Below are 1,150,545 nucleotides of genomic sequence, written 5' to 3' on the forward strand. Positions count from 1 at the left end.
GGTGAAGGTGCAGAATTCGCACTGTGAGTCCCTCACTGACTCTTGGGAGATAAAAGTGAGGTTCAATTTTTTAAAAAAATATTTTTATTTATTCATTTGACAGACAGAGATCACAAGTAGGCAAGAGGCAGGCAGAGAGAGAGAGAAGGAAGCAGGCTCCCCGCTGAGCAGAGAGCCCGATGCGGGGCTCGATCCCAGGACCCTGAGATCATGACCTGAGCCGAAGGCAGAGACTTTAACCCACTGAGCCACCCAGGCGCCCCAGTTAGGTTCAATTTTTAAACATTGCAAGACTTTCTGATTTTCTTTTCATTATGACTATGGTTCAATTCCCCTGTGGTCTAAGACTATAATCTATAGGATTTCAGGTTTTTAAAATTTGTAGACTTCCTTCATGGCCCAGCAGACCGTGTATTTTGGTTAATGTTCTTGAATCGCACTGGAATGCATTCTGTGCGTATTACGTAATGTTCTGTATAGGTCAGTTTGGTCGTATTTGTCACCAATGTTTTGTCTATGGTTTCTACCAAATATTGAGAAAGGTGTGTTAGAACCTTCATACATCACTATTCTGTTCAAATTGTACTAGAGAATCTGCCCAGTGTTATGAGGCAAGAAAAAAAAAGTGTGAGACTTGAGGAGGGAAGATATGACTATGCAGAGATAATAGAGTTGTACATAGAAAATCCAAAATAAGCTACAAATAACTTATTAGCATTAAACATGGAATTTAGAAATTTGAGATGGATCACAGCCTTAATCTATGAAATTCCTGGGAAAAAATGTAGAAAATATCAATCTCGGGGTAGGACACGAAACGCACTAAGAACTTAAAGGGTTGAATCAGATCCATAAAAATGGGCCATTTCTGCTTCTCTCATGACCATTAAGACAATGAGAAGCTCAGCACAGACTGGGAGTGAGGGTCCGCACACAAACTAAAGGACTTGCCAAGGAAGAGTTCCTACAAACCAATAAGAAAAAGTGTATTTAAAAACAAACACTTCACCAAAGATTCCCTGATGGCCAATTAGAACAGGAAAGGGTGCTCAGCAGTAGAATTTCCAGGACGATCCAAATGAAGCCCACAATGAGATACCATCACACGCATACAAGAAAGGCTAAAATTAGACTGACCCCAGCAAGAGATAATGAGGCTGTTGAGCAGCAGGAACCAGTGTACGAGCCAGGGTCCTCCACGGACAGAGAACCCAACAGACACCTGTGCAGACGTAGAGGTTCAGCTCCCCCCGAGAGTGCCACAGCCCCCCCAGCGCTTTCTGACTCCCAGCCATCCCCGGCACCCCACCAACCAAGCCCCTGCTTGAAATGCTGTGATGGGAGGATCCCAGCCAGTGCCTCGCAGCCAAGGACCGCCATGAAGCCTGGGGGCGGCAGACGTGGCCCCAGGAAGGTTTCAGAATGGACAGCAGCTCAGAGCCCACGGCGCTGGGTTAAGGAAAGCTCCCCCGGATGCCCCGGGCTGTATGAGACCACTTAGCGGTCTCAGCCCCCAGTGTTCTCGTGTATCTGGCTCTTCCACCGTGGGTCTGAGCCATGGGGGTCTCCACCTTCCTCTGAGCCTCTCCCTCCCCTCTACCCCTTCCCAGTGCCCATCCCTGAGGACGGAGTCAAAGATGCACACTGGGGCGGAGCCGTACAGTTCACTTCCCCGGGGGGCCTCCTTGCCAATCAATGGATCATTTTGTGTCTTGACAAAGTTCTCAGATAAAAACAAACACAAGCAACTAGGTTAACACGGACGCCATTCAAGAATCCACCAGTGGGATGCCTGGGTGGCTCAGTGGGTTAAGCCTCTGCCTTCAGCTCAGGTCATGATCTGAGAGTCCTGGGATCGAGTCCCGCATCGGGCTTTCTGCTCGGCAGGGAGCCTGCTTCCCCCTCTCTCTCTCTGCCTCCCTCTCTGCCTGCTTGTGATCTCTCTTTGTCAAATAAATAAATACAATCTTAAAAAAAAAAAAAAAGAATCCGCCAGGAGGGTCTTCTGATGGGGCAGGTGGTCCTCAGTGGAGGAGGGTCATCGCACTCACTCTCTGAACCGTGCTGGTGGTCACACGTGTGCGCAGACGTCCACACTTAAGTCCGCACGGCTCCTCGTACGTCAGTGGTATCTCGACAAAGCAGTCTGGAATGACTCAGAGAAGGTGTGAGCAGCCTGGGCCCGGACAACACAACCGGCCCTGAAACCACAGGCGAGCCCCCTGGGGTCCAGCCTCCCCGCAGACCAGGCCCTCCTCTCCTGGTGCTCAGGGCTCTGCTCCGGGGAGCTCGTTTACATGCACACGTGTTGGACAGAGCTGGGTTTCAAGGTCAGGCGGTTACAGACAGCTTCCTACTTAGAGCGGCCCAGTGGGCCCCTGGTGGGTGGTGTGGCTGTGGACAAAGACGGCCTGCAGGACAGGCCGGGAGTCGTGAATTGCCGGGTGTCAAGCCCCCCCACACCCCATCTCCAGCCGCCAAACGCCCCAGAGGGACAGCGGGACACAGACGACCGGAGGAGATGGTCTGGCTGCCTTAGCTCAGCCCAGATCGCATCCACCGGACTGGAATGTGTGTGTGTCGCTCAGCGGAAAGCGACAGGCAGGAAGGCGGTGAGAGGGCGATCACGCGGGTGTCCTAAGTGCGGAGGCCGCGTTCTCTCCCTGTGCCCTGTCCCTGCTCACCTCAAACATGCGCCTGTCCCCTTGGAGGGATGGCAGGCTGCGTGGACAACCGCTGTGGGGAGGGGAAGAAGGCATAGGAACCGGAGCGGAGCGTGGGGGGGCCTGGGGGAGATCAGGGGTTAACACCGCCCTCGGTTCTGGTGGGAGAAGGAAGCATTGTTCCAGGCGGGAAACAGGGATGTTTTTGTTCCCAGAGCACTTGCAACAACGGCTAAGCTGTTTTCTTGCTTTGCTCTGTGTCCAGTGGAAGGAGAGGCCGAGGGGGCAGCTCTAGGACGGCAAGAAGCTTCCCACGGAAGCACCTGCGGTACGAGGGGGGAGGGGACGGGGCTCCTTGAGGCCGGCAGGCTGAGACCTGGGGCTCTGAGAGCCATCGAAGGGCTGCACCCTCCTTACATGGGCAGGGACAGCACCGCCTCCTCCTCCCCCACTGCCTCCCCCTCCCCTCCCCCACACTCTCCCCCCCCCCCCCCCGCCCCGTCCCCTCCCCCGCCCCAGACCAAGCTTCTGGCAGAGCAGTTCCAAATTTGAGGAGCTGGAGCTGGGAAACATTGTTAAAGAAGGGACAAAGGAAGAAGACTCCTACGGATGATCTAGAAGGTTCCTTTCTATTCCGAGAGCCTTTGTTCTACCCGCAACAAGCTGCAGTTCTCAGTGCTGACAAGGACAGGTGTCACCCATGCCTAGCAAGACACACAGGCCAGAGCAGGCCACGACTCGGGGAGCACCTGCCCCCCAAACCTGTTCTCCGTTAGTGAGAAGTGGGGCGTCTGCGCCCCCGCCACATGTCAGAGTAGAGCACTTGTTCTGACTCCGTCGTCAACCACGGCCCCCGTCCTCTGAGGACCACTAGGAGAAGCCCAGAGAGAGAGTCGTGAAGTGGACCGGAGCACCCCAGGGATTGTGGCACTTCGGGTGCCCGAGGCTGCAGGGCTGCGGCTTCCAGCTGCCCGGGGGTGGGGGGCGGTGAGCGCTGGGAGCTGCACCAGCCGCGGACACAGAGCACATTCGGGTCTTCCAGTTCACGGATGTTCCTCGCACGAGGATTCCAACCTCGAGCAGCCCCGTGGGGCTGACCACCCACGCCTTCCCTCTCCCGCATCTTAGCTAAGTCCTGAGCCTGGGGGGCACCTCCCTCCGGCCGCTCCCTAGCTGCACGCACACGGACCTGTCGTCCTCAGCTCTTACCAGGGACAGGGTGTCCCTGCTCCAGCTCAGCCCCATCTCCGAAACTTTCTTCCCCAGACCTCAGCCTCCTAGTGCCGCTTTATCTCAAAGCACCAGCAGGCCGATCCTCCTGACCCCAACAGACCCCCACCCAAACGGGCAGACACTCACACAGAGGGTGGCAGAGGCTCCAGCTCTGTTCCCCGGAACCCCCCAGGGAAGGCGGGGCCCCCCCAAGACGCTCACATGTTCTAATTCCCCACTGCCAGGTCTGCCTCTCCACGTTCTACAACCGGTTCTCATCACACCTTTGTGATAAAATACAAAGCCTCCATTTCTCTGCTCCCAGTTCCTGACGCGGAGCCCGGACCCCCTTGCAATTTCCTGGGGGGCAGGAGCACATGTGATCGAATGAGGCGAGGCATAGCTTCAGGCCGGGGCGGCTGGAGCCGGCATCAGAGGCGGGCCCCTCCAGCCGCACCCCACGTCCTCCGAGGAGCAGACGGGGCTGGAGATGGATTTCGTGCTCCATCACGCCCACGTGAGGATTCCCACGAAATTCCCAGCAGTGGGAACTCGGGGAGCCCCGGGTGGGTGAACATGCAGAGTGTAGAGGGGGTGATGCCCCCCAGCCCCGCGAGAGTCCTCCCAGACCTCGTCCTCTGTGCGTCTCCATCTGGCTGCTCATCTGCATCCCTTACCCTATGCTGGGTTCTGGAATAAGCCGGCGCGTGTCGGTGTTTCCCTGAGCTCTGAGCCCCCGGAGCGAGTTCCCGAGCCTGAGGACGGGGCCGTGGGAACTCGGGTGTAGAGCCAAGCGGCCCGGAGCACCTGCGGCTGGTGTGGGGGCGGAGGCGGCCTGCGGGACGGAGCCCCCGGCCGGGCGGCCATGACGCTACCTGCGACACACAGTAGGACGCACAGTAGGACACACAGTAGGATGCCCAGGGCTGCCCGGAGAACCGGCCAGTGCAGGAAATTCCCACACGTGCCATGTCAGCAGTGCTGGGAGTGGCCCTTAACCTCACTCGGGGGACACATCTCGCTAAGGACACCAAGGAGTCTGGCCGCTTGCACCACCAAGGGCAGCGGGCAGGGCTGGTCTCCCTCTCGCTGCTCGGAACCGCTGCTCCCTCGGCCGTGGCCGCGTGCCTTCCTGCTGAAAGCCTTCGGGCATCTGCCCGCCTCTGCCGGGGCCTCTCCTGCCCCCTGCGGAGCTTCCCTGGGTGCCAGCCCCCGTGTTCTCCAGCAGCTTCCTTCCTCCAGGATGGGGTCCGCCCCACTCTCCGCCACCTACAGGGCTTCTGGGTGGCCTCCGGCAGGACCGAGGCTGGGCTCTGCCCTGTAGAAAGCTGAGGTCACCGGAGGAACAGAGGCCAAAGCAGGAGGGAGGCAGCCTGGGCTGTTACCCTGTCCCCGGTTGTCATCTACAGGCTTCAGAGACCAAGGGAAACACAGCTGTGGTGGCCCATCCCATGACACTGTAAGCACTACAGTTACTCAAAAGCTTGTCCATGAAAGAGGTGGTTCTCTCCGATTTCTAGGATGTGGGTCACTGCGGAGCAGAACGACCAGCCGTTGATTCGATGAAGCCAAACCATCCCAAGGGACATCGCTTTTGAGCTGCTCAAACAAACGGTCTCCTCTGGGCCCTGGCTCCCCCTCGGTGCACTTGCTCCCAGGAAGTCCAGCTCCCAGGCCAGCTGTCTATCCCGCTGAGCAGGGAGCCCAATGTGGGGCTCCATCCCGGGACCCCGGATCATGAGCTGAGACGAAGGCAGATGCTTAACTGACTGAGCCCCCAGGTGCCCCCCCCAATTATTTCTGGCTGTGTTGTTTAACAAGCAGACCACCTGGTAAACGAAGAGCCCCACCCTTTCTAGCTCTAAGAAGCTGGCCCTTGCTGGGTTAGAACAAGCCAGGACTTGAAGCCGCGGTAGAAGGCCTATGACTCAGTGTATGTTCACAATGTTGTTGTTTTAATTCCTTTTTTTCTTAGTCCCTTCCCAGAGTAGGAGGATTCCCCTTTCTCCGCATCCTCGCCAACAACTATCATTTCCTGACTTCTTAATTTTAGCCATTCTGACTGGTGTGAGGTGGGATCTCATTGTGGTTTTGATTTGTATTTTCCTGATCATGAGTGATGTGGAGCACTTTTTCATGTGTCTGTTGGCCATCTGGATGTCTTCTTCACAGAAATATCTGTTCATGTCTTCTGCCCATTTCTTGATTGGATTATTTGTTCTTTGGTTGTTGAGTTTGGTAAGTTCTTTCTAGATTTTGGATACTAGCCCTTTATCTGATATGTCGCTTGCAAATATCTCCTCCCATTCTGTCAGTTGTCTTTTGGTTTTATTGACTGTTCCTTTGCTGTGCAAAAACTTTTGATCTTGATGAAGTCCCAATAGTTCATTTTTGCCCTTGCTTCCCTTGCCTTTGGTGATGTCTCTAGGAAGAAGCCACTGTGGCTGAGGTTGAAGAGGTTGCTGCCTGTGTTCCCCCCAAGGATTTTGATGGATTCCTGTCTCACATTGAGGTCTTTCATCGATTTTTTAAATTTTTATTTATTTTTATTTTTTTATTAGAGATCACAAGTAGGCATAGAGGCAGGCAGAGAGAGAGAGAGAGAGGAGGAATCAGGCTCCCCGCAGAGCAGAGAGCCCAACGTGGGGCTCGATCCCAGAACCCTGGGATCATGACCTGAGCCGAAGGCAGAGGCCTTAACCCACTGAGCCACCCAGGTGCCCCTCTTTCATCGATTTTAAGTCTATTTTTTTGTGTGTGGTGTAAGGAAATGGTCCAGTTTCATTCTTCTGCATGTGGCTGTCCAGTTTTCCCAACACCATTTGTTGAAGAGACTGTCTTTTTTCCATTGGACATTCTTTCCTGCTTTGTCAAAGATTAGTTGACCATAAAGTTGAGCATCCATTTCTGGGCTCTCTATTCTGTTCCATTTATCTATCTGTCTGCTTTTGTGCCAGTACCATGCTGTCTTGATGATGACAGCTTTGTAATAGAGCTTGAAGTCTGGAATTGTGATGCCACCAACTTTGGTTTTCTTTTCAACATTCCTCTGGCTATTCAGGATCTTTTCTGGTTCCACATAAATTTTAGGATTATTTGTTCCATTTCTTTGAAAAAAGTTGATGGTCTTTTACAGAGATTGCATTAAACATGTAGATTGCTTTAGGTAGTGTAGATATTTTCACAATATTTGTTCTTCCAGTCCATGAGCATGGAACATTTTTCCATTTCTTTGTGTCTTTCTCAATTTCTTTCATGATTACTTCATAGTTTTCTGAGTACAGATTCTTTGCCGCTTTGGTTAGGTTTATTCCTAGGTATCTTACGGTTTTGGGTGCAACTGTAAATGGGATTGACTCCTTAATTTCTCTTTCTTCTGTCTTGTTGTTGGTGTATAGAATGCAACTGATTTCTGTGCATTGATTGTATATCTTGACACTTTCCAGAATTCCTGTATGAGTTCTAGGATTTTTGGAGTAGAGTCCTCTGGGTTTTCCATATAAAATATGCTATCATCGGCAAAGAGTGATAGTTTGACTTTTTCTTTGCCGATTCAGATGCCTTTTATTTCTTTTTGTTGTCTGATTGCTGAGGCTAGGACTTCTAGTACTATGTTGAATAGCAATGGTGATAGTGGACATCCCTACCGTGTTCCTGACCTTAGGGGAAAAGCTCTTAGTTTTTCCCCATTGAGAATGATATTTGGTGTGGGTTTTTCATAGATGGCTTTGTTGAGGTATATACCCTCTATCCCTACACTTTGAAGAATTTTGATAAAGAAAGAATGCTGTATTTTGTCAAGTGCTTTTTCAGCATCTGTTGAGAGTATCCTATGGTTCTTTTATTTATTTATTTATTTATTTAGAACGATTTTATTTATTTCTTTGACAGAAATCACAAGTAGGCAGAGAGGCAAGCAGAGAGAGAGATAGAGGGAAGCAGGCTCCCCGCTGAGCAGAGAGCCCGATGCGGGACTCGATCCAAGGACCCTGAGATCATGACCCAAGCCGAAGGCAGCGGCTCAACCCACTGCGCCACCCAGGCGCCCTGTTCTTTCTTTTATTAATGTGTTGTATCACATGGATTGATTTGCAGATGTTGAGCCAAACTTGCAGCCCTGGAATAAATCCCACTTGGCCATGGTGAATAATCCTTTCAATGTACTGTTGTATCCTATTGGCTAGTATTTTGGTGAGAATTTTTGCATCTGTGTTCATCAAAGATATTGGTCTGTAATTCTTCTTTTTGGTGGGGTCTTTGTCTGGTTTTGGGATCAAGGTAATGCTGGCTTCATAAAATGAGTTTGGAAGTTTTCCTTCCATTTCTATTTTTTTTTTTTTTTGGAACAGTTTCAGGAGAATAGGTATTAATTCTTCTTTAAATGATTGGTAGAATTCCCCTGGGAAGCTGTCTCGCCCTGGGCTCTTGTTTGTTGGTAGATTTTGACGACTGCTTCAATCCCCTTATTGGTTATGGGTCTGTTCCAGTTTTTTATTTCTTCCTGGTTCAGTTTGGGTAATTTACATATCTCCAAGAATGCATCCATTTTTTCCAGATTGTCTAATGTGCTGGTGTATAGTTGCTCATAATATGTTCTTATTTCTTTGGTGTCAGTTGTAATCTCATCTTTCTTTCATGATTTTATTAATTTGGGTTCTTTCTATTTTCTTTCGGATAAGTCTAGCCAGGGGTTTGTCAATCTTCCTAATTCTTTCAAAGAACCAGTTCCTAGTTTTGTTGATTTGTTCTACTTTTCTTTTGGTTTCTATTTCAGTGATTTCTGCTCTGATCTTTAGGATTTCACTTCTCCTGCTGGGTTTAGGCTTTCTTTGCTGTTCTTTCTCCAGCTCCTTTAGGTGTAGAGTTAGGTTGTGTATGATACCTTTCTTGTTTCTTGAGAAAGGCTTGTATCACTATATACTTTCCTCTCAGGGCCACCTTTGCTGTGTCCCACAGATTTTGAACAGTTGTGTTTTCATTTTCATGAATATTTTCAATTCTTTAATTTCCTGGTTGACACATTCATTCTTTAGTAGGATGCTCTTTAGCCTCCATGTATTTGAGTTCTTTCCAACTTTCCTCTTGTGACTGAGTTCTAGATTCAGAACATTGACATCTGAAAATATGCAGGGAATGATCACAATCTTTTGGTAATGGTTGAAACCTGATTTGTGACCCAGGATGTGATCTATTCTGGAGAATGTTCCATGTGCACTAGAGAAGAATGTGTATTCTGTTGCTTTGGGATGGAATGTTCTGAACATATCTGTGATGTCCATCTGGTCCAGTGTGTCATTTAAGGCCTTTATTTCCACCCAGGTGTCCCATAACTTTTTTTATTTTAACTTGGTTAGATTTTAGTTGTTTTATTTCTCCAGAAGGGTATTTTATTTCTCCAGAAAGAGATTTTATTTCTCTAGAAAGGGATTGTCTGATACCTTCCATACCTTTTTTGAGCCCAGCTAGCACCTTGAGAATTGTTGTTCTGAACTCTAGAGCTGACATGTTACCAATGTCCATATTGATTAGGCCCCTGGCCCTCAGTACTGCCTCCTAATCTTTTTTTGTGGTGAGTTTTTCTGCCTTGTCATTTTATTCAGATGAGAATATATGAAAGAGAGAATAAAATACTAAAGGCATGGCAAAGACTCCAGAAAAATACATGCTAACCAAATCAGAAGAGACCCCAAACTGGGGAGAGAATAAAGGGAGGAAAATACACACACATACATATATATATATACGCACACATATATATGTATACAAAGGGGGGAAATATATATGTATATATGTATACAAAATACATATTTTATATATATATATATATATATATATATATATATATATATATATGAATGACTGGTGAATAGAACAGAGCCACCCACTTGATTTTTGGTGCATTCCGATCTCTTAGAAGAAAGTAACTCCCAAAATTTTGAAGAAAGGAAAACCTGTATATATACAAGAATAAGGGTAAACACGATGAAGGGATGGGATATGTCTGTAAAGATGAAAAATTTTAAAAGTTTCTAAAAAAGGAATTGATACAATAAGTTGGTTGAAAAAAAGAAAAAAAAAGACAAAAGAAGAGAATGTGATCAGACTGAAGACTAGAACAAAGCCATGTGCTAGATTTAGGGTATATTTTGATCTATTCAAAATTTTAAAGAAAAAAGTATATGTATACAAAAAATAAGGTTAAATACAATGAAGGGATAAAATATGACTTTAACAATGAAAATTTAAAAAGATTTTTTAAAAAGTCATTGTTAAGATAAAATAGTTTAAAGATGTTAAAAGAGGAAAAAGAGGAAAGTGGAAAAGTTAAAAAAGTAGGGTAAGAAGAAAAGTAAACTTAGGGGCACCTGGGTGGCTCAGTGGGTTAAGTGTCTGCCTTCGGCCCAGTTCATGATCTCAGGGTCCTGGGATTGAGCCCGCATCCAGGTCTCTGCTCAGTGGGGAGCCTGCTTCCCCACCCCCTCTCTCTGCCTGCCTGCTTGTGATCTCTCTCTCTCTCTCTCTCTGCTCGGTGGGTTGAGCCTCTGCCTTCGGCTCGGGTCGTGGTCTCAGGGTCCTGGGATCGGGTCCCGCATCGGGCTCTCTGCTCAGCAGGGAGCCTGCTTCCCTCTCTCTCTCTCTGCCTGCCTCTCCATCTACTTGTGATTTCTTTGTGTCAAATAAATACATAAAATCTTAAAAAAAAAAGAGAGAAAAAAAGTACGTGTGGGTTGCTTCCATTTCTTGACATTGTGAACAGTACTACAATAAGCAAGGAGTGCAGTATCTTTTCAAATTAGTATTTTCATTTTCCTTGGGAAATACCAAGTAGTGGAATTGCTAAATCATATGGTATCTCTATTTTTAGTTCTTTGAGAATATTCTACAGTGTTTTCCAGGGCGGCCGCACCAATGTGCATTCCCACCAACAGTGCACAAGGGTTCCTTTTTCTCCATATCATTGCCAACACTTGTATTTTCTTATAAAATAAGATGTGCCAGGTGATCTCTCATTATGTTGAAGAATATTCTTTATTTTTTATTCTTTTTTTATAAGATTTTTATTTGAAAGAGAAATCACAAGTAGGCAGAGAGGCAGGCAGAGAGAGGAGGAAACAGGCTCCCCATTGACCAGAGAGCCCGATGCGGGGCTCGATTCCAGGACCCTGAGATCATGACCTGAGCCGAAGGCAGAGGCTTTAACCCACGGAGCCCCCCAGGGGCCCCTTCTTTATTCTTTTTGATAGTGAGGTTGAGCATCTTTTCATGTATGTTAGCCATGTTATGTCTTCTCCAGAAGAATGCTCAGGACCTCAACCCACCTTTAATTAGATGGTTGGTTGGTTGTTGAGTTGTGTAAGTGCTTAATATATTCTGGATTAATCCCTTTTCATATATATTATTTGCAAATATATTCTCCCACTTAGTATGTTGCCTTTTCGTTTTGTTGGTTTTCTTTGCTGTGCAAAAGCTTTGGTGGGAGTGTGGTCCCCGTACTGTGCTTGTGCCTTTGCTTACCTTGCCTGAGGAGAAATAGCTAGAAAAATGCTGCTTAGGCTAATGTCAGAAATTACTTTTTTTTTTAACTAGGATATTTATGGATTTTGTCTAACATATATCTGAGCTAATGTGTGTCTAATGTAAGAAACTGATCGTTTTACTCTTTTGCACACACCCACTGGTTTTCCCAGCACCATTCATGACTGCCTGCCCCCACTGTATACTCTTTCTTCCTTTGGTGTCCGTGGAGTGACCACACAAATGTCGATTTCTTCCTGGACTTTCTAGTCTGATCTGTTGTTCTGTGAGTCTGTTTTTGTGCCAGGACCATACTGTTTGGGTTATTACAACTTTGTAATAGAACTTAAATCTGGGATTGTGTTACCTCCAGTTTTATTCTTCCTTCTCAAGAATGCTTTGGCTACTGGGGAGCTTTGGTGGTTCCATGCAAATTTTAGGATTATTTGTTCTCATTTTGTGAAGAAATGCTGTTGGGATTTTGACGGGGCTTGCACTGAATCTGTGGGTTGCTCTGAGTAGTGTGGACGCTCTGACAATATTCAGTCTCCAGTCTAGGAAGACTGAATACATTTCCGTCCAGCTCTGTCATCTTCTATTTCTTTAATGAATGTTTTGTTGTTTTCAGAGGACAGTCTTTTAACTTTTTGGTTAAGTCTACCTTATTCTTTTTGGTGCAACTGCAAAGGAAATTTTTTTTTTTTAAGGTTTTATTTATCTGACAGAGATCACAAGTAGGCAGAGAGAGAGGAGGAAGCAGGCTCCCTCCTGAGCAGAGAGCCCGATGCGGAACTCGATCCCAGGACCCTGGGATCATGACCTGAGCCGAAGGCAGGCGCCCAACCCACTGAGCCCCCCAGGCGCCCCGCCACTAACATTTATCGAGAGGGAGAAACAGCAAATGGCACCTGTGACCGCCCAGGGGGTCTGGGTTTCTCCCGGGAAGTTGGAGGAGCAGGGGGCAGCTCTCTGCTGCTTCTCGGCGAGGTGACGTCTGCACACCACTGCCCTGGCCGCCAGGCGATGCGGAGAAGGCAGCTGCGGGGCCCCCCACCTTTCAGGCAGACATCGGACTCTAACCCCAGGGAACTGGGAAGCGCTGGGGCCCAGCGTCCCCTCGCGTCAGTGACAGACCAGCGCAGGCGATGGGGACTGGACGGCGGGCTCTCCTGCACCTGGCTCTGCCCAGGGCTCCCTTGAACTCTCGGGACCCTTCCCTGTCGTTCCATTGTTGGGTTTGCCGGAGGCCTGCAGAGTCCGCGGAGCCACAGTCCCCCCCTCCCCACCCCCAGGCATGGTCTCGTGGCCTGGCCGGCCCTCAGCAACCTTCCTTTACCTTAGCGGGGTGCCGCTGCTCGGCTCTGTCCTGTGGACCCCCCAGAATCCGGATGTTTAATCCTGACCCCGCAGTGTGCTCGTGTCAGGGTGGAGGGCCTTTGGCAGGGGGCTCCTAGCCCCTCCTCCACTAGAGGACACGGGGAGGAGGCCTTCACTGCGCAGCACGTCAAGTCCCGAGAAGCCCTAGCCGCGTGCGCGACAGCAGCCCAGACGCACTAGAAGGGCCCGAGTCCCGACGGCCCCTCTCGGTAACTCGACCTGTGACCCACCTGCCCCGGGCAGTGCCCCCAGTCATCCCCGCTGGATCACCCCGTCCCGCCGGTGCTCCTGCTGGGGAAGGCCTGTGTACCATCCTCAGCAGGTGCCCCAAGTCCCTCCCGGCCCAGTGGCAGGTGGCGAGGGTGGGACGCGGCCCGGCTCGGGGCTTGGCTCCCGGGACCCTCGCTGTTCGCGACCCTGGGCTGGAGGACGCTCTGCCACGCTGACTGGGCTACGAAGCCAACGTGAGGCTACTTGAAAGCATTAATTCGTTAAAAATAACATCCGTCACACGTTAACAGTTTATTTCACGAAAAATAACTTTTCTAAAACCACAGCTTCGTGAGCAAACTGCCGTCACCTCCGCCACTCTGTCACCGTCCTGCGGCTCCTGCTGTCCCTGCGCCGGCCCGGCCCGGCAGCGGCAGTCCCCGGAACACCAGACCGCGAGGGCCCACGTGCAGACGGCGCACAACGCCCGAGTCTCTCGGGGACGGAGCTGCGGTCGTGCGAAGCTGGGATGTGTTCAAGATCCCACAGGGGACGTCAGAGGCCGGCAGCACTCTGGGCTGGGCTGCCGGTGAGCACAGATGTGGCTGGAACCCGAGGGACAGGTGAGCTCGTCCACGGACAGAACAGGACAGCGGAGAGGTTCTGAGGATCAAGAGGCCGACAGAAAAGAGGGAGAAAGGCAGGGCTCCCTGTAGGAGGCGGCTCTGGAAGTGCTTACTCAGCCCTGGCTGGGTAGGGGATGGGGGAGGTTGGGGGCCTGGTGGTGGGGTGAACAGGGGAGGGGCGGCTGGCGCGGGCCTGGCTGGCACGGGGCTGAGCAGAACAGGACAGGAGGAAGCAGAGGAACCTTCTCCTGAAGGTTTTCCTGCAAAGAGGAAGTGGCCGCTGCGAAGGGACAGGCCACGTAAGGACACTTGGAGGACAGGAGCCGTCACTGCCCGCTGGCTGCTGACTGGTGTCCTCCGGTGGGGAGGGAAGATGGCCCTGCGCGACCCCGTGTGCGGCGGGAACGGGTGAACGCAGCGGCTGCAGGTTCAAGGCCAGCATGAGCGGCCCCTCCGATGGTGAGAGCTGGACGTTCCCTGTGGAGGCCTTTGGGTATCTGTTGTCCCCAAACTCCAAAGGCAGCGTGGCCCCAGGAAAGGCCTGGATCACCAGGCGGCGGGCCAGCGAGGGTGTGACCGGGCGTTAGGGAAGACACGCCGGCAAGCGTGAGGGCCGCACATAGCTGGGACCCCTCCCTGGGCTCAGCCCCTGGCTCTCCCTGCACGTGCTCTTACGGTGTCACCCAGATCTGCCAAACCTGTCCTCCCCAAAAACGCTACGTTCCCAGCACCTGGTAATACTTGTTGGGCTACGTACTCTGTGCCCGTTACGCGAGGTCAGGTGGGATCCGTAGCCACGAGGTACGTGGACCGCCGGCATGTGTACACACGCGCACATGCAGACAGGCTTCCAGTTGTGGGGCTCCCGTCCCGTGCTCCGGAGAGACCACACGACACGCACCACTAGGCCCTGCCGGGGGAATGGCCAGCACGTACCCACCCCCCAGGGGTCGTGATCTCCCAGTGGCACTCTGGATGTCTCGGGCGGCCTCATGCCTAGGCTGGGGGACTGAGGCGCAGGGCCAGGCCATCCGCAGGTGCATCCGGGGGAGTCGGCCCGGGTCCCCACCGGCCTCACGGAGCTTCCGGACAGTTCGAGGGGGGTTTGCGCCGTGTGCCCCTTGTGGTGCAGCCTGCTGCGCTGTGGCTGGGGGTCACCCGTGGACCACACAGAAGTCCCCGAGGTCTGTGATGGCTTCACACGGCCACAGACTACGTTTACGGGTTTATGAATTGCAGGAATTTAGTCCTATTGCTTTTTCTTGCAGAATTCTGCAGTAAGAGCAAAATCAAGGCAAACAGTAACTGCAGCCGCCGACTGCTAGTACTGGCTTTAACCGAGGTGAAACACACGTGACGTGAAACGTACTCTTGTAGCCATTTTCAGGTGGACAGGCCAGCGGCACGGAGCAGGCACTCCGGGGCCCACGGTTGCCACCGCCCACCCCGGGACGCGGTCCTCTTCCAGCCCAGCCGTCTGTGCCCGTGAGTCCCTGACTCTCCCTCCCCTGCCCTGTGCCCAGGGCACAGGGAGCTGGGCTCCACTGGGCTGAGCTGCACTGGGCTATACTGGGCTCCAGTGGGCTGGGTTATACTGGGCTGGGCTGTACGGAACTGGGCCCTCTTGGGTTGTACTGGTCTGAAGTCCCTGGGTCTGGCACTCGCCGCGCCTGCACACGACCTCACAGATGGCTCCCTTGGGCTTTCCACAGCTCGGTGGGGCCGGCAGTTGGCGTGGAGGAAAGGCCCCAGCAAGCTCCACAGGGAGAGGAAGTGAGACCACCTCCAGGGGCGCAGCACCGAGGCACCAGGAGCCCACATGCACCCGTCCAGAGACACCGTCCCTCCCAGGAACAGAGCCAGACGGAGCCCCTGTCCCTAACACCAGGCCACAGTGCAGCTGGGAAGCTGGAGACGTTCCAGGCAGGTGGGTATCTCCTGCGCTGGTTCCGGGAACAGGTATGCTAAGGGGCCACAATGGCCCCCGAACTGGGGTCTCAAACTGAGGGAGGAAGAAGACCACGCTGGGGGACGGGGACCGGAGTGGGAGGAAGCCATGGGCCATGGCGTGCCCGATACCTGGTGCCGGTGACCTGTGTCCCCCCGCCCCCCGTGGGAGCGGGGAGGTGCACCTGCAGCGGGGGCCAGGAGCACAGCCCCGGGCTTCAGCTGAGGAACTAAGAAGACGGTAGAGAGAATCCAGACAGCTGGAGAACGGCCGAAGGCTCTGCCACGTTTGGGGGTGAAGAGAAGGCGTCCTCCGACGGACGAACGTGAGGCCGAGAACACCGGGCCGGGGGGACCGTCAGGAACACGCAGGTACCACACGGCACTTGGGAACGGCAGTTTTCTTGTTTTCTGCACTTTGAACAGGCAAAACCTGACAACTGTACAGAGAAAAACACAAGCTGGCAGCTGCGGCTGGAGGAAACATCGCAGGGAAACGAAGTTGTAAACACATGTGTAAGGCTAAGCTGTCAGACCTACGTGGACTCCGCATCCAGCAGAGACGACGGCTCCGATTCTTAAAGATGTACGCGGGCTGTCTGTAAACCGGACCACGTGTCGAGAAGCCTGTATTTAGCAATGAAGGAAACCCGGTAAACGCGAAGCAGCCAAGGGATCACATCCTCGCTTGCGCAGGACGGTGATTTCCAACATAAACACCAACAGGACATTGCTGTAAAAACACCACATCTGGGGAAAAAATACTATTACTAAATGACACTGGGGCCTCAAAGTAAAAACCTTACAGGGTTAAAAAATATTTAGAATTGAATGAAAATGAAAACAGAAATGTCAACACAAAGAAAGATAAAGCAGTTCTTCAAGGAAATTCTGTAATTTCAAAGTGCAGAAAACAAGAAAACTGCAAAAAAAACCCCACAAATATTCAATACAAACATTTAGAAAAAGGAAACTGAATTAAGTCAAAGTCACAGGAAACAGTAACAGAAATGTTATTGAGAAAGTGAACGGGTTAGCAACAGAAAACTCCTACTTCTTGGAAGCTCTACTAATGTAAACAGACCCTGAGCAACACTGTCAACACCAGAAAACAGGGCGCCGGGGGCTTAAGTGTCCACCTTTGGCTCAAGTCATGATCCCCGGGTCCTGGGAAGGGTCCTTCCCCTGCTCCGTGGGGAGCCTGCTTCTCCCTCTGCCTCTGCTTGTGTTCCTCTCTCTCCCTCTCAAATAAAAATCTTTATTTTTTATTATTTTAAGATTTTACTTATTTATCTGACAGAGAAAGAAACAGCGAGAGCAGAACACAGCAGGGGCAGAGGGGGAAGCAGGCCTCCTGCCGCGCAGAGAGCCCGAGGCAGGACTCAGTTCCAGGGCCCTGAGATCATGACCTGAGGCAAAGGCAGATGCCTAAGGACTGAGCCACCCCGGCGCCCTCAAATAAAAATCTTAAAAAAACAAAACAACAACCAGACAAGAAAATGCAAATAAAATATACAACACCCCTGACACTACAGATGCTAGATTTGCCAAAACAAGAACAAAGTATTTTAAAGTTACAAACTGATGAGAAAATGCAGATGAAAGGCATTTTTTTTGAAAACACGACGCCACAGCTGCAGCGAGAACGAGACCGAGAAGCTGCAGCCACTGCACGGGGCAGCGCACGGGGCGGCGCACGGGGCGGCGCACGGGGCGGCGCACGGGGCGGCGCACGGGGCAGCCACTGCACGGGGCAGCCACTGCACGGGGCAGCCACTGCACGGGGCAGCCACTGCACGGGGCAGCCACTGCACGGGGCAGCGCACGGGGCAGCCACTGCACGGGGCGGCGCACAGGGCAGCGCACGGGGCAGCCACTGCACGGGGCAGCGCACGGGGCGGCGCACGGGGCAGCGCACGGGGCAGCCACTGCACGGGGCAGCGCACGGGGCGGCGCACGGGGCGGCGCACGGGGCGGCGCACGGGGCGGCGCACGGGGCAGCGCACGGGGCAGCGCACGGGGCAGCGCACGGGGCAGCGCACGGGGCAGCCACTGCACGGGGCAGCGCACGGGGCGGCGCACGGGGCAGCGCACGGGGCGCGAGCTGGCCCTTTCCCGAGGGGCGACGCACCGTGACGGCGCAGGGGGAGGGCCTGCCGCGCAGGAACGCAGGGGAGGCGTCTGCTTCAGAGCGGCCAGAAAATGGAGTAAGAGCAGGGACAGACTCGGAGGGAGGCAGGGGCCGCGTGGGACAGACAGGCAGACGGGAGACGGACGCACCCACGCCGCCCACACCAGCAGTCTCCGTGAAGTCAGACGCACCAGGGCTGCCTGGGCCCACGTGCTCCTTAGGCCGGAAGAGAGCACGACCCTGTGCTCACTGCGCCAGGGACACACCCGGGAAGGCGCCCGATGTGAAGTTACCCGAGCTCGGAGGCGGCAGCGGCCCCAGCCCAGCCCGAGGCTGGGTTGGTGGCTGCCAAGGAACGGGAGGCCGATCCGAGGGAGACCGGGCAGTGACGTGGCCACGTCTCGGTGGTCACCCAGCAGCCGGGGACCACGAGAACACAGAGGACTGGCCACACCGCCGCCAACCTTGCCTCCGTGGTGACTGCCCTGCGCAAGGATGGATTTTTACCGTAAGTTAAGCTCCCACCAATCCCTACGAGTCCCCCTGCAGCGTTTACCTGGGAGAACCGGCAGGTGCACACGGAGGGGCTGTCGTGGCGGCTGCGTGACCGAGAGCCGGAAACTGCCTATGACCCAGCACCTGCGAGCGGCAGCCAGCATGCAGGCCGAGCGAGGCACACGCCACAGCGGGGTGCAGAGACCCAGCGCTCTGCGCTCCTGAGACCCGGTCTGTGCACAGAGCCCACACACGGGCTGGAGGAGCCAGGCCCCAGGGACAGAGCCTGCAGTGCGGCTGCGGGATGTTCTAGAACAGGCAAAGCCGGTCTGAGCTGGAAGGTGCAGCGCTTGATGCACTGGCCTCTGGGGACACAGGAAGCAGGGCCGACAGGGACGAGTCTAGGAGACTCACCATGAGGCGTGGACAGGGCACTCGAGGGCAGGACCTGTGGTGTTCAAGCTCAGTGACGGCCCGTGGGAGGGCCGCGGCCTTTCTCTACACAGACTGGGCATCAGAAAGGAAGTGGGACCTGATGACGACCTTGGGTGCCCGGGCTCTGCGCTGCGGTATGGGCTGGCCAAGGCGCAAAGCAAACTCACGAAAATAGCAAGGACGGAGGGTTGGCGGGACAGGGCGGAACTCTGCAGAGAGATGGTCCGTGGACACCAGATCCGCAGACCAGACTGACCGACAGGGCCCCGTGGACACGTCCGGACACACAAGCACAAGTGAACGCTGTCCGTGTTCCCGGAGACGTTACTAACCGGCTGCTCAGGGAGGGCAGGGGGAGCTCCCCTCTCCGTGGGGACAGACTCAGAGCTGGCCAGTGTCCCACCCCGGGGTACACGTGGAAAAGCTTCTGGAGAATTCTAGCTCCCACCACTGCAGAGCGGAAACAGGCCCCGTCTGCATCCCTGATCCAAGAAGCTACGCACACAGGAAAGAGCTGCTTACCCCGCCAAGTTTTGGGGTGGTTTGCGGCCCTGAAATACCAGAAGACCCACTCGCACCACAAACAAGGGTGAGTCCCAGGGCACGGGGAAGAGAAAACTACAGGACGAACAGCCGATGACACAGGGTGGCGTCTCTGGAACACAGGATGGGGAAACCCCCCCAGTCGCCAGCAGCATAACCCATGAGATCCGTTAACTGGATTACACCGTGTGAACGTTTATGCTAAATGAGGCAAACCGTGAAATGAACAAGGAAAAGACTGAACGAGGAGATGCGCAGTTAAAAAACTCAGTACCTCAGAGAGACCAGAAACTTCAGCAAATCAACGTTCAAAAAAGGGACAGGAATTCTAGCTGAAAACCAGGCAAATAACATTATGATAGGCACAAACAACGGACCCCCAAAATGTCCCCATCCTAACCCCCTGGGGCTTACACAGGTGTCCCCATCGTGGGGAAGGGGCTCTGCCGCGGTGTCCAGCGACCTGGCCCCGAGCACCCGGTGGATCCAAGGTGCACACACACCTTTGGAGGTGGGAGGCCTGCCCCTGTGGATTCTGGGAAGAGGGCCCGGGACTGGGGGAGGACTGAGCGGGGCAAGGGCCATGCAGCGCGCCCTGTGGGCAGGGGACGAGCCAGCCCGATGGTCGGCAGCAAGGGGGTCTCTGTCCCACCATGGCAAGCAGCTGACTTCGCCAGCAACTCAAGGGTCCTCCCCCACGGCCACCACGGATGACCCTGGCTCTGCCAACACCAGGTTTTGGCCCCTCGAGACCCGCCCTGGACAGCAGAGCTTCGGGACCATGGAGAGCAGGCCTGTGCTGCTCGACACGCGGAGGAACAGCAGCAACAGGACCCCGACACTGGTCCGGAGCTACCGGCCCGGCAGACTCACTCTGTCGTTAGGAGTCCGAGAAGTAGCGGCAGCACGCGACACGGGTCCCCGGCCTCCCGCGCGCTGGGCAAGAGTTCGACATCTCAACCGCGCCAACCCTTCTTGTGAGCTGTCAGGCAGAAAGCAGCCAAATCCAGAGTTTGCTACCACCGACCCAGGCTTCCCGCCCCTGCAGACCCCTGGACGCCATCCCCGCTCTGGGGTCCGGAACAGGCGGAGAGACCTGGGGGCCCCCGTGAGGATCGCACGCTGGATGCCAGGCGGGGCTCAGGACCAGTGGAACGTCCTCACGGCTACTCGGATGCATCGTGAAACAGGTCCCGAGGGGAAAAAACACCCAGTATCTGCACCCACCACCACGGACACGATCTGACCAACACCCGTCTTTGCGAGTACCTGTTCTGTGAGGCTCGCGGCTGCCAAGGCAGGCGTCCTGAGCACTGCCCCGGGCAGCACGACCCAGTGCCCGGGCCAGTCCCCAGGCCCACTGTCTGCATCCCTTAGTCTGGAGAAACCACCCACACCCGGAGCAGGACGGGGCGGGCCGGGACCCCACCGCCGCCTCCAGCAGGTGCGGAGCCGGCCTCCACCGCAGCAACACGGTGGGAAGCCCGTGCTCCCCGCAGTCTGTGCTTCTGGCGGGGCCCTCCGCCTGCCGTGCTGGCCGTGGACTGCGGACACCCTCGTGGCTGTTCTCCTGCCTCTCGCTGCCCCCACCCCGCCCCACCTCCTGTGTTGGCCACAAGGACTCCTGCCCCCACGTCCTGTCTCGGAGGCTGCCTGTCTCGGAGGCTGTCTCACTTGGGACAGAAGCAACTCGCTGGGAGACCGGGGAGCGGCAGTGACAGGGGGACTCTGACGGGGGCCACCAGGGACGTGGCACCCACGGCCCGAGAGTGTGACGGGCTCTACCCCTCACCGGACGTCTGAGAACAGAGACAAACCTCTAGCTGTCCTCCCTCAGGAAGGGGCCCAGGAGGAGGCCGCTGGCTTCAGTGTGAACTTTTAACGGAGAATGAGGACTTTGTAAAGCGCGTGCGTTAACTCTGTCCCCAGAGCCCCTCCGAGGCAGCCCGCCCAGCCTGCGGTGAACAACCAGCCCACGGGGCCGGGGGTCACACGGCCACTCGTTTCAGTCTCCTGCTGACGCAGAGGCACGAGGCCTGGGCCGGGAACCATGTGGCCTGGATGCTGAAGGCGACAGAGCCGGTATTATCCCCAGGACGGTCAGAACCCCCACCCACGAGGTGACCGTGTTGAGACAGCTAGCACGTCACGGACTGGGTCTGGTTTCCCAGATCCTGCATTTCACGCCAGACGCCTCAGAACACCTTGCTGCCCCGGCGCCGAGAACGACAAGGACGACTACCGGCTCCGGGTCTGTGCTCAGCCGGGCGGACCCCGAAGCCCTCTTGGAAAATCAGAAATCTGATTGAGTCACTTCAGAAACATGTGAGCCCTCTACACACACACACATACACAAAATCTAAAAAAACTGGTAGCTTAGATGAAATGAGTAATTTTCTAGGAAAAAAAAATTTTTCTAGGAAAACAAAAAAAAAAACAACCAAGATCAACCCCAACAGAGACCAATTTCCAGAGAAGAAAGTAGGAAATTCATCAGGGAGCTCCCCACCACACGATGGTTTCATGAAAGACCTACCACATTTGCACAGGCTGTAGAGAGCAGAGTTCAGTTTGCTTTTAGCAAACACGTAAGCACGTACAGCATACCTAGAACTGACACAGAGGGCGTGCCGGGGGCTCCGTTGGTGAAGCGACTGCCTTCAACTGAGGTCATGATCTCTGGGTCCAGGGATCGAGTCCCACATCCGGCTCCTTGCTTGGCAGGGAGCCTGCTGGGCCCTCTCCGTCTGCCTCTCCCCCTGCTGTGCTCTCTTGCACTGTCAAATAAATAAAATCTTTAAAAACACACACACACAAAAAACAAAAAACCGATACAGACAAACATCCATACGTAGAAGAGAATTTTAGACCAGTATCGCTTATGAACATTAATGTAAGTTTCAAAATACTGGCCAAGAGATCCCAGCAGTCAGAGAATCATGACCAACAACACGTGAGATTTTTACAGGAAAACAAGGATGGTTCGATCCTGGGAAATCTCTCATTATCCCATGATGAGTCTAAAATGAAAAACTATGCAATGACCTCCACAGACGCGCCAGAGAAAAAGGAGAACCTAACAAAATCCAGCACCGTTGTGATGACAAGTGCTTCGGGTGACCGAGGGGCATGAACGCTCTCCAGTGTGGGGTCGGCCCCGACAGAGGCCGGCATGTCCGGACGGGGCCCTCCTGAGGGATGCCCGCGGCTTCCCCGTGGTCTCTGCTCCTGCTGCATGTCGGTCAGCGTCACTACACAAGGGAAACACAACCACAGGCCTGAATGTTAGAAACAAAGTGAAAGTACCTCTGTGTGCAGCCGACAGCAGAGTACTACGCTGGGGAAATCCAGATGATCTACGAGAAACGAACTCAAAACAAATCCGCAAGTTCGGACAGAAGCTAACCTGCGAACAGCAGTCACCGTCACGTGCGGACACAGTGACCCCGTGGCGGGGGAGAGGAGGGAGAGCACACGGACGACATGAAGGAGAGTCAGCAGCAGCAAGCAGACGTACCCAGACGGGTCTGACACCTGTGTGAGGACACACAGAAAAGTCCCGGGCGCACGGACACGCAGACAGGGTCACTGTCCTCCAACCGCCTCTCAGGGAGCAAGGGCTCTCCGGGCCGGCCACTCCTGGCGTGAAGCTGAGTCCGGTGAATCTGGGCTCACAAACGGGGTTTTAACGTGCCACGTCTCAGGCGGTCAGCTACGCAGCCACAAGTAACCGGACAGTGGACGCGAGTACACGGGCAGGCTCCCACGGTCACTGGGTGTGGCTTTGGAGTCACCAGATGTCAGGGCTCCAAGCTGCCGTGCGACATTCACGGGGTCTCCGTAAAGGACCAGTGAACACGCGACACACTCCAGCCGAAGCACGTTGCTCAGCTCACCAGCCAGACGGCGCAGAGCGCAGAAGCAGCCCAGTGTGGACAGACACATGTCCTCTCCAGTCGGTACACAAGACGGACACTGTAGCACACGGTGCCGGGCCGGCCGGCGCGCTGTGTGGAGAGGAGATCAGATCCTTCTCAACACTCCGTGCGGGAGCGAACTCTCCACGGCCCGAGACTGCGGCGGGAAACGAGGAGGCCGGCTCTTCCACGGCCCGGTGGACCGGACGCTCGTCCCACCACGGGTCCGGACGCGACGGGAGCCTGAGCCTTGCAACTCAGAAACACGCGCACGGCCAAGCAGGACACCCTCTCTCCACGGAAAGACGAATGACAGACCGAGCGAAGGGACCACGTCGCGGAGGCAAAGGCTAGACCAGGTCCCTGATGCACGACGGACTTTAAAGCCGCAAACCGGTTAATGATCCTGTGGAAAACAAACAGGCAAAAGACCCGAACAGACGACTTAGACCGCATGTAAATAAACACGCATTACACACAGGGGGACGTTCAGCCTCATTCACACGTGAGAGGTGCTGATGACGCCGTGTCTGAGACACCGTTCACCGGTCAGAAAGCTGCCGGGACGCCGTGGGGACGGTCGCACGCGGCTCGGCTTGGGGACGGGGATCTGGGCCGCCCACTCTGCACAGGCACGTGCGGCCACCTCCCACCCAGCGGACCTCCGAAGGCCTCCCAGACTACGATCAGGCACGTTACTCACGGACACGTCGTCTACCGTTGTGACAGACGGCAGCCGTGGAAGGCCCGGTGCGAGCAGCCGAGAAACTCCGTGATCGTGGCTGGGCCAATGGGTATCCGCCACCCCCGAACGGAGGGGACAGATCCGGGAAAGGAGCGAGGGTCCGTGGGGCAGGGCAGGACGGTCAGCAAGCAAAGGAAGGCACCTGCCGGCTTCTGACGAACACGTAGAGACGCTCTCTGTTCCCAGGTGGAAACACTGGTCCAGCTGTACAGCGCTGGAAAAAGCTACAGTAAGACAGTGGGACTGATGTACGGATAACAGAACCGAGAATCCAGAACGAACCTTGCAACTGAAGTCTGTTCACTTTTGACAAAGGTGCCAAAATCGTTCAACAAGGAAAGAATCATCTTTCCAACAAAGCGGGGAACACGCGTCTGCAGGAGGCAGGCGGGCCCTGCCTCACTCCTCACACACGGGTTAACTCAAAATGGACCGAACACCTCAGCGTAAGAGCCGACACTATAAACCTCCCGGAAGGAAATAAACAGACGGAAACTGTGACCTTGGGTTTGGCAAAGCCTTCCTAAACACCGAGAGTACACGACGAGAAAAATAAAGGCTTTTGTGCTTCAAAGGGCACCGTCATAACCCAAAGACAGGAGGAAATATTTACGAATCTTACGTCTGGGAAGGGCACGTACGCAGAGCATGTAGACTGCCGAGAGCCCGAGGACAGGACTAAGAATGCAAGAACACAGTCAGAGAAGAACAGAGAAGGGTGCCTGGCTGGCTCGGTCAGGGAACTGTGCGACTCTTGACAGCTCGGGTCACGATCTCAGGGGCTTGAGTTCAAGCCCCAAGTTGGGCTCGGCCCGGGCATAGAGCCCACTTAAAAAAACAAAAAATGAAAAAGACCATAAGTAGGCACTTCTCCAGGGCAGATATACAAATGTCAATGAGCCAATGAAGGATGATTAACCGCCTGGGAAAGGAAAGTGACGGGCATCACGAGATCACTGGGCGCCCACCAGAATGGCTCCAGCGAGACAGGACGACGAGGCCCAGGCCAGGGGGAGCCTGGAGCCTCGCCGCTGCTGGGGGGGCACAGCTGGTGTGCCCGCTCCCAGGAGCCGTCCTGGACTTCTGCACAGAGACACCGTGTCCCAGCAGGTCCGTCCCCCGCTCACACCTGAGAGAAAGGAGACCACGTGTCCACGCGAGAATGTGCGCAGGAAGATCGCGGTGGTGTCGTCCACTATGGCTGGAAGGTGGGCCACCCCCGAAGGGCGGAAACGTGCTCTACCCACAGAAGACAAGCTTCCTGGCCATAACAGGGACGCCGCGTGGCCACATGGACGAGTCCAGAAGCCTCGCGCCCTGTGAAGGACGCCGCTCACAGAACACCACCGGCCGCGTCCAGAACTGGCCCACCCACCTGCGGACAGAAGTAGATTCTTGGTTGCTGTGGCCGGGGGCCCACCAGTGGTCACAGGCAGCAGCTCCTGACGGTGTGGGGTTGTTCTTGGTGAGGACGGCGCTCGAATGCAGACATGGTGATGGCCGCACGGTCCTGTGAACACGACAACCCCGAGACTCACACTTGAAATGTGTGCGTTGAACGGGATGTGAGCTGTGGCTCAAGACAGCTGGGAACACAAATGGAATCCGTTCCCGACGAGGAGGGGAGGGCGCAGGGCGCGGGGGGGGGGGGGGAGGGCGCAGGGTGCGGGGGGGGGGGGGAGGGGAGGGCGGCGGGAGGCCACTGCTCAGCACAGGGCTGGCACCGGAGCCAGGACCGTGTTCTACTGACCCGAGCAGCAGAATCAAACCCAAGGACTCGAGGAGACTCACAGACCGAGAGCAAACACGCGAACCGTCCGTTCCCTTCCGAGGCCGTGTTAGCCCCACACAGCCCGTCACCAGTTTCTGACGTCATCCGTGTCCCGGGACGCAGCGTGTGGTAGAACACCCGCGGCTCCGCGCCGTCCTAGGCACCAGCACAGCTCACCCAGCCCCCCCCGACTCCGCAGTCTCTCACGGTTCAGCCCCCCCACCCCCGACTCCGCAGTCTCTCACGGTTCAGCCCCTCCGACCCCCTCCCCTGTGGTCCTCCACGGTGCTCCTCATGCCCCACGAGTGAGTGGCACCGTGTGGGCACGGACTGCTCCTGCTTGACTTACTCCACCAGGCCCGTCCGTGTCGACGCAAACACAGGCGTTCATCCTGACGGCGGAGCCCCCCACTGCGTTCACGGACCACATCTTCTCGGTCCGCGTCTGCCGAAGGGCGTCTTGGCTCTCCACAGCTCGGCTAGACACGAAACGACAGGTGCCGGCGAGGACGCGGCGCAAGGGGAGCCTCCCGCACGGCTGGTGGGGATGCGAGCTGCTGCGGCCGCTCTGCAAAACAGCACGGAGGGTCCTCGGGAAGTTGAACGTAGAGCCACTCTACGACCCAGCATCGCACTACTGGGTATTCGTCCTAAAGATACAAACGTACTGATCCGAAGGGGCACGTGCTCCCGAATGTTCACAGCAGCAATGGCCAGTGGCCAACTGTTCTCCAGAGAAGGACCCGACCGTGGCGTGGGGAGGGGGACTGGATCTGGCCGCTCTCGGGGAGACGCCCTCAGGCTGAGGCGCAGAACGCAAGCTGCCACCCTGCTGCAGGGGTGCTCGGGCAGCCCCATAGATGAAGCGATCCCGAGCCTGGTTCGTACACACGGAAGGTTGGAGCGCGTGTCACTGCCCATGCCCGAGATGGGGCAGGGCCGGCTGCAGGCAGGAGGGTCCGACGTCGGGACGGTCCGCGCACAACCAGCGCATCTCAACGGCTCGTTTCCACGCACCAGCCCTCACTTAGAAGGAGCACGTCCTTGAAGGGACGGCGGAGGCCAGCGCAGGGGCAGTACACAGAGGGGACACTGGGGAAGTACAGCAGTGGTCGGAAGCAAGGAGAGGGGCCGGCGTGAGCTGCGGCCGCCTCACAGATCGGGGGCACCCTGAGCCTCGGACGTACCACGACGTTCAGTCGTTCTGGCTCTTGTGACCACGGTCAGAGCACAAAGACTCTAGGACCTCGCACTAGTCACTAACATGAATGGGGGCGGGGAGGCTCGTCCTGACAATGGACGCAGAAGGAGAGATGGCGTGTGAGGAGGGCCGGCTGGCCGGCGGCACAAGCGGGCCCCGGAGAGCAGGTTCCGCGAGCATCGGCGGCCTGTGCTGTGCAGACACGGGCTTACACGCCCCCCATCCCTCCCCACACGACCCACCGTGGCGGACAACACAGCAGACTCATCCCCGCTGAGGGGCGGTCTGAGCACAGGGGGCTGTCATCCCTCACGGTGTCACCTATCAGCTCAGGGGAAAGCGACGTGTAGGGACTCGGGCAGGAGGGAGGAGAGAGGCTCTTTCCCGGCTCTTCTCTGGTCTGACCTCAGCGCGAAGAGTGTGGAGTCCGGGGTCCCCGCGGAGCCCCCTCCCATCAAGAGACGTAATTTTGAAAAAGTTCTAGTCCCGCGTCGGAAACGTCCTCCCCCAAGGGCTAAATACACCTGTTCCCTTGAGCCCCAGACAGAAGACCATGAACACACAGTGGGCTGAACACGGTGTCCCTCTAGCGGACCCTCCGTCACGACGGTGGCTCTAGGGCTCACCCGGTCTGTCTCACCTGAGAAGCCGTCCGGATGCAGGTGGCCTGGACTGTGTGGGAGGGCCGCGTGCCCCGCCGTCCCTGGCCCTTGTGCTGTGCCCTCTGTGACGAGGACCACGACGGCCCCCCCCGGCCAGCAGGAGGCGGGATGGGTGTGAAGGGCGTCTGCTCTCAGGCGTCTTCATCTGCGGAGGAAACGCACTGACTGAAGCCCGTGGTCGACCACCGTCCCCGTTAACTGGCTCCAAACTAAAATGCGGAAAATCAGGGGCGCCTGGGGGGCTCAGAGGGTTAAAGCCTCTGCCTTCGGCTCAGGTCATGGTCTCGGGGCAGGGAGCCTGCTCCCCCTGCGCACGCCACCCTCTCTGCTCATTTGTGATCTCCGTCTCGTAAATAAATAAAACCTTAAAAAAAAATCACTTTGGTGAGAAGCTATCTTTCTGAACTTTCCGTGTTTTAACTGACGACACGTCTCACGTCGGAGACACATGCAACTAGGAAAGATATAAAACAGGGTCCTGGCACAGGCTGCCTCCCGCCGCCAAACCCTGGCTCCGCACGCAGACGGCTTCTGTGGCCCCAGGGGCCTGCACTCGCGGAAATAAAATCTCCGGGGTGGACCGAACGGACTCGGAAATTTCTCGGGCAAGAACTGAGTTATTTTAACACAAACCAAAGACACGGCTGACGTGTGGCCTCTCGCTCTGGTGGTTCCGCCTTCTACTGTCTCTGTGACTGGGAGAGTTACAAGGTACAGGAAACGTTTTCCCAGGCGAATGTCCACAGGGAATTTGGAGACTGAAGAGGTGGACGTTTAAAAACGGGGGTTCTACCTCCGGGTTAAAGTCTGGGGTCCTCCAGCTGCTCTGGGACTGCAGGCATAAAACACCGAAAGAACGCGAAACCCAAGGGCCCGTGTCGGCGCCGGCTGCCCGAACAGGTGACCGAACAGGTGACCAGGGAGGCCAAGGTCACGGTGCTGGCTGACCCTGAGTCTGCGGACCCCCGCTTCCGTCCCCCCCACCAACACTGCCCAGTACGTCACTACCCCCTTCCGGATGCTAAAGGCGAGCCGTACGCCAAGTGACAGAAGACCTGCGCTCCCCTCGCTGGGCGTGCGGCCCGGGGGTGAGGACCGTCCCCTCCGCGGAGAGGCGTCGGCAGCTCCAGAGGGTGTGGATCCCCACCCACACCCCCCGACGTGGCGCTCCGGCCGTCCTGAAAGGCTCTGGACGCCCTGGAGTCGATTCCAGAACATTCTACGTTCCGGGTCATCAGGTTCCGGATCCCTCCCACCGCCGTAGTCTGGACGAGACCCAGGAAGACAACACGTGTGTCACACTCGAGCCACTGACAAAGACGAGCGGTCTCAAACCCGTAAGCTCCCCCGCCGGAGCGAAGCAAACGGTCACACGGGCTGAGCCACAGTCCGGGCGTCGTCCGCGTAGGCAGGAGGCCGGAGCCCTGGCTCTGGCCTCAGTCTGGCGGCAGCGGGCACCGGCTCGCGCGTGGGCTCCGGGGTCCTACAGACGCGGCTGCTGTAGGGGGACCCCCCGCCCATCCCGCAAGCTCACGGGAACTCCACTGGGAAGGGGCAGCAGGGTGCGGGCGGGAAACAACGCGCACCTGGTTCGGGGGCCCCAAGCATGGAGGTGCTCTGATCGCGGCACGGGGGGCGGCCCTCAGGCTCAAGGCCAACCCCGCTCACCCCTGCACCTCATCCTGGGGGTCGGGCTCTGTGTCCCTCCTGCCGAAGCCTGGGGTCGAGGGACCCACGCACCTGTCAGGACCTCTGGCTGGTGCCGAGCCTGGGCCGGCCCGAGCAGGAGGCTACAGCACGGTTACAGGGTCAGGAAAGGATCCTCCGCCAGCCGGGAGCCGTGGCAGGTGACGTCTCCACCGTCCGATGGCACGAATGCAGAATGAGGCGGGCTTCTCCACTTTGCTGCTGTCCGCACGCGTGTTCACTGGACGGAACAAAGGGCAGGTGGGTTCCTGGGAGGACAGAGACATACAACGACACCTTACGTGGTGTCGCGCCATCCGACGACACGGACGTCGGCACCCACAGGGCAGAGGCCTGAAGACTGTCCCGAGCCCTGCCAGCAGCCCAGCTTCCAGGTACTCCGGTTCCCCACCAAGAACACCCCCCACGGCCACCCGCACTGAGCCCCATCTGGAAGGATCTATTCGCACATGTTGGCGAGTACCAGCTCTCTGAAGGGACCTTCCCCACGGCCGGCTCCGGGCTCTGCGTCTGCTCGTCCCTCACCTGCTGTCCCACGCCGCGCAGTGCGGTGACGTGGACGGACGGACACAGACCCCACCCTCAGCAACGCGGTCGTCCGGGAGCCCGGGCTGTGGCTCTGTCAGCGGGCAAGCACCTGCCGGTGGTCGTCCTGCGTCCTGAGTGGACCATTGGCAACCTCAGCTCCGACACCAGAGGAGAAAGCCCCCGGGGACGCGTGGCTGTCCCACATCTCCCAGCGGCAGGTCAGGTTCTGGATGTCCATCTGTGAAAACAGACCTGCAGGGTCCCCGGCACGGCGCCCAGCAGAGCCCCATGGCCCAGAGCTGCAGGCGTCAGCAGTATACGGGGCACTCGGAGGGGCCCGGGGTCTACGGAGAGAGACGGGCATGGCCCCCCTGCCCGCAGGGCGCTCAGGAACAGGGGAGCAGGGGCAGGGCAGGGAAAACGCGCTCCGCCCCCTCGGGCAGGTTTGTGTCCCCACCTTGAACACCGCAGCCTGGCGACCAGGAGAAAGTGCAGGACCGCACGCTCACCGGGGACGCGTGACCTCCACGTGAGGCCCGGCCGGAGAGCCCATGTCCTCGCTAGGGGCACACCCGGGCCAGGACAGTCTAGCTGACGCTGCCAGGCCCTCCCGACTCCCGAGACTCCAGCGCCTCCGGCTGCCGTGCGCGCCCACCCGCGGGGGATGCGCGAGTCGCCCACGCCCGGGCCACAGGGGCCTCTCCCCTCGCAGTAGCTAGCGCAGAGCCCGGGACGGGCCGCAGCCCCGGGAAGGCACGGCCAGTCCCTGCGCAGTGAAGGCACGCGGTCCTCCATCCGCTGGGTTCAGACGCCTCTTTCTACACAGACAGGCGCTTCTGTGCCCCTCACAGCGTCCCCGGCCGGAGGGAGCACTGACGTGGTGGTGGGGGCGCGCTGCTGAGCTCCCTGGCCTCGCCCTGCGCGAGAACGGCACCTCTGCGAAGACGCAGGGCGTCAAGGCGAACCGGGCAGGTCCGAGTCCTCATGCGGGTCAGACAGAAACGAAGGGGCCCCGGGGCGCTCAGTGGGTGATGCATCTGCCTCCGGCTCCGGTCAGGATCTCGGGCTCCCTGCTCGGCGGGGACCCTACTTCTTCTCCCTCTGCCCTCCCCTGCTCATGTGAGCTCTCGGTCAAATAAATAAAATCTTTTTAAGAAAAAAAGCTAAATTCTTCGAACCATAACCCAAATTTTGAGCCGAGATGGAGCATCAGTCTGCATCCCCCGACACAGGAGACCTGCGCAGATGCGGACGGTATCGAGAGACAAGAACGGACATCCTTTCGAGTCTATAAACTTAAGTTACTTTATTACACCTCCGTCCCGTCAGGAAACACCAGTGACACCAGCTCCGCGTGACCGCGGGCAGCAGGAGCGCGGGCCTTCCCGGCAGTCTCTGCGGGGATGTGGCGCGCCGGGCACTGCTGAGCCCCACGGCACTCTTACAAGAGATAAATAGATATTGCACATCTTGACCGAAGCCTGGTCCGAGACTCGAGGCAGCAGCACTGAGGTCACGGCCCTGTGAGCTGTGGGTCCCGGGTGAGCGCAGGTCGGGCATCCCCACGACCAATAAACATGTGGTTTTTGCAAACTTGTCTAAGGGACTTTTGATAAAAAATAAATTTTTAATTACACAGTCATGGCCAGAACGAGATGCGTGTGTGGGTGTCAGGAGCTGCAGTGGCCCCACCTTCCTAACGTCTGCACTGTGGCTTCGCAGACCTACTCTGTGCCTGTTCATGGCCTGACGGACACCCACTAGGGGCCGCCCCCCCAGAAGGAGGCGCTGCCGCGGGGACACAGGTGTCTGGGAAAGGCAGAGAGGCTGGCAAGCTCTAGAAGTGGGGTGCCCATGTCTCCCCGCACGGGTGCCAAGGTGCTGTAACTACCACCGGGCATGGACAAGGCGACAGCCTCGGGACCCACACCTCCATAGGGAGCCGGGCCGCCAGCCTTGCCGTCCGGCCCTCAGTGCACAGCAGAAGGCGATGGCTGCCGGCCTAGACACCCCCAGAAACACCAGCCACAGAACCCACCGGCAACTCGGTCTATTTAAGACGGTCCTCCGGTCCAGACAGACCTGATGACCGCACACCTCCCTTGCTTTGCCAAGTGAGCCACAGAGCGTGAACACGCACTTCCTGTGCTCCTACAGATGGCCTGACCTGCAGGCCTCGCAGTCACCCACGCACGCCATCGGGCTGGATCCGGTCCCAGGCGGAGGGCCCTGCCCGTGGTCTCTGCGTGCTCTCACCCCGACACGCGTGTGCACGGCGGGCCGCACGCTTCACGCAGGGCGCACTGACGAGAGGCACCAACAGGACACCCTACTGGCCCGGGGCAGGTCTCTCCAGCTAGGAGGGACACCGTGACTGGACAGGACCTATGACACGCTGACCGTGGGACCAGAAAGACCACACTGGCGGCCACAGCACCACGGACGGGAGCCGTGGCCCGGGCTTCACCCCCACCCCTCCGCAGTGCTGCTCAGGGCCCCGCCACGGCAGGCGTGCAGGAACAGACCACAGCAGACAACCGAGTTGTAACAGCAAAATCCCGCCCCCAGAGGCAAACCGTGGCTTCCAGAACACGCGGTGGCCGCGTGGAAATTTACACGCACGCCACAGTGGCTCGGACCTGGAAACCGTGCTGGGCTCGGAGTGTGTGTCTGGGGGACCGTGTGGGGGGCGCCGGCGGGCCTGGGGGCAGGAGCTGCAGCGCGCTGCCGTCTGGGCCCTGAGGCTACTGCCCCTTCTTGGGTGGCACCTGGCCATTGGCCCCGGCAGGCCGGCCACTCCTCGGTGCGGGCTGCGCGAAGTTCCAGTCCACGGGGTGCAGCAGCTGCTGAGTCTTCTTGTGGGTCCAGTAGGGGTTGATGACGAGCGTGAGCAGACTGAGCCCGGCCAGGAAGAGCGCCAAGTGCGGCCGGTGGAGGCTGCCGAGCAGCCCGTCCCAGTGGCGCAGGCACACCCACCACATGTGGTAGGTCAGCACCATGCGGCAGTGGAACATGTGCACCATCAGCCACTGGTTCAGCCTCCAGAGCAGCGAGTCCGACCAGCCGGCCTGTGGACAGAGCACACGCCGGTCAGCGGTCCCTGCGGCCCTGCACGTCCCCGCGCATGCGTGCCCTCCTCTCCCGGGGGTTCCCGGAGGACAGAGCCGCCCGCGTGGATGCACGGATGGTGGAGCCTTTCCACTCCCTTCCGCTGTCCCTCGCATGAGCAGCGTCCAATCTTCTCTCCAGTCTCCCCGCAGAGTCCACGTGTAACCCTGACCATGCACACCGACCAATGAGCTCCCACAGCACCGCAGCCGGGGAGGAAGACACATGTGTCCGAGTTTCCACACTTTCTCCCCAGGGGCCCATGGACAAAGGCAGACACAGACTTTCCCTGAAACAATTAAATTTACACTCAACTAGTTTCCAAGAGTCGTAGTCAAAACTGAACAGAGAACTTGACGATGGCTCATAAGATAGCGGATACCAAGGTGGGACCTCACCAGCACCAGGACAGCCGGGCACCGGGACAGTCGGCACCGGGACAGCCGGGCACCGGGACGGCCACGCCCGGTGCCATGCAGCACACTCCAGCACCCCTCAGACCTCCCACAAAGCAGCCTCTCCAGCCTAGTCTCTGCTGAACCCAAAGTACAAAACCTCCCCCAGGAGCTCCGTGCTGCAGGTGGCCCCCAGGGGGGGCGGGCAGCGTCTTTTTTGCAGAAGGAGCTCTGAGCGGCCGCAGGGCAGGGCCTCGGGAAAGGTGCATCTGCCAAGTCTGAAGGGGCGCAGATAAAGGAGGCCCGAAGAGGCGGTTTTTGAACAACGAGGACGGCGTCCTGACCTCTCACGGCATGAAAATGCGTCCACGCAGCCCTGACCCGGGAAAACTAGAATCCATGGGCCTGATGACTCGGGAAAAATAAACTAATAAAAACAGAAACTCCCCTGTTGTCTGAAATACAGTGAACTTACCCAAAAATAACTGCACAAAACCTGCGAGCGTCCACTACGTCAGAGCAGACGTGCCTGTGCGTGTTTTCCAGCCGGCGGACGCCTCGTCCGTGCAACACCCCAGAGGCACCCTGCCCGCGCCGGCAGAGCGTGAACACCAGGACGGGAAGCGAGGACGGGCGGACACCCAGAAAGGCCCGCGGAGGCTCCAACAGTGCGCTCCCTCTCCGGGCACGGGTTCTCGGGCCCCCGCGGGCAGCCCGCCGCGGAGTCCGCATCGATGGACACTGCTGCGCTCACAGCCGCCACCTTCAGAGCCTGCGGACGGCGTTTCCCATGATCACCAAGTACTTCGTTTGCTCCAACCCCGTGTGTGGTGCCACTTAAGGGGGACCAGAGCCACGCGCTTCCCGCGGACCCTGCTCTGCGGGAGCGATAAACATGCAGGAGTCAGGGCCAAGGCACACATCCAGAACAAGTGCGGCCCCGCCACAACGAAGGGACAGGGAAGAAGCTGAGACCCGGAGATCTGTGTTCATCAGTCCTGACGGCCACGGGACAGGAGGACTAAACCAAATGTGTCTGCCGACTGGTCTGTAAGATCAGAGGGCGCGGCTACGGTTCTCCGGGGCTCCTGTCTGAAGGAGAAGCCACGACGGCCGTCAGCCCCTCAGCAGCAGGAACCAGGTGCCCCAGCACTCCAGCGTGCCCCAGTCTGGTGACAAACAGTGCGGGCGGAACCTGCCAAGTGGCCCCACCCCAGGTCCACAGGCGGCGACGGACAGCACCCGGCACTGGCAGGAGCGCACTGTGCACGTGCCCTCCTCTGGCACCCACGGGTGGCACCGGCTGTAGCCTGGATGCACACAGGTGGGGCTCCAAGCGCGTGCACGGGCTCTGCTCACCCGTGTGAGCTCCACTGGACTTGGCTGCACTGTTTCCCACAGGAACAAAGCACACGTTGGCCCCGCACGGACCGCACCTGCAGAGCTCGGTCCATCGCCCGCACCTCCCCTGTGCCCGCCGCGGGCACAGCACTTGCTTCCTACCGGTGAGACTGTATCCTCTGTGCGACTGGACAAGGAGACCAGAGGTACACGCTGCTCTAGCACAGAGATGCAGAAGGTTTGACGTTTCCCAGGTCAGACCGCTCCGTGGGAGAGAGGAGGCCTCACGTATGCAAACTCTGGGGGACCAGGACAGAGCGCGCCTCGAGGCCGCCTCCCATCATCCGTGGGAGACAAACTCTGGGGGACCAGGACAGAGACGCCTCGAGGCCGCCTCCCATCATCCGTGGGAGACAAACTCTGGGGGACCAGGACAGAGACGCCTCGAGGCCGCCTCCCATCATCCGTGGGAGACAAACTCTGGGGGACCAGGACAGAGACGCCTCGAGGCTGCCTCTCATCACTCCTCCTTCACACTGAGCAGCGCCGACTCCGTCCCACGCCGCCATTCCCCCCAGATTCACAGAACAAAGGCCTCTTCTCCGTTACCCCCGTCACTGCTGAAGTGGCCTTCTTAAATCACCAACGTTCATACTGCAAATGCAAACTTGTCCGCATACAGCAATGAAGTTCCGAAAGGTCAGAGCTTGAAAACTGAGCCTTCTTCAGCGTAACTCGGGCATCGTCAGCTCGTGCCCCGTGTTACCGCGCGCTCTGAGCAGGGACAGGGACACGGAGCTGTCACCGGTGACGGCCCATACAGAGCCTGCTGGGTGCAGCTCTGGCTCCCGGGGCTAGCGTCCCCTAGCACATGTGCCCAGACACCGACTCGACCCCACTCACAGCACGGCCGTCCTCTGTGGGCGAATGTTACCCTGAGGTTCGAGTCCTGGGCCCTTCGTTCATTGACTCGAACCTTCCAGAATCAGTCAAGAAGGAAACGCGGAGAACAAACCCCCGCTGGAGGAACCGGTGGTGTTTGCTGTCTCCACGTGGGCCTGCCCTTTCCTATCTCAGCAAATCAGACCTGACGGTCCGGAGACTCCTGAACCTGGGAGCCTGACTGTGCACGACTCTGGCAGCTTCAGAAAAAGCTTAAAATGATTTCAATGCTGTCGGCCCCACTTATTTACATGTAACAGGAGGGAAACCTCAACAAGAAGCAGCACATCTAGAAACCTGCCTTAAGCTGCCCCAACTTGGGGTGCAGCTCTGGGGCTGGGGTCCGCTGGCTAGGCAGAGTCAGTACCGTGAGGGGGTTGGGAAGCGGGCGCGGAGATCCCTTCGCCCACCCTGCACAGACAGCACCCGGCAAGCTGTGCAGACAGCAGACAAACCCAAAACCAAGTCTCTCTCCCGTGCCCACCCGCCACTGGAGTCTGCCTTTATCCCGGGGATGCCGAGGACCAGAGGCTGGTGGCCATGCGTCCTAGGCAGAGTACGTACAAGTCTGGAGAGGTATCTGTGAAACCATTCAATGCTGATCACCACTAGGGACCGGCAAAAGACACGGAGATTTTTTTCTTTCTCTTTTAAGACGTTCCTTCCAAAAATGACAAGAATTCCATATAACTAATCGTCCATTTTCTTGTACATGCGCGTTACATCGCAGGCCCGTCTAAGACGCAGGTCCCTGCTGACCACGACGGTCCAGCCCACCCCTGCGAGCGGGCCGTACGGGGGCAGATGGGCCAGGACCGAAGGACACACAGACTGTCTGTCCGGCACGGCCCCCGACCACAGCCGACCACAGCGCTGGTGCTGTGCTCATGGCCAGAGAACACAGGGAAGTCACAACCCCTGCTCTCCGTCCTCGGGAAGCCCCTCTCCGTGGGGACGACACCCACAGAGAGAGAACTGAAAGCCGCAGGGCATGGGCAGGACACGCTAGAGGTTCCCGAGTCCCACTGCTGGACCGGTAGCCTCCACGGTCACTCAGAGGTTGGCTGGCTTGGCTTCCACTCCATTTATGATTTCCAACCTTCCCCCAACCTTCACAGCCTGAGGGCCTCAACCATCCCCAAACCCCACATTCTGACGCTCTCTGCAGGGGCTCCACGGAGCGGCGGCTGCAGCTCCCAGGACGCGTGCGGGCGAGCCCCGGCACCCCCTGCTGCCCGTGCTGCCCGGCCCGCCCACTCGCCGCGGTCCCTGTGCTCGCACATCCTCTTGCGGCACCGGGCAGAGCCCGGGGAGGCCAGACACCAGCCCTGTGCCCTGCAAGCGTCTGCCGCGTGGGAGGGGTCCACCCGCAGACATGGTAATTCACTCCGACGGTCCCGAACCGTCTACCCCAGGGGACCTGAAGGCTCCAAGGAGTCTTCCCGCTTCTTGGTTTTCTCCTGAAGCTCATCATGGCATTACGGACTGCTCAGGGACCTGACCCATCTGTGGTGCCGGCATCAGACATCTGCTCAAGGAAAAGCAGTATTTCACGTTTCATACAAAACGCCCTGTGAACAGTGAGCCGAGAAAGACGGCAAGAAACTGTGCTGAAGAACGAACGCTCGAGTCTTGCCTGGGCGTTCTGATATCAAAACAGGATCAAGACTGGACGCAGGACCCACACAGGTTCTGAGAATACGCTTTCAGAAACAAACAGGCCACAGATGCCGCACAGCGGAGGGTGTGAGGGCCCGACGCCTGGGGTCGTAACACAACACCGCATCCGGAGACACAGCGCCACGTGGCACACGAGCAGGGACAGACGCCGGGAGACGCTCCGGCTCGGCACAAAACCCTCCCGCACCCCAACTTTCCTGGGGGCTTGCGGAGGACTGGCTTCGGTCCGGCCGGTCCTGGAGTTCTGACGGGTCTGGCAGGGTCCAGCTGCCCCAGCCCACGGGAAAGGAGGCAGTGGCTGGGCTGGCAGACCCTGCGGCCTCCACCCCCCACTCCAGCTGCACACGGAGGGGGCACACGGCCCAGTGGCCCACAGTCCCCCAGGAGGGACAGAGCCAGTAGAGCACCCAGGACTTCCAGCCGGGCTGAGCAGCGGGGTCGGGTCTGCATGAGGACAGTATGCGGAGCCTGAGCGACAGGCCGGCTTTGTCTGATCCACAGACAGCAACGGCCTCGGGCAAGCGCAGACTCGGGCCAAGGTCCACCTCCAATACCTGACCCCAAGGGACTGGGCGTAAACGTATCTGACGGAGAAGGACGTGCAACTGTCAGGAAGATACAGGTCACTGAAGTCACGAGAATGGCGCAGGAACAAAACGAGTTCAGCAGAGACAGAAGATGCTTTAAAAAAATTATAAAAAAAAGTCCCAAAAGGAAATCAAGAAGCTGAGAACACAGGAACTGAAAATTTTACTAAAAGGCTCACCGACACGAGCCCAGGTTCAACGCCGTGTACCAAAGTCACAATGGTGCTCTCTGCGGAAACAGGAGAAACCATTCTGAATTCACAGGAAGCTGCAGAAAACCACAAACGGTCACCTGAGCCTTGAGAGAGAGCACATGGAGGCAGCACATGTCCTGAGTTCGAACTGTACGACACAGCTGCTCCAATGGCACGGCGCTGGCAGGAACGCGGGCACCGAGGCCGGAGCCCAGGAGAAAGTCCACTACGGACACGCAGCTCGTCCACCACGAAGGGGCCAAGAACCTACAACAGGGAAAGGACCGTCCCTCCGACGGGTGGTGCTGGGAGCCCTGGGCCTGTGCCGCACCAGACGCTCCAGTCAGGACAGGCCGAAAGCTCACGCGAAGCCCGAACACTAGCAGTCCCGAAGGAAACAGGGACAGAGCTCCACGACGCTGGTCTGGGCAACGACTGCCCGGGCACGACCCCAAGGGCACGGGCGAGAGAGATGAGTAAACTCGGACCTTGTGGAGCTGAAAGGCACCCGCAGACCACGTGAGCAGAACATGCGCTCTCCATCGCAGGAAAAGGACTAGAGGGCGCGAGGGCACAGAAACCTCTGGTTCGAACACGGCGCGAGGCCGCGGACAGTTTGGAGGAGACACATGCACGGCCCACAGCCGCATGGAAGTGTCCAAGGGCACCGATCACCAGGGAGAAGCAAACAGAAGCCACCAGGGGCCGAATCCATGACATGCAGGAGACCAGGGCGGGCGAGCGCGCACCGGGACCGGCCGGCATCGCGGGCAGGGAGGGGCAGCCAGGGGCAGGACACACGCAGGTCAGCATCTCAGAACCACCCGGTCATCACACTTCCGAGCGCTCTCCCCAAACAACACCCGCCCCCAGGACCTCGAGGAGCGGCGAATGCTCCGCATCTCACAGCAGTACTATTCGCCACGGCTAAGACGCGCCCCCAACCCGGGTCCCCGCAGCAGATGCACGGACACACCACATGGCTGCCCGGGCCGGGTGCGAGGGAGGCGGGGACACTGACCCCCGGGCAGGGCTGGGAGCCTGTGAGATCCACAGCGATCACAGCGAGGGACACAGAGTTCAGCCGGGAGGAGCTCCCCACGGACTCCGACACCGCGGCTCAGTCTGGGGTGACCGCGGAGCGCAGCGCCCACGGAACTATCGTCCAGGCACGCCACGGCCAGACCCCGCGAACCGCGGGAATGCTCACCTTTAAGAGCATCCAGGACACGCAGGTGAAGGGGGTGCTGGCCTCCAGCAGCAGCGTGATCATGGCCAGGTAGTGGCCGGCTCCCAGGTTCACCACGGAGCCCAGAAAGCCAAGGAAGGCGAAGAGATGGTGGACGGCCAGAAACAAGTCAAACGTGCGGAAGAGCGCGTTGGACAGGTGAACCGCCACGTTCTCGAAGAAGAAGAAGCCGGTGGCCGTGGCGATGTGGAACCAGCACCAGTTCTGCTGGCCGCGGGCCTTGTCGGCGTGCAGCACGGGGTCCACCAGCAGGGCCCACAGGCCCGCCGCCGTGCTCTGAACGCCAAACACGGCGCGCGTGGCCGCCAGGTCCCAGAAGACCTTCTCTCTGGCCGCGAGAGCGCGGTACGTGGCATTCAGCGAGAATGACAGCTGGTGACAGACCACAAAGACACCCAGGTAGAAGGCGAAGCCGGCGACCGCCAGTGTGGCGCGGACCTTCCAGGAGGTGTAGTCCAGGTCGAAGACGCTCTCTGCCGCTCCCCCCTCGCTCCCAGGAGTCATCGTGCTCGCGGAGTCTACCGTGGGCGTCGCAGGAACACAGTGTCAGCGTGGGGGCCTCGGCGGTCCGCATGAACTCACGGACACCTGCGAAAAGGACAGGTCACCGCACACGGACGAGGCAGGAGCGAGCCCACAGCCCCCTCCAGCGTGACCGACATGCTGCTGTCGTGAAGACTTCCACACCCTCCTCCCCGTGACTGAAGGCACACAGACCCCACAAGAGAACCCTGCCGGGGGCCCTGCACGAGGCCGGAAGCGGAGCCAACAGCAGGCACCATCCCGGACCCGACCGCGGGCCTACCCAGGGTCATGCCACACTCCCGGGGGTGACACGCATTCAGTCACGTGGCTGCTGTTTCCGCAGCAGCTTCCCGGCCGGGGTCATCGGCAGTCTGGAGGGCTGCTAGCGCCTATGGTGCCGGCGGGGGCATGGCCATGCGCCACAGCCCCGCGTCCCACGGGCTGGCCTCCTATGCCCGGGGACCGTGGCAGGTGCTCAGAGACGCTCCATCACGAGCACAGCCCTTACCATAACCCCAGGAGAGCCTGCGTCCCTGCTCTCGTCTGCTGACCTGCCACCCAGCACCAAGTCCACCCTTGGTCCCCCGTGGGAAGCACGCGGGGCCCAGATCAGAGGGGCGAGGGCGGCCGCGCACGCCCATTCGTGGACCGCAGGAAGGACCGCAGAAACTGCTCTCCCCAGGGCTTGGAGCCGGGTTCCCACCCTGGACCACATCACCGCCAGGGCCACGCGCAGCTCTCCAATTCAAGTAACTCCACTTCATCCGTAAAAACACGAATGGGGCACGTGACTCAAGGGCTGTGGGTAGAGATTATCACTGCCCTGTTTCCAGACTCCTACTCTCCGACCAATGGCTGCCTACGGGAAGAGAAAACATCACAGACACGCTTACTCATCAAGAAATATGTTCAACGGGGACGCCTGGGTGGCTCAGTTGGTTAAGCCGCTGCCTTCGGCTCAGGTCATGATCCCAGCGTCCTGGGATCCAGTCCCACATCGGGCGCCTTGCTCGGCAGGGAGCCTGCTTCTCCCTCTGACTCTGCCTGCCTCTCTGCCTGCCTGTGCTTGCTCTCTCTCTCTCTCTAATAAATAAATAAAATCTTTAAAAAAAAAAATATGTTCAACGGAAAATGCTGCTGACTATTCTAACAACGTAAAAACAAAAGTTCATTCTTTCAATGCCCAGAAACACGAACTATTTCCTCTCACAACCGTCTTCCCATCCCCACGCAGGTTTGACCAAACTTGCAGATAACGTGAAAAGGAACCTCAAATCCGATGTCCGGGAGCGTTAAGAAGTGTCCTGCCTCCGTGTTAGAAGACAGCTGTCGTACGGGTGACACTAGTTACGAAGACAGAACGGACCCCAAGGTGCCCCTGGAAGAACATCACGCAGGTCTGTGTTCCCGGCGCTTTCAGGACCCCACGCTGCACCCCGCTCCCCGCTCCTGCCCTACTGAGGCTTCTGCTTCCTTGGAAGCCCATCTCCCTTACTACTTCTGGGCTTCTGCTCCTCCTGGGTCCCTACCGCAGAGTCCATCACCTGCCCCACCCGTCAGCCCCTTGCAGATCTCAGTATCCGGGCCGTTTCTCCAGAAGCCCTCTCAGACCAGAGCAAGTGCCACAGACCACCCACCCTCCGGCCCCCCGCCACTGTATCTAGACACGTGCCCTGACCACTGCTGCTGGGACCCCAACCTCCCCCAGACCAGCAGCTCTCAGAGCCCAGAGCCGTGCCCACCTGTCCATCTCTGCACCCGCACCGCCTGAGCCAGCACTCAGCACACAGGACGAGCTCAAGAAGCACTCACTGAACATGGGCACAGATTTCAAATTACGCTTACCAGTCAAATTTACCTAAGTTTGGACATGTTTTGTTCATACAAGTGCGAACGCCAGAGTCTCGAGTCTTCCAAACAAGCTCCCTATGTCAGACTTTCAGAGAGGGGACCCCAGGATCAGGGGCTCACCAAGGGGCCTCAGAGGCCTGGTCTGCAGGCTCCCCCTGGGACCCCCAGCTCTGCAGGGGCTTGCCGCATGGGGCATTTCCCCGGGGAGCCGAGGGCTGTCCCCCACATGTGGTGAATGATAAGCAGGCTTGCAGGGGAATCGGGCTGCCCACAGCGCAGCCATGACTCTGACCTCGAGAGACACCATGCTGAGCAGAGCCTAGAGCCACAAGCATTAGACCAGCTGTCGATCTGTGACTATTCAGCAAAAAGCAACAAAACGGCTCTTCTGCCCACATGGTCACCATGACGAGTCAGGATGCAGAGAGTACTAGCTCATTTAACCCAAACTACAAAGGAACCATTTCTAACCACTGAACGCCTGGATTTGATAATGCTCCTAGATTCAAAGGCCAAAGTCAAGGAAGTGTTTGTTTTCCTATTTCTCAGTGAACGCGACCTCTGAAGTAGGCTCTCCGGGAGCAGGAGTCTGATTCGGGAAGAAAAGACGAGACCACACTCATTCGCTGACTCTGCACAGGCTGGCGAGAGCCCTTGGCTCTGGGTACCTGTGCACAGGTGCGTGCACGTCTCTCCCCATGGATGTTCTGACATCTCAAAACCTCCCTGCTGGGGACACTGCCCGCCCAGGCCCAGCCCACTCTTAAGGAACAGCAAAGCAGGGAACGGACCCTCCCGAGCCTGGCCTCCCCACCCTCACCACGCCAGGCGCAGCACCCTCTGCCCAGCCTCCCACCGTCCGTGCCAGGAGCAGCGTTCCTCTGCCTAGATCAGCCCAGGCTGCCACCCCCATCGCCCGAAGCCACCGAAAATGCTCAAAGCAGCCCGTCCCGAATCATTCGCCTTGTCCTGCCTGCCCATCCCGTGGAAACCCCACCGAAGGTCATGGTCTCGGTCCTCCCCTGCCTCCGGACCCAGTGCTTCCCCTGGCGGGGCCCAGCATGGGGGTGGCCTGGCGAGCCTTCCTCTCTAGGACCCACGAGCATGCTGACCGTGGTTTTCCGGAGCCTCTGCTCCGTGCCCTCCTGCAGCTGCACCTGCCCCCTAGGAGCACCCAGAACAATCTGGTTCTGCAGTATATCGCCGGCTCACCCACGAGAGTGCGGACTATGACATTTACAGGCGCCGTCCCGCTTCTGGCCAACCATCTCCAGGGCTCAGGAGCACAGTGACCAGCATAAAGCTGCCCTGGCAGAACCGTCAACTGCGAAAATACGGACTCTGCCCACGACTGCTTCGTGCACTTTTTCCCAAGTCAGTCACAAGATCTGGGCTACAGTTCCTACTTTGCCACGATTGCATCAATGTGCTTTTAGCCAAGTCATCGAACTCCTGGGGCGCCTCGGCCTTGAAAGCAGAGGGGCCCCGTGACTCCAGGACTCAGTCTTGCCCCAGCGGAAGCGGCCAGGACAGGCGTTATTCAGGGAGCTCCGGGTCGGGATGAGGGACTCAGGGGGGCCAGGGCCCGAGGAACATAAACAGTGGGTTCCGATCTTGGTTCCCCTACTAAGGCACTAAGAAAACAAGTTTCACAACCGTCGTGGGCCCCGGTTTCTGATGAGAACAAGAAGTGTACACAGGAATGCAGGACAGCGGGACGGGGCTCACTAACACAAGGCGCCTGTCACATGCCGGGCACACCGCACTAGGTCATTGAGTCTTTGTTTCCGGTTTCCACAGCGAGCCCAGGCCCAGCCCCCTTGTTCTGGACTGGATCGGCCCCTGTCAGGGACCTCGGAGCTCCGGTCCCTGCGGCACGCAGATCACCAGCATAGGCTCTGCCAAGGGCCGGAGTCTCCCCTGCCTGTGCCACACGCCTGGGATGGGGCCCACCTCCAGACTCTGCCTCCACTGCCCTGGAGTGACGGTCTGCGTGGCCGGGTGCCTGCGGCAGACGCAGAGCCACTGTGCTGGCATGGTCTCTGGTCCCCATCCGGTCACAGAAACCGTGGACTCGGCAGTGGGATGGGTTAGTATCTTCCTTCTCCCAAACCTGGCCAGCGGAACCTGTGTCCCATGTGCCTGAGCGGTTTGACATGTGAGCAGATACGATTAAATCGCATTATCCTGCTGGAGAGAAACCCTGGAAGCAGGCCCGTGAGTCCCCGTCTCCTGCTGCCCCTCCTTCCGTCCCCGCCCCCCACCCAGCAGCACAGGGACAGGAGGGGACCCGATGCTCAGGGAGGGAGCCCCTGTGCACCATCCTGGGCGGCTACGGGGCAGGTGGCCGCCAGCCACCCCCGAAGGCTCCTGAGTGCTTAGGACGAGGCTGGAGCACAGGCTCGTTCCTGTGGCCACACGTGCTCGAGTCCCTAACAGTGTGACCCTGAGGGGAGGACGGGAGGCACAGGGCTCGGGGTGAGGCGCACAGAAAGCAGGCCCCGGGCGGCGCAAGCACGGCTCTGGGCAACGGGGACTGGCGGCAAGGGCTCGGGAACCCAGGAAAAGCCTCGCTCCGAAGGGCACACGGCGCACCTGCGGCTGGCGGCCAGGTCTGCGGGCCTCCTGGACAGCGTTCTGGGACGGTCTCGGGTGTAAGCACAGAGCCGCAGACAGGCCAGAGCTGGCACAGACACAGCAGGGAGAGAAAGAGCGACAGCTCACCAACACCCCCGTTCTCAGTTCTCATCCCCACGCCGGCTCCAAAGCTGACCTCACGGGCTCCGACACAGCTGCCACAGGGTGTCTCCCAGCAGCGGGTGCTGGAGTAGCCTCACCCGGCACCACGGGTGTCTCGGGGCCTGCCGAGCCGGGCCGGGAGGCTCCAGCGAGGGGAGCCACCAAGTGACCATGGCCAGGCCGAGGGTCACAGGCACCTGCAGGGACCCAGTTGGGGCAGCAAGTCGGCCTCCCCGAGCCGTGGGGAGGTACTGCCATCCCTGCCACAGCGCCGCAACGCTACCCGAATCCCTGCACCTGCCAAACCGGCCAAGCTCTGCTCCAGAAAGGCGGCGCGGACAGGGTGGGACAGAGAGGCATCCCTCCTCTTATCTCCTATTGGCCTGCCAGGCAGACCACAACCCCGACGGCATCCCCCAGATGGCACAGGGCACACCGGGTTACCGCTGTACTGCTGCTGCACGCCCACCCCCGAGGTCAGAGGGCTTCTCACGTGGCCTGGAGTGCAGGCGTCGTCACAGCTCGGAGTCACTGCTCCCTCCCGGGCACCCCAGGAGGCCCAGGGGCTCACACTCAGCCCTTCTTCTCCGTGAAGGGCTCCGGGGCCCGGGCACTCCCGCTCTGCCTCTCCGTGGTGGGCGAGCGGCAGCCGGAGGCCCTGGCTCCTGGAGGGCCGCGAGTCCCACTCCCGGCTCTCTGCGGGCCTTCGCCGTCTTTGTGAAAAATCTACCCACAAACCACGTCAGTGGATCAAGCTGACGCATTGCATGGAACCAGGAATTTTACAGAAGAATTCCCGAGTGGGAGTTCCAGGGCTGTGGCGACCCGGCGGCCGCGACCAGGACCCCAGCAGCTCCATCGGACACCCACAGACAAGGTCAGGGAGGACCAAAGCTACTGCCACGGACAGCAGCGTTTTCGTATGTGACTGCGGTAACTAAAACTTGGGAATGAAGTAAAAAGGATGGAAGAAGTTGCACGCTCTCCTGTCCACCCGAGGATCACCGGACTTCGCGAGAGGGGACGGTCACTGCCCCCTGCGGGCCGGCCATGTCAGCCCGCAGGTCGGGGTGGTAGTCGGCGAGGACACCAAGGGGCTGTCATCTCCCTCTCCCCGGGAGCAGGAGCCCGTGCAAAGGCTGCGGTTTCACCGGCACCTGCGAACCCCACGAGCTGACCCCGGCCTCCCTCCCTTCACCCGCCGGACTGGCCTGGTCTCCCCGCGGGGTCCACCTTCCGGAGACCCACGTAATGACGCGGGCTCCCCGTCCGCGCGACCGTCAGGTCTGCAACGTGTGCAGCTGTGCCTGGCCGCGGGCAGAAGCAGAGACAGAGACTCCAGGAACCGAACTGGGGACCCGGCAGGGCCGTGGAAGCACACACAAAACTCTGGAACCCTAGGGCAGCTCGGGGCGCGCGCCCGCTCGGGGCTCCACCCGTGGCTGGAGCACGCGGGTCCACACCAACCCCCACTCTGCCCACGGAAGGGTCAGGCGCGCACCGCCTCGCCCCTGCGGCGCTCCTTCCCGCCGTCGGGGCTCAGTTTCCCCCGCGAATCAGCCCGACCGCACGCAGCCTTTGCTCTGGCCCCAGACCCGGCCCCGCCCGGCGGCTCCGCTCCCCCGCACCGCCCAGGCCCAGGCGCGGCCTTCAGGGTCGGCGGGGCCCAGCCGGACCCCGCACGGGAAGGGCCGGAACCGCCCAGAGGGCGCCTCCCGACCCCAGCGCGGGCCGCACGGAGCGCCCCTCCACCGAGGCAGGCGCTCCCCCGCACGGGCCTCCTGCACGCGGGGCTCCTCCCTGCGCGGGACTCACTCGCGACCCGCGCGGCCGGAGCTCGGCCCGCCGCGTCCCCGCCTCCCAGGCCAAGCCGGGGCCGGGCTCGGGCCGCGCACCCACAGCGCAGCACCGGAGGGCAGCACCGGCCCGGCCCGGCGGAGAGGAGGCCCGTCCGCCCCGCCCCGCGACCCGCTCCGCCCCGCGACCCGCTCCGCCCCGCGACCCGCTCGGCCCCGCACTCACCCGCCGCCGCCGCCGCCGTCACGACCCGGCCGCAAGCAAGACTGCGCAGGCGCAGCTCCGCTGGGCGGGGCCTCTGGCGGGACCGGGCGGAACCACGCGCGCGGGGGGGCGGGGCCGGGCGGAACCACGCACGGGGGGGCGGGGCCGGGCGGAACCACGCGCGCGGGGGGGCGGGGCCGGGCGGAACCACGCGCGGCGGGGGCGGGGCGGACCGGACGGAACCACGCGCGCGGGGGAGGGCGCCCCGGGAGAAGGTCGCGGACCGGAAGTGCGGCCCCCGCCGGGCCTCCCGCCCTCTCTGGCGTGCGCTGGTCCCGGGTGACCCGGGGAGGGGGAGTCGGTAGGGAGGAGGGGAGTCCGAGCGGACCGCGCGGAGCCCCGGCGAGACTCTGGAAGCGCCGGATGCGGCCAGGGGAGGGGAGGGGAGGGGAGGGCTGCGCGGGAAGCCCCGCCGGAGCCCGCAACGAGGAGCTGAGGCCGCGGGTTGCCGCCCCGGCTGCCCTGTGCGTGCCGATGGCCGACCGCGCCGACCGTCCGTCCGTCCGTCCGGCGGGGAGCGCCCGCGGCGTGCGGCCCGGGAGGGGTCTCTGCGGCGCGTGTGCGCCCCCCGTGTGCGCCCCCGCGTCGCGTCCTCTGCGGGGTCGTGTCCCCGGACCCTGCACAAGGGACGAAGTTGTCTGTACCCGCGCGGGGTTTGCACAGCTTTGCGGGGCGCACGGTCTCAGAGTCCGCATCCGCGAAGCGGGAAGCCGGCGTGTCCGCCCCGAACGCGGCCGGCGGTAGACGCGGGGACACGAACCGCAGCGGCGTGCGCGCCGGGCACCTGCTCCTTACGGACAGAGAACCGTGAGACGCGGCGGGGAAACGGTCCGCTGGCTGCAAAGCTCAGGGGTCCGGCGTCCACCTCCCAGGTCAGGAGACTCCAGACGGAGACTTCGAGGGAAAGGGCAAAGTGTGCGGCCCTGGCCTGCCCCGATTTCTCTCACGGTTCGCTGTACAAGGACGAGCCCCCAGAAGACGGTCCGGGGCTTCCAACTGGGGACGTGGCTTCGAGCGCGGACGGCCAGGCTTCGGAGAGCCGGGAGCAGCCGCGCCGTGTGAAAGTCCCGGCTCTGCAGCGAGACAGACCTGCGCTCCAGAACCCCCGCTTCCAGAAGTTGGTGTGCACCCTCTGAACCTCAGAGCCCTGACCTCCGTACAGAAACGTGGCCGCGGCTGGTGGGGGCTCTGGGGTCTCCCTGGGGCTCTGAGTCATGGGGCGCAGGGGCTCCCTGTACCTTACAGCAGGGCCCTCACCCCTGAAAACCCCCCACTGAAACCTTTTCTCTCTTTACTGGCTTAACTCCCCAGATATTTTGTATTTTTATATGCTTATCTTAGTTCTTTGTTATTTTCTGTGTCTTCTGACCAACATGAAGGGCGACTTGGTTCTGCCCCCTGCTATCCCCGGCACTTGAGGAAGCACAAGGAACAAGCATGGTGCGTTCCACTCTGCAGTCCTTAAAGCGTAGCGCTGCAGTGCCGAGGTCGGTGCTAAACACCAGCCGCAGGCGGGGCTCAGTCAGCGGAGCATCTGCTTTCAGCTCGGGTCAGGGCCCCAGAGTCTTGGGATGGAGCCCGCACCGGGCTCTGCTCCGCAGGAAGCCTGCCTCCCCCTCTCCCCGCCATTCCCCCTGCTTGTGCTCTCTCTCCCTCCCTGACAAATAAATAAAATCTTTTAAAAAAAATTGAAAAGAGGCAGGTAAAGCTGGTAATAAACAACCAGGTGGAACCAAGAGACTGAATAAGATGCAGCCTGATTTCTGCACAGGCACAACCCACGGGACTCTCCTCCCACGGGGCCCCCCATGTGTCCAGCGGGTCCGTCACCTCCTCCCTCCCACGGAGATGACAACAGATGTACACCTGTGAGGCACCGGGCAAGGGCTTTCCGAAATGGTTGACCTGGGCCCCGTGAGTCTGGCGCATTCTCAGGGGCTCGTAGGCGGACCGGCATGTCTCCTCGGTAAGAAAACCAGGGCTCAGCACGGGTGAGGCCGAGGAACTTGTCTAACTACCCTCCGCAGCGAAACAAGAACGCTGCGTTTTAAAACATGAGGCAATGAAGTGTTTGGAAGCGACAGAAATGTGCTCTTTGGGGGAGGGGCTACGGTTGCAACGTTCCCTTTCTGTTCGGGTCGTATAAGCAATACAGGCTTGGTTAAGGAAAAGACAGATTTTTAAAAGACATCAGCAGACGGCTGCTGAGCTCTCCTCCTGCCCATCAGCAGCAGCTGGGATGGCCGCGTTCTCGCGGGGAGAAGTTCCCTGCTTTAGATCCAAGGGCTTCTCACTGGAGAACTCGGTTAGCTGCGTGGGAGACAGATTCCAAATAGGAATTAAAACGTCGGAACCTGGTTCATGATCTGCAGACAACAGACCCCCCCCCCCAACAGGAGTCTCACAACATCAGTCCTTCCAGGGGTAGGTGCCCGCCCCAGCTCCGTGGAGCTGCTCCCAGCGGGCTCTCCTGGGGGTCCTCTAACCCCGAGTCTCGGATCTAGGGCTCTGCCCTCGATGGTCAGTCCTGCGGAGCATCCCCCCGCCTGGCTGCTGTCACCCTGGCCTGCTTCTGCAAGAATGCTGTTGGGCGGGTCCGGCAAGAGAGGCCTGGCCTTGGTGTTGCCCAGCAGCCAGCGCCTGGACACACAGGCGCTTGTGCCCGCCCCCCGCAAAGCCCACCACAGGGACACCCTACTTACAGTGCTAGTTTCCTGAATAAAATCCATGTCAGCATTTTTAAACAAGTGTTATGGATAATATTTTCTAATAAATATGGCAAAATGAAAGCATTTTAGAAAGAAAAACCGTTTGTCCAAGAAAACTGCATCTTGCTGGAATCACTCCTGCTTCAGTGAGTACTTGCTATGTCCGCCTCTTTGTTCTGAGAAGCGTGATTTTGAACCACAAGCCACGGTGCCTGAGGCTCACGTCCAGGGTTTTCCGAGGGCTCGGAACCTGGCTCCCCTGCCTCCGCTGCTGGTGTGACCTTGGAAGGTCCGAGTAATGTCTCTGAGCCACCGATGTAAAAAGCTGAGACTGGTCTCAAGTCTCTTGGAACATCAAGGCACTCTGCCGAGTGCCTGTTGGCTAAGCCAGGGCAAGGCTCTCTGTGGAAAATGATGACCTGTGACCTAACGACGGTCATCCCGGGGCACAAGAATCTTTCCGTCTCAGTTGGCCAAACAGATGACCAGAACAGTCAATGTTTTAAAAAAAGAAAATACCTTGATAAAGATTATGTTTGTTCAAGGGCCAGGAGGCTAGGTTGTGCTTGAGGGCCTATCCAAGCAGGCCACTGTCTGCCCCACCTCTCCTGGGGGACATCGGGCAAGGTGGGCACCTTCAGTGTTCACAGCTGGTGAGGTGGGGGGAGGGGGCCTGGAGACGCTGCCACCGTCCCACGCGCACGGATCGGCAACAAGGAACAGGACAGCGCCATAGTGCAGCCCCACAGAGAGCCTAGTCCAGCCCAGGGCACCGCCTCTAGTCACACGCTCAGTCCCGAGGCAGAGAGGCTGCCTTCTCGCCCAAGCCGGTCTGGCCGGTTCTGGCGTGGCTTCAGAACGTCCTCCGGGACCTGGAGAATGTGGGGAGCTCTGAGAAATGTGTAAGTCCCGTCCGCGGAGATGTAGAAGCCCTTGGATTTCGTTACGCTCAGATACTAGTTACGGGACAAATTTACGTGCTCAAAACTTGCCCCCTCTACCCCCTACACAAAGTGTAATGTGACGCGGAAATCAAATTCAGGGGACACCTGGGCGGCCCGGTTGGCTGAGCAGCGTCTGAGTCTTGATTTCAGCACAGGTCATGATCCCAGGGTCATGAAATTGAGCCCCACACCTGCTCCCGCTCTCTCTTCCCCAAATAAGTAAATCTTAAAAAATGAAATCATGTATCGAGGCATATAAAAGAAAATAGAGATTCAGTGTGTTTAAAAAGGCGGGTAGAGGGCCCCTGCGTGGCTCAGTCCGTGAGGCGTCTGTCTTCAGCTCAGGCCATGATCCCAGGATCCTGGGACTGTCCTGGGATGGAGGCCCGCACTGGACTCTCTGCTCAGCAGGGATCCTGCCTCTCCCTCTCCCTCTGCCTCTCCCCCTGCTTTTGCTCTGTTTCTCTCAGATAAAATCTTTAAAAAACAAAATTAAATTAAAAACAAAAGCGCAAGTAGAACGTTAGGAGGTTGGCGAACCCACCAAGGGGGCTGGTGGGTGAACTTGTCGGACGAGGAGAACTTACCCGAGAGTTTCCCTTCCAGTCTAGCTCCCCGGCAGCTGCGCCGAGCCCAGATGAAGAGGCAGGAGGGACGCCCGGCAGAAACCTCCAGCGGCGATCAGGGAACACCCCTCTGGCTGCGGTTTCTTCCCTCCTTGGAAGGAACTGAACCAAGGCCAAGGCGACGGAGCCAGCCCCAGCACTGCCCTGCTCTGCCCTGCTCTGCCCTGCTCACGGTGGAGCCGCAGGGGCCAGGGGACTTCCTGCTCGCTGGTCAGGGCGCTGAGTCCTCACCGGACCAAAACAGAGCCTCTCTCATCGTCCTAGTGACCTGGCAGGCACGCACAGGACAAAGCAGGCCTGAGTCACCCAACACGAAGAGGGCGGAGCGGAGGACCGTGGGCTCCCGCCGGCTCAGGAAGCCCATCCTCACAGCCCCCGGCGGCTGGGCGGGTCTCTGACCTGGGCTGGGCGGGTCTCTGACCTGAGAGAGGCCTTACCAGCCGCAGGTGCCCCCGCACGCTGACCTGCCCCTCCCCCCACGCCGGTCAGCTGGTCACAAGTGCAAACGAGGTTGCTTTATTCTGTTTCGCTCAGAGAAGACCTTCTGCTCATTCCTGCCAATAAAGGTCAGCCACAAGGTCAGTTAGCTCGGCTCGCCCGCGTCTGAGAGCGGAGGTCTCGTTAGGACAGGATCCACTCGAAGAGATCACAGACGCCCAGACACCGGGGACTGACCTCGGGACAGCCGCCCTGCTAGAGAACCCCGAGTCCCGCATACAAGCGTCTGTCGGGGCGCAGGTGTCCGGAGCCCGCTGGCGAGTGAGCGTGACCGCTCCTGTCGCACTGGACACAGCCCCAAAGGGGCAGGGACGCCGTCTACACCGCACCGCGTTCTCAAGGGAGCCAGGGAGCTCGCGAGGCGGCCGCTCCCTCCGAGTCACGTGTGCGTCCGGTCCGGGTCGCGCTGTCCAGTCCCGGGACAGGACGCGGTGGCTGGGAGGCCTCGCTGGCTCCGGGGGCGGACCGCAGCCCCACCCGCCACGGCCCCGCGCGGCTCCCCGCTGGGCTCGAACCCCGCTCAGGGCGACGCCAACCTCCGACAGCCGCGCCGCCGCCCGCCCAGGGCCCCCGAAACGACCCGAACCCGCTGGTCCCGCGTGGGCTCGCCGTTCCCCGCACCCCCCCGCCCGCCCTCCGCCCACGGTCCCCGCTGCGGCCCCGGGACGGGGGCCTCCTGGGCCCAGACCTGCGGCTCCGGGCTCCCCCCGCACGACCGTCGTCGCGGGGCCGCGCGTCTCCGACCGGGGCGTCTTGGAGCAGAGTCCGTCGGCTACACCGGCCCTTTCCGAGGAGCGACCCGGGGTTCGTGCCGGCGCAGGCCTGACCCGCAGAGAAACGGACGCCGAACGCCGCGCGGGAGCGAGCGGTCCGGGCGGCGCCATCGCAGAAGGGCCGCGGCCGCTGTCCGGGGCCGCCGCTCGGCCGAAGGCAGGACGTCCGGGGGTCGCGCGTCCTTCGCGACGGGTGGTCCGCGCCACGTCACGCGCCGCCGCGGGGGGCCGAGACCGCGCGCCGCAGCCTCCGCCGCCCCGCGCCCTCCTGGGCGTCCCTGGCCCGGCCCGCGGCCCGCAGGGCGGAGAAGGACCTGGGCAGCTGCCCGCGACGCGCGGCCCCGAGTCCCCGCCGCGCTTCCCGCTCGCGGCCCAGGCCTGGCTCAGGCGCTGCGCGAGGACCGGGCGGAGCTGCGCGCCCAGAGCGAGCCCTTCCCGGGCGCCCGCGTCCGTTTTCCCGCGTCGCTGCGCCTCCGCGTCCTCCCGCCTCCCGCGCCGCAGCCGCGCCGGCCGACGCGCCCGAACTCACGCGCCCGAGAGCCGAGCGAGGCCGGGGGCGGGGCCGTCGGAGTCCCCGCGCCGGGACGGTCTCTTCCCGGCCCCGCAGGCGCCCACGCTGTCCCCGCGACGCTCGGGCGGCCGGGGCGGCGTCTGCGGCCACGCGGAGCCGCTGGCGGGTCCGGAAGGCGGGACACCGGGGGGCGCCGGCGGCCCGTCTCCGCAGTCGCGGCTGGGGGTGGCGGGAAGCCGGGGTCCCGCGAGCTGACCTCAGCCCGACGTGCGGCCTGACCCCCGGTCGAGGCGGTTTCCCTGTCGGCGCGCGCTCGGCTCCTCGGGGAATCCGAGTGGACCCGCCTCGGAGGACCGCGGGCCCCACGGGCGCGACCAGCCGCGAGAGGAGGCTGCGGGGCTGCGGGGCTGCGGGGCTGCGGGGCTGCGGGGCTGCGGGCGGGAGTCGGCGCCTCCGGCCTTCGCTCTGAAAGCGCCCAGCCACGTGCGGGAGCGCGTCTGCGGGAGTGCGTGAGGGCGTGGGCGCGTGAGAACGTGCGTGTGGGCGTGGGCGCGTGAGAACGTGCGTGAGGGCGTGGGCGCGTGAGAACGTGCGTGAGGGCGTGGGCGCGTGAGCGTGAGGACGCGCGCGTGGCGCGGGAAGGGGTCGCGCCCAGGCCCGGGGGAGTCTGCGGCGCGCGCTCCGCGTGACGAGGGCGCAGAGTGTCCCCCGAGGGCGCCGGCCCGAGTCCGCCGACCCCCGACTCTGGATCGCGCCCGAGCTCGAGCCCGCGCTGGTCGGGGCCGGGCGGCGCCCACTGCGGCCATCGCAGTGAGGACGAAGCCGAGGACCCAGTCCCGCCAACAGCTTCCAGCGCCGGGGACCGGGGACCGGGGAGCCGAGACCCCGCGCGGGGCGTGTCCAGGTCCCGACGGAAGACGAGGCCGCGCACCGGGCCGCAGACCCGCTTCTCCGTCGGGAGGGCCCGGGGCTGCGGGCTCCGGAGCTCCCGGCTGGGGGCGGCGCGGCCCCTCCTGCCCGAGCCCGAGTGCGGTGTGACCGCGGGCGGCCGCTGTCCGGGCGCCCCAGCCGGCCCCAGGGCCGCTTCCCACGCGCGAGGCACCGCACCGCAGCCCCGCGCGCTGCCCCGTGGGTCTCCCGCGACTCGGGGGGGACGGTCAGGCTCGCACGCGGAGCGCGGCCCTCGGGACGGCCCGGCCCTAACAGGCGCCGCCAGGGGCGGGAAGGGTCTTCGTTTCCCCGAAGGTCGCGCGGTGTCCGCGTGTCTCCGCCGCGGGCCAGCGCGGGAGCCGGTCAGCGACAACCGGGAGCGCGGTGAGCGTCGGCCGGACGCGCCGGTCCTCCCGGCCCAGACAGACTCGGAGCACCCGGTCCCCAACGAAGCCTGGCTGCGGGGAGCCCCGAGGCCCGTCCTGTGGGGCTGGGCATGTCGCCGCCCGTCTCCGTCCGGCACTCGGGGTGTCCACGGCGATTTGGGGAAGAGACGTCACATCCTGTCCGGCATTAGCGGGGACGCAGAAGAGATGCGGGGAGCATGCAGGCTGCCCTTTAGGTGGGCACGGGGCTGGCCCACGTGGCTGGTCGGTGCAGCTCGGGGGTCTGGGGGTTGTGGGGGCAGGACGAGAGGTTCTCCTTCAGCGGGTCAGTCTGCGCTCCAGCTGTGGGGTCAGCCTCAGGAGCTTAAACATCAGGTTGCAGTTCTGCGACAGGACGTCCGCAGGGCCTGAGAAGCAGCACTGTGGGCATGGGGGTCCCTAAGGCACCGCGCGTCCCCCTCACCCAACGCCCACTGTGCGCCCAGGTTAGGCTGTCAGCCGCATGGAGGTGAGCGCCATGCCGCCCCCGGCTGCCCCCGTCCGAGCTCCCAGCCCACGAGGAGGAGAAGAGTCCGCTTGGCCGGGTTATCCCAGGCTGAACGCGTCCCGCCCGGACTGGAGGAGGTGGTGCAGGGGGTGGCCCTGGGAGGTGACCAGAGCCCGGGAGGGGGAGTCTTGCGATGGCACCAGCGTCCTTCTAAAGGGCAGGACAGACCGTGCTTCCTCTGTCCAGGCTGTCTGCCCTGGGAGGGCACACACCAGCCAGACACAGGCCCTGGTGGCCTCTGGAACAATGACGGCCGCCCGTCGTCCTGTCCGTGTCGCGCGCGTAGGGCAGGCGCCTTTCCTCGGGGAATAGGCTCAGAGGATTCCCGCGTGCACCCTGCTTGCAAGCGTCAGCGCTGGAATGTGTTTTCAGGGGTGGGGGGCGCAGTTCAACCCCTAGGGGGGCGTCAGGAAATCCCTCCTAGGCCCCACGGTCTCTCCTGGGGCTGCTTCCACCACTGGCCACTGGGTGGTGCCAGCGCGGAGGCTCCTGGTCCAGCTGCCCGGCCGTGGAGACGCTCTGGTCCCCGTGGTTCAAAGCGTCCTTCCGCCTCTCGGGTTGTGATTTCAGCGTCAGGACGTTTAGCTAAAGACACTAGGTGGGGAGCCCAGCCACAGCTGTGGGGGACAGCCAGGCAGGGAGCGCGTGGTCCTCCCCACGCCACAAGACGGAGGCTCACAGGTCACAAGCCTGGGGGTGGCGTGGAGGGGGACCCGCAGCCGCCTGCTCGCCGCTGTCCCCACCGTGATTCACGGCGCTTGTGTGGATGGTGGGGTCGGGGGGCGATGTCGGAGAACTCCTACAGATCCGGGCACAGAAAACAAGACAGGTAACAACTTCAGGGACCGCAGGCGGGTCTTGCACTGTCCTCCTGCCCTCCGCACCGGCCGTGGCAGCCTTATTCCCGTCTTGCTTCTCTTCTGGGGCGGGGGGCGGGGGAGCTAAAACGAGGGGAGAAGGTGCACGGAGGCTGAGAACTCGTGGGTCAGGAGGCATCATCCCGGGAGGTCCCTCCGCCGGGGACACGGAGGGAGACTGCGGACCCCCGCGGTAGGAATGCCGCAGAGGAGCTCGGGGGTGGGGGTTGGCTGCTCCGGTTGGTGGGGCTGACATTCTGGGGGCGGCAGTCTCGCCCGCACAGGCGTGTGGCCGTGACAAGCCCCACAGGGACGGCCAGGCACCTTCTGTGGCCGGCAGGGCCGGGTCATGCTCAGGCTGACAGCACGCCCAGAGTTGTGGCAACGGCGTGGAACGGCAACACGGGAAGTCTCCGCCACGGGCGACCCCTGGCCAGCACCTCCGAGGGACGCTCAGGGAACAGACTTCCGGCTGCAACAGTGTCCAGCCGGGGATGCGGGCAGGGTATGCGGGGCCGGCAGGACTCGCGGTCTGAACCTTGGGCGTGGGACGGAGAGCCCGGTGCGTGTACCCTCAAGCACTTAGCGGCTGACACCCGGTTTTCCGGCCAGTGTCTGTTTTTCAGGAAACCCGTAAGGCCGGCATTTTCTTAAACGGCGCGGATTGGGGCCGTCTCACCAATAAGCTGAACGGAGCTTGGTTACGTGGGCTCGGGCGGCATCTGCTCTGGCCTGCCTTTGCTCTGATGTCAACACTCGGATGAACTGTCCTCTCCTGACCCCGGCCCGTGCGCGGCCCCGAGCCCCCTGCGGCCCCGCTGCCCGCACACAGACTGGCTCTTCCTCAGTGGCGATTCGTCTCGTGGCCTGATTCAACTCCTCTTTTTGACGGTTTTGATCTCGACTCTGTTTACCTTCTTTTTGAGGTCAGTGACTGACTATCTCTCGCGATACTCTCTTGTACACTTGGAAGTCAGGGGGAGTTACGACCTTCAGTGTTTCTTGTCACAGAGGCCACACGTGTCACTGCGTGTGGTGACACAGAGTAACAAAGCCGACCGTGGAGGTCATGCCTCAGTCCATGCGGCACCTGATCCTTAGCCAGTACCAAAGCCACCGTATCATGCGTCCTACGAGAGGAAGCAAAGTCACCCGCGGTCTTTCTTGACCGTGGTGCATCTCCGTGCTTGAGTCTCTGCCTGTGCGGCCTCGGGGCTGGACCGTTTCCGTCACCCGCTGCCCACCTCAGGACGTGTGTCTTTATGGGGAAGACGTTTTCCGTCCTGGAAGGAGCTGAGAGACGCTGAGAGACGCTGCCGGACTCATGTTGGGATCCTTCCTTCCTAACACGTGAGGCGGATGTCTCTGAGCTCAGGGGTCTCTTCTGTTTATGGTGCTCGTTCTGTGCCGGGTCACGCGCTGGATGCTGAGGGTAATGACAGAGTGTCACCTGCATACAATCTAGTGCCCCTCCCCATGGCCCTGAGGGGCCAGCGGTCATCCAGTGTCCCGCTCCTGCCACGCCACCTGGGCCATGGCTTCCCTGTCCCAGTGGTGACCGTCACCCCCGTGGGCTGGCTCACGTTACTGCCTTTCCTGGGGCCCTGCCGCCACCAGGACCCAGCCCAGGGGCTGCCTTCTCCTGACCTTGTGGATCTGTCGTAATCTGAACTAGCACTACGCCCCCCATCCGGCCCGGCGCAGACCCTGCCTGGGGGTCCTCCGTGTCTCCTGAGTTACTCCTCACGATTCTTTATCACCATTACTCGTCGATGTTTTCTCCGGGGTGGCCGTGTTGTGTCGGCTTAGCTAAGCCAGAGCTGCATCTCTCAGACTTCCCTTCACGCCGGACCCGGACTCCCACTGGGGGTGTGGGGCACTCCCCTGCCATCTGGAAGGCAGAAGCTGGAGCAGCCACTTTGGACAGACTGATCTCATGACGCTGCTCGAGAAGCACGTGGGGAGGCCCGTGTGTCGCCTTCCACCAGGCAGCCCTCCCTGGGCCCATCACGGCCTTGGGAGCCTTTCTATCCACCCATCAACCCACCCATCCGTCCACCCGTCTACTCATCCGTCTGTCCGTCCGTCCATCCGTCTGTCCATCCGTCCGTCCATCCACACATTCACTCATCCACCCGTCCATCCATCTGTCCACCCATCCGTCCGTCCGTCCATCCACACATTCACTCATCCGTCCGTCCATCCATCTGTCCACCCATCCGTCCGTCTGTCCATCCACACATTCACTCATCCACCCGCCCATCCATCTGTCCACCCATCCGTCCGTCCGTCCATCCACACATTCACTCATCCACCCGCCCATCCATCTGTCCACCCATCCGTCCGTCCGTCCATCCACACATTCACTCATCCGTCCGTCCGTCCATCCATCTGTCCACCCATCCGTCCGTCTGTCCATCCACACATTCACTCATCCACCCGCCCATCCGTCCAGCTCTCTCTACCGTCTCTCTCCGTCCGTTCATCCGACCCAGCATCCACGCTCCGTCCAGTCTATCACCGCCATCACCGTCACGCACCTGCAGTGCCTGGCGTCCGGCGCGCATCTTCAGCGCCGTGTACCGAGCCACGCGAGCCCACACCGACTTCCTCCGCTTCAGCCCAACAGTGTGGCTGGTATTCCGGTCTTCCCCACGTTTGTGGTTCTCTCCTCAACAGTGACGAGACTCACGTACGTGAACCTCAGTGTATTATTTCATTGTGGTAAATAACATATAGTTTACCACTTTAGCCATTGTTAAGTGTCAAAGTCAGTGGCATTAAGCATTCCCCGTGCTGTGCAATAACCCCCAGCCACGCTCTGAACCCCTCACCTTCTCGGACGGGCGCTCTGCCCCCTTGGACGCTAACTCCCTGTCCCCTTCCCAGTTCCTGGGAGCTGAGCGAACTTGGTGGACGTTTGCGCAGTCCCCTCCATGAAACCGGGCCACGGGCTGCCCTCCCGGCCCCACGGCCGCAGCCGGAGCGCGGAGGAGGAGCCCCAGATCCCTGCCCCAGCAGGGAGAGAGAGGAGCGAAGCAAAGAGCAGGTGCCCGGAGAGCGTCCGCAGACCAAACCCGGCTCCCCCAGCTCCGGCCCAGGAGGCGGAGGAAGGGGTGGAGGAGCTGGGGCGCCCGCTGGGGCCGCTCGTCCCTCCCGCGCCATCTCCCGGCCGCAGCACACGCAGAATGGCCCTCCGGGTGTGGGGACAGAGGGAGAGCGCACGGCCGCGTAGCTGTGGTGTCGTGTGCTCCTGCTAGCGGGCCTTCCCCTGGAGCTGCTCCCTGCACACAGCGGCCTTCTCCGGCCCCTCGCTGCCCCGGCTGTCAGCAGCGTCCCCAGCCCCCCCGCGGCTCTGGGGTTCCTCCCCTCGGGTCCTCTGCTGGGCCCTGACAGCCGTCGCTCGCTCTTCCCTCCTCCAGCAGTTCTTCTGTCCCACTTCCTCCTTCTCCTCCTCTGGGACGGCAGTCACATGCATCTTCGAAGTTTCTATGGACTTATCACTGGGTCGTCTCCACACCCCACGGGGGCTCAAACGCGCGACCCCGAGATCCAGATCCGCGCGCTGCACCGACGGAGCGCGCAGGTGACACCCGCCGTCCGTCCCCGTGCCCGAGGCGCGCGTGCTCTTTGCTTGTCGCATGTCCTGTTTCCTGGAGTCTCCGGCCGGCTCTGCGCCCCCACCCGATCCCTCCCTTCACGGTGGGTTTCAGCTTCACTTTTCCTTTCTAGAACGTCCGCTTGCGTTCACGCACATGGAGGTGTCGCTCCTCCAGCGACACCTGCCCCCCACGCCCTGCTCACTTCAGTCACACACACGTGCAGGGGACACACATCCTAACTCCAACTCCGGAATTCCCACGAGCTCTTCCTGCGGTCTGTTTTCTCTCTTGGTTTTGTGTGTGTGTGTGTGTGTGTGTGAGAGAGAGAGAGAGACAGAGAGATCTCGGCCTGACAATCCCTGACTGCTGCGTATGGAAAAATGCAGACACAATTTGCGGATGTGGATGTATTATCCGTGGGAAAAGCCTTTTCCTTCTCTCCTGGCAGGTGCGTGGGTGGAGCCGATTCTGCTAACCCGGTCAGGAACGGAGCGGACCGGGAGCTGGAGTTCTGGTTTGGTTTGGTTTTGCTTTGGTTTGTTTGGGAAATTGCCGTGAAATCACATAGTGAATTTTTTTGTGTTGAAAATCATGACCTAGAAGTTACTTCGCACCACGTGGCTCAGCCTGCCTAGAGACCTGTGAGCTCAAAGCATAATGTTCTCAAATCGTGGCCGCAAAGAAGTCATGAAAAACAGCACCCCCCCCCACCCCCGTCCTGCGGCGACCAGGGCCAACCTGTGGCCGCCGCCTGGTCCTGCGGCAAGAGCTGCTGGGTCCATAGATGGAGAGGTCTGGGTGAGGAAGGGGCAGGGCAGGCGGCCTGCAAGGGGACAGGGTGAGGCCAATGTGGGGAGAACTGAGTCCCTCGGGGGCGATGGGAAGTTGAGGCTGTATGGGGGGAGCTGAGCCCCATGGAGCAGAGCTGAAGCCTGTGGGGCAGGGAGCGGAGTCCTGTTGGGGGGGGGGGAGCTGAGCCCTCTGCAGGGAGAGACAGGAGCCCTCATAGTGGGTTCGTGCTGAGCACTATGGAGGTTGGACTTAATCCCCTGTGGGCGACTGAACGGAGTCCAGTGGGTGTGAGAGCCGAGCCCCTGGGGGGTTGGTCAGAGCCGGCCTGAGGTGAGGTCGAGGCTCACGCAGCTTTGGCAAGTACAATTCCCTATGAGTTTTACTTTTTCCCTTTTATAAGAACAAAGCAACTGAGTTAAACCTGAGATGCTCTTTGCTGATCTCCGGCCTTGGGACCAGGCAGAGGCTGCGGCCACGGGAACGGGATGATATTCGCCGTTTCCGCTCTGCACCCGGCGCCCGGCTGCCTGGGCCCTCGCACTGCGCTCCCTCGTCCCTTTGTTCCTCTCGTGTGCAGGTCGAGGTGTGTGAGACACGTAGCGTGAAGTTGTCTGTGCCTTAAAACCAGCATCAGATCTGCAATCCGCGGAGTCCGGAGCTAGTGCGGAGAACCTCCCGCCCGCACGGGACCCCATTCTGCCTGATGGGTGAATCCTCATGGTCTACACTAGCAGACGCCCAGCTTCCTGGCGGGGATGCTCGTCGTTTCTTGCTGGGGCGCTGGGCTGCAGTGGGGTGGAGGAGTCTGGGGGTCCGCGGCTGGAAGCGTGCGGGTGACCCCTCGTCCAGGCTCCCGCGTCAGCTGCTATTTTCACACAAACTCTAGCTGGTTAGACGCAGTGACTGGTCGATTTTAACTAAGGATTAAAATGGGAGATCTGTCCCTCCTCCGTGTACGACGTTCACTTTCTTGGTAGAGTTTATAGTCCGAGCCGTACCCCGCCGGCCAGGTGAAGGGAGCCGACAGTACACGATCCCAGAGACCTGGTTTTGTCAGCTTGTGCCAAGCCGGGTGTAGAGTTGTCTTACCGATCCTGTGCACTTAAATTCCTGAGCGAAAATCAATACGCGGAAACAACATCGACTCGATGTTCGTTACCTCAAAACTCGGTGTTTCGTGGTGCTTTTCACCCTCGTCACGGGCAGTCGGAGCGGCGGCTTCACGGCCTGGGCGCCCTCCGCCTGCGTCCGATGGGGGGGGTGGGGGGTCTAATTCCATTTTCCCGGAAGCGTAAAGGTCCCAGGCAGCTCCAATTAAAGACGTTTCACTTGGCAAGTCTGCCGGCCCGGGCCGCCGCTTGTTCATGCCTGAATCCGCAGACGGGTTTGCCGGTGTCCGTTCCGGCCTCAGACGAGCGCTCGTGTTCCGCGTCTTCACGGGCGTCCCGGTGAGAACGGGCTGTCGCTTCCGAATCCGGTGTCCGCGGATCGTGGGCCTTGGAACCCGGGTCTGTGTCTCACCTCCGGAAGCTTCCCTCAGTCTTGATTCCAGTGGGGGATGGGCTCTTTCTCAGGGAAACTGGTCACTCGAGATGAAGGATCCAAAAGCCGCTAGCATTTTGATGTGTTCAGAGCTTCTCAGGAAAGCACCTTTTTCTTCGAATAGAATGGAAACAAGCTCTTACTGAGAATCAACCATCTGACGCGTTTTGCAAATTTTTACGGAATTACAGACCAAATATGCTCAGTAGGTACAAGACGGCTGAGAAAGGCTGGGCGGGGAGAATGTGGCGGTGCCGGAGAAGGCCGAGGAGTCATCAGGATTCAGACCCAGCGTCTTCGAGCAGAGGGCCTGTGCCGGGCGCCTCCGTCCTGGTGCGGACTGGCCAGCCCCGTGTCCGCCGGCCCGGCCCGAAGTCCCCCGTCCCCCCTCCACGTGGCTCAGCTCCCAGGGGCACTAACAGACCCCCGCTGACAGCGACTGCAGTGAGGGAATTGTGGGAATCATGGAGAGCACAGGACTTGGAGGCAGAAAGAGCGATGTCGACAGAGAGCTTAAGAAAACCCTGCCCCACCGGGACCTCCCGGCACGTAGAATCTCTGCTGTTCAGGGCAGAAGCTTACAGCTGCTGGGGAAAGCCGTCCTCTGGGATCCTTCCTACGCCTGGTCTCGTCCAGTGTCCTGAGAAGGCAGTGTCATGCCTGTGACTTCCCCGGCCACCTCTCAGGCGGGCGCTTGCTGAACCCTGAGGAGAAAGGTCATGTCTCCCTCTGGGACCGAGATCAGGCCTCCTTACTGTTATCTGTACGGATGCGAGCCCCCCGCCCCACCCATGCTGAGACCCCCAGCTGTGCCACCCAACACGTGCCACTGGCATCCGTCCCGGCTCCGGCTCCCGGGCGCTGGCAAGTCGGGGTAAGATTTTCTGATGTCCCAGTTTCCGCTCTTTGGCCAGCAGCCTCCTAACAGTAACACACCGGCTTGTGGGCTTGACAGTAAAACAGGAGCATCTGTGATTCTTCGCAGACCAAGAATGCTACTGGTAGTTAACACAGTGCACGGTCAAGACTCTCTCCAGCACAGCGCCCTGTACCTAAATGGTGTCCAATAATTACATCGTGACCCCGCGAATGACCGATGGGGACACAGAAGAGTTAGACGCGTGGGTTCACCCGATGGTCACCCTCAAGTGTATGTAAGAGTATCGTGTGTGTTTACTGCCACGTGCTTCACTGGCAGTCGGAGACCAGAGAGCGATCCCATATTGTCCCCGCGCTCGGGAGGCTCACGGTTGGGTCCCAGGCCCTAGTATGACCCAGGACGACAGCTACAAGGAGGAACATCATTTCAGGGGAAGAAAGACGAAAGCAATCATGTCGCTTGGGAAGGAGAAGGGCGACACTCCAAGGTCATGGCTGAGGTCACGCGAAAGCTCCGCAGGATGAGTCCACGGGGCCCGGAGCGGGACAGGGGCCACGGCACAGCTGTGATGCTGAATGAGGCAGAAATTCGCAGCCGCTGGTGACTGTCATAGCAGGGACGCTGGTGCATGGTTGGTGGCGGGAGAGGGTTCAGAGAACGCACGGCCTGGGCGCTTGAACCCGGAACAGCCTTTTGGGGATTGGGATTGTAGAAACAGCGTTTTGGCAGTGGTGGGGGTCAGCTCAGTGGAACACGGTGCCGGGGCTGGCAGGGAGCAAGGGCCGCAGAGGACCGCGTGACTGGTCTGAGCAGGGTCTCAGTTCCTGAGGAAATGTGCTTCAGGCCAAGGACCTGCATGTGGAGAGAGGAGGGAAGGACCATGGGAGAGGCCGGGGGAACGGGCCGCGGGAGCACGGGGCCCTCTGAGAGGCCACCGGGCTTCACAGCCCAGCGGGTGTCTGTCCCAGGAGCTTGGAAAGAGGACGTGCCCGTGGGGACGCTCACAAAGGTGCGTGTGTTTTGAACGTGGCCCTCACGGTCACTGAACCTCTTCTTTGCAAAATATGTTGTTGGTAGAAAATAGGATTTTTCACACTCTAAGTTGCAAAAGACCATAAGAGTGTAATGAGATCACCTGGAAGTGGATTTCACCGGCACTACTGGTTTGGAGAACATCCCTCTTGTCCATTTTAAACCACAGCAAGGGCTGCACGAGGTGCGCCTGGGAATGCGAGGTGGTGCTACGGGGCGGGAGGCAAGGCCCGGAGTCGCGTCTGCGGAGTCGTGGCTTCCTTCCGTGTCTGAAGTCGCGGCTCCTTCCTCGATACGGCGTCCGCGGATGGCCCTTCGCCATAACGAAGAATCAAGTGACACTGGTCTGAACACATTAAGTGTCGCCGACTTCCGAGCCACAGAGTAAACGTGGACAAAGATAAACAGCAGAAATCTTTCCAGTGTCCGAGTTTTCAAAAGGAACTCACGTCCAGTGCCGGATGGACGGAGAGCGAGCTGCGGGCAGGCAGACAGCGGAACTCACGTCCAGTGCCGGAGGACGGACAGCGAGCTGCGGACAGGCAGACAGCGGAACTCACGTCCAGTGCCGGAGGACGGACAGCGAGCTGCGGACAGGCAGACAGCGGAACTCACGTCCAGTGCCGGAGGACGGAGAGCGAGCTGCGGGCAGGCAGACAGCGGAACTCACGTCCAGTGCCGGAGGACAGACAGCGAGCTGCGGACAGGCAGACAGCGGAACTCACGTCCAGTGCCGGAGGACGGACAGCGAGCTGCAGACAGGCAGACAGCGGAACTCACGTCCAGTGCCGGAGGACGGACAGCGAGCTGCGGGCAGGCAGACAGCTGCGCCGGACTCTTGCGGATCGTGTTCCTCGCTTCGCTGCGGCTGCTGCTCTTAACTGACAGGTCATTTCAGGGGAGCCTCTGGTTGACAGGACAGGGCCCTGTATACACCCCCCCGCCCCCGTCTTCCCTGGCACCAACACCGTACACCGGCCCAGTAAGTCTGTCACAGCGGACAAGCCAGAAGTCACACATTTAAAATGAAAATCACTTTCCTTGACGTGATTGTCTGTTTTGTGTGTGTTGAGTTTGAGGAGTTCTTTGTAGATCCTGGATATCAACCTTTTGTCTGTACTGTCATTTGCAAATATCTTCTCCCATTCCGTGGGTTGCCTCTTTGTTTTCTTGACTGTTTCCTTTGCTGTGCAGAAGCTTTGTATCTTGATGAAGTCCTGAAAGTTCATTTTCGCTTCTGTTTCCTTTGCCTTTGGAGACGTGTCTTGAAAGAAGTTGCTGCGGCCGATGTCGATGATGCCCATGGTCTCCTCTAGGATTTTGGTAGATTGCTGCCTCACGTTGAGGTCTTTCATCCACTTTGAGCTTATCTCTGTGCGCGGTGTCAGAGAACGGTCAGTGTCATTCTTCTGCCTGTGGTTGCTCCGTTTCCCCAGCACTGTTTGTTAGAATGCGATCTGCTGCAGCCGCTCTGGAAAACAGCGTGGGGGTTCCTCAAGACATTAAAACTAGAGCTTCCCTATGACCCAGCAACTGCACTACTGGGCATTTACCCTGAAGATACAGACGTGGTGAAAAGAAGGGCACCTGCGTCCCAATGTTCATAGCAGCAATGGCCACGGTCGCCAAACTGTGGAAGGAGCTGAGACGCCCTTCAACGGACGAATGGATAAGGAAGATGTGGCCCCTATGCAGAGTGGAGTGTGACTCCGCCGTCAGAAGGGACGGATGCTCACCATTTGCATCGACATGGCCGGGGCTGGAGGAGATGGTGCTGAGGGAAGCGAGTCAAGCAGAGAGAGTCGATCATCATACGGTGTCCCTCCTCCGAGGAGCGTAAGGAATAGCGTGGAGGACCACAGGGGAAGAAATCAGAGGGGGAGACAACATGAGAGACTCTGGACTCCGGGAACCAAGCTGAGGGCTTCAGAAGGGAGGGGTCGGGGGATGGGGTGATGGGCATTAAGGAGGCCACGTGTGCGGTGAGCACTGGGCGTTCTGTGCAACGGATGAATCCCTGACCTCTGCCTCTGAAACCAGGGACGGACTACATGTTGGCTCACTGAATTTAAATAAATAAATAAAAACAATATCATCGAACTTTCTTTGCACTTTTGCTGACTTCTGGGAAAACAGTGTTAAAATGTATGTGGATAAAAGTGTAAACTTTTCAGCATAAAGCCAAAAATTTAAAACTTTCATGGAAGAATTATGGGATTAACCATGCGGAGGTACAAAGCCTTCCTTTTGCTATTTGCAAGTGTGTTATCGACAGTAACGGGTAAGTGGCGAACACATCTGCTGGGTGTGTGTTCTCAGTGTCTCGTAGACATGGTTTCCCTCGGCCGAGACGTCTGTGAGTCAGGCTTGTCGCCGAGTGCAGTGCGAGGGAGCGACCCCTGTACGGGTCCCCTCCCCAGACGGCCCCGTCTCACCACATGTCTGTGGCTCGGGCAGGACGCTCCGCCCACTGGGTCGCCCTCGCTGAGGGCAATTGGAGGAGACTCGGCGGTCCCGACCCTCACCGGAGGCTTTTCCGTCCATCTTGCCATGTCCGTTGGAGCGGGTGGAGGGCAGGAAAGCGTCCGAAGCGTGGTCCCCAGTGAACATAGGGGCCAGGGCCTCCTGAGCTCGAGATCTTCTTCCTCAGGACCTCTGTTCTCGTGTCCTTGGGGGTTGGAGGGACAGACTCAGGAAGGGATCCCCTGCACGGACATCAGCAACAGATGAGAGAAGGAAGCCCAGGCAGGACCGATCCCGTGGGTCGCAGCGGAACCAGCGCCTAACCGGCCTGGGGAATGGCCCGCTCCAGTCCCCGAGAGGGGAAGCACGGGGCACGGCTGTGCTGGCTGGTGGCGGCCGGAGCCTCCCCGTTGTGGGCGGGGCTGAGCTGCTGCAGGCACAGTACGGCGGCGCCTGCCTCCCGTGAGCCCGGCCGGGACGCCGCGTCAGGACCTGACAACGAGGCTCTTCTCAGTGCAACTCAAGAGAGTCTAAAACAACCATTAGCTAAATTCCGTAGTATTTATTAATTTCAAACTCATTTTAGTCTGTGCATTTCTGCATACATATGAAATCTGTAGCCTTAGTAAGTGTCCATTTCTTCTTAGTAGATAGAGAAACGGAGGAAATTTCAACAACGAAATAAATCATGGGGGAAGGGTGCCATTGTTCTGGGATAAAACTCTTTGGTCTCTATAATTTTTTCCGAGTTCAAAATAACACGAGAAGTCACTCCAATAAAAAGTAAACATTACTTTTCTCAAAAAATTTAATTGCGGAACTATTTACAAGAGGTGAGTGTCAGCAATACAGAAATCCAGTGAGAGAGGCATCACCAGGCGTTACCGAGAGGACGGCGGGCGCGGTTTTCTCGGGGTCGGCGGGGCGGGGAGAGTCCCGGACACGGAGAAGGAAGGACCGAACGCGGCAGGGCCTGAAAGAAGCGGCCCACGCTCGGAGGAGGGGTTACGGACGGAGGCGGGGAGCGCGGCGGCGGAGAGCATACATCGCACATTCACGTCCGGTGTCCTGCATGCGACCGAAGAGAACTTATCAAAAGAACTGTAAAAGCATGAGAAAGAGAATTACATAAAATAGTTTAATTCCGGGAAGGGACCTTTGTACAGATGTTGAATATTTGGCACTCTGTTCACCGTCATTGTTGATATGGTTTCGAATGTGTATATATTTATATATATTTATTTATATACTTTGTTTTTAAACTTTAACTAAACATCTAGTTTCCTGGTTCTAACATTCCTTGAATTTCTAGAGGAGGCATTGAGTTCAGTCCTTAGGCCACACCTGGGCATTTTGGCATGAAACATGGAGGCGGGTGGGTGAACGGGTCTCTCGACAAGAAGGGCCTGTCCGAGAGCAAAGTGGCTTAGCGTTTGGAAATCAGAGTTAAGAGTAGCCTTGGGTTCGCGACGGCTGGTGGGGAGACCTCTGAGTTCAGCAAACCAGGGATAAGGTGGAGAGAGAGACACACGTGCTGAGCCCTTTTAACGGGATTTGATCCTAACGCGGGAATGGCGGGGGCGGGGGCGGGGGCGGGCGTAGTCGGGGAACAGCGGACAGTGGTGCGCGGCCTCCGGAAGGTGCCACCCCCACGGCCTTAATGCTTCCATCGTGCGTGTTAGCGGCGGGTGGAGGGCACAGCCTACGGAGACCACCGTCTCCTGGGGCGCATCAGTCTGTCCGTCAGTCGGCACAGGAACGGGGCGCGTCTGTCATCCTCACCCCCCCCACCGAATACACGAGAGCTCGGACCCCAAGCTCTCAGATTCGGAATGAGCACCCATGATGAAGAGTCACATAAAATCTAAGAAAGTAGGGTGGTAACCCTCCGTTACCGTAGTTCGTGGACATACAAAATGCTTTAAAAAGTAGGTTAGAGTATTAACTGCCATTTCCTCGGCCAAGAAGTCGTCTGTCACATGTCCAGGTTGACGCTCGACACGGTCTCTTGTTTTGCTGCTGGGTGAGAAGGCCGGGGTTAGGGGAGCAAATCGGGAGTGTATGGATGCTTCTCAACATCGCGGGGTGGAAATTAGGGTTATTTCTTGGGGTGTCCCCATGGACCACTTCCGCGTTCTCCGAAGAGTGAGGAAGAGTCGTCGCGGGACGCCGGGCTGCGAGGGCAGCTTCACGACCTGCGGCGGTCCTGCCGGTCTGCCCCACTGCGTCTGGGCGTGCCCCGCCTCCGCGACCTTCAGCCCCGCCGTGCTTCCCGGACTCTCTCCCTGCATCTAGGGTACAGCTGAGCCTGAGTGAGGGTGAAAAACCCACGGCCTAATTCTGGTTGGCGCTGGTCCTGAGATACTCATGAAGGGGCCTGACGCTGGCAAGCGTCGCACACCTGGCCGGGGGTGGTTGGCACCAGGGCCCCGGCGGCTCACTCCTGCTCCCGAAGAGCTTGGAGGCCATTAGAGCCCACGTGACCTCAGTCTTCACCATTGATCTGTGAGGGAGACAAGGGATAGCAGAAAACCGACGTGAAGTTTCGTCTGGCTGATGTATGACCTGGAGCTGGGACCTGGGAACAGCCGGCTGGCCATTCATTTCCAGAACTTTCTGCGGCTGCTCTGCACCCAGGCATGGAGCAGGGGCGTGTGAGGCCCCCTCCTCCAGCGCTTCGCTCACTGCCCACGCCGTCCTGACCGTCAGCATGGCCTGGGCCCCGGACCAGGCAGGCCGCCGAGTCCGGGGCGGCCAGGTTAGCCCTCAGCAGCCAACTACATTCTCCATCACCTCCACTCCTGGTTTTCTAACCTGTTTTCAAGGTTTGGACTCCTGTATTCGACCCAAACTTTCAAATAAAGTGTAAACAAATGCGCAGATCAAAACGAGAGAACCCGCAGGAAGTTCCAAAGGAGTCCAGGGTGGGCACCCTGGCCCGCAGCTACCTGATTTGTAAGTTAAATTTGCAGTAGAAAGAAAAATCAGTGCTCAAGGCTTGAGAAGAAAGCAGCACATGGCAACAGGCGGAATTTAGCCATTTAGGCCCGATTCTGGGGGGAACAGAATCTGTGCTTGATGGCAGGAGCATTCCAGTTTTCAGAAGGGGGGTCAAAGGGCCGTTCCCGGGTGCCCTCCCGCATGGGGAGCACACAGGCGGGACTCGTCACGTGTCCGTGTTTCCTGTTGCTGGCCCCACGAGGAGGTTTGGTCCCCGCGCTCACGAACACCAGTCTGGACGCTGCTCAGCTTGGGGACTCATGGGCTCCTAAGCGTTTCCCCGATTTCGCCGCCAGACCTTCTGTCCACTAGGGCTCTGGGCACAGGGCTGGTGGCTCTTCCCGGCAGAAGGGGCTCAGCATGGTTGCCTCTCCCCTGAGATGCTCCATTGGCCTCCAAAACCCTGGGCCACGAGACATCTGGCTTGACTGACAGTCTGGCAAAGACCACGACCCCCTGAGACCTCCCTCCTCGCCACCAGGGGTTCTGGCCCGAACCAGAGAGCTGTCCTGACAGTTGTGCACTCTGCGGTCACCGTGTGGCTGCAGCGCCACAGCTTTCCGGAGATCCCGGCCCAGAGCGGGGTGGTGCAGGGGTGACTGTCGGGCCCGGTGATCGGTGGCCACACAAGGGAGCAAACACACAGCGTGGGGGCTTGACGTGAGGAAGGGAGACTGTGCTCAGAACGGCAAGTGGCAAGGTGGGGCAAGCAGGGACAGGGACCGCGAGGCGAGGACGGCCTCCCCACGGCCGCGAGCCCTGCGACAGTCTGTCTTCCGATGGCACGTCCGGCTGCTTCTGCGGGAGCCTGCACAACGGGCCCCTCCACTTTGCGGGTCACTGATTTTGTGGCTATGTGTGGTTTGATTTGGCTTTTTTTGAAAAGGGGGACCCTTAAATGTAATTTTTTCTCTAATGATACACTTTGCTCTTCAACGCTCTAGAAGTCTTTAGTACTGACCTTGAGGGGAACACAGCAACGGCTCCTTTCAAACAGAAATGGGAATTTTTGGTATCATCCCACAGTTCCATTCCTTACACCATGCGGGGACGGCGCCCCACGTTTGCTGAGAACGCCGTAACCGTCGTTACGGGGCACAACGCTTACATGGCACATGGTGAGGACAGGTGAGGCGGCGTGGGGGGGTTACATGGAAAGTGCTCTTGTGGACAGGTGACATTTGGCTTCTCTGGGTCTGGGGGACATCAGGATGCTGTTCCTCGTCCTCGTGTTTGGGTGTCGAGTCACCCGGAGCCTTCAGTGGGGCAACGTCAGCTTGTGGCCGTGAGCCATATCGTTTCCCACGCAGGGTCCCAACAGTCAGGCTGTGTCCTCCAGGAACGTAGCTACGGGGTGCACGGGAACCCTGAGATCCCTTCCGTGACGATGGCCACAGGGCGCGGTGTGCGGGCGTCTCCTGCCATGCTCTCTGGCTGGCGCGGTCTTCACTCGAACCGTCTGTGCACTGTGGTGACGGGTCGCACCGTGGCTCTGCAGGGTGTGGTGCCTGCAGGGCCTGGAGGAGGTTAGCTGTACTGACGCACCATCCCAGACAACTTTCCTGTTCTGGACGCGCACACCGAGCCCACGCGGCTCGCCACCGGCACTGCGGGGGACGTCACCCGTGGGAGAACTGGCATATTGCACTTCATCAGGGAGTGCGACAGGGCGGCCTGTCAGCGCCGGCGGCGGCTGCGGCTGCGCGTCCGTCACACGACCTTCTTTGGGACTTGGTGGACCACACTGGGGTTCGCACACGTCCCCCAGCGTGCATTAGCGGCTGCTGTTGAATTTAGTGGTAGGTTAATTTGCTCATCTCGGATGTTTTGGCCGAGACTTATGGGGATTTTAAGATAAAAAATGAGGATACAACATGTAAAAAAATAAAAAAGCCAAATTCAGTGAAGACTTTCATTGAAGTCAGGATCAGAGAATCTGGGACATAGAATAATTATTGTCTAATTGTCTAATTTGTTGTTCTATGTTTTGTACAAGCGCATGGAAACGGTCCGCCCGGGGACAGGTGCGCTGCTGGCCTCCGTGTGTGCGTCTTACGCTTCCTCTTACTTCTCTGGGTTGTTTCCAAAGAGCATTTCACCTGAAGTAATACATCATTTTTAAGTCTAAAATGCCAATACTTGCGAGTATGCTTGTTTTTAACGAGTACAGTGATTGCAGGGAGAAGCATCATTATTGTCCCTTACTCAGTGTTTAGGTATTTACTCAGGTAGAAAAGAACGCTTTCGATACTCTGGGGAAGGAGGGTGCATTGATACAAGAATATTTCAGGGATTTTTTTTTTTTTTTGCATTTTTTCAAGGATATACATTCGTACTGATTTTTGCTTCCAAATATATTTTAAGGCTGTTTGGTAAAATATACCAGATACGAGGCTCAATTTACAGGGTTTGTACTTACAGGGCATTCTTAACTACTCAGCTTTAAAAAAGTAAAACTTTGAAGCTAAACATGCTTTAATACCAACTGTGCCCCCACGAACCCAAACTTCTGGAATGTGGCGTGTGAGGGGAGGGAAGCCTGGGGGTGGCCGGGACCCCACTGGGTGCTGCCGACGCCAGCGGGCGAAGCGGGGATGGGTCAGGTAAAGTGCCGGTCGAGCCGAGGGAAAAAGTGCTACAGTGGGCGAGCGGGGCTGCTCTGCACGGAGCCCCCAGGGCGGCGGGGAGGCCTGGGTTCGGGGGACGCGCCCGCCTCCAGGTGCCATCCTGCTTCTGCCTGGCGTGACGGCGAGCGCGCGGAGCTCGGGGTCGGGCGGAGAAGCGCGACAGGCTCTTCCTCCGGAGACGTGTCGGAACAGGGACACGAGAAGCACTGGAGGGACAGTCACCGCGCCTGCATCTGATTGTACCGACGGGAATCCTACGCATTCGAATCCTTCCTGCTTCCCTCTGGTGCCAATCAGAATTCTTCAAACTACTCACTTTTCTTAGAGTCTACAGATGGGAATCCTATGTAACCTGTTTTGTTCTTCATGTTTTAAACAGGCAAGAAATAGATTCTTGACTTCAGCAATACTGCATAGGACAAAAGAATTCTGGAGAAATACGAGTGTAGACTGCATTTCTTCTTTACCACTTAAACCGAGACACTGACCACTCACATTCATAGTTCTTGAACTTTGTACAACATCACAACTGTCATTCTGAACAAGCAAACTTTCGGGGGCTACCCTGGAGAGTGAACAGACAGAACAGTTTGAGGATATATATACATCTGTAAAAAAATCACACGTACGGAGACGGGGACACAGAGAGCCGGGACTGTGTGATGTAAGCCACAAAGGAACAAGACCGACAGCCAGTTCGGGGTCAGAGGGCGGCCGCGCCGCTGCGTTCCAGACGCCTGCTGGGACCACCAGCCTTTCGTCAGACTTCGCTCTCTCTTCATGTGTCGCTCCCTTGTGTGAATGAACAGGCAGCGGATTTTTGGATGGTGTAGACGCTGGGCTGGGCATTTTGAATGGGTTCAGACGCGGAATCCCCTGGGTTTCTGGAGAACTGCATGGCAGGGAGCCAGGGGCCTGGAGACATGGCTTCTCGTCACCGGAGACTGGCACAAGGACCCTGGCGACGGGTCAGCTGGGTTTGGGGAGAAGCACCCCCAGGTGGAAGGGGGCAGATGGGTCTGTCTTTGCTGCCCTTCGAGTGGGAGCACCTTCCCCCGGGGGGCCGGTGAGATGTACCCACTGATTTTGCTATTTGTTACTCTTGCCTCTAGCTATCGCACGATTTATAAAAATAGAAATAACAAAATGTCAGCCGGGTTCCATCTCTCGAGGTGTTTCTTGTTATCCTCTGAGAACAGAGTGGCTCGGGGGCGTGTCCCCACGCGTCGCCGTCAGAGCTGACGGAGAGTCAGACCTTCCGGGGGAAGACGAAGAGGAGGAAGCTGTTCTCGCCGCGAGCTCGGCGAACCGCGGAGTCCAAGCATTCGTGTGCGCGGAACAGAACACGACGGGCGGCTTCGGCGGAGAAACGGGAGGGAAGTTAAAGGGCCGGTGAGAAACTGTACAAGCATTTTGTTACAAAGCAGAGGGAGGACGGTGGCCAGGGCCACGGCCGTCCCTAGAGACGCGTCTGGGCCTCGGGAATGTAGATCTCGATGCTGTCCGCGCGCTCCGAGGCTGAATTCTGGCGGAAGGACGCCGCCCTCTTGGCCGCCATGAGCCGCCTCCGGGCCTCTTGACGCTGTCTGTCCGGCAGGTCCAGGGACTTTTCTCTTGTGATGGGAAACTTCCCTTTGGGGGGCTTCTTTGGTATCGGAGGGGGCACCTTTCTTTCTTCCTGAAAAGCATCACAAGTCAAGAATGGAGCCATCAGAAGACAGCAGCACCTGCCCGTGCACCCGCCCCAGGCGGGGGTGACTACGAGTGGCCTGGGACACCCCTCGAGGGCCCGAATTGGCCCGGCCCCGGGGCCCACCCTGCGGCCTGGCCGCCTGCCCGGTGGCCCTGCCCGTGACTTCTCACAGTCTTCCTCGGTGGGTACTGGGGTCTGGTGACGGCATCACACTTAAGGAACTCAAACCCGCCCCCGAACACTGCCTGTGTCCTTGGTCTCTGCTTTATTCGATGTCGTGCCCAGAGCAGCGGACTCTGCCGTCACCGAGCATCGGCACACGCCTGCCATCCAAGGTCTCGAGCACCCGGGGCGTGTGGCAGACGACACCTGACACCCTGTCGCACGCTGCAGTCTTTTCTACGGACTCCGGATTCTAAGGGCCTTCCTGGAAACCATCTTACATGCGCGGCCATCAGCCAAATCCCTGTTAGGGCCCTAACACCCCCTGACGTTAACTAGATGGTGCACAGACGCACATGATTACTTCGTGTTCGTAAAGAAGTCACGAAAACAGGTGTATGCCTTTTCTAGAAGGCTCTGGGCCACAGTCGTGCAGCGCATGTGGTATGTAGCGCTTGTTACTGTTCCAGAGACGCGTCTGTGTCCCTCACCCTGTGCGTCACTCACCGCACGCCCTAACGGGAAAGGCCCGGCTGTCGGCGGACGGTGCTGATGGCGGAGGGCTGACAGGGCTTTACGGAGTTGACTGGCCCCTTCCCAGGAAAGGGCGCCTGGCACAAGGCACCAGAACCCCTTTCTTGTCTGATCAGACGCCTCATTGTTGGGGGGAACCCACCCCCTCCCTCCCTCCAGCCTCTACAGAAACCCAGAGGGGCCGGACTGTGGGTACGTTGTGCTCGGGGCAGACGCCGGCGGCCAAATCTTCCGCTGCGTAGTGTCAGCTTTGGGAGGAAGCTTGCTTTGCTGACACTTTATTCCCACGACTTACTCTAAAAGGGCTCAGACTGAGATGTTTTTAAAAAGCAGGGGGTGTGGTACGCGTGACTTGGTCAGCTGAGTGGCTGACTTCCAGCTTTGGCTCAGGCCATGATATCAGGGTTGTGGGATCTAGCCCTGAGCTGAGCTCCTCACTGGGTGTGGGATCGGCTTGGGATTCTCTCTCTCTCTCCTTTCTGCCTCTCCCCAGATTAAAAAAAATGAAAATGGCTTGGACTAGAAGCAACACCGTCTTCCTGGCTCTCGGGCGGGCATCTGTGACGATGGGGAGACGGGTTCACTGAGACGTTCAGCTCTCTCGGAGGTTGGTTCCTGCGCCGGGCGCATGACCACTTAGCTCGTCTCTGCTCGGGAGCCTGGAGGAGGGGCTGCGGGAAATACACGGGAGCAGCTGTGGGGGGACTCGGCCATGCACGGGGCTCTCAGCCTCCAGCGTCCCGGGGTAGGGAGGGCTGACCAGGTGGCCGCAGATCTACAGAATGGACTCGCTCAAGAAACACAAGCGCGGGGGCCTCTGTGGTGTGAAAGAGCTGCCCATCGTCTACACCGGGGTGTCACCCCCAGCAAGACACGGTCTTCAGCTAGGGCCGTTCCCTGTGCGTAGCTCAGGCAGGAGGGATGGCATCAGCTGTCAGTTATGAAGACTGAGAACCACAGGAGGGTCCCTGCCTGCCTTCAGACTGCTGGCTGAGTTCTATTTTTAGTATTTTGTTAGACGCACATTCGCACCGCTGTACTTGTGACCTTCACTCAAAACCAGAGCACTGATGGGACTTGCTGACCTATGCTGTACGGCTCACAGAGCACCTACAGCTGCCTCCCCCGCTCTGCCCCACTGTCTGTGTGATTTGTCACGGTAAGCGGTGGTGTCAATGGCATCGAGCCCAGAACTCCAGGACGGCGGGGGGCACCCTTGTGGGCTCGGCGCTGCTGTCAGTGACATCTTCTGCCCGGGCTCCCCACATGGCCTCCATCCTGTACTGCAGCTACCGCCACGCCTTCCAGGCACACTGGGTTCGTGTCATTATTTTATTTTGACAATGTCTATCTTGTGTTTACTTAGATCATCTTTAAAATGTGATAGGAAATCAGTGTGTTTATTGCTGGTTCAGACCCACATGTTAGTCCTCTAAAGATGAAATCCAAAGGGAAGATGTGACCCTAAGGGTTTAACTTCAATGGACACATTCAGGTACTTAAGGGAGAGGCTGCGAGATCTAGGGGGAGTTTATATCATCAAACCACTCACTAAAGCTTGAAATGTTTTCTTGGCTTCGGCAGGAGATAAGCAACTGAAACGTTTATCTCGACAGGAAGCAGTCACTGTGACCAGACCTGACACACCCCTGTGGAAAGCACCTGCGTGTGACCCCGACAAAGGTATGGTGAGGACAGATCAGAAAGCAGACCCGACACGAAGGGAGACTCTAGATCTGCTTGTGGTTTGGGGCTAAAGCCCAAGAGATCCAGCAAGAAAGAGACTAATCTCCGACACCCGGCCGGTGACTCCATCCCCTCTGCACACACGTGCCCGGTGACGGCTTGACGCAGGGTCGCTAACTGAGACTAGGAGCCCATGGCGTGGAGAGTAACTCCCGCAGCCGGGCCGGGCCGGGGCATGAGGATGCCGGGCAGAATTACCTTCCTTTCCGGCGACTCGACGACGTTCCAGCCGCCGAGCTTTAGCTGGTGCAGCTCGTCGAACTTCAGGCTGACGTCCTCGACGGAGAGCTGCAGCATGTCCCAGTAGCCCGCCAGGTCCTGGGACGTGGGTCTCGGCATGGCGCTGGGGTCCTGCCAACACACGAGCACAGTTTACAGCCCACTCTTCCCCGCACGTACCTCTTAAGGCCTCGGGTCAGGGAGACGCCCGGCTAATTCACACTCCAATGCAAGTGTTCGAGTGGGCTCGCAAGGGCCCGGTAAGCTTGCACAGGTATTTGCCGACACACTGCACGCCCCCAAATATGGACAAGCTACAAAGTATGTGATCCCAGCTCTGTGACATTCTGGAGGATGAAACACTGTGGGGACCGTAAAAGGATCAGAGATTGCCCGGGGCGGTGGGGAGGGACACGCATGTGGGACACGGACATTTCAGGCAGGGAGACTTCTCTGCACGACACCATCACATCATGGTATGTTTGTCCAAACCCACAGAGCGCAGGACACCAGGAATGACCCTCATGTGCGCCCTGGACTTGGGGTGACGGTGACGTGTCCATGAAGCACATTCTGTCGGGGAAGCGGGTCATGTTGTAGGGGCGGGGGAATGGGAGTCTCTCTCCCTTCGCAGTTTTGCCGTGAACCTGAAGCCGCTCTCGAACAACAGCGCCTGTCAAAGACGACACGTACACTACGTTCATCCTTGTTTCCTTTCGAAAATCCTTTCTTAGGTGATGCTCAAAGTTTCCCGACACTGCGCAGTTCCTAAAAGCCACAAGGCAGCTGCGTCTTCGGTCTCCCTGGGGGGCTACTCAGACTGGTGCCCGGGACAGGGACACGTGTTCGGCGGCAGTGGTGAGGCTGGGCTTGGAGCCGGTTCTGTGCGCTCTGGCACATCTCGGCACTAAATCCCATGGCCAGCGCGGCTACACAGACGCGCCTGTGTTTGCTGTGCCCCCGCAGAGGGAGGATGGGGATACCCATCCGAGGTAGGCGCACAGTGGATTCACCAACAGGTCCCCCACGCGTAGGGGAGGCCGCAGAGCCGCACACCGGCCCCCAGGCGCACACCGTCCCAGGGCGCGGGCTGCATCCAAGTCGGACGGCTTTCCGAGATGAGCGCTCCTCTGTCCGCCCACGTGCCGGCGCGCGCGAGGCTGGCTGCTTCGCACTGTACCTGCCTAGAGGCACAGGGGGCTGGGACCCCGGGTTAAGTGTGTGGGTGCTTCCGCGGGTGGTGTCTTTGATTCAGTGGGAGGCTATCTCAGATTCAACTGAGAAATTTTGGTGAATTTGCTTATAATGTGCAAATTTCATCTTACTCGTGAATTGTTCCCAGTAAGCTCCACGTCCTTTGCCTGTGTCAAAGGTCCGATGGACTAAGGTCCTTCGGGGCGGCCAGACAGAGCCCCACGGTGCTGGAGGCTGGGCATCTCAGCTCAGGCCGGTGTGGACGCGTCCTGGGGGGGCCCTTGTCCAGGTGGTCGATTTCTGGCTGTGTCACTTGGGGGGTGGCTGCGGGCTCTGTGGGGTCCCTTCTGTAAAGACACTAACCCGTTCGTGGGGACTCCGCCCCAATGACCTCTTCACAGCCTGAAGGCTCCTCGCCCAACACCATGACCCTGGGGGACACAGTCAGTCCACATCACGCTGGTCTGACACCCTTATCAGAACGATCGCTCGGCCCCCAGCCTGCCGTGTGACCCGCCAGCAGCCTGTGTGGGTGAAGGTCGGGGGAGCGAGCTGTGTGTCCGCGGAGCCCCGGGGGGATACTGGCATCGGTGAGGGGGACAGCCAGCCTCCAGGGACGTGTCTTCATGGGGGCAGCTCCGTCCACCAGCCGTAGGGGGCTTGTCCCCTCGCGTGTGGGAGCCTGACTCAGCTGCTGCTCCCGAGGAAAAAGAGCACAGCCGTGGGATAGCCGCGATCCGGCAGTGACGGCGATGGGGCCGGACCCGGACGTGCCTGCGGCCATCGGGAAGGAAGGCGGCGGGAGGAGGCTTCTCACACCTGGGAGCACCTTCCGTCCGAACTTGAGTTTCGAAGGGGGCCTGTGGAAGTCTGCTGAAAGACTTCACCAACCCAACGAGCCTTTGCTTTTTGTGGCGTTGGGAAGGGGGGCACCTGCGTGCGTCTGCAGGAGGCGGCACAGTGACCCTGCCCATCTCTGAGGTCAGGTTGCTGGGCCTGGGTCACGTCCTCCAAGGGAAAAGCTAAGGAGGAGGTGCTTCTAGCGAGATGGAGGCTCCCGGCGACCCAAGGGCGGACATTGCCCCGCTCGGCTGCCCTCGAGGCAGGGGTGCGGCTGTGTGCAGCCGCCGGGCACACCGAGGCCGCGTACCCCATCCTCTACCCTCTCCTGGGTGGGGACGGCCGCATGCCCGTAGGGAGCCGTACCACCCCTCCCCCAGCACCGCGACACAGTGCCGTCTTTCCCCGCTAAAGTCTCATTTGGTGGTTTGTTGGCTCGGCCGGCAGAGGCCCCCACAGCATGGGCTCTGGCTCCCATGTTCCCAGCTAACGTCCTCCAAAGGGCACATAGGGGACGGTGCCGCTGCTGGCATGTAGGTCTGGAAGGGACTACGCACTCTTCCCAGGCCGGCTGGGGATGCCGGGCTCCTGGTCCATCCCGGAAGCCCGTGTTCCGTACGGGTGCAAGGGCCATTGCTTCCACTCGGCTCTGCGCCCCGTGACGCATCCAGTACCCGATGCCCTTGCCTCGGACATGCTGCTTTGCTCTCCATCCTGAATGTCCTGGGCTCTGGCTTGTCTTCTGGGCTCATTTCTTTGACGTGAAACTGGTCAGCCGCCTAAATCCTCCAGCTAATGACGCGGCATCTGCCTGCGCCCCAGGGTCTCTCTCTGGCCAGGCTGCCTCAAACACCCACCCCTCCTGCGCCCCCTGCTGCCGGCTGGTTTGGGTGGGTGTTTTTTTCTCCCCCTCGGATCCTAGATAGAATCCAAAATAAAGGAAGCAGCCACACTCTGTATATTAGAGCTCAGAAAAGGACTTTTTGAAGGTTAGAATAAAATGCAATTGGGCATGTGTAAGAAGCATCTAAAATGTTAGGATGGATGATTAAAAAATCTAGTATTAGCTGCTTCTGGACATGGACAATTTATAAGTTCGAGTAACGTTTTTACATGTTTTTTTTTTTTACTGCCTGTTGGGTGCGTTAGGTAGTGAGTTCCTAACGGCAGTGAATACCGATGCTTACCCAACTCAGGTGACACGTACAGAGCTGAGTAACTGCCTAAACCCATTCCTTTAAGGACAGTCATCAGACAGGGAGAAGCAGGACATGCTCCCCAACACCACAGCTGGGCACGTTGTGCCCGCACGTCCCTCTCAAGGCGCACGGACCCTTCCTGCCCCCACATCCTAATGGGGGTTATGATCTCCTGTCCCAGGAGACACGGAGGCCACTTTGTACATTTTGGGATGAACTCCAATGGGGTTAACTGGAAAATACTAGAGAAAACATATTTTTAAACAATCCTAATCAAGAGGGGTGAGTCGGCAGCTCTGATGCACTCTGCCTCCTTTGATGTGTGAGAACATTCGGTAAGTTCACTTCTCCTTGCAAGTTAAAACAGCAAAACAAAGTCAAATCGTGAGCACCATCGCTCCCATGGTGCACAGACTACTTGATTTTAACAAGTTTGCGCTCAAAGAAATCCACGAATGGATTTATAAAATAGTCTGTACAGTGACGTGGAAGCTCCTTAGTTATTTCTACAAAAAAGTCACATGGATATGTGCTTTCATTAGACAAAGAGAGCGCGTGTGCGTGCACGCGTGTGTACACAGATGCTGTAAGTAAGCATCCATCTACATGTGGGTTTTCTTTCTCTTCGCTGTTCAGAACAGTCAGAGCCAAGTTTAAAGCCACCTGCGCTGTGTGTGTGTTCCTGTATAGTCCTTTCTGTCCTGACTGCGACACAGAAAGCCCCAATTACTCTACCGTCTCTCCCCAGTCTCTCTGAATGTCGCTGTTAGCGCGCTGAGTCAAGCCACCCTCGTCGCGGTCTTTGTCCGGGACATTACAGCTGGTCCCGTCCCGCCTCCCTCCTAGGGTCTCGGGCAAGTGGGCCGTGCGGCGGAAAGGCGCTCTAGGGCTCTGGGGGCTGTCCCCGCGCCCCCCCAGCACTGCCTCACAGCGGCCTCTTCACCACCCCGAACCCCAACCCAGGACATTGCTCGAATTCGCTCCCTGCTCTGCAGCCCCCAGGAGCCCCAGGAGCCTCCGGCAGGGCAGCGTGGAGACCCCGCCCCCTCGGCTGCCTCCAAGGGCCGAGCACACCTGAGATCTGCTCACCATGTTCTGCTGGCACAGCCAATAAAACTGCTGGAATTTCTGGGACATCAGAAGCTGCGCGCTCCCCACGGCACTCCTGATCTTACCGAGAACTGTGAACAGAACAAGCAAAACACATTTAAAACTGGGTCAGCAAGAAACCAAAAGCAAGAGTGACGCACGAGGAGTCAAGTTCAAATGCCTGAGGGAGTCTCCCCTTCCCTGAAGGTCAAAACTTCAAGTTTGCCGTGCGGGGCACGGCCACGGACGAAGCTTTTTCCAGCCGGCCCGTGTCCGGGTTTGAGGGAAGGCACGACGCGTAAGTGGTCGCAGCTGGCTATGACGGTCGGCGCTGGGACCGGTGTGGTCTGGAAGGGTGGTCCGTCCCGCAGGGGGCTCTTCTCCCAGCGACGTTGCTCAGGGGAGCTAGACGGTGAGGCGCAGGTAGGAATAGAAAGGACATCGAGTCCTGAACTTTATGGCCTCCACAGAAATGAAGATGTTAATTCCTAATTTCTAGGAAATCACGTCGGATTCTGTGACCTCACTGGACTCATGGGAGTCATCTCTGGGGCTCTGGGAGTGTCTCGCCCGGAGGGGGGAGCTGTGCCCGGAGAGGCTGCGCTGTGTTTGTGACCCGTCATCTCCCAGCCTTGGGCTCTGTCCAAGGTCCCGCCACCAGCCGTGGGGCCTCATGGCAGCCAAGTCACTGTCACCACGCTGGGCTCCCCTCATGTTCGACTCGCCAACTGATTCCCCACGGACATTTGCAGTGACAATGCCCCCCCCCCCCGCACCATGACCCCACTGTGACATGACAAGAAGTCTCCAAACGATTTCTAAGTTGTATGACTTCAAGCAAACAAACGCCACTTTTTAAAAAAGTAACTGCTGTAGTTACTTTGTCCATGGAGAGGACTTAACACACTGAAGAAGCGTGGGGTGACACTTCGGGATGGAGTTCGGGGGAACGCAAGCCTGTGTGTGTGACGTGCCGGGTCTCTGCCCCAGTCCTGTGACCTCTGGGTGGCTCCAACGCCTGCTGCCTCTGTCCCCCGTCCTCATACGGACCAGTCCTTGCCAGGCCTTAGCGCCATAATCATTTGGGAACTAATAGCTTTCGCGGATCCCAACTCAGAATACTCTAAAAGCATTTGGGAATCTGTGGGGACCCGTTTCCTGCCTCCACACCCTGAGCCCAGCCCCCTCCGTCCCTGAGACGCACATACAGGTCACGCACAGGTTCCGGCAGACCGGCGCCGTGGAGCTGGAGCGGGTTATCCCCACCGGCTCACTTCCGGCTGCCCCTCGGCGCTCTTGCAGACCCTCCAAAGTGCATGTGGCGAGGAGTGGAGGCAGCCTCTCGGGGGGCCAGTGGCTGGGCCGTGACCTCGGGCCCTCCTGCCAAGAGCACTGCGGGAGCCTGTATTCACTAATGGCAGGTGGGAGGCGGTTACAGAGGGGCCGCTTCCCTGGAGACGCGTCCGTCCTGAAGGGGAGGAAAGAACCATCGCCCTCCCACGCGGGCTTGCGCCGACCCGCCATGGCTGGACTCCAGGCCCGCCTCAAGAAGAGCGCAGACCAGAGCTCGAGGTTCACCGAGGACGAGCTCGCGTCGCCAGCTTCTTGTCTGGAGGGCTGCCCTGACACTGCCCCTAGGGGTACCTGTGCCGGTCTGCGGGGCACACACGACTGTCTAGGCCTTGTAGGTGTCCACAGAGGGGAAACTGAGTCTGGGGAGTAAACCCAGCTCCCCCCACGGCCCCCACCATTTCCCAAATGCAAGTGACTATAACCGGCAGCCTCTAAGCGGAGCGTCTGGGAGACTCCTTCATTGTGTGTCGACCCGCGTGGAGAAGCCGAGTGCTCCCCCCGGGGCCTCATGCCGGATGAGAGGGCCAGAGACCACGGTGGGGACGGGCCCCCACCTCCATGTGACCAAGTGCTACGAAGCGGTGCGGACAGAAGTCCCAGGCGTGACCCCGTCCGTGGTGGGCCGGAGACGCGTTGTGGGCGCCAGCGGCCCCCGCAGGCAGGGGTGGCCATTCCCTCGAAAGCGAGGTGCCGGCGTCGGGCATACCGTGTCCTTAAAATGATTTTCTCCGGAGTAAGACGATGGGCTTCAATGCTTCATTCGGTTTGTCTTGTTTTCTCATCTGCCTGTGAGGACCTCAGCTTGCGGCTCTCTGGAGTTCTGTTATGAACGATTTCTCACACCGCACGATCTGAAAGGAAGGTGTCCGCCTCACTGCAAATCAGCAATGAGTAGTTCGCCACGCGCGTGTTTATCTTCCTGAACGAGCTGAAGATCAGCCGCAGCCAGTCGTCACCTGCCCTGTCCTGTGCCACCGTCACGTCCGCATCATTCCGGAGGAGGGAGGCATTGCCTCGCGTCTAATTCTGCACCGCTTCTCGAATGTTAACAAGCTCAACACGCGAGGCTTTAATAAAAGTGACTACATCAGAAAACACTGTAGCAAACTTTCAGACTTAGAAAATGTTTCCATGCTTCTTGATCCCCAGGCCCAGGTGTGTTCTGCCAATCTGTTTCCAGAGGGGCTTTCCTCCCCACAGACCCTCCTCCTCGATCTGATTTGCCAGGCAGCAGCGGGCCTGGGGTGGTGGTCAGGATCTGGGGTGGGGGGAGCTGCTGCAGGGGGAGGGGGAGGGTGCTGGGGCTCAGGACTGAGTGTGCCCTGAGGACAGGTGGGGGGCAGGTGCAGCATTAGGGCGGTGGGCAGCCATGGGGACGGGGGGGCAAGTGCTGGGATGCGGGGGGATGGGCAGGAGCAGGACGGGGGGCAGGAGCAGGACGGGGGGGCGGTGCTGGGACGGGGGTAGGAGCAGGACGGGGGGCAGGAGCAGGACGGGGGACAGGAGCAGGACGGGGGGGCAGGAGCAGGACGGGGGGGCAGGAGCAGGACGGGGGGGCAGGAGCAGGACGGGGGGCAGGAGCAGGACGGGGGGCAGGAGCAGGACGGGGGGCAGGAGTAGGGACGGGGGGCAGGAGCAGGACGGGGGGCAGGAGCAGGGACGGGGGGCAGGAGCAGGACGGGGGGCAGGAGCAGGACGGGGTACGTGGGAGTGGGTAGTTCAGGGGCGGATCGGTAGGTGCAGGGAGAAAGCTCGCGGGACAGAGTCAGAGCACCTCCTAGGAGGGGTCAGAGTACTTTCCCCTTCATTCATGTTTTGATCCCCAAACTGAACACGTTTCCCAGCTCTGCTCTCACTGCGGCCGGGCACAGGGATGGTCTTGGTCGTGCAGTGCGGGGTTTGCGCGTGTGAACCCCTGTCACCTGTAAGACTTGACGAAAAGATTTGGAGACACGGGTTTCGATCAGGCTGTCCTTCCGGAAGACCTAGAAGCGATGACAAAAGTGCTCCTTGGTAGTGACCAGGTTCCCTCAGACGGTAATTAGGAGTCAGTCAGTTTTATATAACTTGGTTTTAGTCCCTAATTTTCATATTCTTCTTAAAATGTAGTTCAGCAGACATATTAACACAAAGCACTTCAGTTTATACCTTAACTCAGCACGGGTAGACGGCCGCGTGACGCGGGGTAGTCTGAAGGTGCAAGACGACCACGGCTCGGGAGACGGGGAACGTGGCGGAGAGGCCGCGATGTGACTGCTAGCGGCGAGAGTCTGCCGCCGGGCGAGCGGGACAGTTTCACCCGGCACCTTTCATGCAAATAGCTTCCCATAACTGCCGAGAACTGGAAGCGAAGAATTCCATTTACTCTTTTCCACGGTACTCCCTAATGTTGTCACAGTCCCGACACTGGGTTTCCAGAGCCGCAGGGGAGCGTCCGTGCTCCCAGAACCTGGACTGAGGCAGAGCCGGGCGCGGCGCGGGCCTCGGACGCCCCAGGACGTTTGATTAGCTCCCTCGCTCATTCTTCACGCGTCCTCTAGAATTTCCAATTCTTTCTAAATCTGCTATGAAATGCCAGGACAACATTTGCACTTTCAGAAGCTGAAGTGGGTTTTTGCAGAGTTTGCATCGTTTGAAAAGATCACGGGGCTGTTTAATCCCCTCTTGGGTCTCTCGGGCTCCCCCAGGACTGGTTTCCTCCGACGGAACGGGCGCGGGAAAGTCGCTGTCTGCACTGCAGGTCTCACGCGTCACCATTCTTGTGTTCATCGTGCGCACGTGTCTTTGCCCACTCCAGTGTCCCGTGGCCCTTTGGAGCCTGGCATGTGAGGGACACCCCCCCGGGCACCTTCCCGGGCTGCGCAAGAACCTGCAAGAAGCCCGTCGGGAGGCTGGCGGCGGCAGCTGCGCAGTCTGCCGGGCCCCAGGGCTGGGGCAGCCGCGGTCATGTCGGATTCCGCAGTTTTCATTCCTCTGCTGACGTGAGCTGTCCACAAAACTCCAGACACGGGGCTTCTCTCCGCCCCGGTCCTCCTTGTGTCCCTGCACTCAGCGTGGCTCTGAGCAAATGTCCCTCTTCCCCGTGCCTGCTGCGTTGTCTACGAGCTGGGCGTGGCCCCGTCTGGAGGTCACAGCTGGGAGCCCGGGGTCCCCCCTCTCTGCCGGTAGAGGGAGACCCTTTAAAAATGAGATGAGGGAATCGCTTAAGCCCCACGTGGGTTTAACGTAATACAAAGTCCCCACATATGAGTATAGTAACGGTTTCCAGTCCCTTCGGGACGGGTCTTCGATGACTTAACAAGAGGACGGCCGCACGGACATGACTTACTTGCGCCGCATTTACGTGGGCTCCGGATGCTCTTCATCGACCACGCAGGGCCGAACGGGCCTCACTTCAGCCGATCAGTGCAGTGAGCCGCGACGATAAAACTAGTGTGGAAGACATCAGTGCACGTGATGGGAGCTTCACTACTCGGAGCTCCGAGTTCTGCTTTCACAAGCCGGGTTAATGTAATCTGCTTTTACAGGTGGCCTCACCGGTAACCTTCTGTTCTCAAAACGAGTGCAAGAATCAGAGCTGATTTTTCAACACTTCTTAGGGAAATACCTCACGTTGATTAATAGGGCGCCGGTTTCAGGTGCCAATGGCACAGAAGACCACAGCCAAAGTGTTGTGTCATCTTCGTCCACAAAACGGTCACACGTCTGCACAACTTCAGAAATTAGGAAAATCACAGAAAGTCTCGAGTGCATCTACTCTCTGTTCTCTGCAGCCGAGTCTTCAGCAAAGCCACCACGTTTAGTCGCGACCAGGACTGGGACAAGCGCACACAAAGCGAATCATTAGGTGAACTCTCCAGGCCTGGCAGGGGATGCCCCAGGGTCCCACGTGGGGGCAACAGGAGGTCTGGGGGGTTCGATTCGAGCGTTTATGACGGTGTGACAGAGCGTGACTGTCCCCGTCCCTGACGACCGCCACCTCCTTCCTCTTGTTCCTGCTGCATCTCTGCGGCGCCGCGCTGTGCCGGACACGCTGTGCCGCGCTGTGCCGGACACGCTGTGCCGGACACGCGTGGCGAAGGCAGACGCAGCAATCAGCCTCAGCACACCCAAGGAAGCAGAGACCTCCCACGACAGCAGAGGCGCGGCCCCCGGAAGACGCACAGCCATCCTGTCCTCTGAGGAATGCATGTCCCCGAGGGCAGGCAGGTGCCGAGTCCATGTCCAAGTGAAGTTCCTCTTAAGGAGCCTGGAGACAGGGGCTCCTGTCCGTGGAGGGGCTTCCCACATCCACCCCTCTGCTGCCCCTGCCGTGCAGGCAAATCCGACGCCCCTTCGAGGCCCAGCATCATGCCACCGTCTCCACGAAGCCTTCCTGGAATTTCCGCTGGTGAAAGCATCTCACACTTGTGAGTTTCTTAAGCTCTTATCCGCATGTCTCCCACTACACGGGGGCCGGGCATGTCTCCACTCGGTATACATAGTTCTGCCCTGGTCTCACTGATTCCGGGCATGGCAGTCTGTGTCTACACTGTTGGTCACTCCCCGTCAGCCTACGGTCTGTGGGGTGGCAGCTGGCTCAGGCACGTACTCAGGAAGTATCTGTTGAGTGTTTACAGCAACGAGAGAATCCAAGAAGATCCCAGAGCTTCAAGAAAGGTGTTTAGGGAAATGCAATCGAGGGCAGCAGAAATCCGCTTTCTGCTACAGCTCACTGACGAAGAACGTGCTTTCCAGACGCCTCCGATGACGGCGGCCGGAGTCTGAGTACTGGATTTCCCATGAGGATGGACTCTCACGGCCGGTTGCGGTTGGGGTCACTGCTGGGCACTGAACGGAATTCTGTATAAAGTAGCTTTACAGCACTGTTCTCAGAACTCTCCGGAATGCCCCGATGACAAGACACTCCTGACTTACCAGGACAGTGCGTCAGGGCTGGAGCCTTCCGACGGTTAGATCTTGTGTTCAGTTGGGAAGGAGTTTGCCCCTTTTCCCCCTTCATCTCCGGCGGCCAAGCAACGACGAGCCAAGTCTCCCTTTTATCTGCCCAGGGATTCTGTCTGGAGCCCAAGCTGGTGTGGCAGCCACCGGAGACCAGAACGAAGCAAGCGGCCAAGCACCGGGACTCGACATGCTCTATGCTAGGGCAGAAGGTAGTCCACAAGAGCACAGACGGGAAGAGGCGATGCTGGGAGAGGGTGCCAGTAAAGGGACCCGGGGGTCTGATAGCCTCCGGCAGCCCAGTGACGAAGCGTCGCTTTCAACGGAGACCATCCTGACCTTGCCTCTTGACTCCCTTCCCGTACTCTGTGGGATCTGGAGGGAGATGCCGACCTCCTTAGGCCCGGGTGTCCTTATTGTTAGGATGGCGATGCTGCTCTCCAGGCACCCCAGTGCAGTGCGGTGAGCACTGAGTGAGCTGTGCAGAGACCCGCCCACAAGATCTGTCACGGGATTCGTGCTCGGGACATCCTGGTGTAGGGCTCTCTTCTTTTAAAACAGTTTTAAAACTAACCCTTTTTAAACCAGGATTCTTGGAGAATAATATTACATTATAATAAAACAGCTACGTTATTTTTAAGGGCGTGTTAAATGTGGAAAATCACGGTCAGGAAACGAAAGCTCTGGGCTCCTTCCACAACAGCAGCGGCCAGTGTCTCCTGTTGTCCTGCCCACAAAGGGGGACCAAAACTTCGTGGGTGTGTCCTAAATGATGTAGCAAGAGATGATGAGAGGACCACACGCACAGACACATGCGGAGCTAGAGCGGACAAGTTCGTCTGCTGCGGGGTTTTGCTGCGGGAGGGCGGGGACACGTCCTGGCTGACCACCCCGCGGGTCCGCCCGTCCAGCCCCGGAAGAACGCACACCGACCCCAGGCGCACAGCGGGAGCCCACAGCCTGACTCCGATTTCGCCTCAACTTCGGCAATTTCCTTTCTCCAAGTTTTGTCTTTGGGATAAAGACTGGAAATCCCTGCAGCAATTAAGTACTGATTTCGCCAAGCAGAGACACAGACTGGCGAGTGACATGAGTGATTTTTAAATATCAGAATTGTGAGTCATTGTTGCACTCAGTGTGCCCTGAACGGGTAACACATTTGGACCAACGCACGAGAGCCGCCCGAGACGTCCATCCGCCGCAGCCGGGTGGGGCGCACGTTCTAGCGCTTCGCACAACCGCACTTCCTCAGACACACCCAGGGTCTCCCACCCACCCCGGTGAGCAGGTGCAGGCCGGGACGCTGAAGAGACCAGTGTGGGGGGGGGACGGGCACATGTCTCCCTCCCAGGCTAACAGGGAAGTTCTGACAGCGAGCGATCGACACGCCGATTGGGTTCTGGGCTTTCCGGCCCCCAGGGATCATACCCTTACGTAAGTCCACACAATTTCATCATCGTCTTTCCGTGTGCAGGGCGGACAGACCCTGTCACAGCAGACATCGAGACATGTACGGAGGCGCACAATTCCCAGGGACGCCAGCCATCCTTCGGAACCTGAGAATTCAGAGTCCAGCAAATGGACAAAGGAATTCATGGGAAAAGAAAAAAGAGAGCATGACTTGTCGAGTCGAGACTTTCAGAAACACCTCTGGGAAGCCACATTCTGGTCAAGGCAGTGTTAGCTCCAGGTAGGTGACAATTACTCTCGGATCCTTGGTCTCTCCACAAAGACAGGTGGTATTTGTTTAGAAATCACATAGAGCGACTCTGACAATGCACAAGACAGGATTCCTCAGGTCAGGGGGAGGCAGTGCAGATGAGGGCTGCCGTCCCTTTGTCTCCCGAGACGCGGAGGCCCGTCAGAGCCAGAAAGGGGCTGGAGCAGCTGTGCTCTGCGGGCCTGGTCAGGAGATCACGCGGACTCGCTGGCCGGGTCAGGAGGTCACGCGGACTCGCTGGCCGGGTCAGGAGGTCACGCGGACTCGCGCCCAGCACGGTGATGGGGAGCTGGGCGCACACTGCCGTGGGGCTGGCCGGCTCCGTCTCTACTCATCTCAACCTTCTCTTTGGCATAACGCCAACTCAAGGGGCGCCTGGGGGGCTCGGTCGGTTAAGTGTCTGACTCTTGGCCCCAGCTCAGCTTGTGATCTCGGGGTCCTGAGATGGACCCAGGTGAGGCTCCGTACTCACTGTGGGGTCTGCTTGAGAGTCTTGCTCTGCCCCTTTCCCTGCTCAAGCTCGTGCTCTTTCCCTCAAATAAATAAATCTTAAAAAAAAAAAAAAAAGCAAAGCCAACTCAATTCCTTGGAAACATGGGGTAGCAACGATTCTGGAAGCCAGCGGGCATCCTCCACAGCCAGTCACTGCGAGAGTTCAGGAGGAGAGGCGCGCGGAAAGCTCAACCACGCCACCCACGCTGCGGTCAGCGCCCTCGGGCTCACGATCTCACAAGACCCCAAAGGGTCCCCTTGAGCCAGCCGCAGCGCTTCTGCCCCCGCCTTCCGGGAGCCGAGCCCCTGCCCGTTGCCCGGTCACTCTGCTGACCCACGCCCTGCGCGAAGAAGCCTGGGGAGGGGCTCTTACTTTCCTCCGAGAGGTCGTTCTCCTCCGCGTCGCGCTCCACGTCCTTACACCAGCCTTCCATCCGCTGCGTCTCCGTGTGCAGCAGCTTCACAAACCACGAGCCGTCCCTCCGGCACGGGGACATCCTCCCGGTGTCCGCCGCCTCGACGGACGGCTCCAGCCAGGGGTCCGGCGGTGGCAGGTTGGCAGTGTCCGCAGGGGTCCTGTAGTCCTCTCTGTAACTGAAGAGCCCCTGGGTCCGAACAGTCCTCACCGCCCCGTACTGGGTGGGCGTGCTGGGCTCCGAATGCCGCTGGAAGGACGGCCCAAACTGCAAGCCTTTGTCCTCCATAGTGACGTGTCCCGGGAAGCCCTCCAGCTCCAAGTCCGCTTGGACGGCGGCGGTCACACTGTTGGAACGCTTGAAACGCCCGTGTCTGCGGGGGAGGGAAGGAAGAGAGAGGGGAGGCTTAGAGAGCTGACTCCGCGGTGAGCCCACGCCTAGCTGGTCGAGGACACGCCTGCCTACGGCGAGGACAGCGCCCGCCGGGCAGACAGACCTGCGCCCGGCAGGTCTGGTCCGCGTGCAGAAGCGTCTGCGGCCTAAGTGCTCTCCAGGGAAGCTGGGAAGCCAGTAGCTTGCAGCTTTCTTTGCAATCAGAATCTTTATCGGCTGGGTCCCGGCGCCCACCACCATGAGCACCGTCCCCCAGGACTCCGGGCGGACGGACGCCGCCAATGTGACAATCCTCTCCTTAGATTAGTTTTTTATGAAATGTACAAGATGTATTTTTTAATACAAAGTAATCATCTTGTTCTCGATACTGTCATAGACACCAATGTATTTTCTAGTTTGAAACCGTAGTACGCTAAGGTCTTAAGCTTCCTTCTCTTTCTGTCTTTGTTTTACTGTGAACGTTATTAGGTAAGGACATGTGCACCCAGGTCCGTCTCAAGCTCCCCGTTCTCCCTCTGGGGGAAGAGCTCTGGCTCTCAGACCCGTCAGCCCCTCTGCTTTCCTGGAGTGAATCACTCGAGGAAGAATTACTCCCCTGCCTCTCACAAGAACAAGACACGGGCAGATGTTAATTCACACTTGAACAGTATAAACCGCAAAGTGTAAGTATTTGACCCTGTTCCCACACACGGCATGATCACTGATCGTCAGCGGGAGCTAGACGTGTGCAGCCGGGTCCCTAACAGATCACTCTCGCTGGGGACGTCGTGTACCGCGCTGGGGCTGAGTTACCGCTTCCCGTCTTCCACCTGGACGCCGACAGAGTGGTACTCCCGAAGGCCCCGGCTCTCCGTGTCGGAGTCTGTGGCTGTTTCCACCTAATGTGACACAGAAGATCTTATTTTAGAACCGAGACAAGGGACCTGGGCAGCGACTGTTTTCTCTCTGTGTGTGTGTATGTGTTCATTTGCTATAACTAATTATGCATTTAGTTAGTGCAGAGATGCACTTGACCCCATAAAGTCACAAAAAAGGGGAATGCATTCACAGCGGTGTAATTACATTGTTACTGTGTTTCATCAAATTTCACATAACTACTTGAACTCAGCATTGCACTCTGATCTCTCAAATGTATGCAGATAAAACTGCTTAGTTCCGCTAAGGCGAAAAATAGGCTTTGTTGGATTGAGTGATTATAGGACTTAAAAGCTCTTATCACGCCCTACAGTGAAGAAGCTGAGTACCACAGGAGCCAGAGGGAGCTGACAACCACACACACGCGATTTACTAGATTCATGGTGGTGGCTGCGTCCACACACAAAAACACACGGAAAGGAATTTCAGCGTGCACTGGGAACACGGAGGCCATCTCTCTGCTGCCCCTCCACACAGGTATCTTGCATCTGCTAATGGGACTGTGCCCAGCGAGGCCGTGTCAGACCCGCGCAGAGGGCTTGCACTGCGCACGAACCCTTCCTGTGGTTCTATCTGCCCAAATTGTCTCCCAAACCCAGCAAGTGCTGTGGGGCCATCTGAGGGGCAGAGGAACATGTGAGGGGTTGCTGGTACAGTTCGTTTTCTAAAACAAACAAACAAACAAACAAACAACAACAAAACCCAAACTCGTGGCACAAGAAGTCTGCGGAACCGAAGGTTAGTTTAACCATAAAGATTATCCGGGCTGCTGTGACGTCCCTTTCCTGTGTCCCAGGAAACGCTACCTACTGCAGCTGGGGGACCTTGACCCCATTCGGAAATGTCACACCTAAGTTGTAAACCACATTCTCTCTCTCTCTCTCTCTCTCTCTCTTTTTTAAATGTTTTTAATTTCTTTTCAGTGTAACAGTATTCATTATTTTTGCACCACACCCAGTGCTCCATGCAATCCGTGCCCTCCCTAATACCCACCACCTGGTTCCCCCAACCTCCCACCCCCGCCACTTCAAAACCCTCAGATTGTTTTTCAGAGTCCATAGTCTCTCATGGTTCACCTCCCCTTCCAATTTCCCTCAACTCCCTTCTTTTCTCTAATTCCCCTTGTCCTCCATGCTATTTGTTATGCTCCACAAATAAGTGAAACCATATGATCATTGACTCTCTCTGCTTGACTGATTTCACTCAGCATAATCTCTTCCAGTCCCGTCCATGTTGCTACAAAAGTTGGGTATTCGTCCTTTCTGATGGAGGCACAATACTCCATTTGGAGAGGATGTGGAGAAAGGGGAACCCTCTTCCACTGTTGGTGGGAATGCAAGTTGGTGCAGCCTCTTTGGAGAACAGTGTGGAGATTCCTCGAGAAATTAAAAATAGAGCTTCCCTATGACCCTGCAACTGCACTACCCAAAGATACAGATGTCGTGAAAAGAAGGGCCATCTGTACCCCAATGTTTATAACCACATTCTCTCTTAAAGACATTAGTGATTACCATGAGGACAAGATACAAACCACTCAGCAAACCATTCTGACACTCTGTGGGGACTTTGGAGAGTCGGTGACTATACCTTGTGGTTGCCCTATGACCGAGCTCAGGCCGCCGAGCGCTGACCTGACTAGTGGCCAAGAGAAACAACGCTGCCAATGCTGCTGTTTGTTGAAGGCTTGGCCGGAGCCAGGCCTGTGCCAGGAGCGTAGTAAGCACTGCTGCAGGCAGTGTCCACGACACCCCTGCTGTGATCTCCTGCCACTCCGAACAGCTGAGGACTCAGAGAAGGTGAGTAACTTGCCCAGGGGTGCACAACTCATGGGGCACAGAACAAGGACGCACGCCTGCGTCTGTCTGACTCCAGCGCCATGCTCTGTTCTGCTGCTCTGTGACCAGAATAGGGACAGCCGGACCTGGGGCTCCTGGTGAGTTCGCGAGCCACGGAGCATGGCTGGGCACACCCCCTGTCTGATTGGCAGCACCTTGCACGCACACAGGGAGGTCACACCGCCTCTGTGGTGCATGGTTGGAGAGTGAGATGGGGACACAGGTGACCACAGGAGGACAGACGTTCTGGAGTTACACCTGGAGCAGATCTAACCTTGCTGCTGTCTGTGCGGGGGTCACGGCTCTGACACACTCACCCTCCTGGACGTGGGGATTGTCACTGCCGTGACCTTCCATGGAAGACAGCAGTCACCACCCCACACTGAAGACGTCGTCCTATGCTAGAGCAAACGAGCCGCTTTGTGTTTAACTTGTTTAACTGCTTGTTTCCCATTTCATGAACAGCCCCCGACCTCTTTAGTCTCCCATGGAGGGGCCATCTGGTTACTTCCGGTTTTCTGCCACGCTGAACGATGCTGGCACAGACGCGCGTCTGTGCGCGTTTTATGAACACAGTCACGGTGTATGTAATTTCTGGACCAGGAGTATCGCTACGCTTTACAGTTCTGGTTGAATTCGATGGATGCATGACTGGGGGGGATCAATGCGCATGTACAATTTTAGAAAGATATTTGTAATGGAAAGAGTGGTGGTTTCTATCTTGGAAATATTCAGAACATCGTCTTATTTATTCCTCGTCCAGGATTCTAGTCTAAGGAAATCCCGTCGGTTCTGGTGGCTGTGAGAGCTGATCGTCCCCGCGCTACTGACCAGGTGAAACAGGGCGGGGTGAAGCGGGGGCGCTGCGGCAGAGGGTAAAATAGGCTTTGCTCACGCCACGACCACGAGGCAGCACGAAGGAAATGGCTGTGAGGGCTACGCCACGGGAGGTGCTCAAGGTCCTTGCACGCTAGCAGGTGGCATGAACAGCAAAATCACAAGACGTGCATGAGCCACAGCCAGGGACACACGCCACGTGAGTGACTGAACTCACGACCAGGAAACAGCACATCGTTGCCTTCATGCCGTCTCCACGTCCCCTGCTCTAGGAAGCTCTCCCACTCCTGGTGAAGGAGGAGCGTACAGCTTTGGGGCCAGAATCTGCTGCGAGTGGACCACGCAACTCTCAAGGAGTCTCTTGAATTTTGTTGAGGCTTTTCTTCCTCATCTCAGAACCGAGGGGACGTGAGGCCCTTCACTGGACCAGAGTAAATCTCCGCAGGAAGCAGACTGAGAGAAGCTGTCGCAGCCAGGGCCGGCGCTCTGTCTTCTCACCCTCACCTTGACCGTGAAGACGGCCAGGCGTGCGGCGACACGGACAGTGAAGGGGGAGCTCACAGACTTACGTGCTTGTCACAGGACCTTTCTCTAAGAGCAAGGGATGCTGTCTCTGTGTTCAGAAGGCGAAGGCTGAGGGGACGCTAAGATCACACGTGGCCTGGGTGAGCTAAAGACTTCACCATTTCAGAAATCCTGGGAGCAGAGACCCTTACACGGATAGGAAAAAAAGCAAATTCAAGACAAGGAAAGGAATTAGTGCTTTGCACAGTGGAAAAGAAATCAAAGGACTCTCTTCCCAAGAGGAGAATCAGGCTGAAAAGTCAAGGGGTCTTAAAAATTTTGAGAAAGGAAGGCATGTGTTCATTTTACGGGACCAACCACGTTCTGGCCATTAGGAAGAAAGGTGTCTTAGCAGAATCACGTGTGACACGTGAGCTCTTACTAAAGCGGATGTCACGTCTGCAGGGCTCCCTGCTGAATGGGGACAGCCATCTCCCCAGTCGCTGCCGCGAGCGCCAGGCGCCGTCCCAGAAGAGTGTCTGAGGTGTGCAGAGCCCGGAGCCCCGCGCGGGCCTCCCTGTGCGATGGCAGAGGCTGCGGGCTGCCCACACGCCATAACGACCGGCGGGCCGGGGGACTTTCTGAAATGCGGTCCGTTACAAAACAAGGAGCTTGGTTTGTGTTGGCTGGTATGCACACACGTGTGTGCACGTTTAAGTACATGTGTGAGTGTACACGTGTGTATGTGTGTGAATACATCTGCACAAGCAGGCACATAGGTGAGTAGACACACACAAGCACACACATGTGAGCGTAAGAACAGATGTGCATACTTGCATGGGCAGCTGCGCACATGTTAGCTGTGTACACACATGTACACACATGAACACGCTTGCACCTTTGTGGGTATGAGCACATGTGCGTGTGCGGTTGTGCATGCACACGTGTGTTCAAGTGACCTGCGTGTATCTGTGTGAGTGTGCACACGAGTGTGCGTACTTGTGTGCTGGTGTGAGGACACCAGCGCCCGTGTGTGCATGTTGAGGGTGCTGCGTGTTTGTGCAGACAGGTAATCCTGTGTGCCCAGGAGCCTGTGCATTGAGTATGAGTGTGAGCGTGTGCATGCTGGGGTGTGTGAGGTGGGCAGGAGGCGGTCCCAGTGTGCCTCTTCCGCACGGTAGGCATCTGCGGGAGGTCGGAGCGGATCCGCCGCAGTCCGAGCCCCACCTCCATGGCCCCCGGGAGGAGCAACCAGGCAGAGAGCCATTACCAGCGCTGGGGCAGCTCCCTGCCGCGTCTCTGCCGCCTCCGTCCAGATCACTCGTGCTCTGCCTTCAGAAGCCAGCGCTGAGTTGGGCAGGTGCCCTGCCTCCGAGGCCCGGCGGCCCTAGTTCTCTTGGGGACCTGTTATAAGTCCAGGAGCGAAAGGAGCCCTGCCCGCCTGGCTGCAGAGACGCCCCACGCAGCATCGGCACTTCCAAGAGCAGGTGGCGGGAGGCTGGCCGGAACGCGACACGGCTCAGACCCTCAGCGAGAAATCCGCCTCGTGGGCAACATGGTGTTCTCGCAGCTGGACGCCTGAGTTGAGGAAGAAGAGGCCCGTGGTGGCCGCTCCATGCACCCCCAACCTGGCGATGTCAGAGCAGTGATCGCTTCCACTTTACAGAGGGGAAGGGGGGCATGTGGGCCCGAGGAATCCCTGTGCACTGATCCAAACTGCCGTGCCCGGGGGCAGGAGAGGCTTCCAGTGGACAGTCCCAAACACAGACACGTGCACGAGGAGAGGACAGATGCTTCAAGGACACACGCGCCACAGATCCACAGACCAGGGACACAGGGGAGAGGCACGTGTCAGCAGAGACAAGGAACCGTGAGGGAGACACCGCGGGGTCGCCCCACGGCCCCGTATCACCGGGCCAGCCCGTGAGGAAGGGCCTGGAGCTGCACCCGCAGCCCCGCAGACATGGGTGGGAGATGCGAGGTGGGTCTTCTGCCCCAAGAGTGGGCCGCGGCCGTGAGGTGGCTGAGTGTGCGGCGAGCTAGCCGTCTCGCCCTATGAGTGACGGGACACACGGACAGGGGGCAGGTCGCTCCTGGCCACACAGCTTGGGACGCATGCCGCACCGAGCCCGCCTGTGTCCTGTCCGGGCAGTGGGCATCCTGCCGGCTTTGCACGGGGTCTTCCATCCTGCCTCCAACACTTACCGGCCATGACCCCCTGGGCAAGCCACCCACCCCCGAGCCTCAGTTTCCACTTTGGTAACTTGGATAACGCCTGGCCCCTGAGGTTACGATGAGATTATAACGAGACTGTGCTGGACAGTGGGGACATGGCCACGACCACAGCCTGCTTCTCTGCTACTTCTGCATTGTGCCTTCCCTGCGTGGACATGCCGGCCACTCCGCAGGGCCCTCCACGTGTCCGGGGTCTCGCTCGGCTTCAGTGGTCCCTTGCTCCGGGTTGCTGTCAGCTAGCTCCCTACACCCACTCTGTTTCATTTCTTTGACTCACATTTGTGCTAAAACCTGAGTTTCTCTGACGCTGTTTTATATCGGCTCTTGGAGCCACCGAGTCCGGTAATGGCAAGGGCACAAGCTCACGCGGCACCGTGCATTCCTCCACTGCCACGGACATAGCCGACCCTCGCACACGTGCACTCACACCGTGTCCACGGAGCACTCACCACCGTCACCCGTGCACCCACTTATCCGACACTGACCGAGCACTTGCTATGTGCCAGGCACTGTGCTAGGCGCTGGGCGGTGAAGGCGGGGGGCAGCTGGGCCTTCAGGGACACGTGGCGCAGGGGGTGGGGGGCGTCAGAAAGCCTTCCAGGGAGGGGTCAATGTGGGAACGGCTGGGGGTGGACGGGCTGACGGGGAGGAGATGGACATTCTTGCGGAGGAAGGGCGTGGTTGCCAGAAGCAGAAAGGGCCACCGGGCGAGGAAAGTTGTCGGGGCACCTGGGAGATGACGTGGAGCTGGGGCGCCCTCAACCGGCAGGTGACCTGCTGCCCAAGTCAAGTCAGAAGAGGACAGTCCCACCCTCGCCCCAGGCTGGCCCAGCAGCCAGCGAGAAGCCTGCGGCAGGTGGCAGGTGGCCGGTGAGAAGGCCAGGCGGTGCACGGCACCGGGACCGTGGAGTCGGCCTCATGAACCTGCGCAGCCCACACGACTTTTCTGGAGCCAGAGGGAGCGGCGTCTGAGCCTGCTCCCTCCCTCGGACCAGCGCCGGGGGCCTCGCAGCAGGTCCCTTGCCTATTTGCGCCCCGTCCTGGTCCTCATCAAAGAGGGGCTTATTCCACCTCACTGGGGGGCGCGAGGGCTCCTTGCTGTAATACGGGGCACCTAGCATAGTGCCTGGCATATAGAATCAGACAGAGAGAGGCGGCAGAGCAGTCGTATGAAAACCCGAGGAAGGAGAGGAAACAGAAAGTCATGCGTACTCGGCTCTGGAGGATGCTTCGGTACTTACATCTGACCTTGGGTATGGCTGATGTTCTGGGAATTCGGAATCCTAAACAAAACAACGAAGCCACAGTGTGGGGACCTGGTTCAGAGGACCTAGTCAAGCGGGCAGTCGCCCCAGCCTGCACGCTCCCGTACCCCTGGGATGCCCAAGCCACGGAGCCCCCTCACGCCAGTGCCAGGCACGCAAGGCTCTTGGGCAGAGCTCCGCTCACCCTCCTCCCCGGCCACAAAGCCTTCTGATTCCGGGACTTCTGGCTGGATGCAGGCTGAGCGGAGGAGTGACAGGAGGCAAGAGTGGCCCACGTTTGCGGAGGACTCCGCGAGGACCCTGGCTGTCCGTGCCGATATGACCTCGCAGGGCTGAGGGGCTGAGGCAAGGCACTGCCAGCGTGAGACGCATCCTGTGCGGTTCCGGGGCCGGGAGGTGGGCCGAAAGGCGGCCCCTGTGTCTGAGCCTGGTGCCTGCCGTGCCCAGGGAATGGACGTGCTGGATGCAGTCCGTGTCTCGGGGAGCGGTCTGGGGCCTTTGGGGGTGTGGGTCTGCCCTCGGGGGTCTGTAAGCATGGGACGTGGCTCTGCCATCACAGCTAAGCACCCAGAGCACCCTGGGGCCAGTGGGGACGTGCTTCTTGCAGCCAGGGCAGAGCAGCACGCCTGTGTGTGCACGAGGAGACCTCTGTGACCTCTACTCTCTATTCCCGGCCCTTCCCCCACTGCACTGCTGGAGCACAGGACGGCAAAGCTTTTGAAAAACTGGGTTTCAACCAAAAACCATCCTTCCAAAGTATCAAAACAAGCTGTCTCCACACTCGGTCAGTAGCAGGCATCCCCTAGAAAGTGCCCTGGGCTGGGCATATCTGGTTGCCAGGGGCAAGCGTGACACGGGGACCTGAGATGCCCTGGGGTGGTCCCCGGCTGCTGGCTGGCCAGCGGGCCCGCGGCTGAGAGCTCAGGCATCTCCCGGCCCTCGGAGGCTACGCTCCCTGCTAAGGACCCCGGGCTGTGGGGCCGCTGCGCGAATCCTGCTATTAGCAGAGCCCGCGTGGTGCGGGGAGGCTACCTGGATCCCGATGGAGGAGCGTCTGCTCTTGAGGAAGTCCTCGGCCTTGGACACCAGGACGGACTTGTCGCTGGTCCGCACGGAGCTGCCCTGGCCCTCGGAGGCGAGGCGCTGGGCTGCGGCCGTCTCCAGGGCAAGGCTCATGGCCTTGGTGCTGTCCAGACTGTCTGTGGAGTTGTAGAGGCCGCGGCTGTCCTGGGGCCACGGGGACACCCGCTGGGCGCGGCTGTCCTGGTAGGCGTCCTGCGTGGACTCCGTGCTGCTCTGCGCGGTCACCGAGATCAGGGGCTTGGAGGTGGTGCGCGGGGGGACGGGCGGCGGCGTCTTCTTGTAGTTCGCGTAGGAGATGGCTGTAGGGAAAGTCAGTGTGCCGTCAGCCTCTGCAGCCTCCCTCCCGGACCCCTGCTTGCCCTCACTGCCCACGACCCACGAGCCTTCTCAGAGATGGTCCACGCAGACAGACTCACAACAGTGAGAGATTAGAAAGCGCCCCCCCCCCCCGAATGCTGTGACAGTGACCACTCGGGGAAACTTGGCTCAGCAGGACGGACAGCAGCCCACAAGACCGTGTCCACACAGGGGAGTGCCCCAGGCAATGCGCACGGTGAGAAGCGGGGCCTGCTCTGCTGTGTGCGGGGGAAAGGGGGGGTATTTATAAGGAGACCCCGTGTGTGAGAACAAAGTCAGACACACAGAAAACCATTCAGCAGCTCTCACTGAGGGACCACGGGGCGACTCTTGTCTCTTCTGCTTCTCCGCACGCTCCCCAAGGCTTATGATGAGTACGGAGTACTTTTTTAATGGAAAACCAGAGAATGTGAGAATCAGACCATTTGCTCCCTGTAAGGACCCACTTCCTGGGTCGACAGTATAGACAGTGGTTGCAAAGGGACCCTGGCTCTCCAAACACGCACCGGCCAGCCGTCTCACACCCTGCGCCTGCCCGTAGCCCGCCAGCCCGCTGCCTCCGCCCGCACGCACTCCCCGACTGCAGTCAACCCCCCGAGGGACAGAAAGTGCCTCTGGACGTGAACCCATTTAAATGTCTCTTTAAAGGTTACCCCAAAGTCACTAAGCATATTTGCCAGGATCTGGGTGTTACATGTCTTTTTCCAGCAAGATGAACAATGCCATTTTGACAGGAACGTGTTCTCCGTTGCAGTTAATGGTTCCTCTTTGTCTGGAACGGAAGAACTCACCACGGGCTTCTGCAACGGACGCTGCAGCACAACCACCGCCACGACCAGGCGCAAACACGCCCACCCGGTCCGCAGGCGTGCGAGGACCCCTGTGTCGTGTGCACGCCCACACCTGCACACGTGCCTCTCCGGCGGGGGCTCAGCCTCTCCGGGAGGACAGACGGGGCGAGGTTCCCCCACGGATTTCAGAAGCTGCCAGGATGGGCGTCCTGCTGCGGCCCAGGGGAGCACGCCATTTCCGCTCTTCCGTTCTGGGGACTTCCCCGCACGTTCCCACGTCCTGCCATCTCCCCCCGTGACAGGGTAACCTGCGTCAGTGGTTCTCCTAATAAATAAAACCTCGAATGTCATTCCAAACAGAAATTCCAAACAGAAAACAGAACGAGTTTGCGCGTCAGGATGACCTGAGTTCCAGGCATCCAAGCTGCTCATGAAAATTTGCGCCGTGGATGCATTTTGAAATCGAGGCATCAGAAGAGGCTCGGAAGGTGGGAACAGACGGAGGCGGATGCTGTCGGAAGCACAGGCTTCGAACTCTGCCCCAGGCAAACGTCGCCTCTTTGACTTTCCTTTTTTCTCTCCCTTGCACTACACCTCCGAAGCCGGCAGACCCCTCGCCCTGCTAAACGCGGCCCCCTTCCCCACTCACCACCCGCCCCTGAAGCCCACTCTCGTGGGTCCCGCCACGCTGGGTCCCAGATCTGTAGGGGCCCACTGGACGGTCTGTATGGGACTCGGCACGTCAGGTGGGGGTCTGCGGAGTGCAGGATGGGCCCCTGTGGGGCCGCAGCCAGAGAAAGCCGCAGAGGGGTGCCCCGGGCCGCGGTTGGCTGGGCCCCACCTCAGAGCTGCTAGGAAGCCCCTTCCTCCCGCCCTCTGGCTCTGGTCTGGCCCGGCAGCAGGGCTCCCACTTGGCCTCGGTGTTTAGAGCCCTGCCACCCACAGTCATCATCCCCTGTAACGGACATCGGGCTCGCGTTTCCAGAGGGACAATGGCCTCAGCTGCGTCCTCCGTGTGCAGGTGCTTGCCTGCCTGGGCTCCCCGAGAGCTAGTCCTCTCTTCACAGACTGCTGCACAGGTGGTCGGGGGCCGATCCCTGGTACAGGGACTGTCCCCACCTCATTCCCCTGTACCCTCCCTGCCCCCCCTTGCCTGTACGGCCCTGGGGACTGTGACCTGGGGAGTCTCAGACTCTCCCATTGTGTACGTCTGTGGGTCAGCCCTGGGGGCTCTGCTGGGGCGATCACACCTCCTCTTTCCCAGGGGGGTCTTGGCAGGGTCTGGTCTTGGTGTTGTCACAGCCGGCGTGGGGGGGGTGGTGAGGGTGCCACCGGGATCCAGTAGGAAGGGGCCAGAGAAGCCATCAGACCCTGTCCAGGGCACACCACAGCCCTCTGGTCCCCCTGCAGAGCTACCCAGCTCAGAAGGTCATCATGCTGAGGCTAGAGACACAGGTCGGGGGATCATGTCACCTCTCTGGGGGACTCCTTGGCTCCTCGGGGACAGAAAGGGACACGCGTGTGGGCAGACTGTCCTGCAATAGCTTGTCACTTCCTCCGGTCTGGCCATCAGCTTCGGCCATTCCGTCTTGTTCTGAGTCTGGACAAGGGTCACTGCCCACAGTGTGTTTCTCTCTCCTTGACAGTGGGGCCCACTGCAAGATGTGCTTCTCCCCTAGATTCTCTGAATTCTCACAGTGTCAGAGTCCACAGTGCAGACACCCGAACATGGGGACTGACTGGGGAACGCGGTGACAAGAGCGTGCCGAAGGCGGAGCTCACACGGCCACACGGAAGCTGAACTGTCCGGCATCGCTGCTCAGGCAAGCGAGTCCTGCTCCCTGAGGACCCGTCCGCGGACGCTCCCGAGCCAGCAGCCGGTAAGCCAGGTGCCAGCCACACTCTGCGTGGCAGGCTCGCCACACAGGGAGCTCACGGGAGGAAACACCACTTCTGAGGGGCCGCCACGTCTTGGTGGTGGCAGGGTGACCATGCAGGCAGCCGAGAAATACAGGCACACAGACAAGAAGTCACTTCTGCCGTTTAACATGGCTGTACAGCTCTTGGCTGTGGAGAGGAGCTGAAAGGCGCTCAGGAAAATAGCAGCCCGGCGCGGTCCTCCCGCTGGTCCGCTCCACTCCACAGTGAAGGACGGTGTGTGCGTCTCGAGGACTGGGACATGTCGAAGGCACGCAGAGCAGACGCACCTTCCCGGACTCCAGTTCCAGTGGGGTCACCCCTTCACAGCCGTCCGCCAACATCGCCCCTCCACCCGTGCGCGACGATCACTCTCCCAGTGCACTGGGTACAACTACGCTTCCTGCGTGGACACTCTGCACGTAGGAGCGACACGACCCGTGCCAGGCATCTCCACCATCAGCGAGCTCCAGCATCGTCTCCTCGTCCCCACGGCGCGTTCGCTACAGGGTGATGACATGAGTTCTGAAATTGACTTCTTGACGCCACGGCAGCAGAACAACGCTCTTTCCTGCGAAACTGATGGACACTGGGCCATGCCCGGCATGCGTCAGGGACGACAGACGTCACTCAGGCCAGGCCGCTGCGGCGCAGTGACCTCTTCTGGGGGGCGAGAGACAGATGCTGTCTTCGTGTCTTGCCCACATTTGATTTCACTGCCCTGCGGTGACGACCACCGCAGGGGGCGTGGTTTGACGCCGCGGTGTGGTCTGTCAGAGCGGGCACACAGGCGAGCCCATTTCAGGGTGGCCTGGAAAAGCTACAGACCGGTTTTGGTCAAAGACCCTCTCGTCTGGAAGAGAGATGTTCTCCCGCGTGCCCGCCAAGCCCGAGCACCCCCGTGTTCATCCAGGCTGCTCTGGTCCCTACTAAACCCCGTAGGAAGTGTGTCCAACTAGAAGCTTTTCCTACTGCTTAAAGAAATCCACTGCCTGCACGACCATTACTTTTCCCACCAAACAGTGGAGGACATTTTGCAGCAGCACGGAGCCAACTGACGGGGGGACACCCACAGCTGCCACCGCAGGGGCTGCGGGTAGCTCGCATGTCTGCTGCGCGGGCACCCCAGTCACCTGCTGGCTGTCCTCTGTCGCCATCGAACTGAGATCCACCGGCTCCACTAAACGTTCGTCTGGAGCCCAAGACGCTGGCTCCTTCCGATCGCTCGTAATCAAACTGAAGAGAAGGGCAGAGGGCCAGCATCCGCACCAGAGCCTCACAGCAGCCCGAGAGAAAGACCCAGGGCTCCAGGAGAGCTTTCTGCAGGAGATGGGCTGCGGCTGAGTCCTGGAGACGGACGTGGCAGGTGGTGTGGGGGAGGGTGGAGCCCGTCCGGCCGGGTGTGGGGGTTAATCTGCAGGGACTCACAGTGCCAGACACGGGTGGCAGCGCCCGTGGGACGGGGGTCTGGAATCAGTGGGCCAGGAACTACTGAGGCAATGTGGCCCCTTTAAAAGATCTGAGCTCGTCTGATTCTTCCCCGTGCTTGGAGGCTCTCACTCAGGCATAAGTGACGGATTACACTAGCTTTCTAGGGAGACCATCTTGTTTGTTTTTAAGTGTCATAGAGTTTTCTTCAAATTATTTACTTTCTGGGAAAACATCAAATGGACCTTCTACCACTCGGTCTTCCCCCAGATGGGGAAGTGTCCACACACTTGTTCTGGTACATTTTAGTGGTTTGGTGTCTTGACGGTTGATTGCAGTGCACCTTCCAGTACACCAATGCTCCTGGTCCGATATCCCAGATCCACGGTGGCCGAGGACATCTAGGAAAGGGAAGTGCTGTACATTTCCTTCTGGTTCTAACAGCCCTGGACTGACTCTTCCCTGCTTCCGGCATAAAATGAAGTAACGGGGATTGTGGACCAAGTAAACTCTCTGCCCCGGTCTGCTCATCCGTAAAAGGGACACACTCAGGACGTCTCGTGATCTGTCGCCACGGGGATGGGAGATACAGCCGGGGGACGGGCGGCTGCTACAGTGTTGGCCGCACAGAACCGCCCCTGCAACCGTCCTCCAGAAGTAACCCGCTCGCGGCAAGTGCGCACCGGGCGACGCCCGCCATCTGCTCCCCGTTGCCTCCTGTGTTTCCGAGGTCTCTCCGCCCACGGTTCTCCTGGGAGCGCGAGCACACGGCCAGCCCCGGGCGGCCCCGGGGTGAGCACGTCACAGTCGGTGCCTCCCCTGAGCCGCAGGCAGCCCCACCAGGTACACGGCATTCGGACTTCCATTTCCCGGATGAGAGAACAGGTTCGAACGGGTTCACACATGGGCCTCAGGTCAGCCGGGTGGCAGGCGGGGACTTTGATGCTTCTCCAGGCTTCGGTTAGGAGGATGCGTTGTCCCCTGACCCTGCGCTGAGCTCAGTTTGATTTCTCACGCCTGGGTCTGACCTTATTCCTCCTTGCCCGCTGCAAAGTAAGTGAAAGAACCATTCATCGCTTCAGCAAGAATTTCCTCTTAATAGGATCAGTTCCAAGCTTTCTAAAAAATAAAAATAAATGAAACGCATCTGGCAGCAGAAGAAATTTTAGACCGCACTCCCACTCTGTGACGCGAGTTGTTTGAAGGGCTGTGAGCCGATGAGGTTGAGGCGGACTCGGAGGAAATTAACTGCAATTATCTCTCCATTCTTCACACGACGGAAACCAGTGAAGCCATTTTTGGGACAAAAGCCTTCTAATATTTGCTTACTCATCTAATGAGACATTTCCTCGGTTCACAGGAGGCTCAGAAGGGACCTGGAGAGCTGGCCTCACTGCGCCATGGGAGCTGAGCGACAGGACGGGCACTCGTCCCTCCCGCCAATCAGCTGCCTCTCGAAGAGTAAAACTTCTCATGGGAAATGTTCCTTCTCTGTTTTAGCTGAATAACAGTGGTGTTTGAAGCCCACCCCTTCTCAGCACGGGGGAGGACGCTGTTGCTCTGCGAGCTCGTAACTAGCGTTCCCGGGGCCGGACAGCAGGTGCCGCTGCCGGCCGAGCGACCCGACACAGCCAGCCCACAGCCGAAGTGTTCTCTCAGTGCTTGAACACGGATGGGAAAAAGTCCTTGAACAAACAGGACAAAAATGTCTGTTTATAGGGTTTTTTGGAAACAGCTAACAGTTAGTTGGTGAACACTAAGTCCAAACACCGTATTATTTTGGACACAGACACCTGCATTGGATCTTCCAGAAACCCTAGGACATAGAAGCAGGTCAGCAGTGTCCTCAGTCTCACGGGGCGCGGGAGACTCGGGAGCCCTGCAGCCTCGTGGCCGGCGTTGGCATGATCAGCCCGTGTCACGGCGTCTGCTGGGTTCTGGGACCTGCTCGGGGACAGGGCCTCCCGGGGCTGCTGTCCAGAGAAGCAGGCTCCCTGGAGACAGCCAGGATGGCCAGCTACGGGCTCAGGGGAAGTGCTGGTGGCAGGTTTGAGGATTTCCCACCTGCTCACCCCCATCTCCTCGGACATACGTGCATGGTGAGGGCAAGGCGGAGGACACATGTTTTTAAGCACCTGAAAACGCTCATTGTCCGCGTGATTCTGTTTGCAATGGCCCCACCATAAATCCAACACACAGATTTAATAGACATAAACGATACTTACTATTTCGAGAATAATAAATACTATGTAAGTTAAAGAAACATTTAGAAATACCCACAAAAACTTCCAGTCCCCCAGATACCAGACGCATTCTCACATGTCAGCATAGGAGTCGAGATGAGATTTGTATTTTAAAATATAAGATGCGCAGTTGGTATACGTCTTGACTCTTGGGGGCCCTATGTCCATATGACATGGCCCCCCATGGGACCCCCAGAACAATAAATCACATTTATATTCCTGGTTAACTGAAAGCTTTTGAGTTTTATAATTTAAAAAGTGTCAGCTGTCAGCGTTCAGTAAATTAAAACAGCAACATACAAACTATTTTAGGTAAATAAAATAATGTTGAGACAGAATTTTTGAAAAACTGATGTAAATCAGTGTTTTCACTGATTTGTCAGTCTGCTTCTGTGACAAATGTTTGTTGGTACCTATGATCTGTGGGGCATAACCATGTCTGCCTAAATGGAATTCCTAAATGGAATTAGAAACTTGGAACTACAGTAAAGAAAGAATTTAAAATGATCATTTGATCATGTTATTTTGCTGTTAAGAATTAAATAAACAATTAAGGAAATCATTTTATATATTCAAGAAAAACATTCAATTATTCAGCTGGCTAGTTTGGGGATAATAACTGTCTTAATTCTGTGTATGTGAATACAAAATTAGAACATACTCACCAGAACTAATACTCACTAATTACAGGCATTGTTATCTATCATTTTCTATATGCATATCAGGCAAACATTAAATGCAACTGAAAACTGAAAATTTAATTTAGCAAGATAATGCTACTGAATTCTCTGCCAACAGAGAAAGTTTTCTAAACAATCACTTAAGATTTATTTAAATATCAGTGGTCAAATAAGAATTTTGAAATAAAAGTGAAATAATTATTTAACTTAATATCTTAAGGTGTCTGGAGATCTATTTTTTAAAAAATTGAGCTCAGGCATAAGCATCCTTTTGGTTTTAAAAGCCCATCATGGGTTTCTTTTACTGTGTGTAAAACACAGCGGAATCTCTGACGGCTGTTCCAGTGGCTTCCTCGTTCCGGGGAGGGAGATTCCTATAGACTGTGGACCCGGGGCACAGACTGAGGTCTCAGGCGGGACGGGGGTGGGGGCTGGGTGAGCCTGGTGATGGGCATCAAGGAGGGCACGGCCTGCGTGGAGCGCTGTAGAAACCTTATAAACCATGGCATAAACCACATACAGCTGTGTCTTCTACTCCGATTACAAAGCTAGTTTGGGTTTTGCTTGTGTTCCCGGGATGGGAGCAGCTGGTGAGACTCACCCCCAAACCCCAGGATCCCGGGAGGGAGGCAGCTCAGCAAAGTGCCCTCCTTCTCGAGCATACTTGGTGCCAACATGCGCCTCTGTGCCATCGAGAAAAGGTTAATTACACGATCTAGGAAGGAAGGAACCATGTACAGAATCCAATTTTGGAAGATTTCTGTAAAAATTGCATCCAGTGAAGGCAGTGAGGCCTGAAGGGAATAGTCTCCGGTCGATGAGCTCTTCCCGCCCAGAGGCGAGTGCGTGGGGCTGTGAGGAAGCGTGTGAAATCGGTCCTTTCCCAGATATATGTGGGGTGGAGAGGGCCTCATCTGGAAGCCCTTTCTGAAGACCTGCCCAGAGCCCTGGGTCGAGAGAGCTGCAACCAGGGTCAGGTGAGAGAGGCTGCCGCGGCCAACCGCACTGCCGGCAGCCACGTAAATGACCTAGCTTCCGAAATACCTCGGTCTCTGAATGTCAGTTAAAAACCAGCTCCTGTGTTAACGCCAGCTGAGTCTCCAGTGTCTGACGGTCCTGCACGGTGACGGGTCCCCAGGCGGGGAGCACGGCCTACGGCGCTTCTGCCTCCCTGGACAGCAGTGGGCTAGAACATTCTCGCCTTGCACAGTCGCCCGAGTACGTGTGCACCAGTCCGTTCGCAGACACAGAGCACACAAGCCGGTCACTAGGACTTGCCTCCAGGTCTTCAGAGGGTTGGGTAATGGATCTCTAGAGGGAGAATCTGGAGGAACACACTTGATTTGAGATTCGTTAGTTTGAACGAGATGAAACTAAGGGCCGGCCGATCTCCGTTGTCCCACGGTGTGGGGTCATCTCTGAAGCCAACACTGGGGTATTTTAAATCCATGCCTAGTAATACGCCATCTGCACCTGGTCTTCTGGACACTGTTTCTGAAAGCAACCTTGCTAGGCATTCACAAGCCAAAAAGAAAATTCAAAAATTAGCACTCCATCACAGAGAGCACACATCTGAAATCAAGATGGAATGTGTTTCCAACGGCAGGTGTCACCGCTGTTTGGATGTGAGAGCCACACTTAAACTCGCTGCCCTCTGTTAATTAGAGCCTCAAAGATAACAGCGTAGAAGGAATTACAGCAATCAAACCCATGAATGTCTAAGTGAGAGCCTGCGTGGTGGAGAAACCGAACTCCGAAGGTGAGAGACTCAACATAAGAGACGAAAGCCGTGTTGACACTGGACTTAATGTTAGTCTCAGGGCATCAGTGTAAGTCCAACAGGACACAGAGGCCACATCCCACGGCCAGACACAGGACGGTCTCCCCGAAGCTACAGAGAACGACACAGGCCGTCCAAGTCCTGGGCGGTGCGAATGGGTTGGCAACAAAGACATCTATTTCCAACGTGTTAATTAGCAAGAAATTACAGAGTAACCAGCATTTAGCATCTTGTAGACGGTAAAATAAAGTCGTGACAGCTGTTCCGCTGCTCAAGACACTTCCTGTTCTCCTTTTAAATATTTAAAACTCGCATTACATAATAAGAGCGTGGATTTTCCAAAGAAAACGTGTGTGTATTTAGTTTCATGGGGGACATTTACTGGTGAAGGGTATTCGAGCTGTGCCAGGGTTACGGTTCTGCCCTCAACCTTCAGGGAGGCGGTGGCATCGTGGATCCTCACGTGTGGCAAATGGAGTGTGTGGACGATGATCTCTGTAAGTTAACGTATCGGGAGTCGCCACCGTCCTCTTGTTCGTGGAAGCGAAAACAATCTTCCATGAAGAAGTTAGTAAGTCGATCGGGCAAATGCTCCTTGTAAGGGGGAAACCACACCTAAGGCCTGACTCACCCCCCCTCCTGACGCTCAGAGTCCCACGATCGCATCGTAGACGGGCCCGCTTCCCCGCACAGTCCCATGAGGACGCTGCAAGGCCCACCCTCATGGTAGGCATGACATGCCATGATCTCAAGGTGACTGTGACGGGAAACACGGTCATCGACCCCGAAGCCAGGGCCGACCGTTGACATGCACCTGTGGTGTGTCCCACTGACAGGGACCGGTCGGGTGGCTGTGCCCCCGGATCAGAGCTTCCTGGCTGAAGACTTCTCTGCAGACCCCCAGAGCCCGCAGGAACCGACGGGCACTAGTGGTGCACCAGCTGGGCAGGAGCAATGCATGTGGCCGGGAAGCCGGTGGCTCTGGGAGCACAGAGGGACGGTGGTGGCGGGTCCCATCCAGGCAGCGTCGGGAGCTGGGGCGCCTGCAGAAGCAGCCCTGCTCCTGACCGACTCACAGACGAGGAACACGGACAAAGCAGACATGCGGTGGTCTGGGAGCGCCTGCTCTGTGCTAGTCAATGACACATCGGCTCCAAGTCCCCCGCGGGACCGCACTGGAGACACCGCGGAGAAGCGCTCGGGGCAGCCCTCCGTCTGCTGCAGGGCCCCAGGCGAAGGTCATTTTGTTAGGAAACTGCCCCCAAGTCAACAGGGAGCAGGGCCTGGAGAGAAGAGCAGGAGAGGATGCCCACGGGCCGCAGGGGGACGTCACCGCGCTCTTCAGAAACCGCTCACGCACTCGGGCCTGCCGGCAGCTCCCACGCCTGCGTTCTGACCTTCCCCTTAAGAGGATACCCCGACCCCGAGTCCTGGAGCTAGAGAAGCAGAATCCCTGCTCCGGGGTGAGCCCAGACACACCCTGCCGGGGGCCCCAGGTGAGGTTGGCATGGTGACAGGTGCGTCCCTGACGTGTGTGCCTCTCCTGGACCTTGGTAGGTGTCCTGAACGTTAGAGAAACACCTGTTCTCCTGTCCCTGTGTCCCCGGTGCCTGTGCCCTACCCGGGGTGCAGGCAGCACACCAAACCTATTATTAAATAGGTCAATTATTAAAATATCCATTAGGGGGGTGCCTGGGGGACCCCACTGGTGAGGCGTCTGCCTCCGGCTCAGGTCATGATCCCGGGGTCCTGGGATCGACTCCTGTATGGCGCTCCCTGCCCAGCGCGGAGTCTGCTTCTCCTTCTCCTTCTGCTCGTGCTCTCTCCCCTTCTCTGTCAAATAAATAAAATCTTAAAAAAACAAAATACACATTATGTTCTAAGGGGACAGACAGGACGGACTGAGGACAGACTCCAAGCGCGCCTCCATCGAGTGTCTGAAAAGCACCGCCCTGTGCGTAAGCCCAGCCGGGTTTCTGCCTCAGCGCGCCCTGTGGTCCAACAGCCCGTTAGCACCTGGTGAGTGCCAGGGCCACAACGCTGAACGGAAGCACCACGTCCTCACGCCACAGCTGCCTGTTAGCGTTCGGCTGGAAGCGAGAGCAGCCGAGTTCTCCACGGAGGGGGTGCTGCAGGCACGGGGGGCCGGACAGACGAGCTCGCGGCGTTCCAGCCTCGTAGCGCCGGCCTCTGCGGAGACGCCCAGGAACGCGGGCCCTGCTAGCTTAGAAGCTAACCCCACGGAGCGCAAGCTGTCCCTCAGTCCGTCAGGGACCTCCCCGTGTCATGCACCTTGGCGGGGAAAGGCTGCACTCCTGCCGGTGGCTGTGCCTGTGTTTGCAGCACGTAGGGATGACGGAGCGACCGTCCGGCGCCGCTGGAGGCCGGAACCCCAGGCTAGAGAAGGACGGCCGTGGCAGACCATTTGCAGGGGGAACAGTGTCCTGCCTGCCACAGGGAAACGTCCCAGCTGGGGCCTCCGGGTCTATGCCTGGGGCGTCACCTCTCTGGGGAAGCCCTGGAGGCCTGCTGGGGTCCGGGCAGCTGGGTGCCTCGACCCAGAGTGTGAGCTGGGCCGAAAGCTGCCATTCTCACACCGCTGAGGATTCTGACCCTTCGTGACCTTTCCGGGACCACTGATGTGGCCACACTCATTTGCATTGGCCTGATGGCCGCCCATGAAGACACGTCCTGGGAGTGGAACAGCCTCTCTCAGCTGCACATTCGTGTCGCCGGCTCGTGTCCCCGGCTCCTCCAATAGGATCAGAAAAAGATGGGACTGGAGTGTTTGCGGGGTCTGCCGACCCGCCTACCCCAGAACAGATCATGGGCTGAGCACTTGCAACAAGAAGAGCCTTTCTTTGTCGGCACCGGTCCCCAGAACACTCACCCTGTGATCCCGAAACTGTGTGGGGTGCGGACTGTCTGGCTCTGGATGCTGGAGACGTGCACTTGAGGCACCGAGGCGAGTCCCAACGTCTGCACTTGCCCCCCATCTCTGCTGCAGGGACCGGCGCCACGCTCTGTCCTCCGAGCCCCGGCAATGCGGCTGTAGACCCTCGGAGTGGCTCTCGAACAGCGGAGTCCCGTGCCTTGAGTGGCCCCACATGCCACAGAAATTCATCTTCTTCTAGTACCGTTTGCCAGAAGGCACGTCTTTTGGGAGTCCTCTCAGAGACCGTTCAATCCCGGTCTGCAGAAGGAGCAGGCGGGAGCAAGCTCCTGTCCCCACAGCTAAGGTCTACGCTCTAAGCTCACGCTGCAAATACTCAGCAAAGAACACGGGCTGTTTTACAAATCGTAGAACATCGTGTATGGACGTGTAAGGTCAAGCAGGAATTAAACGTTAACTAGCAGGTCTCGGAAGAGAAGCTGTGAATGTTGTATTTGTCAATGTGCACACGCGTGCGGAGCCCCTCAGCCTGTGCCCGCCCGTGCTGCTCGCTCTCGTGGTACGATACACCTCGCTGGGGTTTACTGGGGTTTACTGGCGTTCGGCGCGGAAGAAGTCCTTGCAGGTTGGACTGGTTGATGGCGCGTCGTCGATCAGAGCGGGGGCAAGGGAATGGCGGCCCATAAACCAGGATGCTGATCGGGAAAACGCCAGGGTTCTGTCACAGGCAGAGGCAGCTTAAGGAGCCCGCACGTGAGCCTCCCCATGGCCCCTGTGGGGTCACCGCTCCTGTGGGGTCTAGGGTCGCCGCTCAGGAACTCAGCAGACCTGGGGTTGCTCCAACGATGAGGTTTCTGCACTTCACCTAAAGAAGCGTTTCCTTCCCAGGCTTCCTGCTCACGCCCAGGTGAATCTGGTGTAACCCGTCCCCTCTTCCGCACTGCTCTCCTTATTGGCAGCCGAAGAATCACAAAGAGACCAACCGAGGGATAAAAGGACCCGTGATCAATCCACTGGGATCTTCCACTCATTTCTCGGGGTTAGAAAGTGCAGCATCTCCATGGCCACGGCAGTGTGAAATAAAGCCTGTGCTACGTGCCTGACACATAGGAACGACACACGTTTTCTACACTCTACACGGCCTCCTCACCACGCACGACTCCCACCTGTCATGTGGGAGTATCAGCAGAAATACGCACCCCACGGTCCACGTCCCTAACCACACACCAGCTCGTGGGGATTGAGAGTGAGTGTGTGCACACGCGTGTGGGCCTGTGTGTGAGTGTGTGTACATATGCGTGAGATAGCGTGTGCACGAGTGTGTGCACGTATGTGCAGGAGTCTTAGGTGTAAGTGCGTGCAAATGTGTGAGCATGTGTGTGCCTGTGAGTGCACGCACACGTGTGTGTGCCTGTGAGTGCACACACACGTGTGTGTGCCTGTGCACGAGGGTGTGCACGTGTGTGCAAGACTTTGAGACAGTGTGAGTGCGTGCACGAGGGACAGTGTGTGCATGCGTGCACTGTGTGTGTAAAAGTGTGTGTGACTGCATGTGTGTGAACATGTGTGTGAGAGACACTGAGTGTGTGCATGTGTGAGCGTCCGTGTGACACAGTGTGAGTGTGGAGCATTTTCAGTGTCTGAACAGCATCCACCTGGTTCCAGCCTCTCCTCCAAACTCAGGACTGGTCGGCGGCCACACCCACTGCGTGTGGCCTGGTCCCGCTCCTGAAAGCAAACAGCAAGTGGCCGGCACTCACTGAAGTCTGAATTCGAGCAGCTCCGACATCTTCGTGAAGGCAGAAGGAAGGCCGTGCTGGAGTTCTTCTTCGCTCGCAGAAACGTTTCTGAGATGTGTGTGTCTCGCCGTGGCCATCCTGAATTTTAGAGCAAGGCAGGCTCCTCATCTGTGCGGAGAACGAGAACTCAGCTGGGCAGGGTGGCAGGCAACCATTCCGGGTCGGGGCCGCGGCGTGCCTCTCCCCAGGGTGTGCGCAGACATCGTCCAGGGGGCGGGCCGGGGCGTGGCCGCCGGCACCCTGGGGAGAGGGCCGCACCTGGCCGCCACCGCAGGGAAGTCTTCCGGGATCACCCGCGTGTCCTCTTCCCACAGTCCTTCCCCCGGCAAGCCGGCTCTGGGCTCCTCTTCTTGAGGTTTCCTCGGCGGAAGCCAGCTCCAGGGTAACTTCAGCGGGACCCTTGTCACAGCCTGTGACAGCCTGGCTCAGTAGAGCGAGCGTCCGGCAGTCCAGGAGGCGTGGGACGAGAGTGGAGACCGAAGATGTCGGGCTGGGAGCCAGGGTCAGGGTCTGCGGGCCTCCGGGAGCTGCAGTCCTGATGAGGCCCCGTGAGGCCGGGAGACTCGGGGGGCCCTGCCGAAGGGACATGGAGATCTTGGGCAGCGGCAGGTTTCTGGGGTCCTTCCTGCCATGTGTGCGTGCAGGCCTCACCAAGCCCTGGGCTCACCCCAGAATGACAGAGGCTAAGTCTCCCAGTGTACCAGGCAGGAGGGCGAGGCACTCGGAACGGGGGTGGGACGCTGGTCGGAGAAAGTAGATGATGGGGTTCCGTCTCGCAGGTCTGCTGTGGACAGTCGGCAACGGCCCGTGGACATGCGAGGCCGTGGGAGCTGGTGAACACGGACCGCCCACAGAGACAAACAGAAAAGAAGGAAAGTCCAACTGGGTCGTAGCCAAGCTCAGGGGAGTTTAAATATTGAATTTAAAATATTAAGTCAGTGCCAACTGCTCCTGTGAATGGATCTAAATATTTCATAGACTCTAGATTCTCAGGTCAATTATTCATGCATTCAGCAAATATTTGTGGAGTCCCGTACCGTGTTGGGGTAGATGAGGCGATGGGGAACTAAATTCTTCTGGAGTGATCCCCCGATGCGTTGGGAATGGATGTGACCTTCAGTGGATCCTCTGAACACTATCAACTCAAGATAAACCAGGTCCTATCCTGCAGGTTTGTGACTGCTTTGGGCGGCACGTCCCAGCCTGGCAACACCAGCGCTGTTTGGGAATAATTGTGGGGTTGTTTCCAGTGGGTTCATTGGAGCTGATTGGTTATGTTGCCGGAGAGGCCACTGGGAGCAGCTCCCCACGAAGCAAACTGTGGGCTTCCTGATGCCACATCCCTGCTGTCACACCGCTGGTGGTCGGAGACCCCGGGAGGAGGCATGTTCCTTGGGACAGCAGTGCCGCGGGGGATCCCAGATCAAGAACCCTTGGGAAGACACAGCATTACCCTGCACGCGGGAAACTCACCCCGGAGCACAGTCCGTGTGCGTCCGACAGGTCCTTCCCGACCCAGGACGTGCAAGGCAATTCACAGGTGATGAATTCAAGCCCCTTCTAAGTGTGGACACCGCTCTGGGTGTTTCTGATGGCACGTTTCACCATTCCTAACTGGTGCCCGTTCTCACGGCCCTCACATCCCAGTAGAGAAGATTAAATAATTCCTAATCTCTATGAGAAAACCCAATACTATAAATATGGGACACTGCACTCAGCTGTAGGGAGAGACGTCCTACCATGATGCCGGCTGACGGGAGCCTGTACTCCTAAGCCTTCTGTGTGCTATGACTCCTTGGTGGTTTGGTGGAACCTGCAGCTTCCTTCTCAAAGTCAGGGTTTAACCACAAAAAAAAAAACACAGATGATTAAAAACCTTACATTGTACTGCAGTTACCAAAATAGTCCATGTCTTTGAGATACAGATGTGTGTATTAATGTGGCAAATGATGAGCTCGAGAGCAGGACGGATGAGCACGGTCGTTTCTGAGCCTGAGGCACTCAAGGGATGTTTTGAAATGGCACCAAGAACTGAGTGGAGGTCACTCTCTGGGTTCCATGCTCGATGAAGTCATGGACACGGCCCTCGCAAGTGATTCCTGTTGCCCACATCCATAACCAAAGCGATTCTTATGGTCAGACATTCAAAAAATAAAGATTCACTTTTAAACCCATCAGCCTTCATGCAGCCCTGACCCTTGACTCTATTAAGGGCCCCTGGACTCCAGGCTGGGACCTCAATTCCAGAGCAGGTGACCTCTGCTGAGAGACTGTCTGCATTTCTTATCAGTTCCCTGCAGGGCGCGAGCTGTCGACTCATCCAGGAGAGCAGGGACGTCTCATACCCAGAGCCACGTGCTTTGACCCCGCAGACCTCCGCGGTCCTGACCGCCTGTGCTGGGACGACCTCCGCAGGCCACGTGGCTGCTGAGTCTCTGGTGCCTTGCTGCTGCTGGTCACTGCCGGGTCACCTCTGAAGTCTGACCTCTCCCTCCCTTCTCTGTGGGGCTTTTCTGGCACTCACCATGGTCGTCCTTTTTCTAAAACAGAGTTTGCAGAGTTTTGTCTGCCTTCTGGCTCCACTCACTTCTGACAGGCCTGGTGGACCCGTCCCCCTACCCCGCGTGGTCCAGTAGCAAAATGCTGATTTCCCAATTTGAAGAGTCAGGCAGGACGAATTCTCTCCTGCCCGTAGGAGGGTCAGCTTTGTGTTCTAGCCAGGCCTTCAACTGATTGGATGTGGCCCACCCAGATGAGGGAGAGCAGTCTGCTTTCTCAATCCTATCGATCCAAACACTTCATTCAGCAGAAAGAAAGCAAACCTCGTAGAACATCCACGATCGTGTTTGACTAAATATCTGGCCCAGTCAGGCTGACACACGGTCAATGAACCTAAGTGAGATTTCCCAACGTTCCTCAGAATGACGATGCTTGCCTCCTCTGTCACCAACGCAGAGCAGAAGCCCGCCAGCCACTGGCAACACAACGGGAAGGATGTGGGGGTAGTAAGAAGTCTAATTCTCTTCCACTCATGTGCCATGTTTTAAAGGATCATTTTTATAAAAGGCAAATTATCCAGAATCTAGAAATTCCTAACCAGAAACCATTTTTGTGTAAGTCCAGATTTGTCGTATGAAATTGTCTCAAGTGTTTCTTGGAACCCAGAAGCAAAGAATGAAAATTTGAAGTTACAAAAGTAACAAATCAATTATAACTTTTAAGTGTGTTTTAAAGACGATATATGTGAAATTATTAAGTCTGCGTAATCAGTAGACTGAAACGTACGAATAGGAGTTTATGGTCGTGTTCCTCCCATTTCCAGTGTGAGGTTTGTTTTTTTAAGATTTTTATTTATTTGAGAGAGAGAGAGAACAAGTGGGGGGAGGGGCAGAAGCAGAAGCAGACTCTCCACTGAGCAGGGAGCCCGATGTGGGACTCGATCCCTGGACCCCCGGATCACGACCTGAGCCGAAGGCAGAGGCTCTACCAACTGAGCCACCAGGCGCTCCACCAGTGAGTTTATGTTCTATGTCATAATAAGGAAAGAAAACTAAAAATTCACTTAGGGTGATCTGATTTAACAGCATTGTTACAGGATTTTTTCTTCCTGAGAGAGCAAAATTATTTTTTTTCAATATTCTCATGTTTTATAATATTATGAATTTAAATAACTTGTCTAAGTTATTAAAAAGCATAAATTAAAAAGTATAACTGTAATGCTTTTTAAACTAACAAGTAAGGACTAACATCCATAGTATCAATGCATTCATAACCTGTATAAAAGACAGTGTAAACACATAGACTAGTGCATACGGCCGTAGCTTCACGTCGTGGGCATCTAGTATCTCTACATCTTTGAAAGAGAAGCACCTTTTTTAAAGAAATGAAAATTAGGATTTTGTTGTTTTAATAATTTTTTTGTTAGAACTTGTCTGATCAGGGAGGAGGAGCTAACAAATTATTTTTTCAAAGGTTATGTTTATTTGAGAGAGAGCACAAGTGAGGGTGTGCAGGCAGAGGGGAAGCAGGCTCCTGCTGAGCAGAGAGCCTGATGTGGGACTTGATCCCGGGACCCTGAGACCATGACCTGAGCCGAAGGCAGACACTTCACCGGTGGAGCCACCTAGGTGTCCCAGGACTGATGATTTTATCTTGGCATCTAAATTGATTAGGAGAATGAATCAGAGAAGGTTTCCAGGAAGAAAGAATCTCTGAGTTGCATTTTAAGCAAATCTACGAATGACATACAGAAAGCCGGGCAGTGGGTTCTGGGCTGGGCAGGGCATATGCAAAAGCAGTGAGAAGGTCTGAGGGGGTGGGCACCAGCTGGGGCTTCCAGCGCAGCTGCGGGGTGAGCCTGGGTCAGGTCATCGAGGGTTGTTGTCCCCACAGGGGACGGAGCCTTTGCTCCCTGGTAACAGGAAACTGAAAGGGTGGCAGGCGGGCACACTGGGGCTAGGCTGTAATTTTTATTACATTTAACTGCATTCTATGCATTTGGGGGGCTATATTTTTAGAAAGAAAATCAGAGGCCCGTGGAAGGTAAGGTGGAGACGCGTAAGTCCAGAGACAGCTTCTCGCGGCTGCCTCCACGACGGACAGAGCGTCCCCCGTGGGTCTCCAACCGCGCCGCCGCGTTCCCGCCTGCTCCAGCTGTCCCCGATCTCAGGCAGGGACGGAGGGACAGGGTCAGCCGCCGACAGTCGTAAAGTGTAAGGATCCGGGCTGAGAGTCTGGGGTATGTGGGTCTCCTCTCCGTCCTGCTGGGACTCAGCCTGTTGGCCGGTTTGGAGACGGAACGGAATGGAGCCCACGACTGGGGGTCGCTCGCTCTGTGGCCCCCTCCCCACTGTCAGTGCCCGGGGAGTGTTCCTGAGGGAGGCGCCAGGGAGGCCTGAACACGGGTGTCGAAGGAGAGAGCACGCTCACTCACCGCCTGCCCGGGAAACGGGGGCCCCTCCGCCGCGTTTGGTAACTGCACAGCTTCACCCCCCAGTCCCCAGGGCTGGGACCGTCTTGTGCCTGTTTACCCAGGAGGTCGTGGGCACACGCAGATAAAGCTGATGGATGAGTCGTGACGGTCGTCCCAGGAATCAGGGAACTTCCATCCCAAAGATGACGCCCCACCTTTCCGACGTCCAGCCTGCAACCCAGACTTCTACTGAAACGCAAGGCCACGGGGAGCAGAAGCCCCACGGAAGCCTCGGCAGAGACACCACCAGGCTCCAGGGATCTTGGTGCCACGGGCCGCCTCATAAAGGAGACGAACGTGTTCGCGGTCGGCCCTTGCCCCTGAATCACCCACGCGCCGGTTCCCGTGGCCACACAGCTGGAGACGAGCCTTTGGCAGAAAGTCTGATCCTGCGGTTGCCGGAAGGGGAGCCTCCATGTCCCCTGGCCACAGCTGAGGGCTTCTCATGAGACCCCCGTCCGGCAGCCTCCACGGGGTTAGGTTTCCCGTCATCTGGAGGAGGTTGGGTTCGTGAGAAGGACTAACTTCACGTGCCCAGCAGGGTGACGGGTTCCCCATGCTTTAGAGGACACAGACATCTACTCTGGGCTCAGGGTACCTCGTCCACACAACCCTTCCCAAGGCTGTCAGCCAGTACTTACTATAATATTTACAGGATTTAGGATCACGGCATCATGATCCCATGACGGTAGACAAGAGAATGCCCCCAGCCCCAGATGTCCACAGTCTTGTTCCTGCGCCCTGTGTCACCTACCATGGCAGAAGGCACGTTTGCAGGTGTGATTAGGTCCCGGGTCTGGAGACGGGACCACCCTGGGTTGAGTGCAGGCCCAATGTCATCCCCGAGTCCGAGAAGGGAGCGTGAGGACAGACAGACCCGGCTGTGGCTCGGGGGCTGAGGAAGGCGGCTGAGCCCTAGAGGCCCAAGGTGCTCCTGGAAACTGGAATTATGACGTACACTGAGGGACAAGTTACTACTGAACTATAAACAATAAAATGAAAATAAATTTACGGCTATTTCCTCTGTCATGCTTTGTATGGATTTTCCCTTTGTTTTAATAACTTCTAGAATCAGTTGTGACATTTGTTGAAAAAACTTTTGACCCAGAGAAAAATCGTTATAATCTAGTTTTATGGCATTTTCCTCTATGGTAGCAATAACGTTCTCTCCCCAGAAAGAGCGGGTGGAATGCACGTGTAGACAAGGAAATCTCTCTGGTGAACATTTCACAGACGAGGAAGAACCCATGTGTGAGATGAAAGTTAGACGTTTTCGCAACCACTTCATGGAAGAACAGGACAGTAATCAGCGCGCGGCCGTTCTCCTAATGAGCCACGGCGCAGGACCGACGGCCGCGGCCGTGTGTCGCCCCGCAGAGCGCGCGCCAGGCCCCACGTGCGTTCCCCCGGCACCTGAGCAGAAGGCCGTTCGGCCGCGTGCCCTTCAGGGTTCAACACAGCTGCCCTCCAGTCCCCCCAGACAGGCAACACGCGCTGACAGCATCGGTCTGTGGGGTGTTGAGGGCAGGGGCTGCTGAAGCGAGCGCCCATCCGCGGGCGTCTAAACCAGAAAGGCCACCGCACGTCCCAGCGTTCTCGACACACTTTCACGCCTCTGTCACACAGTTCGTGAGTCCGAGCTGCGTATTTCGTTACACGAATGCATTTGTTCTAGGGGAGACAAGCCAATCGCATCAACTTCCACTTTTCAAGCTTGCAAAAAGAAACATATTTAAATAAATCTTAGGTTTCCAGATAATCACTGTGAGTAAATTTGAAAATCGTTTTCTATTTTTTTTGGAGTTATTTTAAGAGACAGTCGTAGAACCATAGAAGAAAATCAGTTTGTCGAAATGCCCAGAGGACAGCGGGGAGAGGTCAACATTGGAACGCCGCCTGCTGAGTGTGTTAGGACAGAACGACTGCCTGACAGACAGGGAGCCCTGGGCCGACTGGAAGGTTGGGGGCATTTACGTTCTGTGTAGCTGGAAAGTTCCTCCCCTCTACCTTTGTTTTTCTACATGAGGACTCTCCGTCTCTTAGTATTTTCTCGGTCTTACCAAACGGACAGTTGCCGCCTGCTCAGTTCTGCGGAGGACATGAGCACACACAGCGCCTGGGGTGAAGCGGGAAACGGAAGGCGCCAGAGAGCCCTCTGCTCTGCCCTTCTTCAGAATGGCGTTCTGGGCTGGGGATCTCCCCGAGCGGTTTTTGCTTCCTCTCTTAACCCGATTCAGACCCTTCCCTGACCCTGGCACGGCCCCACAGCCCCAGCCTGGAGGCAATCTTGACTCCATAACCAGGCCAAGATCCGAGACAAATACAGACTAGAAGCATCTTTTGTGATTTATCTGGTGCCTACATTTTGGGAACACAACAATGTACTCATGAAAATGGCATGTACATAAATTAGAATTTTAGTCCGGTTTCTGCACGGGCTCTTGCATTATCTCTATGCAAACAGCTTTATTTTTCTTCTCCCACAATGACAGCCCTAAACACAATGAAGTCATTTTCTACTGGGTAATTACGGTTGCAAAGCCTTTCTGAAGACCATCAAAGTGCTCACTTGTCACTCGCTCATAAGAGACATTCAACAAACACGAGCAAAAAGATCAGCCAACATCTCTGAAAGTGTGTTTTTTAAAATGCAGGGCTGTGAAGCTCACCACTTCCCTATGTTTGGAACGTGGTCATTTCCCACGAGGGGCAGAGCGGGAAAGGTGGTCTGTGACTACGCCAAGGGGAGGCAGGACCTCCTGAGATCCGGGACACGTAGGAGGAGGGCCAGAGGCTCAGCCCCGCCACCCACAAAGCCCGCCGAGAGGATGCCCCGGTAACTGCCACTGCCTGGCCCACGCGCACGGAGCACATCCGTGGGGCTGGCCCCTCCGTCGCCACGGCACCCTGCAGTGGGAACCCGGCACCCCGTGGCCCAGTCCACTTCTTCGGAACACCTTAAACCTTCATGGTCAAAACACGTCACCAAACCCCCACGTGGGTGCCACAGAGCCACACAGAAAGATTGCCGAGGACCCACATGCACTTTGAAAAGTAGCCGCTCGCTCCCTGCACGAATTAGTCACCACGACCGCTGCTTCTGAGCACCGAGAGTCGGGAAGTCAATAAGCTTGTGGTCCGGGAGGGCCCGACTCCCAGGGCGAGGCCCGAACGCAGTTCCTGCTTCCCATGTGCTCGCTCTCCCACCCCACACTCCTCCCAAAGTGCGCCAACAGCGGCCCCTGCTGCCCGCGGGCCGCTGAGACCCCTCCCGGAGCTCCCTGTCCCGCCCCCACCCGGGCCTGCGCTTGTTTACCGGACACCGTCCTCGCCGTTTTCCCACACTGGTCCCTTCCTCGCTCTGCCCGGAGTCAGAGGACCTTGCCCCTGGCCGCAGTTGCTTTCTGAGTTCGGGGTGTGCGCAGCCCGGACAGCACTTCTTGCGCACCGGGTCGCGTGGTCTGTCCGGGCCGTGCGTACTCGTCACGCCACCCGAGCGGGAGCAGAGCCGCGAGCTCTTGCGCACCAGCGTGTAGTCCCGGTGGTGGACATTCCCAGGGTGGATGCGGTTTTCCAGAGGAACGCAAGCCCGCCGTGACACCGAGCCGCAGAGTGCGGGGATGGTCAGCAGACCCACGCAGGCGACACATGTGCTCTGAGCACAGAGTCGTGTGTATGAGCCGCTCAGACTGGACGCAGCGAGGAGGGAGCCCGGGGGTCCGAGCGTGACCCTCAGGTTTGACCTCGATCCAGTGACCCTCAGCCTGAAGTTACGATCATTGTCCAGATGTCAGCGCGTCAGCCTGTTTCCTACAGAAACCCTCACGGAAGCTGCGCCGGATTCTTTTAAAGAACCTTGGTACTAAGATTGCATCCTAAGCAGAAGAAAGGTCAGTCATGAAAGAAACGTTCCCAACCCCACTGCGAGTGTGACAACGCACCGAGAGCCACTTGGCAAAGGTACGGAACCTCTGCGGGATGTCGCTTCCCTGCGTGGAGGGGCTGCGCTCCTCTGGGAGGCCAGACGGGCGCTCTTACCTGCTGCGGACCGGATGGTCGCGGCAGTGTTGGGGGGCGTTGAGGCCGGACCACACTCCTCGTCCTGCGAGTAGCCGGCCTGGATGGCCCGGAGGTAGCTGTGGCTCCTGGTTCGGAAGCAGCCGGGGAGGTCCAGGGCGTCCATGGCCTGCGACTCGGCCTCGCTGAAGACCGACTCACACACCGACTCGAACTGCCCGTTCATCTCTGCCTCGCTCATCTGCAACAACAGCGCACAGTCGGTGGCGAGGCCCGGCCAGCGACCGCGGCCGGGTCCACCCAGAACGAGAGAAGACAAAATGCACCTGCCCCAGCGCAGCCTGTGCAGCGCCGTTCCCGGGAGCTGGGCCGCGCGGGTCTGTCAGGCTTAGGGGCATCTTCCTGGGCTATTTCTTACCAAACACTAAGAACAACGTCAGCTCCAAGACTCTCCTGACATTCCGTGCAGCCCACGGAAAGCCTGACGGTTGGCAGCCGGGGGCGGGAGGTTTGTGAGAGGCCGAGAGCATGCGAGGTCAGGTTCAGACGGCCACCCCCCTCTGTGCTGTCCCCAGCGCCTCTGTCACCTCTCCAGGCTGCTGACAGCGGCCAGCGCCAGGTGTGGCAAACACACGCTCAGTCTGCTTCTGGGCATCGTCATGGAAACCCACCACGCGTCTGGCCGGCGGGGTTTTGCCCTGTGTACCCCAGCTCTGTTGCTGTTGTGCTGGGACAGGAGGAGACGCACCTCCTCCATCGTTTGGCAGGAAGGGAATGGTCTGCAAGGCTGCAATGTAACTCCCAGGTCCAGAGTCACCCTGGGAACCTCAAAGTTCCAAATGTATCAGAATGAATCTCCAGGCTTTGGACGGGGGTGGGGGCACGTGCGCACACGGTCGTGACCATCGGGTTGGCTGGAGGGCCCTGGTGTGGGGTCCGTGACACTGGCAGGGGACACACTTGCCCTGAGTTCCCAGGGCCGATACTCATGAATTTGCCCCGAGACCAACTCGCAGTTCTAAGTGGGAGCCCAGGGAGGTGGGACGCGGCGCTAACGGCAGCTTGGGGGGGGGTGGATTTCAGGAGTGAGAAGGTCACAGTGCGTGGTCGCCCCTGGCCTGCGGACCAGGCTCCCTGGGCGGTTCAGAGCCAGGCTGAATGGACCGCTGAGGAGGGAGCCCTCTCCTGCTACTCCCACAGGCTGGGTCTGCCGCTTGCGTGAACCCTGCATGGCTTAACAGGTGCGTATGCGTGGGACGAGGCCGATGGGTGAGGGCCGAGGCCCACGGGAGGCCGGGAGGGTGAGCGTGGGCCCCGCGCACAGTGGGGAGGCACCGGGCGGAGGGAGCGCCTCCTGGGTCTGCACTGTTCCCAGATCGGCCCCTGGCCCATCCCTCCTGCCCTAGGCATTCGGAGGGTCTGGGGCCAGACCCCGAGACCCCTGTCCCACTTCCCAGGTGGTTGCTCCCTGCCGAGCCCACGAAGCAGCCCGCAGCCACCCGTCCCCAGCACACTCCTGCACCGCCAGCCGCCGCGTCCACACCCACACCTGCCGGCAACCCTGGCTGACGCCGACAGACAGGCACGAACAGGCACGGTCTGAAACGCCATGTCTGTCGCTGTCCTCCGACCATTCACAGAGTGAAAGCAGGTAAAAGACCCCGACTGCCCCTCTCACAGGGAAGCAAACGTGGTTTTTTCTAAAGTCTCTAACTGTGGCCCTGACTGCGGCTTCTTCGGTGTCACCTGGGTTCTCGACTAGAACACAGGCTCCTTCCACTCGGCAGATCGGAGCACGCTGAACCCGGCTCTGGGGGTAGAGACGCTGGGCGCGGGGCCTGCCCCCACTAAGACCCATGGCGTAAGGGGAGGAGTCTCCGGGTTGTGCGGCAGAAAGGACCAGAGGGAAATTACAGGTGAGAGCGTCAGTCTGAAGGGCCTTTGGGTTCCTGAAGCTGCAGAGGGACAGACAGAGCCAATACTCGCGTCAGGACAGCCCCAGCTCCTTGGAGAGCAGAGCACGGGACACACACGTGCTGGTTTGAAACATGGCATTCTCCACGACACACGCTATCACAAAGCCTCCGATTGTCTCAAATCATTTATGTTGAAGATCCACGTTGGACAGCCTGAAGAGGCCCAAATCTGAGTGATGTGGCTCATGTCCGGTCGCAGGATTTAGTGGAAACCCTGCTCAATCCCACTCCCTCCGAGGAGAAAACCAGTTTATAGACAAAGGACTAAAATTTCCGTGAGGCCCACTTGCTGGCACTTACAGCCACATGAACACTTCCAGGAGGTTCTAGAAGGAAAGCTGCCTTGTTCCTCCCAAAGAACTGGTCGAAGTGACCTGCTCTCTGAGAGCTGACGTGTTCACTGAGACTGACGGAGACTCGGAAAGGCAGATACAACGTCACAAGGGGACTCGAAGCGCGGCTCAGCTCCCGGAACCCAGGAGGACATTAAGCGCCAAAGTTACGCCCACAAACAGTGTCTTTCAAACCTTCCTCGGTCTTCTTTTGTGAACCATTAACTCAGAAATGCAGCTGGACCTGCTTCTGGAGAATGTGGGCACCAAGGAACCAAAGCAGGCAACGGCAGGAAAACGGGGGATAACCGAGTGGCTGTCCTGCATGTGGCGGGGAAGCCTCGCAGAGGTCGTGAGAGATGGCACCCCTGAGCAGGCATGACGGGGTGTGGCCGCAGAGACCCGGGCCTGGTGTGGGCCAGTGGGAACGGACGCCGGTGTGGCCGCATGGAAAGGGGGTGGTGGGTCCTCAAGAAATTCAAAGAACTACCCCAGGACCCAGCACGTCATGTCTGGGTATCCGTCCATGGGTGCAAAGCAGGGGTGAGAATGGTGACCTGCAGACCCATGTCCTCGCGTGGCTACCACTCCGTCCTGCCCACGGAGGGTCTGACACCTGCTCTGACTCAGCCACTCCATCCGTGCGAGGTCCCAGGAGTGCTCACTGCCTCGGAGACACCGAGACGGCCGTGCCAGGGTCTGGGGGGCAGAACTGGGGCTCTGCCAAGTTCGGGGGATGGACGGGGGAGGCCTGCACAGCACTGACGGGGCACTGACCACCACTGACCTGCGCACTTGCAAACGGTCCAGATGGAACACTCTGCTAGGGATGTTTCACCACAATTAAAACAGAAAGGCTGCATGACAGAAGGAAACTATGATGATCCAGATCATCTTTCTAAAGAGAAGGAGAGAGAAGGGGGCCGAGAGCGCGCACGGCTGGAAGCTGTGGGAAGGACGCAGCCCGGACGCAGAGGGCCCTCCATGCGGCCCAGGCCCCGGCTCCGCACCTCCAGTCCAGGCACGGCGTGGGTTGTCAGACTATCCCCACCACGGACGAGCAGAAACAAAGGGAATGCAGAGACTGCGCGCCCGTGACCTCGGGCGGCTGGGCCGGCCCGGCTGGCAGCGGCGCCGAGGGCGAGAGCAGCGCGGAGACGGAGCCGGGGCTCCACGCCGGCGGGAGGCCGTCTCGGGCGCCCGCAGACGCTCACCGGGAGGGGGGCAGGGACGCCACTAGAGTTAGGGGCTCCACGGCAGCTGGGTCACGCCGCCCCAGCGGCCCCAAGGGTGTGTGCCTCTGTCTGGGGCCTCCGTCCTCCTCTCACAGAGAGGCGTCCGGGGGAGACCTGGGGACCCAGCAGCCGGCCACTTCATGCCCTGGGACGCAGCTGTGTCCCTGCAGCGTGCCGGGAGAGGGCTGGGGCTCATTAGGAGTGTCGGACCCCAGCAGTGCCAGGACGCATGGGCAGCTGGCATCTGCGTGGCTCTGGGACCCTCCGGGGTGGGACGCCGGCCCTCCACACAGGGGGTGTGGGCACGTGACAAGGTGACACAGGGAAGGAGGCTGCTTGGGGTGGTGGGGACGGGGGGATGGGAGGGCCGCAGTGCTGTCTGCTCGTCTCTGTGCGCAGCTGGGGCGTGCCGGGCACAGACATGAGTCCCTGCTCAGCCCTGAGTGTCACACAGGTGACCACCTCGAGACGCGGTTCCTGCCTCGCTGCCTGGCGTCCTGCTCCCCTACGTCCTCATGTCCGCGCACAGCTGGGAAGGAGCTCCAGGGCACGTGGCCGAGGTCGGTCTGCTGGGAACCCACAGTGCTCACGCCCCAGTGGGTGACCCCTGGGTGACAGTAACGGGCAGAGCCATGGCAGGGATGGGGACCTGCAGGCTCAGCAGGGCACACTGCTGCCTTGTTATTATTTATCAAATGATGGAGGCCTGGACGGTCTTATGGTCTTGCTCTAAGTGCTCTCTGGGATGTGGAAACCGTGGGCATTCTTCCAGCCATGGCATAGACTTGGCCAGACAGACCGTAATGCAGAACGTGGATGTGTGTCGGGGAGGGGGCACAGTGCAACCAGGACAAAGCCCACTGTGGTCTCTGGAACGGTGGGGACATCATTCTAGGAGTAAAAACCCTGTTTGGGGTCTCGTCAGATGAACCGACAAGCTGGTGTGTCCCAGAGAGCTTGGGGAAGGTCGGCCACGACGAGATGCCTGGAGAGCGCAGGCCACACGAGCAACACGATGTGTCTTTCTAGTACCTTCCAGGACGTTTCTCCAGGGGAGAGGCTTTGGTCAAAGATAAATCCCACCGCTCAGGCTGGTCCTCGGAAGGTGTCACGTCCCGCCACCACCGCAATCCCAGTGCCCCTGCTGGCCGGTCCAGCGTCCGCCCCGACGCTCCACGCACCCATGTGGACTTGTCCCAGGCTCGAGAGCTCAGAGATACCAGACCCGAGTCCAGCGACTCAAGTTCCAACCATTGCACGGCTGTCGCACGAGTGAGTCTCATGAGGACTCAGTCAGACCTGTCGTCTTGCTTCTGCACCGGAGAGAGCACTGCGTGCTAGGAGTGCGGAGTCTGGAGCCACTGCAGGCACCGCTGCAAGGCGCTCAGGGACACTGCGGGGCTCCTGGAGCATCGCCCCACGTGCACGGAGCTCCGTTCCTGGAAACTGCCCCCTCCTCCTCCTCCCCGGGGTGGCAGGTCACACCGGCCGGGGTTTCACATGGAATTATGACAGATTTGCTTCCAGGGCTGAAGCGGCCCTGTCCACTGCCGGGGCACCGGGGTTCTTCTAAGTAACACTTAAAAAAAAAAAAATCAGAATTAAAAACTGAGTTCCGCGTGAAGTCTGACCATAGGACTCAGGAATCAGAGCGACTTAGAACTCTGGAGGTCCAGGCCTTCAAAACCGGTGAAGCCCCACACGCCCACCTTGTCCGCCACTGCTCCTGCTACAGTGGTGAGTACTTCCCAACAGAGAATGGCGGAGGGACCTGCTACTTTTGGAAATCCCGGCTCGGGGTCACTAAAGACATGGCGTCGAGGATCACGCACGGGTTATGTTCCTGTCACGAGGGAAGCTGGTGGCTCTTGTGAGCGCATCTGCAGAGGCGCGCTGTGCACTCAGGGAAACCTGTTTGTTGAGAGCAAATGAGAACCAACGAAAAGCAGAATCGGACCCACACACAGAGAACGAGCTGACGGTCGCCCGGGAGAGGGGTTGCGGGGACGGGAGGAACAGGTGAACAGGAGAGCAAGGGGCAGGCTCCTGGTGATGGAGTGCACGGGTCAGGGAGACGGAGGTGCAGGAAGGTCTGTTACGTCGTGACAGCGGGGACCGACACGGGACAGCGCAGACGCAGTTACACTGCAGGGAGCACCCCAGGACACGGAGCGGGGTCCGGCCCCTGCCTGAATCTAATGCGACGTTGGGGGCCAACTCGACTTAAATAGAAAAGAAAGAGAAAGCAAGCAAATCCTGGAGGAGTCGCCCCGTCTGCTGTGAAGTCACCCTGCCCCCTGCCGCAGGTCCTGATGGGGTCACGTCTGACTCTGATGTCCTGTGTTGGTAAAGGAGGTGTTGCAACCAGAAGGGAAGCTCGAGTCTCAGGAGAAGCCCGCTGGGAGGGTCCTTCTCCGGGGGTGGGCGTGAGGTGGAAGGTGCCTCCTGGAGTGCCCTGTTCAGTTAGTAACCCTACTGTCAGCTTGGACCTTCTCCTAGCTGAGCGGGACGTCTCCCCAATTAACTCGGTAATTACGGTAATCTGGCTGCCGGCCATCTCTTGCCGTTTCCATCATTACGTGCAGGGGCACGTGAGGTTAGGCTGTGGTGTGGCTCCTGGTCCCAGTCTGCCTGGGGCTGGGGGTCCGTCCAGGATGGCCCTCGTGTGCCGTCAGGAATGGTCTCGAGAGGGAAAGGTCCGCTGCAATTATCTTTGCTGAAGCTGGAAACCTAATCCTGTTCTTAAAGAAAACCGGCATCTGAGTTGATGAAAGAGGTCATGTCTGTCTTCAGTTGTGGAATAGGAAAACCCAGACTGTTCAGTAGAAAAAGTCCAGAGTGCAACTCTCTGATGAGAAAAAACTTAAAATGAGCAGTCTCTTGCTTTAGAAGGCATTTAAAGCCTGTGACAAAACCGTCTTTCTATTTGAACCCCTGGCAGGCTCCCGAATGCTCCTAGCACGTCTGTAAGCAGGAGGCTTTCTAGAATTACGTGCTTCTGGTACTGTTGCTATTACTCTAGTAACAATATTGGCTGGCACTGAGTGTGCACCGACTGTATACTTCTCTTCCCAGAATGAGAGTCAACATCCATCACCCCCGCCCATAAGTGAATGCGGGTCACCTCCGTGCACGTGTGGCCTTCCTGTCCCACCGATGGGGAAGGGGAGGTTCTCCTCAGCGGAGGGGCCCACAGGGAGGAGGGGAGCCAGGCTCTGCCCCAGCCACACCCTAGCCGCTGCTCCGCAGGAAGGGCAAGAAAGCATCCGGTGTAAGCCTGAGACCCATGGGGTGAGCTCCTGCACTGTTTTTACCTGCAGCTAGAACGAGTAAGCGACCTGTTTAACATTTCAGGCGTTCAGCTCTTACTGCTCCTACTCGGAGGGCAATTAGGAGCGCAGCCAGAGCTCGCTTTGCTCAGGTGAACTCTCTGAGCAGTTCAGAACAGGGGGGAAGCCCGCTGGGCTCCCTGCCCCTCCAGCAGTCATGCCTCTTGCCCCCAACTGAAACCTCAGACACGGCCACTCGATCCCGGGGTCACTGATCCCACCTGGCTGTGCGACGACCAAGAGACGGGTCCTGTGCGCCCGGCAAACTCGACTCTGCACCCCGGATTATTTTCACCTCCTCTTACTGGGTTTGCAGAGCTGCCAGTGGGTACCGGGATGGAGAGCCGCTGCCTTCAGACCCCGGCTGTCATGCACCTGCCCGGCCCCGCCCCCCCGGGGAAGGAAGACCGTCTGAGCTAAGACAGCAAAGCAGGCTGAGACGTCACCCCTGACGCAGAGGAGGCCAGTGTGCGGGGACGCCATCGCAGGTGTGCACCATTCAGGGTTCCAGGGTTCCCGGGGGGAGGTCAGAGACGGTTCCAGGCAGGAACGTCCTTCTGCTCATGGCCTTGCCCCCAGCAAGCGGCCACTGTGAGGACACGGCATTAGAGACCGGACCCGAGGGAGAGGGGAGGGAAGGCATTCCCGACCTGGCTCACACAGCTGGCCTGACTCAGGGTGCTGACGGCTCTCATGTAGCTCTGGTTCCGCGAGCGGAATTTCGGGGAGTTGTAGCTGGCTGAGGGGTCCAGGCCGTGGCCGGCAGGCACGTCGCTTGTAGCTTGCAGGTAGCTCTGGCTAAAAGAGAAAAGAAACGAAGAGAAAAGGTGTTCTGTGAACATGCACACGGAAGGGGCAGAGCAGAGAGGCTCGTTCCAGTCCACGCCAAGAGGCCGTTGGGAAGTTTCCAGCTGGATGTGTGTCTTTTGGTGGACATCCCAGCATTAGGTCCACACCGCAGGTTCAGTTACAAATGCAAAGTTGTCAGAAGGGATAGGGGATGCTGTTTACAAAGCTGCTTTGAAACCTGACTGTTTGTGGCCAGGTAACGAAGTTAGGATCCTTCCAGGTTCACGAAATGTGCCAAAAAGCACTGTAACTCACATAGCACAGCACTGGACGTGGCTTCTGAATTTAAGCCCAAAACCTGAGAATCTTACAAAAATCATGTTAGCTTTTGGCAACTTTACACACTCAGAAAAACAAAAGGAAGGCCAAAAGTCTTGCCTTTGGTTGTAACTCAGGCACAGTTGCGCGGGTCACGCACTGCAGCAGAGAGAAAGAGCAGGCTGGGAGGCCACCCCACCTCACCCTCACACTGGCTTTGTTCCTCCAAACTCCCTTAAAAACCAGCATTCTCTGATCCCCCTTCATGCTATGCTCCCCCGTGTTTAAAGATGGGGAGCCCGTGAGGGCTTGTGCTGGGCAGAAAGGTCAACTTAGCTTAAACTTCTGGTCCACTGAATTCCGTTTCAAGTTCTGCAGACCATATTTTGATAACAGAGTAAATATTCATTTTATCTGATCCCAAGCTGCAGTTGTAGGACCAGATGTAGTGAAGCCTCTCTCCTAGTTTGGGTCGCAGTGGGAACACCAACAGGGTCAGTGCACGGGCCTGGACGTAAAAATGGGGGGAAGTACTCGGTTGCCAAGTCTGACTCCGTTGCCAGTTCAAGTTTGTTACTTGCTTTTCAGAGTGAATTCCTGATGTAATTTGTTTTCTCTGTGATTTACCTCTTTCTGTAAAAATGGGTTAGCAGAGAGAAACTTGGCCTCAATTCTAAGTTCTGAGTAAGCAGTGCCCATTTATTACAGATATAAAGTCTGTATTTCTTTCTTTCTTCCTTTAAAAAAAAAATTTTTATTTGTTTATTTGACAGAGATCACGAGTAGGCAGAGAGGCAGGCAGAGAGAGAGGAGGAAGCAGGCTCCCCGCTGAGCAGAGAGCCCGATGCGGGGCTCGATCCCAGGACCCTGAGATCATGACCTGAGCCGAAGGCAGAGGCTTTAACCCACTGCACCACGCAGGTGCCCCTAAAGTCTGTATTTCTGCCAATATTAATAATACTTACTTTTACATATCAGTAGAATATAATTTATGTTGTAAATTATATCATGTCCATTTTTGTTTTAAAACCAGGTGTGTAGCACATTTCAGTTCCCTTCACTGATAACAAAATAAAACAAAAAGAAAAAGAAATTAGCTGTCATACAGCTGGTTCTAATTTTGTAATTTGGGCATCTAATGGGCACCTAGACTCCTGGTTTGATCCCACAGCTCCAGGCTGGTGGGGCCAGGCCTGACAAGCCAGGCAAGACAGGTGGGCAAAGCCTCAGGCGTGGTCACCCGTCCTGAGTGCCGCAGGAAGTGGCCAGAGTCCAAGGGAGCAGTGAGATGCCGACAGACTGCGTCCTGGACTGGCCTGCATGTGGGGCTTGGGGTGGCTTGACAAGTGGGTGAGGTGTGTGTGTGTAGCTGCCCCCCAACCCCAGCCAGGGTCTGCGTGTTTTCAGTCCAGCATTGTGTGCGGGAGCCTGGAACCCTCCAGCTAAACCCCTGACTTAGGCTTTTGGCCTCACTTCTGACTTTGCAAAAATGCAAAATCTCTGCATCTCCCCTCTCCTTGCGTTGCTTTGAAATGGCTCAGGTCACACTTTGCATTTCTGCCAGTCGGGGGCGATTTCTTACTTTCTTGCCACATCCTAGCTTTCCCTTCTAACACCACCCCTCGCCCTCTCCGCGTTCTCAGATGAAGGGTCTCGGGGCCCCCGAAAGATTGGGTCTGTCTCTGTCTCCACACTTTCAGCTCGGTGGCTGTGAGGGAAGAGAGGTCCTCAAAATGAAAGCAAGTGACCCTTTTGGTGGCTTCTGGATGGCACTCACACCCGAGGAAGTCTATGTTTCCAACATGTTTCCTAACACCCCGTGATCTCTTTCCTCCAAAGCGGAGCAGTTGTCACTGTAGAAAGCTAAACACATTTTTTCCTCTGAAACATTGACTCATGATGGCTCACGTTTGCTACAATATTGTGCTGGATACGCCCGGAAGCATGTGACGTGGCACAAACCGGACACTGAGTCACTGGTGCCGGCTCACACACGGTGTGCAGCAGAGCTAGACCGTGCCGCCAGTCAGCTCCCAGATTCATGCTTTTAGCCCCAAGATTGCAGCTGCTGAGTCAGAGAAGCAGAGGGATATATGGCCCTTCATTTCATATATCTTAAATAGTTCAAAAAACCCCTAACTTCAGCCTCACTAGACTTAAGAGGATTTTTTTTGGCAACCGTTCAGCGTTTCTCAATACCACCGTGTCCCAGAGAGACAGCTGTCCAAGCCGATCACACATCTGGAGGCTGAAAATCAGACCTGATGCTGAGGGGCCCAGGTGGGGCTCAAAGCCGACGGCGGGCTCCTTCTCCGGCACACAGCGTGCATCCCCAAGCCCCTGGGACCCTTACTCCAGGACAGCCCTGTGCCTCTGCAGAAACCGTCCTAGGAATCCCACGTCATTCTGACAGCCCCTCAAAGCCCCGTGGTTATTCCCCAAAATGGAGAGTTCCTGCTTTGGGATCCTGGTTGCCGGGGGGAGAAGCACATCTTCATGTCTAGTTTTGCCCTGGCTTAGAGAATACGAAAAGGAAACCATAGAAAGGTTTCCAGAATAACACAAAGATACCTTTTTCCCGTTTTCCCCTTCTGAATGGCAGCCCTGCTGGCCCGTCCCGCCAGTGTGGAGGCCCGAGTCAAAGGCTGCCGGAAGGCGATGCGGGGGAGCAGAGGCGGCTTCTCAGAGTCCCCACGCTCCCCCCACGTCCCCTCGTGTCCCACCCCTGCATCCTCTGCTGCCGGTGGCTGCCCTGGGTCTGTGGGCTGAACCCCGGGCTCAGGGGCTCCTCCCTGACGTCCGACCCCGTGAAACGGACGGACAGAACCGAGTCTACGCGAAGCAGGCCCTGTCTTCAGCGACGCCAGTCCCGTAAGCAGACTCGGGATCCCCGACGAAGTAGCCCAGGCCTTTCTGTCCAGCGCCGTAGAGGAGCGGTAAGCACTGTGCAGGTTGCGGGAAGGGGAAATCCGCACCCAGTGTGTCCCTCCCAGAGCCACAGGCACCCTCCACATCTGCTCCGCACGAGGAGTTAGGAGGTGTGTCTGCTGTCGTGTCTTCCCCTGCTTGGGGCACAGGCTCCGGCCCCGAGCTCAGTCATGACTGTTTCCTGTCTTCAGGATGGTCCGTCAGAGGGGCAGGACCCCGGAACAGGCCTGAGCCCCGAGACCGAAGGGGGACACGGAGCGCGGTCGCTGGTCACCCCAGGTGAGCTGGAGGGCAGGAGAGGAAGGGCCACCTGCGCACAGCCCAGAGCGGAGGCGGCAGTGGCCCCAGGCAGAGCCATCAGGGTCACACATCCCACTGGGGAAATGGTGTTGGGGGATTTGGGGCAGAACTAGATGGTGGCAAAGATAAAAAAAAAAAAATGGTAGTGCCAAGTGACCGTTCTGAACAATTCGTCAAATCTGTTCATGAAGAGGAGACTTTTCTGAGAAAAGTCATGAGTTTGGGGGGTGAGCCACTGTATTTTTAGAAAGTGAGAGGGTGTTGGGGGACAGAGGCCCCAGGGGGTGGTGGGGACAGCTGCCCCACGTGAACACAGCCCTGCAGGCACACTGGGCCCCCCCCCGTGTTCCCGGCGCCCCACGTGAACACGGCTCTGCACGCGCACCCGCCCCGTGGCAGGTGACGGGTCCCGCGGCGCACTCCGCGGCTGGCGCTGGGAGCACACGGCGGGGGCAGCCTGTTCCCGCCCACTCGAGCCCGTGTCCCCGCAGACAGGTTTCTGCTCCTTGTGGGCGTCTGCAAAGCGCGGCTCGCAGTAACAGGACCTAACGTGTCGTGTTTCCTGAATATTCAACACAAAAGGCTTAGGGGGTGCCCAATGTGGGGAGCGCTTGCTTAATGGTGACAAACACCCATTTTCTTCGTCCTCGGAAGGCCTGGATGTGGGGAGGGGACCCAGGGCAGCGGCTCTGGTGTTTGGTCGCGATGTCTTGTCCAGCAGGAAGCTGATAGGGAGGGGGCAGCCCATTTTTCCCTGGAAGATTTTGTCTCAACAAAACATTTCAACTGTTTAAACCTTTTTAAAGAGAATAAAAAAGAGATCCCCCTGTCCAAAATAGAAATCCCAGAAGACAGCAATAAATACGCAGTCTGTTTCTACCCATGGAAACCAAGCTGGTGTAGGCAGGGCAGAGCTGCGGCGCACAGCCCAGTCCGCTCTGCGGCGCAGTGACCCCACCGCATGCTGTCCTTCGTCCTAACTGCAGGGGGTGACGGGGCTGTCCCTGCGGCTCTGCTTTTCATTCCACCGGCACAACCTCCTTTGTGACTCGACCTTCCAGCTGCCCCATTGTAAAGGCTAGGTTATCTGGCTTCATGTTTTTGTTCTGTGGGACGTCTCTGTGGGTTCAGATCCGTTGTCAGATGGGAGCATGCGCCTTCACTCCGCGGCCTGCCATCTCCGGTTCTTACTGGGTCACTGGATGAGCAGAAGCGTCGCCTGTGACGCCGAGGGTCCCTCTGCAGTGCGGACCTGCTCTCTTTGCGTGGTTCTTCACCCAGGATGGGGAAGAGGGTCCTTCACCCAGGGGACCCTCGGCCATGTCCGGGGACAGGGTGGGTCGGGCGGGGGCATCTAACGGTCGAAGTGAGAGATGGGCACAGCGGGCTCCCGAGAGGAGACAGCTGTCTGGCCCCAAACATCACCAGGGCCGGGACGGAGAAGCCCAGCTTACCCTTGGACCAAATTCACGCCGTCTTACAAGCAGCCCGTCTCCAGCCAGCAGCACCCGACCCACAGTGTCTTCAGGCACACCCTGAACATTCACTACAACAGACTAGACTTGGGGCCCTAAAATGGACCTTAACAAATGCCGGAAGAACAGAAATCACGCCACGTGTGCTGTGGGACCGTGGCGACATCAAGCTAGAAATCAATCACAGCACGGTTTCTGGAAAACCCCCAAGGACTTGGAGGTTAGACAACAGTCTTCCAAATCCCTCATGGTTCCAAGAGGAAGGGTTTCGATGGAGATGGAAGGACCCCCTGTGCAGGGTGAGGGCGGGGAGGCCGTGCTGACCCTCAGCCACAGAACAGAACGAAATCTCGCCATTTGCGACAACACGGACGGACCGAGAGGGTGTTATGCTGAGCGGAGTACGTGGCCGAGAGAAAGGCAATGGCACAGGGTTTCACGCATATGTTGGATCTAAAAAACCAAGGGAACAAACACACAAAACCCAGAAACAGACTCTTAAGTACAGAGAACGAGCCGGTTGTTGCCAGAGGGGAGGGTCGCGGGGAGTGGGTGACCGGGCTCAGCAAGCACGGACTGCGGACTGTGCGCTTTCCAGCTGTCCGTCGATGGTCCAACGAAATACAGTCGGGAAGGGGCGCCTGGGGGGCTCAGCTGGTGAAGCGTCTGCCTTCGGCTCAGGTCATGGTCCCAGGGTCCCCGGATCAAGTCCTGCGTGGGGAATCCCCGCTCAGCGGGAAGACTGCTTCCCCTCTCCAGCTCCCCCTGCTTGTGCTCACTCTCTCCCCCCATCTCTGTCAAACAAACAAACAAACAAACAAATCTTTATACAAAAAGAGGAAGAACTACAGTTGGGTTTTGGATATTTTGGATATTTTGCTAGCGCCCTGGCCTCAGTGAATGCCATGATTTGTTCTAGTATTTGTTCTGTACTTTCCTTAGGTTTTCTGGGTGAGCAATCTTGTTGTCTGAGAATAAACAGAGTAAAGTTCTTCCTTTTTAATCTCGATGTTATTTATTTATCTTGCTTGTCTTATCTTGCTCAGCCGTTGTCCACTCTAATGTGAAGTAGGAATGATAAGGTTGGCGGCCCAGCCTTTACCGAATCTTAGATAATCTCAGTACTTACGCGCTCCACATCCTATGCAAACACGCTTCCGCCTTCCTCCAGCTGAAGGAGCTCCCTTTTCTCCTGGGTTTGCTGAGAGCTCTCTTTTCTCCGCATGCTTTGATACGAGATCACTGGCGGATCCCTTCACTGATATTTATTTATTTACTTACTTCCTTATTTGTTTATTTATTTTAAAAGATTTTATTTACTTGAGTGAGTGAGAGCGAGAGCGAGCGGGTGAGCAGAGGAAGGGGCCGCGGCAGAGGGGGAGAATCCCCACACAGACTCTACCTTGAGCACGAGGCCGAACCGACCTGCGACCCCAGGACTCCAACCGGAGCCGAAACCCAGCGTCAGCCGCCCGGCGACCGGGCCACCCCGGCGCCCGCCCTCTCTGACTGATGGACACAATCAACCGTGCTTCCCGGGAACGAGTCTATTTGGTCACGAAGAAACTGTGCTCGGTTCTTTTTATGCATTATTGGATTTGGATTGTTAATACTTTGTTCATTTAAAACAACTAGTAATTGCCTCTTTGGGTGACGTTTGGGTACCGGACTCACACAGGCGCATAAACAAGCCGAGAGGGACCTGCTCCCTCATCCTCGGGTGACTGCGTCTGGGCACGCGGGGTCACAGCCTCCTTTCACGATTAACGGGATTTCACAGTGAACAACCGCAGCCAGAAGTTTTCTTTGTGAGGATGTTTTGAACAAAGACTTGAATCTTTTTAGTCCATAATACAGTTGTACAGATTTTCTAGTTCTTCTGTGTAGGTATGTTTTTCAAGAAATTGGTCCAATTCATAGAAGCTGTAGAATTCGTTGACATAAATTTGCTTACAGTTTTCCCTTATTTTCCTTTTAATCTCTGTTGGATCTGTAATCACTCCTTTTTCTATTCCTCATATTTGTAAAATGTATCTTCTCCGTTTCCCCTTTCTTAAAGTGATCAGTCTTGCTAAGGGTTATCAACTTTATTAATCTTTTCAGAGAACCAATATTTGCTCTTCAGTTTTTCTTTATTGGTCATTTTATATTTTACCGATTCTCCTCTATGTTATCCTTCCCTTAGCTTGGATTTAATCTGCTCTCCTTTCTTTGCTCTTTAAGGTGGCAGCCTGGATTGCTGTTCCTAAGCCTATTTGTCTAACAGAAACACTTAATGCATGTGGAGGCTGCTTTAGCGGCACACACAAACCTGCACATGCTGGTACCCACCATTGTTCAGTTATGGACAACTTACGATTTCCCTTGCGACTTTCGTCTTTGACCCATGATTTATCCACGGGTCTGTGATGAGCTTTTCTAGTTGTCCTACAGTACCTTCCGGTGCTCAAATCACACATACACCAGTCCACTTATCGTTATTCTGTGCATTACTGAGGCTGTTTCTTCCCCAACATTTTACCTCTCTTTTCTTCAGCTTTTATATCCGTTGATTTGTTTCCAAATACCAAGACTTCCCCTTCGGCTTTCTCAGTCTGCCCTTAAGCAGTGAATTTCTCACTTCAGATCAGGTGCTCCTGTTTCTGAAAGGTGAGCTGGTTCTTCCCACTGTCTGTTCACTCACCAAGACCAGCTTTTCCTGTGAGACACAGACCCTTATAAGAGCTGCTTTCAAGTTCTTTTTGGATCATCCAAACATATGGGGCATGGCAGGTTCATCTGCATGTGTTTCTTGCTAGTGAGCCTCATGTTGGTACAACTTTGCATGGCTTTTTCCTTCATCTTCCTTAGGTCCAATGGATGTTGTTGACTGAGACTCTGGATCCTGTTATCCTCCTCTGAAGAGTGTTGATTTCTGTGCCAGGGGGTCATCCTGAACTGTGGAGGTGGGGATTTGCACATTCACAGGATGGACCCATGGAAAGCCCCAACTGTTCCCCGAGTTTAATATTCACCATGTTTTAGATATCTTGCTATTTTTTAAAAAAATATTTTATTTATTTAACAGACAGAGATCACAAGCAGGCAGAGAGGCAGACAGAGAGAGAGGGGGAGAAGCAGGCTCTCCACAGAGCACAGAGCCCGATGTGGGGCTCGATCCCAGGACCCTGGGATCACGACCTGAGCCGAAGGTAGAGGCTTTAACCCACTGAGCCACCCAGGCGCCCCGATATCTTGCTATTTTTAAGACAACATGAGTTGCTAGACTTTAATCCCTAAACTTTTTTTTAAAAGATTTTATTTACTTATTTGACAGACAGAGATCACAAGTAGGCAGAGAGGCAGGCAGAGAGAGAGAGAGGAGGAAGCAGGCTCCCCGCTGAGCAAAGAGGCTGATGCGGGGCTCGATCCCATGACCCTGAGATCATGACCTGAGCCGAAGGCAGAGGCTTTAACCACTGAGTGACCCAGGCTCCCCTAATCCCTAAACCTAATCCCTAAACTCATTTCAAAAACTACTACACAGCAGTTCAGACATACCTGCCTGTGGCTTGCCCATGGGTGTCAAAACTATGAGGCCTTTGCACAACGGGGTTGGACATGACGGTCTTCACGAAAGCACTTCAGAGATGAGTTGATGCCCTGGTTGCAGAGCCTTCAAACCCGCTTCTCTTCCCCTCCTGGAGAATCTCAGACATGCCCCATATTCTTTTCATAAGCTTACTTTCTGCTTACTTAAAGAGTCACTGTAGAGCTCCTTTGTGAGTCTCGGGAGAATCTGCAAATGCTCATGAGTGTTCCGTGTGGCGACAGAGCTGTGCACCCCGGGCTGTCAGTGCTCAGAGTGACCGCAGAGCCCACACCTGGAATCATAGGGAACAGTGTCTCTGAGGTCAATCCAGCTCTGCTGAAAGGCTCCCCTGGGTTCATTTTTACTCAAAGTCTTTAAATTGGCCTCACTACTTACATCTCTACCAGGAAGTGTTGAATACAAGTAGAATAGAAGATATCAATTTAATTCTTTGAAATTTAACATTTCTGAGGTTTTTTTTTTTAAATTCAATGGGCTATAACATATTTCCTATGATTTATTTTTCCCAAGAGACACAAAACACAGGCCAGGATTAGTGAACTTCTACAAAGGGTCAGCGTCAACAGAGAGGGACCCAGGGGACGAAGACCAACCTCAGGCAGGACTGACGCTGAACGGGCCCCACAAAGGTTTTCTTCTCCAGCGTTAAAATGCTCTCCCCAGTAGGTTTATCCAGCCAAATGAGTCATTTATCTAAGGAGCATTTATTGGTGCCTATCACAGAAACAAGTTGATGGGATCATTGCCCCTTGTCCTCAAGGAGCCGGCTACGCTGCCCATAAATTTTAATGGAATTCGATTTTCTGAAGGATGTTTTTAAAGAGATCCAATGTCTTCCTGAAAATCTTGTCTTTGTCTTACTTCAACTGCTTTACAGTTCAACTTCTGAAATGTGTTTTAAAGGAAAGTGGCAATGTTGTGAGGGGTATGAATTAGACTACACTTTAAGGAAAGCAGAGAGCTCAAAGAATCAAAGAGAAGGTGTTCAGGACAAGTTCCGACTACTAACCCTCCACATACGGGTGTTGATATCTCCGTATTAACAGATGTAATGTGTCGAGAGAGATGAAAAGATCTGCTCTCAGCACAAAAGTATGTGTCTGCCGGCCTTCAGAGATCAATGAATGGAAATAAGAAATATTTTAAAATAAGGGATAGATTTTTATATCAATATCGTATATTTATATGTACAGTACGATGCAGTACGGAATCCATCGGGGATCTATTATTATTAAATACTGAGTGAGTCACAGCCACTTTAAACATGGTGTGGACACTCCTTGAAGATTAATAATTTCCCTAGGCCCACGTTTACAGGTGGCTGCCGGGACAGGCAAACACAGGGAGGCAAAAAGCAGATCCATGGTTGCTGGGGGCCGGGAACTGACTGCCCGAGGGTCTGGCTTTCCTTTCGGTGTGAAGACATGTTCTACAAGCGATCATAGTGAGGCCCGCACAGCTCTGATATACAACACTGTTGAATCGTGTGCTTCCCATGGACGCATCGCATGGTGTGGGAATCAAATCTTCCTAAAGCTGTTAGAAATTAGATATGAAAAGTGCTGTGTTTAGTTTCATAGCATTTGGGTCAGAGGATCTAAGCAGGCCCTGGAGAGGGTTTAGCAGGGGAACAGTCACGGCAAAGCTTCCACATTGTCCTGGGTGTTGGTTACGGTTCTCCAAGGAAGGTAATCGGATAATCGGATAACCTGATAATCAAGCTCGTTTCATAAAGGCAAGAAAGTCTTGGCGGAGGGGAGACAGAGCGCCCCAGGTCTGAGCGGTGATACGGTGGAGCTTCAAGCACAGAGATGCCACGACCCAAGCGTGTATACTTGTGTCACACAGAAGCATTTTAAACATCCGCCACGGATCTTCACGACTGCGTGATGAGTTAACATGAGCACAGAGCCTGTCCCGGTTTGTTTCCAGAACAGAGAGCAGGGCCATCGCTGGCTCACAGGGCCGAGATACCAGACGACCTCAGGCTCCACCGCCCCCTTAGAAAACAGAACATGACGTCAGCCAAGGCACGGGGTCTGCAGGGGTGAGCGGCCGCCGAAACGAGCGGGCACAAAAGCCTTCAATTTCTAAATAAAGAAGTCCTAGACCGGAGGGGCATTTGAGGCAAAGGAGGACGGAGGAGGTTTGTAAAGCTGGTGTGAAAAGTTCAGGCTGGTCTCAGTCGATGGTCCGACCTGGGCACTCCGGAGAAATCCTCGCGGTCACCCGCTTGAAGTTGTGAGCAAAGAAAACTCGGGCGAAGGTGGAAATTGCTTCTCAAGGATGTCATAAATCTCATCGTGTGCTCGCCATCCGCAGGAGCGGTGACAGAAATGCAGATTAAGTGTCTCCACCAGCGTCCCCGTAAGTGATTCCGCCCCCGTGAGGAGGGAGGGAGGAGCGCTGAGAGAGCAGATCGGACGCCAGAGGACCTGGGTCTGAAGTCGGAGTTTCGTCCGTGGCGGCCTTGCAGAAACCGCGCACGCCGCGCCGTGCCTGACCCACACTTCCTTCCCTCGACTATGGAGGCCAAGCGGATCCCTCCCGACGTAAGTCAGGGGCTTGTTGGGAGGGTCCGGGAGCTCAGGCCGTGGAGAAGGGGGACCCTCGCTGCGGTGTCACGCCCTCTGCCCACGCCTGCTGCTGGTGCTTCTGTCTTGAATATTGTTTGATTCTGCTCCGGCGCCCGCTGCACGGTGCATCATTAGTTCCTGACGCAGAGTTCACTGGTTCATCGGTTGCTGGTGCCCTGGACGACATGTGGCCGCAGGCTGCTCGACCCGCCATCGCAGGGACCCCACGGCGGACAGGCCGATGCTGAGCTCACTGCTTACAGAGAGCCGCTCTTGTGTCTGGAACTTTCCATTATTACTCACAGCTATGCCTTCTTCTATGTTTGAGACTTCCTTTTAAGACCAAGGAAATAGGTTTTCTCTTTATAAAAATTTCTGGCAGTTATTGGTTTGTATTTAAAGGCTAGTGTCAAGGCAACAAGAAAATCTCACTTAGTGAATTTGCAAATGCTAACCTGTTCCCCAACTCCCTGGCGCTTGGGAATAATGCAGGGTCCTTGACCACATTTGCAGAGATGGGTTTAAGATGTTTAGTAAATAGAATTCTAGGTGATTCCATCGGGGGTAGTCAGTGGACTGGACCACACTCGAGAAACACAGATGCACAGATACAGGGGTAGAGACCCACTGCAAGACCTTTCAAAGAACGTGCATTTTTATCCGTCTCACCCCGAAACAACAAACCCACGAATGAAGCGTCTTTCCTGCGGGGTAGGACACGGGCAGCTATCCACACTGTCGGCCGGCTAGGATGCCCTGGTTGCAGGTTACATAGCCACGGGCCCTGGAAAACAAGCCTCCAGCCACGCAGATCCTGACCATGCGTGAGCAGCATCTGGGATACAACGGAGCAAACCTGACGTACTCACCTGTGCGGGTACCTGCCCTGAGCCCCTCCCCTCAGGCACAGAGCAGAATCTTGTGTCGGCAGTCCCCACAGAGGAGCGAACAGGGTGGCCTGGGAGTCCCGCGTCGGGGTAGAGAGGGGGCGCACCCGGAGCGCTTCTCGCTGGGAGCACTGAGTTCAGTACTTGGGTCTCATCCGAGAGTAAATGGTCAAATACTGAACAGCAGTTTCCTGCCCGGAGAACGCTGGGCCAGTGGGCACACTGGCTCAGAACGGCCAAGTCTACCCGCCGCCTGGATCCCCGAACAATCACGAAGACAGGAAAGACTGCTGGGAGCCCCCGTCCGAGTCGGGGGAGCAGGACCACAGACACACACAGCTCCTCACCCCGACACCGCTGGCCAGGACAGCGGGATGAGTGACTCAGAGAGGCCCCCACACTCAGGTGTGGCTCCCAGACTCTGAATGGGCTGTGCGTTCCAGTGACCAGACTTCCAAGTGCCCCGAAAATAAAATGTCAGAAGAAGACTGACAAGTAGGACAGAAGGATTGTTGCTGGCTGGGCCGACCGACTTCATGGCGTCTAAGTAGTAGTGGATACGCTAGGGAGTTAATTACATTAACACACCAACGAGTGCGTCTAACGAACGCACCATCACTCATTAACTGGTTACCCATTTATCCGACGACGACTCCCCGAGCACACACATGCGTGTCGTGGTGCCAGGCACAGAGGGAAACGTGCACACGGCGTGTCCCTGCCGCGGCGGCGGACACAGCAGATAGACAGCCAACTGCCTAGCCTCAGACCCTGAAGACCAAAGAACTTAGGGTCACGTTCAGTTCCTCCCTCACGAGGCAGTGAGCAGGAAGAAGACAGACAAGGGAATCTGAAGACAATGGAAACCGGGTGCATCCCCTGGGATGAGAGCTCAGCCGAGCCTGGTACGGGTGCCCGCCCCGTGGAGCCAGTCCGTCCTGTCGGGTACGCCCCTGCGCGCGGGTCTGCCCCACAGTGGAAGCCGCATGCTCTGCCTCAGGGAGGCGGGTGCTGCGCGGCTTGTAGCTGATCCCCCCCGCCCAGCCTTGTGGCCCTTCAGCCTCATCCCACAGCCCCGACCCACCGCCGGAGCCAGCGTCTGGCCAACCGTGACTCTGTCCCCGGTGCAACCCCCATGCGGCACCCGGGAGCCCTGTGCCTCGGAGGCGGGACCGCGGCCTTCCTGAGCAGGATGTTCCTGAGAGCCCTGTGGGGTTCGAGGGGCCAGACCCCCACCCTGGACATCTCATCAGGGTCCTCTGACCCTGGGCCCCGGGGGACGTCTGCTCACCAGGCAGCCTCCAGCAAGGACCCTGCTGGGTGGTCTGGCCACCGTCTGCCCCCACCGTGTGTCTCTGCTCTCTGTTCCCATCAGGCCCCCTCCCCTCGCTTCAGTGTCGAGCCCAACCGCCCCCGCAGCAGCGTCCCACCTGCTGTCCGCACCCCTCTGACGGTCCCGACTGAAGCCTGCCTTACCGCGGAGCGGACGCCATGAACACTCGTCCCTGAGTCCGATTATCTGAGGCATCTGCTCCAAACCTGGGTCCCTCTGTCCCTCAAAGTAACATGGCAACAGGCCAATAATACCGCGACCTCAGGGCCTCCACGCCGTGCCCTTTCCCAGGCCCCTCACCTCCACCTCACCCCCTCCTGGCTTCCCGGCTGGCTCAGGTCGAGCTGGACCCTGCTTCTTCCCCAGTTCTGAGGTGTGTCCTTGCCTCAGGCCACTTGCTTCCCGTTCCCCTGCCAGGAGGCCCCTCATCCAGGAGATCCACACAGCCAGCTCCCTGGGCACCCCCAGCCCTGCTAGTTTCAACTGGCACTGCCCGCCGTCCACCCCCACCCCCTCCCAGTTCCGTCAGAGCCCCCAAGTCAGCTCGTGCTTCCCGCGGCACAGGTCGCCTTCTGGACGCGTCACACTCATTACAGATCAGCGGTTCCACCCACTGCCTGTCTCCTGGGTCAGAGAGCGAAGCCAGTGGGGCTGGGTGGTCTGTCTCATTCGTTCAGTCCACACCTAAGGCAGATAGGACAGTGCCCGGCCCGGGACAGGAGCACGAGAGCTGGCTGTGACCCGAACGCACGAATGGATGAATTGCTGCCATCACTGGAAAAGCAATCCCCCCTCTCTGCCGTGCTCAGTCAGCTGAATGGGTCTGCCCAGACCAGCTGGGTGCCGTCCTGCCACGGCCTGGGGACAGTCTGATCGTGGCACACACAGAGCAAAGGACAACGGAGATGCTGGGTTCACTGTGATGTTGTCTGGACCTCCGTGGACTCATGCTTTGCGCCATGTCTAGCCCTGGACACCTGGTTTTATCAGCCAGTACATTCCCTACTTAGCTGGAACCTTCAAAACCAAAGATTCCTGACAACGTGCAGCCTCTAAGCAGTGGTCTGTCCATGGATGGCTGAGTTTTAAAGAAAGGCCCAATTTCGGTGATGTGTATTAGCCACGGTAGGTCGTTACTGACAAGTATCACCATCATCTGACGCTTCCTAGTCAGGCGCGATTTCGCCCCCCACACTGCATGGGTTCACTTGGCACGCGCTTAGTGAGCACCTCCTTGGCGCGCACTTACTGAGCACCTAGCACGCGTGGGGAGCCACGCCCAGCAAGAAAATTATCCTCATTCACCGACTCACCGGTCTTCTCCTCCAACTAGTACTTACTGAATGCTTCCGCGCAGCGCGCACTGTCCCAGGAGCCAGGAGGGTGGTGGCGAGTGTGACCAGGGAGCACTCGTCAGGGAGATTACAGGGTGTGATCTGTGTGGAGACAGGTCGTGGCCGTCCAGGTCGGAGGCAGGGAGGCCGGTCGGCGGAGAGACGCTGCGATGCTCCAGCTCAGAGGCGGGACTGGGGAGGCAGAGGCCGGCCGTGCTCTGGGCCTCGCCCCGCAGGATGCAGGGGGCAGGCGGGAGCACAGCCGAGGGCCGTCGGAGACCTCCTTACTGTTCACACAATTGTCTTTGTGGCTTTGTTTGGGGGCATTTCCTCCTTCGTTTTCTTACGCAGCAGTCAGAATGGGACCTGGATATTTCTATTTCTTGGAAATTCTTGAGCTCAAAAATAAATATTTAAGTTTTTTAACCTTTGCTTTGGCCATAGTTTTGACCTACAAAACACCTCCAAAAACCCTGCAGAGCCAGCACACACCCTGCGCCAGCATTCTGTAACATCAGCGGCGCACAGCGTCCCGGAGCCATTAGCAACATGGGATGCTACAGGCAGCTCGCCGGAGCTCTACGTCTTCCCACCGATGGCGTTTTAGGGCCAGGATTTGGGCCGGGACTCTTGCTGCCGTTGGTTGTCCCGCCCGTGGTCGCCTCCCACCTGCAACAACTGCCCCACCTTCCCTTGCCGTGCACGACCTGATGCTTTGGAACAGCACCTGTCACTTGTTTTGTAAAATGCCCCTTCTTTGGGGCCACCTGGGGGCTCCGTCAGTTAAGCGGACGACTCTTGGATTTGGCTTAGGTTGTGGCCCCTGGGGCCTGGGACGGAGCCCCGCATCGGGCTCCCTGCGTGGCGGGGAGCCTGCCTCTCGCTTCCTCTCCCCTGCTCGTGCTCTCTCTCGCGCAAATAAATACGATCTTCAAAAAAAAAAAACAGAAGTCCCCTCGTCGGACTATGTGACGTCTCCCAGGGTGAGCTGGAGGTAATGCATTTGGGGCAAGAATCCCACAGAAGAGACGTTGAACTTTCTCCTATACCCAGGGGTGCCCGGGGTCCTGGTGTCTCAGAGGGCGTGTGAGGGCACTGGGTTCATCCTCAGTGGCGTGTCAGTGGCCCCCGGGAACGTCTCTCAGCGTGGTTTTCTCACCTGCTCACACGTCCTGCTGCAGTCGTGGGCGCTGCAGGGTGGCCTCGTGGTGACCTTCCGTCCCTGCCCCTTCCTGCCCAAGTGTTCTCCTACAAGGAAGAACTGTCCTGCTGCCCAGGCTGACCATTCTGTCAGTAACAGAGTAAAGTCAGCCCGGACTCATGAGCTGGGGGCTTACGACCCAGCGGTGTTCACCAGCCACGGTCTGGGCCACGGGGAGCCACTGGGAGCCCCGCAAGCTGCTGTCTGCGTCTTTGCAACCTGCCCCCGCCCCGGGCTGAGCACTTCTTCACTTTCTGAAACCACCTGGTAGTCCATCTGACCTGCTGTCTTCTCTGCCCTACATTGGGGTCGCACATGTGTCCAAAGAGCACGACAGGTTCCTTTCCCTGGAGACTGGTATTGAGGAATCAAGACCCAGGTGCCGGGTGCTGGTCCTTGCTTCCAGGCCCTCAGCAGATGGCGTGGGGAGGGCTCGGTGTTAGCCCCGCACCACAGGGGCACCCACGTCAGTCCCCGCGTCCGGATCTGGTCTGCGTCTGTGTGCACATCACGGCGTTCCCACTCCCCGTCCGATCCCAGTCAAACGCCACGGTTCTCAACTTCCCTCGCGGGTAAGGTCTTCCCCCGACAGTGAGGTGTGTGGGTCTCACCGCCACCCCGTTCAGTTCCCCGTGGGGGCCTCATACTCATCAGCTGTGCTTACAACTCTAACCCACGTGCCCCGAGACGCGCGCGTCCTCCCTGGGGCCCCGAATCGGTAGGATCTGTCTTTAGTCTCACCCCTGTGGTCGACGTGTTTTCCAAAGTCTCCGTCCGGCTCACTCCCTTCTCCCCCACCCCCCACCTCCACATCACCACGTCTTTTGTGTGTAAGAACCTCACTGGCTTTCACACCTATTGCGTTTGGGGTCCTTGTTGATTTCAGCTGACTATGGCTTGGGCCCGTGGACCATGAACATGGTTCTACAGATTGGAACCGCCTCAAAATGTGTCCCCAGAGGGGTGTGGGGCTCCCTTCATGCTCACGGCCAGTTCCCGCTCCTTGCTCTTCCCACCACGTCCTGTGCGTAACGGTCAGTCCTGGATGGTCGGGTTGAGGGGTGTGATGGACTCCCGCATCCTGTGCTGGGGGAGGAGAGCGTGAGCACGGCAGATCGGGGACGAGCGGAGGGACCGGGAGTTATTCTGGGGCCAAGTGCAGCTGAGAGGCTTACCAGACATCTCTACGGAACCACAGCTGGGCACTTTCCTGTCCCATCTGGGATCCAGACAGAAGTGAGAGGTTCATGGGAAAATCTGGGTGACTCAGCCCAAAGATGATCTCTGAGGCCATGCACATGGGCAGGGTCATGCAGGAAGGTCACAGAGAGGGGTCAGAGCCCGAGGTGGCCTCGGGGCCCCGGGCGCTGGTACGTGCAGGTCCAGCCAGAGGGAGGGGTGGAAGCCGACCCGTGACTAGGATGCAGGTCAGAGCCCTTGGAGACGGAGGCTTCATTTGTGCAGAAGGCTGGTGGGGGGGGGGGGTGTTGCAACCAGGAGACGCGGCAGCAGGTCCTCCGGAGCAAGTGGGGAGGGGGGACTGGCAAAGGCTGTGGGCGGCCATCAAAGCGGGGATCCGCGGGGCGGGGCTGCGGAGGGCTGGGGACCAGGGAGCAGAACCCCCGAGGAGGGGCTCGCTGAGGCCAGCAGCGGCCTGACCCGGGTGTCACACCCAGCGTCTCGCACCGCACGTGACGGGAGGGAGTGGAGACAGTCCTCACGCGAGAAACAGTGCAAGCGTGTCACCACGTGTCCCTGCGTCCCTGCCCCTGCTGCCCCACACACGCATGCTCTCCGCGGGGCGTCCGACCGCCCCACCGCACCCCAGCCTCTCCCGTCTGCCTGCAGGCGACGCGCCCCTCCCAGCCTCGCTGGAACTTCCCGCCACACCCGCCCCCTGCACCCCACTTACTTCATCTCCTGGCCGCCTGCGCCCCTGGCACCCGGATCCTCCGCGGGACCTGCTCCTGCTGGGGCCGGCGCGACCCCCGGGCTCCCATCTCCCAGAGGCTCCCTGCGCACCGCGGCGCGGCTGCCCGCCCCTCCGGCTCCCCTTCCATCTTTCCGGACACTGCCTGGCAGGCAGCCCTCGCTCCGCGTCCCGCCTCTGCTCCGCATGTTCCTGCCGGGCCTGGGCGCCCACCCACACGGACTCCTCACACGGCTCTTTTTGTGATCATTCCCCAGTACACAGCCCCGCCGCGGCCACCAGGACGGGCTACGTAATGTTGCAGCAACAGAGCCTCCGAAACACGGGCTCCAAATAAACCAGGTTTATTTTCACTCTCCGCCACATGCCCACCGTGAGCCATCTGGGGACTCTGATCTACGCTGTCCTCTCCCTGGGACTCGGGCTGAAGGAAGCACGGCTCCCAAAACTGCTGGGCGCCACGGCCGAGGGAAAGACGGTTCTGGAGGGTCAGGCCCTTCGAGAGGAGACGCACGTCACTTCCCCTCACGCTCACGGGCCACATGCCGACCCCGTGGCCCCTCAACCCCTGGCGGCTCTGGTGTGCCCCTCCCCACCAGCCCAGAAGGCTGAGGACGACAGGTGCTCAGTGGGCGGCACCGGACCGGGCAGATCTGGGCCGAGACGGCCGCCCGGCAGCCTCTCTCCTCCCTGGTCGGCAGGACGGTGCACGCGCTGCTCGTCTCCACCGTTTCAAGCTCCACGTGCCCGGAACAGGACTCAGCAGGCCGCCCCTCTTGACCCTAGCCCACAAGAGCCCCTGCGACCTTGGGGGAGCCATCGCCGGGCTCTTCCAGAGACCACGCACGCGCACGGACCTCTCCGGCATCTGACCTTGCTCTCCTGCCTCCCCACACTGCTCTCAGGGACCCCCGGTCTTCACAGACACTGACTCGTACCCATGCAGTCCAAGCGATCTTTCCAAAATGGAACTCTGCTAGTCTGCTTGAAAGTTTTCAGTGCCCTGTAGGACCTTCAGGAAAAATATTTTAAGAAAATTACTTGCCTAGCCAGCAAGATTTCTGGAACACAGTTCTGGTAAAGACGGTGCACGCCAAGAGCCCCCTGCATTACCAGCAGGAACCCCATCCGACTGAGCCCGGCTGCACTCTCCTTCGAAGCAGTGCAGCCCCGCAGACGCTAAGCACCGGCCCTGTGTCAGGGTCACTGAGACACGTGCCCTGTCCTGCGCGTCAAGTCCGGGGAGCGGGGCAAGGGGAGGACCAGGTTGTTCCCTATGAGGCCACCTGTGCCCGGGAACACGTCCCGCCCTGTCGGGTAACAGCCACCGGCCGCATAGGGTTTTACCACACAGAGGCGAACCACCCCTTCAGCAGAGAAACTGTCCCACGCTCTCGACCTCCCGCCGGGATTTCTGGCTGTGGTTCCGAGAGAGCACGTGCTTGCTGACCTACTGCTCTATGAAGTGAGAGGCACGTGCTATTTACTCAGGAAATGTGAGTCCCCCGAAACTCAACAGTGTAAGTGTGCCGTGCACGAGGTCACCAGGGCCCAGCCGGTCGCCAACGGACGACATGACCAAGCACAGAGCGTCCCTGGGTGTCCCCGGGCATCCCCGCGAGGAGGTACGGTGGAGTCCGGAGGCCGAGGAGAACACGGATGAGGGGAGTAAGAATCGTCGTCTCCAACGTGCAGGGACACAGCACGGGGAAACCGTCACCGGGCGCTTCGCTGGACGTCGTCCCGTGATGACAGGGCCCCGGCGCCGGCGGTGGACAAGCCCACCTCCCACGGGGAAGGAAGGGGAAGGCCCTGCTGACACCTCACGGGCCTCTGAGACCCGCGGCAGGTCTTTAGGGACAACGCCACCTGCCCTGCCCGCGAGGCCCTCCCCGGGGGCTATCAGAGGCGCCGCGGGATCCGGGAGGGCCGCGCCTGAGAAGGAACCGAGAAGGGGGCAGGACCGTCGCGGGGGGAGATATTCACGGCGTTACGATCCCTGCAGGGATTTTTAGGGGAGGCAGTGAGAAGCGGCGGACGAGGGCGAGCTCTGCGGGACGGGCAGAAGCTGTGGGCGGGCGGGCGGTTTGCAGCCCCTGCAGGGGACGCCGGGGGTGTCCGGGCACAGGCGAGAGGCGGGGCTGAGGAGGATGTCTGTGAGCGAGTGTGCGGTTCGCTCGGTGAGTATCTGCAGCCATCCCAGGAGGCCGGGCCTCGGGGGGCGAACGCGGGAGCACCGGCCGGCGGGGGAGGCTGGACTTGCAGCGCACGCCCACCCGGCCGCGCAGCCCCCCGCCTGGCTCTTCACGAGCGTCTGTCACAGTCGCTTGTGTCCTTTTTGAACAAGTTCACTGCGAAAGGTAACCTAGTCTGCATAAAAACTATCTATCTATCTATCTATCTATTAATGTATTTGACAGACACAGATCACAAGTAGGCAGAGAGGCAGGCAGAGAGAGAGAGGGAAGCAGGCTCCCGCTGAGCAGAGAGCCCGATGTGGGCCTCGATCCCAACACCCTGAGATCATGACCTGAGCCGGAGGGAGAGGCTTTAACCCACTGAGCCACCCAGGAGCCTGCATTAGAATTATTGATGCAGAGGCCAGAAGCACGAGCTCCAGAACCCACCACAAACATCCACAGCCCAACAAGCCGTCTCCCCTCTGTGGGGGTTGAGGATGCCTCTTCTTCCTGCGGAGCCGGGATGCTTCTGGAGTGTGATGGGGTGGGTGGGGGCCAGAGGCGGCAGCAGGGGGACCGCTCTGCACCTCCACTGGTGAAGTGATCATATGGCAATACCCCGCAGGTCGAGTAGACACTCAGGGTGTCTGGTTTTGAGCCATTTTAAGCTTCCAATTCCCCAAAGAACCGTGCAGGATCTGAAGACACTGGGGGAGTGAGCCCCCCGCAGGCGGTGGTGGGGAGACAGGGCGTGGGCAGGAAGAGGGGAAGCGGAATCGTGCCTCTCCTGCCAGGCGGGGAAGGAAGGACAGGACAGCCTCCGGGTCGCCCAGGGAACCAAGAGATGCTCTGGGCAACTGGCCGGCTGTAAGGGAAGGGGGGCCTTGCTCGTCACCTCCTTCCTTCCCGCCCCCTTGGGAAGAGCGCAGTGGGGGCTGTCTGTGAGCACAGACCCCCGGGCTCCCCCCCTTTCCCCTGCAATCTCCTGCCTTCACAGAGGGAATGGAACAGAAGAGCCCTGGACTGGAGAAGACGTACAAGTTTGAAAAGAACCCAGAGTGTCTGGGTGGTGTCTAACGCCGTATCTGTAGGGACCAAGGCTATCTCTGTAGCTTATCCTGCCCACTGCTGCCGAGATGGCCTGGGTGGTTGCCACGAACACACAAAACATCTCCATTCTGAGATCCCAGTGTCCTGAGGACCATCCAGCCAACCCAACACCAGATGCGCCTTTGGCTCCATGCTTCAGTGTCAGGGAGGACCCACCGGGTCAGCTTACGGAGCTGTGTCAAGGGCCGGGCCCCAGCAGCCCCAGGCTGTGCACACGGAGGTGGGGCTCTGGGAGGTGAGGTGGGAGGCCCACGGGAGCGTCCGTCCCCAGGACCGGAGCATAGGACGGCAGGTTTCAATTCTCCAGCGGAAGTGGTAGGGTACATAGGTCACAGACGATCTGCCGTGCGGAATGTGAACTTGTCTGTTTTAGGCAAAGTTGTCTGGGTTCCTGACGAGTCCCATTGAGCACTGCGTGAGTTGATTCATGCACAGCTAACGGAGGACTGGAGAGGAGGCGCCAGTGGGGGGATACGGAACTCTCAGTACTTGCGGGCAGAATCGCCACAGTCGTCCGGTGCGAAAACAGATGCTACACGTTTGGCCAAAGACTCCAGTGTGAAACACGGGGACTGAAACCACCTTCACAAACGTGTCCGACGGTCAGCAGTGTGGGTCAGCGCCATCTCGTACGCGCTCCTGTATCTTGGCAGAGCGGGGGCTGTCTCCGGGAGGAGGTGAACAGTGTTCCCGCCAAGAGCTGTGCTGAGGTCCTAACCCCCAATACCACAGAGCGTGACCTTCTGTCTCTGTGCAAAGGGGGTCGCTGTGGATTGGTCATGAGGATGAGCGCAGTGGCGTGGGCGCCACTCCAGTACCAATGGTCCCAGCTGAGGAGACACCACGCCAGTGGGAGGTAGAGGCTGCAGTGAGGAACTCACAGGCTGCGGAACAGGTGGGGCCACCAGGAGCTGCAGCTGACAAGGAAGGAGCACACCCCAGAGGCTCTGGAGGGGCAAGGCCCTGCCAGCCCCTGGGTTTTGGCCTTTCAGGCCCTCAGTGCGTGGTGCTGTTAAGAGCACGGTAGACTCTAAGCTTGGGGGCCGCTAACAGACCCCACACTGCAGGCTGAAAACCAACAGACACTGACTTCTCACTGTTTGGGAGAATGGAAGTCCGAGGTCACACCCAGGACTGGGAAGTGCAGATCTGGTCTCTGGAGAGGAACTGGTTCCCAGACGGCCATCTAACTGTGTCCTCACACGGTGGGAGGGGCGAGGGGCTCTTGGGATTCCTCCGTAAGGACACTACTCCATTCCTGGGGGCTCCCGCGCAACCTCATCCTTGCCCAGAGGCCCTACCTCCTGACACCAGCACCTTGGGGGTTAGGATTCAACCGATGAACCTTGGGGACACACTCAGTGCATAGCAGGCAGCCCCTAGGGAAGTAATACAGATGCTGTCCCCCAAAACATCAACAATGATGCTGGAGTCAGAAGTGATTTCTGAGAGAGCTTCCAGTTTAGAAATGCTTCAGACTCATCATTCATTTTGCTCCATCAGGGATGGAGGGGCCCTGGCGACACTGACAGACCTCAAGCACCCCCAATGTGGGTACAGTCTCCATGTACTCTCGCTCTGTGTGCCTCGTCTGAAACACACTTCCAAGGCACAAAGTGTGGGGAACACCACCGGGAATGATTTTGCTTCTCTGGCTTTAAAACACACACGCAATGATATTTCCACTCATTGCTAATGTCTAATAAAGCTGCTGAGCATAAATTCATTACTACGGCAACTTTGCAACACAAGTCTATTTCATTTTTATTCTCTATTATTATTGAAAAAACAACACTTAGGGATTATGAGAACTTTAGAACACAATGAAGTGGTTTTCAGTATCTCTTCTTATGTCAACACTAATATATGCTTTTGCAAAAATTTAGAAAATATTTAAATGCAAATAAAATTCAGCCACAAATCTACCACCCAGGGATGATCATTATTCCTATTTTGGTGACTTCCTGTATCAGATTTTTCTGGCTGTGTGTGATGGGTTAATTTTATATGTCAACTTGGAGAGGCTATGGTGCCCAGACATTTGGTGAGATGGAAGTTTAGATGTGATTAACATCTAAATCAGTAGACTCTGAGTAAAGCAGATTGCTCTTTCGATTGGGTGGGCCTCACCCAATCAGTTGAAGGTCTTCAAGGAAAAGAATGACCCCCTCAAGGAGAAATTATGCCTCCACACTGTCTTTTCACTTGAGCTGCACCATCAACTCTTCCCTCAACCTCTAGCCTGCCAGTTTGCTTTGCAGAATTCAGACTTGCTCACTCCAAAATCATGTGAGCCAATTCCTTAAACTCAATGTCTCTCTCTCACCTTACACACACACACGCGCCCACTGGATCTGTGTCTCTGGAGAATCTGGCTGATACCCTGCATCAATACAAATGTAGAGGGTTAGGGTGACACTCACGTCTTAGCTCACTCTAGAACTGCAGGTCAAGTCCAGCACATGGGCCGGGTCCTCTGCTCACAGGCTCACAGACAGACATTAGAGTGCCAGATAGCCTGAGACCTCATCCGCAGGCTGCTGTGGGTTGTTGGCACTACTCAGTTCCTCGTGAATGTAGGAAGGAGGTTCCCCTTTCTTGTTGGCTGTTGAGCTCCAAGAGGCCTCGTGGAGCCCCTTCCATGTGGACCCGCCATCTTTGAGTCATGAAAGGCTTTTCCAGTCTTTCTCCTGCTCAAATCTCTGGCTTCCCTTTCTGCTAGCACCAGACAAAACTGCTCTTCGTAAGTTCACATGATGAGGTCCAGCCCCCTGGACGACGTCCATTTGCCATAGAGAGTCACATGCCTGAGAGAGGGGTTTGTAAGTACTGGTCCCAACCACACTCACCACAGAAGAAAGTCATCTTAGGCTTCTGCCCACCACAGAATCTTTGCAGTTTTTGCTATGAATGTTCCAATGTTGGGGCCTCATGGGGAACAGAAATCTTATAAACACTGTAACCATTTTGTTATACAATGAAAAATTCTTTGTAAATATTTTTTATTGATTACAAATAAGTGAATCTATCATTTTGTATGTTGATGGATGTTTACTGTTTCTAATTAATTCTTTACTATAAATAATAGCAAAGACTTAGAATTTCTTCTAGGACTTTTTTTTTTAATTGAATCTTTTATTGGAAGTTAACTATTTCCTTAGGATCCCATAAGTGGAACAAATATAAAGGTTTTTGGTACGCATTGCCAAACTTTTCAGTGGAAAAGATTTTAAAAAATTTTCATCCTAATGAAAATACATATTTCAGAAACAATTTAGTTCATCAAAACTTCAGTTTTTTAACGCTGTGAAAATTATTTCTGTAATTTTTCATTGTGTAGATTTAGGTGCCTAGTTAATGCCCTAGCAATGTTTATATTTACTTATTCATTAATTTGTTTGATAACTATCTTACTTATATACTCCACCCTTAACACACACCTACTCATTGGATGAATGGATGAATGAATGAATTCATATGTTAAGTAAGATACATCAAAGACAAGGAATTCCATAGAACACATTCTCTTCATTACATTTGGGGGCGGCACGTGCAGAAAGACTCACTGCTGCTTCAAGTTCAGTGTTGGGTTTCATGTTATTTAATTTTGCCCCCAAACCTTACAGATTTGCCTCCGCTCTATTCTCTTCATTCAGCATGTTCTCTGGAAATAGGCTTTCAACAACTGGTGGATTCTGACTCATTAAGAGAAAACCTCTATCCTGGTTACAGGAGTGGCAGGGGTGCTGGCATGCTGCTGGACAGTTTGAAGTCTATGAAAGTGAAGAGACTGACTTGTGTTCAGAGAATGATGCTTTCAACACCCTTCAGTGTTTAGAGGTGGACCACTCTGTCCGTTACGCTGTCAGAGCTCTGTCACAAGGCGTGAGAACCGAGAGAACGCTTCAGTTGCTGGGCAGGAAGGCCCACGTCAGGGTTAGACGAACAGCCGAAAAGTGCACAAAAATAGCTCATGGGTAGCCTGAAGAGTGATAAAGTGCCTTTTGTAGCTTTGAGAAGTAGTGCGAGTGACTTGACTACTGGGGAAATTGAGAGCTCGTTTAATCAGAAATGGGAACAAATGGGGAAAAAAGGAAAAATGACAATATTTTATGTATATCTCTAAATCTAGTTCCCTACCAAAAGGGCTAACAAGGAAATGTGACTAATATTAAAGAATATCACACATTACAAAATCCTAAAAAAAAAAATAATTAAAGGGGAGGAAAATAATTAATAGTGGCTCTGTTTATCCGAGCAAGTGTGTCTTTCCTTCAGTTAATTCATTCCATCTTGATCAAAGTGGAGATCAGAACAAAACTGCAGAATATCTACAAAGTAGTAAGGATGAAAGCATCATATCTTATCAGAGGAGATGCAACAAAAGATACACTCTTAGGAATATTCATAGTCTAAACTCCCTCACTAAATAGACAATCAGCTGATAAATGAGGGAAATGACAATGATCTAAGGAAATATAAAGAAATTAACAAAAGCATAAATTGATTTAATGAATAAGAAGACAGGAAAACAATAGAACGTTGACAAACCGATAAAGAGCTGATTGCACAATCTGGCTCTTACAATGCCACATGCCAGAAGCCCACCCTCCTTTCTCAAGATGGCCCCAATGTTGATGGACTATTGTAGCCTATGGTATGCCCCCAGCAAGCCAATCTGTAAGAACATCCTAAGACCCTCTGTCCTGAACTTGAATGGTTTCTAGAGATGTATGGACTGGCAATGGATTTCTTCAAAGGGACCTGTATTTGGGATAAGGCCACACTGTCTAAATAAGGAGATTCTCAACCCTATTCTTCAGAAGTATGATCTTTCTAAGATAGTGTCATGTTGTGTTTGTAGGGAACAGGGCAGTTGGACAGTCTCAACAGAATGCCTACCCCTCAGGCCTATACAGAGGTAGAGAATGAAACTATTCCTGGGTTAAGGGCACAAGTGAACCCATTAACAAAACTAACTTGGAGTTATCGGCACACTAGTCAGATGCTTCTTGGCCATACTGACGAAGGTGAAGATTCAGAGGCAGACGTGCCCCGAGAATTCCCCGATGCTGCCACCCTGGCCGAGAGCAGGGCTGGCAGCTGCACAATCACAGAGAAATACCTTCTTTGCAACATTCCATACAGTGGTGAAAACTCAGAGGTGATCCCCCAGCGATAAGGTAATGGCAATAAATGAGAGCCCGTCTACTCACCCACACCCAGACAAGCACAAGGACGATGTGCTCAGTCGACAGGTGTGCCGTGAAGGAGGCACATGATGGCTGTGTGCCAGGACTTTGACCACCCTGACCTTCAGCCTCGAGTATTACATGTGGGAACGTGCTATGCTACACAGAAAGGGAAATTAGGGTGCAGATGGGACCAAGGCTGGTGGTCACCTGAGCCAGAGATGGGGAGAGCCCCCCGGATCATCCAAGCAGGCCCAGTGTCACCACGTGAGGCCGTCGAAGCAGAGAAAGGCCGAGGGAGTCAGAGGTACAGTGGCTGAGATGGGGCAGGAGAGGCCGGGGAAGGGCAGGGGTCCTCTGCCACAGGTGGTTTTGAAGACGCAGCCTGACCATGCGTGTGGGGGCCCACAGAGCCTCAGCTGACGGCCAGCAGAGACAGAGGCCTAGTCTAAGGCTGGGACAAGGAGACAGACCCCCCCCACAGTTTTCTCAGAAAGGAACGCTGCTCTGCGGACCCATCAAGTTAGCCCAGGAAGACCCATGTTGGGCCTCTGACCCATAGGGCCCAAAGAATCAGATGATAAATCTTATTTTAAGCTACTAAATTTGTGGTAGTTTCTTATGATAGCCATAAAAAACTAAAGAATGGCGGAGAGAACAAAAGGAAAGGACATTAGAGTAATATGTACAGTGTGATCTCATTTTTGTTTTAAAAATAGGTACATGTATACACTTCTGTGCAAACAAAAATGTCTAGACAGCACAAAGCCACCGGCAATGGCTGCTCCCGGAGACATGGCAATGGAAGAGACAGAGCGACGTTCCGCTTCATAGAATTCTGCGCTGGGTTAGCTTTTTACTGCAAGTATAAATAATTTTGCAGGTTAAAATCAATTTCATCCTGAATTTAATTACCAGACGGGTGGCGCATCCGAGGCCAGCCCTGTGCCGTGCACATGCCACTCTCGGCCAGGTTGTGAGGGCTCAGGGTCCCCGGGAGAATGTCCTGCTGCACAGGACCACCCAGACCCACGTTCCTTGTCTGCACGTGTACCGGCATCGTCGGTTAAACACAAGCGTGTGTTCTGGAGATTCTGGACGCGTGGTTCCCGTAGCAGGACGGGACAGGCACTGCCGCAGCCCAGGGCCGACGGCCGGAACGCGCATGAGCAAGCGAGAGAAGGCAGGGTCCGAGCGACAGGACTGGCCGCAGACGAGCTCGCGCAGTGAAACACAGAATAAAGAACAAGTGGACAGAAGAAACACACCGTGAAATTTCAAAAGAGCAATTTTTCATGAGCCTATCTTCCTTACGTAGCTTTTGATTTGACTTTTCAAAACAACTTTTGTTTTTAGAGATTTTCTTTATCAGAGAGCGCGTGCGAGAGCGAGAGCACGCACACAAGCAGGGGCAGCTGCGGCAGAGGGAGAGGCAGGCTTCCCGCGGAGCAGGGAGCCCGAAGCAGGACTCGATCCCAGGCCCCGGGGGGCACGACCCGAGCAGAAGGCAGACACCTCACCGACTGAGCCCCCCAGGAGCCCCCCTGACGTGACTTTAGAAACATCAGAAGAAGGAAGAGAATCCGAGTGTGCCTGGAGTCGGGGCGTACTGAACCACAGGAGCCGAGCTGGGGCAGAGCACTGGCAGCTTCCTAGACAAACACGAGAGATGAGGGCGCATGGGGACGGTCCTCGCACGTCCACGAGGAGAGGAACAGGCAGTGAACTCGAGTGTGTGCCCCCTCTTTGTGGGCTCGCAGCCCACTTGGGCGACGACCTGGGCCCCTGCAGCCGGGTGCCCCGCCTAGCTTCCGCTCCGACAGCACCCTCTGATGAGAGACCCGGGGCTCCCGGGGAGGTGGGAGGTGGGAGGTGGGGCTCCCGCAGGGACAGAGAGCAACCACCCCCCTCCTCTGCTGAGCCCACGATCCACAGGTCGGCAGCAGCGGAAGCCGCGAGCCTCCTCCCCACGCGTGCGGTGCCCACTAGCGGAAGAGCTGCCCAGATGCAGTGTGGGGCATTTTCCAGGAGCCTGGCATCTGGTCCTTTTGGGACTTAATGTAAAGAGGGTCAGGAATTGGGTGGATGTGAATCAGCTTTACACGTGGTTTTTAAATTGATGATCTTATATTTACAATCTTCACAAATGACGCTTTTACTGGCGCCCTCAATAACAGCTCCTTAATCAAGCGGTTAGCCGTGACTCCTGAGAAGTCGTTCATGAGAAGCTCGTCCTGCTCACTCGCTCCGTGAGGGCAGAGCACAGACAATGCGCTACACGACGCAGAGACCTGACAGTGACACAGGACACATCTCCTGACCTCGCGAGTACACAGGCGACTGGGGGGAGCTAACAAGTGGCAGCGGTAAGCACGGGGTGCTCAGGGAGCACGCTGGGGGGCGTGTCTGACCCAGGGAGACTCCCAGGAGGAGGCGGTCCCGAGCTGAGCCCCGAAGGACGAGCAGGTGCACGGCAGTGCGGGGGTGCTGGGGACGGATGCGCATCCAGAAGTGGGAGCTGTCTGGGCGGGCTGGAGTGTAGACCTCACTGTTCGGACATGGTGAGAAATAAGGCCTCACAGCCTCCCGGGGCTGGATCGTGACCAGTCTGTCACGCGACTCGGCTACAGACCGGGTGGTCAGAGCTGGCAAGTGGAGGGGAGATCGGCACAGGGTCCGAGAAGCAGGGCTTAGAGCTGCTGTTTGAGAGATGGCAGGAGCTGCGTGGTCTGACGGAGGCTGGGGGCCCCAACCACAGCGGAGTCCCGGTATCGGGAAACAGCAAGAAGCCAAGATCGATGACACTGGAAATGAAGATGTTGGCTTGGAGGGACCCCGTCACCCTTCCGGATGGGTCCTGAGTATTCTGCAGGCCCTGTGATTGCTTCCAGAGGCTTCTCAGGGCCTCTACCACGTCTCCGATGTAGACCTGACTCCCTGGCAGCTGAGTAGTCTGACCATTTGTCATGGATCAGGGGCTTCCGGGACACCCACAGAGCAACTTCCCAGCTAAGCCACAGGACGAGGCTACTCTGGAGGAAAGGGGAGCTCCCTTGTCCTAGGGCAGGCTCATGAGCCACCAAGGACACCTGAGCCCATCTTCCGAGGCGGGTCACCCGGCAGGCAGACAGGCAGGGTTCTCTTCTGATCCTCTGGATGGCTTCCCCTCCGACCATCGAGCCAAGCGGGAGGGAGCAGGTGCTGGGAGCAGCTTGTGTCTCCTGTTGCCTGGATACGCACTCACCAAAAAAGAGAAGCGAGGCAGACCTACGCTCTTCCTGTCCCAGAATCAAGCTGGTCTCCCGGCACAGAGGAGCTGCTTGCACAGATCCTTGCTCTCAGCTCTCATCCTTTGGTTTTGCAAGACGCCGTTTTTCCAGCTCTGGCTGGGCGGTGGGTCTGACGGCGCCCCCACTCTTGGCGCAGGTCTGTGAGTTCTGGCAGATCCTGGAGTCACGACCGAGGCGCGGAGCTCCTCCGTTCTCTGCTGGGGCGCCCAGCCTGCTGCTACGGACGGTTTCATCGCACCTCAGAGAGCTCCTTTAACGCAAGGATGTGGCCCCGCCTGTGGGCGGGGGTCTTCCCACTTCGGTTCTGACGACCAGCACTTCCTGCACGTCCATTCGCGGGAGCCCTCTCCCGCCCTCCCGCCTTGGGGCTCATGAGATTCTTCTCTGGGGGCTTGGAGGGTGTCACTTCCTTGTCACTTTCCCGGCTCCTAACATTTGTGATGACGAGTCGGCCCAAGTCTTCATTCCCTGTATGTAACGGGATTTTAGTTTTCTCCAACGGCCTCGAGCGTTTCTCTTAATCCTCGGTTTCTGGCAGTTGGAATACGATGTGTGTACATACGAGTGGTTCTGTCTCTCGTATTTACCTTTCTTGAGACTTTCTGAGATTCTTCCGTGCATGATTCAGTATTTGTCTTTGGGGCATCTGCAGGGATTGAATCTGGAACGACCCTTCGGTCCCGCCCGCCCTCGGTTGCTCTCAGGGTCCCGGTTCCGCGTCCGGTTCCGCGCCCGGTTCCGCGGCGGCGGGCACTTCCCCCACAGCTCCTGCGTGTTCCTTCCCACGTCCGCTCCCCCCACTTCTCTTCTCAAGTTCGTTTCGGTGACTTATACGGACCCACCTTCAGGTTCACGGCTGTGTTACCGGCGCTCACCGATGAGCTCCGCGGCAGGGGCCTCGCTCCTGACCCGAGGTCGGTCTGCTGTACTTCCGCCCGCCTTTCCTCCACGTCCCATCGCTCTGCTGGCCCCGCGGTTACGGACGCATGTCACCCCCTCTTCCCGCAGGCCTTCTGCCCTGTGAACCAGGCATCCGGAGGGTCTGACAGCATCATGGTCCCTGTCCTCTCCGCTCTCTGGGCTGCTCTGTCTCCAGAGAGCGGCTTTTGTTTCTTTTTACTTGAAGTTTGCTGGGCACTGGTCCTCTGTGCAGAACAGTGAGGCCAAGGTAAATGGGTTTGTGTTTGGGAGTGGACACACCCCGTGTTCTTCTGGACTGAGATCCTGCCATGGTGGCCGATGGTTTGGGGTGACGGTTAGGTGTTCGCTGCCAGGCCTCGCCTCAGGCAGCCCCGTGCCCCGTTCGTGAGTGCTCTTCCTGCTCCTCCCAGGGGAAGGGCAGCCATTCAGTAGTGGGTTAAGATCAGGGCCTAGGACTGGGGGGCAGAGGGTTTTCCTCCCTCTCTCCCTGCAGGTTTGCTCATGCCCCCTCCCGTGGGTGATGGCCCTTCACCATAGGAAGGTGTACAGGCAGGGGTCCCAAGGGTGGGGACCTTCCCTGCAGGGGTAGGGTCATCCGCTGGACAACTGTCCCAGCAACCTGGGTCAAGGGACTCTCTCTGGCTCCAGCCCACTTCCTACCTACTCATGGGTGAGCACGTGGGGGCCTGTGCTCACCCCGTGGGGCTGGGGCTCCAAGGATCCACCCGAGCAGACTTCACGAGCCCCACAGCCCTCCCCCCCGCACCCCGCTCCACGCGGGGCAGCCCTCGAATCCTAGTCTTCTGGAGCCCCCTGGGGTGCCCTGCAGTCTCGGCCCTGCTGCCTGGGGGTCTCGTGCCATGTTGTCCGGCCTTTCCTCCCGATATCGGGGCAGCACCGCCGAGCATTCTGGCTGTCCGCACCCCAGGCAGAGCTAGAAGCCTTCACCCACTGCTTTGCTAGATGCCCTTCTCTGGGGGGTTGTGAAGACACCTGCTGCGTGGCCGGCCACCTAGTGCGCAGCCCCACGGAGGCGCGGTCTGTTTGGTACCTTTGCTGCTCTGTGCTGTTCCACAGTTGCGTGGACAGCACACCCGTGTGGCGAAGGTGTTCACCTGATGCAGAAAAGGTACCCAGCTTGCTTCTGCCCTTGGCCCCGCCGCGTCTGCTTCCTCACTCCTTAGACACAAGCCGCCTTCACTAGTTTCTTGTGTGTTCTTCTGTGTCTTATGCAATACAAAGTGGTAAGAATTTTCTTACTTCCCCGTCTGCATTATACAGAAAGTGACATGCTTTATAATGTTCTACGCTTTGCTTTTTAAAATTAACATAATCTGGATCTCGCTGCTTGAAGACATGCGAGTCTGACTCGTGTTTATAGCCATGTCGTGTTCTAGAACATTCTATGACTACATTCTGGGGTCTGCATGTCTGTTACTCAGTCAGCCCCGTAGCAGTGGATTGTGGGGTAGATTCTGACTGTCGCTAACAGTGTTGTAATGAACAGGATTTTGTCCATATCCCGCCTTACAGGTGCAGGCGCATCCCGGGCACAAGTTCCCCGAAGTGGGACCCAGTGCCGACTGCTGGGCGTCCGTGCGACTGACAGTGTCTCATGATGATCTACAACGACAGAGTAGACATCACTGGATTTTGTATATCTTTGTGTGCTTTTTAGGAATTTCTTTAAAATAAGTTCTTACACGTTTCATTTTAAATGGTGCGCTAAAATACTCTCCAGAAAGTTTTTAATAATTTTTAAGATATGTGAATAATTATTTTCTGGTCTTTATCCATATTTATATTGTGGTTTTTTTCTTATTGATTCGTAAGGCATCTCTCTACATGGTAAGAACATAAATGTGTGACTGAAATGACAAAACGTTTCTCCAGGTCTCAATTATTTTATCTTGGTGACGGTACTTTTAGCCTGTTGGTTGGTTGGTTTGCTTTTTACTACAAATAAGTTTTTAATTTTATGAATTCAAATCTGTCCTTATGTTGTAGCTTCTCAATGTGGAAGTCACATGCATGCATGCGTGCACAATTCTATGCACACGCCACATACACACATTCATGTGTCAGTGTACACATACATACATATGATACACACATATTGATAGGAGTCTTTTTTTTTTAAAAAAACAGGATTCACACTGAGCATGGAGCCAATGCAGGGCTCAAACTCACGACCCTGAGATGAAGACCAGACCTGAGATCAGGAGTCACTCACTTAACGGAGCGTCCCAGGCTCAGTGCACCAGCACGATTCTTAGAGCTCCTCGCCATCCGAGTTTATCTTTACATATGAAGCTCTTAAAATAAGTCCTCCTTCCTCTATAGATTTAAAATACCTCCTTCCTGGGAGATGACTCAGACATGTTCAGAATTATTAGAGCCTTGACTTCTCAATTCAACTAAGCAGAAAAAAGAAGAAAAAAGGAAAACAAAACCTCAAAGGCCCCCAAATGAAATCAGTCAGTCTACCTTTGCTAATAATCAGATATGAATTCTGCAAATCCAGTATCTCTAATGCAAATACACGAGCTGCTTAAAAAACCCGGCACATCAGATGCACAGTCACTGGATATCTGCCTTTCACCTACAGTCATTCCAGCTGGTGTCCACATGTGGCCGGCATCTGTCCCAGGTGTGGGTCTGACCGTCCAAAGGAGCACTTGGTGCAGGAAAGCACCGTGACACGTGTGCGGGATTTCGGCTGTTGGCGCAGGACTCTTCTTCTGAGCGTGAGGCTTTTCCCTCCCTTGCTCATCCAGAGAAGGCAGTCAGGTGAAGGCGGGAGTCCCCATCTGTACACAAAGGACGTCTGTTCGATTATTAACGAGAGGACGGGTTTCTTCTTGGTTAACGGCACAAAGGCAAGACTGTTCAACAGAATCACCGTTGCAAGAGGTCACACATTTTGAAGGAGAAAATCTGCAGCCTTTACAGAAAGGATTTTGTATTCGATGGCATAAAAGGACTGATAACAGCCCATTGGAGATCCAGTTTTCTTCCAGGTCTTTAGCTGCGCAGATGGAAAACAAGGGGCTGGTCCAGTTCATTCTCTCTGTGCCTTTATGGTGATGGGGAGCGGCATACAGTTCCTGAGGGTTCTGCACACCCGTGTGATAGTTCAGAGAAAACAGTGTAATCCAGGCCTGTCACATTGGAACTGAAGTGTAACTACCACGTCGTGTTGCTGCTTTTTTTTGCATTCTTAAATGCTGTTGCCAGAAGTCGTCCATGCATACCAGAGGAGCACAAAACCCAGAGGGGGTCAGCAAACAGGAATTCTTACTTTTAGCTCCTGAATCAGCCTGTCACCTGGAAACATCTGCCAGCCACCCGCTCCTGGGGAGGTTCTATGGTACAGACAGGGACGCACTCAGGGCACTGTGAGATCAGAGGACTTCAGTTACATTTGAAATGCAACTTAAGAACTATGAGTTTGACTTCGTCTTTGCTGTAGAACGAACTCTAGAATACAGAGGGTCTGCTGAGGTAGTCGACCGCACACGTCACATACAGCGGGCCCAGGGGCCTGCACACCTTCCTGTAGCAGCGCTGAGCAGGTGCGAAGCAACCAAAGGCAGGGCGACCACAGATGGGGGACCGGACCGCAGGCTGGGGGCCACAGATAGGGGACCGGACCGCAGGTTGGGGGACCGCAGGCTGGGGGCCACAGATAGGGGACCGGACCGCAGGTTGGGGGACCACAGGCGGGGGGGGCACAGATGGGGAACCGGACCGCAGGCTGGGGGACCACAGGTGGGGGGGCACAGATGGGGGACCGCAGGCAGTAGGCTGGGGGTGAGGTGATGGACAGGCGTGTTGTACAGCCACCTGTCTGTTCTGCAGAGCCTGGTCTGCTCATCTGGGAACCCGCACCAACCCCCTCATGGTTTCCCGCTGGCTCCTCTGACCACATGGTGATGACATAAGGAAGTACTCCTTCCTTTCCCTGCAAAGCCCGCTGGTCTCCGCGGGCACAGTCCTACAATCCTCTGGCAAACACGCGCACTCTGGGCACAGGGTTAAAATCACTACTTTCATGTCAAACCCGCGGTCACTTCTGGGATGTTCTGCACCTCACTTCTCTGAGCTGGGGTCGTGCTGCATGAAATGGGCAGAATTATAACTTCCCTGAGTAAACAGTCGAATTTCTGTGATGTCTCTTAACATGAAAATAAGTGAAGTCACATTGGAATGTATAAAATTCTAACCTGAAGTAAAACGGGGTCCGATGCTGACGGGCAGCGACAGTAACAACATGATGGCGCATCTCCCGTCACGTCACCGTGTTTCCAACACGCTAGCCCCAGAGAGTGACTTCCGGGGGTCCACGCAGCTGGCGAAGCAGCAGAGGGCCGCTGGGCACGGCCCCATGGGGACTCCTCACGGGGCACCGCCCTCCCCGTCCTGTTTTCTCCAGGGCAGGGTCAGGCGTGGGAGGAAGAATAATCTGCGCGCTCGCAGACAGAGCTCTGTGCCCCAACGCCAGCTGGAAGCAAGAACGCAGTGACTGGGGCTGAATCCGGACTGGGACCAAAATGCTGGGGCTCCATTTCCGCCGGCCCTCAGAACCATCAGTGCGTGGACGGTCAGTACCTGCATTACGACGTTAAGTGACCTTGGTCTCTTCCTCACTCTGGGGCTTGGGAGTGAGTTCTCGGTGCCCCGGGTGATGGTGTGGGTTCTCCTAAGGCTGCCCTGTGAGCCCTGCCCCTGGGCTCCTGGTGCGAGGCCCCGGGGTGGCCGGATGAGGGCGTGTGAGGGATGGAGGGTCTCCTCCGCCCACTGCAGGGTGACATGAACTCAGTGTGGCGAGGACAGCTCCGTGACGGGCACCTGGGGTGCTGCGGGAGTGCTCCCCACGGGGGCGGCAAAGAGGGCATGGGGGACTCATTAACACAAAAATCAAGTTCTTATTTGGAAACTACCGGATCCTGCTCACCATTAAAACACAACTTTTCTTTCTTTCTTTTTTTTTTTTCTTTCATGTGGTTTGCTTGAAACATACACACTTGGGACAAGGGTCACCAGCTTTCAAAAAGTCAGCTCAGGTCCGTGGCCACATGCCCAGGGGCCCCAGGCCCCGAGCCCCGGACCGTGCGTGACAGCAGCTCAGCCCCCAGAGCTGTGGAGCACGTGGCTTCCTGGGTGTTGCTGTTCTTGGGGAGGGTGATGGTCATTCCTAATGCGCATGTGGGACTCTGCAACCTGGGGTAAAGATGGGGACGCTGGCGGCCAGTCTGCTGCCCGTGGGGTGGAGGTCAGGTTCATGGCCGGGTGGCTCTGCTTCTGACATCCCGCAGGACAACGCTCTGGGGACACCTATTTCTTTGCTCATCCGCGCCTCCCTCCCGTCCCCGGCATCCCGCCAGCCCATCGACGCCGTCCCGAGTGGCTTTGTTCTAGTTGGCCCTGATGAGTATCCCTGACTGTCCTCCCCTCTCCGTGTGGGGCAGAGCAGGCACACGTGTGCAGTAAGGGACCACGGTGTTCCCGACCCGACTGCTGTGCGGTTGAACTGAACCCGGCAGCAGAGACCTGGTTGGCCATGGTGAAGAGTAACATCCCGCTGGATTGAACATCAGGATGGTGCGTCTACACGCTGCCGCTAACACCTACGTGGTGGTGTTGGGAGAAGCTCCACGGTTTTGCTTGTGGCTGTGCGCACCAGGAACGGGTGGGGTGCCACAGAGACCATGCCTCGGTCTGGGGCTCTGTCCTCCGGCTCGAGGGTTACCGTGACTGGTCTGTGCAACAGTGGGAAGTGCAGAGACGCAGATCGGGGGCCGAAGCTTCACAGTGGAAGAAACTTCACGGGGACAGTGGCTGCTTGCGGGGGGGCAGGGCCAGAGTGCTCACGGTCTCTGCACCGGGGGCAGGGTGCGGGCCCGCTTTTATGTGGGCTCTTTCCCATCAATACAGCGTGGGACTGCAAAGGTACTTCCTCTGCCCTAAAACCCCGTGACGTCCAAGGGTCAACCCTACACGCAAAGTGAGTGGCAGGGACCAGACACACAGCAGTGCGGGCATGAGAGCCATGTTTTCAAGCTCACGTTAACAGGCTACTTCCCAAATGGTTGTCCTTGTTTGTACTTTAGAAAGCAGTTAAGTTCATCAGCACCGTCTCCGGGCAACAGTGCCAGCTCGCGCTGTTGTACCTGTACAAGCCGTCCCCCAGCCCTGAAGAGCCCCTACCGCCCAGGAATGCGCTTAGAAGGTTTTAGTGCACAGGACACGCCCGACAGTGATTTCCGCACACGCACGCTCGTTCCCACCACTACGCTCCCGGGGGAAGGCCGCCAGCATCGCCGCCGGCCGGCCGGGTCCCACCGGCTACAACAGTGGCTTTACTGAGTGGATGGAAACCACCCAAGTCAATAACCAAAGGTCTGTTTTTTCTAAAGCTCTTGGAAACCGATGGCCCCGTATCTACTACTGGCAACTCAGACACCGAGGGTGGCCCTGCCGGGCCGCGTGTGCGCGGGGAAGACAGGAAGGCGGTCTTACGTTTGGCGGTCTGCCGGCGGCCGGGCTCCCATGGGCTTGAGCGGGGGCTCTGGCCGCAGGCCCGCGGTGGGGGACGTCCTGGGGCTGGAGTCGGACTCGGCGCTCTCCTCGTCGCCCATGGCCTTGATGTAGCTCCCGCTGCGCATTCTCCTGCAGGGGATCTCCTCGTCCTTGGCGCCCGGGGGGTACCCCGCCCACTCGTCTTGTGGCACCTAGAGGACAACAGACACACACACACGTCAGGCGTCAACGAGAAGCCCGGGGCTCTGCGGGGACACAGACCGTCTGCGGTTCCGCGAAGCCACACTGCTCACATGGCTGACGCGAGGAGCGTACGACGGACGCTTGCTGGCGTTGCCACTCAAATCCCGAAAGGACACTCACGTCCAATTACGGTTTTGTCCCCATCATAAAAGTGACAGTTAAACGTGGAAAAGTGTCAAAGTGAGAGAACGCCGGAGGGAAAAAGCCGCTTGTGGTCCCAGCACCCAGAAAACAACACTGCTCGCGTTTTAGGTTTATTTCCTTCTGGCATAAAAGGAAATTAAAATTGTCTTCGAGAAGACTGGGGTGGGGGTGAGCTCCCCAGGGCAGGGAACAGGGCAGCAGCAGAAGGGGAGAGCAGAGGGGAAGCCGCAGCCAGAGCTGCGTCCTGGGGCTTCACCCCGGGGGGGTGGAATTCAAGGGGTGTGGGTGTGCAGATCCTGGGCACTCAGGCCCCCAGGTCCCCCTCACACCGCGGGCCCCGGGCTCTGGGCCAGGCTCCCAGCCTGTTGGAGACTGGGACCGCAGAGCCGAAAGCAGGTGAGCACCTGGTTCTCACCCACCACACCCAGGACCTGAGCTCCTCACGCGACAGGAAGCAAGAGGCAGGGGACCAGCCCAGTGCCTGCTGCCCGTGGTGCTCCCGCTCCCTGCGGCCCAGGGCTGAGCGCTCCGCAGCTCTGCACGGCCATGGGGAGGCTCTGGGGGACCTTGCCCCCTTCAGGCAAAGTCACATTTACAAAAGCAAGACCACGTCACAGGCAGCATTGGGTGCGGAGAAGCTCCCCGTGTCCGTGGCACAGGTCCCACTCCACGCCCGGGCAAAGGGCCCCCATGACGTGGTCTTCCCGCTGTAGGTGACAGAGAAAGAAAAGGACAAAATCCCACATGGGAAGCATCTCCAGGGCTGGCACTTTCCGGTCATGAGGGGTTTGGATGCTTACGCGTTCTCTGCGGCGCACCCCGCAGGAGGCCTCCCTCCCTGCACGGGGGCTAAGTGCCCCGCCAGGTTCCGCATGCCCGTGGGGACCTTTAACTTCTCTCCTGAAAACGCAGACTGTAGCCTGGCTCTGGCAGCCGGACAACAGCCACTCGGGGGCCCAGCTCCTCCGTGGACCCGGTAAGCACCACCTGCCAGCCAGGACACAGGTGTGGCAGGTGCCAATGTCTAGACCTCGGGAAGCCCTGCAGTCCCCGTGGGGATGGTGTCAATGGATCCTGTCTATACTCTCCTGAGTCCACACAAGGTCCTGGCGCCCCAGTGGGAACATGCAGTGTAGCTGATCCCGATGCCACAATGAGGTATGGAAACTTCCACACAGTCATTCAGCTGTGTCCACATGGCACTGTGCGGTGAGCAGACCCACGCAGGCCAGTCCCATGGGCTGTACAACAGCGCATAGCTGGGCGGCCCCTATGGCCATGGGGAGGCTCTGGGGGACCTCTGGCAGGCATCGCTGAGCTCTTTGTGGCCTGATGTCCCATGCGGGTCGCCGCGCAGGTGTAGGCTCTGGGCCATGTGCATAGAGCAGGAGATTCTGTTCACAGCCTCTGGCCCTGAGACGTGGCTTCTGGGAAGGTGTCCTGAGATGGTGAGCCGTGCTGCTGGTGCTGGTGACTCACGGTGACTGATGCGTCATCGTCACAGGGGGAACCCGGAAGGGGTCCTCGAAGAGGTAGCTTCAGTTCTCACCAAAGTCACACAACAGGTGCTGCTCGGCCCCCAAAAATAATTGTGCAGAATACATATTTAGCCACGGAAAGAGGTTCGGGGGAGAAAGCAATTTTTAACGTACCGTCTGCACTCTGTTTCCTATACTCTAAAAATAGACATGCTTGCAGGATGCACAGGAACACAGCGGGGAGGGTGTGGGGCGGGGCCAGCGCTGGACGGGTGACGATGGGCTCCCCGGTCCGGTCCCCTCACACGTCCCTTTCCTGAAGTTTCCATCTGGAGCCTACAGCACTATTGTGGCAGATGATAAACTTATTTTTAATTTAAGAAAAGTCAGTTCTCAGTGACAACACCTCTCAGTAGAGGAGACACAAAATACTTGTGACTTAATGGAGGCGAAAGACACAAGTGCAGAGGGAAAAGCGAGGGGTCAGGGGAATCTGTGGCCTGAGAGGGCGTCTGGAGAGGCTTCCCGGAGGCAGGGCCCTGGGTTCTGACTCACTTACACTGCACCACAGGCAGGCACAGCAGCACAGGCTCCCAGTCCCCGTGCCGCCGAGGGGCCCTTCTGGTGACAGCTCCAGGGAGGAGCTGGGGACAGAGCGGAGAAGGGCCGTAGGCCACAGAGACACACTCCTGTGGGCAGCTTTAGGAAATTTCTGTGAATTAACAGTGTTTCCATTAAAAACAAAAAAAAAAATAAAAAACCTACAGAGGTTCCCCTTCCCAGCAGCAGGTGAATTAACTAACCAATGAGACCAGCTTGTATTTTTGCTGTTACTGATTTAAGAAGCCAATTCTCAGTCTCCAACAGAAGAAATTTCAATAGCGAGAGAGTGCGAACCAGAGTCAAGTGCAGGACGTGAACACCGAACCCAAAGCCTGTGCTTCCAGCCCAGCAAGAGAACGGAGGAGCCACACTGAGAAGCCTCGAGGCCTCCACCCGTGGATCTTCTTGGGGCATCGCGGCGTCAACACCCTGCAGCGGTCGCACGCTCGCGGCCGACGCTCCATCCCCGGCATCACAACGTGGCTCTGGGTTTCCGGTGAGCCAGTACGCAGATGACTTTCTCTTAAGAAGAGCCACCGGCCTCTGCAAATCCAGTGACCATCGATGCCCCTGATTACCTCCCCGCGTATCGTGATGACGGATATCTGTAATTTCCAAGTGGGTGTCTTCCCAGGGTTGACTTTGGTGCCTGTTGTGGTGCATCCCGTCTCTTGCTGCAAGGATACGTCAACGCTGCGTGTTCAAGTACGCTCCCTCTCTCTCTCGAGCAGCAAGGCACAGGCGGACGAGACCGGCTCCTGCGATAACATTCTCTGTCCGGCGGGGAGATCGCGGAAGAAAAACAGCCAGCAGCACCATGCTTCCCGCAGGGAAATGTCTCCTTCCTTCGTGCAACGCGTGTGTTGTTTTGAGTGCACACCGAGTGCGTGTGTCACTGTGGACGGAACTGACAGCAGGACAGCGGTGCCTCTGCACCCCGGATTTGCACGGTAAAGGACAACTGCTCTGAGTGGCTGTGGCCTCCAGATGCCATCAGGGAGACACGGGACAGCCGGGCCTGTCACACCCCTGGGAAGCAGGACCGGCATCCCGGGGGCCAGAGAAGCTAGTTTTCAGGAAAGGGCGAAGCAATCCCACCGAACGGAGAATGGGTTTGTGTCCCGTGTGATCCTGAAAGTCCGTTTTCCTGTCCGCAGTTACTGACTGGATCCTTGACTCTTCACTCTGTTTTGTATGTAAATCAAAGGGTGTGTGAGTGTGCATGTGGATTTGCAAAGTTTTAATGAACAACAAATTTTTCAGGAATGCACCTCACTGTAAATCAAGACAAAGGAGAATTTCGGTTTGAAGTTTTACCAAGAATTTTTGTTTACCATTTCCAAAAATCCCAGCAGCAGATGAATCCAACAGCCTCTGTAACTCCCCCCATCAGACTAATCGGTAGCGCAAAATTACGTGAAGCTCCAGCCAGAAACAAGCTTCCAAGTTCTTCAATTTGTACACATTTGCTATTGTGCTCATTTTTATATTAGAATTCGTGGTTTCCGTTAAAAGTTCTCTTCCTTTTATTTCTCTGTTATGTTAGGGTTTGGATACATAAATACACACAAGTTCAAATAGCGTGTGTGGGTTGTAATGTGTAGGTTCACTCTAGAACAAAGGGATGCGATGAAATATCTATTATAAACAAGACACTTGTTTCCATGAGTGTAGGAGCCGTTGCTGCGGACAGGGAAGTTACTTCCCCCATGTCCCGATGTGTCATCAGTGCAAGGAATCTGGAGAGCATGTGGGAAGCTTACCATGCCCATCTCCTAGGATATGTGCAGACCCTCGTAGGAAGGTCTCCACTGGGCTTGGAGATGGGGAGGGTGACGAGGGCAGGACACAGGACACAGGCAGGGACTGCAGGGGACGCCAGCCTGGCGAGAGGACGGGCTTCACAGGATCCCAAGTCTACCTGCTTCTAAGCTTCATGCTCTTTGGTTACACCAGTGGTTCCAGCTGGGGGCTCAGGTTTCTGCCGCTGGGACATTTGGCAACATCTGGAGACAGGTGTGTGTCTCCCAAATAGGGGCACTGCTGGGGACGAGAGGGCAGAGGGCAGGGAGGCTGCTCAGCGTCCCCGTGCACAAGCGAGCCCCCCACGAGAGAGAGCTGAGGGGCTCTGGAAGCCGGCAGGCCTCCCACTGGGGTGTGCATGTCCTGACTGGCAGGACGGTGCCGATGTCGCCCCAAATCAGCCGCAGGACTCATGTCTCCTCAGCGGGGCTGCAAAGTGCCTCTTTATTTAGTTCTGGGTTTGGTTTTTCCTCTGGAACACCACTCGGCTGTCCCGGTCACCTTCTTCAGTTGCAGCTGCATCTGTTCCCCTCCCCGCTGTGGCCAGGATGGACGAAGGAGCGGAGGCCCCGCCCGGACTCATGGGCTGCGCCCCGCGCCCCCTCCATCCCTCGGCAAACATCCCAGTGCTACCTGCAAACCGCTGGGCCTCAGGAAACAGTCTCTCCTCCAGACCCAAGGAGCCCAATGCCCTGGGGCCTTCTCGCTCTGTCACAGGCAACCTTGGATGTCCTACTGTAAACGCCTACAAGGGCAAGGTCATTCCTTTTTTTTTTTCTTTAAGATTTTATGTATTTATTTGACAGGCGGAGATCACAAGTAGGCAGAGGCAGGCAGGGGAGGGGAGGAAGCAGGCTCCCCGCCGAGCAGAAAGCCCGGCGAGGGACTTGATCCCAGGATCCGAAGGCAGAGGCTTTAACCCACTGAGCCACTCAGGCACCCCAAGGGCAACGTCATTCTTAACTGTAAACCTGGGACGACACATGATGATCGCTCCTGCAAAAGCACAGGTTTATATCATGATTTCTAATTTCCAAGATGCCTTTGTTACCTGATCCTGACTCCCTCCTGACTCTCAGTGCAAACGGACACCCACAAGAGCGGCCCGGGCTGGTAGATACCCGAACCCCACAGCCTCCCACAAAGACTTTATTCCAACAAACACTTCCTGAATGTTTGTCACCTGGACAGGACGATTCCAGCTTTCAAAGACGACACACTAGAGTGGGGCCCAGGGCAGGGGGTCATTCTGTGGGCCTGGGATTCATGATTCCTGCCCCGGGCCGGGGGCTGGGGGCAGAGAGTGGCCGAGGGATGGCCGTGGGACGGGCTCCTCCCTGCTTTGGGTCTTGGGCCTGGGGTCTGCAGCGGGTGTGTCCAGCCAGCACTCTGGCCCCCAGGGGTCCCGTCTCTACAGTGCCTCTCCCCAGATCCACCCAGCTTCCCCTGTCCCTGGCACTGGTGTGGTGAGTGTCCCATCCTTTATAGGCCCTCCAGGTCACCCCCTCGTCGGGGACTCCCCAGCCTCATCATGGAGACACCGCGCAGGAGAGCGGCGAAGCGGGACACTGCCCTAGAGGTTGCTCCGTGGTGAGGCAACGGACCAGGCAGCGCACAGACACCCTGTGAAAGGCACAAGATGGGGAGATGCGGCGGGGAGGAGTGTCTTCCGCGGGGACTTGGGGACAGGAGATGCCGTCACAGAGCACATGTCACCGGAGACACACCTGGCTCAGCAGGCTTTGGCAGTAAGCCAGGCAACTGCAATTTCTGTGTGGCTGAGATGCCGAGCCGTTCCTGTGGTGATGCGCTGGGGGGGGGGGTTGTGGGGGCACAGGAGGCCTGTGAGCAGGTACAGGAGTGGTCCCACAATCCCAGCAACCCCACAGCCCCAGTGCTTCCGCGGACTGGCCCCAGGTGGAGCACGAGTTCATTGGGACAGGATGGAGAGGGCTGGGCTCGACGTCTGTCGCCCCTCGAGGCTGCGAGTTCACGTCCAAAGTGGCTTCAGAGGGATTCCAGAAAGGCTTCTGTGTCCGATATTTCACTAGAGGCTTGTGAGCCCGCTGCCTCAGAGTAACCGTAATGCTAGACCATGGTCAGTCCCTGGCCCAGGTTCCCAAACCAGGGCCACCTGGAAACAAATGCCTTCCTTCTGTGCTGTGGGGGGCATGTGCTCGGGGCAGAGTGGCCGGGCCCAGGCCTCCTCCCCTGGCCACATCGCTCACGTCTCTCCCTCTTCTCCTGATGCTGACGGGCTCTCTGGGACGTCTGTCAGATTGCTGACTTCCGGAACCCCAGCCTCCTGAGGACGCAGGGGCTCCATGAGAACACAGGGGCCAACACTATTCCTTTGTCCAGGGGACATTGGAGTAGCTTCTGTTCATGGCTTCCAAGCGTCCGGCACTTGGTCACTGGACAGGTGAACTGGCGGTCCCCGAGCGCAGTCTCAGTGGAGCGTCTGCCCAGCTGCCAGTGAGGGAGCACACACAGCAGGGACGGGTCAGCGGCCACCCAGCCTGAAGCCCACGGGGTGTGCAGGTCAGAGACAGCAGCACGGACGGACTGAGGCACAGACTGGCGAGTGGTGTGCCCACCAGGCAGAAGATGAGGACAGAACCGGGGTGGAGGGTCGGAGGCAGCCATGTCCCCACGGTAACGCACACCCTCAGCCCGGGGCCGCGGTGGCCCTTTCACCGCTGAGTCGCAGGGAAGCTCACAGCCACGGCTGTTCGTCTGCCGGGGCCCCTTTCAAACACTTTGTGCAGAGATAGTAAACAAGCCGTCTCGGTAAAAGATGGTGGTTTTCCTAGATCACAGACACAACCTGGGAGTATAGGAAATCAGGAAATGTGGCATTTTCCAGAAGCCCTGTTGTCTGCGGCAAATGGAAGAGTATGTAGCTCCCTGGCCACTCTGTCTGCTGATGGTGCATGCTGGGGACTGGTAGCCCCCAGCCACGCTCGGACGGCTCCACGGCACGCCTGCTGCTTCCCACGGCTTCCAGCCGTGTCAGCATGGGACTGCTGCCTATTAGGCACTGGGCGAGATGGTGGCTTCGAGGCCACAGCGTCAGTACGCTGGGAAAAAACCACAGGGTCACCAGGATGGACCAGAAGGCAGGTAAAGACAACCGAGAGAGGTGAAAGTGGGTTGAGGGGGACCTGAGACCTGAGGAGCAATGGGGGCGGTAGGTCCATGGTCAGGGGACCACAGAGCCACGTTCCTGCCTGAGAGGCAGGTGCACCTGACATATCCCACAACCCCACCCCTGGGGCCAGAGGCCCCTCCCATCTTGGTGCACCGGGAGCTCCCTGAGCTCAGGGCCATCATCAGCTCTCAAGCACATGACATTCATCTAAAGTTTGACCTGAGATGCTTTGTCGGCAGAGGGAGAAAATGGGAAAATGAGCCATTTCAGAGACTAAAATGTGTCCTGATTTTCTTTCAACCCTGTCTGCCATCTGCTCCGACCTGCTTCAGCAAGAATACTTCCTGCACTGTGCGGGCTGTGCACTGTGCGGGCTGTGCACTGTGCGAACCGAAGGTGGGTAACGAGCGGCTCTTTGGCTCGGCCCCCGGCCATCCCGTCTTCAGTGAGAAAGAAGCAACCAGAAGTTAGAAGCATTTCTTCCTCCCTTCTTGTCTTTTCAATCTAATTCTCGGAGGTCCACAGACAAATTCCTCCTCTTCCCATCTTGTGGCCATGGCTAAGATCTATGTTTGTGAAATCTTAATGTTTTGCAGGTTCAATGCCGACGGCCCGGGAAGACATGCGCGTGGGCTGAACGTGGGTCTGTGATGCCCCAAGACAGCTGGCCTGGGAAGACCAGGGCGGCATCGGTGAGGTCATGGCCACAACTACTTGCTCCGTGCCCTGTGGTGACAGCGGAGGACAGCAGGAGAGGGAACGCAGGCACGGAGCTGCATCCCTGCTCACCCCTGCTTTTGCGCATGTGTGGGTCTGTCCACGGAGACACAGCGCCTCATGGACCCCATCTGCCTCGCCACTCCGCCGGCATGTGCATCAGAACCGTCCATGTCCTGGGCTCTGGGGCTCACCCGTTGCTGGGGCCGCCCCCTGCACACCCCACTGTGCACGTGAGCAGCGGTGCTGGGAGGCTCTGGGAGGGCAGGGGGAAGCAGGTCCTGCACGCGGAGCGAGGCACAGGGTGGACGCACATGCACGCGCAGCACCGGGGCCCACAGCTGGGGGCCGTAGCCACCGGCAAAACACGAGTCTCCTGGACCAGGATGCCCGTGTGGACGGACCCGACCGGGGGACACCGTTCTCCGAAACCGGCTCCTCGACCAACAAGCAACACACGTGCGCAGAATGCCAGGAAAAGGAGAAAAGAGGACGCACCAATGGATGGGCCTGTTTCCATTCCTGACCGGGATCCAGGTCCCGACAAACCATTAAAACGATGTTGGGGGGGGGGGGGATCAAGGTGGCCGCGAGCAGCCGCTGAGATGCCATCCGGTCGCAGGGGACCAGCTACACGGTCACCGACCGCTCCGACCGCCCGAAGACCCAGCGGGAGATCGGAGAAGAGCCGCGGCCCGAGGACCAGACCGTCGACCTTCTGGAGGGCGGGCCGCGGGGACGGGCGTCCGGCGCCCCGGAGGTCGGGCCGCGGGGCGAGCGGCTCCCGGCGCGGGGCAGCCGCAGAGCACGAACCCAGAGCTTGCGGAGTCCGCGCCCGCAGCGACCGGCTCCCGAGGCTGAGCGGGTGCGGCCCTCGGGGACCGCGCGGTCGCGTCCCGCGGGGTCGCGGAAGGACCGCGGTGTCCGAGCGTCGCGGAGCCCGGGTGCGGGAGCGGGAAGCCGCGGCGGACGGAGCCGAGGAGGGAGCGCCGCGCTCGGGGTTGCCCCGCGCCGCGGTCCGCGGCACAGCGGGTCACTGCTCTTCGCGACCCCACAAGTGTCAGAGCCGGGGGCACTCACCTCCTCTCGGCGACGAGCGGCACCAATCGGCCGGTTCGGGGGCTCCACACGGGCCGCGCCGGACACAGACGCTCGGTCACAGCCGGGGGAGCCGGAGCGCGGCCGGAGACCAGGGAGACCGGAGGGACTGACGGATCAACCCCGAGGCCGCACTGAGGGGCGACCCCAGCCCTCGGCTCCTCCAGTCAGAGACCGGCGGCCGCCATCTTTGTTCCGGTCCTCCGGACTCTACGGAGAGCGCGCAGGGAACAAAAGCCCCGAGCGCGAACCGAGCAGGTGACGTAGCCCCGCCCCCGGCAAGGGCGACGCAGTTCCGCCTCCGGCAAAGACCCGTGAGAATCCCGGCAACAGGCTCCTCCCCCAGAAGATCAGCAAGACCATCCGGCCGGACGGAGCTCGCGGATAAGCGGAGAACCGCGGAAGTCCAGAGACTGGGGCAAGCAACGCATAGAATTCATGGCTTTTTCCCCCATGACCCCTTATGCTTACAAAGTTAATTAACTTTTTAAAATTTTTTTTATTCTAATATTTTTACCTTTTCCTCTTTTAATGTTTTGTAACTAGTTTATCTTAACAATACCTTTCTAAAAAATTCTTTTAAAGCCTTCATTATTGTAGTCACGTTTTATCCTTCAGTCTATCTAACTTTATTTTTTGTATACATATAGGGTTTTATTTTTTCAAAAAAATTATGGGATACAATTGCTTCTAATAGATCAAAATATACCCTAAATCTACCACAGGGCTTTGTCCTAGTCTGCAGCCTGAGCAAATTCTCTCCGCTTTTTTTTTCTTTCTTCCTTTTCCAACCAACTTATCAATTTATTTTTTAGAATTTTTAAAAATTTTCACATTCACATATTCTATCCCTTTATCATGTTTATGCTTATTTGTGTGTGTGTGTGTGTGTGTGTGTGTGTGTGTATATATTTTTTCTTTCTTTAAAATTTAGGGAGGTAATTTCTTCTAAGAGACCAAAATACACCAAAAATCAAATGGGTGGCTCTGTTCTATTCACCAGTCTAATATATATATATATATGCATATATTTTTAAATTTTTTAAAATTTCATTTTACCCTCTTTCTTCTCCCCCCAATTTGGGGTCTCTTCTGATTTGGTTAGCGTACATTTTTCTGGAGTCTTTGCCACCCTTTTAGTATTTTATTCTCTCATTCATATATTCTTATCTGGGTAAAATGACAAGGCAGAAAAACTCACCACAAAAAAAGAACAAGAGGCTGTACCAAAGGCTAGGGACCTAATCAATATGGACATTGGTAATAAGTGAGATCTAGAGTTCACAAGGACGATTCTCAATATGCTAGCTGGGTTCAAAAAAGGCATGGAAGATATTAGAGAAACCCTGTTTGGAGAAATAAAAGACCTTTCTGGAGAAATAAAAGAACTAAAATCTAACCAAGCTGAAATCAAGCTATTGATGAGATGCAATCAAAAATGGAGGCTCTCACTGCTAGGATAAATGAGGCAGAAGAAAGAATTAGTGATATAGAAGACCAAATGACAGAGAATAAAGAAGCTGAGCAAAAGAGAAACAAACAACTACTAGACCATGAGGGAAAATTCGAGAGTTAAGTGATACCATAAGACGAAACAACATTAGAATAATTGGGATTCCAGAAGAAGAAGAGAGAGAGGAGCAGAAGGTATATCGGAGTGAATTATAGTAGAGAATTTCCCAAATATGGCAAAGGGAACAGGCATCAAAATCCAGGAGGCACAGAGAACCCGCCTCAAAATGAATAAGAATAGGACCACACCCCGTCATCTAATAGTAAAACTTATAAGTCTTAGTGACAAAGAGAAAATCCTGAAAGCAGCTCAGAACACGAAGTCTGTAACATACAATGGTAGAAATATTAGTTTGGCAGCAGACTTATCCACAGAGACCTGGCAGGCTAGAAAGAACTGGCATGATATAGTCAGAGCACTAAATGAGAAAAACATGCATCCAAGAATACTATATCCAGCTAGGCTATCACTGAAAATAGAAAGAGAGATAAAAAGCTTCCAGGACAAACAAAAACTGAAAGAATTTGCAAACACCAAATCAGCTCTACAGGAAATATTGAAAGGGGTCCTCTAAGCAAAGAGAGAACCTACAAGTGGTAGATCAGTAAGGAACAGAGACAATATACAGTAACAGTCACCTTACAGGCAATACAATGGCACTAAATTCGTATCTTTCAATAGTTACCCTGAATGTAAAGGGGCTAAATGTCCCAATCAAAAGACACAGGTTATCAGAATGGATAAAAAAAAAAACCCATTCATATGCTGTCTACAGGAAACTCATTTCAGACCCAAAGACACCTCCAGATTTAAAGTAAGGGGGTGGAAAACAATTTGCCATGCTAATAGACATCAAAAGAAAACTGGGGTCACAATCCTTATATCAGATCAATTAGATTTTAAGCCAAAGACTGTAATAAGAGATGAGGAAGGACATTATATCATACTCAAAGGGTCGGTCCAACAAGAAGATCTAACAACTTTAAATATCTATGCCCCTAACATGGGAGCAGCCAATATATAAACCAATTAAAAACAAAACCAAAGGGGCGCCTGGGTGGCTCAATGGGTTAAAGCCTCTGCCTTTGGCTCAGGTCATGATCTCTGGGTCCCAAGATCAAGCCACACATCGGGCTCTCTGCTCAGCAGGGAGCCTGCTTCCCCCTCTCTCTCTGCCTGCCTCTGCCTACTTTTGATCTCTGTCTGTCAAGTAAATAAATAAAATCTTTTAAAAAAATCAAAGAAACACATTAACAATAATATAGTAACAGTAGGGGACTTTAACACACCCCTCACTGAAATGGACAGATTATCCAGGCAAAAGATCAACAAGGAAATAAAGGCTTTAAATGACACACGGGATCAGAGGGACATCACAGCTATATTCATAACATTCCATTCCAAAACAACAGAATATACATTCCTCTCTGGTGCACATGGAACATTCTCCAGAATAGATCACATCCTCAGTCACAAATCAGGTCTCAACTGGTACCAAAAGATGGGATCATTCCCTGCATATTTTCAGACCACAATGCTCTGAAGCTAGAACTCAATCACAAGAGGAAAGTTGGGGAGAACTCAAATACAGGGAGGCTAAAAAGCATCCTACTAAAGAATGAATGGGTCAACCAGGAAATTAAAGAGGAATTGAAAAAATTCATAGAAACAGATTAAAATGAAACACAACAGTTCAAAATCTGTGGAACACAGCAAAGGCAGTACTGAGAGGAAAGTATATAGTGATGCAAGCCTTTCTCAAGAAACAAGAATGGTCTCAATTACACAACCTAACCCTACACCTAAAGGAGCTGGAGAAAGCAGCAACGAAAGCCTAAACCCAGTAGGAGAAGGGAAATCATAAAGATCAGAGCAGAAATCAATGAAATAAAAACCAAAAAAAGTAGAACAAATCAATGAAATTAGGAGCAGGTTCTCTGAAGGAATTAATAGGATTGATAAACCCCTGGCCAGACTTACCAAAAAGAAAAGAGAAAGGATCTAAGTTTATAAAATCATGAATGAAAGAGGATAGATCACAACCAACACCAAAGAAATACAAGCAATTATAAGAACATATTATGAGCAACTTTACACCAGCAATTTTGACAATCTGGAAGAAATGGATGCATTCCTAGAGACAGATAAACTACCACAACTGGATCAGGAAGATTAGAAAATCTGAACAGACCCATCACCAGTAAAGAGGTTGAAGCAGTCATCAAAAATCTCCCAACAAACAAGAGCCCAGGGCCAGAAGGCTTCCCAAACATTTAAAAAAGTAACTAATACCTATTCTCCTGAAACTGTTCCAAAAAATAGAAGTGGATGGAAAACTTCCAAACTTATTTTATGAGGTCAGCATTACCTTGATCCCAAAACCAGACAAAGACCCCACCAAAAAGGAGAATTACAGACCAATATCCTTGAAGAACATGGATGCAAAAATTCTCACCAAAATACTAGCCAATAGGATCCAACAGTGCATTAAAAGGATTATTCACCAAGATCAAGTGGAATTATTCCAGGGTTGCAAGGATGGTTCAACACCTGCAAATCAATCCATGTGATACAATACATTAATAAAAAAAGAACAAGAACCATATGATACTCTCAACAGATGCTGAAAAAGCATTTGACAAAGCACAGCATCCTTTCTTGATCAAAACTCTTCAAAGTGTAGGGATAGAGGGTACATACCTCAATATCATCAAAGCCATCTATGAAAAACCCACCGCAAATATCATTCTCAATGGGGTAAAACTAACAGCTTTCCCCCTAAGATCAGGAACATGGCAGGGATTTCCACTATCACCACTGCTATTCAACATAGTACTAAAAGTCCTAGTCTCAGCAATCAGACAAAAAGAAATTAAAGGCATCCAAATTGGCAAAGAAGTAGTCAAACTCTCACTCTTGGCAAATGATATGATACTTTATGTGAAAAACCCAAAAGACTCCACTCCTAATCAGCTAGAACTTGTAGAGGAATTCATTAAAGTGTCAGGATATAAAATCAATTACATTTCTCTACACCAACAGTAAGACAGAAGAAAGAAAATTAAGGAGTCAAGCCCATTTCCAATTGCATCCAAAGCCATAAGATACCTAGGAATAAACCTAACCAAGGAGGCAAAGAATCTGCACTCAGAAAACTATAAAGTACTCATGAAAGAAATTGAGGAAGACACAAGGAAATGGAAAAACGTTCCATGCTCATGGATTAGAAGAACAAATATTGTGAAAATGTCTATGCTACCTAAAGCAATCTAAACGTTTAATGCAATCCCTATCAAATACCATCAACTTTTTTCAAAGAAATGGAACAAATAATCCTTAAACTTATATGGAACCAGAAAAGACCTTGAATAGCCAGAGGAATGTTGAAAAAGAAAGGCAAAGTTGGTGGCATCACAATTCCAGACTTCAAGCTCTATTACAAAGCTGTCATCACCAAGACAGTATGGTACTGGCACAAAAACAGACACATAGATAAATGGAACAGAATAGAAAGCCCAAAAATAGACCCTGAACTCTGTGGTCAATTAATCTTTGACAAAGCAGGAAAGAATGTCCAAAGGAAAAAAGACAGACTCTTCAACAAATGGTGTTGGGAAAACTGGACAGCCACATGCAGAAGAATGAAACTGGACCATTTCCTTACACCACACACAAAATAATCTCAAAATGCATGAAGGACCTCAATGTGAGACAGGAATCCATCAAAATCCTTGAGGAGAACACAGGCAGCAACCTCTTCGACCTCAGCCACAGCAACATCTTCCTAGGAACATCGCCAAAGGCAAGGGAAGCAAGGGCAAAAATGAACTATTGGGACTTCATCACGATCAAAAGCTTTTGCACAGCAAAGGAAACAGTCAACAAAATCAAAAGACAACTGACAGAATGGGAGAAGATATTTGCCAACGACATATCAGATAAAGGGCTAGTGTCCAAAATCTATAAAGAACTTAGCAAACTCAATACCCAAAGAACAAAGAATCCAATCAAGAAATGGGCAGAGGACATGAACAGACATTTCTGTGAAGAAGACATCCAGATGGCCAACAGACACATGAAAAAGTGCTCCATATCACTCGGCATCAGGGAAATACAAATCAAAACCACAATGAGATATCACCTCACACCAGTCAGAATGGCTAAAATCATCAAGTCAGGAAATGACAGATGCTGGCGAGGATGCGGAGAAAGGGGAACCCTCCTACACTCTTGGTGGGAATGCAAGCTGGTGCAGCCACTCTGGAAAACAGCATGGAGGTTCCTCAAAAAGTTGAAAATAGAGCTACCCTATGACCCAGCAATCACACTACTGGGTATTTACCCTAAAGATACAAACGTAGTGATCCGAAGGGGCACGTGCACCCCAATGTTCATAGCAACAATATCCGCAAGAGCCAAACTATGGAAAGAACCTAGATGTCCATCAACAGATGAATGGATAAAGAAGATGTGGTATATATACAGAATGGAATACTATGCAGCCATCAAAAGAAATGGAATCTTGCCATTTTCCGTGATGTGGATAGAATTACAGAGTATTATGCTGAGTGAAATAAGTCAATCAGAGAAAGACAACTATCATATGATCTCCCTGATATGAGGAAGTGGAGATGTAACGTGGGGAACTTGGGGGGTAGGAAAAGAATCAATGAAACAAGATGGGATTGGGAGGGAGACAAACCATAAGTGACTCTTAATCTCACAAAACAAACTGAGGGTTGCTGGGGGTTGGTGGGGAGGGAGAGGGTGGCTGGGTGATGGACACTGGGGAGGGCATGTGCTATGGTGAGTGCTGTGAAGTATGTAAGCCTGATGATTCACAGACTTGTACCCCTGGGGCTAATAATACATTATATGTTAACTAAAAAAGTTAAAAAAAAAAATAGATGTCGTGAGAAGTCGGGAAAGTGGAATGTTGACTGAATCCGTGAAAGCCCTACAGGGTTGTGATGATTAGTGTCCGAGGCAGGGAGCACATTGACGTTTTAAGGCCAAGAGTCCAATGGGGGTCTTTGAGAGGTAAACACACACCAGCTTACTTGGAGGCTGGATTTCTCCCCACCTAAGCCACAGGGGATAGGGGTGAGGCATGGAGGTGACCAGACCGGCCTGGAACGGAGCCTCCCTGAATGCATGCTGAGCATGTGTGGTCATTCTAGTACACATTTCCCTTTGTAAGGGCTGATATTCTCCATGAATAAAAGGAATTCAGAACAGAGGCTGGAGGACAGAGACAGCGTGTGTGGTCACGGGAAGAACGGGCAGAAGCACCAGGATGTGCGGCCGCATGGGGGCGTGTGCTAGAAGCCAAGTCCTGGAAAGGGGCAGGTTCTGCAGGCAGCCACCCAGGGGCCCAACATGGCAGTGGGAGCTTTGTGGGCACAAGCAGTGGGCAGCAGTAGAGTGTGCTTCTCCAGGCAGGACCTGAGTGCACCCCAAGTCTGTCTAATTCCTCTAGATGGGGGCAGGTAGACATTTTATATTTGTGCAGGGTTGGGGCTCGCTGACCACAAGCAACATTTACACCTCCCCCATTGCTATAAAAGTATTTCACCCAGCTATCAATTTGCACCTTGGAGTAACTCTGCCTGTGAAAGCAATTTGGGTTGTGTTTCCTTTCCAGACAGAATGGCCAGCTTCCAGACAATGTGCCAGGATGGGCCCTGGATCTCGGCGCCTGCCCGCCTGCTGGAAAGGGTCGCAGGCACCCGTCTGTGCCAGGAACCGACTGCCCGGAGACACGGCCAGCATTGAGAAGCATCACTCCTGCTTCGGCATGTACGGAGGACTGTGACCTTAACACAAATTCTACATATATTGAAGAAAACCTTCACACCTGTAAGCTTTGCCAACAGCGGTGTGAGCTCCTGGAAGTCACAGCAGAGGCATCCGTGAATGAAGTGGAAGCTTCCCGGGTGTGCTCAGCCACGGTGTGATGGGCAGGCAGAGGTGTGGGGTCACAGAAAAGCACCCCACAGGATGCCCAGCAGCCATCCGCCCATCTCCGATTATTCTGGCCCTGGGTGGAGTGGGTAACACCCAGCCCAGAGGGCCAGGTCCGTGCTGCCCCCTGACCACGCGCTCCGGCCTTTTATAGACTTCGAGCTGCTGCTCCCGGGTCCTGCAGGAGAGCCCCAGTAGCCTGCCAGCTGCCTCTATGCAAAGGCCCCTCTGCTCTGTGGCTCCATCATCCGGCCCTAGAGGCACCTGGAAACGGCCCGCTGGGTTTAGGGTTGTGGACTCAAGGGGGCCAGGAGCCACTCAGAGGCCCTCCCAGAGCAGGCCAGGCCACCCATGCACAACACCCGCTGCCAAGACCGCTTACCTGCAGGTAGTGGCACGGCCTCAAGGATGGTTTGACCTCCTGGTGGACCAGGGGCTTATCTAAGTTCAGGGAGCTCTTGCGGTAAGCCTCCTTCGCCTGGCTCACAGTGAGCGTGGACCAGGAGCTCCGTTTCATGTACTTGGTGTCAGGCGTCATGGTCAAGCCCTCACAGGCCGAGCACTTGACGTCACTGTTACTCTTGGACGTCTTCAGGGACAGATCCCCAAAGGGGCCCGGGAGCACCTCGGGGTAGCAGTGGGAGACGTGGTCCACGTGGTGCCTGTTGGCCACGCTGGACGTGCGGCAGGTGCTGTCACTGTCCAGGTTGTCGTCAGAGCTCCACCAGCTGCTGGTGCCCGACCTGTGCTTGCCCTCTGGCTTCCGCTCCTTGCTTTTACTCCGTTTGCCGTGCTTTGGGTGGTGGCCGTGGTGCTGGTCCTCCACCCGACTGTCACCCTTGGTGCCGTTCACGTTGCTCTTGGAAGAGCCCTCGAGGGAGTGGGACTTGGTGAAGAGTTTCTGCACAGAGTGCACGAGGTGTCGGATCCTCCCTGGGCTCTCGCTGCGCTGCTCAGCGGCCGTGGACGTCCTCTGGTACTGCAGCGTGTGGAAGCCGTCCCGGTGCAGAGGCAGCTGCTTCTCAAACTGGTCCAGAAGGTTGGCCGGGATGCGGTTGACCCTGCTGCTGGCATGGGACACGGCACAATCGTCCCTCGTGTCGTAGTGGGAGCTGTAGTGCATCCTGGGGAAGGTGCTGCTGGACATGTGGTCACCCAGCACCACGGGCATCATCATGCACTCGGAGTGGACGGAGCTCCCCGGGGAGCAGCGGTGGTGGTCCATGGGGCAGCTCTCCACGGGGCTGAGCAGGTAGGGCTGCCTCGCCTCCTGCCCATGGTGCAGGAGCTCGTGCTCACAGTCCTCGGGGGCCGCCAGGCCACAGGTGTGGCCTGAACACAACTGTGCCTGAGTCCGGCCCCCGGGGAGCCCCTTCATGTTCCTAGGAGCAGGGGAATATCTTCCTTCGTTGAAGTGCTGCGTTGGGGACCATGAGTACTGCTGGTCTGTTGAGAGAGCACAGAAAGCCATTTAAGATGAGGCGGGGACAGCAACCAAACCCTTACTTACGTGTGGGACACCCCATGCAGAACTGTCTTATCTGGTAACTGGGGGTCATTTTTGGGCATCCGGGCAGGTACTCATTATTTTCATACCACACTGACTGCTCCGAAGCATGCGCCTATGAAGAAGCACCGACTCCGATACTCCCAGTTGTTCTAGTCTATGCGGCCAAATATTCTAGTCTACATGGCCAAATATGCATTGCTGGGTAGATGCATCAGCCTCTGGACAGCAAGATTTTGTGGTGTTCAACAGATACAGGCTTTGTGGGGGGAAATGAGTTACATTTCAATCAGATTTGTGTATTGTGGCTCCCGTTAAGAAGTTTACAAAGTAGCACCTTGTATTTACTTAGTAACATTCCTCCAAACGCCAGTGTGCTACAGGCTGACTTATGAACCCCAAAGCCCAAAGCCACCTGCTGGTCTCCCAGTGGGAGAGGGGGCAGTTTTCTTGGGGCCATCAGTCGGTCAGGAGGAGAACTAAACCAGGATGTTCTGACCTTTCATCACAGATACTTGGTTCTGAATGGTAAGAGTTTATCCAATACAGAAAAAAAGGTTCGGTTCGGTGGGACGTAATACGGTGCCTCGATGAGTGGTTGGGAGTCACTCACACCGAGGTCGCTGGGGTCTGGCTAGGGAGGCGACTGAGTGGGGCGTGAGATGCTGATTCCCAGACATGGGCCCGTTGGGGTTCGGGCCTCTGTTCTGCCACCACGTGGTATGTGATTCTGAGGGTCGGGCAGGTGGGCCCGCCATGCTCCCCATGCTTCCGTGCTCATTATTTTCATACCACAGGACACTGGCTAAGCACCCGGCAGGGTTCCTGGACGACCACACTCTCGAGCATTCTCCCTTGTCTGTGCCATTATTACTGTAAGTGTCCTCCTTTCAAACTATCTTGGGTCAGCACTGACCAAGTTCTGGGTTTATTAAACCCAAGTGTCTGGACTCCAGGATTCCTTAGAGAAGCCTCTGGCTTCACCCCTGTTTCCTGCTGACCCACACTTTCTGTTTTAGACCCAGTTCAGAGCTGGCTTCCGAAGGTCGCCACACAGATGCAAGGAACAGAGACTCTGTTACACCATAGGACATACACACATGCATATATGGTATATAATACGCATATTATACATACAGAAAATAAAGACTATTAGAGTCATACGCAGGTACTACGTACAGCGCGTGCATGCATGTGTCATATGCCGTGTGGTGCACAATGTGTGTGTAAACCATGCTGGGAATTCAAGCACTGTTAGGATAGTAATCTGCACAGACAGTGTGTACGATGAATCTACCCACAGGTAACAAACGTGTACAGTGTATCACATGACATGCGCAAGAAATGCAGACGCTCTCACAGTGTATCATATGTGCATGTAGTGTGCATATCTAATGCCTACACCCACATGACGTGCCCGCCTACAATATAACATGCAGGAAACACTGATGCGGAGGCCGACTCCTGCAGGACACGGGTGGGAGACCCATGAGAATGGGCACCTGGGGGAGGGCCTGTGGGGTGAGCCCACCCAGCATCAGAGGGCCCCAGCTTCCTCCTCAGGCTGGAACTGCACAGTGTTCGCTTCTGGAAAATGGAGCCCAGCTAGCTCCCCGGACAGACCCGGGCTACGGTCCTTTCCATGGCCCACACCACGTTCCCCACGAGGCCCACTGAAGCTGTCGAGCCATGACTCTGGACCCCGGGGTGTCCCGGAAAAGGCCGGGGCTGGGAAACATGGAGACAGAGCGCCGGTGCTCTCCCGACAGTGCTCCCCCAGGCCCTGCACGTGCTCCCACCTGCTCCTCTGCCCCCGCCTACACCCCAGGCCCCTGCCCTGGCTCAGACCCTGAGTCCTTATCATCAGCAGCAGCTACTCTCCGCCCCCCGCGCCCCTGCACACACCCCAGCCAGTTCCTCCCTGCTCAAAGGCTCACAGCTTACCGCGGAGTCCTCACTCCTCAACGGCACGCAAGGCTGCCCTGGGACGGCTGGCTCGGTGATGGCTCTGCGCCGGCTCAGAGCACAAGCCAGACCGCGTGCTGGCCGGGTGGGCCGGCCCCTGCTGCACCTGTCCCAGTTCCCAGTGCGTGTGGCTTTAATCAAATGAAAACAGCCCCTATTTCTAATAGTTGCCCTCTGGGCTCCTTGCCGGCAGAGGCTGTGGGCTGTGGGCTCCTTCCCAGTGAGTTATTTCTAATAATTTACTCTGCAGGGCCCACTCCAAGGCAATCCAGCCTCAGTCCAGACAGCATCAAGAGAGAGTGTCCACGGGTCACCATCCTGGAGGCTGGGGTCCAGACATGTTGGGAGCCGGACTTCAATGAGGGCCCTGTGCCCCACTTCCTCAGGAAGGAAGCTGTCTGCCGCCCCCTGGCCCTGGGCCCCCTCCCTTCACCACTCCCTCCCATCAGTTCAGGCCGGTTAAGCAGTCCTACCCGCCTGCCCTCCGTCCCCCTCGCCTGAGAGGTGCCACCTACGGTGTGGGGTCAGGGGTACACGGAGCTCACAGGGCCACCCCCAGCCCCCCACAGTAGACCCCAAACACACAGCCCGGGCGATTGTGGAACACATTTAAGAAACCCAAGAGACTCCGGACTTGTCCCAGAGTATTTCTAAGCAATCCTCTCAGTAATCTTCATAGCAAACATCACCTCCTTTCAAACGCCCAGTCCAAGATGTGGGTTCAAAGGGTCCCCCTTGCAGGCTGTGGACTGCCAGCTGTCCAGGCCAGCTCACACGCTCATGTGTCTCACAAGGCAGGGCCACAATCGCACTGACCCCCAAGGAGTTAGGGGCCAGGCTTGGCCCTGGAGTAAGGGCAGCAGCAGCAACGGGCCTCCGAGCACGGGTGCGGTGGTCTCCTCCCAAGGGCAGCACAGAGACCTCGCCCGCATGTCCTCGCACTGAACAGCCTCCCCCGCAGGGACCCCCATCTCCAAGGACAGCCCAGCTTCCCTAGTTGGAGGGGCTCCCCCGGGAGAGCGCCCGGCATTTTCCTTTCTCCGCGGGTAAACTATAGCCGGAGCACTTTAATACGTTAGGAGGGGATACTTGAGTTATACTATATTTTAATATAATTAAAAGCAAGTTTTCAAAGGAAATTCAATATCCAGTTGATAAATAGCAAAACTACGTGCTGTAATCCAGACGCTCTAGCGGCATACGTTGTCAGCCTATTATCTTTTACTTTATTTTTCCATTAGCAGATAATTTAATACAATTCTAATCTTCCTCCATATTAAAAAGCGAGACCATTACTGTCCCACTCACGTATCCTATTTCTGCCTAATGTTTGGCCTTGAAGTTACATTTTGAATGTGGCGACATAAAAGAACCATACGAAAGATACAAGTTTAGTTGAAATGAATTAAATCTGATGGTGCGGCGCGTCGGGAGCCCACTGCCTTTTCTCCACTGCAGGACTGAGCAGCCTGGTGCACGTGTAGAAACAGATCCACGGCCTCCGAAACGTAAGACGCTAACAGCAGCAACAGGAGAATAAGGCGTGTAAATAACGGCAATGCTGGGATGTGTCCCAAGGACTGGGGCTCTCAGCGGTGTTTGTTTGTTTGTTTGTTTTTAAAGTCAACATGACACAGAATAAATACTTCGCGCTGGTGGTTTCTCTGTGGAAGTGGGGTGACAGGCCCCGAATGTGGAAGGCACCTTAGCGCCCTATTTCTAGCTACTCACGACACTGTATTTTGTTCTGAAGCAAGAGAAAACAGCAATATCCTCATCCACTAACCGTCTCCCCAAATCCAAGCTAGAACGCGGAGGTCCACTTCACTGTTGGATTTCAGAGTGCCGGTTCTAAAAGCTGTGTTTTCAGCATAGAGATAAGAACTTAAAAGTACGCTAACATGTCTGGAGCGGTCTCTGTGTGGGCGCTGTGTGCTGGGAGGTGGTGCTTCCCCACACGCCGTGGGGAAGCCCAGGCGGGAAGGGCACACACACATTTGCCCAAACACACACACGCACACAGCCTCAGAGCTGGACGGACCCCAGTGTGCAGCTCCGTGTGGCCTGCTGCCAGCACCAGCTGCTGAGGGCTGGGGGACTGTGGTGTGGGGGGCCCCAGGGGCTCTTTCTCATTAAACTGGGCTGGAGGTTCCACACTAAGCCCTAGCATGAGCCAACCAGGCTGGGCACACACTGTGGCAATGGACCCAGTCCCTGGTTTTTGAGAAAGCGTGGAAGTGTGCGTGCACCCTAGCCCTGGAGGGTGTAGTCACGGGTGCTGTGCCCCCCGCCCCCACGGCAGGCACCCTGAGGTCCTGCCCCACTAAGGACACCCGCTGGGTCTCCCTCGGCCTGCGGTTCACCTAACTCAGGTGAGCCCCCCATCTGCACTTCCTTTGTAAAAATTTTTTATTTATTTTTAATTTCATTTTAATTTTTGACTATCCTTTTTAAAACATATGTAAACTCAATTAGTTAACATAGAGTGCATTATTAGTTTCGGAGGTAGAGGTCAGTGCGCCTCATAGAAGGCCCAGGGCCCCTCCCATCACTTGCCTTCCTCAGTGCCCGTCCCGCAGCCGCCCCGCCGCCCCACCGCCTCTCCTCCAGAGACCCTCACTTTTCTCTTATGGTTTGCCTCCCTCTCAGGTTTCATCTTATTTTACTTCGCACGTTCACCCGAGTTTATCTGCCCATGGGGACAGACCCTTCACTGTCTCTGTCACTGCTCTTGCTGCCCCCCCACAGGAAAATCCACAGGTGGGAGCGAACAGTCAAAAGCAAACTGCACGAGACAACACTGCACTGCACAGACGGTGAGCGGGCTGTGGAGCTGCGTGCTGGACAAAATCCACTCTGCTACTATATGCTTTCCCACCGTAGCTAAACTTTCTGACAATTCTTCTGCCCTGTGCAGAATTGCGAGGGGCCCCTGCTTTGTCCCTGGAGTTGTCTTGGCTCCCCTTTTCTGCCGCCTTCCTCTTGCACACACTCCCCACCGACCCGTTCTTCCTGCTACCCCCCCCCCCCGGGTGGCTCCTGGTGGGACCTCAGAACACACGCACAGGCTGGGGAATATGGTAAGAAATAGCCGTGGGGCCCTATTCCTTTATTTACTGTGTGAAGGCATAAAAGACGTGTCCCACCGTACGTCAAGAAGCCCCATTAACAAAAAGTTTCCTCAAAAATTTCACCAAAGACTCCAATATGGGTATGCTGGCCACCACAGAACACAGTGGGAGGAGTCGGTGACGTTCTGGGCAAATGGATGGGTGTCCCTTACTCATGGACTGAAGACAACTTAACTAAGGGGCAAACACTCTCCAAATTGATCTGCAGACTCCACACAATTCCTGTCAAATCACAGCTGGCTTCTTTGTAGAAATTAAGAGCTGATCTTAAAATCTACACAGATTAGAAGAACAAAACCAAAGCAAGTGTGTAGCCAGAGGTGGAAGGAGACGGGAAAGCCGAGAGCAGAGACAGATGGCGCGATGCAGGGAATCAACGAAACCAAAAGTTGGTTTTTTAAAAAATCAATAAAATTGACCACCACTGATGACATAAATAAAATGATTATGATAATATGACAACTGTAGACAACCTAGAAGAAATGGATGAATTTGTGGAAACCCAGAAATTATTTCCAGAAGAAATAGAAAATCTGATCAGACCAATAACAATAAGAAGACTGAATTAGGAATCAAAGTTCCAAACAAAGAAGAGACCAGAACCAGATGGCTTCACTGGTGGGTTCTGTCAAACATTTAAAGGAAAATGAATTCCAATCCTTCTCACTCTTCCAAAAGGTTGAAGAGGAGGGAACACTTCCTAGCTCATTTCCAGGAGCCCACCATAAGCTAATATGGAAACCAGATAAAGACATCATGGGTAAAGAAATTACAGACCAATAGCCTTTATAAATACAGATGCAAAGTGCTAACAATGTACCAGCAAACCCAACCCCGCAGCATGTGAGAAGAATTATATACCATGGCCAGGTGGGTTTATCCTGGGAACGCAAAGGTGCCTTAACATACAAAAACGAGTATATTACAACAGACTAAGAGGACAAAGGGCAAAAACATGTGACCAATTCAGCTGATGCAGAGAAGGCATTTGACAAAATTAAACAGGCTTTCATGATAAGAACACTCAGAAAAGTAGGAATACAGGAGAATTTTCTCAACACAATAAAGGTATTTATATAAAAAACTCCGGCTCTCCTCACACTCAGCGGTGAAAGACTGAGAGGTTCCTTCCTGAGAAGAGCAGGAAGAGAGACTTGCTGGCTTTTGCTGCTGCCGCTCAACAATGAACTGGAAGTTCTAACCAGAGCAGTTACATAAGAAGAAGAAACAAGCATTGCACTCCTGGGTATTTACCCCAAAGATACAGATGTCGTGAAAAGAAGGGCCATCTGTACCCCAATGTTTATAGCAGCAATGGCCACGGTCACCAAACTGTGGAAAGAACCAAGACGCCCTTCAACGGACGAATGGATAAGGAAGATGTGGTCCATATACACTATGGAGTATGATGCCTCCATCAGAAAGGACGAATACCCAACTTTTGTAGCAACATGGACGGGACTGGAAGAGATTCTGCTGAGTGAAATCAGTCAAGAAGAGAGAGTCAGTTATCATATGGTTTCACTTATGTGTGGAGCATGACAAATAGCATGGAGGACATGGGGAGATGGAGAGGAGAAGGGAGTTGGGGGAAATTGGAAGGGGAGGTGAACCATGAGAGACTATGGACTCTGAAAAACAATCTGAGGGGTTTGAAGGGGCAGGGGGTGGGAGGTTGGGGTACCAGGTGGTGGGTATTAGAGAGGGCATGGATTGCATGGAACACTGGGTGTGGTGAAAAAATAATGATACTGTTGTGCTGAAAATAAAAAATAAATTAAAAAAATAAATTAAAAAAAAAAGAGAAGAAATAAGACATTCACATAAGATGAGGAGAAGTGTCTCTATTTGCAGATGACACACTACTGTATAGACAAAAATCCCAGACAATCCACAGGAAAGCTCTTTGAGGTAATAAATGAATTCAGCAAAGTTGTAGGTTACAAGATTAAAAAAAATCCAATGTGTTTCTACGGCCCAGAAAATACACAATCCAAAAATGAATGAGGAAAACAACTCCATTCACAAAAGTACCTAAAAGAAAAAAAAGACATAGGACTACATCCAACCAAGGAAATGAAAGATTTGTATCCTGAAAACTAGAAAACACTGTCAAAGAAATTAAAAACTTAAATACGTGGAAAGACATCCTGGGTTCATGGATAGACAACTTGTTATTTTATGGTTTTGAAATTAGCCAAAGTTACCTAGAGATTCAACAGAATGCCTGTCAAAATTCCAGCTAGCTTTTTTGCAGAACTGGAAAAACCAATCCTCAAATCGATAAGGAAATGCAATAAGTCCCATATAGCCAAAACAATGTGCAAAAGAAGAACAAAGTTGGAGGACTCAAAGTCCTGTTCTAGAATGTACTCTGAAGCTACAGTGGTGAGAGCAGGGCACACGACCACAGGGCTGGGCACGCGGCCCACAGATGAGCTGAGGGTCCAGACAGAAACCCACACATCTATGGCTGGTTCATTTCTGATGAGAGTACCAACAGCATTAACAGAATAGCCTTTTATAAATGGTCCAGGGAAAACCAGATATCCGGGTGAAAAGAACGAAGTTGTACTCCGTACCTTCCACCATATGTAAAACTGAACTTGGGGGAGGAAGCAAGATGGCAGAGAAGTAGGTCAGGTCCCAGGAGATCAGCTAGATGGGTATCAAAGCGTCAGGTCCCAGGAGATCAGCTAGATGGGTATCAAACCACTCTGAACACCCACAAACTCAGTAGGAGATAGAAGAGAAGAGTAGCAATTCTAGAAACAGAAAATCGACCACTTTTTGGAAGGTAGGATGTGTGGAGAAGTGAATCCGAGGCCACAGGAAGATAGACCGCGGGGGGGAGGGGCCGGCTCCAGCAAGCGGGGGAGCAGCGGAGCACACAAGCCTAACTTAAAGAAGTTCTGAGCTAGGGGAAAGCAACGTATAGAATTCATGTCTTTTTTCCATGATCTTTTAACCTAAGTTAAACTTTTTTAATTTCATTTTTTTCTTATTCTATTTTTAATGTTTCCTCTTTCCTCTTTTAATTTTTTAAAAATTTTTAATTTTTTCAGTGTAACAGTATTCATTATTTTCGCACCACACCCAGTGCACCATGCAATTTGTGCCCTCTCAATACCCACCACCTGGTTCCCCCAACCTCCCACTCCCCCCCGCCCCTTCAAACCCCTCAGATTGTTTTTCAGAGTCCATAGTCTCTCATGGTTCACCTCCGCTTCCAATTTACCCCAACTCCCTTCTCCACTCTAAGTCCCCATGTCCTCCATGCTATTTGTTATGCTCCACAAGTAAGTGAAACCATATGATAATTGACTCTCTCTGCTTGACTTATTTCACTCAGCATAATCTCTTCCAGTCCTGTCCGTCCATGTTGCTATGAAAGTTGGGTATTCGTCCTTTCTGATGGAGGCATCATACTCCATAGTGTATATGGACCACATCTTCCTTATCCATTCGTCCGTTGAAGGGCATCTTGGTTCTTTCCACAGTTTGGTGAACGTGGCCATTGCTGCTATAAACATTGGGGTACAGATGGCCCTTCTTTTCACTCCATCTGTATCTTTGGGGTAAATACCCAGGAGTGCAGTGGCAGGGTCATAGGGAAGCTCTATTTTTAATTTCTTGAGGAATCTCCACACTGTTCTCCAAAGAGTCTGCACCAACCGGCATTCCCACCAACAGTGGAAGAGGGTTCCCCTTTCTCCACATCCCCTCCAACACATGTTGTTTCCTGTCTTGCTAATTTTGGCCATTCTAACTGGTGTAAGATGGTATCTCAATGTGGTTTTAATTTGAATCTCCTTGATGGCTAGTGATGATGAGCATTTTTTCATGTGTCTGATAGCCATTTGTAGGTCTTCATTGGAGAAGTGTCTGTCCATATCTTCTGCCCATTTTTTGATATGATTATCCGTTTTGTGCGTGTTGAGTTTGAGGAGCTCTTTATAGATCCTGGATATCAACCTTTTGTGTGTACTGTCATTTGCAAATATCTTCTCCCATTCCGTGGGTTGCCTCTTTGTTTTCTTGACTGATTCCTTTGCTGTGCAGAAGCTTTTGATTTTGATGAAGTCCCACAAGTTCATTTTCACTTTTGTTTCCTTTGCCTTTGGAGACATATCTTGAAAGAAGTTGCTGTGGCTGTTATCGAAGAGATTACTGCCTATGTTCTCCTCTAGGATCCAGATGGATTCCTGTCTCACGTTGAGGTCTTTTATCCATTTTGAGCTTATCTTTGTGTACGGTGTAAGAGAATGGTTGAGTTTCATTCTTCTACATATAGCTGTCCAGTGTTCCCAGCACCATTTATTGAAGAGACTGTCTTTTTTCCACTGTATATTTTTTCCTGTTTTGCTGAAGATTATTTGCCCATAGAGTTGAGGGTCCATATCTGGGCTCTCTACTCTGTTCCACTGGTCTATATGTCTGTTTTTATGCCAGTACCATGGTCTCTTGGTGATCACAGCTTTGTAGAAAAGTTTGAAATCAGGTAACGTGATGCCCCCCATTTTATTTTTGTTTTTCAACATTTCCTTAGCGATTCGGGGTCTCTTCTGATTCCATACAAATATTAGGATCATTTGCTCTAGCTCTTTGAAGAATACCGGTAGAATTTTGATTGGAAAGGCATTAAAAGTATAGATTGCTCTAGGCAGTACAGACATTTTAACAATGTTTATTCTTCCGATCCAAGAGCATGGAATCATCTTCCATCTTTTTGTGTCTTCTTCAATTTCTTTCATGAGTGTTCTGTAGTTCCTCAAGTACAGTCCTTTACCTCTTTGGTTAGGTCACAAATCAGGACTCAACCGATACCAAAAGACTGAGATTATTCCCTGCACATTCTCAGATCACAGTGTTTGAAACTGGATCTCAATCACAAGGAAAAGTTCGGACAGAACTCAAACACCTGGAAGCTAAAGACCACCTTGCTTAAGAATGCTTGGATCACCCAGGAGATCAAGGAAGAACTGAAACAATTCATGGAAACCAATGAGAATGAAGACTCTTTGGTGCAAAACCTATGGGATACAGCAATGGCGGTCCTAAGGGGGAAATACATAGCCATCCAAGCCTCCCTCAAAAATAAATGGAAAAATCCGGAACACAGCAGCTGTCTCTACACCTTAAAGAACTGGAGAATCAACAACAAATCAAACCAACTGCACACATAAGAAGGGAAATCGTCAAGATTAGAGCTGAGATCAATGAGGTAGAAACCAGAGATACAGTAGAACGTATCAATGAAACTAGAAGCTGGTTTTTTGAAAGAATCAATAAGATCAATAAACCATTGGCGACACTAATACATTATATGTTAATAAAAATTTAAAAAATTAAAAAAAATAAAACTGAACTTGATGTGTGTAGAGAGCTAAAAGCAAGAGATAAAACTATAAAATTTTTTGAAGAGAACATGCATGTATTTCCTTGGTAATGGGAACTAGAAATGGCTTTTAGATATTCCATCAAAAGTACAGGAAAAAAATAGAGACAAAATGGACTTCCTAAAATTAAAAAGTTTTGTGTTTTTAAGTAGACTACGAAGAAAATGAAAAAGCAACCCACAGAATGGGGGAAATTTCTTGCAAATATGTATCTGATGAGGAAATTTTAGCTAGAGTGTATAAAGAACACTAACACCCCAATTACACAAAGAGGGAAATAACCAAAATAAAAATGGGCCAACGAGCTGAACAGACATTTCGCCCGAGAAGGTACACTAAGAGCCATTAAGTTAGTGAAAAGGTGCTCGGCATCACCAGCCGTGAGGGAAATGCACCCGAAACCACCGTGCTATGGCCCTTCCCATGCACTCCGTGTCTGTGCCAGAGGCGGACGGCGACAGAAGCTACAAGCACACAGCAAAGTCCACCTCATATGCCGCTGGGTGGGCCGTGACATGGTGCGTCTGCTTTGGAAAACGTCGGGCAGCTCCTCACGAGAGTAAACAGCTGCCACAGGCGCCAGGGTTCATCTCCCCGGCACCCGGCCGAGAGGCATGGACGGGTGTGTTCCTAGCCGCGTTGTCCACAGCAGCCCCGGACCGCACCGAAATGTCTGCCGCTGACAAGCGGACACACAACGGGGGGCCCATGCCTTCAACGAAGTATTAGGAGATGCTGAACCCCAGGTGCTGAGCCGCGGCCCACACGAACGGACATCACAACACCGCGGAGTGGAGAAACCAGTCTCGTGGGACCCCAGCCTTGGGCATGGACAGCAGGTGTTGGCGGCCAGGGGCTAGGGCAGGGGCCTGGGGAGTCATTGCCAAGGGTGTGAGCAATGCATCCAGGGGTCTGATGAGCCCTCCCGACAGGCGGGACGAGCCAGAGACTGCGGACAGCTGTCCTGCTGGACACGGAGGCCACCCCTCTCCCAAAGCGTGGTCCTTTTCAAAGTTTGGGGCTGTCCTCTTTCCTGTGCTCGAGCAGAATACGCCTGGGGCCTCCTCTCAGAGGACAGAGGCCTGAATTATGAGGGTAAAATCCCATCCCTGGAAGAGCAGCTCCCAGCACTCCCAATAACCAGAAAAGAAATGGCACCGTGACACCCCACGGCCTCCCCAGTTCGGGCCGTCACCCGTGCCATGCAGAGCCCCGAGTCCTCTCACGGCGCGTCCGATGTCATCTCAAAGCCGCGCGCTGGGCCCCGCGGAAATCAGACCAGGGATCTAAGGGGAATTTCGTATGTTTTTGTTCCTCTTTGCTCCGTTACGGCCGGGTTGCCGGGACTTCTGTGTTGGTGGAGGGGGCGAGGCTGGTCTCTTTGCGTGTGATGGGGGGCTGGGCTGCACCCCGCGGAGCGCTGGTGGCCGCAGTGGGGGGCGCCCTGCAGCGGCTTCCACCCGCTAAGACACGTACTTGGGGTGGATTTTGAAGGGAGAAAAGGAAGAAATACTGAGCGCGAAGAGCAGGCGAACGGGCCGGACAGGAGGAAGGGACGAGGCAGAGCGGCGCGGGGACGTGGGGGACCTGCCTTCGGTGGACGTGTGGCAGTCCTGAGCCCACCGCACCTGCCCCCAGCCCGGGGTCCCACCTCCGGACCTTGACTGGCGTGGGGCGCGTGCCCCTCCGAGCAGCCACTGCTGAAGTCATGCGGCCTGAGTCCCAACCAAGGCGACACCCTGTCTTCCTTTGCTGCCTGGGTTTCTTTGTGCGGCTGCCGGGCCTCCCGAGACACCACCATTCCTGAAGACCCTCTGCAGTGACGTCCTCCCAACCGTGCCGAACGTTCCTGAACTCTGCCTTCTCTGAGCGGGAAAGACTGTGTCTTTCTAGGGACATTTATCTCACTCACATATCCCTCCATTCTTACACCCGAAAGCCACATGTCCCACACCTACAGGGCACCATGCTTGGTGGCTGGCGTTGGGGACAGAAAGTAAAGGAGACAGTCCTTGTTCTGAAGAAGCAAGGCCTGAAACGCATGGTCTTGTAGGAGAAGCAAGCACTTAAGCTGATCACTGTCCCCGAGGGCTTCCTGTGCACGGACAGGGATGTGCAGTGCAGACGAGAGCCCGGGGCGAGCGGGACGGGGCAGCCAGGAGGGCATTCTGACTCACCTCCCATAACTTACAGACAACAACATCGCTGCCCTAGAAAGGTGACCCTCCCGTGTTAAAGCGGCTGGGCAGAGTTCATGCCCTGGCTGGACCCCGGTCCTGACTTCGGTGTTTCCCAGACGCTCAGCGCTTCCACGGAGTGCGCACGGCTCCCTACCCGCAGGAGCTGGCGCCTCGCGGTGCTTTCTCGGCGCCCCAGAACCGATGCTCACCTAAGGGTTAATTCTGTAGTGGGGTGAACGGGCTGAGGCCCCCAGGTGTCACAATGTGACCGCCCCTGGAAGGACAGCCATCCATCCAGGCTTACACATGTGGAGGGCTCATGCCTAGAATGCAGGGAAGCAGGACCACGGCTGTCCTCGCCTGCCACCCTCATGGTCCTTGTCATGCCCACCAACCCCTCCCAGGTGAATCTGTCACCTCCCGGCCATGTGCCACCTCCGTGCTGGGCTGCTGGGTCCTGAGCACTCTCAGGACCCAGCAGCTCCCCTGCACCACGCCTGCCTCTCTCAGGAGACGAAGACAACTCGGTCCTATAGTCACAATGAGGGACAGTGCGCGAAACACACCTTAGAAACATTTGCTCAAGGGAAAGCAAATATGCAGTGTTTTTCCAATTGTGCGTACTCGGACAAGGACTCAAGACGATGTGAGTGTCTGTCAGGCACACCTGCTGGACCCGTGACCCACGCACGTGCCGTTATCCTGCACCATGACCCCTGCGACCCACCAGTCTTCAGGGTTGGGGCATAAGTGATGGTTTCTGGTCCATTGCGGGGTGGGGAGTGAGGACACTGCACGTGTCCTGGTGGTGGAGGGAATAAGCCACACCCTCTTTCTCAGGTCACGTGAAATTCAGACGCTGAGGCACTTCATGCAGGAGCTGCCGTGTGGGACGACCAGGTCCCCGGGCATGATGACCAGGTCCCAGCATCCCCCCTGGCCTGCAGCTCGTGATGGGGCCTCCCACTGTCCCTGGGAGGACATTCTTGTCCTTTGCCAGCAGCCGCCGCACGGACGCTGATGCTCCTGTCTCCCTGAAATCCTCATGCACCTGTCACTCAGGGGCCACTGTGATGGCCCTGAGCATCTCCTCCTCCTGACTAGACTAGAGAGGGCGTGAGAGAAAGACCGCATGGGGCCGAAGCACGGGCTCCGGTGAAGGGAACCCCATGGCCAGTTTGGAAATGGAAGTGCCTGGAAGGAAGATCGAATCCATTCGAATCACAATTACAACTGACGTTCAGGACGTTGTTACATCTTAGACTGTGTCCACAGTGCAGCATGGCTGCTGCTGGACGCACACGACACCACCCAAAACAGAAGCCTCAGGGCCTAGCCTGGCTCTCGGACGAGGAGTTCCAATAGCATGATCAATTTGTAAGACACACAAGTAGCCTTTTTTTTTTTTTTTTTTACTCTGGCTGATTCCGCACAGAGTATCAAAGTTCTAATTTAAAAGGAGAGCTACACAAAGGTGCCTTTGATGGTGAATGTGAGCCAGACTCAGCCATTCTGTCCTATAGGAATTTCATTATATTTTCAAAGAAGCATTTACGGTGAGCACATGTGCAACTTAATTGCACTTAATTATCAAATGACTTCTTATTCATGAGCCAAATAAATAGCTTTCAGATAGATCTTGAGTCTGTCTCTCACAACAAGGGCTTCCAAAGCACAGAAGAAATCACTACCAGTTGTAAACCCAACCCCATTATACTCATGAGACTGAAGTCATTTCTGGCTCTTTCTGGTCCCACGATATTTGCCTTGTGAAATACATGACAAATACATACCTTCACAGGAGCAGTTATCATTTTTTCCCCAAACATCTTCTTCCTACATTTTCTTTGATGCAAATCACAGAGGCTCCTTGATTTAAATCAATCAATCTTTCTCTCTTACCTTTTCCATAGGTTTTGATGATTATCTCACAGTTTCCTTTGACAAAAATTTGTAACCTGTCAGAAACGTCTGTTGCCAATTCCCAAATGCATATATCAGAATCCAGAAAAAGAATGATTGTTCTAAAATATTTGGTTTTTGAGAATTATTTCATAAGCAATCAGTTTTCAAATAGGAACTCATAGAAATTTTTAAGGTAGTATTGATGACTTCCTCATTTTGTAAACTTAAAGTTTAATGAAAATTAAGTTAACTTTCAGCTTTTAGGTGACAGAAGCTCATCTGCCCATCCTTGTGTAAACATTTTAATTTAAAATCTGCGCTATCCAACTTCCTATTGGACAGGTCTCCAAAGGCAAGGGAAACAAAGGAAAAAATGAACTATTGGGACTTCACGAGGATAAAAAGCTTCTGCACAGCAAAGGAAAATCAACAAAACAAAGAGGCAACCCACGGAATGGGAGAAGATATTCGCAAAAGACAGTACAAAGGACTGATATCCAGGATCTATAAAGAACTCCTCAAACTCAACACCCAAAGAACAAACAACCCAATCAAGAAATGGGCAGAGGACACGAACAGACATTTCTGCAAAGAAGACATCCAGATGGCCAACAGACACATGAAAAAGTGCTCCACATCACTCGGCATCAGGGAAATACAAATCAAAACCACAATGAGATACCACCTCACACCAGTCAGAATGGCTAAAATCAACAAGTCAGGAAATGACAGATGCTGGCGAGGATGCGGAGAAAGGGGAACCCTTTGGTGGGAATGCAAGCTGGTGCAGCCACTCTGGAAACGGCATGGAGATTCCTCAAAAAGTTGAAAATAGAGCTACCCCAAGACCCAGCAATTGCACTATTGGGTATTTACCCTAAAGATACAAACGTAGTGATCCAAAGGGGCACGTGCACCCGAATGTTTATAGCAGCAATGTCCACAATAGCCAAACTATGGAAAGAACCTAGATGTCCATCAACAGATGAATGGATCAAACAGATGTGGTATATATACACAATGGAATACTATGCAGCCATCAAAAGAAATGAAATCTTGCCATTTTCAGTGATGTGGATGGAACTAGAGGGTATTATGCTGAGCGAAATAAGTTAATCAGAGAAAGACAATTACAGGATTTCACTCATATTTGGAATTTAAGAAATAAAACAGAGCATGATAGGGGAAGGAAGGAAAAAAATAAAGCAAGACGAAATCAGAGAGGGAGAGAACCCATAGGAGAGACTCTTAGCTGTGGGAAGCAAATAGAGAATGGCTAGAGGGGAGGGGCTAGAGGCTGCGGTGACCAGGTGACAAGGATGAAGGACAGCACGTGACGCGATGAGCAGGGCTGTTCTGTGGGACTCATGAATCACCGACCTCTACCTTGGAAACTGAAGATGCTCTCCATGTTAACCACATCAAATTCAAATGAAACCTTAAAGAAATCCTGTGCTATCCAGCAGGCAGTAGTCAGTCCCTGCTGTTGCTGATGGTGCGTGGACATTAGGGGACAACACGTTCTCTCGCTAAATCACATGACAGCCAGGGGACACCAGAGGGGATTCAGAGTTCCGCCTCGTCTTTTCCTGCCACCAGTGACTAACGACTGGGGACTTTGTAGCAGGGAAAATTTCTTTGGGGAGAATGTCTCATTCGGGAATGTGTAGGTCAGGTCTGCGGATTGTGTGAGTCCCCGTAGGTCACCTGTTGGCAAGAGGAGCAGCAGAAGCAAGAGGCACAGCGGCAGAACACGCCTGGGGCCTCAGCGGCGTCGGCGGAGAGAAGATGCCGCACGCTAACAGCGCGTCCTCACCGGAGAGATCCTTGTCTGGGGCAGTCCTTGAACACGCTCACAATATTCGAACAGAACTGCGAACTGTGCCTTCTTTAACGTCCTCATTACAAATCGGAGAGAGGAGGTGTTGCCACAGATCGGTCTCCCCTTTCTGCTCATTTTTAAAAAAAGTTTAAAGGTCGAAGTCAAAATATTTCTGCACATTTCTTTGAATCAAACAGATGTATTAAGACTCAACATCAGCCCTTAAGTCAGCCAGTGGTAAAGTGCGAATCCTTTCCTGCTTGAGGGGGTTTGAAAATTAGCACTACCTCCTGCGGAATAATGAAGGCGAAGTCTCAGGAGGCTCAAGTCTCCGTCCGGACAGCCAGACGCCTAGAGTGACCATGCTGCATAGGAAGAACCATCAGAAATGAATTTTGCACAGGTCGTTTCTGGTAAGATTAGAAAAGCAATTTCTTCTTTGCTTATTTACTTCCATGGGGACGTGCTCCTAGGATTTAATTTGATTCTATAAACACGAAGGCGAAAGCAAGGTAACTTGAAAACACAAATACGCAGTGTGGGGCCCAAGGACACAGTGCTCCAAAGATGGGCCACTCTGGCATGGACGTCATTTTGAGTTAAAAGACAGGAAAACTGCAGCACATTCCGCAGAAGCTCTCCAGCTGCCCACTGGCCGCCTAGATGCAGGCTGAAAGGGGAGACGGCACCGGACGGGCGCCCTCAACAGACCCTTCTTTACCTAAGAAGCCTGTCGCACAACAGGCCATGTGTGTTCTCCAAACCCCCGCAGCTTCCGGCCATCCTCCCCCCGGACCCCCCGCAGACCCCACATCACGTCGCCCAAGGAATACGGGATTCCCGTCGCCTGCTGTGTCCACGTCTGTGTGAATTCCCGCACGCAGGCTATTAAACTCGATTTTCTCCTGGTAATCTGTCTCATGTCCATAGGGTTCTTAGTCCGGCGGGAAGGACCCAGGTGGGGACAGGAGCTTCCCGCGCCTGGGCAGGAGCAAGAGAAAGACGGGTGAGAGCCGTGGCGGGGCTGCAAGTGCGGCTCCCGCACGCCCCGAGCGCCGGCGGCAGCGTGATTCTCACGCGCGTACAGGGAGAGGAGCAAACTCGACTTACCCACGTGCTCGACACACACGCGTTGCCCAGAAGAATGCAATTTCAACATCACAAGAGAACGCTCCCCTGTTTGTGTTCTTAGAGAATATACTTCTCCCGCTTTACTGAGGTACAGCTGACGCGCATGCTCAGTGAGTCTGGGGTGTCCCAATGAAGACTCGGTACACGTGTGCACCGCGAAACGCTTAGCAGGACGAGGTCAGTTAGACGCCCTTCCCCTTCGTCCGGCAGTTGCCGTGTCACCGCGGCGGTGAGAGCGTTTCATCCCTCGGTTCTCTGCAACCTTCGCCGTCACACACCCATCCCCTGTGGTCCCCAAGCTGTACCTCAGGCCCCTTAGCAGCCCCTGTCACTGCCCGTGGGTATCTGCCGACCAGCACCTTGCCAGTGCCCCCCGTCAGGGAGGGTATTGGAAAACAAAAAAAGGGAAAAAATGGAAAGGAACATCCCAAGTGCTAATATCCTTAACATTTAAATATTTTACGAAGGTAAGAAAAACATTTCCTTGGAAAAGCTAGGAGGTAAGATGAAAATAATTTCAGACACAAAAACACAAATTATTAACAAAAAGCGTTAACCTCACAGAAAAGTTAGCCTCACAATGTTAACCACCAAATTCCACGAATAGAATCTTTCAGAAGTGTAGATCCAGAAGCAAAGCAAACGAGCCAAGAGAGAAGAGAGAAGAGGAGAGAGAGAGAGGGGCGAACGGAGAAACAGCTGACCCTCGAGAACAGTCCACGGTCCCTGAAGGGAGGCGGCGGGGGGGGGGACAGGTGCCCAGCGCAGGAGGGCACCCGCCGTGAGGAGGGCCGGGCCGTGTGTGGAAGGGATGAATCACTGTCGCGTGCGCCGGAAACTGATGAGACACCGTGTGCGAGCTCTGCCGGAACCAAAATGAAAACGTACTGAAGAGAAAAGCAGCACACATCCATTTCCCGGGCTGTTTCTCTCGGAAATTCGTCCAAGAGAAACAGAACCAAGCAAGGAACGTCCCATCTCATCATCACCTCTGCTGAGACGCATTCCCAGTCAAAAGTGTAAGAATGCACACCTGTGCACACGCACCACACACACACAAGTGCACACCATACCACACAAACACACGTGTGCACCCCAACCACACACACGCATGCACACCCAACCACACATACCCGCATCCGAACACCCACAGCACACACACACATGTGCACGCACACCATACATACACATGTGCACACCCAACCACACATACCCGCCTCTGCACACCCACACCATATACACACACACACGTGTGCATATTCTCTAATAATCTCAGTATTTAACAGGTGTGGATGGTTAATCAATTTCAAGCAAATTTCAAGCAAATACCCACATTTTTGGAGAAAGGAATTCAGGTGCTTACAAAAATAAACTTCAAAAAACCTAAAGAAAAGAGATTCAGCAGACTGGGATAAATGGGGATTGTAGAATACATATGGGGGAATTTATAGTTTCTCAACATTTATTAAACACAAAATAATTGGACTGAACTTTCAAGGTGAACCGTGTTGGAGAACGAGCAGGACTTCTGTTCTAGCTCTGGCACCCACAGACGAGGGGCTGTGCCCCCCGGCCAGCTCAGAGGCTCTGCCGTGTGCGTGTGAGGCAGGGTCCTCCCGCCCTGAACCACGGCCGCTGTCTGGGAGGGACACTTGCTGCAGACCACCATTAGCGACGGTCACGACAGTCGTCCCACGGGGACAGGCCGTTACAGACGCACGTACTGTCTGCTCCAGCTGGGAGCCGAGGCCGGCTTTCTCACGCACAACGGGCTGGCCTCGTCGCCGTCGGACGCTCGGCACGCCGGCGCTGGGCTGGAGCGCGCGGCCGCCTGGGGGCCCGGCTGGCCCGGGAGAACACTTGGGGACGAGCACAGCAGCTTCGGGTGGGAAATGCTGGCTTTAGTGCTTTTGTAAATGCAAATTTATCTCAGCCTTTGAGGATCGCTCTGGCCTCTTGGTGTCTGGCTTCTGCCAGAGCCCTGGGTCCGCATCACTGCCCACCGTGGAGAAAACCGGCAGGAGGGGAAAATATAGGAAAAAGGACTTTCTCCATCAAACTTCTACAGACACCAGGAACGTTCAGTCACACGAATGCTGGAGCGGGGGAAAGGCTTTTACTTCTCCCTTAACAGCAGTGCTTATTGGCCTGGAGGTCACCTAAGAAATTCAAGCTCCTGTCTGTCTGTCTGTCTGCTCTCTTAAAGGAAGACTAAATCCTGCCCTGTTCCTACAGACCACAGGCCACTCCCCTCTCGTTTCCTGCCCTTCTTCTCTGCCTTGTCCTCCAGCTGGTGGGAGGCCAGAGATGCCCTGCGGTGGCCTATCCTGCTCCTCTGGACCCGTGGGGCTCCCTCCTGCTCAGAGGAGGAAGGAGCGCCTGCCTCCACAAGGGCATCTCCGTATGCTCTTCCATCTTCCAGAAGATTCTTTCCTGACCTCCCAGCTCAGTTTGCCCCACTGTCCTTCTCATCTGGAACGGCACCTTCCTGGCCAGGCTCTGCTGACCTGCACAATTCACCGCTCGCAGAAAGCTCGTGGGCCTCCCGTGTCTCTTGCCAGTGCCACCTGCCCTGGGGCCCTGGACCGGGAGTTGCCATATTTCTTTCAGTACCAACTTTTGAAAGAAGCAAAACGAGGATCTACCAAGACCAGCACTACACGGCCACTGCTATTTGGCTTTGATTTAGGTAGTTGTTTGATGAAAACTGGTCACTCCTGCTAGACTGTCAGTCCCATCAGGACAAAGGGACCTGCGACACGTTCTCCCCTTTCCGGACTGGGCCAGGCCGTCCATGTCTCTGCCCACAAGCCCCCTTCCCCCACCTGCCAAGATGTGAACAAGAAACAGGGGTTGTAACAGCTCAAGGTCCCATCTCCAGGACCCCGGCCCCCACAGGTCCTGCCCGAGGACGCCCAGCTGCCAAGAACTGCCCTCGTGTCCAGCAACACCTGGAGATGCCTTGGTGGCCAGATCCTGAGCGCCAGGAACCCAGGCAGCAAACCCAGGTCCCTAGGGACCACCCTGCTCCCGGGTTTGTGGTTTGCCCTTCAGGCTCCACTGAACCTGGGTGGCCCCTCCTGCTCCCTAGAAACCCTCACCTCTGCACAAATCCTGGGGCGGGGGGGAGTCTGCACTGGTTACTCTTTTGTTCCAGGAGGTCTGTCACTGATCGGAGCCTCTGCCGCCCCTTTGCCCAGTGCCTGCCTGCTGATCTCTGATCCTGGGCCAGTGACCATCAGGTACTCAGAGTGTTTGTGGAATGAATGAATGTGGAATGAATGAAGGAATACTTTGCCTCCTGACACGTGTTTACCTAATGCTTTGCACTGGCCGCTCCCTTGAGCCCTTTCAGAGGGAGACAGAAGTGGGGTTTCCTTGAGCTGGACTAAGGGAACATTAGGCTTTGGCTGGGATCCCACACACCATGAAGCCACCTGCCTCCAGGTCACCTAATCTGCACACTGCGGCCTAAGCCCCCAGTGAGGCTGTCCACCCAACGGCACCTGGGGTCACCGCTACACTGGTGCTTACCCTAAGTGCCCGCACCTGCCTCCCCGCAGCTGCTTCCTCCTGACTGACCGCAGGAAGGCGACTGCTCCATCATCTCCCCGAGGGCCCTTTGTGATCACGGAGTTTTCATTTAAAAACTGGCTTTGAGTTGAGAGTTAAAGTGTCATGGAAGTGGGGCTCAGAAGGAAGATTTAGCAGAGAAGAGGGAAGAGGGGGTGAGTGCCTCCACGTCAGGGGCTGTGGCTCAGGCCAGGCCAGGTGTGTCCCTCCCTGGGTAGGGGCTGAGGAAGGGACAAAGCACAGAGGGGTGACGGACACCCCCAAACCACTAAATCCATGGGACATTCCTGCAGAGAGAAATGCCTTCCTGACCCACAGTCGGACTTCTCTTGTTTCCATCGCAAGTGTGTGGCAGGCGGGGAGCTGGTGCGTAGGCTCCCGCAGGGCTCTGTCTCTCACTCCCTCGAGCCCTGGTCTCTGAGCTTCTTCCTGATTCATCCTGATTCATGGTTCAGATTCCATTCCGTTACCGAAGCCGCTGCACTGAATGGTTTCACCCAGATGGTTCACCCAAGAGAATTCTCTTTACCGGCAAGAGCCGGAGCGAAGAGACAGGCAGACGGGCAGGCCCCGGAGGCTCAGCTTCTAGGAGCTGTTGGCAGAGGTGGGGGCAGGGAGGGGGCCCGCAGGGGTGCTCTGATACGAGGCGGTGATTACTGAGGAAATCAACAGAAGGAAAAGACGGAGAGCTCTGCCAGAACTCACAGACTACCTAAGTCCTGCCCTGAGGACCTGCAGGCCTACAGAATTTGGGGCAGTCACAGACTGAGTGGAACTCGGGATTCTGTCTTGGGGGTGCACAGCGGGGCTGGACCAGAGGCATCCTCGCCATCTTCCGAGCGGTGGTCCACAGCCCCCTCCCAAGTCTGCTTGCAATCTCCAGGATGGCCCAAAGACCACCGGGGACTGTGTGGGGTGGTTTGGAGTATGTTGGGGACGTATGTCCCCATCTGTCTCCTAAGGCAAGGGAAGGACTCTGAGTGGAGGGTGGAAACTGGCTGCTGGCCAGTGATGGCCACAACTAGGACACCTGCAGTCTGTCCCTGCACTGGATCCCTGACCACCCCATGCGTGGACGGCAGGAGAAGCCGGACCTGTCTGCCCTGTTTTGCTGTAGGATTATCAATGTCAAGGTACCCTGGCAGGACCACAGACTCTGAGCACCAGGAGGAAGGACAGGTGACCTCTGAGCACCAGGAGGAAGGACAGGTGACCTCTGAGCACCAGGAGGAAGGACAGGTGACCTCTGAGCACCAGGAGGAAGGACAGGTGACCTCTGAGCACCAGGAGGAAGGACAGGTGACCTCGGAGCACCAGGAGGAAGGACAGGTGACCTCGGAGCACCAGGAGGAAGGACAGGTGACCTCGGAGCACCAGGAGGAAGGACAGGTGACCTCGGAGCACCAGGAGGAAGGACAGGTGACCTCGGAGCACCAGGAGGAAGGACAGGTGACCTCTGACACACTGCTCTTCCCCCAGTTTATTTGACGTGAGAAAGCCTTAAGGTCTGGGAAGGTCATCCTCAAGGTCATCCTGCTGGACTCCAGCCAGACCGGACACCAGTGCTGGTCACTCCTTGGTCAGTGGTCTCTGAGCCCCACCTGTCTTTTTCCGGCGGCTGTAGTGAAGGCCGGAAGCCAGAAGATAGAGCTGGACCCTACTTAGTACGCACAGCTTTCCCCGAAGTTCGGTCCCACGACTTGTTACATCGTGTTTTCTCACACAAGACAACTAAGAATAATAAATGGGCATTATTTGCTAGCAAGCCCAACTTATCTGCTCAGGAAATACTTGGTGCCATGTAATTTGAAAGTGTTTTGAATTATCGTCCAAAAAGAAGTAATTTCCAACTCCTAGTTCTGCTTGCTCAACTGTTTTTCTTTCTGCCAAAATAGAAGCTTCTGCGTTACACCCCTGGGTTTCACTGGCCTCACTATACACGTGACCCGTAACCCTCACGGCGGCCGGGCTGGGCAGGTGGTTGTGTCTCCACTGCACTGAGGACAAAGCTAAGGCACAAAGGGGATAGAGAGAGTTGCTGGTGGCCACACGGCCGGAAAGCCCAGGCACTGGTCTCAGCTGAAGATCTGCGGGCGCGGTTCGGCGTGAGCTCCGGGCTGCTGGCACAAGCCACACAAATGTCTACTACGGAGCCAACAGTAGGTGTCCACACCGTGACCTCCGGGACACCCTGTCGGCTCCCCACCTGCACCCGAGCCCACCAGCAGCATGAGGTCAGCCTTCCCGTGCTCAGCTGATTCACGCCTCTCTGGGCGACCTGGACACACAGAAGGGCGGTGATTCTAGAACACAGGCTCATGGAAGAGGAGATCTGCCCATCCCTGGAGATCCGTGATGCCAGGAGCTTTGGTGACGGGTAACATGGTGAGTGCACCGAGGGGGTCCTGCGGGCCCATCAGGCCAGAGGCACTCTCTGCAGCGACACAGGGGCTGGCAAACGCTCTGCGTTCACTGCACACTGCACTGTGGCAGTGCTGTGTGAAGCATGCGGACAGTTCCAGAAGTCCTGCGATGCTCCTGCAGGGGGTCTGCATCTCCCCTCCAGCCTCCCCGTGCCTCAGTGACAGTCCTCGCTCCTCTGCGTGGACTTCTGGCAGCCCCTCCTGGGGTCCCCGTGGCCGGAAGCCACCGTGTCCGGTGTCCCTTCACGACCAGCTTTCTCACCCCAGAGCACAGCTCCAAGATCACTGCTCCTTTAAAGGAAAAGCCAACCCACCCCACGGTCTCTGAATTGCTTCAGCAGGAATGCCCCCCCCCCCACCCCACCCCACCGAACTCTCCAGGCAGGGGAGGCCCCGTGGAATCTGTCCTCGGGGACTTTCCTCCTTATTTCTCCGGCTCCCCTCAGCTCGGCCTCTGTGCCCGCTCTCCACTGGCTGGGCCTGGATCTGGGCGCCAGCATTTAGCTCTCCCTTCTCCATTTCTGAAGGTCCAGGTCCTTCTGTCTGTCGGTTTCTAGGGAGGCTGTGGCAAATCACGGTGGACACAGGCACTTAAAACAACACTGGCCCAGCCAGGGAGGAACCTTCAGGTCCCCGCTCTGCCTCACAACTCCAAACGAGCTGAGCAAATGGAAAGCGGACAGCCGTCGTGGGCAGCTGAGAACAAGGTCGCAGAGTGGCCCCCTGCCCCCGGGTCTGGAGACGCAGAGATCACAGCCTGTCTGGGCAGAGACCGACGCCAGGGGAAACTCCTGCACTGCAGGCTCGCTGGGAAGGAGCCTGAGAACCGAGTCCCAGGGGAGCCCCCATAGTCTGCTGCTCTCCGGGAGCCCCAGCAGGATCACCCCGTGGAGAAGGATGCCAGACACTCCAGAGCACTTTGCTCGTCCTAACCAGGCCGCGCTCGGGGAAACCGGCCAGCCGGAGCTAACTTCCCGGGGTCCTCTCAGAGCCGAACTCACTGACGGGAAAGGAAACACCAGCTCAGGCTCCCCTGGCCTTCCTGTCCCACCTACGTGGGGGGAAAGTGCAAAACAATTCAAAACAGTGAAACAGAAGCCATGTGAGGTCACAGTCTGGGGCTCACTGGAACGCCTGTGACCCATCACGGCGGGCACAGAAGGCCTCCCCTCCCCACACCAACGGGCTCGTGCATGCTTGGGGGCAAAAGCAGCCCCCGGAGGACATTGTGGCCTGATCCCAGCCGCTGCAGCCACCGGCAAACACAGCCCAGCTGCTGGGCAAGAAAAAGCTATGAAAACTCACGCCGAAGACGTTTACCAAGGACGGCATGTCCAGCTTCCCGAGAAGGTTCAAGGCATCCTGGGGACAAACAGCATAGTTTGAAGAGACCCAGAGCTTCAGAACCGGGATCAGACACAGCAGGAATGTTGGAATGATCACATCGGGAATTTAAGCCACTAGATTAATATGCTAAGAGCTCTGACGGATGAGTGGACAGCATGTGACAGCAGATGGGCCGTGTCAGCAGGGGATGGGGACTCTCAGAATCTAGAGGAAATGCCAGAAATAAAATATGCTGTCACAGAAATTAGGAAAGTCTTTGATTGGCTCATCCATAAACTAGACACAGCTGAAGACAGACTCTGTCTTCATTTCTTAAAGAAATGTCAAGAGAAACTTGCAAAACTGAAATGCCAAAAAGAAAACATAAAATTTAAAAGACAGAACAGAATCCCCAAGAACTGTATGAAGATTCCAAAACGTGTAAAACACTCGTAATGGGAATACCGGAGAAGGAGAAGGACAGAAACGACTGAAGAAATTTCTGAAGCAATAATGGCTAAGAATTTCCCCAAGTCGCGGCTGCGCGCCTACCTCGCCTCGAGGGAGCTCAGAGAGCAGTGAGGGGGACAGACGCCAGAACCCGACATGCCTACACACCACATCCGCACACTCGCGCTCCAAGTCAAAGGCAGTATTTTAAAGAAGCCGTAGGAACCGACACTTCCCCACAGAGGAGCGAGGGGCGGGCCGCTCTGGACCCCCCTTCGGGAGTCGCAGCAGCAACGGGAAAGCGCGGGAGATGTTTACTTGTTAGAAGAAAAAAACCCCACGGAGGTGCGATTCTGTCGTCAGTAAAAGGAGAAATAAAACGGGGGCTTTTCTCAGACAAACCAAAATTGAGGGGATTTGTTCCAGGGAACCTGCCTTGCATGAAATTTTAAAAGTAACCTTTCAGAAGGAAGGAAAGTGACGTAGGTCAAAGACTCATTCTGGCTAACAAGGAAAAATCATTAGAAAATGAGCAAATAAAAGTACAATAAACGCTTTTTGAATTCTTAATTGATCTAACAGATAATAGTTTGCGCCGAATGATAACAGCAACAAAGTACTCAGCGGTCACAGCTTATGGGTGAGTGGAAAGAGGGACCTAGGGAGTAAGACGGGGCCAGGGGCACTCTACCATGAGGGGTGCAGGACCCGCGAGAGGACGTGGGTTCACTGGGAACCAATACTGCAAAACTGTTCCAAAAATCAGGAAGGAAGCACAATTGTTATGTGAAGGCGGGAGAGAAAACAGAATCCCAACACGTTGAACTGAAACCAGAGAAGTCGCAGAAACACTGGAGGACATAAAAACAAAGAACAAAGACAAACAATAGTAAAAGTAACAAACCTGGTAGATATTGATCTAACTGTAGCAGTAATCACTTTAGTTTTTTAAATTTTTTAAAAGATTTTATTATTTATTTGACAAGGAAAGAGAGTGTGTGAGAGAGAGAGCACAAGCAGGGGTAAGGCCAGCAGAGGGAGACGGCGAAGCCGACGCCCCGCTGAGCAGGGAGGCTGACACGGACTTGATCCCAGGACTGGGATCGTGACCTGAGCCGAAGGCAGACGCCTAACCAACTGAGCCACTCAGGCACCTCCTGTAATCACTTTAAATGGTATAAATATGCTAATTAACTACCATGTTAAAATGCTTAACATCACTCGGCATCAGGGAAATACAAAGAAAAACCCCAATGAGATCCCACATCACGCCAGTCAGAAAGGCTAAAATTAAGAAGTCAGGAAATGACAGATGCTGGTGAGGATGTGGAGAAAGGGGAACCCTCCTCCACTGTGGTAGGAACACAAGCTGGTGCAAGCAGTCTGAAAAACAGCATAGAGCTTCCTCAGAAAGTTAAAAATAGAGCTGCCCTCCGACCCAGCATCACACGACTGGGCATTTATCTGGAGGTTACGGACATAGTGACCCGAAGAGGCACATGCTCCCAGTGTTTACTGCAATGTCATCAGCAACAGGCAAATTATGGAGAGAGCCCAAGTGCCCCCGGGCAGATGAACAGAGAAGGAAGAGATGGTGTCTATATACAGCAGAATACTACTCAGCCACGAAAAAGGGTGAAATCCTCCCATTTGCAATGACCTGGAAGGAGCTACAGTGTATCATGCTAAAGCGAAACGAGTCTGTCAGAGAAAGGCGAATACTGTATGATCGGACTCGTATGTGGAATTTAGGAAACAAACAGGTGAACATATTTGAAGAGAAAAAAGAAAAGAAAAAAGAGAGTATTAGGAAACCCTTAACAGAGAGCAGACGAGGGCGGACGGAGGGGGTGGGGTGGGCTGGATGGGGGAGGGACATTAAGGCGGGCACTTGTGACGAGCACTGAGTGTTGTACGTACGGGACGGATCACTAAACTCTACTCCCGAAACAATATGACATTGTGTGTTAACTAACTAGAATTTAATTTAGAAATAAACAATTAAAAGAGACGGTCAGAATGGATAAACAACAATACCCAGTTTGTGTCTACATGAGACGCACGCTACACTACACAGAGACACACAGGGGAGAAGAGAAGGGATGGAGGAAGCCGTGCCACGCTAACACTCATGACGAGGAGGTGTGTCAGCAAACTAACTTCAGCGAAAGTAAACTGCCAGAGATGACAACGGCCATTATGTAATGGTAAAGGGTCAATTCTCCAGGGAGACATAACAATCCTTAACATGTATGTGCCTGCAAGAGAACATTTACAATACACAAGACAAAACCTGAGAATTGAAGGAGAAACAGATAAATTTACTGTTACAGTTGGAGAAACGGACGAATCCGGATGGCAAAAAACCACAGGACAAGGCTGAGTTAAGCGTCACTTTTGGGTTGTTGGACTGGATGACGTCATAGACTGACTCGCTTAGCAGCAGCAGAGCACGTTTTCTTCTCTTGCTCAGAAAGAACAGTCACCAGGACAGACCATACTCAGAGTCATGAAATAAATTTAAAAGAATAGAAATGATACAAAATATGATCTCAAACAATAATGGAATTAAGTAAGAAATCAGTAACAGACAGACAGATGGAAAATACTTGGAGATTATACAACACACTTCTAAATAACACAGATCAAAGAGAGAAGTCTCAGAAGAATTTTATAAATATTTCGAAGTAAATGAAAGCACAGCATCAAATTTGTGGACTGCAGCAAAAGCAGGACTTAGAGGAATGTTCGTAGCATCACATGTATTAGAAAAGAAATGAGATATAAAGCTAACAATCTCAGCTTCCAACTTTGGAAACTGGGCAAAGAGGGCAAGTTAAATATGATGTATAATAAAGAGGAGAAATAATAAAAATTAGAGCTTAGGTAAATGAATGTGAAAATGTGAAATGAAAAGATAAAATCAATGAAAGCAAAAGGTGACCCTTTGATCTTTGAAAGGTCAATAAAATCAATAAACTATTAGTCTAGTTCACTAAAAAGAGAGAGAGAGAGAGAGAGAGAGAGAGAGAATACCCAACTTGATACCATCAGAAATGAAAATGGAGTCATCACTCCTGATCCTATGGACCCTAAAATGATAGAAAAAGAATATCACAAACAACTTTAAACCCACAATTTGATAACCTGAATAAAATGGACTCATTCCTTGAAAGACATAATCTACCAAAACTCCCACAAAGAAAAAAAGATAATCTGAACAGATCTGTATATTAAAGAAATTGAGTGAATAATTAATAACCTTTTAAAACAGAAAGCATCAAGCTCAGAGGGTCTCCTGGAGAATTCTATCAAACTATTTTTTTAATTTTCTTTTTTTTTACATTTTTTATTTCTTTTCAGCGTAACAGTATTCCTTATTTTTGCACCACACCCAGTGCTCCATGCAATCCGTGCCCTCCTTAATACCCACCACCTGGTTCCCGCAACCTCCCAGATTGTTTTTCAGAGTCCATAGTCTCTCATGATTCCCTCCCCTTCCAATTTCCCTCAACTCCCTCCTCCTCTATCAAACTTTTAAGGACGAAATTATACCAATTCTCTAGAGTCTCACTCAAAAAAACAGAATCAGCGAGTATACTCTATACCACTTCCTATGAGGGTGGCGCTACCCTAATCCCAAACCCAAGACACTACAAGAGAGGAAAGCTACAGACCAGTATCTCTCTTGAGCCCAATGACGCCTAAGAAGATTTACACACCATGACAAAGCACATCCATTCCAAGTACGTAAAACAGATTCAAACTCTGAAAATCAATTAACGCCCTCCCTCACATCAAAAGGCTAAGGAAGAAAAGTCATATGATCACATTGATCATAGATGCAGAAAAACATATGACAGACGCAGCACCCATTTACAGAAAAAGGAACTCCCGCACCTTGGTAGGAAACACGGACGGAAAACCTGCAGCTGGTATCGTACTTCATGGTAAGGAGCGAGATGTTTTCCAGCCAAGATTAGAAACAAGACGAGGGTGTCCCCTCTTAGCTGCTCAGCACAGCACTGGACACCCTGGCTAAGGCAGTAAGAAGAGAAAAGGAAGTAGAAGGTATGCAGCCTGGGGAGAAAGAAACGAAACCCTTGTTTTTCACAGCTGATACGATTTTTTTTTTTTTTTTTTAAATCCAGAAGAATCAGTAACAATTCCTGGAATTGACTACAGCAGCATCGCGGGGTGTGTGGGCAACGTACAGAAGTTGCTTGTTTTCTTCTTAATTGACCAGGAGCGACTGGATTGTGAAATTAAAAACACAAAACCACTGACATTGGTGCCGAAACCTGCAATAGGTTTACATCTAATAAAACACGTGCAGGTTCTCTACGAGGGGAACTATGAACTTCTGATGGAAGAAACCAAAGACAGCCTGGAAAATGGAGAGAGATGCTGTGTATGCAGGTGGGAACACTCCTTATTGTCAAGATACCCGTCCCTCCCCAGTCATCAGTTCAACCCTAATTCATGGATATGGACAAACTGAGTCCGGTGTGTGTGCAGAGACAAAAGGCAGCGAGAGCCCAAGCAGCAGAAGAGCACTAGAGAGACGCTCCCGGATACCACGTCCTACCTCAAAGCCACGGTCACCAGGACAGTGAGGTAGACCGGCAGTCCAGCCGGTCTGAAGGCTTAACTTGCCTCAAGTCGACACACTCCTGACTCGCTGCCCCAAGGCCAGTGCTCAGTAACCCAGCCGATTCACTCTGAGATCTGCAGAACACTGGACCTGGGAGAGGGGACCGGAATGTTCCCAGGCCAGCGAGCCTGCCTGAAGATGCCTCGACTTTCTGATTAGCCCAGCAATTTTTTAGCAAAATGTTTTTCTTTTTTAGGTCACACGAATGATTGTACTCAACTCCCTGTGCAGCTAGAGACCTTGCCCTCATTTGCAGGAAGAACAGAGTCCTCCCGCACATCACGAAACAGGAATCAGACCCCCTCCCACAAGCCTCTGGCTCTGAGATAACGTCTGTGGCCAGCATCATCGAGGCTGCACGTGATGAGACCCGCTGTGGGCCTCTGCGCTCCCTTTGCTGAGTACCTGCCCTAAACCCCTTTAAAAACCCCTGGGCCGGGAGCAACCCCGGAGGTGCTTTGGGACAAGGGTTCTCCCTCTCCCCAGGCGGCCAGCCTCCTGAATAAAGCTCAAATTCCTTTCCAATCCAAAACATGTCTCCTGAGTCATGGCTTTTGGAGTGAGGGGCAGTGAACTTGGGTTCCATGATGGTACTGGGACAAGAAGAGACAAACAGAGCAACGAACAGAACACAGAGGCAGAGAGACCCAGATAAACCAGCCGTTTAATCTCGACAAAGGAGACAGCCAATTCAATGGAGAAAGGGGAGTTTGTGGTTTGTTTTTTAAGTGGTGTCAGAACAACTAGATGTCCACACGTGAAGGAAGGAGAGTCTGGAAGCAGACCTTACATCTTTCACAGAAATGAGCTAAAACTGGATCACAGACCTAAACCAAACAATACGGCTATTAGAAGGCAACACAGGATAATGCAGATGAGTGTTTAGACACGATACCAAAAACCACGATCCATGAAAGAAAAAATTGATCAGGTAGATTTAACTACAATTAAAAACGTACTCATTGGGGCGCCTGGGTGGCTCAGTGGTTAAAGCCTCTGCCTTCGGCTCAGGTCATGATCCCAGGGTCCTGGGATCGAGCCCCGCATCGGGCTCTCTGCTCAGCAGGGAGCCTGCTTCCTCCTCTCTCTCTCTCTGCCTGCCTCTCTGCCTGCTTGTGGTCTGTCTGTCAAATAAATAAAAATCTTTAAGAACCTTGAAAAAATATTAAAACGTACTCATTATTCCCCCAAGTCGAAGGCAACCGCGGTGTCCTCCAGCAGGCGAATGGGTAAACGGGCTGTGGTCTGTGCAGACCGTGGGGTATGAGCACTGAGTGACAAGGAGGCCCCCGCTGGGGAGCCGCGGCAGGCCGGGAACATCGGATGCGTACCGCTGAGCGGGAGACGCCGGTGGGAACGCCGCGCGACTGCATGACTCCAGTCATACGGCACCAGCACAAGGGCGAAGCTCTCAAGCCCACCATGGGATCAGGGGTTGCCAGGGTTTGTGGGGAGGAGGGATGAGGGTGGCGCTTGGACGTCCAGGACGCTGAGCCTGCTCCGCGTGACCCCGTGATGGTGACAGATGACCTCAGCCGTCTGCAGACACAGGACGCACGGCACCGAGAGCAAGCGTGGGCGTAAGCCACGGACTTCAGGGAGGGACAGCGGGCCACACTCGTACTGCGCTAACGCAGGACTGAATGAGAGGGAAACTGGGGTGGGGGCTCGAGATTTTTCTGTCCAACTTTTAAGTACACCTAAAATGGCTCAAAATGATAAAGCCTATTAACTGGAAACAAAACCAACCCCCCAAACCCAACACACACGTTCATCTTAGCGCTGTGGTGCTCAGAAGTCTGAAATCAGTTTCGCTAGCTGAAACAAGACATTGGCGGGGTCGGCTCCCTTGCTAGAGACTCGGGGAGCGTGGTCTTCCTGCCTGTTCTCACGCTGGAGGCCACCAGCATTGCCGGCTCATGCCTCCAGCTCATCTTCAAGGGCAGCAGTGGCTGGCTAGCTTCCCCACATCACATGTCTTTCCTTGGACTCTTCTGTCCCCTGAGGGACCCATGACCACAATGGGCCCATCTCACCGTCCAGGAAATCACCAACCATGAAGGTCCACCGATTTGCACCCTTAAACCCCCTTTCAGGGTTGCATGTGTAACCGATGTGTTCAGGTTCTGGGGATCAGGGACATCTCCGTGGCAGTCATGCTGCCAGCCACGTCTTGTCATACTATCACGTCTGCTTCTTATTTGCAAGCACGTTCTGCTTCCCTCTGTCCCTGCATGTCCTCCTTGGGTGGCAGTTCTTCATGTACATGTTTAGGTCCCTCCCTCCACCCCACGCCTCAAGGTCAGGGTCTGGCTCTTATTCATTTCGCTTGGCCGCAGTGTATGACTAATCGGCACATGATGCATTACTGATGCATTCAGACTGGGCTGAAGGGTTTCCTTGCATACATATTACACATGTTCCTTAGATGTTCCAGCCAGTCTTTGCTGCATGTCTGAGAAAATCTGGGGCAGAAAACACTGGATCGTTTCCTTGTGTATTTGCCTGATGCTCAGGTGAGTAGCTGCAAGAACACAGGTAGAGAGCAGACCATGAGGGTCTGCACAGTGCGCAGCTCCAGGGACAGGACAGTGCTCACCATGCAGAAGCCCATTCCTTCAGACAGATCCTATAGCAGGCAGTGGCCCCCAGGGCTGGCTGCTCTATGAGGCAGCTGATTTTACCCTCCTCTGCAAATGGGAAGGAAAGGCTTAGAAAAAGGGTATCAAAGGCAGGGCCTGGTGGAGATGGTTCAAACTGGGGCCCAGGACTGATCTGGGATCTGGGGACAGGCCCAGCTCAGCCCCTCCCCAGCTTTGCATAAGAATGACCTTATGCAATGCCTGACAAGAGGGTTAGTGGTAACCTTGACAGCCCCCAGCCCTGTCCTTCCAGCTGGAGAGGCCTGCAAAGTGGTCCAGCCACCACAGCCCACACAGAACCTTGACTCTGGGGTCTGAAACATGATTCTTCTCGAGGCGAAGGTGGATAAGATACAACAAAGGCAGAGCAAGGGGCCTCGGGGGCTCCCTGGTACAGAGGACTGGGAGGGTTGGGGGGCTCTCTGAGCAAACACTCCTATTAAAGATGAAATAAGGGACGCCTGGGTGGCTCAGTGGGTTAAGCGGCTGCCTTCGGCTCGGGTCATGATCCCAGCGTCCTGGGATCGAGTCCCACATCGGGCTCCTTGCTCGGCAGAGAGCCTGCTTCTCCCTCTGCCTCTGCTGCCTCTCTGTCTGCCTGTGCTTGCTCGCTCTCTCTTCCTCTGTCTCTGACAAATAAATAAAATCTTTAAAAAAAAAAAAAAAGATGAAATAAAATACCGAGCCAGAAAGAGAGCCTTCAATGACTTCTCAAACTTCAGAACTCAGCCTCCCTCAATCCCCAGCCTGCCTCACCTGCCTGGAAATTGGGTTAATTTTCCTTGTCATGCAAAACAGCAGACCAGAGACAGCGGGTCGACCTGAGCACAGTTTGCCTGGGGAAGCCGATGACTTCAAAGCTTTCTGTATAGACAGGGATGCTATTTATAGAATTTTGGTTTTCAGGGGCAGGATGAAATAGGCACAGCAGGAAGCAAAGTTAATTTCTGTTCTTTATCAGAAATCCTGTTTCCCCCCGTCATGGTTGTCGTGTTCCTGATCTCCGGCAGCGGAGGGCACGCTTGCTGACCTTCCCCGGACAGTGAGACCCCTCCCGGGGGCCCGTGCTCAGTGTCCGAGCTGCGCGTGGCCCCAGGGCCTGGTCGTCAGGGCAGCACCACTGCTTCTAGACACAGGTGACCACCCAGCCACGGCTGGTCTCGTGTGAGTGAGGCTGAGCACGTGGGAGCCACCAGCAGCGGTAAGGACACACATGCACATGTCTCCACATACATGTGTGTACATGTGCACACGTGTGAGGGACACATAGAGTAAATAACAATTATTTTTCTGTAGTTAGAAAAGGTGAGTTAGAGTAAATGCTGTTCACTTCGGCCCACTTGGATCCTCAGAAGAGCGACAGAGTTTACATGTGATTATGATGCTATTTGGAAATTAAGAAATGGAAGTCTCCAAAATTGAACAACTTACTTAAATCCACAGTAAACAGCAGGGAGAAACCTAATGTCTAACCACTGGAAACCCTAAAACTTCCAAGGACCCGAGTCCAAGCCACGGCTGGGTCATTCACTGCCCATCCGTGGGCTGACGAGACGCTTGGCCCTTTGAGACTCCATTTCTGTCCTGGAAACAGGAAAGCGCCCAGCACGACGCCGCCACCAGTCTCCAGGGCTGCGCAAGCGTCTGTCAGCTCTGTTCCATGCACCCTACCTGTCTACCACCAAATGCGTATTTTGTCATTTACACTGTCCTTTTATAACGTGCTCTTGAAAGTTCATTTCTAACATACACTGGTCTGCCACAGCAGAACAGACCATATGAAGACAACAGCAAACAAAAAACACACAAGAGCCAATACTCTGTTCCCCAGAAAATAAGAACGAGGCTGACAGACCTCATTACCACCCGAATGCAATGTGGGACCCGTGACCACTCCAGCTCAGGCTGGGCACCCACAAACGTGACTTTGCACTCAGCTGCAAGAGTCAGTGGTGTGACAAGTCACGGCGCCCGGGAACGCAGCACTCGGTACTGGGGACGTAGCCACAGCAGCGCGTCTGAGATGCACCAGACTCCGCAATCCAGTGGAAGCCGGCCATCGGAATCACTTCCAAATTTTTCCACAGATGTCGTGTCGACAAAGCAGCCTACAAATCCGCCCGGAGAGGACTTCAGTCCGTCAACACCAGCGATGGGCGATCGCCCCGGCAATATCCCAGGAGCAAACACCGCGCAACAGAACAGTCGTATCGTGCAGTGCTCTCTAACTCCCCGTCCCTGTCCCAGCACCGCCCAGGACAGTCCGAGCGCTCGGGGCCGTGGGGACACAGACGTGTGTTCCTTGCACATGCAGCTACGGAGGCAACAAGCAGGTGCTCTGAGCGCTCACAGCTTCTCCCGATCCTGACATCCCAGCGTGAGGGTGGCCAGGCCACGGAGGCCGAGCGGCACGTGCACCTGCTCCAGGCCTTTGGTTTCAGCAGCCGCGCGTTTGTGTGAGCACAAGGAGAGGCCCACGGGATCCCCTTGCACTTCCGCAAAGAGCAGCGGGAGCTCTCACCAGCCCTGCGGGAGAGGCCGCGGTGGGCACGCCGCGTGTGCTGGGGACTGGTGGCTGCACGGCAGGGTGTGGACAGGCTCCCAAACACCAGGCGGGTGGGCCTGTCCATGCTGGGGAGGGAGGGTGCAGTGTCCTCTGCTCCCTGCCCTATCACCGCGGCCTCAGGTCCACTGTGGGTGTCCTCACTGGCTTTCTGCCCTGACAGCCAATGTCCCAGCACCCCCGTCTTACTCTCTTTCTTAACCCACAGAGGCTTCTCCCTTGCCTACTGCTACGGGCTGTGGGTGTCCCTAGAGTCACGTGAGTAATCTCACTCCCAGTGGGACGGCATCAGGAGCGGGGACTTCGGGAGGACATGGGCTCACAAGGGTGGAGCCCTGGGGACGGGGTCAGTGCCCTCATCAAGAGACTCCAAGGAGCCCCCAGCCCTTTCTCTGGGCCAGGAGGCAGTGAGAAGATGCCGTCCAGGAACCAGACAGAGGCCTCATCAGATGGACAGCTCCCAGAACAGGGAGAAGTGTCTGCTGCTGGGAAATCCCCGTTTGTGGGGTTCTGTCACAGCCGCCTGAGGGACACTTCGGTCCCCATCCCATCGGCCACTCCCCAGCATTCCCGAACACCGTGCGTCCTCCTGCAGGCACCGTGAAACACGACAGCTCTGGCACCTTCTGTGTGTGTTAGACTTGCACAAGCTCATGGAAGCCCCATGGCAGCCCGTCCCCATGGGCAGCTGGGGACGGTAGTCTGTGCAAGCGGGTGTGTGACCCCAGGAGCAGGGTGTCGATTCTCCTGGGCAAACACCTCTCAGCATTGCCAGCCTGCTCTTCCTTCCAGAGAAGCCAGAATCCTGGGCCATAAAGGAAAATCTACTCCTTCTGTTTGCTCTCCTGGTTGGAAGAATCGCACGTGGGACACGAGGTGTCAGAGGCCTGATGGGCCATCATGCTGCTGGGCTTGTGGTCCCTGTGAACCACAGGCGCACACGCTGTTGGCTGGGAGTCCGGGTCCATGCAGGCCCCTGTCCCGATGTCAAGACATGATCTTGGGGACAAACAGAGGCCCTGCTCTAACCACAGACAGACTTGGTGGCTATGGGGCCGCCCTCCTGACCGTGGTGGCCCATTCCCAGGGGCGGCATGCAGGGTGCTGGGGAGCCATCCTGTGGGTACCCCACGTGCCTCTCCGCACTGTCGACCCCTCTCCCTATGCTCTTGCCCTCTGCCTCTGGAGCCCTCCCCGGCCGAGCTCCAGAGGGCAGCCCTCCCGCCCACCCTGCCCGGGCCCCTCCCAGGGGTCAGCATCAGGATGTCCACCGTGGGTGCACACTCCCAGCTCAGCTGTGTCCATCCAGGAGTGTGTGCTCCGGGGACCTCATCCCCTCGGGGACCCCCATCAGCCTCCTGGGAGTGGCAGCTGCCCCGTGAGCTCCCTGTGTCCCCGTGAGCTCCCTGTGTCCTCAGCGCGGCCCCGTCCCCTCTCCGTCCTTAAGTCACGTGGGGCAGTTCAAGCTCAACTTTTCATTAACAGACTTTCTCAGTCGGCCGCACCAGGCCTGCAGGTGTCTGGTGGCACCGTCCTGGACACCACCACGGGTGTGGAGGGTGGGGGACCGGATGCTCCGGGCAGCCGAGCCCCGGGGAGGACAGCTCCAGCCAGCGGCCAGTGTCCCCCTCGCTCCAAACAGGAGGAGGCGCTCCTGCCCTGACGGCAGATGGGGCTGCGGTCCCCTGGGCATCTGGGAGGCCTGCTCCGACCACCACGGCTCGCCAGGCAGGAGCTCGCCTTCTTTGGTCTGCAAATGAGGACCGGACCCGATAAGCCTTGAAAGCTGCTCTTCCTAAAATGTGGCCGCCCCGGGGAATGGCTCTCCCGTGGCAGGAAGCTCGAGGCTCGGCTGCGCAACTGGCAGGTACGACCGGCTCTTCCTCATGCGAGAGCGTGTGAGACCGCATGTTCAGCAAAGAGCACAGGACAGAGCCACCACGAGCTCTCGGCTGGAGGAGCTCCATCCTCCTCGGATGCATTTCAGTGGACGACATGGACAAGCCCAGTGGCGTGTCCTGGGCAGCTGGTGCCCGCCGTGCCGCCGGCTTCGGTTGTTGGAGAGCGAAGCACATCCCTGCTCCCACGCTGGCATGGCTGTGCAGGGACACCCAGGGCCCTCTCCTTCTCCTAGAAACAAGACAGAGGGCCCCTGGGGGGACTCACTTCGGAGCCACTCGTCCTTGGCGCTCTGGATTGGGAACGTGCTCCAGCAGGGTCCCCTCGTCTGGCAGCAACCTTCCCATGTGCTCCGGACTTGTCTCAGCTCTTAAGACCCACGAAGGGCTCCTCCCAGGCCGCATCCTTGGCTGCAGTCGGCGGACGCTCAGCTGCTCTGCCCACCTTCCTCCCTGCGCCGCTCACCGCTGGGGCTCGGCTGCTCACGTGCACCCGTGGCTGCCGCTCTAGGGCCCCAGGAGGTGGGGCTGTGCACCGCCATGTGCTGACAGCCGTGCCCTGGCTCCCTGCTCTTCCCGGGACATCACCTGCACCGGGCACTCTTAGAGAGGGTACCTGCAGGGAAGGCACCATGGGCCACAGAGGTCAGTGCACCGGGGGAGTCACAGTCCCCACATACACGCACGACCCCCGCCCTCTCCGAGGCCTTCAGTGTCTACCCCCACCCTGACCTCGCCACTGCATTCCCGCCATGCCCTCTTCCCCACCTCTGAAACACCAGCAGGACGGCAGAGGACTACAAGGAGGACAAATAAAACCGGTTGGGACCGGTACAGGCTCCGAGCAGGACCTGAACACTGGACATGCCCGGGAGAGGCAGGCACACATTCCAGGCCTGTCCCCGCCCCACCCCCATTCCGAGCATTTACTTCCACAGGAAGGCTGTCACCAGCTGACCCATGAACCCCCACGGAGCCGGACTTACTGCTCACTGCTCTCTCCATAGGGCCGCAGCCCGACTGCGCTTTATAAAATCCCACTGAGTTTTAAAAATGGGGCTTAAACTGCACTTGCAGATTCCATAGTAGGTAGGGTAACAGAGAGCAGAGAGCTCATCAGTGATATTTTGAAAAACCTGGCTACTCAGAATTCACCTTACTTTGTAGGCTGGAGGTGGCCTTCTGGGAAGACTGGCGTAAGAAACCAACTTACGCGGGTTGAAGGTACAATCAGGAAGGAGAGGACACTCTGTGCCGGAGAGAGCCCCTCGTTTCAGACCCGCTGTGGACGCTGTCACTTGCTTCCGTCCACCAGCCTCGCTGTCTAATGAGGTACCCAGTCCCGCTTCTCTGCTGCTGTCCGCACGGCGGTGTGCGCACGCGGCCGCTGCCTATCTGGCCCTGCTCTGCATGGAGACACTGATGAGTGTTCCTTAAAGCAAATCTAAATGCTTTGCGCGGCCTGAAAGACCATTCGGAAGGGATCCGGAGAGCGTATGCACGGTCATTTCCGTCCTTCAGGTGAATGTCTAAGTAGTGTTTTGTGCATAGCAGGCTTCAACACATGCATGAGTGAGCAGACGTGCGGGTGGACGGCGGGTGGATGGATGTGCGGACGTGTGGGTGGACGGATGGGTGCTTGGGGAGATGGACAGGCGGAGGGTGGGTGGGTGGGCAGATGGATGGACGGACGGTTGGGTAGATGGACGGATGGACGGATGGATGAGTGCATGCGCAGATGGATGGATGTGTGGATGGACAGATGGACAGATGGACAAATGAGCAATAGACCCTTGAGCCCCATGGTGACCTGAGACTCATGATTTGTAGCACGTGACTTTGTACCAGATTTATTTCCATGTGATCTTGGGAGTGGGGTCATTTCTGTGACTTCTTCTGGATCTCTGAGTACTTGCTATAAAGTGCTCCTCCTGATCTGGAGGACAGGGTGAGGTTCAGGATCTCTGAGTGAGGAAGACCGTAGCACCCACAAGGGATCCCACACCTTCTTCGAGGCTGGCATGTGCCAAATTACGAGGGGCTGGTGTGCACACAGATTGAGGCTTGGGGGGAGCAGCGTACAGCACCTGTGACTACACAGCGTGTTTATGCCACTCTCCATCCTGCCGTGGCTGGTGGCCTGCATGTCCACCATGACTCCCTACAGGCTGGGCCTGGCCCACAGAGACCCCCGGGGTGCCCCACATTCTTCGTGAAAACACAGGGCCACACACCATGTCCCAGGCCAAGATCCCCATCATCTAGAGCCACTGAGAAACTTGGATTATCACCTGTTGTAGCAAAAAGTGGTCACTTTGATGTAGTCTGTCTAAGTAGTCTTCAGATTAGAGAAAAACGGTGTGAGAGCCAGGGACGTGGCACGCTAGTGTCCACGTGCATCTGTCGTCAGCTGGGTTTCCAGAACCCTCAGCCAGGAGACCTGCGGGACTGGACCAGCAGCCACGTGAGTCATTCACCATCACTGACTGACCGCGGCCTCGCTCTGTCATCACGCTTGGGTGCCGCAAGCTGTTGGCTTTGCTGACGAGGATGCAGCAGGCCACGCGTGGAACCCACGGGCTGCAGGGCTCTCCTCACACACCAGACTTCGAAGTATCAAGGCGTGAAGGTTTAAGAGGCGATCACCGGACGCTCACGCTCTCACCTCCAGCCCTAATGCGTCTCGCGATTCATCACAATTTGTGGGAACGGTGATGCTTAATTTAACTGGTGATGTTCTGCTTAGGAAACTATATACAATAAATAACTTGGATTATATTTTCAGGGTGAGGATAACCCAATTCCTGGGCTAGTTTTAAGTCTGTAGGGTGTTATTTTATTTAAAGTTTTTGTGGCACCGGGGTGGCTCAGTTCGTTGAGTGTCTGGCTCCTGATTTCCGCTCGGGTCATGATCTCACGGTCGCAGGACAGGGCTCTGCGCTCACTGGGGCGTCTGCTGGAGAGTCTCTCGCCCTCTCCCTCCGCCCTCCCCTGCTCACACGCTCTCTTTCTCTCTAAATAAAATCTTAGAACCTCTTTCACGTGTGCACATAAGCTCACATTCTTCTCCACCGTAACTGCATGTTGGTGTCTGAGAGCAACAGGCCGTGTGCTACGGGTGCAGAAAGTTCTCCGGCAGTGTCTGGACTGGGTGCTTTTCCTTCGGGAACCTGGGGACCCCAGGGTGGGCGGGTCTGAGGCCTCTGCCCTGCCTGTGGGCTGACACCAAAGGTGCAAGGGGCCCTGATGCCAGGGAGCCTCCGACAATATCGTGAGTCAAATGTTTAATGCTAATTATTGCTAACATTTCTTTTATGCCAAATTTATTACTTGGAATATGCATGCTTTTTATTCTACTCCAATAAGACTGGGAACACATTGCTTCTGAACTGTTCAGCAGATTTTGAGGTTCTGCTCTGCTCACAGGACACACTGACTGTCGTGCCCGTGTCCCATGATTCCCACAGAAGGCCTCCACCCACCACAGTAACCTACATTTCGGCTCCACACTGTGGTGGTGATGGGGATGCTTGTACCTGAGGACGGTGTGCGCTGGGCTAACCAGTGGCCTGGGGGGACAGCTACTGATGGAGGGGAGGCACATTCTACACATAAAGGGAAGAAGTCCCGTTGCTCAGATCAGAAAGCTGTGCAGGTCTGCAAAGAAGACATCGAGATGGCCAAGAGACACATGAAAAAGTGCTCCATATCACTTGGCATCAGGGAAAAACAAATCAAAACCCCAATGAGATACCACCTCACACCAGTCAGAATGGCTAAAATCAACAAGTCAGGAAATGACAGATGCTGGCGAGGATGCGGAGAAAGGGGAGCCTCCTACACTGTTGGTGGGAATGCAAGCTGGTGCGGCCGCTCTGGAAAACAGCATGGAGGTTCCTCAAAATGTTGAAAATAGAGCTACCCTATGACCCTGCAATTGCACTACTGGGTATTTACCGTAAAGGTACAAACGTAGTGACCTGAAGGGGCACGTGCACCCGAATGTTCACAGCAGCAACGTCCACCAAGAGCCAAACTGTGGAAGCAGCCGAGATGCCCTTCAGTGGACGAGGCGATAAAGCGGATGTGGTCCACATAAACAATGCTGCAGGACTCCGCCATCAGAACAACGAAATCTGGCCATTGGCAAGACGTGGATGGGACTGGAGGAGACTATGCTGAGCGAAGTCAGCCAGAGAAAGAGAAATACCGTAGGATTTCACTCACAGATGCAGTTTAGGGAACAAACCAAAGAAGCAGAGAGACAGACTGTTAACCCTGAGAACGCAGCGATGGGCCAGAGGGAAGGAGAGGGCGGGTAGGGGACGAAGAGACCCCGTCTGATGAGAGCGGACGTGCCGAGTCACCCTGTCACATGCCTGAACCTGGTACCGCACTGCGCGGTCGTTACAGCGGACTCGCGATAAAACACTTAATAAAAGAAAGGTCCGCAGGCCAGCGCAGCAAACACACACACGGAGAGCGCCCGCGCACGTGGGCTGTATGTCTGCCCGACCTGCAATTCCTTATTATTTATCCGGCCCTTAGCTCCGTCTTGGGCGTCAAATGCACAGCAAGCCTTCTGTGTGTGAGCCGGGCGCGTGGCACTTGCTGTCCTCCTTGGGGAGGGCTCTCTGCGGTGCGACAGCCCCACTGGGTGTGGCTTGGCTCAGACAGAACAGCCGCAGCTCGAGAGATGTCTGAGTTTCAGCTCCGTCGCCTTCACGGAGGGGGACAACCAGGCAGACTGGCCACGGGACCGACCCTGTCGCCGGGGTGCTGGGAGGAAGGCAGGGAGCGTGCGCAGGTCCTCGGAGACGGTCCCTTCCTGTCCGCTTCCTCCTGCATTTGCCGTCCTGCGTCCTGCCAGGCAGCCGGAGCCGCCGCTTTCCAAGGCCCCCAAGAAGCCGGAGTGGCGTCCGCCCCGAGCCGGGAGAACTCCCCCGACCGCAGGGCATGTGCTGCTGTTTATTTTCCACAAACCACGAAGCTCCCCGGCTGCCCCACATTTGGTCAGATAATCCTGGCTTCTCCCCCGACAGCTGACTTTCCTACCCTCTGTCCCATAAGCCACGCCGCACCAGCACAGGCCAGCATCCCCACAGATCAGCCGGACTCCGGCGCCTCCAGACCGGCCCGTCCAGTTCCGCTTAATTCTCCAACTGGACGGCAGACACCCCCTGTGGATCCCTGCTACTCGGTTTCCAGGCACATTGGCCCACGAGTGTGCTTACCAGTCTCGTGCACTTGAAGAGGGAAACCCTCACACACGGAAAACCTCAGAATCCAAACACAATCCTGGCAGTTCTCTGTTTCCTGGGACTGAAATTTGCAAATGAATTTAGTGGTCACGGCAGTCACGTTCCCGAATGACAGGGAGGAAAGCCAGGGCACCCCACGGCCAGCTTCCCCGCACATGTGCTCTACACTGCCATTCCCGCGGGCCTCTGAAACGGTCTCTGGCCCTTGGCTCCGTTTGCTTGCAAGGGACGTCCAGGAGCCTGAACTGTGGTAACAGTGAGCATCTGTCGACCACTCACTGTGGTAAACCTTGCTAAGGTCTTACACCATCAGATCTAATCGACTTCGTAATCCTGTGTATGAGGTAGGAAGTAGTTTTATTAACCGACCCTTTTCTTTAAAATAAAAAAAAAAAAAGTAAGTACCTAAGGAATCAAAGTCATGGGGAAATTAGGGGGCTTGCTCCGGTCTCCGAGTGGGCACTGGGGTCATCAGGAGGGCAGCCGTCATGATGGGCAGCGGGTGACCCTATGCAGGCCCCCCCACGCCCCCACACCCCCTCCTCATTCCCAAACACTGCACGCAACGCAAAAGAAATTTTCTCTCTCTCTACCATCTCAGCTTCTGCAAGACAATCTCTCCGTGGCTTGTGAACTGTTGGATGACGTTCGAGAAAACAAAATGCATTCAGAGCCGGAACCTCACGCACACGCACGCCGTCTCCCCAACGCCGTCTGCCCTCGTTACGTGAGACGCACTCTGTTTCCCCTTCTACACATTTGATGTGCTACTGTTCTTTCTATTCTTTTCACTTAAAAATTGCTGGTAGACTTCAGTTCACAGCCCTTCAGTGCAACCCACTGTTGCAGTTTAGAAATCAGTGTCAAGTCCGTGTAGAGGAGCAGAAACAGGAAATAAAATCTCCTGAATTAGGAAAAGGTCAATGCGATGGGCCGCGTCTTCCGTACTAAGCAACACCTCTGCCTCCTTGTCTGCTTCCCTCCTGATCCATTTCCACCCAAGGCCACGTCACCTACTGCAAATCCATCACACCTTATTTTAGAAGGTGCCAGCCTGGGAAAGTGTCACTTCAAAAGGCAGAGCTCTGAACGGCGGACGGAAGGCTTGGTGCTTGAATTTGCAAGTCTGTGCGTGTGTGCACGTGTGCGTGCAAATACACATCCGGAACTGGCTTGCTTGCTCACGGATTTCCTGTGGGCAGGCACGCTGAGTGGTGCCGAGGGCTCTGGGAGGCTGGGTCGGGGCGGAGGGGGTGTGTACACTCCTCACGAGGAGCTGGAGGAGACGCCATGCGTCTGGCTGGGTCTCCAGCAGCGAGGCCCCTGTGGGGAGTTTGGGGCTCTGCTCGCCCTGAGGGCGCTGCTCTGCTCCCTGGTCTGTGTCGGTCCTGCGGCTGGCCCCCTCACCGCACGACCCTCTGTGCCAGGAGCCCCGTTTCCTCCCTCGCCCCCCCAGCCCCTCAGAGCCACCACGAGTCCTGCTGGCACCACAAGGCCAAAGCCTGGCTCAGTGTTACTGCCACCACTGGCCCCATGTTTGGATTCATTTATTCAGGAGCTCGTCCAGCTTTCTGGTGAGTGCTCTGAGGATTTTGTTTTAATGATTTCAAAGCCAAGAATCATGAATTTCATACCTTCTTGCTTTTTGTGTATATATATATTTTTTACAGAAACCCTCAATTTCAGTGCAAGGCAGGGGGAGGGTCTGCAATGGAAGTTCCCACCTGACGGCAGGTGCAGAAAGCGTCTTCGACCGTCACCCCCGGGGGCCCAGGGGACGTGTGTGGCGTCTCTGCAGACACCGGGGTGCTTGGAGCCAGTGGCCTCCCCGCAGAGCCGTGCACCCGAGTGCGGAGCCCTGCGGGCTTCCACAGGGCGCGGCGGACACGCACCGTGCAGCTGTCCTACTCCTCTCGTCTTCCAGAAGAGCCGCCGTGTAGGACAGTGTGCCGTTCCATAACCAGGGCGCGTTCCTTCCGGATGTGAGCTCTCTGATGCCCTGCACGCACACTCGCGGGATGTATGCGCCGTGGGCAGCTGTCAGAACACCAGGTCAGGGCCAGGAGCGCAGCAGGCCGACGCCGTGCCCCATGCCAGGTGGGCCATCCCGCGGGCTGGTGTGTCCTCTGTCTGGCCCTGAGCCTGTCCCCACTCGTCCCCGCTCATCCCCAAGGCCTCTGCTTCCTTGGTCTGCACGGATCCGACTTCTGTCTGCATTTTTCAGGACACCGTCCCCAGCTCTCCAGCTGTGCTGGTTTTCCCGTCCACACAGCACGTTGGCTTGTGAGCTTCTCCTTCGCCCCCCCTCATGGAGCTTGCTAAGTCGGGGAGCCCGCTGGTCGCTCAGTGGGTATGTCCCACACAGCAGAAGAACTAGTGTCACTTGAATGAAGGCTGCTGTGATCTGAATGTCTGTGTCCCCTCCAAGTTATAGGTGGGAGCCTACGTCCAAGGTGATGGTGTGAGGGGGCATCAGGGAGGTGACAGAGAGCCCCCACTTCCCGCCACGCAAGCACCCGGGAGCCCAGGAAGGAGCCTCACCAGACAGCAAATCGCGAGCACCTTGATCTCAGACCTCAGCCTCCAGAGCCGTGAGAGGCGAACCCAGTGTCCCCAAGCCACCAGCCCGGTCATCTGTCCGGCTGACGAGGACAAGGGCGTGCAGGCATGGAGGCAGGCAGGAGCCAACCAAGGGTCCGTGTTTGGAGAAGGAGCCCACCCAGGGAAAAGGTACGAGAATCCACGTCACAGCCACCAAACTCAGAAACTGTGCAAATTAGAAATGGTTACTTAGGGGGAAAGCTAGGAACGGCATTCCAGAAATTTAGAGTCAGATTCCTAATATCCTAATACTATTAGTAACTTTAAAACTAATTTTGATTTCTTTGCAGAGCAATAGTGACAACATGACACGGTCACATCGGATTCCTCTTCTGGGGTGCTCCTTTCACGGACATGGAACCTTTTCCAGCTCTTCCGCACAGGGGACATAAGTACTGGGGAGCAGGGCAGCCCCTGGGGCCTCTAGAATCTGGCTGTCCCTTGACATTCTTGGAATCCCCGCCCCCTCGTGACCAGACTGTAGAAACACCTCACCAAATGCTTCTGTTCCTAGACAGTACGAGGCTCCTCCACACAGAGCTGGAATTAGCATTTCCATGTGATTCGGCTGCTCCGGGGAGCATCTCCCAAGATGAGAGCGAGTCTCGAAGGGCTTTTGTACGCCCAGTGGCACGGCCACAGGAGTGGAGGGCCAGTGAGACAAGTGTCAGGACAGAGCAATGGCTACACTAGACGTGGGCAGTCCGTCCGGTGGACTGTCACACAGCCGTGGGAAGGAAGGAGCTTCTGTCATTTGCTGCAACGTGGGTGAACCCTGGGGACGTGACCTGAGTGAGAGAAGCCAGTCATGACAGGACCAGTCCCGCAGGAGCCCAGTCGGAACCGGAGCCCGAGACAGGCTCAGGGAAGCAGAGCATAGGGTGCTGATCCCCGTGCTGGGGGCACCTGGGTGCACAGGGTCTGCTGGGGAAGAGGGCGAGTCCTGGGGGGGAGGCAGTGACAGTTACCCAATGAGGTGAATGGACCCCATGCCCCGGAATATACACTTAAAAATGGCCTCAATGGTGAATTTTAGGTTGTGTCTATCTTACCAAACACAAAGAATACTTCCTGTGCACTCCAGCCTGTCCCCCACTCCCTGCACGGACACCCTCTTTGGGAACACAGCCCGACAAGTGGCCCCGTGCAGGCGCCAACTCCGGCTGCGGGTCCACGACACCACCAGCGAGATGTGCACACCCTCCACCCCGGACCCTCCCGTTCACGCTCAGCTCACGTGACTATGGCACACACCGAAACTCCAGGTCCGGGACTCGGCATAGGAACACAGGGGGACCTGGTTTCCGGCGTGATCCCCATGACCTCGTGTTTCCGGTGTGATCCCCGTGACCTCGTGTTTCCTGTGAGATCCCTGTGACCTCGTGTTTCCGGTGGGATCCCCGTGACCTCGTGTTTCCGATGTGATTCCTGTGACCTCGTGTTCCTTTTGTGCCACCACTCGGTCATCTGTGCCCATCCGTGGTGCCGACCCCTGAGCAACTACGCCCAGTGTGCTGCAAGCAAGCTGAGAAAGGGCGTCCGTCTCCCCCGGAGCAGACGGGCTCTCCCTGGGATGCCCCGCACCACGGCGGGGTCAGCCTCAAACCCCCGCAGGCCCCTGAAATACAGGTCGGGGATGTGCACCCCTCGTGTTTTGGGAGGGCTCCCCCATTCTGAGAGACAGTCGCAGGGAAGAACAGGCACCACAGACACAATCGTGACGTCAGAACCGTGCACCTGCGGGATGCAGGTGAACGACTCCCCAAGTCCCAGGGAAACAAAGTCAAATCATGCCCTCCCCGGGCGCTGCTGGACACCTGCTCGCTAGTGACTGTCACCGGAGGGGAACAAGATTCCAGCGAGGAAGCTGACTTTCCCGTGAGGAGGGAAGATGACTTCGTTTGCATGTTTCTGAGAGAGGAGCAAGGCCTCTGTAGGACGGCAGGTGAGAAGCGTACGTGGAGCTCCGTTGCCCCGTGGAACGTCCCACTGTTCTTCGAGAACGACACCCATGTTCATAGTTTATTGAAAAGAAAGCTTTTTCCCCTCTTCTTCTCTTTAAAAGGCATCACAGCTTTATACAAATGGACTCCCTCCACTAACAATATTGTTCTCGAAGACGATCCAATGGGCAACAGGTTCACTGGCTACAGGGCAGAAATCAACACAGAAAAATTCAAGTTCAAACAGGAGTCAGCCTGTTGGTCCGTAATTCGGTCCCGAGCACTGTGACAGCTCAGGGTCGTCGGTGACCTGGGAGAGGAGCTGGCGAGCTTCCAGGCTGGCGACCGTCGTGGCGGGTGAGGAGCAAAGAGCCCGAGCCACGGTGGGGGTGTTTTCTCAGTCACCGCCGGACAGTGAATGAATTCAACAGCTCACGCGTCTTACAGAGACACTGGCCCTTTTCACGCGTTAGCCACGTCAAGGGGTCATGGCCAAGGGATCAAGATGGCACTAGCTTTGTTGTGTCTGTGACGGTTAAGAGTGAAACTGGCCCAGACCCTACCTAGGGAAGTGTGCTAGGACCGTGACTCAGAGTCCCCCCGCCCATGGCACCCACAGCCTGGCGCGTGCCGGGCTTGCCCACAGCAATCAGTGGTCTGTGTCCATGAGGAGCCATGTGAGAACCAGGAATGAAGACATCTTCCCTCCTTGGGTAGAGTCGGGGGGTTTCAGCCATGAAGGAGCAAGGGACAGACCTCCCATCTTACCCGCATACCAATTACGGCACTGCCTGCTTTAATCATTATTCGTACTGATTAGCTGTCTTAGCAATTGGTCTGCCGTGATCTGCAGCAAGAATGTTCTCACCTATGGCTTCTCCACACGCTCCACGTTACTTACAACGCTCACACATCTCATCCAGCTCTTTAAATTAGGGCACACCGAAGCCACACTCATGCTTCGACCATTTCTGGGGTGCAGAGAGGCGCTGGACACGGGGCACCCCCAGGGCTGAGGTGTGTACTCTACCTAGATCGTCCTCTGCCGGCCCCGGGAAGCTGATGCCGGGCTGGACCAGGTCCCCGCCCTCTTCCTCTGCAAGAGAGAAACAGAGTCATTCTTCAGTGCGTTCAGGGCAGACGGCCGTTTGCTCAGTGCGTCTCCAACACTCTTTACCCGGACGCCCCAACACCATAGGCTCCTCACAATTGCTCAAAGGCCACGGCTCAGAGCCACATGTGGGCACCAACTCAGGCAGCGCATCCGTGGTTCTTAGCTCTAGCTCGGGTTTAACCAACAACCAACAACCCACGGCCAGTCTGAGCTCTACGCAGATTTATGAGAACTCGTCTGTAGAGCTGGCCACGTTCTGTGTCGCATGGCTGCACCCTGCTCCCAGAATACCCCATGAGCACTGCCCTGCCCAGGACAACACTTCCTCTTGCCAAGAAAGTTCTAGACTGAGGTCGCCTGCATCCATATTCAAAGCCTGCAGTTGCCGCATTAATGCTTCATTATCAGTTAATCTTAGGTCAGGTTCTTCCCGAACGTGAATTTCATGTCCTTCCGTTGGGAGAACACTTCAGGTTGAGGTCACTAGCACTGACCTCACTCACTCGCTTGCTCACCTCACAAACGCAGACCCGACCTTCTTACAGAAGCGTCATCGTGGGGCCTTGGGGGGTCATCTGGCAAGGCCCTGTCCTCTCCAGAGGGCCGCCAGAGGCCAGAGAGACACAGAGAGCCGCGTTCTTCACTGGCTGTCCCCCATGGGGCTGGGATGGAGGAGCCTGGCAGTCCCTGCCCGCCTCTGCTGGCTGCTCTGGGAACCACTGGTGCAGCCCTGGGGTCCCCAACCTCACAGCAATTAGGAGGGAGAGGTGGAGACAGCTGGTGTCCCCAAGGAGACAGCAGCTTCAGGTGGGAACTCTAGTGGAAACACAGGACGTGGGTAATACTTATGTCCCCACCGTGGTAAGTATTCCGTAAATGTAGTTTTCCACGTGTGTTTATGCAGGCTTTCAATATTCATGAATGAGTTTTGAGGCAAATATTCCACATTTGCATCCCACTAGTCACCATAAATGCAGTTAGCCACACAGTAGTCTGCAAAAGGAGTCATTCCGGGGCACTGCGGTCAGACCCGCACAGGCTCTCACCATCCAAGCAGCAAACCGGCATTCCCGGTCACCGTACGGAGGGTAAGAAAGGCCGGCCGTGGGAGCGGCTAGCCGGGCTCTCCTGCAGATCCGTGGCACAGTCTCATTCTAGGGGACCTCCAGCCAATGCTTTTCAAAGTTACACGTATGAAACTGTGACGCAGCAATAATGAAGCGCTGGACCGGGCTAGTATGTGACAAGACGGCCCACGCAAATGACTTGGTGTGACTGACCACGCCCCCTTTCTGCTTGGCTAACAGCAGCTTTGCACCCTTTGGGGCTGCGTCTCCCTGCTAACGAGTGGTCTCGTCCAGCGCTGGCCAGTCAGACGACCACGTCCGGTAGCATGTGAAAGCAGAGACGGCTATGTTTTCATGTGTTTGGAAATATAATGCAGTATGATGGGAGTTCTAATTAAATACAGTTGCCATGGGGACTGCGGTCCCATGGGCGTGTGACCAGCTTGAAAGCAGCCTGTGTTAGTTGGGTGTGGCTTTAGCAGAATAAACCCACACAGCCCACCTTCCACTTCAGACCGTGTTCTCCTTAAACACACACACGGCACAGACAGGGCAAGCGAAGGTCACGTTCACGTGGCACTGCTTGTTGACACCACAGGTACGACAGGTCAGCCCCCACACAGACACAGACACACACACACACAGACACACACGCATGCGCCGGGCACATGGAGGCCGTGCACAGGACGCTTGCATGTGCCCACAAAGCTGTGCACTCAGAGTGCGAGCTCCGCCGTGTAATCGCCCTGCAGCTGGACCGGGGACCCATCGCACTATTTCGAGAACACTCCTCCCCGGATGGCGTGGGAGTCGGACTGAAGGTTGGTCCCGAGTCTGAAGGCTGGGAATGACTGTGTGCTCTGCCTCTGCTCCTGCCCCTTGTCAGACAGACCGAGATAAAATGAGGCCCAGAAGCAATGCAACTAAGCAAAACCGTCACAGCTGAAAAAAGGAAAAAACAGACAATGGGCCGAGGGTAAGTGCAGTAGGTCCAGTGGCGTCGGGAGTGCCTGTGGGTGTCACTAGCTGTCCCAGCTCCGCCCCACCCAACCCTGCCTGGTGGTGTGTCAGCGTCACCGGGGTCCTGCAGTGTGTACCCTTTGCCCCCGCCCGGTACCTCACCCAGATGTCCTGCCCGGCCCCCGGGGGGGCCATCAGACCTGCAAGGGGGCACGGGCCACACCGCCCCCCCGACTGCCCCACTGATGCGGCACCCCCTGAAACCTGCCCCGACGCATGCTCGCGCCATCCGCCACCTCTCTTCCCCCGTCAGTGCACAGGAGCCGAGCTCTGCCCCACCGAGGCCCACGGACAAGTGTCCCGGGAGCAGCCAGTGTGCGTGGGTGCGGCGACAGGCTCTGCACCCGACCTTCGGAACCTGCGGCCAGGGAGCCGCCCAGACCCAGCGTCTCAAGGTCCCACCCCCCACGCCGATGCCCCCACAGCCAGGAGGGGCCGAAACAGGGCAGAATGAGGTGCCAGATGAGTCAGGGCTGGGAAGCCAGGCACGCCTTCGTCGGACCGCACGCTCACACTGCCTCACGTTTTCCGAGCAGAAACAGAAACGCGCCATCTACCCGAGCATCTCGGAAACCCTATACAATGCACGGAAACGCATCTGATGACTTTGGTCTTCGCTCTCATGGTCCCTGAAGGGGCCCCAGTTGGGGGCTGGACACTCACATCCCCTCCAACTGAGCCCACCCCTCAAACTGTTTGTCTTCTGTACCAAAGCCCAATGACATCGGTGTCCTCTGACGTGTGACCCAGCACTGCTGCTGTGCACTTTGGGGAAGAGCACCCGTCAGCCTTCAGAGGCTTGTGTAATCGCACTCCTGCTTGCATGTGTCTGAGCTGAGTGGCAGACACACCAGGCAGTGGCCCAAGGAGCCCCAGTGGCCACGGGCACAGAGGGACACGGGCACGTCCTCTACGGCCCCTGCCATTGCGGGCGGACTCCCGCCCACACCCCAGGGGTCTAGGAAGGGGCCGAGATCACCTGCGGGGGTGCCAGGCAGTTCACTGCCCTGCTACCTCCCTCGACACGAGCTGAGGACGGCCGTCACAGGCAGCCGGGCTGGCTGCTTCCTACATCATCCACCGGTGCGCCACGCTCTGCCACGATCGTGTCTCGCTCGGAGGAGACTCCGCTCCGACCTTCCTCAAGAGGAAGTCCTCGTCTTGGACTCTACTTGGAATGAGGTAAAACCCACTGATGAAGGGGCAAAAGAGACCAGAGAAATGATTTGGGGTGGGGGAGGGACAGACGGGCCGAGGAGCCCCAGGTAGATGAACTTCAAGAAGAAATCCAGTGTTTGTGGAAGTCAGTGGACATTTCGCTTCTGTCGGTCCGTCTATCGCTGTCTGTCTATCTAAGACTTATTCATACGAGAGAGAGAGAAAGAGAAAGAGAGATCGTGAGCCAGGCCCAAGGGTAGAGAAAGAAGCAGGCTCCCTCTGAGCAGGGAGCCTGATGTGGGGCTCGATCCCAAGACCCTGAGATCATGACGGATCTGAAGGCAGAGGCTTCACCAACGGAGCCACCCAGGCACCCCTCTTATTCTTAATGAATGAATTATTTAATTAGTTCAAGAGAGCATGCGTAGAGAAAGAGAGAGCCTGCATGTGAGCGGCGGCGGGGAGAGAATCTCAGGCCGACTCCAGGCTGAGCAGCGAGCCCCGTACAGGACTCGATCCCATGGCCCTGAGATCACTACCGGAGCCAGAACAAAGAGCTGGACGCTCAGCCGTCTGAGCCACCCAGCCGCCGAGGTCTCTCTGGGAAGCAGGCTCCCGTCTCAGGAGCCGTCCAAGGAGGACAGTGTGAGGCCGCGTGACCTTCTGCGGTGTGTGGTGTGACCCTGTGCTATTCCTCCCCGTCAGCACAGCAGGCCCACCCTTGGCTCTTGGAGGATGCCCGGGGTCCCACAGGGGGTCCTGTGGCCCCAGGGCCTGGCACGTGCTCTCCCAGCATGCAGTGGGGCTACGTAATGTCTGAGACCAGCTCAATTCACTGAGTCGGACTTGGACAGTGAATCACAGCGTCCGCTTGTGGACACTGAAGACACTCAACGTGCCCAGAGGTGGCCCTTCTGGGGCACAAACGTGCACAGGGTGTCACAGGCAAACCGCTGGTCCTGGAAGTTGGGAGGAGGCGTGACATGCTCTGTGGAGAAGCACGGGCACCCAGCACGGTGTGGCTGCTGCGCGGAGGTAGGGTCCCCCACAGAGACATGACCCCAAGGGGTCAGAGCCAAATACCGGATGTCAGCACAGGCACTGCACAGGGTTTGGTTTGCTCAGTGCACGGGGCAACTCCCCACCTCCTCCCGGGGGCGCTCAGCTTCTCTAGGACGGTTCCTTGCTCCTGGCCATGGCCGGTCCCATGACCAAGGGGATGGATTTGGGGGCAGCGGCCGAGCTGGGTCCACAACCAGAGAGTAAGCCAACTTCTGGGGCCGCTGGCTCACTGCAAGAGTGGTCTGGAGGGCTGAGGGCCTGACTGCTCAGGGCAAGCCACCACTGGTGTCCCTGTCTGGATATCTTCTCTCTCCCACTGCACACGCTTCGCGGGACTTGGTGGCAGATCAATCTTGGAAAGTAGGGATTGGAGCCAGGACCAGCCATGGCTGGGAGCGCACGACCCTCTGTGGGTCTCCATGACCTGTTATTATGGAGACGTGGCGGGGAGAGGGGCTATGTACAGTAACTGATGGCACACTCGCACAGTCCCAGCTCCCAGGGCTCACTTGATTGCCCTGATCACCGTGGTGAGGCCGGGGGCGGGGGGGCTGATGGCCTGGGGAAGGTCCGTCGCATGTCTGAGGTCACATGAGGACAGGTTCCTGTGAAGCCGCACTTCTGATCCTGTGGGGCTGGGCTCTTGCTGGCCATGGATGGCGGCCTCTGTCTGCAGGCATCAGCATCGAGGGACCCGTGTTTCATAAACATCTGACCTATGAAGCCCTGTTTCCACTCCACGTGTTTAAACCCTCCCACGTACGGGTACAAATCCCGCCTCCTGGTGGAGGTGGTTTGTTTCCGATCACACCAGCCTGGAAATGACAGAAACAGGAAAGGCTTCAACATTGTAGGTCGAAGGAAAACCACTACTTGTATAGGGACAGGGACATTGCTCGTAAGAAAATACTGGATTTCCCAGCGGAAAGGAAAACAAGGAACTAAAGTGGCCGGTGTAGCCCGCCGAGCCGGGACGGCGCCCGTTTCCTGCTCCCGGCAGCCGCGAGAGCGCGCGAGTTAAGGGTCGGTGAACCTGGCGCTTCCGTGGTAGCAGGAAGGGGGGGCACGTCCCTCCCAACTGAGCAGGGAAGCGGCCAGCCCCGACCCCTCCGGAACCCCGACGTCCGCACTGCACAACGGAGCACAAGCCTTCAGAGGGACAATCTCAGTCCCAAATGCAACCGACACAGAACCCCAAACTGGAAAGCAGCGCGGAGGTGGGAAGCGCGTGAGGGGGGCTGTGGGCCACGGCGCCCTCTGCCGTCCTGCACAAGCCCGGGGCTGAAGGGCACACGCGGCGGCGGCCGCCGGTAGCAGCAGGACAAGGGGCCAGCCGCAGCTCTGTCTGAAGAGGACAGTCGCCTCCTTTGACCGTGGGGACAGCAGGCTTTGCTCCGAAGGGGACAGAAGGGGAAGATCTGCTGTTAAACGTAGCTTCACCACCCTGCTGAGGTTCCCCAAAGACCACTCCTGGCCCCTACGTGGTGCCCAGCTGATCCTGAGTCTTCCCTCAGGGGCGGCCTCTCTCCAGGACTGTCCTGTTCCTTTTTGGGTCCTAGGATCCATCAGGGCTCCTCCCCCAGAGGGCCGGACCTGGTCACCAGCCTCCTTGCCCGTGGGTCTTGCTACCTCTTTCCCTCTGGCTGCTGCACACTGTGTGCTCTCGTGTGCATCATGCTAGGCCTGGAGCCTCTCCCCTTGCTCAGACCCGCCATCGTCAGCCTCCCCCAGGGACGCCTTGCCCCCTGACGGGGGGAGGCTGGTGGTGACGTGTGCGGGTCTGTCTGCATAGATGAGTTTTCTGACCATGTGGCCGAGGTCAGGAAATGCCTGAGAGATAGAAAGGAGCCTGGCAGGGTCACTGGTGTTACCGGCACAGGCCCGGTGATGCCCCCAGAGTGCAAGGTGGTCCCAGACTTCAGGCACGACACACGGCAGCTGCTCCCCAGACTCCGTGAACTCTGCTGAGAAAGTTAAGTTGCCACAGAGTTCAGCACTCCGACAGTCGGCCCTGTTTCTAGAATCATCCCATTCTTTAGAAGTTTACTTTTTATAAAAGCACACTCGAGCCTACATTTTAGCCGTTTCCCTAATGATGGGATCTGAAGGCTGCTTAAATCAAGGATTCATCTCTGCTCCGTTAGGACAAAGACTCTGATTAGCTTTAATGCTCTCTTCCCTTCTATCCCAGTCACAGCTGGGCCATTCAGCCGCTGCGCGATGATTACGGACGGCATCTCTCTGAAAGCCACAGAAACACTCACGATTTTAATTTTGGACGGAGGATCAGGTCTCAGCAGAAGCGGCCCCTAAAGTCTGCAGAATTCTCACTCGTAATTAAACGTCACTTGATCCCGGCCAAGAGAACAACACAAGGTCACTAGCGTGTCAACCTCAACCCAACTCAGGATGACCACAGAGGGCTCTGCGAACAGGTGGTGGCCGGAGCACCCACGCGGCACGGAGGGGACTGTGGTCGCCTGCACCGCCCGCCTCCCGGCCCAGAGGCTCACGAGCTCAGCGTACGGCCTGCCGCCTTCCTGTGAGTTACAATCTTCCAAGGGGTTCACTTATGACTAATAGCGCCACCCACACTTGCATGTCCTTGGACCTGGGCAAAAGATGGAGATATAGCCACCATTTCCATCAACATGGCCGGGACTGGAGGAGATGAAGCTGAGTGAAGTAGGTCAAGCAGGGAGAGTCAATTATCATATGGTTTCACTTACTTGTGGAGCATAACAAATAGCATGGAGGACAAGGGGAGATGGAGAGGAGAAGGGAGTTGGGGGAAATTGGAAGGGGAGGCGAACCATGAGAGACTATGGACTCTGAGAGACAAACTGAGGGTTTGGGAGGGGCGGGGGGTGGGAGGTCGGGGAACCAGGTGGTGGGTATTAGGGAGGGCACGGCCTGCATGGAGCACTGCGTGTGGTGCATAAACAATGAATCATGGGACACTATATCAGAAACTTATGATGTACTGTGTGGTGACTAACATAGCCATAAAAATAAAAATAATAAAATTTTAAAAATGCTGGAGTAAGAAGAAGCCTCTTAGTTAGTTAAACATCTAAAGGCTTCTAGGTGAAACGGTACCATTTGCTGTTAAAGTTGAACATTACTCACTTCCAAAGTGACATTAGTTGTATTTTATATGTTTTAAACCTAGATTCCAAATGAGTGCACTGTTAAATCCTTTGCACTACTTTCTGTATTTAATAAGGTTTTATGCCAAAGTTTGCTTGAAGATTTGCCCACCATGGTTAAGCTGGAAGTAGTACTTTACAGACAAAGAGAAGGGTTTCAGGAAGCTTAGGAGAACCTGGCCTTCACCCCTGGGTTACTGCTAAGTGCACTACAGGGCGGGAAGGCCTCCGAGATGCACACGACTACTTCTGTGTCTCTGGCAGACGGGTCATTCCAACGCTCACTCACAAGAAGTCCTAGGTAAGGATGCCGCAGGCCGTGCAGAACACCCAGTTAGATTTGAAGGTCAGATACTCAAAGAATAATCCTGTTTATTATATCTATGCGGTATCTGTCGTTTGTCTGAAATTCAATTTTACGAAAGGCTCTCTGTGCTTTCACTGGCTAAATGTTGGCTTGACACCCCCAAGAAGACGCTCAGGCCTGGGGCATCTCCCAGAGACCCTGGCTCCACTGGGGTTGGGGGTCCCAGTCGGGTTCATTTCATGGCCCCAGAGCCCAGACTAGGGTCTAGCCAGTGTGGAGAACTGCTCACTTAGTGGAATGAACCAAAGTAATTTATTGAAGGCCCCAAACCTTCCGTCTCCTCCTCCAACTACAAATATCACACCTGCCACCCAACGCTAGGGGCCAGCCGTCGGCAGCAGATGTGGGCAGCATGCATGGGCAGCCGCGGTGGCCAGCGCGCGTGGACTACAGGGGCCCCCAGCGCGGCCCCCCTGTGTGCAGATGCACCTGGAATTGTGGGCTGTGTGTGAAGACAGGGACTGGGGTCCTCACCTGCCCCCCCCCCTTAGTCTCTGCTATGCCACCTGCTGTCTGGAGAGTTCTTCAAAGAACGTCCGAAGAACCCATGACGTTAACTTTGACATACTCTTCAATTCTGTATCTGACGTGTTGCCTCAGTTTTCTACACTGGGTGAGTATGTGGCGTCTGGCTCTGCCTGTTCACCTCCATGGGACGCCCTCCACGCTGTCTGCCACAGGCTCCGACACGCAGGATGGACAAGGTTCTAGTTATGATCGCGCCTCGCCCAGGACTTCACACGAATGACTAAAGATACACGGCGACACTGTTTCTTTCCCATTGAAAGTATCCGCCTGCAGCAGAACGGTTTGGTAAACTAGGGTACGAAGCACAGAGCATTGGGGACCTTTCCACGACGGTAGAAGTTCCTGGTGTAATGTTCACGGAGAAGCAGTGTGCAAACTCCGTGCACTTGGTGACCCTCGCTGTGCACTGAGGAAGGATGGGAGGCATTTACCGAGATGGCCACGGCCAGCGTCTCCGACTGGAGGAGAAGAGTGACCTTCCGCTGTCCCCCAAGATCCTAGCACTCTGCAGATCCTTTCTGACCGGCGGGTCGTGATTCAGAAGCACGACAGCGCTGGGACAGCCTCCCCCGAATCTCCTCATCAGCGGAGGCGGTCCGGAAGCACGGAGCCCGGAGCTGGTGTGGTTCCTGCCCCCGTGGCGGGCAGTGAGCCCCTGCTGGGGGTAACCCAAAGCCCAGGGGTGGTGCACGGAGGCAGCTCCCAGTCCAGCACCGGAAACAGCTCCCCAGACATTCACCGTGGGTAGGAAACACAAGGAAGGGGAAGGGGGTAGACCCGTGTGTCTCCTCGGCCGTCCGTCTGTGACTCACATGCGGCTTCTCAGGCATTGAAGAGCGCAGCTTGGGAGCACACACAGTCCCGGGAGCGGTTGTCGCTGACACCCCTCGCAGCTGTCACCGAGCCCCTCGTAGACTGACCACCGAGCAGGGGTAGAGGCACGTCGCGCTGGCTGTTGCCCGGCCCTGCCGGCATCTCCGTCCCTGGGAACCCCTTCAGAAAGACAGTGTGGGGTGGTGGCTACCCAGAGGCCAGGTGACCCTCCTGCCCCAAAACAGAGGTCCAGGCCCCCACCCCTCGAGGTCCCCCTCTTCTGTCCAGACACGCAGCCCGCCGCCCCATCATCTGCTGAGTGCGGGTCCTTGCCTGGGAGGAGGCCGCTCGGTGTGGGAACGCGGAAGGCACGCGGCTGCTACGCCCGCTGTGCGAATGCGGAGGGAGGGCTTCAGGGACTTCGGTGATTGACCTACAGCCCTGGGAGGTACGGCTGACGTTTAACACTGTGTCAGCTGCTGGCGTACAACGGAAGACTCCGTATTTGCACGTTCTGCGAACCACCAGCACCATGTTCTGGCTGGCAGCCACTGCCGTGCACGTTACAGAATACCTCGGTGACAGCGCTCCCACAGCCACTGCACGCCGGAGCGGAGGCCTGACCAGGGTCCCACCCTTCCTTCTGGCTTCCGAACCCACCTCTTGCCAGGCTTCACACCGGCATCCGCTGCTCACCCATCAGCCAGAACCCCTGCAGACACGCTGGGGAAGATGAGGAGATGAATGTGTGCCTGTACCACTTCTCCTTGGCTTTCTGGGTCTTTCTTAGGGGTCCTCATGCCCACTGTCCCCAATCTCTTCTCTAAAGCACTCCTTTTCTGGAATCGAAATCGGGGCTCAGAAAAGAGCTATGACCAACTCATTCATACTAAAATGTAAACAGATGCCAGTAAGCCTTCCCCAAGTGCCCACGCTGCAACCTGTTCTGCCTGATGGTGGCCAGTACCTGGATCTCTGTCCCCACTCAGAGCCATGAAGCATTTGAGGGTAGTCTGCTTTTCAGGGAAAGGTCTCAAAAGGAGCCTTGAGTCTTCCATCCCAGGCCACACCACATGGGAGCCATGAGAGACCCAGGCCTATCGGGGAGTCCTGACCTTGCCCATGGACCAAATACTGAACACAACCTTGGGCTAGTCCTACCTTACTAAAATTCCTCCTTAAACCGTCACTGAGAAGATGATATTGTCACACTTACTACTGCACCAACCCGAGCACTTCCTGGAAACAGAAGGTGAGAGGGAGGGTCTCCTGGCTTTCAGCACCACTACCTCCTTGTCACATCTGAACACTGAACACCTGTAGACCTTCATCCCAGAAATCCTCACTCCGCAGACACCTACTGACCGACCCTGAATTTGGGGCATGGTGACCCGTGCTTGGGGCTCATAGCCTAGAGGAAACTCACACAGAAACATGAGCTCTGTCCAGCCACTTGAGTTCAGGCAGAAGCACCACGGGAGGCCTTCACATGGTCACATGGATTACGTCAGGACTTCACGGGGTGAGTTACTTAAAAAAAGGGATTTTTAGGGTCGCCTGGGTGGCTCAGTCATCAAGTGTCTGCCTTTGGCTCAGGTCATGATCCCGGGGTCCTGGGATCAAGCCCCGCATCGGGCTCTCTGCTCGGTGGGAAGCCTGCGTCCCTCTCCCACTCCCCCTGCTTGTGTGCCCTCTCTCGCGGTCTCTGTCTCTATTTAAAATCTTAAAAAAAATAAAATAAAAAAGTTATTTTTAACCCCACAAACTCTGCTTATGATTTATTATATTCAGTTATTGTACAGACGTGAATAAACTCATAATTAGATATAAAATTTATTATGTAAACCTATTAAAATATTTCATAGCCAAAATGTTACGCTTATTCTTACTTTCTGAAAGAAAGCAACTTCAGAAATTTGATTTGTGGGTGGTTGTTTCAGACCCCGGATCTTTGTAAACAGCCACTTTCAGGACTATTTAGCTGTAAAACTGAGTTTCGATCTATAGCCCCAGGCCTAGCCATTGTTCACTATTCCTTTGGATATTAATAAAATTGAGAAACATTTGTTTCAAAATGACAGAGGAGACGGGGTACCTATTATTCATTGACAAATCGTGCCAAAGGTGTCATTCTTCTTGTTTAAATACATCACCCGTCACGGCGACAAGCGGGGCCCTACTCGGTACAAGGTTTCACGGCAATACCGAGATGGAATGATTGGTTTCCGGATCCGTTCTCGTTTAACAAATTAAGGAGCCCTACCTGAGATGCGCCACAGTTGCCGCAGCCGGGCTGCTCTGTATTGTCTCAACCCCCCCAGATGGCTGGTCCTGTGGGGTCCCAGGGACACGAGGAACGTGGGACCAGCACGGACAGTGCCAGGTCCAGCTGCTCCCCGGGAGCGCAAGCTGTGACCAGCGGCCACAGACGCACGTTCTGACACTATGACACAGACGCGCGATGCTCCCACTGCCATGTTCTCAGGAGGCCTGTGCCCCTCCAGCAGTTCCTGCTCTGTAATGAAAATCCCATCTGACATGGGGTGCTCAGGGGTCACTCGGGAGTGAGAAGAGCAGAGTGACAGGGTCCACGGGGCAGTCCCTCCCCGGCTCAGGAGCCACATCCTGAAGGAAGCATAGCACCAGCCTCCGAGCCAGGCAGACAGCCTCCCTGACCTTCCCCTCCCTGGGGCAGAGCTCTCCCAGAACTCGCCAGAACCCTACAGGCACCCTCCTAAGTCACAGAAACCCCAGGAGCTCACGGCTCTGAGCAGCTGCCCGAGCTGAGATTTCTGGGTTCGCCCTCAAGGACTCTGTGCTCCACCTGTCCGAGTCCTGCTGCCGTGAGGGACCCCCCATGGGCTGTTCAGCTTCCCGCCGCCGGACCGTGAGGGCCGACGGCCCCACATCCCAGCGAACGCATGCCCTTGCTTCTGTGACTGCCGCAGGGAACGTGAGCCTTGCCCACCATCTGTAAAATGGGGACCGAGTGACAGGAGAACCACCTCTGGGATGTCCCTGACCAGAGGATGTGGCACTAACACGGCCTCAGCGTTCGCTGCCTGCTTCCCCGTCCTGACTTCTCCGTGGAAACCCAAACGGCTCTGGGGACAGGGGACGCTGGTGTCCCTGGCTCCCAGCGTGAGCACAGCTGAGACGCTGAGCAAGGTCTCTGTCCGCAGCTCGAGCCCCGGGAGCGAGCCCACGAGACGGCTGGGATGGGGAAGACCAAACACGGGGCGGGACCCCGAAGTAAAGACGGGTGATTCCCGGACTTTGTCCTCTATCTGCAAAATGGGCCCACACCCAGACCACACCCATCTGTCAGCCTTGAACTCGGGTGCTCTGGACAAGGACCCGGAAGCACCAGCCACAATGAGTCACGTGAGCTCGCGCTGACCGTGGAACAGAGTCTCGGCAGCGGTTTACTGCCGTCTCCACCGGAAGCAGCTTTACTCTGGAGTCTCCCACTCAGATGCGCGCTCTTCCTCCTTCCCGGTCGCACAGGACCTGTCGTGGCCCCAACGCCTCTCAACGGGCTCTCCGGGAACCTTGAAGATGCAGGACTGCTCTTAAAAACATCTTCTGCGTTTGAGGCACCTGCGGGCTCAGCCGGTTGAGCGTCCGACTCCTGATTTCAGATCAGTCATGAGTTCAGGGTCGTGGGATCGAGCCCTGCGTTGGACTCCGTGCTTACGGACGAGCCTGACTGTGGTTTTCCCTCTCCCTCTGCCCTTCCCCCGCCCCATGATAAAGAAATAAATCTTTAAAAAAAGAAAAAAAAATTCTGCATGGGGGTTAGGTAAGTCCTGCCTGTACTTTAAGGTGGAAAAGCTTCAGGGAAAAGCAGCAATTCATTAACTGTGTTTGCAGCGCGCAGCAGGTCTGGCTCATCAACCTGGTCTCAATTGTACTTTAAAAAGCCCGTGATTAACCAGCAAGAAGAGAGAAAAGGAGGGCCACAATCAGTTTTACAGAAAGATGCTGCGGAGGTTACAGGAGCGTCCCCCCAGTTCCCGAGCCCCTCACCGCAGCCTCCCGTCCAGCGTCCTCCTCGGCGTCCACAGGGCGCGTGTTCTAGAAGAGGGACCGCGGGGGTCCTGGTGTTAACGCAAGTCCCACCGTCAACTTACTCGCTCTCACCAACATTCAAGACAGCATTTCCTGGCTGACGTGGCAGCCACGGTGGCAAAACAAAGTTCCAACAGGGCAGACATAGGCAGGGAAGCGGCCGAGAGCTCAGTGGGAAGGGGACAAAGCCGCATTCTGCTGCAGGGAGTCCTGGGTACCGATGACTCGGCTGGAGGGCCAGAGCTAGCGCCCCAGGCACCACCTGTGTCAGCCCCATGCCTCCGATACGATGACCGCCACGGAGGGCTGGGCTGACTCGTCCTGCCCCACCTGTAAGAGCTCGTGGACTAACAGCAGGAGAGTTTCCGTGGCAAACGCCACGGTCGCACAGAGGTCCTGACAGCTAGCTCACAGCGCACCCGTGTCCGTCAGAGCGGCGGGAGCGAGCAGGAGGAGCCCAATGACCCCACGTCAACTAGAAGCTCCTCCAGGTTTCCAGGTCAGGGCTCTGCACTCTTGCCAAATGACTCGGGCCTCAGGCTAAACCATTACTGCCCCTCGAAGTACGCGTGAGGTCATGGGGCTCTCCTTGGGGACAGGACCTGCTGTGTGCAGGGCTAAGCCACCAGACTTCTAATTTGTCTTTTGTGTGTCCCTGGGCAGTGAGGACCTACAGAACTCGAAAATAATCACGACAGAGCTTTCCTCTGCAAATCTGCCGTGCTGAAGTCTGGAACTCAGGAGTGTGGCTCCTGCTGGACCAGGCCACTCTGCCCGTCTCTGTGCTCAAGTATAGCATCTCGCCGGGAACTGCAACAGCCCACAGTTCAGACCAGTTAGAACTCGTTCAGAGGCCTGTGGGGCTCACCAGGGTCCCCACGTGTCTGGTCTCTGTGCGGCAGCAGGGGACCTCCCTGGCTGCTCTAGGACCACACCTCTCCCACCGACTCACACAGCCTCCGGGTGCTCCCCGTGGTGTCCAAACCTGAGTGCAAGCCCGTGGACTCCTGCCCTTTAAGAGAAGGATTTTAATTCTGAGGGCTATGACGACGGCTAGTTCTGAATCTCAGAGGCCCTAATGACCAATCTTGAGCAAATGATCTTTTGAGACTCACAGACACGTCCTGTTCCTGGACAGCTCCAGAAACCCAGTCCTTCTCTGTGAAGGGAGACTGCGGCGTGTCCCGACAGCCCACCTCGCCCCCCTTCGGAGAAGCCCCTGCACGTCTGCCCTCCCAGCCTCTCTGGCAGTACCTAAGCCTCTCCCCATGCACACGGTCTCCCTGCGGCAGTACGAAACCTCACAACTGTGCAAGCGGCATCAGGCGTGTGCAGCTGGGGTTCTGCGCACAGTGGTCCCTCCCTCACACGCTACTCTGTAAAGTTCCAGCGGGGTATTTCGTCCGGAAAACCCCCCAAGACTCCCCCTAAAGTGCAAAGCCCCATGTGGTCCAGGGACCCTCCCACCAGACAGGAAGCATGCCTTCTACGATGTCCTCAGGGGCACCCCAGGTGCTCCCTCCGGGTCCCTGTGCTCCAGGCTCAGACAGATCTGTGGTCCGCAGTACCCACCAAGCGCTGGCCTGAGGTGCCAGGGCCCAACGGAGACCGTGCTGGGCAGGAGGTGGGTGTGGGGGTCTCACGCTGCTGGAGGACAGGGCTCCACCCCCAGTGCTTTGTGCCTCCGCCAGGTGACTGTCCTCGGCTGTGTCACTCGGGCAGGGGAGCGGTGGGGCCAGGAGGAACTCTGGGCAAGGCAGGCAGACCCCAGGTACCTTGTCCATCAGAGCAAGAACCTAAGTGTTCGTCGTGGGGGGCCTTCCTCATTAGCTACAAGACATTTTATAAAGCTACTGTGAGCTCTGGAAAGAATCCTAAAAAAGGATATAATTACTTAACAGAGTAGACATCAATAGATTCTATTATTGTATCTGTAAATTCTTTAAAAAGTCATGCAGTGAGTTTCAACACATGCCAAACCGTTTCAGAGATAAAGCTTCTGACGCTAAGCAGAAACCTGGAGGGTAGGCACAAGTGCCTCGCAGAGCCGGCAGTTCTAGACCCGCTCCAGGCACGAATGGTTGATCGCTTTGGGCCTGTCTCGGTATCAACAGGTAGGTCAGGTGGCTTTTCACGTTCCTTTTAAGAGGAAAACTATGACCCGGAAAGCCAAGTGCTCTGAAGTCAAGTGTCTGCTAAGCCCACATGTCCGCACGTATGTACTGTGTGAATGAACAAGTTTCCATCAAGGGTTGGAAAGCCTGACACCACCCAGCTGTGTCGCGTTTGGAAGGCTCCTCCGAGCCCCGTCACAGGGACAGCAGCAGCATCCTGGTCTTTGCCAGTGTGAGCAAAACTCTATTTCCCATGAAGCCTGCCCGGAAAGGGCCTCATGGCTTTGTCACCCAATGGCTTGTGTCCTTGTGTCCTCGTGCACAGGCTGTGTGGGAGACGCATGGACACTAGACAGGGCGAGGTTTGAAACACACTGTTCTGCTTTCATTTTACTTTGTTAACAGGAACTCTCTTGTTTGGCAAACCATTTATAAATAATGCAGTGGGCCATCCAAAGGACACTGACCTGCGTCTTTGCTTAAACAAGTATCTTCTTCCTTGGTTTGTTTCAAGCAAGAGATCTGAATGCGTGTGCCCATCCTTCCTCGTACACGTGTACTGCTTTGTAGGAGCGCGGCACTGAACGCAACACAAGAAGGAATGTGAATCCGCCCTGAGATATCCCCTCTCCTGTTCTTTTTCAAGAAAGCAGAGGCTGGCCCCGAGAGCCAGAAAGCACAGCCCTGCCGCTGGGAACGCTGAAGCTGTCCCCCACCCATACAGGGCTCCTCCACGATCGAATGGCAGGCAGGAAGAGACGTGGGCTCAGGGAGGTTTTACTAAATGTGCGGGTCACGTGTCTGCTCACTGCAGGGCGTCCGTGGGAAATTACATCCCCACGCCGGCGCCACCCAGCGCAGATATGCGACCGAGACACTTGCATGATGAATCCCACCAGTTAAATAACTCCAGCTTTCAAGTCCTCCCCTCCAAAGGTTGATTGCTGTTCGCCCCACATGATCGCCGAGTGCCGCAGGGCACAGACACCTGCCGGCAGTCTTAGGCGGTGGGGGGGGGCATAAGAAGAGGCGCCGCAGAATCAGTGACTTACTTCATCTCAGAGCCGGTCGACCCTTCACGTAACAGGAGCGATACGGGAGACAGAATCAACGATTAACCAAAACCAAATAGAGAACCAGTGCCGCTCACTGCTTCCGAGCGTCATACGTGAGGGGAAGTGGGATGTACGGTCTTTACTTTTGCTTCATGAGTCGCGTCCTCCAGAGTCAGCCCTGTCCCCACCCCTTCCACGACGGGTCTGGCCTTCAGATGCCCAGCTGCGGCACGTGAATGGGTAGATGGGCTGCAGAGTCCTCCAATGCGGCGGCAAATCCTCCAGCTACTCAGGGCAAAGCGTTCTGCTCAGCAACAAATTCTCACCCCAAAACAGCCCAGGACAAGTGCTCTGTGCCGGGCGGAGTCTCACGCGGTTCACCCACCTATCAGAGGTGCCCCTTCCGGTTCCTGTTTGCACTTTCTGGTGACCGAATAAAGCTCAGGAAGCCCCGTCAGTGTATGAAATGGAGACTCAGTTTAGACTCCTTGACTCTGAGACCTGCAGGCTCCCAGGTCCGCGAGAATCGTTCTCTGGCTTACCTGCCTCACTGGGAGCGTCACTGGTCTGGCCATCCCTCGGCTTCTGGGGACGACTGTGTGATATTACAGGGCCTGAGCTCACTAAACCAACTTGTCTCAGCGTCCGTCTGGGGAGGCTGGTGACTGTTCTCCGGAGGTTCTGCTCCGTGCACCGTACTTGGCTACTGCACATCTGGCCCTCGATCTGCTTCCGTCTCACGACACGCCTGACGCTGGCCTCCTTCTGCACCTGGCTGGTGACTCATCTTTGTCAAGATCGGATAGGAAGTCCTTCCTGGATCACCAAGCACAGGGACGCCCTGCTCTTACACTGGAGAGCCATGTAACGCGGCAGAAGACACACGTACGTGGAGAGATAAACAAAATGAGCAAGGTCTTGAGGCAGAAGAGTGGCCAGGAATGGGGAACATCGGAGGGCTCACCCAGGAAAGCTGGCATCCAAGGCCATGGTCTCAATGCTCTGAAGAAACTGGGAATGTTACAGAAACCACGGACAGAAAATGACTATGTCCACACACAACACTTTGAATGGGAGCTGAGGTCCTCATAGCTTGATAACACCCACTTGCGTCCTCCTGGGTGCAAATCCCCAATGTAAGGAGGCCTGGAAACTGCTCACGGGACATCCCGGGTGCTCGGATGGCAAGTAGGCTCTCGTGGGCCCCGAGTCATCAAACCCACAGTCATCCGCACATTTACACACAAAGTAAACACCAGGGTCATAAATAAGCTAGCCGTTTGGGGTCCCCACTCCCCCGAGCAGACTGGTAGAGGATGCTTCCGACTAATGCCGTGGACAGGTGCAGTGTGAGACATCGGACGCCAGGTCAGACGGCGCTCCAGACAGACTGATGTGGCCCGTGGCACTCGCGCTTTCAAGCCCACGTCCCAGCCAAAGCACGACCCCTTATAGCTTAAGGGCGAATGGGGAGAGGGCACTTTAATTGGGCCCCAGGGGACAGTAAGGTAAGTGGCGATTTACGGACACAGGGAGGGGAGAGCGGTGTGTGGGTGTAAGGGAGCAGAAACGTGGGGGCAGTCCGCCTGTCTCAGCATCTGCTGATGGGGCACTTACCACAAACAGGCCCAGAGAACGCCATCTCTGCTATGTCTGTCTTGGTATCTGATGTTGTGGTTTATACACGTTGGCTCTTACCCCAAGATCTCACCGAAGCGAACAGGGTAGGTCTCTGGTGCAGACAAGCATCCGTCCATCCGTCCAGCACCTCGGGCATGAAGATCCAGGACCACCCCCCCATTCTGCCCACACGTCTACCAGGGAGGACACTCAGTGCAATGAACCAAACCCTCTGACAGCCGAGGACCCCCTGTCTAGCACCTGCTGGGGTAAAAGGGTAAATTCTGCAGGCAGGAGGCATTCTGTTCTGCGCGAATCACCCAGGATCGGCCTGTCTTTATGTCTGCTTGGATTCCCAAGCATCGCCGAAGCAAGCAGATGATGATGCCCGGTGTTACTTGGCAAAAATGGGCCTTTTGAACAGAGGCCTCCTCAAAGGCCTCAAAGGCAAGTCCGGGGGAGATGGACCGATGTCTCAGGAGCGTCTCTCTGAGGGTGACGACGCTCAGGTCTGCACTGGGGGGAGGAGACGAGAAGCAGCGTGTGACCCAAATATCCACCCTGGTCCCCGCGGACACTAGCCTGGCGCGGCCAACACACACACACGCTGGCTTGGCCCAGGGCTCAGAAACTGCGGAGGCCGAGGAGTCAGTCAAGTGACAGCCCTAGGAACACAGGAAAGACGGACCATTACCCACACCCTAAAGGAGACTGGCTCCTCACGGGGGTCTAAGCGAGCCGTGGATGTTACCAGGATTTCCTGCTTTTCTCATGTCCGTGTGAACTGAGTCCGACTGCAGGGAGACCACTCAAGGCACCTGAAAGCCCTTCAGAAGCTTGTGAAAAGGAATCACAAGCCTGGTACACGGAGACACCAAGCCCCCGTGCATTCCTGGGCATGTCCTCTGCCATCCCTCTGGATACGGGAATCGTTAGCCACGTACAGGACGATGCCATGGGCTCTGTGCCCCCCGGCTTCTGCTCTCACTGTCCCCGTCCGTCCCAAGCCTAGCTGAGCTGTGCCAGCCCTTGTGAGGAGCGCCGCGGGCCCTCATCCTTCTCTCCCTCTGAAGGAAGACCGACCGGCTCTGTCGGCTGCGACATCCAACTTTGGAAGAGTAACTACAGAAAATATTTTTCTTTTTAATGAAGAAAAGGTACTGCTGAGATTTTCTATAGAAAAATAAAAGGAACTGAAAATTGAATCTTTCCACTTGGTTAGTGAGGGTAAAAGTTCTATAAATCACACTCCAGAACTACCATCAAAGAGCGGGGGAAAGTAATTCACTTTGGTACAATTTCGTTGACTTTCCAATGCCCGTGGAATGCTGGCCGTGTCCTGTCATCGGACAAGGGGCTGCTGGGGGCACACCCCTGTCGCGGCTCCCAACAGCCCTCTGGTCAGGAGAGAGCCCGGAGCCCCCCACAGACTTGAGAAAGGCAGAGACCACTCAGGGCTCTGGCGTGGGCTCCTCTTCCTGAGTGGACAGTAATGAATCCCTGCCCTTAGCTGACCCGCCTAAAATACCCAGTGGTCAAGTGGTGGGGCGACTTCAGAACGGAATGCTCAGGCAGCCAGTATTCCTGTCACTGCGGCCAAGACGTGGTACTCGGCTCAGACCGCACATAACGGGCATTCAGCTGCCCCCTGTGATTTCTCAACAGAGGCCACTGAGTTCCAGTGGATACCCACCTCCTGTGTGGTGCACGGGTCAGGTGTATGTCAGGCACGTGGGTAGGTTGCACATTTCAGGTGTGTGTGGCAGATGTTGTTCTGGGCCTCAAGGACAGAAAGCAAAGAAAACAGACGCAGTCTCCAGCCTCCTGATGACTGCTGCTGTGGCTGCAGGTCAGAGCGCGAGCATGGGGCTGGCTCCCTAACCAGGGCCTCCAGCCACACATAGACCGGCCTGCTCTGCCTCCCGTTCTGGTTGCTGTGGACAGCAGCAGAAGCCTGACCGAGGTACTGGGAAAGGTCCCAGCCTGTGTGGGACCATCTGCAAAGCCTGCATCTCTCTGCCTCCTTCAGAGAAAACACCTGTTGAGCCTCACTGTTCCGAACCCATAAAAAATGGAGTAACTGTTTGATTTGCAGAGTCTGCCCTTTTGCTTGATGGGACCCCTTCTCAGCCCTCCCTCCAGGATGCCACAGCCCAGACGCCAGCCTTTCTGTCTGCAGGGCTGTCTCACCTGACCTCTGCTGCATTTGCTCTAGAGAATAGCGCTCGAGAGACCCCCCTACCGTGTCAGTCGGACGATTATGTTCCTGGCTGAAAACAAATACCAGAAATCCCAAATGACGTCCGGGGCCGGCAGAGCCGACCTCCGCCATCGGCACCCGCACCCGCTCCCTTTGCCCCTGCCCCTAGCTGGCTCTCCGGCCCTGTTGCCCCCAGCTCCCCACACACCTGCTTGTGGGGTCTTCCCTCTGCCTCCTGCCCATGGGCCTGGCCATCTGCCTCGCGGCCCCCCGTCCCACGGCGCGGACAGGGTGCGGAGTTACTCGTCCTGTCCCTCCTCAGACTCCCATCCTGCGTGGTAACTTGTGGGGAAAACAGGGAGCCTTTATGGTCTGTTCACTGGTTCACGGTTCAGACAGCTCCGGGCCCCGAGTAGGCTGCTGACTGCATGTTTGCTGAGCGAAGCTTCAGGATGACGGCGGAGCTGGGTGCCAGTGTGGTCTGGACGGCCGGTCTCCAACAGTCACATCCCACTGCCACAGCTGAGGACACAAAGGAAGGAGCCGGGGCTGGAGCGTGGATCTGCCCCCGTCCCCGAGCTCTCAACCATCATCGGAGAATTTGGACCCAGCGAGGAGAGGCCCACGGAGGTCCCCTGCAGCTGCTGGATGGCCCCCAGAGCGGGCCCCTTGTCACGCCTTGCGGCTCCAGGTGAATCCATTTCTGTACCGGAGAAGAGACACTCATCCCGGTGGGCGGCAGGTCCTCCTGGAAGGGCCAGGGCTGAGAGGCCGGACAGGGCCTCAGGCTCCCCCTCACACAGAGGCTCGGGGCAGGGGTCGGCACAGCATCCGTGCTGCTGAAGGAGGGGACACGGTCTCTGGCCAGGTTCTCGGGCCCCTGAGCAATAGCCGGCCAGCCCCCTGGGGACGTGGGTGCCGGGGACATGCGTCAGAAGCAGCCGAGGCGTCGCGAGAGGGAGGAGCCGATTATCACAGAACGCTGGGCTGGGGCTCAAGCGTGTGAAATGGCAGACGGCGCTGGCCGCCGGGTCCATTCTGCTCCATTCGGTGCAACGTTGTCCTCAATCGCTGGAGGCTTTCGTCAAGCATCAAGTGTCTAAGAGAAGGTAGGACAAGATGCCAGGATATAGGTTCTCTGCCTTGTTCCCAACGCTCCGCCTGGCTCACAGCTGGGCTCTCCTTCAGCGGTAGGAAGCAGGGGACGCGGGACGAAGCAGTGTGTGTACTCTAGCACCGATGACGTTAACAATACTTATCAAGTGTCACGTCCCAGCATCGGCCACCTAGAAGGAACCGCATCGCCAATGGGAACCAGGGAGGCTGTGTCCCTGCAGCTTGGCGGAGTAAACGGCCCCGGGCCAGGGCGGTGGGGACACAGGCCAACCCCGTGGCAGCTCAGAGACCATCCACAGAGCCAGGAATGCTGCCTCACCCTGGCTAGCCTCCGTGCAGTTTTCTCGGCCTCCATACTCGGGCCGCCCCTCACACAGGATGGTCGCAGAGACGTGTCCCCGGGTGGTGCCTCTACGTGGCCCGCACACGTCACAGAGGCCTGCTGTGGGTTAACTGTATATAGGGCAGCAGCGCCGACACTCAGGACCGCCCAGCTTCCCCGGGGAGATGCGGCACGGGACTCCCGACCCTGAGCACGGCCTGCGGGAGAGAGGCTGGAAGCGACTGAGCCCGTGGCCGCCCACCTCACGGCACCGCCTCCGGGGAAAGGAGGATCCTGACAGCAGAAGATCAGGCACAAACCTCAGGAGCGGCACGTCCTCCAGCTTCCGAACAGAGACGGCAAAGCAGAGTCCTCGTCGTCCGCGGCACGGGGGTGGCCCCCACTCATGAGGGTCCTGAGGGGCAGGCGGCCGGGGCGACGGCCTTGCCACAGGAACCGCGACAAAGCAGCCTCCTTCTCGGACACCTCCTCTCCGGGCGCCAGGCTGCAGCGGTCCGCGGCATCTGCCGGCCGGCCCGGCCCTCCGGTCCCGCGCAGGGGCTGCTGGGTGCGTCGTCCTCACGTCCCAGACCCTGACACGCAGGACCCACAAAGGTGTCCGCCCTCGAAGGGATGACGGATGATGGCAACGGCCGCCGAGTGGCGCCCCCAGCACCCTCACGCCTGACCTCGGTCTCTGCAGGTGGGGTGAGGTTAGGATGGCGGATGGGCCCGGAGGCAGTGGCCGGTGTTCTTACAAGGACGGGGGTCTGGGCAGAGACAGGGGAGAAGACCGTGCCACAGGAGACGGGGCCAGAGAGGCGTGCCAAGGACTGTGAGCGGCCACGAGAGCTGGACTCTTCCCCAGAGCCTTCCGAGGGGCGAGGTCCTGCTGACACCTGGCGCTGTGGCTTTGAGCTCTAGACGGTGGGAGATGCCCTCCCGCTGTCTGAGACCCCAGGACACAGATCTGGCCAGAAAGGCACCGGTCCCTGATCCCTGGTGTTCCTGACATCCCTTTGTGGAAGTGAGACCATGCTAGGGTCCTGACCTGTTAGGACGAGGCATCCAAGGCCTCAAATCCACAGCATTTGAACAGATCTGGGGATTCTCAGGGCCCACTTGGATTCCTAGGCACACATGGGCCCAGCCTGGTTTTATCTTCGGATCTGAGCCTGGCTGGCCGTCTTGCAGAAATTATTTCTGGAGACGGCATCACCGGGGCTGGGGCTGCAAGCAGGGCCCCCCCATTCATCCCTGCGCAGAGCCGTCTGGGGAGCAGGCCCTCCCCGGGATGGGGGCGGAAGGATCAGCGCTCCACTGGCTGGATAACGACTTTCTGTGATTTTCAGCAGCAGATTTTTTTTTTCTTCAGAGAAGCTTGAATGATGAATCACACACTTGTGTGCTCTTCTGACTGCAGTGGCCCCAAGGGCCTGAGCAAGCATGGAACCCTGGGGCCCCACAAAACACACTTCCCTCCCTGCCTCTTGGTGTACAGCCACACAGAGCAGCCTCCCCACGCCCCTGGTCCTCACAGGACTGTGCCAGACTTCGGTGCTCCTGGGCTAACACGCGGACCCCGCGGACCAGAAGAGCAAAGAAGGTCTTTCTAGTACTTTCCTCACACACTTGCCATCTTTCAGGAGCTCAGCGAACCTCAGGGAGCGCTCGCCGGGCAGAACCGTGCGGGGGTGGGGGACTGGGCTGGGGCTTGTCTGGGAGCCGGCGCGATGGGGAGCGGGGGGGATGGAAGGTCAGTGCCCGCATCCGGCTGCAGCTCCAGGGGCAGCCCACAGCGGGGCAGCGGAGGTGGGGGTCGGGGGGCCGACGAGGGACGTGGGGCACAGCAGGTGGAGGACGGGGCAGCGGAGGTGGGGGTCTCGGGGGCCGGCGCCTGGGATGAGAGGCCAGCTCTGGGAGCCAGGCAGAGGGGCTCCGGGTCTGCTAACCCAGGGTGCACAGAGGTCATGTCTGCCTGTGGAGGGCAAATACGGCAAGGAAAGCAGGAATCCAGGCGCCCATGACAAGGTCTCCACACGGCCCTCGGCCTCCTCTGAGGGACAGCCACAGCCCGTTACCCGCTCGTTCCCGCAGGATGTCAGACTAGGCCGCGCACCCCCCATTCCTCAAGCTTCCAAATGCTCGGTCTTGTCATCACGTCCTAGACACCGGTGGGAATGCAAACCGGTGCGGCCATTACAGAGCAGACTGGGAGGTTCCTCAGACACCTGAGACCCGCACGGCCGTGTGGTCAGCAGCCCCACGTTTGAGCACTATCGAAGCACACAGCGGCGTCTCCAAAAGCTGTCTGCGCCCCTGTGTTCTAGGGCTCGTTCCCAACAGCCAAGACACCAGACCCCCCGAGTGTCCGTCACCAGCGGGAGTGGGGTGGGGTGATACCACTCAGCACAGAACAGGAGGAGATCCTGCGCTGTCCCTACACGGATGGACCCCGGGGCATCGTGTGGACTGAAGTCAGTCAGACACGTCGTGACTCGCTGGTACACGGAGTCTGAAATCGCAGGATTCACAGAAGCCGACGGCGAGAGTGGTCCACGGGGGATGGGGGTAGCATCGAGAGCTCGCTCGAGGGCTGCCGACCTCCACTCGGAACCCGAGCAAGTTCTGGGCTCCGATGCACACAGCGGTGACCGGGCTCCATCATGAACCGAATCCGCACTCCGTTCACAGAGGGGGTGTGGGGTGCGCTCAGCGTGCGGATGGGGACTCTGGGGGTGATGGCGTGTTCTAGCCTAAGGGCGGGAACCTGCTCCCCAAGTCTGCGTGGGTCAAAGCATCACATCGCACACTTCAAATACGTACAATTTCTGTCAACTCTATCTTAGTAAAGCCGGAGAAAAAAACCTAAAAATCAGTTCCACCATGAGCTCTCTCCTAACTTCCAAGAAGTACCGTACGCCCCGAGTGTTGGAATTACATTTTTATGACATAGTAGGTGCACAGAAAACTCAGCTTTTGAGATGTCTGACAAAGCTGTTCTTTGGTTTATGATAAACTGTGCTAGGAAAAAAATCCTTCTTAAACCACTATGCCTCCAAAATGCACACGTATTTCCACTGGGAAGATTTCTACTCCAAAGAAGGGGAAAAGGGAGACAGTTATGTCCCCAGGAGTCACGACATCGGGGTGTGCTCGAGGAAGGTCAAGTACATACTTTCACTACTTCTGTTTTGCTTGCATTTTGTGGCACCAGATTATTATTATTTTTTAACAACTTAATTTTATTTTTCAGTGTTCCAAGATCCATTGTTTTGGCACCACACCCAGTGCTCCGTGCAATCCGTGCCCTCCATAATGCCCAGCACCAGGCTCACCCGACCCTCACCCCTCCCCTCCAAAACCCTGTTTGTTTCTCAGAGCCCACAGTCTCCCACACTTTATCTCCCCCTCCGATTCCCCCAACTCCCTTCTCCTCTCCATCTCCCCTTGTCCTCCATGTTATTTCTTCTGCTCCACAAGTAAGTGAGACCAAATGATAACTGGCTCTCTCTGCCTGACCAGATTATGATTTTAAACTGTTCTAGGCAAAGTGATCAAGCGTTTCCTGGGAGGCACAGGCCATTGTTCAAATTAATAAAGACATACACATACACGACTATCGATTTGACTCCACCAGCTGGTTTCCCAGTTACAGAAAGCATGCTCCAGGTAAGTCCAAACGTGATGGGACACGGGGCTGACGATCAGAAAAGCACTAAGCCAGCCAGACAGCACACGGATACGACGCCTCCTTGTTCTGTTCAGAGAAGAACGCTCTCGCACCCTCCCCGGAAATGCTTGTTCAGAAGAGATCGGCGTTTTGCACAAAGTGTCACCTCCCTGCCACTCGCTGCCTCTGCCACTAGGCTTCGGTGTCTCCCCCCGAAGGCCCAGACAGTGCGGCTCGCGGTGGGGAGCTCTGCTCCTGGCATTAAGTCCTGCTGTGAGTGGATGTGCAGTGAAGGGAGGAGGGGCTGTGAAGGTTCCTTCTGGAGACCACGGCCTTGCTGGCGCGCTCCGTCCCCGCCTCAGTCTCCGCAGACGGGGTGGGCGCACGGCGATTCGATGGCTGGACGACCATCCGGTGGCTGCTCGACAAGGCAGCTTGCGGGGACCCTCAGGGGAAGCTGCACCGACTTGCTTTCCCTGCACGGCGCCTGGAGTCCTTCTGCTTGTTGGCACTCTTTCCAATTGTTATGCGGCCTCAGTGACCTCTCTTTTCTCACTACCCCGACAGCTACGAGAAGTACCCCCAGGACTGGCGATCGCTCCCCCGGAACTGCCAGGTCACAAAACAGAAAGAAAAACAAAATCCCAAAAACTTCGTGAAACAGGTCCTGTTGTGGCACCAGGCCCGTCGCGGAGTGCGACAGTGCATTTCTGCCTGTTTTCCCATCCTGGTCCTGGGTATCCCAGACCTGCTCCGAGGGAGGCCTCTGCTGACCCAGCGCTTGGTGGGACGGGTGCTCCCACCAGGCTGGGCCCCACCAGAGCCCGGCCGCAAGCACGGAACGCTCGGAACGCGTACTAGGGAACGCAAGCAGATTCAGGCCCCACGATGGGACGCGGCGCCTCAGGGCCGGGTTCCGGGACTAGGGCTAAGAGTGCTGCCCCTGTCAAGGGGACAGGGAGACCACCCAGATGGTCTCTAGGGGCAAAAGCGTCACCAGGGCTGGCTGGGACCTGGAGAACCGCGGAGTGGACTCCAGAGGGACCCCGGACCACGGCCGTCCGCCTGGGTGTCCAGCGACGTCGGCACGTCTCCTCATGTGTGCTTGCTCGTGCACTCGCCTACGTGTGACCTACAAAGCCCATGGCGTGCCAGCTCCTACTCTGTGTAGTTGCTCACGAGCAAACCAGCAAGCTGGGCTTCTTGTGTCCTCAGTGTTCAGGACCCTGAGCCACTGGCCTTATTGTGGCTCAGAATTCCCCATGTGAGAGCAACGGCTGTCGGAGTCACCGGCTGGAAAGTACCTTTTCTCCTTGCATCAGCCGCTGACGATAAAATGGATCCTGTAAGTCAGGTGTCGCCATGCCTGGGGCCGGGGGTCTGGCGTGTGTCACGGAGATAAGGCTTCTCAGGAAAGCAGCCCGGCCTCTCACCCGCCGGCCATCGCTCAGACCCGCCTGCCGCCGGCTCCCTCGGCGCCTGTTGCCGAGCAACCCACACCGTTCAACCCGGTCCTAAAGGCTGAGCCACAGCAGAGGACGAATTAAAGAGATTTATGTCTGCCTGGTAACACGGCAGTGGGTAGAAACCGTGTTTCCTCCTGCACGGACTTGGCTGGACTCCCTCCTCCTCCTCGTCCAAGTTCACCGGCTGGGTCACATCTGCCGTGCACGGACACGCGATGCTAGATGGATTTCTTGATTTCAATTCTTCCCCAATTTCGTCTTGCTTTTTATGTTCTATAGAAAGTGTGTCCTCTGTGCCCCTGTGAACTCAAAGACTTTTGTGTGCAAAGTACACTGATTGAGAAAACACGCTGGTTATCCAGACGACGGGCACCACTTCCCACGGGGGGGATGATGCCGCCTCGACCCTTAGAGTGTATTCTCCGATTTAAAAAACAAATGATTTACTCTTGATTCCGCCTCAAATTCTCCAAAGAGATTGTACCACAAAACAGATTTCACGTCTTCAAAGTTAAGAAAAATGTTATCCCGCTCCAATGTATTACAAAACGAGCTGCAGTTACCAATCTGTCTGTAGAAAGGGGTAAGACCTGCCACCCCGGAAGGCAGAAACCTAACTGTGCATTCGCCTGGGCGGCAGCGGCCCACAGTGGGGCTGCTCACGTCGGCAGCTCGTTCCGCTTCACCAGTGGGGTGACGTCAGCTCAGTCCCCAGGGGCTGTTGTGGGGACATGGAAACATAAGACAAAGTCCCAGCCAGTGTCTGGACCAATATTTGTCTAAATATTTTCTCAATTGAAAAATGAAAAAGCCCATTAATACTTGTTTACAAAAGCAGGACTGAGGTTTGGGTTTTCATAGCTAACCCAAACAATCAGTTCTCAGTCCGGCGATGAGCCCCTCGGGCCCAGGTCAGCAGCCGGGGAGCATCTGGGTGACTGGTCGTGAGTACAAAATCCTTTTAAAGGGAGGGACTCCGTTCTCAAACACACGGATGTCAAGGTTTCCCGGGAGCAGGGACGGAGAGATGAGAATTTGGGAATGGCCCTAGGGAGGGCTGGTGGCGTCCTTGGGGAGGGGCTGGTGGCGTCCTTGGGGAGGGGCTGGTGGCGTCCTGGGGCGTCCTGTCCATGTTCTCCTGCCGGAGCCGCTCCCTTAGCGCCTGGGAAGGAGTGCGCTCGTCAAGCATCTTTCATGAAACGCAAACAGGTCTTGTTCCTCACCCTTTCTCGGCACCTTTTGCTTCCCATTAAGAAAACAACAGGATTTAAGAGCCGGCAGAGAGGCTCTAAATAAAACCAGATCCTGTCAGGCTGACCGGCCGGCTCGCGTTTCGCGTGCACACACCACTAGTCAGTTTTTTAAAAACGATACATGCTTGGCGCTGCAGCTGACTGGAGGGAGGAATGAATCCAAGTCCACATGAAGTTTTCCTGACAGTGACACACGAGTGACTGAGAACGGGACCTCTTTCGAGAATACCTTGGCTTTCCTATTTATTATGGATAATGACCATCACGCCTGCGGAGAGGAATAAGATGTATGTGACAAGCGACCATCTCTCAGCACTGAGAACATCAAATTTTAGAAGAGCACAGTGACCCTCGTGTGTATATGCCCTATTCAGTGGGGGGTCTCCACAGCATACACCTGGGTGGGAAGGGGGCGGGGACGTGACCCAGAGCCCGAGTGCGCCCCGTGGCCGAAGAAGGCTCTGTCCAGGGGGCGGGGACGTGACCCAGAGCCCGAGTGTGCTCCGTGGCCGAAGAAGGCTCTGTCCAGGAGCTTCCTTCCCACCTGCTCTCCTGTCTCCCACCCTTCGAGCCTGGGGGCGGAAGGTACCGCGCATGTCCTCTTGCTGAGCCTGCATGTCATCACCACGGCCAAGGGGCTCAGTGAAAACCCTGCCTTCCCCTGAAATGCACCTGTGACCTTAAGACCAGCAGGTGACCTATAGGGTTGTCCAGGTACATTCTGTTGGAAAGTCAGAGCTTGCTTATGCGCTGATCAAAGTCACGGACAATGCAACATGGGGGCTTAAGTGGGTAGAAGAAGATCAATGAAACAAGATGGGATTGGGAGGGAGACAAACCATAAGTGACTCTTAATCTCACAAAACAAACTGAGGGTTGCTGGGGGGAGGGTGGTTGGCAGAAGGTGGTGGGATTATGGACATTGGGGAGGGTATGTGCTTTGGTGAGTGCTGTGAAGTGTGTAAACCTGGTGATTCACAGACCTGTACCCCTGGGGATAAAAATATATGTTTATAAAAAATTAAAAATTAAAAAAAACAGTTACGGACACAGTCACACACCGTTTTGCAGAAACCTTTAGGCCTTCATTAGCGCCCAGAAGTCCGACCACTATCCAGAGCACCAGTGAAGAGCCCTCGCTGGGAGCGACACGGGACCCCCCTGCTGCGGGACGTTGGAAGCCGTGAGCACTCATCATCTCTCTGGTTTAGCACAGTGACAGGAAAGGGACCACACACACCGAGAAACTCTCACCTGAGATCAGGAACTGTGTTATCCTTACTGCGGGAAAATGCTCCGTTATTCGAAACAGCAAACTCACCTAAATGACTAAGTCGCAAAGAATTCAGAGAGACCGCACATTTCCAAACCCACCGCAGGAAGAAAACTCCGGTCTTGGTACGACTGAGAATGGACGAAATCGAGGCGCGGCCAGTTCCGTCATTCTCCGCATCTTAGTTTAAAGCGATCGCACGAGCTGCAGAAAGGCACGTGCCCTCGCAGTCAGGGAGCGAAGCCCGCCGGCTGTGCAGGCACCGGCCCTGGGCTGCTGTCACAGAGATAGCCCCCGAAGGAGAGCCGTCCTCAGGACAGGGGACGGCGCGCACCCGAGGGGCCGCAGACTGGGACTGTGGACTGAGGCGGCCACTCTGCGCATCAGCAGAGAAGCCGGAAGTGGCACGTTCGCTGGAAGGAAGGGCACCCGGAAGAAAGATGCCACTTTTAGTAAACATCAGACATCAGTTGCTTCAAAGCGAGGCTGGCTGAAGCTCTGTTTGCAAGGAGCCGTCTGTCTTGTCAGAGCAGAAGTCTGATTCGGTGCCATCAGCTTTCTCTATTAGTATTCAAAATGGGTCTTTAAGCTGCTGATTACGGATCCAAACCTATGTTCCTAGGAGACGGGGTACCCAGAATCATAGGCTGGAATGCACTTCTTGCTTCGGTTTTTCTTCTCTCGTGGTTTGCACAGCCTGCACGAGACGAGACGTGAGCGCCACTCTGGAGTGAGAGCCGTGACCTCTAAGCCCTGGTCTCTCCACAACGATTCTTGCGGCTGCCGGCCCACGACCGTTTTCATGGGTTTAAAGAGAACAACTCGGTGGATTTAGATCTTTTTAAAACATGTAAATAAGTAAAATGAAAGAAATGGGATGGTAAAGGATAAACCAAAGTGCCCGACCTCACATACTTAACCTGCTCGTACGCAGGAGACCCTTCAGAATCTCGCAAGCCACTACCTGGGCGTTTTTCCCCAGGGCCCCCGAGGCTCGGGAGAGAGCGACCGCAGTTTCCGTGAAGCCGGAGACCCGCAGCCTCCCAGCAGCAGGGAGTGGAGCTGGGTGCAGACCCCAGTCCCCGAGGACTCCCGGAGCCCTGACCATGCCCCCTGAAGCTCAAGCACACAGACACCCCCTGTTTGGCAAGCGGCGGGCACACGAGTATTCTAGACCAATCAGTGATCCGTCTCATGTCTATTTTTTTTAAAAGAATATGGTTAGTGTTTCTTTGGTGGCACCATTTTTTTTTAAATGAAGAAGCTTAGTTTGTTGCAAAAAGGGGTGCCTCTGACAGTCATTTCTAAAGCACCTTTTACCATTCCATTGGCCACTTCCACCACTGTACTGTAATAATCCCAGCAGTCCCTTATTTGCAAGCAACAAACTAGAGACTCAAGTCAGTTTGAACAGCTCCGGGATCGCCTTGAAAACACTTGGCGGTAACACCCACATGGCGCTATTCGTTTAGTAAGACTGACAGAATTTCACTCATATATAAAAGGGCAAAATGAACATTCCAGCGTTGGCAGCTTGGAGGAAGCGTGCATATGGCATGTTTCTCTAGAACCTGCAACACTGACTCTGATCGAAAGACACACCCTTCGGGGAAGGGAAAGCACCGGCACATGGTGTTTCAGAGATGAGAAAGCTCCCTGTTTGCAAAATACTGCAGAATCTCAGCTTTCTTGGGCAGGGCTCCTTCCAAAAACCATCAGGTTTTTTCCAAATGAAATGGAAAATGGTAGAAGGAAGTCGTGAAAATTTGCCGGAAAAACCAGCACCAGTTACTCCACAACAGGCTCCTCGGAATAAAGTCGAAGCCCCACTGACTGTTGGACACAGCACGGTGTTTCTTTCCTCACGTGGGTGTCCTGGAGTAGACGGGGACACAGCCCAGAGTGCCCCGTGGTAGACGGGGACACAGTCCAGAGTGTTCAGCACCGCCCTCAGCTAGTGTGCCAGTGCCAGGCCACATGGATGTGAGGACAGTGTGTGAGACACACCCACCACCTGCCTTCCCGGTGCGGGGTCCCCCTTGGACGCCAACACCCAACAAGAAAGAACGAGCGAGGGGAGTTTGGCAGGAAGACCTTTGGCACATGGAATTAGCAACTCTCTCGGCGACTTAGCTCAGGCTGGGGTCTAGAAAGGCTTCCTGAGGACAAGATATTTAATGAGAGGGGAGGGGCGCCTGGGTGGCTCCGTGGGTTAAGCCTCTGCCTTCGGCTCAGGTCATGATCCCGGGTCCTGGGATCGAGCCCCGCATCGGGCTCTCTGCTCCTCTCTCTGTCGGCTTCCTCCTCTCTCTCCGCCTGCCTCTCTGCCTACTTGTGATCTCTCTCTGTCAGATAAATAAATAAAATCTTAAAAAAATATTTAATGAGAGGGCAAATGGGTTTCTGTTCCTGTGGGGAGGTGGGGTCGCCCCAGAAGTTCTGGTGGGGGGAGCAGGACACAGGGACACATTCCCTCTGCTTCAAGAGAGCCTGAGGAGGGAGAGAAGAAAGGCTGCGGGAGTCTCTCCGCCTTCAGAGGAGGGCGTGCGGGGTCCTACTCAAGCCCGAGTCCTTTGTTCACGCCTGATCAGGCATAAATAGGACCGGCTGATACACACATCTTGTCTTCAGCTCTTTTCCCCAAATCTGGGGTCTCGACGACACAAGGTGTCTGGGTGTCGGGTTACCGTTACCTCTTGTTTGTGGCCTGCGGCCCCTCTGTCACCCACGGGGCTGCCCCCCCACCGCTGTGGAAACCAGCTGTCTGCACCCCAAGCCCCCACCAGGCGGTGCTGGGAGGGCTCCCCACCCCTGCCTGCCCCACCCCCATCACCAAAAGTAGCGCTGACCAGGCTGGATGTCAGGTATGTGCGGAGCCCCGGAGACAGGGCGCTCACCCTGTCCCACCGCCGGCCGCCCAGTGGGCAGCATCTGTCTTCTGCCCGAAATCCAGAGGCTCCGTGGGTGACGTGCGCGCGTGCACATGTGGCCAGCTCGCTGCTCTGCTCAGAAGCCTCCTCCCCTGGACTCGGACTCGGGAACTTGAAGGCGCTCATTTCAGCACTGGCGAGCATGCGACCCCTGGCTTCTGCAGAGCTCAGTCCCAGCTGTCCTGGGGCCACTGTGGGGCGTTCCTGGGACTGCAGGGCCAGGGCTGGGAGGGATGTGCAGCCCCCGGCCGAGCTGGCCTCTGCCTGGGTGGCTGGCTTTCCGACTGTGCCCGGCTGGCTCTTCTCAGGGTTTCCCTCCTGCTTTCCTCACAGAGGCTGCTCCTAACTGCTTCCCACAAGAGGGACGCCTCACCAGCACCGGAGAGAGCGTGCCCAGGCTTCAGGGCCTCCTGGTTAGCCCTGGAGCTCGAGAACGCGCAGGCACTTTGAGAAAAATCTGCTTCCCTTGAAGTCAACACCTGCTACCAAGCAGGCTGCGCTTCCCCGCGGCGTGTGAGGCTCCGGGCGCTGCCCCAGCCCACGGGCCCCCCAGCCCCGCGAGGCCGCTGGCCCGACCCTCCCATCAGCCTGCGCCCGCCGCCCGCCGGGGCAGACGCAGGGACTGACTTTCTGAGGCCGAGAAACCCCGTCTTCAGACGCACTCAAGAAAAGGAGGCTGCATTTTAGCCTCAAAAGCAATCCCAGGCGTGCGTCTCTCCCCGCAGAGCGCCGGCCGTGCACTCGGCCGCTCAGCGGGCGGGAAACCAGCCGCGCGGGGCGGGTCCTCGTGGCCAAGACGCTGCTTCTCACCCGCGCCGCCGCCTCGCGCCTCGCCTCGCTGACGAAGGAGACCCCGTCCTCTCCCAGCCAGGACGTGCCAGAGCCGCCTCTTTTTACCACGTCTCCTGGTCTGTCACTCCTGGGATTCAACTTCGGAATGTGCCCTTCGACAGCGGCCACTCACGCTGCCGTTCCCCAGGCGCAGCGCCGGGCCCGTGTGGCGTGACGCGCCCCGGCCCGTCTCTCACGCACTGGGCGAGGCATCCGGCTTTCTGTCTCCACGCGTGTCCCGTTCCGAGACATACAGATACCCCAAAGACAAAATACCTTCACGCATCTGAGGACCCAGTTTCTATGGAGACTGACTTCAAAGTGAACGTTCTAATGAGAGGGTTTTTTGGTTCATTTTGGGTTTTAATAATTTAAGCCTGGTGCTTCCTAGTTTGGGAGCACGCCGGGACGCCTGCAAGCCTGTCGTGGTCCCAACACACGCCTCGTCTGGAGTCGCACATTCTAGTGACAGTCAGTGACAGCTGACGGCCATCGCCGCTCTCTTGCTGACCCTCACGGACGCTCCGATGGCCCAGTAGGGTCCCGGCTTCACCCTTGTGTGCTCTGACGAAGCCTCCTATTCCCTCTCAGGCCTAGACGTGGCGCAGAGCTGGGTTCACCGGACGCCACAGACACATGCAAATGAGGCTCACGCCTCCCCAGGGGCCCCGAGAGACGTTTGGTGAGAGGACACCCAGGTCAGGTCGCACACGAGGGCGGTCTGGGGTCACCCGCGTACTTCCTGCATCTTCCGCTGGGAATCCACACCGTTCTCAAGGCGATCACACGCGCGGGCTGGCGTGCGCTCCGTGTGGTCCCTCGTGTTAGAGGGAATTAGATTGACCCTGACCACCACCCAGTTAGGAAAATGGATTTCACTGTGGCCCGTGCCCTCCTGGAGCCGTGCACACTGCGCACGCGGGAAGCACTGTCCTTCCTGGTGGAGGGCGCGTGACGGAGGGAACAGTGTTGCTCGCACGCGACGGGTAGTCACGCATCCCCCGCCACATGTTCATGTTCCGACCCGGGGCCACCCCACCCCAGGACTCCTGACTGCCCCCATGGGTGTCGCCCACCCACGCCTGGGGATGTCCTCACGCCACACGCCTGAGCCCACCCAGGCTCGCGCCACGGCGCAGCCCCGGCTTCTCTCGGATGGGCCCTCTCATGCGGCACGTCTCTGCACTCTGCCTGCTTCCGGCGCTGTCCACGCTGGCGATGGTCTCCGCTCTCCCAATGGTGGGTTCCTGTGCCTCATTCTCTCTGCTACGCCGCCTGCTGGGCTTACATCCCTACAGTCTGCACGTGCCCGGACCTGGACACCCGTCGAAGACAACCCAGCCATGCCCCTGGTATGAGACCAGTGGTTCTCGAACCTGAATGGACCTAACCCTCAGGGAGTCTGATTCAGAAGGTTGGGGGAGGGCCCAGGAATTTGAAATTTTAAAATATTCACAGGTGAACCCAAAGTGCCTGGTCCAAGGGCCACACTTTGAGAACCACTGGTCTACACCAGGACATGGAACAGCCATCACGGTAGCAGATCTTCCCGGCTCAGGACTGGCAGATGGTGCCTTTGCTGGGAATGTCCCCCTGCCCCGCCTTCCAGTCTGTCTCGACACACCTGACACAGGGTCTGCAGAGGCAACACTAGTTCCAGATTCTGCAGGCGGCCAGCGTGAGTCATATGGAGACGGTATAAATGAAGCCTCCCCTGCAGCGGGCTCTCCTGAGTCGCATGTCGTGTTGGAAGCAGCCTCCCGCTCCCAGCTCACCGTCACGGCAGCGCTGGGGACAGATAAGGAAACTGAGGTGTGGGTGTGTGTCCAGCAGACATGCTGGATGGAGTCCACGTGCTGCCTGGCCCTGGCAGAGGCTGACATGGGTTTAATTGTGTGGTAAGACTCTGAGACCCAAGGGTGTCTCGTCAACACGGGCTCACGGACATGCCTGCCGCTCATTCCTTCCGATGTGGGGAGGCCAGAGTCTTCGCACATAGCAGAACCCCATGAGGGCGTGACTCGTATCTTCATCCCTGTCCGCGGCCGACTGCCGTGGGGCTCGGCTCTGTCGTCTCCGTTCACACCACCAAGAGCTAGAGAAGAGTGGGCGGCGGGCAGAGGGGCTGGAGCCTCGGGTGCGCACAAGGTGGGGGGTGATAAGTTCAGGCAGGCCTGGGCTGCTGTTCCAGAGGGGCCCAGATATGGGGGACGGGTCCTTCTCGCCAGGTGTCCTGGAGGTCAGTCCTACTGACTTGGAGTGAGAAGGGCCGGTTTCAGAGCTCGTGGCAAAATCTGGATTTTCTCCATGACTGGGCTTAAGGAAGTCTCAGTATTCCTAACTCAGAAAAACCTCCTCTTGAGAAGGCTCTGACTTTTATCTAAAATCATGGTTGCACATCGTCACTCAGACGGTAACGAGCTACTGCCTATATGGGGCGCGTGTAATTGGGAAGACACTGTGCCGAGCACACAAGCTTTACCCCTTTAACCCTCAAAGTCGTCACAGGAGCTACCCCTGTTCTTACTCTGGTTTTCAGAATTTGGGGTGGAACAGCTTATGCACGTTCACCAGTCCCTCCGGGGGGCGAGGAGGAGACAAGCTCAGGTGTGCCGGCTGCGGGGACGAGCCCTCACGGGGGTTCAGGGTTGGGGGGCGCACACAGGCCCATCGAGCCCTTCGAGAGAATAAGTGTGATTCAGCAGTTAAGCCCTCATTTACAGGAGGGATTAGGGAAGGGGTCTGACGACACTTTAAGAAGGGCAGGACATCTACCAGCTTTGCTCATCTAAATTTGAGTCAACACCACTCCAAGCGCTGAGCGCGCACCGCTAAAAGAAAAGCCCCAGGTCCTCCCTTCCGATGGACACGGGGCATGTGGGGCCCAGTGAGGCTGGGGGCCGGGATAACGTCCGGAGCAACCCGGAGATGCGCAGTTGGTACCTTCCCTGTGCTTTTCACTCTTCCTGGGCTGCGCAGGCAAGAAGAGCCCCCACCGTGAACGGCCTTGGGTCAGGCACCCACACTGAAGGCAGGTCGGCCGGGGCGGGACAGGGTGCCTGGCTGCGTGACGCGGTCGAAGCACCTTAGTGCACACAGAGCCCTCGCAAGGTCTGTCGGGGCTGCTGATGCCGGACACCAGGCACTCACGGTCTGCCCGTCCCGACACTGTCCCCTCCGCCAGCCTCAGCCGGGTAGATGGTGCTGGGGGGCCGGCGAGGGGCCGGTGAGGGGCCCAAGAGAAAACCCTTTGCTATTCATGCACTTTCCCTGTCTCTTTCCCCTCGGCGTTGGTCCCTGCCCTCCGCTCCCATCTGCTCTTGAGCTTTGTGACTGAGACGCGGGAGCCTAACCCTCCCAGCGCTACTCCCTATCTTCTTTCTTTCTTCCTTTCCGGTTTCCAAATGCAGCCTTGAGCAAGTCGAGCGACACAGGTCGTTCCTGAAATAGAACGGCAGCGGAGGTCCAGCACACCGCCTGCTCCCGCGGAGCTTTCTGACCCTCCGGGACACGCGTACGATGAGACAGCCCATGGCTCTCCGCGGGGCGGACCCTGTGCCGTGCCACCCGGTCTGGCTGGCTTACAGCGAGACGGAGTTTGCAGAACCCAGGAGAGACGCAGCCTGCTCTGCACGGAATGTCGGTTTTCCCCCAAATCCATGCTATACCCTAACCCCCCAGATGACGGCATTGGCGGGCTCAGGAATGTGGTTGGGTCGTGAGGGGGGAGCCCTCATGATGGTGGCAGTGCCTTAGGGAAGAACCCCAGCAAGCCTCCGGCCCCTCCTCCCCGTGGCCCACGGCGAGAAGATGCCCATCCACAGCCCAGAGGAGCGCTCTCTCCAAAAGTCCAGGTTGCTGCGACCTGGATCCCAGACTTCTCACGTCCCGAGAGCTTCCCAACAAATTTCTGATGCTTATGAGGCACCTAGTCTGGGATGCTGTGCCGGCGCCCCAGACCAAGGTGCCGCCCCTGAAAGCGAGAGCCGAAGCCGGACCCACGGTCGAGTGACCAGCAGTGGCGACCAGAGTCGGCGGCCAGCAGCGACTCAGCACAGACTCTGCGTTTCAGAAGTGGGGCCGAGCCTCCGGGGCTGCCATGCTCGCTCCACGCTCTCCAGTTACATCTGGGCCTCGGAGAGAAGAGCAGGAGGGCATTTCATTTTCCGGAGAAACAGCTTTTGAACGATACGCCTGCCGGCACCCTCACGAGTCCTGCATGGGGGCTGGAAGGTGGCGGCCATTTGGCCTTTCGCCCTGTACACAGAGCAGCCCCTTCACCGTGAGGCCCGCTGGCCGCGGGGACGATGCACGGCGCGAGGAGAGCCGTCGTCTGCGGGCTCTTCACACCTGGCCGGGCGTGCACGTGGGCGAGGGAGGCCACGAGGCTTGCTCGGCGGACGGCAGGGAGAACGGCCAAGGGGCTCGGCGCCCTACACAGAGCCCGGAACAGCAGCTCCTCAGACGTGTCAACAGACCCACTCGGTCTTTTCGTCAGCCACTCCCAGCCACACCTCTGAGCACAGCCTCCTGGGACAAAGCAGCGGGTCGCGCACGGCAGGCGTGGACGGCGCAGGGATGAAGGGCTTGGCTTGCAGTCAGAGAGGACTGGGAAGGATCCGTCACCCACTGGTCAGCACATAACCCTGCCCCGGTACCTCTCTGGGCTCTACTTTCTTTGCACGTAAAATGCTGACCATCACTAAGCTTTCCTTGCCGGGAGATCAAGAAAATTAAATGAGATCATGCATGTAAAGTGCCCCGTAGGAGACGTATGAAATGTCCAGTGAGCACTGGGCATTAAGATCAGCGGTGATTTGGGAGGGTCTCTGGAACCAATGTCTGCCTCCTGACGTAGAGGATAAGCAGTACCAAGTGTTGACACCTAGGAACATACAAAGGTTGGACAGAGATTTAGCAAATATGCATGGTGATTATCTCTGCGACGCGGCAGTCTGTGCAAGCGTTTTCCTTTTTCTCCCCCCTTTTTTATACCGACTTCTTAAAAATTCCATGGCAACGAGAAATAAATAGTCTGGGATTCACAGAGACCGGATGTCTCGTTTCCAGTTTCTAATGTGAAGGTACGACGCGCTCTCAAGTAGAGAAGGAAGTCACACAAACACAAATCAGTGCTCTAACTCAGAAATCACAAGGACTTGTTTCACTAAGCAACTTTTAAAGTACTGATTATTACGGGGCTTCTTCTGAAAGAAAAACTTCTTTTTGTACTTGACTCATTCTGACACTCGCTCCTCTATTTTCTTAAATAGCATTTTTCTGTCTCTCAGGCTCTTGAACATGTGAGCGAAAAGACACAAACGCCAGAGGACGAGGACTTCTTTCTGTTCAGCTGTAGTGACAGCTGGCGCCTTCATACAACTTCATCTCCAGCATTTTCCTCAGCCCAGACACTTGGCACATCTATTACTTAGAACCGCGAAGTCGAATAATTATAGTCAGGGAGAACTATCGGTAGGAAGGAGGAAGTTGGGAAGGGAAAATCAGCCCAAGACAAGGACAGACGTGAGGACGTGCTCCCGGATACTGAGGACGGGCGTGAGGACGTGCTCCCGGATACTGAGGACGGGCGTGAGGACGTGCTCCCGGATACTGAGGACGGGCGTGAGGACGTGCTCCCGGATACTGAGGACGGGCGTGAGGACGTGCTCCCGGGTACTGAGGACGGGCGTGAGGACGTGCTCCCGGGTACTGAGGACGGGCGTGAGGACGTGCTCCCGGGTACTGAGGACGGGCGTGAGGACGTGCTCCCGGGTACTGAGGACGGGCGTGAGGACGTGCTCCCGGGTACTGAGGACGGGCGTGAGGACGTGCTCCCGGGTACTGAGGACGGGCGTGAGGACGTGCTCCCGGGTACTGAGGACGGGCGTGAGGACGTGCTCCCGGGTACTGAGGACGGGCGTGAGGACGTGCTCCCGGGTACTGAGGACGGGCGTGAGGACGTGCTCCCGGATACTGAGGACGGACGTGAGAAAATGCTCCCGGATACTGAGGACGGGCGTGAGGACGTGCTCCCAATAGCCCCCATGAAGATGACCATGAGGAAGTGCTCCTGGCACCTCCTTTAACCCCGAAGGCCAGTCCCACAGTCCTCAGCTTCCCTCCTTGCTGGGTCTCCACAGCCCCGCACCCCTGCACGGTGCCATGGCATCGTCACGAGAACGTCTCAGGTTAGGTGTTCTCAGCAGTTGTCACATGAGAGCCGGGCTCAGGCTTCTCACAGTTCGATCCTTCACAGTGAGGCTGAAGCCTGGTTTCTGAGGGCCTGGCTGGGCGTGCCCGGCTTCCACCTTATGGGAAAATCTTTGCCTTTCAAAGGGTGGTCCCGGGAGTATGGCACTGCCTGGGCGCTTGTTAAAAATGGAGACTCCCATTTGGCCCCAAGAGCCCCAGGACCAGACTCTGTACTGACAAGAGCAAAACAGAAGCAGCTCTGCTCCCAACAAAAGACTTGCCCCAGAGCCACACACAAGACCGGCTTTGCTTTGCTGCCTTTCCCAGCCAGTCGTCCGGAAATGCTGGACTCCGCACGGCTTCGTCTGTTTGCAATCACTCCGTGGGGCTGGCTTCTCCATCTGCCTCGTCAAGTCCTCCCTGGTCGCCAAAGCGGAGCGAGCACACCTGCCTACGCACGCCGTCACACCTTTTGCTCGTTGCTCTGCTGGTCAGTTTGCTCATCACACCGGCTCGCGGCCCTGGCTGCACATTCCACCGCCTGGGAGCTCTACCCACTGTCCGGTCCCGACCCCTTCCCAGTCCGGTCGGCCGGAATCAGGCGGAAACCTCCCAGGAGATCCTCAGGCTCAGCCTGGGCGGAGGGCACTGCTGCAGGGCTGGCTTGGCTGGTCCCTTACTTTCCCTCCGGGGCTGTCTGGAGAGGGGCGGGAGCAGGAACAATGGCCGTGGCAGGATGAAGGCAGAGCCACAGCACCCCAGGAAGCGGGGGCCCTTCTGGGCGGAGACCCACAGGACGGCTGCTCCGTTTCCCGCGTGCATCGGAACCCGAGCAGACGCCTTCTGAGAGCCCCGCCCTGTTGGATCTCAGCTTTCAGCGCCCAGCCCTACCACGCTGGCGCACGTCCGTGGACGCTCCGGAAACCCCTGAATGGGGCACACAAGGCGACACGGTAGCGAGAGGCAGGGTACAGACCGGATGGGACCCTGGCTTGCCACGTCCCCCCACTCGATTTCTGTCACTGCGTCACAGTTGCTGACGCCATGCACTGAACTTGAGAACTAGTGATCAGGCAGTAACACGACCGCAGAACGTTACATCTGTAAGAACAGATTTAAAAGAACGGCACAGAAATATCCCGGTTTTCAAGACCGCTGCTCCGAAGCTTGTTATTGGAATGTGTGTCCTTCAAGCCCTGGGGTTTGAGTCTGTGAGTGTCACCGGTCCGCCCCGTGACCGGGCAGGGAGAGCACAGGGCGGGCGTGAGTATGAGGGAAAGAAGAAGCTGCCGTTAGGACTGTGGGGCTGCAAGCTCGCCGAATGAGAAGGAAAAACCCAGAGAGGGTGACGGTGGAGACAGGGCCGGAGAGCTTGCCAGCACACTTGAGAAGGAAGGGGAAGTTCCACCACAGAAATGATGCCAGAGGAAAGACGTCAAGGAAATGAGAGGAGGAAGGCATTAAATACGGGAATGGCTGAGTCCCTGATCCCCAGACACAGGAAACCCCACAGTCTCCAGTTAAATAACAAGCTCATTCGGTGGTGTTCTGGTTCACGGCTGAACCCTGGAATGCCGTGCGGGCGTCTGCTGGCATGGGCTTAGCTGTGTGGCCGGGTCCCTGCCCCACTGCCAGAGAGGACGTGGGCCCTGCAGACGACACGGCGGGGCACGGCCACGCGCTCCCCCTGCCCCACACTCCATGTGCACAGAACGATCGCAGGCGTGGAGAAGTCACAGAACTGTCAGAATACGTCCGTTATGAAGCTTGTGCACGCCTCCGCTTGATTTAAAAAGATCAAGGTGGTCTTCTGTTTCTATTTAGTGCCATTTATCACGGGATCTGACCCTAACACGTCACTCGTGCTCCCTTGCAGAAAGACACGCGGAGACATGAAATGACACTGACGAACCAGTGGGGGTTACGGCAGAAATCGAGAACGCTGCGCGAGGCTCTACGTGCCTACATGGGGGAGGGAGGGGGTCCGGGAAGGGCCCCGTGTTCGCCCTGTGTCTCTGGGTGAGGGAGCGTGTCTCCGCCAGCGATCCTGAATTACTGCCGCAACCTGAAAAGACCTTTACGTTAGTTTTTAAGTATACGCTCGAGACCCCTTGTATAAAATAAGAGTACCATCAACGGCTGGGTAACAGCGGAGTGAAGCAAGCATTCGGTAAACGAGCAATGAGGCCGACCGAATGCAGTTAGGAAGGAAACTTCACCAACACGAGTGCTGCTTTTCAAAGCTTTTCTTTCTTAATGGAAAAAGCCTTGAGCGTATCCCCGTGATGAAAATAACCAGATGCAGGGCAGTCTGGGTCACAGGTGGAATCCTAATCACTGCGCCCGTCAACAGCGAATGAGATCTATGTACTGACAGGTCACCTGCTCCGTGAAGGTGAGAAGCAGCCACGCGGCCACCCCCAGCCCCAGAGCTTACGAAGTTCCCGTTCATGGACAGCTCCTTCCTGCAGGAGCCCGCCAGTGAGTGAAAGCCCACTTTCGCCGCACCCTATACTACTGGAGAACAAACTTCAGCTGGAACAGTGACCCCAAGTAGGAGTTTCACTTGATGCGGGGTCTTAGGCAAACGAACCAGCACCCCAGCAGACACCTGACAACAGCGAAGGCATGAGGACATCTGTGTTACTCAGCACGGATGACGGTGTGCCGCTTTACCAGACAACGGTAGGTAGCATGTCCACAATTCAATCTCCAGAATCTATGGACAGTCAGAACACATGTTAATGAGAAGATGAGCACTAAGTAAATATGACACATCAATGGGCCCATCTCTTCATCCAAGCATTCCTTCCTCAAAACTGTGTTTCTTGAGGTGGATTTTTATTCTCAGATTACATGCTAATAGTACAAGCTAGAAATTTCCTTTTGGTGGCTTTCTATATGCTTCAGCTGTACCCATGGAATATTGCACTTTCTGCATAAGCCCCTACCGACCATTTGGCTACAAAATCACAATGCTGGGAAGGTGATAGTGTAGACTGAGGGTTTTCACTCTGTTCCTTCGATCAGAGACATTTTGGAACCTGAGCATGACAGCAGCCACTGCAAACGTGTAATGACCTAAACGGCCATCAGAGTCTGTGGTGAGACAGTACTAAGCACTTCCGGGAATCCTCCAGTGATAAACACAGAGAAAGAACCGTCCATCACCGTGAATCGGTAACTCCGTAACACTGAGCCCACAGATGCCGGTTTGTCACGACGCAGTCTTTGTCCCATGAGTGGGGCACGGCACTGGCCGTGTGAGCCGCCGTGCAGACACCCACGGCGTGGGAAGTGTACAGGCCTCCCCGCCGGAGCACAGAGGAAGCGGCCCCCCGCCCGGCCTGCGTCAACAGGCTGCGTCAACGGCCCGGGAGCCTCTCGTTTCTGCCGCTTTCCCCCCTCTGGTCTTAATGTCCTCATCTGGGAAATGCACACGGCGTCCCGCTGGCAGAGCAAGTTTCTTCAACTGTCCCCTTTCCCTCCTGCGGAGGAGCTTCTAGTCCTTTATGCCAGCGGCAAGTCCCACACACAGTCAATGTGCCTCTGTGCCATCTCGCTGGCTTCCACCTGCATTTCTAAAAAGTTTAATGCAAATCCGGGGTGGAGTATACGTCCTCGTGTGAGGGCTCCTCGAAGTTAGCCGAGACAGGCCTTACGGGAGCGGACAGTCTGCCACGAGGGAAGCTGAACTCAAGATCGGTGCCCACTTTCCATCACAGGTTCAGGTGATGTGGACTATCTGATGCTTGGTGGGGCGGCCCTGGGGTTTCTTCCCCCTGAACTTCCACAGACGTCTTCCTCAGACGAAGGGAGCCAAGTCCAACACTCCGCTTCTCAGAGCAATGACAAGCAGCAGCGCCCGCTCGGCGGCGGACGGCTCAGAGCCGAGCACGCGTATCCATCCCGGCTCTGCAGCGCACCCAGACACCGCCCGCGGCCACGGCCCTCAGGGGCCCCCACCCTCACCCCAAGCGCAAACAGCCTCAGGAGTCTCGGCAGGAAACGCTGTTTTACAAAATTGTTTCAGTGCCTGGACCCGATCTCCATCCCGACAAATATTACCGGAGATGGCGCGGCCAAGTTTGCTGACCAGCACGGACCACCGCGGCCCACGCCCCCCGCTCCCTCTGCACCTGGACCCAGCCTGCCGGTCCTTCAGAACCAGTGGCTGTTACTAAATGGCTGGCTGTACTTGAACAGAATGTCCCTACTTTCATGTCTGTATTTAAAATATTGTGAAAATTGTGTTGCCTCTGAAAAAGAAAAATTACATTAGGGTGTCCGCATCCGACTCCATTCAAATGCCAGCTACACTCAGCTTGGGAAATGTTTGGGAACCATGGTTCCCATAGCAACCAGCGCTGTATTTTACCAAATACGGCTCCTTCCTGTTCTCCCAACCTCATTGTCTTCACAGTCCACACACGCAAAGTGATTTTCTCAAGGAGCCCGTGTGGGGAGACCCGGTACCACCTCAGAAAAAATCTCTGGGTAGCACTGCCCTGTTTCTGCTCGTCGGGTAAAACACTTCTTAACTCCTTCTCTGCTGCTAGTTTCATTAAAATAGTTTCTACATGATTAGTTCTCTTTAAAAAAAAATTATTCAGTGAAAAGTGAGAGGTGAGTCACCACTTGCACATACGCACCGTGGGTCTGCTTAAGAAACCAGAGTTCTCTGGGTCTGGATGTGGTTCCGGGAGGACAATTTTATTTTTTCCCAGAAGCTCTCTCAGGGGTCCGTGAAAACAGCCTCCCAACGTAAGCAAGGGATCTGGTAGAACACCACCACGAGACCGTCGGAACCGGCCTGACAGTTTTAATTCTAAGTGGCCGAGAGACCAGTATTCCTCCTTGTACTCAGGACAGGGCCGGGCAGCAGAGCCCAAGCTGGGCCGCGAAACAGAGAGAAGCACACACCGCAGCAGGCGTGAAACCCCGTCAGCCCAGCGTCACCCGTCACACGGTGCCTGGAGGCCCGTCCTGCCCCGCCTGGCCTGGGCAGCGGCTCGGTCCCCGCACGGTGGGCCCAGGGCCAGCCGGGAGACCAGCCGCGGCCTCGCAGGACAAAACAAGTATTTTCGGAGTGGAAACACTTAGCTCATAATCTGGCAAATCCCTCGCACAAAATTAGTATTTTAACTTCAGCCTCTTTCTCTGCTTCCGACAAAAACGTTCCTTTCTGAGGCAGGACCAAGGTGTGTGTTTACCAGGGAAGTGGCCAGAGCGGAGGGATCGCTCCTCAGGCGCAGCGCGGCGCGCTCACGCGCTCTCCAGCACGCAGATGTGCCGGCAAGGGGGCCGCGCCGGCCCTTACCACGGACGGGGGTCGACGTGTGGTCCCCAAGTTTGCGTAACTCAATGTGGTCGCACAGCCCCTGTGGAAAATCTGGGGCGTGAGGTCACATATCCTGACCCCACACTGCGCCTATATAAGAGAGCGGATCTCCACCGAGAATCGCCAGCACACCCCACAGCAGGCAGGCGGACGAGGGCTGACGTGACTCTCAGAACGTCAGCAGAACTAAGCTTCGGGGAAGCAGAGAGAGGGAGGGCGCGTCCGATGGCCAGAGCCGCTGGACGGGGAGGCGACGGTGGCGATGGCCGCGGCTCACGTTTACGGGGCGTTCTCTGGTCCCCGCCGGCCTTCCCCGTAACTGCCCAGGCAGTGCCCTGCGCAGCCCTGGACTGCCACGGCCAGATGCACAGACACACCCCTCAGGCGTCCTGGTGGCTGCGAAGGCCCTCCTGCACCCGGTCTGGTTTCCCCTACCACCGTCCCGGCAACTCCGCCGCATCTGAGAACTTGCTGGGGAAGCTAAACGCACTGTCGTCAGGGTCACTCCGGAACGTTCCGTGTTTAGAGAACCCAGTTCTCTTTTGTGAGCGCGAGTGAGCTGCTGAGCTGTGACTAAGTCCCTAACCCTAGGCAGTGCAGCGGACACATGCACCCCCCTGCTCAGCCTTGGGGCTGCCCCTCCCTGCACAGCAGACCCCCCCACAGGGCTGGCTCTCAAACTGTCTACTTATGTTTATTTGGGGGGAACGGATGGGCCCCATTTCCTTTTCTTCTCTCGAGTAATGTTTACATCAAGGATCTCCTCGTGGTTTTCAGAGAAGCTTCATCCAGTTCTTGAGTGGTAACGTCCCCGAGGGGGCGGGAGGAACACTGGGTAAACCAGATGACACACCCGTAGTGGAGAACAGATGTTTGTGAAGTTTGAGAAAATCTGGATTCCTACAAACCTGACCGTCCACCGCGGAGGATCACTGCCTTCCCAGGATCTGCGCTCCCGATCTAAGAAGCTAGGCTTGATGCCCATTCCTTTACCTTCAGGGTCTAGCCGCTAGTGAGGGGGCAGGGGGTTGCTGGAGGCGTGTGTGCGGACACAGAAAGAACTCCCGGAGCAGGTGGTCGGCTGGTTCTGCTGCCCCATGCTCAGTGCATCTGCCACGCTGACTAGGACTGAGCTTCAAGTGCGCCATGTAACGGAGAGGCTCGGGGCTGGCTCACCGGACAGCGGTGTGTGCATTCCAACACACAAGCTGGGGTGGCTGACGCAATCATACAAGCGTGGCCACAAGTCTCCGTGTCCAGTGCTCAGCTGTCTGCGCCGCACCGCAGATTACGTGTGTGCTGTGGCCAACGATGTGTGCCCCCCTCCCCGGGTTGGCTGGGCTGCTGCAGGACGAGCCATGACGTCCAAGAGGACTCCCTGGTGGGCTCTGTCCCCAAACATACAGGAGGTATCTGAAGTGATCTGTTTCACGGCAAACTCCCATGAAAGCTCATGGAATGCAAGCCCAGAGAACCTTCCAGAAGACACGCGAACTCCTGCTACAGTTCTTCTTTCTCCGCGGGTTTCCAATGCACCCCAAGTGGAACACGTGGTCAGCTAAGCCGGTCCCGGCAGGTGCGATCAGACGTCTTCCCACGAACCCGTGACTCAGACCAGAACAGAGAACGGGCCTCCAGGTCATGGAGGCCCAGCTTGGTGCCGCCTCCTGTGGGGCCAGCAGAGGTGGACGGAGAGGCTGGGACTGGCCCACGGCCCTCATCCGCCCCAAGCTTTTACGAGCATGCTCACTGTTCCCACTGATGCCTCTGCCTGCACCCATCTTCCCGCACATGCCTGGCCTCGGCCTGGGGATCCGATGATCTGGGGTCCCAACGGGGAACAGCATGAGTCAGTTCCTGCCGAACCCACTGTAGCCCGAACGGACTTTGAGGGGAATCCAATGTGCCCTCTGGGCTCACAGACCAGACATTTATTTCCAAAATTTCACGGCATGCCGAATACGGCAGACGTACAAATGAACAGCTTTGTATACGTGCTTTCAGTGTGAAAATCTCAAGTGTCTTTTTACTCTTAATTAAAATAAAAAAGCCCAACTTCCCAGAAGCAAAAACGAAGAGATAACTTCATAAAGCCCTCACCCAGCATGCTTTCCACTGTAGCCCCTCGTAGCCTCCTCCCCTCCCAGGTCAGCGTTCTGGGGGTTCTCTGAAGAGGCCGTGCACTGTGGATCTTCGAGGGACGATAACAAACACACACGCGGATGGCACTGAGGCTTCCCCGGTCGGACGGCGACCCTGAATCGAGTCCGTGAAGTCGAGCTTCCTCCCTGACCTCGTGTTTAAGGCACACAGCGTTTCCTGAATGCAAAAGCAGTTTCTCAGATTAAATTTGGCAGCTGCTTCTGTGGAGAAAGGGAAATCAATGAGGAATTTTTAAATGCTCTAATCTTGATCTTGGCAACTGGCCTTCAGAAACTGTCTACTCCAGCGGAATACGGAGGGAAAAGCAGAAAGAGCAACACCTGTTTCCATAAGGAGGATGTGGCGGAAACAGCCCCAGATGAGCCCGCTGCCATGTGCCAGCCCCCACGATCACTGTCACGGTGACCGGCCAGCACGGGGTCCTGTGCCGGCTGCGGCCCCGGGGCTGGACGATGCAGCAAGCCAGGCTGCAGGACAGATGGTGAGCCGCATTCCCCCAGCCCCCGGGAAGACGGAGGACATGAGTGCCTGGCCTCCTTGGGCGGAGAACAGAGACCTGAGGTCCACGGTGCCACCGGGCTGGAAGCCACGCCCGGCTCCCAGCGCCCTCGAGCGAGCAGCTCGGTCACCCAACGGCCATCTCACCCCTTTGACTCTCCAGCTCTGGCCTCCAGGTCCCGGAGCCTCTCCCTCGCACAGCAAGGCTGCCCCTCCTGGTCCTACCGTCTCTCCACGCTCTCGGAGGCAGGACCACCCGCCTGGACGTAGGGCTGGCATGAATAAATAGTGTAAAGAAATAAGTAATTGATGAAGAAGTAAGTAAAACTCTTCCTCTAGTTAATTGCTGACGTGAATTATAGTGATTTTTCAGCCTTTAAAAAAATCTGGAAAAAATGTGAATTGGGGCTTAAGCACAACAGCTCTCGTCCTGTGTCAGCCTGACCCCAGCCAGACTCTTACTGAAGGCCCTGGATGCCTGCAAGAGATGCTCCCTCCTGCGGTTTACACACCAGCGGCAGGACTGGCCAGGAGCTGTGGTAGTCGCTGCCTTGGCTCGGGTCTGGGGCTTGTAGGTTCGCTTTTAGACTTATGGGCAAGTATTTCCTTTGCCCCCCGTGGTGGGGGTCCCGGGAGCAGTCCTGGTTCCGTGCATGGAAGAACCAGGCTGGCCGAGTGCCGGCCACTCACGGTCATTCTTCACGTCACCTACCTAACAAGTTGCTTTTTGTTCTTGGCTGGCAATTGTCTTTTATGTAAAAACTAATAAGTAGCTTTTTAATAACTACTGGTTTTTTTTTTTTTTTAAATAGTGGATGCCACAGTTTAAAGCTGTTTCTGAGTGGAAACAAACTGTGGTTAGAAAAATCCTTCAAATGGTTAACTTTAGTTTTTCTTCAAGCAGGTAGGGGAGGCAGACCCTCCACGTTTCTGGCTCTTACAGACGGGAACGTGCCGAGAGACCCGCAGCCCAAGGCTCAGGTTAAGCTTCAGGGTCCTGAGGCTGGGAGGTGTTGCGGACTTGTGGGAGGCACCGGCCACCGAGTACGCAGGCCCCGCGGTTCTAGACACCAGCACCCCGGGTGCCTCCTGCCGGAAGCCTTCCCAGCACGTTTGGGGCCCTCGGTCTTCCATGGTTCGACCCAGACTGGCCTTGCAGGAAACGACCGCACGACCTCCTTGTGTTCGAGAAAGAACACCTTGTTCACAACGTGCCACGTTCCTCCATGAGATGCAACAAGACATCCCAACATTTAAACCGTATTGTGATTATGCTTTCTAGCAAGAACAATTCCTAAGGCCTGTTTAAATCCAAATTAAAATCCAACCAGAGGAATCGCCGACCCATGATGACAGAGAGAGACCGAGTCTTTCTGCAGAGCATGTCCTCTTCCCAGCGTGCCCACAACGATGTTCTGAGGTGAAGGCTGTGGGGCTGTTCACGGTCCTACATCGTCATATAACCGTGCTCGTTAAAAAGGGATTATATTTTCGCGTAGACATCATACCTCCACCTTCTAGATGTTCTCAGTCCGCCATGGTGTGTTGCACAGCAGAGAGCGGTCAAAAAGGGCACAGAGAATACGCGGAAAATGTCTTCTGGAAGCAAGCCCCAGAGATCTGGCGCCGGGTGCGTTGATGTAGACAACCTCCCTCCTGGCCGTCATGCTCGCGGACAGACCGGAACGCCACGACTCCCCCCACGGAAGCGGAAGGGTAATTACGTAATGTGATAAAGGTGGCATTGTCACTACAGTGACGGTCACTGCACTTCATACACACACAGTAACACCAGCTACCTCAAATTCACACATCGCTCTATGGCCAACATACTGCGATAAAAACAAACAGATCAATAAAACGTATTCTGAGCATGTAGTTCTGACCTCCTAGATATCGGCCCAGTCGTCTAGGCTGAGTTAGAGGAGTGTCACAGGAGTGTCACATGAGTATTACGTGAAGGTTACGTGAGTATTATTTGAGTGTTACATATTACGTGAGTATTACAGGAGTATTCTGTGAGTATTACTCAAGTCCTTTTTTTTCTCTTAATGAACATAAAAATGCTGCTTTGCTGCCACAGAGGAAGGGCCGCTGGGGGCAGGCGTTGCCCGTTTTCCCTCTACAGAGGAGGATGCTTGGAGAAGCTGCTCAGGAGGAGGGGGACGGCTCTGCTCTAACTTGGCATCAGCTGTGTGCCCACCGCCTGGCCTTCCACACTGACAGGACGGTTTTTTGTTTTGTTTTGTTTTTTTTTTTAGAGTTTTTTTTTTTTAAAGATTTTATTTATGTATCAGAGAGAGAGAGAGAGAGAGAGAGAGCGCGCACAGGCAGACAGAATGGCAAGCAGAGGCAGAGGGAGAAGCAGGCTCCCTGCGGAGGAAGGAGCCCGATGTGGGACTCGATCCCAGGACGCTGGGATCATGACCTGAGCCGAAGGCAGCTGCTTAACCCACTGAGCCACCCAGGCGTCCCTGACAGGACGGTTTTAATCAACACCGATCTACTAGGTTCTGCTGCACGTTTCTCCCCCATCTCCAGGGCTGCGGACAGTGGCCTTTAGGAATTGTGTCCTAGTAAGTTGTTCTTTAAGAGCATCCCACAAAAGGACAGTACTCGGCATTGCTGAGTGATTTGCAGCCACACGTTACCAATAAATCAATCCGGCCTCTCACCCGATGGGTGTTCCCTCGGGACGCGGAGCCGGCCCCTGTCCAGCTCTGCACCATGCCCAGCAATCACAGTCAAGACTCCAGTCCGGCAGGGAGCCTGAGCGCAGGGGGAGCATCGGTAAACTAGGGGGGTGGCGGGCTGGGGGGAGGAGCACCCCCAGGGAGGGAGTCTGTGCCTGGCGCTCGGGGAGGGGAGTATGCATGCAGCCAGAGCTCCTATGTGCCTCCTGCTGTTTACAAATCTTGCTCCGATGCACCCCTGTATTGGACCAGCTGTTTTTTCTTTACCATTTATTTAAATTCCATTTAATTAACATGGACAAGATCACTAGTTTCAGAGGCAGAACTCCAGTGAGGCCAACCATCTTTCTGTTTCTGAGATCAACCTGGCTGGGTCAAGAGTGATCACCGTATTAAAATGGAATATACACACTTCGTATTATATACCCATAGTTTTCTCACACTGGGCTGTTTTCCATCTGTGATCGCGAATAAAACTAACTTGCAATTTTCTTTGCTTATACTGTCCTTGGCCTGTTTTGGTACCAAGAAAAATATGATTCATAATATTGGCCAGCTTTTCCTTCTCTTGTGCTCTTCTGAAACACAGCCTTTAAGTTTCCCTTCCTTTTCCACTTATAATGTCTTTCACCTCCGTGTCCCTCCTTCTCTGCCTCTCTTAAAGAAAACTAGAGGTTCAACTGCTTTTTATTATGGATTTATTTCCTAGTAACTGGCTTATTTGGTTTTTCAATTTACTCTTCAGCCAATTTTATTTTTGTGTTTGTCCTTTTTATTTACATTGTAAAATTCATTGTCATGAAATTGCTCACTGTTATTTTTATTTTTTTGATCAATTTTGATAGAAGTATTTCTACTTTCAAGGAATCAGCCATATCTGCTTCCCATTTTGATTTTTTCTTTTATCTTGATCATTTTTCCTCCTGTTGAGTGCACTGTATTCCTTTTTCTAGCTCATTTTGCTCCTTTATTTAACTGATTTACTTTCCATTATCCTTATCGTTTTTCAAGAAATGCATCTGTGGATTTTTTTTCCATTTTTTAAAAAATTTATTTTCAGCATAACAGTATTCATTGTTTTTGCACCATACCCAGTGCACCATGCAATCTGTGCCCTCTCCAATACCCACCACCTGGTACCCGACCTCCCACCCCCGCCCCTTCAAACCCCTCAGATTGTTTTTCAGAGTCCATAGTCTCTCATGGTTCACCTCCGCTTCCAATTTCCCCCAACTCCCTTCTCCACTCTAAGTCCCCATGTCCTCCATGCTATTTGTTATGCTCCACAAATAAGTGAAACCATATGATAATTGACTCTCTCTGCTTGACTTATTTCACTCAGCATAATCTCTTCCAGTCCCATCCATGTTGCTACAAAAGTTGGGTATTCGTCCTTTCTGATGGAGGCATCATACTCCATAGTGTATATGGACCACATCTTCCTTATCCATTTGTCCGTTGAAGGGCATCTTGGTGCTTTCCACAGTTTGGCGACCGTGGCCATTGCTGCTATAAACATTGGGGTACAGATGGCCCTTCTTTTCACAACATCTGTATCTTTGGGGTAAATACCCAGGAGAGCAATGGCAGGGTCATAGGGAAGTTCTATTTTTAATTTCTTGAGGAATCTCCACACTGTTCTCCAAAGAGGCTGCACCAACTTGCATTCCCACCAACAGTGGAAGAGGGTTCCCCTTTCTCCACATCCTCTCCAACACATGTTGTTTCCTGTCTTGCTAATTTTGGCCATTCTAACTGGTGTAAGGTGGTATCTCAGTGTGGTTTTAATTTGAATCTCCCTGATGGCTAGTGATGATGAACATTTTTTCTATGGATTTTTAAAATTATAATCTAAGTAGGATTTTTAGTTCTCTTCCCACAAATACTGATATTACTTCACTTGATGTTATTTACTCCTAATATTTTTTGATGTTTGTTGTGGCATCAAGTCGTGAATTACAGAGAATATTTCCTTTGGCATCTGATTGCTTCTACATATATAGATATGTTTGTTCAGGTTGTGGTTTCTACTTTAGCCACATAATGTTTAAAGCAAGTACTTTCATCATGTTTTTTAACATTTTGTGGTTAGGTTTCATAAATGTTTCAGGTATGCTTGAAGATGTTTATTCCATATTTGCTGATACTTAGTTATATTACATTTGTCACTGTGTCTCAAATAATTTATATCTTCATTATGGTGTCTTTTGTTTTCACCTTTTTTTATTTTGGTCAGCTTGAGTTACCTGTTTCTAGAGAAAATTTTATATATATTTTAAGATTTTATTTATTTATTTGAGAGAGAGAGAGAGAGCTAGAGAGAGAGCATGAGTGGAGGGGTGGGTCAGAAGGAGAAGCAGATTCCCCACCAAGCTGGGAGCCCAATGCACGACTCGATCCTGGAACTCCAGGATCATGACCTGAGCAGAAGGCAGTAGCTTCACTGACTGAGCCACCCAGGTGCCCTGTTTCTGGAAAATATATTAAAGTTTACTATGAATGTACACTTGTCCATTTCATTTCTCTTGCTTACATGTGAATTTTTGCCATATTTCAAGCTTAAGGAAAGGCTGAGCTTCGGATATCTGGCACTGGTATTATTTTACTATAAGTAATTTGTTACCCAGATGCAAAGGTTTGGGCAGTCATTTCTCTTCAGCACTTGGGAGCTCTAATTTGGCCATCTTGCAGCAGCCAGTCATGGGTCTGAGCCTTGTGCCTGGGAGACTGAATTTCCAGCGGATTGTAGGAGCTTTTGGGGGGGCGCAGACGGTCTTGAGTGTGACCAGGGTCTGCTCGGGCGGCAGATGCACTTTGTCTGGTGGAGGACAGCATCTTCGGGGAAGCTGCCGGCCACCATCCTCCGGCTGTGGCTTCCTTGTCATTTCTGGGAATATTTTCTTCTGGAGCTCCTGCTCCGCAAACGCTGGAGTCTCACAGTGTCCCCACCTAGATCTCAGGCCCTGGTCCGTGCGTCTCACGACTCCGTGCTTCTTGGCTACCTTCCGGTCACTCACTTGGGATTCCCTTCCCGATGCACTGAGCGTATTCTGTCTGCAGCTGGTCTTGCTTCGTGCACTGTTCTTGAGTTTCAGGGGCTGTATTTTCAAAGTATCTGGTTTCCTCACTTTTCATGACCATGTTCGGATTCTCACCTTCTTTCCGTCATCGTTCGGACAGACAGGTGTAACTCTCCTTTATTCCCGTGTGGCTTTTCCCAGATGTATCTTAAAACCGTCCTGTGAGGGTGCCTGGGTGGCTCAGTGGGTTAAAGCCTCTGCCTTCGGCTCAGGTCACGATCCCAGGGTCCTGGGATCGAGTCCCGCATCGGGCTTTCTGCTCGGCAGGGAGCCTTCTTCCCCCGCCATCTCTACCTGCCTCTGCCTACTTGTGATCTCTCTCTCTGTCAAATAAATAAAGAAAATCTTAAAAAAAAAAAAAAAAGAGCTGGATGCTTATAAAACCGTCTTGTGCTCCATCAAAAACTGATGATGTACTGTATGGTGACTAACATAATAAAAAAATAAATAAAATAAAACCATCTTGCAGTGAATTGCAAGGCATCTGCATGAATTCCTCTTCTGGTTGGTTAAGTCTGCCTCTTCCCTTCCCTGTCCCTGGGCTCCAGGTGCCTCCTCCTGACCCTCATCCAGGCAGGCCCCCTGCACCGTGGTGACTGGGAGCTGTTGCCATGAGGACATCGACACCGGGTGTTCAGCTCAGGCCAGGCATCCATGACTCTGCTGCTTAGGGCAGGTTCTGTGTCTTGCTTCTCGGTCTGTTCTCTCCAGGTTTTGGGCACCGGGTCTGGTCTGGCCCTTTGGCAATGTCCATGTTCCCTCCCAGGCCCTGAACTTTTGGCTGAGTCCAACTGCTTCGGGTCTGCGCTCCTGCAGTCCTGTGCCTCATCCCTCATAGTCGGTGTGCGGGGGTTTATCTTTCAACAGTTCCTGGAGCCGCTTATCCCGATGCACTAGTCCCCACACCCTGATATAGGGCAGGAACCCCGGCTTGTCATCCGGGCGGCCCCCGGCATCCGGGTGATACTTCAGGTGTAAAGAGACTCCACTCCGGGCACCTGCCGGGGCTCCTAGCTTCTCAGGGCACGACCACATGTCGATGGCTTCCTGGATCCCTGCAGGGGCGTGCCCACTTCCCAGAGTGACCACACTCAGGAAAGACTCCCTGTGCTGTTCCCCACAGATGCTTATCCCAACTCCATTTACCAGCCAGGGTCAGTGGTTCCAATATTGCCTAGAACTCCAGTTAACACTGTTATCCTCATATGGTTTCCAGGGGCGACAGTGACAGAGTTAACACGAGGCCACGTTCTCAGCTACCAGGGGACATCCTCTACCAACGGGGGCTCGTCTACACGATCCACATTTCTCTAACACATCCACGTGCATAAGCTTCCACCCAAGTCAGTTCAAAGACTGATGCACAATGTCACAGCGTCCGAAGCTATGAGGTTACGTATAATTTATGTCACACTGTTCAGTGTCGAGATGCAATGAAAAAACTAATTACGTCTCCAATGCTGTGAATGCTATATACGTCTGCTATGGAAAACAGTCTGGATAGCCCTCAACAATTAGAACTAGAACTCCCACGTGATCTGGCAATGCCGCTTCTGGGTACACATTCGAAGGCGATGAAAACACGATCTCTCAGAGATCTGCCCCACACCCCACCCCGTTCCCGGCAGCATTACTGACGGTGGTCAGGACACGGAAACCACCTACGTGCCCGTCAAGGGAAGAAGATTAGAGCAGATTGTACACACACACAGGAGATTACTCAGCTGTAAAAAGAAGGAACCCTGCCGTCTGTAACAGCACCGAGCCGCCTTGAGGGCCTTCCACCGAGTGATATAAGTCAGACACAGAAAGACAAATACAGTCTCACTCACGTGTGCAAAGGTCAAAGTCATGCCAGAGGCTGGGCTCGGGGGCCGGGGGAGTTGTTTAGGGTAAGAACTGGCAGCCAGAGGCAAGTGAGTCCCGGGCACTAACACACAGCACCACTATGGCCAAGAACGCCATCTCGGACCTGCAGCACGGCTGAGGGACAGGTCTCCCTTCACGCAAGAGAGAGATGATGACGACATGACGTGACGGACGGTGGGAAGCACGTGACACATCAGCGTGTCCAATCAGCACGCGTACCTTAAACTGACATGTGATACGTCAGTGTATCTCATTAAAAATGAGCCAGGGTTTTTGTTTGTGAAGTGCTGTACGAGTGTGTAAGAATGAACACTGAGGTATTTTCAGGCCGTGGTAGACTCCATGCCCCATGACAGCTGCCCTCTCCCCCATTTCCAAGGGTCAAGTTCAGGGGCATTAAGGACATCCATGCTATTGTGAGGCCACCGCAACCATCGTTTCCAGAACTTTCCATCTCCCCACACTGAGCCTCTGTCCGCATTAGCCACTCACCCACCTGCTCCCCAGCCCACGGCGCGTGCCACCAACTCCCATCTCCGTGGCCGTGCCTCCTCCTGGGACTCTGTGAGTGGGGCCACACGGGGCTTCTTTTCACCTGGCTTCCACCCGCTGGCACGGGGTCCACAGGTCCATCCCTGCTGCGGCACGTGTCAGAATGTCCTTCCTTGTCGAGGCGGGGTACATCCCTCGTGTGGCTACAAAACACGGAACACTTTAATCTTCATTACTTCCCGTGGAAACCACAAGCATCCTTTACCCCAAACTGTCTCGTGCTCTCGCTGAAGGAAAAGAGGCGACTGGCTATTAAGGCCCCAAACTCCAGCTTGTACTCAGTACACATGTTTTAGCGCAACCTCTGGTGTCCTTTAAATCAGGAATTAGAAAGCAGACCAAGGAATTGGCATCTCTTGGCTTTAGCACGCGTCTTACCTCCAACAGACAAATGCCTAGTGCCTAGAAGTCTCTACATTTGGTCAAAAGAGGGAAGTATTTACCGGCTGCTGTGTTTCCTCTCAGGAGCTTTAGGGCCCCCGTCACTCTCCTGGACACAGACACTGTCCGGTCACCACCTTAAGAAAACGGTTAAACAGGAAACAGCCCACTCAGCTACTTGAATTGTCTGGCTATTATGTTGGCCGAACTTGGTCGAATCACGATGTTTACAGTAAGAGCCGGTCTATTTCCAAACACTTCTGAACCCACTGAACCACCCAGGCGCCCCTTTATTTCCAAACACTTCTTGATCATCTCAGGCTAGTCTGAGCACAGGACACTCCTGCCTTCCTGCCGTTCCGCTCTGGGGCTGCTCGTCCATAGGCCGGTCTCATCTCTCCAGAGGTTCGTTGACGATTCATGATCATTTCTTTGACAACCAGAAGTAGTTCAGCAACGTGGCTACCTGCTCGGGCCGCCAGCCCCGCCAGCCCCCTCAGTCCTCCTGCTTGTGTTCCAGCCGCCGGGGTTCCCCGCCCACGCTGCCAACGAAGCACCGTGCCAGGCTGTTAGCCTGAGCGGCGATGTCCACTAGAGATGCACGGGGAGAAGCAGGTGCCAGCCTTAGCCGCCTGAAATCATGTCAGCCAGCTCAGGGTTGGCGCGTGGAGACTGTTTCAGAGCCTGGACCCTGCCGTGCCCCGGCTGCAGGGGCCAGGAGTGCTCTGCTGTCAGGCGGCGCCGTGCTGATGACGAGTGCACAGGCACAGGGATGGCGGGAAACACAGATCCTCCCTCCCCCGCCCCTGCCGCAGTGGTCCCTGGGGAGGTGCACCTCCAGGACGCCCGGACCATCCCCACCCAGGAGCTCTGTACGCCCATGTACGGGCGCGCGGGGGAGAGCAGCGATGGAATCAGTCTGAGCTTACAAGTGTCACACGCCTGTTCACACTGAAACGTGGCCCTCCGCTGCTCCAGCTTAACCAGAGGCTAACCCACCGACCCGCCACCGCCGCCTCGGCTGCCGGCACTTACGGTTCGTCCCCTGTTCTAGGAACAAACCCCCCGAAAGACAGACTGAATCTCCATTGTTGGGGCCGCCCAGACATCTCACCTCCTCCTGGGTCTCAAACTATCGCGAGGAGCGTCATGTGCTCTGACGAGCTGCGACGTCACTGCAGGGGCCCACACCCAGGCGCACAGACCCTCACAGACACAAGGCAATTCCAGGCTGTCCTGAGAGGACTGGCTCATCCTCCGCAGGTGGGGCCACGGCCACTCACGCCTGTCAGCACACACACGTGTAAGCCTGCACTGAAGTCGGGGCAAAGACCATGTGTCTTTCCAGCGTCTCTGTGACTGTACTACTCCGTATCAGAACACGCTCTCCAAATTTCTCATCTTAATAAAACATCTAACAGTTCGCTTAGCTGGCATTGCCAGGGAATGAGACGGTCCTCAGAAGGGGCTTTAGCATACAAATAGAGCAAATACCTTATCAAGGAATCAAAAAGTGCCCAATTCAGAACGTCTGAGTCTATAGCAAGTCCTCAAAAGCAGAGAAAGAGAAAATAAAGGGACATTCTTCGCCACAGTTGGAAGCCGGCTAATGAATCCAGAAGACATGGTTCAGTTAGAAAACCACCGTTTTCCAAAGCCAGCGTCCTAGCGGCACTGGCAAGGAGCCGTGTGGACGCGGAGCAGCGGGAGAGCCACGTGGGGTCAGCTGTCGCCCCCAACAGGACGTGCTGCCGATGGGGACCCACCTTCACAGTGAGAGCCCAGGCACGTGGCACTCGGAGAAAATCCGCCGTCACCCAGGGCGAAACCACCCGCTGTTCATGCCTCACGGCGCACCCGTCAGGAAGGACACGGTCCCCCGAAGTGTGCTTGCTGAGCGGTTTAACCTGAATCTACTCCGGACGTGCTCTCTGCATTTGGGGGCCTCTCCTGGCCCCGGGGCCTTCCCTTCCCAGGACAAGAACTCTGACCATTTTCATACAAATCCCTCGAATGCTGTGGGTCCGTTTCCCTGCTCCCGCTGCTGTTGGGAGGCGCTGAGAGCTGCCCACTGTCCGCCCTGCCGCCCTGTCCTCTGTCCACAGTGGCCACGGTGGCCCTGCAGGCGCGCACCTGCCCGTGGCCCTTTCCGCCTCCCTACCAGCCCCATGGGAGACCCCATAAGCCTCCTTCATGCTTTGCAGCTACGGGTCCTTCCCCTGGTCCTCCTCAGGTGACCTCACCCTGCAAACTCACAAGCTGCCTCCTCCAGGAGGCCTCCGTCTTCAGGAGCTCTGGGTGGACAGCCCTCTCAATGGGCCCGAGCCGTGTGCACGTCCCGGGAGGGCAGCCCCTGCCACAGCTGGCTGCCGGTGTCCTTTGGGGCTGCGCCAGACTAAGAGCCGTGTGCGTGGGGACCCTGCCCAGGACGAGCCCCTGCCTGGCAGCTGGAGGGTCACGGATCAGGGTGTGCAGGGGGGAAGCCCGCCGCCCGTCCACCTCTGGAGCGTGCCGCTCTGTTTTGGCCCGCTGGCAGGCGTGCTGTCCTCGGATGGGACAGCCCAGCATGGCGACTCCCAGCCTGGGACCAGCTCACGGCGCACCCCAGCAGCGCATCCCACGCTGTCCCTTAGCTGACTTCTGAGCCATCCCATGAGCATTTAATCCCTTAGCATTTTTAGTATTTGAACTGTTTATTTAGTCTTTCCCCGACTGACAATAGAACCCAATACCCAACCCTCACCCCCCAGTGCTGGCCATTTACAGCTTTCCCGAGTTCCTGGAAACCTAACGACCACTTACTGTATACCCCGCAATGTGTGGGCGCTGCAGCCAACTTCTGCCACCTCGGCAGCCACAGGGGAGTCAGGCCTGTGAGGCCCCCCTCCACCACCCGCCCCTTCTTCCCAAAGACAGCCTTTTTCAAACACTGCTGTGCCTTCATGGAATCAAGAAGAAATCAAGACAGACTCGTGTTAAGTCTCTGAAGACAGAAGCGGGATTTCCCTGGAATTACGTGACCCGTGTTCCCTCACAGACGTCCCTGCTCTTCCCAAATCCTCAGGGCTGTGCTGGGACGTCGGGCTGCGGAGGCCTGCCTGCAGCGGGGGCCCACGCGCCGGAACAGGACTCTTGCCGGAACCCACGTCCTTCCCCTTGTGAAAAACAGAACGGGCTCTCCCACCGCGGGTCCCCCGGCGTGTTTTCTACTTCCTAGAACTTCTTAGAACGACGCCAGGGCCTTAGCGATCACGCGCATGGGCTGCCACATCCCCGGGACGGGCGCATCTGGGACTGAAATTTAAACTGCTTTGGTGCAGTTACGTTCTCACCCGTCTCAGAACAAACCCATGTTCTTCCCCTTTTGCTGGAAGATCCCTCTTCCTGACAGAGAGAGCGGGTCCGGGAGACCCGAACAGAGTGCCTTCCCTCGGCTCCGCGAGAGCAGCAGACCCACGCCCCTCTGTCCCCTCGTGTCCGCTTTCACGCAGTCCGCCCGGGGTCGGCGCTGAGGGTCGGCGCTGAGGGTCGCCGCCAGAGCCTCGTCCCAGCGCGCCACCCAGGGTCCAGCCTTTCTGGTCTCAGGATCAGGGTGTGGGTGGGATTGCCCAACGCTCCCTCCAGGAGAGACGCAGAAGGGTCTGGGACACGGGTCACAGGTGCTAATATCGAGCCTGGTGGTCTTGGCCGAGCTTGCGTGGGGTGGGGGGGCAGTAGGCTGAATGAGGACTGTGGCTACAGGACCTCGTGAGTCAGTGCAAACACTCCCACTGTCTCCCCCTGCCTCTCTGGCCTTCATCTCGGGGAAAAAGGGAGACGTAAAAGAGCCATGTTCCATCACACTTGGATGGGAGGGGCTGGGGAATGACCTCAGTCAGGAGCCCGGCGTGGCTCTAGAGCACAGGGCCTCCACCTGCAGCTGGGGTCACCCGCGCCCACCCAGGGGGCAGAGGCCTCCCCCTCTAGCCTCAGCAGACACTGAGGGGCTGCGGGAAGACCCACGATCTGGCTGCTGGGACTGCAGGAAGCCTGCTGCCTAGAAATGGCACACCTCTCCTTCCTGGTGACCTGGAGACATCAGGAAACCCCATCGTCCAGCTTGCCACCTGTAGAACAGGGAGAGGCTCCTCCTCACGCTGCCAGGTGCTCTGAGGAGCAGGCGGAGTAAGGAACGCAGCCTCCCCTTGATCGCGGCGCACGAAGGGGACCAGGGAGTGTCGGCCATGATGACTGGTCCTACCTTCACGGGCCTCTTATACTAAATATGTCTGTTTCTTTCTTGGTCACCGTGAATTCCAAGTGGGGCTTTCTGCAACCTTTAGTCGCCTGGGTCTATGGAAATACAATTTTCATCACAGTTCAGCTCGAACAACTGTTACTCTCCTCCGGTGGAATATTGTGGCGTCAAAGTAAGAGAGAATCTCGCATAAAACTGGTTCTCCCTTTGCAAGCTTTGTTGGCCCAGGTACGAATCCCGTGTGGACTGCTCAGTTGTCCTCATCCTGGGAGTCTTGGAATTTGATGTTGGCTGATGAACTGCTGTCAAAACCAGACTCAAAACATTCACACCAACAGGTCCTACAAGAGGTGCATTTCCCTTCACACTTCGCAACAAACAGCCGAGGACAGACCGGTGAGCAGGAAGCCCAGCTGCCCACTTGCAGAACCAAACCCGACCGCGGAGATGCGCGTCATATGCAGACGTCATCGGCCCAGGAGGCTGCCCAGTGTTTGACTCCTCTTTCCCTAGTAAGTGCCTGACAGATGCTCAACGCGACTGTGTGCTGTTGTCTCTCCGTCCACCCTTCCCCAGCAGGGCTGGCAGGTGGAGACCAGAATTTTGACCATGGGAGGAGCGCTTGGTGTTGCTGGAGCTCCAGCTCTGCATCCACAAAACGCCAGTGACAGATCCAACTCTGCAGCCTCTGGGGAGGACCACGGTTATGAGAGCACACTGTGCCGTGGACGTGGGGAGGACCACGGTTATGAGAGCACACTGCACCCCTTGGACGTGAGCCACGGTGTGCTCTCCGCGCCCCGTAGCCTCCTGAAACCTCACGGCCATAGACGCGTGCGTGGAGCACGGACTTCAGATGCTCCACACATCACCGGAGATAAGTCTCCACGGAGGTCACGAAGAGAAGCTAGGAAGTGTCGTGTCAGGGAGTAAGCGCCATGCAGGAGCTCGTGTGGGAGACTGACGTGGGGACAGCACAGCTCATGTTCAAAGAGAGCATCTGAAATACCCTGAGAAAGTGAGCAGTCCCTCTGGCTTCCATTTCACACAGCCCATCCTATCTCGACCCTGAGAGAAACATCTGGAACACTTCTGGAGATGTTCCTACTTTGAACCTCCCCCACCCTGGCAGGACAGCCACGTCAGTCACTGGAAGGTCACCGGAACCCCACCCACACTCTTTCCTTTATGGCCGCCTCATCTTCCCAACCCAAGCTCATTCCTCCGAGCTTCGTCTCCACAGACAGCTCTCTCCAGCCCTGGACATTTGAGTCTCCTTCTCTGACTGGCGCTGATGGACTTCAAAGAGCTTTGGGAGAACATGTTTCCCAGCGAGAGCGTATGCCGCCCAGCTCTCCTTTCGTAGGGTCCACACTTAGCTAAGCCTTCTGATCGCCGGCTTTACATCACAGCACCCTCTTGGTCGGTGTTTCGGGGATGGCTTCTTGCCACTTAAGGTTCTCGTTGGACAGCATGTGACAAACAAGAACTCCTCATTAGTAAGAAAGTATGCGGTTGCTCCTCCACGTCTGTGGCCGTGGCCCTCCACGGGGCCCTCCGGACACACTCATGTACCCTTGCGAGAGTCGCACACAGTCGGTCTTGTCACCGTGCTAGACCAGACTCCGGCGCTGGAGACACTGGGGTGCCTTCCTAAGTCCAGAGGTTTATAAAACACTGAATCCCGTCACGGACAACCAAGGATTTGAGCCCTGCAGTATCATTTCTCCACCCAGAGAAGGGCCTTGAACCATTTCCTATTTCCTGACTAAGACAATATTTTTTGTGTGATAGACTTCTTTTTTCCATTTCTGCTATAACTGCACTTAACAAATTTAGTGGGAAATAGCCAACAGCACTTTTGATTATCTAAACATAATATTCATAGTGATTTTTGCTGGCCCTTAAATTTATTTGAGTCTTCCTGGAAAAATCTTGTTTCCATGTTTTTTCAGCAATAAAACGAAATTTCGCTTCCTCTGATAGGTTAGACTCATTTACAGCACAATGAACAGCCTATAGCTCTCTGCCCTACACCCCTCCGTTCACCTGTTCTGCTTTCCTCACGGTGCCTACTTGCGCTCTCATTGAGAAATGCCATTAATGAGCGGGTGACAGCAGGTGTACTGAGTAGGGCAAAGGACAAGACAGAGAAGATGCACCGTTAGTCTGATGAAGCCACGGTCCAGGGCAGAAGAAAGAGGGGCGGACAGAGCACCACGTCACGGACGCTCAAACTGAGACGCAGGAACATCGGGGGCCGAGGAAAGAAGGAAGCCACTGTGCAGGGAGGGCATGGACATTCCCAGAATGGCAGGCTGGAGCTGGGGGTTGGAATCTTCCCAGTTGGGGACAGGGAATTCAGGGGGACGGACACAGCACGAAGTCCCGTGTGCTTGGGACATGCGTACCACGCAGAGGGCTTGTGATGCAGGAAGGATGGACTAGAGCCTGAAACTTAAGGATTTTTCCCCCGGGGGGGCCCGAGAACAGTACCAAGGACTCCACGATTCTAGGCGCAAACTCACTCAGTCTTCACAAAGAGCACTTACCACAAGCCCGTGTTTCTCACACCGACACCAAAGCAGAGAGAGGCAGAGGGACTGACCTGGCAGCTTATGGCCGCCCAGAGACTGTCCAGGATGCGCGAGGCCAACCTAGACCCTCCCTTCTAAGTGTCAGGGAGCGGCCTGGGGGCTGCTGAATTCACAGGATATGACGAACACACTGGCAATGTGACAGACAGAGCTGGGACCTGGGAGAGGTTCCCAGAACCCTCTGGAACACCCACGTCTACCACAGACGGAAGAGGAAGAGCCAGACTAGGAAGGAGGGTTAAGAGAGACAGCGGGGAGGGGCGCCTGGGGGGCTCCGTGGGTTAAGCCGCTGCCTTCGGCTCAGGTCATGATTCCGGGGTCCTGGGATCGAGCCCCGCATCGGGCTCTCTGCTCAGCAGGGAGCCTGCTTCCTCCTCTCTCTGCCTGCCTCTCTGCCTACTTGTGATCTCTCTCTGTCAAATAAATAAATAAAATCTTAAAAAAAAAAAAAAAGAAAGAGAGAGAGAGAATGATGGATGTGGCCTGAAGAGGAATTCAGTATGAGGCCTGGGCAGCAGAGCAGGGAGGGAGGGCTCTGCAGGAGGCAGGGCAGGGTGTGGGAGTGGGCACAGCGGAGGCAGAGCACGCAGGGAGCCCCAGCCACCCCGAGGGCTGTGAGCAGGAACAGAGCAAGCAGCTCCATGGAGGGGATGACAGCTTGCTGCGACGTGGGCCCTTGATGCGCCGCAGGCAAGCCCAGGCCCCCCACGAGCGGTCTGCGGGCCTCCTCGTGCAGGACTAGACACAGCCGTGACTAGATGCAGGGACATGGCGGCACACACAGCACGTCGCTGGTCCCAGAGTACAGTACGGAGCAGCAGGGGCATGAACACATCTAAGGTTAACAGGCAGAGTCCATCGGGAGGGATTACCTTGAAGCCCAGGACTTTGTACTCAGCTTTCTGTAAAACTCAAGCTCTGGGAAGTTGGTGAAAATAATTCCAGAAGCTACTTAAATGAAAGCAGAAATAGGTTTGTGAGCTCAGGGAACATGTGCTGTGAGCATGGCTGGAGGGGAGGGGGTGCCGGAAGCAAGAGGGGCTGGTGGAGGTGTGGCTGCCCCTGCCCAGGCCGGTGAGAACCAGGCCAGGCATCTGGCCCACAGGCCGCCTTGTCTGGTCCTTCAAGGCTCGCGGGGGGCAAGAGCGCGGCCGGAGAGAGAGTCAGCAAGTGTGGGCTTCCAGGCTCATCCAGCCGTACATGGCTTTTGGTGCCGTAAGGGTCACTGACTCCTTTTTCTGGTGTTATCAGTGGAAAGCTGTGTTTATCAGCACCCAAGTTCCCTGCCTTCGAGACCACCGAAACGTGCTGGGGTTTTGATGACCCCCGTCTCTGCTCTTTGAAACCTGTGATGGGACAGACTTCAGCGACTGTGCAGGGTGTCGTGCCGGGTTAAGGCACATGATGAGCCCTGGCTTTCCAGCTGAGCAGCAAAAACGAATTACTGCAGCAGAGCAATTAGCACAGACAGTTTCTCCTGGGAGGCGCTGGGTGGCAACCCCAGTGGACATCGGTGTTTTGCATAGCTCGGGTCACATCTGGCAGGCCTCTGCCGTGCTGAAACTGGGCAAATAAAAGCTTATGTCAGCTGCAGAGTCAGATTAACCTATGGTACCCCTGAATTATATAACAAGGTAACTAAAAAATACCCTGAAGTATTTATTTCTACATCTCCGCTCACACCAACTGCTCCTTCTAGGACAACGCCACTTAGGACGAGAACTAAGGAACCGTAGAAGGTGCACAGGGAGGCTCACAAGTGACGAAGGCATCTTGGGGACCCCTAGGTAAAAGTCAGGGGCTGCAAATGAGGAGCTCGGCCTGCGCTCCTGGAGGCGGGGCCTGCCGCAGGTCGCCTGCGGCGGTCGGCACAGACGCTGCGTGTGAAACACGGTGTGTGCTGTGACCTATTTAGGATGTTTACGAGGGCAGCTGAGCTCACCGCAAGACGAGAGCTGGCCTGACTCCGGAGTCCCAGAACCCTCGTCCCTGAGCCCGTCGGGGGATGTGCTCAGAGAAGTGCCCGCCGGACGACATCCTTCAACTGCCCGTCCGCCCCAGGACACCAAAGGAAGTCATTTCTACGGAAACTGCTGAAGGGGGGCCGAAAAGCAAGACAGGGCGCCTAAGTAAACACTCGAAGGGATGAAAACTGAAGAACGTTTAAAACACACTGTTCGCTTAGCTCTGACCTCTCTCCCCAAGGGCTGGCCGGACCCCGGCACCCCGCCCTCCGGTGCACCCTCCGCGCCACTCCCCTGCACATCCAGGATCCTGGCCTGCCCCGAGGCCAGCACGGTTCTGACAAACCCTCACTGAGGGGCACGGAGGGAGGCTCGCAGTCTGAGTCCCAGTCGGAGCTCCTGAGGAAAGTGCCCCGTGTGGCTCACAGAGAAGACGGACATCTTTGCTGGCCACAGTCTGCATGCTGGGGGACAGGCTTGAGGAGAAGGAAGGTCCCTGCACGCCTTCCACGTGCCTCTCTCTTCCTGAACGGGCACCTGGGGGTTTCTGGAACAGGACTTTATTCTGGGCCTCAGGCTATCGCAGACAGACAGGTGCTCGGGAGAGTGACCCTTGAGACGGGACACAAGCTCCGTCCAGCAGGAGGGGCTGGCTGGTGTCCCAGAGGTAGACTGAGTTCTTCATATGTGGATTCCGTTGTCAGAGCACCGGCTGATGCTTCACCAACAGACACGGAGAGAACATCCTTCTTCAGCACACCCTCGGACCCCACAGGCCCAACGCGTGGTCAGCGTCGCGCAGAGAACCAGGGCTGCCGCTCTCCGAGCCTGTACAATCTCAGCATCGAGTGCAGAGCTGGTCTTCTAGCTACCACGGCGACACGGCCACGGTGAGCAGAGGGATGGCCTCCGCGTGAGAGCCCGCCACGAGCTTGCCAGCACGCCCCGGGTCTGGTGTCACCGGGAAGTGAGGCTGCATGGAAGCGGACCACCTAATGCCGAACGTCTTCGCGTGCCGAGACGCGCTCTCAAACTCGGAAATGAGAAACGTCGGCTCCTCCACACACTGGTTTAAGACGTCAGATTGCTGAGAGGGCGAGACTGTGCACAACTGTGTGTGGCGACACCCCTATCGCGTCGGAAAGCTGCATCCTCACCACCTGAGAGCTCCCTAGACTGTCACCACCCAATGAGGACCCAGGAGCCAACGAGCGCCACCAATGCCCACATTCTCTGGTCCCTCAGACCAGTGGGAACTGACAGGGACATCACAATCCCGGAACATGGAGGGAAGCTGGGGCATGGGGCTTGCTTCTCGCCAGAAGAGGTCATGGACATGTTCCCAAGGCGAGTGGGCGGCATCGGGAGCTCTTCGCAGGGAAGGGACCCCTGACGACCGCAGGGAGCAGGAAGGGACACAGACGACCGCAGGGAGCAGGAAGGGACGTCCGACGACCGCAGGGAGCGTCTGCCTTGAAGACGGCACGAGGGGAAATGGAAACGGCCGACGGGCAAAGCAGAGTCGGTAAGCGCACCAGGACCCCGGACGAGCGCCTCACCTGGCGGCTCCAGAAGGAAAGGGGAACTGGAGAACTGGCTGGACGAGAACCCAGAGCAGCCACCCTCTGCGGGGATGACTCCCTCCCCAGGGACATGTGGCTACACCGGAGATGGGATTTTCATGACGGCCATCCGGTGGGCGGACAATGTGCAGGACAGCCTTTCCCCCAACACAGAGCTATCGGGCCCAACACCTTAGTGGAAACATGGTTGCGAAGCCTGAAGTAGAGCGGTCAGCGAGCTCGGCAGCCGCTGCTCAGGGACAGCGGCACCACGGGAGTCTGCGCAGACCATCGCCTCCCGGAAGCCACTGCTCCACATCCGTAACAAGACCGATCTGTCTGCATCTGGGGAGAAGAGCCTCATCTAACAAACACGCGAGGCCCATTCCGACGCACGTGTTTGTCCCCTTGAGTGCGGTCATCTCAGGGATGCCCAGGGGAGCCCAAATGTGCTCGTGCACCGTGCCGCAGGGTCGTGTCGCAGGCCGACTGGGTCACTACGGAGCCCTCGGCCAGCGCAGCTGCTCGCCTGGGAAGGGCTGACCACGTCCCCCACTGCATCTGCACAGGTGCCAAGAGAACCCCTGTTCACTAGGCGGCCGTGTGACTCCCAACCGGTTTCCGCACAAGATCACGACTGAAACACAAACTTAACATGAAAATGACCTGTCGGTTTTAGGCGCTCTCGGCAGGACTACCTGCTTTCACTCCGTCACACCCCGATATGCGGCTGGATAATGACGCTCAAGAGAAGGGCCAGGCAGGGATGGGGTCAGCGGGGGAGTCTGCGTTCCCGCTCCAAGCCAGCAGGTGCACTGAGTGCTGCGAGCTGGCGGGAGGCAAAACCCTCCTCCTGAAGACACGGGCAAAGAGCAGCGCCCACAGACCGGGTCCGACTGAGGACAGCAGGATTCGACTGCTCGGCCCCCCTGAGATCACCCAGTCAGTGAGTCAGGTGTCCCACTGGCAGCAGGACCTCCTAGCCTGGGGTCGGGAGCCTTCTTTTCCAGGCCCTTCCACAGCTCTGGTTTCAGGCTTCCCCTTGAACACTCAGAGCCCCCGGTGAGGTGACAGGCACCGCTCTTCGTCCTCTCCGACCTGCCGTGGTTTTCCCTGGGAGATTTCAGAGCACTGGAGCAACCTGTTAGCTTCTGCAGGTACCCGCAGCTGTGCTGGCCCTTCTCAGGTCCTTCAAGGTGGACGCCTGACCGTGCGGAGGGATGGGCAGACGGGAAGAGCTGGGAACACAGCGACTCCCTCCCCTGGATGGAATTACGTCATGTCCAAACACGATCAACTGGCTTGTGAAGCGTCTTCATTTAAGCCCAGAGAAAGAGATTCTCAAACTAATGTGAGCCCTAAAATAACGGAGTGCAAGGAAGGCTAGACACACCGCAGACGCCTCCCCCAGATGCCACTTCTGAATTCATCACCCTCCCTCCCACGTAGCTTCTCACTGGACCTGGGGATGGCCCCAGATCTGCGAGACTCGACGGACTGTGTGCTGGACGAGTTCCGGCTGCTGGAAACAACAGGTCCGGACGGGCAGGTTGCGCCTGTCCTCAGCACCCTGCCGTCTCCGTGGCCCTGGGACTCGCTCCATGCCTCACCTGTATCCCCCCCGGGACTCTACATGAGACACACATCTCTGCTCATGGACACGCTGCCCCTCCCTCTAGACGCCTGCTACCCCCGAGCCAATCTGCAGAGGACACCGCGCCTCAACTCTTTCTCAGGCAACTCCTTCCCTCTGTGCTCAGAACCGTCAATGTGGTCCCACAACCGAGCTTTGAAACTCAGGGTCCAAGCCTTGGGTTCACAGCCCTGGACACATGGGTCCCACGGATGCTTCTGAGTTCTATCCTGCACAATCAGGTCCCCTGGATACTTTCAAGTTCAGTCCCGGACAACCAGGTCCCACGGACGTGGCTGAGTTCTCTCCTACTTTCCCAACGTGAACACTCTGATGTAGTCGATGGAAATTCTCTTTGTCCTCAGATGCTCCTGCCCTAAAGGTTCTTCCTACTCTTGGAATGTCTCCCTTTTTATCCTGATTACGTTTAATCCAACTCACTTCTCCAGGTCTAGGTTATATGGATCTGTGGGTGCTGCCCCAAATAACCCCGGTGTGCAGTAACTGATGCCCGTGGGGCCCTGGCAGACATTCCCTGCCCATCCACCCAGCTTGGATCCTGCCATGTAGCTGCACTTAGATCTGTCCCCCAGGTCGTGGCTGCACTGGCCATATATGAGGACGGGGGTGCTGTCCTGGATCTCTAGGTCTCCCACGTAGAAGAGCCTATTACACTTCCGATGGGCTCAGTCTGTGGCTGATAGCTTTGGATAACAGGTTTAGAAAAGGGGTTAGGGCTTAACCTGCCTCTTCTTTCCGAGGCAGAGCGCCTGGCCAAGTGCCAGTGACCCTGATCCGCACACCCAGACAGAAGCCCCGGACGCAGAGGCTGGTCACTGAGAGGAGGTGAAGCGGTGGGCGAGACCACAGCCACAGGGCAGAGACCCCGCTCTCCCGGCCGGCAAGGGGCCGCGTGGGTCCCGACGCGCATGCAGACAGAGTTCACACGAGTCATCATTCTGTAACTGGCACGCAGGAGGCAGAGATCCCGGAACAAGCGGCGGGGTCAGAGGTCGGCCCACAATAACTGTGACCTGGCGCTGCAAGCTCACAGCCAGCTGCCTCTCTGTGAGCCGCCACAGGAAGAGATGTGTTTTGTCCAGCGAAAGCGCAAGAACAAAGAAAAACACAATCATTCCAATAAATGGGTAAAGAGAGATCAGGGACGGAAGTCTGTGAAGGACGAGAGACACGGTCACAGCGCGCCAGGGACGGAGCGTCTCGTGCACCGACCGCGGGAGCTGGGTGAGGCGCGCCCGTCGGGTTTCGGCCGCCAGCACTGTGTACAGCGGAGATCACTCCAGATGCCATCGGCTCACGGCTCCACAGCCCACTTACTGATCTTGGACGAGCTTTGCTTTTAGGCTGCACAGTCCACCAAGGCCGCCCCGAGCCCATCCACGGGTAGAAGGGGCTGCTGGCTCATTCCTGCTTTGAAGCACCGTCAGGCCAAGTCGGTCTGGACTGGAGCCTTACCGTGAGCGCGTCAGCGACGGCTGCCCGTCCCTCCCGTGACTCAGCGTCCACGTCTGCGTGCTCCCTCCCTGCCCGTGGCCATAGTGGGTTAGCTTCTTCTGGGGACGAGTCTGGGCTCCTCATCTCAGAGAATGATGCCGTCCTGGGGACGGTGTGCGTTTAATCCCGGGGCGCCCCACCCCGCTCTCCACCTGCTTTGTACCCGCCCCCGCCCCCTACTCCGCTCCCAGCCAGAGGCAGGCCGGAGAGCTGAGTCCCAGGAGAACGTTCCGGCGGACGAGCTGTCCTTGCCTTTCTGTTGCAGCCACTGTGCAGGTCTCAGACCCAGAAAACGCGGCCACTCAGCACCCCTCTCCTGCCTGCTGAGCGCGGCTCAGGGAAACAAGTGACCCGCGCAGCCCCGACTCACTAGCGATCCGAGCTCCGGGCCCCGGCTGCCCCCCATGCTGCGTCCCTGCCCATCCGTGCTCCACCCCGCCACGCTGCCGCTCCCGTGCTCTGACCCCAAGCGGTCACCCCGTCCTGCCGCAGTCTTCAGTCTGAAGACCCGGGTCCCTCCCGCTCCTCAGCCCCCTCTGCGCCCTCTTCCCCACGCCGCGTCTGGGAGGAGGCCGCCCTCCACACCGCCAGTCCCCGTGAGGTCCCGGCCCCAATTCTTTCCCTTTTCAGTGAAAACGTTCGTGCCCTTCTCCCATCCCGAGGGGAACGCCTCCTTCCGTACATCCTTTTTTTTTTTTTTTAAGATTTTATTTATTTATTTGTCACAGAGAGAGCACCAGCAGGCAGAGTGCAGGCAGAGGCAGAGAGAGAAGCAGGCTCCTTGCTGTACAAGGCGCCCGATGCGGGACTCGATCCCAGGACGCTGGGATCCTGACCTGAGCCGAAGGCAGTGGCTTAACCACTGCGCCCCCCCAGGCTCCCCATCCGTACATCCTTACTTGGTGTCCCACAGCGTTCTCACCTGCCACACACCCCAACTCCCCACAGCCCGGCACCCCCGAAACCACAGACACCTGGCCACATGGGTTGCACTGTCGTCTAGGAGCTGTGGCCTCCCTCGGCAGTTCTGCTTGTTTGCTGAGCCCCAGGCCCCACGGAGGGGTCTGCAGCACGTCTCTGCTCGGATGCATCTCAATCGGCTCGCACGTGCCCTGAGGTTCGACACCCCCGAAGCGGACATCAGTGGATCCTCGACAAGCTTGCTCCCTGCCCGGTTCTCCCTACAGTGAAAGGTCAGACCCTCCCCCCGCCCCCCCCAGTGCCCTTCAAAAACCCAGCACCGTTCCCCTCGCCCACCCATGCGCCCTGTCCTGCCCATCACCGAGGAACTCGGGCGGAAACCCAGTACCTGACTTCCTCCCCTTTCTTCCGCGCTTCCAGCATTCAGCCGGGTCATTTGTCTTTAAAAATAAATTCTGGTAAAAGTTACCATTAGAGCATTAAGTGCATAGTTCAGTGGTATTAAGTACATGCACAATGTTGTCCAACTATCACTGATTCCAGAACGTTTTCAGCTCCCCAGACTGAAGCTCTGCACCCATTAAATCAAGAATCCAATGCTGCTTTTCTAGTGACTTGAGACTGTCAGCCCGCGCCCTTCACTGCTCCCAGGGCCACTGGGAGCAAATTTATTTCATTTTTTCTAATTAAAGATTTTATCTTTATGATATTTTGCGTGCATAAACTTACAGAAATCAAATACCAAACGGCCTATCAGAAAGTCTGCAACCCTAGGTCCCTCCCCATTCTGAGCACCCGGCCGAAGGCAGCCAGTTTCTACTGTCCCAGCGATGTGCCGTATGTTATTCTGCGTATCTGCAGTGACCATGACTAGACCAGTACACGGGGACAGCAAGCTTAGCTTTGAGCTACATCGGTAATCCCTGTAATCCTTGCCGATCCTACTTCTCACCGTGAGAACACTGTAACCGGTGTTCCAGTCAGCACGAATATTATTTCCAGATGAACACTGTTCACAGACAACTTGTGTCATAACGTCACTTTATATTTCCTTTTGTTATGCAACTTTTTACTTTCCCTGGAATTGTTAATTACTTTACTTTTTAATGTCTCTAATTTCTAGGTTCCTATTATTAACACAGCCCAGAATTCCTAACTCAATCACAACATTTCTTTCCGCGAATGTGGTCAAGCCCGCCTGCGAGCCCGCCTGTTCTCTCTCTGTAGACCCCGCCCTGCGCTCCCTCTGCACCCGCCCCGCGCAGACTCTCCCGCACCATCCCATACCCTTTGCTCTGGCCTTTTTGGAGTTCTGTTCCCAGGGTCCCCAGATCTGTCTGTTCAATGCTTTCCTGTCCCATTTTTGGATCATCATGTTCTCGGACTCTTCCCAAGGGCCTGCACAAGGGAAGAGAAACTACGGAAGCTTCTGGGGCTGAGGCCTTCAGTCGGCTCTCAGGCTGGGCAGGGAGTTGGTCTGGGTGTGGAACTCGAGACGTGACCCCGTTTTCCTCAGAACTTGGCAGGTAGCTGTGCATGTGCTTCTGGCCCCCAGTGTCACCCCGAGGGGCAGGTTGCCATTTTGGGTGTTTTCCTGTCTTTTCTTACTTACTGAAACCCTGTGGGTCCCCCACTTACGCCCAGAGTACAGAACCCTCCCAGCTGCTCAGGAAAGCTGATACGGCAGTTTCATCTGGAAACACATTTTGGGTCTGGTACGTTTTCTAGAATGTTTTTTAGGTTGTGAGGATGATTTCCTGCTCTGCTTTCTCCGGGTCGTTCAAGAACTTCCGGGTGGTGGGTTGGAGTTTCTGGAAAGATACTGTAATCACGTTATCTGTTTATTCTTTGTCTTTTCCTTACTTTTCTGGAATCTATCTTTCAATTTTATCTCCCAAATGTTATGCAGATTTAACCGTATTTTCCGCGATCACGTGTTTCACCTGCAGGAAGCCTCGCGAGCTCACTGAACATCCCTGTCAGCGGCGTCCTGTCCGTGCCGAGGCTTCCTCACCTCTCGGACGGGTCGTCAGCTCCGCTCCGCAGCTCTCTTCTGCTGCTCTGGGTGATTTCAGTTCCCGGTTCGGTCTCTCTCGGTTTGCGACAGGCTTTTCTCAAACGCACGGTGAGCACTAGGAGAGGACTCCAGTAAGTGCTGACAGCCACAGGGCCCCAAGCACTCAGAGACTTTCACTGGGGACGCTCGCTTGCCCGTGGCTCTGCAGCCGGTCATGACGGGGTCCCTCGAGCCCCAGCTGGGCATGGGAAGACACCAGCTGCTTGTACACCAGGAGAAGGGGCCTGGGAGGTCCTGGCTCACAGCACGGGCTTTCTCCTCGTCCTCACTGTTATCGTGGAACACTTGGTCCCCACTTCTGTGCTTGTCTGCAGAAGAACCTGGCTCTCGGGCAGATTCTCCAGCTGCTGTGGGCCAGGCAGGCCCTCCCTGGGTTCCTGGGTGGGCGGGGCTGTGCGGTCCAGCTGTGCTTTGCAGATGTCCCCATCCTCATAGCTGCCTGCTGTTTCCCCTTCTGGAGCCTTTCGAGGGAGAAGCCCTCCCTGGTGTGCATCTCTGCTTCTTGTCCTTTTCCCTCTGCTGGCTTAGCAATGCTCCCATATGCCCACGTCTGCTAATTCCCACTGATTCTCTTCCCTTCTCCGTGGATGGAGCAGGTCCTGTGTGTAAGGAAGGCACACATCTCGCAGGAAGGACGCTGGTGTTGCGTCCCCCTTCTATACCTCCACGTCACTCCCAGCCAGACTCATTTTTCACCAGCCTACCTACAGGGCAAATCCTCTAAAAACTCCCCCACATTCAGGATAGGCCTGAACCCCTCTCACCAGGCCCCTGCTCTGCACACAGTGAGCATGGACAGCCCCTGCCCTCCCGAGCTCGGCAGCCGCTTGCCCTCATCCCCTCTGGGATTCCTTCCTCTCCGTGCCCTTTTGTGGGCAGCCGTCTCCCGTCTGCCCCTCACACGCAGCCGAACGAACGTCTCCTCCTGGGAAACCTGCCCTGACCCCCCCATCCAGTGTGGAAATCCCTGTGTCCCCCAGCAGAGACACACATTTCTCTCCCATTCCCCTAAGCCCTTCAAGAGGCCACAGGTCTTGGACGAGCAGGCAGGGAGAGCATGTCTCGTCCGGCACCTCCGACGTCCGGCACGGTGGCGAACGCACACCGAGCCTCACGGGATGGTTCTGAATGAGCAGGTGAGTTTTCAGTTGCGGTTGGCTTGCTCCCGATTTAATCCCACGGACGAGGCCTCCTGAAAAACTGCTCATGGGGAGCTGGTCTGGACTCTGCTCTTGCTGGGGTCGAGGGGAGGGGCTGCCAGAACCGCCCCACAAAACCAGCCGTTGCGTTCATTCTAGAAACGGGTGAAGAACGTTTGTTTACCGTTCACAGGACTTCCACGTCAGAAATCTCCTTACGCCCGACAGTCCAGGCGATCTTTGCTTCTGCCCAGGAACTGGCAGCCCTTTGTGACACGGGACCACAAACTGTTTGTAACTCAGGTCCCTCCTCTTCTGCACCCCGATGGGCTGGAAGCCCAGAATCGCTGGCTGGACAGTTGTCACAGCCGGTCAAAACGCTCACGCGCTGCCCACGTGCCCACGACCTCTCGGCCTCACTCCCACCTCTGTCCTCCGTACTGTATCATTCTCATTCTTGTCTACAGAAGCACGTGATTCCGCTTCTCCTAAATGCTCCCTCAAGCGGTTTGTGTAACGAGGCCAAAATACTGTGCGTCCCTGAACCCAGGGGCTGAAGCTCTCTCCGCAGTGTGCTGGTGCGGGGGGAGGGCCCGGGGGTGGGGGGCTCTGTGACGGGTCATGCCCTTGTCAGGAGAAGCTCAGAGCTCTCGCTTCTCCGCGTTTGGACACCCGAGGAGATGCTGTCCGTGAGGCGGGACGACACCGCACTGGACGCCAAATCTGCTGACACCGTGGTTCTGGACTTCCAGCCTCCGGACAGGGAGAAATGAACGTCTTCTGCTTGCCCTGGTCTGTGCGGTCCTGTTACAGCCCCTGAGCCGGTGAGAACCACAACCACAGCGAGCACACGTGAAGGCCGTGGCGTCGGAGAAGCCGCTGCGGGATGGAAAGCAGGCAGCGGCAGAGCGAGGGCGAGAGCTGGCTGCTGAGTCCGGCCCGCGCGGCCAGTCCGGGGCTGAGGCAGGCCTCCGGGGCTGAGCCTGAGGGGACCCCAGCCTCGGTAAGGGGCAGGGTCTTGTGTTGGGGCGATGCCCATCGGAGATTCCTGCCGGGGTCTGAGGCTTCTGCACTCAGAGGTGAAGCAGCCCAACAGAAACACGTTTTCAAACCTCATTGTTCGCAAGGACAGGGCCGTGGACACTGGTTCTCGCTGGGTCTGGGGGGGCGGATTGCACCCCTGCACATGGTCCTCACGGGTGACAGAGCCAGGGGAGGACGGGGTCGGCAGGGACCACACGGCCCCTCCTACCACCCCTACTCTTCCCCCAAACACGACGCGGACAAGGTCACCGCCTCTCCCGACGTCCACACACCCTGAGGTCACGGTAACCACGATCCCTTGCCCCAAACACAGACTCGAACACTAACTTCATGAATCCAATGTAGTACCGGAACCAGAGTGTTCTTCTTCCCGACCCCCGACAGAGCTGGTGAGTAAAGAAAACCCCTTTCCAGTCCGTTCACACATCGCATCACTCCCCACAGACCCGGGTCTCGAGACAGGCTGCGCGCACCCCGCATCGCGGACGAATCGCATGTGAGGGGCAGGGAGTGGAAGCAGGACCACGGGCTCCCGTCCGCCAGAATCCGCGGCCAGAGGCGGCTGCGGCTAATGGGCTCAGTCATCCGTGAAGAATAAATAGATTTCTGAGTTTATTCAGCTGGAAAATGCCTTCTGAGAACGGCCAGGGGTCTTCAGGCGGCCACGGACGTCCTCCTGCCTGCCACCCTGACGTCGGGGGGGGCGGCCTTCCAGGTCCCGAGAGGCTCTCCGTGCTCCTGGAGGCAGGGAAGCTGGAGCCCCTGGGTCCCGGGAATACAGGACCCCACGGACGACCCCAGCCGCGGGGCAGCAGGTGCCCACGTGGGTGGGCAGAGTGGACGCAGAGCCGCTATCGAGCCAGCGTGCTCTTTCTACAGCGAGGGGCAGGAGAACCACCCCCTAGCCCGGGAGCACTGCCGCCCGAGGCACGAGCCGGTCAGCCTCACCCGCTCTCCAAAGACACAGGGCACCCATGTCGCACACCGTTCTGTGGGGCTCTCGCCATAGCCCCCAAGGTTGTGTCACTGGTGTATCTATGGGCTGCTCACCATGTGTTCCATAGCCTCTGGCAGAAGTGGAGGCAGCAGCACAGGCTCTGTTCAAGGAAAGCGTTTGGCAATATTCGTGGTAATAAAATTTGATATAAAATCATTTAATTTCCTCTGGATAATCAAACCTGCCAGATATCAAACCTGAGGAAGACCACGGGAGCCTGGGCTTGGGTGCAGGGTGGTGACCACCCATGGGGCTCCAGGGGCCCAGGGCCTTGCCCAGGGCACTCCGGGGCCCTCCATCCCCGCCTGTGGCAGTCGGGGGAGCGGAAGACCCGCAGCCCGTGGCGAGGCAGACCCAGACACGCACGGGATGCGGTGACGGCGGGGTCAGGGGCGGTCTGACGCCCTGCTCACTCTCCAAAGAGCGCGCCTGTCCGTAAGTGAGAGTCTGCTCTCGTGAACAGCTGTCCCAGGGCGTTGTATGTACATACGGATGTTTAGACTGACACGTTACAGAAGTGACGCCGCATGTGCTGCTTTGTCAGATCATTAATGTAATATCAGAACTGTAAGTTCTTAATGACCAGAGTCTCCCCCGTCTCTCCACAGACACACACACACACGCCTCCGCTCCGTACTTTCGGTCCCCACAGAGCTCACTTCCTCGGACGTACTCAAGTTTACCTACTTAGTCCTCTCTATGGGACAGTCACAATGTCCTCTAGCTTCTTACTATTACAGAAACAAACTATCCACATTCTGTACATGTGTCTATGTGCAGCTCTTTCTTTTCAAGATTCCATAAATATATACTTGAAGGCTCCTGTGTTTTTCATTATTCTAAGTGTTGGAGTTTGGAAGGGAATAAGAAATGTACGTTTTGCATTTCCTCATCATAAATTAGAAGAAGTGGGATTCCTACCTCAAGGTTTATGCTCATTTTAAATTGCCAAACTGACCTGTAGAAATGTTTACTATACATAACATACACACAAGGAACGTGGAACTATAGGAAAATGAGAGCGTGTGACGGAGCTACAAAACTGTATGTATTACACGTTACACATAAACAAAAGCTCGCTCTTCTGCCTCTCCGCCAACACTGGCGACTACCCGTCTCTGCCACCTTGCCAGGAAGCAGTGGGATCCCGCTGGGGCGTGCACAAAGGGCATGTGGTTCGTGGGGAAACTTGCCGTGTCTCTCGGGGTCTCCGCTACCACCTGCAGTGGCCATTCTTCACTCTTCTACAGTGACTTGTAAAGCTTCTTATTAGGTTAAGAATATTGGCTCTTTCTTAGTATCTGCTAGCAAGCCCCCTATTTTACTTTGCTTTTAAGCCAAATGTTGACAAAAAAGGATTTCCTCCAGAGAGTCTCACGAAATCAGACATAATAGGCTCTGTCCCCTGCCGGCCCTCTCTTCTGGAATCATCTCCCAAACGGCCTAACTGGTTCCAAATGACACCAACACCCCCAAAACTGCCTTCAAACTCTTATGGTTTTATTGTCTCACATTGAACTTTGGAGACAGACCCCCTGGGATTTCCGTTAGGGAGGAGTCCACTTGCTTTCTCCCCAGACAGCTCTCCCTCTGTCCCACGAGGCCACAGTCACCACGTTAGTGGAAGGGAATCCAAAGTTTTCACAGTCGTGCCAGGTCCCAAGGGCTGGGAGGGCCACACCAAATCCCCACGGAACACAGCCACCTGTGTGATCTCCCGGTTCCAGAAACGATTCGGAGCAGCAGTGCGTGCGCGATGCTGTCCTACACGGCAGTTCAGTGCAGGCCACACTGTAATTGCTTGGAAGGACATGGAGAAGCTGTAACCGCCGTCTCGAGGAGAGCCTGGTTTATAACACGCCTTTGGTGCAGGATCATCTTTTGCGATTCTGTGGTCTTAGGCACGGAGCTGTGTTTTCCCAAGACGACTGCTTCCTTCTGTCAGGAGTGGTAACTGGTAACTGGGATGCTTCTGGGGTAGCGTACGACCCCCGCACAATTTGTGAACATGTGGTCGCCGCATGGCCCCTGGGTCGCTGGCTCGCGGCGCAGCAGCGGTGTGGCTGGGGGCCCCAGCACATGCGCGGCCATCGCCCTGCACCTTTGCCAACACTCCGACCTTGGAAACAGCAGGAGATTCCCCTCAGAGACCTCAGGACCCACTTACAGACTTCTGTCCACGCTCACGTGCGGGTGGCTTGCGGAGCTACTGCTAGGACCGTGCGCGTGGCAAGGCCGGGGATGTGAGCAAGAATGAGACAAGGAGACACAGCTCCTGCCCCCAAGGAGACCCCAGAGCTCGGGCTGGAGCGGTGCTCAGGAGACCCCAGAGGGGAGCCTGTTCCCCCAGGAAGGACGCTTCACCCAGCAGAGGGGCCGGGAGGAAGGGGCTCAGGGCTGTGAGGCGGCCGCTCAGTCCGGCTGGCTCCTCCACACCCTGCCCGCACAGCTCGGTCTCTGCGCTCAGGGCTCCTTCTTGCAAGGGCTGTGCCTCCCCCCTTCCTTCCCTCGGCAGAACGTAAGTGCTCTTCTCCATTCCTCCGTGTCCCTGCCTGGTGAGGACCTGGTTTGTAAGAGCCACAGTGGTCACCATTAGCGCAGGAAGGGAAGAGAAGGGAAAGCGACTCCGCTGCACCAGGGCCCGCCCGCCCGCCCGAACGAAAGGGTGAGCGCGGTAAGAGGAAACACCGTGAGAGTCTGCTTGGTTTGCGTCCTGGCCACGCATTCAACGTCTCCGTCTGTCTGTGCGTTGTTCCGATCAGGGATAGCAAGGAAACGGCTAAGTGGGGGTCGTGTGATGACATGCGCTCACAGAGACGAGCCCTCAGGCTCACGCCCGGCGCCCGGCTGCTGCTGCACACACGGCGGCAGGAGTGGCAGACAGGCGTGGAGATGCAGACGGCGGGGCTCAGGCTTGGGCAGGGGCAGAGCCCGCCTGCGACCCCCGGTCGCGTAGGCAGCGGGTGGGCCTGGGACCCCCTGCGGTGTAGGCGGCAGAGGTGCCGGGCAGGGTGTACGTGTGTACAGTGCCGCTTCGGCCCACGCGAACACAGGTCAGCTGAGCAGACGTGGGAGCCAGGTGTCACACTGGGCACATTCCCATGTGTGAAAACCCACTATCCGTGTGCACATGAGTCCAGAAGACGGGAAGCTGAGTCGTGTGATGAGTCACTAGGACGGTGTGGTGTGCACTCTGCTGAAGACATGGTCCCAGCTGGTGTCTCCCGGATAAGGTCCTTGCTCAGAAACCCGGTGCCCCCTGTCACTAGGATTGGACAGGCTGGAAGGAACGTCTTGCCTGGGACCCGAAGACCCGAACCCCTGCTGGGTGGTCCCAGGGCCCCCTTCCTGAGATGCCCCTCCCCTGGGACACTGTGTCCCGCATGGTGCAGACCAATGGGGGCCAGGCAGGGACACTGAGGCAGGCCTTGCCACTGAGGCCGGGGTGTGCTCTGACTGTGCCCACAGAGCCACCGGAGCCTAGCCGCCACACCCACGTCTGGGAAGTCAGAGTTGCTTCCCTGCGGCAGACTCCCGCTGTCTGCAGAAGGAGGCAGCGCGTGAGCCACATTTTAGTTCTACGCTACAACGAGGAAATAGCAATGTCCCGTTCTTCTGAATCCGTGTCTCCCCCTTGGGAGCCTTCCCTTTCCTGACTTGCGTCTCATGGAGGTAAGTCCTCTGCTAAGGGAGTCATGTTAACGGCGGCTACAGGTCCAGCAGCACAGACCTTCCTGCACACCCGCGGACATCACTTGCTGAGGTCCTGGTGGCTGGGACCCTCCCCTCGCTGTCCACGGTGCTGCTCCCCCCACCCCGGCAGTCTCTTCCCGGGAAGGCCCCTCTGTGCCATCTGAGGGCTCCACCTGCTGAGTCTGGAAACATCCTCACGGCGCGCTCTGTTGGGAGGGTCGGCAGCCCCAGAGCCAGCGGGGGGTGAGAGCCAGAGCCCACACAGGACTGCACACTAACGGGTCTCTGACACCGAAACCGTCCTGCAGGGTGGGTCATGAAGCGCAGCCCTCCCGCGTGCTCTCTGGGCGTGGGCCATCATTTGCATTCCCTTGATGGTGAAGTCTGTCTCATTTGAAAAACACAGACTCTGAATGTAGGAGATCGGGGCTCAGTTCTACGATCCTGCGGGGGCACGTTAAGAATCTCCTTCTCTGGAGTGTCAATGATGAGGGTCCCGGAGGTGAGGAAAGGGCCCTGCAGCCACAGTGGGCTCAGGTCCCCTTTTGGAAATGAAGTATTACCTGAGAGGAATGCGCCCACTTCACTGCCTGGCACACAGGGGCCAATTCACAGGCTGTGGCTTTACTTACGAGTTTAGTCCTTAAACCAGTCCAGACGACCCAGCTCTTGAACTCGGTAACCGAGGACCCTGCTGCGGTTCGGACCACCCGACCATGGTTACCAGGATGTTTTCATAACATAAAGTAAAACGAATGTTACAGAATCATCCAAACTCAGAGATGAAGGCAGAGTTCAAATCTCTGAGGCCCAAACCAGTGTGCACATCTCTGCTGGTTACCGGCCGGCAAGAACGTGTAATGTTTAGAGATGCGGCGGCAATGGCTCCTTCCCCGATGGTCGCCGATGATTCGATCGGAGCAAACAGAAATACCTGCCATTCCCTGTTTTCAGAATGACTCCCGAAACTTCTGCCCAGTTGTCCTGTCGGCCGTCTGACAAGGAGAGCTGTGTCACATTGAAGCCATTAAACACGGGGAGGCTGGACAGGACATGTCCCAGGAGGGGGCAGAGCAGATGACAGCCTGGGAGAGGGGCTCATCTTGGTGACGTGGGTCATCTCCCATGGCTGCCTTGGGTCCCAGATGCCCAGGCCACACCTGATCCCAATGGACTCTGCAGACACGGCCCTGTCCAGCCCCGAGATGGTGGAGGCTCGTCTGTCAGATGGCAGGCTGGGACATGAGAGCTGCAGGGGCACGGACCTCTGCAGAAGCCTGTAAGCCCCCAGCCACCCTGTGCTGCCTCCGTGACCCCACACTCCCTCTGTGGGATATACTCAGACTGCTCAACTGCTCAGTCCAGTGGAGGTAAATGTGAACGCTCAGATGACCTAAGCAAATTCCACCCGTGAAGGTGTGTCCCGTGCCCTGCATGCAGACCACCTCCCCTGACATGTCCCATTTAGCCCTTCAGTTCCACAACGAAGAGAAACCACACGTCCGGGATTTCCCATGTCGGAACAAACTTGTACCATCTCTATTGCAATGCAGTAAATAAAAAATCCATCGTAAAAACATGGGAGACACGTTGTAACTCTGCATCTCTGCTCCCAGTCTCCCCGACCCAGCCCATCCATCATCCTGGAGAACGTTCAGATACTCTGAAGGTAAACAACCGTGTGCTGCACCTGCTCCCGCTGATACCGCTGGACGGGAAAGCTGCGTGACTTCTCTGCTCTTTCTACTAAGTGCTGATGGGATGCCATGGGCAGAGGCCATGAAGCTCCCGGAGGTGCCACACGGCGTGGGACAGCCTTCCCGCAGAGAGGTCGCCGCCCTATGTGTGTGGCCCGCACCGAGAGCCCGGTCCCTGAGCTGCTCACCAGCCGCCTTCCGCACCGTGTGGGAGGGAGGCGCAGGGGACACGGGCACATCTGTGCTCGTCCTCTGCGGGGCTGACCCCAGCGACACGTACAGAATGGCCTGGCCTCCCCGAGTCGCCCTCCTGCCCAGAGTTTCTCTCTGGAAAACTTTTCTCCAATGGGGAAAATGGATCTTATTCCCATCACTCCGCTGCTGAGCCCTGAGCTCCTTGCTGGCTGCTGTTTGCAAAGTGTGGTCCTGGCCCGGGAGCGTCAGCAGGCTGGGGACCTGCCCGACCCGGGGCCCCTCCTGGAAGCACAGGGGCTGGGCACCCGGGTGGGGCCAGCCACGTGCACCGTACCAAGCCCGGCAGCTGATGCTGGTGCTCACGCAAGTCTGACAGCCACTGACCTGGAGGCCTGTGCTTGGCGTCCCAAGGGACCTGATGTCCAGCCGCTCCCCCGCACCCCGAAGCCTCTTAGTTCCAGCCACGTGTTCAGACAGCTGAGAGTCCCTCGTCACTTCTCCCCTCTGAGCCCCTGCGTATTTTTCTGTCTGAAATAATCTTGCTTTTTCTCCTCAGGGAACCCCACGTTATTTTACGGAGTCATCCCCAAAAGTCTATTCCTCTCGCCTCTAATTTTTTTACACTTTGGTTGGTCTTACGTGCTAAAGTGAAGGCATCAAGAAAAATCCCAGAGTTGGGCACCTGGGTGGCTCAGTGGGTTGAGCCTTTGCCTTCGGCTCGGGTCATGCTCTCAGGGTCCTGGGATCGAGCCCCGCATCGGGCTCTCTGCTCCGCGGGGAGTCAGCTTCCTCCTCTCTCTCTCTGCCTGCCTCTATGCCACTTGTGACCTCTGTCAAATAAATAAATAAATAATCTTAAAAAAAAAAAAAAAAAGAAAAATCCCAGAATCAAATTGACTTCTGTGAGTCCTCTGTTCTGGAACTTGACACACCATGTCCCGACGTGGGTCGGGCAGACAGAAGACAGCTGTGCGTACGGGTAGATATTCAGATGTTTAGACTGGATGTGGACACACAGACATGACGGAGCACCGCGGCCGTCCTGCTCCCTAAGCCTCCGCCGCCGGGAGGGAGGGGACAGGAAGGGATGGGGGAAGGGCGGATGAAGAGTTTAAGAACTATCAAACTTGATCAAGTGCTTTTTCCTACTTAGCAGCCATATTTCTTCATGATCTGTTTTGCACCAAAAAATATGGAAAGGAACCACTTACCCAGAGTGTTTAGGAAACCCACAGGAAAGGACCCAAGCAGATGGTGACGATGACGGCTGTTCCCTGCAGAAGTGATGGCCCTGGACTCTAACCTGCTGGAGGCCTTGTGGGAGGAAGGGAAAGTCAAGGCTGCGGGTGGGGTGCGGGGCAGGGGCTAGAGCTCTCCAGGCCCGTGGCCGTGTCACCTGGGCGGGTCCCTTCCGCCTCAGGGGTCCCAGCCCCGCGCCGGCAGAGTCAGGAGCCTGTCCCACCCAGCCGACAAGAGCACGCCTGTGTTTGCAAGAAACGTTTCCTTTTCAGGGCTTGGTGCCGTCGGAAGCACATCCCACCCTCTCACTAAGCGGGCGATTCTCTGGGGCTCGGTTTCCTCATCGGGAAAGGGGCAGATCTTCGAGTCAGCGTGACAATTCCATGATCCGCAATAAGGCATTCAGAGTACAAGCAATGGAGTACAGAAAATAGCTCTCTGTTTCCCCTTCCTAAACTGCTGCCAAGTCAAAGACTCAGCTGCGATGCTCCTCTTCCCACGTGGGGCCCCGAACTCGCCGTTAGCAATGATTTATTCACCTCAAGCTTCGACACCCGGTCTTATTACCATCAAATTTCAGACAACGCAAAAACTCTTTAAATCCCTCCTTTTCCCAGCAAGCCACGGGCAGGGAGAGGGGCTCAGGGCAGGACATTTCCAACCAGGAAGCTGCAGACGTCGGCTGCGGGACTCGGTTGTGGCTGGGCCACCACTGGCCTGAGCCAGCTGCCTCTGCTTTCCGTTTTTCTGCTGCGAGCACGAAAAATGCACTTGACTTTTGTCAAGCTGGTGAGCACACGGACTGTCCCCTCTGGCGTGGAAAACACACGGAGGCCACTGGCCAGCATCTTAGGTCTGGGCAGGAGGTCCGTGAGCCGCGCTGAGGGTCCTTGCAAACAGAACCATTATGTGTGTTCCTGTTAGGTCCCGGGGCTGCTGCTGGGCACAGGCCAGACGGTGAGGAAAAAGACAACTTTTCTCTCCCTCAGGAGCTGACATGTGTACTGGGGAGATAAGAAACGCACACAGAACGGTTAGAGAAATTCAATGAGACAGGGTGTAAACCAGTTTTGCTTCAGAGGACGACGGTGGTAATAGCACAAGGAACAGAAGTTGCCAACGTCAAGTGCTCACATCCGTGTGCTGGGCACGTAAACACACGGACTCCCTGAATCTCGTAACAACCAGTGTCCGTGGTTACTCACCACATCCCCATTTTAAAGATAGGGAAAGTGAGGCACGGCATGTCCCGGTAGCTTGCCCGAGGCCAGGCAGCCGTGGACCGGCAGGGCTCACCCGCGTCTGGCCGACAGCAGACACACGGGTGTGGCGGGAGCGGCCTGGGAACAGACGCCCTCCGGACGGCTTCCATCCCTGCCATGGGCGCACCTTCACCAGCAGCAACCACAGGATGGCCCGAGGCCACGTTCCCTCTTTTCAATTTACTTTTTACCACTCTCACTTGAAGCTGAGGGACGAGGAATAAATATGAGGTTTACGACTCAAGCAGAGGCGGTTCCGTGTTCCTCGAACCGAAGGGCGGCGTACAACTCCCCACCCCCACCCCACCGTGTTGGTTCCATCCCAAGTGTGTGAAAGTGTAAGGGGACGTTACACTGGGGAGGGGGCTCTTCCAGGCCCCGTGGTGGGGAGCCCGCCCGGCCCGAGGGCTGGGGTGACCTTGTGGCTCGTGGACTGTCCGGGACCCAGGAGGACGGTTGCGGCCTCGGAAGGGACTGAACTCTGGCTATGCTCTGAGGGGCGGCACTGAGGACGGGCTGGGGACTTTAGGGAAAGGTTAGGGTCAGTTCCAGGCAGAACCGTCCAACCCTGGCAGAGGCCAAGGCCAGCAGCCGCTCAAGGACGGTGCTCATCAGCCCGGGAACGGCCAACAGGGCCGGACTGGGATGTGGAAAGCGTGTCGGCAAACAGACAAATCCAAGGGGAGCTGGACTGTGAGAGCTGGAGGCCCCATGCGGAGCATCAACCTCTCCACGTCCGGTCCTTCGCGCCGGCCTCCCGCGACCGCCTTCGGCCTCTGACACGCGCCTCCTCTCTCACGTTTCCTCTCCCGCTATTTCACTCGGGTCCTGCCTGTGTCTCTCATGCTTCTTCACCTCTGGAAGAGCAGACGGGGCCCCGCGGGCTCTCAGACCCCACCCCTCCCTCCCCGTGGGCACAGGATCCCTGCGCATGTGCCCAGCGAGTGGGACACTCAGGAAACGGGGCTACAGGGACACAGGCTCTCGCGTGTCAGGTACACTCCTTGGGCCCGTGCCGGCTGCGGGCTGGGCCTGGTTCTCCTCACGAGCTCGTGGGTCGGGCCCCGTCCGGCGCTCCACGGTGGACACCTGGCCGTGTCTGGCTGGTACTTCCCCGTCTCTGCCCCATGGGCCCTGAGGAGAGGCTGGGAAAGGCTTCGCTCTGGAAGAGCACGGAGGCGGCTGGGCTTGAGGGAAGGCCGGGCTCAGGCGAGACGACGGAGGCCCCAGGCCAGGAGAGCAGCCTCGGGGGAACCGGCCCCACCTGCGCCCGCACCCCCGACTCCAGCCTCCAGGACGTGAGAGTGGAACGTCCACGGTGCTCGGTGCCAGCCCCGCCGGCAGAGTAACACACCGGCCGGGGCACTGGGCTGAGAAGCCACGTGCCGCTTGTTGGGGGCGGGATTCTGTGTCATCCGTGTGTCCTCCCCTCCCTGTGCCCGGCGGGGGCTGCGTGGGCAGGCCCTACCCGGTCCCTGGGAGGCCGCGCCGGTGGTCCAGTGTTCACAGTGGCCCGGGACGCGGAGGAGCGCCACGGTTTAAGGAACAAGGGGCTGAAACGCCTGTGGAAGACTCGCTGCAGGCCAGGGCGCCTGGAGCTGTGGCGCGACGCAGACTGTGTCGGAGAATCTTCTCCGGCAGCGGCAGCCGCGAGGTGAGGGGACGCTCACGCGAATGCTGAAGCGGCGCTCGGGTCCGGGGCTGCACACACGCATGGGCCGCCACGCACGCGGACTTGGAATCCTAGACGCTGCCTTCAGTCTGCAGCGTATCACGCGGTCTACGCAACACGAGACGTAAGGATACCTGTGAGCTCGCGGGGAAGACGAAGAGGCTGTGAGACCCACGTTCACCGGCCCCCGAAGTTACACCCACGCTTAGCACACGGGGTCCTGCGAGGAGGCACCCTTCACCTCCCCGTCGGCCCCTCCCAGACGGTGGCACAGCAGAGGCGCCGGGATGCAGACACGAGTGGCACTGCCTCCCATGTGGTCTGGGGAGCGCCGGCCCTGGAGTCCCCTGAAACCCGCCCGAGCTGACCGTGCGGCTCAGCCGGAGCCCGAGGTGGTGTGCGAGCCCACTGCAGTGTGTTGGGGAAACACAACCTCCCTCCCAGCGCCGGGCGGCGGGCCCAGGCTGCTCCCATTCCTGCTGGAGGAAAGCACGGAGCTTGAGGACAGTGCACGCCCGACTTCTCTGCCTCCCCCAGCTCCCGCGGACGCTTCGTCCAGGACTGCCATCCGGACATCGGCCTCGGATCCTGGTGTTTCTGCTCGAAACTCCACACTGAATCGCGATGTGCTGTGAACACGTGCATGCCAGAGCGATCGTCCGAATCACAGGGAAGAACTAAGTAATGGCTCAGGTTTTGTGTTAGAAGTGGCTTCTTGAGATACCATTAAATCCTCTTCGTCACAAGACCAAGGTCCAGCGCAGCTTCCAAACGCGGCAACAAAAACAACCTTGCAGGAGGCTTCCTTGTAGCCGGACCTGTGAGCGAGGGCTCCCTGGGCTCTTCCAGACAGCGGCAGCGGCTCCGGACAGGGACGGGGCAGCAGGGCCCCCGCCTTGGTCGGCCCTGCCTGCCGGCGGGCTGACCTCATAGGACTGCGGCTGTCGGGGCGGGACTTGATCTTGGAGGCTCCCGTGAGGGTCGGGGGTCACAAAGCCCCACAACATGCACGCTGATTTTTGTGTGATTGGTGGATCTGTGAATTTTCCCAGACGGCAACATGTTTTCAGACGATTCTTAAAGAAGTTTGGGGTCCAGAAGAGTCTCCAAGAGAGCAGCCCTTAGGCTTCGGGTCCCAGAGGGGACCCTCGGAGACCGCGTATCCTGCACCACGTGAGCCGCTGTGGCCCACGCCCACAATGACCTGCGGCCTCCACGCCGTCCCATGTGTTTGGTGGTAAATATTGTACAAATAAACATGAGAATACTGAGAATTCAGGAAATGACTTCGAAAAAATGGGAAAACTTTTTTTTTGAGAAAACTTTTAAACACTTTGTGACTTTCATGAACTCGGGGATCAGGACCCGCCGTCTGGTGCACAGGCCTGGAACTCGGACCAGCCTCGGGTGGGCTCTAACGCATGGGCCAGCACAGCTGTGGCAGATGCCTGCTCTCCCGGCCAGCAAGGCGACGGCCAGGACCAGCTGCGGCGGAACGAGTCTGGACGGAGGCAGACTTGAAGCTCTCACCCCTCAGCCCACGGGATCCCTGCGGCCTTCTGTTTCTCCTCCAGGGCGGTGAAGGCAGAGGGTCCGTCCGCACGTCCAGCTGAGCAACGTGCCCCGCGTACGGCCTCCTGCGCTGATCTGAGGGTGCACCCCCCACCCCACTGCGAGGGTGTCCGGTCCTGGGTTCATTCAGGAAGGCTGGTGGCGGGGGCTGAGCCTGCAGGAGACGGGACCGCTTGTGCCTGTGCAGGTGCGCGCGTCCACGCGGCTCTCAGGACGGGTCGCGCTGCCGGCACGGAGGACAGTCAGGAAGCGGCAGCCACGCAGCAACACGGGCTCCACTGAGTGAGCGGGCCCGCGGGGGCGCTCTGCTCCCGGATGTGCGTGTTCTCCCGCACAAGCACTCCCACGGAGCTGGGGCTGCCCTCCCGGGTCTGCGGCGCTGTGCCCAGTTGGCAGGGGTGCAGGCCGTCCACGGGCTCCTGGGGTGCAATGTGTGCGTCCCCGGGGCCACCTGCCGGGGCCTGAAGGGAGCAGCGGACCTCCCCCCATCCAGGAAGCTCTGTGCATGGGGGCAGGGAAGGGTCTTGCCCATCAGACCCCACGCCGTGGACCAGAGCAGCCGACCGAGCCAGTGGGGCCCTCCCCTCCATGTGACTGACCTCCACACAGGTGTCCTCCTGACCCCGACTTCTGTTCTGAGCCTTCCCTGGAGAAGCTTATCACTGGCGACCCTTCCTCTGCCCCCTGTGACGTGGGGCTGCAGGGCCATGTCTCTGACAGGAGGAGATGAGGGGAGGCAGCCCAGCCCCAGCAGGCAGCTGCTGTCCGGAGGAGGACACAGACCACGTCCTCAGGCTACAGCCAGTTCCAGAGGCAGATGTGTCCGTGTCGCTCGCTCCCTCTCGGGCTGTGGCCACAGCCCTGCCCAGGGACTTCCTCGGGGCCTGCCTCTGACGGCACCCTGTGGGCACATACCAACCCAAACAACTCCAGGGGGCAGCACAGGGGTGGGGACGCAGATGAGGACGTGGGCGACAGCCTGAGCTCTGCGGCCGTGGCCCTCCCGCCACGTCCCCGCACACCTGTGGAGCCTGTCCGGCCCGGCCCCTTCGGCTCCGCCACTCCCCGCCCCCCGAGAGAAAGGCTGCCGACGAGCGGCCGGCCGGCAGCCCCACCTGCAGACGGGCTGTGTGCGGCTCACACAGCATGTTTTTTTAATGAAATACTTGCCAACATCTAAAAATGAGAAGATTTCAGACGGAAACCAGGTTTTTGGTTTCTCGAAAGCTTGCAGGGCTGGCAGCACGGGCCGGCGTCTGGTGGGGCAGCCAGTGCTGGGCTCAGGGCTGTGTCTGCTGGGCGGGGGGCTGCCCACCAGGCCTCCACGGTCCCCTGCCTGCCGTCCCCGTCCCCATCCACGCAGGTCACCTCCCCGCCTGCAGCACTCAGGCTGCCTCCCCAAGTGCGGCAAGGTGGCAGCATACAGAGAGAGTTCTCGGTAACGGTGTGGAGGGGAGGCTGGCTGTCCTCGGTGTGGTGCCTGCCCCTGGGAGGAAGCCAGGAGATCAGCGCCTGCCCACGCCACTCGCAGTGTCCGGTGGATGGGGCACGCGCCGCCCCCCACAACTGCAGACAAACGCCGCGAGGCCACCATACCGTCTGCACTCGCACTCTGGGAAACCGGAGCTCAGAGATGTTGGGAGCTTCGTCTCAGGATGTGGGGGATAAAGGTCGGGTCGAAACCCAGGTCACCTGCTTCAAATGCAGGAGTCCCCTCGGCTGTGCAGCCTGGCCCAGGGCAAGCACAGGTCCCAGCAGCAGAGACGTGCACACAGCCGCAGCCGCAGCCCGGGCAGTCCCCACACCGACCCGCCGGAGAGCACAGTCTGGCTGCGGCACTTCTCCCCGATTCTTCGGAAGTTCCATGGGGATACCCAACTGCGCCCCAGAAGCAGAGAGCCAGCCACCCACTCTCTTCCTGCGCGCGCCTCCCTGCTGAGCCCGACGCAGGCCGGACGAGTCCGGCGTCTCCGAAAAGGTGAAGTGGGGGTTCCTGCCTCCAGCTTGCGTGTCGTGAAAGAAATTACTCCTTGAACTAACGGAGCACTCCTCGCTTAAGGATTCTGCTTGGGGAGGCAAATCCTGGTGGAATGGTCCGTCTTCCATTGGACTTCCCGGTACAGACGTAGTCACTGCTAACCGGGCGCCCACTCGGGGTCTTCCACAGAGAAGACGCTTCACACACTGATCAACCGAGATGTCCAAGAACCAGCCCCAGGCGGGCCTCGGGCCCGACCGCTGGTCCCACGCATCGAGTCAAGGACGCCAGGCCAAGACAGAACTCAGGTGATGCCACTGACCTACAAGCAGGAGGCCCGCACAGAAGCCGGAGAAACCCCGCATCCCACAGCCCCAGCCAGGGGGCACCGAGCAGTCAGCGAACCCAAAGGTCAGCCCGAGCCGACATCTGCAGAAAGAACAATGACCTCTAACGGCGACGCACACACCTCCTTCTGTTCTCCTTTTAGAAACTGTGAAGAAAATCTACGTCCTTTAATCCGCAATACAGGCCCTGAAAGGTCGCGTCTCAGCTGCGGGAAGTCTTGCTGGGGATGATGAGACCCTGAATGTGAACCGGGACCCTCGACCACCGGTGCCTTCGGACGCCGCCCGTCTCAGAAGTCACGAGAGGGAGTCAGTGGGATGCGCACCGGGGTTAGCGCCTGGCGCCGGCAGGAACTGTCTCCGTCTTACTTAGTGAGTCCCCAAAGCCAGTGCCTGTCGCCATCACCGCAACTTTTCTGTCCCATCACAACTATTAACCTGGGCTGAGGCCCCTGCTGCAGGTGACCACGGCTGCTAACTGAGGGGCGCAGAAGAAGGGCCTCCCTCCTGCTCTCAGGGTGAGATGTCAAATCTGCCCTTTTCTGTGAGTGCCCACGTCCTGGAAGACACAGCTCATAGGTCTCTGACAAGTGACAGTCTGGAGCATGAGGAACCCTCTGCTGGCTGGGGCTGGGAGTCACGTGGGGGCGCGTGGAGCACCAGACCGGCTCCAGCAGAAACTAAGTCCGGAGCTACGAGCAGGACCAGACCCTTCATCTCAGACCGAGGCAGGCCTGTGTCTTGGACCCCGGGAACGTGCACAGAGCCCTAGGGAGGACAGTGGAATCACCCTGTGGTCCAGGGCCTTCCAGACTCCCAGCATCTCTCTGCCCACCCCCAGAGGAATGAAACCAAGACCTGGGCACTTAGTTAATGATTCTGCAGAGACTTTCTAAACAGGATAAGGTCATCTGGGTCACCGCCCTGACAGAGACCCCAGCAGACCTGGCCCGCGACTGCCAGGAGCAGCAGGAGCTGTGCGCACAGACAGCCTGGAGTCACGCTGGGCTCCCGGCTTCCCTCCAAAGTCTCTGCCATGCCAAGCTCCTGGGTAGCTGCCCAGCAGTGTCCCCCGACCCAGGAACCCCCAGCACCTCCCTCCGCCCCTCCAGATTCCTGCACCTCCGGCTTCACTGAGCACAACTTCTCGGCTGCCTGTGCTGCCTGTCCCCATCCTGACCGCGCTCGGGGAGTGGCCCCCAGGCCCTGCTCTTGGCCCACTCAGTCACCACGATCTTCTCCAATCTCGCAGCGCCTCCAGATGCCAGAGTGCTCCAGGCACGCCTCTCGGTGGGGCTCAGCCTCCCTCGCGACGCCGTCTGCAGGAAGCGTCCATGCGGGTGATCGCAAACTCCCCAGCCTGACACGGCCAACCTTGACCCGCACTTCCCTCCAGGGATGGCCGAGCTCGGGGCGCTGGGAAGGAGCCTCCCTCATGCCTGAGCTTAGGGGGCTCCTGCGCCGCAGTGCGCTCACGTCCCCACCCCGCTGTCCAGGCTCGGCCTTCAGGAAGCAGCCAGCGAGCCACCCTCTGTAACCGGGCTGGGGCGGCAGTGGTCCCTGTCCCCTCTCCCAGCAGCCGTCAGAGCCTGTCCCACTTGGCTCTTCCCTGACTCTTCCTGCTGTGCTCACTCTGCCCCGTGACCCCGGCCTGATATCCGCCTGTGGAATCCTCGTCCCCTGCACGCTGTAGTCACCCACCCTTCTTCCCTCACACTGCGACAGCTCACGCGCTGTTCCGCCTCCCCGCCTCACCCCTGCTCCCTGGAAGTCAGCCCACGGGCAGGGCTGCCCACGCTCTGCACGAGGTAGCGCCGGCACTCAGAGAAGGTACGGGGGGCACGCGCACTGGCCCCGCCCTCTGAGCGTGAGCACGGGAGAGCATCTGTGTGTCGGGTGGGGTGAGCTTGCAGGCGGGCGAGGGGACTGGCCACTCGCAGCTCCGCGCACCCCCCTGGGTGCATGGCCAGCCCTGAGCACATGGAGGGAAGCAGCAACGTCCAGGCTACGCTCATGCCCTTCCCGGGAGGGGCTTGCACCTCCCCTCCCTCAAGGCATCTCTGTAGCACTGTTCCCTCCTCTAACGTGGACGAGCCAGCAGACCGAAGCCTCACTGCCCTATGTGGAACCACGGGTGGTATTTTCAAAGTGCATTTGGGGCAAAGGAAGCTGCATTTGGGTGTGGAATGTAACGTGCACGTTCTGCAGAGAGGGAACACAAACGTCAGAAGGACGGCATCATCTGAAAGTCGCACGCGGGACGTCAGCGCGTGTCCTCGTGCACCTGCTGGTGGGAAGACGGGCAGCGACTGTCCTGGTCCTTCACTGGTCCTTGCCCACAGCACCGAGGACACAGGTGGGCAAGGACAGCGGGCAAGCGCGAACAAGGAGCAGAGGAGGAGGATGGTGGGTGGAAGTGGGGGCTGCACACACTGTCCCTTTCCTGGGCGGTCTGCCCCCCACTGGATCTTCTTCTGCCTCCCTGGTTTACTGGAATCTCTCCCCGCTGGCCGGTTGTGCCCTATGTTTTTAGGCTATGGAGAAGCAGCGCGCGTCTGCCTGCAAGCCGCCCGGGGAGCACAAATCAGAGCAGCACATCCCGTGTGCGGGCGTGGTGTGCTCCCAGCGGATAGGACCCCGAGTGTCTCCTTGTTTCCATTCAGAGAACCCAAATCTGCAAGGGTCCCAAGCGCCGTGCTGGGCAAACAGGCGTGTGGGGCTGCATGGAGTGCGGCGAGCAGGTGCCCAGCCAGCGCTCAGGGAACCTCCTGGAACACACGGTTTTGCACGGTGGGAACCAGGGAGCACTGGGCACGGGGCTTCCTACCACTGGGGAACTGGGGAGGGAGACGAGGTTTTGAGAACCATCACGGAGCTCCGCATCGACTCCGCGAGAGTTGAGAGTCGTCAAAGGTAAGAGTCGTCAAAGGTAAGAGTCTGTCTTTTCTTGTAGCTACTTGGGGAGGCATAAGGGTTTATCAAGTGTGCTTTGCGGGGGAACATGGAGGTGTTTTCTTCACGCAGTGCGAGGCCCCTGAGAGGGGGGGCTCTGCTCTTCCTGACCTGGTGGCTATGATTACTCCCGTCAGTAACTGGAAGGGGCGGTAATAGCTCAGGCGTCACTGTGATCGCTGTACTGACGAGCGGAAGAGACGGGTCAGGCACCAGCAGATCCGTCGGGAAGGGGCCGAGTGGGATTCTGCAGGGGAATGGTGGGCAGTGAGCGGCCCGGGCATGATCCTGACCACTCTTCACCCCCAGGAGAATGCCCCTGGAGCTCACTCCTTCAGAGGAATGAGGCTCCCACCCCAACTCCCAGGACACGCCAGGTCACATTGGGGCCCTCCAGCCCAGAGGCTCTGTCGGGGACGCAGGACTGCTTGTCTCCCAGGCCACAGGTCAGTGCACATCAAACCCCCTGTGGAGGACAGAGTCGCCCATTTACTTGGATCTCCCGTTTCCGTGAAAGTCATGAACCAAACTCAGGTTGCAGAAGGAACTTTTCACGGTGAGGTATCAGTAGGAATAACGAGTTCTCGCACTGGGTCGGGGCTCAGACTCTGACGGTGCCGTGTGTCCCCGTCATCGGCCCGCCCACGCGCCTCTGCTCCGTGCGTGTTTGCTGGATGAGGGTACGGGGACCAGGGAGGGGTCAGAGGCCCGTGTTACCTACATGTCGCTGACTGCTGGGTGTTGTCTGTGTTCCAGAACACTGTATCCTGCATGCGACGACAATCACTTGTGATGGTGGTTGCCAAGGCCAGGGGCCCTCGGGGGTCCTCTGCGCCCTCCCCCACGCTCTGCCAGCCGTGCGCGATGCTGCATGGGCTGTGTGAGGCTACGGGGACCGAGGCACCAGGAACGGCCACACCAGCAGCCCGCAGCGCAGACACGGCCGGCATCCAGGGCCCTGGGGAGACGCGGCCCCCGTCGGGGCCGAGCTGCGGTTCCTGACACCTGTTCTCACACTTGCAGACAGGTTTTTCCTACTGATGTTCTCAACTTGATAAAGTTTTAAAATCTAGAAGAAGAGATTTTGTTTCTGTGCCGGTGACCATCCGGTGTCTTGAGGCAAGAGACAAACACGCTGGTGTCACCCGCACATGTCAGAACATGTCAGAACGGAGGACAGCAGGGGACCTGGGCCAGCACTCTGCAGACCTGATCCCTGTTGTGGGCCCCACTGACAAGAGCCTCCTCAGAGCCGCCGCACCGAGACGGCGGCACCGGCTGCCCAGTACAGGGTGCGAGTCCGCCTGTGAGCTCTCTGGGGCGCCGTGTGCCACGGAGAGAGGTCAGAGCCCAGGAAGCTGCAGGAGACTGGTCCACACCACACCCCACACCACGGGGGAGGGCTGGGCCCCCTGCTCCAGAGGCACGCGGCTACCCGTCCACCAAGCTTTCGATTAAAATGCTATTTTTCATCTTAAATATAAATAGGGGTCTAGAATCGCTCCCTAGAGAGACCTTGTTAGGGCCACCGGCACATTAAGACATGGGCTCTGTCCGCGTCGACCACACATGCTCCACCACGAATGCGATCACAAGGTCGTGGTCCTTTCTGCTTTACTTTACCCACGGGAACCGGGAATGTGCATGTTTCTACCCTGTTCCGTGTTCATCCACGTCAGCACTGGGGGGACCGCATGCTATTTCATTAGAGGACTATTTTCTTCGACTTGAATCATCTCCCGCTATTGAACCCTCATGCAGAGAGAACATCCTTTCTGGGAGTTTCCGAGAGCGAGAATGCGTGGGTCAAGTCAAATGAACTGTCCTAAGGCACACATGATACAGGATTTTCCTCCGGACGGCAGCGTTCATGTTTTCCCTCTCATAAATACTGATGGCCACGGTCGTTCTAAAATTAAAAATACGGTAAGTGGTGACAAGGACTTTTTCCAGGTTTTTTGTTTCAATTTCTACTTATTTCATTGCTAATAATATTGAAATTTTTCTCATGAGCTTATTAAATTTGTACGTTGTGAAATAAGTGTGTGTCCCTTTGTGGGTCTTTTTTTCCTCTAGGAATATTAACTTGTATTTCCCATACTGAATCAAGATATTGTTTCCTATACTGAAGTTTTTGTGTCACTACATTGCAAATACTTTTCCTGTTGTGTTTCTGCTTTTGATCTAATGATTTTTTTATAACCTATAGAAATTTGATTCTTATGTTAAGTCAATGATTTGTGTTTATTAAAACTCCAGTTTTAATAAAATCTCACGCTTATAAAGCCTACCCCAAGAGTGGCCTCAGATTCATCGTAACGCTTGTGTGCTTGTGCCTAATGAAACCCTCTGTGTGCCAAAGACCAGCCAGAACGACGAAGCTGGGTGGACGGGCGAAGCTGAGAGACACACAGCGAAGCACGCGTCCGCCGTGGTCTCAGAGGGGAGGTCTCTGGACAGCTCACCCCAGAACGGGCCAGCAACGGAGGCCAGGAAGCTCTCCATGCACTCCGTACATGGAGCAGTGATGGGCCCCCTGGCAATGTCCACAAGCTGGTCCAGGTCAGAGCCCTGCACACCCGGGGTTTTTCAGCCCGGTTTTCAGGGACACGGGACTCGGTTCCTGCTGCGTGGCTGAGATCCAAGTCCTGGAAATCTAGCTGTCCGTGTCCTGCTTTCCTTGAGACCCTGTCCATGCTCCCTGGCATTCGGTGGCAAGGTCAGCGGAGAGGTGGACAGGTGGACAGGCGGTGCCGGCCACGCTGCATGTGCGACAGGCATGGGTGTGCCGGGGAAATGCATGTCTAGGACCCAGCAAGGGGAACACGGACTCCGCAGAGAAGCCAGAAGCTGTGCAGGAAGAAGGCAGAGCAGGCCGTGCAGCCAGGGTCGGGGTGCAGAGCCTCACCCCAGCAGCAGAGCAGGGAGGGGCTGAGGCTTCTATGCTCCAGGGGCCACACAGTGGCTAGTTAGTTGTTCCAAGGTGCAAGAGTCTCAATGATCCTCCAACAAGCATTTGAAGAAGGCTAATACGGTGCAGTAACAGGGATCCGTCGGGGTGTGGAGAAGAGTCAGGGAGGGAGGGCAGCAGGGCTCTGGGGGGGACAGTCACCTGCGTGGGGACTCCTGATGGACAGATCGTCCCCGGCTGGGGAGCTGCTTGCACCAGGTGCAGGGGGTCATGAGTGCTCAGGGTGTGCCGTGTGTTCCTCGCTCACCGCTCTGTGGTGACAGCGTGGAAAACCAGGAGGAAAACCACGTCCCTGGGATGCCGGGCCACAGTTCTGACGGCAGAGGCGGATCCAGCAAACCCTGGTCCCACGGACCACAGTGGGACATGGAAGACACGGGGTAGCGAGACGTGGCAAGAACAACGACCCCTCGCGTCAGCCGTCACAAAGGGTCCTTTCCCAACTGACAAACTCAGCCAGAAGGGCTTACAGCTTCAGCGAGAACTGAGTCAGGGTGCACGGCCAGGGAGGGGCTGCGTCGGGCGGGCCGGGGCTGCAGGGCAGGACCGCGGTGGGTGGACACAGGACGCTCCGCAGAGATGAGCAGAGCCCGACCCCTGGGACCAAGCCCCCTCCTTCCGGCATCTCGGCGTCACGAAGGCCTTGAGCGGCTGGGGACGCCGTGACTTCTTCCTGTGTGTTAATCAGCTGATTTCACACATACAAAGAAATCACCACCTTACCAAGGAGCTGTTTTCAATATGAAAGCCATATTTTTTCCCATTTATATTCACTTTAAGATCATATTTGTTTCAGTTGCCAGGGAAAAAACAGAACATCTATAGATAAAACACATTCCTAAGAACGTGCCTGGAGACACAGGCCAATGTGTTTATCCTGGATAGTAAACAGACGTGAAGAACATACAACTTGGTCTGCAGAATTTCTCACATGGCAATACCAAGATTTTAAACCAGTCAAGGTGTGTCCCGAGCTTACGCTTCTATGCGCAGCGCCGGGAGCGCCGGGTGTCGGGTCCGGGACCGCGGGTGCAGGCCAGAGGCTGACAGCACGACCCCCGCATCAGCCCTATTTCTTTAACGTCTGGTTCACCAATCCCACGTATTTTAGGATTCAGTTTTAATATTTAATGGCGCAGAGTACAACGCCATCTTCGCAATGCCGTGTCTGTGCGCTGACTGCAAGGAGGGGCACCGCTGGACCCACGCCCTAAAAATGAGAGCTCTCTCCGAGGGGCGCCTCCCTGAGCCAGCCTCCTGGGAGCAAAGCCCTGAGTCGTCACTCACCATTACAGCTCACTGTAAGTTCCAGAAAGTAAGTGAACACCAGTGGTATTTCCCACTGCACCTACCTCTAAGCAAACTGACATACCCAGGTGTCACACTCCAGGTAACTCCGGGCACATCCAGAAGCCCACCCCGACACGGCTGCACAGGTCCCAGAGGCACAAGTGGCACCAGGGATGGGGGTGCTTGGAGTTCCCTGCCCCCTCCGCACTGTGCCTCCTTCCTGGAGGGCTGTTACTGCCCTGACACCTACCAGGGCGCCAGGAGCCCGCCCACTGGATTTCACAGCGGCCCCGAGGTCGGACGACAGCATCTCACACCCACAACCACCGAAGTCCCATAACGTTCACTGGAAGCATCTGTCTGGTTCCAAGGCCTATGCCCCAACCATCGTGCTGTTTGCCTCGTTATGAAACACAGATTGTTATCAGTCTAGTCTATTGCCCAGGATTCCGGGCACAGATCAAGGAGCGAATGCATGCGCACTTCTGACCGGACTGTTGTTCAGGGTACAGTCTATCTTCTTGAAATAATCGACATACTTTATCACATTAAAATGTACGAAACAGGAGGCTCCGTGGAAAAAAATGGAAGTAATAACAGAAACTGTTTTCAAGGAAGTGAGAGATACTTTCATCTAAGGTGGAATTCTTAATTTTGAACTAAATGTGTCTTAGATTTGAGCAGCCAGGACTAAATAGGGAAAGTACAGATCGCTGTTCTCCACAGCTGACGGAAGGGCTTAACGAGTTTATGTGGAGACGAGAAACAGAACAAAGTGACAGTAGGCTCCGGGAAGAACTGCCCCTGTGTCCACACGGGACGGGTGCCAAGCATTCTTCCCAAACTCTGCTTCAGGGGCACCTGGGTGGCTCAGTTGGTGAAGCATCTGACTCTTGCTTTTGGATTAGGTCATGATCTCAGGGTCATGGGATTGGGCCCCACACTGCGCTCTGCATTTGGTGCAGTCCGCCTCTGCCTCTCCCTCTGCCCCTCGGCCCTGCTCTCTTTCTAATAAATAAATAAAGAATTTTAAAAAGAATGCCAGGTCTATTTCACATAAAAGTCACTGAAGCCTGGGGAGCTCCCTCAGTGTTAATAAGGCATCAAGTCTCAGTCGCTCACCCGTGCGGATGGCTAACTCTCCACAGCGAGGACCTTTGCAAGGAGCCAGGTACCTCTAAACCGTTCCCTGCGGCATAACGGCCTCCACACCGAATCTGGAGGCACTTCAACGTGATTCCTTAGAGGGGAGCCCTCTCAGGGCATCTGACCTGTAAGTCATCTTGACCAGGAACACATCCTTGGCTGTAAGTGGCAACACGCATCCGCACAGAGAGCTGGGCCTTCACACTTCTGTCTCCTCTGTATTCACTCAACACACATTTGCGCCACACCTCAGCACGTGCGGAGACGCACAAGATCCCAGGAGCCCTCGAGGACAGATGTTGGTGACAGTCTAGCTAACGTCACGGTGTTGAGGAAGAAGAGTCAGTAGCTGGTACTAGAGCATAGACATGGACACTCCATCCTTGACATGCAACCTCATGATCAACTTACGAAGGAAGCATAAATGTTCCCATCCTATAAACGTTCTCACCCTACAAAGTGGGTCAGTAAATTGCTCAATGTCCAGCCACTGGTGGATGCTGAAATCCCGAGTCCAGAATGCAGACTTTCAGCCACACTGGTACCCAGGACAGCGGACAGGCTAAGTTCCGTCTCAGCCAGGAGGAGCTTCCCTGGGAAGAGACGCCAGCTCTTTCTCAACAATGGACAGCTCTGCACCAGATACTCCTACGACACGAGGGGAATGTGGGCTGCCCAGTGGGGAGAGCAGGTGTTGTGAACAGAGCATGAGGTAAAAGGACTAAAGATGGCCGGAGCCCCACGGGGTGGGGAAAGGGCAGCTGGGCAGCAGATGAGGCCAGATCTGTGAGTTTCAGGGGCCCACCAAGTCCAGTGTCAGGTTGCCAACCTCTTATCTTGTCAAACAATGAAAACAAACCCACCATTTTTATAATATTATAAAAGAGTAAAAAAATAGAAAAGAAATAATCTCAAAATAAAGAATGGTCCTTTAGCTTGAATGCATTTAGTTTTTGTCTTTTAAATCTCACCACACTACTGCATCAGAAAGACTGAAATACCAAGGAATAAGTTTAGTCAAGGATGTGAATGACTTATGCTCTGAAAGCTCGAAGACACTGAGCGAAGCTGAAGAAGACACAAACAAGTGGAAAGATTCTCCATGCTCACGGTTTCGACAATTAATACTACTAAGATGTCCATACTACCCAAAGCAATCTACAGACCCAATATAATCTCTTTGAAAATACCAACGATTTTTCACCGACTTAGAACAAAGAATCCTAAAACTTGTATAATAGAACCACAAAAGACTCTGAGTAGCTAAATCAATCTTGAGAAAGAGAAACAGAGCTGGGGGCATCACGATGCCAGACTTCAGGCTTTAGAACAAAACTGTCATCATAAGACAGTACGGCACCAGCACAGAAACAGACACACAGATCCATGGAACAGAATAGAGAGCCCACAAGTAAACCGACATCTATGGGGTCAAATAATCCTACAGAGGAAGGAAGAACATGCCATGGTGTCGGGAAAACTGGACAGCCACAGGCAGAAGAATGAAACTGGACCATTCCCTCACACCACACACAAAGACAGACTCCAAATGGATGAAAGACTTCATGTGGGACAGGAAACCCTGAAGGTCCTAGAAGGAAACACGGGCAGGAAGTTCCTGGACATCGGTTTTACGGTATTTTCCTGGACCAGTCTCCTCAAGCAACGGCAACAAATCGAGTATACACGACTGGGGCCAAGAGCCTGAAGGACCCGCACGTGCAGGACACTGTCCGCACACGACCGCACGATGCCGTTCACGCGCGGAGTCAGACAAAGAAAGGAACAGCTGAAGCGGTAATAGGAACTCGCATAAACACGGAGAGCACACTGACGGTTTCCAGAGCAGATGCAGTTGTGGCTCCGGGGAAACGGGTGCTGGGGACGAAGAGATACAAACTTCAGTGATAAAATCAGAAGGTCGCTGGGACGCCTGGGTGGCTCAGTTGGTTGGGCGGCTGCCTTCAGTTCGGGTCATGATCCCAGCAGCCTGGGATCGAGTCTCACATCCGGCTCCTTGCTCGGCAGGGAGCCTGCTTCTCCCTCTGCCTCTGCTGCCTCTCTGCCTGCCTGTGCTCGCTCTCTCTCTCTCCAACAAATAAATTAAAAAAAAAAAAAGATCGAAAATCAGAAGATCACGAGGACAGAAAATACCGCATCGGAAATATAGCCAGTAATTTTGTAAAATCCCTGTCTGGTGACACACGGTAACTGGACATTTTGTGGGGACCGTTTCTCAAGTATCAAGTGCTGAGTCAGCACGACATGCCCTAGACTGACCAGGTGGTGCAGGTCAGTTGTGCCCCCATAAACACCATCAGTCAACCTCACACAATTTGTGGAGGCCGGTGAGAGCTTCATCACAGAAAGGCCCCTGCCTGGCCCCGGTGCTGGATTCTGGAACTCCCTTGCTGTAAGCAATGTACTCTGTGGGGAACTGATGTGTTCATGATGGGCTGAACTGTGACTCCCCAAATTCAAGTGTGCAACCTCGTACCCCAGGACAGCAGAACGGGACTGTCCCGGGAGAGAGGCCTGTGGACAGGGGATGGAGGTAAGACGAGCTATTGGTGCAGCCCCAATCCAGTAGGGCTGGTGGCCCTACCAAGGCACACCAAGGATGTGTGAGGACAAAGGAAAGACCGCGTGAGGACACGGAGAGAGACCACGCCCACCACCCAGCAGAGAGGCCGCGGAAGGACCCACCCAGCCACCCCTGGATCTCCGGACTTCCCGCAGTGAGAATAAATTTCTGTTATTTGAGCCACTCAGTGTCTTGGTCCATCTGGTGGCCGTAACCGACACCGAGGACGGCGGGGTACAGGGCGATACGTATCCACACAGGCATTCACATCTCAGAGCTCTGGAGGTCGGGGACCGCAGGTCAAGGTGCTGGCAGGTTCCCAGTCTGCCGAGAGCTGCTTCTTGGCTCACGGGCGGCGTGGGTCTGCGGTGACAGCTGTAACCCGTCATGAAGGCGTCCCATCCACCCTCATGACCTCGTCACATCCCAGAGGCCCCACTGCCTTGGACTGCCACATTGGGGTTAGGATTTCAACATGCTCGCAGCACCCTGGCTCTTGGTTAGGGCGGCCCCAGCAAACGGACGAGCTTCTCGCATATAAAATAAATAAGTGTGCAGCGCTGACCAGAGGAGAACAAACGCCATCGCAGGAACCTCCCTGTTCCTCCCCGTTATTGGCACCACTGGACGCAGGGGGTGAGCACTTTAGCGTCGCCTGACGAGTGTTTCCCGTGAAACGTGACGTCTGCGGGAACCATCTACTAGGATCAGCACGGGATCCTGTTCATGAGGGTGTGAGCCCAAACCTCCGGGAGACACCTCTGGACACGAGGTCAGTCTGCGGCGGCCACATGTGTCCCTGCTGCCACCGCCCGCAGGGAGCACCAGACGCCCATGCGCAGGGAAGTGGCAGCGGCGACTAGCAGGGTGGTGTGCGCAAACTCACAGCCCCGTCCCGTGGAGCCAGACACACATCCTGGGCCGCGGGCTTCCTGGGAGGCCGAAGCCCACCATTCAGTGCGGTGTGCGGAGAGACCCGTGACGCCCCTCCTCACGCATAGGCTGCTCCTAGAAGCACCCGGTGCAGGGATCCTCGCCTCGTCCCCTCGAGGGCTAACAAGTGGGGCCCGAGGCCAGTGCTCATGAGAGGGTGACTTTGCAGGTACAGGGCCTGAGGCAGGCGCCCTCCGGAGAAAGGTGCGGGAGTCGCCTGCGAGCCCTTCAGCTGTCCTGCCAGGGAAGCGCCTCCTTCCTCATTTCTCCGGGACTCGCCGCGCGGCATCCTTGATGCTGACACTGTGATTTATGGGCAGGGACTGTTCTTGTTCGCCTGGGACCCTGGGCCATGCGGAGTCAGCTGACCTCTGCGGCGGGGGCCAGAGACTGGTATCTGGGTCAGTCACAAGGGTGACCTTCACGTCTTCATGACCGCCCCCCACTCTGACAAAGCCCCACGCACAAGCCGTGTCAGCCTTTCTGCGGAAGGGACCCTGTGCGTGTCCCTGGGAGTTGTTGCTGGACAAGTGCTGAGGCTGCTCAGGCTCCAGGGGCCGGACTGTGCCCTCCCCGCTTGTGCCTCTGCCGATTTTAACCGCTCCCCATTTCCGGGTACGTGAGCAGGCCCATGACGGATTTCTGGGGTCCTTCTGGAGAACCCTGAGCCTGAGGGCGGTCCTGACTCTCGTCTGGTTGAACAACAAACTAATCGTCATCTACTAAGAACTGGTTGAGGCTTGCGTCTCAGCTCAAGGAACACGAAGGAAAAGGAGAAACATCAGTGTGCAAGAACAGATTTCTCAATAATCTGTGAGCACCTCAGTGGGGACACACGCCCAAACCTAACATTTGGAGAGAGAGAAGAAAGAGCTGGGCCCACACCTGCGTCACGGCTCAGCGGCGGAGGGAGGCGGCCTTCGGGAAGCGGCTGGACAAGCGCAGAGGGAACGGTGTTGCAACGGCCGCGGCGACCTTGCGCACGGGAAGGCAGGCCCCACTCAGAGGGAGGACGCCGTGGGGCACCGTGGCACAGATGCTGTGGTTTATACGCTCGTCCAGGGGCACTCTGAGGCTCTGTTTCGTCACTTCAGTGGCGGCAAGGGGAGGGAAGCCGAGCGGGAGCCGAACGGTCTGGTCGGAAGCCGAGCGGTCTGGTCGGGAAGCTCGGGGTTCCTAAGCTGCGAGGCGAGCACGGCCGGCAAGCCACCTCCCTGGTCGGGCATGTACGGGGGTCGGACTTTCTGCCGCTGCCCCCAACACGTCACCCCACCGGCAAACAGCACAAAGCAAGGGGAAAAACAAACACAAAGGACCCGTAAACTCCATTTCTTAGGAGCCACGAGTCTCCCTCATTGATGCCCTGAAAACCCTATACGGGGTAGCGTGGTCATCAGTTATGGTCCCAGCTTCAACGGGACTGTCCTTTTCTACTTCTTAAGCGAGGGACTGTGTCCACGCTCCGGGCACAACCCGGCGCTCGGCTGTTCGCACTGTGGAAGCGTGACCGAGCCGAGCCAACGGACGCCTCGCGAGCTCGCATAGGTCCGTGTGCCCCGACCGCCTGACACCCGCTCGCTCACCAGGTTCCAGTGGTCACTCAGGTCTCCACACCCTGCGGCAGGTCTGGGGACTGACTCCTCCCCCAGGACAGCGGCTTTGCCCCTGGACCAGCGCCTGGCTGCCACCCCCCGCCCCTGCTCCCCGGTCCTGCCTCGGTCTCTGAGCGCGTGTGCTTGGGTTTCGCGCGGAGGACGATCAGGCAGCTCTGTGTCCTCTGACCTCAGCCCTCGGCACAATGTCCGCTTCTTCCGCGTTGGCGCAGACAGCAGCGCTTCCTTCTTCTTCCTGTTCTTAATGGCTGAACCGAACTCCATTTTCTACAGTTTCTTTGTTTGTCTGCTTCACCAGGGCCTTTATCCACTCACCCATTAGAGGACCTTTAGCTTGTTTCCCTCTCGTGGCGACTGGCGGATGCTGGAGCAAACTGTTCTTCTATCAGAAGGACACGCATCGTTTTCTCTACTCCCTGGTCCAACCTGCATTTGTTGAGCGACTGCCGAGTGCTGCTACTGCACTGTGGCCACACCAGGCAGCGTGCACTCCCAGAGGGCAGAGTCTCCCCTGACCCCATCTAAGTTCCTGGAAGCTGAGGACCAGAGGAGCAGCCTGCTGTGCTGGGCAGGTGTGGAGAGAGGGCACACGTCCCACAGCCCCCCTGCTGCAGCCTGCGCTGGTCCTAGCAGCCTGAGCCCGTGGGCTCTGCCTCTGCCCTAGGCACCTGGGCCCACCTGTCACCTTGCTCGTCAAGTGCCCCCTGCCTGCCAAGGAGCGGTGTGGGGAGAACTTCGCCCAGCGCATCTGCAGGACCCAACCACACCCACAGCTCGCGTGGCCCTGGAGAAGAACATCGCCGCCCGGCCACCCCCTGTCGTGGCCCGGGCTGCGCACACAGCAGGCGCTGAGTGAAAGGCAGATCCACAGGGCGAACACTTAGAGCTGTGGGACCCGCCCGCCCAGCCCCATGTGGACGCCAGCATGCAGCAGCTCCACTTGGCTTTCGGGAGGGCTCTCCCCACTTCCCCCAGCTGGCCTTCTGCCTGCATCCGGAAGGAGCTGGGCGCGGACAGAGAGCCAGAAGGCTGGGTGTGTGGACCTGAGCCTTCCCTGCCCTTGACCCCTCTTGTCCCCTGCTCGAAATCAACCCCTACGTGTGAGACCGGGTCTCCAGTCCTTGCTCTGCCTGCTGGCCTCAAGTGAATGGACTCCAGGCCTGCTCCCAAGCCCCGTCTCTGCGTCGGGCCTGCCTCAGTGCACGTGAGCTTCACGATCCTATTATGGATTCTGTTCTCCCTGTGCTTAACGACTCCGTCTGCTCCTCGGTCCTGACCCTGCATCCCACCTGTGATTCAGTCACGTTGAGCAACAGGGTCCCCCTGGGCTTTCTCTCCGGAGCCCCAGTGCGCAGAGGCTTTTTGGTAAACAGGCTCAAGTCCTCCTTTTCGAGACTTCGGCCCTCTGGGCAAAGACACTTAACACGAACAACAGGACTTTGCAGATACCTTACCTACACGCCAATTGTTGAACAAGATCCTATTAATGACCCCCTGTCCAGCTCTGACGGCTGATGAGCAGCCGGCAGCCCCATGGAGCGGGTGAGTCTCCCCCTGCAGGGGTCCCACGCACAACAGGCGGGGTCCCCTTCCGCGGGTCCCAGCCTGTTTCTCCTCACTGCTCAGGCAGTGTGCGCACAGGCGTGCACGCCTCTCCTGCGTCCTGTCTCGCGGGCATGATCTCCTGTAGTCAACCTGGACGGGAACAGCAGCGCTTTCCCGCGGCGCCACGAGGCAGGCCAGCTGCTCACCTCCCCGGGAGGCGCATTTCTGCGGATGCTTCTCTTCTGTGGTCTCGCCTGTCCCCCACGGTCAGTGAAGAGACTGGGTGAGACCCAGCTGAACAATGAAATGACAGCTAATTGATTCGCAAAGGATGTCCAAGGATCATTTCCCCAAGGAAAATGCCCCCAAGGCTGCCTGACGTCTCCTTACTTCAGAACTGCCGCCCCGAGCCCCGCCTTGCAAAGGGCCCCTCATTTCTGACAGCCCAGCTCTCAGGGCTTCCTGTGTCACCGGGCCTTGCCCCCGACTCGGGCCCGGCCCGCGGGGCCTCCCATCCCCGTGCCACTGAGGCAGCAGTGTGAGCCGACCTGCTCTGCAGGGGCGGGGGTAGGGGCTCCCCTGCTGCTCCACCAGGTGGGAGCCAGGCCACGAACAAGCTCTTGTCTAGGGAACCGACCTCCCGCCCCGTCCCCCAGCCTGCAGTCCCCACGGCTCGGCCAAGTCCGGGACCGTCCCTGCTCACGCCTGACCAGAGGTCACCACGCTCCCAACGCGTCTCTCAGCCCCCGGCACGGCAGGCTCCCATGTGGGGCGAACCTCCTCGCCTGTCAGCCTGCAGCCCAGTCTGCGTCCTGAGGAGGGCTGTCCTGAGACCCTGCAGCGCGCCGCCCCCAGCGAGGACCCTGCTCCTGTCCTGCCGCCTGCTTCCCTGGGACAGCGTCCACTCCGCAGCTGCTCCGGACAGCTTCGCGCGCTCGCCGCCGCCGTCACCTGGCTCCTCCTCGACCCTAAGTCCCGCGTGGCTGTGGGCTCCCGGCTGGCCAGCCCTGCACCCTTGGCCGAGCCCCGCCTGCACACACGGCTGCTCGCAAGCGCCCGGCAACGGGGCTGGCACCCCCACACCCTCGTCCTGTGGCTGCAGGTGCGCCCATTTCTGTCCCTCGTGAGGACCAAGGACACGGGTGACACGCTTTCTCCTGCTAAAGACTCAGCATTAGCTCAGCCACTGTGGGCTAAATTCCCAAAGTAGACAGTAACGTGGTTTCAGAAGGTTATCTGACGGGTAAGTGGCTGTTCGAGCATAAGGAAGGAGCGCCAAAGTGTGTTTCCGAACTGGCCGAGGTGGAAGCACGTGTGACGGTTTCATTAATGTGATTACTGCTAATAACGAGATTACTACTAGTTCATCCCTAAGATGTACATTTGAGCTTAAATTTTTTCTTGTGGCTTCTCCTGCTAACTATATCAAAACTAAAATGTGAAACTACCTATCAAAGGGTATTTTCCCTTCTACGGATGATTTTGTTGTATAGGAAATATTGCAAAAACTGCTACATGTTTAGCCTTTACTATATAACACAGGTCACAACAAACGTATTTATGATGTGACAACATAGAAAAGCAAAGAATACATAAGGAGTATACACAAACTCTATACCATTAAGTACACCAGAGGTTGGCAAACCATGACATCCTATGGGCCAGATCTGGCCCACTGTGTTTTTCTAATAAAGTTTTATTGGAACACATCATTCATTCATGCATTATCCAAAGCCGTCTTCGCACTGTATCAGGACCGCGTGGCCTGCAAAACTAACATATTAACCATCCAGCCATTCGCAGAAAAAGTTTGCTGACCTACCACCTCATCACTTCATACCAGCACTGTAGTTCAGCCACTATAAACACTAATTGTTTAATTCAGACAGAATCAGGGGACCCTCCATGTCACACGTTAAAACCTGTATTATGGTGCCCAGCGATTCACTGCGTTGGAGGAAAGCATATCCAGGACAGCACCCCAGTCTGGGATTAACCTGGAGCTCATGACCTTGGTTACCTCACCCGCAGGCTAGAACCTGCACCACACCCACCGATTTTGGCTCTGCCTGAAACGGACCGGTAAGGAGTCTATCACATGCCCACGAACTGTGCGTCTTCTTAGGATGCACTTCACCCCAGGACCACCTCCAAGAACAACCCCAGGGGTGATATTCACAGCATGGTCAGTAAATGGCCTGGGGTTAGCCCACCTTGTTGATGTGCCCCCAGAACCGGCAGCAAGATGAACCACCGAGGGTCACCACGCCTCACCTTGGCTTCTCCGGAGCCGCCTGGTCAAGCCCGGGCTGACAGGCGGACCGCGAGTCCATGTTTGCCTGCAAGACTTCTGAGGACGAGCACACAGCACGGTTCTGTTCCAGGCCAGCAGTACCCCCTCCCTCCCCATCTGATTTCTCCGAGCCACCACGTGAACGCACACATCACGCTGACACTGTATGCAGAGCGGCTGACAGACGGATTCTGTGAAATACACCTCTCCAGACTGCAGAAAAGGGTGATCTATGAAGACGACATTCACAAACAATTTGGTTACAAAGTATTTCCATGTAAGAACAAAATTAAATGTGCTGTAAAATGAAAATGTGCCAGAAAAATTAAATGTAGCTCTCCTCGAAAATGCTGGTGGATACAAAAGGCATTTTATTTTTTAAACAAAAAGTTGTTGGGATGGTGCTGGGAGTTATACACAACTAATGAATCACTGAACACGACATGGAAAACTAACAATATGTATACGCTGGCTAATGGAACATAACAATAAATAAATAACCAAATAAAACCTAATTTTGTGTACACCTCTGGATGTTACCGTGTCTACACCTAAGGGGACTGGGTGCTTGTACTTTAAACGAGCCACTGTGACATATTTATATAGTCTCCTGTAAATATGTATTCTGTCACTGAATCACAGGATCCCAGAAATTTGAAAAACAGGTTCTACTTTGTATCTATTACCAGCACTTCTATGGAATCCTTCCAACAGGGCTGTGAGTTCCGTATTTTCCCAAGGTATCCGGACCACAGAGGAGCATGGTAGCGGGGAAAACAACTCTGAGCTCAGACCCTCTGTATTCAGGTCCTTGTCACCCATGGGCTGGTCACTTAACCCTGAGACTCAGATCCCCCCACACAGAGGGAGGGTGCTCACTTGAAGCTCTATTAGGGTTTCTACTTCAGGAAAACAACCTTCTGGAGATGACACATGTCCTCACGAGGCTGGCTCATAGCAGAGCTCCCAAAGAATGGGCTGACATTCTAGAACGATCGCCCTGACAGCCTGACAGCTCCTCTCATCAAAGTCTCCAGGTTCCTGGAGGCCCGTCTCCAGCACCCTCTTCTTCTCCTTACGTTTCCAAAGTGGGTACAATGCGTCCCTCAACTCGACCTCTTGTTCTTCCCTCATGACTTTCCCGTGGGATGGATCCTGTTCTGCAGGCGACTGAGGAGTCCCCGGCTTCCGCACTGGACTGGAGGCTCTTGAGACTGTGTGAATTCAGATCTCACTCCCTTTGCTTGGCCTTTGGTAAGTTTGTTGAGATTTCTTGAATACGATTCAGTGGTTTGGGTATATCTAGCAGCAAAGCTACGCCGACGAGCTCACCAGGGAAATCCAGCACGTCTGCCTTGCCCACCCATAAACTCTGCACCGATCACCCGCTTCCCTCATCCTGACCTCCCCCAGACCCTGACACCTGTGGGTCTACTTCCCCTATTATTGGGTTTGCCTCTCCCATCTAAATGGAATCACACAGTTCGTGGACTTTTGGGTTTGGCTTCCTTTTCTTAGCACAAGATTTCCAAGGTCCATCCCCAATGCAGCACGTCCTTCCCAGGGGCCGCGTAGTTTGCACTCCCTCCGGCGGTGAGCGAGGGCCCCTGCCGCCCAAACCACGGGTGCCGGGCAGGGTTTGCGCTCGAGCAGGTCAGCTCTGAGACGCACGTGGACACGGTAAAGATTCGGGGAACAGCAGGGTCCGTGTGCGGGGAGCTCGAGGGCTCAGGGAAGACAGAAATATCAATTACAGGGTCATCAGCAAACAGACGGCGCTCGGGACTGCAGGAGGATGCTGTGGCCTGGAGAACAAACGCGAGCTGAGCGGAGAAAGGGTCCGAAGACGGGGATCTGGGCACCGACAGTTTCGAAGCGGGAAGGACACCAAGGACCCAGGGCTGCGGCTGCAAGAAGCAGCCGATGAGGGAAGACGGGCATGGAGTCCAGTGGTGGTGGTGGTGGTGGTGGTGGTGAGGCCATGGTCTGGCCACGACCCCGGAGCAACCGACTGGACGGAGCGGAGGGCCAGGTCAGCAGAGGGGGCCCAAGGGTCATGGCTGTCACCACCACAGAAGTGGTGCCACAGAGAGGGCAGAGTGCCATGTGCTGACTGCCGCAGGCAGAGGCCTTGTCTGCGAGGTCAGCAGGCCCTGGTGGCCACCGGGGCAGGGTCCGGCCTCACAAGGACTGTTACTCCTTTGCCTCAAGAAGGGGCACAGCAATCTTCCAGGCCTACTTGGTAGAGAGACCGGGGAGAGAGTCTCGAGTTGGCATGGCTCTTGGGTTGACACGGCTAACGCAGGTTCCAGGAGGCACTGAGGCCACATGGCCGATGTGGGGACCACAGTCTGCCCGCAAACCCCAAAGACTCCCTGGGCTGCTCTGGGGGGACCCTGTTGCCCTACTCGCCAGGCGTCCAGGCCCCAGCACGATACTGGGCATAGGGGAGACCCTGAGGGAACGTCCACTCCGCCGACTATCCTCAAAGGCCCAAAGTGGACACAATGAACTCTTCAACACACGTGCATACACACTGTTGGGAAGAAAGCACAGACCTGTGAAACTCCAGGATCATTACATGTGGTTGGAAATGAACTTTGAAAACTAGATCTGGCTTAATCCAACCAAGTAAGAAGACATTAAGAAGACATTAAAAAGAGAGTATTGATCCTAAAACGAAACATCATTTAATCTCAGTTGTCAAGGATCCTGGGAGACGAGGCATTCTGGCATCTTCTGTGATTAGGTGAGAATGAGCTGCTTACACGAGGGAATTCCAGAAATTCAAGGTAAAGCCCGACTAGAAGAACTTTCTTCCCCTCCTACACCTCGCAGCTGGCGCGGGCTCCGGGCGGCGGGCCCCCCCCCCCCCCCAGCTTCGTCACACCACCAGGGCCCCCTTCCTCGGCCTCTGGCCTTCTTGCCGACACGCGGAGCCACATCGCCACAGACGTGGTTCTTGTGACGGGCCCTTAGGGAACTGCTGGGCTGCCCCCCGCCCCCCTAAGGCGGAGAGGCCAGCCTTCATGCAAAGTCTGCAACACGTCGGGTCCAAGGGCTGATGCTGGACAAATCAACGCTGCCCCCTCCCGGCATCAAATTTCCCAGAAGCCTCCAGCAGTTTTCTCCATCCGGTCACTGGAGTTTCACAGGGAATATGATGCCCCATTTCCCAGAAACAGCTCTAGAACGTGAAACTTGGAGCAGTCCAGAGCATTCTGGCCTCTCCGCGTGTCTCCCAGTGTCACAGGACATGGATCTTGCTGCTGCTCTGTCCTCTCTGACAGTTCTTCAGAAGGCTGAGCGGCGACGGTCGCCGAGTGCACTCATGACAGAAGATCACCGCCACAGAAGCCTCCCCGTCCGCCCCTAGCCTGCAGCCTGTACCTCCATATAATGCAGGACACATGTTTGCAATTTTAACAACCAAGTAGCATTCTTAAGAATCTTGTACTCATGCAGATAGGCAGGAATAGAAGACCTACTGCACTCAAAAGAGGAAAAAATACGTAAAAAATTACCTTGTCTAAAAAGCACCACTATTATGAGAACATATGATCTACAGGGCTAAGTGCGGAGGGGAAACGAGCAGCGGTCCTTGTTCACACAGCAACAGCGGAGCATCAAACCACGCGCAGAGCCTTCCTGAGGGTGGGCCTTTCACACCGATGAAGTGCAAATCACTACAGGCCAGTGTCCTGGGGATCAGGGACAGAGTCCTGGGGACGGGGGACAGTGTCCCAGGGATTAGGGACAGTGTCCTGGAGATCGGGGACACCATCCCAGGGATTGGGGACAGTGTCCTAGAAATTGGGGACACTGTCCTCCGGCTGTCCTTAAGGAAGACGTCACCTGAAGAGCACAGCAGCACAAGGCACCCCAGCAAGGAGGTCAGCTCCTCCTCCTGCAGGCCGCCTAACTCAGTGATCAAGCCAGAAGTCTTTAGGCTGGTTGGAGGTAATTTTTTAACATTTTCTATTAATTATATCGTATTATATCATTCATCTAACCTGTGTTCAAAAACCATGGATATAGGATTTTCAAGTTAAGATTTCAAATAAGATTCAAGCTCAATCTGCTGGAATTCGGTGACTTTTCTGTTGCTAATCATGGTCCCACAGTGAGGCGAATGTTTGCTTTTACCTCACACACGAGTAGAGCGGACCCCCAGGACGGAAACTGCTGGTGTCGGTGCGCATATGAGCGGTTCATACTGAAACATCTCATTTTCTGTAGTCATGTATTACAGCTACCTTGTAAACACATTCATTTAAATTCACTGTATTTTTCTCTGTATTTTCTGGGATTTTCTTTACTGCTAATCTGCTTTGCCCAAAGCTTCATACAGGAATCACTCTATTTCAGGAGCTCCTTGGTTGGCTCTTTAGCTACCAGAACTCACGGACAAACACTCTCAGTTCTTGCTTTCCTAGTCCTGCTATTATACTACAGGGCATCATTTTCCATGGTATGTCTTATATTTGTGGCCAAATATTTCCCAGCTGGTTAGACTGAATGCTGGCAGCCCCCCTGCAAATTCATTGTGGGAGCCCAACCCCCAGGGTGAGGGGCGCTTTGGGAGAAGACAAGGACATGAAGTGGAGCCCGCAGGACGGGGTCAGTGTCTTCATCAGGGACCGACGGGGTCAGTGCCTTCATCAGGGACCACAGGGCGCTCCCAGCCCCTCCCGAAGGACACAGCTGGAAGCCATTGTCTGTGCCCGAGGAAGAGGTCCCCACCAGCCCCGGGGCCCTCTGGAGCCTTGATCCCCCAAGGCCGGCCTCCAGAACCGGCAGAAGTCTACGTCTGCTGCTGACGCACCACCTGGTCTGCGGAGCCTGCTGGGGCAGCTCGAATGCACCAAAACCAGTGCTGGGGAATTTTTAATTTTTTCCTCTGCGTCAATAGACAATTATTGCCTAAAGTCGGGGTGGTCCTAAGGGACTACCTTACACAACATGTACGTCCACCCACGACTCGTCTCCAGAGCCACTTCCAACACTCTTGATGGAAACTATGCCCCTCAACTGGGACGTGCCTGATGTGGCATGGGGGCCTCGGCGGGCACAGGGATGCTCTGCCGTCACCACGGAGACCAGCACGCCTGGGCACCAGCAGCCTCAGACAGGCGTAAGTCACTGAGTGTCACAGGGACCCAAACAGCCTTTCTAGGGGCTGTGACATGCTGTTCTCCTGCATTTCCTCCACTGCACTGATTTACTCCCCCAATATTTGAGGTTTTCAAGAAGCTCAGGTTCAGTTGCTCTGATCAGGGCGATGACCAAGCGAGCCGGTGTTAACGACAACTTCCGCACAACAGGGATCTCACGCGGGGTGCGGAGCTGCACCGTGGGGGCTCAAGAAACCCAGGCAGTTCGGGGCAGTTATTTCCAGTGTTCTGGCAAGAAGAAAGCGCACACGTGTGTGGGTGACCAGTGTGCACTGCAAGGCTTCAGGGACCCTGCACTGAAGGTGAACGCTCTCTCGTTTCTACTTACAACAGGGACTCCACAGTGTAACAAGGATGGGCCAAATGCTGATAAATAAAATTCAAACTTGTCTTTATTAGAAAAACAATCTGAGGGTATTGAAGGGGCGGGGGGTGGGAGGTTGGGGTACCAGGTGGTGGGTATTAGAGAGGGCACGGATGGAGCACTGGGTGTGGTACAAAAATAATGAATACTGTTTTTCTGAAAATAAATAAATTGAAAATATTTAAAAAAAAAAAAAAAGATAACATTAAAGAGCAAACAGACAAAACCATGACTCAGAGTCAGCTGGGAAGGAAGGCTCGATGCTATAATTCTTCCAGCGGCACTTCTCTCCTGCTCGCCGCACAATGGGCCCCTTTTTCTCGTCTTGCCCTGGGCCCTGCGGAGGAGGCAGCTGGCTCTGGGAGCGGCCGACACGCTCACGGGCCGCACGGCTTCCAGGGAGGATGGAGATCGGCCTGTGGTCTGTAGTGGGAAGTATCACAAAATGCCGAGACTGGGATTTGGGGGCAGAATGTGTCTGGGAACCCTCGGGAGGACCTGTCCAGGGAGCCTGGGATAACCTCAACATGATGTCACACATGACCTTCCTCAAGAAAACAGATCTGGGCCCGGCCAGGTTTCGTTAGCGAGGTGCGCCGACCAAGGCCGCCCTACCCCTTGCGGGTGCCACCTGCCCACACTGCGATGGTGGCAAGTGCACACCACGCGTGGGCCCTCTGCGGGGGTTCCCTCTGTGTCTTCTTAACGCATTTAGGGTGAGGTCCCCATGGTACCCCAGAGTTAAAAGAAATGGGAGTAAGATGTTGTTCGGGCTGAGCTAGCCAAGTAGACACAGAAAGTGCGTGAACACAGACACATCCACCAAGTATCCCAGAAGATCCCTAACGCTCCCGTGAACCTCCCCCCAGGGCTTCCCACGGGGGCCTGGCTGTGGGCTGGCGGCCGGCCAGGCCCCGGGTCGCTGGAGGCCCCCGATACGGGCATCGGTTGGCTCCTTCCTTCCCTGGGCTGCCAGGAAAGGTTTTCCTACAGGTTGTGAAGTTCCTCCTTCCCCCTTCACGGGTGCAAAAGGACAGGACAGGAGAAGTAAACCCTCCCTAGTGTCTGGTCTCGCTAGTTCTCAACGAGCGAAGGAGCCATGGCGGGACTAAAACGGACACAGCATGAGGAGGCAGGAATGACCCTGTCAAAGGGATTTTGGACGTGGTAACACTTTCTGTTTCCCTCATCATACAATCTGGGGAAGAAAAGCTCTCATGGAAAGGGCCGCGGTAGGTTTGGAGCAACGTTCACGCGCTAAGGTGAGCGCAGAACAGTGTGCTTGCCGTGCCCACCGAGACATGCGGAATGTGGCCAGACAGCGTGTGGACATGGAATCACACTCCGCTTGGGAAGGGCTCCCGGAGCAGCCAGCCAGTCCCCTTGTGACATCGTGAAGTTGAAACCAGGCTGGGTTTAGCATCAGTGCCGGGAGACGGGACTGAGCTCCCTAGCACTCGAAGGACAGCGGTCTGGGGCCCGCGCTGGGCTCCAGAGTTGCTGAATCACAGACATCAATCTGGGTTCTCGAGCCCAGGCCATGGCTTGTTCCGATTCAGACTAAGACAAACAACGCTCGAGAGCAGCTTTCCCAACAAATGGCGCATATTCCAAGTACAAAGACGACAGTAGCATCTTGCCTCCCACAGTGATTGCTTCTCATCTAAGACCAAGGACCCCAAAGATGAGACATCATTTCGAATCTCTGCTGGGTCTTAGGACAAATACACACTTTAACTGACAAGTAAAACTGAGTCTGTCCAATGTAAAGACACAGCGCGTCCTCACTCTACTAAACCCACCACCCACGTTAATCCTATAACATCACAACTGTGCTTCTTGGAAAGAACCACGGCATAAACAATAAAATAATTGGGAGAACAATGATCATCATGATGAAAAGCCATCTGCTCAAGATGGTTAGGAAAGGGACCAGCACATGAAGCTTCTCCCCCAGCCCTGCCCCTTCCCCAAGCTGCTCACGGAGACAGGTGAGGCGCTGGACCACAGCCTGGGCTTTGCAGCGGGGGCAATGCTGTCCTTGCTCTAGAGAACGGCCTGCTACAGACCATTCCACTGAGGGCACGAGAGTGGCCTGAGAGCGTCCTCAGCTCCATCCCACATGGCACCTGGGTCCCAGGAGTCAGCTGCCAGGGTGCAGGGCCTCACCTGCTGCACGCAGATGTCCCAGGACACCGGCAGGTGCTCCGAGCACAGGTGTAGCGGCCTCACCGGGGGACAGGGGAATGAAGCTGTATTAAAGAGAGTTTTTAGGACCCTACATTGAAGGAACTCATAGTCGCCAGGGAGCGCTCCCAGCAAGCTCACCTCGGCTGCTTTCCTGGTCGGTGGGTTAACCGTCTGCCTATGTGATCGATTCATTTACTCATTCTTCAACTCATGCAGGAAGTAACACATAATATGTGAATAGATTAATAATTGGCTAACTGCCCTGGCTTGAATTGAATGATTAGGAAAATTTTGTCTTCGCTCACAGACTAGAAAAACCTGTCAGTTAAAACAAAGCAGTGAATACAAATTTAAGAAGCTTAAAGTAACTGTAAAAAATATATTTAAGAAAGCACTTGCGTCCAAGTGCTGGGATGAGCCGGCTGGACGTTGTAATAAGAAAACCACGGGACCAACCTGGCGCTTAAACCAGAAGCATTTCGTTGCTTGAAGCTCTGGAGGCCACAGCCCGGGATGGAGAGGTTAGAGCGGGGCCGGTGCCTCAGCAGCCGCAGCAGCCCCTGTGTCCACGGCCTCACCTGCGCGCGGTGTTCTCCCCTGCGCGCACACGCCCACGTTCCCCCCTCCTGTAAGGACACCGGTCACACACTATTAGGGACCCTCCTGCTGCCAGTGAGACCCTGTCCTAACCGACATCTGCAAAGATGCATCTCTAAATCGGCTCACATTCTGGGTCCTCGGGGCTGGGACTCCAACATATCTGTCCTCTAAGGTGCCCTTGAGACCAGAACCCATCCAAGTATCTTCCACCTGGGGTTAAGGATGAGGCTGGTAGCTGCTGAGGCTGGATATCCAGCAGCTTCACCGATTCCTCCCCCCCCCCCCCCGCCCCGCTTCCTTCCTTTTCTATTTTGCTTAAACAACAGGGCACTTTGCTGTCTCACATTCCAAGATGTCCATAGTGGGGCTACTCCACCCAAACGCAGGCCAACATCTGGCCCCTCTGCCCTCTGTCCCCAGCACCCCCATGCTGGCGTCTAACCCTAACCCTGGCAAGTTCAGTCCCCTGAACCTGTCACAGCCACAAATGAAAACTTCCAGGAACTCAAGGAAGGGACCACCAGGGCTGGTGGCCAGGGCTGGGGATGGAGGCAAGCCGGCCCCTCACCGCCGAGTGTCTGCCGCAAACAAGGAGCTGTGTCAGGCGCCTGAAGTAAGTGTTCGCTGCCTGCACGTGTGCGCTCACACACACACACACACACACACACACACACACACGGATGAACTCAGCAGCTGTCCCTGGACGGTCCAGGGCCGAAACGTAAAACTGTGAGACAACAGTAACAGCCCAGGTGTCCCTAGATGCGCAGAACATGTTATTTTTAAAAAGATCTGACTGACTGATTGATTTGAGGGCGGGGCAGTGGGCGAGGGGGAATCTGAAGCAAACCCCACACCCCCAGCTCAGCTTGGAGTTTGATGTGGGGCTCAATCCAGGACCCTGGGATCATGACATAAACAAAGACCCTTCAACCAAATGAGCCACCCAGGTGCCCCCAAAATGTTATCTTTTGATAGAGAATCTCCCAAACACTTTATCAAACAGATCTATAGAGTAATGATTTTGACAGATTTTAAAAATAATATACGACTCCTGATCTTCTCACTGTTGTAACACATCAAGCACTTTTAAGGCAAAAAGCTCCAGAATAAGCTGACGTCCAGCGGCTGAGAAATGATTCGGCCTTCAGCGCAAGGAGAAAACCTCTATTTTCTAAGGGTTATTTACAAACATATTACACGTGCTTAACTGACTTAACAGTCACTGAATCACAACGGGTAACCCAAAAGCTCATGTTGCTTCCAATCCTAAGGCCAACAAACATGTATGTTTCTTACCATACGTTATCATGGGATATTATTTAATTTTTAAAGTCTATAAGCAGATAGTGAAGTTTTCTCATGTTACGTGGGAAAGCTAGTTCGGGCAGTGTCAGAAGTGAGGGAACTGGGAGCTTACGTTCGGTGCTCACTAATGAATCCGAGGGAAGAAATAATTATTTAGGCTCAAATTTCAGCCCGGACTGACCTGGGGCCTTGCCCTCACTGTGTTCCCATCACCTGTGATTAAGGCCTTTCCTTTAGATATGTAGATTTTTTACTGGAACCTTTTCTTATCCTCTGATTGGAAGGCACTTTGCCTTCCGCAAGACCGACCGCCAGCTGGGGCGGAGTCCCCGCTCCGCAGGACAACGCCGCCGCGGTGGGTGGGCAGTGCTCCCAGCCCCTTCCTCACTGTCCGTGGACCCCGTGCTTTCTCCGCCCGGACTCCGTGGCTTTAGTCAGCCTTGTGCTTCCTGGATAGATTCCTTTACGGGAATCTATCCTCAAGACTGTTTGTTCCTGACTCTTAAAAAGAGGGATTTATGGTTCCCCTCGTGGGGCCGAGCGTTTGGGGGAACGGCGGGACCCTCTGCAGACCACAGAGGGATCACTTATCTTTGAATGTCTGAGGAAACCTCCAGAATCCAAGTCGTAAAGGAGATCACTTTATTTTTATTCTAAGTGACAATTTCTTCATTTACCTGCTAAGTCCGCACTGCGTGATACGCACACCCATGAGGGGAAGGTCAGCACGGCAACCGGGTCCAGGTGGGAACCTGGTACTTTCCTCGTTTCTGCTAGGAGGCTACGGGCCCCTTTTCCAGAGGTGGTCGTGTCTACCTGAGCACACACACACAGGTATGCCCCGGGGACAAGGTCAAATAGTCAACACCTGCTACAGCCCCGGGACCCACCAGTCGGAAGGGATGCCGGGCAGAATCTGCTCTCAGTCCTGGTCCTGGTCACAGGATGAAACACAAGACACACGTGGTTCTGAATCTCGTTACTTTTAAAGATTGTTGTGTTTACTTCAGAGAAGGGCGAGGCGCAGAGGGAGAGAATCCCGAGCAGTCTCCCCGCTGAGCACGGAGCCGACCTGGGGTGCGACGGCGCGACGCCGAGATCATGACCTGTGCCGGAACCAAGAGCAGGAAGCTTACCCAATCCAGGCGCCCCTGAATCGCATCATTAGTTATGAGACACGAGGTCTCTGAAATCAGTCCCAGCCGCACGCAGGCCCTTCCTCACGCGGCCGGCGGGCTTCTCGGCGCTCGCCTCCCAGGTGCGCAGGACGGGGAGCACCTGCCTGTGCCGGACGCGGCCGCCGTTTGCCGTCTGCTGTGCCGCGAGCCTCGCTGTAGGCAAGAGCCCGTGTCTCTACGCGATCGCACAAGCACTTCCGTGGAACAAATTCCAACCTAATTACTGTAGACAAACGGGGCGTGCATTTCATCTGAGGTGAATACTTTTCCTTGGGGTAAAACACAGATAGCAGGAAATGGGCCATCTTCACACCACTTGTAAGGGCCCTATTCAGGGGCATTCCTCCCATTCACAATGTTACATGACACCCCACTGTCTACTTGGGGACGTTCTCATCACCCCGAGCAGAAACTCTGGGACCGTTCAGTAACTACCCCCCCTCCCCCAGCCCCTAATTCCAATTCACGTTCTGTCTCTACGTGTTTTCCTGCTGTTGGGTTTCATTGGGTGTTTTGCATACCAGTCCTTTACTGGTTATGTGTGTTGAAAAGCTGCCGAGAATGCAGTTTCCTGTTTCTTTCTCTTAACAGGGTTTTTTGCAGAGCAGCATTTGATTTTACGGAGGCCCAGTTAATCTGTTTATTCACCCACGGACAGTTCTCCAGTGCTGCATCTGAGAGGTCATCACCAGATGCGAGGTCACCGACACTTTCTTCTATGGTGACTTCTACAAGAGTTATAGTTTTGCATTTTATATTTATTTCTATAATCTATTTGGAGTTAATTCTTATGTAAGGTGTAAGATCCAAGTCTAGATTTTGGGCTCAGTCTACAGTCTAGCTTGGTAACTGTCCTGTGTGACCTTGAGAAGAAGGTATATTCTGGAGGAGCCGCATGAGGCAGTCTACAGAGTTAGGTAATTACTGATTTGATCTCCTAACTTATTATCTATCTGCTGAAATTTTCCAGTTTTTTTTCAGTCAGTTTCAGTAAATTTTCATTTTTGCAGGAGTCTGTTCATTTCTTTTTGGGTTTATCTAACTGTTGCTATATAATTAGTTGTAGTATTCTCTTACAATCCTAACTTCTGTATGGTCTGTAGCAACGTCTTCACTTTCATTTCCGATTTTATTTCCTTATGTCTTCTTTCTTTTTCTTTGTTAGTTTAATTTAAGGGTTTGTTTATTTAAAACTTTTTTTTCAAAGAATAAACTCTTGGTTTGGTTGCCACCATTGCATTTCTATTCCTGATTTTAATGATCTCTATTCTACTACTGATTCCTTTCTTTCCTTCTGCTAGCTCTGGCTTTCTCTAGTTTCCCAAGGTGTTAAGTCAGGAACTGACTTGAGATCTTCTTAATGCAGGCATTTACAGTAATCAATCTCCCTCTGGCACAGTCTTTGTAACTGTCCATAAATTTCGGGGTTTTCCTTTTCACACATCCCTCAGTGCGTTCCACGTTCCCGTGATCTCTTCTTCGGGCCACTGGCTCTGACTGACCGTCTACCGCCCTCACCTCCAGTGACTCCCTCCAGCATTTCTTCCAGAACAGGTCTTGCTTTCCCCAACTCTCTCATGCTTTGTCTGTATGGGACGGGCTTGATTTTGCCTTCATTCTGAAAGGCAGGCTGAAGATACTGAATTCTTATGTGACGCTTTTCTTCCACCGTTGACATCACTTCCTGCCCTTCCAGCCACCAGAGTTTCTGAGGAGAAATCAGTCCGTAAGCTTTTAAGGGTCCTTTGCACATGAAGAGCTGCTCCTCTTACCACTTCGAAGAATTTACCGTCATCATTTTTCTGGCTTCGGCGGTTTAACTGTAGTGTGTATCTGTGTGGTTCACTTTGTGGTTAGTCTACTGGGAGTTCATTAATCTTCTACATTTTTAATGTTTTTTTTTCCTCCAGAATTTGATTGGTTTTTATAATTTCTATTTATAGTCTCATTGTATTCGTACATTTTTTCCCCAGTTTCCTTTAGTTCTTTGAGCATATTTAAAAGAATTGCTTTAAAAATCTTTGCCAGCAAGTCCAGTGTTTGGGCTTTCAAAGGATCTTTCCATCAGTTTACTTCGGTCCTTTGAATGGGTCACATGTTCCTGCTTCTTTCTATGCTTTTTGATTTTTTGTTGAAAACTAGACATTTGAAGGTTATAATGCGGTAACTCTGGAAACCTTCCTCCAGGATTATCTGGTGGGCTTTTTTGTCTTTGTTTTTTTGTTTTTCTCTTCTTTTCTTTCTTTCTTTCTTTCTTTCTTTTCTTTTCTTTTGTTTTTTTAAGGCTGCAGTAGTGTATATGATCACTTTGCCAACTTAAAGACTATATTCTGGGGCACCTGGGCGACTCAGTGGGTTAAGCCTCTGCCTTCAGCTCAGGTCATGATCTCAGGGTCCTGGGATCGAGCCCCACATCGGGCTCTCTGCTCAGTGGGGAGTCCACTTTCCCCTCTCTGCCTGCTCATGATTTCTGTCAAATAAATAAACAAAATATGACGAATGGATAAGGAAGATGTGGTCCATATACACTATGGAGTATGATGCCTCCATCAGAAAGGATGAATACCCAACTTTTGTAGCAACATGGATGGGACTGGAAGAGATTCTGCTGAGTGAAATAAGTCAAGCAGAGAGAGTCAATTATCATATGGTTTCACCTATTTGTGGAGCATAACAAATAGCATGGAGGACAAGGGGAGTTAGAGAGGAGAAGGGAGTTGAGGGAAATTGGAAGGGGAGGCGAACCATGAGAGACTATGGACTCTGAGAAACAACCTGAGGGGTTTGAAGGGGCAGGGGGGGTGGGAGGTCGGGGTACCAGGCGGTGGGTATTATAGAGGGCACGGATTGCATGGAGCACTGGGTGTGGTGAAAAAATAATGAATACTGTTTTTCTGAAAATAAATAAAATAATTTATTAAAAAAAAAAGACCGTATTCTCTGTAATATGTGGTCACTAAAGTCTCTTCCTTAGTGTTGTAGCCTGCTGGTGTTTTGACAGAGGTTTCCCTGGATGACAAAAACTAATAAACACAAAACCGAAAAAGCAAACGAACAAAAACTCCGATCCCAGTCTTTGCAGATTTCCTGTGTGTGGGGCCAAGTTCATCACTCGGAGCAGGCTTGCAATGAGCTGAAAGAGAAAACTTAGTCTTCTCAGGGTTTTTTGAACATATATACTAATCTGGGTACATATGTGGCTTTCCAAATACCCCATTAAAAATGGGTGCTCTGTGTGTGTGTGTGTGTGTGGGTGTGTGTGCGTGTGCGTGCACGTGTGTGTGTTGAAAAATGCAGAGCACAAAATTCGGTGAGTGGGTGGGGTGAGGGCAAGTGAAACTTTTACAAAGTTTTTTTTCACCATTTTTAAGCTGTCTTTTGCTTGATGAAACTGCCTGATAAGCGTTAAGCTTGCTGTGAACTTTCGAGTGTTTTCCAGTCTTCTGACCAAGTTGCTCTGACAGTTACCACGTGCCTCCCGTGTTCCATGCGGGGGCCCTTGGAGCGGCCCCGCCATTCTGCTCACACCACTCGCTTCTGTGCATCTCACACTTCCCTTCACAGAAACTATCAGTCACGGGAGGGGCAGCTAAGGCCCTCAGCCTAGCGCATTAAGAAATGTTTTGAAAATAAAACATTTCATGAAAATTTTTCTTTCACCATTAAAAAGGCTGAGTATCTTTTCACGTGTTCAGAAATCATTATTGCACATTCACACAGTGAAATACGCCCCCTCCATAATCTGGCTCAGTGCAGCGAACATACAGACACAAATCACTGCGCCTTGGGCAGGGGGTGATGTCACACCTGCCTCGGAGACCCTGGCGCTCGCACTCAGACCGGGGGCACCCACGCAGGAGGGAGACCCAGGAGGAGGAAGGGGTCCATGAGGGAAGAGGCTCCAGCTGCAGAGAACAGGGGAAGTCGCACAGAGAAGGGGGCTGGGCTGGCGTGGCTCAGGCACGTGGGAAGTGAACATAATTCAGACTCGCGGCTTTCCTGCAAGTTCTTTCTGCTCTGGTTCATCTGACTTTTACTGACTTCTTTCACTGGATTTCACAAGACACATAAAGGAAGATACAACTCTCTGCGGACGATTTCGCAAGCATCTCCCACGCCGGCTAAGAACCACAGAGGAGAAGAGCATCGTCCGTCAAATAAGGTGAGGACAGAGGGAAGTGTCCTCATTCAGACACGAGGAAGGACACCGGTGTCTGCCGAGACAGCCGCGGGACTCGCGCAGAGGACACAGTCCGCTCTGTCCTCCGGCAAGCTGCACGTTCAGTCTTGGACCATCAGTGTCAACGGGCTCCGTTAGACTCACTCGTGTGCCACCGCCGGGCGTGCTGGGCACGTCTGCGAGTTGCTGCCCACACGGAGGGACGAAGCCGATTACTAAATGAGGGCTTTAAAATCGCAGTTATCCTTGGAAGGAAACTGTATACCCTGGTGAAATAATTCACTTTGTAAGGTTCTGAACAAAAATTCTGATCTCATGGCTGCCCCCAGTGAAACAGCAGCTATTGGCTGTAGAAACCAAAACCAACCAAACAAACAAAAGTCCCAAAAAACAAAAAACCAAACCCACTGAAAACGACTTTTGAGCCAGGAAAAAAGACCACATTCTGGGGTAATCTGCTAACTTCCTGGTAATAATCCAGAAAACTGAATTTGGAATTTAAAAACTCCATTCAATAAAAACAGTTCTGAACACCAATTAATTGTGCCTTGCTTTGCTAGGCCCTGTGAAGTATACTAAGGAAAACAATGCACTTTCTTAAGAGGAGCAGACATGGGATCAGACACATGCTCCCAGAGAACCCCACAGGCTAGCAGCGCACGCCCCCGGTTACCTGGGCTACTGGGACCAGACGCCACGCGGCGTCCTTTCACACACATCTGGTACGAGACCCACTTTCTGAAGAGGCAGCTGCAGCCTCGGGAGGGCGAGCCCAGCAGAACCTGTCAAGGGCACAGCCAGAATGGTACCCATGCTTGCTGAGGCCCATGCCTCTGTTTTAAACAAAGTTACATGAGGAAATCGTGGGCTAACACACCCTGAAAATCTTGAGGACTCGTTATTTTAAGTAAAGCATAAAACAGACACGATCTGTTCGAACCCACAGGGCAACACCGAGGGGCTCGGCTTCACGCCCTTGCAGAATCAACACCATCAAGCCCTGGGCACTGCACAAGCACTGTTTCTGATTTCTACTATTTGCTAACGTAGCCACACTGTTTTCTCTTTTAAAGACAGAGATGAAGCTCCAGGTCGCTAAATCTCCTGCCATGGTCACCGACTGGGAAGTTTTAAACCCAGTCATCTGGCACCGAAGTCCAGGCAATCTGGCCAGGCGTGTGCCCCATGGCGTCCCCCTGGATGGGACCCGGAAGGACACTGTCTACTCTTGGGGTCACCTCTACGGGAGGGCTCCTGCCATGTTTTATCCTCTGTTTCACCACTGAGGACCCCTCCCACATAATTATTCTCAGTCCTAACTGTCGGCTCGCAGCGGTCTTATTTTGGGGGCACACGTATGATTACTTCCTCACGCCCTGTCTCGTGACTGACAGCAGACCACACCGACCGGGAGCTGGGACATGTGCCCTTTCAGTCTAGTCCGGCAGTGCGGGGGCTGTTCGGTACGCGTGAATTACTAGTAAGGGTGGCCCACAGAGTACGGACACACGGGGACAGGGCCCCAGACGCCCCTGCGCCGGTGTTCCTTCGCTTCCGGTACGCTGCTGCCCGTGACGTCACAGAACCCCTTGTTGCCTTACCGCTCCTGAAGCTCTACTGCTCTACTACAAGCATCGAAAAACTGCTGAAAAAGTGTTTCAGTACAGCGTGTGAATTTAACTTACTTTATTGCATTAATAAAAGAGCGCGCACCGCTGGTCCCTTTCCTTGCTCTATTTTCTTCTTTTACAGCACAAGTGGGTTATCATGATCTCAGCCGCTAACTAACCATCAACGTCGTCTCCCTTCGTTGCTCTCGCGTGGCCGTAGGCTTCTCATCTGTAGGTTCTGGCGCGGGCGTATTGTCCCTACTGTGAACCTCAGACCACTTTCTCGTCGGATCCCCCCAGAGGCCTGCGAGCATAAGCGGTTCTCACTCCTGCCCTGTCGGCGCGGAGAGCCACCTGCCAAGCGGCCCGGGCCCCGGGGAACCAGCGCCGCGTGACCCGCCGCTCCACAGCCCCGCGGACGCGCCCTCCTCCCTGTCCCAGACGCACTGACCACAGGGCAGACGTTCTGTGGGCTTTGACCAGGACTTCACCAACATTAAAATGGCCTCTGCATCGGAAAACACACACACAAAATTCTCTCTTGATTCCACCGGCTGACTTCTGACAAGATGTTGCAAAGTCTGAGTGCTCGGGGCATCTTCTGGGAGTCCTCTCTCTCCTCCCAAGGGATAAACGCCCACTTTTCTTAAGAGTGCATGAGCCACCATCTCCAGCTGCTCAGGAGACAGACGTGCCTTGAAGCCCCGTCTCCCTCAACTTTATACGTGGTTCTTGTAAAGGGAAGAGGCCACTGTGTGTGTCAGCAGAAGTGCCTTACGGGACACTCAGAGCAGACCAAAGGAGGTGTGTGTAAGTGCCAGATACAGGGCTTGAGGAGCCTATGTAGGAAGCACTCCCAGACCCCAGAGACTGTGTACGGGGAGCAGAGTGGGCTGTCCCTCAGAGTCTCCCTTCTCTTGGGTCCCGTCAGACCTTGTGCACCTGTCTGTGCTGGGAATCACCACTGTGTGCTGTCTGGGCTGTTTGAGTTCAAAAGCATGGACAGAACTTTAGTGATTCCCCATTAAGAAAAGTTGGACCTTATAAAGGGGAAAGTACCTTCTTTGAAGAAGAGTCTGTCCGTGTCTTCTGCCCATTTTATGACCGGATTTTTTGGGGTGTTGAGTTTGAGAAGTTCTTTATAGATTTTGGATACTAGCCCTATATCTGGTAAGACAATTGCAAATGCCTTCTTCCATTCTGTAGGTTTTCTTTTGGTTTTGTCAACTGTTTCCTTTGCTGTGCGAAAGCTTGTTGTCCTGATGAAGTCCCGGTAGTTCCTTTTTGTCTGTTTCCCTTGCCTTTGGAGACATGTCTAGAGGAAGTTACTGTGGCCAAGGTTGCTGCCTGTGTCCTCCTCTAGGATTTTGATGGATTCCTGCCTCACACTGAGGTCTTTCATCCATTTTGAGTTTTACAGTTTCATTCTTCTGCATGTGGCTGTCCAATTTTCCCGGCACTGTTTGTTGAAGACACTGTCTTTCTTCCATTGAATGTTGTTTCCTGCTTTGTGGAAGATATGTTGACCACAGAGTTGAGGGTCCATATCTGGGCTCTCTATCGTGTTCCGTTGATCTGTGTGTCTGTTTTTGTGTCAGCACCAGGCTGTCTTGATGATGACAGCTTTGTAATAGAGCTGGAAGTGTGGAACTGTAATGCCACCAGCTTTGGCTTTCTTTTTCAACATTCCTTTGGCTGTTTGGGGTCTTTTCTGGTTCCATACAAACTTTAGAATTTCGCATTGGTGCTACAGTGGTGAGCACAGCTGCCATCCAAATTTTAGAATTTCTTGTTCCAGCTCTGCGAAAAATGTCGATGGTATTTTGATAGGGATGGCACTGGAAGTGTAGATTGCTCAGGGCAGCACAGACATTTTAACAATGTTTATTCTTCTGATCCATGAGCATGGAATGGTCCTACATTTCTTTGAGTCTTCCTCAATTCCTTTCATGAGTGTTCTGTAGTTTTCAGAGTATAGATCCTTTATGTCTTTGGTTGGGTTTATTCCTACATATCTTACGGTGTTTGGTGCAATTGTAAATGGGATTGATTCCTTGATTTCCTTTCTTCTGCCTCATTGTTAGTGTACAGAAACACAACAGGTGAAAAAATGCTCAAAAATACTGGGCATCAGGGAAATAGAAATCAAAACCATAATGAGATCCCACCTCACACCAGTCAGAATGGCTAAAATCAACAAGTCAGGAAATGACAGACGCTGGCGAAGATGCGGAGAAGGGGGAACCTCCTACACTGTTGGTGGGAATGCACTTGTGCAGCCACTCTGGAAAACAGCATGGAGTTTCCTCAAAAAGTTGAAAATCAAGCTACCCTACGACTCAGCAATCGCACTACTGGATATTTACCCTAAAGATACAAACATAGTGATCCGAAGGGGCACATGCACCCGAATGTTTATAGCAGCAAAGTCTACAACAGCCAAACTATGGAAAGAACCTAGATGTCCATCAACAGATGAATGGATAAAGAAGACGTGGGATATGTACACAATGGAATACTATGCAGCCATCAAAAGAAATGAAATCTTGCCATTTGCGACAACATGGATGGAACTAGAGCGTATCATGCTTAGCGAAATAAGTCAATCAGAGAAGGACAGTTATCATTTGATTTTAGTCATATCTGGAATTTAAGAAACAAAACAGATGAACATTGGGGAAGGGAAGGAAAAAAACAAGGTAAAAACGGAGAGGGAGGCCAACCACAAGAGGATCTTAATCATGGGAAACAAACTGTGAGCTACTGGAGGCGAGTGGGTGGGGGCCTATGCTGACCGGGGACGGGCATTAAGTGGGGCACATGATGGAAGGAGCCCTGGGCGTCACTTGCAACTGATGAGTCCCTGACCTCTACCTCTGAAATCAATAATACAGTATATGTTAACTAAGTTAAATTTAAATTTAAAAAAATTTTTAAATTAAGAAAAAAGAAGATGTTAGTTGAAAAAACAATGAGGAGAGAAATGAGTCACTGAAGCCAAGGAACAACACCAGGGCTTCACACCCTTCTCAAGACCTAGACACTCAGCCTTACGTACTCTGTTGCTCAAGGTCACAGGTCCTCCCTGCATATGAAGTCCTGAGGAGAAGGCTGCCCACTGACCTTCCTCCTCTTCACCCCACTGGCTTTCCCCTCTTCCGCCGACGTGCCCTTCCTGCTACGCAGGGGTGGGGGAGGTGTCCACCAACCGTCCATCAGTCACAAGACAACATTCTCTAGCCTAGCACAAAGACCGCTAGGAAATGTCCCTGAGATGAGAGAATTCAAAGGAAATGTATGCCTTATGCTCAGTTTACTAAAAGCAGGCAGAAATGAACCGTAGCCAGGTTTGGGGACAAGTGTGAGGAGTATGCCCGGGAAGGCAGGTCGCTGCCCGTGGGCCTTCCTGGGGGCGTGCGGCCCCGGGGCCGGACGGGAAGCACACAGGCCCCGCGATGAGACCTGTGCGGCGCCCCCGGTCCACGCTGCTGGTCGGGGTGGTGCCTTTGCTTCCATCCCCTGTGAAACACGTCAGCATGACTGTGTTCATAGGACCGCGATGAGCACATGCGGACTTTTCTCATGGAAAATGCTTAATCCAGTCTCAGATAGGTGTCCCCAAGTACAGCTGTGCCCTCTCGTACCTCCCCTGCCTGCCACACACTTCCACTCACACACATACGCACGTCCGTGTGAATCCTGGAAGTCAGCGTCTAAGAAAAATGCCTCACTGTGACTTACAAAAGCAATTTTTGGCCTCACTGCGTTATGACTGACCCACGACACTGCACACGTGAGCCGTGTGTGTCCCCGTGGGACTGGGTCTGTGTCTATACCCACGACACCATTACCTCCAAAAACATTCCTATGTATTTGTAGACTTGTGCACATTTGGGTGAGAACACGTGACACAAGATCTAGCATGTTAACACGTCTTTGTGGGCACGGCACGGTCCCGTCAGTGGCAGCGGCTGCGGAGAGCAGACGCTCTCCAGGAAGCCCCAATCGTGCTGTCGGGACTTCAGAGCACGAGCAGTGGCCCCTTTCCCCTCCGCCAGCCCCGGGCAGTAATTCATCCAAAACTATGGTTTACCGATGACCTCGCACTGTTCAGATCACGACGGGGGAGGCTCTTCTGAAACACATTTCCTGCCCCTGCGCAGCTGTCCCCAGGGGATGCCTGAACCCTTCCAGCAGGCAGCTGTGTGAGCGACAGAGGCTTCCTGCTCCTGCCTCCGTGGGGCCGATGCCCTCACCCAGGAGAGACAGGGCTCTGGCTCTCTGCCTAACGTGGGACGGGCACGCACAACACGAGGACAAACAGCCAGAAAACCCCGTCCCCCTCCTCTGTAGCCCTCTGCAGTCTGTGATGACCCCCTTCTTTGTGATACGGGGACCTCGCTCACAGCCCACATGCTTCCTGGCGCCGGGCAGAGGCGCCTGAAGGAAAGCTGGAGCGCGACCCACCGGACAGCAGTGAGGACGGAAAGCAAGTGCTGGCATCAAGCCCCTCATGCCCGCAGGGGCTGTCCACAACCCTGTCACCTTCAGCGAAGTTTCCAAAGCTTGCTCTCTGCACCAGAGCCCAGCCTAGAGAAGAGGGCAGGTTCTCTGGGAAAAAATGCAGAGGCTTTCCAGCCTGAGAGAGCACTGGGGAGGTGGGAGCCGCCATGGGAGGGGCTGGGGAGCTGCATTCAGCGGGGAGGCAGCTGGCTGGGGGCCACTAGGACCCTCTTCCGTACCCTGATGGTGGTGGGCCCCCTCCTGGAGCTAGAGCACTCCAGCGCCGTGTCCTCAAGCCTGAGCCACAGGAAAGCCACTGGGTGGGGAGCCCGGAGCAGAGAGACCTGTTCCATCCCCCCCAACCCTATCAGTGGGGGTGAAATCATGTAGAAAACCAAGATGACCACACCAGACCTCACCTACTAGACTGGAGGGGGCCATTCCTCTTTCCCACTTTCTGTCTCCCCAAATGTGAGATCCCATGGAGTCCACAGTGGCCCAGAACAGAGCAGACCCGCCTGGAACCTAGCCGGGCAGCACTCAGCAAACACCTGCTTTAGAAGTCGGTGACAGTCCTCTTTCTCATACCCGGAGCCCCTGCTGGAGGCTGTGGTTCTGGATGCCAGGCTGTCTTCCCTGATGCCTGGCTCTCCCCTTCAGTGGACAGATACTTGCTCCGGGCTGACGAAGGCCTGCCGTCTACAAAGCCAGCATCGGGTATAGCCGAAACAGGGCTCATGCTTCTCCAGACATTTAGTGGAGGCAAGACAGGCTTATAGCCCCGGAGGCTGCGGCAGCCACGGAGCCCTGGGTCAGCAAGTGCCGGCGGAGGGAGGAGAGGGCTCGGCGGCCAAGCGCAGCTGCAGAGTCCCTTTCCACACCTTTTGTCCCCACTACTCCAAGGGCTCAGACACCCCCACACCAGGGGCCAGCACACGCATATGTCATGGGGGCCCTGATTTGGGGCATTGCAAGGGACCCTTCATAGGCTGACGACAAACCCTACTGTGACTGTTTCTGGAGACGGGGCCTTTGGGAGGCAAGTGGGGTTTGGTCTGGAGCGAGACTAGGGGTGGGGTCTGATCTCGAGCGTCTGGCCTGCGGAGCTGTGTGCACAAGGGGTCTATTCGGAAGCCCCCACCGGGGTGGTCAGGGCAGCCGGGCCAAGACTGAAGTGAGCCGGATGGCCGAGGCACTTAATGCTTCCGCGAGAAAGCCTCTCCAGACCAGCTCCTGACCCATTTCTGCAGTGCGATCCGGTGGGAATCGCCGTGACGGTAATTATGATATCATTTTGGCTTCATGAGCATTTTTCTTCCAAGGAGCTCACAACACTTTAAAAAAAAATTTAAAGAATATTAGGTAGGGAATAGTCTTACTGCACCTAATTTGCAACCAGCGTCAGAAGACAGGTTTTCGGTGAACATCCTAGTGGGAGGGAAGCTGTTGGTTGTTGAGGGGAAAGGTGAAATCTATTTCTTAGAATAGCAGTTTGGTAATTATGGACTGCTTTCTTCATGTGCGTTGTTTTATGTTAAATTTGTATAATTTTGTGTTCCTGAGATTAACACGGGGAAATTATTAAACATCATTATAATGTCCCACAAAATTAAAATGAGAGCCATGAGTGAAAAAGTGCCATGAAAATGTGTTTGCAGAATTCATGCCTGCTTACTCATTTATTAGGAGTTCCTGGGAAAAGCTGAGGCCGGCTAGAGGACCCTGAGGCCCCGTGAGCCTCCTGGGTCAGCAGCCCCTGAACCTGGTCTGCGGAGGACGGTTTGCTCCCACGCAGCCTTTGCAAAGGCATGACGACAGCCACCAGCCATCCCAAGTGGCTTGGAACAGGGTTGTCCAGACTGAACTAAACTTACTGATTCCTTTTTTTTTTTTAAGGAAGATTTTTTTTTCATTTATTTATTTTCAGCATAACAGTATCATTATTTTTTCACCACACCCAGTGCTCCATGCAATCCGTGCCCTCTCTAATACCCACCACCTGGTACCCCAACCTCCCACCCCCCGCCCCCTCAAAACCCCCAGATTATTTTTCAGAGTCCATAGTCTCTCATGGTTTGTTTCCCCCTTCCAATTTCCCCCAACTCCCTTCTCCTCTCTAACACCCCTTGTCCTCCATGCTATTTGTTATGCTCCACAAATAAGTGAAACCATATGATTGTTGACTCTCTCTGCTTGACTGATTTCACTCAGCACAATCTCCTCCAGTCCCGTCCATGTTGCTACAAAAGTTGGATTTTTTTTTTTTTTTTTTTTTTTTTTTTTGCTTATTCCATTTTTAAAGGTAAGAAACTGTACGTGACTCAGAGGCTCCCCTTCCATCTTACTGAGGGTGCGGGTCCGGCCGGACATCGCCAACCCCTTAACAATCTCCTGTCTCCTTGCAACCCTTCGGGATTTTCTGCCTGTGTCGCAGCAGGGGACTAGAGCTCTGGGCTCGCCTCCTGGCCCTGAGGAGGTGGGCCTCCTCACCCTGTTCAGGCGGCCAGTGTGCTCATCCCAGAAGACCCAGTCAGCACATCTACGCTGTCATCCCTTTCCTGTGAGCTAGCCACAGTTAGCATTACATTGCTTCCAAAATTATTTTTGCAAATGAATGGTTTTATCTTAAAAGTTCTTATAAAGAGTGCTTCCCCCTTTTAGTAATTTTAATTACTGCCCATGACATGAGGGAGGCCTGTCCTGGTGGTGCACACCTGCTGTAATTATGCAGGTGAGATGCAGCAGGGCTGTTCCCAAGGACGTTCTCTAAGATTCCTTCCCTAGGCTCCCTTCCAGCCACAGGCTGGGGAGACGCGCTGCGTCTAAGCTTTGGGGCCACGGGGTCACAATTCACTTAGTGCCTTCCTCTGTCACCCCGTACAGCTTTGTTTATGCCTCACCTGCAGAATCCACCACAACACGGACTTGGCTTCCTATGTGCCTCCCTTGCTGGTCTGTGCTAGTTGCTAGTGCAGGGTTGAGCACATGGCAATACTCAACACTGAAGGTTGGACAGACGGACAGATGGATAGGTGGACGGATGGATGGATGGACGGACAGATGGATCATGGACATGCGGATGGATGGACGGACGGATGAGGAAACAAATGATCCTTGTACATAGATTAAGAGAATTTAGGTTCTATTCCTTCTACTTGAGTATTTATAAAGATGTTGAGATAAAATTATTCCCAAGGACCCTCAGTGCTCATTACTGACTACTTGTCCCTGGTATCCAGGTACCCATGCCAAGTCTCTCTTCAGTGATATGTGCAATCTGAAGTTACTAACTGAGGTTCTGCTTCCTAGAGGAGATGGCTGACAACCTCAGACCATCCTCATCCTAAAAAGAAGGGCACGTGAGTTTTCCTAACATCCATATATATGTATATGTGCGTATGAATACATGCACACACACATACATAACTTACTTACGGGAAGTCAGTCAGCCACGGGACACCCACGAGGAGCCCCTCACCACTTGACCTCCGTCTCATTGTCGTCATGGACTCTTTCTTACCAGACGCCTAGGAAGCCATTCTGCCTCCTCCTGATTTCATGGAAACCATGCAGCAGAGAGAAAAGGCAAACATCTGCCAAGAACGGACTCTGTGCCAGCCCCACGCTCAGACGCCCGGGTCCCAGCACTCTCGCGACGGAAGACTGCAGTCGGCTCGGGGGCCGAACGGCTGGCCCAATGTCATGAAGCCAGCAGCAGGGTCAGGACTCAGGCGCAGTCTGTCTGAGCCCGCGCTCCTGAGCCGCAACCCCCTGTGCTGCCCACGGTGGCACACAGCCTCTCCCACTGCCCTTTGTACCTGCCACCACCTGTCCCACGCCACTCGAGGGACTGACTCACTGGACACTCCAAAGGGTCTTTCTTCTTCAAGCACTGACTTTTTAAAGCAGGGGTGAAAAGGCTCTTCTTTGTTCATAGGATTTGTCAGAATTAAGGCGTCAGTAAAACTTCACAGGAGTATGAAACCAGCCTACAAACTGCTGCAGGCACGTTTATTCATGTAGCATCTCAGAAAGAATTTAATAAAACACGCGCTGGGCAAGACAGCCCACAACGCAGACTACAGAGGTTCAGGAGCTTTTCCTCCTGAAGACGCACAGGTGGAGAGAGGCTGGGAAACGTCCGGTGGGGACACCTTCCTTTGACCTCGATCATTATTGCGAAAATGCTCTTGGAAGTTACAGAGCACGTGCAACCAGAATTCTGTGGGAGACCGAAGGCGCCCTGACAATCTCTTTCCGGCACACGTGGAGGGTGCGAGTGCGGCTACAGCTGAGGCTCCGGGAGAGAACTCAAGGTGGCTCGTGCTTCAAGGACTACTGGCATTCAGGAGAGCTGGTATATTCTACCGACACTGACCATCAGGCTCTCGGCCGTAGGAGATCACAGCTCACCTGCAGCACATGGTGAAGCCACAGTCCTGTGGCCAACTCGTGTCCTCCATGACCCCATTGCCCAGAAGTAGTCTTTGGAAAACCAGTGCTCACAGGAAAGGTTTAAAACCCTTGTGCTAGGGGCGCCTGGGTGGCTCCGTGAGTTAAAGCCTCTGCCTTTAGCTCAGGTCATGATCTCAGGGTCCTGGGATCCAGCCCCGCATCGGGCTCTCTGCTCAGCCGGAAGCCGCTTCCTCCTCTCTCTCTGCCTGCCTCTCTGCCTACTTGTGATCTCTCTCTGTCAAATAAATAAATAAAATCTTAAAAAAAAAAAACCCTTGTGCTAATAGCAGATCAAAAAATACTCAAACCAAACCAAAACAAGGCTACTGACAGACGTATTCCAAGGATTTCATTAAGTCACTGCGCAACCTCCAGAGGCTCGCTCGCACCCCTCTGCTTTGCTCTGTCTACCAGCTAAATTGGGGTAATATTTCCCATCTAGCCCATAGGCATGTTGTGATGCTTCCTTAATTAAGGCTCCTAAAATGACTTTTAACTCCCAGGTGGGGCTGTGGAGAAGGTGTGCAAATGGCGGATTCTGCCTTAAGCAGCACAGCATGTCTCTCTTCTTGTCCTTGGAATAAAGGGATTGCCACGCAGATGCGCCAGGACGGGACTTCTGCGTCACCTGCCATCGGATCGATGTCCGCGCCACAACAAAGCCTGTGTGCCACGGAGCAGGTTGCCCTGATATTTTCAAGGGACTTAACTGCCTTTTACAAAACCCTTTTACTCCTTAGGAGATGTGTGTATGTGTGTCTGTGTACGGACAAGCATTTATGTCTATGTTACACACAGAGATATGTACAGAAGTCACTTTAAAGACAGTGAAACAGGCCAAATGAAACCTGTATGGTCTGCACTATGATCCTCAAGAAAACACCCGAGCATTATTTTGGGTGTGCCCCAGAATGCACCCAGGGGTACTAACTCCTTGTCTTAGGTGTTTTATTAAATGCAATGACAGTTTCCCCCGCAGTCTGTAGGAACAGGAAGGAAAGGAGGTGTTCCACAGCTCACTGACGGAAAGGACTGCAAGTGATTCTGCACACGAAAATATCTTCCGCAAGATCAGCTGGTCCGAGGACAGTGCCTCGGAGGCTCACCGGCTGTACGAAGAAGCCCGTGCTGCCTGTAGGTCGTGGATGTGGCCCTGCAGCGGCATGTGGCTGGGTCTGTGAGCCGGCTCCCTGGGGGCAGAGCAGGCTCCGTGTGTAAGGAGAGGCAGGCAGTGGCAGGCAGAGTGATGGGCATCTCCCCTGCAGGGCAGTGCTGGACTGCCATCTCCCCACTCTCCTGAGTCCCACTAGCGTGCACCAATGCACGGGGCGCAGTGTGCAGTGCAGTGCCTGGAGGACGGTGCCTGAGAAGACCTTCGAGGCCCCCCGCGGCAGGTCCTCTGGGTGGCTGGCGCGCAGGCTGTCAGCACTCCGGCTCTTCGGGACCCAGGCCGACGCGGGCTCTGTCATCTCCCACATGTGGCTTCCAGGGCGGTCCCGTGGGTCTCCATCCCACCCGCCAGCAGAAGGACACCACACAGACGCAGCGTTTGCGGGAGGGTGCACGGCGGCTGGGCTGGCGCAGGGGAGGCTGGCGCGCCCAGGAAGACAAGAAATGAACGTGGGGGCCAACCCGCCGGTCTCTGCCGCTGTCAGACGTGGGGGGTCAGATGTCGGACCCCTTATCGTCTCCTGTTTGATGTTTCCGTTTTCCAGTTACTTTCTTCACTTCTGCTTCCCGTTGTCTTCCGCCAAGGAGCTACAATTACTTCTTTATTCTCACATGGATTAACTAACTCTCTTATGGTAAAATCCTAATTTATATCATATTCAATTACACCTTACATACTGCTGCATAACAAATCACTCCAAACTTAGTGATTCAAAAACAAATTGAATGTTTATCATCTTGCACGTGTGCACGCGCACACACACACACTTCCTTCAGTGGGTGGCTTTGTATTTTAAAGATGTGGTAGTGGAGAGTAAACAGCTCGTTTATTCTCTGAATTTTAAAAATTCAAGTCCGCACTGACCCAGTGGCTTCCGTGTTGAGGCCCTGTGCCGGCTCTGGGGACGGTGTGCTGAGGCGACACGGCCCTCGGAGGGAACACATGCATCCCCAGCTCCACTGAAAGTCAGGATGTGACAAGTGCAAATTTCTTTAACACACGGTCCCACCTACTCATCAGAAAAATGGGAAAAATAGTTCCTAACCAGGAGACGCTCTAACCCAACACCAGCTGCCCTCGAGGCGGCGAAGAGAATGAGAACCACAGCCGCCTTCGGCGACGTCCTGACGCAAAGAGGGCTGTCGCCGGAATACGATGAGGCTCACTCGCAAGTGTGATGAGGAAGCACACCCCATCCCAGCAGCACTCCGGGAGCCACGCGGTGTGCACAGGTGGGGGGGGTCGGGTGCTAACCTCCCTGTGCGTCCCTGTGGACAGCAGGAAACAGGATGAGGAAGCAAACCTCCTCCTCTCCTGGGCCGGGCGGCACTGGGACCAGCGTAGAGGCCTTCCCGTCCGGGCTGGGGCCCCAGAAAGACCACCTCCTTTCCCTGCAACATGGGATCGCGTCCCACCAGCCTCGTACTTGCTCCGCATCAAAGTCAGCCCAACATAGCTCCTCACTGCCTCCATTTCTTATAAAACACACACCAGACAGAAATAGTCACGATATCCAATAAAAATAAAACTGTTCAGACTCAGGGAAGGACACCCTGCACCTGCTCCTCTCTGCTCCAAGGTGTGAACAATGGCTTGTTTGCATGAATGGGGGTCAGCCCCCTTCCCCCTGACTCTGAGAGGTTCTGCAGGTAGCAGGTCGGAGAAATGTCTTCTGTTCAAGCCGGAGATTAGCAGCCCAGAATGCAAAAACAAAAAAACGCAGCACAGAATAAAATGGAAAAATACGCAGATTATTTCAGGAAAAACTCCAGAGCCAATGGAAGGTAATAGGAAAAGTTCCTGTTCCATTAATCCTGCTGAGACAAACTGCACATAATGCAGGAGAAAGCAGGAGGCAAGGCACAAGAAAGGAAAATCAGCCAGAGGTCCGCTCTGGGGTAGAGAGCAGTCTGTCTGTCCTGGGGAGGGAGAGGTCTGTGTCCTGGGTGGGGTGGGGAGAGAGAAAGCGAGCGAGCAGTCTCTGTCCTGAGCGGGGAGAGGAGAGGTCTGTCTGTCCTGGGAGAGAGCAGTCTGCGCCACGAGCCGGGGCAGGGCAGGGGCTGAGTCCCCGCGCTGCCCCAGAAGGAGAAGCGGGGTGTGGTGTGTGTGCACGACAGGAAAGCAGACAGGAAAGAATGACAGGGGAGCCCCCTGCAACCCCAGAGGCCTCCAGCCTTCCTGTCCCCCACCTGTGCCCCGCCCCCGCATCAGCACCTGCCCACAAACACTGGCCGCCCCATAATAGCTAGACGGTGACCATTGTAAGTGGTTTATACCCTCATGTGGTTCTTATGCTGATAGGGACTGAACATTTTTAAGTGAAAGGAAAATCTGGGAAGTCGTTTCATGGGATGGATGGAAGGAGCCGAGAGATTTGCTGGTCCCACAGCCCCAGCTCATCCCTGCTATCACCAGCAGTGACATGCACATGCTCGGCAAAACACTAAGTGCTTCTGAGTCTCACTTTGCTCGGCTATAAGATGCGGAGAGTAATATTCACATAGTTGTGTTTTTAAATGGCGATCAAGGAAGTCAAAACCAGGGGTAAAGAAGAAGAGCAACACATTAAAAACAGTAACGAATGTGCTAGACGTTAACCCTACGGTAGCATTAACAATTCCAAGCACTAATGATCTAAACATCCCGAGGAAAAGAGATTGTCCAAGAGGATCAAAAAACAAGACCCAACTCTATGCTGCCCACAAGAAAGCCACCTTAGAGGCACCTGGGTGGTCTAGTCGGTCACACGTCCAGCTCTTGGTTTTGGCTCAGGTCATGCTGTCAAGATCCTGGGATCAAGCGCCACGTTAGGCTCAGTGTCCCTCAGAAGTCTACTTGAGGTCCTCCCTCTCCCTCTGCCACCCCTTCCCCGAGTCATGCGCGCTCTCTTTTCAAATAAATAAATAAGTCTTTAAAAAAAACAAACCCACTTTAAAGATAAAGATGATATAGGCTCAAAGTAAATTTACGGAGAAAAATGCACCACGTTAAAAGTACCTAAAGCTACATTCATGCCAGACAGAGTGACTTCAAAGCAAGGAACATCACAAAGGATAAAGAAGGGCATTCCAGAACTCCTCAAGAATACCTAACAATTCCAACATGCACGCACCTAACAACAGAGCTTTCTCAAACTACACAAGGCAAAAACTAACAACAACAACAACAAAAGATGGATCCAGCACTAGAATTGGAGACTTCAACACTCTGTCCTCAGAAATGGATCTACAGGCAGGAAATGCGTAAGGGCACGGGGGCCCAACAACTTCACCCATCGGTGGGTTATAGCCGACGTGTCTAGGCTACTTCATCCGACCACAGCAGAGTCCACCTTCTTTTCAAGACCACACTGAACACCGACCACAACAAACCACATTTGGCGGCAGAAGACACACCCCGGCTGGTCTGGAAGAGAAGCAGATGGCACCGGGCATGTAGGGGAGCCGGGAGCCCCGCGTGTGTGCGTCCTTCCACTACTTTCTGCGGCTTTGTCGTCTTCATGGAGTCTTTCCACTTGACTTTGGCTAACTAAATCTGCTCTCGGGAGATGGGTGACCGCCCAGGTCACATCACGGGGCCCAACTCGTCTGTTTCTCCCCACTACTTGTATCTTAGGTAGGAGCAAAGTCCTACCCTAACCATGTCACTGAGATCTCGTGAATTGAACCCTAAAGCTTGTAGGTTACATGCTGGGCCCACAGAACCCTTCCAGCTGCCTCCTGCCCCGGCTGGCTTGGTCCCTGTATGACGCCACATCTTCTCTCCCCTGATCTACCCTTTCGTCTTTCTTGAGTGTTTCACAGATGGTCAAGAAATACTGAATCGAATACAACCATTTTGAAACCATCTTATGTATCTTAGGAGAAAGTCTCCCAAATTACATTTGCTACTGAAATTAGAATATCGGTTTGGAGATCTCCCTCATTATCCTTTGTTAGGACGCGGCAGAGGTATTTCTGAACAACTGCCGTGATGTCCTGAATTTCCTGGGGAGGGGGGTGAGCTCTGCTGGGGTTTCAGGATCTCATGAAATTTTAGCTCAGGAAGATACATTTGTAAGAAGGCTTCATGCGGGGCACCTGGGGGTCAGTGGGTGAGCCTCTGCCTTCGGCTCAGGTCATGATCCCAGGGTCCTGGGATCAAGCCCCGCATCGGGCTCCATGCTCAGTGTGGGGTCTGCTTCTCCCTCTGTCTGCTGCTCTGCCTGCTTGTGCTCTCTCTCTCTCTCTCTGACAAATTAATCAATTAATTAGAAACACATTGCGTGAGGGAGACCTGGCAGTCTATCTTCAAGGCAGCAGTGGAATCTATATGAACACGTGTCTAGGCAAACCCCACAGGACCACACGTTTCCCGGGGTGCACTGGGAACTGGGGGAACATGACAAAGGTTGATACTAGACACACACTCTGACTTTACGTCAGGAATAAAAGCTGCGCGGTATCAACTTACAGCTCTACAAGGGGAGAATATATATTTAATGTCGCCCAGGGTGCACAGGAGCTCCGAGAGTACAGAGAGGGTAAGCTCGCAAGACAGGCTCAGCCAGTGACAAAGAGCAGGACTGAAGCGTCAATGCCAGTCTCAAACCCAAATCATTATTTGTTAAGACATGACTTCTACATGTCATAATACACTCATGATTTTTATTTCCTCCGGTTCATTAGAAAATGGAGATGCTTCCATTTTTAGCAATTCTATGACAAACATACTGTTCTGTTTACCTCATCCAATCTCCAAGTGCTGCCAACAAACCTTTTGCTCCTATTACCAGTTACTAAGACAAAAACACAGTTAAATCCAGAACTGGGTTTCCGTCAGGCCGGGAATGGTGCAAGATCTTAGCTCCAGGACCATGCCAGAGCACACGGGCATTACTCGCACCAGGGCAAAGCCAGAGCAGCTCTAGATCAACGTCAAAGAGAGAACAGATTCAAAGCAATTTGTTTGCCTTAGACGTTTCTGGTTTTGGTTTAATTCAGCAACTCTAATGCATAGATGGCTAGAATTTTCTATGTCCTGATCTTTGTGTTGGAAAACTTACACGATTTTCTGCAAAACAAGCCAACAAGCAACCAAATTTGTTTGAACGTTAAGGAGTGGTGGCCATCCTGCAAGATCTGTCCCTTCCTAAAGTACCAGAGCCGTGCGCGTGCACGTTTGCACAGACACACATGTGCACACTGAACCCTACGACAACCAATGTGTCAGGCTATTAGTCCACATTATAGAGCCTACACTTTTCTTTCTAGAAGTAATGTACTGGGGCTTGTAACTGTCTCATTAAGTTGCTGTGGGTTAATTTAAACATAAGCCCCAATCCTATGAGCACTCCACGTTCTCGCCATATGGGAGAATGAGTGGTTTTCCTCCAAAGTGCATTTGTGTAACCTGGGCACTTTCCCCACGTTGGCCACAGCACCCAAAGTCCACCATAAAGGTGGCTGGAGCCTGGAGACACGGGGAGGTGGCGCAGTGTGCAGAGGACACACTGTGAGGGACCAACTAGAGCTCCATCTGTCCAGGCCTCGGGGACACGGTCCCATTGGAGCGGGACTGAGCAGGATGACACACAGCCCCTCGCACGCACGAATGCAGCGGGTCCCGTGCACCCTCATCGGTGGGGAAGAAGGAAGGCTCGCGTTGGTCACTGGGCTGCTCCGCTCACAGGCCTGGCCTCCCACGTGGACGCTTTCCTCCACGTTAGAAAAGCGGAAACAGGGTGAGAGCCGAGCTCTCGGCGCTGACGCGGATGAAGCCCTCTTGAGCCCCGAGCTCAAGCCTTGATTTTGACTTCTACCTACAGTGTTTGCTGACACATTAGAAAAGGAAAATCTGAGTAGATAAGTCAGAAATGGGAGTAATTAAGGTGTCTTTATAGTGTCTCACTTCTTTAAAAAAGCCCCTGTGTCCCAGCCATCTTTTCCATTTAAAAAAGTAGTACTTTTTGCAGGGATTAGCTGAATGACGTCCTCAGAAAGCTGTGTCTCATTGTCTGTGTAACTGGACAGTCGGCTTTCATTGTCCCGCAGCACCAGGACAGCAGACACGAGTGCCGCCAGCCCGAGTGTCTCTTGCATCATGTCAAGGACAACTTCTACTTACAAACATGTTCTTCCCAAGTATCTTCTTCAAGCTACTCTAAAGGCACAATGTTACATTCATTCATTAGTGTCTTTTCTAAATGGGATTGGAAGCACTGAGAAATATAAATCATGAAACATTGTTTAAAAATAAATATACAGGGGCCCCTGGGTGGCTCAGTGGTTAAAGCCTCTGCCTTCAGCTCAGGTCATGATCTCAGGGTCCTGGGATCGAGCCCCGCATCGAGCTCTCTGCTCAGCAGGGAGCCTGCTTCCCCCTCTCTCTGCCTGCCTCTCTGCCTACTTGTGATCTCTCTCTGTCAAATAAATAAAATCTTAAAAAAAATAAAAATAAAAAATAAAAATCGAAATAAAAATAAATATACATGGAGGACAAGAGTAGTTAGAGAGGAGAAGGGAGTTGGGGGAAATTGGAAGGGGAGGCGAACCATGAGAGACTATGGACTCTGAAATACAATCTGAGGGGTTTGAAGTGGCGGTGGGGTGGGAGGTCGGGGCACCAGGTGGTGGGTATTAGAGAGGGCACGGATTGCATGGAGCACTGGGTGTGGTGCGAAAATAATGAATACTGTCATGCTGAAGATTAATAAATAAATTAATTAATTAAAAAAATAAATGTACAAGCTGTTCTCTGACTAGGAATACTGAGACGCGCCGGTCAGACGGCAGACGCCCGAAATTCCAGCTGACAATACTGCTTTGTCTATTCTATTCTTATTCCACCACGGAAGCTGTGAGAATGTGACCGATGACACAGAGCGAATGTCTACTTCAGAAATACAAGTTCTCATGCTTAAATTTCAGGTGGAAATGGTCTTATCTGGTAGACCCTGTGCCATATAAAACTGTTGCAACATTTTGGCAAAACACCAAAAGCACGATAAATAAAGCCATTTGCAGACCATTGAGTCCTGGGAATTTGGGGCAGGGAGACGCAGGCCAACGGAGATGAATGGAAGTGAGGAAGGTCAAGAACAAAGAGGAACAGAGAAGATTTTTTGGCTAAAAGGGGTGAAATGAACAGACACAAAAAATGGGTGAGTTGAGGAAACTTCACTTGTGTGAGGGGGTCACGTCTTCCTGGAGTAAATCCCTTCTTTGTGCCGGTACAGAGACCAGCACCATGACGGGCGCGGTCTGCCGGTGCTGGGCCTCATTACACGGAGAGGCTCACTGTAATGGGCTTCTTAAAAGCAATTTGGAAAATGACCCCTAGCCACCATGAAGCCATTTGTCCCAGGGAAAGTGCACTTAACTACTTAACTGAAAAAGCCACCGAATTCACAATGTGTGTAGTCTCGCCCACTGGTCTGAGGACTAGGCAACGGCAGACTTTATATAATATTGCCTGTTACCAAAAAAGCCACAAACCAGTTACAGAAAGTTTAGAATTTATGAAAAATGAGGAAGTCTCTTGGTGTTCTGTTAAATAGATAGACACTCTTTACACCTCTGTGCTTTATCTGTGGATGACCCTGAGGCCCTGCACACAGGCGTGCACTGTGTGCTTCCCCACATTATTGGAAAGGTCATGACGCATGAACTGACAGGCCATGCAGATTTCATCCCACGGGAGACACAGGCTTCAGCACCACCTCTTCCCGCCAGACTTACAGGTGTTTCCAGTTGTTTGCTTGTATAAATAAAGTTGCACAAAAAGTTGGCTTGGAAGCTTTTGCTAAAATTTTACTTATTTTCATAGATAGAGTCCCAGAATCAGAACGAGAAGACCACAGTGTATGGGCATTTTCACAATGATTATTAGGTATAAAGAGAGTTTGTAAATTAAAAAAAAAAGTTGAATAGTCTAAGAATGTTATCAGCATCATCACTGTCACTTAATGGAGTTTTAAAAAAATGCTGAACAGAAAACTAGAAATCAGAACAAAGCCAGACAGCATCAAGGATGAAGTAAACTGCCTTTTGCAACCGCGGAAGCGATTCATGGTTTCAGTAAAGCAAAGGAAATTACATTCATGTTTTATTTTAAAATAACTTGCATTCTATACATTAAAATAATTATGTTACACCTAAAGAATCACGTGGCTCATGCAAAGTCTGGGACTCTGGAAAAGGAAACGGAAGGATGAGGGGAGGTGGGGTAGGGGACGGGGTAACGGGTGGCGGCCACGAAGGAGCGCACGCGATGTGACGAGCACGGGTGTTCTGCGCAACTGATGAGTCACCGACTCTGCCTCGGACACTACCGTACTGACGCTCTCTATGTTAACTGAATGTAAATTAAAGAAAGAAAGAAAGAAACAGAAGGACCGTAGGCCCGGGGTAACCGGTATTACCTGTTACCTGTCCAAAGCTCCCTAGGACCCTCTTGTGTCAATCTCAGGTTTCTCCCAGAGCAGGTCAAAGAAAAGAGTGACAGAAACAGGACGTTTCCTGTGTCTCTGGACGCCTTCTTGGGGAGGGGGCTCCTGCCTCTGTCGGGCCATGGGTTTCGAGATAAGCCGTGGCGTGCTGCAGTCTTGCCCAAGGGTGACAACAAAGAGCGCTCGGAGCCGCTCAGCCCTGGAAGGTGCCTCTGTTCCCCGATGCCGGCTCAGCACTGTGGTCTGCCCTGGGCCCTGCTGGCTGCTGGCGGTTGGCAAGTGGCCACCCACCCCGGGGCCAGGAGGTCTGGGGCCGTGTGACAGCAGTTCCTGAGCACCTGGCCTCAAGCCGTCTGGGGAGTCTAAAGCACGAGGAACCACATCAAGGTCACAATGACAGGAAAAGCCGATCAAGAACCTACAGTTGCCATAAACGAGGGGACAGGGGGCATGTGGCTCAAACCCCAAATCTGAGAGCACGTGTGTGCTGATTGAGACTGCTAAGTCAGCACGGCTCAGCCGTCACAGGCTGGTGACCAACTGGAAAAACATTTTCTATTTCTGTATATTTGTATATTTGACCTCTTACTCTGTGTTGGGCATCATGATGAGACCTTTGTACACGCAGTCACATGTAACCCTGACGACACTCTGACTTGGGTACTACTCTAGGGTCCCGTGACTCCAAACCCAAGCTCCCCTGACGGCTTCTGACACAGTCGAGGGACTCGTTCCTCAGACAACCGAACACCGAATTCTGAACCGAATCTCAGGGCCCTGAGCCCCAAGAATGTCCTCCAGGATGCCCCCCAGGGTGCCACTGAAGGACATTCACACTGCAGGGGACATCCACAGACACGAAGGCGTCTGCCACCTGATGCTTCCCCCCCTTGTCCCTGTCACCCACAGCTGGTACGTCAGGGAAGGACCACAGTCTGATTCTCTCCCCTGCTCCGTGTCCGTGACTCAGGAATGAGCTCCACGATCCGTCCCTTCTCAACAGAACAAAATCCTCCTCCTCCAACACACACGTCAAGTGTCTCTTTTCCCTTGAGGGTTGTTTTCTTGAATCTCTGAGCCACAGTCAATGCTCCTTCCTTTACAGACTCCCTAAATACCACCTGCTCTTACGGCCTCCTGTGAAGTCCCTTCTTCTCTACATATGTCGATTGGGGCCCGTTTTGTTTTGTTTTGTTTTTGCTTTTAAATGCAGGGAAAATAACTAAAGGGATATAAATAAATACTGCGACACAGGCAGGTGTTTCGATTTTCCCCAACTAAATATCCGTGGGTCGCCCTTGACCACAAGGGCAGAGCCGGGAGCGGAGCGGGCGGACCGCAGGCTGAGAGCACGGCCGGCTCCCATCGCAAGCGGCAGGCCTCGCGGGGTCTGACCCATGGAAACTGGCCAGCGGAGAGGAAACCCCAGAGGCGTCTGAAGCAGGGAGTGAGCGACTATCCCAGACTCTCCCAGCTGAGCAAGAGGAATCACGCAGACTGTGGAACCAGAAGATTCGTGTGCAGAGGAGTCAGGAACACCTAGCTCTCCCCGCCCAAACATGTCCCCCAACCCTATGCTGCTCCACGGAGACAAGTTTTTATTCACGCTGTGTCTCGACCCTGGTGTGGTGGACAGACCCTAGGTGGCCCCTGGGGTCCCCACAGTCTGGTGTTTGTGCCTCTCTGAGAACCCCTGCATGTGGGCAGGGGCTGTGGCTTGGCTGTGAGCAAGCACATGCTGTCACTCCTGGGCCTGGGACATTTTAGGAGGAAAGATGTCCCCTGCTGGCAGACGCTCCAGGTTCTCTGGCTCCAGTGAGGGCCTCGAGGACACGGCAGCCATGGGATCCTACCACCATGCCCAGCGACCTTGGGAGTAACACTCTGTCAGACAGGCTGACCAGTGAGAGCGCAGCCCGGCTGACACGCTGATGGTCGCCTCGTGGAGATTCAGCTCTGCTGCACCCAGACCCCGGACCCAGGAACTGCGACATACAAAATGGGCATCCTCTTAGGGCACTTGTTTCAGGTAATTTTTTTTTAATGCAGCAATTAAGAGCTAATATCCCTAGAATTCCAACTTCCCTCCAAAGCAAGTCCTTTACATACTGGTTAGGACCAGCTTCTCTCTCATTTCAGGGTTTTCAAAATGTTCCCTTTTCTTACTATTTGATGAATTCAGTTAGGGCGGCCCTTGTGTTTGTGTGACCATGTGCTCACACAGACAAAAGCACAGATCTTTATCGGCAGCGGGTATAAAACTTTATGAATTAAAACTCAGTTGAGGAACCTTCTACAGCACAGAATCCATGAGTTGACAAACCCTAGTATCAAAATAATCAAAGGACTGTGAGGATGGACAAAGGGCTTTTGAGAAGGAGAACTTCTAATTTAAGATTACTGCAGTCTGACTGTCTAACCACAGCCAAGTCACATCTCTCTTATCTGTAGCTGTGCACAAGTCCCACTTAGAAAAGGACCAATTTTCCAGCCTTACTGGGATGTGGCCGACATCTAACCTGTCTCGGCTCCAGTTGTGCAGCACAGCAAAGAGATGTACACATGAACTGCACAATCACCACAACACTCACTGCCTTGCAGCTGGCTTGTTTTCTTTTTGTGATGAGAACATTTAAGATCTACTTTCTTAGGGAAACCCTCCTACACTGTTGGTGGGAATGCAAGCTGGTGCAGCCACTCTGGAGAACAGCATGGAGGTTCCTCAAAAAGTTGAAAACAGAGCTGCCGTACGACTCAGCAATCACACTACTGGGTATTTACCCTAAAGTTACAAACATGGTGCTCCAAAGGGGCACGTGCACCCGAATGTTTATATCAGCAACGTCCACAACAGCCAAACTATGGAAAGAACCTAGATGTCCATCAACAGATGAATGGATAAAGAAGATGTGGTATATATACACAATGGAATACTATGCAGCCATCAAAAGAAATGAAATCTTGCCATTTGCAATGACATGGTTGGAAGTAAAGGGTATCATGCTTAGCGAAATAAGCCAATCAGAGAAAGATAATTGTCACATGATCTCTGATACGAGGAATCTGAGAAACAAGGCAGAGGATCATAGGGCAAGAGAGGGAAAAATAAAACAACCTGCAATCAGGGAGGGGGAGAAACCATAAGAGACTCTTAATCATAGGAACAAACTGAGGGTCACTGGAGGGTGGGAGGGATGAGGTAACTGGGTGACAGGCAGTAAGGAGGCACCTAGTAATGAGCACTGGGTATTATATAAGACTGATGAATACAGACCTCGACCTCTGAAACTAATCATACATTACATGTTAATCAAATAAATGTTAAAAAATAAAAAAATCAAGAGGAAGGTTTTAAAAAGTCCGCATTCTTAGTAACTTTCATGTACGTAATGCTGCATCATTCGCCACAGCCGCCATGCTGTACAGTGGACCCCCAGGACCTGCTCATCTTAAAACTGGAAGCTTGTGCCCTCTGACCAGGGTCTCCCCGTTTCCCTCCTCCCCTGGTAACCACCACCTACTCTCCGTCTGTCAGTCTTTCTCAGAGTCCATGTGTAACTGATATCATGGGGCACTGGTCATTCTCGACTTAGGTCACTCCGTGTAATGCCCCCAAGGTCCATCCGTGTGGTCATGACGGCAGGATTTCCTTCTTTATTATGGCTGAGTCGTATTCTATCTATATTTTATATCTACTTGCGTGTATTATACATGCATATAAAACATCTTTATCCATTCACCTGACAACAGACACTTAGGTGGCTTTTGTGTCTGGCCTGCTGTAAATAATGCTGCCGTGAACATGGGGTGCAGACATCTTTTTAAAAGTTAGTGTTTTCAAAAAAAAAAAAAAAGTTAGTGTTTTCATTTGCTTGGATAAACACCCAGAAATAAAATTGCTGGGTCATAGGGTAGCTCTATCTTCTACTTTCTGAGGAACCTCCATGCTGTTTTCCAGAGTGGCTGCACCAGCTTGCATTCCCACCAGCAGTGTAGGAGGGTTCCCCTTTCTCCGCATCCTCGCCAGCATCTGTCATTTCCTGACTTGTTGATTTTAGCCATTCTGACTGGTGTGAGGTGATATCTCACTGTGGTTTTGATTTGTATTTCCCTGATGCCGAGTGATGTTGAGCACTGTTTCATGTGTCTGTCAGCCATCTGGATGTCTTCTTTGGGGGAAAAAAAAAGTCTATGTAGGTCCTGGCTCATTTTTCAAATTGGATTGTTCGGTTCTTTTGCTGTTGAGCTGTATAAATTCTTCACATATCTCGGGTACTAGCCCTTTATCAGAGAGATGGTTTTACGTATTTTCTCCCATTCTTCAGGTTGCCTTATCTCTGGGTGGAAGTTTTCCTTTGCTACATGGAAGCTTTTCATTTGATGCAGACCTGCTTGTTTATTTTTGCTTTTGTGCTTGTTTTGCAAATGTCTGTAGTTAAAATTGATGCCCTGTGGTAAATAAAGTTTACTTCTTCACAACTGTTAATTTTCTGTATATTCTTTTCCCCAGTGTGAAAAGGAAGACATCACTTCTGCGTAGTGGTCATGGGTTTATCGATGTGAAGGACGTTTCTGCTTTAAGAGATCTCCTCTGAGAAGACTGAGAAGGAGCTCATGTTTAAGTCAAACGAAAGACTGAGCCTCTTGCTGTCAAATAAATCTCCAACACATGACACGTCCACCCGATGTTAAAACCGCATGTGCACAAAATGCAACACTGGACTGCGGGACCAGTGACTGGGGAGAGAGAAGATGAAGCTTTTCTTCCCAAAAACACAATCAGCTAACAGGGATCTCTTTTCTTCAATGAACACATGGTTTGACTCAAGAAATATATCATTTTTATTAGAGCCTGAATTTTATTAAAGCCTGACTTTTAAGGATTCCTCAAGATACTGACAGCACTAGTAAGCAAATAAAATGGTATGAGGATCTTTTTCTGCTTTCTTCAAGTTAGCACAGGGATTTAATTGAATTGGAATTCATTTGTTCTTCCTGGCAATTATTCCTTCAGCCGACAAGGAGGGAAATAATTGAGTATTGACCGTGTCCAGGATTATGCAGATAGGACCTGGACAGCGGAGGCTTGAGAACATAGTTCTTGGCAGCCAAGGACCATGCTGCATGCCCCTGCTCTCTGTCACAGAACTGGAGGGCACATCTCTTCTTCACTTCTGTATATAAATACATAGAGAGCCCCAAGGACTAAGTGTCTCATCCAAGGTTATTCTGCTCTTTGGCGGCAGAGAAAGAACTAGAACACTACCCTTCTCTCCTGTGCACCTGCTCTGCCTGTGTCTTGTCCCTGTGTCAGAAAGATCACATCTCCTGCATTCTGGAACTGGAAGACGCCATTAGAAGTGACTACTGACTAGGACTAATTATGAGTCATCATTGGTTTATTCTGCAGGCAACCTCGTAACCTCCCAACACTCCGTCCAGAACCACGTTCAATTAACTGAGATTCAAGAGAATTTTTCCAGCACAAGGTTTTACAATCCACAACCCATCTCTGCTTGACTTTGCTTCTATATTATTGGCCCTGACAGGTTGGGGAGAGGCTCATCTTAAATGAATTGAGGCAGGGGACCAGGGTTGGGAGCAAATGAACCCTGGCCACTGATCTGAAGTGACCCTTGTGAGTTAGGTCTGCTGGTTCCTGCCCCTGAACTTTGCCACACCGGCACCTGCCTGGAAGGTCTCCATGCTATTCATCTACCAGGCAACACTCGGATACCCTTCACCACTAGGGTCAAGATTCATCTCTCTTGTAATCATTTTTTATAATCTACCTGCTTCCTGATAAAACTGGCCATTCTGTTTGGACACTAAAAACCTATAACAGTATATACTTGTTTTGTATGTTTCTTTATATATTGATTTCTCCCTACAAAATCTCCCTGCTCTATTACTTTCTGTATCTCTAGTGCTTAGTATAAAGTCTAAAGAAAACTTTAGATATTTGTGAAATAATAATAATAATAATAAATAGAGCTTCTAAACATTTGACAAAGTGGCCGTATTTTCCCAGATGCATCTTCCCCTTCAGGATGGAAAGCAAGCATATGATATAAATCACTCCTGTGTCCCAAAACTTCATTAGGAAATCAACCACACTTTGAATTAACAATTGCATTTCTATGATTTCTAGAATTTGCCCTAAGGAAATAATCATGAATGAGCTTACAGATAAAGCTATGAATATATTCATGAAGGTATAATTTATATTAGTAAAAAGATTAGAAACAGCTTAAATTTCCATTAAAAGGGGATTAATCCAATAAATCACAGTGGGCCAACACAATGGGATAATACATAACCCCTAAAAATGGTATTCAGAAGCATATTTAATGTTATGGACTAGAGTACACAATTCTTAGCTGAGCAAAAATGCAGGTAACGCGGAAGGACACATCGTACGACTCCATAAGCAAACACATCTACTTGCTGCCGAGGACGTTCCCGAAGGCGCTGCTACAAAGTAGAAAACCGTGAAACGAAGCCTTCATTTTTTTCATCTTCAGGAGATCAACTATAATGCTATCTTCCAACCCAAGGTGCACAAATAATTTTTGCTGAGAGAAAAATGTATCAATTAAAGAATCCAAACAAGTTTATGTTTGTCATAAACACTACAGTTGAAGTAACGCAACAAAATTGTGCCATGAGGTTTCGGTGATGGGCTTTGTTCCATCGGCAACATGGCCTTGCTCGGGGGCGTGAGGGCACGCTTCTGTGGAAGGGGACAGAGAGCAGACAGCCAAGCATCAGCAACACAACCTTCGGGCACGTGACCCGCACCTGCATCAGCAAGAGAAACACGTTCAGGGCAGAATAAAGGGCCAGCATGTCTCAACAGCTCACACAGCAAAGTGAAGAGTCACGGCGATGTGACCTCAGTACCCCTCCTTCTCAGGACGCCCCAAAGCAGAGGTCTGTAGGCCGGCCGAGACGTGGCCCATGAGCTGCCGTGTGACCCGTCACGGCTCCACATGAACGCAAGTGTCAGCCCCGAGCTCTGATGCTGAACTATCCCTCCTCCTCGTGTTTGGGGGGTGAAATACTGGTTGCGTGATGTTTCTTAGAAGCTGTTAAAAAGAGATGAAGCATTCCAGGAACCCTACAGTGGATGGTCGCTGGCCAAGTAAGTCAGCAAGTCAAGTAAGTCTGAGAACAGCCACGCAGAGCCGGTGGCCGTGCCCCGGGTCCCGGGGACGGGCAGGTGATGGACGGCTCCTCTTTCCTTTCCCCCAGTTACACTGCACTGTTCTCTTTCAGGATAGGTCAAAATAAAGTGATCAGAACATTTTTTAAAAAAACTAGCATCCATAAAGACCAAACTAAATTGATGAACGCTTCTAACAAGTAATGTTGTTTTTTTACCAAAACTGTACCTTCTTTTAGTCCTTACAGAGTTCTCCAGAAATCCTTACTTTACACGGAACTTCCTGTGTTCTCCTCTTTTTGGATTGTGGACAAAGGCCCAGAAGCCCCAGAACAGCAGGCACGTACTCTGACCTTTTCCTTGTGAACTTACTATCGGCAGAACTTTCGTGTGTTCTTTTTGGCTCCGTGTCCCCACAAATACCGGAGAAGGAAATCTTACTTCGTTCTCATGAAAATGATGCTCTCATGACTTCCGCGCGTAAGGACTTGACCTCTGATGGGGCAGCGAATCCTGGCCCTTCACCTTAGCACCACCATCCGTGCATCCTGGGAGTGTGCGGTGTGCACCTGTCCCCTCGGCATCGGAGTGCCAGCCCGTCAGCCGGTTGTCCTTTTCTTATCCCGAATGCCGTGCCTCAAGCTACAAAGTGTGCTTGTGTGTTTGGTTCTCTCTGCTCTGTGACCCAGCACCGCGACCTGTGGTTGGCTCTTTGCCTTTCTGAGCCCATTTACTTAGTGCAAACTGAGGGATTTGGACCATGATCTTTAAGGGCTCCCCCCAATAAGATCATGATCCAGTTACCTAAATGCATACAAGACCGGAGCTGTGCCTGTGTGATCAGGAAGCTACGAGAGCCTGCGGTTGTGGTCAGATGCCCCCAGACCCAGAACCGGCCTCTGCAGACCACGTGAGAGGGAGAAGGTAGGAAGTGGGCGGGGACGGCCGCAAACCAGACGGACAGGCATTCCGACCGCCGCGCAGCAGGGAGTGCCGGCCACGGCTGTTCCACTACCACTGCGGCCCCACGAAGGACTCACGGAGAGTCCCTGAGAGAAGTGTCCTCGTCAAGAAATTAAAGAAATACAGAGCTTCTCTAGGTCACTGAATTAAGAGCTAGGGAGTTCTCTGGTCTTCTCACCGTCCTGGGTATTTGCTGTAAACTCTTAGTTTGAACTGAGCTTGGTCATTATTTAAAAATACAGAAATGAAAACAGCTGCCTCAGAAACTCAGTCAAAGGCCTCACTGTATGTTTCATGTTCTTACAGACGCTGGTCGACGGCTGTGCCCGCACGTGTGCGCGTGTCTGCGTGTGTGTCTTCATTCCGGGACACTTAACACTCGGGGACGAACAGGTCGCTTTAACCTCATCTCCTACATAATTAAAATACAGTTTAAAAGTATATGCTCCATAAATGTAGAAAAAATCCAGGGCAGCCTGAGACGCAGTCAACAGGGCTGCCGTGCTGAGACGCCGCAGCGGTTCTCTGAACGGACGGGACGTTCACACGTGGGAAGTCGCTTCGGAATGGCTCGGGCTCCGGGCTGATGTCCGCATCAGAATCCGCATCAGAAGGTCCTTGATATGCACACACCCGCTATCCAGAGTCAGAGCGGCCTCATGGCCTCATACAAGGCACTCACCAGGCCGTGCCCCGAGGGCTCCCACCCGGGACCATATCACAGACGTGCCAGCCGCGGCCCTTGGACAGAACCCCACCCTGTCGCAGGGAGTCTGTGATGAGCTTATCACCATTTAACATGCGGTGGCCGTCCCAGTTCCTCAAAAACAGCTTCTCAGGGGGCGCCTTCACACCGGCTGCAGAATTTGGGTTAAATTCAAATCCAGACCAGCACTCTCATTAGCAAACTCGGCATCTGTGTAGAGCTAGCGCGTCTTCCAGAATGCCCCTCTTCCTGCCCCACAGTGCCCATCGGCGCCCACAGCCGGCTGTGGCAGGATGCTGCTGGTCATCTCTCTTGGTGTAAACCTAGCCCAGTAGTAGCAGGTACACAGAGAGCCTAAGACCAGACGAGCAAGGTGCCCACCTCAGCAAGGTGATAAGAATGCCCCTGTTCCTGCCACCTGGGTGCCATCCAAGATCCCGCACACCGTCACTGCATGTGAAGCGCGAGTCCGGGGCTGCGCCTCCTGCTCCCCAGCAAGCACTTGGCAGGATGGTGGCCATGACATCTCCTGACTACACAGTCCGAGGGGCCTCCCGCTGCTGCCCTGTTATTCCTCGCCCGGGGCTAACCGGTCTTGGTGGCTGGTGGGCAGGCCTGTCTCCCAACCCAGATGCACAAGTCCCTTCCCCACGCGGCCCCGGGCAGTGTCCGGAGCCCTCATCTACTGATTCCCTCGGTAAGCCTCAACTCGAAGCAGGAATTCCGAAGAACCAAGGTCAGGCCCCAGGGGCCAGTGGGTTTTGTCATGGATCTAAGGCAGACACGACTCACAGCACTGAAGTATTCACAAACTACAGCTGCTTCCAGTTCCCCCGGGAACAGCAGGAGAGCTGTTCTTTTCACCCTCTTGTGGTCCTAAACCACCAACACAGATTGATGAAAATGGTATATCCCTTTGCCCGTAAAGCACAGACGGACACTGCCGAGAGTTCTGCACAGAGCTGTGGGCTAGTCATAGACCGACGGCTCCTGGTCCGTCTGAAGGAGATGCAGGAGAAAATCCACAGGGTGACGAGACGTCGCCCCGACCTGAGTGCAGAGACCCTGCACACCTGCACACCTGCACACCTCAACTTCCTGAGCCTAGTCGTCCTTGCGGTCCAGCCGGTCATTTAGTCCAGACGCCTTTCCCACGGCCAGGCCTCGACACTTAGTCCTTCCCACACATGAAATCACTTGCTTCCTCTCTGACGTTACCAGAACACAAAGTGAAAAATGTTATGGGAAGGGCGCCTGGGGGTGCTCAATGGGTTGAGCGTCTGCATTCAGCTCAGGTCACGACGCCAGGGTCTGGGATTGAGCCCGCATCGGGCTCCCTGCTCAGTGGGGCGTCTGCTTCTCCCTCTCTCACTCCCCCTGCTTGTGTTCCCTCTCTTGCTGTCTCTCTCTCTGTCAAATAAATAAATAAAAATATCTTTTAAAATGTTCTGGGATTTACATGCTGTGTGTGCCTTTGTTTCTCCATGAGAATTCACTGGTCTGAAAGCCCTCGTCCCTGGCTTGCTGCCCTCCACGCAGACCCTCTCCATGTAGTCACCTACGTGACCTTAGGGCTTCAATGGCCAAAACCTGAAAACACAGGCGGATGGCAGAGCTGTTGGTTCAAGTTCCAGCTCTTAAACGGGGGTGTTCCCACGGCTTCTGTCATTACATCAACTGTCCTAATTCCGCTTCATGGCACCTAAATAACTATCTTAGAATTTGTGAAGACGGAGAAGAACACAATTCTGATTTTGTCGCTCAGGAGCACTCAGCAGCATGTGCCTTAGAAGAGCCAGGCCAGGCACCATCATGGAACCGCTGTCAGTGCTCAGGCACGTTCCTCCTGTTGGCTGACTTTGTTTCTCCGATTACTCTTAATCACATTCCCAAGTATTCCCACCGAATCACTCCCACAAGGACTCAAATGGAATTTGCATCGTACTAGGGAGTCGCTGAGCCCCTGCTTAAGACAAACTGTGACCCGACAGGTCCTTCTTCTGTCACCTCGTCCCTAAACCCCGACCCAAGCACTCATGACGGCAGTGGTGCAGGGACTGACCGGACCCACGCGTGTGCAGAGAGCCTCTGCTCTTCTCTCTGGTCCTCAACGGACCGGGATAACAAATCTGGCAGGTTTCTGCTCTGCACCGTTCCCTATGAGTCCGTCAGCCGGTCAGCAGAGCAGGAGCCCGACAGCAAGATAACAGGCGTCTGCATTCCCACCACACGTCGGGCGCTCACGCAGACACAGCAGGTGCCGTGACGCAGCCACCAGGGGAGGGCTCTGACTTCCCACTGGGGCGGGGAACTGTCAGAGCGCCGAGGAGAAAGCTGTTGGCTACTTCTCCCAAGACTCCTGTCTTCTTACCCCAAAGTGCCTCCTCGCCTTATGAGCCGAGGCAGCCCCGTCTAGAGACCACTCCTACGTCAGGTCTGACTGCCCGGGAGAACCACTGTTCGTGGGACATCACTGATCATCAGCACCGCGACAGTACAGCCACTTGTCACGACGGCTGCTGCGGTTCTCCGGTTTTCTTAGATGCACATCGCTGCACCTCTCCCACACCTAGAACAACGCCTGACGGAAAGCCAGAGACCGAGAGTCAACAACCGAGCAGAGACATGAGCAGGGAAATACACGCGCCCGCGTCCCTACCCCGGACCGGGCACCGCGCCAGACACGGTCATTTTCAAGACTGCCTGAATAGAAATGAGGGCACTACTGTACCCATTTTGTAGATAAGAACTTTGTTTCAGTGACGCTCCATGATTTGTTCAAGACCGTCGGGTCCTACAGGGAGCGAGATATTGAGTTCTAATTTTGTATTCTTAACTTATGGTCTTTTTAAACATTTTCACACATTTCATTTATACGTTTATCACTGGTTCATTTAATTGATAACTTACTACTGTTTACTCCGGGAATAGCTATTCTGCCAAAATGAAGCACCGCAGACGTCATGAAGGCACGGGGGAGGGCGTGAGCCGGCGTCACGGGAAGCGGGTCATTCCCCATTTCAACACAGAAAGTCCGTTTCCATCTGCCTTCTTCGCCGCACGTTAATAATGTGAGCTTCACGGAACCACAGGTCAACGACACACAGTGCCATGGAAACCAAACTCCTGTATATGCATGGTACCCAGAAAAGCCCAGCCCCTTTACGCGAAGCCCTCGGTGTTGGCGTCTGCCTGCATGTGGACAGTGTGAGGTGCGAGCCCTGGGCCCACAGGGTTCGCTTCTCTGATGAACCACAGACGCCGGGTCACTGGCTTCCGATGCCCACGTCCCTACCGGACTCAGAGCAACTGTTTCTCCCCAGAAACTCGGCCATCTTGGATGTAAGGCAGGAGTCTAGACAAGAAGACGTGTATTTCAAAACTGTTTTCTAAAGCAAAGCCAGTGATTTTGTATCTCAGTTGTCAACACGGCTGTGACGATGCACAGTCATGCACACTGAAGCGGCCGAAGGCGTGCCCCACCTTTCTGTCGGTTCCAGCTCGGAGAGTGATGTTCCCAGCAGCCCGACTTGTGCGTCCATCCGAGGGGCCCGCACCCTGTCCCCCATCTCGCTGAGACAAGCCCCTCTGATTTCCAAGCTGTAAAACCTCTGTTCCACGGGGGACAGCTTCGTTGAATGGTCAGCTGCAAGCTGAGCTCCGAGGGCAAAGCGGCCTGTCGAAGTGGGGATGAGCCTGTGGAATGGGAACTCTGTGGGAACGTAACAGGACAGGGGAAAACTCTTGTCCGTCGCACGTTAATAGCTGACGCCTTTCCTGCAACCTTTCCCTGGCCCAGGAACACAGATTTTAAGATTCGCCATTTCTTCCATGGGAGCCTCTCAACAGCCCCATGAAGAGACAATTATGGGTCATTTATTTTTATTTTTATTTTATTAGAGAAAAGGCCCTAGATCCAGTTCGCTTGTGTGGGTTCAGGAGCCCTGCCCGCTCCGGCACGGGCTCCCTCCTGCTCTGAGAGCCCCAGCCCCTCTCTGCAGGCCCTCAGACACCCGCGCTGACTCCCAGATCCACCGCCCACGCTGGGCCCCAGAAAGCAAGACCGGGTGTGGGGCCCACCCGCGAATGACGTGCCCGATCCTCCCCTCAGAGGCCAGCCCAGGAAGGTCAATGCTGTGAAAACCCCAAGCGTCTATGATTCTTCACAGTGCTAACGAGATGCGATAATCAGAAAAAGCAAAATTATGAACACGTATCACTACTCATAATATGGGCTTTCGGTGAAAAGTTTCTCCTTTCTTTCAGCCACTTAAAAAGACATATAATATCTAAAACCCAGTCAAACGTATGGACTATAGCACTGGAGGGTGGACGAGGGAGGTCACGGTCTTGACCTTGGGCTCAGGTCCCCTTCTCTGGGAAACACCGTGAACAGATGCCCTCCCCAGCAGGAAGGGAGTCAGCAGCAGGGCAGAAGAATGGGGAACACGGGTTTCCTTGGGAGCCCCAATTGTGCTGAACCTTTGACCACTCTCAGGCCCACGGCAGGGCCTCGCTGCGGCTCTGTGGGTCACCCCCGCCACCAGGAGCAGGTCTACATGGGCCATCAGCCCGGGGCACTCACTCCCCCAGAGAGAGAAAGGCTTCCTTGTCCCTAGGACGTGCTGGTACCGGCCAGTGTAGAAGACACCTCCCCAAAGCATCTCTACCACGTGTGCCAGAGGGGAGCCTAGAGCACGGGTTAGAACTCAAGGAAAATCAGTCATGAGCTGAGATCATTTAACTTCTGGGTAGACATTTCGTTACCAAGAAATAGAAGGCCTTGGCATCTCTACCTTCCCGCGGCTTCGGGAGGTAGGACAGATTCTCTTTGGGATGCGTAATTCGCAGCACACCAGCCCAAAGACATCACGTCTGGGGCGTTTCACGCCCACCTCACCCGACAGCGTGGCTGACGCTGGAGTATCACAACGTCAAACCCGAAGATCAATGTCAGATGCTGTCCTCACGCGCAGTGTCTCTCGTTAGCCCTTCCTCAGGACTGAAAAGGAGCTCACCATGAATTCCGGGAGGAACTCTGGCTTCCTCCTCCTCTGCGCACTCGGCCGCGCACCTTCCGTCCGCCCTTTCACCTCCCGGATTGGCTTCAGGGTGCGGCGAACGGGGGCGGGTTCAGCAACAAGAGAACAGACGGTACTTGACCTGCACACACTAAATCTCAAACCTGGTATTGAAACTCTCGGCGGCCAGACGCCCAGAGCCTTTATTTACTCCCTGAGCCCATGAATGAGGTAAAACCGCTTCCATGCCAGCTCAATGCCTGAATCTCAAACACCGGATAATTCAAAACTCTGAAATGTGCAAATTAGGGTTTACTTGTGCGTTTTATATCACGCCGCATGAAGGTATGATCGTGACCGCGTCTCAGACACCAGATGGTCCACGCAACTCACCCCATCCTCGCTCTGTTCCGTCATGTTCAGTGGCTGTGGCCTCACCCCCAATTCTAAGTGTGGCTGACAAAACTGCCTTTGTTGGTGATGAGACCAGGTATCTGGATGGTGGGTTTTATGCATCTGGCTCAGAAACACACAGCTGTGATGGGTACAGGGCTGGCTGACCCCAGTATGCAGACAAGGACAACACAGCCCCTCGGCTCACGGTGCCCCACTGCAGGCCTGAAGAACCCCGCGCTCCAGGAGCATCCGCAGGGGAAGAACGTGGGAGGAGTGCAGGACAAGGTGTGACACAGGGTCTCTGATGGGAGGTCACAGGGCTCATCAGCAGCTGGGGCCTGGCTGACTCTGCAAGTCTATTCTTGGACTTCCTATTTTTAATAAAAAGTATTACATGTCCTCTCTGCTCCCAGCCGTGCAAACGCTAACGTCTGCTGAGATAACAAATGTAAGCCACTCCTCCTGTCCCTTCTGTGTTCACCTCACACACACACACACACGCACGCACACACATGCACACAGACACACAGACACACTACAGACACACAGATATACATGAAAAACACAAAACACACGTGCATATGTACATACATATACCTGCACACATATGTATATGAACACAGAGAGATGTATATGTGCCCTACACACATACACAGAGACACACATACATACGTAGACATGCACACACAGGTACACACATATACACAGGCTCAGACACACAGACACATGGGTACACACACACATACACAGAGACACACATACATACGTAGACATGCACACACAGGTACACACATATACACAGGCTCAGACACACAGGCACATGTGTACACACACACATACACAGAGACACATGCATACACACATACACCGGTATGCACGTGCATGTACACACACAAATATACTGACACACAGACACGTACACATACACGCATGGGCACATATGTGTACATGCACAGAGACATGTGCATATGTACACACACGCACAGGCACACACACACATGCGATCCCCAAGCACTACCCCCTTTCCTGTGCCCATCACACTGCAGTAAATCCTTCTAAGTCCAGAGCGTACTCACAGAGTCCTAAGTTCCCAGATGGAGACCCAAATACAGGGGCATGTGCGACCTGTGGCTCCATGTGGGCAAGAAGGGAAGGTGTGGTGTTTACAAAAGACTGAATGTGGGGTGCAGGTGGTGGGCCGGGAGGGGCGCTGCCAGCGTTGGAAATAGGAAACAATACAATCTGACGGGCGCTCTGGGAGCAGATGTTCACAGCTGGCTCTAACTGCTGAGCAAGGAGGCTGGGTTCTCTTTTGGGGACCCCAGGAAGGGAAGAACAGAGAACCTCCTTCTTGCTTCACACCCTCCCCGCCAAGAGAACATGGTCCAACTGAATCTGTGCCCATCTTGAAACCGAAAGGGTCCAGATTTCTACAAATATTTCCAATAAATCTCGGGTTGTTTGTGTAAGCACCTGCTGGAATGCCACGTAAGCCACACGTATAAAAGAACTGTGGCCAAGCGATCAGGTAGACTTCGGGAACTTGGCCAGAGTCCCGCCGCAGATGGCAGGCAGTGCTCCCGTCCAGGACGCCCCGACCCAAGGAGCCGCTCTGAGAGTCCTCTGCCCCCGCCTGCTGTGACCGGCTCACCCAGCAGCACCTTGTGCGTGGAGATAAGGGGTTTTGTGGCGGGCTCTGGGATCTGTCAGTTTCTCCCTGCAATCCTGCTTATTTTCTTGCTTCCATATTGCAAGTCTATTCTAAAGCAGATGATGGCTTTCGCTTCTTAAAGTCAGTATTCTTTGTTCAGTGAATAGTGACTACTTATTTCTAAGGATCCTGAGTGCATTTCCACACTGTACTCCGTGTTACCTGAGCCTTTTCTCCTTCTGTCTCTGTCTCTCCTTCTCTTCCATCCCACCTTACACTGAACACATGCTGCTTCCGTACCCGACCCTCCCACCGCCCCGCAGCTTCTCAGCAACTTTGAGGACTTATTCCGAAGGCTTCCGGCATCTGTGTCGACGAGGAGACGCCTCTGGGAGTCACTGCAGTGTAAGTAATATGCACATTCCCTTTGGGGATATTTAAGATTACTTGTCTCTTATATTCCACAGTTTCATTTAATTGGATGTGCACGTATTTTTATTTACTTGGTTTTAGCATCAAGAGTCTTTAGATAGAAAAGGCACAACAAATTTCTTCAGTTCTAAAAAAAACAAAAAAAATCTCAGCCCTTCCCTCCAAGCAATGCCTGTCCTCTGTCTCCCGCAGTGTCACTTATCTGCAAACACGGGCTTGTGTTGGCATGGGCCGTCCCCCATGCTTTCTCATTCATGTCTCATAACACCATTGGGATTCTGATGCAAAACTCTGGGTAATATCCTCATAGCTGTCTTCTGGTTTGCTCATTCTCTGTTCAGCTCTGTCTACTCTGCTTGATGGTGGATGGACACAGTCATGAATTTAAATGACATTTCTTGCGTTTGGATATGCTGCTTGTTTTTTAATCTTTTTGTCGTACTAGATAGTTATCTCATTATGGTTTCTTTTCCTCTTCAACACCAAGGCAGTAATGCCAACGCGCTCAGCACCTGCGCAAGCCGCCATTTCTAGTGCTCGCTTACTCTTCTGCCACATGTTCTCATCCCCTTGAAATGTCTTTCTGTGGGTTATAATCTTCTATTGCCTGTTTTAGGAAAGGGGGAGTCCCTACATAGTCAGAGATTCTGTAGATAATGTGTGATTTTGAGTCTGCCGCAGCCCTTGGGTTCTGATAGTGCCCTAACTGCTTTGGGAACAATTTTCACATTCATTTTACCACATGGTCCCTCTGCAACACACAGGTTGCAGAGGGGAACTCAGATCTCACACCCATGCCTCTAGTGTGCATTTCTTGCTGCTGACTTTATATTCTACACATGACCCTGGCAATGTAACCGGCTTCCTTTAACTTTCTTGCTCAAGTGCTTTCTAATTTTTTCCTCACATACGGGAAAACATGTTGAGATTCTGGGTTTCATTCCAGGGGCAGATTCCCAGCGCCTCCTGCAGATACAGGGGCTCCCACATCCCATACCTGCCCGAGTGTCCCCACTTCACAACATCCCTGTGTCCCCGTCTGGGTTTTAAGTTTCAGGGGCCACTGTGGCCTTGAGTCCTGCCTTTCCTCTGGTTTGAAAGTCTTTCTTCATTCTGGGAACCTGGAGGATTGCCTTTCCATCACTCAAGCTTGGGTTTGCACCGAAAGCAACAGTGACACACAGCAGTTTTGTGACCTTACAGTGGGAGGAACAGAACCTTCTGATGCCCTCCAGCCTGGTCTTTTAAGACCCAACAGTTTTCCTTCTTGTATCCTCCACAGTACTTTCTGATTTGTATGAAAACACCAACCATTCTAAGGTCCCAGAAGACAGATTGGCTGGAATGGAACTCTGTTTTCTCTCAAAAGCCGGTTGAATTCTTCAGTTCCTAAGCAACACTAATTTTTTCTAGAGTGCCTGGCACATGTTGAGAACTTAATAAATGCTGGTTATCTACCACAAACCTCCAAGAATAGCAAACAGAAAAGACCATTTTTATCGAAAGCATGTAATTAACGAGGTCTGATCTCCCAACAAGAGAGGGCAGCAGCTGGAGGTGAGGCACTGACGCCCTCGGCTTCTGTGAAAGCAGAGGTGGGGCTGAAAGGCTTCTTCCCAAACCCAATATGCCCAGGCTTTGAGAAAGCAGTCTTCCTACTCTTCCCCAACTGCTGAGAGATCTTAACATCTCAGGATGGTACCTACCCAGTGAAGGAGAGAAACAGTATGGAAGTTGTACCTCGTTTAGACTGATTTGTGAGGAAAATCTTCAAAAGTTGCATTAAAAAAATCAGGAACACAATGCTAGTAAATACAGGAAGCATTTGCCACTTTTTTTCCTCACTCTTGAGCGAGGAAGAGAAAAGGTAGCTGGGGTTCCTTCTGTTTGTAGTGATACATACGAGTCTGCCCCAAATTCGAAGAGCCGTATGCAACTTGTGTCCAGAATGATCAAAGGTAAAACCAAAACCAAACCAAAATAGATTTAAAATGAAAGTCTCTTATCTTGACCTTTTTGTGATTTTTTTGGAACCTGAATTTTGTTTTGCCATCAGAATTTCAACAAATAACATTTCCAAATGCTCCCAATATATGCTGATGCCTTCATAAATAGACCATTTCTTCTGAAGTAGTCTAGGCATCGATCACAAAAAGTCTTTCACTCTAAAATCCATCCTAACATTTTTGTAGCATTACTCTTTGTAGCAAATTTATATTATAATAGCTTATTTTATTCCTTCGTTTTAACTGGGTTAAATCACATAGATGTAAGACATTGTTATCACATTGTAGGGGATCTCAAATAAGTTTTCCTAAACCTTCCAGGCACCATCATCTGTCTTCCCACATTAGAAAATCTATTTGCTGGGAGGGCAAATCAAACCATAAAAATGTACACAAATAGGCATATCCATGAACTGACATCTGTGGTTCAACCATAACACGCCCTGTGGTCTCCTTAAAAAGCAAGTGCCGTCATGTATCTGCCAATAAAGTTTGAAAAGGTTCATACACTCTTAAATTATTTTCCTGTATTAAATTGATACACGTGAAACCTCCCGAGATCCTTGCAGTGTCAAGATAAACAGGCTAAGTGATCTTGTCACTAGGCAGTATCGTCTGGCAGACAGGAACCGCAAAGAACACGAAACACACTGAGGCAGTCTCACGTGAAGTCCTGTAGCAAACCATTAGAACAAGACGCTCTTCGTAGATTGTAAGCGGTTGGTTCTTCTCATGTCCAGGCGGGCAGAGCGCTCTGCTGAGTGCGTCCCCGCCCCTGGCAGGTGAGTCTGTCTGGGCCACAAGGCTTCCCCCTGGAGCCCCGCCCCCTTCAGAGGTACCGTCAATACATTCTTAGGGGGAAGAAAGACACCAACAAGTAGCCACAAACTTCATTAAACATTTTTCTCTCAAAGTCACAGTCATCCAGCTGTCAGCAAACCCACACACGGAAATCACCGTCTACACGTTCGGTGTGATTACACATTCACGTTCTCTGCAAAACACGCCACACCTCTGCAGGGTCCTCGCTCCGAGCACGCTGAGGTCTCCAGCACCCATAAACTCTGCTCCTCTGCTCGCGGCTGACGGATATCATCATCGGAGACAATGCTAATTATTCAGTCTGTACGGAAGACCTAGCTCCCTCCAAGAGAACGAGTCATTAAAATGCAAATAGGTGTTTCCCACTTCACTGGTTTAGCAGAGAAAGACTGTTAACAGCTTTCTGACAAGAAAGAGAGAAGCTTAATGAGTTGATGCCTTAACCTTGCGGACGGAATGAGCACAAGGCACGGGGATCGGAGCCTGCCTTGTGGGCCGGCCTCCAGCTCTGATCCTTTCTGTGCCGCGGCCTTTATGAGTTAACTGATGGAAGCTGCTGGAGAAATTACTGAACAAAAAAACTGATTTCAGATTCCACTCACTGCACCAGGCAGCTCTCACTTAGACTAATTACTTAAATGATTTAAAAATGTATGAATATGCATGGTAGTGCTTTTCAAAAAATGAAGCCCAGCTGAGACCAAGCCTTCAAGTTTTTCCTGCCTTCCTCTGATTTGGAGCAACAACACGTGCACATCTGAAAGCCCTGGGCTGGCCGCAGAGCCTCAGAGCGAGGTGGAAAAGCGCCGGCCTGCCAACAGGGCCTGGGCCTCGCCGACCCCCACGGGCCCCGGGGCGTGGACAGCCACGACAGCTCTCTGCCTGAGTAGAGCGTGCTGTGCACGTCTGCGTCCTGGTCGGCCCCGGAACAAGCAGGGGCACTGCTCTCGCTCTTCTCTGACATCTCCCACCTTCGGTGGGGCTGATTCTCTGGGACGCGGACGCCCAGCAAGAGCAGGCCGCGGGGGCCGTGCTGGCCACTATCCAGGACAGGAGGACGCAGGCATGACATCTGACAGGGAGGGGCTGGGGGCTCAGGACCTGGGTCAGGGGTGTCCTCGGGGGGGGTGCGGGCTGCAGCCCTGCCCCTGCGTGGGTGGAGGCCAGTGGCGGGGTCCCACCACGGGTGTGCCTGCAGGAACACACAAACACCTGTCCCTGAGGGAGAACTCCCCAGGTAACACCACCTCGATTCATGCCGCAGCCTCACCGAACCGCACAGGCCATACTGAGTTGTTGGAACTTCATCTGCCCTCTCAGGACGGCGCGGGGCAGCAGACCGTTAAGACCCAGACTCCACGCGACACACACACACTCTGCAGACAGCACACGCTTGTGAACAGGCAGGCGGGAAAGTGGGACGCCATGGGGTTCAAGCACAAGGCAGGGGGCTCTGGCATTTCTCCAGGACCTGAGAGCACTGAAGACTCCAGCAGAAAGCACGTGTGGGCACAGCAGAGACAACTGCACAGGACAGCAGCGCGCGAGGTGCACCGTCCCGGTGTGTGACAGACACGGAAGATACCACAACAATAAAGAACAAGACGCCCAGCGCCCGAGGACACACACAGGCCGGAGAACTCCGCGGGCACCCCAAACCCTCCGGGTCAGGAGGCTGCTGCAAGCCCTCCCAGTGGCCTCCACTCCCAGACCCTGGGAACCCCGGGGTCTCGGCTCTCCTGCAGCCCGCACGGTGCGAGTTACTGTGCTTTGCCGCAGCCGTACCAATGCACGGTGTGGTCCGCACACGTCACGGTGAGAAGGGCGAGGACTTAGTGACCCACAGTGCAAGCAACAGTGTTTGATGGAATGTCTAGGTCACCCCAATAGTCACCTTCGCTCTCATCTTATGGGTACAGATCTCTGGGGGAATGCAATGACATCTGCGCGGCACGGTGCACACACGAGCCATTCACATCCGGGCATCCTGGGATCCTGGCCTCCAGAGGCCATCAATCCCCACTGGGGCGAGGCCAGCAGCCAGTTGCTTGGACGCCGAAAATCAAAACTCAGATAAATTCTGAGCCCCCGCTAATGGAGGTTACGTCCCAACCACAGGCCCTCATCTTCCCTACTGTGACTCTGAGAAATAGGACAGATTTTGGGTCTCCCTACTCTGGAATATAGTTAAATCATTCAGGAGCTCTACTTCTCACAGCATCTCAGACGCATGGATTCTGAGCTACCGTGCACTGTCTGATGTCACCGAGGACCAGCACAGTTCCTGCTATGTCCCTCAGATTTGCACATTAACGATACAGGATAGCTTTCTGAGGTCTTACTTCATACGAGGTCCCTCAGTGCTTTGACTGATATATTTAAAGCCAAGAAATACATATTTTTAATGTCACCACTTATTACCTGGAGCAACCTGATTAAAATTTCTAAATCTAAAACAAAAAGGAAAGGGTTGTAATTTGGCTGTGATTCAGTGTTCCTTTAGTGGTGACCCCGTGTTGCCTAGAGCTCACCGCGCACACCACACGGATGGCTTTACCCGCCTTCCATCAAACACGACAAAGACGTGCCCTCGGACCCGCCTACCGCCGGCGCCCCCCGGCGCCCCCGCCGTGCCCACGAGAGGCAGCACACTCACCTTCCGGCTCCCCGCAGAGGGTGCACTGGGACTCTGCAAACAGAAAGAGAGAGAGGCCGTTACTAAGGGGTCCCGGCTGCAGACTGCACCCCAGCAGTGGAGGGATGGGGTGCCAACTGCCACTGTCCACCCGGCCCATGGACACAGCGGCCCTCTAGGTGCTGGGCCAGCCAACCCCGCATCTGAGCAAATGTCATTGCAGAGAACCTACCTCAGCAAATATTTCATACATTTTAGTAAACTGACGTTCTCTGTCACAGGCACGTGCACACACTCCACGTTCTCATGGCTGTGTACGGTCCAACACAACCAACTCAGCTGAAATCAATGGTGTATTTTATTACCTAATCTAGTAAATAAACCTCTACTTTGATGACAACTCTGTTCTATCTGCTTTCAGGCACAAACAAGCATGAGCAAAAGGATGATCTTATCCTCCAGTACGAACTGTCCTCAGGACACAGACCCGTCCCTCTGTGTCAGACTCAGCAGGACAGACCGAGGTGTTTGGGGGTTGCAGCAGTCACGAACACGTCAGAAAATTACAGCAGTAAACACAAGTGCAATGCCTTCCAAGATACATATTCTTTGTGGGAAAGAAGTCAGACTTTGGGGCCACGTCTGTCACTCTGCACAGGCGACGACTTGCCCCTGGGGCTCTAGCAGGGGCTAGACACTGGCATGTCTAGCAGGGGCTAGACACTAGCAGGGGACACGGGCATCCTCCACGTGGGGATGGGAGGCTGAGCGACAAATGCTTTAAGCAGCCTATCAGGTGGCCAGCCCCAGGCACTCGGGGGAACGCCAGCCTCCTCCTTCAAACCCAAGGAGCAGCAACGGGCTCACAGAGGAGACAGCATCTGGACTGAGTCTTGAAAAACAAGTAGGACTTTCAATAGAGGGAAAGACGGGAGGCCAACACCGCAGTCAGAGGACAGGCACGGAAGTGTGCTTGGAGGACAAGCTGGTGGGAGCTGGTATCCCCTGTGGCGGGGGGGACACATCATGCACAGTTTGGGGAGGGAACCGAAAATTAGAGAAGGAGCTCAGACTCATGATTCACATAAAATTAGGAGCCAAGGATGGTTTCTGAGAAGGAGTGGGGAAGTTAGTGATTCTTTAGTGGGATGGCCTGGGTACCCAGGAGGGGCTGGGCAGGGACAGGGAGGGAGCCTGAGCATCTACACTCACCCCACCCAGCAGGGATATGTGGGTTCGTGGGCAGAGGCAGATGAGGGACAGAGGGGTTTGACGGACGTGGCAGAGAAGGCAGAACTGTCCTTTAAAACAAAGTGGACTCGGAACTCATCTGACTTCTTGGACATCAGCCTGATCATATCAGGGGGTAAATCGCTGTGCTGGCCCTTCCCGACCGGCCCCGAGCTCAGTGTCCGCTCCAGCTATGGGGCTGGACTGACCGGGCCTCTACTCTCTGATGCACAAAGTGAAGCCCAGGGCTCAACGACTCTGCATCGCAAGTGGGTGAGGCCAGAAAACAGGGACCCAGAGTTTCTGAAGAAGAGAGTGTGACTGGGCGCATGGGAGCTTGCGTCCTCTGACACTGTGCCAGAGCTCAGTCCAGGGAGCACACAGACACGGTCCAGGATGGAGGCGGGGGTGGGGTGATGGGGGGCAGTGGACACAACACCAAACAAGGGGGCAACTCTGCAACGTCCATGGCTGGCATCCGTCATCAAAGCGCAGGTAAGCCACCAGGCACACGCCACCTCCAACTGAGGGTCTACAGGAAACAAAAATGAGGGTCTTTCGCTTGGGGACACAGCGACATCCCAGGAGCTCACTCCAATTCCCAAGGCCCCTGTGCTTCTCTGGGTTTCAGAAGATACAGCACTGTCCACCCTCTGCATGGTCACTATGCGTACGATGCAGAGTGCATTCCAGGCAGTGGTGGGAACCCCTCGTCACCCCCTCTGTGGATGTCGCCACTGTGGCTGTCACATTAAGGGACCTGTCTGAGGCCACACGATGGCAGAGTCCCCGGCCCTGGCTCTCCTCAGAGTGACAGGATAGAGCAGAAACGGAACTGCTCCCAGGGACTGCGGGAGGCATGTGTGTCTACGGGGAAGAAAGAGGTGACAGCTCAGGTCTCCCCAGTGGACCACAGAACTGGGGAAGGGGACTTGGGGAGGGGCAGCCATGACTTTAGAGTCTCGCACTTAGGAGAGCCAGATTACCTGTCAGCTCACCTCAGCCAAGACCACCGTCTACCCCTGCCCCTACATGGGACCAGAACCCAACACCAGGCTGCTGGAGCAGGAGGTAAATCAGAAACGGGCTTTTACCACTCGTTGTGAAGGGCTAACCTAAATTTGCTCAAGAACGGACCCACAGACACAGGATTCTCTGAACATCCAATCCCCACCGCAGGCGGGATATGGTCAGAATCACCCTCCAGGTTCAAAGCACAGTGACTGCACAGTAACACCTAGAGCACAGGAATTAAAACCTTTGGTGAACTCAAAATCTGTGGGTCAGAGGGCACCAGGAGTCTGGGGAAAGGTGTCCCTTTGGCCACCGGCATGTTAACTTCTCTAGAGTCCAAGTCTTGTGCAGATGTCATTTCTGAGTCCACCATTAATGGCTCCAGGCCTTATCCTTAAGTTATTTCCAGCAAGATCATAGCTGAGAAACCATCATTCCCTGTGTTCTACGTGAGTCACTTTGCACTTCCCTTAAGTCCATGGGAGCCTCCCGCCCCAGGCTGCAGGACGATCAGGGAAGCAGTGAGGTTCTCCCATTGTCTACAGCACGTGCGTCCTTGGGGAGCATCCTTGGGGAGCCCAACTCCGCCATGAGATGAGTGACCCCCAGGAGCACCCAAACTCTACCCGCTTGAGTCTGGAGTGCAGAAGGAGGGAAGGTTTCAGGGTGAGGGAACCCGCCCCCCGGCACACGGAGGACTGCTGGGTCAATGCTAGTCCCAGTTTGCTGGGATCGCAGACGCGGCCATCCTAGCCATCAGAAGACGCTCCACGCTGCAGGCTAGCAGCTCCCCCCGCGCGGGAGGCTGAGGGCCCGGTGAGGTAGGGCTGGCTATGCCGCGGGCTTCCTCCCGGTGGCCATGAGCCGAGGCTCCGGAGGCGCTTTCCCTTCTGGACCTCCCTCCCCGTCCGCCCTCACCCACCAGGCTGGGAACAAGTGAAGGAGAGTGAGTGTGACGCAGCACGGGGCCCAGGGCTGGGCTGGGCTGCATCAAGGGCAGTTTGGGTCCATGCCCGTCGTGCTCTAGAACCGCGGCCATCCTTGGCCACCTTCACGCCCTCCATCATGCCAGGCTCGCTCCCACCCATGGACCCCGTGACAAGGAGAGGAGCATCCGTGGCCCTGGCCTGACGGTATCTGATTGACAACAGACTGTCTTCCCTAAACAACATCCATTATAAAACAGTCCGGATGCAGACTGGAGTAAAACTTGATCTATTGTGAATTCATCATCACCAGCATGGAGTCTCGTGCAAGTCAGGAGAAGACTCTACTAATTTATGCTAATTGACATGAGACAGAGAATTCTGCCGGGTGATTTTACGTGCACATGATCTGTACTTGAACCAGACGCAGCCTGGCAAGAACAGGCTTGTTCCCCAAGCTCCAGACGTGAGCAGTGACAGCCTAGTCCACCCTTCCCTTGGCAGAAGGTGTTACCCTGCTTTCCTCGGCCCAAGAAGAGGGCACGTCTGTCTCTGGTATGAATCCAGAGGCACTGTATCCGGGGTGGACCCTGTGGACCGCTGCAGGTGTTTTTAGAGGGGCTTGGGCCGGGGCGGGAAGCAGGCGCACGTGCGGTGACTCTCCCACCCGAAGGCGCGCGGGCCCCGTGACACCCCCACGCTGACTCCCACCTCTGTGACAGCCAGGGCTGCAGGATGAGACATGGAAACCATCCCCTGCCCCCGGGAGCCCACTGAGGGAGTGGCTGACACGCATCCAGCTGCTCAGGCTGGCGGCCAGGCTCCCGGCATGGCCAACTGCAAGATCCCTGGGAGCAGGACCCACTATGCAGAGCCCATGGAGGTGAGGAATATCGGCGCTGATTCTGCAGAGTCAGCCTGGCTCCGGTGCCAGCCGGCGGCCCAGCCCAGACCGCGTTCACTGGGGGCTGGGCTGAGCAGACAGACAAGGGGACAGCAGGCCCAGATCTGTGGCAGGGAGGCTGGGGGGTCCGCAGACTAGATGGCCTGGTGCTGGGCTGCCGGGCCAACCAGACTCACTGGCTGCACCTTCCACCTCCTTGGCCTCGTCCCACTGGGGCCATGACTAACGGGGCCAAGGTCACGCTCGGAGGGCTGTCCTCCCAGGCTCAAAGCAGCAGGGGGCTTCCCGGCACTCACCACGGAGAAACGCTCCACTCGGAGAGCCACCCTGGGCGGAATGTGAAGCCATCCTCTGAATGGGGGCTGGGGGCGGCCAGACCTGCAGACGCCACAGAAGCAGGGCGCCCTCGTGACTGTGAACACTTCCCAAAACAACAAGGAGCATGACAATGGGGACCCTCTCCACAGATCCCAAGGAACAAGGCATGCGCTCGCCCACACACTTGCTGGGATAGGGAAACGTGACACTACGATTTCACAGACACATGATAACGTGATGGTAGGTGACCAGGGCTTGACTCAGCAGCTCAAATAACCTGACTGTACATTGACTGAACTCAGTCATCACGAGGTCATACTATGGACTCTTGCAGGCTAAAATGGAAAAATCTCCAACATTCAAAAAAAGAAAAGAAAAGAAAAGAAAAAGAGGAAAGCCACCCATGGGCTTCTCAATTCTATTTTTGGAAGTGTATTCTTTAATATTTGTCTAACACATACTTCTCCAGAGAGCCCACTCTGCTCAGCGACAGGCACTGGCCATACAAGGCTAGGATAGCAAAGCCTAGAATGACCCATGGTGGCTTTTTATCAGAGGTTATTTCTAGGGAGATATCGCAATGGGAGGGGACATATGGGTCAGGGACAAGGGGTATCAAATGAAGCTGTCGGGGAACATATGCCCACTTTTAATTTGAAAAGCTTTTTAAAAATGCAAACAGTTTAAGTGAAAGGGAAAACATATTTCTGGCCCAAAGTAAGTCCCTAATATTACCTGCTAATACCCTGATACTACCTGCTAATACCCTAATACTACCTAATACCCTAATACTACCTGCTAATACCCTAATACTACCTAATACCCTAATATTACCTGCTAATACCCTAATACTACCTAATACCCTAATACTACCTAATACCCTAATATTACCTCCGAATACCCTAATACTACCTGCTAATACCCTAATACTACCTAATACCCTAATATTACCTGCTAATACCCTAATACTACCTGCTAATACCCTAATACTACCTAATACCCTAATATTACCTCCGAATACCCTAATACTACCTAATACCCTAATATTACCTCCGAATACCCTAATATTACCTGCTAATACCCTAATACTACCTGCTAATACCCTAATACTACCTAACACTCTAATATTACCTGCTAATTACCTGCTAATACCCTAATATCCTAATACTACCTGCTAATCCCCTAATACTACGTGCTAATACCCTAATACTACCTGCGAATACCCTAATACTCCCTGCTAATGCCCTAATACTCCGTGCTAATGCCCTAATACTCCCTGCTAGTATTACCCCTCTCCGAGTCCGCCCGCGTTCCGTTTCCGAATCTAGAGCGCGCATTACTCTCCAGAAGCGAGCAGCGGATTCCGCCCCGAGGGCTGTTCCGCCAGTAAATGAGGCGGTCATGGAGACCCTTATCCCCAAACGCAGGGCGCGCTGAGTGACCGGCGTCCGCCGCTGACCTGCAAGTCCCAGAACCCCGTCGCGGGCTACTACCGGGAACCACGGAAGAGGCGAGAAGGCGAAGCCGCGGCGGCGGAGACGGCGGCGGAGACGGCGCCGGGTCCCAGGAGACCACAGCGCTCGGACCGCACAGACCCGGCAGGGGACGGACGGAAGAGCAGCGGCGCTGGAGACGGAAACCGACCGCTGTCTGGGAGCGGGACGCGCGGAGACGGGAGTCCAGAGCGGCCTCTGCGAAGACCGAAGACGGACCGCGGGGCGAGGGCCGGCTCCCGGCGAGCGGCGAGCGGCGGAGCACAGAATCGAACCTGTCAGTCGGCTCCACGGAAGGACGTCGCCCCCGAGACTAGACCCGGGGCGGCCCTCGGGGACCGCGCGCTCTCGTCCCGCGGCGTCGCGGAGGGACCGCGGTGTCCGAGCGCGGCCGCGCTCGCAGGGAGGGAGCGGGAAGCCGCGGCGGACGGAGCCGAGGGGCGAGCGCTGCGCCCGGGGTCACCTTACACCGCGTCCGCGGCACAGTCGCTCTGGGAGCGGCGACCCCACGCGACCCGGGGACCCTCCTCCCCTCCGGGAAGAGCCGCGCGGGAGCGGGGTCTGCAGACTCCACACGGGCCGCGCCGGAGGCAGAGACGTTCGGTCACAGGCCGGGGGAGCCCGGAGCGCGGCCGGAGACCAGGGACACGGGAGAGACTGACCCCTTTTCCCCGAGGGCGCACTAGGAGTGGGACCCGAGCCCTCGGCTCCTCCGGCGGAGACCGGGCGGCCGCCATCTTCCTTCCCGTCCTCCGGACTCTACGGAGAGCGCGCAGGGAACAAAAGCCCCGAGCGCGAACCGAGCAGGTGACGTAGCCCCGCCCCCAGCAAGGGCGGCGCAGTTCCGCCTCCGGCAAAGACACGTGAGAATCCCGGCAACAGCGCCTCCTGCAGGACATCGGCCAGACCGCGCGGCCGGACCGAGCTCGCGGATCAAGGAGAACAGAGGAACTCCGCGGGGAAAGCAACGCGCAGTTCACGGCTTTCTCCGCGATTCTTTAGTCTTGCAAGTTAAAGTAAATGTTGTTGATTTTATTTTTTTCTTATGCTAGTGTTTTTAACTTCTGCTCTTTCCTCTTTTAACGTTTTTTAACTAGTTTATCTTAACAATATCTTTCTAAAAAATCTTCTTAAACCTTCATTATTATCCTCATATTTTTATCCTTCATTATATCTAACTTTATTTTGTATACATATTGGTTTTTTTCTTCTAAAAAACTTTGGGATATAATTTCTGCTAATAGATCAAAATATTCCTTAAATCTAGCACAGAGCTTTGTTCCAGTCTCCAGCCTGAGCAAATTCTTTCCACTTTCTTTTTCCAACCAACTTATCTTATCAATTCCTTCTTTAGTTTTTTAAATTATCATCATTACAATCATATTCCATCCCATCATCATGTTTACACTTAATTTTGTGTGTGTGTATATATATAAATATATATAAACAATAATTTATATATATATAAGTATATATAAATTATATATATTTTTGTATTATATATATATATATATATATATATATATATATATATATATATACTTTCTTTAAATTTTAGGGAGGTAATATTTTCTAAGAGACCAAAATATACCCAAAATCAAGCGGGTGGCTCTCTTCTGTTCACCAGTCTAATATATATATATATATATATATATATATATATATATATATATATATGTGCATACATATTTTTTAATTTTTAAAATTTCTTTTTACCCCTTTTCTTCTCACCCTGATTTGAGATCTCTTCTGATTTGGTTGGAGTACATTTTTCTGCAGTCTTTGCCACCCATTTATTATTTTATTCTCTTGTTCATATATACTTATCTGGATAAAATGACAAGGCAGAAAAACTCACCACAAAAAAATAAGAGGCAGTACTGAAGGCTAGGGCCCTAATCAATACGGACATTGGTAATATGTCAGATTTAGAGTTCACAAGGATGATTCTCAAGATGCTAGCTGGGCTTGAAAAGGCATGAAAGATATTAGAGAAACCCTGTCTGGAGAAATAAAAGCCCTTTCTGGAGAAATAAAAGAACTAAAATCTAACCAAGCTGAAATCAAAAAAAGCTATTAATGAGGTGCAATAAAAAATGGAGGCTCTTACTGTTAGGATAAATGGGGCAGAAGAGAAAATTAGTGATATCGAAGACCAAATAAGGAGAATGAAGAAGCTGAGCAAAAGAGAAACAAACAACTACTGGACCATAAGGGGAGAATTTGAAAGATAAGTGGTACCATAAGATGAAACAATATCAGAATTGGGATCCCAGAAGAAGAAGAAAGAGAGAGGGGGGCAGAAGGTATATTGGAGCAAATTATAGAAGAGACTATGCCTAATATGGCAAATGAAACAAGCATCAAAATCCAGAAGGCACACAGAACGCCCCTCAAAATCAATAAAAACAGGGCATGGATTGCATGGAGCACTGGGTGTGGTGCAAAAACAATGAATACTGTTACACTGAAAAGAAATTAAATAAATAAATAAATAAATAAGTCGCACCCCATCATCTAATAGTAAAATTTATAAGTCTTAGTGACAAAGAAAGTCCTGAAAGCAGCTTGAGACAAGAAGTCTGTAACATACAATGGTAAAAATATTAGACTGACAGCGGACTTATCCACAGAGACCTTGCAGGCCAGAAAAAACTAGTATGAGATCTTTAGAGCACTAAATGAGAAAAACACGCAGCCAAGAATACTAAATCCAGATAGGCTATCATTGAAGGAATGATATCATTGAAGGAAGGACAGACAGAAAGGTTTCAGGACAAAGAAAAAAACAAAACTAAACTAAACTAAAAGAATTTGTAAACATCAAATCAGCCCTACAGGAAATATTGAAAGGAGTCCTCTAAGCAAAGAGAGAGTCTAAAAGTAGTAAATCAGAAAGGAACAGAGACAATATACAGTAACAATCACCTTACAGGCAATACAATGGCACTAAATATCTATCTTCCCTATCTCTCAATAGTTACCCTGAATGTAAATGGGCTAAATGCTCCAATGAAAAGACACAGGGAATCAGAATGGATAAAAAAAAAACAACAACCCATCAATAAGCTGTCTACAAGAAACTCATTTTAGACCCAAAGACACCTCCAGATTTAAAGTGAGGGGGTAGAAAACAATTTACCATGCTAATGGATATCAAGAGAAAACTGGGGTGGCAATCCTTATATCAGATATATTAGATTTTAAGCCAAAGACTATAATAAGAGATAAGGGAAGACACTATGTCATACTTAAAGGGTCTGCCCAACAGGAAGATCTAACAATTTTAAATATCTATGCCCCTAACATGGGGGCAGCCAACTATATAAACCAATTAATAACAAAATCAAAGACACATATCAACAATAATACAATAATAATTGGGGACTTTACACCCTCATCACTGAAATGGACAGATCATCCAAACAAAAGATCAACAAGGGGGCTGCCTGGGTGGCTCAGTGGGTTAAGCCTCTGCCTTCAGCTCAGGTCATGATCTCGGGGTCCTGGGATCAAGTCCCGCATCCAACTCTGCTACGCAGGAAGCCTGCTCCTTTCTCTCTCTCTCTCTCTACTTGTGATCTCTCTGTGTCAAATAAATAAAATCTTTTTAAAAAATCAACAAGGAAATAAAAGCTTTAAATGACACACTGGACCAGATAGACATCACAGATATATTCAGAACATTCCATTCCAAAGCAACAGAATACACATTCTTCTCTAGTGCACATGGACATTCTCCAGAATAGATCACATCCTGGGCCACAAATCAGGTCTCACCTGGTACCAAAAGATTGGGATCATTCCCTGCATATTTTCAGACCACAATGCTCTGAAGCTAGAACTCAATCACAAGAGGAAAGTTGGAAAGAACTCAAATACAGGGAGGCTAAAGAGCATCCTACTAAGGAATTAATGGGTCAACCAGGAAATTAGAGAAGAATTTTAAATATTCATGGAAACAAATGATAATGAAAACATAACTGTTAAAAATCAGTGAGACACAGCAAAGTCAGTCCTGAGAGGAAAGTATATAGTAATACAAGCCTTTCCCAAGAAACAAAAACAGTCTCAAATACACAATCTAACCCTACACCTACAGGAGCTGGAGAAAGAACAGCAAAGAAAGCCTAAGCACAGCAGGAGAGGAGAAAAAATAAAGAGCAGATATGAATGAAATAGAAACCAGAAGAACAGCAGAACAAATCAATGAAACTAGGAGCTGGTGCTTTGAAAGAATTAATAAGATTGATAAACCCCTGGTCAGACTTATCAAAAAGAAAAGAGAAAGGACACAAATGAATAAAATCATGAATGAAAGAGGAGAGATCACAACCAACACCAAAGAAATACAAACAATTACAAGAACATATGAGCAACGTTACACCAGCAAATAAGACAATCTTGAAGAAATGGATGCATTCCTAGAGATCTGTAAACTACAAAAACTGAACCAGGAAGAAATAGAAGCTCTGAACATACCCATAACCACTAAGGAGATTGAAGCAGTCATCAAAAATCTCCCAACAAACAAGAGCCTAGGGCCAGATGGCTTCCCAAGGGAATTCTACCAAACATTTAAAGAAGAATTAATACCTATTCTCCTGAAACTGTTCCAAAAAATAGAAATGGAAGGAAAACTTCCAAACTTATTTCATGAGGCCAGCATTACCTTATCCCAAAACCAGACAAAGACCCCACCAAAAAGGAGAATTACAGACCAATATCCTTGATGAACATGGATGCAAAAATTCTCACCAAAATACTAGCCAATCGGATCCAATAGTACCTTAAAAGGATTATTCACCATGACCAAGTGGGATTTATCCTAGGGCTGCAAGTTTGGTTCAACATCCACAAATCAATCCATGTGATACAATACGTTAATAAAAGAAAGAACAAGAACCATATGATACTCTCAATAGATGCTGAAAAAGCATTTGAAAAAGTATAGCAACCTTTCTTGATCAAAACTCTTCAAAATATAGGGATAGAGGGTACATACCTCAATATTATCAAAGCCATCTATGAAAAACCCACAACAAACATCATTCTCAATGGAGAAAAACTGACAGCTTTTCCACTAAGGTCAGGAACATGGCAGGGATGTCCACTATCTCCACTGCTATTCAACATAGTACTAGAAGTCCTGGCCTTGACATTAAGACAACCAAAAGAAATTAAAGGCATCCAAATCAGCAAAGAAGAAGTCAAACTATCATTCTTTGCTGATGATATGATACTATATGTGGAAAACCCGAAAGACTCCACTCCAAAACTGCTAGAACTTGTACAGGAATTCAGTAAATTGTCAGGATATAAAATAAATGCACAGAAATCAGTTTCATTTCTATACACCAACAACAAGAGAGAAGAAAGAGAAATAAGGAGTTGATCCCATTTACAGTTGTACCCAAAACCGTAAGATACCTAGGAATAAACCTAACCAAATAGGCAAAGGATCTGAACTCAGAAAACTATAAAGTACTCATGAAAGAAATTGAGGCAGACACAAAGAAATGGAAAAATATTCCATCCTCATGGATTGGATGAACAAATATTGTGAAAATGTCTACATTATCTAAAGCAATCTACACTTTAATGCAATCCCTATCAAAATACCAACAATTTTCTTCAAAGAAATGGAACAAATAATCCTAAAATTTATATGGAAACAGAAAAGACCCTGAATAGCCAGAGGAATGTTGAAAAAGAAAGCCAAAGTTGGTGGCATCACAATTCCAGACTTCAAGCTCTATTACAAAGCTGTCATCATCAAGACAGCATGGTACTTGCACAAAAACAGACACATAGACCATTTGAATAAAATAGAGAGCCCAGACATAGACTCTCAACTCTATGGTCAACTAATCTTTGACAAAGCAGGAAAGAATGTCCAATGGAAAAAAGTCCCTTCAACAAATGGTGTTGGGAACACAGGACAGCCACAAGAATAAAACAGGATCATTTCCTTATACCTTGCTCCTTAAATTCAAAATGGATGAAAGACCTTAATGTGAGGAATCCATCAAAATCCTTGAGGAGAACACAGGCAGCAACCTCTTCAACCTTAACGGCCGCAACTTCTTCTTAGAAACATTGCCAAAGGCAAGGGAAGCAAGGACAAAAATGAACTATTGGGACTTCATCAAGATCAAAAGCTTTTGCACAGCAAAGGAAATAGTCAACAAAACCAAAAGACAACTGACAGCATGGGAGAAGATATTCGCAAATGACCTATCAGATAAAGGACTAGTGTCCCAAATCTATAAAGAACTTCTCAAACTCAACACCCAAAGAACAAATAATCCAATCAAGAAATGGGCAGAGGACATGAACAGACATTTCTGCAAAGAAGACATCCAGATGGCCAACAGACACATGAAAAAAATGTTCCATATCACTCGGCATCAGGGAAATACAAATCAAAACCACAATGAGATATCACCTCACACCAGACAGAATGGCTAAAATAAACAAGTCAGGAAATGACAGATGCTGGCGAGGATGCGGAGAAAGAGGAACCCTCCTGCACTGTTGGTGGGAATGCACTTGTGCAGCCACTCTGGAAAATAGTGTGGAGGTTCCTCAAAAAGTCAAAGATAGAGCTACCCTACAACCCAGCAATCACACTACTGGGTATTTAACCTAAAGATACAAATGTAGTGATCTGAAGGGGCATGTGCACCTGAATGTTTATAGCAGCAATGTCCACAATAGCCAAACTATGGAAAGAAGCTAGATGTCCATCAACAGATGAATGGATAAATAAGATGTGGGGTGTGTGTGTGTGTGTGTGTGTGTGTATATATATATATATAATATATATAAATGAATACTATATTATATATAATATATATATAAATAAATACTATGCAGCCATCAAAAGAAATGAAATCTAGAGGGTATTATGCTGAGTGAATAAAGTCAATCAGAGAAAGACAATTATCATATGATCTCCCTGATACGAAGAATTTGAGAGGCAAAGTGGAGGGTTTGGGAGGCAGGGAAGGAAAAAATGAAACAAGATGGGATCAGGAGGGAGACAAACCATAAGAGACTCTTAATCTCACAAAACAAACTGAGGGTTTTTGGAGGGACGGTAGGGAGAGGGTAGCTGGGTTATGGACATTGGGGAGGGCATGTGCTATGGTGAGTGCTGTGAAGTGTGTAATCCTGATGATTCACAGACCTGTACCCTTGGGGCTAATAACACATTATATGTTAATTAAAAAAAAAAATCCCGTCATACGGGTCGACGCTGAGGAGAGAAGCTTGTCCAGTGTAGAATGAGCTCCGCCTGAGGGAGGGAAGTGGGTTTCAGAAGCAAGTGCAGCCCCAAAGGTAAGCCGGCTTTGCGGGACCAGTGGGAGTCGTGTGGGTCAGTTACAGCCTTCTTGGGAAAGGCGTCACATAAAAGGGGAAGAAACTATGCACATTCTGTCTCTAACCATTTTCAAAATATTTTATTAAGCAGAAGACTGTTGGGTGCCAGCCTTTCTCATCTTTTAATGTGCACGCCAAAAATACAGAACAGCAGCAAAATGGCAGAACAATTCATTCGGGCTTCTTCAGTACTTGAGGAATACGAGAGCAGAAACCACACGAGACACGAAATGGTCAGGCAGCAAGCTGACTCACACGGGCTCCCCTCTCAGTGACGATGGCCACAGCATCGTTCCCTCAATGAGATAACTGCACGTAAACAGAATTCCAAATGCACTTGTTTCATATAAAATGTGAACATGTGAAGGCAAACCCAGAAATTGGTAGCTTTCGTAAAGCGGTGGGTCAGAGGGGACCAGACACGAAGGCCTTGTACGGATGTCTGGAAAGCATGGCTGGCTGGTCGTGGACATCTACTCAGGAGGCATCACAGCACGTACAGCTTCATGATCATCGCTGACGTGTGATGCTGAAATACCAGAGGTACCTCCTGGCCTCCTTCCCCTCCCCCTTGAGTACTGAGGTTCTCCCACACTCCTCGCGGCATGGGTGTGAGAGGGACACAGTTGTGACCAGAACAGGAAAACACCACTGGGGAACATCTGACCGTCTGCAACTGTGGGAGCAGCAGGTGCACAGCACAGACGGGAAACCCGCCAGCTGCCCCGCACCGTGTCCCCTGAACTCACCTCTCAGCCCTCCCCTTTCCAGGTATCAAATCCCTAAATGTCACATTGGACTCAGGAATGTTTCTGGGAAGCTGATTCCCCTTCAGAGTAAGCTTGACAAGAAAGTTAAATAACTGATGGGAAGGCCTGAAGAAAAACCAGGTCCCGATGTTATTCACTCGAGTGTATGCTCACGGGCAGGCAGAGGTGCGCCGGGACCGGGGCTCACCGTAGAGTAAATGGCTCGTCTGTGAATAATCAATGGGTCACTCTATTCTCTCCCATTTTTGTGCATGAAACTCAAAGATCCTCACAACCCCAGTCTTACTAACTCCCACAACAACTCTGGGTAAATAGGTCTTAGGTCTTTTGTTCAGTCAGGACAAGAGGAGACTGCGGAAAGGAAGTTGCTGGCCAGTCGCGCAGGCAAGTTCATGGCCAGGACCACAACTGACTTCCGTTTGTTTGAAGGAAGCTGTTCCTGAAAGACATCCGAGGTGCCCACGAATTCTGAACGTGAGGTCCTCTGGGCACTCCCGTCCTTGCCATCAATAACACACATAAGCCATCTCCCCTGTTACTTTAGCCACTGTCCAGGGGACAGTGGGAACGAAGCTTGTGTCAAGCCTGACTTCTGGGTTCCAAGGACCTTTCCTAGCTCATGGTCCTCTCTCCTGAACACCAGTGCCCCAGGGTCCTGCTCATGGCCTGCATGGATGTCCCCTTCCCTGAGCCCAGGCTGGACCCCAGGCCCACCAACGCTGTGACGTGCAGCCACAGCAGAGCCCCAGCGCTCCTGCAGGGATGCCTCCCCCAGTCCAGGCCACCCCCTGCACACTCAGCTGCTCTCTCCCAACACAGCGCCCTGCCCCCAGCACGTGCATGGTCACTGCTGCCCAGCACACCACAGCCTCCTGATGGGCGTTCCTGTGGGCCGCCAGGGGTCCTTGGAGCACACCCACGTCTATGCTCCCTGCAGTCAGGCGCGGAGGTCCTCACCCCCACAATTAGCTCATGGAGCATGACGTCTGTGTGATGCCTCTGTGTGTAGCCTGGGTGCGAATTCCCTTCCCACTGAGGGCTGAAAAATCTTCTGCTGCATGCAGGGGCCACTCTGTTTATCTGTTTGCCCATCTGTGGATGCTTGAGATGCCTCGGCTTTCTGGCTACGGTGAGTCGTGCTGCTATGAACACAGTGTGCAAGTACCAGAAACCTGGCTTTTGTTCCTGGAGGGCACATCCTGTAAAGTGTGGGGGCTGAGCCATTCGTGCTAGGGACGGAATGTTTGTATCCACCCCCCAAAATTCACAGGCTGAAATGGAGTCCCAAAAGTGACAGCGTTAGGAGGTGGGACCTTTGGAAAGTGACAAGGTCACGATGGTGGAGCCTCCAAGATGGGCTCAGCTCCCTCATCCAATGGACCCCAGCGATCTGCCCTCTCTCTCTGTACCCTGTGAGGACCGCCCAGGAGAGGTCCTCGCCCGGAACCAACTGCACTGACACCTGCTCTCAGACTCCCAGGCTCCAGAAACCCAAGTTTCTGGTCTAGAAACCCCTCCCCCAGTTACAGAGTCCAAACCAACCGAGACCATCCTTCCTGCTGTCACTAAGGTGAGCCACCGAAGACACATGTATGGTTCTAACCCCGGTGACTCCTGCTGCCCGATGATGCCACGCTGACCCCGCGCCCCCACTGCTCAAGCCCAAAGCGGAAGAGTCTCAAATCCTGCCGATTACATCTGCAGCAAGGGAAGCCAGATGGACTGGTGGTCGGGCTTTCTTTTACTTTGTACAGACTCCAGTGTTTACAGGGTGTTTCAGCCTCACAGCCAAATGGAGTGGAAGGTGCAGGGATGTCCCCTAAGTCCCGACCTCCCCGTCTCCAGAGCTTCCCCCACCCCCGCACCCGCAGCAGATGGCACACGTCACCGCTGATGAGCCACGCGCACCCTCATCGCCCACAGGTTCCCTTGTGGTGCCGTACTCTCTGCGGGTTCAGAGTCCCACACCCACCATTACAGTGAGTTCTATCTGCCGTCACAGGGTCACACAGGGTACGCTGCCCCACAGATCTTTAGATGCACTGTTTCCACTCAGCGTGGACGGTATGTGTGGGTCCCTTGTATCTCACCGTGACTCACAGAGTTGACCGAGGCTAACCCGGAGGGGCTGGTTTTGATTATTTCCCTTCCCGCCTACATCCGACGCATCATTAGTCCTCTCACACCGCAAGTCCAGGATTTATCATGAACCCACTCCCTGGCTCCATCCCTACCGCCAACGCCATGTCTCCGAGTGACCTGGTGCTGACCGCACAGCAGGGAGCCTCCTGGCTGCTCCCAGGTCCAGCTTGGAGTTCAAGGCACCAATTCTGCAGTGCACGTCCAACTGCGCTGCACCCTCTGGGCCCTCTGGCCGGTTCCCCTCCCTCTTAGGAGAGCAGCTGAACGTCTCCCAGTGCCTGCGAGGCTCTGACCCCTGCTCCTCTGATGCTGGCACTGGCTACAGGGCTCTATCCTCAACGTACTGAGGGAGAGGGCTTGCATCTGCTGTACCGTCTCCAGAATGTTCTTCTTCCAGACCTCCACACAGAGCTGCCTCCCCTGCCATGAGGAATACACCCTAGACCCGTCTGCTGTCCTTGTCTATCCCTGGCCCTGGCTCACGTCCAGCCTCTAACTCTGTACTGACCCTGGTGAGCTTGGAGAAAGCTCTGACATTGCTCTCTCGCCGCGCAGCAGACCACGACCCCAGCCTGCCTCCTGTTCATCATGCTCCTCTCTCCGTCGCCCAGTCTGCAACAGTGCCTGACACACAAGAGACACTCCATGAAAGTGGGCTCAGTAAATCAGAATGCACACAGCTCTCCTCACCATGAGGAGTGGCATCAGCAAACCGCACAGAAGGTGCACAATGGTCAGGACTCCGCTAGCCAGAGGTAAGGCAGGGCCATGTACTGTGTCTTAGACGGGACACGGCACCTGTGAGGCCCAGGCTAGAAGATGCACCAGACAAGGGTGTGAGCTGAAACAGGAGGGCGGGGACATGTGAACAAACAGGGAGATGGACCAGCTGCCCAGTGTGATGAGAAACAGAGCCCGGGGGCAGGCAGCCCCACCTCAGGGACCACTCGTCCGCCAGCATCTGAGAGCCTCGGGACACAAGTGTGCCAGGCTGACCTCTTCGGCTCCTCTGCTGGGCACTCGCCTCTGACTAACATCTGGTGCTCGCCCCTCCCCGAGGACCAGTCCCGGCTGCCAGTTCCCACCAGCGCTGCAGGCAGAACCAGTCACAGCTTCTTCCTTTGGGTCACAGGGTTCTCTCCCAGTCAGTTAGTGATGGAGGGTGTGTTCTTCTCTCTCGACTGGAGGTGTTCAGAGGCCAAGGCTGGGTCTCCCCAGAACCTGTGCCCAGATAGGTTTCAGCATCAGAACAATCTTTGAAAATAAAGACTCCATTCCCTCCTCCCCAAGATTTACATTAATTCTTGTCAATCCAACATCATAACGTTGACATTCCTTATGTGTTCTGTGTCATACCAACTAGACTTACATGAATATGTACTCACTCGCCAGAGTACTGCTTCCATACAGACCCAAGTATAAATATGCAGATACATGTATGGGTACTATATTATATATAACATATTCAAACACAAATACAAATACACAAATACAAACACATAAAAACATATATAATCATATGCACACTTCTGTTTGAATGCCTCACTCCTACAAATCAGCACATAGAGACAGACTCGCACGCAGAAGTACGTGAGTGTAGGCAGCGTGTGTCCTCCCGCTGTGGAATGGCCCATTAACAGGTGCTCCTAGTCCAAAGACTAAGTGTTCAGTCATGTTCTGTGTAGACTTCTGATCATCAAAATAAATACTAGCCGCAGAGGACTTGACCTAATTTATTGTCATGAAACTAATGTGAATCTGCATGAAGTAACAAAACCACTACACAGTCTGCAATGCCAGGAGGACTCAGGTGGACGGTGGGCAGGGGCCTGACCACCAGCCCCACAGGTAATGGCAGGTCCAAGCCACTTCCACTTCCACAAGCCATAAATATTTCCACTGGGACCTTTTGTATCAAATATCTTTTCCCTGGCATCAGTGTGTCCTTGGTTTGTTCAAAAAGTGTCAGCAAAATATCACTTATTTTTAAGCCTAAAGCTTTCTTTGTTCATGGCAAGGTAATCATTTATCATAGCAGGATCCGCAGGAGTGGATAAGCAAGGCGTAATTTAGTACCATGGACAGAGGCTGTCATTTCTCCATCCTGTCTGGGATCGTTGCTCACACTGCTGTACAGAGAGAACGCCACTGCAAGATTTAAGACAATATTCACTAGGTGGTGGCTGTCATACTTTAATTTTACTTGAACTGGTATTTTCTATTTTTTGGCCCATCATAGCCTATTTCGTCTCCATTTCTGTCACTTGTAGACAGTGGATGAAGTTGAAAGGCAGTGAAGCCTACCTGACAAAGTGTAGGGTCTTTACAAATGTTTTTGAATTTATCTTGAGTTTATTTTTCAAAGAGAATAAGTCCTTGTGATAGTTCAGACTATATGAAATGTTACCTTGAGTTGGGGCCAAACATAGCTCTAATGGAAGCCTTGTCTTCAAGTCTGAAAGGGATTTAAAATACGGACACCTAAAATCATATTAATGTTGCAATCCTGTGTAAGAGGGCACCAGTGACCCCCAAATTCAGAGGGGCAGCTGAGTTGAAAAAGGCTGAGTTGAAATGTTGCTAAAAGGTTCATTGAGATCTTGGCAGCCAGGGACAAGTCATATCAGTAGAAAGGCACGGACAGAAGGAAGAGGGGTAAAAACCTGAAAAGCAATAATAACGTAGCTGAAAGCATCATCAGCCCAACTTCATATGGTCCGGAACAGCAGTAGGATGGGTGGGAACCCATGAACAGATTTCCAGATTGGACTGAAAGTATCTAGAACTCTTTCAGCTTTAGGATAATTTCTCTTGTTAATTTATTTTGTTTGGGTCAATCATGTACAACTTGAACATTAAAGCAACCAAATTTAATAGGTGATTACAAAGTGTTCAGAAGACACATATGGGGACCTGATTCACAGCACACTTAATGTATTTGAGGACCCAAATGTGTTCATCTGAGTTGAAAGGTAGTCACATGTCATACACAAATAACAGGAACAAAATTCAACACAAAATTTAAATATGGAAGTTAAAAGAAGTATTACTCCCTTGCTCTAATACTGTCAGTAGGTCCATTTCCTACATGACACAGCCTTTGCTTGTCAGCAAGCAACAGAAAGTACCTCTCTCTCTTTCTGTTAGGCTACACCGGACCCACACCGGACCACTCCACGCTCTCTCACCAAGCCAGGCCGTTCTGCAGCGCTGGGTGCTTGCACATTCTACGTGTTGTTCATGAGTGTGTCTTTCTGCCCTTCTTTGCCTGGCAAATGACCCCTCCTCCTTCTTGCCTAGCAATTTTTTAAAAGAACAGCTCTGTTCAGATATCACTTATATACCACTGACTTCACCCGCTTTCAGAGCACAATTCAGTGGTTTTCAGCATATTCACAGAGTTGTGCAGTCAGTGCCACATCCTGTGCCCTTTACCAATCAACCTCTAGTCCCTCCTCTTCCCGGCCCCTGGAAACCACTCATCTAATTGCTGTCTACCCTTGCTCACTCTGCACAATTCATGTGAATGGAGTTCTGTGGGGTTTTAATATGTGACTGGCTTCATTTAGCAAAATGTTTGCAAGGTTTATTCTGCTAGAGAATGCATCAGTGCTTCTTCCTCGTGGTTGTTAGGTAAAGGTCCACACTATGGATATATCATCATCTATTGACCCATTTCTTGGTTGTTGGATAGTTGGGGTGTTTGCACTTTCTGACCATTATGAATACACCCCTATGAATACTCATGTACAAGTGTCTGAGTGGACCTAGGTTTCATTTCTCTTGGATGTACACCAAGGAATAAATTTCTGGTCATATGGTAACTCTATGGTTAACATTTTGAGGAAACACCAAACTGTTTCCCCAAGTGGTTGTACCATTTTATATTCCCAAAAAACAGGAAGATGTGAGGGTTCCATTTTCTCCTTGGTCTTGTCAACACTTATTATTGTCTCTTTGACTATAGCCATCTCAGCGGGTGTGAAGTGGTATCCCCCGGTGACTTTGATTTGTGTTTCTCGGATGTGTAATGGCATTGCACACATTTCCACGTACTTTTTGGGCTATTTGTATATTTGCAGAAATATCTATGTAAAGTCCTTTGCTCATTCTTTTATTGACTTATTTGTCTATTATTGATTTATAAGAATTCTCTGTAATGTCTAGATACATGCCTTTATTATATATATGATTAGCAGTTTTCCCTATTCAATGGGTTTTCATTCTCACTTTCTTGATGGTGACCTCTGAAACACAAACATTTTTAATTTTAATAAAACTCTATTAAGTCTTTTTCCACCTTTGCTGCTTTTGGTGTCCTATTGAAGAAACCATTACTTATTCTAAAAATCCGAAGATTTATATTCATTGTTCTGTAATTTCGGCTCTTACATTTAAGTCTTTGATGGATTTTATTTTAAGTTTTGCACACGGTGTGAGATAGGGGCTCAACTGCATTCTTTTGCATGAGAACATTCAGCACCATTTGTTGAAACCCTATTTGTTGCTTAAGATTTATTTTAAATGTCAGTCATTTCAGAAGTCACCTGTAATTGCCCAGGATGATTTAAATGGCACCTCTGTGTGTTTCCAGAGCATCTCTTTCCAAGTAATACCCGAGTCGCATTAGAACAATTTGTTTTTCTTCCTTGGGAGATTACACATGCTATCTGTACAGCTGTCGGTGCATATCTTCAGTTCACATCATGCAATGCTGAGTGAAATCGGTCTTTGATGCATTTACACAATGACTATTTGAGCACCTGTGTCGTGTGTCCAACACTGGCTGGGAACTGGAGTAACAAAGGTAACTTATCCAGAGGAGAGATATCCATGTGGACGTGTGAATATACCCTGGACCAGGGGCACCTGGGTGGCTCAGTCAGTTAACTGTCCAGCTCTTGATTTTGAGGGCCATGATCTCAGCCTCCTGGGATGGAGTCAGGCTCCCTGCTCAGTGGGGAGTCAGCTTTTCTCCCTCTCCTTCTGCCCCTCCCACTCGTGCTCTTTCTCTCTCTAAAATAAATCAATCTTTAAAATAAATAAATAAATAAATAAATCCACCCCATACCTGCATCACGTCCTCTGAAACAAGAAAGAACCACCAGCATATAGAAAATCATGAACGTCTGACCACACCTGAGGCAGGGCTTGGAACAGGAAGGTCACCCAGGGTCAGATTCCAAGATTTTTAATCTGCTTGTGTAACTTGCTTAATGAACTCCTCAAACTCAACACGCACAAAACAGATAATCATATCAAAAAATGGGCAGAAGATATGAACAGACACTTCTCCAGTGAAGACATACAAATGGCTATCAGACACATGAAAAAATGTTCATCATCACTAGCCATCAGGGAGGTTTAAATTAAAACCACACTGAGATACCACCTTACACCAGTTAGAATGGCCAAAATTAGCAAGACAGGAAACAACATGTGTTGGAGAGGATGTGGAGAAAGGGGAACCCTCTTCCACTGTTGGTGGGAATGCAAGTTGGTGCAGCCTCTTTGGAGAACAGTGTGGAGATTCCTCAAGAAATTAAAAATAGAACTTCCCTATGACCCTGCAATTGCACTCCTGGGTATTTACCCCAAAGATACAGATGTAGTGAAAAGAAGGACCATCTGTACCCCAATGTTTATAGCAGCAATGGCCATGGTCGCCAAACTGTGGAAAGAACCAAGATGCCCTTCAACGGACGAATGGATAAGGAAGATGTGGTCCATATACACTATGGAGTATGATGCCTCCATCAGAAAGGACGAATACCCAACTTTTGTAGCAACATGGACGGGACTGAAGAGATGATGCTGAGTGAAATAAGTCAATCAGAGAGAGTCAATTATCATATGGTTTCCCTTATGTGTGGAGCATAACAAATAGCATGGAGGACATGGGGAGATGGAGAGGAGAAGGGAGTTGGGGGAAATTGGAAGGGGAGGTGAATCATGAGAGACTATGGACTCTGAAAAACAATCTGAGGGTTTTGAAGTGGTGGGGGGTGGGAGGTTGGGGGAACCAGGTGGTGGGTATTGGAGAGGGCACGGATTGCAGGGAGCACTGGGTGTGGTGCAAAAACAATGAATACTGTTATGCTAAAAATAAAAAATAAATTAAAAAAAAGAAAGGTACACAGGAGTGGGGCTGCATCCTGAAGGACAATGAAGCTATTTTAGGCATTTAAGCAAGGTGGTTATATAAATAAATTTGGATTTCAGAGTGGCTTCTCTGTAGCTGGTAGATGAGCATCTGGAAGAAAGACCAGAGAGGTAAGACGGTGACTGCTTAGGACTCAAGAGCATGGCGCCGGCCTTGGGCTGGAAGGCCCCTTCCTTGCAGGCGGACTGTGAAACACAGGGAACAATGCCTGGATAGTTTTCTGGGTTTTTGTTTTTGAAACCTCACTTGGGAAAAAAGCGGGCCATGCAGCAAAAATCCAAGGAGCCAGGCAGCCGCCCAACCTCTCACACTCATGTGTCGAAAGAAGGAAGTAACTGATCTCACAGCTTCGCGTGAGACGGACAGGAACAGCCAACGGGAGCGCAGAGCTCTGAACGCGGTCGCTGGCAGAGAACACTGGGCTGCAGGGAAGAACAGGAAGACCAGGGCCACTCAGGCCAGCTCCTCCTCCCGCCAACACCGCACGAGCACGTGAACATTCTTGCCGGCAGACGGGCTCCCACGGACATGCCTGGGTGCCGCTGGGTCCCCCGCCGCCAGCCCCCCACCCCTCTGACTCCTTGTGCTCCTCCTCTCTTTCTCAAAACCATGTGGCCAGCCAGCATCAGGACTGGGACTGGTAGCCCGGTCTGCTTTTCTCGGAGCAGGGGCTCCCTGTCCCCCACACCACATGACTCAGGGGAGACTCCTGGGCAGTCAGCATTAGAAACGGCCACAGTTCTGCAGTATGCAGGTTCACAGGGACGTGTGCACAGAGAGACACACAGCGGCTTTAGTAAAATACACAGATGCCAAGACCTGACAGAAACCCATTTCCTCTACACGCGAGCTCCGCTGGGGTGCAGGCTCCTGCCTGGAGAGACCCAGCAAAGGGTGGGTCTGGAGGGAGGCTCTGGAGCTCCCTCTGGCTCCCCGATTACTGGTCCCTCCCATGTTCATTTAGCAAGAAGGCTGGGAGCACTTGCTGGGACACCGGCCCCACACTGAGTCACTGAGCACCAGGAGTGTCCTTCCATGGGGAGCGGAACATGCACGCAAGTAAAATATAATGAAGCAAAGTGGAAAATGGGAGGAACACTGCAGTTCGCTGTCGGGTGGCGGGTCAGGAACGTGTTTGCAGACACTGAGCCAGCCCGGGAGGTTCTCATTCCTTCACTCACTGCCGGCTTCTCCCTCCCAGGACCTGCTCCAGGAGAGGGAGGGAGTCCCAGGAATCAATGCAGTGTGCCACCGGTGGCCAGTGCTCCCAAGGACAGGGGCACAAAATGACAGGACAGGACCTACTTCAGCAGGTGGGGAAGTTTCTTTGAGGAAATGACCTTGAGCAACATTCAAGAGGAAACAGGGTGAGGGAGGCAGTCCAGAGAGGAATATTCTATGGCCCACAAGTGACACAGCCACACCCGCCTGTCCCCCTGTGGACAGGAGACAGACAGGTGACCCAGGCAGCCGAGGTGCTGGTCGCCCAGCTGGTGACCTCCTAGGCACTCCCTCTCCTGCTTCAGTGCCTCCTCCAGTCTGGGAGGGCAGTGTAGACCTCGCGGCCTGCCTCCTGCCCCACTGCGGCCCCCCAGGGCCCTTTCTCTTCCGCCCGCCTCCCACCTCACACAGCTGAGCCAGGCCCTTCCCCTCAGTCCCTCGGTGCCCAGAACTCAGCCAGCAAATTGGATAAACTAATTAGTGCTTCCGTGTTAATTAATTTCTGTTGTTTATCTAAGCTGTGAGACTTCTGTTCTTGCGTCAGTCCCTTCAGGTAAGTTTATCTACAAACAAATTACGTCCCGTTACACCGCATTACAGCGGAACGCCAATCATCAGAGCGAGCCTTGGATGCGCGTCCTCCCCCTGGAGTCCTCAGAGATCATCTCACATCGTAAGGAAACACTTAAAACAGAGGTAAGGCCCATCATTGATGTAAATCGCCATATGAAAACTTCAAAAAGATTTATTAGAAAAGTCACTTGAACAGTGTGACAGCTGTATTTTTCTCCGTATTTCTACGTCGTGAAAATTAAATCGCCAGATGCAAGACTGGAGGTGTCGCTGAGCTAGAAAACAAAGTAAGGACAATCTGAAGATTTCTAGAACCTATCACTTCTTTTAAAAACACTTACCTATTTTTGCCGACTTAAATCTAAATCACACTCAGGCTCTGAGAAATCACAATTACGGAGTTAGTACAAGTCACTTCCGTTGGTTAAAATGAAGCCCAGGAGAGTCTGGGAGGTGACTGTTTCTCCCCAGGACAGACTGGCATCGAGGACCCCCGATGCACCACGCTGGGCTTGCTGCCGTGGTCCTCGAGGCAGGTGTCTGTGTGCCAAACCGCAAGGACTCCAAGGAAGACAAATAATGCTTCAAGGCAGGAGGGACCCCTCCACCAGGTATTACACTAGCAAAGCATTTAAGACCGTGTGCACCACGCTTGGGATCGACATTGTGCACTAACTCGGCTGAGACAGATGCAAGCCCCAGCCACACTATCTCCCGAGATTAATTCTCACCATCTCACACTTTACGTCAAAGACAAGAAACGAAACCAAATTCACGAGCAGACCCACAGTCCAATTCAGATCACTGAATAGAATTTCAAGCCTTGTTTTCAAACCATTCCCTGACATGGGATTTGAGAACTGAAATAACACCTTAGAGGTTGAGTTGCGGTCCCCCAAATTCACATGTGGAAGTCCTACTGCCCCCTCCCATACCCCTTTCATGACATTCTTTGGAAATAAGGGTCACTGCAGATGGAATCAGAGGCCATTTGACGAGGTCATCCGAGTGCCCCTACTCCAGTGGGACTGGTGCCCTCATACAGAGGGGCACGTGCACACAGAGGTGCACACGGGGAGTGCCGAGTGAGGACAGGGCTCTGCCCGAGCCACGGGGACGCCACGGCAAGGTGGGCCTGCCACAGACCCTCCTCCCCACCTCGGCAGGAGCCTGCACTGCTGACCCCTGGATGAGACTCCCTGGGTCAACACGTGGGGCCCCAGGCACCTGCTGTGTGAGCCCCAGGTTGTGGTGGTTCATCACAGCAGCCCCAGGAAACCAGTACGGCCCCTGATAGCAATGACCACACAGTACCTTCTCCCTTGGAAGGAAGCTGGGAGCCTTCCCTAAACTCAGGCTTTCTTACGGTTTTAGTCTAGAAGCAAGGAAGCACTTCCCGCTGACGGTTTGTCTTTGAAAACACGTTCCCTTGGGAGTGTCACCAGCACCACCACGAGCCAGCAGCCGGAGTGCAACCCAGGTCTTCCCAGGGTGGTGAGGCTCACCCTCGCAGACCCCTCCTGCGACAGCCATGACTTCTCTTCTCTGTCCACACCTACAGGATGCTGTCCCACCTAGAACACAGACGTGCGGCTTTGATTGTGACCCCGTGCGCGCCACACCTCCAGTATCCAGCATGTTTGGTCAAGGAGGGAGTGAGACCCCTGAGGGAACCTTCCATTTTGCATGTCTGTGTTTCCTTTGGTCGCTTAGAACCACAACAGACAGGTACTCAGCAGGCTCGCTGCCCAGGACCAGCCACCAATACCCAAAAGCAGAACCAAAAGTAGACAGCAGGGCCTTCCAGCGTGGGGCTCAGTCTCGCCTCGACCCCTTCCCAACATCAGTGGCTCTTCAGCGCACCCTGAAGGCTTCATGGCCAGTCACCACCACCCTGCCCTGCCGTACACTCTGCGCTCGGCCACAGTGGCCACCGCCAGGATGCTGACAGGTGGGACTTTCCTGCAGCTGATGAGGCAGTCACAGCACCTGCCCTCTTGGGACGGCAGCTTACCCTGCTTTTAAATCAAGGGCCCCGTGGAGCAGAGGCAAGACCAGATCTACCTTCAAAATGATGACCGCATGGCCCAGGGTCCGGCACACAGCCAACGACAGTCAGCGGAATACATACAAGGCACGCACATCACTACACAGCGGCATGGCTCCTCCGAGCCCAGAGGGACGGAGCTCGAGTGTGCAGCCTTTGACCGATGGGCAAATTGAGTCCATGCACGAGGCGGGACGGCGTTCAGTCGTAAAAGGAACGACGTCCTGACGCCTGTTACGACATGGATGGACCTGGACAGCACCGTGCTGGGTGAAGGGAGCACAGGAGTCCAGCAGGACGCGTGCTTCACTTTATAGGAGACGTCCAGATGCACCCCTTGGCGGAGGCAGGAAGCACGCCGGTGGCTGTCCAGCGCTGGGAGGGGAGTGATGGTTCACAGGCACGTGATTGCTTTTGTGTGGGACAAAAATGTCCTAAGATTAAATCGTGCTGGTGGTAGTTTTACAACCCTATAAATACACTAAACCTCATTAAATTGTATGCTTTAAAGGGTAAACTACATGGTTTGCTGATTATATCTCAATAAAGCCATTCAAAAAAGTTGGTGGAAAAAAAGGATGAGCAAATGAGCCGGTGGCCTCAGACAAGTTCCTGAACACGCCGCCTAAATCCTTCCTCCAAGAGCGGTCAGCCCTACAGCAGTGCTGCGAGCAGAAATGAGTCCATGACGGCACCGTGTCGATGGAGCAGTCCGGGGACACGAGCACCCACAACCTCCGTTAAAGGCCTGGAGGACGCCTTCACTTTGCAGTCCCCGTGCCTCATTCCGCCTCCTGCGGGCCTGCTGCCAACCCAGCCCATCAGATGCTGTTCCAGGGACACGACCGGTGGGTGCAAGGACAGGTGACCCGGAGAAGACCTTGTGTTCCTCTTTACCACCTGCAAGTCAGCAGGGTGGTCACCACGACAATGCGACTGGAGAAAAGCCCAGAAACGGAGACCCTGAGAGAAAGGGGGGTGGAGTATTCCCAGCTGGCTGAGAGCATCAGGCTCCGGAGGTGTGGCTCCTCGGGATCCACGAGGAGAAGGACATCCCAGCTCAAAGTCCAAACACCAAGCTCCAGCCCAGAACAGTCGTTCCCCAACAGTCGCGCCGCGCGCCAGCAGACCAGATCCCACAGCCAACAGCCCCTGGAAGACGGTGAAGTGCCATTGCACTTCATTGCCATGTGTAGCTGACCGCAGAGGTCAGCCACGCCCAGCCATAAATGTGACATCACTAAGGTACAAATGCCCAAAGTGCACATCTCAGAGTCTTCCTCAAACTGAAGGAAAAGGAGATAATCAAAATTCAGATTCACGGATTATGTAATACTTCCAAGTTCCTATAGCAGCTCTTTTTTTTTTTAAGATTTTATTTATTTGACAGAGATCACAAGTAGGCAGAGAGGCAGCAGAGAGAGAGAGGAGGAAGCAGACTCCCCGCCGGGCAGAGAGCCCGATGTGGGGCTTGATTCCAGGACCCCAGGATCATGACCTGAGCCGAAGGCAGAGGCTCCACCCCCGGAGCCCCCCAGGCACCTGCAGCTCTTTTGTGCATAACAAAACGCAGAGTAGGAACAGAGTGAGGCTTGGGGTGGAAGACCGGACTCCCTGTTCCCCTGTAGCCACCCCAAGAGCTTCAGCACTTTGACCAAGTCGGAACTACACACTGGCTCTCAGAGTCCTTGTCTTCCAAATAACGGTGGTGGTGACAACATGTGACAGAGTCTGCCGGGGGTGTGGGGGTGGGGGGCAGCCATACTGAGACAGTACCGTACTGTTTACCCACATAAAGTGTGCCATTCGGTGGTTCTGAGTATACTCACAGATCTGTGCAACCACAGCCACCATCAGTTTTAGAACATTTTCATCACATCCCAAAGAAATGCCACACGCGTCCGCATCTGTCAACCGCAGGCAACCACTGACCTACTTTCTGAGAAGCTCCGCCTCTTCTGGACATTTTCTGGAATGGAGTCCTGTCAGACGCAGTTCCTGTGCGGGGCTTCCTCCACTGTTCTCAAGGTTCTCCCATGTCGCAGTGAGTGTCAGGGTCCCACTCCTGCTGCTGCAGGAAAACATCCCATAGTAGGACACACCCCCACCTATTGGTCCACTCGCCAGCTGACGGCCATCTGGGTTGTCACTACACTTTGGCTATTGTTCAGAGCATCGCTTTGAACATTTGTGGCTAAGTTTTCTGTGGGCATATGTTTCATGTGTCTTGGGTATAGACGTACGAGTAGAGGCCCATGGGCCATAGCCCAGCTCTGTGTTTACTCCTCTGAGGAACTGCTGGACTGTTTTCCTCACTGGCTGCCACATCGCCTGGTCCCCTCGGCAGTGCATGAGGGCCTGACTTCACACCCTCGCCGACACCCCGGATCGTTGGCCCCCTCATTATGGACATCCTAGCGGGTGTGAGGAGCATCTCGGGCTGTTCTCCTGCATTTTCCTGATGACCTGCAAAGGCACTGGGCACCTTGTCGTGTGCTTCTCAGCTACTGCTAACCTCCTTCCCCTCTTTAAAAAACTTGGTTTATTTGTAATTTTAAAAATGGACTTGGAGGAGGTCTTTACATATCCTAGATGCAAAATCCTTATCATATACATAATGGCAAATATTTTCTCCCACTCTGTGGGTTTTCTTTGCACTTTCTCGATGGTGCTTTTTGAAGCACAAGCTTTTTAAAATTTTTTTGATAAATTCTAATTTATCTACTTTTCCTGTGTTTTTGGCACTAACATCAAAGAAAGCACTGCTTACTCCAAGGTTATGATCTGCTTCTGCTTTATTCGAATGGTTTTAGTTATTATATTTAAAGCTTTGATTCATTCTGAGTCATGAGTTTTTGTCTATGGTATGAAGAAGAGACTCAGACTAAGTATTTTCACGTGAATACCCAGTTGTCCCAGCACCATCTATTGAAAATGCCCACTTTTCTCCACTGAGTTCTCTTGGTGCCCGTGTTGAAAAGCAACTGATCATAACTGCGAGGGCTTACTTCTGGGCGGTCAGTTCTATCCCGGTGATTTATGTCAGTCCTTCTGCTGGAACTATGCCATCTTGATCACTGTAGCTTTGCAGCAAATTTTGAAATCAGAAAGTGTGACCTTACCAATTCTTTTTGGCCATTTTGGCTATTCAGAGTCCCTTGAATTTTCAGATGAGTCTTAGGATCAGCAGGTCAATTTCTGGGGGAAGAGAATCAGCTGGGCTCTTCACAGGGAGTTCTAAGACCTCGTAGACCAACTGGGAAGTGCTGTCAGTTGGCAGTATGAAGTCTGTCGATCTGGTCCATGAACGTAGGACGCCTTTCCATTAATTTCATCTTTTTACATTTCCTTCCACAATATTTTATAGTTGTCACAGTATAAGTTCTGTACTACTTCTGTTACATTTCGCTCACTGTTGGATTGTCCATGGGATGTCTAAATAATTGCAATTTATTCTTATATATTGATTTTGTTTCCTGTAACCCTGGTGAACTCAGTCATTATTTCTAATTTTTTGTTAGTGGATTCTTAGTGCAATCCCTCTCCTTTTTATAGGTCTATTCAGATTTTCTATTTCTTATGGAGTCACTTTTGAGAGAGTGTGTCTAAGATTTCATCTCTTTCTTACAAGTGATACATTTATTGGCTTACAATTGTTTATAGTACCCTCTTAAAATTTTTTTCAATTTTTTCTTTAAATTCAGGTGAAATTCACATAACATAAAGTTAACTAAAACCACCCAGTGGCATTTAGCCCTTCACAATGCTACGTAACCTCTGTCTGGTTCCAAACATTTTTATCATGTTTATCAGTGTATCTTCCCACATTCTGAATGCTACCTTATAATTCTTTTTCTTTCTGGATGTTGGTTGTAATGCCTCTTTATTCACTTGGATTTTAGCAGTTTGAGTTGTCTCTCACATTTTCTTCACCAGTTAACTAAAACCTTAACAATTTTGTTGACTTTTTTGGTCAAGAATAAAGCTGGGGAGGGGGGCTCAGTGGGTAAGTGTCTGTCTTCAGCTCCAGGTCATGATCGCAGGGTCCTGGGATCGAGCCCTGCATGCGGCTCCCTGCTCAGTGGAAAGCCTGCTTCTCCCTCTCCCTCTCCTGCTACTGCTGCTTATGCACTTGCTCACTCTTTCCCTGTCAAATAAATAAAATCTTTTTTTAAAAAAAAAAAAAGAATAGAGTTTTGGTTTCATTGAATTTCTCTGTTTCTTTTCTGTTCTGTATTCCATCAGGGTCGTCAGGAGGATGAAGTGAAACCTTGGGTGTAAAGGGGCCCTTAGAAATGAACTTGTGTGTAAGCATTTCTCAATTCAGGAACATTTTACTGGATACTTTGTATCTTCCAAGCAGGCTCATTCTCAGGTGCTCAGGACTTGGCAGCAAGTTTCCTCCTGGGCCGTAGGAAATGCTCCATGAATGCCAGGTAAATGCCGAAGGAGAAGTAAGATAAGCTGTTGGAGAATAGAGATCCTAATTCTAATCATTCTTATCATTTAAATTCTGCCTACCACGATCCCTCAAACATTCTGTGTGCCTGAAAACTACCATTTTGATGAACTGATTAACTTGAATCTTTCTTCATATCAATTAATATTAAGGAGACACATAAAACAAGAAATCAAAGCTGAAAATATCCTGAGGGGCTCCTGGGTGGCTCAGATGGTGGTGCGTCTGCCTTTGGCTCAGGTCACGATCCCGGGGTCCTGGGATTGAGCCCACATCAACCAGGCTCCCAGCTCTGCAGGGAGCCTGCTTCTCCTTCTACCTCTGCCCCTCTCCTGCCTGTGCTCTCTCTCTCTCTCTCTAATGAATAAATAAAATCTGAAAAAAAAAAAAAGTCAAGAAAATACCCTGAGTGTTCTTCATGACAAGGGCCCTGAGGCTTCTTCCCTATCTCCGGCTGCTTGCTGGAGATGAGCTACGTTGGTGCTCCGTGAGCATCTGCCTATTGTCCTCCTGATTCCATTCCTGGAGGTCCAGGAGGAAACGGTCGAACTCACTCGGGGAGGGTTAAACCGTCACTGCAAACCCTCCATGATGGCAGTGGGGGGGATTTAACCATCGGGGCTCCCCATGCCAAATGATGTCCATCCTTTTGATAAATCTTCTTTTGGGAACCAGATAAGTCAGCACTGCTGACTTTGTGGGTATCTCTGGTGTTGAAGCCACCCGCGGTTTTTAATAAATCACATCTTAAAATGGAATCAGCCTGTCAAGAAGACAGTTAATAAATACATTATTTTAGCTTGGATTTCTCTCCTGCTCACAGAAAGGAAGAGGAAGCGAGGACCAGCAATTCTAGTCATACTGGTTTTTTACACAGCCCTTATTATGCAATGATTTTTTTCTTTAATATTTTAAACTTTCATTAGTCGTCTGGTAGAGGAAAGAGAAATGTCATCCACCCACTAATTGGTTCAAACTCATCCTTTTTTGTCCCACCCTGGAGCCCTGCTTTAAAAATGCAGAACCATCGTCTTGTTATGTCTCTCTGCAGTGACAAACAGCGCCTTTGGTTGGGAGAAAAAGTCTCCCCATTCCCTTGATTTTCATTACTTTCCACAACCAAGACAGAACAGAATTTACCCCCTAATTATGTTACTGCTGTGTACATCACACTGTTTATTTTATATCCGATTCAGGGAAAATAGGAGCTTTTTGGTGGGGAAGAGAGAGTGATACACGTAGGATGGCGAGGGAGAAGGTGAGAGTCGGTAATGCGGAATTACACAGTGATACAGTGTAGCCTACGGAGAGAATTAACTCAGAAAGCCTATCAGTGGTGCCACAAAAATTAGGACAGAAGCCTAATTCCCTCAAAGAGTGGTGGAACTCTCCAGAATGCCAACGCTTCCAACTGGAAGTACAACATGGCCACTTATAATCATTACTCATCCTTTGCAGTAACTGAGATCTTCTTCATGCTCTACTTGAAAACTCAAATGTGGTAACACCAGGCACACTTTCTTGGTGCCCTACAGATGTATGGGACTCTGCGAAGCACTCTCGCATGCACTCCTGCTCCTTGAAACCAGAGAAAGCGGAGAAGCAGCTCCCTTCCCAAAGGAGAAGGAACGGAGCAGCGCACAGACAGGTAACGGGCTCCTCCCCGGGCACGGTCCTCAGGGCGTGCATTCCCACATAGATCAACCCACCGGCACGCAAGCATCCATCTTCCGCAGTCCCACTCAGGGACCGCAGGCCGTCAAGAGCACCGTCGCTCAGAAAACCACGGGCATTTGAACTTCTGCTCTCCTATCACCCGTGACCTTAATTCCCAACCGGGTGCTGTGACTCTGTCCTTTCTCACACTGGGATGGTCCATCCATGACTTCCTTCCATTCTGTCCCTCTGCAGCACGTTCTTCATTAACGTCAAAAAGCTCTTCTGTTGACATGATCAACTGTTTCCCACAAGGGTGGAGGTCATCTTCCCTTGCTGCGTTGGCCTGTTTCCATTTTGAGAGCGCAGTGGGCAGCAGAGCAGAATAGCAGAGACCAAGCTCTTGGAACCCTCCTGCATTCTTATCCACGAGTTCTAGTTCCTTTGAGTCTGAGGAGGAACACATGTTCCCCAGTTAAGTTCAGAAATGGCCACGTACATGGAAGTATCAACAGCAGCAGATGGTTCTTAATTCATTAGAGAATATTATGTATAATTCAAGGCTAATTAGAAAGTCTTGATAGTAGCAAGAATAGCAAATATTTATGGACTCGTTTTCTCTGCAGAGATGCCTAGAGAGCCCACAGTGCACGTGGAAAGGAGACCCTGTCCACGGGGTGAGTGGAGACTCGCCGTCCTGGCTCACGTGGGGCTCGGGCGCGCACAGCAAGGACGAAACCGGACACCCGCCAGGAACCGAGAGCTAAGGAGAAACCACCGGGAGTGAAGAGGGCCGGAGTCCCGGGTTACGTCTGTCCCTCCTTCCTGCACCCTCCGCCGCGGCTTCTCTGGGGAGCAGGGACGAGAGCCCCTAGCACAGACACCGAGGTGACGGGTCTGATTCAGGACACGAGCACGTCAGTCGCACGCTGTCCACAGTCCTGGTTTACAGGCTGCCTTGGGTGTGACTCGTCGTAGCGCTGTCCTCTCGGGAGCATCCTGGCTCGGGCGACAGGAGGGTGCTGTCACCCCACCCGGAGGCCGGCTTAGTCGGGCACTCGATATTGCCACTGCTTTCTTTCAGGCTGGCCAGGAAAGGCTTTGGGAAAATTAAAATAAAAAGGAGCCTCTGGGTGACATGGGGGCCGGGGGTGGTGGTGAGGAGGGCCTGCAGGGGCAGCGGGGAGGGAGTCTGGGAGAAAGCACGGCAGGAGGAGAGAGTCCCCCGGAACCTGCAGCCGCAGCACAGCACACGGCGGCGGGTGGCTCGTGAGGGCAACAGTGGCAAGAGGCCACAGCAGGGTCTCCGCTTTCATCTGAGGAGCAGACTCAAGTCTCCAACGGAGGCTCAGCACAGGGGAGGCCGGGCTCTGTGGAACAGGATGGTGGGCGGCAGAAGCACAGACACAGCCCCGGGGACGAGGGGTTAGCTCGGCGCTTCCTCTCCTGGAGGCAAGAATCACCAAGGCGGATGCAGGAGGCAGCAGGGGGCTTAGGCCACCCCGGGCCAAGGAGATGATTCGCTCTGCGGTCCCGAAGCACCTCATAAATGCTGACGGCCGCAGCCACATTTATAGTTCTGTTCTCCCAGGAGGGGCAACAGCGTTCCTGCACCATTGAAAGTGTGCGGCACAGAGAAACTAATTCCCGACGCTGGCCCAGCTCTGCTATCAGAAACCTGAGAAATGCATCACAGAAAACTTAGGGAACAATGTCACCAATGGATGCAAACAGAAAATTCCAAGTAGAAGAGAGACAGTAGCGATGTAGTGATACAGAATATCAACAATGCCGCTAACGCGACGGAGAGGCGCTCTGGAGGACTCGGGGGCAACACTAGGAGGATGACCAAGCTGATCACCTTCGTACGCCAGTCGCTGCGTACGGCCGGTCATCTTTGCAATACAGAGTCAAAGGATGCTTGACAAAGTCTTACTTGCAAAACTGATCGAAATTTTTATGGAAAACAAACATGTGCATCTCCTTAACTTAGTTTAAACATCTATTATACGGACGCCTGGGTGGCTCAGTTGGTTGGACGACTGCCTTCGGCTCAGGTCATGATCCTGGAATCCTGGGATCGAGTCCCACATCAGGCTCCCGGCTCCACGGGGAGTCTGCTTCTCTCTCTGACCTTCTCCTCGCTCATGCTCTCTCTCACTGTCTCTCTCTCACGTAAATAAATAAAATCTTTAAAAATAAATAAATAAAATAAACATCTATTATAAAGCAATGAGGGTTCAAGTCTGACGCTGACACGCAGATACGAACCCAGGTAATACATCAGTGGACGTTACATCAGCTACATTTGTACCAGTCAGCGAACAAAAAGGGGACCATATCATTACTCAGATGAGATGGTTTTCTTTCTAGAAAAACTAAGATCTCAGACAAATGAACAGTTTATTAAGGTGCTGAATACTATTTGGTGGTTCCCCAAATTCTCATCATAAAACGAAGGAGAGAATTTAGGGGATGATGTTTCTAGCTTAGAGCAACAACGATACGTAACACATGGGGGAAACCTCCTGGGGCCTCCTGTGGAAAGATGAGCCAATTAAGAGGCATGAGGTGTTGGGGAGGAGAGTGTGCCTGCTCTCCATGGGGTCATTCTGTGACGAATTAAGGACTTGAAGCTACAGGAGAAAGGCGGCTCTTGACAAAATGACCCACACAAGTAAAGATGTTGGAAAATGTCTTAAAACAAAAAACAAATGCGATCAGGTGTGACGTTCCTTGCTGGCCCTGCTGCAATCTAGCCCAGCTCTAGGTGACTCCTCCACGCAGCCTTCCGTGATACCCACCTCTGCCTGTCGCCCCGGCTGTCTTCTTTGTCTGAACTACACGCGGAGGCACCTGGGGCACAGGGACTCCACCCAGGTCGTCTCTTCATGGCCAGGACAAGCGAACCAGACACGAACCCATCTTTGTCAGATGAGTGAGTAAGGTTAAAAATGCGAAGGATGGTCTTACTTGACATATAATCTCAAGGACACATGTTCATGCTCCCTGAGTCCCAAGCGCAGAGAAAGGGTCTTTCCTATGCTGCCCGTGGGGACACAAGAGACACTCCCTGACGTCCCTCTGGAGCTGACAGCCCCTGCAGGTTCAGCCCCTTCTTTTCCTGAGGCGTGATGGACCCAGACGTGAAATGACTCCTAGGTCCTACAGGACTGTCACTAAGGAATGTGGAACGAATGTCATTTTGCTGCTTGTCCCTGCTGTCTTTCTTCTGCACACTCTCTCAGTCACACACTCACACGTCTAAACTCTTATTTATGCAGAAAATCACCGTGTACCACGCTGGTGTCTGCTTTAGGGCTATAAGCAGGTCCAGGCTCTGGAACGCAAAGCCCTGGCTTCTCGGTGAGTCCGAGCGACCCAGGGAACTGGGACAGGGACTGCCGAGCACTGGCTTCTGCAACGGAGGAACACCAATGAGCTCATGGGACAAAAGCGTAAGAAGCACGTCGCCTAAACTGTCTACACATTCTGAAAACGGCATTTTGGATAGAAGAGCAATGTACAGCACGGTTACAGAAATTTTCAAGAATTTTGGATTGGAGGTAAAGCCTAACAGCCTTAGGTCATGAAGTCAAACCCTTCTTTGGTCACACAAACTTCCTCTACACTCTCATTTCTTCTCTCTCAGGTCTAACTGAAGGCACCATTTTTTCGATCCATGTATTTTAAGGAAAAACCAAAGAGTTCACTGCACGGTGTGTATCGGCACTGGAAATCCCCTTCTCGTGGCCCACTGACTAGACGGTTCACGCTTTAGACTGTTGCCCCCGCCGGCAGCCGTCGATGGCCAGAGGCCAGGCCACTGGCCGGGAGAAGAGCCGCACTCGGCAGCAGGCGCGCCGGGACGCTCGGACAGAAGCTCTCCTGAGCACGGCTGGAAACCCTCAGACTGCAGCCACCCTCCCTTGCTCCCTGCAGGGCCCAGGGCGGACGGAGGACAGAGCTTTGGAGGTCCTCACTCGGGAAGGCCCCAGGACAGACGGCGGGCGCTGCTGTGTTCCAGCGGGCCATCTGCCCTCCGGCCACTGAGAGGGGAGCTGACGGCTGAGTGGAAGGCAACGCTGAGAGCGACACTGCCGTCCAAACAGCAGAGGACTCAGGTGGAACCGCGTCCCACCCGGCAAAGCCACCGGTGCGGGGGAGTCAGGCACCCAGGGGCGGGTCCAGGCTGGCACCGTCAGAACCTGGAGCTGGGCTCCGCAGCGACCCTGGGGAGCTCCTGGTCAGTGGCTTCCTGGCAGCGCTCCTCTGGCCACAAGCGACCCACTCACTGCATAACACTCTGCAGGACGGGTCGCTGAGAGGGGGACCGGCCACAGAGGAAATGGGACCGGAGGCCACACGTCCGCCCCCAGAAGGCTCTCCGTGGGTGTGCTGCACTGACGCCACCGCTCCCAGTTCACAGCCGAAGGATGCCTGCACCTCGGCAATGCCGTGTGCCCTTGGCTCGCCGTGGAACACCCCTGCCCGGCTCCGTGTTCTCTTTTCTCACTTCCTCTAGGCTGTAGGCGGCTTCGGGCGTTAACTACCAAGTCAACAGGCCCTGGGCTGGAATGCACGTGTTCCATCCCCAGTGACCACTCCCCTGCCAACCTCGCCCGTGAACTCCCAGGCACTCTCCAGACTCCCCTGCAACAATCCTGCGCCCTGGGATGCTGCCCCGGAGCCCCGGGACAGGACTAGATCCCTGTCACACTGTCCCTGCAGGACCAGGCATGAACTGCCCCTGGACCCACAAGGACAGCCAGGATCCAGGAGATGGGTGGGTGGACCCCCGGCCATCCACAGGCTCTCAGACCTAAACACAACAGCAGGACGCAGAGCATGCACGTCTCAGAGCAAAGACCCTGAGCAGGCCCCGCAGCAGGAGCTGGGGACGCTGCGCAGACGGACTGGTTAGGATCCCTGAAGGCACGCGGGGCCACGAGAGGTCAGGTATCGCGCAGGAGTGTTTCGAGCACCTGCATGAAGAATACGTTTACTTCTACAGAGAGTCCTAGTGTCTCACGGAAATATGAAAACTCACAGTGGACACAAGAGACGGCTGTGCAGTTAATGCGAAATAAGCACAATTCTTGGACCAATATTTTTCAACTTGTTCTGCAACTTGAAAAGCACCTCACATGGATTGCACGAAATCCAGGCAATCCAGGGTGTGCGCCCGCTCTGCTGCCCAGCACAGCCTGTGCGCATGCCCAGAAGGCGAGCAGCCTCCCCACCCCCAGGCCCATGGGGTCGAGAAGGGATGAGCAGGACGGGCTCCTAACAGCGTCCCACGATGACACATGCCCTGACTCCCTTCCTCCATTCCATTTCTCAACCTCCTGGGAGTGACCCTCAGTCTGGAGAGAAGGGGACCCCTTCTTCTTCCTGTATTCTCCCCAGAAGGACGGGGTGCCGGCTTCAGCTCTCTGGGAGTCTTCCTGACGCCAGAGCCTCCTGGGGATGGAGCGCAGCCCCGAGGCGGGAATGCTGCCTTCGCAGTCCTGAGCAGGTGCCCGTGCCTCGTGGGAAGTCAGGCACAGACCCAGGCCCTGGACAAGGACTGGCCCCTGCCCGTGGAGCCTCACACGGTCTTGCTTGGTGGTAAAGCAGCCAGCCACAGGGACAGAGCACCTCATAGAACCCCGTCTGCGCTGGGCACACCCCGCACACAGGATATTGGCCGCCTCCATTTACTCTCTGGACGTGATGTCTTAGCTAGACAGTGAAGGGTGAGGGGCAATTAGCTACCCAGCGAATGCAAGAGGTTTTCCAGGCATGAGAAACAAATATGGCCGAAGCACAGATGTGTGAAAATAATCTGGTGCGTGTTGGGAACGACGGGCAGTTGCAACACAGAGCAGGGAAGATAAATCTAGAGAAATGTCATGGGAGGCATTTCATATCGCGCTCGAAGCCGAGACTGCAGCCTAGATACTTCAGACTGCTCTCTCTGGTCGGCTCCAGGGAGGCAGGATGTCATCCTCTTTTAGGAAGTGACCTATGGTGCCCCCCAGGTCTCCTCAAGGCTCGAAGCAGGTTGGGTGCGCGATGCACAGGGACGCTGCGGGCCGAGGGGTGCTCAGGCCGGCCCCGCGCTCTGCAGCTCGGGAGCAGAGTCAGGCGGAGGGCCTCCGTCGCTCCACGCCGCTGCAGACGTCCCCGGGGAGCTGGGGAGCTCAGCACTCGGGGCAGCGCCTCAGGGAACTGCCCGAAATCACCAGCCCGGGATCTGTGGAAACGGTGGCGAGGGCGCGGAATTCTGGCTCCTGGGAACACACGCGCCGATTTTAACTCGGTCTCCGTGTGAACCCGACAGTTCTCCCTGCAACGTGGCTTTCAAAGATTTTCGTCCTTCCCTTGAATGAAGTCAATGTGGGCTTAAGTCCACCCCCTCGCCCCACTGAAGAGTAAATGAGAAAATCTCCCTTAACGTTGAATACCTTGTTCTTCTTTCTCTCCACCTTCAGCATCATATCATCCTGTCCTGTTTCTGTTCTTTACCCGTGGCCTGTGTGTGGTGCAGCTCTTGGTGACTCTCCGCGGTCAGGTCTCCCCGACCGTCCCACTTTTCATCAGTGCGCGCCACTGTTAGCCGCACCCCCTGGGCCTGCGTCGTCTACGAACTCAATCAGCACATGTCCAAACCCTTAGTGCAGACCCCACGTCCTACGGATCTAATTCTGGGCCTGAGGGAACCCAAGAGAAACCACCCTCCAAGCATGCAATGTACTTCAAGAAACAAAGACACCGAATTATATTAACTGTGGCCCAGAACAGACAATCAGTATCAGAAGGATCTGCTAGACGTTAATTTGAATAGCAGAGAGGGAAGGTTCTCTCTGGGCTTGGCAACCTACAGGAAGAGAGCCCACGAGATGGCCCACCCTGGCCTGGCAGCTGGGCTGTGCGGAGACGTATGTCCTCCAGGCCACATTTGGCCACAGGGTAGGCTGGTCGCCTCCTGTCCTGTCAGCACACCCGCTTCCCTCCTGGCTCCTGCTCTGTGTTCTGGCCCAACTGTCTGCTTTCCGCCAGCCCTGAGCCCAGCCTACGGCCGACCTTGTGCCTAACGCGACGGCCCTCCATAACCGGGCGCTCACCCTGCACCGTCCGCTCCCTGCCTCTGTGTTCCCCAAGTGAGCGCGTGGCAATGTGGCAGCCGCCCTGGAGGGGCTGCTGTCCCCTCACAGAACATCTGAACCACAATCTCTGGCCGGTCCCGGGTTCTCACGACCACTCACAGAACGGTGTCTCAGCAGAACAGCCACATCGGCTGTGAAATAATGACCCAGTTGAATTCTTGTTTCCTGTTTCAAGCTGCTTCCTGGAGCCCCAGGCCTGTGGAGCCCCTGGCTGCCCCTTGATTGCACCGAGACCGAGAAAGGGCACTGCAGACAGCCTGCTAGAGCCCGGCCCATGCCCTGAGAAGTCTCATGGCAAAATGTCCTGAGTTTCGGCAGCCTCTTTCCTGCACTTTGTATCTTAGAGATGCTTCTGTTTAGGATGTAATAAGAAAATCAGCCTTTCCAAGGGACCCACCATGCATCACAGGCTGCAGGACAGGCTTTTCTGGGATCGGTCCAGCCGTGCTTCTAGAGGCGAGGAGGACCACGCTCACGTCCATCATGTCCGCGTCGGAACTCAGCACCAGCTCCTCGAGGGGACGCCGACTCCCCTTCCCAGTGCAGCCCACACAGCTCTGGGGACAGTTCTGTAGGTGTCTCCCTTCCATGAGAAGGGGGCTAAGCTGCATCCCCAGGGGAAGGACAGGACGAGAGGGTGCCCTGGGATGCCCTGACCTTCACCGCAGACACCCGCCCCGTGACGGTGTGTCCGCGGACGCTCAGGAGCTGTCCCTCTCCTTGTGCTGAGGCTGTCTGTAAACAAAAGCACTCCCTGAAGTAGCACTGGAAGTGTCGAGGACCAGGAACTCTCGTGTGTCCGATGACAGTCAAAGGGCCCAGCAATGAGGGACTAGTCAGGAGAAAGCCGAAAGCTAGGGGTGCCCACCGACAGGAGGAGCCGTGGGCCCCGAGGGGACAGAGACACAAGCCTGTGATGGCAAACATGTGCAGCAGAGCTACAACCAGGGTGGGAACGGCACAAACCGTGGGTGAACACAGAGGAAGCCACAGATGAAGCCTGGCACAGGTCAGAGTCGGGCGGGGTGGGGGGAGACGCTAATCACTTCTCTCTGTAACGCAGCAGTGTGCTGACTAGTGCGGTGCCGGTGTTCCCCGGGCGATACCGTGGAGAGAGCAGAAGCATCTGCTGGGGTCTACTCTGCCAGGGAAGGAGGCACCCAACAGCCACCTGCAGGGGATGGTTCACGGCGAGCCGTGGCTGCAAGCCTACCACCCCCCAGGCGTCCCCTGGCGTCCCTGCAGGGCCCGCTCATGAATCGGGGGATTCGTCCCCACCCCTTGTGAATGGGAAACAAAGAGCAGACAAAACGAGACATGAGGGCCAGTGCCAGCGAGCCCCAGCAATGCACAGTCCCCAGGATTTGGGTCATTGTCCATGCACATCGATAGAGGGTCACCGTGTGTGTGTGTGTGTGTGTGCGCGCGCACACGTGTGATTCAGTATGGGAGGCGCAGTCCATTCTCCCTCTCTGGCTCCGTGTCTGTCCCTCAGCAGGGCTGCAGTCGGAGCTGAGTGGGGAGGGCTCCGGGTCCGGTGCAGGCTCCAGGTCCGCTACAGAGAGCAGTCTGCTGTGTCCTGCGAGGTGAGGGGGCCCAGCCGTGCGGCCAGCACAGCTCTCTGCACGGCGATGAGGCCACGGCCACAGGGTCATGCCCACGCCTCTGGGGATGCCGTCCCCACCTCACTCACAGATCAGGAAGGAAGTCCTGGGCGCACGGTGGGCCTGGAAGCGTCCCAGGAAAACAGCTCCGGATTCGGTCCACAGGGAGCCGGGAGCGATTTCCAGAGAAGGAAACGCCGTGTTTGTGGACTTGGAGCCGGAGTGACTCCCTCGAATTACCAAGTGAGCGCTCGCACTGAGCGGCCGCTGGTCTCGGGCGTCTTCTCCCTCCTTGCAAAGAGCCAAAGGCCAGAGGATGAGTGATGTGAGCGACGGCGTCACTGACCTAACCCCACGCGGTGGCCTGAGGTTCTGACTCTGGACAAGAGAGCTGCTTCCTGCTGTCGCCCGGAGCAAGCTGGGCACGAGGCTCCGTCCAGAGCTCTGGGCACAGCTGCCCCCCAGGACCAGAAGCAGCTCCACGGAATGGAAATCACGCACCCTCGGGGCACCGGAACTGCCTCGGGAGCCATCAAAGCCGTCCTCCTAAGGCTGGAGTACGGGGCGAGCCGAACTGCACCGCCATGAGAGCGGACGGGCCGCTTGTGCGGGAGCACACGGCTTATCGCCACTACGGGACGCAGAACAGCAATGGGGACGCGTCGGGACTTACAAACTGTAATATTTAATAGTACAGAAATGGGTTAGTTAGTTAATTTAATAATAATTTAAAAACCCGAGGCAAGAAATACTAATTGAACACTTGGCATATACCATGTGCCCGCGCAGAACAAGGCACCACACATGATGAGTAACAGCCGCTCCCCGCCTTTCTGAAGTTTAAAATTTGGGGAGGAAACGTTAAAAAACAGTGGAAAAGCCCATGAACGAGAGTGACAAGTTTTGGTGATGCCGTGAACAGTCGGGAAGGGGTCGTGGTCACTGCCTGGTGGGGACGGGGACGGGGCCTCACCAAGGGTACAGTGACCCCGACAGGGCCGAAGGGAGCGGCTCTACCATGGAGGAAGGCCCTGTGTGGGGGAGGCTTGCGACATGTGCCAGAAGCCCGAGGCAAGAAAGGGCCAGAGGGAGGCCAGTGGAGGCAGAGCCTCAAGGAGAAGCGGGGAATGGGCGCAGACGCAGCCTGGTGGGCCTGGGGGCCAGCGCTCAGAAGCCAGCAGAGAGAGAGCCAAGAGAAGGTCTTCAGGTGGTGATCATCCCCGCCCCCCAGGAACCCAGAGCCTCCAGCCTTGGGTCCTAAGTGCTGGCCAGGGATGATGCTGTTGTTTCAAGATTTTATGTATTTATTTGACACACAGAGATAACGAGAGACAGAACACAAGCCGGGGAGCTGGAGAGGGAGAAGCAGGCTCCCTACTGAGCGGGGAGCCCAACGTGGGGCTCGATCCCAGAAGCCCGGGACGATGACCTGAGCCGAAGGCAGACACTTAATGACCGAGCCACCCAGGGGCCCTGGGGATGTTTAACCATAAACTGTGGTCCTCAAACACTGTGCACACCTGGGCGTCCACACAACACTCGCCAGGGACGTCCCCGCGGCACCGGCCCTTCCTACCCCCTCCGGAATGTGCAGATACGCAGTCAGCCCTACTCTGCACCCACAACGCTTCTCCGAATTTCAGGCTCTCCCATGCACCCTAACTGGAACAGTCCCCAAGGCCACGCCTTTCAGGTTGGAAGGCAAAAGGAAGTCCACCTGAACTTAATCCATCCTTCCGAGGTTGGGTCAAGCTCTCCCGGGACCCTGGAACTCCAAGGCCCAGCACAGCCGGGCTCCCCTCCATCCAGTGGAAAGGACTCCATCTGAAAACAGGGACTCTGGAAATCTGTTCACGTCCCATGCTTCTGTCGGCTGCTGCGGCCTCGCCCCTTGGCTGGGCCTTCCCAGGGACCTGGCAGAGACTCACACCAGAGGCACGGCAGCTTGTCCCAAGCGCGGACCCCGTGCTCAGCACACAGCACGTGTCTGGTGGCCGCAGAGGACGTTCTTGTCCCCTAGTCTCTCCCCATGCCCTTGGAGCGCGCGCTTCACGTGGGGGGACGGCCTCCTCGGGCAGACTCCGCACTTTGGGAGCCCACCTTCACTCTCGCAGCCGGGCAGTCACACCTGTCAGCGGCACAGGGAACCCGACTCCACCCTGGTCAGGTGCCCCCCGACACCAGCTGCCAAAGGGATGCCTGCTGCGGGGAGTCTCCTGCACTCTCCTCACTGCCCGCTTCCCGGCAGAATGAGCAGCACGCCCCTTAGGGACGCATACCGTGGCGGGTTAGGGAGGTCTTCCCCTGGGACCAGAGGGTCAGCATGCAAAATGCTGGTTGGCCGTTGCTCAGGGGACAGGAAGCCCAGTGACATCCGAACACAGAGGGCACACCACAGACCCTAAGGGCTGCAATTAGGGCTTCATCTCCCATGGGAACGGCTGGAACCATCAACTTGGTGAGTTAGTCTTCCTGCAGGACACAGTCATCTGTAGCTCCTCGTTCTGGGCAAGCACAGCCCTCCTCGGCTCTGGATGAGGTCCGAACTCTGGGAAGGCTGGTGGTCAAGGCCACACGGACCTGAGCTCAGCCTCGTAAACAAGCTCATCTCTCTCTTCAGCCTGTAGCATCACCCGCCCCCACCGTCTCCTGCCACCTGGCCGTCTCCTCCCCGCCTCGTGCATCTGTAGCCCCATCCTGCCAGGTGGGGGGCAGGGTCTTGCCAAGGACAGGGGAGTGGCATTCCTTCTACAGAGCCGAAGGGACTGGCCACGTGCTGCCCACAGATCCTGCGGGACTCAGAGCTACGGACAGCTGGGTGACCGGTACGCGAGGCCACGTGACACAGGAGTGCGCACCACACTCTACAGCGTGCACATACGTAGCATGGTGTGCGTGTGCACGGACACAGGTACGCATGCACGTGCGTGTTCTCTGCCCTGTTTTCCCAGAGGTAAGAACTACAATCACCCATGGGAAGTGCGTTGCCAGTGTTGCAATGACCCATGAAACTTCCCCTACTCCGAAGTCCGCGGCTCTGCTCTTCCCTCCTCAGCCCCAGGCACCGCCACACAAGGGCCCGCTAACTGTCCCTCTCCTGTAGTTCTGAGCCAGACTCTATCCCGTTGCTTGTTTTTAACCTCTCCCTGCATCTAACTGTGTAGGGCTGGTCTGTTCTCTAGAAAGAGTCATCGGCCCCCTTGCCTTTCCAATCCTGGTTCCTGGACCAGCAGCATCAGACCTACTGAGTGAGAACCTGCATTTTAAGGAATCCGTATGGGATTCATAAGCGAGTAGAAGCAAGTTCGAGAAGTGACCTGGCCTATATTTTCAGTTGCGACAGAAGCTTTTCTGAAGTTGACCAATTTTCCAACCCTTGAAAGACACACACTTACTGGCAGGCTTGGAGGTGAGCAAGGACATCGCGGCTACAAACGTATCCCTCCTCTCACCAGTGAATGGCTCGTAAACTGTCCCTGTTCGGTTAAGTGCCTGAGCAGGGTGTGGGGGACACGTAGGAACAAAGGAGCCAGCTTCTGGGGGATGCTGGCTGCGCGACCGTCACCAGGATGCCACGTCGCCAGAAGTGAGAACAAGAGAAGAGCAGCCGTCGCACACGGGGTGAGGAGTAGGACAGAGTAAAGGGACTTACGGGATCTCGGCTACTGGCTCTGTCACCCACTCCCCCTTTGATGTAAGTACGAGTCTCTGTAAAGGCGGGAGACGCGCTCCAAGCACGTGAGGAAAAGATGCAGGAAAGCCCTGGGGGACGAGGGCCTGAAGACAGCGCCCGCAGACACTCACGGGGGACGAGGGCCTGAAGACGGCGCCCGCAGACGCTCACGGGGGACGAGGGCCTGAAGACGGCGCCCGCAGACGCTCACGGGGGACGAGGGCCTGAAGACGGCGCCCGCAGACGCTCACGGGGGACGAGGGCCTGAAGACGGCGCCCGCAGACACTCACTGGGGACGAGGGGCTGAAGACGGCACCCGCAGACACTCACTGGGGACGAGGGCCTGAAGACGGCGCCCGCAGACGCTCACGGGGGACGAGGGCCTGAAGACGGCGCCCGCAGACACTTCTCTGCGGGGATCTGGGAATGGAGCTCCTGCTCAGCACGGGAGACGCACACACAGCAGAGGGACTTCGGAAAGGTCTTCCTCCCTTGAAATCTTAGGCTCTCAGGAAAATGCATCTCATGGGCGATGGAAGGAAGGTACACACAGGAGCCTCACTGCATCAGAAACACCACAGTGTACCCCGAGGGGTCCGCGATCGTCCCACTGACCCAGCGCGGCTCCCGGCCACACTACCGGACACTGAGCCAGTGACCAGCAGGGACAACAGGTCTCCAGGAGACTCATGATCGACCCCACACCTCGCAACCCTGTGCCCCTCCCCCTCCACCAGCAGCGTCCCGGGGACGCTGGGTGCGTCCTCTCCTGCTGGCCTCAGGAAGGCTGCATATCAAATCAGCAGATTTGGAATGAATTTCCTGAAAAGTACATTTGGTGTATCTCCTTCTCCCTCTGACAAAAGGTCATGGCCTCACATTATCAATAAACCTCAACGCAAGCCCTTTAGGTTGAATTTTGCCCCACACATCCTGGCCTCGCGAGCTTTCCTGACTCGGCTCTCCGCACTTCCGGCAGCTCCCGCTCTGCGCTGCGGGCTCAGCTCTGCTCCCCGACTACAGGACTCCTGCCCCGGCGCCCGTCACTGCTTCCTTCCACAGCCTGTCACTCACTGTGCGAAGGTGCACCTGTGTCCCCAACGGGACCCTGAGGTCCTCGGGACCAGACCCCTCTGAACCTCACAGACACAGCCTTTGAGGACACGCAGGAGAGGGTGTGGGGGAACCCCACGATGAAGGGAGGATCCCTCTGGTGACGTCACTGGAGAAGCAGGAGGTCCTGATGGCAGGGGACCGGGAGGCACTTGTGAGTGTGTCCCCTGTGGACAGAAACGTGCCCCTCGTCTGGGCCAGGAAGCACGGAGCACACACTCACAGGAAAGCCAGAGTCCTGTAAATCAGCCAGCCAGGGGATGTGGAGTTCCCTCCTGGCTGTAGGGGTGGGGCTCCCAGAAGCGACGGTGCGAACGGCACCGCGTGCCGGCGAAGACTTGGAGCCCCCGTTCAGGCCGGCAGGAATGCGCCACGGCGCGGGCGCTCTGGAGGACAGCTCAGAGGTTTCTCACACAACTAAACACACACTCCAGCAAATACGCTCCTTGGCATTTACCCAAAGGACTTGAGAACTTATAAGCACACAAAATCTTGCACACAAATGTTTACAGAGCATTTTCAAGTTTACGTACACTTCCTGATATTTACTGTTATTTACAGTTCCAAGTTGATTCAGAATTGCCAAACCTGGAAGCCATCAAGGTATCCTTCAGTAGGTACAACGATAAACAAACCACAGTCCGCTCAGACGACAGGATATTATTCCAGACTAAAGAGAAACAAGCCTTCAAGTCATGAAAAGACACAGAAGAACCTTAAATGTCTCTCACTTAGTAAAGAAAGTCAGTCTGAAAAGGCTCCACGCGGTGAGATTCTAGCTCGGACATTCTGGGAAATATGAAGCCACAGAGACAGAAAAAGTGCCAGTGGTTGGAGGACTAGAGGGAGGAGGGGGAGGGCGGGGGCTGGGGGCGGGAGGGGCAGGGGAGCACAGAGGGTTTAGGCGTGACACTACTCCGTGTGACCCTGTCACGGCAGGTAGGAGTCCCCACACATTCGAGCAAACCCCTGAGCGTGCGACACCAACAGTGACCCTGACGCGCACCGAGGATGGGGGATGAGGACGTGTCCACGGTTCAGCAAATATAAGAAATTTACCCTCTGGTGGCAATGCTGGTGTGGGGGAGACTGTGTGCGCGGTGGGGGGCACGTGAGAGATCTGTCCACTCTTCTCAATTCTGCTGTGAACATCGAACTGCCTGGAAAAAATCTTACATAAATTCACCCGCTTTATATGACTAGAAGAAACAGGAGAAGTGCCCTGGTCACCCATCCGCTGGGGTGGCCCAGACACTGCAGCAGGGCAGGTGGGGACAGATGTGCCCGAGGCCCCCGGGCCGAGACGGAGCGGGACCCGACGCTCCCAGAGCTGCACAGGGTCAGCCGCCCCCAGGGCCCCTGCGGATCGAATTCAGGAGGCGCTGGGGGCAGGAACCCAGACCCCCCTGCCCGTAGGACACCTGCAGACCTGACGGGGCTCACGGTAAGGCTGGCCTTACCATTTCCTCCCTACAGCAGGGACTCGGCCTTCGGGTGTTTAGAGAGACGACTGTTTCCGTGCGTCTGAGCGGGCTGAACGGTTGTTGGACTGCAAGCACCAGGCCCTCACTCGCCCCGTCCAGCGCTCCCCGCTCCGGGCTCCCGGGCCTCGGGCACAGGTGTGCCCCCTAGAGAGCACACAGGTGTCCGGGTGTCCCCAGGGGCCTGGGCAAGGCTCGGCAGGATGGAGAGAGCGGACTGTCCCGGGGGGCCCCACAGATCCCAGAGAGGCAGAGCGTTTCCCAGTGGGAGAAGCTGCAGCACCAGGCTGCTGTGAAGTCAGGAAAGTGAGGCAGCTCGACGATGCTGGCTCGATCCCGCAGGAGGAGGGTGGTGCAGGGGAGCTCGGGGAGAGAACGGGAAGCAAGGGCTGGTGGTCTCCGCGCACGGATGGGACTGTCAGGCTGACGGGACTTCTCCCTCTGGCGAGGAGATCTGGGGGCTGCCTCGGAGGACCTCATCCGTCTCCCACAGCAGCCTTCGGTCTGCAAGCAGACTTCACAGGGCGCTGGTGTGGATATATTGCTTTTTTTCCTTCAGTTAAGAGTCGAGACCATAGAATCATCACGACCCAGAACTTGGAAGGTGCAGAGCCAAGCAGGGAAAGCACTGCCCAGATCTGGCTATGGTAAGTCCACCGTCTTCGGGGGGACGCTTGCGGGGGATCGTGGCCATGAATGTCACTGCCCATGAGTCCGGGGGGACACAGGGACAAGGCACTGCCCTTGGCCACTCCTGTTTGGCAGGGTTCAGCAGACCTTGCTGGCACAGGGGACCGGGCTCAGTAACACTGCCATGCCGCTTTTAGCGTTTGTACGAGCAAATACCACGGAGGGGCTTGACGAACAGGGACGACTCCGAGAAAACAGACATCACTGAGGTCAAAGAGAATACCACTCACATTCTTAGAGGCCATGGCAAAGTGGGGTGCTTGTGTGCTCCTACAATGAGTGGTTCCCAGGGAAGCAGACCATTGATTTAAAGATTTACTCATTTATTTTAGAGACAGTGAGTGTGGGGGGAAGGGGCAGAGGGAGACAGAGGGGATCCCAGTGGAGGCCCCGCTGCACGGAGCCCAGTGCAGAGCTGGGTCCCAGGACCCTGCGATCACGACCTGAGCTAAACTCACGAGTCACTCCTTAACCGACTGAGTCACCCCAACGCCCCAGTAAAGCTACGTTCCCCCAAGCGCGTCCGCATCCTTGCTGGACGTCCAGCAGTCAGATGGGCAGTACGTCCTCGGGATGGACTCGGAGACGCTTGTGATGAGCGCAGCGACTCAGACTGCGAGGACGCGCCGGCAGTTTGTCTGTCCTCCGCCGCTTCCACCGCCAGCGCAGACACCACACATCACGAGTGCAGGTCATCCTGCCCTTGAGAAGGAGCGTCCAGCTCTGTGACCAGGGGCAGGACAGGGGTGTGGATTCCTAACCGTCGGGCTGCGGTCAGCTCTTCCCCGCGCCCTGACATGGGACTCCAGCACGCACCCAAGTAGCCTCGGAGAGCAGGCCTGGGAGGCTGGCAGGAGGGCCTGCAGGAGCGCAGGGCAGCGGGGAGGGCGAGGCTGGCGGGGGCGCGTGAGGGGGCTCAGGGCAGTGGGAAGGGCTAGGTTGGTAGGGGTGTGTGCGGGGGTGCTGGGTGAGGCTGGCAGGGTCACAGGACAGCGGGGAGGGCGAGGCTGGCGGGGGCGTGTGAGGGGGCACAGGGCGAAGCTGGTGGGGGTGCGTGCAGGGGTGTAAGGCAGTGGGGAGGCGAGACAGGCAGGAGTGTGTGCAGGGGTGCAGGGCGAGGTGGGCAAGGATGCGTGTGGGGGTGCAGGGCAACAGGGAGGTGAGGCAGGGGTGCACATACTCCAGATCCGTGCATGCGCCCTGCACCGGCGTCCTGTCCTGCAGGGCCCATGCGCTCCCCCCGCACCGTGATGCGTCCGGGTCACTCACTGGCACCCTCACACTCCGGCCCGGCGGCAGGAGGCTGCAGGCGCTGCCCCCTGCCTGCGTCTCCTGACGGCGAGAACTTTGCTGGGGGCTGGGCAGCAACAGTTAACTGCGTGCGCTTCTGAAACTAGGCCGGGGTGCCCCGACATGGGACCAAGCACAGTTCCCGGTGTGTCCGCGCAGGCGTGTCCAGGTTCACACCGAGACCAGCAGGCTGCGGCTAAACAGACTGCCCTCCCGCCCCGGTGTGGCTGGGTCCTGCCCAGTCACCCAAGGCCTGAAGAAAGGCAAAGGCTGACCGTCCTGAGTCAGACAGAATTCCCGACAGCCTTCCGACGGGAACAGGGACATCAGCTCCATGGGACAGAGACGGCCAGCCTCCAAATCCACGTGAGCCTGGCATGGCCGCTTCTCTGAAGAACCAATCCAGGGCTCTCTCCTCGCCCTCTCCCTGTGCCTCCCCTGCTGTGCCCCGGCCCCCCCGCTGGCCTCTGGGAGGTTACTCCTCCAAGGCTGGGTCCCTTATCCTACTGGACTCCAGTAGGTATCATCAGCGTCCTTCCTGACAGGGGCAGCGCCACAGAGCCCCATGCACCTGCTGGACGGAGCTGACCTCCATCGAGAGCAGCAGCACTGTCACCGCTGCTCAGAGCACGAAGCGTGCACTGTCCCTGCATGGCAACGACAGGCACAGACAGGGAGCAAAGCTAAAGCCACTGCTTGTTCCGAGTCCTTGGGGCTCCGGTCACAGCTAGGATGCATTATAAAATCAGAGTCCAGTCTCCGGATCTCATGCATCTCCAGATAGATCCAGGTTTCGAAGGTCAAGTCCGCACACTTCCCCAAGGCACCAGCCCAACGTCCGCCACTTATGGCCTCCGTGACGTGGGGAGCTCACGGGAGGCGCCTCTGGGGTCTGCGAGGGCGAGCAGCCGGAACGTCTCGGCCAGCCAGACCCGAGAACGGTCACGTTGCTGCAGCAATACTGTCCCCCAAGGAGCAAGAATCCAGATGGAGAGTTTTATGATGAAAAGCATCGTGGGATGAGCAGAAACCCCATGAATCATCCAACAAGTCTGTCCTTGAGGACATAAAATGAAAAGCCTCATTTTAACAAGCACCAAAGATAAATTAGGATGGAAGCAAGGGGCCATGCTCAATGTAAAAGGACAAGCGGGAGCAGGGGACCAGCAACATGTGGGGAGCCCCGGCTGGAGAGGAGGACAGATTCCAAGAACACCAAAGGAGGGCGCGGGCGCCGTGGGCAGCAGAGCCGCGGCCGCCGTGGACGGGCCCCGGACCGCCCGCCCGGGGCCACGAGACCCACGTCCTCGGCCTTCTTGCTGCCTCTGGTCTTACCGGGCTGTTTTCCCCGGGTCCTCTTGGGGATGGTCCCGACACCCCCCACTGTTCCCAGGAATGATGGAGACAGAGGCTGAGGGACGAGTTCTCCGGTCCCTACTGACCAAGCGCCACCGACAAAGGAGACTGGGCCCCTCAGCCATGACCCCGCGCACATTCCAGGACTTGCCGGGTCTTTGCCAATTTTCTGTTCACATCCTCTTCCGTCACAAGGAGCGCTGGCCCTCCTGAGTCTTCACTGCAGACAGCGACAGGGGCAGGAGCACGGAGCAGTCTCCACCAGAAGCCACTGTCTCTCACTACGAAGGACAGGATCTGCCTCTGGCTCTAATCTGACCGAGGCCATCGGAGTCCCTGAGACAGGTTTGCCCAGAACTCGCGATTTCTCCAAGCCGAGCGCGAGTGTCGGTGTCTGCTCTCCGCGAGCGCAGACACAGAGGCTGACTGCCTGCGTCCGTCGGAAGCCCCTCCCGTCCCGTTCCTGGACTCTCGTTGTGGGTTCTTACTGCATTCCCGTACCTCGGCTCTCATCCAGAATCTTAATGTAATTTCTACTCATCTGTACTGTGTACTCACTTCCACTTGCCTACTCAGTAGGAGAAAAAGGAATCGCTACAAAAATTAATAGCCAAACAGATAACAAAGGACCTGCTTGAATATCGCTATATGCATATTTATTCATGAAAACAGGCTTCTAACTGGTACCTAATCAGCCACGCTTTTAATCATTTCCACTCAGAGTGAATACATTAAAATTTCATTTCTATAGAACTGCTCCGTAGTCCGAAATGTTTTTCAGTAACTCAGACTGTCGTGTGCGTATTTCAGTTCTTTATCGCTGCTTCAGACAAGAGTCTATTTCAGACGGACTGTCGTAACTTTTCTAACTAAAACAACCCAAAAAGCTGAAACTTCACCTTTATTCTGCCCCCTGAGGTGCCGGTGAAAGTTTCAAGAGCAAACATGAAACAGCTCTGACAATGAGCTCCCACGGGCACAGACTCTTTACCAGGACACGACGGACACGGAAAGTTCTGGGTTCAAATACCTGTTCCTGTTGTCAGAGGAGCTGAGCTCTCGCACCCCACCTGTGCGCTCGCTGCTCTTCTGTGTGTCACGTCCGAGAGAGAGGAGACACAACGGGTGTGTACTGGGTGCTGGGGACATAGGTGTGCTCACCGCCATCCATGACGTCAGAGCAAGTGCTTGGTGTGGTCACCGCCAGCTGAGACGTCACACGGTGAGCACCCAGCATGGTCACCGCCATCCGTGACATCGCAGTGAGTGCCTGGGGAGGTGCCACATGACCCCCGAGGCCATGTGCTGGGATACAGGCCCATTGCGCTGTGTGACCCCACCAGTGCACACGAGCCATGGGGCCACTCAGCTCCTTTACCGCTGGACACCTTTGAGCCTCACCTTTCAAAGCAAGAGAGATCACGGTGTCCACCAGGCAGCGACAGAGTGAGGACTAAGGAGACACCACGTAACGGGTCCCCACGGGGTGTCCAGGCCCAGAGACTGTCCCAGCAGCGGCAACAACATGGAGAAAATGATGACCATGAGCAGAAATTTAAACTTCAAAAATAAATAAATAAATAAAAATAAAGCGACAGCAAAAACCATCCAGAACATGGTTGATGTCCTTGACAAGGATGTCAAACTTTCCCGAGGTGTTTTTGGTAAACGCTGAGTGTAGGGTAACAACCTGGGGGCCTCGACACACACTCTTCCTGGCCCCACGTTCCCTTGCCCTGTTCTAGTCATGCCCATAGCTGGGCGGACGGTGCCAACGAGCAGTAATGGAACCGGGGTCCCCGCCGAGCCCTGTGGCCAGCAGGACAGTGTGTGTGTGTGCGTGAAAGCCCGGCAGGGGCCCGCGTCGGATCATTGGGTAGAAAAGGCAGCCCTCTAGCTCAGATGACTTTGCAACGCTCCTCAGTGAACAGTCTGTGCTTTTCAACGTGAGCACACTTCCCAGAGGCTTGGCCCCCAAAGGCACAGCGTGGAAACACAGTGACGGGTCTGAGAGTGCACAGGGGGACACGGACACAGGCTGGGGCAGCCGTCTCCTGCGCTCTGCCCCTCAGACAACTACATCCTGGATGCTCCAGGCATGCCTGAGCCTGGTTTCACAGAATGCACTCTGCAACTCGGCCTCACGTCCTTCTCACGGAGCACGGGCCAGGTTGCGGCCTCAGGGTTTTGGACAGAGGGACAGGGCCTGCCTTCCTACTATGGCCTGCCCCTCCTTCCATGCATATCGGCCACAGCCCCTGTGCACAGGGAGCCGCTCTCTCCCTCTGCTTGGGAAGCTCCCCAATTGACCCTCCGGTCTCCCTCTGCTCTGGGAAGCTCCCAGAGTGCCTGTCCAGTCTGCCGGCTGGGGCTGCACACCCCAGGATGCCTGCCTGCCCCTTCCTGGCTGACAAGGGGCGGGAATCCCTTCCTCTGACGAGCCAGGGTGGGAGAGGGAGCAGCACTGTCCCTGTGCCCCACGGTGGCCTTCTTGCTGTGCTCCCTTCTCCCGACTTTCTCTTCTCACAACAGCCCCGGCCTAAGGATCTCAAGCAGAGAACAAGACCGCCTCTGCAGGGTCTGAGTCCCGAGCTTCCTTCCTGCTCTGCCTCCTGCCTGTCCTGCTCAGAGGACACCTGCCTTCACTGTCCTCCTGGATGAGGCCTGCAGGTGCAGGGACAGGGAGCCAGGCTGTGTGTGGCTTGTGGCTTCTCACACTTCCCTCCAGGTCTCCGTCTGCAGAGCACACCTTCCCACCTGCTCTGGGGCACCTGGCACCCCGGGCAGTGTCCGCCGGCCATGACCTCAGCCTCCGTGAGCCATGTCCTTGCAGATCCTACGCTACAGCTCAGGTGGTGGAGGGGTGCGTGCAGAGCTTGACCCCACCAACCCCTGTCCCCACGCCGGTGCCAGGGCAGGCAGCGGGCAGCCTGTGCTCCTGTATCCGGGAACACATCAGGGCAGCTCCCAGGTGGTGCCGGGACAAAGTAGTCGTTTCCAAACAGGCCACATACTAGACGAAGACAAGAAACCTCTTCCTTTTCAGGGCGACGGACAGGTCCTCAGGTGGAACGGGGAGTGCCCTCGCTGTAATTCCCCTCTTCTGGCTGTGTGTGAGAGTACACGTGTCTGCGGGTGTGCAAGGTGTGTGCGAGCACGTGTGCATGTGACCCTGCGTGTCGAGGCTCACACGAGTGTGTGCGCGTGTGAGCTTCTGTGAACGTTGTTTGTGAGCATGTGTGCATGTGAGCGAATAAGCATGTGGGTGGTGTGCAAGTGCACGCACACGTGTGCACACAGCACACACAGCCACACAGATGGTGTTCCCCAGGCCGGCATCCGTTTCTTCTCTGTGGAGGTTCTGGGAACACACTCTGGCTGGGGCTGCCCGTCTCCAGGCCAGCAGCTGAGCAGCCTTCAGACCAGCCTCCAGGGCCGCCCTAGAGACCGCACAGGCGCTGGGCCCAGGTTGGCAGGAGGCCTGCAGACCTGGGATGGGGGGACATCAGGCGCTTGGCCTGTCCTCTCAGGGGTCCCCTCGGGGCTGTTCCACACCCGGTGCCCACTGCCACATGGTCTGGGCTCCACACTCACACTGAGCCCCCACTCAGGGCGTGGGGTGCAGGAGCTGCTGCCTTACCCGCCGGGAGGCTTTGAGAGAGCAGTTGTCTCTTTTGTTTCGTTCTGTTTGCTGTAATGCCTCCCTTAAGCTGCCCTAGGGTTCTGGAAGTTCCCAGTTACTGCTCCCTTGACGAGCACAGCTCAAACTCTCCCACGCACTCATGGTCTGGGCGGACCTCCTCCCGGGAAGGAGCCGGCACGGCTGGAGGGGAGTGCCAAGATCTGGCCTGGCCAGGCCCCGCGGCCCTTAAGAAGGGGCTCAGAGTAAATCCTCGGCAGCCCCTACAGTGAGCCAGCACACACACGGAACAGGCCTCTCTGTGCAGGTGCACAGGACAACAGGGGAGCCCGCAAAGCAGCAGACCAGGCCGGACGCTCTGGCAGCGTGGTCTGCCCCCATTGACCTGCATGAACCCACTCCAGGAAGTGCAGGACCCCGTCAGGGAGAAACACCCACCCAGACACCTCTTTCACTTCCAAGAAGCTCAGAAAAGAAATGCACGGGGGCTCTGGAGCTCACTGGCCTTGTTTCCCTGCTGTCATCTGTGAGGAACCGAGCAGGGCCCAGCCCAGGAGTGGGTTCTAGAAGGTTCTGTTGTCCCGTGCAGCTGCCTCCCTACTGGGCTTTCTGAGGGATGAGGGAGCTGTCAAGGAGCTGTCCAACGCCAGGAGCAAATCAACTCCCAAACTCCTCTTCCCGCGGGACTTCTAGTGACTCGAAAATCAGCCCTGGAGTGAAATCGAGCGCCACAGAGACCCAAGCACAGTTACGCTCAAAGGCCTGGCAGAGACTCTAAAATAGACAAGATCACAAAAGAAACCGAAGGGCTTTTCTGCACTCAGCGCAGACTCTGAGCCGAGCAGACACCTGTGCAGCGGTCGGAAGCTGAGCTGCGGTCCCTGCTCGGGCTCCTGCTCAGCCAATCCGGGGGAGACAAGGTTCTGCTCTCAGGGCCTCCTCCTGCAGCAGGTGCAGTGCTGGGAACCCCCTGCAGAAGTCTCTACCAGGCGGTGGGAAGGTGGGGCAATGGACGGACAGCAAGGGGACACACAGCCTCCACCAGACTCATGGGGCTCCTTCCCCAGAAACCTCCTGGACGGAGCAGGAGAGCCCAGGGAGGCCGGGAGGCGGAGAGCTCTGAGCAGGGGGAGGAGGTACAGGGGCACAGGTACTGCCAGGGCCACCTTGGACGGAAGGGCATGCGGCACGCGGTCTGTCCTGCTCCCAGAGACCCCGCAGCTGCCGTGCCGGCCTAAGGCCGGCTCCCCCAGCTCCCTGGCAACTCACGTGGAGGCCCCATCTGACAGAATGGTGCACACATCTTCACAGCTGCCCCTCACGGGCTCCCCAGCACGAGGCGCGCAGTTCCCTCACCTGGGCAGGTGCCCCCCAAGTTGACAGAGTCACAGCCTCCCCGTGTCTTCATCTCTGTCGTCCTCAGAGGGCCACTGCCCAGACACACCCCTGTAAACACTTGCTTGGCACCCGGGGATGGACGTGTCTACCGCTGTGCCCCATGCTCCTGACTCCGTGAAGAGGAGGACCATGCCCAGCCTGGAGACCGTCCATCAATCCCACGCGACATGTGCCGAGGGGTCATGGAGGGTAAGGGCCAGCTCTGTAGGCGTCAAGAGGCCAAGCTGTGTCCCCGATTCCTATACCAGAGCCCTAAGCCCCAGGAGCACCCAAAATGACCAAAGTGCTTACAGTAAACAGAGGCCCCCCAGAGTGGCCCAAATCCAGCAGGTCCAGTGTCCTTATAACAGGAGGAGAGAAGGACCGGGGACACCCATGTCTGTGCGGCAGGGAGAGGCCTCGGGAGGAACCAGCCAGGCCCCGAACTCAGGCTCTGTGTCACGGGGATGTGAGAGGGGAGGGGGGTGGTTTAGGTCGCGTGTGGGGTCTCCGTTCTGGCGGCTGTGCTGACAGCTGTGAGCGTCACAGGGAGGAAAGACCCCTCCTCTCTCTCCTGGTCTACTCCTTCACCCTTCACACCGCTGGCACATTTACTCTTCTGTCAAATTGGGACTCCATGACAACCGTGGCTTTGGGTGAATGGGGCCCCAGCACTCAGCTGGAAGCAGGTCGCGGTCCACGTGCAGGAACAGCAGTGAATGAGGACCGGACGTGCTTCGGTCTAGAAAACCACGTTCACCAGCAGCTGTCAGGGCATTACAGGGCTGCTGCCATGTCCAGGAGAGGCTCAGGACAACGGAGCCCGGCGCGGGGGAGAGCCTCTCCTGGGACGCAGACCACACACTGGGCGCATGGTCAGGGACATGGGGTATCGTCAGCGGGACGCGCCTGCAGCAGATGTCGATGATCTCCAGAACAGGAGCGTGCATTTCTGGGAAAAGCCTGCCTCTGCTATTAAATGAAGGTGTGCCATGATGGGTGTGCTCAATAGGTCAACCAGACAGGCCCCGAAAGTGCCCTCCAGAGAACACAGGTGGTTTTGCTTCCCTGGGAGAGAAACCTGAACTTCAGGGCAGCCGACAGGGAAGGGTATGTTGTCCAGAAGCCCGTCATCATGTGTGTGTGCACACGTGCGACCTCCCTCCTGTGCAGGTGCATTATATACGTGTGCACACACACAGTAGAACAAACCATTACAGCAGAATCAGCGATAGTTTACGGACACAGCACCGTAACCCTGAAGGCCCCCTGAAGACCATGAAGTCCACCAACAGCAGAACGGGTAGAAGCGGAAGAGAAGGTCTGACCCGTCAGCGGAGACGTCTCGTTCAGGATCAGACGGGGGGGGCGTGGCCTCCGCGTACAGCAGTCCCTTGACAAGCCTGCAGACGGCCGCCGAGGACCCTGGAAATGGAAGCGGATACTCCCGGCTCTGGGGTGAAAGGCACCTGCACCTTCTGGGAGACTCAGAACCACTCGGTGCTTCCTGCGGCCAGTGGGCCTCGTCTGGAAGCGCTTCCGCTGAATGACGTCTACCCCTTGGAACCTGACGGGGCCACTGGAGCATCTCGTTCAATTCTGGGAAGGCCACACACACCTTGTCCTTGTGTGAGCACCTAACTAAAATGTAAGCGCTCTCGGGCCCCCGGGGAGCTCTGTCGGTGAAGCGTCTGCCTTCCGCTCAGGTCATGATCCTGGGTTCCTGGGATCCGGTCCCGCGTCAGGCTCCCTGCTCAGCCGGGAGCCGGCTTCTTCCTCTGCCCCTCCCCCTCTTATGTGCGCGCACACACTCGTTTTCTCTCTCTCTTTCTCAAATAAATAAATATTTTAAAAAGTGAAATGTAAGCACCCTGAAGCATGATAAACACACTCGTCATCTCTGTGGAAAAGTAGACCAGAATCCTTTGGAAGACATTTTAAAAAATCATTTTCTAGAAATGCCTCAATAAGAATTATTTCTGAAATCACTTTCAGTTATAAAATAAGTACACCCTGAGGATATGACGGTGACTCTAGTTAGTTATACCCCATCGCAGGTCGAAAGTGGCTGGAGAGGAAATCCCAAAAGTTCCGATGCATCACTGTTGCCAACGATTGCCCAGACTCGTGTGGGGGCGGTTCTGTAACACACGGACGCGGAATCATCCCGGTGGGCTCCCGACACTCACACAACGCTGCATGTGCATTACTCCTCAGTTAGAGAAAGAATTCTCTACGCTACGCTATGCTACCACAATAGATCTGTAGCAAGCATTTTTTCAAATGGAAAAAAATCGCTCTCCTAAAAGGACACTTATGAGCAAGCTTTCTGTGCTTGCACAGCAGGTCGCCCTGGGACTTAGTAAGGCTCCCCTTCAAACACACTTCACAACGCTTTTTGTCGACAGCGTGTCGGTCCACATGCTCTGATGCCACACACACACCGCAGCCCCGCCTGCGGACTGCAGACAGACTCAGCGTCCGGGGCGCACTCCTGACGGGTCGTGAGAGCTCCTCGCATGGCTCATCACAGCAAAGGGCGAGCAGGGGCCGCACAGCCGTCTCAAAGCCCGGGCTGAGTGCGGGAAACCCTCCCTGCAGGCCCTCCCCCATCCGACCCGCGTGCTCCCACAGACCTTCTGTGGCCGCGGGCTCCAGGCGACAGCCACATTCAGGTGCCCCGCGATGGTTTGCTGGCCCACAAAGGTGGGAAGGGAAGGGAGGACGAGGGAGCCGGATCCCACAGATCAAGACCTCCGGAACTTTCCCCACCTAAGGACACAGAAAGGCCCTGCCCATGGAGGGGGCAGCCTTGAGCAGCAGGTGGGGCAGCAGAGGGCCAGCAGCCGTGGACATCACGACGGATGTCCTCCTGATGACCACCTCCCAGCAGCAAGAAGGGCAGGTAAAGCCCGAGCGCCTGCGGCTCTCTGTGCACGTCCGTGAGGAGTGAGCTTCTGGGGTCTCCCTGTGGTACTCAGAGCCTGAGAGGGAGATCGGAATCATAAGAGGGTTCTCTGGGCATCACGGGATCCTAAATTATAGGTCGAAGTTGATTTTTTTGTTCCCATTGGGATAAATCAGCACCAATGGTGTGCAAGTCCCCAGGCCTGGCCTAGGCCAGTGCCCAGCTGCGTTCCCCTGCTCACAGCTACGCCAGCAGTCGGCTCCGGGGGGTGGCAAGGAGCTCATGCCTAGACAACCCCATCCCCGTGTGCAGAGGCAGGAAGCCCGCATCGGCACGTGGACGGCTCCCGGGAAACGCTCATCTTGGCCCATCCAGCTCTGTCCACACGGCTGGCCTCAGAGCTTCCACATGTGAGCGGATGCCGCCCCAGCCCAGGGGACAGGCCCACTGTGCCCCGAGGGCCAGCACCCTCCTTCTGCTGCTGCTGCTCTCCCGAGCTATAGAGGAGGGCCACCAAGACCCTGCAGCCCACCCTTGAGCACACAGCTACCCAGAGAACCTCTCACGGACCAGTACCCACCCAGGCCAGTTGCACTTCCCTGGATTCCAGAACCTTCCCTGTGATACAAGTTGTGCATGCTCATGGGATTTCCAACACATCTTCAAACTGGCAAGACGACAGAGTATGTCTACACTGCAGGGAAAATCACGAGTGAGAGGGAAGCATACCCCCTCGGCTGCACCTCCAGGTCCTGGGGACCAGATCCTCCGGGGCCTGGAGGTACAGCCGAGGGGGTATGCTCAGCCCCCGCCCCGGTGGCAGACCCAGAAAGAAGCCGGCACTCCATTCTGCCCCGGGAAGGACCTGAGTGGGGGGGTCCTCCTGCGGGTTCCCCGCCCACTCCTGCTAAACTGAAGGGCAAACTTTCCAAGTAACGGGAAACTAAAGTAGCAGACTTGCCGGCGGTCCACCGGGCAGCCCAGGGGGGCTCTGATCTCTGCAGTCCACAGCCAGCCACAGCCACAGTGTCCGCAACCATCTTCCAGATGAACCACAGAGGCTGAGTGGGACAGAGGACCTCACAGGTCTCCTCCTGGGGGGACAGCAGGCACCGTGCACCTGTCTTCCTCGACAGAGCTGCCTAGCCCGGTGGGAAACCGCCCCACCCTCGCCCTGGGTCACTACCTCCCCCCACCCCTCGTGGGCTCTGGCTGATGAGACGCATCTGTGGAGGCTCACAGACCCTAACGTGTACCCACGGTGGGGACATCAGCAAGCGCTGGCCTTGGGGGGCAGGGCGTGCGTGACTACACTCTCTGCCTCCCCCTCAGTATTGCTGTGAACGTGAAACTGCTCCAAAGTAAGTCTTTAAAAATAAAGAGTAAATTTAAACACGGAATGAAATCAAGCCCATGTGACGACCTATTCTGTTTCATACCAGAAGGTGCACGGGGTGTATACACAGAGTTCAAGTGTCAACAAATCATCCTTGTACTTCCTTCTTCGTACTTTTGAAAAAATCATGACATTTTCTTACAGGTAAAAAAATCTACTTAAACCCTCAGCTATAAATAAAGTTTATTTATAAATTCAAGTATCTGTAAACCATTCTGCTAATTAAAATGAATATACCTACAGCCTTGAGGAATTGTGGCCTATGTGGGACACGGTAGGGGTTGACCCTGGCCGGCAGGGCTCTGCCTTGTTTCCCTGGAGCTGGCGGGCTGTGACCCCCGTCAAGCTCCACACAGGGAGGCTCACCAGGACGGCGGGCGGGCGGGGTCGGGGACACGGGCTTCTCCTGTGCCGAGACGGGGAACAGTCCGTTGACAGCACACGTGGCCAATGACTGCCTTCCCGGCACGAAGCCCATCTCAGGCCTTGCCCTCCCCGGGACCACGGGATGGAGCTGAGCAGAAGGACAGCACGTCTGCAGCTCTGATGCCAGCAGCCAGGGACACGGCACACCTCTGAGCGGTTCTCCACACCCGCAGGGAGCGTGTGCACGACTGACACAAGAAACATGGAATTCCGTTTGCCCGAAGTGCGCCTCCCACCTACACTCAGGTTCTGCAAAGGCTGCTGTTTCACAGGTCAGAGGACCCCCGCCCTGGGGGGACAGGAACCATCCCCCGACATCAGCCTGACTCCCAGGAATAAACCAGGCCTTTACGTCTGGGCGGCACCTCGTCTGCTCTCCGTGGATGCCCCCATCCTTCCTAAACCCTCCAACTCCCCCCGCCCCGCCAGCCCCTTTCTCTCCTGGCTCTGCCCAACTCCCCCCTGCCCCGCCAGGCCCTGCTGCCAGTCACTCTGCCCCCCTGACGTGTCCGGGCTGCTGTGTTGTCAAGCGTCTACTGAATACCTCACAGGAGGACGTCCTTGTTTTGCGCCAGAGCTGACCACAGCCGCGAACCTCTGGGAAGGCGTGGTGACACCATCTGCACACCCAGAAACCCAGGCACAGCACGGTCACACAGCAGTCGCCAGCTGTGTCCAAACGATTAAAACGACCGGTTCTTCACTATGGGAAGTGACGCTTCAGCTGGTCTTTCTCTAACGGCTGCAGAGTCCGACCGACAGCCTGAACCTTGCCACAGGTCTCCCAAGTGCTGACCGGAGGTCAGAATCTGCCGGACGCCCACGCTGGTGTTTGCGATGAACGGTCCTCTTCCAAAAATTCCCGATGTGCTGACCGTCCTACTCAACGGTACTGTGGCTCAAATCTGGGTGGATGGCCGGTTTTACTCTTCTTCCTCTTGGGGCTGGAGCTCCTGCCGAAGGCTCCTGGGTTTCCACACACTTAACACGTGATCTCGTGCTTTCAGCATCCGTGCGAACATCTGCCCGGGTCTGAATTCTGTGTAAAACTAATTCGAACAGTTGACAGTGTCCTGACACGTGACCCAAGCAGGACTTGGTATGACTAGGGACATGCTGACAGCTCTACTGCGTGTCTGTCACTCTGTTAAGCTTTCAGAGGGACAGGTCAGTGGCTCCTGACGCTGTGGCCGGGACCCCCCCCCTCTGCTTCTGCTCCTGGTGCGATGGGGGAACGCCTTTCCCAAAGCTGACAGCTCGGGCACCGCACCAGCCGACTAGGGTCCAGCTGCTGCCCACAGGGGAAGCCCCCCATACTTAGCTCCCTCGGGGCTGCGTGCAGGGTGAGTCACGGCACCTGTGCGAGGGCTCAGAAAGCTCACAAGGTCCCGGGTGCTGTTCCCACTGTCCCCGCAGTTTTCCACGCAGTTAATACGTGGCCTGTGCTATTCTGGTGACACAATATCGACTTTGGAGGCGCCCAGCGCTGGCCTGCAGCTGCGCCCTGATGCCGCCACTGAGAATAGCTCCCATCCAAGCTGAGACCAGGCCCAAAACCCCTGCTCGTGTCCCCATCACCGGAGGCCTGAGCTCATCTTCTTTGGTTTGGGACAGGGTGTGAATCAGGGAGGGACCCACACTACTACCCCCCAAGCCCCATGTGTATTTGGGGCAAACACGTAAAAGGCCTGTCTGTCAGGCTGTGGGGTGGGAGCCGCAGGGCTGCTGCGGGAAGCGGGGAGGACGAGTCACATGAGTGGTACCAGGAAGGCCCAGAGAAAAGCCATGTGGGAACCCTACAGCTAGCTTCAGGAGCCCCAGAGATGACGCTGTCATCTGAAAACCGCCCCACACACATGCACAGACCTGCTCCCTCCTTATAACCCTCACAGGACCAGCCGGTCCTCCTCCCCTCCGGACTGTCATGAAGCTCCAGGAGGAAGGTCCCTGGACATTGCTGTAAGGCACAGATGTGCTGGTCATGGTTGCACACGGCTGAGTGTGCGGTGACCTGCACGGCGAGCTCCTCCTTGACGTGATCAGTTTCCCCATCGCGGACTCTGCACCAACCTTCATTATAATAAGAAGGAGACGCATTCGCTACCCCAAAAGCTACCAAATTCCCCAGACACTTAGATGTTATGGAACACATGTGACTAATCACCACACACTGACTCCGTGGCCAGGCACCACCCTCCATGCTGTGGCCATATCAATCCCTTTTTATCCTGACAGCAGCCCAGTGAAATTGCTCTCGAAAACCCTTCCATTCGACAGATGGGGACACCGAGTCACAGAGAGCAATGATCTGGCGAGGCCACCCAACTGAGAAGATTCGGGAAGGCAGACTCCAGGGTCCCAGAGCTGACTCAAGGGGAACGTGGGACCCCACGCACCGTGGACAGATGGGAAAAGGGGCCGCTGAGGTCAGGACCCAAGTTGTCGGGGGAGGCGGCCGAGGGCACGTCTCAAGGGAGCGGGTGGGGCGCGGCTCCGTCAGCCAGGAGACCGCGCGGCCCGTTTCGGAGCGCTGTCCGTGGGCAGCTTCGAGGCCGGTCTTGGAGTGTTTGCGACCACGCTCTGGGTCTCCCGGTATCCCCTTGAAGGCTGGTCTGTGGTCTTTCTCCCACACATCTCCGATTCTACTGCTTTTCTGTTTGGTTTGCGGTGTTTCTTCCCGCGCTGTGCACTGCTGCAACAGGGATCCAGCAAGGGAGTGACCAGACCGTGGGGCAGGCTCTTCGCTCGGGCTCTTCGCTGGGATGAGAGCCCTCAGAACGCTCAGTGAACGGCCTCCACGTCACAGGACCCTCTCGGCTCCTCGAGTGTCCTGCCTGCCCCTGCTGCATGGAATGAGGGGTAAGGCAGCACCGCTGGGACCCATCTCGTGTCTGCAGAAAACACAGCCTTGCAGGAAAGGCCCCGGCACCCAGCCACTCAGGATCATGGCGCTCCTACAGCCTGGCACGGCACAAAGCCAAGTGCCTGCTCACGGACCGCACCCAAGGCCCCAGGGGTCCTGGACTCCATCCTGGGAAACCACCTCGCCTATCGCTCCGCAGAAGGAGAGCGGACAGCGAGGCTCATGGACGGTGTCTGACCAATTGTCGCCGGTGCCCCTGCTGTGGGGCCCTGCCCTGCAGCCCCTCCTGCGGATCGAGTCACTCCATGGCTCTCGGGGTCAAGCCGTTCCTTCTGGCCTAGAGCAGATGGCCACCTCCTCTCCGTGGCGTGCAAGGTTCTTGTCGAGTTGAGGGGGAGGCACAGAGCTCCCTCTGTGCATCTGGATGTTCGGTGCATCTGGATTCAGAGGGAAGAGCCACACTGGCTTCTGTGGTTAGGGGTGAAGCAGGTGGGCTGTCCAGCATCATGAGCCTGTGTCTAAAGGAAGCTGCACCGACCCCCTTTGAACCAGGCCTGGGGCTGGGCCAGCACGCAGTGAACACAGCTGTGCCTGCTGTCCCTCGGGCCTGCCTCCTTCCCAGACCTCCCTCCAGACCTCCCAATCTGTCCCCCGGCACCGCACTGCCCATCCTTCCCGCACACATCAGCTCGGCCCCCTCGTGGCCTCTGAGACCTGTGCGACTCAACCCCAGCTCAGGGCCTGGCTGAACAATACTCACTTATTTTCCCAGACTCAGATCAACCCTGTCCTACAAAACACTTGTGTGTTTTGTGCCCAAGAGGAGGAGGGACACTTCTTTCCCATGTGTCCCACAGACAACGGTGGGGAGTGGCCTCAGCTGAACCCCCCCGCCTCCCTCGTCCTGTGCCTGTCCACCCACATCCCACACGGCAGGCCCTGCTCAGTCGGGGCCTGGGGAGAGGACAAGCTCGCTCGTGTCCCAGGAGCTCTCCTGCATGCGTCCCACTTCTGCTCGTGTCCCACTGTTCGCAGGGACGCGCACTCTCACCCCGTTTCACATCTTGAAGTGATACACCTCAAACATTCTGTACCCAAGAGTGTGAAATATCATCACTTTGTCCTGAGATGTACAATTTCAAACGCTACATTGGAATACAGTTTTCTGGCGAAGAGCAACAGAACTTCCGAGAGACTCCCGCAGGGTGTGCAGAGATCACACGGACTCCCACAGAATTCACAACCGACCTGTTCCCCGGGTTTCCCCCACTTCAGGTCCACACCCGCCCCATGAGTCCCACGGGAACACTACTGGGACCCCGGCCAATCTCCACCTGCCCGCTGATAGTCTACTTAGTGTTTCCTTCCGTTTGCACTATGTGACGCGAATTAGGGGCCTTATTCCTGTGTTACGAATAAACAGATGACGGCTCAGAGACATAAACAACTCTCCCAAGGCCACACAGCTAGTAAACAGCGGACTCCGTCTGCCCGGAAGCTCTGCTCTTGAGGGAGATAAGGACCCGAAGAGTAAGTGTCCGTTCGGACAGGCGCCCCGGAGCAGAAGCTGCTCATACTGTGAACAGGGACTGAATGGAATTTGCAGGTCCTCCTTAGTGCGGGGGTCAGGCCACACTGCAAACCACCGGTCCCCGCATCCCCCTGGCCAGGGTCCCCGCCTCCCCCTGACCAGGGTCCCCGCCTCTCCCCTTAGTGTGAAGACACTCGTGGTCCCCACCTTGCAGCCGGCCACCATCACCACACACAAGTGTATTTTTCATGCTTGGAACACGTCTGGGTGAGTAAACATTTAAATTACTCTGAGCAGTACTGTGTAGACCAGCAGTACCCACTAATCCGGTCCAAGGTCCACCCTGGGAAACGCCTGCATACACACGCACTAAGTGCTGAGTAAGCTGTCATCTAGACCACCGTGGGGCGAGTCACAGGGGACATCCTTCCCACTGGGACTATTTCACTCCATCTGTGAGCCCGTCCTGTCCTAAAGCTGCCGTGGTGCACGGCCTCCACACGGGGAGCCCCCGCCTCATCCCACGGCCACTGCCCCTCACCACGCCCCTCACCGCGTCCCCAGACTCAGCCACCTGGCTGGCACTCTCTGTGGCCACAGACACCGCAGAGCATCCGGCCTGCCTCCACGTGTCACCCACCGACCCGCGTCAGACCAGAGTGCCCTGTGTGGGTCGCTGCCCCGCCGGTACGGGAAGCCCACGCTCCCGCTTGCACCAACACCTGCGTGCGGCCACCTGAGCCGCACCTGACCTCCGCCTGTGCGCTTGGTGCGTCCCGAACATTCCCGGACTTGGGCCTCTCCAACGGCTGCCTGTGTTCCTACAAGTCTCTGAAGCCCCCCACATGGCGTCCCTGCACGCCCCCAGCAGCCGTCTCTGTGTGGGACATGCGCTGAAAACCCACCACCTGCCCTGAGCTCTGGGGCTCTCATCAGGGCCTTCCACCTCACTGGGCTCTCAATGTCATACTCTGACTTTTCCCAGCTAGATTCTAAGACCCAAGAAGCTAGGAACTTGACCATTAAAAATCCTTTAAATTCCTTCAAGAACAAAACAATGTCTCATGTATATAAGGTGTCCCAGAAAATTCTGTTTCTCCAGATTATGGTACTAGCACAAGTCAGTGCAGACCACGCACACGAGGTGTCACGGGTTACCTGGCGGCAAGCTGGCTGGTGAGCTCAGCCGGGCAGCCAGTGCAGGAACTGGACAGCAATCGGCTGAACTGAAGTACGCGAGGGACTGTGGACTGACGACCACTGAAGCCAATGGCACTGTGGTCCTGTCATGGGACGTGGCCGTGTCTACACGTGGGACGTCACAGGGAGGCTTGCTTGAAGCACCACGGTGTTCGGCGCACGCTAGCTCTGGGCCGTGCCAACGTGTGTGCCCTTGTGTTCGTGACACTGTTAGACGTTTTGAGAAGGAACCCAGACTCCTGGAGCTCGTCCACGCTGGAGCTGTCCTCCCCCGAAGCCTCGTCAGCAGCCCCCGCTGGGCAGAGCCGCTGCTGACTGGGCGGGTCCACTGTGTCCCAAGGACGAGGTCTCCAGTCTGCGCTCCTGAATGTGTTCACTGAATGTGTCAACTGGCAGGGCACACGGGGAACGCACATACGCGGTCCCACGTCACGGCGAGCGTGTCTGTGACCGGGTTTCAGACTAGCCTTGGGTAGGCTGACGGAGCAGAGCTCGTCGTTGGTGGGCCTTGTCCAACTAGGAGAAGGCCTGACGAGAACAGAAAGGCTGAGCCCCTCTCCGGGAACAGAGAACACTTCCTGCCCGCCGGCCTCCAGACGGAGACCACAGCGTCCACCGCCCTGGGGCGCCCGTGTGTTGACTTGCCGTGCAGCCGGACTTGGGACCTGCCCGCCTCCGTCCCTGGGCAAGGCAAGCCCTTGTGGCAGCCCCATCTCCCGCAGCTGTTTCTACAGCAGCGCCGGCTACCACGCCTGCTACGGGCGCGCGTCCGTCCTCAGACAACCTCCTCCGCTGCAAGCGCTCGCCGCCACCCTCCTGCACACCGGCCCGGAGACCCAAGGTCAAAACCTCATCTTCCTGTCTTGCCGCCCACACACAGCCGGCGACTGACACACGGAGCCGAGCAAGGGCTGCTGCCCAAGGAGCCAGAAGCCTCTGAAGGTGAGGACGCTGACCTGCAGCCGGAGATCCTCCTGCTTTACTCTCACTGGCACGTTGCATACACGCTGCCCTTGCTGGAGGCCCCGCTGCTTCCCCAGTGTCGGCTGCAGGATGGCTCAGGAGGGCCAGCAGCGAGCGGGCAGCTAAGGCAGAAGTCCTAAATGCCAGTCTCCCTCCCCTAACATGTCACTCTCCCTGTCCTTCCTGCGTTGGGGAGGAGGCCAGGCCTGGCTGCAGATGGCCACTGCCGTGCGGTGAGCTGCACTCACAGATCAGGTCGCCCCCACCCAGCTCTGCCTGTGGGACAGACTCCGTGTCCACCGGACATGCAGCGGCCACACGGTGTGGTCGTTCTGCTGGGACCGGGGCTGAGAACAGACCAGAGAGGTGGTCTATGTGATCAGAGCAGTAATAACACGGAGCCTAGCATCTCACATGCAGTGGATTGAACACAAATGCTCTTAAACCAAAGATCAGTCCCTTCCCCAGAACAACCCGTGGGAGCACTGCTCTCACCAACTAGGACAAGCTTCGTGAACGCACAGCCACGAAGCTCCCTCCTCTCCTTCAGCCCTGATTCTTGCGGGCCCCTAAAAGGCAGCGTCTATCAGCCGATCCCGTACAAGGAGGACGATAAACCGGCGCCGGGTTTGCACGGCGGGTACCGGAGTCACGGGCCATGGTCTGTCGTGGGAGGCAGAACCCAGAGGCTCACGCTGCCTCCATTGTGGTCCATGGCACTCCAGCTGGAGCCCACCAGAGCCTCCTCTGACAACGTGCCGATCACAGCCGTGGCCCATCCTTGCGGGGGCAACGGGCTTTCCCCCTTCGACCTGTGTGTTCACACACCATCTGCTCTTCAGGACCGAGTTACGAGATCCTCTCCCCACAGACCATGAGAGATGGTGGATCCGTGGGGCCAGGAGGGGCTTTCTGGACAAGCTCCACAGCCCGACTAGTGCCTGTATAATGCAGGTACACATATCACTAAGAAACAGTAAATCTAGCTTTCTGAGAGAAATAAATGATAATTTCTATCCCTGTGAGTTTGGAAACAAAGAAGGACATTTATGTCACCACGAGGGCCTATCTGCTTTATTGTTCAACTCCACGGAACCAGCAGGAACGTAAGACGGATACCCCATAACCCTTGGCAAGTACTTACTTCTCCATTCAGATGAAAACAAACGAGATCACGTTTCACTTTAATTGGTTCGTATCAAACACCAAATGTTTTCATTGCATTTCCGCAAATAAGAATCCCATGAGTGTTCCTAAAGGAAGGCTTTGGTTTCTCACCCACCATTTTGTCTGCTATTTCCCCATCACTGCGCAGGCTGTGTCGTTCAGCCTGTCCTTGGCGTTCCCTGGTGCACGGGTAAGGCTATGTGATGAACCCCCAAATGTCTGCACTATTTAGTTGAAAAAAATGCACACATTTATGTTGTGCAAAACTAGAGCAAGTGCGTAGTGTACACGGACATGATTGTCAGTATTGCACGGCCGTGGGACGTATTTCAGGAAAGCAAACTTCGGCTGCAGTAGATGTACAAGACCAGATTTATTTAAGACCACTGGGAGGCCACGTGGAGAGATCATTTAATTGTGTGGCATTGTATTTATCTCATCTGCCCGAATTAGAAAGAAAAATGTGGTTTTAGTATTAATAACGCCCAATGCACAACAATAAGGTAATGAAAGTGCACAGCTCCTTCCAGCAGGTCACGGTCCTGTCTGTGCCGAGGCCTGCAGCATCCTGATGGGGATTTACCCCAAGCTGTGAAAAGCAAGATGTGGAGTCTCCTCGGAAACCTGGAAGCGCGCTCATCCCGCTGATTCGATGACAGGCCGCATCTCCTCTCCCCGAGGGCTCCGGACGGGCTTCTGCACCGCGCGCTCCACGACGCCGGACGGGGGGCAGGCGCTCTGGAAAGCTCCCGTCCCCGGCCGCACCTCACTCCTCTGAAATAGTAAGTCGTCGTGCAAATAACGGTCATGCCTCACACGGGATTTTACTTTCTTTGGGCATTTAAGGGATTAAGAAAGTAAGTACATAAAGCACTCCAGGCTCTGTGGCCCGGTGCGTGATGTTTCTTTCTGGAACCAGTTTCAGCGTGTGTGTGTACAAACGTAACTCCTGCTACGAACTGGCAGTCTCATGCAGAGGCACAGAATGAATCTGGAGGGCTCTCGAGCAGGGGACCTGGAAAGCTGGGACCAGGCGTCTGGCAGAGCTGACCACCTGCCCAACATGAGGAGCAACCTGAGGGGGTGCAGAGGGCACATTCGGCTTCTCTCGAGGCCAAGAACCGAGAGCTCGGGCTGCTGAGAGGGGCACAGTGACCCAGAATTAATGCGCCACCTGTGCACACACACCTAGACAAACAACGGTCTGCCCCAAATTCACCCTTTGCCACCTTCAGACAGTCTTCTGGGGCTCACAGTCCTCTCCGAGGGGCCCTGGATCTCCACGTTAGCGGCCACACCTGGACCCTGACGCCATCCTTCGCTGGCCCTTTTGCTTGTGTTCAGGCCCCAAGTCCTGTGGCGAGCAGGCACCTGCCCCCCGGGGGCCATCACCAGGCCCTTCACTTGGAGACTTTGGCCTTCAAGACGGGCACCACAAAGCATCAATGCCTGCCTTTGACGGCTTTACCGATTTTCTCTGAGACTGAAATGTAATGGAATTAAACACTGGCCAAGAGGAAAGGCACCCATAAACAAAGCTGCAAGTAAGACACCGAACCAGCACTTCCCGTGGCGGACGTCAGCAACCCATGAACACGAGCCCGGACTCCGGGCTGCATGGGTTTCAGGGAACCGGGAGGGCACCTCCTGGCACCAGAGGTGCAGCATGGCCAGGGCACGCCTGTTCTTCTATCTGGAGGAGCTGATAAAACACTGAGGTTTGCTAATGTAATTCTTCCCCCGAACAAAATACTCCAGTCCCATATGGAGAAAAGAGAAACATGTGCTTTCGGCAAAGATTCCAAAATAAAGTGCAGCTGTGGGACACCAGGCGTCCGAACGGCTGAGGCAGGGGAAAGGATCTAAACGCGCCCACGCACACGCTTACCCCCGAGCGCCGGGCGTCGCAGGGCCAGGAGCTTCAGAGGAAACACACAGTGGCGTCCTGACCGCCTCACAGTAAACGAAATTCTCAACCTTTCACGCCCGTGGGCCCGCTCCTGGGCTCCCAGGGAAGCTACACTTGCCATTCACCAAGGTCAACATGACTCAGCAAAACCTCCAAGCACAGGCCTTGTTTCTGCCCCGAGCAAACACTGTATCTCTGCTTCCTTAAAGAAAATAACCAAAAGAAGCTTTCTGAGTACAGAAGATTAGAAAGAAGGAAGAAACTTCCCAGCTTTTCGTGAGAGTGAAGTCATCAGCTCTGCACGTACTACTAGAAAGGTGACATCAGCTCTGCACGTACTAGGAAAGTAACATCGACAACTTTCTGAAATGTCCGTTGTCTGATGATTTTTAACCTTTAATGAAAACAAAAGTATATAACCCTACAGCAAATAATTCCTTTCCAAGAGCGCTGTCTTCTTTGTGAAAACTCTGTATCCCATCCAGCCGTCCTAACCCGGGCTTGGAAAAAACTCTCTTCCTATGTTTTAGAAATTCTAAATTGGTTTGTTCCTTTTGCATCAACACGTGTGTAATTATATACATACAATCCTATGTGACATATCAGAGCACTATTACATTACATAGAATATTATGGAACAGAATTCTTCATACGGCTATTTCTCTATTTATATACAAATGGAGGGTCAGGCTATGTCGACTGTATTGTCATACACCAAGGAGAGTGGAATTATAAAGCCGTGACTACAGATCAGCGTGGCCCCCAGGGCTGAGAGGCTCTTCCCAGATTCCACAGCCTGCCCACCACGTCTGTGCATGTGGCCTGGGAGGGCACCCAAGGTCCCTCTGGCCACTGCCCTGCTGCCCGCTTTGGACATGCTTGGCCAGGCCTGGTTCTGGCCACCTCCGGTCCAGCCTCTCCCTGCTCATGTCCTGAGGATGTGGAAAGAACGTCGCCACCACCGCCCACCCTGGCTCATAGGTTCCCACAGGCCTGGGGTGACTGTCGCATGCACCCCACTTTCTCTCCTGCTCTGCTAGGAGGCACCACAGACACCTCTAGGCCACGTGTCCGTGTAGCCTTGAGCATCCGGCCTCACAAAGCAGCAGCAGAGGAACCACAAAGGCAGTGGAGAGAGACTGATCGGAGCTGAGCGTGGATTTATCGCTAACCCAGTTAGGTGCATGAGGACATGGGGAGGGCGGGGTCTCTGAGAACCGTCCCCTCCAGCAAGGACGGTTTATTGCTTCATCCATCTTAGCTCACCTTGCTTTAATAGTCTGAACAGATGTGCGGAGCTCACAGGAGGCAAGGGAAGGTGAGATGGAGTCAGCCCATGATACACCCACAGCCACACGGTAACACGCATGCATGCCGTGGACACAGGGTAACAGCTGGAAACGTGGTCTGAGTCTCGGCTCGCCTAGGTCCAAGCTCCATGTGCTCCGCAGGGCACCACGTGCACAATGACTAAGTCCCGGCTCCCCTCCATGCGAGCTTCTGGGAGAAGGACACACATCGCTCAACACCATCTCAAGGTGGGTCCAGAGCTGGCTTCTCCGAGAGGTTCCTCTTTAACCACACACAGGCTCCAAGAGCTTGACCAAACCGAGTCACAGCAAAACCCGAGGGCTAGATTTCCTGCAGTCACCATCTAGGTCCGCCCTGAGGGGCGCGCACACACACCTAGAACGTTGGGTCCCCACTGCTAACTAGAGCCGGGTTGACACGTGACACGCAACTTGGATTGCTGGAAGGAAGTACACCAGGGATCAAATAAAGTTTTATCACTGAGTTTTTTCTTTCCTTTTTTATAAATGAAGGCTCCATCAGCCCACAAGTCACTGCTAAAGCAATTTTTACAGCTTTTGTTCCCCAGGGTCCCTAGAGAGACATGCCACAGAGGCTCACAGAAACCCAGCCCCCCTCCCCACGTCTGGACCTCCTCATGACAAGGTGTGGGCCCAGGGTCACCTGCTTCTGTGGTTAAAAAACAAAACAAAACCACCAAGGACATGAAGACATTTCTGGGCTCACCCTAGGTTGCTAGTGGGTAATTTATGACCCGTGGCCTAAGTATCATTACAAAAATGTCCATATTTAACAAAACAGATTTTCCCAGGCTGGGAGGGAGGAGGGGCAAATTAGGGGGTGGAGGAGGAAGCCTAGACTGATTTGACGGGACACCGGGTTTATTTTTGTGTGTTCGCTGGAACCGTCTACTGCTCTCTGACGACCCTGTAGGGAAAACAATGGGGTTTTCATCCCCAAGGGAAAGAGAGGAACTGATTTCCTTGTCACTCTACCAAGAAGAGCAAATGAGCCACAGGCCTCTGAAAGCTGCCTCCGTCAGCTCTGCAGCCTTGTGTCCTGCCCTGCATACACGCAGGGCTCCCCACAGACTGTGCACCCCACGGAGGGATGGGGACGGGCGCCGGGCCCCGAGGACGTGTGCGGAGACTCCCTGCATTCCCAAACAGTGTACTTCTTCCTCCTGCTCTTCTTCTCCTTAGATTTATGGAAAGCCCAGTTCCTAGCAGGTCTTCAGCGCGCGCTCACGGTCCATGGGGCTTCCCTACCCTGGGGCCTCCTTGGTGTTCAGACCCTGACTCTGACCCCACAGCAGCCGAGGAATGTCTTGGACACCAGCACGTCTCTTGAGGTGGGACCCAGCAACTGGCCCAGCCCAGAGCTCACGGGGGACCAGACCACGTCCTTCACATGTGATCTGGTGTCCCAGGCCCGCCTGGAGGATGGCGGGTGTCTATCAGGTGGATGGATGCCCTGCACAGCAGAAGACCAGGAGCCGGCAGGTCCAGAGTCCCCAGTTTCTGAGAGGTTTTCACATCATCTACCCAAAGGAATGCCACTGTTGTACGTACAAAACAGCTGAAATTACATGTGGGTTACTTTTAAGTGTTAACCCAGCGTGGGTCATTTAGAATCACCCCCAGGAAACAAGGTGGCTCTTACTGTGAGGGCACCGTGGGGCTGCTACGTGCTCTGCCTCAGGCCACCCACGGAGAAACACTGAGGGCTTGACGCTCATGCCCAGCAGCGGGCTGTGAGCCAGGCATCTACCAGGGCCGCTTCTGCCTTGTCGTGCCCGGCCCTTCCCTGCAGGGCTGTGACCACGCGGCCATCACCACAGTGGCCAGAGCAAGCGGAGGAAAACAGACAGAGCATCGTGGCAGAACATCCAGGTAGCAGCGACTCTGAGGCCGGCAAGCTGCGCGGCTTTCCCGTCTAGGAGACTGTGATCCAGCTCACGGAACCCTGGGAGTGATTTCGTCCTGTGAAATCAACGTGTCCACTTGGTTTTTGTTTTTCTTTTGTTTTGTTTGTGGAAACATTTATTAGGAGGTTTTCATAAATGCTGGGTTTTTCCTTCGAAACATAGAAGATGCTTAAATACCACCATCCATCCGTGGGAAGCTGGGAGCCATCCTGGTCATCACTGGGGACCTTCTGTTTCTGACCTGATTACATTATCATACGATGTTGACATGGAACCTCACATCCCCCAAAGGGTAAAATCCTTGCAATTCTAGACACCAGTAAACTGGAGACATCCGGCACGAGTGGTCTCCCCGTCTATGAGAACGCCTGGGCGAGCAGAGTAAGGCTGTCCTTCCCCACCGGACGGGACCCTCCTTCAAAGCTCAACAGCCAGAGCTCCCACCAAGTGCTGACCTCTGAGATCAGACCGGCCAGGTCGAGGCCTTGGCTGGGGCCAAGGCACAGGTCTGTAGACAGGTGCACACCAAGCCAGGTGCACACACGATGACCTCGCCTCCAGCCCAGCCCCCTGTGGGGAGGGAGGGTGTGACACAGGGAGGGCGGCAGGTGCCCCAGTGAATCAACTGGGCAGCCGCCTCCACAGACAAAGCCCAGGAGAGTCTTGGTCACATTCTCACGAACCAGCCAAGTTTCTTCCTGGCTGTGCCAGACGGGAGAAGTCCACAATGACAAAAACCTCAGCAGTGCACACGATTCCTCAGGTAAAGTGTGCTGTTACCTAAAATGTGGGAGAAACACTGAATCTTCCTGCAAACAAGTCACTTTCTAAAATTTTGCATAGAGAAATTAGGCATTTTAGAAACACAGGAGAAAAATCAAGGTAACAAGAGCTATAAGTTTTGAAAATTTGTGTCTTTTTTTAAATGAAAAAGCAAATCTTCATCACATTATTTGTAAAATGTGTGTGGGAAACCACCGAGCTGGAAACGTAATTTTGACAAATAAAAGTGAAACTTTTAAAAACAAAAGTGCTATTCACACCAAGTACAGCAACCGAGGGATGCCATCACGTCCTGCTTCGATCGCTGAGAGACTGTGGCAGCCGGACGGTGCCCGGCGACAAGGACACCCTCGAATAAGCACCTGATGAAGGAACGAGTCCGCTAACTGCATCAGCACGGCAGAGTTCACGCCAATGACAAGTAACAGACTGTGCAAGTCCGTGGTGCCTGCGTTCCCGCTCCGGAGCCTGTGGCACACCCAGGTCAGGGGATCTGCGTCCTCGTTGCCGAGGGCGGGTGGGGAACAGTGGGGATTCTTCCCCCGGCAGAATCTGCCGCGCCAGACTGCCTGTCTGGGGACCTTCGCCCCCTTACCGCAAAACCTGCAACCATGAGGCTTTGCCGGTCTGCGAACTCACAGCTGCGTCCTCCAGGAAGCCCACACTGGGCTAAAGCCGAGGGCAGGCCCACTGTGAGTGTGTGGGGAGGCCTCCCGACCTCCGCACTAGCACCCCACATTCACTGTGTTTTGGCCTCAGGGAGGCAGCATGGAAACCTTTACAAACAACATGGTGGGGATATGCAGGACTGGTCCCAGACCTCAGGTCTCGCTCTGGGGACACAGCTGCTGGTAGCTTTCGTCCCTTCGTTCTCACTTCCAGTCTCTGACCTTCAGGCCCCAGAAGATGCCCCACGAACACTTGGGAGTTCAGTGGCAGCCCCGTGACACCTTCCATAGAGACAGCACAGGCTGAACCTCCCATGGGGCTGAGTCCGGCTCCGTGTATCCCAAAAGGAGAAGCCATGAGGGGTCAGGGGACCTCTGTGGCTCCCACATAAGATGTGGTCGCAGACATTGTCATGGTGATGGAGCCCTTGGGAAACATCTTCTGCAAGGACCATACAGAACACCAACAGATGAAGCCCAGGGTAGGTGGGTGCAGAGGTCCACTCGGGGGGCACAGCCCGAGGCAGCCCTGGGGCTGAGCAGACCAGCAGCCTTCCCGCCTGTCCTCTGTCCCTGTCTTATTCTCGGGAGGTCTGCTTCCCCCCTCACCCCACTGCACCTAAGGAAGCCACACTACCTTCCCCAAGGACATTAGACCTGCGTATTCTCCGTTCCCTGCTCCCCACCAGGCCCTCTCGCCGCCCCATCCCACCTGTGCTCAGCTGTGCAACGACACTCTGTGTGCGGAGCCCTCTGCCCTGAGCCTCACACTTAGGAGTGCCCTGCACTGCAGCTGGTGTCCCCTTGGGACGGGTCCCAGCACTGGGCCTGGGGAATCAGCTGCTGGCGGCACGGGGGTCCATGGGACCACAGGAGCACACCAGGCTGCAGAAAGCCTCCTGGGACCGGCGCCGCCAGCACCTACAGCAGCGACGTGACTTCAGTTCATCCATTTCATCCACGACTATGAGGCATTTTGGTCCCATTCGGCATCACTAACACCACACAGTCTGTCCCCGTGGCTTTCTTGAGGCCGGCACGTGGTGGTGGCAGCACCCACGGTGGAAACGTGGGGCTAGCGGCCCCACTTGGGTAAACACCAAGCATAATTCAGTAGGCACAGAGCCGTGCAAACAGCCACACTCAGCCTGCCCTCCCTGAGTCAGGGGATTCTATACAGACGACCTATTCCAAAGCTGCATCATGGCTTGGAGGTCATGAAATGCACAATAAAAATACACCCCAAAACCACCATGAACTCTGAGCCCTAATTTGGGGTTGAGACGTGTATATCCACATTACAGATCATTCACGCTAAAGAGCACACACAATTATGAGACTGCTGTACCGTTCAGATTCTGAAAATTTTGAAACCCATTTGATTTTTCCTGTATTTGCAATTTCTACTCCTGACAGAAAGTGAGGGAGTTGCCTGTTTTCCTTGAGTCAGAGGAAAGAGCTCCCTGGAAGGATTTGTTCTCCCTTGCTGAGACCTGAGTGCCTGTCCCTGAGGTAGCAGTGTGTCCACCACGGCTGTGGGAAGACCTCAGCCACGGCTGAGGCTCACGTCACAGCCGCGGAAAACGTGTCCTCACAGACGCCAGCACACAGCAGGCATATGCGGTCTCCGACCGGCGTGCTGGGCAGGTGCCCCTGCCGACACACAGGGACTCTAGCCTACGTGTGAATGAACTCCGGCCAGGCCACGGGGCACGGACCAGGCCCTCTGGGGAAGCACCAGCCTCCATGGAGTCCAGATACACACAGCCCGTGGCTCTGGCCCCACGCACTCACTGCACCAGGAGAAGCGTCCCTGCGGGCTCCGTGCAGAGAGGTCTGCCAACGATCAGGCCATGTCGGCATGCAGTTGGCTGGCGGACTTTTAATGTGGCTGTGAAAGTGCTTCCCCAAGGGGGTGGTCACGCACGTGTACGGACCCTGCCCCTCCCAACCTCAGGCTGAGGCCATCACACCTGCTCTATTGGCTCTGAGCGAGTTTCGGCTTCCCAATCCCCATTTGGGAGAATCTTTGATCTGGAAGCTGAGAGGCTCAGTAAACTCTCCCACTGCCTGAAAGACTGAAGCCACGCGCCTGCCCGCCGCCTGCACCCCGGCAGCACGGTGAGTGCCCTGGGCAGGGTTACTTACTCGTGTGTGAGCCAGTGGCTGGCCACCCGGGAGCACAGCTCTGCACGGGGAGACAGATTTGTGCTGACAAATGACCACCATTCAGCCCAGGTGTCACCACGAGACCTTCGTTATCATTGCTGGTCACCACCAAACCAACCCTGTCCTTGCCGGCCGGGGAGAACACCCTGTCTTCCTTGGATGCCGTCAGCAATGGCCTGCACAGAAATAGACCCACTAGATACTCTACAATTATACACTTTCAGCAAGACTCTTGAGACCATGGTCTATTTTTGCTAGAACTTGGGTTGGGGCATCATTCGTTAAGGGAGAACCCCGTGTTGTCACCCGTGCTCACTTACCTGGTTGCCAGAATGAGGTCTGAGAACAAACACGACCCACGCAGACACAGAGTCCAGGCTGGTCTTCAAAACACTGGAAAAGGCCGTGTCTCCACACCCCCCGGGGAGAGTCTGTCATGACGAGACCCAGGGCTGCGTGACTTGGTGCTTTGGAAGGTGCACCTCACTGGCCTCGGGGCCCCCGGCCCCGCAGTGAGCCTTCTCCAGCACACAGATCGAGGTAAAAGCCAGAGGGGGAGCCAGAGGGAGGGCTCCTGGAATCTCTCTGTGGAAGAACTAAGTCACTGCCTCGATGTTGGTAATCTGAGTGGGAGATCCAGGGCAGATAAACCCCCGCACTACCTCCTTCTCCACTGACAGCAACATAATCACAAAAGGCTCCTCAAACTGAAAAGAAATCCCCAAGGCCGGAGAAGGTCTCCTATGCACACATCCCAGAAAACGGGAAGGCAAGACCCACTGTGCCCTGGCTGGGCCCCGAGGGTGCTGTCCCCTGGCTCCCATGGCTTGGAGAATCTGGGAACAGAGGACTGTGTGGCCCTGGACATGCTGGAGTGTCCAGAGGGTGTCCAACAAGGGGATACCCTTCTCTACGAGTGTTTGCTGCAACCATGTGTGGACCTCTAACCCAACAATCTGCACATGATGCGGCCACGTGGCACCCAACAGCAGGACCCAACAGCACCCAACAGCAGGACAAGGGTCCAGGACTCCTGGGGACCAGGTGTGTGGATTCCAGGCCACTCTCATGGTCACACCCATGGGAGGAGTGCCTTTACTGTCATCATCAGCAAAAACAAGGTGAGGGGGTGCCCCCTCACGTTCAGATGCTTCTACACACACAAGACACCTGACGCTTTCACAAGGGGCACCCTCAGTCCTCCTGAGAACGGACCCGGGGCACCTGGGTCAGGTGACCTGCAGAATGGCCTACAGGTAACGGCCAGGCTGGGCTGCTGTTCACCCCCATCCAGGGGAATCAGGAAAGCCAGGAAAAGCCCTCATCTATTCCCTGAATGCCGCCCTCATTCCCCATCGGTGACGGAGATCGCAGGACCACAGCGCAGCGCGACCTCGCTGACCACACGCAGGATGAGAACGTACCGGGAAAGACCAAGTGTTTCCTCGTCTTGTCTCAGAGACTTTGGACCCACTTGGGCGGAAGGCTGAGCACGCCGGCACGTGCTGGTTACGAGCTGTCCAGTCTCACACGTAACTCCCTGGAGACCCGGCAACGAGAACCACGGCTCCCGGGAGCCGGCACAGCGTTCCGACGTGACCAAGTCTCCGTCACTTTGTGCTGATTGATTTGCCGTGCGCGATGCACCCCAGAAACCAAGACACGTCCTCCATCTCACAGAACACACCGATTCTGGAAATACAGTTTCCTTTAAAAACCACTTTCATTCTTCCTGATACCTTATCTTCACAAAGTTTAACAACAACACTTTCTTTAAAGGGCAAAAGAATAAGAGACATTCGAGAACACAGAGTGAGCATTTGATTTCACAGTCGGAGCAAGAACAAAAAAAAATCGAAATTACAAGAGGTTCACAAGTAAATGTAGGGACCACAGCATTTTCTGTGTTTTTTATATCAGGTAACTTCTTAAAAGTCATAAAAATCCCTAGAAGATATAAAATGACAGGTCTGCTTTCTGCCTCTCAAGTGTAACAGGATGGCACCCGCTGTCTATTCCCGAACAAACCTCTCTCTTCAGTGCCAATGCTCAGGACCCCGCATCTGCACAGAAACACAGAAAGGAAATGACCCCCTTTTGGAGGGTCGCGTACCTTTGAACAGGGTCAGTCCGCGGAGATTGCCTTTGATTTTAGTCAGCTTCAGTTCCATGGGGCAGGCCCGACCTTCTACTCATGTCCTTTGATAAATGGGAGGGAAAGGTTCCACTAAAGTGATCCCCTAAAGTGATCAATACACAAGAAAGTAAAGTGTACAGTTGTCGGTGTGCACTGAGTCCTGACGAACTCCCAGGGGCTGGTGTGAGATGAGCCGCTGGCGTCCACGTGGCCCCTCACACAGCCGCCAGTTGCCAAGGGCAACGCCACCGCCCACCACGCCGTGTCCATGAGCATCAGGGACTGGTGGCGGTCGGTGGCTCTGAGCAATTGGCAAAAGTGGGGTGATGTCTACAGAAAGCCAATCATTCAATCATTGTTGCCCACGAAAAGAGCAATTTCTACATTTAAACACAGGTTCTAGAGTGACTCGTATACGTCCCCTACAATGCACAGTCATCTGCTGAATTGATTAGTAACCCCAAGTTATTCGGGGCGTGGTGGTATCAGCTATCAATCGCGCATACACGAAAGTCGGCATTCTCAAGCATAGACGGGACATTTCAGCACACACGTCACAAGAGGAACGACAGACCACAGCATGCTCAGCCCACACAGAGGCGCACATGTAGTCACGGTACCTGCCACTGGCTCGGGGCCATGCAGCGTGGGAGCGCGGACACTGTGCTCGCTCAGCGCGCGCTGCAACAACGTACGTGGGAGCCACAGCGCTCTTTCAGCTCATTAACAAAATAGTAACTGATTTATGTTAACTGGCAAGTTCAGACTGACCAAACATGGCATCAGGGACTCTGCCAACGGCCCGCGAGTGCGCGGCAGCACGGCCCCTCAGGAGGAGCGGAACGACCTGCCGGGATGTGTGTGCGTGTGTCTCGGCTCTGCCGCCCCGTCCCTGCATGCGCGCTGGGGCGGGAAGTTTGCTTCTCGGGCCCAGTGTCCTCACCTGGAAACCAGCACCTGTGCCCTACGTCGCGCAGACGCTGCTGAGACAGAACAGTGAGGAGGACAACTTCTACCTTCCCGGGTGCCCCGGAATGAGCTGCAGCTCAGAAGCCCCCTGGGCATGGCCCGGGGCCCACCAAAGGCTCAGACACATGAGGCCCCTCATCTCCTCTCGGACTCGCGTGTGAAGCAGTTGATGGGAAGTGTTTAAGTTAGGAAAGGCCGGGCACCTGTCAGGGGCTTATTCTATGTGATGCTGTCATGTGTTATTTTTAGTTCGACGAAGAACCTGCCACTTACGACCTACGCCAAGGAGGACCTGCTGGTGGGAGCCACCAAGACTGACACAGCAAGTGCATATCAACCTCCGACGCTGCGGCTCACGGCAGACCTGCCAGTGGCCACCAGGCCTGCAAAACCCAGTCTAATGCGGACACTGGTCAGTGCGGTTTCCGAGCAGGTGAATACAAACTTCAGACCTAAGTGGGCCACAGACCAAAAAGTTGAGATGTCTGGTTTCGGATCGTAATTTAACCCTCTGAGCTTGTGTCCCCAAAAGTGACACTGAATTTCTTGGGGACAGAGCCTCCTGGAAGCAAGGGTCCGTGGCTGTCCTACGAAGTTTATGCTAGTTGCCAGTGTTGATGGAGCCCCCAACTGGCCTTAAAATGAGAACTATGTCGCCTAAGTCATGTGGTCCATCATGTGCACGTGCCAAGTGTGAATGTGCACTGGGCAGGCAGTGCCGTCTGGCTCTCCTGTCCTTGTGTGCCTGGCCTCAGCCATTACCAGACCTGGAATAATGCAGGAATACTGCATTCTCGCTACTACCAGTAAATCCCAAAGCCCAGAACAGACCAAAAGAGAAAGCAGAGCAAGTCAGAATATCCTTGATTAACTGAACGCCAGCAGCTCCTCCAGGAATCTCTACACCCCAGCAGCCCCCGGGTGCGGCCACAGCCAGACCTGGGCGGGGCTGGGGCAGAGAGAACCCATGGAAAGGTTAACTGTCGGGATGGGTGACGACGTCCAATGGCACAACTAACCCACTCAGGACGCTGCGTGAGCAGTGCAGTCGTCCTGAGGCTCAGCCTCTTCGTGGCAGCAATGGGGAGGAGGAGGCCCCTCCCCTAGTGCCACGAGGTGTCACGTCCACACCACGTGGCTCTTAATGAGGCCACCAGATGGGAGCTCCCAGCAGCCATCAGAGGCACTGAGCTGGGGCACAAGGACCGGATTTCAGGGACCGTGGGCAACGCTCTCCCTGGCGGAGTACGGGACAGACGACCTCTCCCACAGCGTGCTTTGGAAGTTGGCAGACCTCCCCTCCGCCCCCGACTCTGCCGTTCAGCAGCTGTGCAGCGCTGGACCACTTACTGCTTCTCCCCAAGGCCACCCAAGCCACAGAGCCAATCTCGGGACCGAAGGAGGTCAAGATGCACTGTGCAGCCCCGACTCTGGCTCAGCACAAGGTCAAAAGCAGATGCGGTTTAACTGCCGCCCCAAGCAGCGTCCAACACAGCAGCCACTCCCCGCCTCCTGGGAGATCCCAATGTGGAGACATCTCCACAGCGGCTTTGGCTCTCTCAGTGAGAAAGGGCCAAGTGGGAAGACCACACACACCCAGCTCCCGGCATGAAGGCAGACCCTTGTGGGAATCTGGGGAGGCAGCTCCTAGGGGTTCGTGCCAAAGGAGGGATGGCCCGGTGCCCGGAAGGCTCACGGGATGGAGTAGCGGAATGGTGTGCTGGTGTCCTCCTGGACGCTGCCTGGCCCGTGGAGGCTCGGGGGGACAGCCCTTCACACTCACACGCCCCCCTTCAAAGAGTGCTCAGCTATTTTAAGAGCATGACTCACTGAGTGGAAGACGGAGTCGTCAGGGACACGGATGGGGGAGGAAACCGCAGCTGCAGAAACGGCCCTGGGCCAGAGGAGCTGCAGAAACCAGGATGTCAGAGGCCCAAGTAGGGCGGCTTTCCCAAGCTTATCCCCATCAGGATGCGACCGGGAGATGGTGCGGGCGAAGGAGTCAGGTGTCTGTGTGGACTGCCGTGACACGGCCTCTTACGGCACCCAGGGCTCTGAAGCCTCTCCACATCCGCACTCACCTGCCAGGGCCACCATCCCCCTTGCGTCCGTCCATCCATCCGCTGGCTCACCCATGCGTCCATCCGTCTGTCCACTAGCTCAGCGGATATTTTTAGAGCCTCACACGTCCACCTTTCTGTCCACTCGTTCACCCAGTGGGCGTTCACTGAACCTCATGGTGTCGGGAGGGGTGCTTCTGGGAGGCAGTGAGGTCACGGGGGTGCCGTCTTCATGATGGGCTCACTGCCCCCGTAACAGGAGACATGAGCTCCACGCCACCCACATCAGGACTTGGCACGAAGACAGCATCTACAAACCAGGAAGACCTCCTCCCCAGGCCCTAGATCCCAGGTGTCCAGGTTCCAGAACCACCAGCGAGCATTAGGTGCTGTTTACAAGCCCTTGACTGTGCTATCCCATCAACGACACCCCAAGAGACACACTCCCCACCGGCTGGGAGAAGGCACTGCCAGCCAGACTCAAGGTTTTGGCCACCAGTGTCCCGAAGACATGTGCAGACCTGTGTGTTGAGAGGGCAGAGTGCTCAGCACAGGCACCATGAGGCCTTTTCTGAAGGCTCCATGATGAGCAGCGTCCAGACCCTTCCTGGGGAAGGAGGCCTCTTCCCCCAGGCGACGGGGTCACAAGTCAGGGGGTGAAGGCGGGCGCCACCCCGAGGGCCACCGTGTCTGTCGCCCACTCCCCCACTCCCTACCGCTGCCCTCACGCTACCCCCAGTGCAGGTGTGATTAGAAAGGAGACAGAGGGCGGAAGCAGACATGGGAAGGCGGTAGGCGGGAGCTGCTGGAGGGGTGGGCGTGCGGAGCGCAGGCTGGGGCAGTGCACTGGCGCTGGTAGACGGGAGGAAGAAAGAAAGAGGCAGAAGCCGTCGAGAGTTTTCTCACGGAGCCCGACTGACCCCACGGCATCCCACAGAGTGGGGGGCTTCACCTGCTCACTGAAGTCTCCATGGCCACATGGCCGAACCGGGGGCGTGGGGTCTTTGAGGAAAGCCAGTGGTGTGGCCGTGTGTGGGCGTGCAGGCTGTGCACATACAAGCCCGCACAGAGAGGGGGCGGGCCATGGGCCCAGCCTCAAACACAGCATTTTCTGCAATGTAGACCCAATGCCTGTTTCCCCCCCCCAAACTCACACGCCAACACCTGACTCCCAGATATGATGGGATGGAGGGCCTTACAGAGGGGTTGAGGCGTGAGAGTAGGGGCCCTGTGATGGGTGCAGGGGCCTCATCAGAGAGACCCCAGAGCCCACAGCCTCTCCTCCATGTGATGACATGGTGAGAAGACACCGTCCATGAACCAGGAAGAGGCCTCAGCAGACCCCCAGATCTGCCCACACCTGGATCCTGGATGTCCAACCTCTAGAGCAGAGAGAAGCCACCATGCCTGGGGTGTTCTGGGAGCCCAACGGACAAGACAGAGCTCAAGGACGGAGTCACAGGATGATGAGGGACAGACAATGTTCGCAGGCGGAAGTGAGATCACACCCTCCCAAGGAGGCAGGTGCGTCTGAAGGTGGAGAAAGCACAAGGGGAGGCCGGCAGGGCTGATGCTGCCCAGTCCACACGGACGCGCTGGCTCGGTCCTCGGGCTGCCACAAGGGGTCACGCTGGGCCTGGGGAAGCACGGCCAGTGCTGAGGGGGGACGCATACCTCAACAGGGCCTGTAATAAGCTCATCACAGAGCCGCGAGAGTAGGTGGGCTGGCCACAGAGTGAATGTAACGACGCAGCAGGGGCCGAGAAGAGCTCCCGGGGCCCGTCGAGGATGGGCCAGAGACGGAGAGAAATGCAAAGAGAACACCCAGCTGTGCTGGGTCGCTGCGTCCTAATAGGAGGGGACGGTCCAACGAGATCTGAGGGGTGGAACCAAGAAAGCCTCTGGATTGGCCAGAACACCCCAGGTGACAAAAGGAGGCGGCTCGAATTAGCAGGCGGGAAGAGCCAGGTCAGGGTCAGATGGGAGGTGAAGAATGGTGGGCAGAGAGCTCGCCTGGGGACCGCCCGCCTCTCGTCAGCTGCAGGAAGCCAGCCGCCATCTCTCTGTCCAGCTCTTTGGCTTCGGCCAACTCACCTTCGTCCCAAGAAAGCTGAGCCCCCGCGGTCCTGCCATGGAGCCAACTGAGCCTCTGGCTGTGGGCAGATGCTCGCAGGTGCACCTGTTGACTCCTGGGGCTGGGAGCAGTGCCTCCCCCATGATGAGGCCTCAGCAGGGGTGAGGGGGCAAGTGTTGGCCACAGGGACCATCCACTGAGTGCCCCAGCGGCTCGCCCAGGGATCCGGAGAGCAGGCGACTACATTCTCCAGAACGACATGAGCCGGGTGTTTTAAACATGGCTGCTCTTAACAATGGGGCATTACGAACTTACACTCACATAAATTACGTTAAAGCCAAGGTAATAAATCCTAAAACTTGGCAGCCCCTGGCTCCTGCCCTATAGTGCCTGCCCAGCCACTGCCCTGCAGTGTGAGCCCACATCTGTGTGCGGTCTGTCTACGGAACAGGGACACTGCGCTCTGCAACGGCGCTGGCCGAGCCTGTGTTCAGGATGCCGAGCCACTGGTCCCAGAGCAGCAGGGCCGGGCGCATGCATCCCACAGACATGGGCAGAGTCCACGCTTTTCCCTCTGTGGCGCCCGTACTTCACGGACACACTGCTGGCTTCCAGCTGGACCAGAGGTCCACGCCATGCTCTGAAAGCAGGGAGCTCAGAGGATACTAGCAGAGACACCGGCAGTCCAAAACAGCCTGAAACATGGGAACTTTACAACCCGGAAAAACTGAGGCTTGGAGGGGATTCTGCTGTGTCGGCCACATGGAGGCCCCACGGGTTCTGCTGTGTCCGCCACATGGAGGCCCCACGGGTCCGGAGCCAGAAGGAGCCGCGCCTGGCCGGGACCGGGAGCCCCGCGCATCTTCCCTTCCTGCCCTGCTTATTCAGCACTGGGCGGCGGTGGGGGGGGGGTTGCCTAGCAACCTGCCTACACAGCATCGCAAAGCTGCTGCCCGAAATAAACTCCTGCAATACACGCTTTTTTTGGAAAGTTCCGCTGGACAATTTTAGAATGAATTCCGAAGGTTTATGAATGACATCACGGGTGCTGAGGAGCAGCAGGCAGAGCAGGTCACCGCGCCCTCTCCGTTTCCCTCTCCAAGAAAGTTGGGGGACCGCCCCGTCTGTCACAGTCCTCACCAGCCTCACCCAGTGAAAGCCCGGTGACCTTACGGGAAGACGACGGCCCCTGGGAGGCGGGGAGTGGTCGGAGGGAGGGATGGCCTGGCTGGAGGATGGCCTGTGGCGCGCATGCTCGCGCGCTTGTTCAAGGGGGTGTGGCGGAAGCCCAGTGTGCACCGTCACAGGGATGGCAGCGGAGATGCTCAGGGCACAAACATGACCAAAATGTCCTCCAAGTGTGCATCCCAGGGTGCTCCCCAGGTGTGGGGTCATGGCAGAGTCAGGCGGTATCAGGCAGGTGACAAGGGCGCCTAGGGGTAGAGTCACAAGGGCAGGACACTGGCCACGGACAAAGTGACCGGCTGCTGAGCCACTCCTGCCGCAGATCCATTGTGACAACACTCGGGGGTGTCTTTCTCCTCCGTTCCAGTCAAGCCACTCCGTCATCTGCTAGGTTACAAGTCTCCCCTACACGTGACAAAACACCACACCCCATCCTCCCATCCAGAGAGCGACCTCATCAGAAGAAGCATCTGTGACCTCACGGAAAGGGAACGCAGCTCTCAGGGGTTCCTGGCATGGGCTCTATTTGCACATGCAACGACAGCCTTGCTGTTACTGTTGCCAGGTCTGGGGCACAGTGGGGGTGGGTGCTACGAGTTCAGAAGTTCCCAGGAGAAGCCAGGGCCGGGCAGGGGCCCCGAGAGCAGAGCCCTCTCCCACCCACAGCCATCCCTGAGGGGCTGCACGGGCACCGGGCAGACCCGCTGTCATCAGCTCTGGTGACAGCGCCGCTGCACCTTCTCTCCATATGGGCTCCTCAGCGGGGCCAGGGAAACTGCGTGGAGCTTCTGCATGGGGGGGAGCTTCTGCATGGGGGAGAGCTTCTGCATGCACGTGCTCTACAGAAGGGGACAGCAGGGGCAATGGCACCGGTCATACAGCCAGGCTACCCGAGCCACGGCTAGCAGGCCCTGATAATCACTGATTAAGAGGTCAAGGGTCAAGGAGACCCTCGGCTCATCTGACCAAACCGCATGGAAGGGAAGGCTGCCACCCAGAGATGGGACGTGGAGTTGGGAGAGCAACACGCAATGAAGATCTCGAGTGTGCCATCGGACGTGCTAAATCTGGCAGCAGAGGGTGTGGGACAGCACCAAGCCAGTACTGGACTCACGTGTCGGGCACCCAGACGACTGATGCGGGACACACGGACACAAGAGCTACGGACAGACAGGGCACAATCACAGTGCTGTCCTTAATCCGTCTGCCTGGGACAGAGCCACGGAAATTCCGGAGCAGACCCTGCACAGGTGATCCCACCCACAGGGGCTGAGACAATGCCACAAGCCACCCGACTGGCCCCATCACTCTGTCCCGTGCCCTCCAGCTTGGCCGCACAGCACCAACATGGAGGAAAGCTCTTCACTTGCCAGAGAGTAAATGACATTTCCAGGTGCCCAGGCCACAGGGTGTAAGTGTGCAAGCAAGTTCTAGGCACCAGGGTACAAGAGCAGCAGTGTGTGGAATGTTTTGGAAGTGACCAGAGTAGTCCGTGTGCCTTCAGGAACATGCCCGCGGCGACCACAACTGGGCCACATCCTGGCCTCTGGAGCCACATGGACGAGGACCCTTCCCGCAGGCAGCAGCCGAGAACTCGCAGCAGTGTACTCGGCACTAACAGCTAACACACTGGCCCCGGAACCCCCGTGTGGTCTGTGTGCATGATTGTCGAACCTGACATCTCAAGCTGCCAGGAAGTGTCCCGTCACAGCCAGCTAGTAACTGCAGCCAGGTCAGTGGGTGTGCCTAGATTCTAAGTGTGCACAGGAAAGCACGCTGGCTCAGTTGTCGTGATGTCATGGCGCCTGCCGCACAGATGAGGAGGCGTTACAGAAATGGCGACTATTTCCAACTCCGAGACACAGACCTGACATCAAACCTGCTAACTACCATTACATACACTTGGCAAATGTCTTCCCGTTGGGGAATAAACGGGTTTAGGCATCCACCTGGGGGACTCGGGGCCTCTGAACCTCAGGAAACCATTTCCTGGAAGATAAGTGTCATGTGGGGATACAAAGTAAAGCAGTTGAAGGTGCACTGGTGCATGTATGTGTGTGAGCACGTGTGCGCGTGTGGGTGGACGTGTGTGTGCGTGTAGGACTGTACACACGGGTGTGCATGTGTGTGAACACGTGTGCACATGTGTGTGGACATGTGTGTAGGAGTGTACACACGGATGTGTATGTATGTGTGTGAACATGCATGTCTGCACACGTAAGAGTGCACGAGTATGCACGTGTGAGTGTGTGTGTGGACATGTGTGCAGGACTGTACTATGTGAATGTGCATGTGTGAACATGTGTGTGCATGTAGGAGTGAACTACACACATGTTCACACACGTATGGTGCGAATATGTGTGTGCGTGTAGGAGTGTACCCACGGTTGTGCATGTGTGTGTGTGAACACGTGTGTGCACGTAGGAGCGAACACACGAATGCCCGTGTATGTGTGCAAACATGTGTGTGCATGTGTGAACATGTGTGTGCATGTGGGAGTGTACACACGGATGTGCATGTGTGTGTGTGAACATGCATGTCTGCACGTGTAAGAGTGCACGAGTATGCACTGTGTGTGTGGACATGTGCAGGACTGTACTATGTGAGTGTGATGTGTGAACACGTGTGTGCGTGTAGGAGTGTACGCATGTGAATGTGCAGGTGTGTGGTGGTGAACATGCATGCGCATGTATGAGTGTACACGTGAGTGATGTGTGGGCATCTGAGTGTGCAGGTGTGCAAGTATGTGAACATGTGTACTGTGGTACATTGCATGGACATGCAGGTGTGAGTGCAGATATGTGCCTGTGAACTCTGCACATGTACGCATGTCGGTGTGCGGGTGTGTGCAAGTGTTCTCATGTAAACATTCATGTATACTTGTGAACATGTGTCTCTGAGTGCAAGTGTATGCGGGTGTACACATGTACACGTGCATGTACGTGAGCACACGTGTGTACGTGCACGTGCACACGTGTGTGCAAGTGTGTGAGTGTGCGTGTCAGTGAATGTGCATTATGTGTGCAGGATTATGCACATGTGCAGGAGTACCATATGCATGAGTGTGCACAGGTGTGCGGTGCATGTGTGAATATGTGTGCACACGTTTGAGAGCATAAGTGTGCATGCACACGTGCATGTGTGTGAGTGCGCTGTGTGTGCATGAGTGTGCCTGCATGCATGCATGACAGAAGGGTCAGGTTCTGTGCTGTTTTTACCTTCAATCCCTCGGCCACACGCCACGGTCGTCTGGGACCGGTGGGGCTCAGGGCAGCCTCGGTCTGGACACCAACACTGTTCTCTGCGAGAAGGGAGCACGACCAGCTCCCCAGCCCTGTCCCTCCGCCGGGGCTGCACTGACTGGCTTGGAAAGAGGCAGGTCTGAGCAACGGTGGAAATCACCATGAGACACTGCCTCGGAATCGTGGAGAGGCAAAATTCATTCCTCCAAAACAAACTCAATTCAGTCGAAAAATGCTCCGTGTTTGGAAGAATGTCAGGAGAGATGGGAAGACCCCAGTGGCACTCAGAAGATGTTCAGAAACCAGCTGATGTGTCTCGACGACAGCCAGCGTCTCCGGAGAGCAGCCTCCCCCCGCACACACAGCGCTCTTCATGGGCACGTGGCCACGAGCACCACTGAATCCTTCACGGCAAAGACCAAACACCACGACTCTGCGGCGACAGACTTCCAGAGCGCCTCCCACGGCCACATGCCTCGGAGTCCCCGGCAAGCCTGCTGACGTCCCGCAAGCAGTCAGCACTGTGCTCTCGTGGACAGCGGCGCGGGCCCTTCCCCGCTGCTGGAACTGCGTGCGTGCCCCCGAGGGCGAACGCACACGCACACGCACACGCACCCGCCTCAGGAAGCGGCTCGACTCCCGGGAAAAGGTGGACCGGTCGTGCCCCAGAGAGAAAGCAGGAGCCCCGGGGGCTCTCCAGAGCCAGCTGCGATGCCGGTACCCTCCGAATGAATCCACCAGCCACAGAGGAGAGCCGCTACGCTCTTGATTGTCATAAACACAGAGTAATTAAGCCTACTTAAGGAAGGGCGCGTCGGAGTAGGGATCTGATTGCCACTGTTCGTGCTCTCAAGGCGGAGAGGGCAGAGCCGGCGTCTGTCTGCGGGGAGGTCTGTCTATGGAGCTGAGCTTCAGCAAGAGCAGAATATTCTCAAGGTCCCAAATATTTCCTTGTATGACACAAAACTAATTTTAATTACACTTATTGGCCTTAACACCTGAGTGTGTTCAGTTTTACACACCAAGAAGGGGAGATTCTGACTTTGCACTTGCTTCCTTTGCCTACAGATCTTTTCCAAGACATTCACCTGTTCTCACTGGCCTGCCGACCAGTGTCATTCACACTGAGCTCCTGGCTTCCCCGTGGGGCCCCGGGACATCCCTGTCCTGTCCTGGGCACATCTCCAGAGCACCACAGCCAAGGAAACAAGGAGAAAGCTGGTTGGGCAGAACCTCAGATGCTGACGTGGCTGGCCTTCCTCAAGAGAAACACACTGCTCTGCGGGCAGCCACCCTTAAGAACCATCACGGGGGCACCTGGGCAGCTCAGTTGGTTGAGATCTGACTTCCGATTTCAGCTCAGGTCCTGATCTGAGGGTCTGGGACTGAGCCGCACGCTGGGCTCGGTGCTCAGCATGGAGTCGGCTTGGGCGTCTCCTTCCCCTCTGCCCCTCAGCACGTGCCTGCACTCTCTCTCTCTCCTGCTCTAGAAAGATAGAGAGATAGATAAAATCTTTGAAAAGCAGCATCACGAAAGAAGGCACAATGCAGGAAGCGAGCTTGAAGCAGAGAAAGGCTATGGCCGGAAGAGGCACCACACGGAAAGTCCTAGAGGTAGGCTGCGGTCAGCCAGACGCGGCGAGTGAGGCAAACCACCAGAGCTCTTGTTTACAGAGCACCTGGGATGCAAGAGCCGAATGGCAGCTGTATTCAGACTCCGGAAGGGTAATGCAAGGCTGATGAGAGTCTCTCGGGAGCCAGAACTGAAGCGCGGCCGCAGCATCTCCCCACCTGCAGTGCCAGGCAGTGATCCTGTCCCCTGACCCCAGAGGGCAGAGGTCCCTGGGCTGAGCTTGCTCAAGGAACGGAGAAACCAGGAATGTGTCATGACTTCTGTGGCACCTGCCGGGATCTGCTCACCCGGTCCCCACTAGTGTGACACCAGCTGACCTCAGGCAGAATAGCAAGTGTTCGAAGCTTGAACGTCAAAGGAGCAGCATCAGGATTTAGGACGAGGCCTCGTGTAAACTGGGTGACTCTGGATCCCCCAACTCTGAAGTCGCCGTCACACAAGACAGAGGTTCGGCCTCTGTGAACACCCAGCAGCCACGAGCTTTATACAATTCGGGGCAGCTTCAAATGGGGGGCACACTGCAGACCCCCAACGGCGTCAAACCGGGTGGCTGCACTCGGACATTTGAAGGACTGAAGGCATCACAGTAATGTACAGGGTAATTACAAAGTCATTTGAGCAAAATGTAAAATACACAGCAAAACAAATGACAGCAATCCTAGGTTCAAAGATTCTCCCTTGGGGACCTGGTCTATCAACTCCTCTATTTTTTCTTGGTCACACAGTGACTAACACCTGCCTAAGAGATATGGGAATTTTTGTCCCAAAACGAATCTATTAAAACATTATTTTTTTGCATGTGCCTCTGTTCTGTTGAAAACAGTAGCGGTGACTCCCCTTTTAGGTGAATTATCTGCAAATAAAGAGCTGTTCTTACTATAACATAAGGCAAAGAAAGCCACGGAAGAAAACTAAACACCAAATTAAGCCCATTTAAATTCTCTTGTTTCTCTCTCCTGATTTTTCTTTCTTTCCCTTCTTTTCTGCTTTCTTTTTCAATGGGTTTGTTTTTTTTTGTTTGTTTGTTTGTTTTTTTCCAGAAAACACGAAAGAAGCAAAGCACTAGAAGACAGGCCAGACTTGGCCGTGTGCATGGAGGAGACAGCCTCTCCACAGATGAACATATTTTCACACTATCCACACTTCACTCAGGGAAAGGCCTAAATGAGCTTAGAGATTTCAGTCTGTGGAGTTTCTGAAGAACACTCCACTATTTCTTAATAATCACGGCTGTAAATGTGTGCGACTCAGCAGAGCTAATGACTTAAAGTAGTGGTAATGGTCTGGCAAACCAGAAAGGCCTAATTTTGATGGATTGGTTCTCATTAGAGTCTCATTCCAAAATGGCTGCGGAAAGTAAAATCAAAGACATCAGTCTGTGGCTTTCACTCATGAACAAAAAAAGGAAAGAAAACATAACGCAGAGTAAGTAAACAGACAGGACCTCTCCACTTCTCCCGATAGAGCCGGACTCCGTGCACTCAGTGAGCAGCAGAGGAAGACTTGGGTAATAAGCACACGTCCAACAGGCGTTCTGCTCTGCGCACAGAGACGCAGTGACTGTGACACGTGCTCTGATGATTCAATAAGCCCGTGACTTTATATGAAGGGGCAGACAACACATTTTGCAGAACCCTCACCTGACCGTGTTTATCGCCCCGGCATAGAGGAGGTCTGATTCAGAAGCAGCCAAGGTCAGAACTTGATTTTTCCTTCTGAGGACTGGGACCACTATCCAGACATGCTCTGAATCAGGACCTGGGCCTGTGTGTGCAGATGGAGAGCAGCCAGCTAGTCTGGCCGACATCACGCGACGCCGGAGTCCAAGCAAGACGGACCTCTGTCGGTCAGGCCCAGAGGAGACTGCGTGAGGTCAGTTTCAGAGCAGAAAACAGAAGCATTCTGACAAATGCAATACTCTTGAAATCGCATCTTTGCTTCTGGGAGATGCGTAGGCACGAGTAAAGGAGGTAAATCTCATTTTTAACTCTCTTTAGAATGACTTACACTTTCAGTGAGTGCCAAGTACAGCATCAAAAAAAAATGTTTGGGCACACATCCACACTTCAAAGACCTGCCAACTCATGTTCACTGTCATTTCAGAAGCAAATGCAGAGCAAGATGGACAGCTGCTCGGAGGAAACACACAGCCCCTAAGAGGCAGGCAGTGATGGAGCCTGGCTGCCTGGCTTGGGATGGGGCTGCTCACGTCTGCTTCCGGGGAAGAGGCTGGTGCTGGAAAGATACAGAGAGATGGGGGGCAGGTCCCCGTGCTTTGCTGCTTTGGATCTGCGTGTCACCGCAGCCACCTCATCAAGACACACCCCCACACCGACCCTTCCTGCGTGGGAACTGTCCACATCCGACAAAGACTTCTGGTCCACCAGAGCCTTGCTCCCGGCTTCACCTTTCACAAACCATTCAGAGAACAGTGTCAAGTGTGAAAAGGAGCGGAAGATGCCACCCCAAAATAGGGCTATAGGAGCTCAAGACACACCACAAAACATGCTGCTGGGCCGACTGATTATTGTGAGCAGAAGGTACTGGAAAAACAGCAAGTGCGTGGAGAGGCTTTCTCTGAATGCCCCTCGTCTGCCTAAAGACAGACCCTCTAAAGGAACCAGTGGTCACCCATCCCCTCTCTGAAGTCTGACCGGCCCGGGGGATGGATGCTTGTCACAGGCCAGGAGACTGGATGTCGTCCTGTAAGGGCCTATTTAGCCAGTGTAATTCCAACTGGTTAAACAGTGATTTCATTGTTTATGTAGTACAACTTAAACTGACCCTGCCCGCCCCCAGAGGAACTTACCTAAAAACAAGTCCCAGAAACCACTCCTAGGTAACAAAGCCCAGATACAAGAGTGGGTCAGGCCAGGTGGAGGTATTCAGTCAGTGAGGGCGCACACTGTCTCCCCAGCTACCAAGGAGTATGGGCCCTGCCCTTTGGGAGCCTTTTGGGCGCCAATTCTGCCCAAGGTGATAGGCTGGGTCAAATGTCTACTAGGGAAATTGTAATTTAATTGGTCACCCGTGTGTGACCTAGCATGACTGGGCAGCTTTCTCTGTGTGTTGCAATGTCATTGGCCACCTGTGTGTGGCCAGGCCCAACCACAGGGCCCTTGCCCTTTAAAAGTTAGTCGGTAAGGCAGGGAGGGGTCGCCTCTTCATAAGGGGCAGCCCCGGCCGGTCAGCTTGATTCTCGATGCTTGGCACGAAATAAAGCTTTGTTCGACCTTTGCTTTGTATCAGTCTCGCTCCTTTGATCACATACGCAACAGTCCCCACCCAAGACTCTGTCACCAACGGCCGTGCCTCCCAGCGCTCTTCCCAGGGCCCCGCGTCTCCTAAAGGCAGGTCTCATCACTTTGCTACACAGATGGCATTTAACTCTGAATTCTATGCTACCGTGGGGAGCTGCTCATCCTCCTGGAGTCTCCCCTGTGTGAGCAGGAAATGTGTGTGTGAACACGCGTCTGTCTTTCTCGCCTCGGTCTGTCTGTATTACAGAGGTTTTGGCCAAGAACTCCGAAGGGGAGAAAGAAAATTACTTTTCCTCCCCACAAGGGAAAAAACTGAAGACATATGTTCTTGTTTTACCAGAACCAGATAATAGAATACAACAGAAATCACCGCTATTCAGCTTCCGAGGTCGCATTTATCCCATGTGAGCATGTAAAGTCTCTCTGAGGCGAGATGATTCCTTCCCCGCTGCATTCTAAGTGTTCAGCAAATAAACGGACCCAAGGGCAATAGGACACATACTTTCCACAACAACAAAAACTGTTAATATCCACATTTTACAAAGAATTCTTAGAAAATTGTAAAGAAATCACTAATTCTCAGAGCAAATAAATTCAAAGTTTGCAAATAAAATTTACAAAAGAAATATAAATAGCAAGTAAATATTTGCACAGGCATGTGCCCCTCTAGGAAGCAAAGGGATGCAAATTAAAACAAGACACCATTGTTGCCTTTTCATTTGGGAAAGGTTAAAAATGATCTAGAACGTAAGGCTAGTGAGGCTGCAGTGGAAGCAGTAGTCATAAACTGCCCAGGAGAACACCACTGTGTTCTGACTCACACTTGTCTTTAGAGATCATGAGCCTTAAAAATGTTTGCAACATTTAATCCTGTAATTTTACTTCTAATAATGAATCCTGATGAAATCGCCAGGTGGGAAGTTGAAGGTTTTTGTACAAAGAGACTTCTAGAAACAATACCAATAGAAGTTTCTAAAAACTTGTGTAACCCACGTGTTGAAGAATGACATAGTTGAGTAAAACCGCCTTCAGTGGGGACACGAGCCCGCACTCACGGACAGGACCTGGGAGGGAGTCCGTGCGACGGGGAAACGGGGCCGAGGTGCTGTAGATGGCGACAGTGGGCCAGCCACGTCCAAACGGTGACAGCGGCGGCTGTGTAGGTGTGTTCGCACACCCGTGCAAACACGCCAAACACCACAGAAGGAATGACACCAGCCGGCTGAGATTATCTGAGAACGCAAGACCGCACGTTTTTCGTGGTGATATTATTTTTAAAGTCAGAAACAGCGGCTGACAGAGAAGCAGTGGCAGGGTGACACAGAGCGTGGTCTCTGGCATGCCAGGCGCTCACAGCACTGCGTACCTGGTCTACAAACATGGATCCTGCGTTTCACACCTGACATTCATGACTCACATCTGCTTCTCAGAAAGTGCTGTGTTCTGTCCTCTTGTTGCTCCTCCGGGACCTCAGAGAAGCTCCCGGTGCTGAGGACACAGCAGGGACGGGCCAGGGACACCATGGGGCAGTCTGAGGATGCAGCGGGGAGGGACTGGGGACGCCATGGGGAGGGGGAGGGACTGCTCTGCTGCCCTCACACTTCCAGGGAGCCACAGAAGGTGAACTGGAATAGTGCCCTGCTGGCAGCCTGCATCTCTGGCCCTCCCAGGACTGTCACTGAGCCCTGCACTGTCCCAGGGCAGAGCAGGGCCCTGCGGACGGGCCTGGGAGCACAGCGAGCTTGCAGCACCCAGAGGGACGATGCTGAGAAGCCAGAGACAAGTAACTGCGCCCCATGCAACACCGTCTGCCCCATACACACGGAGATGGCAGGAGACATCCTTAAAAAGCTGAAGGAACATGATGGCCAGTCTACAAGTCTGTGGTGTGGGGAAATGGCCTTCAAAAAGAAAAAGCAAAATGAAGATATTTCTGGGCGAACTGAAAGGGAAAGAATTTGTTGCCAACAGAGGCCTGGGAAAGCCAGTCTCCAGGGAGAAGGAGCACGATCCCGGACAAAGACGAGGAACGGAGGGAGAGAGAGTGAAGAGCCGAGAGAGGCACATGCGGGGGCGCCTGGGGGCGCAGTGGGTTGAAGCCTCTGCCTTCGGCTCAGGTCATTATCCCAGGGTCCTGGGATCCAGCCCCGCATCGGGCTCTCTGCTCAGCAGGGAGCCTGCTTACTCCTCTCTCTGCTGCTCTGCCTACTTGTGATCTCTGCCTGTCAAATAAATTAAAAAAAAAAAAGAGAGAGAGAGAGAGAGAGAGAAAAGAAAGGCACATGTGAAGCCAAACAAGCGTATATGGACGCCAAGTACACGGAGGAAGACCGTTGTCCTGCTGCACTCAAACACTGTGCAGAATTTGAACTTATGACTGGAGGAAACAAAAGCAGCTAAGACGTGGAAGTCCTCTGCACAGCCATGAAGTAGTAAGAACAGGCCACTCCATTAGTTTCCAGTAACGGAAAGACAGTGGTGACTCTCGTGGACACTGACAGCAGGGTAGTGGTGGGGCGTGCCAGTGACACGGTGACACGACAAGAAAAACTGATGCTGATTAGCAGGAAAAGGAGAAACAACGTCGACTGCAAAGTGCAAAGAGCATGGACGTGAGACGGCGGACTCGGGTCCCAGCGCAAGGGAGCCACATTTCACAGGAAGGTCAGACCGATGAAGCCCCAGAGCAGCATGTGCGGGGACAAGAGCGTAAGGACCAGAGTGGGGAAGGCCCGGAAGGAGAAAGGCAGGAGGAACTGCGCACACGTGCGAGCCCCGGGAAGCACACCTCCACAACCGTCCGGTGCACCGTGAAAGCTGCCCCACTGGTGAGACAAGAAGGGAGCCTCGGGATACAAACCGGGGAAATCGAACGGTCAGAAGGCGCGTCTCCCTACACTATGAGCACCGCAAACTGACAAATCTAAAAGAGAAAAGTAAACGTCAAATAATCTGATGAACTTGACAAATTAAACAAAAAGGACCAGATGGATCTGAAAGATGCAGACAAGGGGACTGATGATCCTGAGCTATGGAAGTGCACGGAGCCCTGAATCCAAGAATAAGACACCCCCCCATTCTCAGTGTCCACAGGACACGGGCTGAGCTGTCCACACAGGCTGGACCCTGAGTGGTGCCCCAGCAGGCTCCAGGGCCTTGCCACTCCAAGGTCACAATCCAAGGTCACGCTCCACCTATGGTGCAATGGAATTTGAACTTCATTGTAAAAGAGATAATTAGTGAATGAGCAGCTACACAAGGCCAGGGAGTACACGTCTGAAAGTTCCTTGTCCAAATAATAGTTTGGGGGTAATTAAACCATATTTTGAGCCACCGGTCATGAAAAGTACAAGCATCCAAACTCCCCGACACCGCGAGCCCGAGCATTAAGAAGCGTCCGCACGGTCACTGCAAGCCTACGAGCCGGGAGGCTAGTCATCAACAGTTTCTCCCAACACCGCAAGAAGTTCAAGAGCAGATGGAAACCAAATGGAAAGTCACAAGGTAAAGGCGGAAATTAATTTCATAGAAAAAAGAGCTTCAAGAAAATTCAACAAAGCCAGGAAAATAGTTTTCTTTAAAGACTAATAAAGTCCATAAACCTCTATTAGGGTTAATTAGGGACGTGAACCAAAGCAGCTCTGCGCGCGGCAGGTCGGCTCCCTGGGCGTCCCAGGGTTCTAAGAGGCTGGGAGGAACAGTGTCACGTCACAGATTCGTAAATTAAGTGAACTGGAAAAATTCCTTGGAAACCACAACTTACAGTAACTGCCACAAGAATAAGAGACCTCAACAACCCTGTGTCCAGTAAGAAAATGAAATCTGGAATTATAATTCTTCATGTAAAAGGATCCACAAAAGCAGATGGCTTCCACAGAAATATTTCCAATTTTTAGGGAATAAATACCCCCAAGAGTTTGTCTGGAGGTCAGATTAACATTCATTCCAAAGAAGAGGGCTTAAAAAATGAAATTAGGCAATCTGTTATAAACAGACAAATGTGTTGTAAACTCCAGCATGCAAAAGTCCTAAATGAAATATTACCAATTATTATGCAGTATTTCAAAGGATATTTAAAAAATATTGGTTTCAGGAATGTAAATTTGGCTTATCGTTCAAAAATCAACCAATTTAACACTATATTAAAGAACAAAGAATAGTTGTATGTTCCTCTTGATAAGAAGTACTAGACAAAATTCGATTTATGATACAAAATTTAAGAATGTCAAAGAAAGTTTTCTTCACCTGATAAAGAGCACACACATGTCCTGTAGTAAACATCATGTTTAATAAAGAAAGAGCAGAAGTCCCCAGTCCTAGCTGAATTCAGGACTACAGTGTGGATTCCCAGTGTCACCATTTCTGTGCAACTGGCTCCTGGAGGTCCCATGGTATAATGAAGCTTAAAAAAATAAGTTATAAAACAACTGGGGAAAAAAGTAAAACTGGCATCTGTAGCCAACTTACTTGGGATGTACAGTCTAAATTACCTACTGAAAAAAATAGAATAAATAAGTGAATACAGCAATGTTACTAGAAAGGAGGTTAGTGAAATCTTATTGTTCTGTAACAACAACAACTGATGAGAAAATTATGTTTAACCTACATCTTCAGTAAGTTGCCAGTCAAATCCCAGGGAATCATTCTTTGTAAACTGGACGCACTGATTCGAAATCTCCTGTGGAAATGCAAAGTGCGGAAAGGGAAAGGCAGCCCCAGGAAGAATCCACAGGAGCGCCACAAACCATGACACGTCACAGGCCAAGGAGGGTGCATGGGCCAGCACAGGTGCGACCAACCACAGGCAGTCGGGAAAACGCCTGGCGCGAAGCCACCAGGATGTCAGTCGACGTTGTGGGCCGCAGGGCAGTGCACGACCCTTCAGGGAACGCTGCTGCATGAGGGGAACAGGCACGCCCCCAAACAGGCTGCTTTGGCATGAGGTCTCCCTGCCGCTGAAGGCAAGTCCGGTGCCCGCCCAATGACCTGGCTGCCTGTCCGTCTAAAAGCTGGACACAAACTCGCAAATGTGTCCCTGCCCCTCGATCAGGAAGGACAGACGTTGGTCACCGGGGACACTCCAGACCTGTATCAGTGGGAGAGGAGACAGACCGGGGAATCTTCCTCATACACGACTCCAACTGGCCACTTCTCCGTGTGTCTCATCCACTTTCCCGCCCTTGGCCGCCCAACACACTCAGGGTCCTTTCCTGTCTGGTCACTTCCGTACTCACTCACTGCCCTGTGCTCGGATGCGGGGGTGGGCCAGGTTCCCACCATGCCTGCAAGTGACTCCTGAGTGCACGTGTGTGTATGTGCGTGATGCAATACTGTAAAATCCTGACTGTCCTCCTCTTCCTGAGCTTCCTTTCATCCGCCTAATTTCATAGGCCCTCAGCTGGAGAACCTAAGATGTTGAGATAAAACACTTTTTCCCTCCCCAACTTGGAGCATTTGGATATCCACTTGGAAAGGGAATAAATCTAGACTCAGACCCCACCCCGTGTGCACACACACATGCACAGAGCTTCAGGCATGTTACAGATCTAATATAAAGGTAAACTGTAAGCTTCTAGAACACAGCCTCTATGCTAATGCTAGATGACAACACAAGTACTGTGGGGCTGCATCACCTTTACGGACTCAGGCCACCCAAGATGCTGCTGGTAGAACAAAGAGACAGAGTGGGAAAAGAAAAGTGGGAGAAGAAAAATTAGCATTCTCCCCACAGAGTGGGAGAAGACATTTGCAAAACCTGTGCTTTAAAACTGCTCATATCTAGGGGCGCCTGGGTGGCTCAGTGGTTTAAGCTGCTGCCTTCGGCTCGGGTCATGATCTCGGGGTCCTGGGATCGAGTCCCGCGTCGGGCTCTCTGCTCGGCGGGGAGCCTGCTTCCCTCTCTCTCTCTCTCTCTGCCTGCCTCTCCATCTACTATCAAATAAATAAATAAAATCTTTTTTAAAAAAACTGCTCATATCTAGACTACATAAAGAAGTAGTCAGGGAATATATCATGTAAGATGGCAGAACATCTGCAGGTGATTTCTTAAAAGAGGCTGTCCCCTATATGTAGAAGAATGAAACTCAACCATTCTCTTACACTGTACACAAAGATAAACTCAAAATGGATAAAAGACCTCAACGTGAGACAGGAATCCATCAGAATCCTAGAGGAGAACATAGGCAGTAACCTCTTCAATATCAGCCACAGGAACTTCTTTCAAGATATGTCTCAAAAGGCAAAGGAAACAAAAGCAAAAATGAACTTTTGGGACTTCATCAAGACCAAAAGTTTCTACACAGCAAAGGAAACAGTGAACAAAACAAAGAGGCAACCCACGGAATGGGAGAAAATATCTGCAAATGAGAGTACAGACAAAAAGTTGATATCCAGGATCTATAAAGAACTCCTCAAACTCAACACACAGAAAACAGATAATCATATTAAAAAAATGGGCAGAAGACATGAACAGACACTTCTCCAATGAAGACATACAAATGGCTATCAGACACATGAAAAAATGTTCATCATCACTAGCCATCAGGGAGATTTAAATCAAAACCACATTGAGGTACCACCTTATACCAGTTAGAAAATTAACAAGACAGGAAACAACATGTGTTGGAGAGGATGCGGAGAAAGGGGAACCCTCTTCCACTGTTGGTGGGAATGCAAGTTGGTGCAACCTCTTTGGAGAACAGTGTGGAGATTCCTCAAGAAATTAAAAATAGAGCTTCCCTATGACCCTGCCACTGCACTCCTGGGTATTTACCCCAAAGATACAGATGTCGTGAAAAGAAGGGCCATCTGTACCCCAATGTTCATAGCAGCCATGGCCACGTTCACCAAACTGTGGGAAGAACCAAGATGCCCTTCAACGGACGAATGGATAAGGAAGATGTGGTCCATATACACTATGGAGTATGATGCCTCCATCAGAAAGGATGAATACCCAACTTTTGTAGCAACATGGACGGGACTGGAAGAGATTCTGCTGAGTGAAATAAGTCAAGCAGAGAGAGCAAATTATCATATGGTTTCACTTATTTGTGGAGCATAACAAATAGCATGGAGGACAAGGGGAGATGGAGAGGAGAAGGGAGTTGGGGGAAATTGGAAGGGGAGGTGAACCATGAGAGACAATGGACTCTGAAAAACAATCTGAGGGGTTTGAAGGGGCGGGGGGTGGGAGGTCGGGGTACCAGGTGGTGGGTATTGGAGAGGGCACGGATTGCATGGAGCACTGGGTGTGGTGCAAAAATAATGAATACTGTTATGCTGAAAAGAAATAAAAAATTAAAGAAAAAATAAAATTCAATTTCCTTAATAAATATAGTATCACGTTATAATGAGCCCAGTAAATATAGAATTATATTCTATATATAGGAAAAAAAAAGAGGCTGTCCCTCTGGCTCCGGCTGATAATGGCAGGAAAAGGAACTCAGTGTGACTGACGTTGGGGGCCTTTATCTCGATGGCACAGTGGGGTGCCGCTCAATGCCGCCTGGGGCGGCCTGATGGGCCAGGGTAGCACCTGGCACTGGAGCCCGTGTGGAGCAAGGCAGGAGCTCCAGCCTCTGCATGCAGGAGTGCGACTGCCCCCCAGACCCTGCTGGACATCAGAGCTCGACATGCAGAAACCCCCAGAGCACATCTACAGGCTGCCTGGACGCACACAGGAGGCAGGCCCAGCAGGAGCAGCTGCAAGGGTTCCAAACGAGGGGAAAAGACAGAGGAGGAGGAGCAGAAAAGGCATCCAGTGACCTTGCAATGGGTGACAAGTGATGGTGTAGCCACACGACAACAAGGGTGTGAACGAGCTAGTAGCATGTGGACACACTGAAGCCGACGCGCCACACACTGAATGCAGGGAACAACCCCCACAGGTGTGCTCCAGGTCCTGCAATGCTGGAAACCGCAAACTGATAGGAGAGAAACTACAATAGTGGCTACTCTTGGGGGCAGTGACTGGGGGATGCTGATAAAGTTCTAGCTCATGGGAACGCCTGGACGCTTCAGGCAGTAGAGTGTCCACCTTCGGCCCAGGTCATGGTCCCAGGGTCCTGGGATCAAGCCTCGCATCAGGCTCTCTGCTCAGTAGGGAGCCTGCTTCTCCTTCTCCCACTCCCCCACCTGCAAGTACTCTCTGTCCCCCCCCCCAAAAAAAGTATATATATATATATATATATTTATATTTATTTATTTAAGTTCTAGCTTGTGGCTCACATGGTGCTTCCATGGCTCTGTTAGCTTTGTCAGAACTCCTGGATGTGTGAATTCTTCCCCAGGTGCCTTTCACCGGAACGTCTACTTGAGACTAGAGAGAAATAAAAATGTGAAGACAGAAAAAGCTGCATCTCTTCCAAACAGACGACCTGCGAGTCGCGGCAGGGAAGGCTCTCCTGACACGCTGTGTAGACTGCGGAGCTGGGACGCCCCATCTCTCTCTCGGGCAGCGAAGGAAATGCTGGGAATTGTGTGGAACTATGTGGAATTTGAAATCACACCTTGACAATAAAAGCCCTTCCGATGACGCCTGTATTTACAACAGAAAGGAAAGAAACACAGAAGCAGTGGAAACTAAAATGATCTGGGCCCACTATTTCTGTATCTGCTGGGGAAGGAGGAGCAGCCGCAGGGAAGGGTCTGTCTCCTGTAGCATCGGGAGCTGGCCCCAGGGGCAGAGCCAGAGAAGGCAAGAAGCCTTCCCAGGGGTGGATTAAAGATACAGCACGGAGTCAAAGCGTACTCAGACCCGGGAGCGGCGCTTGGAAGCCGGGAAAAAAGCAGCCCGTGAAGGCCTCTGTAATCCTGGTGGATCTTGCCAGCCATAAGAGCGTCTGCGTTTCCGAACGTGTCCTGCGAAACCTCACCGCCAAGCCTCTCCGGCCCCATAAACAGTAATTCTACCTTCTGATTTGTTTTTCTCTTTAATCATCCGCTCGAATGCTCCGCTGCATTTTCTATCTGTTTTCGGAGAGTCTAAGTCTATATTCATTAGCTTCATGAACGCCTTCCCTGCAGGCGGCCGCAGCACTGCGCCCCGCTGCGAATAGTCTCCCTCTTCTCCGCGCGCCTCGCCTCTGCTCCTCCACGGCCTCCCCCGCTCATAAGCCTGATGTAACTGCTCCTGCTCCGCGCGTCTGGGAGAGAGCACGGACGCCGGCCGCGGCAGTTACAGCTCCGAGAAAGGCTGGCAGTGGGATACTGCCCCGAGACGGGGGACCCTGAAATTCTGCCCGAGAACCGGGGTCCCCGTCCCACAGCTGCTGGGAGGTCACACGACCCCCGTGTGCACGGGATGAGAACATGCCCTTCAAACGGACCACTGCGGCATAAGGACTACTTGGGGCCGAAGAGAAAGGAGAAGCAGTGAATGTTGTCAGAGCTGCCCCTCCCCGCACTGGGAAGGCCGGAAGTCAATCACCAGGGACAGCCTAGGCCCTTATTAGCCGGAATCCACAACACAAGGTGGCTCAGCGCAGCCTGACCCCCCGGCACTCCTGTGTGCGTTTGCCTTCCCACAGGTGCCCCGAGCGGCTCCGGGTCCTCTGCTTTGTCTGATGTCCTCCGCACGAGCTCAGTGTGGTTCGCTGAGACGTGCTCCGAGGCGGCTCCCCACCCGCCGTCGGCAGCCGCACGTCCGCAGCCCCGGTGTGTGTGACGCGCGTGTTGATGAGCTCCTGTGGGTCGGCTCACCGATCTGCAGTGTGTCTGTCTGTCCCTCCCAGGCAGCGCGCGGACGGCACAAGGGTTCTCTCTGCTCCCCGAGCCCTCGTCCCTGGGCTGGGAACGGGAGACACAAAGCCGGGTGTGTGCGCTGCTCTGCTACGACGCTCCCGGGGACCCCTCACAGGGTGTGCGCAGAGCGGCAGCGGGGACAGTGTGCGAGAGGAGACACAGGCACCCCATGTGCGCACGAGGCCGGCCCCCACGGCGGAGTGGGTGAGCAGCCACGCCGGCAGCCTGTGGCTGCCAGGCCAGGAGTCACGGTCCTGCTGCAGGTGCTGTCGCGAACTCATGATACCAGGGACCTCCAGTCTGGGGACTCTACTGAAATCACCTGCACACTTCTTCCAAAATTTTCCAGTCAGAGGCATAAGCTATATATATGCTGAACGTCCACATCCCCCGTAAATTCACGTTAAATCTTGACCCAGGTGGTGGGGTCAGGAGGAGAGGGTTTGCAGTGATGAGATCATGAGTGTGGGGCCCCACAGTGGGTCAGTGTCCTTCTGGAAGAGACACCAGGGAGTCTCCAGTCCCTTCTCCACATGAGGATAGAGCCGGGAGATGCCATCAGTGGCCCAGGAAGGGGTCCTCGGCCGACCCCAAATCTGCCAGCATCTTGAGCCCAGACTCCAGGCTCCACAGGCGCAAGACACAAGTGTCTATGCTGCTTGAGCCCCTGGTCCCTGCGGCTCTGCCGCGGCAGGTGGACGGTGCGCGGAGACCCCGCAGGTAACCCTGCCATGACTTCGGGGACAGAAATCACAAAGCAAGAAGTAGTTTGGTGACTACATTGCGTTAGAAGAGTTCCAACGGTAAAGCCGTAAGTTAAAAAGGGGAAGTCGGGGGTTTGGGAGAACGCTGTCCTTACCGCTGGCCACAGAGACGCCCTGTTGCGGGGCTGCTCTCACATGCATTATAGGCTTCCCAGCATTTCCAATACCTTCTCTGAGGTTTTCATTTCATTCTTAGAGCAACGTCGTGCAGAGAATAGGAGAGATTACTTTTCCCAGCCCCAAAAGTGGTGAGAGCTTCCATCTCATGGGGCGGGAGGTGGACAAAATGATCAGGAACCTCGCCCTGCACCCCACACTCCAGGGCGTGTCCCCACGAGCTCAAGAAACAGCCCTTACTTCTTGTGAATCTCCACTTTCCTGAGAAAACTTCTAGGGGGCAGGGAGGAACCATCTGGAGGGGTGGCTGGCCTGAGAACCCCCCAGTGGCCTCCTGGGTTGGCTTCTTTCTCAGAGGAAGGTGTGGTGGTCCGCACATCACAGCTCCCTGTCTGTGAATCCCCCACAACCTGCCCCCGGCCTAGAAGCTGCCCAACCCCCAATGGACAGACGCACATGTTCCTGAGCCCCCGACTGTCTGGAAAAAGCAATTCCCATGGCCGGTGAAGGCCCAATACGCACCGCGACGAACATGGCCGCATGGCAGCTCGGAGGAAACGGCGCATCCCCATCTCTGCCTGTCGGTTCCCGGTGGCACAAATGTCACGCCAGATCGTCTCACACAACTTCCCGCAGAACAGCGCTTGCCCCGAACAACGGGCCTGGCAATGTGGCCTGGCAGCAGTGACACCCAGTGAAGATGACCTTGAGAAAGTTCCTCAAAAGCAGTCTGCTGAGTTTGGGGGACGCCCAGGCTGGGTCAGGGGATGAAGCTGCCTGCTGGTGGGGTACTCGGCACTCGCAAGGTGCGTCTCCACTGAGGTCAGCAGAGAGCCCAGCCCCCCTTCAGGCTCTCTCCAGATTCACATCCCGCTCTGCTGGCTTCGGGGCACTCTGGAGGGCAAGCACTGCTGAGTACCCCGCCAACACGGCTGTCATTAGATTTTAAAATGTAAGGCATCCACAGCTCAGAACCCGTGACATATTTATTGTACTTTTTCCATAAAAGAAAGAAAAATTTATATAACCTTTCAACTTACTGCTGAACCACCTTATAATTCTTAATTCATTATCCAGTTATTATAAAAATCTCCATAGCAACCCCCTGAACTTCAGAGATCTTGGATCCTTAAATTAAAAGAAAAAAAAAGCAAAACTATTAGTCCAAGTTTTTGAAGCCCTTCAGTGTGGAGGACTATTGTCTGAATTGTGAGACCACGGCAAACAAATTGTCTGCATAGGCAGGAAATGGAAATGCACTCATCCCCTAGGCAATGGCAAATTACTTGGAGATATATTTTTCAGATCTTTTTTCTAAAACAAATGAAAATAAGCTAATTATTTACAAATTCTTCTATATGAAATTTATGTAGGATGCGTACTAATTATAAGGTTAGATCTGTTCATTTTGAAAAGTTTGGGTCCCAGTTAAAATTAGCCCTCATCACAGCTAACCGCCCGCTCCTTGTCCTCCTGGGTCTCCTCCAGCAGCCATCCCACCGTGTCTAGATTCAAGCTTCCCAGCACGCCCCACGGCGGCCGCCTCTCTGCAGGCGGCCACACATCCCCACCACCTCCATCCTGAGCCCCCAGCAAGATCTTCCACTGCTCAGGAAAGAGGGTCAGATGCAATCGAGGAACGTCTCCGTCATACTTATCCATGAAAAAGCAGAGTATTTATAAAGAAGAAGGAACGTTTCTAATCCTTGATGGAACACTGTGTCAGAGACCGCGAGTCTGGGGTAGGGAAGCGGACCCCCAGGGCACACTGAGAAGGACTCTGGAGGCCGGTACCCACCCATGGAGGGGACAGCGGGAGACAGGAAGGCAGAGCTGGAAGCTCCCAGGCAGGGGAGTGGGAGGGAATCTGTGGGGCGTCCCTGCCGGGGCCTCCAGGATCTGTTGCCTGCAGCAGGTGCTGGGGCAGAGGGAAAGCCCGGTGGCCAGTGTGGGCTGTGGGTCTGGGGTGGGTGATGAAGCCTCACAAGGAAATTGCCATCTGTTCATGTGAGAGCAAAAGCTGTAGCCTGAAACATTCCAAGTTCGTTAGTAGGAAACAGTGTAAGTAACAAGGGGCTAAGGTCATCAGTAAGTTGGAAATGAACTAATAAATACATAAAATAAGGAGACGAAGCATCACTGAGAACCTAAAACAGCTTTAGAACCAGGCTGCTCCCCAGACCATGAAATGTGGCCTGGCAGCAGTGACACCCAGTGAAGATGACCTTGAGAAAGTTCCTCAAAAGCAGTCTGCTGAGTTTGGGGGACGCCCAGGCCGGGTCAGGGGATGAAGCTGCCTGCTGGTGGGGTACTCGGCACTCGCAAGGTGTGTCTGCCAGCCTCGGCATGCAGGCCTTCAGTGCTGCTCACATGGGGAGGGGCCCAGCGTGGCCCACCCCCAGGCCTGCAGGCCTCATCCCTTCCTGGCCAGCCTTCCCATCCACTCCTCAGGGCCCAGACTCTGTGGGAGCCCCAGGGAGAGCAGACCCAGCATCTCCCACCCTAAGCCGTGGTGAGAAGTGGGGACCTGCAAGGAGACAGCCAGATGCACGGCAGGAGGACCACGGGGCCTGGATAGTTCCCAGCGCGGGTCCACTCTGCACCCCGCTCCAAAGCACACCCAGAATCAGCAAGCAGACACGGGGTACCACTCTGGGTCTCTCCCAGGTGACAGGTGACCGACAGAGATCCCGAGAAAGCCCCCGGGAGCTAGACTTGCCCAAGTTATGTATGACCCCGCTGGGAGATGCTGCTGGGAATGACACACAGGAGATTGAATCCTGAACCCGTTTTCATGAACACTCATGATGATTAAGGGACTGGAAACTGTCCCTTCTGAATGTGTGACACAAGACGGTGATGTCCTCGTGGGGGTCGAGTTATAAACTTTACTGTAAAAATGCATTATTGACATTTTTCATCTTCTAGTGGAAAATCCTTTGCTGGGGAGGCTCCTATGGCAGAAAGAGCACTTGGCGGAGAGCAGACGCCAGCTCGCACTACAGAGAGATGTGACCCAGCACTTGAAGTACTAGAGGCACTCAAACATGGGATACTGGGAAAGTGTTTTTATTAAGCCAGACAGAACTTTCAGAATTACCCACTGCGATAATTTAGAGGTTTCTACTCTTGTGTAGGTTAACTCGTACTAGAGCAAAAATCTCTACGTTACTATTAAATTTCAACAACCAATTTTATTTAACCCAATATGTCCAAAACATGTTATTTCAATGTGCAATCAATGTAAAAATTGTGGGCTGGCTAGTTCTGGACGATGCCTGGAGGTCACTGGACCTACACCGTGTCAGGACAGTCACAAAGGCCTGGGGCCTCCCCAGTAACACGATCGTTGAGGTCTCACTCAGGTCTGTGGTTTGGTGGGTGAGATGGACTGAAATGTGTCCCCCAAATCCCTATGCCAAGGCCCTAACCCCTGTGAGTGTGTTTGGAGACAGGACCATTAGGGAGCTGATCAGGGTTAAAGGAGGTATTTAGGGCAAGACCCCTATGTGACAGGACCAGTGTCCCCACAGAAGGAGACACGCACATGAGGCTGGACATGGGAGGCCACAGCAGGAGGGCGGCATCGCCTGGATGAGGAGGGCGGCTTCAGGATCAACCGAGCCTGTGACACCTCAATCCCGGACATGCAAGGTGTGAGAGAGGTGCCTATGTGTGTGCATGTGTGTGTACACGTGTGTGCACGCGTGCATGTGTGTGTTCATGTGCACACACCTGCATGTATGTGAGCGGGCGCGCAAACGTCTGTGTACGTGTGTGCATGTGTGTGTGTGTGTGTGCACGCACAGTGCATGTATGAGAGCACACACAAGTGTGCATGTGCATGTGTGAGTGCGCACATTTGTGTGTGCACACAAGTGTGTGTGTGTGCGCATGTGCGTGTGTGTGAGAGCTGCCTCCTCCGCGGTAAGGTGCGGCTTTCTCCAACAGGAGCTTGGCGTCTAACAGATCGCACGAGCACGCCGGCCCCAGGCCTCCCGGTGCCTCCTCTGCGTGCCGGTGCCCTGAGTGAAGGGCCACGAGCACACCCGCTGCTGTCACCCCCAGAAAGGCTCGCTCCTGAAACGTCCTCATACTCGCTGCTAGCACCGCCCGCTTCTTAGGGAACGGCCACGGGAAACAAAATCCTTCCACGATCCGGAGTGAGGAATGGTCTCTACACATCTCATAAAAACCACTTCAAACCCTACCGACTCCCGGAAAAGACTGTCACGTGGGACAGCAAGATGTCCACAGCTGTGAAGATTGCTCAAGTCTCCCTCCTCATGGAACTGGGTTCCGGGGCAGGTTTTCAGTTCTTACGACTGGCTTCGGTGCCAATGGCTTTGTTTAGATGCCCCCAAAAGATAATGACTTACATCTACTCATTCAAACACAAAACAAAACAAAAACCCACTCCTCTCCAAGAAGTGCCCACACTCAGGTTGCTTTCCAGCTCCGCTGCGGTATGTTTGGAAAAAAAAAAAATCGCATATATTTACAGTGTACAGGACGCCTTAGTATGCGTGTAACTGTGAGGTGACCGCCACAGTCAGGTTAATGAGCCCATCCAGCACCCTCCGGGCTATCTTTTAGTCATGGTGGCTGCACGGGATGTCTCCTCGCTTGACAATGTGCAACTGAGCACCACAGCCGACCAGAGCCGACCACAAGCCCACGCTGTGTGTTCCGCCCCCAGACCTCAGTCCTGTCCTACCGAGGGCTGCAGCCTGTGGCCAGCACCTCCCTGCTCGCTCCCCACTCCAGCGCCTGGAAACGCCCACCCACGCTCTGCTTCTGTGAGTCCAGCCTCTACGTTCCGTGTGTAAGTGAGATCACACAGCATTCGTCTTTCTCTGATCTCCCATACTGTGACCCTCAGGGTCCCTCCACACTGTCTCAAATGGCAGGATTTTCTTCTTGCATATGACTGAGTAATATTCCATTGTGTGCCAAGACCACATGCTTATAAGACCAAGAGTAGGAATAAAACTCTAAAGACAATTCAAGGAAACTACATACGTGAAGGTGCTAAAAACCACTGGGAAAGGAGTTCTTTCCATGGCTGCACTAGGAGCAATGAATGGTCTCCAGCAAATTAAAGTTAAGGGTTGTAGGATAATTGTACCAGAAGGTTCTTTGGTCCAAAAAGTCATAGTCAAACTGCAATCTAACTGAGGTCTTTCCTTTTATTTGATTAAAATCCTACCTTGGATTATTCTCCAGTACTTTGTTCACTGTGATATGGTTGATATTCACATGCATTTCTGGCCTTTGTGATGTTGGAATAGGATGACCTAGAGACCATATGATCAGGTTATCAGAGTGACTGGGTCCAGGCCCTTCTTAGTCCCAAATCAGCTTTCTAATTTGGGAGGAAGAGTCACAATCATTTTTTAAATTTTTTATAAAGTTGGTACTTCATTTTTCTAGAAAATGAATATCCATTAGGCGTCATCCTACGTCCCTTTTACAAGAAAAAATAGAACAATTTTTTGTTTATATATGAACACATATTTCTCAGGATGATTTCTCCCACCAATAACACAAAGCTGATGTCGTAATCATCCTAGCTCAGCTTCCTGGTTTTACAGAAAGATGAATTTTTTAATAATCTTCTAAGCACAGTATTATATAGAGCTATATGAGTATAAGTTACCATAAAGAAACATGTTCTCAAAAAACTCAGTACTTATTGCTGAAACCTGGAGGTGTTTAATTGTTTGGATGGCAATTAACCCACTTTTACTTCTTTCTGAACCACCAGGAATGTCAAGGAACTTACTATTACAGGAACCTGATGATACAGTTAGGTTCATCTATCCACCAACGGCTCCAATACTGGAAGGAGTTCTAGTATTGGGTACAGGCTACAAAGTAAGCTGATTATCTCAGAGATTTTGCAATAAAAACTACCAAGAAGAATATGAACATCTATGAAATTTAAGTCAACTGTCAAAAGCCCTGCCTTCTATTTCTATAGTGTGTCTCTTTTAGATACTACAGTAGCTTTCTACTCTAAGGCAAATTGCTTGTTGCAATAAACACATATAATCAAAAGCTGTCGTTCACTCTGAGAGATGCTGCACTACCCTCCCCACATCCTCTGGGAAGAGCCATTCTATTCTTGTTTTAGTCTATGTTGACAGTTAAATGCAACCAATATTCTTTAATTGTTGGCCAAGCTTAGATACAACTGATACTTTCAAATCCACAACAATCTGGTTTCTGAACAAACATGCAAACATTCTACATAAAATATTCATCAATCAAAACCAGGAGGCTATTAAAGGAACATCATAATCACGTAGGGTATATCCGAGAAGGAGAAGACTGGCATGGCATTAAAAAGCAAACAGCATAATTGATAAATCAAGGGGCTAAAACATGCTTATTATAATAGATGCTCCCCCAAGAAGCATAAAATTCAAAATTTTCCTTTTTTTTAAGGATTTCATTTACTTATTGGAAAGTGGAAGAGAAAGCGAGTGCATGAGCAGGGGGAGCAGCAGAGGGAGAGGGAGTAGCAGACTCAGCAGGGAACCCAACACAGGGCTCCATCCCAGGACCCTGAGATCACGGCCTGAACGAAAGGCAGACGCTTCACCCACTGAGCCACCCAGGCGCCTCTCAAACATAGTCCTGAAAACCTTTCCCAACTAGAAATCAGAAGAAATGTCTTTGACATACGGACATCTGACCGGAACCCCCCATCAAGTATTCCATCAGTCCTTCTGTGGAAACTGCTCACTTCCCTAGCAGCACACACGTGTGCATGCACACACACCACCCCTCACTTGTAGCAGCAGCCGCTGAGGGACCTCTGAGATCCACGGGTAGCACTCAAGAGAGCCTAACTTTCCCTCAAAGGTTGGATTCTTGCTTTTATTCTTCTACCCTACTAATGTATTTTGTATTTCTCACATAATTAAAGAGACATAAATTGCCTTGAAAGGAAGGAAATCTGTGTATATCCTCTTCAGGAAAATCACATGTCCGTGGAAACACGGGGAGCACAGGTCCCACGGAGCTCTGAGTAGGCCAGGGTCCCGAGTGCCCTGGGCGCAGCTGGACTCACAACCCACCAAGAGTGCCTGCGGGCGACACTCTGCAGGGAGCTCCTCCGAGGGCGCAGGGACCCCGCCGCAGCCGGTGGAGGTCCGTCTCTGGGCTCCGCGGGCCTGGGGTGCTGTCCTTCCCTGCTCTCCCCCGGGGTGGCTGCAGTGATGTCCCTGGCCTATCGCTGGGCACCAGCTCAGAGAAGATTCCTGCCTCCTGGTTGCCATGGTAACGGCGATGTTGGGGCAGGTGTGGCCTGGCAGGACTGCAGAGCTCCCAGTGAAAACCCCTTAGGGATGGTCCCTTCCGACCTCAGAGCCAGCAGTGGCTGCTCTTCAGGGAATCCCCGCACCTTTTTATTCTGGGGGCACCGGGAATCATGGACTTGACCCTACACCCCATGTGGGCCTGGCTCGTCTCAAGCCAGCACAGCATTTTGTCTTGCGAGGTCACTTCATGTCTTCCACTCTGTTTCACTTTGAATGTGAATGCCTCTCTCTGGGGTGTCTCTTAGTACTTTTTGAATAAGGAATGATTAAAACATAAGTAATACAGTAAAGCCACATACATACAGAAACAAAGCAGAACATGAAAATTCCCATCACTTGAAAACCTACTTCAGCAAATAACTCTTTTTAAATCAAGGGAGAGATGGGTAGCCTTGTCGACTGGGAACACTCACCACAGGTAATTCACTAGCTGCACCGGGTGCAGGCCTGCTCCGAAGACGTCCATGCGCGGGAAACGCGGAGGACCGCTTAGCTACAGTTCTAATGAGCGGCTACAAGATGGACATCTTCCCTCATTCTACAAGTGGGGGCATCTGAGGGTCTGGGAGCTTCTGGCCTGTTGACTTCAGGGTCAGTGCTTTTAACCATAAATGTAGACTGTGCTGGTGAAGTGTGTCTGTCCATCACAAGAGGTGCTTCCTGCCTAGAAAACTGGCAGGACATCTGTCCTCACATAAAAAAAAAGTATACACATGCACACAGGACACACAAAACACATCCAAATATGCCCAAACCCACACCTGACCAGCTCCTCACTCCAGACACAACTGTTGTGCGGATTTGGGGAAACAAAGAAAGATGAAATCAACTACACCACTGTGAGTCCCCCAGGAGCGCAGATGATGTCGCCGCCGCGAGTCAGGGCCACTGAGGAAGTGGCCCTCAGCAGTGAAAATGTCAACAGGATGGCTCCATGCAGTATTTCAGGAAATTTCACAGAATTATAGGTGCAAATGTTAGTGATGGTTCCTGCGTTCTAAAAAAGCATAAAATTGTCTTTAATTTTTAATCACTTTTCCTTTCTAAGACCATCCTAGATGCCTGACTCCAATTTTCATGGCCACACACCAAGACAAGATGGGTCAGTAGATGGACTTCTGAGTTTGCTCAGATCACTGGTTCTAGAAATATGTCTGTGTCCCTTGAAAGCATTTCGACTGCACAGCCTTGCTCCCCTGCACACGGCCCAGCCCGACCTGTGGTATGTACGGTATTTCTGTCCAAGCACGGCTTGCATTCAGGACTTATTTCTAACACTGACTGTCCAGAAAGTACTAAAGGCTGTTTCCCCCAACTCTTTCCAACAATGAGCTCTTAACTCAGCCTTTATCAGACTATGATGCGGGCGTGTGGAGTGTCTGGGACTCTGGCAAACCTCACGAAATCCTAGTGTTCCAAGATCTTGAACACAGGCTCCGTGTGTAAAGTCAAAGGGCCCAGCACTCCGACTGAGGCCGCTCCTTTCAACACAGGCAAAGATATCAAAATAAAGAAACTGGTTTTTAAACAGAAGGATAAGGATATATCAAAATATGTTGTATGATTTATTCATCATTGAAAAGAGTCAAAAAGAGATTCATATCTATTGACTATCAACTCAGACAGACTCTGGATGGAGCCCTGAACGACGGTCCACACCCCCCTCGCCTGAAAGGGCTGGGTTCATCTATGTCTCTCGCTCACACAGCTCCTGAGATGGCCTCTTCAGACCAGGTCTGCAGGAAGCTTCCACATTTTTCTGGAAGCTGCGTTTTCAGAGGTTCACAGCAAATCAGCCCGACTCCATCCTCATATCCTCATAACCCCCCACTCGACTGCTGGATTCCTGCCCAAAGAAGGGAAACACAAGGCCCCAGGGCCTCTCCACCTTGTCCTGTGTCTTCCCCAGGCAGCTGCACAGAGAGGAGGGGCAGCCTCTGCCTCTGGCAGAGTGGCCAGACCTGGTCCTGGACAGGCTCACCCCAGAGCAGGGAGCCGTGCCTTCACAAAAACCCCACAGATGCTTGCACACCCATGAGAAAGACAGTCACACGCAGGGTCCACTGAGACTGGGCTCCTCTTTGGCTCTGGCACCCACAGTGACTTCCATCCAGGGTGTCCCATCAGCCACTTCCTAGGATGTCTACCCCACCTCCCAGGACCCTGGGGGATCCTGGGGATGTCATGCAGACCCTAAAGGACGGCTAACAGCCAGAGTGTCCAGGGAAAGGGCACAGCCCCAGCCAGGTAGGGGCTCAGGTCTAGGGTAGACACACAGCCTGTCTCCAGGCCTGGGGCTCTGTTTTCCAGATACTCTCACCTCCTAACCTCTCATTCCCCTTGTGGCCTCCGTCCGAGAGACACGGAACCCTATTTCCAGAGGTGCTCTGGAGCCCCTCGCTGCCTACAGGGCGAGGTCAGGTCTGCCCCCAGCCAATGTGGCCATCCTCTTTTCCTGCGCATGTGCTACTCATGAGGCCAAACATAAATAGACATTCCACATGGAGAAACTTCCAAAGAACTCTGTATTTTAAAAATCAGTATGTTGTTGAGACTGAGAAAATCACGTGGTGAAAATTCAGAGCCCCGCCAGTCCCAGTGGGCCACATGTCCACCCAAGACGCAGAATCCTTGGCACCAGTGGGGCCAAAAATTCACCAAGTCCTATCCAGTAACAGCACAACAGTCAATTTTCCTGTTTTCTTGTTTATCGTAAGATGTGGAAAATAAAACACAGACTTCGGGAGCCGGAAGTGTCCATGGAGTGAGCGCACTATTTGGTGAGGACGCAGCGGGAAGCAGGAAGCCCAGCACACTCGTCCTGTCTCGCCTGCGCCACCCCTGCCCGTCCGTCCATCCGGGCTGCGCAGCCCACCCACAGGGCTCCCACCACCACTGCTCTGCAGAGGTACCAACACATGCTGCTTTGGGAAGTGAGGCAAAAAGGTGGAACCTTGCAAGTCTAAAATGTGCAAATAAATCAAAGTGCACGCCTAATACAATAGCCACTCCTTATGATTTTCATCTGATAAAGCATGAAAACATAATGCACCTTATCTTCATACTAGACTTGACTGAGACCAGACAGCAAGAGGAAATACCCCGACTTTCCAGAGCTCGGTTGGCTTTGTCTGCGAGTGACCGGAAACAAGTGGTCACACCGAAGTCAAAGACAATCCAGGGCTCCTAACCACTGCACCCGGCTCACCATCCAGAGCACCTACGACTGGCTAGAAAACAGTATGATTCCATATAGGAAAATCTACTTCAGTCATGGGAGAAACTCATTTTTCCATGAGAAAAGGTCTGCAGCCTTGCAGCCCTAAGCAGGCAAGTACACTCGTAGATCGCCAACTGCGGTGGTGGTCATGGTGGACGCTTCGGGGAGGTGAGAGTAGGAGCCAGGTGGTACCACGGAGAGCCCATGTCCACCCTGGGACAGCGGAGACGGCATGCCAGAGGTGACAGGAAACGGGAGTCTAGGCCAGAAGCCGGGATCACGGACAGGCACCGTGATGGGATATGGCCCTCCGCAGGCCTGCCAGAGCGCGAGTCTGCAAGCCAGGGCTCCCGCTCACCCTTCCCAGGGGCTGCCTCCTTGTCGCCAGACACAAGGTGCCTGGAAGAGGACGTCACACGGAGCAGAACCCGTGAGAGCACAGCACATTCTGACAGTGGTGAAGCTCGTACGCTCACTTGTGGTTCCAACACAGACGCGCTGAAATGTCAGGCGAGCGAGGCGTGGCTTCCTGCGGCGACAGAGCCAGAGGATAGGGTCAGAGGCTCCCGCAGCAACTACAGACGATGATCAGGGAGCCACGGGAAATGCATCCATAATCGCAGAGTACATGTGCCGTATGTTACAGGCTGACCTCCAGAGACCTGCCGGGGGCGGACAGACGCCAGGGGGTCTCCCACCTGGCTGTCTCGAGCCCAGCATCCCGGGATGTCATGGGGACCCAGGAGCTGCACAGTGTGGGCCCCGAGAACAGCTGCTGACACACAGACCCCCGACAGTGAGACTGCAGACCCCCGCTCCCGGCTCTTAAGCAGCCAGAGAGAGCAGCGCCGACCCCGTTACACGTCCTGCTCCCTCCAAAGAGGAAAACACAAGACAAGAGAAGCAGCACCTTGACTTGCTCTAAGGAGCTACTCAGGAACACACAGTGGCTCCTTACATGTTCTTTGTTTTGGAGGAAGGAAGTTTCTTACAAAAAATGATTTTAAGCAAGTGGGAGAGAACAGAGCCAGGCTCCAGAGGGAAGGTGATGATAATGCTTAACGCCGAGTACTGAATGACACTGACAAAGTCTCACAGAAAAACACATTTTAGGTTGTATTCCAAAAGGAGAGTCACTGAGAGAGACAGAGACGGAGAGATGGAGGGGCGAGGCGCGGCGGGAGAGAGAACAAATACAGCACTTTGCTACCGTCGCTTTTCATTAGGGAACAAACGAAAGGTAACTCACAAATTATCTGAAAGCCTCACTCAGGTTTGTGACGGTCACTCCTCCAGGTCTCAGCCCAAACACAGGACTCCCTGACGTTCTGCCTCCAAGTCACCAAAGGTCCCAGGCACTGCCTGGTCAGCCTCTGGGAAGATGGTGGGGACGCATGCGCAGGCTCTGCCCACTAAGCCCCAGTCCTGCTCTGGCCAGAGGACACTTTACTATTAAGTCTCAGGTGTCCCTTCAGTAGATTCGAACACTGTCCCTCACCCCACGGGGACTGACATCAAACACTCGGGAAGCACCTGGGAGATTTATACTAATAAGAAGTGTTGTTTGCTTACTGTTTCTTTATGCTCTTCAACACAGAAGATGCTCGGAACTGAGCTGCTGTGAAAGTAGGGGAATGGGCAGGCCACTTGGTCGACAGTTGCTAAAACCGTCCACAGCCTGCAGCCAGAGACTCCAAGGCAATCATCTTTTTCCTACTGGCCAGTTTACACAGAAAAGATTCAAATCCACCTGAATCACCCCCTCCATGTGTGTGTAAGCGCCCCTCCTGGTAACGCTCTGTCCCTGAACCTCGTCAAAGGCTCCAGAGTACCATGTCCTTGACACGTAGTGTCCCACGTGTCCCCGGGGCTCCTCCAGTTCGATGTAGAGCCTGACAGATCTTTGTAATCAAAAGTGAGGAAATGGCTGGTCAGGGGAAACAGAGAAATTCTGTTTTCAAGATTGAATTAAACTTAAAAAAAAAAGTTTCTCAACAACAGGGGCAGGAGGGGGCTCTCACATCCTTTACCCACTGATCATGTCTCCCCTGAGGGCGAGCACTTCGGCTGGAGGTAGAAAGCCGGCATGCATCTGAGGGGGCACACACGAATCAGAGAAACAAACGTGAACGCTTTTTTCCGGTAAGAACATTTACTATGACAAAACTATTTACGATAAGGAGAAAAAACGTTTTTCCTAATGCAATTTAAACACACAATCCACTGTGGGAGAGGGGGTGTGATCTTTCCATACGGTCCATCCCCGCTGGGCGTGGCTGAAGCAACATGTCCCCAGCGGCCGTCTTGGTCGTCTTCCCAACAGCCCACTGGTGAGCACCAGTCCACTCAGGGAAACAATCGGAAACCAACACGTCACCCGCCACCCCAGGGTTTTTGCTGTCCTGACCCCAGATTCCCAGCCTGGGAGCAGAGGCCAGAATGCGCTGCCTTGTTGCCAGAATTTCCTCCCTTTCTGGAGAGAAGCTGGTCTGCACCCATGTGCACGAGAGGGCACGGAGCTGGGTTTTGGGGTGCTCAGGGAGGCTAACTCAGTTGTGAAGCAAATGATTCTCCCCACCCCACACACGGCCTAGTCAGTAGGAAGAGCTGCACATTTTGCTGACACTCAGCGCTCTTACGGCATGGAAGGGACAAGACGGGCTCACCTGCCGTCTCGCTGCATTTTTCCTTCCGAGAACTGCAAATCCCGTGCAGAGGCCTCCATCCCAGCATCTCTGTGCACGAGGAGGCATCAGCAGGGGCACTGATGGGGAGACTCAGGCCACCATGTGTCTGACCCAAAGCTTAGCCTGTGGCCCTGTGGTTGGTGTCATGTTGAAAAAGGAGCATTCTGCCCCTGGGAGGTCAGGCTGGTTTGTAACAAATCTAGGCGATCCACCAACACAGGACGACCATTAACAGATTCTGGAGGGAAGCTATCATGCTCCTGGCCAGAGGCATGGTGGCTGCCAAGAAAGGATGTCAGCCAATGCACGGGGTCTGTACTTCCCATGTCCCTGTCAGACTCCCCCAGGTCTGGGCAGACTGACCTGACAAGTGTCCCCACAGAGAGCTCTGCACCCCACGGGCGGTGGCCAAGCCCGCCCCTGGCAGAGGGTGTGGGGGACCCATCCCCACCCTCCGTGGGGACCGGCACTCATACGGTGCCAATTTTGCCTGAGCTGGCCACAAAGTCTCTGACTTGTGAGGACGTTTTGAATTTCTAAGCCTGCTGCGATTCAGCAGGCAAGTTCCTGCGGTTGTTAGATCTAGCTCGACGGGGGCCTTTGCAGCAGGCTCAGTGCACAGCGCGGCTCGAGAACACGGACCCACCCCTTCTCATCTCCGCGATCTCACACGGAGCTCTTCCGACACAGCTATTCCCGGCCCCGGGGAGAGGGGAGTGGAGCCTTCCTGGAGACGCTGTGGGAGCTGGACCAGGACCAGCACCAACCTCTCGTAGCACAGAGCACTGGCTTCCAGTGTGTTTGGTTCCGGTCTCGGGGCCAAGTGCTCTGTGAAGTAGAAGCAGGTTCGGTCTGGGCTCCCGCGGACTGCGCTGACACAGCGAGGCTGCCTTTCAACCTCAAAGCAGAGCCTCTGTGAGGGGGTCGAGAAGCTGGCCCAGCCTGGGGAAATGGAGTTTGGAGGGGCGTCACTCACGGAAGTCAGCAGTGGCTGTGACGGCAAGCCGTGCACCCAACAAGTCCGCACCACGGCCCAGGGATGTCAGGCCCCCGCAAGGCCCCAAGCCCCGGGCCTTCCCATCTGACGTGCTCAAGATGAAGAGCACAGCAGGGCCGTGACGAGCAAAGGATTACCTGTGATTCAGGAACTGATGATACAGAAGCTCAGGAATGTTCTAGACATGGTGGAATTAAAGCAGCATGCTCAGCACACACACACCGTAGGCACTCAGCACTTGTTCCGCACACTCGGCACACACTCGGCACACACAGCACACACTCAGCCGGCACTAAGCACGCTCTTGGCACACACTCGGCACACACTCACCATGCACTTGGTGCATGGCACACTCAGCACACACAGTGCACACAGCGCACACTTAGCACACACTCAGCAGGCACTTGTACACACCCAGCACACTTAGCACACCTCAGCACACGGTCAGCAGGCACCACCCAGGGCTGCACAGGGGATAAGTGAAGATCCCTGCCAGGGAAACCCTCATACTATTAGAATAGTTTGCAGATGAATGAAGAACTTTCATGATTTCAGCAACTGTGGCTTCAAGTAAAACTCTCCACAAGAGATTGCAAACCCAAAGGCTCAGTCCTTTTCTGGAAATGGAAGGTCTCTGCAGGAGGACGTGCCGCTTTAGGCCACCTAGGTGTACAAAATAATATAGACCAAACCCATTTTTAATTTGCCAACCAGCCCCTACATGGGAAGGATCCCCTATTTTTAATGGAGTCAGTCACGAAGTGTTGAGCAAACAGCCGGCCGCACACCCATCTCTGACGCAGGCTCTATTAGGTACAGTTGCCTGCTGGGTTCTTGCGGAGGGGCTCATGGTCTCAGAGAGATGCCTGTATTCACGAGTATTTAACACTCAGTCTACGTGACGCAGATCTAGACACCTAAGTCATGAAATAGAACTCACTGGAGGCGTCAGTGTCATCTGAAGGAAATGAACAGCCCTGGAGGATCTGACGGTCACGGGAAGCCATGTCTGGTGAGCTCTCCCAGGGCTGGTTCCCACCATTTCATCTAGCTGAGGTTCTAAGGGTCTCAATCCCCAGGCCAGGCACATCCCCCTCCAATTGTGACGGTCCCCAAGTACACTGTAGCTGCTTGGAAGAGTGTCCAAGATGCGTGACCTCGGGCCCAGGGTGCTGCTCCTGTGCGGCCCCCGGGGACCTGCGTTTGGGGCCCAGAGTCCCAGCCTCCTGAGTGAGGAGCAGGAGACACTGGCTGTGTTCACCTCCATCTGCATAATGTAGTGTTTTCCTGACCCGGCTTTGGGATTCTACTGAAGCCATTTGTCCCAGGCAGGGGTTTTGCCCTGAAATGAATTGGGATTTTTTGGCAGCTGAATGAGCACTGTGGGCCGGCAGGGTTCCCCTCACTGCCCCCAGACAGCTGGGGAAGAGCCTGAACAGAAGACTAAAGCAGCTCCCCGAGGCCTGCCCCCAACCCCAGACCCCCTAAGGGACCCAAGCCCGCACAGCTCACAGTCCATACACGTGGAGCCTCCCCTCAGAATCCACCGTCCTCCCGTACATGTCAGAAATGCGTCTCAGGGTAAGTGCAACGCCTGCCGGGTCATGGTTGGGGACTACACGCCAAGCGCTCTCCTCGGCCAGCTGAGAGACAGCAAGGAGAGCAAAGCCCCGGAAGATCAAATTACCCATAAACCCTTTCAACATGTAGCAAGGTTAGAGAATTTGCTTTATAATTTTGTTGGGTCTATTCCATCTAGAAAACGATATATACTCATTAACCTTGATTTTTAAAATGTTTGTCCCCATGTGTACATGATTGATATTTATGTCTGCTCTTCTAAAGAACAACCTGAAAATTGAACAGAGCAAGAGCTGCCCCTGAGGGGGCCTGGGAAGGTATGAGCTGAATGGGCGCTGAGAGGCTCGGGTCACCACTGGGTGCACCTGCCATCCTGCAGGCGCTCTGCCTGTGGGTGTGGGGGGCGCAGCCCACACATGGCACCTGCTTGGACCATCCTGCTTCACTCTGGCAACTGCACAAACCACCCAAGCCCAAGCTCATCCTACAAAGCGTCCATCCGTCGTGCCAGTTTCTGACTTCACTCTGACACACTCGGCCCATGTCTCCATGGCAAGTTCCTGCCACCTTCAGCCTCTGTGCCCACCCGGATGCTCTCTGGGTCTGACCCTGGGAATCTGTGTTTTACTACATGTTTCTTGGTAGATCGCACACCGTGCAACAGGACACCTTCAGCGGAGGTCCGTCCCTGCTGCAGGCTGTTGTCATGAACCTGCTCAAGGCCCGGGGACGTCCCCACAGCACCACGGCTCTGCCATGCTTTGTTCATGGGCCTCCTTCAAGAAAACAGGTCCAAGAGATGATGTCAGGTTTGCTCAAATCTCTTCTCGTTGATGGGTATCAAGAAGGGAAGATGGTTGCTCAAGTCTCCAAACCCCACGAAACCTTTCGGAGTCTGCCAGGAAGCTCCGGGTTTATCTGAGGACTACACGGCACGCTTTCCTTTCAGCTTTCCTTTGGCAGAAGAAATCCTGGCATTTCCCTTTTGCATATTAAGCCAAAAGCTACTGGCTGTTGGTGTGGTTTGCTCTGATTTCTGTGTCTTCCCCTCGGTTGTGTTCAGATTCAACTGAATCAACAGACTCAGCTCCTACCGCATCCCAGATATTTACTGGATATTTTCAAACATATTATCTGCCCCTTTCTCACAGCAGATAAGGAAATGGCAGGACTATGGGAACATTCAGAGCCTCCTGTATGGAAGCACAGTCCCCAGATGGTAGAATTTCTTTCAAGCCCAGGATTTCTGACTCGAAGCTCGCCTCATCCCCAACCCAGCTGAAGCCTGTCAGGATGACCGCCGACTCACAGAACCGAGAGAGCTGCGGGGTCGTGTGTGTGAGGATGTGTGAGGAGTGAGGAGGGATCGTCCCACAGACCCGCGGCAGAAGACACGGGGCCTGCCGGTCACATGCTCTGCATGCACGCCCAGGGTGCTCCGCCCGCCGTGCTGGGCTGGGCCTGCAGCGAGCGGGACCCTGCGCCGACAGACTCAGATGGTCCAGACGTCTTCCTCAGCTCTCTCAAGTTAGAGCCGAGGCTGGAGTCCATTACTGGATGCCTGTTGTTTCCAGTAAGAGACCCTCCGCTGGAGGCCGTGCCCTTCGACACCACAGCTCCTCAGGAGAACACATGTCTCCGGCCCCCTGAGACTGCGCAGACTCCCCCACCTTCTTGTCCAGGGTTGCCAGGGACTGAGCCATGTGGTGGCTCCCTGGCACAGTGCCAGGCAGGAGCCCTCCCTGGGGAGGTTGGGGACAGGAGCCCCGCCACACCCCACGCTGAGCACACCCGGCACAGCCGGTGCGCAGGACGGAGCTACGGCCAGAAAAGAGCCCACATCAGGTCCGTCTACAGAGAACGGTAAGGGTCTGTGTTTCTAACTGGCCAGTTTCAGAGCTTAAGCGCCAGGCTGGCACTGGTGTGGAGTCCCGCGCGAGGGGCGAGGTCCCGACCGCACGCGCCAGAGGTCAGTGCTCACAGACAGGGAGCACATGCACCGCACCGCGGCAACTCCGTGTCCTTCATTATTTGGAGTTTATCACTGAGCTGAAGAAGGACTCCGCAGAAGTCCCTCGTATTGGCACCTCTCCTCAACATCTTGTAGAGCCCGGATAGTGTGAAGTGCTGGCTACAGACACGAGCTCATTTTGTGTATGGAACAGCCTTGAAAATAGTGTCTTCATCCACCGGAGGCTGTTGTAGGACCCTGAAGACCTGCTGGCTCACTCAGAACCGAGAGAGCTGTGCTTCTCACAGTTCTCGGGGCTGGAAGTACACAATCAGGTGCCCATGTGGCTGCGGTCAGACCCTCATCCGCATGGCCGACTCGGGCTGTGTCCTTGCATGCAGGAGGGGCTGGGTGCTCTGTGGCGTTTCTCCTCGAAGGGCACCAATCCCGTCACGGGGATCACACTCCTGTGACGCCATCCCCTGCCAAACACCATCCCTTGGGGTTACACACCCAGTCCACTATAGGTTACTATTATTACCCCAAATATCACACAGAAAATCAGAGTTCCCAAAGATGAAGAAACTTGCTCAGGGTCGCATGGCAAGGGACTGGTAGCAGGATTGGAAGCCAGGCAGGTTGGCCCCAAGATCTGTGCCCTTCCTTCTCCAGAGAACGGAGGGAAATGCTTGTCGGAATTGCTATGGGGAAGTACATGCCACTTGGCCAGACACTGAGCCAAAGCCTGACGTGTTTTCTTGATGCTTAAGCGATTTTCCACAATCTGATCACTCTGCATCCTGAGCCCCTGCCACACGTGGGTGCTGGGATCTGGGAGGCTTGGAGGACAGAAAGCGGTGGGCGGCACGGAGCCTCATCCAACGGGCTCCCCTTCCAGAAGGGGCTGGCACTACCATGCTCAGATGCGCACGCCAGGACAAGGGTCCAGAACCTGCCTGAGACTGGCAGCTCCAGTGGAAGTCCTTCTCAGCCAGCGGACTCAGCACAACTGGTAGCCATGCCCCAGCCGCCAGCCACCCTCAGGGCCACAGAGCCACAGCCACGAGGCGGTTCCGTGAATGTGGAACAGTAAGAGAAATTCAGCCAAAAGTCTTCCATGAACATTGAAAGCAGCTGCCTGCCAATGTCTGACTTGTCACTATGTCCCCTAATCTGGACAACACTGTTGTCGGCTCTCTTGCACCTCAAATGAGCACCGCTGATGGCCATGTGCTCACAAAATCACCTTACACTGACACCATCAATCCCAAAAATCCCCGTCACACCCAACCAGTAAGGACTTTCTAAAAATACTCAAACACTTAACTTTTGGGAAAACTCACTATATTCTCTTCTTCCCGTTTCCCGAGAGACTAGTAAAAAGCCAGAAAACCTCCCCACATCTCAGAGTTTGGGGACCACACCGGGAAAAGTCTGCAGACATATGTGATGATTAGACTGAGTGTTTCAGCAAAGACTCTTCCCTAAAACTCCTCAGTCTCCTCATCCTCCCCAAGGTCCTGCTCCAAGCAGTGTTCACAGTGGCCACATACATCAGCTTCCCACTCTCTCACTGTGGTACCACGGAGCAAACAGAAAACTACCCCCTGAACCACGTTTCAGCCCTCATCCCAGTGGTAGCCCTTACGGTCACACTGATAAGCCACCGCCACCAGCAACGCCATCCCCACCACTCTTTCCATCTTGCAAAACTAGCACTCCGTCCCCACGGAACACCTCCCCATAGTGTGGCACCCGCCATCCACACTCTGTCTCTGTGGATGCCTCCCCCAGAGGCCACACAGCATCTGTCCTTCTGCATCTGGCTCATCTCCCTCAGCACCATGGCCTTGAGGTTCAGCCACACTGTGGCAGGTGTCAGGATTCCCCCCCCCTTTTTTCAGGGCTGAATACTATCCCACGGTGTGTACAAATGCATCAAGTCCATCTATGCACCCATGAGTCAACACCCCTGCTTCCACGCTCAGCTTCTGTGAATCTGTGGCTGTGGGCGTGGGTGTAACCTCTACCCTTTCACATGAGTGCTGGGAGTCCTGACATGAGCACTGCTTCCCCGAAACATAGCAATAAAAAGACAACAAACACCAAGCTGGGTTTCATGGCTCTCTTTAGGAGATCCCAGTTAGCCCCGGTGTGTTCCGCGTTCATTCCGCTGCACGTCTTGTTTAAGGAAGAAGAGTGGAGTCCGGTACTCTGGTCCCGTGCAGGGCTGCGGCGTTGCTGAACTGCAGCTCAGACAGGCCCCACACAGGATGACAGGCCGATGCCTCGTGGCCCCCCTACCAGCCTGGCTGGCCTCCGAACAAGCAGGTGTCCATGTTCCAGGCTGCCCCACCTGATAGGGTCTCAGCAATGCCAAGGATGCCAGCCACATGTGCAGCACAGGACGCCCGGGGCACACGTCTCCGAGCTCTGCCCCTCTTCTTCGCCATCTGCAGTGACAGGGGCCATCAGTCCTGTGCCAACCCCGTGCCAGGCACTCCCGCCAATGAGCCTGCGGTCACAGACCATCTCCGCTTCGCGGATGAGAAAGCAGACCCAGAGCCACGGAGTGAATAAGCAGCAAGTCTGCTCTGTCACCACGCTGTAACAATACCAGCAAGCTGGCATTTTTGATGCATGTGTAGTAATTCCCCACACTGAACAATGCACAGAAAGTTACATTTTACTAGGAAGGAAAATCCATTTTCCATGCACCTAATGCTGCCTCCTAAATGCTATAAACAGACCCGGTTTACTAGATGCACTGCCATGGTTCTGCTCGTGGGTTAAGGCTCTGCCAGAAGGAAATGTGTCTGAGACGGGAAAGAACACCTGCTCGCAGGACCCTGAGCGTCTTATTCAGTCAGGAGCCCACGTGGTTGTCTTCTCATTCCAAAGTCTCCCCTTGAACGGGCTGCTCACAGGACGCCCGTCACAAGTGACAACGGACAGCCGACTTCAGGCACGCTCGTCCAGAGAGCACGCTGTGTTATCGCCCTCCACAGCCCTTCGGCGTCTGCTCAACACTGCACCACGGACACAGTGATTTTCTGCACAGCCAGTGCCTGGAAGACTCTGGAGCTGAGAGGGAACACACCACAGATGTGTCTGTCCCACAGGCTCTGGTGACCCCCAGGGGGAAGCCCGCAAGGCAGTTCTATCTGTACCTACTATTCGCTGATAAATTAGAAATGCCCGAGCATTTTTATATTCGCTCCTTGGACCTCAGACAGTGGTTTGACTTTCTACATTATTTCCAATTCCATCTTATTCTCTATCTGGAGGGAAAAAAACTCTTAATCCCATCAACCCTAAGGGAGTCACCTTCTGGAACTGGGCAGGGTGGCATGGCTCATGGGTGGCCTCCACTGATACCGGGACAACCCCCTCCCTGCACAGAGGCTGGGGACTCGCCTGAAGTCAGCAACCTTGACACTGAGCCCGGGGACCACAGAAGGTGGTCTGGTCCACGTGAGTCTCCGCTGCAGCGCCGTATGCGGAGGGCCGGGGAAGTCACGGTGGCCCCAGGCAGAGCCCGTGGACAGGGTGAGGACAACTCAGTGGGATCTCTGGGTTCCAGTGCAGACGCAATCAGGGCTTCCAGGGGAACCCCAGCGCCTGGACAGCAGTGGGGAGAACAGAGCCCAGGCGCCTGCGGAAAGGAAAGCATCTCTGCTGGGCGTGGGCTTGTTTTCAACAACCACACAAGCCCAACTTGAATTCAGCCAATACAGACAGTCAGCTCAGTGTGAAGGTCTGGCTGGCGGCACCTACGGAATCAAGTTTCCTTCCTCGTGTCCTTGTGCGCCCCGAAGCAACAGCCCCCCACGCAGCCCCCACACCGGAGCTCCACCCCGTCCCTCCATCTCTGGAGTGCAAGTCTTCAAGAGGGCAGCACGCCTTATCTCAGCACTGCCGTCCTCCGGCCGCAAAGTGCCTGGAATGAGTGTCCCCTCGGCTTTTCAGCACAAGATAAATGACCGCAGTGCCTCCTTCATGCTCAGGACACATGTCACTCCCAGCTCCGCGTGGTGACGGGCAGGGCATGATCCCCACATGGAAGGCCTCCCTTGTGCAGGCGGGGGTACGCGGACACGCACGCAGGAGTTCAGAAATCTCAGGGCTTGATGCTGACACAAGCCGCGCTTGGCAGCCCTCCTGCACACCCCGTCTTGCGGCCCTCACGCCGGGACGCCGGCAGGCTCGCTGCCTCGGCCCCCTTATGCCTCCTCTCCCGTTCTCCTAGGGGAGCTGGTGGCAGGGATCCTCCCTCAGCCAAGGAGGGAGTCCTCACGGCTCTTCGGGGATCCTGCAGATGGAGGGGCACGAGACATCTCTCTCACTCTCCGGCAAGGGATCAGCCTAATTAATACTAATTAACCAGCAGCAGGTACTGCTTACCCCCGAGGCCGCCTCACCAACAGGCCTGGGCCACATGCCGCAAGACACGGAAGGGGGCCGCCACGTGGGCCTTTGGGATCCACAGTGCCTGGACCCCAGGCCCTCAGCACTGCCCAGCAACCGTGGGGCTTTGAGAGCTGCCAGCCGGCTCTGAGGCAGAGTGGCCTCCTTTGTCAAGCAGCCCATGGGTGACGTCCTCCTGGGGGTCTGGGTCATCACCAACCGAGCGTGCATAGGCCTGGCCAGTCTAGAGCATGCGGTGCAGACACCAAGCGGCTCGGGGTCTGCTGAGTGAGGGTGCAGGTCCCTCTGTGGATGTTCTCAACCCCTAAAGCTGCTGCCCCCACATATACCACGAGCCTTGGCAGCCGCAGGGAATGGGACGTAGCCCACCTTGGTTCTGCACGGACCCTGCCACCAGCCAGAGCACAAACCTCCCCTTTCAGCAGCGAAATAGGCCTGACTGCGTCACAGGCCCTGTGACTGTGACATTCTATGTTCTTACTGCTGTGGCTTTGTGACTCATGTTGTGTTCCTCTCCACACGGGCTCTATCCACCCATCTATACCCCTAACAATCCTCTCTGTGGACAAGGGGAGGAGGCTCCAGGGGCCAGGGCACAGGCCTCCTGACTCAGCTCTGAGGGCCTCTGAGCAGCCTTATAGAAGCAGCTCTGGGACTCAAAGGACTCAGATTCTGCAGACAGATTATACAACAAAACAGCATCACTCAGAGCACCCGGTCCCAATTCCCCAATAATTTCATCGGGACCTCACAGAACAAACACTTTCTTGTGCTTACCCTTCAGGAGAACATATGTCTACAAGCTTTCAATATCTACAAAACTTTGCAACAATATCGCAGTATTAAGTGACTCAACCACTCTGAAATCATACTTGTGGTTCACATCTGTCATGCCAGAGACTTCATTTCCCTTCCCTGAATTAGGGAAGACATAGCCATCACACTGATTTAAGACTCTCTTGATCGGTCTCTCTCTAAATGCACATATAGCAAATGACAGTACAGACAAAGGGCTGATATCCAAGACCTATAAAGAACTCCGCAAACTCAACAATCAAAAAGCAGATAATCACATCCAAAAAATGGGCAGAAGCCATGAACAGATACTTCTCCAATGAAGACATACAAATGGCTATCAGACACATGAAAAAATGTTCATCATCACTAACCATCAGGGAGATTCAAATCAAAACCACATTGAGATACCACCTTACGCCAGTTAGAATGGCCAAAATTAACAAGACAGTTAACAACAAGTGTTGGAGAGGATGCGGAGAAAGGGGAACCCTCTTCCACTGTTGGTGGGAATGCAAGTTGGTGCAGCCTCTTTGGAGAACAGTGTGGAGATTCCTCAAGAAATTAAAAATAAGAGTTGCCACATGGAGAAGAATTAAACTAAAGATCAACTCAAAATGGATGAAAGACATCAATGTGAGACAGGAATCAATCAAAACCCTAGAGGAGAAAATGGGCAGTGACCTCTTTGACACTGGCCACAGCAACTTCTTGCTAGACACATCTCTAAAGACAAGAAAAACAAAAGCAAAAATTAACTTTCGGGATTTCATCAAGATAAAAAGTTTCTGCACAGAAAAGGAAAGAGTCGACAAAACTAAGATCCAATCCACAGAATGGGAGAAGATATCTGAAAATGACATTAGAGATAAAGGGTTGGCATCCAAGATCAATAAAGAACTTCTCAAACTCAACACCCAAAAAACAAATAATCCAGTCAAGAAGTGGGCACAAGACCTGAACAGACACTTCTCCAAAGAAGACATACAAATGGCTACCAGACACAAGAAAAAATGTTCATCATCAGTAGCCATCAGGGAAACATAAATGAAAACCACAATGAGATACCACCTTACACCAGTTACAATGGCTAAAATTAATGAGACAGGAAACAAGTGCTGGCGAGGATGTGGAGAAAGGGGAACCCTCTACCATTATTGGTGGGAATATAAGCTGGTACAGCCACTAGGGAAAACAGTATGGAGGTCCCTCGAGATGTTAAAAATAGAGCTATCCTACGACCTAGGAATTGCTCTACTGGGCATTTACCCCAAAGATACAGATGTGATGAAAAGAAGGGACACACGCAGCACAATGTTCATAGCAGCAGTGTCCACAATCACCAAACTGTGGAAAGAGCCAAGATGCCCTTCAACGGACGAATGGATAAGGAAGATGTGGTCCATATACACTATGGAGTATGATGCCTCCATCAGAAAGGACGAATACCCAACTTTTGTAGCAACGTGGATGGGACTGGAAGAGATGATGCTGAGTGAAATAAGTCAAGCAGAGAGAGTCAATTATCATATGGTTTCACTTACTTGTGGAGCATAACAAATAGCATGGAGGACAAGGGGAGATGGAGAGGAGAAGGGAGTTGGGGGAAATTGGAGGGGAGGTGAACCATGACAGACTGCGGATTCTAAGAAACAAACTGAGGGTTTTGGAGGGGAGGAGAGTGGCAGGTTGGGGAACCAGGTGGTGGGCACGGATTGCATGGAGCACTGGGTGTGGTGCATGAACAATGAATCCTGGAACACTGAAAAAATAAAATTAAATTTAAAAAATACATATATATGCAAGAAGATTTATCATATACCATTTTAAAATAAAAATGATTTTATATTATGTTACAATATGATTGTTTATTATATTTTCTCTTAATTTATGTAAGAATTAAATGTTCCTCTGTCTTGTGATATTTGTTCACTATTTTTGTTTATTTGGTTTTGCTCCCGAACATTTTGCGTGCAGGTAGTAAAACATGCATAACAAAATTTATGATTTTAAGTCATTTTTAGGTGTACAGTTCAGGGTCATTGTGCAACCACTGCCAGCACCTATTTCCAGAACTTTCTGTGTTTCCACACTGAAGCTCTGTCCTCATTAGACTCTCAGCCCATCCTCTCTCCAGTGCTCCCGCCTGCCGCCGGCTCCCGTCTCTGCGGACAGATGCGCCTGCTCCAGGGACCCCGGGAGTGGGCCTGGAGAACACCTGTCCTCCTCCGCCTGGTCTGCCCTGTCTGGTGCACCCCACTGAGCATCTTGTACTCAAGGCTCATCCCTGGGACAGCAGCTATCAGAATCCCCTTCCTTTTCAAGGCCGAGTAATGTCCCGTTTGTCAAGACGGGCTCTTTACATTTTTATTTATGTATTTGTCAGAGGGAGTGAGAGAGCGCACAAGCGGGGGAGCAGCCGCCAGAGGGAGAGCGAGAAGCAGGCTCCCCGCTGAGCAGGGAGCCCCATTTGGGACTCGATCTCAAGACCCCAGGATCATGACTTGAGGAGGAGGCAGACACTTCACCGATAGAGCCCCCCAGGCATCCCCAAGACTGGCTTTTAATACCCATTCCATAGACATGGATGTGCCACTTTCTTTCCCAATAAAACCATTTTGAAAATCATGAATATTAAACGTTTGGTGAAATCACTTCACAAAAGCATTAAGAGGAGGCAAAGTCTTGGGCGTCCGCCCCCAGGGATGTGCTGACAGTTGAAGGCTCCCGCTTACTCAGTCTGCAAGGGCAGGTGCACAGTCCGCCCAGGCCACACAGCTCCCCTCGTCCCCGCCCACTGCCCCTCAGCAGCCCTGCGGCCGCCCCTCGCGCACACATCCGCTCGCTCAGCGCACATCGAGCCGCAGCAAAGCAAGGCCGACCACAGCCGCCGGGGTCACGGCAAGGTCCACGTCTGGTGCTCCCAGCCCTCAAGACGCGCGTGTGCTGACACTGGGGAGGGCGGAAGATGCCCCGATGCAGAGCCCCAAGGGACACCGCGCCCTCACCAGCTGCGGGCAGAGCTGGCAGGGGAGATAACGAACAGGGCCTGGTGCTCACCGGCACAGGTTGGCAGCAATTAAAATATTTTGGTTAAAACGGGCTGCTTAACTGAGGGTGCGGGGGCGGGAGGGGGGAGCGATGGGAGGTTCGCTGGGAGGTTCGGTGAGCCTGGTGATGGGTATTGTGGAGGGCACGTATCTCACGGACCACTGGGTGTGGTGCATAAACAATGAATTCTGGAACACTGAAAATAAATTTAAAAAATAAATAAAAATTAAAAATAAAATAAAATGGGATGCTTTAAGAAACTGATTTTTAAATGCTACTGCCTTTAAGAAATTTAAACCCATTTCCAAATTTAGACTGTCTCTGCAGAGCACGGAATTCCTCAAACGCACATCTTTGTGGCCTCGCTCCCCCCTGCTCCTCTGGTCACGGAAGGGCAGAGGGTGAGGTCTGGGAGGGAACTACCGAGCGGATGGCCACAGGCTTGGCCATGCCTGCCAACGGGGACATCTGAGCGCCAGCCTCGGAGTCATGCCCTCGCACTCACTGTCGCAGCTCCGCCCCCTCACGTCAGCCCTGCGCCCCCTCACGTCAGCCCTATGACACAGCAGAAGCAACAAATTTTTATTGAAATAAGGGCCCTGCACATAATCAATGCATACTAAAAAGAAATTAGCTAAGTTTAAGTGAATGATCTTCAGAATGCCCAAGATTGGGTAACGACACAAGACCTGCACCATTTCTAAATACGGTGCTCACTAACCCTCGACGTCCAAACGTCAGGACACCTTCAGCAAGCGAACCGACTGATGTCAAACAAGCTGCTCCATCCCTGGGGGGAGTTCAGTGGCAGAAATGCTCTGCTCCCCGGTGCTTGCCTCAAAGCCTCACACAGAAACGTCACAACAACGTCTTTCATCTCCTGCCAGTGTCCGCGCTGTCCGCAAGCTGCTTACAGGCAGCGTCTTCAAGGTGGCCCTGGGCACAGGGGGGCTCTCGGAAGGAGACCTGGTTTCAGAACAGGCCACACACTCAGCTCTGCACACTGGGGTCTCTGCACGACACACAAATCACTCCCTGTTCCCTTCTCGCTGCTGTGAAGCTCTGCAAGCCGCTAACAGAAAGTGCCAACTTCCGGAAGCACTCCGGGAGCACTCACAGCAGCTACTACAAGGGTCTGAAAAGAAAGAACAAATCTAATGAAAATTTCAAGGCACATAAGAGCTTTAGAAAGCTAGATACCAGGAATGCTAACAGTGCTGAGAACTTTTTTAACTTCCTTCCGTCAAAGAATTTCTTTAAGAATGTCATAATAATAGTGCTTTCTACAGTGTACATGAGCCGCAGAGGAAACAGTCACAAAGTGCTCCCTTGTGCCCCCGAATGAGCTGTTAACCGCAGGCCTCACCCACCTGCCAGGAGCCACTCAGCACATTCAGTAAACAGTAATCCACGAGAATCGCACTGGTGATACCTACGACGTCCAGAGCAAGAGGAGAAAACGCCCATCTGCAGGGCCTTGTGGCAGGTCCCAGCAGGGGCAGAGGACCATCTCTGCACACTGAGGCCGTTCTCCATCGCGGCCAGCACACAGCTGGGCAGCACCCACTGTTTCTGGGCCTTGGCAAAAGTTCTCAAATCCATCCACAAAGCTGAGAAAGTGCATCCTGTGTGAGATACCCATTGAAGAAGGAAGGGCAAGCCCCGAGGACACCCAGACATGACCCAATGTTCCACAAGTTGTTCCAGGGCCAGAGGCCAGGGAATGCCGAGCTGGCACCTTGTTTCCTGTTTCACACCTGAGGTGACTGACTTCCACGTTAGTCTCCTAAATCTTCCGAATGTTGCTGGAAACATACTGGTGTGGGTATGTTGCCCTGAGGCAAGTACAGCAGAGCCGGGCAGCTGGACCGGACTCCAGAGCCTGTGTGCTCCAGGGAGAGAGGTGCACCCAGACTGCTGCACACACGTGTGTTACTCTAAGAGACAGCCAGACCTCGTTCCAAAATGAATGTGACCCACTGGGGTGGGGTTTTCCGATGAAAACCAGTGAGGACGGCAAGAGAAGAGGCAGGCATACAAAGCCGAGAACCCGAGGCAGTAGCCCAGTGTAGAAACCCACGGCCGCAGATGCTCACTCAGGTACCTGGGTCCACTCGGAGCGTCACGCAGGCTTTGCTGCGCCAGGAGGACATTTCCAAGGCACAGCAGGTGGGTGTCTCTGCTTCACCTGGGGCTCTGTAACATGGCGATACCCCCAGTTCCTGACAACACACATGACCCAGAAGGCGCTGTAAACCCCAGCGCTGCTGAGCCAGAACCCAATGTCCAGGGAAGGAGCCCGAGTAGAATCTCTTCATCTGGTACTAAGTGTCCCAGGCATTTCCTATGCTGGGAGCTGGGGAAATAACAATCTAGTAGTCTGAAGCAGACAAGAAAAGCCTGACAGAGGCGGAATGCAAACACACGCCCATAGACACCCCGAACTCACGTGTCCACCGCACTTTCCGCATTCTTAGGGAAAAGATTCAGGGTGACATCATTTCCAAACAAACCCGTTTTTTTGTTGTTTGTTTGTTTTGTTTTTTTAAAGATTTTATTTATTTATTTGACAGACAGATCACAAGTGGGCAGAAAGGCAGGCAGAGAGAGGGGGAAGCAGGCTCCCCGCTGAGCAGAGAGCCCGATGCAGGGCTTGATCCCAGGACCCTGAGATCATGACCTGAGCTGAAGGCAGAGGATTTAACCCACTGAGCCACCCAGGCGCCCCAACAAACCCGTTTTTAAAAAAGCGTTTCATGAAGCTCTTTCTTCATTTAACTTGCAGATCTTGACTGCAGAAAAATAAACTCTGAAGTCGTCAGGCATTCCTGGCGCCACATTCAGATGGAAGCAGTCTCTGTGGGAAGGCGAGAAAACATTCTCCCCACAGACATTGCTTAGACATCTCTGGCTTACGATCCATCAAGAAAAATGAGTTAACTCTTATTAACACGTGCAATTACTTTATTACTCTTTTACTCTCATTTCTAGAATTATGAAGTTTTTTGTTTTGTTTTGTTTTAATATTGAAAGGGAAAAGACTATCTAAGAATGTAGCCCTTTGAGTTTTCTTCCTTAGCACGAGACGATCCTGCCCGGAGGGCTGCTGAAACGGACAATGACAGTAGTAATCCCAGATGCTATTCACCTGCTCCGAATGCCCTCTGACATGATGTTACTCTGAACATTTGACCTGCACAGCTACCTTCAAAGGTGGGTATTCAGACCCATTACCGCAATATGTGAGATTCACCGAAGTAAGCAACCAAGAACTAAGCTCCAAATTGCTTTCTACTCGGTAACCGCTGTGCTGACGGCAAGAACTGTCCCACCAGGCACCACTGCCCTGGCAGACGACCGGGCTGACCCCCAACCACGTGGGATGAAATGTGGGTGTGGTGGGGCGCGCGCAAGCAGTGAGCGGCGTGTGCGGACAGTGGGCGAGGTGGAAGGGCAGGCGCGGGCAATGGGTGCGGTGTGGGGCGCAAGGGCAGTGGGCACAGTGGGGGACACGCGCGCAGGCAGTGGGCACGCTGGGGGCATGCACGGCCAGGGGTGGCGCCCTCAGCTTTGACACAGCGCACGTGTCAGTGAGTCCACACAGATGGACTCCAGCCACACAGGAGGACTGTTCCTTCCTGAAGTTGGTCCAAAGTCAGTCGGCCTCCATTCACGGGCTTTGGGGCCCATCACCTATAAAACACCAACCAAAGGAGGACAGAGGTGCCCATGTCCCTCCTCTGAAGGAATGTCAAGGTTACTGCTCTTGACAGCATATCTATGTCCCCAAAATCCATCTGTTGGACTCTAGCCCCCAGCGTGCTGGTGTCAGTTAGGGGCCTTCAGGGAGTGAGGAGCTCGTAAGGGCGGAGCCCCCGGGAGTGGGGTAGTGTCCTTGTCAAGGAGATGCCATGGAGATGCCACGGAGCTCCCAGCCCCGCCCCCACACGAGGACCCAGCACGACTGTGCCACGGAGAGGAGGGCAGCAGAGCTCGTCTGCGCCGGCACCTGACTTTCAACCTCCAGCCTCCAGTGTGGTGAGAAGAACCTGGTGATGAAAAGCCCCTGCCTGGGGTGTCCACGGTCACCTCAACAGACTAGGACAGCAGTCTATAGATATGTCCTCACGTGGTGGCTCCCAATCAGGGCCAACCGGCCTGCGGAATCCCGGGGCCGTCACAAGGGAACAGTGATTCTGTCTTCCTGTCCCCTCCTGGGTCAGCTCTCCCTACTCAGAGCAGCAACCACACTCACACAGCAATGACCGCAATAAGCACCCCAGAAACCCTCGCCGGAGGGTCAGAGACTATGCTCAGAAGACACTCTGTACACTGTGTCACACTCTACCGTCCTCAAAGAAGCCCTCTGTGCCCAGTGTGTGCTGCACGGAGGGGGCCGTGGCAGCTCTGCCGGGGAGGGCACGTGCAGGTGTGGTGCCCAGCCCCCAGGGCCCCCAGCGCCCCAGAAACACACGTGGCCGAGCATATTCCGAAGGCTATGGAGAGAGCCCTCCAGGAGCCTTCTGTGACGAGCCACGGAGCCTGGCTGCGGTTCACTCGTGTCTCCATAGAAACAAGCCTTACTGGAAGATGGGACTGAAAAATTTAAGCCTCAGCAAAAAAACAGAGAAAAGCGTTTGAAAGATTTTTTTTTTTTTTTTTTGTCCAGAAAACAAGGTGAATTATTCATTCTCTGCACCGGAAGTGTGTGGCTCCACCATCCCGACTCATCACAGACCTTCAACTCCCAAGCGTTGTTAGCGGCCTGGGAAGAAATCCTTTCTCAGCGTAAATGCCGGGAAAATGCCTTCAACTGCACACAGTCTCAATCATGTTGAAAAGGTCCACCCTTCCCGCAGGCCCAGAGACCGGTAGATCACGACCGTCTCCCCACACAGGGACAAGAGACTCAGCCGAGCTCCGCAAAGCTCAGGTGTGTCCACTCAGGGGCTCACACCGCAGTTCCCCACCCTCACGTCCATGGGGCCTCAGGCACCACTGGGCCTCCAGCCTCATTGTAAGTGTCAGCACTCCAAGCCCGGGGCATGTGCCTGCCTACGATGACACATTTTCTGTGTCTTCGTGGCTGGGAACCGGAGCCAGACACTCCCTCGAGCACCAGTCTATACTTGCTGAGAACGTGACTGGTTAGAGGGGCTCACATTTAAATCCATAGACGTGGGTAAGGCAGTTCCCCTCCCCCAATGCAGGGGGGCCTCATCCAGTCGGTTGAAGGCTGGGGCGGAGGAAAGGCTGAGACCCCCAGGAAGAGAGAATCCTGCCCCTGGACGGCCTTAGGCTCCAACGGCCACACCAGCTCTTCTGCGGAAGGGTTCCCAGGCTGGCCTGCACACTGAGCACTGGCCACTCCATGATTCCCTAAATGAGCCTGTCATCCATACACACACCTGTTGGCCCCGAGCTACACAGTGAGGGACTGAGCAGGATTGGCTGAGCAGAGCCGGGACCAGCTGAGTGGGGCCAAGACCTTTACGAAGACGTGCCCAGAGCCCAGCTGCCTTCCTGTACAACATCCGTGCCCCATGACCCAGCCCGCCCTGAGTCTGCTGCACGGGAGTGACTCAAGACTCTCACACTCTGGGCCTTCAATCCCTCCGCTACAGCTCTATCTCCAGACCTGGTCCCCGTGTAAGCTGGGGTGACACCAGCATTAAGATTCAAGCAGTGGCTCAGATGGACGTGGCCTCCACAGTGGGGTCCCTGGAAGAGGCCTGACCTCCTCCTCCCTTCAAGGACTTGTCCACCTATGTGTGGCGCACAGCTGGCACAAGTGGCCGGCTTCTGAAGGGAACCCCCTCGCCAGAGCCAGAGCCCGGGGTTCCCCATACTTCTAGCTTTTCAACTCTTTTTTCAACCCCCTACTTCTTTCTTTTCAACCTCTGTAAGACCACAGCTGGACAGATGGGTGAAGCCTGGTCAGCCGCCAGGCAGGCCTATTCCAAAGTCACTGATAGGCCTCGGAGGGTCAGGCCAGCTCAGAGTCCACACAAGGACACCAAACAGCACTTCTGCAAAATAAAAACACGATGCGGGTGACCTGGGAAATATGAAAATGCAGGAGCTCCTTGTGGGGAAAGCTGCCAGGAGGTTTGAGATGGCGACAGCGGAGCCCAAGGACGGCACGAGCCAGGCAGAGTCAGCCTCACGGGACAGGGGCCAACGGGCGGACCTGGCCACCCCACGTGGCTAGTCTGATGAAGCTGGCTGCGCACGTCTCAAAGGAAACAAGACACGCAGAGGGCTGCGCCCCAGGCGTGGGAACGCACACACCGCTGCCCGACGCCACGTACGTTCTGTCATCCCAGCTGAACAACCGGAAGACGAAACTCAGCAGGGAGCGAGGGGTGGAAAGAGCCACCGCGGAGCGTCTCGTGCGGGGCCTGGGGTTTCGGGCGTCAGAGGAGGAGAAGGAAGAGAAGGGGAGGACACGGCAAGGAGGAGCTGCTGGCACAAGACAGCAACTGCTCCAGGAAAGATGCCCGCGGAGCCGTGACCTCACACCCCACGAGGACAGCAGGCTCGACAACCGTGATTTCCCTCTGGTCTCAATGTTGGCGCAGAGCCCATGTAACAGGGCAAGCGATGACATAGGCAAGAAAAACCCTACAGGGGCACCTGGGGCCTGGGGGCTCAGTCTTTAAGCCTTTGCCTTTGGCTCAGGTCACAGTCCCAGGGTTCTGGGATCGAGCCCCACATCAGGCTCCCTGCTCAGCATGGAGCCTGCTTCTCCCCCAACTTGCTGCTTCCCCTGCTTGTGCTCACTCTCTTACTTTCTTTCTTTTTTTTTTTTAAGATTTTGCAGAGATCACAAGTAGGCAGAGAGGCAGGCAGAGAGAGAGAGGGAAGCAGGCTCCCCGCCGAGCAGAGAGCCCCATGCGGGACTCGATCCCAGGACCTGAGATCATGACCTGAGCCGAAGGCAGTGGCTTTAACCTACTGAGCCACTCAGGCGCCCTCTCTCTTACTTTCTTAAGAAAGAGAGAGAGAAAGAGAAAATGAGAGAAAGGAAGGAAGAAGGGGGAGGGACCCTCAAACAAAATCTGACAAATTTTCAAAATTTCTGTTGAAAAACAAGTGTTCGCATGTGTATGCACGCACAGCAAGACTGGACATCTGAGAGCTCGTGGTCTGGGCACAACAATGACAGATGCCTTTCCTGGTTTTTCCCGATGACTTTACTGGTTCTAGTTTGTAAAAATTAGCTGTGATTACAATCAAGAAAGGAAATAAACCCTGTGCCCAGGAACCTTCTCCTGGCTTCAGACTCAGTGCTACTCTGGAGAATCTGTGTGTGCTTATCACAAACATGTGTCCCCAAGCTTGAGCGTCACAATTCCACTGTCCAAGCCTTCTTTCTAGAATTCCAGCGATCCAGCTGCCCCAGTACTTCCCAACGAGATGCTTACAAGCCCGGATGCAGATGCGCTGGCTCTCAGAGACTGCCCACGTGGGCTCCCGCCTCTCTGCTCACCGTCCGTCAGGATGGTCTGGCTCCCATGCTTGCCCAGAGCCCCAGCTCTGCAAGTCCCAGGATGAGTGAGAGACCCTAAGGGGAGTCTGGTCCATATCCAGCCCTTGAAGCTCCAACCTCGGTGTTGGCAAAGGGAGCCTGGGACTCCAAAGGACGGAAAATATCCTTCTGAGGCACATCGTTCAGATTTGTACCCTGGTCACTGGGATGGCTAATTTTAAACCAAATTCAATAGGAGTATGAACGGACTTTCACACAGAATTTCATTAACAGGAGCCCTCAATAAAGAGAGAATTATTTTCTCTATGTTCAGCTTTTGTACAAAACTAAAAACACCAATCAAGAGAACAAAACTAAAAGAGCCAGCTTCCAGGATGCCCTGGAGTCAACACGTTTTGCCAAAGCTCCCAGCTTCGGTCTCCACAGCTGCCAAGAGCTCCAGCAAAGGGCTGCACTGTGCCTGGCCTGCAGACCCCCAAACCCTCCAGTCTGTCCGTCTGGGGACCGCCTTGCACTTGCTGCTGCAGACCCTGCCTGGAGGGAGACACCTGAGGGCAGAGAGGCAGCCTGCATGTGCCCCAGGCCCAGCCCACCCCTCCCGCGCCCCTGCTCTACCCCCCAAATCACCCCAGGGAAGTGTGCAAAGCCGCCGGGACTGAGCAGAGGCCCCGTCTCCTAAAGGGAGAGCCTTCACCATACCTATCTTCAGCCCCCATGCCTTTTGGAAGGCCGCAGATCAATGCAAGGCAGGAATCATGGGGCAAGAATCAGCGGGGATATTCTCCAGCAGCTCCAGACAAATGCTCTGGTCTCTGTATGTATGTGCGTACACACACACACACCCCACACATACTTACATGCACATGCACGAGCATACACATGCATGCACATAGAAATACACATATACATACAGACATGCCATATGTACACGTGTGCACGCATACACACACATATATACGCATGCACACACACGGACATGCACATATACACATGTGTGCGTGCACACACACATATACACATACACCTGTGCACATGCATACACATATACATAGAGATACAAACACACATATACACATGCATGCACAGGTACCACAGGCATGTGTACATGTATGTATATATTTACTTATTCGTAACTGGCCGTGAGAAGCGACAAGTCCTAAACCCAGCGCAGCTCTTTGCCTCTGGGCCCTCTCTCCTCTTCCTCATTCCGCTAACTCAGCATGAATAGGAACGGCATTTGTGGGCCTGGAATCAGTACAAATCCTCAATCTTTCGACACATTTCTAACGCCACAAGTGCGCAAAGACCACGAGTGCTCCCCGCCAAGACAGCCCGAACGGCCAGTGGCGGGTGCTGCAGAACCAGCCACAGAGGTCTGGGTGAGCAGGTGAGCAGGGGACGCCACGGAAGGCCGGTAAGGCCGGCGGAAATGTGCCCCAGTTCTCCCAGGGCCCATGGTTATCATGGAAGGCAACCTCCCTCCGGGCGACGGCACCCTAGAGGGGCTCACGAGAAAAACAGACATTTGTTTCCATAATGAGACCTGGCAGAGCCCCAGACCCACAGCCAAAGGAGGCCGGGGCGGCTCAGAGACTGCGGGTTTTATGTTCTCGCTGGCTAGAGTGTCCACGGCCCCGGCGCGGGCAGTGTCCATGGAGGAGGGCTGAGTGGAGCCGGCAGGTGTCCGCAGCTGTCTGTCCCCAGAGGCTGTGGGGGAGACGGGACCGAGCGCTCCGAGTCCACGAGGACGCACACACGCCAGAGCGCTCGTCCCTTCGTTGTATTTTCAGGCACAGAACACAGTCACGTGATCACTTCACATCGAGCTACCGTGTGACCGCCCAGCAGGGTCGCTGGCCAGCTACCGTCAAGTGGAAATAAGCCCACGTCACACAGACAAGGAGAAAACAGGCTTTCACATTGGGGTGGAGGGTTCTCCCTGGCATGGCCCCCCCGGCCCGTGTGCCATCCCAAATCACCCCCCCAGCACCCTGCAGAAAGACAGACAGGCAGATGGGCACTGAACATCCTGGTGAGCGCACAGCAGCGGGACAGAGTGCTGGAAGGCTGGGGCCACAGCTACTTCCCCGTCACCCCCATGCCTCCTGCTGCTGACAAGGAACCAGGGAAGCCTCGCAGCAGGTCCTGATGGATAACATCGCCAGTTCTGGAGCAGCATGGGGAGGGCTGGACTGGGGGGGCCGGCGCTGAGGGGTGTCCACACACCAGTGGCTCTTTGCAGGCTGGGTAACACGGTCGCCAAGGAGCAGAGACAAGAGACAGACCGCAGGCAGAGGTCATGGGATGGGTAAGGTAGGAGGCACAGTGGTAGAGGGCAGGGGATGGACTACGGGGGGGCACGGTGGCAGCGGGCAGGGAAATGGGCAAAGCAGGGGACACGGAGGCAAAGGGCAGGGCAACGGTGGCTGGGGGCACGGTGGCAGCGGGCAGGGAAATGGGCAAAGCAGGGGGCACGGAGGCAAAGGGCAGGGCAACGGTGGCTGGGGGCACGGTGGCAGAGGGCAAGGGGAAAGGCAATGCAGGGGGCACAGTAGCAGAGGAAAGGCAGGGTTTTGAGCTTCAGGTCTGAAGATGATGGAGCCACAAACAGAAGACCAGAAGACGGGGGTCAGAAGACAGGCTGTGACAGTTCGCACTGCGAGCACACTGTGCCCAGGAGCCAAGGTGACCATGTCTAGGTCTGGGAGCGAAGCTCTGGCCAGCTGGACACATGCAAGGCTAGCACTGCCCCTTTGTTGAGGTGACAGTGGGAGAAATGAGCTCAGATAGAAGAGTCAGAGCGAGAAGACCGAAGAGGAAGAGGGGATCGAAGAGCCAGAGAAGACAGCGAGAAAGGCCTCCGTCCCGAACGCACAGAGAAGACAGCGAGAAAGGCCTCCGTCCCGAACGCACAGAGAAGACAGCGAGAAAGGCCTCCGTCCCGAACGCACAGAGAAGAGGGGCCAGGCGCACAGCGGACCGGGGAAGCTACAGAAGGCCCGCCGCACCAGGCTCAGAGCGGGGAGCCGCGGCCAGGGAGGCAGGCTCATCGGAGAAGGAGAAGTGTGCAGGGTCCACGCCCCACCAGCCGGGGAGGGAAGGAAGGCCAAGTTCGCAGCAGAAGTCAGCAAATCAGAGGAGAGAAGGAGCTGGTGCACGTGAGGGCAGAGCGCTCTTCGGTGGGGCAGCAGGACTGGAACGCCGACACGGAGCCTCTGAGGCTCACGATCCCCAGGCTGCAGGGGAGAAGGGCTACGCAGCAGACAACAGGGCACAGTGCTCTGGGAGGAATGCGTGCAGCCTTTCCAGCTCTTTCCTACTCACGGCATGAACACACAGACAAGCACCACTGGTTAACCAGGGAGTCAAGTCCTTACTGAGCCCAAGGAGCCCTCCAGGAAGTAGAAATGCTGCGATATTTCACAACCCAATACAATCCTTTACCCCTCTACTGAAACCAGACCAGTAGGGTGGAGAAGACAGACTGGCAGCCTTGCGGGTTTGCATTTTGCCTGGAGCACACTTCTTTATTAGCCACTGAGACACATGAGTCACTTTCTATTTTAGGAAAAAACTCATTGTGATACAAAATAAGACTTTCTTTTTTTTGTTAAGGTACATTCATAGTTCTGATTTCTAACTTTCAGAATTCGGGGTAATGGCGAAGTCGTGCACTGTTGCTTGTATGAGATGAATGCTCCAAAATTCTCTCTTTAATGATCTACTCTAGAAATGTGTGCCCCAACAAAAGACAAATAAACATCACATAAATTGCCCCAGCTTAGTCAACCACGAAAATCTGATCCTCAATGATTCGTGATGTCAGTATAATTACGAGGGAAATGGCCATTTCTAAATTCATACTTAAGATATTCATAAGACATTAATAGAGGCATACTTTTTGGAACAAATGAGTTCAATTCCAAGTATTCAGAGGATAAATTTGGGTAATGAAGTCAAGACAAAAATGAAACTTTATACAAGAGCTAAAATGACTTCAAAACCCCATCGTATCTGGTGGTTCCTACAACGGAGCAAAGCAGAGTCAGAGCTAGAGGATGCTGCTGCCCCGGTCACAGGCTTTCCACGGCGGCTGGGCTTCAGCGTCCCACTGGGGGATGCTCCTCCTTCACGGAAGGAGGAGCTGTGTGGCCCCCACCAGCCTTTGCCGAGGGTCTTGGAAGTCACGGGCCTGAGAACATGGCCTCTGCCCTTGTCTATGGCGCCTAAATTCCCTGATACAGCTCCCTTGTGGAATATTTCTTTTAAAATTTAGCATACTCCCCTCCAAAAGTGACTTTCTTTGAGGAAGAGAGAATTCTATAATTGACTACAATTCTACTAGTAAACCTGCAGTAAAACAAAAAACTAAGTAATCAATTGTGGTAGAGATAGTTCCATTTTTTTAATGCATTTTGATATGTATTTTAACATTGTAATATAATATACCATACGCCCATAACAGAGTCTTTAAAAAATAAGTTTTACTTAAAAAAAAGTCTACATGAAGAAGACCAGGAACGACCGACCACCTGACTCTACCCTGCCCTCATTTTAAATGGCTCCGGGAATTGTCTACTTTCAATTCTGCTTTTCCCAAATCAAATTAGTCACCACTGTTTATCTCCCCAAAGTGGCATTTTGTTACTGCCAGGTTTTTTTTTTTTTCCCCCATCTAGGTAATATCTTACAAAAAGGAAACAAGAGTATGAACATAAGTCCTCTTGCATGGTGAATGCCTCTGGTTACCTGGCAGGCCTTAAATAAGCCATCTGAATCATTTTCTAGGAGACAGCCTGACACAGCATGGAGCCGACACTGGGCCGAGCCTCGCATGTGCCAAATGTTGATTCTTTGGCAAGTGGGTTCCAAAGGCATGTGCTTCTCCTTCTGAGTGCAATCGTCCACGAGTTATTAGCTTGCCCCTGAGACCCACCCTGCCCCTCCATGCAGACACAATATTTTCTCCACTAGTATCCCAGATTACTGCTCCCACCCTTAACCAGATCCAGAAAATACTATTAGCAAAGATACTGCAAAGATACTTCTTTAAAATAAAGAGAATGTAGAAATGTGAAGACCAAAAAGAGTCAGAGAATGGAAAGAAAAAAATTAGTTTTAAAATATTTTTTCTTATTTTGGGAAAACATTTATGAAACTGTTTTTGAATTATGAACGTAACACACTTCAAGTATGGTTTTTCAATCTACTAGTTGAGTTCTAGCTCCAAAGGATTAAAATAAAAAGCAACAGGATCACGTTTATGTAAAAGGCGTGCTGCATCCAACATAGCCGACTCCCGCCGCAGGACGCCTCCCCGCTACCTGCCAGGCATCCTGCCCCTCCACAAGGGGGAAGCAAGTCCCACTGTCGTCTGCTCTTCGGAAGTTTGTCTTCCGACACAACCTAGAGGTCAGCGGGCATTTTCCTGTCATCGTGATTAGGACTGGAAAGCTCAGCAGAGTCTGTGGGATCGCTCACTCTTGCTGAGGCTGGAACATCTTTGCTCACTATTCCTTCTCTCTCTGACACTGTGGATGATATCCACGTCAGGACATGTGGCTGCATTTCCAGTCTTACAAAGTTCCTAGTGCAGTGGGCAGCGTGCACACAGAAAATATTCAACAAGGCATGAATGAATAGAATGGAACCAGTAAGGAAAAAAACACACTATTAGTAATTTTTTCTTGAAATACTAATTTATCCTACCATGAATCAGAAACTTCATAACAAGTAGCAATGGCTAACACGATTACTGAGCTCCTACTAGGTGAGGGAATCTGTGAGGGGTACCCATGGATTAACATTAATATTATCTATATTCCTATGAGATGCATGTTATTGCTATTATTAAAATGGTCATTATAATTATTTCAAGAGCTAGCAAACACTAAAAAATGAAGCAGGTTCAAACCTTATTATTCCAATTAAGAAAACAAGTGCTGTAATATATTAATGCAAATTTAATTAAATTTTATAATCATCTGAACAAAGTTTTATTTTAAAAAGAAGTTTAATATATGGGACGCCTGGGTGGCTCAGTTGGTTAAGCAGCTGCCTTCGGCTCAGGTCATGATCCCAGCGTCCTGGGATCGAGTCCCGCATCGGGCTCCTTGCTCCGCAGGGAGCCTGCTTCTCCCTCTCTCTCTGCCTGCCACTCTGTCTGCCTGTGCTCGCTCTCGCTCCTCTCTCTCTGACAAATAAATAAATAAAATCTTTTTAAAAAAATAAATAATAAATAAATAAATAAAATAAAAAGAAGTTTAATATAGCAAACATAATATCTATGTATACAAACTGAAGTAATATAATTTCATATTGCTAAATTATCAAGATATAAACAAAAACATTCTTGACCTAGGTATTTAGAATTTCAGTCATACATTATCCCCTTAAGGTAATACTTAACACAATATACATCCAGAAATATAAAATACTGGTCCATCTTTCAGAGTGCTGCCTAAGTGGACAGGACCTAAAATAAATTTACCACGTAGGAGTTATATTTTTCAAACTCGATAATATTATCATCTGTCATTGGTCACTGGAACTGTGGATCCCTGATGCATGGTGAGCTAAACAAGCACCCACTTCCAGGGGCCTTTATCAAGCAACCAGTATGTGATCAGCACCAAGAACAGAACTCAGTGGACCTGACCTTTCTCTTCAGCCTTAACGTTTCATAGGCAACAAGGAGTTACCACCTCCTTAGTATCTACCTCACTCTGAGCATGCTGCGCCACAACTGATGGTGATTTCCCAAGCATGACGAGTCCACCTTCCTAAACATACCCTTCATGAGAGCCCTACATGGATAGCGGCCATATGAGCTTTATAGGGCACTTGAGGAAGGAGGTAGCCTCAGGGGAGGACAGCTCTGCTTCCCTCAGATCAGGCATTTGCCTCATTAGTTGATAGACTTTATGAAGTATTCACCACATGCCGAACGGCAAGCTCAGCATCTGGTGGAAAACAAAGCTACAAGAAGCTCGAACACGGACATCCACACCTACAACATCCAGGTGCCACGCTGCCATAAGGAAGTGCTCAAGGCCACATGGTAATAAGGTGCAGAAGCTGAATCCTGCTCTGGCCATTGTCATGCACTCAAGCTCAAAACCCATGTTCTTAACCAGTCTTCTCTCCCATAGACCCCGTTTACCCACCTATAAAACCTGAATGATAACAATAATGCAGCATGGACAGTATTAACAATAATGCCCACCCACGCTAACATGAGGTAAGACAGGACGCACACACGCATATGTTAAACTGTCGTTTAACCACCTCCCAGACCTTCACGGCACCAGCCAGCAGTGAACGCCTTCCCCGTGGTCTTTCAGCTTCAACTGACTTCTCTCAACTCTGGTATAAAACTGCCAACTGAACTTGAAAGTCCAATCGAAAACTATTCCCTGTGTGAAACTGTCACCGATCTTCAGACCCAGATTAAACTGACTTCATGTCCCATGTCTCTGTTGCACTGTGTTTGGACTTTGTTAGGAACACTTTCTTGCTTGCTCTGTATGGCTATTTATGTCTATGACTATCTTCCCAACTAGATTATAACCTCATTCAACATATGAATCATATTTTAATTGTCTCTGTATCTCCATCATCTAGGAGGATTCCAAATTCAGACTCATAGTAAATGTTCAAAAAATAAATGCATTAGAACTTATTAGAACTTATACCCTTGTTGGGGATTCTAGCTATATGAATAAAATCACAAATAATGGAATACAGTAGCTTATAAAGGACAAATGAGGGTTTAACATACTGTCTGTTACTCAGTAGGTGATAACTTTTGCTAGCCTGATTTTATATCTTTTGAAACAGTTTCAATAATCTAGAAGAAACTGAAGCATTACTACTTCTTAGATTTATAGATAGATAGATAGATAGATAGATTAAAATAGTACTTGAGAAAATGAAAAAAACAAGTCACAAACTCAGAAAAAATATTTGCAAAACATGAATCTCATGAAGGACTGATATCAAAAGAATTCTTAAAACTCAACAAGAAATGAAAAACCCAATTCAGAAATGTACAAAAGACCTGAACAGACACCTCACCAAAGAATGCATACAGATGGCAAATAAGCATATGAAAAGATGCCAACATCAGACATACAGCTACTTTGGAAGACGGCCTGGTAGTTTCTTGCAAAGCTAAGCATACTCTTACCACAGGATCCAGCAATTACACTCCTTGGTATTTACCCAAACGAGCTAAAAACTTATGTCCACAAAAAAACCAGCACACAAATGTTTGTAGCAGCTTTATTTCCAATTGCCAAAACCTGGAAACAACTAAGATGTCCTTCAGTAGGTGACTGTGTAAGTAAGTGGGGTCCATCCAGACAACGGATACTGTTCAACACTCAAGAGAGATGAGCTATCAGGCCACGAAGAGATGGAGGAACTATGAATGCACATCACAGAGTGAAAAAAAGCCAGTGTGAAAAGGCTCCACACTGTGTGATTCCCATTCTACGGCATTCTGGAAAAGGCAGACTACGCAGGCAGAAAAAGATCTATCGGTGGTTGTCGGGCTGGGGAAGGGAGGGGTGCACAGGCGGAGCATGCAGGGTTTTTAGGGCAGTGAGAGTGCTCTGTGATACTGTAGTGGTGGATATGCGTCTTCTTATATTTGTCCAAACCCATGGGATGAGAGACACCAAGGGTGACCCTGATGTAAACTATGGACTTTAGTCAATAATAACGTAGCAGTGTTGGTTCACCAACTGTAACATCCCACACCAATGCAAGATGTTAAAACAGGGAAAACTGGGGGTGTGGGGGTGGAGACAGGTGGAAACCTGGCTCTTTCTGCTCAGTCTTTCCATAAACTTAAAACTGCTCTTGAAAATACTCTGTTAATTTAAAAAAAAACAATGCTGGCTGCTTATTAACATTATTCGTAGTGTTCTAGAGGAAAGATGTTCCGGAGCAGGAGAAATTGGTAAGCCAGTGTGTGGAGGCGGCTGGCAAGGTGGGAACCTCGAATCCTCCCCATTTCAAAGTCCAGAAGGTGCACAGAGAATCGCCTGCCCAAGGACCCAGTGGATTCAAATCCAGCCCTTGAAGCGAGAGCAGCCAGGAAGAAGGCTACTGGACTTACGAATGAGTCCGCTGCATGGGGGAGCTGGGGAAAGAGCCACAGGCCTGCTTTCCTTATGTGGGAAGAACCGCCCACGAGCGTGCACCCCATGCTCGCCCTTTGTGGACAAGGCGGCTTTGATCCAGTAAATCCTGTGGAGACAGCTAAGTAGCCACTGTGTGAGGCCAACGTCTCCACAGGAACAGTTGAACAAGTATCTTGAAGGTTCCATGAGGCCAATTTTAGTACAAAACTTAGATGTGGAATGCTGGCAGATTGCCCCATAAAGGCTGCACCACAATTGTCAGTCTAAAAACTCCTGAGTGTGCACCCTCGTGAGCCTCGTGTGAGCGTGCAAGCCTCTATCACTGCTATGGTCATACCTTGGAGAACTGGAAGGGGGCCTGAGAGGGAGCACGTGTGTATCAGATACCGCAAGCCTGGGAAAAAGTGGAGCCAAGGGCTGAATTTGGACCCAATGACCTTCTGCCAAAAGTGTCACATTGCAGTGACCCTCAGAATCCACAGTGTGACTCTCTGTAACAGCAAAGGTTGACCCCGCCCCACACAACCACTCAGCTCCGAAAAGTCATGGAGGTAGCATCACGACTGCGTCCTAAGACCAGTTCTTACTGAGTGTGATGGGCAGGACATACCCCCCAAATTCATGGGAGGTCTGAACCCCCTAGTACCCTATAATGTGCCCTTACCTGCAGACAGGTGTTTGCAGACAGAACGGTTAAGACGAGCTCACACTGCAGTCAGGTGGACCCCCACCAGCCACCGGTGTCCTCATAGAAAGGGGCAATTCAGACACTGATGCACAGAGTAAAGGTGAAGGCAGGGGTGAGGCGATGCCTCACACACCAAGGATGCCAGCAAACCCCCGGAACCAGCCTTCACAAGGAGCTCACCACCCACCCCCCACCCTACACCCTGATCTTGGCCTTCAAGCCTCCGGAATCGGAGGTAAGAGAGTCTGTTGTCCACGCCCGGGACAGCGGGGCTTTGCCACGGCCCCCCTGGGAGACGAGCACAGAAAGGAGTGAGGCCGCTCACGGTGAGGATGAGCTCCGTTCCCCCAAGTCTGCCAACTGCTAGGAAGGAGGCGACAAAGTCTCTACCGTGCGTGGGGCCTGAAAACCGCAGACAGGTCACGACAAGGAGCACACGTGGCTCTTCACTTCCTCCGCGGCGGGAAGGCTTGCCGGCCGGCTGGAGGTACGGGCGCCAGTTCCCCTTCCCAGGACGGCCTGGCGGCTGCTCTCCCCACACAGCCCAGCAACCCTGGGTTCTCCAGGCCGCTTGCACATTTTCGAGAGCACTTCTGTTTGCAGGAAGCACTTTCCTGTTGGTGAGGCACTCTTCTGGCCCGCCCTCAAACCGCACTCTCTCTGGGTGACCCCTCCACAGACATGATGCAGGACTCAGGACTCAGCCCCAGACCCTCGTTGTGGGCACTGTACAAAGGACGGCTCTTCCCCATGGGCCAGGGACGAGCCTTCCACAGGTGCTCAGGCACTGCCTCCGGAAAGCACTGGCAAAATTCAGCTGCAGCTAAACGGAGCTGTTCCGTGGCCGATGTGTGTGAAGAGCACGGGCAGGAGCTCACCAGCTCTGCTACGTCTCCCGCGGCCCTCTGACTCGCCTGTGTGCAGAGCTTCTGGTGTCCAAACCCCACCAGAGGTGAGCCGGCAACAGGAGGACGATGAGCAGGAGACCACATGGCCGGGTCACAGGTGCAGCAAACCCACAGGACTGTGGCTCCCACAGGAAACCGGCCCATGGCCTCCAGCACGTGCCAGGGGGTGGCTCCACACACACGAGCCACACCGACAGTGCCTGTGCCTCCACTCCCATACACACCCAGCTGAGATGGCCCAAACTTTCAAAGCAACCTGACCGATGAACAAGACTGGAGACCCTCCCAATGCACTGCATGGCCCAATCATTGGAGTAAGGGTCTCGTCTCTTTGCCATGCCCACCAGGACCCACGGCGTTTGTAGAAAGCAGCACATGGGAAACCCTGGGTGTTGTCCTAACAGAATGATGCAGTTCGGCAGTGAGGCCATCACCAGGGAGAGACCGTCAGGGAGAGGCAGAGGATGACAGCTGCTCTCTGACACAGACAAGGATGTGCTTGGTCTCCGGGTGCCCCAATGCCCAGCCGCAGGGTGAAGGCTCCCAGGGCATCGAGCACAAGCTGTCAAGTGCAACTTGCCCTTCTGAGTCCATGCAGGACCCCAGTGACTACCAGCGGTTCACTGGAGGCTGTGGTCCCTTCGCTCTAGGGCACTGATTTCTCTCGGATGCAACTATACCGAGCTAATGTAATCCCAACGAATAAACCAGAGGCCATGTCAAAACTCACCCCATGCCTTAATCATCTGATTACCAGAAAGACAAATGCTGGGAACCTCCCTCCTTTCCCGAAAGCAGGAGGCCTGCTGCCCATTTCCAACAGGGTCACCAGCATGTCCACTATGCTGCTCCGCATGGCAGCTCATTCCAGCAAAGGGAGTCAGGGGCAGGCACCCACCCAGGCTTCCTCGTGGCAAGAGAGCCAAGACAGATGGACCAGGGGCCAGGAACTGCAGCCTGACCCACACTGAGAGGGTCTCATCCACCCCATGTTTCTGAAGTTCAGCCGGCAGATTGTGGTCAGACAGTGACCATGCTGTGCCCCCAGCAATGCCGCTCTGCACACTGTCTGTGATGGTGAACCCTGACCATGCATCTGCTGTGGTCTGTCCTCTGAAGAGCGCGCGAAACATGAGAACTGGGTGTGGCCAACGGATAGGATGTTCTATGTGGTTGGACGGAAAAGGGCCTCGGGAAACAGTGGTAGGTCTCAGAATTTGTAATGCCGTGCGCTGAGCCCATGTCTCAGACTATGGGAGCCACGCATCCAGGGAAATGTCAAAGTCCAGGGTCCACAGACTGCACGGCGGTCCACCCAGTGCGCCAACCGTGTCCTCCACACACCCAGCCCAGGGCCTACCACCTTCTTCAAGAAAGAAGACGCAGGGGCGCCTGGGTGGCTCCGTGGGTTAAAGCCTCTGCCTTCAGCTCAGGTCATGATCTCAGGGTCCTGGGATCGAGCCCTGCATTGGGCTCTCTGCTCAGCGGGGAGCCTGCTTCCTCCTCTCTCTCTGCCTGCCTCTCTGCCTACTTGTGATCTCTGTCTGTCAAATAAGTAAATAAAATCTTTAAAAAAAAAGAAGAAGAAGTAAGACATAAAAAGCTGTTTGTCGGGGAGACAACAAACAAAAAGATCTCCTGGACAGTGAGAGTAAGAACTCGAGGTACTAACTTAGGGTCCGGGTGTCATTCTCTTAAATTCTGAGCACAGGAGCTGGTCCTCATTCGTTCTTCAGTCACAAACCCAGGTCTGTGTTTTTAACACTGGCATGAAAATATCTTTATCCTAGTAATTTCTATAAACAAAGGTCTCATAACCTCAGTGCTCATTACAGAGAAATACCCTTTAACATGATGCTTCCTCTATTGCACTAGCTATAAAACTGTACCATTTCACACAATTCAATAAGGCAGATGATTTGGCTATTTTTTAAAGTATCCAGTATGGCTTTTAAACATTTCAAAATTTATGATAACTTTAAAAAGGGAATTTGAATTCATACATCCCAAAGGCAGGAGAGAAAAATGATCTCAGATATTCTTCTAGGGTTTCTGTTAGAGAACTGTTTTGGGAAGGTTGAAAACCCACCTTGAACTGGATATCATATTACTTAATTAAAAATCATGGCTTTGTAACTGGCGTCAACTGTGGACTTCTTCCTCCATAGGTGAAGAGCCTTTCTGCAATGATGATCCTGATGATATGAACTCAGAGGTCCAAGAGGAGAGTGGTAAGCAGTGGGACAGAATGACAAACCCTAAGGTGCACACAGACACTCCCTAATTTAATTAGTAGCGTGACAGCACATTCCCCCGGAGATGATCAGCACTCGGCCAGTGAAGGACACCTCCAGACAGCACACCGTGTGCCAGTGCACACATGGCTTTTGAACTTGCCGCCAGGAGAAGCACACGGGTTTGCACTTCCAGCACATGCCTAGCACACAGAAGTCCCCCACGTGTGTGAGAGGAGAAGCCATGATTATCTGCTCCCGAGGAACCTGCTGGTGTGGACGGTGTGTTCTGAGCACATTCAGTGAGAATCCTGCCTCTCCGATACGGCACGAGGATTAGAGTATTTGTTGGATGGGAGAGGTCACCAGGAGGAGGGCTAGGGGAAGTGACATCGCGCACCTGCCCGGCACACACTGGGTACCCAGCTGACAGAGGCAGGAGTGAGCGAGGCTGGGGCCACCCTGGAAGGGTCCTCGGAAGTCCTGCAGGGAGCAGAGCAAACGTCCCAATGCCAGGAGCAGTGCTAATAAGGTTCCGCAGCTCAGCTCTGGAGTGTCCGTACGCTTGAGGACACACGCGCAGAGATTTCAGGATGTCAGGAGGACACTGAGCAAACTGGCATGGGATGCGCACGGCAACAAACACTCCACAATTACATGGATGAAGACTGCAGGGACCGCGAGTTGTTTCCTCTCAACAGGGCCCCACACCCGCCAGGCTCTCATCCAGGGAAGGGAGAGGAGAACAGAGCGAGAGGAGGCACGGGCATCGCACCGCCCCCTCGACCCCGTCACGGACGGCTCTTCAGTCGGAGCCCCTGCGCCACCTCCCTGGGCTACAGGTCCTCAACGGCAAAGATGGGGCGCTGAGGACCCAGCCCCTGGCCCACGTGCGTCACAGCAGCCACTCCTCCGCCAGCACTCACACAGCACGGACAGGTGGGCGTCCCACGTGCCAGCGATGACACACCGCCCCGCTGGGTCTGCCCGAGGCCCCTGTGCCCACATGCCTGTCACCCCATCAGGCTTCTGGAACCCCATCAGAGAACACTCTGCAAGGGGCACCTGGGTGGCTCAGTGGGTTAAAGCCTCTGCCTTCAGCTCAGATCACGATCCCGGGGTCCTGGGATCAAGTCCCGCATCGGACTCTCTGCTCAGTGAGGACTTTGCTTCTCCCTCTCCCTCTGCTGCTTCCCCTGCTTGTGCTTCCGCCCTATCAAATAAATAAAACCTTAAAAAAGAAAGGAAAAGCACACTGCTTCTTTGAAGAGTCCCTTTCTCGGCTAAACAAGTGGGTGAGTAAGGACAGCGGCGCTGCTGTAGGCGTGAATACGGATGGTGAGTAAGGAACACACCCGCGTCACATACACACGCATGCACACGCCTGCAGCCTGTGTGCCCCACGCCATCCCAGGAGGCCGGGCGGGAGGCCGAGATGCATTCAAGAAGGATGAAGTTTACCCGCGGAGGAGACGGGAAGGCAGCGGGAGAAGGGACAAGGGAAGCGGGGCACGGGGAGGACAGAACGGGAGGCTCGTGGCTCTGTTCGCAGGAAGAATGGAAGCAGGAAGGGATCCAGAGAGCCCCTGCCGCTGGGCCATCCAGGGGCACATGTTCTGCTGGGTTGAATCCTGGGCACCCTGTGCCCAGCCCGAGCGACGCCTCGCAGTCTCCAAGAGCAGCTGCAAGTGGGTCAGAGCAGCCGGGACAGGGCCCCGCCCACCTCCAGAGGAAGGGGTGTCACCAGAGAAGCTGCCCCTGCAGGTCAAGAGCAGCAGAGCGAGCAGAAGTGGTGACTCGTGTTAGACTTCTTCAGGCTTCAAGAAGAGTGTGGGTACTTCTCTCGCCGGTGAGGAAACGCTACCGGGAGCACGCAGCTCGGTGATGGAGCTCAACAAGACGACGGCACTGTAACCACGCCAAAGCGAGTGGCAGACCGCTGCTCGCCGCCCTCCCCACCCCTGCTCTGCAGCCGGGCCCAGAGAGTGGGAAAGCCGGGCCACACACTGCCAGCCCAAGGCACCCAGGGGAAGGTGCAGTGCCTCACTCTCGGGCCCACGGTGGAGCTCCAGTGGGAACATCCCCACCCGGGGTCCCAGCTGCAAGGTACTGTCTGCCGAAGGGGTCGGGTTTTCCAGGCATCCCTCCAAGTATCGGCCAAATCGGAAAGGGGCACCCACGGGGCCTCTTGGTGCCAGGCCAATGCAGTCCAACAGCACCCGGCGGGTCCTGGCCTTGGCAGCGATGACACACGGACACCCACCCTGGCCTGTCAGGAGCAGCAGAGCGTCCCCCCAGCCCTCCCCGGACAGACAAACTCCTTCACCCAACTTCAGCTGGGCGTAGTGAAAGCCCCCCCCCCCATGTCCTTTTCTGTGAATGAAGGGAAATTAGAAGAAGAAGAGACCCGTGCCTTTCTCAGCAGCTCTGTGCTGGGGATGTGAGGAACCGTAGGACGGACCAGGGTCAGCCACCCCTCCCGCCGCCTCCTTAGCCTGCAGGGACACGCGCCCCAAGGCCAAGTCTTCCCTGCAGATTTCCGGGGAGCTCGCTGGCAGCGAACAGCCCAGGAGCGGTCGCTGCTGACACCGGTGTGGGACATCCGCACGCCTCCTGTGCTCCGTGGAGCTTCTAGGGCCCCCGGGGCTGGGCCAGGCCATGTACTGCTGGGACGTCTCTGCTTACAGGCTCATTTCGGCAGCGTGCTTTCTCTTGCCCGTCATCTACCGCCAGTGGGTGAGGAAGGAGAAAGCTCTGTCCCCACGAGCCCTGACACCACCTCCTCCCCCAAAGCAAGGGGACAAGCTGCCAGAAGGAGCAGGGAAGGACTGTGCTCGTCTACAATCAGCTTAGATGCAAACAGCAGGGCCAAGTAATGAGAACGAAGTCCCAGAACCAGCACACTTTCCTCACGTGACTTCAGGGAGCAGCTTTAGGATTTGTGAAGACTATGGGAGAACACGCAGCATCAGGAAGAGGCTTTCCAGCGCAGGAAGAAAACATTCGCAAAACTCAATGTGTTTCTTGTACTTCGACTGGAAACCCCTGCTTCCCTCCTGTGGCTACAACTGGGTGTGTGTCTGTGTGTCTGTGCATCCGTGTGCGTGTCCACGTGCTGGGGTCCTTCTGGCAGCAGCCACTCGCCCGAGGCCACGTCCTCCCTCAGCACACGTCCTGGCTCCCACTGATCCTACGTGAGAACGCAGGCAGGGTTGTGGGCAGTGCCTCGGGGCAGCACTTGGCACTAACCAAGCACAGACTATGGGAGAGCTGGGGAAGAGCTGGCCACTCTCGTGTTTATTGTATTTACCAGACGCAGAAACCTCTTAAATGTCATACTCCCACACGCCGTATCGCCACATGAACAGTGCTATGTCTAACAAGAGACGAGCCCTCAGTGGAGGTAAAATAAATCCATGTGGAGAGAACAGGGCTCTGAGTCTCGCCGATATGTCCCACCATTCACTCCAGAAAACCAGAGTCCAAATACAAAACTCCCAGTCCTCGGCTCTCACGGTGGCGGCAGCGGCCGACAGAATGTTCTTCTCCAGAACCCTCCTTCTTGGGGCCACCATCTTGAAAGAGAAGCTCGGGGCGGCAAAAGGGTGTGGAACATGTGTGGGAAGCCAGCACCCTGGGGAGGGGGCTGTGGGCAGCCACGGCCCGAGCAGGGTCCCCGCAGGCCCCACTTTCCTGTCTGTGCCCCGCCCCGGCCATCTGCCCATGCTCATCTCCTGCCCTTCCCAGCCAGCCAGCGCCTCCTCAAGGAGCAGGGCTGAGCCAGCATGTGGTCCAGAGACGGGACTGAGGCTCTCTCATCGGCACAAAGCACAGGGGAGTGTGCAGAGCCCAAGTACTAGCCGCCAGGGGACAGCACGGCACGTGCGGCTTCACTGGCCTGGCCCCGAGAGGCAGCATCCCCGTGGAGGGACCCCACAGGCTCTCTCAGCTGTGGCAGCCAAGGAGCACCAACTTACTGGAAAGCCTGAGCTGAAGGGGATGGAGCTGGACTCAGCAACCATGTGCTCACAGCCAGTGTCCTGTCCTGAGGCCCCACTTGCCCTTGTCTGTTCTGAGAATACTGAGGGGCAGTGTCTGGGTGGCCTGGGTCAAGATCTGGAGGCAGGACACCCAGAAAGACAGGGAGGCCGCGTCAGAGCTGTCCACCCACTGTGGACGGGACAGATGGTAAGGGGAAGACGTGACAAGCTCACCTTCGCGACCTCACAGTGAGACGCTGGCATGGGGCACGACACGGACGTGCGGAGCCCACGGCCGGGACGCTAGTGCAGGCGGAGCAAGGGACAGGCGCACGTCTCACAGGTCACCCGAGAAGAGCAAAGCAGACGGGCAGGTGGGGTCGGAGCTCAGCGCGGCCCCAGCAGGGCCTGTTGGGGTCAGTGTCCTTCCTCTACCTCCTGCCGCTGTGGACAGCAGCTGCCTCAAGCCAGCGGGGCTGCAGCCGTCCTGGCGGTGGGCACCCCGCACAACCGTGTGCAGCCTGGAGACGAGGGGGCATACAGGCAGGGTGAGTGTCCTTCTGCACTCGATCCTCAGTGGGAGCCAACCAACAGATCAGGCCCTGAGCAACCACGGCGCCGGATACCACCGGCATGCGACACCCTGTGGGAGCCTCCGAGGCAGCTGGGAGACGGCTGCTCAGCCAGTCTGCCTCCTCTGGGGTCTCAGGAAGGAACTCTGCAAGGTGCCACCCTGCCCTCTGATGGGCCAGAAGGACGGCTGGTGAGCTGCAAAAGCACAGAACTCAGGAGGGCTCCCCGGGGATGCTCGGAGCCCACCCTCTGGACTCACAGCCCCGCAGAGTGCTCAGGAACGCGGGCGCCAAGTCTCAGCATGCGGAGAGCCAGGATGGAGGCCGAGGGACAGGACGAATGTGCACATGGCTATGCGTGTCCGCAAGGCCATCCGATGGGAGAAGGCAGACACAGAGTCTTCCAGACACAGAGTGACCCCACCAGCCCTCAAGAGCTCCAGGCCATCCCTCAGGCCCGAAGCACAGCCTTCGGGAGCCTGCTCTCCTCCCACTAAACTCAGAAGCAAACTACTTTGTGCACTCTGGTAAATGGCAGAAACACACGATTCCGCCAAAATAGGTTGCTTCTGGTCCCTGCTGAATGCGTGCCTTTTTTATCAAGTCTACGTGGACCAGAAGGCCATTTCACAATAACTTGCCTCTAAATAGAAATGTTGACTTTTCTCCTGATGCTAGTCAGATGAAGAATGCTAATTTTACTACCAGTTATTATCTTGAAATAATCATAAATAAGATAATGAACCCATGACCAAATTTCTGGCAACTGCAGGCTTTTGAAAATAACTTAATGAGTCAGAGTTTCAGACACAAACCTTGCTGAATGCTGGGAAGGCGCACAGATGCCGAGAGGTGAGGAACTCTGTATTTTAAATGCAGACAGTAAATAAAGGAAGCCCCAGCTAGTGTATGGAGGGTGTTTATTCAGAAACACCCTGTACGTGCTGGACACCGGGTCAGAAAGGCATGCTGTGGGGAGGTGTCTGGCTTTATCTCCAGACCCACACCCCGAGGAAACTGTGAACGCACAGCACCCTTGGGACCCTGCCTTCTGTAGCTCCCATGCTACGTGCATCGCTCCCCAGGCCCTCCCGCTCCGCGGCCCCGGGGCCGGAGTCTCCGCATCAGCTGTGTGTGTGATTGTATGTGCACGCGCACGCACGTGCGTGGTCATTTCGTTCCTCCTAACAAGCACCGTGCCGCTGCAGCACTCGGGGGCCGACGGGAGCCAGGAGACGCTCTCTCGGAACTGGCTCCATAGTTGGCAGAGCTCAGGGTCCATGTGGGGAGAGCGTGCTGAGAGTTCCCACTTGGGCTGCATCAACCCTGTATTTTTTGGAGAATGTCAGCAAAAGCCACTAATGTAAAGACTCACTCATTTAAGAAAATGCTGGTATCATTTAAGCAAAAATGACATTGCTTCAGAAAAACAGAACGGCGCTCCGACGTTACTAGTGCTGGTTTCGTAGAATGAGTGTGGACAAGTAAAGCCTGTCTGCCAGATGCACCGGAGCCTCCCCCGGCTTCCCGGGCTGACTGGGGACGAGCAATGCTGTCGCCCCAGAGCGCTGTGTGCTCATCTCGCAGTGACAGGTTTCCAATCTGAACGCTGCCTGACCACTTATTTTTAGGTTATTCACTTTGGCTTTAGCCATAAATAAATTGAAGGAAGTTGTTTAAAAATGCAGGATTCATTGCTTGCAAACAGCTCTCGGATTCAGCGCTGCGGGTGGAAGAGAATGAGGCTGCCACCAGGCAGGCGTCTGCCCTCCCTGGCCTGAGACCTCCCCACACGTGCAGGCTCTCTCTGGGAGACCCCCGGGGGGCACGCCTGGCCGTGTCGGGGGAGCATGCCACGCTGCGAACAAGCCCCCGTGTAGGGAAGGGCGTTCGTGATGAGTGGTCCTGGGTGAGCACCTGTTGCTAAGTACAGCGTGAGTCACAAAAGACAGGAAAGTCCCACTGACTTGTTCTATTTTCTGATCAAATTAAAGGCCACAGAATATTCCACTGTAAGGCTAAGACCGTCTGTGGAGATGCGGCTGAGCTCTGGGGACAGAATTATGAATGAAACAGTCAATATTCGCCTACATATGGGCAAACCAATAAATCCTGGTGGATCCACAGAACACCCACGTCTAAGGCGTCTTGGGCATTTGTAACAGGAACTTTTAAAACCAGCTACTACGTAGATGCCTGAGTTAATGCTAAAACTCCTTTACTGACATTCCTGTTCATCGGAACGGGGCTAGCCCCTACTCTTCAGAAGCCTGCACATTTTTGCACAAGATAAAGCAAATTAAAAAAAAAAAAAAAAAAAGAATAAGAGAAACACCAGCAAAGCAAGACAAGCAGCCTGAGAAGCAGCCCCTGAGGAACGGCTTGTGCCCCCGTTCAATGCACCTTGTCCCTAGCTACAAAGTTCCCTCCCATAAGGCTCCCATGGGGGTCAGAGCTGGAGGCCCCAGGCTCCCTGGGCGCCTCCATAGAATGTGTGCTGCACAGCCTCATGGAGACCCTGCACCTCTGTCAGCCCCGATGGAGCAGAGGACAGCGATGTGCCCGGCACGAAGCGCTGGAGTCTCCTGCCTTTGAAGAGGCTTCGGTTTTCATGGCACCCAGGGCAGCTGCCTACCACCTCCGCCAGAAGCTTCCTCCTTGTCTTCCAGCCCCTCCAGTGCAGCTGATCAGCAGCACTAAACACCCTGCGCTCAGCATCACAAAGGAAGCTCCTCCACGGGCTTCTCCCTCTCCCCGGCTTGCATATCAGAACATGGGTTTTGATAACTGCGGTCCCTGGATTTCCTCCTTCCCACTGGGAGGCTGGCGGCAGCAGCCTTGCTGCTGCGTCTTTGCTGAGACAAGCGGGAGCGACCAGAATAGTTCCTGCATGACAAGCCGCTCCGGTATTCAGTCATGATCGGAATAATGGTTAAGTGGCGACTGAACTCGTGCTCGCAGAGTCACGGCAGCGAAGCTGTGCACTGCGAGGGGAGACTGTTCCCTCCAGTCCTCCACAGCAATTCAGATGCCCCCTGGATGGCAGCGACTCTGCCCCCAGCTGCTGCCCCAGCGTCCATCAGGGGAGGAGTATTGGACTTAGAAAGGCAGCGCAGCCCATGGCTGGGAGGGAGGGCAGCGCAGCCCACGGTGCAAAGTACGGAGAGGCAAGCTGCTCCCAGAGGTGGGCCGGTGGGGGGCTCATTGCCGCGGCGATCTACTGATGCCACCACATCCAAGCAAGCACACACCGAGGCAGGAAAAGTCAGAAATGAGTCATTCTGCACTTACCGAGGCAGGAGTCCTGCTGCCCTGCAGGCAGCATCCAAAGGCGGAGAGCAGGCGGCTTCCCAGCCGACAGGGAGACGTGCGCTCCGAGAGAGGTCCGAAATCGCTGCCCCGGGAGAAGGCCAGGGCCGACGGAGCGCGCGCCTGAGGAGCCGGCCGGCCACAGAGCCCTGGCACACAAGTGCACTGCAGCGCGCTAGCAGAGGCTCGCGATGCATGTCCCATATATTCAAGCACACCGGAAAACATGGATCTGGAGTGCACTCCGTGTGGACGTGGGGGCCGCCTGGCACTGAGCTGGAGAGGGAGGCTCTCTCCTTGTAATGGGATTAGCCATGGAGACGGATGCCTTAATTCCGTGCACTGCTGTCCCCTAGGACATCAATTACAGAAAGCAGGTGCCTCTACCTCCTGTTTCTTCAGATAAATGTCTATAATCTCATTTCACAAATGATCCCTATTTAGACAGGAGCCACCTATTGTGATGATATCATTTGCTCTAGTAGCCATAAATGGACAACTTCCTAGGGAGCGTCACCGCTCTGGCGACACGGGTCTTTATAAACGTGAGTGTGCGTGGCGTTCGGAGGCCCGTCCGCCAGGCAGCCTCTACTCTTGATGCAGAGAGCTCCCCAGCATCTGAAAACTTACAGCAGGACAGGAGAGCCCTCCCCTCAGATAGCTCATGTGGCCTCCAGGCACCTCCTCCCAGGGGACAGTGCCAGCCCCAGCAGGGACAGGAGGGGTCAGCATGGCAGGGGACCCACAGGCACCTGTCATGCGACCCCTGCACCTGACTCCGTGACAGCCCCTGAAAGAGAGGAACGGGGTGCTCCCTGCTGCCGTGAAGGTCTGGGCTTCAGGGCTGCTGCTCTTTAAGGCACTGGGACGGCATCCTGCCTGGACACACCACAGCCCAAGTCTCTAGTTGGAGGCGGGACCACAGCCCAGAGATGAGATGTCCAGGGGATGTGGACATCCCTCCTGGACCCATGAATGGAGATGATGTCTCCACAGCCGGGCTGCCATCCTGCTAAGCAGCTGTCTTTAAGGGAACGTCTGGAATCGCCCCTGAGCTGAGACTATTTATAAACACCTTTGGCTCCGTCATCGTGTGTGCCCACGAAAAGAGAGTGGCAGGAATCCAGTGCAAGGAAGACGCCCGAAGCGGAATCTCCACATGGAGATAGTAAGGGCAGATTTCGTAACAAAATCTCCCGAAACTCCCCCTGCGCTACTCCAGAGACCCGAACAGGTCACTTGGAAAATGCAGGGTTTCCGCCACACTGTTCGCCACAAAGAGGACTGATGAATGAATGAAGACCTCAGGTTTCCCGTGTCACACAGCACATTACTGCAGAATGTGCCGGGGGCCAGCCGTGCATGTGCTGGGGAGTCGAGGACTTCTGTCCAATTCCTGACCAAGGTCTGCAGTGGCGGAGGTGGGGCCAGCCTGCAGTGGGTTCGCCTGTGTCCCCGGGAGTCACTGCTGAGGATCCCAGAACACTGGGGGTCTGTGGGCTGGAATACACGCCCAGTCCGTGAGGCCCAGCAGGACGATCCAGGAATATCAGGACTCAGACTCTCCTTCCCAGCACAAGCGAACCCAGTGAGTGAACCCGCTGGAGTCCACACCAACATCGTGTCGGAACACCTCGAGGTTGGCACCAGGCCTGACCTCTGGGGCTGTAGGCAGACGGAGGCCTGGAGTGGGCAGAGCCCTCGCAGACGGACAGAGGGAGGCCTACCACCACTTACGTAAGCATTAGGGGTTTCCTTCTGGGGGGCTGTCCCCTTCACCAGTGGGTGGGGTGGACAGTGTTCTCCAGATGTACGTCCACCTGAACGCTCAGAAGACGCATCTTGAGATGCAGTCACTGTGTATTCAAACCCACAGAGTGCAACATCCAACAGCAGGCATCCTTGTTAGGGAAGAGGCCAGAGAGCCCCGGAGAAGAAGGCCAGGTGGCAGGAATGATGGGACAGGCCGTGGAAGGCCACGCAGTGCTGTCTGTGCAGAAGCCAGGATGGCCTGGCTCAGGGTCCCTCCGGGACCCACACGGTGACTCCCACCTCCAGAGGCGCCAACAATTAATGTCTGTTTTATGGCCCACATCTCAGGGCTCTGTTAGCGCAGCCCAAGAAGCCAACGCAACCACGTATGTGCTGAAGCATTCGGGGCCTATCCAGGGCTCAGGTCCCTGATCCAGAGCATGGGTCACAGACGTCCTGGGGACTCTCCAGGCCCAGATCCAGGTCCCTGAGGTCTTGCCTCTTGGGTCCCCAGTCGTCCCAGCAGCTCTGCAGGTGTCTTCCCAGCATTTTTCTGACACCCCCAGAGTCTGTAAGCACATTGGAACCTCCCACTGTTCTTGAGTGTTACTATGTTCCTAATGCCAGCAGAATCACAGTGACCAGTGGTCACCGCTCATGAGTCCACCCAGCCCGTGACCCCCGTCAGGCATTTCGCCTTATAGAGGTGGGTTCACGGCTCCCACACCAACACGGGGAAGCACGTGGCACTTGGGCAAGGGTCTGCCACCATGGCCCACAACACGCGTTTATGGAGGGCACCAGGTGTGCTAGGACAGGTGTGGACAAGGAGGGGGCAGCCAGGAGCAAGAGGGCAAACAGTGTGGATCCGTGGACAGCACAGGCGTGGGCTGCATGGGCTTCCCACAGCTCTCTGTGAACGTGTCTGCTCTTCCTCACAACTGTGTAAGGTGTTTCCTCTAGCTCACTTTATTGTAAGACAACAGAACACATACGTGGTAATGGACCATTCTCGGCCAGACCTCAGGTCAGCGGTGGGGGGTAAATGCTGGGGAGTATGAGTTGCGCATAGAGCTCGACTGCACAAGGCTGTTGTGTACCAGGCCATGCGCTGTTCAAGGGTCAGCGGCACAGATACCCCGTGTTGGGAAGCCTGTAGATGGACAGCAGGACAGATGTGCATCATTAGCTCAGGTGACCCCCACCACCGTGAGGCTGGTGCTCCCTGTGCCCCCACGTCACAGAGGAAACAGAGACATGAGGAGTAGGGTGCGAACCAAGCAGTGAGCCCATGCGGTCTGCTGGGGTGCAGCTCCAGCGCACGCACAGGGAGAAGGGCAGTCGTGTCCCCCGCAGGCAAGCAGGCTGGCGGGAGCAGACACTGGACAGTGCTGGGACTAAAGGAGCCAGGTGTGTGGAGGGAGCAGCACAGTGTGACACACAGTCCCCAGAAACAGGCGCAGACAGGCTTGAGGCTAGGAGGGGAAAGTCCTGGGGCCTCGGGGCAGGTAAAGGCCGCATCGGGGCACCGGTAGCTGGGTCCCTGCCCAGAAGAGGAGTTCCGTGTGTGTCCTCAGAAGGAAAGGTACAGCCCTTAAACGCTCAGTAAAGGTTCACTGAACTGAATTTATACTTTCTAACTTCATTAGGTCCCTTGAGGTAGACACAGGTGGGTGCTCTTATCATCAGAAACTGACCTTCGAAGGTGTCAGGTCACCCACCTGAGTCACGCACATAGGACCTCTTTCTTCCCAAGCCTGTGACGCGAGGGCTGGCCCCTAACTGCCACCTCTCGACCACACCACCTTCTACCTCTTATCTGAACCCCAGACTTCATTAGAAGCAACTAGGAGCTCTAGTGAGGAACCATGGCACAGACAGGTCAAGTCGGCCCACAAGGACTACAAACCTGGACGTCAATTTTTCTATTGGACCTTGTCTCCGCCAACACATATTCATCTTGTGGAACCACACAGCCACCTAGGTTGCCCCAGGGGCCCCCAGGATTTGAGGATGGCCGTACGTGCAGACTTAACGAGAACTAGGGCCACAGGTCCCACTGCAGGGTGTGGATCTCAGAGCTTGGAGTCTCGTGGTGCTGGGTGGCTCTGTCTAGGCCACGGGAGCCAAGCTGCCAGGCGGCGGCATGTGGCTAGGTGTTAGGTCCTCTGTCAGCTGCCGTTCTCCAGAAACAGAGGCAGCAGGGAGAGACAGAGGCAGACAAGAGCGGACTTAACACGGGAAGGGCTCAGGTGCTTCGGGAGGCCAGGAAGTCCCAGCATCTGCCAGTGGCGGCATTCAGCCTGAGTCCAAAGGCCCCGGAACCTGTAGCCACGCTGTGGGAGAGCAAGAGAAGGTGGATGTCTCAGCCTGAGAGACATGGAGACACCCCGTTCCTCTGTGCACCCCACACCACCAGCCTCTGTAGACCCTTCCCAGCTCACCCCCAGAAATAGTGTCTCACCAGCTCTCTGGGCCTCCCAGTGACACAGAAATTCACCTTCACGGGTCCATGTGGGCATTCAGGCCGACTCCCACAGCACAGGGTCAGCAAGAACCTGTCTGGGAAGCACCATCTCAGTTCCAAACAGCAAACATGAGACCCAGTATTAGTAAATCAGGCCAATGCCCCCAGGGCAGTGCTGCCCTGACATGCTCCTCCGGCTCCTCAGGACCATCACCAGGGGACACAGCAAAGCCCCGTGCACAGCATCTGTCCCCACAAACTGCTGCATTTGCCCGAGGCATGCCATCACGGGGTGCCCTTCCACGATCACAGACACCTGCAGAGCCACAGGACCAGAGAACACATGTCCACGGTCCTGCAGCTTTTCATCGGGTCCTCACGCCGTGCGGAGGAGGTCGGAACTGGGAAATCTGTGAGCCTGGATCCCTCTCCAGCCTTCGACAGCAAAGCGTCACAAGGACCGTATTTCACTCCATCAGACAACAGTGCGGCTTTCCTCTGTTCTCAGCCCGCGCTGCTGGTGTCAAAGGAACGGTCACAACCCTTACAGATGAACGGCTACCAACTGTCTGCTAACCAGTCTGAGAGGGTGACGCAGAGGCTGCCCTGTGTGTGGTCCCTGTTGCAGCCCCCAGAAGATTCTGCTGGGTTGAGAACAAACACTGCCATCTTCTCTCAGACGGAGACATCAGACACCCAGAGACAGCAAGGAGACCACGGGGCTTTAGGGGCAGTGTCGCTTCTACCTAGAGAAGGGAAGAGCGGCCGATCCCTCGTTTATGCTGTCACAACGGAGGAGAGTTCAGCAAAGCCGAAAACGCAGGCGGCCTCGGAGTGCCCAGAGGAACACGAACAAACTGCCACCGCAGTGACCGGGGAGGATGAGGACTGCGGCGTCCCCACGGTACCCTGTGACCTAGGCTAATGCACGCCCCCATCCTCCAGGTCCCCGGCGACAGACTGCGGCCCCAGGGTCAAAGCTGCCCTCAGGTGAAGGCTCGCGTGGGCTTGAGGGACGGCACTCTGCGGTCCCGGGGGGGTCCGGCAGCCCTGCACATCTCTGGACTAGCCTCCCGGGGCCTGGACTCTCAGGTTGAACAAACATATCTCCAGCTTCTGCAGGGATTTCAGCTCCACACTTCCGCCGCTCTCACCAAGGCAGCGAGGGCGAGCTGGGGGCTGTCCTCCCCGTCCCAGGTGCTACCGGGCTCAGGACGCCCCCAGAGGTGCGACTGACCCGGAGCTGCAGCTACGCAGACCCAGCTTGGTCTACCTGGTGGCTCCTGCAGCTCCTGCCTGTCTGGGTCGGAACCCCAGCACCACTCCGCTGGCCGCCAGCACAAGGCTCCTGGGACTCCCAGGGGGGCACCCCGCGTGTGCACGGCCGCCAGATCTCCTGGGGCAGCACCCAGGCTCCTGTGGCTGCTGGAAATGCAATGCTTTTCTCCCGTCCTGGAAACAGAGTTTACTTTCCACTGTTCACATAACTGGGAAGTGATCACCTTCACAATACAGACACAGCCCATCTAGTTCATCTGGGGAAAACACACACACAATCGTCCACACAACATGGCTATTTCTCCTGTGGTTAACATCACCACCGAGTTCTCTGCACTAGCTCTGTAGCAAACAGAGAACAAAGAATAACTCCTTGGAGTACATATCAAAACATGAAACAATCCTAAAATTTAAACCAAAAATTTAAACACAAATAAATTTTAAAAATAAGTTTAAAAAAAGAGAAAGAAGAGAGGGTAAGGGGAAAGCTGAAGCGGACAGAACAGAGAAGCCCGGACGAGGCTCTGAGGCCAGTCCCCCCGTGGGCACTGGGCAGCTGAGTGAAGCCGACAGCCGACACGTACTTGCAGGAGCGACTGTCCGGCAAAATAACCCCGCACGGCACATCTCACTGAGGCCACTTCAGCCGCAGTTATAATGCAGAACAGTATGGGCAGGTTCCCTTAAAACACCAATTAGAGGGTTTTGGTTTGTGTTGTTTTGTTTTTTTTTTTTAAAACAAACAAACAAACAAACAAAAAACCAAAAACCTCTAACACTGTGCTGAGCAGCCTGAGGAAGCGATCTAACAGCTCGCGAGGTCCGCACAGCCTCCCTGGCCCTCAGCGCCCTGACCCCAGCTCACAGCTCCCCAGCCTGCACCACGCACAGTCTTCTCTGCACAATGACAGGCACTCTTGCCCCTCCTGTGCAAACACAAAGGAGCTGAGGTCTATACAGAGTAAATCCATGAGGTCAGAATCCGGGTTCAAACCCAGTTCTGCCGGACCGTGGTGTCCTTCCCTTCGTGCCAAGCCCTGGGTGGGCCTGGTGGGCCTGGCTGTCCTTCATGCCCCACACAGGAGCCATGCTGGACTGGGGCTCACGGAGCTGCTGGACGGTGGCCAGCCAAAGGCGCCAGCAGGAGAGGTGATCTCCGAGGGCTGCAGGGGCACATTTGGTGTGGATGGGGGAAAGGCACTCGGTTTCAGAGTTTTGACATGAAAGGTCCACCAACAGGATGAGTAAATTATGCATCGTGGAATCTTAGCAATAAGTACAGAGCTTAAGTGGGAAAACACACTGTCTCACCCAAAGACGAAATCAGATAAAGCCCTAACATACCACAGTAGAGGACGTGGGTCACGTCATTCGACGCATGGGGAGGAAGAGGAGGCTGAGAGTTCGGAGGACGCGACGTCCATGCCCTCACGGCGTGAAAGTCCTCGGTGAGCTCACCCTCCTCGGCCTCCCCGAAACAGACCTCGTCAGTCCCAGACCGCGACCCCAGGATCTGAGACAGCGGCCGGGTGCGGGCGCCCCTGTAACACACTCCACCAGCAGCCCCGTCACACATTCTGCAGATCAGATGCTTGGTGACATGTTTCGGGAAGTCACACATGCACGACTGTGTCTCCGAGAGCGTGATGCCCGGCCGTTCCTGGCCGTGGGTGCCCGCTCCCCATTCCGTGTGCCCTGGCTAACGCTCAGGGAGGGCTCTGTCTGTGCGTCATGCGCTAAGAAGGCAGTTGTTAGGGAGTTCTCATGCTCCCTAGAAAACAAGAAACATTACTGAAAACATCTGATCATGAAAGAATCCTTCTAGGGAAGTTATGGGATTTCTTTACAATTGAATTATTTGGGAGGAGTTTGGTCTCAATTTCCAGAAGAGTTTTAAAATCTTGACCATAAACAGAATAGCACTAAACGAACACAGCACAAAACCATAAATCCAAGCGTTCTAAACAATTTTAGTGCCTGAGGAGAAATTAGTCAATTTCTGCCATTTTATCTTATTTAAAGTAAGCAGTCATCATCTGATAATTCCTGGGTGTGCAGCCCAAGAGGGGAAGGGCAAAATATCGTGTGTGTTTTGTGTTTTATTTTGTGAAGGAATCCCACGGAAAACATAAATACTTGCAGAACTACATCTTCTAGTCCACAGCGACTTGGGCCACCTAATGACACTGTTGATCAAACCTCATGAGTACTTGATGGTCAGATAACCCCTGAAGACTTACAGTGACACACCCAGGCTTCTCGTCTAAGAATGAAACTTGGTCACTGACTACAGACCTGACGACAGCGGCAGGACCGTGACGCCCTGCCTGGGAACATGTGTGCAGAGCCTGGGGAGCTGAGCACGGGTTTCTGTGGGTCTCTCCACGTGCTTGTGCGTGCTCTCAATCCGCGAAAAGAAAAAAATTAATAAATAAAGGAACCTTCCAAGAAACACTTTGTGGCAAACTGTTAGCTTCCAGCCTCGGCACTTCTGATGACGAACAGCTCCCCATAGTCAGATGTTAGACCTGAAACCAGGAACACGAGCGAGTCTAACACAAAATTTGTTGTAGCACTAACCACAGATTTCTTTGCACAGAAAACCCCAAATAAAAGTTAAATTCTGCAAAAGGACCCTTTTCATCTTTCAGAAACTACCACCCCCCAAGCACGTGCTCTGAAAGCCCGTGGAGCAGTTCTCCATAAAGAGAACCAGAAGCCATTCTGCCGAGAAGGAGAAATGACAGGAACAGTAATCCAAATAAATTATTAAAGTTTTGTTTCTCAAATATTGTCATGATTTTTTGCTGTTTGCCAGCCTGCTAGGGCAATTCACTTGGTTGCCATGGTGACATCCTGCTTGGTTCCAGTATGTCCGCAGTGAGACTGTGCGCCCTTTCCAGCTTGATCCAGAAGCTGCCCCGTGTCCTGATGCACTGGCCTCAACTAGGTGCTCCCTTCACCCTGGGTCATCGAGGCTCCATTGACTGGTTTTCTGAGACAGTCTCCATCCCTCCCAGGAGGGGCCTGCAGAACAGAGTTTAGGGCTCACACTCGCCCTACCAGACTGTCCCCAGGCAGGTCAGACTTGCACAAGTTCCCTCCTCCCCAAGCTAATGTGCAAGCTTGCATGCAGGACACAAGAGTCCCACATGTCAGCTCAACCCTCACAAGACCTGTTGGAGGAAGGCAGCTTGTCGATGAGGAACCTGAGATCAGAGAACATGAAGTAGTTTGCCCAAAGTGATTAGCTGGTCAACCAGGAGAGAGAAGACCCCACACCACAGGTCATGTGATCACACATCATCCATGTTTCTGTTTTGACTTTTTTGAATAACCCAAAATTACAAAGCAAAACCTAGAGCATCACTTTGCTGTTACAAAAATGCAAACAGCAACATACATTATGTACTTTTCTTGTGTCTGTAAATACACACACAGAGGAGGCTGAGGTCTGATCAAATAATCACTCTACAATGAAATGTCAATTTACGCTTCTCCTAATGGGTCCGCATGTTTGCCTAACCCGGGCATTCCTTGCTTTGCTGCACAGACGGGCACCTGGGGAAACACGAGGAGTCTGAACAGTGAAACCGGATGGATTACAGTATTTCCCGTCTCTGGGTGGACTGTCACCACTCAGGGTTTTAGAGGACGTCTCTTGGAAATAGCATTACAACACTACGACAAAGCCCATTATACGTAAGCCAGCCCCTAGGGAACCCCCCAGAATGAACCAGGTAAACTACCCAAGTTACTAGGCCAGTCACAACAGGCGAACCTCCCCAGCTAAGTCAATTAATTAACCAAACAGTGGTTCCTAGGTGACCATGACCTCCGCCCCCTTGTAGCTCTGCCTCCTGGCCCTGGCCCTCCCTCCAGGGAAAATCAGAACACCGCCTCCCCCAGGAAATGCCTCCACCCGAGCAACTCCTTCTGCACAACCCCCGGACAGAGTAACCACAGCCAGCAGCGCTCCTCTCTCTCTGGGCTGCCCTCCAGATCCTGACGCGAAGTCTCCACGAACACTTCACCCTGCACGGCCTCGCACCATGGTCGCCTGACACACGCACGACCCCCCTCCGATGATCTTTGAGGTCAGGGCTTACGAGTCCTTGGACTGGGACAATCCCACCACACCAGACATGCCCCCTCCAGCACGTAAGTCCGCGTGTTTGTGGAAAGGACTTAGGAGAGGAAGCCGGAGGGAGGCAGAGGAGAGGGCTCCTCGGCAGTGCGGGGCCCACCGGACACACCGCACTACCTCACCTACAAACGCGGTGGGGGGCGAAGGGCCCATCACGACAAGTGCAGCCGGTCCGGGGCCCCGAGCTCCCCATGTCCCTGCCAGGACTCCCCAGGGGCTCAGTGCCCTCCACGAGGACTCCAGAGCTGCGTCACCAGGCACGAGGCCAGGGGCCCTGCAGGGATCTGCATGATGTGTGTTGGGGGTTTGGGGATGGCTTCTCCCTTTGCCTCCTCGGGGGAGACCACGGTGGTCAGGACGTGAGCCGCTGGCGCCCCACGGTGCACAACGAACATGATAAACGCATGCAGGGGCGGCTCACGGAAGCTCGCTTGCCCTCACACGCGCAGCACATCAGAATCAGAAAATGAAAAAACGTCCGAGCTCCTCCGGCGGGCTTCTCTCAGTTCAGTGGCTTCAGAGAGGCGCCGGCTTGTGTGGGGGGCACAGGCGGTGGCTAAGCAAGTGGGCCTGGGCCCCTTCCCCCCCACAACGGCGCTCTGAATCCTGGTTGTGTCTTGTTAGTGCCTCTTCTCGGCACGCCGTCCTTCACGGTGGCGTTACGGCCGGCAGAACCTGCCTCTGCGCTTTGGAAATCACGGTTCCTCCGTGCACGCCTGTGGCACTCGACCACCTTCTAGTCAAGTGGAAGAGAATCTCGTGCGGAGAGAGAATGAGGCCACATCCAAAATGACACTGGCAAGTGCTTCTTTCGGCTCCAAGTACCACTCAGGAGAGCTTCTCAACAGCACCCAGAGAAGCCCGCCCCCCCCCTGGAGGAAGAGAGCCCAGGAGAGCCGGGCGTCCTGTGTGCTGTGCGGGTGGCACCGACGCCCTCACGGCCATGGGCCCTCGGCCGTCCCCGGAGGCCCTCACAACCACGGGTCCCCACAACGCCCTCGCCCGTCCCCAGAGGCCCTCACAACCACGGGTCCCCACAACGCCCTCGCCCGTCCCCAGAGGCCCTCACAACCACGGGTCCCCACAACGCCCTCGCCCGTCCCCAGAGGCCCTCACAACCACGGGTCCCCACAACGCCCTCGCCCGTCCCCAGAGGCCCTCACGACCACGGGTCCCCACAACGCCCTCGCCCGTCCCCAGAGGCCCTCACGACCACGGGTCCCCACAACGCCCTCGCCCGTCCCCAGAGGCCCTCACGACCACGGGTCCCCACAACGCCCTCGCCCGTCCCCAGAGGCCCTCACAACCACGGGTCCCCACAACGCCCTCGCCCGTCCCCAGAGGCCCTCCTGACCACGGGCCCCACGCCGCCCTCACCCGTCTTGGGACGCTTCCCAGCATCTGTCCTCTTCCAGTAAAGCCGGAGGTGCCACCGTCTCTCAGGCCGTCACACGAACTGTCAGAAGCACATGAAAAATGCATCTTTTTTCCATCCCCTCCACCAGCTTACCGAGAAGTCCCCAAGAACTTGCACTTGAAAGGAGTTTCGGAGAAAAGAATGAGGATTTCAGCACAAACATGTTTTTAGATGTTGTTACACAGAACAACGAAAAATGGAAAACTACTTAAATATCAAGAACAGGGGCTGAGGAGCGCCTGGGTGGCTCAGTGGGTTAAAGCCTCTGCCTTCAGCTCAGGTCGTGATCTCAGGGTCCTGGGATCGAGCCCCGCATCGGGCTCTCTGTTCAGCAGGGAGCCTGCTTCCTCCTCTCTCTCTCTCTGCCTCTCTGCCTACTTGTGATCTCTGTCTGTCAAATAAATAAATAAAATCTTAAAAAAAAAAAAAGAATAGGGGTTGGGTTGAAAAAATACTGTCTGTACATGAAATGCTATGCCTTTATTAAGAGCACTTAAAACATTTGCACATGCACATTTGTAGTTTATGATTCACATTTAAAAACTGGTTAATACCACATGCATTCTAGAAACTCTAGTCTGCTTTCTGAAAGTGTGCAGATAAGGTCAGCACGCACACGTCTGTGTCCACTCAGGCCTGTATCCATGCGGGTCTATGTCCACACATGCTTGTGGCTATGTACATGTGTGTCTGTGTCCATGAGCTCTGGTATTGACGTGTGTCTCTGTCCGCACTTGTCTGTGTCCACATGTGGCTGTGTCCACATGAATCTGTGACAGTGTCCATGCATGTCTGTGTCCATGCGGGTCTATGACAGTGTCCACATGGGTCTGTGTCCATGTGTGTCTGTGTCCACATGGGTCTATCTATATCCATGAGAATGTGTCCATTCAGGTCTGTGTTACATGGCCTCTGGCTGTGTTGCACATCTGTGTCCATGCATACCTCTATCCATGCACCTCTGTGCCCATGTGTGGCCGTGGCTGTGTGTGGGTCTGAGTCCAGCCATGGCTGTGGCTATGCCTGCGCACATCTGTGTCCACATGTGGCCGTGGCTGTGTGTGGGTCTGAGTCCAGCCATGGCTGTGGCTATGCCTGCGCATATCTGTGTCCACATGTGGCCGTGGCTGTGTGCACCATGGAAGCAGACACAGCAAAGTACAGACAGTGCTGTTTCAGAACAGCCAGGTTTCAGGGGATGCCAGACCCACTTCTCTCTAAATATCCGATATTCCCCAAAGGAAACACTATTGACATAACCAGAGAGACAAATACAATTAACTTAACTTTGACTACCAAAGCAAAAAGGTAAGTTCCATTGTCCTGTGGCATTAGCTAGGGCAATGGACTCTGACTTGGGCCCCTGTACAGCAGGCCAGGGAGCAACGGGCCGGAGGGGCATGCCTGCCTCTGTGAGGGACCGGAGCCACAGAAGCAGAAAAGGCCGTCACAGGCAACGTTTACATTTGTAATATTACCCATGGTGGCACAAATTTTGTCTCAGTAATTTAAGAGATAATGAATATGAAATCCTTACAGTATAAAAACTCAGACGCTCAGTCTTTTAACAAATTATTGATGACATCCTCCTCAGAATCATTCCCCTAGGATATATTCATGGGAACTCAACCTAAAATGGGAAATGTCTTCACAATGACCGACGGAGAGCTCTGTCAATCTCTTATCAATCTCATTTGAAACGGTCTATAATTCACTGTATTTCCTGAAACACTGAGCTCCAGTTGTGACCCCAACAGTAACAGCACTGCTATCTTTCTACCCTTCAGTCTGCTCGTGGCGTTTTACTACAGGCGTGAAAATCATTTACTCACATTTATGGGCACAGTGAATTTTAAAGTCAGAGACTCCCTAGGAGAATATATAATTTGAGATACTCACTTTGTAGAGAAAGAGGAGACACCAAGAGGGGAAGGGGTGTGGGCCAGGGCTGCCAGCTTCAGGGGCAGGGCCCCAGCACCGCTGTGCGGTCCGGACCTGGGCCTTCATCTCCCTGCCGCTCTGACAGCAGCCGGGTACCAGCCCGCACGGCCCGGGGAAGCACAACACGTCCACCTCTGACTTCTGCTGGTCCACATCACTTCCAGCAGAGCGGGCGGGCCCCTGTGTGGGAGCAGCACAGTGATCTCACAGGGATAATTGTGGCTCTTCCTTTGTGCTCAAAGGGCAACTAAGAGGACACATGGCTTATGAACTGGAGGTTTCAGAATCAGCGGCCCCTCTAACAAGAAGAGGTCCAGGGCAGAACAGAAAGAAAAACGTGGAAGTAGGTTCAAATTCTACCTGCTTTACTTACTTCCTGCAAGATCCAGGATGGTGGCTGAATTTCTGTGAGCCTCTGAGTCCTGCTTGGTAAAGAGAGATAACGACCTAACGTGACCCAGGATACTGAGAACGTGCACTGGGCACCCGCTGAGCGACCCCCACGTGCTGCGTACGATTTCACTCAAACGTCAAGCTGACACCGTTCAGTGCATCTTACTTTGTAGGTTGAGAACTTGAGCCTTAGGAAGCAGGACAATCTCCCCAGGCCCCGACAGTTTCTAACAGAAACATAACGCAGGTGGGTGGCCCCGACCCTACACCGTACACAGTCTTCGTCACTATATGGAGCCCACCCCACACGCCTTAAGGGTCTACAATTCTCAAGCACAAAGGAAAGGTTAAATGACATCTCCTTACTCAGGAGAAAAATGTCGATCAATGGAATAAAACTGAGAGTCCAAAAATAAGCCATTCTAAGTGATTTTCAACAAGAATGCCAAGACAGTCCTCTGGGGAAAGAAATCTTTTCAGCACATGGTGCTCACACAACTGGAAACCCACAGGCACAAAAATGAAGCTAGATCTGTACCTCACACCCTGTGCAAAACTGACTTAAGACGGATCACAGGCCTAGCATAAAACTCTCAGAATAGAGTGTGGGAACAGTCTTTGTGACCACAGATTTGGCAATGTTTTCTTAGATATGAAACAAGAAACCCAAGTGATTAAACAGAGAAATAGGTTAGCTTAGCTGGGCTTTGTCAAAATTCACAACACCCGTGCTGCAAATATACCATCGAGAAAGTCAAAGTCAATCCACAAAACGAGAGCAAATATTTACCAGTAAGAAATCAGTATGAAACTTGTATCCAGACTATGTCAATCATTCTTACTACTTCATAACAAAAAGACAAAATCTGAATAGACATTTCTCCAAAGGAGAAGGCAGTTGGGAGAATTGGAGGGGAGACGAACTGTGAGAGACTGTGGACTCTGAGAAACAAACTAAAGGTTTTGGAGGGCCGGGGGGTGGGAATTTTGGGGAGCCAGGTGGTGGTATTAAGGAGGGCACGGATTTCATGGAGCCCTGGGTGTGGTGCATAAACAATGAATTCTGCTACACTGAAAGGAAATTTTAAAAATTTAAAAATTAAAAAAAAATTTTATAAAAGAAAGAAAAAAGATCTACAAATGTCCAGTAGGCACACGGAAAGATGCTTAACCTGACAACCATCAGGGAAGTGCAAATCGGAACTACAAAAAGATGTCTCTTTGCACTCATAGCGTAAAAACAGACAGATAGTAGCAAGCACTGGCGAAGATGTGGAGGAATCAGAATGCGCTTCTGTTGCTGGCGGGAATGTAAAATGGTAGGAGGAGCTTCAGGGGGCTCCAGAATACGGAGTTATTCTAAAACCCAGCCATCACATGCCCCTCACATCACCCCAGAGAACGGAAATCCCATGTCCACACACATACTGTTCATAGGAGCACTGTCTAAAATCTCTAAAATAGCAAAAAGTTGGAAACACAATGTCCTTCAATCAATAAATGGAAAACTAAAACATGGCATTATCTATACAATATAATTTTACTTGACAATAAAGAAGTACTACTATGTCTAAAAATACAGATGACCCTTGAAGCCCTACTAAGTGAAAGAGGGCATACCGAAGACCACAAGCTCTATGATGCCTCCTGGATCAAATGCCCAGAGTAGGCTAAATTACGGGGACAGTGGGCAGGTTAGCAGTGGCTGGGTCTGGGGGAGGGAAGAGTGGACAACCACTACTGGTCCAGAATTCTTTTGTGAGTGATGAATGTTCTAGAATTAGAGAGGTGATGGCTGCCAACTCTGTGGATACACTAAAAGCCTGAACAGTGGATGTGAAATGTGTGACGTTTATGGTATGCGAATTATACCTCAGTAGGGCTTTAATAAAGAGGGAAGCAGATGCAGACCAGGGTCTCCCATCTGTGCACAGCACTGCACCCTCGCTGTGTGCACGAGGCACTGACAGAAATGGTTGGAGGAAACCAATGGGGGGCTGCAGGTGCACCCCAAACCTGGCAGGAAACTTGGCAAACCACATGTCCCACATTCCAAAGCGTCTCTGCTCCTCAGGAGCTGGACGGAGGTGAGAACGCATTTCCATCCGTAAACCTGCTTCAGGCAAGATTAAGGGGAGGTGTAGAGGGAGCAGCCTGCGTACACATCTGTTCATACCACGCACACTAGCGCATGCCTCGCAGGCCTCCACACAGAGCAGGCACAGGGGTGTCCAGTGTCTGCAGGTCACTGTGCCATTACCTGGAGCCTCTCCAAGACATACTGTTTCCTTCAGCAGAGGACGAGACAGTGAGTGGGCGCTACGTCCATGCACACCGAGAGTGCTCAGTGCACAGCAGCTGGGAAACCGGGGGGGGGGGGGGGGCGGGTTAGGTCACAAACCCAAACCAAAAAAAAGGAAACTACTTCCAGCCTAGATGCCAAATAGAGAGTGCACTGTGGTAAGATACAAATTTTGACATTTTTACAGAAACAGCAAAGTAAACGTTTTTATAACGTACAGATTCCACTGCACCCGATTAGAGACTGCATTAAAGGCGAACAGAAATGAAAGCGGTAGGGACATAAAGGTAATTAAACTCACATCATGCATCAAAACTAATGTTTCTGTTACTAAATTCCTGGCTTTATTCTATTTGCCACTAATTTACACGTAAGTGGACAGCTTTCATACTGCTGGGCTGCTTTTCATGATTTCTAATAAAAAGTCCTCAATAAAACTGAATGCATGTGTCCTGCAGACTCTCATCTACCGTCTCCTTGACCAATTAAAACCAAGAAAGGGCTGACCTCCTGCCTCCCGCACCCTGACACCCTGGGTGGAACCCAGCCCTGTGGCACTTGGGCCATAGACACAGGCCTGACAGTGGCCACATGGCCCTCCACAGAGTCCTGGGTGGGCAGGCTCTCTCTGAGGGCCTCAGAGTGTCCTGTGCCCCATCTTTCGACAGTCTTCTGGGTGCTGGACAGAAGACGGAGCCCGACGGAGAAGCCCTGTCCCCTGGAGGTGACATTCAGTTGAACGGAATAAGGAACAACACCAGTATGTTCACGTCCTTGCGGGCAGATAAGAGGGAGAAAGAGAGGGCAGTGCTGGGTCTGTGACCCACGAGATGATACGTCAAATGGCGGCGGCAGAATCAGGCCAGGGGGAAGTGGGAAGAGGCAGTGAGCAGCACGCAGGGCTGGGCTGAGCCTGGTGCAGATCAGGAAGACCTGCAGGGCTGGGCTGAGCCGGGCTGACGCCTACAGCAACCCCGGAGCGAGGGCCCAGCCAGGCGCACCGTGTAGAGGAAGCGACTTGGAAACCAGGGTGCCTGGAGCCCAGTGAAGAGAGAAAGAGGTGCCTGGGTCAGGGCGTCAGTCCGTGCAAACCTCGCAAGCCCTTGGGGACTTCGGTTCCTCCAGGAGAGAGATGGGAAGCCACTGGGGTTCTTTTCCACGGCATGTTTAACCTGTCACATCACGGAAGGATCCCTGGAGTCCTGGGTTACCCGATGGAAGCAGAGAAGCCCGGGGACGGAGGTCGGCAGCAGGGACCTGGATCCCCGGGAGGCCAGCGGCTCACAGACCAAGGGTGGAATTAGATCAAACAGGGTGGAGGCATCAGACTCCCAGGCTGTCCCTGCTTGCTAACCTTAATTAGCTAACTTTAGTTAACCTTAGCTAGTCAACCTTAGTTAGCCTTGGTTGGTTCACCTTAGTTAACCTTGGTTAGTTAGCCTTAGTTTACCACTTGACCATGGCTAACCAGAGTTGATTCTAGTTAAACTTAGTCATGGCTAGTCAGCTGTGGTTCATTGACTTAATTAGACTTGATTAGTTAACATCAGCCAACCACAGCTGATGGCCTAGACAGAGGAGTGGCAGCCTTGCCCCAACCGGTCTCGGCTGGGGCTCCACGCCGTGTGTGGAGGGCACGTGCCGGGCCAATGCTGGGCTCGCCCAGACGCGACGGGAGACGCGTCTCCGATTAGCACTAAAGCTGCACGGCCGGGCCCACCCGACAGGGGAAGGCGGGAAGAAAGGGGAGAAGGTCGAGTCGGCTCCTGAGGCAGAGCCCCGAGAAGGGAGCCATTAGCACGGCCACACCAGCGAAGCAGGGGGCCCCACAGCACATCTGTCTGTGATGCTGTCCCCACCATCAGTCAGGAGCTGGAGCCCAGGGCACCCCCCGAGCACCAGAGGGTGACAACAGAAACAAGCGGTGGGAACCACTGCGGTTCACAATGAATTTAACAGGAGACCACGGCGACCCCACGGGGGAGGTGATGCAGCGGCCTGATGAACAGAGAGGCGGCAGCTGGGGCTGCGTGGGACAGAGAGGTCCTGGGGACCGCGTGCGGGGTGGGGGTGGGGCTGAGGCACTGACCCAGATCCACGCTTCACAAGCAGAGACCTGCTGGCTCCGACATTCGGGATCTGGGGCCGGGACGTGCCCTCCGAAGGGCCAGAGAAGCCCAGTATCAGGCCAGGCTCTGTGCCCCTCCCCAGCCGTGTGCAGCAGCGTGGGGCAGGGGCAGACGAGGGGCCACACTGGCAGGGCAGAGGCTGTGCGAATATGACAAAGTCAGAGATGGGCACGTTTGCCATCCTGGACACGTCTGACCTTCCACAGTCTTGGCTACTCTTTCTCCCGGGAGGACGCTAAGCGACCGGGCTTCACAGTGCGCTGTGTTTCGTTGTAGCATCACTGGTCCGTCCCCACAAGATCCACTGAGCCTCTACTCCGCATAAGCACCCGTGGGAAAGGGACAGACAATGCACAGGACCAAGTCCGACCCTCCGAGGTTAAAACCCCACGGGGAGAGAGCCCATGAGGTATGAGACGCGACAGCACAAGCAGATGGCGCTGCCCCCAGGTTAGCCCTGGGTTCTCCAAGTTTCTAAGAACCAGAGCAAACAGCCAAGTCACGTCCCTGCCCGCAGAGCCCCTCCAGCTGAGGAGAGGCATCCCCGTCCTCCCAACAGCTCTCAGCCCCATTACAGGCATGTGTCTTGCTGTACGTGGCTTCATTTGTGGGCTCCGGCCTCACCGCCTCTCACTTTCTAAGGGCAGGAGCACGCGGGATGCAGGAGGGGCCCAGCCCTGCTCAGCACCTGAAGCCGGAGACTGACTCATCCGGCTCACAGGCATGGGCGTGTCTCACAAATGGTCATGGGACAGGCTTCTGCTCTGTCCCCTGCACACGTGCTGACGCCCACCAGGACCAGCCAGCCCATCCCGAGAGGAACCCCGCATCGGTTCCATCACTTTCCTGCGGGTCACGCATCATCCCTCGGCTCCAGCTGCTAGGGCTCCGCTAGCAGTCACGTCCTAAGGATGCCCCCTGCATGCCCACTGGAAATACCTTCCACTGGGGTCCCAGAAGCCCCAGGTGCCCCACAGCACATCTGTCTGTGATGCTGTCCCCACCATCCGTCAGGGAACTCTCACACATCTCTGAAGATCACAGAAAAATGGCGCATCTTTGTGCTTTTCTCGGACTTTGCTGGCAGAACCCTGGGTTTCCTGTCCTGAGTGGGGGCTCTACCACGGGGCCCGCTCCCGTGAGAGCAGGACCCGTCACCGTCTGCAGTGCACCTGCCAGCGTGGACGCCGGGCTCACCTGCCTCGTGTCCCAGGGCCACACCTGAGGCTCCCTCCCAAGTGCTCCCTAAATGTCCATCGCTGAGTGGCACTCTGTGCTTTCCTCCGCCATCCCCACAAGCATGGCACACAGATCACCCAGCCAGGGTCACCACTGTCCTCTGAAGCTCGCTTTGACAAGATAATAAGTGATGTGACAACGATTCAAGGTCATAAATTAAATCCAGTGCAGCCAAGAAGAGCCTTTCCTAAAACCTCCAAGGAACCCAGCCCAGATCTGGTGTTCCAGGAGTCACGTGGCTGGTTTGCTACCAAACGCCTCCCGACCTTGGCAGAATCATGATGCACACGGTGGACACTGATTTCCCCGCGGGCCCTGCTCTGGGGCAACGGCAGCTGACATCCGTAGCCCCCGTCAGATGAGTGGGCAGCCCCAGGTGGTAGATGGAAACAAACCAGCCCGTGTGGGGGACGCACATCTGGGAAACCCTGGATTCCTCACAGCAAGTGCGTGCAGACTCACGCTGGTCAGTCTACCCACTCCGTCTGCCCAGAGCCCCCCTCCACAGACACCCATGCCACAGGACCCTGCCTGACATGCGTAGGTCCCTGTGCTCACAAGGCAGGGGGACGGCTCCATCTAGGGGACACAAAGACGCTTCAGCAGCTAACTCTCAGAGGATCTGTTTTCCATCCCTAACCCCCCCACTCTGCTCACTCTGAGGACGGGCGCTGACATCACTGAGAGTCTCCCTTATTTATGAGGATCCTGCCATACCTACAGCAAAGTCTTGGGGTATCCCACCCCTTGGGAGGACCCACATGATAGCCGAAAATGCACTCAGCCCTCCCACAAGGGAGGAAGAACCCCCTCCAGGAGGTCCCTCCTGCCAGCAAGTTCTTCCCAACAACATCACTTGAGGGCACCTCAGACAAGCAGGTGCACCTGCCGCTCAGGCCATGCTCCGGCTCAAAGACAAGCCCATGTCTGTTTAGCCATGGTCTTCATGAGTTCAACAGCGAAGTTATAATCAGCACTGCTGTCGGCTGTCTGGTCCAGAGCACACGAAACGCGGCACACTGTCTGAAGGAGTGGATCCCTCAGCACACTGATGGCAACAAGAAGGAATGTGAAGTGTGAGCTGGAAGCCAGAAAGCCAGGGCACGCGAGGTCCCCACCTGTGGTGATCAAACGCACCTCCGCAGGCAATGCGAGCTATTTACTCCCTTAGCAAAACAGGGAAAAAAGTCCGTGTGTCAGGACAGGGGTGAGTCATGAGCTGGCCAGCCTCAGGGGTGTGCAGGGACGGCGCCACGTGGGGGCAGCTCCAGCTGAACCCCCCACAAGCAGGTCCGGGGGGCCTGGCTGCTCCCCGCTGAGCCACGTGCTGCGGGTCCAGAGATTAACAACAAGGCGGCTCTCGGAGGAAGCCCATGGGCGTCAGGCAGAACAGGAACCAGCACTCCCCGTGGGTTTCATGTCTCTCCTGACCGAGGCTGACATCCCAGACATGCGGTACCCCCGAGCCGCGCTGGCTGGCGTCCACGCGGAGAGTCCCACAGGTATCGTCCAAGGGAAGCACCGTGGTCAGAGCACCTCGCGGGCCAGGACAGGTCCCTGGAAGATCACAGTTCCTCCACCCGAAGCCCGCGCCGCCAGGCCGGTCCCCAGGGCCAGAGCTGGACACAACCCGCGGGGACGCAGCAAGTCCTGTTCTGATGGAGGGGTGTGTGAGCCACCGTGAACACGGGGGCCACCCGACGTGGACTCGTCATGTTCTCACGGAACCGCAGGATTTTGTGGCCGAGAAGCTGCTGACATGAAGGAACACACACCGTCCCCTCCGCCCGTACGGACGCTGACCCCCTCCGGCGTACGGGCTTCCTTCCGAGGCCCGACTTCACACACTCTTCGGAGCAGAAACCAGAGGCAAGACAGGGTGAAATTAAACCACGGAGCACAGAGGACTTTCAGTTTCTCCAAATTAGTGAACTTCGAATAGGATTACTTTTTGAGAATTAATATTTATTTATTGTCTATAAAATGCTGTTGAATAATTCTCTCGTTTTGCCACTTGATTTCCAAACTGGTGTCTAACAAGGGCCCCGGGGGAGTTGCTGGAGGCAGGGGCCGTTTTCCTGTTTCTCTCCCTCAACATTAGGGAGCGGTCCTCAGCTCCCTGCTTCCTGGCCCGGCAAGCCCCACCCAGAGATCCAAGGCCATTCGTGAAGACAAGCCCAGAACGCAGCCCCACGGTTCTTAGACGACAATATTATCTGGCAAAATCACCCAGTTACAACAGCCACCACAAAAAAGGGGCCTCGAGCCTCTGACGCGGGCCCCCTGCTGCGCGGCATCCTCCCGTGCAGGGGGCTGGCGCCGCGTCCTCAAAGAGACAGGAGCAGCCCGGGGCCGCAAATGTGAGTATTCCAAGCGGTGGACACGCTGTGATAACAGAGCCAAGGGGCCTATCCCAGGCCCACCTGGGCCTTCCTGGTTCCTGAAGCCACTTGACTGAAGACTGCATATGCCGGAAACAGGCCTCCAGCCCAGCTGTGAACTCTGCTCGGACCCGTGGCTCTCAACTGTGGTCACCAGCGACGTCGGCGTCTTCGGGGAACTCACTGGAAACACAATCCATCACCTGGCACCACGGCCCCCCAAACCCGTGGCATCAGAAATGCAGGGTGGGGCGGGGGGAGCAGCAATGTGTGGAGAAGCACATCAGTGTCAGGCCGGCAGAGAGCCCGTGGCCTGGGTGTTTTAACGGCCTCAAGCAGCGACAAAGGTGCCCTGGCTGCGTGCCCCTCCCCCACTGTGGCTGAACGACAGATCAAGGCTCTTCAGGGAAGACCTGCTCCTCGCTGAGAACTGGAGCAACTTCCAGCCCGGCAGGCGTTGCAGACGTGGAACTGTCGTGCGGGAGGGCACCAAGGAACGAACACGTCGCGCACGGCCTCCCCGGACCTGCAGGACAGGGAGCTGACAGCGACATCACTGGTGCCCCTCCACGCAGCCACATGAGGACGCGGATGCTGCTGGCCAGGGGCACCCGCAGGAGGCCAGCACACATTCTGGTTCCCACAGAGGGACAGTACTCTTCAACAGATAATTAGGAGCAAATAATCTGTTATTTTGACGGCACTGAAATTCTCAACAGTCACAGAATTATCCTGTTTTGTGGCAATTACTCCACTTACTCGTCCTCAGCAACGTCCAGGCTAAGCCCCGGTCCCCCACACAGGCCTCTCCCACTCATGGCCTCTCTCAGCCCGGATGATCCTTCCAAACCAGAAGGCCCTCCCTTCCATGGAAGACGACCAGTCAACGGCTCCTTACGGCACTGAGCACCGTGGCCTCCCCGAGCCCACCAGGCCAGGAAGAGCCACTCCAGACAGGCCTGTCAGTCCAGAACGTAAGACCCTCAGCTCACCCACATGCCCTGCAGCACCAGCTCTCCTCCACCAAGGGTGAATGCTCCCCCACGAGCCCACAGGGTCAGGATCCCGGGGCACCGAGCCCATGGCCTTCGTACACCCTTGCCACGGCTGACCCACAGCGGAGGGCGGCATCTTCACGTCCCTGGCTGCCCCCAGAGTGCCCAGGAACTCTCGTAACAAAGGCAGGGCTGGGAGGGCAACAGGAGCGTGGCGTCCGAGCCCCGGGCACGGTCTGGCCCCCGACCTCAGGTGACAGCCAGACCTGCCCCCCTTCCCGAGACCGGTGCATGCCCAAGATCGGTGGGTGCCCGTGATCGGTGGATGCCAACCCCACAATGGCCATGGGAGCGGGCTGTGGGAGAACGTGAGGTCGCAGGGATGTACGGGCACCACCCCTGCACGGGCTCACTGGCATTATCTGCCCCCGTGTGCACGCAGGGCCCTCCCGGGGATGGCGAGCTCCACGGTTCACTCTGGCTCCTGCGACACAAAACCGACAGGCCACTGCCAATCCTGGCACCACCGTCGCCCGCTACCAGCGCGGGCCCCAGCCACACACTGTCGGAGCACAACCTGGGGCAGCCAGTGGAGGCATAACCATGCTCTAACCGTGGGCAGCACTGCTGGCCTCAAACAGGACACGGTGAGCAATGCTCGCCGACTCTCCGTGCCCGAGCTGTCACTCGGTGTGACTCCCAGGACCGTGATGCTTCCAAGAAAGGTGCAGAGAAATGCCACCCTCCACGGATCAGGCGTCACACGTCCCCTTGCAGAGCTGAGAGCACCCCTGCAGCCCACGTGGTTGCCGTGCACAGGCCACAGCCTGGATTTGTGTGGGCCACCCGCCGCCAGCACTGCCCTTTGTGGGGACCGTGAAAACCTTTAGAGCACATGGGCCTAAAAGAGAAATGGATCAGAACACGTTTCCATCTACAGAATAAAGCCGTGCTGCGAGTTCACGCTCAGTCAGCCTTCTAATGTGCGTGTCAGTGTCAGCACGTTAGGGCCACTGCGCCTCGTCCGGCTCGGAGTCCCTCGCAGGTGCACAAACTCATCTGCTTGGGGCCTTTGCTGGGCATGGAAGTAAATCAACCTGCCAGGACCATGGACCTCGGGCTCCTGCAAGGACTTTTCCGCCCACAGACACGCCTGTTCCCGTTTGCAGGAATAGCGCAGCCCGTGCTGACCATGGGGGCCGAGCCCGGCAGCTGGCCAAGCACCTGCCAGGCTGGGGTGACCCAGGAGACCAACGCCACCCCCATATGCATGGATGGGCCATGCATGAGAAGCCCTGACACATGGGGAGATTCATGACCAAGGGCACAAACTTGAAGCGGACAAGCCAACGTGCTCACTGTGGGTTGAAGGGTCAGATTTGGGAAAGAGCCACCATGTCTGACAAATCGCGGCCACCCAGAATTCATTCCTCATTGTAACGGGCTCTTTTATAAAAGGGTTGGTTTTAAATCTGGTGGAGTAATGTAGGAACCGTGACGGGTTTATTTCTGGCGCAATTACTCTTCATAATAGCACACTAACTGAAGCATTTCTAACCTAGTCCCGCCGCCTCTTCCAAGTGCTGAGGGTCTGCATGCCAGTGCACGGTGCTGGCACGCTGCCGCCCCTGATCGGCCTCGGTCAGCCCGGCTCTGAGGGACCAGCGGCGTGAGCAGGAGCAGATGGCCCAGAGCGCCCGGGTGCAGCCTCCAGGCCGCCTGAGCGGACGCCGCAGGAACAGGAGTTCTCTCTGTCTTGATTTCCTCAGACTCTTCTCTGAAGGACACTGAATGTCACATGGTGAGGGAGGCTGGTAAACACAGGGCATGACACACAGGGTCACTCGGAAGGGGGAACTCTTGATGCTGTAGAAGCATCCACTCAGAAAACACATGGGCCCTCCAGCATGCGCCCGGAGGAACTTGAGAGACCAGGAGCTGAACACCGGGACCATGGGCTGAGTAACTTTTTCCAAATTTAAACAACAGAAACAACTGACATTTTCCTGGGTGCCATGGGGTTCTCAGACCACGGGCCCTTTCTTGGACATGTCTTCAGAGCCTCCCATGCCCAAGGGCTCAATTTGGTTCTGTTTGGACTTCTGCCCTCCAAGGCAGCCTGGACATGGCTCACGCAGCAGCACTGCTGCTGCTAACAGCTCTGGTCAATGTCAGGTCCGTGAACAAAACCTTAACAACACAGCCTGTCTACAGAGCATCTTGCCTTCGGCCACTTGGAGGACGTCGGCATGACAGCTGCGTCCATAAACTGGAAGAGCAAAGCCACCCAAACAAACAGAACCCAGAATTTGTGTTCTGAATTATTCTAGGGACATACTCGATCACATGTAAATGAATTCACTCAAAGTACACAGTCTACAGATTAAAAATTAAAAATATTCTTGGAAGAACATTTTAGGACCCATGCTTTAAAAATAGTGCTTCTCGTCTAGAGTTTAAGGAACGACAGAACACACAGTGTGTCACAGCCGTGAGTGCAGAAGCCTGAGGATCCCGCACGGGAACGCCAGCCGCCCGCGTGCAGGCGCCCTCTTTCCTGCAGCCAGCACCAGAGTTTCAAAAGCCTCGATAGATTTTGCTCCATCTACTTAATTCTGAATAGAATCACTTTGAAAAATACATATAAATACTTTCATAACACGTCAGGAAAAAGCTACAACAGAACTAAAGCATTTTGGAGACTGAGCTATGGAAAACATAACCGTCACCTGCTGCCTCTGGGAAGGGCTGAAATGAGCCGGGGATCTGGGGCAACAGGACGTAACAGGGGTCAGGGGAAGCTGGTGCCCCAGCAGTTTGCGTGTATAAACCGCACAGAGCAGGACGATGGACCGTAATGCAGACAACCCTTCCATGCTCTTCAAGTATCCCTCTTAGGAAAAAAAAAAAAAGTGGATTTTTAAAAATTTCTGAAGTTCACTGAAAATGAAGGGCTAGGCCCCAGCGACGGTGCACCCTTAAGCTTCCCACGGCATCTTCTCGGGACTCCCCCAACTGCCCCTGTGGCTCCCGGCCCACGCTGTCTTCCTGTTGGCCTCCATCAGACTCAAACAAGCACCTGCCCGTCCAGCTCTGAAACGCATTCCCAGCTCCACTCACCCTGTCCCAGCCCTAAGAGCTTCCTCACCTTACAGACAAAGCAGAGTGTGCAGAGGTGACACTGAGCACCTGCCTCCCATCCCCTCCAGTGCATTCTCAGTGGCATCCGTGAAGCCGCTGGTGCTGGGGTCTCCTGCCGCCTCCCCCAGCCCAGCATTAGCCTCCAGCCACAGAGGAGGACCAGACCCCTCCGCAGTGGGACGTGCTGACCACAGCATCCTATTCCCACCAGCGGGTTCCGTGACATCCCGCTGCCCCGTGTCCTCTAAACCCCAACTCCTTCTCAGCTTCCCTCCCTCCACCTGTCCCCGCCCCTAAACGTTGGTCTTTGTAGAGCTCGGCTCTGGGTTCTCCTTTTCACCAGAGGGCTTTCCAGGAAGATCCCAGCCACCCTTGCATCCTGGTTAATGCCCCGATGCTCCTGCCCACCATGGCCCCAGCCCAGACTCAGCCGATGCCCCACCATGTCATAAGACGGCCTCCTGGACTGAGACAGGCCATAAGCACGACACCAGCACCAGACCCTGGTCACCTGTGCACCTGCCCACCCCACCCCCCTCCGGCTCTCGGCTGGGGTCCTGTCAGCACGTGAAAGCAACCCAAGTCTCCAATGGCCCAAGCCAGACCCGGGAGCCACTCTGGATGGCTCCTACTACCCACCCTTCCACCGTTGGCAGCCCACCTTCCCATGACCTCCTGCCACCTGCTCTTTGCTCCCCGGTGCTGACCACCGCCAAGATCCTGGGGGAGGCCCAGAACACTTCCCCTTCCCTGGTCCTCCACACGCACCTCTTGCCCAGCCTCTTCACAGTGGCCTCAGGAGCTCCCAAAAGTGTAGATCTCACCAGAGAACATCATGTAAATGACCCACCAGGACCTTCCTGTGCCTTTCATAGCCCAAGCTCCCTACGGTGGCTGACAAGGTCACCTGGCCCACCCCAGCCTTGGGCACTGCTCTTCTCACCTGCCTTGAGAGGCTCTCAGCCTCGCCCCTTCCTGTGGGTGTGGGAGCACACAGCGCTGTCCCAAGCCACATTGCTTCCTGAGACTTGCCGCACTGAGAACCCTGCCCAGCCCCGGACCGGCACCCCGCCAGAATTACTGCACCACTCCCAGCATGCTGGTCTATGGTCATTCTGTTGTCCAGCGTGCCATGGCATGATAACACACGGCCACGTCTCATGTCCTCCTGCCTTCCTACCTTCCCTGAGAAGTAGCTCACACTTCACAAACCATAACTAAATTCTGGAAATACGGAGTCCTGACCATCACAGACACACCAGCCCCATAAACCAATGTGGAAGAGAATCATGTCCAGCTTCTCCAGTACGACCCTTACTTGGGTAATGTTTCAGCACGAAACATGGATGATTTTTAATCATTTATACAACGGACATACCAAAGAGAGAAGACAGTCCCGATGTTGAGTGATAACCTTTAGAATTTCAAACATAAGGAACAATGAAAATGTATTTGTTGGGGGGCGGTAATCACAATGTCATTTTAAAACTTGTGATTAATCTTGTGGGCATTTTCAAAAATAAAATACCTAAAGAATAAATATACACGATTAACACTGAAATGTTAATTTATACATTCAGATTTTTTATACACGAAGATTTATTCATAAATGTGCTGTTTTGCTTGAATAAGAAATCTGCACCGTTAGGAAAACAACTTAAGTGTCCACCAACAGATGACCACAGAAGAGGGTGCAGGTAGGTACACACGCAAGCATGCATACGTATATTTACACACACACACTGGCATGTTTCCCCCCGGGAGATGTAAGGAAATCCTACCACTACCAACAACACGGATGGACCCTGAGGGCCCCCTGCTCCGTGAGATAAGCCAGGTAGAAGACAAATACCGCACGCATGGCCTATATGAGAAATCTAAAAGCAAAACAGAACAACAGAGGTCAAGTCCTCAGGGCGGGCAGGAAAAGCAGCAGTGGGGAGGAGGGACTGAGCGCAGGTTGGCAGAAGGCCACAAACCTTCAGCTGTAGGACGCGCCCGGCCCACAGATCTCACTGAAACGCACTGACCCCAGTCAGGAACACTAATGCGTAATGAAATTCGCTGAGAGACAAGATCTTAACCGTCCTCACCACCACCAAGGGCACCGTGTGGAAGCCAACCAAGTAGACGGTGGGGCCCCGTCACAATGTGTGTGCATGTTAGGCCACCGCAATGTGCACGGATATGCCTTACAATTTTATGTCACTTATACCTTCACAAAGCTAAAGTTAAAAAAAGAAAGAAAGAAAGAAACCTGAGTCACACCAAATATTTTATAAGGTTTAATTTCAGTTTTCAATATCCTGATACAATAGCTAAACAGTAACAGAACTTCCCATGTTCTTCTGCTCCTGTTGCAATGCTTCTCAGTGCGCTGAGGTGGAGATGGGTGCCGTAGCGTCCAAAGAAAACGGTGCTCCTGTGAGTAACCTGCGAAGAAAAGAAAACCATTAGAAAGATCTGTGGCAGAACCAGTGGCTCCAACCGCAGGCAGAGGGGACGAGAGTGCACTTACCGCTGGGGTCCCAGGTGACCTCACCCCGAGGGCGCATCAGGGAAACTGAGCCGTCTTCTGCAAACCCAAACAGCAAGACATTAGCAGAGCACCCGCACTTCAGGGTCCCGGCAGCTGACATCACTCGCGGGCTGGGGAGGGTTACCGGCACGACGGACGGAGGCTCACACTCGCACGGGCCGGCTCTGACTGCACACGCCGTGTCCTTCAACCCTGCAGCCCCCCAAGCCCCTGGCCTCGCCACTGCCTCCAAGCAGCTTCCATACTGCACCCCTCCCCTTCCCGTGGCCCCAGCCTAGGCCGCGAGCTACTGCACCTGCTGTGGCTGCTCACTGTTATGAACGGTGCCCACTCTCAGAACGGCTGCACCCCAGGTCTCCTGTATCCCTCTTCCCTCTTCCTAACAACATCAGTTAAAACAGCAGTCAGAGCCCATGAGGCGTGGCTTTAGTGTTAGTGGCAGGAGAGGTGGCTGTGCACCAGGCAGGACCCAAATGTCGGGGAGGATTCTCCGCGCTGTACTCTGCGAGTACGCTGGGGCCGGGATTCCACACTTGGGGCTGCCTGCCTCTCCTGACGCACTGGCCACTTCCACCGGAGGGTCCATTGCGGAGTCCTCGGGGACAGCTCTGTTCCCAACTTGCTTATGTCATAGGAGCCTTACTGTCTAGGTGTCCCTCCTCCAACTAGAAAACGAGCTCCTTCGGAAAGGACCATATGTTAGGAATCTCTGCCATCCCAGTGCCTGGCACGCAGCACGTTTAGAGTAAAGGTTTGCTAAACAGACAGGGACCCGAGAGAAAAGCATCCCAAACAGCCTGGAGACCGGGTCTGCTGCAGCTTGAGCGGCACAGGATGCAGTGGAGACGGGCAGTGAGGCGGGGCTGGGAGCAGGGGGCTGCTCCTCAGAAAGCCACGTACGCCATGACGTGAGAATGTTCTACGAGAAGCCAGTTAGGGCTGACAAGCTGATGAAGACAGGTTTCCCCTGGAGACAGAGCCCACAAAATGGAGATGCCGCCTCAGGCCTATTTCTGGGTTCGGGTCATTATAATCATGGCTGCACACGTGTACCCACACGCAGACACGGAAGTACACACACACATGCGTGTAAACACGAGACGCATTAAACATGAGATGCGTGAAGTGACTGCATTTCTGCGTGTGTGCACATGCGTGTGCACTTGCGCAAGTGCACACAGAGAGAGGCGGAAGCACTGCAGATCCGGAAAGAAGCAGAACCTTAGAAAACGTGGACGCCTACATCACATGCCTCCTGAATTCAGTCAGCCCGGTCACCCAGACTGCACCCCAGGACTGCACTCCTGGCTTCTCTCTCAGCACAAGGACCCACACCGTAGGTCAGGAAGCAGGTCAGTCCTTAATGGCAACAGCGGGGGTGCTAGGGATCAGTGGTCTAATCCCCTGAGATGCAGGACACTGTACGAGGCTCACCTTGCACAGGTGAGTTCTGGAAAATTGCATGGTGACCTCTACCCCTCCTGCATGGGCACAGAAAACAAACCCACAGCACCGCCCCCGTCCCCATCAGCGTGCAAGAGCATGGGTCAGCTTGTCACTCGGTTCTGCCTCCGACCCCACCACACCAGCAGGAGAAAGTGATTTGTTCAGAGGCCACAGGGCCCCCTGCGGCACCCATGTCTCTGTGGTACGATGAGAAAGGCCAATGCCCACGTCGGCTGTCACCAAGGGGACCTGGTAACGCACGAGAGACCTCAAGCATCTCCCGTGGGGGAGTCATCGTCCACTGGGACCTCATCCCACCCAGGCTGAACACATGCTGCCCCTGCCTTGCCCCATGGCGGCCAGATGGAGGTAAATAAAGACCAGTGGCTGGAGGTCAAGAGAAAGACAGACAATAGCCCACGGCCATCCCCATTCATAATGCAGCCAAGAATTTGCTGAGCGCTTTGACAGCAACCTGTTTATGAAAACGGTAAAGTTTGAGCACTTGCAGATGGAGGGACTAAGCAGTAGTATCTGAAAACAGGAATGCACACACGCTGCCGTGGGAGCAGGACATCACCCAACCCCCCCAGTCAGGGGAGAACCAACCTCAGGGACACGCGTTATGGCAGACAAGTGGCTGGGAGCAGGAGAGACAGTGCGGACGGGGATCCTGCTGGCAACAAAACCACAGGGCACATTTTGGGGTCTTGGCCAGGCCCGTGTGGGCAGACGGGAACCTACCATGGGCATGCTTATAGTCAATGCACGGGAAGAACCTCACTGAGAAGGTGGGTCAGTCATTTCCAGTGGATCATCCTGTCAGGTCTGAACGGGTCTGCGACCCATGACTGCTGATAGGAAAGCACGCCCAGCCTGGACACCACCCCCACAGCCCCAGAGCCAGGCAGATGCAAAGGAACACCTTCCACCAAACCCTCCCAGGTGAGATTCTACTTTGTGTCTTCAAATACCCTGACCTTTCTGGAAGTGAGTCAGGACACACCTTCTAGAAAGAATCATCCAGAATGTAAGAGAACCCCTTAGTTGTAGAAGATAACATCCAGACGTGACCATTGCACTTTGGAAGTCAACCCCCCCCCCGAAGCTCTCATCTCCTCAGAGGGTGTCGGTCCCTCGTCCCCTGGTGTCCACACTAAATGGTGCATCTCTCAGTGGCACTGTGTCCTTGGAAAGCGGGAAAGCCAGTGTCACATGGACACCTGGGAAGGAGCACCTGGTGCCTCGGTCCCTCAGTCATGATGCTGGCGTGAGGCCCCTTCTCTGTGCACAGCAGCCATGTGCCAGCCACAAGCCTGCTCACAGGGACAGCCCCCGATACCCCCTCCATGTGGGCAACACCTGAACGCTCGCTCAGGTTTGTGGAGTTCAGTGGGAACAGACAAGCCTTCTGGAAGAGCTTCACTGCCAGCGGGAAAACAGCATCTACGTTTGCATCAGATTCTCTGCCCCCAAGGGTGAGGGAACCTTGTGGGGGTTGGGGGGGTAGGACAGGGCTCACACCTTGTTCTGGACTCAGCCCTGCACCTCCTGGTCACCAGCAACCAGTTCAGTCACTGGGACTGCATGGCTTCCCCCAACACATGCAACCCTGCCACACCAGCAGGGACTCAGGGAGGGAGGTGTCCCAGGAGGTGCCGGAGACAGGCACAACAGGGAGTCGGACAGTGATGGGTCCACACGGCCCGCCACAAGGAGAGGACACTGCACGCGCCCCAGGCCCCACGCTGCTGGGCTGTTACAGGCGCAGAGTCAAGAGACTCCACGGGATCCGCAGCCTCTCCCACAGGAAACAAACGCTCAGAAAAATCATCTGAACTTAAGTCTTCTGAACTCTGTGGTCGAGTTCCCACCATTTTACGGAATTATTTGTCTCATTAACTCTCTTTATCTTATCAGTTTTCCCAGGCCTCTGGCTGCCTGAGGTCAAGACGGCCAAGACCGGTTTCTGCCCGCCCACCATCTGTGGGTCTGTAGTACAGGGAAAGTCACCCTGAAAACCAGCCCAGGGGTGTGAGCTGCACTGGGCAGGCTATTCGCTGCCAGCAATAACGTCTCTGCTGTCAGACAGGTGCCCCGACCGTGCCACACACCCAAGACCATTCCTGCCATCAGGAAGCAAACTGGGCCATTTCAACTGTTCTTCCCTGAACAAACGCAAGATACAAGAGACTCTGTTTTCTGTGCCTGGTGGCTTACCGATCTCTTTTTGCCTGAGAAAAATCAGCAATTCCACACATCAGGACCCTTCCTACGAAGCCTCTTCCCGCTAGAGGAAGTCCTTAGACACTGCATACCGGCCACCCCTACCTGTTCCTGGAGCAGTGAATACAGACTCTAGAAACCTAAGGCCATCACAGGGGAGAAATTCTAGGATAAGCCAGTAAGGATTTTCACTCTAGATCAAAAACTTCCTTACCAGCTGACGTGTGGTAAACTTATTTCTACCTCTGCTTACAGCCTCTCCATCTAGGAAAGGTGTAGACCAGCCGTGGGCCCTCCTGCGGTAGGTTCTGGTGACCACTCGGCCTGCTCTCAGGGCCCCTGACCAGCCAGCACGTGAGTGAAGGTGAGGCGGCTGGACGCTGGCCCCGTGGAGCCACTCGGACTCACTCCTCCAGCAATCCCGAGTCTGCAGACAGACTATGTTCTGTGCCTCAAGTGTGGACCTTCCGGTCCTGCAAACGCAGAGCTGGAAGCAAGTGCTCTCCTCCGTGCCTTGTGAGCTCTGGAAGGACTCTCTCGACAGTCAGAGAACCAGCCTCATTTTTGCCTAAGACAGTTTGATTGGGTTTTGGTTCTTTTGAACTCGAGGACTCCTAAGATCAGGGTATGAGCAGTACGACCCCGGTGAAGACCTACTGTGCAGGGGACACTGGAACTAGCACCCCCAAGTCTCAGACACACGCTGATGGAGCCAACCCGCCACACGGTCACAAGTCTAAGACCCCCACCCATTCCCTGACTCAGTGCAAAATGAGGGGAGACCATGTGGGTGAAGCTTTCCCCAAACTGTGGCTGGCCACGTGGAAGTTCCTGCTCCTGGAGGATGGACCAGAGCGCTGCGCTTAGACAAAGAATCAGCGAACAAGTACTTGCTGATGGAGAGAAGCTCGCCTTCAGGCCAGCCACACCTGAGGGAGTCTGAGCACCTGACAACACAGGGTCTTCTGGGCTCTGCTAACAATTCCTGGCCATGCTGTAGCATGCCTCTCCGCCTCCCACCACAACTGGCTACCCTGGAGGCCAGAACCTTCTTCGTAACGGGATGGCCTCCCTGTATTTCTAAAGCAGACAAATGAACACGTTCAACTACCTGCACGATCATCCACAAGAGCTGTTCCACTATTCAAATGCCTGAGTAATGGTATAATTTACTTTTTACTGGAAAACGACGCGCGGACACTACAGCAGTAGTTCCATAGCCCTCTCTCTTTCCTATTTGTGTCTGCGTCCCGGTCGAGGTCTTACGTGCTGACAAGAGAAGTACTGTTTCCGCCCCTCCGAGCACGCACACAGGCTGTCCCGGAAGGAGGACCTGTGGGACAGTCTGTCCCCTGCAAGGCGTCAGCGCTCATGACCCAAGGCCCAGACGACACTGGCTGGACTGCCAATCCTACCTCTGTCCCTAGCTCGGCAGAAGCAGCAGGTGAGAGAGTAGCGCCAAAACATAAACTCCACTCATTCCTATAACCACACCGAAGCAAACTCAGCAGTAATCAGGATCCCAAGGAAAATAAGCCACATCCCCTGCAGACGTGGGGATTACTAACTCACCTTCACGCCCAGAAGCGGCCTCCACCAGCAGATGAGGACGGCAAGCTGCTCTCGAACCCTGTCCACAGAGGGCAAACGTTACACTCAAGACACAGAGAGAATTCTCTTTTACATAAGATTCTGGGCGAAAATCTTACTTTGTAGAGTTGTCCTGGGTGGTGATACTTTGCAGGGGAGACACGCTGGCCTGGGGACCATCACCTCAAATCTTGGCACACGAGGGAGAGAGGTTTCTGTGTTCCAACACCAAGCTGCCACCCGTAAGCACATGTGAGAAGGCAACATGACGTGGCATTTCTCAGGGAGGAAACGTGGTTCCTATTCACTATAAAAGAATAAGGCCTGTATGATAGTGAGCAGTCACAACAGGGATGACGGGACCTGCACACCCTCAATGACTCTTCCAAACAGGACAGGCCAAGAGCACGTGTAATGGGACTGACCTGCTCAGCGGCTTCCTCCTGGGCTTCGAGAACATCCAACACCCACGAGCACGGTGTCCATCTCCCCGCCAGGAGTGTCGGACCCGCCTTCCCACTGCTCTTCACACCAGCTACTCCAACTGTGCCAGTGTGCCGTGGTTCGCGCAGCACTTCAAGGTTCGGAAAGTAAATCACACACAACAAGGCGCCAAACAGTTCTTTAATGGGCAAGAAGATGAAATCTCAAATAGTGCTGTTTTAGCTGAAGCGACCGTTGAAATGTGTCTCCTCTGAAGTAAGAAAATACTTCAAGAATAAGGTCTGGAATAAAGTAGCCAATTAATATAAAACTGACGAATTTTGGTTAAGTATCATGCGTTACTTGATGTAGAAGTCTTCAGCTTGATTGTGAGGATGAATTCACCTTAATTTCTGCCAAGAGAAACGTGTGCCTACAGCCCAGTTTGTGCAGAGCAAGGCAGGACGAGAACCACGGTCTCTGGGGGCTCTGGCTGCTGGGGCTGCTGGTCAACCCCAGCACGGGAGTGTGCGCGTGCTCGCAGAGCATCCAAGAGCTGGTGAGCTGACCAGCAGGACATTAATGTGATGTCTTTACAGGAGAACTTCCCAACCTGATGCAAAACAGAACCACAGGCAGATACCAGTGGTCACATGCAGCGCTCGAGTTTCCCCCTTTGGAGTCCAGCTCACTTACACACTCGCAACCACCTGTATCAGTGGGAGGAGAGAGCCCTAACCATGTGAGAGCATGAACCAGAGCAGAGCATGGCCGCATAGAGGGGCAGCGAGGACACGGTCAGCGTTTGCTGGAAGAGCCCTCGAGAGAAGAGCCTCTGCTCCAACTATCCCTGGAGCAGGAAAACAGCCCCGGGCAACACGAAGCAATGGGTGTCGCCGAGCTCTGGTAAAACCTTCTTCACAGAACAGGCAGGGGGACTCAGACTGCAGTTCACTGGCCCTGAACTCAGGCCATGGGAGGGCTGGGATAGAATACGCCTATGCTGTGCCGAGATGGAGGAGGACACATGCCCAACAGAGGTGGGTGCAGGGACACTCTCCAAAGCTCTGGCGTATGGACACCCTATGAGACACAGCGAGACAGGTCACCACTGGCGCCTAGACATAGCAGAGAGGGACAGCACCATCGTCTGTTCTTGGCAAGGACATCCCAGCACGTCCCCTGTCAGGGCCACTGGTGACCGGTGTGAACAGTGTGTCGGAGTACTGCAAGGGACCCTGCCACAGAGACATCAAACACCTACCCGCTCCCACCCCCTTCTGATGCTTCTGCCCTCCTGGAAAGTCCTGTTCCTCCCCTCACGTGCTCATGTCCAGCCGCATTCAAGACCAAGGTCACACCCCAGCCCCAGGGATTGCACCGTGAGCTCTCGCGCCCGCTGGGACTCGGCGGGATCCGGTCTCAACCCCACCCGCCGCACGCCAGCCTCGGGGATCCTCTCTGGCTCTTTGGTCTGTGCATATGCTTTTTCTCATCAGTTTACAAGAGGCTACAAAGCTCTGCTGTGTTCTGCATGCAGGACTACCCAGGAGGCATTTTTAACAAATGCTTAACTTTATCACACCGATGACTTAGTTCCAAATATATACAGTGAGCCCCTCACCCCTCACAGGAAGAGGGTTAGTAGCATGGGAATTTCAACAAACCAGCAGTAAATCCCAGTGTCCCAGACAGAACCAGCATCTAGGGCAGGCGGGACGGGGGGCATCATGACTCAGCATTTATTAGCTGTGCCAAGATGGAAAACCCCCTCCCTGCCCAGGCCTCTTCCTGCATAAAGTGGGAATGGCACTGGCAGGGGCACTGCACAGTGTCAGGAGATTAAACAAGGTACGAATTTTAAATCATCAGGCATTTAACAAGCATCTGGCAACTGTCCTGACCTGCACCATGATGCGGCAGAGGGAGGCTGCGGTCACCCACCACAGACAGGAGCTCCTGGTGGCCTCCGGAGCCAGGGGCATGCATTTGCGGCACTTTTGATCCCAAAGATACATGAGTTTTTAAAACAGGTTCCCATCAGTGTTTTCCGTTTGATTCCAGAAACAGAGGGAACTGTAAGAAGAAAGTGGGCAGGTGTTTAAGCTCACTGGGGACAGAAGGCAAACAGTTGTCAGAGGAGCAGGTCACAGTGCAGCGGTTCAAGGTTCAATGCCAAGAGGGCGCAACAGAGCCGAGCTCCAAGCCCATCTGAGAAACCCGGACAGCCTGCTCCAGGCAGACCAGCTTGCAGAGGCTCGCCATGCACCTGGCCCTCGTTCACAGAGCCCGTACAGCGGCCCCAAGGCCCTTGTCTCCTCTGAAAGCCGTACTTCCTGCTCTGAGCCACTCCTGGAACCGCTCTCGAATTTATTTTAAAAGATTTTATTTATTTGAGAGAGAGAGAGAGAGAAAGCACAGAAGGGGAGGGTCAGAGGGAGAAGCAGACTCCCCACTGAGCAGAGAGGCCAATGCCGAACTTGATCCCAGGACCCCGGGATCACAACCCAAGCCGAAGGCAGTTGCTTAACGGAGTCCCCAGGCGCCCCCACTCTCAAATTTAGAATGTGTTCCCACGTCCATCTACACATGACGAGCTAAAGAACAAGAGAAACCCCCTTGACAAAATTCACACAAACCTGTATGCGAAACCGTGTGTCACCAGCTCCCAGCTCCTCGTCAGTGACTCCAACCCCCAGGGCCACCTGTCTGAGCTTACACCCCGAGGGAAATCGCACCCAAGGGCTTCCCAGTTGGGATTTCTGAGGTTTTAGTCAAGTGTCACTGGGGGCTATTAGAACAGAAAGTCCTCGAGAGCATCAGGAGCTCATTCTGCAGGGAGAAAGGCAGCGAGTAAGGTAAGGAATCGGGGAGGTATTTTTCTGAGGTCCTGCAAATCAAACCCCTGAGGTGGTCGCCTCCTAGCTAAGCCCTCCCACTCACAATTTCTATAAAAATCTCACGAAGCTCCACTGAACATCTTTACCAGAACAGGAGCTGTCGGCTACCTGTGTGGACGTGCACGCGTACAGGGGTGTTTATACCCAAATAGCTGGTGCTTAACCAAATAAAAGATATTCTTAATAGTCTGTTGAATATAATGCTTCAGCTCATGGATACGAACCACAAGAAGAACTGCAGTGAAGCCACAACACTCCTTTTTTAATTTAAAGCAGACCTGGAAACTTGCTTTAAAAGACAGATTCCACGTTTATCCTTCAGTTGCGTGATACCAAGTGTGCAGAAACGCAAGCATCCTAAGTGCTTGTTAGTGACAAACCACATCCAGCACAGTCTCCTGCAAAGCTCCTGAGAAGAGAGATAGGCCTTTGCTCGTGATTATTCTCTAGTTTAGAGAACAATCTCTAAAATGAGTCTCACCTTCCCTTGCAAGTGCCGGGGTTCTGTAGGCAAGGACCACACGCCTCAAGACACAGGAGACGTGGCCTATTTTGCACGCGGGGCAGGCTAGAATGAATGGGGAGCAGGGAGCTCGGGCTCTTTACAGCGCGAATTCCCAGGAGAAGACGACAAACTCCTGGGTTAAATCGGGGCCCTGACTGCTCGCCGCGGACACGGACTGTGACCGTCCCGCTCTATCCACTTCCTGTGCGACGGACTCCAGCTGGGGGAACGCCCGGCGCAGACGGCTCATGCCCTCCCTCCAATTTCGATATCCCCCTCACCATTCACCCTTACGAAACACCGCAGCGCTTCCGTCCAGGTCTGCTTCAGGTATTAACTCCGGATGACGGTCACATTTTTGACAGTTAAATCCTTCTTCAGAACGTCTACTCGGCGCTCCCCGGGTCAAGTGAGCCATTACAGAAACAGCCAGTCCTGCTCATCACCCAGGGAGCGCACATGATGATAAAACAGAAACCGAGTGTATTCTCGATACTCACGTAGATTGGGCCTTAATTAACTGAAGGTGAATCTATTTCATGAAGGCAGGAGGAGTGAGCGTAGGGGACAAGAGGGCCGGGCAGGCAGGGAACCTGGGGGCGTAGGCCCCTTGCGGGAGCAGCATGCGTTACAGTGAGGACAGCCGCTGGGCCGAAATGAAGAGGAGGATGCGATGCTCGGCTCTGCACGTGCGCAGCTGCAGCAGGGCCTCCCATGCCAACAACGTGTACCCCCTAATACCCCACAGAAATAAAAGAGGTGAGATTATAGCCACATCCCCCTGAGGGCCTCTGGGGGGTCGAGGGACAGAATGTGAGCAGCCATCCTGCTTCGTGCCCTGGGGCCCTCGGCTCCCTGCCCTCCCCTGCTCCTCGCTGGCATCTGACGGGGTCGTGATGGTTGTGAGGCCTGTGCGGTCGCTCCTAACTTCTCAAAGCGTCGCTGAGTGTTCACTTACACAAGATGTACAACCAGAGAGGAAAGGGGAACTGCTCCCACTAACAAAGGCACACTGCATTAAGTATTTGCTAGGATTTCAAGTTATGTTTTTATGTGTTAGGCTTCGTCTCACGTGGGAACAGCGAGCCATCTAAATTACAATGAATCAATAAGAAAATATGATTTTACATACAAATATTCACTGTTCCCTTTTCAAGAATATAATTCTTATTAAAAGTTGTTACAAATTACTATAATACAATCATAATTATGTTAAAATCACACAATATAATTAGTAAAAGTCTTCAATATCTCTTGTATGTATTAATGTATTCACATTAATACATACAAGTTGAAATATAAATGTGCAAAAAAAAGCTAAAATAGTTAATCATCCTCATAGAAACTAATGGCAATCCATTTTGCAAATGACCTTCTTAAATTTTTGCAATAGTTCTAAATGGTAACTGGAATTTACATCTTGATCAAAATCTTGACCCTCAATTTTAAAAATACCTCCTAATTTCAGAAGTAAAAAGTCTGATGATGAGATAGATCAGAATCTGGCTTCGCTTAACCCATTTGGATGAAAAATAGATAATACTTAAGTTTATTCTAGCCTGGAGAATATATGTTGCTTTCAACTAATTATGTGAAAGCATGTGCTCACGGCTTCCCTAACCCATCAGACTGCAGGGAACACATCAGCTCCCATATATGGGGCAGCTGATTACCAGAGAGACAAGGCTTCTTCAAAAACCAAGCACCAGAAAATGTGTGCCCCACCATTACAACACATTTTCTCTTTTAAAATGCCTTTGCTAAAAAAATCTGAGAAACACAAATTCTCTTAATTCAGAGCTCAAAATAAACCAAAACCCTGTTCCTAAAATCACAACTTCAGTTAAGACACAAAATACATTTCATGACGTGCCCAAATCAGCCGCCTTCCTATGTGGGGTTCTTCATAAGGCTGCTGGGCATTCCTACTGCTGACACCCACACAGGATGCTGGAGCCAGCGAACCAGCCTGCCCACAGGTTTTGCCCCCCACCCCAAAGCACCCACAAGAAAGACCCCCACAAGCACCTTAATCTTTAAAGGGAACCCCACAATGTGATGTAGCCACAATGACCAAGACAAGGGGAACCACGCAGAGGTTGTTCCTGCTGGCGTGTGAAGAAGTCTCCCAACTCTGTCCATGACCAAGATGTCTAGTAAGATGCATCAGGAGCTATCAGTATTAAGAGACAACGTAGCGCAAACCTGTGGAATCACTATGTTGCACACCAGAAACACACGTATCATGTGTCAACTATCTCAACCAAAAAAAAAAAAAAAAAAAAAAAAAATGTCTGTAAAAAAAATAAAAGGCCTTGCTACCTTGCGGCACAAGGCATTGAGCAGGAGGAGGTACTCAAGGCAGCCACGGGGGTGTCCTCCCTGGAAGGCCCCTCTAGAAACTGCCTGGCACGGGACACAGGAAGTAAGAGCCATGCACACTTGGGGTCACCTGATCCTGGGCTGCACACACATGGTGTGGTGCACCGTTCTCTCGAGTAGCGCTGATCCCTGGTTGGCACTGTTGGCCTGCTGCCCCCTGACCTCCTCTATAACCCGAGCTCTAATCCTGCCGGTCGCAGGACATCTGGAGCACTGTCTCAGGAAATACCATTTGGGGACTAAACTCCACAAGGGGTGAGAATATGACCAGACAGATCATTGAAGCTGTGGGGTCTGGAATTCCTGGGGCAGAGGCACCATGTAAATGTTAGGATGTGTGCCCTGCTCAGGCGACGAGGCAGGCATCCTTAGGAAGGAGGTGGCTGATTTTCCTGGCCTTCTTTGAAGATACACCTTTCTCAGTGGGAGTCACAGAAACTTCACGTCAACAAAATGAAGGTCAACAATTGTCCCCAGGGAGTGCAAGCAAACACTCTGTTAGGGAATCAGCACAAGGCCTTCCTTCCAGCACACGATGTCAGCAATTCTCATCCAATGTGCTATGAACCCTTCACAGATGGCCAGTAAGATGTTTTTCAACTTATTTTGAAATAATTACAGATGCCCATTAGGACAGAATGCAGAGGAAGACAGATGCAGAGGAGTGGAGAGCGGCCCTGTGTACACCTCCCCGTGTGGACGCCTTAGTCCCCACACCCAGGAGACTGGCACGGGCACACTGTGTGTACGGTGGTACCGCCCTGATTTTGTGTGTGTTTCCGTAACCAGCCCTGCAGTCAAGGTGCGGAGCCACTCCCTACGGTGTTACTCCACGGTGCCGGCGGACTTTGATCACTACGTGATACTTGTGTTGTCACACAGCTGGAGCATGTGAAACAGGACGGCATTTTGAAATGGACAATTCGTATGGTGCCAAGTGGATCTTACAAACTAGGGCGGAGAATGATGCGGAATAGGGTCCAGTTACTGGTGTGCTGTCGCCCTGGCACCAAAGAAAACTTCTGCATTTGTCGGAGCATGGTCATAAATCCATCCGACGGTCAACCTGGGTGGATAGTTAGTTCCAATGCACGACAGGCCCAGAGGGCTGGCAGGACGGCTGTGGACAGACTCTGATCCCTTCACGTGCGCCACCTCAGACTCACAGGTGTCACGAGGCAAAAAAGGCCGAGCGCGGCCCCATTCCAGAGTGTCACTGCAATGCCTTCCGGTCCGACCGCAGCTAGTCCCAGAGCACACAGCGCATGCAAGTCCGTACCAGAACCACACGGTGCTTGGAAACCCAGAGCCACCTACTGTGTGCTGCACGCAGCAACAATCTTGAAACCCAACTCAAAGGAGTAACGAGGCGCTGCTTTTAGCCTACCCAGTTTTGGAAGACAGGAGACACAGTAAACCGGTCAGACACAGGGAAGCTGCCGTGCAGGGCTCGCTCACATTTGCTGGTGTCGACATAGATCCGTGCCTCCCCGAGGGGAACAAAGTTTGGAAATATGCAGCAAGAGATACAAACATGCAGACACTTTCAGCCCATATTTCCACTTCTAGGGACAACACTAAGGAAACTTTCATTAGCACAGGAAGGTTAGAAATGATGGTTTTAATATCATAGAAGCCAAAAAATGAAAAACGACTTAAATGTCAGTTCCATTCTCACATGCATTGGGCGTTGGCCTCATGCCAGGCACCACCTGGGGGATAAAACATGGGTTTAAGAGATTTAAAATATATTTCTGGTATTAAAAATATTATAATCTGGGGGGGCACTAAGTAAAAAGATAATTTCCATTAAAAAATGACAAAAATACAACTGAGAAAAGCTTCCGTGTCGGAACACCGTCCCCGAGACAGCACTGTGTCCTCGTTCAGTCAGTGGATCCCATCTGGAGCCCAGCTGCCGTGCTGGTGAACCCAGGCCATGCTCCCTGGACGAGCCAAGGGGCCAGGGCCAATGGACCTGGGTGAGGACAGGCGGCAGGCCTCATGAGTGAGCATTTGGGCCACCCCATCCCCACAAAGTTTCAGCGGACCACTCTGTCACACACCAGGGCCGGGAACCGCCCCACCAAGCCCACTTCTCCCTCAGCCACCTGCAGACATGTCAGAGTTGCCCTGCCTGCAGCCTGCCCACGATGACATCTAATACAGGACCCAAGCCTGGGCCTCCTCGATAGCATGGGTGATGAAGCTTCTGCACTTTTCTCCAGGCACTTACCCAAACCAAGCAGCCACAAAAGCCACCCGAAGGGGAGGTTACAGCAGGGACACAGTAGGAGCAGATAATGAGGGCATGTGTCAGGCACATGGCTCCCACACATACACAGCTACCATGTGCCCGCACAGCCGTGATCGCGTGTGAGGTGAGCAAGACCCCGAGCCTGGCAGGGGAGAGCCCCCTTGGGAAGGAGGCAGGACCTCCAGGGAGTATGCAGACACCCCCGCCCCGTGGGATGAACACCAGCTCAGGCCTGGGTCTGCCCACCTGCGTGGCCACATTCCTGGCCAGCACGTGCCTCTAGAGTGTAAGGCCACGTTGAGCCCACACTGGGCTGCAGAGTACTATAAAAGTGTACATGAGAGCACAGGACACATGCCACCTACCGGCACGCCAGCTCTAGATACCAGCCCTGGCGACACAGACGTGGGTGTGTGCGTGCAGTGGGTCCCCGGCAAGAGCCACAGCAAACCCACAGCTCCCTGAGGCTGTTCCTTCCTCTCAGCCTCTCGGCATCTCCCTGTACCATGCATGACCCCTCATTTTACTTTGGATTGTCCCCTTTTTAGGTCCCTTTAAAAAAGGTAATGGACTTGGGAATCAGGGGACATTACCAGGTACAACTGGACTCAAGCTTTAAACCCCACATCACAGCCCCCCACGGGACACAGCCCCTCCAGGATACATGGTCCTCTCCCACAGGACACACGTTCCCCCCTATTGAGGGGTGCCCAGGTCCCCCTCCTGGGGCACATATCCCTCTACCCTGGGAACTTTGGGCCCCCAACTGTGGGGCACCCAGACCCCCACACAGGGTACACAGGTTTCCCCCACCCTTGAGGCATCCACGCCCCTCCTGCACAGGGCACCTGACCCTCCCCAAGCTGACACTGCTGACCACACCCCTCCCATGTCCAGAAAGGTAAAGCAGACAAACCCCCCTGTTACTGACCTTGCCTACCTTCCAGTACTGTTCCTAAGGAGCTGTTGAATATTGTGCCCTACTAAAATCTGGTCTTCTTTTAAAGCTTGGCTCTTTTTAATGCAAACCATTCATTTCTTGCAGACAGTTTTCTCAGCATGGGTTTAGTTAAACATGCTCACTGTGACTGTCTCACTGAGACCTCGTTCCCCTTAATTATAGCATGAGGTCATGAGACCATAAAGAAGTACTGAGAATGCTCTTTGAAAGTCAAGTAGAAAAATCGTATTTGTGTAGCACTCTTTTCTAAGTGTGGCAACAAAGAGCTCTGGTTCTGACCACCAAGGAACAAACCCTGTCCTCATGCCTCATTAACTGTGCTCGGCACTTGAGACGCCTTATGTGTAAAGTGGGGTGATGGCGGGAGCAGAGACAGGTGCCCGGAAGCCGAGGAAATCTCATGAGGGCTCAGCGCAGTCCCCAGAATGAAGGTTACGGATATTGTTGATCACCCAGGGAAATGAGCACCTTTCAGAGAGGAGTCAATTTACTGGGTTCTTCCTGTCCTGCTTCAAGCTCAAACACGTTCTTACACAGACTGCTTTCCTGGCCAAGCCTGCTGTTGAACCCGAGGGCATCAGCAGTCACCGCCTAGCCTTCAGATTTGCTTCTGCGAGGTTTTCAATCACAGATTTCTTCCTTGCTTCTCGGTCTTGAAACACTCACAGAAATTCTGGGGGAGAGTTACACTTGTGTATCCTCTAGAGGGTACAGAAGGAAACGGCTGGCTTGCTTCCTGCCAAGCTTGTGACCACAGTCACTCTCAGAGCCTCTACATTGTTCTGAAAGCTGAAACGGCACAGCAATGCTTACATCTATTCTAACATACTGCTTGTTCTACCTTTAAGACAAGTTCAGCTTTTTTCCTTTTTTGTCTCTAGAACTCAGAGATTTCAAGATACTTTATATTATGTCAGAGCACCTCATAAACAAAAGAACTCTGATAAATAATGGTGTGTCATAAAAGCATTTTTACAGATGAAATATTTGAAAAACTATAATTATTATTTAAATATTTTGTTGCCAAAGATTGGGCTAAAAATTATAAACATGAAAAAGAAACCCATGGAAATAACATGAAATTATGTTTTTTGTTCAAAAATCGCTCAGCAGGCTTCCGGTTGGCACAGTGTCAAGTATGAGTCTTCCGGATACAGACGGAGGAGAGAAGCTGCATCCAGCATTATCCTCTTCTGATCATCATAAAATGAGAAGTGAATAGTAAAATCAATTGCTTTCTCCAAAAAGAATCAGAGATGTAAATAACGAAGTTGGGACTTGGAGGAGCAGCATCCCGGGACCCAGGAGTCAGTCGGGACAAACAAGCATCAGAAGAGATACATGCTGAAGCCATGTTCTCGACACAGAAGATTCAAGAGAAGCACGGTGACATCAAAAGGAGGAAATGAGATCAGAAGAGCCAGAGAAACGATAACAAATAAGATGGAAATCATCCATGACCAGGGGAAGTGTCACAGCTGGGAGAGGACGTGGCAGACATCCTTGCGTGAAAACAGAGCAGGAGACGGAGTAAGCGTGGAGAGAACAGACGAGGCACCGCAGACAAGAAGCAAGGACTAAGAACCATGGCAGGAGCAGCTCCGTGTTTGCTCATACACCTGTACCAAACAGTGTACCTGTACAGTGCACCTGTACTGATGTTTACGCCAGGCAAACACTGATGCTGAGAAACACCCTGACTGTGTAACTGAGACCCAAGTAAACATGTTTAAATGGTATCCCCCATGCATAAGTGATCAGCCGGAAAGCCATGTTTAACTCCAGCAGTGCTCGAGGTAAATGGGCTCCAGGGATGCCACAGCAGCCACGTGACCCTCAAAACAGAAACGAGGCTCTCCGTGGCCCCATTCGCACACGCACAATGCACAAAACATGACACCTGTGGACCTCCGTGGCCAGGGAAGTCCACATCACAGAATCAGGCCATGGAAAGGTGAGCGTGGGATGAGCTCTCAAGAGGAGGAAGTGTGTGTCCCAGGAACATACTATCAGCCCAGTTTTCCTTTGAAAAGAAGAGCAAACCACAGGCGTTCTCAGCTGGGGAGAAAACCACAAAGACCCATGGCCCATGTGAAAAAGAACCCCTTCATAATAAAATCAACTGACTTGAGAGATCAAAACACATGAGGCAAGACGGTAAGGCCACAGTAAAAGGGGTGGCAGCCAGCAGGGGATCCACGCTGAAGGGTGAAGTTTCACAGGGACTGGTTTCATGGTGTAGATACTACAGACCTCAGCCGTGAGACACACATACATGCTCGTGTGCACATGGTCCACTTCTCACACGCAGGCACATGTGCATGCACAGGGCCCACTTCCCACACACGCGTGCACATGCACGCACGGTCCACTTCTCACACTCACATGTGCATGCACACACAGGGGCCACATTTCACACACATGTGCATGCACGCACGGTCTACAACTCAGATGGGGGTGCATGTGCACACACAGTCCACTTTTCATGGTAGAGGAAAGAATAGAAGTACACTACTCTAATTTTTTCTAAGCTTCCCTGTATTGTTTCAGTTTTTTTCTTTATTCTTTTTTTTAATACTTAGAAGGGCTTTTAGGAGATTAATTCCATTGGGATGAAGAGACATTTATGTCAAGAACAACCGTGACTTCAGCTTTATCTCAGCTTACTGCTTCTATTAAGACTGAATAGTTATAATTTTATATTTTTAAAAAATAGACTATAAAGAACACATCCCATTTACTCAAAGTATTTCTGAAGTCTGCACAATTTGGATTTGGAGTTTAGTGATGGTTATTCTGGAGTGGTAGGAGTTCTGAGGAACATCTTCTCCACAGTGGTTGGATGTCTCATAACCTGTATCACTTTGCCTTTTTTTTAAACAAGATAAACTAAAATTTTAGGAAAAGGAAAAATATCCAGATATTCCAGGATTGCCTTGTCATTTTCATAAACTAATTTCCATATCTGAGTTCACTTTCCATGTGAATTGATGACAAATGATCCTTCAGTCTGAAAAATACAGCTCCTATAACATGATGCCTTTAAGTGCACCTCCCTCAGAAACAGCAGAAGAAGCACCAGCAGCAACAGCAGTCAAGGACACATTTTTTACAGATCAGGCTCACACGATCCTGATTCTCCCTTTTGCTCAGATGACTATCAGGCAATGGAGAGAATGGTCCCTCGCATGTGTATTGCCTGCCACCTAGTCATTCCCCGCAGCTGAAGAACATGGCACGTAACACCTTTGAACATGAACTCCTGCCCTCATCAAATGTTACTCTCTCTGCACAGGTTCTGGGTCTGTGAAGGGTCCCAGAGAGAAGTAATGGGAATGATGTAAATTGGTATGACTTTATTTTATTTTACTTTATTTACTTATTTAGCATTTAGCTAATCGTGATCAATCTTTTTTATTTTACTATGTCATGTTAGTCACCAGATAGTACAGCATCAGTTTTTGATGTCGTGTTCCATCATTCATTGTGCATAGCACCCAGTGCTCCGGGCAAGCCAGCCCTCCTTAATACCCACCACCACGGCTCCCCCAACCCCCACTCCCTGCCCTCTAAAACCCTCAGTTTGTTTCCCAGACTCCACAGCCTCTCATAGTTCGTCTCCCTCTCTGATTTCTTCCCAGTTTTCTCTCCCTTCCCCTATGATCCTCTACATTTTCCCTTAAATTTCACATATGAGTGAAACCATAAGATAATTGTCCTTCTCTGCTTGACTTATTTTGCTCAGCATAATCCTCTCCAGTCCCGTCCATGTCGATGCAAATGATGGGTGTTCGTCCTTTCTGACGGCGGAGTCATACTCCATTCTGCATATGGACCACATCTTCTTTATCCATTCGTCTGGTAAAGGGCATCTCAGCTCCTTCCATAGTTTGGCTATTGTGGACATGGCTGCTATGAACATTGGGATGCAGGTGCCCCTTCTTTTCACTACATTTGTATCTTTGGGGTAAATACTCAGTAGTGTAATTACTGGGTCATAGGGTAGCTCTAATTTCAACTTTTTGAGGAACTTCCATACTGTCTTCCAGAGTGGCTGCACCAGCTTGCATTCCCACCAGCAGCGTTAAGCCTATGACTTTATCGTCTAAGTTCCGGGATGCGCGTTTCAAAGAAAACCAGACACAGTGCTGTCTAGACACCTGATCAATGTACTTGACCTGCACTTCCAATTTTCTTCATCTCACTGTAAAGTATGCTGACAGTCAGCTGGTGGAAGACCCGACATCACAGTGAATGCTGCTCCCCTGCGGGTACGAATCAGCTTGCGGAGATCAGGTTATGGAACACTACCAAATGCACACCACCTTCTGTGAAAATCCGTCTCTGCTTAGCGGTTATAAAAAGCTTATCTTTCCATCGTTCTGAAAGCAGGCGCTTGTCACAGAAGGCACTTCATGGATGTGGACGCAGCCAATGACGGTGTGAAGCGTCCTTCCCAACACACCAATTCTACGAAGCATCCCTGCAGTGCCAAAGCCAACGCACCCGGAAGTCCAGTCTTCACGTGCTGCTGTTCAAGGACACACACTGAGGAGACAGGACTCCAAATCTCAGCCAGAGTCTGCTGCCTTTCTGTTCCCATGGTGACACTGGCGCAGCCAAGAAGAGCCCTGTGTTCACAAAACAGCAGGACTGATCCCCCGAAGCGGCTGGGCACTCTGAGGAGACCCTGGCCAACCAGGGGCAAAGCAGCAGGATGCAGTGGTTCACAAGGCACAGGCCAGGGAGCTCCCACCAACAGGTGTGTATGTGGCTCATCTCCCAAGAGCAAGGCAGAGGAGGGGAGACTGCCAGTGCTGAACGACAGTAGGAGAAAGCAAATTCCATCCTGCCACCATCTCTGTTGTCCCCGGGGCCCCAGAGGAAGTGACAGCTTTGACTCGCAATTGTCTGTCATTTTTCAAGGTATTTCTATTCGACTGTTACCACCCTGAAAAATAAAGGCCTTGAAAATTCTCATCACCACATCATCAAACCATGAGCCTCATTTACAACAAATCACTCAGACTTTTCATAAAAGTGCTTCAAGTTATTTTAGTACTTTTCTGAAACAGGTACTGTTGGTAAATAGCTAATCCTGAATCACAGTATTGGTTTCTGCCATATCTGCCATCTAGATGCTCAAAAGAAATAGGTATAAGCCATTTCCTTTGGGGAGCATCTGGGGATTCCTTCTATAATTCAAGCGGTGAATGGCCGGCATTTCTGTTATGAAATCTATTGGAAAAAACTACGTATATATAAGTAGAAATACTAAAATCCCCAAGGCAAATCAGAAAAGATGAACCACTAAACTCTAATGACTTGGGTTTCCATGTGGGATATATAAATCATCATTAAACATCTTTTAAGAGGTCAAAGTACTTAGTTACAAAATTACTAAGATTTGATACTCAGCAAGAAATGTTTCAAACAATTGGAGATAGGTCTTAACTTCTTAAATTAAAAAAAAAAAATCCTAATGTGTCACAGAAATACCAACATTTCAACACTTCAGTGCAATCCACTCCTCGATTCAGCCCAACTGCCCCCAGACAGTTGTCTTCCATGGTTAATTCTGGTTTTCTACCAGATACAAGTGTGTCTAAGACAATAAAAACACTTGAAGTGCGTATAATCCTCTTCAATTATCCAATCATTAACAGACATGTTCATGGACGCGGATATGATGGCATTGAACAAAAGCAGCATTAGAACTGCCCTCGGCACTGTAACAGGTAAGTTAACAGGTGTCCACTTCAGGTATAAACCTATGACACAAGCCACGTGAGACCAACTATCCCATCATCTGATTTGCTTTAAACATTCTATTTCCTAAGTGACTAAAGCAAAATGCACTCGAATGTAGAAAACCTGATAGTCTATAAAGTGAAATAGGATGGCTTTTTTTGGTCTGCCTTTACCTGTCCCTTGAATACACATTCAGACTTGCTTCAGCACACAGTGTCGCATCTGCGTGATGACTGTCCTGGCTCCCCAGTGCCCCAGCCCTCCCCGAATGCCGATGGTGCTTGCTCCCCCGGAGACAGAGGTTCAGCCCAGCATGTAAATGCAGCTAACGAGACAACGGTACATCTGTCCAAAATTCAAGCACACCTGCTTGGGACTAGCAAGTGCCACAGGTGTCAGAATTAGGCAAGTTCCACTGGACCACATCCTTAAAGAACTCAGTTTTTTAGAAAACTTCCCAAGACACACTTTTATTAAAAATTACAACAGGGAGGTTTAGCTAAAGTAATTTCTGCCAACTCCCCGAGTCTCCAGTATAATTGCTGGCGACGCCATAGTTCAGTGGTGACTTCCAGTAGAAACACGTCAGCTTTGCCCTACAACCACCGATGCATCCCCCACTGGGGTCCAGCGTGCTGCTCTAGCCTGAACCCTGAACGTCATGCTGTACGCTAAGTCAACTCTGAGATCCCACATAATGGGAAAAACTACCAGATGTGGTCTGCTGTTGGGAGCTGGGTCTCCAGGTGGTCACACAATGAACTGTGTGTCCCATGACCTAAGGCACAGAAAGCCAACATGGAAAATGGCCAATCAGCTTCCTGATCTGGTGTCTCAAGTTCCATTTGTAAAGAACTGTTCCTTTGGTGATGGCCACGGTAAAACCTATATTCCCGGGAGGCTTAGGAGTATATGCTGCCGCCTCTGGGCAAGTTTCAGAAATGTTCCTGAAGAAGGTACTCCGTTACTGGAGGGAAAAGGGCAGGGGCTGGGAGGGAAATGGGGGGCTGGTCAGAGAGCACAGACTTCCAGGCATAAGAGGAGGAGTCCAGCACGTGACTCAGCGGCTCTGGAGAGCGCTACGGTGCTGCCCCACCTGGAAGTGCCTAAGACAGCAAAGCGTACGGCTCTCAGCACACACAGGAAAGTGAACTCTGAGACGTGAAGATGTGTTAACTGACCTTACTGCACAGGCATGTCACAATATGCATATCAGATCACCGTTACATACCTGAATGGTACGTGTGCTGTATGTCAGGTATAGCCCCACGACATAGCCAGAAGGGATAAAATGCAGCAAGAAATGACATATCAGGAATTAGCGATGAGACAAGAATCTATGAGCCAGAGAGGACCAGGGAGACATTAAACCAGGGGGAGCAGGCAGACGACAGGGACTCCCCGCATGTGAGATGGGGTGCTCAGGACCGTGCGAAGTTCCCTGGGCCCCCAGGAGCCAACACTGGGACGCAGGCATCACGCGTGGCAGGGCCACCCCAGAGTCAACAGCAGTGATGCACAAACAGACACGCCAAGTAGTAAATCTCACACCACCACGAGGATGGAGAGGAGCTTCGCACATACACAAGCCAAAGATCCGACCAGAACATCTACGCCAACAGGATTCAACACTCACCTGGAAACAGGGCGCAGAGGCATGAGGAGTTTTCTAATGAAATGGTAAATACCTTCCTCAAGACTCGTCAACATGTGATGGGCATTAAGGAGGGCACGGCCGCATGGAGCCCTGGGCGTTACACAAACAATGACTCACAGAACACCGCATCAGACACTAATGCGGGACTGTATGGTGACTAACACTATGTCATAAAAACTGATAATAATAGTAACTCACCCGCTGTGAATTCCAGCTACACTTTATTACATGTAAATTATAATTCAGTTATTTAAGAGCATTAGAAAAAAGTAATTGGTAAAAATCGCATTTTAAAATGACAAGAGCACCTTGGGATCATGCAGGGTTTCCTCTGAAGATACTCTGCAGTGACGAGCAGGTTTCTGAACCCCAAGACACAGTCACAAGATTATACATTTCATATGATTAACCTGCACTTAGAATCTTTGTCATATGATTACTCTGATTTTGAAATTTTAAACTAGGAGCAGTTTAAAATATCAGCAATTATTCAGTTGTGGAATCCTTCTTCTGACACTCTAGGAAGTGGGCAATTATTGCGTGTTATGCTTCTGAGGATTGTGGAGGTTTGAACACGGCCCTGAGCCTCACAGGGAGAGCTCATGGCATCGTGCTGGCTGCAGAATGTGTGGGGACAGCAGAGTCTTCAGCACATCTGGGAACATGGCAGAAGAGCAGGACTCAGGTCCAAGCAGATATATGACCCCGACACCAGAGGGACACATCAGGCTGGAGGGTCAGAGCTCAGGCTCAGCAGTATCTGAAGGTCAAGAGGAGGCCAGCAGGTGGCATCCAGGAGGGAAGGAGACCTATGCAGCCCAGGGGACACAGCTTCTGGAAGGCTCTGGGAGGTCAAATACTACAAAGGGGTCAAGTCAGGGCTGGAAAAACGGGGATGTGCGAGGAGTCTGCTGATGGTATATTGTGCTGCCAACAAGGTTTTAAGTGAAGAAGAAGAATTGCATCTCAAATCCTTCATGTGGCGTGAACAGTGAGGAAGTAAGGTTAGGCAGCTAATAATCTGAGGCTGAATGTTAGCCAAAGCTTTGGAGAAAAGAGTGAACATTACCCTTTACCAACAGACTTCTGTGGACATCGTTATTTTCAGGTTCACAGTTGACCCTGAAGCTAAAATCTATATTCTCATTACACACACACATTTATAAAATCCCTGTCACCCATCTGTGGGCAATCCAGTGCCACTTTCTGGTCTGAAAAGGAAGGACACTGAGCAGAAGGGAACACTCAGGGAACAAAGTATCCCAAATAAATGTTCCACCACATGAGACTGTAAGGCTACAGAGCACAAGTCCAGGAGAGTCTGCGGGAGCCGGACAGGTGCAGGCCTCTCTTCTTCCTAACACGACAGCTGCGCGCGCTCACCTACTATAACCCCCAATCTGAGAAGCCATGTCAGGGGCCGAAAGTCCTTGGGAGGAACCTTGCTGCAGCTACAGCTGCTCAACTCCTGACTGTAACGTGTGCTAATAAGTACACTGCTACGGGGCCGACGGTACAGGGGAGATGGGAATGGAGCGCCTGAAAAATTAGGGAGACCTGCTTATCCGTTCTTTATCGCACTGGAAAGAAGGCAGCCTCGAGGAGCCACCTTAAAGTGCAACTGAGATCCACAAACATGGCAACGGCAGTTTGCGAGCAGAAATGGGGCCCCAGTGAACTTGGACTGATTTCAACCCCCACAGGAGAGCTGAGGGCAGCCTCTCAGGGAGGACAGCAAGATTCCCACGAGCTACAGGGAGACCAGGGAGCGAAACATCTGGACAAACGGGGTGGGTCCTTGCTACCCGCTGGCCGCGTTTCCAGGGCAACCACCTCGCACCAAGGATTCGACAAGAGAAGCTAGAAGGTGGGGGTCCAGCAGGTTTTCAAGCAGCAGGCCTTGCTTCTGGCTTGTGTGGTCACTGGATACCTGGCCTGCACGGCACAAGGGTGAGGGCAGCGGACATGCTCCCCCAGGGAGACCCTGCGGGTGCGCAGGGCACGACACCCCCTCATGTCCCTGTCCCTCAGGAAACACACCCGACACATGGAACCTTCCTTCCTATGCCTGGGCCCCCATGTGAGGCCATCGAAGCCAAGTGCCAGGACTGCATGTCAGTGCACCGCAGCCCACCCCCAGCAGCAGCCGCCAGCAGAGAAGACCCAGAAATGTCCCACGGAGCACAGGAAGCAGTCACCAGGTATTTGCTCACATCTTGAACCTCCCCCTTTGGGGCACTGATGAAACCCAACCACATAGTGCCGACAGGACGCGGGTGGCCGAGGGACACCGGCTCCTTCTTCTGCCCTCCTTCCGATCCGGTCAGTGAGCAGCACCTCCTGACACCTGGGGGAGAATCTCCACTGTGACGTGTCCTTCTGGCAGGAAATCCTCAGTGCTGCGGCACAGCGGGCGGAGGGCTGCAGGAAAGCCGCACGCGCTGTGCAAACTCGGAACGTGAAGAGCAGCTCGCGCTCACGCCAGTCTGAAGGAGAGCAGCCACGAGAAGCACGGAGCCGTGTATCCGGTCCCACGTCACCGTGGGCACAGCCATTCCCAGCAGATGTCCCTGCCGGCCCCACACCCCCAACTACTATCCCCAGGGCTGGGTTTTACCCCACCAGGAGCAGCACCTGAGAGGAACACACAGGGCAGGGTTTGGTCAAGGAACTCAGCCTCTGGGGCTCAGGTCAGGACATCTACGGGGTCAGAGTCAGCTCAGGGACCCGTCCTACGTGGTGCGTGCATGAGGCATGCGCTCCCTCGTCCACACGTGGAGGAGGGGCACTGACACCAGCAGACGGAGACATCTCCAATGACCTTCCCTGGACAGAGGACCAGTTTTCAGGGCAATGAACCCAATCCTGTGACTCAGGATACTCTGTTCACAGCTATGCCTTGGCCTATCAGGATTTCATTTTATGAAACATCATAAAAAGTCCTGTAGAAACGTGATTGGTCTTTTGTCATTCAAAACATGATTTCTCTCTGCAAAATCTTCTGTACATGAACCCCTGACTCTCTGCAGGCCTGGGAACTGACGGGGAAGCCAATGTCTGTGAGACACTCGTTACCCACACACACAAAGTTCTAAGGAATTAAGTAACTTGCCCACACAGCACTGGATCTGAGCAGAGACCCCGGTCAGATTCGGATGCTCATGTATCAGCCCCGCCAATAACCACCACTCAGCACCAAGAGGTCCCTAAGGGTCAGCTACTAAGGGGTAGGGTCAGGAGGGTCAGGCAGGCCATCTCCTGAGCCACTGCCAGAACACCCCTCCCGCGGGTCAGAACAAGCCCCACATAATGCCGAGCTCTGCCAGGACCAGGGAGTCCAGACGGGCATCAGTACAGCGTCGTGGCAGAGACATGGGACAGCATCACAAACACGCTCTGAAGCGCTTTACAGATATGTGCATTCACTTCCCCTCAAGGTTTACGGGGAAGTGTGTCTGGGATACTCAGCGTCCATTCTGGGTAAGCTTGACGTTTAGATAAATACACACAGGCAACAGTCACGGTGAGCTGACGCATCGTGGCCTGAGTGTGAGCAGAGGCAGCCCCACTCGGGTCATGCCCATATGACGACACCAAAGACCCAGGGACACAGGTCTACCCTGCTCTTTGGTCCTTTTTACAGCAATCACTTACACAACATGCGGCAAAGTGACTATAGCTAAAAAGCCTAACAAGGCCATGCTGGCTGGTGTCTAAACCTGTCCTCCTCCTACAAGTGCCCCGCGGTGGCTCAGGGGGCAGTGACAACACTTGTTCAGCACCGTCCTTGCTAGCATTCTTGGTCCTCTTACAGACGGTGTGTGTGGGCAGCCGCAGGCCAGTGGCTTTGCCGTGGTCCAGAGCTGCATAAGCTGAACCTGTGCCCACACCCTCAGAAAGAAGGCTCCCACGACAACCAACACCCAGGTGTGGTGGGGCCTTAAGGACATACCGTGTGTGAAGCCCCTGGTAGAGTCAGGCCGTGAAGGAAACACTCCCTGCCACCTTTAAAGGTCCCCCAAGCACTAGGGCAGAGCCGGATCAGAAGCAAATGCTCAGCCACCAGCCCCGCGTGCCAGCACTGACCATGTGTCCATGGCACCCAGGATGAACCTGAGTGCATGGCAGGGTCCTTTGTGTCACAAACGCCAGCAGGTCATCAGCACACAGAGGGGACAGGTCTTAAGACTCAGAAACCCTCCAATTTGCAAGTCCGTCCACAGCACGTATTCCTGAGAGAATGTGACATCACAGCAAAGCGCTCTCGTTCCTGAGCCTCCACACCTTCACGTCCGCCAACGGTGCCACGGGCTTCCTTCACCGGGCTGCATTTTTCTCCATGTGATGAAACCATCTGTATCACTTCATAAAAATCCTTTATAAACTACCCTCTGAACAGAGGTCCATGCAGTAAAAGGCACAGTTGCAATCCAGTCTTCCCTGAGCTCCAAGAACTAGGAGAGAAGTCAATCCACGCTTACTCCAGTCCAAATGGGTGTAAAACACACACGGAAAAACAGCAGATACTGAGTGCCAAGAGCATGCCGCACAGGGCTCTGAGCATCTGTGTGAGGTACACCAGCACTTGGCACGCTCATCCTGAGCTAGGCGCCACCGTGGCCCCCCAGGGCCCCCACGCCCACTCTGTGACTGAGAAACAGAGGTGCATGGTCTAGGCTGCCATACGCCCCATGGACCCGATGTGGGCAGGGACTGGACTTGGGCAGCTGGGGTCCTCTCTGAAATGCCGTACACGCTTGCCCTCCATGCTGGGCCTGAGCAGTCAGACCAGACTGGATGAGCGGAGAAGGGGGCAGCCAACTCCCCAGCAGCACCAGTGGACAGGCCAGGCCCAGAGAAGGCTTTCTGGAGCAGGCATGCCGGGGTCTAACCACGGTGAATATGGCAGGAAATAGACAAGAAACTTGGGATATTAACTTAACTCTATTTCTATTCAGTATTAAAACTCAAACTCCTCGTGAAACACAACACGTGGAATGGGAGAAAATATTCTTAAATCACACATCTGAGAACAGAGTAACCTCCATAATCTCCAAAGAACTCCTACAAGTCAACAAAAACAAAGCCATTCAAAAATCAGCAAAGGACTTGAAGGGATGGGTCTCCAGAGCCGACACCCAGACGGCCCAGCAGGTGAGAAGATGCTCAGGTCACATCCTCGGGGAAACTGAACTCAAAGTCAGCATGTACGGCCCCTCACGCCCCTTAGGACAAACCAGGAAAGAAGTGAGAAATGCTGCGGACACATGGCAGCCCTGTGCAAGGCTGAGGGAGATGGGCAGCAGGGCAACCGCTGTGGACAATCTCATGGCTCCTAAGTTAGACACAGGATCCGCCTAGGATGTGGTCATCCCACCCTGGCATGGTCCCCAGGGAACTGAGAGCAGCCCGGCCGGTGCCGGCCTCCACAGACATCACAACACTGCTCACGGAAGCCACAGGTGGGAACCTCTCGAACGAGCACTGACCGGGGAACAACAGTGTCCAGACCGCCCCAAGGAGGTGAAGGAGGAGGGCGTGCTGACGCCTGCTCCGGCAGGTGAGACCACAGAGGTCAAACGTCGCACGAGCCACTTACGTGAACTAATGATGATTTCCGAGAATGGGCAAACGCACAGAGACAGAGGCAGAACGTGGTCATGGGGGCCAGGGTCAGGGAGCAGGGTCTGGTTTGGAATGATGCACAAGTTCTGGAGAGGACAGCGGGGAATCTTCACGCAACACCATAAATGTACTTAATGCCCCTGGATTTGTAGACTTAAGAATGGTGAAAATGGTAAATTTTATGTTTATTATCCACCATAAAATCCCTGAAACTCTTCTACGTAGAGTTAAACAGCCTCGCTGGACACCTACCCCTCAGGCGTTCCAGCCACAGAGAGCCCAGCCCTCCAGGTGACCCGCACGTGCACCCGCGCCTGCACGAGCCCCCACCTCCCCCGCCACGCTGTTCCCTCCGTCCCTGCAGATCTGCCCCTACCCCAGGCCTCCCCTGCTTGCTGGCACTCTCCTCCCAGAGCGGGGTCCAGGCAAGCCCGCAGGCGGCTTCAGACTGACTGTCCCTGCACCACCAGCCACCGCAGGCCAGAGCAGAGTGGATTCACTTGCACACAGTGTCCATAGGGGCACGTGTTTATAACCACTGAGAGACTGCATCACGGGAAGAAACTGGAAGTGAGCCCCAGCGTCGCAAACCCCAGACTGCGGTCCAGGGCTTCCTGGGGCACAAGGGTAATGCCAGATAATTTAAAATTCCAGGGAAAACACAGCAACTACCAACATCTGTTAGGCCACAGAAACCACTACCTGAAGGGAGAGTGCAGGGTTTCATCCTTAAATCATGCCGCGTTCCTTGCAACGGGTCCTGTTGCCGTGCGGCTGGGACTTGGCAGTTCTTCACTCAAAGCAGACACAGACACGGTCAGTGCGGAGAGGACGGAGAGCAGAGGGTCCGGCCGCACGCCGCGGCCGGAGAAGCTGCGGCGCCCACGGGGACACGTGTCTCGCTATCAAGCAAACACGGCTGTTTAAGGACAAAATGTGAATTTCTTTATTTCGATTCACACGTGTTCTTACTGAGGTACAGCTGATATGTAACATTAGTTTGAGGAGTACAACGCAAGGGTTAGATAACTGTACAGACTGCAGAAGGTCACAATAATCCTCATCCGTGTCCGTCTCCACATACAGTCACAAATTCTTTTCTTGTGATGAAAACTTTTAAGATTGACTCTCTCAGCCACTTGCAAATATGTTTCAATGTCATTAACAATCACCACCAAGCTTTATATCCCCAAAACTTACTTTATAACTGTAAGTTTGTATATGCATTTTCTAAACAGCTATGACCATATTAGGATTTAAATAGTTCTAGCAAACTGTTGAAGCCTAACAACCCAGTAAAATGAACTGGTAGATACTTATTTTGGCCAGGGGACTGTGAAAACCTTACTGAGACACTAGGACGGGCTTCTAGCTTAAAGAATTCAGTGAGGGTTAGCCCTACCAAGCAGGCGGACGGCTCACGGCTCCTGATAATAGAGAAGGGCTGAACAGGGCGCCCGGGGGGCTCGGTCGGTTCAGACGCTGCCTTCGGCTCAGGTCAGGATCCCAGGGTCTTGGGATGGAGCCCCGCATCGGTCTCTCTGCTCGGCAGGGAGCCTGCTTCCTCCTCTCTCTCTGCCTGCCTCTCTGCGTGATTGTGTTCTCTGTCTGACAAATAAGTAAATAAGTAAAATCTTAACAGAGAAGGACTGAATAAATCCGGTACAAAGACTTTAACCAATTCCATATGTCACTCAAGATATGCAGACCAAAGTCCCCTCTCTTTCCTACGAAACACTTTGCTGTCGGTGTGGAGGTAATGTGGGTTTTCACTGTGCATCTGCTGATGGCATTCCGTGGAGCACGTGTGTGCAAGCGCACACGTCATGAGACACACTGAGGCTGAGCGCCTGCCCACGCAGTACCCACGCACGGCATCCCTGCACGGCAGCTGTCATGGGCTGTGGGGGGTCATACCACACCCCCTGTATCAAGAGAGTGTCTGAAACAGGCCAAGGAAGGTGCCCACGGCCTGAGAGAAGAGCCGCGAGGAAGCGCTGGCACATCTTCACGTCCTCATGCAACCATGCCACTCCTCAACCCCACAGTGTGATGACGGGTGACCGAACACACGCAGGCACAGTCTTTAAAGATCCTGAATATGCCACACAGACTTCATGCACATAAACATAAATTACTATAATAAGCATTTGTGCATACATGTTTTTCTTATAAAACAAACAGACGAGAAACCATCACCTAACATTTTTCTGCACGTAGAAGTACCTGATTTCTTTATCATTTTAACTGGATTCCTAAATCTCTTGAGCTTACTTCTTGGAATCTGGTTCATGAGGGAAAAAAAAAAAAAAAGGTCTGCAGATTCAATGAGAAAATCCAGCTCACAAAAGGGACACACACAGGGTTTGCGATGGCAACCCTGCTGCACTTTCATCCTCTGGGGGGACTCTGCGCCACAGCACCCCGGTCTCGTGGCACCACCGCCCTCCCTTCAGGGGCACAGGCTCACCCCAGAGACACAGCCGGTTCTGCTTCAACCACAGTAAAAGGAGTTAAATGAATTTCTGGTTTCCCAGTGCACAGAAAAGTAGGTTTATACTATACCATATTCCCATGAGTGTGCAACTGTGTTATGTCTAAAACACTTAAAAATATTTCATTGCTAAAAAATGCTAACATCGTAAGTCAGCTGACAGCAAATTGTAACCCCTGAATGCAGATCATCATAACAAACGTAACAGTAATGAGAAAGTGTGAAATATTGAGAGAATTAGCAAATGTGATGCTGAGACAAAGTGAACCCTCAATGTGTGAACGTGTCACGTCTGCCAAGCAGGATGAAGCCTGGGGCACCCGTCCTCAAGACAAGCACCAGCCCAGCCTGTGGATGACCAGTCTGCTGGGTTGACTCACAGCAGCCACAGTGTCTGTGGATCCTGGTCCTTCCTGATGCCAAGGGGGCAGCCTCATTTCCCAGGAAAACACATGTAACCTGACGCGGGAATGCTGCCATCACCAGGCGCAAGTAGTGCGAGCCGCAGTGAAATCGGGAGCACCTTCTGCTCAAAGGACAGCTCCTCACGACACCTTACTTCTGCCCCCCTCACAAGTCAGATGCATGCCACTAAGAAAAACATGACGCCGTCACCCGGTGACAGCATGTTTTAGGAAAAGAACCCAAACACAGACCATGACACCTGCTCCCTCGAGCCTCAAATACTCCATTTCTTTCCTCGTGGGGAGATGCTCTGTGGGGCTCTCGCGGGTCTTAGCAGCTGTTCTCCCAACTACTTGGAGATCACTATGTTTAATGCTCTCATCTCCATTTGCTTAATGCCTTTATTATTTTGTCATTATAATCCCATTAGAAGAGATTCTCATTGCCATTAGGATCCTTTGTGGAGTTGCCACGACTGCTTCAGAAGGACTGTAATAAGGCTGAACCATCTAGATGCAGGAATAGCCATCACTACACCCAGATGCAAATTTCTTCTGCTTGCCTACAGTCGACACAGGGACTACACATCCGCTGACCCCTTCAGAGCCCAGAGAGCGAGCAGGAACTGGTCTTTCACTAATCACACGGCTGTGAGGAGGGCCACGGATGCCAAAGAGAACATCAAGCCCACCAGATGGGGGGGGGAGGGAGAGGCTGCAAAGGTATTTTTGTAGTAAGATGTCTTGTATGCTTTTTGTAATTAGCATTTCAGAGCAGCTTTATTTTCATCTTGGAATCTTTAAAGAAACCTGGTTCAATAAAACACACCAGAAGTTACGTTGCTTTGCAAACGCGTTTAGAGCTTAAGAAACAAATATCCCTTGGAAATGCCTTCCCAAAGAGTTTGCAAGGAAATAGGACCAAGCCAAGCCAAGAACCCAGCTACTACCTCCGTCCCAGACTACCCTCCCCACGGCACCCAGACATAAAACCCTCTCAATCAACAATCCACAAAAAGGAGGACGTGTTCTCTAGACTCTATAAAGAATAAAGACGGTTTCACGGATTTTTGTAAGGTATGAATGAAAACATATACTCTCCCACAATCACTCAGAATAACCCAACGGAGGCATGAGCTCAAAAGTAAACACACGAAACCCACTGGCAGTCACTGAAAGCAGCAGCTTCAAGTGTCCTTTGCTGGGGAAAAAAAATTCTGCACTATCAGAATGTGTCACATTGTGGGAGCCAGAAACCACTGGCTGGGAGTCTTGACCGTGTTATGCTGCCATCTGCCACGTGGTAAGACCACCCACCCATCCATCTGTACACAGACTCAGTTTCCTGCCAGTCAAGAAACAGGTGTGGACATCAGTTGTTACCAGAAACACTGAGGGTAGGAGTTATTTGCTAGAACCAATCTCTGACCATAGAATGATTTCATTTTCTCAGCACCCAGAGGTAGGACAGAAAGAGAGGAGCCAAGCTAGGAAGCCTCCACCCACTCTAGTCCATGAAAAGTATCTACAAATCACTGGCAGGAGAGGAAGAGCAACAGGTGAAGCTGCTTTCTTGTAAGGGAGAGGGCCTGGGTTTTCAGCTAGTCATAAATCACGGCTACCTGTCCAAGTCATAACTCATAAATTTTAATAGGTTTATTAAGAAACATTTCACTGACTATAAAAAGATACTCATTAACACAATAGCCAAACTCTGGAAAGAACCCAGATGTCCATCAACAGACAAATGGATAAAGATGTGGTTCATATATACAATGGAATATTATACAGCCATCAAGAAAATGAAATCTTACCACTCACAATGACGTGTATGAAATTAGAGGGTACTCTGCTACGTGAAATAAGTCAGTCAGAGAAAGACAAATACCATATGACCTCACTCATATCTGGAATTTAAGAAACAAACAAAGGATCACAGGGGAAGGTAAGGAAAGCAAGCAAGATGAAATCAGAGAGGGAGACAAACCATAAGAGACAAACTGAGGGTAGCTGGAGGGCAGGGGTTGTGGGGTTGGGGTAACTGGGTGACGGGCATTAAGGAGGGCACACGATAGAATGAGCACTTGGTATTACAAGCAACTGATGAATTACTGAACTCTACCTCTGGGACTAATAATACACTCTATGTTAATTAAATTGAACATAAGTAAACATTTTTTAGAAAATAAGTGAAGTGCATCCTGGGTTTTTAGCACATTTATAGACATGAGCAACCATCAGCACAAGCAATGCTAGAACACTGACATCACTCCAAAGAAACACCCATACCGGGGTGCGGGGGGCATTCCCAGTCTCCACCTTAGAGACCGGCACTTGGCTTTCTGCCTCAGGGCCCCGCCCACTCTGGACGTCCCCCACACATGCAATCCCAACACGTGCTTCCTGCGTCCAGCTGCCGAACATCGTGCCTTCACGGCCCATCCCGCTGGGGTGCGCATTCTGCTCCTTCTGACTCCTCATGTCCCACCGCACCGCAATGCCGCGCTTCATTCATCTCCCACGGACCTCGGGACGGTTCGCTCTCCGGCTGTTAAGAATGATGCTTCTCTGAACACCTGCGTACACACTGGACATGGCTATGTGCGCTCACTCCTCTGCACCTACACCTACGGGTGGGACTGCCGGCCCACAGGCAGCTCCAGGCTGCACATCCTGAGGGACCGCCAACTGTCCTCTACCGTGACTGAGCCAGTTCACGTCCCCACCAGCAGCACCCCAGAGCGCCACCTGCTCCACGCATGGAGCATGTGGTTTCCCAATCTCTGTGGTCATCCCAGTGGGTGCAGAGTGGTATCTCACTGACGTTGGGACGTTCACTTCTCCAGTGGACAATGATGTGGGGCATCTTTTCACAAGTTTATTTTCTATCTCAATATCTTCTTTGGAGACATGTTTATTCAGAAACTTTGTCCACTTGACAGCATTTTTAGGCTCACAGAAAAACTGAGAAAATACAGCAACCCCATATACCCAGTGACCCTGCCCAGACCATGCCCAGTTTTCCCAGGATCAATACTGTCAGCAGGGCGGTGCATTCATGAAAATTAATGACCCAACACCAGCAAGCTCTTATTAACCCAAGGGCATGACTTACTCTAGGGCTCACTCCATTGCACGGCTCTACGATGTCTGATACACGCATAATGCCATGTGTCCACCATCACACACACACCTACCTTCTGTATCACCCCATGGGTCTTGGGTAGCTTGTCCCCCTATTCTTTGTTCTGTCTCCTCCTGCTTTCTAGTTGGGGAGTGTCCGTGGACATCTCCTCCAGACTGTGCACTCCTGCGTTGGAGTATCCAGTCTGCAGTCCCACCCCAGTACTTCCATTCCCAGCATCTCCTTGCATTCTTCCACCGCGTTCCCATCTCTCTGCCGACACCATCCATGGCTGTTCACTTTTTCCATCACAGCCTTGGCCATCCCAGTGTGACAGTTCTGAAATCTTTGCTATAGCCAAGTCTGCTGCTTATCTCTTCAGACTATGCTTTTGCCTTTAACCAAAAACTCCAGAACACCAGACGTGACACACCAGGCAAAAACCTTCAACGGGAGGTTCTGAGATTCCCCTGCCTGGGACTTGGACAGTTTTGTGTTTACTGCAGCTGTAGGTCAAGATGCCAATATTTCCTCCAGTGTTCTTGTGCTCTTGTCATCTCTGGGTCTCCCTTAAGACTCCTTCTGGAGGAAGGCTGAGTCTGGCAGGAGACCCCTCCGAGGTAATCCTGTTATTTGGGAGTTCCACTGCCATGGCAGGAAGGCGTGAAGCAGGGAAGGCTTCCCAGCGCCATGGTTCTGTTTCAGCCTTGCACTCAGCCTGCATTCCTTGGCTGTAACTGTCCACCATGTCCCCACACCTAACAAAGGAAGGCAAGGCATGCCAGAGCTGGGCATTCTGCTCAACCCCATCATTCAGGCTCTGGGGAAACCCACATCCATCAGGCTTGGTAAAATAATTTTCCATTGACAGAAGGTCTTATTAAGAAGGACAGAAAGCTCAGGACATCCTTCAGAATGGTAACCTTCCCTCTTCTCCTAGCCAGCGAGTGGGGTAGTCCTTTGGTCCTCACCCTGAGAGCCTGAAAAGGCTCCTAGAGGGAAAACTCACAGATACAGAGAGGGTCCCCAAGAGTTCCGGCCACTCTTAGGGTCCAGACATCTGTCAAGGTCAGATGTCACCACCAGCTGTGCCGGTAGAAGGGCCTGTACGCCTTGCAAGCTATGGGCTCCTGGACGCACCTGTCCATCCATCTGTCCAGTTTCAGGAGTGCAGATTTGCCCTGTGGCCACAATTCTCCAGGGTATCTAAGAAAAGCTGTGGGTTTTCAGTTTGATTAGCATCATTCTTGCTGAAAGTACAGTGTGATGACTTCAAGCTCCTTGTATAGTGAACTGGAAATGCTTGGTCCTTGTCCCTTATCAAATACACGATTTGCAAATATTTCCCCCTACACTTCAGGTATGTTTTCAGTTCCAGGATGGTGTACTTGGAAGCCCAGATTTTCCAATCTCAATAAAGTCCGATTATCTAGGGACAGTCTTGAGTCTTGACTGACCCTGCAGGTTCTAACATCACCACTGAAGACCCTGGCCAGGACCCTGACATAAAAGGAAGACAGGCTACGAGCAGATATCTCTGAAGTTTATGGTCAAAACAGGCTAAATGTAGGCAAAAAAAAAACTTGTTTAAAAGAATATTGCATCGAAATTTTATGTTTGCTTAGAATGTCTTATTACGTTACAGTCAGGATGCTCTGGGTCTGATATGCATTAGAACAAATGCACTGAAAATCTCAGGTGTGTTAGTAAGCCTGAAATCGAGGCAACAGAACATACTAGAAATTCAATACAACTCAAGTCTGTAACATCACTGACTTAACTGAATAATTAAAGAATTTTCATATACTAAATTTAAGAGCATCTTATTAAAGTAATTACATCTTTTTAAGGATAAAATCATATATTCCCATTTCTTAGATAGTTACAAGGAAAAAGCTCTTCTTGGTTTGAAAAAAACAAACAATAACATACTTTTCCTTGCAAAGATTTTCTGGTAAATATCCTTATAAAATCTAATCCAATCATGCATGTTTCCTTCAGTCCATGAAACAGTCCTATTCCCTTCCTGCCACAGAACAAATCTAGCTAAGGTCAAGTAGGGGCTAACACAGAGTATGTTTGACATCCTTAAGCAGTAGGTGCTGGTAAATGTTTAACTTTCCGATGTGAACAATAAATAGCACTGGGGTCCTTGGGCAGCTCAGTTGGTTAAGGACCCCACTCTTGGTTTCGGGCTCAGGTCATGATCCCAGGGTCGTGGGATCGGGCCCCCATGAGGCTTGCAGTCAGCACAGAGTCTGCTTAGGACTTCTCTCCCTCTGCTCCTCCCCTGTCCCAGTGTCGCACATGCATGTGCTCTCTAAAATAAATAAATAAATGTTTAGAAAAAGAATCAATAGGTCACATTTTCTTAATAAAATGCTTTTCTCATTGTAAACTCAATAAAACCTACAACCTCAGTGCAACCCACTATTGCTCCAAAACCCACCCCTGCAAAGCTTTATAAACCCATCATCAACCACCACCACCAAATTAAGACCACAAAGAAAGGCAAGACTGCAGCCAGATCCGGAAAAGAGCCTCTCGCGTCAGAGACAAAGGACAGCAGTTGAACGTGACTGCGGGGTGGGTATTTTGGGGAGTGAGCAAGGCTGAAGCACAAAAACGGTGAGAAGACTTGTCAGACCCTCACCCGCTCATCAATGATGGGAGCAGCTTCTCTGCTGAACCAGATAAAGCGTGTGAGCATTCAAAGAACATTTCCTCAGTTTCTGTGCTGTTTTACACCCTGACGGTACAGACCCAACTGGTTTTCAAGTTTAATCCGCCTCAGTGACAGATCCTTCCGCGTCGTTGGCTCACACGGTAGTGGCAAGCAACAATCAGGCCCTGAGAGGAAGCACGCCGGTTCCGTGACAGGGACCCCCGACAGGGACCCCCGATACCCTGATCCCAGACCACGGAGAGGACATCACTGAACAGAAGGGAGCCCCGTGGTGCAGGGCTCCCCACAGGTGCGACAGAGGCAGAGCTCCCACAGCTCACGGGGTAGTGAAACACTCAGGAGGACGTGTTCTGAGCCGTGGTTACTTTGTGGTATCGTTCACAGTTCTGAGACTGTCTCACACACAGCCTCTCCACAGACTTTACATTCTAGAGCAGGGTCAGGCCGGCAGCGAGGTAGCCGGAAAGCACTGCCCGTGGCGCCTCCACCCCCACCGTGTGGCACACGCCCCCGCCATCCGCATCTCCAGGGGAGGGACAGTGTCATCACCCAGTGCACAGTGCACTTCAGGGTCACCCTTGGTGTTGGGCACTCTGTGGGTCCAGGCACATGTATAATGACATGCACCTACCATGGACAGGGTCACACAGACTAGCTTCGCTGTCCCCAAATCCTCTGTGCCCCACCTGCTCATCCCCCTCCCCAACCACTGTCGTATCTGATTTCTAAGCGGACGCCAAAATGCCTGCATGTGGCTCTCGCAGGCAGGAGGAGTCCGCGCCCGCTGACGGCGGCCTCCGCTCCATGCCGCCAGCAGCAGCAGCCGGTCCCCCGCTGGCAGCGCAAGTGTTCTCCACAGTCCTTACAAGGCCGGGCTTTCCTCTGTCGCGCACTTGACAGGAACACACGACAGAGCAGAAAAGGAAGACGGGAAGGTCGGGCGCTCGCCTGCTGCCTGGCTCTCCGGCGTCTACCAGGGAAGGCCCTCACGCAGGAGCTCCACGGGGCAAAAGCAGGGGTGTGCATGGGGCAGAGGTGGGCCGTGGAGGCTGCCATGTGAGTCTGTTGCGAACTCAGCCAGCTCCAAGTTGTTCGGGCCGTTCTGCGTGCTCCTGTCCCATCACAGGGGAATAATCACTCCTAACCGCGAGTTTCCCATGAGATTCAGTGAGTCCACACATCACAGCCACTGGCCCAGTGCCTGGCAGGTGCTGAGCTCTCAGGAGGTGTAACTGGCATCATTATTCTATTATTTTTACTGCTTTTGTGGGGGCTGAATTCTATAAATACAATGTCAACGAAGGTTGCAATTCAGATGCTGCCTGAAGTCACAGATTAAGATTAGACACTCAGAGATTATTAAAAAAAAGAGAGAGAGAGAGAATAAAAAAATGAATTTCAGTGTGTGTGCGCACAGGTGTGTGAGTGCGGAGACAAGTGTGCCCACATGTACGTGTCCTGCAAAGAGAACTAACTCAGACAAAATGTGGGGAAGGAAGCTCACTAGAGGCAGGCAATACACCACCACCACCACCACCACCATCGTACACCTCTATGCTATATATACCTTCGCGGCTTCCTCAAGGTTTCATCAACAGGTAAAACAAACTTTTTTCTGACGTATCTGTGAAGCAGATTCACACAGATGTTCGTGCATCTCCTCAAAATACACAACCCATCCAAGGAAAAAAGCCACAACTTGAGATGACTACACATTTAGATGCTAAAGCACCCTTGTCAGACTTTGAATCTTTCCTCTTTTCAAACTGAGTTCTAGGCTATCCTACCATGATCTTTCCACAGAGCTGCTTCGCACATGTAAGCCAGAAACTCAGGAAGGAATCCACACAAAGACCTTCCTGAGCTTCAGTAAGCGTGACTCTTTCTCAGCTCAAATGAGTAAGAATAACCCACTTATTCTCACAACCACAAAGACTCAGGACACAGCAGGCACAAATCTCTCAAGCCCACACGTCATCAGACCCTTCACATTAGAAGCGAACAGATCTTGAGGTGGGCATACCCCATACTGCTCAAAGGGTAGGGTGCACGTCAGGAAGCACGAAACCACCACCAAAAACAGGTGCTGGGGCTGGCCCAGGCACGGCGCAGTGAGAACAAGGGGCATGGACTCTGGGCCAGCAACCTCTCCTCAAGTCCCGTGAGCATCTGCACGGTGAAGAGGGGTGAGCATCCAGGGCCGTTTTTCTCAGCATCACTGAAGAGGGAGAGATCTAAAAGCTTACAAGAACACACATTATGGTGCCACAACACACATACTCCTCACTTCCGAAAGCTAATTTTCATTATATTTGCCTTATAAATATGCATTTTCACGTACTATTAATATGTGGAGGAAGCAACATGACATTCCCTGTCCTCTGACACTGATGTTCCTACTGTTATCAAGGGAGATGGTCCTGTGATATTTCCTTCCCCTGCTGTGGGCTGAAAGGGTGTGTCCCCCCAAATCCCCAAATCCCTATGTTCAAACCTAACTCCCAAGGTGGTGGGTGGGGAGGGAAGGCTTAGGGAGGAGAACAAGGTCGTGAGGGTGGAGCCCCATGATGGGGTCAGTGCTCTTGTCAGAGACCCCAGAGAGCCCGTGCCCCTCCCCCAGGCAGGACACAAGGAGAAGACACCATCTGTGTACCAGAAGAAGTCTGACCACACCTGGATCTGCTGGAGGCCTTGATCCCAGACATCCAGACCCCAGAACTATGAGAAATAAACACCTGCTGCTTATAAGCCCTCATCTGTCTGTGGTGTCCATTCACTGCTGCCTGATGGACTGGGACAGCTAGGGCCAGAGCCTGTGTTCAGAAAGCAATGTTCACAGGTATTTGCTTCAAATGGCTGCCGGAACCAACAGCCTGGTCATCATCCTGTAAAAGGTGGTGCTGGGGGTGTTAGAAATTATGTATGGCCTCTTGTGACAGCCGCCCTGTTCATCAAGCTTGAGAGCCATTATAACAAAAGGAAACCAACCTCCTCAAGGCCATGAACATGGGCCAACCTGCAACTCGGCACACCTTTTGGGACAGATGGCTGCACGTTTATAAAGACTAGCATGAAGACTGCTGACGCGTGGACTCCAAAGAGTATTTCTAGGTTCACAAGACCTGTGGGCGGTAGTGGTTAAGTGCCCTATGCTGGACAGGATGTGTCTCTGGCTTGTCCATGACCGTGCAGCTCAGGAGAACCATGGCCCCAGCCTGTGACATCTTGATGGGATAGGTCTCCAGAGAAGACACTACTCTCCTCCAGCTGTCATGGCCACAGGCTGTACCAGTGTAAGAACCACACCATCCTGTCATCCAGATCTGGCTTCCACTTCTCCTCGCAGTAAGTGCAAAGGCCTCCACCATGAACACAAGGTTGGAGGACATCCCGGCAAAGTCTGCAGCAGGAAGCCAAGGGCAGGCCTGTGGACATGGGTTTCCAGTGCCGACTGGCAAGGCCGCTGGACCCACAGCCAGGTTCACAGTCACCTGCATGGATGGCGTCCAGAAGCCCACTACAAACCCCAAGTCAGGCTGAACCAAAAGTAGGAGGCTAGACAGAACCTAGGAGAGCAGCTGAACTTCAATTCATAACATCCCTTTTTTTATTAGGGTATGATTGACATGTGAAAAACTGTACACGTGTAACACATACAAATGAGTCTGGAACATATATAAGTGAGTTTGGGAAAATATATCCATGAAACCATCACCACCCTCGAGGCACAATCTGCGACCAGGATTTCCTGCAGGCCCCAGGACGATGATGAGGAGTGTGTGCCTGTGTGGGAAGAACACTTGATGCAGATCTACTTTCTCAGCAGATCCCAAGCACGCAGCATAGCGGCACTGTGAGCTGCACGAACCACGTGCCGGAGCAGATGCCCAGACCGTGCTCATCTTCAGGACTTGGACTTCTTGTCCTGTGACCATGGCCACCACATCCCCCACCCCTGGCAACAACGGTCGGCTCTCCACTTGGACAGGACTATTCGTGACCCCTCACGTAAACGAAACCGTGCTGCGTTAGTCTCTCCGAGTCTGGCCTGGCCGTCAGCATGACCGCCCACAGCCCGCTGCTCAGAAAAGAAGCAGCGTCCACCCTGCTCCCCCTGTCCCCAGCGGTCGTCCAGTCATAGCACTCCTAGCCAGAATGAGACTACTCTTTCACTGATGTCTTGTTTCACAAATCCCTCAGAACTTAGTAAAAATAGCCACAAGGAAATCTTAATGCAGACTGTAAAATAACGAGCCATCGGGGAAGCAAAGTCTGTTGAGGGCTGGGATAATGAGACGTGAAAGGAAGGCTCTCACAAGCACTAACCTCGGAAATCTTGTTAGCGCGCACCTTTCAATCTCCATCATCTGGTCACCGTGTCTGTACACATGGCAGCCTCTAGCAAGAGCCCCAGTGGCCCACGTGCGGATCCGGAGGAGCTGTCACAGGCGGGGCTGGCCTCATCTGCACACACCCGTCGCCCTGATCAAACAGCTGTTTCCTCACCCAGTCTCAGCCATTGTCATGATAATTTCGCGACACTCAGCTTCAGTCAGAATCTGTCTTCTTCCCTCCCAGGATAAGCAGGAATATCAGGGTAAACAAGCATTCATAAGGTTAACAATGCCAGAATCGGGAGACAGATTTCTTCTTTCAAATTTCCCATCAGTTTGGGGTAGTTTAAGGTTGAAAACATGAAAGAACAAGAGAATACACCATGCCCAGGACTGCGGGCAGCACACGGACTGCTCCCGGCTCCGCCCCTCACTAGCACCCAGGCAGCACTGCACACCCGCGAATCACCCGCGCGTATCGCCCGCATATAAATCAGGTCAGACTTCAGTGAACATCGCACGCACTGGGAGCGTGCTTCCCTTCTGGACGGAAATGCGCTGCCCACCAGCAGCTTCCCAGGGTATCCCAAGGACACATGTAATGGGCAGAGACATTTCTTCCGGTATTTTTTCTTAGGTTGCAGAATATCAGAAACAAGGTAGAAATCCTACAAATTAGTTGAATAATCATTTAGGCACAGAATATTATAAATAATACATTAGAGCAAAGAACCATGGAAATATTTACAGTACAATGTTCAGGCAAGAAAATTAAAAATAGTATACATATTCTTCTATTTACAAAATTCATGCACAGAAAACATGAAAAAAATAAGAACCCAAAGAATAACATTGATTCTGTCTCAGAAGAAAACGTAGCTGAGCTTTTCCTCTGGCTTAACTCCATGTCTTCATTTTCCTACGAGGTCCATGTAGAGTTTTGGTCCAACGTGCAGATTCAGTTTGGATTAACTTCTTGTTCTGGAATCACCTGCCCTGCCCTAGGTGTCACAAACATGTCTTCTCAACAATTTAACAAAGAAAATGCTCCTTTGGTAAAACAGTGCTCTGACCATTACAAGAGGTGATCTAACTGAAGTGCTCAAAAAACAGTGTTATTTTTATGTGTTATTTGTGTCATTGAAGCACTGAGAGAAAACGATACTGAACGTTTTCGTCTGGAACGTGCTCCACTGTAGATCAGCGTCCCTGTCAAATTCTATCACATCAGACGAGTAAGACAAAATCGGTCACGTTGTATTTCTTCATGTCTGACAACACGGCACTGAGGAGCCACACCTTCAGATCACAACTCACTCCAACTCAGTCCCGCTGGGCACGGGACAGAAGGTCTGCATGGATCTGCACCTGGGGCCAGCCCGCCGCCAGAGCCGTCCTTATGCAGCCGCACATGCCCTGCAGGACACGTGGAGCCTCACAGAAGCCTGGGGTCCTCCGGAGAACCCAGGAGAGGGGACGCTGCGTCCATCTGCCTTGTTTCCACAATGTTCAGTTCAACATGGCTGTGCCCAGAGGAATAAATTCCATGGCTCTGTCTTCCATTCTCGGAAAAGCCAGTTTTCACTACTCTGCAGCCGCGTGGCCGGTTGGGCGGTCTGTAGGTCTGGATCCCAGGGAGTCCATGCATACGCCAGTGGGGGCTGTGTGCACGACCAAGCCCGGTGCTCAGGAGAGCACATCTCCCAGCTCGTCCTGACCTGGAGCCCCTTCCTCCCTACAGTCCACTCTGCAGCAGTGGTGCACAGCAGACCATCTGTCCATGTTCCTGAGCTCACCTGAAGCCGGTTCCAGACGTGGGAGGTGGCTCTTTGGGGACAGGGGAGAGAGTTGTAAGAGGCCAGGGAAGCAGAAAGCTCACAGCTAGAGGAGGGTGAGCTCCACGACGAGAAACGCACAGAGTCTGTCTGTGAGTGTGCGAGTACCTGCCTGCATACGTGTGCCCGTGGCGCGCACTCCCGTGGTTCTCCTACCCGGGGCCGGCGCCTTCACGTCCTCCCTTAGCCTCCTTCGCCGGATCTCGTCCATCCTTCTGAGCTTTGGTCCCAGGGCTCACTTTAGGCCCAGCTCTGTCCTCCTCCTCCCACACTCCCCCACCGCCGTCACACAAGCCTTGGCTCCAGTTACCTCCACGCCCATAACTCCCCACGTCCTTCTCCAGACTCATACCCAGTGGCCTGTGCGGGCCTTGTCCCTGAACCCCAAGCAGGCCACACAAATGCAGCAAGGTCCAATGCTGAATTCTGGACCTCCTCCTGACACCTGTTCCTCTTCCTCCTCTCAGTAAATGGCAAGTGGGTGCTGATGATGCCTGGGTCTGACGCCGGTCTGATGCCTGCCTTGTCCCCAAGCCTGTCACGTCCACAGACCACACGGCATTCCCATTAGGGGCTCCTACCAGCATTCATCCAAAGCATGCCCCACCCTCTTCAGCGCCACAACCCCAAACCGTCCACCATCTCTCCCCCAGATCACCGCCCGCCCCACCCATGGGCCTCCCTGCTCCTTTGTGGTATATTGTGTGATTCAGGCCAAGACCTTGTCAGCTCAAGACCCTCAGGGGCTCCCCTATGTCATTCACCCCAAACCAAAGCCTGTGTCACGTCGGAGTGGTTCTGCCGCCCTCCCGGCCACTGGAGTCAGGCAATCTGTCCATGAGTCTTCCTAGAGAGCTCTGTGCCCCCACCTGGGTCTGCACAGCCATCGGCATCACGTCGGACCCCAGTTGGTATCACCTCCTCAAGGGGCTGATGCCACTTCCTTCCAGAACCACTATCCCCTCTCTGAGCTCCTCCCCGCCCCCCATCCTGATAGGTTCCCTTCTTGTCACCCATGACGCTGACACATTCTGTGTTCAGGGCTGACTTGCGTTTGGTTGCCCTGACCAGGAATGAGCTCCAGGAGAGGAGGGGGCTCACTGGGCCCAGCGTCCTTACCCCAGAGCCCCCAACAAGGCCCGGTACAAAGGCATTGCACGACTATCGGATGACAGTTCCAGGAGCCACAAAGCCAAATAGACACTACGTGGGACCTACGCTTCTTGGTCCTTGGTTCTGACCAGCAGCCAGCTGGACTGAGTCCCCTGTGGCCCCTCTTTTGCCTGAGACTGGCCGCAGCCCTCAGCAGGCCCCAGGTGTCTCCCTTCAGAAAGTGTCATCTCATTTCCAGCTCACGAGCAACTCTGTGGACTTTGTCACTGGGCCCCAAAGGAGCTGCCAGATCCTTGACCATTGTTAACGTAAGCCACTGATGCTGTGCCTATAAGCAGCCTCTGAGCCAGGTCTGGAGCACCAGCTTCTCGCTGCTACCATGTCCTGGGTCGCTAGCATGTCCACGGTCCCTGAGCCAGCTCTTGGTAGAAGCTACGAGCTCTGCATTGGCTACAGGATGCCTTAACTTTGTCATCTCACAAGGGCCCAGAGAAGACGGTGCTCTCAACACACACCTGTCAACAGGACAGCCTCCACAGGTTGGGGGCAAGGTCCCACCTGCCGGCTCCTGGCCATCCCACTGGTTCCTGTGTCTATGGTGGTGAATTGTATGCTTACCACTAACAATTCACCAAGTTCAGCTTCTGCTATGCTGCTATGCGCAGGTCTTACTCCAATTTTTAGAAACAGAGGCTATCCAAGCATGCAGCCTCAGACCCCTCCCTGGACACTGCCCAGCATGCTGACGTCTCCCTAATGGCCACACGGCCTCAGATCCCTCCCTGGACGCTGCCCTGCAAGCTGACGCTGCCCCTACAGGAGCACACAGCTTCAGACCCTGGACACTGCCCTGCATGCTGATGCCCCCCTAAAAGGGCACACAGCCTCAGATCCCGCCTTGAACACCGACACTCCCAGCCCCTCCTTTTCCCACTGCTCATTACAAGGATCTTGGGAAATCAAGAAAACCACCACACTGGCCCTGATGGAGGCTGTGAGAGGCTTCTTCCTTCAGGCTGAGACCTGCCCCACCTACCAGGAGGGGCCCTTCAAGGAATGCGACCCTCGTTGGCATGGACACCAGCCTCCCCAGGACCCCAGTGGCCTGGAGCCAGTCCTTCATGGACTGACCCCCATCCGCATGGACACCTGCCTCCCTGGAACCCTATCAACCAGAAGCTCACCCTTCAGGAAGTGTGACCCTCCCCATTGGTGTGGACACCAGCCTCCCCGGGACCCTGCCGACCAGGAGCTGGTCCTCAGTTGCTAGAGAGTGCAGAGACCCAGGTGTGTGGGGACACCCAATAACAGGTGTGGGGGGGTCCTTGCACACTTAACAGCTGCTCCAACCTCTGCTGGTCTCATGTGCCCTGGTCATCGTAGAACAAGCCTCTCCCTCCAGCACCCAATGGATGCCTTCCTGGGGCACATGGCCATCTAATGCACTTGAACAAGGGTCCCCCTGTGACAGACCCGTCTCTCCGGGTCGACTGCAATCCCCACTCCCAGCCCCGGGCTTGGCACACAGCAGCAGGTAACATGTGTGATAAGCGGATAAAAGCTCTTTCTAGGGTGACTCTGGACTGAGACCAAGACCCCACCATGCTGGATGTGCTGGTCCTCCTCCATACAGAGCGCCCAGAGCAGGTGGGAACACTTTCTCTCTTCCTCTGCAGAGATCCACAGGACACAACGAAGGGTCTGATCTTTAACTGCAGGTCAGGGGTCTGCAAACGGCAGATGTCACCTGCTTTTATAAAGCTTTCCTGGAAGGCCCTTGCGCTCTCTTCACTGTTCCAAGTGCAGGACCAATGGACGAGAGGGGCAGGCCCGGTGCAGGCCTGGCAGGGCTGGGTCAAGCAGAGAACACAGGACCCCTTCTCTGAGAATGAAGAATCTCAACGCAGCCCCAGTAAAGCCTCCCGCCCGCACCCTGTGGAACAAAGGCTGCAGTACTCGCACCTGGGCTCGGGCAGCCTGCTCTGGAGGACTGGGCCCGCATCCGTCCGCAGAACACCAGTGGGAATGCCCACCCCCGCCCAGCCTGTTGGGGGTTTCTTCTTTTTAGGGAATGGGCTGCCTGCCAGCCACAGGCCCTCGATGCTGCCACACTGTAAAGACAGAAGCCTTCCAAGCAGACAAAGGAGCTCACGGCGGGCGAGGATGGCGCTGTAGGGCAGGGGGTCTCCTCCAAGAGAGAGCAGGAGTGGCGCTGGGAGCTGAAGACCTCGGTCGGGCCAGGCACCTGCTCCGAGGCTCCCTGCGCCGCCAGGCCGCCCACACCCAGCAGGTGGCGCTGCGGTGTAGCCCTTCCAGAGGCGCTGGCCTGGCAGGTGCTCAGGTCCCAACCCGCGAGCCATGCCGGGCTCCCGCCTCCCCTCTGCTTTCCAGCACGCTGGACTGAGCATCAGGACTCAGGGTGCGCCGCTGCCCAGGGTGGGCAGTCCCTCGGAAAACAGTCGACGCAGAGCTGCTCGCCTGGAAGCTCGCCTCTTCCCACGATGCTACGATCTCTCAAGGCAGACAAGACTTGGTCCAGACAGGGAAGATGTTCCTCCCGCGAGGAGAGGCCCCGGCCACTCGTCTGCTTTGCTTGCATCCACTTCTGGCTTCTTGGGCTCCGAGACATAACAGAAGAAACGAACCAGAGATGTGGACAAGGGCTCATTTGGGAAACTCGCAGAAACCGTCGGGGCCTTCAGATCCAACCTCCAGCAGTAGGGCCTCATCAGGCGCTTTGGCTCGGCCACAGACGGAAGCTCACTGTCCCACATCCCTCCTCCTCCCCTGACCCTCTGCACTCTGGGCACTGGCTCTCTGCTGCGGCCCATGCCTGATCCCCACTCAGGGACGCGCAGCAGCGGCTGGAGGCACCGACTGCACGACTGCCGCTCTGCGCCCGCCACGCACAGGGCTGCTATGGCCAGCGTTGTCCCAAAACACCGACAAGGCTGTGGCTGAAGGACCTTCCTTCAGAACCTGCAACCCCCCATTCTTATTTATTTTCTTGAAGGTTACATTAAGTAATATGCTCAAACCATTTAGGAAATTGCAATGCAGCAAATTCTGAAAACATGAGAGTCTCCGACGGTGGTATAATATCCAAACCGCTGCCTGTCGTACTCCCTGCGTCTAGGAAGGTCGTGAAGTCACCAACAGGAGGGGCATCAGGGATCAACACAGAGCTACGTCCACCCAGGACACTCACGCAGCTTACGAAGCTGCGACCACTTCAACCACCTGCCTTACTAATATTATAGTTTTAAAATTTCATTCAAACCAGAAAAAAAGCAGGAAAAATCCTATCTAGTCATTCATTGTCTTCAACGCTGTGTGAACATGAAACAAAAAATGCCACTTTTCTCAGAGAAGCATTAAATTATTCAGGCAGAGTGCAGAGTTTCAGGAGAGCGGACACACTGTCGGCTGGAGGAGGGCGTTCTGCAGGCCTCCCCTGAGGGCTCGGCTCAAGCACAGACCCCAAGTCCACGAAGGTCACACGCTCCAGCAGCATGGAACCCAAAGCCACGGTAGCCACAGACCCAGCTGCATGGTGCTGAGACCTGCATTTCCACACGCTGCGTGGCCAGTCCCTACCCTCTGTGGCAGGGGCACTGGAGGCAGACAGGGACCCCGAGGTGGCAAGCGCACACCTATCCAAGGGGAAAGGGCAGAGACCACATGCGCATTAGCGCATATGGAGCACACTGATCCCCCAATTTCCAATGAGAGGAATGCATCCCTACGCCTCCTGTGGACCTGCCATTTTCTCCATGGAAAAACAGAACTCCAACCGCACCGTGATGGACGAGACAGACACCATGACAGACGGATGTGGGCACCTGCAGAGCCACACCTGAGAGAGAGACGCTGGGGAATGAAAGCACCCTGTGTGCATTCCCATCAAAGACACTGCAGTGCTGGATCCCTAAGCTCGTGACCCACACAGTGCTGCTGCTGCAGACTTTCCGGGAAGAAATCATTCTTCACACACAAAAAAGAATGCACTTTAAACACAGATGCTCTTTGCTCCTAGGAAGAACAGAGCGAGAAAACAGCTCCATGCAGCCTTACCCCCACACTTCCTGACGTCAGTAGTCATGCCACTAGAAAACGAGGAAATCTCTGGGGTGCAGCTCTAAACACGGAGACACTACATGAGGTGCTCGGGTCAAATGTGTCAAACTTACTCTTTCCCTGAGAAGATGTCTTTGAGGACTGTTTCCCAAGAGGGAGGGCGGTGGACGCTGCTCCATGGAGGGGGCACGCGCAAGTGACACACAGGAGGGGAGGGATGCTTTGTAAGGGAAGGGGTGTCTGCAGATGATGGCCTCACTTTGAAGAACTGTTCATACTCCCATCAATTAGTCAGATAAAGGAAAAAGAAACACAAGCAGTCAGGTGTCTGAGGGGGCATTCTGTGCACAAAATCCTAATTCTCCCCAGTACAGGTGTCTGTCAGGGAAACCCTCTGGAGAGAGTGCATGAGCAGACAAAATGGAGTATTCAGTCCCCGGATGTGTCATGCGCAAGTTCAGAGCATGTCCGAAAAACTGGGGAAGATTAGCCCCAGCCTGCACCCCTCATACCAGCATCCAAGTCCCTTCTCATCAGGGTTGTTCCCTTACAATGCAGGTCACCTTCCCGACTAGGGCAAACTATGCAACAGAGTTCATTGCCAAATGGAATCTATGCCCACACAAACCTACGGAAGCAGAGTTGCATTGGTCTCTGATCTCAAGATAGTCCTTTACAGGCAGAGGTTGGCGTTTTCACCATGGACATTCAAGACAGAGAATCAGAGATGGACACTGAGGTCCTGGAGTTCGAGGGCATGGACTTATGGACAGAGAGTTCTAATATCTTCACTAACTCTTGACCATTTTAATCCAATAATTCTTCACTAAATAATATCTTAAGGTGTAGTGTTAGCTCTCTCACGTGATCTGATCTGAAGAGGCACTCCAGTGCGTAAGGTTGTAAAGCACAGCCATGAAGTACACCCTCTCGGGCTGTCCACCCCACAGATGAGCCACGGCCACACAGCTACTGCTGACGGACGGCACATGTGGCTGGTCCACATGGAGGTGTCCCGCAGCACGCACGCGCGCGCACACACACACACACACCCGTAACACCTCCTTAATTGTGCTTCTCCTGGTTACCCAGTGTGCGGGAAAGCATGCACACAGCAAACTGGGGCTGCTGTCTTTAGGAAGGCTGTTTGCAGAGATGATCCTTGTTGGTATCTTGGACCATGACTGGTCAATGGTTCTCTACCCCAATACTGATGGAAACTTCCCTAAATGTTAAGACTCACACACTATGTCTGAACTCTTTGTGTGCATGTTTTGTTTTTTTTTTTGTGGGGTTTTCTGTTTGTTTTGTTTTGTCTCAACTTTTGTACAAGGAGGTTTGTGTCTAGAAGGTGTGGACACCTTCCTCCCGGACTCTGGGACTTCTGTGTTTGTGATTAGCCCCCAAGCAAAGCTTGGACTCCTGGCTCAAGCGAGAACTTCTGACAGACCACACGTGGGGAGAAGACTTGGAAAGTCAGCGTGGTACCTCCCAGGCTCTCCCCCAATGCGCCCTTCCCTTTGCTGAGGTTACTTCATACCATGTCCCGTACTAAACGTTCTCTGTAAGACTACCTACAGAGGCCTGCAAGTCTTCTGGAAAAGCAGCACACCTGAGCGGAGGGGTGGGTTGTGGGGACCCCGGCATAGCTGGTATCAGAAGTGGGATTTGCTAGCCGGCCACTGGCTCAGTGAAATACAACACGAGCTTGTTTGGAAGGGATGAAAGCATGGAGGTGTCAAATCTCAATGTGTGGGAGGCTCCTGAACCATCCCGGGCACCAAACAGCAGCCCTGTTGTCAACTGAAAGGCAAACATCATGCATACAATTCAACACTCACAGATTCAGACCCTTGGATGGTTCTCAGTGGCTCTGGCTAAGGCAGGCAGGAGAAAGCACAGCCCACCCAATGATCCCTCTGGGTTTCATGCTCTCCTCCAGGTCAGGGGAGCAAGACCTCACACATTCCAAAAGTGAGTCTGGATTGCCAAACAGTGTTACGTTTGTGTTACTCTCTCCTTTATGTGGGGAGAATAAAGGTTAAATCAGGTCACAGGAGTGGAACTGAGGTTTAGATAAACCAGAAAAGCAGGAAAGAAAATACTCCCACAGCTGCTGTGGCCTCCCCCTGCTTTCCAGCCATGCCCCAACCCCGCCGCCAGGCAGCTGAGATGCTGGCCTGGGAGAGACTAAATTCCATGCTAAGGATTTGAGGAAACTTTCACAGAATGTTCTGGATGTCAGAAACAGACCCAGTCTGATTTACTCACGACAGTCCCTATTACTCTATACCATTGGAGGGGAGACAGGAGGCGAGGGAACATCCAGTTGGGGACACACTTTTGGAGTTCTGACAAACAGTTTCTAGTTTGCTAACAAGCTCTCATTAAATCAGAAGTCTGCCCTGAGAACCTGGTGACTTTCCAGGCTGATGTGCATACTCTTGAGTGGTAATTTAGACCCTCAGATGGACAAAACAAAGGGCTTAAGAGAGGTCTGCTTGTCACCTGGGCTAGGACACAGCCATCCAGCCACCACTTCGTGGCTTACAGAGAAATAACACTGTGTGTGTGTGTGTGTGTGTGTGTGTGTGTGTGTAAATCCTAGAGCCACAGATTCTGGCTGTCAAACCTCATGCTAAGCTAAACCCGCAGTGTCTGCTGTGAGATGTTTTATTCTCAAAACTCGTGGTACTGGGCTGAAATCCAGCAAAATCACTGCTAATAGACACAATTCAGACTCAGGGATGGGCAGATGGAAGACCAAGTCCAGAGGGGCCCCTGCAGCAGAAACCCAGAGGCTGGCTAGATGGCCAGTGTCCCATCTGGTGCCCATAGGAAAGGGCTTGCTCTCTGTGGGGGCCATACGGTCAAATCCACATTTCTCATACAGAGAAAAACCACATCCCCAAGGTGTGATTCCTGCAAAATCAGAAAGCTGGGGGGCCAGAGGCCCTATCACAAGAATGATGGCCTTCCACCCACTCCTGACCCCTAGGCCCCAAAGTCGCCAGGACCTGGGTTTGGTCTGACTCTCCTTCCCTTACCTCCCCTTATGTCAAGCCCACCCAAGCAGACTGATGATGAAAAGGAAGTGATAAAGAAAAAGTGGTCCATATACCCGTGGATTACTACTCAGCCATCAAAAAGGGTGAAATCTTGTATTTGCAAGGAAGTGGACAGAACTTGAGGGTATTATGCTGAGTGAAGTCAGTCAGTCAGTGAAAGATAATTATCATATGATCTCACTCATATGTGGAATTTAAAAAACAGAACAGAAGATCATATGGGGCAAGAGGAAAAAACAAGATAAGATGAAATCAGAGAGGGAGACAAACCGTAAGAGACTCTTAACTCTAGGAAACAAACTGAGGGCTGCTGGAGGGGAGGGGGGGGGGTGTAACTGAGTGATGGGCATTAAGAAGGGCACATGACGGAATGAGCACTGATATGCACACAGTATGCAACTGATCAACAACTAAATTCTACCCCTGAAACTAAAAATGCACTACAGGTTAACGAAATTGAATTTAAATTTTAAAAAAAATTAAAAAGGCAGTAGTCTTTCCTAGCATTCTCACTGTATCAGCACAACAAGAGGGGTCAGGGTATACAACACTATGTTAAACTTCCCTGAAAATTCAGGATTTCACCTTGACCAAAACCCGAATAAGATGTCCTTGCTGTTAAAGTTGTAGAGGACATGATGTCAATAAACACGTGTCCTTCTCTTGCTCCCAACCCATTCTGACAGAAGGTCTGCATGAGAATAACAAACAACAGGAAATATGTAGAGTTAGTTACCAAATGGGTCACCCTGATTTTGTAATGGGGAAAATCCCAAACCCAGCCACTGGAGACACATGGGGTTGGGGAGGACATTAGGTACCATGCCTTCTTTCCAAGACACTCCCTGGAACTGCCCAGGGACACCACACACGCCCAGACCTGCCATGACCACAACCTCTGATGTTGCCCATACTCAGAGGTGAATACACGTGCACCACAAACAAGGAACCCAGGAGCTGACCTCGGGGCAGCCCCTGAATCCAAGCACCAAGCTCGATGATGAGGGCTGCACAAAGTGGAGAAGTGGACCGGGGTGGGGGTGTCTGGGAGAGAACATGCAGGGCTGCTGCCCCGACCCCAGGCATCAACAGCATGGGGAGCATGTGGCATCCTCCTGGGACCCCGGGAGCAGAGGGTGTGATATGCTGGCTCCCGGGCTCAGTCAGCCTCCCGGGAGCATGCTCCACCGTGTTGTGATGAGAGACGGCTGAAGCTACGCGCGTCCTGCGTGACCCCGGGGCAGCTTGGGAAGCATGGCTTCCTCGAATGCGGCTGCACACGCTCCTTCCTTCGGTGATTATGCCTTATGTCCTTTGCTGCAATAAGTCATCACCATGAGCACCATCACTCAGCACCGAATGCTGAGTCCTGGGCCTCCTGGTCTATGGTCAAATCTGGGGGGTAATCTTGAGGACTCCAACGCTCACGCTGAAATGAACTTTTGGGTACATGAGGAGAAATAAACTGTATTATTAGATTTCATCCCCCGCCCCCCCCCACAGTAGGACCACAAGCTAGGTGAAAACGGCAAGTAGCTCACACGAGGTCTGCAGCCCAGCTCTGTGTGTACGGGTCCAGCCACTGCACCCACCACCTGGGAGGGTGCGTGAAGCTCCTGCCTGCTCCCTGTGCCACACACAGGCTGGGAGGCAGGGGAGATGAGTGCTCTCCAGGGCACACTGGAGGGCTGAAATGAGCTTATGCACCTGGAGCTATCTGAACAGTACCTAACATATTAACAGGGGCTAGTCACTATTAGTTCCCTATTTGTTTAATCCAAAAAAACAAAAGCGGGGCCACTACAACCTCTCATGGCTATAAGCAGGATCTGAATCCGGCTTGATTCCAAAGTTGTCTTTCTTAAGAAGCACAAAATAGACACTTAATTTTTTTTCTTTAGCATTTTTTCTCCATGACACAGGAGCCATGTACACTGTAACTGAGTTCCATGCTCAACAGTAATCTTCCAAAAATTATTTTTAAAACAAGCATGTGTCCTGGTTTCATCAAAAGCTCACGTTGCTCTTCCAGACAGTACCAAACCTGAGAACATCCATTTGAGGAGAGACTTGAGGCTGCTATCATCTGGTGGTGTGTGAACATATTCCCATCATTACCAGGCGTTTGCTGACAAATGCTATACACCACACGTATGCATCGGTGTGCCCAGTGCACACACAAGGTACGCTACGGTGCTGCATACAAAGTGGCGCATGTGTGTGCCTAGTACGTGTACTCGCTATTTACTGCACACGGCAAGTGTGTGCCTAGTGCATGTGTGTGCTCTACACTGACAAATATATGCACACATATGATCCACATCTGTGCTTCTACTACACAATGCACGCATACGCAGTGTGTTTGCGCTGCGTGTGGGTGCATGTGTGTGCCATGCACTGTGGTGCCCATACGTGCACAGTGCATTGTGTGCTGGTGCTGCACGACATACGTGTGTGTCCTGGTGCCACGTGGCATACATGTGTGCATGGTACATTGTGTGCTTGCCCCTCTCTTACATGCATGTGCATAGTACGCATGCATGCCTTGCTGCATGGGACACATACATGGACAGTGAATACATATGTACGGCCTGCACGGTGTGCGTATGCAGGGCTCACAGGTGTGCCAAATGCTGCAGATCCTGCACAGACGATAGAACAGAGCTCACAGGGCCCCTCAGACCAGTGAGTCACGGCTCAGGTTCAACGAGGGAGCCTCACACACACAGAAAACCTGCCTGGGCCCCAAGCCGGAAGCACTGAGTTCCATCCGTTCCGTTCCTGCTCCTGCTCCCCACGCTCACCCCAGCCAGCAGGAGGCACGTCTGACAGCACAAAGTGTTTTACCTACATTCCCCGTCCACGTCACTCAAGCACCTTCTATGCTGTCATTATTATTACACCAATTTTAAAGGTGAAATGGAAAATCAGAGAATTTAAGTAAATGTCAAAAGAGTCATAAAGTAAGTAGCAAAACTCAAACATTAAAGCCAGGTCTTCAGGCTCCAAGCCCCACGGTCTTTCCATGGCTCTTGTGGCCTTCATTTAAATTCCAAGCATTCTTGTTGCTTTAATATGCGCCATAGGCACTTTTAATTTTCAAGAGGAACTGCAATCCCTTTTATCCCAGGGTTTCCTTTATTGGTAGTTGTGGGGTCCGGCCAGTGTGTGCGGTCCCTGCGTCCGTGTCTGGGTCAGCAGCCTGGGATGGTCCGTGACATCGCCACCGCTCTGCCACCCACATCCCCCACGTCTGTCACCCGCTCCGCTCACCGGCATGGTCTGGGACTGGCCTCTGCAGCCCTGTCACTTTTTCAGAGACACACTTCGAAGGTTTCTGAGCATAAATATTTTATTTTTGCAGGACAAACGTCATCTGCCCTTGAAGTTCAATCCTTAGTGAATTTCTACCACATTTTCTGTCACATCTTTCAAGTCCTCTCATGGCCTCCCCAGACAGGAGATTCCCCTGGCCTCTGCTGCATCCTGTGCTCATCTTAGAGCCCCACAGGCCTGAGGCTGAATGGGGTAAATGTGAGGCGGACTCCCGGCCATAGACCTGCGGTGGCCACACAGCCGCTTACAGCTTCTGACCAGACTGTGCGCATCAGCCGCACAACTCCTTTCCAGCAGCGTGCTGAGAAGGGGGCTCTACACACAGCCCTGACGGCCATCCCGGGTCTCGCTGCAGCCCACAGACCCTACCCGACCACAACCCCAATCCCCACCCACTCCCGTCCCGCGATGCCTCGTGTCAGATCTCTAGGGCTTGGACCATTTATTCTGCTCACATGGACCTCGCTTCCCACCCTGTCCTCTGGAGAATGTCTGCCTATCCTCAAAACCTGCTGGACCACTCTGGAAAAGTGTCCGTGGCAGTTGCAGACAGAAGTTAGAGTGGGGCCCTCTGCATGGCCACACCCCCATCTCCTGTGTAAGCTGCTGACTCTGAGAACAGACACTGACCTGCCTGCCTCTGTTCCCCAGAACCTGCAGCGGTACAAGACATGTCATTAAAACCCCGTGGAACTGTCTGAATACAGACCGAGCCCCCCATGCACATACAAGCCTTAGCCGCTGGTGGGCATCACAAGGTGGTCCTCTGATATACTTTGTGCTTTCTTACAGAACAGAATAAACCCAGTCTAATCACTTGACTTCACAATATGCTCTAAGAGACGTAGAATAACCACCCATAGGGCTCCTGCCTCCCGGGCTCGCATCCCAGCAAGGCCACAGGACTGCGGGAAATCCATGCGTCCTGCAGCTCAGGGGGGTGGAGCAGCCAAACTTCCCACCTGTGACCCTTGTGACATTCAAGAAAACCTGCTTTAGGGAGCATCCCTTCAGAGCTGCTTCCCTTACATACTCATGGAGAAAACAATTCCTTGGGGGGAAATGAGTTAATAAGGAGACAAGACTTTAAAATAACAAAAGCCTTATTGTGTCACTTCCTTTTTGATCCCAACATGGCTTTGGTGGCGGAGCACTATGTTTTTGAGTCAGCAGTAAAGACCCAGAACGTGCCTGTAACCATCCCCAGAGGCAACAGAGCAGACTATCCGCAGGAGGGTGACACATGCGATGTGTTCAGCTTGCTCGGCAGCAGGAGTCCTCCAAGCGGTGGCAGGAAAGCAGCCTGAGCCCCTCCTTGCCTACACATGAGCAGCTGCCCCAATAAACTGGACAACCTCTGTACGTAATAACATGTTTTGCAAAAGCCAACAGTAGCACCACCCTCAGACTAGCTAGTAAGGCTTGAAGAACATTCCTGAGAGATCTGGAAAGAACACCCCGATGAAGGGGCTGGTATTTCGGAATATTCACAGAGAACGTCAGCAAACCAGGATGTCAGCACAGGCGCAGACGCCTGACCACCAGCTCTGGTGCCTGCAGGAAACTTAGAGACAAGAGCAGGCATTTAGAAAGGGCAGCACTGATCGTGCACTGGCACCATGTGAAATGTTAAATGGCCCAAACTAGTGGAATGACTGATGAGAATCCTTCCAGACACCGCTGGGGCGTCCTCCTGGTGGTGCTTTATTTTGTGGGGAAATCTGTGGGAGCAGGGACTGACCATCCTCTCTGTCCTATCCCCAGGCCTCTACGAAGTCCTCATGAAGTACAGCTCTCCCCATACCTCACAGCTCTGGGGGTGGCCTGCATGGCTCTGGAGGGTAGCCCACAGGGCTTCCGCGGTGGCCCACGTGGCTCCCAAAGGTGGCAAGGACACTTCCCAGGGTGGCCTGTGTGGCTCCTGTGGGGGCGGGGGTGGCCCACATGGCTTCTAGGGTGGCCCTCATGACAATTTCTCCAAGTGTCCTTCAATGTCCTGGCACTTCACCCCCGGCCAGGCTTTCTCTGCGAGCAGACAGGCAGGCGGGCACACCACCCGGCTCAGCAGTGGTGCTGGGGAAATAAGCACATGTCCGCTGAGCTGGGGATGTTCTTGAGAAACAGAACAGGCATCCTGCTGGGGTTTGCCACTGGCTCCTTCAGCCTTTACGGTAGAACAAAGGCATGTGTGCAGAGGCCACGGCTCAGGGCAGAGAGGAGGAGGAGAAACTGGGACGCGTGGCGAGCATGGCTTCCCCGTCCCCATGCCATGCCCACCCCACCAAGGACTCGCTGATCCCTGGGGACTGTGTGGGCGTCAGTTCAGAGGCCGAGGGTGCAGCAGGGCATGGGGAGGAGTCCGGCAGCAGAGGGACCCGACGCTGAATCACAACTCAACCCCTCTTGCGTACGGAGGATGTGCAAGGCCCTGGGAGCCACAGCTCCCTCCTCAGAGGAGAGGGATGGCCTGCCTGATGGGGTTTTGGAGCACTGGGGTCCTGAGCCAAAGATGGCCAAGGAAGAATTCTTAAGACATCTACGGTGTAAAACAGTGGTTTTATTAAACACAGAGACAAGACCCTTGGCCAGAAAGAGCTGCTGCTCCAGGGCTGTGAGGGGTGGCTGATGAATACAGTTTGGAGTTGGGGAAAGTTAAAGGCCAGGGAAGTTTCCAAAAGGACGTGCTATGCTGAGGACTGAGGAGGCACGGGCTCCTGGGGCCCGGCTCTTGTCAAGCTAAGGTTGTTCTCCCCTCCAGCGAGGCACTAACACTCAGACCGGGGAGCTACCTCCAGAAGGTTCTACTCTATTTCAAGTATTTGTCAGTGGGCTGCAGGTTGTAAGGAACACAGTTTTATCTACATTTCCTTCTGCTTTGTTCTCCACATCACCCCCACCAGACAGGGATTTGGGCAAGAATTAAGGCAGACAGCCTTGTAGATGCCCTCATGGGCCAATGTAGAAGAACTCAGTGAAAACATCAATTCCTCCCAACTCCTCACAGTAGAGTGAAACGACAGCCTCGCCATGTCCTTCCCAATATCCTCTAGCTTTCCCCAAGACAGCTGAAGATCACACAGAAAAACCATAAAAAAGGCTTCTTTTAAGTTTACTTTTTAAATTAACATATAATGTATTATTAGCCCCACGGGTACAGGTCTATCAACAGGTTTACACACTTCACAGCACTCACCATATCACGCACCCTCCCCAATGTCCATAACCCAGCCCCCCTCTCCCTACCCCCCACCCCTCAGTTTGTTTTGTGAAATTGAGTCTCTTATGGTTCGTCTCCCTCCCAATCCCATCTTGTTTCATTTTTTCCTTCCCTACCCCCCAAACTCCCTACTCTGCCTCTCAAATTCCTCATATCAGAGAGATCATATAATAATTGTCTTTCTCTGATTGACTTACTTCGTCCAGCCTAATACTCTCTAGTCCCATCCACATTGTTGCAAATGGCAAGATTTCGTTTCTTTTGATGGCTGCATAGTATTCCGTTGTGTATATATACCACATCTTCTTGATCCATTCATCTGTTGATGGACATCTAGGTTCTTTCCATTGTTTGGCTGTTGTGGACGTTGCTGCTATAAACATTCGGGTGCACGTGCCCCTTCAGGTCACTACGTTTGTATCCTTAGGGTAAATACCCAGTAGTGCGATGCTGGGTCATAGGGCAGCTCTATTTTCAACGTCTTGAGGAGCCTCCACGCTGTTCTCCAGAGTGGCTGCACCAGCTTGCATTCCCACCAACAGTGTAGGAGGGTTCCCCTTTCTCCGCATCCTCGAAAAAGGCTGGATTTTAATGAAGAACTCAAACACTGAATTTCTTTCAACATATTGATTTTCTTCATCCCCATATTTCTTAACTTTTGTTAATTTTGCAATGTTTCTGACAGAGAGAGAAGCTGCAGACACAGGATCAATCTCCAGATTTCCCACACATGACGCTTTATCACGTTTAAGGTTCAATCTCAGTCTTCCATGCATTTTTTCTGAAGCGCCTGAGACAACACCGCAGACAGAACAGCCTGGGGTGGCTCGAGCTTCCTGGAAGTGGGGGTGTTCCCGTGGTCAGCGCAGGAGATCAATCTGCCAGTTCTCCCACTCCCGTGTACCGACCGAGACCACAGACCACGCTCCCTCCTCACGTCTCTGGTTTTCTCTAACCCGGAACGATTTCTCGGATTGTCTCTATATATTCTGAGAAACTTCCTCCTTAAAAACTTAATAAGAGGGACGTCAAGTCTGGTAGGGCTTCACTGCCTTCCGGTGAATTACTGAGCATGTGAGATCCCGAGCTCACACACTCGGGGGGAACCCCTTGGCCCGCAGGGCTCCAGCTGTTCATGAGGCCCCAGCCAGCTGTGGGCGGTGTCTGGGCCGACGGGGGGTGGGGGGACAGTAGCTGTTGACAGAGAACAATCAGGATAACAGGATAACCCGCCCACCCCACACGGAGGTCTCCGGACATCTGTCTTTTTAATAGGGCAACCTTGGTTTTTGTTTTTGCTTTTTTTAAAGATTTTACTTATTTATTTTTCAGAGAGAGAGAGAGAGCGAGTGAGCACAGGCAGACAGAGTGGAGGCAGAGTCAGAGGAAGAAGCAGGCTCCCTGCGGAGCAAGGAGCCCGATGCAGGACTCGATCCCAGGACGCCGGGATCATGACCCGAGCCGAAGGCAGCCGCTCAACCCACTGAGCCACCCAGGCGTCCCATCCGGACATCTGTCTTCACTTCAGTGTTTCCTAGAAGGCATTTCTGGTTAAGAGATGTTCTTCAAATAAAATAAAAATTATAAAATATACACAAGGTAGAGAATCACATAATTTCTTTCCACCCACAGGGACCAAACAGTACTCCTCAAAGTTTCTCTCAGACAAGACCACCCAAAAGGACTCTGGTGAAAGACTGCCGGTAGCTGGACGAGAGAAGCCACGTTTTAGGCTTCGTGATACACCACACTTCATTGAGATTCCAAGAATGGAGATCAAAGGTAGAGCGGGGTTATAAAGGTTTTTCAGAGAGAAAAATGTCACATGGGCCCTTTCCTGTGTGGACTCCACAGTGTGCCGGCTCGTGGGGCCACAGCACGCGGAGAGAGGACAGCCCCTGCGCGCCGTCCATTCCAAGAGCAGCAGCAGAAAGGAGTCAGAGGATGAGGGCCGCCGCATGGACACGGGGAATTTGCGTTCCAACTGCAGGAAGAACATTTTCAGGAGCCACAGGTCGCAAAATCTGTAGCAGTAGCATCAGAAGCCCCAGCATCTCTGTGGAGCCGGGGAATTTAAAGAACAGCGTGAGGTGGCATCTCACTGCCAGTGTTCTGGACCTTTCTGAAGGCTGGGAGGCCAGTGAGGGACAGGGGCCCCCTCCTGAGGCTGGTGCACCGGCATAACCGCTGTGGGCACGCACTCCCCTGGTGTCTGCGGCACACACGGAGCTCAGACGTGGAGGTCAGTGGGGCCACAGACTCAGGGCCCTCCCACCAGCTCCCCTGTGCGCCGGCTCACACGGCTCTACACATGCACACAGGTTTGCTGTGCCGCAAACACCCCCGGAGTCCTTTCCCAGAGAGAGCTCTGTGACCCCACAGCCTTCCTGGGCCTTGAGGGAGGGCGTGCACTCTGTTCCACCCTCAATCCCTCCCCAGAGCCCACAGAATCCCCCTCTCCATGCGATCCCCACGGGAATCTTCAGGGTAAGACCGCCCGCCCATCACACAAACCAAAGTCTGAGCCCCCCTGTGCTTACAAGGACAGGACGGTCACTCGCACCACTCCATGAAGGGCTCCTGGCAATAGCCCCAAAGTGCGCACGTCGACTGCTCTGGACCCCAGGAGGGTGTCTGAACACAGTGACACCTGTTCTGGCCGCTCTTCCTCACCCCGCGTCCTCTGCTTCCTCCCCGGGTCCCCCACGATAGTCGAGCCCAAGTGCGCTTCTGTTTTAAGTCACCAAGCCGTGCTCCTCCACAACCTACACTACGCATGCCTGCCCGCTGACTCCTCCTCACACACAACACGGCCTCAAGCTCTGCAAACCTCTCCTGCCAGGCTCCTGACGTATCAGCACATGCTCCCCGCGGACCCCGACCCCGTGGTGCTCACAGTGTGCACAGCATGTGCTCCCCGGCCGCCTCCCCAAAGCAGACATCTACCTGCCTTCACAGACACCGCAACCGGCAGAGTCCACACAGCACGGCACAAATGCAGTAAACGTGTGAGATCCATAGGATCGCACTGGAATCCGTTGTCTTCGTTTCTGTTAGAAAGGTAAGGTGCTGAGCTGTGTGGCTTTGGTTTGTGCAAGTACTTCTGTGAACGCTGCACAAAGACACTGGGATTTGCGTATGTGATTCAGAATCGTTAGCCTTCAACCCCGGCACATACATCAGGGGGCCTGTCTCAGGCTGAAACACACAGTGAAATCATAGTGCAGACGCACACCAATTCATTCCTCCTTGGAACACAGCACAGAAAAGCAGAATCACAATAGAAGGAAAAATTAATTACTGAGATGAAAAAATAAAACCACACAGACAAAAGTAATTTGTTCAATGCATTTCAGTGACGTTGGACACGGGTGTGTCCTATCTTGGCAACCCACTTGAGGGTGGAAATAACTCGCCACACGAACCGCAGCAGCCCAGACCAATCCCTCCGACAGGCTTCCTCGGACTTGGGCCTTGCAGTTGCTGGACAGCGGCAGGGCATCAAGGCAAACATCTGAAGGACACACACACAGGGATCTCCCCATGTCAGCCCCCGACTGCTGCTGCTCCCACAAGCACAAAGGAAACCGTCCACGAAACCAGGCGTCTCTATAAGGCCTGTCCACCCCGGACCCCCAGGGCGCCAAGCTTTACCTGCACTGAGGGAACTTCTCTTATCCCAGGAACACGTGGAGACCCTCACACCAGGTAAGAAAGGGACAACCCATCACCAGCAGAACCCCCACATGTGTGTCCTGCTGTGTTCAGTGGCTCCAAGTGACAAGGGTCATGCTGTGGTCTGGGTGTGGCCCGGCTACTCAGACGCCCCCACACAGGCGGGCAGCACCAAGTCACCCCAGGGGCACCAAGGCAGTCCTGTGACATCTGCCCCGGGGCCACCTGCTGCCCCTCCTCCATGACACCTGCCAGAATGCCGCCACACTGCGGACAGCAGATCTGTTCATCACGCCCAGCACACTTGACCACAGCACAGCAAGAGATTCACCTAGAGCTGTATCGTGGTCACATGGACCGAGCTCTGGTTCAAGAGCCATGGACCAGACAGTGAACAGGGAGCCGTCCCCATGAATGTCCAGAACTCTCCAATACCTCCCAACCCCAGTTCCTTCCCTCAGCCATGAGGAATGCCCCCCACAAAGATGCAATGCTTGTTGCCCTAATGACTAGCATGCAACATGCCTCAGACCCCACCTAGGAGGTTATCTGGGCCATCATATGTGACAGCAAGCAGACGGACACATGCACCACCCAGTGGGCTCTGAAAGAGGGTCCCATGGCCTTGTTCCACCTCGAATGACACTGAGAATGCCCGACTCTTGAATAGTGCAGTTTGACCTGAGCGGTCCATGTAGCCAGGGTTGTTTCTCCATAAATACAGCAGAATCCTCTGGCCCCTATGACCTTCTCAATCATGTTCTCTGTCCTCTAGCTTACTCTGTCTCAAGAACACAGGATATAATGCACGTAACATACAAAATGTGCGTGGACCAACGGTTTCTGTGATTGATAAGGCTTCTGGTCAGCCCCAGGCTATGAGTAGCTAAGATCTGGGGGACTCTGATGGTATACATGGATTTTCGACTGCACAGGGCTGGAGGGTGTCCCTGACACCCCCGCCCCCGGACACTGGGGCCCTGTTACCTGTGGCTCATCTGCCAGCCATGTCTACAGAAGAAAGTGCTTGCTACAGAGCCTCACACAAACCCCACTCATCCCCGTTCTCCCAGCTGACGGCTGTCTGTAAAAAGCGGTTCTCCCTTGGAGAGGATCTGCACGCAGCACATGGGCACATCTGTCCTGACTTCTGCTCAGTCACCATCAACTGGCTGACCAGTGGGTTCTGAGGGCCCTGCTGTCCAGCCCTGGGTTTCACGGCCAGAGTCTGCTTGTCTCAAATTGGCCAGGAATCTGTTTTAAGCCAGGGTGGCTGGCACGCAGACACAGAAATGACCATCCCGAGGAAGGCATTTCCGCTCAGATTCCCGGCCACAAGAGACATGACCCAGACACCACTGGGGAAGTACCCGGTGTGGCAGGAGAGGAAAACAGGGCAAAGCCTTCCGTGTGGTTTCCTCAGGAGCACGCGCGGGGCTGGGGGTGGGGCAGCCTCAGGACTGGCCGGTATGAATCCTGCAAGTGACTCTGGCTCAGGGCTGGTCCCTCGCTGTCCAGCACATGGCCCTGGGCTGAGGGTGGCAGGCGGACATGGCCCAGGTGCGAGAGCGCATGGAGGAGATGGTGGGTATGGGCTCCGGGGCTGCTGCCCTAGGAACTGCCCCCGAACCCTCCAAAGGAATGCCCCTACAGAGCATGCTCCCAGATGCCATAGTCTCAGAAACAGAAACAGATGTCAGCCTCAGAAACAGGTGTATGGTGACCAACACACCATCCCTCCAAGCCAAGCCCAAGGGACTCCACACAGCGAAGGCTGGCCCCATGTGGGAAGGAGACCACGTCCATGGGCACATCCTGCTTCTCAGACCTCCAGGTTCTCCACAGGGTGGGTGTTGGCAGCAGGACTCCCAGGGTTGCCAACACCCCATCCTGGAGCCCTTGGTTCTCCCTGAGGATGCTGTTGGCAGAAGCAGGGAGTCCGCGGTCAGTGAGCACCTCGCTGCTCAATCATGGCCCTACCAGGCCATGCTTTGTGGACCTCACCCACAATGACTCCTGCCTCAGAACCACTCCCAGCACGGATACCAGGGCTCACTGGTGGGTCAAGGTGAGTTTGCCCTGGGCTCAGGGCCCTCAGGTATGCACTCAGGTATGACCAGGGATGGTGGATTTTCTGTGTCAATGTGGTTGGACCGCTGGGTGACAAGCTATGTGGTTTCTGTTCTGGGAGAGTCTGTGAAGGCTTTTACAGACAAGATTAACATCTGACTTGACAACTGAGAAAGCCAAGAGCCCTCCCTGGTGAGGGTGGGCCTCATCCAATCAGGTGAAGGTCGAAAAAGAAAACAGAGAGGGACTCCACCTCACTGCCTCCACACTGGGCACTGGCTCTCCTCCTGCCCTCAGACGGAGCATACCATCAGCTGTCCTGGGGCTCCAGCATGCTGACACCCCTGCAGGGGGTCCTGGGACCAGCCTCCATGATCACGAGGGCCAAATGCCTCGTGACATAGCAGTCAGGCTCCCTCGCTCTTATGTAAATGTGTGTGACACGTATATGTATTATAATGCATGTGTATGTGTTTATATGTATGTGCACATGTGCGCACGCATATGTGTCTTCATATGCAAGATGCATGCATGTAAGTGTTATGTGTACATACATATGTACACAGGAAGGTGTCTTTGCCTGTGTATGTTTGTGCATGGGCATGTGTACATGTCTCTGTGTGTACATGCAAGCACATCTGTGTGCGTGTGCATAGCTGTGCATGCATGTGCTTGCATGTTAGTGTGTACACATCCACATCCTCCTGGTTCCGTTTCTCCAGAGAACCCTACTCCCTCTTCAGACAGAGGCAACAGAAATGCTCTGTGCACCATGTAGACAACCTAGGAATATTAACCAAGCTCTCTTTATGCACCTCCATAGGACTGCCAGGGTTCTGGGCCCCCCAGAAAGCCACCCTTTCCCAGCACGACACACAGCACAGGTCCTTCCCTGTGCCTGGCTGACCCACCTCCCTCCAGAGATAGGAGGCATGTCCCTTCCATACATAAAATCCCAGTACATCCACAGCACTCCAGGTGGCCATCCGCATCATGTTCCTCTGTGACTGTCCTGATCCATACAAGTACAAATCCACCTGCCAAAGGCTTTATTCACAAGTCACTAAGGACAATTAGGAAGGGGCAGGCAGTCACCACATCTGGAGGTCTCTGACATGCACCTGCAGGTCCGCCCACCCACGCCCCTGCCCAGGCTGGGGGATCTCCAGGCCACAAGCCTGCTGCTCTGCAAACCACCCAGACGGCCTCCACCCCTGTGCTCCCACCCTGCATCTTAGCCCACCTGTGGCAGTCAGCAGTTGGGGATGTGGTGTCTATGAAAACACACCCTTGAGGACGGAGACCTCTTCTTTCCATGCTCACAGCTAGTGAAGCGCTGCATGTGGACAGAAGTGAAACAGTGTGTGTCTGCTTCAGAACACAGATGACCATCAGAAAGCACAGGACACATCACTAACACTGACCCCAGTGGACACGCTGATGGGTCCTCACTCACTGCGAGATACAGAAATACTGTGTGAGCCCCTTTTTGCACACACATGTTCCTGAGCTCACACGTTCCTGTGTGTGATCACCAACACCTGCACCGAGCTTTGCCCTCACACACACACGGGTGAGGACTGACTCAGAGCAGCAGCAAGGGCACCTTTCCCTAACTTGAGGGGCACGTAACTGCCGGTCTCTTTGGAAGAGTATGTTTGCTTGAACTGGTCCTGAAACCACTCAGCAGCCACGCTCACCTTTGTGCAGCTGCTACACTGCTCAGGCATGCGGGTAATAAACTGCAGACCTTTGGCAGTCTTTGATTGCTTAATTATTTTAAAGACTTCTCTCTGAGACATTTTCCCTTAATTAGTTATGTCTTCCTCCCCCATTATGTCCCCAGTAACAGGGCACCACTCATCTGATAAAAGCCTATATTCAGTTCAGTTCAATTTAACAATGTTTTTACTGACAGTGCACTGTGTACCCTGTATGAGAGGGTCACTGGCATCGGTCAGGTGCCACCCTGACCCCAGGGGACCCTACTGGACATTAGTGCCCCCCAGTGGACCTCACAAGGCAATCACAACCCTTCTCCAACAGAGACTCTGCCCGGCCGTCCAGCAAGAACAAAACCCATGCACCACTCTGATGGAGGGTCCAACTTCTCACTTACGGATCAAGGCATTCTGAAACACCAAGGACATCTCGGCTCGGTGCAGAGCACATCACGGCTCCAGAAGCCAGCCCTGGGCACAACACACAGTCCCTGGCTTTTCTGCAGCCCAAGGCCCTTGCTTCACTTCCCCCAAAGAAGCAGTTTCTTTCTTTCATTATCTGTGTGTCAGTTGCTAATATTCCTGCACATCACCCAGCTCACAGCTGAGGGAATGGCTGTTCTAGACCAAGTGTGTGCAGCATGATTTATGTGCTGCCTGAATACCTGTTTAGCAACGAAACTGCAGCTGCTAAATAAGCAAGCCCTTGTTGGGAAAATCAATCACTGTCTTTATCTGAAACTTTCCTTGAACTTTAAAGCAAGAATATTAAAACACACACTAAAACTACTTCTATTAGGTATGGTTTGTGACTGCAGATAATAAAAGGTTCTCAGACACAAAGCACACCAAAAAATCACCCTGAAACTTATATTTGGGCAGGGCTTAAGAGTTTATTTTTAAAACTCCATAGAAAGTTCCAACAAAGACAAATAAAGTTATAGGGTAAAAAAAAGCTTTTACCTTTAATGCAGAGTCCTTTTACAATAAAATCCCTGGAAGTTGGTCCCTCCGAATCCCCTTCACCTGATTAACCCAGTCCCACCCCCCTCCCCTCAGGCAATCGCTAGTTACAGAATAAAGAAGTCATCGGGTTGGAAAGCACAGCACAGGGAAGAGTCAGTGAACAGAGTCAGGAATGCTGTGACAATACTGAACGCGACAGACGGTGACGGCATTTATTGTGGTGAGCGTGTCGTAACACACAGCACTGTCAGAGCCCATGTTACACCTGAAACTGATGATACTGTGTGTCAACAATACTTCAGTAAAAACTAATAACATGAAATACAATGTTTTCCAGATGAATAGGAAAACTGTCTTCAATCTCAGAACCAGAAAGCCAGCACGACTTGAGAAGCCCTCAGCCTCCATTCCTGTCAGGAATTCAGGACTTGCCTCTGTTTCACTGAGAGCCTCCCCGAGGACTCAGCAGGTGCCCTGAGCACATCGTAGAGCAGAGCCAGCTTCTGGTCTGAAGTGGCATCTGCCTGGAAGCTCCAATACAACCTCCCTACTCTCACGAAAACAAAGACTCCCTACTCTCATGAATTTCAGTAACACTGAAAATGGGACCCGCGCTGACAATCACCGGCTTGAAGAATCAACCTGGTGCCCACAGCAGACCGGGTTTGAAAGAACAGCCCTGACCCGGCTGTGCCCAGTGTGAACCCAGGAGTGGCCCCCTCCCTCTGGCCACTCTCACCCTGCACACCGCTCACTGCCCACTCAGAGGTGGACGAGGGCGAGCAGAGGCCAGCGGCAGGAGAGGAAAGGAGGCACTTCCCCCAGGGGTGTGGCATCCACAGCACGGCCCCCTCGCAAGGGGCTGGGTGTAGCCTGGTGGCAGCCACACAGGCTCAGAGTCAGCTAATGGGACAAGGCATGGGGAGGCCTGCCCAAGGCCATTTCCAGACTAATAAGCTGGCTTTTTTTGCCTAAACCATTAGCACAAACAATACCATTTGTGCCAAGCACCTGCTCGGCTTGGGGAGCCTGCAAGTCTGGATGAGCTAGGCAGAGGGTGTGTGTGTGTGACCAGCTGCCCATAAAAACTCTGGATGCTGGTCGTTACAGCCTCCTGGGGCGGGGGAGACGATGCTCTGCACGGCCCCTATAATCACTTTCGGGAGACAGAGCGTGCCCTGCGTGACTGGGTGGGATGGGCCCCAAGTCTGGACTCGCTCCCATGTGCATGTCCTCTGCCCTTGCCCTTTGCCTGCTTTCACTACAATAAATCCCAGCCAGCAACACAACTACAAACTGCATCCTGGGAGGCCTCCTGAGAATCGCCGAGCTAGGGGTGGGCTGAGCCCCAGCACCCCCAGGCTCGCTACAGACAGGGGATGGAGGTGGTTACTGAAACAGCCGCCCAGGCTTAAAGACATTCTGAGTTTAAGATACTTCTTCGCAAAGGGGAGGAAAAGTTCTGGACAAACCACAGACTGTGGCACAGGAGACACTGAACAGGCCCGGGAAGGGGCCGTCCCCATGTGCCCTCACCGCACACGCACCTGCTCCACGACACAGCCTCTCTAGGCCTCATGTTCCCCACGGTCACACGGGAGCCCAGGGCCCCGTCAGAGCAGAGGCCCTGCACTTCCCCAGCTGCTCTTGGGCAGAGCGGGCTCACGGGCTCCCCTCTCTGCCGCACCGGCCCCCGCCAGCCCCCATCCTTCACGGAAGGCAAAAGACTGTGACACGCACCCAACCTTCCTCCTGGGGCCGTATCTCAGGCCGCGCCCAACAGCACATCCCCCGCCCCGCTGCGCCCCACCGTCTTGGGCAGGATCACGAGACGGCCCCCAACACAGCCAGCCGGCTTCCACCACAGAATCAAACTATCAATTTCGGGTCAACAGTGCGCTTTTACATGGAAAGACTTTTTACTCCCAAAATACGGCTTCTAAAGTGCCGTGTACAGATTTGACGGCGTTTGATAAAATAATACGCTTTGGTACTTGCCTGAACTTGTAAAACCTACTGCAGGACCGCACGTCTGATTCAAGCCGCTCTGCGAAACCCGGACGCCTGCGCGACGAGAAGCTACGAGCGCACGGATGGCGCCACACTTAAGTGACAGCACAGCAGCAGGTGGGCCCACAGGACTGTCTTCCCGAAACCCGCCGACAGCAGCCGCCGGTCACCTGCAAGGGGCCGCTAGTCCCTGCTGAGGGCGGACTGCTGAAGCCCTGAGCACGGCCCCACCGCGCGGCCCAAGTGGGCACGGGGACCCCAGGAAGCCCCACGCGCCGTCCTTCCCGGGGCGCCGCGTGGGACCGGCTAGCGGGGACGCGGGCGGGCGGCAGGCCGTCGCTAAGGCCGACCTCCAACTCGAGCCTGACCAGGAACGCCAACGCGCTACTGCAAGGGACCTCCGGTCCCTACACCCACTGAGCCCAGGCACACGTGGCTCAGGCCGTCAGCTCAGGACCGGCGGCCGCGCCGCCTGCCTCGGTCCCCACCGCTGCTCTCCCTCAGGCGGACGCTCCTCAAGTAAAGGAAGAGCCCAAGTCCCAAGGCTGCAGCTTGGACGACGCGCCGCGGCGGCACGACGCAGGGGCTGCGATGCGACCTGGGGAGACGCCAGACGCCTGAGGAGACGCAGCTGCATTTCCGGTCCCGCCGCGCGCACGGCCGCGCCGGACGCCGCGCCGGACGCCGCACCGGACGCCGCGCCGGACGCCGCATCAGCCGCGGCTTCAGAGCGAGGCGCGACCCGCCGGCCGGTGTCTGCGCAGGACGAGCCGCCGCCAGCGGTCTCCGAGTTCAGACCGGCCCGCGGGCGCTGGGTCCGGATTGACTCCTGATCAGCTGCTCCTCCGGGGAACAAGACCTTAGAGACGCTGCCCCGGGCCGAGAGGAAAACAAGGACCCGGGTAAGGAGCAGGTTTCCTGGGCAAACGCGGTTCCCCGCATCAGAACCGGCTCGAAGCCTCGGGCGCTCAGGCCGCGCGGGTGCTCCGGGCGAGGCGTCCGCCTCCGGCTCAGGTCGCGACCCCGGGGCCCGGGGTCCCGTGGGGATGGGGCTCCCCGTCGGCGGGGTCCGCCCCCCACCGCGGCTTGCGGCCGGCTCCGACACACACTCACACGCGCACACACTCGCACACGCACACACGCACGCACACTGACTCTCTCTCTCCCCCGAGGGCTCCGCGGAGAAGCCGGGGACGACGCTCTTCCGCTCCCGAGGCCCCACCGAAGCCAGCGCCCCGCAGAGCAGCCCACGCCCGCGGCCCGGGACCGCGGCTGCAACACCCCGCGCCCTCCCGCCCGCGCCCAGCACCGACGGCCTCTCCCCCGCGCCCCGCCGAGCCGAGTCCGGGGCCGCCCAGGGGCCCCCACCAGGCTTCGGGGAACGGCCCCGCCGGCAGGCCGCGCCCGCGGTCAGGACGGCATCACGTCGCGGCGCGGCGGCGAGCTCGGCCAGCCCGGCTCACCGGGAAGCGGGCTTCCTCCCGCGGGAAAGACGCCTGCACGCGGCGACCTAGTCGGCCGTCGGCCGCCACCAGTCCCCACGGGAGAAGCGCCGACCTGGCTGCGCGCGCCGTCGCCCACAGACCGCGGCTCCGCTCGGCCGAAGCTCTCCCCTCACGCGGGCGCTATCGCGACGTGTCTTTGCAGGACACGCGGGGGTGAGGGGCGGGTCCTCAGGGAAGAGTCGTGAGAGACATCACTGCCGTGCTGTCTGCGGGCGGCCTCCGCAAGGCCCCGCCGGGACGGCTCCTCCGCGCCTCACTGACCGCGGACTTCCGGCTCCTGCGAGCCTGACTGATCCCAGACGGCCGGCTCCTTGGGGGCCTGACTGACCGCGGACTTCCGGCTCCTGGGAGCCTGACTGATCCCGGACTTCCGGCTCCTTGGGGGCCTGACTGACCGCGGACTTCCGGCTCCTGGGAGCCTGACTGATCCCGGACTTCCGGCTCCTTGGGGGCCTGACTGACCGCGGACTTCCGGCTCCATCAGCTCTGACTGACCACGGACTTCCGGCCTCCCCGGGGCCCTGACGGACTGCGGAATTCCTGCTCCTTGGGGGCCTGACTGACCGCGGACTTCCGGCTCTTTCGGCCCTGACTGACCGCGGAATTCCGGCTCCTTCGGCCCTGACGGACTGCAGACTTCCGGCCTCCCCAGGGCCCTGACTGACCACGGACTTCCGGCTCCTTCGGCCCTGACCACGGACTTCCGGCTCCTTCGGCCCTGACTGACCTCGGACTTCCGGCTCCTGCGAGCCTGACTGATCCCAGACTTCCGGCTCCTTGGGGGCATGACTGACCTCGGACTTCCGGCTCCTGCGAGCCTGACTGATCCCGGACTTCCGGCTCCTTCGGCCTCGACCGACCGCGGACTTCCGACTCCTTCGGCCCGACTGACCTCGGACTTCCGGCTCCTGCGAGCCTGACTGATCCCAGACTTCCAGCTCCTTGGGAGCCTGACTGACCGCGGACTTCCGGCTCCTTCGGCCCCGACCGACCGCGGACTTCCGACTCCTTCGGCCCCGACCGACCGCGGACTTCCGGCTCCTTCGGCCCCGACCGACCGCGGACTTCCGACTCCTTCGGCCCCCGACCGACCGCGGACTTCCGGCTCCTTCGGCCCCGACTGACCACGGACTTCCGGCTCCTTCGGCCCTGACTGACCTCGGACTTCCGGCTCCTGCGAGCCTGACTGATCCCACACTTCCGGCTCCTTGGGGGCATGACGGACCGCGGACTTCCGGCTCCTTCGGCCCCCCCCCCCGACCGACCACGGACTTCCGGCTCCTTCAGCCCCGACCAACCGCGGACTTCCGGCTCCTTCGGCCCCCCGACCGACCGCGGACTTCCGGCTCCTGCGAGCCTGACTGATCCCAGACTTCCGGCTCCTTGGGAGCCGACCGACCGCGGACTTCCGGCTCCCTCGGCCCCCGACCGACCGCGGACTTCCGACTCCCTCGGCCCCGACCGACCGCGGACTTCCGGCTCCCTCGGCCCCGACCGACCGCGGACTTCCGGCTCCCTCGGCCCCGACCGACCGCGGACTTCCGGCTCCTTCGGCCCCGACCGACCGCGGACTTCCGGCTCCTTCGGCCCCGACCGACCGCGGACTTCCGGCTCCTTCGCCCCGACCGACCGCGGACTTCCCCCGGAAGTGAGAGAAGCCGCCGCGGAAGTCAGAAGCAACGAGGACGACGGTCGCTGAAGCTCCCTGGGAGAAGCAGCGCCGCAAGCACGCGCGAACTCGGGGCGGAGGAGGCGCGCGTCCACGCCCGACGGGGTCTTGCTTGTGGGGACGCCGATGAGACCGCGGCAGCCGTTCCCTTGGACAGGCCGGCGCGCTGAGCTCAGGGCGGCTTCCTCGGGAGGAGACGCCGGCGGCCTCAGGAGCCCCGGACCCGGACGCGCCCCGGCGCCGAACGAGAAAGACGCGGAGGGGCCGTGGAGCCGCGGGAGGCGAGCGCGGGGACGGGCGTTCGTCTCTCAGCGGAGCAGCTCGGGTCGCTCCCCGGTGACAGCGCGGACCCCTGAGGGACAGACTGAGGCGGAGGACGAAGAGGGCAGGCGGGCGGGCCGCACCCTGGGAGTGCGGCGCGCTGTGGGCAGACAGACCCCGGACGGAGCCTTGGACGGACGGACGGAAGCTGGATCCGGATCTTCGCCCTCGGTCACGAGGCCCCCCGGAAGCCCGGCCCAGTCGGCGCCCCGGGGACGCGCTCCTCAGAGGCAGCGAGGCCGCAGGACCGGCCCCCGACACGCGCCTGGGCGCGCCCTGCAGCCGCCGCCCCGAGGCCTCCCCCGCCACGGACCCTGGTGTCTCCGCGGGGCTCCCGGGACTCGCCGGGCGCCGTCTCCACGGTGGCCTCGCCGGGCGCCCGGAGTCCGTCCGCTCCCGAGGAAGGCAGCCCGGGGACCAGCACCGCGTGGCCCGCACCGCGAGGACAGGAGGCGGACAGAGGCCCGGCTCCGGAGCGCCCGCTCGGAAGCCCGCGCCCGTTCCCGGCCCGCAGTCCGTCCGCCTGCGCCGCACACTCGCGGCCCCGCGGGTCGGCACAGCAGCGCCCCAGGAAGGTGCGGGGTCATGAGAACAGGTGGGCCCCACCCAGGTTCGGTCACGAAACAGCCGGTGGAGACGCAGCCAGACCCCGTCGGCCTCCTGCCACAGAACCGCGTGTCCCCCGTGAAACGGCCGCGGACCACAAACCTCCGTCAGCGGCTACGCGCACTTGCCCCACGGAGAAGTGCCCACTCCCGGGGTGAGCGGGCCGGGCCTGCACTTCACCTCACCTTCCCAAAGGGGTGACCTTTTCCCGCTCAGCACAGAGAGGCCAGCTAGGCAAGAAGCCGGCCCTGAGGGTGAGGAATAAGACACATGGGAGAAAAAACCTGTTTTGGCCTTAAAACTATTGATCCATGACCTTTCATTCTGGTACTCATTAAGTACACACCTCAGCTTCTAATAAAGTCCGTTGATGAAATAAAACCCTTTCCAGCAGGTGAAGATTTGTTTCTGTCCCCAGCCGGTGCACTGGGAAGGAAGCGTCCCTCGCCGGGCTGCAGAGACACGGCTAAGCAGCAAGGAGGTCCTCCTGGCTTCTCCTCAGCCCCCTCGCCTTCCCACAGCCGTCCCTGCATCCCCACTGAGAGCCACAGCACAGGACGACCCACCTGCACACCTCAGAAGCTTTTATAAATAATTTCAGTATCTGGGTAAAGGAAACTTAACTGAAATGTTGGTCTTTGACAGAAGTGACATTTCACCCTAAACCTAGTCTGCTCAGATGTCATTCACCTGACACTGAAAACCATTCAGCGTGCCCCAGGGGTGGATGTCCCACTTAACTGGGCATCAGTTTGGCACCAAAGCCATCTACAGCATCTGGTAGTGAAACCCCAGAGGCTGGAGGGGGTGGCCCCTCACTGGCACCCCTGGCCCGTACTGCCCGTCTGGCACTGTGTTTGGTAAGGAATTCCTCTATCAGGAAGGACTCATTAAGAGTCACTGAGGTGTCACATACAGATGTAGAGTGAACACACGTATTTGCATCCCAGCAAAGTACTGAGCAGCTGTGCAAAAACACGGAAGAGTCACCTGTACCTTCGGATCTACTTGTTCATCTGCAAAATGGGGTGATGATCCCTATTGCACAAGGAAGTTGAAGGACTTGCCAAATCGGCCGGAAAGAGCCTTTTAAACTAGAGTCACAGTAGAAATACAAGGTATCATGCCCACTGTCACTAGAGGGCTCAAATTCCATGCTGGGAGACACAGATGTATGCAGAGCTCTGGGAGCCACACAACTACTCCCACTTATGCACTAGCCTCCTCCGCCCCAGGGACAGGGAACCAGGTCCTCTTGAGATGGAGCTGTGGCAAAGAGCGCAGACTCGTTCACTGATTTTCCTGACACGCCCATCAGGAAATTGAAAGCTTTTTAAAATCCAGGATCAACCAAACACAATCACCCTTGCTCTTTCAACAACTATGCTCCCTCTGCATTCTGAACTCCACCTGCAAATGGCCCCAGTGGGTGTCTATGTTTCAACAGCCATGATCACCGAAGAGTTCAATAATGTGTAATTAAGCCTCCAAAACCTTATGTAAGAGTGCATTGAGACTCTACATCCAAACAGACATTATAAAAAATATTTGTTCAACCTATATAGAATTTTACAAGCTAAATACCCAGTTACAAACATTCAACTTCAACCCAAGAGTTCACTTAGCCAATACACAACTGAACAGTGTCCCCCCCCCACCCCACCCAGGGAGAATGCACACGGACCATACCCTGCTGACAAACACCATGCCATACACATGGAAGCACAGGCAGAAGCCAGTGGCCGAGGTGCAGCTGAACTAGCTCTCCCCAGCTTTAAGGGCAGAGGGCCAAGAATGCCTCCTGGACCCACACTTGGCAACAAGTGGTGAGGGCACTCAGAGCACAGAAACCGGGCTTCCTGCCTCCGCTCCCACTGCTGGACACTGACCAGCCTCTCGTTGGCAGGGGCCCAGTGATGATCAGAGTCAGTAACCCTTATGCCCTCAGTGAATACCACAGTGCATGTCTGCAAACACACACAAGTCAGCTCCACAAAATGTGTGGGGAAACCTAACAATTTTCCACCCTGATTTTTATATACAAATTACTTCACATTTTTCATTCTGTCAAGTAAGGGTATATCATCTCTCAAAAATCAAAGGCTGCCACATGCTCCACCTGCTTGAGGTATCCTGGTTCAGTCGTTAACGTCAAGCTTTGCAGAGGACACACCACTGCTTTATGGCAAAATCAATTCATTTGTGAAATTTCTTATTCTTAGCTGTCGAATAGGCTGTCTCCAAGGGAAAACGGGATAAATGCTGCACGACAGTGGAGCTTGGGATTAGAACCCCAGCCTACTGTGTATCCCAGATACAGGAGGATATGCGAAGCTTACAACATCCCCAAATGACATGGCAATAAAGCAACTCCAGTGATGATCCAAACCAGGAAGCTTGACTGGCAAAGAACAAAGCATCTCCCAACCCCCTCACTGCTCCAGAAGCATATAACCGTAGTCTGCATCTCTTTCATGGGAGGCTGCCACCATGTGTTAACCTGATCTTGGTTATTCAGAAACTGCACACTAATGTTGTGAGACACAAGAGAGATGATAAGCCACTCACACCGTGAGTCACATACAGCAAGAAAACATTCCAACTTCCTCCACCTTCACAGTGGAAACTGCCTATAAAAGCTCAAAGACAGGCTAACTTTAGTGCTGAAAATAGCCAATCATAATATAATGATGTTTGTGAAGAAGTCACTATCTAAAAAGGTTCTAAACCAACAGGAATGAGCACCATTGTGGTCCAAAATGGCTATTGTAACTGGATGGTGTCCTTGGGTTCCACCGAAGACCAATCAGAGGGAGGTCAGATGCAGGGAGCCAGTTTCCATGAAGGGACACAGACTGTGTGAAACACCGGACCTCACCCCACATGCTGGTCAGACACAGATCCCCCAAAATGGGGTTGAGCGAGGGAGGGGTCCTCAGGGGACCTCAGCAGGTAACCTGCTGAGGACCCCTCAGCAGCCATTCTGATCAAGGCTGGTATGGGATTTGAGTCCAAGACAGCCACTAACATGCCAACCATCCACCTGCATGGTCCACCATGTCAGCCACTCTTCCCCACAAATGGCGCTCATCCCATGCACAGGCTCAACAACAGGGCTCTCCAGAGAGAGGGCAAACTGAAGGCAGACAAAGGGTCAAACAGTCTCCGAAACAAGAAAAGGGAACAGCAGTTAGAAGCACAGCCTGATGTAAATGACTTTAAAATGCAGGAAAGCCTCCACGAGCATTTGTGATCTTTCAAGTGTTTCTTCTTCACGACATAAACACGTGCTGCCTCCCCAACTCTCTGTGTCCCTGAGAAGAACATGAAAAATAAGGCAATTTGTGGTGCTAGTCACAAGAAATCACTCAAGCTCTGTGTATCAACCAAAACTATCATAAGTAATCAAGATACCAAGAGAAGACGATGTTCGTCATGTCTAACCCAGAGAAGGACCACTTCCAATGCGCCATCAGATGTCACTCATCATAGTTTGTCACAGATCTGCTAAGTACATTGACTCCATAATAGCAAAAACACCTACAAGTACTTGCATCTTCTCCTAGGTCCTCAGCTTGACAAACAGAGTTAGTGGAGTATATACAGCATTTCAAAAATAACTAAAGAGCAAAAAGAACATGACAGCCATGGCTCATCCCAAAGCTGTTCTATTCTTGAACTGTGGTAAAACACACATCCCTTAAAATTTACCATCTTAACCATTTTTCAGCGTACAGTTCAGTGACACCACACTCAGGTCATATAAGCATCTCTGCTGTCTACCTCCAGAACCACTTTCTTTTTCCTAAAGTGAAACTCCTGACCCACTCCAATGTGGATCATCATCAAAAATATGAAAATAATTCTATATAGTCACTAAAGTAAAAAAAAAAAGTTCATTCATGTTCATAAGAAACTTTTAGTTTATTAAAATGCAAAAGCAATAACCATTACATCTGAGTCTGAAGAAATTTCTAAACATTTCCTAAATAATTCAGCAGCTTCAGACATACTGGGTCACATTACACAGTAAAAACCAGAATCCAACATCATTCAATTCTGAACAAACTGACACTTGGAGTTATCATTTCAGCCGACTCTACTTTCCTCTCATTTGATATGATTCCTTCCCCAAACCGAGCCTAATGTCATAGCTTTGGGTCTTCTACAACCACTTCTATAATACAAAAATCTTTTAAATTAAATTGCCTAGCAAATGTCCTCAATATTCAAGTCTTACTGGGAGAATTCTTCCTTGGTTTTAAAGGTTGATTACTTGGATTCCTACAGAAAGCAAATAAAACATCTGAATTTGGCAGTATTTCACAAATTAACCCAAAGTTCTTATATAACAGAGTGGTTAAAAATACAGAAAGCTCATTCCAACACTTAAATTCCAGTCAGAGTCCCAGAGAATGGTATTTAACTTTTAATTATTTTTATAATTAATTTCATGCTTCTTAGATTCAGAAACTTGCCTGAAAGATATAAACTAATCATTCCTTCTTTAAATTGTGTTGTAATCACTATTGTTGATGGACATAGTTTACAGAAATCTTTGTTTCTTTGTATGTAACCTATTCATATATTTTTGTTACTAAGCAAGACTTCCAGAATATAGAAAGAGGCTCAAAAAATACCTAACCCTGTTCTCAATAAACTTCCCTGTAAGTGTGCTCAAAGTCACAGCTAATGTATGTCTGAACAGGTGATGTAACAGTGGCCACTACTATTGTTGATAAAATAGGGTTGGTGATATAACCTGTCCATGATCATAAGTAAAAAAATAAATATCCTACTTTTCCCCAAAATACTTGGTGTTTCACAGTGTAATGCATAATACAGAAAAATAACTTACTGACCACTTTAGAATGAGATTTCAGTAATCATGCTAGCTAGTTAATATGCTGTTTATATTAAAAGCAGAGTACACCCCAACACATTATACTCTTCTGACTCCTAAAGAGTCCATTATGGTTCATTTTATTACAGCTGGGAAACATAAGGAAATGTCAGCGCAATTCTGTTTTATACCCAACACAAGTATCCTGGGATGCAGACATATCTGAGAGGACACAGCTGATCCCAGAAAGGAGTAATTCTCAGAACTAGTCCTCAGCAGAAAAGACAGACACTTCCATCTTTTCCTCAGGACCTGCTATTTCTTTGATGAAAATGCCCCAAATTAGAAAACCCACAGGGGAGAGTAACTAAGACGAAGACCCATAGAACAACAAGCTCCACATGATCTTCGTGTTTCTTTGTTTCTGAACTTTAACACAACAAACTTCCAAAGCTTTCTTTTCAGGGACCAGCCCTCCCCCATCATGCTTGCTTAAAAGTAATGCAAACGACCTCACCTACAACCTCCAGCCACCTGCATCTGTGAGCAGTCACACGGTATACACCCTCCCATTGAGAGACACCCATCCTTCTGTGTTTTCATTGAGACCCTCAGGACTTTAAGCACAGATCATCTGCCCGGCTCCCAACCAGACTGCTGGCAGTGTTGATGGTGAACGGACCACCAAGGCGTTCCATGCTAGCCGGAAATGGTGCTCCTCCTTAATGAGGAAGCATGGCCATCAAAATCAACAACTTTGAAACTCACATATTCAACTTCAAAAGATAACCAGTTTCCCTTAAAACTCCAGGACAACTATCACCTAAATCTATTTGCTCCATCAAAAACAGATCTTTGAGCTCAGGCTATAACTCACTACAAAACTGAACACTCCAGTGTTGTGCTTGTTTGGTCAATAGACAATCTTGCCCTAGAGCAACAGCTATGAAAACAAGATGCCTACATTATACAGTCATATTCCTCAAATTTTCCGTGTCATACAACCTATGCTCTCAAAGCAAAAGAACAAAATCTATTTACCTGTATTCCTGTCTGGTAAGATACAGCAATGCTTCTGCAAAATGCCGGGCAACACCTGTTTCAAAACACATAAATAAAACACGTTTGGTTATTGTTCAGGTAGAGAAAGGTATCTCACTCATGTGGTGAGTGTTTTACTAATAAGGTCATTCAGTGCTGCAGAGTCCTCACGCCCAGAATGCTCTAATAAATTAAACAATACAGAAAAATTTTGATGACATACATTTTTCATCAGAAAGGTTAATCAGGTAGGTGTGCTCATTGTAAATGCTGTTCCAGAACGGTAATGCAGTTCTATTTAATGTATGCCCCTAATGGGTCCTGGGAGTATTTTGAAAGCTGCTCTCAAGGGACTCCTACAATAAGGCAAATGGTCCCGCCAATTTGTGTGATGGCTCTTAAAATATTAGATGCAATTAGAGCCTGAAAGTGGAGGACTGCTGGGGCAGTATAGTACCGGGCCTGCCTCGTAGGATCTAAGCAGAGATGCTTTCATCCAGGGTGAGTCACAAAGAGGAATGGGGAAGAGAAGTCTGCGTTTACAGTCACAGTTTGGTAGGAAATGATGAAGGAAATACCTTACTTGATAAGGGAAGGTGGAAGTAATGGGAAATGGCTTTCCCTAGAAAATTTAGCACTGTGAGCACAGACGAAAAGCACCCACAGTGAAGAGATCTCTGTGGGGATTTACGGCGATGCATTCTAAACTCAACCAGAGCAAAGGCTGAGCTTCCGCCCTGAATTCTCCACAGGTGCAGCTGCAGCCATTCCTCCCAAACTCCCAGCCCAGAAACAGGCCTTACTTATCCTGGAGCATGGATTTAGTGGAGGCGGGGGAGAGGGGAGGACGGTGCACAGGGGCCCCACCCAGCCCATGCCCTCAACCGCCTTGGGCCCAGGACTCACACAGCTACTTCTGACAGATGGGACAGCAGTCACAAAGCCTCCCTCTGTGACCCTCCTCCATGCCTCTGCCATCCCTCGGCACTGGGGAAAGAATAATTCTTGCCCAAGTATCATCAATTGCAGACAAGACAGCATGACCAATTTTCAACTCTAAACAAATCCAAGAGACAGAAGACAAAGCAATAATCAAATAAGAACCTACTAAATCCAAAATGTGGAATTAAAAGTTCAGAAAGACATCTCCTACTCCTGTAAAGCTAACAGTTTCGTTGGGACCATGAGGGATTGATGAAAATACCAAAGCACACCACAAAAAGTCAATGCCATCACCTGACTCCACCACCTGCACCAGGGCTCTCCACTCACCAGGTCTGAAACTGGCATCATTCTGGCACTATTCTCTCCCTCACTGGCCCCTAGCCTTCAAGGTCAGATAAGGAAATAATGCACACACGCACACGCATGTACACATGTACACATGCCCTGGGTTCCCTGGGAATCTTCAATCCTTCTCATTCAGGGCCAATACACTTGTTTACGGACTTTTCCAGCAATTTCCAAAAAGCCTTACAGGTTAATACCAGGCCTAAGAAATAATCTCCCTCAAAAAAAAAAAAAGAGGGATGGTCTTGTGCGTCGGCGACACGCTGCGAACAGAGGGATGGTCTTGTGCGTCGGCGACACGCTGCGAACAGAGGGATGGTCTTGTGCGTCGGCGACACGCTGCGAACAGAGGGATGGTCTTGTGCGTCGGCGACACGCTGCGAACAGAGGGATGGTCTTGTGCGTCGGCGACACGCTGCGAACAGAGTGACCGCCTGGAGGATAGGAGCAGGAGTCTCCACAGAGGCTCACCCAGGTCCCGCAGGTGCACAGCCCTCCTGCACTCCCAGCCCCTGTGAGCACCCAGAGGGGGCGTGCTGGCTGCTCCACTGCAAAGCCCCGGACTGGTCTCTCAACCCACAGTCTCCTCCCCGGTGGCATATCAAACATGCCACTTCTGGTTTATTTTTCTAAGGAAATACTAGCAACTGCTACACCACAGAAATGTTCACAATGGAGGTACAGGTGCATCCCTAATGTCAATCTTAGCTCCAAATTACCCAGCTGACTCCGTTCCACAAGGGCCCTTCAAGAAGGAGAAATGGAATCTGGATCCATTAGCCACCACACGATCCGGCCAGTACCTTGGTGCTGCTGGTGTTTTCATCCAGATGAGCTGAATTCAAGGTGACATGATGAGGGTCCCACAGAAGGTCGGGCCCGGGAACCAGAGGGGCGCATGAAGTGAGGTCAGGTGACACAGCACAGAGGAAGGGAGGGTAGTCAGGAGTGGAGCTTGGCACCTGGGTTGGCCCTACATAGCAGAGGCACTGTCTTCCCCCAACTAACCCCCATCAGATGTGGCAGCTCTAGACTAAACCCCTTCCCTGGTCCGGGGGTCTGGGCAGTGCACAGAATCACTGGGAGGGATCCACGTGGTAAAGTGAGGTTCCTTTCAGATTCAGTGATTCACACCTGGGCAGGGGCACACGCCCCATCAGGGTCTTCTGCAGAACTAGGAAACCCCCAGGGCCTGGACGTGCTACAACAACTGCACCCCCTGCGGTGGTGGAGGTCCTTCCAGGGGTGTCCCTGTCACGTGGCCAAGTTGTGTTAGAGAAGAAAGAGCTTGAGAGCCATGGATTTAGGCAAACAAACCCCAGCTTACGGGACAAGTGATTCTAAAAAACTATTCTGGTGCCCACGCCCAGCTCCCCTTGGTTAATCCTCAGTGGCCCTCCGTGCCCGACCCTCGGATCCGACAACTCCAGCCCTCACATTCCCCCACTCCCATCCAGATGCTGCACGACCTGCCACCAACCTGCCACGACACGGCCACTTCCTCAGTACAAGGCTCCACCGAGGCAGCCCTCCCGCCCTTCACCACCGTGGATTCTGCAGGCTGCGTGGCTCTTCTGGGACCTCAAGCAGGAGAATATTAGGGTCCACAGAAATTACAAACAGTCATGGTGGACTTCACCTGCAATCTTTCTGAAGGCGGCCAATTTGTGTTCAAAAATGGCAGACACACGTCATCTTGACAGGTCCCTCCTAGCTGCAGCCACGGGTGAGACACTGGTGTTCAGTCTTAGGAAAAGGCCCCATGCACACCTCTGCCTCCTCCAGCACGGGCTGAGGGGGCAGGAAGTGGGACTCCCACGTGCATCCCTCGATCTCAAGGGTCCCTTCCTGCCCAGCAGTTACTCCAAAGCTCAATGCCGCCAGCCTGCCTATTCCAGGAAAGCATGCAACCGCTGAGGGTAACTGGGGGACATCGGGCAAGGCACGTCACAGGCAGCTGGGGTCAAACAGCGCCTGTCCAACCGATGCCTGGGTCTTCCTTGAGCACCTGCCCAAGTGCCCAGGAGTATGACGCCAACACCACATGCTTTAGGAGGCCACAGCTGCTAATCACATCCTCCGTGCCCTATCCCTATCTCTCCCCAAAGCATCAATGTCAAGGTGTCACTGCAACCCATATCCTCAGCCCTCTCTGGGGTGCCTTCTTTGATGCATCAGGTCAGAAGTGCAGGAGCAAATCCCGCTTGTGCAACACCGCGCTCCCCGGCCCACAGGCTCAGGAAGCGTGAATCAGTGAGGGCAATCCGAATCCGAAACGGTGCTGGTCAGGTGCACTGTCCACACCTGAAGTGCTTGCAAGACTGCGGCCGCCACACCGGACAGCACCGACGGCAAACGTCAGCATCGTTTTTCAGATGAAGAAAACAAGATTTGGAGGTGAAGTCCTGTGTCACCTACACCCAAATTTAGAAATAAAGAATCGTTTAAGTGTTGTTATTTTGTCCTCACCACTCCCCAGTTTCTCTGGGCACATGTCCCTCTGTTCCTGCGTGGTCATTCTGGCTGGTATCACGAGAAGCCAGGTGTGGACTCAGCAAGCCGTGGTTGCCTAGAGGTCCTCAGAGCCTTGCTTCCGGTGGTTCCTACGGCGAGTTCATGTTGTGCCCTTTCCGTCTCAGAAATCTACCACGCAACGCAACGTGCCCCCCAAGCCTGTGACAGATGTGTTCTGCGGCGTGTCGAGAGCACAGGTTTACACAGAGTCACTCCAACAACTCTTACTGGATAATTTAACGCTTTGCAAAGAGCGGCAGGCTGTTCCCACAAGAAGCTGTGTCGTGTGACCCTCATCAATGAGACAGACAGCCCTTCCATTTCACAGGCGAGGACTGAGGACTCCCCCGGGGCTAACAGGCCTCTCCCCCACACACCCCCGGCACTCTCCCGGGCCATGTGAGAGGCAGTTAGGAGAGGATACACTGGCCGCAGGGCGCAAAGCCAGACTGAGGCTGGGACCAGAGCTCCGACCAGCTGGCCCCCACCTGGCTGCCACCCCGGGGTCCTGCGCACCCCTCGTGGGCTCAGCTGCATGCAGCATCAGGAGATGGCACTGCCAGCCAGGAGCTCTGTCTGTCTGCAGCGGCCACCTGGAGCCGCTGGCCAGGGGAGATGAGCGTCCGACACACAGCGCGCCTGCTGGCACGCAGCTCCCACGAGACCGCGTCCAGGGCGGCCGTGAGGGAGCAGCGAGTCCACACACGTTCCCACACGTGGACGAGGAAGTGCTCACATGCTGGCAACGTCCATCCCTCACGGTGCAGGTCCCCACACACACAGGCAGCGTCTGTGACCGAGCACAGGGTCCCCGGAGCCCCAGACACCAGCATCAGGACTGTGCTCTGGGGCAGGCCACGTACCCCCAGCATTCTCATCTGTGGCATGTCCAGGACATGGGGCCCAAGGGGGCTTTCTGCAGCACAAGCCAGCAAACCAGTACAATCTCCCTCGGTCAAGGGGCACACACTCTGCGCCAGCGCTATGCAGGGTGCTGGGAAAGCACAGAGTGCCCGGCCGGCTGGTCGCTGCTCAAGGGCTCAAGAGCCCAGTGGACATGCAGCGCCGGGGCTGACGGTCTGTGCCAAGCGCCGGCATGTGCCAAGCATCCATGTCCCATGAAGTGTTCACACCACAACCCAGAGAAGGGACACGAACCCTCTGGGAGGTGATGGGTGCGTCTGTGACCGTGACTACAGGGACGGAGTATGTATCCAAACACACTCCTCACACTGTCCGAGTCAAACCGTGCTGGGTCTCGTGTGTCAGCTGGGAAAGTCTTCCACCCCAAATGTTCAATAAAGTTTTCCTGTGCCTTTAAACACACAGGCTTGTGGACACACACGGACATGCACACGGAAACACACAGTACATTTCTACAAAATCCCCCGTGACACTGGCGCTCGCTGGCCAGGAAGATGTGTCCTTGGGGAACCACCCACACACCGGGGATGCTACGTGTCTACACAGCAACATACTCAAATCGTCCGTCCTTCTACACACACGGTCCAACGTGGTCATAAGTCGGCAAAGTGGCCACGGGACAAATCACACAGAAGAGCAGAGTGTGTGAGCGCCCATGAAAAAGACTTCAGCCTCCCTTTGACAGGTGAGGAGCAGACAGAGGGCCTTCGTAGCAGAGCCAGAAATCAAGGATCTGACTGTCCCCTGACAAAGCTCCTGATGAGGACGCTCGTGGTTCGGGGCTCGGAAGCACAGCGTGTATCCAGAGCAGGCGTGGGGCACACGAGCACAGGCCCCCTCCCCACACCCAGGGACACGAGCCAGAGGGGACCAGAGAACAAGGGGCTGGGGTGGCGTCCTGGGGCCACAGAGCCCAGCTCCAGCTGGTTACGAGCCTTGCACACTCAACCAAGCTGCCGCAGAGCCCAGCTCCGGCTGGTTACGAGCCTTGCACACTCAACCGAGCTGCCGCAGAGCCCAGCTCCAGCTTCCCCGGGAGAGCAGCGGGCGGTCCGCTCCCCCAGGCCTCACATCCCTGAGCAGGACACTGGGGTATTCTCCTCTGGAGACTGAAACAGGCAGAGAGAACATACCTCCGGTTGATGCAGGCCTTCCAGTTAAAACTGGCTTGCCACTAGATCTGTGGAAAATTCCACCAGCCAATAAGCCCCACTTACTCACCAAAAACAAAGTCTGCATGAATGTTTAATGTCTCACACTTAATGAAGACCACAGCTGAGCATTACCATGCGTTTGAAGAGACCCCCACTTTGAGAACGACAGACAAAATCAGAGGAAACAGAAACAGTACCAGAAACAAGAGGACTTTTTTTTTTAAGATTTTATTTTTATTTATTTGAGAGCAAGAGACACCTCAGATGGGGGATGGAGCAGAGGGAGAAGCAGGCTCCCCACTGAGCAGAGAGCCCGATGCGGGGCTCCATCCCAGGACCCCGAGATCATGACCCGAGCTGAAGGTAGAGGTTTCACGGAGCCACCCAGTGCACCCCAAAACCCATCTGAACTCAGTCTTTACCTCATTATTCAAAATGTGTCCAGGAAACCTGGATAAAGGCCAAAACTGGGCTAGGAGTAAGAAGCAAACTCGGGTCCAGTCCAGAGTCACTTTGACAAAACATTCAGAAAGGGCGGTAGAATGAGGAGTTGGCCAAAGGCTTCTATTTAAGCAACAGGAATGAAGACGGCGGGTGTTAGTGAGGGAACAGAGGGCGGAGCAGGGGAGCAGAACAGAAGAACAGACCCTCATGGATACGGTCAACGCCGCGGCCAAGAAGCAGCAGCAGCTCAGTGAGGCTGACACAGGGGTCTTCCCACCAAAGGTGCAGAGGCAACCGGGCGCCTACACAGAAAATAATGAACCCTGACACACAGCTCACAGCCTCACAAACATTAACTTGAAATAAATCAGATTAAATGTAAAAGGCAACATTCCAGATCCCCTAGCAGACAACAGGGAAGAAAACCCTAGATGCCCTTTCTCATGGCGATGGCATTTTAGGCACAACAGCAAAGGCTCTGCCATGGAAGAAAGAGTTGGTAAGTGGCACTTCACGAAAATTAAACACTTCTGCTGTGTGAGACACACGTTCCAGAGAAGACAACAAGCCACAGACAGGAGGAAATATTTGCAAAAGACTCATCTCTTAAAGCACGATTATCTTCCAAATATGCAAAGAACACTTAAAACCCAGCAGGAAAACACACAAGTCAATCCAAACATGGGCCAAAGACCCTGACACACATCTCACCAAACATCTGACCAAAGGAGTTACACAAAAGCCTAAGTGAGACCCCGCCTCGGCACCCGTGGAAATGGCCAGCATGCAGAGCGCTGACCCAGCGCGTGCTGGTGGGGATGTGGTGCCCGGGGCTCCCCCTCACCACTGGTGGGAGGTAGACTGGTACCGCCACAGCAGGAGAGGGGCTGACTGCTTCCTACAAAACTGACCGCACCCTTCAGGTACAATTCAGAAATCCTGCTCCTTGCTATTTCCCAAAGTGGCTGAAAACCTACGCCCACACAAAACCTGCATGTGGATTTTACAGCAGGGCTATCGTAACTCCAAAACCTGGAAGCAAGCAGGCAAGATGTCCTCCAGCAGGTAAATGGATAAAATGGTCCTTCCAGACAAACAACATTACTCAACACAAAAAAAGAAATGAGCCACCCAACCATGAAGACACGGGGAAACCTCCATGTGCTTCACCCAGTGGAGGAAGCCAGTCTGAGGGCTACTTGCTCTGTGATTCCAACTCTGTGACCTGCTGGACAAGGCAGAACTACAGACACAGTAAACAGATGAGTGGCTTCCAGGGGATGACGACGGAGAGGGAGACTTGGGGGTGGGGGGGCTGGAGGGGGAGGGCGGGGGCTGGGGTGGGGGGGCAGGGGAGCACAGAGGGTTTAGGCGGTGACACTACTCCGTGTGACCCTGTCATGGCAGGTAGGAGTCCCCACACATTCGTGTAAACCCCTGAGCGTGCGACACCAACAGTGACCCTGACGTGCACTGAGGATGTGGTGGATGAAGACGTGTCCACGGGGGCTCATCAGTGGCGACGACGCCCCGACCAGAGGGGACGGAGGTAGCGGGGGAGAGGAGGTGGTGGGATGGGGGCAGACGTCATTTGCCCCCAGAGATCTGTGCCTTTTGCACAATTTGCTATTAATGTGCAACTGCTCTGGAAAAAAAAAAAAATCTCCAAAAAGAATTTTTCCTTCACATGAAACATAAGCATTTCTGGGCGGACAGGAATGGTTTCAGCATACAGTGAACAGAGGTCCTGCTGTGGATGCCCTTCCCTACCGGCTCCTGGCTCTGACTTGGTGCCCACCCCCAGGGCCTCCCCTGGATCCTTCCTCCTTGACCCTGACAGATCTTGATGGCCCCTGTAGGCAGGAAGTCTATGACCTCCACAGACTTGGGATGACGTTGCTGCCCAAATCTCCAGCATGATTGATGTGCTCCCTTAGGTTGAGGAGCTATCTGTGAACTGCTCTGCAAAACACACAGGAATTCCCAGACACGTACCCCTGAAACACTGATGATTCCACATCCTGTTATGGAACAGAAAGAGAGATGTCAACACAAACATTAAAAATCAACTCACCAGACAGAATTAATAGCTCCCCTTCACGGCTATGGCAGTAAAACAACAACACTACCACACCAAAGTCCCTCTCAAACCACAAAAGCATCCCTTCCGCAGCCACAGACACACAGTTCAGGGCATATGTGCAGAGCGAGGTCAATAGTCCCCTCATCCTAGAAACACGGCCAGGGGTACATAAACACCGAGGGGGACAGGAAGCCCCTCCAGCTCCACCACGCCTTCGCGACACACACCCCTGCAGGAAGCTGGCACAGAGACGCCGCGCATCGTGGCTGCGACGTGAATAAGTGAATGGATCCACGAGCCCTGCGACACCACTAAGCATGATCACATGACCTGAACACCAAAATGAAACGCCATTGGCAATGTGGTGGTGCAACCATCTTACGGAGGCCAAACAAGGCTCTGCCTGTGATTTTAGGGGAGAAAGGGAAAACCCTGAAGTCACTTCACTGCAGAGAACTCTGGCTGAAATCGCATGGAGGTGTAGGTGCCACACAACCAAATACTGACAGGTCATGTTCCCTAGGCTGTCCTCAACAATACTGTATCTGATGTTAAAGCAGTCACACACCTGATGCCCTGCCAGAGGCCAGGACCCAAAGCAAAATCTCACACCCAGCTCCTGTGCTGTTGGAAAGCACTGGGGGCTGGTGAGTTTCCCAGACCACGTGCTCCGGAAGCCTGGGTGCCACTCAGTCCTCAAACCAAGGAGCAACTTTCAAAGCAGAGAACCATATATTGTGTGAGCTGTGGAGTATTTCCACCCATGATAACCCCCTTCTAAGTGCATGATGGACAAGAGTTTTCAGCCTGAAAAGAACTGTTCTTTGCAACAAGTGCAGAGGACCCAGGCAGCCACCTCTGCACGCTCACATGGCGCATCTCTGTGTGCTGTCCATGTGTGAAAACACTAGCAATCAGCTGACTTACAGAATGGCACTGTGATCAGAAACACCATCTTTCCTCCCCAACGTGCTCAAACACTTTCTCCAGGGTGATCACAGCTGCCACAGATGGCTCACGTGGCCCAGCTGTGTGGTCCCTCGGGGTAGATGTTAACTGTCCAGCTGTGAGCCTGGCTGCCCAGCTGTGCACTTGACTAGCCTCAGGGTGTCCAGATAGAACCCTGGTTTCTGCCTGTGTCTGAGGTGTTTCCAGGAGAGACAAGCACTGGACCCCACTCCTGGCCCCATGGTGCACAGTCCTGTCCCATGCCCCGAGTGCCTCAGGACAGCAGAAGCTGGAGGACGGAGGGACCTGGACCTCCACTCCTGCTTCACTGCAGCAGCTGGGACACCTTAGCACGTCCACTGCCCTCGGACTGAAGACGGACGTGCCGTCTCCTGGTCTTTGGATGCCCCGGGCCTGCAGATGCAGACTGCTGGCTTCTCGGCCTACGAAAGTGCATGAGCTGCTTCTCACACTAGATCTCGTCTCGGACAGAGACAGAGGGAGGCAGACGGCTGTGACATATGGACACACAGATGAATTCTGCTCCGGAGAACCCTGACTAATGCCACAGACTCCTCCGGTTCCTGCTGACAAGCTCACACCCCACTGTGTCTCGATGCCTGGAGAGGAGGTCCTCAGCCGCACTGCCTGGAGGACCCGTTCAGTGCACCCACCTGGTGAGCGGCCTACGCCAACACCTGATTCCACAGGCCCGGCTGGCGGTGCCCTGTGAGGGAAGGTGGCCCAGGTGGACCAGCCAGGGACCCCTGTGCTAACAGCTCATCCCAGGCTCGCCCAGGGAGGGACAGGGCTATGGGGAGGCCAAGGTCGCTGTCCACAGCAGGGGTGCTGCTCATGCACTTGTGTGGCTTCTGGATCATTCCCCACTTTTTACTGGACGACACTGAGAATTGCAGGAGCTATTCTGACTCCTGAGTCCCGCTTACTGTGGGAAATCCCGAAGGACAGGAGATGGCCCTTCCGTGGGACAGTGAGCAGGGCAGCTGTGTTGGGGGTGGAAGTGCAGAAACAAGGCATCAGCGTGAGGTCCTAAAGCCAGGGAAGCCAACCATAACATGCCCGAAAAGGATGATGAGAGGAGAGGCTGCAGGGCCGGCCGTGCCCTGGGAGCAGGGCCTCCACGCTGCCCGGTGCTCTCTGCTCAAGAAGTGCCTCCTCACATGGCCCCTGTATCTGTCCTCCTTCTGGAAGCCAGAATAGCAAGAGCCCCTGTGCCCTCCTGCTGAAGGTTGGCTTGGGAGAAACCAAGCTGATCTGGAAAGGTAGCCCCAGGCTCATGGGGTGCTGACAGGGTCTTTAGGATGTAGAAAATGAAGCGCCCCACAGCAGCCTGCCCTCTAAGCCTCATGAAGGAGTCAAACAGCCCATTTCTGAAAGTCCTTGGGCTGCACAGTGTGGGAGCCTTGTGCCAGGAAGCTCCAAGACATGCACGTGCTTTGTACCAAATCATCACACCCCTCAAAAGTGAGAACAACTAAGAAAAGTTGCAGATACTTCCATTCTTGTAAGAGAAGCCATTTAACTTAATTTTACAGAACATTTATCTGAGCTTAAAAATAGCAGAAACTGGCACATAATGAGTTTGGACCAGCTGTTTCACTACATTGGCCCTCATATTTGTTTTTCTAAATTTCAGGAACTATTGATTGACGAAGTTAGGAACTTAGGAACTAATTAAGAGCTCACACTGTACCAAGAGCTCTGAAAAGGCGTAGCAATTTAAATGATGTGAAGAAATATCATCTCTAACTTTTTTAAAATGAACCAATGCGAGCAGTCACCGAGAGGACTGGTCGTCTGGCCCCACCACTGACAGGCTGTCCCACGGAGGGCAGCCGCGAGTGTCCCAGAGAATTCGATCCACACAGGGACGAAGACCACTGACACTTCAGAAAACCTGAGGGCTTCAAAGAGCTCCATCATTCTCGTGGAAGTAGGGGTAACTGTCTCCTCTGAAAGTTCAAGAATATCCAACATCTGATTTATAAAGTACCTACCGGACCCAATACTCCTCTCGTCACACACACACCCCCATGCCAGGACCCCACAGAACCGCAGGGACTGGGCTCACTGGCAAGCCTTCCTCACTCGATCTGCCAGTGTGGGACCCCATTGCCTTGACTTCCGGCTCCTTCCCAGTCTTCGCTGCGAATCCTTGCCTCTTCCTGTCTCTCGTACTCCATGCTGAGGACACAACCACCAGCTCCCCTATGTCACCCCTGGGTCCTGGTCCTAAACCCTGAGCCCTCAGAGAGACACACACAACTGCCTACTTGATCACACTCGCATGTCTCATGGGACCTCAAAATTAATTTGTCCCCCAAACAGTCTTGCCTCCAACTGAGCTCCCTGCACACACGGGGCCAGCACACCATCCCTGGCACAGGGCCCTGCCTCGCCCTGCAGTCCCCAGTCCTCTGTGGGAAGCCTGTTCCCACCGTGGCAGACCTGGCCAGGGCCGCACCACCCACCCCACTGCTGTCCCACCCCAGGCTACCAGCACCTCAGTAGCCCAGCCCCCTCCTGACCACCCTGCCTGCTCCCACTCTCGTGCCCTCATAACTGGTCCTCAGAGGCACACCAAGGTAATCCTCTAAGCCAGTCTTTACGTCAGTCTCGGCCCAGAACACTCTGACAACTCCTCAGAGAACTTGGTCCCTCAACGCCTCCAAGCCCCAGAGTTCTGTGACAGGAGCCAATGACCTTAGGCCCACTCAAGAGTTCAAGCCACACCAGCCCTACCATCAGCCAAGCACACCCCAGGGACTCTGCACGTGCTGCCCTCTGCTGGCAAGCTCTCCTCCAGGGTGTCCTCACTGACCACTGGCCTCAGAGGCCTGCGGAGTCTCCTCATCAGTGAGCCTCCCCCACTTCTCAACAATGCTACGGCTCTGCGTCCAGTCCTCCGCCCTTCCTCCACCACACTCCCTCACAGCTCACACAGCCTGGGGCTCCCACCTGTGTCTGTCTGCTCAGAGGGAGCAAAAGCTCTGGGGAGGCAGGACTGTCTGTGGTGGTCACACTGTGACCTCTGGGCACACAGCTGTGGCTGACACGTGGCACGCCAGAAAAACTGTCTGCTGTGATCAGTAGACTAATGCATACGGGGTGACTGTCCAGCTTCCTTGGATCCCACGACCCTTTAACACACGAGGTCATGTGTGGACCTGTAACGACCCCCTCCCACACAGCAGGGAAGGGGGAACTGCTGCATCTGAAGTGTGGTGTCCAGAGAGCACAGGGACCCTTTCCCGCTGCTCGCCAAGCAGGGCCCTGTGGGACCATCTCCTGGGTGAACGCTGAAGGAAGTTCATGTACCACAAAGGGCTCAGGGGCAGCAGCAGTAAGCTTGCAGGTGGAAGGACACCCAGTTAGGACAGCGCTGACCCACACCACGGGCTTCTGGACCACCCTCACTACAGTCCTGGGATGCGAGCCCACAGGGCCCCCCACTTCAAAGGTGCCCTGAGGGGAGGAGGCAAGATGGTGGTGGAGTAGCAGGCTGAGATGACATGAGCTCGCAGAAGATCAGCTAGACAGTTATCAAACCACTCCGAACACTTACAAATCCAACAGGAGGTCGAAGAGAAAGAGCGGTGATTCTAGGAACAGAAAATCGGCCACTTTCTGAAAGGTAGGACGCATGGAGAAGAGAATCTGAAGCGACAGGAAGACAGACCGCAGCGGGAGGGGCCGGCTCCCAGCAATCAGTGGAGCAACGGAGCACAAAATCAGAACATTTAAAAGTCCACTCCACTGAGGGACGTCGCTCCAGAGACTAAGCCGGGGTGCAGCCCACACGGGGACAGTGTGGCCTCAGATCCCATGGGGTCACAGAAGGATCAGGGGTGTCTGAGTGTGGCAGAGCTCACAGTATGGGAGTGGGGAAGCCACAGCCGAGACGAAGCGGAGGAGTGAGCTCTCAGCTCAGTGTTACCTTAAACTGTGATCCATGGCATAGGCCACTGCTCTGTAAGTGGGGAACCCACAAGTGACAGATCTGGGGACACCCCCCAGGAAGAGCTCAGGGATCTGCGGGGTTCAGAGACTCCAAACAGGGCCATGCACCAGAGACAGAGATGGTCAATCACAGGCCGGGTGAGATCAGAGGGTGGCCGGAGACCAGGGAGACGGGAGTGACTGACGGCTCATCTCCAAGGGCGCACGGAGGAGTGAGACCCCAAGCTCTCGGGTCCTCCGGCTGGAGACTGAGAGACCGCCATCTTCATTCCTGTCCTCCAGAACAGTACAGAAAGAGCTCAGGGAACAAAAGTCCCCAAGAGCAAACCCGAGCAGATTACTTAGCCGGGCCCCTGGCAAGAACAGCGCAATTCTGCCTCAGGCAAAGACACGTGAGAATCACTGAAACAGACCCTCCTGCAGGAGATCAGCAAGAACATCCAGCAAGACCAAGCTCACTGATCAAGGAGAACAGAGGAATTCCAGAGGAGCAGAAGGCAAAGCATGGAATTTATGGCTTTCTCCCCACAATCCTTTAGTCTTGCAAAGTTAATTAATTTTTTAAATTTTTTTCCTTATTCTATTTTTTAAACTTTTACTCTTTACTCTTTTAATGTTTCTTTAACTAGTTTATCTTAACAATACCTTTCTTTAAAAAAATATTTTTGAACCTTCATTATTATGGTCATATTTTATTGTTCATTGTATCTAACTTTATTTTTTGTACACACAAAGGGTTTTTTCTTCTAAAAAATTTGGGGATACAACTTCTTCTAATAGATCAAAATATACCCTAAATCTAGCACAGGGCTTTGTTCTAGTCTCCAGCCTGAACAAATTCTCTCCACTTCCTTTTTCTTTCTCTACCCACCCAACTTATCAAGTCCTTTTCTGAATTTTTTATTTTATTTTATTTTATTTTATTTTATTTTCAACGTAGCAGTATTCATTGTTTTTGCACCACACCCAGTGCTCCATGCAATCCGTGCCCTCTCCAATACCCACCACCTGGTGCCCCAACCTCCCACCCCCCGCCCCTTCAAACCCTCAGATTATTTTTCAGAGTCCATAGTCTCTCACGGTTCACCTCCCCTTCCAATTTCCCTCAACTCCCTTCTCCTCTCTAACTCCCCTTGTCCTCCATGCTATTTGTTATGCTCCACAAATAAGGGAAACCATATGATTTTTTGAATTTTTTTAAAATTTACATCTTTACAGTCACATGCCATCCCATCGTGTTTACACTTGTTCTTGTATATATATATGTAAGTTTTTCTTTCTTTAAAATTTTGGGAGATGGTTTCTTCTAAGAGACCAAAACACTCCCAAAATGAAGTGGGTGGCGCTGTTCTATTCACCAATCTAATATATATTTTTTCTTTTTTCTTCTTTTTAAATTTTTTTGAACTTCTCTTTACTGCCCTTTCTTCTATCCATCATTTGGGGTCTCTTCTAATTTGATTAATGCACAATTCCTGGGGTCTTTGCCACCCTTTTAGAATTTTATTCTCTTGTTCATATATTCTTATCGGGATAAAATGGCCAGGTGGAAACTCTCAACACAAAGAAAAGAACAAGAGACAGTACCAAAGGCTTGGGACCTAATCAATACAGACATAAGAAATATGTCAGATCTAGAGTTTTGAATGACGATTCTCAAGGTGCTAGCTGGGCTCAAAAAAGGCACAGAAGATATTAGGGAAACCCTATCTGGAGAAATAAAAGCCCTTTCTGGAGAAATAAAAGAACTAAAATCTAACCAAGCTGAAATTTTAAAAAAGGTATTAATGAGGTCCAATCAAAAATGGAGGCTCTTACTGCTAGGGTAAATGAGGCAGAAGAGAGAATTAGTGATATACAAGACCAAATGCCGGAGGATAAAGAAGCTGAGCAAAAGAGAGAAAAACAACTACTGGACCATAAGGGGAGAATTCGAGAGAAAACTGATACCATAAGATGAGACAACATTAGAATAATTGGGATTCCAGAAAAAGAAGAGAGAGGGGAACATAAGGTATATTGGAAGGAATTATTATAGAGAATTTCCCTAATATGACAAAGTGAACAAGCATCAAAATCCAGGAGGCACAGAAAATCCCCCTCAAAATCAAAAAGAATAGGTCCACAACCTGCCATCTAATAGTAAAACTTACAAGTCTTGGCAACAAAGAGAAAATCCTGAAAGCACCGAGGACAAGAAGTCTGTAACATACAAGGGTAGAAATATTAGATGGGCAGCGGACTTATCCAGAGACCTAGCAGGCCAGAAAGCACTGGCATGATATAGTCAGAGCACTAAGCGAGAAAAACATGCACCCAAGAATACTATATCCAGCTAGGCTATCATTGAAAGTAGGAGAGATAGAAAGTTTCCAGGAGAAACAAAAACTTAAGAATTTTCAAACAGTAAACCAGCCCTACAGGAAATATTGAAAGGGTCCTCTAAGCAAAGAGAGAGCTTAGAAATAGTAGAACAGAAAGGAACAGACAATATACAGTAACAGTCACCTTACAGGCAATACAGTGGCACTAAATTCATCTCTCTCAATAGTTATTCTGAATGTAAATGGGCTAAATGCCCCAATCGAAAGACACAGGGTATCAGAATGGATTAAAAAAACAAAACCGTTCAATATGCTGCCTACAAGAAACTCATTTTAGACCCAAAGACAACTCCAGATTTAAAATGAGGGGGTGGAAAACAATTTACCATTCTAATGGACATCAAAAGAAAGCTGGGGTGGCAATCCTTTTATCAGATCAATTAGATTTTAAGGCAAAGACTATAATAAGAGATGAGGGAGGACTCTATATCATACTCAAAGGGTCTGTCCAACAAAAAGATCTAACAATTTTAAATATCTATGCCACTAACATGGGAGCAGCCAATTATATAAACCAATTAATAACAAAATCAAAGAAACACATCAACAATAATGCAATAATAGTAGGGGACTTTAACACTCCCCTCACTGAAATGGACAGATCATCCAAGCAAAAGATCAGCAAGGAAATAAAGGCCTTAAATGACACACTGGACCTGATGGACATCACAGATATATTCAGAACATTCCATCCCAAAGCAACAGAATACACATTCCTCTCTAGTGCTCATGGAACATTCTCCAGAAGAGATCACATCCTGGGTCACAAATCAGGTCTCAACCGGTACCACAAGATTGGGATCATTCCCCGCATATTTTCAGACCACAATGCTGTGAAGCTAGAACTTAACCACAAGAGGAAATTTGGAAAGAACCCAAATACACGGAGGCTAAAGAGAATCCTTTTAAAGATTCAATGGGTCAACCAGTAAATTAAAGAAGAATTGAAAAAATTCATGGAAACAAATGATAATGAAAACACAATGGTTCAAAATCTGTGAGACACAGCAAAGGCAGTCCTGTGAGGAAAATATATAGCAATTCAAGCCTTTCTCAAGAAACAAGAAAGTTCTTAAGTAAACAACCTAAGCCTACACCTAAAGGAGCTAGAGAAAGAACAAAGAAAGCCTAACCCAGCAGGAGAAGAGAAATCATAAAGATTAGAGCAGAGATGAATGAAATAGAAGCCAAAAGAACAGCAGAACAGATCAATGAAACTAGGAGCTGGTTCTTTGAAAGAATTAGTAAGACTGATAAACCCCTGGCCATACTTATCAAAAAGAAAAGAGGACACAAATTAATAAAATCATTAATGAAAGAGAAGAGATCACAACAAACACAAAAGAAATATAATCATTTATAAGAACATATTATGAGGAAGTATAAGCCAGTAAATTTGACAATCTGGAAGAAGTGGATGCATTCCTACAGACATATAAACTACCAAAACGGAACCAGAAAGAAATAGAAAACCCGAACAGACCCATAACCAGTAAGGAGACTGAAGCAGTTATCAAAATTCTCCCATCAAGAGCCCAGGGCCAGATGGCTTCCCAGGGGAATTCTACCATACATTTAAAGAAGAATTCATTCCTATTCTTCTGAAACAGTTCCAAAAAATAGAAATGGGAGGAAAACTTCCAAACTCATTTTCTGAGGCCAGCATTACCTTGATCCCAAACCAGACAAAGACCCCATCAAAAAGGAGAATTACTGACCAATATCTTTGATGAACACAGATGCAAAAATTTTAACCAAAATACTAGCCAATAGGATCCAACAATACATTAAAAGGATTATTCACCAGGACAAAGTGGGATTTATTCCAAGGCTGCAAGGTTCGTTCAACAACCACAAATCAATGAGATACACTACTTTAATTAAAAAAAGAAAAAGAACCATATGATACTCTCAATAGATGCTGAAAAAGCATTTGACAAAGTACAGCATCCTTTCTTGATCAAAACTATTCAAAGTGTAGAGATAGAGAGTACATACCTCAATATCATCAAAACCATCTATGAAAAACTCAGAGCGAATATCATTCTTAATGGAGAAAAACTGAGAGGTATAAGGTGAGGAACAAGGCAAGGACGTCCATTATCATTATTGCTATTTGAGCTATTTGACCTATTAATAGAAGTCCTAGTCTCAGCAATCAGACAACAAAAAGAAATTAAAGGCATCCAAATTTGGCAAAGAAGTCAAACTCTCATTCTTTGCAGATGATATGATACTTTTGTGGAAAACCCAGAAGAGCCCACTACAAATCTGCTAGAACTTGTACAGGAATTCAGTTAAGTGTCCAGATATAATATCAATGCACAGAAATCAGTTGCATTTCTATACAGCAACTACAAGACAGAAGAAATTAAGGAGTCAATCCCATTTTCAATGGCACCCAAAATCATAAGATACCTAGGAATAAACCTAACCAAAGAGGCAAAGAATTTGTACTCAGAAAACTGTAAAGTACTCATGAAAGAAATTGAGGAAGACACAAAGAAATGGAAAAATGTTCATTGCTCATGGACTGGAAGAACAAATTTGTGAAAATGACTATGCTACCTAAAGCAATCTACACATTTAATGCAATCCCTATCAAAATTCCATCTATTTTTTCAAAGAAATGGAACAAGTAATCCTCAAATTTATGTGGAACAAGAAAAGGCCCTGAATAGCCAGAGGAATGTTGAAAAAGAAAGCCAGAGTAGGTGGCATCACAATTCCAGACTTCAAGCTCTATTACAAAGCTGTCATCATCAAGACAGTATGGTACTGGCACAAAAACGGACACATAGACCATTGGAACAGAATAGAGAGCCCAGAAATAGACCCTCAACTTTATGGTCCACAAATCTTCAACAAAGCAAGAAAGAATGTCCAATGGAAAAAAGACAATCTCTTCAACAAATGGTGTTGGGAACACAGGACAGCCACATGCAAAAGAATGAAACTGGACTATTTCCTTACACCACACACAAAAATAGACTCCAGATGGATGAAGGACCTCAACATGAGAAAGGAATCCATCAAAATCCTTGAGAAGAACACAGGCAGCAACTTCTTTGACCTCAGCTGCAGCAACTTCTTCCTAGAAACATCACCAAAGTCAAGGGAAGCAAGGGCAAAATGAACTATTGTGACTTCATCAAGATCAAAAGCTTTTGCACATCAAAGGAAACAGTTAACAAAACCAAAAGACAACTGACAGAGTGGGAGAAGATATTCCCAAATGACTTGTCAGATATAGGCTAGTATCCAAAATCTATAAAGAACTTCTCAAACTCAACACCCAAAAACAAAAAATCCAATCAAGAAATGGGCAGAAGACATGAACAGACATTTATGCAAAGAAGACATCCAGATGGCCAACAGACACATGAAAAATTGCTCCACATCACTCGGCATCAGGGAAATACAAATCAAAACCACAATGAGATCCCACCTCACACCAGTCAGAATGGCTAAAATGAACCAGTCAGGAACTGACAGATGCAGGACAGGATGTGGAGAGAGGGGACTCCTCCTCCACTGTTGTTGGGAATGCAAGCTGCTGCAGCAACTCTAAAAAATAGCATGAAGGTTCCTCAAAAAGTTGAAAATAGAACTACCCTAGGAACTGGCAATGGCCCTACTGGGTATTTACCCTAAAGATACAAACGCAGTGATCTGAAGCGGCACGTGCACCTGAATGTTTATAGCAGCAATGTCCACAATAGCCAAACTGTGTAAGGAACCTAGATGTCCATCAAAATATGAATGGATAAAGAAGAGGTGGCATATACTTACTACAGAATACTATGCAGCCATCAAAAGAAATAAGTCTTGCCATTTATGACAACGTGGATAAAACTAGAGGATATTATGCTAAGTGAAATTAGTCAAACAGAGAAAGACAATTATCATATGATCTCCCTGATATGAGGAAGTTGAGAGGCAACATGGGGGATATGGGGGGCAGGGAAGGAAAAAATGAAACGAGATGGGATTGGGAGGGAGGCAAACCATAAGTGACTCTTAATCTCACAAAACAAACTGAGAGCTGCCAGGGGGAGGAGGGTTAGGAAAGGGGGTGGGGTTATGGACATTGGGGAGGGTATGTGCTATGGTGAGTGCTGTGAAGTGTGTAAACCTGCGATTCACAGACCTGTACCCCTGGGGCTATTAAAAATTATATGCCAATAAAAAATAAAAATTAAATAAAAATTAAAAACTACAAAGTAAATCCAAAAATAAATAAAAATTATTAGAAGCTGGTTTTTTTAAAGAATAAGATCGATAAACCATAGGCCACACTAATCCAAAAGAAAAGAGAGAAAGCTCAAATTAATAAAATTATGAATGAAAAGGGAGAGATCATAACTAACACCAAGGAAGTAGAAACAATCATCAAAAGTTATTATCAACAGTTATATGCCAATAAGCTAAGCAACCTAGATGAAATGGATGCATTGCTGGAAAACTATAAACTCCCAAAATTGAACCAGGAAGAAACTGAAAACCTGAATGGATCAATATCTAGCAACAAGATTGAAACAGTGATCAAAAAACTCCCAAAAACCAAGGGACCAGGACCTGATGGATTCCCTGGGGAATTCTACCAAACTTTCAAAGAAGAAATAACACCTATTCTCCTGAAGCTGTTTCCAAAAATTGAAGCAGAAGGAAAACTTCCAGATTCTTTCTATGAAGCCAGCATTACCCTGATCCCCAAACCAGGCAAAGACCCTAACAAAAAGGAGAATTTCAGACCAATATCACTGATGAATATGGATGCTAAGATTCTCAACAACATCCTAGCCAACAGGATCCAACAGCACATCAAAAAGATTATCCACCATGACCAGGTGGGATTCATTCCTGGGTTACAAGGATGGTTCAACATTCGCAAATCAATCAATGTGATAGAACAAATCAGTAAGAGAAGAGAGAAGAACCACATGGTCCTCTCAATTGATGCAGAAAAAGCATGTGACAAAATCCAGCATCCGTTCCTGATTAAAACGCTTCAAAGTATAGGGATAGAGGGAACATTCCTGAACTTCATCACATCTATCTATGAGAGGCCCACAGCAGATATCATCCTCAATGGAAAAAAGCTCACAGCCTTTCCGTTGAGATCAGGAACACAACAAGGATGCCCACTCTCACCACTCTTGTTCAACATAGTATTAGAAGTCCTCACAACAGCAATCAGACAACAAAGAGAAATAAAAGGTATCCAAGTTGGCAATGAAGAGGTCAAATTCTCTCTCTTCGCAGATGATATGATTCTTTATGTGGAAAACCCAAAAGACTCCACCCCCAAACTACTAGAACTCATACAGCAATTCAGTAACGTGGCAGGATACAAAGTAAATGTACAGAAATCAGTGGCTTTCTTATGCACTAACAATGAAAATACAGAAAGGGAAATTAGAGAATTGATTCCATTTACATAGCAGCAAGAACCATAAGATACCTGGGAAAATTTTTAGCCCAAGATCAGGGGTCATCAGTGGCTTACTTACCCCCAAGCTTGTGAGAATCTGTAATAGCAGGCATGTAGATACTTAAAGTTTGGAAATTCAGAATATTGTCGAGCATTTGCATTGATCTCAGGAATTTAGTGGGCAATGGCCAGAGATAATAGGCATCATGTAATGCACAGGGTATCCTGCACATCAAAGATTTGTGGGGATCTCCGTGGCTTTGAGGGTCCCATGCGTGGCATGTTTGTGTAGGGAACTGAAAAACGTTATATGACTGTTTCTGCCTATAACTTCACTTTGTTTGATGTATAAAGACAAATTATTTTTATATGTCTTTGCTTTAATAAACACTAAATTTTCCACAAGTGCCACTACCTCGCCTATCAAAAGTTAATTGTATCTTCTATTGTTTGGGACGACTTCAGAAAATCATTTGACTTCATTTTCCCGTACTTGTGTGGTATAATTTCTTACCCTCAGTCTTTTCTTAAACTTAAATATATGATTTGTAAGTACTATAAAAAAAAAAAAGATACCTGGGAATACACCTAACCAAAGAGGTAAAGGATCTGTACTCAAGGAACTACAGAACACTCATGAAAGAAATTAAAGAAGACACAAAAAAATGGAAGACCATTCCATGCTCTTGGATCGGAAGAATAAGCTTTGTTAAAATATCTATACTGCCTAGAGCAATCTATACTTTTAATGCCATTCTGATCAAAATTCCACCAGTATTCTTCAAAGAGCTGGAGCAAATAATCCTAAAATTTGTATGGAATCAGAAGAGACCCCGAATTGCTAAGGAAATGTTGAAAAACAAAAATAAAACAGGTGGCATCACATTACCTGATTTCAAGCTTTACTACGAAGCTGTGATCACCAAGACAGCATGGTACTGGCATAAAAACAGACACATACACCAGTGGAACAGAGTAGAGAGCCCAGATATGGACCCTCAACTCTATGGGCAAATAATCTTCGACAAAGCAGGAAAAAATATACAGTGGAAAAAAGACAGTCTCTTCAATAAATGGTGCTGGGAAAACTGGACAGTTATATGTAGAAGAATGAAACTCGACCATTCTCTTACACCATACACAAAGATAAACTCAAAATGGATAAAAGACCTCAACATGAGACAGGAATCCATCAGAATCCTAGAGGACAACATAGGCAGGAATCTCTTTGATATCAGCCACAGCAACTTCTTTCAATATATGTCTCCAAAGGCAAAGGAAACAAAAGCCAAAATGAACTTTTGGGACTTCATCAAAATCAAAAGCTTCTGCACAGCAAAGGAAACCGTCAAGAAAACAAAGAGGCAACCCACGGAATGGGAGAGGATATTTGCAAATGACAGTAGAGACAAAAGGTTGATATCCAGGATCTATAATGAACTCCTCAAACTCAACACACACAAAACAGATAATCATATCAAAAAATGGGCAGAAGATATGAACAGACACTTCTCCAATGAAGACATACAAATGGCTATCAGACACATGAAAAAATGTTCATCATCACTAGCCATCAGGGAAATTCCAATTAAAACCACATTGAGATACCACCTTACACCAGTTAGAATGGCCAAAATTAGCAAGACAGGAAACAACATGTGTTGGAGTTGTGGAGAAAGGGGAACCCTCTTCCACTGTTGGTGGGAATGCAAGTTGGTGCAGCCTCTTTCGAGAACAGTGTGGAGATTCCTCAAAAAATTAAAAATAGAGCTTCCCTATGACCCTGCCATTGCACTACTGGGTATTTACCCCAAAGATACAGATGTCGTGAAAAGAAGGGCCATCTGTACCCCAATGTTTATAGCAGCAATGGCCACGGTCGCCAAACTGTGGAAAGAACCAAGATGCCCTTCAACGGATGAATGGATAAGGAAGATGTGGTCCATACACACTATGGAGTATTATGCCTCCATCAGAAAGGAAGAATACTCAACTTTTGTAGCAACATGGACGGGACTGGAAGAGATTATGTTGAGTGAAATAAGTCAAGCAGAGAGAGTCAGTTATCTTATGGTTTCACTTACTTGTGGAGCAGAAGGAATAGCATGGAGGACATGGGGAGATGGAGAGGAGGAGGGAGTTGAGGGAAATTGGAAGGGGAGGTGAACCATGAGAGACTATGGACTCAGAAAAACAATCTGAGGGTCCTGAAGGGGAGGGGTGTTGGAGGTTGGGGTACCAGGTGGTGGGTATTAGAGAGGGCACGGATTGCATGGAGCACTGGGTGTGGTGCAAAAACAATGAATACTGTTACACTGAAAAGAAATTTAAAAATAAATAAATTAATTAATCAATAATAAATAAAACAAAAAATAAATTAAAATAAATAAGGGTACCATGAGGCATGGCAACATCACATGACCGCTGAGCAGCCCAGAGCCCAGGGCCTTCTGCCTCAGAAACCACGAGGTCGGCAGGGCCGACCTCACCCCATGTGGTCTGGTTCAGCGCCGTTCACAAACACTGTTTCAGAATCCTGATCTTAAGGATCCGCGTGTGCAGCTCCCACGTGCCGGGGGTAACGGCCACAGGGCTGAAGCTCGCTCGCACGTGCCCGCGTCCCGAGCGCGTGCCGCAGGGCAGGACGGAGCCGGCCCCCCTCGCCGGCCTCTCAGGCTATTCCCACAGTGAGCGCGGCGCTCCCACTGACATCTCCTTGGTGCAACGTGCAGTCCCACAGCCACAGCCATGACAAGGACACCCTCTCCCTGCACGCTGGGGAGGAGGCAAGAATCACTTCCCTGCACGCTGGGGAGGAGGAAAGAATCACTTCCCTGTCACGACCGTGCCGTCACCACCTGCCCCGTCCTGGAGCCCAGCAGAGTGTTGAGTGGGAAGTTAGCACTCTGCTGGGCACGGTGGCATCCTCCGCAGAGGTTGCAAGTGCCACAGGGAGCTCCAATGTTCCAGGATGAGCACAGGAGCCATGAAGAGGGGTGCTACAGATCTGGCCCCATGGAGGTCCCCAGGACAAGACCCAGGGTCACAGCCCTGGGTCACGCACAAGCGTCCCAGAGCTGGAACACCGACCACAGAGCTGGCTGTGTGCACATTGTCAAAGAGAACATTTGGGGCATGATCACATAGACAGACCCACAGACAAGAGGGCAGGTGGACTCGGTCATGGCTGAATCCCACGAGGAAGAGTCCTGCCACGGCTTCCAGGCCTGGGGTTGGCCCCGAGGCTTCGCCTGGCAGCACGTCTGTGCCCAAGACCATGGGACGGACCTAACCCACCTTCTCTTCGCTCGCGTTTTCTCCTTCTCTATGGTAGACAAGAGTGCATATTGGCTCCATCCATTTAATTAAAGCTAATTAAAGTTATTTGCAGTGTAAGAAGATTTGAGTGCACAGAGCATAGGTAACGGAGATAAATCACACATGCATGTTCATTTAATTGATCATGTTGGCTCGGTTAAAACGCATGGAACGAATCGATTCCTCTTCAGGGTTATTCTCGACAATTTTTCTTCCTTTCTACTGAACGTAGACAAGTTTTATTAGTTGGGGTTCTCTAGAGAAACACACCCCGCCGGATAGCAGGAAATACACACACATATGTACGTCTGTCTGTACACATACAAGGGCTCCTCAGCCCCCTACCTGCATGAATTCCTTGTTGCAGCTTGTGGCAGCCGTGAGCGTGACCATACGAGAGTCTGCGTCCCTGCTTCCAGGCTCGGGGTCACAATGAGAAGGGAATTCTGGGTCGCATGGCAGTCCTGTTGGCTTCTGAGGGCCCCCCCACAGCTGTGGCTCAGGCATTCCCTCCCGGGGGCTGTGGGGGTCCCCTTCTCCATGGCTTTGCCCACACCTGCCACTCACGGGGGTTTGACAGCAGCCACCGTCGTGGCACAGAGTCCCTGGAGACGCACTCACACACTTCCACCTGTCAGTGAGGTCCCACGCACACACACGTACTCACGCACTTCCCCTGCCAGCGTGGTCCCCCCTCCCACACACACGCACGACCTGCTGTGCCAGCGGCAGCTGAGAACTTCAGGACCCTCCTTCTATGCCTCCCCACCCCGCCCTGCAGCCCCGGCCCCTGGCGTGGTCCACCGGCCTTCCCGCTCCCAGCTGGTCATTTCGAGTAGTGTGACGCCTGTCCTTCAAACACCCCGTTCACGGTGTATGTGAGACACACCCTGCCTACTGCCACCCCTCGTGTGCTCCCAGGTCTGGCACCTGCCGCTGGCCTCCCTGGACCCACGCCTACTGGAGAGGGAGACAGGTGCACAGAGGGACCCCGAGACCAGGGCTTATCACCCTCCTCTGTGGCCCCAGCAGATGCCTGCATTCGGCGGAAACTGCTGCTGGCCAGCTGCCTGCAGCCTGACCACCCGGGGTGACAGTCACCGGGGAGGTTCTTTGGGGTTTCTCTGACCTGCGAGCCCCTGACTAACAGCTGGGCGGTTTATATTCCCCCACACAGCCCAACGTTCCTGACGCTCAGTTGCTCAGCTCCACCTGGTGACCTTTCTTCACCGTTCTATGGAAATATTTTCCAAATTAAGTTTGAACGGAACACCCTCCTTGACCCCTTCACACCACAAAGGCCTCGCTCACCTTTAACTTTCAAAGGCTGTTGGCTGCCAGCAGTGCCCCCCACGATGTCCCATAAATGGGACGCAGCCCCCAGCAGACTGTGCCGTTTCTTACACTTGCCTAAAAGGTACAAATGCGTCCTGAGCATTTGAAGAGCAGCTACGGGATGGGGGGAGTGGTGACAGACAAGTCAAGCCTGTCCCCAGAAGAGCGCCACGGGGAGGGAAGGGGAAGACCTGCAGCCCCCCAGGTACGACCGCAGGACAGAAAGGGGGGAGACATGCCCCCAGCAAAGCCTGGGGTCGGGAAGGTTGCGCAGAGGTCTCCTTGGAGCAGAATGAGCAGCGGGTTTCCAGGGAGGAAGTGTGAGGGACAGGCCAGGTGAAGGCGCTCAATGCTCCAGAGGCCAGGGCGAGGGCGGGACAGATGCGGGGAGGAGCAGGTCGGCAAGGGTGGGTGTGGGTGCTCACGGGGAGGGAAGACGCGAGGCTGGAGGCACGCGCAGAGCAGAGGTCCAGGGTCTCAGAGTTGACATTCCGTCCCCCAGTGACGGAGAGCCTCTGGAAACCCAAAGACATGGTGACCACATATGCAACTTAAGAAATGAAGCAGAAACAAGAGATAAACAGACTCTCGACTACAGAGGGGAGGCGGGTATGGGGGTGGGGGAAGCCGGCGATGGGGATGAAGGTGCCCCTGTCGGGCACGGGCTGGTGGACGGAGGAGCCGGAGCTCTCCATCGCACGCCGGAAACGGACAGTGCACTGTACACTAACTACCTGCAGCTCGACACGGACACAAAGACCTTGCGGTGGCTCCCACTTCTAACCTCCCATTAGTCTAGAATGGTGTTTTTAAGACTCCATTTGGAGAGGTTCCGGACCAGAGAAGATGAGGGAACACGAAATATCGATCACATACCCACCAGGGTGACGATAACTAACACACTAAGGACTCGGAAACGTCCTGCAAAGTTCCACTCTGATATGGGATGTGTGTGACACACGTGCTTTGTTATCGATTAAATGTTTCCTTCGATGTTTCTCTCAGAAACTACATGTCTCAGGGTCATGATTCTAAATCCCTGTGCACCGAGTGATGGAAATGTGGTGATCTTCACAGTGTCCCAGGCCGGCCCTCCTGGCTCTGGGTTGTGCACCCCGACCCGATGCCCCACCAGGAGTGTGTGGAAGGTGAGCATGCAGCCCGGAGGTGCTACAAGGTGACAACCCAGGAGAGGGCATGTGAGGGCAGGTGAGGACAGCGCTGTCAACACTTGCCCAATGTGGGAACAGGATTCGGCTCAGAACACAGCTGGAAAGCTAGTCTTCCTACAAAAAGGAGCAGAATTAATCCAGCCTGTCAGCACGGTCTACACCACTCATACGATCAGCTCACTACACAGCAACACACACAGATGGAGGTTAAAGAATATAACAGAGCCATGCTGCTGCTGAGAACAAGGAGGGAGCAAACCTCAGGGCTGCCTTCCACAAAACTCCACTCAGCATCCGTCCGAGCAGCTGTTCCTACACAGACTGAGGCGGAGACGTTGACAGAGCAAAACAACATCCCAAAGCGCCAGCTGCAGGGGCACAGAGAGCCATGCCAAGGACAGGAGTCGCTCAAGGGGGTTGTCCGCAGCTTTCAGTCACGAGAGAACCGAATTAAATAAATCCCACAGAGTCTCATTCCCTACCCGCCACAGGTAGTGACCCAGAGGTTAGCCGCGCAGAGAGGCCCACGTGTGTCTATGGGCAAACACGCACACGTGTCTTCAGGTAGGTACCTCTCATTCAAAATGTCATGGACTGCCTTCACGAATTCTCCAGTAAAGAATCATCAAGTTACAGAGAAATGTCTGGACTGGAGGACTTTACTCGACTAATGATACCAAGATTTTACCAGACAGAATGGATAAAAAACAGGCAATTATCCTAAAACTACATATTATACACTGCCGTGGGTTTGTGTAAGGGAAAAACTCAAACGTTTCTGTTGATCAAACTCAGGAAAGATGGGGGGATGCAGTCGTGCTTTCAAAGTACAGTAATCTGAGAAGCGGGGAACGGAAGAGAAACCAGACACTCTGGTGAAGTATTCTGCAACCTGAAGATGACAGGGCACAAATGTCTTAGAGAAACCTAAGGGATATGGGGTGCCTGGGTGGCTCAGTGGGTTAAAGCCTCTGCCTTCGGCTCAGCTCATGATCCCAGGGTCCTGGGATCGAGCCCCAAGTTGGGCTCTCTGCTCAGCAGGGAGCTTGCTTCTTCCTCTCTCTGTGCTTGCCTCTCTGCCTGCTTGTGATCTCTGTCTGTCAAATAAATAAATAAAATCCTTAAAAAAAAAAACTAAGGGATAAATTAGATTTGTGGTCGTGTAAAGCCCACGAAGACCTATCACCAGTGGAGAGAGTTTCATAGCTCAAATCAAGATTGTCTATTAATTTTCTGAAAAGTAAAAATCTCCATTCTAGGTTGTACAACTTTGCTGAATTGTTTTATTTATTTTTTTTTTTATTTATTTTTTTTTTTTTTTAAAGATTTTATTTATTTATTTGACAGAGAGAGATCACAAGGAGGCAGAGAGGCAGGCAGAGAGAGGAGGAAGCAGGCGCCCTGCTGAGCAGAGAGCCCGATGCGGGACTCGATCCCAGGACCCTGAGATCATGACCTGAGCCGAAGGCAGTGGCTTAACCCACTGAGCCACCCAGGCGCCCTGCTGAATTGTTTTAAAAAGGAATATTCTACTTTAAAGTATGTGAGATTAAATTTATTATCATAAGTCGCCTTGCATGTAATTTTTGCAAGTTCTTTAGCTTTATCGCCTTAGCTCTGTGAAACGGAGGTGGACGAGTCTTCCTCATTTATGAAGGCGCTCACCGAGCACCCACCGCGCAGGTCCTGCAGATAAAACTCAGCTGTCCTGTCGGAGAGGGCCGGCGTGACCGGCCACAAATCACCACTGTGCGCGCTGGTCCAAGCGGCATTCAGAGCAGCCTGGCTACACGTGAAGAGGCACCTGCCCCGGTTGAGGAAGAAGGATTTCTCAGAGGAACTCGCACCTGTGCTGAGCCAACAGGAGAGAGAAGCTGTCCAAGATGAGGAGAGGGGACACTACTCTCAGCAGTGTCCTCGTACAGAGTGACCAGCGTGAGTGACAATGTCACGAAGACTGTGGAGTGGCCACACGTGTGACAGTCGTCACGGACACCATCCTTTCTGAGTCTGGACTTGAAGCAGGTCAGCACTGACTCACAAAACACTGGTGGATACACACCTGAAGAGCTCGGATCGAGGAGCAAATCTGGAGCATGAGGGGCTTCGAGGGAAGAAGGTCAGCAGCAGAGGAGCTGGCTGGAAGGACACAGTGATACGCCTGCCACCAGCACTAAGAGGAGGGAATAAACCTGATGGAATGAGGTCAAAGGGCGTACATGGGGAAGAAGCCAAGAACACAGTGAACAGAAAAACCCCAGCGGGAAGGACCCTTCCCCTCAGCCTCCCCAAGTGAATGCAAAAGAGGAAAGGGAGAGCATAGTGGAGACAGAGGTATGGACAGCCTCCGACGGGGGTTCTTCATGTGAGATACGAGCGCATGTTGCTTGCGGACAGCAAACGAAGGAAGGAGACGGGGAGGCCACGGGAGAGAGTGGAGGCCCAGAATCTCGCCGCAGGGAGAGATGGGGTGGGAGAATGGAGGTGCATCTGGACAGGGGAGAGAGAAGAAAGTGCTGGTAACAATGCGGGTACAAACTGGAGACCAGCTGAGGGGCGGGGTTGAATTTAAACCAGCATTATCTACACAGATATATGGTTCTCCTTTGCAGAAATCATCTCGTGCAGGTGCTGAGCAGTTCAGTTACGGAATTATCCTACGATTGGAATTTTGTCAAGGAGGAAAATGAGAGATTAGGAAGGTGGACGGTTGGGGAGGAGGTCATGGCCAAAGTCATGGCCAAGGCCATGGCCCAAAACAACAGATTTGTGAGGGCCCACTCCCCAGGAATGATCCTGAAAGACAAGATGGGACAGACAGGGAGTTATCACAGGGGTCCAAGGTCTAGGGTCTTCAAATGGCACAGGGTCCCCAGAGCAGGAAGAGGGGCTCACAAGACAAACCAACACTGGGGGAGAAAGCCCCTGCCCAGGGCGGGGGAGTGCTGGTAGGGAAAATCCCAGCAGCTTACTGACAGGCACCACCGGCTACTTGGATGTCCGTCCCTGAGTGCTCCCCGGTACCCTTCAGGCACAGCCTGCCATTTTGTGAACATTCCAACAACAGAACAGCCACTACCTCAGGGCTATTGATCACGTAACCAGAAACTGCAAATTACTTCTGGGAGGCAGAAAGTTCTCCACCAGCAACCAAGAGGGAAACAATTTATGTTTCTCGGCACATGTTCTTACCCCTCAGTGAGTGAACTGATCAAGCCCAAACTGAAACCATCCTGGATTCCATCTGGGATCCCACATGAAATGTACTCAGGAGGCATCTATGTCTGTGTAAAATATTTAAAGTTAAATAATTAAACTATTGAGTTTTGTTTTTTTTTAACACACAACTTTGCTAGATTTGGTCAGTAAGGACACTGGAAGCCCCGCAATCTATTTATTTTAGCTTTAGTGAGGAAAATATGACAAATAAAACTTTATATTATTAAGGTATAGAACGTGATGATTTGATATATGCACATACTTGTGAAATGATTAACACAACGCAGTTAACGAGCACATCAATCGCCTTGCTAACTCTGTGTGTGTGTGCAGTAAGAACACTGATGATTCCTCTCAGCGACATACCCACTGCAAACATGCTAAGAGAACTGAGGGAGAACCATGACTAAAGAAGTAAGGCAGGTCTGATGACAATGCTGGAAGAAATAGAGAATAGGAATAAAGAGAAATTATTTTTTAAAACAGAAATTCTGGTGCTACAAAGTAAAATAATGAAAATAAAAATTTACCCGAAGAGCACAATAGCAGCTCTGTACTGGCAGAAGAAAGAAACACAGACTTGAAGACAGAGCGATAAAGATTATGCAAACTGAAGAAAACACAGTGACAGCCTCAGAAAGGTGAGACACTGCCACGCCCGCAAACACACACAGAACAGGACAGTCAGAAAGAGGTGAGAGGGAGGAAAAGATACTCAAAGAAATAATCACTAAAAACTTCCCAAACTTCTTCAGAAACAACATAGGCTATTTCTACTCAATAATGCAGAATGGGAGTCCTAACTGGGACAAGTAGGCCACAAAAATCAAAGGCTCCCAGAATGGAAAGGAAGAAGATGCCAAACGAGCTTTAATTGCTGATGACATGATTGTGGGAGTGCTGACAATACTGACTCCATCTCTGGCCCACCTTCTTGTTCATGTTTGCTCAACGACCTCTTTGGGGCCACATGTTCCAGTTCCCCCTGGTGATTAACACACACATTCTGGAAATGCCTGCCCAGGCCAGGACGGGAAGGCTTGTTTGGCTTCCCATGGATCTGCTGGCGGTAACACAGTACTCTCCCTGCTGCTGGAGAGGTGGTGCCTCAAGATTCAGGTAAAGGCTCGTCACTGAGATGAATGCAAGTCCTCGCAGCTGCATCTGAACCTCTCCGATCTCATGACAGTGCACCTCTGCGGGTCCTTTCATGCTCTAAAATCTGTGGACTGAGCTCTAGATTTTGTGGGGAATCTTTCAGCCGTCACGGACCCTCCCCACCCCATCAGCTGTCAGCAATGACCCTGAGTGAAACTCTAGGTCAACTGTTCGGAGAGGCCTCCTTCACTTCCCAGTCTCAAAGTGCCGCCCCAGTCGGGGGGTATTTCACTGTCCTTCCTCCACCTCCTAACACATGGTCCTGTATATAGTATATGCAAACAATGAATCTTGGAACACCACATCAAAAACTAATGACGTACTGTATGGTGACTAACATAATAAAAATAGTAATAAATGAAATAGTCTAAGAAACCCACTGAGATAAAAACAATTAGAATAAATGAGTTCACCAAAGTTGAAGGATACAAAATCAATATTAAAAAATCAATTATAATTCTATACACTTGAAGTGAACAAGCTGCAAATAAAACCAAGGAAACAATTCCATTCACAATTGTATCAAGCAGAATAGAATACATCAGAATAAATTTAACAAAAGAAGTGAAAAACATAAGACTCTGAAAACTATAAAACACTGTGGAAAGAAATTAAATATCTAAGAAATGGGCAGACAGTCCATGCTCATGGGCGGAAGATATCACACCATTAAGGTGCCAATACTCCTCAGACTTATGTATAGATTCAGTGCCTCTCAGAACCTAAGTAACTTCTCTGTAGAAATTAGCAAGGTGATTCTAAAATTCACATGGAATTGGAAGGGGCCCAGAATGGTCAAAACAGTCCTGAAAAATAACAAAGTAGAAGGACTCATGTCTGGATGTCTAAACTTACCACAAAACAGTAATAACCAATCCTGTGGCAAGGGCACGAGAAGAGACCCGTGTAATACCCCTGAGAATCGAGATGTTAACCCATGCATTTTATGGGCAACTGAGTTCCACCAAGAGCGCCCAAACCACCCAAAGCAGAAAGGAGACATCTCAACACAAGCACCGAATGGCTAGAGAGCCAGAGAATGAGGAGGGACCTGGACCTCACACCAGACACAGGTCAACTCAAAATGCGTGAGGGCTCAGCTGATACACCTGCCAGAAAGACGCGTAGTGGTCACACTTCCTGACTTTGAGTTTGGTGTTAACCGATGACAGAAAAGACCTAGAAATGGGTGGTGGGGACAGCAGCACAGTGACATGAACGAACGCAATGTTAGAAATGGTGGAGCTGAAAACGTGATTTTATTTATTTGTTTACTTATTTATTTATTTTTATGATGTTATGTTAGTCACCATACAGTACATCATTAGTTTCTGATGCAGCATTTCATGATCCATTGAGTACAGGATCTGTACTCGAGGAACTACAGAACACTCATGAAAGAAATTGAAGAAGACAGAAAAGGATGGAAGACCATTCCATGCTCATGGATTGGAAGAAAAACATTGTTAAAATGTCTGTGCTGCCCAGAGCAATCTATACTTTCAGTGCCATCCTGATAAAAATTCCACTGGAATTTTTCCAAGTGCTGGAACAAACAATCCTAGAATTTATATGGAACCAGAAAAGGCCCTGAATCGTCAAGGAAAGGTTGAAAAAGAAAAAAACTGGGGGCACCACATTGCCTGATTTCAAGCTATATTACAAAGCTGTAATCATCAAGACACCATGATACTGGCATAAAAACAGACACATAGACCAGTGGAACAGAGTGGAGAGCTCAGATATGGACCCTCAACTCTATGGTCTAATAATCTTCGACAAAACAGGAAAAAATATACAGTGGAAAAAGGACAGTCTCTTCAATAAATGGTGCTGGGAAAACTGGACAGCTATATGTAGAAGAATGAAACTGGACCATTCTCTTACACCGTACACAAAGATAGACTCAAAATGGATAAAAGACCTCAATGTGAGACAGGAATCCATCAGAATCCTAGAGGAGAACATAGGCAGTAACCTCTTCAACATCAGCCACAGCAACTTCTTTCAAGATATGTCCCCAAAGGCAAAGGAAACAAAAGCGAAAATGAACTTTTGGGACTTCATCAAGATCAAAAGCTTCTGCATAGCCAAGGAAACAGTCAAGAAAACAAAGAGGTAAGCCATGGAATGGGAGAGGATATTCACAAATGACAGTACAGACAAAGGGCTGATATCCAAGATCTATGAAGGACTTCTCAGACTCAACACCCAAAAAACAGACAATCATGTCAAAAATGAGAAGACATGAACAGACACTTCTCCAAAGAAGACATACAAAAAAGACAGGGAAACATGATTTTAAAGTTTATCTGGATGAAGAAACACATTGAGAAGAGGGCATTACCCCGTCTGGCATCACCAAACGGTCAGATGTGGCTGCAGCGAGGGAAGAAATGTCCGCAGTAAAGCCACGGACGCGGGACTCAGAGCTCGCTAACAGCTGCATCTACAGCTCGACTAAAAGGTGCACAGAAGACAGATTCCCGAGCTTCAGTGGGGCCCCGGGGAGAGCTGCTGGCAGAACACGGCGGGTCCCGGACCTGGTCCCTGCTCTGAGTACAGGTTCAGACCCAGGGACTCCTGTTTCTACCGGAAGGGACAGGATGATGCGTGGTACGGGTAAAAGCATCTCCTTCGTCGCAGATACGTAAAATCCAGAGTCAGATGAAGAAGAGGCCCGCGCGGACTCAGTCTTTGCTGCCACTGAACATTTTGGGGGAAACAAACGGGATTGTTGGGGGGCTTCTGTTTATTCTGAAGAATGAGAGGAAAAGACGTTTGGCCGTGGGGCTGGGTATGCTGCACTGACAGGCCTCAGAGCAGGGAGAACCGCCGCGGGGTGTGCCCGGGACCTGCTAGCCCCCCACAGAGGCAGGCCTCAGAGCCCCAAGCTTGCCCAGAGCGATGCAGGGGACAGACCTCCCGTCCCCAGCCCGTCCTACAGCCCAGGCCCATCCCCTCTTGGCCCTGGCTGCGAGCACAAGGCACCAGGGCGAGGATATCGGTGGAGACACCCCAGAGGCAGGGGGACGCCCCAGAATACACTGAGGGCGCTTCCAGAAATCCTTCACCAAAATGCCAGCAGGGCTGCAACAATCCCAAAGATAAAGAGCGCGCTGCTGTGAAGACGGGGCCTGGCGGGGGCAGGGACATACGGTCTCCCAGTGTGAGGGCCCGGCCGCCGTGGAGCCGGGGAAGGGGAGGCAGCCGCATCTTCAGGGCAGAGGGATCCACGACGCACAGGCCGGGCTTGGGGGCTGACGCTGGAGGTCGTGGCCCACAGGCTCCACCGAGAGCAAGTCATAACCCGAGTCGCGGGGCACATGGCAGTTGTGGGAGCCCGCCGAGGCGCAGAGGCAGATGGTAAAACCCAGAAAGGTGGTGTGCATTCAGGGAAAAACAGACAAAGCAGAAGGAAACCAGGGTCACATCGTCCTAGGGAAGCCGGAAAGAACGTATAAAGAAAGGCACGGTTTAGTAGACACCAAGTGTCCGCGCAGCCACTGAAGAATCCAAACAGGCCCTAGAGTTCCAGTTCCCACGTCCAATCCCAGCTTCAAAAATTAGTCTTGACGAACTGCCCGGCTGGGGCGCAACCCTCTGTGCTGTGGAGGAAACCAGCAGACCCCGCTGTGTAGCCCCTTCCCGGGCCCAGCCTGGCCTCGGGCCACGTCCCGCACAGCGGGCACTGCTGGGGGCCACTCGGGCACGAGCAGAGGGGCTGCATCCTGACAGGGTGACCCAGCTTCCAGAATAACCTTCCACACCATCCAGCTTCCTGGACCATTCTCGTCCCCTCATGTTCCGGCTTCCATTCAAAACGACGTGTGCGCAATCATTAAGAAATCAAAGGAGGCTCTTCGTTCTCCCATTACGTGTATTAAGTTCAACTTTCTCCTGCCACGGGCGTGGGAAGAGACGTGGGAAGAGACCTGGTGGTCTTGGGATAATTGAACACCCCGTGCTTCAGGCATGGCTTTCTTCGTAGTGACTGTGACTGGCCAGCCCTTGCCACAGAACAACATTAAGAAGCATCTATTTCAGTGACTGCACTTCCGAGCTCTCACAGTGCAAATATAAAGGGCATTTTCTTCTGCTAAAGAGGGAAACGCGCAGCACTGCCTCAAAGAGAACGATCTGGGAAGGAGACGGCGTCGGGGAGGGCATCGCTTCCCTGAGCAAGAGCCGGGGGGGACCGGGGGGGGCGCGTCTGGGGGTTGTAATCCGGCTTATGCCGTAGCCGGGCTGAGAGCTTTAGAGATACGGCGGTCAACAAGGAAGGGCAGGTCCGGCGACTCCCAGGCTCGCAGGAACTAGCAGGCGTGGCTTACTGGGAACAAAAGGGGAAAATAATAAACGGTCCAGAATTATGCAAAGCTGCACACGGACACACAGCAAGAAGAGGAGGCGTCCGAGGGCCCTCAGGGTAGAGAAGAGGATGCCAGCCGCTGGCGGGACCTGGGAGGGCAGGTGTGGGCAGGGCCCGTCTCCGGGCTTCGAGCGTCCGGTCGGCTGACGGGGATGTCTGCGGAGAAACGGGGCCTCCTTTTCTGCTGACCAAAGGCAGACCAAATAGTAATCAGACTTTCCTAGGGGGGTAATTTCCTTTCCTCAAGTTCTCCTGTGTCACGCTGATCACAGAGGACCCAAGTACCAGGAAGCTTCGCGGCAGGAAACCAGGTGAACCCACACTCAAACACCATTTCCAGACAGTCCGACACATCCAGTCCACGGTCGCCTTCTCTCTAGGCCTTCCTGACCCGGGGTGGCGTCGGACCCACGAGCATTCCACCCAGAGGAGGGACACACCGTTCACAGGCACGATTACAAGCCGGTGGGCTGAATGCGTGTCAGATGTCCGAAACCGACCCACACGTCCTCGGGGACCAGCTAACATCCCGAAGAGGCCGACAGTTGTACTATTTCCGAAGCCTTCCTTTAAAATCGCCTTCCGAAAGCACAGCACGTCTCTCGGACTACCCACCGTGGTGCCAACCTTCACGCTGTCCTGCTGATTGGATGGGAAGCTAACTCAGAGTGCCGGCGCCCCCAGGCCGTGACCTGGGGCTCCCTGCTCTACGCTGCTGCGCCACACGGGGGGCTTCCTGCCGTGGGGAAGACGCTCCATTTCTCTGCCGGGAAAGGACTTTGGAGTCGCGATTACTAGCTATTCTGAATCAAACATCAGAACAGATGTATGTGGTCTTCCCAGTGCGAGGGTCCCACATCTGAACCCCCGACCACCCCCCAGAGAGAAGCGACCCCCCCTGCTGAAGCGTAAGCCCCTGGGACACATACTCACATGTGTCATGCCTCAAGACACACGAAAATAAAGCCTTTCAGTATAAATGAAAGCCATTTCTCTCCCTTAAACGCCTTTTTCTCACGGTATCCTTAAGGCTTGCTATACTCCCTAAATATAAATAGCAAAGGAATAAATATGAAAGTTGTTAAATTAGCTGGAAATAAAACATATAACCATCTTGAAAACTGATACCTTTAAATAACCTATAAGTATTTATTACATGTGAAGTGATGGACACAGGATGGGTGCAATTTATAAGGAATTTTAAAAACAAACTTAAAAAATTTTTATTTATTTACTTAAGAAAGAGAGAGAGAGTGCCTGAGAGGGGAGAGGCTCAGCGGGGAGCCCAATGTGGGACTCGATCCCAGAACTCCAGGATCATGACCTGAGCTGCAGGCAATTGCTTAACCAACTGAGCCACCCAGGCGACCCTAAACTTAAAATGTTAAACTTATCTTGCTAGACGCTAACTCTTTTGAAATGAGTATAAAATTAATAAAAGTGTCACAAGGGAGTAAATATGTTCAAAATAAATAAAGACACACCAAAATGTATCATTTACTTAAATAGTGCTGGACTCACATCTTAAAATTCTGAGCTCAGATCCTTGAATTTTATTTAAAACAGAATTACTCCAAGCTTCGTTTTCCCCTTGAGAACCCAGAGTGCACAGAGCTCGCAAGTTGGAAAATCTCAGACAGCCACCCCCACGTAAAGCCTAGATGACAAGGTAAGGTAGCATCTCACATAAATAATACGAAACTACAGACAATACTGGATGATTTATTCAGAATCATTAAAGCCCACATCCGAAATTGTGCACAGTTGTGTATATCACTAAAGATTACTGTCACCAGCCTCAGTTCGATTTTAGAACAGAAAAATCCATGGGACATAACTGTAAAAATACTGTCCTCTTGCTGCCACGTAATCTAGACATCAGAACGAAGTAGCATCATAACAAGACTCAGACCTTCCTCCTCCAACTGTTCCTTCAACTTCCCACCAAATGAGAAAAATAGGAACTTAGGAGCTAACGTTTGCTAATGAAAACTATCAGAGGCATAAAGTTTTGATAATTACACAGACCTGAACTCCACATATTCCAACATAAAACTATTTTTTAAAAAAAAAATGCTTTGCATGTGGGAAACACAACATAAAATAAAATGTTTCTCTCCCATGAAACAAACCCAGCTTTGGTAGACAAAGATAAAATTTAATTTGCAATTCTGCCTTTCCACCCAGAAGTCAACTGTCACTTTATCAATGGTGACAGCAGGTAGACAGGATACAAACTGGAGTCACAGAGCTAACGATTCCCGCACGGCAGCGTCTGATCCAGCAGGAGAACACCCTCCCGTGGCAGAGGAAAACAAGCAGAACATAAACAAGCCAAGACAGCGCCAGACCAAGGAGATCATGACAACTATAGGGACGTGCTTCCCCCGAAGCAACAGGGGAAAAATCACCCCTGAGCAACGTCTTCCCAGAAGTCGCACAGGACAAGGTTAACATCCAGAAGAATGAAGTTGAGCAAATGCTAGGTTAATTCACGTTCTAGAAATGAATGGGATTTATTAATTTGATGCTCACAGTTAACAATGCATGGGAAAAAATATTTAGAACCCACAGTCATGATTGTCAGAACATACAACAGGTTCTCTCAGAACAAGTCACAGCCAGCAAAATGCCCCTGTTCAGATAGGCTGATCCGTAAAACTCCATTTCTGTGGGCATAAAGAAGATCGTCAGGGCTGTGGTCTCGTGCAGACAAGCCCTGTTAGAACTCACGGACAAGGCAGGTCTCAGAGAAGTGGGTTTATCAGAAGATGAGGGGTTGGGGACCCCCCCTTATGTGGCTGGAAATTAAAAACTATAACATATTTAACGACAAGACTAGACCGATGGGGTCACTGCCTCGCACCTGTGCAGGACCCTCCTGAGCTTTCCAGGCCCACAGGGGTGCTGCCGCCTGGAGCCCTCCCTGGATGCCCCCTGCACGCGGGCGGCAGGGGTGGGATCCGAGTTAGCGGGCGAGCCGGGGCCAGCATGAGCACCACTGGTAAGAGCCAGAGCGCGAGGCTCCAGGACGACATTTAAAAAGTTTAGAACAGCAGAGGATGAGAAGCCTCATCAGACACGTGCGACCAGTCAGACAGGGCCGAGAGGGATGGGGCGCTCTCCCCCAGGAAGGGAGCAGTACTGCAGGTGCGGTGCATCCTGCCCAGGCCTAAAACCAAGCAATTCAACAAACGTTCCACACCCCAAAACTCTGTCCTAAGACCCGACTTTTATTCTATATACAAATTAAGAAGAAACCCATGAACGTCACTGGACTGGAAGATTCTGCCCTACCAAACACTCCCCGTGACCTACTGCTGACGTGGCTTGAGCAGGGAGGGCCAGGAATTTTTAAGCTGTCCTGGTTTTAAGGGACTGAATTAGACAGCTATCCCCCACCGTGTGCGCACGGACCGCACCTCTCCTGCGGGAGCTCACGGAGGAGCTGCACCGGGGAAAGAGCAGGAAAAGCAGACGCCCAAAGCCCAAAGCCACACGGAAGGGAGCCAGCAGCGAGCTTTGTGGAAAGAGAAGGCAGCCCCGGTAGGCCAGCTGTTACTGTGATTGTAAAGCCCTGTCTAAGCACAGACTTCATGTTTCCCCCACAAATAAATCCCACATAAAAATGCATGGGGGGCCGGTAAGCAAATGTGGACAGTTAGGGAGGGAGAGTCAAGGGAGGGTTGTGGACCACAGAGCTCACACGCTGCGTCCCGACGACACCTGGCCTGGGGTGTATCAGAGCATCAGATCAATATAGAAAAGTGTGACGCTTAAAAGTGGTCTGGACAGGGGACTGTTAGTGCAAATCAAGATGAGCCTCAGAAGTCTAACTATAAAGTACCATCTTAACACCAATCTTCCCAGCCAGAAGCTAATGTCGAAGCATGAGGCTAGGGGCAGGAGCTCAGCATTTAGCAGCGGGAACAACTCTCCAGTGCCCTTCTGTGCTGCCGGCCTCCAGCGGGGACAGCCAGGAGAGCCACACGGGGACATTTCTATCCCCCAAGCTAGCAGACATACAGACATTACAGCAGCACATGAATTGAGGGCAAAAGTGAACATGGGACCTTGAAGAGGCTCTGGTTACCCAAAAGACAGCGAGGTTGGGCGCCAGAGGGAGAGGGCCCTCACCCACTGGAGGGGGACAGACTAAAAACTGCCAATTCCAGATTTGAGAATGAATGCCAGGCAATGCTATTTAGAACAGATTCAGATTTTCAACAAGTTCACATTTGAGATCCCTAAACCCACTTTCCAACTTTCCTACATCTGGGAATACAACGTAAAATTTCAAAAGGGGAAAGAAGTGTTAAAAAATCCAGGTGTAAACTTTTTTTTTTCAGCATAACAGTATTCATTGTTTTTGCACCACACCCAGTGCTCCATGCAATCCGTGCCCTCTCCAATACCCACCACCTTGTACCCCAACCTCTCACCCCCGCCCCCTTCAAAACCCTCAGGTTGTTTTTCAGAGTCCATAGTCTCTCATGGTTCACATCCCCTTCCAATTTCCCTCAACTCCCTTCTCTCTAACTCCCCTTGTCCTCCATGCTATTTGTTATGCTCCACAAGTAAGTGAAACCGTATGATAATGGACTCTCTCTGCTTGACTTATTTCACTCAGCAGAATCTCTTCCAGTCCCGTCCATGTTGCTACAAAAGTTGGGTATTCGTCCTTTCTGATGGAGCCATAATACTCCACAGTGTATATGGGCCACATCTTCCTTATCCATTTGTCCGTTGAAGGGCATCTTGGTTCTTTCCACAGTTTGGCGACCGTGGCCATGGCTGCTATGAACATTGGGGTACAGATGGCCCTTCTTTTCACTCCATCTGTATCCTTGGGATAAATACCCAGGAGTGCAATTGCAGGGTCATAGGGAAGGTCTTTTTTTAATTTCTTGAGGAATCTCCACACTGTTCTCCAAAGTGGCTGCACCAACTTGCATTCCCACCAACAGTGTCAGAGGGTTCCCCTTTCTCCACATCCCCTCCAACACATGTTGTTTCCTGTCTTGCTAATTTTGGCCATTCTAACTGGTGTAAGGTGGTATCTCAATGTGGTTTTAATTGGAATCTCCCTGATGGCTAGTGATGATGAACATTTTTTCATGTGTCTGATAGCCATTTGTATGTCTTCATTGGAAAAGTGTCTGTTCATATCTTCTGCCCATTTTTTGATATGATTATCTGTTTTGTGTGTGTTGAGTGTGAGGAGTTCTTTATAGATCCTGGATATCAATCTTTTGTCTGTACTGTCATTTGCAAATATCTTCTCCCATTCCGTGGGTTGCCTCTTTGTTTTCTTGACTGTTTCCTTTGCGGTGCAGAAGCTTTTGATTTTGATGAAGTCCCAGAATTTTATTTTGGCTTTTGTTTCCTTTGCCTTTGGAGACATATCTTGAAAGAAGTTGCTGTGGCTGATATCGAAGAGATTCCTGCCTATGTTTCCTCTAGGATTCTGATGGATTTCTGTCTCATGTTGAGGTCTTTTATCCATTTTGAGTTTATCTTTGTGGACGGTGTAAGAGAATGGTCGAGTTTCATTCTTCTACATATAGCTGTCCAGTTTTCCCAGCACCATTTATTGAAGAGACTGTCTTTTTTCCACTGTATATTTTTTCCTGTTTTGTCGAAGATTATTTGCCCATAGAGTTGAGGGTCCATATCTGGGCTCTCTACTCTGTTCCACTGGTCTATGAGTCTGTTTTTATGCCAGTACCATGCTGTCTTGGTGATCACAGCTTTTTAGTAAAGCTTGAAATCAGGAAACATGATGCCCCCAGCTTTATTTTTGTTTTTCAACATTTCCTTAGCGATTCAGGGTCTTGAACTACAGAACACTCATGAAAGACATTGAAGAAGACACAAAAAGATGGAAGACCATTCCATGCTCTTGGATTGGAAGAATAAACATTGTTAGAATGTCTATACTGCCTAGAGCAATCTATACTTTTAATGCCATTTCGATCAAAATTCTACCAGTATTTTTCAAAGAGCAGGTGTAAACTTTTGCATCAACATGGACGGGACTGGAGGAGATGATGCTGAGTGAAACAAGTGAAGCAGAGAGAGTCAATTATCACATGGTTTCACTTACTTGTGGAGCAGAAGGAATAACACGGAGGACACGGGGAGATGGAGAGGAGAAGGGAGCTGGGGGAATCGGAGGGAGACGAACCATGAGAGACTGTGGGCTCTGAAACAAACTGAGGGTTTTGGAGGGGTGGGTGTGGGGGGTGGGTGAGCTTGGTGGTGGTATTATGGAGGGCACGTATTGCATGGAGCACTGGTGTGGTGCATAAACAATGAATTCTGGAACACTGAAAAGAAATTTAAAAAAAAATAAAAATTAAAAAATAATCCAGGTGTATCATTTATCTTATTACCATAAATGACAAGAACATTGGCTAATATAAATGTTAACTTTAGTTTAAAATGCCTGACTACAAGCCCATATCTTATTGTGCTTTTCCATATCACACTTTCTAGATGTTGCTTTTTGGGCAAACAGAAGATCTGTGGCAACCCCATGTTGAGCGAGGCCATCGGCATTGGCTCCCTTCAAGTCCCTGCATCGCGCTCTGGTAACAGGCACAATACTCCGAGCTCTGTCGTTATGGTTGTGTTCGTTATGGTGATCTGTGACCAGTGACCTTTGCTGTTCTCCTGTAAGTGCTCTGGGGCACAGCAAGCGGCGTCCCACACACAGCCAATTCAATCAGTCTGTGTGTGTTCGACGGCTCCGCCTCCAGGCCTCCCTGACCCCCCGGACCCGACGCAATAAGGTGGAAATCAGGCCAATGAATAACCTACACGGGCCTCTACATGCCCAGCTGACAGGAAGAAGCTCGCGCCCCCACTTGAAATCCAGAGCTGGCGCGATGGAGCTCAGCGGGGGCTGTGCTGGGAGCAGAGCCAGGCTGAGAGCGAGGCTCTTGCAGCAGAGAGCTGGCCACACTGTGAAGGCAGAGGAGAGTTCTGGAAGGTCATTAAAGGGCGGCTCCAGAGAACACGTGGACAAGAAGAAAGGGAAACGGGTTTACCGCTGTTACGGAGAAAGCCTGAGTGGTATGGATGGAACACACTCCCCTGAGCCAAAGCCTGATCCAGAACAAGGCCCGAATTCTCAGTTCTGTGAAGGCTGAGGCAGGCGGGGAAGCTGCAGAGGGAAAGTCTGCAGCCTGTGGAGGTTAGTTGGTGGGATTCAGGAAAGCAGCCGTCTCCATGACATGAAGGACCAGGTGAGGCCACAGGTGCCCACGGAGACGCTGCAGCAAGTCACCCAGGAGATCCAGCTCAGAGAACTCAGGAAGGCGGCTGCACTCAACAACGGACTGCCGGTGTAGACCAAACAGCCTTCTGTCAGGAGACGACGCCATCTCGGACTTGCACAGCCAGAGACGAGTCAGTGCCTGGCTTCAGAGCTGCGAAGGACAGGCCGGCTCCCCTGTGAGGGGCTGATGTAGCCGGTGACTCTAAGTGGAACCCAGCGCGCACGTCCCATTCTGAAAATCCTAGTGTCCTTTGACATCGCGCTCCCTCTACTCTGCCTGGGCCCTACACACGGAACGACACAGCCTGGATGACGGTACGTCTGTCTACAACACGGTTCACTGAATATGGTAAACCCACCGTTGGAGCCAAATGCTCAGAGAACAAGATTTCTTTCAAAACACTGCTGCTCGCTGACAAGGCACCCAGTCACCCAAGAGCTCTGACGGAGACGGACCCCGAGAGTGATGTGGTTTTCACGCCGCTAATGCAGCGTCCGTCCTGCAGCCCATGATCAAGGAGTCATTTCAACTCTCAAGTCTTCTCGCTGAAGGAATGCATTTCGTAAGGTCACAGCTGCCGTAGATAGTGATTCCTCTCAGGGATCTGGGCAGAGTAAAACCCTTCCAGAAACAATTCACCATTCTAGATGCCACTGAGAACATCTGTGATTCCTGGGAAGAGATCAGAACATCAGCACAAAGAGGAGGTTGGAAGAAGGGATCCAACCCGCACGGATGACTTGGAGGGTCCGAGACTCGGTGGAGGAGGGAACCACAGACAGGGCAGAAGGGGCTGGAGAATGGGCATCCGAAGAGGAGCCTGCAGACGGGGCTGCACCGCTGTGCTCTTGGGGTCACACTCGGACAGACGAGGAGCTGCTTCTCGCGCAGGAGCCCAGAAAGTGGGCTCCTGAGATGGACTCCATTCCTGGTGAAGATGCTGGGAAGACTGTTGAAATGACAACAAAGGATTTAGAACATTCTGTAAACGTAGCTGATAAGCCAGCAGCAGGGTTTGAAGGTCTGATTGCAGTTTGAAAGAAGTCCTACTGTGTATGAAATGCCACCTCATTGCACTGTGCATGGCAGAGAAGCCTCTCCAGAAAGGAAGAGTCCATCGAGGCACCAAACCTCCTTGTTGTCTTAAGAAACTGCGGCAAGTGCCCCACCCTCAGCACCCACGCCCCGATCCGCCGGCAGCTGCCAACATGGAGGCAAGACTGTGTACCGGCAAAGAGCGACGACTTCCTGAAAGCTCAGATGACAGTTAGCATTTTTGAGCAATAAAGTACTTTTTAATCAAGGCATGTACACTTTTGAGACGTAACCCTAATGCACATGTAACGGGCCACAGTATCGCACACACAGATTTCAGATGCACTGTGCGACCACAGAGCCCCTGGACCCCTTCCCTGCAGTACTTGGTTCACTGGGACGGGCTGGTGTGCCGCATCAACATCTCCGGTGCAGCATGTCCCAGGCTTTCCATTTCAAATAATCTCTTTATATTTAGAAGCAAACTCTCCACATTATTGCCAGACTTGGCCATTTGTCATTAAATGCCCTGAGCTCCCCAACACAGATTAACACTCCACATTTTATGATTATACAATATTTACTGAAAGGAATATTGTTTGACTGCATCCCTGAATGTTACCTTTTGTCATCCTGAACTCCCAGTGGGCAGAAACACATCAATTTCATCAAAATTAAGTTAGAATTGTGTATCAAAGCATCTTTACAAATGACCAGAGAGTTTCTCTTGCAGCCACTAGATCAACCCTCATCTATTTTTTTTTATTATTTTATTATGTTAGTCACCATACAACATGGTCAGGAGTGGAGAAAATCGCGCTAATTGAAACAAGTCAAGCAGACAAAGTCACGTATCATATGGTGTTACTTACTTGTGGAACAAACCTCATCTCTTTTTCTAGCTTTGGAGATATTCCAGACCCCTGAGACTTTACCTCCAGGAGATACGGACACCATCAGAACGCTGGAACACAACCCAGTGTGGGACTATCTACACTGGAAAGACAGTAAGAACTTACTCTTTCATCGTGAGCCAAGGTCACCACATCTTAAATACTAGGAATTTAATCATTATTTGTTGTGCATGTCAATCAAGCGTCAGTGACATGGGAACTCGTGTGGAACTGAGCCACTCAAGCCGGAGAGAAAACATGCCACTGGCACTAACACATCCGTGGGGCATCCCCAGCCCCCATGGAGAGGGGAGGGTGACGCCATGCTTGACCTTCACTCCCAGCCCAACACCATCCCAAGCGGTGAATCACACCAGCCACTTAGCTGTTCTGGGAGCAAGAGGAGCGACACACAGCAAACAAGGCTCACAGGAGTCGCATGCTCGAGTGTGACGGCACACAGACACTGCGCTGTGAACAAACACAGCAGATATACACCTGCCATCAGCGTCGCTGCCTTTTTCCTATCTGGCTTGGACACTCAGATGACCGTATTCTCTGCAACAACGGAAAAGTACTTCGACTGTTTCCCTGATTCTATCAATTAGGTATGCTCACAAGAAAAATATAAAATAATGCCAAGACCAGTGACCACTCACAGTCTTGGATCAGTGAGTGTGCCCACGCCAGACTTCTGCAAACTAGCAAAATCAAAACCTCAAAAACCAAGGCTTCAAATTAAATGTGGACTCGGAAACAGGCCGGCTGCAGTTGATTCTGAGTCTTACTTCATACACAAGACACTGAGGAACAGACAGCAGTAAGCGGATTCCCTAGGGCAAGGCCACTACGTCCAGGAGTAAAACTGCAGCCCAACACTCCTGGTGTCCTGCGCTCCCTCCAGGATGCCTGCAGAAAGGGCCATCGGCCACAGGACACGGTGCTTGCTGCCTGGGTCAGAGCGCCAGAGGGGACCGTCCTGCACGTATCTCTTCCTCTCGGCCGGACGCAGTCTTCTCCTGTCTACAACACCCTGCTCTGTCCTCAGCTGCTTGCTCTGACAGTACACGGAGGCGAGCGAGTTAATTTCTCAACACCCACATATCAATCGTTCCCATAGCTCAGGCAGTATTCGAAGGAGAGGTTTTCATTGATTCCAAATTCAATTATACTTGGGTCTACTAGAAGAGCCACAATCATGATAGGTTCAGGAGCTGTGAAATGATTGTTTCTACATATATTTTAGAAGAATTATAGAAAACTGTGTTGAAAACACTGATGCAGGAGGTTGGAATTTCTTTCAAAAATCTCTTAATTTAAGCAGTTGGTGGCATGAGAATTTATGCATAACTGCCTTTTGAAATAATTGCCTAATGATTTCAAAGAAGATAATTTGCATTTATTTACACTGAGCCAAACAGTATTATCTGAGGGATAAAATGACATGTGAATTATCAGCAGAGAATAATGTTTCAGCAAAACAGCAAAGCATCCACCAGGAAACGCATCTCCACTGGAGTGTGGGCCGCCCTTACTGCTCCTGTGACACGGACATGGAGCAGGTGTCATTCTGTCCTGAACCAGGCCTCACAGAGCACTTACCCAGCTTGCTATGTCAATACTTTTAATAAATGGTTGCTATGGGTAAGACTGTCAAATACATTTCTTATAATCTTCTGAATAATTCTCCAGCTTGTTTGCAATTTTATATTCAACTTCATATTAAATGGTGCTAAGTTTACAAAATTCCTATTTAGAATAAAATGAGTCCAGCTGTCTTTGAATTTATTTATCATTCTTTCATTCAACCATACCTATCGTATGGCAATAACAACGCTAGGAACTAGAGATACAAGAAATGCCCGAAGTAGGATGCCTGGGTGGCTCAGTGGGTTGGGCCTCTGCCTTCAGCTCAGATCATGATCTCAGGGTCCTGGAATAGAACCCCGCATCGGGCTCTCTGCTCAGCAGGGAGCCTGCTTCCCCTCTCTCTCTGCCTGCCTCTCTCTGTCAAAAAATTAATAAAATCTTCAAAAAAAAAAGTCTAAAGAGGATTTGGAGTTAAGCCTCAAACTTCTTACAGGAGTATCTGGAAACACCACGGCAAGTGTGAGGAGCGAAGCATTCAAGTCCAAGCTCTAAGTTTAGAGTACAAGTGACAGTGACAAAATCAAGGACCACATCCAAGTTTTCTTTCATTTTCAGTTCCTTTATAATCAGTTCTGAGCATTAGGATTGGTTCAGTCCAAAAAAAAAATTAAAAAAAAAAAAAAAGATGACTTTGGTCATAAACGTTGCCTCCAGAAGACTGAGACAACTCTAGTACCAGGAACTCCCATCCACACTAGCACAAAAGAACAGATGGCCAAGTTCTTCTTCCCAATTATCTATGTACTAACTGAAAATGAAAAAAAAAAAAAAACCTTCTGTACAACAAAAAAAAATTAACAGACTTCAAAATCAATATAAAAATGTGAAAACAAAGAGATAAATTTATTTCACAGATAAAATAAGCCATACAGAAAATCTAAGAGAATCTACTAACAAACTAAGATGCATGTATTGCTGGGCACTAGGTCAGTAATAAAAATTTGGTGGCATACATAACACAGAGGAGTAACCAAGTACAATAGGCAAGAGTGTTTTTAAATCCCCTTTAGGAGCTAAAACTATAAGATACTTTCCTAAGTGTAAATCTAATCAAAGTTGCCCAAAATTGAAGTGGAATAAATAATATTTCGAACATGAAAGAAATCCTGAATATATGGGCACATATATCCATAAATATTATAAAGCTACAAGTTTTCCATTTTAACCTATAAATTCAAAATGATTTGAATCAAAATCTCAATCATGTTTTGGAAAACGTAATAAGCAGTTTTCATGTGGATAAGTAAGTGGTTTAGGATAATTAAAATAATTTCTGAAATAACAATGGGGAGATTCACTCTATCAAGTATTCTGTTTTGAAGATGTAGTAATTAAGAAAGGGAATCATATCCATAGTTTTAATAAATAGACCAAGGAAACAAAAGAGAAAGCCCAGGAAGAGACCTATTGCTGTGTGAAAAACTGACATGTAATGGTGATATATTTCAGACCAATGAGAAATTGATTTATCCAGAAAAAACAGATTACCCATTTTGAAGAAAAAAGTTTGGTCTATCAACCCATACCCAAAAACCCAATTCTAGGTAAATTAAGTATGTAACAGTGTGAGATGCGAACTTTAAAACCTCTAGAAGAAAAAAAGCACTGGAATCTTTTATCATATCAAGGTATGAAAGTCATTCTAAAGCAAATTTAAAAACAAAAACTGCAAAAGAGAAAGAAGTAGGTTTTAAATTTTAACTGAAATTAACATTTTTTAATGGATGGCAATAGATACTATAAAAGAGGTTACTAAAGAAGTCATAGATGGCAAGGATTAGTATCTCAAATAATAAAGAACATCTATACATTAATCATAAAAAGACAAACCAATAGAAAAATGAGCCAGGGCGCCTGGGTGGCTCAGTGGGTTAAGCCGCTGCCTTCGGCTCAGGTCATGATCTCAGGATCATGGGATCGAGTCCCGCATCGGGCTCTCTGCTCAGCAGGGAGCCTGCTTCCCCCTCTCTCTCTGCCTGCCTCTCTGCCTACTTGTGATCTCTCTCTGTGTCAAATAAATAAATAAAAATCTTTAAAAAAATAAAAAATAAATAAAAAAAAAGAAAAATGAGCCAAGGGTAAGAAGAGGCAATTAACATAAAAGGAAATATGAAGAGTCAATAAACCTCAGAAAAATACATGCAAGCTCATTAGTAATCAGGAATTTAGAAACAAACAGAAAAATACAATGAAAGACTATTCCACAAGATCAGGATGCCAAAATATTAAAGTCTTAAAACAGCAATTGTTGAATGAGAATGCAAAACAAAAGGAATTCTCCTACAATGACAATGATGGAACACCACATTTTACATCAAACTAAAAGTAAAATTAAACTGGAGATTTTCTTACCCTATAAAACTCAGAAGTTCTTTCTATTCCAATATATATTCTAGAGCAGGTTCTCAGACTTTAGCTTGGATCAGAATCATTGGGGGGCTTGTTAAAACCCAGATTTCTGGGCCTCAAAAGCAAAGGTTTTGATTCTGGGGCGGGGCTCAATAGTTTGCAATTCTAGTATGTTCTCAGGTGATGCTGATGGTGCTGGACCTGGGACCCCATTTTAAGAACCACTGCCTAGAGTGGACAGTGTCTTCTAGACATGGGAGCTATTCATTGCAGCTCAGTTCCGCAATACTGAAAACTCTGGAAACAATTTCCATCCCCTCAATCACAATGAGGAAGGATAATCAGACTCATTCTCAGGAACACAATAACCATGCAGCACTTTAACATTTAAGGCTAAACACAGCCGTACAAATAGATCTCCACCTGAAAACACCTTCAGAACAACTCTGCATATTATTTATGGATGTACAAAGATGTCATCTACAAAAAAAACATGCCTGGGAATATATACACCAGATGCATGACAGAGACCAGCTCCAGTGTGGGAACACAGTAATGGGATTGAAGAAAGTAAAATGGATCCCCAAAGAACCACATGCTCAGTGCTTAGAAAAAGTATGAAACACACTTGGAATGGCATTAAGATTTAATAAATAAAAGGAGTAGTACAGGGGCAAATATTATATTGTTCTCTCTTCATAGGTGTGCCCTTGAAATGGTATATAATTAAATGAGGAAAACAGTATATTAACATAAACCATTTAAGAATTAAATGCACACCAATCCTTTGGCGTTGCAGCTAATAAAGAGCTTCTCAACTAGCGATTCCCTCATCTGATCAACAGCTAGATGTCTGCTGTCTGCCAGTCCTGGGCACCTGGTCCTCGGGGAACTCAGCTGTGCCCAGAGCCACATGCACTGGCTGTCCTGGCAGGGATATGGGGTAAGAACTGGGGCATACATAGAAAGACAAGCTTTTAGTTGAACCTTATAAAAGAGGGGAGATTTGTCAGGTCCAAAAGAGAGCAATCTCTACTGGCAGAAGAGACATACCATGTGAAGCAGTGAGGGACGGGGCGTTGTTCCCCTGGAAGCCAGGTTCTGATCCAGGGGCCACTGGGAGAGGAAGCAGCAGATGACACAGCAAACTGATGAATAAAGACAATCACCACCAACTCAGATGCCAGGTCAAAAATCCCCAAAGTCACCCATGATTTCCTGTTTTCCGTCACACTCACATCTAATTAACTCATCATGCAATTCCGTTGGCTCTACTGTCAAGTGAACCTAGAAACCCTGTTTCCCACGTCCTCCACCCACACCAGCTGTCCACCATCACCCCTCCTCTGGATTGGCACAGGCTGCTGTCTGGTCCCTGGGCTCACTCTGCTACAGTCTCTACTCTTCAGAAAACAGCAGAAAGATGCTGCCAAATGTAAATTAGACCATGCTCCCCGCCCAAAGTGAGCCAAAAGCTGCCCCTCAAAATGAAAGCAAGACTCAGCATTGTTCCTGTGTCCCGGAAAGCCCTGGGCCATTTGGCCTGGGCCACCTCCCCCATCATTCCCTCTGTTCCAGCTGGTCTCTGGCCACATCACACGGTGCCACCTCAGGGCCTTTGCACCTGTGGCTCCCTCTGTTTGCAATATTCATCTACCATGAAAGACCTGCAGGCTCTCACCCGAGTCTCAGCTCAATGTCACCTCTGCTCAGTGAAAGAGGCATTTCTACCTATGACACCCTCACTGCTCTCTTTACCCTCCTCCTATGTTATCCTATCTTGACAGAAATTACTGTTTTGTTTATTATTTCATTATTGGTTTACTTATTCTTTGTCTCAACAAGTAGACTTTAAGCAGGGATTTACCTGCCTGGTCCTCATCACCAGGAAGCATGCATGGGACATATGTGAGACAAGGAAGTATTTGTGGAATAAATGAGTGAATGAACATTCATTATGTTTACATTTTTGCAAAGAAATGAAAGAAGAAATGACTTAACCCTGGGTGATGAGTTACGGATTGGATAAAGAAGGAAGAATACATATTTACCTTAGCTAAATCCCTGAGTGGGCACCCTGTAAAAGATTCAGTGAAAAATACAGGCCCTTACAGGTTCACTACAAGCCTTACAAAGCTATTTACTCCAGGACAAGTAATATTCATTCCATTGGGATGGAAAAGCCATGGTGATAAACAGATGGAGAATCCTGGAGATGTCTTTGAAGCTGAGGACTCTCTTTATTTTTAAACCACAGCAAATAAGTCCAGAAGACCTGTCATTTGATGGTATCAGTGGAGTTCACAGCGGCAATGAGTTGCTGGTAATTAAAGTGATTCTTCAGCAAAACCTGGGAAGTCATCCCAGAACCCCGTTCTAATTTCTAAGCCGAGGATTTAAAAATTTACGTAACAGAGGTCATACTTGAAATGCTGTGACGAGGGCTACTTCAGGAACACTGGAAAAGTCCTATAAGTCATTATAGAATCTGCATCAAAGCAGAAAAGAAAAATCAAGAAATATTTACCCTTCCTGATTTCTTTCTTTAATTGGAAAAAAATAGTCAAAAACAAAAACCAATTTAGTATGCAAAAAATCACCTTGGCTACAATAACTTTACTTTTATCACATTAATGCTAACAAACTGGAAAAAAAAAAAAAGGCAAAACCTCAATATTAGAAATGCTCTGAGGGGCGCCCAGGTGACTCAGTTGGTTAAGGGTCTAACCTTGAGTCATGACCTCAGGGTCATGAATGCGGCCTCGTGTCATGCTCCACACCCAGCGGGGAGTCTGCGTGAGATTCTCTCCTTCTCTGCTCCTGTGCTGCTTGCGCATGTGCTCTCTCTGTCTCTCTCAATAAATAAATAAATCTTTAAAAAACCAAGAACTACTCTGAGAAGCATCTTTGAAGCCCTACCTTCCCCGTGTTTGTGCGTGTGATGTAACCAGGTCCCCATACCAGCTGTGTGTGTACCTTTCTGGTGTCCCTCTCCTGCCGGGGCTGGGAAGGAACCCTGTCACCCCAGTTGCTGAACACCCAGAACCCTGGATAAAATCACAGACAGGAACGAACATGGGATCCTGCCACTACCTTAGACTTGTCAACACCGTTGTCACAGGGGCAGTCAGGTGCCCTGATGCCAAGAACCCCCACACCAGATTCACGCAGGAAGTAACTTGGGGTTGGGTTAGGAGGCTCAAATGTGTGGTCACTGCCCACAGGGATTCCGTGCGGCCCACATGTGCTGAGCCCTGTGGTCAGACACCCTTGGTTCAAACCCAAAGATCTGCCACTAACCAGCTCTTCTTTTAAAGGTACAGCAAAGACACATAGACCAGTGGAACCGAGTAGAGAGCCCAGATATGGACCCTCAACTCTATGGTCAATTAATCTTTGACAAAACAGGAAAAAATATACAGTGGAAAAAAGACAGTCTCTTCAATAAATGGTGCTGGGAAAACTGGACAGCTATATGTAGAAGAATGAAACTCGACCATTCTCTTACACCGTCCACAAAGATAAACTCAAAATGGATAAAAGACCTCAACGTGAGACAGGAATCCATCAGACTCCTAGAGGAGAACATAGGCAGGAATCTCTTCGATATCAGCCACAGCAACTTCTTTCAAGATATGTCTCCAAAGGCAAAGGAAACAAAAGCAAAACTAAACTTTTGGGACTTCATCAAAATCAAAAGCTTCTGCACAGCAAAGGAAACAGTCATGAAAACAAAGAGGCAACCCACGGAATGGGAGAAGATATTTGCAAATGACAGTACAGACAAAAGGTTGATATCCAGGATCTATAATGAACTCCTCAAACTCAACACACATGAAACAGGCAAACATATCAAAAAATGGGAAGAAGATATGAACAGACACTTTTCCCATCAAGACATTTGAGGGTTTTGAAGGGGCAGGGGGTGGGAGGTTAGGGTACCAGGTGGTGGGTATTATAGAGGGCACAGATTGCATGGAGCACTGGGTGTGGTGCAAAAATAATGAATACTGTTATGCTGAAAATAAATAAAAATAAATAAAATCAGTAAGAAAAAATAAAAAAGAAATACAAATGGCTATCAGACACATGAAAAAATGTTCATCATCATTAGCCCTCAGGGAGATTTAAATTAAAACCACATTGAGATATCACCTTACACCAGTTAGAACGGCCAAAATTAACAAAACAGAAAACAACATGTGTTGGAGAGGATATGGAGAAAGGGGAACCCTCTTACACTGTTGGTGGGAATGCAAGTTGGTGCAGCCTCTTTGGAGAACAGTGTGGAGATTCCTCAAAAAATTAAAAATAGAACTTCCCTATGACCCTGCAATTGCACTCCTGGGTATTTACCCCAAAGATACAGATGTTGTGAAAAGAAGGGCCATCTGTACCCCAATGTTTATAGCAGCAATGGACACGGTCGCCAAACTGTGTAAAGAACCAAGATGCCCTTCAACGGACGAATGGATAAGGAAGATGTGGTCCATATACACTATGGAGTATTATGCCTCCATCAGAAAGGATGAATACCCAACTTTTGTAGCAACATGGACGGGACTGGAAGAGACGATGCTGAGTGAAATAAGTCAAGCAGAGAGAGTCAATTATCATATGGTTTCGCTTATGTGTGGAGCATAACAAATAGCATGGAGGACAAGGGTTGTTAGAGAGGAGAAGGGAGTTGGGGTAAAATGGAAGGGGAGGTGAACCATGAGAGACTATGGACTCTGAAAAACAACCTGAGGGGTTTGAAGTGGCGGGGGTGTGGGAGGTTGGGGTACCAAGTGGTGGGTATTATAGAGGGCATGGATTGCATGGGGCACTGGGTATGGTGAAAAAATAAGGAATACTGTTTTTCTGAAAATAAATAAATTGAAAAAAATTTTTAAAAATAGCAAAAAAAAAAAAAGGTACAGCAAAAAAAAAAGTGTGCAAATCAAACTTTTTAAGAACAATCGTTAGAGCAGTGTCAGGGTTATAAAAAAAAAGTAGTGTTCTCATAGAATGCTTCCTCACCTGGCTTCTGGTTCCCCTTCAATGAACATCTGATACACATTAGTATGTTGGTCTTGACTCAAGTCCACAGTTTACATCAGGGTCTCTCCTGCTGCTACACATCTTATGGGTTTAGACAAACGGATAATGATATTATCGTATCAGAGTAAGAGAGACAGTATCACACAGTATCCGACAGAGAAGTTTCACTGTCCTAAAAACCCTGTGTGCCCCCATTTTCATCCCTCCCTCTCACAACACAGGCAACCACTCAACTTTTACTGTCTGTGTAGTTCTGCCTTTTCCAGAAGGTCACATGGTCGCATTCCTACAGGATGTGGCCTTTCCAGACAGACGTCTTTGACTTAATAATATGCATGAAGGTTCTGCCATGTCTTTCCAAGGCTTGAGGGGTCCTTTCTATTTATTGCTGAACAACAGTCCACCGTCTAGACAGACAACAGTTTATTGTTTATTTCCCCATTCACCTACTAAAGGACTCGTCAGTCGCTTCCAAGTTTGGAATCATGAATAAAACTGCTATAAAAATCTATGCACAAATTCTTCTGTGAACACATGCTTTCAACTCCTGTAGGTAAATACTGAAGAGTGCGGTTGTGGGAGCAAATGGTAGAGTATTTTCAGTTCTTCACGATGTTGTTACGCTGTCTGAAGTGGGCGCTCCTCCCGTATTCTCACCCGCAGTGAGGGAGGGTCTCTGGTCCCCACATCCTCTCCGACACATGGTGCGGTGGTGATCTGGATGGTGGCCATCTCGCTGGTGTATGGTGACATCTCCTCATTTTAACTTGCATTTCCCTGAGGATGTATGACGTCGACCTGCTCTTCATACATTTATCTACCATCTGTATACAGATGTTTACTTGATTTTTAGCAATCTATTTCTTTTCTGATGATATACCCATTCAAACCTTCAGCCAATTTTTTGAGAAAGAGAGAGAGACCTCAAGTGGGAAGGAAAAGGGAGAGAGAGAGTCTCAAGCAGGCTCCACACCCACCACAACCACCACAACCTGAGACTCAATCTCATGAACCTGAGGTCATGAGCTGAGGCAAAATCCAGAGTCAGATATGCCTAAGTGACTGAGCCACTCAGGTACCCACCCCTCCTTTGCCCATTTTTAAACTGAATTATTTATTGCCAAGTTTTAATAATTTTTTGTATGTTTTAAATACTAATTCTTATCAGCTGTGTCTTTGGCAAATATTATCTCCCAGTCTATGGACAGTCTTTTCATCCACTTGACACTATCTGTCATAGCAGAAGTTGTTGTGTTTTGTTGTTGTTGTTGTTGTTTTGTTTTTAATGAAGTCCAGTTTATCAGTGAGTTCTTTCGTGAATCACATACCTTTGATGTTGTGTCTAAGATAATCATCAACATAACAAAAGTCATCCAGATTCTCCTAGGTGTTTTTTGGTTTTACATTTTACATTTATTTATTATTTATTTCATTTTTTTAGGTCTGTGTCCATTTTGAGATAATTCTTGTAAAGGACGTAAGTATGTGTCTAAATTTATTTTTCTGCATGGGGACGTCCAACCGTCCAGCCCCATTTGCTGAAAAGACCATCTTTGCTCCATCGTATCACTCCTGCCCCTTCGTCACAATCGGATGCGTGTATTTATCTGGGTCTCTTCTGGGCTCTCCATTCTGGTCCACTGATCCATTTGTCTACGCATTCACCAAGACCATACTCTCTCGATTACCGTAAGCTGTATCTTTAATAAGCCTTGGAGTTGGCAGAGCCCGTCCTGTGACGTTGCTCTCCTCCTTCGTTATTGCACTGGCTATTCTGGGTCTTACGCTTTTCCACTTAAACCTCCGAGTCAGTTGTTTCTACCCACAGAGTAACTTGCTGGTATTTTCATTGAGGTGGCAATGAATCGACAGATAAAGCTGTGGAAAACTGCCATCATACCAACACCAGGTCTTCCTATCCATGAACGTGATGCAGCATCAGTCCATTATTTTGTTCTTTCACTTATTTCACAAAGGTTCTGTAGTTATCTCCAAATAGATCTTACACACAGGTCATTAGCTTTTTTTCAAAGATTTTATTTATTTATTTATTTATTTATTTATTTATTTATATGACAGAGAGAGAGAGGAGATCACAAGTAGGCAGAGAGGCAGGCAGAGAGAGAGGGAGAAGCAGACTCCTCATGGAGCAGAGAGCCTGATGTGGGCTCGATCCCAGGACTCTGGGATCATGACCTGAGCCGAAGGCAGAGGTTTAACCCAGTGAGCCACACAGAGCCCTAGTTCATTAGATTTTTATGTAAGATTTTTTTTTAATTTCAAATTCCAATTTTTCATTGCTGGTACATAAGAAAGCAATTGCCTTTTTCATGTTATCCTTATATCCTGCAACCTTGCTATAATTACTTTTTAGTTCTGAAAGTGTTTTTTGTTTTTTTTTTAATTTTCTACATCAAGAATCATGCATGTCAAAACAGTTTTATTCCATCCTTCCCAATATGTATTATACCTCTTTCCCTTTTCTTGTCTTATTGCATTGTCCAAGAATTCTACTACAAAGGTAAAAGTGGAGAGAGGAGGCATCCTTCCCTTGCTCTTGATCTTAGAGGAAAAGACTCTACTTTGTCACCATTACATACGATGTCAGTTGTGGTGTTTTTGCAGATTTTCTTTATCTTGTGAAGAAGCTCCTGTATTACCAGTGTGTTCTGAGTTTTTATCATGATTAGATGTTAGATTTTGTGAAGTGCTTTTTCTAAAATTGCTGATGTGATTATATGACTTTTCTTATTTGATGTATTAATGTGATGGATTCCACTAGTCAATTTTCAAATGCTAACCAAGTCTTCCATATGTGAGATAAGCCTTCAGCTTGTTCCATGTGCTTCAGAAATTAGTAACTTAAGTCCTTCTGCCATTGTCATTCCTTCCCCAATCAAATGAAATCTGAGTTTGCTTTGGGCACCAGAAACCTACCTGGAACCTTTATAGCACCAACGCCACACACTTTTCATTATCCTCCTCTTGATGTGTCTTTAATATCAGGCACTAATATGCATCCCTATGTCCTTGAAGCTTCTCTCCTGCCCTCCCCAATATGTCAACATCCTGGTTCTCCTTTCACTTCTCTGGTCGCTCCTTGTTGCTGATTTATTCATTCAACAAACATTTCTGGAGTTCATACTAGAGTCTCACCCATGTTAAGTGTTAGGCCTATAGTTCTATCCTAAACATACACACCTTGCTAGCAGAGCACTCGAGTCAGTGGAGAACAGAGGCATCGTAGAGAAAATGCTCATAACATGGTATTATGGGTGACATGCCCCTCACCACCAAAAGTATAATGAAGTTTTAACCTCTAATACTTCAGAATGCGATACTATTTGGACACAGGGTCTTCACAAAGATAGTCAAGTTAAAGTAAGGGTGAACCCTAATTCAGGATGACTAGAGTCCTTAAAAAAAGAGGGGAGCATTTGAACACAGAGACAGATAGGCACATGGGGAACAAGGAACGAAGAGACACAGAAGAAGCCATCTACAAGCAAAGGAGAACCTCCCTCCTCGTCCTTAAAGGGACCACCCTGATGGCACCTTGACCTTGACTGCCAGCCTCCAGGACTGTGAAACAATACATTCTGGTTGTTTATACCACTAACTGTGAGGCACGTTGTCAGACCAGCCCCGACAAACCAACACACATGAAGAAAAGCACTGCACAGACTGATAAGAAAGTGCTGAGCCCTGAGGCCAAAGTGGGCTTGTCACTGTCACCCAACACAAGTGCCTATGCTCAGGGATGGAGGACAGGGCAGTGGATAATAAGACAGCACATTAGGTGTTTTAGGCCACAGTAGAACATCCTTCTGCTCTGATACATCCTAGCCATGAGTACGACTGTCCCCGAGTCCTCCCGCCAAGGCACTGAAGCAGGGGATGGTCTTGGGGACCCAACATACTTGGATGAAGTGCTCCACTCCAGCTTCTCACTCTGCTGCCGTGACGGCTCTAAGCTCTGAACTTCCTCTTGACAGCACCTACCTACATGTTTCAAGCATCAGCCCTATGCCACCTCCCCCAGATTTTCGTACCACATCTCATCTGCATCGGGCGACCTGGCGTCCAGCACCAAGTCTGTACACAGCAAACATGGGACAAGGTCCACCAGTGTCTGCAGCGGGAATCCCTGAATCTATCTGCAGATTCATGAGTGCAAACAGCATGTGATGAAGTGAAGCCTTTTGTAAAGCCACAGGAGATGCACGTGAAGGAAGAGGAGCCCCTCACGGTACACGTGCAGTGTTCTGGTTTCCCCAGGAAAGGCTCACAGAAGGCACAAAGCCTCACTGGACTCTGGTGGGGAGTCTATCGTTGACAGAACTGTGGAAGCGGCAAAGATGCTAACATGACAGTAGATACTATAATCAGTACAAACCCTGTTTGCTGAGAACGTAATTCTGTCGGCAATTTATATCAAAGCCTAGGAAGCAGAAGTGTTTGATTTGCTCATTCACTGCAGGCGGACAATCAATTAAGCTGGTGGGAGAAAGAAGAAAATGACCCAACAGAATCTTAAGTAGAAAGAAGCTGATAATTCGCTAAAATTTACAGCCAATAAACAGATAGAAGCCCGAGAAAAGTATGATGGTTTGATTGGATTTGCCATTAGTCTTACCTTCTTGTGAGAAAGCTAATGACTGAGGGAGAAAAGCCGATCCAAGATTCCTGGCAGGAGGTCATGGTGACCTCATTACATGCAAGAGAGAGGCAAGAGAAGCAGGTGACAAGCCCCAGATCCCATCAACAGTGCGCCCTATTTAAACCTGGAGACCCAAAGATAAGGAATGGAGAGGAATGTGTCCAATCAGACAGAGCAGGCTGGGAGAGAAAGGTGATTCCATCATCCCATCAAATCAGACCCCCAAACCATAGAATGGAGTGATGGGCTGTCATTGAACCCGCTCCCAGCACAGGCCAGCAAGAGGGGAGCACCTCTTCCAGCCCTCACAGAACACTGCAGCGGGCATCATCTACCCATCGGCACAGCGGCAGGGAGCTCCTGCTGGAGCCAGGCCCACCTGCCCCAAATCACAGCTCCCCACACCTGCATGGAGTGGCCTGAAGAAAGTGATGGAACCTTCCTGAGACTCAGTGTCCTTGGTAACAACAGAGGGAGAGCAGTAAAGACCCCTGTGGGTGCGCACACAGGGTCACCAGCAAACAGGAAGCCTGGGCCGGACAGTGAGCAACTGCGGCTCCCGGCACAGCCCGGGGTCTGCTGGTGGGTGGCAGCGGCCTGCATTCAATACGCTTTGTCCCGTGAATGGGGGAATCCAGACACCCACCCATCCGCTGCCACGGAAACCGCACAAACATCCGCAAACCTCCGAGTCTTTGGATAGACGGATGAGGAAAGACAATGTTCTCCTACAACAGGGTGCGGGGCTCACTGTCCTGCAGAGCCCACAGACCCTATCAGAAGACTGTCCGCAAAGGCACGTGACAAAACACACACAAGACAGTCACAGTGAGGTAGTCAAACATGTCTAATCATGATGCACTGATGATACAGGAGGTGCATTAGCACGTCCGACGATCCCACAGCAGGAGTGACCCTGACACCGATTTCAACACGTGGAGGAACTCACTCCTTCGCGCAGACGCGCCAGCCCCGACGCCATGTGAGCCGCCCTCCACCCCTCTTGGGGAGAGGCCACGGCGTTCCTACCTATGCCGCGGCGGCCTCCGCCGGTGCGCATCGGAAGTGTAAGCTCCCACCAGAAGCTACTGGATCAAGGACAGGGTTTCTCCTGTTCGAGCCCACGGTCGCGAGTCATCTGTCGACCTGGGACGTCCATGCAGCCCGGTTACAAACCCCTGCTCTAATTAAAGCACCATGTCTTCATGTTCCTGGAAACATCTCAAGGGCCGTGAACACGTGGTTTTGTGTCTCATCTACCTTCCCGTCTTCCGTTAACATTACCACGGTATCGTGTGGCTCAGCCAGGGCCCCCTGAAATCACAGGAACCATCCAGGCAATGACTCGGAAAGGGGTGGGCAGGAAGAAGAAAGCAGCAGAGGCAGGGTCGAGCCGGGGTAGTGACCGGCCCCAGCCTGGGACCAGAGTGGCGACAGGTAGTCCCTCTCAGATACCTTATGTGCAAACAGAGCGACTAACTGAGCTGGAGTATACGGGGTGAGCACCACACGGCACTCCCCAGAGGACGTCTTGGACAAGGTGACAACAGCCTCAGTGACCCGTCATGTCTCACCCCACGTTTTAGAAGATGATCTGAATTATCTGGGTGACACGCAAACCGATCAGACACACAGGATGTCAGGGTAAGATTCCGAAGACACGCCTGCTGCACAAACCCCTGATGACAGGCTGTGCCCCGAAAGGATGACCTGGAGCCCGGACTCCTGGGAAGGTTCTCTATATTAGAGCTAACAAAGTACCACCACAGCACCCAACAAACTAGTGGCGCTCACTCAATGAAAACAGGATTTCATAAACTCAGGGGCGCCTGGGCAGCTCCGTCGCTAAGCATCTGCCTTCAGCTCTGGTCATGGTCCCAGGGTCCTGGGAGCGCATCAGGCTCTGCTCAGTGGGGAGCCTGCTTCCCCCTCTGCAGCTCCCTCTGCTGTATGCTATCTGACAAGCAAATAAATCTTCCAAAGAATAAAAAAAAAAAAAACTATACCTAGCCAAGGCCCTCAAACTCTACTGAAGTTCAGAACACCCATCCCTTTGAGAAATTACTGTCCATCCTACCACATATCCTGATGATTCCCACCAAGGCAGGACATTTGGCAAAACCAGCTGCTCCCCTGAGTATCGCTATTAACAAAAATAAGAGGCAGCTAGTGAGTTACAAACAAACATTAGTGCTCTGAAAAGAACTTTCTAAGTATTTGTAAATTTGCTAAATACACTAAAGCAAATGACACTGGACGGTGGTTATCTGCTCAGACGCACGGTCCGTACCAAGGGAGGGCTGCCGGCTCCATCTCCTAAGAGCAGTCACGAAGCCGCCCAAAGCAGAAGACTCCTCATCCCCAAGGCAGCACTGTTGTCCCGGGCTGCGGCCAAATGCAACAAATAAATACGTGTGACTCGACTCGACTCTTCACTTAAGGGGGTGGCAGGGAGGTGACTGTGGTACCGGCGGGGACGGACTCCCACCATCTGTGAAAGTAAAACCTTGGCCGGGTCACCAAGATTAGTTTTAATATATGAATTTACACTTGCCTGCAGTGGAAAGTCACTGCTGTGTGACAATTTCCACCGTATTGATTTTTGTTTTTTATTAAAGCAAGGATAAAGGTTAGTAAAACATAAGTCCCCGAAATGTGTCCTGAGAACCAAACCTACACCTGAAATAAACGAAAACAAACACCCTTTGGGCTCAAGCACAGTAGGAGAATTTTAAAAGCTCTTTCATTAGGCTTCCTTCAAATGCAAACATCTGCTGCACAGAGATACAAAGAAATCGATATTCTAAAAAATGTTGTTTTGATAGAGAAACCCCTTCTGGAATCTAGAAAGTGTATCTTCCATCATCTGCTTGAACCTCCCCAAACTTAGGAACATGATTCTGTAAATGCTCTGTTCACACAACTGTTTTAATGGTGTAAAGCTCGGGTATTTCAAGGAGGAGGAAAGGGTAAAAGATGCGTGAGAAGAAAGTTGTTAACAAGTGTTGTCGACTTATCTCCAAATTTTTTTTAAAAGATTTTATTTATTTATTTGACAGAGAGAGATCACAAGTAGGCAGAGAGGCAGAGAGAGAGAGGAGGAAGTAGGCTCCCTGCTGAGCAGAGAGCCCGATGCGGGGCTCGATCCCAGGACCCTGAGATCATGACCTGAGCTGAAGGCAGAGGCTTTTTAACCCACTGAGCCACCCAGGCGCCCCAATCTCCAAATTTTTTAAAGTGAAAAAAAAAAAAAAGATTTTTAACTCTCACTTTAGTATTACCCAAGACAGGTTTTGTTCATCGTTAAATCCTACCGTCCCTCAGCACTGGCCAGAGTGTTTTGGTATTATTCTAGTAGGGACTGAGAGACGCACAATCAAGTTCATGCCGTTGTAAAATAATTTTCAAAATAGATAAAGCCCAACGATGCACATGTTGGTTTCTGGTGGTGTCTCATTTCATTACTTGTGTTCCATAAAAATGCCATCATTTACCTGGGTTATAAAACGACAAACATACTTTACATGCGCACACACCCCATCATATACGCGTATACGCAAATGGCAAAACATTCAAATATTAGCTGCCTGCTCCTAAAATATTCTTAAATACTTATCTTGTGCTTTCTGGGAAACAGCAAAAAATGGTAAAAAGTTCAATGGGCTTCCTTTCTAAAGTAAGTTAGAAAATAAAATTGAGGGGCGCCTGGGTGGCTCAGTGGATTAAGCCGCTGCCTTCGGCTCAGGTCATGATCCCAGTGTCCTGGGATCGAGCCCCGCATTGGGCTCTCTGCTCAGCAGGGAGCCTGCTTCTCCCTTTCTCTCTCTCTCTGCCTGCCTCTCTGCCTGCTTGTGATTTCTCTCTGTCAAATAAATAAATAAAATCTTTAAAAAAAAAAAAAAAAAGAAAAAGAAAATCAAATTGAATAAAGGGAACTGATTCTGTCAGGATGACAGCAGCAAACTCTGACTTCTACCAGCAACAGATGAGAAGCTGAAAGAAGCGGCTGACCCGCATTCTTCATGCCAGCTCCTCCTACGAAACCAGCCCAAACTGGAGAAATAAGACAGTTTGATACCAGGAGTATCCGACAGACAGACGATAGCAAGCCCCTGAGAGAGTGACAGACGTGAGTGACTGTCCCACATTCCTGCCGCAGTATCACACCTGCTCACAGGAAATCCTCATGGGCTCCTCACTGGCAGGACCACTGCTCCATTAAACACAGAGGACGGGTTTACAGTGGAGGAGAGCCTGCACCAGCAGTGGGGGACAGAACACGGAAGGTTAGTGAGCAAGGAGCATCCCAACCACTGCCCGCCCTGCGCCCTCCTGCTGGAGCATCCAATCAGGGGGACAGCGACCTGCCACCTGCCCTCTGGCACTCAGGCTTCATTCTCAACTCGAACTCCCTGGAGGACAGAGATCCCACATCCAGAGACAAGAAAACATCAGAATACACTGGAAACATCCTGCTGTCCCCAAAATGCAGGAGTCACCTCAAAGACTCCAGGCACTGAAGTAAAACGACAAAGAGCCAACATGGGGCGGGGGGGCGCAGGGGTTTCAGTGGGCAGGTGTGGCCCTCAGGGGATCGAACATTAATACTGATGATGATGACGACGACATGTGTGTAAGGAACAAGGTCACTGTACAGAGAAGCTTGACTAGATCATGACGCCCAAGAAGGAAGAATGAACACAGCGTTTTAACAAGAACGCATCTGAATGCCAAGATAAATGGAACTAAATATCCACTCGCTGGTTTTACTACAAAGAAACAAACGGGTGCGCTTCTTCCGGGCAGCATCCGTCTGTTCCCAAGGGACAAGGACATTCCCCCTTCTGCATCCTCCCCCTGAAAGCCGAAAGGGAATGAGATTCGAGACGAGCGGATGCTGCGAAGGCAGGGACTGCTTAAAAACAGACAGGCCCAGCCTGGAGTGGGTCACGCACAACGTACCAGCAGGGTCTGAAGATGTGATGGAGACCAGTTGTCACAAAAGATTTATTCCAAAAGGACAAATTAGCCAAATCTCCTAGGAGCTCAGCGCACAGACCCAGTCCCTGTCTCCTAGGAGATGAAACCTCCAAATAGTCCTCCTACTTACAATAAAAGGCTTTTTTAAGCTTTATTTATTTATTTCAGAGAACATGAGAGCGATGTGCACAGGAGCAGACGGGGAGAGAGCGGGGAAGCAAGAATCCAGGCAGAGTACAAACAGAGCCCAGAGACCAGCTCGGGCTCGATCTCATGACCCTGAGATCATGAACTGAGCCAAAACCAACAGTCAGACGCTTAACTGACTGAGCCTCCAGGCGTCCAATAATGGAAGTTTTTAAAGGAACATACATTTTTGGTAATATCACAGACCAGGGCAATAAGTCATGAGAAATACAGGATTCCAACCCTTCAAAAAAAAATACCATATTCCTTGTCATGTTCCTGATCTCAAAGGGAAGGCTGTCAGCTTCTTCCCATTGAGGATGACCTTTCAGTAACGTGGCAGGTTACAAAATCAATGTACAGAAATCAGTTGCTTTCTTATAGACTAACAATGAAAACACAGAAAGAGAAATTAGAGAATCGATTCCATTTACTATAGCACCAAGAACCATAAGATACCGGGGAATAAACCTAACCAAAGAGGTAAAGGATCTGTACTCGAGGAACTAAGAACACTCATAAAAGAAATCAAAGAAGACACAAAAAGAGGGAAGACCATTCCATGCTCTTGGAGCGGAAGAATAAACATTGTTAAAATGTCTGTACTGCCTAGAACAATCTATACTTCTAATGCCATTCCGATCAAGATCCCACCGGTATTCTTCAAAGAGCTGGAGCAAATAATCCTAAAATTTGTATGGAATCAGAAGAGACCCCGAATTGCTAAGGAAATATTGAAAAACAAAAATAAAACAGGCGGCATCACGTTACCTGATTTCAAACTTTACTACAAAGCTGTGATCACCAAGACAGCATGGTAGTGGCATAAAAACAGACACATAGACCAGTGGAACAGAGTAGAGAGCCCAGATATGGACCCTCAACTCTATGGTCAAATAATCTTCGACAAAACAGGAAAAAATATACAGTGGTAAAAAGACAATCTCTTCAGTAAATGGTGCTGGGAAAACTGGACAGCTATATGTAGAAGAATGAAACTCGACCATTCTCTTACACCATACACAAAGATAAACTCAAAATGGATAAAAGACCTCAACATGAGACAGGAATCCATCAGAATCCTAGAGGAGATCGTAGGAAGTAACTTCTTCGATATCAGCCACAGCAACTTCTTTGAAGATATGTCTTCAAAGGCAAAGGAAACAAAAGCGAAAATGAACTTTTGGGACTTGATCAAGATCAAAAGCTTCTGCACAGCAAAGGAAACAGTCAACAAAACAAAGAGGCAACCCACGGAATGGGAGAAGATATTCGCAAATGACAGTACAGACAAAAGGCTGATATCTATATCTATAAAGAACTTCTCAAACTCAAAACACACAAAACAGATAATCACATCAAAAAATGGGCAGAAGACATGAATAGACACTTTTCCAATGAAAACATAAAAAAGGCTGCCAGACACATGAAAAAATGTTCATCATCACTAGCCATCAGGGAGATTCAAATCAAAACCACATTGAGATACCACCTTACACCAGTTAGAATGGCCAGAATTAGCAAGAAAGGAAACAACATGTGTTGGAGAGGATGTGGAGAAAGGCGAACCCTCTTCCACTGTTGGTGGGAATGCAAGTTGGTGCAGCCTCTTTGGAGAACAGTGTGGAGATTCCTCAAGAAATTAAAAATAGAACTTCCCTATGACCCTGCCACTGCACTACTGGGTATTTACCCCAAAGATACAGATGGAGTGAAAAGAAGGGCCATCTGTACCCCAATGTTCATAGCAGCAATGGCCACGGTCGCCAAACTGTGGAAAGAACCAAGATGCCCTTCAACGGACAAATGGATAAGGAAGATGTGGTCCATATACACTATGGAGTATGAAGCCTCTATCAGAAAGGACGAATACCCAACTTTTGTAGCAACATGGATGGGACTGGAAGAGATGATGCTGAGTGAAATAAGTCAAGCAGAGAGAGTCAATTATCATATGGTTTCACTTATGTGTGGAGCATAACAAATAGCATGGAGGACATGGGGAGATGGAGAGGAGAAGGGAGTTGGGGGAAATTGGAAGGGGAGGTGAACCATGAGAGACTATGGACTCTGAAAAACAATCTGAGGGTTTGAAGGGGCGGGGGATGAGAGGTTGGGGGAACCAGGTGGTGGGTATTGGAGAGGGCATGGATTGCAGGGAGCACTGGGTGTGGTGCAAAAACAATGAATACTGTTACACTGAAAAGAAATTAAATCTTAAAAAATCAAAAAGAAAAAGAAAAAATATACCATATTCCTGGAAATAAAACCAAGTCTTAAAAAAAAATCTAAAACCACATGAAAATTAGGGGCCTTGGGGCCCAATGATACAAAGGAGATCACTACATTTTATAAGAGGGACTCCCGCAGCTGGATAGCCATGGCTGTACCCGAACTGTTCTAATCAACAGAAGCATTTCCCCCGTACCCAAAACCAATGTCCCAGTCCCTGCCATGCAGGCTCGTGGTAGACAGGATGCCTCCGTACAGGGTCTGGAAAGACTGTGACCCTGGTAATGGTTGTAGGGGCGTACATCCCAAGATTATAATGTTATGAACCTAGAATACTTAAGAGGAAGCATGATTTTCTTAAAATGTTTAATTGAAAGTATAATGCTTTACAGTAACTTAAAATACCAGGGTTTTACTTGTTTTATAATCCCTGTGGTATTTTGTCTGTGTTCATCAGTAGGCTCACCTTAGGAGAAGGAAGAATGAACTTGAATGTTTATAAGTGCCTGGATGCATCTTAATGGATATTTCACTGTTCATAAACTTCTGGCAAAACCCACTATGGAGTAACTAACCATGCATACAATCTCCAAACATGTAAGGAAAGGCAGCCTATGTGCTGCTAAAATAAAAATTAATTATTTAATAAATGCACAAAATTCGTTGAATAAGCAAAATAAAAACTGAGTAAGTATTCTCCCTGAAAACCTCCTGCAGCACCAAAGAACCCATGAGGAATTCATAAATCTTCTCTTCAGACTCTGACCAGCTAGACACTGTAATTACATCCACACTACAAACATACATTTAGAATAAAATAACTCTGAGAGTATTTTAAAATACACTGATGTGGTGAAAAATATTTTTAAAGATAAAAAAGTGATTGATATGCAATAAAAAAGCCTTAACATACCCTGTATCTTACAAAAAAAATCAAAAGTAGTAAAAAAAAAAAAAGTTGAGAGACTGAGATGTAAAATTTAAAACCATAAAACTTTTTGAAGAGATCAGGAACACGGTCCTGTTGGCCCTGGGGCAGGCAGAGTTCTTAGAAGAACCCTAAAAGCAGAATCCACAAAAGATAAAAATGACAGACTGCACATTATTAAAATTAAAATATTCTGTTGTTCAAAAGACACTGTTGAGAACAAACCAGACAATTTACACCTGGGAGAGCAGATTTGCACATCAGAGGCCTGACAAAAGACGTGTACCCAGACTATGCACGGAAACATTAACATACAAACAGCCCATTTGTCTAAAATATTTGAAGCCACGTCATCAGAGAACAAAGATCAAGCGTAAACACATGAACAGAGGCTCAGTGACATTAGTTACTGGGGCAGTTCAGTGACAAGCTGAAGGGAGACACCGTGAGAAAACTACACACACGCACACACAGTGCGCACTGACCCAGCGTGCAGAGCGGGCAGGGACCCACGCCAGGGCACTGTCGCCCTGCAGACGCACAGGCACTGAGGAAGGCGGTCTGGCGGTTCACGGGCAGCCACACGCACACCTGCCGTTCCACCGGCCATCCTTCCGCCGGATGCAGCGCGTGCGAGGTCAAGAGCCACGTTCACTCGAGCCTGCCCGCGACACCTACAGCAGCTTTGTTCGTGACTGCCCGAAGCCGGGAGCAGCTCACACGTCCTTCTCCCGCAGAACCGACGGAGAGGTGCGTGCATCCACACAACGGACTACTACTGAGCAGTTTTCTTTAAAGGAACGGGGTGCACACGGCAGCGTGCGTCAATCTCAGAGGCATTCTGCAAAGGGAGCGGTGCCGGGGCCAGAAGGCAACATAGCAGATAACCGCCCTGCACAGCATTCTGGAGAAAGCAAGCACACGGCACGGAAGACACCAGCGGGCGGTGCCTGCAGGGGCAAAACACTCCGAACGGGGGCATACCGGACACAACCAAAACATCCTAAAGGAGGGTTCTACCCCTCAAATAGTCATATTAAGTAGTAAAAGGAGCGTATAAACAAGCTAACCGTCCAACCACAACAGCTCCAAGGTGAAAGGCAGAAGACAGCATAACAGAAATTACACGGGAAAAAGTGCACAACAGAGATGATCCAACAACAGCAAAGGCTAGTTCGTGAGAAACTCCAGCCAGAATTATACAGAATAAAAGAAAGAGTCAGTAAGTTATATCTCAACGGATCTGTTATTATTGTTCTTAATTATGAAAAAAGTAAAGGCACTAAAAGCCAATATCAGTGAAAAGAACAGAACTAAAAATGACACAAAGATCAAACATCATAAGAGACACTAAAATTCTGTCAACAAATTTGAAAACTAAGCTGAGACAGGTAAGTGTCGATAAACACGGTTCCCCTGAAGTGTCTCAAGAAGAAGTAGAAGCCCTGAGTATTACTAAAATCATTATAGTTATTGTCCATGGTTTTAAACCTAAGGAAACTCCAGGCCCACGTGGTCTCAAGCACAAGTTTTACCAAATATCTCAGGTCAAAGAATTCCAGGAGGAGAGGGAAGTTGAGAGAGGGACAGAGGACCCTTGAATTCACCTAGATAGCCATCAAATCCTTCTGGGCACCTATGAATTCATCCTGAGATCTAAGAGAACTGCTGGGGTTCTACAAACAGAAAATCAATGACTTTTTGCACGGCAGGAGGCGCAGAGGAGCGAAGGTGAGGGGATACACTGGAAGATAAACCGTGGGAGAGGGAGCCTCCGGCAGCCAGCGCCCAGCAAGCGGTCCAGCAGATCGCAAGCCCGGAACTTCAGAGGTCTGCTGAGGATGTCCCTGCCAGACAGGTGCTCGGGGGGCAAAGCGGGGCAAATCCTAGCTGCAACAGTGCTGTCTCGGGATCCCCAGGGTCCCAGAAAGAACAGTGGTGCCTGAAGGCAGCAGAGCTCCCAGACACTAGAGCAGGGAAGCCGGCTGCAATCAGCGAGCCCAGGAGTGGGCTTTCAGCTCGGTGTTGCCATAGACCATGGCCCACGGCAGGACCCGGCGAATGCTCTCCAAGCAGGGGCCCAGGACATGACAGAAGCGCCGAGTCCCTGCTCCTTCCCGGGAGGAGCGGCGCAGGTGTGCGCAGCATTGGCAGCGGCTCCCGGAGCAGGGCCCCAGAAAGCAGGGGTGCGGCACTGAGACCCCCACTCCCACTCCCCTGGGAGGACTGCTGCGGGGAGCACGCAGGAGTCTGGAGACTTCCACACACACAGAAGTGACTGCTTTTCCCTGAGGACACACTGAAAGGGGGGCCACGACCGCTCACCTCCAGGGCTGGAGATTGGCCACAGCTATTTTTATTATTTTTTTTTCATCCTCTAAAGCAGCACAAAACGCCTTCAAGGAACAAAAGCCACCCAGAGCAACCAGAAGCAGCTCACACCGAGGCCAGCCCCCTGCAAGGAGTGGTGCCATCCCCCCTCAGCCCAGACACCTAGAATCAGGGCCACAGGCCCCTCCCCCAGAGGCCCAGCAGGAATATCAGGCAAAACCATGTTTATGATCACGCAGAACTGAAAAACTCCTACTCCAGGGAAAACAGTGTATAGACTTCAAGGTTTTTTCTCATGAATCCTCAGTCTTCCCGTTTAAAATTTTTTTTCTTTTTTTTTCTTTATTCCCTTTCAACTAGCTTCTTATTTTATCAAATCTTTTTTTAAGTCTTTTTTACATTTTTTACACTTTTACATTTACATTTTATATATTCTTCATTTTAGCTACTTTCACTGTATTCAATTTTATTTTCATATATACGTAAATTTTTCTTTCTTTACAGTTTTGGGATCAAGTGTCTTCTAACAAATAGACCATAAGACACTCAGGACCAAGCATATTGTCATATCTGTACATCTCTTTGATTATATTCTCTGTTTATTTTCCCTTTTTTTTTTTTTTTTTTTGGTTTCTGATTGCTTCTGACTGCCCTAGGGTATATTTCACTGAGGTCCTGGTCAAGATTTTTTAAAATTTTTATTTCTATTTTTTTCTCTTATTCATCCATTCTTCTCTCGACAAAATGACCAGACGGAAAAATTACTAGAAAAAAAAAAAAAAGAACAAAAGGCAGTACTCTCTACCAGAGACTTAAATATGGATATTGGTCAAATGATGGAGCTAGAATTCAGAACAACAATTATAAGAGATACTAGCTGGCCTGAAAAAAACAAAAAAACATAGAAGACACCAGAGAATCCCTTTCTGGAGAAATAGAAGAACTATGATCTAATCCGGTTGAAATCAAGAAGAGTATTATTGAGATACAGTCAACAATGGAAACTCTATTGCTAGGATAAATGAGGCAGAAAAGAGAATAAGTGATAGAGAAGATAACATTATGGAGAACAAAGAAACTGACCAAAGAGAGATAAACAATTACTGGACCATGAAGGGAGGATTTGAGAGATCAGCAATACAATAAAATGAAACAAAATTAGAATAATCGGGATCCCAGAGGAAGAAGGGAGAGGGAGGAGAGAGATTGAGAGAGGAGTGAGTAGGGGGCAGAAGGTATATTTGAACAAATTATAGCTGAGAACTTTCCTAATCTGGGCAAAGAAACAGGCATTCAAGTCAGAGGCACAGAGAACCCCCTCAAAATCAATAAAAATAGATGAATACCCCAACATATAATAGTAAAGCTTGCAAATTTCAGAGATAAAGAGAAAATCCTGAGAGCAGCTGGAGACGGGAGGTTCTTGACCTGTAAGGGTAGGAATATTAGACTGGCAGCAGACCTATCCACAGAGAACTGGCAGGCCAGAAAGGGTTGGCATGATATATTCAGGATGCTAAATGAGAATAATACGCAGCCAAGAATACTTTGCCCGGCTAGGATGTCATTCAGAATGGAAGGAGAGATAAAGAGCTTCCAGGACAAATAGAAACGAAAAGAATTTGCATTCACTAAACCAGCCCTGCAAAAAATATTAAAGGTGATCCTCTAAATGGAGAGATACCAAAAGTATTATAGATCAGAAAGGAACAGAGACAATATACAGAAACATGGATTTTACAGGTAATACAATGGCACTAAATTCGTATCTTTTAATGATTACCCTGAATGTAAATGGGCTAAATAACCCAATCAAAAAACACAGGGTGTCAGATTGGATTAAAACTAAACAAAACAAAACCCAAGACTCTCCCATATGCTGTCTAGAAGAGACTCATTTTAGACCCAAAGACATCCCCAGACTGAAAGTGAGGGGGTGGAGAACAATTTATCATGTTAATGGACATCAAAAGAAAGATGAGGTCACAATCCTTATATCAGACAAATTAGATTTTAAACCAAAGATTCTCGTAAGGGATTAAGGGGGACATGATATCATATTTAAAGGGTCTATCCAACAAGAAGATCTAAAAATTATAAATATTTATGCTCCAAGTATGGGAGTAGCCAATTATATAAACCAATAACAAAATCAAAGAAACACATGTAAAAAATACAATAATAGTAGGGGACTTTAACAGCCCACTCGGCAATGAACAGATCATCTAAGCAGAAGTTCAACAAGCCAACAAGGGCTTTGAATGACACCTTGGACCAGATGGACATCACAGATATATACAGAGCATTCCATTCTAAAGCAAAAAAATACACATTCTTTTTGAATGCACATGGAACATTCTCCAGAAGAGATCACATTATGGGTCACAATTCAGGTCTCAACTGGTAACAAAAGATTGGGATTATTTCATGCATATTTTTAGACCACAATCCTCTGAAGCTAGAACTCAATCACAAGAGGAAATTTGGAAGGAACTCAAATACTTGGAAGTTAAAGAGCATTTTACCAGGGGTGCCTGGGTGGCTCAGTGGTTTAAGCCTCTGCCTTCAGCTCAGGTCATGATATCAGGGTCCTGGGATCAAGCCCAGCATTGGGCTCTCCACTCAGCGGGGAGCCTGCTTCCCCCTTTCTCTTTGCCTGCCTCTCTGCCCACTTGTGATCTCTCTCTCTCTGTCAAATAAATAAATAAAATCTTTTTTTTAAAAAAAGAGCATTTTACCAAAGAATGAATGAATCAACCAGTAAATTAAAGAGAAATTTAAAAAATTCATGTAAGCAAAGAAAATGAAAACACAACTGTTCAAAACCTTTGGGATGCAGCAAAGGCAGTCTTAAGAGGAAAGTATATAACAATATAAGCCTTTCTTAAGAAACAAGAGTCTCAAATACATAAGCTAATTTTATAAATAAAGGAGATGGAGAAAAAAACAGCAAACAGAGCCTAAAACAAGCAGGAGAAGAGAAATTAGAAAGATTAAAGCAGAAATCAATGAAACAGACACCAAAAGAACAGTAGAACTGATCAATGAAACTAGAAGCTTGTTCTTTGAAGGAATTAATAAGATCGATAAACTCCTAGCCAAACTTATCAAAAAGAAAAGAGAAAGGATACAAATTAATAAAATCATGAAGAGGTGAGATTATAATTAACACCAAGGAAATAAAATTAATTTTAAGAACATGTTATGAGCAACTATATGCCAACAAATTTGACAATCTAGAAGAAATGGATGTATTCATAGAGACATACAAACTACCAAAACTAACAGGAAGAAATAGAAAACCTGAAGAGACCCATAACCAGCAAGGAAATTGAAGCAGCAGTCAAAAATCTCCCAACAAACAAAAGCCCAGGACCAGGAGGCTTCCCAGAGGAAGTCTACCAAGCATTTAAAGGAGAACTAAGGGGTGCCTAGGTGGCTCAGTTGGTTAAAGCCTCTGCCTTCAGCTCAGGTCCTGATCCCAGGGTCCTGGGATTGAGCCCTGCATCGGGCTTTCTACTCAGTGGAGAACCTGCTTCCCCCTCTCTCTCTGCCTGCCTCTCTGCCTACTTGTGATCAAATAAATAAATAAAATCTTTAAAAAATAGGAGAACTAATATCTGTTCTTCTGAATCTGTTTCCAAAAAAAAAAATAGAAATATAGAGAAAACATCCAAACTCTTTCTATGAGGCCAGCATTACCCTGATCCAAAAATCAGACAGAGACCCCACCAAAAAGGAGAATCACAGGCCAATATTCCCATGAATATGGATGCCAAAATACTCACCAAAATACTACCCAAGGGGATCCAACAAAACCTTAAAAGGATTATTCACCATGACCAAGTGGGATTTATTCCTAGGATGCAAGGCTGGTTCAACACTCAAGTCAAACAACATGATAGATCACATTAATCAAAGAAGAGACAAAAACCAAATGATCCCCTCAACATATGCAGAAAAAGCATTCGACAAAATACAGCCTGATTAAAACACTTCAAATACAGGGATAGAGGGTACATGCCTCAACATCATAAAAGCGTCTATGAAAAACCCAAAGCAATTATCATTCTCAGTGGGGAAAAACTGAGAGCTTTTCCACTAAGGCCAGGAACACGACAAGGATGCCCACTCTCACCGCTCTTGTTCAACATAGTACTAGAAGTCCTAGCAGCAGCATTCTGACAACAAAGAGAAATTAAAGGCATCCAAAAAGGCAAAGAAGTCAAACTCTTCTCTCTTCACAGAGGACATGATACTTTATGGGAAAAGCTCAAAAAGACTCCACCCCCAAGTTACTAGATCTCATACAGCAATTCAGCAATGTGACAAGATGCAAAATCAATGCACAGAAATCAGTTGAATTTCTAAACACTAACAATGAGAGAGAAGAAAGGGACATTAAGGTATCAATCCCATTTACAATAGCACCAAAACACATAAGATTCCTCGGAATAACCCTAACCAAAGAGGTGAAGGATCTGTACTCTAGAAACCACAGAACACTCATGAAAGAAATGGAGGAGGAAGATACAACGAGATGGAAAAACATTCCATGCTCATACACTGGAAGAATAAACACTGTTAAAACGCTTATGCTGACCTGGGAACAAAGCAGGTGGGAACGGGGTATGTTCACTTACACATAGATTTTTTTCCAATAAATAAGGTACTTCATTGTAAATGTATTTTCTCTATTTCATGGTTTTCTTCGTAACATTTTATTTTCTCTAGCTTACATTATTATAAGAATGCAATACATGATACACATCACATACAAAATACATGTTAATCAACCACTGATGTGATCAGTAAGGCTTCTGGTGAACAATCTGCTAAGAGCAGTTAAGCTTTAGGGGAGTCAGAAGTTCTATGTGGGTTTCTGACTGTGTGGAGGGCTAGTGTCTCAGTACCCACACTGGTCAAGAGTCATCTGTATGATGATCTCAACAGATGAACAAAAAGCACTTGTAAAAATTTAAAATCCATTCATGATTTTTTTTTAAAGATTTTTATTATTTATTTATTTATCAGAGAGAGAGAAGGGGAGAGAGCAAGCACAGGCAGACAGAATGGCAGGCAGAGGCAGAGGGAGAAGCAGGCTCCCTGCCAAGCAAGGAGCCCGATGTGGGACTTGATCCCAGGACGCTGGGATCATGACCTGAGCCGAAGGCAGCTGCTTAACCAACTGAGCCACCCAGGCGTCCCCATTCATGATTTTTTGAAGTACTTAGTAAATTAGAAACAGAAAGGAACTGTCAAAGAAACATTTTATGGTGATGAGAAACCATATAAATGTGTCCATTGGCAACACTTCTTTCCACTAAAATAAGAAAAATGAACAAAAAGGTTAAGCATTAGTTAAAAATCTAAAGTTTAAAGGCAAAACTGTAAAGCTTCAGAAGATAACAGGACAGATGTGTGGCTGTTCTGTGTATGTGAGGCCCACACACCCGCATCGGTGCCCCCTGCCCTGGAGCTGAACTTTGAGGGCTCTACCTACACACTGCCTTCCCCTCCATCCAGCAAACCTGAGTTTAATCATGTGATAGGAACATTACATTACCTACAAGTGTCTTTCCAGCATACTAAAAGAATGCAGCAAAATACATATTTAGCAAAAGAAAAGGGAAAGTTTTCAACTTAGAGTGTGAGACTACCCTCCTTCTAGTCTGGCCACTTGGTTTCTCTCTCCCAATAGCCAGACTTGCCAAGATACAGCCCAGATTGTTAATCATGTCACCAGCATGTTTACAAACACATTTTAAATGCATTTGTAACAAAAGTGCAAGTTAAATACACAAAAAATATTCCTTATTCAGCCTGGTGTAGTAGACACAAGAGTTACAGACTCGGGGGTGGGGCCGCCTGGGGGCTCCGTCCGTGAAGTGTCTGCCCGCTTCGGGCTCCCTGCTCAGCTGCGAGCCTCCATCTCCCCCTCCCCTTGGTCCTCCTCCCCTTGCTCAGGCTCTCTGTCTGTCAAATAAATAAATAAAATCTTTTTTAAAAAAAGAAAGCAAGAAAACAAAGAAGAATTACAGAATCAGGAAAACCTGTGGTGAGCCCAGAAGGAAGGCACTCGCTACTTTCTCTCCAGGCCACTCATGGGCATCGTGACTGTGGTAGAGCCATTGCGAGTGTTAAGGTAATACACCGGCCCCGGACTGAGAACAGCTCCCTGCTGCCCGAGATAAAAACAGGAATGCCCCAAGCTCTGCTCCTCAGGTGACACTGGGACCCGGTGCGAATGTAGCAGTTACTATCACCTGCCGTGTAAGTGATGAGCTCACTGTTCTCTGATCCAGTGACACATCTTCCGCTAGATCTCTGGCACTCTAGCCATTTGTGAGGAAGGGAGAGCCAATGCCAGATCCAACACTGTGATTCGAGGCAACGTGCCTGACCGTCATGGCTAATTTCCTGACCCATAAAACTGAGAAAATGTTGCATAAATCATACACATTCCATGTGGTGATGGAGAACATGCAAGCATGAGTACCAGAGAGTTCCTGTGCTAGTTAAAATAATGCTTCTGGCTTGAAAGTATGACTTTTCAGAGTAAACAGACACATCCTTTATCAAATCAACTGTAGAATGAGAGCAGATATAAATGAAAAAAGCTAAAAAGAAAAAAATGAGAAGAAAACCTAGGAGGTCATATTAGGGCCTGGAGTAAGAAAACACTTATTAAGTAACATAAAAAATACTGTTTGCATACAAAAATGATAATTATGATAAAATTGAAAATAACTGGGCGCCTGGGTGGCTCAGTGGGTTAAGCCGCTGCCTTCGGCTCAGGTCATGATCTCAGGGTCCTGGGATCGAGGCCCGCATCGGGCTCTCTGCTCAGCAGGGAGCCTGCTTCCCCCTCTCTCTCTCTGCCTGCCTCTCCATCTACTTGTGATTTCTCTCTGTCAAATAAATAAATAAAATCTTTAAAAAAAAAAAGAAAAAAAAAAAAAGAAAATAACAGTAAAAATGTATCACTTGGGAAGTGAAAATCACAGTGGAAAAATAACTGGAATCAAAGCTGGATTTACAGAATATGGAAACTATTGCTACATGTTTTTTCTAAAAACTGTAAGGACGACAACTCATTAGAAAAATGGGTAGAACCTTTGAATAAGCATCTTGAAAATGAGTCAAGCGGCCAAAACACATACATAAAGGTGTGTCATTAGTCAACAAAGAATGCAAATGTCAATTAAAACCACAATAAAATACCACTGTAAGCTCCACAGGATGCTTGAAATGAAAAGCCTGGAAGATACCGAGTCTGCGAAAATATGGAGCAGCAGGCATTACCAAACACGGCAGATAGAAGCATACACCAGTAAAACCACTCTGGAAAACCAGAAATTTCTATTCAACCTGAACACAGGCAAACCTAGGAACTGGGCCATTCCAAGTATATACCCAAAGAAATACAATCATATGATCAGCAATGGACACACAAAGCCATGTTCAAAGCAGCACCACCCACAACAGGAAACCTGTAAACTAAATGTGCACCAACAAGAGAATGGATGAATTGTGGTAAAATCACAAAGCAGAAACTACACAGCAATGACGACACAGATAAATGTCAAGTGGGAAAAGAAAATAAAAGGGAACACATTCTAGGTTTATCCTCAGAACGCAGGTTTGGTTCAACATGTGCAATTAAATAATGTAACTTACCATATCAGTAGAATAAAAGACCAAAACACACAATCATCTCAAAGGACATCTGACAAAATTCAACATTCTTCATTTTAAAAACACTCAACAAACTAGGTAAAGAAGCTAATTCCCTCAACCTGGTAAAGGGAAGTTATGAAAAACACACAGCAAACTCACACTCAGAAGACAGGCTTTCCCCACTAAAATCAAGAACAAGACAGGTGTGTCTGTTCTCACCACTTCTATTCAACATAATGCTGGAGGTTCTAGTCAGAACAATAAATTAAAAAAAAAAAAAGAAATATACACATTGGAAAGGAAAGACTTAAAAAAAACTATCTCTGTAAGTAAGGAATATCATTTCTATACAAAGAAATACCTAAGAAATCCATTTTTCAAAAAATTAGAACAAATGAGTTCGGTAAGGTTGCAGGATACAAGATAAGTCTACAAAAATCTACTGGCAATGAAGAAGTCAAACTCACTCTCTTCACGATGACATGATACATTGTATGGAAAACCCGAAAGACTCTACCCCCAAACTACTAGAACTCATACCGCAATTCAGTAATGTGGCAGGTTACAAAGTCAATGTACAGAAATCAGTGGCTTTCTTATACACAAACAAGGAAAACACAGAAAGGGATATTAGAGAATCGATTCCATTTACTATAGCAACAAGAACCATAAAATACCTGGGAATAAACCAAACCAAAGAGGTAAAGGATCTGTACTCAAGGAACTACAGAACACTCATGAAAGAAATTGAAGAAGACACAAAAAGATGGAAGACCATTCCATGCTCTTGGATCAGAAGAATAAACATTGTTAAAATGTCTGTACTGCCTAGAGCAATCTATACTTTTAATGCCATTCTGATCAAAATTCCACCAGTATTCTTCAAAGAGCTGGAGCAAATAATCCTAAAATTTGTATGGAATCAGAAGAGACCCCGAATCGCTAAGGAAATGCTGAAAAACAAAAATAAAACGGGGGGCATCACGTTACCTGATTTCAAGCTTTACTACAAAGCTGTGATCACCAAGACAGCATGGTACTGGCATAAAAACAGACACATACACCAGTGGAACTGAGTAGAGAGCCCAGATATGGACCCTCAACTCTATGGGCAAATAATCTTCGACAAAACAGGAAAAAATATACAGTGGAAAAAAGACAGTTTCTTCAATAAATGGTGCTGGGAAAACTGGGCAGCTATATGTAGAAGAATGAAACTCGACCATTCTCTTACACCATACACAAAGATAAACTCAAAATGGATAAAAGACCTCAACGTGAGACAGGAATCCATCAGAATCCTAGAGGAGAACATAGGCAGTAATCTCTTCAATATCAGCCACAGATCCTTTACCTCTTTGGTTAGGTTTATTCCCAGGTATCTTATGGTTCTTGGTGCTATATTAAATGGAATCGATTCTCTAATTTCCCTTTCTGTATTTTCATTGTTAGTGTATAAGAAGGCCACTGATTTCTGTACATTGACTTTGTATCCAGTCACATTGCTGAATTGCTGTGTGAGTTCTAGTAATTTGGGGGTGGAGTCTTTTGGGTTTTCCATATAAAGAATCATGTCATCTGCAAAGAGAGAGAGTTTGACTTTTTCATTACCAATTTGGATACCTTTTATTTCCCTTTGTTGTCTGATTGCTGTTGCTAGGACTTCTAATACTATGTTGAACAAGAGTGGTGAGAGTGGGCATCCTTGTCGTGTTCCTGATCTCAACGGGAAGGCTGTGAGCTTTTTCCCATTGAGGATGATATTTGCTGTGGGTCTTTCATAGATAGATTTGATGATATCAGCCACAGCAACTTCTTTCAAGATATGTCTCCAAAGGCAAAGGAAACAAAAGCCAAAATAAAATTCTGGGACTTCATCAAAATCAAAAGCTTCTGCACAGCAAAGGAAACCGTCAACAAAACAAAGAGGCAATCCACGGAATGGGAGAAGATACTTGCAAATGACAGTACAGACAAAAGGTTGATATCCAGGATCTATAATGAACTCCTCAACCTCAACACACACAAAACAGACAATCATATCAAAAAATGGGCAGAAGATATGAACAGACACTTCTCCAATGAAGACATACACATGGCTATCAGACACATGAAAAAATGTTCATCATCACTAGCCCTCAGGGAGATTCAAATTAAAACCACATTGAGATATCACCTTCCACCAGTTAGAATGGCCAAAATTAGCAACACAGGAAACAACATGTGTTGGAGAGGATGTGGAGAAAGGGGAACCCTCTGACACTGTTGGTGGGAATGCAAGTTGGTGCAGCCATTTTGGAGAACAGTGTGGAGATTCCTCAAGAAATTAAAAATAGAGCTTCCCTATGACCCTGCCATTGCACTACTGGGTATTTACCCCAAAGATACAGATGGAGTGAAAAGAAGGGCCATCTGTACCCCAGTGTTTATAGCAGCAATGGCCACGGTCGCCAAACTGTGGAAAGAACCAAGATGCCCTTCAATGGATGAATGGATAAGGAAGATGTGGTCCATATACACTATGGAGTATGATGCCTCCATCAGAAAGGACGAATACCCAACTTTTGTAGCAACATGGATGGACTGGAAGAGACGATGCTGAGTGAAATAAGTCAAGCAGAGAGAGTCAATTCTCATATGGTTTCACTTATTTGTGGAGCATAACAAATAGCATGGAGGACAAGGGGAGATGGAGAGGAGAAGGGAGTTGGGGGAAATTGGAAGGGGAGGTGAACCATGAGAGACTATGGACTCTGAAAAACAATCTGAAGGGTTTGAAGGGGCGGGGGTGGGAGGTTGGGAGAACCAGGTGGTGGGTATTAGAGAGGGCACGGATTGCATGGAGCACTGGGTGTGGTGCAAAAACAATGAATACTGTTATGCTGAAAATAAATTTTTAAAAATGATTAAAAATTTTTAAAGAAAAGAAAATGGTATTTACAATAGCATCCAAAAGAATAAAACACTTGGGAAAAAAATTAACAAAAGCACAAAACTTTTACTCTTAAACTATAAATCATTGTTGAAAGAAAGCAAAAACACACATCAACAGAAAGGCATCTTACGTTTGCACATCAGAAGACCTAATATTTATAAGATGGAAATTGATCTACATTTTCCATGGCACCTCTGTCAAAATCTGAGGTGACTTCTTTGCAAAAACTGATTAACTGATCTTAAAATTCATATCAAATTCAGCATGACTCAAGTAGCCAAAACAATCTTGAAATTAAAGCTGGAAGACTCACATAGCCCTTTTTTGCCCTAAATTTTTCTTTCTTTAGAGAGAAAGAGACAGCAAGAGCACAAGTCGGGGGAAGGGGCAGGGTGAGAGAAAATGAAGCAGCGTCCAAGCTGAGCTCGGAGCCCAATGCGGGGCTTGGCCTCCCAACCCTGAGATCATGCCCTGAGACAAAATGAAGAGTCGGCGCTCAGCTGACTGAGCCACCAAAGCAGCCTCACATTACTGTGAAGTCCCATTAAGTCCTCAAGACAGTACAGAGCTAGCATAAGACAGACTTACAGATAAATAGAATAAAACTGAGAATCCAGAAGCAAACCCGTATGTTTGTGGCCAACTGTTTTCAACGAAGGTTCTAAGATAATTCAGTAAGAAAAAAAGTATTTTCAAGAACGGGGCCAATGGGTCTCCACAAGCAGAAGACTAAGGCTGGACCCTATGCAGCATACAGAAATTAACGCAAGATGGGTCCAAGACCTAAAGGCAAAAGCAAAAATAATAAATAAATTAAACTCTTAAGAGAAAACACAGTATAAATCTTCACAGTCTTCACTAGGCAATGTCTTCTTCCATATGACAGCAAAAGCACAAGCAACCAAAGAAAAAATAGATAAACTGGACATTACCAAAATAAGAACTTTTATATCTCAAAGGACACATCAAAAAAGCAAAAAGATGATCCACAGAAATGAGGCAGAAATTTGACAATCATACATCTGATAAGAAACTTGTTTCCAAAATATATGAAAAGCCCTTTCACCTCAAAATCTGAGAAATAACCTAGTTTAAAAACGGGCAAATGACATGGATTTTCCACCAAAGATAGACAGATGGCCGCCAGGCACGTGGAAAGCCGCTCGACCGCGTCAGCCACCAAAGCCGCAGGCGCGAACCCAGAGGCGAGTGTCCGGAGGACGCAGGGAAGCCGGGGCCCCGCTCTCTGACGGCGGGAAGGCAAAGGCGGGCGGCGGCTCTGGAGCGCAGCCCCAAGCCCTCCACGCGCGGGACTCACCCCGACCCAGCAGTGCCACTGTCAGGTGCACGCCCGAGAGCACAGAAACGCCAGCGCGCGCAAAGCGTCTCGACACGCATGCCGAGAGCAGAACGGTTCGTAACAGCCACGATCTGGACACGGCGAACACGGGGTGAAGGACACGGTGCAGCCAGGCCACCGAACGCCAGCCGGGAGGGAGAGGAAAGTTGCTGCGGGCCACCCCGCGGTCCATCGGAGAACACCGCGCCCGGTAAAAGCGGCACGAAGTCCACACCTCATGAATCCACCTTCACAGGAAGCGCGCGACAGGGACATCCGCGAAGACAGATGCAGGTCGGCAGCCGCGTGGTGCTGGAGCGCGGGCGGGAACGGCAGGGGGAAGCCTGGGGGCACGCGGTGTCTTTTCTGGGTAGAATCTGTCCTAAAATCGCATGTGGTGATGGGGCGCGTCGGCACGAATGCATGAGAAGCCGGGGACCCGTGGGTTTAAGAGCTTCGTTGCACGCTCTGCAGAGTGTCTGAACACGGTTGCTAACGAAACATCACACACACGGGAGAATTCCATTCACGGAAGGTCGAATACGAGCAAGACCCGCGTGTGCTGCCGGAAGCCGGCGCAGGGTGGGCCCCGGTGGGCGAGCAGGCGCGGGGAGCCCCAGCCCGCTGCCGTCTGGGGACGTTTCCAGCTGCGCTGTGAAGGGCTCACTCCCTTCCCGAAGCTTCAGGGGCTATAAACTTAAGGATGCACAGTTTTCTCAAGGCATGCTATATTTCTATTAAAAGTTTCTTTTTAGGGCACCTTGGGGGTTGGGCGGGGGAAGTGTCTGCCTTCAGCTCAGTTCATGATCCCAGGGTCCTGAGATCGAGTCCCAAGGGGGATCCCTGCTCAGCAAGAAGCCCGCTTCTCCCGCTCCCTCTGCCCTCCCTGGCTTGGGTTCTCTCTTGCACGCTGTCTCTCAAATAAATAAAATCTTTTTTTTTTTTAAGTTTCTTTTTAGAAAAGTAAGCTGACTTATACGTGAGCCAGTCCTGTTTCTGTTCAGTCTCTTCCCAACCTACAGACACACCTTCCTTCTAGTTCTCTGATCTCCACGGAGAGGCTGAAGATGCAGCAGCGCTCACGCCGAGCCGCGAAGTGCACCAAGTAAATGAGAACTCGGGACGAGGACTCAGCATCAAATACTTACATCAACAGGAGCCGGCAACCATCAGGCCCTCTTTAAAATCACTTGCATCCGGCATGCTGCCACTTGATACCTTTGCTGTACAGCAGCTCACCTACCGAATAACCCGTCACGATACGGGTCTAACACAAGCCAGGGAAACACCAACATTTAAATATATCTTTCAAATAAAGTCACAAATATTGAAAGCACTCATTTGTTTGTAAAAGAATTCGTATGAAAGAAATGTAAAGACAAAACAGAGCAAGGAGATAAGGAACTGACAACGTCACAAGGCTTTCGTTTGTAACACTTCTATAGGAAAACATATTAAGACCCCCTTAAAAATAGATGTTTGGGATATCACAAACACAACAGCACCAACAGCACCATTTTCTACCTCCCCAAACAAACAAAAAAAACCGCATCAAAAGGTGCAAAGTAGCAAGTTATTCATGAAGGCCACGTGCTAGCAAACTCGAGGAGGAGGCAGCCCATGAAGCCCAAAACCCGAAGAAGGTCAGAGCAGCCACATGGCACCGTGTATGTGAGCATAGGAAGGAGCCAGTGAGCGCTCCTGCAAACGCCGCAGGCCAGCCCGAGCACACGGGTGCTGCCCCAAGGGGGTCCGCCCAGCCTGACAGCCAGCAAGCACAGAGACCTCAGCAAACGGCCCCCGGGACTCTTGAGCACGGTTGCACAGCCTCCCTTCTGGGACAGAGCTCCACAGTCACAGCTCAGCAGCACAGCGACACTGAGGCTAAGGGAATAAAAGGTAAAGATAAAACTGGGGAACGGAAACAGAGCCAAGAAACCTCAGAAATCATGCTGCCATATTTTTAACTCCACACGCAAACAACAGCAGGGAGAGCTCACAGAGAGAAAAGCCTTCTGCAAAGTGTTCAGCAAAAGCCAGGTGACACAAAGATGAGCAGCGGAAAAGCATCAAGGTCAAGTCTGACTACGTTATTACAAGAAACAAAAGAGCAATATCCCAGTAAGGCTGAAAAAAGAATTGTTTTAAAGGAGCAGAATGACATCCCCCCACCGTAAGAGCACCAGAAACACAGGTCCACACAGAACCTCACCCCGGCACCCGCTACTCTAAACACGTGCAAGACACTGAGAAAGTGAGGCAAGATGCCAAAGAACAAACCCAAACTGGAAGAAGTCAGGAACAAGCTGACGGACCTTGGGAACTAAAGGGCAGCTCACTTCGGAAAGGAGACATCCGCTAGAAGAAACCACGTGTTGGGGGGGGGGGGGTTAAAAAAAGAAACTTTAAAACAAACAGGAGGTGCCAACTATTAAAGGCAGGCAAAGAAAATGCAAAAGAGAGAGAACAGGAGTCTGCAAACGTGAAAACTAAAGTGGTGGGACAGACGTAATTCATGAGACGTTGACTGAATTTCACAAAAAACAGGTTTGGCAACACAAGCGAAAGAACCAGAGAAACCAACTCAGAGAAAATGACGCCATGATCTAAAATCCCATCACTGAACATGGAGAAAATTAAAGCGCGCTGGCATCACCTGGAAAGGGAAGTGACTGGTCCAGGAAGCGCACAGCCTGCCCGCGGCGGCCAGCAGCACCGTGTCTCCGCAAGGAGCCTGGACGCGATCCAGGATGAAGGGCTCGGGGCAAACGCTATGAACACACACGTGCTCGAGGATCGGGGTCTCCGTGAGCCTTCTCTGCAGAAACTACGAGATAGCACACTCTGCAAGTCATGACAAGGGGGTGCCGCGAAGACCAGGAACGGAGACTAGATGTGAACAGGAAAAGCACCGAATTCAGTGCACAAACATGCCAACAGTCCGAGCCGTAATCCAAAATGGAGAACAGTGAGAACTCAGGAAAAAGACTCTCCGTGGCTTCCGGCAGCCATTCCGGTGGTCTTCACCTTGTTATGCTAAGACTGCCGGAAGCCAGGACGCACGGCGTGGGACAGAGAAGACACCTGGCCATCCATCGTTCTGACTGTTATCTCCTGCGCGCTTGGAAGTCGGGATTTCCAGCATGGAAGGAAATAGACACAAATGCAACCAGAAGAGGCGTGGTGAGGAGTCCAGAGTCCTGAATTTGAGTATCGCTATGAATGCATAAAGCAGTCTGTCTAAAAACTCACGTGTGAGTCCAGCTGAAGTCTAGACCCAGCGACTGACCTGCAGCAACAGCGTCCTGAGAAACAAGACTGTCTTCTCCAAATACCACTTTCACTAAATAAATCAAGTCCCTCAGACACTGGCTAATTCCAAGTCTGGGACAGAAAACAGATGGCGTGGACATCAGAGACCCTAGAGTCAGCTGCTTACCCAGAGAATACAGAAACAGTGATGCTGAGGGGCACAAGCACCCCACGGTAGCAGCACCATCAACAGCAGCGACTGTATGGCCAGTGCCCGAACGTTCATCAGTCGATGAAGGGAAGTGGATGATACGGCGTACGTGCCTGACGCGGTGTCCCTCAGCCATCGAGAAGAATGAAATCTCATCATTTGCAAAGACACAGATGCAGCTAGAGTGTGATGCTAAATGAGACAAATACCGTGATTCCACTCACAGACAGGACGTAAGAAACAAAACTAACGAGCAAAGGCGATAGAAAAGAGAAACAGAGAGCAACAAACCAAGAAACAGACTCAACTACAGAAAACACGCAGAGGGGCCGTGGGGTGCAGGATGGAGGGAAACAGGTGACGGGGGTGCAGGAGGCGTCCGCCGCGATGAGCGCGGAGTGGTGTGCGGGAGAGATGAGTCACTGTATTGTACGCCGGAAACCAGTGTCACACTGTATGTTAACTGTACTGGAACTCAAATGAAAACTTAAAAATAAGTGAATAGACTCCAGACTTGTGTCACAGGCTCAGAGCCCAAGTCGGAAGCGGCCCCACACACCCCAGCCAAGATGGGCTCGTCAGCACCACGAAAGCAAATAACCACACACTGAAACACACCACGGGTATTTAATCCCTGCGATTATATTACTTTCTAATGATGGGAATTCATTCATTATCTGGGGGACTCTGGGAGGCTCAGTCGGTGAAGTGTCTGCCTTCTGCTCGGGTCATGACGCAGGGTCCTGGGATCCAGCCCCGCATGGGGCTCCTGCTCCACGGGGGTCGGCTTCTGCTCCTTTCTCTGCCTGCCTCTCTGCCTACCTGTGCTCTTTTAAATAAATAAATCTTTAAAAATAATTCATTTATCTTGTCTTTCCTACATGAACTGTTGCATCGTATAATGAAATAGAATGTTTCAACACAGACAATCCCAAATTACAGCTGATAAAGACTAAAATATTATCTTTTTTCATCTCCAGCAAATTAATGGACATAAGCACTGACCACATACTGCCACTAACACCATGGAGAGCAGCAGACGTGACGGGACCCCGTTGCCGGAACACACCAGAACCCCCCATCTTGCCGCAGGAAGGCACATGAGCCTGACCCAGCCTCTGGACCCAGCTGCAGGGCCCAGAACGTACAGCAGACAGAGGAACACGCCTGTGTACCACGTGAGCACATGCGGCACGATGTGGACTCCAGGACGCTGTCTGGGCTGAAGGGCCCCAGGAGAGAAGGTGCTGTATACTAAGAGAGACGTACAGACACCTCCGGTGAGACAAATGGCCAGGACTCAGCCACAGAGTCGAGGATACGCAGGAGCGGACGGACCCGAGGGGTCCCGGGAAGAATGTCAGCAGCCGGGCCAGAGGGGTGGGCTGCCGTAGGGGGCACGGCAGGCTCTGGAACAGGCTCTTGACCAAAGGCACAGTGACAAGGGGGTCGCCACAGGAGAATTTACGAGACCGTGTTTGTATGTTCGTCTTTCTGGGCGCGGTACTCACCAGGTTCAAACACCAAATGCGACGGGTTGATGGATAGACGTACATGCGTCACCACGAGCTTATCAAACATCGTCTACTGCAGGTTAAATGCGAGTCCTAAAGACCACCACGTTATGTGTGTGCAGGGCTGGCTCACAAGCCCAGCTATGCTCTAGAATTTTCTAGAAGCGTCCAACACTCAGATGCCTGGACCCCACCCCAAGACGAGGGAACCAGAATCTGAGAGTGTTTCCTGCTCTGGCCGTGGGACTCCTGAACACGACAAGGTCTGAGCCTGGACAACACTGAAACGGGTAAGTACCTGGCCCACACAGCATTGAAAAAAGTAATATACTATAAAGTAATAACCATAATTCACAGCAGGCTTCCGTTCGTGGATTTCAGAGCTCTAAACTCTAGTTAGGGAGGGACAAGGAGACGCAGTATGAACCAGCAAGGCTTTCCCGGATCCGTCAGGCGTCCCTGCGGGAATCCGCGTGCACCCAGGGTCCATCTGGGGTCTGTGCTAGGGTCCGCGTGCACCCAGGGTCCGTCTGAGGTCCATCTGGGGTCTGCGCCAGGGTCTGCGCACACCCGGGGACCATCCTGGGGTCTGCGCGCGCCCAGGGTCTGTCTGAGGTCCATCCGGGGTCTGCACCAGGGTCTGCGCACACCCGGGGACCATCCTGGGGTCTGCGCGCGCCCAGGGTCTGTCTGGGGTACGTGCTGGGGTCCCCGCATGGCCAGGGCAGCTTCTAGCACCCTCCACTTTGCCGTGTCCACAAGAGGGACGGGCTCCTAACACGTGCTCAACGCACACACTGAATTCCCGCTGGGTGTCCAGCTCCATCCGCGGCTGGGGAAGCAAGGCACGCCAGGGAGACGGGGCTCAACCTCAAGCCAAGAGGGAAAGTGACGCTCACCCCACAGCGTCCCACACCGTGATGCAGTCAGGGAGGCAGGTGATGGCCGCGGCAGGCATCCGAAGAGAGCCCTCGGAGGGGAAGGTTTACTCTTCTGTTCCCTGGCCGCTTCGGGGACGTGGAGCTGCTAGTCTTGGTGGAACCTGGTTTCATCAGTTCAGCAAGCTGACACGTCAGGCTCCGGGGTGCCAAAAACAGACACCGTCAGACCCGCCTGCTGTCTCCGGCCAACCTGCCCTGCCGGTCCACGGCAAGCTCCGCAGGAGCCACAGGACGAGCTGGCAAAGCCTCCTCAAGGGACGTCACGAGAGCCTGGCGAGCGCAGCCGCCGTCCTCCGGCCCACCGCCGTGGGAGGGGCGGCCCCTCACAGCTGCGGGCGCAGGGAGTCCCCCCACGAGTGATGCCCGCGTCTCCCTGTCACCGCAGAGGGTGCCGAGACACATACGGGGCCGGGGACTCTGGCGCCACAAGGCGCACTTTCAATGCCGGCCTCGCCCTTCCAAGAAGAGGAAAGCGCTCCCCGGTGGGGCAGGGCCAGGACACCCCAGCACGTGCGCAGCTGCGGCGGCTGAGCAGAGACGGAGCACCCCGACGAGGACAGGAAGAAAGCGACAGGGGAGTGAGCAGGTGTTCTGACCCTCACTTCAGGGGAGGGGACACGAGAAACACAACAGGTCCCTCGGGGCCATCCTTAAAGCCAGAGCCGGTGAACGTGCACTTGTCGGAAGGTGGCTGGAGGCCAGAACCACCCCCCAGGTCCGTCCAGGTCACAACGAGCTGCACTTCAGGCTCCGGGAAGCTCGCTACCACCTGACAGGGGCCGCGATCTCCCTCCGTGGAACATCGCTCTAGGTGAGAGGCAAACCCGCCAGGAGCTCATTTAACCAGCCTTCACCATTCCCGGTCCCCGCTGTCCCCTGGCCTCCACCATCCCCTGGGTCCCCACTGTCCCCTGGGCCTCTGCCATCCCCTGGGCCCCTGCTGTCCCCTGGGCCTCTCACTGTCCCCTGGGTCCCCGCTGTCCCCTGGACCCCCACTGTCCCCCGGGACTCCCCATCCTGAGTCCCAATGCCATGTGGGCTCTGGAGGGGCATGCCGAGGGGTGCTGTGCCCTCTGAGGACATCCCTCCAGATAGACCATCCTTCAAACCCAGCATTCTTGTGGGACAGGTCCTCCGGCCCACCAATGCCCCTCGAGACTCTTGGGGAGCCTCCCTTCTGAGACCCCAGGGCAAGCCCGTGTCTCCCCTCTGATGCAGAGACAAGATGCTTCCCACGCCCACGGTGCCGGGTCAACAACGAAGTGACGGGCTTGTTCCGCTCGTCGTCCTGGCCCCGTTCTTACAACATCGGGCTCCTTAGAATTAGGTCAACAACAGTATTTGTCACGTGGTCTCGGTAAACTACCTCCAGAAAGCTCTTTTCCATAACAGAGAAAGGTTCCCGGCCACCAGAGAGGAGCGGAGGCCCACAGTGGCCAAAAGACACGTCCACACCGGTCTCAGAGCACCAACCGCGCTCCAAATCTCCCTCATCACCATGACCGTGATGCTGACAAGATGCACCTGTCCAGGCCGTTCAGGAGATTTTCAACACCCTCACTTATGGGGAACTCCTGTCTGTTTGCCCCAACTCTCAAGAGCAGTGACCACTCTGAGAATCTGGGGCCGGAACACACCAACGTGGTCTCATCACGTGAATCCACGACATGGTCTCCGGCAAACCAGTCCACCGTCTCCACGGGGAGCCTTCCTCCACAGCACACTGGGCTGGCCCTTCATCCATTTATGCCCGTGACCTCCACGGATGGCCGTCCGCCAGCCAAGGACAGGGCCCGAGAGACCGCACCCACGCCCGAATCGTGGACAGCAGACGGCACATTCTAGTTGTTGGAGTCCCTACTCTGTGGCTGCTCGTCATGGCGGCCCAAGGTGACAGACATGGAGAGCACGCCTGGGGGGAATCACATATGTTCATCCTTAAATTACCTAAGCCACACGCAGGCCCCACGTTCCCGCCTGATCCAGAAGGAGCCGCTCACACGTCACCAAGGAGCTGTTCCCGCCACCGGCCTCAGCAGCCTTCGAAGCATGACGGCCGGGCTTGGCAGGTGACGGCCCGTCCCAGAAGGGCTCTGCGGGGCCTCCTCCCACAGCGCAGACCAACCTACAAGAAACAAGCCTGCGAACCCGTCTGCATGTCTGCCATTCCGCACTGAGCTTCAGGCAAGACCTCATCAAAGGAGGCTCCTTGCGAAGCTGCGACCCACAGACTCTTCCAAAATTCCACCAACTGGGACGCCTTGCTGGCTCCATTGGCTGAGCATCTGACTCTTGCTCTGGGCTCAGGGCATGACCTTGGAGTCAAGGGACTGAGCCCGCATCAGGCTCGTTGCCCCAGAGCCCGCTGGCGCTCTCCCCCTCCACCCCTGCCGGCGGCCAGTGCGCGCCCATCTCTCTCTCTCTCTCGCTCGCTCTCTCTCTCTCAAATAAATACATCTTTAAAAAGAACTCTAACTGGCCATCTACACTGCAGCAAACACATTTACCAATTCAAACACGAGTGTATGGTGACCGGCTAGAGCCCAGACACTTCACAAGAGGAAACCCCCAAATCACTACCACGCCGACTGTGTTGTACCAGGGGTCGGAAGGCGCACCCTGCAGTGCTGCGGGTCTGCCGAGACGGCAGGACAGGAGGACAGGTGTATCACGCGCCGGCGATTCCAGCAGAAGCAGCCTGTCTGCTTCGAGAACTGTGGGCACCAGAAGCATGAGGAAACCGTGACATTTAGCTGAGAAACCGAGCTACCGCCAAGAACCGCCGGCCCGGCTTCTGCCGCGCACTCTCCCTTTCCTCCCCGACAGCGTCTGTGGGATCCATGTGTCTAAATTTAAGACCAGAGAAAAAAGTTCTTAAGAACAACACAGCTGTTGTGTTACTGTTATGTTCTGTTGTTGCAGATGGTTCTTTAAATCTAGGTGTTTATTTTGTTACGTAAGGAGGGATCCATTCGTCCTGGGAGCGAAAGTCGTCAGAGGAAGGAAGCGGGTCTGCACACCCTGGAGGAAGGTCTGCGTCTAACACACTCACGCAGCAGGTGCACACGTGTTCCAGAGTGGGGACCGTGCAGTGGGGGTCTGGGCGTCGCCTGCAGCAGGGGACACACCGGAGGGGTGGCCGCTGTGGGGAGAAGGCCCCAGCCAGCAGGTGCACAGGCCGACTTGAGAGATAACGGCCATCATCACAAACACACTGATTATCATTCTCTAAGCAGCTCCTGGGTCTGGCAACTCACCCCAGCGTGGAGGAAGGAGAAATTGTAATTCCAGGCTCACATGAGGGACGCCTGAGGCTCGTGGGAAGAGCTGGCTGGAAGCACCCGGAAACTGCACAGAATGACGACGCCCAAGGGGGTGCCGCCGCTCGCTCTGCAGAGCCACTAGACGTGCCGCCCGGCCATGGGCAGGCACGCCAGGGAGGCGAGTGTGAACGCCACGACCAGCACGGCTCTGCGTGCCAGTTACCTGTGCTAGCGAGTGAAGGGGCGAGGGGCCGCGGGGGGAGGGCAGCCGTGAGAGCAGACGCGGACCCGAGAGCCAGGGCCCGGCCGCCCTTCAACGAGGCTTTGACTTTCCACCGATTTCTCCCAGAATGTGCCCAACCCCAGACGCTGGCTCCTAGATTTAAGAAGTGATATTTAAACAGAAGCAGGAGACATTCTAAGGAGCTAAAGAAAAACTGAAATATTTAAAATAGTGGCTAATCTCTTAAGCCAGTTCCTTATGTCATTTAACTATTCAGTTGCGCTGTGAACCAAGTTCAGCATGGGCTCTCGGCCTGATCAGAGAGCCGGTCCTCCTCGGGGTGCATGTGCGCCCGCACGCACACACCAGACACACAACCAAGTACACACTCACACAGGCACCAGAGACACCGTGAGACACATACAGACACACATGCTCAGAGATACACACTCACACTCATAGACACATTCACACTCACACACACCCCCAATACACACAGGACACACAGGCACCATCCTGCTCCCAGGATTACGCTCACACAAACACACACAGACACACAGACACTCTCACAGACACACATGGACACACATGGACACACTCGCACACACACACTTGGACACCCACACACACAAGGAACACTGAACATCACGGCCATGTTTGACTTTATGAAGTCTCAGTCTCAAAGTTAAGTGTTTTGAGAAATAAAGCAGAGCACATTTGCACACTTGGGAAGACACTACAAATACAACCATCGGGATAAGAGCGGTCTACCCTGTGCAGCTGGAAAACTCAGGCAACAGCGGCAACATGACCCCAACGCTGTTTCTGGAACCTGCTCTTTCTTTACAGAGATTTGGTCGAGGAGGACAAATCTTTTTTTTTTTTAAGGCAAAAAGATCCAACTCCCCGAAAGAAATATAAGTTAAAATGCAGGTAAGCTGCCCACAGCGAGGGAACGGACAACTGTCCTTTTATGTTGTTTTAAACTAGAAATAGTTGGTTCCCACAACAATGTCCTGAATACCAGGTTCGTGGTGCTGGGAAACAAGACACACACTCCTCAGCCTGGATCCGCCCCGAATCTCTTCGGAGATTCTTCCTGAGACGGGAGTGCTTTGTCCCGTCCTGTCCGTCTTTCCTCCAGCTCGTCTGTTTGCCTTCAAAGCGCGCAGACCGAAGCACTGCGTCCCGCACCTGCTGGGCTCTGTCTCTAAACCCTTCTCGTGTCCCGCACGCAGCGCTCCCCGACAGCGTTCCTGCCCCTTCCTCAGCCTGGGCTCCTGGATTCCAGCCAAGACGGAGCTCTTTGGGGGCACAGGTTCAAAACGACGGCATATAACGGCACCCTGAGACGGTGCTTGTGTCCTCGCCAGCCTGAGTGTCTGCAGGTGGTTAATTCTCGCTGGAACTTCACACTCATGACTCCTATCCTTCCGCTATTCAGTTCCTAACGAGGACGACATCTTAATTGTGTGTATATGTGTCACTGTGCGGAAATTAAGATTACGCATCCAGGTCCTACTAAGGAATCATCAGCTTCAATAAACAATTTTTTCCACTGCTTTAAAAATGGTAAAGGAGCTAAGCCTGTGACATTCTGAAAATAGACATAGATAAAATACACAGATAAAAGAGGAAAAACTTACACTTTGCAACGTTTTCCTGGAAATGTAGAAATTTTGTTCAAATTCATGTAAAACAAACTCTCCAATGATGAGAGCCAAGCATGAGATTACACGACACGTCCATATTGTGGCGACACAGTGATGGCCCCCGCGATGCCCATAGTGAAACCCAGAATCTGCCAACGCAGCACCTCGAATGGAAAAGGGACTTTGCCTATGGGATTAAGGGCTCCGGTGCAGGGACCATCCCGAGATAACCACATGCGTCCACGAGAGCAGAGACGGTTTCCTGGCTCCCAGGACCACAGATGAGCGTGCCGCCAACAGCCACGGACTGGGGAATGCACGTGGGCCTCTCTGGGAGCTGGGAAAGGCCAGGAGCCGCCAGAAGGAACCAGCACTGCAGACCTCTCGACGTCAGCCCAGTGAGACTGTGCTAGACGCCTGACCGACCTAGGTCAGGTCTTTTGGCTCTAAGACCAAAAATTCATGTTGTTTAAGCCAACACGTTTGTGGTCATTTGTTATAGAAACAAAGTTGAATTCTCTCAGGACAAGGGCCTAGGATGCCTCTGCTAGCACTGTGCGTCCCCGAAACTTCTATGAGTGATCTGGCCAGATCAACGCTCCTGACACCACCAGAGATCAGCACTCATTACATACGTGTCACCAGAAAACGGCGACGCACCATCAACGCCGTAAGAAGTACCAGCACCCGTACCCGGCGAATCCCAGTCCTGCTGGCGGCAGCTAGAGCACGCCAGTCCAACATGTGACTGGTCTTGCGTCCACGCTGACTTCGAAGTCAGATTAACACACTCATTACAACGGTGTGCAATGGTGGACTGAGCGGCTGTCATTCAAGGAACGGACGTCAGGGGGAAGGCCCATGTCCGGGAGACCATCCTGTGCCCACTCCTCCACCCTCAATGACCACATAGCACTTCCACGGTGGCACTCTTCCCGAAAGCTAAGCCAGGCACCACCCTCCAGGGACCGTGCACAGCTCTACCTCCCCCAGGATACGTTTGCACACAGACGAGCCACAATCATACAGAAAATATAAAAAGCGAACATTGTCAGGTGTGCAGTCTACGTGTGAGGACAAACTTTTTGTAAAACCTGTACTGAAATGTGTGCTGAAAATCCTTAAAATCTTCCCCTCTTTTAAAACATTTTAAGCTCACAAATGTGTTCTAATAGAGTAATTAGCTGAACAGAGGTGCTCTGTCCAGGCGTCATTCGCATTAACAGAGAAGGGGACATCACCGGCACCTGATGCCCATACCATGGTAGACTCCACCGCTATAAAAATATGTAATAATATTTTAATATTATTAAAATATTTTAATATTTTTAAAATATTTTAATATTTTTAAAATATTTTTAATATTTTAATATTATTAAAATATTATTACATATTTTTATAGACAAGGAAAGTTGTCCTAATATACTGCAGTGATTTGTTAAAACATCTGTTATAAAAATAATTGGTATAATAATTTTATTAATACAAATTGTGTGTATCTACAGATAAGGACCTAGGAAAATAGAAAAACGAAACCAAAATGTCAATAATGACCATCTCTGAATCTTTTATTTATGCTCATTTTCCCATGGTAAGATATGCTATTCGCATGGTTTTTAAAAAGCCGACAAATAAAAGACTGTTCGATTATAGGGGCACCTGGGTGGCTCAGTCACTGGGCGTCTGCCTTCAGCTGAGATCATGACCCGGGACCCTGGGATGGAGCCCCGCATCATCCCTGCTCAGCAGGAAGCCTGCTTCTCCCTCTCCCACTCCCCCTGCTTGTGTTCCCTCTCTCGCTGTCTCTGTCAAATAAAAAAATAAAATCTTTTTTAAAAATTTGCAGTTTCGGTGTTCACAATTTCTACAAGTAAATCTCTGAATTAGCTAGCTAGAAGGTAGTCTCACAAATAATTTGTACAATTTATCCTTAACACATAGGTACTTGCTTAACTAAAAAAGTTGAAATATTTACTAACACAATCACTAGCTACTCATCATGCGTGTCCGAAGTCCCTGCAGGTAAACGTGATCTGACCGCGAGAAAGGAGACACGGGCTGACGACCCACAGCCCGCACTGGAAGACGGCAAAGGGAGACAGGAGAGGAACACGCTCTGCGGCGGCCAAGGGAGAGTCACGGACGAATCACAGCCAAAACCCAGGTTTCCAACTGCCAGGCAGGGGCGGGACACCCGTTCACGCCAGGCCTCCATGCACCCCGCAAGGCCAGGAACTGGATTCTCCGCCAACAGACAGGCGATACGAGGACCCCCCTGGCTTTCTGGCTAATTAGGGAGAAAGGAAAGGAAGCAGCAGTCGGTTTAGTTCGTAAGAAATTAAACCAAGTTGAATTCACACATTTAATAAAGAAAAAGGCGTTTGGGTTTGTCAAAGTTAACGAGAACCTGCACTAAAAACCAATGACGCTGCCCAGTGGAAAGGAATCGGCTTTACAAGGGGCTGCTTCTGGCGTCGGCAGACAGGCCCACACGTGGTGCTGCTCTGTTCCTCACCCTGTGTAAAGTTCGTCTCGAGCGACGCAGACCTGTTCGCCGCTACCCGGAGGAGAGGGAATTCTCCTTCGCAAAATAACCCGGATTTCCACATTCCAAGTTACTGCGGCTTGATGCAGCAGCAGCAGCAAGAACACTTCCTACAATTTCTCTTACTGTCAACGAGACGAACCTCAAAACGCAGCCTGTTCTCGTCCCGGTCTGAGCACCCGAGAGCCGTGAACTCTGCTCGGAGTCCGGCCTGAGGGCGGCACCACAGCCAGAACTGGGCCATGTGCACAGAGCCACGGTATCGGCGAAAAGATGAGCATCGAACGACTCCAGTGGGCTGCTTCAGAAACGTGCCGCCATCCCAAACAATCCAACGTGCATTTTCCAAATGGTCCATATGAACGAATCTGCATGCAGACCATTGACTGTCCTAAGGGCTCCTGCGCAGAAACTCCTCCTACCAGAGAGGAACAGTTTATCGAGATTATATCATCACCTTGGCCTGTGTGCTCAGACCCTCGAGGATACAGAAGGAGGACAGACTAGATCATGAGAGCAAAGCAAGCTTCCTCACCTCGACTCCTGACATATGGACCGTGTCACTCCTCGGGGCGGGGCGGGGTGATTAGTGGAATCATGGCCTCGACCCACCAGATGCCGGCAGAGCCCTCATGCGGCCGTACAAACAAAGGAGAAACTGTCTGGACCTTCTAACACCCACTGGCTACGGGGGCAAACCGCCCCCTGGAGAAGGAGTGATATGGAGGTGACCCACGTCTCTCCACGGACAGAACAGAGAAGCTGAGGGAGACGGGATCCAGGTGGACCTTGAGAGTCTGCCTTCGGCTCAGGTCAGGATCCCGGGGTCCTGGGATGGAGCCCCACGTTGGGCTCCCTGCTCAGCGCGACGCCTGCTGCTCTGCCTACTTGTGCTCACCTGTCTAATACCTGAATAAGATCTTTTAAAAGAGAGAGAGAGACGGAATCCAGGTGGGAAAAGGCATCTTCCTTTGGCTCCCGTTCCTTCCCCAAATCCATATAAAGGTCCGTGGTGGGAGAGAAGGGAGTACATCCCCAACACAGCAGGAAAACAAGAACACCCTCCTACAGCAAGATCATTACGGAGACTCTGAGAGAAGACAACGGATGGAGCCGAGTGACCGAGTGGAGGCCGAGCACGGCTCGTCGGGCAGCCCGTCCTGGCCAGTGCAGGGCCAGTCCCACGGAGGGGCGGGGAAGAAGGGCTTCTGACAGCTCCTACCCCACGGAGCCCGAAGGAAGGACTGTGTTCTTCCCATGAATTAACCACCTCAAGACTGTTTATGGAAACACAAAAAACTCCTGCACCAACAAGGTAGAATGCCTGGGGACACTTAGATCCTTAAACACACGCCTGTTCGAGAGGGAGCGTCTCGGGCAGCCGCCTGCAGCTCTGACTGCTAGAAAACATGAATCGAGGCAAATCAACACCAAAGTAAGAAGAAGAAAGGAAATAATCAGACCCAAACAGGTATCAGAGAAACAGACAATAAAAAACAACACCGATAATCCATGGCAACAAAAGCTGGTTCAGGTTGATCATTAAAATCGACAAACCTGACTAATGAAGAAAAAAGGAGAGAAAATTCAAATCCAGGGCACCCAGACCAGAGAAACAGGTCCTTGGATCCTGAAAGCTAAGGGGTTTCTGAGCAACCGGAAAATGTCAGGTGTTTCTCAGTGGGGCGGGCGGGGACGAGCTTCCCTCAGCGACCCTCGGCAACCACGGCCAGGAGACAAGGCCGGGCTCACGGGGGAGGGACGGCCCATTCCGGAGGCCAGAGGTGGGGGAAGCGGCTGAATGTCCCCCACACCCAGGACCGCCCGGCCCCCAAGGATTACGCCGTTCAGAACTGAGGGACACCTTCCGCACGGCTCCCCAAGGGGAGAATTCTGCCCTCCTGAGGCAGAACCCGACAGGGGCCTCCAGGTGCCTCCGCTGCCGGCCGTGGGCGCCAGGCCCATGACAGAGGCGGCAGCAGTAGGGGTCCTGGGGGAGGCCGGAGCCATGGCTGCTCCCTCAGCTCTGCAGTCCCCTTCGGGATCAAGCATCTTCCCATTATGGGGAGCTGCATCTCGTAGGGGGAGCTGGGGGTGTGGGTGGGCGGCTGGCAGGCTCCGGTGACGGCCTCCCTGGGGGGCTGCCCCGCACCTCAGCCACTCGCCACGTGGTGAAAGGCTCCTCCCCAAGGACAAACACCCAACTGTCACCACTGACACACTGTCCCTAGAGCTGCCCCAACTGTGGAGGGGAGAGGCAGTGGTCGGTCCCTGGCGCCCAGCAGTCTGCCTGAGCTCCGGGCCGGGAAGCGGCCTCAGGGTGGGCTCCGCTGACGCAGCGCCGAGGGGGACTGTAACACAGAAAGCCAGGCTGGCTCGGTCAGACGGGCACGGGACTCTCGCTCTCAGAGTCACAGGTCAAGCCCCACGCTGGGTACAGATGACTTAAATCAATAAGTAAACTTAAAAAAATAAAAAAACACTAAAAGTTAAGGCAATTAAAAATTAAACAAAAGGGACAGTTTGTCTTCTGCCTCCCCGAAGGCTCTCACATAGACGGACGTCCAGCCAAGGGCAACCGTGTTCCCAGCTGTGGGGAAGTCAGTGCCGCCTCCTGAGAAGACCAAGGAGGCCGAGCAGGTGTCGGCGAACAGAGATGTGCACGTGTGAGGGGCCCCGAGGGACACACCAGGGGACGCAGGAGACAGGAGCAGCTCTGAAGGGTCCACGTGAAATCTTACCACGCTCATCCCCACAAATCTGTCCCGGAGATACGAGAACTCCGGACGTGTCCTCTGTCACCCTGAACCACTGGAGCAAAGGCGTCCGTGTGTGGGGGCCGCGGCACCGGGAGGGGAGGTCACAGCCTGCGTCACCCGTGTTCGCAGGCAGGGAGCGGGGTCCCAGCCCGCGGGGCCTTCCTGAGCACCCGGCTCTGGGTGTTCCGGGAACGTGCGGCAGTGACACGTGCGTGTCCTGCTCCGCTGCGAGCGGCTCCGTGTCCCCAGCTCGCATGCTCCCACCACGACGCCACATGACAGCCTCCGAAGGCCACCGTAACGGAACGAGAGCACAGCCACTCCGCTCAGCGGTTCCCGTCCCAGCCTCCACGGGCCCGCGCACACACTGGGCACACCCCCCACGGCCGGCGGCCAGCGGCGGAGACCCCGCCGACCCCCTCGCCCCCGCCACGTCCTCCAGCACGGCAGAGCCATAGGCATGGTGCCTCCGAGCGGTCAGCGCGGCGTCCAGACGCCAGAGCCCCTCCCCGCCCGCGTCCCCACCGCCGGCCCGCGGGACATGGGGAGCACAGAAGGGACATTACCTGAGCAGTCCCCATCGTGGCTGGGCTGGGACAGGCCGAGGGTGTCCAGCGGCAGGTGCTGTGAAGCCGCACGGGGCTCAGGGCCGTGCCTCACGTGGTGCCAGAGCCTACGGTGAGGAATGGACAGAAATGGGGAAGATATGATAAAAAAAATAAGAATAATAAGCAACCTCCCCCCATGGAAAAGAAAACACGTGGAATGCAGATAGAAAACATGAGTCCGCATGATATTAGAGCCACTGGGAGCCGGGCTTTGGCAGAGACCCCGTCTGCACCAAGCAAGGCCAGGTCGGTTTAACACCCTGAAACATGGTGTCTATTCGCGCAGACCTATGTCCCCGGGGCAGGAAAGAGGTCACTTCTGCAGCAGGGCAGGATGAGGCGAGACATCACCTCCCACCTTCAGACCCCGGAACCGGAGAGAAGTGAAAGCAGTGACTCTGAGCCAGGGCTGCGGCTTCCCGGAGAGGCCGCGCGTGGGGCGGTATTCGTGGCCGGGGCCGGCCCTGCGGTCCGGGAACCCAGGGCGGCACCAGGCTGTGAGCTCGCTCTCCGTGCAGGGTAGACCGCACGGGAGGCTGCGGAAACGGGGTGGAGGGGAGGTGCCAGGCCATCGTCCTGACCCGTCCTAAGCCTCCCGGGAAGCCAGCACCCAGCACGGCACCCCGTCAGCCACGTGCGGCAGGGGGTCTCCTCCAGGAGGCGGTTGGTAGCATCAGGCGGGGAAGACGTGAAACGCTTTGTTCCGACGGGGCAGCTGCCGTCCCAGAATGCGAACCCAGTCCGTTCACGCGCCCTCGGAAACCGCCCTCAGGCTCAGCAACTTTCCGCGAAGGCCTAAGGCCCCCACGCAGCGCGGGGCTGCCGGAACGCCCTCCGTCCCCAGAGTCTCTGGCCAGCCCCGTCACCGGAGGCCACGCACTTCCTTTCAAACGCACGAGCCTCCTAAGGTAGGACAGCAGCTGTGTCTCCCGTGGGCGAGCGTGAGCAGCAGCCCTGACGGTGAGGCACACACGCCCCGAAGGCGCTCGCCGGTTCCCGACCCCGATAGCAACCTGCCGCAACGGTCACCTAAGCTGCGGGTGTGTTTCCAGGCATGTCCTCCCGAAACACCCAGAGCAACAGCCCCCTTCTCACTGCATGACTCACAACCGGAACCAGGACTGCTCCTGCGTTTCCCTCCTGAAGACTCACACGGACCCTGCAAACCCCTTCCTGGCGGGCACCTGGGTTGTCTCCGGTTCTTCCCGACGCCTGAGAACTCCGCACATTTCCGTATGTTTCTCAGTGAGTTTGTGCAGAACACACTTGTGGGAGTGGCCTTAGCGGTCACAGGACACGCGTGTGCACCGCACCCACCGGGTCTGCAGTGGGTCTGCACTGGAAGGAGTGTCCCCACTGTTCTCGCGGATCCGGAGGAGCTCGCGGTAGGACTCCTGACCAGATGTGCTCCCACGCAGACCGCCTGTTCCACACACGTGTCTGCTTCTTTGGGGGAGTTTCTAATGACTGTGTAGCACCCCGTATACACTCCAGACCCGTCTGCGGCGTCCGCTGCCACCCTCCTCCTGCTTCCCATGCCCTTACGTCCTCAGTGGTGGCTCTCACAAGTCAGACGGGCTTAGTAGGGTTCATGTGCCAATCGATCACTCCCTTCTGTAAGGGCTTCTGTTACTAGAACCACCTTCCCCATTCCACAATTCAAAAAATACATTCAAGGGGCGCCTGGGTGGCTCAGTGGGTTCAAGCCTCTGCCTTCGGCTCAGGTCATGATCCCAGGGTCCTCGGGCCGTTGGGCTCTCTGCTCAGCGGGGGGCCTGTTTCCCCACCTCCCTCTGCCTGCCTCTCTGCCTGCTTGTGATCTCTGTCTGTCAAATAAATAAGTAAAATCTTAAAAAAAAATGCATTTAACTAAATTTTGTTATACCATTTGTACGACTATCTCTAATGACGAATCTGTAAATTTGAGCTGAAAGTAGAGATTTTCCCTCCGATGGCTCACCGACTGTCCCGATAAATAGGTTTGCTGAATAATCCATTTTTTCCCACCAATCTGAAAATGCCATTCGTGCAGAAAAGACTGCGCTACGGGTCACTTTACCCCCAGGAGCATGGGGACACCTGCTTCTCTATAGGAGACCAGAACTCTCACCGTTCAGGCTGTCTTCAAAACTTTTTTTTATTATTTTTATTTATGTATTTGACAGACAGAGATCACAAGCAGGCAGAGAGGCAGGCAGAGGCAGAGGGAGAAGCAGGCTCCCCGCTGAGCAGAGAGCCCGATGCGGGGCTCGATCCCAGGACCCTGAGATCATGACCTGAGCCGAAGGCAGAGGCTTAACCCACTGAGCCACCCAGGTGCCCCCAAAACTCTTTCTTAGACAATTCTAAAACTTACTCTTCTGCCTCAACGTTATCATCCCTTAATCAAATCCCCATTGCCCACCTTCGGTGCCCCCCGCACAGGAGTGTGACTGAAACTGTATCACACACTCACACACACACACTCGTGCACCTGACGTGAAGCGACAGGTTTTAATACTGAACGTGCCGTTCAAGGGTCTCTCCAGCCCTCCCCAGCACTCGGTAACGTTTTCTGTCCCTTATAAGGATCCCATCGTTTGGGGGTTTCTCCCCTATAGACTTTATCCTGTTTTCTCCCACGGTGTCCTGTAGGGCTCCTCCTCCTGAGAATGAACGCGTTTGGCCGTCACATACGGGACAGCTCATGATATTTATTCACTGACCTTCTACTTGTTCTATGTCTCCATGTTCCTACTTACCCAGTAGACTTTGCAGGGCCTCTTCCTTTTTCCACTGGACATTTCTAACATCTCCTGTCTTTTACTTTCCCACGTAACCTTAACTGGAGACCCCAGAATCACGGGGGCCAGCGGTGAGCGCGCGGGTGTCGCCACTGTGATCCACAGTTTAGCACCCCCGGCCACGACTCTGCTTGCTGTGGGGTTTCTGGTTAGATGCCGAAGCCTGGTCAGGAAGTGCCCTGCCGTGACGCGTAGACGTTCAGCCTAAGCCGCGGCTCTGGAGCTCCAGGACGCTCAGGGTCTCCCGACACAAGCATGTGTGCGCTGTTCGCCCAACGGGTTCGTCTTACCCTGACTACACCAGAGGCTGTTCCTGAACCTCTTCCACTTACGGACAAAGCCCATGTGCTTATGTTAAACACAACTAGATGCAATTTGCTAGGATTTGGTTTATGGAATTTATATTTCTATTCTTAAGTGAAATCAGCCTTTTTTCTGCTCTAATAACAAGTTTGGGAATTACTCATTAAAAGAGAGTGATGGTTAAACTCCGAAATAGTTTGGACAACGCACAATCATCAACTCAGAAACTGGTGCAGAATTTACCTATAAAACTGATCCTGTAGCTTTCATAAAAGTACATCTCAGAAAATTTTTAATTTTAATTTTCTCATGGTTACTGAAACGTTCTAGCTTTTGTTGAATCAACTTACGTCACTTACATTCACCAAAAAACCGAATCATCTCATCTCCATTTTCAAATCTCTCAGTAAAAATGTCTGCAGATTATACAGCCCTTTAGCCACTTGTGACTCTATCACAAACTTTATCCCTAATTCTTTTTTTTTAATTTTTTATTTTTTATAAACATATATTTTTATCCCCAGGGGTACAGATCTGTGAATCACCAGGTTTACACACTTCACAGCACTCACCAAAGTACATACTCTCCCCAATGTCCATAACCCCACCCCCCTCTCCTGACCCCCCTCACCCCAGCAACCCTCAGTTTGTTTTGTGATATTAAGAGTCACTTATGGTTTGTCTCCCTCCCAATCCCATCTTGTTTCATTGATTCTTCTCCTACCCACTTAAGCCCCCATGTTGCATCACCACTTCCTCATATCAGGGAGATCATATGATAGTTGTCTTTCTCTGCTTGACTTATTTCGCTAAGCGTGATACGCTCTAGTTCCATCCATGTTCTCCCAAATGCCAAGATTTCATTTCTTTTGATGGCTGCATAGTATTCCATTGTGTATATATACCACATCTTCTTGATCCATTCATCTGTTGATGGGCATCTAGGTTCTTTCCATAGTTTGGCTATTGTGGACATTGCTGCTATAAACATTCGGGTGCACATGCCCCTCCGGATCACTACGTTTGTATCTTTAGGGTAAATACCCAGTAGTGCAATTGCTGGGTTATAGGGTAGCTCTATTTTCAACACTTTGAGGAACCTCCATGCTGTTTTCCAGAGTGGCTGCACCAGCTTGCATTCCCACCAACAGTGTAGGAGGGTTCCCCTTTTTCCGCATCCTCGCCAGCATCTGTCATTTCCTGACTTGTTGATTTTAGCCATTCTGACTGGTGTGAGGTGATATCTCATTGTGGTTTTGATTTGTATTTCCCTGATGCCGACTGATATGGAGCACTTTTTCATGTGTCTGTTGGCCATCTGGATGTCTTCTTTGCAGAAATGTCTGTTCATGTCCTCTGCCCATTTCTTGATTGGATTCTTTGTTCTTTGGGTGTTGAGTTTGCTAAGTTCTTTATAGATTTTGGACACTAGACCTTTATCTGATATGTCGTTTGCAAATATCTTCTCCCATTCTGTCAGTTGTCTTTTGATTTTGTTAACTGCTTCCTTTGCTGTGCAAAAGCTTTTGATCTTGATGAAATCCCAATAGTTCATTTTTGCCCTTGCTTCCCTTGCCTTTGGCCAGGTTCCTAGGAAGATGTTGATGCGGCTGGGGTCGAAGAGGTTGCTGCCTGTGTTCTCCTCAAGGATTTTGATGGATTCCTGTCTCACATTGAGGTCCTTTATCCATTTTGAGTCTATTTTTGTGTGTGGTGTAAGGAAATGGTCCAATTTCGTTTTTCTGCATGTGGCCGTCCAATTTTCCCAGCACCATTTATTGAAGAGGCTGTCTTTTTTCCATTGGACATTCTTTCCTGCTTTGTCGAAGATTAGTTGACCATAGAGTTGAGGGCCTATTTCTGGGCCCTCGATTCTGTTCCATTGATCTATGTGTCTGTTTTTGTGCCAGTACCATGCTGTCTTGATGATGACAGCTTTGTAATAGAGCTTGAAGTCCAGAATTGTGATGCCACCAATGTTGGCTTTCTTTTTCAATATCCCTTTGGCTATTCGAGGTCTTTTCTGGTTCCATATAAATTTTAGAATTATTTGTTCCATTTCTTTGAAAAAGATGGATGGTACTTTGATAGGAATTGCATTAAATGTGTAGATTGCTTTAGGTAGCATAGATATTTTCACAGTATTTATTCTTCTAATCCAGGAGCATGGAACATTTTTCCATTTCTTTGTGTCTTCCTCAATTTCTTTCATGAGTACTTCATAATTTTCTGAGTATAGATTCTGTGCCTCTTTGGTTAGGTTTATTCCTAGGTATCTAATGGTTTTGGGTGCAATTGTAAATAGGATTGACTCCTTAATTTCTCTTTCTTCTGTCTTGTTGTTGGTGTAGAGAAATGCAACTGATTTCTGTGCATTGATTTTATATCCTGACACTTTACTGAATTCCTGGACAAGTTCTAGCAGTTTTGGAGTGGAGTCTTTTGGGTTTTCCACATATTGTATCATATCATCTGCGAAGAGTGATAATTTGACTTCTTCTTTGCCGATTTGGATGCCTTTAATTTCCTTTTGTTGTCTGATTGCTGAGGCTAGGACTTCTAGTACTATGTTGAATAGCAGTGGTGATAATGGACATCCCTGCCGTGTTCCTGACCTTAGCGGAAAAGCTTTCAGTTTTTCTCCATTGAGAATGATATTTGCGGTGGGTTTTTCATAGATGGCTTTGATGATATTGAGGCATGTGCCCTCTATCCCTACACTTTGAAGAGTTTTGATCAAGAAAGGATGCTGTACTTTGTCAAATGCTTTTTCAGCATCTATTGAGAGTATCTTATGGTTCTTGTTCTTTCTCTTGTTGATGTGTTGTATCACACTGACTGATTTGCGGATGTTGAACCAACCTTGCAGCCCTGGAATAAATCCCACTTGGTCGTGCTGAAAAATCCTTTTAATGTCCTAATTCTTTACATTCTTAAATTTTCTCTTCATTGTCTTTACGAGGCTTGCACAATTTGGCTATCTGCAAGACATTTTTTAATGTTGTTTGTGGTTGTTGTTGAATACTGAATCCTTTGTTATATGTTTTATGGGAGTGTAATTAACATATGTTCTTTAAACATGAAGAATCCACGTTGTAGCTCATCTGACCTGAATAAACAGAGTATTTGTTTTTATGTCTGAGTTTCGCCCACCTATGTTTATTGTGATTACTGATAAACTAGGACTTCCATTGCCCTGAGAGTTCACATTTAATGTTTTTCTTTGTACTTTTTTATTCCTCACTGCCTTATATAGGATTTTTCACTAGATAGGATTTTTCCTTAAATAGGATTTTTTGGTGCCTATATTTTATTTCTCCCTCAACAGTTTTAACATATGCAAGTATACACATATTTTCCTAGCAAAGTCATTAATCAATATGTCTAATATCCTCTTGAAGACAAGAACAACTTGGGATGCTCACACGCAGCTCCAAGTCCACAACGCCCTCCCCACAGCGCAGCTGCTCTGACATTACTGCTGTGTGGATACCAAAGGAAAATGTATCACTTATTCTAAAATCAATACTTATAAATAAATGTGTCCTTGATCTCTTGACTAGCATCCTTCTGAGTTCATTATTCCTCATGCTCAAAAATATCCTGGTTTTCATTCGACATGGTCTCTGTGTGGTAAACTGTCAAGCTCTTTGTGTGTCTGAAAAGGTCCTTCTTTTCCTGTCAACGCTGAATGACAGACAAGGTAAAGAATCCAAAAAAATCCAACAGACAGCCTCAGGGACATATTGTTACTTTGAGCAATTTCTCATTAGTCTATAAGCAATTCCTGTTCTCTTCATAGACTGCTCAGCATTCTGTCTTTACCCTGGTCCCGCTGTGTTGTACGAGTATGGGTCACGATGGGCCTCTTATCTTCACTCTGGCCTAGCAGCAGGTGATAGAATGTTTCTGTACCCACCTTTTTTACTTGAGTTTTTACTTAAATTCCAGATAGTTAATATACAGTGTAATATTAGTTTCATATGTACAATACAGTGAATCAACACTTCCGAGCATCACCTGGTGCTCAGCAGGACAGGTGCCCTCCTTCGGCCCCACCACCACCACCCCCCACCTCACCTCTGGGACCATCAGTGTATTCTCTGTAGTTAAGAATATGTTTCTTGCTTTGCCTTTTTTTCCTTGCGCTCATTTGTTTCTTTTTTTAAAATTTTTTAAAAATTTATTTTCAGCATAACAGTATTCATTGTTTTTGCACCACACCCAGTGCTCCATGCCATATGCGCCCTCCATAATACCCACCACCTGGCTCCCCCAACCTCCCACCCCCCGCCCCTTCAAAACCCTCAGATTGTTTTACAGAGTCTATAGTCTCTCATGGTTCATCTCCCCTTCTAATTTCCCTCAACTCCCTTCTCCTCTCCATCTCCCCTTGTCCTCCATGCTATTTGTTATGCTCCACAAGTAAGTGAAACCATATGATAGCTGACTCTCTCTGCTTGACTTATTTCACTCAGCAGAATCTCTTCAAGTCCCGTCCATGTTGCTACAAAAGTTGGGTATTCGTCCTTTCTGATGGAGGCATCATACTCCATAGTGTATATGGACCACATCTTCCTTATCCATTCGTCTGTTGAAAGACATCTTTGTTCTTTACACACTTTGGCAACCATGTCCATTGCTGCTACAAACATTGGGGTACAGATGGCCCTTCTTTTCACTCCATCTGTATCTTTGGGGTAAATACCCAGGAGTGCAATTGCAGGGTCATAGGGAAGCTCTCTTCTTAATTTCTTGAGGAATCTCCACACTGTTCTCCAAAGTGGCTGCACCAACTTGCATTCCCACCAACAGTGTAAGAGGGTTCCCCTTTCTCCACATCCCCTCCAACACATGTTGTTTCCTGTCTTGCTAATTTTGGCCATTCTAACTGGTATAAGGTGATATCTCAATGTGGTTTTAATTTGAATCTCCCTGAGGGCTAGAGATGATGAACATTTTTTCATGTGTCTGATAGCCATTTGTATGTCTTCATTGGAGAAGTATCTGTTCATATCTTCTGCCCATTGTTTGATATGATTGTCTGTTTTGTGTGTGTTGAGTTTGAGGAGTTCTTTATAGATCCTGGATATCAACCTTTTGTGTGTACTGTCATTTGCAAATATCTTCTCCCATTCCATGGGTTGCCTCTTTGTTTTCTTGACTGTTTCCTTTGCTCTGCAGAAGCTTTTGATTTTGATGAAGTCTCAAAAGTTTACTTTTGCTTTTGTTTCCTTTGCCTTTGGAGACATATCTTGAAAGAAGTTGCTGTGGCTGATATCGAAGAGGTTACTGCCTATGCTCTCCTCTAGGATTCTGATAGATTCCTGTCTCATATTGAGGTCTTTTATGGTTCAACATTCGCAAATCAATCAATGTGATAGAACAAATTACGATGAGAAGAGAAAGGAACCACATGGTCCTCTCAATCGATGCAGAAAAAGCATTTGACAAAATCCAGCATCCGTTCCTGATTAAAACGCTTCAAAGTATAGGGATAGAGGGAACATTCCTGAATTTCATCAAATCTGTCTATGAAAGACCCACAGCAAATATCATCCTCAATGGGAAAAAGCTCACAGCCTTCCCGTTGAGATCAGGAACACGACAAGGATGCCCACTCTCACCACTCTTGTTCAACATAGTATTAGAAGTCCTAGCAACAGCAGACAACAAAGAGAAATAAAAGGTATCCAAATTGGCAATGAAGAAGTCAAACTCTCTCTCTTCGCAGATGACATGATTCTTTATATGGAAAACCCAAAAGACTCCACCTCTATACTACTAGAACTCATACAACAATTCAGCAATGTGGCAGGATACAAAGTCAATGTACAGAAATCAGTGGCTTTCTTATACACTAACAATGAAAATACAGAAAGGGAAATTAGAGAATTGATTCCATTTACTATAGGACCAAGAACCATAAGATACCGGGGAATAAACCTAACCAAAGAGGTAAAGGATCTGTACTTGAGGAACTACAGAACACTCATGAAAGAAATTGAAGAAGACACAAAAAGATGGAAGACCATTCCATGCTCTTGGATCGGAAGAATAAACATTGTTAAAATGTCTGTACTGCCTAGAGCAATCTATACTTTTAATGCCATTCCGATCAAAATTCCACCAGTATTCTTCAAAGAGATGGAGCAAATAATCCAAAAATTTGTATGGAATCAGAAGAGACCCCGAATCGCTAAGGAAATGTTGAAAAACAAAAATAAATCTGAGGGAATCACATTACCTGATTTCAAGCTTTACTACAAAGCTGTGATCACCAAGACAGCATGGTACTGGCATAAAAACAGACACATAGACCAGTGGAACAGAGTAGAGAGCCCAGATATGGACCCTCAACTCTATGGTCAAATAATCTTCGACAAAACAGGAAAAAATATACAGTGGAAAAAAGACAGTCTCTTCAATAAATGGTGCTGGGAAAACTGGACAGTTATATGTAGAAGAATGAAACTTGACCATTCTCTTACACCGTACACAAAGATAACCTCAAAATGGAAAATTTTTTAAAAATTTTATTCGCTAATTTATTTATTTATTTATTTTCATTAGCATATAATATATTACTAGCCCCAGGGGTACAGGTCTGTGAATCGTCAGGTTTCCACACTTCCCAGCACTGACCATATCACATATACTCCCCAGTGTCCATAACCCAACCACCCTCTCCCTACCCGCCTCCCCGCGGCAACCCTCAGTTTGTTTTGTGAGATTAAGAGTTTCTTATGCTTTGTCTCCCTCCCAATCCCATCTTGTTTCATTTTTTCCTTCCCTACATCCCAAGCCCCCATGCTGCCTCTCAAATTCCTCATATCACTGAGATCATATGATAATAGTCTTTCTCTGATTGACTTATTTCGCTCAGCATAATACTCTCTAGTTCCATCCATGTTGCTGCAAATGGCAAGATTTCATTTCTTTTGATGGCTGCATAGTATTCCACTGTATATATATACCACCAATTCTTTTTTTTTAATATTTTATTTATTTATTTGACAGAGAGAGATCACAAGTAGGCAGAGAGGCAGGCAGAGAGAGAGGGGGAAGCAGGCTCCCTGCTGAGCAGAGAGCCCGATGGCGGGACTCGATCCCAGCACCCTGAGATCATGACCTGAGCCGAAGGCAGCGGCTTAACCCACTGAGCCACCCAGGTACCCTATACCACCTCTTCTTTATTCATTCATCTGTCGATGGACATCTAGGTTCTTTCCAAAGTTTGGATCTTGTGGACATTGCTGCTATGAACATTCGGGTGCATGCGCCCCTTCAGATAACTACATTTGTATCTTTAGGGTAAATACCCAGTAGTGCGATGGCTGGGTCATAGGGTAGCTCTATTTTCAACTTCTTGAGGAACCTCCATGCTGTTTTCCAGAGTGGTTGCATCAGCTTGCAGTCCCTCCAACAGCGTAGGAGGGTTCCCCATTCTCCACATCCTCGCCAACATCTGTCGTTTCCTGACTTGTTCATTTTAGCCAATATGACTGGTGCAAGGTGGTATCTCATTGTGCTTTTGATTTGATTTGTATTTCCCTGATGCTGAGTGATGTGGAGCACTTTTTCATGTGTCTGTTGGCCATCTGGATGTCTTCCTTGCAGAAATGTCTATTCATGTCTTCTGCCCATTTCTTGATTGGATTCTTTGTTCTTTGGGTATTGAGTTTGATAAGTTCTTTATAGATTTTGGATACTAGCCCTTTATCTGATATGTCATTTGCAAGTATCTTCTCCCATTCTGTCAGCTGTCTTTTGGTTTTGTTGACTGTTTCCTTTGCTGTGCAAAAGCTTTTGATCTTGACGAAGTCCCAGTAGTTCATTTTTGCCCTTGCTTCCCTTGCCTTTGGTGATGTTTCTAGGAAGAAGTTGCTGTAACTTGGGTCAAAGAGGTTGCTGCCCGTGTTCTCCTCAAGAATTTGGGTGCATTCCTGTCTCACATTGAGGTCTTTCATCCATTTGGAGTCTATTTTCATGTGTGGTATAAGGAAATGGTCCAGTTTCATTATTCTGCATGTGGCTGTTCAATGGTGTCCCAACACCATTTGTTAAAGAGAATGACTTCTTTCCACTGGACATTCTTTCCTGCTTTGTCTAAGATTAGTTGACTATAGAGCTGAGGGTGTATTTCTGGTCTCTCTATTCTGTTCCACTGATCTATGTGTCTGTTTTTGTGCCAATACCATACTGTCTTGATGATAACAGCTTTGTAATAGAGCTTGAAGTCTGGAATTGTAACACCACTAACTTGGCTTTCTTTTTCAACACTCCTCTGGCTATTCTAGGTCTCTTCTGGTTCCACATATATTTTAGGATTATTTGTTCCATTTCTTTGAAGAAAATTGATGGTATTTTGATAGGGATTGCATTAAATGTGTAGGTTGCTTTAGGTACCATAGACATTTTCACAGTAATTTGTTTTTCCAATCCATGAGCATGGAACATTTCTCCATTTCTTTGTGTCCTCCTCAATTTCTTTCATGAGTACTTTATAGTTTTCTGAGTACAGATTCTTTCCCTCTTTGGTTAGATTTATTCCTAGGTATCTTATGGTTTTGAGTACCATTGTAAATGGGATTGACTCCTTAATTTCTCTTTCTTCTGTCTTGTTGGTGTATAGAAATGCAACTGATTTCTGCGCATTCATTTTATATCCTGACACTTAACTGAATTCCTGTCTGAGTTCTAGCAGTTTTGGAGTGGAGTGTGTACCTCCTCTGGCCAGGGACTGGGAGGCCACCATCTTCGTTCCCGTCCTCCAAAGCTCTATGAAAAGCGCTCAGGGAACAAAAGCTCTGAGAGCGAACCTGAGGAGATTACTTAGCCGGGCTCCTGGCAAGGGCAGTGCAATTCCGCCTCAGGCAAAGACACTTGAGACTCAGCAACAGGCCCCTCCCCCAGAGGATCAGCAAGAACATCCAGCCAAGACCAAGCTCACTGATCAAGAACAGCGGAATTCCCTATGACCCTGACATTGCACTACTGGGTATTTACCCCAAAGATACAGATGGAGTGAAAAGAAGGGCCATCTGTACCCCAATGTTTATAGCAGCAATGGCCACAGTTGCCAAACTGTGGATAGAATCAAGATGCCCTTCAACGGACGAATGGATAAGGAAGATGTGGTCCATATACACTATGGAGTATGATGGCTCCATCAGAAAGGACGAATACCCAACTTTTGTAGCAACATGGACAGGACTGGAAGAGATTATGCTGAGTGAAATAAGTCAAGTAGAGAGAGTCAATTATCATATGGTTTCACTTATTTCTGGAGCATAACAAATAGCATGGAGGACAAGGGGAATTAGAGAAAAGAAGGGAGTTGAGGGAAATTGGAAGGGGAGGTGAACCATGAGAGACTATGGACTCTGAAAAACAATCTGAGGGTTTTGAAGGGGGCGGGGGTTGGGAGTTTGGGGGAACCAGGTGGTGGGTATTAGAGAGGACACGGATTGCATGGAGCACTGGGTGTGGTACAAAACCAATGAATACTGTTATGCTGAAGAAAATAAATAAATTTTTTTTAAAAAGGAAAAAAAAAAAACAACAACGGAATTCCAGAGGAGGGGAAAGCAAAGCATGAAATTTATGGCTTTCTCCCCATGATTTTTTAATCTTGCAAAATTATTTAAATTTTTAAAATTTTGCTTCTTTTCTTATTCTAATTTTTTAACTTTTCCTCTTCCCTCTTTTAACGTTTTTTAACTAGTTTATCTTAACAATACCTTTCTTTAAACCTTCATTATTATAGTCATACTCTATCCTTCATTGTATCTAACTAGATTTTTGTATACATATAGGGTTTTTTCTCCTAAAAAATTCTGGGATACAACTTCTTCTAATAGATAAAAATATACCCTAAATCTAGCACAGGGCTTGGTTCTAGTCTCCAGCCTAAGCAAACTCTCTCCACTTTCTTTTTCTTTCTTTTACTAACCAAATTATCTTATCAATTCCTTTTTTGGAATTTTTTTTAAATTTTCATCTTTACAGTCCAACGACCCCATCAAAAAAGAGAATTACAGACCAATATCCTTGATGAACACCGATGCAAAAATTCTCACCAAAATACTAGCCAATAGGATCCAACAGTACATTAAAAGGATTATTCACCACAACCAGTGGGATTTATTCCAGGGCGGCAAGGTTGGTTCAATACTAAGAAATTTCTTCAGCTTCATCTTCTAGTTCACAAATCTTTTTTCTGCTACATCTGATCTGCGTATGTCCACTAAGCTTTCATTTCAAGGTTTCCAATTTTTATACCATTTCTAAGCACACTCCCTCCTACTCTAGCTGCACAGGTGTCCCCCACAGCACACAGGCTGCAAACAGGGATGCGTGAAGGGTGCTGCCTCCGGGATCCAGGCTTCATTAGTGACACGCCTCTGAGCGAAGTTTCCGTAACCACAGATGATGGTCCATAACATGCAAAGTGGAGCTGACTGGACTCCCCTCACAAGGCAGTTGTAAGGATTAAGTGGGTTATTCATGTAAAGTCCTCAGAACATTGGTGGGAACATCCTAAGACTCAACACATGTTGCAAACATATGTTTTTGCAAACGTGGGAAAAGGGTTAGCCCACAGAGTTTATGACCCATGCAATGGGGCCAATTAATTCAGTTATACTACCTAGTGTTGGCAATGTCTATTCTAATTCTCACTGCTCCTAATTTTAAGGAGAAAGAAAACTAAATTCCCATTGTAAATTTCTGCCTTTTTCATGGCATCCCACTCATATTTTACGGATGAGATTGGGGGTCTTTTTCTGAGTGTTCCTCTGGTCTACCCTTTAAATGTACTTTAATAGGAGCCTGCTCTCTATAATTCAGCCTGTTTTGTCTTTCAAGTCATATGTACACTTGGATGGCCTACTTTTCCTCAGCTCTGTCCCCTCATCTCTCACACTGAAAGCAGCCATGAAGCCTTTTTCTGGGGCTCCAGAAAGTTGAGGGGCAGGATGAGAAGCAACTCCTTCCTGCTTAGCCAGGAAAATGCAGACTCTCCCATCAGCGAAGAAAGGAGAGACCTCAGACTCTTTGGCTCTTCTGAGTATGCAGAGCTGGGGGAGGGAGAAAGGAATGCTCCCCAGCTCCAAGGGAGAACACTCAGGTCAAGAGAGAACGCCCCTTGGTGAGGGTCCAATCGGCAGCACCTCTAAGCTTTGTAGACCCTCAAACCTCCTTTAGACTTGCACTGTATAATTGTAATATAAATTTAACTTTCCATTTTTATTCTTCCCTGCTGAAAAGAAAAGAATAGGTTTTAAGAAATCAACACACACACACACACACACACACACACAGGCTTCAAGAATGCAAAGTAGAGCATGGTTTATATTTTATACACAAGGTGTTTTCCCTAATAAAAAGAAATAACATGAATATGGGAATCTACTTTCCAAATCACAAAATATTTTCCCAATTACAGCATACATACATGCATATATAGCTATCACACCAAATATTACCTACCTAACTTCTAATATCCAAAAATATTTTAACTGACCTTCCCAAGATATCTCAGGTACTTTTTAGTTTTTGAAAAAGAATATGAGGGCACCTGGCAGGCTCAGCTGGTTGAACATCCACCTCTTGATTTCGGCTCAGGGCGAGATCTCAGGGTCGCGAAACTGAGCCCCATGTCAGGCTCCGTGCTCAGGAGGGAGTCTGCTTGAGATCCTCTCTCCCACTCTGCCTCTGCCCCTCCCCCTTCCTCTCTAAAAAATAAGTAAACTTTTTTTTAAAGGCTTATGAATCACGTCCCTTCCTCAAGTACCTGCTTCCTCCTTTCTCCTCCACTGTCCCATCTTCACTCTGACTGCTCTGCAGGGAGAGAGCAGTGTCCCTGCAAGGCTGAAGGTGCACCAAGTGCCACGGGACAGGGATGCACACTGCCGCTTGGAACAAAATCACGTCCAAGGGCTGAGGCTTCATCCACGAGCCTTTGCACCAGCACAGAAGCAGCCTGTGCCGGGGTGTCCAGCCTCTGCTGTCACGGGAACCAACTCCCTGCAATCAATATCCCTAGACAGAGACAGAAGAGAAGATACATAACCGATCGGTTCTGTGTCTTGGAGGGCCTTGACCATATGCATCTTAGTAGCAATCACATGGTGCTTGGTGGCAGGTAACAGAAAAATGAGCTCAAACCCGCCTAATAAGAAAGGCTGTTTACTGGCTCGTGTGGATGCCAAGTGCAGAGCCTCGAGTTGCTCTGATTCCTAGCTCCATGATGCCAAGTACGTGGGAGTCCTGTCTTCTTTATCTTATGATCACACCTTCAACCCAAAGCCAGTGACTCCTCACAGTGGCAGGACAGCTGCTCAGAAGCCCCACAGATTTTTTGCTTACCTCCAGGGAGAGAGTATGAGTTCTAGAAGCAACCTTAGAAACAAGGAAACCTCTTGATCAGAAACCCTTTTCCAATGTCAGAGGCTTGAGTCAGGTTACATGCTCACTGGAACACAAACCCATGGCCATGTGCACAGCTCACGCCCCCCAAAGCTCCTGGGCTGCACTGGGACCTGGGGGTGTGGCAGCGGTGAAGCTGCGGGCATTCCAGCAGAGACCAGGGTCCTGACTTCTCAAGAGAGCAGAGGATCCGTCCCAGGCCACGCCTGCAGCCTCCCCACAAGCTCTCACTTTTCCACAAGTATTAAAGCAGGACAGCCAAGTCGGCAGCTACCCAGAGCTATGCCACTGCTCACAACAACCCGTCCTAGTAAGTCTGGCTATTGCATTGAAGTGTGTCCCCGAGTAACACAAGTGCGCTTCTAAACGCTGGAAATGTGTCAGAGGAGGACTGAGTGCTACACGGTTGGTACAGTGAGCGAACCGACACGGGACAACATGAAGACATCAATCCACAAACCCCTGTGAACCACTCCTCTTCTGTCTTCAGTTTAGAAAATCATTAATAAATTGGGCAAGAAAATTCATACCTTTGCAGATTCTCATGTTGAAAATGGTACTAAATTTGGTTAGTAAACAAGATTATGGGAAACCGTGATGTGGCACATGCCGTAAACTGGAACTGTGGAAAAGGATTCGCAGTGTGATGAGGCTCATTTATGGAACGGGCTTCAAACACCGTAGCTGGCAACAGGCTGTGTGGGAAATCCAATTACCAGAGCATTGCACGTTTCTATCGTCATATCTGCAATCGTTTTATAATCGTATTGCCATTAGCATAACATGTGTAATGGTGTGTGCCAGAGAAGTCACTCTATGTTTTGCTTAATATTTTAACTAATGACTAAATAGATAATAAGCAGAATTTCATTATAAAACGCATTTTGAACAATCTGAATGATCATGTGTTGCAAGAACCAGGAGACTTGGAGGGATGAAAAGACAGAGGTCAGAGACGGAGACATAAGCCACACTGCGTTCATGTGACGCCCACACGCTGCGCAGGGAGACGGCAGACCTGATGTCTTCCGGATCGTGAACAGTGACAATAAGAGGGTTTCTTTAGGACGAGGTCACGGTAACCCCAGTGCCACGGAAGGATGCATCCCCCACTGAGAAAAAGGGGTTGAGCCCAAATCACCACCTGCAGGTCAGGGCTCTCCGGGGCGGTCCCCCGACTGCGGCCCAGGGCTCCTCGAGGGCATCACAGACCAAGGACAAACTGGTACAAGTGACCATTTCTCTGGTGAGTCTGAAGGACCACAAGCCGGTACTTCCCGTGACAAAGTCTGTTGCAGAAAACAGGACAGTCAGAGACATCCTGCCCACCACTCCTCGTGCTTGAGGAATGATGGTCTCCATCCTGTCGCGCCCTCCGTGACACCAGGGATGAGACCGTCAGCCCAGCCGCGTATTGCTGACAGATCTACTCACATGAAAAGTAACCCGATTTTTTTTCTGAATTCAGTCAAGTCACTTACGTTGGTAGACACATTCTAATTTGTAACACAAGGAAGAACTTTTGTGGGCGCCTGGGTGGCTCAGTGGGTTAAGCTGCTGCCCTCGGCTCAGGTCACGATCTCGGGGTCCTGGGATCAAGTCCCGCATTGGGCTCTCTGCTCAGCAGGGAGCCTGCTTCCCTCTCTCTCTCTGTCTTCCTCTCTGTCTGCTTGTGATCTTTCTCTGTCAAATAAATAAATAAAATCTTAAAAAAATAAAAAAAGAACTTTTGTCCATAATCCTATCTTTTTTCCAAAAAAAGAAAAAAAAAGCTTACAATCGGGTAAATCAGGCACGCATTGATCTAGGGCAGGTTAACAGCCACTGAAAATCTGTGGCAGGTCGTCAGCTGGTAGTTGCCGTGGGGGTACCCTGCGTACCTCTGCTTCGGAGAAACACCGTCTCTTACCCAGTCGTACGCCTGCGTGGACAGAGGCCCTGCGTGGCGCTCACGGACATGCCTGAGGATCCCGCCTTGGGGCAGCTCATGAGTTCCCTCTCCCTGGAGGCACAGGTCCCAGTCGGCAGCTCCCTACTGTTCCGGGGAGGGGGGATGCCATTCCCAGTCCTCTCTGGTGCTAGAACTCCCCTCTCCCAGGGGCCCAGTCCCTCCCATGGGAGAGAGAGGGCTTCTCCGGGTCTCAGCAGACCCAGGAACAAATTCTGAAAATCAAGAGAGGTGACTATAACCCCTACCTCTCAGACTCTGGGCCCCGCCTTCTTCCGTGAAAGACACCGTCACTTATTTGCCACACGCAGGCCCTTCCTTTAACATCTGTCCGCACAAACCCGAGTCACACCCTCCCCACCCAGTCCCCGCCCACACACGCACATCACTGAGACGATATCCGACCCGCGGACATCCCATCCGTGGACCCCGAGATGCGCTCGTGGAAAATCTCCCCGCCACGGCACCCCACGGAACACCTTCTCACCCTTAAGCTCACACCAGCCACGACACGCGCCCGTGAGTGGGTCAGCGTGAACCACACCACTTACAGGAGCCACGGCCAGGACTCCATCTCAGACCGGACTTCAAGGTCAGTCATTAACATTCCAAATTACCTACGTCACCCGTGGGCTCTGCGTTTAAATGTACAACAAACCCAGTTGTTAGCGTCCTGGAGCTTCTCCTCCAGCTGCCTCCGCCTCCCCGGTCCTCTGCCGCTCGCTCACCTCCCGCTTCCCCTCCATTTCCCGTCGGCCACGGTCCTCCTCATCTCAAAGGCAGCTTTATGTTCAAAGGGAAAGAGGTGCCGGTGAGCAGAGACAGCCAAGAAACTGCCTTTCAGATTTGGGGGCAGGGATCAGATTGTACAGCAAACAGACGTATCTTAACTGGAATCTCATTCTCCAGCGAGCAGGAAACAGAGGGTGAGAGCTTCGTGTTTACAGAGAGGACACAAGCACTCCATGCTTCCGGCCCGTCAGGAAAACCCAAGGTCACCAAAGACCGTCACAGAGGAGGGAAAAGTCCAAGAACAGGACGCTTATGAAGTACATGCCACCTGAAAAAGGTGCCAAAATTCTGGGCGACAAATTATTTGAGGTCCTCTGCCCGAGCCAGGAGAGGTAGGAGACAGCGCACAGGTTATAAGGGAGGCACCGGCACTGTGGGGAACACTGGGGTTTGCACACCCCAAATCTCGCAGCAGGGGTCAGTAAGAATCTCCGCTGACCCCTCCGTTCAGCCCAGCTCTTCTGTGTCCTGGCTGCTTTGTAATGAGAATAATCTGGTATCCTTCCTTGTACATAGCACTGATTTAGAAAACCTCCTTAGGGACGCCTGGGTGGCTCAGTTGGTTAAGCAGCTGCCTTCGGCTCAGGTCATGATCCCAGCGTCCTGGGATCGAGTCCCACATCGGGCTCCTTGCTCCGCAGGGAGCCTGCTTCTCCCTCTTGACTGCCTTCCACTCTGTCTGCCTGTGCTCGCTCTCACTCTCTCTCTGACAAATAAATAAAATCTTTAAAAAAATAAAATTAAAATAAATAAATAAATAAAAAATAGAAAACCTCCTTAGTGAGAAGAGGGGCGTGACCTTTAAACCGTAAGTGGGTAGGAAAGCCGGCTGCCTCACCGGCCAGTGGCCACAGGCCCAAAGCTGCCTCGTCGACGGTGATTTTTCCGAGCTGTGTGAGAAACGGCTCAGAGAAAGGAAACAGCGGTCTGGCTTCCAACTCAAGCACCTAAAATTCCAGCAAGTCCGCAATGAACAAGGTCAAAGCCCCCGTGCTTGTGTCTGATCTCTCTGCCTGGGGGGCGCCTGGCCCTCCTGCAGGACCACCTCCCTCTAATCCACATGGGCACGTGCCCCACGCCAGGGATGGGCCCACGATCCTGCCCCACACGTGGGAACGAGTCCAGAGGTGCACACGCCACTCAGGGGCCAGAGGAGGGTCGCTGCTGTGGTTTTTGCTGGAACAAATGGGAATGACTGTTGGGGTGAGGTCAGGCTGCAGCTACCATGGGCTGCCAGGTGGAGGCCACCTGAGAGAAGGCACGGGGGCGTCAGGAAGGGCTCAGAGCACCCACACCCTAATGACATCATCTGAGTCCTAAGGTCCGGCTTCCATGATCCTATATGCAAGCCCCATGCACACCCTGTGTGTTTGCAAACCATAGTGACCCAAGTATCTGTCACTTGTAACAAAATAACCCTACCTAATTGAGTAAGCTACAGTTCTATCGTAGTAAATTATTGGCTGGCATCTTCTGGTTCTAAGATCTTACCTTGTGCCCAATTTTCCAGTGGGGTTTCCAAATGGTCTTGGCAAAGGAAATTAGCAAAATATAGCATCCCGTCTTTTCTACCTTCAAAATGGAAGGGCTGAGAGGGGAAACCCAGCGAGAACTCACAATCCAGGCTGAAATCTTGATTATGTAGTTGCCCACGGAAATGTAATTATAAGTGTTGGTTAGGTTCCCAGCTTTGTTCGTGTCCAAACAAACGAGAAAAGACTAACTCACAGGATATATAGGACATGGAAAACTATAGCTTAAACATCAGAGTGCAGACACTTCTGGAACCTTAGACATTGCAGGTGGTTAGCACCAAGGACGCCGTGGAACACGGCTCTCCTGACTCCCGGGAGCCACCAGAATTTGGGAATGCGTTGGCATTTCCGGAAAGAGCATTGCAGAGAGTGCAGGCCGAGTGAGGCATGGGACGAGAGGCATCCCAGCCCCAGCGGCTCCTCCTCAGGCAGACTCGCAGCTTTGTGGGCAATCGTGAGGCCGGGGCAGGACCCTGGAGGAAAGCGGGAGCGGCCATGTCTAGAGACCTGCACCTGTACGGCTCCAGCAAGAGGGTTATCCTGGGCATCGTGAAAGGGGAGAAGTAACTTCTGACAACTGCAGTTCACTTGGGGAGCAGATCCCAACCACTCCTAATTCCCGGAGTGTCTGAAGCTGTAGGAAAAGGAGGGGGAGTTGATATAAATCGGTGTAGGACAAGCAGTGCCCTTGTTGGGTAACTTAGGCTGAATTAGAGTGAAAACATCATAAAAAGTTTCAAGTATCCCAAGGGATGAGGAAGGCAGTAACTCTGCACCTCCAAATACACTTGTGTTAGAATTTCCCTGCAAAAATTCAAGGCTGCCGAACCCGTGTTACTTTCTTCAGTGGACGGCACATTGGAAAAGTGCAGAATGCAGGACCAACCACCACACGTCCAACCCCTCCCGCTGTCACCACAGTCCCCGTATTTACTCCAAAAGGGAAAGACATGGATGGCTGTGGAACCAGGTCTAGAGGCCCCACAGAGACCACGACCTCACTGATGAACAAGCCCCAGGGCCAGTGTCTGTGGAAATGGAGCCACACAGAGTCCCTGACGCACACCTTCCTGCAGGCGCACGCGGGAGTTGGGGAGAACTAGAGACACATCTGAGACAAAGAGGAAAGTGGTTCCCTGAAAAATCCCAGAACCGTGGAGCTGAAACGGACTTCAAGGAACCTTCTGGAATAGCCCTGCCTTCTGGAAATTCAACAACCCACTGTTAAATACGAGGCTTCCCTTTTTTTAAAAGATTTCTACGGCGAGAACTCTGCACGGTCTGTCGAGGACAGGTTCAATCCCCTACAGCAGAGAGACGCCTGCCTCCTCTTCTGAAGCAAGAGCTATCCACAACTTAACCTCAAATTTCTCTTGAAAGCCCATGGGTTGTATTTCCTTCCCAGAGTTCGGAAAGTGTTCTTCCCATCAACAGCGCAGGGCAGACAGAATGGGCTCGTTCCCGACGCTCGCACGTTCAGCGTGAGTACCGTGAAGTGGGAACGGGAAATTCGAGGGGAAGCACACTTCTGGGGCTCCAGCCGGGGGTCCCTCCGGCCCACGTGTTTCTGTTTCCCAGGAAAGGCTCGACGACTGGCACGGCCTCTAGACACCACGTGTATAGCGGGATTGGGCTTGTATGGTCGGACAGCAGCAAGCCGAGCTCTGAATGCGCAGGTTCCATGACCCCCGTCCGCCTCCACCAGGCAGTCCCTCCATCAGGTCTGGTTCTGGAGCTGTCCCTGGGCCTTGCCAGGTCCTCCCCTCTGCGGCCCGCTGATGGACACCTCGGAGGGCCCGCGCACCTTCCACTGGTAACCGTGGGACACGTGCACGTCCGACATGGTTTATACAGACTTTCCAGTCCGCACAGCGAGGAACAAAGCAGGAGCAGAAACAGCGATGCTGCCGGGAGTGCACCCTGACCGTAAGGGGAGAGAAGGGGTCCCGTGGAGCGTGACTCCCAGCCTGGGAGAGATCATTCCGTGCTGGAAACACGGGACCTTCTGTGTGCAAGACGGGACATTAGAGCCAAACCTGCGGGGACCTGAATAGGACAGGCGCCGGGGCAGAGTACTGACCCTGGGGCACAAGGACCAGCTGGGACGACATAGGCTCAGCGGATGGTGCAGCAAGATTTCTGTGGGGTCCAGACGGTGGCAGAGGCCAGGAAAGCCGAACTCATTTCAGGCCAGAGGGGACCCCGGGATATCAGGGACCATGTGTGGGACAGCCGAGGCCATCATGGGAGTGAGGGTCAGCACGGGGGTCAGCACCGGACTCAGTGCAGGGCCAGCATCAAGCATCCGCATTGGGAGGGGGGCCTGGATGCCAGAAGCCCACGCTGGCCATGACCTCGGCCAGCCTGGAAGGTCAGTATGAGGCCGACAGTTGCTGGTGCCCCCACATTCCTCCAAGGGTCCGGCAGTGAGTGGGAGCCGCGGGGGCTAATGGCTCTGGAGCAGCGCTGCTGCTTCCGGGTCTGTGGTCACACCACATGGGGCCACATCCTCCCGCGCCCTGGGGACTGACGCCCCCAGCGAGGGCCCAGATGCCGCAAGAGCCGGGACACAACGCTGAGGCCGTCACACCACGAGCTCGCGGGACACCTCCTGAGGACCTTCGCGCAGGCTGTCCTCGTCCCCAGAGTCTCTGCCTCTCTCACGCCCTTGCCCCTCCAGAGGACTCGAGGCCCTGCAGAACGCCCCACGCCTCTCCCTCGATGCCTTCCTACCTCCTTGGATCCCGTGCGTTTCTCCTCTCCTGAACGTCTGTCCTGAAGTGCCGACCACAGGTCTGCTCACCGCGCCCAGCCTCCGCGTGTCTCCACGCCCGTTCCCTTACCGCACAGGGGGCCACCCCCGCAGGGCGAGAACCGTCCCAGAGGTGGGGCCATGGAGATGTTACACGGGGTTGAGACTCTCCAGAGCCCGCGGCCCCTAGGCCCACATGTGGCTAAAGGTTCACGGGAGCAGGCTTTCATCCGCTGCGAGCTCGGACGGGGGGATGCCAGCCCCGTACCTACCCCGGACTGTCACGCAGACGGGACATGCAGTAAGGGCTGAAAAAACTCGTGGACAGGTCAAGTCCCACATGCTGGTCACCATCACACAACCAGGGTAGAGGAGATGAGCATGACATGGCCCCAGAGCGGGCACCCCCCAACGCCACCCCAGGGCGGGGGAGAGAACAGACACCAGCCTCCTGCGACCGGCGCCCGAGCTGACCACAGCTGTCCACCGGGGGACTCCCAACGCCTGGCAGGCGCAGACATCCCAGGCCGGTACCCACGTGTCCTGCCCTATGCTCACCGAACCATGTCGTCCGCAGCAGCTCCTCGGGAACCAGCCATCACCGACGTGACACGCAAGGTCGGTGGGTCCTTCCCACGTTTCACAGCTGTCCCCAGTCACCCCGTTAATTTAACATGCATGTGTCCTCTGATATTTACACTCCCTCCCGATTCAGGCGAGACATGCGCCCTGCAGAACCTGCCGAGGGGGGGAACCCATGGGGTTCATAGGGACCCCGACATGCCTCGGTTTCCCTTAACAAACAAGATAACATGCATCTAGAAATCAAGATTGCGAGAGCCACTCTTAAACTCCTCACGCTGTTTTCTCTCAGGGCTGCGTTTTGCTGTATTATTTTCCTATATGGCCTCATTAATTCAATAAAGATATAGTAATAAAAATTGCTGTTTAATGGCTGCTTTCTATGGGTCAGAACACCGCACACGCACAACCAAGCCCATGCCCAGGGTTCTGGGAAGGGAGGAGGGAAGGCCCCAGAGAGACGGTGACAAGGTCGCACTGGTCACAGTTATTTGGGCCGTCGGTCTGCAGGCAAGAACGCACAGGGTCTGTGTGGGGAACGGCCACCTGGGAAAGGGATCAGGGAGTCACAGTCACGACCCAGCCTAAGGGACGTCGGGGCTCGGGTGGGTGACAAGTCGACAGAGGTCACCGGGAAGAGAGTGCGGTGCAGCAAAGCAGGGAGGGGGCTGCCGGCAGGCGCGCGGTGCACTCCGGGGGCCACGTAGCAGGAGCAGGAAACAAGCCCCCTCGGGCCGACTGGGACCGTTCACCTCACACTTCCCAACACACGTCACCAAGGCACAGCCCCTGCGAGAACACACGTGGGCATTCACACACACCTGGATGGGCGCACACAGATGTGCATACACAGACCTCCAGGGTGAGTGCACACACACACACACACACACACACGCCTGTGTGTGTACGCGCCCACGAGTGCCCGTGCACATCTGCATGGGAGTGTGCTGATACGCGTGCACACATGCGCGTGCTGTGTGTGCACACATGCACGCCCACACACACACGGGCACAGGTAGCAGTGCGAGCCTTCTCTGGTGCACACACACAAACACGGGCCTCTACTGTGGACACTGAGCGCCTCGTCATGGCACCGCGATGCTGGGCAGCCGGACAGGGGCCCCCCCGCCGGCTGGAAGGTCCAGGCCTCTGTTCCCGGCACACGGATGCGGTAGGTGCAAGCAACGCAGGGGTCCTTTCTGGCGGCTGCATGGTTGTGTACAAGTGTGCGAACAGTGTGCAAACAGCTCCCAGTCCAGCTGATCCCCTTCAAGTGTCAGTACTACTCCGACATCACAGGGCTTCTCAGCAGGCTCTCCAACTAACCACCTTGTTGTCTGTAAAGCAGCTCGGCCCCGAACTTCGCTAACACACAGTCCGACGACTCAGGAACGCTGGGAATACCGCACACGGCAGCCCTCACACGGTGTGGGGCCCCTGCAGCGTCTCTTGTCTGGGAACAAGGTGGTCTGCAGGAGGTCAGTCTGGGTGCCGGCACAGACTAGCTCCAGCAGACCTGAAGAGCCAGGTGTGGCGGTTTCCCGAACAAGCGGCCCTGCTTTCAACGCTTACGAAACGTCCCCCAGAAGCACAATCTTCCCCATGCATTTCTTCTGTGTAACTGCAGCATTCATTAAGACAAGCAGAAATGCTTACCCAGCTACTGTAATTACAACATTAATTCACCACACTTCAGTGCTTTTAATAATCCAAAGTGAGTTCAGTTAATATCAACTATTTGACATGCATCATTAGTGAAATGCGTTTTTGCAAAACGTGCCTTGTCATCTCATGGGCCACATCAGGTGCGCGGAGCCAGCCCCCCGCCCCACATGAAGCCGGATCTGACAGCGTCCCACCACCGTCCCAGTGTCAGGTCCCCTTTGCCCCGGGACCCCTCCGTCCTGCCTCCTCCAGGCCTGCAGCCCCATCACGTCCTGCTGGGAGACAGTGACAGCTGCATCTGGGGAAGGGACCGAGAAGTGGGCTCGGGAGGAAGTGGGGGAGTGAAGGCTTTGGTGTCGGCCCCCCAGGGAAACTGCTTCCACCAACAATCTGCAGCACAGGCCCACGGGAGACGTGCCATGTGGGGCACCTCCAGGAGCCTCAGACCCAACACACATCCAGCCCCCTCTGGTCACTTGAAGTCCAAGGTGAGATCGCACAACCAGCCCCAAGGTTCTGGGGAAAGCATCCATGGGAAGCCGATCACAAGTGTGTACCCTTAGTGTGGACGGACACAAGCACCTGCTGTCTGCTCAGTGCTGGGCACACAGCCCCAGGAGTGCGAGGACAGTGCTGGCAACGCAGTCGGAACGCTCAGAACAGACACCAACCTGTGGACCCCAGACAGGTCCCCGGGAACAGGGAGGGTCACACAATGTCACAGTACAGCTGTACGGGGGGGGTGGGTGGCTGGAGCCCCCGTCCCACTGGGGAGGGTTTTAAACAGGACACCCTGACGGGGCTGTGCTCTGAGGGATCTACTGGCATAGAGCCTAGAGCCCAGAGCAGGGGGCTCGGAGGACAGGGCAGCCATCCACGTGGACTGCAGCAGCGACCAGCGAACACCAGCGGGATCCGAACGAAGCAGCCGCAGCACGACCACACCGCCTCTTCCCCGTCTTCTCTCTGCACCCCAGACATCGCAACAGAGAAGAACACCAGAGCCAGGACAGAAGCCTGTCAGCAACACAAATCTTGAGCGTTTCCTGGAAAGCAGAGCCCCCGACACTGACGGGCCGCGACACAACCACTCCCGGGACGGGCCAAGGAGAGTGCACGCTGGAGACAGGAGTGCAGACACCAGGGGTCCTGGGCTGCCAGAGCGCAGCCACGTTGTCAGGGTCCGTGCACCTGCCGCACTCACCCACACCCCAGTCAACGCGCACACGACGGCCACCTGCACAGAGTGACCAAAACCGCGGGTCCGTCAATGCAGTCGACCCCTCGCGGAGAAGACGCGCGTGTTAGGGGAGCTCCGTGCAGGCATGGGGCCCCACCCATGCGGCACCTGAGACGACTGTAAACGCAGCACCGTGTGCACGAGGCCGTGTGTCGTCGACTGGTTGAGGAAATGCGACCGAAGGCTCCCGGGCACCTGGGCCGTGTTCCCCGCGGAGCCGTGGTTCAGCCGGAACAGAGGTCCAGGGGCCTTGTACGCACACGCCCCCAGGGACGAGAACCAGCCGTGCCCAGACACTGAAACGAGAACGTGCTTGAGGCTCCAAAGCGCCGGCCCTCCCCCGAGAGCGGCGCTGTGCGAAGTCACAGGAGGTGCCACAGGACCTCGCACGGGACGCAGCAGAGTGGCCCCTTTGCCACTGTCACCCAAGACCGGGGAGAGCCCCCCCGACACCACCCATGGCGGCTGACTCCAACCCCTCAGACCACTGGGAACGAACGCACAGAAACCAGCAGAGGTCGCAGGCCGCTGCGGGGAAGAGCCCGGCCGCCACGGGACAGAACGCGCGGTGACGCGCCGCAGGAGTCAGCCTGTGAGAGCCGCTGGGGGACTCGACTAGGAAACGGTGCACAACGGCACGAAATGCAAGGACCTCACAGAAGCTGAGACACGGCAGGAGCCCCAGCACGTGCCCCGAGAGCTCCGGAGGGAAAACCCGAGAATGCGGAGGACGGAGAAGAGACCCCCCGAGTAAAGGAGAAGCAGGCCTGAGGGTCGGAGCCCGCTGGGCACCAGGAGGCGCGAACGGGAAGCGAAACCGACCAACACGGACACAGCTTCCCGGGGAGCTGCATCCTGTGACACCCCTGGGCGGGGAGGAGGGCGGGGCGGCGACCCCCACGCGGTGGAGGGGACTCCCCGCTAACGGCCCCGGGGGGTGCGGTCACCGGTTTCTAGGAAGGTGGTTCTGAGCTTTGATCCCAGTGCCCAGCAAAACCGGATTTCACGTGGGAACTGACGTATTCTCAGTCACCAAAGACTCTACAAGCTTCCGTGCTCACAGACGCGAACAGACTCCTCGGGGAAGAGGAACAGAAGCGGAGGAGAGGTCGCGGGCTGGGGCCGGTGGGGGTCATGCCCAGGCAGGGCCGGCGCCGAGCCACGGACCCGTGTGCACGGCCCCAGGCAGAGGGTGCCCGCGGAGGGGGACAGGGACGGGACGACGCTGTCCCCCTTACAAGAGTAAGACGGCGACAGAAAAGTGTGACTCAAACATGTTCGACTTAAAGACTCCACCCCGCACACAAAAGTGCAAACATTAGCAAACTGATTCCTGCCGCATATCCAAACAACATGGCCAAACTAGGAAACGGAAGAAGGGCCAGCATTAGAATATTTACTATTTCCTTCAAAACGTCCTGAAGAAGGCAGACGGGAGCCCGTTCACGCAGACGCCAGACAAGCACAAGACTGATTCTTTACGTGACTCGTATGGTAAGATTGAGAAGGGATTTGCTTCTTTTCCTTGAGTCTCCCAGTGACTGCTTCTCATCTAACTCCATGCTACCTGTCTGAGACATTCACCAAGACAGAAAAGTAGGAATAAAACGGTGGGAGGGAAAAATAAAATGAGCACTTAGAATTTGTCTATGTAGAAAACCCAAGCTGACAACCTATTAGCAGCCCTTTAATAAGGAAAGGAACACAACAGCACAATCTAAAAACTGGGGGAAAAAATAGGGAACTGTCACTTGTTAAATAATACCTAACCATCCTACACTAACATCCAACAAAATTATATTTGTGCAAGTCTCTAGGAATCTCAGGATTTGAACCCACTGAGCCACCCAGGCGCCCCTAGTAATGTCAGAATTTTAAAGAGAACAGTGGTGTGTTACTTCTTCATCAGAGGGATGACACGGAAAGTCGCTATCATCTGCACAGGTAAATACGGCGTCTCCCCAAATCCACACGACTACTCACCAGCTCCGCAATTACACGTAGTTAGAAAGAGACGTGTGCGGCAAAGACTATTACAGCATCACTTATTCTAGGAAAAAACCCAGCTATGCATGCATCGACGGGGGACGGTTACCCAGACGACGCTGCGTCATCCCCGAACCCCAGGTGCATGTGAGACAGCGAACCGGGGGACCCAGGGCCGTCGCTGACCCCAGTGGACCCCAGCAGACATGACATAAAGACAAGATCAGGTCAACGACGTCAGATATGCCAGTAAAGGAGACCCACACCCCGTCTCGGTGTTTGGTTTCCGGGTGACAAGGCCTGGGGACTACGGCCTGGGTCCCACGGGCTTGGGAACACGCACCCCCGAATGCGGAGGGAGCACACCCACACTCCTCCGCGGGGTCCCGAGAACAGCCCGCGCGCGGCCGCTGCGTGTGAAGGGCAGGGACGCAAGCGGGCGGCACTGCCAGCCGCGGAGCAAGTGGCGGAGTACGGTGCCGGCTGCGGGCACGACTCTCGAGACCTGCCTGAGGCGTGAACGAGTCGCAAAGAGGGCGTCTGTAAAAGAAAGTGAGTAGATGTATGTGCACACTCGTTGAATAAAACGATCTATCTGGCACATCAAGTGAAGAAAGTGCCACAGAGCCCTGCGGCCTGATCTCCGTGACGCCGGAAACCTACACGGGACTCGGCTGCATCCACGCACAGAAACACCGACGTCTCGCCCAGCTACAGCCAGGGAGGACCGGAACCTGCAGGCCTGCAATTCTGCATTCAACTGTGAATCATCTGGAACATTGTAAGTGTTTCAAAAAAACACTCTCCTTATTTAAATTGTTTCCACTTGGTACTACGGGCAGGAAGGGAGCAGGGACAGAGATTTTGAGGGCAAGTCCTCAGCCTCGAACGCCCTGGCCTCTCAGCATGGGAAATAAGCCGGCCATCTCACCAACCCCGGCCGCGCCTGTCACTCAGAAAACAGGACAAAACACCACATGACTTTCTTTCTTTTGCTTTTCGATACTCTCTGAACTTCCGACTAGGTGCTCCTCTCTTTCCAAACTTGGGAGAGTAACATAAAGTAAGTCCGCTTGCTTGATACACTAAACCACCGCATGTTAGCAGTCAGGAATGGTGGTTGGGCAGCACCTGTCCGATGCGGCGGAAGAGGCGGGGAGAGCGCGTGCTCTGTTTCCCGGACAGAAGCAGAGGAGTGGGAAAGAAGCCGTGTCCCACCTGCACAGACCGAACGGACTCAGCTGCAAGCAAAGCCGCAGTCTGCTGTTGGGACAACCCATCGTCCCAACCGCTGGTGCCCCTTTCTCCAGGTGTAGCCCCTCAGACATGCGCCCACGCAGCCGGGCCTGTGCCCCAGCCCTTATCCAGGCCTCTCCCAAGTGCAAACCATAAAGGAAAACGGCGAAGAGTCCAAGCACACGCAAGGGCTGGGGGAGGGACACACACAGGACACGAGACTCCCTCCTTGTCCCTTGGCTCAACCTGTCCCCAGCATCACGTGACCTTAATGTGGCTCCAGCTTCCTCACGTGCCAGCGAAGCCCTGCCTGCTCCCTTGAAACACACAGGGCCCCAACAGCTTCAGGGCCCGCTGTCCTTGCCCTCCTCAGAGCCGTCCCCCAGCTCTGTGTCCAGGCGGATCTGACTCCTCCATGGGCCTGGGACGGGGACCCTCCCCCCTCCAGCTTCCTCTGTCTCTGTGGCTCTGAGGAGGACAGAGAACGGGCTCCCCACACCAACGCACACGTGAGGTCACCGGTCCACAACGAGCCCCCTGAGTGAGCCACAGACCCCAACACCCCAAGAGAACGGAACCACACACTGTGCACAGCAGCTCAGCGGGGAGCAAGGAGTCTTTCTGGGAGACTGTCCGCGCTCCAGATCCGTGACCACACGGGACCGCTCACCCGGGATATCCACATTCAGCAGAGACCCAGGAGCACAGCCATGGGCCACGAAAGCAGCCCCACGACCAGCCCCATCCCTGCAGGGCCTAAGGCTGAGACACCTTTGACATGGCAGAGCCCTGGCCTCCCAAAGGGCTGCATGCAGTGAACCAGGGAGCAGGGGGCGAGCGCTCATGTGACCCCGCTGTACAGAGGGGCAGGCAGACACAGACATGGCCTCCTCCGAGGAACGCGCGCTCCGTGTGCACTGCCCGGAATCCCGAGCCGCCGGCTTCTGGGTGTCAGGGTCACGGCGTCACCAGAGCTGAGCCGCGACCAGCTGTCACACGTGATCAGGCCGACTCTGGTCCCCAGCCCCCAGCGTCACTGCACGCGTGTCCCTCAGGTGTCACACGCCAACCCCCCAGGCACGCTCGTCCTGCTCACGGATCTCGTGTGCAGAAATCCTCCTGCAGGCCGAGTCCGTTCTGCGCGAGTCGCCTCGTCGTCTGGGACCCCCTCTCACAGCCCTGGAGGCTGGAGCCCAGGACCCAGGTGCCGGTGATGGCCCCCTTCCCGGCGGCGGCCCCACCTAGGCGCTGTGCCCTCCCGAGGCAGACAGGGTTTCTGCAGGGTCATCTTATGGGGGCACTGACCCCACTGTGGGGCCCAAACCTCAGGATGTCAGCCATTCTTCCCTCCAATGACAACCATTCCCAACACCGTCACACTGGGGTCAGGGCGGCAACACATGAATTTTGAGGGGACCAAACATCCAGTCCATAGAAAGCCCCCCAGAAAGTAACCTGCAGCATGGGGACTGACCACCTGGGAAAGCAGGGCCCAGAGCAGCCGGGAACGCGGGCCAAGGGGACCCCCGGCGTGGACGGGCTCCCAGCCAGGCCGGCGAGGGGACCCCCGGCGTGGACGGGCTCCCAGCCAGGCCGGCGAGGGGACCCCCGGCGTGGACGGGCTCCCAGCCAGGCCGGCAGGTGCGGTTCCTGGGAACCACTCCATGGCTCCAGCTTCCCCGAATGAGGGGACGGGAACCAGGAGCAGAAGTGTCGGTGGGAACACCTGTCCCACGTCTGAAAACCTGCTCCAGCTGAAGGGCCACCGACTGGGACCAACCAGCATGAATGCTGCTGCAGCACAGAAAGCTCGCCGGACGGAGGGACGGGAGACACGGACTCCCATCAGGACGCTGACGGCGTCACAGATCCTACAGCAACTACAGCCCAGACATGGGCAACTTCAAAGAAAAGGCACAAAAGATTTTCAAAGGGAAGAAGAATCCACTCGTGCAAACTGTGTAAAAACCGTATCAGGCGGGACAGGAAGCCACGGGTCAGGAGGTTCACTTCATGAAGGAAAACTCAGCCAAGGAGCTTCAAGAACTTGTTATCCAAGATAACACCCACGTTCTGCAGCTACTTCGTTACAACAACAGAACAGCAAGAAGGGGAGGGGGAAGCTGAAGGGAACGGCATTATTTGCACTCACGATCCGACAAAGAGATCCCGAAACACGTCCTCCACCTTCGGCTGCAAACAGCTCAAGGAACAGAGCATCCCTCCTCCAGAGCGGAGGCTGGTCCGGCTACAGGGCCGCGGAGCCCAGAGGCCCAGTGGGCGCCTCCCACACACCAGCACTCCCTCTGAGAAGCTAGTTCTCATTGGCAAAAACTAAGACGAGTTTTACAGTTCTTCAAAATCAGCCCCTTGGAGTAAGCTGAGCCCGAGGAGATGCTCCCTGTGGCCCATCTCGGAGCCCCGCGTGCCACTCAGAATCCGTCCCTGCAGCCGTGGAGCGTCCCGTTCCTGAGAACTATTCACGTGTGTCGCACCCACGGGCTCACAGCCGCCTCTTTGGGCCTCAGAGCCACCCCAGGAGCTCGGAAAGCTCCCACACGCGCAGGTGCACGCTGGCCGGCGTCTACCGTGCGGAGCCGGTGCGGGAATGACTGGGACAGTTTCTAAAAATTCCGCTGACTCTTCTCTCCAGATCATTCTTCCAAGAATCCTGGATTCTGACAACACGCTGACAAGGACAGGCTGTAAGATGCTGGAAAGAGCCTTAAAACTCAGACAACGGGAGCCGCAGGGACGGGCTCTGCGCCACTCAGCATCCACCTCGCTGAGCACGGTGTCGGCACAGAGAGGTCCCCCAGGCAGGCATGGCCAACGTGGCGGGGGAGACAGGTGAGCCCCACGGACGGCCAGCCATGAGCGGCACGTTCCAGAGAAGCGTCCGGCCGTTGCGAGGAGCCTCCAGCTCTGGACTCAGTCCCTCCCCGCGTCCGCGCGTCTCTGAGCAGGGAAGGGAGCAAGGGGGCCGGTGCAGGGGAGAGGCGTGGCGGGACACACAGACGTGAGTGCGGGAGGGCCCGGGCGGGGTCCACGGGGAGGGCTCCACCGCAGACAGAGGGCTCTGCCTTTCGAAAGAGCTCACAGAGGGCCTTGAGGACAGCAGAGTGATGACATCGTCCAGACACCTGCACCTGCCTCCCACGTTCCCCCGACACAGGACCGACACGGTACCCAGGTCAGTCACGACGCCACGGCAGCCACGGGATCAAGGTGCACAGACAGCACTGGTCTGCAGAGACACGCAGCACGGGTCTTCCAGAAACCTCGTCCATGTACACATAGCCACGTTTCTACAATGACCCCGAAATCCTTCTCTGTGCGTGTAACAGCGGCAAGTGACATAAAATGTGGTATGACTTCTGTTGAACTTTTGAAGTCACACTTACGTCCTCTCCTCTCGCACGCACCAACGGGAGTACAAACCCACACCACCTCACGGCGACTGCTGCTCGCGGGAAACGGGAACAAGTCCATCTTCGGCGGCTGAAGTGCGACGTTCTGCACTTTGTCCTCAGATCCTTATTTCCGTTCCACCTCCCCTCACAGACTTGTATCCTCCCGTGAGGCATGTTTAGCTTTAAGCCTTCTGTGTACACACATACACATACATGTGCATACACACACGTACGTACATGCGATCGGAGTCGTAGTTTCAACTTTCTGTGATCCTCTAAATGGTAAAAAACTCTATCGGATTAAATTATCGTTACTCTGAAAGTTACATAATTGAGCCTAAAATACAAACACACCAAAATTTCTGGTAAGTATTAAACACTAAAATTTAACCGGCAACGCATCTCTCAGTGAGACGGAGAGAGATCACAGGTCACTGTCCCTCGTTAGTGAGGAGGACAGCCGAGCAAGGACACTGCTGGACGCTGTTGGCCCCAAGACACTTAGACCGGGACGACGGTGACACGTCCGGTCACGGCAACGACTCTCGATGGCTGCATGTCCTTCGGAAAGCGGCACCTTTCACCAACAAGCATTTTTATTAATTGTCCTATTTCAGTTATGTTGAAAGTTAGAAACTAGAAACCAGAAACTGTTACAGCCATTGCTTTTCTTCGGCAGCAAGTCTGACACGAGCACTGCCCCTTCCTCTGAGAGCGGCTTCTTCCCGGGCAGCGCATGACAACAAGGTGGCGGTGGGAGGCCGGGGCCCCGCGCATTCCAGGAAGCAGGGGAGGGCCGGGTGAGAGCCAAGAACTCAGACGCTGAGGGTACTAGGCCTCAGGAAAAAGCGCATAAGAAATGTAAGATCAGGGGATTAATGCCCTTGAACGATCCCGTATCATGTGTTCCTGAAAAGGTGTGACGCTTTGGAAGGATCAGCACTGAGCCCTGAAGACACCTGTCCAGACAAAACAGGAAAACAGAGGCCCTTTCATATGCAAAATGTCAAGAAATTCCATGTCTTTTGTACCCATTTTGTTAAGCTCAGGAAACGGTCACACGCAAGCGAATTTTCCCACGTACACAAGACTGTGACATGACTTCCAAAACACGGACACAAAGATGGAACCAAGACAGATGGACAATCCTGTGCATTTTCATTCCTTTAACTGTGTTCTCGCTGAAACAAGGTTCCCAGGAGCCACGTGGACACAAACCACCTTCCGCGGCGGTTCTGAGCCATGAAACGTGCCTGATTTTCACCCGCGTAGCAGATGCCGACCCACACCCACCGACACACACCCACAGGGATCCGGGGTATCTCGCCAGGTGGGAAGTTAGAGGGGACATCGGCGAGCACGTGGCGCTACAGCCTGCCTTCATCACTGTCTCGTGATGTCCCAGAGAAGGCGGACTCCGCAGTGGACCTCTGTGAACTAGAGCAGCCCTCCCGATCACCAGAAACGGAAGCCCCCCTGACGGATGCCGGCGTCACGCGGAGCTTGCTCTCCCTTCTGGAACACAGCAGCGGAGGTGATCAGCGTCTCTGCTCCAAAGGTGTGCACTGGGGTGTGGGGGCGGGTCCCTCATCCCTGGCCCCTGACAGCAGACACATCATGAGAGCTGCAGGTATGCGGGGACCTCCAGAGGGTCCTGGAGGAGGATGACGTCCAAGACACACTTGTGCTCTTGGAAGAGTCATGGAGGCACGTGATGGGCAGAGAGTATGTCCTCGTGAGTTAACACGCCAGACGCGGCACAAGTAAGCCAGCAGCCACCAACTGAGAAAAATCGTTGATGACGTCAGCACTCGGGATGCGCTGGGTCAGCCCTCAATCGCCGTGGCATGGAAACCATTCGGTCCAGGGTGCTAACATGCTTGATCTGAATTTTCCTTAACAATAACTGAACCTCATCTCTCAACTCCCTTTATCAAGAACTAAAATGTTTTACGGAGGTGGTGTGTGGCGATCAAGCACGGAGGATACTTAGCTTTAAAATATCAATCCACACGGAATAACAAAGTATCTTAAATTTCACCCCTTTGGTAAACACACGTTCACAAGTCTGACCAGACAGAACATTACTTGTCATCGGTTCCAGAGACGGCCTGGGACCCACATGCTGCAAAGGGGACTCCACGTGACACGCCGACGCAGACATCACCGGTCCCTCCGAGTTAGGTGGGGCGGCCCCCAGAAGTGAGCAGACACCCTGCAGCCCCGTATCTTTTGGATGAGGGGGCATCATCTTCTAAGTGCATTCAACTTTTTAACACAAGAAACAAAGCCACAGCACAAGCGGCTGGAAGAGCCACTGCCGCAGGGCACCCTAAGAACTCATCGGGAAGAGAGGGGCGGTGCCCACGGCGACAGCCACACAGGCCTGCAGCCGGGCGCCGCGGGGCTGATTCTGCGGCTCTGGGAGGTCGTGCCTTCACGCGTCCTCGACGTGTCTGACCGAAACTCTGGATCCCACTGAATTCCCTCTTCCCGTGGGTGTTCATGATCTCAGGGCCCATTCCCACCCTCGGGCTCCTTCCTTACGGTACTAACGTGGTCATGTGTCGGGGGCTGGGAGCACTGAGTCACTGACCACGGAACTTAGCCACGGCTGCACGGAGTCTCAGACACTTTCACGTCGCCCCTCGGTGTCGGCACACTTCACCCCTTTCTCTCTCCCACACCTGGAGGAAACAGGAGTCCCTCTGGGCCACCCTTCACCCTCCGGTGTCACCGCTAGGCATCCAACTTACAAAAACACATGGTAGGTACTTCAATAACAATTTTATAAGGATTATAATATGTTGAATTATACTGTCTTAAAGAAAATGTGCTACCAAACCTAATTTCCCCTGCTTATTCCTCCTTGTTTTCATGTGAGTCCTTGTGATTTTAAAATCAGTCAGTGCCTCCCACCCCACCTGTGCGGGGCACTGCGGGATGAGGGAATGCTCGCCATGGCCCGGGGAAGCTTCTCTTGCTCTACGTACTGGGTGCAGTAAATGGGAACCCCTTCCCTAACTTCTAAACAAGATGATTTTTAAGAGAAAATGGGTTTCAGAAGAGAAGTCTGTCTAATGCTGTGACAGACCCACAGAGGTGGCCGAGGCTGTCACAGGGCAAGGTGGGCTGTGAGGGACAGTGGGAGCTGCTGTTACCACCACCACTAAACTACACGGTTTAGAGCAGGATGAACGCCCTTGACCCCAGGCCGGGGGGTGACCCCAATAACCCACACATCTGGATATGAGCCAGCGACAACCAGCAGATCCATTCCGAGCCTGGTTACTGGGAGCACCAGGCCTTGCGACCGTTAGACCGTCAGGTTTCTGGACGTGTCCTCCTCTACTTAAAAGGGAGACTGGCATGTCGTCCCGTGAAATGACCTGGGCCAGCGTTAGCAAACACTGTCCATCCCCTCTGTGAGAAGCGCTTGCTGACCCTGTGCATTTTAAAAAGTACACCTTTGAGGTTTGAGTATTTGCACAATATTTGGGGGGAGCATGGCCAAGGAAATCTAATCAGAAAAGTAGAAAGACACATGACAAAGTCTTCGGATCTGGGGGAAATATAAGCAATCACGGATACAAATTAAGGGATTTTGCAATTACTGCCCAATGTCGTCACTGACGCGAGAGCAGAACAGGACAGGACCAGCCTCTTCACCACAAAATGAGTAAAGATGCCACAGCGCGTGAAAGTCAGCTCAGGGGCGAAGATCAGAACTCACCCCCACACGTGCATAATCCCCTGCACCGGGTCAGTTTGTACTGCTTCCCCTGAGAATATGTTGTTGACTTTGTTCAAAGTCCCAAAATAAACAGACCACTGACAGGTAACATTTTACGGTCTCAGCCGAGGAATGCCTTACAAAAAACAGACCCAAATGTCCACGTGGAATGACCCATTCCTGAGTTACCATGCTTTTTACAACGCATCCTAGTAAACCAAATTGGGCTTGTGAGGCCGGTGTGATGTCCTACGGTGGACAAGAGAAAGCAGTCCTCATCTGGTTGCACGACGCCTGAGCACAGTGACCACCACGGCCCCACCCGGGACCAGCCTTGACAGCGCATGTCCACAAAGCACGCAAGTCACCGAGCCTGTCACACGTCCGTGTTCGCCAGAGCCAACTCGGCCAACGGAAGGACGTCGCACGGACCAAGTCTTCATCGTCAAACGGAGACAGAGGTACAGGCCCAGCACGTTTGCAGAGTCCACAGCAACTGCTGAGGCAGCACCCGGTGCAGCACAAAGTCAGCCGAGCAGAGGGCGGGATCCGGGCTGGGGCAGCCTGCAAGTCAGGGAGCGCAGGGCTTTCTGCACCCTGAACTCCAGCCTCGAAATTCCGTTTCTGGGATGATAGCCTCTTGGTCATCAGCCAGAGAATCCTGAGCTGTCGGCTCTACATGGGCTGTAACTAAAGAAGTCAGAGTGCGACCTCCTCTGGATGGGGACACAGAGGGCACAGAGTGGGAGCCATTTCTCGGCAGCGGACAGCTGGCTTTGCACACCGGAGCTCGGCACACACCGCACATGCGCTGCGATCCGCCGCTTCCAGAGGAGCCACGTGGCTCCGCATTAACTCCATGACTCTAGACAGACCACTCAGCACCTTGTACTGGGGAAATTAACTGGAATAAATAGGAATAATGTAAGTTTCTTATTTGTAAGATCATACAAAATACGTCACAGAATAATCTGGAAGATGTTGGGGGTACTGCGAGAAAATGTCCTGCTTCTACTGTTAGAAAAATGACACATGACTCGAAGGCGTCACCGTTCACCCCTACAAGCAGGCTTTCCTCCGCGGTGTGCTGTTTGGACATGGAGAGCACTCTCCCTGTACAGAGCGGCTTTAATGCCTCAGCGAGCACACACCCCCGCTGTGCAGAGACCCCAGCATCTCCCCGTGGCTCCCGCCGCGAGGCTTCACCGTGTCCACGGCGTTTTCGGCAACACGTCCAGGGGCTGCCAGCGGAACCTGGGGACACGCGGATCGGAGCTCAGCTGCCTCACCTCTTCTGGGAAGAATTCCACTGAATGCAACAGGGCTTGTCCCGAAAGGACAGGGAGTAGGAACAAGTCTCCTGTCCCTGGTCTGGACCACCCTCGAGCTCACGGGGCCGCACAAACACCATCTGCAGAACCAGAGGTTGACGCGCCATCAAAATCATTCGGATTCTCCTCGTTTCCCTCTAGACGTCAGCAACTCATCAAGATTCTGAATATTACTTGAGAACTACTCTTCTCTTCCTCCCCAAACCTCATGAAGATTTACTCATAAATTTAAAAAAGACAAAAATCCACACTCGGAGGCTTACAGAGACCATGTACAGTGTCACTTCACCAAACAAATTAGGTCCCAGTTTTCGTGGTTCGAGGTTAATGCGTAGAGCTTCCTGACCAGCTGCTACTCCCCGGGCAGGGCACCCTCTCGTGTGAGTGGCGCACCTCTAACCGCCTGGGCACAAGCGCCCCTTCCACACCCCTGCGGGATAGCAGTTCCAGAACTCCAGTTCCAGATGCAATTCCAGAAGCGAGCCTCCTTCCTGCTGAGGCCCAGGGCCACCAGCGCCCCACGAATTTTCGTGTTTGTGCAATCTCCACTTCAAACTACCACACACCCCTCTTTGGGACTTTGCTGTTTATCATTATTCATTAACCGAAAAGATTTCTGTGCTGATTTCCTTTCTCTGGAGGGTCTAGAGAACAACACTTGCCGTCGTCAATACTGACTGATGGCTTCCTAGTGCCAGAGGCCGGACCTCGTCACCCATGCTCCACCTCCTAATGATCAACAGTCCTTGGCCGTTGCCCCAGCTTGCAGGTGGGGTGGCTTCTCCACAGAGGGATGCAGCCACGGCCCCCGCTACGAGTGCTCCTGGACGCCAGGGTTCAGACCTGAGGCCATGGCACTAGAAGCCACGGTTCTCTGCAGACCCCGCAGACCCTTTCCTCCCACCCACACACAACCCAGCATATAAATAACAATACAAGATGATTCATGAATTTTATATTTTAAAACATCCTAATTTTAAATCTAAAGTTTTCAAATCCCCATAGCTTCTGAGCGGTTAGTGGTGTTAGGTGTGGAACGCTGTGTTGGCTTCGTAAGAGGTTAGACCAAGATTAATCAATCCCTGTCTCTTCTGGCTTCAGGAGCAAGGCACTATGAACTTACAAAAACTAGGAAAAACCTCAAGTCATTAACTGACCCAACAGCAGTGCTGTGCCTGCATGACCGTTCCCACCCAAGCACGTCACTGACGCTACCCTAACAAAACAGTCCAGGAATGGGCCCCACAGAACACAGGCCCACGGAGAGACTCCAGGAGGGATCAGGGACACAAGTGCCTTCTGGAAGTACGTGCGGCAGACCGTCCTCCTTTGTGTTACAAAACTCATGTCCATTCCACTTTCCCTAATCAAGTGACAATAAGAAGATCTCAAGTGCGTTCAAAGACGTCCGCTAGTGACAGGGCACTGTAGCTTCAGTCCTTCTGGCCACGTTCCCGGAGCAAGAAGGAAACCAGAAAACAGAACCAACAGTGTACAACTGTCCTTCCTTCCCGTCCACCAAGTCCAGGCGGCACCGGGTAACTACAGATCAGATGAGCACCATTCTTCCAAAGGCATTACTCGTGGATTGTTTCTTAAATTATAAAGAACAGCTTAAACATCCAGATGAAGAAACTGTTTATTACCACAGGGCACAAACAAAATGTCCTCCAGATGATCACGGTTCTGGGTATTTACCCCAAAGATACAGATGTCGTGAAAAGAAGGGCCATCTGTACCCCAATGTTTATAGCAGCAATGGCCACGGTCGCCAAACTGTGGAAAGAACCAAGATGCCCTTCAACGGACGAATGGATAAGGAAGATGTGGTCCATATACACTATAGAGTATTATGCCTCCATCAGAAAGGACGAATACCCAACTTTTGTAGCAACATGGACGGGACTGGAAGAGATTATGCTGAGTGAAATAAGTCAAGCAGAGAGTCAATTATCATATGGTTTCACTTATTTGTGGAGCATAACAAATATCATGGAGGACAAGGGGAGATAGAGAGGAGAAGGGAATTGGGGGAAATTGGAAGGGGAGGTGACCATGAGACTATGGACCCTGAAAAAAACCCTGAGGATTTTGAAGCAGCGGTGGTAGGAGGTTGGGGTACCAGGTGGTGGGTATTATGGAGGGCATGTATGGCATGGAACACTGGGTGTGATGCATAAACAATGAATTCTGTTACACTGAAAAAAAATTAATAAAAATAAATAAACAATTAAATAATTAAAAAACCATTCACCAACCACTCTCACCCAAAGTTCTGCTGCAGTCACAGAAAATGTCCTGTGATTCTTGTGTTCTCAGTGTATAGTTTAAAAATGTTTTCCAACGTCTCTTTTTACACAAAGAATCGGTGGGCAAGCTTCTCACACGTACAAGAATTGAGTGACTAACCAATCGTCTATGTACATTTCAGCCTCCCTGATGCCTGGCCTTACTCCAAGGACAAGGCTTGAACATGCTGGCATGTCCCTATTTCCCTGCTGGAAACGAATAAAGGTTTGTACAGAGAACATGCACAGTCAGTACCAGGAGCAGAGCGGCTGATGAGGTCCTGGCAGGGACACGTGTCCTTTTGGAAATACAGTGCACAAACAGGAACACCCACACAAAAAAGAAGAAATGCAGCCAACAGAAGGGACATGAAGAAGCTTCTTGAACTCAATTTCTCTTTTGTAGAAGTTAAAGTTCTGGAGGAACTTTATTATCCACCCCCTCACCACCCAGATTTGGTCTGGGATCGCTGACACAACCCCAGTCGTGGTGCCAAGAGGAGGAAGGACTACTTCTCCTGCGTCACTGGTCTCGCACAGTCCCTCGCTACAGTCCACCCCAGTGCTCACACTTCACGACCGAGGCCATTTAACTCACTAATGAAACAGCACGTAAGTAAGTTCTCCAACGCCTTCAAGTGAGCAAGTGAGCCCGCAGGAGGAAGGGGCCCGTTGCAACAGCATCTGTGAGCTGTCGAAAAGCTAGCGGTGATTTCCAACATGACATGGTACTTTGGAGCTGGACTCTGGAAGGCCAGAATTTGGTTGGGAAATAAGTAAATTTCATCCTCTGTTGATGTGCAAGGTCTCCACCATCAACTGCAAGGACTGCTCCTAAACATCCTGCGTGGTCCCCTCACCCAGAAGGAAGGATGTGCCTGGAAAGTCTACCCCAACAGCCTACACCCATGGGGTATGCAGACAAGAAAGAGTCTGAGACACCACACGGTCATTAATCCACTGTCAAAATACCCCTGCTGGGCTAACCCAGGGTGTACCACAGACAGATGTATTGGTCAATGAGCGCCATGACTCACCCAGGAAAAGGTCTCCAATGTAAGCGCAGCTGTAACAGACCTGAGTGTGCACAACGGGGCCCGGCCCACACCACGACAGGTGAAAGGACCCGGAGGACTCTGTTGTACACCCACACCACAGATGTGTGCGTGCGTGTGTGTGCGTGGCTACAGCCATGTGTGAAGGTGTGCGAGCTTGCAGGCATGGGCGGTGTACTTGTGCGTGTGCGGGTGCACGTGCCAACACGCACACATGTGCCAGGAGTGAGGAGAACAGAAGGAACAGCCCTTCGCCTGTGTTCCCTCCCCTACAAGGTGCCCTTCCCACTTCCTCAGCCTCCTCAGCCTTCACAAGTACAGTACAAGCCCACCCGCCCTGAATGCAAAAGTCCGAAATTCAGAAGGTTCTGAAAATCACAAGTGTGTTGGCATCTCATGTGGCAACAAAGCCTCGCTTTTCTGCCCCTCCCAGAAAGGCCACAACCAGTATGCAATCATGTGAAATAACTCATCTCTCCTTACCCTGTTTTGTATGAATGTCACACATTCTACTGCAGAAATATTAATACATGGGGAACAGGACGCTGCCCCAGACCCATGAGAGTGGCAGCACAGGCAGAACGTAATAGCAGAAAGGAAGTAGCCTCTGGGGGTGTAACTCAGGGTGCCTTGACCGTTCCTCCTAAAGCAGCAGCCCCCACACTCTCAGGTTACTGCATTCCTGACTTTTTTGCTCCTAGCATTTCCACTACCTGATATCATTTCTTTATCTATTTACTTGTTTATCATACGCTCCTGCAGAATATAAGCTCTGCGGGAACAGGAACGTCTGGTTCAGGCTGTAGTCCCAGAATTTAGTGTTTGGCAAACACCACCACTTCAGAAATACCTGACAACAGTTTACTTAATCCAAAGATTTAAAGCTACACAATTCTGAAGCTACAGTTTGCATTATCTAAAGAATTCAGAATACAGGAATAGATGTTGCCATGTGTATGAGGATGACTCTGAAAAAGAATAACTTCTCCTGTGTCCTGGTTCTACCAAATCTCATCTGTGGGCACCTGGAATGTCCCACGAATAACATGGTCCCTCGTTTAGTCGTGTGCGAAACAGAGAGAGGAATTCCCATCACAGAGGGAGGGAAGGACATTCCAAGCCTTAAGGCACTGCAGAAACACTACTCCGGTCATTTCTCTGATGGAGCTGAAGAGGAACGTCCGTTTTTTTAGTCTCAGGTGCTTACTTTCAGTATTTATTCCATACGTGGTGTTTCAGCCACCCAGGCAATGACAGTCTGTTAATGCAGCCCAAACTGAGACAAGGAAGCCAAGAAGACCAGGAGCAACCGCAGCTGCCCGAACCTGGCCCACAGAGCAGGGACCCCATGCAGAGAGGATCAGGCCACCCCACGCCCAGCTCTGCAGCTATGACTCATAGATTTTGTCCCAAGGGAGAGGCAGTCCATAAGAACAGAAAACCCCAATGCTCTCCCCAAAGGAAGTAGTGTTATTTGAAACATTACAATAAGTCTGAGCCCAAGAACACTCTCAAGACAATGGATTTTTAGGAGGAAACCAATGAAGATGAGGGTGGTGGCTCTATGAAAGTGCTAAGTTAGACTCGAGGCAAACAAGGTTACCAGAAGGAAGCAGGGAAAGAAGAATCCTCCTGGATCAGACAAAATCCCAAAGACTGACCTCAAAAACTATCACTAAAACAGGGCCCAAATAAAATTGGTTCAGACTATCGCATATTATACCCCTGGACATTAGAGAAGACAATAGAGCAATGAGATGACAATTAGTGAAGCCCATCAGCTATAATATCAAATGAGGCAGAAACGATACAAGAGAAAAAAGAGGCAAAAAAAAAAAAAAAAAAAAAAAAAACCCAAGCACTGAAAGCACTCTTCTCCAAGCAGCTACTCTAAAAAACAGCTTAAAAATCTTCACACTATAGGGACATAGACTTCATGAAAATAGTCCAGCCAAGTATTCAAAAAACTAAACAAGAAAACAAACAAACAAACAAAAAACAAAACAAACATCAGCAAGCCCCAGAGGGAAGATGAATATTCAGGGTTGCCACCTTCTCCAGATTCTAAGATAAAATGATACATGCAAAAAAAAAAAAGAAAGAAAGAAAGAAAAAGAAAAAAAAAACCACAGGCAACAGAAACTGCCTCTAAGAGACCCAGACATTAGATCTAACAAAGACATGAAGGCATATATTACAAATGTGTTCAAGGAACTAAAGGAAGTCACACTTAGAGAATAACTGACAATATCTCATCAAATAGCATCAATAAAGGCAAAGCAATTGTAGAAAAGAAACTAAGTGGAAATTCTTGACTTGAAAATTACAGTAATTGAAATGAAAAATTCACCTCAGTGTCTCAACAGCCAATCTGACTTGCAGAAAAACAAGCAACTTTGAGACAGGTCAATGGAGATTTTGCAATCTGAGGAGTAGACAAAAAAAGGAAAAAATAAAATGAAGAAATCCTTTAAGAGATGTGGGACATCATTAAGTAAATCAACATATGTGTTATGGGAGTACCAGGAAGATAGAAGCAGAAAAGGTATCAGAAGAAATATTGGCTAAACACAAATTTCCAAATTTTGATGAAAAACATTAAAAACACATCCAAAAAGTTCAACAAAATTCAAGTAGGGAAAATGCAGAGATCCACATCCAGACATACCATAATGCAAAAAGCCAAATACCAGGGAAAAAGTCTTGAAAGAAGCAAGACAAAAATGACTTCAGATACAAGGAACACCAAAAAGATAAGCAGTTGAAATCTCATCAGAACAATGGTTCATTTTTGTGGGTGTTTTTTTTTTAAAGATTTTATTTATTTATTTGACAGACAGAGATCACAAGAAGGCAGAGGTAGACAGAGAGAGAGGAGGAAGCAGGCCCCCTGCTGAGCAGAGAGCCCGATGTGGATCCCAGGACCCTGGGATCATGACCTGAGCCGAAGGCAGAGGCTTTAACCCACTGAGCCACCCACGCGCCCCTGGTTCATTTTTGAAAGGCGGTTTTGCTGAACAGAAGACTCTTGCTTGACAGTTAATTCTTTCTCACTTTCTGGTACTCCCATAACACTGAGACCCCTTTCAGTCTTTTGACCCCAGAAATGTAAGATAATGGATTTAAGTGTATTTCTCTAGGCCACTAAATTTGTGGTAATCTGCTACAACAGCAATAGAAAACTGAAGAAACTTATAAAAATAACTACACAATTATAAAACACAGTATAAATACATTTTTCTGTATCTTTCCTTAATTGATTTTATAAGAAACTGCATAAAACATGCATATATAATTATACATTTACACATGCAATTCTATATACACATACAATTTATCTGCTTTTCCTTTTGTTTTTTGTGTTTTTGGTATCATATGTAAGAAATCACTGGGTAAGGGCGCCTGCGTGGCTCTGTGGGTTAAGCCACTGCCTTCAGCTCAGGTCATGATCTCAGGGTCCTGGGATTAAGCCCCTAATCGGGCTCTCTGCTCAGTGGGGAGCCTGCTTCCCCCCTCTCTGCCTCTGCCTGCCTCTCTGCCTGCTTGTGATCTCTGTCTCTCTCTCTCTCTGTCAAATAAATAAATAAATAAAATCTTTAAAAAAAAAAAAAAAAGAGAAATCACTGGGTAATCAAGAGTCACAAAGACTTATGCCTAAATTTTATCCCAGGAGTTTTATATTAGCTCTCATATCAGGTCTTTGATTTATTTTGGGTTAATTTTTATATATGCTGTGGGAGAAGAGTCCAGCGCCATTCCTTTACATGTGCTGCATGTATAGTGGACCCAGCATGATGTGTTAAAAAACTAGTCTTTCTTCATTTAACTATCTTTGCACCCTTGCAAAAAACACCCTTGGCATTTAGGCATCAAGTCAGACAGACCCATGGGATGAAAGAGGACCTGGATGGAAACCCTTGCATATATGATCTGATGATCTTTAACAAGGATGCTGAGACTATACAACTTGAGATAATTTCTTCAACAAAAAAAATGATGGCAAGATTGGAAAACTTCATGGAAAAGAATAAAGGTGGACTTTTGCCTTATATCATATACAAAAATTAGCTCACCTTTTAGCTTACCTATATGTAAGACCTAAAACTATAAAACTCTTAGAATAAAAAATAGGTGAAAACCTTTATGACACTGCTTTTGACAAGATTTCTTGGATATGACACTAAAGGCACAGAAAACAAAAGCAAATATATATAAATGGAGTATGTGAAACTTGGAAGCAACTGAGATGTCATTCAGTAGCTGAGGATAAATAAACTGTCCACCCAGATAATGAATTATTATTCACTGATAAAAAAGAAATGAGCCATCATGCCCTAAGAAGGCACTGAGAAAACTTAAATTGCATATTATTAAGAGAAGGCCAATCTGAAGAGGCTGCATATGGTATGATCTACACGACACAACATTCTAGAAAGGGCAAATCTATGAACAGGGTAACCACTATCAGTGGTGTCCAGGATTGGTCACAGGGGCCGGGGTTGGGGGGGGGGAGGTGAATAGGCAGAGCACAGAGTGTTTTTAGGACAATCAAAATAGCTTTGTGATACTATAATGGTGAATACATGGGCTTTGGGCGATAAAGATATGTCAACATAAATTCATTAATTTTTTTAAATTTTTATTTATTTTTTTAATTTCTTTTCAGTGTTCCAGAATTCATTGTTTATCCACCACACCCAGTAATACTCTAGTAAGGATGATGATCATGGGGGAGGCTATGCATGTGTTGGAACAGTGGGTATATGGGAAATCTCTGTACCTTCCCCTTAATTTTATTGTGAAAGTTAAGGAGGCCATAGAAAATTTTCTTAATTTATAAAAAAAACTATTTTGATTTTAAAAAATAACTGTTCGACCTAATAAGTGAATTCAATAAGGTTTCAGAATACAAAAATCAAGCACAAAAATCGGTTGTATGTCTATACTAGTAATGAACAAGCTGAAAAGGTAATTAAGAAAATAATTCCATTTACAATAGCATCAAAAAGAATAAAATAGGAATAAACTTCATCAAAAAGGCAAAAGACTAATACTCTGAAAACTAGAAAACACTGTGGAAAGAAATTAAGAGACTTAAGTAAATGGAAAGACATCCCATGTTCATGGAGTGAAAGACTACTGTTAAAATGACCATATCCATACCCAAAGTGATCTTTAGAGTCAATGCGATGTCAATCAAAATTCCAACGGTGGGATTTTTTTTTTTTTTTGGCAGAAATAGATAGCCCCAGCCTACAATTTATATGGCGTCCTTGAGATCCTGAATAGCCAAAAGAATCTTGAAAATGAAGGACAAAGTTGGAGGTCACACACTTCCTGATTTCAAAACTTACTACAAAGCTACAGTAATAAAACAGTGTGATATTGGTTGAAGACATACAGACCAAGGGAAAAGAAAGTCCAAAAATCAACCCTCATGATATCATCAATTGATTTTCAACAAGGATATCATGACCATTCAATGGCGGAAACGATAGTCTTCTCAATATAAAACAGAAAAACAGAATATCCTTATGCCAAAAAAAAAAAAAAAAAGAAGAAGAAGAAGGAGAAGAATAAAAGAAAAGAAAAAGAAATTGTACCCTCACTCTATGCCACATCCAAAACCTAACCAGAATGGATCAAAAAACTAGAGTTAAAAATGTAAAACTCTTAGAAGAAAACATACAGTCAAAATATAAAACTTCTCTCTATCAATATACAATATCAAAGGTGTGAAAAAGAACTCCACAGAATGGGAGAAAACATTTGCAAGTCATATATCTAATAAGGGATTAATATCTAGCATATATAAAGAACCCTCAAACTAAACAAAAAGATCAAAAAATGACCTAAGGATTTAAATACCGATTTCTCCAAAGATGATCTACACATGGAAAAACAAAACAAACATGAAAAGATCCTTAACATCATTAGTCATTACAGAAATACAAATCAAAACACAATGAGATACCGGGGCGCCTCGGTGGCTCAGTGGGTTAAGCCTCTGCCTTCAGCTCGGGTCATGATCTCAGGGTCCTGGGATTGAGCCCCGCATTGGGCTCTCTGCTCAGCGAGGAGCCTGCTTCCCCCTCTCTCTCTCTGCCTGCCTCTCTGCCCACTGGTGATCTCTCTCTGTCAAGTAAATAAATAAAATATTAAAAAAAAAAAAAACCCACAATGAGATACCACCTGACATCTAGACGATGGTTGTTACCACTCCTGGTTACACACACTCTATCAGCATCCCCAGGTACACACCCTCAAGAATGGAAATCAGACACTCAGAGAAGCTTGTACACCCGTTATTTCACAGCCACATTATTGTCAAAAGCCAAAAGTGCCCATCGACAGATGAATAGATTAATAAAAACAGTAGGCACACAGAATGGATTATTTGTGTAAAAAAGGAATGCAGTGCTGATAGCTGCCACGGCAGGGGTGAGCCTGGGAGACATGCTCAGGGAGATGAGGCAGACAGGAGAGAACAAGTGTGACGTGACCGCATTTGTAGCATGTACCCGGAACAGGTCAGCTCCAGGAGTCCAAGCGCAGAGCGATGGTTATCGTGGGTGGGGAGGGGGCGGTGGGGGCAGAGAGAGTGTTTGATGGGATCCAGTTTCTGTTTGGAATAATTTTTTAAAGTTCTGAAAATGGATAGTGGGGAGGGTTGAAGAACATCATGGAAAGACATAATACCGCTGAATGGTACACTTAGAAAGGGCGAGAATGGTAAATACTACGTTAGCTATACTTCGCTGCAAAATCTACAAAAGGAACACGGTGCTGACCCCTCCCGCATCTGGGGTGAAGTGTGAAGACCTCACGGCAGGTGAGAGGACCCATCCCAAAGGACCCTTCTATTTCTATGCAAAGTCCAGGGCAGAAAGCTCCAGAGAGACCAAAAGTACATCTGTGCTTCCCAGGGGATGTTGGGATGGAGTGACTGCCCATGGCTCAGAGCTTCTTTGGGAAGGGGGTGAAAATGTTCCAGAACTGACAATGGTGATGTCTGCATAACTTATGGACACACCTGTGGCATGGAGCTGTACGTTAAACAGGTGAATTGTATGGTACGTGACTTACGTCTCAAGAAAACTGTTATGTCTTTAAAAAGGAAAATGTGCCATACCTATCGCCAGTGTTTGCCTATACCCAGGACACCACCGTGTACGTGGTTTTGCCAGTCAGCTGAAAAGCAGAGAATTCTATCATAGTTAATAGTAGTGGGTATGAAAGTAAAATACGGAGTTAATCATATGTTCCTTGTAAAGTTGACATTTATACATTCCCGTTTCCCTTGATGTTAAAATATCGCAGGACAAACAGTGCCTGAGCAGCGCTGGGCCTGCTTCTAGCTGCAGGTTTAGAAACAGTCCTCCTGTCGGGGGCCTGCGCTACCATGGGAAGCCACCAGAGCTACATGCACTATGGGTTCCAGGGTGTGGGGAAGCCACTGAAAAATCTGTGACTAAGATTCCTAAACTATTTCACTGGACTCCAAGGAATAGACAACAACTTTTTTTTTTAAATAAATGAGGAACAGGATTTCAAAGGCAACAGAAGACCCCCTACAGGGTCTACAGCACTGAACTGCCACGTCCCCGGAGGCTTGCCCGTGTTCAGAGGAGCCGGCTACAGACGCCTGACTTGAAGCGCGCGTCCTGAAACCTGAAAGCATCCTTTTCACTAGAAACTCTTCCCTGTGTTCCAGTTACACTCAGCAGCTCTGTCTCCCTGCCGCACCGCTGCTCTAGCCCCACACTGGGTCCCGAGCCTTCACCAGGGACGGACGCAAATTCACACGCTGACTCCGGGACCCCCTGCAGACGGTGGGGGAAGCATCCTTTCAGAGGTGATTGGGTCTGGGGATGGAGCCACCATCATGGGGCCCAAGCCCTTGCAGGAAGAGACCCCGGAAACCCCCTCACCCCTTCCTCCACCATATGAGGACACGGAGGAAGACACCACCCACCCATGAAGTGGGGAGAGGGCCTCATGATGACTGCTGGCCCCTGGCTTTTGGACGTCCAGCCTCCAGAACCACGGGAAATAAGCGTGTGCTGTTCGTGTCTGTGCCATCCTGTTAGAGTGGCCTGAAAGGACTAGGCCACCTTCCAGGGCACAATTATCCTCATTTCCAAAACCCGCCTCTCCTCCCTAACACGTAGTGTCGGTATTTGCTGGAAAACCAAATGCACGAATGAAAACTTGATTTCAAAATGAAAGATCTGCTGTGGGTGCCGGCACCAACGGCCCGCTTTCAGTGGGGCTCCGAGACCTGCTGAGAGCCGGGAGCTCCTTGCCCAGCCTGCTCCTCCCCGAGGACTGAGGGTGAAGCCACAGGCGTGCCCCAGCCTCTCTGGAACCCTGCCTCACGGCTACTCTGCCGGCTGAACCAGACCCTCCTTCGCAACAGAGCTGTAAAGCTCAGCTTCTCAGGTCCCGAATAATTCTCAGAGGACCCTGAGAGGCTACGTCTCTCCCGCAGAGCTGATGCTTCCCGAACATGCTTTGTGCGGCCCAGGCCGTGGGCTGCCGGGGTCGTGTCAGCTCTCAGGTCCTCAGCTGTCGGCCTCTCCGATGAACATGGTGAATTCTGAATTCCCCGGGAGACAAGGCCTTCATGCGAGTACATTTGCTGGCTCGGTGGCTGACTTCTCAGGGGGATCCTCGTCCCCAGACACCTTCCGCAGCAGGCGTGAGCACAGTGACTATGACCGTCTGTCCTCTCTGGTACATCTGGGTTCAGGGTGGGGGGCACTGAGGCACTGCCTCGAGGCCCACACGATCCCCCTCCTGGTCAGCAAAGGTTCTGGGCTTTCTCCCCGGAACCAGCTCTGAAGAGGCCTTAAGAGCTTCTCTCAACCCCCCACCCACCTTTCTCAAGAGTCAGCTGTTGGCTCTAATGGGCCTCAACTCCTCTACTCCCCCAGGGACTCTGGAGGGAGTTCCAAGAACCCGCTCCCCCTCCCCAGGCGAGGTGGATCCCGGGGTCAGTGGCGTCCTCCCCACACCGTCCACAGTTACGCTCCCCATTCCTGCCCTGCTGCTCCCTCCAGGCTGATCCTGATTTCCCAGTTAGACTATCCACACGCTGCCCAGCATTTCCTGCCCTGAAATGGGGGTGAAGGGCAGCCCTTTATCCTCCAGGCTCCTAAGTCACAGGATCTGAATGAGAGCACAGACGGGCACTTGAAAAAAAGCAAAAACCGAGACAAAGGAAATCCAGAAGTAGACACACAGGCCCAACAAAATAGGACCTTCTCCCTTTAACTTTTGTTAGCTCTTGAGATTTGGAACTTCCCCCCGCCATTATGTGGTAACTAGGAGACCGCCCTCTAAACCTGTTCACAATGACTCAGCCAGTGGATGGGCAGGAGAGGAAGAGGGAGGGGCACCCGTGCACCCTGCCATGGGACCTGCGGACGGGGGTGCCGGGAGAGGAGAAGCCCACGGGCCCAGACACGCTTCCGCGGCTGTCCGTCGAGCCTGCTAGAACTACAGGCACACTCCAGAGTCAACGTGCAGGATTTCTAGACTGGACTTCCAATCGATTTTTAATGTCAGACTCCTGAGATGTGGATGTCACTGAGCTATCACTTTGAATTCATGAATCTATTTTCATCATGCTTTGAAAAAATAAATATCCCAGGACGAATGCCTTCGAGCAGGATGCAATCCTGTTTTGTGCAAGAGTGACATCTCCAGCCTCTCCTGGCATCACCCTGAGCTGTGTTCTAGGAACGCTGCAAACTTCCTCCAGCCGTCTGCACCATCTTACCTGTCTCTGTGGAAACCGACGACCTGTAGACGCGTCTCTTTTCTGTCATAAAGTCTGCAACACACCTACTCAGCAGGCACGGGCCGCGTGAGTGAACGCCCCAAAATGACAGGTCTGCTCGGCTGTCCTTGCAAACATGGAACCCTGCGGCGCTTGGAGGTGCTGTCCGTGGTGCTGGGCCGTCTCCTCACAGAACCGAGCTAGCCCTCCGGCATCGGCACCGGTCCGTCTTTCTGCTCACGCGTGGGCGCTTGGGACGACTCAGCTAACTCACCTAGAACACTATGCGCTGTGAAGATGACACATCGAACTACTACCCATGTGGAAGTCCAGCACCGTCGCCGATGCTCAGAATCAGCAAAGACGACCATGAGGACTGCACTTGCTTTTCTACAGCTGAACGGAGGAAGGACTTAGGTTGAAGGTTTGCAAGGATGCTGTAAACAGCAGCGCGGACTGAACGGTGTGCGCCCCCCGTCCACATGGCGAAGCCCTAACCCCAGTGTGACTGTGTCTGCAGGGGAGGCCTTCAAGGGGGTAACTAAGATTCTAGGAGATCGTAAGGCTGAGACCGTAACTGATGGGACTGCGGTCCCTAAAAAAGAGGAAAAGATGTTAGGAGCAAGAGTGTGCAGAGGGAAGGCCGCGGGCAGACTCGGGGAGGAGGCAGCCATCTGCGATCCAGGAGGCGGCGCCGCCAGCCACCACCCCTGACCGTGGTACCTCGACCTCAGAGCTTACGAGAACAGAAATGTGTCCTGTGTGAGCCCCCATCCCAGGTCTTGGGACAGTGTCCCAAGCGCACTGACGCACTCAGATCAAATATGAATATGGACCCGTTTATGTAATGCCCCTCTGCAGGGGAAATCTGTGAAACATCCCGCTTCAGCCAGTTCCGTATTAAGAACAAGTGAAACTCAGGGGCGCCTGCGTGGCTCAGATGGTTAAGCCTGTGCCTTCAGCTCAGATCATGATCTCAGGGTCCTGGGCTCCCCAGCCCCCGCATGGGCTCCCTGCTCAGTGGGGAGCCTGCTTCTCCCTCTCCCTTTGCCTCTCCCCCTGCTCCTGCTCTATCTCTCTGTCTCAAATGAATAAATAAAATCTTAAAAAATTAAATTCAGAAAAATAAACAGAAATTGTAATTCCAAAAAAATTATACATTTTACCTTGATTTTCTGAATTATTAGTTTATCCTCAAAAGAGGTAGAAGATCATTTGAAAAGAAACCTGTGTCCTTACTCTAGCTAATGCGGTTTTCCAGTAAGAACAACAATATTTTTACATCCGGATACAAAAGGATGAAGCCCATCGCTGAGCCCGCATCCTAGCCCCGAGGCCCTATGCCAGCGGGAGCTGCGAGAACTTGCTTTTAGACCCTGGGGAGCGCCAGTAATCACACTGGTCCCCTGCGAGACCTCGGACCACAGCATCCCTGAGCACAAAGCACTTGTACCCGAATCTCCGCTCAGCTATAGCCTGTCCCACAGCATGACCATCGGCCCTGCAGGTTTCGTCCTCTCCCTCAGTATCTCCAAGGTCATCACAAAGCATCACTCGACAGCCCGCAGCATCACAGGTGTGAAGAGATCATTTGTAAACAACAAGTTAGTATATGTTAGAAGTGAAAGGTAAGATTAGTATTTCTGAAGGGCGGCTTTATCCAAATGAAGGGACACACTCCTCAGCCCCTAATGATGATGATCACAGTGACTCATGGACACTTTGCTCCTGCCGGAAGGAAAGATGCATGGGACACACGGTGGGGAAGGCTGCTGCTGGCTCCTGACCACGGTGGCCCAAGGACAGGGGGCCCTCCATGTCGCCTCCGAGGGGCCAGAGGGTCAGACGTTCACTCAACTGTGTCTCATCCCCCAGCCTACCTCCTGGTCTGACCTGATAAAAGTCAGGAATAATTCAGGGCTAGAACGTCAGTTCTCACCTGGAATAAACAGTGTTTCATAATGTTCTTCTAATACCCTATATCTAGGGAGAATAACTTGCCTACCAGTTGTGTACCTGTTATATTGCACACCATTTTTTAAGGTTTTATTTGTACGTAATCTCTATACCCAGCACGGGGCTCAAACTCACGACCCCAGGACCGAGAGTCACACGCCGCACCGACCAAGCCAGCCAGGCGCCCCGAGGATGTCACATCTGTAACGTAATTTCAACCTAGGAAGCTTCCATCAGGAGAGACAAAGTCGGACACCTTACCAGCACGTATGCAAGTCGGTCATTCACACACCTGAGGGCGTCACGGTCTTGAAGGTGAAAGACTGAACACACATTCTGAACACACCTCGTCCCCGCGTGGCTCTTCCTCGTCCTTCCCTCCTCCCCCAGCGGCACAGCACATACTGCCCCGGGGCCCCGCGGACTCGTACCGTCCACAGGGGGACTAAAGAGAATGTAAACACGTGGTCACGACGAAAACGAAAGCCATGTGCTGGCTCGCACGTGATGCGGAAACAGACTCAGCACTGGCCTGTCGGCAAACCTCAGGGAATACGGCAGGTGAGTAGTACGGGGTCCTGTGCCCGTGAAGGGAGAGCCGGGTGGATGACAGGCCTGCGTGTGGGCCCGGGGCTGCTCCGGGCACCGTACTGACGACCGAACATGCAGCTCTGCTCTACTCTCACTGCAGCCCGCACAGTGAGTGGGGTGAGCGCCCCCTTGCAAGGAGGGAAACCCGCGTTCAGATTCTGTGACTTGGCCCAGGCTTACAGCAGTCGTGGCAAGGTCAGAATTCCGACTCAGACTTACATGGCCTCACTCCCAGGGTCAACACGGCTATTCCAAAAGAGTTTGTAACACAAGCGGACACAGATGTGTCCCCAACCGAAACAAGTCTACAGACAAATCACAAAACACAAAACCCCGAGAGCCCCAGTTCCACAGGCTGGGACCGTGGAACGGCTGAAATCAGGACGTCTTCTGAGAAACGGTGCAACCAGGACCAGTCTGGGAAGGGCTGAGGGGAATCCACACAGGAACGGAGATGCTGGAAGGAGCTCATTCTCCATGTTAGGGCACAGATCCTTGGCCAGATCGGTTTTCCTTGAGATAGAGAAAACGCCTGTGTGTAAGAATCGCCCACTCTACGTTCTCGAAGGCAACCTTCACATCCTGTGCTTTCGGTTTCAGAGGGGAGACGACCGTTCCCATCGGACGGCACGACACACCACCGTACGTGCCAGGTGTGCAATGTCCCTGTGATTCCAGGCAGCGAGAAGGACCTGCGAACCCACTTGCAGGGATATACATTTAATGTGTGAGGGCATATGATGACTCTCATGAGCCAAAGTTCTTACCGGTTACAAAGAGTACGTTTTTTTAAATTATGAGAGATGCTGTAGATCCCCGAAACGGGACCCCTGCCCCGAAACTGCGAGATGACACTAAGAGAATTTGAGGAGTTCCAATGTGTCATCATGTATTCTAATCCTTTAAAACCCAAGACGTAATAGGACACATGAAGGGTTCCAATCACATAGCTTCTTCAAAAATCCGCACCTGTCATCAAAAACCCCCACAGTAGCTGTAAATGACACGAGCAAGGCAGTACCCGCAAGAAAGAGAAGCGGTGCCGTGCCGGCTCCTCTGCGGTGATCAAGGAGAGGACGTTACTCAGTGACATCGGACACTCAGCATCTCCCCAGGTGCTTCTTACTGTGGTAAAACACACACAAGAACCACCATCTCTGCCTTTTTTTAATACATAATTTTACTTTAGTTTTTTATTGTGTTATATTAGTCACCATACAGTACAGCGTTCGTTTCCGGTGCGCTTCAGTGTTTTTAGGGAAGCTCCACACCCAGCGTGGGGCTTGAATTCGCCATCCCGGGATCAGGAGCTGTGCGCTCGGGCAAGCCGGCCGGCCGGGCCCCCAGTCTTTAGCTTGTTACAGCAAGCAGCCTCACCCCAGCCTCCACCGTGTCCTTGCTGGGACAAACCACTCACAGCGCAGAGGGGCAGCTCGCACGCAGCACCTCCGCCGGCGTGAGAGCCCTGGGGCAGCGTCACCACAGGACCCGGGAGCCCGCTGGAGCACAGCCCCACCCCCCACCACTCTGGCACATGTCCTCCACCGCTCGGGCCCATGTCCCCGCAGCCGCAGGCACCAGGCCCGCCCATCCTGTGCTCGGCATCTCAGCACCAGCCACGCGGCCCTGAGACGCTGGAGAAGAGTCACCAGCAGGCAGCACTCAACTTCCTCCAAGTAGGGCCATGGTCAGGGCGTGGGGTTCCCAGCCAGCCTCGGCCCCCGCCCACACCACAGTGTGCTTCCCCGGGCTGTCTGCGTGGCACTGCCGCCCACTCTCCATGGCCGAGGCCCCGCCTCACCCCCAAGCTACACTCGTCTGGGCACGTCTGATAGCACCACAGGGAGCCTGCTGCTCTCCGGGACCTGCTAACCCTGGTCATCCACTGTGCACTCAGGATGAGCACGGCCACATTCATGGGGACAGAGACACACTAGCAGGTGGTTTCCTGCCCGAGGGCCAAGCAGCCCTGGGACGGCAGAGTCTGGGGAAGCCTGACGCCCTGCGACTGGGACCCCAGCCCAGAAGGCTCTTCTTCCAGCCTTCCCGCCAGAGACTGGACGGTCACAGCGCCATAGCGCAACACGTGTGCGCATGCTGACGTGCTTCTCGGTCTGGTTCATCAGCACATTCTGCTCCTCGCACACTCACCACTCGCTGTTGGGGTTACAGCGAGAACAGTTAGACTCTGAACTCATTACTTCCAAGTGCATGACAGTTGCCATGCTAACTGCTTGTCTGTATGTGCAAAGAACCAGCTTTTTTCTTTTTTGGAAGATTTTATTCATTTATTTGACACAGGAAGAGAGAGATCACAAGTAGGCAGAGAGGCAGGCAGAGAGAGAGGAGGAAGCAGGCTCCCTGTTGAGCAGAGAGCCCGATGCGGGGCTCGATCCCAGGATCCCGAGATCATGACCTGAGCTGAAGGGAAAGGCTTAACCCACTGAGCCATCCAGGTGCCCAAAGAACCAGCTTTTTATTTCATTGATTTCCTCTCCTGATGTTCAGTTTTTTCTGTACTTATCTGCACTCTAATCATTATCTTCTTCCTTCCGCTAACTCCAGGTTGAGTTTGCTATTCTGATTCTAGTTTCTTAACATGCACAGTGAGAATCACCAGGGAAATGCAAATCAGAACCACAGTGAGATTCACCTGATACCTGCCAGAACGACTAGAATAAAAAGGACAAGAAAAAACAAGTTTTGGTGACAATGTAGAGGAAAAGAAATCCTCCTGCACTGTTGGTGGGAATGTAAGCTGGTGCAGCTACTATGGAAAACAGTGGGAGGTTCCTCAGATAATTAAAAATGCAATTACCATATGATCCAGTAGTTCCACTGCTCAGCATTTACCCTAAGAAAACAAAACGATACTTGGAAAGGTATATGTGCCCTTATGTTTACTGGAGCATTACTGACAACATCGAGAGATGGAAGCAGCCCAAGTGTTCACCAAGAGATGAATAGATAAATAAGAAGTGAGATGGATGGATGGATGGATGGACGGACACATAGAAAGATGGAAGACAGATGACAGATCATGGATGGATGGACGGATGGACGGAAGGAAGGATGGACAGATGGATAGATACATAGCTGGAAGACAGATGACAGATCATGGATGGATGGATGGCCAAATGGATGGAAGGAAGGATGCAGAGATGGACAGATCTATCTATGTACACGCAAATGGGTTTGCACGGAGATAGATGGTAGATAATAGATCATGGAAGGATGAACGGATGGATGGAAGGAAGGACGGATACATAGATATACGGAAGACAGACAGATGACAGGTCATAAATGGATGGAAGGAAGGACGGATAGATGGATAGATACAGATGGAAGACATGACAGATCACAGATGGATGGACGGATGGGTGGATATCATGGAATACTACTCAGTCATAAAAAAGGATGAGATCTGGCCATTTGAGACAACATGGATGAACCCTGCTAAGTGAAATAAGTCAGAGAAAGACAAATATCAAATTACTTCATTTATATGTGAAATATAAAACAAAACAAATGGATTTAAAAATGAAAGCAGAATCAGACCTATAAATACGAAGAACTGATGGCTGCCAGAGGGGAAGGGTAGGGGAGTTGGGTAAAATGGGTGAAGGTGAGTGGGACATACAGGCTTCCAGCAGGCAATGAAGAAGCCCGGGGAAGAAAGGCACAACAAACAGAGTTGGTGGTACTGTAGTAGCACTGTATGGTGGCAGATGACAGCTACACTTATGGTGAGCCTCGCTAACACAGACCTCTTGAATCACTAGGTTGTACACCTGAAAGTAATATAGCAGTGTGTGTCAGCTATACTCAAAATATTTTTAAGATGTACAGTCAGGTTGCCGACTTGAGGTCCCTTTTTTTTTTTTTTTTTTAACGTAGGCATGTGAAGCTCCAAGTTCATCTCTGAGTACTGTACTTACCCACCACCCAGTGAGGTTTGGCGTATTGTGGTTTTGTATTCATTTGTCTCTGTTTTCTTATTTCCCTTGTACTCTCCCTCAACTCAGGGTTTATTTAGGTATGCTGCTTAATTTCCACTGTGTTCTTTCCTTTGTTTTCCTTCCTTTACCAACTTCCAGTTTTATTCCTCTGTGGTCAGAGGACTCTTGTGTTATTTCAATATTCTGAAATTTACTGACACTTGTTCAATGACTCTGCACATGACGTATTTGCAGAATGTCACACATACACCAGAAGAGTGTGTGTTCGCTGCTGGGTGGCGATTCAACATGTGTCTGACAGGTCTACTGGTTTTCAGTGCATTTGGGTCCTCTAGGTCCGTGCTGCCCTTGTGCGTGGCTGTTGTATTGAAAACAGGTTCCTGACATCTCCAAGTATTACTGAAAAACTGCTTATTTCTCCAGAACAAAATCTACTTTTAATTCTGTCACTGACTCTTCATATACTTGGGATGTTCTGCCTATGTGTTTATGATTGTTACACTTTTTTGATGGATTGAACCTCTTAATGGTATGTAATCCTTCTTTGACTCTAGAACACCGAGTTTTAACTGGACTCATGGCACTCTAGAAAAGGGGCCAATGTCACAGTCTGTTTTATAGGACTCCCAAGCTGGAAATGTTTATATTGTTAAACAATTGAAAAAATATATATTACATGACTTGTGGAAATTACATGAAATTCAAATTTCACTGTCCATATTTTATTGAAATGTGAAGAAGCTTTTCATTCATGTGTGGTCTAGGGCTGCTGTCACAGGATGATGGCAGAAATGGGTAGTGCAAAAAAGGCCATATGACCCACAAAGCATAAAGTATTTATCAGCTGACCCCATACAGAAAAGGTGAGTATAGTCCTGCTCTAGGATAAAAACTGCCCCTCCCAGAATATGAGGAGAGGAATGGCCATTTGACTAAGTTTTGAATGGTTAAGATGTCAGCAGAAATCTTGTATGTGACTCCTAAAATATGTGCTTAACAACAGGGAGTGAGCACATCTTCGTCTGTTTCTTCTTGCTGCTGGTAAAAAAGTGAATATGACGGCTGGATCTCCAGCATCCAACCCGGCCCGTGAGTTAAGACAAGTTCGAGATGGCAGAGCAACAAGACAGAAGCAGCCCAGACCCTTGATGATGTAGGAATTCCTACAGAGCCCAGGACGTCCTGAATGTGGCCCTTGCTTACATTATGGAAAAATTAATCACTGTCTTTAAGTCACTATCCTTTCGATATCTTTTCCAGAAGTTGTGTTAGAACCCAATAAAGACTGATATTCACTTGCCCCATAAAGCTGGTTTATTTCAGTCAATGGCATGGCAATTAAGCCGAAAGTCATGTATTGGCAAGTGATTATTTTGATCCTAGCACAGAAGTCAACAGAAGTCACTCTATAACTGTGGGGCCCACACGGCCACAGTCCCTTGGTGAGGGCATATTTCCTTTTTCCATCCGCTGTGTAACAGACCTAAGAACACTGTCAACAACCTGTACACAACAAAAGGAAAACAAGGTCTTCACCAAAATTCCTCATGAAATTCGTTTATTATCAAATCGTCTTAGTCCAAGAAGCGCACTTGAAAATCGTGTAGTTCACGTTACCACTTCTTTTTGCCATTGTATTACATTTCAAATAACCTCGTACACAAACAGCCCCATACCGAGAAGCTCACACTGGAATCTGGGGGGAGACGGCAGCCTCACCCACTGGGGCCGCTCCCAGTTAGAAAGTCGCTTGTGCAAGGCTCTGACTTGAACATTCTGTAAATGACGATTCGAACCTTCCCATAAAGTCTGCTCACGACCCCGAGTCGCCAACTTGCCATATTAGTTACAGCCTCAAGCTTCAGTTGCATCTCCTCTGGCTCCTGAGAAATAGCTTTTCTTTCTAGACCTTCACTTTGCCTCAAATAGGTTAAATCACCAACTATCTGAATCTGTGAGTGGAAACTAGCACGAATTTTTTTTTTTTACAGGGTCTGTGGTCTGCGTTGGTGATAGCGGAATGGCTCTCATCCAGGTCATGCTGGTGTTGCTGAGGGAATCTGTACGTTATAAGCGCGGCCTCACCTGCTTAACAGGCAGCGCCGGTCACTGACTTACTGCTACCAGAAGGGTGTGTGTCAGGGCCTTACCTCATGGTTCATATGGGACAGGTTGCCTTTGCGTAGAATTAGAAAAGCCGCTGGCCAGGAGCACCCAGCTTGATCACCTACCGTGCTAACGGCACCACCAGGACTCAGGTGGGACCACAGACCACAGCAGCTCCGAGCAAATCCAAAGACCCCAACAGTTACTTCCTAGTCCTTCATCTGTCAGAAGACATGGTGATTACTTTAGAAAGAAACTGACAGTCCTTTTTTAAGCACTGAAATGGCATAAGTATATAGTACACACTTATGTACATTTTTATGTCATTTCTTTCCCTGGATTGACGAATTCATAGGAAGTAAGGAAATTACTGAGTAAGGATTTAGAAGGCATAATGATTAGAAGTAATTCTCTAAACAGAAGCTAAAATAAAGATCTCGCCTTACACACTTGCTCGTTTTTCTGCAGGGAGAAGCCTTGCAACCCTGATTCCTCATGTCCACATCCCCGACCAGTCTTTGTCGAAATGACGCAAATGAATGGCAAGCAGGGGCTCAGCGCGACACACCCTGGAACTCTGTTTGGACAGAATGTCATGATTTCTGGAAGAAGGGATCATGGCTCAGTAGCTCACCAACAATATTTAACCATAAAAACTAAATCTGGTTATGGACTAGGAGCTGTAAGACGCAAATGTCCTACCATAACGAACTCTCAGACTCTCCAAAGCGGAGCTTTCCTCTGAAGAGCCAGACACGGCATAATCCTTGCACTCCGGAAACCACCTCATGCACTTTGCGAGACTGTCATTTCGGGGTCATTCTCAATGTTGTTCTGAATAAGGAATTCACCAGCTAAGGTTTAATGCAATTAGGAAGATTCATTTCAGTTCCCCTAATTCTTCTTACTCTCTTTAAATCCAGCTAATGAGTCTTGAGTTCTCTCTCCTACAGGCACGCAAGCCATGGTGGTCGGCACGGATCTCCCCACCCGCGAGCACAGCCCTCCGGCTCTGGAAGGAACACACCAAGCATCCTGTCAGTCGGGACTGCTCACACCCAGCTGGCCACGTACTCCCCCTCAAGACGCCACTGTGGGTCCTTCTCTCCCCGTGTTTGCTCCGTGAAGGACCTCTGATAGGACGGTGGCACAGTCAAGACGTCCGCCTGCACCGCGTCTGATTCAAGCCGTTTCTCATGGCAACACATGAGCGAGGAACTCTTACCTTGACAACAGAAGTATCACTGAAGATGCTAACACTGCACTTTGCTTAAATAAGACACAACTCCTGGAAAACCAAGTTTCTCAGTAAGTGTAACAACAGCACATAAGAAGAGCGGCGTCAGCCCCGGACCAGGGGTGGCGAGGCCGTTACCTCGGCTTCCCCATGACTCCTCATGTGCCTTTGTAGCCGCAGCTTCGTCCCCCAGTGGGACCCCATGTTCCCTTCTACCCTTACCCCCGGACTCCCGAAATCCCCAGATGCTGATTCCAGATTCCCTAAACGAGAGGCTCTTTCACTGAGTGGCCCTCTGAAGCCTTCTCAAGACCTACTAACCACTGCAAGCGATTTAATTCCTGGAATACTGTAACTGCCATTTTAAGTAAAACTGGTACCTCGTTCTTTTAAATGTGCTGGCTGGACGGGGGACGACCACACCGACAGGAGGCCATCCTCCGGGCCGAGACGCTCAGGTCACAAGGCAGATGGTGCCCCAGCAGGCAGCAAGGTAGCAACTGAACGAGCCATTAGAAGTGGTCCACTGTCCCCTTTACTGCTCGACTCTCGCCTACTCCACTTACCCCAGAGAATCTCATCCTGAAGTCATCTATCTTGTGCAGGAAAGCTGGTCTTGACCACTGTCTCACCTGTGCCTACAACAAAGATATGGACCCGAGGGAGTTAAAATGCTTGACACCCTGTGAGCACGAGGTTCAAGGGTTTACACAGATAATGCAATTTTTTATTACTAATTTTAAACATAAAAGGTAAACAGTCACCACTTGTGGTGAGGGCAGAGCTTTTCTCAAAATGTGTCTTTGATAATAATAAAAAGAAATAAAACTGCACTTCACCTCAAGAAGGGAGATGAGCAAAAAATTAAATAAAATAAAAAATAAAATGTATCTTTGAAAAATATTCCCTCTTACTAGGCTGAAAGTAGGTTTAGCATCACTTCTAGACTATATTTTGGGTTTTTAAAAAATATTTTATTTATTTATTTGACAGGCAGAGATCACAAGTAGGCAAGAGGCAGGCAGAGAGAGAGGAGGAAGCAGGCTCCCCGCTGAGCAGAGAGCCCGATGCAGGGCTTGATCCCAGGACCCTGGGATCATGACCTGAGCCGAAGGCAGAGGCTTTAACCCACTGAGCCACCCAGGCTCCCGGTTTTGTTGTTTTTCTTTTTTTTTTAATAAACATGAGAAACCATCTTCACAGAGACAGTGTCTTGTCACTCCAGAGACTGATTCCCATGACGTTACACACCAAGGCTCACAGAGACCCTTCCTCTCTGTTCCCAAGGACCCACCAGAGATAACGTGATTAGGTTCTCCTCCCGTTTTGTTGAAAACACAGAATTCAGAACACCCTGATACACACCAAGACATTGAGGGCTGTTCACCCGTCACTTCGCACACGGCTATTCGGGGCTTCCCTGAGATGTCCGTGCCCTCCCCTCCCCAGGTCTTCCCCAGCCGGGGCTCAGCAGCAGGAGCAGGAGGAGGAGGAGGACAAGAACCCTGTGAGGGGTCGGCCGCCTGCGCTCCTTCTCCAGCACTGCTTCTAAGGGGTGGGGGGGATGCGGGTCATGTTACATGTTTAGCTGTGTTCTGTCTTCTATAACACAGGGTCCTGCCCACATATAACACGTGTGCAGCCACACACGAAGGCTCTGCCCACCGTCCTCGTCAAAATGCCTGCTTTCAAGTCCTAAAGTGAAACGCTCACCAGGACAGAAAATCACACAGAGGACTTACTACTTCTCCAGCCCAAAGCCATCAACACTCTGGTTTTTCAGTATGTCCATCCCCACCTGAGAAACACTGAAACCCATAGATTTGTTTTTTTAAACAATGACATGGAAAAGCCAAGAAGATGATAATCTTACAGAATTTTGGCCAATGTCATTTAAATAACAACAGAGAGTTAAAATACATTCCAAACAGAAAAGCCCAAATATTATAAAACGGTCTGTCTGATCCGGGGTGATTGAGTAATTAACTTGATCTAGCCCCTTTTCCATCAGAGACCCCACTGAGTAACCGTAGAGGAATCTGAAGAGAAAGGAATCCACAGAGATGAAGAGCAGGTGAGACCCAGCCACCTGCAACCACCCCCAGGCACTGGGAAGAGGTGACCAGAGCAGAGGAGCGGGAGCTGGATACGAAAGGAGTAAAGCAGGTCAGCTCGCCCACGGGAGCTCCAGGGTGTCAGGCCACAGGGCCGAGACAGACACAGACAATGCAGGGCAAATCGAGGAGAAGGGCAGTGAGAACACTGAATTAAAACAAAGTAAAAATGCCTTCTAATGTCCTAGCAAAATTAGACTCTAGAATTCTATACCCAGCCAAACATTCACACATAAACAGGCAGACCGGCAAGATCGGAAAAGTTAGCCTCTACTCTTATTCTCTTAGTACATTAGTTGAAGTTACACATTAACCAAGGGAGGGTGAAAATCCACACCGACAAAGACAAGAAATGGAAAGAGCAGTAAATCTAAGCCAGGAGGGAAAGGATTAGAGAAAGAGACCCAGGGCTGACCTTCCTGCCCCAAAGGCAGTGAGCTCGAGCAAACAGGGCCTCTGGAAGCAGCTCTTGTGCATGGGTCAGTCGATGGCAGAACGAGGAGGGTTCAGGTGAGAAATGCAGCATTTGGAACATAGCTGAGAGGCAGTGAAGAAAATGCATGAGAAGAAAAAGTCGTCAGAAACTTCAGGTGGAATGAACAGCTGCCTGAGAAAGAAAATAATCAACACGCACCAGGAAGGCAGCTCTGTCCTGTCTCTCGCCGTGCAGACACTAGCACACACACACACACACCAACACGCACACCTGTGCACACACCAACATGCACAAACGCACACACCAGCACATGTGCGCACACATGCACACGCACCGACACACACACACAAACACGCACACATGTGCACACACCAACATGCACAAACGCACACACCAGCACATGCGTGCACGCATGCACACGTACCAAAACACACACACACACACCAACATGCACACATGCGCACACACCAACATGCACAAACGCACACACCAGCACATGCGCGCACACATGCACACGCACCGACACACACACACACACAACACACACATGTGCACACACCAACATGCACAAACGCACACACCAGCACATGCGCGCACACATGCACACGCACCGAAACACACACACACACACACGTGTATTTTCACTTTCAACCCTCTGGAAAGCACCAAGCGTGACCACAGTCACCAAGCACGACCGCATGGCATCAACAACGATGGGCGCCCTGGCCGGCAGCAGTGAACCGAGAAGGGAAGGAAGCTGGTAGGTGTTTCTGTTCCCACGGTAAAAACGGTTATCGGGTGAAACCGCCAGGAGCTGATGAGAAGCTAAGGAGAGAACTGTCACTGAAGGTCGCGAGTTCGCAAAGAGAAGGTTCCAGAAGCAGCGACTTCCTTATGCCGAAAGAAGGGTCGGATGCGAGTAGTTAGACACGTCAAAGGGGATTAGTGAGGAGACGAGGAAATCACCCCGAGAAGTCCTGAAGACACAGTAACACACCCAAGCGAGTAACACAGTGAAGCTGCCGTGCTGACGCCACGATGGTGGGCGTGTGTCCAGCCCAGAGAACACACCCCAGCAGGGGCCCTACCATGCACCGTGGACTCTGGGCAAGGAGCAGCGCAGGATCCCCAGCTCTGGCCAGTGTCGGTGATGGCAGAGTGGGCCACCGGCGGGGGCTAGAGGAAATCTCTGCCCTTCCCTCTGTTGGCGTGACCCTCAAGCCGCACTCAAAAACTGGGAGGGACACACATGATTCTAGGAAGGAGAGGAGCAAGACGCTGCGCTTTCCACTGTAATTCCTTCGGCATCATCCGATTATGGCCAACGTTAATCTAAAACAGATATGAAGACAGATAAGATGAAGGTTTTCCAGTCTTCCTAGTCAACAAGGAAACAAGTGTGCAGGGTTTTCCACCTAAGAAAGGTCTTCATTAGCATTATGCAGTTTATATGGAAAGTACAAATACACACTGATTTTCTTGAAGAAATACTAGGAAGGCTCTCCACACCACCAACCCCATCACAGCATCCTGCCTCCTCACCCGCCCCAGCACCGACGGACTCAGAGCCGGGCAGACCCCGTGCACCCCGACCAGCTCGGAACCCTCGGGCAGTTAACATCTGCGGCTTTGGTTCTGTCAGTTTAAAGCAGACGGATCATAGACTTACGGCCCACGGTTCTCTTGCCTGTGGGCCTGTGGCTGGCTTTGGTGCAAGGGTGATACTGGCCTCAAAGAGTGAGTTTGGAAGTGTTCTCTACTCCTCCCTTTGGGAAGAGTTTAAGGAGGACTGGTACTAATTCCTGCTCAAATGTGCAGAAGAACGCAGACGTGAAGCCGTCGGGTCATGGGCTTCTCTTTGTTGAGAGGTGCTGATCACTTTCACTCTGCTTCTATGTTACTGGTCCACTGTGGCTTCCACTTCTTGACTCGGTCTTGACCGGCTCTGCATCTAGGAATGTATGCATCTCCGCCAGGATCCCCGGCGTGCTGGCGTACAATTACTTGTGACAGTCTACACAGTGCTCTTCTTGCCGGGCATCCATGACAGTGTCCCCTCCTTCAGCGGTGATTTCACTTCTGAGTCTCCTCTGTTTCTTCCTGTTGCTCCATCTAACGCGTCAACAGGAGACCGTCGCCCGTCGCGGCCTCAGGGAACTCAGCGAGACACCGCCCGGCCTCCAGCACCACACCCGCGTGCTTGTTCAGGAAACACAGCCGAACCTCTATGATCTTTAATGATAAGAGCACAGCCGACCCTTTAAAAACACAGTGGTTAGGACACCAGACCCCTGTGCGGTCTAAAATTCACATACAGTTTCTGACTCCCCCAAGAGGTAACTACGAATAGCCTACTTTTGACCACAAGGAAGTTTTACCAATCACATGAACATGCCATTAGCACATTCCGCAGGTTTTATGTCTCATATGCTGTATTCTTACCACAAAGTAGGCTGGAGAAAAGAAAAGGTTATGAAAACCATAAGAGAAAACGGATTTAGTTTTGTAAAAAAAAATAATAATAACATGAGTGTGAAAGGGTCAAATATATAAATTAGATAACATCTTACTGAACAGTTGAAAGTAGCGATGTTCAGAACTGAGAACAACTCTAGAAATCATCTATGTGGCTCTGCGCACTTAGAGGTGGGGCCCCCCAGCTAAGGCTGACGTGAGCGTCATCACGGCGGAGGGAAGGGGCAGGAGCAGAAGGAAGGGGAACTTAGTGCTGAAGTCAGCTCAGCAAAGCGGTCAGGGGACGCGTGGGAGTCAGGTGACCCGAAGGCAGAAGCACCAAGTGACTCAGATCCTGGGGGACGCCCCACAGGACTTCACCATGACTCAGAGACCCTGTGTGCTCAGCACCCCACAGGAGGGAGCACACCTGGGATCAGGTGCAGCTGGGCCCCCCCGGCAAAGAGAAGGTCCCATGACGACAGATCTGGAGGAAGCAGATACGGTGTGAGAGGCAAGCAGAGAAGCTGAGCCAGCCCCAAGCTGCCTTCATGTGGACGCAGGAAACCAGACACACAGCACTTGGGGTGACCTCTGAAGGCGACGCCATCAAGACCAGAAACTGGGAAGAACCATGGAAGTACGTGCTTTTGGAGAATTTCCAGAAAAACCTGCAAATAATACTTCAGATGTGTCACACGAAAACTTGTGGCACCATCTAATTCAATAAATACATTCACAGTCTATTTCAATCAGGAAAAATAAGACAGTCTCTCATAATGATTCCTGGATTGAAACAAACAAACAAACAAAAAGTTGAAAGGTAACTTAAAAATGCTTTTGCATTAATATGGGAGATGCAGTATCAGCTGCTGAGTATCGTAATTTCTAGGGTGAAAGGACTCTCACTACGTGCGCTCTCGGGGGCTCAGCAGGAGGCTCCGTGCTGGGGAACAGGGCAAAGCTCGGTCTAGCGCACAGCCACAGGAAGGGAACCCAAATGTCCAGCAGACTCTGTGGTCACCCAGCCCCAACCCCCAGCGGGTCATCCAGGCTCCCCAGGCCCCGGGATCCTCAGTGTCCTGCTGCCCTCCATGCACAGGTGCAGCAGGGGATGACATCATTGTTTCTCCACCGATGAGATGACTGGCGCTCACAGACAGTCACGGCCATGTCCACTCAGCCAGGAGGTCAAGAAGTGGCAGAGCCACCCAGCCTCACGTGTTCTCCATCATGCCCCACAGACACCCCGCAACTGTGAAAACATACAGCTGAGGGCACACACCTGGCAGAAATGCTCTGATGGCTTTTAAATCCACCAGAGAACAGACTCAGCCTCTGATAACATAGTGAATCTGACACAGAGTTTCTGGGGAAAGGCATCCAGCTTCCCACCACTTTCAACACTAGCTGGGGTTCTGCTAAAACATGACTCTAAAATGGGAAAATCAAAGACACACAGTCTCTAAAGGAAAGACATCTGATCTTAGCTTCAATAGTGTAGGATTCTGAACTCCACCCGGCCCGTGGACCACGCATGTGGCCTGGGAGGCCAGCACCAGCTCCCAGTGGGCAGGCACAGCACAAGACACTGAAGGAGCACATTCCTGGGCCTCATCCTGATGGGTGTTCTGGAATCTCCTGTCAGCCAGTAACACGTGACTGTAGCATCTCTTAAAACGAGCAAGAAATAAACCAGTCTCATGGAACTACATCACTGTCAACACATAATGAGAACGATTTTTTTTTTAAAGATTTTATTTATTTGACAGACGGAGATCACAAGTAGACGCAGAGGCAGGCAGAGAGAGAGAGAGAGAGAAGCAGGCTCCCTGCTGAGCAGAGAGGCCGATGCGGGACTCGATCCCAGGACCCTGAGATCATGACCCGAGCCGAAGGCAGCGACCTAACCCACTGAGCCACCCAAGCGCCCCGAGAACGATTATTTTTAAGAAAGCTCATTGTGGGGTACCCCCGATATTGTTTGTAACTCTAACTAGCCATGACATGATGATGGGTTTAAGGTATGGTTTATGGTTTAAGGTATCTTGTATAGGACATCTTCTGAAGGTTATAAGCTAAACACAGAAATACTTAAAGGAACCAGAGAATAAAGGAATGGCCAGAGTTGGAGGAGGGAAGCATAGACCTTCTAGGATAAAAAGGGCTTCAGAGTTGGATAGGAAAGAGAAATGGACACAGATCGAAGGAGAAGTGTAGCACAAGAAACAGGCTGGTACAGAATTTTCCAGATGGGTGATATGACTTGTGCAAAGGCCCAGTGGCAGGCAACAGTAAACTGTGAGCAGGAATCCCGCATGAGCAGTGTTTGCTCCATAAAGCTTCATGGGGAGTACCCCAGGAAAGAGGATATTTTGCAGCAAGCTTTGAAAGCCAGAAGGGAGAAATCTGGATTTGACAAAAGGCAACAGAAAGCAGCATGCAGAGAAGTGACATGATAAAAATGGCCTTAGAAAGATTATCCCAGCAGCTGTGTGTAGGATGGTTTCAAGCCGAGGGAGACTGGAGGCGGAGGCCTGCTAAGCGAATGTTCTACTAATTCAAGCACCGTGGGGGGGGGAGCGTTGTCGGGTGCAGAGCCTGGAGGAAGGGAAGAGCACTCCTACCGGGTGCAGGAGCTCTGGGGCCACCCCCAGTTTCCCCACCTATAAAATGCCAGGCTTGATCAGACACTTCTCTTTGAGCACTCTGGGATCCCATAGATTCTAGATGATCCAAAAGATGGTGGAGAAGATCTCCAGGTGAGCTGGATGTGAACAGAGATTGGGGAGAAGGAAAAGGAATAGCAAATCCCAAACCACACTTAAGAAATGAAACCTGGTTTTTGCAAACTAAAGTTCATGCATGTAGTATTCTCTTAAAATCCTCCTAAATATACAATTACATCCATATTACCTAAAAGCAGATTAGCAAACATTCCCAGGTAGCAGGTTAATGGTTCCAATCTCACTAGACCCTCAATACTGCCCAGAATGGCACCATCCAGCCCAGGCAGAAGCCTTGGGGAGCCCTGGATGCTCCCCATACAGCATTTCCTTGGGCCTGGAAGGCCATTACCTCCGCCCCAAACACTGCTCCTGATTCCTACTTGTTCTTCAGAACGCACCTGAAATGCCACCTGTGCCCCCACACTCAGGCTGCCGGTCATCAGAGGACCACAGCAGACTTGTGGTGATAGCTGGGATTACACTTCTAGGAACTGGTGCGCATTTTCTTAATATTTATCTCCCTCCACACTCTTCCCCAGCCAGGGCGATCTTGTTCCCTGAGTATACGCGACGCCGCCTCCCATGAATGAACAAACAGTAACGTCCTCGCTTGTGTCTACCAGACGGGGACCAAAGGTACCTTCTGAAGGAGAGTGACCACCAGATACCTAGAAATTCACCCAAAGTCACCCCGATTATTACCCGTTGCTGGGAAGGAGGCACCCGGGTCGACCTGACTCTCCTGTCCGGCTCAGGTTATGATCTCAGGGTAGTGCGGGGAGCCCCACATCAGGCTCCACACTCAGCGTGGAGTCTGCTTGGGCCCCTCCCTCCACCCCTCTCTCTACACACTCTCTCTCCCACAAAAATATATATATATATTTTTTTTTTTAAATTGCTAGGAAGCTTTACCAGAGGGATGGAAAATGCATATCCTGGGGACAAGGCATGGGCGCCCTCCTAATGTCCACTCCATCTGCAGACGTCCAACAGCTGTGTATTCCTTCCTATGGGAACGGGGAATGCCAACCCCACAGGCCTTGCCTCTAACCTATGTTTACTCAGCCCTCCACGAAAGGCTTCGCACACAGAAGAAGAGTTGAGACACGCAGAAATCCACACTTCAAGTTTCTTAGGTGTGCGATCACCATCCTACTGGAAGTGTGATTCCCTACTGTTTAAGGAAACATCTGTCCCTTTGTTTAAGGTACAGCAGAAGTTGTCAGAGTCCAGTGGAGCTGAATTCAGCAAACTCTAGAAGTGCTCCTACATGGAGCTGGCGACTGGGTAGGGCAGACACCTCCAGGGGCCCCAGTGAGCCCAGGACAGGCTGGACATATCATTCAGACAGGGCTGGCTCTGGAATTCCCATGGGACAAGCCCAGCTTCTCTGGACACCTGCTCACCCTCACTCAGGACCACTTCCTCTTGGCAGGAGTGATTAATGGCAGTGGCTCACTGGGGCACTGAGGCCTCCCCCGAGAGAAAGGGCTAGAACCAATGAAGGGAGTTACCAGGGCATCACTTTAAACAGGGAACCAAAGACTATCCTGTCTTATTTCCACAGCTCTGACTCTCAGGGACCTTGAAATGCCTGACCTGTCGCAATTACACCGACAGAGCCATTATCTCTAATTGTGGCCGACTGCAAACTTACCAAGCTTTCTCTTTGCATTCATTTTTAAATACTGCAAGGAAAATAATGATTATTTATCTCATTTTATTATGTTGGATCATCTTAGGGGACAGGCATTCTGTTTAAAAACTGGTAAATCTCCATCTGGTTCACTGATAAATTCTTTATGCCTATGATATTTGAACAGATGAATAAAGAATTCAGAAAAGTTTCTGGGCTTGGAAACTGACTGCACCTACTATTATTTCTTCTACTTTCTCTCTGTGACTGCCTTCAATTTTAAAGGCTCCTCCCTTACCCCTGCTTTCTCTGGGATGGCCTCACCTAGACCTTCTTGCTTCTCACAGATTTGCCTGTGATTTCTGAAGACCTTCAGTGATACCTGCCATCTCATAGAAACTTTCAGTTTTTCATTCCTAGAAGGAAATGTTTACAGGCAAACTTATGATTTAAATAGACTTCCTTCTTCCCAGTGACTGATTGCCCCCATTTCCCTACAAAGCTTCAGTGTAAATAAACTGTGACCATATTAGCCCAGAAGGAACATTAAAGAACACTGAGTCTCAAATCCAATAATACATTAAAAGGATCATTTGCCACAAACAAGTGAGATTATTCTGTGGTTGCAAGAATGGTTTAATATTCTTGAATCCACCAGTATGATATAATACATTAATAAAGGATAAAAAAAATCATATGACCACCTCAATAGATGCAGAAAAACACTGACAAAATTCAACATCTGTTCGTGATTTAGAAAAAAAAAACTCAAAAAAATTGTTTAGAGAAAGCACAACTGAATTTAATAAAGGCCAAATATGAAAAATCCAGAGCCAACATCTTCCTCAATCATGAAAACTGAAAGATTCTCCTCTAAGATCAGGAACAAGATAAGGATTCCCGTTTCCACCACTTCTATTCAACACAATATGAGAAGTTCCAACCATAGCAATCGGACAAGAAAAAAGAAATATAAGGCATCCAAATGGTAAGGAAAAGTTAAATTACCACTATTTGCAAATGACATAATACTATATTTAGAAAGCCCTAAACATGACACCAATAACTATTAGAAGTAATAAATGAATTCAGTAAAGCAGCAGAATACAAAATTAATGTACAGAAACTGGCTGTGTGTCTATACACTGATTATGAAGTAGCAGAAAGAGAAACCAATAGAACAATCTCCTTCACAACTGCACCACAAAATAAAATACCAGGAACAAACTTAACCAAGGAGGTTAAACACCTTTGAAAACTATGAAGCAATGATGAAAGAAAATGAGGACCATACATATGGAAGCTATTCCAGCTCACAGATGGAAGAACCAGTATTGTTAAAATGTCATACTGCCCAAAGCAATCTACAGAGTCAATGCAATCCCTATTGAAATACCCAAAGCATGGGACACTTGAATGGCTCAGTCGGTGAAGCATCTGCCTTTGGCTCAGGTCATGATCTCAGAGTCCTAAAATCGAGTCCCGCATAGGGCTCCCTGCTCAGCAGGGAATCTGCTTCTTGCTCTGCCTGCCAATCTGCCTACTTGTGCTTGCACGCTCTCGCACTCTGTCAAATAAATACATAAAATCTTTAAAAAATAAAATACCGAAATCATTTTATCACAGAACTGGAACCAATAATACTAATATTTGTATGGAACCACAAAACACCATAAATACCCAAAGCCAGGCTGTGAAGGTAAAACAAAAAGAAAATAATCCCATATTTCTTATTTATTTATTTATTTATTTATTTATTTTCAGCCTAACAGTTTTGCTTTTGCACCACATCCAGTGCTCCATGTAAGCCGTGCCCTCTCTAATATCCAGCACCTGGTTCCTGGTTCCCCCAACCTCCCCCCTTCCCCCACCCCCAGTCAATGATAATTGACTCTCTCTGCTTGACCTACTTCACTCAGCTTCATCTCCTCCAGTCCCGTCCATGTTGCTACAAAAGTTGGGTATTCATCCCTTCTGATGGAGGCATAATACTCCATAGCGTATATGGACCACATCTTCCTTATCCATTCGTCCGTTGAAGGGCATCTTGGTTCTTTCCACAGTTTGGCGACCGTGGCCATTGCTGCTATAAACATTGGGGTACAGATGGCCCTTCTTTTCACTCCATCTGTATCTTTGGGGTAAATACCTAGTAGTGCAATTGCAGGGTCATAGGGAAGCTCTCTTTTTCATTTCTTGAGGAATCTCCACACTGTTTTCCAAAGTGGTTGCACCAACTTGCATTCCCACCAACAATGTAAGAGGGTTCCCCTTTCTCCACATCCCCTCCAACACATGTTGTTTCCTGTCTTGCTAATTTTGGCCATTCTAACTGGTATCTCAATGTGGTTTTAATTTGCATCTCCCTGATGGCTAATGATGATGAACATTTTTCATGTGTCTGATAGCCATTTGTATGTCTTCATTAGAGAAGTGTCTGTTCATATCTTCTGCCCATTTTTTGATATGGTTACCTGTTTTGTCTGTGTTGAGTTTGAGGAGTTCTTTATAGATCCTGGATATCAACCTTTTGTCTGTACTGTCATTTGCAAATATCTTCTCCCATTCCGTGGGTTGCCTCTTTGTTTTTTTGACTGTTTCCTTTGCTGTGCAGAAGCTTTTGATTTTAATTTCAGACCAATATCACTGATGAATATGGATGCTAAGATTCTCAACAAGATCCTAGCAAACAGGATCCAACAGCACATTAAAAAGATTATCCACCATGACCAGGTGGGATTCATCCCTGGGCTACGAGGATGGTTCAACATTCGCAAATCAATCAATGTGATAGAACAAATTAATATGAGAAGAGAGAAGAACCACATGGTCCTCTCAATCGATGCAGAAAAAGCATTTGACAAAATCCAGCATCCATTCCTGATTAAAACGCCTCAAAGTATAGTGATAGAGGGAACATTCCTGAACTTCATCAAATCTATCTATGAAAGACCCACAGCAAATATCATCCTCAATGGTTAAAAGCTTGCAGCCTTCCCGTTGAGATCAGGAACACGACAAGGATGCCCACTCTCACCACTCTTGTTTAACATAGTATTAGAAGTCCTAGCAACAGCAATCAGACAACAAAGAGAAATAGAAGGTATCCAAATTGGCAATGAAGAAGTCAAACTCTCTCTCTTCGCAGATGACATGATTCTTTATATGGAAAACCCAAAAGACTCTACCCCCAAACTACTAGAACTCATATAGCAATTCAGCAACGTGGCAGGATACAAAGTCAATGTACAGAAATCAGTGGCTTTCTTATACACTAACAATGAAAATACAGAAAGGGAAATTAGAGAATCAATTCCATTTACTTATTTGTCAGAGAGAGAGGGAGAGTGAGCAAGCACAGGCAGACAGAATGGCAGACAGAGGTAGAAAGAGAAGCAGACTCCCTGGTGAGCAAGGAGCCCCATGTGGGACTCGATCCTAGGATGCTGGGATCATGACCTGAGCCAAAGGCAGTTGCTTAACCAACTGAGCCACCCAGGCACCCCTGAGAATCAATTCCATTTACTATAGCAACAAGAACCATAAGATACCTGGGAATAAACCTAACCAAAGAGGTAAAGGATCTGTACTCGAGGAACTAGAGAACACTCATGAAAGAAAATGAAGAAGACACAAAAAGATGGAAGACCATTCCATGCTCTTGGATCAGAAGAATAAACATTGTTAAAATGTCTATACTGCCTAGAGCAATCTATACTTTTAATGCCTTTCCAATCAAAATTCCACCAGTATTCTTCAAAGAGCTGGAACAAATGATCCTAATATTTGTATGGAATCAGAAGAGACGCCGAATCGCTAAGGAAATGTTGAAAAACAAAAATAAAACAGGCGGCATCACATTACCTGATTTCAAGCTTTACTACAAAGCTGTGATCACCAAGACAACATGGTACTGGCATAAAAACAGACACATACACCAGTGGAACAGAGTAGAGAGCCCAGATATGGACCCTCAGCTTTATGGGCAAATAATCTTCAACAAAACAGGAAAAAATATACAGTGGAAAAAAGACAGTCTCTTCAATAAATGGTGCTGGGAAAACTGGGCAGCTATATGTAGAAGAATGAAACTCGACCATTCCCTTACACCATACACAAAGATAAACTCAAAATAATTCCATATTTCAAGAAATACTACAAAGCTGTAGTTATCAAGACAGCATGGTACTGGCACAAAAAATAGTAACACGAATCAATAGAACAGAACAGAGAGCCCAGAAACAGACCCAAGCTTCCACGGCCAAGTAATTTATAACAAAGGGGGCCAGAACACACAATGGGGAAAAGCCTCCCTGTTCAACACGGTGTTGGGAACTGGACGGTATATAAAAGGAACAGAACCAGACCACTTTCTGACACCACACGCAGACTCAAAACGGATTAAAGACCTAAATGTGAGACCTGAAACCATAATGCTCCTGAAAGATAGCACAGGCAGGAATTTCTTTGACATCAATTATAGAAATATTTTTCTAGGTAAGTCTCCTCTGGCATGGGAAACAAAAGCAACCTTCAGTGACTGGGACTACACCCAAATAAAGCGCCTGCACAGCAACAGAAACCAGCAATAAAAAGGAACCTACTGAACAGAAGATATTTGCAAATGAAACATCTGGCAAGGGGTTAATATTTAGAATATATAAGGAACTCCTACAACTCAATACCCCAAAATAATAATAGTAATCCAATTTAAAATGGGCAGAGAACCTAAAGGATTACTCTTCCAAAGAAGACAATCGATGGCCAACAGACACTATAAAAAAGACAACCAACATCACTAATTATCAGGGAAAAACAAATCAAAACCACAATGAGAAATAACCTCATACCTGTTAGGATGGCTGAAATAAAAAATATAAGAAACAACAGGTGTTGGCGAGGCTGCAGAGAAAGGGGAGCCTCCTCTTACCCGGCTGGTGGGAATGCAGGCTGGTGCGGCCGCTCTGGAAAACAGTGTGGAGGTTCCTCAAAGTTGAAAATGGAGCTACCATATGATTCTGTAATTCCTTTACTTGGAATTTACTCAAAGAAAACAAAAACAATAATTTAAAAAGATACACAACCCCTCAGTTTGACCAAGATATGGAAGCAGCCAAGTGCCCATGAACAGACAAACGGATAAAGAAGGCATCACACACACACACACACACGCATCACACACACACACACACACACGGATATAAAGAGTGGACTATTACTCAGCCAATAAAAAAACGAAATCTTTGCCATTTGCAACAACACGGATGGACCCAAAGGGCATTATGCTGAGTGAAACAAGTCAGAGAAAGACAAGTCTCACAAAATTTTATACATATAAGGAATCTAAAAAAAAGAAAAAGGAGTCACACAAAAAGCAGACTCACCCCATAAATACAGAGAAGAAACGGGTGGTTGCGGGAGGGCAGGTGGTTGGGGGCATGGGCACAGTGACGAGGGGAGTGGGATGTACAGACATCCGGGTACGGCATGAAGGTCAGGGGATGAGAGGCACAGCACAGGACGACAGTGACACTGCAACAGCACTGTGTGTCCCCAGACTCAGCTACACGTGTGAGCGCAGCACAGGACGACAGTGACACTGCAACAGCACTGTGTGTCCCCAGACTCAGCTACACGTGTGAGCGCAGCAAAACCGTCCTAGCGCTATGTTGCACCCTGACACTACTGTAACATCGTCAACTATCCGCAAAGAGAAAGAACCCTGAGCCTTCCTAACATGCCCTAGTGTGACTACTGCTCCCAAGAGACATTTGTCACGGCCAGGCTCGGGGACGCAAGGGACACGGGACAGGGACCACCGTCCTCCCGTCCCAGGAATCACAGGTGGACAGCGACGCCATTACTCCTGGCTTGTGTCCCACACTGTAGAGTCTTCTAAACTCTCAAGGCCACTGTTTGCATGTTTGCAAGAAATAGAGGACAATACTTGACCCAAATAAGCTTGTAATCTGTGTTCTTCTAAAGTGAGGGTTTGGGACAAAACAATCATAGGAGGACGGTGGCTTTTGCCGCATTTTTAAAAATAATTGAGAAATAGGATAAGCAGGAGCCTACTTGGGCGGACAAAGGAATAGAACAGTTGAGAGGAAGACGGCCCTGCGAAACCCAAGACAGCCAACCGTGGGGTGACTCCGGACTGCTCCGGCAAAGGGACACGGCCAACCTCACCCCACTGCTCAGAGGCCTCGTCACAAGGGGCCACCAAACTCCACATCTGCCGGGCCCTGCAGGGTCCACTTTCAGAGCCTGGCTGGGTCTTCACCCACCCCACGCCTCTGGCCACCTTGGGCAGCCGATCACTTGTACATTTCAGGGGGATCCAGACCCCGTTACAGGGCATCCACGGTGTTCAGCACTGATGAACGGGCCTGGGGTATGACAGCGGGAAGACTGACAGGATGCACCGCTCTGAGTCCCCACCTGCGGCCTCAACCCCTGTTCCTGGACGACCGAGTCAGACGCACCCAGAGGCTAGCCAGGCCCCACGCACCCCTGTTCCCCTGGGTCCCGGGTCCACGTGTCCCCACATCAGCCACCACTTTAAGTGCTGGGCGAGGCCAACGGCTCGTTTCTGCCGTGTCCATGGCTCCCGCCAGACCAGGAACCTCTGGAGGGCAAGGACCGCCTGCCACCGTCCCTTCTGACCGCAGGGGGGACGGACACAGACCCTGTCACAAAGGAGAACCGGCGAGGCAGGCGCACAGAAAACAGAAGCTTGAGAACGTCGGGTGAGGCCTGAGCTAACGGCCAGGCCTGGGAAGAGCAGCAAACGCAGGCAAGGGCGGGGGTCCCTTAAACCGTACAACTCGGCTGTTCAGTGTCTCCAAGAGAAAGCAGCGAAGACGGGCAGGGAGGACCCCGAGCCGGCAAGCGGAGGACGGGGACGGGGAGAGACGCCCCTGAGCAGTCATCGGAAATGCGACAGGAGCTTGTAACACGTCAGACAGCGATGGCACGGAGCGTCGGAGGCAGCAAGACCACCAGGACACACGTGTCCGCGGGGAGCGTGGTCACGGCTGGGACACTGCTCTCGGCACCCGTCCACCCGCAGAGGCGCCAGGGGCCCGAGCGCCCACCCTGCGGCAGCTCGGGCAGCTCACCTTCTCCAGCCCCGTTGGACAGCTCAAGATGGGTCGGTTTTAGGACGGACAGTTTTCAGACACTACATTTAGCCCACTCGAATTCTTCTTAAACGCTAACCCGTTAAACCTTTTGGAAGAGGAAATCTGTATTTCATTATAGAGCCCGAGCGCCGTGCTCTCTGGTCCGCCGGGAAGCGCAGGGGAAGGCGCGTCAGGGAAGGCTCGCTGGCCGGTCCGAGGGCCTCGGGCGTGTTTTGGAAACGTGCAGGGCATACAGGTGGCGGACTCGTGCTCAGATGTCTGATCATCAAATACGGAGAAGGGCGGCCGTTCATTATTTTTAAAATCATAACCTATTGTATACATTGAGAAAAGTGATTTTTAGTTTGCCTTTTTGTTACCTTTGATTAGTGATTCTGGCCATTCTCAGATGCTTATGGACCAAACTATTGATTCCTTCATGAATTTCCTGGCTATTCCTTGTTCATTTCTATGCACTCGTGAGAATTCTCTTTGTCCATAAGGTCATCAACCTGTGGAAGGATAAGAACAAGCGTGCCTCCAAGATCGCCGCGCGCCCTCGGTCTCCGGGTGGGCCCAGAGAAGTTTCCCAGCAAGATCGCCGCGCGCCCTCGGTCTCCGGGTGCGCCCAGAGAAGTTTCCCAGCAAGATCACCCTGTGCGCCCTCGGTCTCCGGGTGCGCCCAGAGAAGTTTCCCAGCAAGATCACCCTGTGCGCCCTCGGTCTCCGGGTGCGCCCAGAGAAGTTTCCCAGCAAGATCGCTGCGCGCCGTCGGTCTCCGGGTGGGCCCAGAGAAGTTTCCCAGCAAGATCGCCGCGTGCTGTCAGAGAAGTTTCCCAGCAAGATCGCCGCGTGCCGTCGGTCTCCGGGTGGGCCCAGAGAAGTTTCCCAGCAAGATCGCCGCGTGCTGTCAGAGAAGTTTCCCAGCAAGATCGCCGCGTGCCGTCGGTCTCCGGGTGGGCCCAGAGAAGTTTCCCAGCAAGATCACCCTGTGCGCCGTGGGTCTCCGGGTGGGCCCAGAGAAGTTTCCCAGCAAGATCACCCTGTGCGCCCTCGGTCTCCGGGTGCGCCCAGAGAAGTTTCCCAGCAAGATCGCCGTGTGGGCCGTCGGTCTCCGGGTGCGCCCAGAGAAGTTTCCCAGCAAGATCACCGTGTGCACCCTCGGTCTCCGGGTGCGCCCAGGGAAGTTTCCCAGCAAGATCGCCGTGCGCCCTCGGTCCCCGGGTGCGCCCAGAGAAGTTTCCCAGCAAGATCGCCACGCGCCCTCGGTCCCCGGGTGCGCCCAGAGAAGTTTCCCAGCGTTCCTTTCCTTTGCTCTGTGGCTCTTACACTCACAAACCCCGTCCTGGGCCACGATCAGTGCACACTTGTGCCCTTTCCCGGTCGTGGCGAGGGGGTCACAGAGCAAGCACTCACACGGTGCTGGTGGGGACGTCCTGCTCTGGAAGGAGCTTGGCAGCAGTTTCAAGTTCTAAGAACATTCATGCCCACGGGCTTGGGGACAGCCACTCCACTGCCTGGAACCCAGCAACCCGACCTTATTTGGAAAGGAGATCTCTGAGAGTCTGATTCAAGTAGGAACCCGGAGATGCGCCAACGCTCCCAGGTCATCTGAGTGGGTCCCAGAGCCAATGACAAGAGAGCCTCGAAGAGAGAGACGGGAGACGGAGAGCGGACACAGACAAGAAGCCACGTGAGGACGGAGGCAGAGACTGAGTGACGGAGCCACAGGAATCCCGCCCCCAGTCAGTCTCCTGAATGGCTGCAAAGATTCTGGTGAGCAACTGAACACTGAACACTGCAGAAATGCTTGATAACAGCATATACTGGAATGCTATGCTTCAGTAAAATCCCGTCAAAGAGTATTCTGAAACGATGGGCACATTCTCAGAAACGAATATAAAGTGAAAAAAGAAACACGGTAGTTCACAACTTCGGTTTAAAAAGTAAGAGTAAGACGGGAAAGCAGCAATCAGAAGCAAGGATTGTTTCTAGGCCACGGAATTACTGGTGACTTTGCCGTCATTAATTTGTGCTTTTCTATAATTTCTAAATATTTAGCAGATCCAACGGCCGGAAAAAGAAAAAATATCTATGAATGTCACACAACTACCCCACAATTTCTCTACCAGCTAAGGGAAAAGACAACCATTATCCCAGAAGTGAAGTTTGTAAAAGTGGAATACATACATGCAAGAGGTATTGGCAAGAAAGGACCCAGGAGCCAAGCACATGCATTACCGAGCTCGACAGTAAGACTCTGACCTCCGGGGTCTGCCTGTTCTTGTTCCCAGGGAAAACACAGCATACTTCTCTAAGAGTATTCTAGATCGAAAATAGAGGGAAATTCTAAAGGGCTGGAACAAAAGCTCACAGGCAGAGGCAGAGAACAGACTTCGCCCTTCTGATCACTAGTAAGACGAGTGGTCCTTCATGATGCTGTTAACTTTATAACACTGCGGACCCTTGTTCTACCCAACGTACCCGTGGAGATAGCTCCGTACAACATACTAGGACATGCTCTAGGAGGATACAGGATTTGAGGCCCTCATCTTCCCCAGTTTGCACTCAATGACTTCACAGGGAAAAGGTCAGTAAGCGTCTTCTCTTCGGGGAGTAGAACGAAAAAACACATTTGCCTGGCTGCTGTTCTGATGCTCCCCACCACCACCTCCCGCCCAGCCCCGCGTCCAGGTGCCCTGAAGGTGTCTGGATAAAGGAGCTAAGCCAGCTGCGTGATTCAATCCAGAGCAAAGCAAGGCTGAGATGCCCCAGGACAGGGTCCCACAGACCCTGCTAGTGACCTGTCACTATCAGCCTTGCAAGTGACAAGGTAGGTGACAGAGGCCAAGGGAAAAAAGTGGTCTGTGCCCCCAGACTCTGCCCCTCGGGGTCCTCCTGGCTCCTCCCTGTCCTGGCTGGGTGAGGACGGTGAGCACAGTGACCCTGGAAGGCTCGTGTGAGGATGGCAGACCCGCAGACAAAAAGAATGTGGGTCCAGAAGGACCGTCTGGAGAACGCAGTCCCTGTCCCAGATAACAGTGTACCTGACCAGAGCTGGAAGCCAAGTTCTGCCTGTCCCATCCAGCACTGCAGAGGGACCGCCCAGCAGCTAGCTGGCCCAGCGGAGGCCAGTCCTCCTCCCCCAGCAGCTGTGCGCACACCTGGGAATAAAGGCCCAAGCAAGACAGCCACCTGCCCTGGGAGGGGCTAGACCAACCCAGGGAAGACCCAGTGCAGAACGGGGACAAACCAGGATCCCCGATGACATTCCACCCACCTCCCTTTATGACAAGAGCAACACATCCTGTTTCAGTCACTGTGTGTGGGACCATCCACGTTTCTGATAAAACAGAAACAAAGGACCAAAAGCTGGCCCTGTCCCAGCATTGCAGATGAGCTCTGTCAGTCCTCACCACTCGGCAAACACGGACTGAGCACCAGGGCCCAGCTGTTTTTAGGGCCCTGGGACACACCAGTGACCAAAATGCACATGTCCCTCCAGCTCACAGGGCTGCCGTTCCAGCCAGAGGCTCCTCTCTCCGGCTCTGCCAGACCACAGATGTGTCCCCAACACAGCCCCTCACCCGTCTCTCCTCATCTCCCCCTCCGCAATGTGCAGACCTCCCGGGGCTGCTGTGCAAGGGAAGAGCACGGCACTGGGCCTTACACACTCAGCAGCGTGCCTGCCACCTGCAAGGGCTCCGTGTATGCTAGTGATCACAGGCAGGGAACAAACATCCAAAAATAAGGAAGTAAACCATTCAGTGCGTCAGACAGTAACCAGGGAGCTCGAGAGCGCGGGAGGCACGGGCCGGCCTCCCTGACAAAGTGCCGAGTGTGGTGGCTCCACGCAGAGAGGGGTGACCGCTGTGTCCTGGGAGCACAGAGGCAGGGCTGGGAGCTGTGCAGAAGCCCAGTGCCAAGATGCGCCCCAGCCCCAAAAACAGCACAGGGAGAATCCAGGGTGAGCAGAGCATGTGAGGAGAGGGACTGAGACCGCTAACCGGGTCGGGGGCGGCCTGCTGCGTGGACCGCTGGAGGAAGCTGCCTTCACTCTGCGCTCTGGACAGGAGATGGGGACCGACAGGGCCCCCCGCCCCCGACTCCGTGCTCCATACGGAGAAGCTTCAGAGACTGGGGTGAGAATGTACTCTTTGTAATCTCGTCTTGTCCCTTAATGTGAGAGGAACACCTGTTTCATATGAAATACGTAACTTCCATCTGTTCCCTGGATGTGCACTTTTTTTTGTGAAGTGGCTATAACACAGTGAATTTATCTAATTTCTTATTGTTCCTATTTTCCAATATTTTAGTATAACATAAAACCGGACTGAACATCACTTCAGTAATTGCGCATAAATTCGAGACTATTTTCGTAGGGTACGTTCACAGAAGTGAAACTGCTGGGACGAGTTATACGCAAAAGTAGTTTTATTTTATATGAGTGGTAGGACTCTCAATAAAACATCATTAGAGAAACAAGCAAGTGGATGAATTGAGGACAACAAAATGCCATTTGGTTGTTTCAATGAGCTACGTAGACACTCTTTCGCAACAAAAATAAAATTTTAATCTAACTAGAGTGAAATCTATCACATTTTATTGTAGACCCACGAATGTCATATCCTAAAATGGCCATATTAAGTTCAAAAAAACAACATTCAACTGTTAAAAGAAAATTGCTAAGCTGCCAATAGATTTACACCGCTTTTAAGAGTCAGAAAAGAGATGCTCAGAAATTTGTTCAGAAACTGTCAAATCACAAAAAATGTCAGAAAAATGGACATTTTTAAAAAGCCAAAAGTTTCATATTCTAGCAAAATTAAAAATGTACCCAAACCCACTGATGCACGTGTCACATCCCACATCTCCAACATCCTCCCACACAACTGAGAAGCCACGCACGGAAGCTGGTCAACGAGGAGCCTCTCCCGCAAGACACCAGGGAGGGTATCACTCAAGCATCTCCTGAGTAACATGACTTCAAACACTCAGACAGAATGGGGGGCTGGCCAGATCCACCCCTTCACTGCTCCTCCTCCACACCGTGGACAGAGCTGGGCAGCGGGCACATGGAGGCATTAGCAGCACAAATAATGGTCTTCCAGGGAACGTTCCCCAAGAAAGGCACAGAGAAGCACAGGGATGACTTGCTTCCAGCACTGAAGGCCTGGGGAACCTGCCAACGGGGACATCACGGTGGAACACGGTCTGAAAGGACAAACCGAGGAAAGCACGGAAGAGACGCAGTGGTTGCGTGTGGGCAGAAGCGTGGCGTCATTCCGCTCGTGGCCAAGTCAGGAAACAGGGAACAAAGCAGGGACAGGATCCGAGAGCAGAGCCTAGAACACCACAGAAGGAGCTGTGGGGACGAAGGAAGGGAACCAGACGTGAGGTCAGGTCTGCCAGGCTGAGCGTCTGCTCACTGCTCTCGTTCACACGCTGCAACAGACAGCGAGACAGACGGGGTCCAAGGGTGCCCGAGGCCAGCACCTCCCCCAAATCCGTCGTCCTGAGACAGGGAGAGAAGGAAAGGGTAACCGCGTGCACTGTGAGGGTTAGCACACCAGTCAGCGCACAGGGAGGGTTAGCACACCAGTCAGCGCACAGGGAGGGTTAGCACACCAGTCGGCGCACTGTGAAGGTTAGCACACCAGTCGGCGCACTGTGAGGGTTAGCACACCAGTCGGCGCACAGGGAGGGTTAGCACACCAGTCGGCGCACTGTGAGGGTTAGCACACCAGTCGGCGCACTGTGAGGGTTAGCACACCAGTCGGCGCACAGGGAGGGTTAGCACACTAGTCGGCGCACTGTGAGGGTTATCGAGCCGACCTTATGGGGTCAGGAAAGTGACTGTCATGGCTTCAGATCTCTTACTCCAAGCCTGAGTACTGCTCCCCAAAGCGTGGGTGGGAGACGGAGCCTGGACATGGCGCTGGGTTCGGAGAGCGTACCCATGAGGACACCATTCACCCAGGGTCACATTCAGACCAAACGGCCACTCCTCCTCGGCCAAGACAGGTTCATCACCAAAAGCAAGCATGCAAAGTCCACCCTGAGAAGGTGATCAAGTCAGGGCCAAGATTTTTGGGGCCTCACGGACTTGGTGAACAGGAAATTCAGTCAAGTTTGACGCCCAAAGAATTATGTTAACCCCCCTGGTTGTCATACTTGTTTGCTCTGATTGTCGACCATTTTTAGCCTTGTCCTTTGTGGTTAAGTTGTGTCAAAATATTGGAAAGAGGAGGCAAAATAGATAAAACGAGTAAAAGACGACCAGAAGTAATAAATTCTTAAGGTTTATGGGAGTTCAGAGCATTGCTTCATTACGCACAATAAAGGATGGCTCAGCCCAGTTCCCAGTTTACTCTGGGATCTGAAACAGTCGGCACTTACTGGGTGTTTACTGGACACACCATCCTAAGTGTTTTACACCCATCAATTCCTTTAAACCTTGTGACAAGCCTACAAAACTCAATTGCATCCATCCCGCTCTTAGTGACAGGGACTGAAGTATATGGAGGTCAAACCAACGGAGGCCCCCGGGCTGCCCCGCAGGTGTGACTCCAGAGCCCACACTCTGGTCACCGCCTGTGCTGCCAACATGGGTTCTGCTGCTCAGGGCTCTGCAAAATCAGAAGGCCAGATTTTCATGTAGCACAAGAGGATCGTTTTATTTTGCCCAGCTTACAATGTATACTCCAGGGGCCCTGTGGGAATCATTTCAATATTTTTACTTTTGTGCAGAGTACAGTACACCTCATTGTAAAGACAATGACCAATTACATTTACAAAGTTACTCTTTAAAATATTTGCTGCGATTTTATGGATAAGCTGACTGATAATGCTTATTCCTCTTTGGAATGACTCTTATTCCCTGTGGTTACACACAAAAAGGTATATCAAACAAAAATATCACCTCAAGATGGACAAAACTTACACCATGATGAGAGCTTTAATGTGGACATTCTGGAGGAGCTAAAACCCCCATATTCCACCTGACTCTCAGGGACAGAAAAGCCAGCTCAAACTGGGGGAGATTTCTTGGTTTACAGAAGCGAAATTCGAGCAGTAACGACGCTTCGGCACAACGAGGTCTCAGGACCCAGGGGTCTCCAACCACAGCGGAGCGCTAATGGTGGGCACAGGTGACCGTCGGAAGGACATCAGCAGTCACCTGGAAGGGCGAATTCGTGCTGCACGGGACGTTCAACAGAAGCCTAACAAGCTGGTCTAGAGAGTTCACCTCCTCGAAGACCCACCCAGCAATGCCGAGAGCTCATGAACCAGCATGACCTGCACCCAGCAAGAAGACCTCCTGCAACCACTCGGGGAGGCACGTTCTCCGAGGCGCACGGGGTGGGGGGGAGCTGTCAGAACAGCCGGGGGCTGGGCAGGCACCCCCCCCAGGGCACCAAGTCCGGCCAAGACGGGGCCCACGAGAGGCTCACTGCCAGCAGCTTCTTCAGAAGCAGACGGAGCCAGGGCGCAGGGTAAGGGCGGGCAGGAACAACGGGGATTGCACATGGTGTCCGGGCACCTTTGGCAAGAAGCCGCAGGCAGACAGCAACGGGATCTGTCCCGGACTGGGGGAGGCCGGAAAGGCAGGCGCTCTGCCCCAAAGGTGCAGGACACCCTACAAGCCCACCCTTTGGACCAAAGCCCCCAGGCCCAGCTCCCTGCGCAGGAGTGTTTCCGTCATGAGGAAACACGGGGCCCCCTGCTGATTCCATGTGTTCACGGCACCGGCAAAACAAGACCTCTGAAAGGCTGCGCATCAGCCAGGACAGGGTCCCAGGGTGCAAAGGGCTTGTGCATAAGACTGTGAGGGAGGAAGAAGGAGTTTTAACTGCCTGAGATGTTTTGCCCACTAACTTCCTGCACAGTAGCCTGTGATGCTTTTAGAACCGGCATCCTGGCAGTGCTCTGGAGGACTCCCATCTGTCCGACGGCATGAATCAGATCTATTTTTATTGTACCCAATGAATGACCGCAGCACATCCTTTCCAAGGGTCAATACCTGATGCATTTGCTTATTTTCCCTTTACGATCTATATTCAAAGAGTACGTCCTTCAGCTCCTTGGGTAATTCATCTAAATCACCAGTAACCCAAGCCATACAAAAATAGTGGTAAAAGAATGAATGTTTATTTCTGCCTCGGACAGGACCACTTTGGACAACTCTACTATAAACGTGAAGTCTCTTGGATGGAAAGGGCATTAACAGAGTGAAAAGTTGGCTTAGCTCACTTATCTGAGAAAACATCTCCATGGGGAGAAAACTCTCATTTGGGGCACTTCAGCACTTTGGATGATTTGAGGTGGCATTCCTGTCGCTCACAGAGCTCGCCCTGTAACCTACAATTATCCTGCATTTGGGACAGGACCAGTCACTAGAGTAAGTTACCCAAGGCTTACTGACTTCTTCACGGAGAACAGAGATTTCTGGGGAGAGTTTATGAAGGGGTTAATCCCACCTTTCGGGACCTCCTTGTCTAGGACAGGACATTGCATTGACCTAGAAAAGGGCAGCAAGCTTTAGGACAGGACTTTCTCCCTGTTTTTGTTCATTAGGTCCCCACTCTGCCCAGATGTGCCTGAGCAGACAATATGCCCCCAGTCTGCTGTCGTGTTGCCAGATGTGGGGCATCAAATATTCCAATTTGTTCTCTTGCAAGCAGTGAAAAAGTCTTATCATCTAAAAGGAAACGGTACACACGCGCCACAATGAGTGCTGGAGCCAAGTCTGTGAGTCACCCACTGCCTGCACAAGGCAATTTGGCTACTGGAAAATCCTGATTAATGAGTTTTTTTGAACACCAGAGTGACAACCTGACCTGCCAAAAAATCACTTTTTCTCATCAGTTCGTCATGTTTTGGTTACCTAGGACCCACCCAGAGAATGCGAAGGAAGAAAAATGAGAATGGTGTTGTAACGCACATGAACCTCAGAAGTCAGTGTTGTTTCTTGCAAGTTGTGGGGGACAGGGCGGGGGAGAGGTCCGCTGGACGTGCTACACAGCCTCCCAAAGGCTGTGCTGAGAGCCTGGGGATGTTCCAGTCCCTAACAGAACTAAGTCACCACCAGGTCAGCCAGGTCCCAACACACGCAGTGCTCCCCAAGGACACACAGCCAGCAAGTGCCCAGGACCCCAGGGAGAGTCCTTGTCTGAAGTCCTGCCCTGAGCTCTCCTGCCTCCGAGAGAACAGACCAATCCGCTCCAAAACTACGCCAGCCCTGTCCGGTAGCATTACCACCACCGAGGGAGAACTGGCCACCCATTCTTCACTTGTAATCAATACAAAACCACGGCGCTGAGAAGTCTCCAATTCCCAATTTCGAGACCCAGCCCTAATCGCCATTGGTTTGGCAGAAGAGAACAGAGCGGCTGGAATCACAGCAGCAGACAAGTGTGCAAGAGTCACAGGAAGAGAGGCTGCTCGAGTTTCCCACGCCAATCTCCAGCCCCGGGGCATGTCTCTCCTCTGTCCGCCTGCGCCCCCCTCCCACGTCCACCTGCGCCCTCTCCACCTGCAGACCTCCCTTCTCCACCTGCGCCCTCTCCCCTCGAAGAACCTCCGCGCTCTCCATCCGCAGACCTCTCCTGCTGCCTCTTGGGCCCTATCCCTTCTCCACCTGCGCCCTCTCCCCTTGGCACGTGGGCCCTCTCTCCCCTCTCCACCTGCAGACCCTCTTGACCTCTGAGACTCTCCGCCTCCTCACCTCCTCGCCTCCTCGCCCCCTCCCGACCTCTCCTAACTCTTTCCCTTAACCGGCACCCCCAGGTTCCCTGTCCAGCTGGCTCCAAGGCTCTGGGCGCAGTGCGCGCAAGGAGGGCGGCCAGGTGGGCTGGGGCACCGTCCTCCGCCCGGCCTCACCTGCTAGCGCACGCAGAGCCCGTGCCTGCCGCCCCCACCCCTGGCAGCGCAGGCTGCAATAATTACATCCTCATTATTTCTCTGCGATCGTTAGCGAGCGAGCCGAGAACAGCAACAGCCGCTGCCGGGGGAGGCTTGGTTACAAAACCCTGCGCCGGGAGCTCCGCGCTTAGCAACCACCCCGAAAAAAGCCGGGTGCTCGCGCTCCCACTTGAAGAGCGGGCGGCGGCCACCCCCTCCCCGCGCTGCAGCCGCCGCGACCCCGCAGAAGTGGCCCCTCCACCACCCCTGGCCCGCTCCCTCGCAGGCGCAGCCCCCGTTCCCGGCCCTCACTGCACCTCCCCAATCCCGGTCGGCCCACCTGCGCCCCCGTCCCCTCGCGGCTGCCCCGCGGGAGCCGGACACCGCCCCCTCCTCAGTCTCCGTCAGCTCCCCCAGCTCGCCGGCCGAGCGCCGCCTGTCCCGCCTCCGCGGCGCCCGCACCGCACCCAGAGCCCCAGAGCCCAGGGTCCGGGGACCCCCGGCCACGACCAGCGCTGCGCTCAGCCCGAGCGAAGGACGAGGCCGCCCGCGCAGCGTGGGACCCTGTGCCCAGGCTGCCCAGGGGTCCCTGCCCGTGCCCCACGCGCAGCCTAACCCCGCGCCCCGGCCCCTCGACCCCCCGGGGTTCGCACCTTCTTCAGCGCAGACATCCTCGGGCGCTCGGAGTTCAGAAGGTGCAGGGCGACATGGCGCGTGGCCAGTCCGTCCGCCCGTCCGTCAGTCCGCGGGGCCGCTGCCGCCGCCGCGCGCTCCAACCGCGCTCGAGCCCGGCGCACGGTCGGAGCTCACCGCCGGCGCCTGCGCACTGGGCGCCCGGGGAGGCCCGGCGCACTGGGGGGCGGCCGGCGCGCGGCGGCATCTGGGGAGGGGCCAGGCCCGCGCCCGGGGGCGCCCAGGCCTGCGCGTCGCGCCCCCGGCCGCCCCGCCCCGCCCCGCCCCGCCCCGCCCCGCCCGCCGGCGCGCAAGCCACGCCCCGGACGCCACCTGTTGCGCGGGGCGCAGCGGGGCGCGGGAGACCGCGGGGAGCGCCGGGCGCCTGCAGCTCGCCGGGCAGTCCCGCGGTTCCAGGCTGCCCGCGCGAGCCGGAGCCCGAGCGCGGCGAAGTTAGCGCGGATCCCACACGTGCCGCAGCACCTGGGAAGCAGCACCGCGCTCCAGATCCGGAGGAGCGACACGCGCACCCTAAGTCCGCTCCGGAGCCAGATGCTCTCCAGCCAAAGGGCACGGGTGCGTGCGCCCGGCGCTGGCGAGGGAGTGTCACCGCAAAGGTGTCCCGCTTCTGTCCATCCTGCTGCCCAGCCTCCTCCTCCTCCCAGGGCCGCACTTTCCCGTAGAGGACGGGCGTGGTGTGCGCAGGGAAGGGTGCACTATGGCGGCGGGGGAACGGCCGTCCTTTCAACAGCAAACGTGCGCGCAGAGGCAGCGAGCGCCATCCGTGGGGTCTGGCCGCCTCCGTGCGTTTGCTCTCAGCAACACAGAGGACGCCGGCCAAGGAATTGAGTCAGGTTGCGTGGACCACCTGAGCGATCTGGACAACCGAGCCCACCGGGCCAGACTGGGATGCACCGTCGTCAGATCCGTGGGAACGCCCTTCCAGGACCCACTGCCCGGGGAGCAAAGTTACCCGCCAGAGTGACGCCTGCTCCACCGGCACCGGACGCCTGGTGCTCTCATTCCGCTGTCCCCTCGCGGTCCTGGGCCCGGGGCGGGGCAGGGCGGGGAGCCCACCTGTAATTTCCCGCAACACCAGACTCTCCCAAGTCTCCGCCTGGGTTCTGGGGAGTCCAAGCCGGATAAAAGCCCCGGAAGCTGCAGGCAAAAGTGAGGTCGCAGGACAAAGGTTTGTTTACAGCGAAGTGAGAGGGATTAGAATAGGAATCCGGTGATCAAAAGTATTTAGAATGGACAAGGCAGACTTTTTCAGAAATTATAAGCCCTTTATTGTTTTTTAAGATTTTATTTATTTAATTCAGGAGAGAGAGAGAGCAAGTGCATGAACGGGGGACGGCAGAGGCAGAGGGAGAAGCAGACCCCGCTGAGCAGAGAGGCGAATGAATGCGGGGCTGGAACCCAGGACCCAGGATCATGACCTCAACCTAAGAAAGCTGCTTAACCCCCTGAGCCATCCGCGTGCCCTCAGTAATTCCAAGGTCTTTGGACAAAAGTCTCCCTGAGAGTTCTTCACAAAACTGGCCACTCTCACGCATCAACCGCATTTTATTTGACAACAAAGTTCTAAATGCTGAGGGGAGTGGGTACAAAGTAAAGCACAGAAACTGTCCACGATCGCACTCTCTGTGGTGTTTCTAGCACCTTCTGATTGTCTCTGTGGTCAGACACCGAGGGATCGGGTGTGCCGGACTTCAACCAGAAACCCAGATTCTAGTCCATTTTTTAATTTAAAAGCTCACTTCCCTCCTCTCCATATCTGTCCTCACCTGTCCATCTTTTTGAGATCCACTGGTTCACTCACTCATACCACAGCCACAATAAAATACGACAAAAGTGTGCTGAGTGCCTGTCACGTCTCTCAACGCATGAGCCAAACAGAGAAACAGCCCCCGAACCAGGGAGCTTTGGGTCTGCAGAGGGAGTTGCTGGTGAAAATACCCGGTGCGCCATGGAGCTGGGGGCGGGTCGTTTCATCAGGAGGTCAGTCCAGGAAGCCGGCGGAGTCGGACAGGGAGGGAGGGAGAGTTTATCAGATGCCCTACCATGCTGGTCGCCCTGTAAAGAAAGGGTGCTCGGTCTGGCTCAGGTCCCTGAAGGAACCATGTAGACTGCTCCTCGGAATGGCTTGGGCGAGGTTTGGAGGGCTGGACATGTGCTCATCGGACTTCCTCCCCCAGACTGACGGATGTTTCCCCACTCCCCGCTGCAGGTGTTCTGGCTGAGCAGCTCCTGTACCTTCTAGAAAGGCCAGCCAGCCTGTTTCGGGGGACAGCAGGTGAGTGCAAGGGGTTCGTACAGGGAACCAAAGGGAACCCTGCGGGCACCTTCTGCCAGAGCCCTGGAGAAGCGCTGGGATTCGGACAAGACAGGAGCGGTGTGGGGAAGGGGATGCAGGAAGAAGGGAGAGCCCTCACGAGGATGCGGTGGGGGGTGGAAGAGGAAGGGCAGGTGGACGCCCCCCTCCATGCTCGGGAGGGTCCGACAAAGCAGAACAGTGAGCAAGGGACAGCACGAAAGTGTCTGCAGAACAGTCCGGGGTTAATGACATCAGGAGGACTCCGAGTTGTACCTTGTGTTCAGTAAAATCTGATGTGGGGTTCTGAGCAGGGAAGCAGGTGTCCAACAGGGACAATCCTGACGTTTGTGGACCGTTTCATGTCTTCCTTCCCGATCTGTACACCTTTTATTTCCTTGTTACTTGAGCCAGGACTTGCGCGGCCACATGGGAAAGAGTGGTGGGAGGAACAGCATGACCTGCAGGGTCAACATGATGGTAGCTAGACGGTTTTTCTAGGTCCCCTTAATCAAGCTGAAGTCCCCTCTGTTCCTAGTCTGATGACAGTTTTTGTCATGACAGTGTTGGGTTTCGTCGAATGTCTCTTCCGCATCTACTGCTATGTCCCCGCAATTTTGCACTTTAGCTTGAAAGTGACGGATTAACTTCACTGATTCTGAATGGCACTGAGATTTCTAAAAGACATTTTGGCCACAACTAGGAGAAGACCGGAAGGGGTGGGACTGAGGAAGCGGGAGCGGACGTGGGGAGCTCAGTTCAACGTGCCTGGAGGAGGGGCGTCTGGGGGGCTCAGTCGGCGACAGGTCTGCCTTTGGCTCAGGTCATGACCCTGGGGTCCTGGGATGGAGCCCCACGTCGGGCTCCTGGATGTTGGGGCTCCCTGCTCAGCGGGGAGTCTGCTCCCTCTCCCTGTCCTGCTCCTGCTCTTTCTGTGTCAAATAAATAAATAAAATCTTTTTTTAAAATCCTGGAGGAATTCTAGTGGGCGACGAGGAAGGCAGCAGGGAGAACTCTGGTTCTTCTGAGCAGCTACAAGGGGGCGGGGGGCGGGGGGGAAAGGAGGCACAGGGATCGCTGGCCAGGCTCTGCACCTGGGCAGGTGGCCCTTCTGGGCAGACAGCGGGTGGCAGGTGCACACTGGTCAGCCTGCCCTGGACCTGGGGATGTGAGGTCCTGTGACTTAGGGGCAGGTACCCGGAGGTCGGGTAGGAGACATGCTCCAGATGACAAGGTAGAGGCTGACTTTGCCATCCCTCCTCTTGCACTAACATGTTTTACGTAACTTCCTAGAATGGTTTCAGGTTCACGGCAGAACTGAGGGGAAGGTGCGGAGACGTCACATACGCCGCCTGCCCCCCCCCCACTCGGCCGCCATGGTCCACGTCCCCACCGATCGTACCTCTGCTACAACACTGAGCCCACAGTGACCCGTCATCACCCGGAGTCCAGCATGAATCCCATCCGGGCTCACTCTGGTCGCAGGAGAGTCTGTCGGTGTGAACAAGTGAGTGGTTATCGGACTCACGGTCCCCTGGACTCTAAGTCCCGGTCCACTGTCGAATGGGCGCCTACATTTCCGGTTCCAGCAGGTCCCTCAACCTTCTCGGGGCGGGTCCCGCATGCCACCCCCAGGGGTGATCCTCTCAGGGCTTTCCGTCTCCTCCGTGTGACTCCATCCCCTGGTTTCCAGAACACCGTGGACACAGGCCACACGTCTCTTCTTCAGAGCCTACGTGAGTCAACATGAAAACCTCCTCTGCTTTGTCGTCAAATACATCCGAAATCCGAGGGCTGCTTCCTACACCTGGGAAGCCACCGTCCTGATGCTGGCTGCCAAGGTCTCTCTAGGTGCCAGGGACTCACCTGGTCTCCCCGCTTCCTCGAGGGACTTCTCTAAGATGGAGGTCAGAGAGGCTCGCTCCTCTGCTCCGGCAGGCTGGTGACCTTCCGTGGCTTAACCTCCTTTGGGCCCCTGCCCCAACAGGGAGGCCTGTCTCCTGCCTGACGGCATCCGTGCTTCTGCCCTCCCGGGTCCCGCGGCAGACACCGTCCCCCGGGAGCCTCAGGGGACACGTGCCTCCCGCTGCTGAGTGCTTCCTGCCCCGTTATCCTCAAGCCTTGCTCCGTTTGCTGCTAGACTGGCCCTCAGGATGTTCCCGCGGAAACTTCCTGACCACCCGCCTCCCCACGCTCCTGTCCCATGACCTGCTGTGTGTCCCCTCATTCCCCCCTTCTCCGTCATCTGAGTGTTCACGACAGCACCCTGAACAGTGCCTGACACGGACAGTCTCTGGGCTCTGGGAAAATGTATTTTCCAAGAAGTAAATTCGAGAAAGGAGCAGACACGAAGTCAAGGTCCCAGAGAAGGTGCCCTGGGGTTGGATGGGGCGCACAGGGAAGAACCCCCACCGGGGGACGTGGACCCGCAGGGAAAGGGACCGGGAGGGCGGTGGTCTTCGCCATGGCCATGGGCAGCCTCTCTTCCCCTTGGGCTTCACACCGAGTTCTGGGGTCCCTTAGGACACCCAGTGCAGGGTGGGCGCTAGGCAGTCCCCTGCACTGCTCCACCCCTGCAGCTCCAGGGCTCCTGATGTGGGGCCCCGGAACCCTAGGTGACACCATGGGCGGTCACCAAGCCACCTGCTGGGCTGTGCCTTCCTGCTGCGCCTCCTCTCGCTGCGCCCCCTGCTGCGGACACCCTGCGGCTGACCCGGTCTCTATGACTCCCTTTCCCTTGAACCCCTCCCTCTGACCCCCTCTGTATGGCTCCGCCCACTACCCCTCCCTTGAACCCCTCCCTCTGACCCCCTCTGTATGGCTCCGCCCACTACCCCTCCCTTGAACCGCCCCCCCGCTGACCCCCTCCCGCTGACCCTCTGCTGACTCCTCCCTCACAGTGCTGTATTTCAATTATGTGTCACTAAAACTGGGGAAAAAATAAATGCTTCCCTTTCTCCATTTGAATGTTGACGAGGAAATGGTAATGAGGACATGGGGTTTACTAGGGCTCCCAGGGGACGAGTTCCTGCACCTCCGGACTTTCTCCTAAGGACCAAAACCGAGAACGGGGCCAGCCCGGGTTCAGTCACTTCGCTCTGAGCATGCTCCAGGCTCCCGCGGCCCCACCGCCCGCGGCCACGCCCACAGCCCCGTACGAGCCAATCCACGTCCGCAGCGCGGCTGATTGGCATCCAGCGGGAAAGAAGCCGCGTCCCGGCTGGGCGCGGCCGCCGTTGTGGGCGGGCAGAGCGGGCCGGAACCCGGAAGCGTCTGTCCCTGCAGCGGCCGGCGGGGGCGAAGCCGGGCTCCGGGATCGCCATGGCCACGCCGCGGCAGCACGGTACGCCGGGTGGGGGTCCGGGGGCAAAGCCGGGCGGCGCAGGTGCGGGGCGAGACGCGCCCAGATTCTGCTCTAGGACCCAGTCCCCGGACCCCCGACCTCCTCTCGCCGGGACCCCAGAGCCCCGTCCACCTCCCCCCGGAGCCCAGAGCCCCGTCCACCTCCCCCCGGAGCCCAGAGCCCCGTCCACCTTCCCCCGGAGCCCAGAGCCCCGTCCACCTCCCCCCGGAGCCCAGAGCCCCGTCCACCTCCCCCCGGAGCCCAGAGCCCCGTCGCCCCCGGAGCCCAGAGCCCCGTCCACCTCCCCCACCGCATCCCAGAGCCCCGTCCACCTCCCCCTGGACCCCAGAGCCCCGTCGCCCCCGGAGCCCAGAGCCCCGTCCACCTCCCCCACCGCATCCCAGAGCCTTGTCTCCTCTGTCTAGGGCTCCTGAACACCGGGGCTGGGATGCAGATCCCAGAGATACCCGGGTCCCTGGAGTCCTGCCAGCCCACCCAGGTGGTCTCTCCGGGTCCCCAGCGCCAACGCTCGCCTGGGTCTGGGGTACCGGAGGGAGGTGGGCCAGGGTGCAGAGTCGGGAAGGGAGGTGGGCTCTGGGATCCAAGTGGGAGGTGGGCGGGGCTCTGGGGTCTGTGGGGAGGCGCTGGAGTCCAGGTGCGGCAGGAGGTGGGCCCCTGGAGCTCCGTGTGGGAGGTGGACAGGGCTCTGGGTCTGGGGGGACAGCCCGGGGTCCTGGGCTCCACGTGGGAGGTGGACAGGGCTCTGGGGTCCAGCGGGTGTTGGGCCGGGGGTCCCGCACTCCATAAGTTAAGGCCACGTGTGTCCTTGTGGTGAGAACTTTAGGACTTTCTGGGAGACTTTCAAACAGAGCACAGGGCGTCATATGCTATGGTCCCCGGAATCACTGAAGCTACAGCTGGAGGTTTGTACCTTTGGCCACTTTCCTCCAGTTCCTCCTTCCACCCTCCCGGCTTCTGCTGACCACTAACCTGTTCTCTGTGCCTACGCAGGGGTTTTTAGATGCCACGTAGAGGTGTTTGTCTTTGACCGATTCCATTTAGCTTAAGGCCCTCGAGGTCCAGCTGTGTGGTTGCAGATGGCAAGATTTCCTTCTTGTCTAGTTGCTGCGTGCACCGTCGTGTGAGCACACGGCCGCTCTCCGTCTGCTGTCCGCCCTGGGTGCGCCCTTAGGCTGGCCGCGTCTTCGCTCTTGTAAGTCGTGCCGCGGTGAATGTGGGGGTGCAGAGCTCCAGATTCCGCTTCCTCTGAAGGCACATTCCCAAGTGCAGTCCCTGGGTCGTAGAGTAGCTGCATTTGTAACTTTCTGAGGACTGTCCGTGCTGCTCTCCGGAGTGGCTGCTGCACTTTGCCTGCCCAGCCGCAGTGTGAGAGGGTCCCCTTGCTCGCATCTTGGCCAACACTTGCTGTTTTTTGCCTTTTTGATGACTGCCATTCCAAGGGCTGTGAAGTGGTCTCCGGCCGTGGTTTGGATTTGCATTTCCCTGGTGATGAGTGACCGTCCCTCTGGCTGTCTGGTGGCCATCTGTCTGTCATCTGTGGAAGAACTCCTGTTAAGATCCTCTGCCCATCTTTTAAGTAGCTTGGTGTTTTGCTGTTGAGCTGTGTACGTTCTCCATCCGTTCTGGGCATGAACCCCTTTCAAATGCGTGACTCCCAGGCACCATTTCCTGGTCCCCAGGCTTCCTCCTTGTGCCTGTGGGGTTCCTCTCTTGTGCAGAAGCCTTTGGGTTTGATGTGCTCCTCTTGTGGATTTTCACTTTTGTTCCCTGTGCTTTAGGTTTCCTGTCCAAAAATTTATCACCAAGACCCATATCGAGAAGCTCTTTACCTATGTTTTCTTCTAGGAGCTTATGGTTTCAGGTAAAAGTGAAGGTTTTTGATACACATTTCTTATGTTACTTGGATTGGTTCAGGCCATGATTATTTATTTTTTCTTTTTTACATTTAAAATGGATGTGGATTCAGCCTTTGAAATGAGAAGTCGAGTGTCCATTATCGTTAACAAGAGCTTGCTTGAAATAAGGAAAGGAAACTAATTCCCCAATAGGCACAGTGCGGAGAGCAGGAATTAGCGTTCTCATCTGAGCGGCTTCCTGTATAGGAGAACACTGCGGGGCGCCTCCCCGCCCTTCTGCACCCCGCTGAGCCCTGACTTCTACCTGTGAGTTTTAAAAACAGATCATCACAGGTTAAAATGGCTTAATTTCTAACGAGTCAAATGTTAGTCTCCGAAGTGAACATTAAAACATCCGGAGCGCTCAGGCCGTTCTTCCACACGCTGGAGGCAGGAGCAAAGACCATGGGCTTTCGAGCAGGCCCAGCCCAGGCGGCCGGCCTGGGTCTCCGCCGCCGGCCGCCAGCCCGAGCGCCCTTCCCCGGCGCACCGGGGCTCCTTCCTGGACCGCACAGCGCTTTTTCCCTCATCCCTCCTCTCCAAGCCCGACGCATCAGCGCTTCCCTCTGCCTGGAAGCAGACTCACCTGCGCGTACCCCGTCAGCTTGACGGAACCCTCACAGCTCACCGAACTGAGATAATGAAGCCTTGCCTTGCTTTCCTCAGTCGGGGACCTTCTTCTCTAGAAACGGCCTCCTTTGGCCATTGGACGGGTGATAGAATCGTCTGAGTGAGGTTTTACGGCATCGCGGTGGGAAGGTGGAGCAGTATGTCTCGGAAGTCTGCAACTGAAGTAGGAAACACAATAGTGGTTTTGTGAGTCCTTTTAACAAGCTCATGGAAGAGCTTGTCTCTGGGACAACACTTATGCTTCCAGAAACACCTATGGGGGTGATTGTAATTGGAAAGATGCTAAGCACTGACAAACTTGTGGAAGCCTCCCATTGGTGTGGCGGGCGGAGAAGGCCATGGCTGGTGCAGACTTGCCCCCCAGTTCTGTTCTCTCACTGCAGAGCCCCCTTCAGAGACCCGGGGTCGCCTGCAGAACTCTCACTTCACGCTTGCTCACACAGCGAATGTTCCGGAGTCTGCTGGCTGTGCGTGACACCTCGTTTGGTCCCAGAAATGCAGCAGGGAGTGGAACGCTTTCATTCTAGGCAGATTCCAGGCTCTTCCTTTGGGCCAGGGTCACAGTTGTGGCCGAGTCACATTCCAGGAAAACGTCCGCTCTGGTCCAGACCAGGAAGGTGCGACAGGGTGGGCTGGCCGGCAGTCTGCAGCCACGACTCGAGGGTGTTTCCTGAGGGCAGAGTGCTTCCGCTAGGTTGTGAATCCTCCTGAAGCCCAGTGTTCCCCCGAGACGGTTTGTAGCGAAACTCTGTGGGATTCATGGGGAGGACGTTTGGCCTTTACAGCGATACAATTTGAGTAAGAAGCAAAATTTTTGTTTTTAATGTGCTGTTTTCTGTGGGGAGGTGTGTGAAGGGTACTAGCAGGTGTCTCCTGGGCCAGATTGCAGGCCTCTGGGGGTCACAGGCCCACCTGAGACTAACAGCTCTCTATAACTGAGCTGAAGCACACAAAGGCCCCCAGGTCGTGAGTGGGGCTTCAGGTGGCCTCCTTTGTGCCGGGGGAGACCAAGTGACTCTCCGACATGTAATCACATGCCGAACGGGGTGGGGACCGGCTGGTTGCGGCGTGCGGTGCAGGAGGCAGCAGCCCGATGGCTGGGAACAGAGCCGGCCTCCAGGCGGATTGGGCGGTAGCTGCCAGGGTGGGGGTGGGAGGCTCTGGGGATGCAGCGGGGTGCGGGGTGTCCACCCCATCTCACATGGTGCTGGCCTCAGTAGCTGCACAGCGAACCCTTCACACAGTGACCGGGCGTGGTGCCCCGTCCCCCAACCTGACAGGTCCTTCCTGGCTTTCCAGACAGCGGCCTTGAGCGGAGCGCTGTGTTCCAGAGCTGCTCAGCTGTTCTGGGAGAACCTGACCGCGTACTTCTCTGCGGGGCCGGCTCGGCTGTTGGGCCGTGAGCGGTGAGGTGTCCCTCACCGGCCGCTCCTGTATCTCCGAGCTGAGTGGCGGGTGGAGAGGATTGAGAGAATCGGTTGAAGTCAAGAACGGGGCAGAACGCCTGTGCCTCAGCTCCTCTCTCTCACCCAGCATCCCCCACCCTTTGGGCCAGTCGCTTTTTGTTCACCTGAGGATTTCTCATCCAGGGGAAGTGGTCGTCTCAGCCTCTCATGCTACCAGGGTTATGCGAGTGGCCAGGCCTTCCCGCCTCCACGCACATGCACGTTCCCCGGGATGATGAGCCCAGTCCTAACCTGTGTGCACCTGCCCCGCCGCCTGGGCCCCTCAGGCACACGCCCGGTGGGGAAAGTGTGTGTAATGCTTGCGGTCCAGCTGCTTCTGGACGAAGCTTTGCTCCTGCCACGTCTGGTCTTCCCAGGAGGCGCCGCTCCTGCAAGCGTGTGGCCAGCCGAGGCTTTGGTGCCACAAGACCCTTATCCTCCAGGGACTCGCAGTGGACAAGAGCTGAACTGTAGGTGGCCTCCGTCCCAGCCGGCCCAGGCTTCTTCCTCTTCCCCGTGTCCTTGCATCTGAGAGAGGGCTGGCCGGCGCCAGGTGGGCTCTTGGAGCCCAGCTTCATCCTTGCGCCTATGAGGCTTCTGCAGTAGAAATAGCCTGGCTTTACTTACTCATCTAAGCTGCCCAGGCAGAGGCTGGAACAACGCCCCTACCCCAATGTTCCAGCTCCCCTGCACCCCCCATCACACACAGTGGCCCTCCGGCTTGTCACTACCAGGTTCCTGTCCGAATTCTTCTACCAGGCAGGCTTCCTGTGCTCAGCAAGCATTTCCTGAAAGAATGAGCCAGGGAACAGACAGACAAACAAATGGCTCCAGCAGTCGGTGAATGTCAGTCCCCGCTGCCCAGAAGCAGCCGTGCTGGGGTAGGACCTGTGAGCTGGTATACGTTTCGAGCGCTGGGGCCGGGGGTGTTTGCCTCCATTAAAGACAAATCTGAAAATGGACAGGGTCATGGTGGGAAGGGGCAGGTCCAGCTTGTGGTTGCGGTTTTGTGGCGACAACAGGGAGTAAGGCAGCAGCCCTGGGGGACAGAAGTTTTCTGAGAAAACTGGACGTGGGGACTGAGATGCCTGGTGGGTGGTCACAGACTGCCGCCTTTGGGATTTGACACAGGCAGGTTGGGGTATGTGGATAGAGCGGGTTCTATCCCCTCAGACCAGTTGCTGCTGTTCCAAGGGAGGTGGCCCCCTCTGTCCTCGGTAACCCTTAGTTGTCTTGTCCGTAGGCTGGGGGCCGCCCTGGGTTCTTTCACGATGCAGTGAGTCAGGTGCAGCTGGGGGGCACGGAGCAGAGGCTCCGGAAAACCACGGTCAGCATGCTCGTGGGTCCTAGAGAGGAAGGCTCGCCAGGCCACCCCCATGCTGGGCCCCACCAGGGGAAGCACTAGGTCCGGAGGCAGGGGAGGACCGAGACCATGACCTTCAGTGGGGTTTCCACGGGATGGGCAGGCAGGACAGGGCGAATGATTCGGGATGGGCTGCTTTGAGCATTTTCGGTGGCTTTGGGTGCTGGGGGTGGCAGCCTGGGCTGATCTAGGCAGAGGAACGCTGCTCCTGGCGCGGACGGTGGGAGGCTGGGCAGAGGGTGCTGCGCCTGGTGTGGTGAGGGTGGGGGAGGCCAGGCTCGGGAGGGACTGGTTTGCATATCAAAGGGACTCTCTTGCTTTGCTGTCCCCTGGGAGTGGGCTGGCCCCTGGAGGGGCAGTCTCTGCAGCCAGCAAGCTTGGACCTGGGTTTTTCCCATCAGTACAGTGTAGAAAATGTGTTTTTTCTTCCCTATAATTTTCTTAGTGACGTTTCTTTTCTCTAGTTTCTGTTGTGAGAGTATACTACGTGATACACAGAACAGACAAAATAAGGGTCAGTGGATTGTTGATGTTACTGGTCAGGCTTCTGGCCGACAGTAGGCTGTAGTGAAGTTTGGGAGTCAGAAGTTATACAGGGATGTTCCACTGCACAGGGTTCTGTGCCCAAACCCTGCGTTGCTCAGGGGCAGCCGCATACTGCAGACCAAGTACAGGTGCCTTGTGGTAATGTTGGCGCATCCAGATGATTCAGGTGGGAGAGGGGTAAAGTGCGAGGTCCAGGGGCACAGCCCAGCTGACAGGGACAGAGTGGCCAGGCCAGCAGCGTGGGAACAGGTCATGCAGGCGGAGGCCCCAGCGTGTCTGGCTTCGGGGCTGGAGAGCAGGTCGTAGCGCCCAGCCTCAAAGACACAGTAGCAGGAGGCCTGGTCCCTAAGTGGAGGTGGGTTTCAGGACAGCGAGGAGCAGGCACCTCCCAGTCTGTGTCCTCCCTGAGCCCTCCCCAAGCAGGCGATTTGCTGAACCACTCCTGCAGGTGACCCGGCTGCCAGTCTTGTTTGCGTGCTATGGTGGAATCTGGGATCTGGTGGATGAAAAAGCCAACATTCATGAAACTGCACAAAATAGAAGTACTGGACTAGACATGCTCGGTTGTCCTGCGTATCTCCAGGATAGTAAAGCAAGTTTCTGCAGAGCCTGGGAGCCTCGTTGGGCCACGCTCGGGTCGCTCGGTGTGCTTGGTGAGGCCAGGAGATGCGGAGGCACCTGGCCCATGTCCCTGCTGTGTCCCCTGGTAGGAACAGTTGCAGCTGGGTCAGCTCTTCTGACAGCTGACGCAGTAAGTCAAGTTAGACAATCTGCAAGGAGATATTGAGGACAAGTTTTGGAATTTTTTTAAATGTGAGAGTTTGGGGAGAAAATGAATATTCAGTGTCCACGTAACCCTTCGATGGGAGAACACATCAGACTGGTCAGGGAGTAAGTTCCTTCTGTGGCCCCTTTGAGCACCATTTCTGGCTTTATTCGAACAGTGCTTCCTTCTTTTTTTAAAAAATTTTTTTAAAGATTTTATTTATTTATTTGACAGACAGAGATCACAAGTAGGCAGAGAGGCAGGCAGAGACAGAGCGGACGAAGGGGGCTCCCCGCTGAGCAGAGAGCCCGATGCGGGGCTCGATCCCAGGACCCTGGATCATGACCTGAGCCGAAGGCAAAGGCTTTAACCCACTGAGCCACCCATTTTGCAAAACTATTTTTATTAACATATAATGTATTATTAGCCCCAGGAGCACAGGTCTATGAATCGTCAGGCTTATATACTGAACAGCACTCACCATATCACATACCCTCCCTAATGTCCATAACCCAACCACTGTCTCCCTGACCCCCTCCCCCCAGCAACGTCAGTTTGCTTTGTGAGAGTAAGAGTCTCTTATGATTTGTCTCCCTCCCAATCCTATCTTGTTTCACTTTTCCTTCCCTACCCCCGGAACCCCCCACCCTGCCTCTCCAATTCCTCATATCAGTGAGATCATATGATAATTGTCTTTCTCTGATTGACTTACTTCGCTCAGCATAATACTCTCTAGTCCCATCCATGTCCTTGCAAATGGTAAGGTTTCATTTCTTTTGATGGCTGCATAGTATTCCGTTGTTTGTGTGTGTGTGTGTGTGTGTGTGTGTGTGTGTGTGTGTGTATCACATCTTCTTTATCCATTCATCTGTTGATGGACATCTAGATCTTTCCATAGTTTGGCTGTTGTGGACATTGCTGCTATAAACATTCGGGTGCACGTGCCCCTTTGGATCACTACATTTGTATCTTTAGGGTAAATACCCAGTAGTGCGATGCTGGGTCATAGGGTAGCTCTATTTTTGACTTTTTGAGGAACCTCCATGCTGTTTTCCCGAGTGGCTGCACCAGCTTGCATTCCCACCAACAGTGTAGGAGGGTTCCCCTCTTTCTGCATCCTCGCCAGCATCTGTCATTTCCTGACTTGTTGATTTTAGCCATTCTGACTGGTGTGAGGTGATATCTCATTGTGGTTTTGATTTGTATTTCCCTGATGCTGAGTGATGTGGAACACTTTTTCTTGTGTCTGTTGGCCATCTGGATGTCTTTTTTGCAGAAATGTCTGTTCATGTCCTCTGCCCATTTCTTGATTGGATTCGTTTTTCTTTGGGTGTTGAGTTTGATAGGTTCTTTATAGATTTTGGATACTAGCCCTTTATCTGATATGTTCATTGCAAATATTGTCTCCCATTCTGTCAGTTGTCTTTTGGTTTTGTTGACTGTTTCCTTTGCTGTGCAAAAGCTTTTGATCTTGATGAAGTCCCAGTAGTTCCTTTTTGCCCTTGCTTCCCTTGCCTTTGGCGATGTTCCTAGGAAGAAGTTGCTGTGGCTGAGGTCGAAGAGGTTGCTGCCTGTGTTCTTCTCAAGAATTTGGGTGGATTCCTGTCTCACATTGAGGCCTTTCATCCATTTTTAGTCTATTTTTGTGTGTGGTGTAAGGAAATGGTCCAGTTTCATTCTTCTGCATGTGGCTGTCCAATGTTTCCAAAGCCATTTGTTGAAGAGACTGTCTTTTTACCATTGGACATTCCTTCCTGCTTTGTTGAAGATTAGTTGACTGTAGAGTTGAGTTTCTATTTCTGGGCTCTCTATTCTGTTCCACTGATCTGTGTGTCTGTTTTTGTGCCAGTACCATACTGTCTTGATGATGACAGCTTTGCAATAGAGCTGGAAGTCTGGAATTGTGATGCCACCAACTTTGGCTTTCCTTTTCAACATTTCCTCTGGCTACTCAGGGTCTTTTGTGGTTCCATATAAATTTTAGGATTATTTGTTCCATATCTTTGAAAAAATTGATGGTATTTTGATAGGGATTGCATTAAACGTGTAGATTGCTTTTGGTAGCATACACATTTTCATAATATTTGTCCTTCCAATCCATGAGCATGGAATGTTTTTCCATTTCCTTGTGTCTTCCTCAATTTCTTTCATGAGTACTTTATAGTTTTCTGAGTACAGATTCTTTACCTCTTTGGTTAGGTTTATATTCCTAAGTATCTTATGGTTTTGGGTGCCATTGTAAATGGGATTGACTCCTTAATTTCTCTCTCTTCTGTCTGATTGGTGTACAGAGATGCAACTGGTTTCTGTACATTGATTTTATATCCTGACACTTTACTGAATTACTGTATGAGTTCTAGCAGTTTTGGAGTAGAGTCTTTTGGGTTTTCCACATAAAGTATCATATCATCTTCAAAGAGTGAGAGTTTGAGTTCTTTGCCAATTTGGATGACTTTAATTTCTCTTTTGTTGTCTGATTGCTGAGGCTGGGACTTCCAGTACTATATTGAATAGCAGTGGTGAAAGTGGACATCCCTGCCGTGTTCCTGACCTTAGGGGAAAAAATGTCAGTTTCTCCCCTTTGAGAATGATATTTGCTGTGGGTTTTTCATAGATGGCTTTGATGATATTGAGGTATGTACCCTCTATGCCTACACTGTGAAGAGTTTTGATCAAGAAAGGATGCTGTGCTTTGTCAAATGCTTTTTCAGCGTCTACTCACAGTATCATATGGTTCTTGTTCTTTCTTTTATTAATGTATTTTATCACATTGATTGACTTGTGGTAGTTAAACCAGCCTTACAGCCCAGGAATAAATCCCACTTGGTCGTGGAGAATAATCCTTTTAATGTACTGTTGAATCCTATTGGCTAGTATTTTGGTGAGAATTTTTGCATCCATGTTCATCAACAAATTATTCTGTAATTCTTCTTTTGGATGGAATCTTTGTCTGGTTTGGGGATCAAGGTAATGCTGGCCTCATAAAATGAGTTTGGAAGTTTTCCGTCCATTTCTATTTTTTGGAACAGTTTCAGGAGAATAGGTATTAATTCTTCTTTAAATGTTTGGTCGAATTCGCCTGGGAAGCTGTCTGGCCCGAGCTCTTGTTTGTTGGCAGATTTTTGATAACTGCTTCAATCTCCTTACTGGTTATGGGTCTGTTCAGTTTTGGTGTTTATATGTCTCTAGGAATGCTTCCATTTCTTCCACATTGTCTAATTTGCTGGCATATAGTTGCTCATAATATGTTGTTACAATTGTTTGTATTTCCTTGGTGTTGGTTGTGATCTCTCCTCTTTCATTCATGATTTTATTAATTTGTGTCCTTTCTCTTTTCTTTTTGATAAGTCTGGCCAGGGGTTTATCAGTCTTATTAATTCTTTCAAAGAACCAGCTCCTAGTTTCATTGATCTGTTCTACTATTCTTTTGGTTTCTATTTCATTGATTTCTGCTCTGATCTTTATGATTTCTCTTTTCCTGCTGGGTTTAGGCTTTCTTTGCTGTTCTTTCTCCAGCTCCTTTAGGTGTAGGGTTAGGTTATGTACCTGAGACCTTTCTTGCTTCTTGAGAAAGTCTTGTATCACTATATACTTTCCTCGCAGGACCGCCTTTGTGGTGTCCCACAGATTTTTTTTTTTTTAAGATTTTATTTATCTCTTTGACAGACAGATCACAAGCAGGCAGAGAGGCAGGCAGAGAGAGAGGGGGAAGCAGGCTCCTCACTGAGCAGAGAGCCCGATGTGGGGCTCAATCCCAGGACCCTGGGATCATGACCTGAGCTGAAGGCAGAGGCCTTAACCACTGAGCCACCCAGATGACCCTGTCCCACAGATTTTTGAACAGTTGTGTTTTCATTTTCATTTGTTTCCATGAATTTTTTCAATTCTTCTTTAATTTCCTGGTTGACCCATTCATTCTTTAGTAGGATGCTCTTTAGCTTCCATGTATTTGAGTTCTTTCCAACTTTACTCTTGTGATTGAGTTCTAGCTTCAGAGCATTGTGGTCTGAAAATATGCAGGGAATGATCCCAATCTTTTGGTACCAGTTAAGACGTGATTTGTGACCCAGGATGTGATCTATTCTGGAGAATGTTCCATGTGCACTAGAGAAGAATGTGTATTCTGTTGCTTTGTGATGGAATGTTCTGAATTTATCTGTGTTGTCCATCCGGTCTGGTGTGTCATTTAAGGCCTTTATTTCCTTGTGGATCTTCCACTTGGATGATCAGTCCGTTTCAGTGAGGGGGTGTTAAAGTCCCCTATTATTACTATTATTGTATTATTGTCGATGTGTTTCTCTGATTTTGTTATTAATTGGTTTATATAATTGGCTGCTCCCATGTTAGGGGCATAGATATTTAAAATCATTAGATCTTCTTGTTGGACAGACCCTTTGAGTATGATATATGTCCTTCCTCATCTCTTATTATAGTCTTTGGCTTAAAATCTACTTTATCTGATATAAGGATTGCCACCCCAGCTTTCTTTTGATGTCCATTAGAATGGTAAATTGTTTTCCACATCCTCACTTTAAATCTGGAGGTGTGTTTGGGTCTAAAATGAGTTTCTTATAGAAGTATATCGATGGGTCTTGTTTTTTTATCCATTCTGATACCCTGTGTCTTTTCATTGGGGCATTTAGCCCATTTACATTCAGGGTAACCATTGAAAGATAAGAATTTAGTGCCATTGTATTGCCTAAGGTGACTATTACTGTATATTGCCTCTGTTCCTTTCTGCGCTATTACTTTTAGGCTCTCTCTTTGCTTAGGGGACCCCTTTCAATATCTCCTTTAGAGCTCATTTGCTGTTTGCAAATTCTTTCCATTTTTGTTTGCCCTGGAAACTTTTTATCTCTCCTTCTGTTTTCTATTACAGTCTAGCTGGATATAGTATTCTTGGCTGCATATTTTTCTAGTTTAGTGCTCTGACTATATCATGCTGGTTCTTTCTGGCCTGCCAGGTCTCTGTGGATAGATTTGCTGCCAGTCTAATATTTCTACCATTGTATGTTACGGACCTCGTGTCCTGAGCTGCTTTCAGGATTTTCTCTTTGTCACTAAGACTTGTAAATTTTACTATTAGATGACGGGGTGTGGACCTATTTTTATTGATTTGAGGGTGTTCTCTGTGCCTCCTGGATTTTGATGCTTGTTCCCTTTGCCATATTAGGGGAATTTTCTACTATAATTCACTCCAATATACCTTCTGCCCATCTCTCTTTTCTTCTGGAATCCCAATTATTCTAATATTGTTTCATCTTATGGTATCACTTATCTCTCGAACTTTCCCTTCATGGTCCACTAGTTGTTTGTCTCTCTTTTGCTCAACTTCTTTATTCTGTGACATTTGGTCTTCTGTAGCACTAATTCTCTTTTCTGCCTAATTTATCCTAGCAGTAAGAGCCTCCATTTTTTATTGCACCTCATTAATAGCTATTTTTATTTCAACTTCATTAGATTTTAGTTCTTTTATTTCTCCAGAAAAAAATTTATTTCTTGAGAAAAGGATTCTCTGATATCTTCCATGCCTTTCCCAATCCCAGCTAACACCTTGATAATGCGTCATTCTGAACTCTAGTTCTGACATATTACCAATGTCCAGATTGATTAGGTTCCTAGCCGTCGATATTGCCTCTTGTTCTTTTTTTTGAATGAAAGAATAAAATACTAAAAAGGGGCAAAGACCCCAGAAAAATGTATGGTGACCAAATCAGAAGAGACCGAAAACTGGGTGGGGAGAAGAAAGGTGGGAAAATAAAAAAATAAAATATATATATATATATATATAAGACTGGTGAGTATACCAGAATACACCCACTTGATTTTGGGTGTATTCTGATATCTGAGAAGAAACTACCTACCAAAATTTTAAAGAAAGAAAACATACATATATATATGCAAAAATAAGAGTAAACATGATGAAGGGATGGAATATGATATAAAGATGAAAATTTAAAAATATTCTAAAGAAGGAATTGATAAGTTGGTTGGAAAAAGAAAAAAAAGGAGAGAATATGATTAGGCTTGAGATTAGAACAATGCCATGTGCTAGATTTAGGGTATATTTTAATCTATTAGAGGGAAGTATATCCCAAAATATTAAAGAAAAAAAAAAACCTATATGTAAACTAAAAATAAGTTTAAATACAATGAAGGGATAAAATATGAGTATGACAATGAAAATTTAAGATTTTTTAAAAGGTATTGATAAGATAAAATAGTTAAAATGTTAAGAGAGGAAAGAGGAAAAGATAAAAAAAAATAGAATAAGAAAAAAATAAAATTTAAAAAATTTAACTTCAAAAGGCTAAAGGATCATGGAAATAAGTTGTGAATTCTCTTTGTTGCTTTCCCTTGGCTCTGGAGTTCTGCAGATCCTGTTGATTGGTGAAGTTGGTCTTGGCTGGACGGTCTTGCTGATCTTCTGGGGGAGGGGCCTGTTGCTGTGATTCTTAAATGTCTTTGCCGGAGGCGGAACTGCGCCGCTCTGGCCGGGGCCGGGCTACGTCATCCGCTCAGGTTCGCTTTCGGGAGCTTTTGTTCCCTGCGCGCTTTCCGTAGAGTCCGGAGGACGGGAACAAAGATGGCGGCCGCCGGTCTCCGGCTGGAGGAGCCGAGGGCTGGGGTCGCTCCTCAGTGCGCCCTCGGGGATGAGCCGTCAGCCCCTCCGGTGTCCCTGGTCTCCGGCCGCGCTCCCGGCTCACCGGCTGTGACCAGGCGCCTCTGTCTCGGGCGCGCGAGCCCGTTTGGAGCAGATTCCTGCTGCGCCGCTCTTCCAAGGGTCCCCGATCTTGTGGGGTCCGTCTCAGAGGGCAGTGGCCTAACTGCCGCGGGTCACGGCGTAAGGTAACCCCGCGCAGAGAGCGCGCTCCTTGCTCCGTCTCTGCCCCGGCTCCCCACCGGACACCTGCGAGCTCTGCGACACTCAGACACCCGCCGCGGGAGCCGCGACCGCGCTGTCCTCGTAGGCTGCGCCCTGCGTGGCCTCCGGGGCGCCGTGCGTCTGTGGGGCGGGCGTCTGGAGTTCCGGTTTGGGGCTGCGCTGCGCACGCTGCTGGGAGCGGCCCTGCCCTGCGCCCTGTCTTCGCGTCTCGGACTCCCGTCTCCGCGCGCCCGCCTTCCGGAAAGCGTCGGCTTGGGTCCGAGAGCCGCTGCTCCTCGTGTCCTCCATCCCGCCGAGCTGCTCGGTGTTGGGAACGGCCGGATGCCGCCCTGCTGGTCTGCTGGGACCGAGGTATTTCAGTTGCTGCTTCTCTGCCATCTCGCTTCCTCCAGCGCCGCTTCCCTCTTAAGTAAACCTTCAGAAAGCTTGCCAGCTCTTGCTTCAGTCTTAGCTAATTATTCTTTCATTTATGATTCTATTATGAAGCTCATTAAGAAGCTACCATTCATTAAATCAGCATATTATCCTGAACTTTCCTTTCTTATGCAGTGATAGAGTGCTATTATCAGTTTATTCCTAGATTATAGACAGTGGTTCAATATCTTGCCTCATTATTGAGATAAAATGCAAAGAATAAAACATTGACTGTTGTTGAGAAAGCTATGTGTCGGCTGGTCGGTGCTCAGCAGGTGTTCAAACATAGTCTGTCCTGAAAAGACAGAGTTCAAAATATCCGACGGCAAGAGTACAGACACCCTGGTAAATTTTAACTGAAAGTGCTGACACCTGCTACATCCTCATCGGGATGGCAGCGGGGGTGACGTGGCCCAGGATTTGCTAAGGTGGAGGACGTCTCTGTTCCCGCTGAGATGAGTGGTGCTTGCGTGTCTGTTGCTGGCGTGCCCTGGAAGGTTTGCCCCTTGCTAAGGCATCGGTGAGGTGTGGGCGCCATCAGTCAGCCACTAAGCTTCTATTAATACCGTTTTCCAGTCTTGGTTTTGTTTTTGTTTTGGGGTTTTTTTTTAAGATTTTATTTATTTATTTATTTATTTGACTGAGAGAGACACAGCAAGGGAAGGAACACAAGCAGAGGGAGTAGGAGAGGGGGAAGCAGGCTCCCCGCTGAGCAGAGAGCCCAATGCGGGGCTGGATCCCAGGACCCTGTGATCATCACCTGAGCCGAAGGCAAACGCTTAATGACTGAGCCACCCAGGTGCCCCCAGTCCTGTTTTTGATAGCGATTTTCCTTTAAATAAGGATTCGAAAATCCCAGCGACTCTCTACTCTCGACCATCACTTTCCACTTGTGTGTCTGTTCACTGGAAACTCTGTAAAGGTGTGTCGTAAACCCGTTTCTGCGTTTTCCTCTCAACATTTTTACTATTTTTTTAAGATCTTATTTATTTATGTGACAGAGAAAGAGAGATCACAAGCAGGCAGAGAGGCAGGCAGAGAGAGGAGGAAGCAGGCCCCTTGCTGACCAGAGAGCCTGACATGGGGCTCATTCCCAGGACCCCGACATCATGACCTGAGCTGAAGGCAGAGGCTCAACCCCCTGAGCCAACCAGGCACCCCCCTCAACATGTTTAAGGTTACATGTCACTACTTGGTGGTCCCTCCTATTTTTGTGTCATTTCAGGAGTGTGGGTCCCATGGGTCTTACTCCTTCCCAGTGACATCCACCCTTAAAGGACAGCTCTGGAGCTGATTTCCTTCCTCACGCTCCCAGATCAGCTCTACACACGTTCTATTTGTCCTCTCCAAGTCCTGCTTTTCCAGACAGTGGTTTCTAGGGATAACGACAGAGGTTTTGATATTGTTGCCTCGAGAATCACAAATGAGTGAACATTTCTACCCCACCCGTTACAAGCTCTCCAAATGTACAGTGTGTATGTATAGAAATAGGTGTAGAGCGTTGCCCCCATTTTAAGTGAAGTATACTGTGTATACAAGTACTGAGGCGAATGCGTATTACTTTGTGATCAGACTGAACTTTTTTTTAAGAGGAAACCATTCCTGATGTCGATGGAATGCTTTTTCTATACCACATATTTGTACTTATCTTTTATGTTTTTCAGAGTGGGATATTACACAAGAAAAAGTTCGTATTTCCATTTCTTTTTCAGAAGAGCCTTTTCCAATGAAACACGAAAGCAGTTTGCCCCAGTCAGGAGATAGCTCAGCCAGCCCGTGTGGGAGCCCGCTCCCCGGCTTCCCTCCGGACACGTGCTGCTCACCGGCACCGTCGCTGGCCTCTGAAGTGTAGCACGTGAGAGGGCCATCCTTGCACCTTTAATGCCTTCGTTAAAAGTGGAACCTACTCTCCCTTTTCTATACTCAACTGTTAGATTTTAAACCCAGTAATGGCGTTGAAAAGGAATTCATGTTCACTGTGCCCATCTCCTGGTGGGAAATGCTAGGGCTCAGCTCACCTTAACCCAGTGTCCTACCCAGCAGGGGCGGGATGGAACATTGGTCTCTGCCACCTAAGAACCACCCATAACTGTCGTTTCTAACCAAAACTCTGGAAACTTCCCTCCCGTATGTCGCTGAGTACCCCCACACGTTTCTTGTCAACGTCATGCAAACGGGCTGTTTGTCCCCACCGTCCCAGTTGGGTGACACTCCCAGGCACTTGCCTGGAACCTGTTCCACAGAAGGCAGTGGGAACATTGCCCCTCAGCAGATGGTGTCAGAAACACACTTTGTACCGGGTCCCCTGGTACCGATGATGCTGTAGAACATTCAACTCAATACGAGCGCATGAGGAATCTTGTATTGCTAGGACCTGTGATCCTAAATGCTGATGTCATTAGCATGGACCGCTTTCCTTCACCCCAAGGAGCCCCCTGCTGCAGAAGGGGACCCCTTCCTCCCTGGGAGCCACCAGCTGCATTCCAGTGGGTTCTCTGAGGAGTCATCACTGTGGAGGGAGCCCTTTGGAATTTCGAAACCAAATTCTGTTCTTATGACTAGAGCGGGTCAATGGGCGGTATTCCTAGTCGGGACGCCTGCCACCTGGTAGTGGGGTGAAACTGGGACGCTGAGTGTCCCCACACCCCCAGCTGTGGTGGGACTGCACCGCCCACCAAGAATCGAGAGTCCCCAAGTGCTGGCTCCCAGCGTTCTGGTTTCTGCCGCTCGGCTGCCTGTGACCCTAGAGCGACTCTCTCCTGTTCTGTTGAGTCGTTTCTAAATTTACAAATTCATTCTATTAACCTTTCCCTCACCTCTTCCAGGATGCTGTTTTGAGATTCATGCCTGCCCCTTTCCATACTTCCATCAGGACAGAAATATTTATTCATTATGACAGCTTTTTTCCCCGTTAGAGCAGAATGCCGGCTAAACTAAACACGAGTGTGTGCAGGCCAAGCGTGTGTTACTGACTGCAGCCGCGAGCCCGTGCAGGTGCGCTGGAGCGAGCGGCCAGTGCTGCCTGTCTCCCGGTGCCGCACCTGGCCCTGGGGCCTGCTGTGGGAACTGCACGTGGACCGGCCCTGTCAGGGGACATGTCGTACCCAGTGCCTGAACCCCAAATTCAAAACTGGTTCATAGTCAGTACTTTACAGAGAAACTCAGAGAGATAAGAATGTTGGAGGGAAGAAAGACCACTTAGAAACCCACAGGTAAACCCCTGAGTTCATACTCACCGCCATCCAGGCCTGTGGCCCTCTCTCCCCAGCCTGGCTCCTGTCCCCTGTGTCCACACCTGTGGGCGTGCCAGGCTGCCAGGCCTGTGGGGAGGGGGTCCTCTGGGCCAAGCGGGGGCCCCTGTTGGGAAGTGCAGGGGCCCTTGAAGGATCATGCTGGGGATGTCCTCTGATGGATGGTCCCGGGGGTCCTCTGATGGACAGTCCTAGGGGTCCTTGGGGGACAGTTCTGGGGAGTCCTCTGATAGTTGGTCCTGGAGCGATGGTGCTGGGGGTCCTCTGGGGGACAGTCCTGAGGGTCTCCTGAGGCTAGTTCTGGGGGTCCTTGGGGAGACAGTGCTAGGCTGTCTTCCATTTCTCTGTGGTGGTAATGTCGGGCTGTGTCTCTGTTTCATACAGAATCCGCCTGTGACTTAAGTCGCCGTGAGTAATTCTTCCTTCTCTTCTGTGTTTACCGGCTGTAGTGTTTGTGGGGAAAGTGCTGAAGAGGCTTTTCCCTCGTCTTCCCTGCAGCCAAGAAAAGAGGGCACCTGTGACTCCAGCGTCTGACAAGCCAGCCGGGACAGTGGCCGCTGAGGAGGTCCCCAGTTTGACAGGTGAGGGGCTTGCGGTGTGGGGGGGGGGGTCACCATCGGTTTCCTGGCGACAGCATGCTCTGGAGCAGGAGGCTCTGGCCTGACTCTGGGGGTGCTGAGCTCCAGGATGCCTGTGCCCACACATTCCAGTCCACTGCGCTCGGGGAGAGGAGCCAGGGCTGGGCCCTCCGTCAAAGACCAGTTCAGGACTCTGCTAGGTGCTTGAGTTCACTCACAAACCCTCCTCTGGTCCCAGAGATGACCAGTGAGCCCGATGGTTTTGTCTGTCCTCTGCCACTGTCACTTTGTCCCGGTGCTGCCTGGCTGGCGTCCGCGCTGCGCGGGCTCCGGAGAGCTCTCCTGCTTTCGACGCTCACCCACTGGTCTTTGCACGGGTCTGTCTGAGCTCCTCAAGCAGGACGAGGGTCTGCAGCGGAGCCTTGTGTTCTGCACATTCAGTGCAATTTGTATCAAAATCCAATCGCCTTTCCCCCCAGAAGTGCAGAAGCTGATCCTAAGATTCAAGTGGAATTGCAAGAGACCCTGACAGCTCAAACGGGCTTAAAAAAGAGCAAAGCGCGAAGGGTCTTACTTCCTGATTTCCAAACTTACTACCAAGCTGTAATTGATTGGTATGTGGGCACGTATTCCACGTCCTATAAGTCGTCGGGCAGGAGTTCCCGCGACCGGCAGTAGCATGCACGGCACAGGTCCAGGTCTGCACCCACTGTCCGGGTGATCCTTCCGCTGTGTGGCTGAAGCCCGTCCTGGGCCTGCGAGCTCCTCTGCCAGCTCCTGGTGGTGGGCCCGCCCCCCTCACAGGCAGGCATGGTCACCTCAGGTCCGCTGTGGCCAGGCAGCCCAGTTGGCATAACTGGGTGAGTGTGTCCCAGCCACTGGTGCTGTGGCTCAAGACCTGCCGTCTGCCTTCCACTCAGATCACATTCCCAGGGTCCTGGGATCGAGCCACAGATCAGGCTCCCTGCTCCGTGGAAGCCTGCCTCTCCCCTTACTTGTGGGTGTGTGCGCTCATTCTCTCTCTCTCTCTATCTGACAAAAAAAAAAAAAGACTGATGCCACCCAGTGTTGGAAAGAGCGTGGGAGAAGGCGATCCTATAGTTCCCCTTCTAGAGCGTGCGTCTCAAAAGCCAGCGAGAGGAACTTACCCTTCAGACAGTCCCGTCAGCAGGGATTTCTCTGAAGAACTCAGTGGTCAAGTGTGCAAAGTTAGCTTCGACAAGGACAGTCAGCAGCTGTTTGTGGATCAACCTCCACGCGTGAGATTTGGGACAATGGTTAAATTATAATTACATTATAATTTGCCAGGCGCATGGAATATTACGTAGCCATTAGAGAACTGCGTAGATGTAAATGTATTTTAACATACTATTCTGTCATGCACTAAGTTTTGAGTGATATTATTTATGTAATGTACATTCATATAATAATAAAATATGGGAAGAATGATCGCTTTAAGATGTGTGTATACACAGCGTCTGCGGGTTGTTAGCACACATGGAAAGGAGGTTCCAGATTATGCACCAAAACGTTAAGAGACTCACAGGGCAGTGATGAGAGGTATGTTATGTGGAATAGACTTTTGTCTGCTTCCTACTCATGACTTAAATTTTTCTATCATTTTGTAAAAATCCAAAGGCTAAATAATTACAGACGGTTCCTTTCTCCTGGCTGGACATAGAGCTGGTGCAACTCTGACAGGGCGCTTGGCCTGTTGGCCCTGTGCCAACGGCAAGACTGGGTCTCACGAGCTGTTAGGTCTCACGTCTTCGGGGCGTGAGGTTGGGGAAGGGTGCCAGGGCAGCAAATGTCCGGTCACATGATGCCATTTTCACTGTCCCCTTGTCTCCTGCAGATGAGGACACCCAGGTCCCACCTCGAAGGCGACTCTACACGGCAAGTTTGCCTCCTGAGGGGTACGTCCCTGCTCCGCCAGAGCCGCAGGGCAGCCCAGCCTCCGAGGACACGTCTGGCAGTGATGACACGGGAGGAGGGTGCCAGCTCCCAGGTGAGGTGTGGCTGCGTGGTCTCCCACTTGCACAGACGCACGGTGGGAGGGTCAGGTGAGCATGTCCGCAGACAGCCCCACGCTGGGCTCAGCGTGTCTTGCAGTCCGTGAAGAATGACGGGCAGACAGACTAGGGTATGAGGGGATCCCGCCAGAATGGGTCCGGGCTGCCATCGTCCGTGGACTAGGAGAAGTCTGCCATTAAACACAGCACAGTGTTAAACGTACTTGTTTTGGTTTAAGTAGAACTTTTTTCTTGATTTTCCAATTTTTTCAGAATTTCTGAGATTGTGTACAAATTTTGTAATCATGGACATAACTTCTTCTGCATCTGTTTTATGGAAGAACCGAAAGAGTATTTTGCTTTCGGGGTTGAATGTCCTGTGAATGAGGGAGGGTAGAGCCTGCGCAGCTGTGTGCACTGGGATCGCGTGAAAGCAGAACAGAGAGGAATCGGGAGATGTCAAATAAAAGTTTACCCAGATGGTTTTCTAACAAGTATAAACTAAGAAACTCTGTACTCCAAACCTTAATTAATTTGAGTGTCAAGGAAATGTGGTTTCCTTGTACATTGATCTTCCCAAGTCCCTAATAAAAGGATCAGAAACCACAAAGCCAGAAAGGGGGTGGTGAAGGAATGATGTAGTCGTCTTTCCAAGCCCTGTTAAAAATCTTTAGAATGTAATTGTTAGATGAATAAATTATTTAATGAGAAATTTTAATGACAGTCTTCTGAAGATCAGTGACTTTGGTGAACATACTTTACGGGTACTTAGTGTATTCAGTAAGAACATGGGGGACTCAGTCCTGTGCCATGGGACATTGTTCTGCTTCCCAGCAGCAGCGCATGGTTAGCACTGCTGATGAGGCCAGCAAGGGCCCGGCTGCGTCCGGAACCCCCAGGTCAGACGCTCGCATCTGTCCTGTGACCGTAGGCCCTGAGCTGGAGTGACGCGCTCACAGGAGGTAGAGGGATGTTGGCACAATTGGGTGAGTGTGTCCCACCCAAAAGCTGCCCCCACACAGGCCAGCTGGCCCTGTGCTGTGGCTGGCCCGACAGCGGCCCACGGCTGCGAGCAAAACCGTGAAGACCAGGGGGCTGCCTGCCTACCGGCGATGCACGGTTACCCGGCAAATTCCCTAGTGTGTTGGGTGACGTTGACTGCAACATTGTTACAGGATACATGTCTGTGACTTGTTGGGCGGAGTCTTTCTGTTAATTGTCTCGTCCTCTGTTACCTGTTGGGGGCGTGGGTCTTCCTTTCCAGGGGCTGTACTGGGGAGGCTGTAACTGGGGAAGGGCCCGGTGGAGATGGGGGTGATGGCACTGCGTCCCCGGCCCGTCACCCTCAGAGGGGAGCGTGGGCAGGTCCAGCCCTGAGCTCAGTCTTATGCACCATGCTCCGACCATTCTGCCTAGGACCCTATGTGGCTGCCATGGTGGTCTCTACACAGCTGGCCGAGTCCGGCCTCCTCACTGGCCAGGGTCTGGGCTTGAGGACATGATTCTTCCTGGAGGCCCTGTGAGCTCGGTTTCCTAACTCAGTGCTGCTGGAAATGCTGCCCGCTTTTCCAGAAGAGCTTCGATAAGCTCACCCATCAGATCACGGCTGGGAAGTCCGTGTCTTTCCCTTTCCCGCTCTCAGAACCCCTCTCTGTTCCCATCTGTCTGTTTACTGTTTATCAAATGGTCCTTCTCCTTGTCAGCCCAGGAAGTGGGCCACTGCAGGGCACTGGAGGCGGTAACGTTGGAGGCGTCTTCCCAGGCCTCCTACCAGTGGTCTCCAGTGTGAGCGAGCGTTCAGAAAGGCCCGTGCACCACGCTCTGCGCGGAGGGTGTGCAGGGGTGAGGTTGAGCAGCAGCCCGAAGTCTGAGCACGCGCCTGGTGGGGGGTGTGCAGACCAGGAAGCGGCATCGATCGCTGTGCCGTCGGAGAGGGCCTCACACAGGTCCTGCCCCGACCCGCGGTGAAGGCTTGCTGGGCACACCTTCCTCACTGGGACCTGCAGCAGTCCACAGTGTCCTTTGAGACATGCCCCACGAGGCCCCTCTGGCCCAGCCTGGGATTCCTTCCTCATGTCTGTGCTCTGCCCACCAGTGTCTGCCCAGTGACGTCTCTGTCATCTTTCTCTCCCCTCTGGACTCACTTTCCTTGCCTGCCTAGTGGGGGTAACAACGCAGACATGTGCGCCTGGAAATAAGCCCAGCCATAGGGTTGATGAATCTTGGACAAAGGAGGTAAGAATATGCAATGGGAAGGAGCAGTGTCTTCAGAATACAGCTGGGATAACTGAACAGCTACACGCAGAGCGATGACTCTGGGCCACTCTCTTATCTACACACAAACAAACTCGAAATGGATGAAAGTCCTAAATGGGAGACCAAAACCATAAAAATGCTAGAAGAAAACATGGAGGAAAAGCCCTTTGATATAGTTCTTGTGAGTGATTTTTAAAATTTGACACCAAAAGCAGAGTCAAATAAGAGTAAAAAATAAAATAACCTACTGGTTGGACGCCTGGGTGGCTCAGTGGGTTGAGGCTCTGCCTTCGGCTCAGGTCATGATCTCAGGGTCCTGGGATCGAGCCCCGCATCGGGCTCTCTGCTCAGCAGGGAGCCTGCTTCCCCCTCTCTCTGCCTGCTTCTCTGCCTACTTGTGATCTCTCTCTGTCAAATAAATAAATAAAACCTTTATCAAACCAAAGGTTTTGCACAGTGAAGGAACTAACAAAACTAAAAGGCAGCCTACTGAATGGAAGAATATTTGCAGAGTATATATCCAATAAGGGGTTAATGTTCCAAATACAAAAAGAATTCATACAACAGTAGCCAGAAAACCGTCTGATTGGAAGATGAGCTGAAGACCTGAAGAGACATTTCCGCAAAGAGGACATCCAGATGGCCGACAGACACATGAAACAGGGCTCCACAGCACTCGGCATCAGGGAAATACAAGTCGAAACGACAACGAGATCCCACCTCACACCAGTCAGAACGGCTAAAACCAACCAGTCAGGAAACGACAGATGCTGGCGAGGACGCGGCGCAAGGGGAGCCTCCCGCACGGCTGGTGGGGATGCGAGCTGGTGTGGCCGCTCTGCAAAACAGCACGGAGGGTCCTCAAACAATTTGAGAAGAACTTCCGTATGACCCAGCTCTTCACCGCCAGGCCCGTAACCACAGGGAAGGGAATCGGGACCTCAGGCCGATGCCTGCCTCCACGTTCCCCGTGCGCTGCTGACAGTCGCCGAGACACCGAAGCAGCCCTGCGCGTCCACGGAAGACCGTATGACATGCGTCCAGCAGGACATGGTTCAGCCATGAGGAAGGGAGGGGTCCTGCATTCGCAACCATGTTGATGGGCTTCCCGGGCGTTGTGCTGAATGGAGAGTCTGAGGGGAAAGTTAAATACATGGTTTCATGTATGTGGAATCTGAGAACAGAAGGCCGAGCCCTGGAACCAGAGCCTGGGCAAGTGGTCGTAGCGGTTGGGAGAAATACGGAGGTGAGCCGAGGGTCGGGTTTTAGCCGCATGATGCGTCACGTGTGGGTGGCCGGCCGCAGAGAGCTGGGGAGGGATGCCGTGGAGGGAGGGGCTCGAGCGCACGTGTGGCAATACTACTGAGAAGCGCCCCGCCCAGGATTCCCATGAAATGCTAAGGTTGCAGCCCGTAGCACATGCCGGGGTGTTCCCAGGGAGGACCGGGCACCCTGAGCTGCAGGCTTCGGGGCCGCACGTCCACGATGGCACCTGAGTAGGCCGACGCCAGCTGTCAGCGCACCGGGCCACAGAGGCGGGCCCACGAGGAGCGTCCGTGCCGCACTCGGGTTCAGAGCCCTGCAGGTGCGTGGTCTCGCCTGACTGCGGTCCCCGTGCCTGGCTGTGCTCCGAGGTTTTGTGACAGGCCTCCATCAGCGGCACCGCACAAGAAAGAACATCACCGGGCGGCGAGCGGTGGGAGGGGCCAGGAGGAGCGGAGGAGGAGTGTGCGGGGTCTGAGAGCCGAGGGCGTACTGTGTCTGAACCACCTGGTCTGCCAGGCTCCTGACCTGCTTGGGTTGCGTTTTTCTCATCTGTATAACCAGGGGTTTGAATAGACGGTTTTCTGAATTCTTTCCCAGTTTTACGGGTGAGTGCACTTAGATTTCCTTGAACTAATTGTCCTGAAAAGTGATAATGGGTAAAGAAGATTCATGAAATTAATTCTAACACCGCGTCTCTGAGCACCACCCCCCTCACCCCCCCACCCCTGGTCTCGCAGTGAGTCAGCGACGCACACCGCAGGCTCGCTGGCCAGTGAGGGGGTGTGGCAAGCAAACTTGACACTGATTGGGGGAAGCAGGCTGTCCAGCAGACAGTGTGTTCCCAGGAGCACGGAGGCCGAGATGAGATGGGCCAAGCCCAGCAGGGCTACGCTTCACTCTGCCCACAGTCACTGTGGACAGACAGCGGCCCATATCCGAGTCTGCTTTCCCCGCCATGTCCCCACGGCCTGGCCTGACCGAAGTCGGCCGGAGAGACAGGAGTGTCTTGTGGAGCTTTCCGAAGGCGTCAGGGAGCTGACAGGTGTACAGACCACATTCTCCCGCTGTGGCTGGCGAGACCCTCCAGACTCCACACTCTGGGACTCCATGCGACCCATTCTCCCGTCGTCACGTGGACACAAAGTGGGTTACCGGTGACCCCTGGTTTCATGTGGGATTTCACAAACTCTTCTGCAGGGCAATTTATATCTTCTTGTAAATTATCTAAGAAATAGGAAATGAAAAATACTGTAAACATGGGACGGGGTGTGTGGTTCCTGTGGTCGGCTGAGGACACTGTACGAGAACAGTAATGTGGAATGAATTCTACTAAGCCTCTGCTGTACCCCGAAATAATGAGGTAGTGCCAGAACTCCATGAATTCTGCGCATAAATCCCACTGCATTCCCACACTTGGTCCCGTTCTGAATCTCCGCATCCTCAGAGCCTCTAAGAACACAAGTTTGCCCCAAACCAGTCATTGTGAAGCAGTAGGTGTCCATGCATGAGCCAGTGGTGGGTCTCTACTTCCGGCTGGCACACCTTGTGAGGGAGGCCTCACAGCCAGCGTCCTCCAGGCCACCTCGTCTCTGGTGGCATCTCTGAGAGCTTCCCAAAGCCACCAGGGTCCCAGCCATCCAGGACCCAACGTGAGCTTTCTGGTAACCCAAGGAACCCCATTAGGAAACAGTCAGGGAACTCAGATCTCCTCCACATTCATCCCAATCAGTCCGATAGGGAGAGAGCATCCCTGCATTAAGAGGGTGTCTTTCTGGTTGTGTGGCTAACAAGGAGGAACTCTGAGGATCCTGCAGTCTAAGTGGACCACATGTCGCTGTATTTCTGGTTCCAAAAGACAGTTGGTGCCCATTTGTGGAGAAGAGGAATAAGCAACATTTGCTGTAGACGTCAGAGCATGAGGAGCTCTGCACAGTCTCGTGGCTGGATCTGAAACACCAGCTCTTTACTGAGAACCTAGTATGTCAAACCGGAGAAACAGAAGGGGCTGAAACGCAGCCCTCAGAGCTCACAGGTGAGTAACAAAGCTGATAACAGGTCTTCTGTTCCTACACTGTTGCGAGTTTCTGGGGGAAGGAGAGCCCTGGGGACGAAGGAAGCAGGTCTGAGCTGGGCTTGGCAGTAAGCAAAGGCGTAAACAGGAACAAGTTAGTTTTAGGAATGAAGAATCCTAAGAAGGTCTGGCATGTTCATGTGAAAAGTGTTGTAAAGGGTCAGGTTTATCATTTCAGCATATTTTTGTAAGTTATTTTACGTTACTAGGAGTTCTGTGTATAACCCAGCCACACGGCTGCGTTCTGTCCTGCTGCTACACCTGGTTACGTTCGTTTGTGTGTAGACATTGCTCAAGGGACATGCGTGGTCTACAGGTTGTTCTGAAGTGTTAGCACTTACACATGTGGATCTTCATGTTGACTGTGCTGCCTGCGTTTCAGATCTCATTACTGACACACGTTGCTGTTCTTCAAGAGCAGGGTTGAACCACATGTGGGTCAAGCTAGGTTGAATCAAGAGGTTATCCTCCCGGCAACAGTCACTAAGCCCCTGGTGGCTGTGCCAGATGTCCCAGGGCAGGAGGTAGGCAGTCCAGCAGCACGTGATCTGGGACCAGAGAGCACACTTGGCATCTGGCTAGCGGTCGGCCCGTCCTGTCTGCAGAGAACGGGTTCACACAAGGAAAATGTGTGCTTGGGCACCTTGAGTAACCATGCGAAGCCGCCGGTGCCGTGGGTCTGGAGGACAGGGTGGACCGTGCACCGTGTGTGAGGCTGCCTCCACCACGCAGCGCGGGGCTGTGGTGGGAGAGGGTTGGTGTGTCCACACTGGCCGTCCACATCCAGTGCCCGGCGGCCAGCCCAGGCACCCTCCTTGCTCCTTGCTACACATCTTGGGAGGTGAGAGGCGAGGCACAGGTGCCCGGTGTCCCCACACCTCCAGCTCAGGGAGTCTGGGACACGGACGCACCCGCCCAGCACACAGCCAGTCCACTCGGCCTGTGACTTCCTCGTCCCTGGGCCGTCTTGTTCCTGGAGGACATAGTGACTCCGTGTACTCTTCTCTAGCTCTGTATCCAGTGAAGAACTTCAGTGTCTCTTTACTCTCACTGTTTTCATTCCTTTCCTGGTTTGCACATTCTCTAGAAGAAATTCCTCTTCACCTAATCTAACTGTCATGCGTTGTGTTGTGGTTTTAACATTTTATCAAATGGATTTGGGATTTTATTGGCATATATTAAACCACTTGTGTTATTAATTCAAAGCTTTCACCGGTTTTATGGTCATTTGATTGGAAGGTATTGCCGAGAATTACTCTAAGGACGGATTGTTTTGAGAAGCCATATCTGAGTGTTCTCGGGGTGACGCGCCATCCAATTATTCTCTAAGCTCCTGTCTCTCCGTTTTCAAGACTTAAGTTTTATTTTCCAAAAACATAGAATCCAAGCCTATTCAAACTAACATAGAGAACTGGGTGGTGACTTCAACATCAAAACCTGTTTCAGAAGTGAAGGCGGGAAGTAATGAGGCTGCAGACTAGTCTCGCTCGCTGACCACGTGTTCGTCACGTTCGTGTGGCAACAGCTCAGAGCCACTGTCCGAAGTGCTTCTTGGAGCCAAGTGACCTGACAGCCGCCGGGCACACAGCCTGACAGAAGAAGAGTTTGTTATCTGGACTGTGGTGTCGTGGCTTTGGTCTTGAAAGGAAGAGTCCGAGACAGCCTGGATCTCAAGCCCGCCCCCTGCGGAGCGCGGAGCCCTGTCCCGTGACCCTGAGGTCACCCCTGGAGTGGAAATCCATAGTCCGACACTTGACCGTGGAGCCTCCCTGGGCCCCCCAATTGTAGTGTGAAACCACACGCTCTTTTCCATGGCATGAAGGTCCCGTGTGCTCTTCCCATGTTATTTGGAATTAAAACCTTAATTACCCCTTGGAGCTGAAGCAAAGCTCAGACACACCTGTCGCGGCCGCTGCCCTGTCTTGCTCTCTTTCCAGAGCCAGCTGAGCAGAAGAGCGAGCAAATCCGTATTTCAAAGGTGCAGCCCCCGCTGCCCTCTGTGCAGGCTGGGCTGCACGCCGGCCCCGGCCTGGCTCTCCCGTGTCCCCAGCCTCACAGTCCCTGGTGGGGGAGGGCCGGCCCCGGGAGCCAAGCAGCCACATCCCAGTGAAACAGGGACACGTCTCCCCACCCACAGCCCATTCTCCCCTTGCTGAATGTGTGCAGTCGGCGCCTGTCACTGGCCAATACTGTCCTGAATTTGAGGCAGTTCCAGGGACACCGGGGGGCTCAGGTCACAATCTCCCCGTCCTGGGATCGAGTCCCACCCGACCGGGAGTCTGCCTCTCCCTCCCCGTCTGTCACTCTCTCTCAAATAAATAAAAAATCTTTAAAAACAAGAGAAAGTCCTTCAAAGCACCCCGTGTCTTCCTGTTTTCACAAGGGCTGTCGTGTACGGGTTAGAGCAACGCTGACTGTGAGCTTACGGCTTCACACTTAGCACCAGGACAGCATTGAGGCCTGAAGGGTCATCACCCCGTGCATTCGTAGCCTTAGCTTTGAGTCTAGAATGAAACTCGCATTTCCTGTCAAGTACTTAGCTTTTGGGGGGCACCTGGGTGGCTCGGTTGTTGGGCGTCTGCCTTCAGCTCGGCTCTTGACCCCAGGATCCTGGGATCAAGCCCCGCGTTGGGCTCCCTGCTCCGTGGGAAGCCTGCTTCTCCCTCTCCCACTCCGGCTTCTGTTCCCTCTCCCGCTGTGCCTCTCTGTCAAACAAACAAACAAACAAACAAATAAAACACTTAGCTTTTTTCTGATGCAGCTTGGGGCCGCTGTGAGAACCGGACTTAGCCGGTTCGACTGGGACTATTTTGGTCCTGACTATTTCCACCACAGCGGCTCCTTGGAAAGCGTGGAGGCGCCAAGCGGTAGCTGAGGTAACTTGGACACATTGTGATTATTTTTAAGATTAGCATTTCTGAAAGGTATGTTTTGGGGATGGCGGCTTTTCAAAATTAGTGTGTTTCTCAGACTATAAATAGGCCCCTGGTTCCCTAATATAGATGTTTCCATAGCTTTTACTGTGCATGAGGGTTTGAAGAAGGCAAGATTGCAGGTGTGCCCTGGGCCCGTGAAGACGGAACATTCTAGAGTGCGGAGGAGCACGTGTTTGGACAAAGTCCCTTCACAGAGCTGCAGCCCAGCGTCTCTGGTGAGATGGAAGGTCAGGGTAGCAGAAGTCACAGAAAACAGCATTTAAGGTACCTTCCAATGTGGAAGAACCTTGTTTTCGAAGGGCAGGGAGCTTGCAGGACGGAAGAGAAAGACACAGCTCCAGGCAAAACAGGAGCTTCCCATCATCACACCGGTTTCGTTTTCCACCTGCCTTGTCCCTCGGTCCAGCCCACCCCGCAGATGGCTGCCGACCCAAGCTGCTCACGGGTTCGCAGTGGAGACAGCGCGCCCTTGTGAGGTTAGTGCCTGGGGACAGGGCGAGGGTCCTGAGACAGAGATGGAGAGAGACAGAGAGAGATGCAGAGACTGAGAGAGACAGACAGAGACAGAGACTGAGAGGGACTGTGACAAAGACAGACAGAGACACAGAGACACAGAGAAGGAGGCAGCCCCTGACTGATGGAGCACAGCCCCGAGCCGTCCCTGCTGCCCCGTGCTCAAGGCCTGGACGTAGGGTGAGCCTGTCACGGCCCCCGGCCTCTGGGTAGCCCGCAGTGACCACTGTGTGTAGGTGACAGCTCCCTGAAGTGAAGTGAAAGCTGAGGCATGTCAGCCGCGCCCCAGACATTGCCCTCAGCCCGGTGTCGTGGGGACCAGAGCCCGTGACATCAAGTGAGGGTGGACGAGAGCCTGGTCTGGTCCGAGGGCTGAGGGGCCGCCTGAGGAGAGGCCCATTCACCAAGGCCGTGTGGGGCCCAGGGAGGCCAGGCTACAGGCAGAGCTGTGACTGCTTGAGGACGGGGCACGAGAGGCAGGTCAAGGGATCAAGCTCAAGGTGGGGGTGGCAGGACCAAGGATGTGCGGTGCCCCTAACACACCACAGAAATGTCATCGGTCGCCACGAGCAGACGGGGCTTCCTGCAGTCGACTGCACTGGCCTGTCCTCTCCGGGCCCGGCTGTGCCCCTCATGGCCTGTCCCACCTGCGTCCCCTACTCCTTCGGGAGGGCTCAGGGGCCGCCACTTGCCACACGCAAGCCTTCTCGGGCTGACAGCAGTGGCCCAGCCAGAGGCTATGATGAACCATTTAGAACATAAAACATTATGAAAACATTTTGAAGGTTCTAAGTTGAAATATATATTTTACTTCTCTTCTGACCAAGAGATGAGGGGAAAGAACCAGATCATTGCTGTTCTGCTTCACCGGTTCTTTTCCCGTAAAGAAATACTTTCTACCTAGACCTTTGCATCAAAAATGTAAATCCCAGGGGCACGTGGGTGGCTCAGTGGATTAAGCCTCTGCCTTCGGCTCAGGTCATGATCTCAGGGTCCTGGGATCGAGCCCCGCATCGGGCTCTCTGCTCAGCAGGGATCCTGCTTCCTCCTCTCTCTCTGCCTGCCTCTCTGCCTACTTGTGATCTCTGCCTATCAAATAAATAAATAAAATCTTAAAAAAAAAAATGTAAATCCTGAGCCAGATGCCGTCGGGGTTCCATGCAGGAGTTGCACATTGATTTCTTCCGCGGGCTCCTAGCTTGGGCGAGAAGGTCTCTGCTGCGGACTCATGTAAGGTTCTGGCCGCGCCGCCAGACTTCCGGGCGCTCTCGTCAAGGAGCTCTTACCGTGCACCGGCCTTCGCCGACTGCGGGCGCACCCGGTGCCACTTGGCGGAAAGCACCGGCTGTGGGAGGTGTGCGCGCCACGGGTGTTTGTGCCCGGACGGAGGGACGTGTCCGGGAGCGGTTCCGCTCCGGCGGGCTCCGGGACAAAGCCTCTGTGTGAGTCACGCTGGAGACGCGCCTGGGGCGGTGCTGCATTGCCCTCCGCTGCGTCCTTGTGACCCCTGCCTTCCATCGGAACCTCGTGGCGCTTTGTGGGTTTGACTCCCACCCCCCAGGACACGTCTTCCTTCATCTCATTTGTGAGAATTACTCACCAGCACCTTTTCTCCTCAGGGGTCATATGTGTGTGCCTGGCCGTGGGGTTCTCGCCACCTTCGTAGCAGGTCGCCTGTGCGGTTCTTCTGTGTTAGCTCATGCGTAAGATACTGTGCCTCGGACTTCGTCTTCCAGAAGCGCCAGATACTGCGGCCGTCCCGTGGCGGTCGGGCCTGAGCATGGGAAGAACCTCATGTACTCACTGCAGGGCAGGTGTCTGGAGCACCCCCAGGCCCTGGCCACCTGCTCCCCCAGCGGGCACCCCCCAAGTCTGGGGGTTTCGGGGTCTTCACTCAGGGAGCTCAGAGTGTGGACTGTGGCTCAGGCAGGGAGCAGTGCGGGGCGGGGGGACCTGCTCCAGCCCTGTAGCATCACGAGACCGCGGTCTGCAGTCCCTCACTCGCTGTCATTATCTTGTGGTCCCCGATCCATGTGGTCGTGTGCCGGGCGCTTCCTTCTTGGGGTGGGGCGCCTCCCACTGCAGGGCTGCGCACTCACCCGGGCATGGCCATCCCGTGCCGTCTCGCAGACGTCCTGTGTTTGCACGAGCGGCTGTGGCGCCTGCCGGTTGACTCTGCCTTCCCTCCCCACTCCAGTGCGCCCTGCCTCGCCTTTCTGCCCCACCAGGATCTCCCGATCTCCCCCGGGGGGCGTCGCACGCTTTTCCCCAACCTCGGAAAGGCTTCCGGGATGTTGCCCCGTGTGCCTTGTTCGCTGTGGGTTTTTTGTGGCTACCCTGTGTCAGAATTCTCTGCTACCATTTCTGCTTTGCTACGAGTCTTTATCATGTGTGGTTTTAAAATCAGCTACTTTGTATCCCTGGAACCTGTGGACATTTATGGGCAGGATCACCTGCTGCTGTCCCATCTCAGAAGGTCCCCACCAGGGTCTGGAGAGAGGACAGTGCTCCCCGTGTCTGTTCTCTGGTGTAAGCTGGGCATTGATCTTTTCCCTAAATGCTTAATAGAAGCCACTGGTGAATTGACCTAGATCTGAAGTTTGTTGTATTTTTTTTTAAGATTTTATTCATTTATTTCATAGAGAACGTAAGTAGGCAGAACAGCAGGCAGAGGGAGAGGGGGAAGTAGACGTCCCACCAAGCAGGGAGCCCGATGCGGGACTCGATCCCAGGACCCTGAGGTCATGACCTGAGCCGAAGGCAGAGGCCTAATCCACTGAGCCACCCAGGCGCCCTAGACCTGAGTTCTTTTAACTGGAGATTCCATTTCTGTGAGAGACGTGGGACTAAGCGGTTCCGTTTCTTCATGTGTCCATTTTGCCATTTTGGTAAGTTGTGTTTTCTTCAGGATCCTGCATCTCATACAGACTCATTTATTTGCGTGGAATTGTCCACAGTGGCCTGTAGTGGCCGTCAGCCTGTGTACACGTGCCTCCACCACCTCCGGTGGCTCGCACTTGCCCTACCCTCCGCGGCCTGTCTTGCCGGTTGTTCATCCGTTTTCCGTCTTCAGGGTTGATTTGTCTCTGCTGCACCATTTTCTCTGTCTTTTCTGCCCTTGTGTGCATTTCTTATACTTTCACTGTGTTTCGTTTGCTCTTGTTTTTCTGGCTTCTTCAGGTGTTTCCATCATTGGTTTATAGCTTTCTCCTGACGCATTTAAGAGTATAAATTCCTGTTTAAGTAGAATTTACTCACATCCCATATGTTTGGAAATGTTATAATTTCATCAAGTTTAAAATAAGTTCATTTTTTTAAATTACAAAAACAGTATTTGCTCATTGCCTTAAAGTTGGAAATCAGGACAGTGCAGTAGGAAAAAACCCAACCTATGCTCACACCATACAAGGCAGGACAGCTAGCATGCTGGGTGTGGGCTTACAGTACCGTAGTGTTGTCATTTCCTTGCACACACACACCCACCTGCCCGCGTGGAACAGTGTGAGGCACTGAGTGTGCACCATTTTCCTTGCAGAGTGCACACACCGTGTCTGCCCACGTGGAACGCTGTGTGGCACTGATGGTTTCGTGGCGTCCCTGTGGTCCCTCTCAAACAGCAGATCGGCAGCGCACTCACACTCAGCAGGCAGCACGGGAGATCAGCCTCGGAGGCTGAGAGCGGCCGGTGGCGAGGCCGGGGGAGCTTGGAGGAGGGCGCTGCTCTCGAGGACCCCGGAGGATTCGGCGTGAACAGCTGTGGGCGCGGCGCACCTGCCGTTGCTCCCCAGGCGGCTCTGCTCCGAGGTGATGAGACGGTAGCACAGCCGATGGTTCCTTTTCTCCACGTGAAGGAAGGCAGGCACATGTGAACCATGAGGGGAAATTTGTGTATTTCTTTTTTTAACTGGACCTGGGAAATTTTAAAAAAAACAAACACGTAGTTCCATGAGGAGCTGTCACTTTTGAGCGTTTGTAGTTGCTGAGAGCAGCTGCTCACAGACCTTGTGACTCGGCCTCGGTCTGTCGGCTGCACTTGGCGGGTCCCACGGCCGACGTGCTTCGGACAAAATAGCACAAGACCGTGCTCAGTTAATCCTACGTGACCGAGGAGGGGCCTTCGACACACCGACGGGGGCACCGGAGGGCAGTCTGGTGTCACCGTTTCACGAGGAGTGGCCTCGGCTCCGCACTCAGGTCACGGTTGTGCCGGGGTTCACAGGTGTGGCGTCGTGCTGTCAGGACAGCGAGGAGAACTTACTCAGAACGTAGCAGGGACACACTTATGCTCCGTGTGCACGCACAGCGGCGACTTTGGCAACGGCACGGAGCTGGCGGGGGGCTGGGGGCTCAGGCCCGCGGTCGGCCGCTCAGCTGGAGAAGCGGGGGTGGGCTGCGCCGTGGCCTGGGGTCCGGAGCGCAGGGCAGGAGGTGATGCGTCCAGAGCGCCAGCACTGGCCAGTTCCTGTCTCTGTCACTTGGAGCTTGCCACAGGGCGGCCATCAAGGTGGGCGAGGAGAGAGGCCACGCGAGAGATGTGCGTGTGGACACAGCCATTGTGTGTGCGTCTGTGAGCAAAGCCAGAGGCGGAATTACAGCCTGGAGTAGAGCAACCGGGAGGGAGAGTTTTACTCAGCACAGTAACCGCGCCTGCGCCGTGGCCCGCAGACGTCACACATTCTGACTCCCCACAGTAATCCCACGGGGGTGCCGCTCGGGAATGAGCACTCCCCAAACACGAGACTTACTGGTGGGGGTCGTGCTCCTGGGGCCACTTGGCTGGGCCTGTAGAGTCGTTGGCTGGCGTGGACCCTGTCTGTGCCACCTCCAAGGGGTAGGGGGGACACTCGTGGCCCCCGGGTGCAGGACTCCCATGGTGGCTGTGTCAGCTCTGTGACCCCCCCCAACCACTGCCGTCCGCGAGCCCTGCCCGATGCCGCGCTCTCGTCAGAGGCCTGGGGGCGCGTGCACGGCTGACCCTGTGCCGCTGACCGTGAGCCCAGGCTCCTCCTTCCTTTCGGGCTGTGACCTCATGCTGGTTCCTGCACAGGACCTGCTTCTTATGACTCGTTCTCACATCCGAGTAACTCTTAGAAGCACCAAAGTAAAATCTCAAGGAACAGGAATTAACGTATTTTCTCCACGGCCACAGGCCTGACATTTAACTCCCAATAAAACCGCAACAGCTCTTGCATCCCCGAAACCTCACGTTTGTCACGACTGCAGCAACGGGGGTGCGCGCAGTCTGTCCTCGCGCGGGCCTCTCTGGAGGAGCGCGCCCGCCGCACGCTTAGTTCCGGGGAGGTCCCCGGTTCCCCGGTCAGGTAGTCACTTGAGATAAAGCTGAGAAGCACTCAGGTAAATATTTTAAATTCTTTTCCTACGGAATCTGCAAGATTCTAACGGAAAACTTAGCCTGCTGTGTTTGTTGTGGTTCCATTGTACGGAATGCCGTTGTATTTGAATTTGTTTTTATAGAGGAGGAGCTTCCCGACCCACCGAAGAGAAGAAGGGCGAGAAAGCATAAATCCAGGAAGAGTCTTAAAAATCCCAGCAATGATCACTCGGAACCAGCAGAATTAGAGAAACAGCAGAGTCTTTTACAAGAGAAGTCGCAGCCACAGCCCACAGATGGCCCCACGATCAGTAGAAATAAGAAGAGGAAACTGAAGAAAAAGCAGCAGATGAAGAGGAAGAAAGCCGCGGGTTTACTCACAGCAGCCTCTGGCCGCAACTTCATGTACCAGCCCGAGGAGGGCGACAGCGATCCAGGAGACCCGGCAGACGGCGGCGGGGACGCTGAGGGGGACGCCGAGGGGGACGCGGAGGAGGACGCCGAGGAGGACCGTGCGGACGCCTGCGGGGAGCACCAGGACAGGACAGATGCCAATGAGGAAGATGCGAAAAGTACCGATGAGAAGGCAGATGGGATCCTGAGGTTTCTGAAGTCGACACAAGAAATTTATTTTTATGATGGTATGTTTTTTACCGTTCTTGTAAATAATGGTATCCATGTATGTGGAATAAATACAGTAAAATATTTAAATGCTTAAAATGTAGAACATTAAAACATTCGGCAGTCAAAGTAAGTCATTAGTTTTGAGGCCAAGGTCAGAATCTGTAAACTCTCTCCAGTACGGCTGGAGGCGTGCCAGAGAGCGGTGCGGCCCCCATGTGGAGCTGCGGCCACTCACGGGGCTGTGTCCGCGTCCTCACGGGGCTGGTGTCCGCGCCCCCACTGCTTTCAGCCCGATGTCGGGGGTGTGGTGCTGTCGGGAAAGGTAAGTGCGTTTGGCGGGGCCGACGGCCTCACACTCACCTCGGGGAGCTGCTCGGGCCGTGGTGTGAGCACGGGCACGCTGTGGTTCACTCCCTGCACGGGACTCGCAGATTTCAGGCTTTCGGGGAGCGTCTTTGAGCAGCTCTCTGTGTGCTGCAGGAGGTGGAAGAGGGGAGCAGACGCATTCTCATGGGTGGTAACCCCTCGCACTGGTGTCCACTGATGGACGCCGACCTCAGGATCAGGAAGCAGCAGGGGCTGTCGAACCGCCGTGTTCACCCCAAGAACAGAGGCGCTCGGGACAGATGTTGCCTGCTCTGACGATGTTCCAGTGGATTCAGGGGCTGGGGTGGGTTTGGTGAATCCTGCTGTGAACAGGAACTTAACCTTATGAACCAGACTGAGAAATACTGGCTCTGGGATCATTTGGGGGGTAAGGAACTGATTTACACAAGGGTGTAAAAATGCCGTTGATAATAGATCAGTTTTACCCTTTTGCCTTTAGCACACCTGTCAGCACTGCGTCTTGACAGAGTGAAAATGGACTTAACTGACCCAGACGAGGCTAGTAGGAACACAGCGCTAATAGGCACAGAAGCCTCAGAAGACCTAAGTATGGGACCCGTTGCCTGTGGATCTGGGAGGTTCTGCAGAAAAGCACCTGAAAGGGCAGACCCCAGAGTAGGTGACACCATGTGAAGGCCGAGCGGCGCTCCACAGCCTCCTTCCCCTGGGGGCGTCTGCTGGCCGTGCATGTGGGCGCTGGAGCAGGGTGCAGGGGAGGGCCGGCCAAGCCCTGGGATGCTCACCCACCGGCTCAGCTTCAGCCGCAGGCAGACCTCAGGGGGAGGGGAGGCCCAGCGGCTGCCGTGTGTGGTGCGGAAGGAGAGCCAGAGAAGCAGGTGCTCAGTGGGTCCCTCGGAGCTTTGCCCGATGCCGCTCCGTGGGGCAGAAGGCAGGGAGATGCCAGGAGCTTGACAACACAGCGGACCTCGGCAGTTTCGGGGTGCCGACGGGGCTGACGAGGGTTGGCCCCTCGAGCACCCCAGAGGGCCACACACTTGGAGCAGGGGTGGGCGGGGGTGTCCGCTCAGTCCCCGCAGGGGCAGGTTTGGCCAGACCACCGTCAGACTCCATCCCCACACACTTAAATTAGCGGGAGAAACCACGAGACGAACATGCGGTGGAGACGTTGATGTTATCAGACAGGCACTGAAAGAGCTGTGATTAATAAAAAAAAATAGAAAAGGTGAAAAAATTGGAGAATTTCAACAGATAGCCTCAGTCTATTCAGACAGTCAAATGGAAATTCTGAGAAGTATGGTTACTGAGACTAAGGTCTCCATGCTGAGTGTGAGCAGGAGGTCGGCTCAGCACGAGGGAGATGAGGGGCCAGGCTCACGGGCGCCGCAGGGGTCGGGAGCGGGTCGGACACGTGTGTGTGGGAGTCCAGGACGGGGCACTGCGGGCGTGTGCAGAGGTAGCTGGGAGTTCTCCAAGTTGGGAAAGGCCGTCAGGTCATAGACTCAGAATGCCTAGGATCTCCAGGTGGGATTAACGCAGAAAACACACCCAGAGCGCTCGCCGTGCAGCGGGAGTGGGGGCAGGGGCGCCCGAGGCCAGTCCGCAGAGCTGGGCGGTATCCGGGGCCCTGTCGCTGCCCGGGACTCCCAGCAGCATGTCTGGAAGGTGTTGCAGGAGGGGGAGGCGCAGACAGGCAGGCCCCTCCGGCTTCAGCAGCGCGCGTTCGCTGCTCCCGGTTCACGTTCTGCTCGGATGGTCTCCCCCGGTGGCTTCGTGCAAACAGCTTGTTCCGAGCAGACGCGTCTGGTTGGGGGCTTACGTTCGCCCGACGGGAGTAAACGTGAACACGCGTTTCTGTGACCCTGGCTTTGCTCAGGTGCCTGCAAGGATGGGGACTCAGCCGTGTCCCCGGAGGCCTGTCAGGAGCTGCTCCAGCGTCTCGAGGACCACAGCGTGTCCCCCTCCGACGTGCTCCTGGTGGATCACATGAAAACGCTGTTACTCATGCGAGACACCGTGAGCCTGCAGCGCATCCTGGAGAGGTTCCCGGCGTGTTGCACCATGCCGCCCGGTACGTACTGGGCCCCTAGGGTTTGCTTCCAAGACCCCGCTCGGCAGCAGAACAGCCCGAGGCGGAGCAGCGGGACGTGTGCGCAGCTTGTCGGGACACGGGATCGGGCGTGCCGTAAGCACGACTCGTGGGACGGGCACAGAAGGACCTGTGCCGTCTGATCTTCCAGGCGGCGAGCTGCGAACCATTAGGGCCAGACGTCACCCGTTTAAATGTTCCGCCTTCCCTTCTTCTTTCTCTGCTGTACTGCTAAGAGGTTAACTTGTTCTTCCTGCTGAATACCTTGGAGACAGATGAATTACGGGGTGACTTCTCCCTTGTGTGTCGGCTTTTATAGGGTACGCATTCCACACAAACCTCCAGGTGCTGGGCCAGCCGTGCTCAAGTCCTCCCAGTGCCACGGGGCTGACTTCATGTCAGTAGCTTGAAATGGGTGGTGGGGGGATGTGAGGCCACGGGAGTGTGCAGACGGCCAGGATCAGAAAGTCAGGGCTTTGTCTGGAGGACCGCCACGCAGAGCCCCACAGCTGACCCCCACCAGGCACGTGGCTGAGTGAATGGAGGCGTTCTGCCGACTTCAAGAATGTCAGAGCGGCCACACTAACCATTTCCACCCAGAAACCTCGTGGTGCAGCTGGAAGGTCTGTCACAGCATCAGGTCAGGTGAGGGGGCGGTAAGGCCGTCCCGGTGTGGCACGGGGATGACAAGCAGGGGAGTGACAGGGCCTGTCAACACTTCATTCTCCAGCTGGGGTTGCCGCTCCCCGAGCTGGGGTCCTGGAGAGCTGCCCCCAGTGTCCTGAATTAGCATGTTTGTTGAACTTCATCAGCGTCTGCCTGTTTCGTGTTCTGTTCTCAGCGGCTGGATTCTCGGAGAACGGGGCAAACAAAGCCCTGCCCTTGGGTGCTTGTGTCCTGGGGGGGAGACGGGAGACGCGGTCGGGAGCGACGCCGGCCGTGTACGTGTCAGATGAGAGTCTGCGGAGCAGGAGATCCTGCAGCAGGAGATATTCTTGCGGCCAGGGACAAACGCACTGGAATGGAGTGCGGTGGAGGTCACGTGGGAGCGGCTCGTGGGCACGGACAGACGGGACGGAGGGTGATGTGGTGGTGGTGTCGGCCCGAGTGCAACATGGCCCATGCCATGCCCATGCTCCCAGATACAAGCAACACCCCTGGCTCTCGAGTTCAGACCAGAGTGAAGGGTCAGGAGCAGGAGGCTGGGGGCCTAGCTGACAGACAGAGAAGCCATCTGGAGGTGTGGAGGTTCAGGGAGGCTGTGCAGGTGAGAGCCCCAGCGTGGCCACGTGGGCAGGCGTGGGGCCTGAGCCCCTGGAAGAGCCCAGCGGTGGGCGCTGAGCTGTGATGCTCCATTGGGCAGTCCCGGGAGAGGGATCCTGGGGAGCCAGGGTCACACGGGGGCCAGGCAGGATGCCGGCTGGACACCCAGCGTGGGGCTGAGAACAGGGAAGGTTGCCAGGGGCCACCTTCACAGAGCAGAGAAGGTGTATGAGAGCGGAGAGGCGTCCGGGGCCCTGCAGGAGGAGGCGTGGGAAGCCTGGAAGGGCGTGTGCGGTGAGCACTGCGGAGGGGAGGCTGAGGCTCCCGAGCCCTTCTGTTGAGGGGCGCGGCTGGGCAGCCGGAGCTTCCTGAGAGCTGGCGTCCCGGCTCTGGTGGTTACCTGGTCCGCACTCAGTGCTGGTTCTCCTGCGTGGAGCAGACTTGAGTTTCCATCAGGTTTCAGCTCAAATTGCAGAAAGCCAGTTTTATTAAGTTAAACAAATATAAAGTACTTATGAGATAAAAATAAATGATTTTAAATTTTCAGAATTGGTGCTGTGTTCCTCCCACGGAGGTCTTCCGTCTGCGTTTCTCTAACGTGTGTCGGCAGAGTTTTCGGCCACACGTGGGGATTTAGCGGGGATGTTTCTCAGCTTCTTACATCCACGCCCCTGGACAAGTTTCATCAACAAGCACGCTCCCTTCCCCACTCGGTGGAACTTAACTTACAAGCACTTGAAGCACTTTTCTTAGAAACAGAGTCCCCGCTAGTGCGCGTAGGAGATGCGTTCCAAGCTTTCTGCTCAAAGCTACTTTGTAGACGGAGTGTGTCACGGGCAGTGAGGCCTGTCTGTGGAGGCCGGTGTGTCTGACGTGGGCATGTCGTGGGCCTGGTGTGGGCAGCAGGCGGCCTGGGAACAGCAGCATTTGGGGGCAGCACAGGTCCCTCCCACCGCTCAGCCGTTCCCCTTCCTGACACTGGGGGGGTTCCTGGCTGCACCCCAGTCAGTCTCCTCCCACGGTCCTGCCTGTGTGTGCAAGCTGGGGCAAAGCTGGTGCACAGGAAAGGGGGCTGCCTCCCTGGCCCTTTATGGTTCCAGCATGCAGGTGCCCCGGGGCCACCAGGAGCCTGGGCCTCTACTGCATGTTGTCCTGCGACCCTCCTCAACGCCTGGTGAGGGAGCGAGAGGTCAGGGGCCAGGCCGCTGGTGCGGGCAGCAGGCACATTTGGAATGGCCTCTGCCCTGCGCCTCTGTTCCCAGCGGGCGGGGGCGGAGCTCCCTGCGCAGTTGCCTACGGCAGACTGGGCTGCAGGGGCGCTGGCCGCAGGTGGCTCCCGAGGGCAGTCCACGCTCGGTGGGAGCTGGGAGGTTGCTGTGCGTTGGTGGCAGCCTGTGAGGAGTGTCGAGTGCTTAGGCCGCTTGGCACCTGAGCCAGAGAACCTGCACCCAAAGCTGGGCAGGCCCCTGAGGCGGGAGAGGGGCGGGCTGAGCCAGAGTCTGGCCGCAGGGCGCGATGGGATGATTGCGCTGGTCCTGCATGTCCACACCTCTAGGGGCTCCGTCTCTGACCCCTGAGCGCTCTGCTCCCCTGCGCGCACGCCTGTGCCAGGGGTCCCCACGCCCCGCTTGGGGGTTCCGCCTGCAACCCTTGAGTGCTCTGCTCCCCTGCGTGCCGCTGCCTCCACTGGGTCTCTGTGTGCCTGTGGCTTCCCCTGCATGCCGGGGGTGACGCGATTCTGTGGCGGGTTTTCTGAAGGTCCAACACAGCCTGCAGACGGCCGACTCTTACCTGATGGAAACATCGACCCCCAGGATTTCTCCGTGTGCCGAGGGCTCGCGTGCCGCGGCCAGTATCACCTCGGCGCCGGAGCCGAGCTTTACTGGGGTTTCTGCAGGCTCTGCTTGGAGCCAATAGCTAGTTTCTGTAAGACCGACACGGGCCGTCTTTGTCTGGGGTTTTCCTGTGCTACTGTATTTTCTGTTTTACGTTGTGTGCTTGCCTCCCAGACCAGGCCAGAGTGCTCTCGGCTTTCTTTAATTACTGGATCACACACATCCTTCCCGAGAAACACTGGGAATAAGTCAGTGCGTCTGGAAGAGCGAACATTTAGCAAGAAAATATCAAAGGCAAACGTGAGGTCAGCAGAGACATCCCTACAAAGAGGACAGAATCCCCCCGACTTCTGTTGTAACCCGGATCCCGGGAACTAGGAAAACATCCGGGCGCATTGTTTGTTTGTGTGTTGTACACAATGAGCAACACACAGTCCGAGACTTCGAGAAACCGGGATAAAATGGACCTTTCTCAGTTATCGGAAATTGCTGTGACTCAGATTACTGCACAGTGATCCTGTTGCTTTGATTCTTGTAAAATTTGAAAACAGGTGTTCTATTAAATGTCATAGACTGTATAATTTGAAATTGTTTATTTTTATAGAGCTATAAAAACTTGTATTCGAAACTCTGTGTTTTAAGAACACTTTGCGGATGTTAAATGTTGTGGCTTCAGTCACATGATTCTGGTCGAATTTATCATTTTCTTCCTTGTTGCCTCTTGTCTGCTTTGAGAACATCAGGAACACCATTTTCCCGGTCTGACCCTTCCTTTGTGTTGGTCATAGTCACCTGTTGGTAGGATTAGAGGGTTCTAGAAACACCTGGCAGCGGACTCACGGTTTAGGAGGTCATTAGCTTTGTCCATGAAAATGTATTTTTTCATTGTGGTAAACTATGCATGACATAAAATCCATCAGTGTACAATCTAGTGTCCATGAGTAATCTGCAGTTTTGTGTTCATGCTAAACAACATTCCACGATCTGGGTATGGCACATTTTGTTTACCGGGCATCTGGCCGTTGTGATTAGTGGACACCGTGCACGGAATCCTGTGTACACGCGTGTGTTCCCACCTCTCAGGGGGTAGGGTTGCTGGGTCTGATGGTAACTCTGCGTGCGACTTCTCGAGGAAATGCTGGTCCGCTGTGCACGGTGGCCACACCACCCTGCATCCCACCAGCCCTGCATGGAGGTGCCATGGCCCCCGTGTCCATACCGACACTCGTATCTCCTGTTTCCTCGGCGGGAGCCGTCCTGAAGCCAGCGAAGTGATGTCTCCTGTGCTTTCGGTCCGCATTTCCCAGGCGCTGATGCTTCTGCGCATCTTTTCGCCTGCTTGTGGACCATTCTCTTTTTCAGGGAAACACCTGTTGAAGTCAATGTCCATTAGTGAGTTGGATTATCTGGTTTCTGTCATTGGATTATAAGAATTCTTTATATATTCTGTATCCTAATCCCTTATCAGAGAAATGATCTGACAGTGTTTTCTCCCATTCCGTGGCCTGCCTGCCTTTTCTCTCTCTTACTACTGTTTCAGTTGTTTACATTTGGAGGAGTCCAGCTGAGTCATGTTTTCCTTTCCTGTGTTTCCTGATGCTTCGTATCTAGGAAATAATTGCCAGGTCAGTATCATAAGGTTTCTCCCAAGACTTTGATAGTTCTTCATAACTCTTACATTTAACTCTTTTGAGTTAATTTTTATATATGGTATAAGCTAAAATCCAATTTTATTCTTTTGTGTGTGGATATTCAGTTTTCCTAGGATTGTATGTTGAAAAGACTGGTCTTTCCTGATCTTGGCACCCTTGTTGAAAATCACTGACTGTGGATGTGAGGGTTTATTTCAGTGCTCTCTGTTCTATTCCATTGGTTTGTATGTCTATCCTTATGCTAGGACCACAGTGAAAGGTATGAGACCAAGAAGTGTAAATCCTCTAGCTTTGTTCTTTTTCAGTTTGTTTTGGCTATGAGAGGCCCCTTGAGATTCCATGTGAATTTTAGGCTAGCGTTTTCTATCTGTGGAAAAAACATGTTTGGTATTTTCATAGGGATTGCCTTGAACCTGGAGATCACTTTGGGTGGTGTGATCATCTCAACACTATTATTAAGTCTTCCACTCCGTGCACATGGGATGCCTTTCTGTGTATTTACGTCTCTTTCTAAATTCCCTTTAACAATGTTTTGTAGTATTCAGTATACCAGTCTTTCTCTCCACCATAAGATCCTAAGTATCTTATTCTCTCTGATGCAGTTGTAAATGAAATTGCTTTCTTAATCGCCTTTTCAGATTGTTCATCACTAGAATAGAAATGCAACTTACTTTTACATATTGGTTTTGTATCCTGCAACTTTGCTGAATAATAGTGGTGTCTGTGTGTGCTCCCTAGAGTTTTCTGTGTCCGGCTCTGAAGGAGACCGTTCGGTTTCTTGCCGTCCAGTGGACGCCCCATTCTCCGGAGATCCTCCTCCCTCGCCACCCTCCATGTCCTCGAGAGATGCCTGTCCCACTAACGGGAACCTTCTGGAGACAGATTGGGACAGCCAGTATTTGCTCCCTGTTCTGGAGATCCATCAGTTTGCAGCTAGGTGCTGTGAAGCAACCTGAGCTTCATAAAAGTCAGTAAGTAGAGCCACTAGCTAGACCTGGACACGGGCATAGGCCCACACACCCCAGGGCTGTGACCAAGAAAATGATTGCCCGTGGGCAGAGTGGGGGCCTGTCCTAAAGGGGGCATTTTGAGGAGGACACATCTTAAGGTGGGAGAGGGGGGCAGGAGGGTCACTCTTCCTGACGTCGGGCTCCTCCCCACGCTGCCCCAGGCAGAAATGTCCCCTGCACAAGTGTCCTACCCATCCGCTGCCTCTTCCTCTCCCTGAATAGTAAGTCAGCATAGAATGTGGGTGACGTCCGAGACGCAGGAGTCCTGCCCCGTCCTGCAGGGACAAGGGACCACTCCACAGGCGAGATGTTAGCCATTACTTGCCTTCAGGGCCTCCCTGACTGGCCTCGGGAAACCTGTCTTCTCACTGTGCCAGGCTGTGAACCTCCCCTCAGTGCCCGTGAATTAATAAGCCGTGTCTGCCAATATGAAAATAGTGACAAATACATTAATTTTCCTGTTAATTCTCACTTTCTAATTTGTGTCTCCTAATTGTGATCAATGTACGTTTTTTCTGTGCATGGCAAGCGCATACACAGTTGATGGAGAGGAAAACCCTGCGGGCGGCAGACAGACAGGCCCTTTACTTGGTCTCTTTCCTCTTACTGCCGACTCCCTTCCTCGCCTCTCCCCAGCTCGGGTTTTCCCTTCTCTGTTCCCCAGGCCACCCCCGAGCTTACGCCGGGGCAGGGTGTAACCCCAGGGCCCGGGAGGAGAGGTGATCAGGCCGTGAGTTGATACATTCTTCTTCAAGGGAGGAGAAAATCCCTCTTGTACGAAAGCAAATAAATCTTGTCTCTGGTCTGTCGGCCTGAAAATGGTGATCTGTTCACCACCATGGGGTTGAAGTTGGGTGATAATTAGGTCCATTTATTGTTTCTGAAAGTGCAGGATATTCACAGAGTCCATGTGACCTGTGCTCTGTGGGCCAGTCTCGACAGGGAAGGAAGCTCTCGGGAAATGGGGCGTCTCTTAGCTTGCTGGGATGGAGACTGGCGCCTCAGGGAAAAGCCCGTCCGCACCTTCCCGCCGTCAGAGACCCCAGAGGCCTGAGAGGAGACTCGGCGTGCACACAGTATTTCCCGCCCCCGCGACCCCAGGCCGCCGTGTCTTCAGAGAAAAGCTGCCCTGAGTTCACTGGCACCACTTGGCTGAATCTAGTTTTTTCTTCTGTGTCCAGCACGTGCTTGAGCCCTAGTGTTTTCTCCAGGGAGCTTGTCGTCTCCTTTGGGAACACATTCTTCAGAGACTCTGATGAAAGCCTTGGGGCTTCTCCAAAATAAGGAGCAGATGTACGCATCCACCCCCCACCCCACACGAACATCACACACAACTTCAAAGAGGCTGCATATTCCCCCAAACCCCTTCACCACTGTGTTGGTACTCTCCTTCTGCACAACAAATTACCCAAAACCAGTGGCTTTAAGGAGCAGCCATGTAGTCCCTCCCCGTGTCTGTGGGTCAGGGTGCAGGCACGGCACCCCTGGCTCGTGAGCTCAGGGTCTTCCCAGGCTGTTGGCGGAGCTCTGCTCCTGTGGTTCAGGACTGAGGTCCTGGTTTTCTTGCTGGGTGTTGGGTGGGACATCTCTCAGCTCCTTGAGGACCCCCGTGTCCCAGGCATGGACCCTCTGAGTCCCTCCTGACCTGAGTCAAAGCCAGCAGAACACTCTAGGAAGAGCTGAGTCTTTGCCAGGGCTCCCTCTGATGGATTGGGCCCCCCGGGGATGCTCTTCCTTTTGGTTAACTTAGATCTGATGATTGGGGAATGTCTGGGCACTGCAGTAAATGCAGACAAGCCTTTTTTGGGCTCATACTGCTCATAGGGCACCCGGCCATGGCAGTGTCGGCCACACATGGGATGCCTGGTGCATGTGCACACGAGTCACAGCACAAGCGGGTGCCCCGTGTACACGCGCATGAGCCAGCATGCACACGTGCCTCGTATGTATACATGCAGGTGTCTCGTATATACACACACAGATGTCCTGTGTACACATACATGAGTCAACACACGCGGGTGCCCCATGTGCACACACATGAGTCAGCACACGCAGATGCCCTGTGTGTACACACGAGTCAGCATACGCAGTTGCCTGGTATGTATACACGTGTGAGTCAGCATATGCAATGTCCCATGTACACACGCATGAGTCTGGGATTGTTGTAAATATTCTACATTTAACTCAAGGTAGTGCCCCAGTTGTGGGACCCGGTGCAGAGGGGTGGTGGGACTAACCTAGTCCCGGTGAACTGACACTGAGTGCCCCCCCCCCGATTATGGCTTTTATTTTGGGAAAGCCCGGCAGCCTTCAGCAGTCCTTCAGCCCAGATGGTTAAAGTCCCCCAAGTGAGCCCCCATTGCTCACATCTTGATTCTGTCTTCCTTTTTGCTACTTAAATATGGATTTCCAGAAAATAATATCAAGACGGACTTCAAATGTTAGACCCTCTTCATTTTTCTCCCTTCACTGGATGCTTTAAGAAACATGTTCCTAGAAAACAAACACACCGTGTGGAGGCGGGCGTGTGGCCGCGGACGCTCACTCTGGGTCACGAAGCCCCTTCCGTTTTACAAGAGAAGCTGGAGGCAGGGGTGGGGTGTGCTCAGTGCCGCCCGTCAGATAGGAAGTAGGTTACAAGATTTAGGTGTGGGTACGAAGTGGGAAGACGCTGTCGGCATCCGGGGAGAAAGAAATCACCTTCCGGGGAGATCTGGGGAGAGACGCGGTATCTGAGCCGCTCCCTAAGAGCCAGGTCGGAGGAGGTTGTCTGGGAATCCTGGAGGAGGGCCGGGCCCGGCCGTGCCGAGCAGGAGGAAGAGGGGGAGCATCCCCGGTCCCACGGCTGTTTTCCATCTGCACCGACAAGGCCATGCAGATGACTCACGAGAGCTGACACACCTTTGCCAGAAATTACCGCAAGACTATCTCCCCCTCAAATTTAATCACCACGACGCTTGCCGGAAACATACGTGTCCGAAAGTAGAAAATCTTGTCCTAACGGACTGGAACATTCCAACTCAAGCGTGGACAGTAACTGACAGCAGCCGCCCATCTGAGGCCATTCTGGGGAGCAGATGCCAGGGACGTGCCACACCTTCACGTGAGCTCCATCTACAGTGGGGGTGCACACATTTTCACCGAGATGGTCTAGTCCCGGGGCCTTTCCAGGAGGGATGGGGTAGCCACCGTCTTACCATGCGCAGGACGCTTGCACGTGGCCATTTCCCAGGTGCCACTTGACCTTCAGATGTCCCAGCGAGCCTGAGACAAGCCCGCGCAGAGCCAGCTCCATTTCTCGGGGAACAAATGCAGTTTCCTCCCGTCGGTCAGGAGCGCAGTTGGCCGCGTCTGCAGGGGACGGCAGTCCTTGCTTCCGTGCCGGCGACTGCTGGCCTGGCAGGAAGCTGGTCCCCAGCAGCAGCGGCGTCGCCCTGGGAGAGGGGGACCAGATGCGGGCAAGGGGCGTGCGTGGCCCCTGAGGGCAGAGGCCCCTTCGTTGGGTCATGTGCACATCGTGGGGCTGAAACGCAAACTCATCTGAGCTGCTTCGGGATCCGGGTGCCTGAGGACGGCGAGGAGGGGTGTGCGCTGCCGTTGAAAAGAAGCCCATGTTCCAGCAAGCTGTGTGCATGGGGACAGTCAGTGCCACATGGGGGGCGGAGCCATGTGGACCAAGTGTGGAGGAGGCCCACAGGCCAGAACCCCGGGTCTCCTGGCCACACCCGAGGCGGCCAGCCCACAGAGGCTTGGGAAGGAAAGGTCCAGAAACAGCCTGTTCCCAGGTCCTCGGTCAGCCATCCTGACAGTCACTTTTTGGAATAATTACCCCACATCGGCTCTTGTGGCACAAGAGGAAGTTTTCACGGCCTTGTTATTTGGTTAAAGCATGCTTGGCCAACTGAGGAAAGACAAACGGGTATTTCCCGCGAGTCTATTCTCACATAAACGCGGCCTGAATTGTCGCTATTCCGCTGGAGCTGAGGAGGTATGCGGACACGAGGTGCAGGAGAATGTGCAGACCAGCCCGAGCTGGCCCGCAGGGGACAGGTGCGGCGAGCTGGGGTGTGGCGGGAACCGCCCTGGCTTGGGGGCACCTTCCCCTGTGCTCTGGGAATGTGGGGCACAGCCTTGCGCTCGGGGTCAGTGGGTTTCCTGGGAGGCCAGGCCCCTGGGCACGGACCGCGGTAGCTCCCACCACCCAGCGCACAGGGCCAGCAGCCCTTGCGTGATGCTGTCCACGCAGGAGGCCTTTTCCCACCTCCCCATCTCTCCTAAACCTGCTGCTTGGGAGCCACCAACCAAGGCCCTGAAGCTGAGTGACCGCCCTGGAGGGGGGGTTCTTTAAAGACACGAGCTCACAACGCACAATGATGAGGAGAAGGGAGAGGAAGCCCAGGCACTACACCTTTGGAAGGGCGTGAGCCAAAGAAAAGGCCATGCGCAGATCAAGAATGATGACCGGATAAAGTGAGCAGCATGATTGATTCAGCAGCTGGGGCCCAAGACACAAAGGAGCAGCCGACCAACCACACCACCAGTCACTCAACACAGTTTATTCAGAAGGACACCCCACGTTGTGAACCGAGTGCCCCCCCGCCACAATTCACACAATGAAGTCCTGACCGCCAGTGGGACGGTGTCAGGAGGTGAGGCCTTCCGAGGTTTCCTGTGAGAAGACGAAGACCAGCGCTTGCTCCCTCTGCAGCACGTGAGCACACGGCGGGAAGGCACGTCTAGAAGCCCCGAAGAGACCTTCACCAAGAACCGAATGCCAGCACCTTGATCTCAGACTCCCAGCCTCCAGAGCTGTCTGCTCTGTGGAACCACTCGGTCCACAGTGTCTGAGCGGACTAAGACACAGGCCACGCTAAGCCGGCCAGAAGCTCAAAATTCGACAAGACCAGGTTCTCAAGAGGAAAGGTGGAGTTCAGGGCTGAGGTAAGGAGGAGTCTTGGCAGTCCACTAAGGAGGCAGTCCCTCCCCAGCTCAGCGCAGCCAGTGACCATGCCTTCCGTACCCCAGCACTAGACGGAGTCTCTAGAGAACACAGAGCAGAGGCTCCAAGGACAGGGTCCGGTGCCGCCAAGAGCAGGGCTCCCAGCTGACACCAAAGGCATCAAGAGTGCTCCCTCCTCTGTGTTGGGATTGCTGCTCAAACGTTTCTTCATCGCACCCCTGCAGTTCATGCTCTGAAGCCCAGGAACCACTCCTCCATGGCACCCACCACATCTAACCATGTGTTTCTGTGTGACATTAACCATTGTGTCTGCCTGCAGATTGCGGCGTACTCTGGAGGAGGTGCTGTCTAATGTGGCTTGTATCCCGTCCTTGGTCCTAGAGCCCAGTGGTTTGACACAGAGGAAGACAGATGAATAGATGAAGGCCTAGGATCCCACGTAGGTCGTGCGGAGAGGACGGGGGTGTATGGTATACCATGGACCAGAGTGGGAGGCAGGAACTGGCACCAGGGGCTCCGGAATGGGATGCACAGTTGAACCTGAAAGAGACCCTCCATTCCAAAGCACAGGAAGCCAACAGTGCAAGGGACACATTGTGCTGGTTTAAAATTCCAGAGCTAAACCAGACAGAGCTTTCTAATGTCCTTGGGGTTGGGGGGGGGGGGGTGGGAAGCAACCAGAGGGTTTAGAAAGCTGGGTCATGCCAGGTGTTGGTGTGGCTGTTAGAATAATGCGTTAGGTGGACACTGGCATCACAGACAGAGCACTAAACACAGAGCACTGAACAGAGAAAAAAGTAAGAAACATGGTGAGATGTTCACATAAGGTAAAAATGTGCACACATGAAACAACAGCACCAATTTGGCAAGAATATTAAGACAAAAGGACAAGCTGTAGAATGAGCGTGGCCGGCAGATTGGAGTGACGCGGGGGATCAGGGAGAGAGGTGGATACTGACGGTAAACAAGAGTGAGCAGGAGAAAAGTGTGTGTGTGGCTCACGAGTGGTCACGAGGGATGAAATGAGCAGCAAAATCAATTCAGCAGCTGGGGCCCAAGACATAAAGGAACAGACAACCAACCACACAACCACACCAAACCAGCCACACAACCACACCCTAACCAACCAACCACACAATTAACCAACCAAACAACCACACACTAACCAACCAACCACATAGCCAACCAGCCACACAGCCAAACAAACACACAACCAACCAAACAACTACACAAACATCTACAAACCAACCAATCACACAGATAACCACACACATAGACAACCACACACTAACCAACCAACCACATAGCCAACCAGCCACACAGCCAAAAAAACACACAACCAACCAAACAACTACACAAACATCTACAAACCAACCAATCACACAGATAACCACACACATAGACAACCACACACTAACCAACCAACCAACCGTTCAAACACATAACCAAACAACTATACAACCAAACAAACAGCTACACACTAACCAAGCACACAACTAACCAACCAACCAAACAGCCATGCACTGACCAACCAATCAACTATACAACCAAATAACTACAAACTAACCAACTAACCAATCACTCAAATATCCAACCAAACACAAACAACCACACACCAACCAACCAACAATGGCACAACCAGCCAACCACACACCAGTCAACCAACCAACAACACAGCCAAACAACCACACGACCAACCAACCAACCCCAACAACACAGACATCCAGAAACCAACCAACCAATCACACAAATAATCAACCAAACACATAGATAGCCACACAACCAACCGATCAGCCACTTAACTGATCAACTATACAACAGACATACCAAACAAACAAGCACACAAACCACAGCAGAGCAAGCTACCCAACACGGCAGGTATTCTGGTTTACTTACAATTTGAAACATGAGATCTGTTCTTTTGTAAAAATTGGAAATCTCTGAGAGAAGGGCAAAAGAACTAATGAAATTCATATTAGATTTTTTTAAATGTCAAGAGTCCAAGAGAGTCCTGCATATGGTAATAGGCACACAGAAAATTATCTGCAGGCTTAACTACTATTTGCTGTGTTTAGTTCACTTACAGCCAACTATAGCTCTAGGATGTCTGAGTACGGGGACAAAGTGAAATTTAGGAAGTAAGTTGTAGCTAGAGCCTCGGGTCTAGAGAGGGCTTGTCTGTCAGAAGGTGTGCGGCCAAGATGAAGAGCAGAACAAAGTACTGCTGCTCTTCCCAAGGACCAAAGGCACGTGCCTGACTTGAGCTGACACGGGGTCCAGCTGTGGACCCAGACTCTGCAGAGACACCTACGAAGACATGAGAAGACGGCTTCTGGTTTTCTAGTCTGCGGAGCTCTCAGCAGCCGTGGGTTGTCAGTGTGGCTAAAAGGAATTTCTTACTGAGAATGCAGTGGCGAGTTGCCCAGTTGGAAAACTGTTTCGGGCACGTAGTGCATGGAGCACTGGGTGTGGTGCATAAACAATGAATCTTGGAACAGTGAAAAAATAAGTTAAATTAAATCGTTTAAAAAAGCTCCTTCAGATATTCACTCGTGTTTTTAGTATGCATCCTCTTTTTTTTTAAGATGGATTTTATCTATGTACATAGCATTTTCGATTATAAAAAAATTCTACATTTATTCATAAAATTGCTAAGCAACATTGAAAAGGGGTTCAGGGAGGCATATTTCAGTGACAGAACAAAAGGGGAGACATGAGATGTTCCCAAGGATCCCACTCGAGGTCGACCATCTGCCACTGGGCCATGTGGCATAGCAGCCGGGACTCAGTTCGGCGTGTGCCCTGTGTTTCCCCTCTCCCGGCTCGCTGAGAGCCGCCTTCGTGTTCGTGAGCCCTCCTCCTCCTTGTCCTGTTGGCCTCATGACCCGCAGGAGCCTGGGAAGGGCCTGATGGGAGGAGGCCCGGAGAGACCATAGCCCAGCAGTGGAGGCTGTAAGCTGCCCGAGCCGCGCCGCTCGGGGGGCCATCCGCACGCTGAGCAGGAGCCTGGTGCTGGGAGCACAGGGCGAGCCTGGACCAGGCTGAGGTCCCTGCAGGGTGGACACGGGCTTGCGGGCTCCTACTGCCACATCACCGCGGGGGAACACCCTGGGCATGGAGGAGGGCCTCGCTGAGGGTGTAGGGGAGGCCAGAAAACTTCTCCTCTCCCTCCTGGGTTCCAGGCGGAGGCCCTGAAGGTTCACCCACGGAGGACAGAGTATCACGCAGGAACAACGCAGTCTGTTAGCAGGTGGACCGCCCACCCTCGCAGGAGCAGCTCCAGGGCTTTGCAACCCGCGCTCACACTCATCTGGACGAAGGAGAAACAACTGCAGCCAGGTGACAGCCCAGACGAACAGAGTTCGGAGGCTTTCAGGGCGGCAAACGGAGTCGGCCGACACTGGGGAGCGAAAGAGGTTGAGTATTCGGGACCGGTGTGCCCGCCTAGGGTGGCCGGAGCCTAGCTCTGCCCTCCTCTTGCTGATCTGTGAGCGGGGGACGCCTTTACAGAAGGGACTGATGTCTTGGCTTTAGGCAAATGGGGCAGGGGCAGAGAGCTGCTCTTCCTCACCGGCCTCCAGCTCAAAATCCCCGACACGGCCACGTGGCCAGTGTTGACGTGGGTGCTGTGGCCCCTATAAAGGGCCCTCTGGCTCCCTCTAGGGCCGGCCGGCTGGGGTACGGGGTGCCAGGGCTGCCGGGAGCGGGCCTGGGAGGAGCGGGCCGGCCACTGGGAGCAAACACTGCCGAGCAGGTGGGGGCATGGCTGGTGGTGGCTCTCCTGGAAGTGACGTCCACTTTGTCTAGAGTTCCCTGTAAGCTTCTGCACAAGCCCAGCGGACTGCAGGCAAAAGCCAGAAACATCAGCTCTTCTGGAAGGTCAGGGCCAAGGGCCGCGTCCTGGAAGAGCAGGGCCCTTGTGCACCGAGATGTTTCTCAGAGCTGTGAGTGACGAACCAAAGCCCCGACCGCGTCCCCTCCCTGGAAGACGGGCAGGAGGGGCGGCAGCAGGCTCGAACCCTTTCCTGGAGCAAAGCCCAGGTTCTGCGCCCCTTTGCAGAAAGAGCTACCGTGTCTTTTGCCCATTTGTTCAGTACGTTGGTTGTTGGTTGGTTTACCGCACATTTTCGTGACTCACTTCTAGGTCGTGTGAGGTTTGCAACCCGGGTCTGTTTGGGCCGCTTGGACTCTGCAGGCCTGGGCAGCCTCTGGGGATGCAGCCGCCTCTTACCCAAGCCCTGGACCGTAAGGTATACCTGCCTGACCGCGAGTGACCACGCAGACCGTGTCCCGCGCCATGACCGCGTGGGGAGTGGACGTTGCTGTGCGCTGGTGCCCTCCCCCGCTGTCCTGGAGATGCCCTTGCGGCCGGGACCCGAGCGCGGTCACGCCACACGTGGGGCCATGTCTTTCCCCAGCGCCCACTCTGTAGAGACGGGTCCATGGTCCCCGTGTTCTCCACGAGGCTGCTGCTCGCTCTCTTCTGAGCCCGCGTCCCCGTGGCCGGGGAAGGTGGGACAGCCTCCACCTCACGGTCTGTGTAAACCCGCTGACGCCGGGCGCCTGTGGGCGCTCTGTCTCTGGAGCGCGGCCCGGATTGCTCCCGCTGTGGCTGATGGTTTCCCAGACCCGCCGCACACCCTCCTTCCCTGCCCTGCCTCTCCCGCCTCGGGAGAGACGGTGTGATGTCACCTCCGTGGGGATGGGCGAGGTGCGCTCTCTCGGCCTCTCTTTCTGGGTGTCCGTCTCTCTGTCTCTCTCGCCCCATATGGACTCGTGGAGTTTCCTTGGGCCCACGGGAGCCCCTTCAAGACAGCCTCGATGTCCTCCTGGCGTGCTGCGTCTTTGAGCGCGTCCCTGCTCTCTGAAAGCTCAGCTGTGCGGGCGAATCTCATGCTTTCTGTGCCCCAGAGCCGGGACCAGCCATTTCTCCAGGGAGTGAAGGGGTGATTTTTTAAAATACAGATCTCAGAACCAGAACCAGTATTTTTCAAAACTTCTTACCCACAGGCCCCCACCCAATGTGCTGCATAGTATCAGGTGGGCTTGGGGTCCCTTCACCCTCAGAAACCTGCGCCGTTCCTGGCACATAAAGTGCTGACTGAAAGAAGCCAGAATGTCAGTTTTCTTTCTGCCCCTAGACTGACAACCTGAGCTGAATTTCAGCCCAAAATAGTGTGCACGGGCTCGCAGTGTCTAATTCGACTTCACTGCAATACCAGTTTTGTGTGAATCCACCCACTGGGAAGAAAACAGAGCGAGGCAGGGAGGTGCGGCCCCGAAGCCGTGTGTTCTTCTGAGACCGCGGAGCACGGGCGAGGCCGGAGCACCGAGGGTTTAGAGCGTCGATACTCGGGTGTTTCACTCGGCTCAAATTACTTCCCTCTGTTTTTCCACTGTTTTTAAGCCGCCCCGAAGCTGGGATCCCGGATCTATTTCTAACCTCGCCCTGCAGGAGATGCCACTTGTCTGCTTGCATAAGGCCTCCTGGTGTTTTAATTTGGGATCTTCTCATCACGAAGAAGCATATTTTCGTCTCTGCATCTTGGCTTCCCCCTCTTGCTTCATCAAGTGAGACGCGATCACAGCCACCCCCGAGCTCCGCCGCCACTGCGGGGCCATGTGGCACAGAGACTGTCCTCACTGCGCCGGCGCCACAGCACACGGTCCCCATGCATCCAGCCCCTTGCGGGTTTCCAGTCACTGCTAGTAAAACAGCAGCCGCTACCAGCATTGCTCAGGGTTGCCAGCCCTGTCCGTCCACGCAGGCTCCTGAATCCCGCACCCTCCGGAATCTGTTCCTCGTGCCCTGGGGGCTGGACGTCCAAGCTCCGGGTGCCAGCTCGGGCCCTCACTTGGCAGAGAAGGGCCCTGGGTCGTCCTCCTCGTGCTGTCATCCCGGCCACCCCGAGACTCCTCTCCTCCCCGACCCTGGTGCACGTGGTCCCGTGGGGGGTTAGGGCCCCACCTGTGAAGAGACGGCGCACAGCACTAAGCAGCCCTCGGAAAATACTTCATCCTTCCCAGGGCACCTGTGCAGCCTCGGCCTTCGTGACGCCTGCTTTATAGACGTGTGGACCGACAGGTGGACAGACATAGAGGCGGCAGGAGCTGGAAGGTTCAGCCAGAGGGCAGCCGCCCTCTGACGATTTATCCCGCGTCCTCGCCTTCCTCGGGGTGTCGTCCTGAGAGCAGGTGAGCTCTGAGGTTCTGAGGGCAGTGGATGCCCAGCTCAGGCCGGGCAGCTCTGTGGCTGTGTCTGGGCCGGGCTGGCACCAGGGAGCCCGGCTTCTGGGTGTCTGCTCCCAGAGCCACGCCAGCAGCCCCTAAGGAAAGTGTCTGGAACAGATGCTGAACTTGGAGGGACAGGCACAACTTTGCGGTCATCCTCGGATGGCCCCTAGAAGCCGCACCTGTGATCAGACCTCAGGCCCAAGGCAGGAAGGACGCCAGCTTTCCCTGATGTGTCCTTGGACCAGGATGTGGCCCCGACATTTGGAGCTGAGGATGAGCCCAAGAGCCACGCCCCCAAGGAGACAGTTCTCTTGTTCTTCTGAACAAGACAGCTGGGCCCGGCGTCCCCTGCAGAGCTGGCAGGACAAGCCTGATGCTGAGGTCTCACTGCCCACTCAAACACAGAGCAGAGGCTCCAGGGACAGGGACACACCCACACTCTCCCGTGCAGGTGCGGCCCCGTCTCAGGTGTGTGGGTGCCATAGGGCTTAGCATTTTCCCAGGGGTCGCAGAACATCGCAGGGGTGGATGGGCAGGGTGCTCTGGTGGGCGACTCCCACAAAGCACAGCCCACCCAAGGACGCCCTTGAAGGCCATGAGCTTGCGCCTCCGGGTCTGGACAGAGAGACAATCTCCCGTGCTCCGGGCGTGTTAGTGGGGCTCCTTGAGTCTTCAGCAAGCACATCCACCATACTTGCTAATTTGTACCTTGGGGGTTTTGGTAAAAAACACTTTTCCATTTCCAGAGCTCAAAGACCTGCACTTTCTTCTCTTTATGATTTTACCTGCCGCGTCGAGTGTTTAATCCAGTGTAAGTCCAGGTCTGATGATGAAATTAAGGACCAGGCTTCGTTGTTTTCTCCATGTAATGAACAAGTTTCTCAGTCTCGAGCTTTAAAAAATCTGCCCTTTTCTGGGGGAGATTGTGGTATGTCATCCTTATTAAGTGTCGGATGTCCCATATGACTGTGGGTCCATTTTTTTTCCTATTTTGTTGTATTGATCTATCTGGTCCTGCACAAGCACGCAGCCTTTATTAGTTAGGCTTCTAGAACGTTCCATTGAGGGGAAGGAGAGTCCCCTTTTGCTTTAAATTTTAAAACTGACTTTGCTATTCATGTATTTTCATTTTTCATGTGAATTTCAAATGGCATTTTTGAGTTTACCTAAAATTCCAGCTGGGGATTTTATTTGCATCGCAAAGAATATGTTTGAATGGAGTTGACATCCTTGTGAGGTTATGCCACATCCACAGGTATGTATCGTCCGTTTGTCCGGACACTGTCTTCTGTCCTTCAGCAGAGCTGGACAGACTCCCTAAAAGTCTGCTGCATTCTTCCTGAGGTTCATTCTTGATTCCTCATCCATTAGATATTCATTCCTTTAACACATGCTCCTGAGTGCTATCAGAGTCCTTAGCACGAGGGACAGTAATGAAGAAAACAACCCAGGTCCCAGCCCTGTGGGATAAGATTCCATAGGAAAATATGGAATATAAGGCATATTCTATAGATTTATGAGGATGATTCCTTACTTACTTACTATATGTTTTATCTTTTACTATGTTTCTATAATATTTTGCTACAAGAGCATGTGAATACATTTATTTTTTTGCTATAATGTTTCTAATTGACTATTGATGATGTAGAAGGGTGATGCTGATTTGTAAGCTGATCTTGGATCTGGCAACCTTGATGAACTTCCTATTAGTTCTAAAGGTGCATCTAAAGGTACAACTCTAGGGGCACCTGGGTGGCTCAGTTGCTTAAATGACTGCCTTCAGCTCAGGTCATGATCCTGGAGTCCTGGGATCGAGTCCCGCATTGGGCTCCCTGCTGGCAGGGAGTCTGATTCTCCCCCTGACCTTCCCCCTCTCATGCTTGTGCTCTTTCATTCTCTCTCTCTCAAATAAATATATAAAATCTTTAAAAATAAATAAATAAAAATACATCAATTCTATTGCAGATTCTATGTAGAGGAGCTAATCAACTATAAACAATAACACTTTATCTCTTTCCATCTTTAATATTATTATTTTATTTTCATGCCTTATACCTTTGGCCAGGATATCAAATGTTCTATTAAGCAGTAGCAATGATGCCAGGGATCCTTATCTTGTTCCTGATTTTAGATGAATTATATAAAAGTTGTCTATCAATTGTGATGTGCCTATTACTGGTTTTGATACGTTCCCTTTTTCAAGGTAGCAGGTGTCCTTCTATCATTTGTTTCCTGAGACTTTCAGAGAAGGGTTAGATGTCACTATGGGAATTTTCTGCATTTATCTAGATTATGACTTGATTATTCCCCTTAAGCCCATTGTGTGCTATGGTTGTTTAAGAAAAGTTGTCACAATTGTTTGACAGTCTTCCCACTGAGAAGGAGAAGCTTTGTTCCCTCCCCCGGAATCTGGGAAGATGAGATTTCTTGGACCAAAGGGCATAGTGGAATGCCTCCACTGTGGAGTGATGTTGGTAACTCTCCAAGGCAGGTCAGTAAGTCCACTCATTCCCTGGGTTTTTCCATCTGGGGGAAGCTAGCCGCTCTGTTTGGAGGTCTGAGAGTATCAGGCTCGAGAGACCAATGCCAGCACTTGTGTCAAGCCCCCAGACATCAGTCAGGATTGACTGCCAGCCACGAGACTGAGCTATCTTAAAAGTCTGTGTGGTTGGGCCTTGAGACGGCACCACAAAAGACACCCAATCAGAATTGTCCAATCTCCCCAGATTTCTGGCCCATAAAATCCTGAGCAGTGCAAGCCACCAGGCGAGGGCCTAGTTTGTCATGCACCAGTAATAACTGGAACGTATGGGTAATTTATCAATAGATTTTCTAGTGTCCATTAATCCTTGCATTCACAGGATGAACCCTACTTGATCGTAGTGAGGAATTTCCTTGTGTCCCGGGGACTTGGATAACTCTGCTGATTGGGGACTTTCACAGTCACGTTCACAAATCAGGTGGCCCGTACTTCCCTCGCTGTCTGATTTGGGGCAATGTGTCACACAGCTCTCCTTCAATAGCATGTCAGACCCACAGTGGCGTCACAGAACGGCCATCCTTCCTCGGCTGCTCCCATGACAACCTGGCACGATGCGGACCCCCTAGCCAGGACCCTCCGTGTGCTCAGGTCTCCCCATGAGCATGAACACCTGCATGCGGTCTGATATCTTTCCTGCCCAACTTTCCCCTCACTTTCCTGCTGTAGCTGTTAGACCAACTTTATCTGAAGCTCTCTCTGGCCACTCCTGCTCTTTCCCCCTTGTCTGGTGTTGAGTTGTGTCCCCAAGTAATCCACGTGCTGAAGTCCTCATGTCCAAGCCTCAGAATGTGACACTTGGAAATGGGGTCGTTGCATATGTGATTGGTTAAACTGCATACTGGAGGAAGGTGGGTCCCTAACCAGGTAAGACTGATGTCCTTGTAAGAAGGGAAAATCTGGACACTGACATGTACCCAGGGAGAGCACCATGTGAAGACAGATGCAAAAGATGGGGTCATACAGCTCCAAACCGAGGCACGCTAAGATTTCCGCCAACCGCCAGATGCTGGAGCGCAAACTCGCACACTCTCCATATCCTTCACAGACTCCTCTGCCTCGTCGCTTATGTCTCTGATCCCTTCTAGGTGTCTGCTTTCTGAGAACCTACACAGACACAGTGACTTTTTAAAATTTTTTACTGGAATTCTAGTTAGTTAACATATAGTGTAGTATTGGTACTTCATATAGTGTAGTATTTCAGGAGTAGAGATCAGGGCTTCATCATTCACATACAAAACCCCATGCTCATTCCGTCCCAGGCCCTCCGTAACGTCCGTCCCCCAGTTATCCCAGCCCCCACCTGCCTCCCTCTCTGTTTTCTTCCTATTTTCCCCCCTTCCCCATGTTCCTCTGTTTTGTTTCTTAAATCCCACATAGGAGTGAAATCATACGGTATTTGTGTTTCTCTGATTGACTTATTTCACCCAGCGTAATCTCCTCCAGTCCCGTCCATGTCAGTGCAAATGGGGGGTGTTCACCTTTCCTGAGGGCGGAGTCATACTCCATAGTGTATATGGACCACATCTTCATTATCCATTCGTCCGTTGAAGGGCATCTTGGTTCTTTCCACAGTTTGGTTCTTGTGGATGTCTCAGCGTCTGTGTCCCGGTCAGTAGGGTAGGAGACGAGGAGACGTGGTCACGCTTGCTCATACCTCAGTGGCTAGAGCACTAGACTCCGAGGAAGGCGGGGTTTGCTCTGTGCGGGGGAGCATCCCGATGACCCAGGCTGCACAAGCTCGGAAGCACGGCGTGAGAAGTGCAGTCTGCCTCATTGGTGCTGCTGGGACGGCTGGAGAACTGGGAGGTCTCAGAACCTCTCCTTCCAGGTGTTGTGGGTCACGCAGTTGATTTCATTCTATGTTTTCACTTGGCATTTGCATAATTACCAAGTGTATTTTTAACTGATGGGCAATCTGATTTTTTTATCACTTTATTGTTTTTCATCATGGTAAGTGTACTTTTCAGCCCCCTCCCCTGTTTCCCCGTCCCTCCCCACCTCTGCTAACCAGCGGTGCATCTCTGTTGTCAGGAGGCTGTTGCTGGGCTTGTCTCTCTCCCTTCCTCCCTCCCCCACTTTGTTCATTTGTGTTGTTTCTTAAATTCCACATGTAAGTGAGATCTTACGGTCCTTGTCTTTATCTAATTACATTCAGCGTAATCTCCAGTTCCATCCGTGTCGGTGCAAATGGTGGGCGTTCATCCTTTCTGACGGCGGAGTCATATTCTTTTGTGTATATGGACCACATCTTGATCCATTCATCTGCTGATGGACATCTAGGTTCTTTCCATAGTTTGGCTGTTGTGGACGTTGCTGCTGTAAACATTCCGGTGCACGTGCCCCTTCGGATCACTACGTTTGTATCTTTAGGGTAAATACCCAGTACTGCGATTGCTGGGTCATAGGGTAGCTCTATTTTCAACTTTTTGAGGATCCTCCATGCTGTTTTCAGAGCAGCTGCACCAGCTTGCATTCCCACCAACAGTGTAGGAGGGTTCCCCTTTCTCCGCATCCTCGCCAGCATCTGTCATTTCCTGACTTGTTGATTTTAGCCATTCTGACTGGTGTGAGGTGGTATCTCATTGTGGTTTTGATTTATATTTCCCTGATGCCGAGTGATGTGGAGCATTTTCTCATGAGACACGATGACTTAAAGCCACACCAGGACTTTATATTACATTAGAATGAGCAGATAATCATGGGATTGCCTACAGAGCATCTCCACAGAAAAGGTTTAAGAGACACTGTAAACAAAACTAAAGATAATTTCAGATGACCTCTCATGAGTCTTGCTGATCTAGTGCACTACAAGGGAACAATGTTAGGGGCAGCAATTGTTTTTGTATCACCAAAGAAAAACTGAATTGTGATTCCTATTAAAGAAGTAACTTCAGTTGGGTTTTTGCTTTATAGGTAAAACTGTGGTATATTCAACCTGACTGCTTGTATCAGGGTTCTCCAGAGAAGCAGGACCCAAAAGGGAGATATGAAAAAAAATTATTATAAGGAAGGGGCTCACACTGTTAGCCCATCAAGTGCAAAGTCTACAGAGTAGGTGGGAGACCTAGGAGACCCTGTGTTCCAGTCCAAGTCTCAAGGCCACATCTGGAGAACTCTCTTTTGCTCAGAGGAAGACAGCCTTTTTGTGCTTGATGGGCCTTCAACTGATTGGGCGAGGCCCACCACACTAGGGAGGGTAATCTGCTTACTCAAAATCTAGTGATGTAAATGTTACCCTCACCCAAAAACCACGCTCGCAGAATAGCATTTCATTTAATATCCGAGCACATTCACACATAAGACTTGCCATCATGCTGCGTATCTGAAGAATTATAGAGAGTTTAGCTTCCATGCAGTGTGGACCATAGGAAGCAGCACACAGAAGCATGTTGTGTGGTGTTGGCAGTTCAGAGACAGAGCCGCAAGGAGGCACAAGCCATGGCGGGGAAACAGGAAAGGGGAGGGAGGGGAGAGAGCCAGACGTTCTCCAAGGTGGGGGACACCCTGGTGCACGTGCTTCAGCTATCACCTGTGCAGAGCTGGCTCTCCCTGTGAGGGTGGTGGGAGCACTGTGTGGTGGTAGCTGTTGCGGGGAGGGAGAGACCATGACCAGCGCCATGTGCCCCAGGTGAAATTTGGCCCGGCCACCCTGTGAAGACTAGCGTAACTCCTGAGAAGGAAGTCCGTGTTTAGGGGCCTCCTGTGATTTTGCCATACGGCATTTTCCAGAGGAACAGCTGGAATTGGGGCCCGGAGGCTGAGGAGTCGGTGTCCTCGGCCACACTGTTGATGATGAGCCCGAGACAGTGGAAAACCTAATTTGCATCTCAGGACCCCGCCTTTCACCGTAACCTAAAAACCTTGCTCCGGGGCTTCTCCCTGAGGGTGGCTTTGCAGGCTGGTATGTCCTGGACGCATAGGCTGAGGTCGCTCCCCAATGCTGGTGGGATCAACACAGGGCCACACTGTGCGCCGGTGCCTCCTGAGCCCACGGGTGCCTGTGTGCGTCTCCCTCTGCCTCTCTGTCCTCAGTCACAAAACCACTCCGTGCGTCCGCATTTGGCCCAGGGTGGGTGACATGGGGTTCACCCGCATTTTCGTGGCCCTGAAGCCACAGCAAAGGTGACACAATCACCCTGGAAAGCAGAGGAGAAGTGACGCCCCCCCCGCCATGGACACCACGCAGAACACAGCATCGGACAGTTGACAGTGGACATTACTGTTGCGGATGAATATCACGTTTATGACAGCCCAGTGGACGTGTTTTAAAATCCTTGTAGATATTGGAGGCTGATGGGGAATCCTTGTGACTTTGGCAGCCGGTGCACAAGGACGCTGCTGGGGTTGGGGACCACAGGAAGGAAGACGCCACTTCCAAGCTCATTGTTAAAGGGAGTTAATGTTTCAAGTTAACGTGTTCCGTGTTTGACGTGAAGGTGATCTTCACGTTAAAGATGCTGGGATAAATCCTGTCCATGCTCCTGTCTCACAAGCAAGTCGAGGGTCTCTTCTACAGTGGCTGCACAGTTTGGGGAAACGGCAGTATCTGCCGTGAGGACGGGGGTGTTTTCTGCGGCTGAAAGACATGGGCGTCCTGACCTCAAAGCCGCTTGCCCACGAGGAGTCCTTGGTAGGACACGCACTTTTCCGCTCAGTCTTCGGCAGGGATCCATCAGAACGGCGTTTCCGGTCCTCCTGCAGGTAGACGGCATCCAAACGTGTGGCCTGGCGTCGGTTCAAGGTCAGGACACGTGAGCCAGAGCCCTGGCACCCGTAGACTCTGGGCTTCACCAAGACCACAGAGTGCAGCCCCCCGTGGTAACCGCCTGTTCTGTGGCCTCGGCCGTGGGCATTAGGGCTTGTCTGGGTGGACATGGTGGCATCACTAGAGGTGGGGCATTCTGACCCAGGACATGTGTGACCCCACCCTCTTCGGTCATCATGGACACAGACGTCCGTCAGAGTCACAGTGCGGGGGCCTCAGTGTGCATGCCAGGCTACTCAGGCGCCGGGCCTCTGCTTCCTCTTTGGGGACCAGAGTCACAGCAGCGCCGACAGGAGGGTGGTCAGGAGTGAGGGAGACAAGCTCCATGGTGCCCAAGTTGAGCTTCTGGGCTGGGCTTTCCAGTGGGAGAGTCTTGTGTCCCCAGAGGCTGGCTCGCACCTGCACTTCCTGCACGTCTGGGGGCCCGGGCCCGCCATGTTCCGGGCAAGCACGTTACCACTAGGAGCACGTGGAAGAGGCTCTGCCCCGCCGTGTCTCCTGGGGCAGGAGGCTGCTGGAGCTGGCCCTTCGAGGAAGAGAGGGGTCGGGGCGGCAGGCAGCATCTCGCCCCCCAGGGACAGCAGGGGGACAGGGTTGGGAATGGAGCGAGCCAATGGGAAATGCACCTGTCTGGGACCATACGTCAGTCCCTCAGATGATGTTTCTTTTTTTTCTTTTTTCTTTTTTTTTTTAATTTATTTGTTTTCAGATAAACAGTATTCATTATTTTTTCACCACACCCAGTGCTCCATGCAATCCATGTCCTCTCCAATACCCACCACCTGGTACCCCAACCTCCCATCCCCCGCCACTTCAAACCCCTCAGATTGTTTTTCAGAGTCCATAGTCTCTCATGGTTCACCTCCCCTTCCAATTTCCCCCAACTCCCTTCTCCTCTCCATCTCCCCATGTCCTCCATGCTATTTGTTACGATCCACACATAAGTGAAACCATATGATAATTGACTCTCTCTGCTTGACTTATTTCACTCAGCATCATCTCTTCCTGTCCCGTCCATGTTGCTACAAAAGTTGGGTATTCATCTTTTCTGATGGAGGCATCATACTCCATAGTGTATATGGACCACATCTTCCTTATCCATTCGTCCTTTGAAGGGCATCTTGTTCTTTCCATAGTTTGGCGACCGTGTCCATTGCTGCTATAAACACTGGGGTACAGATGGCCCTTCTTTTCACTCCCATCTGTATCTTTGGGGTAAATACCCAAGAGTGCAATGGCAGGGTCATAGGGAAGTTATATTTTTAATTTCTTGAGGAATCTCCACACTGTTCTCCAAAGAGGCTGCACCAACTTGCATTCCCACCAACATTGGAAGAGGGTTCCCCTTTCTCCACATCCTCTCCAACACACGTTGTTTCCTGTCTTGCTAATTTTGGCCATTCTAACTGGTGTAAGGTGGTATCTCAATGTGGTTTTAATTTGAATCTCCCTGAAGGCTAGTGCTGATGAACATTTTTTCATGTATCTATGAAAGACCCACAGCAAATATCATCCTCAATGGGAAAAAGCTCACAGCCTTCCCGTTGAGATCAGGAACACGACAAGGATGCACACTCTCACCACTCTTGTTCAACATAGTATTAGAAATCCTAGCAACAGCAATCAGACAACAAAGAGAAATAAAAGGTATCCAAATTGGCAATGAAGAAGTCAAACTCTCTCTCTTAGCAGATGACATGATTCTTTATATGGAAAACCCAAAAGACTCCACCTCTATACTACTAGAACTCATACAGCAATTCAGCAATGTGGCAGGATACAAAGTCAATGTACAGAAATCAGTGGCTTTCCTATACACTAACAATGAAAATACAGAAAGGGAAATTAGAGATTCGATTCCATTTACTAAGGCAACAAGAACCATAAGATACCTGGGAATAAACCTAACCAAAGAGGTAGAGGATCTGTACTCAAGGAGCTACAGAACACTCATGAAAGAAATGAAGAAGACACAAAAAGATGGAAGACCATTCCATGCTCTTGGATCGGAAGAATAAACATTGTTAAAATGTCTATACTGCCTCAAGCAATCTATACTTTTAATGCCATTCCGATCAAAATTCCACCAGTATTCTTCAAAGAGCTGGAGCAAATAATCCAAAAATTTGTATGGATCAGAAGAGACCCCGAATTGCTAAGGAAATGTTGAAAAACAAAAATAAAACGGGGGGCATCATGTTACCTGATTTCAAGCTTTACTACAAAGCTGTGATCACCAAGACAGCATGGTACTGGCATAAGAACAGACACATAGACCAGTGGAACAGAGTAGAGAGCCCAGATATGGACCCTCAACTCTATGGTCAATTAATCTTCAACAAAACAGGAAAAAATATACAGTGGAAAAAAGACAGTCTCTTCAATAAATGGTGCTGGGACAACTGGACAGCTATATGTAGAAGAATGAAACTCGACCATTCTCTTACACTGTCCACAAAGATAAACTCAAAATGGATAAAAGACCTCAACATGAGACAGGAATCCATCAGAATCCTAGAGGAGGACATAGGCAGTAATCTCTTCGATATCAGCCACAGCAACTTCTTTCAAGATATGTCTCCAAAGGCAAAGGAAACAAAAGTGAAAATAAACTTTTGGGACTTCATCAAAATCAAAAGCTTCTGCACAGCAAAGGAAACAGTCAAAAAAACAAAGAGGCAGCCCACGGAATGGGAGAAGATATTTGCAAATGACAGTACAGACAAAAGGTTGATATCCAGGATCTATAATGAACTCCTCAAACTCAACACACACAAAACAGACAATCATATCAAAAAATGGGCAGAAGATATGGACAGACACTTCTCCAATCAAGACATACAAATGACTATCAATGTAGTTTTAATTTGCATCTCCCTGATGGCTAATGATGATGAACATTTTTCATGTGTCTGATAGCCATTTGTATGTCTTCATTGGAGAAGTGTCTGTTCATATCTTCTGCCCATTTTTTGATATGATTGTCTGTTTTGTGTGTGTTGAGTTTGAGGAGTTCTTTATAGATCCTGGATATCAATCTTTTGTCTGTACTGTCATTTGCAAATATCTTCTCCCATTCTGTGGGTTGCCTCTTTGTTTTCTTGACTGTTTCCTTGGCTGTGCAGAAGCTTTTGATCTTGATGAAGTCCCAAAAGTTCATCTTTCTTTTGTTTCCTTTGCCTTTGGAGACATATCTTGAAAGAAGTTGCTGTGGCTGATATCGAAGAGATTACTGCCTATGTTCTCCTCTAGGATTCTGATGGATTCCTGTCTCACATGTTGACATGGTCGAGTTTCATTCTTCTACATATAGCTGCCCAGTTTTCCCAGCACCACTTATTGTTTCTTTTCTTTTCTTTAAGATTTTATTTATTTGACAGAGAACGAGAGAGAGAGAGCGCAAGCAGGGGAGCAGCAGGGGGAGAGCGAGAAGCAGGCTCCCCGCCGAGAGGGAGCCCGATGCAGGGCTCAATCCTGAGACCCTGACATCATGACCTGAGCCAAAGGCAGAGGCTAAACCCACTGAGCCACCCAGGTATCCCCTTCTGAAGCTGTTTCTTACCCCAGAGTGGAACCAAGCTTAATTCTGTTTTTCATTAAATGTCACTTTAGGCAAATGTCCCAATTTTAGTCTTTGTGAGATCTGGAGATTTTAATGGCAGTTTCCTTGTCACTCCTGATGATTTTTTTTTTTTAATCTGTGGAGGATTACTCTGAATATATAAGGGTGCTGCAGGTAGGGAAAAATTCTAACTTTTCTCCTTTTAATTAAAGCTTTGAATGCCATGTCGAGTTTGTTCAAAGTCCTTCTCACTTCTAATTTAGTTAAACTGATTCAGAGAACACAGACTCCTCCCAGTTAAGTCTCATAATGGCTCAGGAAAGTCTTAATTAAGCATCTGCTAAAAAGTAAATGAGTTATGATAATTTTATAATGGCTATCACTTTGGAACAGCAAATGCCAAACATTTGGAGAAAGAATTTATAATAGCTCCTACTTTAACTAAATGGTAAACATTTTTCCGCTAGACTTTGTGTGGAGGTCACCGAGCAGAGAAACTGGTGATTGTGGACCCGTGCCAGGTCACCGACGTGTGGCCTGGCACCTGGGTGCAGTCCGCTGAGCCTACGTGGCCCTTCAAACAAGCATAGCACCACCTTCCACTAAAAACGAGAAGCCGGGTGAGCCAAGCTTGATTTGGATCCCAAGTAGGGACAGAGCGAGAGTAAGAGACACCACGAGTGAGTGTTCAAAATATTTGGATTCTCCACCGATTCTATGTGCATGTGCCCTCCTGTCCATGTGCCACCAAGTCCACGGGGCAGATGACACATGGAATCATGGATGAGAAAATGCCCTGAGGTCCCGGGACACCCTTCGTGGAGGCCCCGGAAGGAGCAGTCTGGTGCTCGAGGCGACAGCAAGTGTCCTCATCACAGCTCAGGGCACACGCGTGTCCCAGGAAGCAGGTGCCGACATGGATGGCTCGTCTGAGGCCAGCGCCTACCTCTCCGTGAGCAAGTGGGGTTGGGGTGGGGCCCATCGACTGTGTGTCCCCCCCAGTCTTCGTGTGCAGCCCAGGCCTCCAGCGCAGGACGCGTGAACGTTGAGGCAGCCAGAGGGGAGGGGGATTAGGGCCTCGTAGTGACAGAGGCCATGTCTTTGCCTCAAAGGAAGCCAGTATTAGGTGTGGTGTCCTGGCTTCCCACACATGTGTGGCTCTTGTTCGATGTGCTGGGAAGTGGGCACCGGACGGAGGTCAACAGTGTGAGGTGCGTGGGTGACGGGTCACTTTTTGCTGAAAGCAAGCCTTGCCAAAGTTAATACACACAGACCTACTTGAACCCTTGAGACCCACTTCTGGGGGGACAGAGATGTTTTGACAGACTGGTGGTAGCGGGTGTCACGGAACACGTCAGGCCAGATGTTTTCCTACAGAGTTCTCTGGCGCGCACGGCCTCTCAGGGCTCCCGGCGCTCCCTGACCTCCCTTTCCCACGCAGAGCTCCTACTCCTCGGCCTGCCTTTGAGTTTCTGCCCGGCTAGGTGAGCCCGGCCGCCCCCTGCTCCAGCAGACTCTGAGTGAGGACACAGCATCGCCGGTCCTGTTCCGGGCGGCCCTGGCTTGTTCTACAGCAGCAAAGACAAGGACCTCCCATGTCGATGGGGACACCCAGCCCGGGATGGATGTGTGTGTGCTGGGGGAGGCCCATGCTTTCCCCACATAGTACCTTGAGCCCCCCCACCTCTACCACCAAGGGGCCCCGTGACTGCCTGACCTGTGTCTGGGCACCTGTGGGGGAGGAAAGAAGTGACTCCTCCAGCTTGCAGGGTCCGCAGACCCCTCGGGCCCCTGGCCTTGCTCCCCAGCCCTCCCAGCACCCCTGCGGGCCTCCCCTTCACACAGCGCAGACCCTGCCTTCTGGGGAACCCAGACCCAGATTCCGTATCTGTGCAGTTATCCACAATGCAGAACATTCCTGAACCGCAGAATGGGGATGGTCCAAGGTTCTTAGGGGTTATCTCGAGCACAACCTCTAACCAGATGCAGACTCTCTGAATTCCCTTCCAGAGGGTCCCCAGGAAGGCTGGAACGGGGGTGCCTCGAGGTGACTGTGTGGGTGCTACACGAGACCAGAAGCACAAGTTAGCAACTGGCCAGGATCTAGTTCCAGCTTGTGCACAGGAGCTAATCACTGAGTTTCATAATTAAAATCACTTCCAGACCTCGATACTCGTTTTAGGGATGTCCTTAGTGGTGTGGAGGTGAATTAGGGGAAGGCACATCAGCGTGACCAGAATGTCAGCTCCAACACTTGGCAGCGGGTTCCAGGCTTCAGAAAGCCCTCACAGGTGTGGTGGTCCCCTCCGGGGGCCGGCTGCCTGAAAATACTCAAGTAACGGGGGAGATGGCCAAGTGGCGATTTTTAAAAATCCGCATGCACACACACCTTCTTTGTCTGCGTCCTCCACGAGTGGCATCGTCTACTCGAGCTCTCTCGTGGAATTGCAAGCTCAGGCTGCACACCCTCTCCTTGTACAATCAGTCTGACAACGTTATTAAACTGTAACTTCAATGATCTTTGAAAAAAGGTCCTGTAGGTGTGGAGGAAAGGGACCTTTCAAGAGATGCTTCGGGGTACAAGCTATTAACCTTCACCAAGCTAATTAAAGCCACCGCATTCTAATTATATGTAAACGAACTCTGCTTGCATCCGCTTTCTCCCTGAGGGCCTTAGGGGGTCTTGGGGATTTCTTTTCTTTCCTAATTCTCCATTTTGAAAATGACGCTCTGCCAATACCGTTTACACGTGGCCACAAAGGAACACTCTAAGAGGATGATTATTTTAATGCATGGAGAGTGTTCCTTTCAGCATTATTAATTACAGGCTTATCCCATCTTGAAGACTCTCCCTGCGTAAGAATTACTTAAGGAAATTTGAAAAATAAACTCCTGGTCAGGTTCCTACAAATTGTGCCACACGTCCGTCTACATGTAACACTTCGACTGCCGTGACTGCTGGGTCACAGTCGGGTCACAGGCGGCCGGGCTGGGCAAGGGGAGAGGAGGGGCTGGCAGGGCGGGAAAAGCAGACATCTAGCCTGGAGTGTTTTGTTGAATTTCAAATCTCCCTCAAAACTCCCTCACCCTGGAAACCCTTGTTTGAAATCTTGGTTGACACGGAGCCAGGATGTTTAAGAAACTTTCCCGGGAAACATAAGCTTAAGAAGTAAGAGATATAACAAAGGTCAGACAATCAGCAAGCGGCCGGGTTGGGAATTCAGAACTGGCCGCCTTCTCACCAGGGGCCCTGATCAGTCCTGGTTCCACCATCCAGCTGGGGCGGTCACTCCTCCCGAAGGACAGGTGACCTGTCTGATGTTTGCTGTGTGCCCAGAGCAACGGCCCTGAGGCTCTGAATTACACTCTTGGTGCAAAATGCTTCTCAAATCATGGTTTATTTATTTATGTCTGGATTCTTCTAGGGAGCTGTTTGCGTGAACATTATGGCTTGAAATCTGCAGCTGCCCAGAGCGAACAGGCCGGCCAGGCGCCAAGGCCGGGGCAGGGGGCGGGTGACCCAGCCCCGGCCACGCTTCTCTCTGCATCTGGGGTGCGGAGACGGGCAGTATTCGGACAGTGTGATGTGAGTCCTTTTCCACTGGAACAGAAAAACAGGTTTCTTAGCGGGTACCCTGTGTGGGATGTGGCCGTGGCTTAGAACCAGCTTGTGTCAGGGCCTCGGGGAACACAGGGAGTGAGTGTCAGGGACCCTGGCAGCCAGCAGGGCAAGCCTGTTGGGTGGCCGTGGGCGCCGGCGCTGGGCTGAGCGTGGCGGCCCGTCCAGGACACTGCGAGTCCTGCGGTCCTTCATTGCCTGCACTGCAGATACACGGAGGTCCAGAGGCCACCTCTGGGGGACAAACTGGCTTCCATCAGCGTCCTGCTGAGCCGAGTCAGGGCCTCCTCCGCGTCCTGCATCAGGCGAGACGCCGAGACCCTCCAGCAGTCTGGGGCTCCCACGGCTTGGAAGGTGAGGGGCAGGCCCAGCGGCAGAGCCCTGGGAGGGCAGCGAGGTCCCGTCCTCCTGATTCCACCGGCGAGGGCCGACCTTCCTGAAGGGGGCAGGGGGCAAGCCTGTGCCTGGAGGGGGAGCGAGTCCCGCCACGCCAGCCGCGCCTGGGCCGGGTGGGCTCCCTGGTTCAGGGCGGTCCGCGGGGACGGCCCCGAGGCTGGGGCGCCGAGGCCCGGTGATCCCGCAGGAGTCCGTGCGCCCTTCCTCGGGGGCGCCGCCGCGTTCCACCGCGGGGAGACAGTCGCTGCCGCTGACCCCGAGGGCGCCGACGCGACTGCGCGGTGCGCGGGACAACGGGCTCTTCCGGCGGGAGGCGCTCCCGCGCGGTCACAGGCCGGGACATCGCGCGAGTTGCAAGTCTATCTAGTCTACACCGACGGCGCGAGCTGCGCAAAGTGGCTTGGGAGGGAGCCGCGCAAGACAACCCGCTGTGCGGAAACACGGTCTGGCCCAGGACCTCGGGACGCCCCGACCTGAGCACGCGGGAGCACGCGGCCCGGCCGGAGCGTCGCTGCCGCAGCCGGGACTGAGCCCGCACCAGGAAGCCCCGCTCCGGCCCAGCACATCGCCCGCGTCCTCGCTGCGCGCTCACAGCGCCAGGCCCGCGGTTCCGGACGCGCGGGGGACCCACGGCGCTGCGGCCTCCGGGCTCGCGGTTCCGGGCTCGCGGTTCCGGACCCGCGGGGGACCCACGGCGCTGCGGCCTCCGGGCTCGCGGTTCCGGGCTCGCGGTTCCGGGCTCGCGGAGGGACCCGCGGTGGCGGCGCATCCGCACCGGCGGTCCCGGAGCCTCGGCGGACCCGGGCGCTCCGGCTTCGTCCCCTGCGGCCGCCTCACTGCGTGTCGCGAGCGCGGAGTCCCGTGCGCCGCAGAACGGACCCGCGCAGGGGTGAGACGCGCCCCGGGGCCCGCCGCGGCGCCGTGGGCGGGAAGCCGTGGGCTGAGCTGAGCAGCGCGGGCACTGGAAGCGGGCGGGGTCGCGGGAGTGGGGGCGGCGGCGCGGGGCCCCGGGGCAACACCAGGCCCGCTCGGCTGCCGCGCGCCGGGGTAGCGTCAGGGCCGGAGTCGGGGCGCGTCGCGGCCACGGGATGGACGTTCTCCGGGACGGAGCCGCCTGCGCCTCAGGGCGGCGGGGGTGCGGGGGCTCCCGGGCCGGAGCGGGCGGGGGCGGCCCCAAGCTCCCGCGCCAGCCCTAGCAAGGTCCGACCCCGACGCCGAGCCGCACGGACGGACTGAGCCCGAGGCCCGGTCGCTCAGGGGTGGCGGCGGCGCCGGGTCCTTGCCGGAAACCCGCCGGGGAGGCCGGGCGAGCGAGGCCGGAGCCGCCCGGAACCCCCCGCAGCCCGGCGGCCGGTGCGGGGACGCGAACCCAGCCAACCCCCGGAGGGCGTCTCCCTCGTCCCGCCGGAGGCTGTGGGGCCCCAGGGAGCGTGCACCTGCCAGGGCGCTGACCCGGGGCTGCTGACCCCGTCCTCACGGGCCGCCACCCCCGTGGTCCACACTGAGTTTCCTGCAGAGTCCCACCCGGTTCGCACGCGGCGGGAGGAGCGCGCTCCGGGTCCGGGCCCTGCGGCTCGAGCGGGGCGCACCGCCGTGCGGGTGTCCGGAAGGTGGACGTCAGCGCGAGGTGCCGGGGGGCGCAGGGCTGTCTGCGGGGACGGCCGCGGTGTTTCTCGGGGCAGAGCGAGCAGAGGGGCTCGGAGCCGGGCGGTGCGGACCGGCTCCCGACTCCCTTCCTCCGTGTGCGGCTCAGCCGTGCGCCCCTGTGTCGCCGAGAGCGAGTGTGCTGGGGCCGCAGGAATTCACCGTCTGGCCGCGCAGCCCGGGCGTCAGCTTCAGGCCAGGGCAGCTTCAGGCCAGGCCAGCTCTCGCCCAGCCTCAGTGATAAGAACTAAAATTCAGTTGAACAAGAAATCGTGCAGAAATCTATCCTCCAGCTTCTGGTTCCATGATTGCTGTTTTTATTGGGAAACGCGCCACAGAGCTGAAGCCAGTGCTGCACGTGCCGGCGGGGGCTGGTTTCTCCGACTCCGCTGTGCTGTCAGGATGGCCGCGACGATGTGGGTGGACATGATGTGACGCTCACAGAAAAGCAACTCAGCTGTGGGGCGTGAGAACAGTGTCCACGGAAAAGGGTCCCCAGCTGTGGCCCCAGATCCGGGCAGGGACACAGTGATAGGAGCCTGTATGTTTTGCAGAAATGTGACGGTGCACACGGTACCCACATGGCCACACACATGCACACACATGCACATGGTATCCACACAGTGCACATGGCACACAAACTCACACAGGTGTGCACACATGCACACACGTGCGCCCACGCTTACCCAGATGCACATACATCGCACACACTTGCATGGTATGCATAGATGCACGCACATGCACACGCACATGGTACCACAGATGCACGCACATGGCACACACACAGCACATACACTCATGTGCACACACATGCACACACGGTGCACACACGGTGCCACAGATGCACATCCATGCATGCACATGCAGGCACACAGAGACGCACACGCATGGTATTTACACACATGTACACAGCACGCCTGCTCACAAGATGCGCACATGTGTACGTTGTACCCACAACATGTGCACATATTTGGATGTATCCTCAACATGCGTAATGAAATTTGTTCAAGAAGTAGGCAGAGAGCAGCCAGGAGGGGCAAACACAGCAGATCTCGGCCCTGGGTGTTCTTTCCTAGACGATGACCCACCGGTTGACATAGGCGTCTGGAGCGCATGTAGCACATGAGCCCGTGACTGCCCCGCTGTCGGCACCTGTCCTTGAGTCTAACATGGGGAAAGGGGCATCTGCGCCGTGGCTTATGTCCCCAGCTGGAAAATCTCATCTGTCGGCAAGGAGGGGTGAGGGGCGATGCTTGCTTGACTCTCCCGAAAGGGTTTCCCCAAGCTGAAGCAGGTTCGACTTTGAGAACTCGTGTTCTCACGGGGGTCGCCTGGGGCCTTGGGCAGCAGGTATGCCGGATAGTGAGCAGGTGCTCAGAGCCGTACAAACAACAGTGTGGACACAAGCCGGTTTATTCTGGAAGGGGTTGAGTTAGTCTCCACCCAAGGGACGCGTGGACGGAGGAGCAGCTGTCAGGGGAAGGAGTGTTAACTGAGCGGCATCTCCGGGGTCAGGGACGCTGCTGGGTCAGCTGTCCACGTTTGCTGCTGACGTCCCATACCTCAGTGGGTCTCCTGTGGACAGTGATCTGAGGGACACTAGCAGGTGTGTTTCTTGGAGGGCAGGAACGGGGCTCCTTCCTCACGTAGGGGCGCTGCTCAGTCACCTGCCTCGTGCTGGGAGCTCGGCACCGACAGCCCCTTGTCTGTCCCCACACTGGTGCGCTCTGGGAGTGTGACCCCCGTGCCCCTTCCTGCACACAGTGAGCCCCGATGGCCTGCCTGCCATCATGCTGGGGACTGACAGTGAGTCAAAAAGGAACCTGCCGGCCTCAGGACGTCCCCACCTGGCCTGTGAGACATAGTCAACATCCGGAAGAGTAGAGAGACACCGTTTCAGCGCGTAACAAAACTATCACAGCCAGGACTTACCAGCAGCACTTACTTCTCAGGGTTCTGGACTGGCCATGCTGGGTCAAGGCCCGGCAGCTCCACGGTCTGGTGAGGCCTCTCCCTGTTCCCAGAGGGCGTCTTCCAGCTGGGGGCTCTGTGGGGTCTCTGTACAAGGACACTGATCCCATCTTGGGCGCTCCAGCCCCCCAGCCTCCTCCTTCTCAGGCCCTTCTCCTGACCATCACGCTGGGGCTAGGTCTGGCTGCGTGAATTTGGGCACACGTACGTCCAGACTGTAGCAGAGGCCCTCGTCCAGAGAGGAGGGACAGGACGTCTTCGGAAGACACAACCCAACCCTGCCGCAGGTCCGTCCAGCCTCCCTCGTGCACCAGCCCTTCGCACCCATTTCCAGGTTCCGGGAGCCTTGCCAAAGGACGTGTCCACGGACATGGGAGCAGCTGCCGCGCATCTTGGATCCTCTAGAGGATCGACGGTGGGTCAGTCTACAGGACGGAGGATGTGACCCTGCCCTTCCGCCCTTCACAGACTTCATAGATTTTAAATAGAGGGACTTTAAGAATCTTTGGTCCGTATCATTGCTCGCTTTTTAGCCTGAAGTAGGAAGCGCCAGTTTTTACAGACTTTCTGGCTTGGCGCTTATTCACTCAACGTGTGTCGCTTGTCAGGCAGTGATTTGGCTGAAATCATAGTTTTGAGAAATACTATCTCACAGGAGTTTTTTCTCTGAAAACATGAGCTAATGAAAGTTATTAATGAACTCACGGTGTCACAGATGTTTCTCGCTGTAGGGATGTGAGTGCAGTTTTTATTTTTTTTTTTTTTTTTTTTTTTTTTTTTTTTTTTTAAAGATTTTATTTATTTATTTGACAGAGAGAAATCACAAGTAGTCGGAGAGGCAGGCAGAGAGAGAGAGAGAGGGAAGCAGGCTTCCTGCTGAGCAGAGAGCCCGATGCGGGACTCGATCCCAGGACCCTGAGATCATGACCTGAGCCGAAGGCAGCGGCTTAACCCACTGAGCCACCCAGGCGCCCGGGAGTGCAGTTTTTAAAACGAACTTCTTTCATGCCTTTCAACAAAGGTTTATGGGGCTGACGCTGTGTTCTGGGGACGCGGCGTGAGCCCGAGCAGGGCGGTGTCTGCTCAGGCCGTTCAGGACGCGCTGGAGAAACGAGACCCGGTGCGCAGCCCTGGAACGCCGGGGTCACGCAGCTGCTCCAAGCCGCCTCGCAGCCCCGAGTGTGGGGACGGAGTTGTGTCCGCTCGCGGGACCTGCTCTGTGGGGGACTCAGAGCGCGAGTCCCGAGGATGCAGGGCAGTGACTTCCGGTCGTGAAGCTTTGTGGGGTGAAGACACCGAGAGCTTTGCCCACAGGAAGGGGGGATGGCCCTGGGGGGCAGGGCAGGGCAGCCTCCTGGGGCACAACCCTCAGACAACCGCCTCATGGGAGCGGGCGCAGGGGTGGGCCTGGCTCCTGGGGCTGCCCCCACCCCTGTCAGAGCACCCTTGGGTCCTCTCCTGAGAGGGTCCCTAGAAAACTGGCAATTCTTGAGTGGTTTTTAAAACGGCAAAGAAAGGCATTTATCTGCGTCACAAATTACAAGTCAAGTAAGCCAGGTTGTTACCCGATAGAGAAAGCGGCAGGCCCTGGGGGCAGGTCTCTTTAAAGACTTGGGAAGAGTGACCTGGGCTCTGTCTCTGCCTCTGTCTCTCTCCCTGTCTCTCTGTCTCTCCACGTCTCCTTCTCTGTCTGTCTCTCTGTCTCCCTCCCTGTGTCTCTCTGTCTCTCCGTGTCTCCCTCCCTCCCTGGACAGCCTGGGCACTGGCATGGAGGAGGGAGTTCTGCCCTGGGCTTCGGCACTCACCCCAAGGACAGGAGCAGGTGTCCTGTGCCAGCAAAAGGGCTCGGAGCCTCTCTGAACACTGTGCCCAGAAGGGCCAGGCGAGGCTCCCACGTCAGCCCCCGGGGCCTGCAGACATACCGTGTCGGACTCAGAGAATGAGGACACGCGGGAAGCAGACACTAAAGGGGATTTGGGGAGTTTGGGGGGCGGTGGGGATTGCATGACTGTATTATTTTGGTTTTGTTTTTCTTTTCAAAAATAACAAGTAGAGATTTACTGAAAATTTCAGGACGATCTTGCATTTTATTAACGGCAAAGCGTCTCTGGTGTTTCCGGAAAGATCCACCCCACCATGTCCGCAACATGCTGGTCGTGAACACAGTCGCCAGGGCAGACGTGCTGGGATCGCTCCTCACGGGGCGGTCAGAGTGCAGGGCTGCTGGGCCACGTGTGGCCCCCCGGGCTCTGTGGACAGAGATGTGGTCTGTCCACGCCAGCCCTGCGGGGGGCAGTCTTGGTGCAGTGCACGTGGGGGGCCGCGAGGTCGGTGAGCGGGGGCTCCCCTCGCGGTGGCCCTGGAGCATGCAGGTCCAGAGACGTGGGGACGGGTGCACTGGGCAGCACAGCACGGGTTGGACTAGTGACCCTGGGGACGGAGGCTCAGCATGGGAAGATGGGGGGCTCCGAAGGCAGCCACACAGCTTCGGGCATCACGAGCACTGAACCGGACCCTTGGCCGCGGTTCCACCTCACGTGTCCCTCAGCACGGGCACAAGCAGCTCCGGGTGGCACCACACGGGAGAGGCTGGGGGTGGACTCGGGAGCCCAGAATCGGCCTCCGTGGCCTCCGGTCCAGCCTCCTCGGAGGGGCCAGACAGGAGGTGACCTTGCAGGGGACACAGCTCAGCGCTCCGTCCCCGAGCCCCCCGCACCTGACTTGTCTCCACGGCTCTGACTCCGCGGGGTCACCAGGAGCCCAGATCGTGGGGACAGGGTGGGCCCCGCGCAGCCAGCATGACCCCGGGAGGTGACAGTCTGAGACGTAGATGCCCCTGCTTGTCCCCAGAGACCCCTACTCCACAGAGGGGGCCTGTGTCAGGTCAGGACGGCCGGGTCCTGGGCTCTGTGAGTGTGCTCCGTAGCCCAGCAGCTGCAGTTCCGTCCACTGCGACAAGCCTGCGCTGCCTTTGCCACCCTGAGTGCTGCGGGGGGAGGCCGGCCCCCAGGCTGGGATCCACAGGTGTTTCCAGCCAGAACAGGGGTCTGGGGCTGCAGCAGCTCCTGGGAAAGAGCCTCATGTGGATCCACCGTGGCCTCAGCCCGCCCCGGGGACGCCGGTGCTGTGGGCTGCCGGCTGCCCCTCGCTGCACCTGCTGGGAGAGGAACTCTGCTCCTGATCGGGGTGTCGGTCAGCCCCAAGGGCAGGTCGACACTCAGCGATGGCCTGCCTGGCAGCTCAGTTTCCACAGGGTCCCCCACATGCTAGTGGTCAGGGGTGGGGGGCCAAACAATCTGTTTCTCCAGTTCTTCTGCGAGGGGGGACATGCCGGGCCGTGTGCCCCTCCCTGACACCCATGCCTTCCACTGCTCTGCCTCCTCGGGTCGTTGCTCAGCTCCACACGGGTGGGGGAGGGCGGGCCGCTGCCTTCCCCCCGAGGACCCCACGGCTCGTCCAAGGACAGAGCCCCTGAGGGGGTGTGTGAGCCCCCCAGGAACTTTCTCAGACCTTGGTAGAGACCTCGCTTCTCACCTTCCTTCCTCCGTACCTGGCCTCCCTGGCCCCCTGCAGCCCTCTTCCCCGGCCTGTTCTCTGCGGGGGGGGCCCTCCTGGGGGCCTGCACGGCCTCCGCCCACCCTGTGCAGGGAGGCCCCCAGGACCCGCCCCCTGTCCACACAGAGGGACCCCTGACGACCGGCTGTCCCCTCATGGGGAGGGCGGCTCTCAGAGGCGGGGGCTGGCGGGGCACCCGGCCCCCCAGGGTGACACGTGGGGAAGGAGCACAGGCAGCGACCGTCTTCTCCAACACCAGCTGTTCTGTTTTAAGCAAGTCCAACCTTTCTAAAACTCACTTTCTTTGTGTGGAAAAGGTGGTGGGTCGTGTACCCGGCCTCCGAAGGGGTGATGGGAAGAAAGGACACAGGCGCGAAGGCCTGACCCACAGACGGTGCACAGTGACCGTTTGTGACACTGAGGTCCTCAGAGGTACAGGCCGCCGGCTGCCCCGGAGGAAGGAGAGCCGAAGAGCCGCCCTTCAGTCCGGCGCCTTCTGGAGGAGGCCCTCGCGGCGTGCGGTGAGCCTCTCTTGTCCCATCCATCAGTCTGAGACAGCAGAGGCCCAGAGAGGTTGGGTGACTCACCTAAGGGCACACAGCAAGTAAATACCCAAAGACGGACACGCACCTGGGTCTGCTCTTGTCCACTCTGGTCTTCCCAGTGCCATGACCTGGACGGGCACCTGCTTCCCAGCGGTACTCGCGTCCCTGCCCTACAGGAGCCCCGAGCGTTCCGGCGCGGTCCCCCCGCGAGGCAGAAATGAGGCCCCGGGCCCCGGGTGGCTGAGCTGAATTACGCTGTACATCCTCCGAAGTAGAGCTGGGGTCTCGTAGAAGGATGGGGGCCCTCGCTCCGTTCCAGAAGGAAGCGGGCCGTCCTCAGTCAGGCCAGATCCTCCATGACAGAAATGCAGGGGGTGCCTTCGCCTCAGCTCCCTGCCCCCTCGAGGCACCACAGACGTTTCCTTCTCTGCTCGAGGCTGGGAGTCCGAGACCGAGTCTGCTCCTGCGAGGCCCCGTCCTGGCAGCTTCACCCAGACTCCTCGTGTGCTGGGAAGAGAACCGTCCCCCCTCCGACCCTTGCAAGGGCCCCAACCCCATCCCAGCCCCACGCGCATGACCTCATCGGACCCTAGCCCCAAAGCCCACTCCCAGCACCACCCCACCAGGGGGAGGGTTTCATTACATGCATCAGGGGAACACACATTCCGTCCGTGACCGCTGGCGGATAGAAACGTGGAACGCAGCGGGACACGTGGCTTCAGCGGCAGAAAATGCGTGAGAGTCGGTTTAACACCAGGTCTGACACCACGACACGACGTGGACCAGCCTAGAAGGTCCCGGGCTGGGTGGCTGACCTGACACAGCCACGGACGCCGCCACGGACCCTGCAGCCCTCCGCGGGGACCGGCACCCTCGCGCCCTCCCCATCGGGTGTCCCATCTGGCTCTGTGGTGTTGCTCTGAATGGCACCTTTGTAGCCCTCAGGGACTCCAGCAACAGTTTTATCCAAGTGTGTGTCCTCCCCTTGAGTTCCAGGCCATTCGTGTGGTGACCGTGGCCATCAGTCGTGGGCCGTGTGGCTCTCCTCCTGTGGGGGCCCTGAAACCAGACAGGCGTGTGTTCTGCGGGAAGACGTGTACAGGGAGCAGGGACCGCACTGCACCGGCCTGTGTCCAGGCCAGAAAGCGGGAGGCATGTCCCCGTCCTGGGGCAGGTGCATGAGGGATGAAACAGACGCCCCTTGCCGGGCAGAACACAGACCTTCAAAAACAACATGACTGGTTTTTGTGACCCAAGAAGATCTGGGTGCATGTTTTCTCAGTGGCATTTCTGCCACAAACCTCGGAAGAATCATGGCTTTTCAGCCCGAGGCGATACGGACACTGCCCAGGGGAGGACACAACAAGGAACGCGGACACCCCAAGCCGAAGAGAAAACCAAAGTTGGGGATGCCTGGGAACCTTAGCAACAGGCTTAACATGACACCCATTTGGAAGCAGGCTTTGCACATGTCCGTTAGAGACATTTTACTGTTTTTGACCCATTTGCTGGTATCATTCACTTGTTCAAAGTGCGCATCTCGGAGGGTTTGTATATTCAGAGCTGGGCGCCCGTGGCCACAGTGAACGGCAAACATCCAGGCCCCAGAGGAGTGGCCGAGCCCTTGGCCTCCTCCGCCCGCCGTCCTGTCGACCAACAGTGCCCGGTGCCACTTGTGGGGCTCATGACGGTGCCGTTACGGTCCTGCCAGTGACACGGACTGCTCCGTTGGTTTTCCGTTTCCCCACACCTCCGACAACACCTGTTGTCTGTCTCCGTGGTCACAGCCGTCCTAGCATGTTGGAGGGACATCTCAGTGTGGCTTTGCATTTCGCTGGTGGCTGACAAAGCCCAGCGTCCTTTTGTGGCTCTCTGGCCATTGGTCGGTCTTCTCGGGGACACGTTCATTCAGATCCTCTGCTAATTTATAATGGGATTTTTGGAGTTTTTTTATCGTGAAGTTAAGTTCTTTATGTATTTTGGGTACCAGTCCTACAGTAATACACGATTTGCAAGGACTTTGTCCCGTTATTGGGTTGTCTTTGTTGAGATCATTTGCAACAGAAAGTTTTTAATTTTAACATCCAGTTTTCTCTTCTGTCGCTGTGCTTTTGGTGTCAAATGTAAGAAGCCATCATTGACCATGAAGATGAATCTGTGTTTTGTCCAAAAAAGCTTTGCCCTCCGCTGCCCACACTTCTTTCTGGGCCCCACCTGCAGATGGTTTCATGCACAGGGTGAGGGAGAGGCCGGACGCCGTTCTGCACGGGCGTGTCCCAGCGTTCCAGCGCCTTCGCGTTGAGAGACCGCCCTTTCCCTGGACTTGTCTTGGCTCCATCGTCGAAAGTCAACTCACTGTAACCAGAAGGGTCGGGCTGCAGAAGTCTCCTTGTCCTGCTAGTTTGTGAGTATTTTGTAATGGGGGAGCGGTGCTCGATTTTTGTCAGAATTTGTTCCCGCATCCATGGAGAGGCCGCGTGGCTTTGTCCTTTATTCTGTTAATGCTACAGTGGGTTTTGTCACCTGCTATGGGCCAAACGCGGCGGGGAGAAGTCCTGGTTCCCCGCGTGTACCGTCTGCCTCTGCGCACTCTCACCTGGTGGCGCCGTGTCGGGGAGGGTGTCGTGACTTCTGTGCCTGTGCTCACGGCGGCTGTCAGTCTGCAGCCGTGGGCTCGGACCGTCTGGGCCCAGAGTTGGCATCAGGCTGGTGACAAGCTCGGGCGCGTCGTCTGCTCCCCACTCTCCCGTCGAGTGTGTGACGCATGGCGTCCGTGCTCGCAGGGTCTGCAGGAGGTCCCCGGGGCAGCTCCCTGGCCCAGAGGCTCGTACAGAGCTTCTACATTAGTGCTGTTCCTCCTTGATTTATATCTGTTCGGATGGTGTGTCCTCTGGGGTTGGCTTCGGTATTTGTGTTTCTCTAAGAATTTATCCATTTCGTGTCCCTTCATGGGCACGCGGCTGATGACAGCCCGCAGTTTGGATCCGCGTGTACAGTCGTGAGGTCACGGTGTGGGTCCGACGGCCCGCCTCTGTCCCCGACTCCGGTCACTCAGCGGTTTTCTTTTTTCTTTTTCTGACTGGCTACAGGATGGCTGTTCTGTCCGTGCTGTCTAACAAACTCTTCTGGTTCTGTGGATTTCTTCATTGTCCTGTTCTCATTTACTTCTGCTTTAACCTGGTTTCCTTCCGCTTCATGTGGGCTTTGCTCTTCTTCTGTAGTTTCTTACGGCGAAAGGTTGTTGATCTGAGGCCTTGTCTGAGTGCGGGCACTCGAAGCGGCAGTTGTCCCTGTGCGGGTGGCTTTGACCACGGCCCGTAAATGCTGGCGTGCTCATGCAGCTCGGGGGTCTAAGTCCCCTTGGGGTTTTTTCTTGGACCCTCTGATGAGTGAGGATGCGTTGTGTAGGTCCACGGTTGTGAACTTCCTCATTTCCTCCCACGGTTTAGTTCCGGTTCACGGTTCAGTACGGTGCGTCCCACCTGCGCGGGGAGGGTCTTCACCGTGCCCCACTCGGTCCCCGTGGAGAGCGTCTCGGGGGTCCCAGCGTGCCCTCTGCTCTTTGCTGGAAGGTCCTGTGGACCTCAGGCTGCGTGGTGTAAAGCACCGGCTCAGCCTCGCGTGTTTCCCGGTCGGTCTCAGGACCAGCTGCCTGTTCAGTTTTGAGAGCGGGGCGGGGGCGGGGCGGGGGCGGGGCGGGGCGGGGCACGTCTGGAGCAGGTGCTGAAGTCTCTCTAAACGCTGTTGTTCAATTTCTCTTTTCCCTTCAATTCAGTCAGTTTTAGGCATCTTGGGGTCCTGCTAGTAAGCGTGTGTTAGCTTAAAATTGTTGTATTTTCCTTATGATTTGAGCCTTTTGTTACTCTAAAATCCCCCATTTTATCCCCAGGAGCTTCTGCTTCCAGGTCCGTCTTGTCCTGCCGTCCGTGCGCCCTCCTCACCTCTCCCATGGCTGTGTTCCCGGCGTGTCTCTCCCACTCCCCCAGACCCTGCAGACTGCGTGTGTGTGCGTGTGTGGACGCAGCGTGTGGTGTGGACACACACGAGTGTCTGTGGTCGGGTCCGCAGCCGCCGTCGCGCCCCATCGTGCGCCCGGCCTGCACCTCTCCTCGGCGTTCGGGCTCTTCTCTGACACCACAGTGTGAGTATTTCTCTGTCCTTGGCGCTGTCCCCTGAGCGGTGGTCCCGGGGTTACGACCCCCGTCCCGGCACCAGCGTCTATGTCAGAGTCGTCCCCCTCGGGCCGTGTGGGGCCGGACGTCAGCCGTTCAGCGGCGCCCCCCAGGCCACAGCTCTGTGCCGCGGGGTCGCAGGCGCGGCAAGACGCTGTCGTGCTTGTATTTTGTGTCATCGTGCGCCGAGGGAGACAGTGCGTGCGCACTCGCACGGGTGGGTGCACGGGAGTCCTCACGGCCGTCCTGAGTCCCCACCGCGTCCCGGGGACGTGCGGCCCCATCCTCCTGCCTCCCAGGAGCTGCTCTCAGATGCGTTCTGTTTCTGTGGGGTGTGACCGAGGGACACGGTTTTCCGCGTGCTCTGTTCGCGTGAAGAGACGCGGTGCCGTCTGTTACGGCTGCCCTTACAGCAGCCTCCAGGGGCCCTCGCGGTGTCATGCAAGTCTGCGTCCTGTCTGGTGCCCTGCTCCCAGCCTCCGGGGCCACCTCGGGCACTGTGTCACACGATCGCAGCGGGGGCGGCTGTTTCCCGGGGACTGTCTTCACTTTGCTGGTGTTTCTGAGAGCCCATGCCGCTGGCTGGGGGGTTCTTGTGACGCCTGTGCCTCTGGCGCGTTGCGTGTGTCCCTTCACTGTCTCTGCTGTTTCTGGTGACCCAGCCACTGGTCCCCTGAGGGTTGCCGGCCAGCCCTGTGAGGGGATGTGGGACTGTCCCCGAGTCTGCCCCATGTCCATCTCTAAGTGCCGCTGAGCAGGTACCGCCTGGGGCTCAGAACAGCTTTCTGCCAGACGGAGACAGATGTCTGGAGAGACTGAGACAGAGACGGACGGAGAGACAGAGACAGGGAGACGGACGGAGAGACAGAGACAGGGAGACGGACGGAGAGACAGAGACAGAGAGACGGACGGAGAGACAGAGACAGAGAGACGGACGGAGGGACAGAGACAGGGAGACGGACGGAGAGACAGAGACAGGGAGACGGACCGAGAGACAGAGACAGGGAGACGGACGGAGAGACAGAGACAGGGAGACGGACCGAGAGACAGAGACAGGGAGACGGACGGAGAGACAGAGACAGGGAGACGGACGGAGAGAAAGAGACAGAGAGACGGACGGAGAGACAGAGACAGGGAGACGGACGGAGAGACAGAGACAGGGAGACGGACGGAGAGACAGAGACAGGGAGACGGACGGAGAGACAGAGACAGAGGGACGGACGGAGACACAGAGACAGGGAGACGGACGGAGAGACTGAGACAGAGAGACGGACAGAGACACAGACAGGGAGACGGACGGAGACACAGAGGAAACCTCCACCAGGTGTTTGTAGGAGTCCGAAGCAGACCTGACACCGACACAGTAAGACGACAAAGGGCCAAGGATGTCGCCACACTGACTCACAGGGCACCTCAGCTGTCCCAGGCGAGAACGTTGTCTTCCTGTTACCGTGACTGTTTTGCGTAATGAGTAACTTTCTTAGAAAGGAGCCGGGAGCCCAAGACTCAGCGCTGTGGTTGGCTCTGCAAGTAGAAGGAGAGCTAAGGTTTCCAAGGATCCAGAAACTTCACCCTGAAGGCAACCACTTTTGTGCCCCAGGGTGGCTCGACTGCAGGCGTAGCTCTGGTCCTTCTGGCAGTGGTGTCCCTCGTGCCTCTCACACGAGTGACCCACAGACACCGGCTTCATGGCCGGTGCGTCTCCTCCATCCTGACTTCCACCGATCCTGAGGGACGCCCTCTTCAGATTGAGCGATCTCGACATCTAAGTAAAGACATTAATCTTTCCTTTGGACTGGAGAGGTCCGTGCTTGTCGGGTGCAGAGCTGAGCATCAGTGAGTGTGTTCTGGGTAAACGGTTGGACGGATGAAGCGTAATGAAGGTTACTGAGCAGTCCGTCCTGCTTTTCCTTTAGTCCCAGTGAACCACGGAAGAACCTGGACTAGGGGAGGGGACACGAGACACACACACACGTCCCAGTGCTGGTGACGGCGTCACCACAGTATCCGGACGCGTCTCACAACTCACCGCGTGCACAGCCCCACACCCACCCAGACGAGCGCCAAGGGGTTTGGCAGAACTGGGGCCGCGTCACCAAACGTGCGAGTGTCCCCATCACCCAGCCCGGACGAGAGGAGGCGGAGCGTCTGCAGACACGGGAAACCATAGCAGACGGCGAGGCTTCAGGAAAGAAGTGTGTCGGGGTAAGTGTTCCTCTTTCCATTTCTGAAAGTTGTGGTCCCAAGTCTCAGAATAGATGCATTTCCAAGGGTCTGCGGTGTGGCTCTGCACGCACATCCCTCGGGCGGACGCAGGGCACCCCACCGTGGCCGCGACGGGAGAAGGGGGGAGGCACCCCGACCGAGAGACGTAGGCTGCGCCCACGGGCCTTAGAGGGTGAGCGGCCCAGGGTTTTCAGGTGATTTGGGCACGGAAAGGCACTCGTGTGACGGTCTCCACGACGGCTCCGCCGCCCCCGCCGTCCTGCTGTCCGGGCTACACGGCCACGCCAGCGAGCTGGAGTCGTCCTTGCCGCCGAGGACGCGCCTCACTGCAGCCCCCACTAGCCTGTATGTCTTCAAGTACTTGATGGACGTTTGCCAGACGAGTAAATGACCGACAATCAGGTCTCATGGATTTTCAGACTTTCAAGCCATTTTAGGCTTCGGTCACTTGTAAAAACCTGGCAGAGAAAGGCAGGCCTCGGAGCCGCTCGGAGATCTCGTGAGCCGAATACCGCGTGTCTTCTCTTGTTCGTGAGCTTTGGGCGTTCGTCACCCACATGTCTTTCCTGTTGACACACGTCCCCTGTTGAGTGTCATGAATATTTAATTTGTTTTTAAAAACTTGGTTGTATCTGCATATGTAAATTCAACCAGTCAAACTTAAATTCTCTCCCAGAAGACCAGTGCATTTAAAATATACCTTTGGCACAATATTTGGCTAAACCTAATGAAAAATGCTATTTTTTCCACTTCACATACATGTTATCTGTGTGGTGAGGTTCATAATTCATTTTTTACACAAGTTTCATTTTGTGCCTTCTGCATGTGGACACAGGCCTGCACACAAACACGTTAGCGGACCACAGATTCCATTTACTATCATCATCTCATTTTTTAAAAGATTTATTCATCTTAGAGAGGGGCAAAGAGCGCACGAGTGAGAGGGAGGCAGAAGGAGAGAGAGAGAGAGAATCCCAAGCTGATTGAACTGAGCTCGGAGCCCAACCCGGAGCTCCATGTCACGACCCTGAGATCATGATCTGAGCTGAAGTCAAGAGTCAGACGCGTAACCGACCGAGCCCCCCAGGCACCCCAACTGTCATCTCACTTTAAATAAATACTGGAAGTTGCATAAAAATAAATCTTCTTACTCAGGTGAGTGACCATTAATAAAGATGCGACAGATTTGCAACGATTTTCACTGTCCCGGGACACAGGGCCACGACGGCTGTTACTCTTGTTAGACCGAGTGTTCTTCTGCGTCCAGGCTACCTGTCCTTTCAACACTCACCCTACATCAAATTGTGCTACTTTTGTGTTGTTAATCCTATTCTCAATGCCTTTGAGCCTTTCTGATTGGAACAGAGAGCTCGCACTTGACATCGACCAGAAGACCCCGTCCGACTCTCTAACTGACCCACACTGATCTCAGTTTTATTCTTCCCTCTACTGATGGAAGAAATTGAGTTGAAAGAGAAAAAACAATGATGAAACACAAGCTTTTCTTCCCTGTGTTTTGAGTAGATGTCTTTGTGCTGCAGAAGAGTTCACCTTGTACATCTGGTGGGATTAACGATGGGGGGATCCGGAAACATTTGCTCCTGTGGAAGTGGGTATCGCCCACAGTCGTCACAAAGAGCGTCAGACAGAAGCCTCTCCAAATCAGAAGAGAGAACTCCAGCGACTTCAAATTAGGGTACCCAAAAGGATGGGAATGGTGACAGGCAGAACTAAAGTGTGGAACACTGTGACGCCGACCATGCCAAGGCAAAGGAACCCACTGACTTCCCCTTAACAATCCATTTGAAGACAAAAGAAAGTCACTTGTTTTTACAAGTCAGTGAGCTGCAGGCCGTGTGCTTGGGTCCACCAGCAGGAGAACGGTCATGGCAGCTGAATAGATACTTGACCATGAGACCCTTTATTTAAGAAGGGAAAGCCATGCTGAGCGCTTTTTCTGTTGTGGAAAAAGGAGATGTTACGGTACTTTACTAGCTGGTTAATTTTTGGAGAAAAGTTTTATATTGTTTTTAAAGCATCTTTCAGACAGATGCTAGATCTGCAAAAATGCAGGTCAACTAGAAAGTTAAATAAATTAGATAATCCCTTTCTGTTTTGCTGACAAGGAACTGACCTATTAATTTGTCATCTGTAGGCTGGTGTGATGCTACATGTTTATTACATTCCACTACCTCTCAGGTCATTAATTAAACTAAATAAGCACAAATGAATTTCAACGAGACTATCTCCTTGGTACACCCTCTTTCACCTGCTGGTGATTTCCACGCCTGGAGACCATGCAGCTCTACAGAAGGCAGAACTCAGAAGACACCCCTTCTCCCCACGACTGCCCAGCCACTGACAGGTGTCCTGTAACGTGAGGGCGCTCTGCTGAACTCTTTGCCCTGCTCAAGGCTTTGCAGCAGATGTTCACAAGAGCCCGTGAAGACAGGAGGGCCCCCACGAGCCGCTGCATGTGAGCGATGGTGCAGGCCAGGGACAGCTTCGGGCTTCTAATCGCTGCCGGGCTCCCGCCAGCTCTGCCAGCCACGGAAATCGTGCAGTCCCTCCAGGGAGGCTCTTCCCAGAGTGCGGTGCCCACGTCTTCCAGAAAGGATGAAGATCAGCCTCGCACACAAGTCTTCAGGCGCCTTCTGCTCGGCCTCTGTGCTGCAGGATTTTCCCTAGGAAGGTGAATGAGGTGAGTGTTTTACTGATTTTAAAAGGAATTTGCTTCCCTAGTGTACTCTTTGACAAAACGAGCAACGGAAGCCACTTCTGGCTGATACACACCAGAAAGGGACTTAGTGGCAAGATCCTGGGAGGGGGACTTGTGGGAGCTTGAACCACAAGCTCAGCCCAGCAAGGCCAGTGGAGGCACGGGGAGCCATGACGCTGCGGGAGCCCTGCACACCGTCCCCAGAGGTGGCTGCCGTGTCCGCTGCCACACCAGCAGGGTCACTGCTCTGCCTGCCCTCTGCTCCACTCCGCTGCTGACTCGGCTCCCAGCACGGCTCAGCCGCATGGAAGTCAGGGCACAGACCTTGCTCGGGGACGCTGGCTTCTGTCTGAGGAGCGCGGCTCCCACCCCTGCACTCCCAGCGTGGGGCTTGCCCGGACAGAGGAAGGACGATGGGGATCGTCTGTGCAGAAAATCCCAAAGAATCAATTCAAAAAACCCCAAACTCCTGGAACTAATGAGTGATGACAGCAAAACTACAGGATGCAAAGCTGATACCCAGAAGTCTGTCGCTTTCTTATAGACCGGCAGTGAACAAGCGGAATTTGAGAGTAAAAACATGGTGCCATTCGTTTTTATTTTCACCCCCACAGTTACATACTTAGGTATAGACTTAATGAAACATACACAAGATCTGTGGGAGGAAAACTGTAAAATTCTGATGAAATCGAAGAACTATAGGCGGAGAGAGAAGCCTGTGCGCGGTTGGAAGGACTCGTACGGCCAAGACGCCAGTTCCTCGCGGCGTGATCTGTAGCGTCCGTGCAGTCCCAGGCAAAATGCTGTTACCTGGGGCGCCTGGGTGGCTCAGTCATTAGGCGTCTGCCTTTCGCTTGGGTCATGATCCCAGGGTCCTGGAACTGAGCCCTGTAATGGGCTCCCTGCTCAGCGGAGAGCCTGCTTCCCCCTCTCCTGCGCTTGTGTTCCCTCTCTTACTGTCTCTCTGTGTCAAATAAGTAACATTTTTTTTTTTAAATTCTGTTATTTTGTGTATATCAATGAACTAATTTTGAAGTTTATATAGATAGGTAAAGGGCCCAGAATAGCCAACATAATATTGAAGGAGAGAAACATAATGAAACAATGACCCTGCCAGCCTTCAAGACTTACTGGAACACTAGAGTAGTCGAGACCGTATGGCACTGACAAAACAGGAGACAAATGTATTAATGGAACACAGTAAGAGTCCAGGGACAGACCTGAGCCAATACGGGCCGCTGATCTTTGACAAAGAAGCAAATGCCAGCCAGCGGAGAAGGGTGGTCATGTCAACAGATGGTGCTGGAAGAGGTGGACGTCCACATGGAAACAAATTAATCTGAACACAGACCTTATATCCTTTACAGAAATTAACTCAAAATGGATCAGAGACCTAAATGTAAAATACAAAGCTGTAAAACTCCCAGAAGAGAACATAGGAGAACACCCAGCTGACCTTAGTTTTGGGGGTCATTTTTCTTTTAAAGATTTTATTTATTTGACAGAGAGATCACAAGCAGGCAGAGAGGCAGGCAGAGAGAGAGGAGGAAGCGGCTTCCTGCTGAGCAGAGAGCCCGATGCGGGGCTCGATCCCAGGACCCTGAGATCATGACCTGAGCCGAAGGCAGAGGCTTAACCCACTGAGCCACTCAGGCGCCCCTGGTGGTCATTTTTTAGATATGAAAGTAAAAGCATGACAAATAGCATGGAGGACAAGGGGAGACGGAGAGAAGGGAGTTGGGGGAAATTGGAAGGGGAGGGGAACCATGAGAGACTATGGACTCTGAAAAACAATCTGAGGGTTTTGAAAGGGCGGGGAGTGGGAGGTCGGGGTACCAGGTGGTGGGTATTATGGAGGGCACGGATTGCATGGAGCACTGCGTGTGGTGCAAAAATAATGAATACTGTTACGCTGAAAATTTAAAAAAAAAAAAAAAAAGTAAAAGTAAAAGCATGGTCCATGAAAGAAAAATTGACATGTTCACTGAAACTAAAATCTCCTGCTGTGTGAAAGTATTAAAAGAATGAACAGACAAGCTAGAGACTGGGAGAAAATCTTTGCAAAACACACATCTGATAAAGGACTTGTATCCAAAATATACAAGTAACTTTTAAAATTCAGCCATAAGAAATCAAACAATTAAAAACGGACAAAAGATCCGAACAGAAGCCTCACCAAAGAAGCTATACAGGGAGCAGATAAGCCTGTCGACATCATGGGTCACTACAAAATCGCAAATTGAAAAAATGAGCCCCCACTGTGCACCCGTTAAATGGTGGAAAGACAAAAACACTGGAAATGCTGAAAGTTGGTGAGGATGTGGAGCAGGGGAGCTCTCATTTGTTGCTGCTGGGAATGCAGAATGGCGCAGACTTTGGAAAACGTTCAACAGTTTCTTAGCAAACTAAGCACGCGCTTACCATATGATGCAGCACTTCTGTTTCTGGATATTTACTCAAAAGAGTGGAAACCTGTGTCCACACAAAATCTGCCCATGAGTGTTAATAGCAGCTTTATTCAGAATTGCCAAGACTTGGAAGGAAGGAATCAGGTTGTCCTTTGGTGGGTGAACGGATCAGTAAGTGGTCCGTCCATGCGATGGAATACTTAGTTCTGAAACGACACGTGCCATCGAGGCGTGCACGCACCTTAGCACTGAGTGGAAGAAGCCGGTCTGAAACGCTGAGCCTGTACGATGTCGATGATACGTTGTTTCCGGAAAAGGCCAAACTGTGGAAACCGTGGTTTGCCAGGAGTTAGGGGAGGGGGATAAGTCGGTGGAGCACAGAGGGCTTTTAGGGCAACGAAACAACTCTGCGCGACATTATACTGATGAATGTACGTCCTTATACACCTGCCCAGACCCACAGAACGCACAACACCGAGTGGGAATCCTGTACTGGGGTCAGTAATGATGTGTTAATGTTGGTTCATCCACTGTAATGAATTTTCACCCTGATAAAATGTGTGTGTAGATAATAAGGAAACTGAAATGGGAAAACGGAGGTATGTGGAAACTTTCTTTTTTTTTCTTTTTTTTCTTTCTGTATATGGGAACTTTCTGACAATTTTTCTGAAAACCTAAAGCTGCTCTAAAATATAAAGTCTATTAAATTTCTAAATGAAATATACCAAAGTACTGCATACATGGACTGATCCATATTACATGTTTAAACATTGAGAAGGATACACTGAATGTTCATTATGCTTGCCTCAGAGTGGTAGATTATGGATTGCTTTGATTTTCTTCTTTACGCTGTATGAATTTTATTTTTGTGCAATGAGAATATGATTTTTTAGTCATTAAAAAACAATAAAAGTAGTTCATTGTGTTCTTTTTGAGTAGGATACACAGTCTCACCAGTGTAACTGTTCTTGGGGGGTTACTGGAGAAGCACGTTGGAAACTGTTACCGGCCCGGAGAAGCCCGGGACACGTGTTTTCTGTTACTCCACAGAACCCCAAGACCCATCGCTTCAGGAGCGGACACTAAAATGAGAACAAACGTTGGAACAGTCCCGTGTATCTCCAGCTAGTTCAGGGCAGTAGAAGGTGTATGGGTAACGGCGTAGCTTAAGAAAAGGACCTGAGCACGCACTCCACGGCTTGTAGACGGCGCTCTGTAGACCAAGCTCCCTGCTGAAATCCGTGATGAGGACGTGCTCTGACTCCCTGGGACTCTGGACTGGCGCAGGTGTTCAGGGGATGCGAATGAAGGCTGCTTCACCGCCTCCTGCCTCTCCCCGGCGGTCTCACCGATTCTCTCTTGCGCATACAGGAGTCCTCATGTATTTGCTTATGGTCCTGTTTTGAAAGAGCTGTGTGATTTTTTGTTAACTGTTTTGAGTGAGGTCAGAGGGTTTTTGTTTTTTTGCTTGGGGCTTTATTATGACCTTCGGTTTTCCCCAGTCAGTCACCTCTCTCCAGAAGCGTGGCTTTGGGCAGAGGGTGCTGCCCCGTGCTTGTTGGATGATCATTCTTTTGTGGGAGGGAGCCCTTGTCCTCAGAATGGCTGAAGTTCAGAATGACTTTGGGTAGCAAACAGGGCTTCACAGCAATCAAGTTTGATCAACTTTCGGGACAGGCTGTTAGGAGGAGTAGGTGACGGCAGACTCGGGGGAGAATGCATGCACAATGCAAAAGGCTGAATCACCCGGGTCACCAGTACAAGGAAACAACCACTGAGAAGAGGCCGGAGGTCTGGATTCCAAGACCAGCTGCTTCCCGGACTAGTCCTGGCTCCACCCAAACCCTGGACCTGTGACCTTGGGTAAATGACATCCTTTTGGAGCCTCAAGTGAAATGAGATTGCATTAGCTCACTGGTTTTCAAACCATTTTTGGCCATATGACCCTATGTTTAAATGAAATTTAATTACACAGAGAAACCAACCTAGGAAAGAGATAAAAGAGGAGTGTTTCAGGCAGGAATGGGATTCCGGGTGCCCTGCGGCCCGTAAGGGGCACAGGTCGAACAAAATTTGAGCATGTTCTTGTCATGTGAAGTCTGACTTTCCTTTCAGCCGGAACATGCCGCGCCCTCTGTCAGTCTTCTGGCTTCTGCATCCAGCCGACCGCACTCAATTTTAAGAAGTTAAACTCTCTTTGTACTTACTAGATATTAAGAGTCACAACTAGAACCGGCGGTAAAATGGTAATCTAGGATCAAAGCAGATTGGCTTGGCCCTAACCAACCCCGACGCGCTGTTCTGATATTGGACGCAGAGCTTCAGCGCGCTCTCTGTGAAGAGGGAACCACACTGCAGCTGCCAGCCCGGTGCAGGGGCGCAGGGGCGCGGGGGTGCAGGGGTGCGGGCATCCATCCAGTGACAGAGTGAGGAGGCCCTGCTGGTGAACGCAGTCCAGCAACACCCATCGCGCATCTGTTAAGAGTGAAACAGCATGCTGGGCACAGCAGAAGAACGTCAAGAAATAGCTGAAATCTGGTCTCGGATCTGCCGTGGCCACCGTCACTGCTGGGTAAGTGTGAGGTTCTGTCTTCGCTGCTCTGAGCACACGGTGGTCTCACGGGTTTAAGCAAACCTACGGAACATGGAGGAGCGCGTTTGTAAAGCTGCGTCCTGGAAAGGATTCTATCGGAGATAAAGGTCATCCTTGGCACAGAAGCCAAAAATAAAATATTTACCTTTCTGGAAGGTAATGTCCTGACGACACACTTGCGAGGGTCCCTTCCCTGAAAGAGGAGCCGATCTGATCTCCTTCCTTAGAAGTGACAGACGAGGACTCCCGCGAAGGGGAGAGGCAGTGACTTTTCCCCTGTTTCCGCCACGAGTGTAACTAAAACGAACAGCGTGTAAAGGAAACAAGCAGACTCTGGACGATGGATGAGAGGAAGACACCCGAAGCAGAGACTTGGGCTGAGGAAGCCGGAAGCCTGGACACACCAAGAACGCTCAGCGGAGCCCCCAAGAAAGTGGCTCTCCCGGCCAGAGCCGCAGGGAGGGGGAGCCCAGACAGACAGAGAGGACCGTGGCCGCAGCCCCACCGGCCCCAGCAGAGGATGGGGGAGACCCTGCAAGTGCTTGGCGTGCGGCGCAGCACCTCCTGCAGGTGACGCAGTCGATGAGCCTTGACCAAACTGAGAGAAACCAAGAAACAAGCGATGGATATCTGGATGGGGCACAGGGTTCCACTACAGACCGTGCCGACGTCCAGGGACAGCCAGAGAACTTCGTGGGCAACTGCGGACACTTGACAGCTTAGGGGAATGGACCGATCCTTCTAGAAGCAGAACACCGCGGTGCAGCCAATATGACAGAGACAGCTGGAGGAGCCCTGGAGACTACAAACCTCGAAGGCAACTGAATTCATAATTTACAAACTCTCCCTCTCCAGGTTCAGATGGGTTCACTGGAGAATTCTACCAAGTGTTTATGGAAGCATTAACACCAGCCCCACACCGTATTTCGAACAGAAGAGGGAATACTTCCGAATTCATCTTTGAAGATGGTGTTACCCTGGTGCAAACACCAGAGCAGCGTGCGTAGAAACAGACCGCAGACCGACAGGCTTCATGGGTAGAGAGGAACAATGCTTATTTCTTGCCTTAGTTCGTTTAAATTCCAGGTAGTTAACGCACAGTGCAATATTGTTTCCGGTGTGCAGCACAGTGACGCACACTTGCACACTCCAGCCGTGCTCCTCGGAACAGCTGTCCGCTCCATCGCCAGCACCTGCTCCCTCCTCCTGACCATTGGTTGCTCTCGGTACTTACGGGTCTGTTTCCTGGTTTGCCTCTCTCTCTTCTTTCCTTTGCTTGTTTGTTTTGTTTCTCGAATTCCACATGGAAGTGAAACCATATGGTATTTGTTTTTCAGACTCACTGATTTCACGTAACTCGACCGTCTCTGGCTTCACCCAGGTCGCTGCGTCCTCTCTTGCAGCTCAGTCATATTCCATCCACCACATTTTCTTATCCACTCCTCGGCCGATGACCCTGGTGGTCCCCATAGTTTGGCTGTTGTGGACATTGCTGCTAGAAACATAGGGATGTATGTATCCTTTTCAATTAGGGTCTTCGTATCTTGGGGGTAAACACGCAGTGTGATTACTACATCATTGGGAGCCTCCGTGCTGTTTCCGTGGCGGCTGCACCAGCTCGCGTCCCCACCAACAACCGAAGAGGAGCCCTTCTCTCTGCATCCTCACCAACCCCGGCTGCTTTCTGTGTGAATGTTAGCTGTTCTGGTGGGTGTGAGGTGGCATCTCACTGCAGTTTGGGGTTGCATTTCCCTGATGATGAGTGGCGCTGAGCCTCTTTTCATGTGTCCGCCGGCCATTTGTATGTCTTCTTTGGAAACAAGTCTACTCGTGTCTTCTGCCTGCTTTAAATTGGTTTACTTTGGGGGTGTTGAGTTTTATAACTTCTTTATATATTTCGGATGGTAACACGTTATCTGTAATGTCATTTACAAGTCCTTTTCTCATTTCATAAGTTGCTTTGTACTTGTGCTCACTTTGCTGTGCAGAAGCTGTTTGTCCTGATGACGTCCCAGTAGTTCTTCTTTGCTTTTATTTCCCTTCCCTCCGGAGACACGTCTCGGAAGAAGCCGCTGCGGCTGAGGTCGAAGAGGTCGCTGCCTGTGTTCTCCTCAAGGATTTGGGTGGAGTCCTGTCACATTGAGGCCCTTCATCCATTTTGAGTCTATTTTTGTGTGTGGTGTAAGGAAATGGTCCAGTTTCATTCTTCTGCATGCGGCTGTCCTGTGTTCCCAGCACCATTTGTTGAAGAGGCTGTCTTTTTTCCATTGGACATTCCTTCCTGCTTTGTCGAAGATTAGTTGGCCATAGAGTTGAGGGTCTATTTCTGGGCTCTCTGTTCTGTTTCATTGATCTGTGTGTCTGTTTTTGGGCCAGTACCATGCTGTCTTGATGATGACAGCTTTGTGATAGAGCTGGACATTCGGAATTGTGATGTCTTTAGTTGTTTTTCCTTCTTTCAGGATTGCTTTGGCTATGTAGGGCCTTTTCTGGTTCCATTCACATTTTAGGATTGTTTGTTCCAGCTCTGTAAAATATGCAGTTGGTATTTTATTAGGGATTTCATTGAAAGTGTAGATTGCTCTGGGTATTACAGAGATTTAACAATATCCCATCTGTGAGCATAGAACGTCTTTCCATTTCTTTGTGTCATTTTTAATCCTTCATCTATGTTTTATCCTATTTAGATTAGAGATCTTTCACATCTTTGGTTAGGTTTATTCCTGAGTATGTCACTATATTTGGTGAAATTATAAATGGGATTGTTTTCTTAATTCCTCTTTCTGCTGCTTCGTTATTAGTGTATAAGAATGCAACAGATTTCTGTGCATTGATTTCGTATCCTGCAACTTTACTGAATTCATTTATCAGGAAAAGATTCTTTTTTTTAAAAATTTTTTAAAATTTATTTATTTGACAGAGAGAGATGACAAGGAGGCAGAGAGGCAGGCAGAGAGAGAGGAGGAAGCAGGCTCCTTGCTGAGCAGAGAGCCCGATGCGGGACTCGATCCCAGGACCCTGAGATCATGACCTGAGCCGAAGGCAGCGGCTTAACCCACTGAGCCACCCAGGCACCCCTATCAGGAAAAGATTCTTAACACAATTTTAGCAAATAGAAGACAGTGATATTCGGAGAGAATCACACACAAATGATCAAGTAAGTTTCATTCCAAGATAAATATTCAAAATCAATCATATTTCTGTTTGATAGCAGTGAACACATTGGTACCAAAATTAAAAGCAAGATACTATTTATAATCATTAAAAAAGAAATATGTGTAAATGTAACATTGTCTATGAGGCTTGTGTGCTAAAAACCATACAACAACAACAAAATATTAAAAAAAAAATCAAACCGAGTAGAGAGACAGTTATTAATGAAAGACAATAACCTGGTAAAGTTGTCACTTGTCCCCAGTTGATGTACCGGATGAACAAAATTCCTGTCAGAATCACAACAGGGTTTTTGGAGGTGTAGACAAGATTCTACAACGTATGAGGAAAGGCAAGGAAATAGGATAGCTAAAATAATCTTTCAAAGAATGAAGTGGGAGGAGACACCCAGCCAAGTTCTGACCACAGTCATCGCGAACACACAGTCCTTGCTGAGGGGTGGCCCATGTCAGTGGATCAGAGCAGAGGACCCAGAAGTAAACCCGCGAGAATGGGCCCGATCCATGTTTGATAAAGGCACAGAAGCAGTTCAGTAGGGAGAGGATGGCCTTTCCCACGAATCGTGTGGAGCGACTAGCGGCGTGTCTGCAAAAACTGGACCTCGGCTGCCCAGCGTGAGACAGCGCCTGAACCTCAGTGTCACCGCATGCGAATGGACTCCGAACGGATCCTGACTTCAGTGCAAAACACAAAACTATAAAAGTGTTGGGAAGACTATAGGAGAAACTTTGGGATCTAGAGTTAAGCAAAGTCTTTAGACAGTGAAAGCACAAAGAAATGATTTCCAAATTGGACTTCATCAAAATTTTTCAACTTTTGCTCATTGAAAGATCTTGCTAGGAAGATGGGAAGACAAGCTTCAGAGTGGGAGAAAACGCTCCCAGTCAGAGACCCAGCAGAAGCCCGGTGTCCAGAGTACAGGCGGGCGCTCCAGACTCCGGAGGAGGAAGGAGCGCCAGAGGGTCTGCGGACGGCAAACAAGCGCAGGAGACGTCCGTCCTGTCAGTCGTGACAGAACAGAAACCGTGCTCCCTGTGAGCCGCTTCCTCTCAGAAGAGACTACGGAGGCTGGCAGTCCCCGGCCCTCCTTCCGTGGCCGCGGGCGTGCGGGCGTGTGACGGGGAGGCCACCCGGCAGCAGGTGCACGGGAACCCGCCTGCGGCCCCTGCATCCGGCACCGCGCTCCCGGGCGCGCCTCCCAGGAAAGCGGAGCCACGTCCTCGCACGGGCCAGCTCGCGCGTGTCACGGCCGCCTGCGTCACCGGGCTGGTGCCAGGCGGCGCGCAGGCGTCCGGAAGGAGCCAACGGCTGAGCAAACGCGGGCTCTCCGCGGAACTGCTCACGGTGAAGGGCTTGAGCGTGACCCTCGCAGCGACCCAGGCCCTCCAGAGAGCCGTACGGTGAGTCACCTTGGTCCCAGCGGCTCCAGGCCGCGTGAAGCTATTTCTACAACAGTCTTGGCATGGGACGTCGCAGAGGGGAGGGCGGATGAGCCGTTGTCAGGGCCGAGAGGACATGGGGACACGGGGACCGCGTTGAGGAGCCCTCGCGGCCGAGGGGCCGTGTCCGGGTGGGAGGCCGCTCAGTGGGCCGCGCACCAGAGCCTCCGTGTTCCTTCTCACGACTACCTCAAAGACACGGCTCCGTCCCGACGATACGTCGCCAAACCCCCCTGCGTGTAGCCTTCTCTCGGCCTGCCCCGAGAGCGAGTGGACGTAGCGGGAGCACCGATGCGCGTCCTCCCGGTGCTGTGTGTTTTCTTTGCTCCGAAGACCCCTCTGTGCTTCAGGACTCACCCCTGGAAACGTGAACTCTGATGCCGTTTTTCAGAGGATGATTAGTAACAGATAAACTTCCGAGCTTCCTGCTGCCTCAGAATTCGCGTGAACACAGAAGCCCCATTCCCAGTCCCACAGAGACCGCGAAGAGAGGACAGCATGTCCTCTGTGGGCTCATGTTTGTCATGGTGAACTGTGGGGGTCGGAGGTCCTCAACACGCTCGCGGCAGCCTCGCCGGGAACGTGCGGGAAGGCGCCCCCATGGGAGAGGGGCCGCGCTGGCCCCAGGGCTCCAGCCGCGGTTCCAGGAAAGAGCCACCTCCTGGCTGCAAAGGGCAGCGAGTGCGTGGGCAGGGGCAGAGCAGGGACAGAGCAGGGGCAGAGCAGCTTCTTCCCAAGCAGAGAAAGCTTTGTGACGACAGGAGTGGCGACACGGGGTCCGCTCCCAGTGAACGAGGGGGGTGATGGCACTCTGCACCCCCCGACCCGCGCCTCTGCTCGCAGACCCCCCTGCAGGACGTCCGGCGGCAGCTCCGGCATCACATGGAGAGCCCTGCGTGCAAGGGCCCCGTGTGTGGTGGGTCTGCCTCCGGTGTGACACGGAGACAGGCCCACGGCAGGTGAGTGGCCAGGTCAAATGTCATTTCGGCTCCTCAGGTGTCCCCTGCGAAGCACGAGAGCGGACGGCCTCAGGATCACGACTCTGTGCGCCCATGAGGCTACTTCCCTCCGTCTTTCCCGGGGGAAGCCGGCATTCGCGAGCGCAGGAGGGAGCATCTACAGGCCGGTCTGGGGGTGGGGGTTGTCCCTGCTGCTTGCGTGCCCGGTGCTGTCTCCAAGCGGTGCCTGCGAACACGCGCCTTCCCTCGCTCACACTGGGGGGGCTGCGATGCTCCCGTGTCGTCCAGCAGACGGTGGGGGCTTGGCGCAGCCCCGCGGCCGCGAAGCTGCTGTGAGGCTGTGTGTCTGTCGGGATGGTGAGGTCGCGGTCAGGGGCAGCGGGACATGCCCCGCAGCTCGGGGAGGTGGACAGCGCCTGCGTGGCCCTCTGAGGAGACAGCGGGCGGCCAGCCCTGCCCCTGGCCCTCCATGTCACCAGGGATGATGCCCCACGTTCCTCGTGGGATCCCTGGGAGTGTCCAGTGAGGGGACACAGGTAGTCGTGTGTGGGGCGAGGCCCAGAGCGCAGTTGGCGCGTCGCTGTTTAACCAGAGGAGACCCGTGGCACGTGGCCTTCCTCCTCCGCGGTGGGCTCTGCGAGTGGTGAGCTCAGGATTCCTCCCCGCAGGCCACCCTGAAGGCCTCGTGGTTGGAGGAGGCGCCAGGGGTCGGCGGGCTCCCTGCCACGGACCAGAGCAGCGGTGGCCCCACAGACAAGGGCTGAGTGGGTGCTGGGTTTGCAGCTGCCGCTCCCTGGGCTCTGCCCAGTCTTAGCATGACTGGCCCTTTTCAGGGAGAAGTTTCCATAAGGTTCTAGTCACTGTGAGATTGTGTGACCTGTGCAGGGCCCGGAGGTCATTCACTCCCACCCTCTCGGGCTGTTGTTAGAGCCCCAGGTTGCACCTTGAAGGGAAGCCCACCCAACCCAGCACCTTGTGCCTCCGAAGCGCCCAGCTGCTCAGACCCTCGTGGCCGGGAAGTCACTCCGGCGGTCTGGCCCACATTCCTTAAATAATGAAGTAGAACAGATGACCTAAAAGCACAAGCTTTGCTTTGCTGTGGTTCCTCTGGGTCTGACGTAAAATGGGTTTTGTGGCCTGCTTCGTGGTCACGGGAGCTGGAGGCAGCTGCCTTAGGGCCTGCAGCTTCCCAGAGAATGTCGAGAGTGTGTCTGCGGCGGGCCTAGATCCAGCGTCGGGAAGCTGCCCACCCCCAGGCCCATCCCATCCAGAGCTGCCGGAGCCCTCGAGGTCGCAGGGCTCCCCACCAACCGAGCCCGCATCTGAAACTCCCCAATTTTCACTATCCTGCTGGGCCCTGCTCTCCAGGGACGCTGGTCCCAGAGGGATGCGTGTCCTGGAGGTCAGGGTGACGGTTCTCCTTCCCATACGCGGGGCTCCGATGAACACTTGTCGGTAGAGACCACTGGTCTCGTGCCTCGTGATGCAGCCTGGACTGGGGGGTTTGCTTGTGGGGCGCGACGGTGAGCCTGTCAGCAGAGCTCCTCCCGGGGCCCCGGCAGCGCGGCACTAGCTCCATGCCGCTGCGCGAGCCGCTCTGCGCGGAGGACCGGCCCCCGCCCTCCGTCCCCGCCTGCCCGCACCTTCCGCCCCCAGCCCTGTCGTCCCCGTCCTCCTCTGTGTCTGTGTCTGTGTCTGTCTCTCCACCCTCCCCGCTTCCCTGCAGGCCACCCCAGGGGAGGCACGACCGCCCGCCTCGGAGGTTCGTCAGAGTGTGGTCCTCCCTCGGGGAATGTTTGCCGCCGGCACTTCACAGGAACGGGACGAGCTGCGCACGGTCGTGCCGGCACGGACGGGGGTTCCGGAGGGTCGTGTGTGATGGAGGCGCTCCTTCTGCTCAGGCAGTTTCTTCCAGGGACCTTGCTCTGGGGGTAGGGGTGCAGGCTGGGTTCTCCAGGCCCCCCCCAAGGAGGAGGGGCTCTGCCAGCTGACCTCATTGCTTGGCTCCCAGTGTGCTCTGTGTTGCTGTTGGAAAGTGTAGCTAAAATGACAACCAAAACGCCACAGCTCCGAACTCCACAGGCTGAGGGTGTGGGTGAAGCTCAACTGTGACCGGCAGCACCCCGCCCCGGGCATGGGCAGACGGGCTTGGTGCCTCACCCCTGCACCTGCAGACCAGGGGAGCTGCCTGGTGCAGGGCAACGTGTCCTTTCCCTCCAAGGGAAGCAGCTGGTGAGGTCCCCACATTAAAATACCCCCGACCTGTTTGTGCCCCTCCCAAACCCAGGCTTCATCCTGCCCCTCTACAGGATGCTCTCTCCTCCCCCAAATCAGACTCGGCCCCAAAAATATCAAAGCAAAAGAGACGTGAGAGACAGTCTAGTCTCGTAGCTGTTGATGCGGCCGCAACCGGAAACTCGCCAGAGTCCGTGTGTTGGCACGTCGTGTGCCTGCGTCCAACAGCAGAGGCAAGACTGTGCAGACCAAGAGGTGAGGGAGCCTGGAGACGCCGGACGGGCTGTGGCCGAGCTCGAGGAAAGACGCCGTCTGAAGGGGAGAGGGACACCTGCAGAGGACCGCGGGCACGCACATGTGTGCTCGGTCTGCATGTACGTGAGCACACGGGTGTGTGAGCACACGTGGGCATGTGCATCTGTGCATGCGGGGTGTGTGTACGCCTGCGTGTCCACGTGTGTGTGTGCGAGTACACACATGCTGCATGTGTGCGCACTGTTGCCAGCTGTGCGTGCCGGGTGTGTGAGTGTGTACGCGTGTGAGTACACTCTCGTGTGCATGTGAGCACGCTGCTGACATCTTGCATGTGTGGTGTGTGCGCGTGGGTGTGTGCACGGGGGTGTGTGTGTGCGCGTGGGTGTGCTCTGCTGCATGCGTGTCTGCACGGGCACCACCAGCGCTGTGGAGGCCGGCAGGAGAGGCAGACTACGTAGGAAAGAGCTCATTTTCCCGATGCCTGGTGCCGTGTGAGGACAGTTTCCTCGCAGTGTCAGAGGAGACGTAATTGGCCGTTGGGTGAGCGGCCATCGTCCTGGTGAGCATCCGCCGCCGGTCTCTTCACTTACGACACCTGCTGCTCGCGAATAAGCCGGGAGCTCCTGAGGCTCCGGCCCGCTGGGTCCAGGGGTCTGGCCTGGCCGAAGCAGCTCCTGCTCCCCGAGCCGTCTCCAGATGGGCCGCTGGTCACGGTGACCCCCCACGGTTCCCTGGGCGCCCATCACTCCAACGCTCCTGTGCCTCGGGCCATCCCGGCCGAAGGGCAGAGGCGGCACAGGGAAAACGTGCGCGGCACAGGGGGGGCGGGGGCGCCTCGCTCCGCTGAGACGTAGTGCGGGAGCCGGTGCCCCCGACTCCCGTTCCCAGCGGGACCTGAGGACTGTAGAGACGTCTTGAGCGTGAATCCTTGCCCCTTTTGTGACTCTAATAAATCAAGCCTTCAGAGCGGAGTGTGCAGGCCTGGCTGCAGCTCGCGCCTCTGGGGACCACCTGTTGGCCGGTCGTGCTCTGTGTGGAGCTGGCCGAGGGCTCCAACCGCAGCGGGTTCTGGGGCTCACAGCCCCCCAGCTCTCGGACAGAGTGTAGTGCCAAGTGGGCATGGGACTGGAGTCCCTGTCTCGTCCCCAGCTGTCTGCCAGGGGCCACTGCTCCATGAGGCCACCTGTGTTCCTCTCCCACGGCCCCACCCCCGAAGCCAGCAATGTAGGCCCAGTTGTCCTCACACCCGTGGCCTCTGGCCTCCCTGCTGTCCCTGCTGGGGGACCCTTTGCTCTCAGACCGGACGACGCCACCCGGGTCATCCCCCTGCCGCCAGAGAGCACGGAGCACCACCGGGGGGACGGTCCTAGGGGGTGTCCTCTGTCCTGCGCGTCACCAAAGCCATCTCCACCCCTGAGCAGAGGAACGAGAGGGGACCCAGGAGAAGCAGGCGTGGTCATTTCTGGGCCAGAAGTGCTCTCCGAGGAAGGGGACCCTGACCTTCCCACCTGCCTTCCCGACTCCGGCAGCGCGGCCGTCTGGGGCCGGCCTCCCCGGCGGCAGTGGGGACGGGGGGACAGGGCGGGGGCGGGGGAGCGGGCAGTGGCCGCGGATGCCACTCTCAGTCCTTCAGGACTCGGCGTGTCCCTGTTCTTGGGCCCCGCCCTCCTCTCCGGATGGTCCTGGTGTTGGATGTACTTTCCCAGCTGTTGTGCTTTTCTAGATCAGGAAGCGAAAATTGTCCTGATCCTGTTACTGCCGTTTCCTTGTGGTAAAATACACGTCAACTTCATCGTTCGTGGCAGCCGGTGCGTTCACAACACTGTGCGGACGACGCCCCGTCCGGCTCTAGGACTGTTGTCCCCCGAGGAGGCCCTGCCCGTTGGTCAGTGTCTCCACATCGCGCCGCGGCCCCTGTGCCCGGGGCTGTGCCCTCCCATGTTCCAGAGCAGCAGACGGTGTGGCGTCCCGTCTGCCTCCTGGCTGTGCGCGGGCTCCTCTGTGCGGGGCGTGGGTCTGGCCTCGGGCACCTCTGGGTTGGAGCAGTGTCCGCCGCGCGTCGCCCGTTTGTTCTTCGCCCGAGGGACGTCTGGGCTGTGTCCGGCCTCGGGCTGGCGGGAGGGGTGCCGCTGGGGCGCCGGTGGCCGGCTCACGGGCTGCACGCCCAGAGGTGGGATTGCCGGGGCCACGCGCAGTCCTGTGTCCCTCACTGAGGGGTCATCGAGCTGCTGTCCGCAGTGGGCACGGCCACACGCACTTGAGCCGCAGAGCGCGGGCTTCCTGCCGTCCCACAGCCACCGGCCTGCCCAAGCCGTGGGGGAGCTGGCTGCGTCCTGCACACGGGGGTCGCTGTGTGCCAGGCTCTTGCGTGCCCGGGTGGGGAGCAGCGGCCTGTGGCCTTGTGGGCGCTGGCCGCCGTCTGTCCGGTGCGGGCAGACCCGACTCCGTGGCCGGCCCCGCGAGCGCCGCTTCGGTCCTGCGACGCGCGAGGCAGCTGGGTCTGTCCGGTGTCGTCGTCTGGTCGGCGTGCCGCTCCTGTGCTGGGGCCTCATCAGAGCGCTTCGCCAGGTCCCGAGATCCTGAATATTTATTCTGTTTTCTTCCAAGCGTTTCAGGGTTTTCCTCCTGTTTCCTCCTCCATTTTGTTATGACTCGCTCTGGGCTGGGTTAGCGTCTGCGGTGAGGGAAGGGTCCAGCGTCGCGGTGCCATGCGCGGCGAGCCCATGGGCCCGCTTCCCGGACGAAGACGGTGCGGCCTTCCCTGCGCTCTCGGCCGGGCCAGCGGCGCACGTGCGGGCTTCTGGCTCGTGGGCACCGCGTCGTCCGCCCTGATCCCGCTTTCACCCCAGCGGCCCCGCGCTCAGGCCGGCTTGGAGCTGTCGGCGCCCCTGGGCTCCTGCCGCGCTCTCCTGTTCAGTGTGTGAATGTGTGTCATGGTAGATGCGGGTTAATAGCAGAAATACTCATCTACCTCATTCATCCAGTGTCTCTTAAAGAATGTGTTAAAGATGTGTTTATAGCAGCTGTGACGATGGTCACATAATTAGTTCTCGGAAGTATTAGTACAATGGATTATGTTGATACATGACTTGTATTCTATTGTAGATAATCCGTAATAGATGTGATTATATTGATAGAACTGTCCTTGCATTCTTTTTTTTTTTTTTAAGATTTTATGTATTTGACAGAGATCGCAAGCAGGCAGAGAGGCAGGCAGAGAGAGAGGGGAAGGCAGGCTCCCCGCTGAGCAGAGAGCCCGATGCGGGGCTCGATCCCAGGACCCTGAGATCATGACCTGAGCCGAAGGCAGAGGCTTAACCCACTGAGCCACCCAGGCGCCCCATCCTTGCATTCTTGATCACTGCATTATTTTAAATGTGTTACTGGGTTTGTTTCTAATTTTATTTACATTTTTATTTTGACATTTATAGGTGATAACCTGCAGTTTTCTTTTGGTCATGAAAGTTGTATTCATTTTGTAGAAAATATCTGGAGGTTTACCTGGTTTGCAATGTTTTAGAAATGTTTTGCAATCATGGGAATTATCTGCTGTCTAAAATTAGTCACGAGGCCTCAGTGGGAGAGTCTGGGCCTCTTGCTCTTGAGAATAAGTGTGTTGAGGGACGGTATCTTTCTCAATAATTTCTCTTCTTGTTTCTTACGTATCTCTTGGAGTCCATTTCGCTAGTATTTTTTTATCTAGAATTTTGTTATGGACTGTATGTATTCCTCCAAAATTCACATGTTAAATACCGACACCCAGCATGATGGTATTGGGAGGGGCCTTTGGGATGCTCTGAGGTCCGGAGTGTGCAGGGCTGCGATCTGTGTCCTGGTGAGACGGACACCAGCGAGCCTGTCTCCTCTCTGCCCTGCAGCACAATGGGACCTCTGCCCCCTGCAGAGGGTGTCACCATGTCCCACCCACGCTGGCTTCTGATCTCGGAGACCCAGCCTCCAGAGCTGTGAGAATTCTGTTGTTCACAAGCCCCTGATGCATGGTATTTGTTACGGCAGCCGGAACAGACGAGGACACTGGGTGGGTTGACACGCGAGCCAGATTCTTAGATGTGGTCCGTTGTACCCACCATGAAGGGACGCGAGAACACCTCCAGGGAGATCCCAGAGCATCTTCTAGTTGAAATGCAGGAGAGGCAGCAGTTCGGAGCTCCTGCTCACCGGGTCGGCCTGGAGAACAGAAGACGGACAGCTCTGTTCCGCCACCATGAATGGGAAAAGACAACTCATCCGTCCCAAAGTTAAATGTCCCTCTACGTTTTGAAACATAATCTATCATTTTAATGATAAACCACAGATTAAACCAGGAAAGGAATCTGTGACTTTTTGATTCCCAAAAAAGTTTGAAAAAGAAAGAAAATTCTTCCTGCCCAGTGGGAGTCAAGGGGAAGCATCTAGGAGCCGAGAGCAGGGGAGTCGGGTCAGTCCAGGACACAGTGCGGCCGCCGCGCACGTGATTTAAGGCCCACAGCTGCTGACCGTGGGATTCACTTTCCATCTCCCACGTGAGTGCCTTGGTCATGCTTTCGTCTATGCCTGGTTCTGTTCAAAGAGGGACTTGTCACCCGTGTCCCCCGAGTCCCCTGGCTGCATCCGTGCACCTGACGCGCTTGGCTGTTCTCTCTGAAGGGAAGTGACCTGAGCCTCACTGCACCGGGCAGCCGTGTCTAGGACCCACCACAGGCAAGCGAGTGTTCCTCGCCCAGGTGGGTGTTTACGCACAGGCTCCCCAGGGGTGGTTGTGTCCATGCATGCATCTGGGCCCCATCGCTGGGCCGTGCCTGGAGCATGCGGCTCCACCGCAGCTCTGGAGGAATTCGGGGTTTTCTCTTGCGTCTGAGGGGAAGAGTGTGGCTGTGCCTTGAAGTAAGTGTCGGTGTGGCCTGATGGGCCTGTGGGGTCCTCGCTCACACACGGTCAGAAGCTGGCCGTACGCATGCCAGCGCAGCCGGAGGACAAACTTTCGGGGCAGGAGCTCTGTCCTCGACACGGGGCTGCTGTTCCGGACTCCGCTTCGGGCCCTGCATGTCCGCGGTGTGTGTTTCCATGTTCTGCTCGTTCGCCCGCTCGCAGGAGCAGAGGCACGCTCGCACCGTCAGCGCCACAGAAGGTCCCTGGAGGTCCGTCCCCTCTGCACTGGCCTGTCCCCCGGGCTGCCCTCCACTGTCCCTGACCTCGCTGGGCCCCCTGGAGCTGCACACGTGGGACGAGAACTTTGTGAGGTGTTGGGTGGGTTTCGTTCCCTGCGGAGGCACCGGCATCTGGAACGGGGGCCGCGCTCCGTGATTGCTCGGAGTGACCACGCCGTGTTTGCTGTCTGCCTGCTGGCTGCGCGGACAGCGCTGAGCTCCTGACTCTTCTGTGGTCTCTCTTCTGCTTCTGTTGGAAACGTCTGTCCGGTGCCGCATGAACGTCTGGGAGGCTGCTTCCAACAGCGGCTCACGATGCTGGGGACGCTGGTCCCCTCCCGCGGGGGACACCAAGGTTCCCTCCAGGGCCTCCTGCCACCCACCCTGCAGCGTCTGCAGCCGCCTCCTCTCACGCGCCTCCTCCAGGTGTCCCTTGAGCCCCCCCACCCCACCCCGCTCCCACTGTCAGGCAGGACGGTGCAGCGTGACTTGAGGAAGAGGTTCTGCCATGTCCCTCCTCTCGCTGCTTTGTTCCCTGAGGCTGCCGTGTCCTAGGGGCTCTTATTCTGCTGTAGCCCCAGACAGGGCAGGAGGGACCCTCCGGACGCTCTGTGGGAAACTTGTTGCCTTGTCTTCCCAGCATCCGGAGGCGCGGGGACCCTGGGCTGGTGGCCTCACACCTCTCACTCTGTTCCTGTGCTCGGAGCTTGCGTTCTGGCCTCGCACTCGCCCTGAATCCAGCAGCGGATCCGGGACTGTGTCCGTGTCGATGACAGACTCATCCGCGAAGTCCCCGCGGCGGCCCCAGGTGGCGCATTCAGATTCACAGGTCGTCCGGTGACGACCCGGGCGTCTCTGTGTTTGGGACGTCATCGCTCTGCCTACAGAGACGCCATCCAGAGTACTCACCAGTTTTCCTGTCCAGGCTCCTGCCATTTTCTCGCTGATCTGCAGAAGCTCCTCACATGTTTCAGCGTAACCGAGTCCTGCTCGTCTGGACAGCGCGGACCGTCTCTCTGCACGGCAGACACTCCTGCCGTGGGGACGGTGGCTTGTCCCTGTGGACTTCAGACGCTGTTCGATCTCTTTCCCAAGCTCAGGGATTGTGGTGTGGGAGTCTCATTTCCCCACCGACAAAGATCCTTACTAGGATCTTACTAGGATCACTGTCATTTCGTTTTTAACATTTTAGACTTGACTCATCTGACTTCACCGTCGCGTGAATGTTCTAATGTCATTGCTGGTTCTGTTTTCTCCCGGGCAGTGATTTCCCAGCACCACCGACTACAGAAGCGTATCCGCCCCTGCCTGGTGACGTCTCCCATTCCTCTGGGTCAGTTTCTGAACTCTCCTTGTTCTGTTTGTGAAGATGTCGCCGTGTCAGCATTATGCTGAATCAAAGATGATTTTCACCGTGGAAATTATAGAACAAATGTAATAGAAGAGAGAGCACAGACACCGTCCTCGGGTCCCTGCCAAGCCTTGCCGGGACCGGGTCTGTGCTCACAGTGCAATGTGGGGCCAGGGCCGTGCCTCCAGCCCCTCGTGCAGTGGGTCTTCTTCCCCTGTTTTCTCCCATTAGACGAGGTCATTGTATCTGTCAACAGGTGTTTCTGCTGCCATGGGAGTTTACACTAAACCTGTTCAGGTCATCAGAAACCCAGCTGGAAGAGGAAAGTTTGTAGCTTGACGCTAGAACTAATAACAAAGAATGAAAATAGATTAATGAAGCCTCCAACAGAAAAAGCTGGAGAAAACACAGCAGAACAGTGTGAAAGTCAGCGCAGTGTTTCGTGACAGAGGAAAGCGGAAAGCTAACCAGCAAACTGAAAGCCCGTCTCCTGAGCAACACTTTCTCTTTCCCTGGATGAGCTGGGACCCTCGGCGCCAGGTGTCAGACCTCGTCCACGTGGGGTGTGGTGGGGCTGTGTGAAGAGCCAGCCCACGGGGAGCCTCTCCAGGGCCCCCTCGTTGGGCAGCAGATGAGCCTGTGTGGGTGGTAGGGGTGGGCCTGGCTGTGTGGCAGGCGTGGCCAGCAGCTTTAGCTGCGGGCGCACCTGCGTGTGTCCACTCCGAGATCCAAAGCACCACTGCCGAAGGTGTCAGAGGGAGTCCGGGGATCCTTGTCCCTAGTGCTAGGGGATGTCGGGGAACATGGCCAGGGCCGTTGCTGGCGTCCACACAGAGCCCCGACACGGCCTGTGCACACCCAGCTGGCGTCTGCATGGGAGTGCTGGAAAGGTGCAGGGCTGCAGCGTGAAAACAGTGTGCGGAGCCACAGTCAGTGCGGTCAGGGCACAGGCAGCAGATGCACGAGCACACACACACTGACATACGCTCACACGGAGTACAGAGAGATGTGCACACACACAGACGTGTGTACACAGACGTGCATACATGTAGACACAGAGACGTGTGCACAGGTACAATGACATGCACGCACGCAGATGCACACAGACGTGCACACAGACTTGTAAACACACAGGTGTGCACGCAGGGGACAGACGGTGCACATGGGCGCACGGATGGCAGATGCACGCACATGTGCACACATGAAAGTGTGCAGCCACGGCCAGCTGGGGTGCCGGGTCACGGCGGCCACGGCGCAGAGCTGCCCACTGCCTGTGCGCTGACTCCCTGTGCACCTGGCACTTCGTGACCAGTGTTGTTCTGGCTGGTTGGTGTTTGCCGGAGTCCCTAGCCCAAGGGCCGAGGTCGAGCCAGGGCAGACAAAAGTCGGGGCCTGGACGCCTGGGGCAGGGAGCTAGGACTGTGGGAGCGAGGGGCAGACGAAATAGAAATGGGGAAAGTCCGTTTTTGTTCAAGATTCAAACGGGACCACGTGAGGCTGAGGGACCCCCCCCCAGACTGCCTTCCAGAAGGTCCTCTGTCCCCAGCCCCTACAGGGTCACCGTGCAGTGAAATCAGGGAAGAGAACAGGGCAGAGGTCTGTGCTGTCTGTCAGGGACAGGGGCACAAAGGCTTTGATTCTAAGGAGAGAGGGGTAGGTTTGGGGAGGGTGTCCCGTGTGGGTACAAGTCGCGGTACTTGGCTGTAAGGAGGTACCACGGAGTCAGCAACGCAGCCCACCCGGGCCGGTGGGTCCCCTTAACCCCTCGTGGTGTGCAGGGAGCAGACTGGGAATGTGCAGCGGGGGAGGGGCTGCGGCAGCTGTGGGGGGAGGGGGCAGAGCGGACAGAGGAGGGGCTTGGGGACTCTAAGGTCCCTCACCTCTCCGAGGCAGGAGCCAGGCTGTGGAGCTCAGGGCGGTCCCGCTGCCCGGGGCGAGTGGAGGCAGGAGGTCTCGGAGAAGCGGCTTCCCTCTCGTGCTCTGCTTCCCTCGTGTGTGCCTCCGTTCAGGAGCGGCCCCGAGGCCTCGCGGTACCGGGTCTTACAGCTTCTCCTTCCTCTTAGTCCTCGTCAACTTTAATTTACACGCGACTTAATGATAAATTTCTTTTTAATGAAGTTATAAAATTGGAAAAAAAATAAGCAGTTTTTAGGTTTTGGTGGCGAGTTTCCGGACAAAGGTCTTTCTCTCACCTTTGAGAATCCCCCCGCAGCCCCAGCCAGGTCCGTTCGAGCCCTTGGCCTTGCCCCGCCACGGGCTTTCTGGGGACGTTCCCGCTCAGAGCCAGGGCTGGTCACCGGGGGGTCCTGACCAGGATCGCTGCCTGGGCCTACTGCCCCGAGCCCCAGGCACAGCTGCGAGCCTGCGGGGTGCACCTGCTGCCGCACGGTGAGAGACAGCTGCCCCCACCTGGTGGGAGGGCTCCCATGGGACCCCGACCTCTCAGTGCTCCTGGGCCCATAACTGCTGTGGGACAAGCTAGGGCCGCCCAGGCAGGACCGGTGACGCTGCGTCCTCATCCGCGTCTGCTGGAGCAGGGGGCAGAGACTCGAAGGCAGGCCGAGGAGTGGGAGCTCCACGTGGGAGAGGGAAGGTCGGGGAGTGCCGGGAGCCCCGAGAGGCCATGGCACGGGGAGGCTGAACTGGGCTCACGAGGACAGGCATTGTACCACTGGTCTGGGACGCATGTGGCTTCCCAGGGTGGATCCTGAGTTGGCAGCGGGGCCATAATTAGGGAAGCTGTCAGTTATGGATCAAGTTCGGGTGTCGGGCCAACTGTCACAGGGTTATTGTCGGGAATCTGGATGGATTGCTGGAGACGGGCCTGACTTCCTGCTTGCTGGGTCCCCGGGCTGCTGACCGAGGAGGACAGGCTGGGCCCCCAAGGTGGGGTCCGTGGAGGACGGGCTGGGTCCCCGGGCTGGTGACCGGAGAGTACCAGGGACCCTTCCCAAAGCAGTGTCTCCCAACAACAGAACCAGGGAGGCTTTAGGCTAAGGGGCACACATACCCATGAGGGGTATTTCTCTTTGGGAGTTCAGCACAGATTTGGGCAAAAGTCCCCCTCAGGTGACTCACCTGGTGAGTCACGGGGCGGCAGGAGTCGGCACCCGGTCTCCGGCCCCAGTGGGTCTGATACCTGCCTGTTCAGGGAGGTTTCGATGTAGATCCCACAGAGATGAGTGACGTGGTCATGCGCCCCGTGTCACTTCTGCACATGACAGGTTTCTCCTGGCTTAACGGTAGCTGTTTGTCTCACAGAGTCCCAAGATGGCCTGGGGCCTAACATGACTTTTCTCCTGTAAGGGGAGCTCTGTCTGTCCCTCTGCTTCTGCTTGTGGTGGCGGGCAGGGACGGCCACATTCTTCCAGGGACCTCCTATCTTCACGACACTGTCCTGCTAGAGGGGAAACCAGCGCTAAGTTGACAGCCTCTGGCATCTTATAGGTATCTTGTGGGACGGCCCTCTTTAGCATGTGAAGCTCTTTGGAAGCCTCCCGACTCCGAGTGTACAATCACGCTCTTCAAGCCCCCGGGCAGCGCTCTTCCTCACACCCGTCCTGTCTTCATGCTTTCATGAAACCACCGTTTTGCACAGAAGGCGTCTCAAGAATTCTTTCTTGGTCATCAGCTCCAGACCTCACCCCACGGAACCGTCCCTATATTCCCAAACCCCGTCACTGGGACTTGCTAGCCCTCTTGACAGGACCACTCCATGCCTCCCCAGTCAGAAACCACGCCGTTCCAGTGCCACGGCACGGCGTTTCTTGCTGCTTGCCTTTTCCAGAGACCCACACGGAGAGCATGGCTGCAAGTCCCGGGGCCACTCTGTGACAAGGATCCAGCAAGCTCTGATAACATCCAGGAAACACCTCACTCAGAGCATGGGCAGGTACCCTTTACAAGGTGATTCTGAACCATCCATGCATGAACGAAAGCCTGCCTTATGATTTCCTGCATAAACGTAATGCGTTTAGAATTTGTACTTGTGAGCAGCCTGATGAACTGTACGTGGCTGACCCCATTTTGAATTAGGTGTCCCGTGCCTGGAACTGGGGCAAGGCACCTTACTTTCTGAGTAAAATGACTAAGCTGAGCGTGTTCAGCTGATCACTAGTGTGTTTGCTCATGGACATGAAGGGACCTGAGAGCGGCAGCTCTGGGGAAGGCAGGAACCGCGCGGACGCCACAGCCTCCGTCGTAGACCCAACGGAGGTCTGTCGTTGGAAATGTCTGGTGACACTGGAAGGTAATTAGAGCAACACCTCCGAGAAATAGTTGATGGGCATTGCACTGTCTGACACCCCCGCCATCAGCAAGGAGCCAGTCGAGGGAGACCTCGTGTCTGGCTCTCACCCGGGCCCCGTCTCCCCTCTCTGGCTCCCCCCCGGCCCTCAGCTCTGCGTTCACACTCCCTAGGTGCATTCGGTCCCGAAGGTTGAAAGGATGCCACGGTCTGCGGGAGAGGGAAGACACGGAGCCACGGGTGAGGGAAGACACGGAGCCACGGGAGAGGGAAGACACGGAGCCACAGGGACGCTCCGGGGCCGACCCAGCCACCACGCTGACGCCGATGGGCCAGGAGCTCCGGGCGAGGCGCTGGGCGATCCGCACGGCTTGGGGAAGGGGCAGTGGGTGGGAGCTCTCTGCGGCGGGACCCCGCGCGAGATCTCCTGCTGGTGGACCTCCAACTGGTGGACCCCCACGCTGACCTTCTGCACCAGACAGCCCAGCTTCTGGGCCCTCTGGTACCCCTGGTTCCTGTCATTCCTGAGTGTTTTCCTTTCTCCGGAAACGAATGTTTCTGTCTGTCTGGGGGATGAGAGCCCCGTTGGCCGCTCGAGCCAGTGCCGTTCTCCTCCAAGTGCCTGATGCCTGGTCCCCCAGACGGAGAAGCGCAGAGAACAGACAGACAGACAGAAGTCATTTGTGTGCAGATGGAGCCGTGTGTGGGGCCAAAGACGGGGGCAGGGGTCCTCCCCAGCCGGCTGTCCCGAGCCTGAGGGGACGGGGTCCTGCCCACAGATCGTCCCTCATGCCAGCTCCCGCAGGAGCACTAGTTGCTTCAAGCCTGTTTTGAGTCTGAGAAAGAGCTCGACTCCAGAGACTCGTTCACTGACCAGAGCAGAGATTCAGGAAGAGGGATTGGCCCCGGGAGCCTGTTCCCTGACAGGAAAGATGCTTTTCCAGAGCAGGAAGGTGGCAGAGACAGGCCGGTGACCGACAAGCCGTGGGTTTCTGTTCCAGCGGGACCCTCTGGGCCCCACCCAGACCTTTCTCCGTGCCGGTGGTGGATTCTGACTCCAAACGGCCGGACGCCGCTTTCAGCTTCCTCTCCTCCTGGGCACACGCGTGTGGAAAGCTGCAATTCTCCTGTGGCACAGGCCTTCCTCCAGCCACGTCCTGTAGACGGTCGTGACTGCAGCGACTTCAGCTCTTCCTTCTCGCGCGGGGTCCCGCCGCAGAGAGCGCCCACCCACTGCCCCTTCCCCAAGCCTTGCGGATCGCCCAGCGCCTCGCCCGGAGCTCCTGGCCCATCGGCGTCAGCGTGGCGGCCGGGTCGGCCCCGGAGCGAGAAGAGGAGAGATGGGGCAAAGGGAGGAGGAAGAGGCAGGGGAGACGCGCGTGGCCCAGAGCGCCCAGAACGCTGGCAGACGTGCAGTTCCGGGAATTCCGGGAGCTCCTGCCACGGGCCCAGGAAGGGGACGCGGCTCCTCGGGCGGGGGTTGGGGGAGGCAGCTAGGAGTGGGAGCCCCTGCTGACTCAGGGCCACCGTGAGCTCAGGGCCCTGTGGTGGGGGGTGGATCTTGCAGGGGGAGGAGGGGAGTGGCAGGGCGCCTTGGAACGGGTCACAGTTTAAAGCCGCAGAACCTGGCGGAACCAGGAGCTGTTTGTCCTGTGTTTGAGGCGCCAAGTCGCTTGGCTTGATTCCTAAGTTACTGCAGATGGGCACAGCGGATTGCTCTGTGCTCTCCCTTGTCTACGAGGGAGATTGCTCTTGTAAGCAGAAGAGATCGCTATTTTTAAAAAGACTGTGAGTATCTTAACGCCAATACAGTAAATCTGTCGATGAGTCAGATGAGAAGGAACAGGCACATGGTGGAAGCTGTAACGTACGACCAGATGAAGGGGGGTGGGGAGAGCACGGCCCCGACAGGGCTTCCGAGCAGCAGGCAGAGGTGGTGGGGACCGGCGAGCAAGCCCTGTGTTTTCGGACACCTCGCTCCCCAGGACGGTCCCGCCAGCGGATCCCGTGCACTGTGAGGCCGCCGTGGTCCAGGCTTTGCTCCTTTGGGTCAGGGATCGGCACGGGGTGGTCAGCGGCCCTCTGTCGACGGCTGAAAGGATTGTCCTGCTGTTTTTCTTCTTAAAGACTAATTCAGTGGTGAGACGGGGTGTCCTCATGGACCCGGGGAAGCTCCAGATTTGCTCCTGCCCGGCGCACAGACCAGGACTGTGGTGACCGACGGCAAGCTGCCGGGTCCTGGCGACCCTCGGACGGGTCCGGGACCTGCCTCATCCAGTGCGGTTCAGCCCTGAAGCGTGGTGGGAAGCAGACCCGCAGCCCGCAGAGGCACGGACGCCGCACCGTGGCGGGTGCGGAGCCTAGACGAGCAGATTTGCCCTTAAGCCAGTTGGTGGGATGCAGTGCATGTAGCCGCGCTGGAGGAGGAAACTGTCACTTACTGTTGGGTGTTCCAAACACAAGGATCCAGGCGACTGCTGCGTGGCTGTGTCGTGCTGGAACCCTGTAAAACTGGGGGACAAATAAGCGTCGTCTCGGCAGTACCGGCTGCCCCCACCCCAGTCCCATCCTTTCTGTCTCTTTCTCTTTCCCAGCCCCGAGCTCAGGTTTGTCCGCTCACTCAGGGCTGGTTCCCCAGCTCGGGGCGGCCTGCTTCTCCCCACAGGACCTTGCGAGCTCCGTGCAGAGGCGAGCGTCGTGCGCTGCTGCGTGTGTGCTGTGCGTGTGTTCTGTGTCTGTGCGTCCGTGCGTGTGATGTGCACGCGTGTTGTGTGTCGGGGTGCATGCTGTGTGTGGCGTGTGGCTGGGGAAGTCCAGATGGGCAGACGGCCCTGCGTGTGCACTGCGCCAGCCGAGCGCCCAGCCGAGCGCCCAGCCGAGCGCCCAGCCGAGCGCCCAGACGCCCCGAGTCTGGACACCCCCTGGAGTGCCGCCGCAGGTGAGCCCTGCAGGGGGTTAGCTGTCTCTGTCCCGGTTTCAGCTTGTTGGAGGTTGGGACAGAGCACCCCAAAACGTGCTGCCGGGCCCACTGATTATTCTGAGCGGAAGGTACTAGAAACACAGCAAGTGTGTGGAGAGGCTTTCACTGAACGCCCCTCGTCTGCCTAAAGACAGACCCTCCAAAGGGACCAGGGGTCACCCATCCCCTCTCTGGAGGCTCATAGGCCTGGAGGATGGACGCTTGTCACAGGCCAGGAGACTGGATGTCGTCCCGCCCAAGACTTTGTCACCGACGGCCACGCCTCGCCAGTGCTTTTCCCAGGGCCCCGTGTCCCCTAAATCAAGCCTCTCCCTGGAAGGCCCCCACCCCCCCGGGTGAAGCCCACCACAAGCACGCTGCCTTCCGGGTTCGGGAACGCACACCCTTTCCTCCTGCTCCCCTGCCCGTGTGGGCCCCAGCTCTGCAACCCAGGAGGCTTGCGGGGGGCCCTTCCCCACCTCCAGCTCCCAAGACTCCTTTCCTCCCTCCAACTTACCGTTTTCTGCTCTGTTAAGGACTGGGCGCAGGTTCCTGAGCAGGTGTCACTTCCCGGGTCCTGGCGGGTTGGGGGTGGGGGGCAGGTGGAGTAGCAGGACCCCCGTCCTCCAGCCCGTCCCCCTCACTGCTCTGCCTGCTGCCTTTCTGCTGGAGCTGCCTGCCAGGAGCCGTCCCAGAGGAGGAGGGACACTTGGTGCAGGAGCAGCTTGCCACATGGGGGGGGACATGCCTGCTCCCCACCGTCTCACCGCCCAGCTGCACCTCCCGGGCGTGGCTGTGGACCTTCAGGGCGACCATCCGCAGGTCCTGGGGGCTCAGCACTGAAGTGTGCCAGGCCCAGCCGCCTCAGGAGGTGACCGTTCCCCAGCCCTGCGCCTGTGGCGGGACGCCGAGGCTCAGGGAGGTGTGCGAGAGCCCCCGCGTCACAGAGCCAGCAGCCAGCGAAGCCTGCACTCCCAGGTGGGCTGTCTTGTCCACCGCAGCGGCTGTTTAAAAATGTCTCTGAGTTTGAGTTTCCGTATTTTAAAGATACATATATATGCACACATAAATACAGAGTAACCGTTTCAATGATTGTAATTTAAAAGGGAATGACTCAGACGTGGGCTGCGATTTGAACGAGGGTTTGGACGTGAGGCTGGTGTGGAGGTTAGGGCACTCCAGCTCCTGCTGCTGGTCTGTGGTCTCACAGTCCCACTCCTGCCAGCATGAGTGGCCATGAGGACGCCCTGGGCTGGGGTCAGGTGACAGAGGAGGGGCAGTCACTGAGGTGGGGGTGACCGTTGCGGGCAGGGAGGGGCTCAGCGTCCCTGTGCCATCCCACTGACCTTCTGTTGACCCATTTTATACACTGCTTACTCGGATGTGCTCCATCCGCGGGACCACCGCGTGGGGCCCAGGCGCGCACGCCAGAGGGGAGGGTGTGTGCACCCCCGGAGCAGGTAGGGGCACATAGGGAAGTCACAGAGGGGAGGCTGGGGTCCTTCTGGACCCACCTCATAGGCTCCTTGCTGAAGGTGGGCGGGGCGATGGGATTCATCTGGGGAGGGGGCTGGGGAGGCACCTACCCAGACACGGGGCGGGGGTCCTCTGAGACTGGGCGAGGCAGGCCCCACGGGGCCTCACCAAAGATTAGGCGGTAAAGGCTGAGAGCCTGGAGGAGCCGCGCCGCCGTTCGTCAAGGATAGACTTCTGGCTCCTCACGTGGGCTTGTTGGTTCACGAGCGAGCCAGTGGGACACGGGTCGGTAAAAGCAGGTGCGTTTACCCATCTGCCTCCGAGACCCAGAAGCAGTGGTCCTGGGAGCTTTACTGCAAGAGGTAGAGGAGTCACACTCAGGTTACAGACCCAAGTCCAAGGCTCAGAGAGGGTGAGTAACTCCGAAAGCCTCACAGTAAACGCAGGTCCTGTCTCTACGTTGCTGGCAAACCTCCCAGTCCTGTCCCATCTCCTCAGCTCATAACCTGTGAGGTGTTCCTGTTCCTGCCCCTTCGGGAGCAAGAGGTCAGAAAGCTCAGGGGCCCTGGTCACAGGCCAAGGAAGTCAACGGGTAAAGTGATTTATATTTGCCAAGGGAGTTTTTAATCTGAAAAATATAGAACAATACCAAAACAGAAAACCGAGTTCACATACGTACGTGACTGTTTGTAATATTTATAGTGTATATTATGTTTAATTGCAGGAATGTGTGTTTTTATTTATTTGTCATCATTACGTATATATGTGAGTATAGTTGGTGAGACCATTTTAGGGCTTTTTACATGAAAAAGAAGAAATGAAATAAACTACAATAAATCAATCTTTCAAGTTTAATGTAAGTTGCCTATGTGCAAATTGTTTATATTTTATAGGGTAAATTTCTTAAAAATTCAAAACAGCAAATATTTTTGAACGTCTGGCATACATAATTCATAGTAGATACATAATATATCAGGCACACATATGTATTGTAATAACTTCCATAACTATATACAGCTTGCTCTGTCCCCCAGTACACTCCCCACATGTGACCAGCATGTGGGTTTGGTGCAAACTTTCAGGTTTTGTTTTTTTCTAAGTAGAGCCTAAGTTTGTAATCCAGGTCAATGTCCTTCACATTCTGGGTTCCAATAATCCTAAAATTTGTATGGAACTAGAAAAGATCAGAATAGCCAGAGGAATGTTGAAGGGAAAAAAAAAAAAAAAGCAAAGCTGGGGCATCATGCTGCCTGACTTCAAGCTCTATTACAAAGCTGTCATCATCAAGACATGTGCTAGTATGGTACTAGCACAAAAAACAGACACACAGACCAATGAAACAGAGTAGAGAAACCAGATATGGACCCTCAACTCTGTGCTCAAATAATTTTCGAGAAGCAGGAAAGAATGTCCAATGGAAAAAAGACAGTCTTTTCGACAAATAGTGTTGGGAAAATTGGACAGCCACATGCAGAAGAATGAAACTGGACCATTTCCTTATACCACACACAAAAATAGACTCAAAATGGATGAAAGACCTCAATGTGAGAAAGGAATCCACCCAAATTCTTGAGGAGAACACAGGCAGCAACCTCTTCGACCTCAGCCGCAGCAACTTCTTCCTAGAAACATCACCAAAGGCAAGGGAAGCAAGGGCAAAAATGAACTATTGGGACTTCATCAAGATCAAAAGCTTTTGCACAGCTAAGGAAACAGTCAACAAAACCAAAAGACAACCGATAGAATGGGAGAAGATATTTGCAAACGACACATCAGATAAAGGACTAGTATCCAACATCTATAAAGAACTTATCAAACTCAACACCCAAAGAACAAGTAATCCAATCAAGAAATGGGCAGAGGACATGAACAGACATTTCTGCAAAGAAGACATCCAGATTGCCAACAGACACATGAAAAAGTGCTCCATATCACTCGGCATCAGGGAAATACAAATCAAAGCCACAGTGAAATCCCACCTCACACTAGTCAGAATGGCTAAAGTTAACAAGTTAGGAAAAGACAGATGCTGGCGAGGATGCAGAGAAAGGGGAACCCTCCTACACTGTTGGTGGGAACGCAAGCTGGTGTAACCACTCTGGAAAACAGTATGGAGGTTCCTCAAAAAGTCAAAAATAGAGCTACCCTACGACCTAGCAATGGCACTACTGGGTATTTACCCTAAAGGCACAAATGTAGAGATCCAAAGGGGCACGTGCACCCTAATGTTTATAGCCCCAGTGTCCACAATAGCCAAACTGTGGAAAGAACCTAGATGTCCATCAACAGATGAATGGATCAAGAAGATGTGGTATATATACACAATGGAATACTATGCAGCCATCAAAAGAAATGAAATCTTGCCATTTGCGACAATGTGGATGGAACTAGAGGGTATTATGCTGAGTGAAATAAGCCAATCAGAGAAAGACAATTGTATGATCTCTCGGATATGAAGAATCTGAGAAACAAGAGGAGCACAGGGGAAGAGAGGAGAAAATGAAACAAGATGAAACCAGAGAGGGAGACAAACCATGAGAGACTCTTAATCTCAGGAAACAAACTGGGGGTTGCTGGAGTGAGGGGGGTGGGAAGATGGGGTGGTTGGGTGATGGACATTGGGGAGGGTATGTGCTATGGTGACAGGTCCCAGACCTATATTCTGGAAGCAAATAATACATTATATGTTAATAAAAATTTTTAAGAGGAACACTCAATATAATAAATATATGGACCAAAAAAACCATCAAATTCTGTGTTCCTTCCGTTACGTGAGGTCATGTGTAGAGGATACTAGTGAGTTTCTGGAATGCGGGAAGCACTCAGAAAGCCGCAGTTCCCAGCTTCGTGTCGGTCAGCACTGTGAAGCAGAGAGAATTACTTGACCAGCCGGAGGATATTGGGCACACATTTTGTTCTCAGCACCACGTGAGGAGCGGACGTGCAGGGGGGGGGGAGGCTATTTGAGAAGCTTCAGGCAAGGAGTGACAGGTACAGAACGTTACTTCCCTCCACAGCCATGGTGAAGGATCTGGGAGCTCCGCAGGCACACGCACCTGCCTCTGGGACTCCCAGGCATTTGAGGACAGGCTCCGAGACAGGAAACATGGCCCACCTCACTGGAAAACATGATTTCCAAGTCTAGAAGACTGGCCATCCTAGGGCAGCCGGCCGAGGAGCTCACTCCCTCCGAGGCCATTCTTTCAGTTTCCAAATAGTTTTGGTTCTAGAAAGTTCTATGTGGGGGGCACCTGGGTGGCTCAGTGGGTTAAGCGTCTGCCTTTGGCTCAGGTCATGATCCCAGGGTCCTTCATCGAGCCCCGCATTGGGCTCCCTGCCTCGCAGGAAGCCTGCTTCTCCCTCTGCCTCCTTCTCCCCTTGCTTGTGTTTCCTCTCTCGCTGTCTCTTTTCGTCAAATGAATAAAATCTTAGAAAGAAACAAAGAAGAAGAAAGAAGGGAAGAAAGAAAAGGGGTAAGTTCTGTGTGGTACCCCAGAGCACACTCTCATTTAAAATTAATTTGCCAGAATCAAACCTCCCTAAACTGAGCCTTCAGACCAGGATGGCAGACTTGACCTTTAGTAAGAAGAGTTTCTCCGCTAGTGAATTTTCAGGGGCTCTATCGGCAAATCAGGGAAATTCGGGCTAAAGCAGCTTCTTCCGAAGGAGGACTCAAGACACAGAAGGGTTTTCAATCACGTCTTTCTGGATACAGAAATGAACTCTTGTGTGTAATGTTGTCTTTTTGTGACCCCAGATTGTGTGAAGTGCACTACTTGTGAAGTTTAATAGCACCACTAAATTTTATAAAAATCATAAATGAGTGACTAAAGGACCCAAGGTCAGCTTGCTCAAGCATGTGGGGAGTGCTTCCCAGGTGGGAGGCCTGAAACTCCACACGGAGGATGACCCCCTGCTTGCTCCGGGTTCCTGGCCTTCCATCTCCTACCGTCCTAGACCCCCTTCCCCGCCGTGCTCTCCCAGAAATAACATGAATGCTGTTTAAAATATTCTGAGATTCAGCCTTTTGATTTAGGAAGTCTGGCCCCCTTCCTGGATTTGCAGGGGGTCACAGCTGAACTTACAATGAAGATTTTGAAAGCACAGGAACGTGCACTGAGCAAACTGAAAGGAAGCCGGCGGTCTGAGCACACGCCCCGGCCCCTCTCACATGAATGAGAGGGTCTGTGTTATTTGTTGAAGTGTTCTGAGTTGGCTTTCCACGTTTTGTTTGTAGCGTCCTTGAAAGGGCTGGGTTTGGATCCTGGCTTTGTCTTGTAGCCTCTGCTTTATGATGTAGGACTTTTATCAGTGTTTGTGCTTGGACTGTGTTTATTTCGACAGTCCCCCACGGGACCGGGAGGACAGAGAGCCGTACCCACCACCGCATGGGCTATGCACTGCTATTTCTTAAGACTTCCCAGCCTGAAGGCCGAGCTTGTGACCTGGTTTGAAAAGGTGTGTGTAAAAACACATTTTTAACATTCTTACACATCCCAGGATGAAGGAGTTCTTAACTTTAATTCCCACCAGTGATTCTTTAGTAAGTGTTCTATGGTTTCACGTGATTCGATAATGTTTGTACTTGGTGAGTCCGGAGATGTTTGGGAGGGGGTGGGTAGGTATGTGTGTGACTGTGTATCTGCTCATCCTCGTGACCTACTGAGAATATGAGGTGAGGATTTGTGGGTTTGTGGCCACATGGTCTTGCTTCCCAGGTAGCTGGCTGCTGTTTCACATCTGGCTTTCTCCTGTTCCGCCGCTCGGCCCCTTCCAGACCTTCACCACTAACCCTGTAAGGGCCCGTAGGCTGTCTCCAGTGGGTCTGTCCATAGCACTCCTGCAGACCCTTCCTCAAGACAGAATCAGACCCGCTTTTCATTGTAAATGCTGTGCTGCTAATCACTTCTGGAAAAACCCCAGGTACCCTCGGTGATGATTCTTATTTTTAGTGTAGTAAAGTTACAAAGCTTAAGAAAGTGTTTACAGAAGCCAACAACTCTGGATTGCTTTTATAAAATATATTTTTAAATTACTCAAGTAATACATGAATGTGTATTTGGTATAAAAATGTAGGCAATATTGAAATATATAGAGTAAAAAGTTTATACAAATTTATTTGCTGGGTAGGAGGGTACGCACGCTAGACTTTGACAGCTATTAACAAATAGATCAAATTTGCCTTCTCAAAGTTTGTACCATTTACACCGCTGCCAGGAGCCCATGAGGGCGTCCCTACCCTGTTCCCAGCACTAGATTTGTGTTTATAAATGTTTGTTGGGCACACTTTGGTAGGTGAGTGTCTTTTTTTACTAGGTTTTTCATTTTAGTTCCAGTACAGTTAGCGCAGTGCAGTGTAGTGACTCAGCGGTTCTGCGCTCCACTCGTGCTCACCAGGACCAGTGTCCCTTCAGCCCAGTCGCCTACTTCACCCATCCCCCCACCTCCCCTCTGGAGACTATGGGTTTGTTCTGCAGAGTTAAGTTTTCTGGGTTGTCTTTTTTCCTTTGGTTTTCCCTTGAACTCCGCGCGTGAGTGAGATCGTACTGAGCACCCACTGCTGCGTGTGTGTCTTCATTTGCACTTCCCTGACCCCCCAGCGCAGGGTCTTCTGTATCCTACTGCTCGTCTCCTTTCAGACAGGAAATGCGCGTCATGTTGTACTCCGGAATGTGTTAGCGCAAGACGGGCGAGACATCCTGTGCTTCGGGGTGGTCCTGACTGTCCAGCTTGGGGTCCAGCAGGGCCCTGCCCCACGCCCGCCGGCAGCGATGGCGCCCCATCTGGGCCCAGAAAAGTCCCTTCTCGGGAGAGCCTGTGACCTACACCCATAAGTGCTGTCTGGCAGGGGTCGGGAAAGGCTGAGGATCCCGGCCCCACCGGGGCCCCGAACCGCAGCACTGCCCAGTGGGGCTTCTGGAGCGTGCGGGGCGGCCCCGAGCCGGGCTGCGGGACCCGTGCGGGGTCCGTGGGGCCCTGAGACTCTCCCGGCCCGGGTCTGGCCACCCTGCGGCCTTCTCCTGGGCCCGGTCCTCCATGGCCCTAAAGCCGCCCCCGCCCTGCCCAGGCCCGCGTCTGGACACAGCCGTCCACCTCTGTGGGCCGAGGCCGCAGCCCCAGCGCCGCCGCCGCGCACGCCCCGGCCCCGCGCACGCCCCGGCCCCGCACACTGCGGCCGCGCACACCTGCTGCAGCCGGAGTGCGGGGAGGAGAGGGGCGGGCAGGCCGGTCCCGAGCCCCGGTTCGTCCGCGGGAACGCCGAAGGCCGGGCGCCCCCGCGCCCCGAGACACCCACGACCCACGTCCCTCCCGGACGGCGGCCGCCGCCGGAGGCCGAGTCCTCCCCGGGGTCACAGCCCGGCGCGCGCCGCCTTTCCTTTTGGGGGCGGAAGCGCGGCCGGCGGAGGGCAGTGGGCATGCGCACTCAGCCTGCCCCGCGTCCGGCCGCCGTCGCCATGGTGACCGCAGCGGGGCCGCCCGGGCCCCGCCCCCGCGCCACCGCCCGGCGGACCTGGCCGCGCCCCAAGGCCGGGGTGAGGGGTCGGCGGGGATTGGAAGGGTGGTGGTCCCGGGGTGAGGCGGGGCCCAGGAGGAGGGGGCGGGCTCGGGCTGAAGGGGCGGCCCGGAATGGGGGTCCCGGGGTGAGGGGGTCACCTCGGGGTGACGGGGTCGGACCGGGCTGGGGGAGGGGTCCTGGGTCAGCGCTGCCGGGTGGGGGGGGCGAGATGAGGGGCGGTAAGGGGTGGGGAGTCTCGGGGTGAGGGGCACCGCTTGGCTTAGGGGACGGTCAGCTCGGGAGCGGGGAGGCCGAGGGTGACGAGTGGCCTGGGGTGAAGGGGTCCCGGGGTGGGGGAGGGCGGGGGGTGCCAGGATGAAAGGAGTGGTGAGCGGTGCGGGGCCTCGAGGTGAAGGGGTCAGCTCGGGGTGGGGGTGTCGGCCGAGGGTTGCAGGGGTGAGCGGTAGCCGCCAGAAGGGGAGCCCCGGGTGAGGGCGGTGGGACGGGCCCCCTCCCCCGACAAGGCCGTGGGGGGCGGGGTCTCGCGGAGGGGGCGGTGAGGGGGGCGGGACCATCGCTGGGAGGAGGGGCGGCGTGGTCCTGGGGGCCCGGGCGGGCCCGGGGCTCGCGGGGTGGGGGGAGCGACCTTGGGTTGGGGGGCCACAAGGAGGAGCCGAGGCCGGGGTGCGGTGGGAGGGCGGCCTGGTGTGCGGGTGGGCCTGCTTGGGGAGGGGGCCTGTGCCGGGCGCGGGGGGCGGGTATGGTGGGCAGGCCCGGCGCGGGCCGGGGCGGGGGCTCGGGCCGCCCGGGGTGGGTCGGGTCCGGGCGGGGTGGGTCGGGTCCCGGCGGGGTGGGCTGGGCCCCGCCGCCGCCGCCCCGCCCCGCCCTGCCCCACTCGCCGCGTCCCGGTCCCGCAGGAGCCGCAGCCCGAGCGTCGGCGCGCTGCGGGCCGGCCGAGCAGGGGCGCGGAGACGCACGGACCGCGGAGCCTCCCCGGAGCATGTGGAAGCTGAACCGGAGCCGGGTGCTCCTGGACGAGCCCCCCGAGGAGGAGGACGGCCTGCCAGAGGGTCCGCCGCGGGCCACCGCCGCCGCAGCCACCGCCGCCGCCGCCGCGCAGGTAGGGGGAGGTGCGGGCGGGGGGCGCGCGGAGGGGTGCGCGCGCCGGGCCCGGGGCAGTGCGGAGTCGGGGCGCGCGGCTGGGGGCGCGCAGGTGGGGCTGCGCAGGTGAGGCCCGGCCGCGGGGCCGCGCCGCTGTGGTCCGCGCGGGCCCCCCGGTTTCGCGGGCGTTGAACCCCACGTCCTCGCCGGGGGCCGGGGGCCGGGGGCCGGGGAGCGGCTCCCCTGGGACCTTGGCGAGTCCGCGCCGCGCGGGTCCGGGCGGCTGGGGGCAGGGGGGCTGCGCGCGGACGCGAGGGCGCGCTCGGACACTGCTGTGGGTCAGGGTTTCCGTGAACCTTTGTGTGGGGGAAGGAGGCAGGTGTCCTTCGTGCGGAAAACGGACGCGGGCCGTGCCAGCCGGGAGACATGCTTGGAATGCTCAGAATTTCTTAATTAAAAAGGATCCCAGGTGGGGCCTGGACGCGTTACACGTGTGCCCCTCCCCCGTGCCCGCGCGGCGGTCCTTCTCTCGCCCCATGAAATCGAGGTCAGACATTCAGCTTTTCTTTTTAAAAGGACGTGGTCATAAAATTTCTTTTTCTCTTTTCTTTTGTTTTTGTTTTTGCTTTTGTTAAATGTTTGGAAACTCCTGCTGCTGCTGAGGCTTGTACCGAGGTTAATGATGTGTTTCCTTCCGAGGCGCTGCGGTCGCTGAGATGTCTCCTCCCCGCTGGGAGGAACGAAACTTAGTTTCCAGACTGAAGCCGCTACTTCTTGGAGGACTTAAGTGCATCTGATGAACCGTTTAGTACGGTTCCGCTCCGAGCTGGCCCGTCCGTGCGCTGTTGGGTCGTGCTCGTGCCCATCCAACTTCCAGCTGCTTGAGTCCGGAGATTTTATGAGTGCCCTGAGCAGCACTCTCGTAAACATAATGTGGAGCATTTACATGTTGCTTGTATGTGGCAACGGAATTATTTAGTATTGTAAATAATTCTTACTGGTTAAAGATTAGAAATGCTGTTTCTGGATGAGCTCTTAAGAATGGGAATCGGTCCTGGCTGTGCACTGTTAACGCTTCTAATGGATCCTCTTTCTTACAGAATTGTCATCTTAGCTCACAGTGTATTTTTTTCATATTTTAATAGACTTTGTTCTTCAGGTACCCAGCACAGCTGCGTGCAGAAGGCAGCGCGTTCCCTCATACCCCCCGCACTCCCTGTTCCCTCGCTGCCTGGTCCTCGCCCATTTGTTGTCACCGGCGAACCTCTGTTATCCGGGGGTCCACATGGGACACGCAGGCACTTACCCTGGGGGTGGGGGGGTGTCTGATACATTTTGAAGAATGTAACATGAAATGTCTGCACTGTTAGAGAAACAGAAGTTTCCCTAATCCTGAGACCCTACAGACCCCCTGTTCTACTTCCTCATCCCTCCCTTGTGCCCCAAGGTCTGTCTTTTCGGGAGGTCCTGGAGTTAGATACGGGACGGAGCCTTCTCAGGCCGGCCTGTCTTGTGTAGCAGTCTGTGTTTGTGGTTCCTCTGTCCCTTCCAGGCTCGAGAGCTCTTTTCTCTTTAGACCTAAGGAACATTTCATCCCGCAGCTGCACCATGTGTCCATCAGCCTGTGGAAGGCGTTCTGGTGGCTTGCAGGTTTTGGCAGTTAGGAACGAAGCTGCTTGCTTTGTGCAGGTGTTCGCGTGGGCTTCAAGTTTTAACTCAGCGAAACGCTCAAGAGTGGACTGCGTCGGGGAGGGTGGGAGGTGGTTAAGTTCTGGGAGAACCCGCAGCTCTCTCTGCACCGTGGCCACACGTTCTGCATCCCGCCGGCAGGGAGTGGGAGTCACCTGGGCGCCGCCGCCTCGCCAGCACGCGGTGCGGCCGGTGCCCTGGGCGCCAGGTGGGGACCGGTGGTTGCAGCTTGCCTTGCCGGCCACCTGGAGCACCTTCTCCTTCCCCGGCTCTTCGCTGAAGTGCCCGGAGCTTCGGGCCCTCGGTCAGCCCGGTTGCTTGTTCTCTTCTTACTGGTTTTGAAGAGTTCGTGTTTTGGTAACAGTCCTTTATCACAGATGTCTTTCTCAACCATTTACTCCTAGTCCGTGGGCTGCCTTCTTGCCAGTGGCTTTCACAGAGCAGAAGTTTTAATTTTTTTAATTCTGTTGTGTTTGCAGAAGTTTTTGATTTTAATGCAGCCCAAGTGGTCAGTTATTTTTTCATGGAATGTGTGTTTTGTGTTGGATCTCAGAAGTCACTGCCGTTTGGGTTTTGTTCTGTGGGTCCTGCGAGTGAGGTGTGGCTGTGTTTCTTGTGTTACGGTGTTCAGGGTGAGTGTGGTTTACTGTGTGGAAGCCCTTGGCTGTGGAAATCCAAGTCGTGTGGACTCGGGATGGGCTAGTCATACCCCACAAGCAGTTAGTCCCTTCAGAAGGACCCTTCTCTGTCCCAAAGCCAGTTTTCTGTAGAATTACATTTTCAAATTCATGACACATCTACTATAAAACTTCTGCCTACAAGATTTTATTTTAACACTTGAAGAAGTAGGGATTCACAGTGGGAGGGACTGGTGGATCTGTCCAGGTTCAGTAGGAGGAGGCTGTGTGTTGTGCGTTGTCTCCAGTCTTGGACGCCCCACAGGCAGCCTCTGCCAGGTCACTCGTGCTGTGGGGTCACTCGGGAGAGCAGAGAACCTGGTGTCCTGTGTCCTTGGAAATCAGCTCACACGGCTGTAATCCATGTCTTGTTTAAAAAGAAAAGAATAGCTTAGTGTCCAGCCCTAGTAAGTTTGAGATGTGAGACCTTCAGAATCGGAGCGTGGGTGTGGGTAACCGAACCAGCCATAACCCCGAACTGTCTACCACAGCTGTCACAGTAGAAAACCGTTTCTGAGCTGTCTTCAGGCTGCTGGCCTTTGTTGTCACGAATATGCACTATTTTACATGAAAATTTAGTAGTAAGGTTTATAAAGCGAATCAATGGTTGCAGTCATTTAACAAGGAGAGACAAGTTTTGATAAGTCTCATGTTTATTGATTTTAGAGATTTTGTTTATTTTCTTATTTATTTGAGAGTGAGTGTGAGCACGAGTGAAGAGGAAAGGGAGAAACAGAACCCCCAGGGAGCCCCACGCGGGCCTGGATCCCAGGACTGGGGATTGTGACCTGAGCTGAAGGCAGATGCTTCACTGACACAGCCCCCCAGGCGGCCCTGAGTAACTGTTTTTAAGTTGACGTATCATTAGAAATGTGGATCCTCACCATGCCAGCCCGTGTTTGGCTAGGATGACGAATGGACAGCACAGCTCCAGAATTCCCCCAGATCCAGACGAGCTCGTTGGCAGGATTTGCGGGTTCTTGTGCTTGCTTGGCCTGTGGGGCCTTCCAGTCCTTTGCCGGGCCCGTGTAGAGTCGCACGGCCCCATCCGTGGGCACAGGGAGGGACAGGCAGACAGAAACGACCCAGGCCTGGTGTCTGTCGCTCCCAGGCCCTGGTGTACCGCTGTGTAAAGTGTGCCCCCATAAATGCTAGGTTACAGCCTTCACTCCTACGACTTTAAAGTCCTAGTTTTGGGTTTACTGTCACTGGTTTGTTACTTAAGGTGGCATGACTTAGAACATTCTCGAAAACTCAGCCGTCCACGTCACGTGTGCATTGGGCAGCGTGGGTTCAGTGAGAGTCAGACTGGCAGTGACTCTTCTGCCTGAGGCCGCACGTCCTCTCCCCGGGACCCCTCCAGGGGATGAGACGGGTGAACACCTGGGGGAAACACAGCCTTGTTTGCCTTGTGTCACCGAGGGGGGTTAAGGTGTAAGACGGGCTAACCGACCCCAGCTTTAGCGTTAGAAGCCAAAGACGGACGCCGAGGAGCACTTTCGCCAGTTGTTTAAGCATGAGTCTTGAGAACTGGATGGATTTTGTTGTTTACTTTTTTTTTTTTTTTTTTAAGATTTTATTTGTCTGATCACAAGTAGGCAGAGGCAGGCAGAGAGAGAGGAGGAAGCAGGCTCCCTGCAGAGCAGAGAGCCCGATGCCCGGGCCGATCCCAGGACCCTGGGATCATGACCTGAGTGGGAGGCAGAAGCTTTAACCCTCTGAGCCACCCAGGCGCCCCTGGATTTTGTTGTTTTCCTGTCTGTTCACGGCAGGCGTCTGGGAATTCAGCACATGCTGAGCAAGCTCTTCTTGGGGAGTCGCGGGGGTCATATAAACCAGAGCTTCTGCCCCGAAAGTCTAGCGGGAGTTGCTCTGAGGGAAGACGGACTCTGGTCGCTTCTGCTCATCACAGAGCCTGATGGGGGGGGGACCCAGCTTGCCGGAGGACCGGGGCTGGTGCACAGGGAGCGCATCCGGGGGCGCCGGGGGCGATCCACCTCCCCGGACGGCGGCAGGCGCTCCTGGCCGAGGACGTAAAGGCCGAGCCTCCGAGCCTGGCAGATGGCGCAGCGTCTGTGCGCTCGGCCCGCGGAAGCACCGAGGCTGGTGCCCAGCGGCGCTGCTGTGTGAGGGGCAGCCCGACGCCTCTTGGGAGAGCTCGCCGCAGCGCCCGGTGAGTGGAGCGCTTCCGTTGACGGAGATTTCTCTTTTTTTAGGTTTTTATATTGATTTGTCAGGGGGAGTGCACAGCAGGGGAGCGGCAGGGGCAGAGGGAGAGGGAGAAGCAGACACCCGTGGAGCGGGAGCCCGAGCGGGACTCGGTCCCAGGACCCTGGGATCACCCCGGGAGCCCGAGGCTGACGCGCGCCCCCGACCCCCGGCAGCCGGTAGACATGGGTTTCTCAGCAAGTGGCCGTCTCCGTTCCGGGGGTTAAACACCAGCTTGTGCCGCGGGCCGGACCCTGCGGGGAGCGCCGCAGGCGTGTCGCCGCAGGGCCTCATGGTGACCTCTCCGTGGTGAGCTGCCGGTGCTGGGTTTGCAGAGTCGCCTCCTCGCTCAGGCTTGTTAGGGCCCGAGCGCGCCGGCTGGCAGAGCTGCACGGGGGGTCGGCGTTTCCCTCTCCTGGCCGAGGCCGCTCAGGCGCCGCAGCGCCCTCCCCAGCCACTGTCCCCTCGCGGTCCCACTGGCCCTCTGTGCTGGGGGATGTGCCGTCCTGCACGGTCTCCGCGTCCTGCCGAAGCGCTATCCGGCTTCCTTGCGGCAGGAGGCTTCGAGGTGCCGTGTGGGAAGGCTGGCGGCATTCGGGCACGTTGTGGTGCACAAGGCGAGGGTCTCCGCGCAGACAGCCCTCCAGCAGGGACAGAGATGCGACCCTGCCCTTCCCCAAGAGCCATGACTCCGTCGCGTAATTGAGGCTCAGGGCCTTGCTGACGGTCGCTCCAGTTTATGGAGTACGTCAGGGAGGTCAGGGTCTTGTGTGAACTCGCAGTCACCGAGAGGACTTCGAGCGCAGGCGTTGCTGCGTCCCGTGCGTGTGGGCGTGAGCGGGCTCCGTGCCCGGCCTGGGGCTCGAACTCGCAGGCCAAGGCTGAGTCGCGCTCTACTGACCGGGCCGGCCAGGCGCCCTGCACCGTTGCTCTCATCAGGTCACCATAAACTTCTTCATCTTCTAAATGCTGATGCTTTACATAAAGAAAGATTTTAGGGTTTCAGTGATCGGTGCCTTAGGGAGCACCGCGGCAGTGAGTTCTGGCTCAGGGCCCTGTAGGGGCGGCTGCGCTTTCTACTATGCCGTGGGGGCTGCTAAGCGCCCGACACAGGGCTGACGCGGGTGCGGAGGGTCGCCTGGTGAGCAGCAGGTGAGAAGGCCTGGAGGCCTGGGGCCCGGGAGAGGGTCTTGTCTCCGGACACTTCCCTCTCCTGAGTGTTGGAGGAGGGCGCCGTCGCCGCCAGCTCTCGAGGCAGGGTGTGGAGACAGGGCGAGCAGTGCGGCTGCACTGGCGCAGAAGACTTGTTTCGAGGAGACTCGGAAAGCCCTGTTCAGGACCTCAGACTTCACCTTTTAGGTAAATAATAAAGATTTTGCGGGAGGGCTCTGTGATGTTGTACAAGGACTGCTTGTCTGAGGAGCAGGGGTTAGAGGCAAATGCAGCCAAGCAGGTAGGATTCTAGGGTGTCTGTTAGACGTGAATGCGGAGCCCGAGTTCGGAACGGAAGGTAGTCGAGACGCTGGAAGAAGAGCTCTCAGAGCTGCTCAGAGTCTGTGCCTTGGGAGGTGAGGTGGAGGCCTGAGGGGCGGCTGGAACAGATCGGGACAGAGCCGGCCCCTCTGGGCGCAGCGGGGAAGCCGGAGGGCGGCCCTTTCGGAGCATAGGATCCAGGTGAGGATCGAGCCAGTGATCTCGTGCGGGAAGGGCCGCGCCGCTCGGATGCGCTCCAGGAAATGCGCAGGGCCTGGCTTTCCGTGTCCGAGCTTGTGATGCGATCGGTAAGTGCACTGGAACCCGGGAAAAGGTGTGTTGACAGAGTCTCTGTCCAGGAGTCCGCCGGCGGCAGGCCTGGGCCTCAGCCGTGTCACTAACTTTGTGACTGGAAGCCAGTAGTTACTCTGTGTTCTGCACGTTAGCTTACTGTAAAGGACCAGATAGTAAGTAGACGAAGCTCTTCTGGGCGCCGGATGAGCTCTGTCACTACTACTTAGCTTTGCCGCGAAGCAGACAAACAGCCCTAGACAGCAGGTAAATGCACGCGTGTGGGTGTGCGGATAAAACTTTATTTACAGAAGCAGCACTGCTGGTCTTTGGGCCGTTATTTGCAGACCTCTGCTTTATTTTTATGTTCTTGAAGTGTTGTTGACATAAAGTATTATGGTAGTTTTAGGTGTATAACATATTGATTCAGCATTTCTGTACTTTGTGGGTCACCATACAAAGCTGTTCCCGTGTTTTTGACTACATTTCCTATGCCGTATGTCGCATTCCCTTGTCTTTATTATTTCATCATTGGAAGCTGGTACCTTGCGTTCCCTCCCCGTCTGAGCCTGGCAGCTGACAGATTGTTCTTTGCATTTATGAGTCTGTTTCTGTTTGTTCATTTCTTTTTCCTTTTCTTTTTTCTTTTGTTTGCTTTTAGATTCTGTAAAGAAGATTGTACAGTATTTGTCTTTCTGTATCTGACTTACTTTGTTTAGCATAATATGCTATGCGTCCATCCATGCTGTTGGCAAGATTTCATTCCTTTTTTATTGCTGGGTAATATTCCGTTGTGTGTGTGTGTCTGTGTGCGTGCACGCCCGTGCTGAGTACACACGTGTCCCATCTTTATGCATTCATTGGTCAGTGGACACTCTGGTTGCCTCTGTCTTGGCCACTGGAAGCAGCGCTGGGTGAAGCACACGGGTGCTGTGTCTTATGCGTACGCTGTATTTCCAAGTGAACGTCTTTATTCGCCGTTACTCACTATAAAGGATAAAACTTAGGAACAGCACAGGGGAGAGATGCAGGGCAGCAACACGCCCCCTCCTAACGCCTGAATGTGATCGCCAGCCTGGTGGTTCCCGGAACCTGTCATTTCAGAGGTTTGAGGGAGGCTCCATCACCGGGGCTGGCCAGATGACCCCTCGGGCCTAGATGACCCCTCCAGCCGTTTCCAGGGCTTCCCCTCCGTGGGCCGGGGGACGGATGGCAGCAGGCTCAAAGTGCTGTCCAGGTCGGCTTTTCTGGTGACCAGGCCGGCCACAGCGCTCTAGCCCCCTCCCCAGCCACATGATTTGCATACAAAAGGCTGTAAATTCCAAGGGTTTTAGAAGCTTCATGCCAGGAAACTAGGACAAAGACCAAATAATGTTTTACTCTACCACACCCAGTATTTGATTTGTTACAAGTGTGTGTGAATCTCAAATTAGACATTTTATTAAGATAGGTAAATGATTTAAGAACTTCTAAAAAAAATGATAAAAATCTGTGTATTTCTCTTTGTTTCCTCTTGCTTTTATGCCTAGAGAGGCACTTCCTCCCTGAGATCGGATTCTTCTAGTTCCTTTATGGCGTCATTTCAAAGGAATAACTCTTTCATCTGTGTGGAATTTATTTTGCTGTCTGCTGTGTAAATACGGATTTAACTTTTTTTTCTCAAAATACATTACCAGTTATTTTAAATCCATTAAAAAAATAGTTCTTTTACCTTCTTTTTCATGCCACCTACCGTGTACTTAGATCACTGTGTGCTGCAGTCTGTTAGATTTTCCATTCTGTTCTCTTGAGTTCTTCTGTGTATTCTTGTCCCATTCCTGCAGGTTGGCTAAGTTTTATGATGCATTTAATAACAGGTGGGTGGCTCAGTTGGTTAAGCAACTGCCTTCCGCCCGGGTCATGATCCCAGGGTCCTCGGATTGAGCCCCGCATTGGGCTCCCTGCTCAGTGGGGAGCCTGCTTCTTCCTCTCCCACTGCTAGCTCCTCCTGCTTGTGCTCTCTTGCCCTCTCTGTCAAATAAATAAATAAAATCTTAAAAAAAAATAACAGATACCTACAAGTTACCTTTAATTAGACTTAAAAATGTGTCTTCCCTTTCCTGTTCACTTTTTTTACTTGCATGTTATTGAGCCAGTTTTTAGTTTTCTTTTTGTTTTTAATAGACTTTATTTTGCGGTGGGGGCAGTTGTAGGTTCACAGCAGAATTGAGGGGACGATGCAGAGATGTCCCATGGACTGCACCGCCCCCCCAGCATCAGCACGCCCACCGGATGGTGCATTTGCCACTGGTGATCTGATGAACCCTGTGGCCGCGTCACTCTGTGGTGCACGCTCTGTGGGGTCGCACGAATGTGTGATGACACGCCGTCATTGTAGTGTCGTGTAACGTAGTCTCCCCACTGCCTGCCCCCTCCCACCCCCAAAACTGTGCTGACCGCTGGTCGTACCACTGCCAGAGATCGGCCTTGTCCGGGATGCCATGGAGTTGGAAGCAGGCAGGGCGTAGATTTCCCAGACCGACTTCTTTCACTCCGTGATCTGCATTTCCGTTTCCCCTTGTCTTTTCATGGCTTGAAGGCTCCTTCCTTGTTGGTGCTGAGGAAGATTTTGTTGTGAATGGACCACCGTATTTAGCGGTGCAGTAACTGAAGGACGTCTTGGTTGCTTCCAAGTTTTGGAAATTATCAGTGAAGCTGTGCGCAGGTTTTCGAGTGGTGCTAAGTTTTTGACTTCTTTGGGTGGAAATTCAGGAGTGCAGCTGGGGGGCCGTATGGTGAGCGCATGTTCGTTTTGAAAGAAGCCGCCATGCTGGCCTCGAATGGCCCGTGCGTGCCCACCAGCAGCGCGGGGACAGTCACTGCCCGTCCTCGCCAGCGCCCGTGTGGGGAACTGGTCTGCAGTGTGGCTGCTCCTGACGGTTATGTGACGGTGTCTCGTAACTCGCAGTTCCCCGGTGACATGTGATAGGGACCATCTTCTCATGCACTGGTCACCCTCGGCATATCTTGAGTCAGTGCGGGACATTCTCGTTGGAAGAAACATGCCGGGCCCCTCTACCCTCAGGAGCGCACCGGCCTGGCCGTGTGCCGCCGCCCGTGCCGCCGCTGTTGGGTTTTTGCGCCGGGAAGTGGGAACAGGCTCGTTTTGGTTTGAGGACAGGGATCCGCCTTTGTGGTTTTCCTCTGTCTTTGGTGACTGTTTGTTCAAGTCTTTTGCCCATTTTTAAATTGGGCTTTCATTTTCTCATTGTTGGCTTTTAAGACTTCTTTGTATGTTTTGGACAACAGTCCTTTATCAGTATGTCTTTTGCTAATATTTTCTTTCAGTCTGTGGATTTTCCTCTCACTCTCTTGGATTTGATCTCTGGTCTTGTGTTCCATGCTCCTGAGGGCCGACGGCAGTGCCAGAGTTGACAGCAGCTCGCTGGGTCTCAGGAGCCCCGGGGAGCAGCGGCCTGGATCTGGGTCTCCTGAGGCCTGTGCGACCCCGAGCCACCGTCGGTTCTGCCCTCCACTCCGCCCCTACCGAGAAGTCACCCTGCCAGCCCCGCGCAGTTGTTCAGGAAGAAGTGACGTTTTCTAATGTCATGTGCCATTTATAATGGTCATTTATTCAGCTCTTCCTTTTAATATAATTGGTTACGGCAACATATAAACTTTTTTTCTGGGTATTTTTAATGGTTTTGTTCTCGTGAGTGGCTTCTTTCCTGTCGTCTTTAACTGTAATAAAGCAATTTTTTCTATTTAGCCACTTCCTTAGGTCTAACAGTTCATTTGATGCTTTTCCGTTTTTTCATTATTTAGTCTCAGTATTAATAATTGTAATTTCCTTTTGAGTAGTTTTAACTCATTTCTATATCGTGCATTGTACTGATTAGAACTTACAGAATAGTCCCGAGTTAACGATGTTAGAGAACCGTCATGTGTTCCCTCTGACGTCCTTGGGCCGTGCTGGCTAGAATGTCATTTGTTTAGAGAAGACTTTAAGCTCACTAGTATACACGCTACTTTAACTGCTAGTTATAGGCAGAGTTATTTCATAGTATTACAGATACAGGGTTTTTTTTTGTTTCTTTGTTTCGTTTTGATTTTAGCTATCCCAGGGATTGCTAATTGAGCATTTAAAAATCATAGAAAGTGTAGGTCAGAAAAGATCATTGGGGGGGGCATGAGGGGGTGGGAGCGGTGAGATTTCATCCGGCAGCTCTCCTGAGTCAGAGTGCGGTCTGAGTCCTGAAGTGCGCGCTGCAGAGGCGCTGGATGGTTCCCACCAAGCTGCAGAGCTGCTCCGGGGGGCCCGGAGGCCTGACCTGCACGCCCAGGACGGATGCAGACTTAGTCAGACTTTATTTAGAGTCATTAGCTGGAACATAATAAATTCTCAGTTGTAAAACTCTTCCTTTTCTACATTATTTTTTCTGGGTAAATTCTATCAATGTTCAGCTCCTTCATGTTACAAAATTAGAAACTTAATATTAGGGTAGGTCTCTGCCCTTGGGGACTCTCCTGCCGGCTGGTGCCCGCTGTGGACGGTGACAGTGGGACGAGGCAGTGAGCGTCACCTCGCATGGGCGCAGGCACTGGGGGGGCCTCCTGTCCACCAGCTGGGAAGAGAAGACTGAGGATCCCCCTTGTCTTTGCCAGACTCTGTGTACCTGTGCTCCTTGGGAAGGGGTTGAATTTGGGCCAGAGTTTGTTGGGGAGGGAGGGGACAGGGCGTGAGGACCATTCTGCTGCTGTAGCCCATCAGTCATGGTGCTTCCCATCTCCACACAGCTGTAATGCACGCCACCGTCGGTGGCTTCAGGCCTGTCAGTGACGTCCTGGTCTCTGCACTGGGGCAGAGAAGGAAAGCGACCTCTGGTTCCTACAGTGCGGTGGTTCTGCGTGGCTACGGAGGCATTGAGGGAGGCAGGCCTCGAGTTCCCCTGTGTCGTGGGCTGTGTGTGGCCCGGAGATCCCGGGGTCCGCCCGCGGTCACTCTTGTGGTCTGTGTGTGGTCCAGAGAGCACAGTGTCCGCCCGCTGCCCTGACATTCTCGCAACACTTGGAAGGTAGTTCTGTATTAAATCTTCTGTTCGGAGCAACGAGTGTTTCATGTTGATTATGCCAAAGCTTTGTAGGCACCGCACGCCTGGTGGCCTTGATGGGAGTGTACGCGACAGCCGTGGTCCTCGGCGTTCTTGTGCAGACAGCAGTACGTGGGTAAAATGGGACATGCGCGTGGGATATGGTTAGGGGTTGTTTCCTGTCTCAAGACTGCTCTTAGGCACCTGCCTGTGGGCTGTGGGCAGGGACTGCGGCCTTGGGCTGGCAGGGCGCAGCTGCTGGGGGTGGATGTGGCGAGGAGGAGGTCTCGGGACCTCCGAGCTGGAGCTTATCCTCACGGCATCCTTTTCCTTCTGCACCGCTGTACTGCGATACTGCTCCGATAACGTTCAGTTTGCCCACTTACTGTGTAGACTAATGGTTCAGCATATGCACGGATAGGTGACCTCTCAACTCGACAACAGAATTTTCGTGACCTCAAAAGGAAACCCAGTCCTGAAGCTGTGCGCTCTGTTTCTCTCCCCAAGCAGCCCTGAGCGACGCTGATGTAATTCGTATCATAGAGATTTTAGTATATTTTGTGGCCATTTTACTGGCCTCTTTCACTTCATGTAATTTTTAAAGACTCATTCATGTTGTGCGTTTTATCAGTGCTTCATTACTTCTGACGCATGTGAGTTCTGACCGCACCAGGCTGCCCCGCACGTCTGGGCTCCTTCTGCTCTCAGCTCTCATGAATACTGGGATGTTGTAAACGTGTGCAGAAGATTTTGTGGGCACTTGTTTTCTGTTGGGTGGTGTGTATCTAGGGGTACAGTCGCCGGGTGTGCTAGAAGACCGTTCGCGTCAGCCCCCTCCCCAGATTCGTATGTGGAACCCTAATCCCCAGTGTGATGGTCCTTTGGACATGGTAGGTTATGCCACCGCTCCTGCGTGGCCTTAAGTGCCTTTACGAAGAGGACCCTACGGAGCTCGCCCGCTTCTTCTGCCATGTCAGGACCCAGGGGTCAGCTCGCCGTCAGTGAGCCAGGAGGAAGACCCTCATCACACACTTAAGCCCATTGCTACCTTGATCTAGGACTTCCAGACTCTAAAACTCGGAATAAATTTCTGTTTTTTCTAAGCCACCCCGTCTGTAGGATTGTGTTAGAGCAGCCTGGAGACCGAGACACTGGGTCATACGGCAACTGTGAGTGTGATCGTTTCAGGAGCCTGCTGGACTGTGTTCCTGGACGCTTGCACCCAGGAATTTGACATTCCCGGCAGTCATTTTGAAGATCTGAGTTCTTCCTTTTTAAAATTTTTTGAATTAACTATTTATCTTTTAAAGAGATTTTGTTAGAGAGAGGGCACAAGCCGGGCCTGGAGAGGGGCAGGAGAAGCAGGTGCCCCACTGAGCAGGGAGCCCGACATGGGGCCCAGTCCCAGGACTCTGGGATCATGACCTGAGGTGGTGGCAGCCACTTCACCGCTGAGTTCCCCGGTGCCCCGGGTCTGGTTTCTCCGCACCCCTGTGATTATCTGACTTTTGGATTGTAGCCATCCTAGGGGGGTCGAAGTAGTAGCTCATTGTGGTTTTGATTTGTTTTCCTGATGTACTGAGTATCTGTCATGTGCTTATTGCCCATTTATACAGCTTTTGGACAGAGATTATTCTGATGCTTTGCTTACTTTTAAAACTTGGGTTTTCTTTTTACTATTAATGTTAAAGTTCTTCATATATTCTTGATTCAAGTCCTTATCTGATGATGGGATTTGTAAATATTTTCTCACATTCTGTGTGTTGACTTCACTTTCTTGATGGTGTCCTTAGAGGCACAGTTTTTAAAAATAATGATGAACTCCAGTTTATCATTTTCTTTTGTTGCTTCTGGTTTAGTATCTTATCTAGGAATCCTTTTCCAAAGCCAAGATCTTAAAGATTTGCTCCCTATGTTTTCTGTTAAGTGTTTCAGAACACTTATTTAACACTTATTTAAAACTTATTTAAATTTTTAAATTTAAATTATTAAATTTAACTTATTAAATTATTAAATTTAAAATTTTAATTATTAAATTTTTATTTAATTAATTTATTTTTATTTAAATTATTTAACACTTATTTAAATTAAGTGTTTAATTTTATTCCTTTATTTTTTTTAATTTTTATTTTTTAAAAGATTTTATTTATTTATTTGACAGAGATCACAAGTAGCTAGAGAGGCAGGCAGAGAGAGAGAGAGAGAAAGAGGGAAGCAGGCTTCCTGCGGAGTAGAGAGCCCGATGCGGGGCTCGATCCCAGGACCCTGAGATCATGACCCGAGCCGAAGGCAGCAGCCCAAACCACTGAGCCACCCAGGCGCCCCCACTTTATCATTTTCTACAAAGAAGTCAGATAGGATTGTGGTAAGGGATTGCATTGAACCTATAGATCAGATCAGATTAGGGACATTGCGGTCTTGACAGTGCTATGTCTTCCGAACATGATATGAGTTTTCATTTATTTAAATCTTTTAAAACATTATTTCAATAATATTTTATAGTTTTCAGGGAAGAAATTTTCAGCTTTGGTGAAATTTATTTCAAAGTATTCTGCTTGGTGTGCTTGTAAATGAATCTTCTTTTCTTTTTTGATTGATCATTGCTGGTGTATGGGAACGACTGATTTTCGTATATTGATCATGGATTCTCTCAACGTGTTGAACTTATTTATTCTAAAAGGTTTTTGGTGGATTCCTTAAGATATTTTGTGTAAAAGACGATGTTATGAAAGTAAAGATAGTTGTACCTCCTCCTTTCCAATCTGGCTGCTTTTTATTTTATTTTATTTTTATTGTTATTTTATTTTATTTTTTCTAATTGCCATGCTCACACTTTCATCACAGTGTTATACAGGAGTGGTGAGACTGGCGTCCTGTGTCATTCTTGATCTCAGGAGAAAGCTTTCAGTAGTTAACCGTTTAGAATGATACTAGTTACGGGTTTTTCTAAGAAGCCCATTATCAAATTGAGGAGGTTTTTTTTTTTTTTTTTAAATAATCGTTGATTTAAAAAAACAGCATGAAAAGCAAAGCAAACACTTATAACTTATTGCTACCACACTTGGAGCCTACAGAGACGGTTTTATTGTAACTCTACATGCACATTATGCCTGATACTTGGATGGACTACTACCTTCCAATTTATACGTTTATATAAACATGAGATGGCAGGTCAGATTAACAGACTTTGCACTACTAATAATACATAAAAGTGGGTCTTAAAAAGAATTTCTGGTTAGAAAGTTTACATATGCTCAAGGTAGGATGTTTATATAAAATGTACACGCACATATTTAAGGGAAAAACTAGAAATCATTTATAACCCTCGACACAGTGGAACATTCTCCTCTATTCCTAGTTTGTTCAATGTTTTTATCATGAAAAGGTATTGGGTTTTATCAGATGCTTTTTCATAGCTTTTGAGATAATTACATAATTTTTGTTTTTTATTTTCATGAAATGATTTTATTGTATTAATTGATTTTCAGATGTCAAACCAACCTTGCATTTCTGGGATAATTCCCACTGAGCCATGGTACATAATTCTTTTTACTTTTTGTTCAATTCAGTTTGCTAGTATTTTGTTGATGATTATTTTGTTTATATTTGGAGCAATACTGGTCTATTTCCTTTTCTTGTGATATCTTTGGTTTTGGTATTACGGTGATACTGCCATTAGAAAATGAGTTATGAAGAATTTCTTCCTTTCATATCTTTTGGAACAATTTGTGAATAAATGGTATTTATTCTTCTTTTAAATGTTTGATAGGACTTCATCGTGAATACATTTGGGCCTTTGCTTTTCTTCTGGGGTAGCTTTTGGGTTACTAATTCAGTTTCTGTGCTGGTTATAGATCTGTGCAGATTGTTTTCTCTCAGGTCAGTCTTGGTAGTGTCATGTATTGTAGGGATTTCGTCTGTGTTGTGTAATTTGTTGATGTACAGTTGCTCAGAGTCCCTTAATTATCCCTGTTTTTGTAAAGTCAGTAATAATGTCCTCTTGTTTATTCATGATTCTAGTAATTTGAATCCTCTCTCTTTTTTCCTTTGGTCAGTCTGAAGATTTGTCAATTTTGCTGATCTTTGTAACAAACCAGCTTTTGCTTTCATTGATCTCTGTTATTTGTTCTCTCCTTGACTGATTTCTGCTTTGATCTTTTATTTCCTTCCTTCTGCTTTGTGTTATTTTGGTTTTTTATTTTTTGCTTTTTCCCCATTGTTAAGGTAGAAGTTTAGATTATTGATTTGAAGTCTTTATTACATTGAAGGTTAAACATTTTCCAGTAAACACTGCTTTAGCTGCATCGCATAAGTTTTAGAATGTTGTATCTTCTCTGTAATTGATTTCAGACTATTTTTGGTTTCCTTTTTCAGTTTTTGTTTGATTCACTGGTTATTTAGGAATGCGTTGTTTAATTTCCATATATTTGTGAGTTTTTCCTGCTATTGATTTCTAATTTCATACCATTGCTGGCAAAGAACCTATTCAGAATGATTTCAACCTATTATTTTTTAAAAGATTTTATTAATTTATTTGAGAGAGAGCTTTATATGAGAGTGAGTGGGCGCCTAGGGAGATGGAGAAGCAGACTCTCCGCTGAGCAGGGAGCCCACCTGCTCAGTCCCAGGATCCCAAGGTCATGACTTGAGTGGAAGGCAGACACTCAACCAGCTGAACCAGCCAGGTGTCCCAATCCTATTAAATGTATTGAGATTTGCTTTAGGCCTGGCATATGTTCTGTCTTGAACACTACTCCCTCTGCTCCTGAGGAGAGCATGTATTCTACTGCTAGACAGAATGTTCTATAGATACATTAGTTCTAGTTAGTTTATAGTGGTTGTCATGTCTTGTGTTGCTTATCTTCTGTGTAGTGTTATTCGTTATGGATAGTGGATATCTTTTATTGTTGGGTTGTCTAGTTCTCCCTTAATTTATTATTTCTCCTATTTTTGCTTCTTGTATTTTGTTCTGTTAGTATGAATCTTTATGTCTTCCTGATGGCAATCTATTTATCATTATAACATTTCTTTATCTTTAATAACTTTTGAAATTTTAATGTCTCTCTTACCCACCCATGCAACTGCTCCAGCTTCTTCTGTGGCTCCTGTTTATAGGACTTCTCTTCGCCCTTCCTTTTACTTCAATCTCTTTTTATCTTTGAATTTAGAGTATGTTTCCTACAGCCAGCCTTTAGTTGAATCAGTTTTTAAAATCCAGGGTGACCATCTCTGCCTCTGATTGGATTATTTAATGTGTTTACGTGTAATAGAGTATTGCTGCCCTAGCAGGTTTCCATCTGCCATTTTACGTTTGGTTTTTAGGTCCTGCATCTGTTTTGCTTTTCTGTTCCTCTTCTGACCCTTTCTTTGCATTGTGTATATTTTCTCAGGTGACATTTTAATTTTTTCTTATCATTTACTGTCTGTGGTCCTTTTCTTAGCCCAACACAGTTTTTCCTCACCCACCTCTTTAATGCTGTTGTTGGCAAATGCATTACACATGCATCATACCTGTATGTATTATAGGTCCAAGAGTACATTATAAGCATATTATTGTCTACAGTCTTTTTAAAATTGGCTGTGAGAAGAAAGAAAAACAGGCTTCTTAAAAAGATTTTATTTGTTTATTTGACAGAGAGAAAGCAGGAGCAGGGCGGGGGCAGAGGGAGAGGGAGAAGCAGACTCTCTGCTGAACAGGGAGCCCAATGTGGGACTCGATCCCAGGACTCTAGGATCATCATAACCTGATCTAAAGGCAGCCACTTAACTGACTGAGCCAACCGGCACCCCAGAAAAATAGCTATTTTTACTGTGTTTTACATATAATTAAATAATGACCCCTACCAGTGCTGTTTTTTTTCATGTGGATTTGCTTACTCTATGTGTTACTTGCTTTCAGCTTGAAGGACTTCCTTTAGTGTTTCTTGTAAGGCAACAGATTCTTTCAAACTTGTTTATCTGGTTTATTTCTTCCTTTTTTTTGAAAGATAGCTTTGTTGGATATAGGATATTGTTTGACAGGTTTTTCTTTTTGTTGAGCTATTTGACTGTGTTATCCCACCACCATCTGGCCTCCATTGTTTTTTTGGAGAGTTCGCCTTACTAGAGTTTCCTTGGTAAGTGACTAAATCACTTTTTTCTTGGAGTTTTCAAGAGTTCTCCTGTCCTGTGTGGTGTAATAAAAAAATGTATGTGGTCCTTGCCCCTGATTTCTAACACAGAGGTTCTAAAATCTTTGGGATTTCCTGAGCGTTAGGAGTTTCCGTTATGCTAATGAAGGGACTGAAGATGGGGGATCCTTACCTGGAAGGGCCGGCCTGGGAGTCTCAGCCACCCGCACCTCCTGCGGGGAAGGGAGAAGCCTGGAGATGGAGTTCCAGCCTCTGGCCAGTGCTCTCTTCAGTGACACCCACATGAGGAGACTCCAATCAAAACTCCGAACACAGGGTTCCGTAGAGCTCTGGGACCAGTGAACACACTGATGTGCTGGTGGGAGTGACAAGCGGGCCTGACACCCTGAGGAGGCAGGGAGGCTCCCGCTGTGTGCCATGTGGGGTTGCTGGAGTACTGAGCATAGTGGTCTCCTTCCTTCTGTGAGATTTTCTTTGTTATTGAACCTGAAGGGATTATGGGAACCCCTGATTTATACTGTTCCATCAGAAGTGCCCCTGGCCAGGGATTCCTGAAATCAGGTCTCTTCACTGTGGAGTCCCAGACGAACTCCTGGTGGTTAGCATCCGGACTGTAGTATGGTATGGGACACCGGCCGGCGGGTGAAACAGAACGCTCTGATTTTCTTTTACTGTACGTGTTTTTGTGGGTCTCTGTGTTCACCCTACCTGTAGCTTGTCAAGCTTTCTGGATGTATTGATTTTTGGTGTTTGGTGGATTTGGGAAATGTTCTTTTGTTTCTTTGGATATTTTCTTACTAGGTTCATTCGCGGTTCTTTTCTGCAAGCCAGCCAGCTCAGTTTAGCCTCTGGCGGCCTCTGAGCCCTGCTGCAGAAGATGTCAAGCTCTGTGCTATATCCTGCTTCTGTCCCAGGGCAGCCCCAGAGCCAGGGCTCTGGGGATGGAGGTGGACGCCATGACAGGCTTCTCTCTGAGGGGTTCCTTTACTCTGGGAGCAGAATGTCTGGAGGGTGGGCAGATGCCTGGGGTTCCCTCAGCTTGTTCCTGCTTGTGTGTAACTGTCACCCCATGAACTAGATGAGGGGATGAGGGCCGTAGAATTCCCCGCAGTCCGTACCCTCTCTGTCCCCCGGGTGGGGGCCCCATCTCTCCAGGGGATTAGCCTCAGGAGAGGAAACGCTTGCTGGGAGGACCAGCCTCCGCTGGGGAGCTGCTGGCTGAAGCCGTCCAGGGGCAGGGACACAGCGGTCACCATCCACATACGGCAGAGGCGGTCCTTCCATAGAGGTTGTGAACTTCCACAAGGTTTTCTCAAGTAGACTTTTTTTTAAAGTAGACACTTCTTCAGTTACAGTCTGTCCTCGGGAGCATTTCCAGAGGCTGTGAGGAGTTGTCCTTCCGGTTTGGTCTTGTGGTTTCCAGCAGCTGGGCTGGGGCGCGTGTCTTCAGAGCTCCTCCTACTTGTGGTGGAGGGCGATTCTTCTTCCCTGCTGAAGCCGTGCAAAGGCAGCTTCCAGACGTGGGCACTGTGGGTGTGCACGCGCCCCAGGACGGCGTCGGGGCGACCGACCCCGCTGTCTTCTCCGTTACTCAGTTCGCTCCTTTCTTGGTGTAAGTCGCACGGCCCTCCCTCTAACTGGAAGTATTTAGTACAGCAAATCGTCTCAAGGAGTTTTTGGTGGAGAAGGTGTGTGGTGTGGGGGTGCTGTTGATTTTGCTTTTGCGGGTGCTCTCCTAGCCTGTGGGCGAGGGTCTGTGGAGAAGTCAAGCCCGGGCTGGCACATGGGGGCCCGCGTGATCCGAGGCCAGGACCCCTCCTTCACCATTAGTGCTGAATCCGTTTGTTCACGTCGGTGGTTAGCATCGCTGCCGCTTGATGTGTTTGTGTGTCTCCAGTAGTTTCCAAAGGGAAGGATGGCCTGAGTGAAGGCACTTCTTGATTCTCTGTATTTCTGCGCCTGTGTTTACGCATTTACCATCAGGCTCATCTTTCAGCAGTGAAGCAGAACAGCAATGCGATTTACCAACAGCAGCAGCGGCTTGGGTCTGACTGTGTGTTTCCTTGGGCATCTTGGGAATCTTCGTGTGACGTGTCGCACAGCTCAGTTCTTAGGACTGCAGATGCGGAGAACGCCGGCGGCACTGAGGACGGCATGATGGTCTGGTTAGCGCCGCCTCCGGCTGTGGGGTGGGGAGCGTCGGACAGGTCGGGCAGGTCTGACTGTTCTGACACCTGCGGGAGAGGACGGGGAAGAGTGTTGCACTGGACCGTTTGGTTTTCTGCGCCTCCTCCCTCGGGAGCCCCCCGCTGCCCTGGCTCCCTGGTGCCCCTGTGGCTGCTCTAAGGGCTGGACGGCCTCCAGGGTGACTCGCTGCTCACTCTTTCTCCCTGCAACCTGGGAGCCGTTGGGGGGGCGGCGGCGGCAGCGGCGGGAAGGAGGGAGAACCGAGCCTGCCTGCAGGTGGCCGTCGGTGAGGGGTGTCTGTGACCGCCATGTGCCGTGTCCATGCCCAGCAGTTCCCCAGATGCCACACCACATGGGGAGAGCTGGGGCGTTCGGTGCCTGAACTAGTCGTGTCCTTCTGCCCCCGCCCCAGTGGCCGGGGCCTCGGGGAGCAGAAGGCAGAGCTGACCCCTTTCCCGCTGGCGCCCCACGTGGTGAACCTGCAGCGTTTGGGGCGAAGCGGCCGACGCAGCTCGGGGCTCGCCCTGGGGGAGCTGTGGTGTGAGTTGGAGGCCGTGGACGCGCTGTCTCGCTCCGCGCTCAAGTCCGGTCTTTAGGATCGTCCGTTTCTCGTTTATTCTCAGCCCAAGCCTCGCTGAGCACTGATGACCCGACGACGCCGGGTTTGTCCGCGTCCGCGCATTCCCGTCGCGGGGCCGAAGGGGTCGCGACCGTCTGGGACGCGGGCAGCAGTCGGGGCACCTGCACTGGCTTCTGGCGATGCCCGACGTGCGTCCGCCGGAGATTCTTGTAGCGGAAACCGTTCCTCGGGCAAAGGCCGGACGACCCGTCGCGGCGCGCGTTCTCGCTCTTCGCCCTCGCCGACGCCGGGCTCCGGGGCTTGAGCCGTAGAGCTTCGTCCCCGCGTCGGCGGAGGCCTCGGGCCTGGGCCAGGGACGTCCTGCGTCCGCCGGACGCGGGGGCCTCGGGCGGCTGCGGCCCAGGAGCTCCTCCCCCGAAGGCCCCAGCGCAGCCCCGGCACGTCGGGTCGGTCAGCGTTAGCGTCCCCTCGGGAGCGCGGCCGGGAGCGCGGCGGCGGGTGTGCGGGCTCCGGGCTGCGTCCTCCCCGCCGTGCGCGTGACCGCCCGCCTCGACGGGGCTGCGAGGGGCGCGAGGGACGCTCCGAGGGACTGACCGCGGCTCGCCGCGCCGCCTCCGAGCCCCGCGGGGACCGACCGTACCGGAGGCGACGTTCCGGGCGGCCCTTGCCCCGCCCGACCGCGCGGCTCCCAGACGCCCGAGCCCCGTCTCCGGCCCGACGCCCCGCGCTGCGCGGCCCCGGCTCGCCCGTCTAGGATCGCGGCCGGCGCTGCTCCCTCCCTCCTCGGGCTGCGGAGCGTCCTCGGGCCTCGCGCGCCCGGGCAGCGGGAAGGGGCGGCGGACGGGAGGGTCGCGCCGGCCGGGTGCGGGGGCTCGGCCCGTCGGGCGGCGGCTGCGGCGGAGTCCGGGCAAATGAGGAGCCGGAGCCGGGCCGGAGGGTCCGACGCCGCCGTCCTCAGCCTTCGTGCGTCGCCCCCGCCGCAGCCCCGGTCCCTGTCCCCCGCCGCCGCGCACAGACTTTCCCCGCAGAAGCCTCGTGTCCCCCCGGGTCGCCCGCTGTCCCACCGGTCGTGTGACGAAGCTCCGCGGTGGCGGCGTCTTCGGAATTGTTTGTGACTCGCGCCCGTCGGCGCCGCGTGAGCCCCTCCTGCGGCCCGACCCCGGCCCCGCGGCGCCCCGTCTGCCCCGGACCCCCGTCTGCCCCGGCCCCCGCCGCGGGTTTCCTCCACGACTCGCCCCGTGCGTGTGCGCGACCCCGAGCAGGTGTCGTCCTCCGACTGACCGCGCGGCCTCGTGCCCTCCGGGTCCGCCCCGGCGCGACGTCGTGGTTTCAAGGCTGCGCGGTGTCCGTCTGGGTCTCCGTCGGTCCGTCCGTCCGCGGACACGCGGCAACGGCCGTAGCCGCGCAGGTGTCGTGACGCAGCTGCAAACACGGGTGCGTGCGTCGGTCTCTGTTTTTAATTGTTCCGTGTCCGAGAAAGCACAGGCAGGGCAGTGGGAAGGGGAGACGCCGACTCCCTGCCGAGCAGGGAACCCCATGCAGGACTCGGTCCCGAGACCTCAGGATCCTGACCCGAGCCAAAAGCTGACGCTTCACCCACGGAGCCACCCAGGCACCCCCATGTATCCCTTTGAATTTGTGTTTTTGTAACCTTTGGATACACACCTCGGAGCACGAGTGCCGGTCGGAGGGCGGCTCTGCTTTCAACTGTCTGAGGACCCTCCATGCCGGCCGCACCGGCTCGCGTTCCCACCAGCCGTGCGAGGGACATGCTGGGCTCCGCGCCGCAGGCATCCCGTGCCTTCCGCGCCCACGCAGGAGCTGCGGGGACTGGTCCGTGGTCGGGTCTGGAGCAGGAGCGCTGCAGACACGGGTGTGGGTGAGCCGGTGGGCTGGTCCCTGTGGGGCTGCGGCAGCTGATGGTGGACGTGTGCGTCGTGGGTCAGGGGTCCCTCAGCGTGCGCACTGCTGTCCAAGTAAGCGGCCGAGGGCAGTGGTCCCCTGGAGGCACAGGGGGCACCGGGGTACAGACAGCATGACCGCCCTTTCTGCTGTGCTTTGAAGGCTCTCCATGGCGTTTCTTGCTTGCGCCGACCAGACCGGGGACAGAGGTCAGCGGGGACAGGCCCCACAGTCCTCAGCGCTGCCTCCACCCTGGGCTTTGGGCGGAAATGGCAGAGGCCCATGCTGTGGACGAAGGGCAGAGCCTGGGGCCGGGGCCAACCAGCTGCCTGGGTCATGCTTACTGGCACCCAAGGAGGTGTGGGGCTGCTCGTCACTGCATGGCCTTGGGGTCACCTGCACAGCCTCTGGGGGGAGAGCGAGCACAGGTAGGGCTCAGGCCTGGGCCGCCCCAGTGCCGCAGTGGGGCTTCTGTGACAGTGGCAATGGGCTGTGCCCCTCTCCGGCCCTTCCAAGGCATGTGCTATGTGGGGCTGACGGCGCCGTCCAAACTGTCCCTGCGGCCCGACGACCCCGTCCTCCAGGAGGGCCCTGCACTGGCTGTGAAGTCCATTTTCTCCAGGATTACCAATTCCTCGGTAACTTTGGTGCATCTAAAGGAAGACTGGTGATTTCTCAGGTTTGGAAAAAAAAAATTGGGGTTTTTCAAATTCCATCTGAATGGCAGCGATGGCCTGGCTCCAGCTGCCCCTGCGGCTGTGTGACGGCCGGGGGTGCCAGTTCCGCCTGGACAGCCTGGAGTGGAGTAACTGGGGCCCCCACGGTCTGCAGCAGGCCAGGGGCAGTGACAGGCTTAGCGGAGCTTCCCCTTGCCCTTTCCCACGGCAGAGGCCGGGCCGCAGACTCGCACTCCGCCGTGATAGGACGAGGCCCTGGGCTTCCCAGGCACCCTCCTCCACCTTTGTGGGGCGATGCAGGCCACGTGCGGGCGATGGCAGGGCTGAGAGGACCCCCACAGCGGCTCACATCCCGGATTGCTCACCTCAGACCTTGTGAGATCAACCCAAACGCTGACATTGGATTCTGTCTCCGCACCGTTAATGACAACAGGGTCTCCTCCTCAGAAAACAGTGGGCTGCCTAACAAAGATCTTTACCTTTCTCTCCTGGCCTACGTGTAAATACCTTTAGAAAAAGTACACGGGTGGGGCGCCTGGGTGGCTCCGTGGGTTAAGCCTCTGCCTTCGGCTCAGGTCATGATCCCAGGGTCCTGGGATGGAGCCCCACATCGGGCTCTCTGCTCAGCGGGGAGCCTGCTTCCTCCTCTCTCTCTGTCTTCCTCTCTACCTACTTGTGATCTCTGTCAAATAAATAAATAAAATCTTAAAAAAAAAAAAAGAAAAGTACACGCATTACATTGCTTTGATGAAGCACTGGCGCGACGGTGTCCAGGCTGCACTGGCGCCCGCAGCTCTGTGCCGTCGTGGAGCCCCCGGAATGCCGTGCTTCGCGCTCCGGCTTCTGGTTTGCAGAGGCGTTTGCCTTTTCTGTTCCCTTCGCCCTCATCATGGAAATGCTGCGGCTCATCATCGCCGTTCAGCTTCGATGGGATTTTCCTTGCTGTGGTAAAAATCTGTGTTTTGTTTCAAGACTACGTGTTCATTTGAGAGAGACGGAACACGAGCAGGGGGAGGGGCAGAGGGAGAAGCAGGGAGCCCGGGACCATGACCCCAAGCTGAAGGTGGACGCTCCGCCGCTGGAGCTCCCCGCGCCCCTCTCCGCGAGCCTCACCGTGTCCTTCGTTCCGCCGAGCTCGGGCTGGGTCTGCTCCTTCCCGACGCCCTGGGCTCCGCGTTCACCGAGCTCGCCCTGGTGTGGGCATGGACGCCCTCTCAGAACAGCTTTCGCCACATCCACAAGTTTTTGTATGTTGTTTTCCATTTTTGTCCCAAAATCTTTTATTTCCCCTTTAAAATATCTTCTCTGATCCGTTGTTTGTTCAGAAGAATGTTTTTTGATTCCCAGTTTCCCGTTTTCGTCCTTGTGTTCTAGTTTTACACGCTGGCGGTCCGAGGAGAGCTCCACGTGTGTGTCCGAATGCTGCGTGTGTCTGCGGGTCTGTTGGGGTTCAGATCCTGTTCTCTCACTGAGCGAGCGGAGGGGCCCTGGCTGACGGGGGGCACTGACTTCCCTGCTGGTACTGCGCAGTGTCCGCTTCTGCTTCGTACGACAGGTGCTCGGCCGCTGGCTGCGGGAATGCTCACAACTGCCACGTCTGCGGGGTGGACTGGCCCCTTCATTACTATATAGTGACCCCTCTGTCTCTTTTTACCACTTTTAAGGTCAGTTTTGTCTGATCTAAAGATATCTACTACTTTTTGCCTGGAATATCTTTTCCTGCACCTTCAATCTCCATCCATGTGTGTCTTTATGATTAAAGTGAGCCTCTTGGAGGCAGCATATCTTTGGATCTTGTGTTTCTATTCAGTTATTATATGTCTTTTGGTTGGAGAATCTAATTTTTTTACATGGAATTATTGGTAGATAGGGACTTACTGTTGTCATTTTCTAGATTGTTCTCTGGCTGTTTTGTAGACACATTGTTCCTTGCTTTTTATCCTGCCCTCCTTTTTTTGTATTCTGACGTCCTTCAGTGTCTGTATGCTTTAACTTTTTATAATGTTCTTTTGTGTAATTGCTACAGGTTTTCTCTTGTGGTTTTCGTGAGGATTTTGTAAAATGGTTTCCTGATACCTTCAGTAGCATTCCTCCAGTTGTCAAGGCTGTGTATCCAATAACGGAATATTACAATTCCGGTTATTTTTACCATATTTTAACCTTTAAAGTTGTGAGTGAATTCTGTACCGCCATGATTGCATCACAGAAGTGACCGACTATAAATTTACCTTCACCAGTGAGCTTTATGTTCCCTTCTCATGCTTTTATGCTGTTAATTGGCATTTTGTTATTTCTGCCTAGAAGAGTCCTTTCAGTATGTCACGGAGGGCAGGCCTCGTGGCGGTGAGCTCTGTCCACTTCCGTCAAGGGAAGTGCTGATCTCCCCTCACTTCCGCAGGACAGCTGTGTCAGTCTAGAGCTCCCGGTTGACAGGGTTTTCTCTGTCTGTAAATACTTGGAGTTCGTCGTCACATTCTCTCCTGGCCCAGAGTTTGCGGTGAGAAGTGCCCCCGGCCAGGGTGGGTCCTTAGATGCAACTCCTCTGTTTCGTCTTGCAGCAATCCAGGCTCCGTCTCGGAGGCCGCAATCACGGCACCGTAGCTCACCGCAGCGCGCCGCAGGTTCAGCTGTGTGAGGTCCCCTGGGCCTCGTGGACCCGGATGTCCACTTCTGACCCAGGTCGGAGGCGTTCATTGTTTCAAATATACTTTCTCTTTCTCTTCTCCTGAAATTCCCACAACGTGGCAATAATCCCCACAGGCTTTCTTCACGCGTGTTTCTTTCTGCTCGTAGTTGGCTAGTTTCAAAGGTCACTCGCTCTTTTTCGGCATCGTCAGGTCAGCTGCTGAAGCCCTTGAATTTTTCTTCTCAGAGAGAATTCATTTCTACAATTTCTGGGTTGTTTTGTGGTTTCCTTTTTTGTTTTATTTTTCACTTTGCTTGCGTGTTGTTGAGCGCGTTGCTCCGCATTTCCGTGTGATCGCTCACCGCCGCGCATTCACGGTTGTCCTCGCAGCTCGACTCTTGAGGGGCCAGTGGCGCCCTTCGAGGGCGTCCTGGATCTCATGCTGCCCCCAAAGGCCATTCGGCCTGAAGCGGCTGGCTGCCGAGGCGCTCCGGCAGGAAGAGCTGTGCCCGGCTTTGGATGCTTCACAGCTCTCTCCTCACGGGGCCAGAAGTGGGGTGCAGCTGGGCTCTGGGCTCAGACTCACTTCTGCAGCCGCAGGTCTTGGGTGCCACTCAGTTACAGAACGGGCCTGGTCGTCATTTCTCTGGCTGTAGCTTCTCCCCGAGCCCGACCTCAGTAGTAAAGAGCTCTACAGCCTGGTCCCGTGTCTCCAGGAGGCGCCAGGCCTGTCTCGCCTGCTACAGCGTGTCCTGCCCCCGGACGAAGACACCCCGCGGTCCCTGCCGGACTCAGCCGCGCTCAGGAGCGGACCCGGTCGCCGGTGTGCCTTTGAGCGGCCTTTGGGATGGGGGCTCCCCGGAGGTCAGGCTGGGCCGGCTGGGACCTGCAGGGTAACTGAATCATGTCGAGCACACGTGGGACATCCCTCGGGCCCCTCCTGGCCCAGGACACAGAAGGTGCGTGCGAGCCTGCGGCCAACATGGTGTGCGGACCACACGGCCAGGACTGGAGTCGCGCAGAGCAGCTCCCCTGCGGCCGAGCCGGGGCCTGTGTGCCGGCAGTGTCCCCTCTGCGCCCAGCACCCCTGTGGCCATTCGTGGTCTCGCTGCCATCCTAGCGTCTGACTCCGCCTTCTCCAGGGACGCATCTGCCCTGAGATCGTGTCACTCACTCTCTCTGGTCACTCACGGTGCCTCTGCGGCCCTGTCGCAGCCATGACCGTATGCGTGCTGTGGGGAGCGGCGGAACCTGTGGCTGCCCGTCAGGGGGCGGGTCTGGGCGTATGTGCACCCCCCCCAGTGCAGGGTGCAGGGAGGGCCGCGTGTCCTGGGTGCTGCGGTCCCCACTCCTCGGACTGCTAGCTGCGGGGCCTCGGGCGGGGCTGGGGTTTGCTGGCCCCCCCCGCGGCCCGCTCGCTGACCAACGGGGACCCCGGCGGCCTGGGAGCTTACGCGTGGGCTTGGTGGTGGGATATTCGTCAGCTGTGAGGTGATCCCACACCCCGTGGGGCCAACATCCTCCCGCTCGGAAACGTCTCTGCCTATGAGGAGTTCTGGGGCCACTCTTGCGCGTCCCGTCTGCCGGCCCTGCCCCCCGGGGCGGACTGTGGCCTGGACGCCGGCCTTCCCCCCACCCCCCACCCCCGGGCAAGCGTGGCTCAAGTTCTTGGGAGGAGTTTGGGGTTTTGGCTGTATGTGGGCAGATCAGAGGGTACTGAGCTTCCTCTTGGCACAGCTGTCCCTGCCAGTAGGACCCCAGCGTCATTCACGGCCAAGTAAGGGCCCACGCATGAGTACGGGACCCTTGGGCTGCTCCTGCGTCTGGGCCACGGGGGTGCTCTGGGCCGCCTGCAGCTCTGCTGGGCGGGCCCCGCGCCCCCGGCCAGCGCGTGCTGCCCGCTTTCCGTCCCCTCCGCCTTAAGGAGCTCCCAAGGATGTCTGTGGCTGGTGGTCTCCTGGGTGGTGTCCCCCAGAAGTGCTGTGAATGTGTGTCTACCCCCACGTGGTGTGTGTCCTTGGAGCAGCCACGGCGTGGGGGTGGGGTGGCCAATGGACCCGGCCCCGGGGCACCATGTGATGGGCAAGAACCCAGCCCCTCAGGAGACTTGTTGTTCTTGCCGCAGCACCCAGCAAACCATGTCCAACATGTCCGTGCACGTCTAGAGAGGGGCCCTGAGCTCCCGGCCTCAGGAGGGGCCCCCAATGTGGCCGAGAGACTAAGTTAAGCGCTGAGGGTTCTGTGAACCCCTGTGAATCCCCCCGGAACTTCCTGGGCGACACAGGGCCTGGGACGGAGCAGCCGTGCTGCTGAGGGGTGGCCCCTGGCACGTGTGGGTCGCACTCCCCGCCCCCCATGCCCCCCGGAGCTGTGGGACCAGGGAAAGACGTGGCCTTGCCCCGAGTGGCTCAGCACGGAGTGAGCAGGGCAGGTGGTCCTGGTGGACCTGGAGGTCCTGCGGCGGGGTGGGGGGGGGGTGCTGATGCCTGTGGCCTGGTGCCCACCCACCCACGGGCTCCTGAGTGCTCAGCGGACATCTGTCCTCCTCTTTCCCCGGGGCTGTTTCAGTCTCAGCCGCGGAGTATGGCCGTCTGCCCTGGGCTCCTGTCTTGCTGAGAACCCCCTCTGCCGAGGACCCCCACGTGAGTCTGCCTGTGTTCCTGGTTCATGTGGCCAAGTGTCCTCCCGCTGCATGGCCCTGACCGGTCACACCCCCGGTCGCATCACGGGGGGCGCCGGGCTGCCTGCCACAGCCGGCCCCAGGTCACGGGCCTCCCCAAGGCCCCACAAGTGGCTTCTGTGGCGTCAGACTCTCGGGCGTGGCCGCCAGGGGTGTCGCACCGCCTCCTGGTCCGGTTTCTGGGGTTGCTTTAGGTCCCGTGACGTGTTTTGTGTCTCAGAGCATTAGAGTCACTCTCCTCCAGGCCCTGCTGTGTGACCCCGGGCGCCCTGTGAGCTCACGGGTCAGGAGGCACCTGGCCCAGGGACATCCCTGCCCGTTCCTTCCTTCGTGTCACTGCAGACCCTGGGACCCGCACAGAGCCAGACATGCAGGCCGAGACGCCACCCGACGGGTGTGGCATCCCGTCTGACTCAGGCTGTGGGGCGAGCCGAGCGCCCCTGCTCCGGAGCGGGGACCCTGCCGTGAGGGGGACCGCGTGGACATGCTCAGCAGCGGCGGGCGGGGCCTGCGCCGGCGGCTCGCTCGGGGCCCTGCGGTCGCCGGACCCAGAAGCCTCCTCTTTCCTCTCTCTCTCGCAGGTCCAGGGAGCAAGCTTCCGAGGCTGGAAGGAAGTGACTTCTCTGTTCAGTAAAGACGACGAGCAGCACCTGCTGGAAAGATGCAGATCCCCCAAGTCCAAAGGGTGAGTCCGCGGGCCCGCGGGAGGGCGGAGCGGGCGGCGGCGGGCGGGGAGCGGACAAGCGCGCTGCGCTCGTTTTCGTGCTGCGGCAGGAGAACGTGAGGAGGATGCGCTTCGGGGAGAGGGTCACGGGTGCCCCCGGAAGCCCCTTGAGAGCTCACGGGATGACGGAAAGGTTTCCCAGACCAGCTCTTGAGCTCAGAGTTGGAAATGGCACTTGGTCTTCACACAGCCTCTAGGCACGTGTGAGACGTTCACTAACTGCAGAAAATCAAGGTGGGGAAAAGATTTTTGGAAAATTGTGTATATTTAAACTGGCCCATTGCTGTTTATTAGAAGCAGGATTTTTTAAAGTATATTTAAACATGAAAAGATACAGTCGTTGAGAGCTGAGCCGGATTGCCAACGGCGTGTGAGGGGAGGTGAGCCGGTGGGCCTGGCCGCAGACGAGGCGCTGCTGTTTGGGCCAAGGGCGCCAGGCAGCCCTGCTCCAGCCCCGCGGCCGGGACGCTTCCTCACTCTCCCTCCCGCCCCCCATGGGGGGCTGTGGGCCCGGGGCCCCGGGGTCGGCATCTGCCCGGGGCTGCGGCCTGGGTTGTGCGTGCGCCGGGACACCCTGGGGACGGCCCTGCTCTGGGGCTGGAGGTCCGCCGGCCTGGCTCCCGCCCCTGCTGTCGAGTCCTCTCCCCACCCAGGGTCTGAGGCTCAGCTGTGTTGAGCGAATTACCCACTGGCAGCTTCGGACGGGCGAGCCGCACGTGTGAACAGCCGTGGCCACGGCTCGGTAAACGGGGTGTTGGTGCCCGGCTCTTCGTTCGCGTCCGCAGCTTCCTGCTACCCGCTCGGCTCGAACACTCGAGCATTTCCTTGTGTGAAAACTCGCTCTTGGCTGTGTAGATCCAAGTGTTCCTTCAGATGCGGCTCCCCCAGCTTCGTTAATAGGCAGGGACTTACTTTACTAATTTTAATTCAGGTATAATTGCAGATTTGCGTTTACTTTATAAATGACTAAAACTTGTGTGCACAGCAGACCCGAACGAGGTCCCGGATCGCGGGGTCACCCACACACGGCTGTCTTGTCTCCCACAGAACTAACTTACGGTTAAGAGAAGAGCTGAAGACCGAGAAGAAGTCTGGATTTTGGGACAATCTGGTTTTAAAACCGAACGTTCAGCCGAAGAAACCAGATGAGATCGAAGGCTGGGAGCCTCCAGCACTGGCTCTCGAGGAGGTGACGGCCGACGCAGGGGACACGGCGAGCGGCCGCCCCCCTCGGCCCGGCCGGCAGGAGGACAGCAGGGGCCGCAGGAAGTCCAGCAGCCTGGCGAGCTCAGGGAACAGCTCCCGCTGGAGCCTGCGGTCGGCGGGGAAGCTGGTCGGCATCCGGCGGCAGAGCAGAGGCCACCTGACCGACAAGTGGGAGGAGCTGGAGTGACCGTCCGGCCCCGGCAGACGGGACAGGTGCGCGGAGCGCGCATTCCCCACCCACCGCGACCGTGGCCCCGCGTCTTCTCTCTCTCCGTGCAGGCCCCACAGTGTGCCGTCTCACGCCGTTTGCACGCCCGCCGCTGCCCTGGTGTTTCTGTGAGGGCGAGAGCAGAGCGCCTTCCCCGCCTGCCCGCGTCCACACGGGCCTGCCCGCGGGCTGACGGAGGGGAGCCCCAGCCACCTCCTGGGGAGCGTCCGCCTCTAACAGCGCCGCTGGGCGTGGTCCCGTGAGCTGCACCCTGCTGTCCTCCCCTCCGTGGCCCCCCCCGTGTCCTGCATGTGGTGTCCGTGTGTGTCCATATGTGTCCGTGTGTGTCCATGACACTCGACTGTAGCGGCGGGCCGGGCCCTCTTCTGCTCCCAGAAGCCCGCGATCCAGCCGTGAAGCCACTCTTCCAAAGGTTATGTTAAACTGCGTTCGACCCAGCGAATTCAACTTTTTTTCATCACAAATACCAGGAAAGCAAAGGTTACATCCGGTGCAGCATGAGATGCCACTCTCCGCTTTACCTTCACCTCTTGCGCTGGGAGGAGTCTCCCGTGAGCACGGAGGACGGGGACAGTGGTTCCTCCTTTAGGGCTCCTCTTACTCGTCCCAGACATCCACATTGTGATCTTCACGTTCTGCCGAAAGCGTGTTGTTGTGTGGCTGCAGGCTCAAGAGTGCCGGACGTGTGGGTCAGGTTAGCAACTCGATCCTCTCAGTTACTCTTGGGAAGCACGGATTGGCTGATGGAGTTTAAACTATATAAAATACTGCAAGTGCCTCTTTTCTCTACTGTGCAGGTGTTTGGTTTCCTAGTGAGCCAGCTGCCGTGGCCGCCGAGCAAGGACAGGCCACGCACTGGGCTCAGGGCTCCTTGGCAGGACCGCCGTGTCCGCAGGCGGTGCCCATGGCTGCCTGAGGCAGTGGTGGTTTGGAGGAAAAGGTTTAGAAGTTTTTTTGGTTAAAAATAAAACCTCCAGCGACACCGTGCTTACCTCTTGTGAGAAAACACAGCCCCCCCCCCTTGGAAAACACTTGTGGGACCCCGCGCAGGCCCAGTGCCAGGACTCCTGACGGTAACAGCATCCGCCCATCTGTCCATCCTTCTTTAGTAGATCGAGGAACTTACTTGACTGAGTTCTGAACGGGGGCAGGTCTTAAGTTTGTTAGGACGTGAAATGCTGGGGGCGTTTGGTGACACAGGGAAGCTGGAACAAGTCCTCAGGGAAAGGGGTCAGTAGGTGGCAGTGGCCTTGCGGCCCTGCTCAGGCTGACTGGACTCGGGCACGCGTGTCAGAGCCAGAGCTGGAGGCGCTGTGTCTGGAACCCGAGCCCCGCGGCAGGTGGCCGCACACCCGTGTGGCAACGCTAAGTGCCTGTAACTCACCTCTGTGCGAGTCTGTGACACGAGGCTGGCGACACGCCTTCGTAATACTGTTTCCGAACATCTGAAGACAAAGCCAGATCGGAATTGGAATACGCACTGTAAATCACATTTTTCTTATTACAAAGATTAATGTAAAAACAAGCTTTTTCTTCTGTTGTCTCAGCCTAAATGAAAATAAGTATGTTTGTGGTTTTTTAATATATTTATTGCTGTGCTTTGGGAGAAAAGTATTTTTCTTGATCGAGTTTACCGAGCAGCTGTGTGATGTTCACGGGTTAGCGAGAGAATGTGGTTTTGGGGTTTTTGTCTGCCTTCTGTGAACACATGACATCACTGTGTAAAGGGCCAGTGGTCTGTGCTCCTTCTACTGTTGCTTATTTTGTAAGGGAAGTGACTGGCATTGAAGAAAGTAGAATTCATTCTCAGCTGAAGTTTTAAAAAAATAAAAGTACCATACATTTCCTCTTTCGTTACTCGTCTGCGTGGTCCTCGGCATCGACTTTAAGGTGAATGCTCGCAGTGGCTTTAGTCACTGAAAGCTGATGGCACTTTTCTTGATACCTTAACCCTCATTTTAAAATGCAAACAACACAAGGAGACAAAGTGTCCAGAACGTACCTTTTGCATATCCGAGCAGTGGAGCCACCGGCTTCCACTGTGGCCAGTCTGTGGGGAGCCAGCGGGGTGCCCGTGCTCTGAGCGGACTTTGGGGTCGGGCACTGAGAGCCGCACACAGTGGAGAAGCCGCGAGCGTCCCAGCAACAGCAGTTTTACTCCATCACCATCTCTTAGAGGAAAGTCCACGAGGAACAGTGGCCTGTTCCAGAGGAGACGGGTATACACTTCCCGCAGCCAGTGGAGCTCTGCTATCTGGGGATCTGGGGGTGCAGGTACGTTGGGGGGGCGGCCCTGCGCTCCAGTCCTGTCCTCGGGGTCCTACTATGTACAAGGGGTTCACAGGTCTGTCCCCCACCCTGCCCCGCCATGGCCCCCGTGCCTCCACCTTCCCAGAAACCAGAGCTGAGGGCAGTCTGTGCTGGTCAGGTTCCCCGGGGCCGTGGGATCTGTGGCGTGTGGGTGGACAGACCCCCCCCCCCCAGCTGACACGGCTGATGCCTGCAGCCACCAAGCACAGGGAACCCGGCCAACGGCGTGACTGTCAGCTGCGGTGGGGGGGAGTCACAGGGACGTCGTCCCAGATAACCCACATCCCATGCGGGCAGGAGAGAACAGAACGCCCATGACCTATAGAGGGTGGGCAGTGGTCAGGCCTCTGGGGCCGTGGCAGGAGGGGCCCCAGTGGCCGCAGGGCTGGCTTTGGCATGAGGGTCCGGGCTATCAGAGACCCCCCGGAAGGTTCGCAGCACCCACACCGCCCTCCTCCCGTCACCTTTGGTGATGTGCAGTCCGACAGTGGCTCCCTCAGTAGCTGGCTGGGCTGTTTCAAAATCAGGTTTCTTTAAGTGTTTAAGTTACAAACATCGTGACATTTCAACCCTAAATTTACGCTACCAGCATGCGCTCCTCACCGGCAGTCTACAGACACCCACACAGACACGGACTTCCCCAGCTGGCTGACAATGTCCGTCTAGCTCCTCGTAACCTTTTCCTCAAAACCAGGATATGGCGCATAAGCTACGTCGGGCCCCCGCGACACGGCGTCCGTGTCCAGTGCGGTACGTCAGGGGGCTGTCCTCCCGGCACTGCAGGCGGGGCTGAAGGCTGCTGGGCCCTGCTGGGGCCTCGGGAACCCTGCTTCCTGCCAACACAGCCCCCCCCGGGGTGGGCGCCGGCATCAGCACGCCCGCCGTGTTTCTCCGCTGCCGCGGCTTCTGACGGATCGCACACCCCCCGTCGGTGCCCCCTGCACGGTCTGTGCGAGAACGTCCTGGGGTTCTGATCGCACTGCGAGGCCCGTAAAACCTCTGCCTCTCAGGCCACAGTCTCTCCCGTGTGTCCGGCAGCAGCTACGCTTAGAACACACCAAGCCTGGCACCTTGGGTGGAAAAATGTGTGTCATCGACGTGGTTTTCAGAACTGCGGGTGAGACACTGTCTTCAGGGGAGACAGGCTGGATAGAATTTCAGCTTTCCCCAAGAGTCACCAGGACTGGTCTCTTTGGGTTGACTTCCACTGAATGTCATTTCCTTAGTAAGTCAAAATGAGTGTTGGGGTTTTAGGAAAATATTGACAAGATTTTAAAAAGTACAAAGTTCAGATAACTTAACTTTTCAAGAGAGCTGAACGAGTCTGAAGTGGGAAGGATGATGGGAAATACGACTCCCTCAGGGCGTTGAGAAGTGAAGCTTGTTCTCCTTTGGAAACTAGAATTTCAGAAGTCTCCTCCCTGGAGGCTTCAGGGCTGGTGCCGGAGGTGAGCCGGAGACGCCAAGAGCTTCTGTTCCGTAAGGAGTCTTCAAAGCTGGGCACGGAGAAGCTGCCCGCGAGGAGCCCCGCTTTCCTAAGGAACCAACAAGGAGAAGCCCCGTCAGGAACGCACAACTCCACGTGTCCGCAAGGGCGTCGCTTCCTCCTGTTTCTTTCCCTTTTTGGTTAAGAGCTTAGGTGGCTTCGAAAGTCATATGAAATATTGGGGAAATCTATCTAAATGTGAATAATTACCTCAGACAGAATCATGGGTAGCATTTACATTTTTCTATGTACTTTTTTAGAAAACTTTTTACAGGGGCGTCCGGGTGGCTCAGTGGTGAAGGGTCTGCCTTCGGCCCAGGTTGTGATCCCAGGGATTGAGCCCCGCATCAGGTTCCCTGCTCAGCAAGGCGTCTGCTTCTCCCTCTCCCACTTCCCGTGCTTGTGCTCCCTCTCTTGCTGTGTCTCTCTCCATCAAAGGAATAAATTAAATCTTTAAAAAAATGAAAAAAAAATTAAAAAAGCTTTTTACAATGAACATCTATTACTTTTTTTTAAAGATTTTATTTATTTATTTGACAGAGATCACCAGTAGGCAGAGAGGCAGGCAGAGAGAGAGGGGGAAGCAGGCTCCCTGCTGAGCAGAGAGCCCGATGCAGGCTCGATTCCAGGACCCTGGGATCATGACCTGAGCCGAAGGCAGAGGCTTTAACCCACTGAGCTACCCAGGTGCCCCATCTATTACTTTTTAATAAAGAGAAAGAGAACAGTTACTTTAAAAATAAAATGTTAAGTGTCAAACATATAAAAGAAATGAAAAATGTAAGTAATGGCAAAACTATGGCCTGCTACCCAAATCTGGGCCACCAACTGTTTTTTCATGGCCCATAAGAATTATTTTTACTTTTTTTTTTTTTTTAAAGATTTTATTTATTTATTTGTCAGAGAGAGAGAGCGCGTGAGCACAGGCAGACAGAGTGGCAGGCAGAGGCAGAGGGAGAAGCAGGCTCCCTGCGGAGCAAGGAGCCCGATGTGGGACTCGATCCCAGGACGCTGGGATCATGACCTGAGCTGAAGGCAGCTGCTCAACCCACTGAGCCACCCAGGTGTCCCTATTTTTACATTTTTAAATGGTGAAAAAACTTACTCCTGTATCATGATACATGGAAAGTGTATGAAACGCATGTTGGTGTCGGTCAAGTCTGACTGAACACAGCGCGCGCACTCGTGGACAGGCTGCTTGCCGTCCGGGCTTTTGCTGAGCGCGTGGAGGAGGGACACGCGGCCCACAAGGCCCCGCGTGTTCACAGAGCAGGTCTGCTGAGTCCTGCTATGAACTCCTGGGTGAGCGACCCTCCTGGCCTCAGCAATGATCCAATTTTGTCTCATATAGGTACTCCGGACTGAGCTATGATATTACAGTGAATCCCAGACATCCTAGAATTTCATCTTCAAGTTTAAATAAAAAACAGTTGGGAATTCATCAAGAAAATACGGTAATTACAAACATACCTGCAGGGAGCAGTGACAGAATGAAAGAGGAAACAGGCAGCTCCAGGATGGCAGGAGAGACATCAATCCTCCACTTTCAATAGAGGATGAAACCCACCAAGTGATAATTCACTGCATGCATTAATAGAATGAGAAGGAAAACATTATTTTCATTGATGCAGAAAAAAGCATTTGATAAAAAACAAAAACACTAACTCAGAACAGAAAACCTGCCCTGACTTACTAAGGGACAGAAAAAGGCCACAGCTAAGCTCCTACTTGGTGAGCAGAGACTGAGCATCTTCTCTAAGGTCAGGAACGGGATGAGAAAGTCCACTCTCCCCACTGCCACTACATACGCATCGTCACAGCAATTAGGCAAGAAAACTAATAGGCGTCCCAACCCTAAATAGTGTAACTACTTATGAATGATACGATTGTATTTGCAGAGAACCCTGAAGGCTCTACACCCCCCCAAAAAAAAATTCCAAGAAAACCAAAAGCCACCACCAAAAAGTAGAATAGGCATGCTTAGGAAAGTTGCAGGACACAAAATCAATATAAAAACAACAGCTGTGTTTTTATACCTGAACAAAGAGAAACTGCAAAGGGAAATTAAGAAAATCTCATTTACGACAGCAACAATGAATAAAATAGTTGGGAATAAACTCAGCCACAGAGGCTGAATTATTGTACACTGAGAACTAGAACGTGGCTCAAAGCCATCAGAGCCGACACAGACAAATGGAAAAACCCACCGTGCCTGTGGCTGTGTGACTTATGATGACATCATCACCCAAGGTGATCTGTAGATTAAATGCACTCATCAAAATCTAGCAGTTTTTGCAGAAATAGAAAAAGTCCTAAAATTTACAAGGACTTTCAAGGGATCTCAAATAGCCAAAACAATCCTAAAAAAGAATAAAGTTAGAGGACTCACATATCCTGATTTCAGAACTCACCATGAAGCTACAGTAATGAAAATAGTTTTGTCCTAGCGTAAGAACATACAGAGACCCACAGACCAATGGGACGAGACAGACAGCTCGGAAACACACTATCACATACACAATCATGATTTTCAACAAAGGTGCCAACACCATTCAGTGGGGGAAGGGCAGTGTTTTCAGCAAATGGTGATGAGAAAAGTGGACGTCCACACGTGAGGAATGAAGTGGGGCCTTACCTTACACCATACACAAGTATGGCCTTAGTGGTCCAAAGGCCTAAACGTAAAAGCTAAATAAAACTGTAAAAGTTCTGGGCAAAAGCGGAAAGTTTCATGACCTTAGGTTTGTCAATGATCTCTCAGGAGATGAAAAGGTCGGCCAATGCTGGGAGAAAGGGAAACGGGCTCCATCAAATTGATACCTGCGTGCGTCAAGGAACAACAGGCGACCTGCACAACAGGGGAGCACATCTTCCACGCATAAGCCTGTGAGGAGTTAGTGTCTAGAACATACAGGAAACTCCTGCAACAGTAAAAACACACAACAGAATGGGCACAGGACTTGAACAGACCTCGAATACGACAGACAGACACGAGAAGGGGCTCCAGACCACTAATCACCAAGGGGACAGAAACCCAGACCCGCAGGAGACACCACCTCGCGCCTGTCAGAATGGTCCCCGTATGGCGACCGCCCCAGAAGAAGTGTTGGCGAGAACGTGGAGAGAGACCGGCACCGCGCTGCTGCCGGAATGCGACCGCGGCGCCTGTGGAACGTCGTCCGGGATCTGCTAGAAGTAAGAGCAGCATGGAATTAGCATCTGACGCACCGAGTCTGCTTCTGGGTGTTTATCCAACGGAAGGGGAAGCAGAATCTCGGAGAGATACGGGCACACCCGCGTTCAGAGCAGCGTCTCCACAGACGAACTGCGGTCCGCCCGTGCAACAGAACACGGCTCAGCCCCGAGGAGTCAGGACATCCTGAGACGGGCCACAGCGTGCATGGACCCTGAGAAATGACTTTCAGGGAAACAAGCCGGTCACAAAAGGCCAAGTACCAGATGATTCCGGGGACATCCTGCATCCAGGGTAGTCAGATTCCCCACTGCAACAGGAGGCGGCGGGGGCCGAGGGCGGGAGCCGGGAAGTTAGTGTCGAATGGGGACGTGTGAGCGCCCAGGACAGGCAGATCCTAATGGCCTTCCCGGTACCCTGTGCAAGCCGTCGGGCCTCTCACTAGGCAGCGTCTGACACACGAGGCAGGACCAAGGGTGGAGGGTGGGGTCAAGCATGCACCGGCACACAGTTCACGGAGGAATTCAAGTTGTATTTCATAAACACGGGATCTTCTGCCTCTTCAGACTGGTTTTCAGAGGACAGCACGCCCTCCTGCTGGTCACTGTGGGGCAAGCAGCAGAGTCCGTGTGACGGCGGGCTGTCGTGGGGGGCCTTTGCCTCTGAGAGAGAAAGGATCTTCCAAGAAGGAAGCTGCTCGTCCAGAAGCACAAGCCCTAAAGCTCGACTGAGCGTCTGAAGCAGAGTAACACGGGGTCCCGCTCACACTCTGCCCTCAAACAGCCGAGCGACCACTGCCAAGGCGAGCTCATCCTAAGTCTGCCTAAGTCGGGACGTCCTCACGCTGACACCACAACAGGACGAAAACAACCCAAAAAATTCAGACTGAGATCCCCTATGAAAAAGCCTGTGTGGAACCAGCGAACCCAAACCAGCAAGTCGGTACGAAAAGGACAGTTTAGCACGACCACCTAGTGGGATTTCAGCCCAGAAGGCAAGGATGGTCCCGTGTGCAAAAAGCAGCCAATGTGGGGCCTGTGGCAGGCTCCGTCAGTGCAGCGCACAACCCCTGACATCGGGATTGTGAGTCTCTGCCCCACAGTGGGTGTGGAGGTCACTTAAATATGACCTCTTAAAGGAAGAAAAATCAATCGATGCTTCGTAGCACACAAGCCGGATGTAGGATGAAGCCGCGTGATCTCAACAGACGCAGAAACGCATGACTAAATCCAACACTCTTTTATGATTAAAAAAAATCTTCACGAAAGTACGACTAGAAGGTTAAGCCCCAACCTGATAAAGGCGTCTACAGGAAGCACACGGAACCCTCGCACTCACGAGGAAAGACAAAGCCTTCCATCAGAGGGAAGCATGACCCACGTCTGCGGCTGGCGTGGCACCACAGGCCCCAGCCCAGGCCGACAGTGTGCCCGGACTCCAGCTGCGTGTGGACAACGTGGGAGTCTGCACAGCGACCACCGGTCTGAGCTCAGCAGGTCACAGGGCACAAATACCAACATTTTACGGGGGGCCTGGGGGTCGAAGGACAGCACTTACGGCACACGCTCTTGGCAGTCAGACGGTAAGTGTCCTACAGCAGACGTAGTTCCTCGTACAGAGACCTGAACCATCAACAGGGGCGCGTGGTGAGGGGCTAGAGGCCCTCTCTGTCTTCTGTGGCCGTACATTGGGTGAGAAACAGCTTTTTGTGCCACGCAAGGGGCAAGGCTGCGTCTGGACGGCCTTCCTGGCTGGCGGTGCCTGCTGAGGCCCACCAGGTGCGTGTCCCACGTCAGGCAAAACCGGATGCCTCAGCCTGGCCCTCTCGGGCTGAAGGCACAGGAGATATGCTGTGGGGTCTCCAGCTCACAGTGTCCCCTAACACACCCGCATTCAAAGCACCATTCCAGCGTGTAGTTCAGGACAATTCTGCATCGCACCCCCTCCTGCACGTGACTGATGGCTGCCTGGATGCCGTCTGCCTTCTGCTCAGCCTGTGGCCTCTACTCCCTCCGTCTCTTCCCCACGGCCGCTGAGAAAGCTGCCACTGTCCGCAGCTCGGCCGGGCCTCCCATGGACCACCCGGACGGGCTAGCAGAGCGCAGCGGCTGTGCTCCCCTCTGTGCTACCGACACGTCTGGGGGAAAAAGAGCTCAAACTTCAACGTCTTTTTAAGAAGAAATCAACACCAAAAAAGACCAACACTGAAAACTGGCAAAAGACACACGTTAGGCAACTTACCCAAAACAAAAACCCATGGTCGATCATACAAAGAAATGTGGACACACCTTGTCCCTCACTTCGGCCAAGAGCACCGGGGGCGGGAGCCCGCAGCAGCCTTCTTCGGGGAGCTCAGGTGCTCCGTGTGTCGTTGCCTGGGAAACCCTAACTGCTCCCGTTCACAGGGGCCGTCTGGGCACATCCTCCAACACGTGATGCCATGCCTGGGCTCTGCTCCTCCTCCGTCTCAAGGGGCCGGAGAGCTGCACACGAGCTGCCGACAGCCTGCCCATCCCAGTTCCTCCGTGCACAGCCGAGGTGACTGTGTCAGTGACACCCTGCCTCCTGTGACAGTGCACAGCCAGCAGAACCCGGGAAGGGTCAACAGGAAAAGCCCCTCCTGCGACCCACAGACGTCCCGGGCTCCACGCCACGTCCCGGGCCCTTAGCACCAGGTCAGCACAGACAATGATACTGAAAATCCAGAATCTTTATTTACAAAGACGCGAAACCGCAAACCATTTATATGCTTAGAAGAGGAAAAACTTAGGGCAGGAAGGAGAGATGATCTGCGGGGGCGCCCACCGCTCTCCCACAGCACTGGGCGGGGGGAGCTCATCTATGTGGCGGGAGCAGGGTCTCGGGGGACAGGGTCCCGGGTGACTTGTAAATTCTTTCATAACATAATCCCCCAAATATCCAAAATAGACATGCATTATTTTAAAAATAAAACAATCTTTTAAAGGTTTAAATCAACAATATCAAAACCACAGACACTACTCTTTCAGGAAGGTGTAAAACCGAGGAAGTCAGATGAGTAAATAAAGACGATTTATTACTTTGTCTAGGAAAGCACTTCCAGGACAGTGCAGGGGCGGCTGCACCGGGCGGTCCCACCACCCGCACCGTGGCTGGCCACAAACTGACCACAGACTGACCACGAACACAACGGTACCACACGCTGCGCTGGGCTCACTTCCATCAGTGAGGACTCACTTGGACACAACCAGTGCAGTTAAAATACATATTAAGAAAAATAAATATTCTGCACCCCGTATTTACAACAGCCCATTGTTCTGTCCCCTGCCCCTAATTACTACGAAATCAGGAAACCATGATCTGACTGTTAAGCACAGTAGCAGCCGTACGTGTCAGTGTGGCACAGAACGTGGTGCTACTAACCCAGGACCTTACTGAGCCATAGTAATAAATACACAACGTTGCAAACCTTCACAGACTTAAACGAAGAGGATTTTAGAGAAAGTGAAATGATTTTGCTTGGGATCCCTGATCCCCCTTCAGAACAAACCAACGCCCTGTGGCCTGTCCATGCAGGGGGGGGGGCGGACGCGTTCTCCAGACTCCTGTAGCTCCCTGGTGACAGCACAGCACGGAGAACCCCTTCCGCCTTCAGAACTTGAACAGGTCGATGAAGTGCTGTGGGGACACGGGCATGAAGCAGCTGTCGGGGTCGGCGGCGGTGCAGGGGTGCCCCGAGTCCTGCGGGAGGAAGCAGAGGGGTCACCACGGAGCACCGAGGCCACGGCGCCATGTGGAGGACACGGACCCGCGTTACAAGGGCAGACGGGCACGGGGGTTTGTGAGCAGAGGCAGGTGGGCCAAGCTAGAGGGCCGGGGCCGGGGGTTCTCTGCCTCCCTGGCCTGGCCCCGGAACGCGCGCTCCAACAGCAGGGCGCCCCCGGAGCTCGCACTCCGCGGGAGCCCGGGATCCTGTTTCACAGGAGCAACGACTAAAGAAACAGGCGCTCCGCAGACTGACAAACTAGAGAGCGGAGACCGGGGGCAGCTGGAGGCCACGCCGGGTCGAGGCACCTGCCATGTGGCCCCGTGCCTGAACGAAAGCTCACGGACACGTGTCCCAGTCCCCCTCAGACTGAGCCTGCCCCTGACGCACTGGCCCCAAGGACATCCCGCAAGCGGCTCAGGGGGGCGGTTCTGGCCGGCCGGGGAGCATGCGTGGACGCGACACGAGGCCTGGTCTAGCACGGAGGTACCTTGAACAACAAAGCAAGGCGGCAGTCCTTTGAGGCCGTGGAGAAAGCACCAGGAGGAGTGCGGGGAAGGGAGAGAGAGAAAGGGAAAGCGACGTTAGCGAGAGAGCAGACCGCGAGCGCGTGCACGTGATCTGCAAACTCGGCTGGAGCCGCCCGCGCTGAGGCGGGCGGTGGGAACATTCTTGGAGCCAGCGCACGACCACCAGGACCCATCCGTCCTGAGGCCGGGACCGACACTCCCCTTGCCTCGGAGTCTGGGCTGAACACGGGCCAGGCTGCAGCCCCAACCACAGACTCCCCACGGCACAGGCAGTGCGAGGCTGCGGTCTCCCGGCTCGTACCGAAGACGCCTGGGCCGTGTCTGGGGAAGCCGTCTAGTCTCCCGCGCAGCCCAGCACCTGCTCTGCCGAATGCCTGCTGTCCACCTTAGTGTTGCTCCTGCTCCCTCGTGCTCTGTCCGCGTCCCACTGAGCAGCCTGCCGACCTCCCGACACGCTACCCAGCCACCCGCCCGCTGCCCCTTGCGTGCCCACCACCGTGCGTCCTGCGGGCACCGTGCGCAGGCCACCTGGGGGATCTGCTCCCGCACGTGGGCGCAGACCTGCCGTGACCCCGCCTGGTCCTGCCCGGAGCCCCAGACCTGCAGCGTCCACTCTGGTTCCTGCATGCTCTCTGGTGGCGACACAGCCCTGACCCTGGTCCTGGCCTCCCACAGGACTCCTTCTGTCTGGCTGCGCAGTGACCCCCCACATCACCTGCACCACAGTTCCGGGAAGCTCAGCGACACAGAAATCCGGTTGCAGAACGGACGGGAGGAGGCACAGAGCCGCCTGTGTAACCACGGAGGGAGGGTGCCTTCCCTCCTGAGGCCAAGCCCAGATCCCACGCCGGGACCTACCCCCACGGCCCCATGAGGTCACCGCGATGGGTCTGTGTCGGGGGCCCTGACCCTCAGAAGCTGGGATGCAGGAGCCACGCTCCTCTGTCTGCGTCCACGAGCACCTGCAGGGTGTGGGGTGCACACAAGCCTCCCTCGTGCCCTGGGGCTTGTGACGCAGGCTTCCCCACAGACGGACTTGGGCCTCCCTCACCCATCAGGCCGAGGCAAGAAGACACCTGCTCACAGACTCTGTGCCCTTGAGGAACCGTGTCCTACAGAACAGCTGTGACCACAGAACACGGGACCTGTACCGTGTTTTCACCGCGAGGTGGGAATCCAACTAACGGACGTCAGTGACGGGGAAACAAAATCCCACGTGACTCGTGCAAACGACATCAGTGAACCTCCGTTAAAGGAACAGAGGAAACGCCCTCCACAGGACTGCACTCACGACTCCCCACAGGTAAGAGGAAACCACAAGTGACACTATCACAGACGTCCTCGGAGAGGAGAGAAACCTCCAGGGGTCGTCTCCTTTGCAACAATGCAGCATCCGCCCCACGCTCCCTCCGACAAGCTACAGGTAAACGTATGGCAAAGCGAAGAGCAAGGACGGCGCTGACGAGGCAGAAGCCGACGGCTGTCCCCCAGCAGCACGAGGGCCACCGCACGCGGGTGCACACACGGATCTCACCTGCCGTCGACGGAGCAGGGAGAGCTCAGGACGCGCGTATTCGTGGTCAGGGAGACCAAGGGCACACATGCCAGGGTGAAGGCAAATGACCCGGGACATGAGCTCCCCTCCGGCTGCGGACAGACCGAGCCCGGACGTGTGGCAGGGAGCCAAGGGTCGGAGGGCTTCTAGCGTGCCTGGGTCCTCCGATTCCAAATGTGAGTCAGTAGGTGCTGGTTCAGTTTCGATCAAATACGAAAACCACGTGTCCCTCTGACAGGCTGGGACCTCCCTGCCGCAGGGGCTTGGTGTGGAGGGGAGCCGTGAGGAGGTGCTGGCAGGGGTGCCGGAGGCGCAGGGCTGGAGGCCCAGTGTGGGGCACCCACTCCAGACGCTTTGGCCCCTTTCTCCCGGGCTGAGGGCTGGCAGGAACGCGGCACCACCCAGGACAGGCTGTCCCTGGGGACAATATCCCCCGAGCAAAGACAGAAACGTGGCGGCCCAACACTTCCAACTCCAACCACATGCTGTACGGCTCACGTCCGTGACTCTGTCCCCCACCCCGACATCCGGGGAGAACAAGCTCGCTTTCTCAGCCCCACTCCCCTCACGCCCGCAGCAGAGCCCGTGGAGCCCCCCGGCTGCCCCGCTTTACCTTCCAGAAGAGGATGCTGCAGTGGCGGCAGAAGTGCAGCGTGTCCCCGTACTGCTCCCGCGGCGGGTAGTGCTTCTGCAGCGCGAAGTACATCAGCTTCCACTCCACGTGGCCCTTCTCCGACACAATCAGGTGCCTGCAGAACTGACACACCACACACTGCTGAGCGCCACGCCAGGGGCCCCGGGACGTGGACTCAGACCCCCGTGGACTGAGGCAGAGGGGGCGAACCCCGGGCCCCATGGCATGAGCACATGGGACAGCACAGGGCAGGCGGGAAGAGCCTGGTCTGCAGCGACGCCCACGACCCGTATTATGGGAAAATCACGTCCCCTGCCCGGTGTCTCGACACCTGCATCTCTGTACGGAAACGACCACCTGACTGAAAACAGGGCCAAGGACCCAGCACAGGGGTGGCCTGGGTGCCACACTCTGTCACCGAGGACCCCACGGTGCCACTGCACACCCACTAGCTCGCACATGATTTAAAACAAAAACAAAAACCCATAACAAAAGTGCCTGGGGGACTCCGTCGTTAGGCGTATGCCATCGGCTCAGATCATGACCTCAGGGTCCTGAGACAGGCCCCGCATCGGGCCCCCAGCTCCGCGGGAAGCCTGCTTCTCCCTCTGCGCCCCTGCTCGTGCTCTCTCTCTGATAAACAGAATCTTTTAAAAACAAACCAAACCTGACCCAGGAAGCAGGAGCACCGTGCGGGTGTGGGGACACCGGAGCCCTTGGCTCAGTGGCCGGCAATATATGACACGCAGCCTGGGGGACAGAAGTATGGCGGCTCCTGCCAACTTTAACACAGGTGCCATGTGACCCAGGATTTCCACTCAGGTGCACACCCACGTCCACATGAAAACGTGGACGCCAGCATTCACCGCTGTAGAATTCATCAAAGCCGCAAGGAAGAAACGACCCAGATGTCCACCAGCTGCGCAACAATCAGCGGAAACGGGTCCGGCCACGGAGCGGCTTGCTGACCGGCCACGGAGCGCCGTGCGGCCGGGTTGGGGAGCAGGGGGCCCACAGGGCGGTTCCACAGGGAGGGGAGGTTTGGTGGACCAGGGACTGGTGTGGGGCCAGGGCTCGGCGCGGGGCGTCTGTCCCTCAGGAACCGCTGCAGGGCGTGAGGGTGGACTGCGGCCTCGGGAGACGGAGTGGCCTCCCCCATGCACCAGCCGTCCGGCCCCAGGCCGCGGCTCTGCCTGCTGCCCCCAGGGCCTCTCACAGGGCAGCGCTGGGGACCCCTGCGCCGGCCAGCCCCACACCCCGGCTTCTGCTTCAGCCGCACCCGCACCCCCAGCCCACATCCTCCTCCAGCCTCGGACGCGGCTTCTCCCGGCTCCAGGAGCTCCTCAAACAAGACCGCACTTCCCCAGGGCATCCGCCCGGAAAACCCCAGACGTGGTGGGGCCGCTGCACCCTGGTGCACAACACTGAGGGCCACAGGTGCCGTTTTCTCAAGGACACCCCCCCCTCAGCCTCTCAGAGGGACAGTCTCCCGGGGGCCACGTGTCCACGACTCTGTGGCTCCACCCGCCCACCCGGCCGCAGCCAAACCCGCCTCTGATGGGAAGAAATGCATCAGGGAGCTGCTGCCCTGTGCCCTGCCCGCCACACACTGCCCTGCACCAAGCAGATGACCCGTGCGTGTGCGGGTCTCACGGAGCCCCGCATGACGAGTACGTGCACCCAATGCCCAGGAAGTCACATGCAGACGTGCCCTGAGCAGGCCCCCACGTCTGGGTCTGCGGGCGCAGTGAGCAGGGAGGGAAGGTTCAGAGAGCCACGTGCAGGCGCTGGGGATGGTGACGGCGCAGGCCAGCCTCCTTCCAAGGGACACATCCCACACCACGGAGCCCTGAGGCCACCACACTCACCTGCTTCTCGGCAAAGTGGTACTGGCAGAGTTTCTTCCACAGACGCCTGTCCTCACTGAGCATGGACAGCGTCGGCGTCACCTGGCCCAGTGTGACAATGTCCCAGCCGTCAGAGAATCTGTACAAGATGTTGTTGAGCATATGCAAAGGGAGGTCACTGAGTGTGAGGCCGTCATTCACCTGCCGGGGTGCAAACAGACAGGGCTGCACTGCGTGCGACACCCAGGAGCACCAGGCTACAAGGACACCGCACAGTCCCCTGACAGCAGCTCTTCAAAACACAACACAACCAGAGACACAGCTGAAGTGTCACCGTCCCTCACACTTGGCCATGGGAGCCCTGAGGCCCTGTGTCGAGAGATGGCTGGTCTCACGAGGACCCCGGAGGAGAGGAGGGAAAAAGAACAGAGGCCAGTCTGTGCCCTCGGCTCCCCCAGACCCCGTCCGAGTGCAGGACTCACTCGTCAGACGTGCCACGGACATGGGGTGGAGAGGTGGCGGGGTCTGAGAATGGAGCAAATCAAGCCACTGATCTGCCACGGAGGCCCGTCCAGCCGCCAGCATCTGCTGTCCAACGCGGGAGCTGCACCTGCTCCCCACAAGCCTGCACCTGTGTCCCAAGAAAGGACGTGACACAGTGTGTAGAACCCATGTGTCGTGGTATCGGGAGGGAGAGGAGCACACACGTGGGCAGCCGAGTGTCGCAGCCGTGGGCTGGGCACGCACCCACGCCTCCTCGCACGGAGACGGGGCAACGGCTCTGACCCCTCACGGCGAAGATCATGCGGGCTCAGGGATGCCTGCACACCTGGCCAGGGCCACACGCTTCTGATGTGGCTGGGTGACTGTCCTTGTCCCCAGTGGTCAGCCCCAAGGCCGGCTGGCTTCCTTCCGGCTTCTGTTTTCTCCAGTGGCCCCAGCAGCCCCGCACAGAGCACACACCCACATAGCGATACTAGAGCGGGGCTGCGGGGAGGTGCTGAGAGGCCAGCCGCGCCGCTCTCATGTCCTTGCCGCCGCAGCGTGGCCGTCTTTTTCCAGAAACGCTCTCCTGGCCCTTTGTGGGCGGGGACCCGGGAGGAGGCGTCCTGTGCCCCACAGCAGGGTGACAAGTCAGGGCTCATCTCTGAAGATGTCTCAGGGGCAGCCCCTGGGTGTGGAGGCCTCGGCACTGGCTGCCTCTTTGGGGAAGAGCCCGGCGCCTGGGACATCACCATGCAGCGTGGTCACACGTTGTCACTTCAGATCCTACCAGCCACGGGCACGTGCGCATGCGCCCCCAACGGGCTGCACAGCATGAGCAGGTGACAAGGGGCTCATGGAGCAGCTGTGACCTCAGGGTCTCGCAGGCTGGCGCACAGCGGGGTCGCCCCGAGATAGCACTCGTGTGCCTCATTCCTGACCAGGTCTTCACGCCGTGACAGAAACTACCGAGACTCACTATAAATGCCTCCTTCTTTGGAGACAAGCTCCTGCGTCAGGAGCTCACAAACACCCTGAGGCTTGTCCAGGTGAATGAGGTGGGAGGAAAAACCCTGGGTGCATGAGGCACCAGAACCCAGTACCATAACCCGGTCTCCAGCCCGCGGTGACTGCTCACAAGACACAGCTGCCACGCCAGCAGTTTCCGCAGAGAGGGCTGTGACCACTCCAACAGGAAGGGGCACGGGCAGCCAGCCGGACAGTCCGTTGAGGCGCAGGGCCTTCAGCTCAGCCCCCCACTGCCCGGCTGAGCCATTTTGCGCCGCAAACCCCGTAGCCGTGTCACCGTGTGCAAAGGAACACAGCTCTGGGAGGTCTTGCCAGTGCGCCAGCCCCGGTGACCCCCACTCCTGTGGAAGCACATCCGTCCTCCCTCCACGGCCTTGCGGGGCTACAGTTCCCAGGAGATGAGGGCAGAGGACCTGGCGTGAGAGGGGCCGCAGAGGGCTATCCCGCCGCCTGCCCACTGCTGCCTTGGGGAGTCCTTGCCACCTGCCAGCAGACTGCAGCTGCAAGGGGTCCGTCCCCATGGACTGGACCCCAGACTCAGGTCCCAGGACTCACACACCAAGTCCCCTCATGGGCATGAGCTGGCCTGACCCCAAGGCACGCACAGTCCTGGCTGTCCTGCCCCGGGGGCTGCTAGGCTCCCTGCCCACAGTGACCCCCTGAATCCAGGCTCCCTCCCATCTGGCCACACAGTTCTCTTCCCCAAAAGGCCCTCTGCCCCCTGGTTTGCAGCAGCTGTACAGCTGCCCGCCCGGGCTCATGGGACCACATCTATGCTGTGAAGAGTCGGCGTGACCGCAGGCGACACCATCACCCCCTGATGGGCCGCAGGGCACGAGGCCACAGGGAAGCCAGCTCTGAGTGTGCAGTTGCACCGCAGTCAGGAGGGCGTCCCCACCGCTGCCCTCCGTCTGTGCTGCCTCCGCGCTGGCGTCGACAACAGCAAGACCCTAAAGGAAGCCCGTGGCTTCTCTGCCCTGAGAGCCGGCCAGGCGAGGAGAGACCTGGCCTCTGTTCTCTACCCGCCGGAGCGTGTGCCGGCCCAGCTCTGCAGCTTCTCCCCCTCCTCAACGCACACTTCCCAGCCTCGAGCTCCCTTGCTGACGACAGACCCCCGCTGGCCACCTGCACCACCTCCTCCTCCGAGAACCACACACGACCCCAGAGGACAGCGGGGACGGGGGAAGCACGGACCCTGCATCGGGGCGGGGGGTTGCCGGCAAACGAGGCGCCATGACTCCTGGGCAGCTATTTTCGTTTCCAACATCTCATCTTCCCCGGAAGGCTCGTCACCACAACACCTCGCCACCCGTCCCCGTCTCGACGACGACCAGCCCCACTGCCTTCCCACGAGCAGTCTAAGCCGCCCCACGGCCTCTGGCCCCGATGCACCTGGAACAGAGTCTCCCCAGTGCCCCGCGGGGCTGAGGCCTCACACTTGGGACCCAGCATGTCCCGTACCTTAGTGACCTGCAGGTCCTGCAGCTGCTGCTGCCAGCGGAGGACAGTCTCCAGACGGCAGACCCAGATGTTGATGTTTCCCACCAGCACAGACTTCCCGACACCCCGGAGGAGGATGCAGAGGGTGGAGCTCAGGTCCTGGAGGAGGTCCTTGATGAGCCGGGGGTTCTGGTGGTCGTCAAGGACTGGAACACAGCAACACACACCGTGGGAAGCTGACAGAGACCCGGCGCCGCGCCCATCCCCGTGGCACCGACGAATGCAGCACAGACGCACTGCAGGAGGGGAAACGTGTGACCCCAGAGGCCTGGCGCTGAGGGACGGACCCCGCATGACCCGGTCGGCGAGGAGGGGTTGGGGTTCCAAGGGGACGGGGTCCGTGCAGTACCACGGCATGTTCTGGCAGCAGGTGGAGAACATGCTTCATGCAACCCAACTGTGTGCCTGAAAACGACTGAAATGGTAAACTCGGAGTGTGTGCATTTTACCACAATAAAGATACTGATGTAATGTCAATGCAACCCCAAATTGGCATCATTTTTGAGACCCCGCCAGTAGGATGAATTTAAAAGAACATCAGATATTGCCGGACGGCGTGATTCTGGGGGTGTGCAGTTTCAGCTGTAGAATTAGCCGCGTCTGCCCTCCTTTACCGTCGTCCCGAGGAGCTCGCACACGTGCGTGTCGCTACCCTCGGACGCATAGGCTCACGGTGCGGCATCTCAGGTCCCTCTTACTGTCGGCTGAGGACTGATCAAGACAGACTGAAGCACAGAGCCACAGGCTCTCCTGAGGCCTTGGCGACTACGACGCAGCCACGCTGCTTACGGGGACGCACGGCTGAGGTGACCGACCGGCCGCCGGACAGGAGAGACTCCTCTGAAACCCAGGGACCCTCCCTCGTCCCGTGGGAGCAGCCTGTCCCGATACGACGGCGTCACCCACCCTGGGGAACAGAGGCAGCCCCACCTCCTCCTGTTCTCAGACACGTGGGGCACCTCTTACCCTTCTGGACAATTTTGTCCAAAACGTTGAAGTAGTTCTTCTGCGCCACGCCGCTCAGGGACGTTAACTGGGATTTCGCAATCAGCTGCAGGAGCTGGAGGAGGAGAGGACGTGCGTGCCTGAGTTTGGAAGCAGAAGCCCCCACGCCGCCTTGTCCTCTCCAGAGACCCCACACCTGTCACGTCTGTGCTAGTCCGCTGCCTCCGAGGGTGGGACACTGTTTCCAAGGGCAGATTCCACGAGGTTTTCGTCTCAGGCAGGTTCTCCTTGGGCCCACCTTTCCCTCAGCGCTCCCCTCACGTTCTGACCACCGGGCCATCTCCCGTGGCCTCGGCAGCTGGGAGGACCTTCTGTCTCCCCCTCACCCCGTGTCGTCCCTCCTCATCTGCCTACCCCTGCCCCCCCATCCCTTGCCCTGCGTCCCAGCGTGGGCTCCTCTCGGGCCCCTCACCCACCCCACAGCACCCCCCGTGCCCACGTGGACCCACGTCTGATTCCCTGCAGCCCCGGCTGGGGTCTGCCTTCCCGTCCGCACCCCCGGTGCGATGTCGGGATGTCAGGTGGCGGGGTCACGGGCGCCCTTACACACCCCTGCTCCAGCTCCCTTCTGCACCTGCTCTGCGGGGCCTCCTAGGCACCTCACCCCAATGCCGCAACCCAGAAAGCCACTGTCCACACCAGCAGGACTCGTCGGGAGCCCAGAGCCAGGCCTCCCTGGCCCAGGAGGCACACCCGTTCACCCCCACCCACTGCTGCTGCGCAGTCCAGGCTGCTCTGGGTAACTACACCCGCCTCCTGCCTCCCTGAACGCAGGACTCGCCGGTTTCCAGAGGGAACAAGGACACAGGAGCCGGCAGATGCTACAAGTAGGACGGCCACGCAATGACCTCGAGGGGACAGAGCTCCCACTAACGCTTCCGTGAGCGGTCCTCTTCCTCTGCGGCAGTGACCGCAGACACATGCGCTGCGGGGCACAGGCGACCACAGCTCTGGTCCCGTCAAGCTGGACATGCTGGAGACGGGCCCAGGCCTGCTCCCGGCCCCTCCTCTTCTCGCCCATGTACTGCCCCCACCTGCCGGCTTCAGCCTTCAGTCATGTAAAATTCCAGAAGCGTGATTCTTAAGTCTTCTCAATCTCACACATTTAACAAAAAAGGAATGGAACTGAAACTCTGTAATACAGAGCATTCCAACCAGCCGTCCTAAGCCCATGACCCTGCCGTCTGGGCTGGTTTTCCAGGAGACTTCGGGGCCCAGGACCCTGTCCCTGTGCTCAGAGGCCAGCAGGCATCACAGTGACACAGAATGCACTGGAAATGCGCCTCCCACTTGGGGATCACCTTGAGCAGATGATCTGTGAGTCGGGACCCCCACTTCTTGCTTTGTCCCTTTTCTCCCCTTTCCCACCGACTCTCGTCTTATTCACAGACTTCTAGAAGGGGCAGTAGGAAGGGCTGCTATTTCCTTTAAATTATACTGTAACACAATTTACAATTTTACACGGGTTACAGGACCCCTCAGTGGGTCTACTCATCACGCAGGTGGTCTTGTGGACAGCACCGGCGTGTGGCCTGTTAAAGGTGGGCCAGGTCCCTGCAGACCCACAAGAGGGATGTTTCAGGCTTCTGGACGATGGGCTTCTGCTGATCCGCCCTCTAAAGGACAAAGCCCACACTTCCAGTACACCCCACGCCGGGACATAGCCATCTACCATAACCATCAATTTATGCTGTATCACTTAAAAACGTCACAGCTACAGCATCTAATTTAATCTTACTGAGGTCAAAGTATCAAGTTAGTTGAAGAGTGTCTCCTTTGACTGGAAACGGGCGTCTCTGATAATACTGAATGAGAAATACGAGTTTCTCAGAATTACATATGATACGATTTTACTACTATACAATTTTAAACAAAAGACAAAAATCATAAAACTATCTTCCAAAGATGACAGAACTATAAACAGGAAACTCAGGTAAGCGTCAACCTCTGAGGAAGGAAATCAGGCCACAAAGATGTCCCCAGACGGCACGTCCGCTGACGCTGTTGGGAACGCCCTACCCGTCCAGTCGCACGCTAGATGCACACACGCTCCCGATACTATCCCATGAGAGTAAATATATTCTCTACTAAAGTAAACAAGCATCTGTGTGAGGCCCCACACGTATTTCTCGGTCCTTCCTCTTTAACACATCTTGTTCTAAGGGAATCGACAGATCTTTCTAGTATGCTGTAACCCAACAAGTTTCTGGGGAGCAGACTTGGCAAACACCAGGTGTAGTGGCCTACCGCCAATTCTTGAACTGACAACAAGGAAGATTTAAGAAAAATGTATCTTTTTTGTGCTAAGGAACAGAGAAGACATCTTTTTGTGAAGGATCTACATTTTAAAATACAGAACCAACCTTCTCTATTTTAAAAATGTTTATTTTTTTTATCAACATATAATGTATAACTTTCTCCATTTCTAAACACCTAGTTTTCTTGAAAAGAGAAGGAACCGTGGACTCAGTAAAATAACCAGTAATAAATTAATTATTTCAGAGTGCCCTACAAGTCAGTTTGTACCTTCAGCAGAACTCGCGGTATTTCACAGCAGTAGGAAATCACGGCCTGAGCCACCCAACAATTCACGTCCACGGTGGCTCACTGGGCCCCCTTGCTTACTCACTCTGGGAAGAACACGCGCCCAGTGAGCTGCTGTGCTGGCTGCGGTGCTTGGGGCAGCAGGCTTCCTACACGGCCATCCTGTAAAGGGTGACTCTGCACTACTGGGAACCTCACAGGCCTTTTCACTGAGCTCGAAAGGCCACCACTGCAAGATGTCACAGGACACATTTAGGAAGGTCACTTGTTCCCCCTGAGAAGGAAAGTTCCTAAAACTAAGAGCAGCAAGGTCTCCATCACTGAACACGGCCGTGCACCTGCCATCACTGTGGACGTGGCCTGCACCCTCCACTCAGGAGGGCATCCCAAGGCTTCCGCAGCTGAAACCATCCTCCTTCCAAACATCTGTGAACAACTGTGCTCTGGCCCGCAGGGAAGACGGAACATGCACAAAACGCGGGTGCTGTGCCTGTGAGTCAAACAGCCCTCGGTCCCACCAGCCTCCTGCCAGAGCGTCGCCCAGCTGCGAGGGCCATGCAGCAGGCACGGGGTGCTGGGGACACGGGACACGCATTCGCTCCACTCCAGAAGCTGGGAACCAAGCCCTGTGGCCCCTGGGATCTACAGAGCCTGCCTTACCCAGGCTCCTGGGGAGGCCCTTTCCCCTGCCACCCCAGCTTCTCATTTTAACGCTTCATGTGGACATAAGACTTTTAGGGACTGCCACTCAACCCCACAGATTCAGTACTTAGAAATATTTTGTAGGAACATATAAAATTGATGATTCGAATGCAGCAGTTACATGGAATCCTTGGAACAAAGTACCCAGCAGTAAAGGACTAAGTGAAACCCCCAAACTCTGAACTTTACATGTGTGAACTGTAGGCGAGACGTGGGCCTTTCAGGGCATCCCAGGGGTGCGGCCCCCTGGCCATTCACACTGCACCTTTCCTGGGGGAAAGATGGGGCCAGAGCGGCTCAGTCCCGACCGACTCCATCCTCCTGGTCAGTTGCTCAACCATCTCTTAGGGAAATCTGGCTTCCACCATTTAACATTCTTCCAAGTCAGGAAGCTGCTAAAATACTCTTTCAGAAGACTGCACTTTCGGAAAACCCCACTCGTCCAGCAGTCCCACGACCCACCTCTTGGTGACCATCTGTCAGCCACGTGCAAACACGGCCATCGGTGAGGACTGGCTCACCCTCCAGGGCGGCGGAGGGGTTAACGAACTCCTCTCACAGGATCCCAGGAGGAGTCGGGGCCTAGAGAGTTGCAGACTGTCCCATCCCCCGCTACACCTGTTCCCCAAGCAGGTCACGAACCCTGGGGACTGCCGAACGTTTGCTATACGGCTGAGTGTGTCTGCGGCTGAATCGCAGAGGGCGCACTCCCACTTCACAGAGCCGGAGAGAATCCGGCACAGGACCCTGCACTCGACACCGTGAGTGTCGACCCAAGGGTGCGGCTGGGTGACACGGGCAACGTGAGGCGGCCCCGGGAGAAAGTACGTGGCATGAGGGGCGCTGGTGCGGGAGAAACGCCCAGCACTTCTGTTTCCTCCTGAGCTCACTCCTCGTGCTCTGCTCTGCTATCAAACAAGCACAACTTTGCACCAACACTAGAACTAGCGCCTTAAATATGTACACGTGTCACCTTCAAATCCCAGCCCATCAAGTGTCCTCGAAACGGCTTTGAAACCAAGACTTACTTTGACCACGTAAGTGAATCTCCGAATGTCCTGAATTGCACTTGAGAAGTCTAAGCGGTTGAAAGCCTCTCCCAGAGTACAATAGCCGTGCCTCTGCGAAAACAGACACAGAGCAGTTGAGATCTGTAATTAGTCACTTAGTCAAAATGGAGTGACAGTTAATGTGATTAGTCTGTGCAAATCTTTTTTAATTTTGGGAAAGGGCATTTGTTTTTATGATATATTCCATCCTTAGTGGGGAGTAAAAACAGCAATGGTAAATGTCACGTAGAATTAAGACGCTACGCTCTGCCACTCTCACACCACTACAGACACGACGACAAAGACAAACACTTGGTAAGGATCCTGTTGATTTCTCTTGCCGGACAAGCTGGGGAACTTCAATCACACTGGGGTGTATTCTAGGCTAAGCTCCTACAGATGCACAGGCCATCTGCCTGGCTACTGTGAAGATGGGTTTGCTGCAGACACACACGCAGAAACGCCCACGCCCTGTGCAGGGAGCCCCTTGCCCCGTGGGTCTAGAGGGCTCCCCATGGGTCTGGGAGGCACCCCGCACACCGGGCCAAGGCCTGAGGCCCAGGGCTGGGGGTGACGACGTGCAGTGTCCGGGGGGGAGCAGAAGACACCTGGCAGCGACCAGGAGCTGGTCGTCAGACCCACAGGACCCAGAAGCCAAGGGAACAGGCGGACACGGAGAACGTGTTTTCGGTACTGGAAACCCTGCCACCTATTTCAGCTGCGTGTCCTTCATGACGGGCCCTGCAGTCTGCACCGGTCTGCACGGAGCTGTGCACTGGGTGTGAGGAGTCATTCCAAACTTGAGCTTCTGCACTGGAAGTCCTGAGAGTATACGGAGATTTTCAAGTCACGGTTGTGGGGTTAGATGAACTCGTGACAGTCCTAGAAACATGAGGTGACAGATGACCCCTTGCCTCTCAAACGGATGGTGGGACAGGCGCTAGTGAAGCAGCTGGAGTGCACGCCCGAGTCTCAGACCAAACACACCCCATGAAAGTGGATTTGGTTTTGTGCCCAAATCCTAAGAATGGTCCTAATGTGTGCACAAACCAACAAGACACATGTTTTTAAACAATACACGTTATTAATGAGTCCACTATACGCAGACTATTTTCCTGGGAGCTGTGCAGGAAGCAAAGGTGAATTATAGATTATAATCTGAAGTCCATCACTGCTGACATTTCTACTCCTCCTTGAACGGAACTGTACATGCTAGTATAGACACAGACTCCTTTTCAGGCGGCCACCCATGCCACAGCGGCCTCTTTTCGGGGGGGATTAAATCTAATTAACAGACTATGAAACACTTGTTTGGGCCACACGAGCCCACCTGCGTTTGGGGGGCCTGGTACCACACGTGGAAGCTCAGAGGCTGTGGGGCAGCCCCAGTGGGCCACGCAGACAAGCAGCAACAGTACCTGGTCCGTATCAGGTGCTCAGCCCAGAGACGCAGCCAAGGGTAAGAAGCCTGGCTGTGCTCCTGCCCCAGGGCCCACGCAACACCTCTGCAGTCTCACCAGAAATTTCCCTTTGCTGCTCATGCTGTCCTGACTGGCTCTCTGCTCTGTAGTCAGTGTGGTAACACAGAGCAGATCAAGCATTACACAGGCATGAGCAGCAGCCAGTCAGAGTCTGCCAAGCGCTCCTCTGACGGGTCTCATGAGCATGTGCGTAAGCCGAGACCGAGCTCAAACCCACAGCAGTCCTCACCACCAACCGGCCGGATCAGTCTTCCGGCTCAGAAGCCAGCCCTAAGCTTCTGGGAAGTGGGGCCACATCAGAACCACCATCACTAACACTTCTGGACATCCTACCCCTACACTAAACAACTACTTCCTCAACCGTGCTCCCCGACTGCTACCAAGTAAGGAAAGGAAGAGCGTCCCAGGCTGCGAAAGGGAGGAGGCGTCCATGGGTACTAAGGAGAGAAGGAGGCAGAGTCAAAGAGAAAGGCCCACGGCCCACAGAAAAGCTGCCGCCAGCGGGAGCAGGACGGGCTCCCACTGGTCTGGAGAGGCTCCGACTTCACCACAATGTCACACCGGTTCTAGATGGGGGCCACCCCTGTTCTCACTGCCCGCAACACACGAGAGCAAAAACACACATGCCAGCAGCACCTGAGCTCACACCAGCAGCTTCTGGGGAGAGGCGGTGGGAAAGCGTCACACCGTCTAAGGGTCCATCCTTGCTCTGAAACAGCCCTCCGGTTGACGCAGATCTGCGGCGGGGGCACTAACCACACACAGGTACACACAGGTACACACACGTGCGTGCACACACATGCACACACGAGTCACCGCTTCAAAGATCCTAGGTTTTCATCTGCTAGAATGTGAGCCAGAGATCTCATACTGCAAAAGAGAGAATTTATTTAATATGACATTACGTATTCAACAGAAAACACCAAATACACTCTTATTTATAATAGAATACTTACTTCTCTCGTGCTTTCTTTATGGACATAGATCCATTTCTCACGATAAAAACCTAGAATAAAAATTAACTTTGTTTTTAAAATCTGGCAAATCATTTAAAATGAAGATTTTTACGGAATTTCAACAGTTGTACATGGTAATAAAATTAATCTGACTTAGACAAGAGATGCTATCACTTGGTTGAATGTCAACAGAATTGCTCTGTTTCCCGACACCAGTTTAAGAGCTGCTGAAACATCTTGACATGAAAAATGACTTCAGATAGTGTCACATCTTAGCAACTTAGAAGAAAACTAGCCCTATGAGAAACTGCAGTTAATAGCAAAACATAAAGGACTATAAAAACGTGATTTGTAAAAAAAAAAAAAAAGGAAAGAAAGAAAAAAGAAAAAAAAAAGAATTGATTAGTCATTAGTTCTGAGTACCCTAACAATTTTTCTTCTTCTACTGTTGCCTTTTTCATGCAACTCAGTCCCTGAGCCTCAAGGACGTGGCGACTCTGTTCTCCACAGGACTCCGTCTTCCCCAGCAGCCTGAATACCCTAAGACAGAGGCCAGCGACTCCTGCTCGGGCCACAGTGGGAAGTGGAGCCTGTCGCGCACGTGAGCCACGGGCAGGAGGCTCCCTGCCCGACCCGGCCTGCGTGCTTCCCTCGGCTCCCAGGCCAGCTCTGCCCGGAGTCCAGAGTCAAGACCCCTGCCACCTGGGCTTTTTGCTTGGGAGCGAATGGGTAATTGAGCTCACGACCATTTTTCAGTGATTACACATGCAGGAGCTGCTTTTTGGGTTTTGCTATCTTTTTTGTTTTAGCAAATCTTGCTCACTAAATGGTGAATCTGCAAAGAGTCTGACAACCAAGTCGGTGGGCAGTACTGCATACAGAGCCGTTATTCACGTGTCGTCCCCTACTTCTTCAGACAGCAAATCGTCAAAACACTTTAGTATGTCAATATATTAAACAAGTAAAATACCAAGAAATTGTTAATAAAAATGATCTTACATTGAGCATTTGTATCATTTCTAAAATGATCCTTTTTCCTCTTTTTGGACGTGTAGTCCTGCTCTTCGTTACTGAATATTTCTTCATCGTCACTATTTAAGATACTGAAATAAAGACACATTTTATTAAAGACTTTCACACGGAGATCTTCATTCGGCTTTTCTTTTATAAAACAAGATACTGGTTTGCAACTCAGGAGACCAAAACAAAAATTGGGAAATTCTGAAAGCAACCATTGACTTTCAAAGCAGCACATTCCAAGTCTGAGGTTACACGGCTAATGTGTCCTCTGTTGTTTGCGGCGAGAAATCGGAGGTTTACCAGGTCCTTCTGAGGATGCCAGAGCAGGAAGGGCAGAGCGCGGTCAGACCAGGCCGGGGTGTTGGGTACGCGCCACCAAAGAGAGGCTCACACTTGACGGCCGTCACTGTGACACGGATGTCACAGACAATACTACAAACACTCGGGAAGTAGGTCAGTGGGAGAACAGGGTGCCCAGTACAGACTCATGGCGTACCAATTCCTGAGCCAACATTCCTTCAGCCCCCCAGGCTCCCACACTCACCCCTAACCACCACTGCACAGGAGCTGGCTTAGGAAGCACCGACCGAACAATACGGACTGTTAAGGCGCTTAACTGAAGCCAGGTGACGGAAAAGGTTGATTTTCCTATTTAAATACATCTAATTAAAAGCTTTCCCAATTTCTCTTTTTCTTTCTTCCCCATTTTTTTTGGCTAAAATAAGGAAACAATAAGGCAGTAGCTCAACAACTTAAATACATTTTCTTTAAAAGGTACTTTATAGTTTAAAAAAATAATAACAGTACACAGCATTCCACCCCATCAAAGGTAAAGGTGCACACAATTTTTATTTCCAAAACACCATCAGTGGGCCAGTCAGAGGCTCGCAGAGAGGTAATGAGCTGGCTGGCGGAGGTCTGGGCCCAACACTCGGGCCGAGGGCTAATGCTGCTGTTCTCCAGCACACTCGACGAGAAAGCGGTGACAGCTCCACTAGCCAGTGTTTACGTCTCACGAACGCAGCTGCCTGCACCAAGAAGACACTCACACCGCACTGTCAACGGCTGTAAATCACCAGGACAGGTGCAAGTGCACTGACAAAAACATGCGAAGTTTCCCATTCGGTGGCAGGTTCCACCAAAGGAACTCCTGGACACCGGCTGGTCCCATGGGGCCACACTCAACCTTAGGGGAGTCGGGTGTCCTTGATCCAGACCCTGAACACAAGTCAGCTTTTCCAAACTAGAGCCAGGAGCACACCAAGGAAGGGCAAACATCTGCTGTTCTGTACTGACCACGCCACACAGACGACACAGCCTACAGGACGGACCCCCCGACGGGAGACGCCATTCTATCCCGCAGACACGAAGCAGGACTGGCTGTAGGAGCTGTCCTTCTGGCAGGTGTATCACGGTGTGGCGATGGCCCCTGGGGCTCCCCATGCTAGCACACACACAACGTGGCCATGTGGGTAGTGTGAAGGTGCTCACTGGACTCAGTCAGGTCCCGGGGCCACACCAGGCATGGCACCCCACTTGGGTCCACACGGATCATCAAGAGAAAACCCCCACTCTAAGGAAACGAAGTTGCCATTTTCACAAAGCATATCTTCAGTGGTTTTTATACTGCCAGGTAAAAACATACACACATCTAAGCAGGTAAGAAAAAGAAATGCTTCCAAGATTGACATTCAACATTTAAAACCATCATTCCGTGCTAAGCGAAGTAAGTCGGAGAAAGACATTTATCATATAATCTCTCTGATACGAGGCATTTGAGAGGCAGGGCAGAGGGTTACGGGGGGCGGATAAAACAAGATGGGATCGGGAGGGAGACAAACCATACGTAAGAGACTCTCAATCTCACAAAACAAACCGAGGGTTGCCGGGGGAAGGGGAGGGAGAGGGTGGTGGGTGACGGACACTGGGGAGGGCGTGCGCGATGCAGAGTGCTGTGACGTGTGTGAGCCCCACAAGTCACAGACCTGGGCCGCTGGGGCTAATGATACATTGTTTGTTTAAAAAGAAAAAAGGAAGGAAAGATGGGAGGGAGGGAGGGAGGAAGAGAAACTCTCACTCCGTTCCGTGCGCACGCGAGCCACTGAGCCGCCGCAGTTCACAGGGACGCCCGCCTTATCACCTCTGGTTTTACGCGCGAGATCAACAGCGCCAACTCGGATTTAAAAGTCCAGAAACTTAACACAAAACCAAACAGCTGAAATAAAAATGAGTAGAATGAACAGACATTTCTCCAAAGATGACACACTGGAGGTCAACAGGCACAGGAAACGATGCTCCGTCACCAGACATGAGGGACACAGTGAGCGGCCAGCTCCCACCTTGCAGGACGGCCACCACACAGAGCCTGGAAAATAACAAGTGTTGGCGAGGACACAGGAGCCCCTGTGCTGGTGGGAACGAAGAGGGGCAGCCTCCTCGGAAACACGTCTTTAGCAGCACCCCTACAGAAACCAAGCACAGCACCCCTGGCTGACCCACGCCCCCTCCTGGGTGGTGCCTAGGAGTGAAAGCAGACTGTCCGCGGGCATCTGCACACCGGCGCTCCCGGCAGCCGGCAGGCCAGAGCCGCTCGTGTCTGCGCACACGGGCGGACGAGCACCACGGAAGGTGGTCCCTGCACACAACAGGGCATCCTCCAGCTCGAAACAGAAGGGAATCCCGGCACACACCGGGACGTGGGGGACTCCGAGGACATCATCCGAGTGAAACAAGCAGTCACGGGAGGACAAAGTCCGCGTGCTTCCGAGGGCCTGCGGGACGCCACGGAGTCAGAGAGCAGGGTGGACGGAGCCGGACGTGGGAGGAGACGAGGGGTCCAAGCACGGGGACGGGGCATCGGGGGGGCATGGGGAGGGCCGCAGAGCGGCGCGCACACACTCCGTGCCCCCCACACCAGAAGACGGTGAACGCGGGGCGAGGTGTGCTTTACTCCCCGCAGTGCTCGGGCCCTCCCTCTCTGCCAGTCGTGGTCCCCTTACCACCCCCAACTGCTCTGAGGTAAGCCCCCAACGGGCTCTCTCTCAAGATGACCCCAGTCCTGCTGGGGCAGGTGTGGCGAGTGTCTCTTCACAGACAAGCTCCCGCCGGCCAGGGAGTGGGGTGTCCCCGACGCCTGCGCTGTGTGCCCTGCTTCCACAGGAAGCTCCCGCGGCCCCCACCACGAGGCAGGGCCGCACACTCTGGCCAGGAAGCCCGTGCGCCTGCAGCTGCACCTCGTCGGGGCCCTTCTCCGGAGCCGCCCGCGGTCTTCTGAGCACACTTAGACACCGCGGTGACGCACGGCGTCTCTCCTTCCCCGGGTTTTGCTCGGGGCGGGAAGCTGCAGCCCCCAGCCCCGCCCGCCTGCGCCCAGCAGGGACCTCACACGCTGCGTGGACGCAGGCAGGATGGGGCTGAGGAGTGGCCCTTCAGAACCCGCCTAAACGCTCACCCCGGTTCCTTATCAGCCCTCAGAGAGGTCTCACGCCCCTCTCTCGACGTCTTCCCCTTCCTCTAACGGGACCGTTTTGTTCGCTGGACGCGTCCAAGGCTCCCTTGCCCTACCCCCATCTCAGAAGTCATTTTCTCCTCCTGCTGCTCAGGTGGGTGCTTTCCACTCGCCCATCTCCCCGATCCCTGCCCCGTCCTTCTGCGTCCGCTCGTCTGCTGTGCATCCCTCTGGCGTTACCGTATCCTCCGGCCCCGACCAGCTCTGTCTGTGTCTCCTGTGTCCGCCGAGGGTCTGGGTCCACCCAGCCTTCCCTCCAGCCGAGCGAGCATCTGCATGACCGTTCGGCTCTTCCTCAGGCACTGCCTGCCTCTGTGCCGGGCAGTTCTGCTGCCGTTGTGTCTGGTTCTCCCGGAGCACAGGCCTCTGTCGACCCATTCTGCTTGGCCTTCTGTGTGTGTTTTCGTGAGTCCTAAACCTGAGGAAGGGTACTGTGCCTGCCGGCGACTGGGCAAGCTGGACAGAGCTGTGGCGGGTGGAGGCTGGGGGTCGGAAGGCTCTCCGTGCCAGGCCGCCCTGTGGGGTGGCCAGAGCCACCGTGGGAGTGGGTGGGGGCAGCCCCGAGGCTCCCCATGCAAACGGCACTCTGGCAAGACGGTGGCGCTAAGCAGCTGTCCCAGGGCCTTCCCAGTGTGGGCACCCTGACAGGACAGTACGTGAGGAGAAGCAAACACAGGCCGATGCAGTCTCTGGGGTCTCATGTGGGGGGCACCCCGGAGGGACAACTCGGGCGGGGGCCACCAAGGTGCTCCAGGCTGCGCACAGAGTGCCCTGATGGGACTGCTACTGCCGAAGTGGGCACGGGCCACGGGGGTCTCTGGGCCGAGCGTGGAGGGGGCATCCTGGCAAGACAGCAGATGGCAGAGTGGGGGCAAGCCAGGGCGTCCCAGGCGCTCAGTGCAGGGGCGCCCTGGGGGGCTGGCTGGCAGGGCCTGGAGCCACCAAGCATCGGAAGCTGAGGCGGGGAGGGTCTGCAGTGTTCCTGGGTGCTCTGCACCTGTGTCGCCTCGCTGAGACGGCGGGAACCGCAGTGAGCACCGAGCGGGGGTGCCCCAGGGTGCGCAGTGCTGGGGATACCTCCCGGGGGCGGCTGGGGCTGCTGTGGGCTCAGGGACCTGGGCGGGATGCGGCAGGCTGGTCAGGGCGCCTGAACCCTGTTCCCCTCCACACTATCAAGGGGAGGGGAGGGGTGAACCATGAGGCTCACCAGCCCCAAACCCAGAGAGTCCAGCAGCTCTCCACGGTTTGGTACAGTTTTAAGGATATCTCTTTTATAAGCTAATTGTCTTTTCAACGGTGGCTCGTTTCTGTGCCCCAGGGCCGACGCGCGTGCCCGCAGTTCTTCGGCGCGCTCTCCCTGCTGTCGTTCACAGCCCCGGGGTGGGCCCTCCTCTCCCCCACGGTGTCCTCCTCTGCTCACTCTCTGCTCGGTCTCTAGGTCTGTTGTGCAGAAGCTCCTCGGTCAGCCCTCAGTTCTTCTTCAGGAGGAACTGCTCAGTCAACTGTGCTGGATTTGGGGGGTCCCAGGAGCTGGTGAATTCAGTGGCTTCCTACGCTGTCATCTTGATCTTGAACACAACCTGATTTGGAAACAGGATCTCTGGCAATGGAATTAAGTGAAGGGGCTTGAGATAAAATCACCCTGGATAAACCATGGCAGCCCCAACCCCAAGAGCATAGAAGCCACAGGAAGACTGCCAGGGGAAGGCCGTGTGACCGTGGAGGCAGACACTGGAATGAGGCAGCCACCAGCCAAGGACCGTAGGACTGCCACAAACACCATAAGCTGGGGATGGCCCCCAGAGCCCGTCCACACCTGCATTTTGGACTTCTGGCTCCGACACCACTGACGTTACGGTTACGGCAAAGCGTACCTTTAAATTACCTGAGCTCAGTACTGATCTCAAAAGCGCACGTGAGCTATCAACTCTGCCATCAAACACAGCAGACCCTGGGAGAGAAAGCTCAGCAGACTTGATGCCTCATCAGAAACATAAACCACAGCCAACCTCAGATAAAAATGTGGCCACTTTCCCTCGAAACGGAACAAAACCCGGTGGCGCCCTCAGACGAACGAGTCCAGGCTGACGTCCTCTGGCAGCTCCGGCAGCTCCGTCGGGCCCTGAGCTGTGCGTCCGCGGCGACGTGGAGCCGGACAGCGCCACTGCACTGTGAGCTCCAGCAGTTCCCGCGACAGTCCGCACTCACACGTCCGTCCTCAGCGCAGGCCTGTGTTTGCGCACACACTTTCCACGAGAAAGACCAAGCGTCATAGCTCAGCTTCTCCCGCCGGCCAGATGTCCACATTACTCCAGTTCTTCCTTCAGGTCACTCTTGCATGAGCAATTAGTCTTTCTTACAAAAAGATATTAAAAGGAAAAAGTCCAATTTATTTTTCAAAAAATATTAAAAACCTGTTCTTAGGACTAACACTTTATTCCCGAATATCTCCCACAACACATTTAGGGACTCTGAGGCAGACGTATTACGGGGAGGGGGTGTGGGGCGGGTGGTGGCCATGCCGCCCCACGGTTTGCCCAGAAAGGAGACGCACTGGCCCCCACAGACCACGTGGTTTAGTGAAGGAAAACATGGTCTTGCAGAGGGTCGGATGGAGTTCTCCCGCAGACAGGCGGGCGGGCAGCCCAGCGACTCTGCCGTCTGTGAAGGAGAAGCCAACCGGGAGCGCGGAATGCGGGGCGGGCCAGCGCGACGTGGCCCTCACGGACTGCCTGTCACACAGAGCTGACCACCGCCTCCGGCTGCTACGCCTCCCGCAGACTCCGCACCGGCTGATAGTCCCACGGCCACCAGCCCTACCAAGTCCTCTCCACCTCGCGGCACAGCACAGGACCTGAAACGGCGAAGGCAACCCCAGAGCGGAGCTGGAGCAGGGGTCGCAGGCCAGAAACAGCCTCAGGAGACGAGCTCAAGAGATCCCAGAGAGCTGCAGGGATGCCATCTGTTCAGCGTGCAGGCCACGACGGACTTCAGGAACGTGCACCAACACAGGAAGCACGAGAGCGGGCGCCTCGTGAGGAACCCGCTACGGGATCCACTCCGGAGCAGAGTGCTGGACACCAACAACGAGACAGGCAGAGGCCAACGGCCAGCAAGCAAATAACACGCATTTATTTGTAGGACTATGGGCACCACGCAGCGTGTCCCGTCCCGCGGCACTGTTCACAGAGAACCAGCGTGAGGCCAGCAGCAAACTGCAGGGTTTACTGTAGGGAGCTGACCGTCTGTCGCTGAACAGAAGGAATGAAGGGACGACACAGAGATGTTCCTCAAACACAAGATGACAGGCTCTCCCGTGTATGAGAGACTATCCATGGGCGCAAGAGCACAGACACGACGGCGTCTGAAACACGGGTCACTGCAGCCCCACGGAGCAGAAGTACAGAGGGCGCGGCTCGGCTCCACAACGCAAAGAGCCGGGAGGAGCTCACAGGGCAAAGTCAGACACAAACCCCACATGTGAGCAGCACACCTCTGAGAAGACGGGAAACATACATCGGAATTCACGGGACTCCAGGAAAACAACCGTCACAGGAAATCACAGCATCAAGTACATGTAATTTAAATACAAGTAGACAGATAAAAACCTAAGAAAAGTGAATAACTTAGACATACATTTTGGAAAGCTAGAGAATGAATTACTAAAGATAAAAGCAAATCCCAGTAACTCGAAAAAAGGCAGCGCTAAAAAATCCGAAGCTAGTCCTCCGCAGAAACTAGTCAGCAAGAGGAAGCACAAGATAGCTTATCAGAGAAATTAAAGCACAAACACTTACATTTCACAATGACAAGAAGAAAATTATCAGTGCAAACAGAAAATTTAAAGACTGTGAAGGACTATATTACAAAATGCTCTTGTAAACTAGAAGAAATAAAACCGATAAATTTGGTAAGACGCCACTAAAACTCAGACTCTCCCTTAGAGGCGGGGGTTGACTATAAAGTGCACCTAAGACGCGGGAGACACGTGGGAGCAGGAGCAGCAGCGAGAGGAAGCGACTCATCCCCACGGACCCTGAAACACAGCCTAAAACCTCGGGACAACGGCCTCTGCGCCGGCTCAAGGCGGCGACACAGGAGGACCCTGAGCCCAACACCCCCCTTGCACACACCAAGGCTCTGTAGCCAAGGAACAACTTCCTCCCTGAGCAGCTCCTCCACGTCGAGTGAACAAGAAACACCACCACGAGAGCAGGTGGGAGAGGCTGAGACACAATCTCGCCGTGCACCTTACTGGGGCCCCAGCACAGCGACACACGATTGGGAGCCAATCACAACCACAAGCTTGTCCCTGAAGAGCAAAGGGCTTGAACCTGCGTGGGGAACCCCAACACCGGCAACCTGCATGAGAGACAAACCCTCAAACGTCCAGCTGGGAAGGCCACGGACACAAGGCCACGGACACAAGGCCAAGGCAAGTGAAAATGGCTCTCGTAGAGCTCCGTGTGCAGACTCCCCCATCCTGCGGCCCAGCACAGACTTTCTGGGAACGAGGCTCCCTGGCTCTCTATAAGGCACTGGCCTTGGTTTGGGGGTGGGGTGAAGGGGCAGGCCTACAATCTGACACACGCCTTGGAGCGGACTGACACGGCCTCCCTACACACATACTGGAGGGAACCTCTCTGTGCTCTCCTGCCACATCTGGAAAGGAGCCCATCCACGCACCCAGCAGGCGGCTCCCTGTGGCTGCCAACCAGGGACACGGTCAGATCTCCTGGCTCTGGTGGCCAGGAGGGTCACACTCGCGTACTCTCACACTGCTGCCCACGGGTCTGGCCGCCCGTCAGCAGGAATCGGGGGCTGCCTGAGACCCGCCCCCGGAGCACGGCCTGGCTTGGGTGCACTCTCAAGGACTAGGAGCCCGTAAGCAGCAAGAGACAGCCTGGACGGTCATGAAGACCTGCGAGGTGACCAAGACTGAGGGCAGGGCTGACTGAGAAGTTGCATCGCCCAGACGCGGCCAAAGAGCTGATGGTTTCCTCTAATGCAGAAAAGCCCACATGGAGAGTCAAGTAAAATGAAGAAACAGAGTCGTATGCATGAAATAAAAAGATCAAACCCGAGAAAACAAACCTTAGTGAGACAAAAGTAAGTAACTTACCTGATAAAACATTCAATACCTGACAGAGTTCAAGGTAACGGTCCTACGGGTGCTCCCTGAGCTCCCAGGAAGAACGGCTGGGCAGAGACAGAAAATGTGCGGAGGCATCAGGAGGAGCCCCGCACCGCACACGGCAGCAGGAGGGCCCACCGCAGACTCAAGGCAAGAGCAGGCGAGGGGTCCAACAGACAGTGGGACCCACCCAGTCAGAGAAGCAAAAAGGAAAAAGAAGGAGAAAGAATTAAGTGATCTTAAGGGAATTATGAACACCAAGGGGACCTACATTCTCATTACAGGCTCCCCAGAAGAACAGAGAGAAGGGGGGGGCAGGGGACTCATTTGAGGAAAAAATGGCTGAGAACCTCTTACCCTGGGGACAGAAACAGACATCCAGACCCAGGAAGCTCAGAGTTCCAGTAAGATGAACCCAAAGGGATCCACACCAAGACACACTATAATCGAACCTTGAAAGTTAAGCAGCACGAGAAAAACCATCTGCGGCATACAAGCGAACCCTCTAAGACTCCCTGTAGGTTTTTCAGTAGGAACTGTGCCGGCCAGAGCAAGTGGCGTAATAGATTCACGGTGCTAAAAGGAAAAAATAGCTGAGACGCCTCTACCCAGCAAAGCTGTCCTGCGGAACTGAGCAGAGAGAAAGAGTTTTATAGATGAGCAAGATTTAAAGGATTTAATCACCACCAGACTAGCCTTACAAGAAGTGTTCAAAGGACTTTTTCAAGCTGACACGAGAGGGTACTGATTAGTAACAAGAAAAATACGAAAACATGAATTTCCAAAAAAAAAGAAAAAAGAAAACACGAATTTCACTGGTAAAGGTAAATATATACTAAAATCCAGAATACTCTAATATTGTAAAAGTGGTGGGTTAATTACTAATAAAGCTAATATAAGGATTTAAAAAACAGTAAAAATACAATTATTTCTTAACAGATACACAAGATTAAAAGATGTAAATTGTGGAATCAAAAACATAACAGGGGTGGTAAGATATAAAGCTTTAGAATGTCTTCCAACTTAAGTTATCAAATTAAAACAGATGGCTATAAATAGAGCTGTTTTATGTGAGCCTTGTGGTGGCCACGAAACAAAAACCTATTGTGGAAACCCAAAAGATTACGAGGGAGCAAGGGAAGCATACCAACATAGGAAATCATCAAATCACAAAGGAAAAGACCCAGAGGAGCAAGAAACAGAGAGAAAGACACATAACTACCAGAAACTAACAAAATGGCAGTAAGTACAGACCGATCAGCAATGACTTGAAATGAGGAAGGACGAACTTCTGCTGTCACCTGACACAGACGGGCCAAACGGATAAAAGAACAAGACCCACCTGCGTGTGGCCTAACAGACTCCCTTGAGACGGAAGGACACAAGACTGAATGAGGGACAAAGAAGATAGTGCAAGCAAATGGAAACCAAAAGGAAAGCTGGGGTAGTGCTATACACCTCCTAAAACAGACTTCAAGACAAAGGCTACAGTAACAGACACAGAAGGTCACTGCATAAAGATAAAGGGGTCATTCCAACAAGAAGATACAACATCTGTAGGTGCTTCTGCATCCAACATAGAAGTACCGAAATAAAGAAAATATTAACAGATCTAATAATCACAGAGGATGTAATACCCTCATTTCATCAATGGATAGATAACCCTCACAGAAAATCAATAAGTCCAACAACAGCCTTACAGGACACATGAAACCAGATAGGACTTAACAGGTACACACACAACATTCCCTCCAAAATTCCTACTTCAATGCACATGGCACATTCTCCAGCACAGATCACAGGTTAGGCCATAAAACAAAAATCTTCCTAAATTTAAGAAGATAGAAATGATATCAAATATGTTTTCTGACCACAATGATATGAAACTAGAAAGCAGTAAGAAGTAAACTGGAAAATTAACAGATGTATAGCGTTACAACAACCCATTACTGCATAACCAATGGGTCTAACAAGAAAACAAGAGAGAAGTAAGAAAACATCCTGAGACAAATGAAAATGGAAAACAACACAGCAACACATACAGAAGTTCTGCAGGGGAATTTCAGAATGGTAAACGACTAAGTGGGAAAACCAGAAAAATCTCAAACTAACTTCATATCTCAAGGAACTAAAGGAAAAGAATAAATCAAAGTTAGCAGAGGAAAAGTAGGTACCAAATTTCAGAGTAGTTATAAGTGAAATGCAAAATAAAAAGACATAGGAAAGATCAATGAGACGAAGAGATTTTTCAGAACATAAAATTGACAAACCTTTGGCTAGACTCACCAAGAAAAAGAGAAAATTCAAATAAAAATTAGAAATAAAAGAGGATATATCACAACTGATACAGAAAATACACAGAATCATAAAAGACTACTAGGAACAACTATGCGCCAACAAACGGACAACTCAAAAGATCCACATAAATTCCTCAAAACTTACAACCTCAAAGACAATCATTAATAAACACAATATATGAACAGACCTTTTACTACCTACCAAGAAGACTGATTCAGGAAACAAAAACCCCCCAGTAAACCAAAGTCAGGACCAGATGGCTTCACTGATGAATTCTGCCAAACATTTAAAGAACTAAAATGGACCCTTTTCAAAGTCATCAGCAAGAAAAGGAGAGGCAGGAAGGCTTCCAGACTCATTTTTCTAAGGCGTCAGCAGCGCCTCGACACCCAACTGGACAAGAACACCGGGAGGAAGAAGCTTACAAGCCGGTGTCCCTAATGAATACAGATGCAAAACCCTCAGTCAAGTATCAGCAAACGAGGGGCGCCCAGGTGGCTCAGTGGGTTAAGCGTCTGCCTTCAGCTCAGGTCATGATCCCAGGGTCCTGGGATCGAGCCCCGCATTGGGCTCTCTGCTCAGTGGGGAGCCTGCTTCCCCCTCTCTCTGCCTGCTTGTGATCTCTCTCTGTCAAATAAACAAGTAAATTCTTTAAAAAATATCTATCAGCAAACGAAATTAACATAATGTTAGAAGAACTATGCACCACGATCAAGTGGAATTTATTCCAAAGATGCAAAGATGGTTCAACATCTGCAAATCCATCAACGTGATACACTGCACTAACCAAAGGAAGAATAAAAATCTTATGATCAACACAACAGATACAGAAAAATCACCTGACCAAATTTAATAGCCATTATGGCAAAAATTCTCAAGGAAGTGGGTATAGGTATCAAAACCACAGTGAGATCCCACCTCACACCAGTCAGAACGGCTAAAATCAACAAGTCAGGAAATGACAGATGCTGGCGAGGATGCAGAGAAAGTGGAACCTCCTGCACTGCTGGTGGGAATGCAAGCTGGTGCAGCCGCTCTGGAAAACAGCGTGGAGGCTCCTCAGAAAGTTCAAAGTGGAGCTACCCTATGACCCAGCAATCGCACTACTGGGTGTTTACCCAAGGATATAAAAACACACATTCGAAGGAGCACATGCATCCTGATCCTTACTGCAGCCAAACTATGGAGAAAGCCCGTGCCCACCAACAGACCAATGGATAAGGAAGATGTTTTTTATATATATATATATATATATATATATAATTTTTTTAAAGATTTTATTTATTTGAGAGAGAGACAGAGAAAGCATGAGAGGAGAGAAGGTCAGAGGGAGAAGCAGGCTCCCTGCAGAGCTGGAAGCCCGATGCGGGACTCGATCCCAGGACTCTGAGATCATGACCCGAGCTGAAGGCAGTCGCCCACCCAACCGAGCCACCCAGGAGCCCAGATGTAATATATATATTATGTAATATATACAATGGAATATTACTTTGGCATCAAAAAGAATGGAATTTTACCATTGGCGATGATGGGTATGGATCTAGAGAGTGTTTTTTTTTAAGATTTTTTATTTATTTATTGGACAGACAAAGATCACAAGTAGGCAGAGAGGCAGAGAGAGCGGGAGAAGCGGGCTCCCCGCTGAGCAGAGAGCCCGACACCGGGCTGGATCCCAGGACCCTGGGACCATGACTGAGCCGAAGGCAGAGGCTTTAACCCACTGAGCCACCCAGGTGCCCCAAGAGTATTTTTTTAAAGATTTTATTTATTTATTTGAGAGAGAGAGAATGAGACCGAGAAAGAGCATGAGAGGAGAAAGGTCAGCGGGAGAAGCAGACTCCCCGCCAAGCAGGAAGTCCGATGTGGAAACTCCATCCTGGGACTCCAGGGTCATAACTTGAGCCAAAGGCACTCGCTTAACCAACTGAGCCACCCAGGTGCCCAGAACTGAGAGTATTATGTTAAGGGAGATAAGTCAGTCAGAGTAAGGTTTCACGGATACGTGGAATTTTTTAGAAAGATTTTATTTGGCAGAGAGAGACACAGTGAGAGAGGGAACACAAGCAGGGGGAGTGGGAGAGGGAAAGGCAGGCTTCCTGCTGAGCAGCTTCCTGCTGATCCTCAGCACCCTGGGATCATGACCTGAGCTGAAGGCAGACCCTTCACGACTGAGCCCCCGCCCCCGCCAGGTGCCCCTGATAGGCGGTATTTAAGAAACAAAACACATGAACATAGGGGAAAGGAAAGAAAACTAAAATAATATGAAACCAGTGAGAGAGACAAACCGTAAGAGACTCTTAACTCGAGGAAACAAACTGAGGGCAGCTGGAGGGGAGGTGGGGGGGGGGGTAAGTGGGTGACGGGCATTAAGGAGGACACGCACTGGGCATTAAGGAGGACACGCACTGGGCATTACACGCAACTGAGGAATCCCTGACCTCTTCCTCCGAAACCAATACTACACTATACGTTGAGTAACTTGAATTTAAATAAAAACTTCGGAGAAAATAAAATAACAGTGGGTGGAGGTGAATCCTCCTCATCTCACAGAGGTGGTACAGGACAGGCCCACAGCCACCCCCACACTCAGCGATGAAGAGCGAAAGCACCTCCTCGGAGACCAGGAACAACTCAAGGATGCCCACTTGTGCCACCCGACTCCGCACAGCTGGAAGTCCTGGGCTGAGCAGCTTGGCTTGAAAAACAGGAGGCATCCAAATTGGAAAGTGAGAAGTAAAATGGTCACTATTTACAGGTGACATGATACTATATACAGAAAACCCTAAACATTCCAGCAATCATTACAATAAATGAATTCAGTAAAATTACAGGACACAAAAATCAATACACAAAAACCTGTTGGTTTCTACATGCTTATAACAAGCTACCAAAAAAAGAAATTAAGAAAACAATCTCAACTATAATGCACCAAGAAGGATAAAATACCTAGGACTAAATTTAATCAAGGAGGTCTGCATATGTGAAACTGTGAGACCCTGATGAAAAACACCTGAATAAAACACAAATAGCTGGAAAGACTCCATTTTCATGGACTGGAAGAACAAACGTTAACATGTCCCCCTAACCCCACCGCCTAAAGCAATCTACAGACTCGGGCCACCCCATCAAAATTCCAAAGGCATATTTCACAGAAACAGAACAATCCTAACGTGCGTTCGGAGCCATGAAAGCTCGTGAACTGTCACAGCAATCTTGAGAAAAGGGAACAAAACTGGAGGCATCATGCTCCCTGATGTCAAATTCTATCACAAAGCTGCAGTCATCAAAACAGTATAGTTGGCATAAAAACAGACACAGAAACCAGTGGAACAGACCAGAGTGCACAAAAAAACCCTCATGTGTGTGGTCCACGGAGCCAAGAGTAGCGGGAAGGACAGGCTCTTGAGTGAATGGGGCTGGGAAAACTGGACGTCTTCATGCAGAAGAATGAGATCCGACCACTACCTCACACACCCATCAAATTAAGTAAAAATGGATCTAAGACTTCACTGTAAGATCTGAAACCATAAACTCCTGGAAGGAAACACAGGGGGGATACTAGCTCCCTGATACTCACTGGTCTTAGCGATGCTTCATTTTAGTCTGACACCAAAAGCAAAGGCAACAAAAGCAAAAAAAACCAAGCGGGACACATCAAACTAAAACACTTTTGCACAGCACATGACAAGGCAACGTAGTAAATGGGAGAAAATATCTGCAAATCATAAACCTGATATAGAATTAGTATCCAAAATATATAAAGAACTTTAGACTCAACAGCAAAATAAAAACATTCCAATTTTAAATGGGCATAAGTTGGGGAGACTGGGTGGCTCAGTGGGTTAAGCCTCTGCCTTCAGCTCCCATCATGGTCCCAGGGGCTGGGATCGAGGCCCGCGTCGGGCTCTCTGCTCCATGGGGAGCCTGCTTCCTCCTCCCTCTCTGCCTACTTGTGATCTCTGTCTGTCAAATAAACAAATAAAATCTTTAAAAAAAAAAATGGGCGGAAGACCTGAACAGACATTTTTCCAAAGGAGACATACAAATGGCCAACAGGTACATGAAAAGGTGATCATAATTATCAGAAATGTGTATCAATTTTTTAAATGTGTATCAAATTTTTTAAAAATACGACGAGATCCCACGTCACAGCAGTCAGAACGGCTAAAACCAACCAGTCAGGAAACGACAGGTACCGGCGAGGACGCGGCGCAAGGGGAGCCTCCCGCACGGCTGGTGGGGATGCGAGCTGCTGCGGCCGCTCTGCAAAACAGCACAGAGGGTCCTCGGAAAGTTGAAAACAGAGTCACCAGGCTCTGTTTTGATATCAAAATTTGGTAATTTCGATAGGGACGGCCCGAGTCTGTAGATTGCTTTAGGCGGCGTGGACACGCTCATACCACTTCTGGGTATTCGCGGGGAGAAGATGAAGACGCTGCTGTGAAATTACATCTGCCCCCTCCCCGCCGATCACTGCCGCCCAGTGCACGGTAACAAAGACATGGGGACCACCTAAGTGTCCATCGATGGATACACGGACAAAGACGACGGGGCCTGCGTTCGTACGACAGAGCATTACTCAGCCGTGAAAGCGCACGCCATCTTGGCACTCCCAGCAACACAGGGGCCCCTTCAGAGGGCCGAGCTGAGTGGATCAGTCAGGTGCAGAAGGACAGACACCAGACGGTCTCACTTCTGTGTGCATCTACACAGGACAAGTGACACTCAGAGACACAGAGACCAGAGAGATTGCTGGCCGCTGGTCACCAGAGCCGGTAGGCGGGGAAAGTGCCAAATGAGTACTGGGGGTCAAAGTTCACCAGCTTCCCCTTAAAAGGTGAGCCTGGAGGACAGGGGTCTGGCGTGGAGACTGGAACGGAGGATGCTGTAGCACACACTCGCGAGCGCTGACAGAGAAAACCCTACACGTTCTCCTCACCAGAAACAATGTGTAAGGACCGGAAGGGCCCCTGTTCCCTGGACTGCGCTGGTCATTCCACACCGCGAACAAACACTGAACCGCCGGGCTGCACGCCCGAGACTTGGCTAACGGTAACAGCAGGGCACCTTGACGGAAACAACGGGAAACACACGGGGTCAGCGAGACCTGGGTAAAGAACTCCCTGACCGACGCAGTACGAGATGCGGCAAGTCCACAGGCACTGGCGTGAACGACTTCCACAACCAACAGCGGCAAGAAAGGCTGACGCGCAGTCCCATGAACGCACCCTGACGTCAGGCGCATGCACGGAGACCACCGTACCGGAACACGCCACACGCGCCCGCCCTGCTCCCCCACCCCTGGGGGCACCCACTTGGCAGCACTCCGCAGTCTTGTGCATGGGAACAAGAGGAGAACTCTGTCCCCCCAGTGCTCCCTGCTCGCCTCCCCTCTACCAGCACACGCATTCCCTGAACCTCTCAGCCAGCCCTGGGAGCTCCAGCTGCAACACACACACCCACCTGCACCTTGGAGCTAACCGAGCTCTGTGGGCCATGAGGGAGTCAGTTAAAACCTACAAAGCGTCCGATTCCAACACCTTAAGTGTGCTGGAAAAAAGGACCAGAGGGACGCCTGGGTGGCTCCGTGGGTTAAAGCCTCTGCCTTTGGCTCAGGTCATGATCCCAGGGTCCTGGGATCCAGCCCGGTGTCGGGCTCTCTGCTTGGCAGGGAGCCTGCTTACTCCTCTCTCTCTGCCTGCCTCTCTGCCTGCTTGTGATCTCTGTCTGTCCAATAAATAAATAAAATCTTTAAAAAAAAGAAGAAGAGGAAAGGAACAGAGCTTCAGGCTTCTGGGAACAAGCCTGCTGTCTTCAGAGCCCGGGGCAGCGCACACTCAGGTTGCGCTGAGACTCAGAAGTCACAGGGGAAGGAAGAGCTCTGCGCAGCCCTCACAAGGCCACAGCTGCTGCGCAGCACTGGGGGCCGCACTGGGGCCGCCGGGCACAGAGCGGGCGGTCAGTAAGCGCGCGTCTCCCGGACCCGTGGAAGAACGGGGAAATGGGGGCACGGCGAGCCACCGGGAGCGAGCACCGCACTGAGCGAGCTGATGAGAGCAAAGGAGGGGGAAGAGGGAACTCGCAGTGGCCCCGCGGGGTCCCCAGCGCGACCTCCCCCCTTCCATTGCCCGGCAGCTCACGTCAGGGTTAAGAATCTGCTAAGTGGGTCTATTGGGGAAAGAAAAAAAAGGAACAGAACGGAAGCTTTGGGTATCGGCAAGAGCATCGCTGAAACAACAGGTCACAGAATGCAAGCCGGACACAGAGACGCAAGGGGACAGCACAGGCCAGTCGAAATCACTGTTTCAGGACCACGACGCCGACATTCAAGGTGTCAGACCACAGGGACAGGCTTCCGGGGGTGGAGAGAAGAAGGCCCAGGAATGAAGATCCAGCCGGAAGCGGCCAGGCTGCATGAGCACCCAGTCGGACTCTGAACTCACACTGAGTGATAAATGGCCTCGGCTCAGAACGCATCAGCGCGGCCCTCGGACATCGGACGAGACAAGCGGGACGCAGCTGGTTAACTCCGCGGAAGAGGATGCGACCTACGAGACAGGACTCTGGCTTTCCTGTTCCATGATACAGGACTGTACTCCTCTTGCTTTACGACTGGCGAAAATGCAATATGAAAACAGGGTCAGCCCGGCATTGACGATCCACAGGACATCATTCCTCAACAAGGCAGTAACAACAAATGCTGCCCGAGACACTCAACGCGGCGTCGGACGCTGCTGAGCCGCACTTCTACGGCACATAGACTTCCAGGCTTCTTTCCAGCCGCTGAAGAAACAATCCAAGGAGGGCTGAGCCAATGAAGATCCTCAGGGAAAAACACAGATGACAGGGGTGCTTCTCCGACTAAATAACGGCGCAGGGGAATGTCTCCTCACCCAGGCCCTGTGGCCAACAGGACCAGCTCCTACTTCAAGGCCCAGATGACCTCACGAGTCCTCCCCATCATCATTATCTGAGAACCGTTCTGCATTCTCATGAGGGAACCAAAAACACAGCCTCTTTCCTTTTTCCTTGGGGGTACCCACAACTTAAAGATGTTCTTTAAAGAATTCAATTAACTTAAGATACCCTGGGAACTGTTAGAGTTGATGGTACTTCCTGTGGCGCCCCAAATTTACAATGCTCCGCCCATTGAGAACCAAATGAGCAAAATCAGCCTTAAAATACTCAAACTTGGGGGGCACCTAAGGGGTGCAGTCAGAGCAGCGTCTGATTCTTGATTTCAGCTCAGGCTGTGATCTCAGGGTTGTGAGTTCAAGTCTCACATAGGACTCAGGGCTCAGCATGGTGTCGGCTTCTCCCTCTCCCTCTGCTCATGCGCTCTTGCTCAAGTATGTAAATAAATTAAAAAAAAAAAAAAACAACGTTAAACTTGGATTGGAAACAATGGTTAAGGAGAGGCCAATAAAAATAATGCAATGAAAAGGTTTACTAACCACAAAGGGAGAAAACCTTAGAAATGTCACCATTAGAACAGAGCTAAGCACCCCCCATCACACTGCAGCCTCCCAGGACGAGGAGGGCCTCCCGGCTCCGGAGTCCCCCGAGACTACAGTTCCTGACAACAGTGCAACCGATGGGAAAGGCTCTGACATCTCAAAGACGTGCAGTGTCCAGACACTCCTCTTCTACCTTCTCTTTGCAAAAATCATACAAGACTGTCACCAGGGAGAAAACTACACGCCAACCAGGTCCTGAGGGAGAGGCTGAGCCGGATCACTCCTTAGTACGTTCTCCCCACGGCTAAGCCTCCAGGTCTGTTTGGGTGCCCCCCTTCTCCTGGTCCGGTCCGCTAGCTACTCTCCCGTTGATTCTGCACCTGCCCACCGTCCGGCTGCACGGACGCTGCGATGGGCACACACTCAGCCTCCCTCACCAGTCTGCGTCTGCTAGAAAAAATACGGACCCCCCGGAGAGCACACTGTGCTCTGCAGTACGAGACGGGGTAAGCCCACGCGTCTCTCACGTGAAGAACCAACCATCAGAACGGGATGGACATTTGCTCTGTCATCACTAACCTCCGTAACATCATGAATGCTGCTTTGAAAAGCAGCTTAGTCAGGGTTCTAAGTGTGAACCGACTGGCTACCTGAACCACCATGCTGAACTGGGTGATTTCTTACCTATTTTCTCCACACTTTTAATACTAAAATGAGGCGAAAAGAGATAGGGGGATATTGAAAGGCCTTCTATTTTCATGCCCATTACAAAGAAAAAAGATTTAAAAAGTTGGTTAGATGGTGATTCACAGACCTGTACCCCTAGGGCTAATAATACATTATATATTTATTAAAAATTTTAAAAATTTTTTTTTAAAAGTTGGTTAGAATCTTGATTGCCTAAATGATTTTTACAGCAATTTTCCTAGTTTTAGAAAGGCTACCCTAAACCAAAGAATTGAGAGTGCTGTTTGAGTCAAATACATTCAGGGGAAGACAAGGTCATTTTATACAGCAATTTGAAACGGTGGTTACCTATGGTTTTATTTTATCAAATTTTAGGTTCAAAATTAAATTGCTTTTTCCTCCAGAGAAAGAAAAATATCAGACATTTGTTGGAGTTCTGGGTCATCAGTGGCTTCTCCCTACAGGTCTGGATACACATTTTATGGGAAGAGGAAAAAGGAGCAAAGAAAAAAGAAAAAAGACAAAGAAAAAAGGTGGAGTAGGGGAGAAGCAGCTACTAGATCGGACATCGTAAAGACGGAGTGCTAACTCTCCCTTCGCCTCGCCATCGGCGGGTGGTCCACGGCTGATGCGCGACAGCCGTGTCAGTAAGGGCACCAGGTAGTTTCCACCACATGCCGAGAAGCACCAGTGAGCGAAGCTTCTGACTTCAAGGGGCTCTGGAAGCAGTGTGATGGGGCGGGGGGGGAGTGAGCCAGGCGGACACAGAGTCTATTATGCAAAGAAAATGGGTCTGACTGTATTCTCTAACTGTGTGTATACAGAAGGCATTTAATTCTCAGATGTTTAAAATGTGTGGGATGAGGGAGGAAAGTGCATGAGGAAAAACCCCACAAACATGCAAATTCCTGAGGGAAGGAGGAGCGGTAGTGACATTTGATATGCACAGCCTGCTGACCCCCCCATAACGCTGACTGCAGGACCCCCACAATTCAGTCAGCATCAGGGTCCATCAGGCACCAGACATTTCTGGATGTATTTGATCAAGCTCAAATTTAAATAATTTGCCATGAAAACTGTAAGATAAAAAGTAACTTCGAAAATCCACAGCCGTGTAACATCATCTAATACTAGTAGCATTATAATTACCAATCTTATATAACATTTACAGCCATGAATATTGAATAAAATTCAGAATGGCAGAGAAATGTCACAGTATAAGCTCAGTAAATGTAACATGTTATCTTTACTATAATCTGAAATACAAATTAATTTCTGCTTTAAATACTACAAAAACCTATCTCTAAGCTAAAGCTACTAAACTTCTGTCAAAAAAAATCAGACGGCCTGAAGCAAAAATAAACTCTTGGGACTATATCACAATAAAAAGCTTCCGCACAGAGAAGGAAACAATCAGCAAGACTAAAAGGCAGCCCACACATGGAGAAAGGTATTTATAAACGACACATCAGATATAGAGCTAGTATCCAAAATCTATAAAGAACTTATCAAAACTCAACACCCAAAAATATAATTATCCAACTAAAAAGTGAGTGGAATGGGGCAGCTGGGTGGTGCAGTTATGCGTCTAACTCCTGGTTTTAGCTCAGGTCATGATCTCGGGGTTATGGGATTGAGCCCTTTGTTGGGATTCAAACTCAGTGCGGAGTCTGTGTGAGATTCTCTCCCTCTGCCCCCTCAACACATGCATTCATGTGCTCGCTCTCTAAAACAAGTAAGTTTTTTTTTTTTAATGGGCAGAATGAACAGACATTTCTGCAAAGAAGACATCCAGATGGCCAACAGACACATGAAAAACTGCTCCATATCACTCGGCATCAGGGAAATACAAATCAAAACCACAATGAGATATCACCTCACACCAGTCAGAATGGCTAAAATCAACATGTCAGGAAATGACAGGTGCTGGCGAGGATGCGGAGAAAGGGGAACCCTCCTACACTGTTGGTGGGAATGCAAGCTGGTGCAGCCACTCTGGAAAACAGCATGGAGGTTCCTCAAAAAGATGAAAATAGAGCTACCCTATGACCCAGCATCGCACTACTGGGTATTTACCCTAAAGATACAAATGTAGTGATCCAAAGGGGCACGTGCACCGGAATGTTTACAGCAGCAACGTCCACAACAGCCAAACTATGGAAAGAACCTAGATGTCCATCAGCAGATGAATGGATCAAGATGTGGTCCATATACACAAAAGAATATGACTCCGCCGTCAGAAAGGATGAACGCCCACCATTTGCACCGACATGGATGGAACTGGAGATTACGCTGAATGTAATTAGATAAAGACAAGGACCGTAAGATCTCACTTACATGTGGAATTTAAGAAACAACACAAATGAACAAAGTGGGGGAGGGGAGGAAGGGAGAGAGACAAGCCCGGCAACAGCCTCCTGACAACAGAGATGCACCGCTGGTTAGCAGAGGTGGGGAGGGACGGGGAAAGTGGGGAGGGGGCTGAAAAGTACACTTACCATGATGAAAAATAATACAGTGATAAAAAAATCAGATTGCCTATCAGTTAAAAATACAGTTGGTAATTATGCAAATGCCAAGTGAAAACATAGAATAAAATCAACTGCGTGACCCACAACACCTTGAAGGAGAGGTTCTGAGACCTCCCAGTTCTCCAGCCGTCCCAGCAGCACCAATGAGGCAGACTGCACTTCTCACGCCGCACTTCCGAGCTTGTGCAGCCTGGGTCATCGGGATGCTCCCCCGCACAGAGCAAACCCCGCCTTCCTCGGAGTCTAGTGCTCTAGCCACTGAGGTATGAGCAAGCGTGACCACGTCTCCTCGTCTCCTACCCTACTGACCGGGACGCAGAGGCTGAGAGCGATGCTCCACCTCAGGGTGAACAGAGGACACTATGCTCTTGGGACAGCACAGCCGCCACACAGAATGTCCTTCCTTCCCAGATCAAACTAACTCCACCCGCTCAGGCTCCCAAGAGAGAAAAATGCATTTGTCTTGCACAAGGTCTTGGACGTATGCCGCCAGAACCACATCCTGATATACTGAGATTCCTCAGCTAGAACATGGGGTTAACATAATCCCTTCTCTCAGATTACTGGAAGGATTAAATGTCTTCAATAGAAGAAAGCAGCACCTATGGGAAGGTTCTAGATCATCTACTAGGCTCAGTCTTCCCCTAAATAATGTGTGGCTTCTCATCAGCCCTGAGTACAGGCAAACTCAGCCAATGACAAGGCGTTCACCCTACGTGGGCGGCAGGCAAAGGACAGGGTCTGTGCAGCTGTAACTTACACGCTGTGAGTGAGAGCACGCGGGTTATTCTCTCTCTCCAGGTCCCGACTCCAGGATTCACATCGCTTCCAGCCATCTTCTGTCTTAACCCAGCTCCATCCAGGAGATCTCCAGTCCTGACCCAAAAATGGCATAGTTGTCCTGTAAAAGAAGTAATTTACATTAAAAACGTACGTGCAGTTAACAAGTTTCCTTTCACTTAGAACATTTGTTAATTAATTTTTAAGAATAAAGTTCTTTTTTAAAAAAAAAGATTTTATTTATATATTTGACAGAGAGAGAGATCACAAGTAAGCAGAGAGGCAGGCAGAGAGAGAGGGAGAGGCAGGCTCCCCACGGAGCAGGGAGCCCGATGTGGGGCTCGATCCCAGGACCTTGAGATCATAATCTGAGCCAAAGGTAGAGGCTTAATCCACTGAGCCACCCAGGCACCCCCAAAATAAAGTTCTTAATACTTAAATGCCTACACATACCCTAAATGCTCAGGAGACCTTGGCGGTCACACAGCACCTTGATGTGTCCTAACACATCAAGACACTGACTAGCTGGCCACTGCACAGGTCAGGACGGGCTCAGCAGAGCTACCATCTCAGCTCTTCCCCGCAGAGTCAGCAGGGGTCCGGGGAGGAGGAAGAACAGGGAGCATCACACCAGAGAAGATGCTCTTCACTAGAAATCAGAAGCAACGGAACACGAGACATTCTCCTGTCCTGCACTGTGCGCTCTTCAGTTTGGCTGAAGCTTACGGCATGAGATGTTGAGAAGTGAGAACAGGAAGTGATCAGATCAAAGAACTGGATTTTCCCCTGAGGGCAGAGAGGGGCCTAGGAAGGGACTTCAGAACATAAAGGATCCGTTGGGAGTCAAGCCTTTCAGGGGCCTCGGGGGTCCCCCTGTGAGGAGGGAAGCTGGAGCTGGCCAGGGTGGGGGTGGCACCGACGGAGAAGGAGTGAGGACTGGCGGTCACAGAACACTGGCCACCGGGTCGGAGTGTGGCTGCACTGGAGGAGAGAGTCTAAAAGTATTCAGGAGGCAGAGTCCAGGAGCAGACAAGGACTTCCGTCGTGCACGCTGTGTGTCTGGCCCTTGCGTGGAGTCCAAGGGACCAGGTGCCATGTGCTCAGCTAACCCAGGTAGGCCCACCGGGCAGGGCCACATGCCACACTGGCTGGATGTGTGAGGGGAGACCAGAGACAGCCCGGGTTAGCTTCTGGCACCTAAGAGATGCTGATTTCAGTTTCAGACAGGCCAGTTAGCTTTGCTGAACCCATGGCGATAGGCACTGTCCTGGAATCCACGTCTGCGAATCCAGGTGAGGACACAGATATTATTACTTTCATAAGGCTCGCAATTTGGTGAGAGCAAGACCTCGAATACTAGCTCTTCCACTGCCTGGAGTGACCTTCCTCTTGCTCACTGGTTCTCCACCCTGGCTGTGCGTTAACATCACAGCCTTGGAGGCTGTTAGAACATACAGTGTTAGCTTCACCCCAGACAGTTGAACAGGAGAAGCTATGGGTGACGGAGCACACAAGGGAGCTCAGTAAACACTGGGTAAACAATGCATAAACAGAGCCACGGCTCAGAAGAGAGGGGAAGGCTGGAGACCGTGACAGGAAACTCACCAGCATTCAGGCAGTAAGCAAAGCCACAGGAATGTACCACAGGAGAGAACACACAGAGCCAAGGGAAACACTCTACGGGAACAGGACATTTGAGGGCCAAGAGGTAGAGGAGCCAGAGAGGGAACTGAAGAGGAAGAGCCGAAGAGGCAGGGGAAGGGAGTAGGAAGCCAAGAGAGGAGCATATTTTAAGAAAGGAATGAATGATGCAGAAGAATGAAACTGGACCATTTCCTAATACTACACACAAAAATAGACTCAAAATGGATGAAAAACCTCAATGTGAGGCAGGAATACATCAAAATCCTTGAGGAGAACACAGGCAGCAACCTCTTCGACCTCAGCTGCAGCACCTTCTCCCGAGAAACATTGCCAAAGGCAAGGGAAGCAAGAACAAAAATGAACTACTGGGACTTCATCAAGATCAAAAGCTTTTGCTCAGCAAAGGAAATAGTCACCAAAACCAAAAGACAACAGAGAGAATGGGAGAAGATATTTGCAAACGACATATCAGATAAAGGGCTAGTATCCAAAATCTAGAAAGAACTTCTCAAACTCAACACCCAAAGAACAAAGAATCCAATCAAGAAATGGGCAGAGGACATGAACAGACATTTCTGCAAAGAAGACATCCAGATGGCCAACAGACACATGAAAAAGTGCTCCATATCACTCGGCATCAGGGAAATACAAATCAAAACCACAATGAGATATCACCTCACACCAGTCAGAATGGCTAAAATCAACAAGTCAGGAAATGACAGATGCTGGCGAGGATGCGGAGAAAGGGGAACCCTCCTACACTGTTGGTGGGAATGCAAGCTGGTGCAGCCACTCTGGAAAGCAGCATGGAGGTTCCTCAAAAAGTCGAAAATAGAGCTACCCTACGACCCAGCAATCCCACTACTGGGTATTTACCCTAAAGGCACAAATGTAGAGATCTAAAGGGGCATGTGCACCCGAATGTTTATAACCCCAATGTCCATAATAGCCAAACTATGGAAAGAACCTAGATGTCCATCAACAGATGAATGGATAAAGAAGATGTGATACACACACACACACACACACACACACACACACACACACACAATGGAATACTATGCAGCCATCAAAAGAAATGAAACCTTACCATTTGCAATGACATGGATGGAACTAGAGGGTATTACGCTGAGCGAAATAAGTCAATCAGAGAAAGACTATCATATGATCTCACTAATATGAGGAATTTGAGAAGCAACGTGGGGGGGTTGGAAGTTAGGGAGGAAAAAGTTAAACAAGACAGGATTGGGAGGGAGAAAAACTATAAGAGACTCTTACTCTCACAAAACAAACTGAGGGTTGCCAGGGGGAGGGGTGTAGGGAGACGGTGGTTGGGTTATGGACATTGGGGAAGGTATGTGATATTGTGAGTGCTGTGAAGTGTGTAAGCCTGACGATTCACAGACCTGTGCTCCTGGGGCAAATAATACATTATATGTTAATAAAAATTTAAAAATTAAAAAAAAAGGAATGATTGAGAGAGGACAACACTTAACAAGCTAGTACAGTAAGAACTGAAAAGTCTATATTGGATTTAGCCACAAAAAGATAGCAGACAACTCAACCAAAAACACTTTCAATAATGTCATATTAATCTCGGGGGTGCCTGGGTGGCTCAGTGGGTTAAAGACCCTGCCTTCGGCTCAGGTCATGATCCCAGGGTCCTGGGATCGAGTCCCGCATCGGGCTCTCTGCTCAGTGCGGAGCCAGCTTCCTCCTCTCTCTCTCTGCCTGCCTCTCTGCCTACTTGTGATCTCTGTCAAATAAATAAATAAAATCTTTAAAAAAATAATAATGTCATATTAATCTCACATCCAAGTAGACTTGGGGCATTTCGCTAAATGTGGAATATTTCTAACAGGTACATGAGAGACAGAAATGTTCAAATATCATCTCCCAACTATATCTATTACAGCTAGATAGATAGATAGATACAACAGGCAATTAAGTAGACATTTATACAGGCTTAGAAGAAACAAAAATAATTAGAAGAAAATTCTAAGCCTTCAACAGTATTCCTGGGTAACTCTTAAGTGCTCACTTCCTTAACAAAACTTGGTTTTCCAGGAAAAACATCTTTAACAGTAACATATTCATTCAAACTCTTATTTTATTATATTTTTTAAAAAGATTTTATTTGACAGAAACTACAAGTAGGCAGAGAGGCAGGCACAGAGAGAGGGGGAAGCAGGATCCCCACTGAGCAGAGAGCCCGATGCGGGGCTCCATCCCAGGACTCCGGGATCCTGACCCGAGCTGAAGGCAAAGGCTTAACCCACTGAGCCACCCAGGCGCTCCTCAAACTCTCATCTTAGAAGATACTTCAGAATCATTATTTAAATCTCAGCACTATTTTTGTAAGTTTTTTTTTAAAGATTTATTTACTTGGGACAGAGAGAGCACAATTGGAGGGGAGTGTCAGAGGGACAGGGAGCATGCTCCCCACTGAGCAAGGAGCCCGATGCGGGACTTGATCCCAGGACGCTGAGATCGTGACGCCCAGCTGAAGGCAGATGCTTCACCTGCTGAGCCACCCAGGTGCCCCGTAAGTATCATCTTGCAGACTTGTTTCAGGCCACCAATCACCCTAAGATGCAGAAGCTACTACCACATCCAGCCCGTTGTTATCTGAAATTGTCTCCAACGGTATGCGCGCCTCCCAAACAAAGCAGGTGCAAACCATGATGGGGAAGATGCTGCTTAAAACGTAATCTAGTCTCATAAAAACCAGACGAGAGAAAAATGTCTGAGGACCAACTGCGGCAATTGCCAGCGTGTCTCCCAATGTCATATATGGCGGATTCAGAAAAACCGGTATTTTTTTAAAAAGTGGCCAGCACGCAGAACACTGCTACACAGACCAGATATAGATTACTCCAGTAACAGGTAAACACAGACCAGCACGTTATTCTGCTGTATGTCCCTTCCCTGAAGGTGTACTACCTAGTCCAAGAACTAAAAAGACAAGAGCCACATCTTTAGCCATTCATCGGTGGAAGGACATTTGGGCTGTTTCTAGTTTGGCTATTGTGGGTAATGCTGCTAGAAACACCCGGGTACAGGTACCCCTTCAAATCTGTGTTTCTGTATCGTTTTGGTAAATACTAGTGATAAATTGCTGGGTGGAGGTGGGGGATGCGCTGGGCGGGAGTCAGACATTAAGCACTTGTGATGAGTACTGGGGGTCGATGTCAGTGATGAGTCACTGAATTACTCCTGAAACCAAAAATCACACTATACGTTAATTATAATTTTTAAAAATTTTGAAAAAATAGATAAGAGCAAATAAGGAAACTCACACAAATAATATATGTAAATATACTTAAAAGAGATTTTACAATGTATATGTATGTACTGAATGAGCAATAAAGAGAATAAAAGAAATTCGGAATAAAAAGCAGATCATTTGGGACCTCTGAAGAAAATCCAGGGCACCATGCTGGCCTTAAAGCACAGTTAAATCTTAAGTAAATGGGAGACAACGGGAAAAAAATTAGCAATCACAGAAATGGTGGGCACACAAACACGACACCTTTGAGAATAATAAACAGAACAGGTTGGCTGAAATAGAGCAATCTTTGGGAAGGCTGGTAGGCAGGTTGGAAAGGTGACTGGAAGCCAGATCGTGGAAAACTTGAATGTCAAAGCTGTTTGAACTTTACTCTCCAGATGATTAAGAGTTTTTAGGCAATGCAGTGGTAGGAGCAGTGTCATTCTGCAGATAACCTGCCAGGTCCCGGGTGGTAAAGGGCGTGGGAGAACCAGGGCAGAAAGCACAGCTCGGGGAACAGAAACCTCCTGCCGACAGCTCAGCTAACGACCTGTCTTACAACGGGACGCAGCAACCCTGCCTTGGTCCATGTAGGCGCGATGCCCACTCACCGCTTAAGACACTTCTACTCAGGCCTCCAAAGCAACGCCCAGAACATTTATGCGAAGTTTTCACGTGAAGTTAAGAGTCAGCTTGAAGATAATCAACTCTTTCGCAGCAACCCCTGTGAGAAATCACATGGTTAGCCCGAGCGCTCAGGGCTGCTTCTATTTATACGGGTTGGAAGCAACGAAGCCCAGCTCCACAGACCACGGAAACAAAACACAACATTCCCAAGTTTTTATCTCCAACACAGACGAAAAGATCTGTTTTGCCGTAGCTGTGCACACTTCATAGGTCTGACATAGGTTCTCTGGATCGTAATGAAGCTTTATCTGAAATTATAATTCCATACAGTTCACGAACTACGGCAGACTCTGGTAGAAGCGTTTATTATAAGCAACAACAAAAAGCCATCAGGGAAAAGCAAGAAAAAACAAAAAAGACAAGGCGCAACTGAAATGCCTGGGACCAAATTTTCAAAAACACTCCCAGCATCCAAACTCGCAGACGGAAAAAACATTATTACACTTCTGGAATGAGGAACAGCCCACCACTTTTATGGAAATTTATTGATCTGCCTTCCTAAAACACCCGAATTGCTGTAACTTTATAAGTTTTCATTAAAATCACATTTGTTTTGAAAAATTTGAAATACAAAAAATAAAGGCAAAACTTACTCCTCAAAATGAAGCACTTAAGAAAGCTACTCAAAGGGCGGCTACTCGGCAGCGCAATAGCTACTAGGATTTGCAATTTTCGCACATTTCAGGTTAACTGACGTCAGCCAGCAAAGGGGCTAAAGTCTTCCGCACCCTGCCTTCATCGCTGGTGTGCACAGAGGAAGTGGAGCACAGGACCTCCCCAGGTCGCCTGGCCCGAAGAAATCCCAGGAGAGACGCAGAACCACGCAGAAACGCCTTCCTGCAGGCGCACCCCTTCTCAGCTGGGATGTCCCAGCTCACACTGTCGCTCCCGGCGGGTGGCAGGCGATCCTCTGAACAACCCGGCTGCACGGTCTCAGCCCCTAACCTCCCCGAAGGACAGAAAATGCTACCATCACCCCCCCCCCCATTTTTAAAAGATTTTACTTATGTATTTGACAGACGGAGATCACAGGCAGAGGGAGAGGGGGAAGCAGGCTCCCCGCCGAGCAGAGAGCCCGATGCGGGACTCGATCCCAGGACCCCGAGATCATGACCTGAGCCGAAGGCAGCGGCTGTAACCCGCTGAGCCCCCCAGGAGCCGTGCCCGACACCCCCCTTTTACAGCCTTAATTCTCCCTTTTATAGCACCAAGTGCGGCCCAGCGCCTGGCCGAGCGGGGGCCACATCTCCGGAGCGTCCGGGGCCCAAGCTCTCTCCCTGTTTTCATGACACTTCCTGGGCACCTGCGAAAAGGGAAGGTCGTAAAACGGTGGGGCTTTAGGTGTCACCTCGTATTAGTCACCAAACACGTCGGAAGTAGCGACCGGCCTAAATAGAAAAACACGAAGGACAGCGTGCGCACAACCAACTGTCCCGCCCTGCGCGCGGCCACAGGTCAGGACACGCGGGCGCAGACTCGGAGCCGCCGGCAGGTCCGCGGCCCGGACGACACGTGCCCCCAGCACGGAGACCGCCGGCCGCGCACCCGGGAAGCCGGCGGCCGCGGCCGCGCCCGCTCCGGCTCGCAAGGACTCCGGCACACGCGCGCCAATCTCCTCTGGGTGCTCGCGCCAATAAACCCGCGTGGCCGCGTGCTGGGAATCGCCGGCCCCAACCCCACAGCGCCCCGGCCCCTCCGCCGCGCCCCCGGCCCCTCCGCCGCGCCCCCGGCCCCTCCGCCGCGCCCCCGGCCTCCGAGGCCGCGGGTCACGCGGGTCGGACGCGAGCACGGCCGCTCCGTGCGGAGGAGCGCGACCCCGCAGGAACAGCAGGGACCGCTGCGCGCGGGCCGGGGGACCTGGGCTGCCCCGCGCCGGCCCCACGCGCGGCCACAGAGGCCTCGCAGCGGCGGAGCCCGGACCACGACGGGCAGGGCCACCGGGCGGCGCGCTCCTCCGAGGAGCCAGCGGCGTCCCCGGCCGGGGCTGCGGGAAGCGGGCGCGGAAGCAGCACGGGAAGGCGAGGCCGGCACGTGTTCTCCGCACCCCGAGGTTCCGACCCCGCGTCCGGCGGCGGAGGCCCGCAGAGCGCCGCGGCTCCCAGGGGACAGGACGAGCCCGGCCCGGGGTCGGCGGCCAGCGCAGGGAGGCGGGCGAGGCCGGGGGCGGACGCCGGAGCCACACAGGGCTGGGGACCAAGGGTCAGGCACGGGGAGGCCAGCGGAGCCGCCGACCGGCACTGGGGGCGCAGCCGGAGCCGCAGAGGACGGAGGGCCCGGCTCGGGCAGGACGCTGGGGCCCGGACGGGGACCGAGGCCCGACGGACGGGCTCGCGGAGGAGCTGGCACCGCGGACAAGGGCCCGGGCACCCCGGCCCGGCTCGGGCAGGACGCGGGGACCGCGGACGGGGCCCGGACAGCAGGTGGGACGCGGGCGAGGACCGGGGTCGGGGGTCGGCGGCAGGGGGTGGGGCGCGGGCGGGCACCGCGAGGCGCCGGCGGCGGGCGTCCCCGGGGGAGGGGAGCTCGGGGCGCGCGGGGGCGGCCGCGCTGGCGGGAGGGGCCCCGGGAACCGCCGCCGGCCCCGAAGGCAGCGCCCGCGGAGCGCGAGGCCGGGGCGGCGGGGTCGCGGGCGCGCGGGGATGGGCGGCGGCCGAGGGGAGGCCGCGCCGCGCGGCTCCGGGCCCTCGGTCCCCACCGGCGCGCCCCGGGCCCCCGACCCTACCTGGCGCGGGCAGGGCTGGGGGTTCGCCGTCCCCACCGGGAGCGCGCGCCGCCTCGGTCCCCGCGGGAGCGCGGACGCCCTCGGGCCCCACGGACGGCGGCGCCGAGCTTTATTGCCGGAAGTCGCCCGCCGCCGGCCGGGGAGCGCCGACCTCAAGCCCCGCCCCGGGCCGCGCCGATTGGCAGCCGCGGCTCCGCGTGGCCGTGTTGCTACCCGGCTCCCGAGGCCGAGGCGCGCGCGTGCGCAATGGGCCCCGCGTCGCCTCCTCCTGCGCGTGCTCAGTGGGTGCGGGGGCGCGCGAACCCGCGGGCGCGGGGCCGGGCGGTGTCCGCGCGTGGGAGGGCGCGCTGCGCTGACCTGCGGGCGTGCGGGGCCGCTGCGCAGGGCCGGGAGCCGGCCGGTCGTCCGGCCGCGACCCCCTCGGCTCTGCTGACCCCGCCCCGCCCCAGGGCCCACGCCCACGCCCGCTCCCCGAAGCTCCCCGAGCCTCAGTTTACCCCTGGAGCTCCTGCGCCCGCGGCCGTCGGTCCCCCGCGCGCGGCTCAGGCGTTCTCTGCGTGCGGACCGCTCGACGGCCCAGGTCCCCGCGCGGGGCGATCGTCCGCGGGGGCCCGCTGGCGCGCGGGGGTCCGGCTCCTCCGGGAGCGGGGATGTGGGGGTCAGCGGGCGCGGCTGGGCTGCAGGGTGGGCGTCGCGTTGTGTTTTGCTTAAAGAGTTTGTTTATTTACTTGACAGAGATGCAAGTGGGGGGGGCAGACTCCCCGCTGAGCAGAGACCCCCCCCCCGGACCCCGAGATCATGACCCGAGCTGAAGGCAGAGGCTTAACCCACTGAGCCCCCCAGGCGGGCCTTGACTATACTCCTTGAGGCCCAATGGGAGTTACAAACCACACAGTTACCCTTGGAAACTGGACATCATCGCTGACCGTTCTCCAAATGCGGCCCCTGCCCGTATCCCGGGGTCGGGTGCATGCCGTGCTTCCTTCCAAGCAAAATTAACCCTCAGAATCGAGCACCTTGCAAAGCAAACTGCTGTCCTTGGAAAGCAGCTTTTTCTCTGAATGAGGAGCTGCAGCTGGACATTTTTCCAGCATACATGTTCTCCGCCCTGAGGTGCGACGTGAAGCCGGTGTCAGTAACGGAAATCCGCTCCCACTGACTGATGCACAGCGAATTACGGTCGCTGTAATCGAGACACTGAAGAACTGCTGAGCTCGATCTGCGTTTTGTAAAACAGAACTGTCCTCAAAATCTAATTTCGTCAAATTTATGTGAAAAAAAAGTAGCAAGGGGAACTTAGGGTGTTCTTCACGCTGTAGGGCCTGGCGTGGCTGATGGCCCTTCGTACACTGATCCAGTACGGCCTGGGCCGCAGACGTTTTCCTCTGAGGCCACTCACTCTGTTCACAAAGCAACGTTGCTGTCGCAGCAGGAAAGCCGCCGTGTGGCTGCTCTCTCTTAAAATTTTATTTACAAAAAGATACTGGCTGAATTTGGCTGGGGCATAATTTGTTGACTCCTGGTCTAAAGATTTGAAATATTTACTTAAATCCATTCAACAGAATAGAGACTATGCTAAGTAATAGGAGAAAATAATAAAAAAAGATGGGATTTCGAGTTTTCCAGGAGACAATAGTTTCTTCTTCTTTTTTTTTTTTTTAAGATTTTATTTTTAAGTCATCTCTACACCTAACATGGGGCTTGAACTGACAACCTTGAGATTGGGAGTCACAGGCTTTACTGACTGAGCCAGCCAGGCACCCAGGAAACAATGGTTTTGACTATTTAAGTTTTTTTTTTTTTTTTTTTTTTTTTAGTTTTAATTAAACTATTTGAAACAAAGTATTTGGTTACAAAATATGCCTTTGGAGGTTAAAAATGAGTCCTACAATGAAAACCTTTCCTCAGTGGTCTGGCATAGTACCTAAATCTTCAGACATATCATTCTTATTCCTAGTGATGTTGAACTCGCCTATAAATTCTGTTCTGGAGTTCAGAGTTACGATCTATGAGTTTGCTACATCTGCATGAACTTATCTACAGTTAGGGGTTTGAACTACCTTTGGGTAAAAATGTGTAGCCTGTGGACCCCAAAAGTTCTACAGAATTTTTTTTCTGCTGATTAATGTTGTAAAATTATATTTTTTGGATTTTAGTTCAAGATGGCAACACAGGAAGATCCTGAACTCCCCTTTTCCCACAGACACAGAATCTACAGCTCCATATCAACAGTTTCCTCTGAAATCAACCTAAAAACCAGCAGACTGAGCCCTATACATCGGGCAAATGCTCATGGAACACACTGAAGCAGGTCGGAGAGAATGAGACTGAATTTCAGTGTGAACCTACGCTGGTGCAGAGACCCACACCCAGGAGGGAACTCAAATCCTGGAGATTCTTCCTGAGGACAGAAGGGTCTGAACCCCACATTGGGAACCCCAACTTTTAAGTTCTGCACCTGAGAGAGGAGCCCCCAGAACATCTAGCTTTGAAAAGTGATGTGACTCCTATCCATGACGCCCATGAAGGTATAGAGAACTGCGAAGTGACCCTTGAAAGGCTCTGCCCCCAGTGCAGAGCAGCCAACTGCGCCCGGACTGTACGTGAAGCATGATCATTTGCTTATATTAAATGTAAGACCATGGGGCAGGCACACGTGTACGGGAACCTGCTGGGAGACATTCTAGGGACAGAAACTGGCAGCACCATCTTCATGCTGTCGGTGTCTTGCTCCAGCTGATGGGCACCATTTGTACACTCCCCCTCTGCCTCAGTCCCACTGGCAGGTGCCATGTTGTGTCCCCTCCACCGCTGCATTCCAGAGTGCCAGTGTCTCCTGGCAGGCAGCCTTCACGTGTATCCGGTGCCCTGGCTTTTGTGGCTGCCCCTCAGGCACCTGCTTGACTGCCTGGCCTTGGAGACCATGGAGCTGTGCACTGCTAAGTGCTGTAACAATTGGGCAATTCTCAGCAGGCTACCGGCCTCAGGGCACTAACAGAAGTAAATTCAGTCAATCAATCAATCAAAATTAAATAGAGATTAAAAGGACAGTGGGAAAGACTTATAAAACCAAGAGCTGGTCTTTGGAAAACATAAACAAAATTGACAAACACTTGGGGCGCCTGGGGGGCTCAGTCCATGAAACATCTGCCTTCAGCTCAGGTCATGATCCCAAGGTCCTGGGACGCAGTACGCGTCAGCCTCCCTGCTCAGAGAGAGCCGCTTCTCCCCCTCCCCCTGCCCCCCAGGCTCCTGTGCTCTTACACACTTTCTCTCCCTCGAAGAAAGAAAATCTTAAAAAAAAAAATTGATAAACCTTTAGCTGAGTCACCAAGAGAGAAGACTCAAATCAGGAAAGAAAGGAAAGAGGAAATGTTATAACTTATACCACAGAAATACAAAAGCCCTCAAGAGACTGAAATAAACATTTACATACCAAGAAACTGGACAACCTAGGAGAAACTGACAAATTCTTAGAAACACACAACCTACTAAGACTGAGTCATGAGGAAATTAAAAATAATCTGAACAGACTGATAACTAGTAGGGAGATCGAATCAGTAATCAAAACCACCCAACAAGCAAGAGTCCAGGACCAGATGGTGTCCCTGGTGAGTTCTGCCAAACACTCAGAAACACATTAGTACCAATCCTTCTGAAATGTCTCCAAAAGGCAGAATAGAAGGAATCTTTCCAAAGGCCCCACGTTCCTGATACCAAAACTGGACAAGAATACAACAAGAAGGATCTCGGGCCAATATCCCTGATGAGCATAGATACAAAAGTCCCAAGCAAGCTATGAACAAACTGAACTCAGCACCACGTTAAAAATACCGTATGACGCAGTCCTGTGGGGTTTACTGCAGGGCGGCGACTAGGGTTCCACATCTTGGAGTCAGTGTGACAAACACGTCAACAAAATGAAGGGTAGAGATCACACGATCAACTCAACACATTTAAAAACAAACCGACAAAATCCCACGTCTGTGTGTGATAAAAAACCGCAACAAAGTGAACATCAGGGGAATATCCGGTATAAGTGTGTGACAAGCCCACAGCTACCATCACACACAGCGGTGAGGAGCCTTTCCTGTACGATCAGGGGCAAGAACGGGATGCTTGCCGCCTCCATTTAACATAGCAGGGCTGTGCTGGAGCAAATAGGGAAGAAAGAGCAATAAAGGATACAAACTGGAAAGAAGAAATAAAAATCGCTGTTATTTGGGGCACCTGCGTGGCTCAGTGAGTTAAGCCTCTGCCTTCCGCTCAGGTCATGATCTCAGGGTCCTGGGATTGAGCCCCACATCGAGTTCTCTGCTCAGTGGGGAACCTGCTTCCCCCTCTCTCTCTGCCTCTCTGCCTACTTGTGATCTGTGTCTGTCAAATAAACAAATAAAATCTTTAAAAAAAAAAAAAAAAGAGTGACTGCGGGTGGTGTGGCCCACAGCCCAAGTGCTCGCAGGTAGCCGGCCCGGGGCTGGAGGACATGAGAGCTCTGAGTTCAATTACTCACGGGACACAGAAGGCAGGACAGAGTCCGTGCTGCCCCTGCCCCAGGAGTGCGTGTTTTCAGCCAGCAGCTGAGCAGTCCTTTACTAAGAGGCCTCTGTGTCCAGTCAGCATCCCAGCTTGGGGGGGGACAAACGGGACGAGGACTTAGATCTGCTCAGTGGGTCAGAGCCAGTGGCGGGCGGCCCACACGAGGAGACGCAGCCTCTGCAGAGGCAGGGAAGACCGACAGAGGGATGTGCAGGGTGGAGGGCCATCCAAGGAAGAGGCCCAGCTCTCCTGGTAGGGGGTTCCTTGGAACAGTCATCGGTCAACGTGAACACGTGCCAAGCTTTCTTACGTTGGTGCAGTTTCCTACCCTGGGAACCTTATTTGTCCAAGGTAAAGCTCTACTTCCCAAGCTTTTCTTGGCACTTGGGTTCAGAAATGACCCAGCTGCTTTCAGTGTACACCTGTTTGAGGACTCAGTGCTGAGATGAGTGATGAGAAGAAGGCAGGGCCCTGGACGCAGCAGCCAACACGGCACAGAGCCGTGGTTCCCGGGCCCGGGGATGTGATGGCGACTGCTCACGGCGTAGCCTTCGAACTTGAACCTATGGCTTTCTCAGAGATCCGGGCAGCCACCCAGTACGCGTCAATACATTTTTCACACCTTTCCATAAAATCATGTATAATAAAGGGGCTAATATTAGTGGAGAGCTTGCGTGCCGCTAAGATCTTTACATGCGTGTTCTTATTCCAATATCACAAAACCACATGAAGCCTGTTTTTAAGTCCCATGTTATGGATGAGGAAACAGGCTTGCAGGGAGGTATCAGATCACCTGGCCGGCCTAAGGTCCTGCATCTGTCCAAGCAGGCCGATTCCCTCCAGGGGACGGCTTCGCCGACTGGGCTGAGAAGGAGGCAGGCGGGAAGGACGAGCCTCTGGAGCACCAAGGGTCCCAACCATGCTCGAGGCCAGAACCCAGAGACACACCGGGTAGCAGAGCTCAGGAGCCTGGCGACACCGTGAGCACCGCTGGGGCTTCGTGAGTCCTCGTCATGGACGGAACGAGACAGCCGCAGCTTGAGTTCACTGTGCTTTGAACACCGTTGGCTGGTCCAGCTCCAGAAAGATCCAGTGTCTGGGGAACAGGTGTGGTTCTGTACCCAATTCTAATGGCTGGGGTTTCCCTCCACACAGCCAAGCAGTTTCCTGACGCCAGCTGGTGTCCTACAATTCAACTCAATTCTGAAAGGATCTACCTGAAGATCGCATCAAATCACACAAGGAGAGAACTCAATCCCACAAGACTTCCCCCAACCCCAAATGCCAATCAAAAGGGTGAGCTGTCACCTGGGCTTCTGAGCGACAGACTCTACCTTGGGGGTCCCCACAAGCCCCTCCCTGGCTTTGATTTGCTGGAGTCACAGATCTCAGAGAAACATTTTACACAGTCAGCCAGATGTAAGACACACTGTGGGCCAAGCGTGGGGAGGGGCTCAAGCGGGGAAGCCCTCGGTCGCACCGCCTTCCCAGCCTGGGCTTTCAGGGAGGCTTGTTATTAATCATTGGCCAGTGGTGAGTACTTCACACTCGCCCAGTCCCCACCCGAGAGGGGCAGAAAGAGCCGGGTCTCCCGTCCTGTGGTTGGTTGAGACGGCAAAGAGCCCAGGGGGTGGGGGGCGCCGTGGTGCTTTGAAAACATGGCTTCCTTAACATAACACGAGACACCTCCCCGCACCCCTCGCTGGGGAAATTCTGGGGTTTTAGGAGCTCTATGCCAGAGAAAGGGATGTAGAGCAAATGCGCATCTCATTTTATAAATCACAATATCACAACAGTTAACCACGCTCCTCCCAACTTCTGAATCCAAAGCCCAGAAACTTCTGGAAGTAGGACACTAACGATGGGACCCTATTCTCTTTCGGGTGTTTGCTTTGCCTGTGTCAGGGCAGCACCTGCTGCGGCTCTGGAGAACCAGATGGAATTCCTCCCAGAAGACGTGCAGAGGGACACACGGAGAGGCAAGCGGCCCGCAACTGCCTGTATTTGCTTCCCCCGGCCCCTGGCACGGGCGCCAGGAGCTGCAGACTGCCTGAACGTGGGGGCTTTCTGTCTTGCACTGTGGTGCCGAGGAACCCTAAAGATGCAGATATCTCTGATGGAGGAACGCCATGAAAGCATTGAGACGTCCTTGGTGCAAAACGGAGGTTTTATTAAAGCACGGGGACAGGACCTGTGGGCAGAAGAGGTGCCCTGGGGTTGGGAGGGGCGACTGATTCTACACTTCCCAGTTGGGAGGGGTTAGGGAGAGTCTCTCAGGGATTTTGGAAACAAGGTTTCCGGCGTCCTGAGGGGCTAGCTATTTGGGGGGAAGGGGGAGTCGAGATAAAGGAAGTTTCCAAAGCAATTTTTACATGTTGAAGTGGACTCACAGGTTCACGAGGGGAGGGTAGGACTGCCTCCAGCCCTCAGCAAAGTGTCCACACGGAGGCAGCGGGGCGCCCAGAGGACGGTTTGCCCGATTCAGGGTCTGGCCAGGGGCATGTAGGCCGTAAGGAAACGTAACTTTTCCTTCTGCCTGTTTCCTACATCATCTCCGTTAGACAACAATGACCACCGGCTGAGGTCCCTGTACGGCAGCCATGTGTGACACAGACTGAGCTTTAAGGCATTTCAGGCTGGATCCTGGGCTTCCCCACAGGCTCATTTGTCCTGGCTTTTGCGAGGATGTCCAGAGTCAGCCTTCCCCAGAAATCAGGGACTCAGGGCACTGACACGTGTAAGGCGACCAGCACCTGCTTGATTGCATACGTTGACTTTGTGCGCTGGGAGGCACTCGGTTTTCTGGACTGGATTTTGGAAGTGGATCCCTGGAATCTGGTTCCAGAAGGTGTGACTTTCCCTTCGGATTTGGTTGGTAAATTTCCGCACGCGTCTTTCCTCTGAAACCGCGGTCTCTGACTAGTGGTTACGAGTTCGTTACCTGCTCGTTCCTTCTTCCCTGGGAGTCTTCAGGACACCGTGGCGTCCACAGGGCTCGCTCTGCAGTCTGTCATTCCCCTCGGGCCCCCACGGCTCCCTCCCCCCACGCACCGAGCTCTCTAGGGAACACTTCTTGCTTGAATGTTCCCGTGGCCCCTAAGTGTGCTCCACTCCACAAGAGAAACCCTAAGAATGACGTGGGATGACGGACGGCACAACGGGAGGAACACAGAGCGCGGAGGAGTGGGCAACAGGACTGCTTGCCGCTCGTCCTAGTCTTGCCTCCTGGTGGCTGGGGAGGTCGGCCTCAGGGAGCTTAGTCTCCCATCCACACAACAGATCTGAAATCCGGGAGTCTAAGACCTTCCGACGCCAGCTTCGGGCCACCTTGCCGGGGGGTGACACGGACATGGACAGTCCGCACCTGGGGCTCCCCGTGACTCCGCCCCCCACATTCCTCCCACGGGTCCAGCCAGGCAGGAGGGGCGGTTACAGAGGTGGGGCAGCAACGTGCCAAGTCTTAAAAGCGCAGCCGCTGAATTTGTTTGTATTCTGGTCTTGAGATGGGGCCGGGGCACGATGACCGTCTGAGCAAGAAAGCGAACAAAAAGGAGCCCGTGTTCACGTCTACGGCGGCCCGAATGGGGCCGTGCGGACACATGCTTGGAGTGCAGCAAAACCGCCCCCCGGAACGTGATGAGGTGGGTGAGCGCCCCAGCAGCAGGTACGGGTGACACGGGCGACACGGGACGCCCGAGCGCGGTCCTCAGCGGACAGTGGTTAGCGGTGGTGCAGCCCCGATTCCGGGAGAAGACAAGTCTGTCAGTGCTTGTGTGTGAAGAGCGCTCTCGAGGAACAGCAGGGTCGGGAGTCCTCCACAAAACAGATCTGGCGAACTGACAAGGTCACAGAAGGTGTCTTAGGTGTGCGGATCAGAACAAGGGAGTGCACTGTGTGCATGGGTGTGCGTGTGCAAGTGTGTGTGCACTGCTTGTGTGTGCAGGTCAGGACAAGGGAGAGCACTGAATGTGCGTGTGCGTGTGTATATGTGCTTGCATGTGCATCTGTGTGCATGAGTGTGTGTGCATCTGTGTGCGTGTGTGCACATGCATGTGTCCGTCTATGTGCATCCGTGTGCATGTGTGCATCTGTGTGCATGCGTGTGTGTGTGCATGGGTGTGCGTGTGTGTGAGCGCACTGCTAGTGTGTGCAGGTCAGGACAAGGACGTGCACTGCATGTGCCCCTGCGTGCGTGTGTGTGTGCACATGTGCGTGTGCATGTAGACTCTGTGCCTGCATTGTGCGTGTGCATGCACGTGTGTACACGTGTGCGTGTGTGTGGCGGGAAGGTGGCAGGCGGCAGCGGAGGCCCACTGGCCCGTCCGCACAGGGTCGCCCCCGTCTGTGGACGATCCTGGAAGGTTGTTCACATTACGCGGGTTTCGCGTCATGTAAGCGAAGAATCCGGTCATCTCTCAGAATTTTCTGAGCAGCAGGATCGTGGCTGACTGAGGCAGCAAAATGTGTCGTCTCTGCATCAAAGCACAAAAATAGGGCAACGGCGGCGCCTGGGGGGCTCAGTCGTTAAGCGTCTGCCTTCAGCTTAGGTCATGAGCCCAGGGTCCTGGGACCGAGCCTCACACTGGACTCCCTGCTCAGCAGGAAGCCTGCTCCTCCCTCCCCCACTCCCCCTGCTTGTGCTCCCTCTCCCTCTCTGTCATATAAATAAATACAATCTTTAAAAAAAGATTAGGTCAACTAGAGAGCAAAGCGCAACACATTTTTAATAAAACTAAGTCGTGAGGGTCCTCTGCAAACCCTAAGGTACAGGCAGGTGATGGCAAATCCCCAACAGCCACAAGACCACACGACACCAGTCCGCAGAGGGAGGAGGTACAAACAGGAAAACACAAGTGCCCCCGACAAGGCAGCCGATGGCCGCCAAGAGCAGCGAGCTGGAGGGCTGCAGGGAGAGGCGTGGGGCTCCTTCCCGCGACAGTGAGCAGCCTGGACGTTGGGTTTATACTTTTTCTCACCATCTGTAACTTCTGAGATTTTATTTATTTTATATTTAGAGAGATAGAGCGTGTGCACACAAGCCGGGCGTGGGGAGGGGCAGAGGGAGAGAGCATCAGGCAGACCCCCGCTGAGCGCAGCACTGGCTCTGGGGCTCCGTGTCACGACCCTGAGACCACGACCTGAGCCGAAACCAAGAGTCGGCCGCTTAGCTGACTCCCCCGAGGCGCCCCTGGTATCCGTGGAAGTTAGAAAGTACTGAGTTCCAGAGACGACGCATGCTCTGCCGGGGTCAGTGATGGACAGATGGAAGGGCGTGGAACTGATGTCAGGTCTGTGAGGTCGTCCTCGGGGCAGTCCGCTCCTCCGCCCTTCATCACTAGGACTTGAAATACGTTTTTCTTCAGGTTTTCTTTCGCTTGTAAATGCTTCCGAGTCATCCTCATGAACCGGAGCTTGGCCGAAGCACGGATTCTGCGGGATTCACGGGAGGGGCTGGGAAGTCCTGGGGGGCGGAGGGCTGTGGGGGGGTGGGCCATGGGGCCATCGCAAGGCCGCGTCCTGAGGGCCAAGGCCAGGCCGACAGGAAACACTGTGAGGACCTTTACGGGGGCAAGAGGGTGCGAGCAGGAGACCTTCGATCCTCTGGCTACGCCGTTCCTCCCGCCGTGTCTCCGGCCCGTCCCGCGTCTTCCAAGCAGGCACAGCCGAGCCCCCACGCCGTGCTCGCCCTCGCGGAGGTCCTAGGGCTCCGAGCTCTCGAGCAGTCCACTGTCATGCTCGTGGTACCTCTGCATCCTTCCAACATGTTGGTGCTGCTTCTGCCACTGAGTGGCCTTGAAGACCCTCGGTATTCAGCCGGCGCCAGGCCTTTGCCCGAAGGGCTGCTCACTTGTAGATCGGTGTGCTCTCCCGCCATTCCAGGCCCAGGTTCCTGGGAAAGCGAACGCACTTCATGACACATGTTCTCCACGAGGCCCCGGTCACGCACACGACCACGGAGGGAGGGACGTGGGAGTGTCGCTGCCGGAAGAGCCCCAGCCCCGTCCGCAAACACGCCTGCCCCAGCTGCGACCGAGTCCACCTTCCCCCACGGGCGTAGGGAGGAAATGATTCCCTCGCTGTCCGCGCTCTCGCTGGTCTGTAGCTGATCTGCTCCTCTCTGGCCTGGCACGGGCGCAGGTACTCCCGTTTTGATCATGTGAATGCCACGGCGGCCCTGTTCCTGGTCCCCGAGTGAGCGCCCCACACGGATCCACGTGGTGACGGAACCGGGGCCCCCCTCAGTGTGGTGTGCGAAAGCACGACGTTACAGGGCACTCGGGAACCCCACAGGTCGGCAGGGACTTTGGCAGCCTGTGCCAATAATTTGCAGGTTTCTCCTGACACTTTTATTAATTTTCTGACTTTCTTAATTTGAACTCTTCCTGGGACATGATTACACGGTCAACGAACGTGCTTCACGGAACACATGGCTGGACTCGAGGGCGGGATTTCTTCTGAAAGCCGACCTGTTCCGCTGGAAGCGCGAAAGCTATGGAAGCAGCTGCTGAACCAAGACACAGCGAGCGAGGGTCCCGCGCCGTTTCACCGTGAGCAAGGGGCTTGCTGCGGAGAGACAGAGGGACCAGAGTGTGGAGCAGTGGTCTAAGAAGCCCCTCGGGCTTTTTCCCCAGACCGCACACACCTTATCAACGGGTCTGACGGACGGGGTCAGTCGCTGGAGAGAAGGCGTTTTAGGAAATCACTCCGTAAGCTTTGCAGGGGCATGGAGAAGCCAATGGTAACACCTTTACGACGTCCCGGTCATACGCGTGTACCCTGTTTTCCATGGGAGATGAACAGATCTTCCCGGCTATTTAAGAACACGATAGGTCTGTGTCCCATCCGATCTACTGAAAAACCATGGCGGGGCACCTGGGTGGCTCAGTGGTTAAGCCTCTGCCTTTGGCTCAGGCCATGGTCCCAGGGTCCTGGGATCGAGTCCCGCATCAGGCTCCCTGTTCAGCGGGGAGCCTGCTTCTCCCTCTCTCTCTGCCTACTTGTGATCTCTGTGTGTCAAATAAATAAAATATTAAAAACAACAACAACACCACGGCAACCGTGGGATCTCAGAAAACCAGGCAAACGTGCATCCCAGAAGCTGACACTCTGACCATAGCTTTCAGAAAAGCAATTGCAAAAATTGAGATTTTTGGAAAAAAAACCCAAAGGTTCTCTCTGTTGCGGTGTGCACCCCAGAAACATTTTCCAAACCTGCATACGCAGCATAGTTACTGAGGGGCGGGTTGAACAGGGGTGTCTCAGCTCCGCCCAGGATGGCACAGGCTCCGGGGTGGGTCAGATGCTGGGGTGAGTGCCAGGAGGCAGAATGACATGGGGACGCTGTTTATTTATTTATTTTTAAAAGATTTTATTTATTTATTTGACAGAGATCACAAGTCGGCAAAGAAGCAGGCGGGGGGTGGGGAAGCAGGTTCCCTGCCCAGAAGAGAGCTCGATGCGGGACTCAATCCCAGGACCCCGACACCATGACCCGAGCCGAAGGCAGAGGCTTTAACCCACTGAGCCACCCAGGCATCCCAGGGATGCTGTTTAGAGGAGGCCCCGCGTCGCACCTGGGCACCGGTCCCCTCCTGGGAGGGCCTGCACAGGGGAACAGCAGGTGCAGTGCCGACACCATGTGGGGACATGAGTGGCCGCGGGTCCCGGACGCAGCTGCCTCAGCCGTGCAGGGCCCTGTGCCTTCTGGCACCTCAGCGCCTCCCCCCAGACCTGGTCACTGCCACCCGGATGGAGCCGTCACCCGCCAATGTCAAAGCTGCGTCCCGCACAGTCCGTCTGGTTGTGTGTAAATCGCTTCGGTGCATTTTGTGGGCCCGGTTCCTCCGTCTTCTCCGGCGTTCAGGACGCCGACCCCAGCGCTCCCTGACTTCCCGGTGCTTGCGTGTCTTCCTCGGGGGCCCGCGGGCAAGGGCCCCAGGGACGAGAGCTGGGTCTGACTCGTTTCTCCTCATCAGTGCTTGGAACTTGGCCCACACGTAGACTGCGGGCAAGCAGAGCGCCCGGCACGGTGCCTGCTGTCTCTGCGGCGTCTCCGTGAACCCTGTTTCTCTGCATCTGATTCCCTCGCTCGCTGCTTACAGGATTCCAGCAAAGCAAGCATTATTGAAGGACATTTCATTTTTTCAATTAAAAAAAAAAAGCACAGGAAGTCTTTAAACATTTTTGTGGTAAAACACACGTAAGGTTGACCATTTTAACTGCGTCTGCGTGTACGAGCCCGTGGAGGTTAGCACGTCCCCACCGTCATGCGATTTCCACCCACCTCGAGGGCCTTTCATCTTAAAAAGCTGGCACTCTGTGCCCAGGAATCCCAACTGCCCATCACGCGCCCACCGTTGCCACACGGCAATGACTGTGAGCCCACACCTGTGCCGCTCGTGAGTTGTGGGGAAAGTGGCCCCAACCCAGCGGACACCAGGAACCGTTCTGCAGAGAGCACGTCATGGGGTTGTGGCCAGGGCAGCTGGGGACCGAGTCGGAACTCTCTGTCCCCTGTCTTAGTCTCGTGCGTTTGCAGCCAGGAGAGGGACGTCCATAACACGGCAGGAAAGCAGGCAAAGTTATCCTGATGTGCTCAGTTTCAGAGTCTCTTAAACGTTGAGAACTGTGATGCTTCAGTAAAGACCCTGCGCTCACACAGAGTGCCCGCCGCTGTCTGCCGTTAGGCTAGTGAGGACGACAGTGACGTTCCGTCCCGGATCCCTAACCTACTCCGGTTCTTTCGGACTCCAGCGACCCTGCAGCCCTCAGTGGTGGGCACGGCAGGTTCTTCCTCCTCCCAGGAGACGGAGCAACGACTCTCTCCACAGCAACACATTCGAAAATGATGGGACATGGCTTTGCAGTGGCGTCTTCCAAGTCCCGGCCCATGGCTCCTTCCAGAAGTGCGTTGCTGTGACGGAGAAGGCACATTCCAGAGCAAGAGAGATGCGGAAGAGCTTTTCCCTCAGCACTGACAGCACGACCTTTCTCCAGCAGGTAGCACAACTTTGAGTAACAAGAGTTTCTTAGAATAATGGATACTTGGTCGAAAATATATTCCCAATGGGTAAGGTCACTTGGCAGCGGACGAGCGTTTTCTTCTCCGGACGCAGTTCGTGACTGAGTACTCACAGTCGGAAGGACTAAGTTAGCAGCAAGCGACCTTGAAGGCCTTCCTGGCCTCGGCTTTGATCTCTCCTCTGTCTCAGCGGCTGTCCACACGGCCGCCAAGGTCCCGTGTGCCGTCAGAGGCACGGGGCACATCACGGGCTGACAGAATGTTCCGCAGCTCTCATCCATCTCTGGACCTGCAACGTGGTGTTGGCCTCCCCGTGAACTAGGGACCCGTCCTGTTCTTTGTCTCCTGCGGCACCGCAGACTCGGGTGTCACTGCGGAGGACCGCTTGTGAACGGTGGGGGTATTTGACCATTTGTTTCTGTCGCCAGCAACAGACCGCACACCCGCCAGATACACTCTGTCCAGCAGAATCACCTCTGCCTGGTTCACGTCACGGAGCTCAGGCCGCAGGAAGGGGGTCTGGGCCGGGACCCTTTCTCCTTGGGCCTCCTGGCAAGCCCAGCTGGGAAGCAGTTGCCACTGTCTCCCATTCCTGTGGCTCGTGGCCATGGCTTACGTCTCGTGGCTGTAGCTCGTGGTTTGTGGCCATGACGCATGGCTTTAGCTCGTGGCTCATGGCTTGGTCGTGTCCGCTGCCTGCAGACTCCCGGAGGGACACACTGCTGTGGACGTCAGTTCCGCTGTCCTGGGTTTGCGACTTGCTCTCCCCCCGGACTCCTTGCTCCGTGCCCTCCGTGGCACGCTAAGAACGGCCTCTTGGTGGAAGCTTGGAAGCTTCACTCTCTTCCCAGGAACGCCTCCACGTTAGCCTTGCTGGGGACGTCTCCTTCCACAGCCTCACAGCTGCCTCACAGCTGCCTCATGACCATGAGGACACTCTTCTGTGGATTAAGTTGGCAGGTGACTCTGGAAAAGTGGCAGGTGTCTTCCTGCCAACGGGGAACCTGTCCCCGAACACAGCCCAGATTCATTCATGCCGGAGACGAACTCTGCCCACCAGGGCGAGCTGCCCCACAGGCTTTATTCCTGGGGTCTGGCCTTGACACGGACTTTGTCCCCATGACCCGGGCTCCACCCAGCCGAGCCCCACACTCTCGTCCTCGCTTGTCCGTCGAGCTCTGGGGCTGAGTTGCCAACAGCAGCCTCCTCCTGGCATGTCCCCGGGGCCACCTCTTGTTTGGCTCCTTGGCCTGGAGCCTGTGCCTCCCTACCCCACGGCTCAGGCCTGAGTGGATGTCGTCGGCGACTTCTTCCCAAGCAGGTAAGTTTCGTGGCTACCTGGGGCGTGTGGTGCACGGTGCCTCACACACGGACCTCAGTATGCACATACAATGCACATACATTTTGGGTGAAACACAAAGTTTACAGCTCTCTGGATTTCCGAGATACGGTCAAGTGACTTTGACTACAATGGGAATGTGCGCATCCGAAAATGCCGTTTAAAGGAAACACTAATTGCTTATTTCTTGCAACTCACGATTGCTATTTTAATTTATTGGGATTTTATGCCTTCGGCAGGTAGCGAACGCTCTGGCAGGGAGAGCCCACAGTGTCAGGAATCCCCGCGCCCGTGAGCTGCCGTGCCGGTTCTGGGGGTGGGTACGCACAGGTTTCTTATGTATGAGAGATGTTTACTTTTATTTAAACTTTGAAATTTGGCTATGCTAACAGTTTAAAAGAAAACCCTCACCACCAATGACCGTGACATCTCCTGACGGATCGCACGGCTGTGGATGGGGTCAGCAGCCCAGCTCAGCCTCGGTGGCTGTCCTGTACCCCATGTCACCCCGAGGTTTGAGTGTGCCACCTGTGTGCCCTGAAATGCACCACACAGATTGTGAAGCTTCTTCAGCCATAATTCAAAGGCGTGTAATACCGGAGACCAGAGCACAGGGGGCTGGCGCAATCCCAAGAGACCTCCACGCACACGGTGTGTGCTATGTGGGGTCCGATTGTGCCCTTCTCCCTAGATGTTATTCGTACCTTGAACACTCAGATGCACACCTGAGCCTCCTCACTGTTTTCTGATTAAAGTTCCTGCTTCAGGTTAGCTACAAACAGAAACACGCAACACAGGTTGGCCTCTGGGTATTCTTATGTTTTCATACACATGAACATGCAAATAAAAGTAGTGAGAACATTCAAGAAAATTCTAGTGCCTATGCAACAATCGTACAAACCTCATTTTAAAATCACCATAAAGGGAAAGCAAGTTGGAGCCGCCACTCTGGAAAACAGTGGGGAGATTTCTCAACAAATTAAAAATAGAGCTTCCCAATAACGGCCCTGCCATTGCACTCCTGGGTATTTACCCCAAAGATACAGATGCAGTGAAAAGAAGGGCCACCTGTACCCCAATGTTTATAGCAGCAATGGCCACGGTCGCCAAACTGTGGAAAGAACCAAGATGCCCTTCAACGGACGAATGGATAAGGAAGATGTGGTCCATATACACTATGGAGTATGATGCCTCCATCAGAAAGGATGAATACCCAACTTTTGTAGCAACATGGACGGGACTGGAAGAGATTATGCTGAGTGAAATAAGTCAAGCAGAGAAAGACAATTATCTTATGGTTTCACTCATGTGTGGAATTTAAAGGAAAACACAGAGGACCATAGGGGAAGGGAGAGAAAACTGGGAAGAAATCAGAGAGGGAGACGAACCATGAGAGGCTGTGGAGTCTGGGAAACAAACTGAGGGTTTTAGAGGGCAGGGAGTGGGGGTTGGGGGAGCCGTGGTGGGCATTAAGGAGGGCACGGACTGCAGGGAGCACTGGGCGTTACACACAAACAATGAATCCTGGAACACTGCATCAAAACTAATGATGGACTGTGTGCTGACTAACATAAATACAATACAAAATTATGAAAATTTAAAAAAGGACACCTGGGTGGCTCAGTGGTTTAAGGCCTCTGCCTTCGGCTCAGGTCATGATCTCACGGTCCTGGGATCAGGAGCCCCGTATCCGGCTCCCTGCTCGACAGGGGGCCTGCTTCCCCTGCTCCCCACCTGCCTGCTTGGGATCTCTCTTTCTGTCAAATAAATAAAAATCTTTTTTAAAAATTAGAAAAAGAAAACATTTTAAGAAAAGAATAAGAGGGGATTTCCCTCAACAAATTTGGATATAACACATACGGTCTTGCTAGGTTCAGCTGCCCATCCTGAGCCACTCTCAGGGGTCAGGAAGCGGAGAGCCCTCCTAGGGTGGATCTAGTGTCTGTGCCTCCCCTACAACACAAGGTAGGGGAGGCCCCGTCCCAATCACATGCGCAGATGTCACCCAGGTTCGTGCTCTGGAGAACCAGGGGAGGCTGGACAGGCAGAGGAAGCAGGAGTCCCTACGGTCGTCAGGTCTAAGTAGGAAGCGGGGGAGGGGAGAGGACCATCCACCAGCTCACCGGGATCGTTGCACTCAGCGTTTCCTAACTCGTGTCACCCGTTGGCCCTGTGCCTCCCGAACCTTCTTTTCTTGGAAAAAGAACAAGCAAACTTAGCAACTGCACTCCGTGCCAGCGCCATGGGGCACGACACCCGGACGCACGAGGCTCTCACTGTAGCGCGGCGCTCCCTGTGGAACGGGGAAGGCAGCGATGAACCAGCAGCAGGGACGGCCGCGGTGGGGTCAGTCCCGGAGCCGGAGGCCGGTGCGCAGCCGCTCTGAGTCCGGGCAGGGATGGAGGCGTTGAGGAAGAGGCGCTCGGGGACCGTGAGCAGGGCCTCAGCCTGTGAGCAGAGGAAGGCAGACACCTGGCCCTCCACGAGTCTGTCACAAGAACACGACATTCCGTACACCCTGTAAGCAGAGGCCTTGACCTCGGGGGCCAGTAATCTTTGTGAATGAGTCCGGATCACTCACCTGGAACACAGGACGTGTGTGGCAAGGTTGGGATGGAGGAGGAGACGCTGGTGTTGAGCAGTCTCTGTGTCCCCCGGGGTGAGGAGCTGGGCCCCAACTCACCCAACGCACACGGGGCCCCATTTCCAGTGGGTGCGTGACCAGGCTGGCAGGAACATCTTCCCTGAGGAGAAGCGGACGCAGATTGTCCCCAAGGTGAGGGTGGCCATCACAGTTCATGCTCACAGGCCTCTGTGCCCTCACCTGTGCAATGGGCTGCTGGGCGGGCCCGGGTGTCCCACGGAGGGACAACAGCCCTCACCTCCTTCCGCACACGCCTGGGGCCCACGTGGCTCACCAGCAACCAGACCAAGGATGGCCTCCCTCGGCCGAGGTGCTCAGAAAGGGGAGGACTGTTCTAGAAGCTGCACAGGTGAGAGGCCTGTCTCTTGGCATGCTCACGCTGGGACACAAGGTCACTGTCTCACACAGGGAACCTGTTTGTGTGGCTCAAGCCGGGCACATCTCGTGTCCCAGAACCCCTCCCTTCTGGCATGGTCTGGGTCTCATGCACAGGCACCTTAGACCGAAGAGAATGGTTTGGGGCTCTGCAGGCCTCTCTATTTCTCTAAGCTTTTGAGAAAAGGGCATGTGGCAGCCGATGGCACCAGCAACAGGCTGTTTCTGGCCTCCGTTCTGAACACCACCTGCCCAGCCAGTTTGGGTTGTACAGAAGCTTCCCTCTGCAGACCGTCATCTCAGTGCCTTCAGCGCTCAGTCAGCCCCAAAAGTACTGGCCCTATTCATGCCGTCTCTTCTCCCTGCACAAAACATTCCTAACCCGTCCGCACAGATGGGGCTTTTCGAGACAGAAGCAAGGGCGAGGGGAAAAAAGCTTTCTAACTGCACGATAAAGAGCTTCCTAAAAAAATCCACAGTGGTAATGATGGCAGGAGAGCTATTTTGTCTTTTCACCTAAGATCCCTTCAAATAACTGACTTTTTTTCTGGGATGACACCTGCATAATTGCTAAGAGACCTGCTAAAAATGGACCTGATTCAACTGCATGTTTCCTGTGGCTTCGAGCATGGAACATTCTAGCACTTCTTCCTCCAGCTGTGCTCCGCCACAACCTTGTCTCCTACTGGGACTTCCTGACTGGCATCCTCACCATCCTGCCCACCCACCCACCCTGGGTTCCTCCCGCCCTGCACCTATACCACTCTGGGCCTCCCTCCCCACCCTGCTGTTTCTACAGAACCGGTTCCAACACCTCAGCACACTCCCAGCCTCTTCCACACAGGCGTCTGCTGGACCCGCTTGCCAGCACCTGGTGACAGCATGCGTCTCTCTTCTCCGACAAGGCCCTCCTGCTCACGTGTGCGTGTCCTGTCTGTGGATGAGCTTCAGGACTCATCCTGGCTGGAAGACGTGTAATGTGTGACATGTGCTGTCTCTGCCAGGCCAAAGGTGAGAACTGACCTGGTGGCTGGCACAGGGAAATGTGGGTTGTTCTGTCTTCCCTGCGTGACCTTGCAAGCTGTTGGCCTCCTGCAGGCCGGTCCCACAGCTGTGAAGTCCAAAGGACGATGCCGGCTTCCCCGTTTCTGGGAAGAGTTTGAGGGCCAGCCAGCACACGCATGGTGGGACAAACCCTCTGGTCACCGACGGCGATAGGCTCACTCACTTTCCCATTTCCTTTGGGCTCCTTGTGACTGTGTGCAGATGAAAGTGACCAGTGTGTTTCCTAGTGGACAGATGGCTTTATTTTTAGGCTACGACAACTCCAACGGAACAGCCAGAGAAACCGAACCCCCATAAGCACGCAGCGGTCACGGAGCCCGGGAGGACAGGTTTGGGCGGAGCGGCAGCCCTCGGCAGTCACTGGGAAGCGGCATGTCCTGGGGACCCCGGAGCCAGGAGAACAGACGCCGCCTGCCCGCCGTTCCCAGGAGCACTCAGCACGGTCTCGCCTGCTCGCCCTCTCTGCACGGAGAGTGGAGGGAGTCTGAAATGTAAGGTAGAAAAATGAGGTCAGAAGACACGGTAAGGATGTTCTGATTTCACAGCCCATCTGAGTCACCCTGCCGCCCCCACGGAGCACAGACAGGGCACAAACAGGACCCGCCCCTCTCTCCTGCAGGCAGGAAGCCTGAGCTCTGGGCCTGGCCAGTTCCTCCCAAGGCCTCTCCCTGCCCTGCAGACATGGTATATCCTGGGTCCTCCCCTCCCTGTTACTAGGACACTGGCCCTGCAGCCTCCATTTACCCTAAGCACCCATTTGAAGCCCCCCCCCTTCCATAGGACACCTGGGGGGCTTAGGGGGTGAAGCATCTATCTTCAGCTCAGGTCAGGATCCCAGAGACCTGCTACCACTCCCTTTGCTTGTGCTCCCTCTCTCTCTCTGACAAATAAACATGTAAAATCTTCTTTAAAAAATAAAGAGAGGGGTGCCTGGGTGGCTCAGTGGGTTAAACCTCTGCCTTCAGCTCAGGTCATGATCTCAGGGTCCTGGGATCGAGCCCCACATCGGGCTCTCTGTGCAGCAGGGAGCCTGCTTCCTCCTCTCTCTCTGCCTGCCTCTCTGCCTACTTGTGATCTCTGTCTGTCAAATAAATAAATAAAATCTTTTAAAAAAAATAAAGAGAATTAAAAAAAAAATAAAGGCCCTCCTTCCAAACACAGTCCCCTACTGAGTTTTTGAGGGTTAGGGTCTTAAGTACATTAATTCAGTCCCTAACACTGCACAGCTCAGCCTTTTAGAAACGAGTGTGCCAGTGCCAACCTCTAGCAGCAGAGATGCTGAGATAGAAAGGCTGAACTTTGGTGCCTGTGTGTGGATGCACATTTTTGGTGAGATTTACAATCTGGAGTCCTCAGACTCAGAAGGGTGTTTATGTGCGGGCTGACCCATCACCCCGGGAGGGACGGAGTGGCTGGGGTGCCGCCCTAACAGTATCCGGATGCACCTGCCTCCTGCATGTGTGCAAGTGTGCATGTGTGTGCACCTGTGTGTGCATGTGTGTTGTGTGTGTGGTGTGCCTGTGTGTGTGCGTGCGTGCATACATGTGTGTGCATGTGTTGTGCTGTGCGGTACGCCTGTGTGTGCACATATGCGTGCGTGTGCGTGCATGTGTACATGTGTGTGTCGTGTGCCTGCGTGTGTGTTGCATGTGCTGGGGCACCGCAGGTGGTGCCTGGGGACATGGCTAGGAAGCGGGAAGAAGAGGGAAGAAGGCCACATGCTTCATGTTAATATTCAATTTCATTTTAATGTAGTATTCAAATTCCTGGGTTGTTTCCATGGATACATGCGGATTACAGAGGCTTCTGTTCAAGGGCTGTGTACCTCGCAGACCCCTCCATCAAGGAAACGCCAGGACTCACAGCTGGACGGAGATGGGACGTGGCCAGACAAGATGCAAAAGGCGCAAACGTAATTCATATACATGCAGAGCAACTTGCTTTCGTTTTCAAATCTTGGGCATGTCGAAGGACATTCATTCTGCTTGTCACTGTCACTTAAAGTCAATTTGTGTTTGCCTTCCTCTGGTTTTTGTTTGTTTCTGACATGCTACTTAAATCCATCCTGAATCAGCTTGCCCTCTAGTTCCTTCTCTTGGAAACATCTCCCTTCAATGGATCTCTTCCTAGTTTAACAGCAAGTAAAAAGCCGGCTGTTGAAATGTCTTCTTACCATTTCTGACTCTAATATTAGAACATCCTTCCTTCAAACCCCCAAAAGCACAGAGAAAGGAGCGTCCAGTGTCCCCTTGAGGCTGGACCAGGTACAGGGTCTGGGTGGCTGGCTGGCTCTGTGGATAGCCTGGCACAACTCCCCTCTTCGCAGTCAGCTACAGACGGGACGCCGTCGAGGCCTTTCGGTCCTCTTGAGGCTGTCCGCTGGGAAAAACACCTGCACAGACCACCAGTTCCTTTGAAGTCGACTTTGACTTTCTCTCCAGAGTTTGCTTTTCCAGGCCACCCTCTTGGCACCGAGTACAAGGACCATGGTCTGCATGCAGCCAGGGCAGCGTCGGGCTAAGGAAACCAGTCCCCAGCCAGCAGGTCTCAGCAGGGAGGGGGCCTGCCACTGGGAAGGCTGCCCTGGGCCCCGCTCCCCCTTCCCCTCGGACAGGGAATTCGGAGTTGATCCGCATGCCCCGCGATTGAGGGACATGTTCCTCCAAATGACTCCGGAGCCAAGGCCCGCAGTAGTGTCCAGGACACAGCTCTGTGCTAGCGAGGCGGAGGCCCATGGAGGTCAGTGTCTGAGACTGGCCCCTGCCGTCCAGGCTTGTGCCAAGTGCTGAAGAGCCCAAGTCCATCTGGGGAAGGACACAAGAAGGAGGCGCGGTGTCTGATAACAGCCTACGCGGATGCCTCGTCAGCAGCTCGAAGGAGCGGCAAACCAGGGAGTGGTGAGAACCCCGCAGAAGGGGTGATGAGCGGACTCCTGCATTCACTAAAGAGAATCTACAGCAGCCCTTTCCCTAGCCCCAGGGCTTTACGGTCTTCTTTCTCTTGGGTCAACCCATCTCTATGCAGACATGCTGATCTGTCCAAATTAAAGCAGAAATTAAACAAAAACCTGGCATTACTCACTGAGATCACACACCTCCCTCCAAACTCCGCTCACTTTTCTGCTCCCGTTTGCTGCAGACTCTCCAGGAGAACTGCACACACTCCCCTATGCTCTCTCCGGAAGCAATCAGGCGTCCATCCTGGTTCCCGCGTGAAAGCACTCTTGACAAAGTCTCAGCCAACTTCCCATGGGCAAAACTCAACAGCAGCCTCAGCCCATAGCCTCCTCCTCACCAGGGTATTGGGATGCTTCGGCTAACCTGTCAGCATTCATTTTTTTAAATGATTTTTCCCTAAATTTTTTTTCCCACTTGGCTTCCAAGACACCACACCTCTCTGGTTTTCCTTCTGTGTCCTTGGCCCCTGGGCTGGACGCTTGCTCTCTTCCGGACATACACACTGGAGAACACCAGCACTCAACCCTTGTCCCTCCTCGGGTGATTGCATCCATCGCAACACTGCACAGACTGAGGCGCACGTCTGTAGGTTCAGCACGGTGCTCTGGGCTCAGGGTCCAGCGTCCTACTGGACATCTTCACGGGGCCTTCCTGCCCCTGCTCCGTGCAGGAGAAATCAGCCACCTCTGAGGCCCTCGCCTTAGGAACTTTCTGTAAATCTGATTTCTGGGGGGACATTCAGTCCAGCAGCAAATCTTGACTCTTCCTTCACCAAGATCCCAAATCTGACCACTTCTCAGTCCCCCACCCCTTCCCCGGGTCTAAGTCCTGTCGTCTGTTCCTGGAGGTTGGCGCCCCGGCCCCTGGCTCCCCTGCGGTCTCCCTGCACCCACCGTCTACACCGGCGCCAAGGTGCTTCTAGAAGGTGAACACCACCGTGCTCAGGACCGCTGCTGTGCCCTGCTGTGCCTCCGACCTCCCCGCGGCGTCCTTTCGGCCCCAATACTAGCCCCCGCCCCGCCCCCGTCCGAATACCGCACCTGCGGCGTCGCTGCCCGCGTCTCGGTTACCCCGGCAACCGCGGTCGCTGCGCAGGAGGGTGGCGAGTCTCCTCCCGCCCCTGCCCGCGCGGGCGCCGCGGCCCCTCGGATCCGCTCAGGGGGCAGGGGTGAGGGCGAGTGCAGACGGAGCTCCCGGGGACCCCCTGCGCGCGGCATCGGCCGCTGTCACCTCCGTCCGGTGCCCGCGGCGCTGCTGCGCGTCCCCGGCGCAAGGACGCGCGCACTTTGTAGAGCGGACGTCGGTCCGGGGCCGGGTGGGCTCTGCGGCTCCCGGTTCCCTAACCGCCGCGCACACCGGGGCTCGTTCCTCCTGTCCCCGTGCGCCCCCGCCGCCCCCACGCCGCCTCCTCGGGTCGCGCCCCGCCGGCGACGTGGCCCTGCGCCCACCTGTCCGTCCTCGCGGCGCGGTTCTGGCTCCGCGGGGGAGAGCAGGCTCCGCGCGCCAGCACCGGGTTTCGTCCTGGCTTCGTCCTCCCCGGGGTGCGGGCCTCGGAGGCGCGGCTGGGCACGGAGGGCGCCGAGGATCTGTGTCCTGAGCCAGGTCCGGGCCGCGGGGCGCTGCGTCCAGGTCGGACAAGCGTCCGTGCTGCGGCCCCCGGGAGCAGTCTGAGCCCGAGGGCGGCGGACAGAGCTGCGTGGACACCGGCCCGGGCCTGTTCCCGCTGCTGCCGCGGAGAGAGCGAATCCGGAGCAGACCCCGCGGCCGGGGAGCCCCACTTCCCGCTCCGTCCCACCCCCGAGATCAGGCCTGAGCAAAATGGAGAGTCAGACGCCCAGGCGCCCCGTCCAATTCACATTTTATATCGAAACAGGCGGCATTTCTCTTCTTTCTCGTAAAAAACTTCTTTCAACAAGGAAACATGATATAAAAACAAATGAATTCTTACTCAAGTTCAATCAGCTTGGATCCTTAGACTGTAGATGACGCGTGACACCAGAAATCCTTCCAAACCAGCATTTGACTTGAAGTGACACAGTGTTGATGGGCGCCTGGAGGCTCAGTCAGTGAGGCCTCTGCCTGCGGCTGGGGTCACGTTCCCAGGGTCCTGGGATGGGGCCCTGCATCCGGTTCCCTGCTCGCGGGGAGCCTGTTTCTCCCTCTCTCTGCCACTGGCCTGCTTTTGCTCCCTCTCTTGCTCGCTCTTTCAAACGAATCAGTAAAATATTTTAAAGAACAACAAAAAAAGAAGAAGCAGAGATTGGACCAGTTTGAACAAATCTGGAGGAGTGGTGTCCTTGCGTACACACACCCATTTCTACTTCTCAATGCAGGATGTTCTGTTAAAGGGAGGGAACACACTTCACTCAATACGCCAGTTCTTTATTACAGATAGTCTGCAGAAAGCTTCCTTTTGCCTGTGGTTAAAACAAGAGCACGCGACCTTTCTAACCTCGGGGAGCCCCTCGTGATTAGCTAAAGTCAAAATACTTAGAGCTCAGTGTGCTGTCTCTTTATGGAAACCCCTTATGCAGATGTTTGCGGGGTCTCACACACGTTCGTTCCCAAGCCACACCATCTACCATGTGAACACATAAGTGCTACCTCTTCAATTTGCCAGAAAACTCGAACCAAAAACCGTCTTTTTTTCCCCTTAGGAACGTTGGAAACTAAATTAAAATTCATAAAGATGACAAGCATAGGAAAAGATGCTGCACATCACAGTTATCAGGGCATGCACATTAAAGCAACAATGAGACACCACTGCCCCGCGAGAAGAGCCCAAGCCCCCCACACCAACCACAGCACTCGGGCAGGGGGGGCCGCGGGAGCCCCCGCGCGCAGCCGGCAGGATGTGGAGCGAAGCAGACACTTTGGTGGACAGTTTGTTGCTTTTTTACAAAACTAAATGTGCTCTTCACCTTACAATCCAGCAATGATGCTCTTCTGTATTTACCTACAGGGGTGGAAAACACGTCCACACAAAACCTGCAGTGAGTGTTTGCAGCAGCTTTATTCATAATTGCCAAAAGTTGGAAGTAGCCAATCTGTCCTTCCATAGGTGGACAGGTAAGGGAAAGGGTTCGGCCAGAAAGAAATGAGCTAGCAGGACACGGAAGCCAGGGAGGAACCTGGAGTGCACATCGCCAAGTGAAGGAAGCCGGTCTGGCTTCTTGACGCAATAAAGCAACAGATTGTATAAAATTTTGTGAGCTGTGTGTAAGACAAGCAGGCTGAAACAGTAAACAGTGTTGAACAGAAATGATCCCCAGGGCAAATTCCAGTTGGCCTCGTGGGTGGCCCAGACCACAGCTCAGCAGGACCAGCAGGGCAGGGAACCAGCTCCCACCTCCCGGGGGACCCCAAGGACCAGTCGGACCCGGAAACCTGGCCCTTATTCCAAGTGCAGCCTGTTTACCCCGAGCCCTGCCCTACACAGCAGTCCCATTAGAAGGGGCTCCAAAGCGGCCCCCTTGCAGGATGGGCCAGGCCAGTGCCATGGCTCTATGGCTCTGTGGGGCCACATGCCTGCCACGCCCACACCACGCCTCTGAGTTCCACTTCTGCGATCCCACGGGCAAGGCCAAGGTGCTTAGTGCCTGCCGCAGATGCGGGAGTGGGGCTGAGGGCGTTCTGCTCTGACCCCGGGCCCCCACCTTGGCCAGAGTCCCATGCTTCACACACACCCCGCCCCCGGCTCTCTCTCAGGATCGCTGGTGGCTGAGGCCACAGTATCTGCCTGGCCCAGGGCCACCACCGGGTCCGTGTGAGGGGGAGGCAGGAGGCTCCGAGTACAAGGGATCAGAGTCCAGAGAAGGGAGACAACAGGCTCTGAAGAAGGCGGGGCACCAGCCGAGGAACACCACTGCCTCTAGAAGGTGGACAGACCCTCCCCAGAGCCCCTGGAGGAACTGGCCCTCATTCCAGGATTCTGATCGCTGGCACTGGAAAAAAATCTGGTCGTTTTAAGCCAGTCGTGGTTGGTAACTTTTCACAGCCACGATGGAAACCGAAGTCGTCATGCGTTTCCTTCCAAATTGCTTTCCAGCTTCCGGCCCCTTGGTGGTGAATGCGGACCCCGGCTGCATGTCCATATCCTACTCTGCAGGGGTAGAGGTCCATTCGCTCCACATTAGCTCTGGCCGGGAAATTATTCCCTAACCCCCAGAGTAGCCCACAGCCCGGAAACTCTGGAGATCGGACTTGCAGAGAACTTGGGGCCCAGGGAGGCGCACTGAATCCACATGTGTGTGATTGCCAGGGGCGACCCTGTGATGCTTTTCCACCCACGCCCAGGAAGATATCCCAGGTGGAGCCTGTGCAGAGAGGTGGACAGGACACGTACCTGATCTTTTCTCTACTCGACCTTGGCCCACGTTTCTTTAGAGAGGGAATTCTGGGTTCAAGGACGATGCAGGGAAGATGGAGGCAGTGGGTGGCGTTTATTTCCCAGAAACAGACACACACTGGACTGGACAGCAAAACTGGCCACCTCCCCCCCAACAATCCCCACCTTGAACTGGGAGGGCAGAGCACTCGCATCAGCCCCCGGGCGCAGGCAGGTCCAGGCCCAGCCACATAGCCGGAGGCATCCATGAGGGGTGTGGGAAAGGGCCCTGAGCTGCTGGCGGCCTTGTAGAGGGAAGCGTGGGGAAGCCACCCGGAGGGCGCGGGGAGGCAGAGCTTCGCCCAAGGGACCCCAGCTCCGAAGCACCCAAACCCCACACAGCAGCAACTCGCAAGCTCCCTCCCCGACAAGAAACTCCTGGGACCTGAACCCCTGCCACCAGAGAACCTCCTCCCAGGACCCAGGATCCCAGCTTCCAGGACCGTCACGCAGACGAGGGTACACATGCGCTCACACAGGGGAGGCGCCTGTGTGGGTGTCAGATCCCCCTGGAGCTGGCCCTCCAGCCTTTGTGAAGGGCACTGACCGATGCCTGGCTGGCCTCAGGACCTCCTTTCCCAAAGGACCCCCCCACACACAGATACAGGATTCCAAGGAGAACTTGGGAACACAAGCTTTCAGTCTGTTACGGGGCCTGGTAACAGGTTGGGGTCCCCAGGGGTCCCCAAGGCTCTCCCAGCTCCCACAGGCAGTGGGCACAGGTGAGCCCGCTTCCTCCCGAGTCTCCAAACGAACAGAAAGGAGCATCCAGCCATCCACACTTGTCTTTCCTCACTTGGCAAGTAATCGGGTGGGAACCTGAGTCTCCTCCAGTTTCCCCGTCTACACAGGACACGGTCCATGACCTGCACCGGTGCATGACCTCCGGAATGACCCCGCAGGCGTGCTGTCAGTGGGAGACTAGAGGCAGACGCTGGGAGAGAGCAGGGCGCCCTGTGGGCAGGACGGAGATGCGGCCGGGACTGTCAGACTCGGCGACTCACCAGACATACCAACTCATCGTAGCTGGGACCCTCCGAACTGAACAAAAAAGTCTGATTCTGAGCCATCTGAGGAATCAAGGGCGATTTTGCCCCTCTGCTGACGTGAAACAACGCGTCAACTTACTGCCTGAAATACCAGCGCGCTCTTTGCTCCCTCTCCCGGCCAGACACAGCGGCTGGTTTGGAGACAAAGGTGTCTGCGGGGCTGAACTGCCCAGGAGACCCTTCCAGCCAGGTGTGGCCCTCCCACAGCACCTGGAGACCCAGGGGGACACCCAGGGGCCTCTGAGGCCTGTGAGCCGGACAACAGGGGGACACCAGGGGCGTCTGAGGCCTGTGAGCTGTTCCTTTCTCCGTTCCCGAATGGTCCTTCCCTGGCCCTGCTGGCCCCGGTGGTGTCAGGCTGACAAGGGGTAAACAGGAGTCTGTGGGTCCTTAAGGCTCAGCCCCCCGGGGACACCAGTCACTTATGCCGCACAGCAGCTCAGCCGGCCTCTGCTGGGTGCCTCACTTTGCTCAGCAATCCCTGTTCCCTCTGCCTGAGAGCAGCAATTACATGTGCAGAGCGTTCCCTCCCTTCAGAGATCCTCAGGGTAGACGACACCGTGCCCTGCTGGGAATTGCCCTGAGAGGCCCCAGGGGCAGGGACCAGGGTGGGGGGAGGGGTGGTGACGACCGACCAGACTCTCCGAGCGCCATCACCGCCCAAAGTGGCTGATGGGCAAATCATGCTCTACTTCTGCACGTGCCTGTAAATGTCCACAGGACAAAACAGAGAGGCACGAAGCCGCGGACAGATTCAAGTGAGAGCATGAAGGGACGGGCCGCGCAGAGCTGCGGTGTGCGGGAGGAACAGCAGTCCCGACCCCAAGCTGGACAGCCTCCACTGTGCCCAAGGCCTCACTGGACAGAGTCTCCCAGACCCATCACAGCAAACACGGCGGCTTCATCTCCTGAAACGTTTGGCAGCAGGTGGATGGCGGTGCGCAGGGGCGCGGGGAGGGAGGCGCTGGTCCGAGGGGACAGAGCCCCTGTCATGGTGGGTGGGTCATCCCCAGACCTGGTTAACAGCACCGTATTGAGTACGTGGTGACAGCTCAGCTCTCCGTGTCTCCGTGGAGGCCAGGACTGCGTCTGGCTCCGTGCACCCTCCACAGTCCGCTGGGCGTCCCACAGAAACATGCACAGTGAGGGTGTGGGTGGGGGTTCCGCTGGGGCTTCCCCTCCCCCTCCACTACCTCCTCCTCTCCCCTTCCCCCCTCCTCCCCGGTCCCCCTCCCCCTCCTCGGCACCTGTTCACACCTCCATATGCACAACAGGAGCGGAGGGGCCGAATCCCTGGGGGTCTTCCAGACAAGCACCCTGTCCTCACAGCTGGGCCGGATGCCCTCTGTGCCCAACACACCCTCCACATGGAGGCAGGTGGCCTTGGGGGTGAATGAGGTCAGTCCCTCCAAGCTCCAGACGCGTGGTCCAGCCCGCGGCTCTGCATCTCCCCAGCTCCGCCACGCCCAGACCTCCAGCCTTCTGCGCTTCTCTCTGAACTGCAAAGAGGACCAGCCGCCTCCCTTCTCGGGAGGTCACAGACCTTCCGTTTCTCCATTCCCCCGAGCGGGGTCTGCCTCTCAGGAGCCCTGGACCGCACACGCCACGGGTCCTCGCGTGCTCACCCGCCGGCTGCTCACCGCCATGCCCCGGCTGCCACGCGCTCCCTGGAGACAGATGCGCCTTGCCCAGCTGTTCGCAAGGCACCTTCCGGTTCGAGGACAGTCCCTGAGGGCCCACAGTCTACCCTAGGCACTGCCCTGTGGTTACCCCAGGACAACTTTCTATGGACACTCCTCCGACAAGAGAGTATTTCCTTTTTTCGTTTTTATTGAGAAAAAGTGTACAGAGCCTCCCTACTGCAAGGACAGATTGCCCCTCAGTGCTTTTACACGTGTGGGGGTTAGAAAGTGCACCTGGGGCTCCAGGTGGCCTTCCCGAGCCTGGGACTGTTTGTCAACAACATGAGAAGCAGGAGGCCTGGGGCTGTGGGCAGAAGAAGCCCGCTGAGTCAGCCGGTGCCGCGGGAGCTGAGAGGCAAACACCCCAAACGCCTGTGGACTGCTCGCAGACACCCCTGCCCCCAGATTCATGACCCGCCTCGGGGCGGGCTGTCCCTCCTCCTGAGGTTGCCATCGGGGACACGCTCTCTCCTGAACCCTCGCAATGCTGGACCCCAAGGGAGCTTCACTGGGGAACGTGCTTAGTTTCCGTGGACGGGCTGGGTTTGCACTTGCTCACAAGACCAGCCGCTGGACTGTCCGACTCCTATAGAAAAACCAAGCCCCAAACTCCTGCAGTTACTTCAAGTTTAAGAAAAAAATGAAACAAAACAAAAATTGCTGGTCTGAGTGCATGCTGTTGGCTTTAAATAAGCTCTCGTTGCCTTGCCCAGAGAAAGGAGGCACGGCAGCAGAGGGGGACTGACCAGCCTAGGGAGCTGGAGAGCGTGTGGGTGCTGGTTTCCCGCCGCGCCGCAGCCCAGACTGGGATGTGCGCAGCTGCCAGGGGAGTGTGTTCTCCTGACCTGGAGCGCAGGACCATCTGGAGCCCCTTCAGACTTAATAATCCTTTAAAGTGCTCACTGGCCTGAAAGAATGATTTGTTCAGGCTTAATCTGCTATGAGACATTATTCGGAAAATGTAATTTGCTGTGTAAACAGCAGCAGATCAGCTCCCCTTGCTGGCCTGACCCCCGTCTGTGCCAACAGACCCTCTCTCCAAGGCCTGCCATGAGGCCTTATGATCCAAGGGCTGGAGAAAGATTTACATGTTTGGAAAAGTCTGGAGTCTGCATGAAAAATGAATCTTTTGCGGGGGGCACTTGCCTGCCGGGACCCCAGCTGACAACTGAGAAGCACCTGGCTTTGAAAAGGAACCGCGTGGACATTTTCCCACAACTGAATGACCTCTACCCGCTCCCCCCCACCCCCAACAGCCTAGTCTGCAGGCCTCCGCGTGAGAATCCTGTCTGAGAGTCTGCCGGGCTTGTCTGGATCACACTGTTTGGGAGGGGCGCTCCCACTGCCTGCCCTCCCCGAGCCTCCCCTGCCCCCACGTGGGCTCTCTGCCTGCTCTGGCTTATTTCCTCCTTCCTCTCGGCCAGCAGGGACTGTGCAGGTCCCAGTCACAGCCCGGCCTCAGGGAAGGACGAGACCTGAGCTTGAATCTGGGCTGTGTCCTTCAGTGCTTTGGGGAGACAACCTCTACCCGTCTGCACTGAAGTCCCTGCCTGGGTACTCGGGCCCGATGCTGGCTTGCACACGTTGGTGCAGCGGGGAAAGTGCACAGAGGACCCTCAGCACCGGCCCGGCCATGACAAGAGCTCACCCCGCGCAGTCCTGTCTGCAGGAGTCTCCGTGGCCCCTGGGCTCCCATGGGCTCAGCAATCACAAACACACAGCAGGAGGGAGGGACACCGGCAGGCCCCACGCTCCCACCCACACGGTGCCACACCCACCGCTCCACGCCCACAGCTCCCAGAGACACAGACAGATCTGACTTTCTGCCAAAGTGTCCCTGTTGCATTTCTTACTGCCCCCAGAGTGGGGCACCAGCTGCCGTCACAGACCCGGGGGGCGGCGGGGGACCTGGGCGCTCGGGTGATGTTGTGGAATTCTGGTTGTCCCGGTGGAGAGAGGGGAGCTGCGGCATCTAGTGCTCTCTGACCTGGGGCCCCCCAGAGGACGGCTGTCTGCCCAAAGTGTCAAAAATGGGGAGCCGGACGCTCTCGTTCATTTTTCATGTACCAGCTCCTGCGGTTCTGTGCGTCTTCTACACAGACCGCACGTCTGGGTCCAGGCCAGCTGCCTCCCCAGGGCTCGCGCGCAGCCATCAGTTGGGGGCCATCGCTAGACAGCCCCGCATGTCCCCCTCCTGAGTAGTCAGAGGACATCGGCTCTTCTCTGAACGTAGCCTCCGCGGGCTGGCTGGTGTCATTGCCACCTGGCTCAGAGATTTTCTCAGCTTTTACGCTGTATTTGTCTCCCCAAAACCCCTAGGCCGCAGGGGCAGGTGTCTTAGTCCAGCTGAAGGGATGGCTTACACAAGCCCCTTTCCCACCGTCCCAGAGGCCGCATGTCCGAGACCCAAGTGCGGGCAGGTGTGGTGTTTGCAGACGCCTTCGCGGGACCTCACAGGGCAGAGAGCGGAGGAAGAGAGGGCCGAGCACCCCGTCTCTGCTCATGAGGACCCTAATCCCATCTGTGGGCGCTGCCGCACGACCTCATCACCTCCTGAGGTCCCCCCAGGACCATCACTTTGGGCTGAGAGCTTGCCCGATGCGGGTGGGGGCCCCGACGGGCAGACCAGGGCGCTCCGCCTGCGGTTCCCGCGTGGTGCCTGCGGCGGGTCCTGGGGTAGAAGAGCTGCTCGGGCGGACGGGCAAGGACGCTGACTGCGCACCTGTGCGGCCCGGGGGACCCCATCTTCGCGCACCGACAGCCCAGCCCGGCGGAGGCTGGAAGCCGAGAAGCCCCCGCGCTTGCCGCGCGTCTCCCGCCTCCAGACGCCGCCGGGCCAGGCCGCTCCCGGGAGGAAGGCGCCGTCGGCGCGGGCCGAGCCTCCGTGGGGACGAGATCTCGGGGCGCTCCGGGCCGCGCGCGCACAGGTCCCGTCGGGGCGCGGTCGCCGTCGCTGGTTCGCTGACGGGTCGCGACAGAACCGACGCGTCCCCCTCCAGGCCTTACTGTCTCTGAACCTTCGCCGACGGAGCCGTCCCGTGAGGAAGCTCGGGGTCCCCGCGTGGCGGCGGTCGCGGCGCCGCGGCGCAGGCCACCTTCGCGGGGTCCGGACGGGGCGGGCAGGGGCCGTGGCCGGGGGGGCGGGGGGCGCCGCTTGGGCCGAGGACGTGAGGCGAAGCGCAGCGGAGAGGCCGCCCTCGTCGTGCCTGTCCCTGCGCGCTGGCCAGCGGGGGCCGCCACCGTCCAGTCCGCGGCCCCCTGCGCGCCCCCTGGCACGCGACCCTTCCTTGCTGTGGGCGCCGGGGCTCGCGGTGCCACCGAACAGAGCACGGCCCCGCTGCCCGGCACGAAGCCGCCATCCTCCACCCTGCGGGCAAGGAGTGGGACTGAGAGCGGGTGCCTCTTGATCTCAGGGTGGTGAGCCCAAGCCCCCGAGGGGCATCGAGTTTACTTAAAAAAATGAAAAAACTTTTTAAAAAAGTAAAAGGGAAGGAAAAGTAGGTACGGATAGGGATAAACCTCACAGTGAGGGCTGCAAATTTGGCTCTGAAATTCTGGAAGCCTCTGCCAACATTGAGTTGTCATCCCTCCCTGCGTCCTTGTCCAGGGGAGGAAGCTACCATTCCGCCGAGAGCTTGCCCGGCCTGGCCGGGGAGTCGTGGGAAGTGTATGAAGGCCCCCGTGCAGAACAGGCTGTCGGGGAGGCTGTTCCCCACCCGGCTGGAGGAGCTGCCTTCCCCCCGCAGCACAGCTGAGCCGGGCCCACCGGGTGCCGCGTCAGGAAAACAGCCTGGGACATGGCCTGCCGTCCAAGGGAGCTGGCAAGACAAGGCCTATATTCTCTCCTTGACCTACATCTGTGGCTCCCGCCTGGGTCGAAACTCGTGTGGCCTCTCCATCTGCTTTCTCGCGTACAGAATCTGTGCACTCCACGTCAGCATGTGCTGTGTGACCATGCGCAAGACAGTCACGGGGGACCAGCGGGGGGCAGGGACAGGAGCTCTGAACTGTACGCTCGGTCCGCTTCATGTGGTGAAGCAAACAAACCCCCCGGCTCTAAGACGCTTGCGGTCTGCCAGGCGGCGGGAAGGCGGTCAAGACAGAAATAGCGGCAGAGCATGCGGGACCCCACAGCGGAGTCGTGCCCCTGCAGAGTCGGGGCCGAGAAAGGAGGATGCGGTCTGGTGAGGGCTTGACCCCGGCTCTACGTCTCACATGGCTTTGACATCCGGTGACCATAGTTCTGAGTCCACATAAGGTTGTCCATGGGGCCAAGCCAGGCACAGTTTGGCTATCTATCCCCCCTGTCCCTGCACTGGAGGGGGCCATGTGTCCTGGGGCAGGGGACACAGACACGTGTGCAGCTGGCGGGGCACGGACTGATGTTTCACAGGGACCACAGGGCATCCATGTTGTTGCCTGACAGGTTTAACACTGTGTTTGGGCACGCCGTTCCTTCCCCACAGGTGACAGCACTGCCAGGAAGGATCCCCGTGTTCCGTTGCAGTCATGCGGAGGGTTGTGCAGACCAAGGGCCATGGCTGGAATGTGGGAAGGTTCTGGAACCAAACAAGTGTGCCCACAGACGTCCCCACAGGCGGCAGCCTACGAAGGGGCTGAGGTGGGATTCTCAAACCAGGAGGGGGTTCTGCCAGGTTGGCCGGGACAAGGAGGAGCAGAGTCCACACTTGATCTGTCTTCTAACGCCTGCGGTGAGAGCCGGAGCCGAAGATCCGGACAAGCATCCCTGCGCAGGGCCGATCGCCTCATGCGGCTCGGTCCTTTCCGGGCCTGTAGTTCTGCTCCCACACGGCCTCGATGAAGGGGAAGGGAACAGATGAGCCAGAAGACGCAGCCAAGTCTCAGTAAGAACTCAGCCCTTGGAAGGAGGCCCCGCTTCCCATTGGCCGACTGCTTGTCTCTCGGGTGTGTTCTTCCAGGAAGGTGAGGTAGGGCCAGAGGAGGGATGACTGTGCAGCTTCCGTTTCAGGTAAGTGCTGAGTGCGAATGTCAGGTGTGGCTCCTCCGCTGTGTGTCCATGTCTGACCCACTGGACCAATTTAGAAAATAGAATACATTTTGGGGCCCCTGGGTGGCTCAGTTGGTGAAGGTCTATCTTCAGCTCAGGTCGGGATCTCAGTGTTCTGGGATCCCTGCTTGGCAGGGAATCTGCCCTCTGCCTGCTGCTCCCCCTGCTTGTGCTCTCTCTCGTTATCTCTCTCTCTCAAATAAATAAACAAAATCTTCAAAAGAAAAATGGGCAGGGGGGGACACCTGGGTCCATCAGTGGGTTAAGCCTCTGCCTTCGGCTTAGGTCATGATCTCAGGGTCCTGGGATCCAGCCCCACGTCGGGCTCTCTGTTCATCGGGAAGCCGGCTTCCCCCCTCTCTGCCTGCCTCTCTGCCTACTTGTGATTTCTGTCAAATAAATAAATCTTTAAAAAAATAGAATACATTTTTGAAATTTTAAAAATTAAGCCTTTTAATTTGAAGCTTAATTTGTTCTGAGTGGTTTATTAGAGCCTAAATAATGTGCTCACAATTCTTACGTAAGATCCACAACTGCTGAATCACAGCATTTTCATAAGGCACAGCAGAGTGTCCAAGGGGCCCCTGTTCTCAAGATGCGTGTGTTTCCCGTGAAGACAGATGCTTGTCCTGGCAGTGCACACAGTGAACTACTCACGCCAGAGCCCTGTTTCTACGACAGCACAGGAAGTGTTTCTAGACCATCAGGCACCTTTATTTTTTCAGTGATACCATTTAGAAGGTTCTTAAATCAAGATCCTCATATAAGCCAACAGATTTAACTTCCTTTCCTTCCCACAATGCCAGGAAAATGACCAAAAATGAGGGAAATCTTTTCTGGTGGTAGAAATGCTAAAGAAGATCTGGACATTTGTCAGGAACGTAGAGGGACTTCTGAGCCATACGGTGAGGACAGGCCAGGCGGCAGAAGTGTCACTGCCCCCAGGACCCTGCACAGCGTGGGTCTGAGGAGGGACACGGAGTCCAGAGGGACAGTGGTGATGAGAACAGCCCACACTACTGAGAGTTCATTTGGAAATAGTTGCTTTCTATACGATTATAAAGCCTAATCTGATGTAATACACATTCTTCCGAAAGAAAAATATCCTAATGTTAAGAGAGTTTGAATAATTTGACACACAAATGTAAGATTATTTCAACAAACCTGGGAGGTAGAGCAGGTCAAGGACACATTAAAAAACAAAACAAAACAGGGGAGCCTGGTGCCTGGGGGGCTCAGTGGGTTAAAGCCTCTGCCTTCCGCTCAGGTCATGATCTCAGGGTCCTGGGATCGAGTCCCCCATCGGGCTCCTTGCTCAGCGGGGCGCCTGCTTCTCTCTCTGCCTGCCTCTCTGCCTACTTGTGATCTCTCTCTCTCTCAACAAATAAATAAATAAATAAAATCTTTAAAACAAAGCAAAACAAAACACCCCAGAGAACTCAAGGCTGAGTATGTAACCAAGTACACTGAAACAGAAGCAAGTGCGTGGAAGTCCTCTGGGACAGGGGCCGCGGCTCACACCTGACATCCTGCGCCTCGGATTCTACAGGGGGCGGATTCCTTCAGACAGGACAGACCGCATCTTCCTGTCCTTCAGCAGGACCTCCGTACCCGGTGTCTGCGAACTCAGGGGTGTTCTGAGCCCGCTCCAGGTCCCGGCGTTGCAGCAGGTGTGAGGAACTCGGGACGGTCCCTGCGAGGCCCTGGGAGGACCGGCTGCCCCCCAGCCTTGGAGGACCAGCGTCGCATTGTGAGGACAGAGGCGTGCAGGGGCGGAGCAGGGAGCTGGTGTCTCCGCTGGGCCAGGGCCTCACCGGAGTCACTCAGGACACGAGGGCTGATTCGTACTAGCGGTGTTCCCAGCGTGAGTCTGTCACAGGTGGGAAAAGCAGAAATTTTGGAGAGAGGGTCCAGTGCTGTTTCTGACAGATGACGCTCGTAAGCCTAATCGTCTGGAGCCGGTCACTTAGCAGGCTGTGTCCTCTTCTGCGGACACGGACAGGGACCCCAGCACAGGGGGAGAGGGGAGTAAAGCGGCTCCTGTGCTCCGGCGACTAGGATGGAGTCTGGCATCCCACAACCACCGAGGGCCCACGGAGGACAGGAGGGCGGGGGCGGCCGAATTTGCCTTCAGGAGCAGGGTGTCCCCTGGGAGCCCTCAGACATGGGGTCCCCGATGGGCGGTTCTCTAGATCCGGCTGGGGACCACAGTGGCTTGGCGGGGCCCGTGGCTTGTGGAGGGCATTCCCTGGTCCCTCGGGAGGAACCTCCCTGCTTATCCGTGGAGGCCCACCTGGCTCTTGGTCTCCGCAGAGCCTGGCTAATGCAGTGGGCCTGTGGCAGCCGCCCCAAGCAGACCCCCACCAGTGTCCTGGGGGTGTCACTGCCCAGCCCCCATCACCTCACTCATGCGCCCCGGATGCACAGGGGAGAAGCACTGCCCGCCTCCTTCCCTCCAGTGGGCGGCTTCGGGGAGCCCTTGGTTGGCTGCTCGGAGGGTCCCCCCTGCAGAGGCCTCTGTCCTCCCCTGCGCTCCCCCACGGCGGGGGATCCTGGGACCAGCGAACTGCGCACAGCCCCATGGGCCCAGGCTGAGGTCAGGGGATGGATTATGGACGAGGAGGGGTGCATGGTGTCAGGAATCTCCGTGCCCACGAGTGAAGGAAAGCAGTGATGGGCGTGTCCTGTGTTGGGAAGGGGCAGGTGACCCCTTGGCGGCCCCTCGGGGCCTGCAGGCCTGGACGTGGGTGTGGTCCCGGCATCGCTGGGAAGAGAACTCCGCAGGCAGAGGGGAGGCGTGGGAAAGTGTGCAGAGGGCATCTCCGGTGCCCACTGACGGCTAGACCCGGAGGGCGCCCGCAGGTGGTCGGGACCAGGTTCTGCAGGGCCCATGTGCTTCCTGGGCACTAACACTTTGATGCTGACACCGAAGCCGTAGGAGGGTTTTGAGTCAAGGGGAGACACAGTGGGACCAGTTTTTAAAGAGCCGCTCTCTGCTGCCACAGCTGGATCACAGGCTAGAGGTCAGAGGCCGAGGTCAGGAATCCGGTGAGAGCAGCTGGTGCCCTGCCCGGCCTCGGGGGGTCTGCACAGGCTTGCAAGGTTCCTTCACAGGATGAAAATGAGTCTGCACGGGAAGAAACCCTGTCACAGGCCCAGGCTCCCCTTTACGGGATGGGGAGGCTGTGGGAATCGCAGATCCAAGGTCAGGGGACGCCCCAGGAGCCCCAGGGAGACCCAGCTGCCAAAGGACAAAGTCAAAGAAGGCTGTGTTCCGAAGATCAGGGACATAAGGGATTTCCCCACACGACGGACAGATGGCCAGGTCCAATGCTGGTTGTGCCTCGCACTCAGATGTGGAGGTCCCCAGGCCAAGACCCTGTCTGTGGGAGGGGCAGCTGATTCCAGCAGATTCAGAGCTGCTGGAAGGGGTGGTGGACACCAAGTACAAACGGCCCGTCTATCGGACAGTTGCTGACAGGGTGCGCAGGACCCACAAAGGGCCGGCAGGGTTCTCCTGGGTGGAGTGGCCCACATGCGCGTGGGCAGGGACGACCTGATAGAGAACAATAAAGCATTTGGTGAACAGTGGAGTTTGGAGGCCTCTGGGGTGGTGAGCAGGGAAGGGATGGGAAGCTGGCCCGGGAGAGTGGGGGGCCTAGGGAGTCCTGCTCTGATTGCTTCCACGGGGTCAAGATTGTCACCTAGCAGCCGAAGCAAGAGAAAGGACCAGCGGAACGCTGAAGGTCAGCACCAGCGGCCACTGGGAGCCGGTGGGCTCGCCAGTGAGGGGACGTGGACTTTCGGGGAGCATGCAGGGGGGAATGAACTCAGGCTGAGGTGTGGCCAGCGGAGGGAAGTGGAAGGAGACCCGACATTACACAGAAGGGCAAGGCTGCTCGGAGACCGGAGCTTCCCAGCAGAGCAGGAGAGTAAGAGCCCCTGGCAGTGGGCCACGGGGGTTCGGGTCGCTGGTCAAAGGGTGAAGAGGCCAGGCTTTGGCAGGTGGTCCAAAGAACACCTGGGGAGGGTGACACCCAGAGGGTGACGTGGTCTCTGGGATCAGACAGAGCTCTCACTGCTTGTTCTGGCTCCCATACCCGACGGGGCCTCAGGAAAACACAAAACTTTCCCTCAGAAGTTTGAAAGTGTGGAAAACTACTGCATGGGTAAGAAGTCCTGACACTCCACAGTGACCAAGGAAGGGAGCCGAGACATCAATGGATACAGGCACAACCCCCCCCCCCAGAAAGAAGTGGGCTCAGAACCCAAGTCATGGGGTGCGGACGGCTGGGTCAAAGTATCTGAGCCTTAACCCTCCCTTTGGCCGCTGGGAAGTGAATGACCACATGCATGGCACTTCCTCGTCTCCTGCTGCGTCCAGCACTCTGGTCGTGGCAGATCTCCACGAGCCGCACAGAAAACAGAGCAAGCAGAATGAGGTCCATGGGGTCCTGAACTGTGTTTCATTCGAGGAGTGCTGGGGAGGAACCTAGGCAGCCTCGGAAATCTTGCATGTAAATCATGACAATTAACTGCGTTCAATTCCCTTTGCAAGAGATGTAACATATACATAATTCAGTAAGTTGAGAGGCCAGAAACCCCGTGTTCTGCAGGACAATACTGAAGATGAGACGTGAAGCCAAGACTTTAAATCATTTACGCAAGTCTTGGGCGGAGCCGTGTGTGTGTGTGTGTGTGTGTGTGTGTGTGTGTGTGAGAGAGAGAGAGAGAGAGAGAGAGAGAGAGAAGTCTTTGGGTCCCGTGTGCAGAGCACCAGTTATCCCCGTGAGGAGCAGGTTACCCAGAAAGACTGAAAAGTTCCTCAAGATTCCTCGAGTGCTTCACTGTCTTGAGGTGACTCTGATGTGAGAAGGAGGGGCATTTGTCTTTTGCATGACCCGATTTTACCGAACTGGTCTTTCAGAATGCAATAATTGCATTTTTTTTTTTTAAAGGAAGATGCATAAGATGGCCTCGTCTAGCAAGTTCAGCCCAGAGTTGTAAAGAAGTGCTTTCCGAGTAATGGTTGTGAGGGTGTCATCCTTCCGACCTTGCACGTGCTCTGGGGCAGACGCCCTGTGTCCACAGACCCCCTTAGCTCCCACAACGCTGCTGCTCGGTGCCTGGATCTGGTCTGGTCACGCATCCCGGTGGGATTTCCGCGAGCACAGGCTACCTTCTCGCGCTCGGTACTCACTCCGGGGTCTGCTCTTTCTGCAGACCCTGACTCTCTCCGTGCAGGTCCCCGTCTCCACACACCGCCCCCAGTCCCTTCTGGCCCCTTCCCGGGTGCCCTGCGCCCCGCTCCCAGCCCCTCCAGGTGCCCGGCCCTCTCCAGCCCCCGCCTTGAGCGAGCTTCCCCGCTGTCACCGGACACCGGACAGTTCCGAACCTGCAGGGACGCACCAGGACCACCCGGAGCTCACGGCTGACCCGAGGGGTCGCTGTTGCTGGGGTTCCGACAAATTTATACTGACCGGTACAAAATCCACATTTTTTACTGTGACTAAAATCCATGTTGTCAGGTTTTTGTCTTGCGTGGGTTGGCTTTGGCTGCTGTAAATAAAACTGTCAGCTCACCCGCAGTCCTGTAGGTTGTTAATTAAAAGATTTTATTTATTTATTTGACCGAGATCCCAAGCAGGCAGAGAGGGGGGATGCAGGCTCCCCGCTGCGCAGAGAGCCCCACGCGGGGCTCGATCCCAGGACCCTGAGACCATGACCTGAGCCGGAGGCAGCGGCTAACCCCCGGAGCCCCGCACCCGCGCCCCGGTCCTGTAGATCTTCTCGTCCGGTTTCTTCGGGAATCGTCCCGGTTTGCACCGTAAGCCTCGGTCTGTCCAACCGGAACGCGTCGGCGCGGCTCCCGGAGGTGTGTCCGCGGTCGCCTCCCCCGGGCGCTCTCGGGGAGCCCCTGCGCTCCGGTGCGCGGCGTCCCGTCCCCCGCCAGGACCTGCTGGACGCCGCGGTCCCCGACGCCCGGGTCCTGCGCGGCTCTAAGCCCGGGCGGGGCGGGCGGCGCCTCCCGCGGCCCCTCGGCCCGGGCTGTGCCCGCGGGTCCGCGCCCGCCGCGCCCGGCGTTGGTGGGGATGTCGCGACTCCCGGCATCAGGTCGAAGAACTGTCATTTTAAGAGCACTGAGGGCGCCTGGGGGGTCAGCGGGTTAAAGACTCTGCCTACCGGTTGGGTCGCGACCGCAGGGTCCGGGGATCGGGCCCCGCGTCGGGGTGGGGGGGTCTCTGCGCAGCGGGGGGCCCGCTTCCCCTCTGTCTGCCTCCTTGGGATCTCTGTCGGTCAAAGCCACAGAATCGTTTAAAAGTCCCGTATCTCAGCGTCCAAGCGGCGGCGGCTTACTATGAGCGCGCAGGCAGCGGCCGACCTCCGCAACCGGCCTCGGCTTCGGCGCTGGCGGCTCAGCGCGCCGCGGGGGCGTCCCCGGGGCGCCCGCGCTCCAAACCGAGGCCGGAAGTTCCGCCTCGCACACGGGGACCAGGAGGGGGCGCCAGACCACACGACGGCTCACAGCTCCTGCGCGGCTCCCGGCGGCCGGCAGGCGGCGCGCGAACCCCCAGGGGCCGGTCCGAGAGCGACGCATGCGCCTTCGGAGGCGGCCGCTGCGCGGGCGGGGCGGGGCGCTACCTCGTCTCCGCCACGGCTGGGGGCGGGGAGCCTTGCTCCGGGGCGTCCCCGCGCGGGTCGTCGCGCTCCCCGGAGCCGCTTCACGGGGACTCGTTCCTCCCCGCCCGGCGCTCAGGGGGCTGGACGTGGGTCTCCCCGGGCGGGTCGGGGCGTGGGCGGAAGGACCCTCGCGGGGACGGAGGAGGGCCTGTGCCGCGAGGGGCGGGGGGTGCGGGCGGGGGCGGGACCCGGCGGGGACGGGGGAGGGCGCGGGTGCGGACGGGGGTGGGCGTCTCGGGCGGGGTCGGGACCGCGGTGTGGGCGGGGGGGCCCCGGCGCGAACGGGGAGGAGGGCTGGGGGGCGGGGTCGGGACGCGCAGGGGAGGCGCGAGCGGGGTCGGGAGCCGGGTGTGGGCGGAGGGCGGGGGTGCGGGGCCCGGCGGCGGCGGGGGGCCGGCCCTGGCGGAGCCTGCGGGGGGTCCGGAATGTGACCTTCGCCCGGCGCAGGCGGAGTTCCCGGGGCCGCGCGCGCAGCTTCCGCCGGCCCGACCCCGCGCGGCTCCGCCCGCACCGAGCCGTCCTTCCCGGGGTTCCTTCCCGACCCGCCCCGCGTCCGCCCCGGCTGTCGCTCGCAGGCGCTCCCCCCGCCCGTCGGGACGGCCGTGACCCCCGGCTCGCGGGAAGCGGGTGCCGCCGGCGCGGGGCGACCTCCGGGGGCCGCGCGGGGGCTGGAAACACGTGCCGGGACGCGCTCGAAGCCCGGAAAGGCTTTCTCCGGGGGCGTCGGTGCGCGGGGAAGCCGCCCCGGGTCGGTGCTGCGGGCGGGCAGGACCGACCCTCCGAGGAAGCTCCCGGTCTGCGTGTCGGTGCCTCCGCGGCCTGCGCTCGACGAGAGCCGGGCCCGGAGCACCGGAGCCCTGGGTCCTCGCCGGCACCGCGCGTCCTGTGGAAACGCCGCTGGCCTTTACCTCCCCCAACGCCCGCCCCCGCGCCCCCCGCCCCGGGCAGCTCTCCGGCCACGCGTTACTGAAACTGATGTGGCTTTGGACGGTTGGAGTCCTGGGCCCATGAAGGCCGAGAACATTCTGGAGACCCCTTTCCTGCAGAAAGGTTTATTAAGGCGCAGGGACAGAACCCGTGGGCGTGAAGAGCCTCTTCCTCCCCCGTGCCCCGGTTTCCGAGGACTGACGGATTACTCGGGAGTTGGGGGAGGGGAGGACAGGGGAGACCGTCCAAAGGGACTTTGATATGCTAAGGAGGACCTAGGGACTCCTGGGAGCCTGGTGGTTGCCAACCCCAGGATGGTTTTCTCCTTAGCGGGGCATTAGCCGGGAGACGGTGGGGAGCTTCCTGGACGGTTGTTCTACTCTGCGTATTTCTAAGTGCTTGTCAATGGGGTGCGGCTTACAAGAACGTTTGATTTTATTTACAGTCCCTCTGCCCGTTTCCCACATCCCTCTGGAGGGAAGGGTGGCGGGGCTGCAGGAAGTGGAGCTGGGGGTCTCTGGAAGTCAGGCTCTGGGTCAGAACTCGGCCTGTAAGTCACGGCCGTTGGTAAGCTGACGGAGGGACGCTCCTGTCCTGCAGGGTTGTGATCTCTGTCTGGTCGCCATTCCTGTCGACCCTTCCCTTAGCTTTCAGGTGGGCGGGAGTGCCTGAGGAATGTCACACAGATGCCACCTCCGGGAGGTCAGCTTCTGCTTTGTCCTCAGCTTGCCGTCTTCATCAAAACCACCTTCTGGGCACTGCAAACATCTCAAGAATTCCTTCCTGACCCTTTGCTCCTGGACCCCACATGTAAACACACCAATTACAGTAATGCAGGGCATGAAACTCCACTATAATCTGGAACAGTCTAATGATTTATAAGAAAAACACAGTCTTAATAGTAGCCAGACCTCCCAGAACCTACAGATTCCATTTCCGGAGCCGTAACATCACGTTCGCCTCCATAGGATAGAAAACCTTATATAATACATAATTGGCCTCCCCTCACAAGCTCAGTTCAGTTCTGCCCATGGTCCTGTCCCTGTGCTTTTTTTTTTTTTCTTTAAAGATTTTATTTATTTATTTGACAGACACAGATCTCAAGTAGGCAGAGAGGCAGGCAGAGAGAGGGAGAAGCAGGCTCCCTGCTGAGCAGAGAGGCTCAATCCCAGGACCCTGGGATCATGAGCTGAGCGGAAAGCAGAGGCTTTACCCCACTGAGCCACCCAGGTGCCCCTGTCCCTGTGCTTTAGTAAGACCACCTTTTTGCACCATAAAATGTCTCAAGAATTCTTTCTTGACCATTGTGCTCAGCAATCTTTCATTAATATATGCTAATTACACTTAGGAAAAATAACAGTTTGGGCGATAAAATGGAATTGTAGCTCCTAATTTTGACTACAGACGTGAAGCAGTAGTAAGTAACGTGACTAACACGCATTGTTTGATGTGTAAAGCACAGTTTTCATAGACAAAGGTGACATGGCACAAGTTTTTAAACTCTTCAGGAGTTCTCTGACCGCCAGCCCTGAGAACGGTGTATTGCACTGTATAGACAAACATACGGCAACACCTACATCAGGTGGGCAGTGCTCAGTAAGTCCCAGATGCTTTTGACATACTAAGAAAGTAACTTCTTTTCCTTAAGAAAATGAAAAAGTCAGCTATTCCTGGAATAATCATAAAAATATTAAGCTCCTGGAAGTTCAGGAGTTATGTGGGACATGTTAAGGATATGCTGATGTCCCAGACAACCTGTGTGGATAACACATGAAACACATTCAGATACTAGAAATGGTTCTCGGTAGATTTCCTTCTTGACGTACTTTTATTTCTCTTTTAATTTTATAAATGTTTTCTCAAGGTGAAAAATACTTTGGCATTAAATTGTAATAAAGATCACAGTTGGGTACCTGGCTGGCTCAGTCAGTCAAGCATGCAATTTTTTTTCTTAGTTTTTTTGTTTTTGTTTTTGGTTTTTTTTTTTTTTAGAGATTTCCTTTTTTTTTTTTTTTTTAAGATTTTATTTATTTATTTGACGGACAGAAACCACAAGGAGGCAGAGAGAGAGGGAGAAGCAGGCTTCCCGCTGAGCAGAGAGCCAGATGTGGGGCTCAATCCCAGGACCCCAAGACCATAACCTGAGCCGAAGGCAGAGGCTCAACCCACTGAGCCACTAGGCGCCCCTTAGTTTTGTTTTTTTAAGTCTTCTCTGTACCCAGTGTGGGCCTTGAACTCACAGCCCATAGACAAGGGTCATACACTCTACTGACTGAGCCAGCCAGGCACCCCAAGCATGAAACTCTTTTTCTGGAGGCATGCGTTTGAGCCACACAGTGGATGTATAGAGGACTTAAAATAAAAATTTTTAAAAAAATATATAAAGATCTGGGGCACCTGAGGGGCTCAGTTAGGTAAGCATCTGACTTTGGCTCAGGTCATGATTTCAGGGTCCTGGGATCCAGCCCCACATTTGGCTCCCTGCTTAGTGAGGAATCTGCCTCTCCCCCTCTCTCTGTTCCTACCCCCTGCTTGGGCTCTCACTCTCCCTGTCAAATAAGTAAATAAATATCTTTAAAAAAATAAAGATCACATTCCAGATTCCTAATGTTTTTACAAGAATGTTCTACCTTAGTCAATGTAAAATGTATGTATATTTAATTCACTTATACCAATCCTGAGATTCAGAAAATAATAAACTCTAATAAATTGCATAAACATTCAAATTCTCATTTATTAAAACACGACAGATATTATTTCCACTTTATTGACAGTTTTAATCTACTCAAAGTAACTTGAATGTTTATATGCAAACCCTTTGCAAATAATGTTCATATTGAAATATATGAGTCCTTAAATATGTGAGCTCTTCTTTTTTTTTTTTTTTAAGATTTTGTTTGAGAAGGAGAAAGCACGAGACGGGGAAGATCAGGATGCAGACTCCCTGCCAAGCAGAGAAGCCCTATGTGGGACTTGATCCCAAGACTCCAGGATCATGACCTGATCTGGAGGCAGCCCCTTAACCAACTGAGCCAGCTAGGAACTTTATATGAGTCTTCTTGAACTACTTCTATATCTATCTTTTATTCATTCAACCAAGCAAAAACAAACATTCACTGAAAATATCTTTTGTACTAGTTGCTGCATGTGCTCCAGTGGATGTGGGATAAGACATTTATGGAAAAAAAAAAAACAGAAATGCAAAAAAACACATCTACCCTCCTTTCAAAGATTAGTGGGGACACATGAAAAATTATAATACCTGTGGTAATTCTACAATAATAATATATCTGCAATTCTATGGGAAATATAAGAGCAAGGGACAACTTTTTAACAATAACTGAGGGGCACCTGGGTTGCTCCGACTGTGAAGCGTCTGCCTTCGGCTCAGGACATGATCTCAGAGTCCTGGGATCGAGCCTGAGTTGGGCCCCATGTTCAGTGTGGAGTGGGCTTCTCCCTCTGCCTGCCTCTCCCCCTGCTTGTGCTCACTGTCTCTCTCTCTCTCTGCGTCAAACAAATAAAACCTTTTTTAAAAGAAGGGAGGGGTGCCCGGCTGGCTCCGTGTGGCTCAGTGTGTTAAGCCGCTGTGTTCAGCTCAGGTCATGATCCCAGGGCCTGGGATCGAGTTCCACATCAGGGTCCTTGCTCGGTGGGGAGCCTGCTTATCCCTCTCCCTCTGCCTTCCACTCTGCCTGCTTGTGCTCTCTGTCTGTCCAATAAATAAATAAAGTCTAAGAAATAAAAAAAATAAAAAGGGAGAGTATTTGATATGTGCATTATATCTCAATTTAACAAAATAAGAGAAACGCCAAGTATTTTATCCATGCGGCCTTGCCAAAGGCTCCTCAAATGACCTATAAAGACACGAGGCTGGGGGTCTGCGCCTGTACCCTCTGCTCCCTCTGGTAGGGGGACTCCTGAAACCCTGAGGCATGGTGCCCGGGGGCCGGAACCAGGAAGGACGCCTTTGGCTTGCCTGTGACTCTAGAAAAGTTAACCTTCTCCCTTGAGGGCCCAGCATCCTCTCCAGTTGAGCTGTAATACCCAGAGATTACGCTTAGCCAAGAAGAGCCACCAAAAATGTATCTAAGCCAACTGGGGGCTCAGAAAACATACTGACTTCATGGAAAGGCTGGAGGAAACTTTAGTGCCTGTCCAAGGGTGTTTAAGATGTTCTGGCTGTGCTCAGAGCCCAGGAAGCATCAATGCCCAAAACTGAGACACAGAATGGAGGGGATCCTGAACCAGTCTGAGCTGGAAAGTCTGAGTTCCCTTGTTGTCTCAGGAAAGGCTGCCACTGGCCAGAAGGCCAGCCCCAGCCAACTGCTAATGTTCTAAGTCCTCTGGGAGATCCAGGAAAGGGGTCTGCTGGTCCTTGTCACCGGGTGCTGCGCCACATGCCAACACCCCTGAGCCTTGGTCTCCGTATACAGATAAGACGTCGGCCCCGTGAGCCTGAGGGGAATGGATGGCAGAGGGCAGCCAGAGGGAAGGAAGACTAAGACGAAACAGAGAGGGAGACAAACCGTAAGAGACTCTAAACTGTAGGAAACAAAGTGAGGGTGGCTGGAGGGGAGGGGGTGGGGGTGGGGCAACTGGGTGACGGGCACGTGATGGAATGAGCACTGGGCGCTACCGCAACTGATGAGTCACTGACCTCCATGATATATGTCAACTAACTGAACTTAGATTGAAGGAGGAGGAGGGGGAGCGGGAAGGGCAGCCAGGTGCTGAGGGGTGACTGTGCTCCAGACTGAACCTCTGCGCCGGGTGCAGCTCGGGCGTCCAGTCTGCAGGTCTGGCTCCTGCCTCCACCTGCATTCAGCTGGCGGAACCCTGAAATCTGCCGGCTGTCACGAGAAGGCCCGTCTGGGACTAACGTGGGAGCCTCTTCCCACCCTTCAGACCTCTCCTCTAGGGCTTGTGCCCTGCCAAGCTCACGAATGCCCTCCTTCGGGTTGGGCTTCTGCTCCATCCGGCTGGTCACTGTGGCCTATGGGACGGTGTTTTGTCTCAACCTAGGAGCCCGCATCCCATGAGCCCAGACATTACTAACTTGTCATGTACTTAGAGAAGTTTGTTCACTGCCTCTCCTGTTTCCCTAGGGTTATGATTATCATCAGCAGGGGTATTGGCAGTGTGCAAGCTAAGGAAAGGCAGAGTCTTTGACCTAAGACACCTTTCTTTGAATAATCCGGAAGGATCTTGGCATACTTACTCAGAGTTGGCTATATTCTGAATCGACAATTTCAATAAGCCAGATCATAGGATTTCCCTGGGGAATCAAATACAAAAATCATCAAGCTAGAGGGTTGCCTGGTTGGGTCAGTGGGTTAAACCTCTGACTCCTGATTTGGGCTCAGGTCATGGTCTCAGGGTCATGGTTTAAGCCATGTGGCAGGCTCCATGCGGCGGAGCAAGGACAGAGGAGGCTGCCTGTGACCCCCGCCTCCGCCCGCCCGCAAGCACGGGAGCACGCCAAATACGCCGTCAAAAAAAAAAATCTAGTAATAAATGCACATGGGACAGCCAATGCGAGGGGAAGCTGTGCAGATGCTGAAATGCACAGCTGATGTGAACCAGGGCTGTGGGGGACACAGGAATTCTTAACCCACTGAAAACCAAGTCCAGAAAACCGCTTGGCTCAAGCTGCTAAAACTGCTGACGTTTTCCTTCTGAATTCAGCTCTGTTCTGAACACAGGACACATGATGTCAAAACGAACCCATCAGTAAAAGACTTGAAAAACACGTTGAGTGGGTTGGGTGCAGGATCTGAAATAATGTTGCTGAGGATGAAAGAGTTGGCTCTGGAGACAATGAGGCAAGTCAGGGGCCTAATGGCAGGCACTTGCTGCGTCTTGCCCTCTGCCAGTGAAGAGGTGTCTTACAGGGGGGCCTGGGTGGCTCAGTGGGTAAAAGTCTCTGCCTTCAGCTCAGGTCATGATCCCAGGGTCCTGGGGTTGAGCCCTGCATCGGGCTCGTGGGGCTCTCTGCTTCGTGGGGAGCCTGCTTCCCCCCTTTCTCTCTGTCAGCCTCTCTGCCTACTTGTGATCTCTGTCTGTCAAATAAAGAAATAAAATCTTAAAAAAAAATGTGTCTTACATTTCTCAGTTTTGAAAAATAGCAAAAGAAACTCTTTTTTCTTTTAAGATTTTTATTTATTCATTTGAGAGAGAGCCAGAGACAGGTAGAGCATGAGCAGGGGGAGGGGCAGAGGGAGATGGAGAAGCAGGCTCCCCGTGGAGCGGGGGTCCCATGCGGGGCTGGATCCCAGGACCCCGAGATTATGACCTGAGCCCAAGGCAGATGCTTAACCCACTGAGCCATCCAGGCGCCCCAAAGCCCACTTCTGATGTATAAAAATTGTATATGAAATCCGATGTCCTTGTACACGGGAGGCAAACCACACGCATTTGTTTGTGTATGGTTGATGGCTGCTTTTGCACAATTATGGAAAAAATGAGTAACATGTCACAGAGACCGAAGACCTGCAACACACAAAACATTTACTATCTCACCACTTACAGAAAAGCTTTGGCTGTAGAAGAGGTCTGAAGGTCAGCTCCAAGAAGGGAGAACTTTGCTTTTCAGGCCGATGTATTCTAACTCTGCAAAGACACCGTGTTCACCTGAATTTGGTGACTGACGTCCATTCAGTTTTGGGATGACCATTATGTGGACTTAAGTAACAGGCTTCTGGTATCCCAGTGTGAAAGTTGGTGTTATTTGATCAATGGGTCTCGGTAACTTACTAACTAGAAAGCAGGTCTCGGGACAGACAATACAGATTTCTCCAGGACAGACTGATGCCAAGTAAGTGGGACATACGTGATGGTGCTTAAGGCAAATGCAGATGTGAAGTCTTTGCTGATGGATGAGGACCAGCCTGTGTCCGCCTGCTGGCTTTGGATCACTGAGGTCAGTGGCTCTGGGTGGCCATTTGCCAGCAGGTCTTAGGACCTCTGGGCCCAGGACAAGCGGACTGGGTGGTTTGGTGGTGAGGGATGGTGGGGGGTTCGTGGCATACAAGACTGCTGTACCACCCAGACATTTATCCAATGTGTAGAAAATCATATTTATACTATCCTGTAGCCTCCTAAGTATACAATAGCATTATGTCCAAAACTCCTAACAGGATTGCCTTTCACTAAAAACATCATTACTTAGGGGTGCCTGGGTGACTCCGTAGGTAAAGCCTCTGCCCTGGGCTCAGTTCATGGTCTCAGGGTCCTGGGATCGAGCCCTGCATCGGGCTCTCTCCTTGGCAGGGAGCCTGCTTCCTCCTCTCTCTCTGCCTGACTCTCTGCCTACTTGTGATCTCTGTCTGTCAAATAAATGAATAAAACATTAAAAAAAATAAAAATAAAAATGTCATCACTAATAAATGCTCCCCTCTGAGCTTTCAGCGAGTCCTAACCTCTTTGCTGGTGGAGGGTCTGGCCTCGGTGCTGATGGCTGCTGAAGGCGGAGCGGCATGGTGGTTTCTTAAAATAAGACAACAGGAGTGCCTGGGGGGCTCAGTGGGTGAAGCATCCAACTGGTTTCAGCTCAGGTCGTGATCTCAGGGTCCTGAGATGGAGCCCCATGCTGCAAATCTATGCTCAGTGGGGAGCCTGCTTCTCTCCTCACCCCTCCCTGCTACCCACCCCCCTTTCTCCTTAAAATCAATCACTTTTGTTTTTTTTTAATATTTCTAAGTGCTTAATTTGTAGCTTTATTTGTGGCATTACAGACGTGGCAAAATTTAAAGGCTGATGGAGACAAATCCACAGACTCTGTGGTCCAGTGCTTAGCAGCCCAGTCAGTACTCAACAGAGAACTGTTTTAATTTTGCCACATTCACTCACATATCAGACTGTAAAACGTATTCACTTGCATGACCTGAGCTGAAGGCAGAGGCCTTAACCCACTGAGCCACCCAGGCGCCCCTAAAGTTTGCCACATTGATTTACTCTTCCTTTTCATGATTTTCTCTGAATCTGTTTGATAAAACTTTGCCCACAGTAGAACTTCTTCCAAAAGTTCCTCTCAGACCCTGGGTCTGCCTTATCAACTGAGTTTATGTGATGGTCTAAACCCTTTGTCATAATTTCAACAGTCTTCACAGCGTCTTTGCCAGGCATGGAGTCCAGCTCAGGGAGTCACCTTTATTCATCCACAAGAAGCAGCTCCTCATCTGTTAGAGTTTGATCCTGAAAATGCAGCAGTTAGGAGCATCTGGGGGGCTCAGTCATGACCCCAGGGTCCTGGGGTCAAGCCCCGTATTGGGCTCCCTGCTCAGTGGGGAGCTCGCTTTTCCCTCTCCCTTTCACACTCTCTCCCTCTCAAATAAATACATTTAAAAGAAAGAGAGAGAGAGAAAGAAAGAGAAAGAAAATGCAGCAATTCAGTCCCATCTTCAGGTTCCACTTCCAAAGACAAAATTTGAAATATTGCAGGAATTACCAGATGTGACACAGAGACACAAAGTGAGTAAATGCTGTTGGGAAAATACTGCCAACAGACTTGGTCCCTGTAGGGCTGCTACACACCTTCAATCTGTCTGGAACATGGCCTGTGACGTGTGAGAAAAAAAGCAAGTCTGGGCAGAACTGGGACTCTGACTCACGCCGTTCCGTAAGTCCTGCTCTGGGTACTTTATCATTTACTCCGGAAGCCCGCGTTCTGTTCTGCTTAATGAGGGTTCTTCTGATGGTTTTTAATTATTGTCATCATCATAAAGAGCATCATCATCATTATTTATTTTTTTTTAAAGATTTTATTTATTTATTTGTCAGAAAGAGAGAGAGAGAATGCACACAAGCAAAGGCGGGCAGAGGCAGAGAGAGAGGCAGGCTCCCTGCTGAGCAAGGAGCCTGATGCAGAACTTGATACCAGGACCCTGGGATCATGACCCAAGCCAAAGGCACGGCTCAACCCACTGAGCCCCCCAGGCATCCCTTCATTATTATTACTGATGCTCATCAACATTATCATAATTACTGCTGCAATTAGTGATCACTGCTGTGGTTATAAAATATTAAATAATATTTCCCCATCCAATCAGGGTCAGATTTACTGGACAGGATGACTCAGTATTCCCAAGATATGCAAACATACAGGCGCTCCCTCCCTCGATGGCATTTCCCCTGATGAGTACCTGGAAATTTCAGGTCCCTTTCCAGATGCCCAGAACTACCATTTCTACAGGGGAGACTTAAGGACGGGCTCTTGCCCTGCCTGAGCCCTGGAAAGCATTCTAAGACACCCATGGTCCAGTAAGGGCTCATGGCGGCTTACAGGCACTGGAAGGGCACCCTTAGACCAGCAAAGTAATTTCAAATCTCCTAAGACCCCCACTGCCCAAACACCACTGGGGCAAGTAGACAAGTCTTGAGAGAAGTCCCCACCTGCTGCAGCCTGAGCAGAATTTTCCTTCTTGCTTTTTAAATTTTTTTTTTAAGATTTTATTTAGGGGTGCCTGGGTGGCTCAGTGGATTAAAGCCTCTGCCTTTGGCTCAGGTCATATTCTCTGGGATCCAGGCCCGCATCAGCCTATTTGCTCAGCAGGGAGCCTGCTTCCTCCTCTCTCTCTGCCTGCCTCTCTGCCTACTTGTGATCTCTTCCTGTCAAATAAATAAATAAAATATTTTTAAAAAATAAAGATTTTATTTATTTGTCAGAGAGGGAAAGTGAGAGAGTAAGCGAGCATGATCAGGGGGATCGGGATCAGCAGAGGGAGAAGCAGCCTCTTTGCTGAGCAGGGAGCCCGATACAGGACTTGATCCCAGGACCCTGAGACCATGACCTGAGCTGCCCAGATGTCCCCAGAATTTTCTAAGTACATCCCAGAACCTGGGAGTCAGTGAGGCCACCCCAAGGCATCCCCTAATACCTGGGGAATACTGAGGAGGATGTCCAGGGACCGCTCTCATTGTCCCTCAACTGCTATAGACAAAGAGCACAAATCCAGACATGAGGGTAGCAAGCAGAAAGGGCAGCAAGGCAGTCAGCTGTGAGACAGGGCTGAGGCCTAATGTTTGCTGCAAGGCAGGGCTTTGGACAGAGGAAAAAAGGGATCCTAAGTCCAGGTTCCCTGGAAGACATATACACAAACACATTTATAGGAACCAGAATAGGAACTGCGGACAGAGGAAAAAAGGGATCCTAAGTCCAGGTTCCCTGGAAAACATATACACAAACACATTTATAGGAACTGCTTCTGAATGACAGATTGTTTCCCAGATGAATATTCATGTCCTGTCATATTTTGCTAATTTTTATTTTCAGCATTCTAGAACAGTAAGCACATGTAAATAGTAATCTAATATTGCTCCAAGGAATAAGTTGGATTACGCCAGAAATACACGACCATGTTCTAGATATCCTTCTTGATATAAACAGGACTTACACTAGACATAAAATGTGTCTCAAGTAAACAAAATCCATGCAAGTAGTCTTTTACATTAAATTTTTAAAAATATTTTATTTATTTATTTGACAGAGAGCGAGGGAGTGAGCGAGTGCGCACAAGCTGGGAGAGAGGCAGGCAAAGGGAGAAACAGGCTCCTTGCCAAGCAGGGAGCCTTAGGTGGGACTGACACAGGACCCCAAGATCATGACCCGAACCAAAGGAAGACGCCTCATGGACTGAGCCCGTAGGCGCCCCTGCATTAAACTTGATAGTTTCCATGCCTCACTTGATGTAGTTGACAAAACCCATGAACCCTATGAAAGTGAGTTCCTGTTGCCCCCAAACACGTTTCTAATGCATGATGGTAAATAAGATACGAATGAAGTTTCTATGGATCCTTACATATTATGAACCTAAGAAGTTTGCCCTGCGGGTCTTTCGTATCTCACACACAGTGCACACTTCATAGACATTGTTTCTTTTTTCTTTTCTTTCTTTCCTTTTTTTTTTTTTTTAAGATTTTATTTATTTGACAGAGATTACAAGTAGGTGGAGAGGCGGGCAGAGAGAGAAACAGGCTCCCCGTTGAGCCGGATGCGCGGCTCGATCCCAGGACCCTGAGATCATGACCTGAGCTGAAGGCAGAGGCTTAACCCACTGAGCCACCCAGGCGCCCCTAGATGCCATTTCTTGAAGGCCTATCAACTTCGTATTTTATTTCCACTCTAAAAACCGAAACAAGGTCACTGCAACTGTACTACATGGAAAACATCTGCAGAGAAGAATGGGTCATGTGTGGTGTGTATTGTAGTCAAACTCGACGAACGAAGTGCGGTAATCCTTCACTCCCTTTGACTCTTCCTTGTCCCTCCAAGTCCATTAGATCCTCTATTTTAGCTTCTTTTTCTAGCGGGAATCGGGAAAAGTGAAAACACTAGGCAGGGCGTCCGGCCCACGGAGACACACGCCAATGCCTCAGTCCAGCCGGGCACCACCTCCGGCCTCGCGGACCAGCCGCGGACCAGGCCGGCTCTGCCCCGAGTCTCTTCAAGTGCTCTCTGCGGGCACGAGACCCACGACCACCAGCGTCCGCCCGGGAAGGCCGGAGTGGGCGTCGATGTGTCCACGGCACCGAACCCGCTGCAGAACCTCCTCCGTCAGCTCAGGAGCCGGGGGACGCCGCTGCCCAAGGGGGAGCCTGGCCTGGACGCGCGGGAGGCTGGTGTCGGCCTGGGGGCCGCGGAGGTGCCGCGCGCCCCGAGACCCCGGGGAGCCCGCCTCGTCCTCAGCGGATCCCGGGAACGAGCTGCACGGGGCCCCCGCGGGCCGGAGCGGAGCGGCTGGACAGCCCGGCCCGTCCCTCAACGTCTGTGCAACGAGGACAAAGGAACGCGAAGCCACACGCAGTCGGCCGGAGCCAGCCGGGTCCCGGGCCGCCGCACGCCGCGCCGCCTGACCCGCCCGGCCCGAATGCGAATGCGCTCCCGCGCGGGGCACACGACACGGTGCACCGCCCCGGGCGAGCACTGGGGCTTCCCGCACGGAGCGCGGCAGGGAAAGCGCCGAGGCCTCCCCGCCGGCCCGCACAGCCCGCACAACGGGGAAAGTGATGCGGGGACTCGGGCCGCACGACTCCCGCGTCCTCCCCGCGGCCGCCCCGCGTCCTCCCCGCCTCCCTCCCCGCCGGGCCGCCGCGGCTCGCCCAGGGCCCTCGCGCCCGGCCGCAGCGGCCGCGGCGGCCGCGCGTAGCACCTCCCACTTCTCCTCCTCGTCGGCCTCACTCGCGTCCCCCCGGCTCTCCCGCTGGGCCGCTCGCCCCGTCTCCCCGCCCACTCGGCGCGCGGAGATGCAGCGAGGACGCCGGCCGCCCGGCCGCTGAGTCTGCGGCGGGACCGCGCGGGCAGGTACGGCCGGGGACCGGGTCTGGGGGCCCCGCAGCACGCGGCGTCCGCGGGCGGGGTCGTGCCCCCCCGGCGGAGGCTTCGGACGGGCGGCCCTCGGCGGCCCCACGCAGGACCCGGCCGCGGGAGGACGGCCGTGGGGAGGCGGGGGTCGGGCGAGGACCGGACCGGGGTGGGCAGAGTCCCGGGGGCCGGGGCGGGGGGTGCGGGGCGGCCCGGGAGCCAGCGGGCTGCGGGGTGGGGGTGGGGGCGTGCAGAGCCGGGACCCGCGTCCCGAGGGAGGACGCGGCGCGGGGCGGGGCCGCCGGGAAGGCCGGGCGTGCAGGCCTCCGAGCCACTCCCGCCGCACAGACGCTGGCTCGGCCCCAGCGCCGGAGCGCCCGGCCTCGGGGCGTCTAAGGGCGCCGCGGAGCTCCGCGCGGGCGGGGCGGGCAGGGACGGGGCCCGCGGCGTCCGAGAGGACCGGGCGGGGACGCGGCGGCGGAGCGCGGCTTTGAACCACCAACGCCAACGCCCACCCACCACCGCAGGGGATCCTTCGCGCCAAGAAAAGTTCTGGCGCCAGGAAATGACGACTTGGGGCGGAGCCTTCTGCGGGCGGGGCTACTGGGGGCGGGTCTGACGGCGGGATCGGGCTAGAGAGTGGCGCGGCCAGCGTGGGGCGGGGCCAGTGCGCGGGCGCGGCCAACGTGGGGCGGGGCCTGGGGAGGGCGATATCGGAGCCGACACTGGACACAGCGGCGGGGCCGGGGCCGGGATACGCCCGGCGTGGGGCGGGGCCTGGGGAGGGTAATAGGAAAGCGGGGACGGGACGTCAGCTGAGGGGCGTGGCCGGCGCCGGGGTGCGGTCGGCGTGGGGAGGAGCCTGGAGACGGCGAGCGCGGAGTCAGGACGGGACGTCAGCGGAGGGGCGGAGCCGCGGCCAGGGTGTAGGCAGCGTGAGGCGAGGCCTGGGGGGGGGGGCGAGCTCGGAGCGGGGACGGAACGTCAGCGGAGGGGCGGGGCTAGGGGAGGGCGCCCGCGGAGCGAAGTCGGGACGTAGGCGGGGGGGCGGGGCCGAGGCCGGCGTGGGGCGGGGCCCCGGGAAGGCGAGCGCGGAGCCGGGCTGGGACGTCGGCGGAGGGGCGGGGCCTGGGGAGAGCGAGCGCGCAGCCGGGCCACGACGTCGGCGGAGGAGCGGGGCCGCGGCCGGCGTGGGGCGGGGCCGGGGCGCGGCCGGCGTGGGGCGGGGCCGGGGCCGGGTGCGTCGGGAGGCAGGAAGAGGCGGCCGCGGACTTTCCGCTCGGCCCCACGGTCGGAGGCGCGCGCCGGCCGGCTGGCCGCTCGGGTCGGTTGGCGGCTGCTCGGTGTCCGCGGGAGCCGGCCGCCGCTCCCCTGCGCCCGGCGGCTGTTGGGGGCACTTCCAGGTGAGACCGGGAGGCGCGCGGCCTCGTGCCCCGCGTGCGCAGACGCGCCCCGGTTGGGGTGACAGGTGTGAGCGCGGCCCCCGTTGTCTGGGCCGGCGGGGCGCGGCGGCGCGGCGGTGCGGCGGGGGCGGCGCGCGGACTGTTCCGGTGGGGAGCGCGGGTGCTGCGGCCGGGGTCTGCGTCCCGTGCGGGGCCGGGTGGGAAGCGCGTGGCTCGGGCTCTCGTGCGGAGCGGGAGTTCCTCGCCCCGAGGGCGCTGCGCACGGATGCTCATTGTTCCCCATTGTTCCCCGCGGGGCGCCTTGCGGGCGTGGGGCGGCGCGGCCGTCCGGGCAGAGCCGCGCCGGGGACCCGGCCGGCGGGGAACAAAGAGAGGCCGGCGTTTTCGGGAGGAGAGGGCGAAGTTGGGAAGGTCGCTGTGAGCGGAAAGTCCATTGGAGGAGGCCCGGAGTTCCGAGTGTGGTGGCCGCTCATTGGCTGCGCGCGGCCGGGGTGCGGGCGCCGCCTCCCCGCGCCGGGTTGTGGAGTCGCGTCCACGTGCAAGGTCAGGCCCGGGGCGCCGGCCCTCCGCCGGGTCCGCGCCCGCCGCGCAGCTGCCCCCGCGCGCCCCCCTGGTAGGGCGGTGTCCCGTGAGCGGGGAGCAGCGGTCGGCCGACGGGGTTTCGGGGGCAGCAGCTCGCGGTGCGGCCGGGTACACTCCGCGTGGGATGAAGTCAGTGTCGCCGCGGCCGGGGCTTGTGCGCTGGGATCGGACCCAGATCGCGTCTGTTCGCGCGGCGCAGCCTCGCGGACGTCGCTTATGAGCGAGGACGCCCCTCTGGCTTTCACACACAAGTCTTTTTTATTAAGATTTTGTGTTTTATTTGACAGAGTCAGCGAGAGAGAACACACGGAGAGGGAGTGGGAGAGGGAGAAGCAGGCCTCCGGCTGAGCGGGACCCCAGGATCACGACCCGAACCGAAGGCAGGCGCTTCACCCACTGAGCCCCCCAGGCGCCCCGTGGCTTTCTCAAAACTTTTACGTTGATTTAATACTAATATTTGAGGGCGCCTGGGGGGCTCAGTGGGTTAAAGCCTCTGCCTTTGGCTCGGGTCGTGATCCCAGGGTCGAGGGATCGAGCCCCGCATCGGGTCTCTGCTCAGCGGGGATCCTGCTTCCTCCTCTCTCTCTGCCTGCCTCTCTGCCTACTTGTGATCTCTGTCTGTCAAATACATAAATAAAATCTTTTTAAAAAAAAATAGTAATATTTGAGCTCAAATCAATCGGGAATTTGGAAGATATTTTTCTGTTAGGCAATAGAACAGTAACCACTCTGAGTCCTTAGAAAGAAGGGGGCCCCAGGGCTCCTCCAAGTCTCCAAATCTCCATTCCCCTGGGCTCAGCTTCCCCTTCTCAGACCTGCTGGGAGGTGGACTCTGACTCAGGAGCCAGGACTTTATGCCATGGGTGATCAAGTAATCTTGACATGTGGACTCTGCCTTTTCCTTCATCGCCTCTCTGCTTACGTAGGCATCAAGGGAGAGAACTCTGTGTACCCCATCCAGCCTCAGGGCCACCTTCTGCATCACATCCTCTGCATTTAGGTTTGTATGCAGTATGTGCCTGGGAGTCCTCTTGGGTCAGTATGGGTTGCATAGCTCCCTGTGACAATCGGAGCCCGTAAGGTGGGTGGGTGAGCAAACCAGACTGCACCGCGTCTCTGAGTCTGTTTCCTTGCATCCCTTCTGCAGGAGAAGAGGCATCCCTGCAGAAGCAGTGCATATTGTAAGGGAGATTATTCTCCACTTCTCATGGAGGTTGTGAATTTCTTCACATAATCACGGGAATCTTGCCTCTGTATGGGCTTTTTCGTGGGTGTCTTCGGGGGAGAGCATAGGGATTTGATACTCTTACTGTTTTCTGAAATGATCACTGCTTACATCACATCTGATAAATACCGATTTTCCTGGACTGCTAACTTGAAAAACAGAAAGAACCAGCAGTAGGAAGTCAACTATCTCAGACCCAATTCAAATATCTTTAATCTTGATGCTTTAAAATTAGCATCTCCCTTCTTGACTCTCTGCCTCTCCGATATAACTGAATTGGGGTGAATGTAAGGAACTCTGTGTCAGCAAGTGTATCTTAGCGCTTCTGTCCGTTTTCCTTTTACAGAGAAGCTTCCATGTGGTCTCTTGTTTGCCAGAAAAATGTACAAATGGATTTTAGTATTTGTTTGCTAGACATGAACACTGAACAAAACAGAAATGAAATGTAATATTAAAACAGTTGTTGGGGCATCTGGGTGGCTTAGTGAGTTAAAGCCTCCGGCTCAGGTAATGATCCCAGGGTCCTGGGATCGAGCCTCTCGTTGGGCTCTCTGCTCAGCAGGGAGCCGGCTTCCTCCTCTCTCTCTGCCTGCTGTGATCTCTCTGTTTGTGTCAAACAAATAAATAAAATATAAAACAACAACAACAACCTTCAGTTGTTAAGTGTCACTAGAGGGATGTAACTGTGACTCACTGTTCTAGTGCACATACCTCTTGCTAGTTCATGGTCCTGTCAGGCTTGCCTTACCTCAGGACATTTGCATGTGCTCTTTTCCCGCACTGTCTCCCCAGTCCTCTTCATGGTGACTGCCAGCAGCACTTGTCAGTTTCCATTATGGTTGCTTTTATGGCACTACACGTTTTCTTCCCTAACAACAAATACTTTTTCAACTCATATTTATAATTGTGCCTGCAGTTTTTTTTAAATTTATCATTTCAGAGGTTTTATTAATTTATTTGAGACAGAGAATGAGAGAGCACAGGTGGGGGGTAGGGTCAGAGGCAGAGGGAGAAGCAGACTCTCCACTGATTAGGGAGCCCGATGGCATTGGGGCCTGGCAGGTGGGGGGGCTCCATTCCAGGACCCTGAGATCTTAAGGCAGACACTTACTGCCTGAGCCACCCAGGCAGTCTGAGCCTATAATTTAAAGGGAGTGGGGGACTCTACTCTTTCTGGATTTTTTTTTTCCTATAGAGATCCTTGTAAACTTTTTTCCCCCTATAATTTATCAAAGTTCTGGGTCTTGAGCCCATGTCTGTGTCCCCATTTCCCCTGCTGTTTCACAGAATGGGTGCTGTGTTAGGCACGAAAACCACGTTACTCTCATTGTCTGTCTCCATCAGGGCTCTTGGGTGACCAGGTGCATTGTCCATGAGCAGTCGTATTTTGAAAGGAATCTTTTTTCTGAGCAGTAGTTCCTTGATGGTGGTTTACCATATTCAGTGAACCGTGTTGTAGACAGACGTACCGTCATCCAGGCCATGTCGTTCCGTGTGTAGGGCCCAGGCAGAGTAGATGGAGCGCGATGCTGAAGGGCCCTAGGATTTTCAGAATGGGACGTGCGCGCTGGGTTCCACTTAGAGTGGCTGCATCAGCCCCTCATAGGGGAGCCGGCCTGTCCTTCGCAGCTCTGAAGCCGGGCATTGACTTGTCTCTGGCTGTGAAAGTCCGAGATGGCATCGTCTCCCGACAGAAGGCTGTTTGGTCTACACTGGCAGTCCGTTGTTGAGTGCAGCCGCCTTCCTGAGTTCTCTGAGCTGGATCTCCTGGGTGACTTGCTGCAGCGTCTCCGTGGGCACCTGTGGCCTCACCTGGTCCTTCATGTCATGGAGACGGCTGCTTCCCTTAATCCCACCAGCCAAGCTCCAGAGGCTGCAGACTTTCCCTCTGCAGCTTCCCCACCTGCCTCAGCCTTCACAGAACTGAGAATTCGGGCCTTGCTCTGGATCAGGCTTTGGCTTAAGGGAATGTGTTCCATCCATACCACTCAGGCTTTCTCCATATCAGCAATAACTTTGTTTCATTTCACTTTCTTATTCTTGTGTTCACTGGACTAGTGCCTTTAATTGCCTTCAAAAACTTCTTTGTATTCACAACATGGCTAACTGTTGGGCACAGGAGGCCTTTCCCACTACATTTAATCATTTCTAGCTTTTGATGTGGTGAGAGATGCGGGACTCCTCACTTGAATACTTAAGAGTTAAGAACCAGTGTAGAGTTATTGACAGCTTGAGATCAATATTGTTGTGTCTCGTAGAGTAGAGGCCCAAGGAGAGGGAGAGAGATGGGGACACAGCTAAGTGGAGCAGTCAGAACGTGCACAACAGTGATTTTTTTTTTTTTTTTTTTTTAAGCTGAAGGCAGACGCTTCATTGACGGAGTCCCCCAGGCTCCCCACAGCACTAAGTTAGTCATCTGATACAGGCACAGCTCATGGCACCCCAAAACAAGTGCAGTAGCATCATCAAACACACGTATCATCAAGATCATATCACATCACACGGTGTCATCAAGATCACAATAACAAGTATACTAGTGACAATATTTGAAACATTGTGAGGATTACCAGGTGACACAGAGATAACAAAATGAAGATGGTGCCAGTCAACATTGCATCACCACGCACCTTTGTAAAAAACTATCTGCAAGGTGCACCAAGCGAGGTGTGCCTGTAGTTAAGACCTGGGTGGGGGGAGACGTTGTATCCTTCTGGGCCCCGGGGAGTTGCCCTCAGCACCCGCTCCTGGTCATCTCCATGCAGGCAAATGAAGGCTTTGTACAGACTCTGCTCTTCCCTTAGCCCCTGGGAAGAGAGAAGGACCATCCAGCACCCATTTCAAGTAAGGTTTTGTTGAAATCCTAGTGACTATAATACTTGACATGCTTCAAAATATTATAGGTTCCAAGAATAATTTATACTTTCAGTGTTAATTTTCCCATAAATAGGATGTGTTTCAAATATTTTTTAACAAAAAGAAAAAGTTGGGACCTACCTTAATATATAAAAGAATAAATTACTTCTGAAGAAAATTATCAGGCAGTATATTTTCGTTTTAGGCACAGGCATTTGATTCCAGAAAAAATGATTTGTTTTCTTTGTGAATTTATATCAAATATAAAAGCGAATCAATACTAACTCTCAAAAATGAGTGTTCTTTTTATAGCAAGCATTTAAGGTAATGAAGTGCTTAGTCTCCAGGGTTCTCTCCTGTGCCGCGGTCTTGGCCGCCAAGTCACACTGCAGTGTTCTTGCGGCAGTGATGACCTCTCCCGCAGAGAAGCGTGTGCAGAAGGGGACTTGGAACAAGGCTTGTGCCAGACAGTAGTTCTACTAGAGAATAAGAAGGACGGATTGTCAGACTGTGTGATGTTTAAAGGCTAATTTTAAGAAAGATAATTTAAAGAAATTAAAAACAAAAAAGCTGTGTACATAATCCTAAAGGAAGTTATTATATCCTTTAGGAAAACGCTTGTGTAAAATACTGATATTTTAGTTAATTTCTTTGAGCAGGGGTGCCTGGGTAGCTCAGTTGGTTAAGCATCTGCCTTTGGCTCAGGTCATGATCCTAGGGTCCTGGGATCGAGTCCCATGTTGGGTTCCCTGCTCTTTGGGGAACCTGCTTCTCCCTCTGCTTGTGCTCTCCTCCCAACCCCCAAAATGAATAAATGAAATCTTAAAAAAAATTTATTTGAGCAAAGTCTTAGAAATATTCATGGAGGTATGAATAATTTAAGAGACTAGTTTTTTTCATGGGAACAGAAGTTGTGTAAAATTGCTGAGACAAACAAAACCTTTTGTGCCCCAGGAGCTGGGAGCAGACGGCAGTCAGGGGAGCTGGTGGATGGGCTGGGGCAGCAGGCAGGAGGCTTTCAGGGCCAGTGAGGAAGCATGAAAGAAGTTAAAGGTGGAGAGTATTAATAAATTTGTGCTTGTAGATGAGAGCAGCCCACCTGGCGGCTTCTGGGATGGGAGAGCTTGCTGGAGGTCGAGCTCTATAAACTCTTAACCAGCCAGTTTTGGAGACTCTCCAGGTTGGCGAAAGCTTCCAGCAAAGCTTCCACCTGCTGGAGGGTATGCACCCCACCTCCTCGGGGACAGGGATAATGCACTGGGAACCCTCTGGGACCTCCCCCATGTACCTTTTCATCTGACGACTCATTTTTGTTCTTTATAACAGACCAGTAAGCCTAAGTGAAGTTTTTCCTAGATTCTAGAGCCATTCTAGAAAATTACCAAACCTCATTTGGTAATTGAGGGTTGTGGGAACTCCTGAGCCTGCGGTATTCCCAGCAGAAGTGTGAATAGGCCAGTGCTGCTTTTGTGGCTGGCATCTGGCGTAGAGGGGGGCTTTGTGGGATCTGATGTTGACTCCAGGAAGGGAGTGTCCGGACACACCCGGTCGCTGCCAGAGAATTAGTTACTGGTATGACAAAAAGACTATGTAATTGAATGTTTGGATTTTGAGAAATAAGACTATTGTCTGTTACCGGGTGTCGGTCATTAACTAGGTGTAAGGAATGGCTGGGTCAGGGTGTGAGGCAGAACTGACCAAGTGGGAGTCTCAGTCTCCCATACTTCGGAGCACAAGCCGCGTAACTAGGCACTGGACAGGGCTTGCATACGCAGTTGGAACAAAACTGCATTATTTTGTTGTGGATGCACGTGGGAGGGAGTACATGGGGTTCAAAGTGGGCAGGAAAGATGATGGAATTAAGGGCTGGTAGACTGCAGGGGGCCCGCAGGTAGGAGGAGTGATTCTGAGCAGCTGCCGAAGGGAGGGCCGGCAGGGATTGCTGCAGGGGTCTCTGGTTCATGATCTGACACGGCGCTCCTGCCCGGACCTAGGGGTGGCTTCTACCCCTGAAGAGGACCGTGTGTAGAAATTGGAGTTGGGGAAACAGACCAAATTCAAGTGCTAGCTGTGTCCCTCTTTAGCACTGTAAGTTTGTCATACTAGTAAAGCTTTCTGAAACAGCAAACCACGTTCGTGTCATTTGTTAGAGAAGTTCATGTTTCAGTCCTTCTGGGCGGCTGGTAACAAAGACCTCAGACGAGGTGGCTTAGACAGCACACATTTATTTTCACTGTTCTGGAGCCTGGAAACTCCCAAGACCAAGGTGTCAGCAGACTTGGGACTTGGTGACGGTCTAGTTCTGGGCTTGGAGAAGCTTGGCGCTCAGCGAGTCCCAGCGTGGCAGAGAGCTCTGGTGTGTTCCTCTAATAATGTCACCGTTTCCTTCCTGGGGGGCCTGCTGTCAGGACTACCTCTAAACCTACTCCAGGCACCACCACGTTGGGAAGTTGGGCTTTGAGGAGTGGATTTGTGTGGGGCGGAGGGGGCGGGTGTGGGGGCATTCAGTCTGTAGCCAGCAGTCTTTGAAGGGTTAATGAATGTATGTAAATTTCCAAGCAGAGAGTCATATTTATTAAACTTTTATTTTGTCTTCCTTATTTTTTGGAGTCTAGGTATAAGGAGGTGAGTTAAGTCTACTTTTGTTTGTGATGTAATACCATTTTTCCATGAAATACAGTTAAGTACTAACAAAATTTTGATACAAATTTTGTTTGCCAAAACTTGTTTATTTATTTGTAAAAAAGAATTTATTTGTTTATTTGAGAGAGAGAAAGCACAAGCGGGGGGAGAAGCAGATGCAGAAGGAGACTCCGTACTGAGCAGGGAGCCCGACTCGGGGCTCGATCCCAGGACCCTGGGATCATGACCTGAGCAGAAGGCAGATGCTTAACTGATGGAGCCACCCAGGCGCCCCATAAAGTTTACAAATTTTTATGTTTTTTATTTCTTTAAGAGACTTTTTAAAAAAAGATTTTATTCATTCATGAAAAATACAGAGAGATCCACACATACAGAGGCAGAGGGAGAAGCAGGCTCCCCAAGGAGCAGGGAACCTGATATGGGGCTTGATCCCAGGACTCTGGCATCATGACCTGAGCTGAAGAAGGCAGATGCTTAACCCACTGAGCCACCCAGGCGCCCCAATTTTTTTTTTTTTTTTTTTTTTGGACAGAGAGAGAGATCACAAGTAGGCAGAGGCTGAGGGAGGCAGGCTCCCTGCCGAGCAGAGAGTCTGATGCAGGGCTCGACCCCAGGACCTTGAGATCATGACCCGAGCCGAAGGCAGAGGCTTAAGCCACTGAGCCCCCTAGGTGCCCCAAGTTTACAATATTTTTTAAGTATAAGATTTGTGAAATGCTGAAGTGTTTGTGCTGTTGATTAATGTAGGACAGTATTACAGGTACAACTTTACCAAAATGTTAGATTGAATAAATAAATTTCCTCATACATTGCCTGCATTCTGTATTTTCTAAGTCAGGGGCTTTTAGGTTTGGGGATCAGGAACGGAATTAAATAACCCTATGAAAAACTTGCTGGTTAATTTATAAGCTCAGTGATTTTCATTTCCTTGTCTGCGGGGTGCCTGGGTGGTGCAGTTGGTTTCAGACTAGATCCTGATCTCAGAGTCCTGGGATCAAGCCCTGGGTCGGGTTCCATGTTCAACATGGGGTCTCCCTCTATCCCTCCTGGTCCCGCTGTCTTTCTCTCTAAAATAAAATCTTAAAAAAATAAACAAAAACCCTCAAAAAACAAAAAAAACAACTTGCTGGTTAACTTATAAATTGAGTGATTTTCATTCCTTGTCTGAAAATAGCAAAGAATATTCATATTTTACTTCCTAGCGGTGGTAGCCAAAGCCTTCTCACACTTGCTCCAGGCAGATATGAGAGCCCCCCACTGCTCCGAGGGCCCATGGCATGCTCTTGTAGAGGGAGTCGGGTTGCATGAGGGGTCTCCGGGATTCATGATCAGGGTGTCTGGGACCGGTGGGTGAGACTGGAGTCTCTTGGCTTCTCTTTCCTTGCTCAGCTTTCCCTGCACATTGCTTGTACTCTCTGTGACTGGAGCTCCAGAGGAGGCGAGGGGGTGGCGGAATTCTTGAGAATGCGACTGCAGGTGAGTAGAGATGGGATCTTTCTCTGGAAGGAAGCTCTGCTGCCCGTGGATGGGAAGGCTTCTCTTGGCCTGAGTCTTCTCAGCGCATGGGGCTGTGCTTGGGGATCTGGGCTCTTTTTAACTGTTCTCAGGACCCATGGATACTTGCGTTTGGTCAGGGATTGATCAGGAAGTCCTCTACTTCGCAACATTCACACAAATGCATCTCATTCTCCGTTCACGGTGTCCTTGCAGAAGACAGATGGGCAGGATTTTCTTTTCTTATCCATTGTGTGGTCTTAGTTGGGAAATTGTGTACTCCTTAGTGTTAGTCACGTGGTGCGGGGCACAGTCGGTGCTGGAGGGGACAGGTGTTCCCGCTGTTTTCCAGAGAATGCAAGAAACCTCTGTGTAAGAGAAGAAAGAAGAAATGATTTTTTCCTTTCAATTTTAAACTTACAAAGTTCGGTTAATATATACTTGAAGTTTGGAAGCTCCCAAAGATGACTAAAATCCTCTCTACTACCCTTATCTCTTTCACTCACTTTCCCTCTTTGTGATTAAACTTTGTTAAAATTGGAAATCTGAGAACAGTGCTTAGGGAGTAGTTTTAAAAAATTAGCTGTGCATTTGGCAGAATATGTGTAGGAATTAAAATAAAATTTAAAATACTGAAGCACTTTTTGAAGGACCAAGAGAGGCCGGAACTAATAGAGAGGATTCTGTTGCCTTTGAACAGAAAACCAGGATTAATAGACAGACAACGGATCTGAGGGTAGCTGCTGTTGAGAATGGAGAGCTCGCTGCCAGAGGCGTCACTGTGGGGCCACCCTCCAGAAGAGCAGCCCCAGGAGCCCCTCACGATACTGTCTGCTCTGATCTCTTCTAAAGATCAAGTGAGTTTTGTATGCCCGTGGTGGGCCTGGCTTCATGCGTCTCTGCCTGTTTGTAGGGAAGGGACCGATCGGTTGTGTGGCCCTTGTTGGCTGTGAGAGAAGCGTTTGCACATTAGCTCAGTAGAAATTGCAGCCCCAGCCTGTATGCATTTGCCCTTCTAGCGATCTCTGTGAACCCGGGGCTCGCACACCTGACCCAGAATCGAGAGTCACATGCGCTTCTCACTGAGCCAGCCAGGTGCCTCACAGTGCTGTTTAATGGAGGTGATAATTGCAGACAAGCTAGTCAGAATCCCCAATTTATTGGGAGATCATCGGGTGATCTCCCATCGAGATTCTGTGATCATGAAGTCGTTCTGTGCTTACTGTATGTGTCTGTTTCTCAGTGTGTCAGGAAGGCACAGGCAGATCAGCACAGGAGCATGTGGGGTTTGAGCCACACATGGAGTTTGACCTCCTATCCATACCGCTCCCTCTGGGGTGGACAGTTCTCTCCTGTGGATTACTGAGCACGGGCCTGTTGAATCACACTGTGATGTTCTAGGAGTCCGTGACCTTCAAAGATGTAGCCATAGACTTAACCCAGGAGGAATGGACCCTGATGGACAGGTCGCAGAGGAAGCTGTACATTGATGTGATGCTGGAGAACATCACTCATCTGGTGTCCGTGGGTGAGTCCACCGCCGTCTGTCCGTTTGCTTGTTCATGTACTGATTGATAAACCTGTAGGCAGGGCCGCTTCCACGTACTCCAGCGGCTCTCTGCCCTAACTCGTTCTCCTCTGTGGCCCTTCTGTTCTGACTTGATGAAATCTGTAAATTATTTTCATCAGGTCTTTTACATAATAATTTGAATATAGTCTCCTTGGCTCAAATTGTGTATCTTTCTCCTGCACTTTCTCCAAGACCCAGAAAAATGCTGGGAATACAGTGAATAGTTTTTGGATGAACAAATCAGTATCTTACATATTTTCTGCTCTGAGCGCTATGGTGAAGTTTGAACACAGTTGAAAACCAAACATCTTGTACCACTTCCCGCATAAAACGCCACGGCGTATTCCAGCCGAGTGCGTGTTATCGTCTTCCTTTGGAAATAATGGTAGCCGCCCTACGAGAACATTCATTTCGTTCTGGATGCACACGCAGAGCTTTCTGCACCCCTTTGAGCTGGGGTCTTGACCGCAAGCAAAGGTCTTGACTGACCGGGGGTGGTCAAGCTGAGAACCATTGTCGGTGTTGAAGGTGCTATTCTCTGGGCTGTTGTGCGGGGCGCACCCGGTCCTTCCTCCTTAAATTCACGTACCATTCTCCCGTTGATCTAGGCTGTCAGTTCTTCCAGGCAGATGTGATTTCCCAGTGGGAGCAAGGCGGGGAGTTGTGGAGGGAAGACAGAGGACTTGCCCAAGGCTGGAATCCAGGTGAGCTGGGGACACGGGCTCCGTGCGAGAAGTCTAGCGAGTGAGTGAGCAGGATCTCACTGATGTGCACGTTTGCTTGAGCGAATGAGAACTTCAGAAGACCGAGTGGCCAGGGAGCTGCCGCAGTCCTGAGGCAGCTGAGTCCTGTCATTACTGCTCTGTACTTGAGTTTGACCTCAGAGAAGGAATGTTCCTGTCCTCACAGGAGGTGAAATTTCACCTTGTGCTCTTTGTCATGATTTTCTCTCTCTCTCTCCTTTTTTTTTTTTTGGTAATGATTTCCACTCATGTTTTCTGCAATAGCCCATCATTATTTATTTTTCTTTTTTGAGATTTTTTTTAACTTAGTTTGTGTGTGTGTGTGTGTGTGTGTGTGTGTGTGTGTGTGTGTGTGTGTTCCAAGATTCATTGTTTATGCAGCACACCCGGAGCTCCATGCAGGCCGTGCCCTCCTTAATACCCACCACCAGGCTCACCCAACACCCGACCCCCCTTCCCCTCCTAAACCCTCGGTTTGTCTCTCAGAGTCCACAGTCTCTCATGGTTCGTCTCCCCCTCCTGTTTTCCCCCACCTCACTTCTGTCCATCTCGCAATGTTCTCCGTGTTTTGAGTTTTTTTCTAGTTGATATTATTCTAAAGTTTGTGTGTTTATTCACTAGTCTTGTTCTCAGTTTTACATTATGTGGTCATGCAGTGGTGACTGTTTGAAACACACCTGGGTCTTGTGTGTTTTCAACACTTTAATTCTCCTCTACTCAAGATATTCCTTAGGTTTATCTCTTCCTGTCTTCAATTATTTCAGGCTTAGAAAACAGCTATAAAAAGGAAGAAACAATATCTATGCAAGATATCTTCAAGGAGGACCCATCTGACTGCGGCATAATAGTAAGTCTCCTGAGGACAGACCGTGCCTGTCCGTGTTGCAGGCCTGGGAGTTGGATAAGTTAATCACGTGTTGTCAGGGAATGTGGTCAAAAAATTTAGTTTGGGGAAGAAATTAGCTTGGATGTAGACAGTAAAGGCTCTCACAAAAGGATAGTTTTGCAGACATGATTTATTTGCATGAAACATGATGTCTTCAAAAACACTCAACTCTCCAGTGAAGATGCTACCGAGGTGTTTTATAACAAAAAGATCCACGGCAGCCGAACTCTCCGCTTCAAAGGGGAAAAAACACTGCATTCTGTAAAAATCTATTAGGAACCGAAAGAAGAAAAGGAAGATCCACACACAGATGAGGGCCCGAGTAAGCAGTAAAGGAGCACGAGGTCGAGTCACATCTACTTGGGGGGCTTTAGCGGCTGGCGAAGCCCCGTGGAGACAGCCCGGCTGCAGTCCCGAAGGAGAGGCCTGGGCAGCGCGTCCTCCCCTCAGGAGGGACTTCCCACTGAGCATCCCCACAGGGGCCGTAGTTCTAGGGCAGATGACGGGGTCTGGAGTTAAACATTGGTCTGCCTCCGCGCAGTTTGGAGTGAGCTGCATTTTGTGTTACCACGTCTCTGCCTCTTCCGGGAGCCCGGGTGTGTGTGTTTGCCTCGTCCCAGGGTCCGTTCCGGGGGCCCGGCCCAGCTTGGAGCAGGAGGGGGTGGGAGGCAAGGCTTCCAGCTCTTGGCGTCCAGACCAGAAGGGCCCGTTCTGACCTGGAGGCCATTTGAGGGCCACTAGCCAGGCTCCCGGGTCACTCCTGCTGCACGAGTCTCACACACAACACTGTTGAGCCTGCCTGCGTTCGTGCGGGTCGGGGTGGAAGGTTATGCGGGACAAATCCCAGAATCCTCCAGCCATACGATACATTCGGTCCTTGAGTCATGCACAGTATGACAGTACCTGCAAGGCACTTCTGATATATCCACATGTCCGACAACATGTAAATAGTATAATAAATGTAACATGCGTACAGCATCTGTTAGGAACCCTTCTCAACAGGGTAACCAGTCCAACAACTAGGGGAAGTATTGATTGGATTAACAGTTGGTAATGGAAACTTAGTGCTGTCGCAAGCATAGATTCTCATTTAAAACTGACATCATTGGGTGTTTGTTTTTTCAGTTTTACATCTGTTATACCACCGTCACTGGATAAGGTGATGGCTGCTAGTCCTATAGTGGAAGTTTTCTTGACAAGTTTGGTCAGGGAGGGGAAGAAGACATCTGACATGTTTTTGGGAGTAACTCTCGTGTCTGTCATGTCGCCAGCAGGCGAGTCCTGTATGGAAAAAACAGTGGGCCCAGCAGGGCAATGTTAATCGTTGTCCTGGATTGGTGGGTATAGCCTCAGTTGGAGCCCAGGTGATGGGACAGCATAGAACCTAAACACGATGAGTGTTTTATCACCAGAGCCCAGGAGTGTTACTGTAGTGTCCCCTCCTTGAGCAGTAACCTTAGCAGAAGGGAGAGTATTGGCAGGTGGCTTTGTAAGGTAATTTAGCATCTGCATATTCTAGCATATTAATAGTAGCTAGAAGAGTTTTGTCATATGGCCTATTTGTACATAAGGGGTCTTCATCTGCCCTAATGGGGTCTCATTTTGCCTTGTTGGTCTGTTGTTGAGGATTTTTAAAGCCTCCATTAGGTATAACTTACATTTTGATAAAGACCCATGCTTAATTTTTTTAAAAAAAGATTTTATTTATTTGTCAGAGAGAGAGAGAGCACAAGTAGGCAGAGAGACAGGCAGAGACATAGAAGCAGGCTCCCCGCTGAGCAAGGAGCCTGATGTGGGACTCGATCCCAGCTCCCTGGGATCATGATGTGAGCCGAAGGCAGTGGCTTAACCAACTGAGCCACCCAGGTGTCCCCACCCTTAACTTTTTAAATTGTTGTTTAAATAATCTGTTTATCTGTGTCATCAGTTCAACTTCCTGCGAGTAGTAGGGTAATTATGATAAATCCATTCAATATCATAGGAGGGTACAAAAGTTTTATTAATTAGTTGTTAAGTGGGAGCCGTTATCATTGTGGATTTGAGTAGCTATATCATAATGGAATAGTCTCCAAGGTTTGGATAGTTGGGTTTTTTTTTTTTTCTTATTTATTTATTTATTTTTAAATTAAATTTATTTATTTTCAGCATAACAGTATTCATTTTTGCACCATACCCAGTGCTCCATGCAATCCGTGCCCTCTCTAATGCCCACCACCTGGTACCCCAATCTCCCACCCCCCCCGCCCCTTCGAACCCCTCAGATTGTTTTTCTGAGTCCATAGTCTCTCATGGTTCATCTCCCCTTCCAATTTCCCCCAACTCCCTTCTCCTCTCCATCTCCCCATGTCCTCCATGCTATTTGTTATGCTCCACACATAAGTGAAACCATATGATAATTGACTCTCTCTGCTTGACTATTTTCACTCAGCATAATCTCTTCCAGTCCCGTCCATGTTGCGACAAAAGTTGGGTATTCGTCCTTTCTGATGGAGGCTAATACTCCATAGTGTATGTGGACCACATCTTCCTTATCCATTCGTCCGTTGAAGGGCATCTTGGTTCTTTCCACAGTTTGGCGACCGTGGCCATTGCTGCTATAAACATTGGGGTACAGATGGTCCTTCTTTTCACAACATCTGTATCTTTGGGGTAAATACCCAGGAGTGTAATTGCAGGGTCATAGGGAAGTCTATTTTTAATTTTTTTTTTTTTAAATAGAGATTTTATTATGTGACACAGGGAGACACAGTGAGACAGAGAACACAAGCCAGGGGAGCAGGAGAGGGAGAAACAGGCTCCCTACTGAGCAGAGAGCCCAATGCACCACTCGATCCCAGGACCCTGGGGTCATGACCTGAGCTGCAGGCAGCTGCTTAACTGCTGAGCCACCCAGGTGCCCCTGGTGTTTTCTTCTGGGTGGCATGGGCAGATGGGCCGACTGTTAAATACCCAGCATAGTACAGTGTGTAACCCCTGCCCCACAGATGCACGGACAGCCTCGGAAGCAAGGTGACGGCCCCACAGAATCCATTTGCCAAATTCGGGCAGGGAGTCTTCACTGCTCTATCGGCCCTTTGTACTGTTGTGGAATTTCTTGCTTTTGCCAAATCCGACAAGTTGGATATTCTAATACGGTTTCTTTCATGGCATCCCGAGTGGTGGGCATCCCACAGTCCTGTGCCCACCTGTGAGTGGCCGGCCTTCCCAAGTGTCTGCTTTTCTTGTGCGCCTCTTGGGCTAGTCCGGTGTCCGTCACAGGCTCAACTATGTCTGCCACGGTAGGGCTCGTGAGGTAGCTGCTTGCTGAAGGTCTGCTCTGTGGCGGCAAGCACACTGAGCATTGACATGGAAACAGTAATTTTAGTGTTTGGCACATTGCCAAGTGTCTTTCCGTAGGCATCTTCAATAAACGCTGAGTAGTAACCAGTTGTGAACCCGTCACACCAGAATTCTTTGGATGGGAAATTTATGAATCAGTTAAGCTCAAAAGTGTCAAATATCCTTAAGTTCTCTAGAGTGAGAAGTCAAAAGTGCAAGCCTGTTCCAGTTATCAGTGCTTTAGCACTTGATCCTGTTTGGAAGAGACCTAGACTTGCAACACTTTCAATCCCAATTTACCATCCAACAAAACCTCAAAGGTCCAGGTTACCAGAGACCTTGAAAGCTGTCTTAGCATTACCCATGAAGACTTTGTGACACTAAATGAGCTGTTATTTCAGGTCCTCCTGTTGGTGACACATTGCAGCTGAGATAGCATGGGCTTATTTGACCTCTGTTAAACCTTTAGGGATTGCACATGATCTCTAGAATACTCATGGCATTTACCCAAACAACATAATCTAAGAGTACGTCATTTCTTTGACATTTGACTGAGTAAAACGGCCTCGTTGGTCAAAAAGATTTCATCTGCAGTTGAAATCTTGGAAAGTTTGTTAAAACCCTAGAAAGTTTTAAAGCACATGCCTAAATGGATTACAGGTCCTTGAGGACCTGATAAAGACAAAATATAGAAACTGATTTTTCTGGGGAGACAGAAAGAAAACAACTACTTACATCTTCTTAGCAAGTGCAAACCAATAATTAGAGAAACTTTGTCTTTTGAACAGAGAGAAAAGCAGAATTTTAATCTTCACCAAGTACTTTAAAAATCCACTCATTTACTTATTCTATCCTTACCATACTTAAAATTCCAAAGATCTCCCTGCAGAAACCACCTAGGACTTTACTTTGCATTCCTATTTTGTCCCAAGCCATTTTTCTCCCAAACAGCCAGGCCCATCCAGGACAAAATTTACCTTTTTTTAACCTTCAACAGAACCTACATTCCTGTTCTTGCATCTTTTTTTTACATATCTCCTACTTTTCTGGATACAGAGGTGTTTCCCTCACTCCCATCTGTCTTCAGGTACAATCTCTGAAACTGCTGCGGCTGTTGCAGTGCATTCAGAATCTACCTCTTTTAAGACTTTGTTTAGTGCGGCATCTTGTACTCGGAACATCTCTTTGGGAGGAATTTCAGAGTCCTTAGAGTATCTCTTCTCACGCCTGCTGGGTGGTGCCCTGCTGCTTAAGGTGGCTCCGTCTGAGAGAGCCTGATTCTCCCCATGATTGCAGTCTGTATCCCTGTCATTGTCATCCCAGATGTCGCCATCCCAGGGGTCAGGGCCCCACTCACAACCAGCAGAGGCCATAGCTACGTGCACTTTCTCAGTGTCCCTCTTCTCGCTTTTATTTCTACCTGGCGATCCATGTGGCCGTTTTTTCAGCCTCATGCTGGTGGGTGTGGATTGGTAAGAAAGAGCGGAAGTCTGATGTTGACACACAGACATTCTAGATTGGTAAATCTCCTTTTCTAATTTTAGTTTTTCCTCCTGGTACTTATCACGATGTGACCCTTTGTGTGTATGCTGTTAGCAGACGCCATCCCCAGCGAGCTAGGAATGACACATCATCTGTCCCAGTTACAGTTCCTGAAGTGTCTGTGAGTGGTGGTAGTTAAGCTGACTTTAATTACTGTCCGTTGTTCACAAAGACAGACCTGCTCAGACCATTCTTTTGCCATTGAGTAAAAAACTAGGGTCCTCCCATTCAGGAATATCTACATCAGCGTGGAGGTTTCCTCAGAAAGGGTATGTCACGAGTCCTGCCGACTATACCAGTTACGTTCCACACAAAAGATTCAGGGCAACTGAACTCTCCGCTTCAAAGCGTGAAAAAACACTGCATTGATGCTGTAAAAATCTGTTAGAAACGGAAAGAAGAAAAGGGAGCTCTGCGCATAGATGAGGGCAGGAGTAAGCAGTAAAGGAGCCCGAGGTCTAGTCACATCTACTTGGGGGGCTTTAGCGGCTGGCGAAGCCCCGTGGAGACAGCCCGGCTGCAGTCCCGAAGGAGAGGCCTGGGCAGCGCGTCCTCCCCTCAGGAGGGACTTCCCACTGAGCATCCCCACAGGGGCCGTAGTTCTAGGGCAGAGTTAAACATTGGTCTGCCTCCGCGCAGTTTGGAGTGAGCTGCATTTTGTGTTACCACGTCTCTGCCTCTTCCGGGAGCCCGGGTGTGTGTGTTTGCCTCGTCCCAGGGTCCGTTCCGGGGGCCCGGCCCAGCTTGGAGCAGGAGGGGGTGGGAGGCAAGGCTTCCAGCTCTTGGCGTCCAGACCAGAAGGGCCCGTTCTGACCTGGAGGCCAGTTGAGGGCCACTAGCCAGGCTCCCGGGTCACTCCTGCTGCACGAGTCTCACACACAACACTGTTGAGCCTGCCTGCGTTCGTGCGGGTCGGGGTGGAAGGTTATGCGGGACAAATCCCAGAAACCTCCAGCCACACAGTACACAACAGTAAAAATGTTTGTACATGTGGGAGTCGAATACCCTCATGTGCATGTAAGTGACCTGGGGAAGATTTTAATTGGAGATTGTCACTGAATGGCCAGCTTAGAATTTATAGAGAACTGAATTCATATTCAGAGAACTGAGTGGATAAATATATCTGAGAAATCCTGTAACAGTCTCATCTCTTTCCCAACAGCCAAAATATCACCCAGGAGAAAACCCCTTTGAACATATTGGGTATGATGAAGTTTTCAGTCAGACCTACACATTGACTCAACATGTCTTAACTCACACTGGACCGAGACCCTATAAATGGAGCGAATGTGGAAAACATTTCAATCATAGAAGCGACCTTTATAGACACCAGAAAACTTTCATGGAAGCAAAACCTTATAAATGTAATCAGTGTGATAAATGCTTCCATAATAGAAGGAAGCTTTGTATACACCAGAGAATTCACACGGGAGAGAAACCCTATAAATGTGATGAGTGTGGGAAAAACTTCAGTCGAAACTCACATCTTCGTTCCCATAAGATAACTCACACAGGAGAGAATCCATTTGTCTGTAATCAGTGTGGGAGTCACTTCAGATATTTTTCATCTTTAACTAGACATAAGCATATTCATTCTGGACAGAAGCCTTATGAATGTCATCTGTGTGGGAAAGCCTTTGTTCAAAGTTCTTATCTTAAACAACACGAGAGAACTCACACTGGAGAGAAACCATATAAATGTCTTCTATGTGGAAAAGCCTTTGTTACAAGCTCTAATCTTAGAGAACATGAGAGAACTCACACTGGAGAGAAACCGTATAAATGTCATCTATGTGGAAAAGCCTTTGTTCAAAGCTCTTGTTTTAGACAACATGAGAGAACTCACACTGGAGAGAAACCGTATAAATGTCGTCTTTGTGGAAAAGCATTTATTACAAGCTCTTGTCTTAAAAAACATGAGAGAACCCACACTGGAGAGAAACCATATAAATGTCTTCTTTGTGGAAAAGCCTTTGTTACAAGTTCTAATCTTAGAGAACACGAGAGAACTCACACTGGAGAGAAACCATATAAATGTCCTCTATGTGAAAAAGCCTTTGTTACAAGCTCTAATCTTAGAGAACATGAGAGAACTCATACTGGAGAGAAACCTTATAAATGTCATCTATGTGGAAAAGCCTTTGTTACGAGTTCTTGTCTTCGAGAACATGAGAGAACTCACACTGGAGAGAAACCATATAAGTGTCCTCTTTGTGGGAAGGGGTTTGTTACAAGCTCTTGTCTTAGAAAACACGAGAGAACCCACACTGGAGAGAAACCATATAAATGTCCTCTGTGTGGGAAAGCCTTTGTTACAAGCTCTAATCTTAGAGAACATGAGAGAACTCATAGTGGAGAGAGCCCATATAAATGTCCTTTATGTGGAAAAGCCTTTGTTGAAAGTTCTAAAGAACTTGAGAGAACTCATCCTGGAGAGAACCCATATAAATGTCCTCTGTGTGGAAAAGCCTTTGTTACAAGCTCTTGCCTTTGAAGACAGGAGAGAACTCTTTATATGTACTGAAAAATATGGAAGAGCCTTCAGCCACAGCTCTAATCTAAAACAAATCTGAGAACTCATAAGTGGGGGAAATTTATGGCCATATTCATTATGGAAATGCCTTCATTTTAGATTTATCCTTACACAACATGAGTGAACTCCATTTGGAGAAACCCTGAATTTAACATCAAGGAGGAAGAGACATTAGCTGATCTGTGGTTGTAGGGTGCACAAGAAAATTCAGTCTGAATGATAATCTAATCTCCCTAGAATGGGAAATTACACGGGAAAATCTTTACAGAAGGAGGTTGCTCAAGGAGAATAACAGAAAAATTGATGCTGGGGAGCTTACTCATTGTAATATGCATGAAAAAAAAAAAACCTTTACTAGTAGAAATCTATTGTAGGCATGTGAAGTTTCACACTCTGTAGAATAGTGAATGAATGGAAGTCTTCAGTGATTTTTAATTCCTTAGTCAACTTGCAATTTCTCACACTGTATATATGCCATTGCTAAAATCCAATGAAAGTTTAGAGTTTGCATCAGAAATCCCTGACTAGGAAAAACATCTATCAAGAATGTCTAACCACACAGTTTAGACATTAATTTATATTTTTTGCTTAATGGCCTATTATAAAAATGTAAGAAACATATGTAGGATTGTGACATCATCTGGGAATTCTAAATGCAGAATTTTATGACAAGAAGCAATGATATTTTTTTTTTTTCCCCTTAAGGGACTAGTACATAGAACTGCATATGAAGCGAAGTTGTTGCTAAAAAGTACATTAAGTTGGTCAGGCCTATTTTTTCACAGCAATAATTACTGGGTTCAGCTAGAAAGTAACTAAATATTAACCAAAAAACAACACAAGATGATGTGTCATTACTACATATTGTTAACCGTGTATGTAGATCATAATGATGAATTAAAGAGTGATAGTTTGTGACTGAGTTCTGCATTTGTTTTCATTTTAGAATGGTGTTATTGAGACAATGAAGGGTATAGCCTGATAATAAGTGGAGTCAGTTCAGCAGCAGGATATAACCTCTATTTGTGCATCCAGTATAGGAACACCTACTTATAGGGGCTCCTGGGGGCACAGTCTGTGAAGCATCTCATTTTGGCTCAGGTCATGATCCCGGGGTCCTGGGATCGAGTCCTGCATCAGGCTCCCTGGTCAGTGGAGAGTCTCTTCCCTCTTCCCCTCCCCCGCTGCTCATGCTCTGTCTTGCTTTTGACTCAATCTTTTGAAAGTGACCACTTTCATATATAAAACCTAAACCCATGTGAAGGGAGAAACATTAGTACAGTGATAGAAGGGGGACTTTAAGATACACTTTTATCAGTCGATAAGTCATTCAGACAAAATCTGTACAAAAACACGAGCCCTCAATGACACATCGGCTGAGAAGGCTCCTGAGCACGCCACCCCATCCGTGAGCAGCAGCACGCCTCCCCTTCTCAAGTGCACACAGAGATTCTGCAGGGTTGACCAGATGTTAGTACCAGTGGACAGTGCTTTGCTTTTTTGCTCAAGTGATGTAGTTGCCCTTCTGTTTCTCATAAAACCCTTCGCTTTCACATCATACATGGGACACTTCTGGTTACTCTGGGATCTGTACTTCCCAAATCCCAATTCCTTAGCCCCCAGTAAACATTCGCCTGTCTCTTGGGGCAGCTCTTGTTTTCTGGTTGGCAGATGTTTGCCTTCCTTTCTTAGTCACAGGTACTACAGAGTGAGATCTAGGAGAGCTGACTTGGGTAGGAAGTCACCAGTTCTCAGGATCCCTTTGGCAGCCCCCCCCCCCCCCGAATGAGTGTGCTCCCTCTGTGAGTGCCTCAGAAGGCCCCACCGTGGAGCACCAAACCTTGGAAGGGAAAGAATTCCCCTTCATCCCTTCTAGATTCTTGGCTCGGATACCCCACCCAAGGTGAGGTCAAGGGCACAGAGGGATGGGACCTCTCTGTGAGAAAGGACATTGGGCAGAGGGGACTGTGTGGTGAAGGGCAGCACCTAGGGACACAGCACTGACCTCGCCGGTGGGAGGTGGGTGGGGAGGAGGAAGGGACTGTGCTGGAGGGAGCAGGTGCTCATGTTGAGTGGAGCCATAGGGTTGGACTAGGGGAAGCTGAGGTTGGTTCCCAGCAAAACCAGTTCGGAGGACATGAGGGCAAGAGGAGAAGAGTCAAGGCAGGGTGAGGGAAGGAATCAACCAGGGCAAAGTAACCAGATGGGCCCCCTTGAGTCCCTGGCCTGTCAGGGAGAATGGGGCCTGGGTGACGTGAGCAGGGGGGAAATGAAGCCCTCAGACAAGAGTGTAGGGGAGAGGCTGCTTTTTTTTCCTTTCTTTTTTTTTTTTTTAAGATTATATTCATTTCACAGAGAGCTAGAATGAGCACCAGTAAGTGGTGGTGGGGGGCAAGGGGGGAAGCAGGCTTCCCTATAGCCAGGGACCGAATGTGGGGCTTGATCCCAGAACCCTGAGATCATGATCTGATCTGAAGGCAGATGCTTAACGACTGAGCCACTCTGGCATCTCGAGGCTGCCAGAGATGGCTGCCAGTACTTCGGGGCCCACAATAGTAAAGTAAAGCAGCAACAAGACACATGATCTCCCATTTCTGAGCTGAGATGGTAGGTCATTGCAGTGGGTAGAGAACAACATGGCCCAAGTCACTGTAGGAGCTCACAGAGCTTCATCATGGTCACCCCCAGGTTGTATATTTTCATGCCTTCGTAAATGCTTATATTTTAATTTACATTTACTTATCACTAACTTTCTGAACTTGGTAAGTTTAATCATTTCTCAGCACTTTGTTTATTTAGTTGGGTTTTCTGCATACACAGTCGCTTCATGTACAGATGTCTTTCTCAATTTTTCTGTTGAATGTTAGAGTTTTTGCAGAGTGTAGCTACTGCAGAGGACATCCCATATAGAGAGCAGACCATTCCAAGGGGCAGTACAGGCTCCAGGGGAAGATTTTCTCATGCACTTTCTAAATGGCAGTTTTCTAACATTCATGTCCTCAGTGAGGGGATGGTCAGGTCGCTCAGGCTGGTAGTGAAGTTGGGTTTTTTGAATTTGGGGACATTATTACTTGTTTGTTTTTTAAAGATTTTACTTCCTTATTTTAGAGCAGGTGAGCAGGGGTGTGGCTGGGAGAGGCACAAGTAGAGCGTGGAGCATGGATGCAGTGCTGGGATGGTGACCCGAGCCAAAACCAAGGGTCGGCCTCTAAACGGAGGGCACCATCCACGCCCACTACTTATTCGATATTTAACAAAACGTGCCTGGTGCAGGGATTTTTGCCTGGTGTGGGCTCTACAGGCTACGAGTGAGGAACAGTGAGTGGCACCCACAGGCCTTCAGCCTGGCTTGGTGACTACAGAGGGCAAAGCGCTCTCCTGTGGGAGGAGGGTGTTCACTGAGTTGAGGGGGCCCCATATCAGACCATATGAGGATATCTGTGTTTGTCCCTCACAGGTTTGGTGGCTGACCCAAGCACGCCCATTCCTGACCCCTTGGAAGCATTCAAATTGCTGTTTGCGTGATCACTGACCCTATGAGACTCCCAGATCACCAACTCTGCAGAGCGTGACCCCACACTTACAGGATTTCCACTATACATTTCAATAACTCTGCCCCCAAGGTTCTGTCCAAGGTTCTGTCAGAGCCCCCATCCCTGGTGCCCACAGCTCCCACATCTCTGAACAGTTTAGATCCTGGATTCTAGTCTTCCCTTCTCCAGAGCCCCCGCAAGGCCCACAGGCCTGACCCCACAATGCCAGCCACACTTTTCCCAGGTCCCCCCACCGTGGGCGCGCTCTGTGGGCCTTTGCTGGACTGCTGAGCTGGTGCTTTCCACCTCCGGTGTGGGCTCTGAAACAGTCATCACACGCTCTGGTCCCACAGTGGACACAACACCCTCAGCACACACAAACCCTAACACGAGCATGTGCACACACGAGATCTGATGACATGTGTCTGTTCTGACAGTCACATGTGCACCTTCCACGCTGACCACACTCAGCAGACAAATGGCCAACCCCTCAAAGGCATACAGACCAGGGAAAAGGGAACAACTGTGTGCAGATCTTGGGAAGAGATCCCCTGGCCACACAGACAGGCAGTCTGGCTGCACGTGTGTCTGGATCTTGAGGCATTTCACACTTAGGCATGGACATGAATGCCTGGGGCTTGGAGGGGAGAGGCTCAAGACTCCAGCCAAATGCTTTCCATTAACTTTGCTCTATAAAATACTGAACATTATAATTAAGTTTTTAATGCTTCAGCCATGCTCAGAACACTGCGGTGTAAGGATGAGCTCAGCCCACTCATGCCAAGTCAGGGCGACGGGGACAATCTAACGAGCCATGATGTCTAAAAGAATCCGAGAATCTAGCTTAAAAGAAAGGGAGGTTCTGTTCCTCCCAAAGTAAACTGTTAAGTTTTAAGATTCAGCCTATACTGCTCTCAAGAGATGGGGGGGGGGGCGGAAATCAATGTTCTTAAAAAAAAAGTACCACACAATATGCAATCTTCCATGATTTGTTTGCATCTAAAATGGCACAATCAAAGCCTTCAAAAATCTAGCAGTCAGAACTAAGTCTTCCTATGAGAAGAAATCACTTTCCTTTCTACTCCTAGATCTTAGGGTTATCTTGTGCTCAGGGGGTGCGGGAGAGATCAATGAGACAGAGCAGGCAAATGGGCTGACCTCCCTCAGAGCCTGGCAACCTCATTCTTGGCAGAGAGTAGGAGAGACCAGTGGATCCTCTTACTAGGCGTTTGATACAAACACACCAGCAAGAAGAGTAATGGGAAAAATGCAGAAAGGGGCACCTGGATGTCTCAGTGGGTGAAGGCAGAGTCCAGATGATCAGTTAGAGGCTTTGTGCTCAGAACAGCCCTATTGCTCTTCAAACATGGATATAAGTGTTTTGTACATAAAAATATTAAAGCATTCTTTGCTTGAAAATATGTGAAGTAAAAGGATGTCAGTTTGCCACTAATGAGAGGATTTTGTGAGTCCAACCCATAGAGAGCAGCTGCAAATCCTGGTTAAAATACACAGAACTTTGAGAACATTATTATGTCGATGCTGGAACAGGTGTTTGACATCCAGGGCAGGAGCATTGTCTCGTCCTCCCCGGGGTTTCTACTGGGGCAAACTGAAAATCAGCGGGAGGGAGAACCAGGAGAGAAGGGCAGCCTTTCTGGGCTTAGTGGGAATAAGGTGGAATGTCGTGCAAGCAAGGTATTGGGGCTTCTGCATCCTGGTAAGACAGAGGTGAGATGACAGTAGGAAATACTTCCGTAAAGGGTGTATTTATGGAAGTTGAGAGAGTTGTGGGGCCAGAAAGGATTCCCTGAACTGAGATACCTCACAGGAGGAAGCCCATGTGGGGTGGTAGGACCTGCAGGCGTTTCCACCCCTGCAGAACTTGCTCAGTGTAGACGCTGTCAGCCTGAGGGAGAAAGACTTCACGAGCGAGTGAAAACAGGCTGGTGGATGGGCACAGTCCCCCGGAACAGGACTGCAGGCTCTGAAGTGGGGGCAGCAAGAGAGGTGGTATAATACAGTCCCACGGCTTTGGGGGGATTGCTTCCAACTGCAGGAAGACATCTGCAGTGACTATTTTAAGATTTTATTTATTTGAGAGAGTAAGAGAGAGCACAAGCAGGGGGAGGAACAGACTCCCCGCTGAGCAATGAGCCCCATGTGGGGCTCAATCCCAGGACCCTGGGATCATGACCTGAGCAGAAGGTAGATGCTTAACCCACTGAACCACCCAGGCGCCCCCATTACTTTTGAAGTTTTGGTGGCAATACTGACTGTCCTCATAAAGGAAGATAACTGTTGCACCATCAGACTTGACTTGATCTGTTAATAATTTCTGATGATTTTTCATAAAATACCTTCTCCAACATGAATTATCTTATTTTCATAGAAGATTTTATCCTTCTGGTAATTTCGTTTTCACTTATTTCCTGTTTTAGCAGTTACCCTACACTAAATTTTCTTGTGGACACCAAGGCGATGTTTAGCCCAATGAGCATGTGTATTGGGTACAGATGTTGTGTTCCCTGGAGTTTAATTATTTGTTTGATTAAAACACATTTCTGTAGAATTCTTCCAGTATAGTTTTTGCATAAACATGAGCATGTAGTTTTCATTTCTATTAATATGGTTGTTTTAATGAATACTGTAAATCTGAATCACACTCGCATCCTGACATAAAGGTCACTTGATCATGCTACAGTATTTACTGGTGCAATGCTTACTTGTATTTTGTGTATATACTTGTATTTTACTTTTATTTACGTGTCATATTTGTCTGGCATGTACTTTATGGGCCAGTTTATGGACAGGTCTATTCTCAACTTTGTATACACTCTATAAGAAGCGTTGGGAAAGACCGACTACAGCAATACTTGCAAACAGGTGAAGTGAATTGCTTTTTCAATTAGTTCATTAGCAGAGAGAGGCTCTCTCTTGGACTCTGTGAACTTTGTGGTGTGTGTGTTCCCTTCTATTAATTTCTGTTTCTTTGACATAGAACACAAATTCATCCTTTTACTATTCTGGAATAAGAACAATAAATCCAAGGTGAATCTTTTTCTTTTAAAAGATTTTATTTATTTATCTGAGACAGAGAGCACAATCAGTGGGGAGGGGAAGAGGGAGAAGCAGGGAGCCGGACATGGGACTTGATCCCAGGACCCCAGGATCATGACCTGAGCCAAAAGCAGATGCTCTACTGACTGAGCCACCCAGGCGCCCATGACAGTAAGTTCTTGCGTACATTCTTAACTCTTGACACATTCTCCTAGTGTTCTTCATGGGATCCTATTTCTCCATTCATCATTAAATGATGGTGCCACTTGGAAATTTGGATTTCAGCGTTAAGAACCCTCAGGGAAGGACAGCATTTCCTGAAATGCCTGTGCTTCTCTTCATCTGAGTCTTGCGATGAGATCCTCCACAGATCGTTTTGCTGAGATCCCCTTGTGGGGAGAGATGGGGAAACCTGGAAAACATATTTCCAGCTCTGACAGTGCTCAGGGCCCTACTACCCTCGTGCTTCTCACTCTCCTTCCAGCCCAAAGGTCTATGAACATGTCATTACCTGCTGTTGGGGGTTTCCTCAACAGCGAGCCCAGGCCCACATTTGTGTTGGTTCTATCTGTCCAGCATTCCGTGGGACAGGAGTCCGGCAAGGGAGAACTTCTATAGCTAAGGTTCTTGCTTGTGCCACCACAGTACGTGACTGTAGGATTCATGTTCTCGTTCTTGACTTGATGCTTTGCTGCTCTGACACCTGGCAACTCAGACCTCTCTCCCTCTGTCGGCTGAGCTCCTGCTGTGGGCTTCGTGGGCATACTGGGGAACGGTGACATGGGCTCCATGGTGGGGCTGTCAAAAGGGACGGCGAACCCTGTGGGCTGGCCCCCAGCAGACACAAGGGATGGAGACTCTGAGGACCTGGCAAGAACCCCCAGCAGAGGGATCAGAAATAGGCAATGACGGACATGGGTTGTGGGCACAGGGTTTGGACAGTGGAAGATATGGCATGGCGATTCTGGAGAGCACACACGGCTGCCAGGCACAGGAGGTGAGAAGAAGGGGGACGTGGGACCCAAGTAGATCAGCGCTTAGGGGCCAATTTATAGACTTGCCCGGACATGTGTGAATAGGAGGACTGAAATCAGTCACCTCTGTGTCCTTCTCAGGAACTAAAAAAGGACACAAATCCTGGAGGGAGATGGAAGAAAATAATAAAGAGTATAACATAATGACAGAAAAAGACAATCTAAAATCGACCCAGGGAAACATTGTTATTGATGATAATACCAGTAGTAAACATGCTGAGGAACAGAAACGGAGAGTCAGCTGGAGGGCCAAGGCTGGGTGGTGGAGACACCCTGTGGAGCCTGCAGACACGGGTCAGATGCTGATGAAGCCTTGTGACACATGCAGGATACGTTCTGCCCATCACCTCCCATGGCTCACTGCCTCTTCCCAGGCCTCAAGCCCATAGCACCCATGTAACCATGCTGTGAGAAGGTATATGCTTGCCAAGTTCCAGATGTCAGGGAAAGCATTCTTTTTTCCTTTTTTTCCCTTTCACCATTAGGTGTCCTTTTAGCTTGAGGGTTTCTTTCTTTCTTTCTTTCTTTTTTGGTAGATGCACTTTTCAGATTAAAGGAATCCCCTCCCTTCCTGGTCCATGTGGAGTGTGCACCATGACTGGATGCTGAAATGCTCCCTGGGCTTCTCTCACCTCTTGGGAGGGTCATATTGATTTTCACTGTGTGTTAATGTGGTGAATCACTGTCATTTAAAAAGTACTGATTCAACTTCGACAAAGCAGGAAAGAATGTCCAATGGAAAAAAGACAGTCTCTTCACCAAATGGTATTGGGAAAACTGGACAGCCACATGCAGAAAAATGAAAGTGGACATTCTCTTACACCACACACGAAAATAGACTCAAAATGGATGAAGGACCGCAGTGTGAGAAAGGAATCTATCAAAATCCTTGAGGAGAACACAGGCAGCAACCTCTGTGACCTCAGCCGCAGCACCTTCTTCCTAGGAACGTCATGAAAAGCAAAAATGAACTATTGGGAATTCATCAAGATCAAAAGCTTTTGCACAGCAAAGGAATCAGTCAACAAAACCAAAAGACAACTGACAGAATGGGAGAAGATATTTGCAAACGACATATCAGATAACGGGCTAGTATCCAAAATCTATAAAGAACTTAGCAAACTCAACACCCAAAGGACAAAGAATCCAATCAAGAAATGGGCAGAAGACATGAACAGACATTTCTGCAAAGAGGACATCCAGATGGCCAACAGACACATGAAAAAGTGCTCCATATCACTCGGCATCAGGGAGATATAAATCAAAACCACAGTGAGATACCACCTCACACCAGTCAGAATGGCTAAAATCAACAAGTCAGGAAATGACAGATGCTGGCGAGGATGCAGAGAAAGGGGAACCCTCCTACACTGTTGGTGGGAATGCAAGCTGGTGCAACCACTCTGGAAAACAGCAGGGAGTTTCCTCAAAAAGTTGAAAATAGAGCTACCCTATGACCCAGCATCGCACTACTGGGTATTCACCCTAAAGATACAAATGAAATGATCCGAATGGGCACGTGCACCCGAATGTTTATAGCAGCAATGTCCACAATAACCAAACTATGGAAAGAACCTAGATGTCCATCCACAGATGAATGGATCAAGAAGATGTGGTATATATACACAATGGAATACTATGCAGCCATCAAAAGAAATGAAATCTTGCCATTTGCGACAACATGGATGGAACTAGAGGGTACCATGCTTAGCGAAATAAGTAAATCAGAGAAAGACAATTATCATATGATCTCCCTGATATGTGGAAGTTGAGAGGCAACATGGGAGGTTTGGGGGGTAGGAAAGGAAAAAATGAAACAAGATGGGATTGGGAGGGAGACAAACCATAAGAGACTCTTAATCTCAGAAGACAAACTGAGGGTGGCTGGGGGGAAGGGGGTAGAGATGGGATGGTGGGGCTATGGACATTGGGAAGGGTATTTGCTATGGTGAATGCTGTGGAGTGTGTAAGCCTGATGATTCACAGACCTGTACACCTGGGGCTAATAATACATGTTAATAAAAAATAAAAAATTTTAAAAAAGTATTGATTCAAAAAAGAAGTACTGATTGATCCTTTCATTCATGGCAGGATCTCTATGTTGTTTTAATGTCTTACCCTTTTTGTATATTGTTGAACACTTGCTTGTATGTGTGTGGGTATATATGTATAATGTATGTGCACATAATATACCTTTGCATTTTTTAAAAGAGATTTTATTTATTTGAGAGAGAGAGAGAGAGAGAAAGAGCATGAGAGGGGAGAAGGTCAGAGGAGAAGCAGACTGCCAATGGAGCTGGGAGCCCGATGCGGGACTTGATCCTGGGACTTTGGGATCATGACCTGAGCCGAAGGCAGTCGCCCAACCAACTGAGCCACCCAGGTGCCCTGCCTTTACATTTTAACATTTTTTTTTCTTTTGCATATTAACATTTAAAATAAAAATCTTTATTTTTTTCAGTTTTACTGTGGTATAATTAACATTGCAGTGGAATATACTTATAGAACATGATAATTTGATATACATGTGCATACATATACATAGTGGTGGATTCCCACAGTCCAGTTAACCAACACATATATCACCAGTTGGAAATCCAAGTATGCCTTCGGACTTCCCCCAAAACCAAGCTACGAATAGGCTATCGTTGCCCAGAAGCCTTACCAATAACGTAGTCATTCGTCACATATTTATACCTCCTATGTGTTACACATTGTATTTTTACAGCAAAGTAAGCCAGAGAAAAGAAATTATTGACATTAAGAAAACTGAACGAAAATATACAGTGTGTTACTGTATTGAAAACAAGGCATGTGTAAGTGTCCTGTGCAATTTGTGTACATACATACATAATACACACGTGTGCATGTGCATGTTTGTGTGGTGTCTTCTCCCACAGCACCCAGTCAGGCCCACACTTGTCTACACACCCAAGGGAGCATCGACCCTGGACCCTCTTCTCACAAGTCAGCTGCTGGAAAAGCAGCCCACCGTGAGATCCATGTGCCCTACAGGGTCTCCCATTAGAAGAGAGTGTCCCCTCATCCCACACACAGGTCAGATCAGAGATGGCTGTCGTGCATCCGAGCACTCCGGCTGGGACCCTGCACTTATCATCACCTGCCTGGCAGATGGGCCTGAATGCTGCCCCCGTGATGCTCCCTAGACTCATGACCTGATGAGCCTTGTCCTAATCCCTCAGGCCCCAATCAATAATACAAACTCAAAGCTGAACCCACAGACTGCCACGTGGACCTGGGCGCGGGACTCCAAGCTCAGCCTCCAGGCATTGGGCAAGAGCTCTGACAGGTGCCCATCCAGACCCAGACCCAGTCCCTTCCAGATCACCCAGCAGAGGGCAGACACTGAATTTGGAGCCTGTCCAGACTCCACTTTCTGTGCATTGCAACTGGACTTGGACCCGAAGCAGCCCCATGGGACAGGAGGACGCCAGCCAGGGTGCTGGGCACTGAGCTCATCCAGTGCCGTCTGTGCCCACCCTGGTCCTTGCCCTTCAGCTCCCGGCTGTGTTGTGGGCCACCCCTCAGAATGGTCGCCCCACATCAGACAGTGCAGGATGGGGCTCCAGTCTCACGGCAGCTCTGGTTCCCTCCTCCACTGCAGAGCCCTCCGTTCCTCCAGACTGTCCCTCTGTCCCCTTGAGTGATGACCCCTTGCAGGAGGTAAGCTCACTCTTTGGTCTCATGGGACATGGAGGTGACTGTTGCATCCACACAGGGAGAGGCAGGGAGCTGCTGTCCCAGCTCCAGCCTGTCTGCCCATGGGGAGTCCCCGATGGTGCATGACGCACATGTGCACCCACAGCCTGTTTAGTTACGTAAATATAAACTGTATTGAACCTGGAACTTATTAAACTGGCATATCAACTATTTTTAAATTAATGACTTTTATTAAAAATGAGTCAAATTGTGTGAGTACGTTTTAAATTATAATGTAAATAGAATACTACAAAATTAACCTGCATTTGGTCTGTGAATAATTAAATTATTTTAAAAAACATTTTTTCTAAAGATTTAATTTATTTATTTATTTGAGAGAGAGAGAGATCACAAGTAGGCAGAGAGGCAGAGAGAGAGGGAGAGGCAGGCTCCCCATGGAGCAGAGAGCCTGATGGGGCACTCGATCCCAGGAGCCTGAGATCATGACCCGAGCCGAAGGCAGAGGCTTAGCCCACTGAGCCACCCAGGTGCCCAAATTATTTCAATATTAATAGAATTCTCCCAAATGTGATATATAGGTATGTAACTTTTAAGCACTGAAGAACATTTTGTAAATTAGTTTTACTCAAGATTTATTTATCTGGAACGCCTGGGTGGCTCAGGTCATGATCCTCATGTCCTGGGATCGAGTCCCACATCAGGCGCCTTGCTCCATGGGGTGCCTGCTTCTCCCTCTGCCTCTGCCTGCCTGTGTTCTCTAACAAATAAAATCTTAAAAAAAAAATTTATCTGGGAATAAAAAGGAGCTTGGTAGGGCCTGTGCCTATTTAAAAACACAACCTCTGAGGCAGAATTCAGCCCCAGTGCATCAGGATATGCACAGAAACAATGTTCTGGAGCGGACCTTATGTGTATTAAATTCTGGAAGGCCCTGCACCCACACGGAGTCCTCTGTTTTCTCATACTGGAAGCAGTTGTTCAGGTTTTCTTTATTTTTATAGCAGGTGTTGAGTTTTAAAACATTTTTGATGTCTATGCTCAATGTCCAAGATGCCAGCTCTGTGTTGTCACCGTCGTGGTCGGTCTGACTGGAGCCTGTGTGTGCCCAAGGGTTTACATGGGGTCCACACGGTGGGAATGGGCAGCAGCATTTATGAACCATGGAGCTGGAGAGGAGATCACCCTGCCTCATGCCGTCTGCATCTTCTAACCTCGAAAAAATGGCAGCTGTCACCTAGAAGGGTGGGCCGGCTCTGTGTGTGTGTGTGTGTGTGTGTCGGGGGGGGGAGTTCCTTCCGAGGAGCATGTAGCTACTCCTCCCTCCCTCACTACACCTTCCTTAGCAGTGCTTCCTTTCGTCGATGGGATTTCGTCCCTCAAGTGCCAGCTGCCCCCTGCAGAGCAAGTAAAGGTCCACAGCTGGGCCAGTCCCTAGATCTTCTGTGACCAAGGAGATGCCCAGTGTCGCGCTCTCCCTGCTGCAGAGATGACCCAACACCAACACACACACAGGTCGATGCACAAGCTCTTGTTTATTCCCTGGTCGATCTTTCTCTCTCCTGCGGGGAAGTTCTCTTGCCTTATACAGGGCATAACAGCCAATCACAGAGGTGTTCACGTGAACAGGAGGTATCTGGGGCTCCTAGGCAGTGGTGGCATGCGGTGTTCATGTGACGAGCACGAGGTCACGTGTGGCCAGGGCGGATGTTTTTCAGGCTGTCCCTGCTGCTCGGGCTATGTAGCGGGCGTCATCTTAGGGGCGCGACCCCGACAGCCCAGTCTCCATGCTGTCGGGTCACAGGCTGTTTGTACTAGCCCTGGCCTCATGGTCCAAAACCTGCCTCCTTCCTCTAGCATGGCTCTGCATTTCTGGCAATACTGAGAGGGTCTGGAGAAGCACAGAAAATTCCTCTCCCTTCTGGATCTTTTAACAACGAAGGGAGTGAAAGAATTTTAGACTCAAACATAAACAGCCATTAGAACATGGGGTTGGGGGGCACCTGGGTGGCTCAGTGGGTTAAAGCCTCTGCCTTCGGCTCAGGTCATGATCCAGGGTCCTGGGATCGAGCCCCGCGTCGGGCTCTCTGCTCTGCAGGGAGCCTGCTTCCTCCTCTCTCTCTGCCTGCCTCTCTGCCTGCTTGTGATCTCTAATAAATAAATCTTTGAAAAAAAAAAAAAAAGAACATGGGGTTGGGGGCGAGGAGTGGGCTACGGCTTGCTGGATGTGCAGACCCGGAGAGCAGGTCAGGAGGCGTGAACGCACTGAGCAGCACCACGGCTCAGCGTCCCTCCAGAGCACTTGCGCTCAAGTCTCCGACAGTTGTGTGTCTTACAGCGCCCAAGGGGCCCAACAGGAAATCAGCGCTGAGAATCATTTAGCTAAATGCTGCCGCTTGAACCGTAACATGCTTACAGATGTCCTGGAGAGCCCGGTCTCAACCCCAGGAAATGACAATTCAAGAAATTTGGGATGGAACCATGAAATTCCACCTTAAAAAAAAAAAAAAAGATTTCATTTATTCATGAGACCGAGAGGCAGAGGCAGAGGCAGAGGCAGAGGCAGAGGCAGAAGCAGGCTCCCCAGTGAGCAGGGAGCCAATGTGGGAGTCCGTCCCAGGACCCCGGCATCATGACCCGAGCTGAAAGCAGCGGCCCAACCCACTGAGCCACGCAGGCGCCCCTGCTTTTTTCTTTTCTTTTTTTTTTTTGCATTGGAGAGAGGCCCCCTCTTCACCCAGGCCATCGGAGCGGCCCTCCCCGCCTGCTGTCTAAGCACCGTGCGGGGCCGGGCTGCCGTTCTTCCGGCGCGAGCTCTTGGGCGGAAGGCCTGGAGGTTCTCCGACTGTGACCACCGACTCCCGCCAGGGCGCAGGCCGTCCGGCCGCCCAGCAGTTCCGCGGCCCCAACGGCAGGTGAGGAGCGGACGCGTCTGCGGCCCCGGGGAACGCGGGAGGCCTGCGGTGAAGGCGGGCTGGAGGCCGGCGGGGTGGCCCGACGTGTGCCCCGACCTGCAGTCAGGAGAAGCGCGCGCGAAGTCAGCTTCGGTCGCGGGCTCTGGGAACCCGCGGCCCTGCAGCCCCGAGGGCCAGCAGACCTCGGACCTTCCTGCGCCGGCTCCGGTCCGCGCGGGGTCCCGTCCGGCAGGCCTGCGGCGGCCGCTGCTCGCCGCTGTCCCGTCCCCTCGCTCCAGGGGCCGTGAACGGCCCCAGGTCAGCGCAGCGTCGTCGACAGAAACGGAAGCGCACCTCGCACGCGCGGAAACCGGCGCTCACGGCCCGAGGGCGCCCGCTTGGAGACGGCCTTTGCGGGACGCCGGCGGCAGGCGGGGCCCGGTCCCAGCTCAGGGGCCACCTCGGGGCGCTGGGGCCGCGTGCGGCTCGGGGGTCGCGCCTCCGCCCCGCAGCCCCGCCGCCCGCACACCGC

General features: G+C 53.5%; 7 protein-coding genes, 1 long non-coding RNA gene and 2 pseudogenes across 38 annotated transcripts; 4 read left to right on the top strand and 6 right to left on the bottom strand.

Moving 5' to 3' along the window:
* Positions 1 to 13,274: 13,274 nt before the first annotated feature.
* LOC116581803 lies at positions 13,275 to 21,891 on the bottom strand (annotated as a pseudogene).
* Positions 21,892 to 21,911: 20 nt separating this feature from the next.
* Positions 21,912 to 27,102, bottom strand: LOC116581804 (annotated as a pseudogene).
* LOC116581805 lies at positions 25,121 to 47,966 on the top strand. Its single transcript, XR_004282235.1, has 4 exons — positions 25,121 to 25,135; positions 27,206 to 27,208; positions 44,476 to 44,482; positions 47,838 to 47,966. It is a non-coding gene; the product is annotated as an uncharacterized LOC116581805 (long non-coding RNA).
* On the bottom strand, positions 30,966 to 51,094 carry CLN8 (CLN8 transmembrane ER and ERGIC protein). Of its 2 annotated transcripts, none has more exons than XM_032329080.1 (3): positions 50,597 to 51,094; positions 39,143 to 39,769; positions 30,966 to 32,753 (listed from the first exon to the last, which is right to left on the bottom strand). In XM_032329080.1, the coding sequence occupies exons 2-3, from the start codon at positions 39,683 to 39,685 to the stop codon at positions 32,430 to 32,432; spliced, it is 867 nt and encodes a 288-aa protein (XP_032184971.1). In that variant the 5' UTR covers positions 39,686 to 39,769; positions 50,597 to 51,094; the 3' UTR covers positions 30,966 to 32,429. The 2 variants fall into 2 exon arrangements, with proteins under 2 accessions (XP_032184971.1, XP_032184972.1); XM_032329081.1 differs by lacking the exon at positions 50,597 to 51,094 and adding an exon at positions 46,319 to 46,403.
* Positions 51,095 to 66,238: 15,144 nt separating this feature from the next.
* On the bottom strand, positions 66,239 to 845,713 carry DLGAP2 (DLG associated protein 2). Of its 6 annotated transcripts, XM_032329110.1 has the most exons (16): positions 845,465 to 845,713; positions 757,667 to 757,773; positions 659,487 to 659,541; positions 395,098 to 395,130; positions 231,507 to 231,572; positions 182,485 to 183,548; positions 165,368 to 165,579; positions 128,140 to 128,287; positions 120,639 to 120,858; positions 97,690 to 98,039; positions 96,634 to 96,675; positions 89,859 to 89,944; positions 88,631 to 89,046; positions 79,752 to 79,843; positions 75,409 to 75,561; positions 66,239 to 72,753 (listed from the first exon to the last, which is right to left on the bottom strand). In XM_032329110.1, exons 2-16 carry the CDS (start codon positions 757,679 to 757,681, stop codon positions 72,535 to 72,537), a joined length of 3,171 nt encoding a protein of 1,056 aa, XP_032185001.1. In that variant the 5' UTR covers positions 757,682 to 757,773; positions 845,465 to 845,713; the 3' UTR covers positions 66,239 to 72,534. The 6 variants fall into 6 exon arrangements, with proteins under 6 accessions (XP_032185001.1, XP_032185000.1, XP_032185002.1 ...); XM_032329109.1 differs by lacking the exon at positions 757,667 to 757,773; XM_032329111.1 differs by lacking the exons at positions 659,487 to 659,541; positions 757,667 to 757,773; positions 845,465 to 845,713 and adding exons at positions 474,089 to 474,215; positions 553,510 to 553,738.
* A 5,322-nt stretch (positions 845,714 to 851,035) lies between these two features.
* Positions 851,036 to 913,332, top strand: ERICH1 (glutamate rich 1). 13 transcript variants are annotated; one of them, XM_032328872.1, is made up of 9 exons: positions 851,075 to 851,140; positions 851,985 to 852,063; positions 868,807 to 868,938; positions 870,791 to 870,943; positions 885,465 to 885,962; positions 888,167 to 888,361; positions 893,845 to 893,846; positions 893,919 to 894,100; positions 902,282 to 907,135. In XM_032328872.1, exons 2-9 carry the CDS (start codon positions 852,030 to 852,032, stop codon positions 902,292 to 902,294), a joined length of 1,209 nt encoding a protein of 402 aa, XP_032184763.1. In that variant the 5' UTR covers positions 851,075 to 851,140; positions 851,985 to 852,029; the 3' UTR covers positions 902,295 to 907,135. The 13 variants fall into 13 exon arrangements, 6 of the variants coding, with proteins under 6 accessions (XP_032184764.1, XP_032184763.1, XP_032184765.1 ...); XR_004282166.1 differs by lacking the exons at positions 851,075 to 851,140; positions 851,985 to 852,063 and adding exons at positions 853,272 to 856,012; positions 912,541 to 913,332 and having other exon boundaries at positions 902,282 to 905,294; XR_004282165.1 differs by lacking the exons at positions 851,075 to 851,140; positions 851,985 to 852,063 and adding an exon at positions 853,272 to 856,012 and having other exon boundaries at positions 902,282 to 905,294; positions 905,448 to 907,135.
* A 47,406-nt stretch (positions 913,333 to 960,738) lies between these two features.
* Positions 960,739 to 1,005,088, top strand: TDRP (testis development related protein). The gene is made up of 8 exons (XM_032328920.1): positions 960,739 to 960,859; positions 961,193 to 961,358; positions 964,590 to 964,793; positions 965,026 to 965,077; positions 971,359 to 971,824; positions 972,705 to 972,907; positions 1,001,660 to 1,001,763; positions 1,002,850 to 1,005,088. Exons 1-8 carry the CDS (start codon positions 960,739 to 960,741, stop codon positions 1,003,193 to 1,003,195), a joined length of 1,662 nt encoding a protein of 553 aa, XP_032184811.1. The 3' UTR covers positions 1,003,196 to 1,005,088.
* A 7,830-nt stretch (positions 1,005,089 to 1,012,918) lies between these two features.
* FBXO25 (F-box protein 25) lies at positions 1,012,919 to 1,061,134 on the bottom strand. Of its 4 annotated transcripts, none has more exons than XM_032329315.1 (11): positions 1,061,026 to 1,061,134; positions 1,052,682 to 1,052,822; positions 1,030,286 to 1,030,389; positions 1,029,287 to 1,029,336; positions 1,026,829 to 1,026,921; positions 1,022,516 to 1,022,609; positions 1,021,511 to 1,021,695; positions 1,018,559 to 1,018,738; positions 1,016,670 to 1,016,805; positions 1,014,462 to 1,014,488; positions 1,012,919 to 1,013,946 (listed from the first exon to the last, which is right to left on the bottom strand). In XM_032329315.1, exons 2-11 carry the CDS (start codon positions 1,052,813 to 1,052,815, stop codon positions 1,013,624 to 1,013,626), a joined length of 1,326 nt encoding a protein of 441 aa, XP_032185206.1. In that variant the 5' UTR covers positions 1,052,816 to 1,052,822; positions 1,061,026 to 1,061,134; the 3' UTR covers positions 1,012,919 to 1,013,623. The 4 variants fall into 4 exon arrangements, with proteins under 4 accessions (XP_032185206.1, XP_032185207.1, XP_032185208.1 ...); XM_032329317.1 differs by having other exon boundaries at positions 1,013,749 to 1,013,946; positions 1,016,670 to 1,016,813; XM_032329316.1 differs by lacking the exon at positions 1,014,462 to 1,014,488.
* Positions 1,061,135 to 1,114,165: 53,031 nt separating this feature from the next.
* Positions 1,114,166 to 1,119,716, bottom strand: LOC116581716 (basic proline-rich protein-like). The gene is made up of 3 exons (XM_032328921.1): positions 1,119,702 to 1,119,716; positions 1,116,295 to 1,117,166; positions 1,114,166 to 1,115,720 (listed from the first exon to the last, which is right to left on the bottom strand). The coding sequence occupies exons 1-3, from the start codon at positions 1,119,714 to 1,119,716 to the stop codon at positions 1,114,166 to 1,114,168; spliced, it is 2,442 nt and encodes an 813-aa protein (XP_032184812.1).
* Positions 1,114,909 to 1,136,736, top strand: LOC116582013 (zinc finger protein 431-like). Of its 10 annotated transcripts, XM_032329357.1 has the most exons (8): positions 1,114,925 to 1,115,022; positions 1,123,701 to 1,123,710; positions 1,125,118 to 1,125,204; positions 1,125,923 to 1,126,079; positions 1,126,624 to 1,126,750; positions 1,127,401 to 1,127,496; positions 1,128,300 to 1,128,382; positions 1,134,444 to 1,136,736. In XM_032329357.1, exons 4-8 carry the CDS (start codon positions 1,125,975 to 1,125,977, stop codon positions 1,135,773 to 1,135,775), a joined length of 1,743 nt encoding a protein of 580 aa, XP_032185248.1. In that variant the 5' UTR covers positions 1,114,925 to 1,115,022; positions 1,123,701 to 1,123,710; positions 1,125,118 to 1,125,204; positions 1,125,923 to 1,125,974; the 3' UTR covers positions 1,135,776 to 1,136,736. The 10 variants fall into 10 exon arrangements, with proteins under 10 accessions (XP_032185247.1, XP_032185245.1, XP_032185249.1 ...); XM_032329356.1 differs by lacking the exon at positions 1,123,701 to 1,123,710 and having other exon boundaries at positions 1,114,909 to 1,115,022; XM_032329355.1 differs by having other exon boundaries at positions 1,125,118 to 1,126,079.
* Positions 1,136,737 to 1,150,545: the final 13,809 nt, after the last annotated feature.

This window comes from Mustela erminea, chromosome 21 (assembly GCF_009829155.1).
Source record: "Mustela erminea isolate mMusErm1 chromosome 21, mMusErm1.Pri, whole genome shotgun sequence".
Classification (NCBI taxonomy): domain Eukaryota; kingdom Metazoa; phylum Chordata; class Mammalia; order Carnivora; family Mustelidae; genus Mustela; species Mustela erminea.

Bases quoted from the DNA above. Each gene is read 5' to 3' on its own strand.
- TDRP (XM_032328920.1), top strand. From the start codon at position 960,739: ATGGACATGAAGGGACCTGAGAGCGGCAGCTCTGGGGAAGGCAGGAAC. The intron at 961,359-964,589 runs GTACCCCTGGTT...CTCACCGCCCAG, and splicing joins CCCAGCTTCTGGGCCCTCTG to CTGCACCTCCCGGGCGTGGC. The intron at 964,794-965,025 runs GTGGGCTGTCTT...GTGGTCTCACAG, and splicing joins AGCGAAGCCTGCACTCCCAG to TCCCACTCCTGCCAGCATGA.
- FBXO25 (XM_032329315.1), bottom strand. From the start codon at position 1,052,815: ATGCCATTTTTGGGTCAGGACTGGAGATCTCCTGGATGGAGCTGGGTT. The intron at 1,026,922-1,029,286 runs GTAAGTATTCTA...CTGTTTTCGCAG, and splicing joins ATAAAGAAAGCACGAGAGAA to AGGCACGGCTATTGTACTCT. The intron at 1,021,696-1,022,515 runs GTAAGAGGTGCC...GCTGTGTTCCAG, and splicing joins GGACAAAATTGTCCAGAAGG to TCCTTGACGACCACCAGAAC.
- DLGAP2 (XM_032329109.1), bottom strand. The intron at 96,676-97,689 runs GTAGCCTCCCCG...TGTTTTGTTTAG, and splicing joins GCTCCTCCATCGGGATCCAG to GATTCCGAATTCCCAGAACA. The intron at 89,945-96,633 runs GTAAGTACCGAA...GTGTCACATTAG, and splicing joins AGCCATACCCAAGGTCAGAT to GTGGAAACAGCCACAGACTC.
- CLN8 (XM_032329080.1), bottom strand. From the start codon at position 39,685: ATGACTCCTGGGAGCGAGGGGGGAGCGGCAGAGAGCGTCTTCGACCTG. The intron at 32,754-39,142 runs GTGAGCATTCCC...CTCTGTCCACAG, and splicing joins TGTCCTGGATGCTCTTAAAG to GCCGGCTGGTCGGACTCGCT.
- LOC116582013 (XM_032329354.1), top strand. From the start codon at position 1,125,975: ATGGAGAGCTCGCTGCCAGAGGCGTCACTGTGGGGCCACCCTCCAGAA. The intron at 1,126,080-1,126,623 runs GTGAGTTTTGTA...GTGATGTTCTAG, and splicing joins TGATCTCTTCTAAAGATCAA to GAGTCCGTGACCTTCAAAGA. The intron at 1,126,751-1,127,400 runs GTGAGTCCACCG...CCGTTGATCTAG, and splicing joins CACTCATCTGGTGTCCGTGG to GCTGTCAGTTCTTCCAGGCA.
- ERICH1 (XM_032328871.1), top strand. From the start codon at position 855,976: ATGTCAGTCCCCGCTGCCCAGAAGCAGCCGTGCTGGG. The intron at 868,939-870,790 runs GTGAGGGGCTTG...TGTCTCCTGCAG, and splicing joins GGAGGTCCCCAGTTTGACAG to ATGAGGACACCCAGGTCCCA. The intron at 870,944-885,464 runs GTGAGGTGTGGC...TTGTTTTTATAG, and splicing joins AGGAGGGTGCCAGCTCCCAG to AGGAGGAGCTTCCCGACCCA.
- LOC116581716 (XM_032328921.1), bottom strand. The intron at 1,115,721-1,116,294 runs GTCCGCGGCCGC...CGCCCTCCCCAG, and splicing joins ACCGTGGGGCCGAGCGGAAA to GCCCCGCCCCACGTTGGCCG.